The sequence below is a fragment of the Geotrypetes seraphini genome, chromosome 1 (genome assembly GCF_902459505.1).
Source record: "Geotrypetes seraphini chromosome 1, aGeoSer1.1, whole genome shotgun sequence".
Classification (NCBI taxonomy): Eukaryota; Metazoa; Chordata; class Amphibia; order Gymnophiona; family Dermophiidae; genus Geotrypetes; species Geotrypetes seraphini.
The window spans coordinates 475,062,791-476,216,223 of record NC_047084.1 but is presented as its reverse complement, the minus strand read 5'-3'; the positions used below and the strand labels follow the sequence as shown (position 1 = coordinate 476,216,223).

Sequence of the window (1,153,433 nt, the reverse complement as noted above, 5' to 3'; positions counted from 1 at the left end):
ACTTGTTGAGCCTCCGGAGGTCCAGAATGGGGCGTAAGTCCCCTGTCTTCTTCGGGACCAAAAAGTAACGGGAGTAAAACCCCCTTCCCCTTTGGTTCGGGGGCACCGGCTCCACCGCCCGAAGGCCCAACAAGGACCTGGCCTCCGACAGGAGAAGAGGAAGCTGGTCTCGATAGTAAAGAGAAGCCCCCGGCGGATGTTCCGGTGGCGTGGCTAAGAAGTTCAGCGAGTAGCCCTCGGAGATGATCTGGAGCACCCAAGCGTCCGACTTGATCTCGGCCCAGGCTGGAAGAAAGGCCTGCAATCGGCCCCCGATAGGAAGGGGGTCCTTTGACAGTGCGGAGGGGGCCCGCCCCCAACCGCGCATCACGTCAAAAAGACGGAGCGGGTTTAGACGCTCCTTGCGCCAGAGGCTTTGGTTGGGACGCTCTGCCCTGCTGCTGGGGACGCCGGGGCGGAGGCCTGGAGAAGGCCGGCGTCGACTTCTGCGGGTACCGCCGCGGAGGAGGTCTAAACGGTTTCTGCGGCGGAGCCCAGGGTTTAGGACGGACCAATGAAGCAATAGAGCGCTCGTGTTCAGACAAACGCTTGGTCGCCGCCTCCAAGGATTCATCAAACAGCTCTGAGCCAACACATGGAAGATTGGCCAGACGCTCTTGCAAGTTTGGGTCCATATCCAGGGTACGGAGCCATGCCAGGCGGCGCATCGCCACCGCGAAGGCGGACACACGAGAGGCGAGCTCAAATGCGTCATACACAGCATGGAAGAGGTAGAGACGCAGCTGAGACAAATTGGACATAAAGGCCCCAAAATCCTCTTTATGGGAATCTGGCATGACTCCATGATACCTCGGCAACGACTTCACCATCTGTCTCAAATAAGACGAGAAGGTGAATGCGTAATTCAGGACCCTGGTCGCCATCAAAGAGTTGGAATAGAGGCGACGACCAAACTTGTCCAAGGTCCGTCCCTCCCATCCGGGGGGAACCGCCGCAGAGACCCTGGAAGGCTGCGACTTCTTCAGAGCTGACTCCACCAGTAGGGACTGGTGGGACAGCTGTGCCTTATCAAAGCCTTTGAACGGGACAGTGCGATACTTGGACTCCATCTTAGAAGGCACCGCTGTGACCGTAAGAGGGGAGTCAAGGTTCCTCAAAAAGGTCTGGGTAAGAACCTTATTGAGAGGGAGCCGAGGCGTCTCTCTGGGGGGAGAGGGCAAATCCTGCTCCTCCAAAAACTCCTTGGTGTACTTCGATCCTGCTCCCAGATCAAGGTCCAAAGCCCGTCCCATATCCAGAATGAATCTAGAGAAAGAGGAGGGCTTCGAAGGCGGAGAGGGAGATCGAGACGAGCGCCTCGCCAAGAAGGAAGGAGAAGCCTCGCGTGAGTAACAAGGTTCCTTCCCCGTGCCAGACCCCGAAACCCAAGAAGCCGCACCGAGCGACCTGGACGGGGTCGGGGACCGCCCATGCCCCGAGGAACCCCTTCGGGAAGTCCCCGGGGTATGGGGCACCGAGGTACGCCCCTTCCGTCTTGGCGAAGAGTCCCTCGAGCACTCAACCTCTGAAGAACGGAAAAGCCTCGGGTTATCGAGGCACAGTTCGGAGACCCGCAGGGTCTCCGCCCCGGTCGGCGAGGAGCGACCGCGGCATCGAGGATAGGCCCGTTGGCGTTTGGGCTTCCTCGACCGACGCTTCGCCCGAGGCCGACCCGAGGGCGAGGAACCACGGGAGGACCTCGACGAGGACGAAGAGGAAGAGATCCTCCGAACTCGCCGCACCTTGTCCCGAGGCCGCACACTCCGCTCAGGCTGGTCAACCGAGGTCGAGGGCAAGGTCGGGGCCGAGGCCGAACCCCCCCCCCCAGGCCCGAAGCCGGGGCAGTCGAGGCCGAAGCCTGCTGAAGGTGCGCGAGGGCCCCGGACAGCTCCGAGGCGATGAGAGCCCGGAGCAAGTCCTGGAAGATGGGAACCCCCATCATAGTCGGCAGATCCGGGGCCGTCGGGTGCTCCCTCGAGGGCGACCTCGGTACCGAGTATTCCCGCAGGGCACCTGACTTCGGCGCTTGAGGCGGGGCCGAGGACGACCCACCCGCCCCCGTCGAGGAACTCGAGGATGGCTTCTTCGAGGCTGAAACTGAAGAAGGAAGTGAGGACTTACCCTTCGCCGACTTCGGGGTCGAAGACATGCGTGGTGCAGTGTAGCAAACTTGAAACTTCAATCAAGTTTGCTTGAAAAGCTGTCCGCGTTGGGGCTCCGTAGATGACGTCACCCACATGTGAGAATATCATGCCTGCTTATCCTGGGATAAACCACCCACCCTTTTTAAGACTCCCCAAAATCACAAAAACAGGCTGTCACTCTGTTATTTACTGTTTCATTGTGCTGAATGGGAGAGAATGCAAGCAATGCTGAAACAGCATATAGGGAAATCTAAAGCCTCTGGAAGCTGGATTTCAAGTCTTCCGACTGCCCCACCAGCCTGACCACTACGACCGATGACCTCTGCCACTCTCGTATATGTCACACAACCACCTGGCAGAGGCACGCATTCCTGCTCCAATCACAGTCATGCCTCCACGGAATCGTTCAGCCTGCGCTACACCCACTAGCGGATGAACCTGGAGTGAGCTAGCTAGCTCCCAATCCCAGAGCCCCAATCTGACCTGCAGGCTGTCCAGAGGGCTTACTGATGTGCAGGGAACCCCTCAGAAGCAGATGTGCTCCAACGGTCTGCGATCTCCCACCGCAAGGATGTCCACGCAGGGAACCTCCATAGCACAAGGGCAAACTCACGAAGGAATTACCGAAAAAAAATTACTGAAAACTAGTAAAAGAAAACAAGAGCAGAAGAGATAAGCTCCTACAGGCTTGGAATGTAGAAAGCAAGACTGGAATCTAATGGCATGCTCCAGGCTATGCTAGCAGAAGGAAAAGTTATGACTTCAATCATCTGATGCTTTCTACAGTGTTTGGTTGCTAGGAACATATAAACCCCACTGGTCCCGGAATAAAGTGGGATTGTACAAGAATCCGAAATTCCTTAGACATCATTAGGTAAGACTATTCCATAAGTCAGATAAAAATCACTGGAAAAACTTGTCATGTAATTTCATTCTTCAAACAACCGTAACACTGGGAACTTAAAATAATCAGAGACAAACAAGAACAAGAGGGCAACATTCAGCCCCAAAAAAACAAACAAACCCAAAACCTAAGTGTACTAAGAGCCAAGAAAGCAAACAGACACTGCAAAAATTCTCCAACTGCGATCTTCTTGGACTGGTTTAGCAAAAATAAAGGAAAACCAATGATCAGTTAAAACCAAATTTCAACCCACCCCCCCTTTTCATCCTCCTAGACCACTCCAGACCAACGGGATGTACAAAAACTTTATCCTTCAGGGTGGGAGGAAAGCAAAGCTCCCTCCAGCAGTGCTCTACAACAGCACTATTTCCCCTAACCCAGACATCAATCATACTCAAAAATAAAAAGCAGCAATAACCACCTCATGGCCCTGCACATCTCTTCTGTAGCCACCACCTGCAGGAGGCACAGAAATATTGAAAAGTTTAAGGCTATGCCACTCCTTATATTGGTGATATCACTGGAGGAGTTCAGCCTCTCTGTCTCCATCTGCTAATAGGGTAACATAATTGTCATTGTTCTGGTCTGGCCTAGCAGAATGAAAGGGAATTCCAATTAGCAGTGCCTATTCTCTTTATTTTAATCCTAGTTTTAATTTTTTCAAGACCCCTATTTTTCTTCCTTTCAAAAAAAGAAGGTTCAAATGATTAAATACAATAAAGTTTAAGCAACTTTACTTTTCCTCCCAGTGGCCCAGTTCACTCAGCCCCACTGGGGGGTTTTCCCACTCAAGCCTAAAGTACCATAATTTAAAACGTAACACTTCCTCTTCTAAGGCCAGGATTCCAGAGGTACCCTGGAAAACCAGGGAAGAGAGACTGAATATCAGTCCTTGACACTCCATGAAAACTGACCCTATTCAGATAAAGACAGAAATTCCTCTAAAGTCTGTGGTCGCATGCAACCTTCAAATGAAAACCAATAATCAGATCAATTTCTTTTAAAAATGTTTTTTAAAAACTCCACAACTTTGTCTCAATCTTGACATGACAATAAAACTACATGTATAGTAGCAGTCTTTTCTATAGTTACAGATTTTCTCGGATTTCTTCCACTCATGTACAGCACTGGACAATGGTTAGCGCCCTCTTCATTGGGCAGTGCCATCTCAGAAAAATAACTCTGGGTAGAAGGTAGAGCTATCCCTGATCCTTCATCAATGTCAGCTGCTAAAATTATCAGGGACAATATCATACAAGTTTAAAAACCAAGTTTTGACACAGGATACATTTTAGGAAGCCATAACCGTTACAATAGGTTACACAGTGTTTTAGGAAACTGTCAAGTTGTATGAAATCTATGGTGGAGAAATAAAAAGGTACTATCAAATGAAAGCTGTTAGAGTAACAAACTTTGAAAGCATTGGCATGTGTACCCTGGGTAAGGATAATGAAATCTTTGTTACACACTGGTCAATTGGTCAATATTAATGATAAAAATAATAGGAATAAAACAGTCAACAAATTCACATGGCATATTCATCAACTTTCAGACTCCATGCTGTATTTTAATATACAGGAATTGGTAAGCACAAGTGTACCATCAATCGTGAAGTTCAGGGAGTCCAATGGTCAGTGTACAAAATACAGCTCAAGACTAGATTCTCTGGGTCCTATGCATGAGTGCCAGCAAGATTACACATGGATTCGAGACATGAGATGTCCTCCGCCACAAGCGACACACAGCGCCCAAACCTCTGAATACTTTAATTTAGTGGGTTTCTCTTTCTTGGAAGGATTTCAGTCTGCAGATCTGAGAGAGCACAAATGATGGTAGGAAGATAAAGCCCTACTAGAAAAATCCAGCAGAAGACACAGCAGTCAGGCTTAGCATAAGCTTCAAAGCACACTGTGCTCTGAGGGCTGTAGCACGATTGGGGGAAAAAAAACTGAGGAATTTTAGTTTTCCCAACTAGTACTGAATGAAGAAGTCTGGCTGTTCTGTGTTAGTCCGCTTGGATATACAGAAATAAAGCATTTGTCACTAGCATTCACTGAGAGGCAGGCTGCATTCACAAAGGCAGTGCAAAACGTGACCTAATAGTTTATTAATTTTCATCCCGCCCTACATAAAGTGGGTCACAACAAATTCATACATAGCAGAACAATCACAACCAAAAAGAAGCAAGTAAGCAACCAGCACTCCATCATACAATCTAAAATTCAGGTCCCATACTTCATCTTACAGAAAAAGGTCTTTTTAATAGTTGTATGAAATTTTCCAATTTTTCCTGTCATATATACATTGGAATCTCGTTCCATCCACAGGGGACTATAAAGGAAAAAATACTAGTCCTGGAAACCTTCAACCTTAACTGCTTAGCAGCTGGAATATGCAGAAGAAAGATCATAGCTCTCTAGAAAGCTGGTCACAAATAGTACAAGCTGGTAGTACAAGAAATTATCCTGCAGGTTAGTTAAGCGTTTGTTTAAAATGTCCTTTTATCCTGAAGCAGCAAGGTTTCAATGAAACAAGGCTCTTGTTGGGAAAAGGAAAGCGTGAACTAACCAAGGCCTCTGACTTTGGCTCCGGTTTGGACTTTATGTGCAGCGTGGAACAGCTAAGAATTTGTGGTATGAGCTTCACTGGGATCCCAGAGGAAGGAGCTGCTGTGTTTTTCCACATCCTTTGAGCCAAGTCAAGAGCTTTTTTCACCCCTTGAGTGGTGATTTTTTTGTATATTGCACTACATTTTTGTTTGCATTGTGTCACTTGAAAACTTTAGATCGTTTCTGTGCTCTCCTCTGGAGGCGGTGCAGGTTTCTCTCAATGGATGTTTAGTCTATGAGTATTTTTTTACTGCGCCTTCCCCCATCGGCAAGAGGAACCTATGATTTACAAACTTTTGAGCTGTTACAATAGACTCATCAAGCCTGATGATTACTATCCATGCTGCTCATCCACATTGGCACTAACGATACTGCCAGGTACCCCTGCGAACGTGTCAAAAGTGACTTTGTGGCTCTGGGAGAGAAGGTGAAGCAGTCAAGTGCGCAGGTATTCTCGTCCATCTTCTATGTCGAGGGTAAAGGCCAGGGCAGAGAAGCTCGCATCCTGGAGATGAATGCTTGACTACATGGATGGTGTCGTCAAGAACGTTTTGGCTTCCTAGACCATGGGATGATCTTCCAAGGGCTGCTGAGGAGGGATGGTGTGCATCTATCAAAGAAGGGAAGAAGTGTCTTTGCCAGCAGGCTGGCTAATCTACTAGAGAGGGGGCAGGGTGATCAAAGCTCCTGGGTGAGTATAAGCCCTCAGGTAAGTAAATCACTTAATAACTCTACACGGATGGGAAAAGGGGGCAATGTCTGGACAGCAGTATATACTAATGCTCGAAGAATGGGGAAACAATATTCTGGATCTAGAAGCTGTGATGGAAGAAGGAGTTGGATATAGTGGCAATCACAGAGACATGGTTCACAGAGAACCATGACTGGAATGTAGTTATATCATGCTATAATCTGTTCAGGAAAGACAGGATAGGAAGAAAAGGAGGAGGAGTAGCGTTATATGTTAAAGAACATATTAAAGCCACACAATTGCAGGATCTGCAGGGCAAGGAAGAGGCACTGTGGATCAATTTGGAAAGAGGGAATGGTGAATATATTTACATTGGTGTGATATACAGGCCTCCTTCACAGACGGAAGAAGTAGATAGAGATTTAATAGTAGATATTCAGAATATATCTAAAAAGGGGGAAGTCTTGCTAATAGGTGATATTAACATGCCCAGGGCGACAAACCTTTTTGTGAGGCAAGTAAATAAAAGTTAAGAGGAAAAGAAGGCTACTTTGGTTCTCAAAAGTAGTAGCTGAGAAGGTAAGGAATAAGAAGTTAGCTTTCATAAACTACAAAAGATCGCAGAAAGAGGAAGACAGACAAAAATATCTGGAAAAGTTAAGAGAGGCTGGTCATGTAGTCAGGAAAGCAAATATGCAAATTGAAGAAAAAATAGTTGACACGGTAAAATAGGGAGACAAGACATTTTGTAGATATTAGTGATAGGAAGAAGTGCAAAAGTGGCATTATGAAACTCAAAGGTGAAGGGGAAGAATATGTAGAAGCTGATAAAGAAAAGGCCGAATTGCTTTACAGATATTTCTGTTCTGTGTTCATGGCTGAAGCGCTGGGAGCGGGACTGCAGAAGACAAACGTGAATAGGGATGGAGGAGTAAGACCCTGATTGATTTTCAGAGGGTTGTGTTCCTGAGGAGCTAGCTAAAATAAAGGTATACAAAGCAATGGGGCCAGATGGTGTACATCCTAGGGTGCTGAAGGAACTTAGGGACGTTCTGGTAGCTCCACTGACTGACCTTTTCAACGAGTCTCTAGAGTCAGGAGTGGTACCGGAGGACTGGCGAAGGGCAGATGTGGTCCCTCTCCACAAAAGTGGAAGTAAGGAAGAAGTAGGGAATTACAGGCCGGTACGTCTGACTTCTGTGGTAAGCAAATTAATGGAAACACTTTTAAAACAGAGAATTGTCAAGTTTCTGGAATCCTGTGGATTAAAGGACCGGAGGCAACATGGATTCACTAGAGGTAGGTCTTGTCAGACAAATCTGATCAATTTCTTTGACTGGGTGACCAGAGAATTGGACAGAGGATGTGCGCTAGATGTGGTGTATTTAGATTTTAGCAAAGCCTTTGACAGTGTTCCACACAGACGTCTAATAAATAACTGAGTGCCCTCGGGATGTGTCCCAAAGTGACGGGCTGGGTCAGGCACTGGTTGAATGGAAGGCGACAGAGGGTAGTGATTAATGGAGATCGCTCTGAGGAAAGGGATGTTACCAGTGGTATGCCTCTTGGGCCTGTTCTTTTTAACATTTTTATAAACAATATTGCTAAAGGGTTGTCTGGTAAGATTTGCCTCTTTGCGGACGATAAGAAAATCTGCAATAGAGTAGACATGCCAGATGGCGTGAATAACATGAAGAAAGACCTGGCGAAGCTTGAAGAATGATCTGAAATTTGGCAGTTAAAATTTAATGCTAAGAAATGCAAAAACCCGAGGGAATGGTACAGATTAGGGAATGAAGAGCTTATGTGCACGACAGAAGAGCGGGACTTGGGTGTGATTGTATGTGATGATTTTAAGGTGGCCAAAAAAGTTGAAAAGGTGATGGCGAAAGAAAGAAGGATGCTAGGTTGCATAAAGAGAGGTATGGCTAAGTAGGAAAAAGGAGGTATTGATGCCTCTGTATAAGACTTTGGTGAGACTTTATTTAGAATATTGTATACAATTCTGGAGGCTGAACCTTCAAAAGATATGAAAAGGATGGAGTTGGTCCAGAGGAAAGCTACTAAAATGGTATGTGGTCTTCATCATAAGGCGTATGGGGACATACTTAAATATCTCAATCTGTATACTTTCGAGGAAAGGCGGGAGAGGGGAGATATGATAGAAATGTTTAAATACCTACGTAATGTAAATCTACATGAGTCGAGTCTCTTTAATTTGAAAGGAAATTCTGCAATGAGAGGGCATAGGATGAAGTTAAGAAGTGATAGGCTCTGGAGTAATCTAAGGAAATACTTTTTTACAGAAAGGGTGGTAGATGCATGGAACAGTCTCCTAGAAGAGGTGGTGGAGACAGAGACTGTGTCTGAATTCAAAAGGGCCTGGGATAGTCATGTGGAATCTCTCGGAGAGAGAAAGAGATAATGGTTACTGCGGATGGTCAGACTAGATGGGCCATTTGGCCTTTATCTACCATCATGTTTCTATGTTTATGACTTAGTGAGTCTTCAGCACTCTGGTGTTCTGCTTTTGTCTGAGGCTCATATTATTAACTGTATTACCATTCAGTTTATTGTGACCATGATAGCAAACTCTCTCATGTCAAGTTGGGTAAAGTTGGGTAGTAATATAGAGTAATTATTGGTGGCTGAGTTACCGTTTGTTAATTTACTGTTTAGTCACAAACATTAAGTCAGTTCAATATAAAATACTTGGATTTGCCTTTTAGATTTATTACTCACCTTCTCCAAATCTCAGGTACATTTTATACTTACGCCCTGAAGCAAAGTTACAAAGTGAGAGAAGGGAGACTGAACTCCACTTTCGTGTGCAACTTGCTTCTACCTAAAAACTAGCTCTATTTCCCACAAGTACTTTGTTGGTAGTTATATCTACCAAATAGTATAAAAGAAAGGAGGGAAATTCTAAATAAACAAATTATCCCATTATACAATACACTGTTTAGAACAGGCTTGTCCAAGTTGAGTCCTTAAGCCCCAAAAACAGACTAGTTTTTCAGGATATCCCTAATGAATATGCATGAGAGAAATTTACATACAACACAGGTAATGGTCATGCAGATCTCATTCATGCACATTCATTGGGTTTATTCTGAAAATCTGACCCACAAGGACACCGCATACAGAAAAATGCATCTGTTGCTTCCAAGTATGTAAACAAGGTTTATTATATGGACTGTGGAAGAGCAGAGCCTGAGAATAGTGTCACTTTTGCCAAGTGATTAAGAATTTCCCCAACATACATATAAGACTCCCATATACACCTGATTCTGCTCTTCACATGCCAAGTCCAAATCAGACCTATTACATGGTGATGACATCATGCTGCATGGCTAACAACCACATGGACTTGGCATAAGCCATGTTCCCATGCACACACAAGCCTGGGATAAGTACAGCATGCTCACCTGATGCAGTAGTGGCTACTGTGGTGGAGGTGCTGGCCACCGAAGTAGAGCTACTACTGTTGTTGTTGCTGCTGCTGCCGTCCAACAACAGGCAAGAGCTGCTTCCATTACTCTCCCGCTTCACCAGCAATTCCGCAGCCCCTGGAAGTGGGATGGGATGACTGATTCCCAGCTCCTCTTCCTGGGCCTGCTGCCGTCTCAGAGCCACCTGGAAAAGAAGGGTAAAAATATTCCATCACTAACAGGCATTTGCTTCATGAACTTTATAAATACTGCAATATGCAAAACGCTGCAGGGAGATGCTAAGTAAGGGAAAGTTCCTGGGTGGGAGCCCCTGATGTCTTCCATTCACTCCCTTGACAGTTGTCATGAGCCAGTGGCAAGATCTGAACGGTACTCTTCAGTGCCAATCCAGAATCAGCCATGGATGCCCATGATATGTGACACTTTTAGCCCTCTGGGCCATAACCCACCAACCCAAATAAGGTTCAAACATTGCCAATGCTGATGTAGAATGAGGTCAAATCACAGCCTGTCCACAACTCAAAGGCAGAGTTATCAGACATTAGGATTTACCCAGGCATGTTTGCCTGCAACGACATCACTTTCTTTTCCAGAGATAAATAAATTAAAAAAAAAAAAAAAGATTCAACATCAATGTGTGACAAATTTCTTTCCAAATTTTTATTCATTTTCAAAATTACATAAAGTGTAAGTACATATTCAATCAGATAATCAATGCAAATTTCACTTACATTCTATCTTTGGTTAATTACATAACTTCTTACCTATGTGTGACAAATTTCTTAAGAAAACTGAATATTTTATGGGCTGTCCTAATTTTTTCACATGGCTGTATATAAGGGAAACATGAAAGCATTTCAGTGGTAGCTGGAGGCAGAGGTGTCAAAGGTCTTTTTTAAGTAGAAGACAGAGGTCAAAGCAGTTTCTTTCAGGACTCACTGATTTGAGGTTACCATGGTCCACCCCCTGTAGCAAGCTCCCATCTGAACCAAGGGAAGGACCTGAACACAGTCTGGATATCTTTCTAAAATGAGAGGAATTTGTCCAGATTTTCCTTTCTCCATCCCACACCTACTTCCTCCAGTGAAATTAAATGTTAGCAGCATCAACAATGTGAGCCTGCTGCTAATGGCCTGCCCTGGAAGACTTCATTCTGCAACTGTCCTGCCTATGAGGGAACAAGAAGTTGCTGCAGAATGAAGGCTTTCGGGCAGGCCAATGGCAGCAGGATCAGCTCATTGATGCTGTTGGCAGGCCGCCTGAAGATTTAATTTTGGCAGAGGAGACAGGTGGAGGATGAGACAGCCATTCGATTCCGGTGTGGGTTGAGGATGAAAAGAGAGCCCGCACCATCGGATCCTGCTGGGGGAAGGGGGGAGAGAGAAGCACCCATGGGGAGGGGGGGGAAGAGACAGCGAGACAGACAGAGAAAAGCACCCATGGTAGAGGAGATGAGGAGAGAGAGAGAGAAAAGCACCCACGGTTGGAGGGGGCAGAAGATAGAAAAAGCATCTGTGGGTTGGGGGGAAGAGAGAAAAAGCACCCATAGGTGTGGGGGGAGGAGAGTAAGAGAAGCACTGAAAGAGAATGGGAAGGGGAACTGAGGTGAATGGTGGAGGGCGGGGAGTGGCCAGAATGGGTAGGTTGTGGTCATATGTCCTCTTTTATAATTTCACAAATAAGGTAACCCTACTCAGAGCAAACAAATGTTTATTTTTTAACTTCAGGCAAGCTTTTGAGAGACATGAGCTCTCTTCTCCAGCACAGTAAAACACCAACAAACTGCTTATTCTAATGGTTATTAATAGTCAGTGCAGGATTAATCTTTTAGTGAACACTAGGAAAACAAGCATGTTAAGTTCCCCATTCTAATATGAAAAAGAGAGTAGGTTCTTACCTTGCTAATATCTTTTCTAGTAGATAGATGTGTCATTCTGGACAATAGGGCACTCTCTCCATGCTCGTGAGCCATGCAGGATTCCATTCCAAGTTTTCAAATCCTTCTCCAGAGGGCTCTGCTTCCCCCTTTTGTTTGTACCAAAGCAAGTGATAACCCTATATAGGAACACATAAAAAAGAGGGGTACAGGAAGACTCCCCAAGTATAAATCTGTTATGCTTTGAAAGTAAAACAAACATGTTAAACAGAAACATTTATGGAGCTCAAACATTCCCCCAATATGTTATAACAATAGATTATTCTTCATCCCCTTAAGGCAGATGTTTTCAACATGCAGTACATGTACCCTAGGGGATACATGTACCAGGCACGGGGTACATGGCCCCGTCATCTCTTGCCGCATCCTCCCACCCTTTTAACAATGGCTCTATAGCCATCAATTTGGTTCCTATACCCCTCTAAGACCAGCAGCCTCAACAGTGTCTCCTTCTTCCTGCCCTCCAACCACACACACCCCTTCACAAAGCCGCATATAGGCTCCCATCATGTCACCGAAGCTGACCCGGAAGCCTTCCCTCTGATGTCAGATAGAAGGCTTCCAGGACAGCCATATGCAGAAGCCGCTGCCCACGGCCCTGTGAAGAAGCAAGTGCAGCTGAAGGCGTGAAGAAGGCGGCCCACCTGGATGGCCCTAAAGAGAGCAAGCACATTGGGATAAGTAAGAGAGAGAGGGGACATGAACGTGGGATAAAGGAAGGAAGGAGAATGTTGGGACATGGGAAAGCCATAAACTTGGGACAAAGTCTAGAAGGAAGGAGAGATGGGCACATAAACTTGGGACACAGAAAGGAGAGAGGGAGGAAGGGGACACAAACTTGGGACACAGGAGGAAGAGAAAGAAATGCTGAGTTGAGGGAGGGAATATAAAGGAAGAATTATTGGGTATGAGCATGTAAGTGAGAGGAAAAGAGAGAGTGCACATGGGAAAAGAAGTTTGGGTATGGAGAGGGAGAGGAGTGAAGTAGAGATGAATGGGGAAGAGAAGGATGAGAGGGTGAAATGTTGGATATGGTGATGGAGAGGGAACAGTGGGACAGATTGAAAGGGATGAAAGAGGGAAGAATGCTGGACTTAGTGATGGAGAGAGAGATGTGGCATGGTGCTGAAGAGGGGTGAAAGGATAAATGGTGGTCATGGGGGGCTGGTGGAAAGGAGTGAAAGATAATGCCTATGGTCCGGGGTATGAGAGAGGGAGAAATGTTAGATGTGGCAGTAGAGGGGGTGGGAGAGATGAACCCTGGATCCCTCCCTCTCTCTTTCCCCACCCTCTTTGCAGCAAGGGAGAGAATGAGAGAAAAGAGATGGTAGACAGTGAGAGAGAGAGGGAGACATGTTGCACATGGGAGTGGAAGAGAGAGGATGAAATGCTGTGAAGGAGTGGGAAGGGGAAAAGAGGGAAAATGATCCAGGATAGAAGGTAGCGAGAATGTTGTAATATGGGAGGGAGGGAAGAGAGAAATGCTGGACCATGGTAGGAGGAATCAATGAACAGCAACCGCTTGAAGTTGAAGAAGAATTTGCAGAAGACAGGAAAGCAGAAAAAAGAAACTGGAACCAACTTGATGGAAAAATAAATCTCCAGGCAACAAAGGTAAAAAAAGAATTTATTGACTGAAATATGTTAGCTTTGGGAAATGTATATAGTAGATGTCTTCGTATTGTGTTCAACAGAAAAGGAAATACTTGTTGACCCTTGTTGTGACTGGTGGGGATCCCTAAGCATCACCAGCTGAGGACCTCCTCCAAAGGTGACCAGAACTTCTCTCCACCAAGTGTAGCAATCACTGGCTACATCCCTGAGCCACTGAGTTTACAGCATCTGTGACTCAGGGATGCTGCTGCTGCCGCCTGCCAGCTTGGTAAAAGAGACCTCTGAGCCACCTTCAAAGGAAGTCCTCAGCTGACATAGCTTGAGGGTCCTCATCAGTTGGAGTATTTATGTATTGTTCATAAGTTTATATTGTGTGTATATGAAAAATGAATGGAAGAAATTGCATTACAATTAGTACTAGTATTATGGGGGTGGGGTCTTGGGCAAAGCTTGGGCAGATCTGGGGAGCAGCTTGGTTGGGGTACTCTGTTGAAATTTCTTAGACTTAGGGGATACTTGGCTTGAAGAAGTTGAGAAACACTGCCTTAAGGTCTGACTAACACCAAAATCTCAGTTTCGACTTGAACTTTATGATTGAGACAGGAGACAGGCTGAGTAAATCCTGACAGGGCGGGGTTCCAGAATGACACACCTATCTAGTAGATTTGTTCCTTTCTTGTAATGTTTTAGCTATTATGTATGTGCATATTTTTAAACCACCCTGGAATTAGACGATATAGAAACTTTTAAAATAAATAATCTTTTTCTAAGGCAATAGGTGTGTCATTCTGGACAGTAAGGAGGTACAAGGCAGGACCTCTGTGTTTGATCATAATACTGAGGACCCAAAGACAGTGTCCTCCCATGCTGCCATGTCCACTCTTTAGAACTTGGGGAACATATGTAGAGCAGACCAGGTTGATGATCTATAAATCTTTTTGGCGGGAACTTCAGCCCACAAAAAAGCCACGCTTCTTGTGCAATGTGCTCTTAAGGAGGCCACTGATAATTGTCACATTCAATATATGCTAAAGAGATGGCCATCCATATTCAACTTGAAATGGTAGCCAAATACTCTGGTCTACCATGTCTAGCCTGACTGACATCCAGCTTTCTCAGAATCCAGTCCTTTAATTTTGACCCTGTGGTCTGGAATGCTGACGATTTTACCTCTTCATAAACGCCAAAACAATCTGAATGGGACCGTGCACAAGAAAGCTCCCACCTTCTCAATCATGATGGAGGGCTTCCTGCAACTCTGAGCCTTGTAATAGCCACAACTTAATAGCCATGAGGAAAGTCTTGAAATAAGATCCAACAAGGATGACTACTGAAGAGGCTCATACAAAGTCTGAGGCCATGCAAAACCACATTAAATAGAAATGGTTATTTTACCAGTGATCTGATCCTTAATGCCCCCTTTAGGAATATAGTTGTGCCTGGATGAGAAGCCAGGGGAGCTTTGTGTCCACTTGCTCTGAACATGAGAGGCTTGCCACTTGGACTCTGAGCGATACCACTGTGAGGACTTTGTCAAGACTTGCATGGAGGAAAGCTAGCACCACTGAGATTGGAGCACTAAACGGCTCCACCTTCTCTTTCGTGCACAAGTGTTGAAATGTTTCCCATGCTTTAGCATAAGTGGAGACCATTGTAGACTTCTTGGTCCTTAGGAGAGCAGTAATGACTACATCCGAGTATCCTTTCTTTTCTAACACTGCGCACTGAGTTATGCCACAAGACCAAAGCGATGCGGATCTTCTATGATCAGTGGCCCTGAAACAGAAGACCCATGCTGTACCTGCAATCTGAAACCCTTGTCCCTCTGAAGACGAACTAGGTCCATGGCCACAGTCTGTGTGGTCAATTCAGTACTACAAGGGCCACTCTCCCTGGGTGTCTTGCTATTCTGTGAAGTATACGTCCTATTATGTGCCATGGAGGAAACAAGTACAAGAGCTCGCTCTTTGGCTCCGGCTGGACTAGGACATCCAGGCCTTTGCTTCCAGACTCAAATCTTTGACTGAAGAAGTGGTCCATCTTCTTGTTCCTCACCATAGCCATCAGATGGAAAGTTGGCCAACCCCATCGATGAATGATGAACTGAAACGCTAATGTAAATAATGTCCATTCTCCCAGGTCTAAAGTCTATCTAATGAAGAAATCGGCCTGGATAGTGTCCACTCCTGCTACATGCCTGTAAGAATTGCCATATTGGGACAGACCGAAGGTCCATCAAGCCCAGTATCCTAACAGTGGCCAACCCAGATCCCAAGTACCTAGCTAGATCCCAAGTAGTAAGACAGATTTTATGTTGTTTATCCTAAGAATAACCAGTGGATTTCCTCACGCCATCTCAATAATGGCCTATGGACTTAGGAAGTTATTCAAGCCTTTTTTAAACCCCAGTAAGCTAACTGATTTCACATTCTCCGGCAACAAATTCCAGAGTTTAATTACACATTGTGTGAAGGAATATTTTCTCCGGTTTGTTTTAAATCTACTACTTAGTAGTCCTAGTATTTTTGAAAAGTTCTACCCATTGGAACAATAAGTGGGCTTCCAGGCTCAGCTGTGCACTCTTGGTGCCTCCTTGGCAAGTGACATACACCACTATCCAAGAAGACTCAGACCGCTTGTCCCTCCAGAGTCTTCTCTAGCTTCTGTAATGCTGTTTGAATGACTCGAGGTTCCATTCAGTCTATGGACCACTTTGGGAAGCTGACCACCACCCCTGTACTGGGTGTCCATTGCAAAGGCCTTCATAGCTGAACAAGTTGGCATCTGTCATGCGAATCACCCATGAAGTTATTCTGAGGGGCATGCCCCATAATAATGATTTGTGAATAGAGCCACCAATTCGTACTTCAGCAGAATTCCAGAGTCCACATGAGAGTCATTTGCATTCTGAAGAGGACACACGAGAGCCTTCACCCAAGGGACCACATCTATAGTGGTTATCATGAAGCCTAGTACTTGAAGGTAGTGTCATGCAGATGGAGCTGGCTTGGCCATCATGTCCGTTATCTGAGAGCAAAGTTTCTGTCTGCGTGCTTATGGAAGATCAACTCGGTCTTATTCTGTGTTGATTAGTACTCCCAGATATTCCAAGAATTGGGATGGAACTGGATGGCTCTTTCAAAAATTCACTGTCCAGCCCAGGATCTGCAAGCCACTGCTTGTTCCCCTTCCAATAATGAGAGCTCTGATCAGCCAGTTATCCAGATATGGACGCACTTGCAATCCTACCCTATGGAGATGCACTACTACCACCACCATCACCTTGGTGAACATGCGTTGTGCTGTTGCCAATCTAAACAGGTGCATCAAGAACTGAAAATCTCTCTCCAGTAAATGGAATCTCAGGAATCTCCTATGTTTCAGAAATATGTCAATGTGCAGGTAGGCTTCTGTCAAGTCTAGGGAAGCTAGTAATTTCCCTTCACGGTTTCCATGTGAAGGTATTGATCCTTCAGGGTCCCGTTGACGTCTGTGAGATCCAGAATACGTCTCCAATCTTTTGAGACTTTCTTGCCCAAGCCCAATTCTTCAGGTGGCCCTGGCTATATGACCTGAATTTCTACAAGTCTCTGTACTGTTGCTAAGACTCTGCATGACTTTCCTGGGCGCCCCATTGTGGAGTCCACAAACCAGTCTGTTACATGAGCTACCAAGGAATCCACCTTACACTGAGCGAACATCTATTGCCACTCCTGTGCCATAGGATAAAGCCTAGTCACAATTTTGGCTACCTGTAAAGAGCCCTTAGGAGCATTCCAGTGCTCTGTGACTATAACATTCAGATCAGGATGCCAGGTAAAAGACATGGGCTGCGTTCTCATTATGTTCAGGATAGAACATTAAGTGGAAGGGATCTGCTGAGATTTTAAGTCCTGCAGGGAGTCAGTAATGAGCTCCAATAGTACCAAAGGCTTGAACAGCCGGCCTACTATGGGATTTTCCCTTTGGCCAAGGGCCACCACTGCTTCCTGTGTACTTGCTCCTATTTGCAACCTTATATCGCCCAGTAGGGAAGTCTGGTTCTGTAACAGCAAGAGCATATAGACTGATCCCTCACCTTCCATGTCCCTGACAGAAAGGTCCACAGAATCCTGGTTAACCTCTGCCAATGACTCTGATGCACCCTGGGAGCCCAACCCCCTTTGCACGACCCCTGGCTCGCTGCCAGACCTCATATAAGGTCTTCACATCAAATTAATAAATACAGGAGAAAGGCTTTAGTAGGCAGCAGAGTTCCCTTTAGGTAACTTCTCCTTCCGTCTCCTGGGCTCCACAGCTTCCATGCTCTTACACTTAGGTACGCTGCTGTTCCAGGACTCTGGGAGGGATTTTCTCCCAGTAGATAGGCTCCCCACAAATGTTCCTCAGCCCTAGAGATCAAAGGAGAGGCTAAGCCTGATGTTCCCAACACCTCTTCACATGCTGCGTGGCACATGACACAAGGGCGTTCTTCTGGCATCCAAAAAAGCTCAAATTTTGACTCAATTAGGGATAAAAAGCCTGAGGACTCCATTCCTGACTGTTTTGAGGCAAACTGAGGCAATTTGAAGGATCTGGAGAACTTTGAAAAAAATTGGGGAAATCTAAGATGGCTGCTGCAGCGTTTTGGCGCAAAAAAACCCCACACAGCTCAAAAATGATTTTAGTAAAAATTAAAAAAAAAAAACTCAGAAAACAGGATTTTAGAGGTAGGGGACCTTAAAGGATATGGCAGAAACCTTCAGAAATAGTTTTTTTCAGACCCCCAAATTTTGCCCATAGGCTGTAGTAACCAGACTCCCAAATTTTGCCCATAGGCTGTAATAACTAGTGATGCCCGATTCAGGGAAAAAAATTTAAATTCTATTTGATTTGGCCTATTGAACTGATTTTTCGATTTAATTTTCTTTTCCCGCATTTTTTTTTATTTTTCAAACGTCCTGGCAGGTTTATTTTGCAGCCTCTTCACCCATCTCACCCCCGTTTGCCCTCTTCAACACCACACCAGCGCTGTGGTATAAACAAAATTAACAAAAAAGACTTTTCCTCTCTTTTTTAGGTCCTAGTTTACGCTTTTTAGCACCAGCTCTGGCAAGATACACATTTCAAATCTGACACTGTAATCACAAAATAGAAAATAAAATTATTTTTTCTACCTTTTGTTGTCTGGTCATTTTATTATCCAAATCATGTTGATCCCAAGTTCTGGTCTCTGTCTTCTGTTAACTCATTCACCAGGGTCTCCTGCCCATTTGACGTTGTCTTTTTTCTCTATGCTCACCATCCATCTTCCATCTCTGTACCTTCCCTTCCACTGCTATATCTAACTGTTCTTTCCCACTGTCTAACATCTCTTTCTCTCCTTGCCTTATGCCCTGGGTCAAACCTCTCTATTCCCCTCCATACAGCATCTCTCCCTTCCTCCTCTCCATCATAATGTGCAACATTTCTTTCTCTATCCCCATGTACCATCTCTCCCTGCCCTCCATCCTAGGTCCAACATTTCTCCATCTCTCTTCTCCATACATGTCTCCTTCTCCTCTACCATATGCAGGATTTCTCCCTCTCACCCATTTCTACCTTTGTTGCATCTCTTCCTTCCTCTCCACCCCATGTCCAACATTTTCTTCCTCTCTCTTTCCCCCCTATGCAGTAGCTTTCCTCCCCTCCCATCCCTCTAAGCTGCAGTTTTCCTCCCCTTCCACCTCATCCAGCTTTCCATCCCTCCCTCCTTCCCATCCCCCTGTGCAGTAGTTCCTCACTGACTCCCCCTATGAGATCTGGTATACCTTTGGGCCTCCAAAAGCAGCAGCGGCAGCAGCAGCACTGGCAAGTGGGCAGACATGCGGTGAACTGGAGTCGGTCCAGAGAATGGCTACCCGGATGGTCGAGACTCAAGGATCTCCCGTACGAGGAACGGCTGGATAAGTTGCAGCTGTACTCACTCGAGGAACGCAGAGAGAGGGGTGACATGATCGAGACATTCAAGTATCTCACGGGCCGCATCGAGGTGGAAGAAGATATCTTCTTTTTCAAGGGTCCCGCAGCAACAAGAGGACATCCGTGGACAATCAGGGGCGGGAAACTGCACGGGGACACCAGGAAATTCTTTTTCACTGAAAGGGTGGTTGATCGCTGGAATAGTCTTCCACTTCAGGTTATTGAGGCCAGCAGCGTGCCTGATTTTAAGGCCAAATGGGATAGACACACGGGATCTATTCACAGAGAAAGGTAGGGGAGGGTCATTGGGGTGGGCAGACTAGATGGGCCGTGGTGTAACTCTGGACCAATGCCTCACCATGAAAGATCAGGTGGACTCCCTAATCAAAAAGAGTTTTTTCGCCCTCTGGAAACTTAAATCCATTAAAGCATACTTTGATAACTCTGCCTTCAGAATCTTGGTACAATCCCTCGTATTAAGTCAACTCGACTACTGTAACATCGCCTACTTAGCAATCCCCCAAAAGAATATGCGACGATTACAACTAATGCAAAACACTGCGGTCAGACTAATCTTCGGTCTAAAGAAGTTCGATCACGTGACGACATACTTCAAACAGCTACACTGGTTGCCGATGGAAGCTCATGTAAAGTTTAAGTTCGCCTGCCTCTGTTTTAAAGTTTTCTACGGTCTAACCCCTAAATACATCACTGACCTATTCTCCTTCTCAGCCAACAAACACAAGAGAAGCTCCCACTTCGTTTCTCCCCCGGTTAGAGGATGCAAACTAAAAAAACACCATGAGCATCTTCTCTCACATCAGGCTGCTCTATGAGGTAAAGACCTAGAACAACTCCTATTGCCCACCACTTATGAGGTATTCAGGAAACGACTCAAAACTCACCTATTCCTGAAATACCTAGACAGCTGACCCACTTCCCTCCTTCCCCTCTCTTGCCCTTTCTCCCCATTGTTCCCACATCCCTTAAGTTAACTCAACTTGTACGTCAACTCAACTTGTACTCCACTAATCTTCTGTAAACCGCATAGAACTTAACGGTATTACGGTATATAAACTGTTATTATTATTATTATTATCTGCCGTCTATTTCTATGTTTCTATGAACAGACTGCTTCTGGCCTGCCCTGCCAGGGCTTCCCTTTGCCACATCATCAATAATGCAGCAGAGGGAAAACACCAGCAGGGCAGGCCAGGAGCTGAGGAAATACTTTTTTACAGAAAGGGTGGTAGATGCGTGAACAGTCTCCTGGACGATGTGGTGGAAACAGAGACTGTGTCTGATTTCAAGAAGCTCTGGGATAGGCATGTGGGATCGCTCAGAGAGAGAAAGAGATAATGGTTACTGCAGATGGGCAGACTAGATGGACCATTTGGCTTTTTTCTGATATCATGTTTCTATTCAAAGCGCTGCTTCTGCTGGCCAGCCACCGCCATTGCTGCTACTGCTTTAGGAGATCCAGAGACAGACTCACTGAATTGGTGAGTCTGATTTTTTTTTTAGAAAACAAATCGATTTAATCAATTCATCAAAATGAATATGTCAGCACTAGTAATAACCTTACTCACTGTAACATGTGCTCTAAAGGTACTGCAGCCTGCCTCAGCTCTAAGAAGTAGCTGTATCTGGGAGAAGAATCCTTCCCTCAATCAGCCAGTCCTCCAAACACGGAAATCTTCAGGCTGCCAGTTGGACTGCTCCTCAACCCTCATGGAACCATGCGCACAAAGGAGGGGAGACTGTTTATCGATATTATGTATGTTTTATTGAGAGCCGCTTAGGATTTAAGCGGATTATAAATATTTTAAATAAATAAATAAGTCCCTGCAATTCAGTAGGTGAGCTATGGTGCTTGGGATACAAACCCTGTGGTCAGGTCAAAACAGGTCCCCAAGGGATTAACCTGCTGACTGCAGACCTAAGCCTGCTTCTTCTCTACGCACAGCTTTCCTCTGCACTGAGGAGCTCTGGTGCACCGACAGCCACAAACCACCCCCCCCCCAATACCGAAAAATAATAAAGAAATATATACAGCAGATCAGAAAAACATCTTCTGGCTCACGTGCAAAAGGAAAAACTGAAGTGGGCAGCAAAGCCCTCTGGAGGAGGAGGATTTGAAAACCTGGAATGGATTCCTTCTGCAGGGGGAGAATACCCTACTGTCCAGAATGACACACTTATTGCATTAAAATATATTTTAAGACTCCCACAGATGGAATTTTGAAAACCAGCAGAACTCTGCAGGTAGCTATGGCCATGGTCTCCTTCCTTCAACCCTACCCACACTTGTTCTTCTTTCTATAATTTCTATTGTGCTACTAGACATATACAGCACTGTACATCAAAAGACCTTACAATCTAGTCAAGAGACCCTGCTCAAAAGCCCTTACAATCTAGTCAAGACAGATAAACAGGACAAGAAGGTGCATCAATACACAGTGCTCAGGTAACGGAATTACAGAGAATGGTAAGACAAATATTGGTTAACCAGCAGTTGACTTACCAAGGTAAAGATGTGCTTTGGGAGGCACTGAGGGGTAGATTCTCAAAACTAAAATATGCCTTTAACATGCTTGCTAAACTGGTTCCAGTCAGTTTAGCGTGCATGTATTTTAGCAGTGGATTATCAAAGTATCTTACTGAGGTCTTTTCTGAGTTTTCTAGCATTCTCCGATACTGCCATGCAAATGTAGTACAACAAGGTCATTAATATTAAAATGATCACTCCAAGCGATTCTCTATAATTGCTGAGTGATTTTCTAACCTCGTTGTGCCAAATTTGTGGCCAAAATTTGCAAACAGGTCTGAGCTGTCGTTGCCTTACTTTCTGATCAGTGCCTGAGCATTTATTGGCTCAGGCATTGACAGGAAAGTAAAGGTGACAGGTCAGGCCCCCCCCCAATCACAAATTAAAATATTTTTTTTTAAAAATCAACCCAAATTGAAGATTGGCAGAAATGCCCACTCTCCTGCCGCGTATCACAATCATTCAATACTGCAGCAGGAGAGATGCCCACTCCCCTCCAGCCAAGCAACACCCCCCCCCAACACCCGCCCTGGCAACAGGAGAGATGCCTACTCCCTCCTGCCCTCATCAAAAGACTCCACAGGCAGGAGAGATGCCCACTACCTCCCACCGCCAGGCAACCTCCAAACCCCATGTACCTCTGACAACCCCCCAGCCCCTTCCCCCTACTCCTCCTAGCGAGCAGGCATGCCTCTTCAAAATGGCGGGCCTTTCCCTGCAGGATGCACAGGGGAGGGGCCTAAGGCTCTGATTGGCCCAGAGGCCTAAGGGTAGGGGGTTCGCTTAACATCAGCAGTGGGAGTGGGCCTCTCCCCCACTGCCGAGGGGTGTTGCTGGGCACTTTGGTGGCAGGAGAATGGACATCTCTCCCGCTGCTGGGGGGTTGCTTGACTTTTGCAGCTCGATTTGTTGTTTTTTGTGGTTGGGGGGACACTACTTTTATTCTGCCCATCGCTACCACCAGCAATAGACACATGCAAATTTAGCAAACCTTCGCTACTCTCCACCAACCTTTTAGGGTTTATAATGCACTTGGTTCCCATTTTCCTGGGGGATTGTTTTTAAATATGCAACATATCTATTTTTCATTTCTTAAATACAAGTATTCATTATTCATTTCTCATTATATAATTTTACTTCTAATGTTTCTATGGGGTTTTTTTCATATATGATCTAGTTTTTAATGTATTCAAATGCTTTTGCTTCAGGTGTTTTCAATGTTTTATGCTGTGGAATTGAATTTGAATTTGTGTTGTGTTTTGTTTTTACCTTCTGCACATGTATATACATGGTTTTTAACTTGTGTATGTTTATTTATGATTTTGTTAAGACTCTTGATATATGCAATTCCTGCTGAAACACTGTCTGTGTCGAGTCAATTATTGCGACTATCAATAGTGACATTTCTGATGACATTTCTGGTGACATTTCTCCCTCATGACTCCTGTTCATATTCCTGCTTCACCATGCGAAACAAGCACAGTTACTTACTGTAACAGGTGTTATCCAGGGACAGCAGGCAGATATTCTCTACATGTGGGTGACGTTACTGACGGAGCCCCGTAGCGGACATTTTCACAAGCAAACTTGCTTGAAGAACTTCAAGCTTGCAATTGGCCCGCGCATGAGCGCGTGCCCCTCCCGCCCGATCTAGGACATGCGTCTCCTCAGCGTGGTCCTCAGTTCAGATAGCTAGCAAAGAAGCCAACCCGGGGAGGAGGGAGGGTTGCGAGAATATCTGCCTGCTGTCCCTGGATAACACCTGTTACAGTAAGTAACTGTGCTTTATCCCAGGACAAGCAGGCAGCATATTCTCTACTTGTGGGTGACCTCCAAGCTAACCAAGTGGGATGGAAGAAGAGTTGGCAAATTAGGAGAACAGGTTTTGCAAAACTGACTGGCCAAAGTGGCTGTCACGCCTGGAGAAAGCATCCAGACAGTAGTGAGAGGTGAAAGTGTGAACTGAGGACCATGTGGCAGCCTTACAGATTTCCTCAATGGGAGTTGAGCGAAGGAAAGCAACAGACGCCGCCATCGCTCTTACCTTGTGGCCAGTGACTCGACCCAATAGGAAGAGGCCAGCCTGAGCGTAACAGAAAGAGATACAAGCGGCCAACCAGTTAGAAATGGTCCGCTTAGAAAAAGAACGCCCCAAGCGATTTGGATCAAAAGAGAGGAACAGCTGGGGAGCTGAACGATGAGGAGCGGTGCGCTTCAAGTAGAATGCCTGTGCACGCTTACAATCGAGAGAGTGCAGAGCCACTTCTCAAGGGTGAGAATAGGGCTTCGTGAAAAAACACAAGAAGAACAATAGATTGGTTGATGTGAAACTCAGAAACAACCTTAGGCAAGAACTTAGGATGGGTATGGAGGATCACCTTATCATGATGGAAGACAGTGAAAGGTGGGTCCACCACCAAGGTTTGAAGCTCACTGACCTGACGGGCAGAAGTGAGAGCAACAAGAAACATAACTTTCCAAGTGAGAAACTTCAAGTGAGCCCGCGCTAGTGGCTCAAACGGGGGTTTCATCAAACGAGCAAGGACCACGTTAAGATCCCAAACCACAGAAGGAGGTTTAAGGGATAGGTGAACGTGGAAAAGGCCTTTCATAAATCGGGAAACCACAGGATGAACAGTGATAGGCTTTCCATCAATCGGCTGGTGAAAAGCAGCAATGGCACTAAGGTGGACTCGAACCAAGGAAGACTTGAGTCCAGCGCCAGACAAGTACAACAGATAATCCAAGATAGGGAGGCAGGACTCCAGCTGTCGAGTAGCACACCAGGAAGAAAAGCGGGTCTACTTCTGATGGTAACACTGGCGAGTGGACTCCTTCCAAGACACCTCCAGGAAGTCCAGCACAGGCTGGGAGAACTGGAACGAGGGCATCAAGTCTTGAGGAACCAAGCCGTTAAGTGCAGAGACTGTAGGTTGGGATGAAGCAGAGAACTTCAAACCAAACAAATCCTCACTCAACAGGAAAGGATGCACAATAGAAGAATAGACCAACTTGTATCTTTCTTCTCATTTCTTTTATTGAAAATTCTTCATTCATTCAAACATTCTTGCTCCAAGCAATACTGCCCGACGGGACCCGTTTTGCCAACAATGGCTTTTTCAAGGGTTCCAGCAGGGAGCACTATATGATATAAAATACACATATTACAATATAGAATAAACATAGAATAAACAAATTATTATACCATCATGTCCTGAGAACTACTGTGTTTTAACTTTATACCTAGATAAAAACCATAGTTAGTTTATATGGTCCGTCTGTATATAAATAAATAATACATGATGTATTAATAGATTACTAAATTATCATTTTATCATTTTACTTAATTATTAATTTTACATAATTATTATTATACAGGTTTATTATTTTACAAATTCATCATGACTCAATAAATACCTTCAATGTGGAAATCAATTTAAGTATGTAAATAATCTAATGTATACTTTACAATAAATAATTTGTAATAACCTAATGTCAATTGGATAATATAGAGAAATAAAATAATATAAAGAACTTAAATAAATACCTCTTCAATCATAAGTATTTAAATAATTCAGTTATTAAATATTAAATAATAATCTTTAAATATTAAATTTTAAATATTAAAAACCAAGCATTTATAATAATATTTATATTTATATTTAATTAAAATTATTTATATTAAAATTATTAATATTAAATATTAAGCAATAAATTAAATTAAATAAGTGCCCGACACATATAAATCTATACCATCAACAATTCAATACATTAAATTTTATGATGAATAATAATAAACAATTATAAATATTCTATATGAAAAAAGGAATCATAATCATAATTTAAATCAATATATAGATAATTAAAAAAACAGAGAAGGAAAAACAGGCAGAAGAAGAGGCTCCCTGGAACTGAGCTACAACAGAAGGGAGAACCACGGCTGTTGGGGCCATTGAGGAGCTATCAGAATCATGGTGGCATGCGTGGACTTGAGCCTGACGAGAGTCTTCAGAATCAGAGGGAATGGAGGGAACGCATACAGAAACAGGTTCATCCAATCCACCAGAAAAGCATCCGCCTCGAGTCTGAGAGGGGAGTAAACCCTGGAGCAGAAACGGGGCAACTTGTGATTGAGGGGGACGCGAACAGATCGACATCCGGAGTCCCCCAACGAGCAAACACCTGACGCAGAGTGAAGAAATGGATGGACCACTCGTGAGGTTGCAGAACACGACTCAACCTGTCCGCCAGACAATTGTGCTGGCCCTGAATATAGACCACTCGAAGGAACATGTTGCGGCAAATGGCCCATTCCCAGGGCCGCATCGTCTCATGGCACAGGAACTGGGACCCCGTGCCCCCCTGTTTGTTGATATAATACATGGCGACCTGGTTGTCCGTGCGGATCAGCATCACTCGGTTGCGAAGCAGGTGACAAAAAGCCTTCAGGGCGAGGAAAGTCGCTCGAAATTCCAGTAGATTGATGTGACAAAGTCGGTCGGCACTGGACCAACGACCCTGAGTGCGAAGACCGTCCAGATGAGCCCCCCAAGCATAGGCCGACGGGTCCGTCCTGAGGACCTTTTGCGGAGGAGAAGCATGAAACAGAAAACCTCTGGAAAGATTGAAAGAGAGCATCCACCAACGGAGAGACTTCTTCAATAAAGGAGTCACGACAATGCGTCGAGAGAGAGGATCCCGATCCTGGTTTCATTAGGACGCAAGAGTCCACTGAGGAATACGGAGGTGAAGTCTGGCAAAAGGAGTCACGTGAACCGTAGAGGCCATGTGACCGAGGAGGACCATCAGGAGCCGAGCCGGGGCCGAGGATAGATAGGCCACCCTCTGGCATAAACGAACAAGGGCCTCCTACTGAAGCCGAGGCAAGAAGGAGTGGAGACGAATCATGTCCAGGACCGCTCCGATGAATTCTAGGGACTAGGATGGACAGAGGTTAGACTTGGGAAAGTTCACCTCAAAGCCGAGACTTTGAAGGAGCAAGATGGTTTGATTCATTGCTCGCAAAACTTCTTGGCGAGATGACGCTTTGATCAACCAGTCGTCGAGGTAAGGAAACACCTGCAGGCCGCGGAGACGCAGGGCCGCAGCAACCACTACCAGGCATTTCGTGAAAACCCTCAGAGAGGCTGCCAGGCCAAAGGGAAGAACACGATACTGGAGATGGAGATCCCCCACCCGGAATCTCAGAAACCGGTGGGAGGCCAGATGTATCGGAATGTGCGTGTACGCTTCTTTGAGGTCCAGCGAGCACAGCCAGTCCCCCTCGTCCAAGAGGAGGTACAACGTGGGAAGGGTGAGCATTCTGAACCGTTCCCTGACCAGACACTTGTTCAGAGCACGGAAGTCCAGGATCAGATGCAGAATCCCCCATCTTCTTGGGGACCAAGAAGTACCAGGGGTAGAAACCCGTATTCCACTGGCCGGAGGAACCTCCTCGACAGCCCGGAGCCGAAGAAGGGCCCGAGCTTCTTGCAGAAGGGGCAGCTGTTACCGGCCCGAAGGAAACTCTTTTGGAGGAAGGTCCGGGGGTACGTGACTGAAGTGAAGAGAGTACCCCTCCCGGATGATGGAAAGCACCCAACTGTCGGAGGTAAGACTTTCCCACTGGGTGTAGAAATGATGGAGACGCCCCCCGATTGGAAGGGGAGAAGTCTCCTGAAGGAAGGAAGCCCGAAGACTCATACTGGAATTGTCAAAAGGATGGCCCAGGTTTCGGACCTTAGCTTGGCATTGCTGTGGCTGCTGTGGTCGCTTTGAAGGAGGTCGATAGAATGCAGGAGTAGTTTTCTGCGGATATCTCCGGAGAGGGATTTTGTACTGTCGAGCGGGAGGAGTCTTCGGCTTAAGTCGCACCAGAGAGGCGAAGGACCGTTTATGTTCCGAGAGGCGCTTGGTGGCTGCCTCAATGGAATCAAAGAGCTCATTACCCATGCAAGGGAGATTGGCTAGACGATCCTGGAGATTCGGATCCATGTCCACAATTCTGAGCCAAGCGAAGCGACGCATGGCGATCGCAAAAGCTGTGACCCTCGAGGACAACTCGAAGGCATCATAGGCCGCCTGAAACATATAGAGTTGGAGCTGGGAGAGAGTCTCCTCGAGGAGACGAAACTCCTGACGACGAGCATCCGATATGTCCGCCCGGAACGATTGGAGGGCTTCCACAAAGAACCAGAGGTAGGACGTGAAGATAAAGTTATAGTTGAAGACACGGTTTGCCATCATCAAATTTTGATAAAGGTGGAGACCAAACTTGTCCATCGTATGGCCCTCCATGTCCAGCGGGACGGCAGCGTACACCTTCGAGGGGTTGGATTTCTTCAAGGAAGACTCAACCACCAAGGACTGGTGAGAAAGTAGAGAATTTTCAAACCCTTTAACCGGGATCGTCCGGTAACGGATTTCCAACTTGGAGGGGACAGCCGGGACCGCTTAAGGGGTCTCCAGGTTCGGGAGAAAAGTCTGCCGGAGAACCTGATGTAGAGGTAAGCGGAGTGCTTCACGGGGCGGATGAGCGACTCATATCTCCGCCAGGAATTCCTGAGTATAACAGGACTCCAACTGGAGGTCCAGGTTCAAGGCTTTGCCAATGTCAGCAATGAAATGAGTGAAGGAAGAGTTTCGAGAAGACTCATCCTTAGGAGGGGATCCCGAATGAGATCTCGGGGCAGCAGAGAACGGCCTCAGTCCCACGAATGGGAAAACGAGGAGGCTCGACTAAAGACCGCGGGGGCGTCGAGGAACGACCCCTCATAAGATGGATCCGAGAGGACCCCGGAGTCCGAGGGATTCTCTCACAGGGCCTCAGAGAAGACGGGGCAAAGGAAAATTCCTCCACCGGTTTAGAAGACCCGTGAGAGGTGGATAGGCGCCTCGAAGGGGAATACACAGTAGAGTCCAGTTCGAGGACAAGAGTGTGCCTGGAAGGTTTCGCGGTCGGAGACCTGCCTCGAAGAGGCGGAGAAGACCGCAGCCGTTTAGGAGGGGCAAACCTTGATAAAGTAGCGGGTGAAAAGCGGTACCCCGTCACGAGTCCCCGGAAAGTCACAGGTCCCGAATCCGGAGACGAATAATCGCTCGAGGGAATCCTGCGAGTCTTGCATGTACGGCCCCGAGACACAAGCGAGGTACGCTCAGGCTAGTCAGATGGGGGCTGGGTTGAGACTGAGGTCAGAGGCATCGAGGCCAGGACCAGATGGCTCACCACCGAGGAAAGCTGCAAGGTAAGCATAGCCTTAAGCATGTCCTTGAACATAGGCACCGAGACCAAAGGAGGTTGGGTCTTAGGTGCAGCAGTGCGCTCCTTCGGGGGCGACCTCAAGGAAGAGTATTCCCTACATGAGGAGGCACGCTTTGAATGATGTCTCAAAGAGGCCGACGAAACGGCACTCGCATGAGACTCCAAGGTAGATTTCTTAGCAGGCACACCTGAGAAGGCAAGAGGAGACTTACTCGAGTCCAGAGTAGCAGGAGGAGCCGTGGCCGGGGTCTTAGATGCCGAGGGGGACTTCGAGGCCGAGGTCCCCAACGCCGGGGCCGAGCTAGAGGCCTTCCTGCAGGATCCATGGGGCCAAACAGTTGAAGAATCTTGGCCACTCTCCAACAAAGAGCCCGCGGTTGTAAAGTCACACAACATGGACACGACTCAGCGCTTTGCTCCGCGCCCAGGCACTCCATACACCAACGATGGGGATCGGTGATGGAGATAACCCAGTTGCATTTAGTGCAGTGTTTAAACACAGAAAGAGGCCGGGACATAAAAAGACGGCCGCGGCCCTGCGAGGCAAAGTGGCCAATAAGAAAAAACAAAGACGCGAGCACAGCGACTTAAACGAAAACAACAAAGAAAGCTGCGGTGCAAGAGGGACGAGATCACGCGTAGCAAGGGAGCAGTGTTTCTGACTCTACGGAAAACATTGAACTGAGGCCACGCTGAGGAGACACATGATCTAGATCGGGCGGGAGGGACACACATGCATGCAATGGCCAAACGCAAGCTTGAAGGTCTTCAAGCAAGTTTGCGAAAACGTCCGCTAGGGGGCCCGTCGGTGACGTCACCCACATGTAGAGAATATGCTGCCTGTTTGTCCTGGGATAAATAGTGCAATGCATTTCAAAAGGATTTGTTGCCTTTCCCCCCACTACTACTGTGTATGTACAAAATGACCCACAAACTGATTTCAGAAAATGACAATTGTAGAAAGAAAAAAGAAGCCCTCTCATATGCATAAAAAAATCCCACACAAAGGGGTCTGGAAAAATAATGAATCTATCAATAATTCTGAGACTTCCTCTACCTGAGACTTTTCCAAATGTCAATTGAAATGCAGACTGCAGTGTCGACAGCCCCTGATATGAGAAAGTCTCAGACGTCATTCAAAAGGAACTCCCTAGTGATGGGAGTCCATGGTTTGGAGCCCCAGCTCAGGACTGCCACTATAATGGTTGGGCTGAATTAGAACGTGAATTATAATAAGGGGGAGTAAGATTAAGACCTTTAGAATGGCTACATATTTCGTATCCAGAGGAAATTTACAGAGAAGAAAGTTGAACTAGACAGCTCAAATGGCCATTTCAGCTTCAACTGGTGTGGAGATATGTTTTGGGTATGTTCTGAACCAGATTGTCAGATGTGCTTCCCCCAGAGATTAGCCCTCTGCTGCCTCAGATACCTTTCTGGAGCACAGGATTGTATCTGATTTTTTTTTTTACATACCTGAGCTCAGGTTTGCAAAGGTGAATAATACAGTGTCAGGTCAAAAGCGCGCCGGGACAAAGGCGCAAGCAGACAACTGAGCGCAGCGCGGAGGCGCGTGCCGAAGAAAAAGACTGTTTTTAGGGGCTACGACGGGGGGGGGGTGGGTGAACCCCCCCCCCCACTTTACTTAATACAGATCGCGCCGCGTTGTGGGGGGTTTGGGGGTTGTAACCCCCCACATTTTACTGAAAACTTAACTTTTTCCCTGTTTTTAGGGAAAAAGTTACGTTTTCACTAAAATGTGGGGGGGTTACAACCCCCCAAACCCCCCACAACGCCGCCGCGATATGTATTAAGTAAAGTGGGGGGGGCTCCCCAACAAAAACCCCCGTCGCAGCCCCTAAAAAGTCTTTTTCTTTGGAGCGCGCCTCCATCTTGCGCTCAGTTGTTGGCGCGCGCCTTTGTCTTCCGCGTTACTGTCTATGAACCGAATAATACAAGGGTTCTTCACAAAGTTTACACACTTTAATATATTTGCGGGAAATGGATAGGGCTAGAGTCATGGTAAGAGGGCGTGTTAGAAGGATGCTGAGAAAAATGTATCACAACACAGTGTGATTATACAGAAAAGTGATATAATTTGCTTTTGAAATATTTAATAAATAATAAATAGTATTTAAAAAAATAAAATTTTAAGATCCTTTGTAAAATCCACTGTAAAATCCATTTTTTAAAGATGGTACAATCATATCTTATTTAATATTTTGAGACTGAAGAAGTTTCATATTTTCAAAGAAAATTACATCTTTATCATCCCTACACTAAACCAGTATCAACTAAGGGCTCCTTTTACAAAGCTGCGTTAGCATTTTTTAGCGCAAGCTAAACCCGCGCTATGTGGCTAAAACTAATGCCAGCAGCACGCACAGCAATTTAGTGTATGCTATTCCGCACATTAAAGCCCCAATGCAACTTAGTAAAAGGAGCCCTAAATCTTTTTATGGTTTTTTTCTTTGGCCCAGTACAGCACAGCAGCACTCATCAAATGGGGCAGGAGGAGGGTCATAAACCTTTTTCACAAGATCTGATTGGTTGATATTAGTTCTAGTGTCACAGTAACTTGACTCGCACTTAAATCAATCAGATCTGATTTTACATAGGGTAACTTTTAACAGTGTTTCATGTGTGATTGTGCCTCCCCACAAGTCCAGAAGAATCAGAGAAGCAATGTAGAAAATGTTTAAAATAAGAAACAACTAATAAAATGTGCTGATTTAGGATAAATATTATGACTTACAGTGTAAAATTTTGATCTGCTGCAGCATAAACAAATGGGTATGGCATTTTAATATAACAGTCACCCACTTCCCTCTCTCTCTGCCCCCACCCACCCCACCCCCCACGCCCATTAGTTCCTCTGACCCCATAAAGCATAGTCCTGAAACAAATGGAATCAGGCTCCTGTTTAGCCCAGATGTTTGGTGCTTTCAAAATGTGATGCTCTAAGCAGTTGTCTAATTTATTTATGTCTAAACCTATGGCTGCCCAAGTCATGCCTCAGCTCCCAGGTTAGATAAGGCTGGGTAGTGTTTTCCAATCTTTCTGTGTCTCTAATCCCATGATTGTGATCAAATAAAATAATGCAACCCCCTGGAGATGCAGAATGATGTACCTATCAAGAGCACACCTAGGCTGTGACCCCATTTGGGAAAGCTCTACTGTTAAGGCTGAAGAGGGAGTCCCAGTCATTATGCAATTGTGACACCTTGTGGGCAAACTTAGGATTCACATTACTTGTGCTATATAGCCCCTGTGGTGCCTGGGATAAGTTGGGAAGAGGGAAATAAAAATAAGGATTGTGTATACTGACTTTTTTGTGGATTTGGCATTCAAAGAAGTAGGCAGTAGAGGATTACATGACTGGCTGAGGGGTCACAAGGAGCAGCACTGAGATTTGATCTCACAACCTCTAGGTGCGAAAGCAGTAGCTCTACCAGTGAGCCATACCTTCCTGCTAGAGGAAAATACTATGTGTAGTTGAGCAAGAAGATTCATGGTAATATAGCACAAAAGTGACTGATTCCAACTGAACTGGAAGCCCAAAGGAACAGAAAAATACTGCCAAAAAATATACATATGTATTTACTTAAAAACAGTGGGTTCCAAACCTTTCCTGGGGGGGAAACCCCAGCCAGCCAATATTTACACTGACTATGCATAGGAGAAATTTGCATGCAGTGAAAGCAGTAAATGTAAACCAATCTCATGAATATTCATTGCACATATCCTGAAAATATGACTATCTAGGTAACCCCAAGACAGTTTTGGAAACCATCAACATAGGATGGTCACCAAGAACTAGTTATATATGACCCAAGAAAAGGCTAGTCCAGAGGTATTACTTTTTGCCCTCCAAGGCCACAAATGGTTTGAGCTTTTAGAATATGTACAAGATAAATTTGCATATAATGGAATGCATGCATTCAAATGTGCATTCAAGTATGCATGCAAATGTGTCCATTTATACTCATTAGGGCAGCATCTTGCAAATTTTTCTGCTCCGGCACAATAAACTCAAGTTCGTGTCTGGAGAGCCTCTGTACACCCCACGTCGATGTCTGCGCATGCGTGGAGGCCCTCCAGACACGGGTCCCAAGCTTGGGACTTCCAAAATAGCACAGTTACTTACCGTAACAGGTGTTATCCAGGGACAGCAGGCAGATATTCTCTACATGTGGGTGATGTCATCCATGGAGCCCCGTAGCGGACAGCTTTTCAAGCAAACTTGATTGAAGATCTTAAAGTATGCTAGTGCTGCACCGCGCATGCGTGTGCCTTCCCGCTCAGCTAGAGGGCGCATCTCCTCAACGTGGTCCTCAGTTCAGATAGCTAGCAAAGAAGCAAACCCGGGGAGGAGGGAGGGTTGCGAGAATATCTGCCTGCTGTCCCTGGATAACATCTGTTACGGTAAGTAACTGTGCTTTATCCCAGGACAAGCAGGCAGCATATTCTCTACATGTGAGCGACCTCCAAGCTAACCAGGATGGACGGTGGGAGAGTTGGCAAGTTAGGAGAACAGATTACGCAAAACCGACTGGCCGAACTGGCGGTCGCGTCTGGAAAAAGTATCCAGACAGTAGTGAGAGGTGAAGGTATGAACCGAGGACCAAGTGGCAGCCTTGCAGATCTCCTCAATAGGCGTGGACCTGAAGAAAGCGACAGATGCCGCCATCGCTCGGACTTTATGCCCCGTGACCTGACCCTGCAGCAGAAGACCAGCCTGAGCGTAGCAGAAGGAAATACAAGCAGCTAACCAGTTGGACAAGGTGCGCTTGGAAACAGGACACCCCAACCGATTTGGTCAAAAGATATGAAGAGTTGAATAGACGTCCGATGAGATTGGGTGCGTTGGAGGTAAAAAGCCAACGCCCTCTTACAGTCAAGAGTGTGAAGCGCCACCTCTCCAGGGTGAGAATGGGGCTTAGAAAAAAACACCGGAAGAACAATGGACTGGTTGAGGTGGAAATCCGAAACCACCTTAGGCAAGAACTTAGGATGAGTACAAAGGACCACCTTGTCATGATGAAAAACAGTAAAAAGCGGGTCCGGACCCAAAGCTTGCAGCTCATTGACTCTGCAAGCAGAAGCGAGGGCAATCAGGAACAAGACCTTCCAAGTGAGATACTTCAGATGAGCTTTATCAATGGGTTCAAATGGAGGTTTCATCAATTGAGCCAGAACCACATTAAGATCCCAAACCACCGGGGGAGGCTTGAGTGGAGGATGGAGATTGAAGAGGCCCTTCATAAATCGGGAAATCACCGGATGGACCGAGAGCGGTTTCCCATCAAGCGGCTGATGAAAGCAGTCGCACTGAGGTGGACTCGAATAGATGTCGATTTGAGACCAGATCGAGACAAGTGTAACAGATAATCCAGCACGGAAAACAAGGAGGCAGACAGTGGCTCCAGGCAATGCTCAGCACACCACGCAGCAAATATAGTCCATTTCTGGGAGTAACATTGTCGAGTGGAACTCTTCCGAGAAGCCTCAAGAACATCCCTCACCGACTGAGAAAAACTGAAGGGGGAAGTCAGGTGGAGAGGAACCAAGCAGTTAAGTGTAGAGACTGCAGATTGGGATGCAGTAGCGAACCTTGACTCTGAGACAGCAGAGAAGGAAACACAGGCAGAAGCAGAGGCTCTCTGACACTGAGTCGGAGGAGAAGGGAGAACCTCGGCTGTCTGGGCCACTGAGGAGCTATCAAAATCATGGTGGCGTGGACCGACTTGAGCTGGACAAGAGTTTTCAGAATCAGAGGAAACGGAGGGACCGCGTAGAGAAACTGGTTCATCCAATCCAGAAGGAAAGCATCTGCCTCGAGACGATCCGGGGAGTAAATCCTGGAGCAGAAGCGAGGCAACTTGTGGTTGAGGGGGGAGATGAACAGATCTATCTGCGGCATCCCCCATCGAGCGAACACCTGACGCAGAGTGGAGGAGTGGAGCGACCACTCGTGTGGTTGGAGAAGGCGGCTCCACCAGATTGTCCGCCAGGCAGTTCTGCTGGCCCTGGATGTAGATCTCTCGAAGGAAGATGTTGTGACGTATCGCCCACTCCCAGAGCCGAAGAGCGTCCCGGCAAAGAGACAGGGAACCTGTACCCCCTTGCTTGTTCACATAATACATCGCCACCTGGTTGTCTGTTCGCACCAGGACCACGCGTTCCTGAAGCAAATGCCGAAAGGCTACCAAAGCATTGAAAATTGCCCGAAGCTCCAGCAGGTTGATGTGGCAGCGACAGTCGGCGCTGGACCAAAGACCCTGAGTACAGAGGCCATAGAGGTGAGCCCCTCACGCAAATGTGTAGGAGTCCGTTGTTAGGAACTTCTACGGTGGGGGCGCATGAAAGAGAAAACCTCTGGAAAGATTGGAAGAGAGCATCCACCAGCAGAGCGATCGCTTCAAGAAGGGAGTCACCGCAATGTGTTGGGAGGCAGGGTCCCGGTCCTGTCTCCACTGGGACACCAGGGTCCATTGAGGAACTCGGAGGTGAAGTCTGGCAAAAGGAGTCACATGAACGGTGGAGGCCATGTGCCCCAGCAGAATCATCATATGCTTGGCCAAAACCGTCAACTGAAGGGAGACCCTCTGGCATAAGTGAACGAGGGCATCCTGTTGAAGCTGAGACAGAAAAGAGAGGAAGCAAACTGTGTGCAGCACCACTCCGATGAACTGCAGGGACTGAATGGGACACAACTGGGACTTGGGGAAGTTGACCTCAAAGCCCAGACGATGAAGGAACGTAATAGTCCGTTAGGTTGCTGCAATAACCTCCTGCCTGGACGGTGCTTTGATGAGCCAGTCATCGAGGTATGGGAACACCTGAAGGCCCTGCGACTGCAGGGCCGCCGCCACCACCACAACGAGGCACTTGGTGAAGACCCTCGTGGATGATGCGAGCCCGATCGGAAGGACCCGATACTGTAGGTGAAGATCTCCCACCTGGAAATGAAGAAATCTGCGAGAGGCTGGATGAATCGGTATGTGAGTGTAGGCCTCTTTGAGATCCAGCGAGCATAGCCAGTCTCCCTCGACCATCAGGGGATACAACGTGGGAAGAGAGAGCATGCGAAACTTCTCCTTGACCAGGAATTTGTTCAACACTCTGAGGTCCAGAGTGGATGATGCAAGCCCGATCAGAAGGACCCAATACTGCAGGTGAAGATCTCCCACCTGGAAATGAAGGAATCTGCGAGAGGCTGGAATTTGACCAGGAATTTGTTCAACACTCTGAGGTCCAGGATGGGGCAAAGGTCCCCGGTCTTCTTGGGGACTAGGAAGCACCGGGAATAGAATCCGGGACCTCCTCCACCGCCCAGAGGCAAAGAAGGACTTGAGCATCCCGGAGAAGAAGGGGCAGTTGCGATCTGTTGGAAAGACACTCTCCTGGGGACATTTCCAGAGGCGCCGTCTGGAAAAGAAGGGAATACCCCTCCCTGATGACAGAGAGGACCCAGTTGTCCAATATAATCAGCTCCCAGCGGTGACAAAAGGAACTGAGACGGCCACCAATGGGTAGAGGAGAAGGCTCAAGGATGAAAGGGGGCGGCATGCTCGCACCGGGATAGTCAAAAGGACGGCGCTGGCTTAGCCACCGCAGGAGGCTGAGGCTTTTGTGGTGCCCTCTGCTGGTGCGGGCACCTGGACGGCGGCCGAGAAAAGGTCGTCGTGGACTTCTGGGGATAGCGCCGGGGTGGCAACTTGTACGACTTAGGAGGAGTAGGTTTCGCCTTGGGTCTGACCAAGGAGGCGAAGGAGCGTTCATGTTCAGAGAGGCGTTTGGTGACCGCCTCTATGGAGTCATCGAAGAGCTCGTTGCCCAAGCATGGGAGATTTCCCAGACGGTCCTGCAGATTAGGGTCCATGTCCACGATGCGGAGCCAGGCCAGGCGGCGCATGGCTATCGCAAAAGCGGTGACCCGCGAGGATAGTTCAAAGGCATCATAAGTAGCCTGAAGCATATAAAGGCGAATCTGCGACAGCATATCCTAAAGCCGGCGAAATTCGGACCGGCAATGGACCACCAGATCATCCTAAAAAGACGGCATGGATTTGATGCAGTGCTTGGGATAGGATGTAAAATTGAAATTGTAATTCAGAACCCTGTTCGCCATCATCGAATTTTTATATAGGCGCCTGCCAAACTTGTCCATAGTCCGGCCCTCCCGGCCTGGCGGGACAGCCACGTAGACCTTGGAAGGATTAGATTTCTTCAAGGAAGACTCCACAACCAAAGACTGGTGGGAGAGCTGAGCTTTTTAAAATCCCTTACACGGGACTGCTCGATAGCGGGATTCCATCTTGGACGGAATGGCAGGGATTGTGTACGTCGTCTCCAAATTCCGGAAGAAAGTCTGCTTCAGGACCGGATTCAACGGGAGGCAAAGGAATTCCCTCGGTGGATGAGGAAGCTCCATTTCCATATTCTCGGGTATACCTGGATTCAGACTGGAGGTCCAGTTGAAGCGCCTTATCCATGTCGACCACGAACCTGGTGAAGGAGGAAGTCTTGCCCGCAGAATGCCCTTCGAGAGGCAAGGCTGAGCGGGACTTCAGGGCAGGGAGAAGCTTCCCTCGAATACTGAGCCGGCACGTCAGTGTCCACAAGCACCGACATCGAGAAAGCCCCACTAAGAGATCAAGGGGGAGTCGACGAATGCTTGCGTTTAGACTGCCTGGAGAGCGAGGAACCCGGGGTCCGAGGGACAGAGACCCGGGGAGTTAGACCCGGCGAGCCCAAGGAAGAAGAGACCTTCCGACGAGGTAGTGAGGAGGCAGTTCTCGACCTCGAAGCTCCATGGCTCGGAGACTGAGAAGGCATGGGAGGCCGCCGAGGATGAGGGTCAGGCAGCACGAGGTCCAACGCCTCAATGGACCTCGAGGTGCGAGGCCCCGGAGACCGACCTCGCCTAGGGGGAGAGTCTCTGGGTCTTTTCGCGGATCGCTGCCTCGAAGGAGAGGCACGCTTAGACCAGTGCTTCGATCGAGGTCGGGCTGCAGGTCAGAGAAACGTAGAAGATGACAGCAGATAAGGGCCATAGCCCATCAGGTCTGCCCACTCTACTGACCCACCCCCAAGTCTACTATCTTAGGGATCCCACACCTGATGGCAGGTTTCCTTAGCTTAACCCTCTAAGGGATCCCACATGGGCATCCCATTTGCTCTTAAATTCTTGCACGCTGTTTGCCTTGACAACGGTCGAAGGAAAAAATCATAAAAGGACTGTAGATGCGTTGCACAGAGACTCCGATCGAAGAAAAACAACAAAAGAAGCCGCGGTGCAGGCACTTAGAATCAAACGCAGATAAGAGACAGGGTTTTCTGGCTCCGCGGAAAACTAAGAACTGAGGACCATGTTGAGGAGACGCGCCCTCTAGCTGAGTGGGAAGGCACACGCATGCGCAGTGCAGAACTAGCAAACTTTAAGATCTTCAATCAAGTTTGCTTGAAAAGCTATCCGCGACGGGGCTCCGTGGATGACGTCACCCACATGTAGAGAATATGCTGCCTGCTTGTCCTGGGATAACTGGTCAAACTGCCGAGTTTTGGAAATCCCTCTATCTGCTAACCCTGAAATTACTATGCCAGGGAGGGGGAGGGGGAAGGGAGAGGAGGAAAGATAATGGCTGACTTGCATACAGGACGTCTCTTGCGGAACACCTGGAATCTCGCTGCGGCATAGTTTGCAATTCACTGCATTAGGGATATAATGAAAAACTGGCCCATTTGTAGCCACCAAGAGCCAGAAGTGAATGCCACTGGTCTAATCACTCATATAATCAACTGGATATGCTAATCGGATATGTACCAGTAGATTATTCAGCGGCACTAACCAGATACTGTAGCTGATTAGTTCATCTGACCACCTTGGTACTGATAGCGCTGTAGGATTCAGAAACTTAGCATGAGTGCAGCTGGAGGTTATGTGGTTAGCAGGGATATTTGGGGGGATTATCTACGTGGGCTACCAATAAGATATGTTATTTTACTGTTAACCTTAATTATTAGTAACTAGATCGAATTTAATAAAACAGGACTTGCGTTAAAATAGAATATTTGGATATACAGTGCTGACAAGTATCAAGGTACTAATGCTGAATATACAGATTATATTAAGCCAGCATTTAAGGGGACTAAAACCATCAATTGTCACGGTTAAATCTTGGTGGGGTAAATTTTCTAGCTACACAAAAATGTATTTTCCTAAAGATTTTCTTTTGAAATATGCATACATACATAGTTAGTTCTTTAAAATTAAGGTCATTCTTTTTGAAACACATCCACATGGAAATAGCAGTATTTACATATGCAGGGTCACATATATAAATAAATACCAATTTCAGAAAGCCAATTATGGATGGAGATCCACAGCAATCAGAGATTTTAAGGGGACAAAGTTAGGGCAGGACTAAAACTTACTCGTCTATTCCATATTTCACAAGGACAATATACATATAAATAGAAGCTTTCCAAGTTGGGTTTTATACCAGCTGAAAGAAAATGCTTGAATACCTGAATGAAAAAACAAATAGACAATCTCCATTGATAGGCGGTATATAACAAATAAACTTGGAAACTATTCAAAAAGTGCTCACATAAAGGAACAAAAGAATCATTCTAATTACCCCTACATACTGTAGTTTAATTCCACCTCTAAAATGAAAACCATGTTAAAATCGCAGCCTCACAGATTATGTAAAATACAGCAGCTATATGTGGAAGTTGCACTACCATGTGTAAGTGCTTCCATGTTTACCATGGAAGCAGCCGGATCCTTACTGTTCAGTTTTTAAACATGTATCTTTGTAAAATGATTGCTCCCACTGCACATACCTGTAGGTATTTTAGAAAAAGGCTCTGCTTCAGCAGATTGTTTTCTAAAAGACCACTGGAACTGAGCATGTCCTGACCTGGATGTCTCGATTCCAATCTCTACATTCTCTGTAAAAATGAGGCTTCACTTTCCTGAAATCATGTCTTCATTAAGAAAGGGATTCTATAAATGGCGCTCAGAATTCAGCACAAGACAACAGGCAAACCAGAAGAGGGAAGAAGAAATTTGCCTCAAAAATTTAGCTAAGCAAACCAACAAAAGGAGGCAAACTTGATGTAAAAAAATTCAACTAGTTACTTTATTAATGCAAATGGATATCTATAAAATCTATAACATAGTGTCCATCTTGGTAAAAAGATCGCCTAGAATCTATAACAGAAGATCAATCTTGGTAAAAAAAAAAAGATCTAGATTGTCCCAACTAGGATCCCAGTTTCTGCATCCGTAGATGCCTTCTTCAGGGGATATAAGACACTGTAGTGGACAATTAAAACACTGGTAGTCAAACATTTTATGTGTAAGCTGTCCGAACACGGGACAGCGTCTTCAGTAGCTAAAACGTGCTTTCAGTACGCGTCTTCAGTAGCTAAAAACGCGCTACTCTACAAATTATCAGGGATCTACGAATATTGCAGTTCACTTGGGGTTCACATTCTGGACAATATATGCGTTTAGGATCATGATTGACCATCACCTTGACACCTACAAATAGCATTCATTCACATGATCTTTATCACTCTATGGCAGGGATCTCAAAGTCCCTCCTTGAGGGCCGCAATCCAGTCGGGCTTTCAGGATTTCCCCAATGAATATACATTGAAAGCAGTGCATGCATATAGATCTCATGCATATTCATTGGGGAAATCCAGAAAACCCAACTGGATTCTGGCCCTCAAGGAGGGACTTTGAGACCCCTGCTCTATGGGTCACTTATCCTCTAAGACAGGGGTAGGGAACTCCGATCCTCGAGAGCCATATTTCAGTCGGGTTTTCTGGATTTCCCCAATGAATATGCATTGAAAGCAGTGCATGCAAATAGATCTCATGCATATTCATTGGGGAAATCCTGAAAACCCGACTGGAATATGGCTCTTGAGGACTGGAGTTCCCTATCCCTGCTCTAGGATATGGCATGAGTCACTATTTCCACATAAATATTTGCCCATTTTCCAATTATCTCCATTCACACGGCTCTTATATGATCTTTATTTTTAATTCCATTACACAAGGTTCTTATTTTATCTTTAACTATTTTACACTTTCACCAAGTCCGGTCCTCGAGATCTACTGGCAGGCCAGGTTTTCAGGATATCTACAATGAATATGCATGAGAGAGAGATTTGCATACCAAGAAGGCAGTGCAGGCAAATCTCTCTCATGCATATTCATTGTGGATATCCTGAAAACCTGGCCTGTGTCAGCTGACTTCTACCGTTGCGTTGCACGTATCTGCCAGAACTCCTGCCTTCCTCGTCTCTGTGCCCCCAGACCAGCAGCGGCATCTCTGTGTGCTTTTAACTTTGGCACACAGCTGCTACTAGCAGTAGTTTAGCCCAGTTTCATCAGGCAGCCTCGGGGCCTTTGCTAGGCCAGCCCACATCGCATCATTGAAGTGGGCCAGCTTAGCAAAGGCCCCGAGGCTGCCTGATGAAACTGGGCTAAACTACTGCTAGTGGCAGCTGTATGGTGAAGTTAAAAGCACAGTGAGCTGCCGCTAGCAGTGACAGAAAAGATATTGCTGGACAGGGAAGGGAGAAGGGGTATTGCTGAACATGGGGAGCAGGGAATGAGGAAGTAGTATTGCTGGACAGGGAGGGAAGAGAGAAGTGGTAATGCTGGAAAGGAGAGGAGGGAAGGTAGAAGGGGTACTGCTGGATATAGGGGAGGTAAAAGGAAGGGAGAAGAGGTGCTGCTGGATCTGGCAGAAAGCGAGGGAAAGGAAAGGTGCTACACACTGGAGGGGAGGGTGAGATGATGCATGGGGAGAGAGCATGTTGGATTGGGGGGTGGGAAAGAGGGAAGCCACTGAGGGAAGAGGCAAGGACAGAGAGAGAAAAAATGCAGGAGGAAGAAAGTGTTGGACTCATGGAGAGGGCAAGATGGATGGGGACGGCAGAAAGGAGGGAAGGAGAAATGTTACACTCTGGGGAAGGGGGAGAGCACAGAGTGAAAAGTTGGACTCATGGAGGGACAGAGCGATTTTGGTTAGAGGAGGGATGGAGAACTAGAGGACAAGGATGCAGGAGGAGAGAAAAAATGTTGGACTGGTGGAAAGGAGGAAGAAATGTTGGACTGTGAGAGGGGCCAGAAAGGAGGAAAGAAAGGGAGATGGACTGCAGGGGGCAGAAAGGAGGAAGGGGAAGAGAAATGTTACACGGGGAGGGGAGGAGGAGAGATGACTAAAGGAAGGGAGAGATATCAGACCATGGAATCGAAGGAGGGGAGTCTGATAGCGCTATAGAAATAATAATAGTAGTAGTAAAGAGATGCCAGATTATGGGGAGGAGAGAGATGCCAGACTGGGAAGGGGGGAAAGGAAGGAGAGATGTCGTTGGACAACTGGAGGGGAAAGAGGGAAGGAGAGAGATGTCAGACCATGGAAATAGGAAGGGAAGGAGAAAGAGATAGTAGATTTTGAGAAGAAAGCAGAAAAATGGAAATATTGAATGTTAACACCAAAGATAGATGCAAGGCAGAAAGTGAAGACGGAGAGAAAACCAGTCAATGGATAAGAAGGCCCTGAAACATAGTTAAAAGCACAGAAAAATAAAGTCACCAGACAACAAAGGTAGGGAAAATGATTTTATATATAGTGATTGAAATGTGTCAGTTTTGAAAATGTATATCTGCTGTGTATATTGTGTCTATATGAAAAAAAATTACATTAGAATTAGTAAAGGGGGTGGGATCTGGGGAAGAGCTTAGGTGAATCTAGGGTGGAGTTTGGGAGGTCTGTGGTTGGGGGTACTCAGTTGATATTTGTTAGACTTCCCTGCTGGCATGCCCTACTGGCATTTCAGGGCCTCTGCGCATGCGTGGATGTCAGCGTGATGATGCCACGCATGCGCGCCACATCATCACGGCATTGTCCGTGCACTTTTGGGTGCCTCGAGCTGTGACCACTACCTTTAGTATGCCCCGGCTTGAAAAAGTTTGAGACACTGATCTAAAGTAAGCTTACTTGAGTTTGGAAATTCATTGCATCAGTTTTAAGTAGAAATTACTGAAAGACTGCTGCAGAACAGGATTATTATAAAAGACACTGCACTGAATTAACAGGTTGATTTAATTGAAACAGAAAAGTTTAGCTAAAGGTACCGTCAGTAGAGTGCATAGTTCTGAGAAAAACTCCCTAATCTATAATGTTTCCAAGTAATACATTACAAATAGGCAACCATACTGTCATCTAAAAGAGGACATTGCATTAAAAGACCCCCATCTACTGTGGCTTGAACCCTTAATTGTACTGGATTAGCGCTATATCCGTCTCCTTAACGCGTTTCCAGTAAATTTTCTACCAGTGAGGTGAGAACAAACAGCCGGTAAATCCCCATTATTACTTTCACAGATCGACTGAACGGGTCCTTTCGTGGACCACCAGCTGCTTTTCTTTCAACGGGTTTCTACTAGTTTCTTTTTTAAAAAGTTTTTAAATACTGCATCCTTGGCAATATTAGCAAAGCAGAACGGAAGGCGCAGCACACAAACGAAATAGCGCCTCCCCCTCCAACTGAAACGGTCCGGGGGGGGGGGGGGGGGAGGGCGCATTTTATGATTCGTTTAAACATCTTTCATAAACATGTTTGGAAAACTACAACTTTAGTACGCACTCGTTAAAACCCCCCAGTCTAAACTAAAAGTACAACACGCTGCTGCTGTTGAAAAGGAAAAAAAAACAAAAACACCCCAAAAACAGCTATTTAGAAAGTATAACTGTTCTGCCAACTTTGTTAAATGGTATTATGTTGGTGGGTTGTTGTTTTTCTTGAGCTGCCAAACATTTCCAAATCGAGTCGTTACATAAAAGCACAACAGTAAGGTAGAAGGAAACAATTTTTGTCCTTGTGTACCCATACAACGTCTAATCTTTACTTAGCACTTCCATCCGCTTGCAAATCAAGTTTTATCTTTATATTTATTACCGCAGTTCAATAAGAAACGCCAGAGCGGTTTTCAGTAAACGTTCCTTCTTTTTTTTTTTTTTTTAAACATTGCGTTTAATATACGCCTGGCTCGCTACACCAACCACAAAATAAAATAAAACACTCACAAAAGCATAATCATCCTAGAGCTTAAGATATCCAGATTACAGATAACGCCATCACTACACAGCCAACATCTTATATCTTTTAAGCTTCGCCTCTTAAACCGCTAGATTTTGTTGCCTTGGATAGTTCTATAGACAAATCACAGTTGTAATTTTTTTTTTTTTTTTAATGAATACATAGTTCTTTTCTCTCGCCCAAAACCCGAATCCGCTCCAAAGTTTCAGCAAACTCGGTCCCCCAACACGTGAACGCCCCCAAGTTACTATCGTTGGAATGAGCCAAAATACTAACGTGTAAGTCGATGGGGAAAGACATCAATAAGTTTCATTTACAGTTGGCAAAGCAAAACCATTTAAGAAGTATAAAATGTGCCTGCCCCCTATCTCCGAGATCAGGGAAAGTTCAATCAATGCCTCTTTTCGGGTTTAGAAGATCCGTCCAGTTCCGAGGGGGCTCTCACCTGAGCGGCCATAACGCGCTGTCTCTCGGCGATCAGGCTACATTTTTTGCACTGGCATTCTCGCCACATACAGAAGCGCTTGTGGCCTTTTAAGGGTGAGCAGTAGCCGTGATTCCGGCATCGCGCGCACTTGGGCAAACGCGGGGACTTCTTCCCCCCCAGGGCACCCCCCAACGCCCCAGCCTTGGGCTTTTGGAAAGCGTCTTCGCTCATCTTCCAGCGGCAAAGAACTGGAATAACGTAGGGGGTGCGCTCTTTAATAGTACTGGCAACAGTGGGGGAAACAGGGGTTAGAGCTAGGAATTGCAGAGGTCCAGCGATGCCCCAAAACTACCGCCCGCAAAGAGTGAGGGAAAAACTGGAGCCTGGAGGCAATAATTTCATTATCGACGATGTGTTGTGTTTTTTTAATAAGTCATATCCTATAGCATTGTGGGGGAGGGGGGAGGGGGCGGGGAAACAGAATTTGTTACTTTCTTCGGAACGTTGCCCGGAGCACGTGAGAGGTAGGTGTCTGGGCGGCGCGCGAGCGTCTCTTCCCGCCTCTCACCTGCTCCCCGCGCCTGCGCACTGCAGCGTTCAGTCAGCCGGGAGGGGGATTTAATCTGCAACCTTGCTGCCCTATCCTGGATTCCCAGGTCCAGTTTACAGCCGCGGACCAGGAGCAGGCGGGAGTGCCAACATTGACTCTACGAAGAAACCGCTGGGGCAAAGGAAAAAAGATGCCGCCCCTAGAAGAGAATGCAGCTCTAAAACCATGCTTTTCTTATTTAATCAAGCAAGAAGTTATTTTCAATTTAGATGGGCTACAACTGTGTAATATATGGGAGAAATGGAATGGAAATTTGTGGGTTGATTCATTTGAGGGGTGAGGGGCATTAAATCCTAGCATAGCTAAGACTGAATGAGTCCCTTCTCCCCCCCCCCCCCCCATAACACCAGTACTCCCAATATAGCGGTGAGGAGGGAGGATGCACATTTTTCAATGCACAGTATTCAATTAACAAATTCAGGAAAAAATGGGGGGGGCAGTTTTTTTTCCCTTAAATCTCTCTATGGTCTTCCTATTCTCTAGACCAGTGTTTCTCAACCTTTTCAAGCCAAGTACTGTATGTACCCCCTAAGCCTAGCAAATACCAACCGAATAACCCCCCCCCCCCCGGCCAAACTCCACCCCAGACCCACCCAAACTCTGCCCCCATAATAATAATACTAATTGTAATGCAATTTCTTGCATCCATTTTTCATATACACATTACATTAGTCAGTGAATTTTTTTCCACCATTACCTTGCGGTTCAAGGCGGATTACAAAAGATGTTATCTGGACAATTCTAGAAGAGTTACATAGTTGAGTGGGTTATTTTGGGGAGATTGAAATGCTTCCTGTGGAGTTAGTTTGTCTTGATGGATTTCTTGAATAGTATGGTAACCACAAAATTTAAAAACCACAAAGCACACTGTATGCAGAGAAAATGTTAATCATATTCTGGGGTTTTTTTCAAAGAGGTCAAGGCAGATGACTTTAAAATATGCAATCAGTAACAACTATAGAAAAAACAGACAAATATAGAGCAAAATATAGACAGCATATATAAATGCTCAATACTGACACATTTTGATCACTAAATTGAAAATAAAATTATTTATCCCAGGACAAGCAGGCAGCCTATTCTCACATGTGGGTGACATCATTCACAAAGCCCAGATGCAGACAGTCTCGCAAGCAGACTTGCTTGTAGAAAACTTCAGAAGTTTTGAGTCTGCCGCACCAGTGTCTTCCCGCCCAGCACTCTTATGATGCTTTGAACGTTCCTCGAGGGTCACTGCTTTCTCAGTAGTGATGCGCCACCTTGCCTGGCTCCGCACTATTGATATGGACCCTAACATTCAGGATTGTCTGGCCAATATTCCTTGTGAAGGCAATGACCTCTTTGATGAATCCATAGAGGCCACCACCAAGAAGTTGTCTGAGCATGAGAAATCCTTTGCTTCCATCGTCAGACCAAAACTTAAGCCAGTTCCTCCAAAACCTTCTCGGCCTCTTCCATCCTATCAGAGGCGTTATCCTCCGAGGCAGCTCCTTACACTCGAGCATCCCCCAAGAAACAACAACAGCAGAAGCAACAGAAACCTCAGCCTTCTGCTATAAATATGGCATACTGAATTCCACCAAAAACTAAAGTTCAGTCTATTCAAACTTTTCCAATTATGTGTTATTTGTTGTATGGCAACCCCTGTCAAAATGAGCAATAGTTTATTATTATTAGAGGATATTTGTTTCTTGGCCCTCATCGCCATGCCAAATAATACTGTGTCATATGTTAATGCCACATGATTTTCTAATAAGCAATTTATCTGGCTCCAAATTGATTTCCAAAATTCCATAATAAATGGACAATAGAATAATAAATGGTCTACAGTCCGTGCTTCAAGATGACAATGCCAGCATCTATCAGACTTAGAGCTCTCTAATTTTTTTAAACGAACAGGGGTCCAGAAGGCTCTATACAACAGGAAAAACCATGTTTGTCTCTTAGATGCAGACATTGTACATCTCATCCTCCAAGACCAAATGCATGGCCACTGAGATGCAGTAATTGGATACTTAATCTCATTGCTCCAAATGTCTCTAAGACCAGTCCTTGTTTTTTTATTGATTAATCCAGATATTAATTTGTACCGCTGTGCGGCCTGGTGTCCCAGAAAGTCCGTCTGAAAGCATAAGAACTCTAAACTATATTGATTATTAAGACTTTTCCATTCAGGGAACCCCACCTGAATGGCCTGCTTCACTTGCAACCATTTATAACTTTGCGATTTATCAAGACCAAATTTATGTTGCAACTGTGAAAAATCAAGCAGTTTACCATTAGAAATAACATCTTCTAAGATACGTATTCCTGCTATTATCCATTGCTTCCAGACGATCTTAAATCCGCCAATTTGGATCTTGGAGTTAAGCCATATAGTTTGATTTGTAGAATTTTGTATTGGAATAGGTGTTAAATTATTAATATATCTTATAGTTTTCCATGTATCTATTAATATTTTGTTTTCTTTATATAACCTAGGCATTTTGATGCTAAGAACATGACACAACCTGAGAGGAAACAGGAGCTGCCATTCCAACCTCAGCCAATCTGGGAGCTTTTCCATGAGTTCTGGGAGGACCCAATACATACCCTGGCACATGATATAGGACTGATGATACCTATAAAAATTTGGAAAATTTACCCCTCCCTCTGCAATTGATTTTTGTAGAGATACTAAGGCAAATCTAGCAAGTCTACCCAGCCAAATAAATTTTGTAAGAATACAGTACTATTTAATTTTTTATAAAATGACCCCCTGAAAAAAAAACTGGTATCATACCCATTTGGTAACAAACCACAGGAGATATCGTCATTTTGATAGTTTGGACTCTCCCCCACCAGGATAGATGTAAAGGATTCCATTGCTCACATAATTCTGTAGCCTTCTGTAATAAACATTTTTCATTCATTTTTATTGCTTCATCCAGTGTGTTTTTTATCCATATACCCAAATACTTTATTCCCTCATCTTTCCAGACAAAGGGAAATGAATTGAATAATCCTTTTGTACAATAGACAATAAGTGGAAGAACTTCAGATTTGTTCCAATTTATTTTGTAACCTGAAAATTTTCCAAATTTCTCAATCATTTCAAGTAAGCAAGGAATGGTTGTCTCAGGATTTCTCAAATAAAGCAAAATATCATCTGCATAAGCAGAGACTTTATATTCCCTGTATCTCCTTCGCTTGCTGAATAGCTAATAACAAGGGTTCTAATACTATATCAAAAAGCAGAGGAGATAAGGGACAGCCTTGTCTAACCCCCCTCTTCAGACTAAAACATTCTGAAGAATTATTATTAATATATAATCTGGCAACAGGGGAGCTATACAATGTTTGGATCATTTGTATAAATCCTGATCCAATACCAAACCATTCCATTGTTTGATACATGAAGGTCCATTCGACTTGGTCGAAAGCCTTCTCTGCATCCAGGGATACAGAAAAGGCTGAATCATTGATGGGTTTTAACAAATTTAACATATGTAAAGTCAGCCTGGTGTTATTAGAAGAATGTCTCTGAGCAACAAACCCTGTCCGGTGCATACCAATGATAAAGGGGAGAGCCTTAGCTAAACATAAAGCCAATGTTTTAGCCAAAAGTTTTCCATCTACATTAATTAAGGAAATAAGCCTGTAGTTTGAAACCAACGTGGGATCTTTATTTGGCTTTGGTAAAACTATAGTAACTGATTCTGCCATAGTATCCTTTATGCAACCATTAGTTAGTTGTAACTGATATAAATTTAACAGATATGGTAACAAGGTAATTTGAAATGATTTATAGAAACCTTCAAAATCCTGAGGGGCATAGAGAAGGTGGACAGGGACAGATTCTTCAGACTGTGGGGAACCACAAGTACAAGGGGTCACTCGGATAAATTGAGAGGGGACAGGTTTAGAACAAATGCAAGGAAGTTCTTTTTTACCCAGAGGGTGGTGGACACATGGAATGTGCTTCCGGAGGTTGTGATAGGCCAGAGCACACTACAGGGTTTCAAGGAAGGTTTAGATAGGTTCCTAAAGGATGAGGGGATTGAGGGTTACAGATAGATGTAGAGGTAGGTTACAGAAATGGTCAGGAACCACTTCACAGGTCACAGATCTGATGGGCCGCCGCGGGAGCGGACCGCTGGGCGTGATGGACCTCTGGTCTGACCCAGTGGTGGCAACTTCTTATGTTCATATGTTCTTAACTCTACTGTAAAACCATCATCACTTGGAGCGGATCCAACTCTAAGGGACTTCAATGCTGTTTGTAATTCTTTTAGTGATATTGGCTTTCCTAAGCTTTCTTTTATATGCTCAGGAATTTTTGGTCCCTTAATTAAATTTAAAAATTCTAATCCTTCCTTTTCTTTATCTGAATAAGGCTCAGAAGAATATACAGCTTTATAGTATTTAAAAAAAATGTTCTAGAATCAAACCAATTTGAGAATAAGTATTCCCTTTTTCATCTTTCACCATCACTATTTTCGTTTTCCGTTTTTTGGCTTTTAGATAATTTGCCAATAATCTTCCCACCTTATTTGAATTTCCATAATACATTGCCTGTTGAGAAAATAAGTCTTTTCTTATCAGTTTAGAAGAAATCTCATTATATTTCTTTTCATCATACATATCAATCAATCTATATACTAACCCCCCCCTTAATTATTCATTCAATTATATCCCAAACCCACTACATAAAATTATATGGATTAATTCTAATAAAGAAATGTATAATAGAAATTCCCTTATAATTACAATATCAATCTAAGTATTAAAAAAAATAAAAATACATTAGAATTATCACTACACTACCCTTTAAAATAGTAAAATAATTTCAAACAATTTCAAATAATTTCATTGCTTTACAAAATTTCTCAACCTTATATTCAATATATTTATAAACATTTAATTTTATCCAATCCTCTAAATTATTTTATGTATGCATTTTAGATAACAATTATATATTAAAATATCTTATAACATAAAACAAAAAATATTAAATGCATTTTAATATTTAATTCTATCTCCACTCAGATTATTTTGTATTTCATATATCTCAACTATTCATAAATTACATTTTATCTTATTCATTTAAGGAAACGATTCTTAAAAATTGCCGAGCTATTCTCCATGAGCGGTGTCGGGGTTTTTTAAACTTTTTATTGATAATTAAATGCATTTTTAAAACAACTATCATATGTAGTCAGGCATTAAACAATATATTAAATTGTTGTCTAACATTTCTTAATACATATTAAGGATAATACATTGGAGCGGTGTTGGTTTTGGCAACAAAAATCAGCAACTGGTACAGTGAAAGCACTGTTAAAAGTGCATCTTGTGGCGTGTGTTTTGACTGTGGCTAATGGAAAAAAAAATTACATGAAGAATCCTAAATTGTATTCTATTTTATATTTTAGTGGGAGGAGTAAAAGCACGCTTCTTGTGTGCATGTACAGGGTGCCCATTCAGAGAATGCAACGCAACAAAATTACCAGGTGTTCCTCAAATGGCCTCCGAGATCACTGGACATTACTGTTTGTGACTTTTTCCTTTGGGGGTTCATGAAAGAAAGAGTGTACGTACCTCCACTACCCGCAACTGTGGATGATCTGCAGGAACACATACTGAAGTTATAAATATGATCACGCCGGATATGCTCCAGAGAGTCTGGTCCGAGCTCGATTATCACATTGATGTTTGCCGAGTAACAGGTGGGGCACACATCGAGTGTATGTAATCAACAGATACCATATGAAACTTTATGAGTTGATGAAACTGTAGCCTCAAAGGTGAAAGAATATTCTAATCAATTTTGGTTTTATAACCATTTAAAATCAAGGAGTGTTTTTGTGGGCTCCCTGTATTATAGCCCCCTTTGGCAGTAGGAGAGATGCCCAGTCTCTCCTGCCACTAACTGATACTCCCAGGCAGTGGAAGAGATGCCCAATCTCTCCCGCCGCCAACCAACACCCCCCAAACCCTCCCTCAGCAGCAGGAGAATTGCATACGCTCTCCCGCACACACCACCGGCAGTGGGAGAGATGCCCAGTCTCTCCCACCCATCTGATACACCCCCAGGCAACAGAAAAGATTCCCAGTGTTTCCTGCCGCCAACTAACCCAACCCTCCCAAGGCTGTGGGAGAGTTGCCCATGCTCTCTCATCGCCATGCAAACTCCCTGTGCCTTTTACAATCCCAGCCCTCTCCCCCTTACCTTATTTTAAGATGGCTGGCCGGAGGGATGCCTTCTTCCTCCGGCCAGCAGGCCCACCTCTTCAAAATGGTGGGCCTTCCTCTCCCCGGTGCATCCTAGGAGGCATTGAGCATCTCTCCCACTGCCTGGGGGGGGGGGGTGTCGGTTGGTGGCAGGAGAGCGTGGGCAACTCTCCAACTGCTGAGAGGGGGTTGGTGGGGTGTTGGTTGGCGGCGAGAGACAATGGGCATCTCTCCTGCTGCCTGAGGGGGTGTTGGTTGGATGGGAGAGACTGGCCATTTATCCCGCTGCTGGTGGTATATATCAGTTGGCGGCGGGAGAGCATAGACAACTCTTCCGCTGCCGAGGAGAGTTGGGGGATGTTTGTTTGGTAGCGGGAGACATTGGACATCTCTCCTGCTGTTGTTGTGTTTTGGAGTTTTTTTGTTTATTCTGTGCATGTGCCCATCACTATAACTAGCGATGGGCACATGCTAAGTTAGCGAGTCTTCGCTACTCTCCGCCAACTTCACTTGCATGAGCGTTTTTTTGGAACAACTTTTCTATGCCCTTCAGGATTTTGAAACTGATACTACTGACTCGGTGCATGTTTTATACTTCATTCAGGTCATAACAGAAGTTTTGGGGTTTTTTTGCTACGAAGAGCTCTTTGTTTTGGGCACTCTTGTGAGCAGAAAACGGGGAATAGATATCTTCAACAACTTTCAAGATAAATGTTATGAAGTTGGACTGAACTTGGTAAATTTAGTGAGTGTATGCACCTTCCATGACAGGAAAATATGAAGGGCTTTATTGCACAAATAAAAAATTATTAACACATAAAGTTGCTCTCATTTCTTTTCATTATATCTTGCATCAGCAAAATCTCTGTGCTAAAGCTACTATTTTAAATGACACTTTGCAACAAGTTATAAGTATTGTTAACTATATTTGTGCAAACATAACACAGCATCGTCGGTTTTGTAACATGTTAAAATTGAACGATGAAGGATTCAGTATGGTTTTACTGTATCATTCTAAAGTGTATTGGCTATCGCAGGGACAGGTCTTAGTCAAAATGTTTTCTCTGTGAGAACAGATAGTTCATTTTTTATGAAGAACAGAACCAGCAATGTGAATTATTGAAAGAAGATTTCTATAGAAATGCTGCATTTCTGTATGATTTTGTGGTCAATTCCTTTTGTTTTTTGCATTTCTGTGTGATATCATGTCAAATCAAAACAACTTGAATATTTCTTTGCAAGGTAAAACTAACCCCTTCTTTTATGAAGCTGCATTAGGGATTTTTATCGCAGGCCATGGCGGTAAAAGCTCTAACACTCGTAGGAATTCCTATGAGCATCAGAGATTTTACCTTAGTGACTGGCGATTAAAAACCCTAACGCAGCTTCATAAAAGGGGGCCTAAGGAGTCCTTTTATCGAGCCACGCTAGCGGGGTTAGCGTGTTGGATATTTCATCATGTGCTAACCCCCGTGGCCAGCTAAAAAAACTAACACCTGCTCAATGCAGGCATTAGCGGCTAGTGCGGCAGGCGGTTTATCGCGCGGTATTACGAGCGCTAAACCCCTACCGCAACTTGATAAAAGGACTCCTAAGTCTATATATGATATGTAGCAAAAAAAAAAAAATCCAAGCATTTAGCAAAAAAGCTATCTCTTTTTCAAAACACATCTTCAAAAAGAAATTTTGGATGAACATTTTCCCAGTTAGCAAAGGACATTGGTGAGCAGGATTATATATTTGAATCATTTGAAGAATACGCGACTGTTATAGTCATACTAATTGGAAAATACAGTGAAAGGTTCACCGACTGAGAATCATGACATCACACTCAAATCAGCATTTCAGCTTCACCTAGTTGATATCACCAAGGCACCTAAAGAAATTCAGATGGAATTGATTGAGGTCTCAGAAGATGACATTTTAAAGTCATTATTTGATGCTAAGAAAAAATCCATTTGAAATATGGAAAAATGCCTTCAGCAACATGCCCAATAAATGCTTTCTTGCTCTTCTACCACTTATTGCTGCAAATCTACATTCTCCTATCTAACCCAAAATCAAGATGCCCTTAAGGTCACAAATGACTGATACCTATCTAGATGATCAATAAACTGTGGACCTCCATGCTGTAAACAAATATTCAAATGCTTTCTAACAAAAAGCAGAAACAACAAAGTCATTAAAATGTTAGCTAACTTTAAAATTATCAAATAGTTTTCATTTTTTGAAAGACTGGCTCGCCTCCGATGATGCAACTTCCTCTTTTGTCATAGGTGGGCCAGCCTAGCAAAGGCTGCCTGATGGAATCACAGGCTAAACTAACGCTAGCGACAGCTGTGTGGTGAAGTTAAAAGCACTCAGTGAGCTGCCATTACTGAGAGGAGAGGTATTGCTGGACAGAAGAGGAGGGAAAGGGAAGAGAGAAGAGGTACTGTTGTACATGGGGAAGGGAGATGGGAGGGAAAGGGAAGGGAGGAGAGGTACTGCTGGACATGGGGAGGGAGGAAAGGAGAGGCTGGACATGGGGAGAGGGAAAGGTGCTACTGGACAGGGGAGAGGTAAAAGTGCTTCTGGATAGGGGGGAGGAGAAGGGAGAAGAGATGCTGCTGGACCTAACAGAAATGGAAGGGAAAGGTGGTGCTGGACTAGAAGGGGAGGAAAAGGAAAGGTACTGCATGTTGGAGGGGACAGTGAGATGGTGCATCAGAAGAGAGCATATTAGTTGTGAGTTGAGTTGAGGGGGGAAGGAAGGAAGGGAAATTGTTGCAAGAGGAGTAAGAGTGATGAGAGAGGGAAAAATGGACATGTGGTGGAGGAGAGGGAGAAATGGTGCATTGGGAGAGAGCACATTAGCTGTTAGTGGGACTGAAGAGAGATGGACTGGGGGCTGAGAAGGAGAGATGTCACATTTGAGGGAAGGGGCAAGGAAAAAGAGAGAAAGTATGCAAGAGGCAGAAAGTGTTGGACACATGGAGAGAGGGGGAGAGATGGATGGGGAGGGCAGAAAGAAGGTAAGGAAAAATGTTAGGGAAAGGGGGTATTAGCAGAGAGTGAAAAGTAGACTCATGGAGGGAGAGAGAAAGAGAGAGATGGTTAGGGGAGAGAAGGAGGGCCGGAGGAGAGAAAGCATGCAGGAGGAAGAGAAAAAGAAATGATGGACTGGTGGAAAGGAGGGAGAAATATTGGACTGGAAGGGGGGCCAGAAAGGAGGAAGGGAGGGGAGATATTGGACTGCGGGGGGGAGAAAGGAGAAAGGGAGAGAGAAATGTTGCACTGGGGGGAGGAGAGATGACTCAAGGAAGGGAGAGATACTAGACTAGGGAATGGAAGGGAAGGAGGGGAGTCTGGTAGTGCTATAGAAATAATAATAGTAGTAGTTGTTGTTGTTTTAGAAGAGAAATGCCAGTCAGTGGGAAGGAAAGGAGAGAGATGCCAGACTGTGGGAAGGTGGGTAAGGAAGGAGAGAGGTCAGTCCTCTGAGAGGAGGGAGGGAAGGTGAGAGATACCTTAAAATTCATTTTTCCTTTTATAATCAGATTAAGCTATTTTTTTTCAAAACCTATAATCAATCACTGAACCCTCAAAAAACAGTAAACTAAGAGGATGGTATATCATATGATGTAAACAGATTTCAGTGCATAGGACCTCACATAACATATGTTATCCCAAGACCGCATTATGAATAATAATTTATACCATAACCTCCTTCCCTTCCCTTAATTAATTAATGTCTATCTTTATTTTTATTTTATTTCATTAAAACTTAATAAATTAATAATAATACTTTAACTTAATATTGTGCAATATCATAGTTCATGAATTTAATAGATTTTTGCCAATTAGTTATGTAACTTAAAATTTCTTATCAGCAACACTTTTCTTAAATAGCAAACTGCCGATCCAACGTTGGCTTTTTAGACTACAACCGCCCTTTACATGAGCGTTTAAGTCAATGGACCTTTATCGGGGGGAGGTTGTGGTTGCTGCAATTCCTATAACCTATAATTACAGACAATTAGTTAGAAACATAAAATCTAAACCTATTGTAAACCTCACCCAATGAAGGTATTACTATAGATTTCTTATCTTTCAGCTTATAACCTGACTGTTTTTTTAAATTTTACTATTATGAATGGTTTTCTTGCATCTAGCATTCTTGCACCTAGGAGGAGGGGCTGTGACTCACTGCTTGAGCTGCTGCCTCTACACCCAGAGGTTTTAAGATCAAATCCTGGTGCTACTCCTTGTGACCCTGGATAAGTCACTGAATCCTCCAGTGTCCACTGCTTTGAATGCCAGCTTGGAAATGCCAAAGCAACAAACAGGAAGTATACAAGTTCTCATTCCCTTTTTAAGAGAAATATGTTCATTGAGGCTCATAATAGACTATTAGGGGCATAATAAAAAAATAAAATGTCCCCAAAAATGCAAATTTTTTAAAAACTGTTTTCTTAGATGTCTAGTGAGGCGTTTCAGCCACTGTATGTCCAGAGTTCAAGGGGGCATATTAAGAGGCGTGTTATGGGTGGGCTTTGGACATGCCAGAATTGGACATTTTGCAGGGATAATCAAACCTTTTCCAAGACATCCTAGATGGAACTTAGCAGTTTGGGGCTAGATCTCTTTTGGAAGTGTCTAAATGCCAAAACGTTACCCAAACTGACCAGATGACCATTGGAGGGATTAAGGAATGACCCACACACATTTCCCTAGTGGTCATTGACCCCTTTCCACCCCCCAAAATCTGAATGAAACAGAACATACCTATCTCTGTAACAGCTGCATCTGGTATGGGAAATCCTAGTAGAGCATCACACAGGTTTCAAGTAGCCAGGTGGGTAAGCTAGTGAACCATAGAGAGGAGGAGCCAGACCCATAAGACACTCTAACTACATCTATGGTGTTAGAGTATGAGCCCATCAAACCCACTAAAACCCTACTATACTGCCATATAAGTTCTACCCAAAGCCATTAGGGCTATTGGGGTGGTAGACAGGTGGGTATAGTAGGTTTTAGGGGAGTTTTAAAGGGCTCACCATAAATTATAAGAAGTACAGTATATATTGAGAAGTATGTGTGGTACCCTTTATGTGAAGTTCATAGCAGTGACCTCTAAGGTGCCCCACTGATGTGGCTGGGAAGAGTGACTAGCCAGTGGGACTGATACTCTAGAACTTGTCCCCAAGCGCCAAACCAAGCAGATATGGAGTTGGTAAAGGATGTGGAAAACAAAACTTCAAGAAGCACTCCAATTCTTTGAGTTAAAAATTTAAACAGAAGTTTATTCTCTGGAAACTGCTTCTTTCAACATAGCATGGAATCAACACAGTTCCTTAATGCACCAGTAATGAACAAAAAAAAATCAAGTGCCTGGACTCATATGCTATACACTGAATATTTCCTCTAGGACAGTTTCTTCTCCAGGCACAATTATGTTCAATGTTTCTGCCAAACCCTGTGGCTATAGGTCGTGGCCCAAATTGGGCAGAGCCTCCAATACAACTCAAAGTCTTTATCATGTGAATAGGCTTTCCCTCTGCTTGTACTGCTCACTTTATATTAATGCAATATGAGGGCTGTTCAAAAAGTATCAGACCTTTATTCATAAAAAATACTCATATTCAGATACAACAATCTTATACTAATTTCCTTCAAAGTAGTCCCCTTGGGCTGCCACACACTTCTTCCAACAGTTCTGCCACTGTCAGAAGCAGCACTGGAACGCCTCTTTAGAGATTGCTCGCCTCTTTTGAGATTGCGTCACATTCTGTATGATGTCTTCTCTTGACTGAAATCTGGTCCCTTTAAGGAGCATTTTCAGCTTGGAGAAAAGCCAGAAGTCACACGGAGCCATGTTGGGAGAGTAGGGTGAGAGGAATCAGGTGTGTTGTGTTTGGCCAGGAAACTCCATATCAAATGTGAAGAATGGACAGGTGCATTATCGTGATGGAGCTGCCAATTTCCCGCTGCCCACAGGTCCAGCCATTTGCATCACGAAGGTGACACAGAACCTCTTGGCAGTACCCCTTGGTGATTCGACGATCCTGCATCATTAGAGTCCTCACTTGGTCAATGATGATCTCATTTCTGGATGTTGAGGGCCTACCAGAACGTGCTTCACTCCACTGATGTGCGGCCATCTCTGAAGCAGTTGGACCACTCCTTTATCTGTGTGGTGCCCATTGCTTTGTCCCCGTAGGCCTGTTGAATCTTGTGGATTGTTTCCACTTGGGAATCGCCAAGCTTTACACAAAATTTAATGCAGTAATGTTCAACTTTTTCTGTAATTTTGTCAAAAATGAAAATCAGACAGCGCTCACTTATACTTCCTCACTCATCGGTGGTCTGCCGGTGACTGACAGCTTTTAGAGAAGGGAAAAAATTCAATTATGCGCATTAGGGTCATCTACATATGTGCATCAAACTATGCCTCCCTAGCTTTATTTGTTTACTCAAGAAAAATTAAGGTCTGATAATTTTTAAACAGCCCTCGTATGTATGTTACCCTGGCTTGAATACCACTGAGTTTAGCTATAAGGATTTTCCTCTGTGATGATGAAATAAACCACCCAATTGACTAGTTGTAGTAATCCCACCCCATTCCCATTCAGGGGTTAGCATTTTATAGATTCGATTTTAGCTTTAAAGGCTACATCAATAGTACTGCTCCACTTTAAATCATTATAATCACTTTGTCCGGATTTTGAAAAACCTCCTCAAATCGCGTCAGACATGGAGGAAGTCCATGCATACACGGATGTCACGCGCACACATGCATGTGTGTGACATCATTGCATGCCCTCACTGCCCTCACCGACGAGTGCAGGCAGTAGGGGTCCAGGGCTAGGGTGGGACTGGGAGCAGGATTAGGGCATTACAGGGCGAGGATGGGCAGGTCTGGGGTCTGGATCTAGGGGTTTGGATTTTCCGATTCAAAAATCTGGCAACCTTAGTTAGGGGTATGTTCCCAGTGCTTTTCAAGTACAACAATGTTGTAATATTTACAAAGTTTCTAATGGATGGGATGTACCACCTTGCTGTGCTTATCTGTATAGAAATTTTCTGCCATCTATGAGATGAATGAGCATTTCAAGCTCTTTCTTACAGAATTTACAGGCTTGCTGAAAACTATCTTGTCCAGAATCTGCTATCCTGGATTGCAGCTATCAATCACTTATGTTTTAGTTTACCTCTCCTTAACCATTCATGTGTCTGTTATTGATCAACAAGTGGTTTCTGGAGTAAGACTTTGTATTTCCTACTGTACTTGTGCAATTTCCTTTTGATTTTCCAATAACTTAGAGGGGTTTTTTTTTTCCTCTTCATTCACAAATTCAGTTGCTTTCCTCCTTTTTGGTATCAATATCTGATCCTTTTTTACTTCGCCTGCTTTTCAGTGATCTCTGCTTAGTAAACAGAGTCTGCTAGTTCTGTTGCTATAATATTTTAGTGTTTATGTACCAAGACATAGTTTTATGGGGTTTTTTTGCTTTCTATCTAAATTGTAGTTCCTTTCATTACTATACTTCTCCTATTATTCGTGAATTATAAACCTCAAAGATCACGTAGTCGAATATTGAATGGTTGACATGCTATGATTTTGTTTCTGTATCCTTGCAATTATTTTTGGCCTATCTTGGGGCCCTTAGGGGGGAGGCAGTGGGTGTTGTTCTTATCTAAATGAGTGTACTGGAAGATGGTTTGTTTTGTGACTTTTGCATTCTGTATTGGTTTTCTGCAAAATTAAAATTATTTGACCGTAAACCTATACAAGCATATCAACAGGCATATCTAATGAAGATTAACTTGAAATCAATGGATTCTCGCTCATTCCTTCTACTCACTGAAATACTTGTCCAGTTTTAATGATGGAAATGGATTCTGGACTTAACTTTTATATTTCAACACCTTTGGTGCATTTGGATCTGATGATGCGTAGCCATAGGTGGACTGGGTCCCATCCAATCTGAGGTCGGGCCCATCCAAAATGTCATCTCCTTTAGTGAGACATGCAATAATTTTCAAGCCCCGTCAGCCGATGACCTCCTCCCTGCTGAAAGTATTTATATGTTGGGCAGCTGCTGGCACTGTCCCAGAGCTGTTACTGTTCACAGCCACAGGCCACTTCCTCCCTCGTGCACGCTCAGTTTTCATGCTTGTGTGAAACTTAGCATACGTGCATGGAGGCTGGTGGCAGCAACTCTAGTACAGTGTTGGCGGCCGTCCAACATGTGAACTCTTTGATGAGGAGAAGGTCTTTGGCTGATGGGGCTCGGGGATCTCCACCAGCATAGGTATACCATTTACCTGGGGGGGAGCAGAAATTAAATTTGGATTTGTTTTAGTTGGGGGAGGGCAGAGATGAAATTGTTGGCACACCCATTATGCACTCAGGCCCACCCTAAATCAGCTGTGTTGCTATGCTACTGATGCTGAAATAAGGCTGGAATCCTTTGATAGTAGCTCAATAGGCACAATCAATTTCTGTGAGACCTTCTTCAGCTCAGAGATGTACAGCCTTGGCATACACTAATTTTACAAATTACTTCATAGGCAAGGAGGAGTTTTCTCTTTCATACATTCAGTTTTTCAAGGTCTTTAAGAGGTCAGTCTACAATTCCAAACTATATGAATGTGAGGGAATTGCCAATTGATAATGGCTTATATTTTATTCAGTGATGTTAATGCTTTCTTCAATATCAGTTTTAGTCTCCTATAATATTCTTTTACTGATCTTTTCTCTCAGTGATTTATGCTTGATTGTTGCTCCTCCTGGATATTTATATGCATCTTTATTTTCAAATTCTTTTATCTCACGGTCATCCGTCAAAAGGATGTTTTCAGTTTTGCTCAACTTTTGTCCAGACCAAGAGTCATCTTTATATCATCTGAGACAATTTTAACTTCACAGATGGGTCCTTTTACAGGGTACGCTGCTGGGCAACACACGCTAAATGCCAAGCTGCCCATGCTATTCCTATGGGTGGCTCAACATTTATCATGTGCTACTTGGCAGCACACCTTTGTAAAAACCTGCCAAAGTTATTTATTTATGTATTAAAAAAATGTATATTCCTCTACATCCACAATTCTGAGCAGATTACAATATATGTAAGTTGCAACGACTTAAGGCATATTAAGAAAAAACATCCCTCTCTGTCCCAGATGGGCTCACATTCATAATAACATAAGAATTGCCGCTGCTGGGTCAGACCAGTGGTCCATCGTGCCCCGCAGTCCACTTGTGCGGCAGACTAAAGGTCAAAGACCAGAGCCCTATTTGAGTCTAGCCTTACCTGTGTACGTTCTAGTACAAACTTACCTAAGCTAAAGTGCCTAGGGAAATAGAGAAAAATTAACTACACTGTATTATAATTGTATACATATCTAGCGAAATAAAATAAGAATAAAAAATAAAATAGGAAGATGAAAGATTAAATATATCACAACAGAAATAAAACAAACTAAAGTAAAAACAAGAGAAATAATAAATAAAGTACAGTACAGTCAGTCAATATGGTGGAGCAGGGAGGGCAAAACTCCAATGCAGGCCATCAGGGCTCTTCGACCGTAAAGCAGAAATAGAATGGCAGGCAAACAGAATCATGGACACTCAGATGGCCACCAGCTGCATTACGGACCAGGACTGCCCCCACACAATTCCCTCCGATCACCGCAAGGCCACTCAGACAGCTCCAAGACAGAATGACTGCGCCTTCTTCGGCTGCGCATGTTGGATACCTTTAAAGCCACTCGAAAACTCCAAAAGATTCTGCCAGAGGAACTTACAAAGATACAAACAAAAAGGCAGTGCAGTCAATAGGTTCTTAGTGAGGTGTCTGTCCAACCCTGGAGGCAGAATAAAAACGCCTTATAAATCAAATAGAGATATAATTAGTGATAAGGGGATATCCTCAGTGTGAAGGATTAGCGAGGGGAGAAGAACCTCCAGCACTTAATACAACAAAGTAGCGGCGGGAAGCATGTGCAGACCATCTACAGACAAAGATGGTCTGCACATGCTCAAAGATCGCTCTCCAGCAAGGGACATGCCTCCAATCGCCTTCATTTGCATCGCCCCCATTTGTGAATCCGTCGGCCTGCCTCAGATCAGCCACGGATTGGACAGGATCGGGCAGTTTAGTGAATCTAGGCCTTAGTGCCAAACAAACAAGTGGTAACAATGAGTCTCCCTGAAATACAGTATGCTTCAATGGATGTTAATGTTAGGAATGACAAACTTTCCACATGCATATTGCAGATGGAGAGTGGTTTGCTACATTTTCATGGTGAACTTGATTAAGTCAAAGTTTATTTTGAATATTTCAAGTCAATATATTATGCAGAAATATGGGGTGCTATCCGTGATGCAGAAACTAAAACTATTTCTCCCATAGAAATGCATTAGGCTATTTGAAGTGGGGGAGGAGAGCTGGGGATTACTTTGTGGGACCTCATTTTCAAACTCTGTGTATTGTTGTTTTTTTTTCACTATGAGAAATTTCATCTCATTCTGTTAAAATTTTCAATGAGTTGTTCTGCCTCCAGATGGACAGTCAAGCAGACATTCATGATCCCTTTTGTATAATTCTTTCCAACTTGTGTTGAGTTGGAAAGAATAAAAATCACTGCATTGAATAAAATATAACCAATAAAGCTAAAAAAGAAATGTTGGAACTTTGGGCAACAACTTGTGCTTACGCAGGGAATACTAGGTTTGCAAAATCACCCTCAAAAAGGGATTTTAAATTTGGAGCTGGGCTCGCAGTATCGCCATAGGGGACCAAGGTAACCTCCAAAGAGAAATATCTGGGGAGAAGACTTGCTCTAAATGTATCCAGGGGCGATCTATATAGCCCACCCATGCCACCACTTCATGTACCAAAGCAGCCTGACAATAGAGAAAAAAGTTTGGAACTCCCATCCCTCCCTGCTGCTTTGCATGAGATAGAATTGCCTGCCATACCCAAGGAGGTTTGTGTCTCCAAATATATGCAAACACTTTTCTAAACAAGCAACAAAAAATGCTTTGGGAATTGCAATTGGCAATGCCATAAAGTGATATAAAATGATATAGAATTTGGGGTAATATTATCATTTTTACAGCCGTAATTCTCCCCATCCACCAAATTTCCATTCACTCCCATTGATCTAGTTCCTGAAACAACTGCTTTTGCAGGGCCAGAAAATTAGCATTAAATAAATGCGCAGGATCTGCTGTCAACTGGACCACCAGATATCTGATGGATTCATGCACCCAATGAAAAGGAAATTGGGATTGTAACTACTGAACCTACTGCACCCCCAAAGTCAAATTGAGGATCTCCGATTTTTCCATGTTTACACGGAAACCGGATGTCTGGCCATATGCCGATAAGACCTGCGTCAACTTGGTCAAAGATTTTGTCGGGGAATTGAAAACTCAAACCAATATGGGAGCCAATAATCCCTTGAAGCTTTTATAAAAGTTATTAGTATATCCATCTTACCCTGGGGAAGTACCTGCAGGAAGGGCCCCAATTGCCTCCTCCACTTCACTGATCATGATCGGAAGGGACAGTTGCAGGGCCTCCCCCTCAGAAATGGTGGGGAGCGGAACATGTGCCAAATAAGTCGAGAGTGTATCCCCCTGGCAGTATATCTCTTGAAAATAATCATGGAAGCTATTTCCATTGTCTGCTGAGGAGTTTAAGACAGGAGATGTGATTACGGACAGCATGTTTTTTAAGTTTGTGAGTCAGAAGACGGCTAGGCTTATTACCAAATTCAAAATACTGTTGCTGAGTTTTCTGGACCTTTGCAAAGTCCAGCAAGGTTACTGAGTTTTCTGGACCTCTGCAAGGTCACAACAGCTAGCTCCAAAGCATGCAGCTGTACCTTTAAATCATGTTTCTTATCCTGCTCAAGAGGCGTGAACTGTCTCTCCCTCACAATCCCCTCAAGGTTCTAAAGAGCCTCCCTAATCTCCTTCTCTTTCAGTGATCTCACTCGCTTGTTTTGTACTGATAATGCAATAACCTTGCTCTGCACTACCACTTTCATAGCCTCCCATAATAACCCCAGCTTAATATCCTCTTTATCATTAAATTTCAAGTGTTCTTCAATAGCTTTAAATAGTTCTTCCACATTTCCCGGTTCCAGGAGTAAGGCATCATCGAACCTCCAAGGAAGCCTCAGATGCGCCTCCTCAAGGCCCTGCAAAACGAACAACACAGGAGAATGATCTGAGAGAGAGCAGCTCACTATTTGACAAGATCTCATTTTGGAGATCAATGACCATTCTCCCAGCAACAGTTCAATTCACGAAGAGGAAGCGTGAACCTGAGTGAAATAAGTATAATTCCTCTCAGCAGGATGGATTTTCCTCCACAAGTCATAAAGATCCCAGTGGCGCAAAAGGGACCAAAATCTGGTCCTATCCAATTGCCCGTAAGGGACCTTAGAAGTAGAGTTGTTTAATTTGGGTTTCAATGTTATATTAAAGTTCCCACCCATTAATAAAGTACCTTCCAAATTCCTCTGATTACAAAGTTCAAGTTTTTGAATGAACGCCCCCCTGATTTTCTTTGGGTGCATAGACATTAATCAAAGTAAACCAATGGCCCCCAATGTTGAACACCAGAATTATAAATCTGCCCTCAGTATCCCAAATCACCTTTCTGCAGTCGACCTGTACCCCTTTTGTGATAAGAATGCCAACTTCCTTAGATATTTTTTTATTCCTTTTATTGGAGGCCAAATAGATCTCCGGGAATCTGAGATGTCTCAATACATATTCATGACAGGGTAAAAAATGGGTTTCTTGGAGTTCATGGTGCGACCTCATTTGGAGTATTGCGTTTAATTCTGGTCTCCTTATCTCAAGAAAGATATAGTAACGCTAGGTTCAAAGAAGAGCGACCAAGATGGTAAAAGGGATGGAACTCCTCTCATATGAAGAAAGACTAAAACGGTTAGGACTCTTCAGCTTGGAAAAGAGATGACTGAGGGGAGATATGACTGAAGTCTACAAAATCCTGAGTGGAGTAGAATGGGTACAAGTGGATAGATTTTTCGCTCCGTCAAAAATTACAAAGACTAGGGGACACTCTACGAAGTTACATGGAAATAGTTTTAAAACCAATTGGGAGAAATTTTTTTTCACTCAGAGAATAGTTAAGCTCTGGAACACGTTGCCAGAGGATGTAGTAAGAGTGGATAGTGTAGTTGGTCTTAAGAAAGGTTTGGACAAGTTCCTGGAGGAAAAGTCCATAGTCTGTTATTGAGAAAGACACGGGAGAAGTCACTGCTTGCCCTGTATCGGTAGCATGGAATATTGCTACATCTTGGGTTTTGGCCAGGTACTAGTGACCTGGATTGGCCACCGTGAGAACAGGCTACTGGGCTTGATGGACCATTGGTCTGACCCAGTAAGGCTATTCTTATGTTCTTAAGTAAAGCAATATGGGCTTTGAAACATAACAATTCCCGAAACAACAGATGTCTCTTAGGCCCAACATTAAGCCATCTTGCATTTATTGATAGAAGTCTCAGCTCAGACACTGTACCCATTAATTACAACTACCATGTAGCTGCAATAAGAAAGCCATCAGCTCCCCCAACACTCCCAATAGGTTCCTAGGTTAGAAGAAAGACCCCCCTACCTCGCTAGTGCTGATCCCTGTGGTTATCTCACAGCTTACCCCACAACTACTTCCCCCCTCCCACTCTTCCCCACCCCCCTCCCAACCATCCCCCTTTCATCTCTCCATCACAGGTAGACCCTCCTCCCCCCGGCATGCCCAGATTTCAGGAGAAAGGGCTCTCCATGTGCTCAGACCATATATACAACAATCATTCAAACAGTAACCCCAACACTTATCCAATCTAAGCAATCAAACAAACAGAGTATTACCCCCGGACCCGAAGCAGTAACAAAAGGCCCAACAACAGTCCAACTTTCCCGGGCCACCCTTATAATGTCTGAAAGGTGCCTAGACACTGTCTGGAAGACTGTTCATGAACTCAGATCCACTCCCCGTTCTATAGGCTCCATCTCATGTCGAAGATACAGGATGCATGGCGGCCCCCAGGGACTGCCTAGTCAGTCTGCCCCCGGTGCAGCCCTTTGCTAAAGAGGCCATGGCAGCCGTGAAACTGAAGATGGGGTAGGTCCTGATGATGGGGCCACTTCCTGAAGAAACTGTTCCGCAGGAAAAAGCTGGGCCGCTTCTTCTAAGGATCGCTCTACCTGCAGTTTTCCCTCCAGATAAAACATTAGTGCAAACGAATGTCACCACCGATACTTCACATTTCTGTCCCGTAGGTAAAGCAACACTGGTTTCATCTCCGCTCTCCTCCGAAGCCTCACAGATGCTAGGTCTTGGTACAGTTCGATCTCAAAGGTATCCCACTTGAGATTAGGTTGAGTTCAAGCCGCTTTCATGACCACTCTCAAGGTTTTGAAGTCAGAGAAATAGGCAATTATATCTTGTGGCCAAATGCCACGGGGTGCTGTGAGGGCTTGATGCACCCTTTCAATGCCACTAGTATCAGGAAAAATTGAAGAGGTATTGGTGGAAAGTTGCATACTAGCCACCTGTTGGACCACCCTCTCACAGCTGACATATTCAGCTAGTTCGGGGACACCATGCACTTGAAGAGTAAAGCGACATCCCCGATTCTCCAAGTCCTCCAGCTTACCTAACACATATGTTTTCTACATATAAAAATCTTTTGTACACACATCGAATTCTTGAAGCTGGTCTTGGTGTTCATCCAGTCGCTTGTCCATCCCCCCGACATGGTGCCAAGATCCGCAATCTCGCTCCGGAGATCAGAAGCTAACATGGAAGAGCCTGGCTCGCATTGATTTTATATCAGCTCTGATTTCATGCAGGAGATCTTTCACTTCTGCCATCAGCTGTGGCTGGGCTAGGGTAGACATCGCTACCTCTGCGGCAGTTGCCACGGCTGGGGAGACCGCACACTGCCCAACCTGTGCCACCATTTTGGAGGCTTCCACTCTGCTAAGCATAAAAGCAAAATCTTCCAGAGCTTTATGGGGGGGGGGGGGGGGCTGAGGCCATTCAAACTGTACAAACATGATCTGCGAGGGCACCTTACATCCACGTTTCTTTTTTTTTGCGCAAATTATAAGCATTTTGGACAGTGAAGGAGCTAAATTAAGGCCCAAGCATGCGGAGCTCCGCATTCAGCCGACTATCTAGGATGGTGACATCACTTCCTCCCCTCTGTACCTTTTCTAATTCTGCTATATATTTTTTAAGATGCAGCGACCAGACTTGCACACAGTATTTGAGGTGCAGCTGCACCATGGAGTGATACAAAAATACACTGTGATGTCACATTGTATTATTGGGTATTCCTTCTACTATATTACACGCATTGCGGGTCATGCAAAATTCAATTATTCAGACAATGTTTAGGCTGACAAAAGGTGAACGTCTACTGACTATTATATTAAGATTTATTGGCTTAAAATGGAATTTAGTGTTAGATATAAAATGCTGCTACTTATCTATTTAAGCTTACATGGGTTGGCACCTCAATATTTATCTGAGAGCCTTTCATATTTTATCACACTTCCCAAGTTGCATTCTTCTGGACACTGGGATCTATCTATACCTTCCAGGAAAGATCTAAAATGACAAACCATGAGAGCAGGAGTGTTTTTCTGCACAGGTCCAGCAGAATGAAACAGGCTTCCGCAATATATACAGCAGGTAGAGAATTTGAAGATATTTAAAAGATTGTTAAAACGCCATTTGTTTTGTCAAATTAAGTATGGGGGATGAAGCTGTGACCTTATATGGGTAGATATGATACTGTTTTGTATGTCTGGGTTATGGCTAATGTTTGAAATAATTTTGTACACACAAAGTAGAGTTTATATGAAACTATTCCCAAATAGGATCACATCAAACGTAACTGCAAATCATTTAAAAAAGAGGGGAAAAAAAGACCTCAGACAGCTATTGTGTCATTTCAAAGCAGCCGAAGCTGGTCAGTTGAACAAGACATCACTGTAATAATAGGTCACAAAAAACCTTCTTGTGCATTTATACTGTATATAACAATGTGGTAAATATAGCAATAATAATATCAAATAGCTTAGCTTTTAGGTTGGAGAGTTCTGATTCCAACGGGGCCCGGTTCACCCAAAGCTTCGTCAGGGAATCAGTACAAGACCAAGAAGGTAAGGGCTGGACCTAAACCAGTCTCTCCATTATGACGCCAATCAAATGCTTGTGCTTTGATGATATATCAACTGTAAACCTTAGTACTCGCCAGCATAATCGACTCCTGCTAGGCAAATGTTTGTATATTTTATTATGTATTTTCTTTTGTGCTCTGCTTTGTATAAAGTGGACAATAAATACAAAACTATAAAACTATAAAATATACCCTCAACGATGATACCCGGGTCCTTTTCCTGGGCGATGACTCCTAATGTGAAACCCTGCATCATATAGCTATAGTTTGGGTATCTCTTTCCCACATGCATCACTTTGCATTTGCTTGTATTAATGCTTCCTTCATCTGCCATTTTGATGTCCAGTCCTCCAAGGTCCTCTCGCAATTATTCACAATTCTCTCATGATTTAACAATTTGGTGTCATCAGAAAATTTGATTATCTCACTAGTTATTCCCATCTCTAGATCAGTGTATCGCAAACTGTGTGCCTCCTGAGATTCAAAGTGTGCCGCGGCTCACAAAGGAGGAAGAGAAGCGCCAGACAGCTGACTTGGCTCTCGCTGCGAGGAACCTCCTGTAGTGCCGGCATGGCATCTTCCTGCTGCCGTTGTGTTTCTCTCTGCACATCCCCCCCTGTTTTACAGGCAGCATCTTCCTGCTGCCGTCGTGTTTCTCTCTGCACACACATACACATCCCCGACCAGCAGTGTCAGCTCCGTGTGCTTTTTAACTTGGTCACACAGTTGCCGCTAGGATTAATTTAGGCGCAGTTTAATCCAGGAGCCTCAGGTCCTTTGCTAGGCCGGCCGGCATCATCGAAACAGGCTGGCCTAGCAAAGGCCCCATGACTTCTGGATGAAACCGCGTCTAAATTAATCCTAGCGGTAGCTGTGTGACCAAGTTAAAAAGCACACAGTGAGCTGCTGTTAGAGATGGGAGAAGTACTGCTGGATAAGGGAGGAGAGAAAGCGAAGAGAGAAAGGGTATTGCTGGACAGGGGGAAGGTAGAGGATGGAAAGGAGAAGGGGTACTGCTGGACATGGGGAGAGGAAGAGGTTCTGCTGGACAGGGGGCATGGAAAGGGAAGGGAGAAGAGGTGCTGCTGGACCTGGCAGAAGGGGAGGGAAAGGAAAGATGCTATACACTGGAGGGGAGGGTGAGATGGTGGATGGGGAGAGAGCATATTAGCTATGAGTGCGGTTGTGGGGGAGGGAACGAAGGAAAATTGTTACAGGAGGCGTAAGAGTGATGAGAGAGGGAGAAATGGACATGGGGTGGAGGAGAGGGAGAAATGATGCATGGGGAAAGAACATAGGTTGGGGAGTGGGAAGAAAGGATGTCAGTCGAGGGAAGAGGCAAGGAGAGAGAGAAAAAGTGTGCAGGAGGCAGAAAGGGTTGGACTCATGGAGAGGGTGAGATGGATGGGGAGGACAGAAAGGAGGGAAGGAGAAATGTCACACTCGGGGGGAAGGAGGAGCAGGGCAGAGATTGAAAAGTTGGACTTATGGAGGGAGAGAGAGAGAAATGTTGGTTAGGGGAGGGAAGGAGGACTGGAGGATAAGAAGCATAAAGAAGGATGAGAGAAAGAAATGTTGGACTGGTGGAAAGGAGGGAGAAATGTTGGACTGGGAGCGGGGCCAGATAGGAGGAAGAGAAGGGAGATGGACTGCAGGGGGCAGAAAGGAGGAAGAGAGAGAAAAATGTTACACGGGGGGGGGGGGAGGAGGAGAGGTGACTAAATGAAGGGAGAGATACCAGACCAGGGAATAGAAGGGAAGGAGGGGAGTCTGGTAATGCAATAGAAATAATAATAGTAGCGGTAGTAGTAGAGAGAGATGCCAGACTGGGAAGGGGGAAAGGAAGGAGAGATATGTTGGACCATTGGTAGGAGGAAGGGAAGAAGAGAGATGTCGGACTACTGGGGGGGGGGGGGGAAGGAGAGAGATGTCAGACCATGGAAACGGTGAGGGAAGGAGAGAAAGAGAGAGAGATGAAAAGTAGATTTTGAGAAGAAAGCAGAAAAATTGAATGTTAAGTTAATGCAAAAGATGGATGCAAGGCAGAAAGTGAAGAAGGAGAGAAAACAGTTAGTGGATAAGAAGGCACTGGAAACATAGTTAAAAGCACAGAAAAATAAAGTCACCACACAACAAAGGTAGGGAAAATGATTTTATTTTCAATATTGTGATAGAAATGTGTCAGTTTTGAGAATTTAGATCTGCTGTGTATATTGTGTGTATATGAAAAATGAATGAAAAAAATTACATTACAATTAGTAAAGGGGGCGGGATCTGGGGAAGAGCTTGGGTGATCTGTGGTTGGGGTACTCATTTGATATTTGTTAGACTTCCTTGCTGGCACGCCCTACTGGCATTTCAGGGCCTATCTGGAGGGCCTCTGCGCATGCGTGGATGTCGACATGATGATGTCATGCATGCGCATGATGTCATCATGGTGATGTCTGTGCACTTCCGGGTGCCTCGAGCCATGGCCACTACCTTCAGTGTGCCCCGGCTTGAAAAAATTTGAGAGACACTGCTCTAGATCATTGATAAATATGTTAAAAAGCAGCGGTCCCAGCTCAGACCCCTGGGGAACCCTACTATTTATCTTTCTCCATTAAGAATATTGAGCATTTAACCCTATTATTTGTTTTCTATCTTTCAATCAGTTCTTAATCCATAATAGGACATTACCTCTTATCTCATGACATTCTAATTTCCTCAGAATTCTTTCATGAGGTATTTTGTCAAATGCTTTTTGAAATCCCAAAACACAATATCAACTGGCTCACCTTTATCCATATGTTCGTTCACCCCTTCTACCACACCTCCATTCCTATTTGTGTTTGAATTCTGCAGTCCTGATACCATCCCTTCCGCACATCAATAACAGAGAAACATTTGCATTTCCAAAAACTGACATATTCCAAATAATAAATTCCAGATACAATACTCTTTTCTACCTTTGATGTCTGAGCATTGTATTTTTCCATCTGATTTGGTCCAAGTGTCTCTTTTCTGTTTTTCTTCTTTTTCTCTCTCTTTCCAAGGTCTTCTGTCCATTTGACATTTCTTCTCTCTCCATGTCCACCATCCATCTTTGCTTTGCATTACTATCCATTCTGTTCAGTATCTTACCTCTGTGTCCCTGTCCTTATCCTCTCTTTTTTTTTAATTGAAATTTATTAATGTATCCAAACAAGTATACAGGATATGGGAATGTACACAAAAAATATAGAAATATTATTTTCTTAATACAACTTAAATCAGTCTTAGAAAATCAGAAATCCCATCAAGCCCACATCATTGAGGAGAAAGAATTATATTACATAGTAACATAAAATTTAGTAATCAATAAGGGATAACACCCTTAATTTTATAGAGGCATTTAACTATTTAAACTCCTATTTTCATTGACATTATCATAACCAAGAAAGGAAAATTCTACCCCAACTTAGAAAAAGGGGGGTTACTAAGAATGTTCAAGAAAATACCCTGTCCTTATCCTCTCATGTTTATCATTTGCCCTCTCAGTGTGCCTATCTTGCCCTGTCCAACATCTTCTCCTCTGTGTCCCTATTCCATTCCTTTTCTAGTATTGCCCCCTGTATTTCTTTATTTATTTTTAAAATTTCTATACCGTTTAAACCTAAATGGTTTACATAATTTACATACATAATTTTGTAAAAACATAATAAAACAGACACACAAACAATCATCAGAAATCATATCTACAAACTAATACCATAGCTTATATAATGAAAATCATGAATAATTCATAAACTGTGCAGAGAGGAAAATTATTGGCTAAAAAAGGCATTTACAAATAATTGCGTCTTGAGTAATTTTCTAAACATGCCCTTTTCACTAGTTTCATATTTGTCCTGAAAGGGTGTTCCATATTTTAACTCCTGCACAGAATAAAGTCATTTTGCCAGTTTCAACAAGCCTTGGGTTAACTTTCGTCTTCAGCGGAGCTAAATTCTCAGAACGTAGTGATCTGTATGGTGTATAGCTAAGCATATTATTTTTAAACAATTTTGGTATGCTACCATACAAAAATTGATGGCAAATCATTACTGCTTTATATTGTATTTTGAAGGCGACTGTTATCTACAGTATATTAGGGCTGTATCAAATATTCTTATTTGATTTGATTCAATTTAGTCCCAAATATATTATTCATATTCGGCCAAATAGTGATTTAAATTTTAATACAAATAATTTGGGACTCTACTGTGCTAATTCTTACTGAAATAAACACTGGATTTTTTTATTTCACCTTGCTTCTTTTATTATTTGTTTTGTTAAAGCTGAATGCCCATTATTCATATTCGGTATTTCTATTTTGCCAAATAATATTTTTCATTATTCATATTTGGTTGAATAGTACAGCTCTAATCTTTATTTCTCCCTTTTCTAAGTCACTGTCCCTATCTTCCCCTCAATATTCAGCAACTGTCCTGTGTCTCTATCCTCTTCCTAAATACAGCATCTCTCCTCTATATCCCTATCTTGTCCTGTCCAGCATCTTTCTCTCTGAGTCCCCACTCAAAACCTTTTCTAGCATTGCCCCTCTATGTCTCTGTTCCTAGTCTCCCTGAATTGTCAGAATCCTCCCCTCAATATTCAGCAACTGTCCTGTGTCTCTATCCTCTTCCTAAATACAGCATCTCTCCTCTATATCCCTATCTTGTCCTGTCCAGCATCTTTCTCTCTGAGTCCCCACTCAAAACCTTTTCTAGCATTGCCCCTCTATGTCTCTGTTCCTAGTCTCCCTGAATTGTCAGAATCTCTTCTCTGAGTCTCTATCCCTTTCTCTTTCCTTCCTCATACACACTCCACCCTGAGGCCACAATCTCTCCCCCTCTTTTCCCTCCCTTCTTTCCCCTTCCACAGCAAATCCTGCATTTTCTCTTGTCCTGTCTCTCCCCCATTGATCCAGCATCTCTCTCTCCCTCCTTCCCCTCCCCTTGCTGATCCAGCATCTCACCCTCTCTCAGGTCCCACATTTCTCCCTTCCTATTCCTAGGGTTACCATAGGCTAAAAAAAAAAAAAAAAAGAGGATGGATTGAGATACCCGGGTTTTACATCCACTAAAAACAATTGAAGCAAGGAGGATGGAGACATTCATTGAAAGCAATGGAACTAAAACTCGGATGTCTCAATCCATTCTCCTTTATCTGGAGCCATATGATAACCCTAGTTGGCCCTTTAAGCCATAAAGGTGTTATGCTGCCCTTTCAGTTGGGACATGTTAGCCCACCCCTTATTATTCCACTGCTCATATTGCCATCTTTTCCATATAAAAAGCCAAGAGAGGAGGTGGACTTGAGATTTATAGGATGACCTGCCTTAAACATCTAGGAAAGAAGAGGAACTGTTTATAATAAAATAAAATTCCAAATGGTTGATGCAAGCTCAGATATGTTGAAAAAAAGTAGCCAAAAATTTTGACACTGTGTAGCTTAATGGATAGTGTGCCCTATAACAGTGTTTCTCAATATGCGGTATGCGTACCCTTGGGGGTATGTGGTCTGGCCGCTGCCAGTGATTTCTCCCAGCCTCCCACTGCGGATCCTTGCCTGACCCCCTGCTGAAGCTGCCACTGGGGATCCCTCCCTGCACCACCTCCCACCCCCAAAGTTGACCTTGCCACCTCACCGGAGCCAGCAAGCTCCATCCCTCCCCCCCATCAGCAACTCTGCACAGGGACAGGCCACTGGCGCAAGCAGTGATTCACATGCTTCATGCGGCCGGCCCACAAGCCTTCCCCCTGACGCCAATTCTGATGTTGAAGAGAAGGTTCCGGGCCAGCCAATAGCTGCCTAGCTTCTATGGACGGGTCGGCTTCGGGGGAGGGGAGAAGTACAGGTGGGCGGGGCAGGGCATGCAGGGATCTCCAGCCTGCAACTTAATTTTGGAACAGAGCTGAAAGGCAAGGAGGGGGAGGGGGCAGCAACTCAACACAGAAGGGAGGGAATAGAAAGGGAGAATTGATGTGCATGAGTGTGCGAGTGAAAGATGGTGCACCTGGGGAAAGGAAGAAAGGAAAATTAGGCAGAGAGAGAGAGGAGTGAGGTAGAGATGCATGAGGGAATAGAAAGATGAGAGGGAGAAATGTTGGATAGGGTGGTGGAGAGGGCAGATTGAAGAGGATGCAAGGGGAAGGAATGTTGGACATAGTGATGGAGAAATGTGGCATTGTGCTGGAGAGGGGTGATAGAAGGAGAAATGGGCATGGAGCAGTAGAGGGGGTGGGAGAGATGCCTGGATCTCTCAAGACAGATGGACAATGAGAGAGAGAGGGAGACATATTGCCAATAGGGGTGGAGGAGAGAAGAAGAAAAGTTGGACTCATGGAAGGACAGAGAGAGATGTTGGTTGGGGAAGGGAATGGGGTCCAGAGGAGAGAAAGTGTGCAGGAGTCAGAAAGAAAGAAATATTGGAAATGCTCATGAAATCACCAGACAACAAAGGTAGGAAAAATAATTTTATTTTCAATTTAGTGATTAAAATGTGTCAGTTTTGTGAATTTATATCTGCTGTTTATATTTTGCTCTATATTTGTTCATAGTTATTACTGATTGCCTATTTTAAAGTCATCTGCCTTGACCTGTTTGAAACCCCCCCCCCCGAATATTTTCTCTGCATACAGTGTGCTTTGTGGGTTTAAAAAAAAAATTTGTGGTTACCATTATTTATTGATAAGATTGTGTGTATATTACAAATGGATGGAAGAAACTGCATTACAATTAGTATGGAGTTGGGTTCAGGGGCGGAGCTTGAGCTGGGACTGGGCTGGTATTTGTTATGCTTAGGGGTTACTTGGCTTGAAGAATTTGAGAAACACTACCCTATAATACCAAGCCTAACTCAACTCCTTTTTGATAAGCTTGACGACCTACTCAGAGCAGAATGTACCAGCAGGAGTAGCAAATGCTGTAAATTAAAAGATCAACCCACTGGGGAGCACAGACGTCACTTTTCTAGCTTCGATTTCAAAGTACGTCTAATCTGGTCACAAGACAGCTCTGCTTCTGCTACATTCTTGCATATTGCATCATCATCAGGGGAGGGCGAAAATTGGGACAGCAGCCAATAAAATGCTTTTAGCGTTCCTTCGGTAGCTCAGTTGGTAGAGCGGAGGACTGTAGAGGTAATCTTCAGTGCTGATATCCTTAGGTCACTGGTTCGATTCCGGTCCGAAGGACTCGTTTAGTTGTTTTTTTTTTTTTTTTAATTAAATATAGTTTATTACTGTAAAGAAAAATCTAAACAGATAAGAGATCTTCCCCTTATTAGATCACCAAACAAACGCTGGCCAATACCTTATCAGATAAACTCTCTTCCCCTGTTAGATCACCAAACGCTCGACAGTACCTTAGCTGCAGCTATTGGTAAGGTAGTGACTATTTTTTAACCATTGTTCAAATAATAAGAAGACTTCGCTCCACTACCCCGCTTTCAAAAAACACAATGGTGACTTGTATGTAAGTGCAGAAGTGCAAGCACATTGCCAAAAATAAAGGCTGAAAGTTACTCCCAGGGATTGCAGTAGCAATGAACGACAGGGCAGGCTAATGAATCGGGAAATAGCGCTTGTCACACAACCCTGACTCAGTGTCATAGCACTAATCTAATATGTTTTTTAAGAGAATCGGGTGCAGCAAGTGGCAATAATCAAGAAAACAAATTTTCTAACAATGCCTGGTGTGAAAAGTATGAGCCTGTTAAAGAAATTGCATTTCTAAGAACTTTAAAATGATTAAGTTCAACACTGTTTCAAATGCATTATATATTGTTGAGAATTCTCGGTGAACAGCAGTCATATTTACATTTCCCAGTTCTCACTCGCTTATTCACAAAAATAGGTGTGTATCACACTGATCGATGAATTTCCAGGAGGTTGTTTTAACTATTCTACCTAATAGTAAGTAAAAATTTGCGGCTCCTTCGGACCGGAATCGAACCAGTGACCTAAGGATATCAGCAACGCATACAGCTCTACAGTCCTCCGCTCTACCAACTGAGCTACCGAAGGAGACGTAGCAGCATGAATAACCTTTTCCCTCTGCTTTCTGTTTCAGAGTTTAGCCAATGGGTGCGTGTGTGGCTATTATTGTTTAGTAGCAGGACGCCTTGCGTCATAAACCAGCGCCACCCGCCCGGGTTTCCTTTGGCAAGGTATAGGACAACAGTGGCTTCTGGTTCCCAAATCCGCTACGGAACGACGTCTGCTGGCAAATTGGGTGGTTCTGTGCGTGCCTGTCAGGTAGACAAAATCATCCTCTCTCAGAAATGGTGTTCTACAAAAGTGCACGCTAAAACCTTATAAATTTTTTTTTTTTTAAATAATAAAAAAAAATCAAAAGCTTCCTTGCTTGGAAGTACCTTTGCACCCCTATACATTCTAAGTAATGACAGATGCCCGATCTTATTCCCCAAACTGAAAACATAGGGGCTCAACTAATGAAACTTAAAAAGATTAACAAGTAAAGATTTACTATTTCCACAAAAGAAAAGGCCAACACCCTCTGCTTGTCTCCTTTGGTAGCTCAGTTGGTAGAGCGGAGGACTGTAGAGGCTGTTCATAGCACTGACATCCTTAGGTCACTGGTTCGATTCCGGTCCGAAGGAGGTTTTATTTATGTATTGTTGGTGAAACAATCCAGGTTAAAGCATCTGCCTGGAAAGTCATTATCGATTCCGGTCCGAAGGAGCCATAAGGTTTTATTTATATATTGTTGGTGAAATAATCCAGGTTAAAGCATCTGCCTGGAAAGTCATTAGTATTAGAGAATGACACGGTGACAAAATTCATCACTGTTCCCGTCCCCGCGGATAACCGCGGGAAACCATCTTCATGTCATTCTTTAAGGAGAGAGGGAAGAATCAGAGTATGAATGGCCACAACCACTGACCCACAAGCTTTGCTTTGAAGAATGCTTTGAAGAAGGACTGAGATTGAAATAGATACTAGAAAATGATATGGGATTATTTCCTGCGGTTATCCGCGGGGACGGGAACGGTGATGAATTTTGTATGCCCTACATACTCCTAGCGCCTTTTATCTGAATGAGAGCTAGGTTAAGTGTGATTATGGTTGCTGTTCAACGGATTCCCAGTAATTAATTAATAATAAATACCTAATTGTTGACTTGGTTGGTTGAAATTAATCATATTGGACATCTTAAACAAGAATCCTGCTTTTCACAGCAGAAGTTATTATAAAATATTTGACCTTGTATTAGCTATCATTGAATTTAATTATCTTATGATAAGGCCTCCTGCTTCTGCCAGGTGCTTAAAGTCATAGACACCATGGACCAAATGCCATGATACTCAATGGTGAGCCAAAGAATAGTGCCATAATTAAATATTTCCATCAGCATTCTTTCATTCATTGCCCCTTCTTTACAATTTGTTGTATTTTGGGTTATTTTTGGCAGTGTGCTTACACCAGCTGTCACATGGTTAGAAAAAGTGTGTTGGAGGTTGGTTTAAGGGATAATAGCAAATTTGTCACATCTCTCCACCTCCCTGAAAATTAAGAACAGGTAACATAGTAGATGACGGTAAATAAAGACCCGAATGGTCCGTTCAGTCTGCCCAACCTGATTAAATTTAAATTTTAAAAAAAAATTCTTCTTAGCTATTTCTGGGCAAGAATCCAAAGCTCTACCCGGTACTGTGCTTGGGCTCCAACTGCTGGAATCTCTGTCAAAGCTCACTCCAGCCCATCCACACCCTCCCAGCCATTGAAACCCTCCCCAGCCCATCCTCAACCAAAAGGCCATATACAGACCCATACCATGCAAGTCTGCCCAGTACTGCCCTTAGTCAGGGCCAGATTAATCAATAGGCCCAATAGGCATGTGCCCAGGGCCCGAAACTGTGAGAGGGTCCGCTGAAGGAGGGCAAAGAGAGAGCTCCCCTTTTTTTTTTCTTTTTTCAAACAGCGATTATTCGCAACGGGACCCCCCCGACACTCAAGATCTGCAACGGGCCCCCCTCCGGCACTCAAGATCGGCAACGGGCCTCCTTCACCCCCCCAGCATCAACAGCACTTCAGATCGGCAACGCGGTGTTCAGCCCACAACTCCCTCTGACACAGCTTCCTGTTTCCGCCCAGGCAGTTTGAGTCAGAGGGAAGCATTGGACTGAGCATTGCATTGCTGATTTGAAGTGCTGTTGAAGCTGGCGGGGGCCCGTTGCCGATCTTGAGTGTCATTGCGGGGTGGGGGGGGGGCCCATTGCCGATCTTGTTGCCAAAATCAGAAAGAAAGGTGAGAGGAAGGGAGAGAGTTTAGCCTGTGGTGGATGGAGAGAAGAGGGCAGATGATGGAAGTGGGGGGAAAGAGAGAGAAGGGGCAGATGATGGAAGTGGGGAGAAGGGGGCGAGAGAAGAGGGCAGATGATGGAAGTGAGGAGAAGGGAGAGCAAATGCTGAATGGAAGTGGAGAAAGAGAACACATACTGGATGGAAGGAGCGATAAAGAAAAAAGGACTTATGCTGGATGGGGGAAGAAAGATAGAGTTAGTGAGATAGTGGAGGGGTGAAGGAAAGGAGGTGAAGGCATGCTGTGGACTAATTTTGATTCATTTTTGACTAACTTTCAGAGACCAAATCTCCTTCCTCAAGTCAGGACAGGATACTGTAACAGCAGTATACTTTACTGACCTAAGGAAAGAGGGTCTGACCTTTGTAATACGGAGTCTTTCACTATTCTATTGAAACTTGACTTTACAATGCCGATGGTACAAACAGTGTTATTGCTGGTGCTTTTCCTGATGAAGCTCTTCTAAATATAATATGAGCGAAACGGAGATCTTCCATCGTCGTGAAGCTAAGTACTTCATAACTATATTCTTGAATGGGAGAGTATTGCTTAATAAACGAAGACCAGTACATAAATTAAAATAAGACTTGCAAAGTATTTAGCACCTTGAATAAATCTGATTTGAATCTCCTTATTGTCTGCCGATCTTCTTTTCTTCCTCGTTGGATTCTTTGGTGGACCGCTTGCCTTGTTGTTTTCTTACAAATTAACATACATAGAGTAGAACACACCAGAGGAGATACAGATTTGGTTGTTTATACATACATATGGGTTAAAATTGTACGACATAGAGTGAGGCAGTTGAGAGGAGTTGGAAACTTAGTTATTAATATAGACTTATGCATTTGAACACTTTTATATACGTATGGAAAGGGTTCAGAGTTAAAGTCCTGGGCAAGTAGGTGGGAAGGGAAGGAAGGGGGGTTTTGTTCAGAGATGTTTGGGGCTTGCATAGAACTAAAACTGTGCACTGGTATGGTAATCTTTGTTGTTTGTTTTGAATTGTATACTAAAAGAAAAAGAGAAATACAAGTGGAAATAAAGAAGTAAAGAAAACAGGCAAATAAATGGGGGTGGGGCATGGGCGGGGCAGGGCTAGGGGGCCCATTATACTTGTGTGCCTAGGGCCCCTCGATGAATTAATCCTGCCCTGCCCTTAGTTCTTTAATATTTACTATTATTTTCTGATTCTAGATCCTCTGTGTTCATCCTATGCTTCTTTGAACTCCATCATTGTTTTCCTCTCCACCACCTCTCTTGGGAGTGCATTCCAGGCATCCACCACCCTCTCCGTAAAGTAGAATTTCCTAACATTGCCTTTGAATCTACCACACATCAACCTCAAATTATGTCCTCTGGTTTTACCATTTTCCTTTCTCTGGAAAAGATTTTGTTTTACGTTAATACCCTTCAAGTATTTGAACATCTGAATCATATAGAAACATAGAAAGATGATGGCAGAAAAGGACCACAGCCCATCAAGTCTGCCCACTCTATTGACCCACCCCTTGAGTGCTAGTGACCTAGTTCCTTAACTTGACCCTCGTAGGGATCCCACGTGGATGTCCCATTTATTCTTAAAATCGAGCACGCTGGTGGCCTTGATCACCTGCACCGGAAGTTTGTTCCAGTGATCTACCACCCTTTCCGTGAAGAAATACTTCCTCGTGTCACCACTAAATATCTCCCCTGTCCCTCCTTTCCTCTAGGGTATACATATTCAAGGCTTCCAGTCTCTCCTCATACGTCTTCTGGCCCAAGCCTCCTATCATTTTCGTCGCCCTCCTCTGGACTGCCTCAAGTCTTCTTACATCCTTTGCCAGATACGGTCTCCAAAACTGAACACAATACTCCAAGTGGGGCTTTACCAATGACCTGTACAGGGGCATCAACACCTTCTTCCTTCTACTGCCTATTCCTCTATTTATACAGCCCAGCATCCTTCTGGCAGCAGCCACTGCCTTTTCACACTGTTTTTTTGCCTTTAGATCTTCGGACACTATCACCCCAAGGTCCCTCTCCCCATCCGTGCATATCAGCCTATATATTAGACCATTCCTCTAACTTTTGCAGATCCTTTTTCATATTTTTCACTCCCTCTTCGGTGTCTACTCTGTTACAAATCTTAATATCATCTGCAAAAAGGCAAACTTTTCCTTCTAACCCTTCAGCAATGTCACTCACAAACATATTGAACAGGATCGGCCCCAGCACCGAACCCTGAGGGACTCCACTACTCACCTTTCCTTCCTCTGAGCGACTTCCATTAACCACCACCCTCTGGCATCTGTCCAACAACCAGTTTCTAACCCAGTTCACCACTTTGGGTCCTAACGTCAGCCCTTCAAGTTTGTTCAACAACCTCCTATGAGGAACCGTATCAAAGGCTTTGCTGAAATCTAAGTAAATTACATCTAGCATATGTCCTCGATCCAGCTCTCCGGTCACCCAATCAAAAAATTCAATCAGGTTCATTTGGCACGATTTACCTTTTGTAAAGCCATGTTGCCTCGGATCCTGTAACCCATTAGATTCAAGGACTTACACTATCCTTTCTTTCAGCAACACTTCCATTATTTTTCCAACAACCGAAGTGAGGCTTACCGGCCTGTAGTTTCCCGTTTCATCCCTGTGACCACTTTTGTGAATAGGGACCACATCCACTCTCCTCCAGTCTCCAGGAACCACTCCCGTCTCCAGAGATTTATTGAATAAGTCTTTAATGGGACCCTCCAGAACTTCTCTGAGCTCCCTCAGTATCCTGGGATGGATCCTGTCCAGTCCCATCGCTTTAGCCATCTTTAGTTTTTCAAGTTGTTCATAAACATTTCCTCTGTGAACAGCGCAGAATCTACTCCATTTTCTCGCGTTACTTTGCCAGACTGTCTTGGTCCTTCTCCAGGATTCTCTTCCATGAACACAGAACAGAAGTATTTGTTTAGCACGTTTGCTTTTTCCTCATCACTCTCCACATATCGGTTCCCAGCATCTTTTAGTTTAGCAATTCCATTTTTCATCTTCCTCCTTACACTAATATATCTGAAAAAAATTTTGTCTCCTTTTTTTACATTTTTAGCCATTTGCTTTTCTGCCTGTGCTTTTGCCAGACGTATCTCTCTCTTGGCTTCTTTCAGTTTCACCCGGTAGTCCTTTCTACACTCCTGTTTTTGTTTTTAATATTTCACGAACACCAGCTCTTTTTGCCTTTATTTTCTCCGCCACTAGTTTGGAGAACCATATCGGTTTCCTTTTTCTCTTGTTTTAATTTTCTTCACATAAAGGTCCGTAGCAATTTTTATCGCTCCTTTCAGCTTAGACCACTGTTTTTACACTTCTCTTATGTCATCCCATCCTAACAGCTCTTTCTTCAGGTACTCTCCCATTTTATTAAAGTCCGTACATTTGAAATCTAGGACTTTAAGTATTGTTTGGCTACTCTCCACTTTAGCAGTTATATCAAACCAAACTTTGATGATCGCTACTTCCCAGGTGCACACCCACTCGAACATTAGAGATACTCTCTCCATTTGTGAGGACCAGATCCAATATCGTTTTTTCCCTCGTGGGTTCCGTCACCATTTGTCTGAGCAGAGCCTCTTGCAAGGCATCCACAAACTCCCTACTTCTTTCTGATTCCACAGACGGAACTTTCCAGTCCTCATCCGGCAGGTTGAAATCTCCCAACAGCAACAGCTCCTCTTTCCTTCCAAACTTTTGGATATCCAGAATCAGATCCTTATCAATTTGCTGCAATTGAGTCAGAGGTTTGTAGACTACACCCACATAGATAGAAGTTCTATCTTCTCTTTCAGAGCGATTCATATCGCTTCTTCCTCTCCCCAGGTTCATTACATTTTAGTCACTTGGATATCGATCTTTAGATAGAGAGCTACTCCTCGACCTTTTTGACCATCTCTGTCCTTCCTAAAAAGATTATATCCCAGGATGTTTGCATCCCATCCATGGGATTCACTGAACCATGTCTCTGTGATAGTGACAATATCCAGATCTGCCTCTAACATCAGGGCTTGCAGATAATGAACTTTGTTGCTTAGACTGCGAGCATTTGTGGTCATCACTTTCCAGCTATTTTTCAGCGTAATCTCCTTTTTTGTATAGTTTTTTTGTTTCGTTTCATTTTCCGTTGCAATGCTAAGAAGTGAGTTGCTGATATTGTTTACGTTGCAATCTTTACTACCATCACATCTTGTCTTTTGCCGAGGGTGGTCTCTATAATTGTCCTTCATACATACACCACCCCCACCTTCTAGTTTAAATGCCTAGAAACATATTGTTTAAACTTCTCCGCAAGGATTCTTTTTCCTGCTGTAGTAATATGTAGCCCATCAGTACAATATAGTTTCTTGTCCTTCCATGTATACCCCATCCTCCTATGTACCTGAAGCCTTGATGACTCCAGGCTTTGCACCATCTATTAAAGTCCTCTGTGTTTTTTACTCTTTGCTCTCCCTTTCCATATGCAGGCAGTACTTCAGAAAAAGCTACAGTTTTTACAAAAGGTTTTAAGCCCTCTCCAAGCTCACGAAAAGCTTTCTGCGCTGCAAGTGTGGAGTTGTTGGCCAGGTCTTACCCTTTTTCCTATGAGGAGGAAGAGAAAATAAGTTATAGCAGAGGACAGAGAAGGGATATTTTTTTTAAAGTAAGAAACAGGGTGGAAGAGAAGAGAAATTAAGCAGATATAACGCTGAAAATCAGTGAGAAGAGCAGAATATGAATTCTGAGTAACTTAGGTTTTAGAAGTTTTCAGGGCAGTCTTATTCACAGCACTGTCCCAAAGATAATGCAATTAGTTTCCTTAGTAGTTGGATGGGACATCTGCCTTTCCAAATGAAAAGTAGTCAAGAGGATCAATAAAGCCATACATTTATTGTTTCCATCCCTCTGGGGATGCTGTGGGTTCCTGTCAATGGCAGCCAGAGCACACTGAAATTCATCCTTTTGTTAGCAACTGATACCAGCTTAAGAGATTCCTGTATCAAGAACTCAGGTACATTTTCAGTAAAGTGGTCCACAAAGATTTTTATAAGCATTGTTGATTTTGTTCACAATAGCTCCTGTTCAGTGCATGTGTGACTTCTGAGGCAGGCATGATTTGCAGAAACACAGTGCTGTGTCTGGTGGTCCCATCCCACTCCTGTTCTGACTCATGTTTCCCTGGGTTGATTTCTTGTTGGACTTTTTTTTTTTTGGTACAAGAGGTTAGCTGTTACCACATTGTGTCAATCAACAAATAAAATTCAACATAGAAATTATGCAGGAACCATTTTAAACACAGGGTCCAAGGGGTTACACAATGAGGACTGAGAACAAGGAAGCAAGGGTACAAACCCTTGTGACCTGGAGTAAATAACTCTGTCTCCCATGTTGTCCTCAGATGTACACTTAGGAGAGATACTTTATTATACTTTAATTAAAAAAACAAACCAACCTAAAAAGCCACTGTGAACATTATTTGGAAAGGTGAACAAAACAAATCCAGAAATTAAATTTAAAATGAGACAAAAAGGATCAGCTTTAACACATGGTAGGTCTGCATGATCACGATCTTCTAATCTGGAGGTGTGTGGGTGGTGGGCAATGTTTCCTCAAATATTCTGGTGCTGATGAATTAGTAGAGAGAAATGAGCAGGATGTTTGCCCTAGCTTTTTTCCATATCTCTCTCTGGCTTTGATGGAAGCAGCAGTACCAATTTGCCAGAAATGATGTGTGGGGTTTACGAGCTGATCCATGCATTCACAGGCTCTGTGGTGACCCTGCCCCTCCATACCAAAAAAGATGCAGGTTACCAGGTAAGCCATGCAGTAGGAGGGTGAGGGGCGGCTGCCACGTCCATGATTGCATATGTCAACTCATAGGACCCCCCCACTCAATGTGTTGCAAGTTAATGTTACCACAGTTGTCAAGGTGATCTGAAGAAGTTTGGCAGACCTTGGAGTTAGAGGTCTGCACGGGAACAGGGATTGCGGGAATCCTACGGGGACCCCCCTCTGGCCCACGGGACTCCTACGGGGACCCCCCTCTGGCCCACGGGACTCCCACGGGGACCCCCCTTGAGCCAACGGGACTCCCTTGGGGATGGAAGGCTTTGGAAGAAGGGTTCGTCCATATAATATAATGGACACGTCAGCCTTAGTAAAAGAGGGGGTTTATAAGTTAATTACCTGAACAGAAAACAAAAAAAGGGTTCCACCAAAGATATTCCACAAAGAAAACAACAGCGCAAACACAAAAGAAACTGTGGAATTGATGATCCTGTCAGAAGTAATTGCTGCTTTTTATGGGGACGGGCGGGGATGGATGGGGACGGAGAGGATCTTGACGGGGACGGGTGGGGATGGAGAGGATCCTGGCGGGGATGGGTGGGATTTCTGTCCCCGTGAAACTCTCTAATTGGAGTCACGGATTAGCCGGGTCAGTGAGTATGCTGCTTGTAGGAGAAAGGGTGGTTGGGGGGAGTTGCCTTATGGTGAATGGAGATTTTGCTTGGGTGAGGGTGGGGATGAAGAGAAGGAGGACCAAAAGATGGAGGAGGCAGGTGTAGCAATCACCCTTGTTGATGATTATAAGGGTGGCAGTTTGATAAAATTAATGAACATCCAGTCCAAGCCTTTCTCCTTTCTGTGCTGAAGCTTGGCCAGTGCACTTTCATTTCTGAAGCTGTGAAGCTATAAAACAAACCTGGCTAATTTGGCAGCACATAGGAGCTATCATACTGGGCTGGACCAAAGATCCACCTAGACCAGTCTCCTGCTTACAGTAGTGGCCAGGATGGATCCCCAAAAGTAGCAAGATTCTATGCAGGGATAAAGAGTAGCAAGATTCCATGTTTTGATAAATTCCTGGATGAAAAGTCCATTAAGAGTTTATGGACTCTTCTTCCAGGAATTTATCCAAAACCTTTTCAAGTCCACCTATCCTAACTGCTTGTATGTAACTCATCCTCTGGCCATTAATTCCAGAGTTTAATTGTAGGATGAGGGGAAAATATTGTCTTAAATTTATTTTAAATGCACTACTCTACTTAGTAACTGCAGTGCACATCTGCTAGTCCGGGTACTTTTTGAAAACGTAAAGGACTGACATTTGCCTGTTTCATTACAGGATTTTTGATCTGAATGCTTCCATTGACTTTGAGATGTGGTTTTGAGGCTCTGTAGGCCCCACAAAAAGAAAAGGGAGGGATACGGAAGGTAGCTGTGCAGGAAAATTACTTGAATATTTCTTGTGCTAAGTGTTATTCAATTTTGCTGACATAAATATCTTTCTTTTTCTGGAAAACAATCATAGTGCAGTGTGCAGACTTCCAGCAGGGGACTCACTTTGCCTAAAAATGTCTGCTTCATGATTTGGTGGTTTTTTTGTTTTTTTTTGTCTCTGTAAGGTAATTAATAGAAATAAATCAAAGAAATTAGGATGATACCTTTTTTCTGGACTAACAATACTTTTTTTAAAATTAGTTTTTGAAGGTAACATTTTCTTCAAATCAGAAATGGGAGTCTTTGTGCCACGTCTTTAAAATGAAATGTATTATGGCTATACAACGGGGGCATTATAAGAAGTTTCTGGATATTTGGGAGCCATTGACAAAATTTTGCAAAGAGTGATTGTTGAATTTGGCCCTTGATCATGCACATCCAGGGTAGGGGCTGGAAAATATTTTTAATTTCAGTGCAATTTTTGAATATGAAGATGGGGGGTGACATATGTATTTGTCATGGATTACAATTTTGATTGAATTTAGGTGCTATTATAGTGTAATATGATTGTATATTGTTGCACTTATTTTTGGCTTCAGAATGAAAAAAGATGGGGGGCACGTGATGCCGGGAGAGTGATCGGACGTGCCTCTGTGTAGCTCCGGGCCGCGCGCGCATATCTCGCTAAAACTCACTGCTTTTCTGTGACCGCCGGTCCCGTTCTACACGCGACATCGTTCCTGCTTGAGTGGCCGAGATTTTCACCTCCTTTTCACTTGCTGCGGGAAGTGTTGATGGCCGCTAAACCCGCTCGAACCGCGCGGGACAAACCGAGGGGAACGGACGCCAAAATGGCGGACGGACACGAGGCGCCGGTTTTTACCCTGGAGGCAGCAGCAGTTCAGGAGCTGACCCGGTCCCTCACGTTGGTCATGGAGGACAAGCTAGCCACCATCCACACCTTCATGGAAGGCATCAAGGAAGGTCTTGACTCCCAGGCTGGGCGGCTGCAGAGAGCTGAAGACCGCATTGCTCAGCAGGAGGACGCTGTGGCTAACCATGAAGAGCGGCTGCGAACACTGGAATCTACAAATAAAACTTTATTGGACCGCCTCGAAGATCAGGAAAACAGAAGCCGACGTAACAATCTCCGATTTGTGGGGGTCCCTAACTCTATTCGTGATGTAGATCTGAGATTTTGGCTGGAGGAATGGCTGCCTAAGGCTGTCGGCCTACCTGACACGCCGGCGCCGTTCTTTATTGAGCGTGCCCACAGGCTGGGAGCACGGCGAGAGGATGACATCAGGCCCCGACCGGTCATTGCAAGGTTCCACAACTACGCTGTGAAGGAGAGGGTGCTTGCTGCCTACCGTCGTGACAAAAATATGACCTTGCAATTTGAGGGGCAAAAGATTCTTCTCTTCCAGGATTTCTCCCCTCAGGTTTCATCTAAACGCCGGGCCATGGCGCCGTACTGCGGCGAGCTCTTCAAGCGCAACATCCGCTTTGCCCTCTTGTACCCAGCTAGGGCGCGAGTATCTTACAACAACACCATCACTTTCTATGATACTCCAGAGGCGTTGGAGGGCTTCATCAAATCCCTTCCTGCGATGGCACGCGGGGACCGGGGGGTCTCTTGATCTGTGAAGGACTCCTTCTTTTCCTGATCCCCGGACTGCCTACATGTGCCTTGTTCTCTAGTTCCTTGTTGGGCGAGCAGTCTGGCGGGGAGCTGCTGATGTTGATGCTGGTATGTAGACCCCTCACTTTGCACTGGTGAGCCAGGGGCGTCTCTTTTGAAAATCCTATGCTGGGCAGCGATACGCTGAGGCTGCCAGTTCCTACATGTTCCCGGCATGGGGTGACCCTGCAGCTGAGCCTGGGCATCTGTGTTCTATTGGGGACCACCTCTGGGTAACGCTCGGCCCTTCATCTAATGCTCGGGCTCGGCTGCCTGTTATACCGAGCTCCCTGTTTTTTCAGTCTTGCTCGCACTGTGGCGCAAATGTTTCTGCTGTACCTGCCCAATGGTACCTGTGCACCATATTTGCCTTATGGAATTTATCAGCCTTAGTTGCTTCCCTCTGATTAGCATGTATATCCTCATGTAAACATCAAAAAACAAAAAACACTTTTTCTTTCTAGGAGGCCTGAGTGACTGATATCTCGCTCCCATCTGTCCTTTATACTTATATTTATTTTACTATTATTTTGTTGTTGCCACTATCTGGGTCTGGTCCGCCTTATCTCTGCAAGGGCCTTGGTCGTGATGTAACAGCCCTTATCTTGCATTGCCGCGGCCCGGGGCTACCTGTTGGTTTTTTGCCATACCAGTTGGGGATTAGCGAGGATTTTCCTCGCTGTGATGTATATTGGGTGGGTTGGGAGGGGAGGGAGAATGAGTGTTGGGGTGCCTGTGGATTGAAAGGTTTGTATGTTTTTTTGGGGAAGGTTGTACGGAAGGGGGAGGGACGAATGAGAATGAATGGGGGAGTGTGTATGTGTATGGCTCGGGTATGTATGAGGGGTATGTATGATGGATGGCTTAGCCTGAGCGGGTTAACTTGGTATTTCGAGAGCGGGTGGAGGCATTGGCTGGGACGGCCTCCACAGCTCGTCCTATGGCTTATCATTGTTTTTTATATGCATTTCTGTAAGTTCCATGGTACAACTGCATGTTAAATCACTGAATGTGGATGGCATTCATTCACCCATTAAGCGTACAAAAATCCTAGCATACCTTAAGCGTGAACACACTGATATAGCATTCTTACAGGAGACTCATCTGAGCTCTGGGGAGCACGGGAAGTTGCGCAGGGGCTGGGTGGGCCAGGTACACGCGGCCCCATTTACTTCTCGTAAATGCGGAGTAGCTATTCTTATTCACAGGAACATACCCTTCCATGTCCACAGCCAAATCGATGATCCCAATGGGAGATTTCTAATTCTGGTGGGTGAACTCTGGGGCAAACCTTTAATCTTATGCAATATTTACGCCCCTAATAATTACACCCATACTTTCTTCACCTCAGTGGTGGGTCATTTGGCACCTCTCATGCCCCAACCGACCATCATGGGGGGTGACTTTAATTTTGTTGCTAATCCTCAATGGGACCGTAGACCGGCCAGACCGGTACCAAGGGGCCACTTCTCTAGGGGTATACACTTCCTCATTAAGGAACTGGGATTGTTGGACACATGGCGCACACTACACCCCACTGAGTTTGATTTTTCTTTCTACTCGCACCCTCACAAGTCTCACTCGCGCATCGACTATTTCCTAATTTCCGCCTCTTTATTTTCGACCCTATCGGCCTCGACTATCTTGCCACCTCTTGTATCTGATCATGCTATGCTCAGCCTTGACTTACATTTCGGGACACAGGTTGAGGGGCGCATTTGGCGGATGTCTCCTTTCCTATACAAAGACGTGGAATTCCGTGACTTCTTTCACAAACGATGGGAGGAGTTCCACAACTCTAACTCGCCTACAGACGTGGACCCTGTTGTCTACTGGGAGGCGGCTAAAGCGGTCCTGCGTGGCCATATACTGGCATACGCAGCGTCCCTGAATAAAAAACGAGACGGGGAACTTTTGGCTCTGTCGAGGGACCTCGCCGGCTTTCGTTCTCTTCATATCTCTCGCTTGGACGATGTCTCTAGACAGGCTATGCATGACGTTAAGCAAAAAATTAATCTCCTGTTGGACCAAAGAGCTAACCGTAACATCTATTGCTACAAATATAAACTTCACCGCTGGGGGGATAAAACGGGGAGATTGTTAGCTAATCTGGTGCGCCCACACAGAACCCGTCACACCATTACCTCCATTAAAGATAAAGGGGGCGTTACACATGTTACCCACTCAGCCGTCACAGACCAATTCGTACGCTTTTACACAGACCTCTACTCCGCGCAACCTTATGACAAACATGCTAGTGATCGTTTCTTCCAGGGCCTCTGTCTACCGACCTTGACGGACACACAATGCCAAGCCCTTAACGGTCCCATTTCAGGAGAAGAACTACAGACTGCTATTAAAAAGCTCAGGTTGGCCAAAACTCCAGGCCCAGACGGCTTTGGCCCTGAATTCTATAAATTGTTGGACCCCCCGGCACTAGCTTCTCTTCAACAATACTTTATGGGACTGCGGAGTGTCCTACCTCCTGGTAATTCGCATAACAGGGCACATGTGATTATTCTTCCTAAGCCCGGACGCCCAATTGATGCTTTGGGGTCGTACCGTCCCATTTCCCTGCTTAATCAGGACGTAAAACTCTTGGCTAGCATCTTGGCGGCGCGTCTTAATAAATTCTTACCAACGCTCATTCATGAAGATCAAGTTGGTTTTGTACCTGGTAGACATGCGTCCATGAATCTCCTACGGGTCCTTGCTGTGTTACAACAACAACGTACCGCCTCCGACAGGGCACTTATCACTAGTTTGGACGTAGAAAAGGCGTTCGATATGGTCTCTTGGCCCCATCTTTTTCAGACACTGGGTAGATTTGGGATTCAGGGAGACTTCATGGCCTGGCTGTCAGCTCTGTATCATTGTCCCACGTCCCAACTCCTGGTGAATGGAGGACTCTCCCAACCATTTTCTCTGGGACGGGGAACTCGCCAGGGTTGCCCACTCTCACCCCTCCTTTTCCTCCTCTCGCTAGAACCTCTGGCGGCGCGTATTCGCCAAGATACGAAGTTGGAGGGTCTGGGGGTGGGCTCTAATGAATTTCGCATAAGTATGTTTGCGGACGACATGCTATTATATGTCAACCATGCTGACCGGACGATGCCCGCCCTGATGTCCATCATCCAGGCGTATGGAGTCTTTTCTGGTTTGAAGATTAATTTTGAGAAAACGGAGGCTCTAATTTTAGGGGGCTCCCGGATGGAGCCGTGGTGTCGGAATCTTGGAGTAGGTATTGCACCTGGAAAGCTGAAATACTTGGGTATTATGCTTTTTCAGGACCCACGCAAATTGTACGAGGCTAACATATCCGCTACTATTGGAAAGATCAAAACCTTATGTCTTAAATGGCACTCGCTGCCTCTCTCGTTTCTGGGGCGTGTAGCCTTGGTTAAAATGGTGATGTTCCCGAAACTACTTTACCCCCTACAAACTATACCCGTCTGGGTGACCCGTGCAGATGAGAGAACCTACCAATCCATTATTAGCTCTTTTGTGTGGAGGGGGAGGAAAGCACGTATTAATGCCATTAAACTGTCCCAGAGTCGAGAGCGTGGGGGCTTGGGCTTACCATCCCTTCGCTTATATAATGTGGCCGCGCTCCTTCGCTGGATTCATGAGCACATAGTTTCTTCACGCCGCTATTCCCCTGACTCTTTAATAGAGGACTGTTGTTTGCCGTGGACCTTTTCCTCCTTTCTTCATGGAGCGGGGAGGGGGGGTGCGCGACCCCGCGCAGCTGCTTTACCATTCCTCCTTCCATTCAGACGGGCATGGCGTTGGTGGCGATCTCTTCAAGGTAGATCGCCCACGGTATCGCCCTTTCTTTCTCTCTTTGGGAACCCTAGTTTTGCGTCGGGGGTGGGGGGTCTGGCGGGATTGAGGGATAGAACTGCACGTACTACGACCGTGGGGGATGTCTTAGCCCTGGGCGGGGGGGAATTCCCTTCCTTTGCACAAATGCGGACAGCATGGCACCTACCTCCAGCACACATGTACACTTATTTGCAAATTCATCACTATTTTCACTCCTGGGCTCGTGCGCATGGGGATGCCTGGAGAAGTGGCCCCTTGGACTTACTCTTCCTTACCACCCCTACTGCTTCTAACAAAATCTCCACGTGGTATAAGGCGGGGAGGGACCATCTAGGAGAGGGATGCCTACGGATAGTGGGGGGAGAGTGGTCCACAGAGCTTGGTATGCAGGTGACGGGTGACGATCTTAGGCCTCTATTTCAAACCTTATACTTATATGTGAAGGCATCCGGCCTGCAGGAAACACAATACAAAATATTACACAGGTACTACCTTACCAGGGCTAGAGGCTATCACATGGGCTTGTGGGGTACTGACACATGCACCAAATGTACGTCTCATAAGGGTGATTATGTTCATTCCTTTTTCACATGCCCCAAACTACATTTTTGGAGTCAGGTACAGCTCCATTTGGCGGCCGTCTTGCAGCATGCCGTACCATGGAACCCACCCGCCCTGTTACTGGGAGATATCACGGATTTTACCCACCATGGACTAGAGTTTCCGGCCCACAAATACATTCTCCACGCGCTCCTCGTGGGCAAACAACTCGTCCTACAGTTCTGGGCTGCCGCAGAGGTTCCGACTTATTGTATGTGGACAGCGAGGATGCAACTCCAAGCACGATTTGAATTGGACACTTATGAGTCCCGCCCCCAGCCTCACTGGAGGCAGTATTGTTCCCTTTGGAGGGACTCTTTGGCTCGGATTGCTTAGCTTAGCTTTTCGGGGGATAGAGTGCTTAAGTATTTCTGTATTGCATTTCTGTACTACATGACCCTATATATTCCATCCTAGTCCCTCAAGACTCCCACTTTTGTGTATCCTATCTCTGTATCTCCTTACAATGCACTGCCATGTTTATATCATGTATGCCTCTCTCGAACAGGGTGCAGAAAGTTCACGTCAGCTTCATTGAATCTTATTGTTATGTATAATTGAATGCCACTCCATTCTTGCTCAGGCGGCTAGAGTTCTTCTGAATACTATGCTGAAGTATAAGAGTGCGTATGTTGGGTTGATTGTGGTTCGCTTGGAGTAGGGTGTGCTTGAATGAGGTATGCCTGCTGTGCGTTTGTGGAGGATCGTTTGGGGATCCTTGCTGCTGTCCTAGTTTATTACCTAGAAAATGTGAACGAGGAATGCTGAACGGTTCACAGTTTTTCTTTCTCTCCACTGTTTACTACACTAAGGTGTGCCGGGCATTTCTTTTGTACTATCTCTCAAGAGCATATTCTGTTCCTGCACATGCTTATGAACTGCTCTTATTTACTTTGTTTGTTTGTGTGGGTGAACTCACTGACATCTCGGGTTGTGTCTTCGCTCTCCAGGTACATAGCTAAGTACTGCTGTATTTCTGTATTTCTGCATTGATTTCTCGATGTACCACTGTTCCTCGATGTATGTATGTACCACTGTTGTTTGTGGATGTTCATGCGTTTCTTGTTTAATAAAAATGATACTTTAAAAAAAAAAAAAAAGAATGAAAAAAGATATTTAAAAAAAAAAAGAAATGAGCAAATGTTATTTGGATGCATCATAATTAGCTAATTTCTGAATTTCTGATCTGAAAACCAACAGCAAAAATGAATCGCTGCAGACACCTAAGATGCGTGTAAGGTACACTGGGGAGGGACAGGTTCAGAGAAAGGAAGGCAGATGGGATAGAGCAGAGGAGAGGGGAGAGATGTTGGATAGGTGTTAAAAATCTGTTTTGTAATAATATATCTGGGAGGGGGTGTGTATGTGAAAGGACCCATCCAAGTTAACTGAGGGCCCATCCAAAATACTGAGTCTGACTACGCCATTGCCATCTATGCTGCTTTTTGCATTATCTTCATTGGTGGATGTACATGGGAACTTTTTTCTTCATCATGATATTTATTATTGGGATATGCTAGTTTCGCTGCTGTATTAGATTGCCTTCCTGGTTAGAAAGTGTGCCAAATGCACCATAGTCTTATTCCATATTTCTATTTGCTTTTTGTTATCATACTTAAGTTTTAAAAAATACGCAGCTTTGGTGGAAGTCATTTAGAACTCCTAGGGGTGAATTCATCAAGGGGCACTAACCGATTTAGCGCACACTAATGATTAGAATGCACTAAATGCTAAGAAACCCATAGGAATATAGAGCCCCTTTTACAAAGCCGCAGAAGTGAGTCTCAGCTTGGCAAATATGACATAGCCTATAGAAACAGGGCTACGTTGTATTTGCTAAGTGGGAATTGCTTCCAGAGTTTTGTAAAAGGGGCCCATAATGGGCATCTTAACATTTAGCATGCGCAAAATCAGTTAGTGCCCCTTGATGAATTCACCCCTAGTGAATCCTAGATTATAAGTAGGGTTACCAGACTACCCGAAAGACAGAATTTCCAAAACCTGGTAGTTTGTCCAGGTTTTAGAAAGCCCCGACCTCCCAGCCACATCTGGAAGGCCTCTGAGCATGTGCGGATGATGGGTGGGGAAGGGGGGGGTTGGATCCAATTATTCATTTGCAGCCTTTTTGGGTTGCTGATGGGAATCTCTGTGGTTCTCAGCAGAGGTGTCTTTGTGGGTGCTTGAACAACCCCAATATTCTTTTATTCTCATGATTTTGGAACTGAAAGTTCTTTGCTGTAGAGCAGTGTTTTTCAACCTTTTTACACCTATGGACCGGCAGAAATAAAAGAATTATTCTGTGGACCGGCATCGGTCCGTGGACCGGCGGTTGAAGAACACTGGTCTAAGTCGTGGGTCAGACCCCGCCCATCTCTACCCAATCTTCATCCCAGACCCTGCCCCCATAATAGTACTAATTGCACCTTGCACGTCCCGTGCCTCATCTGGAAGCCTTCCCTCTGACGTTATAACATCAGAGAGAAGGCTTCCGGTTCAGGCACAGGATGCCCGTAGGAGCCACTGCCCGTGGCTTTGGGCACTGAATCAATTAGGAAGAGGGAGTTGGCTCGAAGATAACGCTGCATCGATCGCACCGTGTTCCGGCGATTGAAGAACACTGTTTTGGGCCTGATGCATATGCTGGCCCTGTGGACCGGCAGGAAATTTCTGTGGACCGGCACTGGTCCATGGACCGGTGGTTGAAGAACACTGCTGTAGAGGAAAGCAGAAAGGAAGGTTGATGCTTCCTAGACTACTTCTGCCTTCCCCTCCTCCTCCTACCCATTGCCTTGCCTTGCTAAGGAATATTTGACCAATGGGCTAACAGGGGGATCAGGAAATAGCAGCAGTGTAGGTCAGCTAGGCTTTCTGCCTTTGGTCCATCTTAGCCGGGAAGAGAAGTATTGAGAGACACTGGGAAAAGGGATGAGAAGCTGTAAGAGGCACAGAGTTCTTCTGAGGTGGGTGAGAAGAGTTGATAGGTTGTGATGGGGAGCTAGCTGTAAAAGGGGGTACTGACTAGGTGATATACTGCTGTGAGGTTGTGGAGAGGACTGAAAAGAAGGAATGTTGGCCAAATTTAATAGTTACTACAAAAACAAAAGTTGATCAGCATTTGTTTGAGCTATATGAACCCTTTTGGCATGCAATGTGAGTTGGATATGTTCATACCTGTGACTTCTAACTGTATGTTTTTGCATTGATCACCAATAAAACCAGTTTGAAACATTATAAAATACATTTATTTTTACTTTGAACAGCACTGATAAATGGAAGATAGGAAAACAAGTTTTATAAAAGAACAAATGAGGAGCCAGGGAGGAAATAAGTAAATGTAGAGTAGGGAGAGAAAGAGCTTCACAAACTAGAGAATGACACGGGGACAAATTTGTCCCTGTCCCCGCAGGAACTCAATATCCCCATCCTGTCCCCATGAGTTTTGTCACTGTCCTTGCCCCATTCCTGTAAGCTCTGCCTTAACCCCAACAAGCCTCAAACACTTATGATTTTAAAGTGTTTGAGGCTTGTGCAGATGAGGACAGAGCTTGCAGGAATGGGGCAGGGATAGGAAAAGAACTCGCCGGGGCAGGAAGATGAGTTCCCGCAGGAACGGGGAAATATTTGTCCCCCATGTCATTCTCTATCGCAAATACACACACACACCTTGGACCAATTAGCCCCAGCTGGAAGCTATAATATTAGTGTCCTGGATCAGTTGTGGGGAGTGAAGAGAAGCCCCTTAACCAGGAAAGAGAGGCGTCACCCAGAGGGGCTTGATGTTCCTTCAAACAGGAAAGGAGAATGTCACCAAACCAAATCACACAGTGAAACACTGAGATTAAAACCGACATATTCTCAGCTGTGAAATAGAAATAACAAAAGTTCAAGCAGAAGTATTTGGCCAAACGATTCAGTCAAATAAACAACTTCTGAAGTTTCTATAACGCCAGATTGCATTTACACTAACAGGAGTTATAAAAATCCAGGATGGGTGGGTGGGAATATGTACTTATCTTGTCATATGATTGTAATTTTATATGCCCTGATCATTTGCATTATCCTTTGATCTGTATGACTTAACACTCTTGGGAAGGGGAAGGAGGGAGGGGGATATGTACATACAATAACATTTGAGTACTGTTTATTCTGTTAATTATATGATAATATGTTGCACTTTGTCTTGGCTTTAAAAATGAATAAAGATTTAATAAAATAAAAAATACACTAACAGGAGGTAAAAATTAAATGAGAAATTCAGAGACTATAAAAGGACCAGATAGAAAAACCCAGCCTTACTGGAGTAAGAAAAAATTTCTTATCAAGCACCGAGCAGTGACCAGTATATCTCTGGGAACCTGAAACAATCCAGTTTAAAGTCTCTAGATTCTCATCCACCAGTAATAACCAGTAATCATAGCACTGTGTGAAAGTGTTTTATTTTTGTCTGTGCAGAGAGACAGGAATTTAGCAAACGGATTCTTTGTCTGAAAACAAAACTTTACAGCGTATCTTAAATAACATTGCAAAATTGGGATTTCCATAAGTACACCCAGGAAAATACATACATGGCTATTAGTGGATACATGTGATGCATAACATTTTTTTAATCTTGTTAATTGCCCATCACTAATGAGTGATATTCTCTGGCACCACCTATTGGGAAAGAGTACAGTTCCTTGCTCTTTTTCCCCCAAATGACTTCTACCATGCAGACTACAAGCAAGACTTCTTTTCATCCTCAGTCCTCCTTCCTTTCCCCCCCCTCCAATCATCTTCTTTCCACTCTTGTCTGACCATCTCTGACATTCCATCTTCCTCTCCTCCCCCTACATCCATACCCAAGACTTCCCCACCCTTAAAACTGGCAAAAGAACAAAAATGAATTATTCAGGCACATAGGAATATTAGGAAAAAATTTTATTACATAAAATAGATTCAAAGGATGTAATATGAAACTAGTTCAAGCATATACAAATATGCTGCATCATTGCCATGGAATTTCGAGTATTTCACTGATGTGACAGAATTTGCCCCTGAGCTGCAACAGAAAACTACAGTCTGTGACTAAGAAGTATATCTATGTCAGTAAAAGCCAGGCATATCCATGGTCAAAGGTGCCAACATTTCAAATGATTAGGAGTGCCAAACTCAATTTACCTCTCCCTGTACACAGTGAAGGATGATGCTCAACATTATAAGTTGGCAGGCACCCACGGAGCTGGCTCCTATGCCCATGGTAATAGGATCATCCTAGGCGGGGTTATTATATGGCTCCAGAAAAAAGAGGATGGATCGAGATATCCGGGTTTTACTTCCTTTGAAAGTAATGGAAGTAAAGAGGACGGTCAGAGACATCTGGGTTTCACTTTCATTGAAAGCAATGGAAGTAAAACCCGGATGTCTCAAACTGTCCTCCTTTTTCTGGAGCCATATGGTAACCCTAATCCTAGGGATCATTCAGATCTTTGCAAAACCTAGAAGATTTTGGACATCTTCTCCAAGAGCTGTCAGAGCTCTACTGGATGTTGTTCTACATTTCCATGGATTTCCTAGACCTGACAAGTTACCAGGAGAGAGAGTTTTTGGCCACTCCTGCCTTTGAACTAGAGAGTTGCATGGGGACAGAAATCAAACCTGTACCCGCCCATCCCCGGTAGAATCAAATCCATCCCTGTCCGTCACTGCTGGAATCAAATCCATCCCCGCCCATCCCTATAAACTTCAGAAGTAGTTATTTCATTTAATTATGCTACTGAATTAAATGCTCTGATAGAGATCCATTTACATATAAGCAAAGACACTTTATTAATTTGGAAATATTAATTGGGAAGAATACATACTTTGTAAACATGTTTCTACCAGAGTCTCTAATATAAATATAAAATATAAATACTCAGCTGATGAGGACCCCCAAGCTATGTCAGCTGAGGACTTCCTCTGCAGGTGGCCGGGGGTCCCTTTTGCCAAGCTTGGCAGGCAGTAGTAGCTTCCCTGAGTCACAGATGCTGGCACCTCAGTGGCTCGTGGATGTTGCCAGCGACTGCTGCGCTTGGTGGAGGGGAGTTCTGGCCATCTCTAGAGGAGGTCCTCTGTTGGCAGTGCTTGGGGATCCCTACCAGCCACAGCAAGGGTCAGCAAGTACTTCAACACTGTAGAAATAAAACCAGAAATGCATTTCCTTTTCTTTTGAACACAATACAAAGACATCTGCTTTATACATTTCCCAAAGCTAACATATTTTAGACAATAAATTCCGCTTTTTACCTTTGTTGTCTGGAGACTTATTTTTCCATCAAGTTGGTCCCAGTTTCTTTTTTCCGCTTTCCCATCTTCTGTTGCTGACCATTGGTTCCTCCTACCATGGTCCAGCATTTATCCCTCTCTCATCCCCCAGACCATGTGCCACATCTTTCGCCCCTGCCCACCAGCCCCATGCCCAACATTTCTCCTTCTATCATCCCTCTCCAGCACCATGCCACATTTCTCCCTCCATTCCCTTCACCACTATGTCCAACATTCCTCCCTCGTGCATCCCTTTCAATTTGTTCCACTGTTCCCTTTCCACTACCACATTTCTAACTCTCATCTTTCTCTTCCCTATCATCTGTACCTCACTCACTCCCTCCTCTTTCTTACATTCCCCGTGTACACCATCTATCTTTCCCTCTTACTGACACACCTATGCCCAATTCTCCCTTTCTATTCCCTCCCCCACTTCAGCATCTCTTTCCCTCCCTTTCTCCATCCTCTCTCCCAAGTTCATGCCTTCTGTGTCCAAAAACACACTCCCTCCCCCTTCTGTGTCCTGCGTTTGCCTCCCATGTTCGAGTCCAGATAACAACAGGTATTATTATTTAATTTTTCAGATATTTTCAAAATGAGGCTGCCATATTATTAAAATCCAAAAGGAAACACTTTTTATGCATTGTTCCTATAATTTTATATGTGCTTTTCTGTTCAAGGTACAACCTCCTTTTTGTACTCCCTTTCAGCACGCTTCCTAAGTTCCTCCTTGCTGCAACGCGCACATGCCTGCTCGCACCCTCCCTCCTTTTCTGCTACCTCCCACAAGACTGTACCTTCCTGTCTTCCAGCTGCATTTCTTCGAAGGCAGCGGGCCCTGCATGCTGCATGTGATTGACACAAAGCCTTCTTTCCGACCTCAGCTCTGACATCAGGGGAAGATGTCCGGGTCAGCTACATGTGGCATGCTGCAGGCAGGAAAAGAAGATGAGCCCCTTGGCTCCAACCCCACAGGATCCCCGCAACCCAAGGGGGTGTCATCATGGGATCCCCGTGACCCAAAGGGGGAACCTGCGGGATCCCCACGGATCCCGCAGGATTCCCATCGTCCCCATTCAGCTCTCTACTTTGAACTTAAATCACAAAGCAGCAACGTATTTGTGTTTCCAGATTCTTCCTAATGCACCATGGTCTCCTAATGCACCATGATAGGACTGTTAGTAATCAAGGCATGGCCTTAAAGCTCTTTCCCGGGGTTGGGTAATTTGGGAACATTGATTTTCTAGCTTTTCTCGCAAGCGGAGAGATGATAATTTAGCTTCCTTGGAAAGCATGGATAAACTCTTTGTGAAGAACTGTATTAACAGGGGGTGAACTGATCCTCAAATGTTAATTGGTCTGCAATGACAATAAAAGTCTCAAAAGAGACTAGTAATCAGACAATAAAAACAGGAAAAGGATAGCATTATCCTAAAGACCATGAAAACAGAAACCAGGCCTGCCCATGGAGAATTAGACTAAATGTTATTGTATAAACTATAATAGCAGATATACCTAACTGACTTGGATATTTCTGTGCTTTTCATGGCCTAACATTCAAGTAATGATGGGTGATAGAAGCTGTTAACCTTGGGGAGGGGAGGAGAGTTAATTGCCCACACAGGCAGCTATTTAGCCCTAGGACAGGCTAATTATACACAGGGGCAATTAATTGCAGAAAGACATGATTTCGATACAGGAAACAAGCATTACCTAATAACAACAATAATTAGGAATCCATTGCTTTCATTTAGAAACAGCCAATCACATTTTCAGGACACTTAGCAGACAAGGTCCAGACTGGGTGCCCTTCATATGAATTCTCAATGAAAACATCTCAGGTATTTTCTTGAAAATTCTAGGGCAAACTGGTAACAATGTGCAGACTGGTGCAAAATTTTGTTAACCCTTTCCTCCTAAATGGCTAAGATATGGGCAAGAGCTAGGAACAGATATAAAGTGTTCTGGTCTGCAATGCCACATAGAGCCAGAAATTGGGTTTTGAATTGTCAGTGTGACCTGGTGCTTGAGACCTGCAGTTTCTCTTTTAAATACTGTAAACCGCACTGAACTGCAAGGTTATGTTATGTTTTGGATATAATGGACCTTTGGCCAAGCATGGATCTGATGTTGATGTTTGGCTTTGTTTCTGACTGGGTTATTTGGGGGGGCTTGGGAATGTTCTTTTAATTGTGTGCGCAGCTGGATATGTTGTTATATTATCAATTTTTTTCTTTAATAAAGATATTTGTGATAAAGTGCACTTACACCCATTCAGACAACTCTGCAACATGATTGGCCTTTGGTGAAGGTAAACTCGAACATAGCAAGCTGTGGGCTCAGAGGTGTAATAGTTATAATAGTTACATATTTCCCTTATGCATCATTCCTCCAAAACAATGCCAAAACAAAAATAGAACCAATTACATCCTGAATAAAACAATTTTGCATAAAATTCACAGTTGCAGATCGTGAAGTAAGTATCAACTACAAAATTAGAGAATCGAATCAGATATAGTATCTTTAATCTTAGAAATAAATTACAACATATAACCTAAAAGTGATTACTACTACCCAAAAGAGTCGACAATAAGCGGACAATTAAATAATCTGCTCAGATATGCAATGGCATTTTGGAAAGGATATCCAACTTAGAATAAGGAACTCTAGGTTGGTACAATGTTGATGGTGCTACTGTCTTAGAACAGGATCTGCCAATATACAGAGGGGACATTGGTGTACTGGGTACGTCCAGGAGAAATCAAAAAACACTGTGGAGTGACGATGTTCCTGAAATGGACTTTATTGAAAATTTAAAAGTTCCACAAGTCAATGTAAGCAATCCACACAAAAACCTTGAGGACCTAATCTGCCAAGAGCATGGGACACAACACGGTCTGGGTTTCGACAAGATAGTCTTTGATAGTCCTAAGGTATTAGATAAGTGGAATAAACAGGCCAAAAGTGCAAATGCGTGGAACTCCGCAGAGAACGTGCTGCATAAATCAAAAGCAATATCCACTTTACAAACTAAAATATCCAAATCATGAATGAGACAAAACAAGCAACATGGACATTTTTGGGGCCATTTTTGTGGCAGAATCGGAATATCCATCTTATACTGTAAAATGCCCCCAAAGATGTCCATGAGAAGTAGTCTAATGGTAGAATAGTGGGCTGAGGTAGTAGCGTAGTTAGGGAGGTTGACTCCCAGGGTGTTGGCACACAGCATCGGCATGCCTTACACCCCAAGTTTCCAAGTTTATTAATATCTTGATATACCGTCTATTACAAAAGAATATCTAGGTGGTTTACAATTTATAAAATAAGTATAAAAGCAAATGTTACAAAAAAGGGGAAATAGAAAAACCCCATCACCAAATTTAGTGAAGGGGGATTACATAATTTAAGACTAACATCATGGGGAAGGTAGGTACATAAGGTTTAAAAAAATACATCGAGATAAAAAAAATATAAATGCGACGACGGGGAGGGTAGAACAAGAAGGGTTAGTTCGTCTCTAAGGAGGCATTTGGATTTAGAAATCTGCAGAATTATTCCTGGTGAAAGAAAACAGGATCCTAGATTAGGTATTGTAGGCATCTTTGAAGAGAAACGTTTTGAGTTTGGTCTTAAATATAGGGAGTGAGGATTCTTGTTTTATATGCAGAGGCAGGGTGTTCCAAAGAGAGGGTGCTTTTCCCCGTTGCCAGAGCTGGATTAATGGGTAGGCACAGTAGGCACGTGCCTAGGGCCCAAAACTGTGAGGGGGCCCGCTGAAGGAGGACAACTCACCATGCCATTTTTTTTAAAACAGCAACGGGCGCCCCTCCCAGCATCAAAGGCAACGGCCCCCTCCGGCCCCCTCCCAGCATCAAAAGCAATGGCTCCCCCGGCAACAATGGCAATGGGACCCCCCCCTCCCGGCATCGACAGCAATGCAGCCAGCTCTGTTACAGGAAGGTCCCGCGATGACTGCATCTGCCAGTCCATCCCCCTCAGACGTCACTTGCTCTGGAAGAAGTGACGTCAGAGGGGGCTGGACCAGCAGACGCAGTCATTGCGGGACCTTCCTGTAACAGAGCCGGCCACGTTGCCATTGATGCCAGAAGGGATGCTGGGAGGCCCGTTGCCATTGATGCCACCAGCTGTTTTATTTCTGCTTTTGGGCTGCCTTTTGCAAAGGAGCTCAGACGGCAGAGCCGGCAGCTGCAATGTTTGGAGGAAGAGAGAAAAGAGCATGGAAGGGTGGTGGAGGGAGAGAAAAAGAGCAGGATGGTATGGAAGGATTGTGAGAAGGATGGTATGGAATGGTGATGGAGGAAGAGAAAGAGGGCAGGGTGGTATGGAAGGGTGGTGGGAAGGATGGTATGGAAGGGTGGTGGAAGGAGAGAAAGGGGGCAGATGCCGATGGAATTGGTGTGCAAGGAAAGGGAAGAGAGATATAAGGGGGAAGGATACTGGATGGAATTGGGTTGGAGTGAAAGAAAGGGGGCAGATGCTAATGGAAGTGGGGGGAAGGGAGAGGAGAGAGTGAAATGACAGACCAAGGGGGTATGGGAGAGGGTAGGGAAGGAGAGGAGAGAGATGCCAGACCATTGGAGGAGGGAAGGGAAGAAGATGGATGCCAGACCAATGGAGGTGAAGGGAGAGAAGGAAGGGAGAGGCATTTTCTAAAAGTGGCTTAGAAGGAGAGAAGGGTCAGGCAGAGGATATAGAAGGGGCAGACAGTGGATGAAAGGAAGAGTGACAAGAAGATGAGGAAAGCAGAAAACTGGAGAAGACAAAGGTAGAAATATTTTTTTTTTCTTTTTGCTTCAGGGGACATGTGTCACTGTTTCTGTGGTGTTGCAGTGTATGCAGAGTCCAGCTTCTTGGTTCAGTTTAACCTTTGTCTATGTGTTTCTATTTTATTTCCCCTTTTATAAAACTGTACAGCGTTTTTTAGCGCTGGCTGTGGTGCTCAGATTTCTAGAGTGTCTGAACTGTTACCACAGTGGCTAAAAACCGCACTACAGTTTTGTAAAAGGGGGAGGGGTTAGTTTGTGATTACATATTCCATACTAGGCAAAGGTGTTTTCTGCGTTCTGTGTGTTCTAAAGACATGGTTTTCTGTTAGGATTGACTGTGCAGGATTGATCTGTACTAGTCTGGCTTGTTTAGTTTTACAATGGGTGTATTGATGTTGTACTGCTCACTGCAGTATGTAAGATGCTGCCTTTTCCTAGGTACACTCTTGTGCGACGTGTGGATTGTTACAAAAATCATGTTTTTCATACAGATGGGAGGGGGAGGGGGGTTCAAAAATGATGGGCCCCGGGTGGCACATATGCTAGGTACGCCACTGTGCTGGTGTTTTGCTTTTTCCCTTGGAGAAAAAAATGACACACTTGTGACATCGGCATCTCCCCTCTCTCGCTTTGTGCTACTGGTGGACGGGGACGTCATGTTTAACATAGTAACATAGTAAATGACAGCAGATAAAGACCTGAACAGTCCATCCAGTCTGCCCATAAGTTATACCCATAAAAAAATACATGATTAGATTAACTTGTCTCTTCTTTGATATTTCTGGGCCGTAGACTGTGAAGTCTGGTATTATCCTAGATTCCAAATGCTGAAGTTGCCATCCAAGCTTATTTCAGCCAGTCCAACCTTCCCGTTGTTTGAAGGACATCTACCGTAAAGTCTGGCCAGTAACATCCTCATGTTCCATATTAGTGGAGTTCACATTGATGCCCACCCCAGCCCATGCTACACCGAATCACCAAATATGGAACACAGACCGGAATACTTAGTTCTTTAATTTATATCCTTCATTTCCTAATTAGAGATCCTCAATTTTTATCCCACGCTTTTTTGAATTCCATCACCGTTTTCCTTTCCACCACTTCCCTTGGGAGGGCATTCCAGGCATCTACCCCCCCTCTCTGTGAAAAAGAATTTCCTAACATTGCTCCTAAGCCTTCCTCCCTATAACCTCAAATTATGTCCTCTAGTTTTAAGAACATAAGAATTGCTGCTGCTGGGTCAAACCAGTGGTCAATCGTGCCCAGCAGTCCACTACCTCCGGGTAAAGAAGAACTTTTTTACGTTTGTTTGGAATCTATCCCCTTTTAACTTTAGAGAGTGCCCTCTCGTTCTCTCTATCTTGGAGAGGGTGAACTTGTCTTTATCTACTAAGTCTATTCCCTTCATTATCTTGAATGTTTCGATCGTGTCCTCTCTCAGTCTCCTGTTTTCAAGGGAGAAGAGGCCCAGTTTCTCTAATCTCTCACTGTATGACAACTCCTCCAGCCCCTTAACCATTTTAGTCGCGCTTCTCTGGACCCTTTCGAGTAGTGCTGTGAACTTCTTCATGTACGGCGACCAGTGCTGGATGCAGTATTCCAGGTGGGAGCGTACCATGGCCTGGTACAATGGCATGATAATCTTCACTGATCTGTTGTTAATCATTCCTATCATTCTGTTTGCCATTTCGCCGCCACCACACATTGTGCAGACGGCTTCAATGACTTGTCTATCAGTACTCCCAAGTCTCTTTCCTGGGGTGTCTCTCCGAGTACTGCACCAGACATCCTGTATTTGTGTATAAGATTTTTGTTACCGACATGCATCATCTTACACTTATCCATGTTAAACCTCATTTGCCATGTTGCAGCCCATTTCTCAAGCATGTTTATGTCACATTGCAGGTCTTCGCAATCCTTCTGTGTCTTCACTACTTTGAATAACTTTATATCGTCTGCAAATTTAATCACCTCGCTCGTTGTACCAATTTCCAGGTTGTTTATAAATATGTTGAAGAGCACGGGTCCAAAAACCGAATCCTGCGGCACTCCACTTGTGACGCTTTTCTAGTCCGAGTATTGCCCATTTACCCCCACTCTCTGTTTCCTATCCGCCAGCCAGTTTTTAATCCAAATGAGTATTTCACCCTCGATTCCATGGCTCGCAATTTTTCAAAGTAGTCGTTCATGCGAGACCTTGTCAAACGCTTTCTGAAATCCAGATATACAATGTCGACCGGGTCACCCTTGTGTATCTGCCTGTTTACTCCCTCGAAGAAGTGCAGCAAGTTCGTCAAGCAAGATCTTCCTTTGCTGAAGCCGTGCTGGCTGGTCCTCATCAGCGCCACTACCATCTTTCCCGGTACTAAGGTCAAACTCACCGGTCTGTAGTTTCCCGGATCTCCCCTTGAACCTTTCTTGAAGATCGGCGTAACATTCGCCATTTTTCAGTCTTCCGGAATCCTTCCGGATATGATCGACAGATTAGCTATTAGTTGAAACAGTTCAGCTATAGCCCCTTTCAGTTCCTTGATTACCTCCAGTATGCTGTGTATATCCTCTTCGGTAAATACAGGCGCAAAAAATGTGTTCTGTTTGTCGGTGATTGCTTTGTCCTCCTTTATCACTCCCTTTATTCCATGGTCATCCAATGGTCCCACCGCTTCCTTCGCGGGTCTTTTCCCCTTAATATATCGAAACAACGGCAAGTTTTTCGCTTCTTGGCTATTTTTTCCTCATAGTCTCTTTTGGCCCCTTTTACCGCCTTATGGCACCTGAATTGATGTTTTTTGTGCTTATTCCAGTTTTTATCCATTCTTGACCTTTTCCGTTCCTTAAATAAAGTTTTCTTGACTCTGATCGCTTCCTCCCTCTACAGTGAGCCATGCCGGTTCCTTGTTCTTTTTCCTCTTGGATCCCTTGTTGATACAGGGTATATATAGATTTTGTGCCTCGGTGACTGTGTCCTTAAAAAGGGACCAAGCTTGCTCTAGCGTTTTACAGTGCTTATCCTCTTCTTAATCTTCTTCCCCACCATGAGTCTCATCCCTTCGTAATTTCCTTTTCAGAAGTTCATTGCCATGGCCGTCATTCTGGACCGATGTTTCACCCTGCGTCCAGGTCGAAATGGATCATGTTGTGATCGCTGTTTCCCAGCGTCTCTTCTACTTCTACACCTTGTGCCGGTCCTCACAGTCCATTTAAAATTAAGTCCAGAATTGTGTTTCCTCTTGTATTTTCCTTGACAAGTTGTTCCAGGAAGCAATCGCCTACAGCATTCAGGAACTTAGTCTCCCTAGCGCAGCTGGAGGTGCCTAGGTTCCAGTCTATCCCCGGATAGTTGAAGTCACCCATGATAACTGCGTTGCCTCCCTTGCAGTTGCGTTTAATCTCGTTCGTCATTTTTCCATCAATTTCTTTGGACTGCCCTGGAGGTCGATAGTAGATTCCGATCTTCGTTTCCAGTCTATTTGTTCCTGGAATTTTGACTCATAGAGACTCTAACTTATCCATCTGTTGTGGCGTGTTCTCTCCAGTAGATTCAATTCCCTCCAAATTTAGTGAATCTTTGCTACTGTCTGCCAACCTCATTTGCCTGAGTGATTTTTTTGAGAATGACTCGCATTTTTGAAATCACTACAAGAACGCCTGTGACAGCGCCCCATCATTATTTAATGCCAACTTTTGATAATCTGGCATGTGACATGAACTCATGCATTCACAAAAAGGAAGATAAAAGAACAAAAATTAAACTGTGTTCCTGAGTTCCTCCTCACAAAAAACACCTGTTGGTGTAGTGGACCATAACCCCCTCCCCTCACCATGCACTCATTCCTATCTCCACACCACCATCTTGTGAAATGCCTTTATTTGGCAGATTGACTGCATGATTCACTGTGTAGGACCAGATGTCAGCATAGAGACAGGAACAAGTGGGTACTTTACCTGCTTCTCAGGGTGTTGGGATGCATTGGACCACTAGGGGTAAGGGAGTTAAGAAGATCTTCAGTTTGTCATCCACATCTCCTCCAACTTAGCTTTGCCCCCCAGCTTTGTGCTCAGGCATTCTCTCATCAACAAATTATCCTTATTTCACAGGTGTCATGCACAGGGAAACCTCTTTCTGCATCATGCCCTCAGCCACACTTCATTGTGTCAGCCCCTAAATTGAAGGGGTAAATGACTAACCAACACCACAAGGAGCAGCAGTGGGATTTGAACTAGAACTTATTGCCAGAGATTGTGGTGAAATCAGTTAGCTTAGCGGGGTTTAAAAAAGGTTTGAATAATTTCCTAAAAGAGAAATCCATAGGACATTTTTGAGATGCTTTGGGGAAATCCACTGCTTATTCCTAGGATACACAGTTTAAAATCAGTTTACTACTTGGAATCTAGCTAGGTTCTTGGGAGCTGGGTTGGTCACTGTTGGAAACAGGATACCGGGCTTGATGGACCTTCAGTCTGTTCCAATATGGCAGTTCTTATGTTCATATTGCTCTAACCACTAGGCTTCCTCATGTAGTGTCCTGAAGTACCCCTTTGCCAGTTAGGTTTTCAGGATATCCACAATGAATAGGCATGAGATTGGGATGAATTCATTGTCTTATTATTTTTCTTTCTGGCTTCATGTTCTGTCCTATAACATTTTTTTCCTATCACAATTGTAGTTCTCCCTGCTTCCCTTTCGTATCTAATAAGTCATATTCATCCATGTTTATGTTCTTAATTGTTTTGTCTGTCTTCCCCTTATTTTTCTGTACATCGCTTTGAATTTTTTTTGTTTTTAAATTGCGATTTGATCAAATTTCTATTAAACTTGAAACTTCATTGTATGCAAATCTTTTCCATGCATATTCATTGTGGAAATCCTGAAAACCTGACTAGCAAGGGGGTAGTCCAGGACCAACTTGAGAAACACTGGTCTAATTCACAGTTTATTATATTGGCCCCTTATACCAGGGCTACTCAATTCCAGTGCTCAAGGTCCAAAGACAGACTAGGTTTTCAGGTATCCGCAATTAATATACAAGAGAGAGCTTTGCATGCACCACCTCCTTGGCATGCAAATCTCACTCATGCATATTCATTATAGCTATCCTGAAAATCTGGCCTGCCTGGGGACCTTGAGGAATGGAATTGAGTAGCTCTTCCATATAGTATACTACTGTATATCTGTGCTATTAGGTAAGTGACAAAAATTGAGGAGGATGTTGGAAAATAAATGTATTCATATATAGGAAAAGTAAGGACAATTCAAGATTTACAGCCCAGTGTAAATGTTCCTAGGTGCAAAAAAAAAAGTAAGGAAACCTTGGCTGAGGGTAGCCTGTAGGAAGAAATCAGTTTGCCAGTTGAACTTGTGATCTGTTTTCCAGTTGTTGCACTGTAATGTCAGGAACAGCCATTTCATGCTGGTTAGCTGGGGTCTACCCAAGGATGTTTTCTGAGTGAGTCACCAAGCAGAGATGATGAGAAAGCAAGCCCCAAAGCCACGTTATTTATTTTCTTTAAAATGTCATGGCTTTATAAAGTAGCTTTTTCTTACAATAAAATCCCTGTTTTTCTAAATATAGTGACTGTGAACATATTAAGATCTTATGGACCAGCAGGTTGCTCCAACCATTCTCCCTTGCACTTACACTGCCTTATATATCTGCTCCAGCCATATCTTGGCTTGGTTCTGTAATGTATTCCCATTTCTTAATTAAGGTTGTATTATTTCACTGTGCATGTTCCAGTCAGGAGTAGGGCTCTGCAGTTCTTGGAGACTTCGGATGGGCTACATATTTACCATAGCAAATGGGGCTATACAATTTCAATTATGTGTTTACTAAGATCAGTCATGCCGGTGTGTGTATAGAGATAGAAAAGAGAACAGAAAAATGTGGCTACTGTAAAGCTGAACCTGGAATTGGACACGTTCCCTCTAGTTTAGAAGAAAAAAACCCCCAAAACAGCCAAGAGTTTCAGCCAATCAAATTGCTGGGTTTCCTAACTCAACCCCCCTGCCTGTTCTGCTTTTCTAGCTAGTCACCCTGGAATAGAGCTCAGATTTTTCAGCTGCAAGTGTGCAAGTGGAAAGAATTCCCTGCAGTTTCTCAAGTCTTAAATACTGTACTTCACTTGGCTTAATGTCTTTTAGGTGTAAGACACCTTACTCCTACTACTATTACTATTACTAGAAATACCTAAACAATTGACCCGCTCTCCCTCTCCCTCCCCCCTCCCTATTCCACCTGAACTTACAGCACTGTTATAAATATAATCTGTTATCTTCATCTTATCGTAACTTTACGTTGCTATTTATCCCCAACAGGTCCTGTCGGACATTACCTACTAAAATGTACATATTACATTTTCGCTCAGCAAATTGTATTTCTATACTATTGCCTCCTGAGGTCTCTGATCTCTGTATTTCCTCTGAATATCTACTTATTGTATTTCACTGAATGTCCAGCACTCTTGATTGTAAACCGCCTAGAAGTTGCAAGATTGTGGCGGTATAGAAGAATAAAGTTGTTATTATTATTATTATTATTACTACTTATCATTTCTATAGTGCAGCTAGATGTACGTAGCACTGTACATTAAACATGTAAAAGACAATCCCTGCTCAATAGAGCTTACAATCTAATTAAAACAGACAAACAGGACAAATATGGGTTAGGGAATTTTTCACAGAGGGAATAATAAAACAGACTTGGTGTGAGGGAATGAGGTGTACACCCTAATACTGCATAGGGTGCTAGTGTACAGAATGCTAGAATGAGCCACCTTGGAGGAGGAAGGGCAGTCCTGCCGAGTCATGGGGGCAGGACTCAGGCAGGTAGGAGTTTAAATGCCCTAGAGCAGAGTCAGTCAGGGAGATCCCAGAGGAAGAGGTCCCACAGCAAGAGACTTCCCAGAGAAGTGACCCCAGCTTACTCCTTGCATTCTGCTTGGCTGAAGTAAGCCAAATTAGAGAATGACACAGGGGCAAATTTTTCCCCGTCTCCGCGAATTCTTTTTCTGCCCCTGCCACATTCCTGCATGCTCCATTCTCATCTGCACAAGCCTCAAACACTTTCTCTAAGCCACATTTCTTGGGTTAGCTACAGCACACGTGAGCCTTATTCTAAGGTTTGGCTAAGACCAGACCCTACTACCTGTTTTGAGGAAGACTTTTTGCAGTCTGTGTTTGGGGTGTGGCAGTACCAGCTCCAAGCTCAGCTTGGGACTTTTGTTTGTCAGACCAAGAGACTGTTTTCCTAGGTGCCTGATCCTGTGAGATAAGAGGATTCAGAGAGTTTGTTTTGAGTCAGTAAAGAACTTTTCTGCAAAATTGCTGCTCGTGTCTGGATGTGTGTTCACAGGTCCAAAACCCAAACCCTGCTTGTACTGTTCAACATGGGTACTTTACAGCTGAGTGGGAATTAAGAGTTAAAAGCAGACTTGAAAAGGGTTTTTTTTAGCCTATTACATACAAGTATTTTGTACCTGGTGACTTGAAAAACAACAAAAATTGTGGAACAAGGATTGGATGTACTAGTAGTAGTTTATGTTTTTTGGACGCTTATTAAAAACAATCCACAAAGGATATAAACAGTCACAACTGACCAACAATAAAACCCAAATAATATATAAAATTACAAGTGACCTAACATGGGCTATGTTTTGGCAAAATCTAAAAATGCCTTCCTCTGGGGCCTTAATGGGGCCTTGGCTGTCTTATATATTAAAAAATATAAAAGTCAAAAAGTCCAAGTAGTTAATAGACTGCAAACCAGGCAGTACACACATACACAAACTTCTACTGTTGGCTGGTGTCATATTCAGTGACTTGCCCACAGTCACAAGGAACTTCAGACCACTGCACTAATCATTAGGCTACTTTTCCATTCTTTCTTGAAAGAGATTGCATCATACATATCCAGGGCCGGATTTTCCTATAGGCTAACTAGGCTTCAGCCTAGGGCCTCAAGATCAAGAGGGGCCTACATTCAAATTGTTAGCAAAATTAAAATTACACTATTCTAAAAACAATGAACACTAAAACACTGAACCGAAAATGAGAAATTCTACGCATATGACTAATAAACAAACCTAAAAATGTATTGGTTAAGATCAACGCGTTCGGCTCATTGGGTCTATCGTTTGTATATACTAGATTGCACCAAAGTATAGTTCATTCGTTCACCGATTGCTATGGCAAATATTGACGTGCCTTATGCTACTAAGCTCTGGTTTGTTCTTGCATCAATAAAGTGCAGATTGGTGTAGATTGGAACAGACAAACGAACAGACCTATTGATATCCCGACATTCGGTTATATTCGTGTTACTTCGATAATATGAAACACGTGTTAATGTTATTAGAAAAGATTCTTATTTTAGGATTGCGTACACGATCATTTGATTCTCACCTTTTGAGTTCAGTAGGTTCAATACTTTAGTGAAGTGTTTCTAGACTATTGAAAACATTTTTTGTGACAATATCTTCATTTCGCGGAATTCTAAGTAAGTTCTTAACATATGTTTTAATTTGCATATTTTAAAATGTATATTACGTGCTTTATTTTATATTTTCATGATTATATCATAAATAATATAATCCTAGAGCGTGCATGCGCTGTTGAAATATCGTGAGTCCTGGTGGCGTGAGGTGTGCTTCTGTGTCACTCCTCACGGCGCTTGCGCCAGCGACTCATCAAAATTCAGCCGGGGGTGAAAATGGGAGGTGAAAGGGCCTCATAAGTGGAATAGCCTATGGCCTCTTTTCATCTAAATCCGGCCCTGTACATATCGTATGCACGAGATATGTTAACTTCTGGTATTGCACTAATTCAACTAACCCTGATTTTCACCTGCTCTAGGTCTGCCTGAACAAAATTGCAAAATGGCTGTCTGATCACCACTCAGTCTTAAATCCTGGAAATACAGTGGTCTGTTGGCTTTCAGGACACCTGCCCCATCCTGAGGGTGACCTTCTCTTGTTTGACTCCATGTTCACTCCAGTTCTAACTTTTTGCTATCTTGCCATAATTTTTGACTCTGTTATCCATTGATCTTCAAGTTTTCTTTACCTTATGCCAGCTACATACAAAAAGGGGACATACAAAAAGGGGTCTGTTCGATAGAAATACTTCCCACACATTTAATCTTTCACTGTTTATGACTAAGATCATAAATGCAACATCATTTATGCTGGAATTTCACAAACTCTGATTAGCAAATTACAAACCATGCAGAACTGTGCTATTTGCCTTCTATATTATGTAAGCAGGTTTACTCATATCTCACCACTTCTGAAAGATTACCATTGGCTTCTGATTGAACTACGAATCAAATTTAAAATTCTTTTTCTGGCATTCAAAACTTTTTGTTATGCTTTAGTGCCTAACTATCCCATATAGTCTTCTCCATACGCTTCTCTCTATCAGTAATCACCAGCTAGTTTTGCCATCACATAGAAACATGATGGCAGATAAATGCCACATGGCCCATCCAGTCTGCCCATCCAGAGTAACCATTATCTCTTCCTCTCTCTAAAAGATCCCAGCTTTGGTGAACTTCTAAAGGAGAATACTGTGGCTGTCGGAAGCTTTTTGAGAATCCCTGGAGAAACCAAATGTGTTGGTGAAACAAGTGCTTGTTGGAGGCTTTGGCTCTGCTGTGGACTTGACTGTGCTGTGGGAGTTTTTGCCTGCCATTAAAAAAAGAAAAAGTAGCAATTCATACCGGTGGAGTTCCTTCAGTTCTATCCTCTGGTGCCAGAGCTAAGTATTTTGCTTTCTTGTTCAGCAATGTTGCATTTAGAACTTTATATTTCACAAATTTATTAATAAAAAGTCTAAAAAGTTTTAAAAAATATATACTGTGCACAGTAATGGGGTTTTCCCTTTCATATCTTTTTACATTGTGCTGCGGGTGTGAGTTTTTTGCCTATGATAAGAAAGGAATGCCAGCTGTGAATCATCAATGATTGCTGCATATTTAAAACATTTTTGAGGCTTTTACTCCACCTGTTTTTGAATTTCAATGTTGGATCTTAGAGAGGTAGCCCATGGTTAGTGACATTTTTTGGAATCGTGTGGGATTTAAATGTCTATCATATCTCCCCTCTCCTGCCTTTCCTCCAAAGTATACAGATTGAGATCTTTAAGTCTGTCCCCATACGCCTTATGATGAAGACCACATACCATTTTAGTAGCCTTCCTCTGGACCAATTCCATTCTTTTTATATCTTTACTAGCTGATGTCCCGGCGTTGCACGGGTATTTAATTATAGCAATAACACTGTAAATGGATTCAAATAAAGATACTTTATAGTGGTGAATGAAATTATTTTTTTACAGCTTAATAAAAAGTACAATATTCAAAATATAATGTGAAATATTTGACAAAATGAATACAATACAACTAACGCAAAACGTGATTATAAACAACAATTTTAGTTTCACCTCCTGGAGCAAGAACATATAAATTATTGGGTGAATCCAATCAACAGGAGGACTTCCACTCCCTCCTGTTTACAGGGCCACGTACTGAGAAGGATGGGCCTTCTCCTCCCAATGCATCTTGGGATGCAGTAGGAGGGGCCTAAGGCCCTGATTGGCTCAAAATCACCATTTTGAGACTAGATATCAAGGGGTCAAGGTTCATGTTGCATCCCAGCAATGCACTGTGTGTCATCCAGAGATATGGAAGAAAACTCCTCTGGAAAAGTAGTAAAAAGAGGATTAATGGAAGCTAGATCCAATCTGTGTAGTCATCTTGTCCAATCGTCAGGGCCTTAGGCTCCTCCTACTGCATCCCAAGATGCATTGAGAGGGGGGGAAGACCCAATTCTCAGCAGATGACCCTATAGTCAGGAGGGAGTGGGCTTCCCTCCTGACGATTTTGCAGCAGAAGGTACGGGGTGTCGAGTGATATGGGGGGTATTGCCTCATTTGGGTGATGTGGGGGCGGGGTGTCCAGGAATGTTGGGGGATGTGGAGGGATGTTGAGTGGGATCCGGGAATGTCAGGGGGTGTCCGGGGATGTTGGGGGTGGGGTATAGAGTTCCACCTGATCCTGGCAGAAGAAATCCCCATCAGCTGAACCAGCAGGAATCCCTGAAACCAGCTCAGCTGATGGGGATTCCCCTGCTGCGACCCGACAACTTGTTGGGTAAGTCTACAAAACTTGCTTTTGTGTATTTTTCACATGGATGTTTTTATTTTCGAAAATGGCCAAAAAAGATAGACGCCCTAAGGACCAAAACTTATACCTAGGTCATTTTCAAAAATAAAAGGTAGACATCTGACAGCTTTGAAAATGGACATTTTTTCTCCTGGGTTTGTGGATGTCCTGCCCAAAAATCCAACCTCAGACTTATGCGTCCTATCGAAAACTCCCTTCCACATGTCTGGCAGGATTTCCAGATCTCTTGATCAAAAATCAGCCTTGTTTTGCTTTCTTAAGGTTACAGTTAAATTACGTACGGTATATTCCGCTGTTGCCAACAAATAGTTCATAGTGGATTACATACAAAGAAATAGATCACTTCAACTAAGATATTCCTAAGTAACAAGACATGATCCCATTATTAACAATGAAGATTACATTTCTGAAACAAAAAAGGTTTAGGCACTTTTTTAAAAAATGGTAAGAGTTACTATAATGCATTTGAATTGGCAGGATTGACCATACAGAGGTGGCCTGATAAGGAAAAGAGAGTATAAGCAATCTTTTATATATAATTTATTTTAAACTTGGAAATTGTCATGTTAAAGTATTATGAGCATTATAATATTGTCTTATCAATAGCCTTCAAATTAAATTGCTCATATATTGAGGGGTCAATCCATATAATATTTTAAACACCAAACAGCACAACGTAAACATGACTCTAACCTCAACTGGCAACCAGTGTAAAGCTATATATGAAGGTGTAATTCTGCCTGATTTTCTTAATTTATAAATTAATCAAACAGCTGAATTTTGCATTATCTGTAAATGTTTAAGCAGATACTTGGGAATTCCCAGATAAACTATGTCGTCCTTTTACTAATGCGCGCTAGCCGTTTTAGCGCATGCTAAATATTAGTGCTCGCTAAACGCTAACACGTCCATTATAGTCTATGGACGTATTAGCGTATAGCGCATACTAATATTTAGCATGCACTAAACCGGATAATGCGCCTTAGTAAAAGGACCCCATGTTGCAGTAATCTAATTTACTTATTAGTGCTTGCACTACCAGTCTAAATTGATCTTTCTGCAAATATTTCCTAATACTTCTAAGTTTTCCTAAAGTTCAAGAAACACTTCTAGCAAGAAAATCACTTTGCTGTCCAGAGTAATTCCCAACAGTTTTAAAGTTAATTATTTATTTTTTTTATTATTATAATTATGGGGTCCTTTTATCAAGGTGCGGTAGATGTTTAACACGTGCTAGTACCTAACGCGTCCATTGACGAGGCATTAGGATTTTAGGCTGCCATGAGGGTTAGTGCGTGATGAAATGTCTGACACGCTAACCCAGCTAGCGCGGCTTAATAAAAGGACCCCTATATTTATTGATTTTCACATCAAACAACCAAGAAAAACTTGTACAGAAAGCAAGATTAGCAATTATGCACATCAAGAAAATCATACAATAACACAAGGATCATTTATGTCTAATGTGCTCAAGTCCTCAAATTATAAGATCCAAGGTATTCTTTTAGCGAGAACAAAAAGAAAAAGAATTGAACATAATGTACTTTCTTATACATAAAAATGGCTATAAAGCTAATAATCCTAGGGCTTAAGATTTTTCTGCCTCCAAACGGGATAACGCTATAAAAGAAGTCAATTGATTAGGCTCAAAGAAAACATACTTAACTGTACGATGATGTACTATACACTTACAAGGGTGTTGCAAATAAAAGGAAGCACCTACAGATACAACACTTGGTTTCAACAAAAGAAATTCACGGCGATGTTTTTGGGTCTCCCATGATAGATCAGGGAACATCTGTATTCTAAATCCCATGAATTCTTTCTGCCTATTTTTAATAATAATTTTAACAACCAAACTTTATCGATAGAAAGAGCTACTGATATAATCAAGGTACTTGGTTCTGCTGCCTCTTTATCAGATTTCTCCAGTAACTCCGATACATTCGATAGTCCTTGGTCCGAAGACCTTTTTGGAGATTGATTTTTATTAGGTAAATAGTAGACTCGTGATAAAGGAGGTAACAAATCTTCTGAGACCCCCCAAAACTTCAAGAAGATATCTCTTAAACATTTCCCTAAGTGTTACCAACGTTAACCTAGGGAAATTAATTAACCTTAAGTTATTGTATCTGGAGTTATTTTCCATCTTTTTCCTAAGTTAAAGTTAATTCTAACTTATAATGAATACCATCTACTTTAAGAGTTAATCCTTCATTTTGTATGTCTTTGGAACCAATTAATATGAATTTACCATCACCCTGCCTTTTTTTTACAAAACCACACGAGTTTTTTTTTAGTGCCACCTGGCGTCCTGAATGCTCTGTGCTGCTTCAACGGTCAGAGTTTCTATGAGCATTGGAGCAGCAAAGAGCATTCAGTGTGCCAGTCAGTGCTAAAAACTCTTTCGCAGTTTTGTAAAAGGGGGGGGGGGGGGTGTTAGTTTTATCTTTGTTCAATTTCAAATAAGAAGCATTCATTCAATCTGTATTCAAGTGAAAACTCTGTGGTCAAAATTGGAGCTTTGATGGGCTTTATAAACAGATGAAAGATTTAGGGGTTCCAAGTTTCCTCCAGAGAAGCTCTGTACATCACAACTGAAGTTTCATAAGTTGCAATCCCTGATGATACACTCAATTATTTTTTTTTTTTAATACATATTTAGAATACTGGAGAGAGGCTAGAGTATCAAGAGGTCAAGGTTCATGTTGAATCCCAGCAACACACTGTGTCATTTAGAGAGAGATTAATGGATGCTAGATCCAATCTGTGTAGACATCTTGTCCAATATTCTCCGTGAGGTGGAATAGCAGGACAAGGGTCATTAGGAATAATAGCCTGGAAGAAGAGAGCAAAATGATCAGTGCAAGAGAGGGGAGGGGAAGGGAAGTGAACCTCCATGAATGGCCACGGCCTAAAGGGTAGGTCCAGTAGGCACGTGCCTAGGGCCCAAAAATATCAGGGGGGGGGGGCCCAGGGCCGATTTTAGGGGAGGAACAAACAAACCTCCGACTGCCTGGTGAAGTCAGCTTCCCTCCCTCCCCTTACAAGCGAACTGAACTGAGGCCGCGGAGCTCTAACGCTGCGCGCGCCGGCTTCCCTTCACCGAAACAGGAAGTGATGTCATCCCTGTTTCGGTGACGAAGGGAAGCCGGTGCACGCAACATTAGAGTCCCGCGGCCTCAGTTCAGTTCGCGCCGGCCCCCGAGCGCGAGACACTTTTGGCAGCATCTCCCTCGCGCGGCCACAGTGGCATGTATTCAGACAGTTGAAGGAGCCCCGCCCCGAGCCGTCGCCTTCCCTCACTGTGTCTGCCCCCAAGGAGAGTGCCGCTCTCCCCCACCCCCTTCAACTCTTCTTCCTCTCTCGCTCGCTCGCTTTGCTCCCCAGAGCCGGAGATTAGGCTCAAGTTGCTCACGGACCACCGGCAGATGCCCAGCGCTGAATGCCTTGTGCTACATTGCAAGACTTGTGCTTGGAGAACGTTTGGCCTTGTGTTTCTGTCCAAGATTACAGTTAAAGCGATTCATTGTATAGCTCAAGGACTATGACAGATTTTGGGGGACAGGGAGGGGAGAAAAATGCTGATGCACCCAATTGGGGAGAGAGAGGGAAGGAGGGAGAAGGAAGAAATATTCCAAGATCATGGGAGGGAAAGGAAGGAAAAGAGATACCAGACCATAGAGTGCAAGAGAAGGGAAGGAAGGAGAGAAAATGCCAGCTAATGGAGGGTGGAGGGAGAGATAAAAGAGAAAGAAAGGAGAGAGATGCCAGGCCATGGGGTTGAGTAGGAAGGAAAGGAGAAGAGAGATGCCAGAACATAGGGGAAGGGGTGGAGACAGAAAAATGGAGAGGGGGTGAAGCTGAAATGAAAAGGGCACAAGAAACAGTTTATTGAAGGGACATAGAAAGACAGAAGATGCTATATGGAAGAGAGAGAGGGGGAACACTGGATGGAAAGGACAGAAAGGGCAGTGGATGGAAGGGGCGATACAGAGGGTGAACAGTAGATGGAACTGTAGGGGAGAGAGGGGAGCAGACGCTGGAAGGAAGTGCGGAGGAAAAAGAAAAAAAGGGCACATGCTGGATTGGGGGAAGAGGATAGAGTTAGATACTGGAAGGGGTGAGGGAAAGAGGTGGCAAGGTAGACACAATGAAAAAGGGAAATCGTCTAAATACTCTCTTACTATTCAGTCCTCAGAGGCAGAAAATAAATTGAGAAGGAAGAACAGGAGGAAGGGATTGAAGACAGCATGCCAGAGCAGGGGGAAGGGGAGGAGACAGATACCAGATATGAGGGGAGGAAAGGAGGAGAGAGAGAGATGCTAAAATCTGATGGAAGGGAAGAAGACAGATGCCACACCATGAGGGGGGGGGGGGAGTCTTGGTGTTTTGTTTTGAATTTTAAAATAAAAGAAATAAAGTGTAAATAAAGAAGTAAATAAGAAATATGGGTTAATAAATGGGGGGTGGGCGGGGGGCCCAGTGGACTTGTGTGCCTAGGGGCCCTCAACAAATTAATCCTGCCCTGCTACAACAGGAAGAGAGTGGGACCCACTTGGTCTCAAGTATGGGTGGAGGCTCAAGGATCCTCACTGGCAGTAATGAGTCTTCTGTACGTATCTGACTGATGCATTGGTGCTGCCCTGCAAATTGTATTGCCCTAGGGAGGTGCCTAGTTTGTTTTGTGGTCAGGCTGGCCCTGGCTGCAGCTGGGGTGGGGTGAAGGATCTTTTCAGGCTATGTGGAATATGGTGAAAGCCAGAGCCTTTCAGAGAATCAGAGGCCTGGGCAAGAAGCACTTATAATTTTAAAAAAAATTAACAGATATAGAAGCAGTTGAGGCAAATTTTTTGTTGTTAGAAATGTGTGAACTTGACTGTACATCAAAAAAAATATCTGAATTTTGTGTTTAGTTAAAAAAAAATTAGACAAAACCTTTTTCTTTTGAGGCTTGTGGCCCCCCAACCCCACCACCCCTGATAGGACCCAGTGAAAACTGAAACAAGAACATCTGGTCATTAATCTTTACATTGCAGCTGTAGGTGTGCATAAAATTGCTCATGGAAATGAAACAATTTTGTTCCATTCTGTTCTAGAATCTAAGAACCATTAGCCTTTCAATTACAAATATCTGAGGATTTTTACCCTCGCTTTTATTTAGCGCTATCTTTTTTCATTGTCACTCGGTACAACAGAATACAAGAAGAACCATACATTTTAATTAAGGGAAACAGGTACCCTAACTCACCAATACCCTTTCTAGTTCAACATAGCTGAATCTCAGAGTGAAATTTATATTACACTCCCTCTCTGGATCCTGAACGCTGGGCGTCACGTTCTCTCCAGGAGCTGTGTACGGTTTCCACAATTCCAGCCGACCCAGGGTGCGGAAGACCCAGTGCAAGGCTGAAACTGGAAATCTTCCCATGGTGCAGTACAACACCATCACTAAACCACCTGGAATTTGAACCTTTTGTCACTTGCAATGTTGGAACACATAGTCTCACATTTGGAGGGCATTTCAGCTGTGAAGAAGGCCATGTTCTAACTTGAACTTTGAAACGTGTTTCTAGTGGAGATTTTGATTCTCCAAGTAAATTGTTATGTGGGGCAGATTATGGTCCTCACCCTATAATCAAGCTAAAATTATACATAACCAGTAAGAGAAATATCTAGTTAGTGGAAGGTTCTGCATCCTCTCTGGTTTGCAGATTCCAGATGGGCTTTTTTTTTTTTTTTTTAAACATAGCTGCAGGGCAGAGTTGCGGGTTATACCCATATTGCATAAAATATACATGTAGACACATGCATTTTAAACTTAATTGGAACATGGGTAAATTTATGCAAGAGGACTGGGGAGGGGTCAATGGAGGAGTCTAGGAGGAAATTCTATAAGAGCTTCCAAAGATAGGCACCTAAATAGGGACCTTAATTTAGGCACCTAACTTACCCCCCTAACGTGACTTCGTAAAAAGGGGGAGGTTTTTTATCACCAGCCACCAACACTCATAGAATTCCTATGAGCATCTGAGCTAATACTGCCATGGCCAGCGATATAAAAGCCTAACGTGGCTTTGTAAAATAAGGGGTTAATTAGTAAATTTACTTCAATTATGAGCTTTAAGTCTAATAAATGCTGGCATTGTAATCTGGAAGTAGGGACATTGGATCATTTACTTTTTTACTGTCCCTGTATTAAATTATTTTGGAATTCAATTTGGATGCAGGTTAACCGTTTACTTGAAAATCATGTTGCTTTGTCTTATGATACTATTCTGTTTGGCATGGCTATGAGGGAAAAAGTCAAATTTCATCTTATAATAACAAACTTCTATTAATAATGACAGGGGTGGCAATTCAGCAAATTACGGCTAATTGGAAAAATTATACAAATCTTAATTATTCTTTTTGGTGGAATTCACTTTGTCACATTTTTAAAATGGAAAGAGCAATTGCTGTACAGAAAGGTAATTATAACAACTTTATAAAGATCTGGGGGCCATTAGAGAATTATTGTAATGAATGAACATCGTTTTCCTTTCTGATGGTTACATGTATTTTATTGGGGGGAGGGGGGGAAATTGGATGATTAATATTTTTATTTAATGATTGGATTTCTGTATGTATTATGAAAATTTTCATTGAAGAATTGTTGGGTGGGGGAAAGGGTTATAATTTCTATTTTAATGGATTATATGTATAAGAATGTCAAGTGCTGTATATTTTATTAGTAATGTAATGTTTTAATATTAATCACTTGTTTGTCAGTTTTAAAATGAATAAAGAATAAAAAAAAAACAAAAACAAGTTCATAATTGAAAAAAATAAAAATCAATTGGGTGATAGATACCTGTCTTTTGTAGAATCGCACCTATCGTGTGGTGCCTAGCAGCGCCAAACTCTCCAAAGGGGCGTAGAAGGATTTAGGGTGCAATTCTCTAAAGCAGTGTTCTTCAACCTTTTTACATCTATGGATCTGTGGCAATAAAATAATTATTTTGTGGACTGGCAAACTACTAAGACTGAAATTAAAAACCCCATTTCCACCCCATCCCCGGAGCTTGGTCCCCGACTCCATCCCGTGTACAGGGAGTGGGGAAAGAGAGACAGAGAGATCCATGGTGCATCTCTCCCACTCCCTCTACTGCCATATACAACATTTTTTTCTCTCTCTCATTTTTCACTATTGCCCACTAACCCCATGCTCAACATTTCTCCTTCTATCACCCCTTTACAGCAAAATGCCACACCTCTCCCTCCATCACTATGTCCAACATTCCTCCCCCTTGCATCCCCTTCAAGCTGTCCCTCTGTTCCCTCTCTACCACCATATCCAACATTTCTCCCTCTCATCCTTCTCTTCCCCATGTATCTCTACCTCACTCATCTCTTTGAAACTCCTTCATCTATCCCCCCTGGAAACTCTCTACACCTATGCTGACGATATCCTCATCCTCCTTGAGACCGACTCGAACCTCACTAACCTCGCTGAGAACATATCCGCATCTATAATGAACCTTCAATCCTGGGCACATTCTGTACAAATGAAATTGAACGAGTCCAAAACAAAACTACTTTGGCTCGGCCCAATATTAGGTCATTTACCCACCTCCATCCCATTATCTTCCGGCTCCACTCTTCAGCTTGAGTTTTCAAGCAAAGTCCTTGACATCATCATAGACTCCTCTCTCTCCTTCAATGACCACTCAACTTCTTGGTAAAAAAATGCTTCTTTAGTCTTCATATGCTGAGGAAAGTGAGATCGTACTTTCATCATTCTCACTTCGTCGTCCTTGTTCAATCCACCATTCTCTCTAGACTGGATTATTGCAACTCCATCTATTTAAGCCTAACTAAAAAAAAAACTCCTTAGACTTCAGCTAATCCAGAACACCGCGGCCAAGCTTATTTTCGCTAAAGGCAAGTTCGACCACGTTTCCCCACTCCTGTCCAAACTTCACTGGCTCCCAGTTCACTCCAGAGTCCTCTTTAAATGTGCCTGTTTAGCTTTCAAGATCCTACATGGCATCCTCCCTCCCGTTATCCCACTCTTCTGGAACTCCTCTAACCCTAATTCCACTAGATCCTCCCAAAAACTGAAACTATCATTCCCCTCTGCAAAAGGTATATCCCGTGTAGGAAAACTAGGAACATCCCTCCCCTTTAGAACCACAGAACTCTCGAACAACCTCACATCCCCGCTCAGAGTTTCAAGTTCCCTCCAATCCTTCCGCAAACACCTGAAAACTTGGCTCTTTTCAAAAATCTAACACTTCCCGCTTTTTGGTACCTTGTCCCTCTTTATCTTCCTAGCTCCTTTCCTATAACCCTTCATTGTAGCTCCTTTTCAACCTAACCCTGTAAACCGTGCCGAGCTCTACGCTTGTGGAGATGGTGCGGTATACAAACCTAAGGTTTAGTTTAATTTAGTCTCTCTCTTTGCCCAACAATTTTCCTCTTTCTTCCTTTCCCCATATGCACCATCTTTCCCTCTCACACACTCACCCCCAACAATTCTCCCTTTTTATCCCCTCCCTTGTGTCCCAAGTTCATGCCTTCTCCCATCCTTCTGTGTCCTAAGTTCGTGTCTCCCCTCCCTGCCTTCCAACCTTTGTCCCAAATTCATACCCTTCTCATGTCCCAACACGCTCCTCCACCCCCTCCCCTTTCTCCCTTTGTCCCACATTATCCCTTCTCTCCCTTACTTGTTCAGGGTCATCCAGCTGGGCATGCCCCCCTCTGCCAAAGCTGGATCAGTGTCCCCTGCAAGCGCGTCTGTCTTCCCTCCGGCTTGGCTGCTCCTTATCTTCAGCACCAGCTGCACTTGTATACCGGGACAGCACGCAGTGGCTCTTGCATGTGCATCAAACAAGTACAGCTGACGCTGAAGATAAGGAGCAGCCAAGCCGGAAGGAAGAAGGACCCACGATTGCAGGGGACACTAATCCTTTACGGACCGGCAGGATATTTTTGTGGACTGGCGGTTGAAGAACATTGCTCTAAAGGACTTAGGAGTCTATAATGTAGGCCTTTAAAACCTTAGCCTACATTGCAGGTGCCTAAGTTTTAAGTTAGGTGCGATTCTGTAATAGGCCCCTAAGTGTGATTGACAAAAGATAGACACCTATATTATACTTGCCTATCTTTCTAGATGCCATTTACAGGATTTTCCCCCATTGTTTAAAGGCACCCCCATACCTGATTCCCCCTGGCATCGGGAGAGATGCCCACTCCCTCCGCCATCACATAACCCCCCCCCCCACTCCTCTGTGCCTCTGATTACCCCGCCCCTTCTCCTTTACCTTGCTTATGATGGCTGGCTGGAGGGATGCCTTCAAAATGGTGGGTCTTCCCCTCCCAAGTGCATCCTTGGATGCACTAGGGAGGGGCCTTAGGCATCTGAATGCACTGGAGAGTGGAAGGCCTGCTTTTTTGAAGAGGCATCCATCTGGCCAGCCATTGTAAACAAGGTAAAGGGGAGGGAGCGGGGGTGGTCATCAGAGGCACGGAGGGTGTCAAGGCGGTGGGAGTGAGTGAGCATCTCTCCCACTGCCAGGGGGTGCTTTGCTTGGTAGCGGGAGTGGGCATCTCTTCCGCTATTGGGGTAGGGTGTCATGTGGGAGGGTTGCTTGATGTCAGTGGTGGGAGGGAGTGGGCATCTCTCCCACTGCTGGGGGGTGTTGCTTGTCGGCAGGAGGGAGTGAGCATCTCTGCCTCTGCTGGAGGGAGAGAGGGGTGAGGTTTTGCAGTGTCGGGTGATTGTGTGATGTTGCAGGAGACAGTGAGCTCTCCCACTCCTTGGGGGGGTGTTGTTTGGTGGCAGGAGGGAGTGGGCATCTCTCCCACTGCCGGGGGAGGGGGGGGTTGTCGGGTAGGGTTTTTTTTTTAAACTTCGTTGGCTCAATTTGTTGTTTTATTGTATGTGTTTATTCTGTGCATGTGCCCATCGCTATCACCAGCGATGGACACATGCAAATCTCTGCTACTCTCCACCATCCTCATTTGCATGAATGTTTTTTGGAGAATGACTCACTTTTTAAAAATTGCTACAATAATGACTGTGATAGCGGCCTATCGCTTTTTAATGTGAAGTTTTGATAATTTATCCCTCAATGTTTGCATCATACATTCATGGATTTCTTTTGGAGTTTTCTTCTGCAGGAATAGGAAATAGGAACTTCATGATGGCTCGGAGTTCTACAATTGAAAATTCCACACTTTTCATTGACATGGTTCTATCAATGATTTGGAACAATGTGAAATGTAAAAATCAGCAAATTGGCACTTTACAAAATAAAATAACACTCTTTTCAGTTACAGTGGCAAAATAACACTCAGAATTTAGGAAGATGGTTACTGAGAACTGGTAATGCCATTCCAGACAATATCAAGAACAACTTAATTTTATTTACCGTCAATAATGTTGCTGAAATAGTGCATGTTCCACATATCACTGTGCCATATGAGAAAGGTAAATAAATTTCCAATATATATTGTATTTTATTCCAAAATTCTTGCCAGAATGTTTGAACCAGCGGGCAATAAAACAAAAAATGGTCCAGTGTACCCACCTCCTTACAACTCCAACATGCATTAGATCTAGTAGCATCCAATTTTTGTAATATAACCGGTGCCCACAATGTTCTATGAAGCACAAAGTAAAGAGTTTGTCACAACGATGCAGAAGCCGTACATCGTATCCTTTGAGACCATATTTTCTTCCAATTCTCAGATGAAACAGAACATTGCAATTCTCTAGACCAAACAGATTGAAGTCCAGAAAGAAGGTTCTTAAGTAAAAACGAGCATAGAAGCTTATACCAGCTAGAAGCTTCATGACCTTGAACCCCCACAATAAAACATATAAAAGGAACTTGATTGTTCCTTAACTGGATTTAAAAAAAAAAAAAATTTATGAGGGGGCACGTCAGAGAATGGACTTGGAAATGTTAAACAGTGAACACAGTCGCATTATCGTGCGCTAATTGGCTAACGCTGACGTAACAGGTGAGCACCGAGAACTTCCTAAATAGGAAGGGGTAAGTACTCCCATGTTAATTTTTTGCACGTCCCATGTACTAATAGAAACATTATCATGGGACCTGCAAAATAAATGCAATAAAAAAAGCCCTAAATACTGCCATGTTGAATATAAGCTTAGTGCCAGGGCTGGTGTTAAGAGGGGGCAAACAGGGCAGCTACCCTGAGCCCCACAGTTCCAGGGGAGCCTCTCCCATGGGCCAGGATGTCCTTCCTATCTTCCCAACTGGTTTCAAAGCCTCCCTCACTTGTAAAAATGCAAGGAAGTTGGCAGTGTGGCAGCAGTTCTCCAACAGACCACAGCAGAGAAACAGTACCGAGGAGGCAGCAAGAATCATTGGAGAATTGCTGCTGTGCCGGTAAACTCTTTACATTTTTACAGGTTAAGAAGGGCTTCAGAACTGGGTATGGAGAAGGGAAGGACATCGTAGTTCACAGGGGCCTCCTGGAGCAGCTGATTTTAACATGAAGGAAGGTATGCTGGATGGGAGGGCATTTGGTGGACTCGGGGATGGTGGGGAGGAAAGAAAAAAGATGGGGGAGATACTGGATAGAAGCACATTTTGTGGGTGGGGAAATTAGGGGAGGTGCAGGGAGGAGAAAAATTAGGGGCGTACCTTTATTAATTTCTGCCCTGGGCCTCAGTATGTTCAACACTGGTCTGCCTTAATGCAGTGGCATAGCTAGGGAGGTTGGTGCCCTGCTTCGCCCCCCTGCTCTTCCCTGCTGTTTGAGTGCCTTCCCATGCATACTTCTCAAAATGTTCAGCATCTTCCACTTGCTGTTCGCGCCGGCTTCGGCTCCCTCTGACATCACATCTTGGACCTGGGACCAGGATGTGATGTCAGAAGGGAACAGAGGCTGGCACAAGCAGCAGGTGGAAGATGCTGCTTGTGCCGATGATCTTTTCAGGAGGTTTGTGGGGTGGGGGGCAGAGAGGAGGAGAGGCGTCGGCACCCCCTGCCCCCCTTAGTACGCCACTGCCTTAGTATGTGGGGATAGTCTCCCATTAATACGTGCTAAGCCCAGATTCTAATGTCCTTTAATAAAAAGAAAAGGCCCTTGAGTGATTTGCTCAAGATCACAAGAAGCAGCAGTGAGATTTGAACTCTAGCTTCCTTGGCTCTCAGTCTGCTGCTCCATTAGACTATTCTTCCAGCAGAGTTATGAATTTTTGATAATTCTTTTTTTTTTTTTTTAAATATAGACCTGGAAAACAGCACAACTTAGTTCTAGGTGATTATCAGAAAGATACTCAGCATTGAAGCAAATGTGAATTTAATTTTATGAGTTAATAGGAAATATTACACAGTACCGTTAATCATTGTGGCTTGTTGGATACATTTCTAGAGATCTGGGTTCTATTTAAAGATCTTCTTTAAGAGGCCCTACTCTAACCTTAAATGACTGAACATTTAACAGATACATTCATTAGGCTAGTGATAAGTCTCAGTTTAAGAAATCAGCTGCCTGATAAGAGTGTGTGTCAATTTTTTTTTTTTTAAATGAAAAAGGAAGGGGAATAAGAAGTTCCTGTGGTGATGAGATCTGTATTATGATTCCCAGCAATATGACAGTTGTATTATGTTCCAAACATACTTGCATCCACAAGAGCCCGGCAGTCAGCCATCAAAGACAAGCCTTTAATTACAGAATAGTGCTTAGGCAGACTATTGGTATATTTAAATTTTTTTTAATTGAATTTCAAGAAAACAGATCAAAATACAAGTCAACATATATACACAAGCCAAAATACCCAATCTCCCCCTCCCCCCAACCCAGGAACAGCTACCATAATAAGTTGTTCAAACATTCGGGTCTTTATCTGCCGTCATCTATTATGTTATGTTACTATCAATAGTGTGGTCTAGCTCAACAATCTGCTTCTGGCAGTCTGTGAGACTATTGGTATTTAAGCAAAAATGTGTCAGTATTCTAATCATTTACATGCATATATAGCAGTGTCTCGCAAACTATTAGGAGCCATGATTCGCTAAACAGCAGGCCGCAGCTGGAGGGCACCTGAAAGTGCGTGACCATTGATGCGATGATGTCACACGCATGCATGACATCATCACAACATCTGCACATGCACAAAGGCCCTGCAGACAGGCCCTGAGTTGCCAGTGTGTGTGTATGGCAGGGGGGGGGGAGGTGCATGGAGAGGAGAGGCGCCAGCTGTCTACAGGATGTGCCTCTGTCCACCAGAGGCATTTTCTGTAGGCAGCATCGGCGACTCATGGCACACTAGGCACAGTTTGCGATTCACTGATATATAGCATAGATGTAATCACTTTCTTTAAAGAACTTACCCCAAAGTTTATGCATTCTTTCTGACTCCAGATTGTGTAAAAAAGCAATTGATTAGGTTATTTTTTGCTGGCAGTAAGCTCAGAGGAATGTTTCTGGCTCCAGCTCAGTACTAAATACATAGCACGTTCTCAGTAAAAGCAAAAATAGAAGCTGCTCGGTTGCCAGCGCACAGATTGGCAGTTACACTATGAGAAAGGAGAGAAGACTTGGAATAGCACCATGCTGTGCCTGCTCAGAAAGGATAGACACAGGGAGCTGGAGATCTTTCCCTTCTTCAAGCCCCAGAGAATCTGGAGAGCAGCCACTCAAGTGCTCGACTGATCCAGATATGCAGAGACTGCTCATTTCCGCTAGCTCTGCTGTCACTTTCTCGTTACTGGAGTTGCTTGGCCTTGTACCGAGATGCTGGAATTTGTTCCCACTGCTAAATATATGTGAGGGCATAGAAGCCAGCTCTGTTGGTGCTCGAGCACCCCCAATATTGAACAAACTCCTTGACTGTGTCCATGAACAGGTAATTTCCATCGGGTATAGCACCCCTAATAATTTTGAAAAGTTGGCTCCTGTGGGTGAGGGCGCCACCAAAATTAGGTTATTCAAACCTACACCTGGGAAAGTCAGGAAAACAACCACTTTAGGGGGACGGGATGTTTCCCAAATTCAGTCTTTGGGACCTTTTGGATCAGGTGTGGTTTTCAGGCTATGATGTACATACACAAACCTAGCTTTTCCACAATCTAGGTACAAACAGCTGAGGAATTTTGATTTTGGATGCTAATCCAGAAGACAGACATGGTTGCAGAGGAACATCTATGAGAAATCTTGAGCAATGGTAATCCAATATACAGAGCGACATAATAAAAAAAACACCTTCTAAGTCCGTCTTGGGCCTAGGACGCTAATCGCCCAAAATCGGAAGCGTCTAAAGTCCATTCTCGAAAAATATGACCAAAATATATATATTTTTTGAGAATCGTCTGCTTATACGTGCAGACGTTTGCTGCCATCTATGTTTATACCACATTCTTGACCACAAATTCATTCAAGCCCCAAACGCCCAGAACAAGACCTTTTGGACATGGGAGGGGCTAGCAAAGTGATGGACTGGACACCCAGACATGGCAACAGAGTAGTGGGACACCTTCCATAGCACTGCTGTGAACTTCACAAAAAGGATGCCACATAAACATCTCACAACTCCCTTGCAGGTCATGGTGAGCCGCTAAAACACCCTGAAAACCCTATACCTACCTGTCTACAACCCCAATAGCCCTTATGGCTGCTGCTGGGGTTTTTTTTTATATGTGAGCTATTTTCTACCATGAATGCACCCCCCCCAGACTATTTAAGCCTCTTCTGTGCAGCTCTACTAGGCTTTCCTATGCCAGGAGCTGATGTTCCGGAGGCAGGTATGTACATTATCCAATTTTTATGGCAGTGTGTGGGGGTCTGTACTTTGTCCCTACAATGGTTTTCTGGTCACTTTGGATACCTTCTGGGCACTTATACCTGTTTTTAGATCGCCTAAATCAAATGTATAAGTTCCGTCTAGGCAGTCTCATTAAACTTTCAATTATCCCTGCAGGACAACTAAGTCTAGGTCAGCCCACCTCCCACCCTAACCACTCCTCTAAAATTGCCCCTTTGAGCTCTGGGTGTACAGCGGCATTCAGAAGCCTATAAAGTCTCTGGATACGTCTAAAACCCCGTTTTGATTATCGGCACTTGGACAACCTGTCTTTTAACTCATGGAAACATTGATAAAAAAACAGATTGGATGCAATTCTAGATGATGAAAAATTAAGGGATCCACACCAGCATGGCTTTATGAAGGGAAGATCTTGTCAATCCAATCTGATAAGCTTCTTTGACTGGGTAACAAAAAAACTGGATGGGGGAGAATCCCTGGACATCGTGTATTTGGACTTCAGCAAGGCCGTTGATAGTGTCCCACACTGTAGGTTATTGAACAAGATGAATGCAATGGGCCTAGGAGATACACTGACTGCATGGGTAGAAGACTGGCTTAGTGGCAGACTTCAAAGAGTGATGGTAAACGGTATTTCCTCAAAAACTTCGGAAGTGACCAGTGGAGTGCCGCAGGGCTTGGTTTTGGGCCCGATACTATTTAATATCTTCGTAAGGGATCTGCATCAGGGACTTTGTGGCAAAATTACATTATTTGCCGATGACGCTAAACTATGCAACGTTGTGGGCAACGCAGCAGAACCAGATAGCGCAACCATGCCTGACACTATGAAGCAGGACCTGCTTTTGCTGGAACAATGGTCCAGTACTTGGCAACTGAATTTTAATGCCAAAAAATGTAAGGTGATGCACCTTGGTAGCAGAAATCCATGCAGAACATACACCCTGAATGGTGAAAACCTAACAAGAACTGTAGCAGAATGGGACTTGGGAGTAATCATCCGGGAAGATATGAAAGCTGCCAGTCAGGTGGAGAAAGCTTCAACAAAGGCAAGACAAAAGCTGGGTTGCATCAGAAGGAGCTTTATCAGCCAAAAGCCTGAAGTCATACTGCCGTTATACAGATCTATGGTGAGACCACACCTGGAGTATTGTGTTCAGTTTTGGAGGCCACATTATATAAAGGACGTGAAGAGGATGGAGTCGATTCAGCGAATGGCCACTAGGATGGTTTCAGGACTTAAAGATCTCCCATATGAAGAACGTCTGAGCAGACTACGCTTATATTCTCTCGCGGCAGAAGAAATTAGGCAAGTAGAAGACCCGAAGCAGCGTGTTTACTGTGCCTGGGACACTGCTGGAGCTGCAAGGTTTGTTGGCCGTCTAGCAGTGGGAGGGTCAGCTGGGAGGGTCAACGGGGGTTTCTGGTGTGCCAGGTAGGGTTGGCGTAGGGGGGGGGGTGTTAAAAACATGCTGCTCAGGTGGCTGGGAGGCAGGCAGGCTGGCATCGTTGGTGGGTGGGGGTTTCAATGGAAGAGGGATGGGAGGCAGGCAGGCAGGCTGGCATCGGAAGAGGGTGGGGGGTTTCAATGGAAGGCAGGCAGGCAGCGGCATCGGGGGTGGTTTTTTTAAATGGAAACATGCTGCTCAGGGGAATGGGAGGCAGGCAGGCAGACTGGCATTGGGGGGGGTGTTAAATGGAAACATGTTGCTTAGGGGGATGGGAGGCAGGAAGGCTGGCATCGGGAGTGGGGGTGGGACAAAGTCTGGAAGATAATGATGGGGACATAAGAAGGAGGCACTGGGGGCATTAATGACATAGGATGCACTGAGGGCACTAAGCAGAACAGAGGCACTGGGGGCAGTAAGGACACAAGGAGGAGGCACTGGGGGCACTAAGGACATAGGAAGGAGGCAATGGGGGCATTAAGGACACAGTACGCAGGCACTGGGGACACTAAGGGCATAGAAAGGGGCACTGAGGGCACTAAGCAGGACAGAGGCACTGGGGGCACTAAGGACATGGGAAGGAGGCACTGGGGGCACTAAGGACACAGTACAGAGGCACTGGGGGCACTAAGGACATGGGACAAAGGCACTGGGGGCATTAGGGACACAGGAAGGAGGTAATGGGGGTACTAAGGACGTAGGAAGGGGTACTAAGGACATGGAAAGGAGGCACTAGGGACACTATGGACATAGGAAGGGGGCACTAAGGACATAGGGAGAGACACAGACAGAAAAAAATGACAGACAGGCAGCGTGCAAGGAGAGAGAGACAAAGAAAAATAAACCCAGACAGACAGACATCTACTCTAGCACCCGTTAATGTAACGGGCTTAAAGACTAGTAACCATAATAATTTAATCAAAGCTTTTCATAACTCATAGCTCATGTCCAGAAGACGCACCTGCAGGGTCTTAGGCAGGGGTTCCCAACCTTGGGTGTGAGATGAAATTTCAGGGGATGTGACAAAAAATGGTTTGGGTCCCTTAGAGATGAGTCAGGAGCCATCATTCAGCCAACTGCCAGTGTGCCTTGAGCAGTGGCTGTAATATTACTTTTGTAGAGGGTATGAATGTTAATCAAACATTTCCTAGGTGTTTGGAGGGGCATAATCAAAAGATACATCTAAGTCCATTTTGGGCCTAAATCGCTAGTCGCCCAAAGTCAACAGTGTCTAAAGACCATTCCTGAAAAATACATCCAAAATATTTTTTTCAAAAATTGTCTAATTATAAGTCCAGCTATTTGATTGGCCAGACCACTAAGTTGTCTATCTTTATACGCCACATTCTCGTCCCAAAATTCGTCCAAGTCAAAAACGCCCAGAACAAGATCTTTCGGACATGGGAGGGGCCAGCAAAGTGATGGACTAGACACCCAGACATGGCAACACAGTAGTGGGGCACCTTACAGAGCACTGCTGCAAACTTCACAAAAAGGGTGCCATATAAACATCTCACCACAACTCCCTTATAGGTCATGGTGAGCCCCCCAAACACCCCCAAAACCTACTATAGCCACCTGTCTACCACCCAATAGCCCTTATAGCTGCAGGTGCTACCTGTATGCAGTACAGTAGGGTTTTTGGGGGGGGGGGGCGGGTGCACATTTTTCACCATGAATGCAGTGGTTAGTTAGTGGCTTATGGGCCTGGGTCCTCCTCTCTATGGTTCATTAGCCCATCCCCCAGACTACTTAAGACACCTCGGTGCTTCTCCCCTAGGCTTTCCTATGCCAGGTGTTGATGTTCTGGAGGCAAATATGTAAAGTTATTATGATTTTGGTGGGGGAGGGGGGGTCAGTGATCACTGGGGGAGTGTATGGGGGTCTGTACCACAGCTCTACAGTGGTTATCTGGTCGCTTTGGATACTTTCTGGGTACTTAGACCTGGTTTTCAATCGCCTAAGTTGCTACGTATAAGTTCTGTCTAGGCAGCCTCGTTAAATTTTTGTTTATATTTGCAGTACGACTAAGTCTAGGTCGGCCTACGTCCTGCCCAAATCCTGCCCTCACCGCTTCTCCTAAAATGCCCCTTTTAGCTCTGGGTGTACAACAGCACTGAAAAGGCCTAAGTCATTTTTAGATACGTCTAAAACCCAGTTTGATTATCGGTATGTGGATGACTTGTCTTACTGATCGTACAAGGGCCAATTTAGGCCGGTTATTAGACGTATTTCCGTTTTGATTATGAGTCCTTTGGGGTATAGAAAGGGTTGGGAACCACTGGTTTTAGAGGTAGAAGGTCCTACAGAAATAGAGACTTTGCAACAGGTGGGACTGTGGGCCAGTATTTGATTCCTGGGGTGATTGATGGTTTTAAGGTGAACATGGAAAGAAAAGTCTTGATGTTTGGAGAAAAGCTCTCAGCCCTTAAGGCTTCTACCTTCTTCAAGGCAGTTAGAAATGGATTGCGATATTTGGGGATTATGATCTCAGAGAGTACAACTAAACTACCTACCTCTCTAGTTAGTTGGATGTTTAAGGAAATTATAAGCCTATATTTTCTATGATTTGTACAGAGGCCAACATTCAGTATTTCTCACTGAAGGCCATTGTTAATTTACAAAAGAGCGGTCTGAACATAAGTGAATATTACTAAACATATTTTTGTGAATCTAGTGATTTACAATTGCATGCCAGAGACAGCCTGTGCTAGGAGCTGCCAGGAATGTTTACTCCCAGCATAGGTACTGCCAGAGGATATCACTCATTAGTGATAGGCAGTCTGAAAATATTACTACAAACCAAGCATGTATTTTCCTGGATGTCCTTATGGAAATCAAAGATTTGTAACAATACTAGTGTTTAAGCCCATTATATTAACGGGTGCTAGAATATATGTCTGTCTTTCTTTCTTTGTTTCTCCCTGCCCCTGTCTCTTTCTTCCTTTCTTTCTGTCTCTCTCCCTCCTGCTGTCTATCTTTCTTTCTTTCTATCTCTCTCCCTCCCTCCCGCTGTCTTTCTTTCTGTTTTTCTCTCTCCCAGGCCCCCTTTGTCTGTCTGTCTTTCTTTCTGTCTGTCTCTCTCCCAGGCCCCCTATGTCTGTCTGTCTCTCTTCCTGGCCCCCCTTTGTCTGTCTGTCTTTCTTTCTGTCTCTCTCGCTATGGCCCCCTGTCTGTCTTTCTGTGTGTCTGTCTTTCGTTCTCGTGCGCTGCCTGCCTGTCTTTCTGTCTCCCCGCCCAAAAAAAACAAGATTGCTCCCTGGCCCTTTCCCTCTCCCCCCTGCAGCAGCATTTCCCCCCTTCCCTGTGCAGCAGCAACAGTCCCCGCAGTTCCTTGTGCAGCAGTAGCATTTCCCCCCTCCTTCCTTGTGCAGCAGCAGCAGCATTCCCCCCCCACTTCCCTATACAGCAGCAGCATTTCCCCCCCTTTCCTGTGCTGCAGCAGGTTAGTAGCATTTCTCTTCCTCGCCGCAGCTCCTCTCATGATCCGCGCCTGTGTTGGAAGCCTTCTCTCTGATGTGACGTCAGGGAGGCTTCTGACGCAGGTAGCTTGTGAGAGGAGCCGCGGTGGCAGCAACAGACTGAAGAATACCTTAAGTAAGGGAGCCGGCCAGACCTGTGTTCGACGGAGTAAAGCCGGGAGGGTGGGAGTCGCCGCGGTGGTTGCCACCTACGTGATTAAGGTGCCTCTGCATGAACAGTAGGAGCCAGCATACTACCGCTGGCTCCTTCTACTGCGCATGTCTAACACGGAAGCACACATCACGGAGTCAGGGATCACAGTGTTATAAGTGCGCATGTGCGCTTAGGGTTTTATTATAGAGGATGCTGTGAAGTTTTGTATGTGAGACAGAGAATATAGTTTCTAGTTATCTGTCTCCCAGAGCTGACAAAATAAAACACTTTCACATATTGCTATGATGACTGGTTAGTGATGGAAATCTAGAGACCTTGACAACTGGATGGTTTCAGATTGCCCAGAGATATTGGTTACTGCTTGGTAAGAAATTTATTATTGCTCCAGTTTGGCTGGGTCTTTCTGTCTGATCCCTTTAATGCCTCTGAATATCTCAATTTATGTTTTTTTTCTTCCTGTTAGTGCATAAGCAATCTGGCATTATGGAAACTTTGAAAGTGGTTTCTCTGACTGAATAACTTGACCAAGTACTTCTTGCACTTTTGATATTTCTATTTCACAGCTGAGAATATTTTCTGTTTTAATCTCAGGGTTTAATTCTGTGAATTAGTTTGGAGATATTAATTTTTCCTGTTTGAAGGATCCTCAATCCCCTGTGGGTGGCACCCCTTTTTCCAGTTTGAAGAGTTCCCAGGTTTGTCTCTTCAATAAGAAGGATAACATTAGAATAGAAAGTCATTTGAGTGAATTTACTTGGGGAAGGGAGTGGGCAGGTATCAAATAAAATTGGCTAGTGAGAGCGAATGGGGACTGGGTTATCCCAGGTTATCTAGGCATGAAGTGGCCCATAAGATCTCACTATCAACAACTTAAAGATGTTCATTGGGTATGGTTAAAGATGCATTTTGCTCCCCCAATCTATTTTTGAAATGGTGATGATGAACAGCAAAGGGAGAGACAGGGAACCAGAGGAAGAGGGACCATATGTTTCTGGACCCACTCAATAAGACTTTGAAGGGACTATGAAAGAAAGAAAGGATGGTAGTGGGAGTAAGGGTGGAGGATAACCACATTATCTAAGTTTCAATATTTTCTCACAATTGATCAGGAGAAATTCCAAGCGTTGACCGTCAGTGAGCCAAAGTTGGGTGGGAAGGGTTTAGTACTACTGATTAAATGAGAAATAATTCCTCCTATCACCTCCAGACTTGTTTGCAATTCTATCAGAATTATTATGAGAAGAAACTCCACAGTGACTATGTAGGATACTTTTTATCCTGGTTTCTCTTCTACTGAACCTGGAGGTGGTGGGTTGAGACAAGTAAAGGTAGTTCAATACACTAAAACTGGAGGATTCCTCTATTTTACAAGAAAGTAAGACTGTTCATGAAGGAGTTTAGGCCTCATACTAGTGTTATGGCTACCAAGAACAATCCAGAAGCTGATCTACATAAATGACTTTCCAGTGCAATAAGTTAAGACCTTCTATCTTCTAGACAATAGGGTTATTTCCTCATATTCGCATGCTCTGCAGAAGGAATCCACTCCAGATTTTTCACTGCCTCTGTAGTACTTCATTGATTGGTTTAGCGCCCTCTACAGTCTTTCCTTCTGCAACAATGTCTACAGCTGTGTGTTCTGTTCTCCCCATTTTATTGTTTTAAATTCAATGTAATGTGGATAATTTCACATTTGAAACCATTTTGGAGCTGACAGGCTGATCTTTTTTTGGGTACCCGTTAGCCAGTCTTCATAGTTTTCCTTGAAGCTTAGGGCTGTCGCTGAAGTAGTCTCACCTTCTGTTAAGCAGACTGTTGAGTGCAGAATGTTTGACACGCTTAGTGGCTCAGCGGTATTCTGCAGTGTGCCGGCTGCATTTTTGCATCTCCGTCCATCCTGGTACACATCCAGTGGTCCATAGTGGAGTCTGACCAGCAGCCCAAAGATCAGCTTTGTGAGAGCATTCCCAGCATTGTGGCAGTGAATTTTTCTACAGCTACTGAGAAAGAGCTGAGAGCAGGTGGAGTCCAGTGTATCAGGTCACCGTGAGTACCAGGAGCTGACAGCTTGTGAGAGACGTCGGGGAAAGTTTAAAAAGTGGAATTTTATGAGTGTCTGCATGTTTCCCTGTGTTCCCCCCTCCTGAAAAATCCTAAAATTGCCATTTTTGGACTTTGGGAAGTGTGAAAAATATTGCGTTTTTGGTGTGAATTTGTTGCTGATGGCCATCTTGGATTTTTAGCAATCTTTTTTTCTTCTTCCTGCTTTTTCAAAACTTTCATTTTTGCAGCATGAATAAAAAGCCTCATGATTGGATGAAAAATACCCAAAATAAAAAATAAAATCAAGAAGAACAGACAGGCTTCTACCATCTCGTGTGTAGAGAGATAAACTGAGGAGGTACAGAATAGCCCAGAGTGAAGGGAGGTAGAGCAAAGAAAATGCTAACGAGGCTTTTTACACAGATCTCACGGGAAGGGATTGACTATCCAAGAGTTCAGGAATGATGTGCCTATTGCACTAGAAATGTTATTTGGTATAGCTTTAGTAGCGATGGGTTTTGTTTTTTTAACTTCAGAGAACAGAAAAATTTCACACTGTCACAGGGAGGCTACGTGCCTTACAGGAAATAAGATTGTTAAGTCCCAAAAATTCAGAAACACTGCTGCGGGACTTTTAAAAAAAAAAATAAATAAATAAGGTTAACTAAAAGCACAAAAGTAAAACAGCATAAAGAAATTTTATTCCGAAAATATGGCAAGAGGCTAAGGCACTTTGAACACTTAAATACATACATGACTGAAAACGAATGGGAAACAATATTTCATAAATATGCAGAGCATTGCCTTTCCACTATAAATGAAAACACAGCTGGTGTCCCTAAGTAGATGCTATGATAAAACTTAGATGATGCAATGACATACAATCCCTACACAGTTAATAAAAATATGGTAACAGCATCCATATTCTTCATGTAGTTTGTGCTTTTATTACTCTAGGAAATATAAAATATGGTGAAAATACTGTGTGACATTTTTAATATAGATACAATTTTCTTTAATATAAAAGTTACACAATAAATCAATCTGAGCTTATTTTTATTTAGCAATTTTAGGCCTCATAAGGTCTTCCATAGTCCCATTCCCTAAGGTATCAAGCCATCAGCCTAGACCCAAAGAGCTGAATGTATATACCTAATGTATTGTTGTATTTCTTCAACAAATGAAACATGAGATCAGTTTGGAATGAAAACTTAAGAGAAATGGTTATTGCCAACTACAGTATTTAGTGTTTAGTAAATATAAATAACCAGAGAAAGTTTTAAAAACAAAAGCTGAGACCATGGCTCCACCCATCTAAGAGAAAAACAGTCAGCTCTACTCCCACCACCACAGGACAGTTTCAACTTGCTCCGAGAGAGAAAATATAAAATTATACAACGTGTACTGCCAACATGAAACAGTCTGCTCTGGAGGGAAGAATGCCAGTCTGTTCATTAGCTTTCTCATGAATGAGGGAGCACAAGAGGGGATCCCAGGTCTGTCAGTCTATCAGCATGGCCACACAGGCTGTCCTAGCAGGATGCTGAGTTCAGGCACAAGAAGTTTTACATTCAGTATCTGTCGCTATGAATCGTAAAAATTAGCAGCTTAAAGATGGCGTTTGGATGCACAATAATCCACGTGCGTTATTATTTAATCGAACATGCCTCTGTGGGTAGGGCTGGATGGCATTTTCCTTCCCAATCTGGGTGTGCCCTAACAAAAGAAGAAGAAGAAGAAAAAAAAAAAAAAGAGTTGGTAAATGGAAGAAACCAACATTTAAAATCAGATGAGTGAAATGTTTAGCATATAATCTGGTGCACACCTTGTCTCACTAGTAGATCAGAAAAGTTTCTAGCTTTTCTTATCCTCTTTTTATGTTCTGGTCCCTATCCTATCATTTTTTGTAGTTCCTCTTTTCATCACTTTTTCAACTCCCCCAACCTGAAATTAAATATCACTAAACTGTTTAGATGTTTTTACATAGATAGTATATCAAATAATAAACTATAAACAAAAAGTTTCTCCCAGGCAACTACAAAGGGTAAAGGAGAGTAAAGGCTTATTCTAGACATCAACTTCTGCTGCTTGTTCTGGCAGGGATCAGTTAAGATGCTGTGTCTCAACTTATAACACCAGGGAAGCCAAGAGTAGACTAGTGTTGCCCGATTCAGGAAAAAATATTTCGATTCGATTCGATTCAGCCTATTGAATCGATTTTTTGATTCAATTTTCCTGCCCAATTCGGTGTGTTTTTTTTTTTTTCTAACATAAGGTGGGTTAATTTTATATATTAATATATAATATATTCCCATATATCTGAAAAAGTGTATCCTACTTTACTTAAAAGTGTATCAAGGAGGAGGCCTCAGTAACAGAGCCCACGCTCAGTCGTATTCACAGACTGAAGATTTCGGCGTGGTTATACTGCTCTTTAGCTCTAATCATTGGCCAGCTCCTATATTTTACTTTAATATCTTCTATCAGAGTTTAAATAAGAATTCAATATTCTAATTAATATCCTATTCTATAAATATTTTTTGTCACGTTTTTTCTTTAAGTTTTTTTCCCCCAAATAACTTATTAGTGTCTACACTTCTTCATCTGGTTTGAGACTAAACTGACAAGGTTTAGAAAACATTTCAGTTTTATTTCAAAAAGGACCTTGCTAGCACTCAATTTCTAGCAAGTCTCACTTTGATATTGCTAAGCAGTCTAATATTAACCACATTACTTAGCTTTTTAACAGTGCTTGTATGTCAAAGACAGCCAACGAGGCCAGCGTTTCGTGGACTTCAACTTCTGTCCACTGCTTCAGGGCCATGGATTATATGCACCAAGCCATTTTCTGTAACTTATTGACAGCAGAGATTTCTGAGATTTCAGAGAAATCTGAGATTTCTGGCAGCCTCATGCATAGTATACATGCACAGTATGCATGAGGCTGCCAGAAATTCCAGATTGGTCTGAAGGATCCACCCTGGAACTGGATAACTTGATAGATCTCATGCTGTTTCTTCACTAGATTGTACCTCTTTTTCCAACCTCATCTGTTCCTGCTTTCTCCAGATGTGAGCAGCCAGTGCATCATATCCCTTTCCCTACTGATCTGTCTGAATGTTGGAAGCCCTGTCAACTCAGAGAACCCAGGGCTGGCTTACTATTAAGGCAAGACTTAAGCAGTCGGCTAGTAGCTTCTCAAGGGTGACAAAGAACAGCACAATCAAAACTAAACAATAGATTCTGGACTCCACAAAAAAAGAACCTCAGAATCAACAGACATTCTTTTACTTTCAGGGAGCTTGGGCATATATGTACAACATTTAAAAGTATGATGTCCAGTTATGCACTTTTACAGAAAGGTTTCAGAAGAGGTGGTGCTGGACCAATTACAGTTTTGTTTTTTTACTTTAATTATCAAAATCTCGAAGGGTGGTGAGGATGGTTCAACTGAAGACTCCCAACCCCGAGGACCCTAAGCCCTTTGCTTAGGCCTGACTGGAGCTGGAGGGAGGAGCAGCTCCTGCATGTTGTAGCCAACAGGAAGAGAGACGAGAGTGAAGCACACTGAAAAGCAGTATCGGCAGCCTAGATGGCCTCCGTTTTACTGGCACTGAATCAGCGCTGCGTCTGATTGAAAACTGTGCGGTCAGCCTCGGCTGTGAGAAAACTGACAGCTGCAGGTCAAAACCAGGGGGAGGGAGAGTCATGTTCGTTTTCTGCGTCTGGGATCGTGTGCACAGGGGGAACAGTCAGCGCTTTATCTCGCTAACGTGCATTAAGGATGGGACCTTTCATTATTACAATTTTTTTTTAAAACTTACTACTACTTTTTAGTGCTCCCTTTGCCGAGTCCTTGCTTCTGATGCAACTTCCGGTTTCACAAAACCGGAAGTTACATTAGATGGAAGTACTCCGGTAGCAGAGGGAAAGCCCCTCTAGCAAGAGGGCCAACTTGAATCGGTGAATTCGTTCTTTTGTAAAAACGAATCGATTTGAATCGTGAATTGGGCAGCACTAGAGTAGACCATCTCAGAAAGGTCCAGAAAAGATTATGAAGGCCAAAACTTGAGATTGTTTTTATATAGTGCAGTGTTCTTCAATACATGATCTGTGGACCAATGGAAGCCCATGTTGTCTTTCAGTTTTTTTCTGCTACTCTGCCTCTCTACCCAGGCTCAGAGCATAGAGGGGAAAATGGATGGGGGGAGGGAGAAAAGCTGCATGCTTGAAGGACAAGGCATTTCTCAATAGACAAAAGAGAATGTATTTGGAAATGCTCACAACCTTGAGGATACCTCAAGGCAAGTGGGGATGGCTTTATATAGGAAGATATTTGGTGGCTCTCCTTCAGCTTGTTAGAATCCAAGATTGTCCCAGCTTATTAATGATGTAGTGTGTCCAAATAATAAATCCAGAAAGATTAAATATATTGCTTTAGAAATGAAAGAAGCCACAAAAAATGATATTTTGCTTTCTTTGGTGACTCTGAAAGGATATGAATAGAGTGGAAAGAGCAAAAGGACAATTTTCAAATGAATTTGTCTTTGTAACTAAGTAGTTATATGGGCAAATTCTCCAGAGTGAACATTTTCTTCTATTCACTGGCTAAAGGTAAGCACACAAGTTTCATGGGAAGAGCACTCTTAAGTGAAGGGAAAAGGATGAGGCAGTGACCAAAATCAGTGCACAGGCACCAACAATATAATAAGTGACAGAGAAGGCTCACAGAGTAGGAGCGTTTTCAGATGAGTGTGACACACGCCTAACAAGTGAGAAATCTTTCTACTGGTGGAAAGGATAAGAGATGTCATGGGTTCAAATATCTGCTAGTGAAACTGAGAAGCAAGGCCAAGAGTTTATACTTAAACAACTTTTAACAACTTACAAATTTGGCTTGTGGTACAGCAGATGAAACAAATACATTCTAATACTGTATGTCTATATATTGGGGGTAATTTTATAAGGAAGCACTTAGGTGAATAATCCAAAATGTTGCCTGTGTGCCTTTTTCAGTAGCTCAGTGCAAGTTTTTATAAAACAGGGTCCCAAAACCATCTTCAACAGTGTTCAAATGGCTCTCATAAAGATTTACACCTGCTCAGAAAAATGGTTAAATGTGTGTGTATTTTTATATTTTATAAAATCCAAATGTACATTACAACTCCACCCCTGCTCTGCACATCTATGTCCACTTAGAACACTTACATGGGTGAACCATGCAGAAGTACAAGCAATCTTTCAATGCAGATATACCTCTGTGCAATTTTCTGTATATTACAGGCTTTACACAAAGAAAATGCTTTATAAAATTATTCCCAATAATACACATGGCAGAGTTCTTGTGACTTATCTAACCAAACCTTTCAGTTTCACAACATGTAAACATAATGCCAGTTTAAAAAAGTACTAACCGGTGACTGAGCTTTAGACAAATTGACAGCGTAGAGCAGAACCGCTATGTCCTTATGTCCAGCATCCATGGCAATGGACAATGCTGAGCTGCCATCCTATAAAACAAAAAAATACAGAATCATCTATATTCATTCATAGAAATGAGCTACAAATAAAAATCCCAAGGCCCATCTAGTCTACAAATGTTTTCTGTTTTCAGTACTATCATAGACCCTGCTTGATATCTAGCCTTCTGTCTGTACCTGTACACCATTCCTTGAATTCTGAGTTTTCTTGAATTTTGGTGGGAAAATCCGTTCTTCTCTTTTTCCTGTAGAATTCTAAATTCTCTGGTGAGACCAATGGATTTTCCTGCCAAAATTTAAATTGGTGACCATTGGGCTGTCCTGCCTCATTCACTTCAAGCTCCAGCCAATCGGATTTGAGGACCCATTATATATAAAGACAAACTGCAGATCTCACAGCATACCCTAAAGAAAGCCACAGCATCATGGCGAGACCCAGAAGACTGAAAAGTTGCTAAATTGTAAAAGAATTGTGAAAAATTGCAAGAGGACCTTATAAGATGGGATACTGGATAACCAAATGGTAGATGACATTTAATGTCAGCAAGTGCAAAGTGATGCATGTGAGAAAGAGGAACCCGAACTATCCTATATGATGTAAGGTTCCACATTAGGTGTCAGCACTACAGCTGCCCAATTCACACTTTGAATTGATTCACTGATTCAGTTTGGCTGAATCTATTCAAATTGGTTTTATAACCCTCCCCCCCAAAAAAAAAACAACAAACCGGACTCACCGATTCAGGCCTGCTCTTGGGCTTTTACTCTCCTGGTATCCTTCCTTCTGATGCAACGGACGGACTTCAGCAGAGGAAAAGCCGAAGAGTAGGCATGTGAGGATCAGAGGCGAGGGTTGAGAAAGTATGAATAGGGTGGGGAACTGTGCTGCTTCATCTGCTGCTACTGTTGGAACTGCAGGGGTGGGGGGAACTGACACCGCTGTCAGACCCATGCGTGTGTGTGTATGTGGATTGCTGCCTTCTGCCGTTGTGGCTGCCGGGTGGGGGGTGAGGGGACTGGAAACTAGAAGAAAGGAGAGAGGATGCTGGACCTACAGGTGGGTGGTTTGACTGGCTGAGTTTGGAACTAGTGGGAAGAGAAAAAGAGAGGGTGCTGCCCACATGGGGTGGGGAGGCTGAAGGGAAGAGTGGTCACAAGGTGTGGGGGGTGGCTGGAAGGAAGGGATGAGAAAGAGAGTGCTGGCCACATGGGGAATGGTGGTGACTGGAGGGGAGGGAAGAGAAGAGAGAAAGGGTGCTAATTACATGGGGTAGTGGGTGGCAGGGGGAAGGAAGAGCGACACTAGAGTACGGGCTGTAGCTGAAGGGAGAGAGGGTGCTGAACCTTCGGGGGTGCTGGAAGGAAGGAGGAGAGAGAAAGGAAAGGAAGATACAGAGATGGAAGACAGATGGTGAGCACTGAGAAATAAGAAACTGTCAAATGGGCAGGAGACCCTGGCAAGTGAGTTAACAGAAGACAAACAGAAAACAGAGCCTGGGATCAACATGATTTGAATAATAAAATGACCAGACAACAAAAGGTAGAAAAAATAACTTTATTCTCTCCATCATCGTCTAGCTTCCCCCTGGCCTCCCAGTCTCACTTTCAAAACTAATTACAGCCTGCAGAGGATTGCCGGTGATGTAGTGATTCTAGCAGGCTGCCGTCGGCCTCCGCTGCACATTCTCTCTGCTGCAATTCCGCCCCTCCTCTGATGTCACACCCTGTTTTGGTCTGGGATAGACCACAGCAGAGGGAACGTGCAGCGGAGGCTGACGGCAGCCTGCTAGAATTGCTACATCACCAGGGATCCTCTGCAGGCCATAATTAATTTTGAAAGTAAGACCGGGAGGCCAGGGGGAAGCTGGCCAATGGTGAGGAGAAGGGGAAAACATTCTGGTCTTCGGGGAACCCCCTTAAAGCCACGAAGCTGAGGGCACCCACAGCGCTGGCACCTATGCAGCACTTCCCGACTAATCCCCACCTCCCCCTGTGAGCTCTGACATCAGGTCTCCTAAAGCAGGAGCAGCTGCCCTACTTACTGATATCCTAGTCTTCTGTGCTCTCTGGGCAAGGATGGAGTTGATCATACAATTGTGCCTCACAGAAGAAGATGGGGGTCTCTGGCTTATGGTCAGAGGCAGGGCTAAAAACCACATGAGCAGAGGAAACTGTGGTACCCATGCCAAAACTAAGGTAATCACCACTCTCAGCTGCACGAGCTCTAAGAAAGCATGGAAATCGTGCCATGAAACTGTGAGATCTAATAAGCAAAGCTAAAATTCTGAAGGGAGAAAAAAAATTCTTCAGCTCACATACCCACTTTTAGGCTGTCCACAACCTCCTAAACAACTCTACAGAACTGCTAAAGAGTTGGGGAGTGAGGGACCTACCATCACCAGGTGTCACCCTGCTCCAACCAGAATAGCAGTGATTAAAGGAGCTAATATCCTCAAAGAGGATACCTCCCTGTTCAACTGGCACCCAGTAGGAACCGAGTCAGGCTGCACTATACTCTTAAGGGCCGAATCACAAGAACTACTTTTCTCCATTTCCATCCGCTGTAAATGGTGATAATTGGTGGACTGGTTTGGTATAATGACAAAGAAGCTAATATATTTCACTTAATTCAAAACAAAACATTTTTCTACCTTTGTTGTCTGGGCTAACATGCTGGCCCAAATTTCTTTTTTCTGCTCTCTTTCCACTGGGTGCTGTCCATTTGTCCTTCCTCCACTTCCTCCTATTGTCTTCCATTGCCTCCCCACATGTGTCTTTGACATAGTTCCTCTTTGTGCCCACTCAAATTTCACCCTCTCACTCTTCCACTTACCTGTCAACTTTCCACTTCCTCTTCTCACTTCTTAGATCTCATTTGTCTCATATTTTTCTTTATTCCTTCCGACCTCCTATTCCCTTCTTTTACTATACATCTACTCTCTGTACTCGCCATTCTACTCTCACTGATCTTGAAAACCCCCATGGAATCTCCCACATGGTTCCACCATGCAGTGTCTCCCCTCTCTCTCCTTACACCCTTATAGCCCAGCATCTCCCCTCTCTACCCCACCAACATTTATAGCATAGGATATCACTATTTCTTCTCTTTTCTTGCCCCCACACGTGATCTAGCAACTCACTGCATGCTTTCTCTCCCCTTTCCCCTTATGCTCCAGCATTTCTGTCCCCTTGCCTATGATTCAGTAACATCTTATTCTCTTATGATTTATCATTTCTTGTCCTTCCTTCTCTCCCCTCCCCCCTTATGATCCAACAACCTGTCCCGGCTCTCTCCCCTCTCCCTTATGGGTGGGGGGAACTGACACCGCTGTCAGACCCATGCGTGTGTGTGTGTGGGGATTGCTGCCTTCTGCCGTTGTGGCTGCCAATGGACCTCCTGGGGGGGGGGGGATGAGGGGACTGGAAACTAGAGGAAAGGAGAGAGGATGCTGGACCCACAGGTGGGTGGTTTGACTGGCTGAGTTTGGAACTAGTGTTTCTTACTTTCTCTCCTTCCCCCTATGGTTGAATATTTTTCTCCTCTTCCCTAAAGTCCAGCAACTCCCTGTGACCCCCTCCCACCCGGACCTTATGGTCCAGAATTTTCCTGCCCATCTCCCCTTATAATCCAGCATTTCCCTCCCCTCTCCTATGATCCAGCAAATCTCTGTCCCTTCTCTCCCCTCCTTCCCTATTCCTGGGTTGCCTAAAGCAACTTTGCTCTTACCAGGCTTTCACTTCCAGTCCATAGCTAACCCTGTGACACATTATGACATACCATTTGAAAACCACTAATAAAACTCACTTTCACATTTCCTCCAAATTTTTTGCATTGTTCTTCACACATCAAAGTCAAATTTCAGTTTCTTATCAGCTTTCTTTGATTTAGCCATTTGCTGTTTAACTTAGGACTTTAATGAGAAGAACAGCATATTAGACCTTCACAATTTGTGGTCAACATTAATTTTTCAGAAGCATGATGGTGAAGCAGAACTTGTAGCTGAAAACAAAGACTTGCCTACCCCAGCACTGGTGAACAGTACTTCTACATGTCTGTCACTTTACAGTACCTGAGCTCAAAAGATCTTAATTCATATTAAATTCCTGCTTGGATGTTTAAATTCTACCATTAACAGGGTTCCAAAAATAAGACCTGCTTTCATTGAAAATCTGAATTAGAAACACTTTATCTGTTCTCCAGTAATACTGCCTTGGTTTTTAAGAGCACCAGTGGTAAGCAGTACTGTGCCGTCCCTCATCTCTCATCAGAACATGTACCACAAACTGCAATGTGGCATGCCTGTCCTCTGAGATGAAGCTCTAGATTTAATGGAGACAATGATAAACCCTTATATAAAGGAAAGGAAAGGGAATGGGACTTGTATACCACTTTTTTGTGGTTACGCAATCCTTCATACCTTGATTCAAATCAATTTCCCCTTTATTTTCTCCTCTCAAACTCTTCAGTAAATAGAAAGCATAATATTCAGCAGAGTAACTCCATAGAACTTTCGGTCATGACATACGTTATCTGCTAGGGCGGCATTACATCCAGGTTGAGCCAGCAGCAGCTTCACTATTTCCACATGTCCGTGTTCACTGGCGCACATTAAGGCACTGGAGCCCTCGTCATCCTGGACGTTGACATCTGCACCACAAGCCAAGAGGGCCCTCACCATGTCGATCCGTCCATGGCTCACTGCAAGCATAAGCGCTGTCTGACCAGCCTAAAGCAAAACAGAGGAAGAATGAAAGTTGTCACGGCAGATCATGCTAGGCTTATGCACCACTTTCAGGAAACTGTTCAATATCACATGTCAAAGAAACGTTGGCAGCTTACTCCCCTTGCTCTCCAGCAGAAACCACATAAGAAACAGTGTCTAGAATATTAATTGTATTAAAAGTTGGCAAGAAATGTAACTTCTCATTCCCACAGAGCTGAATAGAGTCTTCTTTCTATGAAGGTATACTGTACCAAAGGCTTTAATTGTTAACAAAAAAGTAAGTGGAACTATGGAGCTAAGGGAAAGGGCGAACAAAAAAGTCATGGGCAGGAGTTAACTACAGAAAAGGGGCTGGATTAGGGAGTACACTTCCCCTTCTGTATTCGCGGTGGTTAAGGGCAGAGCCAGCCCGCAAATATTAAAAAACCACGAATAATATTCGGGCCAATTCTCTCCCTAACCCCCACTTCCCCCAGCTATTTTAAGCCCTGAAAGCACCCCCCCTTAAGCCTTACCTGGTGGTCTAGCGGGTTTTCAGGCAGGAGCGATTTCCTGTGAGCGATCTGCACGGGGCAGAATCATAGGAAGATCGCTCCTGACCCGAAAACCCACTAGACCACCAGGTAAGGCTTAAGGGTTGGGGGGGCTTACAGGGCTTAAAATAGCCTGAAAAATGAAAATGCATTTATTGGTTTAAAATCACAAATAAGTGAATCCGTAGATATGGAATTCACAAATACAGAGGGGGGAGTGTAGTGTGATTGTTCTCTGCCCTGCTCCAGGCTCACCCTCTCCTTCACTTCAGGCTGCCTGGAAAGGAGGGGCTGGAGCAGGGTAGATCTGCTCTGGAGTAGAGGTCTGCACGGGAACGGGGATCGCGGGGATCCCGCGGGTCCCGCGGGGATCCCGCGGGTTCCCCCCCTGGCTCACGGGACTCCCACGGGGACGCCCCCTGGCCCACGGGACTCCCACGGGGATGCCCCCCTGACCCACGGGACTCCCACGGGGACGCCCCCTTGCCCACGGGACTCCCACGGGGATGAAAACAGCCTACCTAAATTCTGGCGATGCAAGATGCAGCTTACAAGTCTGGCGTCGCGTCGGGAAATAGCCATGTTGAGCAGTGAGCTCAGCACGTACACAGATGAAAGCCTTGCTTGCTGATTGGTCCGGCGGCCCCGCCCCACCGTGCCGCCGGACCAATCAGCAAGCAAGGCTTTCATCTGTGTACATGCTGAGCTCACTGCTCAGCATGGCTATTTCCCGACGCGGGCATTAGGCTGTTTTTTTGTCATTTCGGGTGGGGGATGGCAGCGGCAGCAGCAGCCTGAAAAAGAAATCATCCTGGCCGGGTTCGGTGTCATGCTCCGGAGCTTCTACAGCCTTCCTATCTCCCTCTCCCTTCTACCTGCGGCTCTCTTCGGCAACTTAGCAGCAACGATCGACACAAGCTTCTGACGTCGGGGCCTACCCTCTGCGAGTCCCGCTTGTTTCAACTTCCTTTTTCCACAAAGGTGGGACTCGTAGAGGGAAGGCCTCGATGTCGGCAGCTTGTCTTGATCACCGCTGCTGACGAGTTGCTTAAGAGAGCCGCGGAGCAGGGGGGTGTTGCCAGGTGCAGGTAGAAGGGAGAGGGCCAGATGCAGGACTCGTGGGTGAGGGAGGAGAAGAGAGAGGGGAGAGAAACAAAAGGAAATATTTCATACTGGGCTGGGCCGGAGTGGAGAGAGGGTGGAAAGATTCTGGCTACAGGGTGCATTAACAAAGGAAAAGGGGGGAAAGCTGAAAATGGAGATAGTGACACAAAGAAGAGAAAGGGTAAGCAGGACCTTCTGAATAAGGATAGAGATACAGAGGGGACATGAAGAGGAGGTGAAATAGAGACAAAGAAGTAATGCTGAAAAAGTGTGTGTGGGGGGGGGGGAGATAAAGACATTGAAAGGGCAAATGGTGAATATGGGGTAAAGACAAGGACAGAGACAAATGAAGATTCTGAAAAAGTGGTGAGATAGGGATATAGGTGAGATGGACACAAAGAAGGGTGATGCTGGAAAATAGGTGGAATGGTAATTCTGACAGACACAGAAGGGAAATGCTGGATCAAGGAGAGATGGGGCTCAGGCTGGATGGAATGAGGAGAAATGCCTTGTTGGCCCGGAACTTCCTCTCCTACGTCAGAATTGACGTCAGGGAGCGGAATGCTGGTCAGCGCGACGCTTCTGCAGGGAAAGCTTGGGACAGCGGTGGCTTGGGGACTATTCCCCGATGGCGGTGGCAGCAAACCGAGTGGCTTGGGGGAGGGCACGGAGAAAGAAAGAAAGGGGGCAGACAGAGAGACAGAAAGAAGGGGGAACAGGGAGACAGAAAGAAAAAGTTGGGGGAGAGAATGAGGTCTGGAGGAGAGGAAACATACAGGAGGCTGAAAGAAAGGAAGAAAGATTGGATGCACAGTCAGAAGAAGAAAGTGCAACCAGAGACTCATGAAATCACCAAACAGCAAAGATAGGAAAAATGATTTTATTTTCAATTTAGTGATCAAAATGTGTCTGTTTTGAGAATTTATATCTGCTGTCTATATTTTGCACTATGGCTCCCTTTTACTAAACCGCAATATTGTTTTTTAGCGCAGGGAGCCTATGAGCATTGAGAGCAGCGCGAGGCATTCAGCGTAACTCCCTGTGCTAAAACCTACTATTGTGGTTTAGTAAAAAGGGAGGGGGTGTATTTGTCTATTTTTGTATTTTGTTACCGAGGTGACATTGCATAGAGTCATCTGCCTTGGGAAATGTATATGGCAGATATCTTTGTTTTGTGTTCAAAAGAAAAGGAAATGCATTTCTGGTTTTATTTCTACAGTGTTGAAGTACTTGTTGGCCCTTGCTGTGACTGGTGGGGATCCCCAAGCACCGCCAGCAGAGGACCTCCTCTAGAGATGGTCAGAACTCCCCTCCACCAAGCGCAGCAGTCGCTGGCAGCATCCATGAGCCACTGAGGTGCCAGCATCTGTGACTCAGGGACGCTACTGCTGCCTGCCAAGCTTGGCAAAAGGGACCCCAACTGCAAAGGAAGTCCTCAGCTGACAGTTTGTGGGTTCTCATCAGCTGAGTATTTATATTTTATATTTACATTAGAGGTTCTGGTAGAAACCCATTTACAAAGAATGTATTCTTCCCAATTAATATTTCCAAATTAATAGTCTCTTTGCTTATTTGTAAATGGGTCTCTACCAGAGCCTTTAATTCAGTAGCATAATTAAATAAAATAACTATTTCTGAAGTTTATAGGGAAGGATGGTGACGGAGGGGATTCCTCGCGGGGACGGGTGGGGACGGAGGGGATTCCTCGCGGGGACGGGTGGGGACGGAGGGGATTCCTCGCGGGGACGGGTGGGGACGGAGGGATTCCTCACGGGGACGGGTGGGGACGGAGGGATTCCTCACGGGGACGGGTGGGGATGGGTGGGATTTTGGCGGGGACGGGTGGGGACGGGTGGGATTTCTGTCCCCGCGCAACTCTCTACTCTGGAGTTTAAAAAGAAGTATTGGAACTGTGTTTCAGGCTGTTCCCCCCGAAATTAAACCCTAATAAAAGGCAAAGCACACTAAAACCATACCTCTTATCCTGCTCTGCTATTAACATATAAGAATTTTGAATCTGGAACCAACTAGAAAATTGTTCCCAAAATGACTAGGTAAAACTATTAGCAGGTGATCCTGACAACACTGTTCATGATTAAAAACAAGGTTGAAAAAATTTACTAAATTAAAATATGAGAACTTGGTTTCTAAAGACACTGGAATGAATTAACAAAAAGACTTGTTATGGACACCAATCAACTCCAACATCTACATAAAGAGGGAAAATAAACAACCCATAACACTTTCAGAGCCCAGGGTCTGGTACAGGGGTCGGCAACCTGCGGCTCGCGAGCCACATGCGGCTCTTTCGCCATGTGGATGCGGCTCAGAACAGTGCTTCTGACGACCTCACACTGTTCAAAATTCCTCTTATTTTTTCACATCTTCCAGAATGACGCTGCTGCTTCCGACGTGGTACGCTCGGCTGAGGCGCGCGCTGTTGGCTGTGCCGGTCCTCTGCCCCCCCTCTTAAGTCAATTCCTGTTCCGGGGCAGAGGACCAGCACAGCCAACAGCGCACGTCTCAGCAGCGCGGTATCGCGCTGAAAGCAGCAGCGTCTTACTGGAAGATGTGAAAAATAAGAGGGATCTTGAACAGTGGGAGATATGGTTCAGAGTGTTGCAACTAAGAAACCAGTGATAGTTTTGTGCATCGGCCGCTTGAGGAGAAAGAAGGGCTGGGAAGAGCAAAACGGAGGTTTCCTGAGCCATTGGAGGCTTCTTCTGGATTGAGAAGAGCAGATAAGAAAGGCCCCAGCTCTGCCTGAGCTTGGGACCGGATAGGGCAACATCCGCTGACATCATCATATCTCAAACCCCCTTGTCTACCCATTGCGGCTCTTTGTAAATCTTGGGTCAAACATTTAGGAAAAAATGGCTCTTTGCTTTAAAAAGGTTGCTGACCCCTGGTCTGGTAGAATGCTCCATCATCAGACCTCCTAGCAATGTCCGAGTGCTATAAAGGCTGCTCTACGTGATTTGTACAAGATTTGTTAATCTGAATGGTACCAGAAGGGGATGGCGCTGACCTGACTGGCTTTAGCGTTCACATCCCCGCAGCTGAAGAGCTCCTCCACAATCTTCATGTCCTTCTCTGCTTCCACAGCTGCCAGCGCAGCCAGCATGATGGGGGTATAGCCGGCCTTGTTCTGGTGATTTACGTTGCATGCGTCTGTGAAGAAATGAGGTATTCCACTTTTGATAAGCAGACACTTGAAAAGCAGCAATTGTGCAAATGAACTGAAGGCACAGCTATTAGAACAGCCTATTTAAGACTGTCGGAACTAAGCACATAATGAAAGCAATTCAGATGAAGACCACAGAGAAAGAGTGCTTACTGCTCAGCAGCCAAAAACGAGAATACTGTTTCTGACTTCTGACTAATTGCTTGATGCAACACAAGGGAGTCGTAGAAGCCAAATCAACGCACAATGAAGCTATTTATCTGCAAATTGTGAGGCATTATTTAACTCTGGTGTGAATGTTTATTTATTTTTCTGCAAGAATATTTTATTCAGCACTAACATCAAGAGCCAGAATTCCCTCCCTGCTGTTCATACTAGGGGCAATGTTTAATATGCTGCTAGAATGCACGTTCCACTGTCTTGCAGTTACCTGCAGTATAGGGACACTGGACTCTAAAAACAGCAGCAAGGGCTACTTCCACACTTTTTTGTTTGAAGGTTTAGAAAGATTTACACATTGATTAGTTTTCCAGGACTAAAGACACCCAGGGTTAGTAAGCATATAATGAAAGCAATTCAGATTGGGGGGGGGGGAGGGGGGATTAGGAAATCCAAGTTGACAATGCAGAAACTCTGCAATAGTGTCAAAGATCAGTGTATTTGCTGTTCTTCTGAAAGAATATTGTTATTATATAATACATGAGTATTTCAATAATTTCACAGTAAGGATAATTTTATGATTTATTGAATAGGGAGGGAGGGAGGGGGACTATTAGATTCAATAAGGATGATATAAATGTTAGATTTCTTTCATAATATTTAAAATATTATAGAATTTTAATTTGTAATGAAATGTTAAATTTGATGCTTATATGAGAGTTAATCAAGTGTGTATCTTTAAGTTTTAAATGAGTTTATTTGCTACACTTGTTGTAACATACGAAAATGAATAAAGAATTTAAAAACAAAAACGAAAGAAATTTTTAAAAAGTGAGTCCAATTTTTAGTCCTAATATGTATAAAGCACTTTTGGATCCGAGGAAGAAGGGGTTACTTTGACAGCTAATCATAAACTGCTCTTTTTACAAAGACGCGCTAGTGATTTAACACGCGTAATAGCGCACGCTAAACCAGTCGCGCTTGCCGCTACCGCCTCCTCTTGAGCAGGCGGTAGTTTTGGGCCAGCGCGGGGGTTAGCGCGTGATGAAAAGTCACCCACGTTAACCCCGCTTGCGCGGCTTTGTAAAAGGAGCCCTAAGCCGCAGTAGAGGTTTCTACTGCAGCCCGGACCGCTAAATGCTCCAAAGCTGCTTTGACGCTCATTGGAATTCTATGAGCGTCGGCCATTTAGTGTTCCGGGTCGCGATAGAAACCTCTACCATGGCTTAGTAAAACTCATCATAAATTAGTCCAATAAAAAAGATATTTTTTTCCATTATGTTAAAAAAATTTTTTTTTTAAACATATTACCTAGAATAAAAGCAAAAAGTTTTATACGTTCTCATGCTGTTAAAAATCATTCACCAACATCTTTTTTAAGATAGGTTTTATATTCCATCTGCTCTGGCTAGGATCCAAACAGTTGTGTGCCCCTAATGTGGTCGGACTGTTGGGAACTATCTCCCCATTCCTTGTACTATACTGTACAAGTTTTCAGCCTCTGCCCAGAGGACAAGATGGGATACTTATCCTCAATTAATTACTCTGGCCCCCAGTGCACAAAAACTTTCCATGCCAGTAAGACATGTTAAAGCAGTCTCACTGGTACAAAAGCACAGCTTCTGATGCACAAAAGGGTTCACCGTAGCAGCCACCAAGAACCCTATGCAAATGAATTACAAGGAGCTCTAGACCAGAAAACCTGCTCTTCACAAGAAGCTGCAGTAGTAACATGCTGCTCAAGTTGAGCTGGCTCCGTCCCTCTGTAGCATCCCACCTACATGTAAACAGAAAATTACATCAGAAGGACAGGACGCTACAGAGGGAAGGAGCCGGTTCAACTCGGGTAGCCAGTGAAGAGCAGGTTTGCTGGTCTAGGGGTGCTGAGAAAGGCTGAGGAAGAGGTGCTGGACTCAAGGCAGGAGGAGGGGAAAGAGGTTTTGGATCCACAGTGGGAGAGGAGGGGGAAAGAACTGCTGGCTTAACGTGACATCACTGGCCCAGGCTTTTGGTACCCTTTTTCAACACTGCCCTGGACTAGAGCCTCATCTGGTCCACAGGTTAAGCTGGCCCTGGGGTGGGGTGCTGAGGAGGCAGATAATATCAGTGTCCCCAATGTTGCTTACCTGTAAGAATCTTCTAGTCAGACACACAAGTAGGTGATGCATAGTTTAGGATAAAACATAAGCAATACTATTTCCTCATACATATGAAAAGGTGTGACCACTTTTACTTTATCCACCTTTGGCAGGAATTTAGGATGTGTTACATAGGATTATTTTATTGTGATAAAATTTAAGTGCAAGGTTCAGACATTCTTGCACTGGGAGTAACCATAACCTGCAAGAGATCACTTTTCACGTCATATATTTGAGAAATGAAGATTTTATTGAAACCAATGAGAAGTACAAACATCCGTACAAGAACAATAATTTTTCAATAAAGGACCATGCCCACAATGGTCCCAAGCTGTCGACCCCTGCATTACAACACCTCCCCTCAGTCCTCCCTCCCCTCCCTTCCCAACCCTCCGCCCTCCCTGTCACCTAACAAACAGAAAGTATAGCAACCCATATGACTTAAATGGACGTTTAATGAGATGTAAAGACATTCAGGTCCCATGGAACAGGATGCTTCTGTACTGGTGATTTTATACGAGGGTCATTTCATAAATAATGCACACTATTTTTATTTACATGTTTATTTTTTTTTTTTTTGAAGAATTTCTTTACAATCCTTCAATATAGTCTCCCTACTTTGCAATGACCAAGTCCCAGCATCTGGGAAGCTTCATTATTTCATCCAAGACATCATTTTTGTTCAGTTGCTGAATGGCTCGGGTGGCGGAAGAAAGCTCTTTCAGAGATGCAAAACGATGTCCACGCATAGGTTGTTTCAATTTTGGAAAAAGGTCGAAGTCTGGTGGACTCATGTATGGACTGTAGGGAGCATGAGGTAACACCTCCCAGGTATCTGTGTTGCACGTCCCTAATAATTGTTTTAGGGTTTTATATTATATCTATCTTGATTGTTGTGATGAGTGTGGGATTTTGTAAATTGTAGTGACCTGAAAAGTCTAGCAGTCTATCCGTGCACCATGCTACAGAATTGCCCTCTATAGCAGTGTTCTTCAACCTTTTTACACCTATGAACCGGCAGAAATAAAAGAATTATTTTGTGGACTGGCGGTTGAAGAGCACTGGGCTAAGTTGTGGGCCAGACCCCACCCATCTCCGCTCCAGACCCCATAATAGTACTAATTGTAACACTATTTTTTCCATTCATTTTTCATATATACACACAATATAATCTTATTAACAACACATAATGGTTAACCACAAAATTAAACTACACAAAGCACTCTATATGCTTCTCCACATTCATTCCTACCAGAACAGATTACCCTATGTAAATACGGGACCACAAACTAAAATTACTAATATATTCAAACGAAACCCTAAGATTCAAGACTTTGCATGCAGTACAACCCCCAGAGAAATAGAAACAAATACATTTCTTCTTAAACAGTGCAAAATATAGACAGCAAATGAAAATTCTCAAAATTGACACAATTCAATCACTAAATTGAAAATAAAATAATTCCCCCTACCTTTGTTGTCTCCCTCCCTCCATGTGCCATCCCTTCATCACGGCAGTTGGGAGAAGCTGGGTGGCCTGCCCTCTCTTGTTTACATACGCCTTGAGAAAGCAGCTGTCGCTCTTGTCTTCCTCCCCCTCTGCAAGAAACATACCAGCGCCCCCCCACCTGGCCGTTTTATGCTGCCCGCAGCCGGCTCCCTCTTCCTCACTGCCTGTGGCTGGCTCCCTCTTCCTCACTGCCCCTGTTCCTCACTGCCGGTCCGCGGTTGGAACGTGCCTCGGGCCTGAGGAGATCAGTGCACAAAGCCATGTGCGTCGGCGTCTTTTGTACATCATCCGGAAGCTTTTCCTCTGATGTTGTGATGTCAGAGAGAAGGCTGCAAGTTCAGGCGCAGGAAGCACGTAGGAGCCGCTGCCTGCAGCTTTGTGCACTGATCTCCTCAGGCCCGAGGCACGTTCCGGCTACAGACCAGCAAGAAATTTCTATGGACCGGCGGTTGAAGAACACTGTTCTATAGTATAAGGTCCTTAGCTACTGAAAAATAATGCAAAACGTTTATCACAGCATAAAATGTAAAACTGTTATTTGAAAATTGACCCCATATAGATTTTTCCTTTTCTTAATTTCTTTATTCATTTTATAACTTACATCAAGTGTACAGTAAATATCAAACAATTATAATACAACATCACTTGAAAAATCTTCAATATCATACACCAAGAAGATTTAACCCCCACCCCCTTCCCAAATTCATATACAACTAATATATACCACATGAAAATAATATCTTATGACATTCCTATATATATATATATATTTTTTTTTTTTTTACATATTTATTACCTGGAATAAAAGCAAAAAGTTTTATACGATCTCATGCCGAAGTGGTGGAATGCTCGACTCCTGTGTCGAGGATGTCCATACCGGTGGAGTAGCTGTCAGAGAAGTGGTCGATACCATGAGCAACTCAGATCGGACCGGTTCCTGGAGAGTCGGTGTCGAGCTTCACAAAAGCTGGGCCAGCACCAAGAGGTGAAAGTGCTCCCCTAATTCCTCCCAAAGCAGGTTGTCAATTTTCTGCTTAAGGGAGAGTGCCAGTCCATTTGCTTCTTTTTGGCCAGTATGGGTGGCAGCTCAACATGGTCCGGGGGTGATGAGGTCGAAGAAGAGGTACTCACTGATATTGGAGCCGTGTGCTTACGGGACTTACGTGAGGTTGGCAAGACTTGACTAACTGCAGCTTTGATCTGTGTCCCAGAGGGGGTAGTGGAAGGCTTCTTAAGAACATAAGAAGTTGCCTCCGCTAGGTCAGACCATAGGTCCATCGTGCCCATCAGGTCCATGACCTGTAAGGTGATCCTTTGCCTAAAACCCTTCAATCCCCTTTATCTCTCTATCTATACCCTTACATAATCCTATCTATACCTCTATCTGTATTCTTAGTCGGCTTACCCAGAGACATGATGAACTGCGACATCGGAGTTAAAGTTGGTGGATCCACTGTAGTTGAAGATCTCGGTGTCATCTTAGTCGGTGCGGTCGTGGTCGGAGATGAAGTTGGCTCTGCTTCAATTGCGGCACCAAAAAGTTTTTGCTGAAGCAACCGGTTCTTCAAGGTGCGTTTCTGGAGAGAAGAGCAGCAAGTTTCAGCACAGTGTTCGGGTCCCAGACACTGGAGATCCCAGCGGTGAGGGTTGGTGACTGAGATAGCCCAAGATCAGCGACGGAAAGACTGCCATTGAAAAATTGAATTCGATGGTTAGAGGAATTCAGAAGGCCCCGCCGGACCGAAGACCCGCCACGGCAAAAGAAAAAAAAAGATTTTTCTCAATTTTTTTTTTAAAAGGGAGAAAAAGAAAAGTCACAAACCACGAGAGCGGGAAGGCAGCGAAATAGAAAAAAGCTTGAATGTGATTTCTTAGCTCCGCAGAAACTAAGAAACTGAAGGGACCATGCGCCTACGTTGGGCAGGAAGGCACTTGAGCATGTGCGGTGCGGGCTGATTGTGAACTTTCTAAAATTAAAGTTGCGATTCACTTTTCAAGTGTCCGTACCAGGGCTCCGTTGGTGACGTCACCCATGTGTGAGAAGAATATGCTGCCTGCTTGTCCTGGGATAAAGTAATTTATGCACATAAAATAAATATTTCTGCAAAACACCCCCTACGAATTCACAATTTGACTAGCTTTGTGACAACACAAAGCTACACAAGGTGAATCTTGCAGAGTTCAGCTGTATCCTACAGAGAAAGTTCCAACTTACTTGCATCAAGAAGCAGCTTCACAATCTCAAAGTTTGAGTGGGACACGCTGTAATGAAGAGCAGTATTGCCATTGCCATCTGCCATATTAATAACATGCTTCAGGACAGGAGGGGAGACCTCAGTGAAAGCAGCTATGTAGTCTTCAACCATGGCAGGGATGGCTGACTTCTGACTTGATACACGAAACCACTCGTGCTGGATAGTGTTCAAACATACCTTCTGCCAAAAGAACAAACCAGGACACACTCAGTTCCACTGATGTCTCATTGCATTGCACCATAAGAGCAATTCTAGTGTTATCCGAGCTAATACATACATATATTTTAGGTATGACCACTTATACCAGCTACAGGGCTAGTGTAAATGGCTGGATTGCTAAATGTATGTTAATTGTGCATTCCAACCATGGGTATGGCCAGTATCAAACTGCATGTCATCACATTTAGGTACCATTTTATAGAATAATGCATAGCCGGAATTTTCCTGTCCATGTACACATATACACATTTTTATGCTTGTATTCTTGACTTTTATGGCTGTGTTCAGAGCACAGTCCTGTAACTGGTTCAAATGTTTACATACTTCTGCTCAGTCTGCGTTGAGGCTCCAATTCTCAGTTAATTTCTTTAAGAACATAAGAACATAAGAAGTTGCCTCCACTGGGTCAGACCAGAGGTCCATCGTGCCCAGCAGTCCGCACCCGCAGCGGCCCATCAGGTCCATGACCTGTCAAGTGTTCCCTGCCTCATCCTATAACCTATCACTACTTCTGTCCGTACCCCTCAATCCCCTTATCCTTCAGGAATTTGGGACCTGCACCTTACAAGCACACCTTCTTTTCTTTTGAGATCCAAGTTGGATCTAAGCCTAATCAACCTCCTAGACAACAAAAGAAAAAGTGTACAGTAACTCCCATCAACTGACCTTCAAAGGGTATCAGAAGCAGAAATTGCAAAGTGAAACAATAACTACAATCTGTGAGTTGAAACATAATTAACTACTATCTTTAAGATTCTGATATATGGCTATAATTAAATTCCTTAACCCCCACGGCATTAAATTTTCAGAGGAAATTCACACAGGAATGTGACATACAGCCATTTGATTTACAATACAGAAAGCATTTGATCTTGTAGGCCTGGTGCAATTTACTACACATAAGATCTTTTTTTCCTCTCAGACCTGTAGATCTATAGGGCCAGATTCTGTAAAGGATGTCTAAAAATTAGGCGTCATTTAGACATCCAGGAGCACAATGCTGAGCACGATTCTATAATGCTTAGACACACTATACAGAATTGCACTCAGCGACGCCCTTTGCAGAATCGCCTTTCAGCCGTTGCATAGACATCCTAATAACGTCTACAACGTTATCGTATGTTAGCGTTATGACGTCATTAGAACAGTGATTTTATGCTGGTTTTTTACATTAAAATTGTATGCAGTAAAATGCTGGCACCACTATTTATTATCTTTTAATTATTAACATACCATTTATATCCTATGTGGTATTTACATTTGGCTCCTTTATCATATTTCTCTTCTGTTCTGGTTGCCCAGGGTCACAAGGAGCAGTGGGAGATTTGAACAAACAACCTCAGAGTGCTAAGGCTGTAGCTCTAACCACTGCACCACACATTCAGCCATTAAACCACATGTCAGTTCCAAAGCCAAGCTTATATCCTCTTGATTCACAAACAGTCATTTTCTAGGATAAATATCAAACATCTACCTTCAACATTTGTCTAGTTCCTCTGCTGTTTTCTAAAAAAAAAAAAAACAACACCCCTCTTTTGGCCTCTGTGTTCCTCAATCACAGAACTTGAAAAAAAATTATTGCATACTAAATCTTCTATTTTTTGGTGTAAAGAGGATCCTTTGCAAAAACCAGGTCTACTTTTGGGCATTAGCTGTGTGCGACTTAGGTGGCCACGATTTAGGTGTTACTTAGGTGTGCCGGAGGAGTCCGCATAAAGGTGAATGGGGCTTCTATTTTGGGGGGGGGGGGGTATAGAGAACTTCAGTTTGATATTAAGGTCAAAACATGTTTAATAATGGGGAGGAAGTGACGTCAGCACCCAATATGGACACCTGATCTTTTTGCTCCGCATGCCCCGCAGTACAATCATAAAAAGAAAGCACCTCCCGACAGCCGAAAATAGGATTTAACTGCTTATTTTATTTGGTGAGGTGGTTGATAGAGCGATGGCGTCAAAATTGTGGAACGCCAGCCTTAGAGTTTGTTTTTCTGAAGCAGATCCCTATGAAGCAAGGTGAGGGGTCTGCGGGGGGAAAGGCCCCGTCTGGGAGTGAGAAATCTTCAGCTCCTCCTGATGAGATAGCAAGAGCTGAGCACGAGGGGGAATTGAGTCCCTTTACCAAATTGAGAAACTAGATGGCGGAGCTTAAAACAGACCTCAAGGCGGTCTGTGTGGATTTAACCACACTTGCGGCGGATCTGAGATGGGACATAGTGGCACTGGAACATCAGGTCACAGAGACTGAGACGTGCATGGAGGAGCAGGCGGAATCCATAGCTGGCTGTGATCAGGGCATCAAAGATTGTCAGCAGTCTCTGCTGCAGCTGACCGACAAGGTCGAAGATTTAGAAAACAGATGTCGTCAGCGCAATTTGCGATTTAGAGGCCTTCCTGAGTCCCCAGATTATTCCAATGCTGAGGAGATGGTGGTGAAATTGGTACAATCTATTTTTCAGGACCCGGAAGTGACTGACTCTTCACTTCCTGTGCATTTGGAAAGAGCGCATTGTGCTTTGGATAGCCCTAAAGCTAACTTGGCTCCTGATATAGTCGCATGTTTTTGTGACTATAAGCTGAAGGAAAAAGTGTTGCATTGGGCCTGGGCATATGGCTCGATACAGTGGGATACTTATGAGATGAAAGTCTATCAAGATATCGCCTCCCTTACTTTGAAATGCCGGAAAGACTTGCGCCCACTCACTTTGTTGCTATGAGAAAAGAACATCCGCTATAAGTGGCAGCATCCCTTCGCATTGGCATACTATTATGAAGGGTAACTGTGGCAGGTCCGTATCCTGGAGGAGGCTAAAGAGCAGTTTGAGGAGCTTCGAGTAACACCGGAGGCCGGTGCCTGGCCTCCCAGGAAGTCATCCAGGCTGCCAGTGCCCCGGTGACAGACACCAACTTCAGGCAATAGGCGGCTGCAGAGACAGCTTCGTACCTTGGGTCAAGTGTGGGATGGGTTGGAGGTTATTGCCTTTGCCTCTCTTTGTGTGGATTTGAACTCATGACCTGTGGAAGATGGAAGAAGTGTCTTTAACTAATGAGCTACAGGAGCTTTCATTTAGGCAGGGGTTCCTATTATTTTTTAGTGACATTCTGCCATCTAGGTGCATATTGATTATATTACAATGATGTCTAGATTGTGCATCAGACATGTCCACTTGCTCTGAACCACAGCCATTGTGAGTAGGGATTCTCTTCTTATTTTCATAGCCTTTTGGGAATGAGGTTTAGTATGCTACTGTTTTTCCCTGAGAATAAGACACGGTCTTGTATTAATTTTGGGCCCCAAAAATGCACTAGGTCTTATTTTTGGGGAAACATGGTATCCAATTTACTCCTGAGTCTCTCCCCTTTCACCTTATTCTAATGCCCCTCATTCCAGAACTTCCTTTTCACTGAAGGATGCCTCACTCTTGTGCATTTATATCAGAGGTATTCAATCATCCCCTTGTGCCTTTTTTTCTCAAATATACACACTGGTATCCCTCCCTCCCATCCCCCCCCTGCTGACTCATCTCTCCCTCCCATCTGAAATACCTTATTGCAAATGGCAGTGTCGACAGCAATCTAGACAGGTTGCTTCATGGCCTTCTCCCACCATGTGCCGTGTTGCTGATGACATCATCAGTGATGCGGCAGAGGAATGCCTCAGCGGGAGAAGGCCACGAAGCAGCCTGTCTACATTGCTGCTGACACTGCCGTTTGCAAGAAGGTATATCAGTCTCGCAGTCGGCGGGGTTCGGATGGAAGGGTCAGCCGGGAGGGGGGGGGGCTTATTTTCAGGGTAGGTCTTATTTTCGGGGAAACATCTATAATAATAAAATGGTAAGCGCGCATGCGCACTCTAAAGCCGTGTTCCCTGATCCGTTGCGATGTGGCCACAAGAGTGCGCATGCGTGCTTACCACGCATCGGGCTATGAAATAATGAATGGGGGAAAATGGCTAAATGTGACTCGACTGCTCACTTTTTCATAATGCGCAAAGACTAGGGAACACACCATGAAGCTACATTGTGCAGGGTTCTCACTCAGTCCTCAAGATATACCCAAGTCAGATCGGGCTTATGCTCAAGCCGTTGCCACGGCTCCTCTCTCGAACTGCACCAGGCGGGGATCGAGAGAGGAGCTGCGGCGTCGGCTTTGAACTAAAAAATGAAGTTGTTAGAAGGGGATCGGGAACACTTGCAATTACCTGAAAAACTGAATTTTTAATCCACGCTACAGATCCTTCCCCGCCGCACCCAGGCCCCGGCGGTCACCGGCGGCAGGAGGAAGGCTTCGAGGGAACCGGCTGTTGGCGGAGGGCAGACGCGGGCCCAGGACGGACTTGCTCCAGCTCGCGCCACCTTCAAAATTAAAAATAAACGGCCCCACACCGCCTCCCTGCTTGCGCAGACCTCCATCAACGAAAAACGGCACTACCATTTGAAGTTTATTTTAAAAGTTTAAAGTCGCTGCGGCTCCTTTCATGAGCCGCACCTGCGTCGGAGAAGGCTTCCGACGCAGGCAGCGATCGTGAGAGGAGCTGCGGTGGCAACTTTAAAAATAAACTTCAAATGGTAGTGCCGTTTTTCCATTTCCGGCTGTGCCCTTGCCATCTCTTTTGCTTTCTCCCTAGCCCCCAGTGCCCTACGGGTCTGTAACTTTGTATTTATCCTTTCGAGTGCGCTTTTTAATACTCGAGGCAGCAAAACAGCCATGCAGGTGGTGCCTGAGCAACAAGCCTGTCTTGCTGTCTTATCCCACCAGGCCGTCTGCTTCTTAAGGATTAATTATGTGCCAAGAATAAATAGGGAGCCGATGCAGAAGCTATGTGGAGGGAGACAGCAGAAAGGGGAGAGGTAAGTGGTACATGCTGAGAGGGAGACCAAGGCAGGAACTGAGGAAGATCCAAAGGCAAACTGACTGGAAAAGAAAGAAAGGAAGAGATGGAAAAAGATCAAAAAAATTAGCTATAGGGTTCTTCAATAAAGTTTGACTGTCAACCCATTGCTGCTGCGCTTTCCGGTACGCCTCCAAGCCGTGGCTCCTCTCCACTCCCGCCCCTCTCCTTCAGGCTGCGGAAGACAATGGATTGTGGGGCTTGGTGGAAGTGTTTGTGTCTGGGTTGTAGGATGGTAAAGCTGTGGAGCTGGCAACAGGTACACGTGCATGCGTTTCTTCCCTCTCCCGGCCAAAACCCTGTAGATTAATGGCAGCCCTGATTATAGGGGAAGACTTTTGCACTTAAGTTGCGGAGGGAAATGCTGCTGCACATGGAGGGGGAAGGAATGCTGCACACAGGGAAGTGGGGGGGGGAGAGAAATGCTGCTGCATAGGGGACAGGGAGAGAGACAGATAGAAAGACAGACAGCGGGAGGGAGAGAGACAGAAAGAAAGACAGACATATTCTAGCGCCCGTTAATGTAACGGGCTTGCTTTCGGGAAGGGGTAGGGAGACAGAAGGGGGCCACGGAGAGACAGTCAGACATGGAACAACAGATAAATACAGGTAGGCAGGGGGCCAGGGAGAAAGACAGAGAGACATACAGAAAGAAAGACAGGGGGCCAGGGAGAGAGACAGACATAAAGAAAGACAAACAGACAGGGGGCCAGAGAGACAACAGATAAATACAAGTAGGCAGGGGGGCCAGGGAGAAAGACAGAGAGACATACAGAAAGAAAGGCAGGGGGCCAGGGAGAGAGACAGACATAAAGAGAGACAAACAGACAGGAGACCAGAGAGACAGATAGAATAAACACAGACAGACAGCATGCACGGAGAGAGACACAAAGAAAAAAAAGACAGACAGCCAGCGGCCAAGGAGAGAGAAAGAAAGAATGACAAACAAACAGGGGGCCAAGGAGACAAACAGCCAGCCAGCATCTAAGGAGAGAGAGAGAGAGAGAGAGAGAGAGAGAGAGAGAGAGAGAGAAAGAAACCTCCCCCCTCAGACAAACACTAGCCAAGGAGAGAGAGAGAAAGAAAGACAGACAGACAGACATCTATTCTAGCACCCGTTAATTTAACGGGCTTAAAGACTAGTGGTATATATATTTCATGTGCTTTGCTTGAGTAATGCATTATTAAACATCTTTCTCTATTAACAAAGAGGAGTCTTCTTTACTCCAAAAAATAGGATTAGTATGCAATATATATTTTTTTCATGTGCTTTGCTTAAGTAATGCATTATTAAACATCTTTTGACCTTAATATCAAACTGGAGTCCTCCATACCCCCCCAAAATAGAAGCCCTGTTCTATATGCGGATACCTCCAGCACGCCTAAGTCGCATCCACCTAACTTGTGCTTACCTAGCACCCAACTCACACTCAAAAGAGACCTACTTTTGCACGCCTACATTTTAGGCGTTAAATAGATGCGCTAGGATGCTGAGCAGCATGCGATTCTGTAAATGGACGCCTATATAGAAACCATGCCCACACCTATCTCATTAGGCGCCGCTTTTTCTGATGGGCGTCCATGAAATTGTGGACGCCTATTTTGTGAATCACGTCCAATCTTTGGATGTCTAGCTTTCAATTATTGCTCGTTAAAGTCATTAATTGGGCTTATTATCCACTTTATTTGGACACCTAAGTCGGTGGTCGTCCACACTGTGGATGCCTAAAGTTAAGACATCCTTTACGGGAATCTGCCCCTCAGGGCCCGATGTTCTACTTACTGTGCCTTTAATGTTTGAGGCTACACCAGTTTAAACTGGCTTAACATGCATGCATTTTAGCTTCTGATGAACAAAACAGCTTTCGAGATCTTTCCATGCCTTCTTGCAGCCTCTGAGCATACAATGGAAATGTATTCCAGTGACTTCATTAATATTAAAATGTACATTCCGGGCGATGCCCAGACATTGCTGGGTGATGAATGAAATGAAGTGCCAACCTTTAATGCTCCAAAATTACTGGAAGGTCTGGAGATGCTGGTAGTGTTAAAAGCATGTCTCAAGCACATGTGTTAAAGGCGTGTCTCATACGCACTCGTTAAGCGTATACCTGCAGGTCTGGGGCTGCCGATTGCATGAGAGGGGGAAACAACATATGTCCTGCTGAAGAAGTGTAGAAAAAAGAATATCTTCCATTTTCATATTTGCACCAACGGTTTGCTGGTAGTTCTCTGCCCCTCCCCTCCCCAAATGGGCATTGACACTTGCTCATGACGTGCGTCTATGATGCACTACAGTAAGGCACGCCTATGATTGATGCTCAAGCATGTCTTCGATGTAGCATTTCCTGACAAAGGCGTACATATATGCCTCTTTCTGTGAACTATGCGCAAGTGTCAGTCACTTTCTCCAATGACAGATCTTTTTTTTTTTGTAATTCTTTATTTTGAGCAATAGCAGACAAGAAGAACCAACTCACGTCAAATAGAACATTGGGTACAAACCAAATACAAAACATCCAAGCATAGAGGCATAATATAATAACCATTTGAAAGAACCACCCATAAACCATATATAGCAACCAGTACCCAGTTCACAAAAATTGCCCTCTCCCCCCCCAAAACCCCCTCCTGAACTTCAGATCAAATCCTGACCATTGAGAGCAAAGGCATGAGCAATACACCCCAACAATACCAATACATATCCCTCCTTCCCCACCCTATCCCTCCCCCAGGTCCTCCTTCTCCACTTCCATATACCTCCCCCCACATATCCATGAATTGCGGCTATCATCGTATCAACAGTGCCGATAGCCTGTACTTATCACACACCACTCCCAACCGTTCCCCTCATATCCCCCAACGTAGGAGCACTAGGACTACGCTACTGTTGAGCCACTACCAGCCGAGCAGCTATAAATGCCAGGTTCATAAGCTTAGCCTGAGAAGATGTCAGTCCCTCTATTCCCACTCCCAGTAGCACCCTTTCCGCTGTCATGGGCACAGGGATCTGGATAATTCTACTCACATAGTGAAACACCTGTTCCCAATACCCCCGAAGGACCGGGCACTCCCACATGTGACAAAAGGTGCCTCTATCAGAGCATCCCCTCCAGCACCTGTCCTCAAGCCCTGGGGATATCTTACTGATTAGTACAGGAGTAGCATGCCAGCGCACTAAAAACTTAAGATCATTTTCCAATAAGAGAGGAGCTATGTGGTGAAGACGCAGCACAAGAACCCCCCCCCCACTCTTCCACAGTCAACTCCTTCCCTAGATCCTGCTCCCAGGCGCTCATATAAGAAGTCTTTCCCCCTTCCTTCGAATGCAGCATGTTATAAAGCCTGGAGATACACCATCTAGCCAATGGGCTGCCCAATCCCCCTCTCAAACCCCGACTTACTCAATACTCCTTGCTCAGCAGCCCTGTCAAAATATAATTTTTTACCTATAAATAAGGGAAGAGATCTCCGGCTTCAAACTGATACTGTTCTTGAAGGTCCCCGAAAGCTATAACTCCCTCCCCAGCAATAAATTGTCCAAAGTCCCTCAGGCCCCTATGGTCCCACCTCTTAAAAATCCCTCCCTCTCTACCTGGTACAAAATCCAAGGCAAATAATATGGGGTGAAAATGAAGCCCCTTCTCTCTCCAATGACGGATCTTATGGGATTTCCGTGAACCTCATTTGCATGCACAGTTTTTGGAGCATTGCTCATCTTTTATAAATTGGAAAATTTGCCAGCATTGCAATGGCACACAGCATTTTAACAGCGACTTTAGCGCATCGGGCCCTCAGAGCCTTTAGTTCTGTGATGTCACCTGGGAAAATTTGTTGAACAGCATCCCACCAACTAAAACATTGCTGATCCACAGAATTTTTGTTTTAAGTCCTGTAATAATGTCTCCAAGGAACTGTGATTAAGAAACATCAGGAATGTGCTTTAGTCCAGTAGGACACGAAAAGAAAGAAGAACCAATCTTCACAGTTAGCAACAGTACAGGGAACCACAGTGAAGATGACGACAGAGCACACAAGAGCCTCTTACATTCCAATAAACCTCAGTAGACTATGCTGTGCCCTTATTTTCTTCTAACAATGCTCCTTTCTGTAGGGTTCAAAATTTTAAAATAGGGAAAACACATATCACACAGTGGCAGTAATGTACACTGTCATGCAGAAGATTTGTGCAAACTTTCTTCAAGGTAGCTGGCTTTTAATTAGGCCACTTAGGACTAGATGCACAATATTCCGGTGCTGTTCCTCTACAGTGCTGGAGAAGCACTGTTTTTTTTTTAGCAACCAAAACTCAACACTTAACAGCAAGTAAATTATATGCGTGCTGTTAGCGTTGAGCATTGGTTGCTAATAGGGTCAGAACTTCCTGGGACATGCCTACAAGAGCTAGGTGCTAGGTACAACTTGTAGGTATGTCCAGGAAACCCCCGACCTCAACTTACCTTAAAAAAAAAAAATTCTGGTGGTCCAGTGGATTCCGCCTGGACCGATGCTGATGCAATCCAACCTGACCCAACTTTGACCCTGATCCTCCCCCCCCAGTCAAAAAGAAAAAAAAATACCTGGTGGTCCAGTGGATCTGACTCCAACTCAATAGCCCTACCCCCAGATACCTAGTGGTAGAAGGGATGCCTACATCTTCCTGCCTCAGGGCCCACCTCTTCAAAATGGCAGCACACTGCCCCTGCATCCTTGGATGTATTGTGAGGGGCCTAAGCATCATATAAGGAGAAAAACATTTTGAAGAGGCAGGAGGAAGTAGGTATCCTCCTGCCGCTAGGAAAAGTACCGGGGTGGGGTGGGGTTTGAATCAGTTCTTTAGTTTGGGGCCCCTGATCCATATGGCCTGGGGGGTAGGGCTGTTGAGTTGGAGTCTGCCCTGCAGGGATCAGGGTTAGGCTGTGTCCACTGGACCACCAGGAATTTTTTCATTTTGGCTGGGTGATTAGGATTGGGGGTTCACTGGACCACCAGGAATTTGTAATTTTGGTTGGAGTTTTGGGGTTGTACTTTGACTTTCCTGTCAGTGCCTGACCCAAGCAGGAAAATAAAAGCGGGGGGGGGGGGGGGGGGGGGGGGGGGGTTAACCACCAACAGTTCTGAGCTGTCGCTAGTTTTACAAGGGTTTTGTGCAGCCCATTATTGCACAGAGTCTGCTAATGAGCTCGTTTTAATACTAACAAACTCATTAGCTTGGGACTTTTGGTCAGTGCTTTCTGTGCATGGTAAAGCAGTGGCCAAAAGCCTCTGTGCATTAGTTTCAGAACAACATTTCATTTAGACTGGATAAAACCAGTCCAAATTGAAACATTGCCAGCACAGTGGGCTTTGTGCATCTGTCCCTTAGAGTTGGCGATGTTGTGGAAATAAGAGTAAAAGTATTGGAGGTGGGGGGGGATGATAGGGGAGTGAAGTGAGGGTGGGAAAATAAAACAGATGAACCCCCTCAAGCAGCTGAAAGTGAAGGCTCATGACACTGACTCAAGGAAAGGTGGGATCTCACTGAGCTGGAAAGCCTAAAGCAGGAGGAAACTGCAGAGTCAGAAAATCAGTCAAATGGAAAACAGCTTACTCCATCCCCTCACCTTGTACAACTTGTCTTTACAGATTGCAACTGATTCAGAATACTGCTGTGAAACTGATTTTGGGGAAACGAAAATTTGACCATGTGACTCCATTGCTTCAGAATCTTCATTGGCTCCTGGTTTATTTTACAGTTCAATTTAAACGCGTTTGTGTTGCTTTTAAAATCCTATATGGTATCTTTACTCCTCTCCTTCATTTATCTTGGAATGTTTAGAGATTCTCTTTTGCAAGAGACAATCAACAATTTAAATTATCTCTTCCTTCCAGAAAAGGGATTAAAGGAGTCAAGATTTTTAGTCAATCTTTGATTTTTTAAGTTTTCTCAACTTTGAAGTGATTTTCCGTTTCTTTTAAGGAGTTCTGATTCACTTCAATTTTTTTCATAAATCTTTAAAAAACATTTTTATAAAGGCGCGTTAGCGGTTTAACACGCGCTAAACTGCCAAATGCGCTAGCCGCTACCGCCTTCTCTTGAGCAGGCGGTAGTTTTTCGGCTAGCGCGGGAATAGCGCGTGATTAAAAGTCGTGCGCACTAAAGCCACTAACACAGCTTCGTAAAAGGAGCCCTTCATTTGTGAAACACTTTGGAAATTAATCTTCCTGAAATTTAGCTTTTATTTCTTATGTTTTTTATTTGTTGAGTTAACTATTGTAAACCGAGTCGAGCTTTCTTAGAATGATGACTTGGTATATAAAGCCAAGCCTAAGATTAGATTAGATTAGTCTGGTCTCTAGAATAAGCTCCGTTATTGTCTACTGTAACCTATTTGTTGTCATGACTAGTCTGTTTTCAAACAATTGTGAATGTCTACTTGTAACCCATTCTGAGCTTCTGGGAGAACGGGATAGAAATCGAAATAAATAAATAGAGTTAGACGTACCACATCTTTGCTGGACAGAGATTTAGAATCGTCTATGTTGTCTTTTAGGAAACTGCATGCAGACACCATCTTTTCACTCAACTCGTATCTAGGTAAACAAAACAAAAATGCTTTAGGTAAGATGCAGGAACACTGAACGTAAAATGTGTGCTTATACATAGAAATTTCTCCGAGGCATATATTCTCACATGTGGGTGACGTCATCCATGGACGCTACCAAGTGCACTGCCTGGCTGGAGCTTCCATCCCCCCACCCCATACCTACCTATTTATCTTCATTTCTCCCTTATTAGGGTTACCAGATTTTTGCTGGGCAAAAAGAGGACTCACAGCTCTACCCTGTTCCGCCCACATCCCTGCTTCGTTCCGTCCCCCAACCCTTATCCAACACAAATGTCTCTTTGGGCCACGTCTGGAGGGTATCTCGCATGCACGAATGCGATGCAGTGATGTCACATGCACGTGTACGATGTCACCGTGTTGCATCCATGTGTGCGCAGATGCCCTCCTGATGCGGCCCAGAGCTCAAAGCTTTTCTAAACCCATACAAAGTGCCGGGTTTTGAAAAGCTGTCTGGACTCCTGGACAATCTTCTAAAAAGAGAACATGTCTGGGTAAATCTTGATATCTGGTAGCCCTATCCCCGATATATATTGTAATCTTTCCTTACCTTCTAGTCTCTTTGTATCTGTTGATTTTGTGTTGTTGGTGTGTTTTAATATATATATTTTTCATTTTTTCATTGTTTTAATATTCCCTCCTTTGTATTTAAATTGTAAACTGCTTAGATTTAACTTAAGAACCTAAGAACATAAGTTGGGACAGACTGAAGGTCCATCAAGCCCAGTATCCTGTTTCAAATGGTGGCCAAACCAGGTCCCAAATACCTAGCTAGATCCCAAGAAGTAAAACAGATTTTATGCTGCTTATCCTAGGAATAAGCAGTGGATTTCCCCAAGCCATCTCAATCTCATCTTTTAGGAAAGGCACCAAAACAAAATTTAGCTTGACACGCTGAGAAAAATTTGAAGAAACAGCTTCTCAGCTTCTAAGAAAACTGAGAACTGATGGTCCCATGAGCCGACATCGGGAGGGAAAACACCAGCACACATGCGGTATGGGCGTTCTTAAGTTTTAAAGTGACAGTACACTTTTGACTGTCCATGCCGGGGTTCCGTGGATAACATCACCCACATGGGAGAATATGCTGCCTACTTATCCTTGGATAAATTATAGTATACTGTAAATTATGTGCGTTACGAGGGAATTCCATCCATGTTTATATACCATTTGCAAATATGGGCTATATAAATTGAGTAGGTATTTGCAGAATAGCACTTAGGTGCCCTGCTAGCAGTTATATGGCTAGCATTCTAGACTTTTACATGCACGATGACCACATAAATGTAGATGCCTATATTATAGAACTGAACTTATATTGCCAGCCATATAAATGCAGCAGCTTCTTAACTCCAGTGAAGCTCTGATGCTCCTGTCCACTGAGAAACTAATGAAAGACTATCTGACTATTCTGATAGCACATTTCCCCTTGCTATGTGACACCGCCAGAATGCTTGATCAGGGATTTTTATGGTGTTTTTATAAAAACAGATATATGAAAGCCTGTAGTTTGAAGGAATGTTAATTGCTATTCTTGGCCCTGGTGGGAATGCATACTACTTGTACCAAAATAGATTTGTTCTTCCTGGCAAAAGGATCAATGCTTTTGACAGACCTTCTCTTTTTTCACCTGAAGGGCAAACTTATTTGTATCCCCTGCAGAACACTAAATAAAGGTAAGACAAGCAAAAGCAGATGAATGGCACCTCTCTCTGATTTCCACCTTCTCTGGCTCGTTCTCTTCAGCTTGCAATAGCACTTCCTCTGAGACAGATTCAGCATCACCGATCTGAATTCCTTGCTCTTTCAAGGATCCAGGGGAGGTCTCATCGGTGTCCACATTACCAGACTCGTTTACCTCACACTCATCATCAGATTCTGTTGAGGAACTATCGGAACTGGAATCATCACTTGACGTTGTTTCATATCTGGAAAGACAAGAGGGATGAGGTCAGACCAGCAAATCCAAAGAAAATCTGTTTTATTACCTATAAATCCAAAATATCAATGAGACATCTTCATTTAAAACTAGCATCATACTAGTAAGTGAGGAGGATGGGGGGCAGTTCGTCCACTGGCTCTTTGCGCTGGTAAAATGGCATAAAATTCTTCTGTTCCTGTTATAAGGGTCAGGCTGCTGAAAAAAAAGAGGGTTTTAAAAAAAGATGAAGATACAAAATCACTTCCTTAAACACACTATTGAAGACCAGCAGGTCTGTTTATGCCATGCCTCAGAGACCGAGTATTCAGGCAACCATTGCTAGATACTAGTTTCGGTCAGAGTCTCAATCACTGGCAAATGGCATGTACTATACGTACTAAGTTTTTTAATTATTTTATTTTTTAATTATTTTATCAACTTTTTTAATTTTCTTTCAATAAATTATTAAATAATATTTTTAAACCAGATGTAATAACATCTTTTTTTGACATCAAATATCACGAGAATTATAGCAGATAGTGCATATATTTAAAACAAAAGCACTTATCTTTTTGAAATGTCTGCACTGTTTTAATCCCAACGGGGCGGAGGGGCGTGGCTTATCGCACACAAATGGACGTGTGATCACGACGCTCCTCCAAGCTAGGCAACAAAGATTAATAATTCTCCCCTTCAAATTGAAATTTGAAAGAAATTATAATACTGATCGATAAAACTTATAGATATTTAACAACAGAGAAAATTTGATAATATTTTCTCCTACCGGCACTGAGTAAGATCTGATAACAAGTAAGACCGCGATTTTTTTTTCTTGTTGCCGGCTTGTATCTGTGCTAGTGTGGGCTGCTTGGCGGTTGAACCGGTCAATGGTGAAAGAAAAGAGAGGAGAGGACTGGTTTAGTGGGGAGACTGGTGCCGATCAATTCTGGAGTTGTGGCGGTTAGAAGTAGCCCTCTCCTGACGGTGCTAAGACGGAGCCCTGTGAATTAAAAAACTCTTTCGTCGGTTTTCATCTTCTATTGTAAAGAGTGACGCTGAAAGTGGAAAAAGTTGTGGAGAAAGACTATTGAACATTGAAATGGATGGTGAGAGACTTCGGTTGAGGGCTAATGATGAAAAATGACAGTTTGAAACGGCTATCGAGTGTCAGCGGACATATGTAGCCCTCCCCCTCCGGTGTTAAAACAAAACCTTGACGCTTAAGGAAAGGGAAAGAAAAAAAAAAGAGCCGGTTATACTGAAACATATTAAAAACAACTGTAAAGAAAAAAAGCTGAAACGAAGCGGTATTAAGATTTGAAATTAAATGACCTGAAGGAGGAGAGCCAATACAAAAGGTCTGTTTCTCTTTTACCGGTTTTTTGACACATTTTCTTAAGCTGGAGTAATGAGTCATAAATAATCAAAAAACTCACAGCGTGATTATAACCAGCCTGAAACTAAGCCTTGCTAAAACTAAAGTAAGGTACTGAGAAAGGAAGAGCGCTTGTTTATCTCAGTACTGAAGAGATACGGTGATGAGGGCTGAGATTCACTGACGAGCTGATATGAATAAAAATTAAAAAGAGGCTTGAAGACCACGGTGACATTGAATTAACCGATAAAAAAAAAAAAAAAAAAAAAAATATAGACTTCCTCAATTTGAACTGGTTTTGATGAAGGGCTGAAATTGAGGCAATTTGAAATAGCCCTCCCCTGATGGTTTTGGAGAGAAACATTAAGGGTAAAAAAAACCTGACTTTGTACTGTGTGACATTGGAAGAGAAGGAGAAAGAAGGGAAAAACTACTGAAAATTCAACTAATAGAAACTACCCTCCAACGAAATTAGACAGGAACCCTGAAGGAAGGGATCCAAAAAAAAAAAAAAAAAAAAAAGTTTGCTATTCCCTCAACAATATAGCATTGAAGGTGGGATATTGTATACTGTGGTGAACAGAAAAATTACTGAACATAAAGAATTTGGAGAAGATAAAATCTATAAAAATATAAAAATAGACTCAAAAATATGGCAAGTACCAGACAAAACAAAAATGAGGCTGGTACGTCTGCAAAAAGACAGAAACAAGATCAAATAACACCAAGCAAGATCCCACTTCCTGTTGAAGAACCTGACATATTGAGTAAAGCAGAAGTTATGGAAGAACTAAGACAAATTAAACAAATGCTTAAGGAAACTGTAACCAATATGTCTGAAATGAAGGAAGAAATATTAAACATCCACAGACAAATGGAAGTTAATAACAAAAGAACAACTGAATTAGAATCAAAAATGGAGGTTTTGGAAAGTGAATCAAATAGATGCAAAAATGACAGCCTGGAATTGAATAAATTGAAAGATCAACTGGAAGACTATGAGAATAGAGGAAGAAGGAAAAACATTAAACTTTTTGGAATACAAGAAAATTTAGAAGGAAAAAATGCTATCCTTTTTCTTGAAAATTTAATTCCAAAAATATTACAACTGGACTTGAAACAACCACTTGAAATAGAAAGGGCGCATAGAATCCCAGTTAAAAATGTAGAAAACAAAGGCAGGCCAAGACCGCTAATTTTCAAAATGCTTAGATACCAACAAGCATTAGAAATATTAAATGCTGCAAAGAAAGACAAAAATCTAAATTATAAAGGATCCAGAATATGGTTTTTGCCGGACTTTGCTAAAAACACAGCAAATAAAAGAAAGAGACTATTAGACATGAGACCTCAGCTAAAAGAAAAAGGTTTTAAATACGGTCTATATTATCCGGCAAAAATGAGAGTATCATCTGGAGATAAATCCCTGTATTTCGAGGATCCAGAAAAATTAAAAGCTTTTCTTGCTAAACCAGAACCTATGATATTTTAACATAAAACATTAAGATGGGTTTTGATGACTTTATGAAAAATTATAAAAGTATGAAATATTGAAATATCTGAAGAAAAGAAAAATGAAACAAAGAAAAGACAATAAAAATTTATAAGAAAGAAAGAGCAAGATATAAGAAAAACATTGATAAAATACTAAATATATGTTTAAGATAAAATTTTATGATGTAAAAATAATACTAAGGAAATATAAACTAAAAACTGTTAAATGGATAAAGATACATTAATGAAAAGATATGGAAAAATGACTAAAGAAATTAAAGATTAATATAGATAGATAGAAGGGGAATTTGATTGAATATTAATTGCCTAGGGGGGAGGAGAATGTTCGGGTTACAGTTCCAATGTGTAGCCTTAAGCAGCCATTATATTGGGTGGGAAAGGGAGGGAAAATGAGAGTATCTACTAGAATGATTAAGGGAAAAATAAACAAGGGATTAGATACTTTAGGGGTAAAAATGTGTGTCGTGAAAAACATATTTTGGATTCTAAATATGAAAGAAGAGGAGAAGAAGATTATAATGAGAAGTATTAAAATGTATAATGTCTTTTAAGATATATTCTATTAATGTCAATGGCCTGAATCACGTAATCAAAAGGAAAAAAGTATTGACATTTTTAAAAAAGCAAAATGCGGATATTTACTGTCTGCAGGAGACCCATCTTAGTATAAAGGAATCACAGAAACTATCGGGTGGGTGGGTAAAAGAATGTTTTTTTGCTCCAGCAGAGGGTAAAAAAGCAGGGGTAGCAATTCTTATAAATAAAAAATGTATGGCCAAGATTAAGGTAAAAAATTCAGATCCACATGGAAGATGGATACATATTGATATAGGTATGGGAAATGATGCCCTGACGTTGTTTAATATATATGCCCCTAATTCGAATCAATCAGAATTTTTTAAAAAATTACAGAATATGTTATTACCACTGGCTGCTTCTAATTTAGTAGTGGCTGGAGATTTTAATGCTGTAATGGATCCATTATTGGATAAAAAACCAGGTAAAAGTATTAAATCTTTAGGTTTAGATAATTTGGTTCAGTCATGTGATTTGAAAGATATATGGCGTATTCTTCATTTTAATGATCAGGAATTTTCATTTTGTTCACAGGTTCATAAATCATTTTCAAGAATAGATTATATTTTTGTTTCAACAAATAAAGTGCAACAGGTGATTAAAGCTTCCATAGATCCTATTATTATTTCGGATCATGCGGGAGTATGGATAGAATTACAATTAGATCAATTAGAGAATGGTAGACCTCTTTGGAGATTTGATAATGCATTGCTTGTGGATGACAAATTTTTGGAAAATTTTAAAACACAAATTAACGATTTCTTTCAAATAAATTTAGTGGAAGATACATCTATAGAAAATGTATGGGATGCATTTAAAGCAACTATGAGGGGTAATATTATATCATATTCAGCTTTTATTAGGAAACAGATTAAAATACAATATATAGAATTAGAAAAAGAAATAAAATTATTAGAAGCTAAATTGGTAAGTAAATGGGAAAATGAAATTTTGCAAGCTCTTTTGAAAGCAAAAGGTAAATATAATGAATTAACTTCAAAAATGATAAGAAGAGATTTGTTTTCCAAGCAAACAGTGTATTATGGAAATTCTAATAAGGCGGGAAGATTATTGGCAAATTATCTTAAAGCAAAAAAAAGAAGAACTAATATTAATGGAATAAAAGACGAAAATGGTATAATAACAAATCAAACAAATATAATATTAAAACAATTTTTAAAATTTTATAAGGACCTGTATTCTTCTGAGCCTTATTTTGAGAGACAAAAAGATGGAAAAATTTTTTTAGATTTAATTAATGGACCTAAGGTTCCTGATCATATAAAACGGAGTTTAGATGAACCTATATCATTAAAAGAATTAGAAACAGCATTGAGATCTCTTAGAGTTGGATCCGCTCCAGGTGGTGATGGTTATACAGTAGAATTTTATAAAACATTTCAAAATATCCTTTCCCCACATTTACTAAATTTATATCAGACACAACTTATAAAAGGTAATATTAAAGGTACTATGGCTGAATCAATAATAATTGTTTTGCCTAAGCCAAATAAAGATCCTACTTTGGTTTCAAACTACAGGCCTATATCTTTGATAAATGTTGATAATAAACTTTTGGCGAAAATTTTGGCTTTGAGATTAGCCAAAGCTCTCCCACATATTATAGATATGCATCAAACGGGTTTCGTTGCTAAAAGACATTCCTCTAATAACTCTAGACTATTGTTTCACATGTTAAACTTATCAAAAAAAATGGATGAACCGGCTTTTACAGTTTCATTAGATGCTGAAAAAGCATTTGATAGAGTAGAATGGAATTTTATGTATCAGGCTTTAGAATGGTTTGGTATAGGTTCTGGATTTATACAAATGGTAAAAACATTGTATAGCTTCCCGATTGCAAGACTAAATATTAATAATAAGATATCTGATGGTTTTCAATTGCAGAGGGGAGTTAGACAAGGTTGTCCTTTATCTCCTTTGTTATTTGATGTTGTATTAGAACCCTTATTGTTAGCAATACAGCAAAAGAGGGAGATACAAGGTATTCCATATTCAGATATGGAATATAAAATTTCGGCTTATGCTGACGATATTTTGCTTTATTTGAGAAATCCAGAGTCAACCTTATCTTCTTTATTGGAATTAATTGATAAGTTTGGTAAATTTTCAGGTTATAAAATTAATTGGAATAAATCTGAAATTATACCCTTGAATGTTCATTGTGTAAAAGGATTACTTGACACTTTTCCATTCATATGGAAAGAAGAAGGATTTAAATATCTTGGCATTCAAGTTAAAAATACAATTGAAGATACTGTAAAAGAGAACGAAAAATATCTATTAAAAAAAGTTACGGAGTTATGTGAACAATGGAACCCATTACATATTTCTTGGTGGGGAAGAGTTCAAACTATTAAAATGATGATATTACCTGTAGTTTGCTACCAAATGAGTATGATACTTATTTATTTTCAGGGGTCCTTTTATAAAAAGCTCAATAGCATTTTAACAAAATTTCTTTGGCTTGGTAAAACACCTAGAATAGCTTTAGTAACTTTGCAAAAATCAATTAAGGAGGGAGGGGTAAATTTTCCAAATTTCTATAAGTACCATCAAGCCTATATTCTACGTCAGGGTATGTATTGGATCCTCCCAGAACTTATGGATAATGTACCGGATTGGTTATATTTAGAATGGCGCCTTATGTTTCCCCTAAATTTAGTTCATCTACCAAGTATTAACATACCTAGAAGATACAGAGAAAATAAAATATTAATGGATACTTGGAAAACATTGAGATTTATTGATAAATTAACACCTATCCCAATAAACAAATCAACTAATCAATCTATATGGATAAACTCCAAGATCAAAATTGGCGGAGCTCAAATCCTTTGGAAGAACTGGATTATTGCAGGCATTAGATCTCTAGACGATGTTATTTCAGAAGGTAAACTGCTGGATTTTTCATAATTGCAACATAGATTTGGTCTTAATAAAACACAAAGTTTTAAATGGTTGCAGTTGAAGCAGGCCATTCAGGTTGGGTTCCCTGAGTGGAAAACATTAAATAATCAATACAGTTTAAAGTTCTTATGTTTTCAAGCAGACTTCCTAGGACATCAAGCCGCATTGTGGTATAAATTAATATCTGGATATTTGAATAAAAAACCAAAAAATGGTCTAAGAGACATTTGGAGCATTGAGATTGGACATCAGATTAATGTATCTCAATGGCCACTAATTTGGTCTTGGAGAATGGGATGTACAGTGTCAGCATCTATGAGACAAACTTGGTTCTTTTTATTACATAGAGCTTTTTGGACCCCTACACGTTTGCAAAAATTAGACAGTTCTAAGTCCAATAAATGCTGGCACTGTAATCTAGAACCAGGGACATTAGATCATTTATTGTATCATTGTCCCTATATTAAAACTTTTTGGAATTCAATTTGGCCACAAATTAATAAATTGATGGAAAATCATATTGCAATATCATATGATACAATATTATTTGGAATGATGATGAGAAAAAAAAGTCAAATTTCACCAGAAAATAACAAGCTCTTATTAATTATGACAGGGGTTGCCATTCAGCATATAACTAACAACTGGAAGAATTATAACAACCTAAATTATACATTTTGGTGGAATACAATATGTCATATATTTAAAATGGAAAGAACAATAGCAATACAAAGGGGGACATATACTAAATTTATAAAAATATGGGGGCCATTGACAAAATACTGTAATGAATAAACAATAGGATTTTTCTTCTTTTCTTCTTTTAAGGATTTTTTTTTTTTTTATGACACACATAGAGGGGGGGTAAGGAAAATAATTTCTACATAATATGTTATAATATATTATACAATATGTAATGTATGATTGAAAAATAATAGAAGGGTGGGGGGAGGGAGAGGGGATAAAATTTATTTAGAACATAATGTATTAGATATAAAAATGTTATTGAATATTCATCAATTGTATTCTAACATGTTGTACACTTTCTGTAAAATTTGAAAATTAAAAATATTATATTAAAGTAATAAAAGGGTGGAGGGAGGGTGAGGGGGAAAATTAAATTTAGATATATAATGTATTAGATATAAAAGTGATACTATGTATTTATCAATTGTATTTTAATATTTTGTACACTTTATGTAAAATTTGAAAATAAAAAATAATGGGAAAAAAAAAAAAAATCCCAACGGGGCCTCCGTTTCACCTGGAATGGCTTCATCAGGGGAAAACGTGGACAGTGCGGAACCGAGATTGACTTAAGTCCATTTCTGAGAATTATGTGCTAAGGACTTAGGTCAATCTCGGTTCCGCACTGTCCACGTTTTCCCCTGATGAAGCCATTCCAGGTGAAACGGAGGCCCCGTTGGGATTAAAACAGTGCAGACATTTCAAAAAGATAAGTGCTTTTGTTTTAAATATATGCACTATCTGCTATAATTCTCGTGATATTTGATGTCAAAAAAAGATATTATTACATCTGCTTTAAAAATATTATTTAATAATTTATTGAAAGAAAATGAAAAAAGTTGATAAAATAATTAAAAAACTTAGTACGTATAGTACATGCCATTTGCCAGTGATTGAGACTCTGACCGAAACTAGTATCTAGCAATGGTTGCCTGAATACTCGGTCTCTGAGGCATGGCATAAACAGACCTGCTGGTCTTCAATAGTGTGTTTAAGGAAGTGATTTTGTATCTTCATTTAGAACTGCACACTTCTCTAGTATTTGATTTTTGGTTTTAAAAAAAGATCAAATCTTTCCTTACCCTCCATTGATGCCAACAAACTGAAGATTCTTCTTTGCACTGCTGGACTTTTTCTTTCCATCCTCCTTTTTCATTATGGACTTTAGCATACTTTGACTACTTGTATTTACTGAAAGACACACATCAAGATGAGCAAAAACAGTGTAATACAGACTATTCAAATTATGCAAATTATAATATTTAAGATATTATAGTACATAGGTATTGACTAAAATGTTATATTTAAAGTGTTACATGAAAGTTAATCAAGTGTATATATACAAATTCGAATGATTTCATCTGTTACACTTGTTGAAATATGTAAAAATGAATAAAGAATTAAAAAAAAAAAAATTATGCAGAACTGGTGCAAAACCAAACTCCAAGCTGGCAGATGCTTCATATCTAAATATTTATGTCTTTTGTGTAAGAGCAATGTTGCTCATCTCTATAACTGATGTTTTCCATAAATAGAAGAATTGAAAAGGCACAAAATGCTGTTGCACAGCTCAGAAAATAATGCAGCAGGAACATCTGGAACTCAGTTAGCAGCAACCTTGCTTATAAAAGGCAGCTCCCTAGAATACCAATATACTTCCAGCCAGAAAAAGGTAAATCAAGATTACTACAGATCCTTACACAGCAACAAAACACTAGCAAGATACTTCATTTCTATTTTGCCTACAGAATGCAGAGAACCTCAAATACAAAAGGAACCCCAAGAAGTCTGCATGCAAGGCAGAAGTAGAGAAACAGAAATGCATTTTCTGGTGTACTGTGCAAAATACAGAGTTATCAGCAGGGTGGATAAAAATCAGATTTCTTAAAATTTAAATCAGATTTTTTTTTGAAATTTAAAATTGGATTTTTAAAATACAATACAGTGTCTCTTATATGCCGCAATTCTCTACAATAAATCTATACGGATGACAATAAGAATTATATCAAGTTCTTGAAGTTACATTTTTGAAACAGATCTTGTGGTTGTTAAAGGGAAGAGGTGAGGGATAGGAGGTTGTTCTGCAGAGAGAAAATATATGTCTTTAGATTCTTCCTGAAGTCAAGATAAGTGATGGGCTGTCTTAGATATGTTGGATGTTTGTTTCCGATAGGAGATCCTTGGTATTCAAAGGTGGCCTCAAACATTATCATCCGTCGAACTTACTGAGGTGATGGGAAGGATAATTTGAAGCACTTCAATGCTCGTGAATTGAAGAAGGAATGTGGGACTTTGATATTGAAAATTAGTCCATTCGAGTTTTCTCCTTAGATCGCTTTGTGAATCATGAAGGCTATCTTGAATTGGATTTGCTTTTTCATCGGCAGCTAGTGCAGCTGTTCTAATAGCCGACTTGCCCTTTCGTACCAATTCATTTTGAATATCAGTCTTGCGGCGGTGTTTTGTAGTAGCTGTAGTCTCTTGAGTTCTTCTTCTATAATGCCACAATATAATGAGTTACAGTAGTCCAGGTATGGTATTAGGACTGATTGTGCTACTGTCCTGAAACTGGCCTGGGTTAGGACTGGTTTTATTGTCCTCGGTTGTCTCTTCTTATTTTTTTTTTTTTTTTACCAGGTGTGATATGTGCATTGAAGGTTAAGTTCCAGTCTAGTGTATCTTCTAGAGCTTTGGAGGAATTCTCTATCTTCAGTTTCTCACCTGTGGACAGTTCTAGTTCTTTGTTAGGTAGAGTTATAGTCTCTGAACCATAATATTCTTGTCTTTGCAGAGGTTAAAAACTACAACTTCAACACTCTGAGGTTGTGGGTTCAAATCCACGCTGCTCCTTATGATCCTGAGCAAGTCACTTAATCCCCCCATTGCCCCAGGTACATTAGATAAGATTATGAGCCCACCGGGACAGACAAGGGAAAAATACTTGAGTTCCTGAGCTCCCTTTGGAAAATGGTATAGAAAACTGAATAAATAAATACATTTTTTGAGGAAATCTATCTAAAGATAGTTTTCTATTTATGATACATTATACTATAGTTCAAAAGTTATTCATCATGAAATAAGGATTAGTTTTTAATTATGTAGCATGAGGCTGTATATTCATGCAATGTTTAAATTTTTTGGTAAATGAATTTCATTAATCTTTTTATTATGTCACTGGCAATTTTTCTGTCTAGAATATATTATCACACGGATGCTTTGTTTTGCACTTCTCAAAACTGAAATGATTTATAAAACTCTACTGTGTAACCATCTCCACCTGGAGCGGATCCAACTCTAAGAGACTTCAAAGCTGTTCCTAATTCTTTTAAGGATATTGGCTCTTCCAAACTTTGTTTTATATGTTCAGGAATCTTTGGTCCCTCTAATAACTTCAAAAATTCTAAACCATCTTTTTCCTTATCTACATAAGTCTCAGAAGAATACAAAGCTTTATAAAATTTTAAAAATTGTTTCATAATAGGTTCAATTTGAGTCAGAGTTTCACCATTCTCATTTTTAATGGCAATTATTTTTGTTTTCCTTTTTTTCGCTTTAAGATAATTTGCCAGCATTCTTCCCGCCTTATTTGAGTTTCCATAATACAAAGCTTGCTGAGAAAACAAATCTTTCCTTATTAATTGAGAAGAAATTTCATTATATTTACCTTTAACTTTTAAAAGATCCTGTTGTGTCGAATACTCCCATTTTTCTATTAATTTTGATTCCAAAGATTTAACTTCCTTCTCCAAATCAGAAAATTGTTTTTGAACCTGTTTTCTAAGAGAAGCTGAATAGGAAATAATTTGTCCTCTCATGTAAGCTTTAAAAGCATCCCATAAAACTTCTATTGAGATTTCATCTGTATCATTAATTTGAAAGTAATCATTCATTTTTTCTAGAAGAGTCTCACACAACTTCGGATCAGCAAGCAATGCATTATCAAATCTCCATATAGGTCTGTTCATATTTTGATCTATTATTTTAATATCAATCCACACCCCACCATGATCAGATAAAATAATTGGATCAATGACCGCCTGCGTGACTTGATGTACTAATTGATTTGAAGCAAAAATGTAATCTATTCTAGAAAAAGAATTATGAACATGGGAACAAAACGAAAATTCCCGACCATCAAAACGAAGTATACGCCAAATATCTTTTAAGTCACAAGACTGTACAAAATTATCCAAACCTAATGATATGCATGAGATCTATTTACATGCACTGTTTTCAATGCATATTCATTGGGGAAATCCTGAAAACCCGACTGGAATACGGCTCTCGACGACCGGAGTTCCCTACCCTGGACTACAAGGGTGTGTAGAATAAGGGTTAGCAAAATTTGTAACCAATACCTTTTTAGTAAGGCTGTACATTTAACTCGTTATTAATGCAATTTAACTCCATTAAACAATTTTAATGTGATTAACTGCACACTTCGCTTGCGATCCACATCCTTCTCTCTCTTTTTTCTACACTGCGCACTCTGACAGCTCCTTTTTCAGAACTTGCCTCTCTGCTGCTACAGAGAGAGAGACTTCCGGATCCGACAAGAAGCAGCCTGCTTTCAGTGCTCCGGAAAAGGAACAAACAGGTGAGAAAGAGCTGCCGGAGTGCGCAGTGAGTGTATGAAAAAGAAAATAATAATAATTTATTTTTATTAACCGCCATACCGGAAGGTTCTAGGCCAGGGGTAAGGAACTCCGGTCCTCGAGAGCCGTATTCCAGTCGGGTTTTCAGGATTTCCCCAATGAATATGCATTGAAAGCAGTGCATGCAAATAGATCTCATGTATATGAGGAAATCCTGAAAACCCGACTGGAATACGGCTCTCCAGGACCGGAGTTCCCTACCCCTGTTCTAGGCAATTCACAACAGCACGGCTAATACATATAATACAGATAAATACATCAAGATAAAATACATCAAATTAAAATGAGAAAGAACATGTTAAAAGTTAAAACAGAATGCATTAAGATACCAACTTATCTAATAGTTGTGTCTTTAACAATTTTCTAAAATCAAAATAAGAAGAAGCCTCTAACATAATTTTTCCAAGCCATGTATTCAATTTAGCGGCCTGAAATGAGAAGGTTCTCTCAAGGAACCTCTTGTAATGACAAGATTTTATGGAGGGATATGTAAACAGATGCACTCTACGTGTACTCTTATTAGACAGAGAGAAAAAGATGTATATTGCAAGGAGAGGAGAGGAAGAGGGGTGGAGAGGAGACAATAGGAAGAGATGGTGTTCATGGAGACGAGGGGAAATGATTATAAAAATAAAATCACTAGATTTTATATTGAGTAGGGCTGTATACTTTAAATTTATTTAAACTCTTATGTTTGGACCATGTGATTAATCATGTGATTAAAACTTTTAATCAATGTACAACCCTACTTTTTAGACAAACATAACATATCTCTGACACATTCAAGAGGCATAGAGGGGCATAATAAAAAAACACGTCTAAGCCCCCTTTTGGCCTAAGGCCTTAAATGTTGAAAATAGAAGCAGGGAAAATGTCCATTATCAAAAAAAATGTCCAAAAGGAAGTTTTTTTTGATAATGGCCTGCCTCTACGTTCAGCTGTTTAAACACCCAGACCACCACTACATCTAAACTTATACCATATAATCAACCTAAAAAAAGCCTAAGTCCCAAACGTCCAAAACAAGGGCTTTTAAGCGAAGGAGGAGCCAGTCCTTCACCTAAAAGCTGGATTCTGTAACCGGTGTCTGTCAAAAACAACACCAGTTACAGAATCCAACCCCCCCTCCCCCGACGACATCGGGGCAAGAGGGATCCCAAGCCCTCTTGCCCTGCGATCCCCAAACCCCCCCTCGCTGAGTCCGATGGGGCCAGGAGGGAGCCCAAGCCCTCCTGGCCCTGCGATTTCCAATCCCCCCCCCCCCCACAATCCAGCCAGGAGGGAGCCCAAGCCCTCCTGGCCCAGCGACAACCCCTAACCCCCACTAAAATACAGGCAGGAGGGATCCCAGACCCTCCTGCCCTCGACACAACCCCCCCACGACCGGCCCCCCAAACCCCTGAATGCCCCCCCCGCCAACCCGCGACCACCCCCCCCCCCGCCGACCCCACGATCCCCCCACCCCCTATACCTTGAAATCATTGGCCGGACCGACGGGTGCCAAGCCCGCCCGTCCAGCAGGCCAGCCATCTCAGGAATGAGGCGGATTGGCCCAGGCGGCTCAAACCCTGCCCTAAGGTGGGGACTGAGGCACCTGGGCCAACCAGAATAGGCCCAGGAGCCTTAAGCTCCTCCTGTGGGCGGGGACAGTTGTGGGGGGGTTGCATTGAGGGCAGGAGGGCCTGGGATCCCTCCTGCCTGTATTTTAGTGTGGGGGGGGGGAGTTAGAGGGTGTAGCTGGGCCAGGAGGGCTTAGGCTCCCTCCTGCCCCGAAAGTGTTGGGGAGGTCGGGGATGCCGCGGAGCAGGAGGACTTGGGCTCCCTCCTGCCCTGATCGTTGTCGGGTGGGGGGGGAGGAGAGGGTGGATCGCGGCAGGGGAGATGAGCCATCTCTCCTGCCATGATCATTGCTGTAGGGGGTAGGCAGGTTGCTGGGGCCGCTGAGCTGATCGCAGCAGCTACGATCAGCTCAGCGGCCCCTTTTCGGCACTTATACCTGTTTTGACTTGGTCTAAGTCAAAACGTATAAGTGCCGACTAAGCAACCTGCCTAAAGTTTTGGTTATACCTGCTGCACGCCTAGGTCTAGGTTGGCCCACCTCCCACCCTTTCCCCTCCTCTAAAAACGCCTCTTTAGGTAGTCATTTAGGCCACCTTTTAGACTTTTTTTTTATTTTTAATTATGAGCCCCATAGTCCGTTTAAACACATCACTGCTTTAATTCTTCACTGACTTCATGACAAGAGGATAACTGAAAAACATGTCACAAATAAATTCAGTTACATCAACAGAAAAGGTATTATCTACAACTTGTTTATTGACCCTTATTTGCACTGTGCTGAAAGCAAATTATTACTTGTGCAGCAGAAGAGAGACCCTTTTCCTATTTGACTTTTCTTTGTATAATTCTCTATCCAACATAAATATTTTTTATTTGTACTGTAAAGCTGTATCCTGGCAAGAGGCACGGCTGGTTGGTTTAACAGTAAATGCTGTTCCAGTTTAGGCTGGGTGGAGCTCATGTCAGATGTTGCCTAGCCCATGCCACTCTGTCAGAGACTCAAAGTCGCCTCTCTGCTCTAAAACCAACAGTGGAACTATGGAATTTGCTTTACAGACAGTGGGTCAAATAAAATCTGAACTACGGTTGCTGGGGCATCCACATTTCTGGAATTTCTTGACTTGTATGTACATTTATTACCTTATAACTATAATCAGGGCTGGAAACGTCTCAGGTACCTTTTGCCAACAATTTCAATATAATGCTGGTGGCTCAGATCCTAAAATACAGCATTTTTTCCCACTTTGGGCCAGTATACAGAACACAGAATGAGTTCCTGCAAGTGTTTCTCTACCCTGTTTCCCACGAGTATCCTTTCCAAGCTGGAAGAATGTGGGGGAAAGGTGAAAAGCAGCTGTTTTTACTTTCTCCCCCCTGCAACCAGCCTCCCAATTTATTTGCTGAGGTGGGATGGCACCAAGATGCAGAAGAGGGAAGGAGAAATGAAAGAAGGTGCGCATAAAGGCAGGGCAGGATTAAGGCATAAGCAACTAGGTGTCAGCTAGGCACAGGAAACAGATGACTTCCTGCACAGCTGCTCGATCGCCAGCCATAATCATGCAATTTAACCACCAGAGGTAGCACTTATTCTGCTCAAGATCCTACCTCTGACTTCGAACCACGAGGATGTAGGGAATTCTCTCATTGTTCAGAGTCTGAAGTAGACGGCAGAAATATAATTGCATATTGAATTGCATATTGAGATGAATGAGTTCTCTCTCTGTGCAGGAGTAGCTTTTTAAAAAATATTTTGAGTGACATGCTGTGGTGGCCGTGTTAGTCCACTTTCCAAGGTAATATATAAAAATAAAAAAAAAATAAAAAAGAAATAAGGTAATACCTTTTTTACTGGACTAGCTCAATGCATTTTATGATGAGCTTTCAAAGGTAACCCTTTGAATATTTTATAATTGTCCTTGCAAGTGTGGAATATGCTGTGTATATCAGTGTAATAAACTCTTGCTTTAATGCATTTTGAATTGTACTTTTAGAAGGTGAAAAGAAAAAATGCATAAGGTTGTGAAGACTTTTTAAAAGGCAATGTTCTAGCTGCAAGTTATGACCTATTTATTCCACTGTTAAAACTGTTCTGTGTTGTGAATATTAAAGGAACCAGTCTGGGTGGTTTTATTTGCATGTCTGTCAACAGCTGACAGCTAAAATCATTTAGAAAATACTGCTAATGCTATTGCTTTAAGTTACAATTCGAAGTGTAACAAGCAAATATCGATTTCAGCTAATACTGTGAAAATAATCTGTCAGATAACTTATCACCCTAAAGGGTCTTTATTAGAAAAGTATGAATGAAGGAGGGAATTCCAGGAAAAAGTTAGATTCTGCTGATTTTAATCTGGGAATCTGTCAACGCTACATGAAGTGCAGCACTTTGCAATCTGTGCTTGATAATAGGTTCTCAGAAGGCAAAACCTACTGAGCGGGTAACCAGAAACCTACCAGGGTAATTCTATAACACATACTGCATACTAAATATTATTTTACCAATATGTAACCTGCCAGGCTTTCATAACAAATTGCAAAAGGTTGTTTTCATGTTTCCCTTTGCCTTTGTACTAAACAGTATGCACCGTCAATACTGTACATACAAACACGTGCAATGCAACACTGGAGACATAAGAGGAGAAAGCAAATAAAAAACAGTGCTTCCAAAAGGGATATTAAAAAAAAAATAATTAAAGACTCAGACTAGATGCTGTCAGTATTTTGGTACTTAAAAGATGTACCTTCTTCAGGAGTCTTTGAGTGAGAGACACTCACTGTTTCTTTGAAAATAAATAAAGATGGTTACAAAAAAACAAAACAAAAAAAAACACATGCTGATTGGACAGTCTTGATCCAGTTTTTAAGTATGATCAGTAAAGGTTATAATAATTATGTTCCAGTATCAACAAAACTGTAAAATTAGAAATAGGTGATCTTAAAAAGTGGATTCTAATAGCCAAATGTATCCCTTATAATGTGGCACACAGTCAAATCTATTGGGTCAACAAAGTAATTAAAATAAAAGGTCAGAAAGCTGAAAAAACACAAAATTTGCAAGTGGTTATAGACTTTTGCACACCACTGTACTTTCTGGTGTGTACTACCATATTTCAATACACCTGCTACAGTGCTGCTTGAAAAAGAGAGCAAGACTCCCTGATTTTTCACAAGCTCTGTTTCACAGTAGCTTGTTTTCAAGGTTCCTCAGCTTTGATTTATCCCTCATCCCCTTTGCAATTTAATCAATAAAACAGTGACCCCCCCAAACTTGGATACCATGACCCAAGCCATTTCTGCACAGCTTTCAGTATATTAATGGGGGGGGGGGGGGGGGGTAAGAGAGAACCAAGACTGATTTGGTATATTGTACAGTAGAACTTTCCCAATTCAAGTTGTAAATTTCGGGCTCTGCCCATCAAATTCTGCCTAGCACAGACAGAAGAATCTTACAATTGGAAAGCACAGTGTGCTTTTGCCAATGATGGTAAGTGGGGAGAAATCCCAGTAATAAATCAGTCCCTGTGTACCTCTTATGAATTAACTGTGCAAAGATGGTATAAGGTTTGCAAATTGTGAGAAAGTGCTACTTTTTTGTTTAATTGCAGGGAAACTGGAACAAAACTGAAGAAAACTCATGGGCAAAGCACACCACTCGTAGTATGGGAATTGGGAAAGCTCAAGAGAAAACTTTCTCTTCCTTTTAAACAAAGCCTACCTTGCACAAATTTTTATGGAAGAGCAGGTATCTCAGAGATACAGAGTTGGAAAATACAGTTCACACACCATCACCATTATCTTTATAATGCTAATCAAAATTTCCTGTAGTTGAATGTGTTTTAAAGGAAACTGGCACAAATCCAAAGAGGCATAATCACAAAAACACAGGAAGAACCTCATAATGGGCAAGTGCGGTTCCGAAATTCTCTAGCACCGTAGTCTAGCAACTTTTCTACCACACAGAACACATGGAATTAAAAAGACCCCCCCCCCCCACAGTAATTTGATAACACTTTAAAATGAAAAGGGGTGTGGATGCATAAAACTACCTCCCACAGGTGGTGGTGGACATTCAGTTAGTTAATGTATTGAGTCTTATTGTAAACTGCTTAGAACTTCACGGCTTTAGCAGTCTATAAATAAAGTATATTATTATTATTATTAATAATAAGATTCAAGAAAACCTGACATGAATACAGTACTGATCATATTTAATGATGGCAGTGCGGCAGGAAAGCTGGAGATCCAGTATGGTTTAAACTAGGAAATTCTAATGTGACCCATTAGACAAGCCTTACAGTCACAATGAATGCTTCAATATTAAATGTTCCTCAAAAATAAATTTCACACCCCATAACTTTGGACACCTGCAACAGAAGAAAGCTATCTTGTGTTAAATGGGTAGAGAAAGAGAAGGAAAAAAACCAAACCAAAACACTAGTCCTACCTGCTGCAGTGGCTGCCTCCCCAGTGGGTTTGCAAATGTCTGTATTCTGGAGTTCCTCAGAGCTTGCAGACTTCATAACAGAGTTAATAGAGGAGAGTGTGCTGATGAGCTGGGAATTGAGAGATCCCATCTGCGAGTGAGGCTCTCCAAATGTTTCAGCCAGTTCACTGTAGTTTTCAGTAAGAAGCATCTGCTGCTCCTGCAGTAACTTCTGTACACGCTCAATATAATGATCCAGGTTAGTTGCCATTTGTGTATTAGGCTGCTGACTTTCCACTGATGCACTTAAATGTTCACACACAGGTTCACCACTTGTGGCTGACTGAATCTGTGGTTCATCTGGTCCACATGCAATATTCCTCATTTTAAGACCAACTAGATAATTCTCATGGATGTTTAACTGTCCTACTCCAGATTCTCTGGTCTGAGAAACTATTTGCCTTAAAACGTTTGGATCATTGGATACTGAGGTACCTACACCAACTGAACGAGAGTTAGGCAATATTTTGATGTCCTGCACAAGCCCATCTCCGACTGCAACAGTTCGCATTGCTACACCTACTGTGTTTGTTTCTTTATCGTAAGTGTGCAAAGCAGTGTTTGTGCTGGAGTCAGCAAGAGACACCGACTCCGTGCTAGTAAACTGGCTCACTGTTTTCAATACTGTGTTGATTTGTTGAGTAGAGGTATTAGGTAATGCCATCACTGCAGATTCTGCCTTGCTTATAACGTCCGTGTTGGTGCCCAGAGAGACAAACTCCTTCGTTGGGCTAACAGTCACATCCACTGAACAGTCACCACATCCTACTGTCCGCACTTCCTTGACCTCTGCTTTTGCCTTGCAGAGAGTCAGATTGCCCACACTCTCTTCTGTATTGATGCCACTTTCACAGACACTCAGTTCAACACCTACATTCTTGTCGCACATCCCCACATCTCTTCCAGTGCACTTATCATGAGTTTCCACTCTCTCCTTCACCACCCAGCAATTCATTGGCAACTCAGGACCCACAGCTGCATTATCTGAAGCAGGTTTACATGAGATACCAACGCTGCTGGTCTGAATCTGGAACCCAACACAAGAATCAACTACAGTAATGTGATCGCCCACAATTTGGTCTCTTGTTTTTACAGTTGCCCCCACTGCTTTATTGCAAACCATTGGCTGCACCATCAGTGCTTTATCTACTTTTTTCCTTGTACCAGCTGCCTGCAACTCCAGTTTTAGCTTGGTCATCTCCATGTCATGGGTGGTTTCCTTACACTCTACTTCCAACCTGTAGATCTTCTCCTTAAGCGCTTCAATTGTTTGCTGTTGAAGTTCAATTTCTTTCTCAGCCTCTGTGGTCATACCCAGAGCATCCTCTGTCACTCGCACCCCAACACTCCTTGTTTCATTGTTTGTCCCCACACCTACTTCCCTGCATGGTCTCGAAGACCTATGATAGACGATCACATCATTCATGTTGTCATCAGAACCCACAGCAACAGAGATGCTTTTTCTCTCTTCAGGCTGGTTTCCTTTATTTGGCATAAGATCAGCAGGTGCTTCATAGTTGTTCTCCTGGATTTTCTTTTCCAGTGCTTGCATTTGGGCTGTCAGTTGTCTGAACTCCTCGACTCTTTGAGAGCTCTGCTCTATACTCTCCATTTCATCCTCAAAGTCTATATGCAATTCCCCACCTCTTCTAACCTGGGACAATTGGCCAAAATGGTCAGCATTCCCTGCACTGTAGGACCGCTTCCTGAACCCGCTATTTGCATTCTGACTGGGTGCTCTTTGACCTTTAAGTTCTGCTGTTAACTGTCTTTTCTCTTCCTGTAATACTGAAATCTTCACTTGCAGCACAGGAATGGTTTTCACCTGTTCCTCAAGCTCTTTCAAGCGAGTTAGTGCAATTGCCATTTGCTCCCTGATTTGCTGAAGATGCATTGGGCTGACATTGGTCACAGGTGTATTCATTCCTGAGCTCAGTGGGCTGTGACGGATAGAGCTCCCCAAGGACGAGGCAAGGTAGGCACCATAATCCCCATTGGCCTGGTGACCATTCTGTAAGGGCTGAGACATCTGACTGTGCCCACTGGAGCCCACAAAGGACAGTGAGCCAGCAGTGCCCATGCCTCCAAAGCTGGCAAGCCGAGGCCTACGGAAGTCTCCTGTTGAAGCCAAATGCATGATGGCTCTCTCTTGTTCCAGTCTCCTCCGAGTCTCCATCAGCGTTTTGGTGACATGAAAATTGTGCTGGAGTGGCTGGGGTGATGAAGGTAGCAGTGGTTTGCTTTCAGGGATGGTGAGGAAAGCAGGTGAGGCCTCCAGTGATGCAAAGGGCCTAGCAGACTGAGGATGTTTGGGGTGACTCCTGGCTGTCAGGAAGGAAGGAGAATGCTTGTTCTCATCACTATTGGAAGAGGATAGGGAATCTGTAGAGGTCCACCCACTAGCTTGTTTGGCACTGCTCCTGCTGGCACCTGCAGATGGTGGCACCAACTTACGCGTCTTCTGTAAGGTCACTTTCTTGATGGTGTTTCCCTTTTCTATGTCATCTACATACTTAAGAAAATCCAGGTCTAACTGATAGCCATATGGGGTTTCCACAAAATAAGGTGCTTTTTGATCTCTTTCATCACCTGTGTTCAAAATGTCCCCTTTTTCTGCAAGAGAGAAGAAATACAAATGAATACATTTGAAACAAAAAAATATAATCAAGCAAAACACAAAGACTTCAGTATTTTATCGTTAATCATTTACTGACAAGAGTTGACAACCCCTAAGGTTATTGGCAGCTGAAAAACAACTTTAGTTCAGGAGAAAAAAACAAGACAGTTCGTACGTAGTAATCTAATTAAAAGTTTTTACGTTATGTTTAAAACCTTCTACATGCATGAAAAAGCATTCCAGCCATACACAAGCAGGTAAGCACGCACCCGCTGAGAAGCCCCAAGAGCAGGCACTAGCTCCGCCTCTCCCGCCAACATCACAGTAGCCGCTGACCTTTGACGCGAGCGCGCTCCGGAACCCGACGATCAGCGCCACCTCCCGCCTACGTAGGCGTGCGATGGGAGCGCGCGCGCTCTCTGTCCGAACAAATAGCGCCCCATTGGCCTCCGCAGACTTGGCGGCTTGGGGTTCAAAGTAGCAAGCGAGCTGAAGGCATAATTTATAGTTAGGGTTTGGGGGAAACAGCACGCACAATTGTCCAGGCTGTCTTGCCTGCACAACAGTCTCTGTATGTACATTATTGCTTTCCCTGTGGGAGTTATATATATATATATATATATATATATTTAACAAGCTTCTGTCAGAGAAATATGTGCACGCACACCACACAGCAAATATGCCACTGGAGCTGTTTGCAACGAGCTCTGAAATTCCTCGGCCCGAAGTGAAACTAACCACTCAAATATTAGGGTGAAAACTGCCCTCGCTAGCTATGGGCTCTCCTCAACCCAAACCTCCCCGAATCCCGTGCAGCTGAAAGGCTCTGCACCGAGAGAAACCCCAATCCAAACAGGATCCTCCTCTACTTACACTCGCAGCTAGCAGCAGCCTTGGCTGAATTAACTGCAATTCTGTGTTCCAGAAAGTAGCTCATATTCCGTCTGGTCTAGCCGGCCCACAAAATACTGCTTGGGCCATCCTACCTCCAGATCCCTCCTAAATAAGCTTTCAACTAACTGAAGCTCGGCCACAAATTGCTTCCTGGCTTCACTTCAGAAGACTGGGGGCAAAAATTCTCACATTTGTGTAAGTAAACAGCTAAGCAGAGCATGCAGGATGAGCTGTCACCAATGAACACTGCTGTTTAGTTCCTGAAGTTCAGAGTCCCAGGGTTATATACAGTATATGTTCTCCAAAAATCAGCACTACTGTTGAGCTGCAGTAGCCTCTCCAATATTTGGGAATCTACTTAAAAACCAAAAATCAAAACACCATATCAGCTGTTAATTAATCAAAGCTGAACTTTCCTGAAAATTTTTTTCCCCCCAATTATAAGTTTTGCTAACCAAGATCATGTTTTCCGCAAGTACTACAAACATATGACAAAATACTGATTTGAACCTATGGTTCTCCCCACATGTAAAAAAAAACCCCAAAACGAAACAAAACAAAAAAAAACAACCAGGGAGAAATCTGTGCTAAACAGGCTCCTTAGAGCGTAGCTATGTTCAAATAATTTTTATTGAGCTCAACACTAGAAAAATAGAAAATCACGTCAAATACACACAAGCTCAAATTTCCAAAAATACAGAAGAACACCTCTTAATCCAACCATCCATCCCCCCTCTAGACCATTAGATCTTAGCTATAATCCAGGAGAGTCTGATCCTGCCCATTTTAAAACCGCAAAAGTATTTTGTGTATTTTCTCTGGCAAAATAAACTTGCCGACTTTGTGGAAGGGTTTCTGCCATGTGTCATAAGGGAATGGGGGCTTGTGTACTGGGGTGTTTTTTTTTTTTTTTTGTGGTTACATATTCAAAGCGGTTTACATATATACAGGTACTTATTTTGTACCTGGGGCAAGAGGATTAAGCGATTTGCCCAAGGTCACAAGGAGCAGTGCTCCAGTTACAAAGAACGGCTGTTTACTTCCTGTAGAGGCTGTGACATTTTGAACTATCACGGATTACAAGACTTGTTTCTTTTGGCAGCAATTTTGCGTATTCAAAAATTGTAAAGCTAACATATAAGCTGTAAACTGTAATAGCCTCACAGATCCCATTTACTACAAAACTCAAACACTGAAGAGGGTGAAAGTAACTTTTAAATTACAATTAATAATCTTAAAAAAGAAAAATAGTTATTTCAAAGACATGCAATTCATTTTTTTAAAATTTATCTCAATTCCAGTTGTAGCAAAGTTCAAATTACATTAAAATAGTACTATAGTTATTTTCCAGTCCCCAGAGGGCTTACAATTTAAGGTGGTACTTGAAGCAATGGAGAGTCAAAGAAATTACAGTGGGATTTGAACCTCAGCTTCCCTGCTTCTCAAATCGCTGCTCTAACCTTGAGACATAAAAAAAAATGTAAATGATCCCCTGACTTTACATGTGTGCTTTATATGCAGTTGTATACTGTATCCAAATATACATGCTTACAACATATTCCCTCTGTGCACTGTTAGCAGAAAAAAACAACATAAGCCTAACAGTTATTAATTATTCACATTTCAAGTTTATTCCAGTCAAGTGTGTCTTGTAATGCAGGAGACTTGGATTCTGTTCCCTGGTCAGCTCTTCTGCATTCACTGTCTGTGAAGGGAGTCTTGGTCATTCAACATTGATGACACCTAAGTAGTCAAACTTGGTGCACAACCACTGAGTTCTAGAAGCTGCCATAGCTTCTAGTTTCTAGCCAATATCTGTCACTGTGATGGCTGGGATACATTTAGAGGAGAAGGCACAGAATGAATAAAAACACTATCTAATTATGAGTGAAGGATCGGGACTCAAGTAAAGAGATTGGTTCTGACTGTACCGCAAAGAGCAAGAGGAAACTGCCAGGCTAAACACAAAACAAAAGCCTTCAATTATGGGTGGGGATGTACAGTATATAGATACACGCCCACTCACACCCATATATATATATATATATGCTTAATAGGCTTGATGGTTAGGAAGGTGTTAATGTGAAGCTTACTGAGGTTCCTGCATTTGGCCTGCAGTTGGCTCAGCTTTCCCAGGCCAGTGCAATCAGTAAACAGGGATAATGTCTGAATCCCATCTAAGCTGGAGGTAAGCACTATGCAGCAGTAGTAAGAGGAAGTCAGAGAAAAGGGGCATACAAAGACTCCTCTCTGCAATTGGTTTATACCTATTTGCTAGTATTTATATTGCTGAAGGGCTGAAAGGAAAAATTTGCCTCTTTGTGAATGACACCAAGATTTGCGGTACCAAGGAGCAGCACTGGGATTCAATCCGACAATCTCTAGGTGCATATGCAGCAGCTCTATCACTAGGTCATTCCTCACCCTCCTGACCACTCCTGTTTCGCAGTTGAGATTTAATGCGATAAAGTACCAAAGTGAAGCACTTGGGATGCAGAAATCTAAGAGAGCAGTATGTACTAGGGAGTGAGAGACTGACATGTATGGATCAGGGGAGACACCGTGGGGTGATGGTGTCTGAAGATCTCAAGGTGGTGAAACAGTGTGACAAGGTGGGTGGCTATTGCCCGAAGAATGCTAGGTTGCCTGGAGAGAGGCATAACCAGCAGAAGAAAGGAGGTGTTGATCCCCTCTGTAAAAGTCATTGATGAGGCCCCACTTGCAGTACTGTGTCCAGTTTTGGAGGCCGTATCTTCAATTTCGGCACAGCTTTCTCTACTGGTATTCTTTACAAGGATGTAAAAAGACTTGAAGTGGTTCAGAGGAAGGTGACAAAAAATAGTACAGGATTTGTGCCCTAAGACAAATGAGAAGAGACTGGAAGACTTGAATGTATACACTGGAAAAAAAATGAAGAGAGAGGCAATATGAGACAGACCTTTTTAAGTACTTGAAAGTATTCAAGCAAACATCTTTCAGAGTAGAACTAGAGGGCATGACTGGAGGTTGTGGGGAGGAAGACTCAGGAGTAATGTCGGTTAATACTTTTTAAGCACAACAGGAAAAAACACACTGCTAATCAGCTTTGCAGGTAATCTCAATTATCCATTCAAAAAGGAAACAAAACTGACATGAAATTATAAACACAAAAAGGTGGAGAAAACCAGACCTCATACACAGACAGCCTGGACAACACTGTACCCTAAGCCGTCTGTATCATCCCTGGTCTGAAAAAAACTCCATACGTATATATTTCATCAGTCTCTCATACTTTCAAATGGACTTGTCCTTTTCAAACTTTTCCTTAATATTCGGATGATAATTCGCATTCTGCTGCACAAAACAATAAGTTAATAACTACAGTTGAGGACAATACACAAAAGTGTCCTATGCACAGAAATGTAATATTGGCAAAAAATGCTTTCAAAAAATAGAGCTTGAATAGAATGTAACTTATCTGAAGATCATCTATCTGTAGCAGTCCATTTCATTATCTCCTTCAAAAGCTGCTCCAGCGATCCTCTCCCACTATACTGGCAACAATCTCACGCATCTACTTTCACTTTGAGTGGATGCGTGAGATTGTTGCCAGTATAGCGATCAAGCTTCTAAGAGTGTCTTAATTACCATCGATTGGTTGATTTTTTTTTTTTAGATAAGAGACATATGCGATAAGTTGCACTTCATTGGAAACAAGACCCCTGAGGCAGGCCTTACAGCCAAAACACGTCTGTGTCAGGTCTTAGCGGTAAATAAACAGATTGAGCATCACAGGTCAATCATTTTGTTATCACATACTGTGAGTGGGGGGGACTGAGCAGCCTAGGAGGGAGGGGAAGACATGTTGACTGATACGTGGTGTACTGCTGACAGTATTAAACTTATCATCCCCATCATGTTTGGCTGCCTATATGGTTGACATGGTGGTAACTTCACAACCAGAATTTAAAAATCAGTGACTTGGGCCTACATGGAGTGGTGGGTGGGGCTATGATCACCTTTTTGGGCTGATTGGATGGACCATGAGGGTCATCTATTGTGTTACTGCATGAGGTACATTGCTATAAAATCTCATGTATTGTAACACCATTACAGAAGCTCATGTAAACCATGAATTGACTCCCCAGTCATTAGTAGCAGTATAGAAGCTTTCAATGAACAATAAAATCATTGCTGTTTAAATTTCCTTAAGAACCTACACATTTAATTTCCCACTGAAGTAATCAGCAGCAAATGAAACTAGTCTTTAGCTAAACAAAAGAAAAACATTACCTTTCACGTTACACCAGAGCATCTTCAGCACGTATGTAAAGTAGAATCAGGCCTCTGTTGGGGGGAATGTTAGCAAATTGGAACATTTAAGCATATTTGGAGGCTGTGTTCCACTGAGCAAAACTGCTGGAAAGGGGTAGCAAGTCTGATCAAATAGATTTGGGAGTGCAAATGGACGTGTGTACTTGTAGGGAGTACTTTTTCTTTTTTTGTGAGATAGGTCTAAGGAGAGCCCAGCAGAACTACAGGTGGTATAACAATGTGGGAGGAGTCAGGTTTCAGGTTTATTTAAAAATTTGATATACCACCTTATGAAAATTCAAAGCGGTTTTACATAATATAAAAACAAAAAATAAAAAGGGCATGAGTTAAAAACAATTACAATTAATAATATAAACAATCAAAACGCACAGACAAACATTAACATACCGATATAAAATGGAAAAGGGCAGAAATACATTTGTATAATGAGAAAGAGAAGGAGAAGGATCAAAACAAAAGGGAGGGGAACAAAAAAAATAAATAGTCTGGTACTTTGTAAAATAGGTTAAAATGATTAAAAAATGGCAAGGAACAAGTTTCCATTGCCGTCCTTAGAAGGACTGTTATACTCCAAATGTGTCTTTAAAAAGAAAGGCCTTCAAGTTACTTTTAAATTTATCAAGTGATGAAATTTTCTCTTATATAATTTGGTGTTGAGTTCCAGATGGTAGGGGCCGTAACAGAGAAGATAGTGTGCATAGTGTTAATGTGTCTTAAAGAGGGAATGGATAGTGTTTCAGATTCAGAAGAAATGAAAAATTTATTTGTGTTTGTACCATTTAGAGCTGTTAAGGTTTGGGTTGGTGAGGAGGGAACCAGTATAAAGGTTTGATTATACATTATGATATAGAGGGGGCAGGGGAACATTGGTTTTGTGTTCTTAAAAGGACAGTTAAACCTAGTGTTAATGTTATGTATATCCAAGAAGAAAAAACTGGATGAATGTGTGCAAATAAAAAAAAAAAAAAGAAAAAATTACTTTGATGTGACTGTTGGCAGACCTTTAGCTGTGTGTACATACAAATTGGCATCAAGCCTGCAAAATTCCTAATTCAAGCAACTTAATAAACTAAACTAAATCTTGGACTTATATACCGAATCATCCCTGAGAAACAAGGCTCGACTCGATTAAAGTAGTTGTAGTTAATAGACAGAATTGAGCTCATGGAAACTTATCTGCTAGAAAACATTGAAATAGAGTAGTTTTCAGGATTCAAAAAAAAACCCAAACAACTTGAAAGGATAGACGACCTTATTCGAGAAGGTAGGTCGTTCCAAATTGCTGTTAATAAATAGGGGAAGAAATGAACAATTTTACTGATAGATCTGGCACCATTTACAGTGGTAAAATAAAGTTTAAATACATGGATAGCTCTGCAACTTGAGGATAATATCTGGAAATACCTATGCTGGACTTTTCCTCTTTGTTTGCACTGTCACTTCAGTTCTGCATAAATCAATCTCTATTTCCCCCAGACAGTAAGTTCCAGATGGCAGTGAACACCACTGTACTCTGCATCTCTGTGAGCTCATAATGTTCTAGTCTTTGCCACTTTCCAACAAATTACATTCTACACAGCACTAAAATTCCAGAATATTAATGCTACAGTCAAACTTCGCATGGTGCTTTCAACATCTCTTTAAAAATTGGATTCAGCCAATTAAACTGACCTTTGTACATCAGATTAGACTGCCACATAAATGCCAAACTAAGCTGAAAGTCCAGAATATGATGACTCTCTTATGTTTTTGATCAATTATAAACAAACAGTAGCAATGGAATGGGTGACCCAAACTCTTCTCTCAGCTGGGCCCAGAAAGGATTTTGCTGCTTCCTCTTTACTTTAGTGTGATACCACCACCGTTGTTGTCTTCTCATCCTGTTCTAGATTTCAGAGCTACTTGTAGTGACAATATCTAAGAATTTTTTTTATTATTATTGTTGATAGTACTACAGGCAAATGGAATAAATGTCTAACCACCTTCATTTCATATGCACCCTCCTACCAAACCTTCAGGAAATCAATTAAAACCTATCTCTTTGATAAATTTCTCCGACTCCTTTCCTGCCTTGTTGTATCTTTGAAATGCTTCCAGATAAATCTTGACTACTCTTGGCATGCTAATGTAATTTGAAAATCTTCTTCTGTAACATCGCTGTCTGTATACAGTCTCTTCCTTTGTAAACCGCTCTGAACTGCTTGTGGTATTGCAGTATACAAAATTAAAGTTGTTATTATTATTATTATTATTACTACATCTCCCCCGGATGGGACAAAAGAAGTTCTTTTCTCATTAATGCACTGCTGATTTTAATCCTGCTTGGCTCAGGTGTGAAATGTAACACTTCTGCTCCTCAAAAGCAGTTATTAGCTATGTGGACATGTACAGTAAGGCAGTATTGAAGAGGTAGAACTAGGGCAACCGTCCTGGATTCCCCATGCCACATAGGACCCCAAGTTTGGCCAAAGGTGAAAAAGGAACAGCTTGCTAGCGGGGATCAGCATATCTAATACTAGACCTGTAGCCACAAATAAAAGATTGGATATTTTTTTTACATGAAAAATATCCATAAAAACCCACCCTTTATATAAAAAAATTGGGCTAACACAGAAACTGGAGAACAGACAAACTGTAGATAGATTCTATTATGATTTAAACTGACTTATTCAGGACGTTCATTCAAGGTGATGTGTGGCAGGATTTAAGTAATTGTGGTTCTCAACACAACACCTAGACTATTCATGCAAAATATTTCAATGCCATAAAACCACCATAAGATATTCTACCCAGAATGAATGGAGTCTACTTTCCATGGCATGTACGCATGTGTTCTTGGATCCCGCAAAATATCCTTAAGATCCACTTGGATTTGGACCTCTCAATATGTCCTGAGATTTTGTCATGGATAGAATATCAAATCACCAAACTTATTAAAAGGATGTGTGTACACACAGTCATGCACACACAGAGTAATCTCATAAACCTAAAAAAATAAAACTGGCTAAAAAGGCCACTCTTTATATAGACATTTTTGTTACCATCAATTAAATCTATAGTCCAAGTTTATTTGATATCACTATGACATTTGACACTGTTGTGCTTTCTGTTTTGTTGCAACTCTATGGAGTGGGATATACTGCAAAAAGTTTGAATAGCACATTATCAGTGTGGTAACCTGTGTCTTGAGGAGTACCATAAGGATTACCATTATCATTGATGCTGTTTAATTTTTATTTATATCCCTTTGAAGAGGTGAACAAACACATGGATACAGGCAACTGAGTTTTAATGCCAAAAAGTGTAAGGTTATGCACCTTGGCAGTGGAAACCCATGCAGGACTTACACCCCGAATGGCGAGATCTTAACAAGAACTGTGGCAGAACGGGACCTAGGAGTAATCATTAGTGAAGATATGAAGACTGCCAATCAGGTGGAGAAAGCTTCATCCAAGGCTAGACAAATACTGGGTTGCATCCGAAGAAGTTTTGTCAGCTGAAAGCCTGAAGTTATAATGCCACTGTACAGGTCCATGGTGAGACCTCATCTGGAATATTGTGTTCAATTTTGGAGGCCACATTATCAAAAGGATGTGCTGAGAATGGAGTCGGTTCAGCGAATGGCCACTAGGATGGTCTCAGGACTCAAGGATCTCCCATATGAAGACCGTCTAGGTAAGTTGCAGCTATACTTTCTCAAGGAGAGAGGGGAAACATGATAGAGACGTTCAAATATGTTACTGGCCGTATTGAGATGGAAGAAGATATCTTTTTCCTTACAGGACCTAAGGCAACAAGAGGGCATCCGTTAAAAATCAAGGGTGGGAGATTTCATGGTGACATTAGGAAGTATTTCTTCACTGAAAGAGTGGTTGATCATTGAAATGATCTTCCACTTCAGGTAGTTGAGGCCAGCAACATGCTTGATTTTAAGAAAAAATGGGATAAACATGTGGGTTCACTTCGAGGAAGTGCTTAGGGGGAGGGTTCTTCGAGTGGGCAGACTTGTTGGGCCGATGGCCCTTTTCTGCCGTCATATTCTATGTTTCTATGTTAGCCAGTTAATGTGTGCCACATAATGTGTATCTGGATTTTCAAAAGGCTTTTGGCAAAGTATCTCATGGATAACTAAGGAAATTAGTCATGTCCTACTGTAGATTAAGAACAGGTTAAAAGATAGAAAACAGAGGGTAAAATTATGAATAATGGAGAAGAGTAGTTAGTGGGGTTCCTCAAGTCTCCCCCTCCTATGCCCTTCGCCCTGAAGGTCCAGCATCCATGTCCCTTCCTCCACCCCCCTCCCACACTCTTGGTCCATTCCCCCCCGCCGGATATGCCTTCCCTCCCTCAGCATAGGTCTAGCCCACCTTACTTGCCTGCCACTCTCCAGGAGCATCAGAACCAACCACAAATCTCCCTCCCTCCAGCCCCCAAAGCAGCAAAGGCAGTCCTGACAACCTCCCCTCCCTCCCTCCCTCATTTACCTGAAGCAGTAGCAGCAGCTGGTGAGCAGAGGCAGTGCTATAAACAGGCTGCTTTTGGCTAGCCCCAGCAGGGCCTTTCCTCTGCAGCATCAGGAGGGAGGGAGGGGAGGTTGTCAGGACTGCCTTTGCTGCTTTGGGGGCTGGAGGGAGGGAGATTTGTGGTTGGTTCTGATGCTTCTGGAGAGTGGCAGGCAAGTAAGGTGGGAAGGAAGAGGCGCTGTCAGGACTGGCTGCCGCTGTTGTTTCAGGAGCTGCTCATGCCAAAGAAGTTAAAAAGGGGAAAAGGAAGGGGGTGTACATGTGAGAGGGATGGGGAAGACGGCAGGGGAGGAGCACCACCGCCTCAGGCACCGCTGACCCTTACTTTGCCACTGCTGTCAACAATACTTTTGGTTATAACCACATATAATCCCCATCATATTTGCCTGCGTATATAGTTGGCTTGGTGGAGACTTGACAACTAGTGTTTAAGCATGAGTGACTGGAGCCTGTGCAGATAGTGGGCGTGGCTCTGGCTACCTCGTTGGGCAGATTGGATGAACCATTTGTGTCTATCAGTAGTTATTTGCTGTGTTACATCATTTCCTTCATCTGGAATCAGGGCATTGTTAATGATTATAAACTCCGCTACCTAGTTAGTTCATGGAATTGGTATTTGTGAACGTTTCTTCAATTTATTCACTACAGTGGTTACTGATTTAATGGTATGTCAAATTTGAAACAATAATGCTAACTTTTGGAAAATGTTATGTGTTGGCTTTTACGTTTTTATTGGTGGTGGAGCTGACTTTTTATAAGCCACAGTGAACATGGCATTGCCATCACATGGCCCCTGAAGGATGGAATGCTTTATCTGAATCCATAAGAAAGTTGGATTTGTGCACTTTTCATAAAAGGTATTTTTGAGGCTTTTAACAGCAGATTATAATAAATAATATTATGTTGTGCATGTGTTTGATTTATTTATATATTTAATTATTTCATGTGTTTATTGTTACCTGCATAGGTCTTGAGTGAGTGGCAAAGTGTTTTTAAGTAAGACCATAGATTGTATTTATGGTTATATTTGGTTATGCTGTTATCAAAATTGTAAGTTTTAGGTTAACCTGCACCAGCTGTACACCACCTTGGATGAATCCCTTCATAAAGGCAGTTAGTAAATCCCAATTAATAAATAAACTGAATAAATAACTAAAACAATTAAAAAAAGGCAGGCCAGGACTAGAGGAAAAGCCAAGTAATTAAAGCAGTGAGCTGAGAGACAGGATTCAAATCCTACTTCTCCCTGTGATGTTGAACAAGATCCTTAATCTCCACAGCCTCAGGCACAAACTTAGGGTTAGATTTATTAATACGAGTATGCATTAACTCATGCTATGGCTGTTTAACATAGGTGGATTTCCACCCAAGCTGAATATCTTCAATAGTTATAGCCACACAGAAATGATATTCATCTATAATCGTATTATCAGTAACAAATGATAATTGAATGGTAAAGGCATTTGTTACTGATAACAAGGCTATAACTGTTTAACACAGGTCCCATTTACTGTCCATGGGGATTATTTTCTAGGAATGCTAACCTAGCCCTTAGGATTGAAAGCCCATGAGGCAGGGACTAATCTATTGTACTTGACTGTAAATCACCTTGAGCTCAGATCTGGAAACATCAAATTCAGGTCAGGGCAAAGGCTTCAATGCTTAAGCACAACTGTGTCTCTTGAGAGATATTAACTCAAGTGCTTTTATGGGCTATCAAATACATATTAGGGTTGCCAAGCTGTCCTTGAAGTTTTCAACCAGGATTTTTTTTCAGGGCACCTGAAATGAGTATTTTAAAAAAAATTCTATTTACGTATTCTGGGCTGAGAAATGTGTTAGTTTCCCTATTTGATATCTCCAAAAGTTGAACCTTGTTATGGGATTCAAGCAGGAAGTTTGGGCATCCTGGCAGTACACAGCTTGTCAAGCTTTCAAGATATCCATGAAAAAAGATTTATTTACCCGCTGCCTCCAATATATGCAAATCTTTGCCATCATGTATAGTCATTAGGGATATCCTAAAATCCAACTCTGAGCCCTTTGAGGACCACTTTACACCACTCAACAACTTATCCTCAAGGCAATCAATTTGCAATTTCAGAGTTGCACATTTAGCAGCCACAAAGCAGTAAATAAAAAGCAAAAAGTTGTTCCTTTAAAAGACCAAGCAAAGCTTGAATAGCCACACCAAGAGACAAGGTGCAGTACACTAATAATGTTTTAGATGTCCAGTGCTTTGATTCTTTTCAATGACCGCTTCATTTCTGCACACTGTGCACCTTGCTTCCTCTCACTTTCAGACATTTCATTTCTTTCAATTTTTATTCTGCTTTTATCCAAAGCGGAGCACAAAAATAACAGTAAAAAAGACCACTAAAAATAACACCACAAAACAGAGCAATCTACAGTCATTGCAGTATCAAACCTGCAGCAAGAAATGCTCTCTCAGTAATCTTTTAAATGCAATCCAATTCTTCTGCTTCCTAAGTAAGAGTTACTGACAATTTATTCCATTCTGCCAGACCTGCAATTGAATAAATCATCTTAGAAACATAGAAACATGATGGCAGATAAAGGCCAAATGGCCCATCTAACAAACATGAGTCCTCTGAATGATCAAAGAGCCCGTTGTGGTCTACACCAAAAGAGACAATCTTTCAAATATTGAGAGGGTTCCTTGTATATACTCTGATGGACTAAAACAAGTAGCTTAAATCTAATCCAATCATTCATTGACAGCCAATGCATGCTCTTAAGAAAAGGGGTCCTACTTTGAAGATAATCCTTTTAGATCACCCCTTAATACTCTCACTAAGAACCAGTAGTGCAGTAAGGCCCTCAGAGATGCCACAAATACACTCAAAATTTTCATAGTATTTGGCTTTATGCATCAAGTCCTCATCGGGTCCTTTGTTAAATTGCTCTTATAATAAGTTAAATAAACCTTGTTGTTTTTAAGATGTTTTGTAAGATGTTCAACTACTTAGCTTAATATTCGTGGTCAAGTTCACAGGGACTAACCAGCCAACATGTTTCACCCTGGGGGGGTTTCTTCAAGGCTATTATCCCTTAGTGCAACTTTTTGCCCATACATCAACCAAGTGGATTATTTAACTAATTATAAGAGCAGTTTAACAAAGGACTCGAAGAGGACTTGATGCATAAAGCCAAATACTATGAAAATTTTGAGTATATTGGTGGCATCTCTGAGGGCCTTACTGCACTACTAGTTCTTAGTGAGAGTATTAAGGGGTGATCTAAAAGGATTATCTTCAGTGTAGGACAAACTATTGATTCACTCTCCTATCAATATTATTGATTAAGTACGCTGTAGTTGATAAACTTAAGAAAAGGGGTGACATGAGAGAGGTGAAGTGTGCCTATGAAGGTTGCTTTGTTTTGCATTGTGGTTTAGTTCCCCATGATCTCTGACAGAAAAAAGGAAATGAGAAAAGGAAAAGCTTGAAAACATAAGCTCATCTGAAACAGCACATCCAAGCACATTGGAATGCCTTTTTCATAAATCATGAAAGCAGACTAAAGGTTATGGGTTCACAAAAAGTGACATCAGATGTCTGGGTTTACTGAACAAGACCAGATTGGTGCTTCAGATACTGACTACGTGGATACGTTTCTCAAAATGTCTCAAGCTTCATTTCAGACGCATTTCTTTTCATTGTGTGTGCAACTCGAAAAGGCACTGTACTGTAGAGCTTGAAATTTGCCAGCTACAACTTTCTGCTCAACCAGCAGCAATTGTATGTACTCTGGTCAGAGTGACTGCAGACATTGCATTTCAGGAATGCCAATAATTCATAGCATAACCTGAACCTTGGCTGCAGAGGGGCGCGAGTGAGGGTGAAACTGGAGCTCAGGCAGACTATTTTTCTCAACAACTTTAAACCTGCAGACTAGCTGAGCCTGGAGAACTTTGCCCAAATCAAGACTCAAGCTTTGGTGGTTTCTCTCTGCACTACATTAGCAGCAATAGCTGCTCAAAATCAATACCATATTACATATTATTTGCACACTGAAAAGTACAGGTAGTACAATTGTTTTGTTTGTCTACTGATGTACAATTTCAAATAAAGGACATAGTGAATCATTCAAGCAATAGGCAGAGGCATTTCCCTTATAAACTATCACCTTTCCCTATACTCACTGCTCTCAAACTGGAAGTGTTCATTAGAACAGAGAGAGGGGGGGAGCTTTCTTTTTTCTTACAAACTACCAGAATTTACAAGTGAAACATTTTCACCAATCTGTCTGTAGGGTAATGGAATGTATTATCCAGCCGTAGAAGCTTACCTGTTCTTGCCACTGAAGTAGCAGTTTAAAATTAGAGTAAGCTCATGAAATATTTTTAATTTTTTAAATTTTATTTTCCAAAACTTCTAATGGCCAAAATTATTATCTGTGCTTCTATGTCAAATTAAATTGACCTAAAATTTTATTGACATCAAATTATACTGATATGATGCTGGTAGGGACAGGCACCAGGCACACAATGATTCTATAAATGGCACCTACTTACAAGTGCATTCACTCTGAAGCCCCCCAATATCTCTCTTCACTTATCTCACCCTATGCTCCTTCCCATGAACTCCGTTCATCGGGCAAGCCCATCTTATCTGTACCCTTCTCTTCCACTGCCAACTCCAGACTCTCTCCCTTCTTTCTTGCAGGCTGCCTGAATCAATATGTCATACTCCATCCCTAGCAGCATTCAAATCCAAGCTAAAAGCCCACTTTTTGAAACTGCTTTCAACTCTTAACTCCCACTCACTGCTGTCAGATACCTGTACCTACTGTATCATTTCCTCTACCATCATCTCCCCAACCCTGAGATGTCCTGTCAGTCTAATTAGATTGTTAGCTCTTCTAAGCAGGGACTATCTATTGTATGTTAAATGTACAGTGCTGCATATGCCTTTTAGCGCTATAGAAATGATAAATGGTGGTAGCAGTAGTAGTAGTCATTAGGCATCCTGGGATGCACCGGGGAAGGGCCTAAGGCTCTGATTGGCCCAGATTGCTTAAGGACCCCTGAGGGGGCCTTAAGCAATCTGGACCAATCAGACCTTAGACCTCTCCCTGGATGCACCAGGCATCCCTCCAGACAGGGGGTTGCATAGTGGTGGGAGGGAGTGGGCATCTCTCCCACTGCCAGGGGGGGAGTGCTGCTTGGTGGCAGGAGGGAGTGGGCATCTCTCCCACTCCGGATGGGTGTTGGAAGGGGGGCATTGCTTGGCAGAGAGTGGGTGGCGGGGGGGGAGCATTGCTTGGCAGCAGGAGAGAATGGGCATCTCTCCCGCTGCCTTGGGGGGGGGGGGTGTTGCTTGACTTCGGCAGCAGGAGGGAGTGGGCATCTTTCCTGTCAATTTTCAATTTGGATATTTTGTGTGTGTGTTTATTCTGCACATGTGCCTATCACTATCACCAGTGATGGGCACATGCAAATTTAGTGAACCTTCGCTACTCTCTGCCAACCTCATTTGCATGTGTGTTTTTTGGAGCATGACTCACTTTTTTGAAATAGCTACAATAACGGCTGCAACAGCGGCCCATCGGTTTTTACCTTGAAGTTTTAAGAATCTAGCCCATAACTGCTAATACCTTCATTACCATGGGATTTGAATGAGCTGTGGACTGTCATCTACACACGTCTTTGTGAACAGTTTTCTCATGAACAGAACTCTTTTGAGCATAGAACAGACATGGGAGCAGAAAAAAAACCTGTATGCAGAAGCCAAGCTAAGCAATGCATAAAGCCTCATAAGAACTTAAGAACATAAATGTTGCCATACTGGGACAAACTGAACGTCCATCATGTCTCTGTATCCTGTTTCCAATCCAGGTCAGAAGTACCTGGCAAGATCCTTTGCATAAAGCTTTGCAGAAGAGCCTGCATTCTACTGCAGAAAAAATGAACCCTGCAGCATGATATAATCCATGAGCATACAAATTACAAGTGCCAGCACTACCCTCCACTCCGACCAAATACTCTATCTCCAATTTAAATACAAATCCCTGGTATACCTCAGACCCATACCTCTAAAGAAGCAAATGCGATGCCCACTCACTCCTGCCTCAGCATCTTCAAAATGGTGGTGCAGCAGGGCCAGTCTATCATTTAAGGAAATTGCTCCCTTATATGGCAAACTGGTGCATTTTGTAGATGGAGGGGCTGGAGGCAAGAAAGAGTGGGCATCGCTCTTACTTCTTTTCAGGTATGGGTTTTGGGTGGGTGTCACTAGACACCAGCATTTTTTTTTTAAATTGGAGACAGAGCATATGGTTGGGGTGGAGGTGGGGGAGGTCAGGCACTTGTAATTTTTATGCTCATTGATTATATCATGCTGCCTTTTTTGAGGTACAGGTCTGGGGGGGGTCGGTTGGGGGTGCAGCTAAACATCAGGGCATTTTTTCCTTTAAAAACATGGGACAGAGCAGAGGGAGGAAGGCAGGAGAACACTAGACCACCAGGGACTTTTGCATAGATATTGAGGTTAGGGGCTGGGGGTCAGATTGGATGGGTAGAGAGGCCCATTAGACTACCAGGTAATTTTTCTTATACTGTTGGAGGTTATATTAGATTGGAGATAAAGAGGTCGCTAGACTTGGGGCAGGGTGGTCAGGTTGGAGTGAGAGAGAGGTTGCCTACCATTAGAAATTCACTCTTTTTTGGGGGGTTTGCCAGGTACTAGTGAGCTGGATTGGCCACCGTGAGGACGGGCTATTGGGCTAGATGGACCATTGATCTGAACGAGTAAGGCTATTCTTATGTACAACCAACCCTTTACTGTTATGGACCTGGAACAAAGTTTCCCATGCATAGCATGCAGGCAAAACTTTTTTCCCTGTATGGCTGCAGGTAGCTAATGGCTGCATTAACATATATTTAAATGCATTTTAAAGCAGTCTGTGGTAAGTTTCCATGTGGCAACTTCAGCAGTTGGAACCCAGGACAATACCAGGTGGACTTTAGTCTATGGCCCAGAAATATCAAAGAAGAGGCACGTTAATTTAATCATGTATTTTTAATGAGAATAACTAATGGGCAGACTGGATGAACCGTTCAGGTCTTTATCTGCCGTCATTTACTATGTTTAACATCCATGCTGACACCCTTTCAGCATCTCTATGCTAAAACTGTATTACACTTGCGTTAACCATGGGGGATATTTTCTGCATGTGTCCCTTTATTACAAAGGGAATGAGATAAGCTCTAGTGGAAAAAGAGACATGAAAGCCAAACTTTGGTTCAAATAAAAGAAAGTAAAACTAGGTACTTTTACACAAATGTACCAATGATTTTGAAGAAGCATGTGGGCTTTTCTAAGGCTTTATCTTTAGTGATTTCTGCTGGTAGCAGATTTTAATGCTCTGAGAGGGTCATGTAGCATGAGGAGTTTATCAAATTATACGGGGTTGCTATCTTCAGAAACTGCTTAAAAATAGTCTTACCTCTATCAAATCACAGTTGAAATATGTAGAAATTAAGAAATATTGAATTGAATGTACAAATAGTCTGAACTACATCTGTAGCCACATAATTGTCTTTAAATGTCATTTATGCAGTTAATTTAATGTTAACAAAATCCAGCAAAAAGGCCATATCTTGTTTGCTCCCTGCTGACCCCTAATATAATGTTTCCTCCTTTCCTGATTGTACACGTGACCAGCAGCCTCAGTTGTAACCAGTGGCGTAGTAAGGAAGGGGGGATGGTCTGCCCTGGGCGCTATGTTGGGGGGTGAGTGCTGACACTCTATAGAACTGGTGGTCCCTGAGGTGCAATTCCTTGGCTATAGGGAAGAGGCACAATGCAAGCAACAAAATATTTTAGGCAACTGTGGGATTTTAGCACACACCTTTTCATTTGTAGCTTAAGGTGAGTTTTATTTAGGTATAATAGATATTTCCCTCTCCCTGGTAAGTTTACAATCTAAGTTTATACCTGAGACCATTTCCACATAATACCAGACCTCTTCTGAAACAGGCACGCACGGGCCACTCAATTCTGTGCAGGTTCCAGAAACGTGACTGTCTTTTACTAACAGCTGCCATGCAGACAGCTCCAGAGAAGCCTGGCACTCACAGAATATATAATTAGCAACACACGGGTGAAACAAAAGCAGCACAGTACAGCCTCATATATAAACAAGTGTTCCTCAGTCTGCCCAAATGGGCCTTATTCACTCTGAGCACAGCACAAAGAATCCCTTCTAGTCACAGCTGTACTCATTTGAAATTCACAACACTGCATGTGTGCCACCAGCTGTCTACACGTGTTCCCAAAATGCTCCTTTTCCCCTAGTCGGCACAGAACCCCAGTCTACTTCCTGCTCCTGTGTAGGCCACCTGGACTTACTGCTGTGAGAACATAAGAATAGCCTTACTGGGTCAAACCAATGGTCCCATCAAGTCCAGTTTCCTGTTCAGACGGTGGCTAATCCAGGTTACTAGTGTTTAGCCAAAACCCAAAGAGTAGCAAAGGCATCTGGAAAAAGAATGCTTTCCAGTATCAATTAATATGTTTGTAGGAAACTAGGATGAGAAGGCGTACATATCCTGATATATCAGCAGGCACCTGGTACGAAAATTACTAACAAATGTCTTTTAAAATATATTTTAGAATTTTCTGGCCACTTTTTATACTGTTGCCAGCCAGCACAATTACTATTCCAGCTGACACCCTAAGAGCAGCAGCATCTGACCCAATTAGACGTTGTTTTTGGGGGGGGGGGGGGTTAAGTTGAGGGTTTTTTTAAAATGTAAGTTTGCCATATTTAGAGGTAAACATTACAGAGGACTTGAATGGAACTGAAAAGAGGGTGGGAATTAATATAACTCTCCTTGCACATTTCGTTTGTTTTCAAACAACATCATGGTCAGGTCAAACACTGAAAGAGGAATACCAGGGACTTTGCTTCACTCATTAATGCCCCCTTTTCTTTAGGATTGAGCCCTCAAGTGCTAGGATGCTGCTAGGACTTGGAGCACAAGCCCGAGGTGTTTCTTGCAGAGGCAGAACAGACTTGGTTACCAGGAGGAAAGAGGCAGGAGGTGGACCAGGGTGCAGAAACTTCATGGTCAGACCCAACAGGGCATTCTTGTTGAACAGGGCTGCTATCACCAAAACAGGCTAAGGTCAGGGCTGCACAGCAAATCTGTATGCAGAAGGCAGGCAAGGACAGATACTGAAAATCAGCAGGAGCACAGCACTCCACTAACAAATTAGCTCCAGGATTTAAATATGAACAGGGAGGCAATCAGAGAAGATGCATTTCTACTGTGGAACCAATTAAACCAGAGTGCATACCCTGAGTGGGTCAATAAGGGCAAGCCAAGTCACCAGGCTGCAAATATAAGCAGTATAAAAAGGAGGCTACTGCTCACCTCCCAGGAATTTCCCCTTATGTAGGAAGTACATAAGTGACAGATAATATAGCAGATAAAGATCAGATTGCCCATCCAATTTGCCCACCATACAAATTCTGACATGTTGCCCAACACTCAGACACTCCCCCCCCAACCTGTCAAAATAGCGTCATTGCCTTTTAGGGTTGTAACTGCTGCACCATATACGAGACACCACTAGGGGGGTAACCCTACTTCATGGTTTTAGAGCTTTGCGTATAACAGCTGATCTGTACTTGTTAACCCAGCGTTTCACTTCCATCTTCCTGCCTCAAGGAGCCTAAGTGTTTAGCCAATGTTTTTTTCCCAAATTTTGCTACCCATGTTTGTTTCTACCGCCTCCTCAGGAAGAGCATCTCAGGCTTCCACCACCTTCTCTGTGAAAAAGTATTTCCCGACATTGTTCCAAGTTTCATTGTTTGTAATCTGGTAATAAAATGGCCTTCTTCCCACACTGAAGGTTTGGAATTGGGCCATATCATGATTTCCATTCGGTCTGTGTTGTGTTTACTCCAGGCTACTGCAACATGTATTCTTTCAAGATGAAAATAATCTTTCTGTGCACAAATTGCAGACTTCAGATTTTTTTAAAAAATTTTACTGTCCGAACTAGAGCATGCACTGAAGCCTCAGGAGGGCAGGCAAAGGGAGAATCTAGAGACATTTATTCAGTTTCTTTACTGTTACGGCATATTAGTTTCCTAGGTCACCATGAACCAAAATGCAGCATAAATCTATCTATTTAGCTTAAAAACCATGCAGCCAAAATGGTATTGATTGCAGGAGACATGCCTTCTTGCCATACAAAATGCAGACAAACCAAACAGAAAGAAATAAAAAAATCTTGCTCAAAATATACCAGAGCAACAAAGAGGCACGCGAGATGTCCGATTTCCAACCTTACGTTTTTTATATACATATAATAATCCTGCAAAAGTCCACGGAAATATCAAGAACAATTCGAAAGTACTTGTGTATGAGAATCCACATTAAATCCCAACTAGGATCCAAGTTTCGGGGAACAAGAAGTCACAAAGATTTAAAAACAATAGGTACGTCCGTTTTGGCGTCTTTGTGCTAAAAACGTACTGAAGGTTGGAAATCAGACATCTCACTCGCCTCTTCTGTTGCTATCATACAAAATACAGAGAATGAGTGAATATACTGTGGATTCATGAGCACAATTAACATTTTAACCATTATCCAGTCCAGGTTTGGATGGTAGCGGAAAAAAGTGGGATTGGACAACAGTCTTTCCAAATGAAGAGAAGCCAAAAGGATCAATAAAAGCATAACTTTACTGTATGGATCCACACAGATATCGACCCAACATGGCACTGTGTTTTGGCGTACAATACATCTGCCTCAGGGGTCAAAGAGTACACTGTATAGAGATGTGCTGAGAAATCACCAGTGTATATGAAAGAAAGCCTTGTGGATCTGCAGTTGTACAATTGTTCACAAAAAACGAAGTGAAGAAAAAAATGAGGGTCATCAACAATCATTTTAATGGCACCAAATCACTCCTGCAAGTCTCATTTCATGAAACCTTGACCCAATCATTCTGCAACGGGCAGAGAGTTTAATCTGGACTGTGCATTATATTATGGCATCTCTCTTAAAAAAATTAGTATCAAGCAGCAAAACTGAAAGGTAGAGGTAATTCACATGACTCATCAGTAGCAGGCCCAATTACTACCAAAGTTCATATTGAGGAGGTACTGATTTTTTCTAATAAGAGGCCAACTTGGCATCTTTTTTTTGTACTGTAGCATACTGCTTTTCTTCCCACTACCCCTCCAAAGAAACCCAAAGAAACCCTCCAAAGAAACAAAACAACTTCAGTCAAAGTGAAAGATGGAACCCATTGCTAGGCCCTACCTAGAGCTTTTCCTAAATAAAATACACCACTACATTTAGGGCCTCTTTCATCACAATGTGAGAAATATCTTGGAGTCTCAGATTGTTAGTTGATCTGAATAGTGATCTTATTATTCAATATATCAAAAGTAAATCACCTTCTAGTGCTTGCACTGGAAAAATTTTCTGTTCCTACTACTTATTTTTATAATGCTACTACTAGCTGTCTGCAGCCCTGTACAGATTTATATAACAGTTTGGGCTAGATTCACTAAGCAAACCGATCATCTACCAATCGGTTTGCGACCCCTTTGCGACCCGATTTTCCTCCGACCCGATTCATTAACCTCTCCTCCAATCCGATTCCGATCCGTGCATGCAAATGAGGGGAAACGGCATGCAAAGTAGGAAGGGTCACGATTCACTAAACATTTTTCTGGCACACTGACTGGCTGTCTGATCCAAAAACAAGTGACTGGTGAGGACCAGTCGCTTGTGCAAAAACCCTGCTCTCAGCCCCGATCTCCTGCCTCCTCAGTGCAAGCCCGCAGTTTTAACCTGCCTTTAAAAACATAGGTTGACAATGCGCTTTTGCAGAATATATAAAAAAAGGAATTCTTCCTTTTTTATATATTCAGCAAAAACCTTTAACCCGTATGCTGTCCCCCACCCCCCGCAATGATGCTGCCACCCACCAGATGCCCCTCCCCGGTCCCCTTCCCACCTCCCATCCTTATACCTTTAACAGAGCAGGAGGTATGTTCAATCCCTCCTGCTCCAATGCCTCCAGATTCCCCACCCACCCACCAAAAAACAAATGGCAGGAGGGATGCCAACTCTCTCCTGCCACCCATCGGATGCCCCCTCCCTGTTCTCGGTCCCATCTCCATCCCCCTTCCCCGTACCTTTAATAGAGCAGGAGGGGTGCTCAATCCCTCCTGCTCCAATGCCTCCCGCGACGAGTCTGAGGCCTTAGGCCCCATTCCAGTACGGTGAGGGGGGTGGGGAGGGGACCAGGAGTGGGAAGGGGGCATCCGATGAATGGCAGGAGGGAGTTGGCATCCCTCCTGCCATTTGTTTTTTGGTTGGTGGGTGGGTGGGGCAGTCAGGAGTGGGACCGATGGCAGGAGGGAGTGGGAACCCTCCTGCCATAATTTTAAAGGGCTGCGGTGATGGCGGGGCACATTTTGGGGGGGGTTCGGGGAGGGAGTGGAGCAGAGGAGAGGGAAGAGGAATTTAATTTTTTTTTTTAAATTGGGCTGATATTTTGCATGTGTAAAACACACAAAATATCTGCCCAATTTAAAAAAAAAATTAAAAAGCCGGCAGAAGCCCTGACAGCAGTTACAGGAGGCTGCTTCTCCTGTCACTACTGTCAGGGCTCTAGCGATCCATGTAGTCGGTTGGTGGCATGCCTCCAATCGCCCCCATTTGCATGAAGATGGTTGGTAAATTGGTCGACCTGCCTCCAATCGCCCATGGATCGGACACGGATCGGAAGGTTAGTGAATCTAACCCTTTGTCCCTGTTTCTGGAACTTACAATCCTACTGAAAGTCACAGACAAAAATAATTTCTAATTATCACTTAACTATCACAGTAAACACGTTTAAGTGAGAAGAGTTAGGGTTTTTTCAAAGCATAAAAGACACATTTGTGAGGTGTGTAGGGGTAAATAACAAGAGAGACAGCATGGAGTTGCAGAGTAAATGCACTGGAAGGGGAGAGCAGATTTGAACCAAATGCAGAAGCTCTGGACAGGGAGCCACTGCAGAATCATGTGAGGAGTTATTACAATGGTAATAATGATGAAAAATAAAAAAAAACTGCACAGCTATATTTTGAAGACTGAAGCAGAAAGGTGGTATAACAGTAGAAGACCTGTGCAGCAGGAAGAGGAGGATACAGTGGTTGAAAATGAGAGGTGATGAGAGAGAATGGATGAGGTTTTTGGTTAAGAAAGGAACGGCATATTTTGGAGAAATTACAGAGAAAGAAATTACATGCTTTCAACAGAGTTTCAGATGTGTGCCAAGGAGAAGAATGAGGCATCACAATTTTAGGGTTGCAGGCTGAGGTGACATAGCAGATTACTTTTTTTTTGCATTTAATTACATTCAGGTAAATTAGATATATTTCCCTGTCTAGAGGGCTTAAATCTAAGTTTGCACCCAAGGCAATGAAGGATTAAGTGGTTTCACTGGTTCTCAGGTCACTTCTCTAACTACCAGGTTACTCCTCTATTATCAACCGATGTATGAAAATGTGGAAAGCAGGAAGAAGGTTTGGGAAAAGAGATAAGAAATCAGGTATAATCAAAGGCACTGATCTGGTTAACAGGTGCTGTTAATTACATAAGTGCTGGCCAGTGGAAAATTCAGCAGCACTAACCAGACAATGGCCCGGATTCACTAAACCCCGATTCTGTCTCCGATCCGATCCCGATTGCATGCAGGCTGACGAAGTCACAAAAGGCCTGCATGCAAATGGGGACAATCGTTGACATGCCCCCCCCCACCCACAGCACGGATTGCTAAAGAGCCTCCTGTCACTGCTGTCAAGGCTTCTGAGAGCTTTTTATTTTAATCGGCAGATATTTTGCATGTATTACACACGCAAAATAACTGATCAGTTAAAATAAAAAATGCCCACACCTGAAGTGCCGCCTCCCTCCCCAAAACCCTAAAAAAGGCCCCGCGCGCTGATGCCGCCCTCGATGCCCCACTGACACAAGGTAGGAGGGAAGCCAACTCCCTCCTGCCCGGCCCACCCCATCCCCATACCTTTAGAATTGTTGGAAGCAGGAGGGGTGCCCAGTCCCTCCTGCTCCTGAGGCCTCCCATGATCGTCTTCTTGAGCAGGAGAAAGCCCAAAGTCCTCCTGCTCCTGCCACGACACTGGCCTTAGGCCACGCCCCGATGCATCATCTGATGCACAGGGAGGGGCCTAAGGCAATGATTGGATGAGGCACCTCGGGCTCCTCCATTGGAAGGGGCCTGTGGTGCCTCAGCCAATCAGGGACTTCCTTAGGGAGGAGTCTAAGGAAGTTCCTGATTGGCTGAGGCGCCACAGGCCCCACCCAATGGAGGAGCTCGAGGTGCCTCAGCCAATCAGTGCCTTAGGCCCCTCCCCGTGCATCAGATGATTGATCCATAGCTGACAAGACATTTGTATGGTTATAAAGATGCCCTCTAAGGTAGGGTTCCTTAAATCTAGTCCTTGAGGTCCACAACCCTGCCTGGTTTTCAGGATTTCCATAATGAATATGTATGAGATGTAGTTGAATTCAGTTTCAATTGCATGAAAACAGATCTCATACATATTCACTGAGGAAAACCAGGCTGGGTTGTGGACCTCAAGGACTGGATTTGTTGAACCCTGTTTTAAGGTAAAAATTGTGGAAATGTTCTGTCATGGCTAATGACCCATATCGACCTAGTATTCTTGGAAGTAGCATTTGTCCTCAAGGGCCACAATCCAGTCAGGTTTTCAGGATTTCCCCAATGAATTAACTATAGCCATATTTTTTTTCTTAATTCTCTCTTTTATCTTGTTTCTGAATATCTGCTCTCGTGCTTGTACCATATTATAAAATTATGTAAAACCAGATTTCCAGAATTAAGGACCTCTGATGCCAAAACATGTTGGGCTAAGGACAGAATTGTAAATTTCCTAGATATATTTTATTTTTACCACCTTGTGCTAGTTTGGATTTGAGGCCTTTTCTTAATCCTCCACTGCCCCAGGTATATTAGATAGATTGTGAGCCCACCGGAACAGATAGGGGAAAATGCTTGAAGTACCTGTATGTAAACCGCTTTGAGTGTGGTTGTATAACTACAAAAAGGCAGTATACAAGTCCCAAACCTTTTAAATGGACAGATGTTTTAAGCTTTTACTTGTTCCCCTTTCTGCTGCTTAGTTGGTCAGTCTACATTGTAAACAAGTGGAAGGGAGAGAGAGTTCTATGGTGAGAATAAGCCAGGGGAGAATAAGAACTAGGAAAACTATGAAATAGAGCCATAGGAAACAGGAAAAATAGAAATGAGCTGACCAAAGGAAAGGCCTCTATGAAGAACCTTCTCTGCATTTATGTTTACTAAATTAGATTGCATAAGAACAAGAAGTAGACTGAGTAGAGAATCGTAAAGATAAATCCAGCATTTATTCTCTCCCTCTACTTTCTCAACAGACGGCTGAGCTGCAGCCATTAATTCCACTGGGCTGTCAGCCCCAGCACTAATTGGACTGCTATGCCTAGAACTATTTAAGAAAGTAAGAACAACCATACTGGGTCAGACCAATGGTCTATCTAACCCAGATTCCAGTACCTGCCAGAAACCCAAATAGTAGCAACATCCTATGCTATTAATCCCAGGGAAAGCAGTGGCTCTCCTATGTCTGTCTCAATAGCAGACTATGGACTTTTCCTCCAGAAACTTGACCAAACCTTTCTTAAATCCAGCTATGCTAACTGCTGTAACTGCATCCTCTGGCAACAAGTTCCAGAGCTTTAACTATTCTTTGAGTGAAAAAATATTTCCTCCTATTTGTTTTAAAAGTATTCCCATGCAATTTGGGTGTCCCCTGGTTTTTGTACTTTTTGAAAGGGTGAAAAATTGATTCACTCTTACCCTTTCTACATCACTCAAGATTTTACAGATTTCAATCATATCCCACCTCAGCTCTCTTTTCCAAGCTAAACAGCCTCAACCTCTTTAGTCTTTCCTCATATGAGAGGCGTTCCATCATTTTGGCCACTCTGAGCCTTTTTAATTCTGCCCTCCACCCCCACAGCACAACCACAAACAGATTCCTTTTCACAGGATGGATTCAAGCAATTTATCGGGTCCAATTCAGCATTTTGATTGCCTTTGAATAAAACCTCTGGGGGAGGGACTGCATGATGGATTAAGTAAAAAGAGAGGAGGTGAAACCCATGAGGCCCCAACCAATCAAAATACCGAATATTTATCTGCCTACAAGAAAAAAGCAGATGCCAGGGAGCTACATATACTCAGGAATATTGGGTAGAAGTGACAAGACTGAGCTGGGGGCACTACACCGCATAGCAAGCATTTAGAGATGCAGAGCCCCTCTGTCAAAATAACTAGAAAGGTAAATCAGCTGTCTTAAAAATGACTTGCCCAATACACATTCATATTAGAAAAAGCAATTCCCGGCTGGTGTGTGGCTTGAACTTCGATAGGACAAACAAATATACTTTTGTATTTTCAAAGAATACATATTTTTAGGTGAAAAAGGAACCACACAAAACAGAGGTGCATGTGTGCATGGGTACTACCATATTTTTCGGTCCATAAGACACACTTTTTCCACCCCCTCCCCTCCTGTTACCCTGTAATAACACGGCCCACCCGCCAGCCCTTCTTTTTAAAATATCCTCTCCCGCCCTTCCTTTTAAAACAACCCCTGCCCCGCAGTACCTTTTTAAACGCCCCCCTGAAACCTTGTGGTCTAGCGGTGTATGGGCTGGCAGGAGCACACTGTCTGCGCTGTTGTCTGGGCCTGTCCCGCTTTCTGAATGGCTGCGTCAGTTCTCATGGGACTCGTAAGAACTGACTGCAGCCATTGAGAAAGCGGAGCGGGCCCAAGCAGCAGCGCAGACAGCGCGCTCCTGCCGGCCCATACACCGCTGGACCACCAGGCTTCAGGGGGCGTTTAAAAAGGTACTATGGGGCAGGGGGTGTTTTAAAAGGAAGTGCCGGTAGGCGGAGGTTTTTTTAAAAGGAAGGGCTGGTGGGCGGGTGGTGTTATTAAAGGGTATTGGGAGGAGGATTGTTAGTCGGCTGGGACGGATCCCTCCTGTCCCAACCTACCACTAGACCACCAGAGGTGAGGGGGGTGGCAGGTTACAGGGCAGGGAAGGGGGGGACATGGTGCAGAACCTGGCAGGGAGTGTGGGGTTGGGTGCAGAGCCTAGCAGGGAATGTGGGGTTGGGTGCAGAGCCTGGCAGGGAGTGAGGGAGGCTGGGTGCACAATTTGGTTCAGAATGGTTTATTTTCTTGTTTTCCTCCTCTAAATCTAGGGTGCGTCTTATGGAGCGAAAAATACGGTATTTTCATAGGTGATTTTTGAGTAAAAATTCTCCCATCTTCAGAATTACTGCCAAGCCCATGCAGGTTTTGCAGTTATGGAACTACTTTTATAAAATGTTTATAAAATTCTTCTGGGATATATACACCTTAAAATATGCACTTGGAAAATGCAGTGCCTGCTTTTATGTAATACAATATATCCAAAGGTGTTCCTGGGCAGAATGGGTGGAGTGGAAGCTGGATCGTTACACATGCATCTGTCTTCTAAAATACACACATAAGCATCGACTTGTACTTATTTATTCCTGCCTCAACAAAGTTTTTAAAAGGCATGTAGGTTCAATATGTTGCATTTGTAAAATAGCTCTTTTGGGATCTTGCCAGGTACTCGTTATCTGGATTGGCCACTGTTGGAAAGAGGATTTTAGGCTTGAGGGACCTTCGGTCTGTCCCAGTATGTCTACTCTTACGCTCCTTCCAAGTTTATTTACAATTTGACATACCGACCATCGACAAGTATCTGGTCGGTTTACAATGCTAAAATTAAGAGTTAAAAAAAATAAAATAAAAATATAATAGGGCAATATGTGGACAGGACAAGGACAAAAATATAGACAAAATTGATACAGAAGGTATTGGGGAAGGGGAGGATTTAAAATTACATCACAGATAAAGTAAAAATGAAAGGCAGGTAAGAAGGGGAAGGGAAGTCGCTTCTTGAAAGCGGTTCTCATTAATCGTTGGAAAGAGCTGGGGAAAGGATCTTAACTTGTATGTATGTGTCTATATAAGCTTTTATAAAATTACTCTCCCTATTCGTGATGTACAGGTAATTTAAAGAATGATACTTACTGGATGTGAAATTAGGAAAAGAGAAACAATCTTTCAATAAAAACTTAAGGAAATACAAAAGGCAATTCTATAATTGGGTGCCCACATTAGATGCCACGTGCATACAAAGGTGTAAAATACAGGCACTTTCACAGGTAAGCATACACTCACCTGTGAAATTACCATATATAGACTCTCTCAGGATGCCAAAATGATACTGTGGAGTGAAGATGTGCACAGGAATTGTTTAATGGGTCATTAACTAGCAATTAATTGATGTTATCAATTATTGCAGTTAATTGGCAATAATTGGGATTTGTGCGTGAATCTGACCACACTACGTACCATGTTTCCCCGAAAATAAGACAGTGTCTCATATTAATTTCAGGCCCAAAAAACGGACTAGGTTTTATTTTCGGGGTATGTACATGATCATCTCTCCCTTCCTCTCCTTCACCCCAATTCTTCCTCTTTCCTTTTTCTCCCCCACATGTGCAGCATCTTTCCTCCCCTCCCTCCCATCCCTCTTGCAGCAGGAACCTTGAGCGAGCACCCCCACCCCTGAACCCCGCCGACTGCTAGCAAGTCCTGCATACTTCCCTAAGCAGCATCGGGCCGACAGCACTCTAAACAGGCTGCTTTGGCCTTGTCTGCCTGTGAATTCACTCTGCCGCGTTACTGCTGACGTCACATCAGTAACACGGCAGAGTGAATTCACAAGTGGACAAGGCCGAAGCAGCCTGTTTAGAGTGCTGCCAGCCCGACGCTGCTTAGGGAGGTATGTAGGGCTCACTCATGATCGGCGAGGTTCGGATGGGAGGGAAGGAAGGAAGGATGGGGGTTCGGCTGATCGGAAGGGGGTGGGTGGTGCTCGCTAAAGGGTTCTGCTGCACAAGGGATGGGAGGGAGGGCGGAAGGGAAGGCAAACTGCTGGCAAATGCTGGGACTAGGGCTTATTTTTGGGGTAAGGCTTATATTAAGACCTACCCCGAAAATCCTGCTAGGAAACACGGTAGCATGTATATAATATGTCCAGGTGCCTAAATCTACTAGTGCGCAACTCAAAAGGGGGCATAGCCAGGAGCATTCTAAAAAGTTGCAAACATGTTTTATAGAACACACCATTTCCACACCCAAATGCCGTGAGTTGGGCACTGGCCTTTATACCAGGTTTTAGCTGGCAGAAATTCTGGCGCCCAACTTTTGGGATCGTCTCTAAGCACCGAGTGCTTAATTTGGAGACCCCTTTATGGAACAGCATAGTGGTCTCCAATGCATGGCTCCAAGGCCACATGTGGTCCCTGAAGTCCTCTGTTGCGGCCCTCAAACAGTTGGCTGAAATGCTGTTCAAATTCTGTAAATAAGTTAATTTCAATCTCACTCACTTGATATAGCAACTGCAAACAATCTCTTAGTAAGTGTGTCACTCAGGTGTCTCATTTATGGAATTTGCTACTGTTGACAATCCAAAATAAAGTGAGTTTTTTAAATATATCCTTGAAGTGCTGTAGAATCAATGTTAGTATTTACTTTTAATGTTTAACACCCAGTCTGAACAAGCAGGTCATGGCGGTTTACAAAATTAATAGTGTCAGCTTGAAATCTGTCAGAGGCCCTCAGAGCTTTCTCATATTCACACTGCGACCCTTTACATGAAAAAGGTTGGTAACCACTGGAATAGCACAATTTATATAATTCCCCCCCCCCTGTTATGCACTACTCTGTAAGGACACATGCAAGTGGCATAGCGCACAAATGCAAGGGGGCATTCACGTGGAGAATGGTCATACCATCCACTTACGCACGCAGCTTACAGAATAAGTCAGTGGTTCTTAAACGTGTCCTGGGGGCTATGGTAAATATAAGAGTGAGAGTTCTAATCTGTAAATAGGAAATCACTATGGGATAATTTTATAAGTGAACATCTCTTTTTAGGTATAGGGATTCTGTGCGATGACATCCAGTTCTATAATGGCATTTGGGTGCCCAGAATCTGTTACAGAATGCTAGCTTAACCTGGCATAGATGTGCCTAAAATTTAGGCAGCCACAGACTTGGGAATAGATTCTATATAGGGATAGATTCTATATAGCAAGGGTAGGAAGCGCCCAGGGCGGGGGTGCCCCTTCGCACCCTTCTCTCTGCCACCCGCTCCTTCTGTGCTCCCCACGACATACTTGCGCCTTCCTTTCCCCCCCCCCCCGTACCTCGTTAAATCTTTGCCACTGCAAGCAACTTCTCTGACCTGCTGCTTGTGCCGACATTGGTTTTCCCTTTGACGTCACTTCCTGACCCCGCGACCCGAAAGTGATTTCAGAGGGGAGCCAGGCCAGCATAAGCAGCAGACCTGAGAAGATGCTCACACTAGCGAAGATTTAAATAGGTACAGGGTGGGGGGAAGGGAAAGCGTGTATGACATGCAGGGAGGGCAGAGAGGTGCCGGTACCCAGAGCGGTCCATCTCCCTTACTATGTCCTGGTGGGGGTGGGGGTGATCTTTGGGGGGGGAGCTCTGGAAGGGAGTGGGGTGAACTTTTGGAGTGGGGGGGCGGTGTCGGCAGAAGACTATGATCCTTTGAATATAACTGCATGAGCCATGATCCAGATGTATGCAGCATTGTACAGAGTCACAAAAGAGACAGTCCCTGCTCGAATGAGCTTACAAGCTAAACAATCAAGACAGACAAACAGATGCCAGGGTAGGGGTTACGGTTAGAGGAGATGGGTAAACTGCTGGCTAGGGTAGTGAGCAGAGGACAGAGCGGAGTAGGGTTATGAGCTGAAGGCTGTCTCAAAAAGGTGGGTTTTCAGACTACTTTTGAACAAGGGAAGGGGTGTTGTGGACAGACTCAAGTAATTTATTCCAGGCATATGAGGCATTGATATCCGCTTTGATCTCTTGTAGAATCTCCTAAATTTCTGCCATAGGTTCTTTTGATACAATCTCCTTTGGTGGCAACTGGTTCGGGTCTACCGGCTCTAGGAATACCAGCGGACCTCCAGTATATAGGCAAAATCTGTCAGATTCCTTCGGTTTATCTGCAACATTGCTGCTCAAGACCACACCCTCTGTCATATAATGGCCTCAGATCGTCTCTGCAGTGTTTTAGAATGTGAATGGAGCACAATCTAATGGGAGACATGCAGAGCAAAATGTTCGGCCACCACCCTGGACAGGTCATAGGGAGTGTTCTGGAGCAGACCTCAGGTGGCCTAGGTGTACTGCCACAGTGTGGAAGAATGACTGAAGGTATGTGGCAGTGGGGGGTGGGTTGGGGGATGAAATAATGAACTATGGAGAAATTCTTGTGTCATCAACAGGGGTACAGGATTGAATTTCTTAGTGTTATGGGGTGCCATGCATACATTACACAAACTCAGTTTTCCAGATTACTTTTTTTTAGCACAAACTTCTCAACTTACAGTCTAATACAGTGGTTCCCAACCCTGTCCTGGAGAACCACCAGCCAGTCAGGTTTTCAGGATAGCCCTAATGACTATGCATGGGGCAAATCTGTATGCCTGTCACCTCCATTATATGCAAATCTCTCTCATGCATATTCATTAGGGCTATCCTGAAAACCTGACTGGCTGGTGGTCCTCCAGGACAGGGTTGGGAACCACTGGTCTAATATATATGGTATTTATATCCCACCAGTTGAAGCTTCTAAGTGCGTTACAATATGTGTGTTTTAGGTGCCATCGACTCAAGTTCGAGTCCTAGTGACTTGAATTACAAATCCAAAAAGAAGTCGGTTTTGAGCTAGTCCATCAAGGTCCTCCAGCATCATCCCCATAATTGCGTTCAATGTATCCAGCCATCTACTTATAGTATGCCCTCTTCACCTGGTTCCTTCAATCTTCCCAAATATGTTGTCTTTTTCCAGTGATCTTTCCCTTCTAATGGTGTGATCAAAATAAAACAATCGTAACTTCATCATGTGGGCTTCAAGTGACAGTCTGTTCGATCTCTCCCAAAATTGATTTATTAGTTCTTCTGGCGGTCCATGGCACACAAAAAATCCTTCTCCAGCATCAAAATTCAAATGAATCAATCTCATTTTTGTTTTGCTTATGTAATGTCCAATGTTTTCATCCATAATTAACCACTGAGAAAATAAGTACGTGGACAAGTCTGATCTTCGTTTTGAGTATTATTTCCTTGTCTTTAAATAGTTTGTCAAGGGCCTTCATTATAGAGCAACCAAGTGCCGTTCTCACTACTAGTTGCTTCCTTGTTTAGAAGGAACCCAAGAGATTAAAACTCTTTACAACTTCTATCACCTTCAAAATCTTTGTCTTATTTACATTCTGTTCTAATCCCATTTTATGACCTTCAGCTTTGACTTTCCTCAGTAGATACAACATATCTTCTTTACTGCTGGCAATGAATGCTGTGTCATCTGCATAATACAGGTTATTTTTCGACCACCAACTTTGAAACAAACCTCTCTTTCCAAATTTGCTTTTCTAAAAATGGCTTTGCCATAAAGGTTAAACAGGTAAGGCGACAAGATACATCCTTGTCTGACACCACATTTTATTGGAAACTAATCAGTGTTGCCATATTCAATTCTCACTGCAGCTTCTTGATTTTCATAGAGGCTCTTTATAAGCAAAATTATGTATTTTGGTGTTCCCTTTTGTACTAAAGCACTTCGTAATTTATCACGATCACAATAAAAAGTTTTGCTATAATCCTCAGGTGTCAAAGTCGGTCCTCAAGGGTCGCAATCCAGTTGGGTTTTCAGGATTTTCCCAATGAATATGCATGAGATCTATTAGCATACAATGAAAACAGTGCATGCAAATAGATCTCATGCATATTCATTGGGGAAATCCCGACTGGTTTGTGGCCCTCGAGGACCGACTTTGACACCCCTGCTATAATCAATAAAGCAAAAATACACGGGCTTTTCATATCCTCTACTATTCTCGAGTATCCATCTTATATTGGCAATAATATCTCTGGTTCCTCGACCTTTTCTAAAACTAGCCTGAACTTCAGGTAATTCTTGATCCACATGGTTGCAACCTTTGTTGCATTATATTCAACAATATTTTCCTGGCATGTGGAATTAATGCAATTGTTCAATAGTTATTATAGTCTTTGGCATCACCTTTCTTAGGTATAGGTAGAAATAATGATCTCCAGTCAGTTGGCCATGTTTTTTTTTGTCTCCCAAATTTGTTGACACAGTCGAGTAAGAGTCATAATAGCACCTTCTAAGCCAGGGGTGGGCAACTCCGGTCCTCGAGAGCCAGAATTCAGTCAGGTTTTCCTCAATGAATATGCATTGAAAGCAGTGCATGCAAATAGATCTCATGCATATTCATTGGGAAAATCCTGAAAATCTGACTGGATTCCAGCCCTTGAGGATCGGAGTTGCCCACCCCTGTTCTAAGCCTTTAACTAATTCAATTGGAATACCATCGGTACAATATAACATCAGAAATAAACTGACATTCAATAAAACAAGCATGACAGCATATTTATCACTCAGATTAAAGGTCTTCCTAAATAAAAATGCCTTGAAAGTCTTGCTAAATGTTCAAATTGCAAGTTAATATTGTATAAACTGTCTAATAAATAATCCAGAATACCGTGCCACAACTGTGAGAGCACAGATGTAAACAAAGTGCTGACTGGCTATCTTCACAGACGGAATAGCCAGCAAATCCTGCTGAAACGAAGGCAGAAAGTTTTACAGAAGGTTCAGTAATAATTACCTCATGTAGTTTCTGGATGTTTAGGTAACCCTGCAAAGGCAGAAGCCATTTATTGTGAAATGTCAGGTACAGTATTTTCCATAGCAGTGAGCTTCCTTCCTTACAAATGCTGTGCTACATGTATGGCTTTATGATGTGATTCAACTGCAATGGTTCTTTGATGCACAGTCTTGCTCCAGTACGTTACTGGCTAATACTGGTACTTCTCAACCTGAAACGTGACTTGTGTACTGGATACACTGCAGCCAGTTGGCATTTCAGGATTCTCACAATGACTATGCATGAGATCAATTAGCATGTGCAACTTGATCTTGTGAATATTCTCTGCATAGATCCTGAAAATATACTTGTGTGTGATCCCATGTCAGATTTGGGAACCACCAGCCTAGGCCAGGGATAGGCAATTCCGGTCCTCGAGAGCCGGAGCCAGGTCAGGTTTTCAGGATATCCACAATAAATATGCATGAGATAGATTTGCATCTCAAGGAGGCAGTGCATGCAAATCCATCTCGTACATATTCATTGTGGATATCCTGAAAACCTGACCTGGCTCCGGCTCTCGAGGACTGGAATTGCCTACCCCTGGTCTAGGCAATCCTTCAGCTTTAGCCATCCCCCCTCCCCAACCTTAACCCATCTGGAATTGCCTACCCCTGGTCTAGGCAATCCTTCAGCTTTAGCCAACCCCCCTCCCCAACCTTAACCCATCATACCCTCCATTTTCATAATTACATTCAACAGTCATCAGAGAACCATCCTATAAACGCATACATGGACAGCATACAATGAAATAAAGTATGACAGAACAAAAAGACTACGAGGCTAGTATTTAGTCAGCCAGGAATGTCTCCCTGCCGGCTAAATAGCACATAAGCAGATATTCAATGGGAGATAGCCATCTATTTCCTGCTGAATATCTGGCTCAGCGAATTAGCTGGTGACTGGCTATATCGTGTGATGCAGCCAGTCACTTCCAATATTCAGAAGCTCGATAGCTAACTTCAGCAACAAGACAGAGCATCTATATTTGGCCATTAAGACTTAACCAGCCAGTCGCTGAATATTGGCCTACCTGGCTATGTCTCAGCTGGCCAAAGATAGACCGGAGAATTCAATGTTGGTCGCTGGATATGGTGCGGGAAATCGCTGGCAACTTACCATAGTCTGAATATTGAGGAACATATGGTTTATCCTGCTTGCTCATTTACACTAACTACTAATCTAAAATCCTTTCCTCTCCCTTAGAGATCCTCTGTGCTAATCCTATACTTTCTTAAATTCAGACATAGTTCTCATCTCCAGCACTTCCACTGGGAGGCCATTTCACACATCCAACATATCAGATATGTGTTTGCTGCAAAGGAATATGCAAAGATTTGAAAATGCCATCTACTACTCCTTATCACTTATATAGCACTGAAAGGCGTACGCAGCGCTGTATATTTTGACATTTATAGATGGTCCTTGCTCAGAAGAACTTACAATCTAACTTGGACAGACAGACATGACATATAGGGTTGGGGATGCAGAACCTAAGGTGAGAGGAGTTAGGAGTTAAAAACACTCTCAAAGAGGTTGGCTTTTAACTGGGCCTTGAACACTGCCTGAGATGGAGCCCACCATAGGGATTCAGGCAGCTTGTTCCAAGCATTTGGTGCAGCAAGGCAGAAAGGACGGAATCTGGAATTGGCAGCTGAAGAGAAGGGCACAGATAGGAGGGACTTACCAGCTGAGCGGAGCTCACGGATAGGATCATAGGGGGAGATATGTGAAGAGAGATAGTGAGGGGCAGCTCAGTGGGTGCATTTGTAAGTCAGTAAGAGGAGTTTGAATTGTATTCAGAAATGGATGGGAAGCCAATGAAGCAACTTTAGGAGAGGGGTAATGTGAGTATAGCACCTATGCTACTTGTGGAAGAATACCATCAGCAAAAAGCTGGCAGTAATTTTAATGTCCCAAGAGCATCAGAATGCAAAGCCATGGCTCAATGCTCCCAGGCACTTCTTAAAGGAGTCAGCATGCAATGTCCTGAGCTATCCCTATCACCCTCTCTTCCCCTGCTCAATCTTTCAACAATCCCTCCCTGGATCTACATGGCATAATCTCTGGTTGCTAGTGGGGTTGAGAAGTACTGCTAGGTATCAAGGTGCTGTACAAAGGCAAAACAGGCTCTTATTCAGCAGCCTGACCCCTAGCAGTAGTATTGAAATTACTGATAGGGAGAGCCAACACCATTTTTAACTTGGTGCCAGCATGGGGCAAGTCTTTCTGGGATTGTTCCTGCTATGACCCCTGACCCAACTAGAAAACAACGATTATGCCAGGTAGACTTGGAAGAGGCTTGTGCTTGATGGGGCCATTAGGAAGGGGGGATGGGTAACTCAGGGCATCAAGCACTTGCCCTTTTAAGAAATACCTGGGAACTTCAGTCCATGGCTTTGCGGCCTGATGCTCCTGGGCCCTACAAATAGTACAGCTTGTGAGGCTGATCATAAGCCATGTTATTCATATACTATGGGATTGACTGACATGAGGCACAGAGTTAACACAGCAAGTCAACGGCTGGTAAAAGGCCGACTTTTACCTCATCTTAATAATTATCTCCCTAAATGGGATACTTTTGATTTCCTGAAGAATATTTCAGAGATCACTAGAAATCAAAAGAATACAATTCCACCTTGTGGCAGTGTGGCTTGCAGCTGGCTGTTTAAGACCTCACACATAGGCTGCAGGTAAAAGTCAAAAGTACTTTATGTATGGACACAAAAGGGCTTAGTATTTTTGTCTCTTACTCTCAATACAATCCCAGACAATGCTCTTCATGGGGCTGGCTCCTAGCCAGGCCCAAATGCTCTGGCAACTAATGCCAACTGAGGTTCCTTTTGAACACACATCGGATTTATTCACTTTAAGAATACTCTGCAAGGAACCAGGCTGCTGGCGTCAACATTTAAAAAGGAGATACAGTAACTTTTAAACTAGAAACTGGGGGAAGGCCAACAGTCGATCAAATGACCATGGTTTGAAAAAAGATATCTTTAAAATATATCACCATAAAAAGGAAGACAGAGCAACCTGATAGCGAGATTGCAATACAGGCCACAGTAGACTAGGTTTCCTTAAATACAGAGGAGGCTGATTGTAAAGATTGCAAATTATCCATGCCAACTGCTGAGCAAACTGTAAATAGATATGACAAATACTGTTTGAAATGTCTGTATGCAAATGCCAGAAGCCTAAGAAACAAAATGGGAAAATTAGAATATATTGCACTAAATGAAAAGATATACTGTATATAGTAGGCATCACTGAGACCTGGTGGAAGGAAGATAACCGATGGAACACTGTCATACCAGGGTACAAACTATATCACAGTGACAGGATGGATCAAATTTGTAGAGGCATAGTGTTATATGTTAATAAGGGCCTTGAATCGAATGGACTGAAAGCAAACCTTAATCCATATGGGTACAAATTCCATGTGTAAAGAAGAAAAGGATAGTGATAGGAATGTACTACCGTCTGCCTGACCAGGATGAACGGACAGATGCTGACTTGTCAGCAGAAATTAGGAGGCTAACAAACTAGGTTAACACAATAATAATGGGTTATTTCAACTACCCCGATATTGACTGGGTAAATTTAATATCAGGGCAAGTTAGGGAGATAAAATTCCTTGATGAAATCAAGGACTACTATATGGATCAGCTGGTTCAGGAGGCGATAAGAGGCAAAGCAATTCTAGACCTTTTTCTTAGTGGAGCACATGAATTGGTGCTGGAGGTAATGGAGCTGGGGTTGCTTGATAACAGTGATCATAACATGATGAAATTTTATATAATCCCTGGAATAAGTTCACATAGAAAATTTAATACAACAGCATGTTTAAAAAAAAGGAGACTATGATGACATGAGGAAAATGGTAAAAAAGAAACTTAGAGGAGTAGTTGAAAGGTCAAAAATTTACATCAGGCATGGTTGTTATTCAAAAATGCTATCCTGGAAGCCCAGACTATATATTCCATGTATTAAAATAGGACGAAGGAAAACCAAACGGCAGCTGGTGTGGTTAACAAGTGAGGTCAAGGAAGCTATTAGAGCTAAAAGAGAATCCTTCAGAAAGTGAAAGGATGATCCAACTGAAAATAATTGTAAACAGCACAAGAAATGGTAAGTCAAATGCAAGGTGCTAATAAGGAAGGCAAAGAGAGACCTTGAAAAGAAGATTGTGCTGAAAGCAAAACACACAGCAGAAACTTTTTTTAGGTATACTAAAAGCAAGAAGCCGGGAAGAGAATCAGCTGAATGGATAAACAACCGAGGGGTAAAAGGGGCTCTCAGGGAAGACAAGGCCATATCAGATATTTTAAATGAATTATTTGCTTCGATTTTCTCCAAGGAAGGTGTAGGGGAATTACCGGTGCCAGAAATGATGTTCAAGTTTGATGAACCAAAGAAACTCAAACAAATCTCTGGGTCAATTTGACAAATTGAACAGCAAATTGCCTGGACACGATGGTATACATCCAAGAGTGCTGATAGAATTGAAAAATGAACTTGCAGAGCTATTGTTAATAAGACTGGAGGGTGGCCATGATGCTGATTTTTTAAAAAGGTTCCAGAGGTGATCCAGGAAATTATAGCTCAGCAAGTCTGATGTCAGTGCCGGGCAAAATGATACAAACTATTATAAAGAACAAAATGGCAGAACATATACATAAAGCATGGATTAATGAGAAAAATCCAACACGAGCTTCAGGGCAAATTAGAAAGTCATGGGATAGGAGGTAATGTCCTATTATGGATTAAGAATTGGTTGAAACAGAGAAAACAGAGTAGGTTTCAATTGGAAATATTCTCAATGGAGAAGGGAAAGGAAATAGGGACTTGTATACAGCCTTTTTGTTGCTTTGGCATTTCAAAGCTGACATTCAAAGTGGTGGGCACTGGAAGATTAAGTGACTTGCCTAGGGTCACAAGGGTCAGCACCAGGATTTGATCTCACAACCTCTGGATGCAGAGGCAGCAGCTCAACTAGTGAGTCATGGTCCACAGTCATTTGCATGCGGGACAAAGCCACGCCGACATTTGAGCCCAGACAATTGGGCGCAAGACTCCAGCGCGCCACCGGAAAAGTTAATTTTAAAGAGCTCCGACGGGGGGTTTGAGGGGAGGACCCCCCCAGTTTACTTATTAGTGTTCGTGCTGCTGTTGGGGGGGGGGGTTGGGGGATTGGAACCCCCATTATAGATGAAACAAACTTTTTCCCGATTTTTTAGGAAAAAGTTAAGTTTTCTGTATAATGTGGAGGGTTGCACACCCCACACTCCCCCCCAATGGCAGCCAATGGCAGGACGAACAGTATGAAGTAAAGTGGGGGGTTCCCCCCCACACCTCCACCGCTCTTTAAAATTAACTTTTACAGCGGCAAGCTGGAGTCTTGCGCGCAATTGTCTGGGCTGAAATGTTGGTGCGGCTTTCTCCGGCACGCTTTTGTCCGGTCACCGTGAGTCACAGATAAATAGTGGGGATCCCCAGTGGTCTGTGCTGGGACCAGTGCTTTTTAAAATATGTACAGTGGAACCTTGGTTTACGAGCATAATTCGTTCCAGAAGTATGCTCGTAAACCAAATTGCTCGTATATCAAAGCGAGTTTCCCCATAGGGAGTAAGGGAAACTCGCTTTGATCCGTTCCACCTCGTCCCATCCCCCTGAGGCTACCGGCGATGCTCCGTTCCCCCTCCCCCTTGAGACCACCGATGCTGCTCCATACCCCCCTCCCGCGATCCGGCATCCCCCTCTGTGAACCGGCATCCCCCCCCCCCCGCTCACATCTCCCCCCTCCCCCGCGATTCTACATCCCCCCCTGAGCACCGAAATGAAATCTCTTACCCTGATTGGGCACCGGCACCAGCACCAACACATAGGACATGCCGGTGCCCGAAGATCCTCCCTCTTCTGGGCTGGGTGGTGCATCAAAGGAGATCCTCCCTGTTGCCTGTGCTGGGCTGGACTGGGCTTTGAGCATTTGCACATGCTCAAAGCCTCCTGATCTCGCTCTCTTCGAGATTCTGAATCTGAGAATCTCGGAGAGAGCGAGATCAGAAGGCTTTGAGCATGCGCAAATGCTCAAAGCTCAGTCCAGCCCAGCACAGGCAACAGGGAGGATCTCCTTTGATGCACCGCCCAGCCCAGAAGAGGGAGGATCTTCGGGCACCAGCACTGGCATGTCCTATGCGTTGGTGCTGGTGCCCAATTGGGGTAAGGGATTTCGTTTCGGTGCTCGGGGGGATGTAGAATCTCGGGGAGGGGGGGACACGATGCGAGCGGGGGTGGAGGGGAGGATGCCGGATCGCTGGGGGGATGCCAGATCACGGGGGATGGCGCTCGTAAATCGAGTCAAACTCGGTTTCCGAGATGCTGATTTTGCGAATGCTTTGCTCGTCTTGCAAAACACTCACAAACCGGTGCACTCGTAAACCGAGATTTGACTGTATTTATCAATGATCTAGAGATGGGAATAACTAGTGTGATAATAAAATTTGCTGATGACACAAAGCTGTTCAGATGACGTTTAATGTGAGCAAGTGCAAAATGATACATGTAGGAAAGAGGAACCTAAACTAAAGCTACATGATACAGGTTTCAACGTTAGGAGTCACTGCCCAGGAAAAGGATCTAGGTGTTATCACTGAGGATACATTGAAACTCAGCTCAATGTGTGGTAGAGGCTAGGAAAACAAGTAGAATGTTAGGAATTTCAGAAAAGTAAGGAAAACAAAAGATGAAAATGTTATAATGTCCTTGTATTGCTCTATGGTATAGCCACACCTTGAATACTTTGTGCAATTCTGGTCACCATATCTCAAAAAAGATGTGGCAGAAGTAGAAAAGGTACAGAGAAGGGCAATGAAAATGATAAAAGGGATGGGATGATTTCCCTATGAGAAAAGGCTTAAGCAGCTAGGGCTCTTCAACTTGAAGAAGAGACAGCTCAGGGGTGATATCATAGAGGTCTATAAAATTCTGAATGGAGTAGAAAGGGTAGATGTGAATCACTTGTTTACTCTTTCCAAAAATACTAGGACTAGGGGGCATGCGATTAAGCTATTAATATATCTTCACTTAAAGTGTAATTAGACTCTGGAATTCGTTGCTGGAAAATGTGAAATCAGTTAGTATAGTGGGGTTTAAAAAAGGTTTGGATAATTTCCTAAATGAGAAGTCCATAGGCCATTATTGAGATGGCTTGGGGAAATCCACTGCTTATTCCTAGGATAAGCAGCATAAAATCTGTTTTACTACTTGGGATCTTGCTAGATACTTGTGACCTGGATTGGCCACTGTTGGAAGCAGGATATTGGACTTGATGGACCTTCAGTCTGTCCCAGTATGGCAATTCTTATTTTCTTATGTTCTCTCCTATCTTGGCAGTCCTCTGTGCATGTATCATTAACTCCTGGAGGATGACTTGACTGCTTAGTTTCTCATACCAGGGAAACAGCCCTGGCGACTTCTCTTCCCTGTAGTTTAAGGGAGTGGCAACTGTAGCCTCATTTGTCACTCCCTTAGAGATCTCTTGACTCAGGGCCCCTTCCTAGAAACTTCTTCAGATAGGGCCTCTCTGAACTGTTCTGCTCTAGGGCATTTAATATCCTCCCTGCCCCTCTGACTCAGCAATTTAGTACCACCTGCTGTAAGATGGTTCAACCGCAGCCTTTGCGAGGGAATAAACCTATAGAAGTGCAGCCATGTATTACCCCACTCCCTTACACACTTCTTTTGGTTATTTTTCAGACTGGGGCAAGTGTGGGCAAAACAAGCTTCTTAGTTAATATGCAAGAACAAATAAACCTAAGGAACAAAGTTTAGACCTGGAAAAAAAGAATAAAAGTGTGACAATGAGGATAAAGCTTTCAATAACTCTCTTGATGTCCTCTAGCTGAGCCAATTACATTAAAAAATACTGCCGTAAATGGAAAAAAGTGTTGATTTCAAGCGCACAAATATTTCATAACAACCTGCAACAATGTTCAAACTTAAAAAAAAAAAAAGAATCATGAGCCCTCAGGCCTTTAGAACTCTGTAATCCTGAAGAATTTCCCTATTTCTGGAAGAGAAAACAGAAGCATTCCACCAAGCATGTTTCTATTATTAGGCCTAGCAACCACATGTATTGCAAGACCAAAGCGGAAGACAAGCTTATATGCTGATAATGCTGATCACCTACAGCAACCCTGATTCCAGATACAGAAAAACTGCTGCCTGCATCAGGGAACAGAAGGAATTCATGATCAAGTGCCTGAGCTGAAAATGCCTGTTCGTTCATTCATTCAGAGTCTGGAATCGGACAAATTCTGTCAACCTCCATACAAATCAGATTAGTCTTCTGTACCTCTCATTCTGACATACAGAACAAAGTCTCTTTCCCAGTGAAGCAATTTGACTAAAACCTGGCACTACACTAAGTTTTTATATCTCCTTAGGTTTTGGGGAGTTCATGAAAAATGGAGGAAATACAAATTCTGTTAAATGAGGAGACGATCATCATTTAGAGAAGCTCACATCTGAAAGTCCTTAAAGTTTATTCCCACATACTCAAGACAATGGCCTAGATCAGTGGTCTCAAACTTGCGGCCCGGGGGCCACATGCGGCCCACCAGGTCCTATTTTGAGGCCCTCGGTATGTTTATCATAATCACAAAAGTAAAATAAAACAGTTTCTTGATCATATGTCTCTTTAGCTATAAATTACAATATTATTATTAAGACTTAATTAAGACTTAGCCAAAAGGAAAGATTTATAAACTATCAAGAGTTTTACTTCATGCAAAATTGTCATTTCTTTAATAAGACATTAACTATTTTTTCTGAGGCCCTCCAAGTACCTACAAATTCAAAATGTGGCCCTCCAAAGGGTTTGAGTTTGAGACCACTGGCCTAGATGCACTAAGATTGGTAAGACCGTGTGGGTTTGCGCCAATCCAATTTTTTGGCTGATTCAGAAAGAGCTATTGATGCACTAAAATGTTTGATTCACACAGATGTTTGTTTTAATTCCTGACTCTGCCATCCAATTGATCGCTGTGAGAGCTACTCTTACACATGCCCAGAGCTGGCAGGGAAAGCCCAAACAGCTGAGAGGCAGAGGAAAGCCTCCTGCCACTCAGCTGTTCGAGGCAGGAAACTTTTCTTCTCTTTTTTATTTTTTTTAATGGACACAGATGCTGTGTGTGTTACACACACACACCTGTCCCATAAAAAAAAGAAAAAAAAAAAGCCCCCACCCGCCAATGATGGCACTTCCCAACAACTCCCGACGAACGCAGCACTGGGAAATCAGCAGGAGGGATGATCACTCCCTCTTGCTATTCATATCCCCCTGTGCGAAACAAAAATGGCAGTAAGGATGCCCACTCCCTCATGCCATGTTGACCCCCCCCCCCAATCTGTATACTTTGGAGGAAAGGAGGGAGAGGGGAGATATATTAGAGATGTTTAAATACCTACGTAATATAAATGTGCATGAGTTGAGTCTCTTTTATTTGAAAGGAAACTCTGCGATGAGAGGGCATAGGATGAAGTTAAGAGGTGATAGGCTCCGGAGTAATCTGAGGAAAGAGTGGTAGATGCATGGAATAATCTCCCAGAAGAGGTTGTGGAAACGGAGACTGTGTCTGAATTCAAGAAGGCCTGGGCAAGGCATGTGGGATCTCTCAGAGAAAGAGATAAGGGTTACTGTGGATGGGCAGACTAGATGAGCCATTTGGCCTTTATATGCCATCATGTTTCTACCCTTCCCCTTCCCCCCCCCACAAAAAAAAGGCAGATGCCTACTTCTGTGCCCATTAAAAAAAAAAAGGTTAGATGGGTAAGCAACTGGTCTTGACCAGATGCTTTTTTAGGATTGCTAAAGGCAAATCAGTTTTTTAGTGCATCAGGAAGTCATGTTAGAGCATCAATCACGCTACTAATTTACATGGCATTTTAATATTAATGAGCTTATTTGTATGTTTGGATCGGGGAATGAGTGATCGTGCAGAAAACCAGGCGGTGAGCTGTTTTCTGCATCGGGTCAGCAAATGCAATCATCGCTAAAGCTGTTAAAACAGGTTTAGTGACAATCGCTGGCTTTGGTGCATCTGAGCCAATGTGATCTGGACATCAGAGATTATTTCTACACCCTACCCACTTGACTGCACTTGATAAAGTCTAGGGCACTGAATTTATATTAAAATGGACCCTCAAACTCCAATGGTGGATTAGAAGGAATACTCACTCAGTGATGTATTAAGGGGAGTGGGGGGTGGCTCCATCCCAGGCACCATCTTGGCAGGGGCACTGGTGCCTCTCCTCCCCCCCAGTACTTATTTATAATTCAAGGGCCTATACAGTTAGTAAGTTTTGTAAGAATTTTCTGAACATTATAAGGAATCAACTCCAATGCTGCTTGCCTGCCTAAAATAATGGCAATGAGGGGGCTCTGATTTGTAGGGATATTTCCGTATTCACACCTGAAGGTTAGGCCTCTATGATGTCATCAAGCCTGAACCATTGTTTCAAGAATCTCTCTCTGCAAGCAACTTTCCAGCATGAATTTTGCAAGAAGTAAGAAGTACACAGCTTTGCTGTTTCTGCCTGATGCATTATGGGGATGTACCCGAATGTTGCTATTCAAGGGCATTCATCTGTGCTTTAATAATGGGACAGTGTGAATCTTGAAGAAATTATTCTGTTCTTATCTGTCTAACGGCCCTGGGTCTTCCAGCATATATGATACTTTATACAGAAAGGCTATTCATCAAGTTCTGTTTCTGGATTGGTCCGAGGAAGTCATCTGATGAGATTCAAGAAAAGAAAGGTGCTAATTAATTAATAATTAGTTAGTCTGTGATAAGGTCCGGGGAAGCTCAGATCTGCTCACAGATGTTCTAATTGTAAACTTTTTCTTTCAATAATTAGACCTGTAAGTTACCTCGTGTGATTCTCTGCCTAAGAGATAGAAATTCGGACATTTAAAAACTGTTCTGAATGTAGCACAGATAAACGGAACTCATTGCTGATGATTTATAGCCTCATCAAGGATTTTCAACACGTGTAACTTTTACAACGGTATTCCTGACGTCTTCCAGCTGACAAGAAATTTTCTCTTCCACCTAATTGTGCCGGAGAGGCTAATTAAGGGTGAGCATACGGAAATTACTTTTATTAGCTTGAGAATTAGATAGGAATCAATTGTGATAGGTAAAGGGTTGGAAAGTTACCTGGGTGATAATATAATCATTTGTTAATCAGGGATTATTATTATAAGGAATAGTGTGTGTGTGTAACAAGAAGTTTTACTTAATTGTCTAACCATTAGATTGTGACAATCATGTACTGAGTTTCATTTGTGTAATTAGATATTTTGAACAATACTTAGATTCTGCAGCTGGCTTGTGAATTATATTTTTCTATTTTCATAATAAAGATATTTCTCATTAGCCTGGGTTTTGTGTCGTATAATTAGACCTTGATATTTGAACTTGAATAAGAGGTTATGGTTTTCTCTAGACCACTTAACAGAGACGTAACGTGTTTATAATACTGCTAAGTGAACCATAAATCCTTCTACAGATTCCTGTGCAAGCTCCTTTCCAGGTTTTCCAACACAAGAAAACTCTAAAATAATGGGAGGGGGCTCCGATTCCTGTGCAAGCTCCTTTCCAGGTTTTCCAACACAAGAAAACTATTAACAGATAGTATGCATCCTGCCAAGCAGGGCCAACCAGAGTTCTAACATTTGTGCAAACCCCAGAGGCCCTTAGACTGGTACGTCCCAACCTTCCTAACACATCAATTTATAGCTTACCAGTATGTTGAAAGCTGTATTGCGAAGTACCTGACTATACAATTACTTCTAAAAACCAATTCAAAGCATTACAATTAAGAACAAAGACATAAACAACTGGCATGTCTTTTCAAGTCAGCAGTTCAATGCAAAGCCAATAAAGCATCACCTTAACCCAGTTCATCTTAGCACAAGCTTGCAAAACCACTAAGAAGAATGTAAGATCTAGGTCTCCTATCAGCATGTCTTCCAGGATATGTGCAAGAAAAACTGATGCAAGCACACATTTGTCCTCTTTTAATATTAGCAAAGTAATTTTATAAAGTGTTTCTGCTTCAAGAGGCTAAGCAAGCACCTGTGTCTGTATAAAATATTGGTGTACTTTTCAGAAGTTGCACCTACCTAACAGATGTGGACAGTTATACCTACTCTCAAGCAGGTGTAAATATTTGCGTCTAGATTGACATTATGTGAGTCGGTATGTGTATTTTATTTTGCGTATAATAAAATTAATAAATACCGAATTTTTCAGTCTATAAGATGCACCCGTCCATAAGACACACCCCCCTGTAGAGGAGGAAAAACCAAGGAAAATAAATTTCTTCCTCTACAGGGGTGTGTGTCTGGTAGTCTGGTGCTAAGCAGCCTGAAGCAGCCCGCCTGCAACCCAGTTAGAAGCCGTCACATGAAAGAGCCCGCCCGAAGCTGCCCGCACTCGAAGCTGCCTGTAGCAAAGGAGCCCGCCCAACACTACCCACATCTGAAGCCATCAGCCCGAAGCTGCCCCGGTACCTTTTTAAAGTTGTGGTGCTCTCCTGGGCTGTTTTTGGAAGCAGAGCAGAGCGGCGCGGTGTAAGAGCGTGACCTTTGTGCTTCCTGCCTGGTCCCGCGCCGCTCAGTGATTGGCTGATGTCAGTTCTCAATGACAACACAACATCATGGCATGACCTGGAAAATGCTTTTATGCCAGTCAATTTTTTTTTAATAAGAAACACATACGAGATGTGAAAATGATTCTCTAAAAATTATCCCTTAAAGCAGTATACATATTGCTCCCACACTCCTACCAATTACTTAACATAAACACCACCCAAATAATCCACCTCACTTAGGGGTTCTTTTACTAAGGTGCGCTAGCCGGTTTAGTGTGTGCTAAACGCCAACGCATCCATTATATCCATTATATTCTATGGACATGTTCAAAGAAGCTATCAATGAGTTTTCCAACCTTGTCTATAAGAACGTAGCACAAAAAATGATTTCCACAACTTAAAGAAGGCCTTAACTGCTTAAATAGCCTAAAAACATATCAGATATATTTTTGCTGCAAAGAAATAAGATTTGAAAATACCATCTACCTGCATACAATTTCTTTGTCAATCAAAACATGCCAACATATTTCCAAGCATTAGAAGTGTCAACCATACTTTGACACCCTCTTCTCCCCCCCGGACCAAAAGCACCAGCCTTCTACCACCTGTTGGCCCATCCCTGAGCATACCTTAGAAGCTCTGGTGGTCTAGTAGCCTAGTAAGTCACTCCTGCCCATGCTGGCTCCACATTCAAAATGGCTGCTGTATCCTCGCATGGCAGTCTTATGAAACTATTGCTGGAGGTCCAAGCAGCAACCAGAATGGAGAGGAACAACTGGGGATTGCATCTGCCTTGACTAAGACACTAGTCCACCAAGGCTTCTAAGGTATGCCCAAGGAGAGTCTACAGGTGATAAGATGACAGTTCTTTTGGCTGGGGTGAGGAGATGGTGGGCTAGGAAGGGCTTTTGATCAGGGAGGGGGGCTGACTGTTTTGGTTTTAGTTGTGAATTTCGGACATAGATTCAGATTTGGTTGAAACCAAAAAATCTGGTTTGGCCACCCTTTATAACACACAGGGTTCCTGATGATAACAGCAGGATATGAGATAAGGGAAAGGTGTGAATAGAGGCTCATGGTACTGAAGTCAAAGGCTGGTTGCATTTGAGCTGGTCCATAATCCTAGATATTTTTATGTGGATTATTGGATATTGGATTGTATTTTTAATGAAGTCTGCATCTTGATCACCTTCTCCACAGAGTTTTTTGTTCTTGAATTTGAGCTGGAACATTTAGTAAAAAAAAAAAAAAAAAAGATAACACTGAACCCTGAAGCAGACATGATACTACTCTGGGTTGTTTTAAGTTCAATTTTCTTGACAATTTAGTAATTTTCTTTCATTTGCAATGACAGTACACCTCTCTCAAAGTAGGGTGGAAACCCTTAAAGATTAACTGCAGATTGCAGTCCACTAGTGAGGTGACTGACTCATAAGTGACAGAGTGAATGGGTGGAGCACGAGCAAAGTGAAGTGCAAAAATCTTAGTTACACCCATGCACACATTTTAAGAAGGGGATTGGGGTGAGGAGCAGGGAGATTACAGCCTTTTCTTGTATGGGAGTTGCAGATGAGTGCTGGAACTGCTGTCCAGAGCAAAATGTGAGTCAATAGAAAAAAGAAAAATCCCTTCCAAGTGACACTTTAGGCACATGGCTAGCCAGTCTTGACAGAATAAGTTTTGGACCCATGGGTTGGGTCTCCAGTGCCTGTGGGGCAAATATTTACAACTATGCCACATCACAAAGGTCCGTGGTTCTTTTATTGAACTTTCAGCCCCTCCTCCAACATCCCCTTTGGCTGGATCCCCCCTCTTTGGTACACTGCTAGTTCAAGTATCATTGTCACTTAAGGGTATGAAAACATCAGTGCAATGATGTAGTAAAGTGGGAGGCAGACAGCCCCGGGCACCATATTTGTGGAGGCACTGGCACCTCTCCTCCTCTGCTCCCTCATTCCTTCCTCCTCCTCCCCTGCCACACATGCACCTTCACCCCCCCTCCCAGTACCTCTAGCTCTTCGCCGGTGCGAGCAGGTAACTCCAACTTGCTGCTTGTGCTGGCCTCGGCTCTCCCTCTGATATCACTTCCGGCTCCCGCGAATAGGAAGTGGCATCAGAGTGAGAGCCAGCACTGGCAGCAAGTTGGAGATGCTGCTCATGCTCGGGAAATTAACGAGGTACGCAGGAAGGGAAGGGGTGCGGTGGGGAAGGAGTGGGGGCGGAGAGCACCACTGCCCGCGGCTGCCTCCCACCCTTCTTATGCCTTGCTCTGCCTTCTTCAGAAAGTACATGATGGCAAAAGAAGGTAAAGCAGAACACAATGATATTCAAAACAGAGGAGAAAAGACCTCAAAGAACCCTCGGAGTCCAGTTTAATTCAGTATGCCAGCTCTCTTTTTTCTATAAAGTATGAGAGAAAATTAATTTCAAAGAGATAATTTAAAACTGATTACACAATAAATTATTATATAAATATTAAATAAAAATTAATGAATTCAAACAGAGGTTTTGACCTATGATAGTACCCCAAACCCTAAATCGTGTGTATTTCTATTGACTGAACTCCGAGGGTTCTTTGAGATATTTTCTCCTCTGTTTTGAATATCATTGTAAACCATAGAGTGTCTTTAGTATTCTGCTTTTACTGTTTATCCAAGGATCATTGATTTGAACACTAATTTAAGGTCTTCACTGATTTTGCTCAGTTTGTAAAGGAAGGTAAAGCACCACAAGAAGAGTCCAACAGGACAAGATCCCACAAACACTGAACAACAGAGAAAACCGTGGGAATGGACAATGAGCAATCCACAAGAGCCAGCCTTGTTTATTTTAATCCAGGATGTACAGTAACATGGACCAGACACAGTGCTGTGTTTTGGCGAACATAAGCGCCTGCATCAGGGGTCATTGTAAATTGGAATTCACAAAGCAAAATGGCTTCTTTGTTGATGCATAAATCCAATCCAACAGAGTACAAGGTTTGTGCGTCCAAGCAACTGTAAAAAACAGTCAGAAAAAAGGCGCCAAAAGCAAGGAGTGAAGGTGAATACCAGAAAGAGCACAGGTACATTTTTATCAATAAACTATGGTCTCCATTTCACTAAAAATCCAAGTGCAGGTATGAATCAGAAGCTCACTTTCCTGCCTGTCACTTGTGCTGTGGGGCCCTAACCCTATGCGTGCCGCTGTCAGCTTCCTACCCTTCACTGCCTGTCGCTCAATTGCTCTCCCTCCTGCTGCCACATACAAACAAAATTAACCCATGTCACAGGGCCCTAATGCTGTGTGTGCCGCTGTTGGCTTCCTTCCTCTTTCTCATGATGTAACTTCCTGTTTCATGGAGGGATGATGAGGAAAGCCAGCAGCAACATACACAGTATTAGGGCCCTGTGGCACGGGATATATTTTGTTTGCATAGTGCTGCGGCAGCAGCAGCAGAAGAAGAGAGAAAGCAGGAAAGGGAGGGAAGCTCACCTCATCAGACAGTTGGGGGCCCCTTGTAGCTGTGAGGCCCAGGACAACTGCCCTGTTTGCTCCTCTAACACCGGCCCTGTCTAGGAGAGAGTTCTAGAGTGTGGGGGTGATTTCTTCTTATGAGGGTATAGATAGTGACATTACTAGAGAGGATCTTAGAGTTTCAAATGTGTGTAGAGAACTTATTCTTTAGATTCTCTGGCTTATATCTTCTAAGAACCATGAAAATCAAATAGTTTTTAGTTCTATAAGTGGGATCCAAGATGGTAAATGAGTGCCAAATCACTGTAGACTTTATCTCTCTTTTAGTAAAAATAAATTGACTTTATGGGAAAGTATAAGGGAGGACAGAAACACAAAACCTCAAACTGGCCCGATTGATGGATTTGTGGTTGGTGGAGGAGGGCAGCAAATAAATCGAAAGCAGAGCTTGCTTGGGCTGTGCCCTGAAGGTTGAAGGTTGGAGTGGTCCATAGAACCAGAAGTTTTGCTGAGCTCAGACTCTTGACCTTCACCCCTGGAGCCACAAATAGCAAGCTCCTCAGTCCTCTGAGTGCTGAACCCATTGAAGGAGACAAAATGGGGAACTGGAGAAGCAAGGAAGGAGGGGCCTTAAGCGCCTGGGCCAATCAGTCTTAGGCCCCCTTCCAATGCATCCCAGGTTGTACCGGGAAAGGGAGGCCCACCATTTTGAAGAGGCAGGCCTGCTGGCAGAAGGGAGTAGGCATCCCTCCTGCTGGATTTTCATCAAAAAGATACGAGGTTGTGTGAGGGGGGGGAGGGAGAGGAGTCTGGGGTTCATGGGGAGCCCTAGAGGCAGGAGGGAGTAGGCATCTCTCCTGCCGATCTTCCATTTATAAGTGGGAGGGCCCCAGTGGCAGGAGGTAGTGGGCATCCCCCTCCTGCTGCTCTTTAATTTAAAAGGTGTGTGGGTGTGTTGGGGGGGGGAGGGTTGGAGTTATGGGGGTCCTCAAAACTATTTCTTTTATTTTTAATGGGGGCAGATATTGTACATGCGCAACACATGCACAACATTTATACCCATTAAAAATAAAAGTTGCTATTCAGTGCTTTTTTAATGCTATTAGCACCTCCAGATTTTGGAGCGTTAAATACCAGCGCTTCATTTTATGCATCAATCGGAGTGCTCATTTTAATATTGATGAGCTTGCTAAAATGTATTTACATACGACTATCAGAGGCTGCTACAAACCACGGTAAAAGATCTCAATATGTACATTTTAGAGGAAAGGAGGGAGAGAGGAGATGTGATAGAGACATTCAAATACCTATGTGGTGTAAATGCACATGAATCAAGTCTCTTTGATTTGAAAGGAAGCTCTGGAATGAGAGGGCATAGGATGAAGTTAGGAGGTGATAGGCTAAGGAGTAATCTAAGAAAATACTTTTTTACAGAAAGGGAGGTAGATGTGTGGAACAGTCTCCCGGCTGAAGTAGTGGAAACAGAGACTATGTCTGAACTCAAGAAGGCATGGGATAGGCACATGGGATCTCTTAGAGAGAGGAAGAGATAATGATTACTGTGGATGGGAAGAATAGATGGGCCATTTGGCCTTTAACTGCCATCATGTTTCTATACCGTGATTTGCCGTTTTGTGGATCGATAGCTGAAATACTTCAACATTAGACTGGTTAAAACTGATTTAGCAATGATCATTAAATGCACGGTGAGTTTTGTGCATCTGGCCCTAAGTGCTAATTGGTAACAACAGGAGGGCATGAACCTGTGATCTAGGGAGATTGGAAAAAAAAAACCCACCACCTCATGTACCTGGGTCTCCATGGAAACCATAGACTATGTGAAGACAGGCAGGCACTCATGGAAGCAGCTAGGGTCTCAGGACAGGAGTTCCTGTAGCTTCCAGAAGCTTAAGAAAAACCAATGAGAAGCTGAGCCAGTTCTTAGACTTTCTGGAACAAGTGGTCTGTCTTTGTGACCTCAGTCCAAAGGACATTTAAAATCTGGATCTGGGCGGGAAATCTGTCTTTTGGTTAGAGCACTCCAAACCTGTGAAACCTGATTGAGAAGAGTTTGGGTCTGTGGTGAAATTCCACCTACTGACCTTGATGCTTAAGGATCTGTAACATAGTAGATGGCAGTAGATAGAGACCTGCACTGGTGCAGGGACAAAAATTCATCCCTGTCCCCTCACCATCCCCACAGTGAGTGCATTTTTCATACCCATCCCCTCACTGTCCCCACTGTCTTAATTTTCTTCCCCACATCTCCACGCTCAAAGCAGAAAGATGATTTTATGCAATTTTATGGGCCTAAGACATTGCAAATAAACATTTTAAGCCTATGGTAGGTTTTTTTTTTTTCTAAATTTTATTTTGACTGAAAGAACATCAATAAAACATCAATAAAAGTACAACTTAAACAAAATATCAGCTCAATACTAGTGATATTTTAATCCAATTTTAGTTCTAATTCTTCATGTGCAAAACATGGAAATTTAATGCCCATTTGAACCGCAAGGTAACGGCGGAATAGAAATCACTAATGTAATGTAATTTTATTCTAGTTCTGTTAGTGATGGAAATTTTAGTTTTTCTTCAGTCCTGTCCCAAAACATGTAGTTCTTATTCAGTTCACAAACTCATGGCAAATAATTTTAGCTCTCCCAAAAATTTTAGCTCTTATTCAGTTCACAAAATTGCAATAAATAAAACAAGAAGCCATTTTTTTTGTGTGAGCAAAACAGATACAATTGCAAACATAACAATAGCTCTCAGAGTATCACACACAAATAACTTACCCCCCCCCCTCCTTTTATCAAGTTGCACTACAGGTTTTTTGCACAGGCTGGCGCGGTAAGTGCTCCGACACTCATAGGAATTCTGTAAGCATCATAGCATCACGCCTGCTTGCGCTCAAAACCTCTAGTGCAGCTTGATAAAAGGGGCCCTTAGTGCTTTTTTTTCCAATGCAAAAGCAAGCCAATAGCATATGACTTGGTGCTTTTCTCAGTGTGAAGCCAAACCAAACAGCATAAATAGACAATGTCCATTTCCAAGCAACAAAACAAAGCCAGTAAATAAAGAAAAGTAAAATTCAATCAAATACAGCCCTCATAATATCACACACACATAAGTCTTTTACAAAGCTGCAGTAGCTGTGGATGCTAGGAACTGAATGGGCTTCAGTGTGTTTACCATGGCAGCATCGCTACCATGGCTTTGTAAAAGAGGCCCTTGGTGCTTTTCTCCGACTCATTTCCAGGAACCTTGAAACCTATACAGGCAATCCTTAACATTAAACCTATAGAACGTTGCTTATTGCCTTTTCAGTGAGAAACCAAACAGACAAAAGACTATCAAGGTCCACTATAACTTCAAGTTTAGTATTAAGTTTTATAAATATTCTTGTTTCTAAGCTACTAAACTAACTGGATTAGTACAATTTGATTCTACATAGACATTCAATGCTATCAGAATAACTGGCCTCTTTCACATAAACAGACCCTCACTAAGCATGGGATAACTATCTATAAAACTAAAAATAGAAATATGTAGACTGAACCGCCAAGAAGCCAGACTCTGCATACATCACTACAGAAACAGTGACACATGTTCCCTAATACTGTGCAAAATATAAAAACACTAGTCTTTAAGCTGGTTACATTAACGGGTGCTAGAATAGATGTGTGTGTCTGTCTTTTTTTTTTTTTTTCCCTCTCTCTCCCCCCTTGGCCGCTGTCTGTCTGTCTTTCTTTCTCTCTCTCTCTCTCTTTCCTTGGCTGCTTTCTGTCTGTCTTTTTTTCTTTGTCTCTCTCTCTTTGGCCGCTGTCTGTCTGTATGTCTCTCTGGTCTCCTGTCTTGTTTGTCATTCTTTCTGTTTGTCTCTCTCCCTGGCCCCCTGCCTGCCTATCTCTCTCTGTTGCACCATGCCTGCCTGTCTCTCCGTGGTCTCCTTCTGTCCCCCCCCCAAGCAAACCAAGATTGCTGCCTGCCCCCCAGCATACCCCTCCCCCCAAAGCAGCCACCTTTCCCTCTCCCTCTCCCCCTCCACTTCTTTGTCTGTCTGTCTCTTTGTCTCTCACAACACGGAGTCAGGGATCATGGCGTTGTAAGTGCACATGCACGCTTAGGGTTTTATTATAGAGGATGTAAATTTGGAAAAACTGATAAATCATCACTTTACCAATTAACAAATAAAACAACAACAAAAAAAAAAAGGAAAATAAGAAAATACTATTTTATAGGGCTTATACACCTTTCAATTAGCTGTCAAGAGACCAAAACCTCCTCTCTCAGGTCAGTACAGTATATTGCTGTTACGGTATCCTGTTCTGACCTGAGAAAGGGGGTTTTGGTCTCCTAATGTTAATAAAAAATGTATTAAAATTAGTCCAATAAAAATATTACCTTATTTCCATTTTTTATTTATAAATATTTATCAATACAGCTACAATACTGTACTACTTTCTAAAGCAACAAAAAAATATTTTTTCTACCTTTTATCATCTGTGGTATCTGCTTTCTTCATCTTCTCTTCTTTCCATCCACAGTCTGCCTGCTCTCTCTCTCTCTGCCCTTTCCATCCCGTGTTTGCCCTTTTCCCTTTCCATATGGCATCGTCTGTTTCTATGATACTTCCATAAACTGTCTACCCTCTCCCCCTTCCATCCATCCTGTACCCTTTCTCTCCTTTACACATGATTCATTTCAGCTTTACACCTCTCCATTTTTCTCTCTCCTCTGTTTCCACCCCTCCTCCATGCGCTGGCATCTCTCTCTCCTTTCTTCTCCTCTCCCCCATCCCAGCATGTCTCCTTCTCTTCCCTCTGGCTGGCAGGCAGGCATCCCTCCCTCCCTCTGCTCTGGCATCCCTCCTTCTATCCCCTGGCAGGCTCACATCCCTCACTCCCTCCATGCTCTGCCATCTCTCTCTCTCACATACACACACACTCCTCCATGCCACGACCCCTCCCTCTCTCCCCGATGTCATAACCCCTTCCCTCCCATGCCAGATTTCCTACTGCGTGAGCGGACTGCTGGGCACGATGGACCACTGGTCTGACCCAGCAGCGGCAATTCTTATGTTCATGCTTTCCTTCTGAACCGCCCCTGGATTACGTTGCTTGACGGGGGGAGGGGGGCAGGGGAAGCGCTGCTGCTGGCGAATCCAGCACTTCAACTAGGGCTTATTTTCGGGGTAGGCCTTATTTTTGGGGAAACACGGTAGATGATAGTCATGTGGTTATAGTTAGAGAGGTGTTTTGCCTCTTAGGTTTGTCTCCTCTAGGTGGACAGTGGAGGCTATAGTTTCCTCTTCCCCAGCATCTAGGATGTATGAGGATCTTTGATTTCCTAGACTGAAGCACATTCTTGTTAAGATAGATGAAATATCTTTTGTGTATCTCTGTCAGGGGACAATTCATTTGTTCTCAGAAGTTTACTGGGTTCATATGAAGTTCTCTAGCTATGCAATAAAACAAAAAGGCAGTTTGTCTTTGGTAGCAATTAACAGCGGAGTATTAATTATGCAAACAATACTTGTTGAGAGTTCTTGCTTCCTGAAAGGTTTTGGAGGGGGATGAGTGGTCAATCAGCCCTGTAGAATTCCTTACTTATCCATAGCAGAAAAATATTACATTACATTAGTGACTTCTATTCCGCCAGTACCTTGCAGTTCTAGGCAGTCTATATTATTTTGTGCTTTAGTCCTTTAGTTACAGTTATTTTATTTGATATACTGCCACTTTTAACAAAAAGTAAAATCAAAGCGGTTTACAATAAATAAAAACAATGGGCAATATATAAAATCAATAAAACAAAACAGGGGTAACAAAGGTGAAAAAAAGAGTCTTTTAAGTTCTGCATCTAACCTTGAGGCACTTCTGTTCACTATAATTTATTCTTTGTAAAAAGCTATTTCAAACCGACTTGAGAAGACTTTTAAAACTTATTTTAAACCATAGATAAGGCAATCCTATTCATCCCAGCTCTTTAGGATAGCAAATTGTTTCCTTCTCTGATTTTGATGTCCTGGATGGCCCAACTGAGGAAGGTCACTAGAGGATTTGTTTGTTGCTGTCTATAAGAAAACCTATCAGATGCACATCCAGCTTATATCATGGGCGTGAAAAGAGGCCGCTTGTAACAAGCGGGGATGGTAGAGCTTGCCTTGGTTCAACAAACAAGGGAAATACAAGAGTATAGAAAAAAGTGAAATGCAAAATAAAACTGAGGGGTGGTGCCTCAACACAAACTGTGAAAATCAGAAGCATAAACAAACAGAAAACGTATTATTAACCTAAGCTGCAGAACTCACTGTGCCTTGATGCTTCTCTCCTCATGACTGCTGAGAAGAAAGGATCGGCCTAGTTTTTAGCTGGCAAGAGGGAACATAAATTGCAGTGCTCCCCTGTAACTTGCGGGGGTTCTGTTCCAGGAGCACCCGCAAATTTTTTTAAAAAATGCGAATGCGGTTTAGGAGCAGATCAGAGGCGGGGGGTGTTAAAAAAATATATATATTTAGGCTGGCAGGCAGTTTGGCTGTGAAGAAGGCCAATTGGAATCGACAGCTTTGTCATTCCCTGCATTTTTTGACCGGAAGAGGCTGTCAGAAAACACCGCAACCGACTGAGTCTGCGATTCGCAAATTCACAGGGGTCTACTGTATTTTAATAATGTATGCACTTAAATAACTCCTTATAGAATACTGCCTAGCAGAAAAGTATGTGCCATGATTTGATTGTACTTACTGTACTGGTGGACGTGTGCATGGGAAAAACATACAACTATGCATATACTGCCTAGTTTTATCAGAATAGTCACAATAGAAACGTAACAAACTTGAGCAGAATGGATTTTTATTAGGGATGTACATTTAACGAGTTAATAACACGATTAACGCGTTAAATGGTTAATGCCTTTAAACAATTTTAACACGTTTAATAGGGGGGGGGTCATCTTTCCCCCACCCACAACTATCCAGCACTGCTCTGTCTCCTCCTTTCCTGTATTTGACAGTACCCCATCTTGTCTCCCTTTCCTCTCCCCCTCCTGCTGGTTCATTCAATTTATCTGTTCTCAAGCTCCTGTGCCGGTCCGTTGCTTCTGTAGCAGGAGCAGGAAGCAAAAGGCAGACCTCAGGGATGTTTCCCTCTGCATGTTGCTGTTGGTTCTGCCAGATCCAGAAAAGGGAAGTTACAGCCGACAGCAGCACGCAGAGGGAAACATTCCTAACTCACAACTAGGTACAGGCATTTACATCAGCTATTGGGCTTGTGTAATTCATTGCACCTTACCTTACGCATAACTGTGTTTTTGGCCACTTGTGCTATTATTTTATAAAGAAAAATCCTGAGGAGAGTAGAACGGGTACAAGTGGATCGATTTTCCACTGTGTCAAAAATTACAAAGACACTCGATGAAGTTACAGGGAAATACTTTTAAAACCAATAGGAAGAAATTTTTTTTCACTCAGAGAATAGTTAAGCTCTGGAATGCATTGCCAGAGGTTGTGGTAAGAGCGGATAGCGTAGCTGGTTTTAAGAAAGGTTTGGACAAGTTTCTGGAGGAAAAGGCAATTGTCTGTTATTGAGAAAGACACAGGGAAAGCCACTGCTTGCCCTGGATCGGTAGCATGGTATGTTGCTACTCTTTGGGTTTTGGCCAAGTACTAGTGACCTGGATTGGCCACCGTGAGAACGGGCTACTGGGCTTGATGGACCATTGGTCTGACCCAGTAAGACTATTCTTATGTTCTTACCTACTTTTTTTTTATAAGAACAGGCTTAAAATAAGTGCTAATAACCATGCATTTAGTAAGCACCCTATTATAGAATTACTTCTTATATGTCCCAGTGCTAAGCACCAAAGCATAAAGGAAACTTTCAAATTCAGTGAGAACTTGTGAATATTAATTGAATGATCTAATGATATGGTTTCTTAGACTTGATACACTTCCTTTCCTTATTGCATGTAGCAAAGCTATTATCAGAATGCTTTCAGAAAAGGCCAGTATCTAATAATTTATCATTACTATGGTATAAAGCAGCACCAATACACCACAAGGTAAAATGACAAGTCACTGAAAAACCTGAATATGTATGCCACTGACCCTGCAGTTTCTTCTACTGTAGTTCCTTTGTACTTTTAGTCAGGGGCACTCAATTTTGGGCAGGCCTGAGCACAACACCCCCATCCAGCATCTCTCCCACTTCTCCCCTCAGGTAATCGGTGGGGGGGGGGGGGGGAGTCTCTTATTTTCACTCCGCCCCCCCCCCCCCCGGGCATTAGTTCTTTGCCAGCCCTGAGTAGTGATTATCTATATCAGAGGGAAGGTATGGGGCTGGTGTGAACAGCAGATGTGTCATTGCTTGCTGCTGGTGAAGAACTGAAGAATTTAAAAGGTACCAGGGGTGGAGAGATGCCAGGAGTCTTCAGATGATGGGACTTGGGGATCCCTGCCAGCCATTTCACAGTGTACTGCTGCAGGATAGGCCTGAGCCCACCTTTGGCTACACCACTGCTTGCAGTTCAACAGGAACCAGGCTACACTGATACCATGGGCCTTTTTATCCCGTTTTATTCCTCTACAATCACACAGTCCTATCAGGCAACTGCATTACCTATAGTTTGAGTTGCCGCAGCCAAGTCATTGATTAGCTCCAGAGCAGACTAGAAGTGTTTTGTAGCCCTTATATTGTTTTTCCCATGGCTTCACTGACTACATGACTTTGCTTTATGTACAATCTCCCTTTACATTTCAGAAGTCGGACAAGATGGACGTCTGGGGGTTCCTCAACTTGACCGGCTTTGTAATGTGCCTTGCAGCCCTCATCTACTACACCACTGAGAATCCATGCAACCTGCAGCTGACCTGTGTCACAATTTTTGCTCCCGTTTGTGCCAGGTTTCAGACTCTCAGATCACAGGCCCAGCCTTTCATATCCTGTATGCACATTCCCAACGTGGATACTGGCTGCTAGCATGGATTTCTGTGAGCGCATGATCCAGCAGCAATCCCGGATCTGTATTCAGTCTCCACAAAGTAACGCGGTCACCAATGCAAACGACAAACAACTTAAAAAAAACACACAAAGCCATCGCTGCTTCTTTAGCCCCAGGAGATCAGATGGAGCTTCAAACCTTCAATTTCAGGATGGAACGCTGTAAGGGCTGGCACGCATGCGCCCAGCCCCCTCCCCACACCAACATTATTGAGTTTCTGTCTTGCAGACCTTAAAGGAACACATTTATTCATCTTATGACAGAATGTGACTTAATGTAAGTTAATAATTCAATGATATTGAAGGTAGTATTAAAGTCTACCTTTTATATGCACACGCATAGTACTGCTGTAACGTAAATGACTAACAATTGTTTGGTTGTACCAACTGCCCTTCTTAAATTACTCTGCCTGTTAGAGGACCCGAGTTGGCTGCTTCTACCCAGAACTTAGTACACGAGGCACTCTTCTTGCTGTTTTTTTGAACTATAATTTTCTGTCTAAAAAAAGATTCTTTTTTAAAACAACCGATAAAGACACGTCTGTGTGTTATGACCGAGTTAGACCAAGTTAGTTCCGGAAGCGGTGATGTTTCTCTCTACACCACAATACTGGCATTCCTCACTTTTGCCCCACGTTTGGCATTCATTAAGGGCTCCTTTTACAAAGATGCGCTACCGATAAGCGGCACGTTGAATATGAAGCAGCTCATCCAGTTCCCTTGGGCTTCTCTGCATTCAGAGCGTGCTCTTTGGTTATACCACATTGTAAAAGGAGCCCTAAGAAAAGATCCTACAAGCACTCTTCCGGCATTCATTCTTTCATTTTGCTGCTGTAGATATTTGGGCTGCAACCAACAGAAATGTAAACAATTTCTCTCTTAATGAATGAATTCCCTTAAGCAGCGTTCCAAGAAGAAATACATCCAGAATCAATGGCAAATCCACAAGGTTTTATTTCTTTAATGTTGTCTCTAATTAGTGTTTTCTTTTTAACCTCTGGATATTCCCATCAAATATATAACTTCCAAACTGCCCCCAGTTTTGCCAGCAGAGATCAGATTTGCCATTCTCTCTGTTAATCTCTTTGGTGTCATTCACCACCTCATTAACGATTGAAACCCATCCTCCATCGTTAACAGATACAGCAGCCTTTTTACTGACCCATTAAATAACTGCCCGTAGTTAAAGTTACATTATAATCTCTCTCCCACTTTCAACAATAGGGACTAGTACTATTCTTTTTTTAAAAGAACTTAGTAGGCTCTAAAAATTAAACTTCGGCCTTCCCTACTTCACTAGCGTATTTTCAAACTCTCTGCCTGATCATCTTTTCCTCTACTGTTTTTAAGGTCAGCATTCTGGAAATATGCAGCTCTCTCTTCCTCTTTTAATCTACCATCCTTCTTTAATAGCTCAGTACTTGAGGCTTTTTCACTGGTGTCTTTACTCACACTCAAAGCTGAGGGGTTGGGAGCCAAGTTCCAAATAGATACACAGAAACAAGATGCAGCCCGATGGCAAGAACAGACATTCCAGGAAGCAAAATGCAGGTATTCCAGAAGCGCAGAAGCTTTTGGCTAGAGACCCGTGCTTGGAGAGAGCAGCTCTGCCCTGGACAGAAATCCTGTGAGCACTGTCTACCGTCAGCTGCCTTCCAGCTGAGCTCCCAGCATGCCAGCTATTCCTACACAGCCTCTGTGCCTGGAGGCTCCCCACCCAGAGAATGTCTAAAATTAACAAGAATTAAACAGCACAAAGTACACATGCTCACTCGCTCCCTTTGGCCTCATGCATGCACATGCCTACTTCGAATATTTCTTTCTGCAGCGCCCAAGAGATATGCTGCTCTCTTTCTCCTAAACCAAAACAAAAAATACCCCAAAAGAAAAAAAAAAAAGCATGTCCTGGCACTTTCTCTCAGCAGGAACTGTTCAGCGTTTGGAACAAGGGCACTGCAAAGAAAGGTATACATGTTCAAACTGAGGAAGGCCTAAGGGGCTCTCAAGGCAGGCAAGTCCTGACAGCCCCAGGAGGTGCCATAACCACACGCTGCCCAGCTTCCAGTTCTGACACTTCTTGTTTAAATAGGGGGTGCTTTTCACTGTGCACACAAAAACAAAATGTGTGTGTATATTATATGCACAGTATGCATACATGAATGCTATTCTGCAAGCCGAACATTTGGCAAAACCTTAAATAAAACTGGGGGATGGAAAGGAACCAACAAGTAACAAAACCTATAATTACTTGAATTCTTTACAGACATGAAATAACATCAGCAAGCAAACAGAAAACAAAAATGAACAGAAGATTGACTTAGAGTTATATAGTTAAACCTAGGTAGCAAATAACCCTCTCCCACTATAAACCCATTTAACCAAAGTAAATTACAAAAATAATCCTACAGAGGGAATCTTAAGCAAAGCGTAAAACAGATGTTTTTGCATAACACATAGCTCGTTCTGCAGCCCAACCAGCAAAATCAGCACCGTTTCTTTTTGTGGTGTTCCAGTGTTACTTTGCCCAGAATATGAACATATTTTGCATTTCTCCCATAAAACTGTTCTCCCTAGCTGGTGCATTCAGTAGGGGATCTGGGCTTTGATTTCCTCATCTGCCACAGCATGCCACTGAGGTGATATGCCTAGGCCTGGCAAGGGAAGGAAGTAGAGAATGACACGGGGAAAAAATCTGTCCCCGTCACCGCCCCGTCACCGGCCCACCATCCTCTGCACCGCCCCGTCACCGCCGTTCCCTTCACCGCCCCGTCACCGTCACCGCCATCCCTTTCACCGCCCCGTCACCGCCACTGCCATCCCATTCACCGCCCCGTCACCGTCCCCGCTGCATCCATATAAGCCTTAGTACTGTAATATTTAGCTTATTCCTTTCTTATAAATCAAAGTTCCTGCTGCTGAACTAGAGAAAGAGATGTTCAGCTGGCAGGGCTTTGTTTATAAATTTTTATCAACACAACTAATATACTATTTTATCCTAAAGCAAAAAATAAATAAATAAATATAATTTTTTTTTCTACCTTTGTTGTCTGGTTTCTGCTTTCCACATCTTCTCATTGAATTCCTTCCATCCACTGTGTGTCTTCTCTCTGCATCTTCCATTTGCTGTTACTGTGCCTCTCCCTTAACCCCCCCCCCCCCAATTGGTCTAGCACCCATCTTCTTCCCTCCGCTCCCGCATAGTCTGGCATCTGTCTTCTTCCCACTCTGTCTTCCACATTTCCCTTCGGGGTCTGTTTCTCTCCACCCTCCTTCAATGTCTGTCCTATTCCTTTCCACCATCACCCTTCCCTCCCTCCTTTACCATCTGTTCCTTTCTACTACCCTTCAGCTCCTCTCACGTGGCTTATCTATCTACCTTCCTCCCTCTTATTTTCATGGCACGTTACAATGTAATTTGTGCAAGCCACTGGAGCCTGCGAGCTCGGTCCCTGTCCCATCCCCACAAACCATCTCGCTTCTGTGCTCCTATTTTCTCCATTTCTAATATCTCCCCTATGTATCTGTCATTGCCCCCCCCTGTGTCCATATACCATCCCCATGGCATGTCCCCTTTTTGTCTCTGTCCCTATGCCCCATGCACATAATTTCCCCTCTATCTGTTACCTTCCTGTGTCCAGATTTCCCCTATCTTCCTCTTCCATACCAGTGTGTCTCTTCTTTTCAACCCCATCTAGCTTTTTTCCCTCTTTCTTCCCCCCCCCCCCCCTGCTTCTAGCATCTGGCTCACCTGCCAGTCCTTCCCTTTCTTTCCTGCTGTGGGTTTTTCTTTCCGACTTCATCCCCTTGGCCCAGAATCCTTTTCCCTTTCACTCCCTCCTTCCAATTTGAGCCGGGAACACTAGCGATCGCACGGTCCCCGCAGCCACTACCTGCCTGCCCAATCGATCCTAGTGTTTAGCCAGCTCTCTCCCTTCTCCTCACCTTAGTTTATAGGTTTTCTTTTTCAGCGACCTGCACGCTTTCCCAAAGAGCCGCGCACGCGCGGCTGCTCAGTGTTCAATCTTCTGCTCTGCTGCAACTTCCTGTTTCCGGTTGCGTCAGAGCAGAATATCGAAACTGAGCAGCAGCGGGTGCGCGGCTCTCTGATAGCGTGCGGGTCGCCGAAAAAGAAAATCTACAAACTAAGGTGAGGAGAAGGGAGAGAGCTGGCTAAACACTAGAATCGATTGGGCAGGCGGGTGTGAGCTGCGGGGACCGCGCGATCCTTCATGCCTCACTGCGGGGACAAGACCATTCACCGCCCCGCGGGCGGTGAATGGCCTTGTCCCCGTCGCCGCAGCGACTGCTAGTTTTCTTCCCCGTTTTCGGCGGGTGACCCGCGGCTAAAATGCGGTGGCCGCGGGTAAACCGCCACCGTGTCATTCTCTAGAAGGAAGCAAATTAATTTTTTTTTAACCAAACACACAGGCCCTGATTCTGTTTGGGACACCCAGGAGGGGCATCCTATACAGAATCGGGAACGACATTCCAGCAGGAGGGGTTGGGCACCCTCCTGCCAGCGATCAGAAGTTTAGGGTGGGGGCGGCGGCATTCCGGCTGGAGGGGTTGGCCACTCTCCTGCTGGCGATCGGGAGTGTCGGGGGGTGGGGGCGGCATTCCGGCAGGAGGGGTTGGGCACCCTCCTGCCGGCGATTGAACAGGCGGCCTACATTGTAAGTGTCTCTTCCTCTACTAGGGAAACGCGTAGGGCCGCCTAGGTTCGCCTAAGGCCCTTAGGCAAGCTTAGGCGGTCTTGCGGGCCTCTCTAGGCTCTGGGAGGTGCCTTCAATATAGGCAGCATGCCTGGGGAGTATTTTTTTTAAAAACGTGCATTCCGATTGGCTGTTACACTTTGTAGAATCAGGGCCACAGCGCGTAGGCAGTTGTTGAGCCTTATGTTCCTATGCACTGTTTGTCAGCATCTGTGTAACAACTAGAGAAAAATAGAGACAGGCAAGAACATCTATTGATCGGATCACTCAGGTGGTGACTATAGGTTTATTACTCTTGTTATTTATATAAAAACTGTCCTTCAATTCCTTGACCTCTCCTAACTTAAAATTAGGAAGAGGAGGAAATTATAAGTTAGGTTTGTAAGCTCTTCTGAGCAGGGACAGTCTATTTAATGTCAAAATGTACAGCGCTGCGTACACCCTTTAGCACTATAGAAGTGTTAAATAGTAGTAGTACACAATATACAGAACCTACAGGGTGAAAACACAGTAGTTTAATAAATTAAAGCAGCCAAAGACCTGCATGGTTCAACCAATCTGCCCAACAAGGAGGCCAGAATTATCCCTGCTGCTCTGTGCAGGTTACATGCCTCTATGCACTGTTTAAAATATGAGGGTTAATTTTGCTTTAATTCCATGCTGTTTCTATACAAAGATCCTGTGTGTGTATTCCACGGATTTTTTAATTTCATTACTGTTTGTCCCCCATCGCCTCCTCTGGAAGGGTATTCCAGGCATCCACTACAGTATGATAGTAAATGACAGCAGAAAAAGACTAATAGATTTTATTAAGTGCAGCCTTCATTAGTGTTGAATGCCAAATGCTGCCCTTCTCCCCAAAAAAACTCTAAAAATATTTCCCTGGTAGTATACTCCATGGCAGGGTTGTCCAATGAGGGCTGCAGTCCAGTCAGATTTTCAGGATTTCCCCAATGAATTTGCACGAAGTCTATGTGCATACAATGCTTCCATTGTATGCAAATATATCTGATGCATATTCATTTGAGAAATCCTGAAAACCCAACCTGGGAAAGGCCGAGGTTGGACACCTCTGCTCTATGGCCCTAAAACATAAAATAAGCAAAAACATCTGCACATCATTAATTTTTAAGGAACTTTTGTCTGTCTCAGTAGTGCCATCTACTGGTACGAAGAGAATACTGTCCAGAAAACTTCACTAATCAGATCAAGGCACAGCTGGAGAAAAGTGACTGAAATGAGTCTGAGGGTCTCTTCCCCACAGCCTGGGAAAGAGAGTGGGAACTGGCAGTAAAGCTAAAATCTTGGGATTTCCTCTCCTGTGGCCCACAATAGAACAGGAGCAAGAGAGTGAAGATAAAACATTTCTGGAGAAAAGGGGAAGGCACTTGGGGATGAGGAAATGGCTAAGGATAAGAATGTATGTGAAGCAAAATTCTTAATGCATTTCACTTAAGATTTTGTGAAAACTTGTTTTCACTTTTTTCACAAAAAAAAAATATCTCATGACAGGGTTGAAACCCAAAAGTGCCTGTGAAAACGCGCAAGACATACATCAGTTTGTTTTGCAAAGATGAGATATAGTCTTTAAAATGTGCTCTATAAAAATAGAGGAACTATATGTTTCCCCCCAATCCTCTATAATAAAACCCTAAGCGCGCATGTGCACTTAGGACGGTGTGTTCCCTGCAACTGTGGTGTCTGGGTCCGTGCTGAATTCCATTTTTGAACACAGAGGCAGGGAACATGCCGGCGACTCCCCCCCTTCCGCCCTCACTCACCAACCACTGCTGCTCCTCTTCAAAGCAGCCTGCTGAGGTTCGCTGGCCGGCTATAGCTTTCGCATCAGAGGGAACGTGCTACCGAGGTGGAGAGCGGCCTGCAAGGTTCGCTACAGCCGGTTGGCGAACCTCAGCAGGCTGCTTTGAAGAGGAGCGGCAGCGGTTCGTGCCAGAAGACACCAGGAAGCCGGGATGGAGTGAGGGTAAGAACAGGCATGCACAACAGAGGCAGGCATGGTACAACAGGGGGCAGGGAGAGAGGGAAAGGGGCTGCTTTGGGGGGAGGGGTGTGCTGTGGGCAGACAGCAATCATGCTTTGCTCTGGGAGGGGGGAACAGAAGGGGGCCATGGAGCAAGCAGGCATGGCAAAACAGGGGACCAGGGGGAGAGGGAAAGGGGTCTGCTTTGGGGAGATGGGTGTGCTGGGGGGCAGACAGCAATCATGTATCCCATGCTGGTAAGAAGTGGAGGGGGAGAGGGAAAGGGGGTTGCTTTGGGGGGAGGGGTGTGCTGGGGGCAGACAGCAATCATGCTTTGCTCTGGGAGGGGGCGGGACGGACAGAAGGGGGCCACGGAGAGACAGGCAGGCATGATGCAACAGAGAAATACAGGCAGGGCAAGGGAGACAGACAGAAAGAAAGACAGACAGGGAGCCAGGGAGAGACACAGACAGAAAGAATGACACCCATCAGTGAGAATATGCTGCCTGCTTGTCCTGGGATAATAAGAAAAACTGCACACACATACATAAAATATGGAATAGAAATAAGATTACAAGGAAATAAATAACATTTTGCCCTGCCCTGGCTCTTAGAAATGTTTGCCTTCTATTTCCTAGTCTGTTTATCAAACATATTTGTATGAGCTGAGATTAATTTCCATAGCTTGATGACCCTGAAGACAAAAAAAACAGTTTCATCCTTTGTGTACCAGAGCTTTGAACCCTACTGTAAAATATTCTCCATCAGAGGAAATTTTAGCACTCTTACCAAGGACTCGGAAAAAGAGACATTAACTCTTACTAAAAACAAAAGTGTAATAATGCTATTCCTTTCACAGGGAACAGTGTAATGAGATTTGCCAAAGGATGTGGTAACAGCAGTTAACGTACCTGGGTTTAAAAAAGGTTTGGACAAGTTCCTGGAAGTCCATAGTCTACTATTGAGATGGACATGGGAGAAGCCACTGCTTGCCCAGGGATTGGTAGCATGGAATGTTGTCACTATTTGGGATTCTGCCAGGTACTTGTGACCTGGATTGGCCACTGTAGAAACAGGATACTGGGCTAGATGGACCACTGTCTGACCCAGTATGGCTATTATGTTTTTTTCTGTGGTATAATCAAAGCTGTTTACTTTTATTATATATAGGTATTTTCTCTGTCCTTGGTAGGTTCACAATCTAAGTTTTTGTACTTGGGGCAATTGAGGGTTAAGTGACTTGCCCAGAGTCACAAGAACTGTAGTGAGAACTAAATCCAGATCACCAGGTTCTCAGACTAACCGTTAGATTACTCCTTCACAAAGAGCTAAGCTCATCTTTGATTACAATTTTAGACATCACCAGCATTTGCTTGTGTATTGGTTTTTTAAATTTATTTACACACTGTTGTAAACCAATTTTAGTCATGTTCCCATCCTGCTGTAAAAGCTGTTAAAACATCCCCAGATGATTCAAGGAACAGAAACTGAGTGAACACTAACTTTTAAATCTCAAGTTGCAGCATTAGCAAGAATTGGTTTTTTTGGACATAAAGTCAATTTGGGTAGTAAGTTACTAAAGAAGAGGTTAAAACTTTTGGACTGCAAAATGTCTCAGTTACTAACAAATGCAAGCTTACTGCAACTATATATAGAAAAGATAGTGGTCCCTGAATAAGGGATGTTAGAGGTTTGAAACTAACAGGTGGCCAAGGAGTAACTAGAGTTAGAGGTTGCACGGTAATTGCTAACTGTCTTCTTGAGAAAGCAAACCACAGATAAGGTGTTAGATTATTCTGAACTATGGTAACTTGGTTGTATTGTCATGCAGATAGATGTCTAAAAAATGGACAAAAAAGTCCATCTGCCGAAAATGTCCTAATAGCAATTTTTGAAAAGCAGAATTTGTTTTTTTTTTCACTGCAGCTTGTTCAAACAGTAAGGGATGTGTTGTGGGTGTGTTTTGGGCAGGCTCAAAATAAAGACCTCTTTCAGCAATAATGGAAAGGGAAGATGCATCCAGTTAGATGGGCAAAAATGATTTAACCAGGAAGGAGGCTCATTGACCAGTGTATGTTTTCCTGAACAGCGCACTTTATTTAGAAATTGTGCACAAAATTATGAAAAGGAATGATACAAAGCAAATCAAAAGAAATTACCGGTAAATGTAAAGGAAGGCGTGGACAGCTAGCAGGAAAAACACAGCAGTTTGCTTTACTTTACATAATTTAATTTCTCGCTTCACCAAGCAGCTCAAAGAGAGTTGCAAATGAATTAATCACTAATACAAGACATACACTTGAACTTAACCCCTCTCACATTTCTATAATTGTTTCAAAAGAGAATCAATAGAAAACTTTTTCAAAGAGCCATGCTTTTAGGCAGGTTATAAACATAGGAAAAGACATGACATTCCTTCTACTAAAAGGAATCAAATTCCATATAATTGGACTGGCAACCCTGGCAACCTCTTAACACGAGCTGATTGTAATTTAAAACTACTAGGTACTGCTAACAGTTCTTGTTGGGAATATTTTAAATATCTAGAAGGCAAATAAAATGTTAATATTTTTTCAGGTACATGGGATCATCTCCTGATAAAATATTATAAATTAAGAAAGAAATTTTAAAAGAAATGCTCTGCTCAAATGGCTGTCATTGCAATTCAGGGATGTCACATGATCAAGCATCTTTATTCCTACTAATAATTTTGCAGCTGCATTCTGAATTAATTGCAAGCTATGCACGTGATGTTTTGGAACACCACTGTAGACTGAATTGTAATAGCCTGTTTGAAAAAGAATATGTATATGAAGACTGACAGATCTTTCTGAACTCGCACACACTCCGTGAAACTAACTACTGGTAGATTGAAAACAGTACACAATTAAGTGGTGGAATCAGCTGCCAGATGTTGTCAAGGTGTCCAGTATAATGGGATTCAAAAAAGGTTTGGAAAACTTTCTGGAGGAAAAGTCCAAAACCTATTAGCTAGGTAGACTTGGAAGAGCCATTGATCATCCCTGGAAATGAACTATGAGAAACAGATCTACTCGTGGGATCTGTCAGATATTTATAAGCGGACTGGCCACTGTCAGAGATGGGACGTTAGGCTTGATGAATTTTGGTCTATCCCTAACATTTCTTAAATCAGTGACAGAAGCAATATCCACAGAATCCTCTACCACCATGCAGGGGCTGAGAAACATTACTCAAGAAAGTAGCGGAAGAATCAGAAACAGTAACTGGGGATGGAGCATCCATAAAGGATGTAACATAATAGATGACGGCAGATAAAGACCCAAATGGTCCATCCAGTCTGCCCTACCTGATTCAATTTAATTTTTTTTTATTTTTTCTTCTTAGCTATTTCTGGGCAAGAATCCAAAGCTCTACCCGGTACTGTGCTTGGGTTCCAACTGCCGAAATCTCCGTTAAAACCTACTCCATCCCATCTAAACCCTCCCAGCCATTGAAGCCCTCTCCAGCCCGTCCTCCCCCAAATGGTCATATATAGATACAGACCGTGCAAGTCTGCCCAGTACTGGCCTTAGTTCAATATTTAATATTATTTTCTGATTCTAGATCCTCTGTGTTCATCCCACGCTTCTTTGAACTCAGTCACAGTTTTCCACTCCACCACCTCTCTCGGGAGCACATTCCAGGCATCCACCACCCTCTCCGTAAAGTAGAATTTCCTAACATTGCTCTTGAATCTACCACCCCTCAACCTCAAATTATATCCTCTGGTTTTACCATTTTCCTTTCTTTGGAAAAGATTTTGTTCTACGTTAATACCTTTCAAGTATTTGAACGTCTGAATCATATCTCCCCTGTCCCTCCTCTCCTCTAGGGTATACATATTCAGAGCTTTCAGTCTCTCCTCATACGTCTTCTGGCACAAGCCTCCTATCATTTTTGTCGCCCTCCTCTGGACCGCTTCAAGTCTTCATACGTCCTTCGCCAGATACGGTCTCCAGAACTGAAATATTCCAAGTGGGGCCTTACCAATGACCTGTACAGGGTCATCAACACCTTCTTCCTTCTACTGGCTACACCTCTCTTTATACAGCCCAGCATCCTTCTGGCAGCAGCCACTGCCTTGTCACACTGTTTTTTCACCTTTATATCTTCGGACACTATCACCCAAGGTCCCTCTCCCCGTCTGTGCATATCAGCTTCTCACCTCCCAGAACAAGCAATAAGACAAGACAACAGTTTTAAGAATTAAGACATCCATCACCCTTTCCTGAAATCATTTTATGATGCACAGAAAATCAGTAAGGGAGAGGCAGAGGGACTAAGGGTGGGATTTAAAATTTAAAATATAAAGTCAAACCCTACAAATATTTTTACAAATGGCTTGATACTCAGCAGAGAAAACTACCAGATGGAGAGCAGAAGATGTGTACTCTACGAAGTCAAAACCAAGAAACCAAAAAATAGGGATGACAAGATGCCTCCTCTTGAGATATAAAACAGTTTATTAAAAAATGTTCATGCAGCTATACTTTGTTCTCTACACAGCCAGTGTTTCAACACCAAGACAGTGTCTTCATCAGAAGTCTAAAAGAAACACACATCCTCTATAATAAAACCCTTACCCACGCATGCACAGTTGAAACGGCGTGATCCCTGCCGATGTGATTTGTGCTTCTGTGCTGTGTTCCATTTGCGGCTTGCGGCACGTGCGGCAGTGAGAGCAACAGCAGGAGGGTATCCTTCGAGGTGCTGTGAGGCGTCCGGCTGCTACTGCTGCACAGGGAAGTAGAGGGGGAGAGGGAAAAGGGGCTGCTTTGGGGGGAGGGGTGTGCTGGGGGGCAGGCAGCAATCTTGGTTTGCTTGGGGGGGAGCAGAGAGAGATAGGCAGGGGGCCAGGGAGAGAGTCAAATAGAAAGGAAGACAGACAAGGGGCCAGGAAGAGACACAGAGAAAGAATGACAAACAGACAGGGGGCCAGAGAGAGAGAGAGACAGACAGACAGCCATCAGCCAAGGAGCGAGAAAGACAGACAGACAGCGGCTAAGGAGACAGAAAGAAAGACAGACACATCTATTCTAGCACCCATTAATGTAACGGGCTTAAGATTAGTTTCATTTAAGTACAGCTTGAATCAACAAACATGGTCAAAAGCATTGATAACAATGATAAAATATCATTAGAAATAAAAACCAATAGAAATAAAACCAAAACCGATCACATCTATAATAAATATAAATAAAACTCATGTGCAAATAAGAAAGAATATAAAATATGCAGGAAAACAACTCATAAATCAAACAAACATAAATTGGACCAGTATAAATGAAAGTCACCTAATAAACTGCGGTGGCAGAAACAAAAAAATAAGTGGCAAGTGTTGTATAATGTTATTAATCAACGAACGCTACTTTAAAGTCTATGTAAATAACGAAACCTCTTCAGCCATATCACAATCCTATGGAGTCCCACAAGGCTCGATTCTATCCCCATTACTATTTAATATCTTTCTTTCCCCTCTTCTTACTTTGGCTCAATCTATCGGATTCACAATCTTTGCATATGCAGACGACATACAACTTCTTCACCCAGTCAACACTTCAAACATCACAGACATAAAAGACATAAATAACAAACTGGATATCATAAATGATTGGCTCTATTCGAATAAACTTTCCCTTAATATAGATAAATCCCGAGGCCTTCTACTTCCAATTAAAACTTGTGAATCCCTACTGGAAAAAATCTCCATTAACTCCACTCCAATACAAATGGAAACAAAAACAAAAATAAAACTATTAGGCGTCATCATCGATAGGGATCTTTCCTTCCACGACCATATTAGCTCGGTCGCAAAAACCTGTTTCTACAAACTCCGCATCATTCGATCGCTAATTCCAATTCTAGAGACCGATTCTATCAATATCCTGATTCACTCTTTAGTCATTTCCCATTTAGATTATTGCAATTCGCTTCTCAACGGTCTCCCTCAAAAAGAAATTCGACGCCTACAATTAATACAAAACACTGCAATAAAACTTATTTACAAAATAGGCAAATTCGACCATGTCACTCCTCTCCTAAAAGAGGCACACTGGCTCCCCATCACTCACCGTATCACCTATAAAATCATCTTACTTTCCTTCAAAATAAAACTCTCTCACCAGCCTTCATTTCTTGATAAACTTCTTATCCCCCAATGTTCTCCACGCACCCTAAGGTCAACCGACCAAAAACTTCTCTATATTCCCTCCATAAAAGACTTCTACTATACACGGAAAATAAATTTTGCAGTTACTGCTCCAACTCTATGGAATTCTCTGCCACAGCATCTCCGTGATGAACAACATCTAGACAAATTCAAAACTAGCCTCAAGACTTTTCTTTTCTGCGATGCTTTTGGCTCTGCTTAGACTTACCTTCTGGATCTTTTTTTTTTTCTTCTCTTCTCCTTTTCTTCTCTTTCTTTTCTACTATCACTTCCTTCCATTTTCTCTCCTAGCAATCAACCGCTTTAACTAGGCGACCCTACCCTATACGTTTATCCCATTCCCACTTTCTCCTTCTCTTCTTAAAAATGTAACTTTTCCCCATCCTTCCCTTTTATCCTCACTTTCAAGTTTGTCTTGTTGATATCTTATATGTTCGCACTATTTATTTTAAAATGACAACTATTTTATTTTTTTTAACTTCTCGCCTTTTAAATTTTATTGTTAACCGGCCAGATATCTATTGATGGTCGGTATATTAAAAACGAATAAACTTGAAACTTGAATTAAAAAAAAAAGGGAAGAGCTGTGTATCAATAAAAGCCAAAACCCATAAGAGACTAAAAAAGCATGTACCAAGAACCAGGCTGCTTTAATACAAAAACTGGTATGAATCTTGCACAGCAAAACAAAATAATAATACAAAATCCCTTAAAAAAAACTCTTTAAAGAATAAAATAATGGTGTCCATATGAACGCACCAACAAACAAACAGCACTTACTTTCCTTGCATTGAATCTAAAGTTTGAGCAGGAAAGAACCACTGACAGCATTCTATATAAGAAGAGAAAAATAAGCACATGGTGTGCCCATTTTTAATTTTGGTGGGAAATTCAAATCTCAGAATGTGTTGTGAGAAGAGGTGGCCTCCATGCTCGAAATGCAAAAAAAAAATAATAATAATAAAAAAAATGTCAAAAGGTGATTTAGAAATGGTAAGATCTTGTAAAAAAAATGCATAAGGAGGTGCTGTGTCTACCTGATGAGACAGTCAGTAATATTGGACAATAGAGACAAAAAAGGGCTGAGTGCAGGTAAATGTCTCTCTCTCACATATTACAGCCAATTATAAAAGCAAATGGGTACAAAGGATGAGACCAATAGTATCTATCAAAAGTGCCAGTTAATGATAAATAATAAACCCTAAAATACATGTTTATGTTTATTGTACATTTGATATCCCGCTTAATGCATACATACAGTCATGTGAAAAAATTAGGACACTCCATGAAATATTCAGTTCTTTCTTAAGAAATGTTCACATATCGATGTCAAATCTTTTTTTTTTAATCTATCTCTGGAAAAGAAAGTGATATAATTGCAAGTAAACAACAAAAGTTTTCCTTGATTTACTCATGAAACAAAATATATCCACAAAAACATCAAGGCCAGACTGAAGTTTGCCAGAGAGAACATAGACAAACACCAGGACTTCTGGAATAGTATTCTATGGACAGATGAGTCTAAAATTGAATTATTTGGACACCAGGAAAGAGGACATGTTTGGCGTAGACCAAATACAGCATTCTAGGAAAAGAACCTCATACCAACTGTGAAGCATGGAGGTGGAAGTGTCATGGTTTGGGGATGCTTTGCTGCAGCAGGACCTGGTCAGCTCACCATCATAGAATCCATCATGAATTATACCATGTATCAGAGGGTGCTTGAGGAACATGCGAGACCCATCTGTAAGAAAATTAAAGCTGAAGCGGAACTGGACCCTGTACCACGACAATAATCCAAAACATACCAGTAAATCCACTAAGGACTGGCTGAAAACTAAGAAATGGAGAGTCAAAGCCCTGATCTTAATCCCATTGGGTGTCAGGTCAAAAGTGCGCCGGGACAAAGGCGCGCGCAGACAATTGAGCGCAGTGTGGAGGTGCGCGCCGCAGAAAATTAGTTTTTAGGGCTCTGACTGGGGGGCATGGGGGGAACCCCCCCACTTTACTTAATAGAGATCGCGCCGCATTGTGGGGGCGTTGTGGGGGGTTGTAACCCCCCACATTTTACTGAAAACTTCACTTTTTCCCTGTTTTTAGGGAAAAAGTTAAGTTTATTGTAAAATGTGGAGGGTTACAACCCCCAAACCCCCCCAACGCCGGCACGATCTCTATTAAGTAAAGTGGGGGGGCTCCCCAACAAAAACCCCTGTCGGAGCCCCTAAAAACTGTAATTTTCTTAGGCGCGCTGTGACAAACGGACATCTTTCCCAAGGTTTGCCACAGGGAAATTAAGGAAAGTATATAAACCCCAGTGCAGAAGGGCTGACCAGGTCAGTGCCCAGGACAATAAATTAGCTGACTACTTGGTGAGTGACAATGAAATGGAAATAGAACAGGAAGGCTTAGACTTACCTGAAGCAGTTCCAGAGCCAGGCAGGAAGAAGCTGCCTTGCTATTGGCCATTGCCTGTAAGGCAGAAAGCTCGTAGGCAGTTTCCCCTCAGAGGAACGGCATGGGCTGAGGAAGGAATTCCCTTCCCCCATCCAAAGCCAAGGGGGAGTGGTTCTTCCCCTCAGCTTAAAGCCAGGCCTCGTTAGAGAGCAGAGGGAGGAAGGAGGAGGAACAGAACGAGGCTTGGCAGTAGAGCTGAGGCAAGACGGGGCTGAGCAGTTCCTCAGTACTGACTGGGAAATGACTGAGGGACAGGCTGGTAATTTGGCCACTGAATTCCTTCCCCCAGAACCCATGGTGTTGGAGGAAAGTGGGGCTATACAGGAAAGCTGGCCAGAGGAAATGGAGAGCTGAATATCCTGAAAAGGTCTGTGAACAGAGCTTTGTTTTGGCTGTATTTCTCTGTTGGCTCTTTGAACTAATGACTGGGGGAGTTACTAGGGAAATAATCCTGTACTGCAATTTCACCTGTTGGTTTGCTGAAATTGAGAAAGGATACAGTAACCTCCTCTTCAGGTTATGGTCTCAGCTGAACCAAACGCCATGCTGGCTAGTTTAAAGCCCAGAATTTCCTGACTTCCACACTCCGTGGAAGTGCCCAGCTGTTAAGATAGTGCCTTGGCAACTAACTAATTCAATTAGTCTGCCTGCCTCGTAGGAAGAAGGAAATTAACCCTCTCAGGGAAAAGCCTGCTCGGGACTAGGGAGAAAGTTCAACCCAGCTAGAGAGAGTGAATGCACTGCAGGACAGCACAACATATTCCTCAGTCAGGAACAGGAATGCCTCTTCTGTCAAAGCTACAGGAGAAAGTTATTTGTGTTAACTGTTTCACTGCCTAGCCTCAGGGCATATTAAGGACTGTATGTGTTTTACCAATCAAGTCCAGAGCTGCTTACTGGGTGACTAAGAGTGAAATGAACTTTTTCTGTTGTTTTTGTATGAGGTGCATGCTCCCAGGAAAACCCGGAGCGGCACAGTAATTCCACGGCCGGTGGCCGAATAAAAGCTTATGTTTTCACCAAGGCCATTTTGACAGTGTGATTTTTTTCAAAATCCTTGGAGAATAAGCTTAGTGGGGCATTTGCCAGCGACTACCAACTTGAAAGGTGACCCTAATTCTAAAGGGACCACGCCAGTAGCAAGCTTCATGTCACTACCCGACGGCTCAAGGTGTTCTCAGAGAGCGAGGGTGTGACAGCGCGCCTCCGTCTTGCGCTCAGTTGTCAGCACGCGCCTTTGTCTTTCGCGGGGTTGTCTATGAACCATCCCATTGAGATGCTGTGGGGTGATTTGAAATGAGCTGTACATGCAAGAAATCTCTCAAACATCTCACAGGCTGAAAGAATTCTGCATTGAGGAGTGGGCCAAACTTTTCTCAGACCGATGTCAGAGACTGGTAGATGGCTCCAAGAAGCGTCTCACTGCAGTTATTTCAGCCAAAGGGGGGTAACACTAGCTATTAGGATGCAGGGTGTCTTAATTTATTCCTCAGTTAGAATACACATTTTTGTGGATATCTTGTTTCATGAGTAAATCAAGGAAAACCTTTGCTGTTTACCTGCAAATACATCACTTTCTTTTCCAGAGATAAATAAAAAAAGATTTGACATCGATATGTGAACATTTCTTAAGAAAGAACTGAATATTTCATCGGGTGTCATAATTTTTTCACAGGACTGTATGTATGCATTAAGCTGGAAAGCAAATGTACAGCCTGGTTCTTAGTACGTGCTCTTTTTATTCTCTTACTTGCATTGGGTTTTAGCTTTTGTTGGTACACAGCTCTTCCCTTGTTTTTAATTAATTCATAATATTGATTAATCATGTTACACAACACTCACCGCTTATTTATGTTTTTCTGTTTCTGCCATCGCAATTTAGTAATCAAAGGTGACTTTTACTTATACTGGTCCAATTTATATTTATTATAGATGTGTTTGCTTTTGCTTATACAGTGGAACCTCGGTTTGCGAGTGTTTTGCAAGACGAGCAAAACACTCAACAAACTTTTGCCTCGCAAACCGAGCATGTTCTGATATTTGAGCACCTCCCCACCCCGCTCTAACCGGCATCGCACCCCCCGAACCGGCATCGCAACCCCCCCCCCGTGAGAATCGCATCACACCCCCATGCTGAAAGTCAGAAGGCCAGAAGCCAGAAGGCCCAGGCAAGAGGCGGGAGCTTGCTTTCACTCTCACAACCAGCAGAAGGGGTAAGGAGCGTGTATGAGAGGAAGGGCGGGCGGATGCCGCTTTCAGCACGGCGGTGCGATGCGGTTCTCGCAGGGGGGGGGGATTGTGATGCCGGTTAGAGCGGGGGGGGAGGGGGTGATGGAGCAGCTTCGGTAGCCTCGGGTGTGGGGGGGGGGGGTTGGTGGAATGAATCAAAGCGAGTTTCCATTCATTCCTATGGGGAAACTCGCTTTGATATATGAGTAACTTGATTTACGAGCATGCTTCTGGAACGAATTATGCTCGTAAACCAAGGTTCCACTGTATTTCTAATGATATTTTATTATTGTTATCAATGCTTTTGAGCATGTTTGTTGATTCAAGCAGTTCTTTTATGAAATATGTGTTTCTTTTAGACTCCTGATGAAGATATCTTTTTAGTGTTGAAACACTGGCCGTGTAGAGAACAAAGTATAGCTGCATAAATTTTTTTTTTTTTTGTAAATCTTTATTCGTTTTAAAGCCAAAAATAAGTGCAACATATTATACAATCATTTATACTTTAGCAGCACTTAAATTCAATCAGAATTATATTCTATGACAAATACATATATCATCCCCCCCTTCTACTTATCCAAAATTAAAAAAAATCTTCCCACCCACCCTTGACGTGTATTATCAAAAGGGGAAAATCAACAATCACTCCTTACAGAATTTTGTCAATGGCTCCCAAATATCCATAAATTTCCTATAATGTCCCTGTTGTATGGCCACCATATGTTCCATTTTAAAAGTGTAACATAGATTCCCACCAAAAAGTATAATTTAATCGATCCCAGTTTTTCCAGTTCCTCAAAATAAGTTGTATGGCAACCCCTGTCCAGTGGCGTACCAAGGGGGGCGGTCCACCCCGGGTACACGCTCCAAGGGGGTGCACAGCCGGCTGGATCCGGAACCTCCCTCGCTGCTTCAAACCGCACTTCAGCGCGGCTGCCCTACTTAGAGCAGAGTCGGAAGCCGCAATGAAGTGAAGAAGGTCCCACGATGACTGGGAATAGGTAAGTGACGTTGGGGGGGGGGGAGGGGGAGACCGGCAGCTGCAGTCATCGCGGGATCTTGCCGCAACTAACTGCATCTGCCGGCCCAGCCCCCTCCGACGTCACTTACATCTTCCTTCGAAGCAGAAGCAGTCATCGTGTGATCTTTGGGACGGAGAAAGAAAGGAGGTCAGGGTGGCATGAAAGGGTGTGGAGGGTGACAAAGGGGGGGGTCAGGGTGCTATGGAAACATGGTAAAGGGTGACAAAGCGGGGTCAGGGTGCTATGGAAACATGCTAAAGGGTGACAAAAGGGGGTCATGGTGCTATGGAAACATGGTAAAGGGTGACAAAAGGGGGTCAGGGTGATATGGAATCATGCTGAAGGGTGACAAAGGGGGTCAGGGTGGTATGGATGCATGGTGGAGGGAGATAAAGGGGCAAACGTTGAAGGAATTGCAGGGAAAGAGACATAAGGGGGAACGATACTGCATGGAATTGGGTTGTATGGAGCGAAAGGGGGCAGATGCTGATGGAAGTGGGGGGAAAGAGAGAGAAGGGGCAGATGATGGAAGTGGGGAGAAGGGGCAGATGATAGAACTGGGGAGAGAGAAGAGGGCAGATGATGGAAGTGGAGAGAAGAGGGCAGATGATGGAAGTGGGGGGGAAAGAGAGAGAAGGGGCAGATGATGGAAGTGGGGAGAGAGAAGAGGGCAGATGATGGAAGGAGGGGATAAATAAAAGGAGGGCATATGATGGGGGAAAAGGATTGAGTTAGGGAAATACTGTAGGGCAGGGGTGCCCAACGCGTCGATCGCGATCGACCAGTAGCTCAGGAAGGCAACTCGAGTCGATCGCACTCGTGTTGCCGTCCTGATCTACGATTTCAGCCCCTAGCGAACTTATGCTCCGGGCTCTAACGTGTGCGTGCAGGCTTCTCTTCTCTTCCCTCCGAAACCGGAAGTTATGCCCGGGGAGGGGGAGGGGGGGAGAAGGGAAGCCTGCACGCACATGTTGAGAGCCCTGAAGCAAGCGTTCGCTACGGGCTAAGGCGGGAGACATGTTACTGAAGCATTTCCTCTTCTTGCTGCCGGGTCCTGCCTACTTTCTGTTTCCGCGAAGGCAGGACCCGGCAGCATTTCCCCCAACAGTTCCTCGCGATGCTGGTCGGCCGATGCAGGGAGAGGTTGGGGCGGCGTCGGCTTTTGGGCGTGTTATTGGCGTCGGCTTTCGGGCCTGTTATTGGTGGCGGTTTGGGTCCTGGTCCCCGATGGCAGTTTGGGTCCCCGATGGCAGTGGCAGTGTCTTGGGGGAGGGCAGGGAGAAAGAAAGAAAGAAAAAGGGCAGGCAGGGAGACAGAAGGAAAGAAGAGAAACAGAAAAAAAGGAAAGGGAGGCAGAGAGAAAGAAAGGGCAGGGAGAGAGGAAGGAAAAGTTGGGGGAGGGAATGAGGTGTGGAGGAGAGGAAGCATACAGGCTGAAAGAAGGGAAGAAAGACTGGATGCACAGCCAGAAGAAGAAAGTGCAACCAGAGACTCATGAAATCACCAGACAAGGTAGGAAAAATGATTTTATTTTAAATTTAGTGATCAAAATGTGTCTGAATTTATATCTGCTGTCTATATTTTACACTAAGGTCCCCTTTTACTAAACCGCAATAGAGTTTTTTAGCGCAGGGAGCCTATGAGTGTCGAGAGCAGCGCTGGGCATTCAGCGCAGCTCCCTGCGCTAAAAACTGCTATCGTGGTTTAGTAAAAAGGGAGGGGGGTATATTTGTCTATTTTTGTATGGTTGTTACTGAGGTGATAGTGCTTAGAGTCATCTGCTTTGACCTCTTTGAAAAACCCTGGAATAGGAATGATGATTAACATTTTCTATGCGTACAGTGTGCGTTGTGTTTTTTTAAAATTTTATTGTTGGTAGATCATTTTGACTTGGTCATTTTAAAAGTAGCTCACAAGCCCAAAAAGTGTGGGCACCCCTGCTGTAGGGGGTGAGGGAAAGAGGTGGCGAGCTGTAGGTAGACAGTAAAAAAGGAAATTGATGAGAGGGTAGTAAGAACGTAATCTAGATGGATGCAGAAAATAAATTGAAAAGGAAAATGAGGGAAGAAAGGGATTGCAGAAGAGAGGTGTGGGAGAGGAGAGAGATGCCAGACCAATGGGGGTGAAAGGAGAGATGGAAGGGGGAGGCATACAGTTTCTGAAAGGGGCATTGAAGGAGAGAAGATGCCATATAGGGGCAGAGAGATGGCAGACAGTGGATGGAAGGAAGAGAGTAACAAGAAGATGAGGAAAGCATTGTATGCAGAGTCCAGCTTCTTGCTGGTTCAATTTAACCTTTGTCTATGTATTTCTATTTTATCCCCCCTTCTACAAAACTGTGGAGCATTTTTTAGCGCCAGCCGTGGTGGTAGCAGCTCTGATGCCCAGAACTCTATGAGCGTCAGAGCTGTTACCACTCTGGCTAAAATCCACACTACAGTTTTGTAAAAGGGGGAGGGGTTAGTTTGTGATTACATATTCCATACTAGGCAAAGGTGTTTTCTGTGTTCTGTGTGTTCAAAAGACATGGTTTTCTGTTAGGATTGACGGTGTAGGATTGATCTGTACTAGGCTGGCTTGTTTAGTTTTACAATGGGTGTATTGCTGTTGTACTGCTCACTGCATATGTAAGATGCTGCCTTTTCCTAGGTACTCATGTGTGATGTGTGGATTGTTACTAAAAATCATGTTTTTCGTACAGATGGGGGAGGGGGTGGCAAAAAATGATGGGCCCCGGGTGTCACATATGCTAGCTACGCCACTGCCCCTGCCATTATAAAGAGAAGTTTGTTATTCCGAGCAGATATTTCGCTTTTATATCCCAAGAGGAGGCATCTTGTGGTTCTTACTATTGCTTTCTCGACAGTCAGTGGTATATATCGGCGACGGGTCAAAAGTGCGTGAGGAGAAAGGTGCGCCGACAACCAAGCGCGGACAACTGAGCGCAGGGCTTAATCGCGCCGAACAAAACCCCTATTTTAAAGGGCTCTGACGGGGGGGAGGAAACCCCCTCACTCTACTTAATAGGGATCGCGCTGCCTCACCCTGCCTTGTTGGGGGGGGGTGTAACCCCCCACATTATACTGAAAACTTAACTTTTTCCCTAAAAAACAGGGAAAAAGTTAAGTTTCCAGTATAATGAGGGGGGTTACAACCCCCCAAACCACCCACAGCGCCAGCGCGATCTCTTTTAAGCAAAGTTCCCCACCAACACCCCTGTCAGAGCCCTTTAAAATACGTTTTTTCTTCAGCGCGATGAAGTCCTGCGCTCAGTTGTCGGTGCGCCTTTATCCTTGCGCGCTTTAGACTATGAACCATATATATCTGGGCAGCAATGGCTTCTAGGCTTCTACCCAGACAAGTGCTGCTCACCAGAGAATTACCCATTATGCTACCCAAAATAATTATTGGTGGTCCTAACATTATCCGGATAACAGTAGAGCAATCTGAGGACAAAGCAAAGGTGGAGCTGATATTCAGTACCATCCAGACAAATTTGACCAATGAAATTGCTGGATACAAGCGAAGTGTATGAGCAGGACCCAAACAGCTTTTTGGTGGCTACTATATACTTGGGTAATCAAGGCTGGTATTCAAGTAAGGTCTGGCTCTAAATATAAGTTTATAAGTTTAAGTGTTGCAGTTGGCACTGAAATATTGGGGGGGGGGGGTGGGGGGAGGGGAGTTTTCATTATTTAAGAGATACTCCAATTTTAGTGTTTCATAATTTCTCACCAAGAAATGAGGGACCTTTATTTGACAGTAAAAACAAAAAAGTTAAAAAAAAGACAATCACCTGAGTCAATGCCATTAATATTCCCTGTCTGTGCCATGTCTGCCCACAGTCACTGTCAAATCCAGAGAGGTGTTAAGTGGAGTCATGCACGTTCCATGCATCAAGTCCAATCACACATGCACCCTGAAACAAAGACAAAAATCAGTTTTGTAAGATTTTTAAAAACAGAAAGTGTGCCAAATTTCTTATCTGGTCTAAATTAATTAATGAAATAAATAAATAAATAAATTTTCTATACCGTTCTCCCAGGGGAGCTCAGAATGATTTACATGAATTTATTCAGGTACTCGCGCATTTTTCCCTGTCTGTCTCACAATCCATCTAATGTACCTGGGGCATTGGGGGGATTAAGTGACTTGGCCAAGGTCACAAGGAGCAGCAGAGGTTTGAACCATGTGCTAGAGAATGACACGGGGGGCAAATTTTTCCCTGTCCCAGCAGGAACTCATTTTCTCATCCTGGCAAGTTCTTTTTCTGACCCTGCCCCCCTTCCTGCAAGCTCCGTCCTCCTCTGCACAAGCCACAAACGCTTTAAAATCATAACTGTTTTGAGGCTTGTGCGGTTAAGGCAGAGATTAAAGGAATGGGCAAGGGCAGCGACAAAACTCGCGGGGACGGGACAGGGAAATTGAGTTCCTGCGGGGACGGAGAAACTTTTGTCCCCCCTGTCATTCTCTACACACGGTGCCACAAAAATCAACAGAAGGTAATTTTAAAACAAGATGCCTAGTTTAATAGTGAAGGATGTCTTTTTGCCCAAAGACTCATGGAGGCAGATTTTAGACAGGACCTCCAACTTGATACATTACATATGGACATCCATTTCTCATGTATTTAAAAATAAACAAAAAGACAAGTTTCAAGTTTCAAGTTCAAGTTTAAGTTTCAAGTTTATTAGGTTTTAATATACCGACCATCAAATAAATATCTGGCCGGTTTACATTACAATAAAAAAAAATATAGGTAAGAAAGAAAAAATTAATATAATAAATATTTAGAAGTACATATAGTGTATATTAAAACATAAACAAGACAAACTTGATAGTGAGGAGAGAGGTTTAAGGGAGGGTAAAGTTACATTGTAGAGAGAAAAGGGAGAAAGAGGGAATGGGAATAAACATTTGGGTGGGGAAAAGTCTTTTTAAATATAATTTTTGAAGGTAAATGATTGAAAATATCAGGAAAAGTAGAGACTAAACTGAAGTGAATGCATCGCGAAATAGAAAAGTCTTTAGGCCTATCTTAAATTTATCCAGTTGTTGCTCGTCGCGAAGAGGTTGTGGTAAAGAGTTCCACAATGTTGGAGCAGAGACAGAAAAATTTATTTTATCCCAGGACAAGCAGGCAGGTATTCTCACTAGTGGGTGATGTCATCAGACAGAGCCCCGGTACGGACGTCTCACAAGCACGTGTTGCTTGTAGAAACTTAAAAGTTTCTAGATGCCCGCACCGCGCATGCGCCGGTGCCTTCCCGCCCGGAGATCCGGGCGTGTCTCCTCAGTTCTTTTCTTTCCGCGGAGCTGAGAAGTTCAACTTCATCATGCGCTAGCTGAATTCAGTTAAATTTGCCTTCCTTGTCCGCGTTTTCGCTTTCTTCTAATTACAATTAACAATACATTTCTTTTTCAGTTAAAAAAAAAAAAAAATAAAAGAAGATTATTTCCTCCGGCGGGTCGAACGGGCCGGCCACGTGGCTCAGGCCCACAGGCTTCGACCTCGCGGCGGAGATTTTCCGGCCTATGTCCCGGCCAATCACCGGGTTTAAAAAGTGCAGCAAGTGCCAACGCGCGATTTCACTCACGGACCCTCACCGGCGCTGTTTGCAGTGTTTGGGTCCTGACCACATTCCGAAATCGTGCAGGCCTTGCTCTACCCTTACGGCACGCTCATTCAAACGGCGTTGCCTATTGTGGGAATCGATGTTCAAGATGGACGCAGCTAAGGATCCTTCAGCCTCCACTTCATCTGATACCTCCCCGGTTCGGGCGAAACCGGTATCGACCCCTCCTGCATCGAGTGTGGTGAAACCGGCATCGTTCATCCCGACAACATCCACGAGCTCGACGTCGGTGCCTGCCCCGGTCTCCTCGGTTCAGGTACCTCTTCCTTCCACAGTACCACCAGTGGTCATCAAAGTGCCGAAAGCTACTAAGCAGAAGCACTCGACCTCGAAGGAGCGCGATGACCGTGCAGGAGGACCCCCTTTCGGTGCGGATCCCTCCTTATCGGCTTCGCTACGGTCCATGCTGGAAGCTCAATTCGTTGAGCTCATGCAGACCATCGGACCCGGGCTCATCGCTGCCATACAGGGTGACCTCCCGGTACCGGTCCAAAGGGGCGGTCCGCCCCCTCCCCCTCCTCCACGCCGTTCGACCTCGAAAACCGACGAGGACGAACGGGGGAGGGCGGCGATGCCCATGCGGCAAGCCTCGCTTACCGATATGCCGCCATTAGAGCCCATTACGCCTCCGCGCCAACATGGGACCAGACCTCCGATCGATACTCAAAGCCCTGGGCATAGTCAGGAAGAGTTCTTCCGCACTCCTTACCAGACTTGGGTAGCATCGCAAGAATCCGCATCGCAACCCCAGTTGCGATCCACCGCTTCCAGCCCTATCCACCACTTGGGGGCCTCGGGAGACCATGCGATGCACAGACGATCCCGATCCCCGTCCCGCCACCGAGACGGGCACCGATCAAGACACTCATCTTGGCACTCTTCACGCCATTCGGAGGTGTCACCGCAGAAAAAACTGCAACGTATGGGATACTCCTCATCAGAGGTGTCCCCTCCGGAGGGACCGGAGTACGAGGAGACACCCGTACCCGATTCTCCTTGCCACTCCCCGATGTCCATGGATCCGGAGGCCTCTTCCTCCTCCAGCCCGTCTCACAGACCGACGCTGGCGGATCAATTGTCTTTCTCATCATTCCTCCGACAAATGGCGGATGATCTGGATGTGACCCTTGACACGGGCTCCCGATACTCCAAAGAGTATCTGGACACCATGCATTTACCTAACCCTCCAACGGAGTCGCTTCGGCTCCCTCTGCATAAATTGCTGGATCAGACCTTCATGCAGTGTTTCGAAACACCGTACTCCATACCGGCGATTCCCAGCAAACTCGATGCTCGATACCGCATCGTGCACCATAAAGGGTTTGAGGGCCCTCAACTCTCCCACCAATCCCTACTGGTCGAGTCCTCTCTTAAACGCTCTCATCCCTCTCAGGTCTACGCCTCTGTACCGCCGGGCCGAGAGGGGAGAACGATGGACAAATTTGGTAGAAAATTCTATCAAAACTCCATGATGGCGTCACGGGTGCTGAACTACAATTTCTTTTTCTCTTCCTATCTGGAGTTCTTCTTGCCGGTGCTCCGCAAGTTCACTCCGTTCATGGACACCCAAGCTCGATTCGAGTTCGAGGAAGTGGTAGCCTCCCTCTCCCAATTACGCCTCCAGCTGATGCAATCCTCCTTCGATGCATTCGAACTCTCGGCACGTGCTGCCGCAAGCGCGGTAGCCATGCGTCGCCTGGCATGGCTCCGTACAATCGATATGGATCCCAACCTCCAGGACAGACTCGCCAACGTACCATGTGCGGGAGCTGACCTGTTCGATGAGTCTATCGAAACTGTTACCAAGAAGCTGTCGGATCACGAAAAATCTTTTCAATCCATCCTGCGGCCCAAACCCAAACCTCAACAGTCTCGACCTTCCAGGCCACCCCTGATTTACCAGCGGCGTTACATGCCCAGACAAACGCCTGCTGCGAGACAACCTGCGAAGAGACAACCTCCCCAGAAGTCTCAGCAAAAACCTCAGCCACCGGCTGCACCTAAGGCTCCCCAGCCCTTTTGACTCCCCTCCTGGGAGCATAACCGACACCGTTCTGCACCCCTCAGCCTCTCCCATAGGGGGCCGCCTCCATCTTTTTTACCATCGATGGGAGGCCATAACCACGGACCTATGGGTCCTTACCATCATAAGAGAAGGATACTCTCTTCACTTCCATCGGGTCCCCCCGGACCATCCTCCAAGAGAGTATCCTTCAAGCTCGACACAGACCGCCCTTCTTCTTCAGGAAGTCCAAACCTTACTTCAGCTTCGGGCTGTCGAGCCGGTCCCGTCAGACCAATTGAACCGAGGGTTTTACTCCCGGTACTTCCTCGTCCCGAAGAAAACGGGCGACCTGCGACCCATTTTAGACCTTCGGGCCCTCAACAAGTTTCTGGTCAAAGAGAAGTTTCGCATGTTGACTTTGGCTTCTCTATACCCCCTCCTCGAGCAGAACGACTGGTTATGCTCCCTGGATCTCAAGGAGGCCTACACTCACATCCCCATTCATCCGGCCTCCCGAAAGTTCCTCAGATTTCGGGTGGGAAATCTGCACCTACAGTATCGAGTGCTACCATTCGGCCTCTCTTCGTCCCCCAGAGTCTTCACAAAGTGCCTGGTGGTAGTGGCCGCGGCACTCCGGGACAGGGGTCTACAGGTGTTCCCATACCTCGACGACTGGCTCATCAAGGCCCCGTCAGCCCCAGAGGTCACTTCGGCGGTCTTGGCTACAGCCTACTTCCTCCAGAATTTGGGCTTCGAGATCAACTTTTCCAAGTCTCATCTACAACCCACCCAGTCCCTCCCCTTCATCGGAGCGGTCTTGGACACCACTCGACTCCGAGCATTCCTGCCTCTGCAACGCATGGAGTCTCTTCTTCACCTCTGCCAGATGGTGTCTACTCGCCAAACCCTACCGGCGAGACAACTGATGGTGCTCCTGGGCCATATGGCCTCCACAGTACATGTGACACCCTTTGCCAGACTCCATCTCAGGATCCCCCAGTGGACCCTGGCATCACAGTGGAATCAGACGTCCGATCCACTAACCAAACACATCTTAGTCACACCTGCTCTTCGGCAGTCTCTACTTTGGTGGATGACCTCTTCGAATCTATCCAGAGGTTTGCTGTTGCACTCTCCCCCCCATCAGAAAGTTCTCACAACCGATTCGTCGAACTATGCATGGGGGGCCCACCTGGATGGTCTCCGCACCCAAGGATTCTGGACCAGTGCGGAAAGACTACATCAAATCAATCTACTGGAGCTCAGAGCCATCTTCAATGCGCTCCAAGCTTTCCAACACCTACTTCACGACATGGTGATCCTCATTCGCACAGACAATCAGGCCGCCATGTATTATATCAACAAGCAAGGAGGCACGGGCTCGGCCCTCCTTTGCCAGGAAGCTCTACGAGTCTGGGACTGGGCGGTGCGCCACAACGCCTTCCTCAGAGCTGTCTACATTCAGGGGGAGAACAACGTCTTAGCAGACAAACTAAGTCGTCTGCTACAACCGCACGAATGGACTCTCCATTCCAGCCCCCTTCACCAAATCTTCACACAGTGGGGGACGCCTCAGATAGACCTCTTTGCGGCTCCCCACAACTCCAAACTGCCTCAGTTTTGCTCCAGGATCTACACTCCTCATCGCCTCGAGGCAGATGCTTTTCTACTGAACTGGGGGAAACGATTTCTATATGCGTTCCCACCATTCCCGCTGATCCAGAAGACTCTGGTCAAGCTGAAACTCGAACAGGCCACCATGATTCTAATAGCTCCTCGGTGGCCCAGACAACCTTGGTTCTCCCTCCTACTTCAACTCAGCAGCAGGGAACCAGTACCACTTCCAGTGTTTCCTTCACTACTTACTCAACATCAAGGATCACTGCTTCATCCCAACCTGCAGTCTCTCCACCTGACAGCTTGGTTCCTCTCAACGTAACCCCTCACCAATTCTCACAAGAAGTGAGGGAGGTCTTGGAGGCTTCCAGGAAGCCCGCCACTCGACAATGCTACTCCCAGAAATGGACTAGATTCTCCTCATGGTGTGTTTCTAAATCAAAGGAACCTCAGCGAGCTTCCTTATCCTCCGTGCTGGACTATCTCCTACACCTATCTCAATCTGGGCTCAAGTCTACATCCATACGAGTCCACCTGAGCGCTATTGCGGCGTTCCACCAGCCCCTACAAGGGAAACCCCTCTCGGCCCATCCGGTGGTCGCCAGATTTATGAAAGGACTCTTCCATGTTAACCCTCCTCTCAAACCACCCCCAGTAGTTTGGGACCTCAATGTAGTCCTTTCCCATCTCATGAAGCCCCCGTTTGAACCACTCAACAGGGCCCCTCTTAAGTATCTCACCTGGAAAGTGCTTTTTCTTGTAGCCCTTACGTCCGCTCGCAGAGTCAGCGAACTCCAGGCACTGATGGCGGATCCACCATTCACAGTATTCCATCATGACAAGGTGGTCCTCCGCACTCACCCGAAATTCCTGCCTAAGGTGGTCTCCGAATTTCATCTCAACCAATCCATTGTACTTCCAGTATTCTTCCCTAAGCCCCATTCTCACCACGGAGAATCGGCCCTTCACACTCTAGACTGTAAACGTGCTTTGGCTTTCTACCTGGATCGCACCAAGCCACACAGAACCACTCCTCAACTTTTTGTCTCCTTCGATCCTAATAAGTTGGGGAGACCCGTATCAAAGCGCACCATCTCTAATTGGATGGCGGCTTGTATCTCTTTCTGCTATGCCCAGGCAGGATTATCACTTCCTTGTAAAGTCACAGCCCATAAGGTCAGAGCAATGGCAGCCTCAGTAGCATTCCTCAGATCAACACCAATCGAGGAGATTTGTAAGGCTGCCACCTGGTCCTCGGTTCACACATTCACCTCACATTATTGTCTGGATACTCTCTCCAGACGGGATGGACAGTTTGGCCAAACAGTATTGAAAAATTTATTCTCTTAAGTCGCCAACTCCCCCTCCATCCCACTGAGGTTAGCTTGGAGGTCACCCACTAGTGAGAATACCTGCCTGCTTGTCCTGGGATAAAGCAATGTTACTTACCGTAACAGTTGTTATCCAGGGACAGCAGGCAGCTATTCTCACGTCCCACCCACCTCCCCTGGGTTGGCTTCTCAGGCTAGCTACCTGAACTGAGGAGACACGCCCGGATCTCCGGGCAGGAAGGCACCGGCGCATGCGCGGTGCGGGCATCTAGAAACTTTTAAGTTTCTACAAGCAACACGTGCTTGTGAGACGTCCGTACCGGGGCTCTGTCTGATGACATCACCCACTAGTGAGAATAGCTGCCTGCTGTCCCTGGATAACAACTGTTACGGTAAGTAACATTGCTTTCCGTGTGTAGTAAAAGTGTTTTATAGAGGGGATCAAAAGGAGATTTTGATTTGTAGATCTTAAAGTACGAGATGAACATTGGGGAATGAGGAGTTTATGTAGAAATGAAGGTAGATGGGAGGATTTTAGACCTGCTGACAAAGCCTGTTCTAAAAGTCATGATAAATGGATGTCCAAGTGCCCACTACATCTAGCATGAACGTCCATTTTGCAAACATCCAAACTATGAACGGAGGAAAACAAAAGGCCATTTTCTTTTCTTTTTAAATTATGAGACCTCCAGGGACAGAAAAATACCTACTTTGACTTTCCTTACTGCCTCCAATGAAGAATTGCTCAATCAGAACAACTTTCTGTAACCTGGTACCAGATCTAAGTATGGACGTCCATTTTTTGGGGGGGACAGTCATCCATTCCACCCTCTGAGATCAGAGTTGGACTTCCATATTTTGGTCTCGCTTACCCCACTTAAAACATGCCCAGACCACAACCGCTTGCCGTTAAGATGTACTGCAGTTTTAGACATCCATATCCCCAGCTATATTATAATCGGGATTTGGAGGTCCATATGTTGGTTTTCAGGTGTCCAAAAAAACCCCCAACAACCCTGCTTTCTAAAAATGGCCTATAGCGGAAAAACCTACACCAAGGCCCCCTTTTATCAAGCTGTTAGGGATTTTATTTTATTTTTTTTTAATTGCCGGCTGCCGCAGTAAAAGATCCAATGCAAATTCTGCGCTGCACAGTTGTGCAGAATTCCACCAGGAGAAATACCAGGTTTAAATAACTCATCTTTTCGGACCTTGACATCCCTTATCCTTCTGAAAGAGAAATTGGATGCCCATATTTTGGCCCACCCAAAACATGCCCAGACCACACTCCACTGCCATAAGGACTTTCTGCAGTTTTAGGCTTTCTAAAATTAGCATTTGAACATCCTTGCAATAAGGATGTCTAAATGCCGGTTTTCAGATGTCCAAAACATTAATAGACTTTCTAAAATAAGGGTCTTAATATCTCATTATAACCTTATGTGTAATACCTAAATTAAAAGTCAAAAACCTTACAGTTGCAGACTAACACATCACAAAGTTCTATTTTCAAGATTGTGCAAGGCAGTTTGGGGTAGGGAGAGGCTGGAAAGGGACTATCGTAAAGGACGACCACCTCCATTCTTCTATTGTTCAAAACCACCTCTGATATAACATCAGTCATGAATGTAAACACATCTAACACAATGTTTGAAGCACTGGTAGTATTTCAAGCAAAGGGTTACTATCAGGGTAACCAGGTTACCCATTGCATAAAGAAGACACTTTAGCCATTCTTGGATTTCTGCCAACCTCATCCTGGTGCATTATGGGACCTGAAGCACTGATATCAATGGACAGAATCATGTACTACGAATACCACACACTGCTTTGGGAAGTAAATTTAAAACCAGGACTGGCCAAAAAGTCTCTCTTATGGAACGGGTAACCTGGTCACCCTAGTTACTATCCACGACACCAGCAATCCTCAGGGTAACCCTGCTCCAACCCTTTTATGCCCCTACAATACAGCACACTGTCAAGGAACATGATTCTAAAGTGAAAAAGATTCACAACAGCATTTTCTGCCTTTCAGCTGCCTCATTCCAAATATCCTTTTTAGGCCTGTTTTCACAAGCTTTTATCATTCCTACCAGTGAAATTTAAATTTTTCAGCTGGGACAGCTAGGGAATAATTTTTCAGTCTTGAGGACAAGGAAAAAATAAGCTGCTTACATTGGTTCTTTAATTTTGTTCCTGAGATCATGAAGCCAGTTGCACAGAGCGGCTCCATTAGACTTTAAACTATCTTTGCTGCATTACATAACCCATAAGTTCCTCACTAATAAAAGTCACATAATAATAACCCCAATTCCAAAAAATAGTAAAGAATCATCAGCACTGATAACCAACTATAGACTAATAGCATCCATTCCATTTATTGTAAAAATCATGGAGGGATTGGAACATACCCAACTGATGGAATATCTTGATCAGTTCTCTCTCTTACATGAAACTCAATCCGGTTTTAGACCTTTGTTCAGTACTGAGACAGTAATTGCGGCTTAGATAATCTGCGTCTCTTGTTCAGCAAGGGCCTCAATGCCCTGATCATGCAATTTGATATGAGCTCTGTCTTTGACCTAGTGGACCATGGGAAAATGCTACAATGCCTGGATGCAATTGGCATTAGGGAAGAGGTGTTGGACTGGTTCCGAGGCTTCCTTATGTCCTGTACCTATCAAGTACATTTCAATTACGATCTCTCCGAAACCTGGAGCAATCCATCTGGCGTACCGCAAGGGTCACCACTATCCCCATTGATTTTAAATGTCTACATGTCCTCACTAGGTGCGCAATTGACCCAGCTGGGGATAAAACTATTCAGTTATGCAGATGACTTTTCGATCATCATCCCATTTGCTAATTCTCTCTCGGAAGTTACTCCCAAAGCATCAGAAGTACTAAATTTGATGGAGCAATGGATGTCTGAATTCAAACTGAAGCTTAATTCAGAAAAAACAAAATTTTTTGTAGCTTCGCCACATCCACTTGACACCAAAACACCACTATGCATCAATAATCTTAGTTATCCTATTCAGACTACTATGAAGGTATTGGGTGTAACACTAGATCAGTGCCTAACCATGAAAGACCAAGTGGACTCCTTGATCAGAAAGGGTTTTTTCACTCTCTGGAAACTTTGATCCATTAGAGCATATTTTGATATGTTAGCATTTAGAATTCTGGTACAATCCCTTATACTGAGTCAACTTGATTACTGTAACATCGCCTATTTAGCAATTTCCCAAAAGAATATGCGACGACTACAACTTATACAAAATGCAGCGGTCAAACTGATTTTCGGACTGAGGAAGTTTGACCACGTGACACCTTACTATCGACAGCTGCATTGGCTACCGATGGAGGCACACGTAAAGTTTAAGTTCGCCTGTTTCTGCTTTAAAACACTATATGGTCTAGTCCCCAAATACATAACTGACCTTTTTTCCTTCTCAGCCAACAGACATAAGAGAAGCACACACTTGAACTTCGTTTCCCCCCCAGTTAGAGGATGTAAACTCAAAAGACACCATCAATACCTTCTCTCACATCAAGCAACATTATGGGGTAAAGATCTAGAACAATTGCTTACGTCTTCCACTTATGAAGAATTTAGGAAACGCCTAAAAACATATCTGTTCCTGAAGTATCTAGACAGCTGACCTTTTCAATTCTTTCTCTTCAATAACGGTTCCCTTGAACTGTTAACCACTATCTTTCACCTCTGTTAAGTTCATTCAATTTGTACCATCTTTTAATCTTTGTAAACCGCATAGAACTTCACGGTCCTGTGGTATATAAAAAAACTGTTATTATTATTTCAGATTCAGGGCATCTTTGAGCAAAGCTTTGAGACTAGCCAGATTATTAAATGCTACCCTCCAACCCCTCCAAAATCTTCACAATTTCCAGTGGCTGGTCTCTTCTATCAACTCCCCAGTCATTCTTGTACTTCCATCTCAATTTCATCAACAATACATTTTAAGTTTCATCTAACGAACAAACGCGCCCCCTGACATTCAGGCATCACCTGCGACAAGCATTTTCAAAAGTATAGTATGTTGAAAAGCCATTCTTTCAAGTTCATCATCAATTAAGTCAATGGCAGCAATTGGCATTAGCTACCTTTGGCCCTTCTGCTATAGTGTTCATCATTTTGTTTGCAAAGTACTCTAATTAAGGGTGCCAGATAAATACAGAAAATAAAAACATTTCCATGAGGACAGAAAGAGCTCTTTACACTTCCATTTGCGGGGACATCTGTAAGCCTTCAAGACTGTATACTAGGAGTTCAGTGGGCCATCTATATGTTACTCATGCCTATCCTAAAGGAACTCTACCATAAAGCCTCTTATGAAAACTCTAGGATACTAGTACAATCAACCATTCTGTCCTCATCAGACTACTATAATGCGCTACTCTAAGGCATTTCAGTGAAATCAATGAAAAAAATCCAACTGATACAAAACACTGCAACAAAACTTCTATTCTACGAATCAAGATTCAATCATGTCACACCACTCCTCATGGAGTTACACTGGCTCTCGGCAGAAAACCAGATTGATTTTAAATTATGCTGTATGGCACTTAAGACCCTAAATGCCTGCGTGCTGGTGCCAGACAGGGAGGGGAGGTAAGTTTAAGTTGTTTGGGTGGGGGGGGCAGTTCGCACCGGGGGGGGGGGGGGGCCGGTTGGAGCGAGGGAGCCTTTGCGAGCAGGGAGGAACGATGCCGGTTATCGGGGGGGGGGGCGGTTGGAGCGAGGGGGCCTTTGCGAGCGGGGGGAGCGATGCCGGTTATCGGGGGGGAGTGCTCGCAAATCGAGTCAACACTCGGTTTGCGAGTCAAAAGTTTGCTGAGCATTTTGCTCGTCTTGCAAAACACTCGCAAACCGGGTTACTCGCAAACCGAGGTTTGACTGTATTGCTTTCCAGACATTGCCCCCTTTTCCATTTATGTAGAGGTATTTAGTGATTCACTTATCTGAGGGCTTTGATCACCCTTCCCTAATGATTCTTCAGTAGGTTAGCCAGTCTACTGCTGAAGACAATTCTTCCCTTCTTTGATATACACCATCCCTGCTCAGCAGCTCTTGGAAAATCATCCCATGGTCCAGGAAGCCGAAACGTTCTTGCCAACTCCATCCATGCAGCCATGCATTAATCTCCAGTATAATGTAAGGAAAACATGATCACAGAGCTCCTGTGTAAAAGACTTTGCACCTTACACACAAGAACACAGCTTTTGATCCAGGCTGCATTATGACTCATAAGATTCCTTGGCTTACTATTCTTATTTTAATTCTTTTGTACTCAGTAGCATCATCCAGCATATGTCAATTTGGCAAATTCTTACCACAGCACTGCAAGGCAGGAAGCAAACAAAACCACATCAACTGGCTTTAAGTTTTCAGAAATTGAAACCCTAGGCCACCAGTCCGTGAATAGCAGCAACAGAGTGTGGTATTGGCTCGAAGGCCTATCAGGGTGCTTTGTCTCCATGAACTAAGACCCAGATTCTAAAATGGTGCAGTCGTCGCCATCAGCTACCTTAAAAACAGTCCCCGACTGCGTGTCAATCATGCAACAGTGCCGTTTATAGAATTGCAACTTCAGGAAATGTAGGTGCCAGAAATGAGGCCAGGGTTTTCAAGACCTACATTTCCAGTGTCTGCCTTTCAGGTGAATCATGCCTATGAAGGTGCTTTACGATGCCTAATGCCACTTCTGGCATTAGCCATGCCTACAATGGTGTTAGACAATGTAAAGCACCTCTGTAGAAATGATGCAGGCACTGTTGTATTAGATACCATTAGAAAGTTAGGGAATAATGCTTGAGTATCTGAATAATTTGTAATCTGCATAGAACTGTAGGATATGCAGAATGTAAATTATTTTTTAAAAAAGCCCCTGACCTTGAAAATTATCTGGAGATGAACGGGAACAATCAGACTAACATACATGCTATGTATAGAGCTGGATAAAAGAAGAACTACCTGATCCTGCCAAGAATTTCAGGTAAGGTGGGACCCTAACAGAAGAAAATGACCCCCTGAAATAGATGGAACAAGCTTAGAAACAGAACTAGAATGAGAAGATAGGAAAATAGGCAGAAGGAGAAAGGAAAGACTTATAACACAGCAGAAAAACTCAGGCATATAGGAAACCCACCTGTAGTACAAACCACTAATCTTTTGAAGGAAAAGATTTCATAGCGAACCTTGAACCATGGTATGATCTCTCTGCAATGAGCAGCTTTACTATTTGGAACAGTAATAAACTTCAAAAAAAGAAGTTTACTTTGGAAGATGGAAATGAACAGAGAGAAGCAGAGCATCATCAGCTCACTCATTCTAACTAGTAGGATAGAAATGCCAAGATGCTTCACTTAGGGATGAAAATCCTTTTTTAAATGTACTCTTATAAGTTTACAATAACAAATCAAGTAAAACTTGTAGAGAACAATTTTAGTCCACACTATGGGCTTCTTTTACTAAGGTGCACTAGCGGTTTTAGCGCGCACTTAGCATGCGATAAAATGCCCCGCGCGCTAGCCGCTACCACCTCCTTTTAAGCAGGCGGCAATTTTTCAGCTAGTGCGCTCTAATCTTGTGCGTGCGCTAAAAATGCTAGCGCACCTTAGTAAAAGGAGCCCTATATGTACAGAGATCCAAAAAAGAACAGGAAATTGTTGGCCACATTATAAAAATAAAATTACGTAGCTGCACTAACCATCCAGCGTAATTATAATGCAACATGAATGGTGATGTAACAAGGGAGCCCTCTACAGGGGACACAATCAGATGACGACTGGCAGTCACAAAGGCAGGTAAGTGAGAAGGATCTTTAAACTTAAATTTCTATTGGAAACATCATAGAGAAACACTGCTTATAATATTTATTTTACCTCAAAATAGAGCTCAATGTATTGTGCCTGTCTTTTGTAGGTGTGAATTTACTTTGATCCATGTCATGTTATATATGACAAAAATAAATACATTTCTCAGTATGAGCTAAGAGGTTTTATCTCTTGGCAGTCAATATTTTCTTAGTTTCCTTTGTAAATGCATGGCATTTTAAACTGTTAAATATATTTTATTTGAACCTCACTAAGCGTGATTTCTTCTCAAAAGTAAAGCATTGGAACTGCCCAGTACTTCCAGTACACTGAGTTACTGGTGGTTTGTTGAAACATGGCTGTTGATTAATGAGTGTTTGCTGAGCAGATTCTTAGGGCTCCATTTACTAAGGTGCGCTAGCATTTTTAGCACACGCAAAAGATTAGCGCGCACCGAAAAATGACCGCCTGCTTAAAAGGAGGCGGTAGCGGCTAGCGCGTGCTAAAACCACTAGCGCGCCTTTGTAAAAGGAGCCCTTAGACTTTTCCTTATATTTAAGTTTTCATTTTTTAATCCCTTGCTTTGCTGCTCCTTTCATAAAACAGAAAAATAAATGTGTCATTTTTCTTCTGCATTGATACTAAGAGGTCTTTTAACTAAGCTGCATTAAGCAGCTAGTCTGGGTTTTACTGCACATTAGATAGCACAAACCTGTGCTAATGTCCACTGTGCATTAAAACCATAAGCGGTAAGAAAACTTACACTAGCTACTCAACGTGCATACAGGCGGAAAATGGTCATGACTTGGGTAGGTTAGAAACATAGTTGGCTGTGGACAGCTAGCATGCAGATTAGTATTAGAGAATGACACGGTGACAAAATTCATCACCGTTCCCGTCCCCGCGGATAACCGCGGGAATCCATCTTCATGCCATTCTTTAAAGAGAGAGGGAAGAATCAGAGTATGAATGGCCACAACCACTGACCCGCAAGCTTTGCTTTGAAGAATACTGGTGTAGAAGGACTGAGGTTAAGATAGACACTACAGAATGACAGTCTCTGGTATCCAGAGCAGTTATTGTGATGTCATAATGCCTCAATCCACCAGTGCCTAAGAGCCAATCACATCAGTGATGTCACAATGGCTTCATTATCCTTGGCTCACATAAGAATCAGAGTATGAATGGCCACAACCACTGACCCGCAAGCTTTGCTTTGAAGAATGCTGGTGTAGAAGGACCAAAGTTGAAATAGACACTAGAAAATGACATGGGATAATTTCCCGCGGTTATCCGCGGGAACGGGACCGGTGATGAATTTTGTCACCGTGTCATTCTCTAATTAGTATCCTATGCTGGCTGTCGCAACTGCTGATAGTAAAGCCGCTTTTGCCACAATTTCAAGAGGAGGCATTAACTGTAGCAATGCTAGCAGTCTAGTAGCGTGGCTGCTGTCAGAAGTTCCGTAACAGTGTACCCATCCCAATGTCTGACCCCCAACTCCACACATATCTGGTTCCGCTACTGTAACTCCTCTTCCTCCAAACACCTCTACTGATCCTATCCCCTTGTCAGAAATCTAATACCCCCCCAAAAAAATTTTATAAACACCACCTTCTTTGCACAAGCCCTTCCTCTATATTCCTAAAACCATCAGAACTTACCCAGGAAGAGGGCTCACTATCAGAGATTGGGGTGAGCACAGGCAGAAACAGCCCCTCTTTGATCAGACCTGGGACTGTGCCAAGAATCAAAATGGTTCCACTGACCCTGAGCCTACTTAAAGAGTCATCAATGCCATTTTGGTTACTGGTGCAGTTCCTGGCTGGAGCAGATGAGGACCATTCCCAATTTCCCACTCAGGCCTACTTCAATCACTGATGGTGACCCCAAGGTGTTGGAAAGTGTCATTCCAGGGATGGATCTTAAACCCAGGAGGTGGGGCTATTCATTTGGATGCGGGCTTTTGTACTGTGACTGGAAGGAATTGGCTTAGTGGGGAGGGATGGTCCAGGGGGGTTGAGTAAGGACTGGACCAGATTGTTGGAGAGATGCAAGGAGAGAGGGCAAATGGATTGGTAGAGAGATGCAGGGAGAGGGGGATATGACACCACGGCAGTTTAAAAAAAATATTTTCAGTCAGTTCTGCTCCATATTACATACCGTGGATTGGATTTATTGCATTTGATATACTGCTTAAGTGGTTTACAATACTAAATACAGTAAAACCTTGGACTGCAAGTAACTTGGTTTGCAAGTGTTTTGCAAGACAAGCAAAACATTTTATTAAATCTTAACTTGATATATAAGCAATGTCTTGCAATACAATATGCACACATCACAACTGAGCCGATGGTTCCTCTCTCTCTCTGACGCTGCAGGAGTGTAGTGACTGTTCTAAATGAGCGAGGTCTTGCAATACAAGTACGTATAGTATTTTGTATTACAGTTTTGGGGTTGTGGAACAAATCGTCTGAGTTTCCATTATTTCCTATGGGGTAATCCGCTTTGATATACGAGTGCTTTGGATTACAAGCATGCTTCTGGAACAAATTATGCTCACAAACCAAGGTTTTACTGTATAGGCACTGAGCTACTCTCTGTCCTGAACAGGCTGACAATCTAAGCATACAAGAGAAGACATCACTAACATTACAGAGATACATAATAAGAGGGAGGAAAATAAGTACCCCATCGAAAGTAAAGAACATTGAAGACAAAGAAAAAAAAAAAAAAAACCTTCAAGATCCAAGAAGCTAAGTATTACATTTCTCCCTCCATATTCACGGTTTCAGCAATTGCGGTTTCAATTATTCACAGTTTTTAGCTTGCTGGCTCCTCCCCCCAAATTGCGTCAGCATGCATAAAGAAATCGCCGATTCCAAGCGTTTACAGAGAAAATCGCTGATTCCCAGCACTTTCTTCACTGTGTTTTGCCTCTCCTTCAAGAACAGGCCAGGTCTCCCACCATGTTATTCACGGTTTCACCATATTCACGATGGTTTTCAATAGAAAACAGCAAATAACATATGAAAAAGTTATTCGCGTTTTTTCTGTATTCGTGGGTCTGTTAATCCCCTATCACAGCGAATACGGAGGGAGAAGTGTATAGTTAAATTATAAGGAAAGATAGAATAGTTAAACTAACAATCTAAGTTTATAAATATCAATAACAGGAAAATGAGAAAGATTAAATTAGACATGTGATTTGATGCCATGAGGTAAGTGCCTGCACTGGGCGTGCTGGGAATGCCTCCTACATTTACAACACAGTTTTAACACAAGTGCAAAACGTACTGCACTTTAGTATAAAAGCCTCCCCCCTCCCTCCCGATTCTTAAATAGGCTTTACTGCGAATATGTTTTTGTTTAGCAACTTTATATACTTGTGAAATGTTATATACCCTCTAAATAAAGACATGGTAGTTATGGGAGAAGAGAAGAGAGATGATCTCCTTCCCTAAAAGTGATCTATTTATGCAAGAGGCAAATGACAGCAGCCACTGAGCTCAGCACATCTCCTACCTCCCACAAGCTGAAGTGTGAGGCAATTGGCAGTGCTCCTCAGGACTGCTTGGGCTGAAAAGTGAGATCTAGGCAGAAGGGCTTTTTCACTTGGAATGAGCACGACAGCTCGGATTCTGTAAGCGGTACTGTTATTGGCCTTAAAAAGGGCCGGGTCAATCACACAATGGAAAAGTGAACACTAGCTAATATAAAAGCTTTGTGAAAAATTCATGTATCAAAAAATTCATACCAGGTAAAGTGCAAAATAATGTAGAAAGTGCAAAATAGTGCCTGCTAATCAATAATCTTTGTAAGACCCTACACGCTGTATCCCGGACTTTTTTGTAAGATTCTATATGCTTTTGTAAGTGTCTGTATACTGTATCCCAGATCTCAACACATTGTAACTTCGCTGATTGTCCAGCTCTCTTCGGTGTGAACCGCCTAGAAGTCTCATGACTATGGCGGTATAGAAGAATAAAGTTATTATTATTATTAATTATTATTATTTCTAAAACCTCAGGGTCTTCAGTATGTCAGCAGAGTCTCAAGACCCTTACTGACTGAATTCTTCATTTGTCCCATAGGTTAGATTAGCTTTTTTTCCCCCTTTTTTTTCTTTTAGCTTAATAAATTCATCTTCTATTTCTTTTCTTTTTTTAATTCTTTATTGATTTTCAAATTTTGACAGTGCAATACAAATACTGTATATTAAACATGAGCATTATACATAACGCACTTAAAATACACAAAATTAATACATTACCAATCCTTTTCTCCCTCCCTTCCTCACATAACTATTACACTGCACATGCATATATTATTCCAATATTATAGATAAATACCTTTAGCAAACCCAAATACCTTCCCCTACCCCACCCCACCCCCCTGGATGTGTAAGGAATCTGTAAAAAGGGAAATGCTTGGGATTCATTAACAAGCAGCAACACCTCTCCGACAGAGTACCCGCTTCAACCCTTTCCTCAGGGAGCAGGTGAGCTTGTTAAAGCAAAAAGTGAAAGAGCGCTGCCTAAACCATTTCATTCAGGTTTGTTTTCCGTCAGAGAGGTGTCGCTGCTAAGCAAGCTAAGTATTGATTTTTCATGACACTATGAATTGTTAATGAGAAGTGAAAATAATGAAATAGAAAAATGAAATGGAAGATGAATTTATTAAGATACAAGAAAAAAAAGGAAAAAAAAAAAAGCTAATCTAACCTATGGGACGAATGAAGAATTCAGTCAGTAAGGGTCTTGAGACTCTGCTGACATACTGAAGACCCTGAGGTTTTAGAAATAATAATAATTATTGATTAGCAGGCACTATTTTGCACTTTCTACATTATTTTGCCCTTTACCTGGTATGAATTTTTTTTTTTTTTTAATTTATTATTTTCAACTTAAATTTCAAGTATTACACTTGTACAGAAAGCAAGAATAGGATAGATATCAAATACAAAGCAATATAAATCTTAAATTAAACAAATATACTATTTATGCTCAAGTCCACAATTAGGATCCAAGAATTATAGAAAATTGGTGAAATTATCTAAAAAGAAAATTATAAAAGAAACTGAGAACTATAGCACTGAGATAGAGTCACAATATCCTAAATATAGGGCTCAAAGATTGTTAACATTCAGGCGAGACATAGCCACGAAATTTGTCAATTGTGATGGTTCAAAAAACACATATTTAAGAGTAAGGTGATATACAATACATTTACACGGATGTCTCAAATAAAAGGTTGCCCCCAAAGATAAAACCCCAGGTTTCAAAAGAAGAAATTCACGGCGGCGCCTTTGTGTCTCCCGTACCAAATCTGGGAACATTTGTATTTTATAACCAAGAAAGCTTTTTTGTCTATTTTTAAAGAAAAGTTTTAACAACCATGTTTTATCAATTGGCAAAGCTAAAGTAATAATCATAGTGGCTGGTGATGCTAAATCCTTCTCAGATGTTTCTAAGATCTGTGATATATTTAGAAGTTCTTGATCTGAAGGTTTTTCTTTTAGTTGTTGATTTTGTTCTTTATCAGGCAAATAATAAACCCGTGAAAATGGTGGTAATGAATCTTCGGGTATCTCTAAGTTCTCTACTAGATATCTCTTAAGCATATCTCTAGGTGTTACTAACTCAAGTCTTGGAAAGTTAATTAACCTTAAATTATTACTGCGTGAATTATTCTCAAGCATTTCAGTCTTCTTCCTTAGGCTAATATTGTCTTTAACTAAGGCCTCTTGAATTTGTTTCAATGATACAATTTCTTTTTCTATTTTTTGAACAGATGAGTTAGAAGTATTCATTTCTTCTCTTAAATCCTTCAATTCCTTATCATGTTCCTTAATTTTCCCTTCAATTTGTTGAAGTATAGGAGTAATATTTTTAACAAAACCAGCCATTAAGTCCCAGATAGTCTAAAGTCACTTCTGCAGGTTTAATCAATTCAGTTGAAATTTGTGTAAATGTAGAGTTCTCACCGTTCTGAAGTCCTTCGGGGGATGTCTTCAGCCCTTCCCCCTCATGTTGAGATGATATTCCCCCAGATATCTCCATGGGGGCCCTAGAAAAGTGGGCCCCAGCCTCCAAGCTCTCCAGTGGATCCTTACTTGCCTCTGGAGAGGAGAAAACCAATGAATCCGGGGTTTCCCTGCCCCTGGGAGAGCTGGTCGTCTGGGGTTGCGGGGGCGGTGCCCTAACGTTGGGGCTCAGTGTTGTGTCGGGCCCAGGAACATCCACGTTGGTTTCGCCTCCCTGTGTTGTCAGCGGGCCGCCATCCGACATCGCTGCGACCTCCTGCATGCGCCGCAGTAAATCTTGAATATTCCCGAGACCCGGGGCTCCAGGATGCCGCGAGGCAGAAGCGGCACTCCGGCCCCGTCTCTTCGGCATCGCGGTAAGTAATTACCGTTAAGGAAATTGAAAAGGCACAATCCTGTGACACGCAGCTCAGCGCGTCCTATCTCAGATCGCCATCTTGGATCCCTGGTATGAATTTTTTGATACATGAATCACACAATGGAGCCATTTACAGAATCACAGCTGTGTGAAAGGCAGGCGCCAGAAATGCAGGCCAGGGTTTCAAAGCGCCTACCTTTCATGAGAATCGCGCCTACAGAGGTGTCTTCCAATACCTAATGCCTAGTGGCATTATAAGGCACTTCCATAGGCGGGATAACGGCAGCCATGGTGGGGGGCGGTTGTTTGTTTTGTAATCGGTGCAGCCAATTAGTGTGCTGATTAAACCAATTAAACCCAATTAATTGCCTACCATCGCCTAACTTCGGGCGCCGTCTTTAGAATTGGGCCCGAAGTGCCTTACATTTGAGCATAATGCTTACTGCGCAGTAAGTGCTTTATCCTACTGTTGGCCAGCTCAGTTTGCAGATGTTAAGTATAATCAAATGCAGGTGCAGGTTTGAAAACTTCCAAATGTAGGTGTTAATTGTAAAGGAAAATGCAGAATTAATACGCTCTCTCAGTTTTCTGTATATGGGTCAGATGCATCTTCTTGCTCTTTATTCACTGCAAATTCAGATCAGCCTTGTACAAAAGAAAGGATTGTTCCAGAGACTTTCTATTCCCAGCACAGCACGTAGCAAGCTCGCATTACAAGGCTTTCTCACAGTGCCTTTAATTCTTCAGAATATGAAAGACTGAGCATCCATGTACTTTTAAACTCAAAGGCCCCCTTAGTGGCTTTACTTAGTGGCAAGGTCTGAAGAACATCCACAAATCCCACCAAGTTAGTGGCATCTGTTTCCTTCCCTCATGAGGTTTGGTTCATGTTTGTTGAAGCCACACACGCTAAAAAGTAAATTGACAGCATGTAAATTCCTGCCACGTTAAGTTCTGGTTCAAGGTTATAAACGGGACAAAAGTATATCAATCTAAAACCAAAACATGCAAGCAGGACAAACAAGAGGGAAGGAGAGTATTACAATTGCTTAATGGTTTTCAAGGTGAAAGAGGTGATCGGTAAGACAACAGGAGACAGCATGAATGAAGACTGAATGCTATATACAGAAGGGGATTAGCATTGTGGAAAAGCTGGAGGAAATAAGTACACTTTAAAGTAGTCCCTAATTTTTTAAGGAAGGGTCTATTCTTAGAAAAATGAAGGCAGACAAAGACCATATGGCCTATCTAGTCTGCCTAAAAGGAAATTTTTGAACAATCTGTCCCATAACTTGACCCTTTTGTTCCAGAAATTCTTTCCCATTGAAGAGGTACCTAGAAAGCCACACTTAATGCTTTGGGGTATTTCTTTAGATGGGCACTAGCCTCATCTCCCCTCCATTATTTTGGATGGTGTCTGTTTTGCATGCCTTCAATGGCGCCTGTAGGAATACCAGGGCAAGTTAGCATGATGGTCTCCTGTTGCAGAGGCCCCTGAAGTCATAAAGTATGATGTTAAATAGAACAGAACTGCAGCCATGCCATCCTAAGGAAACTCCATAGAAGAAAGCTAAACCGAGTTCCTTTAGGAATGCATGACTGGTGAAATACCCCCATAGTATTAAGCGTGGAATACCTCTTTGCTCTTCTAGATAAGCGCCTCCACTTTGGGCTTATTTTGACAGCTTTGGTTTGATGCTTTCAGATGCACTAATCAGGTTTGCTAGTTTCTCGATCACATTAAGACTCTTCCTCAGTTTTAGCACTCAAGATTGTACACTGATAGTTTTTGTTGGTCTTTTATATGGTGTGTGCTAGTATTTGAACTTTTGAAATCAAAAGATCCTTCCCTTCACAAAAAAAAAAAACTTTCTCGGTCCTTACTAAGCTGTGCTAGTGGTTTTAGCGCGTGCTAAATTGCCGTGCGTGCTAGACGCTAACGCCTACCTTGAGCTGGCGTTAGTTTCCCCGCGTAGCATGGGGGTTAGCGCGCGCTAAAAATGCTACCGCAGCTTAGTAAAAGGAGCCCTATGACTTGTTGGATTTCGCTGCCTACCTTACCCTTCCACTCATCTCAGCATCTGCCCTTCCATCTCTCCTTGGTCTCTTTATTACCTTACCTAACCTCTCCCACTATTTTTCCTGTAACCCATTTGCCGCTTCCTGCTTCCTCTCTCCAGCCTATGTTATCTTCCTCATGCCTGCAGGTGTGGTAGGAAAGTTCCCTGGCTACTAGAGACCCCCTAAACTGCATCTTAGATGCTTGGAGATGCAAACATCAGATATCTATCATACTTAGAAAGGCACAAGATTTTGTATCATTGATATATCCACCTTGAACCGCAAGGTAACGTCGGAATAGAAATCCCTAATGTAATGTAATATTAAATGATGTAAAAAAAAAAAAATGTACGTTTTGCGTATTAGTATTTCTTTAACAGCTTTTTGAAGAAATTAAGGTGGCATACAGCATAGGCAATACTCAATTACCAGCAGTAAAAAGCATTCAAACAATGCACAGTACAACAAAGTCGACACAAAACACATTCTCAGCTGAGAATCTGGGATACTGGGTTTGATTCATCCTGCAGCACCTTGTGACCAAAGTCACTTAGCCCTCCATTGCCCCAGGTACAGCACTTAGGGTTAGACCAGTGGTCTCAAACTTGCGGCCCGCTAGGTACTATTTTCAGGCCCTCAGTATGCTTATCATAATCACAAAAGTAAAATAAAACAGATTCTATGTCTCTTTAGCTATAAATTACAATATTATTATTAAGACTTAGCCAAAAGGAAAAATTTATAAACTATAAACCGTTTTACCTCATGCAAAATTGTCATTTCTTTAATAAGACATTAACTATTTTTTCTGAGGCCCTCCAAGTACCTAAAAATCCAAAATGTGGCCCTGCAAAGGGTTTGAGTTTGAGACCACTGGGCTAGATTCACTTACCATTCGATCTGTGTCCATTTGCATGCAGGCCGACAAATTCACTAAAGGTCTGCATGCAAATGGGGGTGATCATTGGCATGCTCCCCACCGACCGCTAGAGAGCTATCCTTGAGCATGTGCAGACCATCTTCCTTGCCTGTAGATGGTCTGCGCATGCTCTCAGCAGGAAACTTTTTTTTTTTTTTTTTGCTGCAAGCCCGTGGTTTTAACCCGCTTTAAGCCTGTGGGTTAAAACCACGGGCTTGCACTGCGGGGAAGGGCAGGAGAGTCGGGGTAGCAGGAGAGATTCAGGGCGAGAGCAGGAGATTGGGGCTGAAGACAGGGCAGTCGGAAAGGACCTGAGCGACTGGTCCCCACCAGTCACTTCTTTTTGGATCGGCCAGCTCAGTCGGTGTTTCCTGAAAAGTTTAGTGAATCGCGTCCCTGCCTACTTTGCATGCCGTTTCCCCTCATTTGCATGCACAGATTGGAGGAGAGGTTACTGAATCGGGTTGGAGGGAAATCAGGTCTTAAAGGGCTCACAAACCAATCACACATGATCAGTTTGCTTAGTGAATCTAGCCCTTAGATTGTGAGTCCATTAGGGAGAGAAAAGAGTACCTACATATAGCGTATGATTGTATGTAAACCACTATGATTGTACTCGCAGAAAGGCTGTATATCAAATCCATGATTCTTCATTCTTTAATAGACAGCACAGAGGTAAGCAGAGGTGGAACATTTAGGCAGATAAGAGAAACAGGAGTTCTGACAGAAGTTAAACATGATTACCTTACAGAAAAATTGCACATGGAGTGGCCAAGAAGTGACTTCAGAGGGAGAGCCAAGGCCAGCGTGAACAGCAGGTTGGAGATTCTGCTTGTAGCAGAGAAGACCCAAAGAGGTGCAGGGGGCAGAGAGGAGGAGATGTGCTGGATTCCCCACCATAGTGTGGGGGGCGGTGGTCTGCCCCCCACACTATCCCACTTGCTCCAGTGTATGCATTGATGTTTATTTCATCCTTTTTCTATAGCTGTCTCTCACTTTTTAAAAATATTCTTCTGTTCAGTTTTTCCTCATTGTCTCTTTCCTCCTCTTGTCCAAGATTTCCTCTCTACCAAGCATGTCACCCCTAACCCTTCTCCAAATACCTCCCTTTGCCCCAATCCTTTTCCTTCTCTTCTTAATGCTGCCTCAATTCCACAAACTAGTCTCTTCCTGCTCTTACTTTTGCCTCTGCCTCGCTTTCAAAAAATCTTTGACATACTGTTCAGTTGCTCTCCTCTACAACTCACCCTCTTGCTCCCATCAAGGTTCTCGTTTTACTAATTTTTCCAAACTGCCTGTTCTTTAGCTTCTTGCTCAATTAGAGAAACTGGGCTTCTTCTCCCTTGAAAAGAGGGGACATGATCGAAACATTCAAGATAATGAAGGGAATAGACTTAGTAGATAAGACAGGTTGTTCACCCTCTCCAAGGTAGAGAGAACGAGAAGGGGATAGATTCCGTACAAACGTAAGGAAGTTCTTCTTCACCCAGAGTGGTAGAAAATTGGAACGCTCTTCAGGAGGCTGTTATAGGGGAAAACACCCTCCAGGGATTCAAGATAAAGTTAGACAAGTTCCTGCTGAACCAGAACGTAATCAGGTAAGGAGGCTAGTTTCAGTTAGGGCACTGGTCTTTGACCTAAGGGCCACTGCGTGAGCGGAATGCTGGGCACGACGGACCACTGGTCTGACCTAGCAGCGGCAATTCTTATGTCAAAATCAGCCTCCATCAACCAAGGGCAGTCACTAGAAAATATAACTAAGTTGTTTCTGGAACCCCTTTACCTTTTGGGTTCATGTTGCCTTAGACTTTCAGATTGACACCACAGTGCTTTATTGAGTCATCTCCCTCCCAATCTGAACAATTGCCTGTTTGTGCCCATCTCCCCCAAAACTCTTTTCCATTATCAGTTTTCTCTCAGCCTCATCTCCTTCTCCCAAGAGGTACTATAATCTACTCCCACTGTACTTTACCCCTCATCCAAGAGGAACTCTGTGATCTAACGTTTAGAAAAACGCTGAACACATGTGGCCTGATATTTAGAGGCATCTGGAGAACAAGTGCTTTCACCAGGATAATTGCTACTGACCAAGGCCATACCTGAATTTTTCGCAACATTATGTAGATAATGCCATTGAAAATCTCTGTCGATCTCCTTGACGCTACCCAGATAACATCAAGATGGTTCAAGGATGGATTCAGGAGTTATCTGGAAACTCCTAGAAATATTCCTCACCCAAGTTATTTAGATGTTTATTTGGGTAACATAAGATCATAAGAACTGCCATCACCGGATCAGACCTTGGTCCATCAAGTCCGGCGATCCGCACACGCAGAGGTCCTGCCAGGTGTACACCTGGCATAAATTAAGTCACCCATACCCCTCTATGCCTCTCATAAGGAGATGTGCATCTAGTTTGCTTTTAAATCCTAGAACGGTGGATTCCGCAATAACCTCCTCCGGGAGAGCATTCCAGGTGTCCACCACTCGCGTGAAGCAGAACTTCCTGATATTTGTCCTGGACTTGTCCCTCCTTAGTTTCAGTCCATGTCCTCTTGTCCACGTCACATTGGACATTGTAAATAATTGTTTTTCCTGCTCTATTTTGTCGATTCCTTTTATTATTTTGAAGGTCTCGATCATATCCCCTTGTAGTCTCCTTTTCTCAAGGGAGAACAATTCCAGTCTCTTAAGTTGTTCCTCGTATTCCAAGTTCTCCATACCTTTAACTAGCTTCATTGCTCGTCTCTGCACCCTCTCCAGCAGTTTTATATCCTTCCTTACGTTGGGAGACCAATGTTATACACAGTATTCCAAGTGTGGTCTGACCATTGCTCTATATAGCGGCATTATAACTTTCTCCGCTCTACTTGTGATTCCCTTCTTTATCATGCCTAACATTCTATTTGCTTTCATTGCCGCCGCCGCGCATTGTGCTGACGTTTTCATTGTCCTATCAGTACACCCAGGTCCTTTTCCTGTTTGCTTTTACCTAGAGTCACACCTGACATTCTATATTCATGTTTCTTGTTCTTTCCGCCTAAATACATTACTTTGCACTTTTCCACATTAAACTTCATCTGCCATTTCTCCACCCATTTTTCTAACTGACACAAGCCATTTTGGAGTTCCTCGCTATCCTTCTGCGATCTGATTTCCCGGCATAGCTTTGTGTCATCTGCAAACTTGATGATCTCACTGGATGTTCCTTCTTCTAGGTCATTGATGAAAATATTAAATAAGATGGGCCCAAGTACCGAGCCCTGGTGTACACCGCTAGTCACCTTCTCCCAGTCTGAGAACTTCCCATTTATGCCCACTCTCTGCCTTCTGTTCTCCAGCCAATTTCCTAGCCATCTTTGTATAACCCTCTCTATTCCATGGCTTTGTATTTTCCTGAGAAGTCTCTCATGTGGAACCTTGTCGAATGCTTTCTGGAAGTCCAAGTATATTATGTCCACCGGTTCCCCACTATCGATTTGTTTCAGTTCTGAATATCACCATTATCCAGGTAACTTCTACAACTGTTCATTATACTCATATTCAGCTCTGGTGCCTACATATCCAGATATAACTTAACCACAGCAGCTGGCATTTAAAACAAATGCTGTCCACCATGGCTGAATACTGGGCTAATGGATTTGTGTTCAAATCTAATCCTTCTCTCAGTGGTCCGAACAGATTATATTTAATTTTGTGAGGAATTAAATAAGTTCCTATTTTGTAAATTACATGATTTTACACAGGTTTTTTAAAAAGTTGTATTGTTTTAGTGTGGTCTTTTATTGATATTTTATAGCAGCTCTGATATCTTTGTGGGAATGGATTATCAAATCGATAAATGAATTCAAAATCCCATGCATGTTTCCCCTCCCCATTTCTTCTCCCCATATAAGGCTCTCTCTTTTCTGCTCTTTTCATGTTTGTGCCACTGGACCTTGGTGTCACAAAAGGAGCAACTAGGGAAGATTAAGCACTATTAAAAAAAAAAAAAAAACACCACACACAAACATGTGCTATTTAGGGATGTGCATTCATTTGAACATTTCCTATGCTTTTTATCATTTTTAAGTCAAAATGACAGGAAAAAAAACTAACCCCCTCCTTTACTAATGCGTAGCGCGGATTTTAGCACTGGCAGCGGCGGTAACTGCTCCAACGCTCATAGAAAAGGAGGGCATAAATTTGGCATTTTTTCCTGTGTGGTCAATAGGGTACACTATCAATAAGCATCCTATCTATAACATTGCTCCTGATAAAAAAGCATTAAAAGCATAAATTAAAATTTGAATGAAATAAATATCCCAGAAATCAGTGATTCTCAAACCTCTTCTGGACGGACACACGTCTAACCAGCTGCAGAGAGAGATTCTTGTGCTCCTCTCAAAAGGAGCTATTTTTGTTGCCTCATCTCAGTCAAGTTAAATTAGTCTTGACAAGAAATCAAACTTTTTTGTATGTGGGCCCTGCTTTGTGGAACTCCTTGTCTGACAAGTTTTTTGATGGCATGTTGTATTTATCTTTCAGGAATCTAATCTAATCTAATCTAAGGCTTGGCTTTATATACCGAGACATCATTCCAAGAAAGCTCGACTGGGTTTACAATAGTTAACTTAACAAATAAAACCATACAGAATAAGACTAAGTTTCGGAAGATTAATTTTCAAAGTGTTTAGCAAATAAAATGGTTTTTAAAGATTTACGAAAAAGTTGAAATGAACCAGAACTCCTTAAAAGGAGTGGAAGGTCATTCTAAAGTTGAGAAAACTTAAAAATCAGAGATTGACTAAAAATCTTGACTCCTTTAATCCCTTTCTTGGAAGGAAAAGATAATTTAAATTGTTGTTTACCTCTTGCAAAGGAGAATCTGTAAATGTATCAAGATAAAGGAAGGAGAGGAGTAAAGATACCATATAGGTACTGTTTCAACAGCGCTATGATACTGCGGTGGTGAAATAGTATAAAAAGAGTACTGCAAACCACCAAATCAATTTTCATGTTCATTTATTTAAAGTTGGTATTGCTGTAAGAAGCTGAGATAATTTGTACTGAAAGGTCACTTGGACACACAAAGTCAGAGGCGTGAAGAAAGTACAAGTTTTATTCACAGCATGCATGCTGGACCCCTGAGCTCCAAGCTGGCTCAGAAGTGCCGAAACCAGGAAGTTACAGAGATATTTATTCATTTTTCTGGCTATACAACTGAATTCTAGAAAAAGCTTTTCACGTGTTACTTTTCTTAACACTCATTGGTTCTAAGCTCACACTAGCAGGTCACTAGCAGGACACTTATCTAACTCTTACAGTTAAATGTACAGAAGGGCAGGGTACATCATGGCTCAAACTCTTATCTATTCAGCTTACAATGTGGTAAGGTAGGGACATACATTTTAGGCAGATGAAGTCAATAGATTATACACTGTTTTCAGCTATGTAGGCCAGAGCAATATTTTAAACAACAGTTAACCATTTCATGACCCTACATTCCCCCCTTTCAGGCTGGTGTACCTAAGGAGCCAAGCCTGACAAAATAAAGTTAGGGGTCAGTATTGTCCCTTACCCAGTGGGTAAGGGACAATACTGGGAGAGGGCAAGGGCCAATGCAGCAGTGGAACAGTTGACAACAGAGTCCATAGTTCAGTGGAGCAGCTTTATGGCTATGGGGACCACACAGGGCAGGCAGCAAAGGAACAGAGAAGACAGGGCGGCAACCAGCAAGATGATCTTCAGTGCTGAACCAGAGGGCAACCAGGAGCTGAAGGTACCAGAGATCCAGTCTGCAGTAAGGTCACACCAGGTCTGGTCAGGAACATGAGCCAGTTTGGTGATACGATCCACATCGTTCTCAATCACTTTACTCAAGTATCACTTTACTCAAGGCGGAAGTCTTATGCCATTGTATAGATCCATGGTGAGGCCCCACCTGGAATACTGTGTGCAATTCTGGAGGCCGCATTATCGCAAGGATGTGCTGAGACTGGAGTCGGTGCAAAGAATGGCCACCCGGATGGTCTCGGGACTTAAGGATCTACCATACGAAAAACGGCTTGACAAATTACAGCTATACTCGCTCGAGGAGCGCAGAGAGAGGGGGGACATGATCGAGACGTTCAAGTATCTTGCGGGCCGCATCGAGGCGGAGGAAGATATCTTCTTTTTCAAGGGTCCCACGACAACAAGAGGGCATCCGTTGAAAATCAGGGGCGGGAAACTACGAGGTGACACCAGGAAATTCTTTTTCACTGAAAGAGTGGTTGATCGCTGGAATAGTCTTCCACTACAGGTGATTGAGGCCAGCAGCGTGCCTGATTTTAAGGCCAAATGGGATCAGCACATGGGATCTCTTCACAGGGCAAAGGTAGGGGAGGGACATTAAGATGGGCAGACTAGATGGGCCGTGGGCCCTTATCTGCCATCTATTTCTATGTTTCTATGTTAAGTTCAAGGCAGCAGTTGGAGAGGTTGAATTTATCACAGGCACAGCAGCTAGTAAATAGTCCAAAGCTAGACGATTCTGATAAATAGCAGTGCGCATTTTAGCATTCGCTCTGCCAATGGTACTCAAAGCTTGGGAGGTCTCATTGGTTATCAGTTCGAGTACAGTTTATAGACAAATAATGCAGTTCAGCATATAGATTGGGGTCCGATAGCCCCAGGTGTCATCTTCAGTCCATGTGGCAGGTCCATAAGCAGCAATGATCCGTTCTGCAGGCCAGTCATCACCCCATTCACCTATTTTAAGGGAATTGGTGGAAGTAGACCGCTTTTGGTGACCCCTGGTGTTGAATACAGGGGCTCCCAGGCACTGTTCCCTCTAAGCTGAGCAGGTGTCCTCCAGCTGCATTGCTACCACTAGGGGGTGGAATATTTTCAGTCGCTAAGGACAGGTATGTTCCCTGGAGTCCTGCAGAACTTGCCTGTCCCTCACAATTGAAAAATGTGACAGTAAAACAGCACCCTCTATTGGTGAGACTGTGGGTGGAGGACTCCTGCTCAGCTTAGAGGGAACACTATGACATCATCGGGAAGAAGCTGGGACGAATCATGCAAAGTACACATGTACCAGTCTAGTTAGCAGGCAATCAAGAGTAGGCAAACAGATCACAGAGCCAGTATCAACTATCAGGAGCTGACCATCATTCATAGAAAGTTCCATTAAGCAGTGTCTAAAGGGCGCTGAAGATAGTGGGAAGCAACAATGGAGGTTCGCAAGGCCCATCGTGAAGGTCGTGGACCTGACGTAAAAGTGAGGGTCTGTGAAGTCAGGTTTAACATGTCCAGCTGCATTGCCTCCCATAGCCACTGTTCTCCCATACCAGTCCCTCCTCATACAAAATAATTGCTAACATTAAGAGTCTGACCTATAGTTTCAGCAAACTATATAAACAGATTTCTAGTGATTACAGGATATTAGTATCTACTTTCATAATTTCATAAAACTGGGGAAACACCACAGAGTGATAGACAGGAGCACATGAGTGGGATACAATTCGGACATATACATCAGTACCTGGGTCTCACGTTTTACCATCAATATACAATGCCATGCAGTCTCTGGCCTTCTGGACTTGGACATTGGCATTCCAGTTATATGGGTCAGTGATAGTGAAAACCATGGGATTACAGTAGCCTGTAGTACACAAGGGGCCGGAGCTAGGACTTATAGTAAGGGAGGCAGACGGGGTATTAGGGGGATATTTGTGTGGGTTATTGTAGGTGGCCCACAAGACACTTTCTCATAAAGGACAGGCTCCACCATTAGTGAAGGTTTCCTCATAGGGGCAGTTCTTAAAGGCATCAGGTTATAATAACACAGTTAATCTAGGGAGCCACACAAAACTGTATTAGGGGTAGTACCATGACCTTGAGAAACATCAAATAGCACACATGTATCAAAATACAAACACCGGGCGAGAGGGGTCTACAATAAGAGTCTAGTTGATAAGTGGACCCTCAACATTATCAATGCAGATTTCCGCCCACTTTTAAACTTCATCACCAGTAGGTTGGAAACAGAAAATACCCTCAAATGTTTGACACTTTCTGTACTTAACTGCTTCATGCAAACAAACATCAGGCAAAGGGGCTGCACTTGTTAAGTACAATAGGAAAGAAATACAGAAGAAAGAAGCAAAAGTAAGGGCAACACAAATATCAGATATATATATACTAACATAGGAAACTCATTTTTCTTTCAGGCACAACTTTGAAAACTTCAAACAGTTATACTCAAGACACTTGCTAAAGGCAGTGGTGAACCACAGGCAGTCAATTAAACTCAAACACTTATAAAGAATTATATTCAGAACACCTGCTAAATACAGTGGTAAATATTCAGAACTTTTGAGGTCTTAGAAAGCTTCAGCTGAAGATCCGTTTTGTAGTGGAACCAAGTTTCATGTCCGGACACCTTTGACAATTGTAAGAGAAGAAATTAGGACAGTAAAAGGACCTATACACCTAGGTTTCAGGGGGTCTGACTTCCAAGTTTTAGCCATACTGTATTTGCAGGGACATACCCATGAACTTGTGTAGCTATCGATAGTGGGGCCCTTTCCAGGACCCATTTATGGAGCTCTTGAAGGGCTTTAGCTAAAGATTGGACCTGACTCTGGAGGATATCTGATCCCAGAGTAGCAAAGGAACCAGGATCTGGGTTCACAATGGGTGGTTGCTGGCCGAACATGAGCTCAAATGGAGCTTAGATGGGATGCATCTAATCTGAAAAAGAACAGAAGGCAGCAGGACAGGCCAGGGCAGATTAGTTTCTTCAATTCGTTTCATGAGAAGAGTCTTAAGAGTTCTGTTTATTCTTTCGACCTGACCAGAACTCTCAGGATAATAAGCAGCATATAATTTCTATTCAATTTGGAGGGCCTGAGCAATTTGTTGGACAACATTGACAATGAAAGCAGGGCCATTGTCACTGCCTATAAAAACAGGGAGACCAAAGCACGGAATTATTCAGGAAGTGTTTGGTTACGTCTCTGGCACATTCAGTGCAAGTAAGGAAGGCTTTGATCCATCTAGTCAGGGTGTCTGTGAAGACTAGGAAGTGACTGAGGGAACGGGAAATGGGCATGTGGGTAAAATCTACAGACAGAACCTGCATCGGATATGTTCCAATAGGTTGGTATCCAAGAGGTGGCAGTCATCTGATTGGGAATTTTATTCTAGAACCGACAACACACTGTCGGACCATATTCCGGACTAGCTGATCAAGGTGATTGATAAAGAAATGTCTCTTGAGAGTCAATTTTCATAGCGGGTTCTCCAGAGTGTGCCAGATCATGGCATCTTTTGACAATCGTGAGGGCCAGGTGTTGAGGAATGAATATGAGGGTACCCGCTGTGCTTGCGTTTGAAGTATCAGTGTGTGGGTCTGGCTTGGCACTTGAATTGGCGCATTTTGTATCCACTCCCCTTTCAGGACAGACTGGCCCAAAATAGTGCATGCCCAAGTCTGTTCCTGAGAAGTGTATTGGGGTGTAAGGGAGTCCAAAAAAAGGAATAATGGTGTACAGAGGAGCCGAAGGAGGGGGCAGCTTGGGCTGTGCAGTCAGCAAGGGCATTGCCACGAGAGACAAGGTCCGTCACGCATCTGTAAGCATGGCAGTGCATAACAGAAACACGTGAGGGTAGTTGTACGACCTCAAGAAGGTCAAGAATAAGGGGAGCATGATGGATCAGGCGGCCGGAGGCTGTAATGAAACCTCGATATTTCCAGATGGCCCTATGGGAATGCAAGTTAAAGAAAGTATATTTGGAGTCAGTATATATATTGCAAGACTGAGAGGCAGAGTGGCGCAGGGCAGAAGTGAGGGCATACAGCTCAGCTTCTTGGGCAGAAGGGCCAAAAGGCAGGGGCCTGAGTCAGAAGTTTTTGGAGGCAGCGAAAAGACCGCTCCTGAAGTTGGGTCCAGACAAAAGGGGCTGAGTCAGCGCCTTTGGTGGAATCATACAGAGGACGAGCAATAGTAGAGAAATCAGGGATCCAGATGGGACAGTATCCTGCAATACTGAGAAAGGTGCTCAGAGCCTTGCAGTTATCAGGGACAGGGAGACTACAGACAGCCTGGACCTCGGTGTGGGAAGGGACCTGGTACCCTTGGAGATTTGAAAGCCAAGGTAGGTGACACAAGGAAGGCATACTTGAAATCAATGTAAATAAGGCCACAGGAAAATTTAAAAGGCAGACCCACTATCTGAAAGACTCAGATAAATAATAATAATAACAGTTTATATACCGCAATACCGTGAAGTGCTATGTGGTTTACAAAAGATTAGAGAAGGTACAAAATAATTGAACTTAAGATGTCTACTAACACATAATTGTTCTCAATCCCTATTCTATATCAGGTTCCTACCCCAAAGAGCTGACTTATAAAATTAAGCTAAATGCAGTTCTGGATCCACCCACTAAGCAGGGTAGTCTGACACAAGCGCTCTCTAAAGCAGCAGTCCCTTCACTATCAGCTGACTGGCAAAAATATTTACTTCAATACAAAAGCATTCCTAAAAATTACATTGTTATACCTAAACTTACATTTTTATAAACAGAAATACAAAATAAAGATTGGAATATACAGTAAAACTTTGGATTGCAAATAACTTGGTTTGCAAGTGTTCTATAAGACAAGCAATGATTAAATTTTAACTTGCTATACCAGCAACGTCTTGCAATACACGTACATAGAGTATAGAAGCATCACATTTTCACAACTGAGCCAATGGTTCCTCTCTATATGACGCTGCAGGAATGCAGTGACTGTTCCAAAAGAGCAAGAGCTTGCAATACAAGTATGTATGTTTGTACACAAGTGCCCTGGACTACAAGCATGCTTCTAGAACAAATTATGCTCCCAAACCAAAGTTTTACTGTACTCACAAGTTTAAAAATTGTTCAATTTTTTCTTTTTTTTGTTACAATCAACATGGGTCTCAGTAGAGACTTACTCCCCCTTCCTACAGAATTTCACAAAGGAGAGAGAGTTGCTTAAAGATCAAAGAGATCAAATTACAGATGTAGTCCTTTTCAGAATTTTTAAATTTAGACAAATAACGTCTAAATTTAGACAAAGAACTTCTTTTTAGCATGGAATATAAGTTCCAGAAATCATATTTTTCGTTTATATTTATTTCGTTTATATTTATATAACATAGCCAAAAACTTCAAATGCAAAACCACTTATCTGTTTCAGGAGAAACCGCATTTGAAGTGCTAAACACTTCATGGCCCTTATCACAAAAGGAGGAGGAGGGGTACTCCTCTCTCCTGCTTTAAACAACTGACAGTTTAAACTTCACTAATACATTTGGACAGACAGAACTCATTAAAAAAACCCGGGATACTGCAGGACTTGGGAATCAGATGAAGGGAAGAATTTGGCAAGATCTGAAGCAAGGGCGGTGCTGAATAGAGTGGGGCTATTTTTAAAGCCCTGGGATAGACGAGTCCAGGTTACTTAGGAGGTTTGTCCAGTGGAAGGGTTTTCCCATTGGAATGCAAAAATTGGCTGACTGGAAGAGGAACTGACAGCAAAAGAATGCATAAAAACCTGACGGGTTATGTCCTCTTCCAGGGAGCCAGAGGGGGCCAGCCCACACCAAATATCTGCCATTCTAAGTGGCACAGACAAATAAGGGTTGATTTGTTAAGTATAATCAAAGACAAATTCCTTTTTTTAAAATTAGCTAACATATCAAGGGATCCCCACAGGTAGACAGACATCCCCCCATTGTGCAATGGAGGACAAAAACACTTCCCTGAGTTCCTGGCCCCGCCCGTCTCCGGACTAGGGAAACGCAGTACTAACAGGTCCACACTCGCTTCGTCCTCAAGGACGTCTCAGACATTCTCAAACACAAAACACAACAGATTTCAGTTCAGTTACTCAACCAGAAAATAACAGTTCCTAGAATCCTTCTCCACAACTTTTCAGCGACAGATCACGTGGCTTACTAGGCAGGAGACGAGAGACAGGATAGGGATGATCAATCCCCACTTACCAGATAGTGGCCACTCCAGGTACAGATACAGATACAGATTCTTGTACTTTACGTTCAAACTGTTTATTAAAGTTACAATAATCAAACAAAGCAGCAGAAACATGTACAGGTCAGATAAAACAGGGAGAGCTGGAGCAAATGTCAAAAAATTGGCCATCATCGCCCAGCTAAATACAGATATGCTTCTAATATCAACAGAAACAGAGCAAAGAAACACAAGAAAGGCACCGGTGGTGCAGCGAGTAGACAGCAACTCTCCAAACTCTCCCCTTCCCGCCCAACTCCCTCCCCATCCCCCCCTCCACCCAACCCAACACCCCTCCAAAATAAAATAAAATAAAAAAAGAAGGAGAAAAGAAGAATGTTTACGGCTGATAACCGAAAAACTGCAAGAGCTGACCTATGGAAAGGCCTAGATAATATATACAAAGATACCATACAAACAGAGCCCTGTACTCTGATGAGCCCTGAGAAGAAATGCAAGACCTCTCCCCTCCCCTTCCCCTAACTAAAATGAAATAAAAAGAAATAAATTAATAGGAGGTCTTCAGCCAGGGAGGGCCACCCCAGAGCACCAACGCCCACCACTCTGGGCAGGTCAAAGCCTCAGAGTATTAAGAATCAAGCTCCGAATTCTAGGAGACAGAGAATAGATATAGGGCCTCCAGACCCGCAGAAAAATCTTGGATTGACGAAAGGAAGCACACACCTGACCCCTCTCTAGTACAGATTCTTGTACTTTAAACTGAGACTAGATAAGTCAGTTGAAGCGGTCCAACGTCCTGAGGTCTGCCAACCCCCCAAAAGGAAGGCAGCCGGCTAAGCAGACACATCAGCCGTAGGACCAGAAACAAGTGACCAATCGAGTAACCAGTGGTCAAGAGACCTTCAAGTCCCTGTTCGGGCGCCAAATGAAAGGTCACTTGGACACACAAAGTCAGAGGCGTGAAGAAAGTACAAGTTTTATTCACAGCATGCATGCTGGACCCCTGAGCTCCAAGCTGGCTCAGAAGTGCCGAAACCAGGAAGTTACAGAGATATTTATTCATTTTTCTGGCTATACAACTGAATTCTAGAAAAAGCTTTTCACGTGTTACTTTTCTTAACACTCATTGGTTCTAAGCTCACACTAGCAGGTCACTAGCAGGACACTTATCTAACTCTTACAGTTAAATGTACAGAAGGGCAGGGTACATCATGGCTCAAACTCTTATCTATTCAGCTTACAATGTGGTAAGGTAGGGACATACATTTTAGGCAGATGAAGTCAATAGATTATACACTGTTTTCAGCTATGTAGGCCAGAGCAATATTTTAAACAACAGTTAACCATTTCATGACCCTACAGTACTATGTTGAATGATTATGTATTTTGTATGTATATATTTTTAATTGTATACCACTGAATAGTTATGTCAGGAGCGGTAAATCAAGAATAATAAATTCAATCAAGCTTGTTTTTCAGAAGTACAATGAATATGCATGAGAAATTTGAATACATTGAAGACATGAATACAAATTTCCCTCATGCAGTCACTGTGGTAATCCTGAAATCCTAACTGGCTAGGTGTGCCTCCAGGAAAGAGTTGAGCAGCACGGCCAAATGACATGGGGAACTAAACCAACCAAAGATTTCTGGCCTGCATACCCCTATAGCAGGGGTAGGCAATTTCGGTCCTCGAGAGCCGGAGCCAGGTCAGGTTTTCAGGATATCCACAATGAATATGTATGAGATGGATTTGCATGCACTGCCTCCTTGAGATGCAAATCTATCTCATGCATAATTATTGTGGATATCCTGAAAACCTGACCTGGCTCCGGCTCTCGAGGACTGGAATTGCCTATCCCTGCCCTGTAGGAATAGCCAGCACTTGGTTGGGGTTTTTTTTAGTCTCTTCAGCTACAAAAACAAGATTAAAAAAGGCTTTAACAATCCAGTGCAAATATTTAAGAAGCCCTTACAAAGATTAAGCTGAATGACTTTTCAAGGTTTGAGGGGATGCAAGATAAAAGGAACTGTACATCTGATGCCTTAAAAAAAGATGTCTTTCTACCTTTTTAATGCTTTTTTAAATCTTCTTGCTAACCCCACTCAAATCACAGCATTTGCACACCTCTTCTTCTCCTTTCTCTCCCTGTACACAGGCCAGAGGGGACAGGGCATTTGCCAGAGGGGACAGGAGCCGGTGTCCAGACTTGGAACAGGTCTGCAGCCCTGCTGAATAACTGCCCCCACCAAAGAGAGCTTTGGAGCAGCTTTATTTGAAAAGGTGAAAATTGGGAAAATACCAAAAGTAGTAAGAATGCTTAAGATGACCAAAGGTCAATTTATTTTCAGAGAGAAAGCATGTGCTTTAACTTTAGCCCCCAGGTTTGCCTTTTCTGTGCAGTTTAAACAGTGTGTCCCATTTATCTGTTCAAAGCTTTCAAACAATATGAAATGACTTTACAGCTCACCAAGGATACTGCTTATTTTAAAAACAGAGGGAAGAAGTTTAACTCTGTTGTGTCCCTGCTCAGTGATAAAACAGTTTTGTGCAGCAGTCACTTCCGAAGACTGAGAAGATACATGTGTACAGACAAGTATCTGACAACAGCAAGCTCCAGTATGGCACATACATTGACAAAGAAAGATAAGGAAAAACTTGAATGGGGGATGACAAGATGGCAGCACTGGAGACAGCAGACCTTGCCACGAGTCCAGGTCTGGTACAACAGGTAACTGAAGCAGTAGACTGGTCTACTAGAACATAAATTTGAGAAGCTGTCTGAACAGCTCAATAAAATGAATGTGGCTCTAGCACAAATATGGGGCAGAGCGGCCAAAGTAGAGCAACAGATATCTTCAACACAGGACTCCTTGAATGGGCTGGTTGCCAACATTAAATATTTACAGGACACGTTAGGGAAAATGGAAGCTATAACAGACAATCTGGAAAACAGAACACAGCATAATCCAGATTTTATTTACTTCAACTTGGCTTTTTAATAGGGGGTAATATTCCGCCCATGGCAGTAAGCAGCTTATAAGCTGCTGGCTGACTTAACCCTGGATATTCAATGCTAGGTCATGCATAGCTCCCAGCATTGAATATCTGGGTATGTCCGCTGACCCGGAAGTTAACCAGACACCAGCCAATATTCAGACTAGTGCCAGGTTAGTTCAGCGCAAAGATAGGACAGCTGTTTTGGTGTTCTGTCTTTATGCTTTTGTTTAGCTGGTCAGCAGACTTAACATTGTCACACATTAATGCTACCTCTGGCCCACCCCTAATCTAGCTGGTTACAGGACGGCAAGTTAATGGTGATATTCAGCAGCCCTACCTGGTTAAATTCCCTTGAATATTGGCGACTGGCTAGTTCAGTGGGGTTTAGCTAGGCAGGAGCCTCTCCTGCCCAGTTCAACCGTTCTCAATATCAACTCCATAGTTTTCATTTGTGTAGTTAAATATTTATATACAAATTACTCTAAATAGAAACACAGAAACATTACGACAGATAAAGGCCAAATGGCCCATCCGCAGCATCCACTATCTCCTCTCCCTAAGAGATCCCACATGTCTATCCCACATTTTCTTTATCTCTTCCACCTCTACCAGGAAACTATTCCATACATCCACCACCCTTTCTGTAAGGAAGTATTTCCTTAGCTCAATGGTCCCCAACCTTGATGGATGACCACCAGGCCAGTCGGGTTTTTGGGATAGCCCTAATGAATATGGGGCAGATTTGCATGCCTGTCACTTCCATTATATGAAAATCTCTCTCATGCATATTCATAAGGGTTATCTCAAAAACCTGACTGGCCTGGTAGTCCTCCAGGACAGGATTAGGGATCACTACCTTAGATTACTCTTGAGCCTATCACCTCTTAACTTCAACTTATGCCCTTCTCCTTCCAGAGTATTTCTTCATTTGAAAACGATTCACCTTCTGTACATTAACACCATGGAAATATTTAAATGTCTATTGTATTCCCTCTCTCCCATCTTTAATCCAGATTATACATATTAAAATCTCTAAGTTTGACTCCCATACAATTTATGACAAAGACCTCTGGACTGACTCTGTCCTATTTATATCTTTTTGAAAGTGTGGTCTCCAGAACTGCACACAGTATTTTCCATATGGGGTCTCACCAGAGACTTATTCAACTGCACTATCACCTCCCTTTTCCTACTGGCTCTTCTTATGCACCCAAGCATCTTCCTGGCTTTGACCATCACTATCTCCACCTGTTTTGCCAACCTGAGATCATCAGGCATAATCACCCCCACCCCAAGTCTCACTCTTCTTTCATACACAATACTTTGCCTCCTATACTATACCATTCTCCTGGATTATTGCTGCCCAAGTGCATAACCCACTGTCGGACCATTCTTCAAGCTTTGCTAGATCCCAACTCATGTTATTCACACCCTCCAGGATGTCTACCCTTTTACAAAGCTTGTAATCATCCACACAAAGACAAACTTCGTCACATAGTCCTTCCACAAGATCACTCACAAATATGTTAAAAAGAACTGACCCAAGGACAGATCCTTCTGGGACTCCACTATCAACATCCTTTTCCTCAAGAGCAAAATCCATTTATCACTACCCTTTTTATCTCCTTCCACTTAACTAGCTTTTAATCCAGTCCATCACTTTAAGGTCCATACCGAAAGCACTCAGTTTATTTATCAACCGCCTATGTGGCACCGTATCAAAGTCTTTGCTGAAGTTCAAATACACCATATCTAACGCCCCTCCCATAACCCAACTGTTTGGTCACCCAGTCAAACAAATTAATCAGATTCGTCTGACAAAACCTGCCTCTCGTAAAACCATGCTGCCTTAGGTCCTGCAGTCCATTCGATTCTATGTTTTAACCATGACAGCTCTGAATTTGTTTATTGTACATTACTTTGAGCTATTGGTTACACAGAGTACTAATAATCTTTATTTTTTATAATGCATTTTTACCCTTCAACAAACATTCCTTTGCTTATACTTTCAAGTTTATTAGGTACTTGATATACCTCACATGTTGAAGAGTGTCCGAGTGGCTTATGAGTGAGGTGATTATATGGAAACTACTTTTTACTTCTTGTTTTTCCATTTCTTTCCATTGTTTTTCTTTTTTTGCCTCCTCCCACCTTCTCCACTGTATATACACATTTATTCTAAATACTGTACATAACAAAATGATATCTGAGCAGATGCAAATTTAATCCATACTCAAAATAATCACTTTGGTTTTGAGGGATTCTTGTCATCATTCTGGTCTATCATGGAAGAAATTGTGAGGGATGCAATGTTCTCAGGGATCTAGGCAGATGTATCTCAAGCAATGCCTTTTACAGCACCGAAGCCACAGCTTGCTCAGTTGCATGTTTGTGCATGTCCAAAGATAACACACACAGAATGTCTGGTAAAAGTCTCCACATGCCTGTGCATTGTTCACATTCTTCTGATTAAAAGAAAAACATAAAATGCATTGAAGTGGGAGTTTGTGTCACTCATGCACACAACACACTCTACACGTTCAACATGAAAGAACAATTTCAGAAATGTTCAAGCAGTAATTAAGAAGAAACCAAAAAGTCTGGACTGCATAAGTCTATCAAGCATTGAGTAAGCGACATCTAATCCTGAGTTGTCTGGAACATCAGGGCAGTGCAGCTTTTCTCATTCTTCTTGGTAGAACATTTCATGCTCTTCCAAGCTGTATAGACTGCAGTCTTCAAGTTTTGTCAGAGATTTTCTATTGGATTCTGGCCTGTGCTTTGACTGAAGTGTTCAAGAACATTTGTTTTCTTCTTGTTGAGCTACTCCATGGTTACATTTGCAATGCGCTTAGGATCACTGCACTGAAAGGTGAATTATCTCCCTGGTCTCAGGTCTACAGTAGTATGAAAAAAGGTTTTCCTCCAGGATCTGCCTCTACCTGACATCCTTCCCCCATCTTTACAAGCTTTCCTGTTCCTGCTGCTATAAAAAGCATCCTCACAGTGTTATGATAGCAGGGTGTTGGGCTGCATTTGTTTTATGCCAAATAATCCCTTTAGTTATGAAACAAAAAAAGTTCCACTTTGATCGAATTGGACTATTAAACCTATTCATATATGCATGCAGCATTCCCAAGTATTTCTTTAAATACATTTTCTCCTGGGTTCTAAATATGGTACCCAAAATTGGGTAAAATCACACAAAATGTAGGAAACACGCTACTGATAAGTATTGGAGGGACTGCCACAAACATTCAAACAAAAATTCAAATTATGAAAATAATAAGTAAATTGTGGAGAAAAACCTCAATACAGTGGTTCCCGGGCCACAAGGTACCCAAAAGGAGCCTGTATCATCACTGGAATGACTGAATTAAAAACACCGATAGTCATCAAAATCTTCTTTATCACTGTGAGTTTGTTGAAATCAAGGCTCCACGCCAAACAAATTTTGAAATGAAAGCTACAATTGTAGGCATAGTAAGTTATTTAAGAAGTGCTCTAATTAGCGTGAAAAATATGTTGACAATTCTGTCAAAATGTCTGTCCAGAGAAAAAAGCATACAAGAAAACACTTATCTCAAATAGATGGAACAGATCTTCTAGAACACTGTTCTTCAACCACCAGTCCGCGGACCGGTCCGCAGAAAATTTCTGCCGGTCCGCACAGGGCCGTCGAGATCAAGTAGGCATTTAATTTTCCTGCCGACTGCGGTTCCTCCTGACTGCGGCTCCTGCCAACTACTGTTCCTCCCAGCCTCGGGCGATCAAGACAGGCTGCGGAAACAGGAAGTTGAAACAAAATAGGCGGGACTCAAGAGAGTGAAGGTCTCAACGTCGGCAGCCTGTCTTGATCGATGCTCCTGCCGAGTTGCTGAAGAGGGCCATGGGGAAGGTGCAAGTGGAAGGGAGAGAGCTGCAGGTACAAGGGAGATGGTCAGCGTGTGTGAGCAAGATCCTGGGAAGCCTTGGACAGTGGCTGTCTCCCCTCCCAGCAGTTTTCCTACTTGCCAGGGCAGTGATTCACCGGCAACTTCCTCTTTCCTCAGAGGTGGCAATGGACCCAAGGTTGCCTAAGTAAATCACTGCTGCAGGCAAGTACTGAGAACTGTTGGAAGGGGAGGAAGCCACTGTAGGAGGCTGGTAAGCTGCTGGATAAAGGGAGAGCTGCTACTGGACCTGGAGGGAGGTAGAAGGAAAGATGCTGCTGGGAGGGAAAGGGATGGGAAGAGAGTTAATGTTGGATAGGGGGAGGAGGGAAAGGAGAAGGATAATAGGAAGGAGGGAAGGGAGAAGGAAAAAAGGAAGGAAACAGCTGGCAGGGAGATTACAGGAGGGGAAGGGGGTCAGGGTGGAATGGAGAGATCAGATGAGGGAAAGGGGAGAGAGAGGAATGAGAAAGTAGAGAGAGATTGATGCTGGAAAGGGGGTCAGTAGAGAAATGAGAAAGGGATAAAGATGCTAGATCTGGTGTAGGAGAGATAAAAATGAAGAAAGCAGTGAAGCCGGAATGAACGATGTAAAAAGGAGAGAGGAGGAACAGGCTGGATGGACAGGGGAGAGGGGCATAGAAAGAAGTCAGACACATATGGAAGGGGGAGAGGGCAGACAGTGGATGGAATGGGCAGATGCTGGATTGAAGAGACAGGGCAGACGCTGGAAGGAAAAGAGTGAAAAGAAGATGAAAGCAGAAACCAGAGACAACAAAAGGTAGAAAAAAATTTCTATTTTGTCATTAGAATATATCAGATTTGAAATATATATCCTGCTAGAGACATAACTGGGGACTGCAGTATTCTGTTAGCATGATATTTCTGTGTAGCATTCTATAATAACTTGGCTTGTTCAGTTTTCTTAATAGTAGAGGGGATATATGTGAAGGGGAGGGGAGACAGGGGTTTTGTTGGTCCGTGCTCTGTATATTTGTATTTATAAAATCACAATTGTTCAGAATATTGTTTCTTTTTATACTTTAATAAAATACGTTCAATATAAAATCATAGCTGTGGCTTGTGCAGATGGGATCAGATGGTTTGCGGGAACCGAGCTCGCGGAGACGGGGCGGAAATGGTTTTTTTAAAATTTCAGTCTTAATAGTTTGCTGGTCCTCAAAATAATTTTTTTATTTCTGCCGGTCCACAGGTGTAAAAAGGTTGAAGAACACTGTTCTAGAACACAGCCATTAAATCCAACTTCATTCATTATCTTGTCCCGACAGGGTCCGCCTGTTTTGCCTCATTAATATGCTACATCAGGGGATGAAAAATCAAGTTGGTATTGAAAACAGGCTTTCTACGCTAGCCTCCGAGGTCTCCCATTGTTCTGTGACCAGGACAATAATATCCGGATGAGCCAGAAAGAAGGAGGTCTGGTCGTTAATGCCACTCATGACTGTCTATTTGGAAGTGGAGGGCTGCATTTCTAGCTTCAACTCTGACACCGCATCAGAATTAAAGTGGTGGACAGAGACCAACCTGTAAAGGTGGCAAACATGAGGAACATTCCCCCTTGGTCAAGAGCTAGGGAGGCTTCATGGCTGTCGGGCCCAAACAGGGAACTGGAGTTATTCAGGACTGAATCTGAATCCTAGGATAAAAGCAACATGAATTCTGACACGCCATCATACCCATCAAAATCCAAAAGGTCATTGGAGCCAGGGGCCAGCTTGATTATTATATGAGAAGCAGACACCAGAGAAGACGCTCCCTGGGTGAAAGGCTGTGCGCCTGCAGGCTGTGCACCCTTGTCCTGGATGTGTCAGAAAGGGTCTCCACATAAGATTTACGAATTCCAGGGAGAAGCCTGGTGCAGGGGAGGTAAATGAAGCCTTCAAGTCCTCAGACTGGGAACTCACGGGGTCTCCAGACACCACACACCTCCACTTCGCATCAACATGTGAAAAAGGTCCCAGACAATATTTTCTACCCATCTCCCAGACCCACAGCAGTTCACCAGCCCTGGAGAATGAGAATGAAGCTAAGCCTGAGGCTCCCACCTCTCCCTTGCATGCATTATGGCATGCGGCACATAGATGCTCTTCCACCGGAAACTTGGCACAAATCTTCACCCCCTGAGGAGTTCATCCCAGCTGAATGGGAGCAAAATTGTTGTTGGTTTTTTTTTTAGGCAGATAGAGGCTTTTGGAAAAAAATATATATATCATTTGAAATCCAAGATAGATGCCATCAGTAAAACCGCATCAAAAAACAGCCCATGGAGACTTTTTTAAAAGTGCAAAAACACAGAAATAGATGTTTTGGAGATTGGAGACCTGAAATCTAACTCTAGGAACCCTTGCAATTGTGATTTTTCAACCCATCTCAATTCTCCCATAGGAATGAATGGAGTTTTACTTGCAGTTTTCTGAGGGTTTTTCAATGCAGATGTGAGGAGGAAAGGACTTTTCCACCTCAGATACTTCCTACAACTCCTCCAGACCATGGAATCTTCGGGCTGCAAGCTGATGGACTAACCTCCACCTGCAAACTGGATGGACCAACCTCCAATTTCCAGGGACCTCAGAACATGATGGGAATAGGTAAACACGCAGCCGGTGCCCTGATACCCTGTTATGGGTGCCCTGATACTTACTCAGGATGCCTACAGCTTGTGCTCAGGCCACTGAGAAACTCAGGTTAGCTGATTCCCAGGGGAACAGACCACGAGCCCAGAAGAAAACACAGCAGGCTGGCCCTCCAGGTCCACCTGAAGACTTGCTCTGCAGACCAGCTCAGTGGGTCTGTGTCCTTTCCTAGGCAGAGAATCCCAATAATGGGGTCTCAGGGCACCAAAGACTCAGAAATAAAATGAACTTGAAACACAAGAAAACAAAAATAGCTAAGCAGAGCATATCAGAACTCCTCTGCACAGTTCGCTTGCAGAGAAAAAACTGAGGTGTGAACTGGGGCTCCGCTTCTATAGGGACAGAGTTTGTGGGGATTGGAACAAACTTTGTCCCCATGTCATTCTCTAGGTGCCACTCTCACTAATAAAAATATCATAAAATATATTACATTTTGTAATCATCAATGAACTTGACATCAAAATATATTCTAAAAGTAAAACAAGCCCTGAAAAAAAGGATTAATCAAATTATCATCTGTAAAATAAATTTAAACATTATAATATTTGCAAGACATACAATTTAACTCTATTAGGAGTCTGAATCGGTACATTTTTGCCAACTCCAGTAACCCAAAAATCGTTTCTGACTCTACAGCCCTGAGAATAGCGCCTAGGGGTTTCAACGTAGATTTGAAAATAGGGCATAATGATGGGAGGGACATGGGTGGGTCAGGAGCACTCTCTTAAAAAGTGTACAGTGTTATAGAATTCAGGAATCTGTGCCCAACTTGGGCACTGGGAGTTATACCTCATTTTAGCTGGTGTAAATGGCTCAAGCAAGGATTCAGTTGCTACATGCTGTGCTATAAAGGGTACCTATCCTGGAGCACTCTTTATAGAATACTGTTCCATGCCGATTTTTTTCGGTGTGGATTTTTAAGCACCATTTATTGAATCTGGCCCCATATAGCTTTTCTTCAGAAGTGGGGGGTCCTCCTTGCTGCCTTCCCATACAGGCCATGTTTGTGGAGTATTGTTTATTGAAAGCTTCTATACTGCTACTAATGGCTGGGGAGTCAATTCAGAGCAGTTTACATGAGCTTCCATAAAGGTGTTACAATACAGAGTTAGTGTTTTTTCAATACAGACACATTTATACTATAACCAATCATCTTACATGTATGTACGCATCACAGTCAATCATCCTAAGTATATACACATATAATACTAGTATCGTGTACTAAGCTCTTACTAAATCCTACTTATTTGCACACATAATATCTGTATCGTGTTCTATGTTGTGTTCCTAATGGGGACTAGCCAGCTATCTCCTCTATGTTGCTTTATTAGTTAAAGTAGTCTGTGAAGAAGATGGTCTTTATCTCATTTTAATTCCTTTGGAAGGGAGTTCCACCACCTTAGAGCCATCTCTGAGTGTTCTTTAAACCATTGAACAGTCAACATTTTTCCATCTTAGGCCTCACATTGACTTGCCTTGGTTTCATTGACCCATGGCTATTGATTTTGGAAGGATTCATTGATCAAGTCAAGATCTTGGTGGTGCCAAACTTTCTATTGTATAATGATAGACCTAGCAATACCCAAGTGACAGTCAAACACTGAAATGTTCTTATAACTGTTTTTTCCAGTCTGCATCATTAAATGCACGTATGCCAGAGCTCTTTCAGTAGCTTCATGTTGGGCATGTTTAGACCTCTGCTTCAAATTCATTTCATACAACAAAAACAACTAGATTTTTCATCCAGATCAACTTTGTCATTGTGACTAAACACAAGTGAGCTTTATTTAACTTTTGAGCCTTGTTAATACAATTTTTTGAAAGAAAAAAACAACAAAGCTAATTTGGGTTTGCTTTGACTAAGAGTATGAAGACTTAATAATCAAAGACTTTTCAGTTTCTTAATCTTACTTTTTAAATACTGTATTTCTATTCTTTCATATTGAACGTACAGAGTGAGTGTAAGCCTAAATAGCCTGTATATACATAAGTTTATCTAACCTGAGTGGAGGACTGGGGAGGGGTTAGCATTTAAATGCAAGGTTAGATTAGCAGTATATTGGGCTCTTGGAAAACATATTTGTAAGCCTATAGCATGGACCCCCATTTACCTATTTTTCACCCCCAACTTCAAATTACATTCACTGTTTCCTGCATCTTCATTTCCTGCCTTCCCCCTATGCTTCATCTCTCCAGAAGTAGCATGGAAAAAAACTGTAGGGCTTAATTTTAGGTATGAATTTAGGCATGAATTTTAGGCAGTATTAGGTTATGAGTGAGCTATAAATCAGAGCTGCCAAGGGTGAACCAGCTGAAGAGTGAGATTTACAGGCAATGCATCCAAGCTATAAATCACAAGTAGGGAAATTATGGCTCTTGTAATTCTTTCCAACACCTCTGCCACAGAGGAGGGGGGAGGGGAAGGGAAAACAAGATGGGATTTGATATACCGCCTTTCTGTGGTTTACTGTGGAGCAATGGAGGATAAAGTGACTTGCTAGAGTCCCAAGGTGCTGCAGTGGGAATTGAACCCAGTTCCTCTGGCTCACAGGCCACCATATTAAACATTAGGCCACTCCTCCAGTTTAAATGGAGCAGTTACCAAACACTCCATTGATTTGGAAAGAATAATAAAATGACAACAAGTGTCAAAATAAATCCAACTATAAAGAAGGTAATTCTATAAGGAGGTGTCTAGTTTTAGGTGTGCGAATAGCAGAATTTTATTTATGTATGCTTGGGTTGATAATTTGATTCTTGATATACCAGGAGCCCAAAACGGGTTACATCGGCATATTCATAATATATTTAAGACGGAGGATTAAGGGAACTTTCACAATATACTGGAAAAAGCAATAAGGGATACAATGGAGCATTCACAACTAGGCGGGACTTTAAGAATAAAGAGATCATGATGGGTGTTGAGAGGTATAGGTCCTAAAGATACATTTGACTGCAGCATATAGAGATATATTTACAAGGAATTTGAGGCATTTGATTAGGGTATATTCACCATATATTTGAGGTCTAGGATTGGGCGACAGTGGTATTACTCAGCAAACTGGATACATGGTACTAGTGGTACATTGGGGTTTTGGAAAGTTGCTTGTGTTATGTTGCAATCCACAAAGAGTCTTGCATGTCCATTTGGAACAGTACATCAGTACATCATACAGTGATTGGTTTCAGTTTTAGACCTCTATAGCCTGACCTTTAGGGTTTTAGGGTAGGCATGCACTGATTTAAGAACAGTATGGTTCTTACCGCTTTCCGGAAGGGTAGCAGGCTATCTATAGCTCAAATTTCCTTGCTGAGCTAGTTCCATAGTGTTGTCATACTATGGGAGATGGATCATTTCAGAGCAGTTTCCATATAGGCATCTGTTCCTAATGGGCTCAGTTTAAGTATGCAAATAGGCATACACAGTGGTAAAATTCAGGTGAAGCACATAATTGTAAAATCTTATATAATTTACACGTGCTCTTTAGAAATTTAGGCATCAGAATTTACACCAAAGCTAGGGTTAATGTCGATATATATGCCTGCAATATAGGTGCCTAGTTTTCTTTCTTAAATAACACCAAAGTAGGCCCCTCCATATAAAATTGCCTTCTAGATGTCACTGTCAAATTTTTAAGCATGAATGGGAGAAATTTTGAGTTCATATCTGATAATTTTCTTTCCATTAGTTTCAACAGATCAATCCAGACATGGATTATGCCCATATACTAGCAGGTGGAGATAGAGAGGATGCAAGAGCTCTTCCATATAGTATCCTGTGCAGTAGCACCATTTCCAGTATTCTTGTAAAAGAGCAGTACAATTTGCCATAACGAGAATGAATCTCCTGCCTCCAAAAAAGAAACAATGAACTCACTGGGTAAATAACCTAGAAAAAACGAGAATCATCTAGGCTGCAACCGTGCAAAAAAAGACATCCAACACTAGTCATTTATTTCCTTTTTTTTTTTTTTGCAATGTGACCAGATTCTGCTAACAGCTCATAGAGAAATACACAAAATGCTGAATACCATACAAAACCACACCAGGGATGGCCTCCAGATTGGTCTGTTGGAATAGTAAGAACTAATTTCTCCTTTCAGGTCATCCCACAGATCAATCCAGACTTGTAGGATGTATCAAAGCAGTCCTCAAGTCGGGAGGTTCTTGTCACTCCAGCCGCTGACACTGAGGCACCAGAAGATGAGTTCCCTTGAGCCAAAAGGTCCAATGGTAATGCCTCAAAAAGGTGTGAACCGAGAACCAAGTCACACAGATCTATAAATCTCATCAATCAAAACAGCCTATGATTCTGCAAACAAAGCAGACTGTGCCCTGGTAGAATGCACTCTTACAGACAAAGGTGGAGTTTTTCCTACCACCAAATAAATGGTAAACTTAGCCTCCTTAAGCCACCTTTGATTGTATCCTTAGATGCCTGTTCTTCCTTCTTGCGTCCAGAAAACAACACAGATTATCTGAGTGCCAAAACACATTGGTAACCTCTATGTATCGGATCAGGATCCACTCCACATCCAGATAATCACAAGGCCCAGAAATCTTCCAGGTAACCTTCCTTGTGGAAAGATGGAAGGGAAATTGGCTGATTCAAATGAAAAACCAAAACAATCTTAGACAAAAAGGATGATGTTGTCCTAATTGTCACCTCCGCCTCTGTGAAAAGTTTCCCAACATGACAACACCTGCACCTCTGATACTCTCCTGGTTGAAGTAATAGCCACTAGAAAAACTCTCTTTAACGTAAGATCTTTCAGAATGATGTCAATCCTTTAGTCGATCATATATGTTGGGAACAAGTTGCATGGTCAGATCATATAAGGTTAGATTTCTTTCTAAGAGCTCCTAAATTTGTGAAGAACAGAAATTGACCAAAAGGGAAATTAATGGGCAGAGGTAAAATAGATGGCAAAATGTGGTGGAAAATTTGAAGGAAGATGATGATATGATTAATGGTAATGTTTTGACTGATGACTGGAATAGATCAACTGAAAACATGTTAAATAAGATTCCTCCACTTTAGGGAAATGAGAATTAAAAGAAAATACTATTCACCATGGTTTAATGAAGAATTAATAGAAATTAAAAGTAGTTGCAAAAGATTAGAAAGAAAAAGGTTTAAATCAAAGGATAAGTCATACTTAGAATCGAAATATAAATTTAAAATATATACAACTAAAAGGGATAAAGTGAAAAAAAGCTCACTATGATGATGGAATTAATCAGTCAAATAATGAAATTAAAACCATGTTTCAAACCTTTAGAGTTCACCAATCTTGATCCTGTTAAATCAATGACAAAAGAATCTATACACTAAAGGTAGTGGCCGCAGCTTGAGGCACCCAGAAGTGCGCGGTCATCACCATGATGACCTCATGTGCGTGATGTCATCACATTGACATCCGCGTATGCACGAAGGCCCTACAGATAGGCCCTGAGATGCCAGTGGGGGAGAGGGAGGGTGCCAGCAGGGAAGAGGGAAGGAGAAAAGGAGAGGCACTGGTGCCTGCTGATTGCCTACAGGATGTGCCTCTCACCGCGAGAGATAGGCAGTCAGCACCGGCGCCTAGCCTCTTCCCCAGTGTGCTGCAGCACACCTGAAATTTCAGGAGGCACACAGTTTGCGATACACTGCTTTAGTATATCAGGAGTAAAGATAATAAATGAATGAAATTCCTTAATATATCAAGATATACAGTATGTAAAACACTGAAACTTATCTCTATAGAACTGAATCATACTAATCTTGTGAGTATGCAGACCCTGCCTATGTTTGTTTTTGAGGCTTCTAGATTGTGTTGACTTGCATACACAGGTGGTATATCAAGTCTAATAAACCGTAAGTTTGGATCCTGACAGCCTGTTCCACAACTTCCTGAGATCTCCTCGCTATAAAATTGGACACATCTAACTGGATAGCTGTTTGGAGAATGTGACCTTTGAAAGGTCACATTCTTGTATACTCCAGTACTAGTACAGACAAAGTCTATATATGTTGAGAATCAAGTGTTGGTAGGGAAGCAAAATGCTTCTAAGACACACATGCTTTTCATCTTTGCATTTTTCTTTTCTAGTAACAAAGTCATAAAAAGAAGATTGGTGTTTTGTTTTCTTTTGCTTCCTTATATCAGCACAGGGTCTAATGCATCTTCCTATGAATAACAGTCTCTTAGAACAAGCTGGAAGTGCCAAGATACCGCTTTCCCTATTGAGCTTAGATAGCAAGCTTATTTCTGAAATCAGGTCTGAAGGGCTAAGTGTTAAGAGCTAAATAAATCTGTCATATGATTCCCAATTGGCTGCTCTGAAATATAATCCTTTCAGTACCACTACAGAGTATCAGAGCCAGGTAGCCAGAGTTATACTTCAGCTGGTTTTCAGAGCTGCTGCAAGCTCCTTAGAGACCTGTTTATTTTTGGAAAGGTGAACAGGAATGGTGGAGGGATGTATCTTGGGATACAGCCCATCACTTCGCTGCTGCAGAACAGAAAAATGAAAGTCCGCCAAGTACTCTCAAAGGGAAATCAAATCACAGCAGCAGTTTTCACTCCAAGCACTACAAAATACTCCAATATCAAATGAGTCATCTGTTCTACATGGTTTTTATTTGGTTTGAACGCATACTAAAACAAACATTAAGGCCCACACATACAAACATAGCAGGATAAGATAATAATGGGGGTGATTTGCAACCCGCTCCCAGATATTAAAACTCCAAATTACCTACTACCACCTAAAACAAAACCCGCACAATTTGTAGAAAATAAATGTAACAACCCAAGCACAAACTAAGTATCAAAGATTTATTGCACTCTGGCTCCACAAAGAATAAACAACATCCCCCCCTCACCAAGCAAATGAAGGATGCCCTATATTATGAATTAGATTTGGAGTGGCATAGGGGAAGTAATTTAAGCAAGTTTAAATCTATTTTCATTTAATTGTATACTTTATTTATTCATGCATGCATTCATTCAATTTTCTATACTGTTCTCCCAAGGAAGTTCAGACTGTTTCCCATTTGTTTTTAATTTTTTTTATTGTAGCCACTGTGATTTTCCACAGTATTCTATATATCAGAAAGGTGGAGATGCCGCCTCTTTGGCTGCTGAGCCTCTGCACCAGTTCAGCACACCGTCTCACTATTCAAGGGCTCTTGGGGAAATTTCACTCCCCCCTAACAGGCTCAAAAGACATGTGCCATACCCCAAAGACCGTGCGGGAGCTAAACTTAAAGTTCCTGCCTCTCCAGTTTGCTCAACGTGGCACATGGCGCTCATCCTTCACAAACAACGCATGATATATGGGTGTTAGAATCAAAATGAGGTGTTCTGGAGAAGTCTGAGGACTTAGAAAAAACAATAAGCAGAAAAATCAAAGATGGCCACCGCAGGTAAATTTTAATGTTAAAAAAAAAATCACCTCAGGGCTGACCAAAAACCTCAAAACACAGAATTTTAGGGGAGGGGTACCAAGTCCCTAGCTGTAGAAACTGTTAAAAATGGTTTTTGAATACCACCCTGTTCCACCAATTTTTCCCACAGACTGTCACAGCCTTTTTCACAAACCATGTGCTGGGGAAATGGTACTGCTGCTGCCTGCTTCAGGTGTAGCTGTTCTAGGAGAGGCAATCTGCTTCCAGTCACTCAGCCACTTCGCTGCCAGTCAGACCTCCATGGACTGACCCTCAAGCCTCTCACAAAAAAGGGGGGAAACACAATGAGTTCCCTGAAGCAACACTATTAGCATCAAAAGAAGCCTGCGCTCCAGTCCCTGACCAAGTCAAAGGAGCGAGCAAACACCAGGAGAACAGACCCTTGGCTGTACTAGTCTTCAGCAGGCTGGCTGAAACAGGTCCCCAAAGAATACACCTGCCAGCTACAAATTTAAAATCTGCTCATCTTCACACAGGCTAAGTAGACCCTTATCAAAATGGATCTCCGATTTCAAGAAAAAGATTGTGACGATTGAAAAACCATGAAATTAACAAAATAAAAAAAATAAATTGAGCAGATCAAAAGACCCCTTTCATGCTCACCTACAGAAGGAGAAACTGAAGGGGGCAGCAGACTCCTGGAAGAAGGAGGTTTCAAAAGCTGTGATTGACATCTTTCTGCAGTATGCTGAAAAGAATGGACAGATTACCCTAAGGTTCAGCAGTTTATTAAGATGGTGACTCCAGCTTTTTTTTTTTTGTATTGCTGCTCCATGTACATGACCAGAAACCCAGATATATTTTCATTTTATTGGCTCAAATCAAGGAAAATATGAAATTTGTTAAAAAAAAAAACAACAACTAATGTCTGTAGTGAGTTTCTTCCAGTTAGTCCTGAGCAGCTGCAGTAAAATCATCCAGACAGAGGTGGAGCTGTTTTGCTTCAGGCGATTATTAGAGAGAATACGACACACTTCTATTATGGGAAACACACCTCTCTGATTTTCAATGTCTAAAATTAAAATTAAAATATTCATATAAATAGAGAACAAACTGGTATCAAGTAATATTGAATTACTAGACCTCAAACACCCAATCAAGTAGTGCCTTGGGTATTTGAGGTCTGGTAATTCAATATTACTTGATAGCAGTTTGTTCTCTATTTATATGAATATTTTAATTTTAATTTTAGACATTGAAAATCAGAGAGGTGTGTTTCCCATAATAGAAGTGTGTCGTATTCTCTCTAATAATCGCCTGAAGCAAAACAGCTTCACCTCTGTCTGGATGATTTTACTGCAGCTGTTCAGGACTGACTGGAAGAAACTCACTACAGACATTCTTGTTATGGCCACTACAACATCTGTGGGGGTGTCCTATCAGCTAAGGTTCTGCCCTACTGGGGCTAGAGTGTTCACTTGACTTTGAATTCAGGAAGGAGGATAGTGTCCCCATTCTTCAACCCTGCTCAGAGCGCCTTTCTATCTCCTTTGGCAGATGGGACCCACTGCTCACAGTTTCAGAGATCCTAATTGTTGTGCCATTCACATCTTTTAGCTCCTCTTATTGGGCGTACATGGGATTCCTATCTGCCACAACTTGCAGCTTCTAGTTCACAGCCTCTCTTTCATCATCGTCCTAGGCATGTGCATACATAATCCTACACACATGGAAGAACAGACAGACAAACTAATCCTGTAAAGGACCATCACAGAATCACCCTCATCCAATTATTTATGCAGAATATATAGGAAGGCTAAAATGTGCTAAGAAAAGATGAAAAGCAAACTAAATACTGATTTAACTGTAGATACTCTGCTCTTACAATCATTCTCCCTAAAATAGGATATTTAAAAAACCGGGCAATAATTAGAAAGTAAATGCCTACCTAAAGATGATCTCGTAACTGTTTCTTTCAAACCCTCAGGGAGGTAACATTCCAAGAGGAGGAATTAATAAGCTGAACAACTACATTAGTATCCGTGGTCTTTAATTAACCAGGAAGGGCATGGGTCTAACTCAGACGTGGCTGGTCTAGCTTGCCTTATAATTTAAGTCACTGATTCTAGGGTTCAGTGATGAATATACATCAGCTGGAGAAAGAGGCTGAAGGAAAAAAGGGAATTATATTATTACCTTCTCTATTATTTAAAAAAAAAAAAAAAATGTGTTCTGCAATCTGACATCTTTTAGCTTTTCAACTAGCTGACTAGAAAATAGCCTATGGATCAACCTAAACAGTTCCTTGACCAATTGCTAGATGAAGCCAGGATACCAGAAAAATAAATCTTCTTAGTTAATGCAATCTTAGTATTACATATTTGCTGAAATTTTCAATGTTTTTCCCCCCTATCTTCTAGGTCAGGGGTAGACAATTCCGGTCCTCGAGATCCGGAGCCAGGTCAGGTTTTCAGGATATCCACAATGAATATGTATGAGATAGATTTGCATACACTACCTCCTTGAGATGCAAATCTATCTCATGCATATTTATTGTGGATATCCTGAAAACCTGACCTGGCTCTGGCTCTCGAGGACCGGAATTGCCTACCCCTGCTCTAGGTCAAGTGATGTTCTCAGTTTGCATTCCCCTTGCCTCAACTGCAGTCAGCCAGGGAAGATCTTACTCTTGGGAAGTGGTTCCCAAACCTGTTCTGGGGAAACCCTAGTCAGTCAAGATTTCATGATATCCGTAATGAATATTCATGAGTTAGATTTGCATGCACTGCCTCCACTGCATGCAAACCTAATTCATAAATATTCATTCTGGATATCCTCTAGTGTTACAAACCACATTCTGAGAAGGGCAATAAAATCAGCGATTCTCTCTAGTTCAGCTCCAGAGCTCTATCAACATCACGGACAAATTCCCAGTTCTCGGAAGAAAGTTAAGCCAGTTCATGAAAGATGGTGTGCCCGCATCTGGAATACTGCGTTCAATACTGGTCACCGTACCTTAAGAAGGATATGGCAACACTCGAAAGAGTACAGAGAAGAGCAACAAAAATGATAAGGGGCATGGAAAACCTTCCATATGCTGAGAGGCTGGAGAAACTGGGGCTCTTTTCCCTGGAAAAACGGAGACTTAGAGGGGACATGATAGAAACTTACAAGATCATAAAGGGTATAGAGAAGGTAGAGAGGGACAGATTCTTCAAACTGGTGGGGGAAACAAGAATAAGAGGGCACTCAAGAAAATTGAAGGGAGACAGATTCAGAACGAATGCTAGGAAGTTCTTCTTCACACAGAGGGTGGTGGATATCTGGAATGCACTTCCAGAGGAGGTTGTAGAGCAGAGTACGATTTGGGGTTTCAAAAAGGGGTTGGACAAGTTCCTGAAGGAAAAGGGGATTGAAGGGTATGGTTAGAGGGGTATTACACAGGACAAAAATGTCTTAAATAAAGGATCACTTACAGGTCACTGACCTGGGGGGCCACCGTGGGAGCGGACTGCTGGGCACCTTGGACCTGTGATCTGACTCAGCAGAGGCGATGCTTATGTTCTTAAGTTATACAGTGACACTCTACTCTCAGATCTACATGCCTATTAGCTTTCTGTCCATCACAATCTTGTATGACCATGGACCTCAATCACAGCATGATTTGACCACAAAGCCTGAACACTAGAAAGATCCTCAAATCATCCTACAGTCCAATTATCAAACCATATAAAAACATCTATGTTATTTTTAACCAGCACTATGTGTAGATACATCTATTAATGGATAATAATACAAATCCTATATTAAAATCATAAAAAATAAACATCTAAAGATGCAATATTAGAATCATCATCAAAAAATAAATATTACGATTCCCCAACCACTTGCTTCTTTACTGGGTACAATTAAATCTGATATCCAATTCACTTAATGGTAAAGATTTAGATAAATTTCTCTGAATCTTACCCAGAGGAATACCGTTCCTTCTGCTCAACACTCCTATTAGTAATATAGGAATCCTTGTGGAAAGGTCATCAGATTTCAATTAAGTAGCACTACAGAAATGATTAGTAGTAGCAGTAATTTTAAAAGCAACAGCAAAGTACCAACAAATGTGAAGCCATAATAAAAAGTAGAACATAAGAATTGCCACCGCTGGGTCAGACCAGTGGTCCATCATGCACAGCAGTCCGCTCATGCAGCAGCCCTTAGGTCAAAGACCATTGCCCTATTTGAGTCTAGCCTTACCTGCGTATGTTCTGGTTCAGCAGGAACTTGTCTAACTTTGTCTTGAATCCCTGGAGTGTGTTTTCCCCTATAACAGCCTCCGGAAGAGCGTTCCAGTTACTCTTTGGGTGAAGAAGGACTTTCTTACATTTGTACGGAATCTATCCCTTTCAACTTTAGAGAGTGCCCTCTTGTTCTCCCTACCTTGGAGAGGGTGAACAGCCTGCGTTTATCTACTAAGTCTATTCCCTTCATTATCTTGAATATTTCGATCATGTCCCTTCTCAGTCTCCTCTGTTCAAAGGAAATGTGTGTTCTGTCTTCCCTCAGAGCCACCAAATAATCAAAACTAAGGAAAAGACCAGGGACTACTTAGCCTCTGGTTACCAGACAGAGAAATACCACCAGAAGGCCAACTAGCAGTATAAAGGAAGAGTGGAGAAACTGAAGCTGAACAACAGATTCTTGAGATATGTCCACTAGAGCAGTGTTCTTCAACCTTTTTACACCTATGGACCGGCAGGAAAAAAAAAAATTATTTTATGGACCAGCAAACTACTAGGACTGAAATTTAAAAACCCCGTTTCTGCCCCGTCTCCACGAGCTCGGTCCTCACAAACCAGCTGATCCCATCCGCACAAGCCTTAGTTATGATTTTATACTGAATGTATTTTATTAAAGTATAAAAAGAAACAATATTCTGTACAATTGTCATTTTATAAATACAAATACCTCAAGAAGGACATGGCGGTACTTGAGAGTCCAGAGAAGAGCAACTAAGCTAATAAAGGGTATGGATGACCTCTCATATACTGACAGACTGAAAAAGCTGGGGCTTTTCTCCCTGAAAAGCGGAGACTTAGAGGGGACATGATAGAAACCTTCAAGATCATGAAGGGCATAGAAAGAGTAGACAGGGACAGATTTTTTAAATTATGGGGAACCACAAGTACAAGGGGACACTCAGAGAAATTGAAAGGGGGAAGGTTTAGAACAAACGCCAGGAAGTTCTTTTTCACCCAGAGGGTGGTGGATACATGGAACACGCTACCGGAGGATGTGATAAGCAGGAGCACGCTACAGGGCTTCAAAGAAAGTTTGGATAGGTACCTGGAGGACAAAGGGATTGAGGGGTACAGATAGGAGTAGAGGTAAGTTATAGGGATAGGATTAGAGGCAGTAGAAAAATTAGACAGGGGCACTGTTCAGGCAATTAGGCCTGATGGGCCGCTGCGGGTGCAGACCGCTGGGCAAGATGGATCTCTGGTCTGCCTCAGCGGAGGCAACTTCTTATGTTCTTAATAATATAGAGCAAGGATCAACAAAACCCCTGTCTCCCCTCCCCTTCACATATATCCCCTCTACTATCAAGAAAACTGAATAAGCCAAATTATTACAGAATGCTACACAGAAATATCATGCTAACAGAATACCGCAGTCACACATAGCAGGAATAGGGTTAGGGGAGTGCAACTAGGGCAACTGCCGCCCTGGTCAGAGAGAGCCCTAAGCCACTGCCTGGACTTTGCAGTCCCCAGTTATGTCTAACAACAGCTCTAGCAGGATATATATTTCAAATCTGATATATTCTAATCACAAAATAGAAATAAAATTATTTGTTTCTACCTTTTGTTATCTCTGGTTTCTGCTTTCATCTCCTTTTTACTCTCTTCCTTCCAGCATCTGCCCTCTCTGTCTCTTCAATCCAGCATCTGCCCTTTCTGTCTCTTCAATCCAGCATCTGTCCCTTCCATCTACTGTCTGACCTCTCCCCCTTCCATATGGTATTTGTCTTCTTTCTATGCCCCTCTCCCCTTTCCATCCAGCCTATGCCCCTCTCTCCTTTTTACACGATTCATTCCAGCTTCGCTGCTCTCTTCATTTTTATCTCTCCTACACCAGATCTAGCATCTTTGCCCCTCTCAATTTCTCTGCTGACCCCCCTTCCCATCTCATTCCTGTCTCTCCCCTTCCCCTCCTCTAATCTCCCTGCAAGCTGTTTCCTTCCTTTTTTCTTCTCCCTTCCCTCCTCCCCCTGTCCAGCAGTAACTCTCTTCCCTTTCCTTTTCCTCCTCCCATTCTAGCAGCATCTCTCCTTCTCCCTCTCCAGGTCCAGTAGCAGCTGTCCCTTTTTCCCCTTGCCCAGCAGCTTCCCAGACTCCTTTCCCACCTCCCCTTCCAGCAGCATCTCTCCTTCTCCCTCTCCAGGTCCAGTAGCAGCTGACCCTTTTTCCCCTTGCCCAGCAGCTTCCCAGACTCCTTTCCATCCTCCCCTCCCAGCAGCATCTCTCCTTCTCCCTCTCCAGGTCCAGTAGCAGCTGTCCCTTTTCCCCCTTGCCCAGCAGCTTCCCAGACTCCTTTCCCTCCTCCCCTCCCAGCAGTATCTCTCCTTCTCCCTCTCCAGGTCCAGTAGCAGCTGTCCCTTTTTCCCCTTGCCCAGCAGCTACCCAGACTCCTTTCCCTCCTCCCCTCCCAGCAGCATCTCTCCTTCTCCCACTCCAGGTCCAGTAGCAGCTGTCCCTTTTTTCCCCTTGCCCAGCAGCTTCCCAGACTCCTTTCCCTCCTCCCCTCCCAGCAGCTTCTCTCCTTATCCCTCTCCAGGTCCAGTAGCAGCTGTCCCTTTTTCCCCTTGCCCAGCAGCTTCCCAGACTCCTTTCCCTCCTCCCCTCCCAGCAGCATCTCTCCTTCTCCCTCTCCAGGTCCAGTAGCAGCTGTCCCTTTTTTTTCACCATGCCCAGCAGCTTTCTCCCCTCTCAGCAACTCTCCTTACTTGCCAGCGCTGTGATTCAGTAAGGCAGCCTCGGGTCCTTTGTTAGGTCACACCGCCTCTGAGGAAAGCAGAAGTTGCATCATCAGAGGCGGCCCGACTCAGCAAAATCTCCAAGGCTTCCTTCTTGAATCGCTGCCCTTGTAAGGAGAGCCGCTGGGAGGGGAGAAAGCACAGTGTGAGGCTCCCCATTATCTTTCCGGCCCTGCGCGAACTACAGCTCCTCGATCTTGCCGGTTTTGTGCGGACTGGCAGGAAATTGAACATGTTGATCTCACCGGTCCTGCGCGGATCGGCAGGAATTTTCTGCGGACCGGCACCGGTCCACGGATCGGCGGTTGAAGAACTGTGCACTAGAGCCTCTATTCATTCAGGTTTCCGGGTGCCTCGCTGGGTCCAGCCCTTCTACCCCAGTCCTTGGTTCCTGTTCCATATCTAGTTTGATTCTCCTGCTTCAGAGCTTCTCTTCTACCCGAGCCTCTGCAGTTACTCTTTTCCCTTTGAGTACCTGGTATAAAGAATACAATCTCTAAGTGTTTAAGGCCATGTATGCAACCAGTGATTCTCAAACCTATCCTGGGAGAGCACTAGCCAGTCAAATTTTCAGGATATCCACAATATGCATGAGAAACATACATGTATGTAGACAGGTATGTAGAAATCATAATTAAAAAAGGGCAAATTCAGGCCAGCCTGGTATTTCAGCAGAGAGCCCTCCCCGTTCATTTCCCAGATGGGGCCTTTCATACTCCAGGTCAGAAAGGGATACTATGGAGGCAATGTTCAAAGTCCCCGTCAGGGCGAGAGAATCCTTATATTCCATGTTCAATTTGTGTGTGTCACTCTCTTCCATAAAAAGGATGCAAAGCAGCCCACCTGGGTATCATTAAAAGGTAATACTTGAGAGCTAAAATGATATCCCATAACACAAGGTTCCAAAAGAAGCCCTATTGTATGTCTCCTGTCTTACAGCTGCTGCTGCAACAGTGGGAAGGAGCCTGTTAAACAGAGGATAGCTATAAATCAGAAGTCTCAAAATCCCTGCTTGAGGGCCGCAATCCAGTCGGGTTTTCAGGATTTCCCCAATGAATATGATGAGATCTATGTGCATGCACTGCTTTCAATGTATATTCATTGGGGAAATCCTGAAAACCCGACTGGATTGCGGCCCTCAAGGAAGGACTTTGAGATCCCTGCTAAAAATGGACTGGTTCCAACTGAGCTGGAACAAAAGAGGCAAGGAAGAACCACCAGCCACAATAAATTCTTTTTTTTTGCAATAAAAATGTTGATGTGTGAAATAAATATTTTCACACCTCAAAGGAAGGAGACCGGAGAATAAGAGCAAAAACAGGTAGCGACAGAATCAAGAAACAGGCAAGTTGCTAACTGGAAAAATTAGTAACTAATTCTGCTTTAAGTACAATGGAGTGAATGCAGACACCTGTGGCTAAAAAGGATAAAAAGAACCTTGGATTGTTATTTTGGCTTCCTCTCACATCATGAATCGAATTGTTAAATTGGCAGGCAGCAATCCAGCCTTAATGTGTGCTATTGACACTGTCACTGCTGATAAAAAGGCTTAAGGAGCAGGAGTCAAACAAACTGAGCATTTCTGCCAACCAAAGCAGCACGCGGTGACAGTCAAAAGACAGGGCGTCAACAGCACCAATTATTTTATTGTACACTACTTAACAACTGTACAGGGCTTTGTAATTATTAGTATTATTTTAAAATACTGTGGGAAGAAGTTTGTCACACAATCCGCACTAGAACAGTCTATCTGCTGTTCAAGCACAGGCACAGAATGAAAGGTATGGGGCGTGTCATTCACTCAGGCAATCTGATTGGCTCTGCGCCTCCCCCCACCTGTCATTTAAGAATTTCAGATTCCCACGCTATCCAGTACACCCAAACTTCTAGTGGGCAACAAGACGAAAAGCAGTAGAGTGTATTGAGTGATTGAAAACCCCAAAGTTATTAAAGACCAGATTTCTGTGAGCAGAAATGGAAAACAACAAATTAAGATGTAACCAAACATCTTTTAAAAAATTTATTTATTCCATTTTCTATACTGTTCTCCCAGGGGAGCTCAGAATGGTTTATGTGAATTTATTCAGGTACTCAAGCATTGTTCCTTGCCTATCCTGGTGGGCTCACAATCTAGCTAATGTACCTGGGGCTATGGGGGATTAAGTGACTTGACCAGGGTCACAAGGAGCACTTTTCTCCCTTCATCAGGTCAGCAGAAAAACTGAATTAGTTTTCTGCTTTATGTACTCGAGTGGGCTAACATAGCAGCCATGTGACTATAGCCTTATCTTCTGAAAAAAATATGCAGGGAAAGTGTGGCGCAGTGGTTAAAGCTAGTGCCTCAGCACCCTGGATTTGTGGGTTCAAACCCACGCTGCTCCTTGTGATCCTGGGCAAGTCACTGAATCCCCCCATTGCCCCAGGTACATTAGATGGATTGTGAGTCCACCGGGAGAAATGCTTGAGTATCTGAATAAATTCATGTAAACCATTCTGAGCTCCTCTGGGAGAACGGTATAGAAAATTGAATAAATAAATAAATAAATAAAATAAACCAACACATCAAATTCATCTTGTGTGTCGTATTTTGAACAGCACTTCCGCCTCTGCCTCTGCACCAATTCCTTGTATATTTATTTCTACCCATTGTACGGCTCACCATGGCTTTGTTAATGTGGAATGTGCTACAAAAAGTTATTTTAGCAGTTTCTCAACAAATGTGTTCCCTGGAAATCAAGCGCCGACTGCTAGAAACCTGTGGGAATTTGCAAGGAAGCCAGCCTGAAGGGCAGTAACACAAAGTCCTATTGTTTTCAATGTGCCAATCAGGCTCTGTAGCACTCCAAGGACATGTTCTGGTATTATAATTTGTTTCTTCATGTCCTAGAATGGAGTATGTCCTAGAATGGAGTATGTTACAGTAGCCACAGCCCCCTCCCCACACAAATATCTTCTTGATTTTACCACCTAAGTAAAAGGCACGATTTAAATGCAAGTTCTTACAAGACACACAACTAGAAGGGAATGAAGCGGTAGAGATAAAAACAGTGATGGAACTCAAAAACCATGTTGAATGAATAGAGCAGGGATGTCAAACTCAATCACTTAAAGGATCGAAATCTTAAACATAGGCCAAGTCGTGGGCCAAATTTTTTTATTAAGATACACCATTCCAGCGATTCACCTGGTTATTTTCACCTCATAGATGTTACCATACTTAATCCCAACTTTATTCAAATAGTCATTCTAGGTATATGCAGCAGAATGCTTTTTTGTTTGTGGGGGCCAGAAAACTCCGCCCCAGATCCCATCCCCATAATAGTATTAATTGTAATACCATTTTTTTCCATTCATTTTTCATATATACACACAATATAATCTTATTAACAACACATAGTAGTTAACCACAAAATTAAACTACCCAAAGCACACTGTATGCTTCTCAACATTCATTCCTACCAGAACACAGATAACCCCTATGCAAAAATGGGACCACAAACTAAAAGTACTAATATATACAAACAAAACCCTAAGATTCAAGACTCTGCATGCAGTACAACCCCAGAGAAATAGAAACATATGCATTTCTTCCTGAACAGTGCAAAATATAGACAGCAGATGTAAATTCTCATAACTTGACACAATTCAATCACTAAATTGAAAATAAAATCATTTCCCCTACTTTTGTTTGGTGATTTTGTTTTTCAAACCATCTTTTCCCAGTCTCTGGCTGCACTTCCTTCTGTTTGTGCTCTTAACTGTGTATTCAGGGCCACCGTTTCCATTTGCTGTTTTTCTCTCCTTCACTTTCTGCCATACATCCATCTTTATATAATCAAAAGAACTGACCCCTAAAGGTAATCTTTCCTGACCTTGCTCTTATAGCTAATATCCCTGACTTCACTTAAGGAAATACATCCATCTTTAGCATTAACTTTTATCATTCAACTTTCTTCCATTTTTCTGCTTTCTTCTCAAAATCTATCTACTTTTCCATTTCTTCCCCTCCATCACTGTGCACCATCTCATCCCTCTCCCATGGTCAGACAACTTCCCCTTCCCCTTCCCCCCTCATATAGTCTGGAATTTTTCTCTTCTTCTTCACATAGCCTATAATCTCTCTCCTCTCCCATGGTCTGGCATCTCTCTCTCTCGTTCCCTCCCTCTTCCTGAAGTCTAACATCTCTCTCCTTCTCTCCTCTCCTTTCTGCAGTCTGGCATCTCTCTCTCTTCTCCTTCCCATTCCAGTGGTCTGACATTTCTCTCTTCCCTCCTTCCGTCACCCTTCTCTGGAATCTGACATCTTTCCCTTCTTTGAGTCATTTTTCCTCCTTCCCAGTGTAACATTTCTCCCTCCCTCCTCTCCACCACTATCATGCCCAACAATTCTCCCTCCTCCCCATGTATACCATCTCTCTTTCCTTCCCACTCCATACACCTATGTCCATGAATTTTCTTTTTCTCTTCCCTCACTCACCGGCAGCATCTCTTTTTCCCTCCCTTCCTAACCCCCAGCCTGTGCAGTCTCTGTCTTTCACAACCCCCTCCCAGCCCATGCAGCATCTGTCCTTCTTGCTTTCCCAACCCCTCTCCCCCCCTTGCAGCCCGTACATGTCCTTCCCTCATTCCCAACCCCAGTCCTCCCCTCTAAGCTAGATCCTACGGTAAGACAGTCACAAGTTCTTATCTCCCCCACCTTTCACCTCCCTGCCGCTGAAATTTAAAATCTTCGGGCAGCCAACACGAAGTCAGCCTCCCACCGCTGGCCTGCCCCAGAAGTGTTCTTTCTGCAGCACTTCCTCTTCCCATGTAGGCAGGACACTGCAGAAAGAACACTTTCGGGGAAGGCCAACAATGGGAGGATGGCTTTGTGTTGGCTGTCCGAAGATTGGTAGTCCATACTGGGTTCCATGGATGATGTCACCCACATGTGAGAATACTGTATTATGCCCGCTTGTCCTTAAAGAAGTACTTGTTACAATTTTTGCTCTATTTTTTTTTTGGGGGGGGGGTTTGTTTATTTTTCCCTTTTCTTCTCTCCTTTTCTCCTTACTTCCTTATCTGAAGGTGGTCACAGCCTTTTATTTATTTGATTTTTTTTAGCCTGTTCTCCCAAAGGAGCTCCGAACAGGTTACAAATCAGATACTCAAGCATTTTCTCTATCTATCCTGGCATGCTCACAGCATATCTAATGTATCTGGGGCAATGGAGGATTAATGACTTGCACAGGATCACAAGGAGCAGCGCAGGGTTTGAACCCATAACCTCAGGGTGCTGAGGCGGTAGCTCTAACTACTACGCCACACTCTCCTCATTCTCTCTGGGCACAAACTGGTGGCATTAGCAGTTCCTATGTGGCCTGAGGACAGAGTTAAGTGCTAAGTATCCAACTCCAAATGAGATTTCTTCAGCTCTGCCTTTATAAACACCAACATTTGATCTGACTAGCATCAAAAGTGGATGTTTAGGGACTTCTGTAATGTCTTCACCGGGGCAGCCAGGTGAAACAGCTGTAGGAGCATGGTCTATCAAAGGCAGGTACATTTGAGCACCTGTAGAAGGTACATGAACTGACAAATTTTGAGAGAAGGTTTGAGATAATAAGGGAGTGGTTGAGGTAGAATGGAGGAGCAGCCCAGAAGCATGCCTGCTGGGTGGTACACCCTGAAGACAAAAGGCGCAAAAGGAGCTGTAAAATGGCACTCTTGGCAGTCCTGGTGGCCAAAATGACCATTGTAAGGTGATAGAATGAGTCCTCTGGCACCACCCTGTAAAAATATGGAAGTGTTTGTATGGAAATTCAGAGGTACAGTACTCCCCCCAAATTCACGGGTGTTTCATTCCAAGACCACCCATGAATTTTGAAAATCCGCGAATATTAGATGTGGTACTAAACTGGCTAAATATGCCCTCCAAATCAAATTTAAATAGAGTCAAGAAAATACAAGAAAAAAAAAAAGCGCGATTGAGTGAGGGAAATTTGCAGATGAAAAACCCGCGAATGACTGGGGGCTCGAACTCTGAAACGCAAATAAGCAGGGGAGTACTGTGTACAAAATTAACCAGAAAATTAGGGTCAGATTGATCAATATATCAGAATCTGGGCCCTAGTAAAATTACATCTTAAGCTCTAAAGAACTCCAACTTAAGTAAAAATTAAATTTGTCAGAATATTAGGTGGCTTTCCAATAAAACCACAAAGGTACAATGCACAGGTTAAAGATGGGAGAGGGGAGGGAGGAAAAGGGGGGATGGAAGGTTTACATGGAAAGTAAACCCAAAGTCTGCATTGCTTTAACATGAGGAGATGTATAAGGGGCACACTAATCTAAGAGGCTTTGAAGTTTATAATATATTGGGATGTGTTCATCTATATACACTTAAAAGATTAAAGATATATTTTTTTAAAAAAGCTACAATATTTTGCATACAAGTATAACCAACATTGCAATTTTTTTAAGTAACCTGGAACTGATGTTGTGTTCTTTTTTCCTGGGGGCAATACATTTGGCTCCTTGACTGGAGCGTTAAGAGACCCACTCCCTATGGTTCCAGTAGAACAGGGGTAGGGAACTCCAGTCCTCGAGAGCCGTATTCCAGTCAGGTTTTCAGGATTTCCCCAATGAATATGCAATGAAAGCAGTGCATGCAAATAGATCTCATGCATATTCATAGGGGAAATCCTGAAAACCAGACTGGAATACGGCTCTCGAGGACCGGAGTTCCCTACCCCTGCAGTAGAACTGCAACAAAAGTTTGCTCTCCTTTGTTTTAGTAATATCCAGAGTACATTTAGGATAAATCCTGTTGTAACAGTGTAAAATATTTATGCAGCCTCCCCACACACATGGCTTTCTGATTATTTGAACACAAAAGAGGCACAGGAGATGTCTTGAACCAACCTTAAGGAGGAGTGTGTGGCGCAGTGGTTGGATCTACAGCCTCAGCACCCTGGGGTTGTGGGTTCAAACCCCGCACTGCTCTTTGTGACCCTGGGCAAGTCACTTAATCCTCCATAGCCCCAGGTACATTAGCTAGATTGTGAGCCCCCCGGGACAGAGAGGGAAAATGCTTGATTGTACCTGATTGTAAAAACCGCTTAGATAACCTTGATAGGCGGTATATAAAATCCTAATAAACTTGAAACTTTATTGATATCAACAAGTGTCCAAAGTTTTTTTTTTTTTAAAGTCCTTCACAAATAGTACAAGTAAAGTCCCCCACATATAGTACTGATTATTTGGCCAGTGTTGAAAAACACAGATGCCTCTGCTCTACTGAAAAACACAGAACAGAGGCCCCCTTCTAAAAGCCAAAGCCATGAAAGATTACTGGGGCAATGTCCAGATTGGGGGCGTGGTACCTGATATACAGATCATCTGTGTCTCTTCCGGACCCCAGATAAGTTGTGTTGACAGGTCAGCATATGCCAGCCCCTTGGAAGGACTGCTTAAGTGTTGAATTCATGCTCTGAAGACTGCCGTCTCTCTTGTTTGGATCACTTTCAAGTAAAGTTTAATACAAAATATATATAACATATCTAAATATATCAATATAGACACACAGGGTCAAACCAATTTGACTGGACAGCAGAGGCTTCTGGCTTGTGCAAGACTATCTGCTAAAATTCAGCAGCACTTAATCGGTTAATGGCATTGAATATTTGCACTAACTGCTAAAGCTGTATGTAGCCAGTTATTTTGTGGGCAGTCCAGGGCAGAGTTGGCACTTATGTGATTAACACTGGTATTCAGCACTTAACTGTCTAAGTTAACTGGACAAATCAAATCACGTAAAATCTGATTGGCCATTGCCAATTAGCAACTTGCCTTTCCCCGTCTCTCTTTGGCGACTCGTCATCAGCGGCAATCAAGACAGGCTACCGATGTCGGCGGGACTCACAGAGGGAAGGCCTCGATGTCAGAAGCCTCTCTTGATTACTGCCGCTGATGAATCATCGAAGAGGGCCGCGGGGAAGGGGGTGCAGCCGGGAGCAGGTGGAAGGGTGAGGGCCAGATGCAGGACTCGTGGGAGAGAGGGAGGGGAGGTGAGGGAAACAAAAGGAAATACAGTGGAACCTTGGTTTAAGAGCATAATTTGTTCCAGAAGCATGCTCGTAAACCAAATTACTCGTATATCAAAGTGAGTTTCCCCATAGGAAGTAAGGGAAACTCGCATGATATGTTCCCACCCACCCCGAGGCCAATGCCACTGCTCCACCCTCCCCGAGAACCGGCATCACTCCCCCCCCCCCCCGCGTGAACTGGCACCCCCTTGCCCGAACAGCATTCAGTCTTACTCCCCCATCTGGCACTGGCACGCAGCCCACAGGAGCGAGAACCAGAAGGCCTTGAGCATGCACAGATGCTCTAGGCCCAGGCAAGAGGCAAGAACTTCTTTCACTGGCACGTCATGTGGTCTGCGTGCCGGTGCCAGATGGGGGGTAAGACTGAATGCTGTGCGAGGGGGGGAGTGATGCCGGTTCTTAGGGAGGGGGGGTGCTCGCAAATCAAGTCAACGCTCAGTTTGCGAGACAAGATTTGTGAGAATGTTTTGCTCGTCTTGCGAAACACTCGCAGACCGCATTACTCGCAAACCACGGTTTGACTGTATATCATACTAGGCTGGGCAGAGTAGTGGGAGGGTAGAAAGATGCTGGCTACAGGTTGCAGGAACAAAGGAAGAAGGGGGGTAAACTGAAAATGGAGACAGTGACATAGAGAAGGGGCAAGCAGGAACTATAAGGATAGGGATACAGAGGGGAAATGCTGAAAGGGGGAGGGGTTAGATAGGAACACAGAGGAAGCAATGCTGAAAGAGGCCAGATTGGCACACAGAGAGGAATAATACTGAAATGGAGGGTTGATGGGGATACAGATGGGGAAATGCTGAAAAGGGGGAGAGGAGATAGGGACACAAAGAGGGAGCAATGCTGAAGGGATGTAGTGCTGAAAAAGAGGAGGTGAAATATTTAAAGGGCAGATCAGTGAAAGACAAGGACAGGGACACAGTGAAGATTCTGAAAAAGAGGTGAGATGGACACACAGAAGGATGATGCTGGAATGGTAACTTTGACAGAAACAGAAGGGAAATGCTTGATCAAGAAGAGTTGGGAGCTCAGCTTGGATGGAATGGGGAGAAATAAGTCCAAGCCATATGGAAGGGGCACTGAAAGAGGACAGACACTGGAAAGAATTAGAAAGTGAAGAGAAGATGAGGAAAGCAGAAATCTAGAGACAACCAAGGTAGATAAAAGTTTTTTTTATAGCTGTGTTAATAAATGTTTATTGTTTGAAAATTGAAATAAGGTGATCCTTTCATTAAATTAATTTTAATATATTTTTAACTAGCTTTAAGAGACCAAAACTCCTTCAGGTCAGGAAAAGATACCTTAACACCAGTATGCAGTACTGGCCTGAGGAAGGAGATTTTGGCCTTTGAAAGCTAATAGAAAATGTATTAGTCCAATAACATGGTATCTTATTTTCCATTTTTGGTTTTTCTATGTGGTGATTGGTATTTGTCAGTCTTTTCAAATTTACATCTGCTGTCTTTATATTTGCACAGTACTAGAGAACATTTGTTGCTATTTATGTGGTGCTGCATTCTATGCAGATTCTGGCTTCTTAGGATGCAGTTTTCATTGTTGTCTACATATTTTATTTTTAGTTTGTGGTTACTTATTCTATACTGAGTGAGAGTGTATCTGTGTTCTGTGCATGCAAAAAAAAAAAAAAAAGCACAAAACCAGCCTTGATAAAATCAGTATCAAAACACAAAAAGAGAGGCAAGTGAGATGTCTTAAAACAACCAAATGAGACATGTTTATTAGCCTAACAAAGAGAAAAACTCATCTATTGTGGCCCCAACTAGGATCCCAGTTTCAGCACAAGCCTTCCTCAGGGGACTAGTGAGATACTTGTTAATGAGGTATATGCAAATGGCCTTGTCAGCTATTTGCAAGGTGGATAGTATGATTGCTCTAAACTAAACTAAACCTTAGGTTTGTATACTGCATCTTCTCCGCAATCGTAGAGCTTGGCACGGTTTACAGGACTAAGATAGAAAGGAACTCCAAAGGAGGGTTATAGGATTAAGTGTAAAGAAGATATAGAGGGTTTTAGGGTACCAGAGAGGGGCGAGGTGTTACATTTTTCAGAAAAGCCAAGTTTTCAGATGTTTTCGGAAGACTTGGAGGGAGCTCAAGTTTCAGAGAGGGGATGTAAGGTTGTTCCAGAGCTCAGTGATTCTAAAGGGGACGGATGTCCCTAGTTTTTCAGCATGGGATATACCTTTTATAGAAGGGAAGGACAGTTTTAATTTTGGGGAGGATCTGGTGGAATTAGGATTAGAGGAATTCCAAGATAGTGGAATAACGGGAGGAAGAATGCCGTGAAGGCCTCCAGAAAATTCTGACAAAACTATGAACTGCCCATCAGGCAAGGACTGAAGCATGCATCAGAGATCTGTTAGAATTAGAAAAAAAAAATGTATAGATTATTGGACGTCATTAACAAGCAACAGCTACGTGAATGTTACATGACCCATGCTGGACCAGACTTGGACTCGGCACTCTTTATTTATTTATTCAATTTTCTATACTGTTCTCCCAAGGGACTCTGAACGGTTTACATGAATTTATTCAGGTACTCAAGCATTTTTCCCTGTTTGTCCCGGCGGGCTCACAATCTACCTAATGTACCTGGGGCAATGAGGGGATTAAGTGACTTGCCCAGGGTCACAAGGAGCAGCGTGGGTTTGAACCCACAACCCCACTGCGCACACACTCCCCCTTGTTGGCTGTTTACCAGGTGAAAGAATGCCATTTTGCCTTCGTGTGTGCAGAATACTTCAGTCAAAGGAATAAAAAAAATCTATGACAAAGTCACAACTCTCAGCACTGACAATGCTTGCAGAGTGACAGCTGTAGTTGGTCTGCTGCCTTTTCAGCACATGCCTGCTGTGCCCACACTCTCCAGTTATTGTTAACAGGAAAATAGAGGTCATCTTCGCAAACACAAAAGAAATCACTGGCCAATTCAAACACAGTCCTGCAAATCAAATAGAGTGCAGGAATAACAAAGAAAACTTAATGTGAAGACTGAAAAGCTGTTCAGGATGTGTCCACAAGCCAGAATTCTACTCTAGATGTGATCCAGAAACTTGTTTGGAACAAAGATTCTGTGGCTAGCAACTCTGATCTACCCTTGGCATATTTTCTTATGATCCTGCTAATAGCATCTGAGTGGGATAAACTTTATGTGATGCAGACCTTCTAAAACTCTGAAAATAAGAGATGGAGTTGCTGGGAAGAGATCAATATACATGTCATGCACGGTAATATTGCTGACCATATATCTTCTTCATCATGCTACGATGATGTCTGACATATGGTTCACTTCAAGAAGATTTCAGTATTGATCCAAGAGGCCAACAGCTAAACCAGTCCTGCAAATGCGATTTACCCAGCTCCAAACTCCTCAAGCATATGTCAAAGCAGCAGCAAGATAAAGTGTGGAAGGAGAAATACAGTCTGGTGTCACATGGTAAAACGGACACTAGAATTAAAACATTCATAGAACCACCAAGAAAGAAGGTTTTCTTATATGAAGAGTACTTCTCAGATTCCGGTAAGAACCATTACTGCAGGAGTGGCCTAATGGTTAGTACAGTGAGCTAAGAACCAGGAAAACCAGCTTCCTGTGGCTCTGGGTAAGTCATTTAATCCTCCATTGCCAAATTACAAAAATTAGATTCCCTGTCCCTAGTGGGTTCACAAATTACCTGTACACTTCTCCTCTATATTCGTGGTTTCTGCACTTGCAATTTAGATTATTTGCGGTTTTTGGTTCTCTGCCTGAGCGACTGGACTTGAGATGGGAGAGGAGCTTCAGTGGCTAGGGGAGGCTTGAGCACGAGGCCACAGCTGCTCTGTCAGGATTCCCGGGAGTGGGAGAGGAAATCCATGGCAGGCCGCCTCCCCTCTCCCGCCCCCTCCGCCCTCCCATCCGGTTCCAGAGGCCACGTAGGGATCAGCCGAGGCCGGTCCGTCCCTGCTGTGGGGATGCTGCCGACATGCTGAATATGTGGAAAGTGCGGGAGCTGGTGGATAAAGCGTGAGTATGGCTTCCTCCAGCCAGGGAAGAGGTACCCCCTGCCCACCATCCCCCCAGCTTGCGGACACATACACAGCTGCTGATGTCACGGCTCACGCCACAATTTGAAGGAGATTGCAGGCAAGGCAGGGAGCAGTCCTGGAGATGTATGACATGTGACTTTCTGGAGAAAATTGCAGCAGGAAGGCTGAAACACCATATGAAAAGTTATTCTCGGGCCTGTTCATCCTCTAATCACCACGAATACAGAGGGAGAAGTGTACATAATATATAAACCACTTTAAGTATACCACAGAAAGGTGGTATATCAAATGCTTTACTCTAAAACAACATCTGTCAATGAGGCAGTTGACCCTAGAATCTGACCAAATTTCAGTTTTGGTTTCACACTGATACTGGCTCAACATTCTAGTGAATTTTTTGCAGAACCTGAAACTCTCTCCCCCCCCCTTGCAATCACTCTTAACCCCACTCTCAGCAGAAGACAGGCCTGCTGCCAGCGGCCTTCCCCCCCCTTCCCAGCAGCAGCTCCCCTTCTTAAGCACATCCCTCCGCCCCCAGCAGAAGCTCTCCTATCCCATCCCCCTCACAGTAACCCCCTCCAAGACCCCCTACCCCCAGGTAGCAGCCCCCTCCTGGGCTCAATCATTTTTGCCCATATCGATTCTATTCTCAAGATGGCTGCTGGGATCTCCTGTGGCAGATTCACAAGACTATTGCTAGAAGTTTCAGAAGCCATTTTCTGGGCTGGGCATGTACAGGAGCAAGTGTGGATGCTCCTAAGGTCACTACCCATCAACAAAAAATGTAAGTCTATGGCCTAGGAGGGAGCTGCCACCAAGGGGGGGGGGGCTCAAAAAGGGGTAGTTGCCCTGAGGGTGGGAGGCTACTTGTTGGGTCTGGGTTCAAGTAGGGAGATCCATGTTCATTTTGGGGTTCAATTTCTGCCAAAACATAGCGGCCAATTTCAGTTGCAGATTTGGTTTAAGAAGAAACTATCCTGGTTTCAGTCAGGCTCTAAGTGCACCTCAAACAGATCAAGAGTTTTTATGTCCACTTCAGTGGTGCAAGACGCATCAAGTGTCACTGGCTATGAAATACTTAAGAACTATCTGTTATGAGCATTTATTTTCATTATCACGATCCAACCCCCCCCCCCCCCCCTTCTATATAATGCTTTTAGTGTGCAAATGCAAACAAAATAGTGGTAAAAACAGAAGTAAGGCACTTAGTGTGCTCAGATGCTATTCTCTAACTGGGTACCTAAATATGTTCGTGCATAACTGCAAAGGAAGCATTTACTCAGAAGGGGCATGGCTAGATCATGAGCGTTCTGACTATTTAAGTCTCTGCTTTATTGACTAGTGTCATTTAGGCCCCCAACTGTTGCACTTAGACACACTCATTTATAGCTGCCATAGAGCAAGCATAAAATGGTGGTGCCCAAATGTAGGCATCTGTTGTCTTATGCTGGTAGTCTATACTGCACAAATTGTTATTCTAGCTTAGTGCCTAGATTTGGGGCACATTTTAACCCCTTTAAAGAATTGCCTCCACCGTAAACTTGTGTGCATGAATGGTTGGCTCAAACAGTAAGATGATGTCTGTTTCCTTAGCTGCAGTTCTTATGGTTAATCCTCTATAATAAAACCCTTACTCGAACATGCGCAGTTGAAACAGCATGATCCCTGCTGCCGTGATTTGTGCTTCCGTGCCGTGTTCCATTTGCGGCGCATGCGGCGGTGAGAGCAACGGCAGGAGGGTGTCCTTCAAGGTGCTGCGAGGTGTCCGGCTGCTACTGCTGCACAGGGAAGTGGAGGGGGAGAAGGAAAAGGGGATGCTTTAGGGGTAAGGGGTGTGCTAGGGGGCAGGCAGCAATCTTGGTTTGCTCGGGGGGCCAGGCCAGGGAGAGAGACAGACAGAAAGACAGACAGACAAGGGCTAGGGAGAGACACAGACAGAAAGAATGACAGACAGGGGGCCAGAGAGACAGACAAGACAGCCAGCCAACGGCCAAGGAATGAGAAAGAAAGACAGACAGACAGACAGGGGGGGCCACGGAGATACACAGAAAGAATCACAAACAGACAGGCGGCCAAGGAGCGAGAAAAGAAAGAAATACAGACAGACAGCGGCTAAGGAGACAGAGAGACAAAAGGAAAGACAGACAGACAGCGGCTAAGTAGACAGAGAGACAAAAGGAAAGACAGACAGACAGCGGCTAAGGAGACAGAGAGACAAAAGGAAATACAGACAGACATATCTATTCTAGCATCCGTTAATGTAACGGGCTTAAAGACTAGTGAAGACAATATTGTTAGTTCTTTCTGCTTGCTTTGATATTGGTCCTTCAATTGCATAATTAATCATGATTAATTGTTCAATTAAGAGTTGTAACCATGATTAAAGCTTTTAATTGAAATGTAGCTCTGACTTATATCAATATTTTTATAAAGCAGAGGACTCTGGAGTAAAGTTAATGGACTGTGAAGCACAGCAAAGAATCAGTCTGGTTGCTGGTCTCTAGAAGTGTTTTAAAGGCAGCAGCACTCATTAGAATGATCAATACTTGGCTAATTTGTGGCTCTCTTGCATCCTTTTCTGCCATCTTCTTTATCCTGTTTTCCACAAGCCAGTTTCCATTGGTGGGTTTCCCCTTTTAAAAGTGTATCTTTTATTATCACCACCCCATTTCTAAAGTTCTACTTTCCTTAAGCCCAGCAGTCTATATTACCTCCTGGAACCACAGGACAAAATGGGATAGAAATATTTTAGATAAATAAATATTTCATATTAGTGCAATGTCTGCATGGGGCTCTACTAAACAGCACAGAAGTGTCCCCCATTTACAGATATGTATAAATGGTGTGAATGCCTGGAGGGGAACTTTTTCAGGAACTCCACACTAGAGAGTTGCATGGGGACAGAAATCCCACCCATCCCCACCTGTCCCTGTCAGGATCCTCTCCGTCCCCACCTGTCCCCATCAGGATCATCTCCGTCCCCACCCGTCCCCGTCAGGATCCTCTCCGTCCCCGCAAGGAATTACCTCCATCCCCGCCCGTCCCCATAAAAAGCAGCAATTACTTCTGACAGAATCATCAATTCCACAGTTTCTTTTGTGTTTGCGCTGCTGTTTACCTTGTGGAATCTCTTTGGTGGAATCCTTTTTGTGTTTTCTGTTCAGGTAATTAACTTATAAACCCCCTCTTTTACTAAGGCTGACGTGTCCATTATATTATATGGACGAACCCTGCTTCCAAAGCCTTCTATCCCCGTGGGAGTCCCGTTGGCTAGAAGGGGGTCCCCATGGGAGTCCCGTAGGTTAGGAGGATTCCCGCGATCCCCGTTCCCGTGCAGACCTCTATTCCACACAGAATTCGGGCTGACTTTCCTCTGTATTCAGTTTCTTGTCTGACATGATTGCCACTTAAAAGAAATTAATCAATAAGCCTTCACATAAACTGACTGTACAAGATTCCAGCAAATATCCATCTACATTTGACAAAAAAATGTCCATTTTGTCTTTCGAATTTTTACTATTTTAAACAGATAAGAGACATCAAGAGGACAAACTGCCAGGAACAAGACTTACTGGGGTAAATCCAAAATGCAAACTGTGCACTATTAAGCTGGCATTAAACAATAAGTTGTTATTTGTGCACTTCTAGTACAAGTCTTCTTTATGTGCAGCTCACTAAAAACCATTTCAACATCAAATGCAAGAATAAAGCCTAATTTAGGGGAGGGGAAAAGGGTATTTAAGAATTTTAAGAATATTGAATTTAAATAATGCACATAAAAGCTACTTCAAAGAGATGTGGGCATGCACGAATCTTTCTCCTTTCCAAACGCAGCACAAGGCAGGCAGATATCTCACAGTACGATTTGCAGATCATGAAAACAAGGATTGTCAGTATCAGGCAACAGTCTGCTACATGGTACCCATAGTTTATCAGAGTCCAGAACTTACCCATTCTGACTACTACCACAACTGTTTAATGTTTATAACTTGATATAACATTATAATTCTTATATAACATATCTAACCAGTAGCTCAGAATGGTGTACTATGTTAGAAACTTAAAATTAAAAACAATTAGAATTGTATGTTAAAAAACGAAGTAGCAAAATATTTCCTAAATAGCCAATACTTTAGTAATTTATGAAATCTTAAGTAACTATGTTCACATCGCAGTTCAGACAGCAATGAATCCCACAATGAAACTGCTACAAAATTAATAAGCTTTTTGGGTAAAGAAGAGAGTCTCAGAGTAGATATTGAAAGAACAGAGAGCTTATTATTACAAAGCAATCTGCCAGAATGATGACCAGTCTGCAGAAAAATCACCAAGGACATGCAACCTGGGCAAAATCATAACAGCAGCACTGGAGAAAACAGATGGGCTGAAAAGAAAACACGAGCCAAAGACTTAAATATCTCATCCTCACCTGCTGCCATCAGGCAGAATCTTGGTATTCTTTAAACAAAATAAACTTTAAAAAGGTACAGAAAAATTACCAGCGAAAGGAAGCAGGCTGGCACATTGATTCAAACTAAAGACCTTAAATAGTGCATGACAGCCCTACACCTCCAGCTAAGTATAGCTGAATGGCAGCATTTAATAGCCGGATGAGCAGTCCTCAAAGAAGTGCTGACAGACATTCAAAGCCAGCAAAGGAGAAGTATTGCCTGTACCTTCCGAGAAGGGGCCAGAACCAGCTGGAGGAATCCTCTCCTCTCGATCACTTTCAAAGGAACTCTTAAGGTTTCAAATTGCACAAAAGGACACAGCTGGCAGCTCTAGCACCCAAGCGAGGCACCTTCAACAAGCACATGGTTCATGTTCTCGAGAATCCTGAATGTTACAAAGTTAAACATTAACTGCAAAGGACAACCTGGAAGGACCAATCTACCTCGGTTGGCTAGAAATGCTGTACCGCAGTGCACAGACTCCCAAGATCTGCCACGCCCCCCTGGGTTTCACTCTCTCTCGTTTTGTTCTGTATTCAGTGTCAGTCAATTTTAAGAGCCCTGGAAAGCAGGCATATCGCTTCAACCAGCAGATAAAAAGAAAACTGCCAGCCGCTACTTTTTTCTTCAAATTACTTTCTTATGTTTTCCACACTTTAAAAAAGGGAAAACCTTTGTCCTTCAGGTAAATTTTAGGCTCAGACCGAAGATGATCTCAGATTTCAGATTGTCTCCCTCACAATGCCCTTCTTAACTATTCATGTGTTCCATTTTGATCAAGTTGAGGTGTCTATAATTCCTGCTGCATTTTTTTTTTTTTTTTTACTAGTATGGCATTTATTTATTTTTTATTCGATACCGTTCTCCCAGGGGAGCTCAGAATGGTTTACCTGAATTTATTCAGGTACTCAAACATTTTTCCCTATCTGTCCTGGTGGGCTCACAATCTATCTAAAGTACCTGGGGCAATGGGGGGATTAGGCGACTTGCCTTGTGACCCTGGATAAGTCACTTAACTCTCCCCCCCCCCCCCCATTGCCCCAGGTAATTTAGATTGTGAGCCCACTGGGACAGACAGGGAAAAATGCTTGAGTACCTGAATAAATTCAGGTAAACCATTCTGAGCTCCCCTGGGAGAACGGTATCGAAAACTGAATAAAAAATAAATAAATGCCATACTAGTAAAAGAAACGCAGCAGGAATTATAGAAACCTCAACTAGATCAAAATGTGACACATGAATAGTTACGGAGGGATAAGTCTAAAAAGAGATGAGAGATCAATAATTAGGGCAGGAAAGTGGACTACGGGCAAGATAAAACAGACAAATTTAGATTCTGTAGCATTAAGTCACCCATCTCACTGTTGGGTGTGACGTGCTGATGCCTGAAAAATTGTATACAGAAAAGCACAATAAGGTAGCATTTCTAATCAATTGAAAGCTATGTAAATACTAACACACTGCTATGCCAGAAAACACTGCATCGCAACTTGGACAGAAGTGTGGAAAACGCTATTCCCTGTGGGTGCTCCAAATGCATTGCAGCTGGTAATAGATGAAGCTTCAATACTGTGTTTTCAATCACTAGGGACAGGAAGGTTCCCTGGAGTCCTGCAGTGTTTGCCTGTCTCTCACTACTGAATCTGTAACAGTGAAACAGGACAGCACCCCTCACTTGCAGAACAGTAGATGGGAGAATTCCCACTCAGCTTAGAGGGAACAGTGTTGGAAAATGGAAAAATGTATCCTTACCTGATAATTTCCTTTCCTTGAGTCCTGCTGGAGTTATGTCCCCTATCAGCAGATGAAGGCAGAGACTTGAAGATATCAGATGACATCATCAATATAATAGATGCTACAGGTAGAAATATTCCCAGTATACTAATGCCAAAGTTCAGAATTAACTACTGTATAAACACATGGAACCCATTCAACTGGAGAACCATCTGCAGAACCCTGAACATCAGAAAATTATGTATAATGAACAGGAAAGAAAAGGACTGTCAGGACTCCATCATCTTTCTGGGTGGGCCCTGGATTGATCTAGCAGGACCCAAGGAAAGGAAATTATCCAATAAGTGTAAATTTCTCCTTCTTATCATTCTGCCAAGACAGACGGGATATTTCAAAGTTTTATCTCATTGGGTGGTAGAAAGACAAGGCACACAAACACAGCTCTGCCAAAGACAGCATCTTCCCTGACCTGATCATCAATCTTGTAACGTTTAACAAAAGAATGCAGAGAGGACTGCTTCATCATTCTGCAGACCAAAACACAATACGAATACTCTATCTGACTTCCGAAAGGAACTAGTGATTTTTAAGCAATACAAGAGGGCTCTTCATACATCTGACTTATGAAGGGTTCAGGAACCCAATTTGTCTGACTCCTAGAAACCTGGTAGTACAAGCACCTTTATATATGACAAGAGCAAATCACCTTGGGAAGATAGGATGCTTGAGAAGGAAGGAGATTTTGGCGGAGGAAGATTTTTCTGTGCCCCTTTAGTAGCGGTGACATCACTGGCCCTGACCCCCCACCACAAGAATATCTGTATAGTGCGCCGAGAATGGGAGAGGCTGAGATCTATTGGAGCTTAGCAGTGCTCAAGAAGGAAGATAGAGATTCTAGCAGAGGAGGATTGTTCCAAGCCCTGCTGATAATGGTAACATCACAGACTCCACCCCCATTACCAGAATAACTGTGCAGTGTGCCAAGGTGCACGGCCATTGGGACATGTCCCTTTGAAGCACAAGGCTGGAACTTTATTTTTCTTTCTGTTTAGTTTTGGCTAGGGAGAAGCAGAAGGTCAAAACAGAATTTTACTTACATCTACTCCAGCTGTAAGAGACTTGCCTTACCAACCAGCACTTCTCCTCCCTTCTCTGAGACCACATCTGGAATACTGTGTACAGTTTTGGAGGCCACACTATCGCAAGGATGTGCTAAGAATGGAATCGGTTCAACGACTGGCCACCAAGATGATCTCAGGGCACAAGGATGTCCCATATGAAGAACGACTAGGTAAGTTGCACCTTTACTCTCTCGAGGAACGCAGAGAGGGGTGACATGATAGAGACGTTAAAATACGTCACTGATCGTATTGAGGTGGAAGAAGACATCTTCTTCCTTACAGGCCCTACGGCGACAAGAGGGCATACGCTAAAAATCAGGGGCGGGAAATTCCATAGTGACACTAGGAAGTACTTCTTCACCAAAAGGGTGGTTGACCGTTGGAATGATCTTCCACTTCAGGTAGTTGAGGCCAGTAACGTGACTGACTTTAAGAACAAATGGGATCAACACATGGGATCAACACGTGGGCTCACTTCAAAGAAGAACTTAGAGGGGAGGGTTATTTGAGTGGGCAGACTTGTTGGGCCGAAGGCCCTTTTCTGCCGTCATATTCTATGTTTCTATGTTTCTAATGCACAAAGCCCTCCCTTACGGCTTACAAATACTGACATTCATCCAGTGACTGAACCAACGTGGTCACAGAACTGGCTGAATTGGTGCTTTCTTCCCAGTCCATTTCCACATGTAATGTGCAACCTCAAACTGGAGCCAGTCATTTCTGACTGAGCTTTATATCTGCCATCATGACCAGCTGTTGAAGGGAGAATCTTGTTAGTGGACATGTGGCAGGTAGTTACCAGAACCAAAGATTTGTTGAAGAGTAAGACAGCATAATTGTGTATTTTTTCTTCAAATGTTGGATAAGTGTTTAATCAAAACTTAAATAAACTATGAAACTATGAATTTTTCAGAACTGCAAAAATAAGAGCCCAAAAAGTGGCATAAAAGGGCAGATGGATATTTTTCTTGCCAAAACATCCAAATCAATATTTTCAAAACCCTTTTAATAGACTGTTTTCTATGTTGTTTGTCTGAAGTATGTCTAAATGTCAAGTGGTGTGCTGGAGGAATGGACTGGGCGGGACTAGGGTGGGCTTATGATTTGGATGCTTTTCTACAATAACTGAACATTGTTGAAAAGTCCAGGGCAAAATTTAGATGTTGAAATCTAGCCCTGTTTCAATATCAAATAAGTGTCAAAAAGGTACTCAAACTAACCAAATGACCATTGGAGGGATTAAGGGATGATCTCTGCACACTCCCCCAGAGGCCACTGACCTCTTCCTACCCCCAAAGATGTGAATAAAACAGTATATACCAGCCTGTATGACAACTTCTGATGTTATGATCAGTCCTATTAAAGCAGTAAGCAGGTTCCTGGAGTAGTCTAGTAGTCAATGCAGTGGATTATAAAGATAGGAACCTAGGCCCATATATCCCACTCTTAACTAGTACACTTGTGGTGGAACATGTAAGCCCTCCAAACCCACACAAAACCTACAGCAGGGTACAGTAAATATTGGGTGGGTTTTGGAGGGCTCACATATAATATAAGGGGGGTTATGCAACTATTTATCTGAAGTTTACAGGAGTGCCTGCTAGGGGTCCCCACTGCTCTGCTGGGATATCTATGTGGCTAGTCTAAATCCAAACTCGGATTTAGACATCATATCGAAAATGCCCCTCCACATTAGATATGGTTTCTATTCGATGCAGTGCAGACTTAGCAAACTGCCCAAGGTAGATTAGAGTGGGAGCCCACCGGGACAGTTATGGAAAAATGCTTGAGTACCTGAATAATTTGTAATCCGCATAGAATTATAAGATATGTGGAATATACATTATTATTTTTTAAAATTGTTAATGTGCCACTGATAAAGGATAGCCGGATGCTCCATCATAAGATTGCATTTCGTGAGAACCAATTACATTTAAATAATTTAAGGTTTTTTAACTTTCTTGTGATGGGTTTGATTTCACTTGAGAAATTATTGAATAAATATTTTACGGCAATTCTACATCTGGATAATTCCGATTCTTTACCTATTGTTAAAATATTCTTATCTTCCTTAGTGAAGGGGTCCTCTGAAGGGGTGGCCTGGCCTTGCACCAGGGGAATTGATTGCCTTCTTAGAGGACTCACAGGATATTATTTCTTATAAGTTGTTGGTATTAAAGTTCTACTTTAAGGTTAAAAAAGATGTTTTGTGAGCAACCTATGCAAGTTTTTCCAGATGTAAACAAGACACTTAAGAGTGTAGGAAAATGTTTTGGGCCTTAAAACTCAAAGCTTCTGCTTTGGGAGCTACCTTTTATCCTTACTTCCCATGCACAGTAGATGCCTTGTGCACTACAATGGGAAGAAATATATTTTCTTTGATCCTTCACACCTGGAGAAATTTGTTACGGAACAGGCGAAGAATGTTAATATCTAAGGGGTTGTTTATTATATAGGCATAAGATATAGGGGTATTATGATTCCCTTCTATTTATTTTCTTTTGTTGTAAAGTTACTCTAGTTTATTGAGCTCTTGATCATTCCTCTAGATGTGGACTTAAAGATCTACCGTATTTTCGCGGATATAACGCGCGCGTTATACGCGTTTTTACCTACCGCGCATACCCCCCGCGCGTTATATGCCTGAGCGCGGTATACAAAAGTTTTTAAACATAGTTCCCACCCCGCCCGACGCCCGATTCACCCCCCCAGCAGGACCGCTCGCACCCCCACCCCAAACGACCGCTCGCACGCGCTCCCACCCGCACCCGCATCCACGATCGGAGCAAGAGGGAGCCCAAGCCCTCTTGCCCGGCCGACTCCCCGACGTCCGATACATCCCCCCCGGCAGGACCACTCGCACCCCCACCCCGAAGGACCGCCGACTTCCCGACAATATCGGGCCAGAAGGGAGCCCAAACCCTCCTGGCCACGGCGACCCCCTAACCCCACCCCGCACTACATTACGGGCAGGAGGGATCCCAGGCCCTCCTGCCCTCGACGCAAACCCCCCTCCCCCCCAAACGACCGCCCCCCCCAAGAACCTCCGACCGTCCCCCCAGCCGACCCGCGACCCCCCTGGCCGACCCCCACGACCCCCCCACCCCCCTTCCCCGTACCTTTGGTAGTTGGCCGGACAGACGGGAGCCAAACCCGCCTGTCCGGCAGGCAGCCAACGAAGGATTGAGGCCGGATTGGCCCATCCGTCCTAAAGCTCCGCCTACTGGTGGGGCCTAAGGCGCGTGGGCCAATCAGAATAGGCCCTGGAGCCTTAGGTCCCACCTGGGGGCGCGGCCTGAGGCACATGGGCCCAACCCGACCATGTGCCTCAGGCCGCGCCCCCAGGTGGGACCTAAGGCTCCAGGGCCTATTCTGATTGGCCCACGCGCCTCAGGCCCCACCAGTAGGCGGACCTTTAGGACGGATGGGCCAATCCGGCCTCATTCCTTCGTTGGCTGCCTGCCGGACAGGCGGGTTTGGCTCCCGTCTGTCCGGCCAACTACCAAAGGTACGGGGAAGGGGGGTGGGGGGTCGTGGGGGTCGGCCAGTGGGGTCGCGGGTCGGCTGGGGGGGCGGTCGGAGGTTCTTGGGGGGGGGCGGTCGTTGGGGGGGGGGGGGGGTTTGCGTCGAGGGCAGGAGGGCCTGGGATCCCTCCTGCCCGTAATGTAGTGCGGGGTGGGGTTAGGGGGTCGCCGTGGCCAGGAGGGTTTGGGCTCCCTTCTGGCCCAACTACACAAAGGTACGGGGAAGGCGGGTGGGGGTGTCGTGGGGGTCGGCCAGGGGGGTCGCGGGTCGGCTGGGGGACGGGCGGAGGTTCTTGGGGGGGGGCGGTCGTTGGGGGGAGGGTGTTTGCGTCGAGGGCAGGAGGGCCTGGGATCCCTCCTGCCCGTAATGTAGTGCGGGGTGGGGTTAGGGGGTCGCCGTGGCCAGGAGGGTTTGGGCTCCCTCCTGGCCCGATATTGTTGGGGAGTCGGCGGTCCTTCGGGGTGGGGGTGCGAGTGGTCCTGCCGGGGGGGGGAATGTATCGGACGTCGGGGGGGGGCATCAGGCTTTCAGGATGGGGACAGACCTTCAAGGGGGGACAGGACTTCAAGGGGGGACAGTGCACGGAAAGTCAGGGGGGTGAACGGAGAGTCGGGACAGCGCACGGAAAGTCAGGGCGGGCGAAAGGAGCGTCGGGCATCATGCGCGGTATACCCGTGAGCGCGGTATACAAAAGTTTTTGTACATATCATCGTGATTTCTGCGCGCTATACCCGTGTGCGCGTTTTACACGGGTGCGCGTTATATCCGCGAAAATACGGTATTTGTTTGATAATATTTCTTATATGATCATGGAATGAAGAAGTGTTTCCTTTTCTGTGATATAGATATATACACACACACACACACACACAAAAAAAAGTGAAATCTTAATAAAAAGAATGCTATTGTTCTAACGAAAACAGTCAGCCAAAAAGGACAGGTAATGATCTCTGCAAAAAAGAGCCTGTAATTTGGACTCTCTTGACTGAAAAATGGCTAAAGCGTGCATCAAAGGGCTCAAAAAGCCATCAGGATCAAACTCAGATCTCAAGGGAGCAACATCCTTCCAATGGGGGCCAAATTTGATTAACTGCCTGAAAATATGGCCCACATCTGACTGCACAGCTGGAGAGAAGGAACTACCTTCTGACCTTTAGAGAATTACGAGGCCCTGCCCAAGATCTTGTTGCAATAAAGCCAAGATCAATGGCAGATCTGCATGCTTTGGAAAGATCTTTTGTTCTGTATACCAAAGCTCAAGGACATACCAGATATGAACATATGCTAGAGATGTGGAAGAATGACAACTAAGCAACAAGGTTACTATGACAGAAGGAAGGTAGCCTCTGCACTTCTGGCCTAGCCCTTGAGAAGTGGTGCCTGAAGCTAAAAGGAATTTGGATCCTCTATGAGGACTGGCCCTTGCACAGGAGCTCAATTTCCCTTGGTTGAAGAACTGGTAGCAGCCAAACAAGTTCAATGTGTCACAGTCAACACAGCTATTCAAATGTTATTAGGGGTCATGGATGGAAAATAAAGAGAGGCTCCAGCTCTGGCCAAAGCTAGAGAAGTGCAACGGGAGGTTACTAGCTGATTCTTGGCATATTATTCACTACCCAGTCCAGATGCTTGAACAGCTGACTATTTGAGAAATTTAAGTCCTCAACTCTATCTCAAAATCAATGCAAATCAAGCAATCATCCAGATATGGATGGACATGAACACACTACTTCCACATGTGAGTCACCATGACTACCATGGCCTTGAAAAAGGGGCCACCATAAACCCAAATTAGAGCATTTAAAACTGAATGAGCTGGCCCAGAACACAAAAGTGGAAAAATCATTTGTGATCAGAGCACTGTAAACACCAATCATAGAAACTTTAAAAAAATGAAGGCAGATAAAGATCATATGGTCTATCTAATCTGCCCAGCCATGCCATCCAGTATCTTCTCCTTTTCCTTAGTGATCCAAAGTACTTGTCCCAAGCTGTCTTGAATTCAGATACACTCTTAGTTTCCAACACCACCACAACCGGAAGGCTATTCCAAGCATTCATCACCCTTTCTGTGAAAAAGCATTTTCTGAAGTTACTTCTGAATCTATCCCCTTTCACCTTCATCCTATGCCCCCTCATTTCAGAGTTTCCTCTCAATTGAAAGAGATTCACTTTATGCACATTTTATACCATATAGGGAATTTTTTTGTTTTACTTTATTTATTAACTTTATTGAATATTTCAATAAGTTACAAGAAAAATCAAGACAACCAAAATATATAACAAATTATTAGATTCAAGCCAACATCAAGAAGAATCAAACTGAGATATAATTCAAATATCCAAGGAATACAGTTTTAAGAAATTTCTGCAGTTCCACCTAAATATTTCTATCGTATCTCCCCTCTCCCACCTTTCCTCCAAAGATTTTTATGTCTGTCCCTGTATGTCCCTGTATCAAACTGAAAGATCATCGACCATTTTAGTAGCCTCTTTCTGGACCAACTTCATCCCGTTTATATCTTTTTGAAGGTGTGGTTCCCAAAATTGTACACAGTATTATAAATGAGGTCTCACCAGAGTCTTATATAGGGCATCAATACCTCCTTTTTCCTACTGGCCATTCTTCTCCCTATGCACCCAAGCATCCGTATAGCTTTCACCATCACCTTTCAATCTGTTTGGCTACCTTAAGATCATTACATACCTGCTCCTCTTTCATGCACAAAAGTTCTTGACCCCCTAAATTGCATCGTTCCCTCTGGTTTTTACAGCCCAAATGCATAAACTTTCATTTTTTTACATTAAACCTTCGCTGCCAAGTTTTGGACTATTCCTCAAGCTTTGCTAGGTCCTTCCTCACGTTATCCACACCATTAGGGGTATCTACTCTATTCAGATATTAGTATCATCCACAAAGAGGTAAATCTAAAGTTTTCATGCAAAATGGGTAACCCAAAGCAAGACATCAACTCCCCTTGGGTCTGTAATAGCTAGACGGAACCTCCCTGCTTGTACACTGAAAATAAAATCAGGCTCCACCACTCCTAAATGAAGCAATTGTTGTTACATGGAGTTTAACTGCTCACACCTAAGGGAGAACCACAGGGGAGAAACCATAAAAGGTCCCAGAATCCAGTTCTGCAAATTCCAAGGTGTAGCACAGATAGACTATTTCCAGAACCCACTGGTCTAAGGTGATAACAGCCCTCTCTTGGTGATCAGGGTAAAATAACCCCCCCTCACCTGAATCTTCCCAGAGAAGTCTATAAACCCTTATTAGAAACCTGAATGGTCCATCCCTTGCCCTCCAGGCCACTGAAAATGGCAACACCCTGTTACCTTGTGACACTGAGGCAGAGGAGGCTCTTCTATTCTGCTGATACTGAGCCTAATCTTGGATTTAGACTTGGCTCTGTCCTCAGGAAGGTATTGTGGGTGAGCCTTGACCAAATTATTTTTTCCAAATCCTTGCTGAACAACAAGCAACCCTGAAAGACTACTACTACTACTATTATTTCTATAGTGCTACCAGATTCACGCATCAATCTACATCACACACATAAGAGACTGTCCCTGCTCAAAAGAGCTTACAGTCTAATTATTAAAGATACATTACTTATGCAGAATTTGGGGGCCACATTTACTGACCAATGCACCACTACCACAACTTCCACTGAGCGAGAAAGAAATATGTGCAAGGTTGTAAAGAGCATCTGCCATAAAGGTTGCCCCCAAACCTGGCCAGCACTTGCTGCATCCAGTACATTAGAGTCCTGATCATGTAACCTCCATAGATGTGACCCTATGTGACCTCCATAGCCTGTACCCCAAGACTTGACGTGTTAAAGACTAGCTTGAGAAAACTCCACCTTAAGATCATGGATATCCTTGGGGGCTGAGGTGCCCTCCACTGGCATAATAGTGTCCACTTTAGGAAATGGAGGAAACATGTTGAGATTCTTCTGTGGAGGGGCTAGAGCCTTTCCATGAGTTTAGTGCTTCAGAGAAACCTGTCTGGTAACACTCACTCCATTAATACCACATGGGAAAGGGCATGATGAAATGAGAATGCCCTAGATTTGCAAAGAACTTCAAGAATAGGATTCCCATCAATAGGCTCATCCTGGGAGGACACAAAAATGCATATATTGAGAGATGCCTTCTGAATTAAAGACTCACCATGTAGGAATCCTCATCCTCCTGTGGGGACAATTCCACTCAGTTCAGAGAAGAAGCCACCACTGTCTCTATGTCATCTACAGAGGTGGAACTAGCCTCCATTCTTGACCAGAGAACTCACCAAGTAGTCTGACACAACTTGCAAACCAGACCATGTCCCAGTTGAGGCCAAGGCCCCTGAAAACCTTAACCTCAGAGGACCTCCTGAAGCAAAATCCTTAAACTTTCTCTAGAGCCCTTGTAAAACAATCAATTAGTGCCATTAGTATATGCTTCCAGGGGATTCCAAATTGGATCTCCAAGTTCCTTCCCTCTGTGGAGAGAAGAGCGAGCCCTGAAGCCACTGAAGAACTTTGAGGAAAACCACATTGGACCCAATTCTGGCGGTCCAGTGACAAAATGGGGTGCTGGTTCTCATCAAAACTGGCTCCTCAGAAGGATTCACAGGAGCCTGCTACTCAAAGTTCACAAATAATCCTGTGGCATCTGGCAGGACCATGGAGGCACCTGCTAAAGAAATTTGTTCTCCGCCGTCACAGAGCAGTAGAAGCCAGCCACACTACTAACCCCTGCCTCCCAGCATGAATGTTGCCTCAACTAGCAAAGAAACCCCACTGAAAAGAATATAATTAAAAGTTGCCTAGGATCCTAGCACAGGCCTGCCCCAGTCAGCCCCCTGCCTGTCTTTTCAATTAAATTAACAAAAACGGTATCCAATTACCAGCACTCTGCTCTCTCTCTTTTTTATAAACAGAGCAGGCAGGCAAAGCTGACAGAAAAAAATAAACACTGCCTAAACTCTGCTTCTTTGAAGTCTGCAGGAAGGGATACTACTCATCCCTGCTGGTCAAGGACACTTAGGGGCAGTGTCAACTAGTTTCACAAGAATTGGGTAAAGCTTGGGGCTTCAGAGGAAAAAACACCTCTATGTTCAAACAGAACAATGTCTATAGACCAATCCCTGGGAATGATGTCTGGGCCAAGGTTCACTCTCAAGGGCTGCAGGCCATGGACTGCATTCAGGGGAAAAAGGCCTGTTTAGTAGAATTTCTGCTGCACTAGTCATCCTGCACCATCTGCTGGAGGCAGAGAAATAGAGGAAAAATACAGGGAATATTCATGTCTCTGCTTCCATTTATTTATTTATTTAAAATTATTTAGAACCCACCTAGTCACAAATCTAAGCGAGGAACAGAGTAACATACAAAATATGATAAACACACATACAAAAACAGCATTACATGCATAATATAAAACAAAAGAATCTAAACATTCTTCGATATGGAACCAAAAAACGCTCGTACAGTAAAGTCTTCAACCCTTTTCTAAGATGCAAAAGCAAAGAAGTTTGGCACAGGGACAAAGGAAGGGCATTCCAAAGCATTGGGCCCTGGACTGAAAGCATTGGCTTGCAATTACTCGAAAGTCACACCACCGCTAACGAGGGACCATCTAAACAAGGTTTGTCAGTGGACCGTAATTCACATGAAGGACAATACTACTGCAACAAAGAGTGAACACTCAATGGACAATCAAACTGAAGCAGTTTGAAGATCAAGCAAAGAACTTTAAACTCAATCCTCATATCGACTGGCAACCAATGAAGCTCACAAAGTATCGGTGCGACATATTTGATTATATTTGATATGTAACCACTTGTTACTACTCTCTCCTTGCTGTTTGCAACTCTATGATCAATTTGATATGTAACCACTTGTAATCTCTGTCTAACTAATGTGAACCACCTAGAACTCTTCAGGGTATGGCGGTATACAAAAATAAAGTTATTATTATTATTATTTGAAGGCATAAGTAATAAGACATGCTGCCGCGTTTTGTGCAAGCTGCAACGACCGCAAAACACATTTGGGCAAACCGAGATAAATGGAGTTATTATAATCTAGCAGAGGGGTTATCAACAAAGTGACAACCGTGCAAAAATTATCTCCAGAGAGATAATCACGTAGCCTCCGTACCAAACGTAAGCTAAGTGGTATAGCAAATTTAATAAACTGTAACTGCTAGGGGATATAACCTGTCAGTCTCGACTGATGAGGAAGAAGTTGTAATGGTCTAGTTCATTTCTACTCTCATAGATAAAAAGCTTAATGAAAGAAAACAAGATATTGTAGTTAAGGAGAAAAGTATAAGAGCAGCATTACTAATCGTCAGTGCTAAGTGACCATGCTATACCAAATGTGGAGAAATAAAAGATTCTTAAATACCAACAAATGCAATCAGAGACTAAGAAAATGTTGCAGAAATTATCTAATTGTATTGGGTGCCACCAGCCTCATTAAAAGAATTTCCCAGCACATCTTAATATGCTCCCTACGCATATTACAGCACATGAACTCCATCAGGAAGCTCTCTTCAGAGAAACTAAGAACCTCCATCATACCCTGACACAGAAATTAGTTTTCTTTTGTATCTAAGTTTGCACATACCATGACAGAAATGAAAGGCGGAAATTAAATAGCATACTCGCAAATACTGACTATAAAGATATTCTAAGTAGAATTTGCAAAATCTACTTCTATGATTCATTAAATAAATTAAATAAGAACGACTCCATCCTTTTTATATCTTTTTGAAGGTTCGGCCTCCAGAATTGTACACAATATTCTAAGTGAGGTCTCATCAGAGTGTTATACAGAGGCATCAATACCTCCTTTTTCCTACTAGCCATACCTCTCCCTAGTCAACCTAGCATCCTTCTAGCTTTCGCCGTCACCTTTTCAACCTGTTTGGCCACCTTAAGATCATCACATACAATCACACCCAAGTCCCGCTGGTTACTACAGATGGGCAGTCTAGATGGGCTGACTAGATGGGCCATTTGTCCTTTATTTGCCATCATGTTTCTATGTTTTCACTGCAGAAGATTGAATTTGGATAAAGAATTAGGTACTGCTAAAAGGTTACAGCAGTCAATGACTGTTGAAAGAGTTCCCACAGAAGGGTTGGAACAAAAACAGCCTTGATGTGCTGCTAAGCAAGACCGAGCAACAGGTACTGTGGATCGTAAACCAGGTAGCGGATGACTGGGCTCGATTTGCACACAAGAACACATTGACATTGTATACAATCTTGTACTGAGCCAGGAGGATGCGCTACAAACACACCAAACAACTTGCCAAATAACAATAGAAGCAGGAATAAGTTTGAAAACTGTGGATAGGATAATTCATGATGATCTGACATTAAAGTGTCTTAAAAAGGATTGTGCACAAGAGTTAACTTTACACACACACCTGAAATGGTGGTATAAGCAGCTTTTGACCAAGATCCTGGAGCACAGCATCAGATTCATCTGGTTTACAGATGAAAAGGTATTTACAGTAGCTCCATCGACTAACACACAGAATGATTGCCTGTACGTGCCTTCAACTCTACTGAAGTGTGAGGTTAATGCCAAACGCCCACTATGGACCCACCCAACCTTCAGCCAATTCGTCATGGTCTCAGGCGCAATCGCAAAACTCTGATTCACCAATCTGTTCTTCATTGATCCTGGGGTTAAGATCAATAGCTCATATTACCAGGACATCCTCTTGACACGGAAGCTGTTGCCAGCAATCTGTTGCTTGTCAGGAGACTACTTTATCTTCCATCACCGTAGAACTGCTACATCAGGAGATCCCTGACTTCATAGGTCCAGACTAGAGAATGACACGGGGAAAAAATCTGTCCCCGTCACCGCCCCGTCACCGGCCCACCATCCTCTGCACCGCCCCGTCACCGCCGTTCCGTTCACCGCCCCGTCACCGTCACCGCCATCCCTTTCACCGCCCCGTCACCGCCACTGCCATCCCATTCACCGCCCCGTCACCGTCCCCGCTGCATCCATATAAGCCTTAGTACTGTAATATTTAGCTTATTCCTTTCTTATAAATCAAAGTTCCTGCTGCTGAACTAGAGAAAGAGATGTTCAGCTGGCAGGGCTTTGTTTATAAATTTTTATCAACACAACTAATATACTAATTTATCCTAAAGCAAAAAATAAATAAATAAATATAATTTTTTTTTCTACCTTTGTTGTCTGGTTTCTGCTTTCCACATCTTCTCATTGAATTCCTTCCATCCACTGTGTGTCTTCTCTCTGCGTCTTCCATTTGCTGTTACTGTGCCTCTCCCTTCACCCCCCCCCCCAATTGGTCTAGCACCCATCTTCTTCCCTCCGCTCCCGCATAGTCTAGCATCTGTCTTCTTCCCACTCTGTCTTCCACATTTCCCTTCGGGGTCTGTTCCTCTCCACCCTCCTTCAATGTCTGTCCTATTCCTTTCCACCACCACCCTTCCCTCCCTCCTTTACCATCTGTTCCTTTCTACTACCCTTCAGCTCCTCTCACGTGGCTTATCTATCTACCTTCCTCCCTCTTATTTTCATGGCACGTTACAATGTAATTTGTGCAAGCCACTGGAGCCTGCGAGCTCGGTCCCTGTCCCATCCCCACAAACCATCTCGCTTCTGTGCTCCTATTTTCTCCATTTCTAATATCTCCCCTATGCATCTGTCATTGCCCCCCCTGTGTCCATATACCATCCCCATGGCATGTCCCCTTTATGTCTCTGTCCCTATGCCCCATGCACATAATTTCCCCTCTTTCTGTTACCTTCCTGTGTCCAGATTTCCCCTATCTTCCTCTTCCATACCAGTGTGTCTCTTCTTTTCAACCCCATCTAGCTTTTTTCCCTCTTTCTTCCCCCCCCCCTGCTTCTAGCATCTGGCTCACCTGCCAGTCCTTCCCTTTCTTTCCTGCTGTGGGTTTTTCTTTCCGACTTCATCCCCTTGGCCCAGAATCCTTTTCCCTTTCACTACCTCCTTCCAATTTGAGCCGGGAACACTAGCGATCGCACGGTCCCCGCAGCCACTACCTGCCTGCCCAATCGATCCTAGTGTTTAGCCAGCTCTCTCCCTTCTCCTCACCTTAGTTTGTAGATTTTCTTTTTCGGCGACCCGCACGCGTGGCTGCTCAGTGTTCAATCTTCTGCTCTGCTGCAACTTCCTGTTTCCGGTTGCGTCAGAGCAGAAGATTGAACACTGAGCAGCCGCGCGTACGCGGCTCTCTGATAGCGTGCGGGTCGCCGAAAAAGAAAATCTACAAACTAAGGTGAGGAGAAGGGAGAGAGCTGGCTAAACACTAGAATCGATTGGGCAGGCAGGTGTGAGCTGCGGGGACCGCGCGATCCTTCATGCCTCACTGCGGGGACAAGACCATTCACCGCCCCGCGGGCGGTGAATGGCCTTGTCCCCGTCGCCGCAGCGACTGCTAGTTTTCTTCCCCGTTTTCGGCGGGTGACCTGCGGCTAAAATGCGGTGGCCGCGGGTAAACCGCCACCGTGTCATTCTCTAGTCCAGACCTCTGGCCTGCGAATTCACCAGACCTAAATCCAGTTGACTACCAGATCTGGGGGCTGATACTGGAACGCATCTACCAGACAGCGATATTAGACATCGAAGACTTTAAACAGTGCCTCATCTCTCTTTGGGCTGAGCAGAAGCAGAGTGTCACTGAAAAGTCCACAGATCAGTGGCAGCCAAGGTTGAAGGTGTATCTTCGTGCAAAGGGAGCACACTTCAAACATCTGCTTAACTGAAACATTACTTTTTGACTTTACATTTTTCTGCAAGATACGCCATAAAACATTTTGATGTGTTTTTATTCAGTTCACAATTCGTTTTCATAAGGTAGTGTTGTGATGCGGTGGGAAATATTTACATTTTACACCAACTTCATTCAGAACACAGCACACTAAATTTCATACGAATCGACCGAGTTCGTTGGAAGATATGACAAAATACATTTTGGCGTGGGTTTTTTTTGTTTGGGTTCACAGTGTAGATATGCACACATGCAAAACAGTGTCTTACTACAAATCAACACCAACATCAAACATAGAAAACATTTTTGAAAAGGGGCATTAGAAGGTGCACAGGTCATGGGACTTTTTAAAAATAATTTCCAGTGTCTAGATTGCAATATCTAATTTCAATCACTTGCCCCTCAATATCATTGTGATGTGAACAGCACTTACCATAATAGTTTTTAACCAGGACAGTGTTTTTTTTCTTCATCGCAATGATATTGAGGGGCAAGCAAATGAAAATAAGAGTTGCGGTCTGGACACTTTGGAAATTATTTTCTGATGCTGGAGTTTGGTGTTGAATTGTATTAAGACATTTTTTTAAATTTGTTTTTATGGGAATACTGAATATTTACTGAATCGTTATCAGTTGCTTTAGCAAATTCTGCTTTTCATAATATTTTTAATGTACAAATTTAACCCATTTGGAGACATGGTCCCCTGTTAAGCATAAACACTACTGAAAGAGTAAAAGAATGAATGGATCAGGAACTTCAGCTCAGTATCTCACATTCCATGGACTCAGAAGAAATTACTGCTATTCTATGGGTATCTCTTCTCTTTACTTATAGGAACCCTAAATTTCAGAGCCAGGCAGTAATTCATGCATTTCATGCTGGCTGATGTGGCTTTTTTTTTTAATATAGTCAAACAATTTTTATTGAGCACAAAACCAGTACAGAATTCAAAATCCACAAAGTCTCATCCAAGACACTCATTTAGACTAAGAGAACAAACAAGAAAACAAAGCCAACTCTGGCTGATGTTTTAAAGTTACAATGCTAGAGTTGCTACCTACCCACCTGAAACCTGAAGAGCCATTCCTACACGAACAGTAAAATAAGCATCTTACAAATGCATCAGTTCATTTAAAAATAAGAGCTCAAAGCGCTGGGATACCGCTTTCTTTTTCAGTTTATGAACTGAGCAAGGAGGGAGGAGATGAAATCTGTTTTAAAAAAAGCTTCAAGGACAGTCTCCATAACTTAAGAGCCGTATTTTCAAAGGCTTATATGTAGGAAATTAAAGAGGAAGAAGCATTAAATTTTGTTTCAAAGATAAGGTACCTTGGTTGTTGAGTCAGATGGACGATTACTGCCGAGTTCCCCCCACCTCCCTCCCTATTTTTGATTAGTTTAGGCCTGCCGAAAGAATGCTTTTTGGTGCCATTTCCGTTTCTCTGTACATCTTTCTGGTTTTGATTTCTGTAGCCAGGGTAACAGGTGATGTCACAATGCTGCAGGTTTGAGATACTGCTGGGGAAATGTTGAGTAGGATCACTCCCAGGGACTAGAGCACAAATAAACCAGGTAATAGGAAGTCATCTGGTTTCGAGGTAGTCAACAGAAGGCAGGCATCTAGGCTGGCTCAGCGGAAAGGCACAGCAATAACTGCTCATGAGAGCTAAGAGTTCTAGATCAGTGTCATAGAACTGCAAAACCACAAGGGCTAGAGGAATGGCATCAGCAGTAGCATGGGGAGGGGACGATGTCGCAAGAGCAGTGGCAGCTAAGGAGGGACCCAATGAATAGTGTAAATAGCATGAGATAGTACTGAGGAGCAGAGACAAAGTGTGCGAGAGGGACAGTAGGTCAAGTAGCAGCAGTTGAAGGTGCAAGGAACTGAAGAAGTGATCAGAGAAGTAGAAGCTGGAGGCAATTGCTCGCTGGAGGACTGCTTTGAGGGCTGTTTTCACCTGTTCCTGTAACATGGAAACATGATAGCAGATAAAGACCAAATGGCCCATCTAGTATGCCCTTGTGCAGCATCCACATGCCAGTACAATAGGCTTTCATTTGCACCTACACATGGTTATGTTCTCCATTTTAGTAATATCCCTAACTCTCCAATTTAGCTCAGCCATGGCCATGACAATTTTCAACCAGCCAGATGAGCATCCTGAATTTGGCCTTTAGATGATGCTATTGCTAGAGTCTTCTTCCCTACCCACAGAGAAAATAAAAACGCAAGAGTTGCCCTACTGGGACAGACCAAAGGTCGATCAAGCACAGTATCCTGTTTCTAACAGTGGCCAACCCAGGTCACAAGTACCTGGCAAGATCCCAAGGAGAAAAAAAAGATTTCATGCTGTTTACCTAAGAATAAGCAGTGAATTTCCCAAAGCCATCTTAACAATGGCTTATGGATTTCACTCTTAGGAAATTATCCAAACCTTTTCCTAGGTGGTGACTCCTAACGTGGAACCCAGCATCACGTAGCTATAGTTCAGGTTCCTCTGTCTCACATGCATCACTTTGTACTTGCTCGCAATAAACATTATCTGCCATTTTGACATCCAGTCTACCAAGGTCCTCTTGCAATTTTTCACAATTCTCTTACGATTTAACAACTTTGTGTCATCAGCAAATTTAATTATCTTATAATTATTATTCCTGTCTATAGATCATTGATAAACATGTTAAAAAGCAGCAGTACAAGCACAGAATCCTGGGGAATCTCACTATTCACCCTTCTCCATTGAGAAGGAAGGAGTGGTCTAGTTTCTTCTGAGATCCAAGGTGATTTCTTGGCTCTTTTTTTCTCTTCTGGAGTGTTTGGGTGGTTTTTTAAGCTTCATCACTAATTACCTAGTAGCATGGTATGTGCCTTCCAACCTAGGAGATCATCTTCCAGCACTGTATATCGATTCTTTATGTCTCATCGACATTATCAAGTTTTTCTTCTGCACAGTATATTTTCAATGATGTCGCCGTTGTTGCATCAAACACGATCCTCAGCCTCCAACACTGCCCATCTGCTGCTGCCCAGATGGGTGGTAAGTCGTTAGTCTGGCATCTCAAATATACCCAGTGCTGTACCAAGGGGGCTTGAAACATTTTATTTAATAATATGTGATTTATGTTCATTTATGCATATTCTAATCTGTCTACTTGATCTTCCTATATATATATCAAATCACATGGACAATTGATTAAATAGATAATATTAATACTCCTACACGCAGAAGAAAATTTTGCTGTATGTACTTTGCCTGTTTCAGGGTTTTTCCATGATGTGCCTGACATCGTCAAGGAACCTCACTGGCATTTGCCACAAGCTTCACATGAATGGGCACTATCATAATTATACCCATTCCATTGAATAATAATTGTACTTGAACATTTTGTCCCCTGAGAGTCATAGCTGTATCCTGAACAGACTCCACCTCTAATTAAGTTTACCTGTTTGATATTGATATTTCCCTGTTTGGGAGTTGTACCGTTTTTCTTGGTGGGGGTGGGAGGGGAAGGGGGGGTTTCTTTCTGTGGGGTTGGGGTGTTGCTTTTGATCTTGGAGGACATCAGAGTCCAGTCCTCTGCAGTTGTTGGTTGAAATTGTAAACCTTGTTTTCTACTAGTGTTGTACCTGCTGTTGTTACTGCTTAATAAAAAAAGATTTAAATATAATAATTGTCAAACATTCACCTATTTTTTTGATCCCTTGTATATGAGAGCATAGTATACGCTAACATTTGGATAAACTGAAATTATTAAACAATGTTGGCAAATTTTACAATCTTAAGCAATTGTCCACTCAACTGAGAAAGAGGTGACACACAAATCATTATATCTTCCTCAATTTCCTTTTTATTCTAACATCAGTGGTTCTCCTTGAGCATATCTAGCTCTCAAATAAGCTCTCTGTATTGATTTACTGGGATAACCTCATTGTTTAAATCTTATCACATCTTTTGCTTGAACTTTACAATCGTCTAAATTTATTCTTCTCAATCTTAAAAATTGGCTTATAGCAGTGGTCTCAAATTTGCGGCCCGGGGGCCACATGCAGCCCGCCAGGTACTATTTTGAGGCCCTCGGTATGTTTATCATAATCACAAAAGTAAAATAAAACAGTTTCTAGATCATATGTCTCTTTAGCTATAAATTACAATATTATTATTAAGACTTAGCCAAAAGGACAGATTTATAAACTATAAAGAGTTTTACCTCATGCAAAATTGTCATTTCTTGAATAAGACATTAACTATTTTTTCTGAGGCCCTCCAAGTACCTACAAATCCAAAATGTGGCCCTGCAAAGGGTTTGAGTTTGAAACCACTGGCTTATAGGAATGTTAAATTTTAAATATGGATAAAAACTCAAAAATGCAGCAAATTATTCTCCACAGGCTTCCTAAATAGAGTTGTGGTTAATCTATGCCCTGATTTTATAATCAATAAATCCAAAAACGCAATTCTTTGATCATGGTAGGTCATGGTAAAATAAAAGATGAGAGAAAGCAATAGCTACCGTATTTCCCCACAAATAAGACCTACCCCGAAAATAAGCCCTAGTCCCAGGATTTGCCGGCAGTTTCCCTTCCCTCCCTCCCATCCTTTGTACAGCAGAACCTTTGAGCGAGCACCGACTATCCCCCTCCCCGAGCACCCGCAACTGAATCCCCATCCTTCCCTCCCTCCCATCGGAACACCGCCGCGAGCCTTACTTACCTCCCTATGCAGCGTCGGACCGGCAGCACACTAAACAGGCTGCTTCGGCCTTGTCCGCTCATGAATTCAGTCTGTTGCATTACTGATGACATCATCAGTAACGTGGCAGACTGAATTCACGAGTGGACAATGCCAAAGCAGCCTGTTTAGTGTGCTGCTGGCCCAATGCTGCTTTGAGAGGAAAGGCTCGCGACGGGTTTCTGATGCTAGGGTGGGAAGGATGGGGATTCAGCTGCGCAGTGGGTGGGGAGGGGTGGTACTTGTTCAAGGGTTCTACTGCATGAGGGATGGGAGGGAGGGTAGGATAGAATCTGCACATGTGGGGGAAAGAAAGGTAAGAGGAAGAATTGGGGTGAAGGAGAGGAAGGGAGAGATGATCATGTACTTACCCCGAAAATAAGACCTAGTGCCTTTTTTGGGCCTAAAATTAATATAAGACCTTGTCTTATTTTTGGGGAAACACGGTATATTGATCTGTTGCTGAAGCTTTGAAAATAGGAAGGAGAAAGGGAAGAGAGTGCTGGAGTCAGGCTGATAGTGGAGGAGGGAAAGGGAAAGGGTACAAGAGTAACAGTTCTCTCTCTCCTCTTTTGTCTCCCATATTTAAGCACATGCACACTCAATTTTTTTTTTTTTTTTTAAGTTCTGGTTGTGCCACTGGGCTTAAATTTTAACCATCCTTGCTCCTCCAGCTCCAAACAACTTTTCACTTCAACCTTCCCAATGGTCTCTGGGTAAGTGAAATTCTCGCCAGCATTTGTAAATCTTCATTTCTTGTGCTTTATGTGCTTCTCCGACCTTTGCTGCTTATTACAAATATACAGTGGCGTAGTAAAGGTGGAGGGGGGAAAGCACATTGAAGTTCTTGTTGCTCGTGGCTGTGGTACGGGGAAGGGAAAGGGGACACTTGCAGCAGAGGGGATCGGGGAAGGAGAGTGGTACGGGGATGAAGGTAGGGGAAGGATGCCATGCCCCAGGTGCCTCTCACCCTTGCCATGCCACTGCAAATATATCATTCTCTTTTAAAAGTATGTTGTTTAATACTTATGTTTTGACTATGGTCATAAAATCATGCCCCCAAGCATTAACTCCCTCATCCCCCAAACAGTACAAATTTTAAATTTCAACCCAAAGACCAAAAAGTGTCAAGTCATCTCAGAGCTCTGCCTACATTGAAATCTTAGCATAAACTCCCTATACTGTCACATTAAACTCCAAGGTTGTGATATATGATGATTATTTGGGAGCTGCCAAATCAAGACTTAGACTTATTCAGAGCAGACTTTAAATTACACTATTTTAAGTGCTGTTATTAAGCCACATGATTCCATACTCCACTGGAAATCCATTTCCTGGCTCCTAATTAAATACACAAGCAAATACTGAGTAAAGTACAAGATTAATCATCTCTCCTACAAATGCAGATTGTTTCAGTATTGTTAGCAGACTTATAAAATGATACCTTTATCCCAGCCAGTAGATTAAAAAACACAATGTTTTCCCTATCATGAGCGTAAGCTCTACTTAAGCATAGCCCACAGTGATTAAACTGTATAGGCCACACAGTTTGCACAGACCTTTCTTTTGCATTTCAATCTTCTAAAAGCTATCATGCTGCAGAGCCTGCTCTCAGTCCCTGCTTAAATATGTTTGTATGTTTCGTATCTATCTATCTTGGAACATGAGGATGTTACTGGCCAGACATTATGGTAGATAATCTGCAAACAGAATGGTTGGATAGGCTGGAGTGAGCTTGGACAGCAACTTCAGCATTTGGAACTTAGGACAATACTAGGTGGACTTTACAGCCTATGACTCAGAAATATCAAAGAAGAGACAAGTTCAGGTCTTCATTTGCCATCATTTACTATGTTATTATCTATATCTATCTATCTATAAAATTTCTAAGTTTTCTCTACAGACAACTGGGTCACCAAGTAACGAAAGTGTTAGCTCAAGTGGGGTGTGTCAATAAGAAGAAAAATCTGGTGAGTTAATCTAGTGCCCTTAGTGGGAGTGACTTATTTTACGGGCGATTCTCAGCATAATAGCATAAAAATTATATGCACGCTATTTGTGCAGAGAATCGCCAGTAAAGAGCAGGAGGAACTGTGCCTGGCGCTTGGTCAGAAGAGCAATTGCTAACCACCACTCCTCCCTTCTGTCAAAGCTGCTCTCCCTCCCCTGATCAACTGAGCAGCAGGTCTCCCCAAGTCCTGCCAGCTCAGCTGATTAACTGGAATCCAGCATGTTTCTCTCTCCTTGCCCCCCTCAATATAGCAACTCTCTCCCTCCATCCAGCATCTGCCCTTTCTCTCTCTACCCCTCCCATCCAGTGTCTGCCCTTGGTATGCCACCGCCCCGCTCCATACTCTAGCATCTCTGTCTCCTTCTCTTTCATCTCTGCCTCCCTTCTTCCACCCCCCCCCAATGCTCTGACATCGTTCTCCTCTGCTTTTCTTCCCTACCAACCCCACCCCAAGGTCTGGAATCTCTGTCTCCTTTCCTTCCATCTCTCTCTTCCCTCCCCCTGTGGTTTGGCATCTCTATCCTCTTCTTCCCTTCCTTCCCCCACCCCATGGTCTGGAATTCTCTCTTCACTCTTCCCTGGTCTTCCTTCTTTCCTGCTTTCCAATTTGGAATCTCTCTCCTTTACCCCTCCCTCCTCCTAATTGAATGTGACATTTCTCTCCCAAAAGTGCAAGAAGTAGAAAAGCCACAAATAACCACATACCGTATTTTTTGCTCCATAAGACTCACTTTTTTAGTCCATTGAGTCCAGCACTATTGGTCGTTCAGCGATCCGCTCTCGCTGCCTGCTCTCCAGCCCCAGTGCTGATGCTAGTGGGACACCACTAGATGCATAGGTGCTCCGCTCTCCAGCAAAGTACAGCCGTCATGAGCCACTATCGCCACCAGATGTAATTTTAAAACGCCCGCTCTTCTCAGCCTCACCCCGACAAGTGTTCTGAGAACGCCTCACTCCGGCACACGTTCTGAGGACACTGCCAGCTGCAACGTGGACCCAAAACGCACTTCTACTGGTTCTGCAGACTGTTTGTTCTTCCTTTTTCTGCCGCCGCGGCTCTGCCTGATCTGGTCTCAGGGACTGAAGGCCACAGCCGAAGTGAAGCAAGTACAGAGGCCACTTATTTAAAGCTCCCGCTACTCTTCCTCCTCCACCTATCCCCGACTACCCCCTTTCTCTCCGGTCCTGCCCTGATACCCCCCACCTTGTGCCAGCCCTTCACTATTCGCTCCGGGCTTTGATGAGCATTTTTAAAGAAATAAACTTCTAATCACAAGCCAACATGGCTTCTGCAAGGGAAGATCGTGCCTAACGAACTTACTACATTTCTTCAAAGGAATTAACAAACGGATGGATATAGGGGACCACGTAGACATCGTATATTTAGATTTCAAAAAGCCTTTGACAAGGTACCTCATGAACACCTACTTGGGAAGCTGAAGAACCATGGGGTGGAAGGAGACGTACATAGATGGATCTGGAATTGGTTGGCGGGTAGGAAGCAGAGGGTAGGAGTGAAGGGCCACTACTCGGACTGGAGGAGGGTAACGAGTGGTGTCCCGCAGGGGTCGGTACTCGGGCCGCTGCTTTTCAATATATTTATCAATGACATAGAAAGAGGGACGAAGTGCGAAATAATAAAATTTGCAGACGACACCAAACTATTTAGTGGTGCTCGGACTAAAGAGGACTGCAAAGAATTACAAAGGGACCTGAACAACCTAGGGGAGTGGGTGACGAGATGGCAGATGAAGTTCAATGTAGAGAAATGTAAAGTATTGCATGTAGGAAGCAAAAACCTGAGGTACAGCTATACGATGGGAGGGATGTTATTGAGTGAAAGTACTCAGGAAAGGGACTTGGGGTAATAGCGGATAAGATGATGAAGCCATCGGCACAGTGCACAGCGGCCGCTAAGAGAGCGAATAGAATGCCAGGTATAATCAAGAAGTTATCCTGCCGTTGTATCGGGCGATGGTGCGTCCGCATCTGGAGTACTGCGTCCAATATTGGTCGCCGTACCTTAAGAAGGATATGGCGATACTCGAGAGGGTTCAGAGGAGAGCGACATGTTTGATAAAGGGTATGGAAAACCTTTCATACACTGAGAGACTGGAGAAACTGGGGCTCTTTTCCCTGGAGAAGAGGAGAATTAGAGGGGATATGATAGAGACTTACAAGATCATGAAGGGCATAGAGAAAGTAGAGAGGGACAGATTCTTCAAACTTTCGAAAACCACAAGAACAAGAAGGCATTCAGAAAAGTTGGAAGGGGACAGATTCAAAACCAATGCTAGGAAGTTTTTCTTCACCCAACGGGTGGTGGACACCTGGAATGCGCTTCCAGAGCACGTGATAGGACAGAGTTATTAGGGTTCAAGAAGGGATTGGACAATTTTCTGAATGAAAAGGGGATAGAGGGGTACAGATAGAGGACTACTACACAGGTCCTAGACCTGTTGGGCCGCTGCGCGAGTGGACTGCTGGGCAGCGATGGACCTCTGGTCTGACCCAGCAGAGGTACTTCTTATGTTTTATATTCTTATGTTCTTCCTTGGATTCCTCCTTCTCACTTCCTTCTTATTTTATTTTTCCTTATTTCTCATTGAATGTTTCTCACATTTTCTATATCAATTGTATTTCTCCCCCCCCTATCCCAATTGTGTTTAGGAGCCTTTAGGCCCTTAATTACCCTGTATGTAATTGCCGTCAGTACAGTAAAATTTTTTATAAAGATATGTCTTAATCGTTAATTTTGTTTTAATGTTATATAAAATTTTGTACAACGCTTTGTAGTATCGATAAAGCGTTTAATCAAAAATCTGAATAAACAATAAACAATTCAATCTGCCTGCCCATACACTGGAGTTGGTTATAAAAGTATTTGCAGAACTCCAATTTTTCTGCATTTTACGCAGAATATCCCATTTTGCACTAACATTAAGGAAATAATAGGACCAGGTTAATTACAACACCAGCTCTCAAGCATTTTCTTTTGGGGCCCACTTTCATAAAAGACCTGAGTAGAGAGGCACCTATGAGTCAGATCATTCCTATAGCTATAGAGGGCACATTTTGTAGTCCTGCTAGATTTATAACAAGGTCTGCCTGTTCTTTTAAATACTACAAGCTTTTTGGTTGGTGTCAATCATATTTCTAAGAGCTGATGGCTTGAATCTAACTTAAATTAGGATCACCCAAATGCATGAAGTGGCTCTCTATCCTTTATGGCATGTATTTTTTTTTCTTGTTTTTTCCTCCTGTTTAGGTAGGTGCGTCGTATGGTCAGGTGCGTCTTATAGAGCGAAAAATACGGTATGTATGCATGTCCCACATATACACCCTAATATATAAAATAAAAATATCCAACACTGTTGCTTCTTGAACAATAAAAACTGAACTAGATTATTTAATACAACCTATATGTCTTCCTTTTATTAAGGACTCCTGGTGAAGGTATAGGTTGCCGAAACAGGGTCCGTTGGGTCCTTAATACATCCATTCATTTGGATTTTGCTGCTTCATTTTTTATGTAGAGATTTTAATAAAGTGATTTTATTTTGGACTTTTGCTCTCATCCTAGTTTTTGTGGCTTTTCCACTCCTTTCATTTTTTATTTTATCTTTCTAATCATCTTGTTCCACATCTCTGGTTCTGCTTTCCTGTCCTTTGAACTCTATTTCAAGAGCATCCTGTCTATTTACTCTCCTTTTTTCCTCTTTATTTCCTGCTCTACATCCATCTTTCACAATCGATTTTTCTCCCAAAATCTGTCTAGTTTCTATCTGTTCCCTTCCCTGCCATCATCTCCCTCCCTTTACATGATGTTCTCTCTTTCTTCCCTACCACTCTAATGACCCTTTCTCTTTTTTCCTCCTCTGTCACCATCTCCCTTGTTTTTTTCCATCCCTATTTCCAAAATCTGACTCTCTCATATATCACCCTACCCCCACCCCTCCAGTCTGTAACTCTTTCACCCAGAAAATATTCCTGTGCTTCTGAACCCTCTCCTTCCCCCCCGGGTTCCACGATCTTTCTTCCTTTCCTTGGCAGATCTTCCTGCATTCCTAATTCCTGAATTCTCCCCCTCTCCCCAACGTCTGGTATCTCTCCTCCTCCTTCCCCCTGCATTGGCCGGTATCTCTCTATCCTCCCCCCCCCCCATGGTCCAGTATCTCTTTCTTCCTCCCCCATAGTCCAGTATCTCCCTCCTCCTCCTTCCCCCTTACCGTCACAATCTAGAGACATGTCGGAGGCCCTCCCTCTCAAAGTCTGCCAGCAGTGCTAGTGATTAAAACAGAGCACTACCAGCAGGCTAGCCGGCTCCAGTGTCTCAGAGTCTCTGCTACACTGGAACAGAAAGTTACGTTAGCTTTCTTAATTGCTAGCACTGCCGACAGCCTATAAAAGGTCAGAGGGAGAGAGGGACTCAAGGAATATACTAGACTACAGCAGCAACAACGCAGATCTGAGGCGGTAAGCGGATCTGAGGCGGTAAGCGGATCTGCATTAATGTGTGTTAAAGGTTTTAATGCATATTAAACATTTAATACATTAATCACGTTAAATATGAAGCCCTAAATATAAAGATTCACTGTTACAAGTGAGCAACAATACTTTTTCTAACAATTTTTTTTCTTCACCATTCCCCCAGGGGAGCTCAGATTGGTGGACCTGAATTTATTCAGGTACTCAAGCATTTTTCCATGTCTGTCCAAGCAGGCTCACAACCTATCTAATGCACCTAAGGGATTAAGTGACTTGCCCAGGGTCACAAGGAACAACGTAGGTTTGAACCCACAACCTCAGGGTGCCGAGGCTGTAGCTTTAACCACTGCACCACATTCTCCCCTATGTTTTCTATAGACAGCAGGATTGACAGAACTGCTCTTCTAGATTTCTGAATCAAATGTAAAGTCGAGCAACTGGTGCACTTACCGCCCCAAAATGAAGGAACTCTCAGGGAGGTAGAAGGGATTGTGTGGCTGAACAATCTCTGTCTTCTGTGAAAAACACTTGCTGCAGCTGAGCAACAATGCCTTTTCCATCAGTAAGCAAGATTGAATCCCACACATATTTATGAGAACTCTGAACCAAAAAAGTGCAAGAGTTGCCCATAATATAGGCAGATAGACTAGCATAGCTTAACCAAAGGCACGACCCTTTACTGTGGATTGGTCCAAGCAGTAGTACGAGATAAAAGGCACGAAGTCAGGACCAGGTCCTTGCTTTATAAATACTATCCATGGATACAAACTTTGGGAAACCTGCAGCAGCTGCATTGGATTTAATTTAGTGCAACTTTTAAGTGTTCAAGGAAGTACTTGCATATTCATGCAGGTTGATTGCCAATTTGTCAGAGTTCTTTTGGTATCTGGTTTGCCAGTTCTTTTGGGTCAAAGAAGACAAAGTTGACCGATTCAATTCTTTTAAGATAGTGAGCAAAGGCTAACTTGCAGTCCAGGGTTTGGAGAGCTTTCTTGTATAGACTGTTATGAGGTTTTGGAGAGAATGAAGGGTTCAATATCTCGAATATTTGGATTCAATATCTCGAATAGAATTTGGGATGAAAATGCAAGTGCAGTTCATGGGTTACCAGTGCTTAGAGATCACTTATTCTCCTGGCTAATGAAGAGCACTTTCTAGATGAGTGATGCAGACTCCAAAAGTTCAAAGAGAAGTTATGTCATAACAGTAGTTAGAATAGAGAAGGGGGAGGGGTGTCTGTACTGCATGATTGTGATTTTTTAAAAATCACTTTCCTATTATTTTATGGCATTCTTTTCACTGACTTTTACTGTTATAGAAAACTGCTGAGAACTGTAAGATTTGGCCGACTATCAAATTTTAATAAACATAAACATTGTCGGTTTGACCATGAAGACCCCACCATCATTCATTCAAGATGAGTGCCAACTCCAGCCTAATCCATAGAAACATAGAAATAGACGGCAGATAAGGGCCACGGCCCATCTAGTCTGCCCACCCCAATGACCCTCCCCATCTACTTTGAATAGATCCCACGTGTCTATCCCATTTGGCCTTAAAATCAGGCACGCTGCTGGCCTCAATCACCTGAAGTGGAAGACTATTCCAGCAATCAACCACCCTTTCAGTAAAAAATAATTTCCTGGTGTCCCCGTGCAGTTTCCCGCCCCTGATTTTCCACGGATGCCCCCTTGTTGTCGCTGGACCCTTGAAAAAGAAGATATCTTCTTCCACCTCGATGCGGCCCGTGAGATACTTGAATATCTCGATCATGTCACCCCTCTCTCTGCGTTCCTCGAGTGAGTATAGCTTTAATTTATCCAGCCGTTCCTCGTACGGGAGATCCTTGAGTCCCGAGACCATCCTGGAGCCATTCTTTGGACTGACTCAAGTCTCTGCACATCCTTGCGGTAATGCGGTCTCCAGAACTGCACACAGTACTCCAGATGGGGTCTCACCATGGATCTATACAATGGCATAATGACATCAGGCTTACGGCTGACGAAACTCCTGCGAATACAATCTATGATTTGCCTTGCCTTGGATGAAGCTTGCTCCACTTGATTGGCAGTCTTCATGTTCTCACTTACAATCATGAAGACTGCCAATTAAGTGGAGCAAGCTTCATCCAAGGCAAAGGCTAGTGACTTCATATTGGGATGGAGTCGGCCCTCATCTTGAGTGAAGCAGAGTCCAGTGTTTCAACAGGTGATGTTATAAAAGAAGTTAGATACTGTAAAGGTAGGGGGGGAGGGGGGATCTGGACAGGCAGCTGGACATGGTGACGTCTTTCCATGAAGCCTGAAATAACAGGAGACTAAGAAAGCAGAAGAAGACTATCAAGTTTAATTTTAATTTAATTAAAAAATTTCTTATATGCTATAGATCTACAAATCTAAGCAGTTTACATGATACGCTTAAAAAGCACTGAAATATACTAGAGGGTGAGCATGGATCATGGAATTCTTGCCAAACCCTTTTTGTGCATGGATGTTTCAATACTGCAACTGTTATATTCCGCATATCCTACAATTCTATGCGGATTACAAATTATTCAGGTACTCAAGCCTTTTCCCTAACTGTCCCGGTGGGCTCCCACTCCATCTAATGTACCTGAGAGCAGAGCACCTTTGCATCTGGTGGCGACCCGCTAGCAGCAGCACTGGGGCTGGAGAGCAGGCAACGAGAGCGGATCGCTGAGCGACCAACAATGGGGATTAAGTGACTTGCCCAGGTTCACATGGAGCAGTGCGGGATTTGAACCCACAACCTCAGGGAGTCAAGGCACACACTCTCATAGAAATACTCTGAGCCTTTTCTTTTTTGGGGGGGGAGGGGGGGCGAAGGGGTCTCATTTCCCCAGAACACCCTAGTCTGATCTGGCCCATTTTAAACTCAGTTTGTCCCCCCTGATACCATCACCCGCACCAATTGCCATCCTATCCTCAAATCAAACACATACAGAGACGATACAGCTATACACGTATGGAGGAACTGGAAAGAACTCCATGAGCTTTCCCCTTTTGTTTGGAGCTTCTGCCATTCAAGGGCGGAACTTGAACTGCAGCATCCTATTTGCTGAATTGGGAGTCCTCAGATTTATCCACGTGCAAGGAGCTAGTGCCGGCCATCAGTCATAGATGATAAAAGAGCCAGTGACCTGAATAGCAGAGAGCAGTCACACCAGGCCTTTTGCCTCACGTGTTCTACCAGTCCAAAGATCTCTGCCTGACTAACAGTGGAGGCATAGCCTAATGGTTAGTGCAACAGGCTGAGAACCTGGGGAACTGGGTTTGATTTCCACTGTGCCTCCTTGTGACTCTGGGCAAGTCACCTAAACTTAAAACTGTGAGCCCACTAGGGATAGAGAAAGTACTTGTATATAATAAATAAACCACTTTGGGTTTAACACAGAAAGGTAGTATATCAAATCAATGACCCTTTACCGCCCAAAAATGCACACAGCTATCCAATATAAGCCAAACACATTGAATCTTTCACTTAGTAAATCAAAATTAGCTGTGTCCTTCAAGAGCTCTCAAAATATTTGGTTGAATAATTCTGTCTACCAAATCTTGATTGCTACAACCAAGTTTTGCAACCCAGGGAAGGTAGGAGCAGAACAGAACAGATCTGCAGCTTCTGACTAATAATTTTCTGATACAAAATATCCCACCTAGTTGTACAGAAAACTAATGGAACAATACACTTTGTGTAAACATTACACCAATTGTTAGCCCTCAAAAATAATAAAATACACCCAGTTGCATACTCCGCCCTCATAATGCAAGAAAACAAACACTAAGCAATTGTACCACCCCATTTACTGCTACTGCTACTATTTATCATTTCTATAGCACTGAAAGGTGTATGCAGCACTGTACATTTAATATTCAATAGACTGTCCCTGCGCAGAAGAGCTTACAATCTAATTTGGACAGACAGGACATCTCAGGGTTGGGCAGTTTCTAGCAGAAGGAATGATACGATGGATATAGGTATCTGACAGTGAGAGTGGGAATTAAGAGTTGAAAGCAGCTTCATTTATTTAAATTCTTTATTTCAGTAAACATAAGAACACATACCAAGGAAAATTCACCTTCACAACAATTCTAGGCATATGAGAATCATGCCTCTGGCGAACAACAGAGAAAGGTGAGAGAACAAAGCAGTTTTGTTCTGCTCAATTAAAACTCCAAGCTAAAAATAACAGTCCTTATGAGATGTCCCCTTACTTCCTACCTCCAGCACTGTCATCTTTCATCGGGATGCACCATTTAGAGTCAGTCTGCAAATGCTTCCCAAATGGCACTCCTTTCTTTGGCAGCCTGAACAGTAGTGGTACGTGCCAGTGCATGGGGGCAAGTGCTACCATGCTAGAAGCTGACTGCATCGCTTCTGCCTCCCGACTGAGAGGTAGGTGGTGTGTACATGAGCCACTAGAAATCTTGGATGATCTGTTCTAAGGTAAAGTGCCACACTTCACTTCAGAGGATCTTTCTACTCCTGTGCTGCATCTTTACACTCCTGCTGTGAACTGGACAAAAGATTTAGGGCTCCTTTTACGAAGGCGCGTTAGGGCCCTAACGCGCAGAATAGCGCGTGCTAAAATGCCCCACGCGCTAGCCGCTACCACCTCCTCTTGAGCAGGCAGTAGTTTTTCGGCTAGCGCACGCTAATCCGGTGCGTGCGCTAAAAACGCTAGCGCACCTTCGGAAAAGGAGCCCTTAGAGTTAGAAGAGTAAAAACAAAACAAAAAAAAAACTGCGCTATATTTTATCTTTTTTTTAACTTCTAGAACAATTTTTTAAATCAGTTATTTACATGTGTTTTGCATGCGCACTATGCTACTCTTTAGCGCAGTGCTTTTATGCTGGTTTTCCTATGCTAATATTTAAGTAATCAGGAATCCATTTAGCATAGGAAAATTTGGTGTAAACTGCTGCATTAAAGAGGTAGCACAGTTTACTGCACTGGGGCCTCTAGGTCTACAGATTAAGTGATGTACAATCTCTTTGTGTTCTGTGTGTTCCTTGTACAGAAGTATTATACTCCCTCTTCTACATTCGCAGGTTTAAGATTTGTGAATTCAGTTATTTGCAAGTCTCTAAACCACTCTGCTTCCCTCCTACCTCCCGGCCTTCTCCACATCTTGCCTTTAAAGCCTGGTGATCTAGCCGTGAAGCAGGGCAGGAGCGAGCTTCCTACACTCCTGCCCCGTACAGACTGCGATCAAAAATGGCTGCCATGAGTTCCCACAGTATCGCAAGACTGCAGGGGGATCTCACGGCAGCCATTTTTGATTGTGACTCTGCATGGGGCAGGAGCATAAGAAGATCAATCCTGCCCCGCTTCACCATTAGACCATCTATTATTCCTTAGATTCTTGTTCTCCAACAGTTTTAAAAGCCTCCCCACTGTTACAGTCATGTGAAAAAATTAGGACACCCCATGAAATATTCAGTTCTCTCTTAAGAAATGTTCACATATCGATGTCAAATCTTTGGAAAAGAAAGTGATGTAATTGCAGGTAAACAACAAAAAATTTCCTTGATTTACTCATGAAACAAAAATGTGTATTCTGAGGAATAAATTAGGACACCCTACACCCTAATAGGTAGTGTTACCCCCTTTGGCTGAAATAACTGCAGTGAGACGCTTCTTGTAGCCATCTACCAGTCTCTGACATCGATCTGAGGAAAGTTTGGCCTACTCAATGCAGAATTCTTTCAGCTGTGAGATGTTTGAGGGGTTTCTTGCACGTACAAACCCGTTTCAAATCACCCCATAGCATCTTAATGGTATTAAGATCAGGGCTTTGACTCAGCCATTCCAGGGCTCTCCAATTCTTAGTTTTCAGCCACTCCTTGGTAGATTTACTGGTATGTTTTAGGTCATTGTCATGGCAGAACTGCAGAAAAAGAAGTCCCAATTGAGGGCTCCTTTCACTAAGCTGCATTAGACTAATGGCGTATCACAGGACACACTCAGGTATCCTGCAGTAAGTGCCAAATATGTACGTGCTAACTGCATACACAAAACATGTTTACATTATTTAGGAGACGGGTTAGAGTGGGCTACATTACTGCACACTAGTTAATGAAGGAATAACACGTGAGGCCTTGCTGCCTACAAAATGGGTGGCAGTGAGTGCACATGTGCAAATTTATTTTAAATGGCTAATTCCTTTTTCTAACAGGAAATTTATTGGGGTGGGGGTTAGAACAAACCAATTCATTTTACTAGATCATATGAATGGTATTAAATGCTGCAGATAGAATCACGTGGCGCAGTGAGAAGGAGCAAATGCTGAGCTCCTTGTTTCCCCTGATAAATCAGCTATAAACCTCCCGAGAACTTCAAAGCCTTATCGCTGCTGCCGTTGTCTTTAGAGGCACAGTACCTGCTGAGTGGACTGAGGGGCAAAATTCTGCTTTATATGTCATTCAAAGCCCAATGGAAGGAGGGAGAAATCATAGCCCTTGAACAGCAAGATGGCAGAGCCCTCTACATCGCCGGGCCCTTCAGTCTGCTCAACTTGGATGGCCGAAGTAACGGCAGCAGTTGAAGCAGCCCTGGATAAAAAACCCCCACAGGCACTCTACAATAGGGTCAAGGCTACCCACGAAAGATTGGACAGTATGGATCTTGAAGTAGACCAGCTGCAACAACCTGTTAGTGATCTGGAGGATAAGCAGCAGTCATCGGAGAGCCCGACAAAAGCATTGCAATGCCGGATTGTGGATTTAGAGAGTAAGTTGGAAGATCTTGAAAACTGCTCAAGACAGACCTCTCCGATTTGGCTGCTCACTGGAGTGCAGACTTGACTTATGTAATCTTGCCTAAAAATCTTTTTACTTGGATACGTTCCATTCCACATTACGTTGGTTCCACTGAGTTGAGGGAATGCCAATATAGAATTCTTTTTCGAGCCGTGTCCAAAATGTTGCATTGAGACAAACGCCCTAATCCACGTGTTGTAGAGGAGTGTCCCTATTGCTGCTTTTTGGAGGAAGTTCCATGCCCGGGAGGAGGGGGGGGGTAATATTATTGAGTCAGCCTTAGGAGTATATGGGAAAGGCCCTAGAATTTGTGTGATGCAGACACATAGTGGGGAAGAAAACCCAATGCCCCCTCTTTTTGGAAGTGGAAGAACAAACTCCATGAACTCCTGCTGATGGAACTTAGAAATTTGCAGTTGACATTTAATTTAAATGTATAAAAAACGCTCTTTGCCAATATGGAGGGCATACATACACATGTTGCATCCGAGAATTAGGGAGCACATTTTGTATTAGTTGGGAGATCTCTTGTTCTCTGTGTCCTAAGCTCTTGGGTACCTGTTTCAGTAAGTCATTTTTTTCTCTCTCTCTTTCAATTTTAGCTCCACACTATAGTTCCATGTTGTCTTTTGGATTTCCTGTCACTCTTCCTAGGATTTAAGGGCTGGGGTGGTTAGGATCTGTTTCATGGAGGAGGTAGGGAAGGTGGTTGTGGATGCTAGTAAGGGGAGATAGTTTTCCTCAGTATGATTTCACTTGGGGGTTGGCATTTGGGGAGATTCTCTGTATGTACATAATGTGCTGTCCCCCGTATACTGGTTTGTTCTTGAGGCACTGTAATGGGAGTGAGGGGGAAGGAAGGCAGTATACCAGTTTGGATGACTTGTTTGTATTATTACATTTCATTATTGCATTTCAATAATTGGCTAGCCAGCAATACCTTGCCGACGCATGAAAGGGATAGGGGAGGGGTTGAATTGGGGATCTTTTTGTACTCTATTGAACATCATAAATGCATTGGTGGAACCGGGGTACTTTTTGGTTGAGTGTATCTTCCATTATTTGTTCAATAAAAATCATTTAAACATAAAAAACAAAAAAATCCTGTAGATAAATCCAATTATGATCGTTAAGTACCCCATCCCTGATCAACTCTCACACCATAGCCAGATATAGCATCTCCATACTACAGTTTATCCAAATCCTAAATGGGCTGGACCAATTCCAAATGATCCAAAAGCTGATATGAAACCAATTTTTTAAGATGTTTAGCCACGAATGGCAAATTCAGAACAGGGCAACGCAATACCACTTTCTACTTTGCCATCCCCCTTTTTAGGGACAGAGCTCATAGCAGCAGGTTTTAGTTCTGAGGTTACTCTCACCAATGCAGTTAACACTGGAGTGGCTTCATTTGCCAGCAGTTTTGCAATAGCAGCCAATATACTATCTTCATATATCAAAGTATGACCTATAGTTCCAGAATTTTAGAAAGCTCAGTTTGAAACACTCCAAAACGTAACTCAGGGTTGTACAGTCTCCACTATTCCTGTCTCAACTGCATCCAAATGCTTCTAATCCTCTTTCTAATTTTGTAATTCAAGGAATATACACATTCTCAGACACCATTCTTACATTAATTTTTTTAACCACAATTTGATATGAATTTTATTTTCTTACATGATTAATTTATATCAGTTCTTCCATGATGATATATCTCCTAATTTTTTTTAGTTTATTAACATACATCTCCCTTCTACTTTACTCTTCTCTTTCCATGTTATGGTTATTGCTCTGTTTTTAGGATCTTCTTTATTTCTTAGTACTGTTAAATGTTGGATACTGTTTGATTTAATATGCATTGTTCTTTTTCTATGAGACTTTCTGTTTGTGATGGTACTTTTGCTGCAATTCAGAAACTCCTCAAAACTTACCTCTTTGCACAGGCGTTTTTCATCAATGCTATTAGTTCAAATTATATACTCCTTTTTATGATGAATATGGTATAGTGTCTTTAAACTTCGCCTTGCCTTTGTCTGTTTTAACTGTATACGATTAAAACTGTGCATGCAAATTGTGAGCCACTTTGGTTGAAAGCGGGTTATAAATGTTTTGATGAAATATTACATTTTTCTTTTTGTTTAATTTATGATTTGAAACATTTTGTGGTTATTTCAGTATAAATTTTGTAGCTGTTTAATTGCTGGTTGCTGTCATGATGTTGTAAGTTATCAAAAGAAAATAAAGTTATTTGATTAAAAAAAGAATGAGCTGTAGATACTATTACTACTATTTATCACTTATATAGGGCTCATTTTACGATGGTGCGTTAGGGCCTTAACACGCGCTAGCCGCCTCCTCTTGAGCAGGTGGTAGTTTTTTTTGCTAGCGTGTACTATAGCACGCTAATCCAGTGCGTGCGCTAAAAATGCTAGCACACCTTCATAAAAGTAGCCCATAGTGCTGAAAGGAGTATGCAGCGCTGTATATTTTGAAATTTTATAGATGGTCCCTGCTCAGAAGAACTACACTATGATCTTCATTACCCTGGTGCCCTTTCCTTACTAGTTGTTCCACCAACTTGGTCAGTCTTGTCTTTGAGGTTCACAGTAGAGCGTATTTGGAAGATTTCAATTTGAGTGTCAGGGTTTTGCAGAGCTCCTGATTTAACCAAACTGTTACAATTTAGACTGGCTTATGTTCTGTTAGCTTTCCCTGTCTACAGAACCATCCCCACTCCCTAGCTCTCATGCAAGACACCTGATTCATTAAAAAAAAAAAAAAAAAAAAGCTAATTTGGACTGCAGTAATGCCACTCAACTACATAGGGTAGAACACTAAATCCAGTGTGTAACCATTTTTACCCACAGATTACTTGAATTAACAAGAAGAGATTCAGCTGCATGATTATTCCCAGCTTCCTGTAATTAATTAGATTCTAAAGGCTGGAGTTACTACAAGCCAATGAGCAAACAGGTTATTCTGGAAATTTCAGGGGAGAAAAGGTCAGATCATCTCAGTTGCCATTCATAAGCATCCAATTCAGACTAACCCAAGTTCTGTTTCTTGACAATATAATTGCACCCTTGAGAAATAAAAACACAAACCGGGACAGTTTCCCAATATATCTGACTCTATAAAGGCTTCATGCTACAGAACACAGAACTATGAAAACACAAATACTACTAAGACCTCCTTGCATCTCTTCAACTGAAGGGACTCACCTTTGCAAAAAGTTTGAGTCTCAGAGAAGTGTTCTTTAATAAGCTCTCCAAGCACATGCAGGATTGGAAACCCACCACTTATAAGCATAAGTGGTGTCACTTTTAAGTATACATAGTAAAATCATTTCTTCACATGTATAAGTGACCCTACTTATCCATTAATCAGTGTTGAAAGGAATGCAGTGAACTGGGAGATTATCATATTTGATGGACATTATTATAATACAAGGTTTTTGGAGAATTCTGTTTCAATTGTACACATCCACTACTTGGATGGTATACCCACAAGAAGCAAAATATTGTTTACCTCATAAAGTTTCTAAGGCGCAACAAACATTAGAATATTCCTGGTTTACAGCTGGAAAACTGATGAAAGCATCTCATTGGAAGCAAAAACAAAGTCCGAACAATGAATGGCTTTTGAGAAAATTAGATTTTATTTCCCTTATGATGACACTCACAGCAATGAAAAATGGACAAATACAGTCTGTTCATAAAATTTGGAACAGCTGTTTACAATGGAGAGACTCTTCTAGAATGGCATAGAAAGTCACATTAGATGAAAAGTGTCATGATCATTGATAACATTTAGGAGTGTGGATGTATTAGGGGGCCCAATGTTGAGAGTAGGGTCTGGGGAAGGGGAAAGATAGGGTTATTGATGATCTTATGTTTAATATCAACATATATGTTTAAGTTCTCTTAGGCTTCCACGGCTGGCATCATGACTGTTGCAGTTGTCCGGCTCTTGCTGTGTCTGGCTAGGTAGAACAGATGTGTGCTGTGAGGTCTGCAGTTTGTCTTTATATATAGTGGGTCCTCAAACCCGATTGGTTGGGGCTTGAGGTGATTGAGGCAGGAAAGTCTGTTGGTCACAAATTTGAATTTTGGCAGGAAAGTCTTTTGGTCACAAATACCTTCTCTCTTCCTTTCAAATGCCTTCTCCTTCCCTCTCAAAGTTTCCAGCCTCTTTTCTGCCAGAATTTTAAAATTATGACTAACAAAGGGCTATAAGTTAGTGCTCTTCCTAAAATTATGTATAGCACCGCATAGATGCATTAGGGCAGGGGTGTCCAATGTCGGTCCTCGAGGGCCGCAGTCCAGTCGGATTTTCAGGATTTCCCCAATGAATATACATGAGGTCTATTTGCATGCACTGCTTTCATTGTATGCTAATAGATCTCATGCAGATTCATTGGGGAAATCCTGAAAACCCGACTGGATTGTGGCCCTCGAGGACTGACATTGGACACCCCTGCATTAGGGTATCAACACCTGCATTAAAAATTTAACAAGACCGATGATGAACACATCACCCCAGCAAGGACACAAAATAAGTACAAATAGTGAGTGTCTTGGGTGTTTGAGATCTTGGTATATACAAAAATCAGCTGCAATCAGTTTGTTAACAGATAGTTGCAGATTCTACCTACCCAGACACAGCGAGACCAGGACAACTGCAACAATTACATATGTTTATGTTTTCGGATTTTCTGAAAAGTTTCTCTTGTGAATACATAAAAGATGGAAAAAAATGAAATGCTTTTGAATATACATACCAGGGACCCCAATATTCAAAATGATTTAGCTAGCCGCTGACTGGTTAAATCACTTGGTTGGAATTAGCTGCGAGCATTCAGTGACACTTAACTGGCTAAGTGCCACTGAATATCACAGTTAGCGCCTAAATCAAGCCAGCTATGTTGGGGGGTGTTTCAGGGTCATAGCCAGCACTTGGCTGCTTAAATGCTGATATTTAGCCCTTAGGAAGCCTGGTTAACTGCAAAAATGGGACCACAGAAATGTCTGTCATATTTTTATGCAGTAATCCGTGGCTGCTTAAGTGCTGAATATCATCTTAAGCAGCTATGTGTTAATTAGCTTAAAAAAAGAACCAGATATTCAAAGGTGGAGCCCGCACAGATCCCAGCTTTGAAAATATGGGAATAACACCACCCAGTGGTTGAATATTGACCTCCGAGTTTCTCACTATTGATTCTACCCCCTCTGGCTCCCTCAGGGACCACCTCAAGTTTGGGCATACAATTTTCCCCTCTTAAAACTCATCTCTACAATTCACAAAATACGACTTTCTTACCTTTGATTCCTGCTGTGTTCTCCACAGTTTACTGGGGTTCACACATTTGGGCTATTACAGCTCTATGCCTGGTCTTTCTGGCTCTGCTACAACTTCTTCAAAATGCCAAGATGCTTCTTCTCTTTCATCTAAATTAAAGATCCACTCTTTACTCCTCAGCATGTTTGTCATTCTACTACTACTATTCACGGTAATATACAATAATAAACTATGTTTATTATTTATTTGCTAGTTGCTTCTTATATCACCTAACAAGGTAGTTTAGATTCTAAAATAGAAAAAAGAAAGGAATGCTATCATTCATAGGACATGAAAGAAAGAGAGAGAGACAAAAAAAAATCCAAATCACGCTGCAGAATCCAAGCTGTGAGACCAAACAAACAATGATTCCAAAGCCAAGACTCCAGAATTCCAAAAGCTTTCTGGAAGAGAGAAGTTTTCAGAGCAGACCTCCATGTGCAGAGAATTGGCAATGCATTCTATAGAGATGGGCAGCAAAGGAAAAAAAAAAAAGAGGTATGTTGAGTGAACTCAAAAAAGTGATAGGCGGGATGGACCTACGGCACTCAAAGGCAAAACAGAGCATGCTGGGCAGAATGGGGAAATAAGGGATGACTGCAACAGTTCCCACATATCTAAGAGAACCTTATGGATCAGACTATAAACTTTGAACTGGATCCTGTATTGGACAGATGGCCGGTCGAGTTGGCTTAAGAGAGGAGAGATGCCGTCAAATTTCTTTGCATGACAAGAGACGGATCATGGTATTCTGTTCCAACTCAAGATGTTTGAACAGCATATACCACATTACAGTAATCAATATAAAAGAGAAGCACAGAGAATAGCCAAGGAAGCCAAATGGCCAAAATATTTCTGTGAAGAACAAAAACACTGGCAAAGAAATGAGACCTAGCAACAGCAGAAATATGATGGCGAAAGCAAAGTGGCTGATCCAGATAGACCCCTAAATAACAGAAAGAGGTGACTAGGGAATCGTTATGTCAAGAACAGAAGGAGAAATAGTTGGGCAGTGTGGCTGACCAGTAAGCCAACAGTTGTTCATCTTTGCAGAGTTAATTATCAGGCAATTTTCCCAGAGTCAGACTGTGTCCAGACAAAATTGAATGTTGGAGAGATCCAAGCGGTCTGGCTCATGGAAGTAGGGTAGTAGAATATCATCTGTATAATTATACAATGAAATAGTCTTTCATTGGATTAGTGTGAAAACACAACTAAAGAAAATGTTGAAAAGAAGGGGAGACAGAACTGAGCCCTGCAAGACATTGCAGCGAAGGGAAAAGATAGCTGAAGCGGAAGAATGTGTGAAAACAGAACAGGCCCAACCTGAGAGAATCAAATGAAACCAACAAATGGTCATGCAAGAGATTCCCAAGGAAGCAATTCTAGTGATAAGCAGGTCATGGTTCACCAGATCAAATACTGAACTGAAATCTAGTGAGATGGTACGGGCAACCTCCCCATTACCAATGCCAGTAAGTAAGGCATTAATCAATGTGTATTAGTCCCACATAAGCATGTGAATGATAAAAGATAAATGACTCTAAGGTTACAAGTCATATCCTTTCTTCTCTAGAGGTCAGCTCTATATTCTGTGTACTCAAAGGCAGTTTATGGCATCATATTGGGACATCAGGTCATATTATCATCATCTTAATGAGGTGCAAAATGGGAAAGTGATTCAGCTTATTAGAACAGATAAATGCTTAATAGGAAGCAGATTATGTCTTAAGATATATATATATTCAACAAGAACAATGAAAATGTAAAGATTAAGGAACCCTTCAACCATCTTATCAGGGATAGTACTTAAAGGAGATTCAGTGGAGCATGGTAACATTACCTTCTAGTTTCAAAGCTGTGATAAAATGGTTTTGATAAGCATATAACAGATAGAAATTTCTGAGGACTGCACTGCAATAATTTGTCAATATTCAAATACAAATGCATGAACATATTGGGCCCGATTTTGTAAGAGGACATCTAAATGAGAAGTTCAAAAAGGTACAGTACATATTTCAAACCAATTTAAAAGAGCAACACAAGTGACTAGCTGCTTTTATAAAGTAGTCTCCCATATCCAGCCCCCGTAGTGCCCAAATGCTGCCACCTTTTACACCTGCTCTGAATTGGTGTAACTGTGTTTGTACTCTACGCATCTACGTGTGTCTATTTTTATTAAATAGACACACACATCAGAACTTTGCCACTGAGAACATCTACAGCAGTGGTTCGCAAACCTGTCCTGGGGGACCCCCAGCCAGTCAGGTTTTCAAGATATCCCTAATGAATATGCATGAAAGAGATTTGCATATAATGGAAGTGACAGGTAAGCAAATCTCTCTCATGCATATTCATTAGGGATATATTGAAAACCTGACTGGCTGGGGGTCCCCCAGGACATGTTTGCGAACCACTGATCTACAGGCAGCACTTATATAACCATGCGTTGTCTTGCTGCTGATTACATACATATACACACACGTACATGCACCTAACATTTTATTTAAAAAATACCTTTTCTGTGTGTAAAACCATGTCTCACTCACTGGAAAGTTCTCTCACTCTCACACTCTTTGAGCTCTATTTCTCACTCTTTAGAGATTGAGTATTAGTGCACAAATCTTGATAACTGCTTTCATGATAGGCAAGCCTTATCCAATCCAATCTATTCTCTTATGTCCTACTAGCTCACAAACAATTGGTCCAAAGAGGTTTACAAAAAGAGGGTCATTGGGGTGGGCAGACTAGATGGGCCGTGGCCCTTATCTGCCGTCTATTTCTATGTTTCTATGTTTCTATAATAAGGAGATAAAAGGTAGAAATTACATCAACATTGATTATGATGTTAAATATTTTATGAAAAAAATGTATCTTCAAGAGGCCTTGGAATGAATCATTTGATTGTTGAGACTGTATTTGGTATGGCAAAGCATTCCATCTGCACCTTAAGGGACGCCAGGCTAATCCCTTGACCAGGTCCTCTTGAAGAAAGTCTAATATCGATTATACTGGGGCTTTGTTGGTCTCCAGATTCTCCTTATTGCACTAGTGCTGAAAAGTTTCCCATGCCTTGGCAAATGCCGAAAGAGTGGATGATTTCTTGTCCTTCAGTAGGGTGGTAATAACCACTTCTGAATGTTCTTTTTTGGCTAGCGCCGTGAGCTCAAGAGCCATGCTGTAAAGCCAAAGCAACCTGGATCTTCTAGAACAGGGACAGGCAATTCCGGTCCTCGAGAGCCACAGGCAGATCAGGTTTTCAGGATATCCACAATGAATATGTATGAGATGGATTTGCATGCACTGCCTCCTTGAGATGCAAATCTATTACATGCATATTTATTGTAATGGACATGTGGGGACAGGAAGCAGTAGCAGAAAATGTTTCTGGCCCGTCAAAGGCAGCTTGTTTACCTCAAGATGCCACCGCTCGAAGAGTGAAAGAGTAGCTGCAGCAATGGATTCCAGGGAGGGGGAGGAGGGGGGGAAGAAAGACCACTGTTTCAGCTCAAATAATTTACCCAAACTGCTCTCCACTTTGGCTGCACTCTTTCAGAGGTTCAAAACAAAAGCCAATATCATTTAATGCTGCCTTGATTCATTTGCAAAACAATACTACACTTAAATCATTCTACATGTATACCCTGGATGTAATGTCTGAAAAATCCCACTTATTGGTGTGGCAAATCTCACTCTTTGGGATGGTTCGCCCTTGGCATCCCTTGAATACCTTTATAAGATTAGCACCATTTTACACTAGACCAGCTGCAGATATGCAGAATTTAAAATACACACACACACCCACCATGGGCACAGAATTCCATTCTCCTGCCTCAGAATCAACAGGGAAGCTTGCCCAAATGGGCCTTGATTATAGTAAAGATGCATAATGTCCCAAAAACCTGTTTGTGCTGCCATCTAGTGATGAAAACCTTTTTGTAGAACAAAAAAGGCTTCAAGCCCCTTCCAGAGTAGTCAAATAGAAGGCACGCTGTAAAAACTGAAGTTTCAGGCAAGTCAGGTGCAAAATTCTTTATGGTCTTGTCTTCCTGCACTATGCCCGATGAGTGCACAAAGGTGGACATACATCAGTTTAGGTATTGTTTGCAGAACTTTCAGAACGGAAATGAATTAAAATATTTATTGACTGGTTGTTCTCTCTTTTCACATCAGTAATTAGGTTAAAAGATGGGTGCGTCTGAGAAACCTTTGCACTCTTTGGAAAGCTGCAACCTCACCCTAACAAGGCTGCACAGGAGGAGGTGAATCAAAACCCCAAAGCTACATAGCGTGCTAATAAATCTGGTTTTTACCAGTACATCAGCTGCTCTTAGTTGCCCATTCTTATGATACTATAAGTGGCAGAACAAGAATCTTTATTGTTTTAGTTCATTTCATTATTTTTATGAATCATTTTATAGCTAACAATAAATCAATAAAAATATAGCCATGATTTTAAAAAAAGGGTAATTAAATAGGTTTATTCTACAAGTGCTCCTATTAGAACTATTCATGGAAAACTGGGAGGCAAGGCAATCCGGTAGCATCCCAAAAACTGCTTTGTAACTAATACAGGGAAACTTGAACAGAACTCTGGACTCTACTAGCAACCAGTGAAGGTTTTGAGTTCTGTTCAAGTGACATCAGAGGGGAGCACCGAGGCTGGCGCTAGCCAAGGCCGGAGCTGCTGCTGGTGCCAGTGAAGAGCTAAAGGTAAGGTGGTGGGGAAGTGAAGATGTGCGTGTGGCGAGGAGGAGTGGGAAGGAGCGAGGGGGACAGAGAGGAAGAGAGATGCTGCCACCCCCACCAAGATGGTGCCCGGGGTGGTCCCCCCCCGCCCCTTACTGCGCCACCGCAGCAGACCATTTTAGAGCGCCATTTATAGAATTTCCCCTAAAGCAGCGGTCGGCAACATGGTATTAACATAAAAATTTATATACCACACTTCCTTGCAGAGTAGTGCAGTTAAGAAAATAAAAGGACTGAGTAATTCACAGTGAAATACAATTCATCAATCTTTTCCAAAAAGTTAACACATAGATAAGCTTTCAATAATTTCCTAAAATGCAAATAAGAATTTGAATTATCTAATACTCGGAGAACATCAACATACCAGCAGGTGCTTCAAACAGTGGAAATATCGTTTAAATAAGCAAAACAAAAAAAGTTATACACTTCTTCCTCCGAATCCGTGGTTTCAGTATCCGCGGATTTGGTTATTTGAGATTTTTTTGGGGGGTCGGGGGAAAGAAAAGAAAAGAAATCCTGCATCCCGGACCTCCCCGGACCTTACCTGGTGGTCTAGCGGGCTTTCGGGGCAGGAGAAATCTTCCTACGCTCCTGCCCCGTGCAGATCACTCGTACAAAATGGTTGCTGTGAGTTCCCGTAGTCTCTCGAGGTAAGGTCTGGGATGCCAGGGAAGGCAGGGTGTGGGTCTGAGCCGGCCTATATGTTATTTGCGGATTTTCAATATTCGTGGGCCAGCTCTGTCCCTAACCCCTGCGAATATTGAGGGAGAAGTCTACAAGAAGATAGAACATCACAGATATATACCGGAGCCAACTATCTCTCATGAGATCAATGTGGTCAGATATAGTACACACCATTTTACCCCTGAAGTGTGTGGCATAGTGGCAGTTGCATAGCAAGGGTAAGAGAGGCCCAGGGCGTTGGCATCCCCCCTCATCCTCTTCTCCGCCCCCCCCCCCCCCGCCACATGTGCTCCCCTTCTGTTTAGCTTTCCCGGAGCGAGCAGCATCTCTAATTTTCTGCCCCTGCTGGCATCGGCTTTCCGTCTGATGTCACATCCTAGTTGCGACAGTGTTCCCTCTAAGCGGGCGGGTGTTGTGAGCAAACTTTTTTCACTGTGAGCTAAAAATATCGGGCGCCAGCAAGTTATGAGCCAAATAAATATGTTGCTTTCTACCACAGAACTTCCTTACGTTTGTATGGAATCTATCCCCTTTCAACTTTAGAGAGTGCCCTCTCGTTCTCCCTGCCTTAGCTACTAAGTCTATTCCCTTCAGTACCTTGAATGTTTCTATCATGTCCCCTCTCAATCTCCTCTGCTCAAGGGAGAAGAGGCCCAGTTTCTCTAATCTTTCGCTGTACGGCAACTCCTCCAGCCCCTTAACCATTTTAGTTGCTCTTCTCTGGATCCTTTCGAGTAGTACCGTGTCCTTCTTAAAGTACCAGTGCTGGACGCAGTACTCCAGGTGAGGGCGTACCATGGCCCGGTACAGCAGCATGATAACCTTCTCTGTCTCTTCAGTCCAGCATCTGCCCCTTCCATTCACTGTCTGTCTTTCCCTGCCATCTCTCCTCCTGCCCCCCCCCCACCCCCCAATTTGGTCTAGCATCCATCATCTTCCTTCTGTTCCCCTCATGGTCTGGCATCTCTATCCTTCCCTCCCCCCTGTGGTTTTTAGCATATCTCTCTTCTCATTTCCTCCACTCAGATCTGATCATTCTCTGCTCTCTCTTCCCTTTTCTTCTCTGGTCTTCCTTCTCTATTTTCTGCCTCCATCTAAATTAAATTCTTTCTTACTATTTAGTCCCGTTTCCCTCTTTTCACTGTGTCTACACACAGCTTGTCACCCCTTTCCCTCACCCCTCCATTATCTTACTATTTTCTTCCCCCTTTATTTATCTCCTCCTTCCATCCAGTATGTGTTCTTTCCCCACTTCCATTCAGCATCTGCTCTCCCTTCTCAACTGACATCCATCTGCCTTCTGCTCTCTCTCCCTTCTTCTCACTTCCATCATCTGTCCCCTTCTCTCTCTCTCTCATCTCCTCCATTCCATCATCTGCCCCTTCTCTCTCTCTCTCTCTCTCCCCCCCCCCCCAACTTCCATCATCTGCCCCCCTTCCCCTCACCTTTGTGGGTCACTTTCTTTCCCCTGAGGGTGGCTCATGTCACAGGGGAAGCTTTGGCCGAGCAGAACCGCTTGATTGACAGTGGAACTTACTTGATTGATGTCGATGCTGGGGCCCGTTGCCGTTTGAAGGAAAAAAAAAAAGGTGGAAAAAAGGAACCTGTAAAGGCGAGAGGAAGGGAAACCTCCAGGACAGCTGCTTTTTGCCCTCCTTCAGCGGCCCAAGAGTTCAGACCAGCAGCGGCAGCTCTGTATGCTTTTAACTTCGGCACAGAGCTGCCCCTAATCAATAGTTTAGCGCGGTTTCATGAGGCAGCCTCGGGGCCTTTGATAGCCGGCCCGCTTCGATGATGCGATGTGGGCCGGCCTAGCAAAGGCCCCGAGGCTGCCTTATGAAACCGCGCTAAACTATTGATTAGGGGCAGCTCTGTGCCGAAGTTAAAAGCATACACAGCTGCCGCTGCTGGTCTGGAGGTGCGGAGACAAGGCAGGAGGCAAACGCGGTGGAAGGCAGGAGTCCCGGCGAAGGCAGGAGTCCCGGCACAGCGACTGCAACAGGAAGTTGCAAGTCAGCTGACGCCGGCCTTTCGTTGCGGCGGGGACCGAATCCTTCGCGGACCGGCAAGATTTTGTTTGCGGACCGGCGGTTGAAGAACTGTGCTCTACACTGTGTGCGCTGTGACGAGAAACTTGTGCGCTGCGAGGTAATATTTTGTGCGCCAGCGCACCCCAGCGCAGCTTAGCGGGAACACTCACTTGCGAGACCTGGAAATTATGTCGGGGGGGGGGCGGGGTTTGAAGGTGCACACATAGCAGGGGAGGAGGAAGAAAGGTACTGGCGCTCCCAAAAAGACGGCGACCAGGGCGGTCCCACCCCCCTTACTACACCATTGCATATTGGTCAGAGCCACAAACCCCACACTGCTCCTTGTGACCCTGGATAAGTCACTAAGGCCGGGATTCTCAAAAACCCGTGCTACAAAGCGACGTCTGCTAACGCATCCATTTTCAGAATGAATCTAAAAAACCGAGACATTCTTAAAAAATCATGCTTTAGCCAATCAGAGTCTCAGGCCCCTCCCCAGATACATCAGGAAGGGTCCTAAGGCTCTGATTGGCCCAGACGCCCCATAGGAGGGACCTTATGCATCCGGGTCAGAGCCTTAGGATCTTTCCCGGTGCTTCCGGGGAGAGGCCTGAGGCTCTGATTGACTCAGGTTGTATAAAACCCCTCCCAAGTGCATCCCACAGCAGCTGGGAGTAGGGTGTCCATGGCCCTCCAGGTCACCTATTTTGAGGTAAAGGGAAGGGGCGGCAGAGGCGGGGGAGGGGGGTCAATTGAAAGCGGGGGAGAGTGAGCATCTCTCCCACTGCGAGCAGGGCAGTTGGTGCAGGGATTTTAGTGCTGCAGGAGAAAGTGGGCATCTCTCCTGCTGCAAGGGGAGTGTCACTGCTGTTCTGGGGGGGGGGGGGGAAGGGGGGGTGTTGTGCTTACTGACACTGCAGGGAAGGGGTGTTGTGATGCAATGGAGAGAATGGGCAGCTCTCCCACTGAATCACAGCACAGGGGCAGTCTCTGACACAGACCGGCACCCTTGGACCAGTCACTTATTTTTGTCGCCAAAAGCTGACGCCGCTTGTTGAAAATGGCTCAGCATTTTTAAAGAATCTAATCTAATCTAATCTAAGGCTTGGCTTTATATACCGAGTCATCATTCTAAGAAAGCTCGACTCGGTTTACCAGAGAGCTCATTTCAATGTTGAATAGCCCATTAGCATGTCAGAGACTGCTAGAAACCTTGCTACAGACAGAGATAATCTGCCGCTACACTGCGTACAGGCTAAATTGCCGGAAAACAGTTTAGCGACAGCGTTAAAGTTTTCAGAATCTGGCCCTTAATCCTCCACTGTCCCTGGTACATTAGATAAATTGTGACCCTGCTGGAACAGACAGGGAAAATGCCAAACTAACAGATGTAAATTATTCAACAAAAAGTAAAAAGCAGCTCAAAGACATCAAGGTTATCAGAATTACATACACAGAGCGCTCTGTGTGACCAACTGTCTGCTATTGCATTATGGATGGTTGGCAAAAAGGAAAAAAAAAAAAAGCCTGCATACCTTATCTTCTAGGCTCTTTAAAGTCATAAGTACTCACATTAGTTCATCTGGTAAAACTAACCCTGTTATCTACAGGTCCCTTCTACAGCACTTGAGTTCAGGCTGACTGGAGCCAGCCTCTTTTGGTAACCACTTGAACAGAGGAAACGGAAGTCCACTGATACGACAGCATATCACTAACATTTGGGCCATTTCGACCTCTAACAAGAAGCCAAAATAAAATCACTCGCACTGGAAAACAGCTAAGATACAGTAAAACCAACTCAACATATGAACTATAGGGACAATTGTGCAGATGCAGTTAACTACAGGACAATTTTTCTAGTGTGCTTGGAAACTGCAGTTTTGCCCTGTTTGCGTCCAACTCTCTAGCCCAGAGGTCTTCATTAATTTTTAAGCTAGAGCCACTTTGGCATCTAATGAGCTGAAGGAGAGCTGCCTAAAATTTTCCCGTGTGAGGACATTCATCCTCACTAGCTCACCTTCAAACTTCATTGAGGATATCATCAAAGTTGTGAGCATTTCCAAATGTATTCTCTTTTGTCTATTGAGTAATGCCTTGTCCTTCAAGCATGCACTTCAATCCATGTTTCATTTTCTGTCCTAAGCTTATGAAGAGAGGCAGAGTAGCAGAAAAACAAAAAAATGATCCCCCAGCTATTCAGCCCACAGCAGGGAAGCTAGAGAATGACACAGGGACAAAGATTGTCCCCGTTCCTGTGAATTCAGTCTGATCACATCTGCACAAGTCTCAAACAGTTATGATTTTATATTCTATTTTTTAGTAGCAGAATACCTACAACTTGAATAGATCAATATAACATAATAGTAGCTCATAAAATCAGGAAAAAACAATTATTAGATATTTAGTCCACAATTTTAGAGAGGATCAACAGGAAATAACACAAGTGAAGTAAAACAAAAGACTAAAGAAGTGGCATAATTCTGGGTTACCTACTGCCGGTATAGCATGCTAAAAAACATTACCAGCTACAGGGGCTCCTCCTTCTCTCAATTAAATAAATTCTAACAGCTGTTTGGGTTCAAAAAATAAGAATTCTTATTTTAATCGGTAATAAAACATTTTACTGGAAATATTAACAAAAATATACCAACCAAAGCAAGGATTCTTGGCCTAATGCCAAAAACTCCTTCCTCCGCTTCTGGGATTTTTGAGCCATATCAGGAAATATACGAATTTTGGCCCCAAAAAACTGATCATTTAAATGGCAAAAATACAAACGCAAAATATATTCACGTTCATTTTCCAATGCTAATGCAACTATTAGAGTCCTTCTTTCAGTTCCAGTGAACTCTCTAGAAAGGTTGGCAAATCTAGATCCTCCCTTTTATCTCCTTGAATCTCATTCGGAGTAGAGCCTCCGCAGAACCTTTTAGCTGTAAATAATTAACTTTGGTTATTGGAGGTAAATTATCAGATAAGATACACCAGTGATTCCCAACCCTGTCCTGGAGGAACACCAGGCCAATCGGGTTTTCAGGCTATCCCTAATGAATATGCATGAGAGAGATTTGCATATGATGGAAGTGATAGGCATGCAAATTTGCTTCATGCATATTCATTAGGGCTAGCCTGAAAACCCAATTGGCCTGGTGTTCCTCCAGGACAGGGTTGGGAACCACTGAGATACACAATATTTCCTTAAAATATTTTCTAACCATCTCAATAGGAAAGATAACTGGAGATTTAGGGAAATTCAAAAGTCTCAAATTATTCTTCCTCAACTGGTTTTCAAAACTCTCCATTTTTCTAAGCATAAGTTCTTTATTTTAAAAGTCCAAACTTTATTTGTTCCATTTCAGAGAGTTTTGTCTCCCGTTTCTCTAATTTCTCTTTCATTTGAGCAATATCTACTCCTTGTTGCTCAACCTTGGAAAAGACTGTTCCATAATCAGTTGATAAAGTGGTAATAGAAAGTTTAAGATTATCATTCATAACCGATATAGCTTGCCATAGTGCCTCCAAATCGATTTTAGCGCATTTCTCCAGCGCTCCAAACTGCAAGCTGACCCCTCCCAAAGCACCTCTCACCTCCGACCCGGTGTGGGGCTGATGAACTTCTCCCGGTTCGCCCTCCTCCACCAGGGCTTGAGCTGGGCTCCCTCCAAAGCCGGAAAGTGAAGAGTTCAGCCTCAGGAATGACACTTCCAACTCTCCCTCCACCGGTGTGCTTCCGGGTTGGAGCGGTACCATCTGCTGCTCAGAGCTCAAAGACGCCCCTTCTAATTGCACAGGTCACCCGATAAATCCAGGCTTCCCCCCGAGGTAAGAACCACAGATGCGCCTGAGCGGGAGGACGCCTCTGGTATAGTCACTTGGACCATCCGCTGCTGGGTTGCTGGCACCGCTGGAGAGACAATGCGGGTTGCTTCCTTTCTCTTCCCCATTCCAAAAGGTAGAGGAAGGTTGTTTTATAGTTTTATAAATTACAAACAATACAGAACAAGGATCAACAACCCCCCCCCCCAATATATTCTCCACTATCAAAAAAACTGAACAAGCCAAATTACTACAGAATGCTACATAGAAAATTCATGCTAACAGACTACCTCAGACAGACACAGAGATCACAAATGCCAAATACATAATAGCTAACCAAAAATTAAACCAAAATCCCAAAAAGCCACATCTTACATGCAGTACAACACCAAAGAAATAGAAAGATCAATTTCTTTCTATACTGTGCAAACTGATTGTTCTTAACATCTGGCTTGCAGACAATAGCCTAATTGGCAACGTAGAAAAATCATCCATATGGCTATCATGCAGCCATTCTGCCCTACGTAAACTTCCTGAACTAGCTGGCAAGCCCATCCAAATCAAACATGAACTCTTAACTCTAGGAATGCATTGTAACTCTGAATTCAGCTTCACTCCGCAAATAAGCCATGCAATAAATATGTGCTTCTCCCATGTAAGACTACTGCGGCAACTAAAACCTGTGTTCTCTGTAAATAAAATCTAAGAAAACTAACTCATGCTTTCATTACTAGTCACTTAGATTACCATAACACGTTATTCCTAGGGTCAAACATAACCAATCTTTCACGTCTACAGCTAATTCAAAACACTGCAGCTGGACTCCTAACAGGTGCACACATCTGCTACCATATTACTCTGATTCTGATTAAGCTATAACTAAGCGGATTGAATTCAAGCTACTTTGCTTAGTTTTCAAAGCCTGGCATCTTTTACTTCCTGATTATCTACATAAAAACACTAATCAAACATCAACCCAGTAGAACTCTAAGATCATCATTCCAATTTGAAATCCCAGGTCTCTCACTATATTGCATAGTTTCGCTGACAACGCCAAACTATGCAATATAGTGAGAGACGGCAATTCACCTGATAGTATGACACAGGACCTACATTTGTTGGAGCTTTGGTCTTCGACCTGGCAGCTGGGCTTCAACGCTAAGAAATGCAAGATCATGCACCTCGGCAGCAGAAATCCGTGCAGAACTTACACCTTGAATGGTGAGACCTTAGCTAGAACTTCAACAGAACGAGACTTGGGAGTGATCATCAGTGCAGACATGAAAACTGCTGATCATGTGGAGAAGGCTTCATCTAAGGCAGGGGTGTCCAATGTCGGTCCTCGAGGGCCGCAATCCAGTCGGGTTTTCAGGATTTCCCCAATGAATATGCATGAGATCTATTAGCATACAATGAAAGCAGTGCATGCAAATAGATCTCATGTATATTCATTGAGGAAATCCTGAAAATCCGACTGGACTGCGGCCCTCGAGGACCGACATTGGATACCCCTGATCTAAGGCAAGACAGTTGTTAGGTTGCATCCGCAGGAGTTTCGTCAGCCGGAAGCCTGAAGTCATAATGCCATTATACAGAACCATGGTGAGACCTCATTTGGAATACTGTGTGCAATTCTGGAGGCCACACTACCGAAAAGATGTGCTGAGAGTAGAGTCGGTGCAACGGATGGCCACCAGGATGGTCTCGGGGCTCAAGGATCTATCGTACGAGGAAAGGCTGAAAAATTTGCGGCTGTACTCACTCGAGGAACGTAGGGAGAGAGGAGACATGATCGAGACGTTTAAGTATATTACCGGCCGTATCGAGATGGAAGAAGAGATTCTCTTTCTCAAAGGACCCTCAGCCACAAGAGGGCATCCGCTCAAACTCAGGGGTGAGAAATTTCATGACGACACCAGGAAATATTTCTTCACCGAGAGAGTGGTTGATCCTTGGAATGAGTTCCCGGTGCAGGTGATCGAGGCAAACAGCGTGCAAGAATTTAAGAGCAAATGGGATGCCCATGTGGGATCCCTTAGAGGGTTAAGCCAAGGGAACCTGTCACCAGGAGTGGGATCCCTAGGATAGTAGACTTGGGGGTGGGTCAGTAGAGTGGGCAGACCTGATGGGCTATGGCCCTTATCTGCCGTCATCTTCTATGTTTCTATGTTTCTAGAGTAATAAAACTTCAAGCAACAAGGAAAAGTCTTCTTATATGTGGATCCCTGCCTTTGCAACTCCATACTGCATGACTTCTTCGAGTGAATATCTTACTTCTCCTTCCAGAAACTATTGAAGCCTATTCTTTTTCATTTTCACTATGGATCCATCCAAAGTCCATTAACAGACATCTCTAGCTAAATACTGTATAGGGCACTAGCCTTTCTTGGATGATAAATTGAGATGTTTGTTCTGTCTGTTGGGCTGGAATGAAACTCAGAACTATACACTGTCTAGAGTTTACTTTAGTTTAATTTTTATTCTCTCTCGTTTTCCTGCTATTGATATTTATAAATTTAGATTGTTAGTTTAACTATTCTATCTTGTAACTATAATACTCATTTTCTTGGATTTTGAGGGGGGGTGTTCCTTTGCCTTCAATGTTCTTTACTTTCCATGGGGTGCTTTCTTTTCTTCCCTCTTATTATATATCTTGCATGCTTAATTAGATTGTGAGCCCACAATCTAATCAAAAGAGACACATGGGATAAATAGCCATCACTACTAAACTAAAGCTTCAAGTGTATAGCATTAGTGTCCAGAAATTAGATTGTCTTATCATCTTCTCTGTATCCAATGTGATAACACATGACTTCTAATTTAGAAGAATTCCTGACACACCAGAGGGAAAAATCAGCTAAAAGCTGAAAAAATAATCACATCCGTTTCATAATACAGTACAAGCAAGCAACCACACACTGCTAATTCCCTCAATTTGACCTACTCCAATTCTCTCCCTTCTTCCCCACTCCCAGGCTCCTGCTACCTTTCAACGCCAATACCATACTGACTGCACTTGTGGCTTATGTTCTCAGTGGCAACCACTCTCCATCCACATATCCACTCTCCAACCATATTAGATCATGAATCAACTAGATTATTGTAATAGTCTGTATAAAGGGTTACCTCAAAAGCAACTGCATCAACTTCAGCTGATATAGACTACAGAAGCCAGACAAGGATTTATGAATGTATCAGCCCAGTATTGTAATTGGGGGCACAGCCATGGGAGCCTGGGCCACTTTGGGCTGGTAGGGATGTGTAAGCCCTGCCAGCTAAAGAGTCTCTATGCCAGAGCCTCCACCTGTACCTGTCTGAGCAGAAGTCAGCAGGATGCTCCAGTCTTCGATGCCAGCATTTTCACGCATGCTCAGTTCAAAATGTGTAACATCAGATTTAAGATGTCATATCTAAAATGCCCCTCCAAGTTTTATTGTTTTGTACTACACTTTGTGAAGCTTTAAGAAACACAATTAAATTTCATAAAATAAAATAAATCAAACCTTAATTTTGTGTCTGTGGACAGCCTGGCAAACAATCAGAACTCCCATGTTCATGACAGGTTGTGACAGTTATAAATAACTGTACATCAATTACTAAATTAGGCTGACTTCATAAAATTTTATTGATAGGACACCATGCCCCAAGTAATTAAACAAACCTGAAAGTGCATGGTTATAGTCTGCCAAAATGGTGCATTTCCCCCTCCTCCATTTGCAAACTCACTGTTCTCAGCTGGTTTACTTCTTCTCTGCAGCACTGTCCATATTCTCTTTCCTGTAGAGTCCCTCAGGGATCCATTCTTTCCCTCATCTTGTTAAATTTCTTTCTTAAGCCCTGTGACTGCACTTATACAGATTATCATGCTGACGATGTCCTTCTTATCCAACATACCAATGCTGACTCCCTAGACCAGGGGTCGGCAACCTGCGGCTTGCGAGCTACATGTGGCTCTTCTGCCATGTGACTGCGGCTCTCCAGGCCCGACCATTTAATCTCCCTCCCAACCCCAAGATTCCCCCCCAGAGGTGGTCCAACGGAGGTTTTCATGGCATAAACATGATCCTCTCACTGCTGCCTCCACAAGGCTGCCTTCTAAAATAGCTGCCGTGACTTCTTGTGGCAGCTCGTGGTACTACAAGAAATACCATGAGCAGCTGTGAAAATCACAGCAGCCATTTTGGAAGGCAGCTGCATGGAGACAGGAGTGAAAGGGCCACACTCCTGTCACAAAGAACCCCACTGGACCACCAGGTACCTCAGTAGGCCTGGGAGGTGGGTGTCATGGGGTTGGAAGGAAGATTAAAAGGCTGGGGCCTGAAGAGGGTGTGGGCCTGAAGAGGCTGGGGCCTGGCTATGGGATGTGGGGAGATGTTCAGGCAGGGGAGGGAAGAAAGGTGCAGAGATCTGCGAGGAGTTGGAGGGATACAAGGGAGAAGAGAAGCTAGACCTTGGGGAGGAAAGAGAGAATGAGAAACTTGGAATATCTCAAACTGCCTTCGCTACCCATTGCAACTCTTTGTAGATGTAATGTTACATTTTTAGGATAATTTGGCACTTTGCTTTGAAAAGGTTGCCAACCCCTGCCCTAGACCTTCAGCCAAATCTTAAGGATGTTACCAGCTGGCTTTATGATCACTGTATTGAACTCAACAAAAACCACTCCTTGCTGGCTACACCCACCAGATTCTTGTATTCCTGCTCTCTTTGGACTGCCTGTTCCTACTGTTGAATCCTTTCGTACTTGGGAGTAGTTCTGGACTCTTGGCTCTCTTCCTTTCAACAGATTACTGCTGTCCTACATTCAGGGTTCTTAGTCCTATATCAGCTAAGATCATTATGTAGTTACTTGAACAATTATTCTCTAGACATACTCTTTCATGCATTTGTTGGTTCTTGTTACAATTACTATACTTCTGTCTATGCAGCTATCTCTAGAACCAAAATGAAGAGATCAGAACTAGCCTCTTAAAATACAGTCGCCCATGTTCTAAACTGAGTATAAACATGAGACCACATTACTTTTCTATTTCTATACTTATATTGGCTGCTCATTGAATGTAATTAAAATTTAAGATACTAGCAGTAGCCCTTAGAGCTCTTCTTTATGGTACCCCTGGCCATAGGCGTCGGAAAGGGGGAGACCACAGGGGCCAAAGCCTCTCCAAAAATTGCCAGTAGTAATAGGGCTGACAGAGATCCTGCGGGTAAAGAACCACTAACCGAGGTGGAAGCCTCAGCACTCTCAAGGAAGCAACATCATGCTGCCGGCCAGCATACCTGCTGGTTGGCTCTCTCTGCTGCGTCCCTCCCCCGACATCTACTCTTCCCACACCACGTTAACAGTTGCCAGGCGGTGGAACAGATTCACAGCATTGCTCTGCCACCATCTTCTCTCCATTGCAGCCCACCCTCTCTGACCACTTTCTGTTTCTGCTGGGGCGGGCCACAGTGGAGAGGAGACAGCAGCAGAGCAACACTGTGAATCTGTTCTGCTGCCAAGCAACTGTTACAAGAAATTCAGGGTAAATGTGTGGGGGGGAGGGTAATGTTGGGGACGGGACGTGGCAGAGAGAGCCAACTAGCAGGTACGCTGGCCAGCAGCAAGATGTTGCTTCCACCAGAGTGCTGCCTAGAAATAAGACCCTTCCTGAAAAATTTCAGATTCATGGGAGAGGTAGAATTTAGAGAGAGAGTGATATAAGTCTTACATAGTAACATAGTAGATGGCGGCAGATAAAGACCCGAATGGTCCATCCAATCTGCCCAACCTGATTCAATTTAATTTTTTTTTTTTTTTTTTTTCTTCTTAGCTATTTCTGGGCAAGAATCCAAAGCTTTACCCGGTACTGTGCTTGGGGAAGGGAGAGATGTTGGACAAGAGGGAGGGAGGGAGGGAAAGATGTGAGACTCAGGAATGGGGTAAGGGAGGGAAGGAGAGATGGAAAGATGACACATTTGTGAGAGACATGGAGAGATGGACTTGGAGGAGGACAGAGGGAGCAAGAGAGGGGGAGATGGACATGGTGAAGGCTGAGGGGGTCAGGGAGAGAATGGTAGAAGGAGGTGAAAGGGAACGAGGGAGAAATGGAAGAGGGGTAGAAAGGGAGCGATGAATGTGGAGGGGGCAAAATGGGGAGAGGGAGAGATGGATTTGGTGGAGAGAGCAAAATGGGGAAAGCAATAGAGATTCAGGGGAGGGGGTAGAAAGGGAAGGGAGAGATGGACGACGCAGGGAGAGCAGAGAAGGGAGAGGAGAGATGGACAGGGAAAGGTGGAAGGGGAGAGGCAGAGGGATGTCAGACTTGGGAGGAGGGAGTGGAAGGGCAGAAAGGAGAGATGTTGCACATATCAGAGGGAGAGAGAAAGAAGAGATGATGGAAATGAGAGTGGAATAAGCTATAAGGAGGAAAGATGCTATGGTGGACCCATGTGGGAGAATTGTCATGGAAATGAGTGAGCAGAATAATGAGTATACGAGGGTAGAAATGTGGTGACAGGAAGCAGAAAAAGGATGAGAATGTGAAAGCTAGGGGATGAGAGAAGGAGATAGAAAGTTGATTACATAAAAGGAATAAAGCCCGGCTAATTTAGATGACCACCTGGCTGTCATCTCAGTCGCAAATCCTGCTACTGCCGCTCAAACATTTAAAAAAACAAAACACAAAAAAACCCTCTCACCGTTTGGGGCTTTCCCGGGCTGACTCAGCACAGCCTGAAGAGTCGTCAGATGTTCAATGTTTGACTCCTGCCTCAGCCTGACTTTTTAATATTGCAGAGCGGCGCACAGACAGTGTACTGTGGCTTCGATCTCACAGCTGACTCCGAGTCCTCAGCTGACTCTTTACACGTGGGCGCTTTCAGCACGCAGGCCACCACACCATTGCACTCATCGACGGGGCCACTGCATGCATCGGAGACCCCAGCGGACGGATAGGCTTTCGTGAGCCACTTTCACTTGAGCAACTAGTGCAGAACGTGCGCGGGCTGCATGAGAATTTGCAGCATGTGTGCACCAATGGGGAGCTTTTGTGTGGGGGAAAGGCGTGTGGCAGTCTGAGTATCCTGAACAACTCCGCCTGGTATGAGGAACGTAGAGCTGTGGAGTTTCTGGCCTCGGTGGGTCGCTATTTTCGCATGGGCACGCTGCTAAGCCGACATAGTGTGCAGTCTCGCCTACAGAGCCCCGAGGGCACGAGCCTAAGGCGGGAGATAAGGAAGTGAGGAGGGAAGTTTACAACTTGCTGCTTTACTTGCTTCGGACCTTCCTCGCTGCCGGGTCCTGCCTACTTTCTGTTTCCGTGAAGGCAGGACCCGGCAGCGAGGAAGGCCCGAAGCAAGCAAGAGCAGCTAGTTGTAAGCTTCCCTCCTCACTTCCCTATCTCTCGCCTTAGCCTGTAATGAATTGTGAATGCTGCACTGCAGGGGGGGGGGGCAGAAGGAGAAACGCTGCACTCAGTGCACTGTGGCCAATTGGAGGGGGGAGAGAAAGAGAAATGCTGTGCTAGCACTGCAGGGGGGAGAAAGAAATGCTGGCATTGCGTGAGGGGGGAAGAAATGCTGCAGTGTGGCCAAGTGGAGGGGGGAAAGAAATGCTGCTACAGCACCCAATGGAGGGAAGAGAAATGCTGCTGCACCCAATTGGGGGGAGAGAGGGAAGAAGAGAGGGATGGAGAAGGAAGACCAGGGAAGGGAGAAGAGAGGAAAGAGACATTCCAAGACCATGGAAGGGAGAGATGTCAGGACATATAAGGGGGGGGGGGGGAGAGAGACAAATGCCAGACCAAGGGGAAGGAAGGAAAGGAGGTGCCAGAGAAAAGAGAGAGATGCTAGAGCATGGGGGGAGGGAAGGGAATGAGACAGAGATGCCAGACCATGGAGTGGAGTGGGAAGGAAGGAAAGGAGAAGAGATATGCCAGAGCATAGTGGAAGGGGTGGAGACAGAAAAATGGAGACAGGGTGAAGCTGAAATGAATCATGTACAAAGGAGAAAGGATACAGAATATATAGTTTATTGAAGGACATAAGGAAAAGCAATGTTACTTACCGTAACAGTTGTTATCCAGGGACAGCAGGCAGCTATTCTCACTAGTGGGTGATGTCATCAGACAGAGCCCCGGTACGGACGTCTCACAAGCACGTGTTGCTTGTAGAAACTTAAAGTTTCTAGATGCCCGCACCGCGCATGCGCCGGTGCCTTCCTACCCGGAGATCCGGGCGTGTCTCCTCAGTTCAGGTAGCTAGCCTGAGAAGCCAACCCAGGGGAGGTGGGTGGGACGTGAGAATAGCTGCCTGCTGTCCCTGGATAACAACTGTTACGGTAAGTAACATTGCTTTATCCCAGGACAAGCAGGCAGGTATTCTCACTAGTGGGTGACCTCCAAGCTAACCTCAGTGGGATGGAGGGGGAGTTGGCGACTTAAGAGAATAAATTTTTCAATACTGTTTGGCCAAACTGTCCATCCCGTCTGGAGAGGGTATCCAGACAATAATGTGAGGTGAATGTGTGAACCGAGGACCAGGTGGCAGCCTTGCAAATTTCCTCGATTGGTGTTGATCTGAGGAATGCTACTGAGGCTGCCATTGCTCTGACCTTATGGGCTGTGACCTTACAAGGAAGTGATAATCCAGCCTGGGCATAGCAGAAAGAGATACAAGCCGCCATCCAATTAGAGATGGTGCGCTTTGATACGGGTCTTCCCAACTTGTTAGGATCGAAGGAGACAAAAAGTTGAGGAGTGGTTCTGTGTGGCTTGGTGCGATCCAGGTAGAAAGCCAAGGCACGTTTGCAGTCTAGAGTGTGAAGGGCCGATTCTCCGTGGTGAGAATGAGGCTTAGGGAAGAATACTGGAAGTACAATGGATTGGTTGAGATGAAATTCGGAGACCACCTTAGGCAGGAATTTCGGGTGAGTGCGGAGGACCACCTTGTCATGGTGGAATACTGTGAATGGTGGGTCCGCCATCAATGCCTGGAGTTCGCTGACTCTGCGAGCGGACGTGAGGGCTACAAGGAAAAGCACTTTCCAGGTGAGATACTTCAGAGGGGCCCTGTTGAGTGGTTCAAACGGGGGCTTCATGAGGTGGGAAAGGACTACATTGAGGTCCCAAACTACTGGGGGTGGTTTGAGAGGAGGGTTAACATGGAAGAGTCCTTTCATAAATCTGGCGACCACTGGATGGGCCGAGAGGGGTTTCCCTTGTAGAGGCTGGTGGAACGCCGCAATAGCGCTCAGGTGGACTCGTATGGATGTGGACTTGAGCCCAGATTGAGATAGGTGTAGGAGATAGTCCAGCACGGAGGATAAGGAAGCTCGCTGAGGTTCCTTTGACTTAGAAACGCACCATGAAGAGAATCTGGTCCATTTCTGGGAGTAGCATTGTCGAGTGGCGGGCTTCCTGGAAGCTTCCAAGACCTCCCTCACTTCTTGTGAGAATTGGTGAGGGGTTATGTTGAGAGGAACCAAGCTGTCAGGTGGAGAGACTGCAGGTTGGGATGAAGTAGTGATCCTTGATGTTGAGTAAGTAGTGAAGGAAACACTGGAAGTGGTACTGGTTCCCTGCTGCTGAGTTGAAGTAGGAGGGAGAACCAAGGTTGTCTGGGCCACCGAGGAGCTATTAGAATCATGGTGGCCCGTTCGAGTTTCAGCTTGACCAGAGTCTTCTGGATCAGCGGGAATGGTGGGAACGCATATAGAAATCGTTTCCCCCAGTTCAGTAGAAAAGCATCTGCCTCGAGGCGATGAGGAGTGTAGATCCTGGAGCAAAACTGAGGCAGTTTGGCGTTGTGGGGAGCCGCAAAGAGGTCTATCTGAGGCGTCCCCCATTGCGTGAAGATTTGGTGAAGGGGGTTGGAATGGAGAGTCCATTCGTGCGGTTGTAGCAGACGGCTTAGTTTGTCTGCTAAGACGTTGTTCTCCCCCTGGATGTATACTGCTCTGAGTAGGGCGTTGTGGCGCACCGCCCAGTCCCAGACTCGTAGAGCTTCCTGGCAAAGGAGGGCCGAGCCCGTGCCTCCTTGCTTGTTGATATAATACATGGCGGCCTGATTGTCTGTGCGAATGAGGATTACCATGTCGTGGAGTCGGTGTTGGAAAGCTTGGAGCGCATTGAAGATGGCTCTGAGTTCCAATAGATTGATTTGGTGTAGTCTTTCCGCACTGGTCCAGAATCCTTGGGTGCGGAGACCCTCCAGGTGGGCCCCCCATGCGTAATTCGACGAATCGGTTGTGAGAACTTTCTGATGGGGGGGAGAGTGCATCAGCAAACCTCTGGATAGATTCGAAGAGGTCATCCACCAAAGTAGAGACTGCCGAAGGGCAGGTGTGACTACGATGCGCGTGGACAGTGGATCGGATGTCTGATTCCACTGTGATGCCAGGGTCCACTGGGGGATCCTGAGGTGGAGTCTGGCAAAGGGTGTCACGTGTACTGTGGAGGCCATATGGCCCAGGAGTACCATCAGTTGTCTCGCCGGTAGGGTTTGGCGAGTAGCCACCGACTGGCAGAGGTGAAGAAGAGACTCCATGCGTTGCCGGGGCAGGAATGCTCGGAGTCGGGTGGTGTCCAGGACCGCTCCGATGAAGGGGAGGGACTGGGTGGGTTGTAGATGAGACTTGGAGAAGTTGATCTCGAAGCCCAAATTCTGGAGGAAGTAGGTTGTAGCCAAGGCCGCCGAAGTGACCTCTGGGGCTGACGGGGCCTTGATGAGCCAGTCGTCGAGGTATGGAAACACCTGTAGACCCCTGTCCCGGAGTGCTGCGGCCACTACCACCAGGCACTTTGTGAAGACTCTGGGGGACGAAGATAGGCCGAATGGTAGCACTCGATACTGTAGGTGCAGATTTCCCACCCGAAATCTGAGGAACTTTCGGGAGGCCGGGTGAATGGGGATGTGGGTGTAGGCCTCCTTGAGATCCAGGGAGCATAACCAGTCGTTCTGCTCGAGGAGGGGGTATAGAGAAGCCAAAGTCAACATGCGAAACTTCTCTTTGACCAGGAACTTGTTGAGGGCCCGAAGGTCTAAAATGGGTCGCAGGTCGCCCGTTTTCTTCGGGACGAGAAAGTACCGGGAGTAAAACCCTCGGTTCAATTGGTCTGGCGGGACCGGCTCGACAGCCCGAAGCTGAAGTAAGGTTTGGACTTCCTGGAGAAGAAGGGCGGTCTGCGTCGAGCTTGAAGGATACTCTCTTGGAGGGTGGTCCGGGGGGGCCCGGTGGAATTGAAGAGAGTATCCTTCTCTTATGATGGAGAGGACCCATAGGTCCGTGGTTATGGCCTCCCATCGGTGGTAAAAAAGATGGAGGCGGCCCCCTATGGGAGAGGCCGAGGTTATGCTCCCGGGAGGGGCGTCAAAAGGGCTGGGGGGCCTTAGGTACAGCCGGTGGCTGAAGTTTTTGCTGAGGCTTCTGGGGAGGTTGTCTCTTCGCAGGCTGTCTCGCAGCAGGCGTTTGTCTGGGCATGTAACGCCGCTGGTAAATCAGGGGTGGCCTGGAAGGTCGAGACTGTTGAGGTTTGGGTTTGGGCCGCAGGATGGATTGAAAGGATTTTTCATGATCCGACAGCTTCTTGGTAACAGTTTCGATAGACTCATCGAACAGGTCAGCTCCAGCACATGGTACGTTGGCGAGTCTGTCCTGTAGGTTGGGATCCATATCGATAGTACGGAGCCATGCCAGGCGGCGCATAGCTACCGCGCTTGCGGCGGCGCGTGCCGAGAGTTCGAATGCATCGAAGGAGGATTGCATCAGCTGGAGGCGTAATTGGGAGAGGGAGGCTACCACTTCCTCGAACTCGAATCGAGCTTGGTTGTCTATGAACGGAGTGAACTTGCGGAGCACCGGCAAGAAGAACTCCAGATAGGAAGAGAAAAAGAAGTTGTAGTTTAGCACCCGTGACGCCATCATGGAGTTTTGGTAGAATTTTCTACCAAATTTGTCCATCGTTCTCCCCTCTCGGCCCGGCGGTACAGAGGCGTAGACCTGGGAGGGATGAGAGCGTTTAAGGGAGGACTCGACCAGTAGGGATTGGTGGGAGAGTTGAGGGCCCTCGAACCCTTTATGGTGCACGATGCGGTATCGAGGATCGAGTTTGCTGGGGATCGCCGGTATGGAATACGGCGTTTCGAAGCACTGCATGAAGGTCTGGTCCAGTAATTTATGCAAGGGGAGCCGAAGCGACTCCGTTGGAGGGTTAGGTAAATGCATGGTGTCCAGATACTCTTTGGAGTATCGGGAGCCCGTGTCAAGGGTCACATCCAGATCATCCGCCATTTGTCGGAGGAATGATGAGAAGGACAATTGTTCCGCCAGCGTCGGTCTGTGGGACGGGCTGGAGGAGGAGGATGCCTCCAGGTCCGTGGACATCGGGGAGTGACAAGGAGAATCGGGCACCGGTGTCTCCTCGTACTCCGGGCCCCTCGGGGGGGACACCTCTGATGAGGAGTATCCCCTACGTTGCAGTTTTTTCTGCGGTGACACCTCCGAATGGCGTGAGGAGTGCCAGGATGAGTGTCTCGATCGGTGCCCGTCTCGGTGGCGGGACGGGGATCGGGATCGTCTGTGCATCGCATGGTCTCCCGAGGCCCCCAAGTGGATAGGGCTGGAAGCAGTGGATCGCAACTGGGTTTGCGATGCGGGTTCTTGCGATGCTACCCAAGTCTGGTAAGGAGTACGGAAGAACTCTTCCTGACTATGCCCAGGGCTTCGAGTATCGATCGGAGGTCTGGTCCCATGTTGGCGCGGAGGCGTAATGGGTTCTAATGGCGGCATATCGGTAAGCGAGGCTTGCCGCGCGGGCATCGCCGCCCTCCCCCGTTCGTCCTCGTCGGTTGTCGAGGTCGAACGGTGTGGGGGAGGGGGAGGGGGCGGTCCGCCCCTTTGGACCGGTACCGGGAGGTCACCCTGTATGGCAGCGATGAGCCCGGGTCCGATGGTCTGCATGAGCTCAACGAATTGAGCTTCCAGCACGGACCGTAGCGAAGCCGATAAGGAGGGATCCGCACCGAAAGGGGGTCCTCCTGCACGGACATCGCGCTCCTTCGAGGTCGAGTGCTTCTGCTTAGTAGCTTTCGGCACTTTGATGACCATTGGTGGCACTGTGGAAGGAAGAGGTACCTGAACTGAGGAGACCGGGGCAGGCACCGAAGTCGAGCTCGTGGATGGTGTCGGGGTGAGCGATGCCGGTTTCACCACACTCGATGCAGGAGTGGTCGATGCCGGTTTCGCCCGAACCGGGGAGGTATCCGATGAAGTGGAGGCTGAGGGATCCTTAGCTGCGTCCATCTTGAACATCGATTCCCACAATAGGCAACGCCGCTTGAATGAGCGTGCCGTAAGGGTAGAGCAAGGCCCGCACGATTTCGGGATGTGGTCAGGGCCCAAACACTGCAAACAGCGCCAGTGAGGGTCCGTGAGTGAAATCGCGCGTTGGCACTTGCTGCACTTTTTAAACCCGGTGATTGGCCGTGACATAGGCCGGAAAATCTCCGCCGCGAGGTCGAAGCCGGTGGGCCTGAGCCACGTGGCTGGCCCGTTCGACCCGCCGGAGGAAATAATCTTCTTTTTTTTTACTGAAAAAGAAAAGAACTGTTAACTGTAATTAAAAGAAAACGAAAACGCGGACAAGGAAGGCAAATTTAACTGAATTCAGCTAGCGCATGAAGAAGTTGAACTTCTCAGCTCCGCGGAAAAGAAAGAACTGAGGAGACACGCCCGGATCTCCGGGTAGGAAGGCACCGGCGCATGCGCGGTGCGGGCATCTAGAAACTTTAAGTTTCTACAAGCAACACGTGCTTGTGAGACGTCCGTACCGGGGCTCTGTCTGATGACATCACCCACTAGTGAGAATACCTGCCTGCTTGTCCTGGGATAACATGCCTTATGGAAGAGAGAGAGGGTGGACAGTAGATGGAAGGGGTGTGTAGAGAGAGGGCAGAGGCTGGGTGGAAGGGGCAAAGAGAGAGGGCAGATAGATGTTGCATGGAAGGGATAAAGGACAAACACTGTATAGAAAGAAGAGAGCGAAGAGAAGATGAAGCAGAAACGACAAAAGGTAGAAAAATTTTTTTGTTGCTTTATGTATTGATAAAAGTTTATAAATAGGAAATGGAAATAAAGCAATTTTTATGGGGACTAAACCCCCTTTCCTCAGGTCAGGACAGGATACCATAATAACAGTATACTGTACTGTCTTGAAGAAAGATTTGGCCTCTGAAAGCTAATTGAAAAATGGATTAGTCCAATAAAATGGTATTTTCTTATTTCTCATTATTTGTTTTACTTCTATTTGTTAATTTGTAAAGTGGTGATTATGTATCAGTTTTTTTCAAATTTACATCTACTGTCTATGTTTTGCACAGTATTAGGGGACATGTGTCACTGTTTCTGTGGTGTTGTATTGTATGCAGAGTCTGATTTCTTGGCGTTTTCAGTTTAACTTTTGTCTACATATTTCTATTTTTAGTTTGTGATTATTCCATATTGCGAGCGTGTTTCTGTGTTCTTTGTGTATGAAAAGGACATGGTTTTCTATTAGCATTGACTGTACAAAATCAATTGCCTGTGCAGGATTAGGCTTGCTTAGATTTACAATTCGTGTGTTGGTGTTCTAGTGCTCACTGCAGTGTTTAAGATGCTGCCTTTTTGTGTGTGACTCGTGGATTATTACTAAAAATAACTTTTTTATATAGAGGAGGGGGTTATTAAAAAATAATCAGCACTGGCTGTCATATATACTAGGTACGCCACTGGATTTAATGACTCTATTCTAACCACTAAATTTCCCTGTCCCGCCCCACCCCACCCGTCTACTTTATCATGCCACCCATGGGGAGAGATGGGATGGGGGGGCAGTTGGGGAGAGAAGTTGGATCTGGGGATGGAAGGGAGGTAGGGAGAAATTTTAGGCCTGTGGATGGAAGGCAGAGATGCATCTCTCTTTTTTTTCCTTCCATCTCATTGTTCAGCATCAAAGGGGGATGGAAGAAGAAAAACAGAAAAGAGAGGGAGCAAAATGTTGGACCATGGGAGGGCAGGAGGGATGAGATCTGGGATAAGAAAGGGGATGGAAAGAAAGGGACAGGGAGTTATAGCCTGACCAGAGGGGAGAGGGATGGGATTCTGAAAGTGGTGAGCCATGTGGTTGAGATCAAAATGGAGATGACAAGATGAGAGAGAGCAGTGAGTGGTAGAAATGTGGTAATGGGGAGTAGATAGAAAGAAATAGGAGGCTGGGAAAGGAGTGAGATGGGAAAAGGGAGAGCTAGGGACTGAGAGAAGATGGAGAACTGAGAGGTAGCTGAACATTTAAAATGAAGAAGGGTGAGAAAGGAAGGCAAGATTTGAGTGGACAGAGGCAGAAAAGAAAAAGTTAAGAAAGCTGAAAGGGAAAAATCAATACGTTGGAGACAGGCATAAGAAGGAAATGGAATGAGAGAAAGAGGAGAAAATAATAGACAGCAGACACTGGAAAGAGAATTAGCTGAAGATAGACAAAAAGCAGAAAGAAAATCTGGGACCAAGATGATGGAAAAACAAAATATCCAGACAACAAGGTAGAAAAAATTGTTTTAATTTGAATTTATTAACTGGAATATGTTAGCTTTGGGATATGTGCATCACAATTATTTTTGTATTCAGTGGCGTAGTCATATACTGTACAGCTGATTTGGGGGAGGGACTGGAGCCCAAAATTAGTGGATGGGCACCAAAGTTTCTCCCCGCCTGAGTGCAATTTACAAATACTAGAGCTTTTGGGGATCCCCAAGCCCTGCCACCTGAAGACATCTTCCTCCAGTCTGACAACCCAAAATCTCCAAGTTTTGCAGCCAATGGAAATATCCTCAAGCTGCCACTGCTTTCAAGTATGCATGAAAGCCAAGGTGGGAGGGGGGCAGGGAGTAGGGAAGGCAGCAGCTCTGCAATATTGCTGCCACCTGCAGAACTTGGGAAGTTGGAGGGGGAGGAGGTGGCCGTCAGTTGGTGAGGCTTGGGGATCCCTACTAGCTACAGCAGGGGAGATGTTCATTTTGAGGGAGCCTAAGCTCAAAGTGGGAGGCCCAAAAAAGCAATTACTGACTGAACGATCCTCCACGTGCGTCGATGACAGCTGATGCAGCATCCCCGCTCTGATGAGGCTCACCTCTGAAAAGCTCACCGTAGCTGTAATAGAAGTGAATGGGAAAACCAGGAGTGCGCATCCCTGCTCATCAGAGTGGAGATGCGGAAGCCTATGGCTGTTTCCACTGTCAGCGGTGTATGTGGAGAATCACTCAGTCAGGGAAAGTATTACTGCTTTTTTGGGTTCCTCTCCACAGTGTCCCTTTAATGAAGGTTTATTATTAGATACGTACATCTTCTATATTAGTGATTGCAAATTTGGGACCTGCTCGGCCTTTTTTTTTGCTCATCAGCTAGTGTAAGTATTTGTGCGGCCCCAGAAAATTTTTTTTTCGTCCAATGCAGCCCAGGGAAGCCAAAAGGTTGCCCTACTCCTTCACCGTGAGCAGGGAGGAGTAATTTGCATAGCACCAAATTTGCACCACCAAATTTCCCCATCCTGCCCCACCCGGCTACTTTTTCGTGCCACCCGGCTGGAAAAAATTTCTGGGGAGAACACTGTAGTACTATTATGGGGGTGGGGTCTAGAGCAGAGTTTTTAGGTCTCTGTCAAACAAAAAAGTGTTCCGCTGCCTATGTCCCTGGCTATTTAGCCTCCCTTACCATCTCCACTCTCTGAATGACCATAAGCAGACTAGTCCTTCCCATGCTGAGAATCCATTAGACATAGCACCGTTTTTTTCATGGCACCTTCCGTTTAGAATGCCTTGCCCCTTCCCCTGCAAGCAGGCCTCTTACAAGAAGTTTAGAACAGCTTTAAAGACATTTTATTGGTAGTGTTTTTGAATCATTACAGGGGGCCGAGAGGGGTGGTTCGGTCTCCTGTTTGAAATTTCTGATTTCAGAAGGCCCACTGCTGGAGAAAGGGACTAGGATTTCTGCCTCAGAGTCTGGAATGTAACTTGTGTGTCTGTCTGCTTTTCTATTATCATCATGGAGTTTTTTTCTTTTATATTAATTTTGCAAGTCACTTTTGACTTGTATTATAAATAAAACAGTCTAGTACAGTGGTCTCAAACTCAAACCCTTTGCGGGGCCACATTTTGGATTTATAGGTACTTGGAGGGCCGCAGAAAAAATAGTTAATGTCTTATTAAAGAAATGACAATTTTGCATGAAGTAAAACTCTTTATAGTTTATAAAACTTTCCTTCCATCCTATTTCCATGGTCTGACATCTCTTTCCTTCCTTTCTCTCCCTCCCTCCTTCCTTCCTTCCTTTCCCCTGGTTTGGCATCTGTCTCCTTCCCTCCCCCCATGTCCTGGCATCTCTCTCTCCCCCTCCATGGTCTGGTTATCTCCTTTCCTTCCCTCCCTCCCATGAACTTGGCACCTCTTGTTCCACTCCTCTCCCTTGTCTTCCTTCTCCTTCCTTCCCTCTCTTTCCCCAATTGGGTGCAGCAGCAACAGAAGCAACATTTCCCTTCCCCCTTTCCTGTGCAGCAGAGGCATTTCTCTTCCCCCTTCCCTCCCTCTCCCTTTCCCTGTACAGCAGCAGCATTTCCCTTCCCCCTTTCCTGTGCAGCAGAGGCATTTCTCTTCCCCCTTCCCTCCCTCTCCCTTTCCCTGTACAGCAGCAGCAGCATTTCCCTTCCCCCTTTCCTGTGCAGCAGAGGCATTTCTCTTCCCGCTTCCCTCCCTCTCCTTTTCCCTGTACAGCAGCAGCATTTCCCTAGGGTCTCCCTTTCCTATGCAGCAGCATTTCTCTTTCCCCTTCCCTTCCTTGTGGAGCAGCAGCGTGTCTGGCCGGCTCAGTCGATTGTTCCGTTCAAAGCCACGGGTGGCGGCTCCTCGCGAGATCCGCGCCTGCGTCTGAAGCCTCTCTGATGTTGCGACGTCAGAGAGACTTCCGATGCAGGAGTGGATACCTAAATACAAAAACAAAAAAGTACCAAAGAACTGTGTCTCTGAGCACGCAGAATCACCAGAGAAAGCTTATTCCTTTTACCTGTCAGAAGGCGGGACATAGCTCCAAACTAGGGATCACAGACTGCAGCTGAAATGCACAAGTTTCCCCAAATGTCATGAAAAGCCCTGAATGTAAGGTGGCTGACTGAGGCACACAACAGTGGCACCATATAAAACCTAGAAGAAAAAAAAAGTTCTCCTTTCACAACTTCAAATGTACAAGAGAAGCCATGCCAAAGTTCACAGTATTTGTTAAAAATCTCATTACAGTGTAAAATGTTCAGACTTCCAATGTCTAAAAACTAATATTTTTCCTTTTTCAATAAAGGGACGGTGGAAAAGAGATTTACAACATCTATGAATACATAACTCCTACATTTTTAATCTCTTTATTGTCACTGTATTTGATTTACCCCATAACTCCCATCAGGAAATGAAAAAAAAGTTTTGAAGAATGAGGTTTTCGCAAATGTAAATCTCCAGCAAGCCTCTGTCAATCATCCCCAAGCGTCTCTCCTCATGATTGAAACTATGCTGCAGTTTAATTGCCTACTGACTTTCTACCTTCAATGGGGAAAGCAAAACACAGAGCTGACTTTCCAACAGTTCAGCTTTAGAAATGCAGGAAAGCAAAGTGCCTGCTCCCTGACCACAGAACCATGCTGTTCTAATAATTCCAACTAGAGAGACAATAATACAGCTCTAGAATTGTGGATGATGGAGCTCACGTAGCCAAGAGAACATAAATCCTTTTGTCTTGACTGAATTGAAATACAAAGACACCAAAGTTCTACATGGACTGGTACATTCTTTTTCTTTTGCATAACTCTGTTTCCAAATTAAATAGCCACATACAAATATGCACCAAAAAATAAAAAACCCTACTGCAATATGGAGCTCATGGCCATCAGGATGGTCTCGGGGCTCAAGGATCTCACGTACGAGGAAAGGCTGAACAGATTGCGGCTATACTCTCTCGAAGAACGTAGGGAGAGGGGTGACATGATTGAGACATTTAAGTATATCACTGGTTGTGTAGAGGTGGAAGATGATATTTTCTTTCTTATAGCACCCTCAGCCACAAGAGGGCATCCGCCGAAACTCAGGGGCGGGAAATTTCATGGCGACACCAGAAAGTATTTCTTCACAGAGAGAGTGGTAGACGATTGGAACAAGCTCCCAGAGCAGGTGATCATGGCCAACAGCGTGCCTGATTTCAATAATAAGTGGGATGCCCACGTCGGATCTCTACGAGGGTAGGGTAAAGGTATTGCCACCTGAGTATGATCTCTAGGAGGGTAGTTAGGGAGGGTTAATACAGTGGGCAGACTTGATGGACTATAGCCCTTTTCTGCCGTCATTTTCTATGTTTCTATGTTTCTATTTTTATCTTTCAACGTAACAGAAGTTGAAATGATAAAAGAGGTCAAGGATCTGGCCATCCCTCTCTGTCAGGATGCAAAACAACTCTCCAAAAATGTAATGGAATAGGATGCAACTTGGAGTGGCGAGGAGGTAAACAAATTGTGTTAGAAAATGGACCAGATTGGATTAGAGTTCCCTTGAAATATGTCCCTTCTCAGAAAATGGCCCAATGCATTTCTATGGGAAAGCAATTCCAGCACCAGAGAACCATCTGAGACTATTTTACAAATTCTACATAATAAAAACACTTTTCCTTTTTTCTTTTAACTGATTTAACAAACAAGACATTCTGTCTTTTTCACAAGTGTCCCAAAACTTTGGAACTCCCTACCTTTCACTCATGACTGTAAAAGACTTTTCTATTTCAGCAAGATTTTTCAAGGGACCTCTAACAGCAAGTGTAACGAGTGTTACCTAAAGGAATTGATTTATGAATGTTTGTCTCCTTCTATTCTTCCCTGTTATTTCGTGTGTGTGTGTGTGTGTCCCCCCTTTATCAAGCCATGTTAGGGCTTTCTCTTGCCGTCCGCTGCAGTAAAAACTCTGATGCTCATAGGAATTCTTACGAGTGTCGGAGCTTTTACCACAGCGGCCGGCAATAAAAAGCCCTAACATGGCTTGATAAAAAGGGGCCTTGATTTGTTGAGTTCCTTTCCTTTTTCTATGATATGCTGTACACCAGTGGTTTCAAACTCAAGCCCTTTGCAGGGCCACATTTTGGATTTGTTGGTACTTGGAGGGCCTCAGACAAAATAGTTGATGTCTTATTCAAGAAATGATAATTTTGCATGAGGTAAAACTCTTCATAGTTTATAAATCTTTCCTTTTGACTAAGTCTTAATAATAATATTGGAATTTATAGCTAAAGAGACATATGATCAAGAAACTATTTTATTTTACTTTTGTGATTATGATAAACAAAATAGGACCTGGTAGGCCGCGAGTTTGAGACCACTGCTGTACACCATATTGATGGAACAGTTGAATGGTGGGTATATTATTTATTTAATTCGTTTTCTATCCTGTTGTCCCCAAAGAGCTCAGAATGGGTTATAGGTTAAGCATAGATAGTATACAGTTAACAGATTACAATTTGCCATAATTTCAGTACAAGTTTACGATACAAGTTTTATCCTAATTGACACACACAGATAGTTTACAGATTGGATTTGCCATAGTTACAGTGCAAGATTTTACAATACAAGTTTTCCTTAAGCGACACATACTGGGTTCTGGTACCAATATTCATTTCTTTGTGATCCATTGGTCAAGGGCAGGGGGGTTGGATAAAGAGACATATTTTAATTGTTTTCTTAAAATTGAGGAGTCCTTCAAGGGATCTGATCTGAGGGGGCAGTCGATTCCAATGACACAGTATGAAGTGGGATTAAGAACATCGGTTGGCAGTTTGCAGTCGAAGGGCATGACCAGGGGGCATTTTGAGGCATATTTCATCCTGGTAGTGGAGGGGCTTGTTCTGCATGTACGGAGGAGCCATTACTTAGCCCGGCGCAATGTCATGCAATGATCTGAACGTTAGCATCAGGCCCTTGAAGACACAGCATTTGGCTACAGGCATTAAACATATCAAAACAAAAGAATTACCAATTCTATGCTACCACATACAAATTTATTTAGCTATAGGTGTTTATTTAGCTAAAGGTATATCCCATTACTTCTATGGGCTCATGTTTCGAGGAAGATTTTTTTTTTTCTTTTGCCTAAGGATGCTGGACTTTAATTAAAAAAAAAAAAAATAGTGAAGTTGATTTGGAAAGGAAGATTCTGCTATTTTACTGATACATATACAGGTGTAAAGATTTCTTCAAAATCTTAAACAGCACCACTGAACACAAGACAGTCAAAGAAGCAACACAGATTAACCAGGCACCACGGTGAAAAGCAGCAAATAATTAACCTGTAATTTTTAGGCTTTTTTATTTCATCAATAATGTACAGCTTTCGACAAACAATTTAGGGCTGTTTTCCATCAGCACATATTGTCTGCTACCAAATTAAACAGACAGACTTCAAGGACCATCCACACACACACACAGCTTACTGGAACAAAAACCCCCCAAAAAACAACATACTGCACCTTCGGCAAACAAGCCAGAATTAAAAAGAGTTACCAGCCAGACTAATGCATTAAGCCATACTCTCCAGCTAAATATATGCTGTCAACTTCATTCTCACGTTATCACTGCATTAAAAAGGTTCACGGATAAAGCAATCTGGCTGCTGTGTTAATTTAATTTACTATCTTTTTATTGAACTATACTAAAGAATAATATAAATAGTCATTTAATAGTAACCCCATCATGCTATAACAGGTGGCCTACATTTAAGCACCATTTGAGTGCTTAACCTTATAGAGTACTGCATTTATGTGCCTAACTGCTACTGTAGAATTATACGCTAAAATGGCTTGGTGGGGTTGTGGGTTCAAACCCCGCGCTGCTCCTTGTGACCCTGGGCAAGTCACTCAGTCCTCCATAGCCCCAGGTACGTTAGATAGATTGTGAGCCCACCGGGACAGATAGGGAAAATGCTTGAGTACCTGATTGTAAAACCGCTTAGATAACCTTGATAGGTGGTATATAAAAACCTAATAAACTTGAAACTTAGAGAAGAGTTCAAAGGCATGTCCATACCATATATACTCAAATATAAACCAAGATTTTGGGGCAAAAAATGAGGATCTCTGTTTATATGCGAGTCAGTGCCCACCTACTTCCCCCCCACTGCCAGATCTGTTGCAGGCCTCCCCAGGCCTGCAACAAGCCCTGATGAGCAGCAGTCCCTCCTGTCCTGGCCAATTCTAGAACATCACACCGCCCTCCCGCCTCCCAAACCTCTAGGATATCTATCTTGAAAGCCCTGGTGGTCCAGGGGGTCAACCAGGGCAGAAGCGATCTTCCTACTGTCCTGCCTCAAGCAGAGCTACAATCTATAATGGCTGCCATGAGTTCTCACAGCAACCTTGTGAGACCACAGGAACTCACTATGTTGCTGCGAGAACTTATGGAAGCCATTTTAGAGAGCAGCTCTGCAAGAGGCAGAAGCGTAGGAAGATTACTCCTGCCCTGGTTCATTGCTGGACCACCAAGGCTTTTAAGGCATGTTTTCCAGAGGCCTGGGAGGTGGGAGGGAAAGTGTGATATTTCAGAATTAACCGGAACAGGAGGCGGGAGGGATCCCTCCTGTCCTGGCTCACTGCTGGACCATCAGGGCATATGGCAGGCCTGCAAGGCATCAGTGGAATGTGTACGCCTACATACCGAATGTTGGTTTACACTAATATTCTGTAAAGAGCACTTAGGTGCACGTTTGTACATGTGGAATTTGGTGTCAAAACTTTGGCAACCTGTTATAGCATTGCCTCCTAAATAGACTCATTATACATCAGTAAACATATAAATAAAACATGGAAAAATGAACTCACACATCCCAACCCATTTAAAGTTCATAAAAAATGAGGTGCCCTACTAGGAAACAGTGATCATATGATCAGGTTTGAGCACATATCTGAAGTGAAGCCACTAAGGAAATCTACTGTAGCAGCATTTCAATTTTGAAAAGAGTGACTATGATAAAAGAAGCTAAAAGGTTAGGACTTTAAGTAAGGAATGGACAATGTTTAAAAATACAGTCTTGGAAGCCCAAATTTCATACATTAATAAAAATAGAAAGAAGAGCAAACGACGGCCAGAATGGTTAAAAGGTGAAGTGAAAAAGGCTATTAAAGCCAAAAGAACGTCTTTGAAAAAGATGAAAAAAAAAAAAAGATCCAAATGAAGAAAAGAAGAAGCAACTTACAAGTTAGGTACGAAGTATTGACAAAGAAGGCTAAATGAGAATACTAAGAGAAATTTGCCACAGAAGCACACAAACACTCATAGTAATAATTTTTTCAGGTACATAAGAAGCAGACAGCCTGTAAAAGAATCTGTGGGATCAGCAGATCATCAATAAGCAAAATGAGCATTCAGGGATGACAAGGCCATAGCAGACTGACTGACTGAATTCTTTACTTCTGAGTCTGATTAAGAGATCTACCTTAATCCGTCAATAGATCTCGCGACTTCCTCCATCTTGTGAGGCCACGGCGTGTCGGCGTGAAAACCATGCAGCTGTTTGTGCGTGCACAGAGCCTGCACACCCTTGAGGTGTCTGGACAGGAAACTGTAGCCCAGTTAAAGGCTTGTGTTGAGTCTCTTGAGAGCCTTGCTGCTGAAGACCAGGTGCTGTTGCTGGGCGGAACACCCTTAGAAGATAAGGCAACTCTTGAGTAAAGTGGCATCAGCGCACTAGCCACCCTGGAAGTTGCTGGCCGTATGCTGGGAGGTAAAGTTCATGGGTCTTTAGCCCGTGCTGGGAAAGTCAGAGGTCAGACTCCCAAAGTTGCCAAGCAGGAGAAGAAGAAAAAGAAGACAGGGCGTGCCAAGCGGCGCATGCAGTACAACCTTCGCTTTGTCAATATGGTTCCAACCTTTGGCAAAAAGAAGGGGCCCAATGCTAACTCTTAAAATATCTTTCTATTTGCTATTTCCAATAAAGTAGATATGAATATCCAATTAAAAAAAAAAAAAAAAAAAAAGAGATCTACCTGTATCAATGTTTTTCAAGAGTGATGGTGTAGAACAGGGGTAGGGAACTCCGGTCCTCGAGAGCCATATTCCAGTCGGGTTTTCAGGATTTCCCCAATGAATATGCATGAGATCTATTTTCATGCACTGCTTTCAATGCATATTCATTGGGGAAATCCTGAAAACCCGACTGGAATATGGCTCTCGAGGGCCAGAGTTCCCTACCCCTGGTGTAGAAGAACTGAAAAATCTTGGTGAACCAAGACAGTGAGCCAAATTGACAAATTAAAGGAGTAGTAAATCACCTGGACTGGATGGTATGCACCCAAGGGTGCTGAAAGAACTCAAAACATGAAATTGCTGATCTGTTGTTAGTGATCTTTAACCTGTCATTAAAATCATCTATAGTACCTGAATACTGGGAGGTGGACAATGTGATGACAATTTTTTTAAAGGGTTTCCAGGGCTGATCTGAGAAATTATACTGTAGACCAGTAAATGCTTGACTTCAGTGCCAGGCAAAATAGTGGAAACTATCGATCCAGAGGTGAGAGCTTTGTGTTGACTCCGGAATAGAGACTTGCGCGAGGACAGAAATCCCACCCATCACCACCAGGATCCTCTCCGTCCCCACCCGTCCCCACCAGGATCCTCTCCATCCCCACCCATCCCCGCATGGAATTACCTCCATCCCCGCCCGTCCCCATAAAAAGCAGCAATTACTTCTGACAGGATCATCAATTCCACGGTTTCTTTTGTGTTTGCGCTGCTGTTTTCCTTTTGGTGGAACCCTTTTTTTGTTTTCTGTTCAGGTAATTAACTTATAAACCCCTTCTTTTACTAAGGCTGACGTGTCCATTATATTATATGGACAAACCCTGCTTCCAAAGCCTTCCATCCCCGTGGGAGTCCCGTGGGTTAGGGGGGATTCCCGCAGGACCCCTGTGGGATTCCCGCGATCCCCGTTCCCGTGCAGACATCTACTCCGGAACCAATACAGTCACCTTTGTTCAGCATCAGAGGTGGGACTATCATCGGAGCAGCAGGTGAATGCTCAGGTGCGGTCGCAGAGAACTCAGAGCGAGGGCTGTTCCCTACCAGGAGGACACCAAATCGTTCCCAAAGCGCTGGAAGTTCTGGCGCTTCTAAGGTGATTACTCTCAAATCGATTTGGAAAGCTATTACAGAGTTAACATCAGTATTGAAGAAATCTAAAGAGGTAACATCTCTGGTTTTAAAAATGGATTCAATGTCTAAAACTACAGAGGAACTTAAACAAGATGCCACTATTAAACATCAACAGATTCAAACTGATATACTACTTCTTCAAAATTTTCAAAGTACAGTGGAACCTTGGTTTACGAGCATAATTCGTTCCAGAAGCATGCTCGTAAACCAAATTGCTCGTATATCAAAGCGCGTTTCCCCATAGGAAATAAGGGAAACACGCTTGATTCATTCCCATCACCCATGCCCGAGGCCACCGGTGCTGCTCCAATCCCCCCCTAAGAAACGGCATTGCTTCCCTCACCCCAGGAATGCCCCCCCCCCCCGCATGAACCAGCATCCCCTGCCAGCCCAAACAGAAGCCTTACCCCATCTGGCACTGGCACGTAGCCCCAGGACGTGCCGGTGCACAAAGATCCTTCCTGTTGCCTAGGCTTTGAGCATCTGCATATGCTCAAGGCCTTCTGGCTCTCGCTCAAGGCCCAGGCAACAGGAAGGATCTTCGTTCACCGGCACATCCTGTGGGCTGCATGCCGGTGCCAGATGGGGTAAGGCTTCTGTTTGGAAGGTTGGAGGATGCCGGTGTGAGTTGGGGGGAGTGGTGCCGGTGTTCGTGGGGGGGGGGGCATTCTCAGGTGGGCGGGCAAGGGGGGGGTAGCGATGTTCGCAAATCGAGTCAACGCTCGGTTTGCGAGTCATGATTTGCGACAATGTTTTGCTCATCTTGCAAAACACTCACAAACCGAGGTTTGACTATATTATGATTAAAGATCACACACAATTTAGGATAATAGAACGGTTAGAAAATTTTAATAGAAGACTAAATTTACGTGTTTTGAATTTTCCAAAGGACCCAAGGATTTTACCCATTGATATGTTTAAGAAGTACCTTATGAAAGTTTTACACTTTTCTTCTGATATGGTTCCTTCTTTAAATAAGGTATTCTACTTAGGGGTATCGAAAAAGTCTTCTCCAGATGATTTAGTACTGCAATCTCCTCAACTCTTAGGACAACAAAAAATGCACTTCAAGAATTTATCAGTCATATTGGAGCAATCGATAACGGACTCTAACCAAAGAGCTACATTAGTTGCCTCTTGTTTTTGAACAAGATTTAAATGATGTTATAAAAAATTTTTTACGTAATTCTAAGATCCCTTTTTTGGGGCAAAAAATTTGGATTTTTCCAGGTGATACTAAAGTAACACAGGAATGAAGAAAGGCTTTTCTTGCTTATAGACAAGAGATTTTGAATCTGGGGGCCTCATTTAAGCTGCTTTATCCTTGTAAATGTTTGATATTTTTGGGAGGTTTATAATATATTCTCTTTGTTCCTGAACAATTGAAAACCTTTACAGATCTTAAGAAGATAGTTTAAGGTTCAAAGGTATCTTATTGGTGTTTAAAATTACTGTTAGAGATACTGCTAAGACCTTTTATTTTTAAAAAAAAGTTTTCTAATTTGGATTTCCTTATCTTTTAATGACCTCTCCCCCACAATGTTGGTGGTGTAATTGGAGAAATTTATATTTTCTAATGGGTAAATGTCTGGATTTAATTGTAAGTTTTCTTTCCATGTTACTTTAACAAGTGGATACTTCTGAATTGTATTTCAAAACTTGAAAGATAAATAAATAAAAATAGTGGAAACTATAATAAAGAATACTAGTCTTTAAGCCCGTTACATTAACGGGTGCTAGAATAGATGTGTGTGTCTGTCTTTCTTTCTTTCTCTCTCTCTCTTTCCTCGGCTGTCCACCACCACCCCCTTCCCTGCTCCCCCTGTCCATCAATACCTGTCCAGCTATCTGCCCCCCAGCACATCCCTCCCCCAAAAGCAGCCCCCTTTCCCTCTCCCTCTCCACTAGAGAGTTGCACGGGAACAGAAATCCCACCCATCCCCACCTGTCCCCGCCAGGATCCTCTCCGTCCCCACCCATCCCTGCAAGGAATTACCTCCATCCCCGCCTGTCCCCATAAAAAGCAACAATTACTTCTGACAGGATTATCAATTCCACAGTTTCTTTTGTGTTTGCGCTGCTGTTTACCTTGTGGAATCTCTTTGGTGGAACCCTTTTTGTGTTTTCTGTTCAGGTAATTAACTTATAAACCCCCTCTTTTACTAAGGCTGACGTGTCCATTATATTATATGGACGAACCTGCTTCCAAAGCTTCCATCCCCGTGGGAGTCCCGTTGGATAGAGGGGGGTCCCCGTGGGAGTCCCGTGAGCCAGAGGGGGGTCCCCGTGGGAGTCCTGTGGGTTAGGGGGATTCCCGCGGGACCCGCAGGATTCCCGTGATCCTCGTTCCCGTGCAGACCTTTTCTCTCCACTTCTTACCAGTATGGGACACCTCGCAGCACCCACATGACAAACCGCCGCTCAATCCAGTGCACGCACCGCAAGCCGACCCACGCACCACAAATGGAGTGCGGCCATGGAAACACACATCACAGCGGCATGCGCACTTAGGGTTTTATCATAGAGGATAGTTACAGAATACATAGACAAACATGGTTTAATAGGTCAGAATCATCATGGATTCAGCCAAGGGAAATCATGCCTCACCAATTTGCTTCATTTCTTTAAAGGAGTGAACAAACATGTGGATAAAGGTGAGCTGGTTGATGTGGTGAATCTAGATTTTCAGAAAGCTGACAAATGTCCCTCATGAGAGAATCCTGAGAAAATTATAAAGCCATGGGATAGGAGGCACTGCTCGGTTGTAGATTAGGAACTGGTTAATGGATAGAAAACAGAGGGTAAGTTTAAATGGCCATTTTTTTCAGTGGAGGAGGCAAATAGTGGAGTGCCACAGGGCTCTATACTGGGACCAGTGCTATTTAACAAATTTATAAATGACCTGGAAACCAGAACGACAAGCAAGGTGATTAAATTTGCAGATGACAGTAAACTATTCAAAGTTGTTAAACACATATGAACTGTGAAAAGACCTTAGGAAATTGTTAAGACTGGACATCCAAATGGCAAATTAAATTTAATGTGGACAAATGCATAGTGATGCACGTTGGAAAGAATAATCCCAATCATAGTTACTTGATGCTAGGGTCCACCTTAGTAGTCCTCACCCAAGAAAATTATCTAGGTGTCATTGTAGACAATATACTGGAATCTTCTGTACAGTGTTCAGCGATGGCCAAAAAAAGCAAACAGGATGCTAGGAATTATTAGGAAAGGATTGGTAAATAAGACCAAGATTATTATAATACCTCTGTATTGCTCTATGGTGTGACTTCACCGAGTATTGTATTCAATTCTGGTCACCGTATTTCAGCAGAATCAGAAAAGGTTCAAAGAAGGGCATCCAAAATGATTAGAAGGAAATAGTTTTTCATTCAACAAAGAGCTAAGCTCTGAAATTCATTGCTAGGGGATGCTGTTACAGTGGTAGCCTATCTGGATTTAAAAAATGATTTGGACAAGCTCCAGGAGGAAAATGTCCATACTCTGCTATTGAGAAAGACATGGGGAATCCACTGCTGTCCCTGGGATTGGTGGCATGAAATCTTGCTTTTGGAATTCTGCCAGGTACTTATGACCTGGATTGGCCACTGTTAGATGCACTGCATTGGGCTAAATAGACTAATGGTTTGACCCAGTACAGCTATTCTTATGTTCTTATGTAAATAAGAGGAAAGCAAACTTATAAAAGGTAATAAAAATAAAATAAGCAAATATTACTACTATTAATTATTTCTGTAGTGCTACCAGACATACACAGGACTGTACAGTCACTAAGAAGACAGTCCCTGCTCGAAGGAGCTTGCAATCTAAACAAACAAGACAGGCAATTAGGATGCCATGGATACAGCTAAGGGGAATGATTAATTTGCTGGCTAGGTTGGTGGGCAGTGGGGAGTAGGGATATGGATTGAAGGCTATAACAAAAAGTGAGTTTTCAGTCAGCTTTTAAACAAGGGAAGGGAAGGGGCATGGCAGATAAAATCAGGTAGTTTATTCCAGGCATAGGGGGCAGCTAGATGAAAGAAACAAAATCTGGAATTGGCAGTGGAGGGAAGGGTACAGCTAAGAGCAGCTTATCTGAGGAACAGAGTTCTCCGAGAGATCTATAAGGAGAGAGATTGAGGGACAGCAGAATGAACACACTTGTAGGTCAGCAACAGGAGCTTGAACTGTATACAAAGGCGAATAGGGAGCCAGCAAAGTGATTTAGGGGGAGGGGTAACATGAGTGTAGCGAGGTTGGTAGAAGATGAGTCGTGCTGCAGTTTTGCACAGGTTGCAAGGGAGTGGCAACACTGCAGGAGACCAGTTAGAAGTGGATTGCAGTAATCTAAGTGTGAGGTTTACAAGAGTGTGGACAAGGGTCTGGGTAATGTGCTCAGAGAGGAAAGGGCGTCTGCCGCGTGGTAATCACAGGCAGGCGCTGTTTCCGGAATCAGAGGGAACAGGGACCTTGGGTGCCAGAAATATAGGCCAGGGTTCAACAGGCCTACATTTCCGGTGCCTAGGGTCTTGTCAGAATTGTGGCTAGTGGCACATAGTGACACCGATGTCCAGCACTGCTCCTAAACATGCCCAGTTCTGGGCTTTGGTGTCACTATGCACTGCTAGCTACCTAGGCGCCAGTCCCAGAGGTCATGTAATAGTGGCTTTAAAAAAAAAAATTTTTTAGAGGGATTAATTGTGTTTTAATGGTGTGACCAATTATCACGCCCAATTAAACCACTTACGTTAGGCGCCAGTAGGTGTGATCTAGGCAACTGTCAGTGCCTAAAGTAAGGCAACTAGCTTGTGAATCCAGGCCTTTGTGTCTGACTTTCGGCACAAGAACATAAAAAACATAAGAATTGCCGCTGCTGGGTCAGAACAGTGGCCCATCGTGCCCAGCAATCTGCTCACACAGCGGCACTTAGGTCAAAGACCAGTGCCCTAATTGAGTCTAGCCTTATCTGAGCATGTTCTGTTCCAGCAGGAACTTATTCAACCTTGTCTTGAATCCCTGGAGGGTGCTTTCCCCTATAACAGCCTCCGGAAGAGCGTTCCAGATTTCTACCACTCTCTGGGTGAAGAAGAACTTCCTTACATTTGTATGGAATCTATCCCCTTTCAACTTTAGAGAGTGTCCTCTCGTTCTCTTCACCTTGGAGAGGGTGAACAATCTCTCTCTACTAAGCCAATTCCCTTCATTATCTTGAATGTTTTGATCATGTCCCCTCTCAGTTTCCTCTTTTCATGGGAGAAGAGGCCCAGTTTCTCTAGCCTCTCACTATACGGCAACTCCCCCAGTCCCTTAACCATTTTTGTCACTCTTCTCTGGACCCTTTTTCATGTACGGCGACCAATGTTGGACGCAGTATTCCAGGTGGGGGTGTACCATGGCCTGGTACAGCGGCATGATAACCTTCTCCGATCTGTTTGTGATCCCCTTCTTAATCATTCCTAACATTCTGTTTGCCTTTTTCGCTGCTGCCGTGCATTGCGTGGATGGCTTCATTGACTTGTCTACAAGTACTCTCAAGTCTCTTTCCTGGGGGGGTCCCTCCGAGTACTGCACCAGACACCTTGTATTGGTGTATAAGATTTTTGTTACTGACATGCATCACCTTGTACTTATCCACATTGAACCTCATTTGCTATTTCGCGGCCCATTCCTCAAGCGTGTTTATGTCTCATTGTAGGTTTTCGCAATCCTTCTGAGTCCTCACTACTCTGAATAACTTTGTATCGTCTACAAATTAAATCACCTCGCTCGTTGTACCGATTTCCAAGCGCTTATGCCTACCATAAGCTTGTGTAAAATGCTGCCACCAACTGATGGTAGTCTCAAGAATGCATGAATTCTATGATAGATAAGATGGCAAGATAGATAGATAAAAGGAGAATTTAAAAAAACAACAACAAAAAACCCAACACACAATTTCTTACCTAGCACCTTGATTCCACTCCAGGAGTCTCAAGCAGAAATAAATCCTTACTTTCCCAAAACCAATATTTACCATAAACAGCTCCAGTATTTTGTTCAGGCCTTCAGATTAAAAGCAAATCAAACTTCTTAAATGCCATTCTGTGAAAACAACGGCATTGAATAGATGAAGAACATGGGCAGAATATAACACAAGATACCAGTGCATAACATTGCGCAGCCTTTCAAAACAGAAGTGACTAGACAGCATTTGCAGCAAGAACATATAAGACTGCTACACATTTCATAGAGGGTGTTTACATTTATATAACTGCATGAAGCATACACATAATTTAACTTCTATAAACATGATTCTTCAGATCTGAAGAGGCACTATGTGGTATCACAAAGCTCATGAACGCATTCTTTGAATTAATCTAAACAGGAAGATGATCACTTAAAAGGTCACAGCTTATAAAGGCCCCACCCAGCACAATCCAGCTACCAGAACTCTGTACAGAGTTATTGTAAAAATAGTTTTGTCTCCCTTCCCACCTCACTCTATCATCCCCCCACCCCCATTTATAGGCCCAGCATCTGTTCTTCCTTTCTTTCTGGGCCACTTTCTCTTCCCCTCTTCCCCCCATTCCCTCCCACACACTCCCTCCCTCCCTTCCTTACCCAAAACAGAAGAGTCTGTTCTAACAACCCTCCCCCTTCCTCACCTGAAGCAGTAGTGGCAGCCGGACAGCAGAAGAAGCGCTGGTAAACAGGCAGTTTCTGGCCAGCTAAAAAGCAGGGCCTTTCTTCTGCTGCTGATACCTCTGGGGCTGGAGGGAGGGAGGGGGGTGTTGGGTCAGGAGCATGACTTTGGATGATGTCTGAGGAGCGAGGGAGACCATTTTTATTTTTTTGCTGACAATTTTTTTCTGGTTGGCTGAGAGTGCGGTTAACCGAGTGCCAACTATACTTCATTGCTACAATAATTTTTAGGGGTGCTGGTAACCTACAAACCGACATTAGAACAAAATCTTACCAGGTAATTTGCATATCCTGTATTTTTTTATTTTTTAAATTTGTAGACTGCATACATTTAAGCAGTTTCCATAGAAAGATACATAGTATTCTAACAACACATATCATAGATTATGACCATAACAGAGTTTAGAATAGTGAAAGGTTTGTTTGAATACTATGTTTCTATTGAAACCGCTTAAATGTAAGAGGTCTACAAATTTTAAAAATAAAAAAATACAGATATGGAGATTAGCTGGTTTACAACTTCAGCCAGGGAACTATTCATTCAAGCTTTGACTCATTTTCCCCATATGCTAAACACTTCCTCATACTATAGCTTTTCAAGTGAACAGTCACATGCCCAATGAGAAGGTTTTACTTATTTATTTTATTTATTTTAAAAGACTGAGTCAGATGTACACAAATACAGAATGAATGTAGATTTTTTTAAAAACCCCAGAGGAAAAATGGTATATCTGCCTATATTTCATTCCAGTAATTCAAGATCACAATCACACACTTCATTTAGGGCTCCAGTTGAATGTTTGATTATGTATTAACACACATCACAAAGACAAACAAATACCGTGTTTCCCCGAAAATAAGACACTGTCCTATATTAATTTTGGGCCCCAAAATGGCACTAGGTCTTATTTTGGGGGATGTCTTATTTTTTCATGAACAATGATCATCTCTCTCTTCCACCCCAATTCTTCCTATTTCCCTTCTTTCCCCCACATATGCATCTTCCCTTCCCTCTCACCCATCCCCTAGTGCAATATCTTTCTCTCCCTTCCTCTAATCCCTTGTGCAGCAGAACCCTTGCAGCTTGTATCCCTCCCTCCCATCCCTTGCAGCTTCTAGCCCTCCCTCCCATCCTTTAGTTCCTCCCATCCCCCCGTGTAGCATCTTTCTATCCCCCCCACCGCGCCATCTCTCCCTCCCATCTGAACCGCGAGACTAAATGCACCTTATAACAAACCAGCAGCATTGGTAGCAATGTAGACAGTTCCTCCGTCTCGTTGCTGATGATGTCACCAGTAATGCGGCAGAGGAATGACCCAGGCCGCGAAGGAGCCTGTCTACATTGCTGCCAACGCTGCCGGTTTGTTATAAGGTACTTTTAGTCTTGCGGTTCGGATGGGAGGGAGAGATGGGTCAGCTGGGGGGGCAGGGGAAGCGCTGCTGCTGACAGCAACTAGGGCTTATTTTTGGGGGTAGGTCTTATTTTCGAGGAAACAAGGTAAATATTGTGCAGTTTCAGATCTCATACTCACAAATGACTAGAAATCAGACCATTAGTTAGCAGATCCTTTAAAAAAGTACAGCACCTGAAATGTCACCCTACTGACAACCTTTTCCACAAAGATAAGAACGTAAGATCTTTACCATCTTCTTAATATTTGTATTCCAAAGATAAACACACTCCTGCAAAGTTCTCAAATTTTTTGTTGTTAGACATTTGTTGTTAGGATCACTTTGGTTACTTCCAGGAAATACTGACAAGTTAAATTGGGCCCTTCTCTCAAGGACTGGGAGTGAAGAGCAAAGCTTTATTGTAATAGTAAATTGTGTATGACAGCAAACTTATAGCAAGATCCAAGTCCCTACACATTTTCATCATTAAAGCTAATCACCAGAAAAATGCCACTTTGTTCGTTATAAGCTACATGTGTTTCGTAACAGATTTAAGAACATAAGAATTGCCATATTGGGACAGACCAAAGCCCCATCAAGCCCAGGATTGTGTTTCAAACAGTGGCCAACCCAGGTCCCAAGAACCTAGCTAGATCCCAAGAAGTAAAACAGAATTTACGTTACTTCAAAAGGTAATTGGATACCATTGCCTTTTTCCAAATCTCTTAGAATCCTTGTAGCTCCAAGTTTTGTGATTCTCTATGCCTTTTAAAAAGATTTTTACATTACAGCTTCATTACAGCTTTTGCTAAACCACCATAAATACAGCAGCTGGTTGATTTTAGACCTGTAAACTGCAAATTTAGAATCCAGACTACTAATCGTATTAGAGGTCAGAAGGTCCATTGTAAGTATTTTCATCATCTGACTGGGGTTTCCCTATTCTCAAGTTCCTGTCTTCCATGGGATCCAGCTTGCTTGAAGCAGGTCTGTGACTTTCCAGACTTGGGGCTAGATTCTAAAAACTTCACAGTAAAAATTGATTGGCTGCTCTCACAGGCATTATTGTAGCAATTTCAAAACGGTGAGTTATTCTCCAAAAAACACAAATACAAATGAGGTTGGGGGAGAGCAGCAAAGGTTCGATAAATTTACATGTACCCATCGCTGGTGATAGCAACCAGCACATGTTGTATTACATTATATTGTCATTTACATAACACATTACCTTCCAGTTCTATGCGATTGACAACTTAAAGAAGCCAGGACATTCTCAGGAATTACTTAAAAAAAAAAAACGAAGGTCGGCAGGAGGGATGCTCGCTCCCTCCCGCTGCCGAAGTCAAGCAACCCCCTTCCCCCTGGCAGTGGGAGAGATGCCCACTCCCTCCTGCCACCAAGCAAGGCCTACCCCCCCGATAGCGGGAGAGATGCTTCCTCCCTCTGCCAAGCAAGGCCCCCCTCCAACACCCCCCCCGGCAACGGGAGATATGCCGACTCCCTCCCACTGCCATGCAACTCCCCTGTGCCTCCAATGACCCCCCTCCCCCTTTCCTTGTTTACAATGGCTGCCCAGAGGGATACCTACTCCCTCCGGCCAGCAGGTCAGCCTCTTCGAAATGATGGGCCTTCTCCTCTCCAGTGTATCCTGGGATGCGCTAGGGAGGGGTCTAAGGCTCCAATTGGTCCAGGTTGTTTAAGGCCCCTCCTCAAGGTTTCCACACAAGCACAATGCCAGCTGCGGAAAGCCCGAGAGAACATGTAACCCAGCTTTACAAGGAGAACATCTTTAAAATCACTAGAGATTTTTCCATTCTATAGAAAAAGAGACCAACTGACTTTTACAATAAAATTCAAATTTCTAACCGACTTTCCTGCCAAAATTCAATCAGGTCAGTGAACCCACTATTTACAAATTGCAGACCTCACAACATACCCTGAAGAAAGCCACAACATAATGGCTGAAATGTCAGTTTCTACCTGACAAGATGCAGCGAGACATGGAAACAAAGGTTACAGTACCCAATAGTGTGAGTCTAAATTAAAACCAGGTACAGATATAGCACACTAGAACCCATGAACTCTGTGACCTTCTATTACCAACTGATTGGCACAGAGTGTACAGAGGAATTTGTTTCTCAATCATTTGTAAAATAAACCTAACCCTCAACTCTAGCCTAATAATAGTATAATTTGGGTTGTCATGCTCTAGCCATGCCCTTAATTTGTTCAATCATCAGGTAAATCATCTTATTAAGAAATGCTTTTTGAGTTTACAGAAACTGAAAAGTATTTCTCATCTATTTTACCAACACCACTTAGTACTTTTGGTCCAATCAATCATTTTATCCCAACTAGACTATTGCAATTCCGTCTATATTGGTTTAAGTAAAAGAAATGAGATAAGGTTGCAGTTAATTCAAGGATGATTTTTGGGAAATTACAATTCGATCATGTGATATCTTTGCTAAAGATCCTACATTGGATTCCGTTTCATTTTAGAGTCCAGTTCAAATGTGCTTGTATAGTATTTAAAATTATACATGGACTCTATGATTCCTTTGTCCTTAAACTTTTCAAGATTTTCAGGTTGTAGAACCATTCATACAAACTCTCCTTTCCCTCTGTTAAAGGTATCAGATCAGTCAGTAAAATAGCTCATTCTTTTTCAGTTTTATTAACTGCATTGTGGAATGATCTACCTTCTCAAATAAGATCTTGTATTTTGCTTCAGATCTTCCAAAAAATCTTAGGGCTCCTTTTATCAAGGCGCGCTACAGGGGTTAGCGCGTCGGACATTTCATCCACGCTAACCCCCGCGGCGAGCCTAAAACTAACGCCTCGTCAATGGAGGCATTAGCGACTAGCGCGGCAGGCAGCTGGACGCGCGGTATTCCACGCGTTAACCGCCTACCGCACCTTGATAAAAGGAGCCCTTAAAAACCATGTTGTTTCAAAGATTTTTAAACAATCATTTTTAAGGAGTGTAATGTTATCCCTTTTAGTTACTTGTAAATTGTAAACTGAGTCAAGCCCTATTTTTTTAGGGGTGACTCAGTTTATAAATCTAAGGGCTCCTTTTACAAAGGCGCGCTAGCGGTTTTAGCGCGCACTAAAATGCCCCGGCGCGTTAACCGCTACCGCCTCCTCTTGAGCAGGCGGTAGTTTTTCGGGAAGCACACGCTAATCCTGTGCGTGCGCTAAAAACGCTAGCGCACCTTTGTAAAAGGAGCCCTAAGATTAGATTACATTAGATTCTGTATTTTGAAAATCCACGTTTTCAGTAAACCAAATTTAAACCAACTGATATTTGCATTAATAAACTGTCAAACTTTGGTTTTAATTTTTCTCACAATTTTGAATCTTCAACTGTTGAATTACATTATTAATTGAAACGGTATAGCTCTGGCAAATGAAATGATAGAAAAATGTAATTTGTTGCATTTGAATCAACTGAATAAACTCATTTCTAAGACTTGGTTGGTCCCTTTTCTTGGATTATGACACAAATATTAACTACATTAACATCCTTTCTTCTTACCCCTCCCCCCGGCACCCTCCCATAACTGATACTGGTTGCTCACTCTGGCCATTCACCACTCTGTATCCTCGCTTTACCGCATTATATAGTCTCTTGCATCGTATCGTGCTCTACAAGTCTCTCGCACTGTATTTTCACTGTATAAATATCTCCGCTGTATATGTACAGTCTCTTAAATCTAAATCTGCATTGTATCTTCGCTGTATAAACACTAGAGAATGACACGGTGACAAAATTCATCACCGTTCCCGTCCCCGCGGATAACCGCGGGAAATAATCCCATGTCATTTTCTAGTGTCTATTTCAACCTCAGTCCTTCTACACCAGCATTCTTCAAAGCAAAGCTTGAGGGACAGTGGTTGTGGCCATTCATATTCTGATTCTTCCCTCTCTCCTTAAAGAATGACATGAAGATGGTTTCCCGCGGTTATCCGCGGGGACGGGAACGGTGATGAATTTTGTCACCGTGTCATTCTCTAATAAACACCTATGCTGAATATGTACAGTCCCCTGCATTGTAAACTGCTCTCAACTGCATAATACGTTCCCTGGCATTGTATCTTCGCTGTGTGTATACAGTCTTTTGCATTGTAAACCGCTCTGAACTGTTTGTGGTATTGTGATATACAAAAATAAAGTTATTATTATTATTATTATTATCCTGGCCAAATAATTATCTGGTCAGCAGTAAAATTCTCCCTTCATCATCCTTAAAACTATGACCTCCCTGAAAGGGCACATCCTTATGAAACAAGATGGGGTACTCTCCATTTTTTTTTAGCCCTTCCTTTGTTAGAGCTACAAAAACAAACCAAAACCATGAGGATAGTCCCTGCTCTGGAGCAACTGTTCATCCCTAACAGGAAGACAATACCTATTTTCAATCTGTTGAGACTTCTCTTTGTGGAAGTATTAATGGCCTTTCACAATAAAGGTCCCTATTCAAATCTTTCAAAAACTGTATCTTTAAATTAAAAAAGTGCTCTATAAGTGTACAATGGCACTCCATAAGAAAGATGTAGAAAAGGAACTGACCTCTAAAACATCCCCCCTCCTCCCACCTAAATCTGAGCCAACATTTTCTATGTATTTGCAATGAAAACGGGAATTTCATATCATGCTAACAGAAGTAATAAAATTGCTCTCCTTATCTGCTATAAACAAGATCTGTGGGGCCACTGAAATGCACTCATCAGGATTTTGATGATTCCAAACATTTCTTGCTTTCAAAATAGCCAAAATGAATAATCAGAGGATGCAGAATCTCAGAACCAAGTTTATTTGCATGCATGGTTACCTCAGAATCCAGAACAGCTTGACAATCTCAAGGACCAAGCTGGGGGGACACAGACATAACTAAAAATAAGTAACAAATACATGTACCTTCTGACCAGAACAGTCTCATTGGAGGCTGCAAAGTTAATTGAAGAGTGCTAGTAGGAGCTTTTATTTCTGGAGTACATGAAATGGGATACCATCATTTGAGATGGTAACCATGACACCACATCTTTCTTAGGGAAAAATAGAAATAGGATATGTTTTATGGAAAAGCATTGCAGTCAAGAGTAGACGAGTACCTATGCAACACAAACCTTTACGAAAATGAATAAAACCCCACAGACTAAGGTGGAAATTCTATAAAGGGGCACAAATTCTAACAGCATCTGAACATCCAGATTCTGTTACAGAATATTACCGTAAACCTGTACTAGGCCCATGCACACCAAGTCAATAGCAGGCATAACGGAATGCTCTTAAGTACGCCAGTAATTTGAGTAAGTATGTGGGAAATGCGCCCTTGCCCCCTAATACTTACATATGTCCTTATAGAATAGTAGCCAGGGCACTTACAAACAAATACGAGGGCCATTCAATAATTTATCTACCTCAGTAGAAAAGAAAAGAGATTTCAAAAAAAATTGTTGTTTTATTTTTCAACATAGTCCCCTGATAGCTCCATACACTTCATCCACTTTTCCTGCAATAACTTCAACCCCTTTGAAAAGAATTCTTCTATTTGACTTTCATACTAGGACGTCACAGCTTTCTTGACGCCTTTATCACTTGAAAACAGCTGTCCACGGAGCAATTTTTTTCAAAACTCGGAACCGGAAATAATCCGAGGGAGCCAGGTCAGGACTGTCGAGTGGATGGTACAGCTGCTGAAATCCACATTCTTAGATGGTAGTCTGTAATTGTCGTGACTTGTGCACCAGCGCATTATCGTGAAGAAGCAGCATGCCTGCTGTGAGTTTTCCTTGTCCTTTCTCCTTGATTGACTTCTGCAAAGTGATCAATGCGTTGGCATAATTCTCCCTGGTTAAGGTTATCTTGTGTGGCATAACTCTAGAAGCAAAAGTCTTTTATCATCCCAGAAGACAGTTGCCATGACTTTGCCTGCTGATTTTTCTGTCTTAAATTTTTTTGGAGTAGGGGATGACTTGTGCTTCCACTATATTGACTCCATTTTGGACTAAGGATCTCTGTGACAGACGCAAGTCTCATCTCCAGTCCAGTCACCAAACGATGAATTAAAAGTTCACTTGGTCTTCACAGGTCCTCCCCCTTATGGCCGGGATACTTGAAGGAGCCTAAGAAAGTCTCTGATTGGCTCAGACACTTCAGGCCCAGTCCCTTGGGAGGGATCTGTAGCGTCTGAGCCATCAGGGCCTTAGGCCTCTCCCTGTGCATCATATGAGGGAGGGGCCTAAGGCTCAGCATCTTCATCGAGGGAGGAGGAGCAGAAAGTGTTTTCAGAACCTCCTGCTCCCAACTTTTAAGGTATGGGGCGGGGGGCCTGGAGGGGGAGTGGGCACCTTCATGGCAGGAGGGAGTGGGCATCCCCCCTGCCTTTTTTTTCAGAGGAGGGGAGGAGGAAGTGGGTGCCTTCGTGGCAGTAGGGAGTGGACATCCCTCCTGCCTTTTCTTTGGGGAGGGGGGGGAGGAGGGAGAGCGGGCACCTTTGCCATTTTGGGGTGGTTTGTGGGGGGGACTTCATTTTTTTCTTTATGGGACAGATATTTTGCGTGTGTAATACATGCAAAATATCTGTGCCATTGAAAAAAAAAAAGATTAAAAAAATAGGCAGACCTGTCGGTAACACAGGTAACCTGCTGGTCGTAGTAGTTTGCCGGTCCACAAAATAATTCTTTTATTTCCATTGGTCCATAGGTGTAAAAAGGTTGAAGAACTCTGATCTACTATACTGAGTACCAAGAACTGTTAAATAACACACTCCACCCCTACCACAGCATTAAAATTTATCAAATTTATCAAATTAAAAGGGAAATGATTAGGAGAGTCTTGTTTCATATGGAGATTTGTATTGTAGCCAGTATTACAAAATTATAACTACACCAGAAAGGGAAACAAAGGGGTCAATATTCAAAGCAAATTAACCAGGTAGGAAAGGCTCCTGCTCAGAAAAGTCACTCAGAGTGAGTCAGGAGTCAATATTCGTCCGTACTTAACAGTGCCACTGAATGTCCACCCTGACTGTCAGTGTTCTCTAGTTAAGCGTCAGGGCAGTCTGGAGGTGGAATCAGAACAGAGCCTGGAGTTATAGGCCCTGGCAAATATTTAGTTTTAGTGCCCGTATAGCTAACTAGGCTAATAGGGTTTGGCCCTGAATATCTGGCTGAATATTGACCCCAAAGCTTTTAACTCCAGTCTTCACTAGGGTTAACAGATTTTTGCTGGCCAAAAAGAGGATGTGCGGCCCCGGCCTGACCCTGCCCACAGCCCTGCCTTGTTTGTTCCCCCAACCCCAACCCCACACAAACCTCATCTCTTTGGGCCGCATCAGACTCAGGAGTAATCTAATAAAATATCATTCCTCAGAAGATGATGGATGCATGAACCACCTTCCAGTGAAGGAGACCAGGCAGTATTTGAATTTAAGAAAGCAAGAACTAGAGGAGTAGGGTAGTAGTTAAGAGTAGAGAATGACACGGGGACCATTTACCATGGTAAACTGTGGTCTCCGCAGTAAATCCGCAGGAAAGGAGACATTTGCAACTGGTTTACCGCAGGAATGGGAACAAGACCTTTCACCACCCAACGGGAATGGGGACAAGACCTTTTACTGCCACGTGGGAGCAGAGAAAAGTCTTGCTCCTGTGGCAAAACAATTGCGCCTGTGTAAGACTCGGCATCTCCTCCCCAGCTCCTCTTGTGCCTATTTTACCTTCAGGAGCCACGATGAAGACAGAAGAAACCCAAAACTAACCCCTGAGACCAATGTGATTTGAAGAATAAAATTACCAGACAACAAAAGGTAGAAAAAAAAATTATTTTATATTTTGTGATTAGAATATTTCAGATTTGAAATATGTATCCTGCTAAAGCTGGTATTAGACATAACTGGGGACTGCAAAGCCCAAGCAGTGCTTCTTTAGCTTCCAGCTGGCTTAGGGCTCTCTCTGACCAGAGGGCAGTTGCCCTAGTTGCACTCCCCTAACACTATTCCTGCCATGTGTGACTGAAGTATTCTGTTAGCTTGATTTTTCTATGTAGCATTCTGTAGTAAGTTGGTTTGTTCAATCTTCACAATTGTGGAGGGGATATTTGTGAAAGGGAGGGGAGATCCTTGTTCTGTATTATTTGTGTTTATAAATTGACAATTGTTCAGAATCTTGTCTCTTTTTATACTTCAATAAAATAAGTTCAGTATAAAATCATAACTATTTGAGGCTTGTGTGGATGGGATCTGACAGTTTGTAGGGCGGGGACGAGGGACGAGCTCGTGGGGACAGGGATAAATTTTTTTTCCCCCGTGTCATTCTCTAATCAAGAGTACAGCTTAATAACCACTGCTGCTCCCTATGATCCTGGGCAAGTCACTTAACCCCTCCTTTGCCTCAGATATAAAATTAGGGGCCCTTAGGTAGCCTGCAGCTATTATTAGTGCATGGGTTTCCCACAGACTGAGGCCACTTTTAGTGCGGCTGTAAAATGGCTGCATTTTCTGAATTAATGCAGCAAAAAAAAGTACAAAGGGCCTCAATGAACAAGGACTTGTCTTTATTGACCAGGCGTACAACACCTGCATCAGGGGTCAGCTAAAGCGCAAAGTGCAATTAACTCAGGAATCAGAATCAGTCCTTAAGTCAGAGCACAGAAAGCAGTCTCGATGTCCTTTCTTGCTTCAACAGGAAAGTGAATTAATAGCCATGCGCTAAACTTCTGATTTAGTGCGAGGCCATTAGTGCACGAGACCCGACCATCACCTATTTACTAGGCAGTAAAGGCTCCTGTGTTAACCACATACTAATTGGTTAGCATGCAGCAATGTAGTTGCTAGCACAGAGCATGCTAACACATTGGCCCTCTGTTAAAAAATAAAATCAATTTTTAGCACATGGGAAGTACACACCACCGATCCCATAACTACTGCAGGATGCCTGAGCGCACACCGCAGTAATGCCTTAAACCTTTGGGCAGCACATGTTAGTACTTACTGCACCAAAGTAAAAACACCCCTTAAATAAATGGGATGGGTGGGGGAGGGGTCTTTTTTATATGCATTTGACAATAATTGTTAGAATGTCAAGTGATTTGTACAAATTATCTGATTGAATCTTGTACACTTGTTGCAAGAGTTAAAACTGAATAAAGAATTAAAACAAACAAACAAACAAACAAAAAAAACACCCCTTAAACTATCAACTCTCTGAGAACAGGGAAATACCATTAGGCTACTCCTCCTTCTAAATAACTCACTTATCCTCAGCCATTCACAAGTCCAGAGTTGTATATTTTGACCCAGTAGCGTATCTTGAGAACTACAGCCAATCGACAAATGTCATCCAACATTTCGATGCCCAGTCTCTCAGTTTTGCAAGGCCCTCTTGCGATATACTTTGATCAACTTTGGGCTTCTTTTACTAAGGTGCGTTAGGGTATTAAACCGCGTGCTAGACCTTAACGCCAGCATTGAGCTGGCATTAGCTCTAGCCCCGTAGCGCGCGGTAATATTCTGCGTGCGCTAAAAATGCTAGCGCACCTTAGTAAAAGGAGCCCTTTGTCTCATCAGCAAATTTAATCTGACTAAGTTTATCAGCATTTCTTTAAACCATTTTGATTATCTAATATAATAAAACCCTAAGCGCGCATGCACACTCCTACTTGCGTGTTCCGTTTTCCATGAGCTGTAGGTCTCTGGCAGGTAGGAGTGCGCATGCGCGCTTGGGGTTCTGTTGTGGAGATGTAAAGGTAGGCTGTGCATCCTGGCTGACTTCGATGATGTCCATTCCAAGCCCTTCGCTTTAGCTGCACCAAGAGGCTCGCGAGACCAGTCGGAGCGGAGGACCAACGAGGACACTGGCCCGTGTGACCAGCCAATGGCAGGACATTGCGAGGGGCGGGGCCTCGGCCACTTGGTGGCAGCGATGAATGGGGAGCTGTAGGGGTGCTCGCGCCGCTGCTCAGTCTGCAGCGCGAGGCGGGATCTGCTAGCACAAAGGATGAAGCGACGCGAGGCAGTGAGAGCAAGGCGGCTCTGACGGTTCCTGACCCCCCTGGGCCGGGAGGATGGGGAACGCGTAGAGTGCAGATGGGGCCCCGGGGGTCGCTGCACCACTGTCTTCCAAGGTGCCCATGCCGGAGCCCTGCGAGGTGGAGGAGAGATTCGACATGAAGTCTGATTTCTCTATATATTTGGACTTTGGTTTTAACAGACAGGAGGCCATGAAGAGTAAAGGGTGGGGGGGGGGGGGGTTAGGGAAACGCTACTGCTGCACAGGGAAGTAGTGTGGGGGGAGGGAAATGAAGGGGTAGGAAATGCTGCTGTGGCTGCTGCACAGGGAATTGGGGGGAGAGAAATGCTGCAGCATAGACACAGGGGCAGGGAGAGACACAGAAAGACAGACAGACAAAGGGGGCCAGGGAGAGAGATAGACAGAAAGAAAGACAGCGGGAGGGAGAGAGAGACAGAAATAAAGAAGGACAGACAGACATATATTCTAGCACCCGTTAATGTAACAGGCTAAAATACTAGTGATGAAATAAATCACTCAAACTACGGTGTGGCTCGATAAGTCAATGGTATGCAACCTACTGTTATGCAGGTTTGATTCCAGAGTACAATTTCTGATCTTTAGGCCAGCCAGATAGGATGCAGTGGCAACTACTCAACAGCATTCCTCACTGGCCACACTCAGATTGCATGTACAAGTGGCTCCCTAGTTAAGGGTCATTACTGTGATGACTGGCCTAGATGGGCAGGAGATTAATGGGATGAAAAAACGCTGCAAATAAAGGTCCACAGTCCCCTAGCACTAGTAGAGACTGTTCTAAGTGCCAGCTGCACAAAACATGATCATTAAGATCATGTGAGGCGCTGCTGGCCAATTTTTTTGGCCGATTCTGGAACAGCGATCAATGTTCCAACAAGTTTACATGCAAATGACTTGCATGGAGGTTCACCATAATCCCGTCCGATGAGTCACTGTGAGATCGACTTTGACACATGTGCAAAGCCAGTTTGGGGATGCCCAAACAGCTGAGCAGAAGGGGAAGCCCTAAAGCAGCCTCCTGCCACTCAGCTGTTGGGGCTTTTTTCTTTTTTAATAGAATGTGTTACACATGAACAATATCTGCCCCATTAAAAATAAAACAGCTGCACTCCACCCGGAACCAAAAAAAATCGGCAGGAGGGATGCCCACTCCATTCTGCTGCTGTGAATCCCCCTTCCAATGACACTCCACACAAGGACCCCCCCAAACCAATCCCTCTCCTTCCCCGTAACTTGGCAGGCAGGAGGAATGCCCACTCCCTTCTGCTACCGCGAACCCCCCCTCCAGCAAGGACTCCCTGAACTGACCCTTTCCCTCCCCTTCCCCACTGCCCTCCCAATCAAGGTCTTAGGCCACTCCCCGTGCCTCCCAGGAAGCACTGGGAAGGGAAAGGCCTGCAAGCAGGAGGAACTGAGCATCTCTCCTGCTGCCATCTACTTTTGAGATATAGGGGAAGTTTGTGGGGGATGTGGGAGGATTCAGGGGGGGCATCAGGTGGCAGGAGGGAGTGGGCAACCCTCCTGCGGATTTCTTTTAGGAAGGGAAGTGGGGAGGGAATGGGCATCCCTCTTGCCCATTTTTGGGGAAAGTGGAGGAGGAGAAGGGTTGGTCAGGGGGGGTCCTTGCAGGGGGGTTCACAGGAGGGAGTGGGTATCCCTTCTGCCAATTTTTTGGTACTGGGGTTGTTGGGGGGAGGGTACATGCGGCGACATGATACAGCATTTTTTTTTTTTTGTGCACATCTGCGCCCATACAGACCCGTCAGGTTTTCCAGGTCACTGATCTGATTCTGGCATGCAATGTTAGGCCATCGATCAGATGGTTGGTTTTAATATTAATGACCTCATTTGCATGCCAGAATCAGAGCATGCACGACCACACGGAAAACCACGCGGTGAGCTGTTTTGTGCATAGGGTTGGCAAATTCAATCGGTCGCTAAATCAGTCAAACTGGTTTAGCGACGATTGGAGACTTTAGGGCTAGATGCAATAAAATTAGAACAGTATGTTATAAACTAGTCAAGAGTTAATACACATCACCATGAACAAATAGTGCCAGACTGGGGTTAAGAAGTCTCTAAAGAGACTTTCCCTCCAGCCCTCAGCCAATTAAGTGAATTAGACGACTGGGCAGCTTATATAACAGAAAGGTTTACCGGCAGGTCTAATTTTCTGGATATCCACAATGAATATGCATCATGTATGGTCAAACAAAGCTAATTAGCAGAGCTGACTTACTCTGAACGCCAGGCCCATTTATGGCCCGCAAGGAAGACTGGCATTTTGACCGTCACACCCCTGACTGGGAGAGGTGCATCTGTCTATATTGAATGGGCACAAAGGAATCCTCGTAACCTAAGAGAAGGGAAGTAATCTATATCTTCTATGTACTCTTTGTAATTAATTCATGTACTCTCTTCTTTTTATCATTCAACATTCCAATACTAAAGTATAGTGTAGTTTATTTTATTTATTTATTTTAAAGATTTCTTAACCGCCTATAACTAGGCGGCTTTACAAACAAAACAATCATAAAAATAAGACACATACAGCACATATTATATAAACAATAACAGCAGTTCCTTCATATCAGCCATATTTTATGGAGCTTGACAGCATATCAATACAAAAACTTTAAAGCCCAGAAAAGAACATAAGTATTGCCCCTGTTGGGTCAGACCAGAGGTCCATCGTGCCCGGCAGTCCGCACACGTGGCGGCCCCTCAGGTCCATGACCTGATAGTGCTCATACTCTAAAACTCTCATACGCTTTTCTCTTAATGTCCTGTAGAGTAACCCTCTATCTGTACCTTGCAAGACATTTATTGAAATGCTTCTACAAATAATGTAGTCTTCAGAAGTTTCTTAAACTTCTGAAAATCTACAAGAACGCTTAGTGGTCCAGTCAACTTATTCCACAGCATTATTCCCATAAAAGAGATAGCGGAGGACCTAGTACTCTCATAGTGCACTGCTGAGAAACCTATCGACGACAAACGTACTGCCCCCTCAGATCGTAATGCTCTGAGTGGCCTATTAAGTGTCATAGCCTGTGACAAATAACATGGGATCCCTTGGTGAATGACCTTGAACACCAACACTACTGTCTTAAAAATAATACACGATTGTAAAGGCGGCCAATGATGTTTTCTCAACCACAGCGTTATATGGTCAAATTTTCTCAGACCACAAATCAACCGTGCAGCAGCATTTTGAATCATCTGCAGAGCTTTACACTGTATGTATGACTGTAATCCCGAGATAAAGGGCATTGCAATAGTCTATTTTCAAAATGACTACTGCCTGCACCACAATGCGAAAATCAAATATCGGCATCATCAGTTTTAATCTTCTCAGCAACCGCAACTGATAAAAAGCAGATTTTACTACAGAAAGTATCTGATCCTTCATACTAAGGGTATTGTCCAACCAGACCCCTAATATTTTCAGTTTTCTCTGTATCACAAATGTCTGATTACATACCCCCAACTTCTGTAGGCCATTGTGGGTCATTCTTTCTTCCAATCAACATAATCTCTGATTTCACAATATTTAAGACCAGTCTATGTTTCACCATCCACTCATTCACCACCTTCATACGTTCACCACCTATTAATTGTCTAAGTGGTTTACATTCAGGTACTCATTCATCTGTCCTGGTAGGCTCACAAGCTATCTAATGTACCTGGGGCAATGAAAGATTTGAGTGACTTGTTCAGGGTCTCAAGGTACAGTGCAGGGTTTGAACCCACAACCTCAGTGTGCTAAGGCTGTAGCTCTAACGATTAGGCCACTGCTTCCTTTCTTATCTTTTCTATATGTTTTTTTTAACTAATGTACAGATAAAGTATATACAAGAATATGGTTTCTTGTTTATTGAATTTAATATACCACTTTTTATAGGCAGCACCAAAGTGATGTGCAATAGTTAAAAAAAAAAACAACATAGAAGAAATAAGAAAGGAACTACACCATAGTATAGGAAAGTTGAAAGAAAAAAAAAAAAAGAAAGTACAAGAAAGAATTACATAAAATTTCATAGAGTACACAGACCACATAGCTTACTCTCCTCCCTCTCAGGTATAAAACCCCCATAGCACCTGCTCTTAGGTTATGAGGATTTCCCTCAATAAATTCATTCCAGAGGTGAGCAGTGTATTCTCTCTAACACAGGAATCTCAAAGTCCCTCCTTGAGGGCCATAATCCAATCAGGTTTTCAGGATTTCTCCAATAAATATGCATCGAAAGCAGTGCGTGCACATAGATCTCATGCATATTCATTGGGGAAATCCTGAAAACCCGACTGGATTGCGGCCCTCAAAGAGGGACTTTGAGACTCCTGCTCTAACAAGTCAATAAAGGCAGCTGCACCTCTCCCAATCAGGAGTGCGACTGTCAGGATGCCAGCTGCTCTTCACAGCAATGCACTTACATGCTCCCAAGCTGATAAACCCAGGTCAGCCGAGCCCTGCAGCTCCCAAGTCCACGATACAGGATGAGCAAGCACAGAACTGGAGCTTCAGCGATAGCTGACAAGACTGCCCTGCGCGTAACAGTGTTCTCCAGCCAACTGAGCTGAGCCGCCTGGCTATCAAATGCCCAATGCTTTTAACCTTGTAATCAGAGTAGGCTGAAAGACGATAGCATCACCGGCATGAGCACCTTCATGTTGTTGTCTATAATATGTTGAATATATGTCGCCAGTGGACAGGGATCTAGTTTTTTAAATCTTTTTTTTTATACACAGAAAGATGAGTTTTTCGTGTCTTTAAAAGCTGGAATGTTTCCTGCTTTCCCTGGGGAGGATGCACAGAATTCCAGCCACCCAGTTGCAAGCAAATTTTTTTTTTAATTTATCTTTATTTAACATCAAAGAAAAACACCTTTGAGAAGGAAAAATAACATCCAGTAAGGAAATATTACATATCATATTCATAAGTATACAATTAAAATAATTCGCAGCTAAGAAGAGAGATTCAAGCACTGTCAAGGGTAGTTGAATTCAGGAAAAAATATATAGAGCAAAATCAGTTGTTTAAATTGCTAAACGGTCTGGACAGTGATATCAGTCGGCGTTTCTGGGGCTACAGAAGCAGCCTTGCCCTCCAAGAAAAATTGTAACTGGTTAGGTTCATTAAAAAACATATCTATTAGCTTGATAATTAATATATTTACAAAGAAAGCGGAGCTGAAAAGTAGCTTCTACACTCAACACAGATTGACGAACATTAGAAATTTTTTCCGCCGAGACTGCGTCCACTTAGAGACATCATATTGCAAGCAAATTTTCTCAGCAATGCGCAACACAAACAGCATGCAAATTATGCATGCTGTCCAATGGCGTAGTAAGGGCGGTGGGTACCCCTCGCCTTCCACTGTACCTTTTTGGCGCTCTCTCCGACGTCACTTCCAAAGCACGGGTCCCAGAAGTGACATCAGAGAGAGTACCAAAAAGGCACGGGAGAAGGAAAGGAGCGGGGCGCCTCCGCGCCCTAAGGAAGACCGCACCCTCCTTACTACCCCACTGAAGCTGTCTAAGTTGAGGTGAGGTTAAAGAGGGAAGAACCGTGCCTGGCACCTGTGCACACGAGATAAGCGGTAAGTGAAGCTCTTATGTGCACATGATCGCCGGAGATCCTAAACTAAAGCAAGCAGCAACAAGGGGGGGGGGGGGGGAAACCACATAACTTTCAATTACAGCTGAAGCCTCTTTGGTAGACGCTCAGAAGTTTTGGTTTTTTCCCAGTACAATTTTGGATACAGCCGTTGTGAATTTTATGTGTGTGTGTTTTGCGCCTATGACCAGGATGCAGTTGTTAAGCATGGGACAGACACAAACAGCTTCTAAAATGCTCCTGCCAAAGCTATTAACAGCGCCAGACCTGTCAGAAAATTTTCACAGTAAAAGGTGGGCATTCCTTTTCCATGCATTACACGGCATGCTAATTTTAATACTAATGAGCTCCTTGTAAAGCATTTGCATAGGATTTTCAGTGGCTGCTACTACCGTGATCAGTAAAAGTCCTCAATAATCCTTTTGTGCATCGGAAGTTAAGCAAACTTCCAAGTAAGGCTGGCTACAACCAGTCTTTGTTCTATGGGAAGCTTGTAAACATCGGGGCCTCTCTCTCCAGGCCCACACAAGTAGGAAGGACAAAGTTTCCACTATGAAAGTGGAAGCAGAGAATCTTTTCCCAATAAAGAATGGACAACAGAAAAAATGAGAGACCAAGTTTTACTTTGGTTGCACATAGATTCTTTTGCATGTGACTCTGCACTTTGCACTTTGAACCTTGAATCCTGAACTGTGAACTCAGAAGTTTCATCTGCCATTTTGGATCTTATTTATGATTCTCGCTCCAAGATTTCACTCATATGTTTTTGGATTGCTTTAAGATAAGTATAATACATCTCATTAACTTGAACAGAGCAATCTTTTTTTGTCTGCTTGTTTTTGCACAAAGACTATTACGTACTTTTTTTTGGTTGTTGTTTGACTGTTTGTCATGTTTATGTGTATAGCTTTTAATATATTTTTGAGGTTTATAAAATTAATAAAGATTGAAATATATTTATCAATTATATATATTTACATTTATTATACATAATTTATTTACATCAGCATTTGCTTTAAAGATAGATTAATTATTTGGTTTTCAGTAAAGGGTTTATTTGTAGTATATGTGTTCGTTTAAATAAAGAATGGCACATAGGGTTGGGCTACAGCAGTGTCTCTCAAACTTCTGGATGCCGCAGCACACTAAACCCTGCGCCATGGCTGGAGGGCATCCGGGAATGCGTAGACATGATGATGTCACGCGCATGCATAATGTCATCATGTTGACGTCCGCGCATGCGCTCCCGACGGGGCCCCGAGTCACCAGCGTGTGTGGGTGGGGGTGTTGCAACAGGAGAGGCACGTAAAGGAGCAGAGGCGCCAGTGAAGGAGGAGCGATGCAGGCGCCAGCTGGCTATAGAACATGCCTCTTGCCGAGAGAGGCACGTCCTGTACGCAGTCAGCTGGTACCAGCGCCTCTCCTCCTCATCGGGATATTGCGGAACATCCGGAATCTCACCACAGCACACAGTTTTCAAAATACTGGTCTAACAGTCTAATAAATACGAAAGACTATTAAGCATTAAAATAGGTTCACAACTCTAACATGTGCAAGCTAGTTTATCTACATAAACAGCACTATAGCATTGACACCCAAGTTGCCCTTATGCTCAACAATCTACTAAATTTTGTGTCAACAATTGTCAAAATCAAATCAGAATTACCTAACAATTTAATCTCCGATTCTCCCCAAAACACTTATAATCTAAATCAGGGGTGTCCAACCTGCGGCCCAGTGAAGTATTTTGTGCGGCCCCAGTCAATGCAGTGTTTTCCTCTGCTGCCCCCGGGTGTTTACCGTCCTGCCGTCTCCCTCCTCTGTCTTGCTGCGGCCCCAGAAACATTTTTTTTCAGCCAATGCGGCCCAGGGAAGCCAAAAGGTTGGACACCCCTGATCTAAATTATAAAGCTCCACACTCAGAAGGAAATATGTTTTGTACTGCACCGTCTATGTCTTGTAGCAGAATAGAAGTGAACTTTCATTATAAATCGGATGTAGAAATAAAGTTCTCAACTCCATGACATAACACTGCCTTGCATGAATCTTTTTATAAAGGCAGCTAATAAATTCTAATAAGCCGACGTTTAAATAAAAGCACCTGTCTTCTGAAGGCCAAAGTCATTGCTCACACTAGTTCAGAAAAGTGGCACCCTTCTCATTTAGTGATTTATTAGTTTTATGTACCACTTCATACAAAGATGCATCAAACCAATTACAGCAAAATAGATAACTAAAACAAAAGCTAAATAAATCTAAAACACGAACCCCCTCTTTTACTAAGGTGCGCTAACCGATTAGCGCGCACTAATTGAATTAGCGTGCGCTAAACATTAACGCGTTGTGACAAACGGACGTCTTTCCCAAGGTTTGCCACAGGGAAATTAAGGAAAGTATATAAACCCCAGTGCAGAAGGGCTGACCAGGTCAGTGCCCAGGACAATAAATTAGCTGACTACCTGGTGAGTGACAATGAAATGGAAATAGAACAGGAAGGCTTAGACTTACCTGAAGCAGTTCCAGAGCCAGGCAGGAAGAAGCTGCCTTGCTATTGGCCATTGCCTGTAAGGCAGAAAGCTCACAAACAGTTTCCCCTCAGAGAAACGGCATGGGCTGAGGAAGGAATTCCCTTCCCCCATCCAAAGCCAAGGGGGAGTGGTTCTTCCCCTCAGCTTAAAGCCAGGCTCGTTAGAGAGCAGAGGGAGGAAGGAGGAAGAGCAGAACGAGGCTTGGCAGTAGAGCAGAGGCAGGACGGGGCTGAACAGTTCCTCAGCACTGACTGGGAAATGACTGAGGGACAGGCTGGTAATTTGGCCACTGAATTCCTTCCCCCAGAACCCATGGTGTTGGAGGAAAGTGGGGCTATACAGGAAAGCTGGCCAGAAGAGATGGAGAGCTGAATATCCTGGAAAAGGTCTGTGAACAGAGGTCTTGTTTAGGCTGTATTTTGCTGTTTGCTCTTTGAGCTAATGACTGTGAGAGTTACTGGGGAAATAATCCTGTTCTGCAATTTCACATGCTGTTTTGCTGAAGTGTGGAAAGGATACAGTAATCTCCTCTGCAGGTTATGTGCACAGCTGAACCAAACGCCAGGCTGTAATGCTGGCTAGTTTTAAAGCCCAGAATTTCCTGACTTCCACACTCCGTAAAAGTGCCCAGCTGTAAAGAAATTGTCATAGCAACTAACTAATTCAATTAGTCTGCCTGCCTCATAGGAAGAGTGAAATTAACCCTCTCAGGGAAAGCCTGCTCAGGACTAGGGAGAAAGTCCAACCTAGCTAGAGAGAGTGAATGCACTGCAGGACAGCACAACATATTTCTCAATCATGAACAAGAATGTCTCTCCTGTAAAGCTACAGGAGGAAGTTATTGGTGTTAACTGTTTCACTGCCTAGCCTCATGGCATATTAAGGACTGTATGTGTTTTACCAATCAAGTCCAGAGCTGCTTGCTTGGTGACCAGGAATGAAATGAACTTTTTTGGTTGTTTTTGTATGATGTTCATGCTACCAGGAAAACGTGGAGCGGCACAGTAATTCCACGGCCGGTGGCCGAATAAAAGCTTATGTTTTCACCAAGGCCATTCTGACAAAGTGTGATTTTTCAAAACCCTTGGAGAATAAGCTTAGTTGGGCATTTGCCAGGGACTACCAACTTGAAAGGTGACCCTAATTCTAAAGGGACCACGCCAGTAACAAGCTTCATGTCACTACCTGACGGCTCAAGGTGTTCTCAGAGAGCGTGGGTGTGACAGCGTCCATAGTCTAACATGCAAGAGGTAGCGTTTAGCACACGCTAAAACGATTAGCGCGCGCGAATTGGTTAGCGCACCTTAGTAAAAGAGGGCCCAAAGGGCTCATAATAAAATTTTTTTAAAAGTCCAAAAAGATGCCTAAATCGGTACTTGGATGATCAAAAAGCCAGATCGTCCAAGTACCAATAATCAAAGCTGGTTTTAGACGAATCTAAAACCAGCTTAGGCCTTTCCCCTGCCTCTAAACGGCTAGAGCGAAAAAAGGTGTTTTTAGAGGAGGGGAAAGGGCAGGAGGTGGGCTGACCTAGACTTAGTCGTACAACAAGTACAGTGGTACCTCGATTTATGAGTGCACCGGTTTGCGAGTGTTTTGCAAGACGAGCAAAACATTCGCAAAATCGGCGCCTCGGAAACCGAGCGCGCTTCGATTTGCGAGCACCCCCCCTGAGAACCGGCACCCTCCTCCTGCGATCCGGCACCCCCCACTGCCATCGGGCCACCCCCCGCCACCATCGGGCAACCCCCCCGCTGCCATCGGGCAACCCCCCCCACCGCGACCTGAGGTCCCCCCAACCCACTCAAACCCTCTTCTTACTTTGCTGTAGCCTCCGCAGCGACACCGGCACCAGCATGTCCTGTGCGTGGTGCCGGTGCCTGAAGATCTGCTTCCTGTGCTGGACCTTCAGCATGTGCGCATGCTCAAGGCCTGAGAGTTCACATCGAACGTGAACTCTCACGTCGAATGTGAACTCTCAAGGCCCAGCACAGGAAGCAGTGGCGTACCAAGGGAGGGCTGGGGGGAGGGGCCGGTGCGCCCCGGGTGCCAGCCCTGAGGGGGTGCTCCCGGCCTTGCCGTTCAGTCCCCCCCCCACCCCCTAAGGACCGCTTGCCCCACTGACCTTCCTGCACCACCTGTGAAGCAGCCCGCAGCAGGATCGCGACATCAGCGATCCCTGAGCTGCTTGGGCGCTGCTTCCTGTGTTGCGGTCCTGCCCCTCCTCTGACATCAGAGGAGGGGCAGGACCGCGGCGCAGGAAGTAGCGCCTAAGCAGCGCAGGGATCGCTGACATCGTGATCCTGCTGCGGCTGCTTCATAGGTGGTGTGGGGAGGCCAGAGGGGCGAGCGGTCCTTCGGGGTGGGTCAGGGCATCAGGCCTTCAGGGTGGGGCGGGCGGGCAGGCAGGCTTTCAAGGGGGAGGGGGGTGACAGGCAGGCAGGCAGGCCTTCGGGGGGGGTGTGCAGACCTTCAAGGGGTGCAGGCCTTCAAGGGGGAGGGACAGGCCTACAAGGGGGTGGGACAGGCCTTCGGGGGGTGCAGGCCTTCAAGGGGGGGTGCAGGCCTTCAAGGGGGGGTGCAGGCCTTCAAGGGGGGGAAAGGCAGGCAGGCCTTCAAGGGGGGGACAGGCTTACAAGGGGGGGGACAGGCCTACAAGGGGGTGGGACAAGCCTTCAAGGGGGGGGACAGGCCTTCGGGGGGGTTCAGGCCTTCGGGGGGGTGTGCAGACCTTCAAGGGGGTGCAGGCCTTCAAGGAGAGTGCAGACCTTCAAGGGGGTGCAGGCCTTCAAGGGGGGGACAGGCCTTCGGGGGGTGCAGGCCTTCGGGGGGGTGTGCAGACCTTCAAGGGGGTGCAGACCTTCAAGGGGGTGCAGGCCTTCAAGGGGGGGACAGGCCTTCAAGGGGGGGACAGGCAGGCATTCAAGGGGGGACAGGCCTACAAGGGGTGGGACAAGCTACAAGGGGGTGGGACAGGCCTTCAAGGGGGGGTGCAGGCCTTCAAGGGGAGAACAGGCAGGCAGGCCTTCAAGGGGGGGGTGCAGGCCTTCAAGGGGGGGACAGGCAGGCAGGTCTTCAAAGGGGGGGACAGGCCTTCATGGGGGTTGCAGGCCTTCAAGGGGGGACAGGCAGACCTTTAAGGGGGGACAGGCCTTTGGGGGGGGACCCTGGTTTAGAAGTACACGGAGGGAAGGGGGTGTTCAAAGAGACGTGCATATGCCAAACTTTGGGGGGGGGGGAAGAAATAATGGGTCTGAAAATAGAGGAGAGGGAGAGAGATGATGGACCATGGGATTTAGGGAGGGAAGGAACAGAAAGGGAGAGAAATTGGACACAAGGGATGGTGTGGAGGAGGGATAGAGATATTGCATAGGAGGGTAATTAGGAAAAGAAAGGGAGAGATGGTGGACTCTGGGGTGGTGGGGAAGGAGGGAGAGATGCCGGATGAAAGGGTAGTTAAGAAAAGGTGGATCTGTGGAGGGAGATGAAAAAAAGGAAAGATACCAGACTTCCTGGGAAGGGAAGGGAAATGGAAAGGGAGGACAGAGTTGGCAGATGGATGGTTAACATGCAGAAAGAAGGAGACCCTGGCAAGCAAGTTATCAGAAGAAAACCAGAGCCTTGAATCAACAAGATTTGAAATATAACCAGACAACAAAAGGTGGAAAAATTAATTTTATTTTCTGTTTTGTGATTATAATATGTCAGATTTGAAATGTATATCCTGCCAGAGCTGGTGTTGGACTGCAAACGTGAGCTAGGATTTAACAGAGAGAGGAAAAGTCCTTTTTGTTTCTTTATTTTATTTACACCACAGCGCCAGTGTGGTTAGGAGAAGCCAAAGAGGGTGAAAAAGCTATAAAACCCACCAGGAGTTTTGAAAAAAAAATCACCCAACTGGGCAGGAAAATCGAATTGAAAAACCAATTCAATAGGCTGAATCGAATCGAATTTTTTTTCCTGAATCTGGCAGCATTAGTTTGCGCTACTGTCTTAGACTTTAGGACCTGGGATTGGGGAGAGATGGCATCCTCAGTACTTTATAATGCAAGTGAAACGAGGATTTGGTCAGACTTTTGAAGGGTCTGCAGAAAAAAAATATTGTATAGGCCGGGGACATGAGACAGCAGGAAATGGGAACTTTTCTTCCTTCTATTTTTGTGAATGGAAAGGCTGAGGATGTCAGAGAGTTCAGTTAAAATATGTGCTTTATAAGAAAATATAATAATGTGTTTTATAAAGTTTATAGCATAGCTGGCCTACCCAGTGAGGTGTTCCTAGTGGTGATGGTGGCAGCGTGTCAATGTGTTGAGAGGAAGAGGTGGTCTGGGAAATTCTGCTGAGCAAACTCCGGGCCCATTTCCACCCCCCAGTTAGTCCACTCCACTTAACTGGTTCACACACTGAGTGGGTCTTTGGGTGTTGTTTTGGGATCTCTTCCAATGGTTTATCAGTATCTCCTTCTGGTCCAAGGAAGGAAACTTTGTTATCCTTAGCATTGACCTACAGAATATGTTTGTAACAGCGCTGCTTGTGTGGCATTAGGCTATGTAGTGATCGAAAGAAAAAAAAACAGACCTTTGCACATTTTTGCACTATATGGTGGGTGTATGAGGAGATTCACATTTCCTGCACAGCTAAGTCCATGTGAAGTTACCTTGTGCTGTATTTGACATCTAGCAAGGTCTCTGTTTGAAAGGAAAGATCTAAACTTAAAAATGAAGTGGCCAGAAGTTATGGTAAAAGCAGATAGTGAAGCTGGTTTTAAGAAAGATTTGGACAAATTCCTGGAGGAAAAGTCCATAATCTGTTATTAAGAAATGGGGGAAGTGTCTGCTTGCCCTGGATCGGTAGCATGGAATGTTGCTACTCTTTGGGTTTTGACCAGGTATTAGTGTCCTGGATTGGCTACCATGAGAATGGGCTACTGGGCATGATGGACCATTGGTCTGACCCAGTTAGGCTATTCTTATGTTATGTTCTCATCTGTAGGGGCCTTTGTTTTCACTTCTTATTTTAATGTATTTTTTTTCTGGGAACTTATCAGTGTTTTTTACAATGGGAACAAAAATGGAAGAGAATTAATGTGTGTGGGATGAGGGGTAACTAATTTCTTCAGCTAAATAATTCAATCCACTTCAAACAGACATAGAAGAACTCACGCACAATTCACACACCCTCCAACTAAAAACATCAAAAGAAAAAACTGTTCGACAACCTCCTAGCCATTCGAGCTGCAACACTCGACCCCCAACTCTACAACCAATTGACATCGACCACAGACTGCAAAACATTCAAAAAGAAATAAAAACCCTTCTATTCAAAAAACACATAAAACCGAACTAACACAATCAGAACTGTCCCAAGCATCACCTGCAACTACTCCATGACAATTCAGACATAATTTATGTTATGTTATGTTTGGAATATAAGAAAATTTTCACTGCCTGTTTCTATTCTGACCATTTATTCTGTTTCATGGTCATTCCAAAAAATATTTTTTTACATGGGGGGGGTGTCAAAAAATGATGGGCCCCGGGTGCCACATACCCTAGGTACGCCACTGACAGGAAGCAGATCTTCAGGCACCGGCACCACGCACAGGACATGCTGGTGCCGGTGCCGGTGCGGAGGCTACAGCAAAGTAAGAAGAGGGTTTGGGTGGGTTGGGGGGACCTCAGGTCGCGGCGGGGGGGTGCCCGATGGCGGCGGGAGGGGTGCGGATCGAGAGGGAGAGGGTGCCAGTTCGCGGGGGGGGGGGGGCCTTTCGGGGGGAGCAATGCCGGTTCTCGGGGGGGGAGGGGAGCAGCGCTGCTGGCCTCGGGGGGGCGGGTGGGAACCTATCAAAGCGGGTTTCCATTATTTCCTATGGGGAAACTCGCTTTGATAAATGAGCATTTTGGATTACGAGCATGCTCCTGGAACGGATTATGCTCGTAATCCAAGGTACCACTGTATAACCAAAAAGTTGAACTGGTTGCCCATTCAGAACTTATACGTTTTGACTTAGACCAAATCAAACAGGTTTAAGTTCCGAAACCTGAATTGCTGCGACCCATGGCAGGAGAGATGCCCAATCTCTCCTGCTGCGATCCACCTCCCCCCCCACCCACGAACAAATACAGGCAGGAGGGAGCCCAACCTCTCCTGCCTAGGCTTGAGCCCCGTGACCCCTCACCCCCCATAAAATATAGGCAGGAGGGATCCCAGGCTCTCCTGCCCACGACGCAACCCCTCCACCCCCCTTAAAATATGGGCAGGAGAGAGCCCAACCCCTCCTGCCCAAGGCGACCCCCCACCCCCCTTTAAAATATGGGCAGGAGGGATCCCAGGCCCTCCTGCCCACAATGCACCCCCACATGACCACTTCCTCGAACCCCTGATCGTTCCCCACAAACCCATGATCAGCCACCGACATCCCCCCTCACCCCCGACACCCCTCTTCACTTACATTAGTTGGCTGGATGGACAGGTCCCAAGCCCGCCTGCCCAGCAGGCCCGCCATCGTACGAATGCCGGGCCTTTGCGCCTGATTGGGCTAGGTGCCTAAGGCCCCGCCCATAGGAGGGGCCTTAGGTGCCTGGGCCAACCTGAATTGGCCCAGTTGCCTTAGGCTCTTCCTGTGGGGGGGCGGTCATGGGGAGGAGGGTGCGTTATGGGTAGGAGTGCCTGGGATCCCTTCTGCCCGTATTTTAGGGGTAGGAGGGTCACCGCTGGCAGGAGGAGTTGGGCTCCCTCTTGCCCATATTTTAAGGGGGGTGGGTGGGTTCACATAGACAGGAGGGCTTGGGATCCCTCCTGCACGTATTTTAAGGGGGGTGGGGGAGTCATGGGGCTCATGCCTCGGTAGGAGAGGTTGGGCTCCCTCCTGCCGGTATTGGTTCAAGGTGGATTGCAATCGCAGCAGGAGAGATTGGGCATCTCCCCTTCCGCAATTACCCCTTCCTCCCAACTACCACGAACCACGGAAGGAGAGATTGGGCATCTCTTCTGCCTCAAGTCGCGGCAGTTTGTGGTAGGGGGGTGAATGCGGAATGGGAGAATGAGCCATTTCTCCTGCCACGATCACTGTGTGTGTGTGTGTGTGTGTGTGAGGGGGGGGATTCTGTAACCAGTGTTGTTTTTGATAGATGCCGGTTACAGAATCCAGCTTTTAGGCGAAGGACTGGCCCCTCCTTCGCCTAAAAGGTCTTGTTTTGGGCGTTTGGGACTTAGGCTAGTTTTTGGTTGATAATATGTTTTAAGTTTAGACATAGTGGTGGTCTGGACGTTTAAACTGCTGAGTGTAGAGGTAGGCCATTCTTTTTTAAAAAAAACCCTCCTTTTGGAAGTTTTTTTTTTAGAATGGACATTTTCCCTGCTGCTACTTTCAGCGTTTAGGGCCTTAGGCCACAAGGGGACTTAGACAGTGTTTTTTTATTATGCCCCTCCACGCCAACACATCCTAAATCAAAATTGCAATAAGGTCAACCCACCCAGATGTTGCTTAAGTGCACAAGTCCTCCCTCAAACCAACCATTAGATAAGCAAACAACACGGTCTTCACACCTGTTGAACTGCATTTGCTGGAGAGCACTGAAAATCCCAATTCTGTTCAGAATTTCTGTAACCCTGAAGTATTTAGGCAACTGACCTGTATAATCTTAGTCCACAATATCTGATCTCTAGAGCTCTTTATCACTAGCTCTTAACTTTGTTAATTCTACTCAATCTGTAGCATCTTTTAATCATTGTAAACTGCATAGAACTTCACGGTCCTGCGGTATATAAACTGTTATTATTATTATTAACCATTCACCAGACCAAGGACTCCTTATCTGCCAATGTTAGCCTCAACTGAAACTCAAGATTGAACCTGAAATCAAGTCAACTGTGCACCCACGAACACTATATATTTTCTGTAAAACCTGGGCAATAGGGCAGCATATCTTATCAAATCCACAAGTCTCAAAAAGGTCCATATTCTATAAATAGCACCTTACGTTAGGCGCCAATAGGTGCCCTCATGGTGGCTAACTTAAGCGGCAAAGCCGTTTAAAAGTGATTTTTAAATTGTTTAAAATAAAAAATGTAGGTGCCTAGAATGCGTTTATGGTGGCACTTTAAAATGTCTAAGATCAAAGTAGGCATGGCTAAAGCTGGAAACGACTTTCGGCACCTCTGTAGAAACAATTCACATCAGACATATGTGCCGGAAATGTAGGCCTCGAAAACCTTAGACTACATTTTTAGCGCCTATGCTTGAGGTAGCTGCGACTCTACAAATGGTGCCATTGCGTGATTGACAAGTGATCGGCGGCCATTTTTCTGGGTGCTGAGAGACATCATTGTAACTAATAGCAGATAAAGATCAAAATTAACCATCCTGTCTGTTCAGCTGAGATTCTTTCACTTTGGAAGATGAACTTAGACACAGACACATATTGGGTAAGTGTGTAGCTAAATGTCTCTGCCCCGTCTCCCTATTTTATTTATTAGGAGTTATTTACTGCCTTTTTGAAGAAATTCATCCAAGGTGGTGTACAGCAAGAATAAGTTGAACATAGACAATAGATAACAGCAGTAAAAATATTCAAATATAGGTAGTTCCCAGATTAAGAACGAGTTACGTTTTTAAAGCTGTCCTTAAATCCGATTTGGGATTCTGGAGCTCTGTAAGATGGCAGTATCAGTTTAAGCTCTGTGTAAACCTATCATAAAACATTTCTTTTTTAAGATTGTCCACTGCATCTTCGGAAGTATTTCTTCCAGTGCCAAGCCTTGTGAGTGAGAGCTCAATAGTGGATACTTCCAGTGATCGCCTGAAGGTGTGACTTTGCTAGCTAACATCATCTGAAAGGAATGATATACAGTATAATCTCGTTATAATGGACTTCAAGGGACCTGGAAAAAGTCCGTTATATCCAGAGTTGCATTTTTTTTAAAAACTTTTTTTAGGTCAACTTGAAACAACGTTCAATCAATGAACAACAGTCACTGCACAAGCATATCAGCAACATCAAGAACAAAACTCAGCAAAACATTGGTATGGCACGAAATGATTGCAAACCCAGAACACTAAAAGATGTTCTAAAGCATTATGTCGTACTGTACTGGAAAGAAAAATACTCTGTCATTGTCTTCTGGGCTGCATTTTGATACTATATCACTGGCATGCCACATGCCTTGTAGACGGAGCCTGTATGTCCGCTATAGCCGAACATAACTACAGCTAAAAGTGGCTCTGGGGACCCAATTGGTTGTCCGTTATATCCGAAAGTCCATTATATGCAAGTCCGCTATATGCGATGATTTTCTGTATGTTTATAAAGGCGCATGGCTAGGCAGCGGACCTCGTCTGCTATAGGCGAGGTTCTGTTATAAGCGAGTCCATTATAATGAGATTATACTGTAACAGCAGAACTCTGCTTACTGTTTACTTTCTGTTTTATCTGATATTGGCAGCTAGAATCAGTGCTTTAGGCAGTTACCATAGAAGTCACTGGTCTACCAATAGGTGAGAATTTTTACTGGCAAAATAATATTTGAATTAATTGACTTAATATCTGTGGTTCAGTCCTATTTTTCTTTTACTGTGATTTTTGAGATCTGAGCTGGTCTCCTTAAGCGTTGAGTTTTTTACAAGTAACCTTGGATAATCTCATTTATAACCACTTATCTACCCAAAAAATTGGTCCTGTTACCAGTAATTTCTACTTTTGACTACTATATGGCAGTTGCTCTTCAACCTCAGTCATCCATTGTTTTTCTTGTTGGCTATCATGGCAATTGTTAAGATGAGAAGAGACAATTCCATTGATCTTGTTATCAGCACATAATCTTCTATAACAAATAATCCAGCAACTCATCAGCTTCAATTCTTTTTTTTTACTTAATCTTGGTAAATACTGCCTAATAACTATTGGTTTGAATTGAGTTTATCAGAAGTCAAGCCCTCCTAAGCTGATCAAAAGGATAGATCTGGAAAACATCACAGCAAACAGCACTTTAAAGGCTTTACTAACTTGCTGATTTCCACGCTGGAGAAGAAGAGTTGTTGGTCTTACGACGGGTCGGGTTGATGCTACAAGCCTCTCATTGTCACTTGAATTAAGGGTTGCATGGATATGGAACATTATCTCTCAAAGTTGGACTCTTTCAGAGTTTTGATTCTTCAAGACCTATACTGTCACTGGACACCTGATTATCCCTTGCATGGATGTGGAACATTGCTTCTCAGACAGTGAGCCTTGTTTTGCTGTTGTTGTATTAAGTCTTTTTCAAACAAGGGATAGGTTTAGTCCCACAAAATGGGATGTAAATCTTTGCTCTGATCACTTTGGGCTCCTTTTACGAAGGCGCGTTAGGGCCTTAACGCGCGGAATAGCAGGCGGTAGTTTATCGGCTAGCGCGCACTAATCCGGTCCGTGCGCTAAAAACGCTAGCGCACCTTCGTGAAAGGAGCCCTACTGTGTATTGGAAAAAAATGCAACTATACCCCAAGATTAATAAAAAAGAAATTCAGGAATTCAGAAAAAAAAAAACCCCAGATCCAATGTTATTTTGGAAATATTTACGGCCTCTTTTGCAAAGCCACGCTAGCGGCTGTGCTACGCTAACGGCCCCAAAGCCCATAGAGATTTAAAGGGCTTCGGGGCTGCTGCCGCGTGGCAGCCGCTAGCGTGGCTTTGTAAAAGAGGCCGTTAAATTATGATCATAGCAAAAATCCTATCCTCTTTATTCAACAATGGAATGCTATGTCATCAATTATATTAGATAAAATAGCCCCACTTCAAAGAAGAGATTAAAAAAAAAAAAATGAGTAATCAATACAACAGTGTTAAGTGGTTCTCAACAGAATTATTAGCCTAAAAAAGAGTGCAGAAAATTAGAAAGACGATGGAGAAAACATCAAACTGATGGCTTAAAATCTTTATGGAGAAAAAAAGATTTCCTTCTACAAAAAGCTACTAGCCAATACAAGAAAGGATTTTTATTCTAAACTTATTGGGACAGATGTTAGTAACACAAAAAAAATTTAAACTAGTAAAAGAATTAACCAACACTGCGAATATAATTAATATACCCACGGATAAACCATCATCAGCTCAACAACTAGCATGTTACTTTAAAAATAAGGTTCAAGATATTAAAAATCAATTTCTACCACAATGTGACTCCACACACTTGTTCTATAATAAAAGATCTAAAAGTTATCAGAGGGGACCTTTACTTGACTAAATTTGACAAAACAGAGTGGGATGACTAACAAAATTTATGATAAATATATGAATTCTTATTGTTATTTAGATATATGCTCATCATACATCCTAAGATGTGCACCTTTATCATTTAAAATGATTATTTTAGATTGGCTAAATTAAATGTTTCAGAAAGGTTCCTTTCCCAAATATCTGAGTCAAATTTCATTATTAAAAGACACCAAAGTAAATATAAGCCAAACATCCATCTACAGACCAGTAGCATCAATTCCATTTTTTGTAAAAATTATGGAAGGATTAGTAAATTCTCAAATAATTCTAACATTGAAAAATTCAACATACTCCATCCTAAACAATCTGGATTCCGCAAGGGTGATAGTACGGAGACTACTCTGGGATCTCTAATGGATATTGTAAGAAGCAATATTTCAAAGGGTTATAAAGTATTAATACTGCAATTTGATCTTTTGAGCGCCTTTGACCTAGTTAATCATGTCATATTATTAAAAATATTAGATGATCTTGGCTTATCTGGAAATATTCTAAATTGGTTCAATAACTTTTTTAAAAAAGATCTTATAAAGTAAAAATGTCCAAAATGATATCCAAAGAATGGTCTCTTCCTTATGGTGTTCCCCAAGGTTTCCCATTTTCACCTACCCTGTTTAATATCTTCCTGCATTCTCTGGGGGGGGGGGGGTGTTCCTGGAAAAAGCCAAATTCAGATCATTTATATATGCAGATGATATTACTGTTCTCATTCCATTTTCCTGCTCGTTAGATCATATTAAAACAAAATTTTTGCATGAAGTTGTTAAGAGAATTGGATGTTGAATCATCAACTTAAATTGAATAAGGATAAAACTAAATTATGTTTATTAAATCATCTTAATATGAATTGTGAAACTAACTCCCCCATTTACTAAACCGCAATAGCGGTTATTAGCACAGGGAGCAGCATGGAGCTTTTAGCGCAGCTCCCTACGCTAATAACCGCTATCGTGGTTTAGTAAAAGGAAGGGGGGTAAAGTATTAACCATAAATAAGATGGATTATCCACCTGCTGCCTGAAGTATAGACAGTCTTAACAGTGAGAAAAACCTTTTGGGGAGTGTATTCCAGAGTGTGAGGGCAACTCCAGAGAAGGCTTGCTGAACCATGTCATATATCCCTATGCAGGGACAGGAAGCAATAACAGAGGGAAAGTTTCTGGGTCACCAAAGGCAGCATTTACTTCATTCACACTGCCAGCGGCCAAGAGCGAAAGAGCAGCTGCCAGGAAGGAGAAGTGTGAGCAAGCACCAAATCATTGGGGGGAGGAGATCACATTGGAAAAATTACTGAAGAGATGCTGGACTGCGGGGATGGAGAGGAAGGAAAGAAAGAGGTTCTAGACTTCTAAGGAGAGAAGGGGAAGTCAGAGAAGCCCGAAACTGGTAGGGAGGAGGAGGGGGGAAAGAAAGGAGTAAGATACCAGACCACAAGAAAGTGGGAAGGGAAAAAGAGAGAGCAGCCAGACATGCGAAGGGAAGAAGGAAAGAGAGATTCCAGACTAAGGTATAGGAGAAGGAGAAGGGAGGGACAGAGAGATGCCAGACCACAAAGGGGAAGGAGAGAAGAGAGATGCCAGACTGTGGGAAGGAGAGGAGAACGATGTCAGACCACCGGGTGGGGGGGGGAGGGAGAAGAGGGAAGATATGCTGCATAGGGATGAGAGAAATGGGAATGAGAAGAGAGATGAAAGAAATGCTGTTTAAGAAAAGATGGTAATAAGGGAGAAGAAAGAGGGAGGAGATGGTACACATGGATGAAGGAGAGGCGAAGGACATAAAGAGGGAGGAGATGGAGCTCATGGATAGATGGGAAGGGAAGATATGGAAAAGTAGATTTGAGAAGGAATCAGATAAATTAAAGAAAGCTGAATATTAAAAGTTAATGCCAAACATAGACATAAGGCAGAAAGTGAAGGAGAGAAATACAGAAAATGGATAACAAGGCCCTGGAAACACAGTAAAGAGAACAGACAGAAACAAGTACAACCAGCAACTGGGAAAAAATGATTAGAAAAATAAAATCACCAGACAATAAAGGTAGGAAAAATTATTTTATTTTCAATTTAGTTATTGAAAAGTGTCAGTTTTGAGAATTTACATCTGCTGCCTATATTTTACACTGTTCAGGAACAAATGCATTTGTTTCTATTTCTCTAGTGTTGTACTGCATGTTGAGTCTGGCATCTTAGGGTTTCATTTGTGTACATTAGGACTTTTAGTTTGTGTACTTATATTTACGTGGAGGGGCATAATCGAAAGGGACGTCTAAGTCCGTTTACGTCCATCTCGCAAGTCGTCCAAAGTTAAAAAGAGCTTAAGACACATTTTCGAAAGATATGTCCAACTTTTTATTCGTTTCGAAAACTGTCTAATTATACGTCCTGCCGATCTGATCGTCCAAGCCACTAAATCAGGGGTGCCCAACGCGTCGATCGCGATCAACCGGTAGCCCAGGAAGGCAACGTGAGTCGATCGCAGAGCCCATCCCGGGCTCTGTGATAGACTCGTGTTGCCATCCCGATCTAACGGGCCTATCAGCCTTCCTCTCCCCGACGAAAGACTCCGACGCCGGGCATTAGGCTGTTTTTGTCATTTCGGGGGGGGGGGGGGGGCGCGTGGGGGCGTGGCGGAGGCAGCAGCAACAGCCTGAAAAATAAATCATCCTGGCCGGAGTCGGTGACATGCTCCAGCCTACCTATCTCCCTCTCCCTTCTACCTGCTTCCGGCCACATCCCCTGCTCCGCGGCTCTCTTCGGCAACTCAGCAGCAGCGATCGACACAAGCTTCTGATGTCGGGGCTCACCCTCTGCAAGTCCCGCTTGTTTCAACTTCCTTTTTCCACAAAGGCGGGACTCGTAGAGGGAAGGCCTCGATGTCGGCAGCTTGTCTTGATCACCGCTGCTGACGAGTTGCTTAAGAGAGCCTCGGAGCAGGGGGGTTTTGCCAGGTGTAGGTAGAAGGGAGAGGGTCAGATGCAGGACTCGTGGGTGAGGGAGCAGAAGAGAGAGAGAAAGAGAGAGGGGAGGGAAACAAAAGGAAATATTTCATACTGGGCTGGGCCGGAGTGGAGGGAGGGTGGAAAGATTCTGGCTACAGGGTGCGTTAACAAAGGAAAAGGGGGGAAAGCTGAAAATGGAGATAGTGACACAAAGAAGAGAAAGAGTAAGCAGGACCTACTGAATAAGGATAGAGATACAGAGGGAACATGAAGAGGAGGTGAAATAGAGACATAGAAGTAATGCTGAAAAAGTGTGTTTGGGGGGGATAAAGACATTGAAAGGGCAAATGGTGAACATGGGGTAAAGACAAGGACAGAGACAAATGAAGATTCTGAAAAAATGGTGAGATAGGGATATAGGTGAGATGGACACAAAGAAGGGTGATGCTGGAAAATAGGTGGAATGGTAATTCTGACAGACACAGAAGGGAAATGCTGGATCAAGGAGAGATGGGGCTCAGGCTGGATGGAATGAGAAGAAATGCCTTGTTGGCCCAGAACTTCCTCTCCTACGTCAGAATTGACGTCAGGGAGCGGAATGCTGGTCAGAGCAACGCTTCTGCAGGGAAAGCTTGGGACGGCGGTGGCTTGGGGGCTGTTCCCCGATGGTGGTGGCAGCAAACCGAGTGGCTTGGGGGAGGGCACGGAGAAAGAAAGAAAGGGGGCAGACAGGGAGACAGAAAGAAGGGGGAACAGGGAGACAGAAAGAAAAAGTTGGGGGAGAGAATGAGGTCTGGAGGAGAGGAAACATACAGGAGGCTGAAAGAAAGGAAGAAAAATTGGATGCACAGTCAGAAGAAGAAAGTGCAACCAGAGACTCATGAAATCACCAAACAGCAAAGGTAGGAAAAATTATTTTATTTTCAATTTAGTGATCAAAATGTGTCGGTTTTGAGAATTTATATTTGCTGTCTATATTTTGCACTATGGCTCCCTTTTACTAAACCGCAATAGCGTTTTTTAGCGCAGGGAGCCTATGAGCATTGAGAGCAGCACGAGGCATTCAGCGTAACTCCCTGTGCTAAAACCTACTATTGTGGTTTAGTAAAAAGGGAGGGGGTGTATTTGTCTATTTTTGTATTTTGTTACTGAGGTGACATTGCATAGAGTCATCTGCAGTGACCTCTTTGAAAAAACCCGGAATATGAATAATTAACATTTTCTCTGCCTTTCAGTGTGCTTTGTGTTTTTTTTAAATTTTATTGTTGGTAGATCATTTTGACTTAGTCATTATAAAAGTAGCTCGCAAGCCCATAAAGTGTGGGCACCCCTGCACTAAATTGTCCATCTTTATACCACATTTTGGTCCAACTTTCCGTCCAAGTCCAAAACGCCTAGAAAAAGCCCTGTTGGACATGGGAGGGGTCTGCACACCCAGACATGCCACCTAAACAGTGGGGTACCTTACAGGGCACTGCTGTGAACTTCACAAAAAGGGTGCCATGGCTTCTCCTCTCTACAGCTCCCTTATAGGTTATGGTGAGCCCCCCAAACCACCTCCAGAATCCCCTAGACCCACTTATCTACCACCCCAATAGCCCTTATGGCTGCAGGAGCCATTTATATGCCAATACAAAAGGGTTTTGGGGGAGTATAGGGGAGTGCACATGCATTTGCGCATGCTCAAGGCCCGGCAGACTAGTTTCCTTCAAGTGATAATCTGTTTTCTTGCAGTAAGGAGGAGATTACAATGTCGCAGTTCTCACAGCATTACTGAAATTGATGTTTCCTAGAGAAACACATGGTACTTTGGATGCAAAGCCTGTATAAATTGGAAAACTCTCAAGCCCAATACCACAGAAATAGGAAGATCAATACGGATTATGCTGCTCATTTACAGCACATACAAGGCAAGTCTATTGACTTTTGGGATATAAATATAGATCTGGCCAACATGTGAAGGGGTTCCTGATTTGTCTAAATTAGAGAATGCCTCCTTGAATAAACTTCATCTTAACAATCCTCCAAACAGAAAACAGTTGTGATAGACTCCCATGTATCTTTGTACCTGTGGCATTGGTCCAATGGTAGCACATTGCCACAGAGAAAATGCCTTTGTTCATGTATGGGGATTCTGGAACTCAAGAAGCCACCCAAAGAAGATCAAGTAATTGTATCAGATTAACTCTGAATGCAGTCCAAAACACACATCAGAGAGGGAATATTTCAGGCATTAGATCTTTCCACTTTATGGCTTCAACTTTTTTTTTTTTTTTTGGGGGGGAAGGTTGCTCACAAACTCTTATCAGGTGTAAATTAGACAAACCCTCTATGAGGAGCAAAAAGCGAAAATGGCACAAAGGGAACTTCTTCAGGCTTGGATGGATACCAAAGAACAACCTTTTGCCTCTTTCTTGACCAGCTTCCAAAATGGGTCCTTTGAGGGTGACCTACAGATCTACTATTAAGTCACAATACCATCTTTATAGTCACAGCATCAGAGTGGGAGAGATGCTAAGACGTTAAGAACAATGGACCAAACCCCTCCCCCCAAAAAAAAAATCCTATAGCTCGGCAAGAATCAAAAAACTAAAAAGTGAGCCAAGATGACTAATCTCAAACTAGAGAGATTATATCAATATACAAGTATTCAAAAGGTTAATGATGCCTAGCTTACTTAGATACAGTCTATAAAGCTCCACAACATGCTTTTTCAGATTAATTCAAGCATACAAAATAATTTACTAAGGCTGATCAGCAAATCAATTCATAAAAAATGCTGAGCGTTCTGCTATCAAACTAATGTGAAGTAAATAGCACTAGAAGTCAATGCTGCAGGCAGCTCAGGGTCCTACTTGGGCTCCAAAGTCTTGCTAAAATAATTCTCAATTTCTATCTCTCTCTTACCACCCCCCTTTTACAAAGCTGCGCAGCAACGTCACTGAAGCTCATTAATTCCCAATGGGCTTCAGTGCAATTACTATGAGCTGCCTCGCTAATCAGCCCATAGTAAAAGAGAAAGGGGAATGTTAATGAGCTATGGAAGCATATATACTTTAGTTTAGCATGATAGGCGCTAGTTTCAGATGTTTGGGGGTTTTTTTAATGACCCTATACATCCCAAGTTTAAAAAAAAGCAAATCCTGCTCATGACATTGGGGGGAAAAACAGCCATGTTACAGCCACAAAGAAAAAACATCTACATTTTCTGTTTGACTACGCTGTGAAATAGATGGTGTTTTTCCACCTGCTTGCACTAACTGAAACCTGACTCTGCCCTGAAGACTCTGCTTCAGTCACTGCCCTGTATCATGGAGGTAGTTACCACTTCTCCTATACACCTCACCCAGTTGACCACAGAGGCAGAATTGGGCTGTTACTCTACCCCTCCTATAGTTTTCAACCTCTTCTTCTACCTCAGTCTCGCTGCTTCTCCTCTTTTGGGGTCCACTCAGTCTGTCTATTCGCACCCCCCCCCTTCACCTCTCGAATAGCAGTCATTTATCGACCCCCCCTGAGAAATCCCTTTCTTCTTTTCTTACTGACCTTGACTCCTAGCTCTCCGTCTTTCTCGAACCTTTGTTGCCTTCCCTCATCCTTGGTGATTTTAACATTCATGCTGAGAACACTACCAACTCCTACACCTCAAAGTTTCTTGCTCTCATATCCTTTTAATCTTCAGCTGTGCTCCAGCACCCCTACACACCCAAAAGGCCACTGCCTTGATCTTGTCCTCTTCTCCGACTGCTCCATTGCCAACTTCTCTGTCTCAACTCTTCCCTTCTCTTGATCATGATCTCATAACTTTCATGACTCATCACCCTGCCCCTACAGAAACAACCGATCCTCACCAATAATTTCAGGAATCTTCAGTCTATCGACCCATGTACTCTCTCTGCCACGGTCTCCCCCCTCATCTCGCCCATTACGCTATGTAAATCTGTCAAAGCAGCGCACTCTTCTCCCCAGACCATGGCAGAGTACTTCCATGATAAGATCCACAAAATTAACCTGGAGTTCTTGACCAATCTGCCTCCTCCTCTCCCTCCTCCATTCTGCCCTGCTGACCCTCCGCCGTCCCCTGCAAACTTTTACTCCTTCCCAGAAAATCTTCTTTTCTCCTCCAAACTCACTACCCATTCTTCTGATTTCATACCCGCCAGTCTTTTTTTTTTTTTTTTTTTTTAAATATGTTTATTGAAATGAACACACTGGATACAAACCACACGGAATAGCATCCAAGCCGAATCCATGAAAGACACATGAAAGCAGTGAACGAAAAAAATCAACATAATAATAGATATCACAGAGCTTCCAAAACTGGTGTGTATAACCCTCCCACCCAAATCTCCATCCCCCTCCCTAATGCACAATCAACTCATAACAAAATAACATATAAACCAGTTGAGTCTCCCCTGGTGAAAAAACTTTAAGAGGTGAACCATACCGTAAACCTGAAGCTCCCCCATCCTATATCCTTCCAAGCAGAAACAACATGCAACACTTCCTACGAGCCCCCCAAATATACAACATCCACACATACTATCCTCTCCATTGACACTCCCCCCTTCCTCAAATAGCCCTCTTCACAGTCTCCACCACCACACCAAATAAATTCCCTTAAAAAAACCCCAATCTCTCATGTCCCTCCCCCTCCATCAGACAAGTCCTTCCTGTCAGTACCCTTCTCCTCTACTGCCGTCTCCGTCCCCTCTACCCTGCTGCGCTAAATGCCTGAACAACCTGCCTGGTTCGTTACATCAGGCTATGTCTCAGACAGTATTCAAATCCAGGCTGAAAGCCAACTTATTTGAAGCTGTGTTTAAATCTTAACCTTATCAACATATCTGTCTACAATCCCCTCTATAGTCCCCTACCACCTCTTCAGCCCCATCTAATTCCTTACATAAGCAATCTGTTCCGACTCACCCTTTTGTCCTGTATGTCTGTCATAATTAGACTGTAAGCTCTTTTGAATAGGCTTTTGCATGTCTAATGTACAGTGTTCTGTGCACCTGGTAGGACTATAGAGATAATAAAATTGTTATATTTTTGCACTGAAAATGTCCAAATAGCTACTGTCCAAAGTGAAACATCTAACTTTTGAACAACAACAACAACAAAAAAAAAAACTGGGACATCATCTGGCATCATTTTCAAAAATATGGCCACAGAGAAGGACATTCCTGAAGAACAATGGTTAATGCAGTAGACCAGTTGTTCTTAACTCTGTCTTGGGGGGACCCCAGCTAGTCTGTTTTCTTTAGGATATCCTTAATGAATATGCATGAGTGAGATTTGCATATAATGGAGAGACAGGCATGCAAATGTTTCATGCATATTCATTAGGGATATCCTGAAAACGAGACTGGTTGGGGGGGGTCCCAAGGACAGGGTTGAGAACCGCTGCAATATACTCTAAACCAAGGGGACATGAGTTCAAACCCCACTATAACTTTTTTTTCTTAAATGTGATCCCTCCAGGACTTGAAAAGTACCTACTGTACCTGAATGGACACCACTTCAATAGCTTTCACACTAGCAGGAGTCTTATATATTTAGGTACAGTGGAACCATAACTAAAGCACGCAAGACATTTGCACACCAACACAGCGGCGGCGACATTTGCATGCAGGACTAATGGCCGCCGCTGCCACTTCTGCCGGCTTCAGGCTTTCAGGTTTGCACTGTGAGGGTGTGTGGGAACCCCCCCCCCGTACACTTAGAAGTTCTGGCGCTCCTGTTGGGGGGGTTTGGGGGTGGGATTGTGGGACCCCCCTCACTACACTGAAAACTCCATGAAAACCTCCTGAAAAGAAAGGAGAACGAGAGTTTTCAGTGTAGGGGGTTCCCCCCCACCCACCCCAACGGGAGCGCCAGGATTTGTAAATGTAGTGGGGGGTTCCCCTCACACCCCCTCAGGCCTGAAACCAATAGTACGCATTAGTCCTGCACGCAAATGTCTGGCGCGCTTTTGACGTGTCACCAGGTACAGTAGATATTTTTCCGTTTCTGAAAGGCTTAGATTTAAAAAAATAAATAAATAAAAAGTGAACTGGGACTTTGAACCTGGGTCTTTTGGTTCACACTTTACTATACTAACCACAAGCCCACCCCTCTAACCTGCTTACTGCTTTGTCGATCCCTATTGGAGGGATGAATCGGTATATAAAACCAAAGACTGGATTGGTTCAGAATGACCCTAATACCTGTACTTAAGTTTCCTTTCCAGTTTCATTTTCAGGGAAGAAGCAAAGGGACAGCAACCACTGGGGGGATTAAGGCGGTGTCATGCTTTAATCACTCCAGTGGTCAGCTGCTCAATTAGAGCAAATGTTTATACCTTGGATATGACTGAAACAGGTCTAGATAAAAATGGCTTCCCATTCGAAAATCCCTGTTGGATGGCCTACTTTCAGGAACCTCCTAAGTCCTGCCTGATTTTCCAAAATCAGGATTTGTAAGTTTTTAGCAGATAGGACTTTAAGGCATTGTAAGGCATCCATCTGCTTTGAAAATGATCATAGGGCCTCTTCTATCAAACTGCGCTAGCAGTTCACAGCGCGGGCCATTCAGCGCGGCTCTCTGCGCTAAAACAGATAGCGCAGTTTGATAGAAGAGGCCCATAGTCTTCTTGTATTTGTTTAGAAAATAAGAATGAGTAAATAGCCGCAAGCAATATATTCTTTACTAGCTTAACACATTTGTGAATTCAAATTATTCTGTATCCATAAAATCAAAAAAGCAATAATTAAAAAAAATAAATAAATAAAATCAGTGTGTGAGCAAACAAACACAAATTTTGGCTCATGGCATTCTTTATTCTCTGCATGTATGCAGTGCGCCACAGCTCAAGGAAGGCGAACAAAATGTTGGGAATCATTAAGAAGGGTATCACGACCAGGACGAAGGAAGTCAGCCTGCCACTGTATCGTGCAATGGTGCGCCCGCACCTGGAGTACTGTGTCCAGTACTGGTCGCCGTACCTCAAGAAGGACATGGCGGTACTTGAGAGAGTCCAGAGAAGAGCAACTAAGCTAATAAAGGGAATGGAGGACCTCTAATATACTGACAGACTGGAAAAACTGGGGCTTTTCTCCCTGGAAAAGCGGAGACTTAGAGGAGACATGATAGAAACATTCAAGATCATGAAGGGCATAGAAAGAGTAGACAGGGACAGATTTTTCAAATTATGGGGAACCACAAGCACAAGGGGGCACTCAGAGAAATTGAAAGGGGGAAGGTTTAGAACAAACGCCAGGAAGTTCTTTTTCACCCAGAGGGTGGTGGATACATGGAACGCGCTACCGGAGGATGTGATAAGCAGGAGCACACTACAAGGCTTCAAAGAAGGTTTGGATAGGTACCTGGAAGACAAAGGGATTGAGGGGTACAGATAGGAGTAGAGGTAGGTTATAGGGATAGGATTAGAGGATTAGAGGCAGTTACAAAATTAAACAAACTCTCACAGCAACAGATTCAGTCCATATACCATAGCCAAAATTTCATTTATACCGGCTAAAAGGTTAAGCGAGGACCTAAGGGATATCAGACAGCCCTCCAAACAGCATAGTTTGAATGGGTAAATTCCTCATTTGTCCCAAGGTACCTCCACCACCATTTTATATATATCTTTTTCTTATGTATATATTTTTCTTATTTTTAATCTTATAACTTGTTTTTCTTAAGCATATTAGATGTACTTAGCTTTTTTTTGCTAGCATTCAGCTGCAAACTATTTCCCCGAACGCCAACGCGTTTCGAGATCTTTGTCAAGGCGACAAGGGGAACTTAATGTTAACAAAGAACAGCATACCGTCTACCCGTATCCAAAAGACGGTAGACGGTATGCTGTTCTTTGTTAACATTAAGTTCCCCTTGTCGCCTTGACAAAGATCTCGAAACGCGTTGGCGTTCGGGGAAATAGTTTGCAGCTGAATGCTAGCAAAAAAAAGCTAAGTACATCTAATATGCTTAAGAAAAACAAGTTATAAGATTAAAAATAAGAAAAATATATACATAAGAAAAAGATATATATAAAATGGTGGTGGAGGTACCTTGGGACAAATGAGGAATTTACCCATCCAAACTATGCTGTTTGGAGGGCTGTCTGATATCCCTTAGGTCCTCGCTTAACCTTTTAGCCGGTATAAATGAAATTTTGGCTATGGTATATGGACTGAATCTGTTGCTGTGAGAGTTTGCTTTATGGTTTGAAATAAGGAAGTTTACTGTAAGATGGCTCAGTTACAAAATTAGACAGGGACACTGTTCAGGCAATTAGGCCTGATGGGCTGCCGCGGGAGGGGACCGCTGGCCAAGATGGACCTCTGGTCTACCTCAGCGGAGGCAACTTCTTATGTTCTTATGTATGCATGTTCTCGGCTCTGTGCATCTGTGACTGAAAGGATAGGAGGAGGCTGTGGTGGTTTGAAAGCAGCAAATTTCCCACAGCCTGTTTTTAGTGAGTCATTTTTGTGCTGTAAGTGGTAAACCCCTCTTCACAAAAATGCATTAGTCTATTTATTTTTTTTTTCAGGACTAATTTCTCTGGTGTCCTCAATCCAATCTGGCCAATTTTCAAACTATATCTTTCCTCGCTTTTCCTCTATGCCAAATTTGGTCATGTTTTATTAAGTTTTCAAAGACCCCCTTCTGTATAAATTTCTTTCCAACATTTCACGGTCAGCTGGATGCCAACCTGCAACTTGTTTGACTTCTCAGCACTTAAATGGATGGCATAACAAGACCCTTCATTTTTTGTTTTTCCTTCTGTAAAGGGTTGCTTGTGTAAAAAATATACAGATCGGCAGATTTCCTTTCAGGCTGGCCATTTCTGGTGCACCTCTATGCCCCTTAACTGCTACCGACATAGCCAAACTCCTAAAGAAACTATCCACTTGTAGCAGCATCTTAGATAAATATCTCACCCGCCTGTTAGTGGCCATCCCATACCACATCATTGCCTGGATTACCAGCCTTCTGAACAACCTATTACATCTTGGCTTTTTGCTACCCCAAATGGGTCACTCCCAGAACGCAGACATCTCCTTTCCCTCAAGCTACCGACCCATTGCTGGCATCCCAATACTCACTAAACTTCTGGAGGTACATGTGTGCAAACAACTTCCTGCCTATACTGATAAACACTCCCGCCTTCAGCCAACACAGCTCGGTTTCCACCCACAACACAGTACTGAACTCCTTCTGTTAACCTTAATCACCAAAATCAGACAAACCTTAACCATGGGACATGCTTCAATTTAACATATCTGCTGCTTTTTATTGTCAATCACCCCTTACTCTTATCCAAACTCCACAAAATAGGCATCATGAGCAATGTATTCAATTGGTTCAGAGACTTCTTGCATAATAGGAGTTACCTTGTATGGAAAGATGACGTTTTCTCCGAAACCTGGCAAGCATTCTGTGGCATTCTCGAGGGCTCTGCACTCTCCCCAATTCTTCATAACCTATTCATGAGTTCCCTGAGCAACATTCATTTCAGCAATAATGAATGTCTACTATCATGTGCTGATGCATTGGGAGGGGAAGCTCCGTCATTTGCAGCATGTGGCCCTGTGAGCTTTCCTCCTGCCGTTTGCTCTTTCAGTGGCATTGTCCAGTTACCGTATTTTCACCCATATACCGCGCACACGGGTATAGCGCGCGGGGAACAGAGATTTATGTAAAAAAATTTTACTATAGCGCGCACACGCGTATACCGCGCATGCCGCCCCGACTCTCCGTTCGCCACCCCGACTCTCCTCTCGCCCGCCCCGACTCTCCTCTTGCCCGCCCCGACTCTCCTCTCGCCCGCTCCGACTCTCCTCTCGCCCGCTCCGACTCTCCTTTCCGAAGGACCGCTCGCACCCCCACCCGAAGGACCGCTCGCACCCCCACAGCCCCCCCCCCCCCCCTCCCGCATGGAGAAGCTGCCTACCGTTGTTTCCGGATGCCAGTGAGCCCAGCTGCTTCCTCTGCCGGCAGTCCTGCCCCCTTCTCTGAGCCCTGCGCTACGCTGCTTCCTCTTCCGGCGGTCCTGCCCTTTCTCTGACATCAGAAAAAGGGCGGGACCGCTGGAAGAGGAAGCAGCGTAGCGCAGGGCTCAGATAAGGGGGCAGGATCGCCGGCAGAGGAAGCAGCTGGGCTCATTGACATCCGGAAACAACGGTAGGCAGCTTCTCCATGCAGGAGGGGGAGGGGGGAGGCTGTGGGGGTGCGAGCGGTCCTTCGGGTGGGGGTGCGAGCGGTCCTTCAGGGTGGGGGTGCGAGCGGTCATAGAAACATAGAAACATAGAAATAGACGGCAGATAAGGGCCAAGGCCCATCCAGTCTGCCCACCCTAATGTCCCTCCCCTACCATTGCCCTGTGAATAGATCCCTCCTCTTCCTTTGCCCTGTGAATAGATCCCACGTGACGATCCCATCTGGCCTTAAAATCAGGCATGCTGCTGGCCTCGATCGCATGTAGTGGAAGACTATTCCAGCGATCAACCACCCTTTCTGTGAAAAAGAATTTCCTGGTGTCAGCTCGTAGTTTCCCTCCCCTAATTTTCCACGGATGCCCTCTTGTTGTCGTGGGACCCTTGAAGAGGAAGATATCTTCCTCCGTCTCTATGCGGCCCGAGAAATACTTGAACGTCTCGATCATGTCCCCCCTCCCTCTGCGCTCCTCGAGTGAGTATAGCCGCAATTTGTTTAACCGTTCCTCGTATGGGTGATCCTTGAGTGGCCATTCTCTGAACCGACTCCAGTCTCAGCACATCCTTGCGATAATGCGGTCTCCAGAATTGCACACAGTATTCCAGGTGGGGCCTCACCATGGATCTATACAATGGCATAATGACTTCCGGCTTTCGGCTGACGAAGCCTCTGCGTATGCAACCTATGACTCGTCTTGCTTTGGATGAAGCTTGCTCCACTTGATTGGCAGCCTTCATGTCCTCACTGACCATCACCCCTAGGTCACGTTCTGCTTCAGTTCTTGTTAGGATCTCGCCATTTAGGGTGTAAGTCTTGCATGGATTTTGGCTGCCCAGGTGCATAACTTTGCATTTTTTGGCATTGAAGCTGAGTTGCCAGGACCTAGACCAGCGCTCCAGTAGGAGTAGGTCGTGCATCATGTTGTCGGGCATTGAAACATCATCTATTGTGCATTTGCCCACTACATTACTTAGTTTGGCGTCATCGGCGAATAATGTTATTTTACCCCTAAGCCCTTCTGCCAAGTCCCTTATAAAGATGTTGAATAGGATTGGGCCCAAGACCGAGCCCTGTGGCACTCCACTGATCACCTCCGTCATTTCAGAGGGTGTGCCGTTCACCACCACCCTTTGAAGCCTACCTCCAAGCCAGTTCCCAACCCATTTCGTCAATGTGTCACCTAATCCTATAGAACTCATCTTGCTCAGCAACCTGCGGTGTGGTACGCTATCAAATGCTTTGCTAAAGTCCAGGTACACGATGTCCAGGGACTCCCCAATATCCAGCTTCCCCGTCACCAGTCAAAGAAGCTGATCAAGTTGGATTGGCACGATCTCCCTTTTGTAAATCCATGTTGACGGGGATCCCGTAGATTCTCCTCATCCAGGATCTTATCCAATTGGTGTTTTATTAGAGTTTCCATTAGTTTGCTTACTATCGATGTTAGACTCACTGGTCTGTAGTTTGCTGTCTCCATCTTGGAGCCTTTCTTGTGGAGTGGAATGACGTTAGCCGTCCTCCAGTCCGACGGAACGCTGCCTTTGCTAAGGGAGAGGTTGCGGTCCTTCGGGGTGATGAATCGGACGTCGGGGGGGAACTATGTAAAAAAATTTTGTACAACGCGCTCACGCGTATAACGCGCATGGTTATGCACGGTTTGTAAAATCATGTATAGCGCGCACGTGAAAATACGGTAGATGTCGCTGAACATGGCCAGTTAGCCCCGGACAAGTCATTTAAATGGTCAGAAGCTTTCTCTGGCCATTTCATTTGCTTTGAATATCTACGGCCGCTGTCATTGTTGCAGTGTAGTAGCAGCCTAAGTTGATTGGCAAGCTATACTTTTTGTTTGCCTTCTTAGGTGAATCTCTTTATAAAGATGGTTAATCCATACTCATTAAACCATCTAAGAAAAAAAAATAATAATAATAATTAATGACCAATACAGTTTTCCTTCAGTTTAGAACTGAAACTTTTCTTACGACTTTGGATTCCTGCAGGAACAGCAGATCTTGAAATAACGCCAAAAGTCAATCAAGTGTCAACACATTAGCAGGGCTCAAATTAAAAAGGAGACAATATTTGTATTCAGAACCAAACTGGCGGGTTGCACAGAAATTCATTCATCCCCGCAGGACTTTGATCTTCAAAAGTAATCATTGCCTCTTGGAGGGTTTTTAATTTCCTTCAGGAACGCTATAGCATTAAGCAGCCATCACGCTCATACTCTGCCCGGACTCTTTTCCATCCAACCCGGGTCAGGTTGCAAATGTACGCAAAACCCATTTTCTCTGTGAACTCCAAGTCTGGCATGTTGCTCACACCAATTTAGCCACATAAACCACACATTACTGAAGGACTCAAATGCACCAGTAATTTAATAGATGCACAGCAGAAACTGTCTGCACACCAAGAATAACATGTTTTTTAAAAGGTAAAAAAATCTTGCTACTAAAAAAAACAAACAGATTTTTAAAAAATTGTATTCTATTGCTAAATCAATTTTTCTCTTTTTAGATGTTGCAGTTTCCTCCAGCTCCTTCCAGCTCAATTAGAACCAATACCATGACTCTTCATCAGGGGTGGTGCTATCACTGGGCAAAGTGAGGCAGCAAATTTTTAAGGGTCACAGAAAGCATCCCTAGAATACCAGAGCAGCAACTGGTTTACAATCACCAGCTAACAGCCTCATCTTTCAGAACCTGGCAGATGACAGTGTCACCCTTACCGCCTCCCCACCCCCACCACATCTCAGGTCAGCAGTGATAAAGAGATGATATAATAATCATAGGGTCTTTCCAGCCCAGGTGTTTAACATAAGAACATAAGCACTGCCTCTGCCGGGTCAGATCAGAGGTCCATCGTGCCCAGCAGTCTGCTTCCGCAGCGTCCCCCCAGGTCCCCCCCCAGCGTCCCCCAGCAGTGCTGTATAAAGGTCCCAGCTCAGAAGAGCTTACAATCTAACTTGTAATCTAACAAGCATTTCAGTGCTATATAAGTGATAAATAATAGTAGTCGTAGTAGTAATAGACGGTGGTAAGTTATTCCACAGTTTGGGGACAGCGTGCAGAGTGGCTTTGTAATATGCTCTTGGGAGGGGTATCCAAGGACCGGAGAATCAGATTAACAAGATACGAAGGGATGCCTTGGTGGAGGACATTGTGGGCAGTTTCTGGTCAACTTTATCTGATTTTTGGTCTTCCAGATCTTGCCTCAACTTCAACATTTCCACAATGTTTGACAGTTCAAAACAGGGGAAAGCTATCTTCATTTTCAAATGCTCAGTCAGCAGCTCAAAGAGCCAAATTCATCGAAGGTAGGCCCAACAATCAAGCAGAGATCAGTAAAGTCAGAATATTTGTACAAGCATGAATTTGTCTTCACAAGCCCTAACAAGTCAATACATATTTTGAGTCTTAGCTACATTTCTGAAGTTAAAATAAATAGCATGGAAAGGTGTATAAACTTTTGCACCTGTCATACACACTCATATTATTTTCAGTCTATTAAAACTAACAAGCAAATACAGTAGTAATTATGAATTAAAGTCTCGGGAAAGAAGTTGTGTCAGCTTCTATTCATATAGGAATTCAGTTAAACATACATTTTGACCAGGGGTGCCTAAACTTTAGCACACCCCCCAAAAAAACCCAACAAAAAAAAAACCAACTTAAAACTGTATAGCAGCTAAGTTAATGACTAGATTAACAGACACAGTGGGGAAGAAGGGGGGGGGAAGATGTATTCATTTGCACATGGCTGATCTTTCAAACTAGAACCTGTTGAAAGAACTTGTATTCTTTAAGCTTCAGTGGTGCCAACATACCTGACATGTTCTTCAAGATAACTATTAAAAGCAGGATTGGATGTGCAGTAAGATAATTTCATGAGTGATGTTTTATATTGCTTCCTGAATGGAAAAAGTAAAGCACTGCACTGTATCAGAATTTAGGATAAAGATTCAATATAGGTATCCTAAAATAGATGGTTATGCCAGCAATCAGATCCAGCCCTTAAACTGGTTGAAAATATTTAAAGTCTGGCTTAGGACAACAATTACAAATCTCGAAGCTTTAAGCAGACATATAAATTTAAAGTGAGTCTTATGAGTGAATAATATCACCATCCATTCATTCGAGATTATAGATCAGTGAGCGGTCAGAAGCGGCACGCCAACGTGTATAAACACGAAAATGTTGTGGAGTTTTGATACTGCTATGCTTCCTCATCATTATCTCTATTCATATTTTATAAATATCTTGAATTTCTAATTTAAATTAGACAACTTATCTTTAGTTTCAAGTTTATTAAAAGATTTTTTAAACCGCTTAATCAGGTTTCTAAGCGGTGTACAATATAAAATTTACATAAAAACATATTAAAACTGGGGATACTGAATAAAATCCAAGTGTCATAATAAAGCACTGATAAGACGTATAGACCTACTTCAAACAATAGGCAAATGGGGGAGAACTACAATCGTAAAAAGAAAAGTGTAACAAAAAAGGGAAAGTACAATAGGTTAGGGTAAAAAGTAATAATTTTTATTTAACTTTTTTGTCCTTAAGAGGACAGTTGTTGTCCAAAAGCATCCTGGAACAAGAATGTTTTTAGTTTTGCTTTAAATTGTTTTATATCGGATTCACTATGCAAATGGTTAGGCAGCGAATTCCAGAGAGTAGGGCAGTGACGGCAAAATTATTGGAACGCAATGTATTGATTAATTTTAAAGAAGGTATGACGAGAAGATTCTGAGACATTGAACGAAGAGATTTTAAAGTATTATACGGAATTAAAAGTCCGTTAATGAACTCTGGCTGATTGTTTAATTTTGTTGTAAATGTTAAAAGTAAGATGTTATAACTGATTCTATGTTCGACTGGTAACCAATGTGCACTAATCAGAAGAGGTGAAACGTGATCATATTTCTTTGCGCCACAAATGATCTTAATAGCTGTGTTTTGTACAATCTGAAGCCATCTAATTTCCTTTTTTGTAATGCCCTTATACAGGGCATTACAGTAGTCTATACAAGAAATTACTAGGGAGTGGATCAATGTGTTCAAGGAGGCTGGTTCAAGTTAGATTGTAAGCTCTTCAGCCCTATTGAATCATTCAGCACAAATTAGGGGCTCCTTTTAGAAAGGTGTGCTAGCGTTTTTAGCACATGCACCGGATTAGCGCGCGCTAGCTGAAAAACTACCGCCTGCTTAAAAGGAGGCGGTAGCAGCTAGCGCGCGCTATTCCGCGTGTTAGGGCCCTAACGCACCTTTGTAAAAGGAGCCCTAAATCTTTGGCTGAAGGTGGACACTAAAGATAAGTTGTCTAATTTAAACTACAAATTCAAGATATTTATAAAATATGAATAATAACAACAACATTAGTCTTTTATACCGCCATAACCAAAAGTTCTAGGCGGTGTACACTAAAAAAAAGCTGGACAATCAGCAAAATACAATACAGTAAAAAATACAAATATTTGTAAAATAGAATTTCAATAATAAAACTCTCATTAAGTAATAAACTTATCAAACAAAATGGTCTTAATTAATTTCCGAAAACAGTAACAGGATAACATAGCTTGCTGAATACATTTACCTAACCATGATCGTTGCCTACCAGCTTGAAATGCTTGGGTCCTATCTAAAAAGTTTTTATATCTACACCCATTAATTTTTGAATAAGCAAATAAGTAGAAGTTTCTATTTCTCTTGATGGTCTATGCCAGGGGTAGGCAATTCCAGTCCTCGAGAGCCGGAGCCAGGTCAGGTTTTCAGGATATCCACAATAAATATGCACAAAATAGATTTGCATCTCAAGGAGGCAGTGCATGCAAATCCATCTCATACATATTCATGGCGGATATCCTGAAATCCTGACCAAGCTCCGGCTCTCGAGGACCGAAATTGCCTACCCCGGTCTATGCAACACAAATTGAGGAAAAAGGTAAGCTGGAGACAATCCTGATAACAGCTTAAAGCAGATACAGGAAAATTTGAATAATACTCTTGCCTCCAAAGGCAGCCAATGAAGTAAACGATAATATGGACTAATATGGTTGTTCTTTTTTAAACCAAAGATCAATCGAACAGCTGTATTCTGAATTATCCTTAATTTCCTTATAATTCTTTTAGGTGCTCCTAAATAGATGATGTTACAATAGTCTAAAATAGATAAAACTAATGCCTGCTAGGGGACTTTAATATGCCCGATGCTGATTGGAAGACACTTTCCGCTACTACCAGCGGCAGCAGAAGGCTTTTAACCTTCATAAAAGGGGCGCGACTCAAACAAATGGTGCTGGAGCCCACCAGAGATCAGGCGACACTGGACCTGATACTCACCAACGGAGAAAGCATTTCAGAAGTTTCGGTAGGCGATACACTAGCCTCCAGCGACCACAACATGGTATGGTTCAACATCAAGCTAGGCTTCATTAGATCAAACACAGCAACAAAGGTCCTCGACTTTCGGGGCACTGACTTTAAACGCATGGGAGACTTCGTCCATCAGGCGCTACAAAACCAAGCTGAAGCCAATAATGTAGAGGCTATGTGGTCAATCCTGAAATGCACCTTGCATGAGGCAACAAACCGCTATATAAAAACAGTAAGCAAACAACGGAGGAAGAACAAGCCCCAGTGGTTCTCTGCAGAGATCTCGGATCTTGTCAAGGAAAAAAAAAAGCTTTTATTTCCTACAAGCATACAGGAAACAGGGTGACAAAAGAAGACTATCTGACCAGGTCTAAAGCAGTCAAAGCGGCAGTCAGAGAGGCCAAGATTCAAACAGAAGAACTAGCGAAAAACATTAAAAAAGGGGATAAATCCTTCTTCAGATACTTTAGCGACAGGAAACGAAACACAGATGGGATAGTACATCTCAGGAAAACAGACGGGACCTATGCAGAAACGGATTCTGATAAAGCCAAACTACTAAATGAATACTTTTGCTCAGTCTTTACTTGTGAGGCGCCGGGGACCGGTCCACAACTGCAAGCAAGGCAAACCTCGGAAGACCCGTTTCAAAACTTCAAGTTTACACCCAGCAGCGTCCATGGCGAACTATCAAAACTCAAGGTGAACAAAGCCATGGGACCGGACAATCTACACCCCAGGATTCTTAGGGAGTTGTGTGATGTCCTGGCGGAACCGCTATCCGTGCTGTTCAATCTTTCCCTAAGTACCGGAAAAGTCCCCATGGACTGGAAAACACCTAACGTCATTCCATTGCACAAAAAAGGTTGCAGAACGGAAGCTGCAAATTACAGACCGGTCAGTCTCACCTCAATAGTGAGCAAACTCATGGAAAGACTTATTAAACAAGAATTAGATACGATCCTGACCGAGGAGAATCTACAGGATCCCCAGCAGCATGGATTCATAAAGGGAAAGTCCTGTCAATCCAATCTGATCAGCTTCTTTGACTGGGTTACAAGGAAACTGGATATGGGGAAGTCTCTAGACATCGTGTACTTGGACTTCAGCAAAGCTTTTGATAGCGTCCCGCACCGCAGATTGTTGAGCAAGATGACTTCAATGGGATTGGGAGTGATATTGACGACATGGGTCAATGACTGGTTAAGCGGTAGAATCCAGAGGGTGGTGGTTAACGGTACCCCCTCCAATACATCGGAGGTGACCAGTGGAGTGCCACAGGGATTGGTCTTGGGACCGATCCTTTTCAACATATACATAAGAGACCTGACTCAAGGGCTTCAAGGTAAAATAACACTATTCGCCGACGCCGCCAAACTATGCAACATAGTAGATAACAGCACCTTACCCGACAGTATGGAGCAGGACCTGCTCTTATTGGAACATTGGTCCTCGACTTGGCAGCTGGGCTTTAATGCCAAAAAATGTAAGGTCATGCACCTTGGCAGCAAAAACCTATGCAGAACTTACACTCTGAATGGTGAGACCTTAGCTAGGACTAGGGCAGAACGTGATTTGGGAGTAATCATTAGCGAAGACATGAAAACTGCCAAGCAGGTGGAGAAAGCTGCATCCAAGGCTAGACAAATGGTGGGATGCATCCGTAGAGGTTTCGTCAGCCGGAGGCCCGAAGTCATAATGCCCCTGTACAGATCCATGGTGAGACCTCATCTTGAATATTGTGTTCAATTCTGGAGACCACATTATCAAAAAGATGTGCGGAGAATCGAGTCTGTTCAGCGAATTATCACCAGGATGGTCTCGGGACTCAAGAACCTCCCATATGAGGAAAGACTGAATAAACTGCAACTATACTCGCTCGAGGAACGTAGAGAGAGGGGGGACATGATTGAGACTTTTAAATATATCACGGGCCGCATCGAGGTGGAAGACGATATCTTCTTTCTTAAAGGACCTTCAACCACAAGAGGTCATCCGCTGAAAATCAAAGGTGGGCAATTTCATGGCGACACCAGGAAGTATTTCTTCACCGAAAGATCATTGGAATGAACTTCCATTGGAGGTGATTAACGCCAGCAGCGTGCTCGATTTCAAAAAGAAATGGGATATGTAAGTGGGATCTCTAGCCGGGTGAAGTCTGGGGGTGGGTCATTAGCGTGGGCAGACTTGATGGGCTACAGCCCTTTTCTGCCGTCATATTCTATGTTTCTATGTTTCTATAATAGTCTGAACGATAAGCGATCAAAATATTTTTTTTATGGTTCTTAATTTCCACAATGGGGATAATCGGGAGCTGATGAGGAAGCATAGCAGTATCAAAACTCCATAACATTTTCGTGTTTATACACGTTGGCGTGCCGCTTCTGACCGCTCACTGATCTATAATCTCGAATGAATGGATGGTGATATTATTCACTCATAAGACTCACTTTAAATTTATATGTCTAGTTAAAGCTTTGAGATCTGTGATAGCAATCAGATTTAGGCATTTGGCAAAAAATATTTCAACAAGAGTTCGATAGCCAGTATGAAAAGAAAAAAAAAAAAAAAGACAAGGCATGTGAATACTGTCCTGCTATGCTATCTTAGAAACTTTATTATGTATGTATATGTTTAATTACAGGATTAATGACATGTAGCAGGCGGCCAAAGTGTATCACAAATAGAAGAAATCAGAACACACAGCAAGGACCATCTAAAGCAGGATGGTCCTTGGTGTGTATTCTGATTTCTTCTAATAACAGGATTAAGCCTTATTTTTTAGGCTTTCAGTGTGTCTGTGAAAGCCCTGCTGTTCTTCCCAGTTGCAGTCTGCATCTCTACCATTGTTTTACAGTGGGATAAGCTATTGTGGTCTGTGTCTGGGTGTTAGTTGTATTGTATGGTAAATAGACAGCATTCAGATATTAAGGCTCCATTGAAAAGTTACCCTCACACCTGATGCAGTTTGGTGAAAACCAGAACTCTTGGAGGGAGCAGATTAACTGCTGCTTTGCATATTTTGAACCTGCAAAAAGACTGAGGCCCAGATTCTCAAAACTTTTAACGCCGTCGCTAAACTGTTTTCCGGCGGTTTAGCCTGTACGCAGTTTAGCGGCGGATTATCAAAATGGATTATCTCCATCTTTAGCAGTCTCAGACACTGATATGTAAATGGGCTCTTCAACATTGAAATTAGCCCTCCGATGGATTCTTTAAAAAAATGCAGAGCCATTTTTAAAAAGCGTTGTCGGTTTTTGGCGACTAAAAAAAGCGACTGGTCCAGGGGTGCCGGTCAGTGTCAGAGACTGCTAGAAAACCCATTTGTGTTGTGATGCAGCGGGAGAGATGCCCATTCTATCCGCTGCATCACAACACTCCTACCTTAACATCCTGGCCACGACCCCTGGCAGCAGGAGGGATGCCTACTCTCTCCTGCTGCACTAAACTACCCACCCTGACTAGTAGTGACACCCCCCCCTTAACTGAACACAGAGATGGACATCCTCACCGCAGCTGCTGCTATGTTGTCTAAACTGGGTATTCCCCTCCCCAATGCATCTTGGGATGCACTGGGAAGGGGCCTGAGGCTCTGATTGGCCCAGGGTGTTTAAGGCCCCTCCTATTGACCACTTTTATCTCTTCAACCATTGTTTATAAATAACTCCAATCAGATGTTTCTATCATAGTTGCTCTATTGATGCTCAATAAAAATGATTTAAACATAACTCCAATCAGTACTTTATAAATCTTTTCAAAACTGTCAGAACTGTACTTAACTTATTGAGGACCTCGCTCCCGACAGAAATCCCATTTCGCCAAGAGTTGCTGCTTCAGGGGAAGATCAGAACCACAATCAATAAATCGTACTGGCTCATAATACTAGCAAATCTTCATAACACGCTGGCTTTAAAACTATACAAAGAGCCCCTCCGCCCTTAGATGCATCAATATGGGCTCATGTATCCTGCCATGAACGAGCGTCAGATAGCTCAGTGTGCCCATATCAGACCATGAGACCAATCAAAGAAAGGATTTCCATTCCAGCGCCAATGGAGTCATTCTTCAAAAGAAAAATCTATCTCTGCTCTCGCCAAAGCCAACGCTTGACGTTCCCCATGATTCCCATCTGCACCCTAGTAATGATGCTCTAATATTTAACTCTCTCAGCGCTATACATGTGTAAGAACAGGCAAAGTAGAAAGACTTAGATTTACAGAAAGACAGTGTCAGATATCCTGGGGGAGAAAAAAAAAAAAAGGAGGGGGGGAGTTGTAGCAAATGGTTTACTTTACTATAGCCAGAAAAATAAAATAAAGTAAAACCTCCCAGAATTATTCCAGGCAGAATTCTGCAGTCAAATCTAAGCCGGCACAGGAGGAGGAAGTGACCCACTGTGCAGCAATTCACTTCATCCTCTGATGCCCATGTCAAACTGAATTCTGTATACAGTGGTGCCTCGCATAAAGAACGCCTCGCACAGCGAACGCTGCACACAACGAACTTCATGTCATGATTCATACAACGAACTTAGTTTCACACAACGAAGTCGCCCGAGCTTCCACGATCGCTGCCGATGTATTGCATCCTTCCGCGCAGGCACTGCAGGCAGTCGTTAGTCACTGTGCTTAACGCGTTTCACATAACGAACTTTTCGCATAACAAACTTGCTCCTGGAACGAATTAAGTTCGTTGTGTGAGGCACCACTGTATTCTGTGCGGATGAGGAATTCTTCACTTGCAGATTTCCACCAGGAATAAGAATTGTAAAATTTGCACCTTGCAAACCTGAAAGACAGCCTGGAAACTGTTGCTGAATCACATGCCACAGATACAGAGTTTGAGATAACAGCACTTGGGGAAAGACACAAACTAAAAGGGGGGGGGGGAGAGATATTGCTGATTATATTAGAATGGAATAACAAACAGCATTCTCTAATTAATGAGATATAAAAGAACAGCCCACAGACACAAAGAGATTAAATACTTGCGCTGATTCAGCTCACATGAGCTTATTACATTCTCTCCCCTCCCACAGTGGATAAATTTATACCAGCCATTAACATTTTACATGTTTGCAGAAGACAATTTTCAAGTTCAAACACTGATTTTGTTTGGAGTTTACATTAGTAACTTGGAGTCTAAAATGAAAGGTACAGGGATACACACAAATAAGATACATAAAAGTCAAAATCCACTTTCTATCCATTTCACCAGTAGCCAAATTAACTTAAGCGAAGGCAGTTTTGGATCCAAAAGGGCTGAAAGAGTTGACAAATATCTTCCTACTTATGTTTTATTAAAACTTGTTATACCACTTTGTCTTACGACCAAGTCCAAGTGGATTACAGATATACAACAAACGAAAAAGAACTCCTTCTTAAAATAGGACAGACCTATACGATTCAAAACCAAACATACAAAGCAACATTCACTCACTTAAGTAATATACAAATACATCTTGTACCAATGTTGAATCACACAATATAAACTAAAAACATGCAGTCCATTAGAAAATATGGATTAGACACAATTGAGCCTTTCCCAAAAGCTTCATGGAAGAAGGAGGTCTTGGTTTTAAAAGCCTTTTTTTTTTTTAAACTTTATTGAATTTTAAATAATAGCAGTGCATTACAGAAATTATAACATGAAAAGCTTGCATAAAATGCACCTTAATACACAAAATATAATGAAACAACCATCCCCTCCTATCATTCAACTATTAATACCTTAAAACCTATTTTTATTACAAAAATATACTCATATATTTAAACCTTCAAAATATCCCTCCCTCCCCTACCCCCACCCTGGATGTGTAAGGAAATCGAAGAAAGAAAAGCAACAATTACAATATCCTTATTATTTGTTAACAATGGTTTTAAAAGCCTTAATTCTTTCGTCCAGCCTCAGGTCACATGACAGAATTCCATAAATATGAAGCAAGGAAATAAAATGCTTTATTTCTTGTAAATTCCCACCTTGCCCTCCCTATTTGCTGATGGGAGTACTAATCTATTATCCTGTATAGATTTTAGCGTTCTTATTGGTGCATAAGGAATTGTCAGAGAGTGCAGATAATTAGGTTGCTGAAAAGAAAAAGCTCTGTGCATAAGGATTAGAGCTTTGAAGTGAGTTCTATAAAAAAACACTGGTAACCAATGAAATTGCAAATAGACTGCAAACTGCAATTGGGGCCATGACACCAATAATGCCTCTCGACATTCATTCCTATCAGAACATCTGCCTTTAGTCACACGTACAAAACACAAATAAACCCTATGTAAATACAGGACTGCAAACTAAAAGTCACAAAACCCTAAGATGCCAGACTCTGCATGTAGTACAATAGAAACAAAAATGCATTTCTTCCTGAACAGAGCAAAATATAGACAGTACATGTAAATTCTCAAAACTGACATATTTCAATCACTAAAATGAAAATAAAATAATTTTTCCTACCTTTGTTGTTTGGTGATTTTATTTTCTAATCATCTTTTCCCAGTCTCTGGTTGCACTTCCTTCTGTGCTCTTAACTCTGTTTCCAGGTCCTTCTTATCCATTTGTTGGTTTCTCGCTCCTTCACTTTCTGCCCTACATCCATCTTTTAATATTCAACTTTCTTCAATTTTTCTGCTTCCTTCTCAAATCTACTTTTCCATTTCTTCCCTTCCCATCTATCCATGTGCACCATATCCTCCCTCTTTCTTCTCCCCTATTCCCATCTTTTCTTAAACAGCATTTCTTCCATCTCTCTTCCCTTTCCCACCCCTCCCATCCCTGTGCACCATCTTCTCCCTCTTTCTCCCCTTCCTCTTTATCCCTGTGCAGCATTCTCTCCCTCTCTGGTGGTCTGACATCTTTCTCAAGTTTCAAGTTTATTTAAAATTTCTTATACCGTCCAATCTGGCATCTCTCCCCTCCTTCCTTTCCCTCCTCTCCCTATCTTAGTCTGGAATCTCTCTCCTCGTTCCCTTCCCTGGCATCTCTCTCCCCTTCCCTACCCCTGCAGTAATCCAACATCTCTCCTTCCTTTTTCCCCTTTCCTTTGATCTGGTATCTCTCCTCTTTTTCCCTCCTCTATCCTATCACAGACTGGCATCTCCCCTGTCTTTCCCTCATTCTGAAAGCTCTCTCTCCTCCTTTCCCTTTCCCTCCAGTAGTCTGACATCTCTCTCCTTCCCTTTCCCTCTTTCTGTAGTCTCCCCTCCTTCCTTTCCCTCTTCCGCCTCCCTAAAGCAGCCTGGCATCTTTGTCCTCTCCTTCCCTCCCCCAGTGGTCTGGCCTCTTTCTTTCTTTCCTCCCTATTCCTGAAGCACAGCACCTCTCTAGTAGCCCTCCCATCTGTGATCCCCTACTACGATATCTAGTAGTCAGTGGCGTACTAAGGGGGGGCAGTCCGCCCCATGTGCAAGCCCTGAGGGGGTGCTCCGGCGTCCGTTCCCCCCCCCCCCCCCCCCGACGTCCGGTTCTTACCCTCTGGCCTCCCCGCACCATTAAGAGTACCGAAACAGCCTGCAGCAAGATCGTGATGTCAGCGATCTTGTGCTGCTTCATGCTGTCCTCCACCGCGGACCCGCCCCCTCCACTGACGTCAGAGGAGGGGGGTGGGTCCGCAGCGGAGGACAGCACAAGATCGTTGACATCGCGATCTTGCTGTAGGCTGCTTCGGTACTCTTAATGGTGCGGGGAGGCCAGAGGGGAAGAACCGGACGTCAGGGTGGGGGGGGGCGAGCGGTCCTTCGGGGTGGGGCGGGCAGGTAGGCCTTCAGGGGGAGATGCAGGCCTTAAAGGGGGGGACAAGCCTTCATGGGGGGGAGATAGGCTTACGGGGGGGGGACAGGCAGGCAGGCCTTCAAGGGGGGACAGGCAGGCAGGCCTTTAAGGGGGGGACAGGCTTTCTGGGGGGAACAAGCAGGCAGGCCTTCAAGGGGGGACAGGCAGGCCTTTAGGGGGGAACAGGCCTACAAGGGGGTGGGACAGGCTTTCAAGGGGGGGACAGGCCTTCAAGGGGGAGGACAGGCCTTTAAGGGGGAGGACAGGCCTTTAAGGGGGGGACAGGCCTTCAAGGGGGGGGACAGGCCTTCAAGGGGGGGTGGACAGGCCTTCAAGGGGGGGTGGACAGGCTTTCAGGGGTGAGATGCAGACCTTTAAGGGGGGGACAGGCCTTTGGGGAGGGGACCCTGGTGTAGAAGTACATGGAGGGAAGGGGGTGTTCAAAGAGACGTGCATATGCCAGACTTTGGGGGGGGGAAGAAATAATGGGTCTGAAAATAGAGGAGAGGGAGAGAGATGATGGACCATGGGATTTAGGGAGGGAAGGAACAGAAAGGGAGAGAAATTGGACACAAGATTTGGTGTGGAGGAGGGATAGAGATACTGGATAGAAGGGTAATTGGGAAAAGAAAGGGAGAGATGGTGGGCCCTGGGGTGGTGAAGGAGGGAGAGATGCTGGATGAAAGGGTAGTTAAGAAAAGGTGGATCTGTGGAGGGACATGAAAAAAAGGAAAAAGATACCAGACTTCCTTGGGAGGGAAGGGAAATGGAAAGGGAGGACAGAGATGGCAGATGGATGGTTAGCATGAAGAAAGAAGGAGACCCTAGCAAGCAAGTTATCAGAAGACAACCAGAGCCTGGGACCAACAAGATTTGAAAAATAACCAGACAACAAAAGGTAGAAAAATTAATTTTATTTTCTGTTTTGTGATTACAATATGTCAGATTTGAAATGTGTATCCTGCCAGAGCTGGTGTTAGACCACAAACGTGAGCTAGGATTTAACAGAGAGAGGAAAAGTCCTTTTTGTTTCTTTGTTTTATTTACACCACAGCGCCAGTGTGGTTAGGAGAAGCCAAAGGGGGTAAAAAAGCTATAAAACCCACCAGGAGTTTTGAAAAAAATCACCCAACTGAGCAGGAAAATCGAATTGAAAAACCAATTAAATAGGCTGAATCGAAATTTTTCTTCCTGAATCGGGCAGTTTGCGCTACTGTCTCAGACTTTAGGACCTGGAATTGGGGAGAGATGGCATCCTCAGTACTTTATAATGCAAGTGAAATGAGGATTTGGTCAGACTTTTGAAGGGTCTGCAGAAGAAAAATATTGTATAGGCCGGGGACATGAGACAGCAGGAAATGGGAACTTTTCTTCCTTCTATTTTTGTGAATGGAAAGGCTGAGGATGTCAGAGAGTTCAGTTAAAATATGTGCTTTATAAAAAAATATAATAATGTGTTTTATAAAGTTTATAAGCATTGCTGGCCTACCCGGTGAGGTGTTTCTAGTGGTGGTGGTGGTGGTGGTGGCGGCGGCAGTGTGTCAATGTGTTGAGAGGAAGAGGTGGTCTGGGAAATTCTCCTGAGCAAACTCGGGGCCCATTTCCACCCCCCAGTTAGTCCACTTCACTCAACTGGTTCACACACTGAGTGGGTCTTTGTGTATTGTGCCTAGGTAATTGTTTTGGGATCTCTTCCAGTGGTTTGTCAGTATCTCCTTGTGGTCCAAGGAAGGAAACTTTGTTAACCTTAGCACTGACCTTTTGTAACAGTGCTGCTTGTGTGGCATTAGGCTATGTAGTGATTGAAAGAAAAAAACAGACCTTTGCACATTTTTGCACTATAGGTGGGTGTATGAGGAGATTCACAATTCCTGCACAGCTAAGTCCGTGTGAAGTTCCCTTGTGCTGTATTTGACATCTAGCAAGGTCTCTCTCTGTTTGGAAGGAAAGATCTAAGCTTAAAAATGAAGTGGCCAGAAGTTATGGTAAAAGCAGATAGCTTAGCTGGTTTTAAGAAAGATTTGGACAAATTCCTGGAGGAAAAGTCCATAGTCTGTTATTAAGACATGGGGGAAGTGTCTGCTTGCCCTGAATCGGTAGCATGGAATGTTGCTACTCTTTGGGTTTTGACCAGGTACTAGTGACCTGGATTGGCTACCATGAGAATTGGCTACTGGGCATGATGGATCATTGGTCTGACCCAGTTAGGCTATTCTTATGTTATGTTCTCATCTGTAGGGGCCTTTGTTTTCACTTCTTATGTATTTTTTTTTTCTGGGAACTTATCAGTGTTTTTTTTATAATGGGAACAAAAATGGAAGAGAATTAATGTGTGTGGAATGGGGGGGTTACTAATTTCTTCAGCTAAATAATTAAATCCACCTCAATCAGACATAGGAGAACTCGCACACCATTCACACACCCTCCAACCAAAAATGTCAAAAGAAAAAACTGTTCGACAACCTCCTAACACTCGACCCCCAACTCTATAACCTATTGACCTCGACCACAGACTACAAAACCTTCAAAAAAGAAATAAAAACCCTTCTATTCAAAAAACACATAAAACCAAACTAACACAATCAGAACTGTCCCAAGCATCACCTGCAACTACTCCATATGTACTTCTCATGTCATGACAATTCAGACATAATTTATGTTATGTTAGGAATAATGGTTACATATATGAGGTTCAATAAAATAATATTTTCACTCCCTGTTTCTATTCTGACCATTTATACCGTTTCATGGTTATTACAAAAAATATTTTTTACATGGGGGGTGTCAAAAAATGATGGGCCCCCGGTGCCACATACCCTAGGTACGCCACTGCTAGTACTTGCTCACTCTTCTCCTTCAAGGCAGCTGCTCTTTCACTCTTCATTCATGCTGCCAGCAGTCCAAAGTAAACACTGCCTTTGGTGGCTCAGAAGCTTTCCCTCTGCTGCTGCTTCCCACCTATGCGAGGGCAGGACACAGTGGCAGAGGTAAAGCTTCTGGGCTTCCGAAGGCAGGGTATTTAGTTCACTGACTCTGCCAATGGCCCGAAGAGTGAAAGAGCAGCTGCCGGAAAAGAAAAGTGTAAAGCAACTACGAGATCCCACTGGGGGGTATGGAGCCCCAGACAGGTTTGTGGGCCACCCAGAAGGTCTCCATGGGCCACCAGTGGTTCACAGGCCTTGCAATGAAGACCACTGGCATAATTACTTACCTGTAGCAGGTGTTATCCAAGGACATCAGGTACATATTCTTACATGTGGGTGACAGCATTCACAGAACCCGGCACCGACAGTCAAAAAGTGTACTGTCACTTTAAATCTTTAAGACATCCCTTACCGTGTGTGTTCTGGTGCTTTCCTGCCAGACTTTGATTTGTGGGACCATCAGCTCAGTAACAAAGCAAAGCTAAGTTTCTTAAAACTAGGGGAGGAGGGAGGGATGTGAGAATCCTGCAATCCTTGGATAATACCTGCTATAGGTGAGTAACTACGCTTTATCTGAGGACAAGTGAGAAGCATATTCTCACATGTGGGACCCCCTAGCTGCCAGGATCATGCCTCTGAGAAGAGGGCTATTGACCGTAAGCCTGGTAAAATCAAAAAGGCATCCAAGGAGAGAATCAATTTTGTAGAATTGCTTGGGGATCATCTAATTTTTTATTGTCCTTGTATTAACGCCTTCTGGAAGTCAATTTGGTCTCAAATTAATTATTTTCTAGAAAATCCAGTTGCTATGTCATATGATACAATTTTGTTTGGAACAATGATGAGAGCAAAGAGTCAAATTTCAGCAAATAATAATAAATTACTAATGATTATGACAGGGGTTGCCATTCAAAATATAACTAGAAATTGGAAAGATTATACAAGACTTAACTATACTTTTTGGTGGAATTCTATATGTTATATTTATAAAATGGAACGAATTCTTGCTATGCAAAAAGGAAATTATAACAAATTTAAAAAAATTTGGGGGCCATTGATTGAATATTCGAATGATTAGACACTTTTTTTTTTATAGAAGAATAATATGATATGGGATTGGGAGGGTATAATGTGTGAGATTCAAATAAAATGTTGATATGTGTGGAAGGGAAGGGGGGAGGGGGGATAATATAAGATTTAATATTATATGAAGTAAACAAGTGAATTGTATGAATATTGAATGATTATTGTATACTTGTTATGAGATATGAAAATGAATAAAGAATTGGAAAAAAAAAAAAGAATTGCTTGGCCGAACAGACTATCCTGTCTGGAATGACTCCCCAAATAGTTGGATGTGAAGTTATGAACTGAGGACCAGGTGACTGCTTTACAGATGTCCTCGATGGAAGTGGAACATAGATGAGCTACCGACATTGCCATCGCTCACACTTTATGTTCAGCCCAGCCCGAGAATAGCAAAAAGAGATATAGTCTGCCAGCTATGTGGAAATGGTCCTCTTGGTGACAGGAGCTCCAAGGATTGAAAGACAGGAACAGTCGAGTGGAAGTTCTGTGAGGTTTGGTCCAATCTAAGTAATAAACAAGTGCACATTTAGGGCCAGATTCTGTAAAGGACGTCTAAAAGTTAGGTGTTGTTTAGGCATCCAGCACAATGCTGAGCGCGATTCTATAATGCAGAGACACACTACAGAATCGCGCTCAGCAGCGCTGAGTGAATCTAAATGCATCTATATTGTTAGACGTCCATCAGAATTGCCTTTTAGGCATTGCATAGACGTCCTAATAATGTCTATAACGTTATCATGTGTTAGCGTTATGATGTCATTAGAATGGCGATTTTACTCTGTTTTTTACATTAAAATTGTATGCAGTAAAATGCTAGCACCACTATTATATTTTATTTATTTACTAGCTGATCACCCGGCGTTGCCCGGATATTTATTTATCCCAATCTTCCAGTATTGATAAGATTTCTATTCAGTGATTACGTCTGGTAAAACAGGAAGTATTTGATTGTTTACTTCATGGACATCTTAAGAACATAAGAATAGCCTTACTGGGTCAGACCAATGGTCTATCATGCTGATTAGCCCGTTCTCACGGTGGCCAATCCAGGTGGCCAAAACCCAAGGTGTAGCAATATTCCATCCTACCAATACAGGGCAAGCAGTGGCTTCCCCATGTCTTTCTCAATAACAGACTATGGACTTTTCCTCCAGGAACTTGTCCAAACCTTTCTTAAAACCAGCTACGGGGCTGAACTTGGACTTACGGCATTGGGAATGTCAGCATTCATAAGAACATAAGAATTGCTGCTGCTGGGTCAGACAAGTGGTCCATCATGCCCAGCAGTCCGCTCATGCGGCGGCCCTCTGGTCAAAGACCAGCACCCTGAGACTAGCCCTACCAGCACACGTTCTTGTTCAGCAGAACTTGTCTAACTTTGTCTTGAATCCCTGGAGGGTGTTTTCCCCTATAACAACCCCCGGAAGAGCGTTCCAACTTTCTACCACTCTCTGGGTGAAGAAGAAGAACTTCCTTACGTTTGTACGTAATCTATCCCCTTTCAACTTTAGAGAGTGCCCTCTCGTTCTCCCTACCTTGGAGAGGGTGAACAACTTGTCCTTATCTACTAAGTCTATCCCCTTCAGCACCTTGAATGTTTCGATCATGTCCCCTCTCAATCTCCTCTGTTTGAGGGAGAAGAGGCCCAGTTTCTCTAATCTTTCGCTGTATGGCAGCTCCCCCAACCCCTTAACTATCTTAGTCGCTCTTCTCTGGACCCTTTCGAGTAGTATTGTGTCCTTCTTCATGTACGGCGACCAGTGCTGGACGCAGTACTCCAGGTGAGGGTGCAGCATGGCCCGGTACAGCAGCATGATAACCTTCTCTAATCTGTTAGTGATCCCCTTCTTTATCATTCCTAGCATTCTGTTTGCCCTTTTTGCCGCCGCCGCACATTGCGTGGACAGCTTCATCGACGGCTTCATCGACTTGTCGATCAGAACTCCAAAGTCCCTTTCCTGGGAGGTCTCTCCAAGTACCGCCCCGGACATCCTGTATTCGTGCATGAGATTTTTGTTACCGACATGCATCACTTTACACTTAGCAACGTTGAACCTCATCTGCCATGTCAATGTCCATTCCTCGAGCCTGATTATGTCACGTTGCAGATCTTCGCAATCCCCATGCGTCTTCACTACTCTGAATAACTTTGTTTTGTCCACAAATTTAATCACCTTGCTCATCGTACCTATGTCCAGATCATTTATAAAGATGTTAAAGAGCACGGGTCCAAGCACTGAGCCCTACGGCACTCCACTGGTGACACTCTTCCAGTCCGAGTATTGTCCATTTACCCCCACTCTCCATTCCTATGATCCAGCCAGTTTTTAATCCATGTGAGTATTTCACCCTCGATTCCATGGCTCGTAATTTTCTGAAGTAGTCGTTCATGCGGAACCTTGTCGAACGCCTTCTGAAAATCCAGATGTCGACCGGATTGCCCTTTATCTGTCTGTTTACTCCCTCGAAGAAGTGCAGCAAGTTCGTCAAACATGATCTGCCATTGCTAAAACCGTGCTGACTGGTCTTCATCAGCCCATGTCCGTCAAGGTGATCAATGATGCTGTCCTTTATCAGTGACTTTACCATCTTTCCCGGTACCGAGGTCAGACTTACAGGTCTGTAGTTTCCCGGATCTCCCCTCGAACCTTTCTTGAAGATTAGCGTAACATTCGCCACCTTCCAGTCTTCCGGAATCTTTCCTGATTTGATCGACAGATTGGCTATTACCGTATTTTCACGTAGATAACGCGCACCCGTGTAAAATGCGCACACAGGTATAGCACGCGAAAAACACAAATTTATGTACAGAAATTTTTATATACCGCGCACACCCGTATACCGCGCATGCTGCCCGACTCTCCTTTCGCCCACCCCGACTCTCCTCTCCCCCTTGAAGTCCTGTCCCAACCCTGAAAGCCTGATGCCCCCCGACGTCCGATTCACCCTCCCCCCGCAGGACCGCTCACACCCCCACCCCAAAGCACCGCTCGCACGCACCCGCACCCCCACCCCGAAGGACCGCTCGCACGCACTCCCACCCCCACCCGCACCCCCACCCTGAAGGACCGCTCACACCCCCACAGCCTCCCAACCCCCCCATCATGTAGAAGCTCCTACCGGTGTCCTGCTGCTTCCTCTTGGCGGTCCCGACTCCCCGACACGATCGGGGCAAGAGGGAGCTCAAGCCCTCTTGCCCCAGCCAACCGCGGCACCCACGACACGATCGGGGCAAGAGGGTGCCCAAGCCCTCTTGCCCCCCCCCGACTCCCCGACACGATCGGGGCAAAAGGGAGCCCAAGCCCTCTTGCCCCACCGACTCCCCAACTCCCCGACAATATCGGGCCAGGAGGGAGCCCAAGTCCTCCTGGCCCTGGCGACCCCCCCCCCCCACTAGTTGTTCGGGCCAGGAGGCAGCCCAAACTCTCCTGGCCACGGCGACCCCCTACCCCCACCCCCCGCACTACATTACGGGCAGGAGAGATCCCAGGCCCTCCTGCCCTCGACGCAAACCCCCCTCCCCCCAACGACCGCCCCCCCAGCCGACCCGCGACCCCCCTGGCCGAATCCCACAACACCCCCACCCCCCTTCCCCGTACCTTTGTGTAGTTGGCCGGACAGACTGGAGCCAAACCCGCCTGTCCGGCAGGCAGCCGACGACTGAATGAGGCCGGATTGGCCCATCCGTTCCAAAGCTCCGCCTACTGGTGGGGCCTAAGGCGCCTGGGCCAATCAGAATAGGCCCAGGAGCCTTAGGTCCCTCCTGGGGCGGGGACTTGGGCACATGGTCGGGTTGGGCCCAAGTTTTCCAATGCATTCCAGATAGCCTCCATGTCTATCACCGCTGGTTTAATCAGAGGGGCAGGGAGAGAAATTCCCGGAGACTCCACCACCGGATTCACCTCCACAGAATGTTGAGAAACATCCTCAATCCCTGCCTCACTCCGAGTTCCGGGTCCTCCAGTCGCTAATGCCGACCGTAGAGAAGTAGGCAAGTTGAAACTCCCATCCGGGGTCATAGAAACATAGAAAACATAGAATATGACGGCAGAAAAGGGCTGTAGCCCTTCAAGTCTGCCCACGCTAATGACCCATCCCCAGACTTCACCCGGCTAGAGATCCCACATACATATCCCATTTCTTTTTTAAATCGAGCACGCTGCTGGCGTTAATCACCTGCAATGGAAGTTCATTCCAATGATCGACTACCCTTTTCGGTGAAGAAATACTTCCTGGCGTCGCCATGAAATTGCCCACCTTTGATTTTCAGCAGATGACCTCTTGTGGTTGAAGGTCCTTTAAGAAAGAAGATATTGTCTTCCACCTCGATGCGGCCCGTGATATATTTAAAAGTCTCAATCATGTCACCCCTCTCTCTACGTTCCTCGAGCGAGTATAGTTGCAGTTTATTCAGTCTTTCCTCATATGGGAGGTTCTTGAGTCCCGAGACCATCCTGGTGGTCATTCGCTGAACCGACTCGATTCTCTGCACATCTTTTTGATAATGTGGTCTCCAGAATTGAACACAATGGATCTGTACAGGGGCATTATGACTTCGGGCCTCCGGCTGACGAAACCTCTACAGATGCATCCCACCATTTGTCTAGCCTTGGATGCAGCTTTCTCCACCTGCTTGGCAGTTTTCATGTATTCACTAATGATTACTCCCAAATCACGTTCTGCCCTAGTCCTAGCTAAGGTCTCACCATTCAGAGTGTAAGTTCTGCACAGGTTTTTGCTGCCAAGGTGCATGACCTTACATTTTTTGGCATTAAAGCCTAGCTGCCAAGTCAAGGACCAATGTTCCAATAAGAGCAGGTCCTGTTCCATACTGTCGGGCAAGGTGCTGTTATCTACTATGTTGCATAGTTTGGCGTCGTCGGCGAATAATGTTATTTTACCTTGAAGCCCTTGATTCAGGTCTCTTATGTATATGTTGAAAAGGATCGGTCCCAAGACCGATCCCTGTGGCACTCCACTGGTCACCTCCGATGTATTGGAGGGGGTACCGTTAACCACTACCCTCTGGATTCTACCGCTTAACCAGTCATTGACCCATGTCGTCAATATCACTCCCAATCCCATCGAAGTCATCTTGCTCAACAATCTGCGGTGCGGGATGCTATCAAAAGCTTTGCTGAAGTCCAAGCACACGACGTCTAGAGACTTCCCCATATCCAGTTTCCTTGTAACCCAGTCAAAGAAGCTGATCAGATTGGATTGACAGGACGTTCCCTTTGTGAATCCATGCTGCTGGGGATCCTGTAGATTCTCCTCGGTCAGGATCGTATCTAATTCGTGTTTAATAAGTCTTTCCATGAGTTTGCTCACTATTGAAGTGAGACAGACCGGTCTGTAATTGGCAGCCTCCGTTCTGCAACCTTTTTTGTGCAATGGAATGACGTTAGCTGTTTTCCAGTCCAGTCCAGTGAAACCTGTAGCGCCGACGGAGACATCAACTCCGGCGCTTCCTGAGCAGCTTTAGGCGTCCCCGACATCATCCCGGGACGCAGAGGAACTCCAGGCCCCAAAGGGCTCAGTGAAATTTCGCCCTCCAAGACAGAGGTCTGCCCACCTCGGTCAGCAGAGACGCCCGCTCCAACTGGAACAGCATAAGCTGTTATTGCTGCTTGTCGCATCAAAGAATTGGAAGAGGAGACAGGAAAACCACTCCTCTGCTTACCCCTGCGCTTTGGCATCATGCGAAAAAAGTAAAGTTTTAAAGGTAAAATATAGAAATTTGCCGACAGAGTGCAGGAGCCACTTAAAAACGCGACTCATTCCATCGCCATCTTGATTCTCTCTGCATATTTAAATTATTATTATTTTTTTTTTTTTTTAAATAATGGTTTCAACTATTTTTCCTGGCACTGAAGTCAGGCTCACTGGTCTGTATTTTCCCTAATCATCCCTTTTTAAAAATCTGTGTTAACACTGGCCACCCTCCAATCTTCAGATACTAGAGATAAAGGTTACAGATCACTAACAGCAGATTTAAACTTGTCAATTTGGCTCACTACATCTTCCAAAGTTCACCAAGATTTCTCTCAGTTCCTCCATACTGTCACTCTTGAAAACCATTTCCGGTTTAGGGAGATCTCTTACATCATCTTTTGTAAAGAATCAAAGCAAAGAATTCATTCAGGCTCTCTGTCATGACTTTATCCTCCCTCAGTGCTCCTTTTGCCCCTTAATGATCCAAATATCCCCTTATAGCCTTTCTGCTTTCGATGTTACTATGAGTTTTTGCCTCTTTGGCCTTCTTTATCAATGCTTTGCATCTAACATGCCAGTGCCTATATGATGCTTCTTATTTCCTTCATTCAGATCCTTTTTCCATTCTTTGAAGGATACCTGGTGACAGACTTCATACCGTTCATGATTACATCATCTTTAAGGCCTCCTGAAATGCTAAGACCAACTCCTCCCCCCTCCCCCCCATTGTCGGTTCCATAACTGGTGCACCACTTGCACTCTTCATAGGCAAGCTGAACTTTCTCTACTGAAACCAAAGCTCAATTGGCCTGGCATCCTTTTCATTCAAGTAGCTACAAGATGGAAGTGGAAAGTACATATACAGACACTGCTAAATTCCACTCACAAATTCATTTTTTGTATGTGTGTTTTTGAAAAATTAAAATTTAGAGCCTGCACGGGAATCAACCAAGGAGAATAGCTTTAGAATGCCAGTCAGTCATTCATAGAACTAACAACCTGCACCTGGCAGAACTGAAGCAGCTTAATTATTAAATCCTGAATGGCAAACAGCAGCAATGCATACCAGGAGTGAGTTAGTGATTCAGCACTGGTCTTCAAAATATATAAAAATTAACCAGATATTCTATATCCTCTTTATGAGTTGTTCTCTTTCCGCCATGGCAATAACACAACTTCTAATTCAAAAGAATTGCTGACATACCAGAGGGAAAAAGCAGCAAAAAGCAGAAAACAAAAAATTACATCCATTTCATAATACAAGCAAGCCACCACACACCAGTATAGCATGTTATTAAAAGAAAAGCAGCCAGAAAAAATCAGCCAACTTGATATCTATTCTTACTAGGCACTGCTTGCCCTGGATTGGTGACTTGGAATGCTGCTACTGTTTGAGTTTTTGTCCTTTGTGCAGTATCTTTTTGTCCCTCCCTCCCTCCCATCCCCCTGTGCAGCAGAGCCCTTGCAGCTTCTATCCCTCCCTCCCTCGTGCAGCAGAACCCTTGAAGCTTCTATCCTTCCCTTCCTCCCCCCCCCCCCGTGCAGCATATTTCTATCCTTCCCGCCCCCCCCCCCCCCCGTGCAGCATATTTCTATCCTTCCCCCCCCCCCCGCTGACCTTTTCATCTGTCCCTCCCATCTGAACCCCAACTGCAAGGCCAAAATACCTGGTAACAAACAGCAGCGTCAGCAGCACAGGCTGCCATCACGACCTTCTCACACCCGGGCGTTCCTCTGCCATGTTGCTGATGACATCATCAGTGATGTGGCAGAGGAATGCCTGGGCATGAGAAGGCCGCGATGCAGCCCATGCTGCCAACGCTGCTGTTTGTTACCAGATATTTCAGTCTCGTGGTCGGGTTCGAATGAGATGGAAGTGCACACGGGAGGGGGAGGGGGCACGGCAGAGGAGAGCTGCTGCCGGCGACTAGGGTTTATTTTTGGTGGTAGGGCTTATATTAAGACCTACCCCCAAAAATCATGCTAGGGTTTATTTTCGGGCTTGGTCTTATTTACGGGGAAACAAGTAGGAAGGAGAAGGCATCTTGGAACAGCTTTGTTGCAGTAGTTACTATGTTCAGGGCTTCCTGGGCAATAAGGCTAAAAACAATGTGGAGTTGGGTGAAGAATTACAGTAAAATGAGCTACATGATCTCTCTCAAAGTCCATGTCCTTGATGCTCATCTTGAGACATTCAAGGAGAACATGGGAGAATACTCAGGAGTAAGGTAAGCGCTTCCACTAGGATATACTGTCCACAAGGACAATATAATGAGAACATGATGGGAGACTGGAAAACACAGGAAAATCCACAGTAACAACATTCAGACACGAAAGAGTGGATAAGTCCAAAAAGACTGGTGAACTCTAAGTATTCCACAAGATCCTTTATTCCTTTCATACAACATACATGGACTCGACATGCGCATGTTTCGGCCTTAATGGCCTTCCTCAGGAGTCTCACAAATCTGTGTATAAATCAGAAAAAAACATCCAATGATCAGTTAAGCATCAATAGTATGCGCTACAAAAACGCCACCACCATGTTTTTCTGATTTATACACAGATTTGTGAGACTCCTGAGGAAGGCCATTAAGGCCGAAACATGCACATGTCGAGTCCATGTATGTTGTATTAAAGGAATAAAGGATCTTGTGGAATACTTAGAGTTCACTAGTCTTTTTGGACTTATCCACTCTTTCGAACATGATGGGAGACTACATCTGGGGGACTGAATTGTGACAATGAGTTTTACAATATCAAATTGCAAATCTTGAAAAACTACTCATTTCTAAATCTTCTGTGGTCATCTTTATACGAGATATATCATATAACTTCAATATGAAATTGTGATTCATATACAGTAGTACCTTGGATTACGAGTATAATCCGTTCCAGGAGCATGCTCGTAATCCAAAATGCTCGTTTATCAAAGCGAGTTTCCCCATAGGAAATAATGGAAACTCGCTTTGATGCGTTTCCCCCCCCCCGAGAACCGGCATTGCTTCCCTCGAAGGCCCCCCCTGCCTCAAACCGGAATCCCCCTGCCATGATCCGACCCCCCCGCCACGATTGGGCACCCCCCCCGCCACGATCCGACCCCCCCCGACACGATTGGGCACCCCCCCCCGACACGATCCGACATCCCCCCCGACACAATTGGGCACCCCCACGCCGCTTCTTACCCTCATCTGGGCACTCTAGAAGATCGGACTCCTCGTCTGCTGGGCCTTGAGCATCTGAGCATGCTCAAGGCCTGCGAGTTCACGTTCAGAACGTGAACTCACAGGCCTTGAGCATGTTCAGATGCTCAAGGCCCAGCAGACGAGGGCGGTCTTCAAGAGTGCCCAGATGAGGGTAAGAAGCGGCGGGGGATGCCCAATTGTGTAGGGGGGGGGGTCGTATCGTGGCAGGAGGGTGCCGTTTCGAGGCAGGGGGGGTGCCGGATTGCGGGAGGGGGGTGCTCGTAAATCGAGCCATGCTCGGTTTCCGAGGCACCGATTTTGCAAATGCTTTGCTCGTCTTGCAAAACACTCGCAAACCGGTGCACTCGTAAACAGAGGTACCACTGTATTGCTTTTTATGACTTTATAAGAATAAAATGATAAAAATTCACCGTTTTCACTTTTTAAAAAGAACATGGTTTTTCTGTTACATAGATCATTTTGGACCCCTGTTAGGTTACACAAATTAGATAGTTCTAAATCTAATGATGCTGGCACTGTCATCCAGACATAGGGACATTGGATCATCTGTTGTTCTATTGTCCTTTGATACTCAGTTTTTGGAGGTCAATATGGGGACAGATTAACCTTATACTGGAATCAACAATCCTTTTGACGTATGAGGCAGTTATATGTGGAACTTTGCTGCACGTCAAGCCTCCCATGGATCGCTACAAAGGCAGGCTCTTCTTGATTATGACAGGGATAGGTATGCAGCTGATAACCCGCAATTGGAAGAATTGTGATCGGCTAAACTTTCCGTTTTGGTGGGCCAATTTACGTTTAGGGTACAAATACGAAAAGATGAATGCAGGTATACTGGGGCATAGCAAAGTATTTAATTTGATCTGGGGCCCGTTGACATCCTTTGTTAATTCAACATAATTTCTTGGTTTTCAAATCTTTTCTTTATTTTTATACATGTCCAGGACAGGGTAGGGGGAGGGATATATTTTTTGGCTCATTTCTTGATCAAATTGTTGGATGGGAGGGAAGGGATATTTATTATCTTCTTTGTTATTGATGGAATTTAAGTGCTTATTTTGTAACAAATGTAACTATAATTTATGGCACTTTGTATTAGTTTTGAAAATTAATAAAGATCTATAAATTAAAAAAAAGTTAAATTGCAAAATTTGACTATTCTGGTCACAAAAGCAAAGTTATATAGAAATAAACATTTTCTATACTTTTTAGGTGTAAGTAATTAGGAAATTATACTTACTGCTCAGGAACAAAAATTGTGTTACATAGTAAAAATCGCTGCTCTAAGGCAGTGTTTTCCAACCTTTTTACACCTATGGACCGGCAGAAATAAAAGAATTATTCTGTGGACTGGCATCGGTCCGTGGACCGGCGGTTGAAGAACACGGGGCTAAGTCGTGGGCCAGACCCCACCCATCTCTACCCAATCTCCACCCCTGACCCCGCCCTCATACCAGCGCCTCATCTGGAAGCCTTCCCTCTGACGTTGCAACGTCAGAGAGAAGGCTTCCGGTTCAGGCGCAGGATGCCTGTAGGAGCCACTGACTGTGGCTTTGTGCACTGAATCAGTTAGAGAAGAGGGAGCTGGCTCGAAGATAACACCGCATCGATCGTACCGTGGACCGGCAGTTGAAGAACACTCTTTTGGGCCTGATGCACATGCTGGCCCCTTGGACCGGCAGGAAATTTCTGTGGACCAGCACCGATCCATGGACCGGTGGTTGAAGGTGTACATTATATTACTGCTCTAAGGCAGTGTTTTTCAACCTTTTTTGGGCAAAGGCACACTTGTTTCATGAAAAAAATCACGAGGCACACCACCATTAGAAAATGTTAAAAAATTTAACTCTCTGCCTATATTGACTATATATAAAGTAATTCTCTTGAATAGGAATCAAATAAACACAAAGAAAGTATTTTATAATTACTTTATTACGAAATAAAAATTATAAAAATTATAAAATACTTTATTCAGTGCGAAACCTGGGCCTGTTTGGCTGAACACAAAGCTGATATTCTGGCTGGAATCGAAGAAAGACACACACGTAGCTCTTCGTCAACAGCTCTCAGTCTCTCTCTGTATTTGGTTTTTATAGCATACAAAAATAGACAAATATACCCTCCATCCTTTTTATTAAACCACAATAGCAGTTTTTAGCGCAGGGAGCTGCGCTGAATGTCCAGCGCTGCTCTTGACGCTCATAGGCTCCCTGCGCTAAAAACCACTATTGCGGTTTAGTAAAAGGGGACCATATTGTAAAATATAGACAGCAGATATAAATTCAGAACTGTGCATAGTAAGTGAAGGGAAGTTTTCATCTCTGGGAATTTACCCAGTTAACTATTAAGTTATTTGGGCAAATTCCTTTGAAAACTGTGGTAATACTGCCTCCACTTTGCTAAATTTAAAATAAAATCATTTTTCCTACCTTGTCTGGTGATTTCTGGTTGCACTTTCTTCTTCTGACTGTGCATCCAATCTTTCTTCCCTTCTATCAGCCTGTATGCTTTCTCTCCTCCACACCTCATTCCCTCCCCCAACTTTTTCTTCCTCTCTCCCTGACCTTTCTTTCTTTCTTTCTTTTTTTCTGTTTCTCTTCTTTCCTTCTGTTTCCCTGCCTGCCCCCTTTCTTTCTTTCTCCCTGCCGTTCCCCAAGCCACTGCCACTGCCGCTGCCATCGGGGAACAGGACCCACCAATGGATAACAGGCCCCAAAGCCGACGCCGACGCATGCTCTCCCTGCTTCGGGCCAATCAGTCTTCCTCTCCCTGACGTCAATTCTGCAATCGGAGAGGAAGTTCCGCCCAGCCAGGCAGCGATTGGCTGGCCCGAACTTCCTCTCCGACTGCAGAATTGACGTCGGGGAGAAGAAGACTTATCGGCTAGATAGATTAGATCGCCAAGACAAAGTGAGTCCTGGGTGATCGACTCACTTTGCCTTGGCGAGCTACTGGCGCCCCTGCCTCGGGCCCCTTGTCAGCTCCGGGCCCGGCGGCCCTGCGGCACACCAGGCAACATCTCGCGGCACACTAGTGTGCCGCGGAACAGCGGTTGAAAAACACTGCTCTAAGGTATATATTATATTCAGTTCTTCAAGCCTTCTTCACTGTATGTCTTGTCTAAAACCCCATGCCATTCATACTTTTACCTCATGTACAACATTCAGTACTCTGCCACCCACACCCTTTCTTCTAGTGCTAAATTGCTACAGGAACCGTGACCCGATACACAGGATCCCAGGCCAGCAACTCAAACAAAACGCCCGATCTAGAAGTTCAGTAATTTGGTCTAAACTAAGGGCTCCTTTTTACAAAGCCGTGCAAGCGGTTTAATGCGCGTAATAGCGCGCGCTAAACCACCGGACACGCTAGCCGCTACCGCCTCCTCTTGAGCAGGTGGTAGTTTTTGGCCAGCGCGGGGGGTATTGCGCGTGATGAAACGTCGCGCGCATTGACCCCGCTAGCGCGGCTTTGCAAAAGGAGCCCTAAGTGTTTTCAGCTTTTCAAACCACACCTAGCACCCTAGGAAGATGTATTTTGGGGTAACCAGCTTCTCTTTAGTAGAAAACTTTTGCAGGTCACAGTCTTGCCGACTACACAGAACTTATATTCAGGTATACTAAAGCTGCTCCTTGTGACTCTGGTCAAATCACTTAATCCTCCACTGCCCCAGGTACATTAGATAGATTGTGAGCCCACCGGGACAGATAGAGAAAATGCTTGCAGTACCTGAATGTAAACTGCTTTGAGTGCGGTTGTAAAAAAAAAAACTACAAACAGGCAGTATACAAGTCCCAATCCCTTTCCCAAAAATAAATACATTTCATAAGCTCTAGGAAACTGCAGAAACCTCTCTGCCAAACTGACCCGTCAATGGTTGCTACTAACAAAAGGTGCTAGGAACCTCCTCCCAACCTTTGCCCTGCACACAGCTGTCACTGTGTAATTTGCATCTTATCAAAATTCACACCTCGCTACTGCAAACACAACAAGAAGAAAGGCAGTAGCCCTGGTTAAGCCTGGAAACTTTTCGCCTTCCACAAAAATCTGCACAGCCTCCACCAACTTCTCATCCAAGTTTTAAAGCTTGCATACACAGAATGTCCATAGTAGCATAGTAGATGACGGCAGATAAAGACCCGAATGGTCCATCCAGTCTGCCCAACCTGATTCAATTTAAATTTTTTTTTTTTTTCTTCTTAGCTATTTCTGGGCGAGAATCCAAAGCTTTACCCGGTACTGTGCTTGGGTTCCAACTGCCGAAATCTCTGTTAAGACTTACTCCAGCCCATCTACACCCTCCCAGCCATTGAAGCCCTCCCCTGCCCATCCTCCACCAAACGGCCCTACACAGACACAGACCGTACAAGTCTGCCCAGTAACTGGCCTTAGTTCAATCTTTAATATTATTTTCTGATTTGTCCCTCTGATTTGAGTATAACTTCACTAAACAGGAGCAAAGACTGAATTGGGAGGAGAGAGGCAGGACAGCAAAAGAAGTTTGGCACCATGTAAATAAAGCACAATCTTAGCTAGGTTTACTGCTCTGCTCCTCCAGGGCTACACTGTCACATAAGGTTCCCAGTAGAGAGTTGCGTGGGGACAGAAATCCCACCCATCCCTGCCCGTCCCCGCCAGGATCCTCTCCGTCCCCATCCATCCCTGCAAGGAATTACCTCCATCCCCGCCCGTCCCCATAAAAAGCAGCAATTACTTCTGACAGGATCATCAATTCCACAGTTTCTTTTGTGTTTGCGCTGCTGTTTTCCTTGTGGAATCTCTTTGGTGGAACACTTTTTTTGTTTTCTGTTCAGGTAATTAACTTATAAACCCCCTCTTTTACTAAGGCTGATGTGTCCATTATATTATATGGACGAACCCTGCTTCCAAAGCCTTCCATCCCCGTGGGAGTCCCATTGGCTAGAGGGGGGTCCCCATGGGAGTCCCGTGGGCCAGAGGGGGGTCCCTTTGGGAGTCCCGTGGGTTAGGAGAGGACCCCCGCGATCCCTGTTCCTGTGGAAACCTCTAGTCCCCAATAGAGAGCTGCACGGGAACGGGGACGACGGGCATCCCGCGGGTTCCCCCTTCGGGTCATGGGGATCCCGTGGGGACACCCCCTAGGTTCACGGGGATCCTGTGGGGACGCCTCCGAGGGTAGCGGGGTTCCTGCGGGGTTGGATGTACTAAGTCGCGCGGCTTTTCTCCCTACCTGCTCTGCTTGCAGCACAGAGCCGAACAGAAGTCTTCCCGACGTCAGCACTGACGTCGGGAAGACTTCCATTAGGCTCTGTGCTGCAGGCAGGGTAGGTAAGGAGGAGTAGCCTCGCGGCTCGAGTGGCTACCAAGGGAGGGGGGCGGTCCGCCCCGCCCCGGGTGCAGCACAGCCGGCCAGGACCCCTTACTTTTGTGGCGCTTCCCCGACCGACCAACAACAGCCCTGGTCCGACAAACCTCCCTGCCCTTAACTGCGAATCTAAATTACCTTCTTACAGCAGCTGTAAAAAAGCGCCACAAAAGTAAGGGGACCTGGCCGGCTGTGCTGCACCTGGGGCGGGAGAGAAGGAGGGGGGAGAAGGATGATGAAAGCACTGGGGAAGACAAAGGGGTGGAGAAGGACGCTGAAAGGCCATGGGGAAGATGGGGGGGAAGGACACTGAAAGCATTTGTGGAAGACAGAAGGGGGAGAAGGACGCTGACAGGACATGGGGAAGACGGTGGGGGGAGGGAGAAGGACGCTGAAAGCACATGGGGAAGACAAAGGGGTGGAGAAGGACGCTGAAAGGACATGGGGAAGACAGAGGGGGGAGAAGGACGCTGAAAGGACACGGGGAAGACAGAGGGGGAGAAGGACACTGAAAGCACATGGGGAAGACAGAGGGGGGAGAAGGACACTGAAAGCACATGGGGAAGACAGAGGGGGGAGAAGGACACTGAAAGGACATGGGGAAGACAGAGGGGGGAGAAGGACACTGAAAGGACATGGGGAAGACAGAGGGGGGAGGATGCTGACAGGACATGGGGAAGATGGGGGGGGAGGACGCTGAAAGGAAATGGGGAAGAGAGAGTGGGGAGAAGACGCTGGCAGGGAAGAAGACAGAGATGCCAGACTATGGGGGGAGCGGAGGGAAGAAGACAGGTGCCAAACCAATTTGGAAGGGGGGAGAAAGGGAGAGGCACAGTAACAGAGCAAATGGAAGACGCAGAAGGAAGAGAGGCAGTGATGGAAGGAACTGAATGAGAACATGAGGAAAGCAGAAACCAGGCAACAAAGGTAGGAAATTAATTCTATTTCTTTTTTTCTTTTTTTTTTGCTTCAGGATAAAGTAGTATATTAGTTGTGTTGATAAAAATTTATAAACAAAAGAGGCTCTGGTAGAAACCCGTTTACAAAGTATGTATTCTTCCCAATTAATATTTCCAAATTAATAAAGTCTTTTTGCTTATTTGTAAATGGGTTTCTACCAGAGCCTTTAATTCAGTAGCATAATTAAATGAAATAACTATTTCTGAAGTTTATAGGGATGGGCGGGAACGGAGGGGATTCCTCACGGGGACGGGCGGGGATGGTGGAGATTCCTCGTGGGGACGGGTGGGGACGGAGGGATTCCTCACGGGGACGGGTGGGATTCCTCGCGGGGACGGGTGAGATTTCTGTCCCCGCGCAACTCTCTAGTTCCCAACTCTGGGCCCTTCTATACAAAAGGTCTACCCTAAAAAGCCTCAGTACCTATCAAGGAGAATAGCTCCATGTGACCTGGGCAAATCTCTATTGCCCCAGATACAAAATTTAGATTCTTAGTCCCTTGTGGGCTTACAAAGTACCTATAAACCTCTTTGGCTGAACCACAGAAAAACAGTACATCAAATCCATAACCTTATCCTTACTGAATCATTGCAAGTGAGAATCCCAAGCCAACACAGTTCAGAAGGGCCTGGTGCAAGTATTCCATGCAGGTACTAATCAGTACATTGCTGCAAAGCTACAGGAATGCAAAACACACTCAATTTATGAGCTACAACATTCAAACTATTTGAGCTCTGGTACTGAAGCAAAGCATCATTCCTAGATAGGCCAGAATGCAAGTTATCTGAGAAAACAGTATTACTGGTACTTAGGCTCAGTTGATCAGAGATCAAACACACACACACAAAGGTCTGCATATGAATGGCCTGTTATTCGGATTTAAATCTTTATGATTGGCACTAAAGTTCACAAGTTTTTAGATAAGAAGTTCTTAACCCAGCCCTCCCGACAACTAGCCACGCAGGTTTTCAGATGTCTACAATGAATAGGCATGAGATATTTGCATACACTACCTCCATTCTATGCCAAATCTCTATCAAGCATACTCACGGTGGGTATCCTGAAAATTTGACTGGCTAGATATGACCTAAGGACTGGGGTGAGAACCCCTGTTCTAAATCAGTGTTTCTCAACTCGGTCCTGGAGTACCTCCTTGCCAGTCAGGTTTCCAGGATATCCACAATAAATATGCATGAAAGAAATTTTCATATAATGGAGGCAGTGTATGCAAATGAAGTTTATGCATATTCATTGTGGATATCCTGAAAACCTGACTGGCAAGGGAGTACCTTCAGGACCGAGTTGAGAAACACTGCTCTAGATTGTAGAAATTCATTAGGGATACCATATGGCTCCAGAAAAAAGGGAAGATGGATTGAGACATCTCAGTTTTACTTACCTTGTTTTCAATGGAAGTAAATCTCAAATGCCTCCATGCATCTCCTTACTTCCACTGCTTTCAATGGAAGTAAAACCCAGATAAAACAAATAAATGTGATCCTCTAATAAAATACATAAACAATACCTTCCTCAGATAAGAAAATGGAGAAAAAATAACCTAGACCAAACGAAAACCGCCTGGAAAAAAATTAACAAACAATACAAACTACAACTAAAGGACAAGAGAAAAAAAACACTACACCAACTTAATAGGCACTGATACCCAAGACTCCAAAAAACTATTCCAAATATTAAAAGATCTAACAAACACTAAACCCTACATGAACACAAACAATATCCCCCTCCCATCAGCCACCATCTTAGCAGAACATTTCAGGAACAAAATAACAAATGCAAGAGCCACCCTCAACTGTACTCCATCCCACCTAACCGAACACACGATTCAACCCACAGAAAAAGGATCAACTGCAGCAGACAGAACATAGTCCCATTTCCCCAGTGTACATTGGTCAGAACTCAATAAACTCTATAAAAAGTACAGCCACGCATCCTGTGACCTCAACCACTGCCCACCATACCTCCTAACAGCCTCCAGTGCAAAATTCCGCACTCTATTTCTACTCTGGATACAAACCATGCTCGATGATGGCCTTTCCCCAACCGACCTTAGCAAAATCATCATCACCCCAATTCAAAAAGACCCAAAAGGACCAACTGACCAGCCATCCAACTTCAGACCCATTGCTTCAATACCTCTATATGTCAAACTAACAGAAGGTCTAGTAGCCAAACTCCTCATCAACTACCTAGAAGACCACAACATACTTCACCCCACACAGTCTGACTTCAGAACCAACTTCAGCACAGAGACATTACTGGGATCCCTTATGGACACAGCCAGACAATATCTTAGCACTGGGAAAAAAATGCTGCTCATACAACTGGATCTGACCGCAGCATTTGACCTAGTAGGCCATAACATATTACTGCAAATTCTGGACACAATAGGTATCTCTGATAAAGTAAACTCTTGGTTTGAAGGCTTCCTGAAATCCAGAACATACAGAGTAAAATCGGATAAAGTAAAATCTGAACCTTGGTCCAACCCCTGTGGCGTACCTCAAGGATCCCCATTATCCCCTACTCTATTCAACCTATATACTGCCTCCCTCGGAACATACCTGGATAATCTAGATATTACCTCCTATAGTTATGCAGATGACATTACCATCCTCATGCCGTTCGATCAACCAAAGATCGCCATGACAGACACACTACATCGAACACTAGAAGCAGTAGCGACCTGAATGAAAGATCACAAATTGAAACTCAACCCAGACAAAACAAAATTCATCCTCTTCGAAAATAACAAAGCCCCAACCTTAACCAATATAGAAATCAACTCAATCAACTACCCCATTCAAACCACCCTAAAACTATTAGGAATGACTATAGACAGATGCTGCACCATGCAGCCTCAAATAAACAAAACAATACAGAAATCTTTCGCAGTTATGAGAAATTTAAGACAAGTACGAAAATTCTTCGAAAGACCACAATTCCAGCTCATAGTTCAATCCCTTATACTAGGCCTACTGGACTACTGCAACATCCTCTACCTCCCCTGCCCTGCAACAATGACTAAACAACTACAAACAATCCAAAATACAGCGCTGACTCATCTACTCACTGAAGAAACACGACCATACTACAGAAGCATACATTGACTCACACTGGCTACCAATTCAAGAAAGAACACTATTTAAATTCTACTGCATGCTATTTAAATCGTTAAACGGAGACAGCCCAATCTACCTAAACAACCGTCTCTACCAAACTACATCACCCAGACATAGAAAAACACACATACCCCCAATCAAAGAAGTCAAATGGAAAAAACTGTATGACGGACTACTAGCAACACAAGCAGCAAAACTGGATAACCAAATCTCCAACCTACTGATAACCACCCCCAAATACAAGATCTTCACAAAAGAAATAAAAACGATACTCTTCAAGAAATCACTGAATCACTCTTAACATATCAATTACCTTCCATCCTCCTGCCTTCACCACACCCCACAGATACTACCAGTTCTTCTCAATTTAACTTGAATTCACCAATAATCTACTGTATCCCACCATTTATATCTCTTTTTGTAATCCGCCTTCTCAACTTCTCTTGAATTTACCAATGATCCAATATTGTAACCCACCATTTATAACTCTTTTGTAATCTGCCTTGAACTGCAAAGTAATGGCGGAATAGAAATCTCTAATGTAATGTAATGTAATAAGTTGCTTTTTCTGTACCCTTCTCCTCCACTGCCAGTTCCAGACTTCATTCCTTTCATCTGGCTGTCTCCTATGCCTGGAATAAACTATCTGAGTTTGTCCGTCGTGCCCCTTCACTTATCTTGTTTTAAAGTAGACTGAAAACTCACCTTTTTGATATAGCCTTCAATCCATAACCCTACTCCCTACTGCCCATCACCCTAGCCAGCAGATTAATCCCCTAACTGTATCTCCCCACCCTGGCATCCTGTTTGTCTGTCTTGTCTGTTTAAATCAGGGGTGTCAAAGTCCCTCCTCGAGGGCCGCAATCCAGTCGGGTTTTCAGGTTTTCCCCAATGAATATGCATGAGATCTATTTGCACACACTGCTTTCATTGCTTCGTAAAAGTGTGTGTGTTGGGGGGGGGGGGTTGAGGGAGGGGTTGGTGTTAGAACAAGTTCCAAATACTGAAAGTAGTTTTCCCACAAGAAAAGTCCACTGAGCCTCAGCACTAATGAGGGCTCCTAGTGTCAACTAGGGTGCAGAAAAGTTATTTAAAAGCAGGAAAAATTATTGTTACAAACTATGACTGATGCTTGTAATTTTTCAGCACATTAGGAGACCTGACATACAACAGTTACTTATCATAAATAAGCACAGTTACTTACCGTAACAGGTGTTATCCAGGGACAGCAGGCAGATATTCTTTACTTGTGGGTGACATCACCGACGGAGCCCCCTAGCAGGCCAAACCCAAGCTTGAAGGTCTTCAAGCAAGTCTGCAAGCGAAAACATCCGCTAGGGGGCTCCTTCGGTGACATCACCCCACATGTAGAGAATATACTGCCTGCTTGTCCTAGGATAAAATCTAATACTAAGAACCCAAAGAATTTCCTTTTCAACGCCTGATGAAAAACAAAGTTTATCCACTTAACTAGCAGTAGAAAAGTAACTGGACCGAACCATAGGAATAAAGCAGTAAACTAAACCTTGCCTGTTACTGGCAAACTACCACCACTTCAACTACACTTCTCCCTCCATATCCACGGGGGTTAAGGGCAGAGTCGGCCCGCGAATATTAAAAAACCACAAATAATATTCGGGCCGCTTCTGCCCCTAAGTCCCACTTCCTCCCGGCTATTTTAAGCCTCTCTTTCTCTGCACAAACCTGGTGGTCTAGCGGGTTTTTGGGGCAGGAGCAATCTTCCCACGCTCCTGCCCCGTGCAGATCGCTCACAGGAAATAGCTCGAGAGACTACGGGAGCTCAAGGCAGCCATTTCCTATGAGCGATCTGCACGGGGTAGGAGCGTGGGAAGATCGCTCCTGCCCCAAAAACCCGCTAGACCACCAGGTTAAGACTTAAGGGGGGGCTTACAGGGCTTAAAATAGCCCGAAAAATTAAAATGGGTTTTTTGTTTTAAAATCGTGAATAACCGAATCTTCAGATGCTGAAACCACGGATTCGGAGAGGGAACTTTATCTTCAAAATGTATTACTAGGGGGGTTATAAAAAAAGTAGATGAAAGGGCTGTGGCTCATTGGTTGAGCTGCTGCTGTCTCTGCACCCAGAGGTTGAGAGATCAAATCCTGGTGCTGCTCCTTGTGACCCTGGGCAAGTCACTTAATCCTCCAGGGCCCATCACTTTGAATAGCAGCTTTGAAATGCCGAAGCAACAAAAAGGCAGTCTACAAATCCCCTTTCCCTTGAATTAAAAAAAATTACCTATAAGAACAGAAAAGCTTGAATTATGATCAAAACAGGAACATTTTAAAACAGAAAATTACCCAGGGTTTTTGGTTTGTTTTTAAATGACAAGGTGGACTAAGCTCTAATGTGAGCTTAGGATAGGGGTGGGCAGCTATGGTCCTCGAGGGCCGGAATCCAGTTGGGTTTTCAGGATTTCCCCAATGAATATGCATGAGATCTATTTGCATGCACTGCTTTCAATGCATATTCATTGGGGAAATCCTGAAAACCCAACTGGATTCCAGCCCTCGAGGACCGGAGTTGCCCACCCCTGGCTTAGCACACTAAATACATTTACTATAGAATGTAGGAGTTACAACCCAGCCTGGTTTTCAGGATTTCCACAGTGAATATGTATTGAGATCTATTTGCATGGAAGCAATTAATGCAAATACTTTAGATTTCATGCATATCTACTGTGAAAATCCTGAAAACTAGGCTGGGTTATAACCCTTGAGGACTGGATCTGAGGACCCCTAAAGCAACCTATGGTAATAGCCATGTTTGTGTGTGCTACTGTAGTTGTATATTCTTTTTTTTAATTATGTTTAAGGAGGGGATGTAGCAGGACTAACCAATTTGCATGCTAACTCTTAAATTGGAAGCAATAAAGTGCTCCTGTGTTATTAATTGATCTTTTTATTAATTTATGATATATCGCAAGTGATACACTTGTTACAGAAATACAGAACATAAAATATAGAAAAAAGGAACACATCATTAGTGGTATACTACTCATTGTCTTTCTTAGACCACAAATTAGGAAGAAGATCCATTAAATTTATGGAGAAAATAAAGGAAAACTAGTTAATTTAACAGAAAGCTGACTATGCTTAACAACCCCATGATTCAAAGACCAGCTGATCACATCTTATCTCCAGAGAGCTTTTTAAGGTCCAAGAAGGCTCTCAATTGTGATGGACGTCCCACCGCCACTTAAAACTGAACCTGACCAAGACTGACCTACTTAAACCTACCTCTCCTCTTCCCCCAGCTCTCTGTCTCAGTAGATAACACTCTCATCCTCCCTGTCTCATCAGCTCGCAACCTCGGGGGTCATCTTTGACGCCTCTCTTTCTCGGCACAAACTCAACAAACCACCAAAACCTCTTGTCTCTTTCTCTATAATATCTCCCTTCCTCTCTGAGCATACTACCAAAACCCTTATCTGCATCCTTATCACCTCTTGGCCTAGACGACTAAAACTTGCTTCTCACGGGTCTTCCCCATAACCATCTCTCTCCCTTTCAATCCGTTCAAAATTCTGCTGCACAACTTCCGAGTAGATTCCATCTGAGACAGTATGCTCACATCACCCCTCTCCTTGAGTCACTTCATTCACTTACAATCCATTTCTGCATACAATTCAAATGCCTCTTATTGACTTATGTATTTATTTAGATTTCTATCCCATTGTCCCCAAAGAGCTCAGAATGGGTTACAGGTTAAAACATACATAGTATACAGTTAACAGGTTACAATTTACCCTGGTTATTCTTACAGTACAAGTTTTATCCTAATTGACACACAGACAGTTTACAGGTTGGATTTGCCATAGTTATAATACAAGATTATTACCTTATAAGCTTTTCTTACGTGTACAAGTGCATTCACTTTGCAGCTCAATATTGTTCCTCTCTTATCTCTCCCTATACTCTGTTCATCAGGCAAGTCTCTCTTACCTCTACTGCCAAATCCTGACTAGATGCCTTCTCTCTTGTTGCACCATAAGCCTGGAACAGACTGCCTGAGTCAGTATGTCAAGCTCCATCCCTGGCAGTATTAAACTTCAGGCTTTTCTGTTACATAGGTCTTTTTGGACCCCTGTTAGGTTACATAAGTTAGATAGTTCTAAATCTAATAGACGCTGGCACTGTCATCTAGACATAGGCACATTGGATCATCTGTTGTTCTATCGTCCTTTGATACTCAACTTCTGGAAGTCAATATGGGGACAGATTAAACTCATACTGGAATCAGCAATCCCTTTGACGTATGAGGCAATTATATGTGGAACATTGCTGCATATCAAGCCTCCCATGGATCGTTACAAACGCAGGCTTTTCCTAATTATGACAGGGATTGCTATACAAATGATAACCCGCAATTGGAAAAATTGCGACCGCCTCAACTTTCCGTTTTGGTGGGCCAGTTTACGTTTAGGTTACAAATACGGAAAGATGAATGCTGATATTTTGGGGTATAATAAATTATTTAAATTGGTTTGGGGGGCCCGTTGACAACCTTTATTACTTCAACATAGCTGTTTTTGTTTAAATTTTTTGTTTATTTTTATACATATCCAGGAAGGGGTGGGTGGGGGGATATCTTTCTGGTTTATTTTTTTATTAAATTGTTGGGTGAGAGGGGAGGGTTATTTTTCTTCTGTATTATTATTGATGGAATTTCAGTGCTTATTTTGTTTATTAATGCCTGTATAATTCCTGGCACTTTTTATTAGCTTTGAAAATCAATAAAAGGTAAAAATATATATATATTTTTAACTTTTATTGATTTTCAAAGCTAATATATATATATATATATATACGGTATATATATATTCAGGCTAAAAGCGCGCTTTTTCAAGGTTGCTTTTAACTCCTAACCCCCACTCGCTTATAAAGTACCCATGCCTCAGAAACTCCCTAACCTCCTGCCTGTCCCGTCTGCCTGAGTGATTAAATTTTAAGCTCTAATGAGCAGGGACTGTTTCTCGATTGTTTTAATGTACAGTGCCACATAGGTCTAGCAGCACTATAGAAATGAGGCATAGAATTGAGGCAGTATGTTCCAATGATCAACTCTATCATAGATATTTTCCATTGGGCTAGCTTTCCAATGTTTCACTTGCGTATTTCTGAATAACAGCAAAATCATACAGTTGTGGTGGGCACTCTTGTAATGAGAGATGATTTTCTTCCATCAGCAGTTCTTCAACTTTGGAATGATCTTCCATTTCTTTTAAGGAATTCCGGCTCATTTCAATTTTTTCGCAAATCTTTAAAAACTACTTTATTTGCTAAACACTTTGAAAATTAATTTCCTGAAATTTAGTCTTATTTTTTAGTGGTTTTTATTTGTTAAGTAAACAGAGACGAGCTTTCGTAGAATGACGATTCGGTATGTAAAGCCAAGCCTTAGATTAGACTAGATTGTGCGGCTGCGCTTGCCTTTAGACCACAATGGTGATGTTTTGAAATGAGAATTTTATGAGGGGCAACGCTGGTTATTACCCCCTGAGGAAGATCTGCTTTGGACAGATTGAAACGCCCGTTTTTTCCTGTCAGAAGGGCATTGGGAGTTGCACATTCTCAACCAGCGCTGGTTTATGGATTATACCATTTGAGATAAGTGTTGCTTTCCCTCTTCACACGTGATTTGAGGGTTTATTTCTACTACTTTTTAATTTTTTCATTATTATACAATATATTTTGATGATAAAGCTCATGAAGCACACACCTGCAGATGTAGTTCTGTAGTGTTTTTTTTACACAGAATAGGTGAAGCAGGTAGGATGCGCCAGGCGTAGGTGATTCAAAGTTGGAGTCAGGATGTGGACCTGAAATAATATGGAAATTATAAGAGGTCCTATGATCTGTTAGAGAATGACACGGTGACAGAATTCATCACCGTTCCCGTCCCCATGGATAACCGTGGGAAACCATCTTCATGTCATTCTTTAAGGAGAGAGGGAAGAATCAGAGCACGAATGGCCACAACCACTGACCCGCAAGCTTTGCTTTGAAAAATGCTGGTGTAGAAGGACTGAGGTTGAGATAGACACTACAGAATGACAGTCTCTGGTATCCAGAGTAGATATTGTGATGTCATAATGCCTCATTCCACCAGTGCCTAAGAGCCAATCACATCAGTGATGTCACAATGGCTTCATTATCCTTGGCTCACATAAGAATCAGAGTATGAATGGCCACAACCACTGACCCACAAGCTTTGCTTTGAAGAATGTTTAGAGGGACTGAGGTTGAAATAGACACTAGAAAATGGCATGGGATTATTTCCGCAGTTATCCGCGGGGGTGGGGATGGTGATGAATTTTGCCACCGTGTCATTCTCTAGATCTGATCACCCACGGTTATAATACGAATGTCTCTTACTGCAAGTAAATATACTGTTTAGAAAAAGATAGTAGCTTATTTTGTTCTATATGGGAACAGATAATATTGAAGATTGGCACACTCAAGTTAGCCTGTGGTAGGCCTTTTGGAAACATCTATATTAGACCCAATTTGCGCTACGACACTTGCATATTTTGGTTTCATCTCTAACCCATTAGGAGTAGTGCTCTTCTCAAAAGCTGTGCATTCACACTAAAGATGGCACTATTTAACTCCGTTTCATTAATGGTTGGGAGTTATACAACACAAGTCTCCATTACTTCACCCAACCTCCACAATCCCTCTCCACAAAATTACATGTTGTTACATGCTCTCTCATATATTTCAAATCTTGCAAAATGTGGCCTCAGGTACACCTCCTCCACCCTTAGTAATGTTCAATAGAGGTAGGAATACCGATGTTTTTATTCCTCATTGGCCCACATTCTTTTATTGCAGTTATTTAGGTAAACTTTTTTTTTAAACTTTTAAACTTTTTTATCCATCATAATCTTTTTAGAAGTTTCCTTGAGATTATTCTATTTAAACATATTCAAATAAATTGTTTACATGATCATATAACCCAGTAGCATACTAAGCTAAGTATACAATTTATCTGAATATGTTTAAATAAAATAATCTCAAGGAAACTTCTAAAAAGATTATGATGGATAAAAAAGTTAGAAAAAAAGTTTACCTAAATAACTGCAATAAAAGAATGTGGGCCAATGAGGAATAAAAACACCGGTATCCCTACCTCTATTTAACATTACTAAGGGTGGAGGAGGTGTACCCGAGGCCACATTTTGCCAGATTTGAAATATATGAAAGCATGTGGAACAACTTGTAATTTTGTGGCGAGGGATGTTGGATATTGTGGAGGTTGGGTGAAGTATTGGAGACTTATCAAAAGCTGGTCACAATTCTGATATCTTAGACCAGGGGTACCGAAATGTGTCAATACTTCAATATGCTGTACCTGATTAGCTAAAAGCTGGGGTTATTTTACCACGATTCTGAGGCCCTAATGCAGTGTCTTGCAAACTTTTTAAAACCGTGGCCCACTAAACTCGGGGCCGTGGCTAGAGGGCATCCGTAAATGCAAGGATGTTGACACTATGACATGCTAAAGAGATCTTTATTAACTGTACTCTGGGCCATCCTTAAATTACGTTTCGTGAATCAACAAACAGTGAACAACTAAACTTAAATATACAAGGTGAGTGAACAATTCACAAGGAGGGGTGTCAGATATGACCAGTCCAAGCAATAATGCTTTCAAAGGTCTTGCAGTTCTTCATTCATCCCCTTCCGTCCTCTTATGTATAATGATTTTAAGCTTTTTAATTTAGTGAATTTTGTGTATATATTCTTGATTATATTCAAAATAATTTTTTCTTGGTTATTTTCTTGTTTATGTTCAAAAAATTTTTTTATAGACTTATCTTCAATTCGATTCATATAAAAGACTTATCTTATGAGAACTTGTCTTCATAGGCATAGATAGAGCCTGTCTTGTGTTACCAACGTTCAATTAGTACTCCCCTCTGCCGACGCGTTTCGCAGAGCTTTGTCAAGGCAGGGGTACTACAAAAGAACAAGACAATATAGCCCATTAGAGAAGACAATACAGCCCAATGTGCGTGATGTCATCACATCGACATCCATGCATGCCAGTGGGAGGTGCTGGAGGAGGAGACGCACTGGCACTGGCTGACTGCCTACAGGACGTGCCCCTTGCCGCAAGAGGCGATCTACCTCTGACCCCTCCGCGATCTACAGAGGCACGTTCTGTAAGCAGTAAGCCAACGCCTCTCCTCCTCACTGGCATCTTGCGGCACACCCAGAATCTCACTGCAGCACACGTTTTGCGATTCGCTGCTCTAATGCAACCTGCAATGTATCATGGCAAGTTGAATTGAGCATTTGATTATTTTGCAACTCATTACTATGGCGACTTATTTATCACTGTGGTATTTTAGGTCAGGCAATGTACATGCCTTGTAATGCAACTTAAGGCCCTACCGTTAAATAGCATGAAATTAGTGCACACAGAGAGGCAAATTAAAGCAAATTAAAGCATTTTGCAGTAAGCTTTTTTTCCTGCAGTAAAGCACACATTAGCTCTTAATCAGATTTAGTGAAAGAGCCCTCCTAGATTCTTCAAAGCAGAAGCACACCTGTTCCCTGACTATCGGTGTCGCTCCTGGGTCACCTTTTCTATTGTACAAGTTATGCTGGTTTTTACTTTTTTTTATAATATTTTGTGAGCTAATTTTTTCAAAAAAAAATCCTTCTTTCCCCTAGTTCTTCTTTGGGTTTTTGTGCTGCATTTGCAATTTCTCTCTACTGGAAATAGTCTTTTAGACTAGAGGATCTCTACCACACCTTAGATTCTGAATAAGAAAGTACAAGGAATTGTTTAAATTAGAAGATTAATTAATCACTAGCAACCCTTCAGGTATGGAATAAGAGGCAAAATTTGGACTATAAATCACTTAAGGCTTGTATTTTTGCATAGACCTTAAAATCAATTATTCACAAAGGTGCTAATTTCATGAACCGCAATTGCGTTTGTTGAATTAAAAGCTATTAATACACATTAAGTATACGATTTATCAGCTTTCATAACATATTTTTAACTACAAAATACTCTGGTTTTTCATACGAAAGTCGCAGATGATCCTTTTCTACTGTCAGAAAGTATAATACGACTCTGGCAAGTTTCTACTCATTTGCAACTCTTCCCCAAACTAAAACATCATGCACAACACTGTAACTGTACTAGAATATAATAGGTTTTGTCTCCACAAACATTAACTATGTAGAACCAATCCCCTCCCCCCAAAAAAAACCACCCCAACAACAGCACATTATTGCTATATTTTAAAGTCACCGATGACTCATTACCGTGCATTAAAAAGTGCAGAGTCAGGAGTTTTGTCTTTGATGTGCAAAGAACCAAAGCCTTCCCCCCTCCCAACCCGTCCGCTACCCCCAGGGCTGCGAGACCAGCAATATTACTCATTGCAACCCTGGGAGACCTCAATAATTAAACACCGCGCAGTATACACGCCCCCCCCCCCCCCCCCCCCGTTCAAAAACTTACCACGCATCTGACTTTTAACACAGGGCTGGTGCACGTAGAGCCCCGGATCAGCCATACCGGGCCACATAAAGCGAACGTGATCGGTCACACATCGTCACCTTCTGACCCTTCCCCGACCGGGAAGAAACTAAACAAACAAAAAAATAAAAATAAAAAAGCAGCAGCGAAGGCGATTACTTTCCAACTGGGCTCCGGTCACGAAAACTCGCAGCCAAGTGCGCTCACCTTGCCCGAAGCAGGGTGAAAAGTGCAGGGAAAACTCCAAAGCGCAACTCCCACCTCGGAGCGTAACTTCGCGACAACCGCAAACTCGGCTCCCAAGTCTTTGTGGCAACCCGCCACTTCAATGCGCCTGCGCGAGGCCCGAGACGACCCCCCCCCCCCCCCCCCCCCCACACACACACACACACTTCCTACCCGGACAGCGGGACCCTACGGAAGGTTCGTTCATCGCGCCAGTGTTGGGCATCTCTTCTTATTCCTTGGTCCGACAGCCTAAGATGTTTTATTTCGGTGGTGGTGGGTTGAAGATCTCTTCTTCCAACCTAAATCCACCAGTTAGTTTTTCCTCTACCTTATAGGATTAGTGTTTTCATGTTTAACAAGCTGATGTCTATTGTCCTGACCTGAAGAAAAAGGATTATGCCTTGGAAAGCTTATCAAAAATGTACAAAGTGTGTCTTCATTAAAAAAAAAAAAAGTAATCTTATTGTCTATTAAGAACATAAGAATTGACGCGACTTAAGGGAGGGGGGAAGTTTATTATTATATGTTTTATATGATAATGGAATATATGGGAGGGAGGGATGGGAAAGGGGAAGGGATAAGAATTTATGAAATATATCAATGATTTGTAAGTGATGTATTTATTGTTAATATGAATGAATATATTTAACACTTAATGTATTTTTGAAAATGAATAAAGAATTAATAAATAAAAAAAAAAGAATTGCCCCTGCTGGGTCAGACCAGCGGTGGCGCTCTGGTCAAAGACCATCGCCCTGACTGAGACTATCCCTATCAGCGTACGTCCTTGTTCAGCAGGAACTTGTCTAGCTTTGTCTTGAATCCTTGGAGGGTGTTTTCCCCTATAACAGATTCCGGAAGAGCGTTGCAGTTTTCCACTACTCTCTGGGTGAAGAAGAACTTCCTTATTATTTCTATTTATTACCTTTAAATTGGACTACTGACCAGGTACATTAGATAGATTGTGAGACTGCCAGGACAGAGAGGGAAAAATGCTTGAGTACCTGAATAAATTCATGTAAACCATTCTCCTGGGAGAACGGTATAGAAAATTGAATGGCTGAGGTGGGGCGGTATAAGCTTCAACGCGTCCCTAGGTATGGGACTCTGGCCCTCCGCTGCTAACAAGCTCTGTGGCAACGGGCGTTAGCTGTCTGTTCCAGCTCGGAGCCAGTGGACACGGAATCCGTACCTTGATTTTTCTTCTTGGTGGGGCTGTTGCTCTATTTTTGTTTTTGCTTTTTCACCGGGTGGCTGCACTTGTGTGTGTGAGTGTGTGAGCATTTGGGTGTTTGGATGTCTGGAGGTCTGATTGTGGAGTGTTTGGTGTCTGATTGTTGTGGTCTGAGGCCGAGTGCTGGGGGTTTGGTATTTCAAAATGTCAATTGTGATGGGCATCCACCCCTTGGGTTCTTGTCATGTGCAACATTTGCTGTCATAGTTTTCAAGTGCTGTTTTTCTGCTTGCTATGTTTTTATGCTTACTTTGATCCTGGTTGTATGTCCCTTTGCAGTTGCTAATAAAGACAATTAAAATAAAATAAATAAATTTTTTTTTTTTTTTTTTAATTAGCCATTGATTTGTCTATCTGTACTGATTTCCTGCCGGGTACTGTTACTTTCTAATGCAACAGGCACATCATTCCTGAACCTTCTGTTAGCCAATCTATTCCTGCTAGAATGCGTGTAGAGAGACTCATTCAGATTTTGTGCTCTGCCTCCCATTCTACTCCCCAGTTGTCTCTTTACACATGAGATCTCAGACTCCAGAGTATCTTGTTCAACACAAAGGAGATACACGACTAAGGCAGTCTCATTGTTTCAGGTCAACCAGGAGGTCCGGTTGTCTGCCTTCACACCCTAGGGTCCAAGAAGAAATAAATTATTCCACCTGTCCAATCACCTCTTTGTGCTGGCAGGTGCCACCCCTAAAGATCACCCAGCTTCCAACATGACCATATCCAGATGGATTCAGGTACCCATTTTTTTCACCTGTATCGGAAGTGGAAAGTGTCCACCCATATCCTTGAAGGCACATTCCACTAGAAGTATGGCGGTGTCACCTGAAGATGTACTGGTAGGAGGTGCCTAAGGGAGTGGCCTTAGGTATCTGATCCAATCGGAGTCTTAGGCCCCTCCCAGTGCATTCCAGAATGCAGCAAGAAGGGAGTCTAAGGCCTCCTATGGGAAAGGCCTTAGATATGTAGGCCAATCAGGGCCTTAAACCCCTCTCTGGTGCATTCCAGAAGGGGAAGGGGTAGGCCCACCATTTTCAAGAGGTGGGCCTACTAGCAAGAGGGAGTGGCATCCCTCTTGCCGGCTTTTGTCTACAAGGTAAAAGGGGGATTTAGGAGGGAGGAGGATTTGAGAGGGTTAGTCTTGAGCTGGGGGGTTTCTGACCTGACTCCCCTCAGACCACCAGGGTCTTCTTGGGGATTTGGTGGTGGGAGGAGTTGTCAGGGGCCTTAGTATCAGGGGAGGTATTAGTCAGACAGGAGTGATCTAGATCAGTGGTTCCCAACCCTGTCCTGGAGGACCTCCAGGCCAGTTGGGTTTTCAGGATAGCCTTAATGAATATGCATGGAGTAGATTTGCATGCCTGGCACCTCCATTATATGCAGATCTCTCTCATGCATATTCTATCCTGAAAATCCGACTGGCCTGGTGGTCCTCCAGGACAGGGTTGGGAACCACTGGTCTAGGTGGCTGAGGCAGGAGGGACTGGATATCCCCCCTGCTGACATTTATTTTTAAGTTGTTGGGGAGGGGACCATCATCGGGGGGGGGGGGCAGGGAGAGGCGAGGCAGGAGGGAGTAGGCATCCCTTCTGCCTCTCTTTTTCTCTGTGGCCATCATCGGGGGGGGGGGGGGGCAGCACAACTTTTTTTAAAAATGGGAACAAGTATTCTGCGTGTATAACACACACACAACACCTGTGTCCATTTAAATAAAGTCTTCCTGCCCCGAACAGCTAAACGGCAGGAGGCTGCTTCATGGCTTCCCCTGCCGTCTCTGCGCATGAGTGAAAGTTGCTTTTTCAGCGAATGGTGAGGTGGGATTACAGATGACCTCCGTGAAACTAATTTACATGTAAAGTCTGTCGTACATTGATTGCCGTTTTAAAATTGGTCAATGAGGGCCAGATTCTCAAAACTTAAGGTTGCTTTTAATGTGGTCGCTAAACCGGTTCCAGATGGTTTAGTATGCGTTTTAGCGGTGGATTATCAAAACGGCCTACTGTGGTCTTTTCCGAGCTTCTTAGCAGTCTCTGATTCTGCCATGCAAATGGGCTGATCAATATTTAAACAAGTGCCCCGGTGGATTCTTCAACATTGCCGAGTGATTCTCCAAGCACAGCATCAGCTTTTAGTGAGCAAAAATCAGCAACTGCTCCAGGGTTGCCGACACTGTGAAAAGCACAGCTCATGAAAAAAAAAATTAATTATATGATTCACATAAATTGTAGTCTTTTTCTTTAGGGGGAATGGTGGACAAAAAGCACACTTCATGAGCACATGTATTATTGCTGAGTCTTATGTGTTTCTGCCTATGGTTCATGATAAAATTTGACATTAAAAACAAATTACAAGATTTACATGAATTATAGCAGGTTTTTTTTTTTTTGGGGGGGGGGAAGAAAAGGCATGTCTTATGCACGCTTGTTGAAAGCCTCCGTTGCATCTCCCCTCCCTTCATCCAATAGCTCTGGCACGCTTGTCCCAGCACCTCTTTTGTGGTGTATTTTGCGCATGTGCCGATCACCATCACCAGCGACTCATCTCTATAAATTTAGCAAACCTTCGCTACTCTCCGCCAACCTCATTTGCATTTTTTTTTTGAGAATGACTGGCCTTTTTAAAATCACTACAATAACAGCTGCGACGGTGACCCCTCAGTTTTTACCATGAAGTTTTGAGAATCTAGCTCTGAATCCGTCCACAGTGACCCACTCAGCTAGAGCGACTATTTTTACTGCATCCAGGCCTCCAGTCTCTCAAATTTGCTGCTAGTCTTTGCCATAATACATATGCCTAGGTGTGTCCAGCAGACGAGGTTCTGGAGACATTGTGTCTAGAAGTCTGTTGCCTCCTCAATGGCTCTGTTATCTAGTACATAAAGAACTTCCCTGCAAGGGTGGGAAGATTCTTTAATCTTTCAGTCAGCCCTTTGTTCAACAGAAACAGGTGTGAAGTCACATACTGTCATCTGTTTAGGGAGATGGAGGGAGCATTACAGTACCTTGGGCTAGATTCACTAACCTTTTTTCCGGGGGCGATCCATGGACGATTCCACCAGGCCTGATCGATTCACAACACGAACAAATTCAAATTAGGGTGATCGGAGGAACACCCCCCCCTCTGACTGCACGGATCGCGAGGTTGCGATCCTGACGCATGTGCAGACCATCTGCTTTTCCTGTAGATGGTCTAAGCATGCGTTTTGGGTCCAGGGTTGTTATTTTTTTTATTGCTTGTTTGTTTTTTGTAACGCCGACTCTCCTGCTTTCCCCTTCCAGCTGCTCTTGCCGCCTAGCTTCTCTGCTCTAAGAACATAAGAAGTTGCAATACAGCGGGGTTATCTTAAAAAGTTTCAGGATGTGTGGAAACCATTAACGAAATATTGTAAAGATTAATTTAAAATTGGTTCCCTTATATTATTTGTTAATTTAAGGTGCAGGGAGGGGGGTATTTTAATATCACATGTTTTATATGATAATGAAATATATGGGAGGGAGGGTTGGGATAGGGAAGGGTATAAGAATTTGTGAGATGTGTCAATGATTATTTCTAAGTGATGTATTTATTGTTTATGTGATTGAATATATTTTAACACTTAATGTAATCTTGAAAATGAATAAAAAATATATAAAAAAAAAAAAAAGAAGTTGCCTCCACTGGGTCAGACCAGAGGTCCATCGTGCCCAGCGGTCTGCTCCCGCAGCGGCCCATCAGGTCTGTGACCTGTGAAGTGGTCCCTGACTATTCCTATAACCTACTTCTATCTGTACCCCTCAATCCCCTTATCCTTTAGGAACCTATCTAAACCTTCCTTGAACCCCTGTAGTGTGCTCTGGCCTATCACAACCTCTAGAAGCGCGTTCCATGTGTCCACCACCCTCTGAGTAAAGAAGAACTCTTCCCCACAGTGCAACACCGCTTTAAAACCACAGGCTGCACTGTGGGGAAGGGCGGCATTTTTCCCCACAGACTCAGCAGGCTTGCTGTTTGAACAGGTCATGACTCTCCTGCTCTCCCCACCACGGCAGCAGCAGCCTCTTCCCTTTCGCCGACTGTCAGCTGGTCACGCCCTGCTCTCTGCCGACTTCCCTGTAGTGTGAGCCCACGGGTTTAAAGTGGGGATGCACTGCGGCGTGCTGTCCCGCTTTAAACCCGAGGGCTCGCCTGCAGGAAAGGTGGCAGAGAGAACATGGGGGAGAAAGCAGGGCTGGAAGATCAGGATTGTTGCTTGCAGGAAAAAAAACCTGAAGATCGGGGCAGAGTGCAGGATGGCAATGGAGCAGCACTTTTTGGGTTGATCGGCCAGCCCAGTCGGATCGGGAACTTTTTTAATAAATCATATCCCTGCCTACTTTGCATGCGCAGATTGGAATCAGATCGCTACACAGGTTAGTGAATAGTGCAGGAGGGAAATCAGGTCACACAGGGCTCGCAAACCAATCGGTACAAAATTGGTTTGCTTAGTGAATCTAGCCCCTTATCAGCTTTAATTTAATGTCACCCTGTTCCCAAAAGAGAAGGGGACTACATAAAACCACATTATTTGGATTTTTAAATGCTACTATCTAAGTTCAAGTTCAAGTTCATTTTTATTTGATAAATCGCCTATTTAAAACATTCTAAGCGATGAACAATATTAAAAAACACAGTGTAGGGAAACATACAAGTTTTAAGACAATTTTTAAAACAACATTTTAAGAGACAAAATTTGTTAGGACAATTAAAATAAAAACAACATTTTAAGAATCAAATATTAGGACAAAACATTAAAAAGTCAAAATTTATGAAGGGTATTTTAAAATGTTGAGACTTAGCGACAGACATGATATAGAGGGAAAAAAGGGTAAAAAGTTACAATAGACTAACTAGGAAAAAAAAAACATAAAATGGGTAAAAAACACAGGGAAGTTAGAGTGTAGATACACGAGTTATTTTTTTGTAACCCTCACCCCCAAAATAACTGGTTTTATTGAAATACAAAAATATAACCACATATAATTGCACACCTGCTTCAGCTGGAGATTAACAATGAAAGTGATAAAATAATTCCGTCTATATTTTCATGCTGGAGAGGAGTAATTATGTGGGTGGGTGAATTCTGCTATTCCCTGTCCACCGGTTTGAAATAAATTATGTAAACCCTTCCTTTTATTCAAATAACTTTATCAGTATACGTATGTAGTAGAGAATGACACGGGGACAAATTTTTCCCGTCTCCGCAGGAACTCAATTTCCCCGTCCCATTCCCATGAGTTTTGTCGCTCTCCCTGTCCCTGCCCCATCCTGTAAGCTATGCCTTAACAGCACAAGCCTCAAACACTTGTGATTTTAGCACAGGTGTCGAAGTCGGTCCTCGAGGGCCGCAATCCAGTCGGGTTTTCAGAATTTCCCCAATGAATATGCATTGAAAGCAGTGCATGCACATAGATCTCATTCATATTCATTGGGGAAATCTTGAAAACCCGACTGGATTGCGGCCCTCGAGGACCGACTTCGACACCCCTGTTTTAAAGTGTTTGAAGCTTGTGCTGATAAGGAATTCCTCAAATCCATACTCCACCAGTCTCTCCCAAAAACTGAAACTATCATTCCCCTCTATAAAAGGTATATCCTGCGCAGGAAAACTTGGAAAATCTCTCCCCTTTAGAACCACAGAACTCTGGAACCACCTCTCATCCCCACTCAGAAACTCAAGCTCCTTCCAATCCTTCCGCAACTACGTGAAAACTTGGCTCTTTTCAAAAATCTAATCACCTCCCATTCTCTAGTATTTTGTCCCTCTTTATCTTCTTAGTCCCTCTCCTATATCCTTTCATTGTAGTTCCTTTCCTCTTATTTCTGTAAACCATGCCGAGCTCTGCGCTTGCGGAGATGGCGCGGTATACAAACCTAAGGTTTAGTTTAGTTTAGTTTAAAGGATGGAGTTGGTAGGGATAGGAAGAGAACTCATGGGGACGGGAAAACTAGTTCCCGTGGGGATGGGGAAAAATTTGTACCCATGTCATTCTCTAATATGTAGCCAGTCCTCTGAATGGTGGGCTGAGTTTCCTGAGGCAGGTTAATGGAATTATTTTTGGAGTCTCTGCCAAAAATCTCACAATCTCCTCTGTGATGAATTCCCCATACAAAGAGTCCCCAACCTACTAAAAAACCTGTAGACCAGGCTTGTCCAACCCACAGCCCACGGCCCAGAACTTGGCCCACCAGCCTCATCTTCTTGGCCTGCAGAAGCTCTGTGAAGTCCTCGACTAATGCTTCAATGATCCTCCTTCCCTGCAGCAAATGGTTCAAGAAAGCCCCGTGAGATTCCTGCTGCTATGCCCCAACTAGCCTAACCAGGTACATAAGCCATGCAATGCCAGAAGTTAAAGTTGGTCTTATGGTAGTAAATATCATGAGACTTGATACCATGGGACCAGCCTCAACTTCTGGGACTGTCAGTTAGGGTTACCATATGGCTCCAGAAAAAGGAGGATGGGAGTAAAATGGGAGTAAAACCCGGATGTCTCAATCCGTCCTCCCTGGAGCCATATGCTAACCTACTCATGGGTTAGACCAGTTGCAGAATAGCATCAGGAATCTCACTGGAGGATTTCACAGGCCACTTGTGGCAGGGAATGAGGATCCATTGAAACAGCAGGCGGGAAGGCAGAGAACCTGGCAGGGAAGCAAGCAATCATGTAAGGGGAACAAGATGGTGAAGGCAAGAAAGGGTACACTCGTGCAACTCTCTAATTGGGAATTGGTGAAGGTTGTGGGGGAGAGAGAGAGAGACAATAAAAGAAAGAAAATCAGTCAGATAACTAGAAAAAAAAAGTAAATGGGGAAAGAGCAGTACAGGCAAAACAAAAAAGCTGGGGAGGGTGAGAGTAAGAGGAACACAAGAGAGCATGGTGTTTAATTTTTAAACTGCCATTGACATTACTGTTTTAGAGGGAAATATGAAGTAGTATAGCCACAGGTGAAGGGAGGATCTGGGCCCCCTCCAAACCTGCAGTGAACCCATCAAATGGCTGACAGAGATGCCAATGCTCCATCAGTTAAAGGCATTCTCTGTTGAGCTGTTCCCCTCTTCCTGGTGCTACTGTAGTAACCCAAATGTTGGTGCAGTGCTTCCAGCTGTTGCTGCAGGGAGTCCTGAGTTACTGCAGAAACACTAGGAGAAGGGGAGAGATTTGGCAAGAAATTTAGTTAGCTGGTGGGGCTTTGTCATCCCTGCTAGCAAAGGTACTAATTTTAATTCACAGGGGGGTGGCGGGAATATGTTGGCCCCCTCAGTCCATCTCTGGGACCCCCCCCCCAAATCAAAGGCATGGCAAAACTCTCTTCCCACCTACATCTGCAATGTGAACACTCTCTGTCCTCTCCCTCTGACCACAGACACTGCCCTCCCACCATCTGAAGGCCCTTACTGGGTTTACTGTTAGAGGCCCTAGTGTTCTAGTACTCTCTTCAATGCAGGAGCAATTCCCAATTAGAGAGTTGCACGAGGACAGAAATCCCACCCATCCCCACCAGGATCCTCTCCATCCCCGCCCGTCCCCATAAAAAGCAGCAATTACTTCTGACAGGATCATCAATTCCACAGTTTCTTTTGTGTTTGCACTGCTGTTTTCCTTGTGGAATCTCTTTGGTGGAACCCTTTTTTTGTTTTCTGTTCAGGTAATTAACTTATAAACCCCCTCTTTTATTAAGGCTGACGTGTCCATTATATATTATATGGATGAACCTGCTTCCAAAGCCTTCCATCCCCGTTGGAGTCCCGTGGGCCAGAGGGGGAGGGGTCCCCGTGGGAGTCCCGTGGGTTAGGGGGGATTCCCGCGGGACCCGTAGGATTCCTGCGATCCCCGTTTCCGTGTAGACCTCTATTCCCAATCACTTCTCCTACCCATGCTGGATCTGCAGTCAAAAATGTTTGATGCCACTGGAAGTCACAGCAGCCATTTTCATACTGGAGCCAGTACTAGCAGGAGTGACTTGTGATTGTTCCTGCCTAGAGCTACCACATTTCCAAAAATAAAAAAAATGAGGACACACAGCACAGCCCCTAGAGGACCACTGGTTTTGAATGTGGCTAAAAAAAGTAGTGAATTTTAGCTGCACATTCTGACTTGCCCAAAATTGAAACCCCCCCAGTTTTGGTTGCCTTTTTTGGAACAGATCAAAATAAGCTTGTTAGATAGACTGTGGTCTTCAGAAAAGGAGATCTCCCAAAAGACAAATCTTCTGCCCAAGAACAGATTCTAAATCTCCTCTGGTGTAAGGTCCAAGACCACTAGAGAGTCCAAGAGCTTTATTGGTCTTGGTCTCACTGTAAGCTGAGCTGATAGAAACTCCCAGTCCCCCCCCTTATTGAACAGGGAGCCTGGCAGTTTCACAGGATCCAGCAAGGCTAACACACACCAACCTGTTCCTATGACAACTTCTCCTTGTCCAGATGCAGACTATTCAAAATTCAACTGTCATAAATCCTTGCAATCCCAATGCCTAGGACCGAAAACAGCATTAATGATTTTAAACCACTGTCACTGATGTCAACTTCTTTAACACACTAACTTTTACTAAAGGCAGCCCTAACACTTACAGGTAAGGGACTGCATCCAAGTAGTTGATACTTACAGCACTTTTCGTGCTGCAAAATCTGGACACGTGACCCTGCCCTGTTCTGCCTCTGGCCCTGCTCTGTTTGACCCCAGCCCCTCCCAGTTCAGCCTCCAGCCCTGCTCCCCCCAAACCTCCTCTCTTCTTTCCCGAAAAGCTCCAGCCACGTCTGGAGGGCCTCAGGCTTTTGTGGACATGTCCGGGCATCTGGATGGCTTTTCAAAACTTGACACCTTCTACAGCGCATGTGTCAAATACAAGGCTCGTGAGCTGAATCTGGCCCACCTGGCTGTTTTATGCGGCACGCTGTGAATATGCGCTGGCTTGAGGGTGATGCAGCATTTTCCTCAATGCCGCCCCTAGGTGTTTTATCTTTGGGCTGACTCCCTCCTCCTCACTGTCACAGTCAATTCTGTGCACAAAGCTGAGAGCGGCAGCGGCAGCTCCTCGCGCGTCCCATTCCTCATCTAGAAGCCTTCCCTCTGACATTGCGACGTCAGAGAGAAAGCTTCCAGTTCAGCAAGCGGGATGCGCTTAGGAGCCGCCACTCGCAGCTTTGTGCACAGAAACAACTGCGGCAGTGAGGAGGAAGCTGGCCAGAAGGTACACACCTGCTGGAGGGAGGCGCCTAGTTGAGGCACAGAATGGAGGGAGAAAGAGGGGTGTGTTGGGACTTGAGAAAGAGAACTTTGGACAAATGATAGGAGGGAGAAAAGGAGGGAGGGAGGGGGCATGAACATGGGACATAGAATGAAGGGAAGGAGAGAGGGGAGCATGAGCCATAGAATGAAAGAATGGAGTGAGGGAGATACTGAGGTAAGGGAGGGAATAGAAAGAGAAAATTGGGTGTCAGAGAGGGAAAGAGATGGTGCACATGAAGAGATGAAGAAAGAGGAGAATTGTTGGACAGAGAGAGGGAGGGAGAATTATTGGACATGAAGAGGAAGAGGAGTGAGGTAGAAATGCATGAGGAAGAGAGAGAGAGAGGTCAGACTACTGGAATGGGAAGGAGAGAAAGAGATGCCAGACCACAGAATGGAAGGGAAGGAGGGGAGAGAGAGAGATGCCAGACCACAGAAAAGAGAGGAGAGAGATGTTAGACCTCAGGAAAAGGGAGGGAAAGAGCAAGAGATTCCAGACCATGGGAGAGGAGAGAGATTCCAGGCTATAGGAAGGAGAGGAGAAAGATACCAGACCATATGAGGGGGAAGTGGGTAGAGTTGTCTGACCATGGGAGATGAGATGATGCACAGGGATGGAGGGAAAGTGGAGACAGAGGGAGAGATGGTGCACAGCAATGGATGCGGCAGGGAAGAGAGAAGAAGAAATGCTTCTTATGAATAGATGGGAATAGGGGAAAAGAAAGAGGGAGGAGATAGTACACATGGATAGATAAGAAGGGAAGACATGGTAAAGTAGATAGATTTTGAGAAGAAAGAAGAAGGAAGAAAATTAAATGTTAAAAGTTAATGCTAAAGATGGATGTATCCAAACAGACCGAGGATTTTAAATTACAGTCCATTTGAGGGGGCAATACTTTCAAAATAGAACAAAACACAAAACAACTTTTGTAGAGTCATAACATTTGCCACTCCAGTAGAAGCAAGATTCCTTGCTCCATGCAATGTGTTATGATTAAAATTCAAGCACCTTTCCAGCGACATTGAACCGCTGCTGCGGCGCCTTCCTGAAGAGCTTATGAGCACATTTAAATATTTAAAAGCTTTTAAATGTTATATGATCATATTATTATTTTTTAAAATATTTTTTATTCATTTCTAAAACATATACAAAATCATATTATTTGAGAAACTTGCCCAGTATTGATGAGAGGGGGTCTTTTGTGTTTTGTTCTATTTTGAAAGATGGATGTATGGCAGAATGTGAAAGAGAGAAAAACAGCAAATGGATAAGGTTGTCCTGAATACACAGTTAAGAGCACAGACAGAAGGAAGTGCAGCCAGAGACTGGGAAAAGATGGTTTGAAAACCAAAATCACCAGACAACAAAGGTAGGGGAAATAATTTTATTTTCAATTTAGTGATTGAATTGTGTCAAGTTTTGAGAATTTACATTTGCTGTCTATATTTTGCACTGTTCAGGAAGAAAGACAGTACATTTGTTTCTTTTTCTCTGGGGTTGTACTGCATGCAGAGTCTTGCATCTAAGGATTTTATTTGTATATATTAGTACTTTTACGGCCTCTTTTACAAAGCCACGCTAGCAGCTGCCATGCGGCAACATCCCTGAAGCCCTTTAAATCTCTATGGGCTTCGGGGCTGCAAGTGCGGCTTTGTGAAAGAGGCCGTTAGTTTGTGGTTATCTGTGTTCTGGTAGGAATGAATGTTGAGAAGCGTAGTGTGCTTTGTGTAGTTTAATTCTGTGGTTAACCATTATGTGTTGTTAATAAGATTATGTTGTGTGTTTATATGAAAAGTGAATGGAAAAAATGGTATTACAATTATGGGGGTGGAGTCTGGCCCGCGACTTAGCCTGTGTTTTAGATTTCGGCCCCTTAATATGATTGAGTTTGACACCCCTGCTCTACAGTAAGAAGGTGGCTTCAGTATGTAAGAAGCATTACACATAATGCCTTGCTCACACTGACTGCAGCATAAAGTCCCATGGAAAGAGGGAATACTTTAAAGTAGTGGTCTCAAACTCGCGGCCCGGGGGTCACATGCGGCACGCCAGGTACTATTTTGAGGCCCTCGGTATGTTTATCAAGTTTCAAGTTTATTAAAATTTTGATATAAACGCAATATCAAATATTTTCAATGCATATAACAATAAAAAAATTTTGGGGAGGACAAAATAAAACAATTTAAACAGGTAAACATACAATCGATGTACCCAATTAATTAGTGATACATAGGGAAAAAGGAGTGAACTACAATTGTTAAAGAAAGTAAGAGAACATTTAAGGAAAAACAACATCAGGAGGATAATTGAAAAAGTTTTACAAATAAAGCAAGGTCTAAAAGTGAAAGGGAGAAGTTGTGACCTATAAAACAATTTCTTGATCATATGTCTCTTTAACTATAAATAACAATATTATTATTAAGACTTAGCCAAAAGTTAAGATTTATAAACTATAAAGAGTTTTACCTCATGCAAAACTGTCATTTTTCTGAGGGCCTCCAAGTACCTACAAATCCAAAATGTGGCCCGACAAAGGGTTCGAGTTTGAGACCACTGCTTTAAACACATTTTAACCTAGTGCAAGGCTGCCGGGGGGGGGGAGGGGAGGGGGGGGCAGAACAATTATACATGACTGTTTGAAGAGAGAGAATTGATCGGTAGCTAATGTAGTTTGCTCTAGTAGGGAGAAATGGAGTCATATTTTTTCAATTTGAATATTAACCTCATTGCAGTGTTTTGTATCAGCTGTAATTTGTGCATGAGGACAGAGGTAATGCCAGCATAACGAGAGTAACAGTAGTCCAATTGAGATAAAATAAACATCTCTGTAATTATGTCAAAGTAAAGCTCATAGAAAAATGGTCTGATACGTCTAAGTTGCTTCATGCTATAGAATTCCCCCCCCCCCCACCCCTGTAGGTTGGAAATTTGAGGTAATGTGGAGTCAAGTATAACTTTGAGGACTTTAAAGATTTTGTTAATATTTATGAAGGATCCTGAAAGCAGGAACTGATTACGAGGGGTTGTGGAACCACAGAATTTGGTTTTTTTGATGTGTTTAGCTTGAGATTATTGATTGTGGCCCAGGTATGTATTTTGTCTATGTCTTTGGAAATTTTTTGAGAGATATCAGGACATTTGCATTTTGTAGGGATAAGTAGGAAGATATCATCAGCATAAGATAGAGACATTGTTAAAGGTAGTGTAACCTAAGGAACTCATGAAAATGTTGAATAGTATTAAAGAAAGTGGAGATCCTCGAGGAATGCCACAGAATGAATGACATCTTCTGGGTGCAATTCCATCTTTCATGATGAGATATCTCCTATTCTGCAGAAAGTCTTTGAACCAGCTTAGAATTGTACTCTCAATGCTAATTTCATTTAGTTTAGTTAGTAGCAGTTGGTGACTATAAAAAATAAAATTGTGGAACACAGACAAACATGATTTAATGAGCACATGATTTAATGAGACGGAGTCAGCATGGGTTCAGTTAATTTGGTTAACTTCTTTGAAGGTGTGAATAAACATGAGGATAAAGGTGAGCTGGTTGATATAGTGTATCTAGATATTCAGAAAGCTTTTGATAAAGTTCCTCATGAGAGGCTGAGAAAATTAAAGTGTCATGGGATAGGTGGCAAAGTTCAGTTGTGGATAAGGAATTGGTTATCGGATAGAAAACAGAGGGTAGGGTTAAATGGTCATTTTTCTCAATGGAGGAGAGTAAACAGTTGAGTGCCGCAGGGGTCTGTACTGGGACCGGTGCTATTTAACTTATTTATAAATGATCTGGAAATTGGGATGAGTGAGGTGATTAAATTTGCAGATGACACTAAACTGTTCAAAGTTGGTAAAACGTGTGTGGATTGTGAAAAATTGCAGGCGGACCTTAGGAAATTGGAAGACTGGACATCCAAGTGGCAGATGAAATTTAATGTGGACAAATGCAAAGTGATGCATATTGGGAAGAATAACCTGAATTACAGTTACCGGATGCTAGGGTCCACCTTGGGGATTAGCACCCAAGAAAAGGACCTGGGTATCATTGTAGACAATACGATGAAACCTTCCACCTAATGTGTAGTGGCGGCCAAAAAAGCAAACAGGATGCTGGGAATTATTACAAAAGGGATGGTTAATAAGACTAAGAATGTCATAATGCCCCTGTATTGCTCCATGGTGCGACTTCATTTGGAGTATTGTGTTCAATTCTGGTCTCCTTATCTCAAGATATAGTGACGCTAGAAAAGGTTCAAAGAAGAGTCACCAAGATGGTAAAGGAGATGGAACTCCTCTTGTATGAGGCAAGACTAAAATGGTTATGGCTCTTCAGCTTGGAAAAGAGACGGCTGAGGGGAGATATGATTGAAGTTTGCAAAATCCTGAGTGGAGTAGAACGGGTACACATGGATCGATTTTTCACTCTGTCAAAAATTACAAAGACTAGGGGACACTCGATGAAGTTACAGGGAAATACTTTTAAAACCAATAGGAGGAAATTTTTTTCACTCAGAGAATAGTTAAGTTCTGGAACGCATTGCCAGAGGGTGTGGTAAGAGCAGATAGCATAGCTGGTTTTAAGGTTTTGAAAAGTTCCTGGAGGAAAAGTCCAGAGTCTGTTATTGAGAAAGACATGGGGGAAGCCACTGCTTGCCCTGTATCGGTAGCATGAACTATTGCTACACCTTTGGTTTTGGCCAGGTACTAGTGACTTGGATTGGCCACCATGAGAACGGGCTACTGGACTTGATGGACCATTGGTCTGACCCAATAAGGCTATTCTTATGTTCTTATGATTTGCTGATATATCAAACTGAAGTAAAACCGCCTGGTATCCCATGCTTAAGGTACATTGAATATATGAGAAAATCACCCTATTAATTCGAAAAGATGAGCTTTGTTTTACAACACAAAAAGCAGTCACAATACTGAAACACATGATGTGTGATTAACTGTCAAACTAACAGGGAGATAACTCTTAATATCCTGAGATGAAGATCCTCAATTTCTAGTATCACAGCTCTAAGTTAATTTTAAACTGGAATGCGCTTTGCCTTACAGGCAAATATGAAAAAGTGTATGCTGAAAAATCCAACACTTTATCTAGATTCTTTACTGTGTGGAAACCTCTACTTGAATTTACTGCAACATAACCTTTTGTATTTACTATATTTCAGAACTTCTTTGACTGAGATAACTAGTTCTAGTTACTTGGAGGACATATACATTTCTCATAATGCCTTTCTTCCTACGCATGTCTTGGCTTGCTAGTGTATGTACCCCAAATTGTACTTTTACCTCTTGTTGTATATTCTTAAATTCAATAAAACTTGTTTTGAACCTTAAAAAATTTTTTTTAAACTCATAGTGGACCTTAGAACCAGTGATTTAGTGGTCACTAAACTGATGTTAACAAGGGGACTATCACTGCCTTCACTGTCCCCTGCCCATCCATATTCATAAAGACACCGTCTGCTGTAATGTAAATGATAGAAAGCTGCACTTATCTGAAAAGGATGGTATGATGAATGTCGTTAATCCTCAGTAGTGATCAAGTGCCATATAACGGTGCTGGTGAATTAAAACATTGTTTTCTTATCAAATCTTCCTATAGTCCCTGTCCCCCCCGACTCGAGTTTCAGCTCTTCATCAGGGAGGGACGCTGTTACTGGCTCAATAGGACAGAACTGAACCAAAGCCTTGGCTGACTCAGTTGTTAACCTCAGTTTAGTGACATCACTAAATCGCTGGTTATAAGGTCTGAGCACTCCACTATTAGTTAAAAAAAAATTTTTTTAAAGAAGTTTAAAATTAGCTTAGAGTTGTGTGATTAACTGTACCATATATTAACACAGAAGTTACCACATTTCAAAACCAAAATGTTTCTAGATGGCTGTATGTGCATTCTGGCATAAATCTAGGGGAAGCTGCAGAAATGCTTGTTTATCTTTCCATTGCTTTGTTGAAGGACTGGAAAAGAATGGGCTTCTCTGTGGCTGGCTAGTAGTTTCTCAATCTGTCTGGCAATAATGCATTGAGCATTAAAGCTACTTATTTGAAGTTTGTATTTCAATACAATGATGTATTCAGGTTAAAAGCCACTGCCCTGGAAAATTAGCAAACCTTGCTGAAATCCAAGACCAAAACAGCCTACTGTGGGATCCATACTGGATTTATTTGGACAGGCAGAAAGAAATCATGCTTATGCATCTTAATTTTAATAAGGAGAATGTAACTGGCACCATGTACAAGTAGTTTAAGGCCCCTTTTATCAAGGTGCGCTAGAGGTTTTTGGCCCAGGCTAGCATGGTAAGTGCTCCAATGCTCAATTCCTAGGAGCATCAGAGCACTTACCTTTTTGGCCCGTGCTAAAAACCTCTAGCGCACCTTGATAAAAGGGGGGAGGGAGGGAGGAGTTTGATTTCTGATATAATGTGACTTTCTGCCATTCTACCATTTCTAAATTATTTTTAAATTATGAGGTAACCGTGTTAGATCACGTTTAAAGTTAATAAATAGAAAATGTTACCTTCTAAAGCTAATCAAAAAATGCATTGCTAGTCCAATGTAAAATGTATCATTTTATTTTCCCTTTTTTGTTTTATTTCTGTTTACTACTTGAATTATTGTTAAAATGCTTTGAGCTCAGTAAAATTCTGTAGCACAAGCTCTGGACTTTAGCTGAACTCAAATCTCCGGATTCTATATGTTGCCAAAGTTTGAGTGTGGATCCCAAATGCGCACAGAAACTAATTAGGTGTTAATTTGGAGTTAATTGGCACTAATTGGGATTATGTGCAGATCTGCCTATGTCAGGGGTTGGCAACCTTTTTAAAGCATAGAGCCATTTTATCCTAAATGTTTGACCCAAGATTTAGAAAAAGCCACAAAGGGTAGAGAAGGAAGTTTGAGATATTCCAGGTCTCTCACTCTCTTCCCTCCCCAAAGTCTAGCTTCTCTCGCTTCCAATCCCTTGCAGGTCTCCGCACCTCTCATCCCTCCCTCCCTTGCCCTTCATCCTCCTCCAACACATAGCCAAGGCTCTCTCCCTTCTCCAGGCCCTAACCCTTTGATCTCCCCCGCAATTCCCTGTCCCCCTAAGGACCTTCCTAGGTACCAGGTCTTTGATGCAAGAGCATGACCCTTTTGTGGCAGCTCAACACCACAATGCCCCTCTCCCTCCACTCTGCCATGTATAGGTAGCCCCCCCCTCCGGGTCTACTGAGATACCTGGTGGTCCAGCAGGGATCTTTATGGCAGGAGTGCAGCCCTCTCACTTCTACCTCATCGTGGATGCCTTCTAAAATGGTTGCCATGACCTTTTGCGGCTGCTCACAGCATTTCCTATAGTACCGTGAGCTGCCGCATGAGGTCACAGCAACCGTTTTAGAAGGCAGCTTCAAGGAGGCAGAAGTGAGGGGACCGAATTCCTGCCACGAAGACTCCCACTGGACCAACAGGTACTTCGGTAGGTCTGGGGGCCATGAGAGAGGAGCTGCAGCCACAAGGGAGAAAAGCCGCATGTGGCTCGCGAGCGGCAGGTTGCCAACCCCTGGCCTATGTGCTATCCTATAATACCAGGGGGGGGGGCTAAATTTCATAGTGTGCAACTCACAAAAGGCTGTGAGCATGGGAGGGGAATGGGCATGAGCGTTCCCAGAAATTAGGCACACTCATAAAATACTTGGATTTTTGTTTCTATAACAGTTGCTCACTGCTAAGTGACCTTTATAGAACTGGTGCTTAGTGCAGATTTTAATGGTGCCATTTACTGAATCTGGTCCTATTATGTCTCCGGTTGTTCTGGGTCTACTTATGAATGTAGTGCGACAGCAACAGACCTTCAAAGTTGCTTTTTACAAAGCCTGAAATGGGGCAATCAAAGCAGAGTGAAAAACATGCCCTCTCTAGGTCTCCATGCTCACTAAGGCTCATGCTATTCCTAACAGTAGTTAGGTGCAAGGTCACCCTATGCAGGTCTGCAATCAGATATGGGAGGAATGAATAATGAAGGTGAACCAGAGGAGATGGAGAAGTTTAAGAAAGAGGAGGGGAGCTGGCACTAAATATGGTCTCCCTATGTTGAAGGGGGGGGAGGGGCATTTTCTAGCCCTATTTTGGCATTATTATTGAAGAGGAATTTCAAAGACACATGATAACCTTTCCCACATCTCTTCTAAAAAGTGAAGAACCTGCCCCAACAGACATGGAACTAAGGAGATAATTAAGATAGTTTGTTCTAAAAAAAAAAAAAAAAAAAAAGCTCAGAGAAAATCTGAAGGGTTCTTGCAGCCTTAAAAATTTATTTCAAATCTTTCAAATGTCCATCTGTTCAAAGTCTCAGAAGGCCTGCACCTTTATCCAGAGATAGCTTCCAGTCATACATGAGACTGAGGAAGGAAGCTATCAATGGGGTCTACCATTAAGACGTGTTATTTTACTGTTAACCTGTTATTAATAACTAGGTCTCATGCATAAAATGAGACCTGTGCTAAAATAGCACAAGTTAGGGGGTCAAATAACATGTCTTAACAATAGCCCACATTGATAACTGTGTCCTTTAATGAAGCAATTACCTCACACTGATGTTTTCTTGATCCCAGGGTCAAATATGGACGGACTGTTTCAGCCCTAGTTTCTTCCTTCTTCTGTCCGTTCAGAGACCTGCAGTCGTGTGTTTTTTTAATAGGAAAAGTCTTAAAGGTTTCAGAATGTAGTGAAACCGAATCTAAGAAAATCCACCAACAGCAATGCACAGTCCCTACAGTCTGCTGACATGAGAAAACTCACCAAACTGCTTCCATTCTTCGGTATTGGTGATTAAGCTCTGTGAAAATGCCAACTTCTAACAACCCATCTTGAAGGTTTTACTTCTCTTGGCAATGACAGTAGATGGAAAAGCATGTCTGTTCTAAATGTGTGCAGCCACACACCTGTGTAGCTGAGAAAAAAAGGCCAAGAGAATATTTGCTCAAAGCTCTACTTAGGGGGAAGAGTCCAACCTGCACCATCTGCTGGAGGTAGAGAAATACTGACTAGCTCCAGGCTATACTTGCCATGATGCCACCAAAACATGTGTTTTTCTACCTTCATCTGCTGGTCAGGGAGATATATCCCAGTGGTATGGACAGCTGAATGTTAAGGAAATTATGATTAATCCTCAGCTCTACTCAGGGCTCCTTTTATTAAGCTGTGCTAGCGGGGTTAATGCGTGTGACTTTTCATCACGCGCTAACCCCCGCACTGGCCTAAAAACTACCGCCTGCTCAAAAGGAGGCGGTAGCGGCTAGTGGTTTAGCGCGCCTTTTTAAAAGGAGCCCTAAGCATCAGCGTAGACATGCTGATCTATGAAAATAAAAAGGCCCCTTCCAGCATTTTGCTAGGTACAAAAGTAGAAAAACACGTGGGACTGTGGCTTCCGTATGCTTTTATCAACTTACCTGGTGCAGCATTCACATCATATTTGATGCCCATCCCCCCCTTCAAAAAGCTAAAACTTCAGCATGAAGAGTTCAGTAAAAATGGCACTTAGTTAAAAAAAAAAATTTCACTTTCCTGAGTAAGCAACCACAGACAAAATATTTACAACTTCAATTAAGAAAATGTGTATCTTTCCCCTCTAATCCTGGAGACATGGTTTTGAATCTATCAGAGTAAACTCAGACATAGAAATGCCATGACTGAAGGAAGAGAGGCCTCTTTCAGAGGTGATTGCTTTCTTTCCAAGGCAATGCAGGTTCTGGTCTGTACTGAAAGAACTCTACATATGACAGTCACAAAATGCAAGGAAGTAGCTAAGGCTAAAGAGAAGTTCAGCATGACTCTCAGTATAGACCAGTGGTCCAAATATTTATATTTCTTCTACTGAAGATTTTATAAACAACATATAAAAAAATGTCCCCATAAGAGCAGCTAAGTCTGTTGTCATCAAATAGACACGGTAAAGAAAATCCCATCGTGTATTTTCTCTGCTGGGTTGGGTAATTTCAGCTTCCTCCTGGTAATGATCATCAGCATGCTTTGGAAGGACGGGACAAACCATGTTTCTTGCCTGATGTGTGTAACATTTGGGGTTTTCTGGAAAACAAGCCACAGAAAACCATCGCTGCTGTGCTTCAGGACATTATTTCTCAACTGTTCTGGGAAGACTGGGTTTCATATTTTTTAAAGCTAGATCTAAACGAATTTCTGAAATAGAAAAAAAAACAGAAATACAAAATAATTTAAATATTAGGTTTATTGCATAATATTCAAAATATTATAGAATATTAATTTGTAATGAAATGTTATACTTTTTGTTTTATAATTCTTTATTCATTTTCGTATGTTACAACAAGTGTATCAAATAAACTCATATAAGTGTTATACTTATTGTATTATATGAAAGTTAATCAAGTGTGTATTTTTAAGTTCATATGAGTTTATCTGCTACACTTGTTGTAACATGCAAAAATGAATAAAGAATTTACAAAAAAAAAAAAGAAATACAAAATCAGAAAAGTCAACTGATCTGTTATCAGGGACAGGCTAGCATTGATGTACAAAGGGTGAGTCCAGTTTGCCCAATACATTTGCTGCCATGCTTATGAGTTGGACACCCACAAAAGTATCTCAAATGCATAATATACTTGTTCAAGAGGTAATGTCATGAGCATTGTCAGGGCTTCAGCCCTGAACCTGTTTGTAGCACTGTGGAAGGGAAGTAAACAGCTTCAGAAGAGAGAAGAACTGAGACATTACTTATGGTCTATTGGTGCTTAATGCACAGTAACTTCAAGTCACTTCTGTGTAGTCTGCTTTTAGCTATTGGTTTTAAATTAATTTTTATTCAGCAGATTACAGGAAATTGGAAAGATTATACTAAACTAAATTATACTTTCTGGTGGAATTCAGTATGCCATATTTATAAAATGGAAAGGGTGCTTGCTATGCAACAAGGTAATTATAATAAGTTTAAAAAGATTTGGGGGCCATTGATTATTTATTCCAATGATCAGACATCTTAAACACCTCAGTATTGGTTAAGATAAAGGGGGGGGGGATATGAATGACAATAATTGATAATTGTTAATTATTAATATATGGGTGGGAGAGATGAGATTCTTTTATATTTATATATTTGGAGGATTACAAATAAGATTGTCAAGTGATTAATTAATATATTTCTGAGTGATTATTGTACACTTGTTGTAATTTCTGAAAATGAATAAAGATTTTTTTAAAAATTTTTTATTCCATTTATGCAGGATCCTAAGAGGACAAGACACAGAGGAAATAATTAGTGAGGACAGTGTTTCTTTTTCTGGTCTTTTCTGCTAAGATCTGGGGCTACCATCATTCTACTTTTGCTCAGTGTCTTTATCATATCCACAAATTTGTCTCCACATTCTTGCTTTATAACCATGGCAGCTGGAGAGTTGTATAATGGCCTCATCTCCTACTACCGGGCTGAAGTCTCCTGATAAGAGTCATAGGATTTCATGGCTGTTCCTGCAGGACTTTGGCCTGGCAGCAGGAGAAGAGACCTTTAGGCACTTGTCTGGAGAGAGCTGGCGGGAGGGGTGTGGCAAAGATTTAAAAAGTAAGCAGTTGTCCATGCTCTGCCTCTTGAAATGTAACGATGGGGGTAGTAGAGAAGCCTCCTGCCCCCCACCCCTCGCTTGGAGGCCCTTCATTTGAACTTATGCCAGTGCATCTCCGGGACAATGAACCTAGTAATGCTAGTAAAAAGTATTGCACGGCTAGGAAATGGCACTGGAAATAGCTACCAGAGCGGCTCTCATACTACTTAACCAAAGCAAGGAAAGCAATTTCAGAAAGCATGAGGTGTCTGAAGACAGAACGTGCTGGGGAGGGTAAAAAGAGGTGGTATAAAAAACTTATGCTCCACTCTTGTTAGTATAATAGGGATAGGGTTTGTTTCTAGAAAATGTACCTTGTTCCACTGTGGACTTTCACTATGGGTTTGTATAACTCTGGAATCTTCCTCTCAATCATGGGCCTCAGATTCTCCTTCAGCTTGTTATAATTCTTCTTCAGTTCCTGTTGATATTCTCGCTGCTCTGTAGTGATAAGTCTCTTGTTCTTCTCTACTGCCTCACCACATCTATGCCAAAAAGCAAGCAATTTGTTTAATGCAAAATTCTCATTTACAAATGTGCTTTCAGCTTCTCAAGCAATATTCATTCAACCTTTCCCTAATAAAGCTACCCTTCTCTTCCTAGGACATCAAGCCGCATTGTGGTATAAATTATTATCTGGATACTTGAATAAAAAACCAAAGTGTGGTCTTAGAGACATTTGGAGCATTGAGATTAAGCATCAGATTTCTGCATCTCAATGGCCACGAATTTGGTCTTGGAGGATGAGATGTACAGTGTCAGCATCTATGAGACAAACTTGGTTCTTTTTGTTGCATAGAATGTTTTGGACCCCTGTTAGATTACAAAAGTTGGATAGCTCTAAGTCTAATAAATGCTGCCATTGTAATCTGGAACCAGGGACATTAGACCATCTACTTTATTACTATCCCTTCATTAAGTCATTTTGGGATTCAATCTGGACTCAAGTAAACTCTTTATTGGAAAACCATGTTGCGCTCTCCTATGATACCGTTTTATTTGGAATGGCTATGAGAAAAAAAGATTCAAATATCGTCCCATAATAACAAACTTTTATTAGTTATGACAGGGGTAGCCATTCAACATATTACTAATAATTGGAAAAGTCATAAGAATCTGGTGGAATTTGTAGTGCCATATTTTTAAGATGGAAAGAGTAATAGCAGTACAAAAAGGGACATATAATAACTTTATAAAGACATGGGGGCCATTGGAAAAATATTGTGATGAATAGACATCATTTCTTTACTGTTCCTTTTCTTTTCTTTCTTAGTTTTATCTAGCACACTCAAGGGGATTTGGGATGTTATTAAATACGAGATGTTATAATATGTTGTATAACACTGCATATTCTATTTTAATTGAGAATGGGATGAAGGGGGGAGGGTGGGAGTTTTACACTATTATAGTTCATATGTTAGATAATATAGTGCTATATTGAAATTATTTTTATGATATATTTTTATGCACTTATTGTTTGATTTGAAAATGAATAAAGATTTAAAAAAAAAAAAGAAAAAAGGCTACCCTTCTCTAAAATATCACTGTGTGAAGATGTACAGTAAACTTTTCTAATCTATAATGTATAACAGGTCATTCAACATGTGGCCTGTGGGCCAAAAGCAGCCTGCCTGACCTTGGAATGTGGGTCCACCTGATATTTTTAGCAAAATAAAAAAAAAGTTTTACCTAATTAACTAGCCCACAAGATTTTGTTTTTTTTTTTTTTCCATTATTTTTTATTTTCTAATTTTTCATAAAGTGTACATAATAATAAATTACAATTGATAAATGCATATTATCACTTTTATATCTAATACATTATATATCTGAATTTGATTTTCCCCCTCCCCCTCCCCCCTCCCTTTCATTACTTTAATATAATATTTTAATTTTCAAATTTTTATAAAAAGTATACAACATATTAGAATACAATTGATAAATATTCAATAACTTTTTTATATCTAATACAATATAATCTAAACAAATTTTGTCCCATTTCCCTCCCCCCACCCTTTTATTACCTTTTATTCATACGTTATATTTTGTATAATATATTATAACATACTATGTATAAATTAATTTTTCTTACCCCCCTTTTATGTGTGTCATAAAAAAAGATCCTTAAAAGAAGAAAAGAAGAAGAAAACATCATATTATTTATTCATTACAGTATTTTGTCAATGGCCCCCATATTTTTATAAATTTAGTATATGTCCCCTTTTGTATTGCTATTGTTCTTTCCATTTTAAAAATATGACATATTGTATTCCACCAAAATGTGTAATTTAGGTTGTTGTAATTTTTCCAATTATTAGTTATATGTTGAATGGCAACCCCTGTCATAATTAATAAAAGCTTATTATTTTCTGGTGAAATTTGACTTTTTATTCTCATCATTGTTCCAAATAAAATTGTATCATATGATATTGCAATATGATTTTCCATTAATTTATTAATTTGTGGCCAAATTGAATTCCAAAAAATTTTAATATAAGGACAATGATATAATAAATGATCTATTGTCCCTGGTTCTAGATTACAGTGCCAGCATCTATTAGACTTAGAACTGTCTAATTTTTGCAAACGAGTAGGGGTCCAAAAAGCTCTATGTAATAAAAAGAACCATGTTTGTCTCATAGATGCTGACACTGTACATCCCATTCTCCAAGACCAAATTAGTGGCCATTGAGATGCATTAATTTGATGTCCAATCTCAATGCTCCAAATGTCTCTTAGACCATTTTTTGGTTTTTTATTTAAATATCCAGATATTAATTTATACCACAATGCGGCTTGATGTCCTAGGAAGTCTGTTTTAAAGCATAAGAACTTTAAACTATATTGATTGTTTAATGATTTCCATTCAGGGAACCCAACCTGAACCCACAAGATTTTGAAGAATTGCAGAGCTCCTTGGAAATATGATGTCAGAATTTCAAAAGAGACTCGCAGATGTCAATGTGTAGAAATCACGCTACAAAAGGCTATAATGTTCATGTGGTCTGCATACACCTAGATTTCTGACCATGTGTCCTACTGTTGAAACACTTCAGTGCCTCTGGTATCTTAACAGCCATACTAAATCAGATGAAAAGTCCGTCCTATCAAGCCCAGTAAGATCCAATCCAAAAATAAAACCAGCAGAGCTGCATAAAAATATATAAATAAAATTGTTTTATTACAACGAACGCTGACAATGCTCAACTGCCTGACATGGCCATGTTTCGCTCCTCTGGAGCTGCGTCGGGGGGCTAAAACAAAAACAGGTCAGTGACAATCTAATTGTAAACACAGCATACAAGTTAATAGCAGTCCACCTTTGAACACAGCCGGTCTGCTGGTTTTGTTTTTGGACTGGATCTTACAGATTTTGCAGAACACTTGCCTATCTGTTTTTCGGGATCATCAAGCTCAGTATCCTGTTTCCAACAGTGGACAATCCAGCTCACAAAAAAACACCTAGCAGATTCCCAAAGAGTAAACAGAGTCCATATTGATTACATCTAGGGCAGTGGTCTCAAACTCAAACCCTTTGCAGGGTCACGTTTTGGATTTGTAGGTACTTGGAGGGCCTCAGAAAAAATAGTTAATGTCTTATTAAAGAAATGACAATTTTGCATGAGGTAAAACTCTTTATAGTTTATAAATCTTTCCTTTTGGCTAAGTCTTAATAATAATATTGTCATTTATAGCTAAAGAGACATATGATCAAGAAACTGTTTTATTTTACCTTTGTGATTATGATAAACATACCGAGGGCCTCAAAATAGGACTTGGCGGGCCGCGAGTTTGAGACCACTGACCTAGGAATAAGCAGTGCTTAAGATTGTCACTGGACTTTCTCCCAGGAAGGTATTTATCTCTTTTCAAACTCACTATACTAACTGCTTTTAGCACATCCTTCAACAATGAATTCCAGCGCTTAATTAGGCATCGTTTGAAAAAATTAATATGTTCTCCAATTTCTTTTGAATGTGCTACTTGTAACTTCATGAGACATCCACCAGTCTTTGAATTCTTACCCAGTCCATTCCACTCAGGAGTTTGTAGACCTCTATCCTACCCTCTTTCAGCTGTCTCTTCTCCAAGTGGAAGAGCCCTAACTTTTTTAACTATGCCTCATAAGAGAGTCCTTCTATCCCCTTAATCATTCTGGTCACCTTTTTCAGTTCCATGACAGATTTTTAAAATGCAGTGAACAGAACTGCAAGGTACGTTCAGGTATTTTTCTGCCTTTTGGGTGGTGACTCCTAATATGAAACCTAAAATCTTTATTACAATTTGGATAATTATGTAAAGTAGATTTTAGAAATGTATGCTCTTTTGCTCCATTCATCTACCTGTACAGGTTGTTTTCATTTTCAAAACGCACTCACACTGCATAGGTTACAAAAGGATTTGTGCACATTACCACTGGGTAGCTTAATAAAATAGACCCTCACGTAGCTTTGCTGTAAGAAGAATGCATAAAATATATGTGCCATACGTCTGTCCTCCCAGACGTAAGCATATGCAATTATATTATTATTTATTGACTTTATTTGCTTAGTACTTTATCCATTTGATATGCATTTAACTTCACATACTGTATTGCTCCCCCCCAATCCCATTATATGCTGAGTCCATTGCTGCTCACTGACCATATCCATTCTCTTATGGACAGTTTGTCATGTGGTCAATCAAAGGAAACTTATACATAGTACCCTCTCAGGCTTGCTTCCTTTATTTGCCCACAAATTGTTACTATCTATTTCCAAGACTCATCATGAGTGATATCCTTCAGGCCAAATCTAGTAAATGCTCGGCAATTCATTTAGTTAGTATTTATTCATTCATTCATTCATTCATTCATTCAATTTTCTTTACTGTTCTCCCAAGGGAGCTCAGAACTGTTTACATGAATTTATTCAGGTACTCAAGCATTTTCCCTGTCTGTCCCGGTGGGCTCAAAATCTATATAATGTACCTGGGGCAATGGGGGGATTAAGGGCTAGATTAACTTTGCAACCCCGACCCGATTCACTAACCTTCCTCCTGAGCGTATCCGCACCCGATCCGATCCGCGCTTGCAAATGAGGGGAAACGGCATGCAAAGTTGGAAGGGTCTCGATTCATTAAAAAAATTCAGGCACACTGACTGGGCTGGTCAATCCAAAACCAAGTGTCTGCTGAGGACCAGTCGCTCACATCCTTTTCTGCTTTCTGCCGCCTTTCTCCATAGAGTTTGCTTTCATAGAGCAGCTGCAGGTGCCTGGCCTTCTGCGACTCCAGCTTCACCACCATCTCCTCTCTGTTGGTTATGTTAATGTCCCCGAAAGAGCCCGAGCCCATTTTCATGACTTGTACTTCCCCCCAACTACGGCTTTGGAGCTGCTGACGCTCGCTAGGGTCTCTGGGCTCCGACAGCGAGAGCCCCGACTCTCCTGCTCTTTGCCGCCCTTCCCTGCAGTGCGAGCCCGTGGTTTTAACCCGCGGGTTTAAAACGGGGCTGCACTATGGCGTGTTCTGTTCCAGAACACGCCGCAGTGCAGCCTGTTTTACAACCGCTGGTTAAAACCACAGGCCGTGCTCGTCCCCCTGCTTGTTTATGTCAGCAAAGGCTGTCAGATGGTTGGCGGCTTTGGTAAACAGTATGCGATGCAGCTCCAGCACTAACCTCCCCTCTGCAGCATTGCCAGCCAGTTAGGGCCTGAACCTAGACCTGTTTCTTTGGTACCATCTATGCAAGCGCAGACCATCTACAGGCAAAGAAGATAGTCTGTGCATGCAACAGGATCGCTCTTCAGTGATCCATGCAGTTGCTATGGGGCGTGCCTCCGATCGAGATTAATTTGCATGTTGAGGCTTACTGAATCAGTCGGCTGGGAAGACTCGGATATGGATCGGAAAGGTAAAGGGGGGTTAGTGAATCTAGCCCTAAGTGACTTGCCCAGGGTCACAAGGAGCAAAAAATAAACAAACCCCTAACCCATCTATAATTATATATCTATCTTAAGGAATTGAAAAAACCTTTGTTGGCTCTAATTAAATATTATATCCCCACAGCTTCAGGAAAAGGGGGCTGGCTCTCCTCCCAGTAATTGACAATAATATGAGGGGAAGATACCTCTCAGAGAGAAACTGCTGGTATAAAAACCCAGCCCAGTTTGAATCCCTTTATCCTTAGCTCTTGCTTTCCTGGCCATTGGCCCACTACTATAAAGGAAAGTGGGTCTCTGGCTAACACAGCTACTGTATCTGGAGAGAGGAGGAGTGGGAGAAATACCAGCTCTATGACTGACACAAGTCTTGCACCTAAATGTTAAGCACTTATATACCAGCTTTACCTAGCTGCCTACTTTCCTTTATAGAATAGGCTCCTATGAGGCATTCTCTGGGTGCCTATATTTGGGCACTGTGTTATAGGATTGCCCTCTGTATGTTTATTACCTTGACTCATACCCCTATGCTGTAAGAAAAGCAGTATCACCACAAAAGCCACAACGTTTTTTAACCACTGCTATGGAAAAAGTGAAGTCCAACGTGCCATAACCAAGCAATAAAATTGCAGTTTCTTCAAATATGCCCCCTCCAGCCTGTTATCATTTAAACACGGCTGAATGATTTCTCTCCAGCATATATAATTATCATTGAATCTGCTTTTCTTTAATTATTATTATTATTATTTTTTTTAGATAAAGTGCTTCTTGTGAAAAATAAAGTCATAAAAACTTCTCAATAATTTTAACAACTATAATTTAGATGCTATGAAAACCATTCAATATATATTTTTTTGCTTTATTTAGCTTAATCGCTGCTGCATTGTCAGCTTGTAACTTCCATTGTACAGTCATACCTTGGAATCCGAACTTAATCCGTTCCAGAATCCCATTCGAGTTCCAAAGCATTTGAGTTCCAAGACAATTTTTTGCATTGAAAATAATAGACATTTGATTAATCTATTCCTGTGTCCCACAAACTCAAATTTTAACAGGAAATACACTGGGTTTTAAGGTAAAATATTAACAAATATTCCAAAGCAGCATTCAGATTCTGGGGCACAAACAGACATATACAATGTGCAGGGCGTTTGGATTCCAAAACAGAGTTCAGATTCCAAGACAAAATTTACTACAAAAAAAGGTTCGGATTCCAAGTCGTTCAAGTTTTGGAGCGTTCGGATTCCGAGGTACCACTGTATTTAATCATCTGCGCTGGGAAGGGACCTTCCTCTCTGCCAGGCAGTGGACCTTCCTCTCTGCCAGGTTCTGCCTTCACCCTGACTCCATGAACACTGTAACTAACACATAGTATTGCATTTACAGACCACCACAGTGGACCCCTAGTCGAAATACAGGTTGACCTCAATGTGGATAGAAAATGAATCTTATAGTTTTAGTGGTCCTGAAACAACATTCTTACTCTTACCGCATTATAAATTCTTTAAAGCATAATCTCAGCTTGTTGTGATGTCGATACAATTTTGGATCTGCTGGAATTTCTGCCAGAAATACTTGAGCTACCTCTAGTGGCCCCTAGAAGGAACAACAGGAGATCATTGAAAGAGGAAAGACAGCATGCATAGATTTCACATACATCCCAAGAATTGTTAGAGATATCTTATCCCAAATTGTTTTATCAACAACTGGAATGAGAATCAAATTTATATAATACATCTAAAAAAGGCAGTTGTTATTTATAAATACCAGGGAGCCTTCCTACTTTATACAATCAATTACTGAAACTGACATAGAGTGTTAAGAAATTAGGGCTGGAGTTTATAAATGGTGCTCAAAAATGAGCGCTAGAAAAGAATGGCACAAAGTACAATTCTATAAAGAGTGCACGCCTTTACAGAATCTTGCTTAGCACTGATTCCCATGTCTTAGCTAGGCTTATACCCGCCAAAAACTGGTATAATTCTTTATTCATTTTTGATTCTTGCAACAAGTGTACAATAAGATATTATATTCATGTGGTACATTTTTTGTTGTATATGGAAGTGGGAGGGGGGTGGGGGGTATATCTTGTGATATCATTTTATCATTATTAATCATTTTTTCTTGTGGTAGTGATAGGGTGTTGGTTTGGGCTGTCTCTCCCCCTCACCCTTGATTTTTCTTGGGGTGTAGGGAGATTTTTTCCATGCCCTGTATTGGTAGCATGAAATATTGGTGCTCCTTGGGTTTTGGCCAGGTACTTGTGACCTGGATTGGCCACCAAGAGAATGGGCTACTGGGTTTGATGGACCATTGGTCTGACCCAGTAAGGCTATTCTTATGTTCTTATCTGGATACTGCCACTGAATTTACTCACTGCGGCCAGTAGTTAAAAAAGGCTGACTGTCTCAGCTCATATTGGGGAAGGGGGTAAGTATTCAGTCAGAACTTCACCTACATTTAGGAGTCTAAAAGCTGCTCTTAGAGATCGATTTATGTGCCTAGAGCTGAAAGCTTCTTACGGTTTCCCTTCCCTAAATCTTTACCGGTTGCCAACCACTCTTTTGGATAATAAGTTTAGGATCCTAGTGAAGCTAAAACCATTAACTGAGGCACTTGAGCCTCATTTGCTTTCAAAAAGGCCAATTTAGGAACCTAAGCTCCTCTGAATATCAGTCTCGAAGTGTATTACTAAGTGGTCTACCTGGTTCACAGTGGCTCCAACACAACCCTGCAGCACCATCTGAAGCATTTTGGCATCTGGTGGTTCCTGGCTAGTGGCAATGGCCAGTTCCAGTGTCTTCTTCTGCATATCCTCAATGGCAACTTCAATAGGAGTCAAAATAAACTAGTGCAAAAGAAAAACAGGAAAATATCAGTTACATTTGGTAGGTAAGCTTGATAAAGCTGTTCTGTGAGCTGGAGTGAGTTATAGTAAATCTCAAGAGGACTGTGAGAAATTTGGGCAGACAATTAGCAGATGACGGGCCTTCCTCCTTGTTCCAGGAAGGCAGGACTTGGTAGAGGGGAAGGCCCGACGCTGGCAGAGCAGTGAAGTTCCCGGACCAAGAAGCCAACCTCGGGAGCAACCCATTAAGGTCTGCACCCAAGACGGACCACCCCCCTTAGTATGCCACTGGTCTGAGAATAAAACCACAATATTAGAGATTGCCTGCAGTTGCATAACAGTGGTGGCTAATGCCAGCACTATCAACTTAGCTGCGCAAAACAGCTAAAATGTAGAATCAGACAAAGTAAGTAGCTGTATTTTTTTATCATTGTACTTTTTTAATTGAATTTTCATGGTTTTATATGTCAGTGTTTAATAAATTATCTCCAGAACATCTGTATCCACAGTTTTTGTTTTCATTGGTGGATTGTTTTCACTGTGGATCATTGGGTCTCCCCATTTTTCTTTGTTGTTACATGCGTTTGCCATAGCTGACATGTGCATGGAAGTTGACTCTGATGATTTAATTATGGTTACTACAGCCAGGGATATGCAGTCAGCTACTGACTGGTATACCACATAAATGTCCATCCAATGTACCACAGAATATCTGATGTCACGTAGGCAGCTTTGAAACTTTATCATACATGTAAGCTTCCATAACTGGGGGAGAAAACAAGTGGGGAGCGGGACAGAACACATTAACCTTGGAACCAATAAATTTTATTCATATAAACTCAAGTCAAAATTGAATACATGTATAAATACATGACTATAAAGTCCTTTGCCTTGGGTGGCCTGACACGGTCCGTGTTTCGGCCTCCATTCGGAAGCCTGCCTCGGGGCATGGAAGTTGTTCTGAAAAAATGTATATGTATATATACATGTATTCAATTTTGGGACTTGAGTTCATATGAATAAAATTACTGTAATTGGTTCCAAGGTTGATGCATTCTATCCTGATTCCCACTTGTTTTCTCCCTGTTAGAAACATAGAAACAGAAAGATGACGGCAGAAAAGGGCTACAGTCCATCAAGTCTGCCCACTCTTCTGACCCACCCCATCAAGTCTGAGTGCTAATGACCCAGTTCCTTAGCTCGACCCCCGTAGGGATCCCACGTGGATGTCCCATTTATTTTTAAAGTCGAGCACGCTGGTGGCCTTGACCACCTGCACCAGAAGTTTGTTCCAGTGATCTACTACCCTTTCTGTGAAGAAATACTTCCTGGTGTCACCATTAAATTTTCCTCCTCTGAGTTTGAGCGGGTGCCCCCTTGTGACCGAGGGTCCCCTGGGGAAGAATATATCGCTTTCCGCCTCGACACGACCTGTGATGTACTTAAATGTCTCAATCATGTCTCCCCTTTCTCTACGTTCCTCAAGAGAGTAGAGCTGCAGTTTGTCCAGTCTTTCCTCGTATGGGAGACTCTTGAGTCCGGAGACCATTCTAGTGGCCATTCACTGGACCGATTCAGCTCGAAGCACATTTTTTTGGTAGTGCGGTCTCCAAAATTGCACACAGTATTCCAGGTGAGGTCTCACCATGGTTCTGTAGAGCGGCATTATGACTTCAGGTTTGCGGCTGATGAAGCCTCTATTGATGCATCCCAACATTTGCCTTGCCTTGGATGAGGCCTGCTCCACTTGTTTGGCAGCCTTCATGTCTGCACTGACGATTACTCCCAAGTCCCGTTCTTCTGAAGTCCTAGCTAGTGTTTCTCCATTCAAGGTGTAAGTTTTGCATGGATTTCCGCAGCCGAGATGCATGACCTTACATTTCTTGGCGTTGAAGCCCAGCTGCCATGTCGAGGACCAGTTTTCCAACATGACCAGATCCTGCGTCATACTATCCTTAAGATTGTTTTCACTTACTATATTACACAGTTTGGTGTCGTCGTCGAACGTCCTCGGGTCAAGTCTCTTATGAATATGTTGAAAAGGGATGGTCCCAGGACTGAGCCCTGCGGTACTCCGCTAGTCACCTCCGATGTCTCAGAGAGGGTGCCGTTGACCACCACCCTCTGAAGTCTTCCACTCAGCCAATCACTGACCCATGCAATTAGCTTCTCGCCTAAACCCATCGATTTAATCTTGTTTAATAGTCTGCGGTGTGGGACACTGTCAAATGCTTTGCTGAAATCCAAGTATACCATGTCCAGAGACTCTCCCTGGTCTAGCTTTCCCGTCACCCAATCAAAGAAGCTGATAAGATTGGATTGGCAAGACCTACCCCTAGTGAATCCATGTTGACGGGGATCCCTTAGGTCTCCCTCATCCAAAATCGTGTCTAATTTACCTTTAAGTAGAGTTTCCATGAGTTTACACACAATTGATGTGAGACTCACTGGTCGGTAATTCGCAGTCTCTGCTCTGCATCCCTTTTTGTGCAGAAGAACGACGTTAGCTGTTTTCCAGTCCAGGGGTTGTTTCTCCTAATATTTTTTTGGTTTGTATTACTTCCATAATTGAGCCATACAGACAGTAGTTGGAACTATGCTATACATGCAGGAGGTGCCACACCTACTGCCTCAGCAGCAGTGGCATAGCAAGGGTGAGAGGCGCCTTGGGCGGTGGTGCCCCCCCCACTTTCACATACTCCTTCCCTGCCCACTCATGTTGCATGTATGCTGCTTCCCTTCTCCCACACCTCTGCAACGTCCTGGTGCAAGCAGTAACCCCCAAGCTGTTGTCGCACCAGCATCGGCTCTTCCTCCGACATCACTTCTTAGGCGTGAGTCCAGGAAGTGATGTCAGAGGAAGAGCTGATGCTGGCTTGGGGACTGCTGCTCGTGCCAGGAATGTTACGGAGGTACAGGGGAAGGGAAGCGGGGCGTATGCATGGCATTGGCGGAGGGCAGGGAAGGAGCGGGGAGGCGGGCAGAGAGGAGGTCAGATGCCTGCGCCCTCAACAAGATGGCATCCGGGATGGACCGCCCCCCCTTTACTACGCCACTGCTCAGCAGTTGCACATACAGGGTGACAGAGTAGCCATGCTACACAGCTGGCAACTAGAACAGCGCTATATAACTAATCTGGAATGCTAAGACATACACTTCCTCCGTCCGCATTCACTGAGATAGGGGATTAACAGAACTACATATACAGAAAAACCACAAATAACTTTTTCATATGTTATTCGCTGTTTTCTATTAAAAACCATCGTGTGTATGGTGAAACCACGAATAACATGGTGGGAGACCTGGCCTGTTCCTGAAGGAGAGGCAAATAGTGAAGAAAGTGTCGGGAATCAGCAATTTTCTCTGTAAATACTTGGAATCAGCGATTTCTCTGTGCAAGCTGATGCAATTTGGGGGGGAGGAGCCAGCAAGCTAAAAACCGTGAATAATCGAAACCGCGACTACAGAGGGAGAAGTTTATAGAGGACTGCTGAAGGTAAAGAAGAAATTCAGCTATTTCAGCTGTACAGCACAGCTGATTGTGCAAATATATAAGACAGATAGTTCTCATATTTATGACATCCCAGTACCACATAATGCGTGTGATTGTTGCAGACAAAGAAAATAAGTGGATGCTTAAGTTGAGTACTACGGTTGTAACTATGAAATGAGCCAGGCAAGCAATGGTTGTAACTACACAACAGAGGAGATAGTAGCAGGAGCGACAAAGATGTTGTAGGACAGCAAGACTTGCAACTTCTTTAAGAGAGTAATACAAGTGGTTGCTGGTACACGGTAGCAACTCTGAGGAGTGCTGCCACTGTGCAATACCAGCGCCACTGAGCAATCATATCAGTAGGTGCAAGTGCTCAACCTAGGTGGATAACTACACGCACAGGGGCTGAGAAGCCCAGGAAGAAATAGAAAGGACTATATGTGGAGGTGAACCACAGCTGAATGGAAAAACTGCAATTGGGCCAGCTACAAATCATCAGTGGCTACCAAATCTGTTTGGCTGCAATTTTTTTTTTCTTCCCGTAACTGAAAAAAATAATACAACTATCCTTAATCTGGTAAGCCAGATAAGTAATATGTTGAAACACAGTACAATCACTTTTTTATATAAAAAAATAATAGTGGTGGTGGGAATAAAACCAAATATAGTCAACTGGCTAAAGATAACGTAATGCAGGAAAAACTAAATACAGGCAGTTCCCAGGTTAAGAATGAGTTACGTTTTTAACCCTTTCAGGACCAAGGGACATATTTGTCCCATAACTTTAAAATCCTATAAATTTTGATTGGGATAGTCTACAGTTCTAAATTTGATATGTACGGATTCCATATGATACTGCCTTTATGTAAACAAACTGGTTCCGACATTCATTCATTAGCGTCGTTGCCAGATTGACGAGAAGATTCACTTGCCACACTGTCCATAAGCCAGAAGTTTGATTTTTAAAAAAAAAAAAATAATGATATTTCACAAAAAAAATCAATTTTTTGGCATCTGCAAGCCCTTTTTACCATAAAAATGTCGTCAAAACCACAAAAATTGGCCTACGATCCTTATGGTCCTGAAAGGGTTAAAGCTGTTCTGAAGTTGGATTTGCATTGTACGAATGCATGGAAAAGCACACAGTGAGCCATTGTGTACATCAAGTCAGCAAATTAAAGTCGTCATTAAACTATTCTGGTCAAACTGGTTTAGTAACAATCGTTTGACGATCAGAAACTTTAGTGCATCCGGGCCTCAGTCAATAGAGACAGGCAGGTTCCTTGGAGTCCTGCAGAATTTGCCTGCCTGATTCTATTAAAAATGTGATACTGAAACAGCATCCCATGCTGGCAGGACTGTAGGTAAAGGACCCCTGCTCAGCTTAGAGGGAACAGTACTTAGGAGAAAGTCATGCTTTAGTCTGCAATTCAAAAAGATCACAAAGCATGCTACCTGTTAGTTGCAAATTATTACATTACATTACCTTAGTGTCTTCTATTCTGCCAATACCTTTCGGTTCTAGGCGGATTACAAAAGAATTGGTCTGGGCATACCCAGTGAAATTACAAGATAGATAATTAGAAGCTTTAGGGTCTGGGGATATATTGAGAAGATTAGTTTGACTTGACAAATTTCCTGAATAACTTGGTTTTCATTCTCTCCTGAAGGTTTTGTAGTTTGTCGTTGTGATCAATAGGTTGGAGATGTGGTGGTCTAGTTTCGCTGCTTGGGTGGCTAGTAGGCCGTCATACATTTTCTTACATTGTATGCCTTTAATTGGGGGGTGGGGGGTGAGTGAAAGGTGCCCCTTCTCTCCTTGGTCTGAATGTGTTGTTCCTGGTTAGGCGATTGTTTGGACAGGTTGGTCCATCGCCATTCAGGGCTTTGAATAGCGTGCGGTAGAATTTGTAGAGTATGCGTGCTTGTACAGGGAGCCAGTGTGAGTCTTGGAAGGCAGTAGTAATGTGGTCATATTTTTTCAACGAGTATATCAGTCTGAGGGCTGTATTTTGCACTGTTTGTAATTGTTTTATCATATTGGCAGGGCATGACAGGTACAGAATGTTAAAGTAGTCTAGGAGTCTTAGAACTAGGGACTGGACCAGGAGTCTGATTTATGAAAAGTAAATAAAGTTAGAAGGGATATCTGTTAGTTGTACATTGTGAAAAGTCAAAGAAGTTGGAAGGGTAATGCATTCAATATTATCTAGCCTCAAACGTGCCAACTGCTGATTCTAATACACACCCAACCCCTACCAATAGACTCACCTCCTGCTTCTGAATGACATTGATCCGGGTTTTGATATAGGGAAAGGCATGCATTGTGGTCAGGATAGTTTTCCGCTTGTGCTGCTCATTCAGGTCTCCCCTTGGTCGACCATCCAAGGTGAAGGGGGTAGTGTACATGAAACTGCGCAAGTTGAAGTTCTTCTCAAAGTAGGTGACACGGTCTTTCATTTCATACTCATCAAAATAAGGCTCCACAAATGTGATCTGTATGTAGGCCTGGAGAAGAAAAGCATGGACATTTACAATTATATTTTCAAAATGTCAGGCTTTTATTTACAGCAAGATTCTCACACTAGTGCATCCCTCATTTTCTTTGTAAGCCAAGGAAATGGGGTCCTTTAGGAGTGCTTTAAATATCTCCTTCTTAAAAATAAACAAACATACACCTTGATATTAGTGATTTTTATTGTCTCTCCTGGTGGTGGGATCTGACAGTGGCAAATGCTCAGGACTACGCTGGGGTCCCCACTGTCTCACACTTCAAGCTCCTGCCTGTAAGTTTAAATAAGCCTGCTGCTGGAACTGTATAATGGAGAACCTCTCGTTTCCAAAGGCCATTTTTTATGAAAGTAACTTTGAAAGATGACCGAGGAAGGTATCATCATACAAGTGGCAGCCCCTCTTAGTTATTCATGACTTAGTACTTACATACAGGAAACATAAGAATTGCCACACTTGGACAGACTGAAGGTCTATCAAACCCAGTTTCTTGTTTCCAACAGTGGCCAACCTAGGTCCCATGTACCTAGCTAGATTCCAAGTAGTAAAACAGATTTTATGCTGCTTATCCTAGGAATAAGCAGTGGATTTCCCCAAGCCATCTCAATAAGGGCCTATGGACTTCTCTTTTAGGAAATTATCCAAACCTTTATTGAACCCCGCTAAGCTAACTGATTTCACCACATTATCTGGCAGCAAATTCCAGAGTTTAATTACACGTTGTGTGAAGAAATATTTTCTCCGGTTTGTTTTAAATCTACTAATTAGTAGCTTCACTGAATATCCCCTAGTCCTAACATTTTTGGAAAGAGTAAACAATTGATTCACATCTACCCTTTCCACTCCACTCAGCATTTTATAAAACATAAGAATATCCTTACTGGGTCAGACCAATGGTCAATCAAGCTCAGTAGCCCGTTCTCAAGGTGGCCAATCCAGGTCACTAGTACCTGGCTAAAACCCAAGGAGTAGTAACATTCCATGCTACAAATACAGGGCAAGCAGTGGCTTCCCCCATGCCTTTCTCAATAGCACACTATGGACTTTTCCTCCAGGAACTTGTCCAAACCTTTCTTAAAACCAGCCAAGCTATTGACTCTTACCATATCCTCTGGCAACATGTTCCAGAGCTTAACTATTCTCTGAGTGAAAATTTTTTTTCCCCTATTGGCTTTAAAAGTATTTCCCTGTAACTAGTGTGTCCCCTAGTCTTTGTAATTTTTGACGGCGTGAAAAATCAATCCACTTGTACCCGTTCTACTCCACTCAGGATTTTGTAGATTTCAATCATATCTCCCCTCAGCCGTCTCTTTTCCAAGCTGAAGAGCCCTAACCGTTTTAGACTTCTATCATATCTCTCCTGAGTAATCTCTTCTCCAAGCTGAAGAGCCCTAGCTGCTTTAGCCTTTCCTTATAGAGAAGTTGTCCCATTCTTTTTATCATTTTCGTCGCCCTTCTTTGTACCTTTTCTAATTCCACTATATCTTTTTTGAGATAGAACAGAACTGCATACAGTATTCGTGGTACGGCTGTACCATAGAGCGATACAAGGGTGTTATAACATTTTTGTCTTTGTTTTCCATTCCTTCCCTGATAATTCCTAATCTTCTATTTGCTTTCATAGACAGCGCCGCACTTTAAGCTGAGGGTTTTGACATATCCTCAATGATAACACCTAGATCTTTTTCCTGAGCATGCATCTTTCCCACATGCATCATCACTTTGCACTTGCTCACATTAAACATCTGCCATTTTGATGCCCAGTCTGCCAGTCTGACAAGGTCCTCTTGCAATTTTTCACAATCCTCTTGCGATTTAATAACTTTGAGTCATCAGCAAATTTAATTATCATACTAGTTATTTCCATCTGTAGATCATTGATAAATATGAATTTAGCAGCACTAATTACTCCCTCTTTTTCTGCAGGTTCTGTTTTCCTCATTCCCTGAAGCAGTCGCTGGTGGGCTCCAGCTATGGATATGAGAAAATGAATGCAGAAAGTCTGGGGCACAGATTTCTTTTTAAATTGGTTTGGGGTCCATTGGCATCATATGTTACTTCTCTAAAGCAGGTCTCTGATAATAAGTCAGGTTTTGTTTACTTAGATACACATCCAAAATAGGGGGGGGGGATATTTCTGTCCTAATTTGACCCTAGAGTAGTTACACTTGGGGTGTGAGGAAGGGTGGGAAGATAATATTAAGGTTACTGGGCAAATAAATGTCGCTATGTTTTATTGTATAATCATTGAGTGGGGGTGGGGAGAGAAAATGAGTGGTTATATATATATAATTGTTAAGTGGATGTGCTTAAATTGATGTCTTATGTGTTATATATTCATGCATTGCACTTTTGAAGTATGGAAAATCAATAAATTATTAAAAAGAAAAAGAAACACTTGCCATTGTTGGTGGGGATGCGAGCCTTGGCTGCCTTACACACTTTAAGATATGTTTTACCTTAACTTTCTTAGCATTTGCAATGTTACAGTGACTTGCTTTAAAAAGTTTCAATGCTTTCTTTCGAAGGATCAGTGACTCACTCGCTTTGAATGTTTTGTCAACTATTAGTACCTGTTTCAAAAATCCTATTGATCAATGGAGGTTTTTTTGCCCATGAAGTTATTTGCCCTTTGGGTTTCCTCCCTAATGGGGTTCTGAAGCTTTTCCTCCTGAACAAATTTAATATCTGTTTGCTTGTTCTCACTGGCAATTTCACAGCTTTTTTGGTTATATGCATGAAAGAACTTTAGCTGTATAGATGGGTTTTTTGTGCATGATTTTGTGAATGTCACTATTTACCCTTCTCCATTAAGAATATTGACCAATTAAATCGACTCTCTGTTTTCTGTCTTTCAACCAGTTCTCAATCCATAAAAGGACATTACCTTCTATCCCATGACTTTCTAATTTCCTCAGAAATCTTTCATGAGGTATTTGTAAAATGCCTTTTGAAAATCCAAATACACAATATCAACTGGCTCACCTTTATCCACATATTCATTCACCCCTTCAAAGAAATGCAGTAGATTGGTGAGGCAAGATTTCCCTTGACTAAATCTATGTTGGCTTTCTCTCATTAATCCATGCTTATGTATATGTTATATGTTATGTTAATCAGATTTCCTATTCCTCCTTTACCTATTCATTTCAAGGTCAGATTACATTACAAAAGGTTGGGTCAGTTACCCAGGAAGTTACAGTGGACAGATTAACATGGACATTCAGTAGTGTTGATAGTACAGGTAGAAAAGTATAATTGTAGTAGAACACTGATTATCCGGACTAACCTTGACAGAGGGCAGTCCAGATAATCAAAAATCTGGATGATTGGACATTATTTTTTTTGTTTTTAATAAGAACTACGAAAAAATACCATCAGCGCCCCCCCCCCCCAAGAAAAGGCAATGTTTCCCTTCCCTCCCTGAAAAGATACCTCCCATGCCCAGGGAGAAAAATCCCAGACCTACCTTGTTTCCCTGATGGTCTAGTGGCACGCTGGGGCAGGAGCAATTCCTACTTGCTCCTGCTTTTTTAGTGACAAAAATAGCTGCTGAGACTTCCAGCGATAGTCTCACGAAGCTACTCAGTCTCACGAGACTGCCACTGGAAGTCTCAGCAGCTATTTTCATCACTGAAAGAGCATGGGCAGGAGCAAATAGGAATTGCTCCTGCCCTAGCATGCTGCTAGACCAACAGCGAAACAAGGTAAGCCTGGGGTCCTTCCTCTGGGTCCCAGAGGGGGGTTGATGGTTTCTGTTTGGGGAAGGAGGGGGAACACTCTCTTCTCTTGTAGGAAACAGGCTGATGGTACTTCGGGAGCAACTCGAATATAAAGTGAGACCCCTGAAGCAATCTGACTAATTAGACATCCTGATAATTAGCATTCTACTGTATTTATACAGCTAGGTCATAGTTTCAAATATATAGTTACAAATACAAGTAGATCATCATTGGTTCTTTGTTTTGTCCCAGGCATTGCATTAGACAGTTTAGAAATGGGTTTTTACAATTACTGTTTCAGTTACTTTAGGATTGGCTCCCTGCCTTGATACAGAAATTCTTTTAGAAGTTTTCTGAACCTGAGGTAGTCGTCCCAAGATTGTAGTGTAAATGGTAGTTGGTTCCAGAATTTTATTAATTGATATTGAATTGATAAAGTAATTTGCCTGGTAGACTTTATATTGTTGCATGCTGGGAATTTTAATTGGAAAATATTTCTGGTGGAATATCTATTGGGAGGCACCCTGGAATTGGATGGCCAACTCTGGTAGGTAGTCGGGGGCATTCCCTCTCAGGATCTTAAAGGCAGTGATAACTAACTGAAATTTGATCCTTGCAGTTATTGGCAGCCAATGTAGTTTTATACAGTAGGGCTGCTATCAGAAAGTTCTCCATCCTTATGTACTGCATAGTGCCGCGTGGTTAGGAAGCTTTGGAACCAGGAAAGGACCGAGTTGCTGAATCCAAAATCATTTAAGATCTCAGACATTTGATTGAAATCTACTAGGTCAGGGATAGGCAATTCCGGTCCTCAAGAGCCGGAGCCAGGTCAGGTTTTCAGGATATCCACAATGAATATATATGAGATGGATTTGCATGCACTGCCTCCTTGAGATGCAAATCTATCTCATGCATATTTATTGTGGATATCCTGAAAACCTGACCTGGCTCCGGCTCCGGCTCTCGAGGAACGGAATGGCCCACCCCTGTACTAGATCAAATGCGCTGCTTAGGTCAAATTGGATTACGATTGCACTGTGACCTTTGCTTAGTTGTTCTTTTCCTGTGCTGTGATTTTTCTTGAATCCCAATTGTAATGGGTGGAAGATAGTGAAGCGTTGTAAGTAACATTCAAGTTGTTCTGTTACATATCCTTCCATCATTTTGATGAATAGGGGCTTGGCAGCTACTGGCCAATAATTGGTCATATCAGAGGGGCTGAGTTTCGGGTTCTTGGGAATGGGCAAACAATTGGTGCCTTGGGTTTTTGACCTGTTCCTGGGGTTATTTGGGGCGCTAATTCAGAAAGTTGCATTGAATAGATCGCATCAGCTCTAGTTTCTTAGATATGGTTATGGAATAGAAGATATGCCTTTGAAATAGTACAGCTGAACATGAACATTGAACAAGAAAAGATTGGCCTCCGAGGGAATATATGGTGGTTGGAGGACAAAATGTAATCAATAAACCTTTGCTAGCATGAAATAGAATCATACTGCCACCACTACATATAAAGCTAGACCTGATGAAACAATTTGTAAAGGCTTTGAATAAAGATGGTTCGTCCACTGAATACATAGTGCATATGTTACCTGGACTTACCATGAAGGCAGGGATATTTGATGGTCCACAGATCAGACAACTTATAAATGACCCACATTTTTTCATAGCATCAATGAATTAAATCAGATCATGTGCCTAGTCTTTATTTTTTCTTGTGAAAAACTTTCTTGGCAACAAGAAGGCAGACGACTACACACAATTAGTAGAGGATATGCTCTTTCATTTCAACAGGCTTGGGTGTAACATGACTATTAAAGTCCATTATCTGCACAGTGTGATCCCTTTCCAGAGAAGAGCAAGGTAAAAGATTTCACCAAGACATAAACAATGGAAGCCAGACACAAAGGATGATGGGATGCACACATGATGGCAGACTATTGCTGGGATCTTATGTGGGATTATCCTGGCAGATCCCACTCTTGGAAATTTTACAAAAGGGGCTTCTTGTGTGTCGAATGACTGGAAAGTTTGTATCATAAATTTGTGTTTTTGGTATGAAATACATAGATTTTCATATTGTACACTTTTCTTTTAATTTTTAATGTTTCCTTCATGCTACATTAAAATATCCTGATTATCATTTAATTTTTTTCTGTCCCTGTGTAAATGCCTTTTGGAATTTAATTTGGCCCCAAATTAATAAGTTATTAGAAAATCATGTAGGACTCTCATATGACACCATACTATTTGGCACTGCAATGAGAACTCAGAGTCCGATCTCAGCAAATAATAATAAGCTGCTATTAATATTGACAGGAGTCGCCATGCAACAAATAACTCAAAATTGGAAGGACTATACCAAATTAAATTATACATTCTGGTGGAACTCTGTCTGTCATATATACAAAATGGAAAAAGTAATAGCGTTACAACAAGGGAATCTTAATAATTTTAAGAAAATATGGCAACCATTGACTAATTATTCTACTGATCAGATTTCTTAGCACATTGGTAGTAGATATATAGGATTGGGGAGGGATTTGTATAATTTTTTGGAAATACGAATTGAAAAAAGGGGAGGGATTTATTATTTATGATATGATGTATTGATTGTAATTACAAATGTTATGTAATAATTAATTATATTATATGTGAATTAATTGCTGTAAGAATGGAAAATTAATAAATAAATAAAAAAAAAATATCCTGATTTTTTAATAGGCGAGCAGAGTGAAGAGTGATATATGGCACATGTTCTGTATCTCAGAAACTAGATTTGATAGGAGAAAACTGGTGTATTTTTGGAATCAGCAGAACCCAGAAAAAGGTCTAACATTTGAGGCACCAAAATGAGTGTTGGCCAGTGTAATTCCTCCTCCTGATTTGGGGAAAAGGCCAGTTTTTAGGTGACAGTTGAGCCACTAGGTTATTTTTACTATGGTTGTTGGGGTTGCTGCTTTAATCAGGTAAGGTGGGCAGGTGTCAAGGCTGCAGTATGCTTGGGAGTATTTTAGGAGAAACTGTTTTGCGTCTTTGAATGTAATCTCTTCAAAATCATTCCATGATCTGTCTGCTGGTATTTCCATACATTGTTTTGTTGCAGCGGATCTGGCTGGATTGGGGGTGGTGGTGGGGTAGCTGGTCTCATGTGCACTAAATCTGATTTAAAATAGTTGGTTAGTTCTGAGACTGTCAGAATAGAGGGGTTGTTGCCATTTGTGATCTTGTTTGTGTTGGTAAGGATATCTAATATTGAGAACAGTTTGTTGATTTTAAGATAATCTTCTGTGTTGATCAGTTTAGAGTAGTACTCTTTCTTCTTTTGCTTCAATAGTTATTTATATTCTAGAATTTTCTTGCCGCCACTTAGTCTTGTTTTCTGAGGATGGGTGCTTTTACCAATAAGCCCTTGAATCGAACCACTTCTCTGATGATCTTTGGATTCTTTTGCTGCATTTGAGTGGGTTTGTTCATTGATTGTTTTCCAATGGTACAGGAAGTCTTGGTCAGGGATGGGGAGGGATATTAATGAGTTATCTATTTCATTCCAGTATGATTCAGAGGTTATTTTGTTTCTATAATAAGAGGCTACTCAGGGGGATCGGTTTGGTTGTTGATATCTCTTTCCAGAATTTGGTGAATTTTAGGAGTAGGTGGTCCGACCAAGGTACTTTGGATAGGGAATTAAATTCTAGGTAGCTTGTGCTTTCTGCTGAAGTTGAAGAAGTGAGTGTATATCTAATTGGTGGCCTTTTTTGTGTGTGGGTTATTGAAACAAGGGTTTGAGGTCTAACTCATTTAAAAGGTCAAGGAATTTCAGGGTTTGAGAGTTTGAGGTTGAGTCTAAGTGGAGGTTGAGGTCTCCTATGATGAAAGTGGAATTATATTGTACTGTGGTTTGTGAGATGATGTCTGAGAACTGTGATTCAGCTTCTAGCCATTTTCCAGTAGGGATGTAAAATAGTATGCAGTAGATGGGGTGTTGGCAAGAGTCACTGTTTATTTCTACCATTAGTAGTTCTAGGAAGGTAAGAGTTATAGATTACATGATTTTGATATGAAAAGATGATTTGTGTAGTATTGCCAGGCCATCGCCCCTGCGACCAATTATCAATAGGTGGGTGATTTTATAGACTAGTGAGCACAGTAGTTGTAATCTGGGGTCATCTTGCATTGGTATCCATGTTTCGGTTAGGAATAGAAAGTCAGGTTGTAATTCATTGAGAAGATCATTTATAGTTTCAGTCATGTTGACCACTGATCTTACATTACCATATCCACATGGGATTGAGGTGAGTATGACTTCATTAGTGTAAGTGGTTGGGATTCTTATTAAGTTGTTTCAGTTTGGTTTAGTGATATGATTATGGCATATATGTTCTGTCATTTTGTTCTTTATAATAGTCTGTACCATTTTGCCTGGCAACTAAGTCAGACTTACTGGTCTCTAATTTCCCCAGCACTGTCTAAAATCTTATCTAGGTGACACCTCGCATCTGCCACCTTTGCACCAGGCAGGCAAGTGACAAAGTGATCCTCACAGCCACCAACCACCCAGCTATCTACATGCCTAATGACTGAATCTCCCACTATAACGGCCGCCTATCCCTTCCCTCCTGGGCAGAAGCTCCTGGAGACACATCCTTGGTGCAAGAGGACATTGCATCCCCTGGTGGATAGTTCTTGGCTACAGGATTACTTCCTACTTCATTAGGGTGATGCTCTCCTTTAAGAAGACCTCCATTCTCTTTTTAACCTTGAAAGTAAGAAATATTTGGGATGCCTCCATAAGGCCAGTCCATAACTTACTGAGCAGTTCACAAGTTAGAATGGTGTTTGTTTGTTTTTTTGCTTTATACATTAGCTTCCCTTATAATAAAAATGGGTTGGATTTGTCATTATTCTTGCAGGAAGTGATATCATTAGTCTATGTCTGTGTCCTAGTGTCAGCTCTGAGAGAATCAGCTTGGGCTCTGCATGCTCCTGGTGGGTTTTGTCATGGGAGGGCACATGCCTTATGCTGTGTACGGCACCTTGTTAGGATCCAGCTTCCGCTTGTCTACTGGGGCAGAGTCCTTAATCACCTCCACGGTGTCCTCGCCAAAACACTGACCATAGAATCCCTGCAGAGGAAGCAAAGAAAGTCAGTATTCTTACAATAATACACTGGAAAGGGAAAAGAGAAAAGGGCTTCTCTTGTTTTAGAGGAGTCAGAACAAGTTCTTTCTGGGGAAAGGAAAGGGGAAAGTAGACTTTTAATTCAGCAGAGCCTACATCATAGCCAGAAAAAAAAAAACAAGACAATTGGGGTTCAATTCTATAAAGGTCACCAAAATTTGGGTGCTAAAATGCAAGGCGCTAAGGAGGAAGTCTATAACACCATCTGGGGCCCAAATTCTGTTATAGAATAGAGCATAAGTCGACAAAGGTGTGCTACTATGTAGGCCATAAGGCAAGTGTAAACGTTGGCTTATTAACAATGCATTTAAGTGAGTAGCTTACAGTATTTTATGAGGGGCCTGCCAATGCTCCACACATTGTATGCCCCCCTTGCAGTTGGTGCTATATGGGTTGTGCACTAAGCTTGTAAAACACCGCTTAGCGCCCAACCAGCACTTACACTTGTGAATGTTACATTCATGCATAGAAGTGCTAGTACAGTGTTCTTCAATGCAAGGCCCAGGGACCAATGGCGGCCCTCCCAAAACCTCTGGGGTGGCCCCCATTGTATTTCTAGGAATTTTTTTTTCTGCTACTCTGCATCTCTATCCAGGCTCAAGACAGAAAGAGGGAAGTGAATGGAACCATCATGATGGTGTGGGAGAGCCACATGTTTGAGAACAAGGCATTTCTCAAAAGACAAAAGAGAACACGTTTAGAAATTATCTCAAACTTGAGGATACCCCCACAGTGAAATCTGAAGGTGGACTGGGTGGGAAGGATATCAATGACATATATTAGTTAACGGTGTCGTGGTCCCACAAGGGAAGATATTTGGTGGATGTCCTTCAATTCATTAGATTCCAGACTGGCCCCTGCTTAAAAATTAATGAAGACCACTATGCTAGTATTCTATAATCTTTTTTTTTTTAATCTTTATTCATTTTTAGTGTATCAAGAAATAAAATTTGAACTTAAAAACATCACTTGATATTCTATTACAATCAACTTAAATTAATGAAATTATAACCCCCTCCCTCCTATCCCTCCCATATCATATGCATTCACATATATTATACAATATAATCTTTCCTATTAATCCAAACATTTAATAAAGAATCAGAAACCTCCCCATCCCTATCCCATTTCAATTGTATTATTAAGGGAAAATGTTAACTACTCATTACAATAATCTGTTAATGGTCCCCAAACATCTCAAAATTTACTAAAATATCCTTTCTGTGTGGCTAATGTTCTTTCCATTTTATATAGATGACAAAGAATTCCACCAAAAACTGTAATTTAATCTGCTCCAATTTTTCCAATTAAATGTAATCTGTTGAATGGCAATTCCTGTCATAAGTAAAAGCTTATTGTTTTTTGAAGAAATCTAACTCTTCACTCTCATTGACATGCCAAATAAAATAGTATCATATGTTAAAGCCACCGGATTTTCTAATAACCTATTTATTTGGCCCCATATTGATTTCCAAAAAGCCAAAATAAATGGACAATAGAATAATAGATGATCTAAAGTCCCAGGTTCAAGATGACAAACGCCAACATCTACGTGTCAGAAGTTGATCCTGGCGAAACAACTTCGGGCACCCATGATTTCCATACCTCGGGTGGAGGATCCTCTTAGTCGGTTGGTTATGGACATAGTGGGACCCTTGGAGAAGACACCTAGAGGACATAGTTTCATCTTAGTAATAGTGAATGTGGTCACAAGATTTCCATGGGCATTTCCTCTAAGGAAGACCTCTGCCCAAGCCATTATGAAGGAGCTCATGGGTATGTTTTGCACGGTAGGATTTCCATGGGAAGTGCTTACAGACCAGGGTAGCAACTTCATGTCTAAGGAGATGCAGGACTACTGAAGAGGCTTTGGGGATCGTCACATCTGAACCTCGGCATACCACCTGCAGGCAAACGGGTTGATGGAACGTTTCAACCAGACCCTTAAACAAATACTCAAGAAGGGACTGGATGGGAACATGATTTATTGGGACCTAATCATACCTTTTGTTCTCCTCGCTACCCGGGAGAAGGTCCAAGATTCCTTAGGGATAAGTCCCTTTGAGATGCTGTTTGGAAGAAACCCTAGAGGAATTCTGGACGTATTAAGGGAAGGTTGGAGCCCTCTGGAGGATCAGGATGTTAATGTAGTTTCCACCTGATACAGCTAAAACAGAGATTGGCCCGGGTTGCTCAAGTGGGTAAGGTCAATTTGTAGTGGAGTCAGAGGAGACAAAAAGCCTATTACAACCGGCGGTCTTGGGAGAGACACCTACAGGTTGGGGATAGAGTACTAATTTTGGTACCCACTGACCCACATAAATTCCTGGTGCAATGGAGGGGCCCGGCCGTAATAGTTAAAAAGTTAAATGAGGTAGACTACCAGGTTAAGGATGAGAGGGATTGGGAGCAAACATACCATATTAACCTGCTTAAGCCATGGAAGGATAGGGATAGGGAAACATTAGCCCTGATAGCCCAACAAAGCCAGGAGAAGGACTTTGGGTCGCAGGTAACAGACCTCTCTCAGAAAGAAGGGGTCAATATAGGTACAGAACTCTCTGACGCTCAGGTGCAGCAGGTGGGGACATTGATTAAAAATTTTGAAGACGTGTTCTCCGTGACCCCAGGACGCATAGAAGTGGTGTCTCATGATATCATTACCACACCAGGTAGGATAGTGCGCGTCAAGCCATATAGGTTATTGGAGGAGAAAAAGAAGCTGGTTCAAGACCTAGTGGACAAAATGATAGCCCTGGGAGTAATTGAGCCCTCACTCAGTCCATGGCAGATGGGTCCCCTATATTCTGTATAGACTTCCGCTAACTTAATGAGATCTCTCAATTTGACGTTTTCCCTATGCCACAAGTAGATGAACTATTAGACTGTCTAGGACAGGCCCAGTACTTATTCACCTTGGACTTAAGAAAAGGATACTGGCAGATACCCTTAATGCCAGCCGCTAGATCCAAAACAGCCTTCAGTACTCCTGCTGGTCTATTTCAATTTAGGCGTATGCCTTTTGGACTCCATGGCGCTGCTGCAACTTGTCAAAGACTAGTCAATGAGGTACTGCGGAACCACCATTCATACGCGGAGGAATACCTCAATGACATAGTCATTCATTCGAATAGTTGGACCCAGCACTTAAGAGCACGTTGCAGTGGTCCTGGAGTCATTAAGTGAGGCTGGCTTAACAGTGAATCCCAAGAAATGTTTTCTAGGACAGAGGGAGGTAAGGTACTTGGGCTATGTAGTGGGCCGAGGGCAGGTGAAACCACTGGTGGACAAGGTCCAATGTATTAAGGCCTATCCCTTACCTGTCACAAAGAAGCAATGAGAGGGTTCTTGGGGTTGATTGGATATTACAGAAGGTTTATTCCCCAATTTGCTACTAGAGCGGCTCCGCTCACTAATATGTTGAAGAAAGATAAACCAGACACCTTACACTGGGAAATGCTAGGTCAGGAGGCCTTAGAGGATCTGAAAGACTGTCTTTGTTCAGAATTGGTTCTAAGGGCCGTAGATTTTTCTAAACCCATGATCCTACAGACAAGTGGATTAGGGGCTATCCTTAGTCAGGAGGTGCAGGGAGTACAACACCCGGTACTGTATCTCAGTCGCAAACTCCATGATAATGAACGAAGGTACGCTACGGTGGAATTAGAGTGCCTAGCCGCTAAGTGGGCGATGCAGACCTTGGTTCACTATTTGGAGGGCCGAGAATTCACATTGGTAACTGATCATGTGGCCCTCAAATGGTTAAATAACATGAGAAATAACAACGCTAGGCTTACCCGATGGTACCTTGTCCTCCAAACATTTAGATTTAATGTAGTGCACAGGCCAGGACATCTAAGCACTAATGTGGATAGACTTTCCCGTTTACAGGAGGATCCGGAGGAAGGTAGACCATGCCCGGGTGATCATGGTTTAAGGGGGAGGGTATGTCACAAACTCGATCCCAGTTCCAGCCTTGTGCCAATGAAAAACCTTAGAAACCGCCCAGTGAAATTAGTCAGGGCTGATCACTATGTGCCTGCAAGCCAGGAACAAGATCAGGAAGCGCAGGCTATGTTTGAGCAGGGTTTAGCCCATAGCCCTGTGAAAACAGGTTTTACCCCTTTAAATCCACTATCTTGGAAAGGGCTGGCCAAACAGGTTAGAAGGCAGTCTCAGCAAAAGAAAGCCCTTCCCCCGAGTAGGACTGGGCGTGGCATAGCAGCTCTGGAACATTTAGAAAGCTGGCTGTCCCGGAGAGGGAAGGAGGCCTGGGAAGTTCCCATGTGGAAGGAACCTCCACCAGCTCAGGAGACCACAGATGTGGAAATGATAAACCCAGAAGCAGAGGAACAAACACAGGAGAACCAGGTGTTGGAAGATATGTTAAGCAACATTGGTAATGTACTTTTGAGTGCTGTGAAAACCCTGAAGGTTGGGGCCACTCTGAGTTTAGGTTCTCTCTCTCTCTCTCTCCAGTACTTACATCATTTAGGCATACCCTGGATTAGGTTTGTGAACATAAAACATTTTGGTTAATTTTTAGGTCATTTGTGAATTCTTCCAGAGTTTCAAACATTTTTATAGTTCATTTTGTTAACAAAAATTTAAAATGCATTAAAACTTTTTGAAGTATATAAACAACTTTCTACACATCAATTCAAGATTAGTGTACATTAAATTGGTTTTGCACAAATTAATTTGAGGCACACAGAATAGGTGCTAATGAATGCACATCCCTGCTCTGGATGTCTCATTCCAACCAATCAATCTGATGATTAGATCCTATCACATTTTAGTAATGAATACGCATGGCTTCCCAGAAGCAGGATGCTGAAAGAAAGTCTTCACTGAATATTAAACATGACCTTCAAAATAAAATATAGAAAATTTTTTAGTTGGGCGAGAGTTTCAGGAATTACTCCACAGTAGTGCTGCCTGATTCGCTGATTCGAATTGATTCACTTTAAAAAAAAATGAACTCATCAATTCAGTGAGTCCTGATTCCTGACATACCCCCGGGCTTGGCAGAGGCAGCACAGTGAACAAGCTTCTCCTGGCCTGCCCCACTAGGGCCTTCCCTCTGTTGTGTCACTGATGACATCACTGATGATGCGGCAGAGGGAAGCCCTAGTGGGCAGGCTACAAGAAGCCTGTCCACTGCACTGATTGCCAAGCTGGTCTCCACCACCTCTGCTGCTACTTTAGGAGGCCCGGGGGGGGGGGGGGGTTAGTCGGTAGGTGCTGCACAGGAGAATAGGAGGGATGGTAAACTACTGTACAGGGGTATGGGAGGTAGGAATGAAAAGCTGCTGCACAGGGTGATAGGAAAGAGGAAAGCTGCTGCACATAAGGGGAGAGAGGATGAATTGGTGGAGCTGGGATGGAAGAAAGGAAGGGAGAGATGCAACAGAGGTAGAAAGGGGTGAGAGGGATATATCCTTCATATGGTGGAGGGAGACATGCATGGAGAAGAGAGAGGGAGAAATGGAGGGCAGGGAGAGATGGTGCATGGGAAGAAAGAAATGGTGCACATGATAATGGAGGGGAGGAAGGGAGAGATGCTGCAAGGAGGGGAATCCAGAGGTTTGACCCAGAAGGGGAGGAGAGAGAGAGATGATAGTCAGTGGGAAAGAAACAGAAATGTTGGATATGGCAGTGGAAGGGACGGTAAAGAGATGGATGGTGAGCACTGAGAAAGAAGAAAACATCAAATGGGCAAGAGGCCCTGGTGAGCGAATTAACAGAAGACAAATAGAAACCAGAGCCTGGGACCAACATGATTTGAATAATAAAATGACCAGACAACAAAAGGTAGAAAAAGCACAGTTACTTACTGTAACAGGTGTTACCTGGGGACAGCAGGCAGATATTCTCATATGCAGGTGACATCATTCATGGAGCCCCGGTACAGACATTGCTACTTTTTTAGAAACTTTGCAACTGCCCACACCGCCCATGCCTTCCCGCCTGACGCCAGCTCACAGTACATCAGTTCTGTAAGAAAGCTAAGAAGCCAACCAGGGGAGGTGGGAGGGATGTGAGAATATTACTTGCTGATCCCAGATAACAACTGTTACGGTAAGTAACTGTGCTTTATCCTAGAACAAGCAGGCAGCATATTCTCACATGTGGGACTCTCTAGCTGAATATAATGGGATAGAGGGAGAGGTGGTCATTAAGAAGAAAATAAGTTCTGTAATACTGCTTGGCTGACATAACCATCTCATCTGAAATAGGAATCCAGATAGTAGTGAGATGTGAATGTGTGAATTGAGGACCAAGTAGCTGCTTTGCAAATTTCATCAATGGTTGTGGAATGTAAGAAAGCCAATGAGGCTGCCATAGCTCAGACCTTGTGTGCTCTAATGTCTCCCTCAAGCTGCAGCCCAGCCTGAGCATAGCAGAAGGAAACAAAGGCCGCTAACCATGTGGAAATAGTTTTCATGGTTACAGGCCAGCCCAGTCTATTAGAATCAAAAGAGATGAACAGTTGAGGTGAAGTCCTGTGTGGCTTAGTCCATTGTACGTAGTAGGCCAAAGCATGCTTACAGTCCAGTGTATGAAGAGCTGTTTCTCAGGATGAGAATGAGGCTTTGGGAAGAAGACTGGAAGCACAATAGATTAAGGTGAAATTCTGGAACTACTTTTGGAAGGAATTTAGGATGGGTCCGGAGAACCACCTTATCATGATGAAATACTGTGTACAATGGGAACCACCTTATCATGATGAAATACTGTGTACAATGGATTGGAGACTAATGCTTGAAGTTCACTTACTCTACAAGCGGAAGTGACCAAGATCAAGATGACCACTTTCCAAGTGAGAAACTTAAGAGGAATAGATGCCAAAGGTTCAAATGGAAACTTCATAAAACTGGTGAGAACTACATTAAGACCCCAGACAACCGGAGGCAATTTGACTGGAGGTTTGGAGTTGAAAAGTCCCTTCATAAACTGGAAACAAGCGGATGAGTGGCCAGAGATTTATAGTTGACAGGAATATGAAAAGCACTAATAGCTCTGAGGCGAACTCTGACCAAAGTGGTTTTCAGTCCAGAACTGGATAAATGGAGTAGGTAGCCCAACACTGAAGAGCGAGATGAGGAGGAAGCATCTTGGTGATGGAGGATACACCACAAATTGAAGCAAGTCCACTTCTGTTGATAGCACTGCTGAGTAGAAGGTTTTTTTGAAGCAGCTATAATGTCTTGTACTGATTCAGAAAGATTGCGATCTGCTGGAGTAAGATCGAGAGGTACCATGCTGTCAGATGTAGAGATTGCAGGTTGGGATGCTTAGACTGTTGATTCTTAGCTTTAGATCTGTTTAAAAAGTTCCAGTTTTGCTCATGCTGAGTTTTGAGTAGCCGCCTCTATCCGGTAATCAAAGAGTTCTTCACCGAGACATGGGATGTTGGCTAAGTGATCTTGGAGATTAATTTCTGTGTCAGAAACTCACAGCCAAGCAAGACGCCGCATAGCCACAGACATGGCCGAAGCTCTGGATGTTAGCTCAAATGCATCAAATGCAGTCCTTGCCATATACTTTCTGGTTTGTAGGATATTGTGAACTGTGTTCTGAAAATCTTTAAGATGATCTTAGGGAAGATGTTGCTCAAATTCTGACAAGTGCCATGTCAGATGTTTAAGGTAAAAGGACATGTAGAAGTTATAATTTAGAACTTTGTTGGCAACATAGAATATTAATAAATTTATTCCTGGTCCTCCCCTCTTGTCCTGGTGGTGCTGGGGCATAAACCCTGGAGCTGTTGGACTTTTTAAGGGTTGATTCTACAAGCAAGGACTGGTGTTGGAGTTGTGGCTTATCAAAACCCGGACAGGATATTATTCTATAGAGGGAATCAATTTTTCTTGGAGTTATAATGACAGAAAAAGGAGTCTCCCAATTTTTGAAGAGGGTGATCCTGAGGAGATCATGTATGGGCAACCTCCTTAGGAGGTTCATTGAAATCTAAAGCATCTGTTAGTTTGGCTCTGGGTTCAATGTCAGCCTACAACTTGACAGGGAGAGCCTTTCCCAACTGTCTAATATATTTAATACAGGAAATCCTTCAGGTGGAGACCTTCTTCTAGGAGGAGATGGAGGGGATGGATACGGATCTGAAAGAAGATCATAAGATTCAGGAGCTGATAAAGCAGGTTCACATTCTGAATCAGAGTGGCCACGAGAAAGATCAGTCATAAGGTTCAGATGACCTATGGGAATGGCAAAAAGAACTTCCTCGATGTCGGTACCGATCCGGTGAAGATGATGAAGAGGACCGGTGTGAAGATCTTCTATACCTGGAAGCATAGGAGTGAGATTGATGATGTTTCAATTAAGAACTTTGATGTTTTGATGAAGAGTGTCGAACCTCGGTGCTTCAATAGTTATCTTTGAGATTTCAATGCAGATTGACGATGCCTTGAAGCGGAGGAACGGTGCCTCGATGGAGAGTGTCATTGTCCACTGGAGGAGTGCTGATAGGAAGAAGAGCAGCATGCCAGTGTAGACCTTGAATCGGTATCCTGAGGCCTCGAAATGCTATGCTTAGGCTGGGCTGATACCAAGGGAGTCAATGCAAGTACTGGTGTCAAGTGCAATTTGAATATATCACCAATCTCCCTCCAGAAAAACTCATTGAGTTGTTCCTTGAAAATGCACCAGTACACCTTTGGTCAATACTGGTACCATCGGTACAGCAGGGTGTTGAAGGGTGGGTGACCTCAAAGAGGATGCATGCTCTAAAGGAGACACAGCTTGCACTGAAGGAGAGCATTGACATCGATGCTTGGCCTGCATCGAGCGACTCAATGCTGCAGAGGCCTGCAATGCTTGCTGGGAAGAGTATGGCTTCTGAGCAGGCTTCCCCGAAGCTGGAATAACTTCCGATGTCAGTGTTGCCAGTACTGAAAGCTCGGAACGATCCGCAGAGTCTATGGCCGAGCCAAAGATCTCGTTTGATGCGTTGAGCTTTCAACAAGCATTTCTGCAGTGTGGAACAATGCATACAGGAGTCTACCTGATGTTCAGGGTCCAAACACTGCAAATACCAACTATGCGGGTCAGTGATGGAAATAGGGCACTGACACAGACAGCACTTCTTAAACCCACTCAATGGTTTCAACGTGGACAGGAAAATGTCAGCGGCGAGGTTAAACTCAAACTCAATTTTGGTGACAGAAAAATAAAAGCCTGCTGAGGTAGAAAAACAAGAGGGCCAAAGGCTAACATCATTCCACTCCACAAGAAAGGCTCCAAGATGGAGACAGCAAACTACAGACCGGTGAGTCTCACATCAATAGTGTGCAAACTAATGGAAACTCTAATCAAACGCCAATTGGATACGATCCTGAACGAGGAGAATCTATGGGATCCCCGTCAACATGGATTTACTAAGGGGAGATCCTGCCAATCCAACTTGATCAACTTCTTTGACTGGGTGACGAGGAAGCTGGATGTTGGGGAGTCCCTGGACATCGTATACCTGGACTTCAGTAAAGCATTCGATAGCGTATCACACTGCAGGTTGCTGAGCAAGATGAGTTCTATAGGATTGGGCGACACATTGATGAAATGGGTTGGGAACTGGCTTGGAGGTAGGCTTCAGAGGGTAGTGGTGAACGGCACCCCCTCCGAAATGACGGAGGTAATCAGTGGAGTGCCGCAGGCTCCGTCCTGGGCCCGATCCTATTCAATATCTTTATAAGAGACTTGGCAGAAGGGCTGTGAGGTAAAATAACATTATTCGCTGATGACGCCAAACTAAGCAATATAGTGGGCAAAAGCACAACAGACATAAATTCAATGTCCGACAACAGGATGTAATGTAATGTAATTTATTTCTTATATACCGCTACATCCGTTAGGTTCTAAGCGGTTTACAGAAAATATACATTAAGATTAGAAATAAGAAAGGTACTTGAAAAATTCCCTTACTGTCCCGAAGGCTCACAATCTAACTAAAGTACCTGGAGGGTAATAGAGAAGTGAAAAGTAGAGTTAGAGGAAAAATAAATAAAAATAAAATAAACATTTTAACAAGACAGCATTGATCTAAATACTTTGGAAGGTAGAAGAGAGGAGAGAAAGGAATAGAAGCAGAAGGGGGAGCCGTTGAACAGTAGAATTCTGGAGAAATTTAAATGATAGAAATAGAACAAAACAAAGACAAAAGGCAAAACAATAGATAAGATTAAAGATAAATCATAAGCTGGAAAGAAAAATAAAATAAAACTTTGTCTTCAATCCACGGTTTCAGCGTCAGTGATGAAGTGGAGCAAGTAAGTTTAGGAGGAGCGATTGACGTTTCCAGAAAGGGCTTCTTCAGGGAAGAGACTTGGCAGACAGTCCCAGGATGCCTATGTCTCCTCCCCTGCGATGTTCTCCCATCCATGCATTCCCTCCCAGACACACTGCCCGTGCCCCAGCCGCTCCAAGGAGGCTGCCCCAGATGAGGCCCACGGTGAATGCAGGATTCTCTCCTCTGCGGGAAAGCCGCCCGGAGCCGACAGTCGATCTTCTTAGCGGATTGCATGGGGGGAAGAGTTCACACTCTTGGTAGGATCGGGTCTGTGTGCTCTCGGTGGTTGTGGCTGGTCTCGTTGCTGCTTAGGTGTAAAAGCAGTTGATCTCCACTGCTGCTGATATTTAAAAGCAGGCAGATTGATCTCTCCAATGGACTGCAGGGGGAGGAGTTCACACTCCTGGCAGGATCGGGTCTGTGGGCTCTTGGTGGTTGTGGTAGGTCTCGCTGCTGCTTGTATGTAAAAGCAGTTGTTTTTCTACTGCTGCTGATATTTAAAGCAGGTAGATTGATCTCTTAAACGGGATATAGGGGGAGGAGCTCACATGCCTGGTTGGATCGGGGCAAGGGCTCCTATTATAGGCAGCTGGTCTTGCTGCTACTTAGGTGTTAAAGCAGTTGATCTTCCTAGCGGACTGCAGGAGGTGTGGAGCTCACACTCCTGTCATGATCTGGTCTATGGGCTCTTGGTAGTTGCGGTTGGTCCCAATGCTTCTTAGGTGTAAAAGCAGTTGTTCTCCCACTGCTGCTGATATTTAAAAGCAGGTAGATTGATCTATCCAATGGAATGCTGGGGGAAGATCTTATATGTCTGGCTGGATCGTGGCAAAGGGTTCCCGGTAGTGGCGGCTGGTCCTATTGCTGCTTAGGTGTAAAAACAGTTGATCTTCTTATCGAATTGTAGGGGGGGCGGATCTCACATTCCTGGCAGGTTTGGGTCTGTGGGTTCTTGGTGGTTGCGGATGGACCCGCTGCTGCTTAGGTGTAAAAGCAGTTGTTTTCCCAATGCTGCTGATATTTAAAAGCAATTTGAAATATAAACAAGAGAGACTGACTCTATTATGTTAGCACAACCCAAGAGCAGGACCTGCTATGCAAAAATATGGCTCAGAAAAATGTAACTCTAAAGAGGGAGAAGCAACCCCCTCTTAAGACAAGAGTTTTATCTTTTAATCATTGCTTAATAAATGCAAAGACAAGTCCCACTTAAGGGTGTGAGTTGTAAAAAACTGGATGAATATCTTAATGTGTATATTCAAAAAACTTCTGAATAATTTCAAATCTTGCATTCGGGTTGACACTAGACACTTTTGCAATCAAAAAGGTTGAAAAAATAAAGGTACTTATCAGGGTCCCGACGCGGCCCCGTTTCAGTATCTGCCTCAGGAGACCCCGTCTGGTAACTGCTAGAAAGGGTAACAACCATGAAAAAATTCCAAAAAGTGTCGTTCTAGAAATGAAACATCTCTGTGCAACGTTGCACAGAGATGTTTCATTTCTAGAACGACACTTTTTGGAATTTTTTCATGGTTGTTACCCTTTCTAGCAGTTACCAGACGGGGTCTCCTGAGGCAGATACTGAAACGGGGCCGCGTCGGGACCCTGATAAGTACCTTTATTTTTTCAACCTTTTTGATTGCAAAAGTGTCTAGTGTCAACCCGAATGCAAGATTTGAAATTATTCAGAAGTTTTTTGAATATACACATTAAGATATTCATCCAGTTTTTTACAACTCACACCCTTAAGTGGGACTTGTCTTTGCATTTATTAAGCAATGATTAAAAGATAAAACTCTTGTCTTAAGAGGGGGTTGCTTCTCCCTCTTTAGAGTTACATTTTTCTGAGCCATATTTTTGCATAGCAGGTCCTGCTCTTGGGTTGTGCTAACATAATAGAGTCAGTCTCTCTTGTTTATATTTCAAATTGTTTTTCTGACTCCTTAGTTACTTTGTCCCTGCTACAGTGGAAAGATATTTAAAAGCAGGCAGATTGATCTCTCCAACAAATTGTATGGTGAAGAGCATACACGTCTGGCTGGATTGGGACAAAAGCTCTCGATAGTGGCGGCTGGTCTTGGTGCTGCTTAGGTGTAAAAGCAGTTGATCTCCTACTTCTGATAATATTTAAAAGCAAGCATATTGATTTTTCCAACGGAATGCTGGGGGAAGAACTTACTTGTTTGGCTGGATCAGGGCAAAGGGCTCTCGGTAGTGGTGGCTGGTCCTGTTGCTGCTTAGGTGTAAAAAACAGTTGATCTTCCTAGTGGACTGCAGGGGGAGGTGGAGCTCACACTCCTACACGACCTACTCCTACTGGAGCGCTGGTCTAGGTCCTGGCAACTCAGCTTCAATGCCAAAAAATGCAGTCATGCACATGGGCAGCCAAAATCCATGCAAGACTTACACCCTTAATGGCGAGATCCTAACAAGAACTGAAGCAGAACGAGATTTAGGGGTGATCGTCAGTGGGAACATGAAGACTGCCAATCAAGTGGAGCAAGCTTTATCCAAGGCAAGGCAAATCATAGGAGGACGCAGGAGTTTCGTCAGCCGTAAGCCTGAAGTCATTATGCCATTGTATAGATCCATGGTGAGGCCCCACCTGGAATACTGTGTGCAATATTCTCGAGGCCGCATTACCGTAAGGATGTGCTGAGACTGGAGTCGGTACAGAGAATGGCCACCCGGATGGTCTTGGGACTCAAGGATCTCCCATACGAGGAATGGCTGGATATGTTGCAGCTGTACTCACTCGAGGAACGCAGAGAGAGGGGTGACATGATCGAGACATTCAAGTATCTCACGGGCCGCATCGAGGTGGAAGAAGATATCTTCTTTTTCAAGGGGGCATCCGTGGAAAATCAGGGGCGGGAAACTGCACGGGGACACCAGGAAATTCTTTTTCACTGAAAGGGTGGTTGATCGCTGGAATAGTCTTCCACTTCAGGTTATTGAGGACAGCAACATGCCTGATTTTAAGGCCAAATGGGATAGACACGTGGGATCTATTCACAGAGAAAGGTAGGGGAGGGTCATTGGGGTGGAATGACTAGATGGGCCGTGGCCCTTATCTGCCGTCTATTTCTATGTTTCTATGTTTAAAGGCCCCTTTCGTACAAAACGAGGAAAAAGAACACCAAAATTATTATTAGAATTTTTTTAAAACCGAATATAAAATAAGATAGAATGAAAATAACTTGTCAAAAGCCAAGGAAAAAGAGACATTGATAGGAAGGCAACAATTGCACTGGACAGAGTCCATAAAAAAGCACTTTTTCGCTCCATGGAAAACAAAGAACTGATGTACCGTCAGCTGGCATTGGGTGGGAAGGCACTTGTACATGCGTGGTGCGGGCAGTCACAAAATTTCTAAAAACTTAAAGTGGCAATACACTTTTATCACTGTACATACTGGGCTCTGTGGATGACGTCACCCACATGTGAGAATATGCTGCCTGCTTTTCCTAGAATAATTTTATTTTCTATTTTGTCATTATAATATGTCAGATTTGAAATGTGTATCCTGCCAGAGTTGGTGTTAGACAGCGAGCATGAGCTAGGACCTAACAGAAAGGAAAAGTCTTTTTTATTTTGTTTATACCATAGATCCGGCATGGGGCTGGGGTGGGTGTAAAGGCTACAAAATCAATCCAATCAATACTGGTAATTGCTGTTGTGTGGTTTGTAATAATATCTAATTCAAACTTGCAGTGATCCTGCCATCATAATTACCTCCAGTCTGTGAGAAATTTCAGGCAGTTTGGTGATTGCTGGCTCTTTATAAACATACTCCTGCTCATCTAAATCTCCAAATTTGGATCCATAGAATCCTACCCGAAAATAAGTTCCAAACATTCGCTTGTGACCCTGAAGGATAAGAAGAACAAGTGTTGAGTTAATTTTCTAGTGGGTAAATTAACTTGTATGCTGTGATCCCACAAACTCTTTCATGGAATGGAGAGTGTGGTAATCTCTCTCTGATTCAGTTTTGAATCTCTGGGATGGAGCTGATTGAAGCTCCTGCAACATCTACTCAACACTGAGAAGAACATTTCTTCAAGCATGAAAAGCTGCAGGTAATTATGGGTTATCAATATTTCTAAACAATATGTCTATCTGTATAGATATATCGATTCTGTATTGTGTTGTACTGGATCCATTCTATTAAGGTTTTGTTATCCAAACAGTACATATGAACCCTAATACTGGCTTTAGTAAAATCATATATGTATAGATGACTGTAATGCTCTCTAATATGGCCCCTTTCATCTTTATGTTTAAATATCTTTATTGTTTGAAAACAAGCAAAAAAACAAAACATGGTTCAAATGTTACAATAGCATAATATCAAATGTAGTGCATATAATCAATCATACAAACCCCTTCCCCCACCAATATCCAACCCATATCCCCAATATAACTAATATCTTCCCAGCCTCAAACTACCAGGCCCAGAGAAGTCCATTAATCCATTTCGTCTTTTTTTTATTTTTTGAAAATTCTTTAATAATTTTTACACTTGATGAAAGATGAAAAAATGAATAAACAATTGAAAATGAATACATCACTTGAATTACTATCAATTATAGCGTTGAATAAAATTTAATCCCTCCCCTCCCTTCCAACTAGATTTCAATCAAAAATATCATATAAAGATTTGTTCCCTTTTTTAAAAAACTAAACATTTAATAAAATTCAACCCCTCCTCCCATCCCTTCATTCACAATTGTACTTATAGAGTAAGAATGGCATCTATTCATTACAATATTTAGTTAATGGCCCTCATAACTCTTTAAATTTATTATAACTCCCCTTTTGTATAGCTATTGTTCTCTCCATTTTATAAATGTGACATAACGAGTTCTACCAGAAATTATAATTTAGTCTGTTCCAGTTTTTCCAATTAGTTGTGATCTGTTGTATGGCGACTACTGTCATTATCAATAAAAGCTTATTGTTGTTTGATGATATTTGGCTCTTTGATCTCATTAATGTACCAAATAAAATTGTATCGTATGATAATGCTACGTGGTTATTTTATTGTCCCTGTATAATGATCTTTTGGAAATCAATTTGGTCTCAAATTAATTGTCTATTAGAATCCATTTTGTCTTTAATATAAATCATTCAATCTACCTCTGTTAAACTTCTGCATAATTCCCAGCAGATTGATCTGGTTACACATTGCTAATATTCAAGCATAGGTTTCCTATTTCTGCATGCCTCAAATGTAAGATACTTACGGTACACTTGTATTTACATGACTACCTCCTTTTGTCCCAGATTACCCTTCCAAACTATTAAAACTGTACTCTGCCCTCATACTCACTAAGTTCTTCACAAATTGCCCCCTCATCCTTACATCACCCCACTCCCCTTTTATGTCTCCATCTTGAAATCTCACGGGACATGCCCTCCTCATACCTTAGTCTACATCTATGGAACAATCTCTGGAATCCTGGATAAAAAGTTCATTTCCCAAATTCAAAAAACAAGTTAAGGCCTGATTTTTCCAACTAATGTATGGTGAACAAAACTGATCTATCTCTGCTTGTTTAGTCAGTTCTAGTTACCGTGCTTTCTTCTACTTGTTCTGTTTTATTTATCTCATCTTCCTCTTCTACCATTCATTTCCTACATTTTTTCCTTTCAGTTTAAATTGTAAATATCCAATTTCTGTGATATATAAATAAATAAAACTACTGGAGTAGTATGGCAATATGCGCATATAATTTAAGTGTGACTATTTACACCAGCCATAGAGATGGAATAAATGTTTCTACCTAGATTGCTTTAAAAACACACATAAATCAGTATTCTATAATTTACGTGCATGACCACAGTCTTTGGCAAAGGGGATCCCCCTCTGGATCAATTCCTGGCTTACCCTAATAACAGATGCCAGTTTGTTCGGTTGAGAGGCTCATTGCAATGGTCACCCAGTCCAAGGCCAATGAACACTATTTCAACGGAAGTGGTCTATCAACAAAGTGGAACCCCAAGCAATTTGGATGGTGCTGCTCCGACTGAAGTCTTTGACAAGGAGGTAGGAGCACCACGCTTTGATAGGCAAATGCATTGTCCTGTTGGGCAGAAAAACACCTGCAGGCGATCTCGTCTGTGCACATGGCGGAAGTGGATAATTTTCAAGTAGATTACCTCAGCAGGCAGACATCAGATCCAGCCTTCCAGGCCATGGTGACCAGATGGGTGTCAACTGATGTTTGACCTCATGGCAACTGCAAAAACATAGCCAGGTTCTGAAGGGTGAACTGAGGCTGCAGCCTCCGATTCAAAAACCATTTCCATCCTGGACTCTTAATATAATCTTACAGGGACTCAGCAGAACTCCCCCATCCCCCTCCCTGTATATGCCACTACAGGAAGCTTCCTTTATGGATCTGATGATTAAAGCAGTTTTCTTGGTGGTGATTACTTCTGCCAGGAGAGTTTCAGAATTGCAGGCACTGTCATGTAGTGAACTATTTCTCCAGATCACAGAAGCGTGAGTGATCTTGCATACAGTTCTCTTCTTTCTGCTAAAGGTCGTTTTGGCGTTCCATCTCAACCAAAAAGTTAGACTTCCAGCATTTCACCCCACAGGGTTCAATAAAAAAGACAAGGCCTTGAAGGATTTGGATGTCAGAATAGTGCTATTGCGTTACCTGGAGGTAACCAATGAGTTTTGCCTCTCAGACCATCTTTTCATTTTAACATCAGGCAAGATGAGGTAGACCCGCCTCCAAGGCTACCACCTCTAGATGGATTCATAGAGCTATATCCTCTGCCTACATCAGTTGGAGCAAACAACTGTCTGTCTCCTTAAAGGCACATTCGACAAGGGGAGTGGACTCCTCTTGGCGGAGACTCTGGAAGTTCCACCTGAGGAGATTTATAGATCAGCGACCTGGTCCTCCCTTCATACTTTCACCAAATTCTACAGGGTGGACATAGCAGCGTGAAAGGATGCTGCTTTTGGGTCCTCAGTGCTATGAGCAGGCTTCTCTATCCCAAATGAGAGTTTGGGGACTGCTTAGGTACATTCCTTTGGTTCAGCACACCGTTCCTATTACACTGGAAAAAGAAATTAGGTTCTTACCTTGATAATATCTTTTCTAATAGATAGGAATGGCATGCTAAATCCCTCCACCCAGCAATTATCTGATGCACTTGCTTTCTAACTTAAGCTTCATGGTCAGCTTCACAGTTAAGATTTTCCTTGTCAGACTAGGAGATTATGTATATACTTAAGAGGGAGAATCTTTGAGTTCTATAAATGTTCAAGCCATGTTCTTGTTTCAACTTCTATTTTTTCTGATGTTGATGTTCTATTTGCAATGCTGTTCATTCAGCGACTGTTTTCAATTAATCTGAGCAGATCAGACACATGGTTTCAGGGAATTTCCCATACCCCTCCTACAGGGCTGTCGCTGGCTTTGATATGAACTGAAGAGGGCAGCAGAAACCAGGGAGCAGGAGGAGAAGGAGCTGAAAAGCTGTATTGACATCTTCTACATAAAACTTGCATGGACAACCCTATGGTTCAGCATACCATTTCTATCTACTGGAAAAGATATTATCAAGGTAAGAACCTAATCTATTTTTAATACAATCGCAGAGCAGTGTACAGTCAAATTTCTAAATGTATAACAGAAAGGAATAACACCCAATTAAAAAATTAAGTCATACAACAATTAAAATATCTTTTCAAAAAGAAAAGAGAAGGAAAAGAGTTCAGAAAGGAATGCCACAAAATTATACTAAAGGACAGACCCTCCAAGAGAAAGGTTAATCCTAGAAAAGAGAAGAATGAGATTAAAAGATCATTGCATCTAACAAGTTAAACATAATTATGTTGTGGATACACAGGAGTCTGTACTTTAGCAAAACTGCAGAAGGGTATCACTTAAAGATCTTGAACTCCTCCCTTTCTGCAGTGGAGAACAGTTCCCTCCTCAGTTTTTTCTTTTGCATGCAAACTCAGAAAGAAGATATGTTTGGATCTGCATGACTTCGGTGCTCAGAGGTCTCCTTCTTGGGCTTACTCTGCTGGTGAAAGGACAAAGTCCCATGTGGGTAGTCTGCTGCTCCCAGGCCAATCTCATGGAGTACCAGTGGAGCTAGCCTACTTGATGTCCCTTCTGGGGCTTGGGATCCATTTTCCCTGAGAGTTTTCCTGCCTGCTCATTAAATCAGAAGCTTGAGCACAGACTGTGGGGCCCCTGTATAACAACCCTCTGGGTATCAGGGAGCTGGCTGCAAAGCTTCTTCCCCCTGACGTGACATATGGATTTCTGGTGGGAGACCATGTTCCTGGTTTTTTGCCTCCACTGGAGGACTTGTATTAACTACCTGAGGCAGAACTCATTTCCCTGCAATCAGACTGCTGAGAACTGACAGGCACCAGAAGTCACAGTGAGTACTGTACTTCCATTATTCCCTCTGGGGAGAATTAGGAGGGAGGGGAGGTGGTCTGAAAGTCAGATTCAAGAGTTTCTAGTTCCCCCACCTCCAAAACCCCTGAATTGCTATTTTTGGTTTTTTAGTTCAGCTCCAATGGGCCATTTTCTGGAGTCAGCCATCTTGGATTTTCAGAGATCACAGAGTTGGGTGTTTCTTTGCACACAGTTCCTTTCTTTCTTTTGAATGTAGTTTCTGCTTTCCATGTCAATCAGAAACTTCATCTGTCCACCTTTCAGCCTATGGGTTCTGCCGAACAGGACAGGCTTTTGCAGAAGCTGGATGTGCTCGGGGCCCGGCTCATCTACCTGGAGAGGACTAATGACGCCAGACTTTCTGATCCTCTTTTTGTGCTGACCAGTCACTCGAGCATGGTGATTGCTTCTTCCTACATTTCCTGTGGTAAACAGCCTCCTATTTCTCTTGTAGTGCATTCCACAAGAGGTGTAGCAACCTCCTGGGTGGAGTCCCAGGCTGTTTCGCCTAATGAAATCTGTAGAGCAGTTATTTGGGCTACTGTTCTCACCTTTGCTAAGTTCTACAGAGTGAATGTGACAACTTGAGAGGATGCCGCCTTTGGATCTGCAGTTCTGCAGGCAGGTTCACCTGGTCCTCCCTAGAAGTATGGTATTGCTTTGGTTTGTCAGCTAAAGTATGGACTCCTGTGTATATGCAACAGAACAGCAGATTAGGTTCTTACCTCGATAATCTGGGTTCTGTTAGGATACACAGGAGTCCGAACTGCCCTCCCTGTGCAGACTTTTGGTTTGTCTGATTTCTACCTCAGACATTGTCAGTATCCATCTCGGGACCTCTTTTACAGTTCCTAAGATTAAGCAGAGATGTTGTTACAGGAACAGAGGGTTTCCTATTCTCTTTCCCTTTGGGAGGGTCCTCTAGTCTCTAAGAGTTGCACTTAGCAGGTTGGCTCCTAGCTACTCATGTTCACTGTTTGCCTGTTGAATGTTTACTGATCATTGTTCTATTTCCTAAGTTTCAGAGCAGAGGAGAATGTTTGTTGCCCCTTTCCTTCTCTTTTCTTCTGTTTCAGTGGAGTTTGATTACTTTGGTACCAACTGAGGAGGGAGCTATTCTCCACTGCAGAAGGGGAGGAGTTCAAGATCTTAAAGTGATACCCTTCTGCAGTTTCACAGAAAGTGGGAATCAACAGCTAAAGTACGGACTCCTGTATTGTATATTGTATATGTAGGGTCTTATTTAAAAATTATTTTTTTTCCCAAATTCTTTATTCATTTTTCCATCTTACATCAAGAACACAATATTACATCATTTAAACCTTATAAACATCACTTGTATTTCTTCTAACATCATCTTAAAAACATAAATTTATACCCTCCTCACCCACCCTTCCCACAAATATTTTATTCAAAAATATCATATAAATATTATATTCTTAATTATTGATCATACCTTTAATATAACTTTATACCCTCCCCCTCCCCCCTATGTATAAGAGTACTTTCAGTGGATAATGGTGTCTAATCATTGCGCATTGCAATAATCTGTCAATGGCCCCCATATCTTTTTAAAATTGTTATAATTCCCTCTTTGTATGGCAATTGTTCTTTCCATTTTGTAAATGTGTCACAATGAATTCCACCAGAAGATATAGTTAAATATGCTGTAATTTTTCCAATTACTGATAATATGTTGTATGGTGACTCCTGTCATGATCAATAAAAATTTATTATTACTTGATGAAATTTGTTCTCATTGACATTCCGAACATTATTGTATCATATGATAATGCTACATGGTTTTCTAATAAACAATTAACTTGATCCAAATTGATTTCCAAAATGCCATGATACAGGGACAATAGAATATTAAATGATCTAAAGTCCCTGCTTCCAGATTACAATGCCAGCATCTATTAGACTTAGAGCTACTAACTTTTGTAATCTAACTGGGGTCCAAAATGCTCTATGTAAAAGAAAAAACCAAGTTTGTCTCATAGATGCAGATACCGTAGATCTCATTCTCCAATACCAAATTCGTGGCCATTGAGACGCAGTAATTTGATGCTTTATCTCAATGCTCCAGATGTCCCTAAGTCCATTTTTAGGTTTTTTATTTATAAATCCATTTATCAATTTATACCACTGTGCGGCCTGGTGACCCAAGAAGTCCACCTGAAAGCATAAGAACTCCAGACTATTCTGATTATTGAGATTTTTCCATTCAGGGAACCCCTCCTGAATAGCCTGCTTCAGTTGCAACCATCTAAAGCTTAGTGATTTATTAAGACCATATTTATGTTGCAACTGTGAAAAGTCAAGCAGCTTATCATTTGAAATAACATCGCCCAAAATTCGTATACCTGCAATCATCCAATGCTTCCAGAAGAAAATTCTTAAGAGATTAAGGGTAGTCCAGAACACTGATGTTCGCCTCATCTTTGGTTTAAAAAAATGGGAGCATATCACAAACTGCATTGGCTACCAGTGGAGTCTAGAACACAGTTCTTCAACCGCCGGTCTGCGGACCGGTGTTGGTCCGCAGGAAATTTTTGCCGGTCCGCGCAGGACCGGCAAGATTGACTCATTTCAACTTCCTGCCGGTCCGCGCAGGACCGGCAAGATCAGCATCGGAAGCGTGCGCTGGGCCGGAGAGATCTTGGGGAGCCTCCGACAGTGGCTTTCTCCCCTCTCTGCAGCTCTCCTTTACTTCCCAGCGCAGCGATTCACGAAGGCAGCCTCGGGCTTTTGCTGAGTCGCGGCTGCCTCTGATGATGCAACTTCCTCTTTCCTCAGAGGCGGTGCGACCCAACAAAGGACCCGAGGCTGCCTTCGTGAATCGCTGCGCTGGGAAGTAAGAAGAGCTGCTGGGAGGGGAGAAAACCACTATCAGAGTCTGGGAAGCTGCTGGGCAGGGGAAAAAAGGGACAGCTGCTACTGGAAAGGGAGAAGGAGAGATGCTTCTGGGAGGGGAGGAGGGAAAGGAATCTGGGAAGCTGCTGGGCCAGGAAAAAAAAAGGGACAGCTGCTACTGGAGAGGGAGAAGGAGAAGGAGAGATGCTTCTGGGTGGGGAGGAGGGAAAGAAATCTGGGAAGCTGCTGGGCAAGGAAAAAAAAGGGATAGCTGCTACGGGAGAGGGAGAAGAAGGAGAGATGCTTCTGGGAGGGGAGGAGAGAAAGGAATCTGGGAAGCTGCTGGGCTAGGAAAAAAAGGGACAGCTGCTACTGGAGAGGGAGAAGGAGAAATGCTTCTGGGAGGGGAGGAGGGAAAGGAATCTGGGAAGCTGCTGGGCAAGATAAAAAAAGGGACAGCTGCTACTGGAGAGGGAGAAGAAGAAGGAGAGATGCTTCTGGGAGGGGAGGAGGGAAAGGAATCTGGGAAGCTGCTGGGCAAGGAAAAAAAAGGGACAGCTGCTACTGGAGAGGGAGACGGAGAGATGCTGCTGGGAGGGGAGGAAGGGAAGAGAGTTACTGCTGGACAGGAGGAGGAGGGAAGGGAAAATGAAAAAAGGAAGGAAACAGCTGGCAGAGAGATTAGAGGAGGGCAAGGGGAGACACAGGCATGAGAAAGTAGAGAGATTGATGATAGGAAGGGGTCAGCAGAAAAATAAGCAGAGGGACAACGATGATAGATCTGGTGTAGGAGAGATAAAAATGAAGAGAGCAGTGAAGCTGGAATGAATCATGTAAAAAGGAGAGAGGGACACAAGCTGGATGGAAAGGGGAGAGGTCAGACAGTGGATGGAAGGGGCAGATGCTGGATTGAAGAGACAGAGAGGGCATACGCTGGAAGGAAGAGAGTGAAAAAAAGATTGAAAGCAGAAACCAGAGACGACAAAAGGTAGAAAAAAATAATTTTATTTCTATTTTGTGATTAGAATATATCAGATTTGAAATATATATCCTGCTAGAGCTGGTGTTAGACATAACTGGGGCTGCAAAACCCAGGCAGTGCTTCTTTAGCTTCCAGCTGGCTTAGGGCGCTCTCTGACCAGGGGGCAGTTGCCCTAGTTGCACTCCCCTAAAACTATTCCTGTCATGTGTTACTTCAGTATTCTGTTAGCATGATATTTCTGTGTAGCATTCTGTAATAATTTGGCTTGTTCAGTTTTCTTGATAGTAGAGGGGATATATGTGAAGGGGAGGGGAGACAGGGGTTTTGTTGATCCTTGCTCTGAATTATTTGTATTTATAAAATGACAATTCTACAGAATATTGTTTCTTTTTATACTTTAATAAAATACATTCAATATAAAATCATAACTGAGGCTTGTGTGGATGGGATCAGATGATTTGTGGGGACCGAGCTCGCGGAGATGGGGCGGAAACGGGGTTTTTAAATTTTAGTCCTAGTAGTTTGCCGGTCCACAAAATAATTCTTTTTTTTCTGCTGGTTCACGGGTGTAAAAAGGTTGAAGAACACTGGTCTAGAATATTGTTTAAATTTTTTTGTATTTGTTACAAAGTAGCATTTGGTCTGGCACCAGGTTATCTCCTTTCTCATTTTTTTTAGAGTCCTTTTAATAAAAATACACGGAGAGTGCAGTTATTTACTTATCCTTCTATAAAATCTTGCCCTTGAGAAAACTTTCTCTTTTCAGGTAGCTAAAATGAATATATGGCTTGGAAAAATGATGTTAGAAGCTTCTTATTTAGATTTTAGGAAATTACTAAAGACTCAATTATTTAATAGGCTGACATCGTAATGGTTTTACATTTTCTCTTATTTCAACCATGTTTGCATTCTATTCTTATGTTTCTTACTTACATAGCTTACATTTTTATCTTGATCAATTTGTTTTGGTTTTAAATTTTTATTGATTTTTTCTTCATATAACAACAAGTGTGTCATAAAGATTCATACAATTATCTTAAGTATACACTTGATATCTCCATAACATATTGTACATACAACATATCTTATATAATCCTTACTATAATTTTAGACATCATATAAAAATTTTTAATAATTTTATCAACTATTATTCAATTATGAATCCCTTTCCTTCCCCTTATTTTGTTAGTTACACACAATATAACAATTATTATAATAATTTATTTATAATTTATGATAAAGAAAATAAACCAACCACCCCTCCTTTATCCAGTATCTTATTATGGGAAAAATTATATCAATCATTACAAAAATCTGTTAATGGTCTCCAAATCTTCTTAAACTTATCGATATAACCTTTTTGTGTTGCAAATGTACGCTCCATCTTATATATATGGCAAACTGAATTCCACCAAAAATTGTAATTTAATCTGTCATAATTTTTCCAATTTTTCCAATGTTATTTGTTGAACTGCTTCTCCAGTCAATATAAATAAAAGTTTGTTATTATTTGACGAGATTTGACTCCGAGCTCTCAATGCAGTACCAAACAAAATCGTATCATATGTCAAGGCTACCGGATTTTCCAACATCCTATTTATTTGAGGCCAAATTGATTTCCAAAATAGTAATATGAATGGACAATAAAATAAAAGATGATCTAATGTCCCCACTTCTAGATGACAGTGCCAACATCTATTAGACTTAGAGTTATCAATTCTATGTAAACGAACAGGGGTCCAAAAGGCTCTATGTAAAAGAAAAAACCATGTTTGTCTCATAGATGCTGATATTGTACACCTTAACCTCCAAGACCAAAGTCGTGGCCATTGAGATGCATTAATCTGATGCTTAATCTCAATGCTCCAAATGTCTCTAAGACCATTTTTTTTTTTTTATTTACAAATCCAGATATCAATTTATACCACATTGCGGCCTGGTGACCCTTGGAATCTATCTGAAAACATAAAAATTCCATACTATGATAATTATTAAGGTTTTTCCATTCAGGGAACCCCACCTGAATGGCCTGCTTCAATTGCAACCATCTGAAATATTGTGATTTATTTAAACCAAATTTATTTTGCAATCGTGAAAACTCAAGCAGTTTACCTTTATTCATTACATCCTCTAAAATACGAATTCCAGAAATCATCCAATGTTTCCAGATAATTTTAAAACCGCCAACCTTGATCTTTGGGTTTAGCCAAATTGTTTGAGTCGTTGATTTATTTATTGGAATAGGAGTTAGATTACTTATATACCTTAAAGTTTTCCAGGTATCAACAAATATTTTGTGTTCCTTATATAACCTTGGCATTTGAATACTGATAACATGACTCAGACGTAAAGGAAGCATGAGTCTCCATTCTAACCAGAACCAATCTGGTATATTTTCAATGGGCTCTGGGAGGATCCAATACATACCTTGACGCAGAATATAGGCTTGATGGTACCTATAAAAATTTGGAAAATTTATCCCTCCCTCCGCAATTGTTCTTTGCAAAGATACTAAAGCAATTCTGGGGACTTTACCTAGCCAAATAAATTTTGTTAAAACCCTATCCAATTTTTTATAAAAAGTCCCCTGAAAAAAAATTGGTATCATGCCCATTTGGTAACAAACTACAGGTAAAATCATCATTTTAACAGTTTGTACTCTCCCCCACCAAGATATATGTAAAGGATTCCATTGCTCATACATTTCTGTCACCTTCTGCAATAAATTTTTTTCATTAACTTTCATAGTTTCATCCACTGTTTTTGTAATCCAAATTCCTAAGTATTTTAAACCCTCCTCCTTCCAGATAAAAGAAAATGAATCAAATAAACTTTTTGTACAATTGAGTGGAAGAACTTCTGATTTATTCCAATTTATTTTATATCCTGAAAATTTTCCAAATTTCTCAATCAAATCAAGCAAGTGTGGAATGGTTATTTCCGGATTTCTCAAATAAAGTAAAATATCATCCGCATATGCAGATAATTTATATTCTCTATCTGAATGCGGAATACCCTGTATCTCCTACACTTATTCTATAGCTAACAACAAGGGTTCCAAAACGATATCAAAAAGCAAAGGAGATAATGGGCATCCTTGCCTAACTTCCCTCTGCAAAATAAATCATTCTGAAAAAGTATTATTAATATACAATCTAGCAGCAGGGGAGCTATACAATGCTTTTATTATTTGTATAAATCCAGATCCTATTCTAAACCACTCCATTGCCTGATACATGAAGGTCCATTCCACTCTATCAAAAGCTTTCTCAGCATCTAATGAAACAGAAAAGGCTGGATCATTCATGGATTTTGTCAAGTACAACATGTGATATGCCAATCTAGTATTATGTGAGGAATGTCTTTGAGCAACGAATCCTGTTTGATGCATATCTATAATAAAAGGGAGAGCTTTAGCCAATCTTAATGCTAATGTCTTAGCCAAAATTTTCCCGTCTACATTTATTAAAGAAATAGGTCTATAATTTGAAACCAAAGTAGGATCTTTATTTGGCTTAGGTAAAACTATAGTTAATGATTCTGCCATAGTACCTGTAACATAACCTTTATTTAGTTTTGTCTGATACAAATTTAATAAATAGGGCATTATGATGTTTTGGAATGATTTATAAAACTCCACTGTATAACCATCTCCACCTGGAGCGGATCCAACCCTAAGAGATTTCAAAGCTGTATCTAATTCTTTTAAGGATATTGGCTCCTCTAAACTTTGTTTTATATGTTCAGGAATCTTTGGTCCCTCTATTAACTTTAAAAATTCTAACCCTTCCTTTTCCTTTTCCAAATAAGACTCAGAAGAATACAAATCTTTATAAAATTTTAGAAATTGTTTCATAATAGGTTCAATTTGGGATAAAATTTCACCATTTTCATTTTTAATGGCAATTATTTTTGTTTTTCTTTTTTTCGCTTTAAGATAATTTGCCAGCATTCTTCCCGCCTTATTTGAATTTCCATAATACAAAGCTTGCTGGAAAAACAAATCTTTCCTTATTAGTTTTGAAGAAATTTCATTATATTTACCTTTAGCTTTTAAAAGTTCCTGTTGTGTCAAATAATCCCATTTTTCAATTAATTTTGATTCTAGAGACTTAATCACTTTTTCCAAATCTGAAAATTGTTTTTGTTCCTGTTTTCTTTGTAAAGCTGAGTAAGAAATAATTTGTCCTCTAGTGTATGCTTTAAAAGCATCCCACAAAATCTCTGCTGAAATTTCTTCTGTATCATTAATTTGAAAATAATCTTTCATTTTTACTAGAAGATTTTCACAAAATTCATTATCTGCAAGCAGTGAATTATTTCATCTCCATATAGGTCTATTTCCATTCTGATCTATTATTTTAATTTCAATCCACACTCCACCATGATCAGATAGTATAATTGGATCAATGACAGCCTGTGTGACTTGATGTACTAATTGATTAGAAACAAAGATGTAATCTATCCTAGAAAAAGAATTATTGATCAATTTTTATTGAAATGTTTGTACCTTTTATTCTGATCAATTGTATTGAAATGTATGTACTGCCTTTTATTGTATTTTATTGAGATTCTTATTGAAAATGTATGTATGTACTGTTTTTCTCATGCTGTGAGCCGCTTAGAACCTCCCTGGTATGGCGGCATATAAATAAATAATAATAATAATAATTATTATTGTATATCCTAACAGAACCCAGATTATTGAGGTAAGAACCTAATCTGTCATAATACTTGGCAAAAATAAAATTCAATAAAAATAGAAAACAAATTAAAATTAATAGTCAAACAGTCAAAACAAGATCAAAATCATAAGACCAGTGAGAGCTGTTATATATCTTTGGACAGCCTGTTATATGTCAGAATATGTTTATGGAGGATCTACAATACACACCTTCTTTATAATGTTGTCAAAGGCCTTCTGCAGCTTATCGTGAGTGGTAGCAAGTTTCCGGAAGTCTCTATGTGCTTCCAAGATGGGGATAACAATTTTGTAGACTTCATTCACAGTTTCATACAATCCAGCCTTAAGCAAGACAGTTAAAACCATAGTAAGAATTATGCAAGTTGCCCCGCACAGTGTTAAAAGAATCTATCAGTTCCTTTTTGTGTAGGCTTCAGATGAAACATGTCTCAGAAAACAAACATATTCACTACAGTCACATGTTCCCACATTTCTCTGCAGTAATAAACCTGCAAGTGGCAGTTGCTTGTGAACAAACTTGTGTTGCATTGTAACATGACTAATTAAGATCTTACTCCTACTGTGTCAGACTGAGGAACTCGGCACTAAGGAGTGTTGTTGAATCCTCAGTGCTGTAACTACTACTACTATTAACTATTTCTTTAGCGCTACCAGATGAACGCAGCGCTGCATAGAGTCACAAAGAATAAGAAAACAGTCCCTGCTCGAAAGAGCTTACAATCTAAACAGGCAAGTCAGACCAACAGGATGTCATGTATTAAAAGAGCAGTGCATACTAATTGACACTTCCTGCAGTCAGCAGGTCCATATCCTTTAGTTGAACTCTCTGCTTCCTGACACCAGAAAGAGATTGAAAGCTCCAGAAGCTGGTAGAACATGGAAAGTACCTGTTATAATCAGTGAGAAGGCTTTCATGACAGTAGAAGCCCTCCTTGATTATACAATGCATATTCTGCCCAGAGTCATTGTCTTAGATCCCATTTCTTACCTCTGATGCCTTCCAGCCTGCCTAAATAAATGTAGGGTCTAGAAGAAACTCTTAGCCTTACTTAGCCACCCAGGATCAGTAGTAAAGGGCATACTAGTAATGAGAAGTATGGGGTGTAGAGGGTTTGGGAAGCCCTCTAGATTTCCCTTCAGCTGCAAGTGAGAGACAATTATTATTGGGAATGAAGTGTGAGGGAAACAGCAAGCATGTTCCACCTGGATCCTCAGAGGGTTTGGAGGGTCCTCTGAATCCCCTCTACTCTTGGGAAAGCAGGAGAAACAAAGAATCAGATCTGTATCGTGCATACCTCAGATACCCTGACTGCCAGCTGGCAGATCATGGAAAGGAAATGCCTTGGGGCTGAAAGACTTCTGCAGTCATCACCCTGTAGGAATTCCTAAAATACTTTACAGCTCTCGGGCACATCTACATTTGTTCAACATCTCAAAGACTAGTGCCATCAAGTTTAACACTGCTGTCAGCTAAAAAAATTAATTGTAAACAGTACTGATAATGATCTTACCTGTCACTTCATTCATATACAATTAAAACCGGTCAATGAACATCACTCCTTTTTACACCTGCATGGTGTCCATTCTTCCATCCACTCTCTTTAATATCTATCTAGCACCCTTGCTAACTATCCTTAGAGTTCATTTCATATGCTTATGTCAGGAGAGGGATTCCTGTGTTCACTGAATCTTCAAAGTGCAGAAATTCAGCAAACGGGCTCTGATGTCATAGCAACAGGGAAACTGTCTGTAAATTATATAGATTTCTCCCATTGCCAAGAGCAGAGAGCTACTATTGGCTGTTTTGAAAGTTTCAGAGATTTTTGTTTTTTCTTTGACTGAGAATAGTGTTCATGTAAACCTTTTTTTTCCTTCTCTTCCTATATTTTAAGTTCTTGTAAACCGTGCCGAGCTCCTCAACATCCGTGGAGATGATGCGGTATATAAACTTAAGGTTTAGTTTAGAGCAGTATATCGCAAACTGTGTGCTGCCCAAGATTCCAGGGAAAGGGTTAGGGACTTATATACTGCCTTTTTATAGTTGTACAACCACATTCAAAGCGGTTTTACATACAGGTACTTCAAGCATTTTCCCTATCTATCCCGGTGGGCTCACTATCTGTCTAATGTACCTGAGACAGTGGAGGATTAAGCAACTTGCCCAGAGTCACAAGGAGCAGCGCAGGGTTTGAACCCACAACCTCAGGTTGCTGAGGCTGTAGCTCTAACCAGTGGCGTACCAAGGGAGGGGGGCGATCTGCCCCGGGTGCACGCTCCAAGGGGGTGCACAGCCGGCCGGATCCGGAACCGCAGCGGCTTTTACCTTAAAAATAAACTTCGGCCGGTAGGGCCGTATTTCCTGGATGAAGGACTGCGCAAGATGGAGAGCAGGGAGGCCATCGCCAGGGACCTACGGATCAAAGATCATGGATCATGCAGGTAAGAGTGCGTATGTGCGCTTAACATTTTATTATAGTAGATACTACTGCTTGTTTTCAAGATTTGCATTACTGAAACACCCCTCTATCTTACGGTCATGTCCAGACTATCACATCTTCCCCCACTTTAGACTAAGAATGTAAGCTGCTTAGATGTACTTTATGATAGGATAACAAATCTGAAATAAACTTGGGAAGTCAGCTACACTGCACAGAGAAAGCTTTTTTTTTTTTTTTAAATCTTTATTCATTTTCAAAAATTACAACAAGTGTACAACAATCATTCATAAATATCTTAATTAATCACTTGACATTCTTATTTGTAATATTCCAAATAAATAATTATATAAGAAGCCCACCCCTCCCACCCATATACTAATAAATAGCAATTATCAATTATTATCCTTCATAATCCCACCCCCCCTTATCTTGTCCAATATTTAGGTGTTTAAGATGTCTGATCACCAGAATAAATCGTCAATGGCCCCCAAATCTTTTTAAACTTATTATAATTGCCTTGTTGTAGAGCAAATACCCTTTCCATTTTATAAATATGACACACTGAATTCCACCAAAAAGTATAATTCAGTTTAGTATAATCTTTCCAATTCCCTGTAATCTGCTGAATGGCAACCCCTGTTAATATTAATAAAAGTTTATTATTATTTGCAGAAAGCTTTAATTTGAAAGGAAACTCTGCAATGAGAGGGCATAAAATGAAGTTAAGAGGTGATAAGCTCTGGAGTAATCTGAGGAAATACTTTTTTACAGAAAGGGTGGTAGATGCGTGGAACAGTCTCTCGGTAGAGGTGATTTCAAGAAAGCCTGGGATAGTCACGTGGGATCTCTTAGAGAGAGGAAGAGATAATGGTTACTGCGGATGGGCAGACTAGATGGGCCATTTGGCCTTTATGTGTCATCATGTTTCTATGTTAAGTTAAGTGTAACAACTTAATGCTACACAGTGGCGTAGCAAGCGTGAGAGGCACCTCTTACCAACGTGTTCCACAGCTTAACTATTCTCTGAGTGAAGAAAAATTTTCTCCTATTGGATTTTGGGTTTTTAAAAATTATTTATTCATTTTTTTTTCCAAATTCTTTATTTTCAAAACTTACAATAAGTGTAACAATAAAATACAACATTTTCTTCAATACCACACTTAATACTCTATTAATATCTATTTCAGAATTAATTCCCCCTCCCTCCTAAACAATCACAATGTTCAACATATAAAATTTCTATATTGACCCTCATTCTAATATATCCAAATTTATTATACTATCAGACCCCCAACCTCCCCCCTCCCAGATGTGCATGTTTATAAGGAAAAACAATATTAGACGTTACAATATTTTGCTAATGGCTCCCAGGTCTCTTGAAATTTTTTTAAATTTCCTTTCTGAATAGCTAATGTTCTTTCCATCTAATATAATACAGCCCTAAGCGCACATGCGCACTCCCACCTGCGTGTTCCTGTTTTCCGTGCACTGTAGGGCACCGCAGGTAGGAGTGCGCATGTGCGAGAATCCCCCGAGGCGGATGTCAGCTGCGGCGGCTGTCAGCGACTGCAGGCCGCAGCAGCAGCTGAAGGCCACGGCAGCTGTCGGTGGCTGCAGGCCACGGCGGCTGCAGGCAGCGGCAGAAGATGACCCAAAGGAAAGTGGCAGAGAGCCACAGTGTCTCCAGCGACCGTGTCCCTGCCTCTCTGTTTCCAGGCTATGCTGGGAAAGGATGGGCTGAGGCAGGGCTAGAAGAGGAAAGAGAAGCGCCTGATCCAGCAAGTAACTCAACTGCTGAGGAAACTGCTCCCTCTAGCTGATGGAGAAGCCAGGGAGCCACAAAGAAAGGTAGGGGGAGACGGGTGGGGGGAATGATACAGAGGATAAGAGAGAAAGAAAAAAAAAGACACTGAACTGAAGGATAAGAAGGGAAATTAAGATACAGAGGAAGGGATAGAGAGAATATTGTAATCACATCATATGTCATATCTAATATAATAAAGCCCTAAGCGCGCATGTGCACTCCCACCTGCGTACTCCCGTTTTCCGTGCGCTGTAGGGACCCGCAGGTAGGAGTGCGCATGCGTGCAGTGGCGCGGAGCCTGTCGGCTGCGGCGGCTCTTGCCGTCTGAAGGATAAAAACCCAAAAAAACCCAGAGCTCGCTTCGGGTCCGGCATGGGCTGCGGGTCCTGAAAACCTTCCGATTCAAGCAGCGTCTGCAGCACTCTACACACGCTGCTTCAGAGCCTTCTACTGGGCAGTAGAAGGCCCCCAAGCAGCGTGTGTAGAATGCTGCAGACGCTGCTGGAATCGGAAGGTTTGTCGGGACCACAGGAAGGGAAGGGGGGGAAGGGACTAAGGGAACTGGCCAGACCGCGGGAAGGGAAAAGGGGGGTAGGGGAAACGCTGCTGCTGCACAGGGAAGTGGTGTGGGGGGAGGAAAATGGAGGGGGAGGGAATGCTGCTGTGGCTGCTGCACAGGGAAGTGGTGGGAGAGAAATGCTGCTGCATAGGAGGCAGGGAGAGAGACAGATAGATAGAAAGAAAAGAAGAAAGACACAGGGGCAGGGAAAGACACAGAAAGACAGACAGACAAAGGGGGCCAGGAAGAGAAACAGACACCGGGAGGGAGAGAGAGACAGAAATAAAGACACACAGACATATATTCTAGCACCCGTTAATGTAACAGGCTAAAATACTAGTTTTATATATATGACACAATGAACTCCACCAAAAACTATAGTTGAGCCTTTTCCAATTCTTCCAATTGCTCGTAATTTGTTGTATGGCGATTCCTGTCATTATTAATAAAAGCCTGTTGTTCTTAGCTGATATTTGACTTTTAGCTCTCATTGATACACCAAATAGCACAGTATCGTAGGATAATGCCACATGATTTTCCAATAAACAATTTATTTGGTCCCATATTGATTTCCAAAAAGCCAAAATAAGTGGACAATAGAATAATAAATGATCTAAAGTCCCTACTTCGAGATAACTAACTTTTGTAACCGACAGGGGTCCACAATACACTTTTGCATCTCCTGTAGCATAAGTGACTTAGTAAAGGTATAATTTAATCTACTATAATTTTTCCAATTACTTGTTATATGTTGAATGGTGACTCCTGTCATTATCAATAAAAGTTTATTATTACCATTCAGCAGATTACAGGATATTGGAAAGATTATACTAAACTAAATTATACTTTCTGGTGGAATTCAGTATGCCATATTTATAAAATGGAAAGGGTGCTTGCTATGTAACAAGGTAATTATAATAAGTTTAAAAAGATTTGGGGGCCATTGATTATTTATTCTAATGATCAGACATCTTAAACACCTCAGTATTGGTTAAGATAAAGGGGGGGGAATATGAATGACAATAATTGATAATTGTTAATTATTAATATATGGATGGGAGGGATGGGATTCTTTTATATTTATATATTTGGAGGATTACAAATAAGATTGTCAAGTGATTAATTAATATAATTCTGAGTGATTATTGTACACTTGTTGTAATTTCTGAAAAATAATAAAGCTGTTTTTTTGTTTTTTTTTTAAGTTTATTATTACTTGATGAAATCTGGCTCCTTGTTCTCATCGACATACTAAAGAGAATTGTATCATATGTTAATGCTACATGATTTTCTAACAAACAATTTGGAACCAAATTGATTTCCAGAAGGCCATGATAAAGGGACAATAGAATAATAAATGATCTAGAGTCCCTGCTTCAAGTTTACAATGCCAGGACCTATTTGACTTAGAGCTGTCTAACTTTTGTAATCGAACTGGGGTCCAAAATGCTCTATGTAACAAAAAGAACCAAGTTTGTCTCGTAGATGCTGACACTGTACACTTCATCCTCCAAGACCAAATTCGTGGCCATTGAGACGCAGAAATTTGATGCTTAATCTCAATGCTCCAAATGTCTCTAAGACCAGTCCTTGTTTTTTAAACATATATCCAGATATCAATTTATACCACTGTGCGGCTTGGTGTCCCAAGAAATCCGCCTGAAAGCACAAGAATTCCAGATTATACTGATTATATTAAGATTTTTCCATTCAGGGAACCCGTCCTGAATAGCCTGCTTCAGTTGCAACCATTTAAAATTTTGTGATTTATTAAGACCAAATTTATGTTGTAACTGTGCAAAATCAAGCAGTTTACCATTTGAAATAACATAATTTAAAGTTCATATACCTGCAATAATCAATTGCTTCCAAACGATTTTAAATCTGCCAATTTGAATCTTGGAGTTTACCCACAGAGACTGATTTCTTTTAAATTTGATTTGTTGATTTATGTATTGGATTAGGTGTTAAATTACGCAGTATATTTCTGCATCTCGATGGCCATGTATTTGGTCTTGGAGGATGAGATGTACAGCATCAGCATCTATGAAACAAACTTGGTACTTTTTGTTACATTGTTCTTTTTGGACCCCAATTAGATTGAATAAGTTAGATAACTCTAGATCTAATAGAAGCTGGCACTGTCATCTAGACCAGTGTTTTTCAACCTTTTTTGGGCAAAGGCACACTTGTTTCATGAAAAAAATCACGAGGCACACCACCATTAGAAAATGTTAAAAAATTTAACTCTGTGCCTATATTGACTATATATAAAGTAATTCTCTTGAATAGGAATCAAATAAACACAAAGAAAGTATTTTATAATGCTGCCACCGCCAACAACACCGTTGGCGGCGGTGGCACTCAAGTGGCTAAAGAGCCGCAGTTTGCCGGCCTAGGGACAACACTGGAGGGTGGCCAGCTGTGCACCCCCTTGGGACGTAAACCCGGGGTGGGGCAGACCGCCCCCCCCCCACCCTGGTATGCCACTATCTGTACCTCACTCCCTCCCTATGACCAAAAATTCTCCTTTCTTCTATTCCCCATGTACACAACCATCTCTTTCCCTCCCTTCCTCTCTCCAAAGTCCATGCCTTCTGTGTCCAAACACTCATTCCCTCCCCCACCTCAGCATCTCTTTCCCTTCCTTCCTCTCTCCTAAGTCCATTTCTTCTGTGTCCAAAAACGCATTCCCTCCCCCACCTCAGCATCTCTTTCCCTCCCTTCCTCTTTCCGTAGTCCATTTCTTCTGTGTCCAAAAACGCATTCCTTCCCCCACCTCAGCATCTCTTTCCCTCCCTTCCTCTCTCCCAAGTCCATTTCTTCTGTGTCCAAAAACGCATTCCCTCCCCCACCTCAGCATCTCTTTCCCTCCCTTCCTCTTTCCGTAGTCCATTTCTTCTGTGTCCAAAAACGCATTCCTTCCCCCACCTCAGCATCTCTTTCCCTCCCTTCCTCTCTCCCAAGTTCATGCCTTCTGTTTCCAAAAACCCATTCCCTCCCCCACCTCAGCATCTCTTTCCCTCCCTTCCTCTCTCCCAAGTTCATGCCTTGTGTCCAAAACGCACTCCCTCCCCCCTTTTGTGTTCCGTGTTTGCCTCCCAGCCCATCTTTGCAACTTTCTCAGCAAAACGAAGCTCAAGCCGCAAGGCTTGTCTTCTGCTTCCTGCCTGCCCTGCCGCGCACAAATAGCCGAACGGAAGTATTCTCCGACGTCAGCGCTGACGTCGGAGGGCAGGCTTTGCTTAAGCCCTCCCTCCGACGTCAGCGCTGACATCGGGGAACGCTTGCGATCGGCTATATGTTAGCTGCAGGGCAGGCAGGAACAGAAGACGAGCCTCGTGGCTCGAGATGTATTGAACTCCGCGGGTCCCCCGTCCAGCTCTCTCCCGTCCACGTGGGGCAGACCGCCCCTCTCCCTAGACTGGTGGTACTGCCCTGATGGCGGCCCTGACCGTACGGCACACCAGGCGGCACACTAGTGTGCCGCGGAACAGCGGTTGAAAAACACTGATCTAGACATAGGAACATTAGATCATTTACTGTTTTACTGCCCTAAAATACTGATTTTCTGGAAATCAATTTGGAGACATATTAATAATATTTTAAAATCTGAGATTCCGTTAACTTATGAAATAGTAATTTGTGGTACCATTTTACATATCAAGGATCCCCTAGATAAATATAAAAGATGTTTCTTATTAATTATGACTAGTACAGCTATACAAATGATTACATGAAACTGGGATCGTCTCAACTTTACATTCTGGTGGGCAAGTTTATGTCTAATTTACAAATATGAGAAAATGAATGCCGATTTGTTAGGGAATACAAAAATCTTTAAATTAATCTGGGGCCTATTGTCGTCTTTTGTAGAATTATTATAGTTATGATTTTGTTGTTAGATAAAATGCACACCCGGGGAGGGGGGAGGATTATAAGGTCTTTTAATTATTTATATAGATGATAATAGGAGGGAAGGATGGTTTTTTTTTTTTTTTTAAATCTTTATTCATTTTCAAGTCTTACAACAAGTGTATAATATTCAATCAGAAATTTTTAAACAAATCACTTGACAATCTTACTTATAATCCTTAAAATATATAAATATAAAAGAATCCCTTCCCACCCACCCACCCATTTATTAATACTAAACAATTAACAATTATTATCTTTCCCAATCCCACCCCCCTTATACATTATCTAATACCTTATCTAATGGGTTTTTTTTGAGGTTTGATAAATAAGTTTGATTAATCATATGTATAACTTATGTTTAAAATATGTATAATATATCTTGGAACATATGAAAAATGTTATAATTACTTTAATCATAAAAGATTAAGATGGGTGGGGAGGGTAATGATTTGTATGAATCTTGTAAAATCATAAGTGATGTCTAAAGTGTTAAATGTATAATCTATATTGTTACCACTTATTGAAAGTGTTTTAAAATGAATAAAGATTATTTAAAAAAAAAAAAAAAGAGAGAACATCTGAAAACTTGGCTATTTTCAAAATTGTAAATTCCGCTCCTCTCCATACTATTCCAAATCCATATTGTATCTGTTCTCCTTTCTAATTTTCTTGTAAACCATGCCGAGCTCTAATGTTATAGAGAAGATGCAGTATATAAGCCTTTATATAAGGTTTAGTTTAGTTTAAGTTGTTTTGTAAAAGTAATGCGTTTGTGTTGCTTATGTTAACCTGTCTCATGGCTTTCAGGCTGTATCTACTACTACCACTACTAAACATTTACATTGTGCTATAGAGTATATCCAGACTCTCCTATAGGACAAACCCAATTCCCTTCCGAATGTGACGTATGGGGAAGAGCAACATCTGACCCACAGCTTTTGGGCCATAAGAATGTGTGGTAATGGATGTTGGGAATTGTAGCCTCTTCTTGGAATAATGGCAGACTAGGAATGGTGGGAAATGGAGGGACACTGATTAACTGATGTGTGATAAGCCAGACAGCCCAAAAATGGGCAACTTGCAGCAAGCAGAAAAGCCTCACGTTACAAAAGTGAACAAATCCTACTGTGCCTATGAAAAGCTAATTTGGAAATCGATAACAACATATCTGGGTAACAAGCAGAATTTTAAAAATTAACACAATATTAACGCTTGTAACATGACTATTATTGTGTCAATACCCAAATATAAATATACTGAGTGAAAAGAACTCTTAAAAATCTTCTGTGACATTTGCCAAAACAAAGGGGATAAGGATAAATAATTCTAAAGGGCTCTTGCATTATATACCAACACGCTTGTTAAAAAACAAAATAAGAGGCTTCTATTGATTATCACTGGGGTCGCCATACAACATATCACAAGTACAGTGGTACCTTGGTTTACGAGCATAATTCGTTCCAGAAGCATGCTCTTAAACCAAAATACTCGTACATCAAAGCAACTTTTCCCATAAGAGTTAGTGTAAACTTGAACAATTCGTTCCACATCCGCAAAAACTTAATTACCATTAGGGACGCCTCAACCGCTGCCTCTGCCATAGACCCATCCACGCGGCTCCTCCTCTGCTGCTGTTCGCTGCCTCTCACTGCGGGTGGTGCTGGCTAAGCAAACGCCGCCGCCGCCGCCACAGAGCCCGACTGGACAACTGTTGGCTCTGCTGCTCCCGGACGCTGCCCCCCCCCTCCGGATGCCACTACCCCCTCTGCTGAGACTCTCAAGTGCTGGCTCACTCCTGCCGGATGCACCCCGACTCCCATGCTCCACCCAAGGCCACCGGTGCTGCTATCGCCCCTTCCCCCCTCCCTGACTGGCCCCGTCCTTACCCCTGCACTGCCGGTGATAGAAAGTGCCTGCCGCCGGTCTGCTGCTGAGCCTTGAGCATCTGCGCATGCTCAGGCTTTCTGGATCTCACCCTCTCTGAAATTCTCATGAGAGCTCGAGTCTTATGAGAATCTCGGTGAGGATGAGATCCAGAAGGCCTTGAGCATGCGCAGATGCTCAAGGCTCAGCAGCAGACTGGCGGCAGGCCCTTTCTAACTCCGGTGGCACACGGGTAAGGACAGGGCCGGTCGGTAAATGGGGAGGAGACGATCGTGAAGGGAGGGAGCAGCACCGGCGGCCTCAGGGGGAGCAACACTGTTGGTTCCCCCGGTCGGGTCGGGTGGGGGCTCGCAAATTGAGTCAATGCTCGGTTTGTGAGTCAAAAGTTTGCCGAGTGTTTTGCTCGTCTTGCAAAACACTCGCAAACCGGGTTACTCGTAAACCGAGGTTTGACTGTAATTGGAAAGATTGGAGTAGTCTCAATTACAGTTTTTGGTGGAATTCTTTGTGTCACATTTATAAAATGGAAAGAACAATAGCCATACAAAAAGGGAATTATAAGAAATTTAAAGAAATCTGGGGGCCATTGACAAATTATTGTAATGAATATATAACATTTTTCCATTATAAGTACAATGCAAAGGAGGGAGGGGAAGGATTTCTGAATTATATTACAGGTTAGATTAATATGAAAGAAAAATTTATATGATATAAGTGAATGCATAGGGTATGATAGGGATGGGAGGGGGGGTTAGATTTTATGATTTAATGTTCCTTATAATAGAAACTCAAGTGATGTATTTAATTTCAAATGTCATTTATTGATACACTTGTTGTATGATGTAAAAATGAATAAAGAATTCTTAAAAAAAGCAAAACCCAATCCCCCCCCAAAAAAACTTTTTGCACTTTTAAGTCTCTGTGAAGGAACCACGTGGTTGACTTTCTATTGTCTGCTTTATTATTGACTTGTATTATTGTTTCTTGAAAAATATTTCAATAATAAAAAACAAAAAATTATGTTTATTTTATAGATTTGAAAAAATGAACGCAGATATACTGGGTCATACTAAGAGATTTAAGTTAATCTGGGGCTTTTTGATATCTTTTATGGATGTGCTGTAATTGTTTTTTCCTTTGATCCTGTTGGTATATTGCACACACACCCAGGGGGAGGGAGGGTGGGAGAGGGATATTTCTGTCATGGTTTCATTCTCTTGCAAGGTATTGGTTGGGTGGTATTTTTTTGTTGTTGTGGGGATTTTGATTGATTATAAATGCATATATGATTGATGTGTGTAGATACTGTACTGCATTTTTGTTAACTTTGGAAAATCAATAAAGATTTAAACAAAAAAACAAACAAACAAAACCAACTTCCAACATACAATATAAACAACCACCCTGCTCAAACATATACAATCTATGAACACCAAAGCAGCAGACATACTGGTAAAGGACAATGGACCGAGTCTCCATTACAGTGGCAGCAGGCACATAAGGTAAGCATTTGGATAGGCATGACAACCATGGTGTGCTGCCCCTTTGCTTAAATGAGGTATATGAGTGATGACAATAACTTGCTCTCAGCTGCTAGTGCTACAGATTTTGCAGGTGTTAAGCTAAACTCACCGTACTCAAGAGTTCAGCTGCTTGTTCCAGGAGCCCCACCAGACCAATTTCTGAAAAATACTTCCCAGAACACACCCCATCTTCATCAGGAGAGAGAATGTCATCAGAGACTGCAGATTCCTCCAGTGCATTAGAAGAAATATTCTGAAAAAATAAAAATAAAAAATATACAGAAAACTCGTGGGACACAGATGACTGATGAATTATCCTAAAATGAAATACAACAGTTATAACCTGAAATGGCTCTGTGATCTCCATCCTCAAGTCTTACCTCACCCAGTCAGCACAGTTACTTACCGTAACAGGTGTTATCCAGGGACAGCAGGCAGATATTCTTGACTGATGGGTGACGGCACCGACGGAGCCCCGGTACGGACAATTTTAGAGTGATCTCACTCTAAGAACTTTAGAAAGTTCTAGCTCGGCCGCACCGCGCACGCGCGAGTGCCTTCCCGCCCGACAGAGGCGCGCGGTCCCTCAGTTAGTATAAGCCAGCTAAGAAGCCAACCCGGGGAGGTGGGTGGGACGCAAGAATATCTGCCTGCTGTCCCTGGATAACACCTGTTACGGTAAGTAACTGTGCTTTATCCCAGGACAAGCAGGCAGCTATTCTTGACTGATGGGTGACCTCCAAGCTAACAAAAAGAGGGATGGAGGGAAGGTTGGCCATTAGGAAAACAAATTTTGCAAAACAGATTGGCCGAAGTGACCATCCCTTCTGGAGAATGCATCCAGACAATAATGAGATGTAAAAGTGTGAACTGAGGACCAAGTAGCAGCCTTGCAGATTTCCTCAATAGGAGTGGAACGGAGGAAAGCTACAGATGCTGCCATTGCTCTGACTTTATGGGCTGTGACAGAACCTTCCAGTGTCAGTCCGGTCTGAGCATAACAGAATGAAATGCACGCTGCAAGCCAATTCGACAACGTACGTTTAGAAACAGGACGTCCCAATTTATTCGGATCAAAGGACAGAAAGAGTTGGGGAACTGATCTGTGGGGTTTCGTACGCTCCAGATAGTAAGCAAGAGCCCTTTTACAATCCAAAGTATGCAGAGCTTGTTCCCCAGAATGAGAATGAGGTTTTGGAAAGAAAACAGGTAGAACAATGGATTGGTTGAGATGAAATTCAGAAACAACCTTGGGGAGAAACTTTGGATGTGTACGCAGAACCACCTTGTCATGGTGAAAAACCGTAAAAGGTGGATCTGCAACCAGTGCATGAAGCTCACTGACCCTCCTGGCAGAGGTAAGAGCAATAAGGAAAAGTACCTTCCAAGTGAGAAATTTGAAAGGAGAGGTAGCTAAAGGTTCAAATGGAGGCTTCATTAAAGCGGAAAGAACCACATTGAGATCCCAGATAACCGGAGGGGCTTTAAGAGGTGGTTTCACATTGAAAAGCCCACGCATGAACCTGGACACCAGGGGATGAGCTGAAAGAAGTTTTCCATGGACTGGCTCATGAAAAGCTGCAATGGCACTGAGGTGGACTCTGATGGAAGAGGACTTAAGGCCAGAGTCAGACAAAGAAAGTAAATAATCCAACAACGTCTCCACTGCCAGAGAAGTGGGATCAAGATGATGAAGAAGACACCAGGAAGAAAATCTCGTCCACTTTTGATGGTAACATTGCAGAGTGGCTGGTTTCCTGGAGGCATCCAGAATGGAACGAACGGGCTGAGACAAAAGAGTATCAGTCGAGTTCAGCCCGAGAGATACCAAGCCGTCAGGTGTAGAGACTGGAGGTTGGGATGCAGAAGGGTTCCCTGCTGTTGCGTAAGCAGAGAAGGAAACAGAGGAAGAAGAAAAGGTTCCCTGGAACTGAGTTGAAGTAGAAGGGAGAACCAATGTTGCCTGGGCCACCTCGGAGCAATCAGAATCATGGTGGCTCGTTCCCTCCTGAGCTTGAACAAGGTTCTCAACATGAGAGGCAGAGGAGGGAAGGCGTACAGGAACAGATTCGACCAGTCGAGGAGAAAAGCATCTGCTGTTAGACGGTGCGGAGAGTAAAGTCTGGAGCAGAATAGGGGCAGCTGATGATTGTGAGGAGCTGCAAAGAGGTCTATCTGAGGAGTGCCCCATTGATCGAAGAGAGACTGCAGAGTTACGGGATCGAGTGTCCACTCGTGAGGTTGGAGAATTCTGCTGAGTTTGTCCGCTAAAGAATTCTGAGCCCCCTGAATGTATATAGCTTTCAGGAAGAGATGATGATCTATGGCCCAAGTCCAGATCTTCTGGGCTTCTTGGCATAAAAGGCGAGAGCCTGTCCCACCCTGTTTGTTGATGTAGTACATCGCAACCTGATTGTCTGTGCACAACAGAAGGACCTGAGGAAAGAGAAGATGTTGGAAGGCCTTGAGGGCGTAAAACATCGCTCTGAGTTCCAGGAAATTGATTTGATGCTTCCTTTCCTGGGCTGACCAAAGACCTTGAGTCTGGAACTCGATCAAGTGAGCTCCCCATGCATACAGAGAGGCATCGGTGGTGATGACTAGTTGATGAGGAGGCTGATGGAACAGAAGACCTCTGGATAGATTTGAGGATACCAACCACCATTGAAGAGACTGACGAAGAGATGATGTCACAGATATGTGTCGTGAGCAAGGATCCGACGCTTGGGACCACTGGGTAGCAAGGGTCCATTGAGGAGTGCGCAGGTGAAGACGGGCGTGAGGTGTGACATGAACTGTGGATGCCATGTGCCCCAAGAGTACCATCATTTGTCTTGCTGAGATGGAAGGCAGAGGAAGCACCTGCTGACATAGAGACTGAAGAGTCTGGAGACGATTGGATGGTAGGAAAGCTCTCATTAGGAGTGTATCCAGGATCGCTCCAATGAATTGAAGTCTCTGAGTGGGAATGATATGAGATTTGGGTAGATTGATCTCGAATCCCAGAAGTTGTAGAAACTGGATGGTTTGGTTGGTGGCCAGAAGAACTGCTTGAGCGGATGTGGCTTTGATCAACCAATCGTCCAGGTAAGGAAATACATGAAGGTGGTGAGAGCGTAGAAATGCCGCTACCACAATGAGACATTTGGTGAATACCCTTGGAGATGAGGCAAGACCGAAGGGCAGTACCTTGTACTGGTAATGACAATGATTGATCATGAATCGGAGATACTGTCTTGAGGTTACATTGATCGGTATGTGAGTGTAAGCCTCTTTGAGATCGAGGGAGCATAGCCAGTCGTTTTGATTTAGAAGGGGATAAAGGATGGCTAAAGAAAGCATCTTGAATTTTTCTTTTACTAGATGAATGTTGAGATCGCGAAGATCCAGGATGGGTCTGAGATCCCCTGTCTTTTTGGGAACTAGAAAGTAACGGGAGTAGAATCCCTGTCCCTTTTGATCTAGAGGAACTTCCTCTATAGCGTTCAGAAGGAGGAGGGATTGGACCTCCTGAATAAGGAGGGCCGATTGAGGACTGTTCAAAGCAGACTCTTTTGGCAGGCTTTGAGGTGGAAGAGTCTGAAAGTTGAGAGAGTAGCCGTGGCGGATGATGTTGAGGACCCATTGGTCCGACGTGATTACTTCCCACCGGCTGAGGAACAGAGAAAGTCGACCTCCTATAGGCTGAGGCAGGAGAGCAGGAATAGGGATACTGGCTATACTGTGGAGAATGAAGTCAAAAGGGCTGTGACTTCTGCTGAGGAGGTGGTTTTACAGCTTGTTGCTGCTGCTGTTGTCTGGGAGGCTGACGTTGTTGTTGCCTCTGACGCCTAGGTTGCTGAGCAGTGGTAGCTAATGGACGAGCTGTGAAGCGGCGTTGATAGGCCGATTGCTGCCTATATGGTCTTGGCGGAGGAGGCTTCTTTTTATTTTTAAGCAGGGTATCCCAGCGCGTCTCATGAGCAGAGAGCTTTTGTGTGGTTGAGTCCATGGAATCCCCAAAGAGCTCATCCCCTAGGCATGGGGCATTGGCTAACCGATCTTGATGGTTAACATCAAGCTCGGATACCCGAAGCCAGGCCAAACGACGCATAGCTACTGACATTGCTGTCGCTCTGGATGTTAGTTCAAAGGTGTCATATATGGATCTAACCATAAACTTACGTAATTGGAGAAGAGACGACAAGCATGTGTGAAAAGCGGGATGCTTTCGTGAAGGAAGATATTTCTCGAAAGAAGCCATGGTGGTAAGGAGATGCTTTAAATAAAAAGAAAAATGAAAAGCATAATTACTAGCCCTATTTGCCAACATAGCATTTTGGTAGAGCCTCTTACCAAATTTATCCATGGCCCTTCCTTCTCTGCCAGGAGGGACAGATGCATATACACTGGCTCCTGAAGTCTTTTTAAGGGTGGATTCGACAAATAAGGATTCATGTGGTAGTTGAGGTTTGTCGAACCCAGGAATGGGAATTACCTTATATAGAGAATCCAGTTTACGTGGGGCCCCTGGGACAGTTAAAGGAGTCTCTAAATTCTTATAGAAAGTTTCCCTCAAGATGTCATGAAGGGGAAGTTTCAAAAATTCCTTTGGAGGCTGATCAAAATCAAGGGCATCCAAAAAAGCTTTAGACTTTTTGGATTCAGCCTCCAAAGGAATGGACAAGGACTCACACATCTCTTTCAAAAAACTGGAGAAAGAGGAAGTGGCCTGTTTGGAGGATGGGTCAGGGACAGCCGAATCCTCCTCCTCTGAGGAACATTCGCCTTCAGAAAGAAAGGGTTCCTCTGAGTCTCCCCACAGATCAGGGTCTCTGACATGGGAAGAATGGTCCCGAGACTCAGGTGTCGACGTTTGCATGTGTCGGGTTTTGCGCACCGACTTACCCGACCTCATCGATACCGAGTCAGGAGAAGTTATCGGTCGCACCGGTGCCGAAGTCTGTACCGATTGATGGTGAGCTCTCGGCTCCGGTGCAAGGACTGGCATCGATACCGATGAGGTTAGGTGAAGCGGTACCGAAACAGTGGAAGCGGGTAACACGGGTTCCACAATCGGTATCGATACGGGTTGTTCCACAACCGGTACCGATGGCTCGGTGCGGACTGGCACCGGAAGGTTCGGTGTCATGATAGCAGGAAGGAGTCGTTCTAATTGCTCCTTAAGCTGCACCTGAAGGATGGCCGTAATGCGGTCATCGAGGGATGGCACCGGTACTGCTTTTTTCTTCTGCGGTACCTGCGGTGCCGCTCGACGCCCCGGAGATGAGGAGCCCGATGTCGAGGGACTTACCTCTATAGGGGCGGAGCGCTTCCGCTGGCGTCTTACCGGCGGCAGGATTGGACTCACTGCACTCGAGGCCGGAAGACGTTCCAGCGGGGAAGGCTTCTTAGCCGGCTTACCTGACTGTTGAGACGCCGGTGTGGAATCACGCGGCGTCGAAGACGAGGGTGCCGACTGAATCGGTGCCGAAGCCGGAGTCGCAGGAACGGGGTCGGACATCTCGGCACCGAACAACAATCGCTGTTGAATTAGGCGATTTTTTAATGTCCGTTTTTTTAAAGTAGCACAGCGGGTGCAAGAAGAGGCCTGATGCTCAGGACCCAAACACTGTAGACACCAGTTGTGTGGGTCCGTGAGAGATATAGGCCTAGCACACCGCTGGCACTTTTTAAAACCCGGTTGAGGGGGCATGAAAGGAAAAACGGCTTCCGCCAAATCGAAGGCCGAGGCTTCGATGGTGGCAGAAGGCCCCGCCGGGGAAAACCGAAAACTGAAGAAAAAAATGAAAGTTTTTTTTTTTTTTTTTTAACAAAATTGAAAGAAAGAAAAAAGGCAAATTAAGCCAAACGTTTACGCGAGCGGGAAGGCAAGTTAGGAAAAAATTTCAACAGCCGTTGAAAACGCGTCTTCTTAGCTCCGCGGAAACTAAGAAACTGAGGGACCGCGCGCCTCTGTCGGGCGGGAAGGCACTCGCGCGTGCGCGGTGCGGCCGAGCTAGAACTTTCTAAAGTTCTTAGAGTGAGATCACTCTAAAATTGTCCGTACCGGGGCTCCGTCGGTGCCGTCACCCATCAGTCAAGAATAGCTGCCTGCTTGTCCTGGGATAAATTCAGTTTTCCCACATTGTAGGATCACAGTGAGACCTTCTTTTTGTTTTATAAATCTTTATTCATTTTCTTATGTTACAACAAGTGTTTTAAATAAATTCATTATAAACTTGAATAATCACACTTGATTAACTTACAGATTAATATCAAATTTAAAATTTCTTTAGAAAATCAATATTTTATAAAGTTATATTATGTAAGAAATTTAAATTAATATAATTATTTTTTTTTTTCCATTATATTTTTATTTTCAAATTTTACAAAAAGTGTACATAATAATAAAATACAGTTGATAAATGCATGGTATCACTTTTATATCTAACACAATGTATGTCTGGATTTGATTTTCCCCTTCACCCTCCCCCCACCCTTTTATTGCTTTAATATAATATTTTCAAATTTTATAAAAGTATATAACATATTAGAATATAATTGATAATTATTCAATAACATATTTATATCTAATACAATATATTCTGGATAAATTTTATTCATTTTCCCTCCCCCCACCCTTCTATTATTTTTTAATCATATGTTACATTTTGTATCATATATTATAATTTATTATATATAATTTGTTTTCCTTACCCCCCCTATATGTGTGTCATAAAAAAAAATCTCTAAAAGAAGAAAAGAAGAAAAAGTATTCCATTATTTAATCATTACAGTATTTTGTCAATGGCCCCCATATTTTTATAAATTTATTATATGTCCCCTTTTGTATTGCTATTGTTCTTTCCATTTTAAAAATATGGCATATTGTATTCCACCAAAATGTGTAATTTAGGTTGTTGTAATTTTTCCAATTGTTAGTTATATGTTGAATGGCAACCCCTGTCATAATTAATAAAAGCTTATTATTTTCTGGTGAAATTTGACTTTTTTTTCTCATCATTGTTCCAAATAAAATTGTATCATATGATATTGCAATATGATTTTCCATTAATTTATTAATTTGTGGCCAAATTGAATTCCAAAAAATTTTAATATAAGGACAATGATATAATAAATGATCTAATGTCCCTGGTTCTAGATTACAGTGCCAGCATCTATTAGACTTAGAACTGTCTAGTTTTTGTAAACGAGTAGGGGTCCAAAAAGCTCTATGTAATAAAAAGAACCATGTTTGTCTCATAGACGCTGACACTGTACATCCCATTCTCCAAGACCAAATTAGTGGCCATTGAGATGCATTAATTTGATGTCCAATCTCAATGCTCCAAATGTCTCTTAGACCATTTTTTGGTTTTTTATTCAAATATCCAGATATTAATTTATACCACAATGCGGCTTGATGTCCTAGGAAGTCTGCTTTAAAGCATAAGAACTTTAAACTATATTGATTGTTTAATGATTTCCATTCAGGGAACCCAACCTGAATGGCCTGCTTCAATTGCAACCATTTAAAACTTTGTGTTTTATTAAGACCAAATCTATGTTGCAATTGTGAAAAATCCAGCAGTTTACCTTCTGAAATAATATCATCTAGAGATCTAATTCCTGCAATAATCCAGTTCTTCCAAAGGATTTGAGCTCCGCCAATTTTGATCTTGGAGTTTATCCATATGGATTGATTAGTTGATTTATATATTGGGATGGGTGTTAATTTATCAATAAATCTCAATGTTTTCCAAGTATCCATTATTATTTTATTTTCTCTGTATCTTTTAGGTATATTAATACTTGGTAAATGAACTAAATTTAGGGGAAACATAAGGCGCCATTCCAAATATAACCAATCTGGTGCATTATCTATAAGTTCTGGGAGGATCCAATACATACCCTGACGTAGAATATAGGCTTGATGGTACCTATAGAAATTTGGAAAATTTACCCCTCCCTCCTTAATTGATTTTTGTAAGGTTACTAAAGCTATTCTAGGTGTTTTACCAAGCCAAAGAAATTTTGTTAAAATTCTATTAAGCTTTTTATAAAAGGACCCCTGAAAATAAATAGGTATCATACTCATTTGGTAGCAAACCACAGGCAACATCATCATTTTAATAGTTTGAACTCTGCCCCACCAAGATATATGTAATGGGTTCCATTGTTCACATAACTCCATTACTTTTTTTAATACATATTTTTCATTTTCTTTTACAGTATCTTCAATTGTTTTTTTAACTTGAATGCCTAGATATTTAAATCCTTCTTCTTTCCATATGAATGGAAAAATATCAAATAATCCTTTTACACAGTAAACATTCAAGGGTATAATTTCAGATTTATTCCAATTAATTTTATAACCTGAAAATTTGCCAAACTTATCAATTAATTCCAATAAAGAAGATAAGGTAGACTCTGGATTTCTCAAATAAAGCAAAATATCATCAGCATAAGCCAAAATTTTATATTCCATATCTGAATATGGAATTCCTTGTATCTCCCTCGTTTGCTGTATTGCTAACAATAAGGGTTCTAATACAACATCAAATAACAAAGGAGATAAAGGACAACCTTGTCTAACTCCCCTCTGCAATTGAAAACCATCAGATATCTTATTATTAATATTTAATCTTGCAATCGGGAAGCTATACAATGTTTTTACCATTTGTATAAATCCAGAACCTATACCAAACCATTCTAAAGCCTGATACATAAAATTCCATTCTACCCTATCAAATGCTTTCTCAGCATCTAATGAAACTGTAAAAGCCGGTTCATCCATTTTTTTTGACAAGTTTAGCATGTGAAATAATAGTCTAGAGTTATTGGAGGAATGTCTTTTAGCAACGAAACCCGTTTGATGCATATCTATAATATGTGGGAGAGCTTTGGCTAATCTCAAAGCCAAAATTTTCGCCAAAAGTTTATTATCAACGTTTATCAAAGATATAGGCCTGTAGTTTGAAACCAAAGTAGGATCTTTATTTGGCTTAGGCAAAACAATTATTATTGATTCAGCCATAGTACCTTTTATATTACCTTTTATAAGTTGTGTCTGATATAATTTTAATAAATGTGGGGAGAGGATATTTTGAAATGTTTTATAAAATTCTACTGTGTAACCATCACCACCTGGAGCGGATCCAACTCTAAGAGATCTCAATGCTGTTTCTAATTCTTTTAATGATATAGGTTCTTCTAAACTTCGTTTTATATGATCAGGAATCTTAGGTCCATTTATTAAATCTAAAAATTTTTTTCCATCTTTTTGTTTCTCCAAATAAGGTTCGGAAGAATATAGATCCTTATAAAAATTTAAAAATTGTTTTAATATTATATTTGTTTGATTTGTTATTATACCATTATCATCTTTTATTCCATTAATATTAGTTCTCCTTTTTTTTGCCTTAAGATAATTTGCTAATAATTTTCCCGCCTTATTAGAATTTCCATAATACACCGTTTGTTTGGAAAACAAATCTTTTCTTATCATTTTTGAAGTTAATTCATTATATTTACCTTTTACTTTCAAAAGAGCTTGTAAAACTTCATATTCCCATTTACTTATCAATTTAGCTTCTAATATTTTTATTTCTTTTTCTAATTCCATATATTGTTTTTTAATTTGTTTCCTAATAAAAGCTGAATATGATATGATATTACCCCTCATAGTTGCTTTAAATGCATCCCATACATTCTCTATAGATGTATCTTCCACTAAATTTATTTGAAAAAATTCATTAATTTGTGTTTTAAAATTTTCCAAAAATTTGTCATCCACAAGCAATGCATTATCAAATCTCCAAAGAGGTCTATTATTTTCTAATTGATCTAATTGTAATTCTATCCATATTCCCGCATGATCCGAAATGATAATAGGATCAATGGAGGCTTTAATCACTTGTTGCACTTTATTTGTTGAAACAAAAATATAATCTATTCTTGAAAATGATTTATGAACCTGTGAACAAAATGAATACTCCTGATCATTAAAATGAAGAATACGCCATATATCTTTCAAATCACATGAACTAACTAAATTATCTAGACCTAAAGATTTAATATTTTTACCTGGTTTTTTATCCAATAATGGATCCATTACAGCATTAAAATCTCCAGCCACCACTAAATTAGAGGCAGCCAGTGGTAATAACATATTTTGTAGCTTTTTGAAAAATTCTGATTGATTCGAATTAGGGGCATATATATTAAATAACGTCAGGGTATCATTTCCCATACCTATATCGATATGTATCCATCTTCCATGTGGATCTGAATTTTTTACCTTTATATTGGCCATACATTTTTTATTTATAAGGATTGCAACCCCTGCTTTTTTACCCACTGCTGGAGCAAAAAAACATTCTTTTATCCATCCACCTGATAATTTCTGTGATTCCTTCATATTAAGATGGGTCTCTTGCAGACAGTAAATATCTGCATTTTGTTTTTTTAAAAATGTTAATATTTTTTTCCTTTTAATTACGTGATTCAGGCCATTGACATTAATAGAATATATTTTAAAAGACATTATATATTTTAATACTTTTCATTATCTTATTCTTCCTCTCCTCTTTCATATTTAATATCCAAAAAATTTTCTTCATGACACACATATTTAACCCTAATGTATCTCCCTTAATTATTCTAATAAATATTCTCCTTATCCCTCCCTTTCCCACCCAATACATTGGCTGCTTAAGGATACACATTGGAACTGTAATCCTAACATTCTCCCCATTCTAGGCAATCAATATTCAATTGTTTAAACAAATTTCCCTTCTATCTATCTATATTGATCTTTTATATTTATTTAATCATTTTCCATAACATTTTATTAATGTATCATTTTCCATTTAACAATATGTTAATTTGTATTTCCTTAGTATTATGATTTCAACATATAATTATTTTAAACATATATGCAGTGTATTATTTAATAATTTTCCTATATTCTGTTCTTTCTTTCATATAATTATTATTGTCTTTTCTTTGTATTGTTTTCCTCCATTTCTTCAAATATTTCGATATGTTATATTTTCTAATTTTTCATAGAGTCTTCAAAACCATCTTAATATATTATGTTAATATATCATAGGTTCTGGTTTAGAGAGAAAATCTTTTAGTTTTTCGGGATCCTCAAAATATAAGGACTTGTCTCCAGATGACACTCTCATTTTCGCCGGGTAGTATAGACCATATTTAAATCCTTTTTCTTTGAGTAGAGGTCTCATGTCTAGTAGTCTTTTTCTTTTAGTTGCTGTGTTTTTGGCGAAGTCTGGTAAAAACCATAATCTTGATCCTTTATAATTTAAGTTTTTATCTTTTTTTGCAGCATTTAGTATCTCTATTGCTTGTTGGTATCTCAACATTTTGAAAATGATTGGTCTTGGTCTGTTTTTATTTTCTAAATTTTTAATTGGGATTCTATGCGCCCTTTCAATTTCAATTGGTTGTTTCAAGTCTAATTGTAGAATTTTTGGAATTAAATTTTCAAGGAAAAGGATAGTATTTTTTCCCTCTAAATTTTCTTGTATTCCAAAGAGTTTGATGTTCTTTCTTCTTCCTCTATTCTCGTAATCCTCCAGTTGATCTTTTAATTTATTTAATTCCAGGCTGTCGTTTTTACATCTTTTTGATTCACATTCTAAATTTTCCATTTTTGATTCTAGTTCAGTTGTTCTTTTGTTGTTAACTTCCATTTGTCTATGTATATTTAAAATTTCTTCTTTCATTTCAGACATATTAGTTATAGTTTCTTTAAGCATTTGTTTGATTTGTTTTAATTCTTCCATGACTTCAGCTTTGCTTAATATGTCTGGTTCATCAATAGGAAGTGGTATCTTGCTTGGTGTTATTTGATCTTGTTTTTGTCTTTTTGCAGATGTACCAGCCTCATTTTTGTTTTGTCTGGTGCTTGCCATATTGTTGTTTTTAATCCCTTTTCTTCCAAAATTTAGTTTTATCTTTTAAAGTAGAAATTTTCTTTTCCTTTTTTGCCTTTTTTCCTTTTCCTTTTCTCTTTCTCAGTTATCTGTCTCAATCTTATATACTCCTTTTTTAGTGTCTTTATCTCTTTAATATTGGTAAAAAGGTTCTTTGAAGTAAGTGTCAGTTATTTGTTTCCAGTTCTCTGGCGTCTCTCAACTGCCTCGATGTCTTGCCGCTTCAGCTTTTTTCCAAAAGTTCCGTTAATCCCTTCCTCTGTCTCCTCTCATACAAGCCCAATCGCAGCTTTGTAAGAGAAAAGCAATTTCAATTCAGTTTTTTGTTTATTTAGTAAGTTTATATTCTTTCTCTGTCTTCAGCGTTTCAGTGTTCAATCACTGAGAGAAAACGCCGGTATTCCTTTCACTCAGTTTTCTTCAATCAATCCCCCCTTTCAGCGTCGTCACCGAAGGGCTTTCACATATATTGTCAGCTCTTTTTCCCTCTAGCTCCGTTCAGCTTTACTCTCTCCCAATATCTATTCGTTTTAGCACGGAGGGAAAAAATTTTTTATCAGCCTTTTTCAGCGCTGGCAGGAGAAGGCTGTATCAAACTGTCACAGTTCCACAATCAACCTTCAGCAGCCTCACATCAAAATCGGCTTCCTTTTCAACAGTTATTCAGTGCACAGAGAAATAACAACACTTTTTATATTTCAAGCTTCTCTTTCAATATCTTACCCAGGCTTGGCAGTTTATAATATCAGGCTGATGTTCCCTACGCCGAGTTTACTTCAAATATGCCCCGTTGCTCTGGCTATCAACTTCCTGTCATGAAAGAACTCAGCATAAAGAGAAACAAACCCTCTTTCTTTACTTTCCTCCTTCAGACTATTGTTTGATTATCAGGCAGTATACTTTTTATCAATCTTTTTTTTTTTTTTCAATACTTCAATTTATTAATTGATCTCTCAGGGCTTCACTGGCTGTAAAGGGCAATTTCAAACTGTCACAGCTCAGGAATTCAATCAACAGCAGGCTTCACACTAGAATCAGTCTTTCTCTTACTTTCCTTCTCTTTTTGGTCAGTTTAAATTTCTAATATCCCTTCTCTATCCCGTGCCGATCCAATTTTCTTTATTCAATGATCTGTCCGGCAAAAAGGACAATACTGATCTCTCTCATTCACCACCCGTAGGGCTCTGAGTCAGCGCCGGCAGGAGAAATCAAATCACCACACAAATCAACTGACAGCAGCCTCACAATTAGATCAGTTCTTTTCTTTTTAACTTTTTGTCAGTTTTAATCGCTCCAGCAAACCTCCTCTTCAGTCTCCTAATATTTCAGTGAGGAGAAAATTTGCCGATTTTTGCCCTCAGAGTCTCTGTTCAGCGCGGGCAAGAGAAGTTTGTTTCAAACCGTCACAGCTATATCTTTTAAATTTCTCTCGCTGCAAGACTCTCTCTCTCAGTGCCCATAAATTTTATATACGTTGGCCATTTTAAGTTTTTATCTATCTTCACTCTCTGCTTTGCCGTTTCAGTAAAGATAAAAGCCGGTAAAATTACCTTCCCCTCAGCTTTTTTTTTTGATGTCGGCGATTTGATGTCGGCACTCTAACTTTTCAGCTGTTATTCTTTCAATCTTCAACTTCAGGCTTTAGAGGGTAACACCATCATTATTAATAATTATTTTTTTTTTTGAAATCTTCAAGAAGGGAATAATATTTTTTCTTAAGTTGCCTAGATATAGAGGAGCTTAGCGATCACACTTCCATTCGTGTTCGCGTTAAGCCACGCCCCCCCAATTAATATAATTATTATTGAATATAATAATTTCCCCTCCCTCCCTCCCTCCCTATCAATACTGAATGAGAAATCTTTATTCATTTTCATGTTACATCAACAATATAAATTCATACTAATATTTCAGAAAACTAAATTTATATAATTCTTAGTTAATATAATATCCCATCCCCTCCCCCCTCCCTTCTATTCAGTAATACATGAATAACATTTTTAAATGCTATTCTTTCCATATTTCATATTATAAATCAAGTATTAATATATTATATAATATTTAGAGATATGATCCCTTTTTCTTCTAATCAAATTCTATACATGGGAAAATTAATCATTCTTTACAATATTCAGTTAATGGTCTCCATATTTTTTGAAATTTATCTATATGTCCTTTTTGTGTTGCTATAGTGAGCTCCATTTTGTATATATGACATACAGAATTCCACCAGAATGTATAATTTAATCTGTCATGTTTTTTCCAATTGAATGTGATTTGTTGTATTGCTATTCCAGTTAAAATAAAAAGAAGTTTGTTATTACTTGATGATATTTGACTTCTTGCTCTCATAGTTGTTCCAAATAATATGGTATCATATGTCAAGGCTACCGGATTTTCTAACATCCTATTTATTTGGGGCCAGATTGATTTCCAGAATGTTAAGATGAATGGACAATAGAATAAAAGATGATCTAATGTCCCAATTTCAACATGACAAAATGCCAGCATCTATTTGACCTAGAGCTATCTATTTTTTGTAATCGAACAGGGGTCCAGAAAGCTCTATGTAAAAGAAAAAACCAAGTTTGTCTCATAGATGCTGATACCGTACATTTTAGCCTCCAAGACCAAAGTCGTGGCCATTGAGATGCACTAATTTGGTGCTTTATCTCAATGCTCCAAATGTCTCTAAGACCATTTTTTGGTTTTTTATTTATATAACCGGATATTAATTTATACCACTGTGCAGCTTCATGACCTGTTGAATTAATCTGGAAACACAGGAATTCCAAACTGTGATAATTAGTAAGATTTTTCCATTCAGGGAACCCTACCTGAATGGATTGCTTCAATTGCAACCATTTAAAATATTGTGTTTTTTTAAGATCAAATTTATGTTGCAATTGTGAAAACTCCAGTATCTTTCCATTTTTTATTATATCATCTAAAATACGAATACCTGCTGTCATCCAGTTTTTCTAGATTATTTTGAAACCGCCTATTTTGATCTTGGGGTTTAACCAACAGTGAGACCTTCTGATAAGGGCAAGGGTTGAGAGAGGTGTTCACTTCAGACATTTTTTATGCTGCTCTGAAAAGTGCTACTGCTATGGCAGGAATGAATATTCCTTCCTTCCAGTGTTAAGGAGGAGGACCTAGGGCCAGGTTAGGGAGGGAGATTGTCTCCAATACCTATCTCTCTGGCCCCGTCTCCCTTCAATTAATCTTCCCCCTTCCCCTAACCACATCACTCCTGAACCCCAATCAAAGGTCCTCCTCCTCTAACTCCTATCTCATCTCAGGTCTTCCATCTCTTATCTCTAGTCTTCAGTCTCAAGTCCTTGATTCAGTCCTCCCATTAATCCCTCCCCCTGTCTCTGGATCTTGTGCCTTAACCTCTAATTCCAGCTTTTATCTCATTCTCTTACTCCTTAGGTACACCTCCACCATACAGTGGCATAGCAAGGGTAGGATGAGCCCGGGGCCTCTTCTCCATATTCTCAATTCTTCCCCACCCCACCCCCCTGCTGCACGCACACCTTCTTTTCCTCCATGTACCTCTTAAATACTTCACAGGCATGAACAGCATCTCCAACCTGCTGCCTGCGCTAGCCTTGGCTCTCCCTCATGTCACTTCCTGGTCCCGTGACTAGGAAGTGACTTCAGAAGGGGAGCTGAGGCCAGCTTTGGGCAGGTTAGAGATGCTGCTCACACCGACGAGGAGTAAAAGAGGTATGAGGGGGAAGGCCGAGAGGAGGAAATGTGCTGGTCTGGGATAGTCCAGCTCCCGCCCTTTACTACGCAACTGCCTCCATACAGTATCTCATGTTAGCTTCATACCATTAACTTCTCTAGGGTGTTTTCTCACACTATGAACTACATGGCAGGTCTCATGAGATCACTGGCCCCACAAAATTCCGATCATGAAACTGATCTTAATGTGTGTCAAATGAATGAAAATAAACACCATTTTTTTCCTGTTGGCTGCCAGTGCTAAGATATATCCTAACCCAACAGACAAGATAGAAAGAACATTGGATCAGGAATGGGAAACAAAGACAGTGAAAGAGGACTAAGCCCCTTTTCAGCTCTGAGCCCAATACTGTATCATAGGCTGAGGTTCTGGGTGTGTCTGCATTTGCCCAGCAATTCTGATATGTTGTGAGACAGATAAAGGAGCCACATCTGATGAAGGTGCTACACTAAATCTCCAAGAGAAGCTAGCAGGTTAGGGTGCCAACTTTGTTGTGCAGGGAAGAGGCCAGTGGTATAGTAATGGGTGGGTCCAGGCCCAACCACTTTGGGCTCACACTCACCCAGTAGCAGCACACCTATGATGGAGCTGGTAGAGATCCCCAAGCCTCAACAACTGAAAACTCCCAATACTCTCTCTCCCATGTACCTTTTAAACAGCAGATCTTCGCTGGCAGCGAGTGATAAACACTGCTCATGTTGGCTCCACAGGATGCAACTTCCAGTTTCTGCATAGGTTGAGTATGTCAGAGGGAAGGCTGTGGGGCTGAAGCAAGCTGTATCAGTTGCTGCTCACTACTGGTGAAGATTTGCTATTTAAAAGGTATGTGCGGGAGAAGGGTTGAGATAGGGTTACCACATTTCTGAAGACAAAAATGAGGACACATGACCCTGCCCATTGTGAAAAATAACACTGTCTCTCTCTGGAAGAACTCCAGGAGGACACCAAAAGTGAAGCAGCACACTGTTTATTAAGCGTTCTTGCAAGACTAGGTGTCCAACAAGTAGGCACACCTCAGCATATTTATACTTCATATTATATAGTTTATTTTCCCATTCTAATCACTGTCCACGTGTCCATTGGATAGGGCAGAGGTGGCTCACATCCTATCATCTTTCTCCTAAACCTCTTCCGTTCTCTCCTCCCCTGTTTACATCTCCCACTACTCTAATTTTTCCCCTCCCAGAATGACCCAGTCTTTTATTTTCTTTACCCTTATATGATCTCTTTACTTACGATTTCTGTCCAACCCCAATTTAGTTCCACTGATGTTCCTTGCATATGCTGCAGAAAGCCATTTACTTTCTTATCTCTCTCAAGCAGTCAACTGTCTTTCTCCCCTCTCACACTTGTCTGCAACAAGTAACATAGGCCTAGATTTTCTAAAAGTTGCATTAAAGGGGTGTGGCTTGGTCAAACATGAAAACGGTCGGGTAGTGGGTGAGCTCCGTACTTACAGATTACTAAAATATCAATAAGTCGCTTATAATTTGTTTATTTTGGTTGGAAAATGGAAAAAGACAAGAATGGCTTTGGGGAAAACAAACAAAAAATGAGTCAACGTTTGGAAACACCGGTAGTGTAAAGAGATTGAAGCCAGAGCCGGAAACTCCTCTGAAGACACCATTACCAAAAGGAGCTGACAGCGAAGTTATGAAAGAATTGAAGGAAATTAAAGAAATTGTGTTGGCAAATGCTAAAAAATTAAACAATCTGACAGATGAAGTTGCTAATCTAAATGAAAGAATGGAACTGATGGAAATAAAAACAAGTCAGCTGGAGAAAAAAAATGGAAGTAACGGAAATAGAACTTTCACAAACTAAACAAGATCAGATAAAAATAGAGGCGTTTACCCGGGAGCTGGAGGACTGCTCAAATCGTGAGAGGAGGAGTAATTTGAGAATACCAGGTCTACCGGAAGGGGTGGAGAAAGGTAATCCTATTTCCTTCCTGGAGAATTTTATACCTAAAGTGTTGCCTCTTAAGACAAAGTTCCCTCTAGAGATCGAGAGGGCGCACAGAATACCTGCAAGAAGGTCAGATAGGCAAACAGGTCCACGGCCATTAATATTTAAATTATTAAGGCATCAGCAGGTGATAGAAATTTTTCAATTGGCAAAGCAAAACAAGAATTTAAAAAGCCAAGATGCCCGTATTCATATAGTGCCCGATTTTGCTAAAAACACGGCAAATAGGAAGAAAAGATTTTTAGATCTCGGGCCACAAATATGAGCCTTGGGGGCCAAATACGGGCTTCTATACCCTGCAATTATGAAGATCCCGATTGAAAATAAATAATTTACTTTTGACGATCCAGGAAAATTGCAAGATTTTTTACAGCCAAAGGAAGTTTGATTACAGATTTACTATGTTAAATTTTTCTTCTGGAGTTTGCTATTTTAAAGTCAAGTTTAAAGGATATTTCATGGTATTTAAATATAAACTTTCACTTTTCTAATAGCCCAAGGTAAATCGGATGAGAATGCTATGGATTCAAATTATTCCAAACTGTTTTATTCAATGGATGCAGGGAGCATTGGAATGTTTACATCGGATTCCATGTTACAGTATCACTTTGACAAACATGTTGAGTAGCGAGAAACAAGATCAAGATCTCAACACCTCTTCCCAGGAGTCATTGATGGGTGGACGGGGGGTTTCAAAAGCAGAGCACAGTTTCTTCCTCTGAAGACAAAGATGAGGACTCAGAAGCTGTAACCCCCCAAGAGGGGAGCACCCCCCGTCACACCTGCCGCGCACTTGGCATCAGCAACAGCCCTGCAGCTAACAGAGACCCGGCAGTACCTAAGGTGATGTTCACAGGGGTGATTGATGAGGACGGGGAACAGGTGGTATGCAAACTTGGAGGGGAACTGGCAGAATCAGTGTATGAGTGCACACACCTGGTCACTGATCGTGTGCGCCGCACTGTGAAACTTCTCTGTGCCTTGGCCCGCGGGATCCCTATCGTTACCTTGGATTGGCTGAAAAAAGTAAAATCTGATCTGGATATTGGTTGAACCCGGGAAGAACTAATGGTATCCATGGGTTCGATCCTTGTGATCATACATCGTTCTGCATCAGATCACTTTAGGGGGACGAGGCTATGCTCTGCCGACATGGCTACGTCACTTACACCAATGGCCTGAAGATGGGGTCTAGATACTTAAAACTGTTAGTTGATATGCGGCAACAGTTTGTGGATACAAGTGAATAATTTACGCAATGAATTATTTAAAAGATGACGATTCTTATCAGAGGATGAATCTGAGCTCCCAGTAATTGGAAAAAGCCAAACAAAAAGGGCAGCCTTTCATAAGTATAGTAAGAATTATTTAGTGATATACTGTGCCGTAAAAATGTGAGGAAGACGAGTAACAGAAGTCAATGTCAGCTCACAAAGAGAAAATTGCTGTACTTTTCCCAATTTTAATACACATGTGGATTTGGGGTGGGGGGGGTTCTTGGTTTTCCATTAAGAATATATATATGAATGTCATAAGATATTATTTTCAGGTGGTATATATTAGTTATATATGAATTTGGGAGGGGGTGGGGGTTAAATCTTATTGGTGTATGATATTGAAGATTTTGGGTCATTAGGGCATAGACAGGGGGTGGGTAAGCAGAGTGGGCAGACTTGATGGGCTGTAGCCCTTTTCTGCCGTCATCTTCTATGTTTCTATGTATTATAATTGTTTGATATTTACTGTGCATTTGATGTAAGTTATAAAATGAATAAAGAATTTAAAAAAAAGAAAATTGATGCAAAAGAGATTAAATGCAGGGAGCTGGATGACAATGCATAAAAGGATTTGGAAAAGGCATTTTTAGCCCTGAAAAGGCAACGAAGGTGAGTGGTTTGAAAGGAAAGGGAGTGAAAAGGTTTTGAATCCAGCTAAGTAACTCTTCTTAACACAATGGGCTGATTCTAATTTGGTTTCCTTGTATTTTTGTGAATTGTAGTTATTGATTTTTTGACAAGATATTGTATTGTATTACTTTTCAGTGCAATGGTAATAGTAATAGTAAGTTTTTGGATGCCTTTAGTAGTTTCTCTTCTTGTTAATCAAGACAAACAGGATAAATAAGCCAGAAGAGTTTTCTAGAGTAAAGTGCTATACATGTGGGGGATTCCCATACTCATAGCATCTTTTTCCTTAGAGCCCATTAGAGCTTATTGGAAATGAGATTTTTCATCTCTGCAGAGTTCTCTACTATGTAATGGCTTAAAATAGGTTTTTCCCCTTTTTGCTGTACTTATTTTTATGTTGAGATATCCTTATATTAAGAATAAAAATAGATTTTAAAGCTTGATTACAAGTATTCCTCATTAGTTTTGGAAATGATAGTAAGGTATATTAGATGCACAAAATTTTATTGAAATTCTGAAGGCTTTGATTAAAAAGATACGGTTTTAAAAATATATTAATTTAGGTATACTTTCATTAAATTGATTAAATGAGGTTTTTTATTATATGATTTTTAAATGAGTATATATGTTATTTTAAAAGATCATATATGATTTTGTAAAATAAATGATTGGTTTCATAATGAGATATCATCAAAATTTGTAAGGAATTTCAGAAGATTTGAGGACCATTAACAGATTTTTGTAATGAATGATAAATTTTTCCTAAGGTAAGATATTTGATTAGAGGGGAATTGGGTGGGTTTTATTTTTTAATATATGAATATATCAATAGTTTCATTGTAATGGATCTTGTATGTAATACTGTGATGGGAGGGGACGGGATGGGAGGATTTTCTATTTAATAAGAATAGTTTAAATATTAGGTGAATTACATAATATTAAAAATATTATAGAATATAAATTTGTAATGAAATGTTGTACTTAAAGTGTTATATGAGAGTTAGTTAATCAAGTGTGTATTTATAAGTTCATATGATTTTATCTACTACACTTGTTGTACTATGCAAAAATGAATAAAGAATTCAAAAACAAAAAATTAGTAAGGAATGATTGTTTTCCCAACAAACTTTGTATTATGGAAGCTCAAATAAGGCAGGAAGATTATTGGCAAATTATCTTAAAGCGAAGAAAAGAAGAACAAAAATTATTGCAATTAAGGATGAGAAAGGAGAGACACATACTCAAACTGAAAATATTTTAAGTTAATTTCTAAATTTTTATAAAGACCTATATTCTTCTGAGCCTCATGAAAATAAGAGAAAAAGATGGTTTAAACTTTTTGAATCTAATTGAGGGGCCGAAAATTCCTGAGCATATAAAAAAAAAGTTTAGAGGAGCCTATATCATTAAAAGAATTAGAAACAGCATTGAAATCTCTTAGAGTTGGATCCGCTCCAGGTGGTGATGGTTTCACGGTAGAATTTTATAAATCATTTCAAGTTACCCTATTACCTCATTTATTAAATTATATCAGTCGCAACTAAATAAAGGTTGCATTACAGGTACTATGGCAGAATCATTGACTATAGTTTTGCCAAAGTCAAACAAAGATCCCCCATTGGTTTCAAATTACAGGCCTATATTATTAATCAATGTAGATGGAAAACTTTTGGCTAAGACATTGGCTTTACGTTTGACCAAGACTCTCCCTTTTATTATTGATATGCACCAAACTGGATTCGTTGCTAAGAGACATTCATCTAATAACACAAGATTGGCTTTTCATATGTTAAATTTAATAAAAGCCATGAAAGATTCGGCTTTTTCTGTGTCCTTGGATGCAGAGAAAGCCTTTGATCGGATGGAATGGACCTTCAAGTATCAAGCTATGGAATGGTTTGGAATAGGTTCAAGATTTATACAAATGATTCAAACATTGTATAGCTCTCCTGTTGCAAAATTGTATGTTAATAATAACTTTTCAGAACGCTTTAATTTGTGGAGGGAGGTTAGACAAAGTTGTCCCTCTATCTACTTTGCTTTTTGATATTGTTTTGGAACCCTTGCTATTAGCTATTCAGCAAGTAAAGGAGATACAGGGTATTCCTTATTCAGATCGGGAATACAAAGTCTCTGCATTTGCAGGCGATATTTTGCTTCATTTGAGAAATTCAGCAAAAACCATTCCATGCTTGCTTGAATTGATTGAGAAATATGGAAAATTTTCAGGGTAAAAGATAAATTGGAGTAAATCTGAAACTCTTCCACTAAACGTGTATTGTACAAAAGTCTTGTTTGATTCATTTTCTTTTGTTTGGAAGGAAGGTGGATTAAAATACTTAGGAATTTGGATAAAAAATATGCTGGAAGACACAATGAAAGAGAATGAAAAATCTTTATTGCAGAAGGTAACAGAAATGTGCGAGCAATGGTATCCACTACATCTGTCTTGGTGGGGGAGAGTTCAGACTATTAAAATTATGATATTGCCTGTGGTTTGTTATCAATGTTACCAGTTTTTTTAAGGGGTCCTTTTATAAAAAATTAAATAGTATTCTTACAAAATTTGTTTGGCTGGGCAAAACTCCTAGAATTGCTTTAGTATCTTTACAAAAACCAATTGCGGAGGGTGGGGTAAATTTTCCCAATTTCTATAGGTATCATCAAGCATATATTTTGCGTCAGGGTATGTATTGGGTCATCCCAGAGCTCATTGATAATACCCCAGACTGGTTGTGGTTGGAATGGCGACTCATGTTCCCCTTACGTTTATGTCATGTTCTCAGCATTAAAATGCCTAGATTGTATAAAGAAAACAGAATATTTATGGATACATGGAAAACTTTGCGATATGACAGCAATTTAACACCTATTCCAATTTATAATTCGACAAATCAAACTATATGGTTAAACTCCAAGATTCAAATTGACGGATTTAAGGTCATCTAGAAGCATTGGATGAAAGCAGGTATACAGATTTTAGATGATGTTATTTCAAATGGTAAACTGCTTGAATTTTCACAGTTGCAACATAAATTTGGTCTTAATAAATTAAAAAGCTTTAGATCAGGGGTGTCCAACCTTTTGGCTTCCCTGGGCCGCATTGGTAGAAAAAAATGTTTCTGGGGCCACACAAATGCGCAAACGCTGCAGCAAGACAGAGGAGGGAGCCGGCAAGACAGTAAACACCTGGGGGCAGCAGAGGAAAACACTGCATTGCCCTCGACCGGGGCTGCACAAAATACTTCACTGGGCCGCAGGTTGGACACCCCTGCTTTAGATGGTTCCAACTGAAGCAAGCCATTCAGGCAGGGTTTCCTGAATGGAAGAATCTTAATACGCAATATAGTTTCGAATTTTTATGCTTTCAGGTGGACTTCTTGGGACACCAGACTGCACAGTGGTATAAACTGATAAGCGGGTTTGTAAATAAAAAAAGTAAAACTGGACTTAGGGACATTTGGAGCATTGAGATCAAACATCAAATTAATGCGTCTCAATGGCCACGAATTTGGTCTTGGAGGACAGTGTCCACATCTATGAGACAAACTTGGTTCTCTTTATTACATAGAGCATTTTGGACCCCAGTTAGGTTATAGAAGTTAGATAGCTCTACGTCTAATAGATGCTTGCATTGTAATCTTAAAGCTGGGACTTTAGATCATTTATTATTCTATTGTCCCTTTATCATGGTCTTTTGGAAATCAATTTGGTCCCAAATTAATTGTTTATTAGAGAATCATATAGCATTATCATATGATATGATTTTATTTGGTATATCAATGAGAACAAAGAGCCAAATATCATCAAATAATAATAAGCTTTTATTGATAATGACAGGAGTCGCCATACAACAGATCACAACTAATTGGAAAAATTGGAACAAACTATATTTTAATTTCTGGTGGAATTCGTTATGTCATATTTATAAAATGGAGAGAACAATAGCTATACAAAAGGGGAGTTATAATAAATTTAAAAAGATATGGGGGCCATTAACTAAATATTGTAATGAATAGATACTATTCTACTTTATAAGTACAATTGTGAATGAGGGAGGGAGGTATTTGAATTTTATTAATTGTTTAGTTTAAAAGGAAATAATTTTTATGTGATATATTTGATTGAACATGAGTTTGAAGGGATGGGAGAGGAGGGATTAAATTTTATGTACTAACATTATAAATGATAGTATTTCAAGTCGTGCATTCAATGTCAATTGTTTAATAATTTTACACTTGTTGAAGGATGAAAAATGAATAAAGATTAAAAAAAAAAAATAAAATAAAAGTTGCATTAAAAATCGATGGGCCGCTGTCGCAGCCGTCATAGTAGTGATTTTTTAAAAATGAGCCATTATCCAAAAAATGCTCATGCAAATGAGATTGGCAGAGAGTAGCAAAGATTTGCTAAATTTGCATGTGCCCATCCTTTTGTTTCCTTTCCTCCCCTTTTCACCTTCCTTTTAATATATATTTTTTTACTTTGATGTATTTTATTCTCCCACCCTAACCCCACTTCCTTATTTATCAAACCAGTCTGTCTTGTCCGTTAATTATGTAAATACTTAGTTAATGACCTTTTTTTTTTTTCTTAGAACTATATTTTAATTTTAATATTGTAATTTTACTCTGTATACCGATCAGATACTCGCTGATGGTCGGTATATCAAATATAGAATAATCCTGGCTCTGATTGGCCCAGGTTGTTTAAGGCCCCTCCTATGGGTGAAGCCTTATGTATCTGGGCCAATCAAAGCCTTAGGTTCCTTCCCAAATGCATGTATCCTGCATCCAGGGAGAAGCCTAATGTTCTGATTGGGCCAGATGCATAAGGCCCCACCCATAGGAGGGGCCTTAAACAACTTGGGCCAATCAGAGCCTTAGGTCCCTCCCTGGATACATGATGCCTCTGGTTGGCCCAGACACATAAGGCCCCACCCATTGGAGGGGCCTTAAACAACCTGGGCCAATCAGAGCCTCAGGCCCCTCCCCCGATGCATTCCAAGATGCACCAGGGAGGGGAAGGCTTGCCATTTTGAAGAGGCGGGCCAGCTGGCTGGAGGAAGTAGGCATCCTTCCGGCCAGCCATCTGAAAGTAAGGTAAAGGAGAGAGGACGGGGGTTGTTGCATGGCGGCGGAAGAGTGTGGACATCTCTCCCACTGTCAAAGGGGGTTCGGGGGGTGTCGGTTGGTGGTGGAAGAGATTGGGCATGGATATCCCACTTAACTGGAGAAAGGCTAGAGGGTCACATAAACTTGGATATTCAGTGCTGGTACCAGACATGGCTCAGCATTGAATATTCAGGGATTACAAAGGTGGCAGCCAAAAAACTTGTCACTGGTTGAATATTTACCCTCCTGTTTTCACAATTATAAAGAGCACATAAACCTCCTAAAACCGTCTCCAATATTTCATAGGTGAACAAAATGGTACCCAAGGCAAGCACTGCTTTAGTGGCCCACATCCTTTTCAGGCGTACATGCCCTTATAGCCTGACTAAAAAAGGCAGCATAGTGTCCCCAGGCTTACACCTACTTATAACTACCCTATGATTTCAATCATGCCCAGAACTCAGGCATTAGCACATTTGCTTCTTCACATATCCAAGAAAACACAAAGCAACTCCATAGGTTTCTCTCACTTTCCTGTAAAACTGAATGTATTAGAAATAGGAGTCTATGACTCAAGCTGTTTTCTTTGCATGGTATAATTATAGATAAACTAGTGAAACCAAGAGGTCACTCGTGCAGTTAGAGATGCATGCTAACAGGCCTGGCAATGAACTACAAATGGAAGGTGGTGGCTGTTGAGAATATGACATAGTACAATGATCCTGCAGGGTTTGCTCCTGGAAGGAGGGAAAATTGCCAATCAGAATCCCTCAGCCTCACTACATTCCTAGAGTTCTGAGCAGTCTGCTTACCTGGAAAGTGACACTACCCACAGGCAGGTAGAAATGGTCCTCTAGCATACTCAGATACTCTGCCACCAGGGCGGCAGCATGCACCAGGCACATGGCTGCCTCAGTGTAGCTCTTCCTCTTGTTGTGCTTCTCTGCCATGTTCTGTAGCCAGGTCAGCCTCAGATCAGGGGATGTTTGATAGCCTTTGGCGATCCTAGTCACAAATGGAAAGTGAAAGATATTTTCTCTATAAGCTTTATGTTGTCTGTTTTGTAGTACTTAACAGCAGAAGAAATACAAACCTTCTGTAATGATCTGTAATAGAGAATGACATGATGGCTGTTACCCATGGCTACCTGTGGATAATCTGCTGAAATGGTGGCAAAAAAAAAAAAAAAAGGTCGCCGCAGGTACGGGGACAAAGCCATTCACCGCCCGATGGAGCAGTGAATGGCCTTGTCTCCGTACTTAAGGGAGGGAACATGCGCAGTCACCGATCGTGCAGTCCAGCAGCCCCCTCCCTCCTTACTAATGATCACCTCCATCTGATTGCCGCCACCGTCCATCCAGGTATCTCCCTCCCTCCCCCTTACCTTTGTGGCGATTTCTAATTGTCTTTCTACAAGCAGCCGGAGCCTTGAAGTCTCATGTGGCTGCCAGTAAATTCTCCTCTGACGCAACTGGAAACAGGAAGTTGCGTCAGAGGAAAACTTTCCGGCAGGCACACGAGACTTCAAGGCTCTGGCTGCTTGTAGAAAGAAAATTAGAAATCATCACGAAGGTAAGGGGAAGAGAGGGAGGGAGGGAGATGCTTAGACATACGGCAGGAGGGAGGGGGCTGCTGGACCACGTGAAGGGTACTGAAGGGGGGTGGAAAGAGGGAGGGAGGGGGGTGGTAGAGAGGAATAGGGGAAGAAAAATGGGGAAGAGAGAGTGGGGAGAAGACGCTGAAGGGAACTGGGGAAAAGAGATAGATGGGAGAAGACGCTGCTGCAGGGAACTGGGGAAAAGAGAGAGGGGAGAAGACGCTGCTGAAAGGAACTGGGGAAGAGGAGTGGGGAGAAGACGCTACTGAAGAGAACTGGGGAAGAGGAGTGGGGAGAAGACACTGCTGAAGAGAACTGGGGAAGAGGAGTGGGAAGACGCTGAAGGGAATTGGGGAAGAGGAGCGGGGAGAAGACTATAGGGAGGAGTGGAGGGAAGAAGATGGGTGCCAAACCAATGGGGTGGGGGGGTGAGGGAGAGATGGAAGGAAGAGGCACAGTAACAGAGCATATGGAAGAGGCAGAGAGAAGGCAGACAGCAGATGGAAGGAATTGAATGAGGAGAAGATGAGGAAAGCAGAAACCAGACAACAAAAGGTAGAAAAAAAATTTCTATTTATTTTCTTTTTTTCCTTCTTTATTCATTTTCAAATTTGACAATAAGACAATGCCACATGATTTTCCAACAAACAAATTATTTTCTTTTTTTTGCTTTAGGATATAGTAGTATATTAGTTGTATTGATAAACATTTATAACCGACGCGCTTGCAAAAGATAGATAATACTAGATCTAATAGATGTTGGCATTGTAAAATAGAAGTAGGGACATTGGATCATTTAATTTTTTTTTGTCCCTGTATAAAAGCTTTTTGGAATTTAATTTGGCCCCAAATAAATATATTACTAGAAAATCACGTAGGACTCTCATATGATACCATATTATTCGGTACTGCAATGAGAACACAGAGTCCAATATCAGCAAATAATAATAAATTACTTTTAATATTGACAGGAGTTGCCATGCAGCAAATCACACAAAATTGGAAAGATTTTACCAAACTAAATTATACATTCTGGTGGAACTCGGTATGTCACATTTACAAAATGGAGAAAATTTTGGCTTTACAACAAGGAAATATTAAAAATTTTAAGAAAATATGGGATCCATTGACTAATTATTCTAGAGATCAGATATCTTAACACATTGATAATAGTAATATAGGGTTAGGGTGGGAAATATAGATATTAATATGAAAGAAAAATGGAAAAACAATTAATAGGGGAAAGGGATGAATATCTATGATATGAATTTGTACATACATATTTATTTTATTATACATTTTATAATATGTGATTCATGTATTGAAAGAATGAAAATTCTATAAATAAAAAGTTAAAAAAAAAAAAAAAAAAGATAAACATTTATAAACAAAGCCCTGCCAGCTGAATATCTCTTTCTCTAGTTCAGCAGCCAGAACAACAATGGAACTTGCGTTATGAAGCCCTACATGTTGTATGGGAATATCAATTAACACAAAATTCTAGAGGAGACGGAGGGGGGCAAATTTGGGCATTAATCTGCAAAATTATTTCCAATAGTGTTCTGTTGACTCGAAACCCTGAAATACTATTTTAGATGATTTTAGAGACATACAAAATATTGTTAAATATGCTAAGTCACTGGCAATGTCTATGATATAGAATGTGTTTAGAGGCTCCTGTGAACTTTGCTCCCCATGTAAAAGCATGGATTAGTATAAAGAAATTACAGCACTGGCCTCATATGAAAGACAATAATCTTGGTGGCAGAGCAGAAGACTATAATGGCATCCAAAGTAAAAGAGCAGCATGCTTCTTGGAGTCTCTCTCAGTTACCTCTCTCTCTTCTGTTAACTAGTTTCCAAGTTTATCCAAGTTTATTAAGTATCTGGTTGGTCATGGAAATTATAGACGATGTTATATCTAATGGTAAGCTGCTTGATTTTTCACAGTTGCAACATAAATTTGGACTTAATAAATCACAAAGCTTTAGATGGTTGCAACTGAAGCAGGCCATTCAGGCGGGGTTCCCTGAATGGAAGACTTTAAATAATCAGTATAGTTTAGAATTCTTATGCTTTCAGGCCGCGCAGTGGTACAAATTGATATCTGGATTCATGAATAAAAAACCAAAAACTGGTCTTTGGGACATTTGGAGTATTGAGATTGAGCATCAAATTTCTGCATCTCAATGGTCACAAATTTGGACTTGTACAATGTTGGCATCTATGAGACAAACGTGGTTTTTTCTTTTACATAGAGCTTTTTGGACCCCTGTTCGTTTACAAAAGTTAGATAGCGCTAAGTCTAATAGATGTTGGCACTGTAATCTTGAAATAGGGACTCTTGATCATTTATTATTTTATTGTCCATTAATCTTGGCCTTTTGGAAATCAATATGGGGTCAAATAAATTGTTTGTTGGAAAACCCAGTTGCGTATGATACTGTTTTATTTGGCATGTCAATGAGGGCTAAAAGCCAAATTTCCTACGGTGAAGACTCCAGAGTTTTTATGCTTTCAGGTGGACTTCTTGGGTCACCAGGCCGCGCAGTGGTATAAACTGATAAACGGATTTATAAATAAAAAACCTAATAATGGACTTAGGGACATTTGGAATATTGAGATAAAGCACCAAATTATTGCGTCTCAATGGCCACGAATTTGGTCTTGGAGAATGAGATCTTCGATGTCTGCATCTATGAGACAAACTTGTTTTTTTCTTTTGCATAGAACATTTTGGACCCCAGTTAGATTACAAAAGTTAGATAGCTCTAAGTCTAATAGATGCTGGCACTGTAATCTGGAAGCAGGGACTTTAGATCATTTAATATTCTATTGTCCCTGTATCATGGCATTTTGGAAATCAATTTGGTCTCAAATTAATTGTTTATTAGAAAACCATGTAGCATTATCATATGATACAATAATATTCGGTATGTCAATGAGAACAAAAAATCAAATTCCATCATGCAATAATAAATTTTATTGATCATGACAGGAGTCGCCATATAACATATTACCAGTAATTGGAAAAATTACAGTAGACTTAACTATACCTTCTGGTGGAATTCGCTTTGTCACATTTACAAAAAGGTAAGAACAATTGCCATACAAAGAGGGAATTATAAAAATTTTAAAAAGATTTGGGGGCCATTGACAAATTATTGCAATGATTAGACACCATTATCCACTGAAATTACTCTCATACATAGGGGGGAGGGGGGAGGGTATAAAGTTATATTAATGGTTTGATTAATAGATAATAATATAATATTTATATGATATTTTTGATTACTCTATTGAAATATGCACTGTGAATAGTAGAGAGGGGGAAGGGTTCTTAAGCTATTGTGATTATTAATAATAATAATGGGGAGGAGGTGGTTTTTATGTTTATATATATATACAATTGTTGTTTTTCTTGATTGATTTACAAATGATGTTTTCAAGAATTTGTATGGTTTTAATATGTACACTTGTTGAAAGATTAAAAATGAATAAAGATATATAAAAATATATATATATTTGTGGGAAGGGTAGGTGGGGAGGGTATAAATTTATGATTTTAAGATGATGTTCGAAGAAATACAAGTGATGTGTACAAGATTTAAATGATGCAATACTGTGTTCTTGATGTAAGATGGAAAAATGAATAAAGAATTTGAAAAAAAAAAAAAAAGCCAAATATCCAAGAATAACAAGCTTTTGCTAATTATGACAGGAGTCGCCATACAACAAATAACGAGTAATTGGAAAAATTGGAAGAGGCTTAATTATAGTTTTTGGTGGAACTCGTTGTGTCATATATATATATATAAAATGGAAAAAACAATATCTATACAGAAAGGATATTTTAAAAGATTTCAAGATGTGTGGGGGCCATTTACAAATTATTGCAATGGGGGATAACTCTTAAAGTTGCTTATAAATGCGAAGAAAGATTGGAAAGTATTTATTAAATGATATAAATTATTATTACATAAAATGAAAAGGGTGGGAGGGAAGGTGATAAACTTTATAATATGATTATTGTAGATCATTAAGTGTTTTATGTAAGTTTAAATTATTATACTTGTTGATACACTTATTGTAAGTTTAAAAAATGAATAAAGTATCTGGTTGGTTTATAATGCAAAAAAATTTAATCTACCTTTTCTTATTACATTCTGAGTTTCATGGATGCCAACATTGATTTGTACTAGTTAAATTTCAATACTGCCACTGTTGTCACTTTTGATATATTCTGTATATTGAAATAAATTTCATAAATAAATAAACAGTGAGCTGGACACTGCTGATCTGGGTTTTTGTTCTTGGGGACATGGCTAGGCAGAGGTTCCTTTCCTGTGTACTCATTAAAATCACATCAATTATGTAGAGATCCCAAAGAAAAGGGCTCCCAAATTTCAAGGTCACATCTGAACCCAACCATTCTGAAAGCCTGTGGAAAAATACCTGCACAGTGGCCCGTGGTGTAGTGACGGTGAGAGGCACCTGGTGTGATGGCACCCGCCCTCAACTCTGCCCCCATCCCCGGCTCCTTCCCCAATCACTCCTGTCGCACTCACGCCCCCTTCTCCCGTACCTCTCGTTGTTCACCGCTGCGGCATCCGGAAGCGATGTCAGCAGGAGAGACGATGTGGTCGCGGGGAGCACGTTAAAAGTTGTTGCTCATGGCGGTAAACAATTGGAGGTATGGGGGAAGGGAAGGGTGTGCCCGTGTAGCAAGGGGAGGAATGGGAAGAAGTTGGGGGTGCTAATGCCCCCACCAACATGGCACACAGGGCGGACCATCCCCCCCTTATTATGCCACTGACAGTGGCTGATGTTTTACTCGGCATGTGGAATTTAGTGACAAGGGAGCCCAACAAGAACCACCGGCCAAACTGACAAGCATGTTTTGCTTGTTCCACAGATTACCTGTACATGAGATCCATGAGCATCTCAGGATCCTCCTGGAATGCCCTCATCTTCACTGTGTCTGACAAGATACTATTCAAGTTGCGCAGCAGCTCATCTATCTGGACCAAGGTGAAAAAATAAAGAGGAAGATATTGCTATGCCACTGGACCCCAGTATGACATACCACTTTTCATTAAACAGCAGCAAGCAAACAACAATAATCTTTCATTTCAGAATCAAAAAGGGGGTTCTGATGAGGCTCAACACAGCAGTGTGGGTTTTACCATGCAGATGTTAACGTGGATCTAACATGTATCTCACGTTACAACCAGTAGCGCAGTACAAAAACTTGCCAGTTGTGATAGCTAATGAGTGGGTTGATACCATTTACTGGCTCTCACCACTGTTCCCTCTAAGTTGAGTACTCCAATTGCATTGCTGCTTATAGGGGGTGGTGCTTCAATATTGTGTTTTCAATCTCTACAACAACAATTTATTATTTCTATAGCACCACCAGGCGCACGCAGCGCTGTACATGGTACATACATGAGACAGTCCCTGCTCAGAAGAGCTTACAATCTAATTAGAAGTATAAGGGATTATCTTCTGCTAATGCTACTATTCCACCCCAAGACTGAACGGATTACATAAGGGCTGAGCTGCCTTAACATAAGAACAGCCTTATTGGGTCAGACCAATGGTCCATCAAGCCCAGTAACTCATCCTCACAGTGGCCAATCCAGGTCACTAGTACCTGGTAAAAACCCAAAGAGTAATAACATTCCATGCTACCAATCCAGGGCAAGCAGTGATTTCCCCCCATGTTTTTCTCAATAACAGACTATGGACTTTTCCTCCAGGAAATTGTACAAACCTTTCTTAAAACCAGCTTCGCTATCTGCTCATACCACAACCTCTGGCAATGAATTCCAGAGCTTAACAAGGTAACTCTGCTGAGTCAGGGGGTGGGGTTCAGCAGGGAGGTGTTTATCTGCTACAGAGGGGAATCATTGGAGAGAGGTCCCCATGAAAGAGAAAAAGTCTCTGTGAAAAGAAGGAGTCCTGGAGAGAGAGAGAGTTTTCCCCTTTCCTAGCTGTAGATTTGAGGGAGCACTGGAAAAGTTTGGGGCATGTGCAAGAATCTCCAGGAGTAACTGGGCTCTACTGAAGCAGGGTAAGCTAAGCCCATAAGGGAAATAAATGTGGAAGTGACCTAGTATAATATGTTAGGATTCTGTACTCTTTCTTCCTTTACAACCTTTAGCATAATTTATAAATATCAGGAAAACAATTGGTGCCCTTTTGTGTGTTCTGTTTTATGAGATCTTGAAAACCCAACCATATGAGTCTTGATAACACTTATCAAGCAAAATTCTCCGACACTAACCCCTAGAACATTGTTTAGATCTGGCTATGCAAACATACCTGAGCAGGAAAGAGTGTTGGCTGCATGTCCACATCTTCCTCACCATATGCTAAAATAGTCCTTAGTGATCTACGGAGGTACTCTTCATTGAAGTCTGGTGATTTGCCCACCAGAGATGCCAATGACATCGTCACCTGCATCTTCACTCTTGCAAAATTCTTCATGAAAAAAAACCAAAACAGTAAGGATTAGGCAATGTTCAGCTTGACAGAAATACAGCCTGGGCCTTCATGGCAAACTGGAAGTTTGGCATGCACATAAAGGGAACTATGTAGCAGTTTTCAACAGAAATGTCACCAGCAAATGATTATTTCAACTGATTTCTCTTTTTAAAGTACTGTATAAGATATTCTAGAATATTGACTTATCCATGAACATCTTGAGTTAGTCTCTGAGGCAAGAATCTGAAGGAACTGCTTTGCTATTTAATTATTTTGCAATATATTAAATAAAGTTGAACCTTGATGAGTGTCCAGACCAGCTAACAGGACGTCTGCGCATGTGCAGAGGGCATCCAGACGTGGCCCTGATCTCAGGGCATTCGAAAACATGGACAAACTGCTGGGACTTGGAAATCCCTTCAGGCAATTGGAAAATCCTCTAAAAACAAGACATGTCTGGGTTTCCCCGAATATCTGGTAACACTAGCCCTACACAAGCAATTTAACTGGGCAGGAGCCTTTCCTGCCCGGCGGAGCCTTTTCTGCCTGGTTAAATCTCTTTGAATATCAACTCTATTAAAAACCTAGGCCAGCATTTAAACCAGCTTAAGAATGACCAGATAGACTACCCCCCCTTTTACCAAGGCGCTCTAGCTGATTTAGCACGCGCTAAATGCAAACACATCCATAGAATATACTGAACGTTAGCATTTAGCGCACGCTAAATCGGCTAGCGTGCCTCAGTAAAAGGACCCCTACATTTCTATCTTGTATTGGGAAAAGTGCTGAAAGTCATGTTCTAGGAATAAATCCCTAATCCTTACCTACAATCAAAATACTATTCCACAGCAAGAATATTTCAGGAAACAACTGTATTAGAGAATGACATGGGGAAAAAAAATTATCATTGTTCCCGCTCTGTCCCCATGAGCTCAGCCCCCGTCCCTGCCCCATCCCTACAAGCTCGGTCCCCGTCCTGCAAACTGTCAGATCCCATCCACACAAACCTTTATTTTATTAAAGTATAAAAAGAGACTATTCTGTACAATTGTCATTTTATAAACACAAATAATACAGAGCAAGGATCAACAAAACCCGTCTCCCCTCCCTTTCACAAATATCCCCTCCACTATTGTGAAAACTGAATAAACCAAATTACTACAGAATGCTACATAGAAAAATCAAGCTAAAAGAATATTTCAGTCACACATGGCAGGAATAGTGTTAGGGGAGTGCAACTAGGGCAACTGCCCCCTAGTCAGAGAGAGAGCCCTAAGCCAGTTGGAAGCTAAAGAAGCACAGCCTGGGCTTTACGGTCCCCAATTATATCTAATACCAGCTCTAACAGGATACATATTTCAAATCTGAAATAAATTTATTTTTTTTCTACCTTTTGTTGTCTGGTAATTTTATTCTTCAAATCACATTGGTCTCAGGCTTTGGTTTTGGGTCCCTTCTGTCTTTATCGTGGCATGGCTGGCCCCTGAAGGTAAAATAGGTGCAAGAGGAACTGGGGAGGAGATGCCGAGTCTGACACGGGTGCAAATTTTTTTACCATAGGAGCAAGACTTTTTACTGCTCCCACGGGGCGGTGAAAGGTCTTGTTCCCATTCCTGCAGTAAACCAGTTGCAAATGTCTCCATTCCTGTGGATTTACTGCGGTGACCATGGTTTACCGCGGTAAACAGTCCCCGTGTCATTCTCTAAACTGTACGTTGCATCAACAAATGTCTTTGACAAGAAACTTTGGAAAAACTAGGCTAGCTCTCCAATCCTCATCCCTGGGAAAGTCCTTGATTTTATAGGCAAGTTTAGGTTTGTTTTCTGTTTTCATTTATTTCTACCAATATTCCTCTCATCACTTTATTGGGGTTTTTTTGCGGTATAAAGCAACCGTGGCTGCAGTGCCACACCAGACATCTTACACTGATGCTGCTGAAGCTGAATCTCATGAGGAGGTAAAGGGTGGCACAGGCCTGGCTCCGGGTGCTGTCTATGGCACTGCTGCAGTGATGTAAGACTCTCTGGCATAGATCCGAACACTGTTCCACTTCCTCCTCAAACAGCAGGTCTCCAAACTACATGAGAGAAAAAAAAAAAAAAAAAAAACCCAGGAAGTTTTACTGGCCTCTATTCACAGTGAATAATCCAAAGCTCTCCATGATCTGAACACAGGAAATGTATTATTAAGATATGTAAGAGCCATAAGCTAAAGCCTATGATAATAAAGTCATATTTCTATTTATTACCTTTAATAGTGGACTCCCGTCATTCATAAGAGAAGAAGCACGATTAGATAAATTCTTTTTTTTAATTTTTTATTTATAAATTTTTCATTCTTACAAATGTTTTGATTGTACATAAAATTTCAAATAATACATGAAAAATTGTGATTACAAATAATTCAGCTTATCACATAAAATATACCCCTCCCCTTTTTTCATTTCTTAAATCCATATAATATACATCCCCTTCCCCATTCTAATATAACTATTACTAATGTGCTATGAAATCTGATCATTGGAATAACGTGTCAATGGTTCCCAAATTTTCTTAAAATTATGAATATTTCGGCGGGCGTGGCTTTGGAGCGGAACTAAATGGCTGGGTAGTGGAGTTGCTCTGTGAAGACAAGCTATTTGACAGAGATCATAGCCAGAAAAAATTCAAATTTCACTCTGAAAAGTGAGGTAGAGGTGGATAATGGCTTCGGGAAAGCAAAACAAAAATTTGGCGGCGGGGAGCAGCTCAGGAAGCGGGAAGCGATCGAAACTTGATACGGCTTCACCGATGTCAGTTCCGTTGCCGCCGGAGGATGTAGAAAATAAAGACATAATGAAGGAAATACAGGCGGTAAAGGAAATAGTATTGGAATGCGCTAAAAATATAAAAGAAGTGAAAGAAGAGGTGGTATGTTTATCAAATAAACTGCAAGCAATGGAATTGAAAGTGGATCAAATTGAGAAAAGAGTGGAAAAGTATGAGGAGGAAAGTATAAAGCACATGGAACACAGTAAGGAAATTGAAGCACTTAAAAGGGAGCTGGAAGATTTGTCCAATAGGGAACGAAGGAGCAATTTAAGGGTGCTTGGGGTCCCGGAGGGAATTGAAAAGTCGGATCCGATTGGATTTTTGATTAATTTTTTGCCCAAGGTGCTCCCGAAGCAAAACAAGTTTCCATTGGAAATAGAACGTGCACACAGGGTCCCAACGAGATTATCAAACAGCCAAAAAGGACCACGTCCACTGATCTTTAAGCTACTTAGATATCAACAGGTAGCTGAAATAATTAAATTAGCTAAAGATAATAAAAACTTAAAGTGTCAGGATTCAAAGATTTACATAGTGCCTGACTTTGCCAGAGCAACGGCACAAAAGAGAAAGCAGCTATTAGACCTGAGACCACAGCTGAGAAGTCTGGGAGCTAGATATGGGCTCATATACCCGGCAACTATGCGGGTCACTTATAAAAATAAAACTTTGAATTTTGATACTGCAGATAAACTTAAGGAGTTTTTGGAGCAGTGTGAATCACCAATGGCTACTTAATAGAGACTTGGATGGAAGTATTTGTGTTCTTGGTTGAAATGTTTATTTTTGTTTGGAAATTTCTATGTTAAAGGAAGAAAAAAGAAAAAAAAAGAGTTAATAGGATTCTGAAGGCATGGCTGCAGTTGGATTTCAAATACATTCCACATTCTATCTTGTCATGAGGCAAATGGAATGTAGCCTGCAAGAGTATAAGAGATGCAATATTACAGACCTTTTAAAGGACAGAGGTTAATAAGATGGATTGTACTGACTTGCTGTTTGGACAGACAGACTGAGAAACGATAGAGGATTGTGCAAAACAGATTGAAGGAAATAAGTTCTAAATAGTATTGAGAAGATATAAACTACAAGCAAGAGGACATTAAATAGAATGGATCTGCAAGCAAGATGAGAGTTAGACTGTGACTTTGTAAGCCTTACAATTTTCATTTGCATAAAAGGGGAAGTCAGCTGTGATATATGGAATAAGACATTGTAATGGAAATTCTCTAAATGCAGCAGAGGATTTTTTGAAGATGGTTCTGGTATATAGTTGGCCTGACCTTAAAATAAAAATGACAGAGCTACGATGGTCAAAAAAAAAAAAAAAAAGGAACAGGGTTTGTATATGTAGAATGTGAAGGATCTATGATTGGCACCACAAGTTTGAAATTGTGGTCATTGTAAATCTTTATGCAAAACAATTGGAAAGGAGATTTAAGGTGGATCAAAAGATGAGACTGAGAATGTATAAACAGTAGTGTGAGAGGATAGAATTTGATATGGATCTGCAAGCAAGAGGAGATTTGAAATGAGACTTTATGAGACATATAGCATCTTATTACAAGAAAAGGAAATTTGTTGTTATGTATGGACTATAGTTTTAAAATTGCAAATCTATTAATGCAACAAGAGTCATAATATTGTTGTTTGGGATAAAAATTGGTCTGAACTTAATATAAATAATGGTGGATATACGAGGAGATTTAAAAAAAAAAAAATTAATTAGAAGTTTTGGTAAAAGCGAAGGATGTAGGAAAGTTTGGATGTTATAATATAAAGCATATGATATAAGAGAATGTTGTGAATGGAGTGGAAATTAAAAGGGTAGCAAATATGCTAGTGTGGAAATGGGTATGGAATGTTAGGAGGGTTATGTTAAAGGGATAAAAATTGTTGTTTTGGGGAATTTATTGACTTTTTGAATAGGAAAAGTTAGGAAAAAAGATTTCCATTATATATTTAATAATATTTAAAAGTGATATTTAACTTGAGGGAATGTGATGTAATCTGACATGAAAGATGGATGTGGTTTGGATGAATGTAATTTTAAAATTTGGTGTGATTATTTATGTATTTCAATAATATCTTAATGGAAATGAGTGAGTAGAGAAGGGAGGGTTCATGAGAGATGGGGGAAAGGAAAGGAAAAAAAAAAAAAGAGGTAATCCTTGATAAAGAAGTCTTGTGTGATAAAATGATATTCATTTTAATATGATAATGATCTGGCTAATGGTTTTAAAATTATAAATATAGCTTGTGGGGAGTTTATCTATTGCCTAGTCAAGGTGTGCGTTTCAAAGTTGGCAAGTAATTTAAGGGAGGGATGGGAGGGGGAGGGGATTAAGAATATGGGAAGGGGTATAGGGGAGGGGATGGGTTCTAATAATAATTTTAAAAAGGGGAAAAGAGGTTATAATATTGATGTGAAGAATATTATTGATTATTGTTTTGATTTGATATAATGACTTTAAAAATTTATTCAATAAATGTTAATGGTCTCAACCACCCGATAAAAAGGAAAAAAGTATTGCTATATTTAAAAAAACAAAATGCGGATGTCTATTTCATACAGGAGACTCACCTTAATGGAGATGAATCAAAAAAGCTAATTGGTAATTGGGTGAGAGATTGCTTTTTTGCACCGGCGGTGGGGAAAAAAGCTGGGGTAGCAATTTTAATAAATAAAAAATGTTCAGCAGGATTTAATATGGTGAAAGCAGATAAATTAGGAAGATGGGTGCATGTGAACATGAGTATGGGCAATAATACTGTGGCGCTATTTAATGTGTACGTACCTAATTCGAATCAAATTGAATATTTTAAAACTCTACAACCAATAATTTTACCACTGGCTGCTAATAATTTGATAGTAGCAGGAGATTTTAATGCTGTTGTGGACCCTTTATTGGATAAAAAACCTAGTAAAATTTTAAAATCTTTAGGGTTGGATAATTTTATAAATTCTTGCAATTTAAAAGATATATGGAGAATTCTTCATTTTAATGATCGAGATTTTTCGTTTTATTCACATGTTCATAAATCTTTTTCTAGAATTGATTATATTCTTGTTTCTGATGGGCTAATACAAGATGTTACACAAGCCTCTATAGAACCAATAATTTTATCAGATCATGGAGGAGTGTGGATTTCTTTAAATTTTAATGACCCGGATAATGGTAGGCCTGTATGGAGATTTAATAATGCATTGCTTGCATATCCAAAATTTTGTGAAGAATTTCAATTAAAAATGGATGAATATTTTCAAAATAATATTACAGAGGAAATATCTACAGAAATAATATGGGATGCTTTTAAAGCAACGATGAGAGGGCAAATTATATCATTTTCAGCTTATTCTAAAAAACAATTAAATAAGCAATTTACGGAACTGGAACACGAAATAAAAGATTTAGAATTAAAATTGATTAATAAGTGGGAGAATTCTACGTTGCAAACTTTATTAAAAGCAAAATATAATGAGATTTCTTCTAATTTGGCTAAAAAAAATATTATGTGTCAGCAAGCTTTGTATTATGGTAGTTCAAATAAGGCGGGAAGATTATTGGCTAATTATCTTAAAGTGAAAAAAAGAAAGATGAAATTGAATGCAATAAAAGATGAAAAAGGTGAAACTCATTTTCAGATTGGTCCTATTTTAAAACAGTTTTTAAATTATTATAAAAACCTGTATTCTTCTGAGTCTTATTTAAATAAAGAAAAAGATGGTATAGTGTTTTTAAATAATATTGAAGGTCCGAAGATTCCTGATCATATAAAAAGAAGTTTGGAAAATCCAATATCTTTACAAGAATTACAAACAGCATTGAAATCTCTTAGAGTAGGGACCGCTCCAGGTGGTGATGGTTTTACGGTAGAGTTTTATAAAGCATTTCAAAATACTCTTTTACCTCATTTATTAAATTTATATCAGAATCAACTAAAGAAAGGTTGTATATCAGGCACTATGGCAGAATCATTAACTATTGTTTTGCCGAAGCCAAATAAAGATCCCATGTTGGTTTCAAATTACAGGCCTATTTCATTGATAAATGTAGATGGTAAATTATTAGCCAAACTTTTGGCTACACGTTTGGCAAAAGCTCTTCCTCACATAGTTGGTATGCATCAAACAGGGTTTGTTGCTCAGAGACACTCTTCTAATAACACCAGATTGGCATTGCAAATGTTATATTTAACAAAAGAAATTGGAGATCCGGCTTTTTCTGTGTCTCTAGATGCAGAGAAAGCTTTTGATCGTGTGGAATGGACATTTATGTATCAGGCCATGGAGTGGTTTGGTATTGGTTCGGGATTTATACAAATGATTAAAACTCTGTATAGCTCTCCTGTTGCTAGATTATATATCAATAATAATTTTTCTGATTGTTTTAAATTGCAAAGGGGAGTTAGACAGGGATGTCCTTTGTCTCCTTTACTTTTTGATATAGTGCTTGAACCCTTATTATTAGCTATTCAACAAGAGGAGGAGATACAGGGTATACCGCATAAAGATAAAGAATATAAAGTTTCTGCATATGCGGATGATATATTACTTCATTTGAGGAATCCGGAAACAACCATTCCAAATTTATTGGTTTTGATTGAAAGATTTGGAAAGTTTTCAGGATATAAAATAAATTGGACTAAATCAGAAGTTCTTCCTTTAAATGTGCATTGCACAAAAGGATTATTTGACTCATTACCTTTTATTTGGAAAGAAGAAGGAATAAAATACTTAGGTATATGGATAAAAAACACGCTTGATGAGACAATTATAATGAATGAAAAAAGTTTATTGCAAAAAGTAACAGAGTTATGTGAGCAATGGAATCCTTTACATTTATCTTGGTGGGGAAGAGTTCAAACTGTCAAAATGATGATATTGCCTGTGGTTTGTTATCAAATGGGAATGATACCAGTTTTTTTTCAGGGGTCTTTTTACAAAAAGTTAAATAATATTCTTAGTAAATTTATTTGGCTGGGTAAAGCTGTAAGAATTGCTCTAGTGACTTTACAAAAACCAATTGAAGAGGGAGGGGTAAATTTTCCAAATTTTTATAGGTTTCATCAATCCTATATATTGCGCCAAGGTATGTATTGGGTCCTCCCAGAACTCATGGAGAAGCTTCCAGATTGGTTATGGTTGGAGTGGCAGCTCATGTCTCCTATCAGGCTTCGTCATCTGCTTAGCATTAAAATGCCTAGAATAAGGAAAACCAATAGGATATTAATGGACACATGGACAACATTAAAGTATGTAAACAACTTAACTCCTATTACTATTCAAAAATCTACTTGTCAAAATATATGGCTGAACTCCAAGATACAAATAGGCGGTTTTATGATTGTCTGGAAGGATTGGATTGAAGCAGGAATACGTACTTTAGATGATGTTATTAATGATGGTAAGCTGCTGGAGTTTTCACAATTGCAACATAAATTTGGACTTAATAAAAAACAAAGTTATAAGTGGTTGCAATTGAAGCAGGCTATTCAGGCAGGGTTCCCTGAATGGAAGTCTTTAAATACTCATTTTACTCTAGAATTCTTATGCTTCCAGGCAGATTTTATGGGTCACCAGGCCGCACAGTGGTATAAAACATTATCTGGATATTTAAATAAAAAACCAAGGACTGTACTTAGAGATATTTGGAGCATTGAGATTAAGCATCAAATTAATGCATCTCAATGGCCACGTATTTGGTCTTGGAGGATAAGATGTACAATGTCTGCGTCTATGAGGCAAACATGGTTTTTCCTGTTGCATAGAGCACTCTGGACCCCTGTTCGCTTACAAAAATTGGATTGCTCTAAGTCTAATAGATGTTGGCATTGTCATCTTGAGGCTGGAACTCTAGATCATTTATTATTTTATTGTCCTTTTATTAATAATTTTTGGAAATTAATCTGGGGTCAAATAAATTGTATGTTAGAGAATCCTGTGGCCCTATCATATGACACAGTTTTGTTTGGAATGTCTATGAGGGCCAAAAGTCAAATTTCATCGAATAATAACAAACTGTTAATGATTTTAACAGGAGTTGCCATCCAACATATAACACATAACTGGAAAGACTATAGAGGATTGAATTATTGTTTCTGGTGGAGTTTGGTTTGTCAGGTGTATGAAATGGAAAAAACATTGGCAATCAAGAGAGGTTATTATAAGAAATTTAAAGAGGTGTGGAGACCATTAATTGAGTATTATAATAAATAAATAATTATATTTATCCCCATTAAATATATGTAGGGGGGAGGAGGGATGGGTGGGTTTTATGACATTATGAGGGGTAATATATGGAAAGGGAGGGAGGGGAGATAGTTTATGGTATAAAATGAATGTAGAGTTTCAAGTGAAGAATGTATAGTATGACTTGAATTATTGTACACTTGTTTGCATAATGTAAAAACGAATAAAGATATTAAAAAAAAAAAAAAAAAATTATGAATATTTCCCTGTTGTAAAGCTATTGTTTTTTCCATTTTGTATATATGACAGACTGAATTCCACCAAAATGTATAGTTTAATTTGGTATAATCCTTCCAATTTTGAGTTATTTGTTGCATGGCGACCCCTGTCAATATTAATAATAGTTTGTTATTGTTTGCTGAAATCGGACTCCGAGTTCTCATTGCTGTACCAAATAGTATAGTATCATATGAGAGTCCTACATGATTTTCTAGTAATTCATTAATTTGGGGCCAAATTAGTTTCCAAAATGCATTTATACAGGGACAAAAAAAATTAAGTGGTCTAATGTCCCAACTTCTACTCTGCAATGCCAGCATCTATTAGATCTAGTACTATCTATCTTTTGTAAGCGCGTAGGGGTCCATAAAGCTCTATGTAATAAAAACATCCAAGTTTGACTCATAGATGCTGACTTTGTAGATCTTAATCTCCAGGACCAAAATCGTGGCCATTGAGATTCAGAAATTGTCTGACCAATCTCAATACTCCAAATATCCCTAAGTCCAGTTTTCTTTTTTTTAATTTAAAAATCCATTTAACAATTTATACCATTTTGCGGCTTGGTGACCCAAAAAATCCGCCTGGAAACATAGAACCTGCAGACTATATTGAGTATTAAGATCTTTCCATTCAGGGAACCCTGCCTGAATAGCTTGCTTCAATTGCAACCATTTAAAATATTGTGTTTTATTTAATCCAAATTTATGTTGCAATTGTGAAAAACTAAGCATTGATCCGTCTGAAATAACATCATTCAATGTTCGTATACCTGCAATTATCCATTGTTTCCAGACGATTTTGTATCCGCCAATCTTGATCCTGGAGTTTACCCAAATTGATTGATTTAATGATTTAGCAATTTGTTCTGGTGATAGATTACTAATATATCTTAATGTCTTCCAGGTATCCAATAGAATTCTGTTATCCTTATATCGTCTAGGCATGTTTATACTAATTAGATGTTCTAAATGTAATGGGAACAGGAGCCGCCATTCTAGATATAGCCAATCTGGTACATTCTCCATGAGATCTGGGAGGATCCAATACATACCCTGTCTTAGAATATAGGCTTGATGGTACCTATAAAAATTTGGAAAATTTACCCCTCCCTCCACAATTGGTCTTTGTAAAGATACTAAAGCAATTCTGGGTCTTTTCCCAAATCAAACAAATTTTGTAAGAATACTGTTTAACTTTTTATAGAATGACCCCTGAAAAAATATTGGTACCATACTCATTTGATAACAAACCACAGGCAATATCATCATTTTAATTATTTGAACTCTTCCCCACCAAGAAAGATGTAAAGGATTCCATTGCTCACACATTTCTGTTATTTTTTTAAATAAAAGTTTTTCATTTTCTTTGACTGTATCTTCAATTGTATTTTTGATAATAATTCCTAAATATTTTAACCCGTCTTCTTTCCAAATAAATGAATATGAATCAAATAAGCCTTTGGTACAGTGAACATTAATTGGAAGAATTTCCGATTTACTCCAATTAATTTTATATCCAGAAAATTTCCCAAATTTCTCTAGAAGATTAAGTAAACTTGGAACAGTATTCCCCGGTTCTCTTAAATATAATAATATATCATCTGCATATGCAGAAAGTTTAAATTCCCAGTAAGAAAATGGGATTCCCTTTATCTCCTTAGTTTGATTAATTGCAATTAATAAGGGTTCTAAAACAATATCAAAAAGTAAGGGGGACAAAGGACATCCTTGTCTAACTCCCCTACGCAAGTTAAATCTATCTGATAAATTGTTATTAATATATAATCTTGCACCAGGAGAGCTATACAAAGTCTGAATCATTTTAATAAAACCGGGGCCTATTCCAAACCATTCCAGAGCTTGATACATAGAACTCCATTCCACTCTATCAAATGCTTTTTCTGCATCTAAAGATACCATAAAAGCTGGATCATTCATATTTTTCGCTAAATTTAAAGAGTGAAATGCTAATCTAGTATTGTTTGATGAGTGTCTTTTAGCAATAAATCCTGTTTGGTGTACATCAATAATAAAAGAAATAGCTTTTCCAATCTTATTGCTAATACTTTAGCAATCAACTTACCATCTACATTTAATAAAGATATAGGCCTGTAGTTTGAAACCAAGGTAGGATCCCTGTTTGGTTTTGGTAAGACAATAATTACCGAATCAGCCATAGTACCTGATATATTCCCATTATTTATTTGGTATTGATACAAATTTAATAAGTATGGTAAGATAATATTTTGAAATGTTTTGTAGAATTCAACAGTATAGCCATCACCATCCGGAGCGGATCCAACTCTAAGAGACTTCAATGCTGATTCTATTTCTTTTAAAGATATAGAATCTTCTAAACTTCGTTTAATATGATCCGGAACATTTGGTCCAATAAATGAGTTTAAGAAATTTAATCCCTCTTGTTCTTTATTTTCATAAGATTCAGAAGAATATAAATCTTTATAAAAATCAAGAAATTGTATTAAAATATCTTTGGTGTTAGTGTGTGTGTTGCCTTGTGTATCTTTAATTGCAATAATCTTAGATTTCCTTTTTTTTTGCTTTAAGAAAATTAGCTAATAATCTTCCAGCTTTGTTTGAATTACCATAGTACTGAACTTGCTTATAGAAGATATCTTTCCTCACAAATTGAGAAGAAATCTCATTATATTTCGCTTTTATTTTTAATAAACTTTGTAATGTATTATGTTCCCAGTTCTTAATTAATTTATTTTCTAATACTTTAATTTGTTTTTCCAAATCAACATATTGTTTTTTAAGTTGTTTTTTGATAAATGCTGAATATGAAATAATATTTCCTCTTATTGTTGCTTTAAATGCGTCCCACAAAATCTCAGCATTGATACTGTCCGAATTATTAATTTGAAAAAATTCATTCATTTTTAATTTAAAATCTTCCAGAAAGTTCGAATCCGCAAGTAAAGCATTATCAAATCTCCAAATTGGATTGAAATGTACTATATCATTATTCTGAAAGTCAATCCACACACCAGCATGGTCTGAAATTACAATGGGATCAATAACTGCATTCATCACTCGCTGCGCTATATTATTAGACACGAATATATAATCAATTCGTGAGAAAGATTTGTGGACCTGAGAACAAAAAGAAAATTCCTGATCATTAAAATGAAGAATACGCCATATATCAACTAAATTACAAGATTGAACCAAATTATCTAAACCTAATGATTTCATAATTCTACTTGGTCTCTTATCCAAAATCGGATCCATTACAGCATTGAAATCCCCTGCTACGACTAAATTAGAAGCAGCCAGTGGTAACAGTAATTGTTGAACTTGTTTAAAAAACTCCATTTGATTCGAATTAGGAGCATATTGAATAAATCCAGGGTTGTATTTCCCAGAACCATTTTGATATGCACCCATCTTCCTAAAGGATCAAAGTTTATTAATTTGAAATCAGCATTGCACTTCCTATTTATCAGTATAGCAACCCCAGGTTTTTTCCCCACTGCAGGTGCAAAGAAACATTTAGAAATCCAACCCCCAGATAATTTCTTAGATTCAATCTCAGAAAGGTGCGTCTCTTGAATAAAATATATGTCCGCATTTTGCTTTTTAAGGAACGTTATTACTTTCTTTCTCTTAATAGGATGATTTAAACCATTGACGTTAATAGAATAAATTTTTATATCCATCTATTTTATAATTAAATTTTGGCAAATACTTCTATAATAATAAAGATGACCAGACCTCAGCACATTAATTGAATATATTTCCTTCATCCAATCCCCCCATCCCTTTCCCCCCGAAAATAAAAGTATAAAGAAAGAATTCAAATTTAACATTTTCCCCATTTTCATTCCTCATAAATATATTATTCCTCTGAACCCCCCTCCCTCCCTCTAATCTCCCTCCCCTCCCCCCCATAATCATTGTCTGACCTGGAACACACATTGGTATAGCAGACCCTAAACCCCCTCCCCCAGGCAACTAATATCTCTCCAAATTGAATTAACATATCTCAAAAAATTCAGCTATTCTTTTCCCCCACATATGTAATTATTTAATTATTTATATCTATATATATTTAATCATTCAATTAATAATTATTGACATTAATATTAATATTTCATTGTATCAAATTACATAAAATTATCTATAATGAATTCAATAGAAGTATTAATAAAAATTATTCATATAAATAATTAATATCGTGCAATTCTTTACCTCCTATTAAATATCTCTTCTTTAAAAATCCCAGTTCCCAGACTTAACCCTTTATTTAATAATTTTTGTATTTCATCAATTAGTATCTAGGTGGAATATATAATTATATTAAGATTCATATTTAATTAATTCATAAAATTATAAAACTATCTTCTCTTCAAAGTAATATATGTCCCAACTTAATATTATGTGAACATTTTCAAATTTAACTATAATTCCATGAATATTAAATATTCATTGTTAATTTAAATATAATCATTCATACAGTTAATATATTATTAATACCAGCATCTAACCAATTTATTTTAAACATTCTCATGTAAAAATCATTCATAATATATTCAATATAAATAAATATTGGAATAAAATATATATATTTTCATATTTATTAATAAAATTCTAAATTATTTCCTATTTTATTAATAATCCTTTTTTTTTTTGAAATATTCAGTATTCCATATTTATTTCCTTATATTAATCAAATATTGTGATTCATAATAGTTAATAATTAGTAGTTGGGTAAATATATATGCTATATTTATAATAATTCTCATAAATAAATAAATTAATTTCTTATTAAATTAAGAATGTATCAGTACATTCAAAGTAAGAAAAACAGTCAAAAGATCTTCAAATGCAGTAAAATGTAGTAAAAATAATTTGGTCCAATATCCATCCACTTTTTTTTTTTTCCTTTCTTCTTTTCTCTTCAAAATGAGTTTTCTCCATTTTCTCTTTTTCCTTTAATCAATTTTCCTTCTTGTAGACATCGGTTCCTCTTGTGATAGAAACTCTTTAAGTTTTGCAGGGTCTTGAAAATACCAGGACTTATTTCCAGTAGACACTCTCATTGTAGATGGATAGTACAAGCCGTACATGTAACCTTTTTCTTTCAACTGCTGCCTCAGCATAAGGAACTGCTTTCTGATGTTTGCAGTGTGTTTTGCAAAGTCTGGGACCAGCAAAAATTTAGACCCTTTATAATTTAAATTTTTATTCGCTTTTGCTACTTTTAAGATTTCTAAAGCCTGCTGGTATCTTAAAACTTTAAAAATCAAGGGTCTGGGGCCATTCTGATTCACTGGTCTTTTTGAAGGGATTCTATGTGCCCGTTCTATTTCCAACGGCCACTTGGAATTTAACTAACAGTTTAGGTAACAAGTTCTCTAAAAACTGTATAGTGTCTCCCCCTTCAAGATGTTCAGCCAGACCAAGCACTCTTATGTTCTTCCTTTTTCTCCGGTTCTCCAAATCTATCAGCTGATTTTTCTGTCTGTCTGTCTGTCACTTTCACAGTTTTGTGTAACAGCTTCCAGCAGTTCGACTCTCTCTTCAATCGCAGACATCCTCTGCCTTTCAGTCTGAATCTCCTGCTTCAGACTGAGCACTTCCTCTTTGACCTCCGAAATCTTTCCAGCGTTGTCAGACAGCATTAATTTAATTTTAAACAACTCTGCCATAATGTCTGCTTTGTCTGAGTACTCCTCAGTTTCCAGTGGGATCGGCACACTTGAGGGTGACACCGGAGTAACTTTCAATCTTTTCGCCGAAACACCGGAAGTGCACGGCTTCTCCGACTTCCCCTGCCTTGTTGTTGCAATTTCCGAAGCTGATTTTATTTATTTGTAACGCGGGTACGCGATTCAAAACAACTTTTTCTATCAGTTAGTTGTCTGGGTTCAGGGAGTTCCCCGGCTATGCGACCATTTTGCGCGCTCCAAGCCACGCCCCCCAATTAGATAAATTCAAAAGCACCCTTAAAAGTTTCTTTTCCAGTGACGCCTTTCAGAATTAAATTTAGGGATTAACTTTAGATTCCTATGCAATACAACTACAGCTATAAACTAGTCTTTATTAGGCTGCCGCCCAACCCTCCTCAACGTTTTTACCTTTATTGTATTACTTTCCTATTACAATTGTAGTTCTACCCTTCTTTCCTATAACTCTAGTAAGTGAGTTTATGTCTTGTACTGTCTATATACCTTTACCCTAACTTTTAGGCCATCTTTTGCAAAGGCGCATTAAGCGTTTTAGCGCGGAATTAGCACGTGCTAAATCAACATGTGCGCTAGTCATATATTTAAAATGGAAAGGGTAATTGCCTTGCAGCAAGGAAATTTTAAGAAATTTCAGGATATTTGGGAGCCATTAACAAAATACTGTAATGAATTAAAGTCATTTTTTCCCCTTAAAAATGCACATCCAAGGTGGGGGGTGGAGTATTTTGGTTTTCTTATGAGTGCAAATTGGATATGAGGGAGGGAGGGATATGGAATCTGAATTTGATTTTGATAGGATATTAAGTGATGTATTTAAGCATAAAATGATATTATATGATGTTACACTTATTGTAAATTTTAAAAATGAATAAAGAATATTTTTTAAAAAAAATATGTGCGCTAACCACTAACATAGGATAACATGCATGCGTTAGCGTTTAGTGTGCGCTACAAAGCTTAACGCACCTTTGTAAAAGAGGGGGTTAATGTATATAAACGTTTTATCAAATTTTAGAGATATTTGGAGCATTGAGATTAAGCATCAAATTAATGCATCTCAATAGCCACGTATTTGGTCCTGGAGGATGAAATGTACAATGTTTGCTACTATGAGGCACACGTGGTTTTTCCTGTTGCATAGAGCACTCTGGACCCCTGTTCGTTTGCAAAAATTGGATTGCTCTAAGTCTAATAGATGTTGGCATTGTCATCTCGAGGCTGGAACTTTAGATCATTTATTGTTTCATTGTCCATTTATTAAAGCCTTTTGGCAGTCAATTTGGGATCAAATAAATTGTATACTAGAAAATCATGTAGCATTTTCATATGACACAATTTTATTTGGCATGTCTATGAGAGCTAAAAGTCAATTATCCTCTAATAATAATAAACTTTTAATGATTTTAACAGGTGTTGCCATTCAACAAATAAGATATAATTGGAAAGATTGTAAAAGATTAAACTATTGTTTTTGGTGGAACTCGGTGTGTCACATGCATAAAATGGAACGAGCATTAGCAGTTCATAAAGCATATTTTAATATATTTAAGGATGTGTGGGAGCCATTAATAAGTTATTATAATGAATAAATAGCATTTTTCCCTACTTACTATATATATTGTTGGGGGGTGAGGGGGTAGGTTTTTGAAATTTAATAACAAATTATAGAACAAATGGTATATGTTATTATATTATGTAGTATGTATTTGCTTGAATACAATTTTGGGGGTTGGGTTGGGGTTAAATCTTTTTGAGAAATGGTAGAGTTTCAAGTGATGTATATTGATTGTTGATTTTTCTGTACACTTGTTGTAAAATCTAAAATGAATAAAGATTTATTAAAAAAAAAAAAATTTAATCAAACTTGGAAACTTGGACTAACACACCAGGTCAGTGAAATCTATTGTGGGGGAGATGGGACTTGTATACTGCCGTTTTCTTAAAATCAAGGATCTATACTGCCTTTTTGTGGTTACACATTCAAGGTGGTTTACATATAGCAGGTATTTATTTTGTTCCTGGGGCAATGGAGAATTGGGTGACTTGCCCAGGGCCACAGGGGGTGGTGTTGGGATTGATTCCATGGCTTTGAACTGATGGGGCAGCAGCTCTACCACTAGGCTACTCTTCACCTCTATTGGTGACTTTGAGGGGAAATGTTTTCTCTTATCACTGTACTGTATGTTGCTTTCTGTTCTCATAATTTCATTTATTTTTTAGTAGAGATGGTAACCATCTCCATGGTAACCATTTTCCATCTCAAGTTGTACCAAAACAATGAGCCTTATATTTAAAATATATATTAAGTATCTTATTCTTGAGTATGTAGGAACAAGTTCACTATAAAAAGTAAGACCACACCATAAAAACAAAGAAACTCATGGGATTAGTCAGACATCGTATAATAATAGGAGGGGGGAGGGATACAAAGATAGGTTTCATTACATGAATGAAGGGTTATGAGAGAGGGTGGGGAGAGGGTTACATTTATATGCTTAGAATATAATGTAAGATATACAAGTGCCTTGTCTTATTGTGTTGATTATGAATATTGTACACTTGATGAAAGATTTTTAAAATGAATAAAGAATTTAAAAAAAAAAAGAAACTCATGGGATTTGGAAGCTTCTGTACAGTTTCATCTCTGAAAAATCTTTATGCTGGGCTAATAAGTCATCTTTTAAAAAAAATTATTTATTCATTTTTACCTCTTACAACAAGTGCATCAAGAAATTACATTTGAACTTACATATATCACTTGAATTTCTACCACAATCAGCTTAAAAAACTGAAATTTAACCCCCTCCCTCCCACCCCTACCATAACATATGCATTCACGTATACCGTATAATATATTGTTCCTGTTACTCTAAACCTTTAATAAAAGATCAGAAACCCTCTCACCCCCATCCCCTCTTTTACAATTGTACTATTAAGGGGAAAAATGTTATCTATTCATTACAATAATCTGTTAATGGCCCCCAAACATCCTGAAATTTAATAAAATTTCCTTTCTGTGTAGCTAATGTTCTTTCCATCTTATAAATATGACACAAAGAATTCCACCAGAAACTATAATTCGATCTATTCCAATTTTTCCAATTAAATGTAATATGTTGTATGGCGACTTGTCATGATAAGTAGAAGCTTGTTATTTTTTGAAGATATTTGACTCTATACCCTGTATCCCCTTTGCTTATTAATTATGACAGGAGTCGCCATACAACATATTACCAGTAATTGGAAAAATTACAATAGGCTTAATTACACATTTTGGTGGAATTTGCTATGTCATATTTATAAAATGGAAAGAACAATTGCCATACAAAAAGGGAATTAAAATAATTTTTAAAAAAATTGGGGGCCATTAACAAATTATTGTAATGAATAGACATCAGTTTCCACTGAAAGTACATTTATACATAGGGGGAGGGTAAAAAGTTATTTTAAAGGTCTTATTAATAGATAGGAATACAGTATGTATATGATATTTTGAATTAAATTACTTGTGGGAAGAGTGGGTGGGGAGGGAATAAATTTATATATGTAAAATCATAATTGAATGAATTTCAAGTGATATGTAAAAGTTTATATGTGTACTTGTTGTAAGATGGAAAATGAATAAAGAATTTGAAAAAAAAGAAGATATTTGACTCTTCACCCTCATTGACATGTCAAATAATATAGTATCATATGCTAAAGCCACTGGATTTTTTAACAAACAATTAATTTGGCCCCATATTGATTTCCAAAAAGCCAAATAAAATTTTAATACTCTTGTGGATTTGGGGTGGGGAGGGGGATTCTTGGTTTTCCACTAATAATATATTTATGAATGACAGAAAAAAAACAAGTTTGTCTCATAGATGCAGACATTGTACATCTTATCCTCCAAGACCAAATTCGTGACCAAAGAGAGGCAGTAATTTGATGCTTAATCTCAATGCTCCAAATGTCCCGCAGACCAGTCTTTGGTTTTTTATTCATAAATCCAAATATCAATTTATACCACTGTGCGGCCTGGTGTCCCAAGAAGTCCACCTGAAAGCATAAAAATTCTAAACTATATTGCGTATTAAGATTCTTCCATTCAGGAAACCCTGCCTGAATGGTTTGCTTCAGTTGCAACCATCTAAAGCAGGGGTGTCCAACCTGCGGCCCAGTGAAGGAAATCCACCTGAAAGCATAGGAACTCTAAACTATATTGACTATTAAGATTTTTCCATTCAGAGAACCCCACCTGAATGGCCTGCTTCAGTTGCAACCATTTAAAACTTTGTGGGGGGGGGTTGGATTTCTATTAATAATATATATGAATGATAAGATATTATATTCATGTGGTATATTTTTTGTTGTATATGGAAGTGAGAGGGGTTGGGGGTTATATCTTTTTGTTGTATGATATGATAGATTTTCAAGTGATATTGTATTCTAATTGTTTGATATTTACTGTACACTTCTTGTGAATTATAAAAATGAATAAAGAATTAAAAAAAAAAAAGACCAAATTTACGTTGTAACTGTGAAAAGTCAAGCATTGGAATAGGTGTTAAATTATTCACATATCTTAAAGTTTTCCATGTATCTACTAATATTCTATTCTCTTTATAGATCCTAGGCATTTTGATACTAAGAACATGGCTTAATCGTAGAGGAAAAATAAGTCGCCATTCCAACCACAACCAATCTGGAATATTATCAATGGGCTCTAGGAAGATCCAATACATACCCTAGCGCATAATATAGGATTGATGATACCTATAAAAATTGGGAAAAATTTACCCCTCCTCATTAATTGGCTTTTGTAAAGACACTAAAGCGATTCTAGCAATTTTATCCAGCCAAATAAATTTTGTAAGAACACTATTTAATTTTTTATAAAATGACCCCTGAAAAAAGACTGGTATCATACCCATTTGATAACAAACCACAGGCAAAATCATCATTTTAATAGTCTGGACTCTCCCCCACCAAGACAGATGTAAAGGATTCCATTGCTCACACATTTTTGTTACCTTCTGTAATAAGTCATCTTGAGCTACATCTGAAAAAAGGGGGCAGGAGCTAAATCCCCAAATCCCTTCTCTTTTGTTCTTACCTTAGCAATGAGAGCTCGGAGTGTAGCAAAACAATGGCAGAGGTAAGTGGTGCTCTGATTACTGCTCAGAGAATGAACGAGAACCTTCAAGACCCCTCCTAGAAGGCTGTCTTTACAATCCACAGAATTACTCTGTAAACAAAGGATGAGTACTTTAATACCATGGCCTCTACAAGTGAATTCAATGTACCTGATGGCTAGTTGGACTCATTCTAAACTTGCTGTACAGACGTCAAATATATATATAATGTCTAAAAAATCGGCACTGAAAAAAAACACCTAAGCACTGTTCTATAAAAAGTGCCTAAAGGTACTTTTTATAGAATAACATTTATGCCCAGGAGCTATGCATAATTTTAAGCATGGCCATTTGCATCAATGGAAACATTCTGCAAATTCTCGCACCTAGTTAGGTATGGATGCCCCTTATTCTATAATAAGAACATAAGATTTGCCTTACTGGGTCAGACCAATGGTCCATCAAGCCCAGTACCCCATTCTCACGATGGCCAATTCAGGTCCCTAGTACCTGGCTAAAACCCAAGGAGTAGCAACATTTCATGTGAGGAATGCCTCTGATCCACTCTTGACCCTCCCATTTCCGTGTCCCCTTGTTGGCACCGCTTGTAAAATTTAGGCACTGCTCCTGCACATGAATTTAAATTAAATTCAATTAACGCTCATGATTGCTTGTTAAGTAGTCAATTATCAGCATTATTTGGTTCATTATTCAACTAAGCTGTGCACACATCTTAAAGTGCCATAGAATTTGAGGAAAAGCACATGTACATTTACACATGCTCAGGAGCAGGTATAAATGTACACTACTGAAATATGTGCATTGGTAACCTACTGACAACACTGTCTCAGATTGTGTTACCAATAGTTTACTTGTCTAGATACTTGGCATATATTCACCATCTGGCTTTAGAGCTGTGTATTTATTTGAAGGTTTGAATGATTCCTGATGAAGGCACACGAGCTGAAACGCGGCGGTGTAGAGTATTTCATGTTTGACTAAGAATAAAGATAATTTTGTTGACTTTGGTGAATCATGGTTCTCTATGTGTCCTACTTCCAGTTTTTCTTGGTTCCATTAATAAGAGTCATGAAGTACTTGCATAGGTTACCATGTTCCATCTAAACTCCCTTCTCTAAAGAAGTACATCTGAGAGTACTGAAGGAACTTAGGGAAATTCTGCTGACTGCTGGCTGACCTTTTCAGTGCTTCTTTAGAGTAAGGAGTGATAAGAATTGATAATTGTTAATTATTAGTATATGGGAGGGAGGGGTGGGATTCTTTTATATTTATGTATTGGAAGATTACAAATAAGATTGTCAAGTGATTAATTAATATATTTCTGATGAATTATTGTACACTTGTAATTTTTTAAAACGAATAAAGATTTGTTAAAAAAAAAAGAGTAAGGAGTGGTACTGGAGAAGGGCAGATGTGGTCCCTCTCCACAAAAATGGAAGTAAGGAAGAAGTAGGGAACTACAGGTTGGTAAGTCTGATTTCTATAGTAAGTAAATTAATGGAAACACTTTTAAAACAGAGAATAGTGACATTTCTGGAATCCAGTGGATTACAGGACCTGAGGCAACATAGATTAACTAGAGGCAGGGCTTGTCAGACAAATCTAATCAATTTCTTTGACTAGCTGACCAGAGAATTAGATAGAGGAAGTATGCTAGATGTGGTGTATTTAGATTTAAGTAAAGCCTTCAATAGTGTTCTACACAGTTGTCTAATAAATAAGCCAAGTGCCCTCGGAATGGGCCCCAAAGTGGCAGACTAGGACAGGAACTGGTTGAGTACAAGATGACAGAGAGTAGTGGTCAATGGAGATTGCTCTGAGGAAAGGGATGTTACCAGTGGTGTAACTCAAGGTTTGGTTCTTGGGTCTGTATTTTTTAACATTTTTGTAAGCGATATTGCTGAAGGGCTGTCGGGTAAGATTTGCATCTTTGTGGATGATACCAAAATCTACAATAGACACTCCTGATGGTGTTGAAAACATGAGGAAGGACTTAGCGAAGCATGAAAAATGGTCTGAAAATTGGCAGCTAAGATATACAAGGTCATGCATTTGGACTGCAAAAGCCTGAAGGAACAGTACAGTTTAGGAGGTGAAGAACATTTGTGCTCGAGAGAGGAGCAGAACTTGGGTGTGATACTATGTGATGATTTAAGTTGGCCAAACAGGTTGAAAAGTCAATGGTAAAAGCTAGAAGGATGTTAGGGTGCACAGACAGCGGTATGGACAGCAAGAAAAAGGAAGTATTGATGCTGCTGTATAAGACTGGTGAGACCTCATTTAGAATATTGAGTGCAATTATTGAGACAACACCTTCAAAAAGATATAAACAGAATGGAGTCGATTCAGAGGAAAGCTACTAAAAAGGTCGGTGGTCTCCATCATAAGGCATATGGTGACAGACTTAAAAATCTCAATAAGTACTCGTATACTTTGGAGGAAAGGCGTGAGAGGGGAGATGTTCTAGAGACGTATAAGTATGTACATAGCATATATGAACACGAGGAGAGTCTCTTTCATTTGAAAGGAAGCTCCAGAATGAGAGGGCATAGGATGTTAAGAGGCGGAATGGGACAATTCAGCTTGGCTGTTTCAGCGCAACCAGTTCAGTGTAGCCCTTTCAGAGCGGTCTTTGCAGCATGGGACAGTTCATCATGGCTCTTTCAGCGCAAGCTATTTCATCTCTTAATATTAAGACACCCTCTTAAAGTTAACCTTTAATCCCGAAAGTCCTCCCTCTGGACAACTTTCTGTTCCAATATAAAGGGAAACCTTATGATGTGCCTGATTGATCTGTGATGATGCCCCCCCCCCTTCAAACTCTGAAGTCACCAGTTGATGTGGAGGCAGAAGAAGACTGCGGATGGGTGAAGGGAAAGGAAAAACGCATCAATGGGAGGAGGGGGGGGGGGGCTATGCCCCCTCTCTCCAACCTTTTTTTTTTTTTTTTTTTTTTTAATTCTTTATTCATTTTACGTCTTACAACAAGTGTATCATAAAATAATATTTGAACTTATATAATATCACTTGATTCTCTATCAATTTAACTTAAATTATAGTATTTAAACCCTCCCTCCCAACCGTACTAATTCAGATGTAGTTGCATCTCTCAAACCTTGAAGTGACCAGATGATGCAGAGGCAGGAGAAGACGACCATAGGTGGCTGAAGGAAATAGACAAAAGCAGCAGTAGGGGAGGGGTGGAGGGGGATGAGACTCTAGGTGGGTGAAGGGAAAGGAAAGAAGCACCAATGGGGCGAGGGGGGTTATTCCTCCCTCTCTTTCAAACTTCGCAGCTTCAGCAAGGTAAGCGTTCGCCATTACAATGGTTGCAATGAAACAGTTGCAGTTACACAGCCGTGCTGAAATGGGTTGGCTGAAAATGGCCTTGGTAAAATGGCCACGCTGAACTGTCCTGTGCTGAAATAGCCGTGCTGAATCGTCCCAGACCCGTTAAGAGGTCAGGAGTAATCTAAGGAAACCCTTTCCTACAGAAAAGATGTTGGATGCATGGAATAGTTTCCTGGTAGAGGTGGTGGAGACAAAGACTGCATCTGAACTCAAGAAAGCATGGGACAGGCACATGGGATCTCTTAGGAAGTAGTGGATGCTGCAGATGGTCAGGCTGGATTGGCCATTTGAACTTTATCTGCTGTCATATTTCTATGTTTCTAAAGACACCTACAAATAGAGCTTAATTTGTTGATAAAAGGGAACTAAGGAGCAGGCAGAGGCTTAGGTTGGACAGGAACAACAGGAGCAGAGGGGCTTGATTAGGGAATGACTGTTCTCTACTCTTCTTCAGGCTCACCTTGCCTCCATTTTCTGCAGGCTGCTTGGAAGGGAGGGAATACAGTCTGAAAATAAGTGATGGAATTGCATTCCAGGCTATTCCCCCACAAATTAAGCCCTGCCTACAAGTATGCATCTTGTTGATATATTGAATACTTGTAAGTGTAAACTGATGTCTTTCACACATTTATAAAGTCATATACACATGAAAAGCCTTTAGAAATTATACCTAGTGTGTCCAGGAAGGAATTGATTTGGCCTTCCAGAATTTTCCCTACTGGAGTATAATGTAAAAAAGCATACTGTATCTTTAGCTACTAACCTGAATAATCATGTCTAGTGTATCAAGAATAATTAAGTTTGCCTCAGTAGCTAAATTTCCACTCATCAAAGTCTCTTGATCAATTTCTGCTTTTGTTCTATAAAACACAAACAAAATGAATTAATGAAAACACTAGTTATACTAATGTATAAGAGAAAGATTAGATTACACACATAGTGAGAATAACTTCAAACTCTTTTTTTAATTATTTATTTATACAATTTTATAATATTACCAAGCATAAACATCTTGTACAGAAAAGTGCGATCAAAAACCAAATTAACTTAATTTTCCAAAATTGAAAAACACAGCTAAACTTAAAAATAAAAATACATAAAATAAACTAATTTGATCACACACTAGTCCTCAATAATTGGATCCAAGATTTAAAGAGTAGAGCAAAATTAATCAGAAAATTTATCAAGGATAACTTCAAACTCTTAAGCTGCCACAGTATTTTAGAAATCTAATAACTAATTTCTATAAACAGTTAAAATTAGACAGAATGGAATTAATTTTACAAGCAATTTGAATGTGTAGATCAGCATTTTATGCACTTAAGCTCTTGCAGAATTCCTTAGGCAGAGGAAGCCGATGAACCTCTTGGGGCAGATGCTCAGAGCTCTGGCAACCCGGTGGAAAATGAGTTACATTTTCCAGCAATGCTCAGTACAACTAGCATGCAAATATACATGCTATTTGTGCTGAGTACCGTGGTGAAAGAGGGAGGAATTGTGCCCGACACCTGGCCATAAGAGTTGAATAGTAGGTGCTGCTCTTGAGCGCAGACCCGGTACAGTACAGGGCTGTGATCACTAGAGTTTCTTTTTGGACGCAGCTGTTGTACTTGTTTTCTGTGCATATTGCAGCTGTTAGGCATGAGACACACATGCACACACAGCTCCTATTCAAGCTACCGATAGCTCTAGACCTGCCGGAAAATTCTGATTGCTGAAAGGTGGGCGGTTCCTTCTGTGTATTACATGGAGTGCTCATTTTAATACTAATGAGGTTCTTGTAATTCATTTGCATAGGATTCTCAGTAGCTGCTACCAGGATTGGTAGAAATCCCTGTGAACACTTTTGTGCAGAGGCTGAACTAACTTGCAAGTAAGGCTGACTACAACCAGTCTTACTTGCACGGCAAGCTTTTGAACATCGGGGGCCCTGTTTGGAGAAGCTGAAGAAAAGAAATAACAGGATGCACAGTAGATAGAGGGGATTCAGATGTCCCTAGCCCTGACAACACAGATTTTCTCTGTTCCTTCACTACCTCCCATCCATGTGGTCTCAGACTCGCATAATCTACACTTTTCTCTAAGAGCTGACTTGCTTAAGATGCAGGTACATCAGAAAATTGCTGCTGCTATGTGGTTGAGAAACAAATTAAGCTGTGCTAATTATTTAAATAAGAGGAACAGGGAAAATACTTTATTGTTTTGTGTTAGGGTATATCCTAGTACTTTGCCCTCTATTTGCTGGTTTGTATAGGTAGAAAGGGGAGTTGGGAGAAAAACAGTCTTAATTAATTCTAACAGGATATCATCTGTAAAGGCCAGCACTTTCATAAGCTGTTTCCCACAAGGACACCTGCTATATCTCTAACAAGAACAGCAAAGGCAACAGTGGGCAACCCTGATGGGTACCCCGCTGTATGGGAAAAAACAATGTGGTCCCACCATTGACAAGGATCACCGTTGTCAGGTTGTGATAGAGGATCTGGAGTGCCCACAGAAACCACCCTGATACTCCAATATACTTTAAGGTATCAAATGTACCTTGTCGAACGCCTTCTCGGTGTCCAAGTTTACCAAGATCATTGGGATAGACCGATGCTTATAATGAGCAAAGGACATCGGGATTTTGCGTACATTTACTACAGATTGACACCCCTTAACAAACCTGACCTGCTCTGAATAGATAAGCTTGGGTAAGATTTCCCGATAGCCTTTTGGCTATAGACGAGACAAGAGCTTCAGATCCACATTAAAAAGAGAAATAGGTCTATAAAACTCAGGGTAAACCGGATCTTTGCCTGGTTTAGGGATCAAGGTTATAAAGCAGAATTAGATCCAACAGGGAATCCACTGTTCGAGACTACTTGTTTGAAATGAGACAGAAGAGGCGCACATAATTGTGGCAGCAGAAGTTTATACAATTCAGACATAAAGCCATCAGGGCCTGGAGTCTTTGAATTGCACAAGCAATTCTTTAGCTGTTAGTGGGGCGTTAAGTTGGGCAATATGAGAAGCAGTTAATTGTGGGAGGCCTGAATCCTCTAAATAATCAGTCAACGTGACTCTGGCTCTGCATACATAGTTTGGAAAAACGACCAAAATATATCAGCGATATCTCGAGCCTGGTGCTTCAGGGTACTGTTACTATCCTTAAGCACAGGAATGTAAATAAGTCCCTGCCCAGTCTTTGCAATACGAGTTATCAATCTATCCGGCTTATATTTCATGTAAAAAAGAAATAAAATTTTCAATAAAGAAGGTGTTGTTTAGAGCACTCATAAATTGCAGCATTTAATGCTGCCTGCATGGCTAAGTAGGTTTCTTTAGTAAGATTGGAAGGATGGCTAATGTAATGCTGTTTTGATTTTTGGAATTGGTTTTCTAGCTGGATTATAGATGGTGCACTCTGATGATCATATATTGAATAATGTCCCCTCTCAAAACTACTTTTAGTGTCTCCCAGTAGAGCATGGGGTTATCTTTATGCTGCTCATTATACGAATAATCTCCAACAGCGTATTTATTCAATAATATTGCCAGGAGAGTAGATCTATGATTCAGACGATGCAAAGATAATATTATATGATCATCCCTTAAGACTCTCACTAGAATCCCAACTTTAAATGGGCCCTCAGAGATGCCACCATTATACTCAATTATAGTTTCATAGTATATGGCTTTAAGCATCAGGTCCTCATCGGATCCAATATTTACCAATGTTAGGAATGAAATGGATAAAGTGAACCAGCATTTCTCAAAGATGTTTTAAGATATTTGAATACTTAGCTTAGTTTTTGTGATCAAATTCACAGGGACTAATCAGCCAACATGTTTCACCCTGGGTTTTTTTTTTCAAGGCTATTATCCCTTCGTACGGCTATTGCCCATATGTCGACCACTCAGTGCTCATTATACGAAACATAATCCTCGAATTTAGACTGTAAATAAGTTTGAAATTGTTTATCATGACATAAATATGAAGGAAAATGCCACCTAGACCAACCATCATGGAGCTGATGGAAATCAAGCTTGACCCAACACATAGCATGATTGGAAATAGCAATGGGGAGTGAGAGGAAGTAACATCACACCATGGAATGGCTGCCTGAGGGTAGATTCAACGTAGTGAAACAGCATTCCTAAATGGGATTAAGTTGGCAAATTATAAAGCAACCTCTCCTAGTGAAGATGACTTGAAGCGGTTAGAAAAATATCACTACTCTGCTGAGAATAGTGATAATTTGACCGGGGAAAGTGGCAGCAGCTGCAAGGGAAAAATAAGATGGCGACGGTGTACTCCGAGTCAGAAGAAAATGACCCTGTTCATGATTCCATGGTTGACACGGAGATTACAAGTAAAACTTTACAGTCTTGGTTTTGGAAATAGCAATGGGTCCAATGTCTACCTGGGTGACTAGTGTGAAGAGACTTACAGATGTCAATATGTAGTCGATGAGCGACATAGTACCATGAGCACAAGAGATATACGTGTAATCCTGCACGGTGGGATTTAACAGATGCCAAGGGTCTACTAAATTTAATGCATTGCATAAATAGGGTAGGCCTTTATGTGCACTTAGGGCAGTCCCTTGTGGAGGCGAAGATTTATCAATTTGATGGTCTAACACCTGATTGAACACTAGCTCCAGCTTTGTTTGCAGGGTTCACCTCTGCCTTTGACTGCAGGTCTCACCTACTCGTACATCTCTGACTGGGGAGCTCTGCTCTGTTCTGATTGCGATTCCTGTTGCATTTCTGGTTGCAGAGCAGTGCTCCATTCTGGCTCTGGAGTGCTACTCTATCTTCAGCCCTAAAGTTCAGCTCTATTGGTGGATGGGCTGTACTACTCTATTTTGGGCATTGAGTGTCTCTTGATGTTTAGCATAATGCCCTCTAGGGCATTGTGCTCTCTCTTGCTAGATGTAGGGTGGAGTTTCTTCTCTGATGAGGTGCTGTGAGGTGTGACTCTTCTTATTCCTGTTGTCAACTTCTGATCTGGTAGGTCTGACCTTCATGTAGGTCTGTTTAACTCAGCTCTGCATGGGGTTGGATTAATCTCCATTGACATGTTTCCTGAATGACTTATTTTTGGATAGCATGCACATTGGGCAAACTTTAGTCTCCAGACTTGGGGAACTGCTACATCTCTGGGCACTTGGCCCTCCTAGGTTGGAGTGTGGGGGATAATCTGGCGCATGAGGTGATGTTCCTCTTCTGCTTCGGAGGTTGAAAAAGGACAGTTATTTATCTGTAGCAGGTGCACATTTTGTGTGCAGAATTTGGATTTCTTTTATTGGCAGAATTTTAATTTGTTTTGCACAGAATTCTGCCAGGAACAGACCTGGTCCTCAGTTCATACCTTCAAATCCCACTACTGTTTGGAGAATCATTCCAGACAGGATAGTTGGTTTGGACAAGCAGTTCTACAAAATTTATTCTTCACTTAGATGCCAACTTCCCTCCAACCCATTTGCCAGGCTCATGGTAGTTGTCAATAACACTCTTCTCGGAGGCATTATCTTTGCACATGGGAGAATATGCTGCCTACTTGTCCTCGGATAAAGCACAATTACTTACCTGTAGCAGGTGTTATCCAAGCAAGCAGATATTCTCACAACCCTTCCATCTCCCCTAGTTGAATTCTTAGCTTAGTTACTGAAGGTCTCACAAGCTGACATTGGGCGGGAAGGCATCGACGCATGCGCGATACAGGCAGTCTCAAGACTTTTAAAGTGATAGTACACTTTTGCACTGTCTCTGCCAGGCTCCATAGTAACATAGTAGATGACAGCAGATAAAGACCTGAATGGTCCATCCAGTCTGCCCAACCTGATTCAATTTAAATTTTTTCTTCTTAGCTATTTCTGGGCAAGAATCCAAAACTCTACCCGGTACTGTGCTTGGGTTCCAACTGCTGAAATCTCTTTCAAAACCTACTCCAGCCCATCTACACCCTCCCAGCCATTGAAGCCCTCTCCAGTCCATCCTCCCCCAAACAGCCATATACAGACACAGACCGTGCAAGTCTGCCCAGTACTGGTCTTAGTTAAATATTTAATATATAGTAACATAGTACCCACATGTGAAAATATGCTGCCTGCTTGTCCTCAGATAAATCTCCATTTCTCCTTGTCTGGTGCCTCTTACTGTGCTGCTTGCCTCTAGAGGTTTCAGATCAGTCTAGTGGGCTTTGGTTCCCTTTGATGGAGGTTGTACAATTTTTACTAGGGCGAGGCACACACAGGCAGTTCTGTTCTTACTCCTTTGGTCGCCGGGGTGGAGCTTGGCTTCTTCTCGGTTATTGGTTCCCATCTTCTCTGTTGCTGCTCCCTGTTGGAGTCACCTTCAACTCTGGGTATAGAACTCACCCAAGGCTGTAGATGGGGTGCCCAACACTCTGTCAGTGTGACTCACAGTTTCCTCTCTGTATGAGGTGCACTGTATTTTCAGATTGGTCTCATTTTGTGGAGTCAGGCTTGAGGTTTTCATTCCCTTCCGTCTGTTAGCACAGCTCCATCTTGGCCTTTGGTTATAGGTGCTCTTTGCCCTTACGATTATACAGGCTGCATAAGGGACAGCCCTGACTCTTGGGTTGGGTCTCGTAACTGCCAGCTGGGCAGGCTGCAGCCTGGCTTCCTTCTCGAGCTGTGGATAGCCATAGCTTACAGCCTAAACTGCTTCTTGGCCTTTGCCATTCAGTGCAGATAGTGGTCAAGGTTCTTTTGTTGGGGCTTGACTACACCTTCTGTCATCTAGATTCTGTTCCATTCTACCTTTCAGTATAGTTTTCACTCCATTTTGGGTATTGGAGTATCTACTCCAGCTTCGTTGGTTCAGCTTCTCATCTTTGCTGGCTGGCTGGCCTTTACAATGCAGTGTTCTCATCATTGATGATTCCTGCCTCAATTTTAGATATGTTGTTTCCTTTTCATTCTATTTCCCCTCATGACTAACCAGGGGGTTCCTTCTGATTTCAGTTCAAGCCTTGTGGAGCACGTCTATCACCCGACCGTTTGCGGTCCTTCTTGCTGGGAGTTTAACTGTTGCGGGTGCTTATGTCCTTGTGAGGTGGGGGTACTCTGTTGCAGGTGGCCTCAGCCTTGAGGGTCAGGATAGAGTCCTTTCCTCTCATGTTTGGACTCAAGGGGAGCAAGTCTCTGATTTTAACTTGTGCTGTCCCTTGGTTTCCACAGATTTTTGTTTTCTGTGTGCCAACTGATTTGGTGACATTCTATGGGTCCTTGGTTTCTCTGCCATTTGTTGTCCCAGTGTATTGAGGATTGCTTTGCTACATTCCACACATCTGGATTAATCTGCTGCTGATAAGGAAGGAAAATTACGTCTTACTTGATAATTTTCTTTCCTTTAGTCACAGCAGATGAATCCAGAGTCCTACTCTTTCTGAGTTGTTTGATTTCTCTTTTCTTACATTGGTATTGCACCTTCTGGTGATATTCAGTTGGATTGTCTTTCATGTCTATGGCCTGTGAGGAGGGAGTTCTCTATTTGTTCTCAATGATTGTCTTTCTGCTTTGTTATATGAAATACTGGCTTGCCAAGGAGCTTACCATCCTATATGACAGAGCTCTATTTAAAGCTTTCTGTCTCCACCTGCTGGTAGTTGGTCATAACCTACACACCTCTGGATTCATCTGCTGTGATTAAAGGAAACAAAATTATCAGGTAAAACATAATTTTTCCTTTTTTATGGTTCTAAAAATATTCAGGTGCACTCACTTATCCAGTCGTTCATTTGCCTGACGCCACTGTGTCTGCTCTTTCCGCCACCTCAGATTCTCACTGAGCCCAGGGAACCGATCATTCCCTAATAATTAGACAAAAGAGCACTTCATTATAATCAGCTTAGTATTGTTATAAATGGTCTTCATTGACACAAAGATAACTTTCCAGACTCCCCCACACTTCTTGTGATCCACTTGGAGTATACAGGAACAGATGAAATATTTATATGTGCTGTCCCTCTCCCAGCCTAACCCCACTCAATTTCTCCTGCACATCAGGGAAGGGGGGAGGGCAATAATCATATTGCATTTTTATACAGGTGAACATGCATTTAGAGGCTGACCAAATTTCAATTTTGGTTTTGGATTTAGCACCAAAACTGGCCAGAAATCTGGGTTCAGGTTTTCGCTGAAACAAACTCCTCCCCACCTCATGATTACTCTTTGCCCCCCCTCTCCCCTCATCTCATCCAACCACCTGAAGTTCTTCCCTGCGCCTACCTTAAGAAGCAAGCCCTAATAGTCTAGTGGCCTCTTCTGGTAGTGGAACAAACCCTACTTCATTCCTGGCCTGTGCTGCTGTTCTGTCAAAATGGTTGCCAAGACTTCCCATGGTAGCTTTGTGAGGCTGCTGTGAAAGGTTCCCGCAGCCATTTGTGACTGGAACAAGCATGGGCAAAAACGAGTCAACTTCAGTCACAGATTCAGTTGTGTTTTCAAGATTTCCACAATGAATATGCATGAGATTGATTTGCACTTACCGTATTTTCGCGGATATAACGCGCGCGTTATACGTGATTTTACGTACCGCGCATACCCCTCGCGCGTTATATGCCTGAGCGCGGTATAGAAAAGTTTTTAAACATAGTTCCCACCCCGCCCGACGCCCGATTCACCCCCCCAGCAGGACCGCTCGCACCCCCACCCCGAACGACCGCTCGCACGCGCTCCCACCCGCACCCGCATCCACGATCGGAGCAAGAGGGAGCCCAAGCCCTCTTGCCCGGCCGACTCCCCGACGTCCGATACATCCCCCCCCCGGCAGGACCACTCGCACCCTCACACCGAAGGACCGCCGACTCCCCAACAATATCGGGCCAGGAGGGAGCCCAAACCCTCCTGGCCACGGCGACCCCCTAACCCCACCCAGCACTACATTACGGGCAGGAGGGATCCCAGGCCCTCCTGCCCTCGACGCAAACCCCCCTCCCCCCAACGACCCCCCCCCCCCCAAGAACCTCCGACCGCCCCCCCCAGCCGACCCGCGACCCCCCTGGCCGACCCCCACGACCCCCCCCCCCCCCTTCCCCGTACCTTTGGAAGTTGGCCGGACAGACGGGAGCCAAACCCGCCTGTCCGGCAGGCAGCCAACGAAGGAATGAGGCCGGATTGGCCCATCCGTCCTAAAGCTCCGCCTACTGGTGGGGCCTAAGGCGCGTGGGCCAATCAGAATAGGCCCTGGAGCCTTAGGTCCCACCTGGGGGTGCGGCCTGAGGCACATGGGCCAAACCCGACCATGTGTCTCAGGCCGCGCCCCCAGGTGGGACCTAAGGCTCCAGGGCCTATTCTGATTGGCCCACGCGCCTTAGGCCCCACCAGTAGGCGGAGCTTTAGGACGGATGGGCCAATCCGGCCTCATTCCTTCGTTGGCTGCCTGCCGGACAGGCGGGTTTGGCTCCCGTCTGTCCGGCCAACTTCCAAAGGTACGGGGAAGGGGGGTGGGGGGGTCGTGGGGGTCGGCCAGGGGGGTCGCGGGTCGGCTGGGGGGGAGGGGGGTTTGCGTCGAGGGCAGGAGGGCCTGGGATCCCTCCTGCCCGTAATGTAGTGCGGGGTGGGGTTAGGGGGTCGCCGTGGCCAGGAGGGTTTGGGCTCCCTTCTGGCCCAACTACACAAAGGTACGGGGAAGGCGGGTGGGGGTGTCGTGGGGGTCGGCCAGGGGGGTCGCGGGTCGGCGGGGGGACGGGCGGAGGTTCTGGGGGGGGGCGGTCGTTGGGGGGAGGGGGTTTGCGTCGAGGGCAGGAGGGCCTGGGATCCCTCCTGCCCGTAATGTAGTGCGGGGTGGGGTTAGGGGGTCGCCGTGGCCAGGAGGGTTTGGGCTCCCTCCTGGCCCGATATTGTTGGGGAGTCGGCGGTCCTTCGGGATGAGGGTGCGAGTGGTCCTGCCGGGGGGGGGATGTATCGGACGTCGGGGGGGGGCATCAGGCTTTCAGGATGGGGACAGACCTTCAAGGGGGGACAGGACTTCAAGGGAGGACAGTGCACGGAAAGTCAGGGGGGGTGAACGGAGAGTCGGGACAGCGCACGGAAAGTCAGGGCAGTGCACGGAAGTCAGGGGGGGTGAACGGAGAGTCGGGACAGTGCACGGAAAGTCAGGGCGGGCGAAAGGAGAGTCGGGCAGCATGCGCGTTATATGCCTGAGCGCGGTATAGAAAAGTTTTTGTACATATCATCGTGATTTCTGCGCGCTATACCCCTGTGCGCGTTTTACAATGGTGCGCGTTATATCCGCGAAAATACGGTAATCTTCTCTTATCAGGCAACATTATGGGGTAAAGATTTGAAACAATTACTCATGCTCGCGAATACTTATGGGGAACTTAGGAGACACCTAAAAACATATTTGTTCCTAAAGTACTTAGAGGCAGCTACACAACAATTTTTCCCCACAGTAACTGACTGCTAAATCTTAACTCTGTTAGTACTACTCAATCTATAACTTTTTAATCATTATTAACTACATAGAACTTCACGGTCCTGCAGTATATAAACTGTTATTATTATAAAAGATAGCCTGCTGTACCATCCAGCTATTTAGTGCCTGGACATTGAATATCAGAGTATAACATTGGTGACAGCCAAAAAAAACCCACTGACCATTGCCAAATTCCCTCCTGTCTACACCTCTTCTCTATATGGGTAGTGCTGGAGCAGTTAGCACTATTTTTCCAAGTTTCCAAGTTTATTTTTAGCTCAGCACTATTTATATTAAGGGTAACTCTATATGAGGCACCTACATGTAAGTGCTAAAAAAGCATCTATTTGAAGCCTATTCTATAAAGCAGTGTATTGCAAACTATGTGCTGCGGCACGCTAGTGGGCCTCCTGAGTTTTCAGGTGGAGGAGAGGTGCCGGCTGACTGCCTCTCGCTGCAGGAGGCACGTCCTTTATGCAATCAGCCGGCGCCTCTCCTTCTCTGCGGAACCTCTTCCCTGCTGGCACCCCGCACTGGCATCTCAGGGCACGTCTGAAGGGACTTCGCGCAGGCGCGGACGTCAACATCTCATGTAAACCGTTCTGAGTTCTCCTGGGAGAACGGTATAGAAAATTGAATAAATAAAAAAAATAAAACAAAAATAAACATCTGCTCACTTCCAGATGCCGCGGCTCAAGAAAATATGCGGGACACTGCTATAAAAAGAAGTAGGCACCTACTTTTCTTTATAGATTATTAGCGTATGCCACCTTATGTGCAGGTGTGGACATTTATGCTAGCCAAAAGCTTACAGTACATAACATGTAGATTATTCCACCAAAACTAGGGTTACCAGATTTTCCGTCTGGAAAATCTGAACCCTTAGACCCGCCCCCATGCCTGCCCAGTTCCACCCATCCCCGCCCTGTTACCCCCTGGTCCAACCCCAATCCTGCCCTGGTCCCACCCCAGCGCCACCCCCCCCCATTGCTTGCTCTCCAACGCATGTCAACGTCTGAACACTTCCAGATGCCTCGAGCTGTGTGCACATGCGGATGCTCTACTGTGCAAAGGAAAGCTTTTCAAAACTTGGATAACATGCCGGGTTTTGAAAAGCCATCCAGGCCCCCGGACATGTCCGGGGAAATCCAGACATCTGGTAACACTAACCCAAGCTCTACCCATGTGAACCACATCTGCAAAGTATACATCATTGCATATTGGCACACGTCTATAGGGAGTCATCCAGCAAGGAGAATCACCTCCCAGCAACCCTAGTCAGACTATCACTCTCTCCACTTGTGTAGTTTCACCAGGGCAGGGTTACGACATTGGCGAACTAGACAGGTGCCTAGGGTCCAAATGTTTAGGAGGGGGCCACTCAGATGTTTTAATTCAATGGCTCCAAAAGCAGATTTTTTTTTTTGCCCTGGTAAAGTAGCTTGCTTCCGAAAGAAGAGTGCAGTGGAGATCAAAACCACCGCTGTCTGGAGGTTTGTCCATTTCCCTCACTCCCAAAACTGGTGAGATGAATTTTTCATCTGTTGTCTTTCTTTGCTGCTTTCTTTTGCAGTCAGAATCCTGCAGGGCCTCATTTGCATGAATTTTAAAATGTATTTACTGTATATTACTAGAGGGTCTAAAGTGCCTGTTTGCCTAGAGGCCACTAAAGAGTTAATCCTGCCCTGAGTTTCACATTCTCTAAAAGTGAAAAAGTGAAACTACTTTTCCAGCTTGCTGACTTTTTTATATCTTTATTTTTAAAGTCAAGGTACACAGCAAAAAACATAACATCCAAGTCACAGGAATAGTATCATATAACAATATGTTATTATATCCAAGCTATAAAATTACAAAACTAATTTGCTAATGTTAAAACTAAACTACTAAACTTCCCTACCCTCTCCCCCCCCAGCCTCTCCCTCTCATATCCTACAGTAACATACAGGCGGGGGAGTAGAGTTACTTGGATATAATACCACAAACTATCAGGAATAATTAAATTTGTGCTGCAGACAGTGAACTACCTGCAACCAAGCCAGAAAAAGCTATTCTTTTTAAGGAGAGGCCATGGGGGGAGGGAGGACCCCAGTCCAAGCTGACAGGGGCCCTGCAGGTAGGGTTATCATATTTTCCATCTGGTAAAAGAGGACGCATGACCCTGCCCTGTTCCACTCTGGGACCGCCCTGTTCCGCCCCCAAGCCCAGCCCCACACAAACCTCATCTCTTCGGGCTGGGGCTGAAATGTATCCACGCATGTGCAGATGCACTCCAGCCCTGGTCCTGATCTCACCAGCTTTTCAAAACTTGGACAAAATGTCAGGGTTTGAAAAACCGTCCAGACACCTGGACATGTCCTCTAAAAAATGCCTAAAAGAGGACATGTCTGGGGAAATCCAAATTACTGTAATTCTGTATATTTGGGTATTAAACAGGGCAGCCTAGATCGACTGCAACTAATACAGAATACAACGGCATCTTATTTTTGGAAAGTATGATCGTTAGTACTTCATAATAGGTCCATGACTGTTATATTTTCAAAATATCAATAAAAAATGATTGAACACACAAAAAACAGAAAGCTTCATTGGCTCCCAGTCTGTTATAGGATATAGTTTAAGTGTGCATGTGTCATCTTTAAATTCCTTTATGGCTTGGGAGTGCACGAGCATGGATGGGTAAGGCAGAGGCTCCGTATAAACAGACATTCATGACTTAAATTACTAAATCAAAAATTTCACTTTGAACTCAAAACGAAGAAAATTGACAACATTATGGCTTCAGGAAAGCAAAATAAATCGGATATGGTGGTTTCTAATAACGGCAGTGTTAAAAGATCTAAACCGGAGCCGGCAACACCATCGAAATGCCCGTTGTCAAGGGAGAAGAGCGACATCGACTTTTGGAAGGAAATCCAAGAAATAAAGGAAATTCTTTTAAAAAATGCCAAAAAACTGGATGACATACAAGAAGAAGTAACAACTTTAAATAAACGAACCGAAGTGTTAGAGATCAAAACAACTAAATTGGAAATGCGAATGGACAGCTTTGAAAATGAAAGAAGGCAATATAAACTGGACAGAGATAAAATATTTGCACTCACCAGGGAAATGGAGGATTGCCAGAATCGCATGAGGCGGAGTAACCTGAGACTTTTGGGCGTACCGGAAGGGGTGGAGAAAAGCAACCCGGTCTCATTTGTTGAAAACTTTTTGATGAAAATCCTGCCCCTCAAATCCAAATACCCAATAGAAATTGAGCGTGCACATCGCATACCAATGAAAAGACCTGATACTTTAAAAGGTCCTCGCCCTATCATTTTCAAGTTGTTACGGCATCAACAAGTTTTAGAGGTGTTAAGATTGGCTAAGGAACATGCGAATTTAAAAAGTCAAGATGCCAAAGTACACATCGTTCCTGACTTCGCTAAAACAACGGCTGATAAAAGGAAAAAATTTCTAGACATGAGGCCGAAGTTGAGAGACATCGGAGCTAGGTTTGGGCTGATATACCCTGCGATTATGAAAATAACTATTGACAATAAAACTATGAGCTTTGATGAGCCAGTGAAACTAGAAATGTACTTAAATCAAAGGGCATTAAATCAAAGGCCCAACCCGACTATGTGCCCAAGGCCCCGCCCCTAGGAGGGACCTAAGGCTCCCGGGCCTGTTCTGATTGGCCCAGGCGCCTTAGGCCCCACCAGTAGGCGGAGCTTTGGGACGGATGGGCCAATCCGGCCTCATTCCGTCATTGGCTGCCTGCCGGACAGGCGGGTTTGGCTCCCGTCTGTCCGGCCAACTACACAAAGGTACGGGGAAGGGGGGTGGGGGTGTCGTGGGGGTCGGCCAGGGGGGTCGCGGGTCGGCTGGGGGGGGGCGGTCGGAGGGTCTTGGGGGGGCGGTCGTTGGGAGGGGGGTTTGCGTCGAGGGCAGGAGGGCCTGGGATCCCTCCTGCCCGTAATGTAGTGCGGGGTAGGGGGTCGCGTGGCCAGGAGGGTTTGGGCTCCCTCCTGGCCCGAACAACTAGTGGGGGGGGGGTCGCCAGGGCCAGGAGGACTTGGGCTCCCTCCTGGCCCGATATTGTCGGGGAGTTGGGGAGTCGGCGGGGCAAGAGGGCTTGAGCTCCCTCTTGCCCCGATCGTGTCGGGGGTGCCGCAGTTGGCTGGGGCAAGAGGGCTTGAGCTCCCTCTTGCCCCGATCGTGTCGGGGAGTCGGGGGGGGGGCAAGAGGGCTTGAGCTCCCTTTTGCCCCGATCGTGTCGGGGAGTCGGGACCGCCAAGAGGAAGCAGCAGGACACCAGTAGGAGCTTCTACATGATGGGGGGGGGGGGTCGAGAGCCTGTGGGGGTGCGAGCGGTCCTTCAGGGTGGGGGTGCGGGTGGGAGTGCGTGCGAGCGGTCCTTCGGGGTGGGGGTGCGTGCGAGCGGTCCTTCGCGGTGGGGGTGCAAATGGTCCTGCGGGGGGGGGGTGAATCGGACGTCAGGGGGGGGGGGCATCAGGCTTTCAGGGTGGGGACAGGACTTCAAGGGGGAGAGGAGAGTCGGGGCGGGCGAAAGGAGAGTCGGGGTGGCCAGAGGAGAGTTGGGGCGGGCGAAAGGAGAGTCGGGCGGCGACCGGAGAGTCGGGCAGCATGCGCGGTATACGGGTGTGCGCGGTATATAAAAATTTCTGTACATAGATTTGTTTTTCGCACGCTTTACCCGTGTGCGCGTTTTACACGGGTGCGCGTTATCTACGTGAAAATACGGTACTACATGTGAAAGTATATATGATTATTACATACAATATTGTGTTATATTTGAGGTCTGTATAGAGCTTTCTTTTTGCTTTGCTTGGTCCTGTATGTGCGGTTCCAGGTTTTATCAGTCATTATCAAGGGTGGGAGAGGGAGGGTTGGGAGGGGGTTTAAGGGGATTTGATAATTGGGGTAGGGATGTAGTAGGATGGGATATGAATGAAAATGGTGTTTCTTCATTTCAACTCATTTCAGTTTTTTGTTTCTATAAAATAAATGGAAGAGCTTATGTAAAGATTATCTGGAATGATGGAGATTAAAATATTTTCACTCAATGTCAATGGCCTTAATCACCCAGTAAAGAGGAAAAAAATGTTAGCATTTTTAAAAAGGCAACATGCTGATGTGTATTACATTCAAGAGACACACTTGTCAGTGGTAGATTCCAAGAAGTTAGAGAATAATTGGGTGAAACACTGTTTCTTCGCTCCTGCAGTGGGTAAAAAGGCAGGAGTGGCTATATTAGTTAACAAAAAATGTTTAGCTTCATTTAAAATGATAGATTTTGATCCTTTAGGGAGATGGATAAAAGAGGAAATGAGTATGGGAAATAATACTTTGACTTTACTAAATATCTATGCCCAAATTCGAATCAAAATGAATTTTTTACTAATTTACAAAAATTAATACTCCCACTGGCTGCTTCTAAGTTAGTAGTAGCTGGAGATTTTAATGCGGTTATGGATCCTTTTTTGGATAAAAAAAACCAAGCAAAAATATAAAATCATTAGGGTTAGATAATTTGGTGAATACTTGTAATTTGAAAGATATATGGCGTATTCTTCATTTTAATGATCAGGAATTCTCTTTTTGCTCACCAGTTCATAAATCTTTTTCAAGAATTGATTACATATTGGTATCAAATTCCATGGTACAACAAGTGACACAAGCCTCCATAGATCCAATTATTTTATCTGATCATGGAGGGGTGTGGATTACACTTACATTAGATAATAGTGATTATAATAGATGACTATGGAGGTTTGATAATGCATTGGTTTCAGATTCAACTTTTCTTGAAGAAATTAAGTTAAAAATTTTGGAATTTTTCCAAATAAATACTTCAGCAGATATTAATACGGAAATTTTATGGGATGCATTTAAAGCTACTATAAGAGGTAATATTATTTCTTATTCTGCATATATTAAAAAACAACTCATTAAACAATTTTCAGATTTGGAAAAAGAAATTAAATTGCTGGAGTCCAAATTAATAGATAAATGGAATCACGAAAATTTGCAAGCTTTATTAAAGGCTAAGGGTAAATATAATGAAATTTCTTCAAAAATGGCAAGGAAAGATTTGTTTTCTTCGCAAACCTTGTATTATGGAAAATCTAATAAAGCAGGAAGTTTACTTGCAAATTATCTTAAAGCAAAAAAGAGAAGAATAAAAATAATTGCAATAAAAGATGAGAAAGGAAATATGCATAATCAAACTAGTAATATTTTAAATCAATTTTTGGCTTTTTAAAAAGAATTGTATTCTTCCGAGTCTTCTGTTGATAAAGTTCAAAAAGGTATGGAATTTTTTAATTTTCTTGAGGGTCCAAAACTTCCTGATCATATAAAAAGAAGTTTAGAAGAACCTATATCATTAAAAGAATTAGAAACAGCATTGAAGTCTCTTAGAGTTGGATCCGCTCCAGGTGGGGATGGTTTTACTGTGGAATTCTATAAAACATTTCAAAATTCTTTATTATCCTATTTACTAAATTTATATCAGTTTCAACTTAATAAAGGTTGTATTAAAAGTACTATGGCAGAATCTGTGGTGATTGTTTTGCCAAAGCCAAATAAAGATCGCACTTTGATTTCAAATTACAGGCCAATATCATTAATTAATGTGGATGGAAAATTATTGGCTAAGGCTCTGGCATTAAGATTAGCAAAGGCTCTCCCTTACATAATTGATGTACATCAAACGGGTTTCGTTGCTAACAAACATTCTTCTACCAATACAAGACTGACGTTTCATATTTTAAATTTAACTAAAATGATGAATGAACCAGCTTTTGCTCTTTCATTAGATGCAGAAAAAGCTTTTGATAGGGTAGAATGGTCATTCATGTATCAAGCCTTGGATTGGTTTGGTATAGGTCCTGGTTTTGTTCAAATGATTAAAACTTTGTATAGCTCCCCTATGGCAAGAATATACATTAATAATAATTTATCTGAAAGTTTTAAACTACATAGAGGAGTTAGACAGGGATGTCCATTATCTCCTTTGTTGTTTGATATTGTTTTAGAACCCTTATTGATAGCTATTAACCAGACAAAGGGGATACAGGGTATTCCCCTGAAAGAATGGGAATACAAATTATCTGCTTATGTGGATGATATTTTATTATATTTGCGCAATCCAGGTTCAACTATACCATGTTTGTTAGAATTGATTGAAAGGTTTGGAATGTTTTCAGGATATAAAATCAATTGGAATAAATCTGAAATTCTTTCGCTTAATGTACATTGCATAAAATCTATGTTTGATTCATTTCCTTTTGTTTGGAAAGAGGATGGATTAAAATATTTAGGAATTTGGATTATAAATTCAATAGAAGATACAGTAAAAGAAAATGAAAAACTTTTATTAAAAAAGGTTTCGGAATTATGTGAACAATGGAATCCGTTACATATATCTTGGTGGGGGAGAGTTCAAACCATAAAAATGATGATATTGCCTGTGGTTTGCTATCAAATGTGCATGATTCTGGTATTTTTTCAAAACTCTTTTTATAAAAAATTGAATTCAACAATTATTAAGTTTGTTTGGCTTGGCAAAACACCTAGAATTGCTTTGGTATCTTTACAGAAATCAATTAAGGAGGGTGGGGTAAATTTCCCAAATTTTTATAGGTATCATCAGGCCTATATTTTACGTCAAGGTATGTATTGGGTCCTCCCAGATCTTATTGAATACACTCCAGATTGGTTATATTTGGAATGGCGACTCATGTCTCCTTTACATCTTTGTCACATTCTCAGTATCAAGATGCCCAGATTGTATAAAGAAAATAAACTTTTATTAGATACATGGAAAACTCTGAGGTATATAAGTAATTTAACTGAAATTCCTATAAATAAATCAACAAATCAATCTATATGGCTAAACTCCAAGATTCAAATTGGCGGATCTAAGATTGTCTGGAAGCATTGGTTAAATGCAGGAATACGAACTTTAAATGATGTTATTTCAAATGGAAATATGCTTGAGTTTACACAATTGCAAAATAAATTTGGACTGAATAAATCACAATTTTATAAATGGTTGCAATTGAAGCAGTGTGTACAACTAAATGTATAAGGGAATTCAATCGTGTATATCAAAATGTATATGAAACATATTGAAAATAATGTTTAGTAGCAGGGAATCATTCATACCACGTTAACAGAAACTCTTAACATCACACCATCAATATAACAAATTATAAAACAACGGAGAAAAATAAACCTCAATTGTGAGAGGCCGGGACTACACAAGTACCCGAGCCAACTCACATCATCACTGATTTATAAAAAAAACTCCGTGTACATTTAAATAAATAGTTTTCATTCATGCACAGTTAATATTTTTCAATGATTTTTTCAAAGATTTTTCAGGGTGAGCAATGTAAGCAGAGTTCAATATATTAGAACATATTCATAGCATGAACAGGATCCCAAACTGACTACAAAAAAGTCGAGGGCTACAGCTCAACTTAACGGGTATAAGCAATTGTTGAGGCCTGGAGTTTGGAACAAAAGTAAGAGAAAAAAAAAAACATCCACTCATCTGAAAATACGGAGTGACTCAGAAGATTCTCAGTTCCTTATCCCGACAGAAAAGTCTTTCTGTTTCGCCTAAAAGGCTACTTCAGGGGAAAAATCAAATGTCCAAATATCTCCCGCTTCTTCCAACGCCACAATTGTAAAGCTGGCTCCTCTCAAAATGGTTCTGGGACTGCGAGACACGCCCGGCTCGAACAAAAAGACGAACGAACCGGGCGACTTGACGTCATCACAAAAACGTGATGCATGATAGGCTAAACCTCAGCTACTAACACACCAAATTAGAATGCAAGTCCAATGTCTCATAGGACAATGCAAAGTTCAAAATTAGCGATCTTAAATTTCATGTAATATTGCAAAAGTCAGAAGAAAGGTTGCCATTCATAAACAGTGTTAAGACTACGAGGCTCTAAAGTTTGTAAACGATTGATCCATTGTTGCTCTTTCTGCCATAGCACTCTCCTAATGTCTCCTCTCCTTAGAGATACAGCCAACTTCTCAATCACCCAACATTTCAGATTCTCGAACCTATGTTCGTGTTGGACACAGTGGGACACTATAGGAGCCGTCAACTTACGAGTGTTTAAACAGCTTTTGTGCTCCGTCAATCTCACTGTTAAAGTGCGTGAGGTTTGGCCTACATAAAGCAGGTCACATGGACACTGAAGAATATATATAATGTTCGTTGATTGACAGGTAGAGGTATGACGTAAACTATAATTCTTGCCGTCACTCGGATTATTAAAGCTAGAGGCAGTAACCATAATGTTGCAATTAGAGCAATGGCCACATGGGCTGTGTCCCAGTACATTATCCATACGAGGCGTTCGTTATGCGAGGCACCACTGTATCTATCTTTTGTAAGCGTGTAGGGGTCCATAAAACTCTATGTAACAAAAACATCCAAGTTTGACTCATAGATGCTGACTTTGTAGATCTTAATCTCCAGGACCAAAATCGTGGCCACTGAGATTCAGAAATTGTCTGACCAATCTCAATACTCCAAATATCCCTAAGTCCAGTTTTCTTTTTTTTGTTTAAAAATCCATTTAACAATTTATACCATTTTGCGGCTTGGTGACCCAAAAAAATCCGCCTGGAAACATAGAACCTGCAGACTATATTGAGTATTAAGAGCTTTCCATACAAATATAAATATTCTTATTTATATGTTAAACCTTCAGTATAATTTAGACAACCCACCCTCTCCCCCCATTTGCAAATATACTTCCAATAGAAAGATCTAAAAACTTGGTTGTTTACACAATAGCTATTCAGACCAGTTCCCTCAACTATTTAAATATCTATCTAATCCTAACTAATAGTACTCTTTCCATTCGATCTATTAGATGTTATCTTATTTTTTAATTAATTGTAAACCGAATCGAGCTCCTTCAGGAAAGGATTCGGTATATAAATTGAAGACTAGATTAGATTAGAACACTATCAGCAATGAGCACATCCTAACTTTGATGTCTCAGTTCTGATCTCTCCATTCTATGTAAAATAGGGTTCCATGTGTCACTACTGAGCTGTTCTTTATTTTGTTACTGCTGCTTTTATTGACATCTTTTAGTCAACTGGACGACTTTCAGATAAGCCAATGAATGGGTGTACCTGAAGGAGTCTTGCAGCGTCTCATCATCTCCCCACGGGCTCCTTCACCTCTCAGCAGTGCTTCTTCTAAACGAGCCTTCACATCTCTTGATTTCTGTAGGACCAGTGTGCTGACTTTATCTGAGGACTGTTTTCCCTGGGCAGAAGAAAAGAGGCTGGATTTATCAGCTGTCCCCCACTTCATTAAACAATTTTGACTTCAGACATAATCATGACAGCACATTTCTTACTCAACTGTAGTCTTTAAACTCTGTAAAAGGAGATTATGTACTTACCCTGATAACCTCTTTTCCAGTAGATAGATAGTTGGGTTATTTCCAGTAGACAGTAGTTGGGTTATTTCTCTTTAGCCGCATGCTGAGAAATCCACTCCAGATTTTTCACTCTGCTTCTGTTATACTCCACTGAGCTCTATAGCTCCACCTTCAGTCAGAATCCAAGTACGTAGAGCTTTTTTTTTATGGGCACAGATATTGTGTGTGTATTACACATGCACAATATCTGACCCCATTAAAAAAAAAGTCGTGCTAGAACACCCCCACCCCCAACAACAACCCCCCTTCAACCCCCCAAACTTAAAAAAAAAAATCAGCAGGGCAGGAGGGATGCCCACTCTCTCCTTCCTCGTCCACCCAGACCCCCTCCTGCTGATTTTATTTTTTAAGTTCGGATGGGGAAGGGGGCCATTGTTGGGGGAGGGGTCCCAGCACAACTTTTTTTTTTTTTTTTTTTTATATATTATTTTTTATTTTCAAATTTTACAGAAAGTGTACAACATGTTAAAATATAATTGATGAATATACAATAACACTTTTATATCTAATACATTATGTTCTAAATATATTTTTATCCCCTCTCCCTCCCCCCACCCTTCTATTATATTTCATTCATACATAACATATTGTATAATATATTTTAACATATTTATGTAAAAATTATTTTCATTACCCCCCCTATGTGTGTCATAATAGAGATATTTGAAAGAAGAATAGAAGAAGAAAAAAAACCTACTATTTACTCATTACAATATTTTGTCAAAGGCCCCCATATTTTTTTTTATGTTGAATCGATTTTTATTATCAAATAACACAGAACAGACCAATATGTCAGAACCACAGTAACAGAAGAAAACATCAGAAACAAAAGAGAAGATCCAACAATCCCACCCACACCACCCCCCCTCCCCAACCCCCCTAGTCTGAAACGAGAAAAATGGAGTGCAGTAGGCTTGGACTCAGATAGCCCACTGCCCAAGACAATGAGTAACACCATCACGGAAAGAAAGAAGAAAGAGAGTAAAGACGAAGAAGAAAGAAAGAGAAAGAGAAGTATACCTGGCGCCCCTCAAGGATGGAAAACAAGCCCAGGTCTCAGAAAAAGTCACAAGGAATTTAGAATGTCACTTCTAGCCCGAGGTGATAATGAAAAAAGGTAAGAATCCCAGATCCGAAGAAAGAGTCGCCTCCGTCGTAAGCTAGAAGACGCATCTTTACACTCCAGCAGCAGCAGAGCATGCAAACGATTCCTCCAGTCCCAATAGGAGGGAGAAGGTTCCCCAATCCACACAGATAGAATAACTTTCTTCCCCAAGACCCCCACCCGTCTCATAAACTGCCGCTGACCCGAATCAGACAAGCGGAAGGCCTCATATTTATCCAGCAAGAGACCTGCGGCTGAAAAAGGTAATGCTGTGCCGAAGACGCCCTCCACATAAGAGACAACCTGCCGCCAAAAACGTTTGATTTTCACACAAGACCAGAAGGCATGGATAAACGAATGAGGTTGCTGGAGGCACTTAGGGCATAAAGGAGAGTCCGTGTAACCCGAATAATATAACTGACTTTTCGTAAAATAGCCCCGATGAAGAACCCTAAACTGACACTCCCGTAGATCTGCATTAACGGAAACTCCCCGGATTCTTGCAATCAAGGAAGGGAGGTCTAACGCGTCCCGTGCTATCCCCAGATCCTGGCACCAACGGGCGTGTAGGACAGCGCGGTCAGCCGGACCCAATAATCGATGGAAGTCCTTATAAAGACCCGAAACTGTAAACCCATCTTCCAAGTAGGGGTCCAGCAGCGCCGCAAATCTGTCCTCAATAGGAAAAGCCAAAGCGGCTCGGGGGAGGGATCGAACATAATGATGAAGTTGTCGAAACGCGAGAAAGTCGCCCACAGAGAAAACACCCGACCGGACCATAGCATCCCAGGACAGTAAAGAACCATCTGCCTGGAGAACATGGGTAAGTAACGTTAAGTCCCGGGATGCCAATTTACGAAAACTAGCAGTCTCCATGCCCGGGCTGAATTGCAGATTCCCCTGAATAGGTAAGTATCTAGTAATCGAGGGAGTACCACCCCAAGAGTCCAACACATAAGACCATATAACGCGTAGCGAGTGCGCCCCCGAAGAGCCGCCGGCAAGGCAGAACGGGGCGTGTGCACCAAAGACAGAATATGCCAAGGTGCAAAAAATTCCTTCTCATAAACTTTCGGAGTAAAATCCTGACGATCCGAAAGCCACTCCCCCAAAAAGCGCATCAAACAGGCAGCATTATATAACCGAAAATGTGGTAACCCCAGTCCCCCTCCTCCCCACGCGCCGAGCAGATAACGCAGCGCCACCCGTGGTCGCTGCCCCCCCAACAGAATCGAGAAAGCATAGAATGTAACTTAGTAATATCCCGTTTCAAGAGCCATAAAGGGAGCAACTGCAAAGTATAAAGCCATTTTGGAAAAAGGACCATATTAAACAAATTGATCCTACCCGACAAGGACAAAGGAAGAGGAGACCAACGAGCAAAACACTCAGCCGAAGAACTGAACAAAGAATCAATGTTAACACGATACAATTTGGACGTACGAGGCGTCAGCAGAATCCCTAAATAACGAAACGAAGACGAAGCCCATTGAAGGGGAAAGGGTCCAGGCCAAGAGTCCCGCAAATCCGAGGATGTAGCCAACGCCAGAGATTTATCAAGGTTAAGCTTAAAACCCGAATAGTCTCCATATTCTTGAAAAGTGGCCATCAGATTGGAAAGAGACAGTGCGGGTTCCGAGATATGGACCAGGAGATCGTCCGCAAATGCCGAGATTTTAAATTCGGAAGAACCAATTCGAATACCCGAAATAGCTCCATTAAGCTGAATATCACGGATCAAAGGGTCTAACGACAGAGCAAAGAGCAATGGGGAAAGGGGGCAGCCCTGACGCGTGCCACGACATATGGGGAATGAAGGAGAACAAAGTCCATTGGCCCAAACAAAAGCTGTAGGAGAGTGATAAAGCACCCGAATCGCATCCTGAAAAAAGCCCGTAACGCCATACCGAGTTAAAACCTCAAATAAAAAATTCCAAGAGACCCGATCGAAGGCCTTCTCAGCATCGAAGCTGACCAATAGAGAAGAAAGTTGGGTTCTCTCCACGAATTCCAAAGACGCCAATATAGATCTAATGTTTTTCACACTAGTACGCCCCTGCACAAAGCCCACCTGAGGGGAAGCAATCAACTCAGGAAGAACACAAGCCAATCGATTAGCCAAAACCTTGGCGAACAGCTTGGCCTCCACATTCAGCAGCGAAATGGGGCGATAAGAAGAAGAGAGGGCTGCATCCTTATGAGGTTTCAATAGCACAACTATTTGAGCCGAAGTGAGTGACTCTGGAAGGGCACCCCCCCGAATGGCTGCTGTGAAGGTATCAGCCAAGACTGGAGCCACCGTAGGAAGCAGGAGTTTATAGAATTCCATCCGAAAACCATCTGGTCCGGGGGCCTTTAACAAGGGCCCCTTCTGTATGACGCCTGCCACCTCCTCAGCCGTTATAGGGGCATTAAGTTTAGCTACCGCCCTATCCGACAGGCATGGAAGGGAGAGGCCATCCAAATATGCCGTGCCGTCCATTAAATCCGATTGCTGTGAATAAAGCTTCCTATAATAGTCAAAAAACACTGCATTAATCTCGGCATCCGTCCTGACCAGACCCCCCCCTGCCGATCGAAGTTGCAAGATATGTGTACGTCCTGCCGAACGACGGACCACCTTTGCCAGAAGCGCCCGTTGATTCCCGTGGCGAAAAAATTTGTATCTATAATAAGCGAGCGACTTGACTGTTCTAGCATGCAGCAATTCCTGAAGCTTACACTGGGAAGCTAAGAGCTAGGAACGCAAAGAGGGAGCGTGAGATATACTATAAAGCCGACGGAGGTTACCAATCCTACGTTCCAACTGTAAAAGCTCCCTATCCCGAGCACGACGTTGATGGCTGGAATATGCCATAATCTCACCGCGGAGGACCGCTTTCGCAGCCTCCCAGAAAAGCGTAGAATCAGCCCGATGGGCAATATTATGGAGTTGATAGTCAGACCATTTTCGAAGCAGGAATTCCTGAAATTTCGAGTCCTGATACAAACGAAGCGGAAATCGCCAACGGAAGGATCCCGGTGGAGAGACATCCAAATGCAAGAGTAACAAAAGCATGGCATGATCGCATACGTCAAAGGAACCAATCGTGGCCGATTCAATCTGAGAGAACAAAGCGCTAGAGGGCAGCCAGTAATCAATCCGGGATAAGGACGCATGGGCTCTAGATATATGAGTGTAGTCACGCTCTCCTGGGTGAAGCGTCCGCCAAACATCAATAACATCCAAGGATGAACAAAGTAAAGAAATACCTTTAGAAGGATGCATCCGATCATGGGGAGCAGGAATTGATTTATCCAGCAAGGGGTCATGAACACAATTAAAATCCCCCCCCACGAGCAAAGGCACATCCGACTGTTGGCCAAGAAGGCGAATAAGTGAGGAGAAGAATCGAGAGTCATAGTTGTTAGGAGCATAAACATTACATAGAATCAGGGGCCGACGATTAAATAGTGCCTTGGCGATGATATACCTACCTCCAGGATCCGTCCACTGCTGTTGAATAACAAAGGGTAGCCCCTTCCGAATCAAAATTAAAACCCCGGCCTTACGGTTGCTCGCAGGTGCCCCCAAATGCTGACCAACCCACCAGGTCTGAAGTTTAGCATGCTCCGCCGCTGACAGATGCGTCTCCTGCAGAAAGGCCAAATCCGCTCTCTGACGGTTCAGGGCTCTCAAAATCTTATGTCGTTTAATAGGCGAAGTGACACCATTTATATTCCAGGAAATACATCTAAGAGGCTTCATAAGAAAAAGGATATAGACAAAAATCAGGCAAAAATCCAGAAAGAAAACCAAGAGCAAGGCCGTCCCAGCCAGCGACCAGCTCCCAGAACCGCAATCTAGACCCGAGCATCCACCAAAGGATAAAGGCCAACCACAGGGCACCAGGAATACGGAAGGAGAAAAAGAAAAGAAGAAGAAAGAGAAAGCGGAAAGAATAGAGAGAAAACAGAAGAAACCCCCAGCATATCCACCCCCCCCACCCCACCCCCCGCCACCCCTTCCCCATCCCTCATGCGACCCACTAGTGGTCCAAGGGTCCTGTGGAACAGCTCCCAATCCCCCTCCCAGCAAACCAAACCTATAAGAACCACCCCCAGCCTCTCACAGCAATCCCACCGATACACACCCAATTGAAAGTACCCGGAAATCCCACCCAACCCATACATAAACAAGTCCTATAACCTGCGTGATGTCCATTAACAGGTTGAGCAGTAAAATGGACAACCACAAGTCGTAGCCATGTATTGCTCTAAAGCACTATATAGTGGCTGAAAGAGCCCCCAAATGTACCCCCAAAACCACCCACCCAACATGCAAACAGTCCCACCCTCATCCTTTCATACACACCACTCCCTCATCCGGTCAACCACTGCAAGAAGGAAGTACCCCCCCTCCAATAAAGAACAGAGCATCCCCTTCAACACAAACAGGCTCTCCCCCCTAACCATCCATACAGTCCCCAAAAGACGGAAAAGAAATGTCCCACAAAAGTCCACAGCAATCCATCGCCCCAGGCTCCATGACAAGGCCTGCATGCCAGCAAGAAGAAGACACTGCAACGATCAGGCCCCCACAAGAGCAGGCCAGCAAAGGCCCCCATATTTTTATGAATTTAATATATGTCCCTCTTTGTATTGCTATTTCCATTTTGTATATATGACATATGACATAATGTATAATTTAGGTTATTATAATTTTTCCAATTGTTGGTTATATGTTGAATGGCAACCCCTGTCATAATTAATAAAAGCTTGTTATTTTCTGGTGAAATTTGACTTTTTTTCCTCATCATCATTCCAAATAATATTGTATCATATGATATTGCAATATGATTTTCCATCAATTTATTAATTTGTGGCCAAATTGAATTCCAAAAAGTTATAATGTAGGGACAATGATACAATAAATGATCCAATGTCCCTGGTTCTAGATTACAGTGCCAGCATTTATTGGACTTAGAACTGTCTAATTTTTGCAAACGTGTAGGGGTCCAAAAAGCTCTATGTAATAAAAAGAACCAAGTTTGTCTCATAGATGCTGACACTGTACATCCCATTCTCCAAGACCAAATTAGTGGCCATTGAGATGCATTAATCTGATGTCCAATCTCAATGCTCCAAATATCTCTTAGACCATTTTTTGGTTTTTTATTCAAATATCCAGATATTAATTTATACCACAATGCGGCTTGATGTCCTAGGAAGTCTGCTTGAAAACATAAGAACTTTAAACTATATTGATTATTTAATGTTTTCCATTCAGGGAACCCAACCTGAATGGCCTGCTTCAATTGCAACCATTTAAAACTTTGTGTTTTACTTAGACCAAATCTATGTTGCAATTGTGAAAAATCCAGCAGTTTACCTTCTGAAATAACATCATCTAGAGATCTAATGCCTGCAATAATCCAGTTCTTCCAAAGGATTTGAGCTCCGCCAATTTTGATCTTGGAGTTTATCCATATAGATTGATTAGTTGATTTGTTTATTGGGATAGGTGTTAATTTATCAATAAACCTCAACGTTTTCCAAGTATCCATTAATATTTTATTTTCTCTGTATCTTCTAGGTATGTTAATACTTGGCAAATGAACTAAATTTAGGGGAAACATAAGGCGCCATTCTAAATATAACCAATCCGGTACATTATCCATAAGTTCTGGGAGGATCCAATACATACCCTGACGTAGAATATAGGCTTGATGGTACCTATAGAAATTTGGAAAATTTACCCCTCCCTCCTTAATTGATTTTTGCAAAGTTACTAAAGCTATTCTAGGTGTTTTACCAAGCCAAAGAAATTTTGTTAAAATGCTATTAAGTTTTTTATAAAATGACCCCTGAAAATAAATTGGTATCATACTCATTTGATAGCAAACTACAGGTAATATCATCATTTTAATAGTTTGAACTCTTCCCCACCAAGAAATATGTAATGGGTTCCATTGCTCACATAACTCCGTAACTTTTTTTAATACATATTTTTCATTCTCTTTTACAGTATCTTCAATTGTATTTTTAACTTGAATGCCAAGATATTTAAATCCTTCTTCTTTCCATATGAATGGAAAAGTGTCAAATAATCCTTTTACACAATGAATATTTAAAGGTATAATTTCAGATTTATTCCAATTAATTTTATAACCTGAAAATTTGCCAAACTTATCAATTAATTCCAATAAAGAAGATAAGGTAGACTCTGGATTTCTCAAATAAAGTAAAATATCATCAGCATAAGCCGAAATTTTATTTTCCATATCTGAATATGGAATACCTTGTATCTCCCTCGTTTGCTGTATTGCTAACAATAAGGGTTCTAATACAACATCAAATAACAAAGGAGATAAAGGACAACCTTGTCTAACTCCCCTCTGCAATTGAAAACCATCAGATATCTTATTATTAATATTTAGTCTTGCAATCGGGAAGCTATACAATGTTTTTACCATTTGTATAAATCCAGAACCTATACCAAACCATTCTAAAGCCTGATACATAAAATTCCATTCTACCCTATCAAATGCTTTTTCAGCATCTAATGAAACTGTAAAAGCCGGTTCATCTATTTTTTTTGACAAGTTTAACATGTGAAACAATAATCTAGAGTTATTAGAGGAATGTCTTTTAGCAACGAAACCCGTTTGATGCATATCTATAATATGTGGAAGAGCCTTGGCTAATCTCAAAGCTAAAATTTTCGCCAAAAGTTTATTATCAACATTTATCAAAGATATAGGCCTGTAGTTTGAAACCAAAGTAGGATCTTTATTTGGCTTAGGCAAAACAATTATTATTGATTCAGCCATAGTACCTTTAATATTACCTTTTATAAGTTGTGTCTGATATAAATTTAGTAAATATGGGGAAAGGATATTTTGAAATGTTTTATAAAATTCTACTGTATAACCATCACCACCTGGAGCGGATCCAACTCTAAGAGATCTCAATGCTGTTTCTAATTCTTTTAATGATATAGGTTCATCTAAACTCCGTTTTATATGATCAGGAACCTTAGGTCCATTAATTAAATCTAAAAAATTTTTCCCATCTTTTTGTCTCTCCAAATAAGGCTCAGAAGAATACAGGTCCTTATAAAATTTTAAAAATTGTTTTAATATTATATTTGTTTGATTTGTTATTATACCATTATCATCTTTTATTCCATTAATATTAGTTCTTCTTTTTTTTGCTTTAAGATAATTTGCCAATAATCTCCCCGCTTTATTAGAATTTCCATAATACATTGTTTGCTTGGAAAACAAATCTCTTCTTATCATTTTTGAAGTTAATTCATTATATTTACCTTTTGCTTTCAAAAGAGCTTGTAAAACTTCATATTCCCATTTACTTACCAATTTAGCTTCTAATATTTTTATTTCCTTTTCTAATTCTATATATTGTATTTTAATCTGTTTCCTAATAAAAGCTGAATATGATATAATATTACCCCTCATAGTTGCTTTAAATGCATCCCATACATTCTCTATAGATGTATCCTCCACTAAATTTATTTGAAAGAAATCGTTAATTTGTGTTTTAAAATTTTCCAAAAATTTGTCATCCACAAGCAATGCATTATCAAATCTCCAAAGAGGTCTACCATTCTCTAATTGATCTAATTGTAATTCTATCCATACTCCCGCATGATCAGAAATGATAATAGGATCTATGGAAGCTTTAATCACCTGTTGCACTTTATTTGTTGAAACAAAAATATAATCTATTCTTGAAAATGATTTATGAACCTGTGAACAAAATGAAAATTCCTGATCATTAAAATGAAGAATACGCCATATATCTTTCAAATCACATGATTGAACCAAATTATCTAAACCTAAAGATTTTATACTTTTACCTGGTTTTTTATCCAATAATGGATCCATTACAGCATTAAAATCTCCAGCCACCACTAAGTTAGAAGCAGCCAGTGGTAATAACATATTCTGTAACTTTTTTAAAAATTCTGATTGATTCGAATTAGGGGCATATATATTAAACAACGTCAGGGTATCATTTCCCATACCTATATCAATGTGTATCCATCTTCCATGTGGATCTGAATTTTTTACCTTAATCTTGGCCATACATTTTTTATTTATAAGAATTGCTACCCCTGCTTTTTTACCCTCTGCTGGAGCAAAAAAACATTCCTTTACCCACCCACCCGATAGTTTCTGTGATTCCTTTATATTAAGATGGGTCTCCTACAGACAGTAAATATCCGCATTTTGCTTTTTTAAAAATGTTAATACTTTTTTCCTTTTAATTACGTGATTCAGGCCATTGACATTAATAGAATATATTTTAAAAGACATTATACATTTTAATACTTTTCATTATAATCTTCTTCCCCTCTTCCTTCATATTTAAAATCCAAAAAATGTTTTTCATGACACACATATTTACCCCTAAAGTATCTAATCCCTTGTTTATTTTTTCCTTAATCATTCTAGTAAATACTCTCCTTTTCCCTCCCTTTCCCACCCAATACAATGGCTGCTTAAGGATACACATTGGAATTGTAACCCGAACATTCTCCTCCCCCCTAGGCAATCAATATTCAATATTCAAACAAATTCCCCTTCTATCTGTCTATATTAACCTTTAATAACTTTAGTCATTTTTTCATAAATAAATTTTTATCATCTTTTCTTTATATCATTTTTTTTTCCCCTTTCTTCAGATATTTCAATATTTCATACTTTTATAATTTTTCATAAAGTCATCAAAACCCATCTTAATGTTTTATGTTAAAATATCATAGGTTCTGGTTTAGAAAGAAAAGTTTTTAGTTTTTCTGGATCCTCGAAATACAAGGATTTATCTCCAGATGATACTCTCATTTTTGCCGGATAATATAGACCGTATTTAAAACCTTTTTCTTTTAGTTGAGGTCTCATGTCTAATAGTCTCTTTCTTTTATTTGCTGTATTTTTAGCAAAGTCCGGCAAAAACCATATTCTGGATCCTTTATAATTTAGATTTTTGTCTTTCTTTGCAGCATTTAATATTTCTAATGCTTGTTGGTATCTAAGCATTTTGAAAATTATTGGTCTTGGCCTGTCTTTATTTTCTACATTTTTAACTGGAATCCTATGCGCTCTTTCTATTTCAAGTGGTTGTTTCAAGTCCAGTTGTAATATTTTTGGAATTAAGTTTTCTAGAAAAAGTATAGCATTTTTTCCTTCTAAATTTTCTTGTATTCCAAAAAGTTTAATGTTTTTCCTTCTTCCTCGATTCTCATAGTCTTCCAGTTGATCTTTCAATTTATTTAATTCCAGACTGTCATTTTTGCATCTGTTTGTTTCACTTTCTATGACCTCCATTTTAGATTCTAGTACAGTTGTTCTTTTATTATTAACTTCCAGTTGTCTGTGGATGTTCAATATTTCTTCCTTCATATCTGACATATTGGTTACAGTTTCCTTTAGCATTTGCTTAATTTGTCTTAGTTCTTCCATAACTTCAGCTTTACTCAATATGTCAGATTCTTCAACAGGAAGTGGAATCTTGCTTGGTGTTATTTGATCTTGCTTTTGTCTTTTTGCTGACATACCAGCCTCATTTTTGTTTTGTCTGGTACTTGCCATGTTGTTATTTTCTTTTTCTTAGATTTTTCTTTATTTATATTTATTAGGAGACACAATAGTATCTTTCAGTCACAATTCCCAATAATCTGACTTTGATATCTTATTATATCAGCAGTTTTTCTTGTTGCTTTATATTAGCACTGAAATGTAGTCAAATCTTTGTCAGTCATTCCATCCAAAAAATTTTATTTGTAACTACCACCAATCTTGCACTGAGAAATAACACTCCTCTCTTAGGATCTGTTTGCACTTCAATACTAGCAAGAAAGGCTATCTCAAACCGCCATATTTTAGAAACTAACAGCTTTCCATTGATATCAGACAAAAAGGGAAAACACTTCTTTTTTTTTTTTCTTTATATCATCGGGCAATTCAATGCAAGACCACTGCAATCTTTAAAACAGGCACAAGTTTTTTCTTCAGAGTATTCTTAGAAGCAACTGTCAGTTATTTATCTCCAGTTCCTCTCCGTTCCAGTATTTGAAAAGAAAATGCCGGTAATCTTTTCCTCTGGCTTTCCTCTCTCAAGCCCTGTCTCAGTTTCAGCGGAGGAGGGTAATATTTAATCAAACAGTTATTTCCTCTTTCCTGTAGGTTCCGTTTAGCTACGGCGGCACAAATCTTTTTCAACAGTTACTTTTAACAGCTCTGTCAGTTACTCACTCCCGATGTCGCGTCATTTCAGCGCTGAGAAAAAACCGGCAAACTTTATTTTTGATTTCCCTTTCACAGATCTTGTCAGCTCTTTTTCCCTCTAGCTCCGTTTAGCTTTACTCTCCCCCAATATCTATTCGTTTTAGCACAGAGGGAAAAAGTTTTTTATCAGCCTGTCTCAGCGCTGGCAGGAGAAGGCTGTATCAAACTGTCACAGCTCCACAATCAACCGTCAGCAGACTCACATCAAGATCGGCTTCCTTCTCAACAGTTATTCAGCTTTAGCACAGAGAAATAACAACATTCTTTAGTTTTCAAGCTTCTCTTTCAATATCTTACCCAGGCTTGGCAGTTTATAATATCAGGCTGATGTCCCTTACGCTGAGTTTACTTCAAATATGCCCCGTCGCTCTGGCTATCAACATCCTGTCATGAAAGAACTCAGCATAAAGAGAAACAAACCCTCTCTCTTTACTTTCCTCCTTCAGACTATCATTTGATTCTCAGGCAGTATACTTTTCATCAGTCTTTAAACTTATATCTTTCAGCTTTTCTTCGTTTCAGCACTGAGGAAAAAAAACGGTGCTCTGAATTCTTAGCTCTCACTCTTTCAGGCTTCACATCAACTCCATTATAAGCGGTTATCGTCAAATTTTCACAAGTTCAGCTTCGCTAATGATAATAATTATTTTTTTTATGAAATCATCAAGAAGGGATTAAATTTTTAATCTTTTGTTGCCCAGATGAAGAGGAGCTTCGCGATCACACGTCCATTCGTGTTCGCGTTAAGCCACGCCCCCCCACAGATAGCAAACACACAACATCTGTGCCACTCATCCTGCCCTGAACAGCTGAGTGGCGAGAAGCTGCTTTGCAGCTTCCCCTGCCAGCTCTGCATATGTATCAATCACTTTCTCCAATGACTGATTGGATGGGATTACGGCATGACTCATTTGCATACAAAATTGTTTCAACATCGATCACAATTTTCAAACTGGACAATTCACCTGCACCACAGTGACCCACAGGATTTTATTGGTGGTTTTAGAGCATCCAGCCCTCTACGACAACCCCAAAGGGTTACAGTCAGTGTTCCCTCTAAGCTGCGCTGGCGTGTGCTGGCGCACAAAATATTGCCTCGCAGCGCACAATATCACGTCACAGCGCACGGCGTACGGAGATGGCAGGCCGCGGCGAGAGGAGAATCGGGCGAGTTGGTGCTGGCGCCCGATATTTTTAGCGCACGGGGAAAAAATTTTGCTCACACCACCCGCCCGCTTAGAGGGAGCACTGGTTACAGTGTATTAGTAATTCACAAGATGGAAAATATAATGCTGATAGGTAATTGTAGGTGAACAAACTTTCAGCAAATAATTAAAAACAAACAAACAAACCCGAAACACAACTTGCATCAAGAAGGGAATTTTATAAGGAAAATAGCACAGCTGCTATGTCATACATCTTACCTTGTATTCAAAACAGGAGACGCAGATGTAAAGAAGGTCCAGTATCCTGCTGAGCTGCAGTGGGGGTAGGTCTGCAAACCACTTCTGAATGAGGCTCTGGTCAGCGTTCTTTAGGATCCACAGCAGACAGATTAATAAACTGCGGGTAGTCTCTGGAGTCAGCATGCTATACTGTTTGTAGGGCTGAACAGCCAGGGCATAAACAGGAATTACTGTAAGCATGTACCCTACAAACCACAACTGAGCACAATGTTTTGCTTTTTTTTTTCCAGAATTTACAATAGATTTCTGCTCTTTGAGTCAGCCAGGGCTGGGGAGGTTATGTACTCCCATTGCCTTAGGTACAACATTTGACTGTAAGCTCTCCAGGAACAGGTATACACCTAGTAACTCACCTTAAGCTACTATTGAACAAAAATCTTGATTGATAGATATGCAAGCAACCAATGTTCATATTACTTGGGGGGAGGGGGATGGGGGTTGTCACAGCTCTCACACAACAGCGATATATACTGGCTAGACTTAGGGTGCACATGTACCAGGATCAAGAGGGAACAGTAGTCCATGGCCCCTCTTCAAGCACTGCCTGGGCTAGACAGGATGGGAAATGACTAACACAATGAAGAAACCTCAGATAAATGGGAATGGATCTCTGGGGCTATAGTTCCAGTACTGCTCATTTCCAATTGAGCTTGAAGTCCAAAGTAGCAAGAAGACATCTATATTATACGACATTAACACCTACAAACACATACATATAGACATGTATAATGGAAGTGACAAAATTATGCTTGATATTTCGCTCTCTCGCTTTATATTTCTGCTATGCCGGCAAACTCTGATAATGAACATACATTAAGAGAGAGTGCATGCAATAGAATATATGAACTCTTCAAGTTTAAGTTTTCAAGTTTTAATAAAATTTTGATTAATCGCTTTATCTGGATTCAAAGCGATGTACATCATGATAAAATTACATTATTAAAATTATTACTACAATAGATAAAAACAGACTCAACTTTAGACAGATGCAACGAACTGGAAACATAAGGAATTAAGGGGAGAATTTACATTGTATTAAAAGTCTGGAGAGACATATAGGGAATGGACATGAGGAAGGGTAAGATGATTGAAAAAGAGAAAAAAAATGATTTCTGATTTTTTTTTTTTTTTTTTAAGAATTAATTTATAAATGCGTCATTGAAAAGAAAAGTTTTCAATTTACTCTTGAATTTTTCTATATTAGTTTCTTCTCTTAGATAAATAGGGAAGGAATTCCAATTTTGGGGGGCAGTAACGGAGAACATAAACTGGCGGCGCGTATTTATTATTTTTAAAGATGGGATAGATAATAAATGTTGTTCTGCAGATCTTAAAGTTCTGTTGGTAGTGTAGGGTATTAATAATTTGTGAATGAAAGCTGGTGTTTTAAAGAAAAGGGATTTGAAAGTAAGCAGACCAAGTTTGTATATTATTCTATGGGCAACTGGTAGCCAATGAGCTTCTTTAAGAAGGGGCGTTACATGGTCGAATTTTTTAGCTTTACAAATAAGTTTTATGGATGTGTTTTGTATCATTTGTAATCGTTTAATTTCTTTTTGTGCTGTTCCTATCAGCAACGCATTACAATAGTCTATTTTTGAAATGACAAGAGAATGAATAAGAATGTTAAGAGATTTAATACTAAGAAATTGTGACACAGAACGTATTTGGCGGAGCCTGAAAAATGAAGACTTGATAACACTACTTATGTGTTCATGATAAGTAAGTTTTTGATCAAATATAACGCCTAGTATTTTTATGTTGTAGACCTCTTGTAATGGTTGGCCCTTAATGGAAATTGGGAACTGTAGATTAAAGGTCTCCTTTAAAGGGAAGAGTAATACGTTGGATTTCTTAATATTTAATGCAAGTCTATTTTCATTTAACCAGTTATGAATTTTCTCTAATTTAATATTAATTGATGCTGAATCGGATGGATTATTAGTATCTATGGGATGTAAGAGTTGAATGTCATCGGCATATGCAAACACATTGAAGCCAATGGATTGGCATAAGGTCAGCAAAGGAGAAAGAAATATATTAAACAGAAGTGGAGACAATATAGAGCCTTGAGGGACACCGTAAGCTGTATTAAAAGTATCAGAGGTTGTGTTATTAAAGGAAACAGAAGAGGAACGATTAGAAAAGTAGGATTGAAACCAAGATAGGACTTGGTCTGTTATACCAATTGATTGAAGTCTGTTTAATAGTAAATTGTGATCGATTGTGTCGAAGGCTGCCGAAAGATCTAATGAGATTAGGAGAACTGATTGGTGGTGATCTAAGTAATAATGGATAGTGGTAGTCACACCAATTAACGAGTGTTCTGTGGAGTGATGTTGCCTGAAACCTGTTTGGTTGGGGTGGAGAATGTTAGTTTTTTCAATGAAATCTGAAATCTGATTGAACACGACTTTCTCAGTTATTTTAGATAAAAAAGGGAGATTAGCGATGGGTCTATAATTTGATGGATCTTCGGCATTGATTTTGGAATTTTTAATGATTGGGTGAATGAGTGAATGTTTCCAGACGACGGGAACGGTACTTTGTTTTAAGCTTTCACTTATTAGAGTATGAATTGCTGGACCAAAAATAGTGAAGAAGCGTTTGAGTAAGAATGGAGGAATTGAATCTAATTGAGAACCTTTGATGTTCATGGATTTTATGGCAGATTCTATTTCAAGTAGATTTGGAATTTTGAAATAGGAACATTTTGAAGAGAGCGAGCTAACCTCAATAGATACTTGGTCATGTTTAGTAGGTGAGTTAACGGTGAATGTGGATCTAATCTTATCAATTTTGTCAATGAAGTATGATGCAAGATCTTGAGATGTGAGATTAAGTAAGTTATCTTGGTTTTTTCGTTTGGTGGAATGCGAAATTGAATTTAATATGCGGTAAAGAGTGGAAGAATTTGGAGCTTTCTGGATTAAACCTGAATAATATTTTGTTTTGGAGGAATTAATTTTAGATTTGTAGTATTTGGAATGTTCTTTGTATGATTCAGTGTTAGAAAGGGATTTATTATTTCTCCATTTGCGCTCCAAGGATCTTAACTGTTTTTTGATGAGGGAAAGTTCTGATGTATACCAGGGATTAATAGATTTCCTAGTAGAAATAAGTTTGGTTTGTTGAGGAGCTATAATATCCAGAAGTTGACTGGTGTTCACTGTCCAGAGAAGGAGAGAGTCGTCCATAGAGGTGGATGGAAAGTCTAAGAAGTCTGGCGGAAGTGCAGCCGATATAATACTTGAGGAGAGATTGTTATAATCTCTAAACTTGATTGTTTTTTTAGAGGCTTGAGGTTTTATGTATTTTACTATGTGAGATATTGATATTAAAAAATGATCTGACCAAGGAACTGATTGGCAAAAGTTAAAATGGAAATTATCTAATTGGGAAGTTGAAGAAAATGCCATGTCAATAGTATGTCCTAAATGATGTGTTGGTTCTGATATTAGTGGATACATATCGAGTTGTTCAATGTGAGATAGAATCGTTTTGGATTGAGAGTTGTTTGGATCATCAAAGTGAATATTAAAATCACCTAGAATTAAGGGATTTAGAGTGGAAGAGCCAAAGTCGAGAAGAAGTGATTGTAGTTGGTTTAAAGTTTCGTTATTAACAGGAGGGGGCAAATATAGGAGTATAGCGTCTAGCCTAGGCTTGGTTTGAAAGGAGAATTGAAGATATTCAATAGATGAATTAGTTGGAGAGTAGTCAATGTTTAGTAGTAAAGCTTTACGAAAAATGATAGCTAGTCCTCCACCTCGTTTAAAACGACGATGATGGAAAAGATATGTATATTCTAATGGGCAGCTATAGGAAAGGTAGGCCTCTTCTCCTTCTGTTAACCAAGTTTCAATTAAACACAGTACGTCAAAGGAATATTGCAGAATTAAGTCTTTGATTAAGTGGTGTTTGGTTTTTAGTGATCTGACATTGATTAATCCTATATTAAGATGCAAACTATTAGAAATGTTTGAAGGAGAGATAAAGTCAGATGTGGTGTTCTGAGGAGAAAATAAAGGGATTTCTATACGTTCGGGTATGCGTGAATTAGAAGATTGATTGGTTCTTTTAAGAGGTCTGTTTCCCCAAATGACTGAGAGAGGAGAAACAGAATTGTCCATATTAAGTAGAGATGGTTTAAGATCTAATTGGTGAAGTGTATACGTTGGATACAGATTAAGTATGGTTGCAAGGCAGAACCAGATTGAAAGAGTATTGGAAAAGCGACGTGAATTAATAAATCTATATGGTAAAGTGATATGATGGAGTATATTAAAGGCGCACTGTAGTAGCGCACAAAGGAGCGCATTAAGGAGTGGCGGCGGGGGGGCCTTGAGAAGAACAGCAAGGGGGGCGGAGTCCACAGCGGGCCGCTAGAGTCAACCTAAGCTTGAAGACTGGCCCCCCAAAATGGGCTCTATGGGCTTCATTTACAAAGGCCTCAGTCATGGAATAAGAATTGCTAGTGAGCGGAATATAAGACAGACATACCAGTGAGGAGAGTGTCGTGGCATGGGGCTTCAGGAGGCTGAACTGATTTCCTGCTATGGCCAAGGCCACGTTCTGACTGATGGTGCTCGGAGACTCCGGCTCCTCCTCCACACTTCGACTCTTCCCGCTCCGAGAATCTGGAACTGGAGTTTAAAATGTTATCTTGTATGAGTCATGGAATCTTTCAAGGCAAAACTGTAAAGCTGCACGCTTAGAAGTATTTTAAAACAGATTGCTGATTTTACCAACAAAAACCAGGGAATATGTCTCACCACATCTCATGGAGTTACAAGAGATAACACTGTGTTATTAGAACTAGATTGATTGAGAAAGGGAATTCCTGATTATGTCTTTCAAAACAATTGTGGGTATAAAATTGTTCAATCAATTTTTCAAAGGGTGTTTTACAAACACCAGCTGGTGGAATCTGTATAAATCACCTGTCTAGCTTCAGAATTTATAAGGATCGTGTAAGGTTCAATATCTGACTGACTGGCTTCATACTATCTCTATAACAGGGAGTCAAGCCTGGGATGGAACGAAGGCAGGAGTGAAAATTATGGGGTCAATATTAAGTAGTAAATACAGGTAGTCCCCGAGTTACAGATGCCCGACTTAAGTACGACTCATACTTAAGAACGCAGTTGTGGCTTCATTTGATTTCACTGAGCAGTATTTCCATAAGAACAAAAGAAGTGCCATCTCTGGAACAGACCCTAGGTCCATCAAGTCCATCGATCCACACATGCGGAGGCCCTGCCAGGTGTACCCTGGCATAGTTTTAGTCCCCATTTCATTCTAAGCTTCTCATAAGGAGATGTGCATCTAGCTTACCCTTACCTCTGTCACCTTATGCCACTCATAAGGAGATGTACATCTAACTTATCCTTAAATCCTAGAACGGTGGATTCCGCAATTACCTCTTTTGGGAGAGCATTCCAGGTGTCCACCACTTGTTGCGTGAAGCAGAACTTCCTGATAGTTGTCCTGAACTTGTCCCTCCTTAGCTTCAGTCCTTGTCCTCTTGTCCGTGTCACATTGGACATTGTAAATAATTTTTTTTCCTGCTCTATTTTGTCGATTCCTTTCAGTATTTTGAAAGTCTCGATCATATCCCCTCGCAGTCTCCTCTTCTCAAGGGAGAACAATCCCAGTCTCTTAAGTCATTCCTCGTATTCCAAGTTCTCCATGCCCTTTATTAGCTTTGTTGCTCGTCTCTGCACCCTCTCGAGCATTTTTATATCCTTCTTTAGGCATGGAGACCAATGTTGGACACAGAATTCCAAGTGTAGTCTGACCATCACTCTATAAAGCGGCATTATTACTTTCTCCGATCTACTCGAGATTCCCTTCTTTATCGTGCCTAGCATTCTATTCGCGTTCTTCGCTGCCACCGTGCATTGCGTTGACGGCTTCAGGGTCCTATCGATTAATACGCCCAGGTCCCTTTTCTGTTTGGTTTTTCCCAGAGTTGCACCTGACTTACTATAATTGTGTTCCTTATTTTTTCTGCCTAAGTGCATCACTTTGCATTTTTCCACATTAAACTCCATCTGCCATTTATCTGCCCAATTCTCCAATCGGCTCAAGTCGCTCTGGAGTTCCTCACTGTCCTTCTGCGATTTGATTGCCCGGCATAGCTTTGTGTCATCTGCAAACTTGATGATCTCACTGGATGTTCCATTCTCCAGGTCATTGATGAAGATATTAAATAAGATGGGCCCAAGTACCGAGCCCTGGGGCACACCGCTAGTCACATTCTCCCAGTCTGAGAATTTCCCATTTATGCCCATTCTCTGCCTTCTGTTCTCCAGCCATTTGCCTATCCATCTTAATATATCTCCTTCTATTCCATGGCCTTGCAGTTTCCTGAAGAGTCTTACGTGTGGAATCTTATCGAACGCTTTCTGAAAATCCAAGAATATAATATCCACCGGTTCTCCATTATCAATTTGTCTGTTCACTGTCTCAAAAAATTGAAGTAGGTTCGTCAAACATGATTTCCCTTTCCTGAATCCATGTTGGCTGGCTCTCAGGTCATGTGTGTCTAAGTGCCGAGTTATGCTATCCTTGATCAGTGCCTCAACCATCTTCCCAGGGACCGACCTGAGACTCACAGGTCTATAGCTGCCCGGTACTCCTCTTGATCCTTTTTAAAATATCGGCGTGACGTTCGCTATTTTCCAGTCGTCCGGTATCTGTTCTGCTTTGGTTGACAGGTTGGCAAGTTTTTGCAAGAGTTCTCCGATTTCCACTTTTAGCTCTTTCAAGACTCTCGGATGAATTCCATCTGGTCCAGGAGATGTGTCACTTTTGAGTTTGTCGATCTGGTGGTAAATCTGGTCCAAGTCCACTTCTGTGGTAAGGCTGTCCTCTATTACTCTTTTGAATACTTTCACTGCTTCTGAAATTGTTGCAGTGTCTTCCTTTGTAAAGACAGACGCAAAGAAGGAATTTAGTCTGTCTGCTATTTGTTTGTCTTCCTTGATGTACCCTTTCCTTCCCTGGTCGTCCAGTGGTCCCACTGCCTCTTTTGCGGGTTTTCTCCCTTTCACATACCTGAAGAAGGGCTTGAAGGTTTTGGCCTCCTGCGCTATTTTCTCCTCATAGTCCTTTTTGGCATCCCTCACTGCCCTGTGACACTTCTGATCATCCTTGTGTTTGTTCCAAGTTTCGGTTATTTTCGTGCGTTTCCATGCTTTAAGGGAGTCCTTCTTTTCTTTTATGGCTTCCTTAACCTCTTTAGTAAGCCACACCGGCTCTTTTGCCTTTGGTTTTCTTTGCTTTGGACATCCGCGGAATGTAGAGGCTTTGTGCTTCCGTGATAGTATTTTTCAGAAGGGATCATGCCTGTTCTACCGTTTTGACTTTGCCCATTTTTTTCTTGATCCGTTGTTTCACCATAGTTCTCATGCTATCATATTTTTCCTTTTAAAGTTTAAAGTAGTGGTTGATGTTTTAGTATCTTTCCTCTTCCTGACATTGAATTTGAAGTTGATCATGTTGTGATCGCTCATCCCCAGCGGGACTGTGACTTCTACTTCCTTAGCCGGCCCTGTAATGCTGTTTAGGACCAAGTCCAAGGTGACGTTTTCTCTTGTTGGCTCTCCCACCAATTGTTCCAGAAAGCAGTCCCCTAGCACTTCCAAGAACATTGCCTCCTTGCCACAATTTGAGGTTCCTAGGTCCCAGTCTATCCCCGGAAAATTGAAATTCCCCAAGATTACAACATTACCTGTCTTAAATTTGTGTTTAATTTTACATTACATTACATTACTGATTTCTATTCCACCTCAACCTTGCAGTTCTGGGTGGATTACAAAAGAGACAACTGGACATTTCCAAGTCTGATTCCTCCCCCTGTCCTGGCGGTCGGTAGTAAAGGCCAATCTTTGTGTCAGCACTGTTGTGTCTGAGAATCTTTATCCAGAGGGATTCCAGCTTCTCTTTCTCTTCCGTCATAGTCACTCTCACAGATTCTATTTCTTCACGAACATAAAGGGCAATACCCTATATCTCTTCTGTACAGTTTGTATCCCTGTAGTACTGTATCCCATTTGTTTTCATCATTCCACCAGGTTTCCGTTATGCCAATGATTTCCAGTTTGTCGTTTCTTGCTATTGCTTCTAGTTCTCCCATTTTGTTTCTCAAACTTCTAGCGTTCGTATACATGCATTTGAGTTCCCTGTGTGTTACCTTCTTGGACTCTTTAAGCTTAGCAGTCTCCCCTGGTTCTTTCACGGTATCCTTTTCTGCTCCTGTGTTGTCTCTCTTATATGCTTTGTGGTCGTCCCCTCCTGTGTCTGAGTAGTTGTCCGTAGTTCTTTTTTGGGACATCCTGTCGCCTGGACCATCAACTGGTGGTCGACTGTTGGCTTTCCCCTATCCTTTAGTTTAAAGCCTTCTCGATGGCCTTCTTCATGTTGCCTGCCAATACTCTTGCTCCTTCCTCGTCGAGGTGCAGTCCATCCTTCCTGTAGTACTTGCTTCTTCCCCAGAACGTTGTCCAGTTGCGCACGAAGTCAAAGCCTTCCTCTTCGCACCATCGTCTCATCCAGGTGTTGATCGCTTGCAGTTCCCCTTGTCTCCTTCCATCCGCTCTTGGTACTGGGAGGATCTTGGAGAAGACCACCTTCACCTCCCTGATCTTCAGTATTCTTCCGAGTGAGCAGAGCTGGCCTTTCATTTCTTCCCTGTCATACTTCTGTCCGCTCACATCGTTGGTTCCCACGTGGATAAGCACAGCAGTGTCCTCTCCCCCTGCGCTGTCTATGACCTGGAGATCCTGTTGGCCACATCTTTCACTCTTGCTCCCGGCAGGCAGGTGACGATTCTATCCTCTCTCCCTCCTGCGGTGTAGCTGTCCACATGCCGTACGATGGAGTCTCCAATGATGATCCCCATCTTCTGTATTCAGTGGTTCCTTGGGGGTCGTAAGTCCACATCCATGGTGTAGGACCGATCTTCTCCCTCCTGTGATACTCCTGAAGTTGTTTTCTGCTCTTCGGGTGGGGGGGGGGTGTCCCTGTGCAGTCTCCCTCTTACTCCTGGAGTGTGATCGCCCCTTGTCTCCGTTTCCTTCTCTCCAGAATTTGCAGGGGTGTCTTCTCTTCTCTCGTCCAGGCCTTCTTCCTGAGATGTTTGGGAACAGTTCTTCACATGCTGCTGGTGTGCTTCCTCAATGTATCTTTCTAGTTCCTTGACCTCTTCGTTTGGACTGAACTGCACTAGAAGCTTCTCATGTTCGCGGATTTCCTCTTCAAAGGTGAGGAGTTCTTTTAGATTCAGCACTGTCTCCTCTAGCAGCCGGACCTGCCCTAGTCCCCGAAGGGAGGTAGTCATACATATTGCAGCCGGTGCAGAAGACTGGAAAGCTCACCTTCTGGCTTCTTTGGGCATCCATCTCTTGTCCCCCTTCTGAGTTATTTGGGCGAATCGGTTGTGGACCTTCTGTCTCTGTCGTCTGGATGTTTTCTGGCTTCTTGGTTTCTACCTTCCTTTATGTTGTGAGTCTGCTAGTGTTACTGTTTGATCTGCGTCCGCTAGTGTTACTGTGTTAGTGTCTGTGAGTGCTTATTTCCCCTCTAGGTGTGTGGTATGCGAGAGAGTGTGTGCCCTGCTGTGTAACTAGCTAAAGACTGGGTCTTGTGGCTGCCTTCCTGCTTGTTGCGAGTCTGCTGGCTTACTGTTTGTTCTGAGTCTGCTTGTGTTACAGTGTTGGAGTCAGTGAGTACTCGTTTCCCCTCTAGGTGTTTGGTATGTGAGGGAGTGTGCCCTGTTGTGTAACTAGCTAAAGTCTAGACTTTGTACCTACCTTCCCGCTTGGTGTGTGAGTTTGTTGGTAATACTCTGCTGGTGCCCGAGTTTCCCGGCTCCTTCTACGGGCTCGCTCGCTAAGGCGAGCGCCTTAGTCGCTCGCCTTTGTTGTGCGCCGAATGGTGGCGCACCGGTGGCTCCTCCCCCTTTTAAGGGGGACATAGATTCCTACACTTCTCCTGCAGCAGATTCAGGAAAATTGAATAAGAGATCAGAAAGGTACTTGAGTATTATCTTAGCTAGGGTAGGAATAGAGAAGCAAGTCTTGTTATATCAGTGGTCTCAAACCTGCGGCCCAGCAGGTACTATTTTGAAGCCCTCAGTATATTTATCATAATCACAAAAGTAAAATAAAACAGTTTCTTGATCATACATCTCTTTAGCTATAAATTACAATATTATTAAGACTTAGCCAAAAGGAAAGATTTATAAACTATAAAGAGTTTTACTTCATGCAAAATTGTCATTTCTTTAATAAGACATTAACTATTTTTTCTGAAGCCTTCCAAGTACTTACAAATCCAAAATGTGGCACTACAAAGGGGTTTGAGTTTAAGACCACTGTGTTATAACATGTGCAGCCAATGTCCTTGTGCATATGTGACTAGCAAGTTAGCTACTTCTTCCATTAAAGACCTGGTTGAGAAGCCATGCTTTCATCTGCTTCCTGAAGAGATAGTCTTGTGTTTAGTGTTTTCAGGGAGTGCTCAGGTGTCCTGTAGTAAGTTCCAAATCAGTGTGCACTATAAGTATTTTAAAATTTTTGTTAGAGGGGGTGTAGGCAGAGAGCAGTTAGTGCAGGATTACTGCGTGAACCTGTGGATGGGCATTATCAAAAGAAACGTCTAAGTCTGTTTTGGGCCTAAGTCACAAGTCACCCAAAGTCGGACATGGGAAAAGGTCCATTTTCAAAAAATACGTCCAATGTTGGGGTTTTTTTCACGAAAATCGTCCAATTGTACGTCCAGCTGTCTGATCGCCCAGACTGCTAAGTCGTCCATATTTATACCCCATTTTCATCCAAAAATTCATCCAAGTCACAAACGCCTAGAAAAATACCTTTTGGGTGAGGGAGGGGCCAGAAAAGTGATGGACTGGACACCCAGACATGGCACCAGAGTAGTGGGGTACCTTACAGGGCACTGCTGTGAACTTCACAAAAAGGGTCCCACATAAACATTTCACTACAGCTCCCTTATAGGTCATGGAAAGCCCCCCCAAAACACCCCATGAATCTACTAGACCTACCTATCTACCACACCAATAGCCCTTATGGCTGCAGGAGCCACTTACATGGCAGTACAAAAGGGTTTGGGGTTTTTTTGGGGGGCGTGCACATATTTCACCATGAATGCAGTGATTAGTGTGGCTTATGGGCCTGGGTCCTCATCTCCATGGTTCACTAACCCACCCCCAAGACCTCTTAAGCCACCTCTGTGCAGTTCTACTAGGCTTTCCTATGCCAGGCTGCCAAGTGCTGATGTTCTGGAGGCAGATATGCAAAGTTGTTATTACGATTTTTATAGGGGGGGGGGTCAGTGATCACTGGGGCAGTGTGTGGGGGTCTGTACTTTGTGTCTGCAGTGCTTATCTGGTCACTTTGGATACCTTCTTGTGACTTAGACCTGGTTTTAGATGGCCCAAGTCACAACGTCCAGGTTCCGTCTAGGCAGTGTTGTAAAACTTTTGGTTATACATGCAGTACGACTAAGTCTAGGATGGCCCACGTCCCGTCCAAATCCCGCCCTCATCACTCCTCCTGACACGCCCATTTTAGCTCTGGTTGTTCAGCAGCACTGTGAAGGCCTAGGTCGTTTTTAAATACGTCTAGAACTCGGTTTGATTATTGGCACTTGGACGACATTCTCACTGATCGTCTAAGTGCCGATTTAGGCAGGTGTTTAGACATATTTCTGTTTTGATTACGAGTCCCTTATTGTCTACAAAAATAGGTGTTGGTAAGTGCTCACATGGTAATTTTTCTTTTAATGGCTGCATGCTGTGAACTTTCTTTAATGGAGAATGTTCCCTCTTTCAACCGATCACTTTTTATTTCTCTCATGTTTCACATAGCACTCTTAAAAACAATACATCGATGCAGGAGTTCACTCAGTTACCTCATTATTTCTTTATTGGGTCATTTTTTTTCACTTTTTCATAATTTTTTTTTTTTCACATAACTGCAATTAGATATTGTTTAGTATCGGGTTCGATACAATCCTGCAAGAATTTTAGATTTTACAACAGTTTAATAACATAAGGCTGGGGTCAAACCAATGGTCCATCTAGCCCAGTAGCCCATCCTCATGGTGATAATACCTTATGCACATCTATGCATACATTTAGGGCTCCTTTTACTAAGGTGCGTTAGGGCCTTAATGTGCAGAATAACGCGCACTAAATTGCCGCGCGCGCTAGACCTTAACGCCAGCATTGAACTGGTGTTATTCTAGAAGCGTACCGTGTGATAATTTTGTGCGTGCGCTAAAAACGCTTGCGCACCTTATTAAAAGGAGCCCTTAGATTTTGACATTGCCGTCCTTATTATACAGATTGTGTTCAGCTAATAGTGATTTTGCAGCACTAAACACACCTTTCATACATATTCAATTTCTGACTCCACTTATTTCTTATTAAGCAGAGCTAGTGCCTAGGTCTGGTTTATATAGTTTCCCATCATTTTTTGGGGGGACGCTGTAAAGTTTGCTTTATAATCTGAGCGCCTCAGTGCTCTCCCAATTTTGCATTGCTTTCTTTTCTGGTATTCATGTTTTTTTTGATATTCAGTTCATTTTTGTGGGGATTTCACATTTCACTGAAACATGTATATATATATATATATATATATATTTTTTTTAAAGGGACTGCTGAAAAGTTCTCAGCCCAATCAAGAAGGGAATGACATGGAGCCATGAAACCTACAAGTTATTCCACATAATCACCGCTAAGTTCAACACACTTGGCATATCGGTCCTGATTCTGTATAGGACACCCGGGAGGGGTATCCTATACAGAATCGAGCCTACACTAACCCCGATTCTGTAACCATCCATGTTACAGACACCGGTTAGAGAATCGGGTTAGAGTAGACGCAGTTGCTACACTTATTGGGGCAAGGGATCTCCCTGCCGCGATAAGTATAGCAGCCGCCTGTCCGATCGCCAGCAGGAGGGTACTGAACCCCTCCTGCCGGAAGGCATGCACCCCGAAACTCTTGCTGGCCGGCAGAAGGGTGCCCAACCCCTCCTGCCAGAATGCCGCCCCCAAAAAAATTCCTGATCAATGGCAGGAGGGTGCCCAACCCTTCCTGCCGGAAAGCCGCACTCCCATCGGACCCCCCCATGCTAATGACCCCCCCGTGTTACCACCCTCCTAACCTCCCCCCAACTAACCTCTAAAGTGTTGCCTGGCCGAATGGGTTTTGCTGCCGTCCAGCCGGCAGGCCTGCCTCATTGCTGCCGTCCAGCTGGCAGGCTCGCCTCATCAAAATGATGCGGGCCCACCCCTTCTCTTCTAAGTCTAAGGCCTGATTGGCACACTCCTGCCGGCGACCAAGAGTTTCGGTGGGGGGGGGGAGGCGGCGTTCCGGCAGGAGGGGTTGGGCACCCTCCTGCTGGTGATCGGACAGGCGGCCGCTATACTTATTGCGGCAGGGAGATCCCTTGCCGTGATAAGTATAGCGGCCGCGTCTACTTACATTGTAAGTGTCTCTTCCTCTACTAGGGAGACGCGTAGGGCCGCCTAGGTTCGGCTAAGGCTTTTAGGCGAGCTTAGGCATCTTGCGGGCCTCCCTAGGCTCCCGGAGGTGCCTACAATATAGGCAGCCTACCTGGGGAACATTTTTTATTTTAAACTTGCATCCCGATTGGCTGATTAGACAGCTGTAGGACGCCTACAGCTGCCTAAAATCGGGACGCACTTTGCAGAATCAGGGCCATCATGTCTAAAGTTCCTGTAACCTTCCAAAAAATACTCTGATGTCTGGTCACTGAAATACTGCTCCGCTGCTGCAATCTTCTCAGAATAACTCAAAACTTTCAAATTCTTTTTAAGATTTGGAAACAGAAAATAGTCAGATGGAGCAAGATCCAGTGAGTAGGGTGGATGGTCAATGCACTGAAACCCCAACTGTGTCAAAACATCCATCGTTTTGCCAGCCTTGTGAGCAGGTACATTCTCTTGCATAAAAAGCACTCTTTTCTGCAGCTTCCCTCTCCTTTTTTTTCAATGCCTCCTTTAATTGGCACAGCAAGTTACAATAGTATTCTATATTTACTGGCCCCTTGGAAGAGAATCAGTCATTACAACACCTTCCTGATCCCAAAACACTGTGGCCATGACATTTCCTGCTGACTTGGAGAACCTGAGTGTCACCACTGTATGGACTGTTTTGTGGTGGTGTAACCATGTTTCATCAACAGTAACTAGTCATTCCAAAAGGTTGGCACCAGTTTGCTGAAAATGCTGCAAAATCAACTTGGAGTGTCCACTCGACGTCGTTTCTCATCAAAATTCAAACATTTGGGTACCCACTTAGTTAACAGCTTCTGCATATCCAGCTGCTCGTGGATTATACACCCAACATATTCCCTGGATATCTGTAGTGTCTCAGCAATTGTTTTAGCCGATATTTGCCAATATGCCAAAATAAGATCATGGACATGGTCAACAATTTCAGGAGTTGACACTGTTTGAGACCTCACAGACCTTGCTATATTCTTTAGTCTCGAAATCTCCATGCTGAAAGTTTGCATACCACTTATTCATTGTGGAATATGATGGGCATTTGTCACTCAGTGTTTACATCATACATTCATGGATTTCCTTTGAAGTTTTCTTCTGCAGGAATAGGAACTTCATGACAGCTCGGAGTTCCACACTTGAAAATTCCACTTTTCATTGACATGGTTAAATCAATGATTTGGAACAATGTCAAAAAATTAATATGACGATTCTGCAAACTGGCATTTTGCAAAATAAAATAACACCCTTTTCAGCTACAGTGGCAAAATAACTCTCAGAATTTAGGAAGTTGGTTGGGTTGAGAACTTCTCAGCACCCTTGTATTTAAGAACCAGGTGATATTTTGGTTACTATAAACACCGGATCTCTCTGGGGTCTCTTAGGAAGCCACAGAAAGAAGAAATGAAAGTAGCAGCAGGAGTACAGTATTTACCTGTGAAGTCAAAGAGCTGTGGAAGCGCATCCAGAATTATACCGACCAGAGGCAGATAGAGGGCAGCAATTTTGGTCTTCAGCTCGGGTTTCCAGCAGCGTTGATCTAGGTCATGGGAGCTCAGCAGGGTGTGTATGGCTCTAATTGCTTTTCTTTGCACTTTACTGATTCTGTCCAAATACAAACACACATAGAGCCTTGCTCAACTAAGTTTTTTTCCATTTGGAGTCTACAAAAAAAAAAAAAAAAAAGGCCCGTGATGAACCCATAAAGTGCACTAATTTCTGCATTACTGAGAAACACAACAAAGGCAATTCTATAGTTTGGTGTTTACTCTTAGGTGTCACTTATATGTGTCACAGGAGCCCTTTAATAGACAGGGGCCTGATTCTATGGCATCTAACTCCTGGGTGCCGTTCAGCATGGTTGTCAACCACTAGGCGCCATTTATAGAATCACATCTGGCTGTGCCTAAGCATTCTTAGGTGCCAGTAGGTGTTAAATCCTTAGGTGCCTGGCCTAAATGAGTGTGTTCCTGGCCTAAATGAGGTGATCCTGGCCTAAATGAGCGTGCCTAAGGTACGTGCTTACTGGCACCTAACTCAATCCAAGCCCAAATTGTACCCCTTAAACATGCTTACTTGCCGGTGTATACGCCTATCTCAAAAGTAGGCGCCTAACGAATTATGTGCCTACTGGCAAATTACATTTTTTGATCATTTTTAATTGTTCTTTTTTTTTGTTTCAATAAATTTTTATTATACGTTTTCATAAAATAGACAGTGCTACAAATAACACTTCAAAATATCCATCCACATAAGAAAAATCCCCCCACATATAAAATTGCTATCCAAAAGGTCCCCTCACTAAACTCCCATCAAACATCAATCAGAAGGAAACCCCCATATCTCACAACCCCCCCTACTGTCAAATCATATTCCAATACTCCCCCCTCCTACCCACGGCATCAAATAACCCCAGAAAACGTGTAGTAAAGCCCTCTTTGGCAGCGGGAGAGATGCCCAGTCTCTCCCGCTCCAACTGACACACCACCGGCAGCAGGAGAAATGCCCAATGTCTCCTGCCACTATCCAACACACCTCCCCAACAGCGTGAGAGATGCCCAAACTCTCCCGACCAACCGACACCCTCTCTCCCAGCAGCGGGAGAGATGCCCAGTGTCTCCTGCAGCCAACCAACACCCCCAAACTCTCCTCGGCAGCGGGAGAGATGCTCAATCTCTCCCGCCCAACCAACACACCCCCTCCTGGCAGTGGAAGAGATGCCCAATCTATCCTGCCCAATTGACTCCCTCCCCACAGGAGGAGAGATGCTCAATCTCTTCTGCCGCAACCAACACCCCCCAACTCCCCTTGGCAGTGGGAGAGTTACCCACACTCTACTACCGCCACACAACCTCCTCGTACCTCCCATGATCCCTGCCCTCTCCCCCTTACCCCATAGGAGGGGCCTTAAACAACCTGGGCCAATCAAAGCCTCAGGATGCACCAGGGAGAAGGCCCGCCATTTTGAAGAGGTGGGCCAGCTGGCCAGAGGGAGTAGGCATCCCTCCATCCAGCCATTTGAAAATAAGGTAAGGGGGAAAGGGTTGTTGGAGGCATGGGGTGGGGGAGGGGTGTTGTGTGGTGGTAGGAGAGCCTGGGCAACTCTTCCGCTGTCGAAGGGAGTTGGGGGGTGTTGGTGGTGGGATATATTGGGCATCTCTCCCGCTGCGGGGTGGGGGTGTCAGTTGTGCGGGAGAGATTGGGCATCTCTTTGTTCAGATCCCCCTTCCACATCACATGGCTCTGAGACAGAAGTATTTAAAGCACTTCTCAACCTTTTTTTGTGGCTGTGACCCCATAATAATTGCCAAATAAAATTGTGTAACCCCCTGGAAGCACAGAATGATGATGCACCTATAGACGAACCACCCAAGTCGTGACCCCCCCAGTTTTGGGAAGCTCTGGCTTAAACACTTAACTTCCTGCTGCCTTGCAGCCAGGTCACGCAATATGATCCATGAGCCTCTTATCTTGAGACTTAGAATCAGCAGAAGATGCACGTCTGCTCCTGGGCTGAGTGGGGGAGAGGGAGCAAAACTGTTACATCTCACCTCCTCCCAGGATGCCACTCCTCGTACAGTCTCTGCCACCCCAAATTTTGCTAGAATAAAACCACCCAGAAACAAGCAGTCCCCATCTCTTCCCAGCAAAAGGCCCTGGGCATTTTACTAGGCTTGTTCAATGGGGGCTATGGCACTGAACAGGCGGATTTCTTGTTCTTTACTGTTCTCTTAACACAGCCTATGCTGATTCTGAAAAATCAGTTATATTTAAGAAATGTTATCCACTGAGTGGCTTGTTCCCTCCTTTACATACCCTTCTGTCTCTGTGTCTAGCGCTGCAGCAAGTTCTGTGAAGAGCAGCCCAGTCAGGAAGTGCTGCTGACGGTACTCAGAGCTCAGGTCAAACATGTTGGCGATCTTTTGGTCCTGGAAGCTGGAGGAGCTGGAGTTCTGCAAAATACGCAAGGGGTTACAGTGAATGTTTTGCCACTAGCTGGGGAATATCACTTGTATTTTCCAGTGTATACAGTGTACTTTTCACACTATAAGGAACGTTTTTGTTTCATTCCATAAACCGGTTCCCACTTTGAAGCCTATTCACCAAGCCATGATAAAATCATGTATTGAAACCCAATTTTAATACAAGTAATTTTCTAAAGAGCATTAAGTCTTCAGCAAAACTAGTATTCAAACTGGATTTAGCACAGTACGCACTTGAGCCAAAGAAGCACCATCCGGTGCCATTCTGTTTGGTTGGCACAAACAGGATACAACAGAGGAGAACTCCTAGCCTCTTTGACAACCATTGAAGGTGTAGATGCCCAGACACTAACCCCCCTAATTCTATAATTCTTTCATGTCTGTACAGGCAATAGATGGAAGTAGGCAAGAAATGTCATGAATATGCAGCTTTTTGTAATGTTAATTTTAGGCTATGTATGTTTTATATGGAAACCATCTAGATAAAGACGGTATATAAATTTTAAAAATAAATAAATATAAACTTGTGCCCAGCTTTACACTTAGGGGCTCATAATTAAAAACAAACAAACAACAACAACAAAAAACATGTAAAAAGTGGCCTAAATGGGTACTTGTATGATCAAAAAGCCTGATCGTCCAAGTACCCACAATCAAAGCTGGTTTTAGATGTATCTAAAATCAGCTTAGGCCTTTCCCCTGCCTCTAAATGCATGGAGCAAAAAGAGGCATTTTTAGAGGAGGGGAAAGGGCGGGCGATGGGCGGGAGGTGGGCCGACCTAGATATAGGCGTACAGCAGGTATAACCAAAAGTTTAGGCAGGTTGTCTAGTCGGCACTTATACGTTTTGACTTAGACCAAGTCAAAAAAGGTATAAGTGCTGAAAAAGGGGCCGCTGAGGAGATTGCTGCAGCTCAGCGGCCCCAGCAACCTGCCTACCACCTACTGAAACTATCGCAGCCCTCTAGCCCCACGGCACCCCCACCCACCGATTACGATGTGGCATGAGAGATCCCAGGTCCTCCTGCCCTCGATGCACCCCCCTCCTATGCTCCCCGAACCCCCGATCGGCCCTCCCGCTGACCCGCGAGACCCCCCTGTACCTTAAAACCGTTGGCTGGATGGACGGGTGCCAAGCCTGTCTGTCCAGCAGGCCAGCCTTCCCTTAAATGGCTGGCGTTAGGGCCTGATTGGCCCAGGCGGCTCAAACCCCGCCCACAGGTAGGGCCTGAGGCGCCTGGGCCAACCGGAATAGGAGTTTATTAAGTATATTGTGCTGTAATGATAATAATTTATGTAAATGCATCATTTGCTGTGCACAATTGAAGTTTCAAAAATGTATAAAGAATATAAAAAAAAGGAGATATTTATGTAACAAATCAACCAGTTCTTCCAAGTCTGATATAACGGGCAAGAGCAGAATAATATCCATGTACATAAATAGTACTAGGCAGGGATCTTACCCGACCCGCTTTGTGCTCATCAATCCATTGTATAAATACATTGTTATCTGAATGTTCCTATGCGTGTTTATTAGGTGTTTCATAAGTGTTATGCTGATATGGTATATATTTTTGTTATTTGAATTTCAATGCAGTTAAATTTTTGATACTGTTTCATGATACTCCTACTATTAGGTTTTAATTTGCTGATTTTGAGTTTACCTCGTTTATTGTATTTATGTTTATAGTTGGTCATTTTACTATTGTTATGCTGTTAACAAAATTTTACAAAGCTGCGCTGCACTAACGGCCCCGAAGCCCATAGAGATTTAGGCTTCCTTTTACGAAGGCGTGTTAGGGCCTTAACACGTGGAATAGTGCGCGCTAAAATGCCACGCGTGCTAGCCGCTACTGCCTCCTCTTCAGCAGGTGGTATTTTTTCAGCTAGCCGCGCTAATCCAGTGTGTGTGCTAAAAACGCTAGCGCACCTTCGTAAAAGGAGCCCTTAAAGGGCTTCGGGGCTGTTGCTGCACGGCAGCTGCTAGCGCAGCTTTGCAAAAGAGGCCGTATGTTTTATGGCTGAATCTCTTCATAAAGGTGGTTAATAAATTCCAATAAATAAATAAATAAGAATGGGATATAAAGGCAATCTCTGGGGCAATGCCAACATGTTAACTCACTATTATCCTTTATTATCCTGTAAAATCTATATTTAAAAAACAAACAAACCCTGAAAACAGTTTAAATCATTTTGGCAAAGCCTGTCTCTCTCAATAAGGAGAGCAGTACTTCATGGTTGACCAAATCAAATCCGTTTTAAATTTTTTATTTTTTTTTCTTAAGTTATTTAATTATTTATTATTTTTTTTATTTTTTATTATTCATTTTTCATATAACAAGTGTATTATAAAAATTCATACAATTGCATTAAGTATACACTTGATATTTCCATAACTTACTGTAAATACAACATATCATTATATAGTCCTTACTATAATTTTAGATATCATATAATATTTAATAATTATATCAACTATTATTCAATTATAATCCCTTTCCCTCCCCTTATTTTGATAGTTGCATACAATATAACAAATATTATGATAATTTATTTATATTTTGTGATAAAGAGAATAAACCTACCCACCCACCCCCTTTATCAAGTATCTTATTATGGGAAAAATCATATCAATCATTGCAAAAATCTGTTAATGGTCCCCAAATCTTCTTAAACTTATCAATATATCCTTTTTGTGTTGCAAATGTATGCTCCATCTTATATATATGACAAACTGAATTCCACCAAAAGTTGTAATTTAATCTGTCATAATTCTTCCAATTGTATGTTATTTATATTATATTATAAATTTTTTATTTATTTTCATATATCAACAAGTGTAACATAGAAATTTAAAAAGATCACATAAAACATACACTTAAATTCCTTTCATGTATCACTGTAAATACAATATATTATTCTGTATTTAGTATGGGAAAATGATTTCATTCATTACAGAAATCTGCTAATGGTCCCCATATCTTCTGAAACTTGCCAAAATAACCTCTCTGTGTTGCTAATGCACGCTCCATTTTATATATATGGCACATGGAATTCCACCAAAAGTTATGGTTTAATATATCATAATTGACCAAATCAAATCCAGATGAAAGGCTGAATTGTAATATCAACATCTTCGGACCTTTAGCTAATAATCGCTTCACTTCCGATGACAACGTACCCAGTCAACTCTTCGTACCATATAATATGGGCACCTAGATGCTATTATAGAATAATACTAGGTTTCCTATGATAGCATTTTGCTTATTTGAATAAGTTTTTATGTATAAGTTTTGTTTTTCATTTACAAATCTTTATTCATTTTGCATCATATAACAAGTGTAACAATAAATAACAGTTAAAATTGAATACAAAACTTGTAACTTTATCATATTCAGCATTAAAACATTATAATTTTAACCCAATCCCTCCAAACCCAACCATAATCTATGCATTCACAAAACTCCTATATAATATTCTTTATAATTGGTCTAAATATTAATAAAATTATAAAATCTCTCCCCCCATCCCATCCTTTCTATTGTATTTATAATGGAAAAATGGTATCTATTCATTACAATATCTTGTCAATGGCCCCCAGATTTCATTAAATTTATTATAGTTCCCTCTTTGTAAAGCAATTTACTCTTTCCATTTTATAAATGTGACATAATGAATTCCACCAGAAGCAATAATTAAGTCTACTCTAATTTTTCCAATTAAATGTGATTTGTTGTATGGCGACTCCTGTCATGATCAATAAAAGCTTATTATTATTAGACGAAATCTTACTCTGTGTTCCGAATAGAATTGTATCATAAGATAATGCAACATGGTTTTCCAATAAACAATTTATTTGACCCCAAATAGATTTCCAAAAGGCTAAAATAAAGGGACAAAAAAAAAAAATAAATGATCTAGAGTCCCTACTTCGAGATTACAATGCCAGCATCTATTAGACTTAGTACTATTCAACTTTTGCAACCTTACTGGGGTCCAAAAAGCTCTATGTAAAAGAAAAAAACATGTTTGTCTCATAGATGCGGAGACTGTAGATCTCATTCTCCAAGACCAAATCCGTGGCCATTGAGATTCTTAATCTCAATGCTCCAAATATCTCTAAGACCATTTTTAGGCTTTTTTATTTAACTAAACCACTTATCAATTTATACCAGTGTGCAGCCTAGTGTCCCAGGAAGTCCACCTGAAAGCATAAGAACTCCAAACTATATTGATTGTATAAGTTATGCTTGATTTGTTTTTTAAAAATCTTGTCAATCATGTCATCAGTGACGCAGCAGAGGGAAGGCCCGGCGGGGAAGGCCGTATAGCAGCCTGTTCAGAGTGCTGCCGCTGCTGCTGTTCTTGGAGGCCTTGGAGGTATGGTATGTCAGTCTCACGGTGGGAGGGTCGGTGGGGTTCTGCTGCTCAGGGGGATGGGCAGGATAGAAAGATGCTGCACAAGGAGATGGGTGAGAGGGAAGGAAAGATGGGGGGGGGAGGGAAGAGAAAGCACTGCCACCGGCAAATCAGGCAGCACTAGTATCAGGGATGGAGTCGGGGAATGTTGGGGACATTCAGGAGGGGCTTCGGGGGTCAATTTTAAATAGGGCTTATTTTTGGCTTAGGGCTTAGATTAGGAGCACCTTTAAAAATCATGCTAAGGCTTATTTATGGGATAGGTATTATTTTCGGGGGAAACACGGTATAAAAAGTGGTGAAGGGGTTATTTAGCCAGCTTTCAGTAAACATATTTTATTCTTCTGATTGGTTTTGTCTCTATTTACTGTCCTGCTTATATAGTTCTGAATTGAGTTTGATTTGTGCAAAGCCATGTGACTTATACACCCACACCCCTTCCATGCTCCATCCATGTCAACATCCCCCCTCACAGCTATATATCAATGATGCATAGAGCATAGTCATGCTTTTCTGTCCACTTATGCATGCAAAGTAAGTGAAATTGCACATGCCCAGTTATACAATTGCCCTTCATGAATTAAGATAGTTAGGCATGAACAAGTTCCAAACCCTACATGAAGAGTCTGCTATACCAGCCCACAAGACAAGTTATAACTTTCAAGCCATTATTTGCCCATCTGAAATACCTGAGATGATAAGGAAGGGCACGGAGAGGCTGGTGCAGATACTGAGCTCACAAAGAAGAGATTCAAATTCAGGTAATGTTCATGGCTGCAGAGAACTCTCAGGAGCTCTAGCCTCATAGAGATTAAAGTAGGAAAGGAGTTAAGTTTGGCTGATAGCTATAAAAAAAGAAAAACATAAGAAATAAGTGTACATCTTTAGCAATTAACTCTGCATCTCACACTTCAAATAGGATCAACTAATTTACTATACAGAATGACAAGGGGTCAATTATTAGAAGAGACAACTCAAAGTGCAGGTAGAAAGAAACTATCATTTCTCTGGAATGTTCCTAGTTTATACAGTTGTACAACAATTTTGTTTTTGGCTTCATGCAGTAATATGACTGGTCTAGTTCCACTCTTTATAGCAAGAGTTTTTATCCTCTCCCTTATCAATTAAAAGCAGAAAATTTGATTGCATAATGGCAGGGGTGTCAAAGTCCCTCCTTGAGGGCCACCACGGTCTTGTTTTCAGGATTTCCTCAATGAATATGCATGAGATCTATTTGCATGCACTGCTTTCATTGTAAGCTAATAGACCTTATACATATTCATTGGGTAAATCCTGAAAACCTGACTGGATTGCAGCCCTCAAGGAGGGACTTTGACATCCCTGCATAATGGGATTGACATGCCTATCTAGTCTGCTCAGTTTACTTCCTGGTGCAATGTTGTAGGGTTAAGAAATGAGGGAAAACCAGAAATCAACTGGAGTCTATGATATTACTCTAGGAAAGAAACTGGGACAAACAGATTTGCACTACAGAGCTCATTAATTGGGGAAGAAAAAAATACACAACTAAGAGAAGGGAAAATGAAGCCAGACTAGTCTTAAAGCAAAGATTAAGTTCATACATTCTATCAGAAATACATCTAGGAAAATCAAAGAACTTTTCATCAGTGCTCTTGGGAAAATAGACATTTTCTCCACCCGATTTTTGGGCATTTTTCTCAAAACATCCAAATTCGGACTTAGATGTCCTATCAAAAATGCCCCTCAAAGCGTTTTGTGAGAATAATCCACCCTATCCGTCCACTATGACAATTCCTCTTGTCCCAAGTTCATTGTGATCTTTGAATGACCACAGGCTTGTTACATCAACCCCTGCTAAAGCCTGCTTGGAGTCCACATAGGTAAATATATTTTTTCTGGCCCCTATACTCTGGATTCATTTAGGAAAAAGTTTGGATATTTGACTGGGAATGCCCATTGAGTGAATGGGTTACATGTATGCTCGTTTGCTTTGCCTTAGTGTGTGGTAGATAGAACCTTCCTATTATTATTTGTATTTCTTTTTCCTTTTCATCTCCATTTTTATGTAAATTGCCATGCTCTATTTCTTAGATATGGTGATATATCATATCAAATACTGTATTATTAAATGATAAACAAATCAAAACAATCCTAGCCGCAAACTATTTTGAGTTTGTCTGCTTGGAAAAAGAAACCAGAAACAAAGGAAAAAACTGCAGGAGTGCTCCTTTTACAAAGGTGCGCTAGCGTTTTTAGCGCACGCACATGATTAGCGTGCACTAGCCGAAAAATTACCGCCTGCTTAAAAGGAGGTGGTAGTGGCTAGCGTGCGCGCTAAAACCGCTAGCGCATCTTTGTAAAGGGAGCACCAAGTCTTTAATAAACACACATTAAAAATGAACATAAAACAGTTTATATCCAAGAAGATCAGCCGTCTCTTTTCCAAGCTGAAGACCCCTAACCTCTTTAGTCTTTTCTCATATGAGAAGAGTTCCATCCCCTTTATCATTTTGGTCGCTCTTCTTTGAACTTTTTCTAGTGCTGCTATATCTTTTTTTTTTTAAATCTTTATTCATTTTTTCATCTTACAACAAGTGTATCAAGAAATAACATTTGAACTTAAAAACATCACTTGATATTCTATTACAATCAACTTAAATTAATGAAATTATAACCCCCTCCCCCATCTCAAAATTTACTAAAATATCCTTTCTTGAGACCATTAACATTTAAAGAGATTATCTTAAGATCCATTATATATTATTGTAATTTGTAATATAATAATCCTATCTTCAGTGTTTTTAATGAACTTTATTTTCTCATATATAAGATAGTTTGAAGAATTTCTGTGTGGCTAATGTTCTTTCCATTTTATATAGATGACATAAAGAATTCCACCAAAAACTGTAATTTAATCTGCTCCAATTTTCCAATTAAATGTAATCTGTTGAATGGCAACTCCTGTCATAATAAGTAAAACCTTATTGTTATTTGAAGAAATCTGACTCTTTACTCTCATTGACATGCCAAATAAAATATCTTTTTTGAGATAAGGAGACCAGAACCGAACGCAATACTCAAGGTCGCACCATTGAGCGATTCAGACGCATTATAGCATTCTTAGTCTTGTTTACCACCCATCCCTTTTCTAATAATTCCTAGTACCTTGTTTGCTTTCTTGGCCACTGCCGCACTTTGAGTGAAAGTTTTCAGCGTGTTGTCCATGATGACACCCAGATATTTTTCTTGAGTGCTGACCCCCAGGTGGACCCTAGCAATCGGTAACTATGATTTGAATTATTCTTCACAATGTGTATCTTTGCATTTGTCCACATTAAATTCCATCTGCCATTTAGATGCCCAGTCTTCCAATTTCCAAAGGTCTTCCTGCAGTTTTTCACAGTCCACATGCGTTTAAGAACATAAGAAGTGCCACGCGGCGGCCCTCTGGTCAAAGACCAGCACCCTGAGACTAGCCCTACCAGCGCACATTCCTATTCAGCAGGAACTTGTCTAACTTTGTCTTGAATCCCTGGAGGGTGTTTTCCCCTATAACAGACTCCGGAAGAGCATTCCAGTTTTCCACCACTCTCTGGGTGAAGAAGAACTTCCTTACGTTTGTACGGAATCTATCCCCTTTCAACTTTAGAGAGTGCCCTCTCGTTCTCCCTACCTTGGAGAGGGTGAACAACCTGTCCTTATCTACTAAGTCTATCCCCTTCAGTACCTTGAATGTTTCGATCATGTCCCGTCTCAATCTCCTCTGTTCGAGGGAGAAGAGGCCCAGTTTCTCTAATCTTCTGCTGTACGACAGTTTAGTGTCATGTGCAAATTTAATCACCTCACTTATAGTTCAAATTTCCAAATCATTTATAAATAAGTTAAACAACAACAGTCCCAGTACAGATCCCTGCGGCACACCACTATTTACTATCCTCCATTGAGAAAAATGGCCATTTAACCCTACCCTTTGTTTTCTGTCCAATAACCAATTCTTAATCCACACTTGAACATTGCCTCCTATCCCATAACTCTTTAATTTATTCAGGTGCCTCTCATACGGAACTTTATCAAAAGCTTTCTGGAAATCTAGATACACTATATCCCTTTTTTTTTTATTTATGTTTTTAAATTGTGCACCACCTAGATATGCATTTGCCATCAATAGGCAGTATAAAAAGTCTTTTTTTAAAATTCTTTATTCATTTTTAGAACTTACAATAAGTGTATAAGCAAATAAAAACATTTTTAATTTAAATACAACATTTTTCTAATATTTTTCTATTAATTATGTAAGATTTAGGGTTGGGTGGAGGGTGGGTTTCCATTATATGAAAATAAAATAAAATAAGTAGAGGGATTCGAGGGTGGGAGAGGGAGGGTTATATTTATAATTATAAGATATAATGATAAGATGCACAAGTGCTTAGATTTATTTTATTTATTATAAATTTTTGTACACTTGATGAAAGTTTTAAAATGAATAAAGAACTTTAAAAAAAAATAAAATTTAAATACAACACTTAATAATCTGCAAAAAATCAATTTAGAATTTATCTCCCCCTCCCCCTTAATCAATAATAATCTTTGAACACATAAAAACATATTATAGTTCCCATCCTTACATTTATACAAAGACCAAAATCTACTTACCCTCCCCCCCACCTTAGGCATGCCTATTTAAGGGGAAAAATAGTATTAATTTGTTACAATGATTTGTTATAGGCTCCCAAACATCCGAAGTATAAAAAGTCTTAATAAACAATAAAGGTCCTTTCATTGCAGGGAAAATAGAAGCCTTCACATTTATCCACGCTTGCTCTCTTCCCTAGCACTGGTTAAGAGTTGCAGATCTGCTGCTTTTTTAAAATCCTAAATCTGGGACTTAGGATCTTTGAAAGCTTTATGACAGGAACTCACCAGCATCTCTCTATGCAGTAACGCAGTAAGGTGAGAGGGGTGGGGGTGGGGTGGACTGCCCCAGGTGCCATCTTGGTGGGGGCGCTGATGCCTCTCCTCCTCTCTACCCCCATCCTTTCCCACCGCTCCCCCGCCATGTGCATGCCTTCCCTTCCCCCATGCCTCTAACTCATCGCAAGTGCAAGCAGCAGCTCCAACCTGATGCTCGTACCAGCCTTATCTCTCTTTCTGAGGTCACTTCCAGGAAGTGATATCAGAGAGAGAGAGTTGAGGCTGAAGTGGGCATCAGGTTGGAGATACTGCTCACGTCAGCAAAGTTAAAGAGTTATGGGGGAAGGAAAGGAGCGCACATGAGTGGTGGTGGTGGAGGGGCGGATTAGTGGGTGGGTGTGCCACCGCCCCAGGCACTTCCTACCCTTGCTATTCCACTCCATGTGAACAGTGCTTGAAATTGCACTGAAGTTTCTACACACAATACCTGACTGCAGTAATGCTTGATGAGGTTGAACACAAAACCTCGGTCCATCAGTGAAAGGAGATCATACAGAAAGAATGCCAAGCTGATATTGATCTTCTCTGCTTGCTCAGTTTCCTGAAGAGAAAAGAATTAAACCCCAAATGTCGGTTAAGAGTAGAGGTTGATTATAAGACTCTTTGCTTCTTTAATTGGACATCGGTAAACATGGATTTTAATACCATAAGATTTCTCTGTTACACAGAACCACAGTATGGGCACTGAATGAGAACTAGGAGCAACTAGGAAGTGGAAATGATGATATATAAAGGGTCATGAAGAGCAGATAGTCCACACTGTTGTAAATGCACTGGGTTAGAGTCTCCTTATTCTTTCCCCTGGTCTTGTTGGACTTTATGCTCAGAACTGGCATTTGCTTGGGCATCTACCTTTCTTTGCAGCTGCCTGGCTTTTCCCTTGGTTTTTAAACACCCTCCCCCCCCCATACACACACACTTTCTGTCTAGCCCAACCATCAGACCAGGAAAAATCAGGTAAGGTCCACAAAGCATAGCTCTGTTGGAAATCCAGGACCTCTGCAACAAGAGTCCAGTAGTCAGTAAAAGTTGTTATTGAGTTATGGCTGGGACTTCTTATCTTCTGCCTACACAGCATGCTCAGCCTCAGACAGCACTAAGAGAAGAAGCCAGGCCTACAAATCAAATCCAAGTCACCAGCTTATATTGAACTGGCATCGCTCTTAGCTAAAATGTTCTGTAGTTCTAAGATCAGAACCCCCAGTATGTGTTTCAAAACATGTATATATTTTTCTAAATACTGAGTTTGAAGTATGAAGGTGACCATACGTCCCGTTTTCAACGGGACCGTCCCTTTATTGGACCAGCTGTCCTGTTGTCCTGACACACTGCTTCGGGCCGCCAAAATGTCCTGTTTTCAGGGACAGCGTCCCGAAGCTGTGCACGGGGACAATGGGACAGGCGATTGCTTCCCCTCCTTCCTTCCTTCCTTCCGCCTGACGCCACCCAGAAGCCTTCTTCCCGACGTCAATTCTTACGTCAGAGAGGAAGTTCCAGGCCAGCCAGGCAGCGATTGGCTGGCCTGGAACTTCCTATCCGACATCAGAATTGATGTCGGAAAGAAGGCTTCTGGGCGGCAAGAAGAAGGTGAAGTGGCAGCAGACGGATGGGGATTTGAATCGGCGCTGGAGGGAGGGAAGGAGGGAGGTAGGTAGGTAGGCAGGCTTTAGCGCGGCAGGCAGGCTGGCTTCGGGGGAGGGACAAAGGCTGGAAGACAGTGAGGGAGACATAGGAAGGAGACACTGAGGACACTAAGGATATAGGAAGGGGCACTAAGGACATGGGAAGGAGGCACTGAGGACAAAGGAAGGAAGTAGGGAGGGAATAGAAAGGGACAATTGTTGGGCCTGAGTGCAGAAAAAAAGAAATGAAAGTAGGATGCACTCTTGCAAAGTTTTATGCATGACCAGTCTAGCTAGCTACAGAACAATTTTCAGAGGCCATTTGCAAGGGGAAAAAAAGATTATTTGAAAACTTTCCTCCCTGTACACACATCCTTTTACTTCAATTGCCAGGGAGTATTCTCAAAGTGAGAAGCAACAAAACATGGCATTTTTATTTCAAATATTGTATAAACTTATTTTTCAGTGCAGAAAAGGCGGGCCCCTTCTCCCTGGGCAATTTTCACAGGAAAAGTATATGTGTGCTTTCCCTTTCGAGATAGGTATGAAATGCTCAGACAGAGTTACTGATTAGCGATTAAGCACACGTGTGCTGCGCTCTGCGCCAAGCTCGAGATGCTTAGGAATAATGGCACTCACACATATATTACCAGTTCAATATTATAATTTATTTATTAATGTTAATCTTACATGTCTCAGAAATCATATGTGTGATGGAGTCCCATCAGGCGTGAAATTTGCACCTCTCCTGATGGTCTCTCCGAGTCTATACTGGTTCGTTCCTTTTATATTTTTCCCAAGGCAGTATGACATCACACTGGTCAGCCAATCCATTAACAGAGGCTGTCTTTAAATTTGGACAAAGGAAATTGCTTTACAAGTTTTTCAAACTCAAAGACAAAGGTTTTAAAATCATATTTTTGTTAACATTAATTTTGGAATATGCATAAACATATTATAACATACCCAGTACTCTTTTTGTCATTCTCAAAACCGGCCCGCACTAGTTGTAAAATTATACACAAGAACAAAAAATAGTCCAAAAAGTAAAAAGAAAGAAAAACTGTAAAACTGCAAGGGCTAATAATCAGTAAGTGTGATGCCACTCAATGTATTCGTTGTGTCCTGTGGGAATCAGTGTTTGAAGTTCATAAATCCAGTATTGTTCCCTCCTTTGCAACTGAGAAAGCTTATCCCCTTGATAGTCTGGAAAAATCTGCTCGATAACCACCCATCGTAAGTCCTGGAACGTATGGTTAAATTGTATGCAATGAGGTACCATCGGAGAAGTCATAGATTTAGTATTAATCCGACTGCGATGTTCTATCAGGCGAGTTCTAATGGCTCTTTGAGTGTGTCCCACATATGCCATGTTACATGGGCATATAATGATATATATAACCCACTTGGATATACATGAAGTGTCAGATTTGTGGACGTATTTTTTGTGGGTCCTCGGGTGTTCCCACACCGCACCTGCTATTGTAATGGCACATATATCACAACTATTGCCACATTTACCATGTTGGCCTCCCCAACGGTTATGCGTGCGTTCAGAAGTGTATTTAGAATGGACTATTCGATCAGCGATATTCTTGGGACTTGAATAAGCAATGCAGGGTAAATCCCGAAAATCAGGGTGAAGCTGGAGAATGTGCCAATGGGTCCTGATGCTACGGGCTACCTCCGAGGCTTGATCTGAAAACGTTAATACACAGATGGTTTTAGTGTCTGCACACGGGGGGGCCTGAGACAGTAACAGGGTTCTGTTGGCATACAGAGCCCTATTATAAGCTTGAGATAGGACCTTGTGTGGATACCCCCGTTCTCTAAATCTGGTATATAGAACTCGGGCTTGTCGGATTAATACTAAATCTATGACTTCTCCGATGGTACCTCATTGCATACAATTTAACCATACGTTCCAGGACTTACGATGGGTGGTTATCGAGCAGATTTTTCCAGACTATCAAGGGGATAAGCTTTCTCAGTTGCAAAGGAGGGAACAATACTGGATTTATGAACTTCAAACACTGATTCCCACAGGACACAACGAATACATTGAGTGGCATCACACTTACTGATTATTAGCCCTTGCAGTTTTACAGTTTTTCTTTCTTTTTACTTTTTGGACTATTTTTTGTTCTTGTGTCTAATTTTACAACTAGTGCGGGCCGGTTTTTTCATCTCTTTTCCGACCCGCACCTGGTTCAGTCATGTGACTTGATATTTTGGTCACGCCTTCTGGTCTGTAGTTTTAAATCAGAGGCGTCCGTTCTGGTTCAAGCGCCATCTTCTAACATCGCCAAGCGGCTGGAGTCTTATGATTTTCAGGCTCCCGCTCAGCGTCAGTTGTTCCTGAAGAAGGGGGAGTGCTCCCCCGAAACGGAGTCCCGTAGGACATATGGTGACTCACTGACTGCTTCAGAGAAGCTAAGTACCTTCCCTTTGGCTTTATTTTGAATTTGGACACTTGCACTTTTTCCCCCCTGGTTCAGGGGAAGAGACTGCCTACAGTGTAACAATTTTGATTTTTTGCACTCAGCACTTTTGTGTTATTTAGCACTAAATTCACAGAGAGCCCAAGGATGTTTCACATTTGACACCTTTCTGGGTGCAAACCAGTGACAGCCGTTTCCTCCGGAGTTCGGAGGTTGGTTGTGCGACTGAGGGCTCTCTTTATATATTATTCTTATAGATATTGTGTAGTTTTGTTTAAGTGAAGTAGTTCGTTCTACTCTGATTGTCTCTGTGGGCGGTCTCTCCCCCTGATCACAGTTTCCATCTTGGGGCTTGGGAGATTTTCTTATTCGCCCTAACTAGCCCAAGACATCTGTTATCAATTAGCTCATGAGGCTCAAGGCGGGAATAACTAAACAAAGAAACGCAGAAAACCAAGATGGAATAAAAGCCAAGAAGAAGCTACTTACAGAAAGACAGAAAATCAGAAAACATTACATTACATTAGGGATTTCTATTCCGCCATTACCTTGCAGTTCAAGGCGGATTACAAAATAATTATCCAAGATGTATTATAACAAGAACTTACAAAAAAAAAAAAAAATTAGTCATCAAAACAAGATGGAGTTCTTAATACCTCCATGTATTATGTATATCCTGATTTCCTCTATGGTCTGGCTTAATAGCAAAGTACATAAAAAGAATATTATTATGCTTTTCCTTAATATTAATCTGTAATGTGTTTTTCTGGCCTTGGCTACATCCATATTCAAATTTTTATTCACCAACTTTTTGTACGCTTCTATTGGGCGTGGCCTTAACTAACACATATGCTTGTATCTAACTAGAGTTACCCAGAACCATACGAAAAGCAGGCGTTTTTGTAGAAAACTCCACAAAATACTCCACAAACACATCTTATTCATTATCCATTCCATAGCTATCGACCCCTACAGTCCACGAGCCATGGTTCAGTTACCTACAGACTTTGTATTCCACTGGGAAAACTGCCCATCTACCGTAGTGACCACATTACACCTGAGATGATTACTCGGAATGGTTTACATTCTCACTATATTCTCTCCTGTTGTTTGCATTGAATAACTTCTTCTTCCATACCGGACCTAACAAGTATTTCAGACCTCTTAAAAATGATACATTTTCTGAAGGCTATTCTTGGTATGAGACATAACTCTGGATCCCCCTCACCTTCTGAGGTTTAATTAAGAGGGCTGCAATTTCCGATGTGACCACGCTCACAATTGTAGTGACATCATCCTTGAAGCGGTCTGAAAAGCGGCTTCTACGTGGAATCTCATGCTTCCCCATGTGCTGAACATGCTGAGCCATGCTCTTAATCTGGAAACAAAAAAATCAAACCAAATCAAGTTTTGCCCATACAATAAAATACAATACATAAATTTATATTCCGCTATATCGCCAAGAAGGGATTAGTGCGGATTATAATATAAGAAAAGGAACAAATATCCTAAACTTACATAGATAAATTTATTTATTTACTTGTTTTACCTCATCCTTTACAAAGCCGCGCTAGTGTTTTTAGCGCTGGCTGTGGCGGTAATAGCTCGGACGCTCATAGGAATTCTATGAGTGTCAGAGCTGTTACCACGGTGGCCAGCACTAAAAACACTAGCATGGCTTTGTAAAGGAGGGGGTTAGGTATTTATATACCGTCTATCAAGGTTATCTAAGTAGTTTTTAACAGTTTAAAAAACTTAAGAATGCTCAGTCCTCAAAACTACAAAAGGAGTGATGCACCTTCTTGTCCAGTTTGTCTGTCTTGACTAGACTGTAAGCTCTTTTGAGCAGAGACTGTCTCTTCTCTGTTTTGATGTACAGCGCTGCACATGTCTAGAAGTGCTATAGAAATTTATTTATTTTTTAAAATATTCTTTATTCATTTTTAGAACTTACAAGTGTATCAAAAAGTAACAACACTTTAACTTGGATACAACACTTGATTTTCTATAATAATCCAATTTATAAAGTTTATCCCCCCCTCCCATCCCCTTCATAACAAATATAATACATATATACCATATAATAAATTCTTTCCTACCATTCCATACAATTAATGAAAGACCAAAAACTACCCCCTCCCCCATTCTTGCACTTGTATTATTAAGGGAAAGATGGTATCTATTCATTACAATAATTCAAAAGGCAACACAAGCTTCCATAGATCCAATTATTTTGTCTGATCATGGAGGGGTGTGGGTTGAATTTGAAATTTATTTATTTATATTTATTTCTTCCATTTGTACGTCGAACATACCCATACAAACTCTTGGCGACATTACAGAGGAAGGGGTTAGAAGAGGGTAGGGAGGACAATAGAGGGAAGAAAAATACAGGAGGAGAAGAGGATACAAGTGATTAGGTTTCAAATAGATGAGTTTTCAGTTTCTTCCAAAATTTGGTGTGGTAAGGTTCCATCCTGGTCATTTCAGCAAGGTCATTCCAAGGTTTTACGCCTAGAAAGGTCAGCATGGAGTGGAAAAAACGTTTCTATTGCAAATTATGATTATTAGTAGTAGTATTAGAGTATTCCAAAGTGTTACAGCTTGGTAGGAAAAAAGACGCTTAAAGAAAACCTTACTAATAGATGGGAAAAAAAGCAATAATTCTTTAGAAAGGCGATTTCTCTTAATTCTAAAGCAGGTAAATAAGAAGGAGCCATACCATTAATTATCCAAAAAACAAGTGTATGTATTTTAAACTTACATCGAGCTCGAACAGGCAACCAATGAAATCTTTTTAAGAGAGGAGCAAACCTGTCAAACTGTTTAGCACCAAAAGTAAATCTTGACGCTACGTTCTGCAACAACTGGAGACGTTCCAGGTACCCTTCTAAGCACCCAACATACAGAAGATTACAATAATCGTGAGAGATAACAGTATAATTACCAGAGTCAAAGTTGTCAAGTACTCTGTAGAGCAGGGGTGTCAAAGTCCCTCCTCGAGGGCCGAAATCCAGTTGGGTTTTCAGGATTTCCCCAATGAATATGCATGAGATCTATTTGTATGCACTGCTTTCATTGTATGCTAATTCATTGGAGAAATCCTGAAAACCCGACTGGATTGCGGCCCTCGAGAAGGGACTTTGACACCCCTGCTCTAGAGAGACAGTAACTGATTCATTTATGTTTTTTCAACCTATAAAACACAAATTAGAGAAACTGGGCCTCTTCTCCCTTGAAAAGAGAAGACTGAGAGGGGACATGATCGAAACGTTCAAAATAATGAAGGGAATAGACTTAGTAGAGAAAGACAGGTTGTTCACCCGCTCCAAGGTAGAGACAACGAGAGGACACTCACTAAAGTTAAAAGGGGATAGATTCCGTACAAATGTAAGGAAGTTCTTCTTCACCCAGACAGTGGTGGAAAACTGGAACGCTCTTCTGGAGGCTGTTATAGGGGAAAACACCCTCCAGGGATTCAAGACAAAGTTGGACATGTTCCTGCTGAACCAGAATGTACACAGGTAAGGCTAGTCTCAGTTAGGGCACTGATCTTTGACCTAAGGGCCGCCGCGTGAGCGGACTGCTGGGCACGATGGACCACTGGTCTGACCCAGCAGCGGCAATTCTTATATTCTTAATCAGAGAATGCTAGCACTTGTACATTTATTATCAAGGTTGTGTGAATTGGAGAGTTCAGTTTGGGCATGTAATGGATATTACACCCTGAGACCAGAAGAAGCAGTGGCATAGTAAGGGAACAACCCGCCCCAAGTGCTGTCATGGTGTGGGAGCTGCAACCCCTCCTCCATGCCCCCCCTTCCCTTTCCTTGTACCTCTAGTGTTCACCACCATGAGCAACAACTCCAACGTGCTACTTGCAACTGTTTCGGCTTCCGGTGATGACACCAGAGGGAGAGCCAATGTGGTCGCGAGGAGCACGTTGAAGTTGGTGCTCATGCAGTGAACAACTAGAGGTACAGGGGAAGGGGGTGCTCGCGTGGCAGGGGGCATTGGGGAAGGAGCAGAGGGTGGGGGTGGGGTGGAGACAAGGGCAAGGGAAGGGCACCACTGCCTCTCACCCTTGCTATGCCACTGTGGAGAAGTAAGAATTATCATGAGAGGAAAAGGCTTCTGTTTCAGTTCACAGTCTGGCAGGGATGCTTTATTGCCCGATTCCATAATATTTATTTAATTTTATTTATTTATTTATTAAAAAAATTTCTATACCATTTAAAACTAAACAGTTTACAGAATTACATACATAATTTAAAAATAAAATCATCAAAACAGACATACAAATAATTCTCAGAAATCATATCTACAAACTAAAACCATGTTAATAAAAGTCGTGAATAATGTACCAATAAGTTGTATGTGTTGCTCCTATGAGACGAGCCTTGAGTGCCTTGGCCAATCAGACTTGGGCCCCCCAATGCATCCCAGGATGCACTGGGAAGGGGAAGGACCGCCATTTTGAAGAGGCAGGCCTGCCAGCTGGAGGAAGTAGGGGGGGTAGGCAGGTGGTTGGGTGATGGTACATCCTGCTGCCCGGGGAGGGGCAGATGATTGATTGTCCCAGGTGGGGGGGCGATGGCAATGGGAGGGACATAACATCGTACTTCTTAACCGCGTAACCTTAAGTTCAACATGGTTTAAAAAAAATAATAAACAATTTAATAAAGGTAAGAAAAATTATTTGACCAAGTGTTTTGAAAAAAGGTAGGTTTTCAACTGAGGTCTATAATGTTTATAAGAACAAGCTCCAAGCATTAGCGATTGAAATTATCTATTGTGGGAAGCCGCTTGAAATGCTAAATTTTGGTCAAGAAATTTCTTGATTTTGCAGTCCTTCTTGCATCCTTCTTGCTGCCCTGAGGTGTCGGGTTTTGGTGTCAGAGGACCCCTATGCAGTGACGGGAAGGAGTGGGCATCCTTCCTACTGATCTTCAATCTTTTTTTTATTTGAGGGGTTTATTATGCACATGTGCCGATCGCTACTCATCTCATGTAAATTTTGTGAGCCTATACAAACATCCGCAAACCTCATTTGCATGCAGGGTCTTTTAAGAATGACTCATTGTGGTACAATTTTGCATATCAAAGATCCCCTAGACAAATATAAAAGACGTCTTTTTTAATTATAACAAGTACAGCTATACAACTGATTACAAGGAACTGGAAAAACTGGGATCTTCTCAACTTTATATTCTGGTGGGCAAGTCTATGTCTAATCTATAAATATGAAAAAATGAGAGCTGATTTGATAGGGAATATTACAAACTTTAAATTAATTTGGGGTCCATTGATATCTTTTGTAGAATTATTGTAGTTATGTTTTTTGTTGTTAGATAAAATGCACATCCAGGGGGTGAGGAATATAAGTTTTTTTTAATTGATTATTTTTAAGGATGGTAATTTGGGGGAAGGGTGGTATTTTTGAGGATTGATAAATAAGTCTGAATGGTTATATATGTGTAATTTATGTTTTAAAAATGTATAGTGTGTTTCGCAAACTAAGATAAAATTTTATAGATATCTTAATGATAGTGAATAAGGTGGGTGGAGGGAGGGTATTGATCTGTATTAATCCTGTAATATATTAAGTGATGTCTAAAGTGTACAATGTTTTAATTATCTCTATTTTCACTTGTTGAAAGTGTTTTTAAAAATGAATAAAGATTATTAAATAGAGAATGACTCATCTTTTTAAAATCGTTACAATAGTGGCCTTGATAGCAGCCCATCGGATTTTACCACAAATATTGGAGAATCTAGCCCTGATATCTTTAATCATCTTCAAAGAGCAAGGTTTTTCCTGCTCTTGCCAGAGAAGCCAAGTCAGGATGCAGTCATACTGCTCAGAAGCAAGCTGGACCTTCCAGACCGTTCAACATTTATTTAAAATTTGAGGTTTTCAACAAGTAGAATCATAAAGTTACTATAGGCTGCTGAGACTGCATAATTTTCACCAATCTATCTCATATATTAGTTTTACAAGAGGCCTTTTGCTTAGATAATTATTCTTCCCTAGTATCACAGGCACTACTTAGGGCTAAAACAATTCTACACTTGCTGCTTATGGTCTTCACATACCTGTAGAGAATTGTCTAACAGAAAATCTTACCAGAAGCTCAAAGAAGAACCAGGCATACTTGAAAACACCTTCCCTCACCATGCCTGTACTAACGACCATCTGCAATGCCAGTTCCTCATGGAAGTGCTGGACAAAAAGATACAACATCCATAAATGACTTTTACATATCTCATACAAACCTATCTGCACTCATGGCATTTAAAAAAGAAATGAGAGCAAACCAAAAGAAAAATAACTGGGGAAAGGCATATGGAGCATGGTTCATGGAAAGAAGAGGAGGAGATTTGCTTTTACTGTAATTGCCATTTTATTTATTTTTAAAAAAATTCTTTATTCATTTTTAGAACTTACAATAAGTGTATAAACAAATTTCATGTTGTTCTTTTTGTGCACTTGATGTAAATTTGAAAAAGAATAAAGAAATTTAAAAAAAAGTGTATAAACAAATAAAAACATTTTTAACTTTAATCTGCAACAAATCAATTTAGAACTTATCTCCCCCTCCCCCTTGATCAATAATAATCTTTAAACACATAAAAACATATTATAGTCCCCATCCTTACATTCCTTACATTTATACAAAGACCAAAATCTACCTTCCCCCCCCCCCCCCGCAACCTTAGACATGCATATTTAAGGGGGAAAATAGTATTCATTCATTACAATAATTTGTTATAGGCTCCCAAACATCCTGAAATTTTCTTAAATACCCCTGCTGTGTAGCTATTACCCTGTCCATTTTACATTTATGACATAAATAATTCCACCAGAAACTATAATTCAATCTACTCCAATTCTTCCAATTATTCGTAATCTGTTGTATGGCAACTCCTGTCATAATAAGTAAAACCTTATTATTGTTAGAAGATATTTGACTTTTAGCCCTCATTGACATGCCAAACAATACAGTATCATATGATAATGCCACCGGATTTTCTAATAAACAATTTACTTGACCCCATATTGATTTCCAAAAAGCCAAAATCAATGGACAATAGAATAACAAATGATCTAAAGTCCCAACTTCAAGATGACAGTGCCAGCATCTATTAGATCTAGAGCTATCCAACTTCTGTAAACGAACTGGGTCCAAAACAGAAAAAAAACAAGTTTGTCTCATAGATGCAGACACTGTACATCTCATCCTAATCGCCATTTTAATGCAATGAGGTTTTCACTAGCAAAGGCTGTTTTGCAGCCTTCCCCGCCGGGGCCTGCTATCAATAATGACACTTCAGAGGGAAGGCTCCCGTGGGGAAGACCGCGAAGCAGCCCATTGCCAGTGAAAACCTCATTATATTAACGGTAATCACAGTAAAAGCCTAAATAAAAGAAGCAAACAATTACTTTTATTCTTTTTTTTTTTACAAATCTTTATTCATTTTGCATCATATAACAAATGTAACAATAAATAAGTTAAAATTGAATACAACACTTGTAACTTTATCATATTCAGCATTGAAACATTATAATTTTAACCCAATCCCTCCCAACCCAACCATAATCTATGCATTCACAAAACTCCTATATAATATTCTTTATTATTGGTCTAAATATTAATAAAATTATAAAATCTCTCCCCCCTATCCCTTCCTTTTTATTGTATTTATAATGGAAAAATGGTATTTATTCATTACAATATCTTGTCAATGGCCCCCAGATTTAATTAAATTTATTATAGTTCCCTCTTTGTATAGGAATTACTTTTTCCATTTTATAAATGTAACATAATGAATTCCACCAGAAGCAATAATTAAGTCTACTCCAATTTTTCCAATTAAATGTGATTTGTTGTATGGCGACTCCTGTCATGATCAATAAAAGCTTATTATTGTTAGACGAAATTTGATTCTTTTATTCTTTTGCTAAGTTAGTGCTATTTGAATTTATTCTACATCAAACAAGTTGGATGAAGTTACAGAATTTCAGTGACGTAGCAGAGGGAAGGCTTCAGAAGTATGTGGAAGGTAGTTGGGGTTCCGGTGCACAAAGGGATGGGAGGGAGGGATCTTAACTGGGGCTTATTTTCAGGGTAGGTCTTATTTTGGGGGAAACACGGTATCATCAGATGCACAAGATCCCCATACCAAGGCCTCCAAGGCCAATCCAGTGCCACCAGCATCACTCGACCGCCGTGAAGCTCTATCCTCTGAAGAACTCTGCCTATCACAGGCCATGGCAGAAACACATAAAGGAGGCTGGATGGAGGCAAAGGCTGAGCTAGAGCATCTATCCCTCCGCTCTGCTGTCCCTTCTGTGACTAGAAAAGAAAGGACATCTGAGCATTTCAAGTTGACACCATCAGAGATCCATCTCCGGATGACCCCACTTGTTGATGAGCAGGGTAAAAACACTTGGAGCCAGACTCCACTCTCCTGGGTCCTGCTGAGAAAATCCACCTGCCCGTTCTCGTCTCCTGCTACAAGAGCCGCAGATAGATCGATAAGATGAGCTTTGTCCCACTTCAAAGAGGCACCGTCTTCTCTGTGAGTGATTAACGCTTGGTGCCTCCTTGCTGGCTGATGAATGCCCTGCTGTGGCATTGTCTGACAAAATGTGCACCGCCTTTCTGAGAAGATCTTGAAACACCAATAATGCCAAGCGGATTGCCCTCGTCTCAAGGCAACTGATTGACCACATAGTTTCCTCTGGCGACCAAAGACTATCCCCTGAGACTGGTATCTGCTGTGATCACTGTCCACTGAGGAGGATCCAAAGCATACCCCTGAGAAAAGCTGTACTGTAGCAACCACTAATCGAGACTGTGGCGAGCCCTTATCCCTAATAGAATTCAGACTTCCAGAGACTGAAATTGAGGTGACCATCACGAAAAAAGAGCCACTTACAGATGGTACAAATGGGCCCTTGCCCATTGGGCCACCTCTAGCAAAGTCACCATGGACCCTAAGACTTGAAGAAATTCCCTGGCCTGAGGACACCACAGGATTCCCAACCCTGCCCAGGAAACAACTTTCCTCCTCAGTCTATTCTTTATTTTCAAATAGGAAAGAGCAGACCCTATTGGCTTCCCAAACTGGCTGTCTGCCTAGCAGGACAGAAGCACAGTCGAGGCACAAGAATGATCCCTAAGGGATATGGGGGAAGGGGGGGGGGAAGGGACCAGGACACCCAGGTTTGGCACCCCCAGGGCTAGAGAGACCCCCTTGGGCCTCAACCCCAGTCCAGCGCAAATTTAGAACAAAAAGGGAAGTTGCAGTTGGTATAGGTAACCAAAAAAAAATTCCCCTATTGGGCTGTAATTCTGTTCCTGACTGGGACTGCACAGATATGTCCACCACCTGCTGGAGACTGAGAACAACTGGCTGGCTCAGGGACTGCATAGCTGGTATACAGTCTAGTCAGGATTCTCAGTGTAGTTTTATCTGTCTCCACCTGCTGGTTGGGGTGCACAAACCATCTGTGCTTGTCTGGAGGAACACTATGGAATGATGGCTTATAGAAACAAACTAAAAAAATGAAGGTTGATGGTACTAGACAAGCTAGACAAATGGTGGGATGCATCCGTAGAGGTTTCGTCAGCCGGAGGCCCGAAGTCATAATGCCCCTGTACAGATCCATGGTGAGACCTCATCTTGAATATTGTGTTCAATTCTGGAGACCACATTATCAAAAAGATGTGCGGAGAATCGAGTCGGTTCAGCGAATTACCACCAGGATGGTCTCGGGACTCAAGAACCTCCCATATGAGGAAAGACTGAATAAACTGCAACTATACTCGCTCGAGGAACGTAGAGAGAGGGGGGACATGATTGAGACTTTTAAATTTATCACGGGCCGCATCGAGGTGGAAGACGATATCTTCTTTCTTAAAGGACCTTCAACCACAAGAGGTCATCCACTGAAAATCAAAGGTGGGCAATTTCATGGCGACACCAGGAAGTATTTCTTCACTGAAAGGGTAGTCGATCATTGGAATGAATTTCCATTGCAGGTGATTAATGCCAGCAGCGTGCTCGATTTCAAAAAGAAATGGAATATGTATGTGGGATCTCTAGCCGGGTGAAGTCTGGGGGTGGGTCATTAGCGTGGGCAGACTTGATGGGCTACAGCCCTTTTCTGCCGTCATATTCTATGTTTCTATGGTACTGGTCCATGGTTCCAACAGAGCTGGAAGCCCATAGCAGCAGAAGGAAACTGTCAGGACAACAAAATTAAAAAGGGGGTGAAATGTTTCAGATGCAGTTGAGAAAATTGGTGTGAAAGGCCAGTGAAGTGATGAGATGATACTCTGATAGCTAATGAATATAGTACATTTAGACCCTTGTACCTTTCTGTTTGCTGGCCGAGGTCCAGCACAGGCTGGCTGTATCTCATTGCTGGCTTCAATGAATGTAGACATGCGGCTGCCACTGTGATCTGCCCCCTGCAGCAAATGACCAAAGGCTAATTACATGGTTACTCAATTTCATTTCATCCTAGTCCCTACATAATGGGAAGAGTGAGGTAAGAGAGAAATGAATACCATTCCTTTCCACGCTCAGCCACCCTATTGCTTCCCACTGCTTACGAACTATTGCTAAGTGCTGTAAATGTAAAAAAGAAAAACCATTCATTCAGCAATTCCTCTTGGGATGATATTCGCCCTATACTTCTGTTTTTCATCGGTACCCTGGAGTGTTCACTTGTACAAAATATTAAACTGTGCTTCTGAGTTCCAAAGTGACAGATTAAAAGGTCTCTATGTTTCAGGATTCCACCACTGAGAGGAGCAACCTCAGTGTGCTTTCCCTTGATGCTCTATGTTTGCAGGGTCCTGTCTGGCCCATTTATGTTCAAGTTGATTGATGAGAGAATGGACAACAGCCAAGGTTGAAACCTTGATTGGTACAACTGCTTATATAAGTGTGCTGTTTCAGTCTCTCTGTGTGTATGTTATCCTTGGGGTTGCTAACTCAGCCCAGATCAACCAAAGAAGTTATACCCTACTGCAGTGCTTCTCAACTGAGTTCTTGGGACACACCCAGTCAGTTAGGTTTACAAGAGTCCTACAATGAATATGTGTAAGATAAGATTTGTATGCACTGCCTCCAGTGTATGTAGATCTCTCTCATGCATACTCATTACAGATATCCTGAATACAAGTCTGGCTGATTAGGCCTCAAGGAATGAGTTGAGAGCCACCATCCTATTGCATGCATAAACCACTAGTTGATTTTCTCCACTGAGTTCTTCGTAAATATCAGAACTAAAATATCCCTGCATGCTATGAGACAAATCAGGGACTGGATCACCCAGTGGTGTACCTGGAGGGGCGGGAACTTTGAGAAGAACATTCCCCTCCTCTGTCTGGGGGCACCCCCCTCCTCCGTACGTCTGCAGTCTGCTTGTGTGCGGTTATCAGCTCTGCTGGTCCCTTGCCCCGGAATAGGAATTTGATGTCAAACATTTTTGATTAAAATATTTGTGGGAAGGGTGGGTAGGGAGGGTATAAATTTATGTTTTTAAGATGATGTTCTAAGAAATACAAGTGATGTTTTTAAGGTTAAATGATGTAATATTGTGTTCTTGATGCAAGATGGAAAAATGAATAAAGAATTTGAAAAAAAAAAAAAAAAAGGAATTTAATGTCAAAAGGGGTGGAGACCAGCAGAGCCAATGTCTGAGCAGAGGCAGATAGCAGACCTGTGACTGCTCCAGCACCCCTCCCTGAACCCAGGGCGGACGGTCCCCTCTGCCCCGCCCTTGGTATGCTACTGGGATAACCCTGTTTGGTTTATCTGGTGTGAGCTGGTAATCTTAGTAATTAATGTACAGTATGTCCAACATATGTGGGGTTTTTGAAACTTGTCATTACTTTTGGAGGGGAAGGGGGGTTGGAAGGAGGCCAGAGGAGCTATTTTGTCAGAAACACTTTAGTGAAAGATTCTAGATTTCTCAGAGGTATTTCCCCTGTGTATCTTTTGTAGACTGATGCCATGGCTCTGTTGTTGCTCAGGGTTGCACTAATAAAAAAATTTGTTTTGGAACATACAACTATACTGAATTTTTGCGCATACATTTTTTTCTAGCCTTTCTGCACTTCTGGACTTTAAGCTTAGTTGGAACTGACTTCTACTGACCTTCATGAACAACCATCTGGAACTCTTCAATAGCTTTTATCACTCTTCCTTCTATCATCCAGTTTAGCCATTGAAATTAAGGCTCTTGGCCAAGAATCACAACCATGGCTCCTTCCAGAATCAGCATACATGTACAGTCAAACCTCGGTTTATGGGTGCACTGGTTTTGCGAGTGTTTTGCAAGATGAACAAAACATTCACAAAATCGGCACCTCGGAAACCGAGCTTCACTCGATTTACGAGCACCCCCCCCCTCCGCAATCCGGCATCCCTCTGCGATCCTATATCCCCCGCCGAGCACCCAAATAGCATCCCTTACCCCAATTTGGCACTGGCACCAGCACCAACGCACAAGACATGCCGATGCTGGTGCTCGAAGATCCTCCCTCTGGACTGGGCTGGGCTGGACTGGGCATCGAAGATCCTCCCTCTTGGCTGGGCTGGGCCTTGAGCATTTGCGCATGCTCAAGGCCTTCTGGTCTCGATCTCTCCGAGAATCTCGGAGCGAGCGAGACCAGAAGGTCTTGAGCATGCGCAAATGCTCAAGGCCCAGTCCAGCCCAGCCATGAGGGAGGATCTTCGATGCCCAGTCCAGCCCAGCCCTGCCCAATGGGAGGATCTTCGGGCATCGGCACCGGCATGTCCTGTGCACTGGTGCTGATGCCAAATTGGAATAAGGGATGCTATTTGGGTGCTCGGTGGGGGATGTAGGATTGCAGGGGATTGGGGGGGGGCCATGGAGCAGCGCCGGTGACCTCGAAGGGGGGGACGAATCAAGCGAATTTCCATTCATTCCTTTTTTTTTTTTTTAAATTCTTTATTCATTTTTAATTAATCAACAAGTGTACAGAGTAAAACCATACATTGTCTCATAAACAACACTTGGAAGATCTATCAATATAAACAACAATTGTATATATATATATATATATATATATATATATATATATATATATATATATATATATATATATATATATATATAAACCTATAACCCATTCATTCCTATGGGGAAACTCGCTTTGATATACGAGCAATTTGGTTTACGAGCATACTTCTGGAACGAACTATGCTCGCAAACCAAGGTTCCACTGTATTCTAATTCTGGCCACTAAGTGTCACTGTTGTGTGATGGTTGAGACCTATTTCCCCTCCTTCCCCCACCTCCACTACAGCGAAACTCATTTGCGTGCCAACTTACTGAAACATCAATTCCTATTTTAAAATTGGACAAAAAAAAAAAAAAAAAATTTGGCCCACAGCGACCCACACGGTCTTAATGACCATTTTTAGTGCATCCGGGCTCAAGACAAGGCTTGCTTCCTCAAACACCTCTATTTCTTCAAGAAGTAATCTCTAAGAGAGACAGACCTAAGACGCTAATCAGGTCTGCCTTTATAAATCTGCTGGGGAAGGAATAAATTTATGTATTTACAATGACAATAGAAAGAAATTCAAGTGATGTGTAAAAGTTGTTGGGTTTTTTTTCTAATTCTTTATTCATTTTTTCATCTTACATCAAGTGTACAATATTACATCAATTGAATCAAATACACCACTTGAGATTCTTTTCTATTATCATCTTCAATACATAAATTAAGCCCCTTCCCCACCCTCCCTTTCCACAAATATTATAAATCAAACATCTCATACATGTGATATATTCAAAAATATTGATTAAACCAATAATATAACTATATATCCCCCCTTTCCCATTATTATAATTATATTTTTAGTGTTAAAAGGTGTCTAATCATTACAATATGTTATCAATGATCCCCAAATCTTTTTAAAATTATTATAATTCCGTTTTTATATGGCAATTGTTCTTTCCATTTTGTATATATGGCACAACAAATTCCACCAGAAGGTGTAATTAAGTCTGGTGTAATTTTTCCAATTTCTGGTGATATGTTGAATGGCAACTCCTGTCATTATTAATAAAAGTTTATTATTGTTAGATGAAATTTGACTTTTTATTCTCATGGACGTTCCTAATAGAATTGTATCATATGATAGAGCTACATGGTTTCTAATAAAGAATTAATTTGAGACCAAATTGACTTCCAAAAGGCCATGATACAGGGACAAAAATATATTAAATGATCTAGAGTCCCTGCTTCCAGATTACAGTGCCAACATATTAGACTTAGAGCTATCCAACTTTGTAATCTAACTGGGGTCCAAAATGCTCTATGTAACAAAAAGAACCAAGTTTGTCTCATAGACGTAGACACTGTACATCTCATTCTCCAAGACCAAATTCATGGCCATTGAGATGCAGAAATTTGATGCTTAATCTCAATGCTCCAAATGTCTCTAAGACCAGTCTTTGGTTTTTTATTCATAAATCCAGATATCAATTTAACCACTGTGCGGCCTGGTGTCCCAAGAAATCCATCTGAAAGCATAAGAATTCCAGACTATATTGATTGCTAAGAATTTTCCATTCAGGGAACTCCTCCTGAGTAGCCTGCTTCAGCTGCAACCATTTAAAACTTTGTGATTTGTTTAGACCATATTTATGTTACAACTGTGAAAAATCAAGCAGTTTACCATTTGAAATAACATCATTCAAAGTTCTTATACCTGCAATAATCCAATGCTTCCACACGATTTTAAAACCGCCAATTTGAATTTTGGAGTTTAGCCAAATAGATTGATTTGTTGATTTTTGTATTGGGTTAGGTGTTAAGTTGCTGACATAACGTAATGTTTTCCATGTATCCATCAATATTCTATTCTCTTTACATATTCTAGGCATTTTTATACCGAGAACATGAGAAAGATGTAAAGGAAACATGAGTCGCCATTCCAAATACAGCCAATCTGGGATGTTTTCCATGAGCTCTGGGAGGATCCAATACATACCCTGGCGTAAAAGTTTTAAATGATGTAATATTGTGCACTTGTTGTAAGATGAAAAAATGAATAAAGAATTTGTAAAAAAAAATAAAAAAAATCTGCTGAAGGAAAACAGTTACAGAGCCAGCTCTGTGAATTAGTGACAGTGCGCACTGCCATGTGGAGGAACTCCAGTCTTATTCCTGGATTAGGTCCTCTGCACTTTGAGGGGGTGATGCAGAAAAGCTTGTGGTGGCTTTCTGCATTGGCTTTTGAATTGGCTGGGGCTAGGGCTGCTGTGAATGCATTTACTGCTTTTCAAAACAGCATAGCATTTTAGCATTTGCTTAAGGAGTTGTTCTAGCCATACACTGCAAGAAGTGCAACTGACAGAATGGATGAGAAAATTCTCAAAATACACAAGGAATCATTTCTCTTCTATGCAAAAAACTGTGATATAACTCGGATGTTTATTATCATCATCATCATACATAGCAACATAGTAAATGACAACAGATAAAGACCTGGAAGGTCCATCCAGTCCGCCCAATAGTTATACACTTTATACATTCATGATTAAGTTAAATTGTCTTTATTCTTTGATATTTCTGGGCCATAGATCGTAAAGACCACCTAGTACTGTCCACAGGTTTCAACTAATGAAGTTGCCATTGAAGCTCACTCCAGCCTATCCAAACCATCTCATCATTTGCAGGATACAGGCTGCAAAAGTCTGCCCAGCTCGTCCTCATGTTCCAAATTACTGGAGTTCTCGTCAAAGCCCTCCCCAGCCCATCCTAAACTGATTGGCGAATATCATCATCATTGTCAGCATAGCTATTGCTAGCAATCAGCATTTTTGGTTGCCCTAACCAATGTTAGCAAAGGCCTATGGGAAATTATATCAATCTGACTCTGGAATGTTGATGCAGAATTCTGAGCTCCTGCACAGAATTCACATACATTAATCATCCAGCCAGACTGGATTGTTTATCAAGAAGATAGGCTGCTTGAATGGGACAAAGAAGCCAGAGACTAATCCCATCTACCATGCCTGCAAGTATCACACCCTCCTTATCAATTAAATTAACCATTGTTTCAAACAGTTTACAAATTCTGGGAAATATTCAGAATAAGATTCCAAGCTATAAAAGCCTCCTCTCTGCAGCACACATGGATCTACCTTTTTTTTTTTCTCTGTCTATCTCTCTGACTATCCTTCTCTTTATCTCTGGAACCCAAAGCTTAGACCATCACCCTGCTCTCTTGGCTCTGGTCTCTCTTGTCTCTCTTGCTAGCTTGGGGCATCACCCTCCCCACCCCCCTTTCTCTCTCTTTCTTTGTGTGTTCTCTCTCATTCACAAGAACACAGAAGCAGTCTCTGTAATTGTAACTTTTATGAATGTAATTGTAACTTTTATGAATCCTACTTTTCTGTATGCCTATTTCTATAATATATTCTTTATGCAATCACCTCTGGCTGTGCTTCTCATTTGATTCTATTCCTGGTGAATCTTCGGTGAGGGAATTGAACCTGGGACCTGGCGTTTGTAAGGGCGCCTAACATTACCCCTACAACCTAACATTGTGAGGCCACTATCAATCCTTACAATCATGTTTTGGTTTTTTTTTTTATTAATAAAGTTTATTTTAAATAAAATTAAGAGGTGCAAACAGGTCTTTAATCCCTTTCATTCCGACCCACCTCTACTGGAGGAAAAGATTGTAGGATTATACCGTTTGATTATAGTCAAAACACAAGTACATTTCCTATAGGAAAAGAAAGAACTTAGTTTTGTTTCTTCTAATGAACATTAATAAAAAGATTTGTGGATGCCTTAAAATACCATCTCACAAAAGCATCATGAAGAAACTATAAAAATAGTGAAATATCATCTGTGAGAAGGGAATTCTGAGTTTTTTTCACTATGAAGCAATGAATATGTATTAGGATTTTCTTTTTTTTAAAAAAAAAATCTTTATTCATTTTTCATTTTACAACAAGTGTATCAATAATCGACAATTGAAATTAAATACATCACTTGAATTTCTATCATATTTAACATTAAAACATAAAATTTAACCCATTCCCTCCCACCCCTTCCATAACATATGAACTCAAATATTTCCTATAAAATAATCTTTTTTATTAAACCAAACATTTAATAAAATTTAGAATTCCCCCCTCCTGGGGGCGTGGCTTAGCGCACACACAAAATGGACATGTGATCGCGGCGCTCCTCTTCAACTAGGCAACGGCTATTAAAAAAAGTTATCCCCTTCATGCCGATTTCGGCGAAAAACTAATGCAGTCAATATTGAAACTCCTCCGACGAAACTGAAACAAAGCCCTGAGGGAAGGGAATCAAAAAAAAATCTGTTTCTCCTTCGCCGGTTTTTTCTATGTGCTGGAGCAGCGCAGCAACGAAGGCAAGTTACTGAAAGTGTGGCTGACAGAAGTTAAAGATCTTAAAGATCACTGAGGAGATAAAATAGTGCCTGTCGATATAGAAACTATGACAGTTTGATACTACCCTCCTCCGCCGAAACTAAAATAAAGCACTGAGGGAAGGAAGCAAAAAAAAAAAAAAATCTGTTATTTCCTCACCGGCTTTCTCTCTGTGCTGGGCGGCATAACATCGAAGGCAAGCTATTAGACATTGTGGCTGACAGAAGTCTTCGTGGTCCTAACGACTGTGGAGAAAATAAAATCGGCGAAAATATAAAAAGAAGTGCAGGAGCATGGCAAGCACCCGACAAAATAAAAATGAAACTGGTATGTCGGCAAAAAGGCAGAAGCAGGATCAAATTACACCGAGTAAGGTCCCGCTTCCTGCTGAAGAATCGGATGTGCTGAGCAAAGCAGAAGTTATGGAGGAACTGAGACAAATTAAACAAATGCTTAAAGAGACTGTGAGTAATATGACTGAAATGAAGGAAGAAATATTAAATATCCACAGACAGATGGAAATAAATAATAAAAGAACAACTGACTTAGAAACTAAAATGGAGGTTTTAGAATGTGAAGGAAACAGATGTAAAAATGACAGTTTGGAACTGATTCAATTGAAAAATCAGCTGGAAGATTATGAAAACCGAGGAAGAAGAAAGAATATAAAACTTTTTGGAATGCAGGAAAATTTGGAAGGGAAAAATGCCATACAATTTTTAGAAAATCTAATTCCCAAAATACTGCAATTGGATTTTAAACAACCATTAGAAATAGAAAGGGCGCACAGGATCCCAGTAAAAAATATGGAAAATCAAGGCAGACCAAGACCATTAATATTTAAAATGCTAAGATACCAGCAAGCAATAGAAATTTTAAATGCTGCCAAGAAAGACAAAAATTTAAATTACAAAGGATCCAAAATATGGTTTTTGCCTGATTTTGCTAAAAACACAGCAAATAAAAGAAAGAGATTCCTAGACTTGAGACCTCAATTAAAGGAAAAGGGATATAAATATGGTTTGTATTACCCAGCAAAAATGAGGGTATCTTCTGGAGATAAATCCTTGTATTTTGAAGATCCGGAAAAACTAAAGACCTTCCTTTTAAAATCAGAACCTATGTCATTCTAACATAATGGATGTTGAAACGATCAGAAGATTTTAAGACTGGTTTTGATGTACATTCTGAAAAATTTTCAATATAAAACTGTGAGACTTTGGAATACTGAAGAAAGAAGAATATGAAATAAAGAACAGGAAATAAAACAAACTAAAGAAAAAGACAAAAAAAATATAAAGAAGAAATAGACAAGAAAGATGGACTGGAAACTCAAGAGTCTAAACTTTAGAAAAATAAAAGTTGGATGGCTGGAGTAAAGAGTGATCATAAAATAATTAAAAACTTGAATAAATAACAAAAGGAGGAAAAAAGAAGAATACACCCAGATAATGATACAATTTGGTAAAAGAAGAAAGCAGAATGGAAAAAAGGATATTAAATAAAATGACTAATGACACTCAAGAGACTAAAGGGAAGAAGGATATAAATAAGAAAACATGATCTATGACATTTAGATGCAAGTAAAAGAAAGGAAATGAAAATGTAAAATAAATAAGAAAAATATACTAAATATTAATTATAAATTTTGATTTTGTAATATTATAGTTTCAAAAGGATTTGATATTAATTCAAAAAGAGGAAAAATATAAAAAATATATATTAAAAATTTCATTTTTTAGAATGAAAGGAAAAAAAAAAAAAATTTGTTGAAATATAAATAAATGATAATAATTATAAATTTATAATCAATTTTTAAAGAAGTATATTAAGATATGGATATTTATTTTTATATATTAAAAAGAGGATATGAATTGCTGGAATAGAATATATGAGATATAGAAAAAATAACATTACTATATTAAATATATGTTTATGATAGAATTTTGTGATATAAACTAAAATATTGGGGAAATATAAATTAAAGATTGATGAGTAGATAAAGATACATTAATGGAATGTTAGGAGTAAAATATGGTTAAAGTTATCAAAGGTTAATATAACAGATAGAAAATATAATTATTTCGAAAATGGTAAAATGGTAAAAAAAAGATTTTATGTTTAGAAGGAGATATACTAAGATACAATGTGAAAGATTAATGAATTTATTTTAAGAAATGATAAAGGGAATATTAATTAAATATTGGTTGCCTAGAGGGGAGGGGAATGTTCGGGTTGCTGTTCCAATGTGTGTCCTTAAGCAGTCATTATATTGGGGGGAAAGGGTGGGAAAAAGATGGGTTTTACTAGAATGATTAAGGAAAAGATTAATAAGAGATTGGATACTTCAGGGGTAAAAATGTGTGTCATAGAGAATATTTTTTGGATTTTAAATATGAAGGAAGAAAGGAAAAAGATTATGATGATAAGTTTTAAAATATATAATGTCTTTTAAGATATATTCTATTAATGTCAATGGCCTGAATCATGTAATCAAAAGGAAAAAGGTATTAGCATTTTTAAAAAAGCAAAACGTGGATGTTTACTGTTTGCAGGAGACTCATCTGAATATAAAGGAATCAAAAAAACTAAAGGATGGGTGGGTAAAGGAATGTTTTTTTGCTCCAGCAGCAGGTAAAAAAGCAGGAGTAGCAATTCTTATAAATAAAAAATGTACGGCCAATTTTAAGGTAATAAATTCAGATCCACATGGAAGATGGATACATATTGATATAAGTATGGGAAATAATGCCCTGACGTTGTTCAATATATATGCCCCTAATTCGAATCAATCAGAATTTTTTAAAAAGTTACAGAGTATGTTGTTACCACTGGCTGCTTCTAATTTAGTGGTGGCTGGAGATTTTAATGCTGTAATGGATCCATTATTGGATAAAAAACTAGGTAAAAGCATAAAATCTTTAGGTTTAGATAATTTGGCTCAATCATGTGATTTGAAGGATATATGGCGTATTCTTCATTTTAATGATCAGGAATTTTCATTTTGTTCACAGGTTCATAAATCATTTTCAAGAATAGATTATATTTTTGTTTCAACAAATAAGGTGCAACAGGTTATTAAAGCTTCCATAGATCCTATTATTATTTCGGATCATGCAGGAGTATGGATAGAATTACAATTGGATCAATTGGAGAATGGTAGACCTCTTTGGAGATTTGATAATGCATTGCTTGTGGATGACAGATTTTTGGAAAATTTTAAAACACAAATTAATGATTTCTTTCAAATAAATTTAGTGGAGGATACATCTATTGAGAATGTATGGGATGCATTTAAAGCAACTATGAGGGGTAATATTATATCATATTCAGCTTTTGTTAGGAAACAGATTAAAATGCAGTATATAGAACTAGAAAAAGAAATTAAAATATTAGAAGCTAAATTGGTAAGTAAATGGGAACATGAGGTTTTGCAAGCTCTTTTGAAAGCAAAAGGTAAATATAATGAATTAACTTCAAAAATGATAAGAAGAGATTTGTTTTCCAAGCAAGCAGTGTATTATGGAAATTCTAATAAGGCGGGAAGACTATTGGCAAATTATCTTAAAGCAAAAAAAAAGAAGAACTAATATAAATGGGATAAAAGATGATAATGGTATAATAACAAATCAAACAAATATAATTTTAAAACAATTTCTAAAATTTTATAAGGACCTGTATTCTTCCGAGCCTTATTTGGAGAGACAAAAAGATGGTAAAAATTTTTTAGATTCTATTAATGGACCTAAGATTCCTGATCATATAAAACGGAGTTTAGATGAACCTATATCATTAAAAGAATTAGGAACAGCGTTGAGATCTCTTAGAGTTGGATCCGCTCCAGGTGGTGAAGGTTATACAGTAGAATTTTATAAAACATTTCAAAATGTCCTTTCCCATATTTACTAAATTTATATCAGACACAACTTATAAAAGGTGATATTAAAGGTACTATGGCTGAATCAATAGTAATTGTTTTGCCTAAGCCAAATAAAGATCCTACTTTGGTTTCAAACTACAGGCCTATATCTTTAATAAATGTGGATAATAAACTTTTGGCGAAAATTTTGGCTTTGAGATTAGCCAAAGCTCTCCTACATATTATAGACACGCATCAGACGGGTTTCGTTGCTAAAAGACATTCCTCTAATAACTCTAGATTATTGTTTCATATGTTAAATTTATCAAAAAAAATGGATGAACCGGCTTTTACAGTTTCATTGGATGCAGAAAAAGCGTTTGATAGGGTAGAATGGAATTTTTTGTATCAGGCTTTAGAATGGTTTGGTATAGGTTCTGGATTTATACAAATGGTAAAAACTTTGTATAGCTTCCCGATTGCAAGATTAAATATTAATAATATGATATCTGATGGTTTTCAATTGCAGAGGGGAGTTAGACAAGGTTGTCCTTTATCTCCTTTGTTATTTGATGTTGTATTAGAACCCTTATTGTTAGCAATACAGCAAGCAAGGGGTATACAGGGTATTCCATATTCTGATATGGAATATAAAATTTCGGCTTATGCGGATGATATTTTACTTTATTTGAGGAATCCAGAGTCTACCTTATCTTGTCTATTGGAATTAATTGATATGTTTGGCAAATTTTCAGGTTATAAAATTAATTGGAATAAATCTGAAATTATACCTTTAAATGTTCATTGTGTAAAAGGATTAATTGACGCTTTTCCGTTTATATGGAAAGAAGGATTTAAATATCTTGGCATTCAAATTAAAAATACAATTGAAGATACCGTAAAAGAGAATGAAAAATTTGTATTAAAAAAAGTTACGGAATTATGTGAGCAATGGAACCCTTTACATATTTCTTGGTGGGGGAGAGTTCAAACTATTAAAATGATGATGTTGCCTGTAGTTTGTTACCAAATGAGTATGATACCTATTTATTTTCAGGGGTCCTTTTATAAAAAGCTTAATAGCATTTTAACAAAATTTCTTTGGCTTGGTAAATCACCTAGAATAGCTTTAGTAACTTTGCAAAAATCAATTAAGGAGGGAGGGGTAAATTTTCCAAATTTCTATAGGTACCATCAAACCTATATTCTACGTCAGGGTATGTATTGGATCCTCCCAGAACTTATAGATAATGCACCAGATTGGTTGTATTTGGAATGGCACCTTATGTTTCCCCTAAATTTAGTTCATCTTCCAAGTATTAACATACCTAGAAGATACAGAGAAAATAAAATATTAATGGATACTTGGAAAACGTTGAGGTTTATAAGTAAATTAACACCCATCCCAATAAACAAATCAACTAATCAATCTTTATGGATAAACTCCAAGATCAAAATTGGCGGAGCTCAAATCCTTTGGAAGAACTGGATTATTGCAGGTATTAGATCTCTAGATGATGTTATTTCAGAAGGTAAACTGCTGGAATTTTCACAATTGCAACATAGATTTGGTCTTAGTAAAACACAAAGTTTTAAATGGTTGCAATTGAAGCAGGCCATTCAGGTTGGGTTCCCTGAATGGAAAACACTGAATAATCAATATAGTTTAAAGTTCTTATGTTTTCAAACAGACTTCCTAGGGCATCAAGCCGCATTGTGGTATAAATTAATATCTGGATATTTGAATAAAAAACCAAAAAATGGTCTAAGAGACATTTGGAGCATTGAGATTAAGCATAAAATTACTGCATCTCAATGGCCACTAATTTGGTCTTGGAGAATGAGATGTACAGTGTCAGCATCTATGAGACAAACTTGGTTCTTTTTATTACATAGAGCTTTTTGGACCCCTACACGTTTGCAAAAATTAGATAGTTCCAGGTCTAATAGATGCTGGCACTGTAGTCTGGAACCTGGGACGTTGGATCATTTATTATATCATTGTCCCTACATTAAAAGTTTTTGGAATGCAATTTGGCCACAAATTAATAAATTGATGGAAAATCATATAGCAATATCATATGATACAGTGTTATTTGGAATGATGATGAGGAAAAAAGTCAAATTTCACCAGAAAATAACAAACTTTTATTAGTCATGACAGGGGTTGCCATTCAGCATATAACTAACAATTGGAAGAATTATAAAAACCTAAATTATACATTTTGGTGGAATACAATATGTCATATATTCAAAATGGAAAGAGCAATAGCAATACAAAGAGGGACATATATTAAATTTATAAAAATATGGGGGCCATTGACAAAATATTGTAATGAATAATTAGTAGGATTTCTCTTCTTCTTTTCTTCTTTTCAATATCTTCTTTGCGACACACATGAAGGGGAGGGTAATGAAAACAACTTTTACACAATATGATATAATATGATATACAATATGTAATATATGATTGGAAAATACTAGAAGGGTGGGGGGAGGGAGAAGGGATAAAAATATATTTAGAATAATATGTATTAGATATAAAAGTGATATTGTGTATTCATTAATTGTATTTCAATATTTTGTACACTTTATGTAAAATTTGAAAATGAATAAAAATTATAAATCTAAAAAAAAAAGAATTCCCCCCTCCCATTCCTTCATTTGTATTATACTAATAAATGGAACAATGGTATCTTTTCATTACAATAATTTGTCAATAGCCCCCAGATCTCTTTAAATTTTTTATAAATCTCTTTTTGTATGGCTATTGTTATCTCCATCTTATAAATATGACACAATGAGTTCCATCAAAAGCTGTAATTAAGCCTGCTACAATTTTTCCAGTTATATGTTGTGATATGTTGTATGGTGACTCCTGTCATAATCAATAAAAGCTTATTATTGTTTGATGAAATTTGGCTCTTTGTTCTCATTGACATACTGAATAGAATCGTATCATACAATAAAGCCACTGGATTCTCCAATAAACAGTTTATTTGGGCCCAAATTGATTTCCAAAAGGTCAAGATAAAGGGACAATAGTATAACAAATGATCTAGTGTCCCAATCTCAAGATTACAATGCCAGCATCTATTAGACTTAGAGCTGTTTAACTTCTGTAATCTAACTGGGGTCCAAAATGCTCTATGTAAAAGGAAAAACCAAATTTCTCTCATAGATGCGGACATTGTACTCATCCTCCAAGACTAAATTCGTGGCCATTGAAACGCAGTAATTTGATACTTGATCTCAATGCTCCAAATATCCCTAAGTCCAGTTTTAGGTTTTTTATTTGCAAATCCATTTATCAATTTATACCACTGTGTGGCCTGGTGTCCCAAGAAGTCCACCTGAAAGCATAAAAATTCTAAACTGTATTGCGTATTAAGATTAAGAATATTTATACATAAGGGGGTGGGGGGATGGTATAAATTTATTTTTAAAGGTTAATCATTTAATAAGTTTATAATATTTATATGATATATTTGATTGTAATATTTTAAGGGACGGGTGGGTGGGGAGGGTTTAATTTATGTATTTATGATGACATTAGTAAGAAATTCAAGTGATGTGTCAAAATATTTAAAGATGTAATATTGTGCACTTGTAAGATGATAAAATGAATAAAGAATAGAAAAAAAAAAAGATTAGGATTTTCAAGTTTGCATGTTGGTGAATTTGATATACTGCTTTTCATAATAAACCACTAAAGTTTGCAATTACAAAATGAGAAAATGAAAAGAAATAATAAGTATATTATTTTTGATTGTTTTATTTATTAATTGTACCTTGTTGGTTACTTGTATATTGTTGGTTGCTGTTAATTTCCCCACCGCCCACCCTTTTGCAAAACCATAGCGTGGTTTTTAGCGTCAGCCATGGCGGTGACAGCTTCCATGCTCATAGGAATTCTTTTTTTTTTTTTTTTTAATTCTTTATTCATTTTATAATTCACAACAAGTGTACAGTAAATATCAAACAATTAGAATACAATATTACTTGAAAATCTACCATATCATACAACAAAAAGATATATCCCCCACCCCCTCCCACTTCCATATACAACAAAAAATATACCACATGAATATAATATCTTATTATTCATATATATTATTAATAGAAATCCAACCCCCCCGATCCACATGTAAGAATTAAAGTTGGGAAAAGTGTAAATTATTCATTATGCATATTACACTTTATTGAAGGATCACTAATGTTTAATTAAATCATTCTAGCATGCTCATAGGAATTCTATGAGCGTCGGATGCTGAAGCCGGCACTAAAAACTGCGCTAAGGTTTTGTAAAAGGAAGGGTTAATGACATGTTGAATTGTAATTCTTTGATCTATATACCAGTAAGCTATTTGAGCAATCTTTTTTTTTTAATTCTTTATTCATTTTTTAAAACTTACATCAAGTGTAGAATTAATTACAATTAATAAAACATTTAAGATTAAATACATCACTTGAATTTTCTTAATATATTCAGATACATAAGTTTATTCCCTTCCCACCCATCCATTCCATTCATATTTCATCAAAAATATATAAATATAAACACTCTTATTTATCTGTTAAAACCTTCCGTATAATTTAGACAATCCATCCTCCCCCCTCTCCCCCCATTTGCATATATCTATTTTTTCTAACTGGAAAGGAGGGAATGAAACAAACCAAAATATAGAGCCTGGCCTGAGACCAAATATGGTCATCCAAAATGCAGCTGATTCTCCATTACACTGTGTTTCTTTTTTTGTTTAACTATAGCAACTTTATTCCTCCCAGCTTACCTTGGCTGACATGATATTCCTCACTTCCTCATCAGCGGTGGTCTGTGTCCCTGCGATATCAGGATTGCTGCAGCTCATTAGCCGAGACTGCATAAGCTTGGATCCAACAGAGATGGCTGACGAGCGTCCAACTGTGTAATAGCGAGTGTCTGGCATGCTGGTAGCACCTGTACCACCTGCCCGACAGATAAGAACATGGGTAGCTTCTTAAGGGTTGCATGACTTGGGGGGGGGGGGGGGGGGAAGTTGAGGGGCTGAGGAACAAGTGTGTGTTTTTCATATATATCTGGGGAAGTGCCTAGACAAATTTCTCTGACTCCACTGCTGCCTTGATGTATTTCTAGAACACTTCCAGACGAATTTGATTAATGTTAACATGCTAATATAATTGTGAAAGTTTTTTGTAATATCACTGTCAGTATACAGTCTCTTCCTCTGTAAACCGTTCTGAACTATTTGTGGTATTGTGGTATATAAAAATAAAGTTATTATTAAACACTTTGGAAGGTGTAAGGAAAACCTTTTATTTCTTCTCAGTCCTGAGCCTTGTTACTTCAGAGAATCAGGATTTCAAAATAACTTAGCTCAATAAATATATCAGTATTCCAACTGACTAAGGCCCAGATTCACTAAAGACAGCGACTCAATCGCTGTTGGCCGATTCTCTGGCCAATTTTCAAACAGCGATTAACTCACTATCAAGTTTGCATGCACCGAAGAGGGGCCTGAGGCCCACATTGCTGACGAAGGAGGAGCAGGAGGGACTGAGCATCCCTCCTGCTCCCGACTTAAAGGTACTGAGGGGGGCCGACGGCATGAGGGAGTGGGCATCCCTCCTGCCACATCAGTTCAGCAGTTATCTTGGACAAAACTGAGCATGCTTAAAAGCATTCTGTAAATAATAAACAGGGGATCTTTGAGACTAGACTAGAAGGCATAGGCCAAAACTCTAGGCAAGGGAGCTCCCCCTCTAGTAAGTCAGACTGTGGGAGCTCACCACATTACCTGTTTTGTACAAGTCCTTGGGCACCTCTGGAAGACGGAACACGTAGTAGACATATGAAGCCAGAAGGCAATTCCTGCCGTGCTGGTCCTTGCTCAGATCCTTACTGTTGTGCAGACTGCTCACAATGGCTACGACAGATTCGAAAGCAAACTGGGAGAAGTTGGCTGTGAAGCGAATGAGAAGGATATTAGTATTTGAAGTGAGAAAATTAGCAAAGTTTAATAGGTCTCAGACTGGTTCCAGGAATGGATGTCAAGGTTAACTTGTGCATTAAGGGCCATCGGCATCTTGCTCAATGGAGTCATTCTGTGTAAATAAACCTCATGGAGATTTTCTTGGAGAAAACTTTTACTGTTCTTTAAACAACTAGTGTGGCCCAATCCCGCTTTAGAAGAAGAACTGGTCTTCGGGACATTTGGAGCATTGAGATCAAGCATCAAATTACTGCGTCTCAATGGACACGAATTTGGTCTTGGAGGATGAGATGTACAGTGTCTGCATCTATGAGACAAACTTGTTTTTTTCTTTTACATAGAGCTTTCTGGATCCCTGTTTGTTTACAAAAATTAGATAGCTCTAAGTCTAATAGATGTTGGTATTGTCATCTTGAGGCTGGGACATTAGATCATCTTTTATTCTATTGTCCATTTATATTGATATTTTGGAAATCGATATGGACCCAAATAATAGGTTGTTAGAAAATCCAGTGGCCTTGACATATGATACTATTTTATTTGGTTTGTCAATGAGAGCGAAAAGTCAGATTTCTTCAAATAACAACAAACTTTTATTTATTTTGACTGGAGTTGCCATTCAACAGATTACATTCAATTGGAAAAATCAGAAAAGATTAAATTACACTTTCTGGTGGAGTTCTGTAATGTCATACATATAAAATGGAAAGAACATTAGCAATACAGAGAGGATATTTTGGTAAATTTTGAAAGGTTTGGGGACCATTAACGGACTTTTGTAATGAGCAATAAACATTTTCCCACAATAAGATAATTGAAATGAGGAGATGGGAATGGGTGGGTGGGAAGGTATTTTTTAAATATTTTATTAAATCATATAATGTATAACATTATTTTTGATGTATTAGGGATGGAAGGGTGGTTAAATTTCATGATTTTCAGATGATATTATAGCAACTCAAGTGATGTTTTATAATTCAAATGTTATTCCATATTACACTTGACGTAAGTTATAAAAACGAATAAAAAATTATTTAAAAAAAGAAGAACTGGTATTCATTGGTAGTTCATTGGCATAGCCAAGAAAGGGCTGAAAGGTGTTTTCCTCTGGAAGAGCGTTCCAGTTTTCCACCACTCTCTGGGTGAAGAAGAACTTCCTTACGTTCATACGGAATCTATCCCCTTTCTCATCTGTTTTATTAGATTGCAAGCTTTAAAAACAAAGCCTGTCTATATGTGTCTCTAGTGCTGCATAGGCACCTTAGACATGCCATATTTGTTAACAGTTCTGTCCCTCTGCTACAGAAAGAAAGAGAAAAATGTTTCTCTGCAAACCTTCCCAGAGCCTCCAGTCAGCCATGGAAAATTTATCCCTCTCTGCATCTAGTCAATGGCCCATCCTTGGTACTGGGAAAGATTGTAGAGGCGCTGATAAAGGACCGCATCGTTAATCACCTTGACGGACACAATCTGATAAGGACCAGCCAGCACGGTTTCAGTAAAGGAAGATCTTGATTAACAAACTTGCTGCACTTCTTCGAGGGAGTAAACAGGCAGATAGACAAGGTTGACCCGGTCAACATTATATATCTGGATTTTCAGAAGGCGTTTGACAAGGTCCCGCATGAATGACTGCTTTGAAAAATTGCGAGCCATGGAATCGAGGGTGAAATACTCACGTGGATTAAAAACTGGTTGGTGGATAGGAAACAGAGAGTGGGGGTAAATGGACAATACTCAGACTGGAAAGCGTCACGAGTGCAGTGCTGTAGGGTTTGGTGATTGTACCCCTGCTCTTCAACATATTTATAAGCGACCTGGAAATTGGAACAATGAGTAAGGTGATTAAATTTGCAGACGATACAAAGTTGTTCAGAGTAGTGAAGACACAGAAGGATTGCAAAAACCTGCAACGTGACAAACACGCTTGAGAAATGCGCTACGACATGGCAAATGAGGTTTAACGTGGATAAGTGTAAGGTGATGCATATCGGTAACAAGAATCTTTTACACAAATACAGGATGTCCGGTGCACTCGGAGAGACCCCACAGGAAAGAGACTTGGGTGTACAGGTTGACAAGTTGATGAAGCCGTCTGCACAATGCGCGGTGGTGGCAAAAAGGGCAAACAGAATGATTAAGAAGAGGATCATGAACAGATCAGAGAAGGTTATCATGCTGCTGTACCGGGCCATGGTACACCTCCACCTGGAATGCTGCATCCAGCACTGGTCGCTGTACTTAAAGAAGGACACGGTACTACTCGAAAGGGTCCAGAGTAGAGTGACTAAAATGGTTAAGGGGCTGGAGGAGTTGTCGTACAGTGAGAGATTACAGAAACTGGGCCTCTTCTCCCTTGAAAAAAGGAGACTGAGAAGGGACATGATCAAAACATTCAAGATAATGAAAGGAATAGACTTAGTAGATAAAGACAGGTTGTTCACCCTCTCCAAGGTAGAGAGAACGAGAGGGCACTCTCTAAAGTTAAAAGGGGATAGATTCCGTACAAACATAAGGAAGTTCTTCTTCACATAGAGAGTGGTATAAAACTGCAATGCTCATCCGGAGGTTATTATAGGGGAAAACACCCTCCAGGGATTCAAGACAAAGTTAGACAAGTTCCTGGTGAACCAGAACATATGCAGGTAAGGCTAGTCTCTGTTAGGGCACTGGTCAAGGGCTGCCGCATGAGTGGACTGCTGGGCATGATGGACCCAGCAGCGGCAGTCCTTATGTTCTTATAAGTCATCTTCTTCTTTGTCATTACCTCTCACCCATTCTTCCTCACCATATTTGTTCCACATTTTACCCCTGCTCTTTTATTTTCTTTTACACTTCTCTTTCCTATACTGCCAACACACCGATTTTACATGTAATCATTCCTATTGCTACCCCATAAGAAAATGTCCACTGTCAGCCATTATTTCCCTTCATGGTCTGTGAGACCAACATAAAATTCAACACTGATGCTCTACTTCCATTTCTGAGACCACAAAAGTCTCTTCTTCAGATGTCTTAAAGAACTTATGTGATCTCAAAATGTCTGGTTTCCCTTCAGATCGAAGGGTTAGAGACATAGAAAACAATAAAAATCATTTTGCTCCAAGATGCATCAAAATCAGACCAATAAGAAGTCTCAGGACCTGCAAATCTACTTTTTGTCATAATTTAAATAGTTCAGCATCATTTCTCAATGTCACATTTGCTTACCGGTCTGGCCTGCAATGACCATGGGTTGCAGAGTCAGCTGAAAGAGCTTGTCCAGTACGAGGTGCAGGAAGAGCACGAGGGGCTCAAGGCGGGCAGAATTCAGACAGACGATGCTGAGCTTCAGCTCATGTTCTAGCGAGGCCTCCAACACCTTCTGATCCAGCACTCGAATAGGGAAGGTGACTTGACCTTCCAGCGCATGGCAAAGGGTGAAGAACTTCTCCAGGTGGCTGTCCTGAGAATCAATTGCAAGTTTACTATACACATGCACTCCAACCAAATGTGGAGGTTATTGGCTAAAGAGAACAAGCTTCAGTGTTTTAGTGACAACATATTTACAGGGGTCCCAAACCAGCAAGAACAGTGCACATAACCAGCAACAGAAGCTAAAGATTTAAAAGCGATCAATAACATACATCTAAATGATCAGATAATGAAGTCTGCACAAGAAGTGAGGAGAATAAATGGAGGTGAAATACCATGACAGCAGAGGTGTGGACATTGGGGGAGGGGTGTCTCCTCAAACAGGCCCCCTCTGAACTGAACATGTGCAAGAGAGCCGGCATTAATGGCTGAAGCATGCTGTTCAGAACAGATGGAATTGTGCAGGAGACATCTTCAGCTGGCAGGGCTTGGCATCCCTGCCTGCAAAGGTAATATTTTACTATGGAGGCAGTGGGGGGGGATGGGGAAGGGGAAAAAGAATATCAGGCCCCCTCAGTCCACCTTTGGGGACCCCCCCATACATGGACATCTTGATTATGCCCCGGCTTGACCAAAAGGAAAGTGCCTTGCATAAAAAATCACATAGTGATACAGAGATTTTATTGGTGAGCTCCACAAAGCTCTGTGGATGGAAGTCAATGAGTAGCAGAGCCTGCTTTCCCATCATATACAGTCTGCAAGCATTGCCTGTATTCATTCACCTGTGCTATTTTTTCCCACAGTAAACTAACTTACGAGGACATCGAGCTGTATCTCGTGGAGATTTGCTCCTATTAACAATTCTCTGTACACCAACAGATTTTGGAAGATTAGAAGACATAATGTTTTAAGGTTTCTTTTTTAAAGTAACCCCATCAGATTTTGGCATTGCAATCCGTTTTAACCTGCTTAGTGCCCCTTACCTGAGTGTGAACAGATGATACAGTCTGTATTTCAACGTTGAACACACCTTTGTGTCCTTCAACCCATTTAATAGGTGGGATCTGTAACGGCACTTTCTGCATTGAACACAAAACACAGTGACCAATAAGCTATGTCCTTCTCAGAATCTGGAGATTATTTGATAAAGTCATTTTCACACTCTTGGGACTACATTTTCCAGCATAAAAGTGCACGCCATGACATGATGGTAAATAATTTGCTGGTAGGTATATAGAAAACAGAGAGTAGAATGGGTAAAAATTCAAGTATGTATGATATTATTAGAAAGATTTTCAAGTGTTTTAATTTGTTATAATGGTATATTACTGTACACTTGTTACAAGATTTAAAATTAATAAAGAATTAAAAAAAAAAAAAAAGAAAAAAACAGAGAGTAGGTTTAAATGGTCAATATTCTCAATGGAGAAGGGTAAATAGTGGGATTTCACCAGGGGTCTGTGTTGGGACTATTGCTTTTTAACATATAATCTAGAGATGGGAATAACTTGTGAGATAATTAAATTTTCTTTTTTTTTAATATCTTTATTCATTTTCAAAAAATTACAACAAGTGTACAACAATCATTCAGAAAGACCTTAAATCATCACTTGACATTCTTATTTATATTATTCCAAATAAATAATTATATAAAGAAACCCATCCCACCCTCCCAGATACCAATTTATGTTACTTCAAATAAATTCTTATATAAGAAGCCCCCCCTCCCACCCATATACCAATTAATAACAATTGTCAATTATAATCCTTCAAAATCCCACCCCCTTATCTTATTCAATATTTTGGTGTTTAAGATGTCTGATCATTAGAATAAATCGCCAGTGGTCCCCAAAGGGGTAAATTTTCCAGGGATAATTAAATTTTCTAATGACACAAAGTTGTTCAAAGTTGTTAAATCGCAAGATTGTGAAAAATTACAAGATGACCTTGTGAGACTGGGCATCAAAATGGCAGATGACGTTTAATGTGAGCAAGTGCAAAGTGATACATGTGTGAAAGAGGAATCCAAACTATAGCTACATGGGGCAGGGTTCCTCGTTAGGAGTCACCGCCCAGGAAAAAAATCTAGGTGCCATTGTTGAGGATACATTGAAATCCCTCAGCTCAATGTGCGATGGCGGCAGCTAAGAAAGCAAATGGAATGTTAGGAATTATCAGGAAAGGAAAACAAAGATGAAAATGTTTATAATGCCTTTGTATCACTCTATGGTATGACTGCACCTTGAATACTGTGTGCAATTCTGGTCACTGTATCTCAAAAAAGAAATAGCGGATTTAGAAAAGGTACAGAGAAGGGCGACAAAAATGATAAAGGGAGCACTAGAGGAAGTGGGAGTTCTCCTGTGTTTAGACAGTAAACATAATTAGATTAATTTTTTCACACTAGGAGTGTTTAGTCAATGTTTATTGGTGAAAAAAACAAACAAACCCCCCCTAAAATCAGAATCCCTAGCTAAAAATATGGCTACTCCCTGGTGCTCAAGTGGATATGGGAAGGAGCATGATTCATTACCTCTGGAGGATGGGGGGGATATTTCTGTCCTAATTTGACATTAGAGTATTTACACTTGGGTGGGGGGGGGGGGAGAAAATAATTAGTTATGTATAAATTATAAGTTGAATGTGCTTATATTGGTGTATTATATGTTATATATTCATGTATTGCACTATTGAAATATGGAAAATCAATAAAGAATTACAAAATCATTACCTCTGGAGAATGCAGTGAGTAGTTTAAGGGTAACTTTTCCAAAGCCACAGGAAGGCAGTAATGCCCTGTCTGGAGACGATCATTTAAAAGAATTGGAAGCCACTGAAATGAAGAAAAGAGCATACTGCTTTTTAATATAGCATATAACACCCTACACAGATACTGGTATCTATTTATTTCAAATAAACATTAAGCATATTTCTTGGTGCTAACAGTAGGGTGGGGGGTGGGGATATATTCTTTTGTTCTTGATGATATGATTAAGATTTTCAAGTGTTACATTGAAATTTAATGGATATATTATTGCACACTTGTTTATGATTTAAAATGAATAAAGAATTTATTTTAAAAAAAAAAGAACATAAAATAACAATGATCATCCATCCTCTGTGCCTGTTTCCACCTTCACTGCTCCCTAAAATGTGTACATTTTAATGTTTTTATACGCTAGTGATTCTAAAGCTCTTTCTATTACTTCCAAGGGTTCAGGAAATAACTATGGATAGGTATATATAATTTATTAAAAGATTTATAAACTGTCTTCCTGGCCCCAAAAGGGTTATCCAAAGTGGTGGATAATAAGGCAAAAACTGATCAGAATAAAAACAAATAAAACATATCAAACATATGAAAACCTCAGAGCAACAAAACTTAAAGCCTATAATCCAAGAACTGCTGCTGAGTCATGCTTTCTCAGTGTACATTATATTCTGATACTCAGGTTTAAACATGCAGAAGTGTGTCATTGCATCAATAATACCAGCCTTTTCAAGTAGGATGCAAATAACTGTGAGAACTGGACATCTAGGCCTAGATTCTGTAAACTGCGCCTAACTTTAGGCGTGGTTTAGACGTCCGATTTAAGTGGATAATTAGCCATTTAAGTGTCTTAACAAGCGTTAATTGGGACTTAGACAGAGGTAGGCATCAGATAGGCGTTCTGAGAACATAGACGCAAGATAGATGGATAACTCATGTCTAAGTTTTAGATGTGGGCGTGGTTAAGGATAGGCATGAGATAGACGCTACTTAGGCGGCAGACCGCGTCTAAAATATAGGCGAAGTAAAAGCTGGTCTAAGTGTAGTTTTTGCTTCATTTCAATGCAGTTTCAGCTTTGGTAGCCGGAGACTTCCTATAGATGCATGTTAGGCATGCTATCTGCTTCAGCAATGATATCTTATAGTGAGTTTGAATATGGTTTTTTGGGGTTTTTTTTCTTTTTCCCTCCTAATAGATTTAATAAGCCACCATAAGCCCAATTTCTGCAAATAATAATAAACTTCTATTTTTTTTTTAATTCTTTATTCATTTTTGTATGTTACAACAAGTGTATCAATTAAACTCATATAAAACTTAAAGATACACACTTGATTAACTCACATATTAGCATCAAATTTAACATTTCATTAGGAATTAGTATTCTATAATGTTAAATATTATGTAAGAAATCTAAATTTATATCATTCTTATTAAATATAATAATCCCCCATCCCTCCCTCCCTCCCAATTCAATAATACATAAAATCATCTTTATTGTGAATTCATTCAAATATTGATATATTATGTAATAATCAGAAATAAAATCCCACCCCTTTTCCCCTCTAATCAAATATCTTATCATGGGAAAAGTTAATCATTCATTACAAAAATCCGTTAACGGTCCCCAGACTTTCTGAAATTTACTCACATAACCTTTTTGCGTTGTAATGGTGAGTTCCATTTTGTACATATGACATACAGAATTCCACCAGAAATTGTAATTTAACCTGTCATATTTTTTCCAATTGTATGTTATTTGTTGTATTGCTATTTCAGTTAAAATAAACAAAAGTTTGTTGTTATTTGACGAAATTTGACTTCTTGCTCTCATAGTTGTTCCAAATAAAATAGTATCATATGTCAAGGCTACCGGGTTTTCTAACATCCTATTAATTTGAGGCCAAATTGATTTCCAGAATGATAAAATAAATGGACAATAGAATAAAAGATGATCTAATGTCCCAGCTTCAATATGACAATGCCAGCATCTATTAGACTTAGAACCATCTATCTTTTGTAAACTTCTATTGATATTGACAGGGGTTGCCATTCAACAGATTACTGGAAATTGGAAAGATTACACTAAACTTAATTATACTTTTTGGTGGAATTCAGTATGCCATATATATAAAATGGAAAGGGTGCTTGCCATGCAACAAGGAAATTATACTAAGTTTAAAAAGATTTGGGGGCCATTGATTATTTATTCTAATGATCAGACATCTTAAACACCTTAGTATTAGATAAGATAGAGGGTGGGTGGGATTGTAAAAGGTAATACAGTGGTGCCTCACACAACGAACTTAATCCGTTCCAGGAGCAAGTTTGTTATGTGAAACGTTCGTTGTGTGAAACGCGTTTTCCCATAACAATACATGTTAAAAAAAATAATTCGTTCTGTAGCATAAAATATGCTAAGATGACATAAAAAAAGATAAATTTTTGGTTATTATTTTTATTTAGATACATCTAAAAACATAATTGTTTTTTAAAACAACACACATTTTTTAAATTTAAAGACAGACTAAGTAGAGTCTAATTTTACAGTGAGAGGGCAGAGTCTCAGCGGCAAAAACTGGGACTTAACTGTTCATTTTTTTTTTTTTCTACCGTGTTTCCCCGACGATAAGGCAGGGCCATCAAATAAGACAGCCCCCCCTTTTTAGAAAAAAATGTAAAATAAGGCACCCCCCCGCAAATAAGCCACCCACCGATACCTGCGCTTACCCGAATCGGGTGGTACGGTGGGTGACTCCGTGTGGTCCCTGGCACCCCCGACACGATCGGGGCAAGAGGGAGCTCAAGCCCTCTTGCCCCCCCGACTCCCCGACACGATCGGGGCAAGAGGGAGCTCAAGCCCTCTTGCCCCCCCCGACTCCCCGACACGATCGGGGCAAGAGGGAGCTCAAGCCCTCTTGCCCCCCCGACTCCCCGACACGATCGGGGCAAGAGGGAGCTCAAGCCCTCTTGCCCCCCCGACTCCACGACACGATCGGGGCAAAAGGGAGCTCAAGCCCTCTTGCCCCCCCGACTCCCCGACACGATCGGGGCAAAAGGGAGCCCAAGCCCTCTTGCCCCGCCTATTCCCCAACTCCCCGACAATATCGGGCCAGGAGGGAGCCCAAGTCCTCCTGGCCACGGCGACCCCCTAACCCCCCCCTGCACTACATTACGGGCAGGAGGGATCCCAGGCCCTCCTGCCCTCGACGCAAACCCCCCCTCCTCCCAACGACCGCCCCCCCCAAGAACCTCCGACCGCCCCCCCAGCCGACCCGCGACCCCCCTGGCCGACCCCCACGACACCCCCAACCCCCTTCCCCGTACCTTTCTGTAGTTGGCCGGACAGACGGGAGCCAAACCCGCCTGTCCGGCAGGCAGCCATCGACGGAATGAGGCCGGATTGGCCCATCCGTCCCAAAGCTCCGCCTACTGGTGGGGCCTAAGGCGCCTGGGCCAATCAGAATAGGCCCGGGAGCCTTAGGTCCCTCCTGGGGGCAGGGCCTGAGGCACATGGTCGGGTTGGGCCCATGTGCCTCAGGCCCCGCCCCCAGGAGGGACCTAAGGCTACCGGGCCTATTCTGATTGGCCCAGGCGCCTTAGGCCCCACCAGTAGGCGGAGCTTTGGGACGGATGGGCCAATCCGGCCTCATTCCGTCGTTGGCTGCCTGCCGGACAGGCGGGTTTGGCTCCCGTCTGTCCGGCCAACTACAGAAAGGTACGGGGAAGGGGGTTGGGGGTGTCGTGGGGGTCGGCCAGGGGGGTCGCGGGTCGGCTGGGGGGGCGGTCGGAGGTTCTTGGGGGGGGGGCGGTCGTTGGGGGGAGGGGGGGGTTGCGTCGAGGGCAGGAGGGCCTGGGATCCCTCCTGCCCGTAATGTAGTGCAGGGTGGGGTTAGGGGGTCGCCGTGGCCAGGAGGACTTGGGCTCCCTCCTGGCCCGATATTGTGTGGGGAGTTGGGGAATCGGCGGGGCAAGAGGGCTTGGGCTCCTTTTTGCCCCGATCGTGTCGGGGAGTCGGGGGGGGGCAAGAGGGAACCAGGCGGAGAGAGGGCAGTTAAGCGCAGTGCCTGCGCGGAAGGATGCAGCTCGGGCGACTTCGTTGTGTGAAACGAAGTTCGTTGTACGGATCAAGACATAAAGTTCGTTGTGCGCAGCGTTCGCTGTGCGAGGCGTCCGTTATGCGAGGCACCACTGTAATTGATAACTGTTTGTTATTAATGTATGGGTGGGTGGGAAGGGACTCTTTTATATCTATATATTTGGGGGAATATAAATAAGATTGTCAAGTGATTAGTTAAAATTTTTCTGATTGTTTATTATACACTTGTTGTAATATTTAAAAATGAATAAAGATTTAACAAAAAAAAAATTGTTGTAATATTGTTTACTTGATGTAAGATGAAAAAATGAATAAAGAATTGGAAGAAAAAAAGAAAGTTTTCTGGCGGGAAGTCCAAACGGTGCCTATGACATCAGACGCTACTTAGGCATCCTTAGTATAAGAAGGTCCATCAGAGCAGTGTTTTCTCTTTTACGACTCCTGTTCTGTGTTATTACTTATGCTGATTTCTGAGACCTTACCTTTCTTAATTATCTTTTAACCTTTTCTTTCCTATGTCTGCCACAACTCTCCATTTCATAGGACCATTAGCAGCTATAGTAATTTGCAATTTTGATATTTGTCTAACCTTTTTCATCTTTCCAGGAACAAATCTAGGTGAGAATGATATATTGCTACCTATTTAGCTGTCTTTATTAGATAAAAGCTCAGGCAGAACTGATTTGTTCTTTTGGACTTCCATTCTGCTTATGGTGATTCTCCATTAACTTTTTCTTCCCCTGAAATCTGCCACAATTCTCTCCATTCCACAGGGTCATTAGCAGGTCTGAGAAGGTGATGATAAAATTTGGTTCCAGGAGTCTTGGCTGAAAAGCCCCCCCCCCCATGATGTTTGAAACTTTGGTGACAGCAAAAAGGATATGCAGTTACATGAATATGTGGAACCCATAGCAGTGCTTTTCGTCATAGAGCTAAAGGTAAATCTTTTAAGAGTTCTAATTGTTAGGTATCCTTATTATAAAAAGGAACAGTGTGTTTTTTTGCTTCTGTTCATTCTAGCTGTTATTTTGAGACTGTGGTGTGACATATTCTCTCAAGGCTTCTGTGTATTTTTGTCTTAACTTTTTCCCCCTTTATCTCCTGATTTCAGGTCCGAGCAGGTCTGTTCAAACTGGGTTCAGCACAGCTTGCACCTGGACAAAGCTCAAATTCCAAAACAGAAAGAATAGGTGAGAATGGTATACTGCAACCTTTCTTTGCCCTTGTGATGAATAATCTACATTTTCAGAATGCTAATATGTTTCACACTTTTTTTCCTTCAGAAGGGTGTACTTATAGAAGATTTTCAGAGAAAACAATTGGTGAATTTTTTACAAAGGTGCGCTAATTCCACGCATGCGCTAACTACTAACGCGTGCATAGGATAACATGCACATGTTAACATTTACCGCGCGCTGAAGCTGCACCATTTAGGCGCCGTTACTGTGTGCTAAAGGTCAACGCGTGCATGTTATCTTATGCTGCGTTAGTAGTTAGCACATGCGTGGATTTAGTGCACCTTTGTAAAAGATAGCCTAAAACTCACCAGTCGACTCTTAATTAGTCTCAATCCATCTTCCTTTTTCTTCAGCCTGCCTTCTCCTACCAGGAGCAGATTCTGGAACCTTACCAATTCTACCACAATAACAACTTGGACCTACGAGTGCCTTACTCTGCATACCTGTCATCCATCTCATCAAACTGCATGCTGCTTTCCAGGACTGTGCAATAAAAATCTTATACCATATATACAAAATGGAACTCACCATTGCAACACAAAAAGGCTATGTGAGTAAATTTCAAAAAGTCTAGGGACCGTTAACAGATTTCTGTAATGAATGATTAACTTTTCCCATGATAAGATATTTGATTAGAAGGGAATGGGGTGGGATTTTATTTCTGATTATTACATACTATATCAATATTTGAATGAATTTACAATAAAGTTGATTTTATGTATTATTGAAGGGGAGGGAGGGAGGGATGGGGGATTATTATATTCAATAAGAATTATATAAATTTAAATTTCTTGCATAATAATATAACTTTATATAATATTAATTTTCTAAAGAAATGTTAATTTAATAATAATATGTGAGTTAATCAAGTGTGTATATTCAAGTTTCTAAAAAGTTTATTTGAAACACTTGTTGTAACATAAGAAAATGAATAAAGATTTATAAAACAAAAAAAAACAATTTTTCACCTTGTGCTTATTTATATTGAGTAGCAGCCAGGCATTAGTGTTTCCTTAATAAACACCACTTCAGCTATTTGGTCACATTGACCTTTGTCTTATCTAGTGTTCCATGAGGCCCAAGCTGCAAAGGGGGGATGGGGGGAGCAAACAGGGTAGCTGGTATGTCTCCTGTCTCACAGCCTGCAACCAGCATACTATTTGAGAATATGAGATTAGATGAGAGGTGGAGAGGATGAACTAGGTGCCTTAACTTGGGTGGCTTCTTTCAGTCAGTTTCCTACCCTGACAGCTTGAGCTATGCTGACCTGCAGCCGATTTGGCATGCTTCGGGTGCTCCATTATGGAGCCGCAAACACGCTGATGCTACTGCCCAAAGTACGCCTAAACAGCACAGTATAATCCAATTAGAATTGCTCTGATTTTATGGCTGATTCTGTAGCATAGCGGTTAGAATGAAGGTTGGGGTGTGAGCCTGGTCTGGGTTTGACTCCCTCATGTCTTTCAGCTGACAAAATACTCATTTTAATAAAAATGACAAGCTACACACCAATAACATCTCATTTTCATCTCAAACAGCACAACATTAGCAATACTAGAAACAATCTATTCCAAAAGTTGAGTTTGCATTTAATAAAAACAGCAGTATTTGAATCCATGTCACATTTATTGAACCCGACTTGAGATTCTGGCTTTTGGGACAATGAAAGCAATGCTTTAAGCCACTGAGCTACCAGTCTTTTGTCTCAGCTAACTGTGAGATGATAGCTAAGCAGATTTTACCTTAGCAGATCACTAAGCGAAATATGACAGGGGAGTCAGAGAAACTGGAGTGGAAGGTGCTGTAGCTCAATGATAAAAGTGCTGTACTGATCTTCCAGAGATTGTGAGTTCAACTCCCAGCCTGTCTTTTACTTGTAGCATTCTACTTTGCTGGTGCACATTGATGATGTCACAATGAGTTCATCATTGTGCAGCAGCATCCCCTCATTTCCAATGAACTAGAAGCCACATTCAGGTCTGTTCTGTATTTTATTCTGTTTTTAAGCTTGGCCAATTGAAGTTATGGGCTTTCTGTTTGCTTTGAGGAATGAGCTGATTGTAGCAATGTTTCATGAAAAAGAAAGTATTATTTGTAATCGCTTCTAAAAACCTCTCTCAAATAACATCTGTAGGATGCCCAGAGAAAGCTCATTGGATGACCTAAATAGCATGTATCCTGCTAAAGCCTTTCTGGAACTTAAACCACATCTATCTGAAGCCTATACAGAGCTCAAAGTCTTATCTTTTATACTTCTTATAGGAGCTTATATTGCTATACAAGTTTCTGTGTAGCACAGGAGTGAAGCTTCCCCCCTTCCATGCTGATGTTTCTAGATCAACTCCCACTAAAACTAATATTTTATAAACATGGTATACTGTGTTTTTATTATCCTTTTATTGATGGTATACTTTGGGTTAATTGTGTTAAAGCTTACAGTCCTGAAATAATGATCAGTAAAATCAGTAAAAAAACACCTTTTTATATATAACATCGTAGGGACGTCTATATGAGGTTTTAGGAACCTGCGTCTAATACACGCTGGATGCAGAACAGACGTCTAGACGGGGCCTATGTAGTGCCTAAGTGCCGCTGATTGGCACTTGCACTTCCAGGACGTCTAAACCACGCCTAAAGTTAGGCACACCTTACAGAATCTAGGCCCTACTGCTGCAAAATATATACAGTCAGAATCTGATTTCTTTAGTAGAGGGCTGCTCTCTGTACAACTGTGCAATATTTTAAAAGCATTTTCAGTGAGCAAGTCAACATTTAATACTAGACCATTATCTTCCTAATTCTTTCAGCTACCCTGCAATTTCTCTGTACTCCCAGAAACTGCCATAACTGGAACAGTCACAGATTATCTCACATGGAATGGAATAGTCTAGCCACTGCATGCATGGACTTATAAAGCTCTTAGTTTTTTTAAAAGTCAAATTTTAAAAGCAGCTTGTTGGTGAAAAATGCAGTCATTGGTAATTCTATTAAGTATGTGACTTTGCCTTCTCATTTTTCATTTGAATTTTTTTATTCATTTTCTTATGTTACAACAAGTGAATTACATATTCTTTATATAAACTTATATATACACACTTGATAAGCTTACATATTGATAAATTGATAAAACTTTTTTTTTTATATAGATGCAATTAATATATCAGAATTTTAAAGTTATATATTTCTTATTAATTATAATAATAATATCCCATCCCTCCCCCTCCCTTTCAATCAAAATTCCATTAGTTGTTTTTTTTTTTTTATATATTTAGATTTTTATTTATTTTATATTATTTAAAAACATGTTTCCCCCTTTCCCTTCTAATCAAATTCTATACCTGGGAAAATTATTGTTCTTTACAAAATTCTGTTAATGGTCTCCATATTTTTTGAAATTTATTAATATATCCTTTTTGTGTTGCTATGGTGAGTTCCATTTTGTATATATGGCAAACAGAATTCCACCAGAAAGTGTAATTTAATCTGTCATGCCTTTTCCAATTAAATGTGATTTGTTGTATTGCTATTCCAGTTAAAATAAATAGAAGTTTGTTATTACTTGATGAAATTTGATTTCTTGCTCTCATTGTTGTTCCAAATAATATAGTATCATATGTCAAGGCTACTGGATTTTCTAACATCCTATTAATTTGGGGCCAGATTGATTTCCAGAATGTTAAGATAAATGGACAAAAGAATAAAAGATAAGTAATTGTGGAAATGAATATGACTTTGCCTTCTAATTTTTGGAAATCTTCTGGCATCTGGATTCTTTTGCTCACCCCATTAATGTTTGGACTGGCTGTTTGACTTCCTAAGGGGACACAAGGATTTGGACAAGTAACCGTAACATTGCAACATTCACACTACTACTAAAGGGCTTAACCAGTATGCAGAAAGACTTGTTTAAGTGCTGCATTTTTCACTATCCCTTCGTGGGCTCCACTTTGAATGCAAGTCACAATAATCCTTGAAAATACAGTATTAACATTTATATAATCAAGCTTCTGTACTCCAGAATTGATAGTCCAAGAAATTCAGTACCGAGTATCCTAGGACAGTCTCCACGGAAGTCCCTTGTTTTGGTTGGCAGCTGATATGGTGAAATGTGAACAGCAGGTGATGTTTCCCTGTGAGTTTTGCAGGGAGTTTAATTTTCACCTCCTCATAAAAATCAGGAGACCTGCATTAAAAAAAACCAAAAAAAAAAAACCACAACAAAAAACATAACTAGAGTAGTTACACTTGGGGTGGGAGGAAGGGTGGGAAGACGATGTTAATATGAAAAGGGTAAGGTTACTGGGCAAATAAATGTCACTAAGTTTTATTGTATAATCATTGAGTGGGAGGGGGAGAAAATGAGTGGTTATATATATAATTGTAAGTGGATGCGCTTAAATTGATGTTTTATGTGTTATGTATTCATGTATTGCACTTTTGAAGTATGGAAAATCAATAAAGAATTATTAACCCCTCCCCCACAACGAGGTACATGAAACCTCAGGAATCAAACAAAAGGAAAAATGAAGCAAAGAACTGTAATCTTTCATCAAAGACCCTTCATCTTTTCTTCCCATCTAGTCATGAGCTAAGGATGAATGTACTAAAAACAGGCTGCTGTAGATGACGTGCAGGCTTCCACATCTCTCACCCATTACTGCTGAAAGGGACAGGAGGATAGCATTTCAGCTCAGATTTGCAGAAGGAGCTACTGAACTTTATTTCTGCTCATCAGTATCAAACATGAAGAGAGATGACAGAGCAAAATGAGCACGATGGGTCTCCAAGAGAGGGTTGACAGCCAAACTGCCATGAGAGAGGTAGACTACTCTGTAATTGCTCTCTCTTATCTTTATATGTGGTGGTATTGCCTGCTGATATTGAAAGAATACTTATGCTGTCTACCTGCACTTACTTGTTATGGTATGTCACAGCTGTGTATGCCTCTTGTACAAATTCTGCACCGTTGGACTTCCCAAAAATGATCTACAATACAAAATGAAAAATAAAATGACAAAGAACCTCACTAGAAGGGCAAAACAAAAAACACAAACCAACAAAAAACATGCCGACTGTAGAAAGCATCCTTTTTTCCCCTATCCCGATTTTTTTCCCCCTTAATTGCTCTCTTTCTCTTGAAAAACATTGTAGTTTTTCCCCCCTTTCCCATTTGTTTCTGTCCGTCCTGTCTAATTTATTACACAGTCTATTTTAATTGTCTTCCCCATTTTATGCGACACACACTGTAATTTTTATTGTACACTGCTCAGAAGTCTAATTGAGCGGTGTAAAAACTTTTAAATAAACTTGAAACTAGAAGTTGTTTGCCTTTGAAGCGGTGTACAATATGACCACAGTCCACAAACCAGGCTCTCAGGCTGCTTGAGGTAGATGTGTTAGAGCAGCTGTGGCCAATCTTCCACACACCAAGATTCAAGGACCCAGAATGCATTGTACGAACAGCCTCATGACATAGTGGTGGAGCAGTAGAAAGGTGAGACAAAGTGAAGCAGGGCAAGCCGCTCCAAATTCCTACAACCTCACCAATTTATATGAGTATCTATCTTTTTCTCAATCCCCTATTCCTGACCTCACCAGTTTCTCCCTCTAAACTCTGCCAGTCTCTCTCTCTCTTCATCTACCCTATCATCTCTTTATGTTTCCTCTATGTCTTCCTCATTTCCCCTTTCTCTCTCTCCCCACCAGTCTCTCTCCCCCTGCCCAATCCCCTGACTCCATCCTCTTGACCCCACCTTCTGCACCTCATCCCCCTGCCCTATACCCATCGCTCTCTCCTCTTGTTCTCACCTTCTAAAAACATCCTCCTGATCTCTATGATGTTTCCTCGCCCTTTGGGCCACAGGAAACAGCAAGAGAAAGTGGAAGGACTGCAGCCTATGGAAGTTGCAACAGGAGATTGCTCAGGACTGGTGCCAGGATGGCAAGCACGATTCCCAGTTCAAACAAAATATTCATCTGATGGCTCTGATAGAGGGGTGGATGATATACAGTTTCTACACTTGACTTTCTCCTTCTGAACAGCCAGTGAGCACAAGGTCAAGAATAGCTTTAATAGCTTTGATCTTTTTCGGTTGTATAGCGGTATATAAAGATTTTAATAAACATAAAAGATTTTCTTCACTGTAGCAGTTTTTAGAAGATGACCAGGGCTGCAGGGCAGTAAGTACTCAGCTCAAATCAGTTTAGGGGGCCTCACTTATAACATGAAACCAAACAGTTGCCCAAAAAATGAACACAACTTATATTATCAGGCTACATGATAAAAAAAAACATGAAAACTATGCAAATGCTAGTTATTCTCAGCAAAAACTATAGCAGTTAAATTATGTAGACTAGAATTCTAATATGAAAAATACTGACATCTGTATTCCATACTGTGCCATCATCGTGTTAAATGTAAACATGTGTTCTGCATTCATAGTTCATAGAAGCTCTTCTTGTCTGACAATGGGTACAAAGCAGAACTTGTACTGAAAAAATTCTGGTTCTGGTGTCATTTCAGTAACAGCAACATAAATCCTCTCCAGTAGCAGAGATATGAAGTAATACAAAACCCTCTCAAGACCAGAATTCACACAGCAAGGAACCTAGCTAGAAAAGGGTAGTACCATAAATGCTGGGAAAACAGAACAAGTTGGATTGCTATTGTTTCCTATATAGAAAATCCATGCTTTTGAAGTATGGAAAATCAATTATTTAAAAAAATCCATGCTAACAGAATACCTAGGCCAAGGTATAGGTTGGTTGGGTGGGTGGTGGTGGTGGTGGTGGTGGTGGTGGTGGGGGGGGGTTATCACGCTATGGGGATTTTGATTGATTATAAATGCATATATGAATAATGCTGTTTGTGTAGATACTGTACTGCATTTTTGTTAACTTTGAAAAATTAATAAAAGATTTAAACAACAAAAAAAGAATACCTAGACCATACATGCTGAACAGAAAATAGATCTTCACTAACCCCCTTTTTAGCAGCTGCCACGTGGCAACGGCCCCAAAGCTCTTTAAATCCCTATGTGCTTTGGGGGCCATTAGTGCAGTGGCCTGTGCTAAATGGCTTTGTTTTTTTAAAAAAAATAAAATAAATCTGTATTGAGTTTCTAAAGCTAACAAAAATGCAATACAATATCTATACAAATAATAGTAATCGTATATGCACTTATAATCAATCAGAATCCATACAACATTAAAAAACCCCACCCAACCAACATTTTCATAAGGGAATACACTTTCCCCTCCCCATTCGCGGTTCCTGCACTCGCGGTTTCATATAAACGTCGGGAACTCCCTACAGCCATTTCCTGATGGCGATCCTGCACGGGGCAGGAGCGTAGGAAGATCGCTCCTGCCCCGAAAGCCCTCTAGACCACCAGGTAAGGCTGGGAAGGCGGCAGGGAGGTGGGGGTGGGTCAGAGCCGGATAATCACGGTTTTTTGGCATTCGCGGTCCGGCTCTGCCCTTATCCCCCGCGAATGACGAGGGAGAAGTGTAGAACCATATAAAACAAATACTCCCCTCCCAGACATATGTTAAACTGACCCCCCTAAAAAACAGACTATTCATTCTGTAGCAGTACTGCACCAGAGAAATAGAAATAGGATGTATTTCTTCAGTGCAAGATATTAAGATAGCAGATGTTAATTGCTAAAACTTACATATTTTACCCACTAAATAAAAAACAAACAAACATTATTCGCTTCTTCTAGCTTTGTTTGATTTTCATTTTCTATGCCATGTCAGTCTCTTGTTTCTGTTTTCCTCTGTCTTGTCTTAGCTCTCTTTTCAGTATATGACCTATTTGCCATTTCTTTTGTCTCCTCCTGTCTTCTTCATTTCCTCCCCTATATATCACAGGGAAATCTCTGAACTCCAGCAGAAACCCAGAGAAGCTGGATGCTGGCAAAATAATATTTATGCCAACACAGTTCCTTAATAAGCTCATTGCAAAACCTAGACAGAAACAGGAAAAGGTGGTGCACCTAGGAAACACTCTGGAAAAGGAACACACAGTCAGATTCCTTTTTAATTTTTTCTAGGCAACTGCCTAATAGGACACAGTCAGTATAGGGAAACCCTTTTAAACTAGGAAAGGGTAAACAAGAGCTGGCTAACATTAAAGACACCCAGTGTACTAAGCAGAAAATTGGGTCAAATAGGATCACAGCTCTCAGAAAGTTCCAACTAATCAGGGAGAAGCACACACTTGTGGCTAGCTTTAATTTCCCTAGTAAAGAAAGGCAGAGGGAAGAAGAGCAAGGCAGGAATGAGCAGCACAAGCTGAAGCCAGAAGTTAAACCACGCAGGGTTTGGGAACAGAATATAGTTGGAAAGTGGAAGCAAGACAGACAGGATTTAAAGCCAGAGGTAGGATCATCACGTGACGCTATGCTCAGGAGCAGACGGTGATTCGCGTCTCTCCTGCCGCCTACCTGAAATCGCCCGACTTTAGCTGACTTTTCGCCCCCGTCAGACCGCTGTTTCCCTGCTTGGGGCTACTTGGAGACGGCGCCGGTGGTGTGGAGTGCGAGCGGGGCTGTATGGCGGCAAAATCAATCAGACCGCACAGAGAACGCGCCCGGCTCGCTGAAGAAAAAATGGCGGCAGTCACAAGCCCAGCGGGGCCTTCCGCTTCTCCGTCGTGGGTGGCGGAGATCACCACGGAGGTAACGGCGGCTTTGGAGTCCGTGCTGGAGAAGCGGCTCAAGCCGCTCGATGACAAGCTGGAGCGGCTGCAGGGGAAGTTGGATGGAGTGGGCCGAGACCTGGAGCAGTTCCAGAGCAGGGTCGGCGAGGTGGAGGACCGCGTGGGTGGAGTGGAGCAAGCACAGAGCCAGCAGTTGCAGCGCCTGGAGGCTCTGGAGCTCAAGGTGGATGAGCTGGAAAACCGGGCCAGAAGAAATAACCTTCGCTTTGTGGGGCTCCCAGAGTCTTTGGTGGAGTCAGACTTGCAGTCCTTCATGGAGCGCTGGATCCCAGAGTCCTTGGGGCTCTCGACTGCGCTGGGTCGCTTCCGGGTGGAGAGGGCCCACAGGATTGGAACTCGGCGGGACGTGGAAGCCAGACCCCGAGTGCTCAACTTTGCTTACAAGTCCGCGATCCTGCAGGCGCTGAGAGGAGGTCGTCAGCTGACTTATGAGAACCGTAAAGTATTGTGCTTTCAGGACTATTCTCCCCAGGTGGCTCAGCGGCGTCGAGGCTTCAGCTCCGTTTGTTCAGCCTTATTCACTCGTCGGATCCGGTTTGCTCTACTGTATCCTGCTCGACTCCGTGTCTCCCAGGGGGGCTCGGTTCGCTTCTTTGAGTCCCCAGCGGCAGCCCGGGATTACTTGGCCCAATTGGATGGCGGTGGAGGCCTTCCGTCATCTACTGCCCCTTGACCAACTGTTCGGAAGACGCGGCTGCTTGTTGGCGGGCAGTGACATTTGAACCTGGGGAGCCTTGATGATATTGGCTTTTCCCCCCCTCCGCTTTTTCATCAATTTTCTGTGGGGCCCTCTGCCCCCCGCTTGGAGTCTTGGAGGGGAGTTTGCGGAGCTCTGGGAGTGCCCTGCTTCCTCTGCGGTCCTCTGGTGGGCAGGCTGCTGCTTTTGCCCTGTTCCCCGGGTTGCCTTTGTCTGCCTTTGTTCTTGGTTGGGATTCTTTTTTGGACTATGATTGGACTTTGTTGGGGGGCTCGGGAGACACGGGGGGGCTGAGTTTTTGGGAGTTTGGTTGGGGGGGTCGGGGGTAGTGGAGTGTGGGGAGTGCAAGGGGAGTTAGAGTGCTGAGTGTTTCTGAGGGGGTGGCTGGGTCCTTGGGGGGAAGGTTTGTGTGGGCTGGACATGTGGTGGCCTCTTCCCAGATTATGGGTGGGGGGGACCCTGAGGCGGGTGGGGTTGGGTTGTTGCTCTTTGAGGGTATGGATGGGGGGGGTTTGCTCTTGGTATCGGGGGTAGGGTGCTTCATGGGGGCTTTTCGTGGGGGTGGTCCAGGTAGGCTGGCGTCTTCATGTGATGGGTCCTCTTTGGAGGATCGCACTGGGGGGGTTTTTGGGGGGTGGGGGTTTGGGGGGCGGTGGGGGGGGAGGTTGGGGTGGGGGGTTGGAGTGGGGGGGTTTTGATTCGGTGCAGGGGGATGTCGGTTTCTCTTTTGATCCGGAGTGGCTTGGGGGAGGTTGGTTTGGTGGGACACCGCAGTGCTCAGGAGCCCGCTTGCTGGGACGGTGCTCTGGAGTGCCCATGGAATTTTTTCACCTTTGTTTGGTATTTTTGTTTTCTGTTTTTCCATGGTTCGAGTGGTGACCTGGAATGTTGGGGGGGTCACGTCCCCGGTGAAGCGCACTAAAATTCTTCAAGCTTTACAACGCCTCAAGGCTGATATTGTCTTGTTACAGGAGACACACCTTACTGCGGCGGAGCATGCTAAACTCCGGCGGGGTTGGGTGGCTGTGTGCAAGGCGGCGGCTGGCTCCAGCCGGAAATGCGGGGTGGCTATCTTGGTTCGTAAGGGGGTTGCTGCTAGTCTGGACTCTGTGGGGGCTGACTCTGAGGGCCGATATATCTTTTGTAGGGCTCAGATCGCGGGGTCTGTGGTTCTTTTGGGTAGTGTTTATGCTCCTAACACATATGATCGGGGATTTTATAGGCGTTTACAGGCGATTCTTGCGCCCCATCAGGGTGTGCCGATGTTGTTGGGAGGGGATTTTAACTCGGTTTGGGACCCCTCTCTGGATAGATCATCTGCGGTCCCTAATCGCCGGGCTCAGGACGGCAGGGGGCTCCCCTCCTTCTGTCAGATGTTGGAGTTGGAGGATGTTTGGAGGATTTTGCACCCGACTGAGAAAGATTTTACTCATATGTCACGGGCGCATTCCACGCAGTCACGTATTGACTACTTGCTTCTTTCGCGGGCTGTTTTTTCTCAGGTGGAGCGAGCGGAGATTGGTCCTTACGCGATTTCAGATCACGCTTGGGTGTGGCTGGAGAGGACGCCCCCGGGGCAGTCCTCGCAGTCCCGTCAATGGAGATATCCTCTTTGGCTCGGCCAGGATCCCAAATTCTATGATTCGTTGGTGGCGCGCTGGAAAGATTATTGCTATCATAATGATCAGCACCGGGAGGACCCTGTTCTTTTTTGGGAAACCGCTAAGGCGGTTCTTCGTGGGCATATTATTAGTTATGTTTCGCAAGCCAAAAAGACTCGGGATCGGGAAATTATTCGTTTGTCCCGGTTGTTGGGGAATCTTCGTCGAGCGCATGGACGTCAGCCCACTGATGTCAACCGGCAGGCCTTGTTGGAGGTGCAGGTCGCTCTGAATGAGAAACTTCACCAGCGGGCAGCTAAGAGCCTGGCCTATTACAAATATCGTCTTTATGCTTATGGTAACAAATGTGGCCGCCTATTAGCTCGTTTGATTTCTCACAGGGAGAGTAGACAGAAAATAGTAGCCCTTACCTCTTCGGATTCCAGGCCTATTACAGCGGATGCGGACATTTGTCAGGCTTTTCGGGACTATTATGCTGAGCTGTATGCAGAGCCTTCGACTCAGGGTCTCCCGGGGGAGCTTTATTTGGATTCTTTGGATTTACCTGGTTTGGACCCGGCCCATTTGGAAACGCTGAATGCCCCATTGTCGGAAGAGGAGGTGGATTCGGTTATTCGTCAGAGCCCGACCTTGAAGGCGCCGGGCCCTGATGGTTTTCGGGCAGAATTTTATAAGTTGTTGCGGGAAGAAATTGTCGCGCCGCTTACGGCTATGTTCAATGTCATGGTGGATGCGGAGGCTATGCCGGCTTACCTTAACTTGGCTCACGTTATAGTTCTGCCTAAGCCGGGACGTGACCCCGCTAGGGTGGAATCCTATCGCCCTATTTCTCTGCTCAACTGCGAAGTGAAGATCTTGGCTAAGGTTCTGGCCAATCGGTTGGCTTGTGTTCTTCCTGCGCTTCTTCATGAGGCTCAGGTTGGGTTTGTGCGGGGCCGTTCGGTCGAGAAGAATTTGAGACGCATTCTAGCCTCTTTGGAGTTGTGTGCACGCCGCCAACTGCCGTCGCTTATGGTCAGCTTTGATGCAGAAAAAGCTTTTGACCGGGTTCGTTGGGATTTTTTATTTGCCACCTTGGCCAAGTATGGGTTTGCGGGCCGTTTTGTTTCGGCGTTGAGGGCCTTGTATGCTTCTCCAACAGCGGCCCTTCTGGTGAACGGTTGCAGTTCTTCGTTGTTTGCTATCTCCCGTGGAACGAGACAGGGCTGTCCTTTGTCCCCGCTTTTGTTTATTCTCACTTTAGATCCTTTGCTAAGCGCGATTCATTCGACTCCTGAGGTGCAGGGGGTTTCTTTTGGTTCCATTTGCTTTAAGGTGGTGGCTTTTGCAGATGATCTTTTTGTTCATCTTACGGACCCGCAGCGTTCGTTGCCGGCGTTATTGGAAACGATTCAGGAGTATGGGGACTTTGCGGGTCTTCGTTTGAACTTGGGGAAGTCGGAGGCTTTGCCCACTTCGTCTATCCTGCGGACTAACTGGGGGGCTTCCTTTCCGCTGCGTTGGGCGACGGATTCCTTTTGTTATCTAGGGGTTCGGCTCACAGCTTCACTTGGTCGTCTTTATTCTTTGAATGTCGGGGCGCTTTTGGATCGCACGTCGCAGCAGTTGGATCGATGGAAAGATTTCCCCCTTTCTTTGTTGGGGCGTGTGGCGGTGATTCGCATGGTCATTTTTCCCCAGTGGCTTTACGTACTCAGGATTCTCCCACTGCGTCTTCTCAAGAAGGACTTGAGGAGCCTGAGACGGGTTTTGGCTAGGTTTTGTTGGCGTGGGAGGAAACCTCGGTTGCGTTATGATCTTTTGGTGGGGGGGTGGCAGCAGGGAGGTCTTGGTATTCCGAATTTTGGTTTATATAATTTAGCATGTCTTTTGCGGCATCTTAAGGATTGGTTGTTTGGGGATTCTCAATATACCCCCACCTCGCTTGAGACTATTCTATACGCCCCGTATTCTCTCCTTGCCTTGCTTCACCTGCCGGGGGGGGCCTTGCCACGGGAGGTTCGGGGCTCAATTCTTTTGGCTTCCATGCGTGGGGCGTGGGAGGGTCTGGTTCGGCGCTTGGGGGGGGACCCGCGGGTGACTGCGCTGTTGCCCCTGATGGGCAATCCAGATTTTGTACCGGGCTCGGACAATTCGAATTTCCGTCGTTGGAAAACGTTGGGATTTTATTTGGTAGAACATCTGCTGACCGTCGATGGGGACCTGAGCACTTTAGCGGATTTGAGGGAGCGGTTGGGGCACTGCTGGGGGGACACTTTCGCTTACTGTCAAGTTAAACATTATATTCTCACGCTTTCCCGGACTGCCCTTCAGCACCCATTGGGGGCTCGTATTAGGGATCTGTATGCCCAGGTGGAGCCTTTTCAGACTTCAGTGTCCGCTTTATATCGGGCTTTGCTTCCTTTTGAGGCTCCTAGGCATTGTCCGGGGGTTCGGGATAGTTGGGCCTCAGAGCTCCATTTAGACCTTGGTGCTTGGGAGGTTTCCCGGAATCTGGCAGGATTGCCGCGTTTAATTCAAGGAGCTGTGTTGCAGGAATGTTATGCTCGCATTTTGTATAGAGGGTATATCACCCAAGCTCAACTATTCAAATTTGGGGGTGTTGCTTCTCCCCTGTGTTTTAAATGTGGTCGAGATCCGAACACGTTTGCGCATGCTTTGTGGACTTGTTGGTGTACGCAGGCTTTTTGGGCTGAGGTTGTCTCCTATTTGAGCTCGCTTTTGGAGTCGTCGGTAGAGGGCACGGTTGAGCAGGTGGTACTGGATTTACCGGGAGCTTTTCGTTCCTTGCTTCCGGGGGCTCGATGGCTGTGTCGTAAGGTGTGTCTCCTGGCCCGGCGTTGTATCATACAGCAGTGGACTTCCTCGAGTCCTCCGTCTTTTTGGCATTTGAGGGCTCTTCTCCATGAGTTGGTTCTTTGTGAGGCCCGGGAGGTGGGGGTTTCCCTTAAGCGTCGGCGGAGCTTTTTGCTGATCTGGGACCCATATGTCAACTCCTTGTCTCCTAGGGGGCGTGGCCTGCTCCTGAACACCTTGACTTGAAGCGGCTTTCTCCTGGCCAGCTCTGGATCTCGACGTCTCTCTGCTCTGGGGTTTGGGGGGGGGATTTGAGGGGGAGAGGGGGGTTGTAGAGGGCTGGAGGGGCTCTGCTTAGAGGGAGGGGGATGCCTAGTTGGGTTTGTCGCCCTAGGGTCATCAGAGTTCAGACCCTGGGGGGGGGGGGAATTGGGTTTGTGCTTTTCTATGTCCGGTGTTCCACTCCCTTAGGGGGGTTGGGGGGGGTGTTGATGGGGGGTAGGTTTGGGGGGGGGGCGGGACCTTGAGATGGTGGGAGATTTTCTGGGTTGGTGTTTGTGACATGCATTGGTATGATTGTCTTGGTGTATGCAGCCGATGTATCTGTTTCTCTGAGCTGGCGTTTGTTGTTGCTGTATTCACTAATGCGTGCCTTATATCTTTTCATGTCAATAAAAAAAAAATTGTTACAACCTAAAGCCAGAGGTAGAGTACCCTGAATTAAAGTTTCAGGAAGAATGCATGTCTGTTTGCTCTGAAGAGGCTGTAGAAATGAATGGTGAAGAGCCTATGGTCTACAGTGAAGGCTCTGCAGAATACTTATCCCTGGAAAGCATGAAGGAAGATTAGAAGTGTTTAAAAGACTGAAAGTTTACTGCCTTGGAGAATATGCTGACAGTGCTAGAGCTGTGTTTTCTTGAGGCAAAGATTGGAAATGTTTAAGACTGAAAGTTTACTACACAGGGGAAGGACCAGGCAGTGCTAAAGCTGTGTTCCTGATGGAAAATGGGGAAACTTCAAAAACCCAAAAACAAAACTGCAGGAAAATGTATAAGGTGCAGGAATTTATTCAATGTAAGTATTAAAAACATATATAAACAGTATACATAAAAAGCACAGTTACTTACCGTAACAGGTGTTATCAAGGGACAGCAGGCAGATATTCTTGACTGATGGGTGACGGCACCGACGGAGCCCCGGTACGGACATTTTTAGAGTGATTGCACTCTAAGAACTTGGAAAGTTCTAGCAGTCGCACCGCGCACGCGCGAGTGCCTTCCCGCCCGACGGAGGCGCGCAGTCCCCAGTTAGGATAAGCCTGCTAAGAAGCCAACCCGGGGAGGTGGGAGGGACGCAAGAATATCTGCCTGCTGTCCCTGGATAACACCTGTTACGGTAAGTAACTGTGCTTTATCCCAGGACAAGCAGGCAGCATATTCTTGACTGATGGGTGACCTCCAAGCTAACAAAAAGAGGGATGGAGGGAAGATTGGCCATTAGGAAAACAAATTTTGCAAAACAGATTGGCCGAAGTGTCCATCCCGTCTGGAGAATGCATCCAGACAATAGTGAGATGTAAAAGTATGAACTGAGGACCAAGTAGCAGCTTTGCAGATTTCCTCAATAGGAGTGGAACGGAGGAAAGCCACAGATGCTGCCATAGCTCGAACTCTATGGGCCGTGACAGAACCTTCCAGTGTCAGTCCGGACTGAGCATAACAGAATGAAATGCACGCTGCAAGCCAATTTGACAACATACGTTTAGAAACAGGACGTCCCAATTTATTCGGATCAAAGGACAGAAAGAGTTGGGGAGATGATCTGTGGGGCCTAGTACGCTCTAAATAGTAAGCTAAAGCCCGCTTACAGTCCAAAGTATGCAGAGCCTGTTTTCCAGAATGAGAGTGAGGTTTTGGAAAGAAGACAGGCAGAACAATGGATTGGTTGAGATGGAATTCAGAGACAACCTTAGGGAGAAACTTTGGATGTGTACACAGAACCACCTTGTCATGATGAAAGACTGTAAAAGGTGGATCCTCAACTAGTGCATGTAGCTCACTGACCCTCCTGGCAGAGGTAAGAGCAATAAGGAAGACCACTTTCCAAGTGAGAAACTTGAAAGGAGTCGTAGCCAAAGGTTCAAACGGAGGCTTCATTAAGGCGGAGAGAACCACATTGAGATCCCAGACTACAGGGGGAGCTTTAAGAGGTGGTTTCACATTGAAAAGACCCCGCATGAATCTGGACACCAAAGGATGAGATGAGAGAAGTTTTCCATGAACTGGCTCATGAAATGCAGCAATAGCACTGAGGTGGACTCTGATGGAAGTAGACTTGAGACCAGAGTCAGACAAAGAAAGAAGGTAATCCAACAAGGTCTCCACTGCAAGGGACGTAGGATCATGATGATGAAGAAGACACTAGGAAGAAAATCTTGTCCACTTCTGATGGTAACATTGCAGAGTGGCCGGTTTCCTGGAGGCATCCAGAATAGAACGAACGGGCAGAGACAAGAGTATCATTCGAAGTCAGCCCGAGAGGTACCAAGCTGTCAGGTGCAGAGACTGGAGGTTGGGATGTAAAAGGGTTTCCTGATGTTGTGTAAGCAGAGAAGGAAACAGTGGAAGAAGCATAGGCTCCCTGGAACTGAGTTGAAGTAGAAGGGAGAACCAATGTTGCCTGGGCCATCGTGGAGCGATGAGAATCATGGTGGCCTGTTCCCTCTTGAGCTTGAACAAGGTTCGTAACATGAGAGGTAGCGGAGGGAAAGCATACAGGAACAGATTGGACCAATCTAGGAGAAATGCATCCGGTGAGGGGAGTAGAGTCTGGAGCAGAAGAGGGGCAGCTGGTGATTGTGAGGAGCTGCAAAGAGGTCTATCTGAGGAGTGCCCCACTGAGCGAAGATGGACTGTAGAATTAGAGGATCGAGAGTCCACTCGTGAGGCTGGAAAATTCTGCTGAGTTTGTCCGCCAAGGAATTCTGTTCTCCCTGAATGTAGATAGCTTTCAGGAATAATTGGTGATCTGTTGGCCAAGCCCAAATCTTCTGGGCTTCCTGGCACAAGAGGCGAGAGCCTGTCCCACCCTGCTTGTTGATGTAGTACATCGCAACTTGATTGTCTGTGCACAGCAGGAGGACTTGAGGAAAGAGAAGATGTTGGAAGGCCTTGAGGGCATAAAACATCGCTCTGAGTTCCAGGAGATTGATGTGATGCTTCTTTCCCTGGGCTGTCCAAAGGCCTTGAGTTTGGAACTCGTTCAAATGAGCTCCCCAGGCATAAGGGGAGGCGTCGGTGGTGATGGCAAGTTGATGAGGAGGTAAATGGAACAGAAGACCTCTGGAGAGATTTGAGGATATCAACCACCATTGTAGAGATTGACGAAGAGATGATGACACAAATATGTGCCGTGAGCAAGGATCCGTCGCTTGGAACCACTGGGTAGCTAGGATCCACTGAGGAGTGCGCAGGTGAAGACGTGCGAACGGGGTGACATGAACTGTGGAGGCCATGTGACCCAAAAGTATCATCATTTACTTGGCAGAGATGGAACGTAGTGGAAGCACCTGCTGACATAGAGATTGAAGAGTTTGAAGACGGTTGGAACGCTCTCATGAAGACTGTGTCCAGCACTGCTCCAATGAATTGAAGTCTCTGAGTGGGGATGAGATGAGATTTGGGTAGATTGATCTCGAACCCCAGAAGTTGTAGAAAGAGGATGGTTTGGTTGGTGGCCAGGAGCACTGTCTGAGATGAATTGGCCTTGATTAACCAGTCGTCCAGGTAAGGAAAGACCTGAAGATGGTGAGAGCGGAGAAAAGCAGCCACCACAATCAGACACTTGGTGAACACTCTTGGAGAGGAGGCAAGACCGAAGGGCAGCACCTTGTATTGGTAATGACAATGATTGATCATGAAGCGGAGGTACTGTCTGGAGGCCAGATTGACCGGTATGTGAGTATATGCCTCTTTTTTTTTTATTATTCCATCTAGCTGTCTTCATTTTAGGGTTTTTTTTTTTTTTTTAATCTTTATTCCTTTTTATTTCTTTCAACAAGTGTACAGTATTATTACAATTAATTTACATAACACACTTGGCATTCTTAAATAATATTATTATACATGTTTTTATTCCCCCCCCACCTCCCACCCTTTTCCATATCAATAAAATATTCCTTCCAAATTTATATATAATTATACATCCCTTTTTGATAATACAATTAATCTGACATGAAATCTGTCCCTCCCCCCATCCTTCTTCCTCAAACACTTTAAACATTTTATTATACCCAGTAATGCACAACAATAAATATCCCATCCTATTACATATATCTCCTTATTTTTCATAACAACATATTTCCAATATTTTTCCCTCCCTATCCCTCCCATCCCATTTCTATATATTATCCCTTAAGGAAAAAGAATAAACTTTACTCGTTATAATATTCAATTAATGGCCTCCACACCTCTTGAAATCTTTTAAAATACCCTCTCTGTATCGCAAGAAATCTTTCCATCTTATACATATGACAAACTGAGTTCCACCAAAAATTACAATTCAATCTAGAACAGTCTTTCCAATTAGTTGTTATCTGTTGAATTCCCACTCCCGTAAGAATCAACAATAATTTATTGTTTGCTGCAGATATTTGGCATTTGGCCCTCATACACATTCCAAAAATCACTGTGTCATAGGATAAAGCCACATGACTCTCCATCAACATATTAACTTGATCCCATATTGATATCCAAAATGCCTGAATACATGGACAATAAAATAAAAGATGGTCTAGAGTTCCAACTTCAATTTTACAATGCCAGCATCTATTAGACTTAGAGCAATCTAAAAATTTGTAATCTAGTAGGGGTCCAGAATGCTCTATACAACAAAAAAAAACATGTTTGCCTAATAGATGCTGACATCGTACCTTTAATTCTCCAAGACCAAATACGTGGCCATTGAGATGCATTAATCTGATGCTTAATCTCGATGCTCCAAATATCTCTTAATCCATTTTTAGGCTTCTTATTCAAATAATTATAATTAGATATAATTTTATACCACTTTGCGGCCTGGTGACCCAGAAAATCTGCCTGGAAACATAAGAATTCTAAGCTGTAATGATCATTTAAAGATTTCCATTCAGGGAACCCCACCTGAATAGCCTGCTTCAATTGCAACCACTTATAATTTTGTTTTTTATTCAGACCATATTTATGTTGCAATTGTGAAAATTCAAGCATCTTACCATTATCAATAACTTCCGTTAATGATCTTATACCTGCTTTAATCCAATCTTTCCAGACAACCTTAAACCCGTCTATTTGTATCTTGGAGTTTACCCAAATAGTCTGTTGTTTCGATTTTAAAATAGAATCAGTAGTTAATTTGTCTACAAACCTTAATGTTTTCCAAGTATCCATTAATACTCTATTGTCCTTACGTATTCTAGGCACTTTTATACCAAGCAAAAGATCAAGCCTAAGTGGAAAGATAAGTGATCTCTCCACCCTTAACCACTCTGGTAATTGTTCCAAAAGCTCTGGGAGGACCCAATACATACCTTGGCGCATGATATAGGCCTGATGATACCTATAAAAATTGGAAAATTTACCCCACCCTCCTCAATTGGTCTTTGCAAAGACACTAAATCCACTCTTGCAATTTTACCCAGCCAAATAAATTTAACCAGAATACTATTTAATTTTTTATAGAAAGACCCCTGAAAAAACACTGGTATCATTCCCAATTGATAGCAAACCATAGGCAAAATCATCATTTTAACAGTTTGTACTCTTCCCCACCAGGACAAATGTAAAGGATTCCATTGCTCACACAACTCTGTAACTTTTTGTAATAAAAATTTTTCATTTATTCTCATTGTCTCTTCAAGTGTTTTATTCAGCCAAATACCTAAGTACTTTATTCTATCCTCTTTCCATATATGCCTCTTTGAGATCGAGGGAGCATAGCCAGTCGCCTTGATTGAGAAGAGGGTAAAGAGTGGCCAGAGAAAGCATCCTGAATTTCTCTTTGACCAAGCATTTGTTGAGATCGCGAAGATCTAGAATGGGTCTGAGATCTCCTGTTTTTTTGGGAACTAGAAAATAACGGGAGTAGAATCCCTATCCCTATTGATCTAGAGGAACTTCCTCTATAGCGTTCAGAAGGAGGAGGGATTGTACCTCTTGAAGAAGGAGGGAAGACTGAGGAGTGTTCAAAGCAGACTCTTTTGGCAGACTTTGGGTAGGAAGAGTCTGAAAGTTGAGAGAATAGCCGTGGCGGATGATGTTGAGGACCCACTGATCCGAGGTGATGATTTCCCAATGGCTTATGTAAAAAGCAAGGCGTCCTCCTATGGGTCGTGGAAGATGGGCAGATGGTTCCACACCGGCTATGCCCTGGAGAACCAAGTCAAAAAGGTTGGGTAGACTTTTGTGGAGGAGGAGGCTTCACCTGTTGTTGTTGTTGTGCTGGCCTAGGGGTTTGCCTTTGTTGTTGTCGCTGACGCCTAGGCTGTTGAGGAGCCGGTGGCAAAGGACGAGCCACATAGCGGCGTTGGTAGGCCGATTGCTGCCGAAAAGGCCGGGCTGGTGGGGTCTTCTTTTTAGTTTTGAGGAGAGTATCCCACCTAGTCTCATGGGCAGAGAGCTTTTGGGTAGTGGAGTCCATAGATTCTCCAAAGAGCTCATCACCTAGGCAAGGCGCATTAGCCAATCGATCTTGATGGTTGACATCAAGTTCTGAGACCCTGAGCCAAGCAAGGCGACGCATGGCCACCGACATGGCCGTTGCTCTAGTGGTAAGTTCGAATGTGTCATAAATTGATCGAACTAGAAACTTGTGTAGCTGGAAGAGAGAGGCCGAGCACTGGTGAAAAGCCTGTCGTTTGCGATCAGGGAGGTACTTTTCAAAGGAAGCCATGGTAGTGAGAAGATGCTTGAGGTAAAAAGAAAAGTGAAAAGCATAGTTACCAGACCTGTTAGCCTGCATGGCATTCTGGTATAATCTTTTACCAAACTTATCCATGGCTTTACCCTCTCTGCCAGGAGGGACAGAAGCGTACACACTAGCTCCCGCAGACTTTTTAAGCGTAGATTCCACTAGAAGAGATTCATGTGGAAGCTGCGGCTTATCAAATCCAATTATAGGTATCACTTTATACAGAGAATCCAATTTACGAGGGGCTCCTGGGATGGTCAAAGGAGTCTCCAGATTCTTATAAAAGGTTTCCCTCAAGATATCATGGAGGGGTAATTTGAGAAATTCCTTTGGAGGCTGGTCAAAGTCCAGTGCATCAAGGAACGCCTTGGACTTTTTAGACTCAGCCTCCAAAGGAATAGAAAGAGATTCACACATGTCTTTCAGAAAGGAAGTGAAAGATGTAGAATCTGATCTGGAGGATGGATCAGGAACAGTAGGATCATTATCATCTGATGAACACTCACCCTCAGAAAGAAAAGGCTCTTCGGAGTCACCCCACAGATCAGGATCCCTAATATGGGAGCTACGGTCTCGAGACTCCGGTGTGGAGGGTTCCAGTGTCGGGATTTGCGTGCCGACTTGCCTGACCTCATAGACACGGTACCGGGAGACGTTAAGGGTTGCATTGGTGCCGAAGTCTGAACAGCCTGATGTTGAGCTCTCGGTTCCGGTGCGAGGACTGGCATGGAGACCGACGAAGCAGAATGGACCGGTACCGACAAGGTGGACGCGGACAATAGAGGCTGCTCCACAGTCGGTACCGGTGGCTCAGACCGGACCGGGACCCGAAGGCTCGGTGTCAATAATGCAGGAAGGAGCTGTTGCAACTGCTCCTTGAGTTGCACCTGTAGGACGGCAGCAATTCGCTCGTCCAGCGAAGGTACCGGTACCGCTTTTTTCTTCTGCGGTACCTGCGGTGCCGCTCGATGCTCCGAAGAGGAGGAACCCGAAGTCGAGGGGCTGACCTCAATCGGAGCGGAGCGCTTCCGCGGGCACCTCGAAGTCGGCAGGACTGGGCTCGCTACTACTGAGACCGGAGGACGCTCCAGCGGGGAAGGCTTCTTAGCCGGCTTACCTGAGGGATGCGGTGTCGACGAGGTGGGTGCTGACTGAGACGGGGCCGATGTCGGTGCCGGTGCCGCAGGATCAGACATATCGGTACCAAATAATAACCGTTGTTGGATTTGACGGTTTTTTAAGGTTCTCTTTTTTAAAGTGGCACAGCGGGTGCAGGTGGACGCCCAATGGTCAGGACCCAGGCACTGTAAGCACCAGTTATGCGGGTCGGTGAGAGAAATGGGCTGTGCGCACCGCTGGCACTTCTTAAACCCGGGTTGGGGGGGCATGAACGTGAAGACGGTTTCTGCCAAATCGAAGGCCGAGGCCTCGATGGTGGCAACAGGCCCCGCCGGGGCGAACCCAAAAGAAATAAAAAAACAATGTTGTTTTTTTTTTTAAAGAAAAGAAAAGAAAATGAAGGAAAATTATTTCCTCAGAGGTTTACGCGAGCGGGAAGGCGATACTAGAAAAAGCTTTCAACAGCCGTTGAAAGAGACGCGTCTTCTTAGCTCCGCGGAAACTAAGAAACTGGGGACCGCGCGTCTCCGTCGGGCGGGAAGGCACTCGCGCGTGCGCGGTGCGGCTTCTAGAACTTTCCAAGTTCTTAGAGTGCAATCACTCTAAAAATGTCTGTACCGGGGCTCCGTCGGTGCCGTCACCCATCAGTCAAGAATATGCTGCCTGCTTGTCCTTGGATAATAAATATATCCAAATACTGGTTCTTGTTTTCATGTATACTTGACCCAACACGGTCCGTGTTTCGAAAAACACTTCTTCCTCAGGGGTCCAGGATAATCAATAGATAAGAGTATCAAGAAACCTGATTGAATAGAACAAACAAATAATGAACAAGACTGGCGTGAGCCTTTCCTGTGCGGGTGCTGCACTGAGTAACACTGAGTGGGGAAACTTCCCAATAAGCAATAAGGCTCAAATTAAGGAGTTATTTCTGGCAGCCTTATTAGATTATAAAGCTGCAGTGCAGAAGATGTGACTTCAGATAGTAACAATGAGAAATGCAAATAATGCAGAGCCTGCAATGGAAATATAGTAGTATAGAACTAGAGAGTTGCGGGGACAGAAATCCCACCCGTCCCCGCCAAAGTCCCACCCGTCCCCACCCGTCCCCGTGAGGACTCACACCCGTCCCCACGAGGAATCCCTCCGTCCCCACCCGTCCCCGCGAGGAATCCCCTCCGTCCCCGCCCGTCCCTATAAACTACAGAAATAATTATTTCATTTAATTATGCTACTGAATTAAAGGCTCTGGTAGAAACCCATTTAAAAATAAGCAAAAAGACTTTATTAATTTGGAAATATTAATTGGGAAGAATACATACTTTGTAAACGGGTTTCTACCAGAGCCTCTAATGTTTATAAATTTTTATCAACACAACTAATATACTACTTTATCCTTAAGCAAAAAAAAAAAAAAAAAAAAAAGAATTTTTTTCCTACCTTTATTGCCTGGTTTCTGCTTTCTTCATGTTCTCATTCAATTCCTTCCATTCACTGCCTCTCTTCTCTCTGTGTCTTCCATTTGTTCTGTTACTGTGCCTCTCCCTTTCTCCCCCCTCCCAAATTGGTCTGGCACCCATCTTTTTCCCTCCGCTCCCCCCATAGTCTGGCACCTCTGTCTTCTTCCCTGCCAGCGTCTTCTTCCCATTCCCTCTTCCCCATTCCCTCTTCCTTTCAGTGTCCTTCTCCCCCACCATCTTCCCCATGTCCTGTCAGGCAGCATCCTTCTCCCCCCTCTGCCTTCCCCATGTCCTTTCAGCGTCCTTCTCCCCCCTCTGTCTTCCCCATGTCCTTTCAGCGGCCTTCTTCACCCCTGTTTTCCCCATGTCCTTTCAGTGGCATTCTCCACCCCTTTGTCTTCCCCAGTGCTTTCAGGGTCCTTCCCCCCCTCCTCCCGTTTACCCCATGTCCTTTCAGCGTTCTTTTCCACCCCTTTGTCTTCCCCAGTGCTTTCAGCGGCCTTCTCCCCCCTTAAGCGTCTTTTCTTCTCCACTCCACCTTTCCTCCCTCCCTGCCTCCACCTTTGTGGCGCTTTTGCACCCGACCGACAACAGAACAGGCCCGGTCGGACAAATCTCCCTGTCCTGTAGCCGCGAATCTAAATTACCTTCTTACAGCAGCTGGATTATTGAAGCTGCTGTAAGAGGTAATTTAGATTCGCGGCTACAGGGCAGGGAGATTTGTCGGCCGGGCCTGTTCTGTTGTCGGTCGGGTGCAAAAGCGCCACAAAGGTGGAGGCAGGGAGGGAGGAAAGGTGGAGTGGAAACCCCCTGCAACCAAGCTCTCTCCAGCGCTACTCTGCAGGGCAGCTCCATCGATACCGGGAGCTGCCCCAACGCGAGACTCGTCCCTCAGCTGCAGAGAGAGAACCTCGGGCCGCGTGGGAGTCCAGCTCCGTCACCCGAGGCCTCCTGCGGCTTAACCTTTGTTTGGTTTTTATTTTCGACTACACTCTCGGGCAGCTCCATTGAATCCGGAGCTACCCCATCACTGTCCGACCCTCCGGCTGCAGGGACGAAGCTTCGGGACGCGTGGGAGTCCAGCTCCGCCTCCCGAAACCCCCTGCAACCAAGCTCTCTCCAGCGCTACTCTGCAGGGCAGCTCCATCGATACCGGGAGCTGCCCCAACGCGAGACTCGTCCCTCAGCTGCAGAGAGAGAACCTCGGGCCGCATGGGAGTCCAGCTCCGTCACCCGAGGCCTCCTGCGGCTTAACCTTTGTTTGGTTTTTATTTTCGACTACACTCTCGGGCAGCTCCATTGAATCCGGAGCTACCCCATCACTGTCCGACCTTCCGGCTGCAGGGACGAAGCTTCGGGACGCGTGGGAGTCCAGCTCCGCCTCCCGAAACCCCCTGCAACCAAGCTCTCTCCAGCGCTACTCTGCAGGGCAGCTCCATCGATACCGGGAGCTGCCCCAACGCGAGACTCGTCCCTCAGCTGCAGAGAGAGAACCTCGGGCCGCGTGGGAGTCCAGCTCCGTCACCCGAGGCCTCCTGCGGCTTAACCTTTGTTTGGTTTTTATTTTCGACTACACTCTCGGGCAGCTCCATTGAATCCGGAGCTACCCCATCACTGTCCGACCCTCCGGCTGCAGGGACGAAGCTTCGGGACGCGTGGGAGTCCAGCTCCGCCTCCCGAAACCCCCTGCAACCAAGCTCTCTCCAGCGCTACTCTGCAGGGCAGCTCCATCGATACCGGGAGCTGCCCCAACGCGAGACTCGTCCCTCAGCTGCAGAGATAGAACCTCGGGCCGCGTGGGAGTCCAGCTCCGTCACCCGAGGCCTCCTGCAGCTCAAACTTCTTGATCTTATTCCTACCAAGTCTCACCACACCTGTCATGCTTCATCCTACCCTAGTCCACAATCACTACTCAAGCCTGACTCTGTACACTGTTTAAATCCGCCAAGGATTACCTGTTTTCTTCAACTGTTTTATGCTTTGCCACTCAATTGATTACACTTAATTGCTTTTGTTTACTAAATGATCCCCAAATTTTATTTCAACTGTCCATCCCCTGCTTAGGACCTCCTGATCCCTCCCAACTGTTTACGTCCTAGCCCAACTACTAAGCCCCACCTGATTCTTTTCAACTGTTTCAGTCCCACCCATTCACCCCGCCCTCCTCAATTGCAAACCTTCCGCTACTCTCGCCTCCCCATCCCCGAAGACCCTCAAAACCCCCACCATGAAGCCACACCTATGGATCCTTCTTCTCCTTATCTGCTCATCCTCCAACATCTCCCTCTGCCTGAACCCCCCACCCCCTTACTTGCTGGACCCCACCTCTGTCAGTCCTTCCCACCCTGGTGCCAAAATCCCCACGCTTTTGCGCAGCAGAACCTACCCCTCCAAAAAAAACCCCCGAAGAATCAATCTCGCCTCCCTAAAGCCCATCCCCCCTGCCAACCCTCCCAACCCCACCTCAGACTCCCTCACCCCAGTCCCATCTCTATACTGCAATGCCAGATCCGCGTGCAACAAAACCCAAATTCTGAAGGACCTCCTTGAAGATCTCAATCCCGGTTTCTTATTCATCACCGAAACTTGGATCGCAAAAGACGACTTCTTCTCTCAAAATGAACTCTGCTCTCATGGATACCAAGGCCTCTTCTCCCCCAGACTTAACCGGAAAGGAGGTGGTCTGGCAATCCTCCATAAATCATTCCTCGACGTCCAACTCCTTGATAAGGGTAGCCAGGCTCCCCTAGAATACATGCTAGCCTCTGTCAACGATGAGCTTCACCCGCATCCACTAGGTATCCTGCTTCTATATCGCCCACCCTCATCCCCCTGGAACAAATCCTCCGACCTTGTCCTTGAGACCATTACAAACGCCTTCCTCAGATTCCAACGATTACTAATCATTGGGGATATTAATCTTCATTTAAACGACACTACCAACAAAGATGCATCTGATCTCATCATCTTCCTCACCTCTTTAGGCTTCCCCCCCCCCAGCCCCCTCCCCAACCCATGAAAAAGGACATGCATTAGACATCATCAGCTTCATTGACCTCACTGAACACAAAACTTCGATCGACGACACTCGCTGGGAACCCGTTCCCTGGTCCGACCACTTCCTAGGGGCTTTCTGCCTCCCCATCTTCATGTCCCGCATCGAACCCCCCCCTCGTTCCCCCAATCCTATTACCTTCCGGAAAAAAATTGCGAGCGAATTGTTCTGGGCCAAATTCCTCAACCTAATCCCCACCATCCCCAAAACTCCTAACCCCGAATCCAACTGGCACAACTGGATCACCCTCTCTGAGACCACCTACCACTCCCTTGCTCCACTTTCCACTAAAACGGTCTCCTTCACCCGCAAAGCCCCCTGGTACCTTCCCCTCCACAGACATCTAAAGCAGAAATGTCGTACACTAGAACGAAAATGGAAAAAATCAAAATCCCCCACCGACAGACAGTCCTGGAGGACTTCCATTAAGATCTACAACACCGAATTAAAAAAATCTAGGAAGAACTACTACGGCAACAAAATCTGCAGCTCCAACAACCAAAGTAACACCTTGTTCAATATCTGGCGTTCCATATCCTCTAAACACGACTCCTCCTCATTCCCCTCCTCTCCATCTGCTAACGATCTAGCAACATTCTTCAATGAAAAAGTAACCACCCTACGATGCTCCTTTCCCCCAACCCCGGCCTACAACTCTCTGGTGCTTATTACCTCCACCCCTAATCTAAACGAGGCCAACCATATCCCAGCCGATAGATCCTGGACTACCTTTGAGCCCGTTTCCGACTCCCAAGTCTCTAAACTTTGCCTCAAACTAAAATCTTGCAACTGCACCTTGGATCCTTTCCCCTCCTACTTATACGAGAACATTCCAGCACAGGCCATCTCATCTCTCACCAAACTCTTAAACTCCGCCCTGCTCTCAGGCCTATTTTCGACCAAAATGGGACACATTTCCCTATCCCCTCTCTTGAAAAAAGCTGATCTGGACCCCTCCACCCCTTCCAGCTATCGCCCAATAGCCAACATTCCACTTCTGACCAAAATGCTGGAATCCATCATAGCCACCCAACTCTCATCCTACCTTGAGAGATTCTCCATTCTCCTACCCTTCCAACATGGATTCAGACCCAACTATAGCACTGAATCTCTTTTATCCTCTTTAATTTCAAAGGTCCAACTACTCCACGCCTGCAACAAGTTCGCTGTCCTTCTTCAATTCGACCTCTCTGCTGCTTTCGACATTGTCCACCACGACATACTAATCCTCCAACTTTCCGATATTGGCATAAACTCCACAGTCCTAGATTGGTTCTCAAAATTCTTACGCTCCCGCTCCTACTTCGTCAACATGAATGGCACCTCATCCTCTCCTTGGAAACCGCTCTGCGGAGTCCCCCAGGGTTCACCTCTATCCCCGATTCTTTTCAATGTCTATATGTCCTCCCTGAAACTCCTCCAACTTTCTACCACTGCGACACTCTACACCTACGCCGACGACATCCTTGTCCTTCTCGAAACTGACTCGAACCTCACCAACCTCTCTGAAAACATCTCAACCTGCATAACTAATCTCCAATCCTGGGCTCTCTCCGTTCAGATGAAACTAAATGAGACCAAAACAAAACTTCTCTGGCTTGGCCCAAAATTGGATCATCTACCCTCCCTCATCCCTCTTTCCTCTGGCTCCAATCTACAGCTTGAGCACTCTAGCAAAGTTCTGGGAATCACCATTGATTCTACATTGTCCTTTAACGACCACATCAACTCCCTAGTAAAAAAATGCTTTTTCAATCTTCATATGTTAAAATCAGATCCTGCTTCCACCAGCATCATTTCGCTGTCCTTGTCCAATCCATCATTCTCTCCAGACTTGACTACTGCAATTCCATCTACCTAAGCCTAACAAACAAAAATCTTATCAGACTCCAACGGATTCAGAACACCGCAGCTAAACTAATCTTCACAAAAGGCAAATTCGACCATGTCTCCCCGCTTCTGTCTAAGCTTCACTGGCTCCCAGTCTTCCTCAGGGTTCGTTACAAATGTGCCTGTCTTACCTTCAAATCTCTTCATGGCATCCTTCCTCCCCTCTTCCCTTTATCTTGGCTCTCGAACACTCATTCCACCAGATCCACTCAGAAATTCAAACTATCCTTCCCTTCTCTAAATGGCATCTCTCATACAGGAAAGCTCGGAACATCCCTCCTCTTCAGGATCACCGAGCTATGGAACAGCTTTACTGCCCATCTCCGGTGTTCGACCTCCCTCCAACACTTCAGAAAACATCTGAAAACCTGGCTTTTCGCCAAAATGTAACTTCCCCCTCCCTTCCCCCCTCACCCTCCTACTTACCAAACCCCCCTTCCTTCCATTGGAGTTCCTTTCTTTGTTTTTAATTCCTGTAAACCGTGTCGAGCTCCACTTCTGTGGAGATGACGCGGTATATAAACTTAAGGCTTAGTTTAGTTTAGTTTAGTTTAGACCTGACCGGCTGTGCACATTCTCCGGGGCAGACCGCCCCTTCCCCCCTCTTTCGTACGCCATTGCCTTCTCCCTACCTGCCCTGCCGCACACAGTCGACTGGAAGTCTTCCTGATGTCAGCGCTGACGTCGGAGGAAGGGAGGGCTTTGCTTAAGCCCTCCCTCCGACGTCAGCGCTGACATCGGGAAGACTTCCGGTCGGCTGTGTGCTGCGACAGGGCAGGTAAGGAGAAGGAGACTACCCTCGCGGCTCGAGTGCACTGCGATCCAACCCCGCAGGAACCCCGCGACCCTCGGAGGCGTCCCCACGGGATCCCCGCGACCCTAGGGGGCGTCCCCACGGGATCCCCGTGACCCAAAGGGGGAACCCGTTGGATCCCCGCGGGTCCCGCGGGATTCCCGTCATCCCCGTTCCCGTGCAGCTCTCTATATAGAACTCTTGAGCTATTAAAGCCTGAATGGGATTGGGTGGAATTACTACAGCTAATCATTTATGGGTGGTTTGGTTCCACAACAAAGAAAAATGGGGAGACCCAATGATCCACAGTGAAAACAATCCACCGATGAAAACAAAAACAGTGGATACAGATGTTCTGGAGATAATTTATTAAACACTGACATTGGGCCCCTGAGGAAGGCGTGTTAGCCGAAACACGGACTGTATAGGGTCCGGTTAGATTTTTATCACAGCATTTTTTATTATTGTACTTTTTAAATTGAATTTTCAAGGTTTTATATGCCAGTGTTTAATAAATTATCTCCAGAACATCTGTATCCACAGTTTTTGTTTTCATTGGTGGTTTGGTTCCACATCATTGAACTCTGGTCCTAAGTAAAGCTAAATAGTGATTCAGGTATGTTTGCATGACTGTGTGAATTAATAGGTGGTAAAGGACTAAAAGAAATTGTTTACTTGCCATTTCCTGAAGAGGATACTGGTCTGGCCTAGCAGGGATAAAGCCAGGACCAAAGCATAGATAAAAGTAAGAAACAAGTTGGTTCCATAAAAGAAAAGAAGTTTTGTTTTGGAAAAATAAGAAAACTATGGCTTATATACAGTAGGCAATCATCAAATTGGCTAAAACACAAGAGAAAATATCCACTGGATGTGAAGGAGAAATACTTAAGGATCTCAAGCGCTCACAGCTAAAGGCCCGATGTATGTTACCAGCAAATAACTATAGGGTGAGCTATCATTGGTCCTGTATATTCTCCTATTCTCTCAATTTTATCAAAACCTACTTTTTTATTTTTTTATTATTATTATTTTTTCTTGTTTTACTTTTTTCTTGTTTTAATTTTAAAATCTAATTGAATGTTCTACACAACTTATTTGCTTCATCTGAAACCTTGCAAATCATTCTTTAATTAGTTAACGTGCTGGTTTTTCATCTACTAAATAGTACTTTCCCATTCAAAGATATATGGATTATGAAGTACTTAGCTTCATGACATGACATGACAAATAATGGATTAAGGAATGATTGTGGGAATGATTAAAACAAGCATGGGTACTGAACAGATGATGAGGAGTTAGAAGTTAAAAGCAGCTTCAAAAAGGTGGGCTTTCAGCCTACTTTTTTTATATGGCCACAGACAGAGTTTGACATACTGACTCAGGCATACAGTGTAAAAAGATAAAAGGAACGGAGAAGGGTAAGATAAGAGAGACGTATCTGACAAAAGGTGTTCCTGAGGAGGGGTGTAGAACAGGGGTGTTAAAGTCCCTCCTCGAGGGCCGCAATCCAGTCAGGTTTTCAGGATTCCCCAATGAATATGCATGAGATCTTTTAGCATACAATGACAACAGTGCATGCAAATAAAGCTCATGCATATTCATTGGGGAAATCCTGAAAACCCAACTGGATTGCGGCCCTCAAGGAGAGACTTTGACACCCCTGGTGTAGACAGATATAAGAGTAGAGAGATATTGAGGAGATGCAGAGTGAATGCACTTCATTACCTACAGGTTCCCATCTTTCCCCCTTCCCTAGCTTCCATTTCACCATTCTGTCATTAACTCTCTCCTTTCTTAACCCCATGTCCAGCATCTCCCCACTCTTTCTTTCTCTCCCATGTTCAGTGGTTCCTGTTTACAAGAGGTTTGTGACTCTTTGTTACCCTGAGCTGGCTAAGGTGGATGGCAGCACTTAAGACAGATCCCTATTGGGAACACTGGAGAAATGTTAACTAGCATGATTTCTATTACCGGCATTGCACAAGAAGGGTCCTCCCCAGACATGAACTGAATCTTAATCGTGATATTCCTCGCAGAAGCCAGGCGATTGGCAAAGTTCAGCCTTTGTGGGTAAACATAAAGAAGATTTCTGTGGAGAAGGGAGGACAGGAAAAAAAGCCAGGCGTCAACTTTCTACACAGCAAAAACAATACTCCATCTCATCTGCATAGAGACTACAGTTTTTAGGATAAAAGTTAAGTGTTTGTTAAATACATTATCAAATGACTCTTTGCTTTAAAATATTTTTGAGAATTTGAGCCTAGTTTTAGCTCCCTGGGCATGGGATGCTATGAAGGCAGGGGACACAGCCCTTGGGAAAGTGAGGGAAGGGGGTGTGCAAATGTAAGTTCCAGTCATCACACACTGGTGACACCCTGTGGACAATACATAAAAAGGTGCTAATATCAACCATTAGCTATCATTACTTAGCTCACATTAACCAAACATGTTGGCATGCAAATAATTTTTGCATTAATTACAATTATTAAAGTTAGCATGTAAATGTGTATACAATCTTGAAAACTTAACTATTTTTTTCTATAGGTATGGCTATATCTTTTGCATTAATGGGTCTATGTTACATTGTGCGAGGTTTTTTTGGGTTTTTTTTTTTCAAAATCTTTATTTATTTTTCATCTTACATCAAGTGCACAATATTACAACATTTAAATTTAACACATTACTTGAATTTCTTTTTTTTTCCAAATTCTTTATTCATTTTTCCATCTAACATCAAGAACACAGACGCGGCAGAGGAAATCGCCAGTAGAAGGCCGCGAAGCAGCGTGTTTAAAGTGCTGCCTACGCGGCTGGAGCCCCGAGGTTTGTCGGCGGTGGGAGGGTCAGGAGCAGGCCGGATCGACAACGGCAGTAAAAGAAGGGGGAGGGGCCAAACGGAGCAGGGAAGATAAGGTAAGAGAAGGGAAAGGGGGAGCAGGGAAGAGGTACTATTGGACTGGGGGAGCAAGGAAGAGGGACGGGGAGCAGGGAAGAGGTGCTATTGGACCGGGGGAGCAAGGAAGAGGGGCAGGGAGAGCAGGGAAGAGGTGCTATTGGACCGGGGGAGCAAGGAAGCGGGACGGGGAGCAGGGAAGAGGTGTTATTGACTGGGGGAGCAAGGAAGAGGGACAGGGGGAGCAGGGAAGAGGTGCTATTGGACCGGGGGAGCAAGGAAGAGGGACAGGGGGAGCAGGGAAGAGGTGCTACTGGGCTGGGGGAGAAGGGGGCTGCGGGGGGGGGGGGGTAAAATTGGTTTGGAGCTGGGGCTGAGGGAAGGAGGCTTTACTAGCACCCGTTAATGTAATGGGCTTAAACACTAGTTTTTACATATTACAACAAGTGTATATAAATATTATCAATTGATCAAACCTTAATATAACTTTATACCCTCCCCCCTATGTGCAAGTGTACCTTCAATGAATAATGGTGTCTAATCATTGCAATAACTTGTCAATGGCCCCCATATCTTTTTAAATTATTATAATTTCCTTTTGTATGGCAATTGTTCTTTCCATTTTGTAAATATGGCACAATGAGTTCCACCAGAATGTATAGTTAAGTCTACTATAATTTTTCTAATTCTTGGTGAAATATATATATTTTTTTAATATTCTTTATTCATTTTATATTTTTATATCAAGTGTACAGAAAATAATAACAGATTAACTTAATACATCACTTGAAGTACCACACATGTTCCCAAAATAAAATTTATCCTCTTCCCACCCACCATACTAATAACAGTTAATACATACAATATAATAAAATCATATGATATGTTGTATGGCAACTCCTGTCATAATCAATAAGTTTATTATTGCTTGCTGAAATTTGACTTTTTATTCTCATTGATGTACCAAATTGAATTGTATCATATGATAATGCTACATGGTTCTCTAATAAACAATTAATTTGAGATCAAATTGATTTCCAAAAGGCCATGATACAGGGACAATAAAAAAATTAAATGATCCAGAGTCCCTGCTTCCAGATTACAATGCCAGCATCTATTAGACTTAGAGCTATCCAACTTTTGTAATCTAACAGGGGTCCAAAATGCTCTATGCAACAAAAAGAACCAAGTTTGTCTCATAGATGCAGACACTGTACATCTCATTCTCCAAGACCAAATTCGTGGCCATTGAGATGCAGAAATTTTTTTTTTTTATAAATCTTTATTCATTTTTCCAATCTTACAATAAGTGAATTACACATAATACAACAATTTTCATATATCACTTGTATTTACATTCAAATATTTCTATATAATATAATAAATACCCCCCTTTTTCCCCATTATCCTATTCCATATGAAAAATATTCCCACCCTAACCCCACCCCACATATATATTTCCCATGTGCTAAGATATCTGATCATTAATTAGTCAATGGCCCCCATATTTTCTTAAAATTATGAATATTCCCTTGTTGTAACGCTATCATCTTTTCCATCTTATATATGTGACAAACTGAATTCCACCAAAATTTATAATTTAATTAATTTGATACTTAATCTCAATGCTCCAAATGTCTCTAAGACCAGTCTTTGTTTTTTTATTCATAAATCCAGATATCAATTTATACCACCAATTTATACTTTTTTTTATTTTTTCTCAAAATCAGGAATGGTCTTTATTCTGGCCCCAGTGGTCATATATATAGCATAAAGAAAATAACATTCTGCTTTCAGGGGGTAATAATCAAACCTTTCCCAAGATGCCCTGGACAGAACTTAAGACATTTAGAGCTAGACCTAATTTAGAAGCATCTAAGTGCCACAAAGGTACCCAAACTGACCAGATGACCATTAAGATATGACCCCCCAAATTCCCCACTGCTCACCAATTCTCTCCCAACCCCCCAAAAAACATCTGAATGAAAGAGTACATACCTGTCTCTAGAACAGCAGCACTTGGTATGGAAAAGCCTAGTACAGCATCACACAGGTGTCTTAAGTAACCTGGTGAATGGGCTAGTGAACCAGAGACCCAGACCCATAAGCCACTCTAACCATTACCGTATTTTCGCGGATATAACGCGCACCCGTGTAAAACGCGCACACGGGTATAGCGCGCAGAAACCACACTTGTATGTACGGAAACTTTTGTATACAGCGCTCATGGGTATACCGCGCATGCTGCCCGACTCTCCTCTGGCCACCCCGACTCTCCTTTCGCTCTCCCCGACTCTCCTCTGGCCACCCTGACTCTCCTTTCGCCCTCCCCGACTCTCCTCTGGTTGCCCCGACTCTCCGTTCACCTGCCATGACTTTCCGTGCACTGCCCCGCCTCTCCGTGCGCTGTCCCGACCCGGAGTTTTCTCAGCAGAATTTCCCAGACCACCTCTTCCTCTCAACACATTGACACGCTAGTGCGTTTATTTTATAGCTTTTTCACTCCCTTCGGTCTGCCTGTCCCCCTTGAAGTCCTGTCCCCCCTTGAAGTCCTGTCCCCCCTTGAAGTCCTGTCTGTCCCCCTTGAAGGTCTGCCTGTCCCCCTTGAAGGTCTGCCTGTCCCCCTTGAAGTCCTGTCCCCCCTTGAAGGTCTGCCTGTCCCCCTTGAAGGTCTGCCTGTCCCCCCTTGAAGGTCTGTCCCCATCCTGAAAGCCTGATGCCCCCCCTCGACGTCCGATTCTTCTCCCCCCTCGGCAGGACCACTCGCACCCCCACCCCGAAGGACCGCCGACTCCCCGACAATATCGGGCCAGGAGGGAGTCCAAATCCTCCTGGCCACGGCGACCCCCTAACCCCACCCCGCACTACATTACGGGCAGGAGGGATCCCAGGCCCTCCTGCCCTCGACGCAAACCCCCCTCCCCCCCAACGACCGCCCCCCCCAAGAACCTCCGACCGCCCCCCCAGCCGACCCGCGATCCCCCTGGCGACCCCCACGACCCCCCCACCCCCCTTCCCCGTACCTTTGGTAGTTGGCCGGACAGACGGGAGCCAAACCCACCTGTCCGGCAGGCAGCCAACGAAGGAATGAGGCCGGATTGGCCCATCCATCCTAAAGCTCCGCCTACTGGTGGGGCCTAAGGCGCGTGGGCCAATCAGAATAGGCCCTGGAGCCTTAGGTCCCACCTGGGGGCGTGGCCTGAGGCACATGGTCGGGTTGGGCCCATGTGCCTCAGGCCGCGCCCCCAGGTGGGACCTAAGGCTCCAGGGCCTATTCTGATTGGCCCACGCGCCTTAGGCCCCACCAGTAGGCGGAGCTTTAGGATGGATGGGCCAATCCGGCCTCATTCCTTCGTTGGCTGCCTGCCGGACAGGCGGGTTTGGCTCCCGTCTGTCCGGCCAACTACCAAAGGTATGGGGAAGGGGGGTGGGGGGGTCGTGGGGGTCGCTAGGGGGATCGCGGGTCGGCTGGGGGAGCGGTCGGAGGTTCTTGGGGGGGGCGGTCGTTGGGGGGAGGGGGGTTTGCGTCGAGGGCAGGAGGGCCTAGGATCCCTCCTGCCCGTAATGTAGTGCGAGGTGGGGGTAGGGGGGTCGCCGTGGCCAGGAGGGTTTGGGCTCCCTCCTGGCCCGATATTGTCGGGGAGTCGGCGGACTTCGGGGTGGGGGTGCGAGCGGTGGGGGTGCGAGCGTCCTTCCGGATGATGAATCGGGCGTCGGGCGGGGTGTGAAATATGTAAAAAAAAATTTGTATACCGCGCTCAGGCATATAACGCGCGAAGGGTATGCGCGGTACGTAAAAACGCGTATAACGCGTATCCGCGAAAATTCATGGTGGAAAGTGTGAGTCCACCAAAACCCTACTATACTGCTATATAGGTGCAACCTGCAGCCGTAAGGGCTATTGGGGTTGTTAGACAGGTGGGTCTAGTAGGTTTTGGGGGAGTTTTGGAGGGCTCACCAAAAATTATAAGGGGATTAAGGAGAGATGTACTTCTGACACACTTTATGCGACTTTCACAGCAGTGACCTCTAAGGTGTCCCACTAATCTGTTGGCATGTCTGTGTGGCCAGTCCATCACAATGATGACCATTCCCATGTCCAAATAGTCTGGATTGGGTGTTTTCAATTTGGACATTTCTTTGGTCAAAAATGGGGTATAAAGTTAAGCATCCTAAGAGTTGGACATCCTGTTGGCTAGAAGTCCAAGTAGGCAATTTTCAAAAAACAAAACAAAACATATTTTTAGACGTCTTTTGGCTTTTGAAACGTCCAAATAGGACTTAGACGTTCTTTCAAAAATGGTCCTCTATACAAAAAGGGAATTATAATAAATTTAAAGAGATATGGGGGCCAATAACAAAATATTGCAATGAATAGATACCATTTTACATTAAAAGTACATTTTATGAATGAGGGGTTGGGAGAGGGGAATTTGAATTTTATTAAATGTTTAGTTCAAAAGGAAAGATTACTTATGTGATATATTTGATTGAATATGAGATTGAAAGGGGGGGGGGAAGGGATTAAATTTTATCTATTAATATCATAAATGATAGAATTTCAAGTGATATATTCATTGTCAATTGTTTAATATTTATGCACTTGTTGTATGATGAAAAATGAATAAAGATTTATAAAATTAAAAAAAAAAAAATGGTCCACTATAGGCCTGATTCTATAAATGGTGACTACATTGTAGGTGCTACACTAGATATGACAGAATCAAATCTAGTGGTGCCTAAGCGGACATAGGCATTGCTACGTGTCCTAAAAGTAGGCAGCACTAGGCATCCTAAAGGTATGTACCACTACATTAGGCCAGGTTTGTACTGGCCTAATTTACAGGTGCCTAGCTCAGATGCCAGCAATACATGCCTGCTCTCCAACCCTATCCATGCCTGCTTTTCAGGTAGGCATCGCTAGGCACTATCCAGCATTCCACGCCTAACTTTTAATTTTTACTTTTTTTTATTATTCAACCCAGGCGCTGTCTTGGTACCTCTCTCACCTTACCTCTAACTCTTCGCTGGCAAGTAGCAGCTCCAATCTGTTGCTCGTGCCGGCCTTGGCACTCCGCTCTGGCATTACTTCCGGGTCCCGCGACTAGAAGTGATGTCAGAGGAAGAGCTGAAGCTGGCGGGAAGTTAGAGATGCTGCTCGCGCCAGCGAGCTAAACAGATATGAGGGAAGGGATGGGGAGCATGCACAGCAGCGGAGGGGCAGAGAAGAGGGTGAAGGGATGGCACCACTGCCCTGGTGCCTCCCACTCTTGCTATACCACTGCATACATCTGGATTTACCTGGCTATGTCCTCTTTTTACAGGACTGTTGTATGGTACAATTTGGATCCCATTTATGATTTTATGGGTTGGTTTTTTTTTGTTTGTTTAATGTTGAATTTGAATATTTTATAAAATTACTGCTGAAACAGCCCTCTTTTGGATGACATGTGGCTCATATTCGGTGTTTTTAAGGATTACTGAATAAAGAACTTGCTTTTACAATATTTGGGATCTGCTTTTTGTTTCCATATTTACAAAATAAAATATACTCTGCCCCATTTTGTTTGAATTCTCAATGACTAAGTGAATGGATTCTTACCTGTAGATGGTATGGGGAACGTACACCTCTCGGGTTGGAAACTCCAGAATTTCTTTGGTGGGACGGCTGCGGAGTTCAGGAAATGGTTTCACTGGCAGCACCTCTGGAGTGAGGCAGCAGCTGAGGCCTTCAAAAACTGGTGAAACTTCCAGCTTTAACAAACCTATTTAAACATGTAAGAAAGAATGCAGAAACAATTCATATGGGGCCTTTATGTCTCTAAAAAAAAGCTATAATTGTAAAACATTTTAAGTTGGTTTAATTTTGGCCCTTCTACCACTCTTGGGATGAATAATAGCTAGCAGATGCATCAGAGCTATAGGGAACCCTGAACTACTGCAGTAGCCCTACCCTCTGATGTCTAAGTTCACTTCTTTTTCCTCAGACGCATGAGTAGGATAGGAGCTGACAGGGTTCAAGAATCCATTCACCACAGCAGCACCTAGAAATTTATCTGTCGTGCCTATCAAAACATGCTTCCTATGCTACTGTAGCTCCCATACAGTTCTTTCTCCATCTGTGCTAATTCTCACTTGAGTTTGAATCAAGTGATGTCTGAATTCTTGCACTAGGTTTGCAAGATCATTGAGCATTTAAGTTGCATGGGTGCAGGAAGGAAAATAGCTAATAGACAGTGCCCCACTGTGACAGGGAGGAGTACCTGTCACTGGCCAGTTCGGGGAGCCTGAGCAGTGGAGCTCATTGAACCTAAGAGGACAGCTGATTTGCAAAAGATCTGCAAGTATTGCTGGGAGTGGTCATCCATCATACCATCATAATCCCCCTAACTTCTCTCACCCAACAAACGGAACAACTCACATCCTCCATCCTCACCAAGTTAGAACTATGGACCTCACAATTTAAATTAAAATTGAACTCTGAAAAAACCAAAATCTTCCTGGCTAGCCCTAACCACAAAATAACAAACACCTCCATGAAACTGAACGGCCTTGATTATCCTATCAACCCCTCCATAAAAATACTCAGAGTCATCCTAGATAGATGCTTAACCTTCGAAGACCACACCAGTGCCCAGGTTAAAAAATGCTTCTGCACCCTCTGGAAACTTCGCACCATCAAACACCACTTTGACCACCTCTCCTTCCACTTACTGGTCTAATCATTAATCTTAAGCATACTGGACTACTGTAATATCATATACCTAGGAGCCTATAAAAACATCATCAAACGTCTAAGAATAGTACAAAATGCCGCCGTCCGCCTCATCTTCGGCCTCAAAAAATATGACCACGTTAGCCCCTACTACGCCAAACTTCACTGGCTGCCGGTGGAGGCAAGAATCACCTTCAAATTCGCTTGCCTGTGCTTCAAAACCTTAGCAGGCTCTTCACCAATCTACCTATCTGAGCACCTTGAAATTACTGGCCCCTCTCGTACCTGAAATACCTATCTGTTCTCATTCCCCTCCCTGAAGGGCTGCCTCTACAAAAAATTCCTTGACCGATCACTAGCATTCCAAGCGGGCAAATGGAACAAATGCCTCTCTACTCTCATCTCCAATTCCCCCCACTATCAAACATTCAGGAAGCTAACTAAAACCTACCTTTTTGACAAATTCCTCTGATTTATCCTCCCTCCTCCTCCCCCCCCTCCCTCCTTCTGACCTCTTTCCCCTTGACCCTTACCGCCTCATGTAATACTGACATTTATAACACCGCTGTATTGAGCTTACAACAAATGTAACCACTCCGAACATATAACCCAGCTGCCAAAACAACTTCACCGTATATTTATTGTCCAGAATGTAAAGTTAACTTGACCGAATATGTATCGTCTAATATTGTAAATGTAACATTAACGAAATTGTAACTTCGCTGTAAATGTACAGTCTCTTCATATGTTAACCGCATAGAACTTCCACGGTAATGCGGTATACAAGAATAAAGTTATTATTATTATTATTATTATTATTATAACATGAGGATGAGGGAGGGAGGGAGGGAGGGATATGGCGGGACGCGGCGATTGGGTGGAAGGGGGCTGCTGGATCGCGCGATCCGTGACCGCATGTGTTCCCTTCACTGACAAGACCAATCACCACTCCACGGGGCAGTGAATGGCCTTGTCCCCATCCCCGCGGCAATCACTATTTTTCCCTCCTAGTTTCAGCGGGTTACCCGCAGCTCCCCGCGGATAACAGCCACCGTGTTATTCTCTATCTGGGAGTATGGATATGTGATGGGTAATACTGCTTGGCCCAGTCATATGATGACACCCACACAGGAAAATCAGTATCAGCATCTGAGAGTAGGAGCCTTGAGAAACAGTAAGCTCGATGGTCTCTTGAATGCAAGAAATCCTTTTTGCAGATTTGGAACCCATACCTTCAGTCTTTGTCCTCTTGTGGGCAGAGTTTAATCTTAAATATCTTATGAATTTTATGGGATCTGAGCTAGTAATTTCTTAAGGATGTGTTCCTTTTGTCACTTCCTGTATTTGGATTGGATATGGGAGGAAGAGGGGGAAGGGAGCTTCTTGCTTAGGGAGTTAGAGTTAAAATCCTCTTGGGTTGCATTGATATTTGCTATTTTTCATAGGGAGGGTATGGGTAAAAGATAGAAAGTGGGGATTCCGGAAGGGGCAGAAGAAAATAATATTACTTCCTTTCTGGAGAATCTCCTCCCTAAAATCCTCCCTCTCAACTTTAAATATCCTATTGAAATCGAAAGAGCTCACAGAATACCAGTCAGGAGGAATGATACTCAAAGGGGACCTCGTCCAATAATATTCAAGCTCTTAAGACATCAGCAAGTATTGGATATTATTCGGCTGGCTAAAGAAAATAAGAACTTAAAGTTTCAGGACTCTCGCATACACTTTGTTCCAGATTTTGCTCCTGCCACTGCAGCAAAGAGGAAAAAATTTCTTGATATGATACCACAGCTCAGAAGTCTTGGAGCAAAATATGGGTTGATTTATCCAGCGATGATGAAAGTGACTTTCAAGAATAAAACAATGAATTTCAAGGAACCAGTAGAGTTGCAGGACTTTTTGCAGAAACAAGAGGAACTTATGATTACATAGAGACATGGACTTTATTATTTATTTTTTAGATGCTCTGTGTTGCATTTTAATTTCTTTAAAAGATGCAGTTCAATGTATTATATATTTGGTGCTTTTAATACAGTCATTAACACAGTTAGTACAGTTTACTGGCTTTAGAATTGAAATGGTTCCATATTTGGAATCTTATCCTTTTATGGAGTTATGGAATCACTTACAGGCTGTTTATTTTTGATGCTAATGTAGTTTTGATGAGTAACCTCATATGGTATTACTTATATAGTAATATGCTTTTATGTCAAAAGATTATTGGAATGGAAAAGGAAAGGAAGAGGAAGGAAGAAAAAAAAAAAAAGAACAGGAAAGGGGAAAAAAATGATTTTTATTATGAATCACTTTATTCTTAATATTGATTGGGGTTCTACATAAAAGTTTTGTTTGGTTTTTATTAAAGAAAATTCTTTTAAGGGGGTCGGTTTAGATATTAGGGATTTGAGGAAAGGGTTTAATTGTTAAAATATTCTTTGTGTAACTTATGATTATAGATTTTTTTTGTTTTTTGAATGTTCTATGGGGGGAATTCTTCTTACCTGATTATCTATGTGTGTTTTCAAGCTTACACATTTATTAAAGGGTGGGGGGGAATAGGGTGGAGGGATGGGAAGGGGAGGGGGAGTGGGATGATTAATGTTTTTTAAGACATGAAGTTGGGAAAAGTGCAGAAATTGAAATGTTTATTGAAAATAGGATAAATGTAAAATTTGAATTTTTCTTTTATAATCTTATTTTCGGGGGGGGAGGGGTAAGGGATGGGGGGATTGGATGAAGAAAATATATTTACTTAATGTGCTGAGGTCTGATCATCTTTATTATTATAGAAGTATTTGCCAAAATTTAATTATAAAATAGATGGATATAAAAATTTATTCTATTAATGTCAATGGTTTAAATCATCCTATTAAGAGAAAGAAAGTACTAACGTTCCTTAAAAAGCAAAATGCGGACATATATTTTATTCAAGAGTCGCACCTTTCTGAGCATGAATCTAAAAAGTTATCTGGGGGTTGGATTTCTAAATGCTTCTTTGCACCTGCAATACGGAAAAAAGCTGGGGTTGCTATACTGATAAATAGGAAGTGCAATGCTGATTTCAAATTAATAAAACCATGATCCTTTAGGAAGATGGGTGAATATCAATATGGTTCTGGGAAATACAACCCTGGATTTATTAAATTTATATGCTCCTAATTCGAATCAAATGGAGTTTTTCAAACAAGTTCAACAATTACTGTTACCATTGGCTACTTCTAATTTAATAGTAGCAGGGGATTTCAATGCTGTAATGGATCCAATTTTGGATAAGAGACCAAGTAGAATTATGAAATCGTTAGGTTTAGATAATTTGGTTCAATCTTGTAATTTAGTTGATATATGGCGTATTCTTCATTTTAATGATCGGGAATTCTCTTTTTGTTCTCAGGTCCACAAATCTTTCTCACAAATTGATTATATATTCGTGTCTAATAATATAGCTCAGCGAGTGATGAATGCAGTTATTGATCCCATTGTAATTTCAGATCATGCTGGTGTGTGGATTGACTTTCAGAATAATGATGTAGTACATTTCAATCCAATTTGGAGATTTGATAATGCTTTACTTGCGGATTCGAACTTTCTGGAAGATTTTAAATTAAAGATGAATGAATTTTTTCAAATAAATAATTCAGACAATATTAATGCTAAGATTTTGTGGGACGCATTTAAAGCAACAATAAGAGGAAATATTATTTCATATTCAGCATTTATCAAAAAACAACTTAAAAAACAATATGTTGATTTGGAAAAACAAATTAAAGTATTAGAGAATAAATTAATTGAGAAATGGGAACATAATACATTACAAAATTTATTAAAAGTAAAAGCGAAATATAATGAGATTTCTTCTCAATTTGTGAGGAAAGATATCTTCTATAAGCAAGTTCAGTATTATGGTAATTCAAACAAAGCTGGAAGATTATTAGCTAATTTTCTCAAAGCAAAAAAAAGGAAATCTAAGATTATTGCAATTAAAGACACACAAGGCAACACACACACTAACACCAAAGATATTTTAATACAATTTCTTGATTTTTATAAAGATTTATATTCTTCTGAATCTTATGAAAATAAAGAACAAGAGAGATTAAATTTCTTAAACTTGGACCAAATGTTCCGGATCATATAAAACGAAGTTTAGAAGATCCTATATCTTTAAAAGAAATAGAATCAGCATTGAAGTCTCTTAGAGTTGGATCCGCTCCGGGTGGGTTGAATTCTATAAAACATTTCAAAATATCATCTTACCATATTTATTAAATTTGTATCAATACCAAATAAATAATGGGAATATATTAGGTACTATGGCTGATTCGGTAATTATTGTCTTACCAAAACCAAACAAGGATCCTACCTTGGTTTCAAATTACAGGCCTATATCTTTATTAAATGTAGATGGTAAGTTGCTTGCTAAAGTATTAGCAATAAGATTGGCAAAAGCTCTTCCTTTTATTATTGATGTACACCAAACAGGATTTATTGCTAAAAGACATTCATCAAACAATACTAGATTAGCATTTCACTCTTTAAATTTAGTGAAAAATTTGAACGATCCAGCTTTTATGCTATCTTTAGATGCAGAAAAAGCATTTGATAGAGTGGAATGGAGTTATATGTATCAAGCTCTGGAATGGTTTGGAATAGGCCCCGGTTTTATTAAAATGGTTCAGACTTTGTATAGCTCTCCTGGTGCAAGATTATATATTAATAACAATTTATCAGATAGATTTAACTTGCGTAGGGGAGTTAGACAAGGATGTCCTTTGTCCCCCCTTACTTTTTTATATTGTTTTAGAACCCTTATTAATTGCAATTAATCAAACTAAGGAGATAAAGGGAATCCCATTTTCTTACTGGGAATTTAAACTTTCTGCATATGCAGATGATATATTATTATATTTAAGAGAACCGGGGAATACTGTTCCAAGTTTACTTAATCTTCTAGAAAAATTTGGGAAATTTTCTGGATATAAAATTAATTGGAGTAAATCGGAAATTCTTCCAATTAATGTTCACTGTACCAAAGGCTTATTTGATTCATATTCATTTATTTGGAAAGAAGGATTAAAATATTTAGGAATTATTATCAAAAATACAATTGAAGATACAGTCAAAGAAAATGAAAAACTTTTATTAAAAAAAATAACAGAAATGTGTGAGCAATGGAATCCTTTACATCTTTCTTGGTGGGGAAGAGTCCAAACAATTAAAATGATGATGTTGCCTGTGGTTTGTTATCAAATGAGTATGATACCAATATTTTTTCAGGGGTCATTCTATAAAAAGTTAAATAATATTCTTACAAAGTTTGTTTGGTTTGGGAAAAGACCCAGAATTGCTTTAGTATCTTTACAAAGACCAATTGTGGAGGGAGGGGTAAATTTTCCAAATTTTTATAGGTACCATCAAGCCTATATTCTAAGACAGGGTATGTATTGGATCCTCCTAGATCTCATGGAGAATGTACCAGATTGGCTATATCTAGAATGGCGGCTCCTGTTCCCACTACATTTAGAACATCTAATTAGTATAAACATGCCAAGACGATATAAGGATAACAGAATTCTATTGGATACTTGGAAGACATTAAGATATATTAGTAATCTATCACCAGAACCAATTGCTAAATCATTAAATCAATCAATTTGGGTAAACTCCAGGATCAAGATTGGCGGATACAAAATCGTCTGGAAACAATGGATAATTGCAGGTATACGAACATTGAATGATGTTATTTCAGAAGGAACAATGCTTAGTTTTTCACAATTGCAACATAAATTTGGATTAAATAAAACACAATATTTTAAATGGTTGCAATTGAAGCAAGCTATTCAGGCAGGGTTTCCTGAATGGAAAGTGCTTAATACTCAATATAGTCTGCAGGTTCTATGTTTCCAGGCGGATTTCTTGGGTCACCAAGCCGCAAAATGGTACAAATTGTTAAATGGATTTTTAAATAAAAAAAAGAAAACTGGACTTAGGGATATTTGGAGTATTGAGATTGGTCAGACAATATCTGAGTCTCAATGGCCACGATTTTGGTCCTGGAGATTAAGATCTACAAAGTCAGCATCTATGAGTCAAACTTGGATGTTTTTGTTACATAGAGTTTTATGGACCCCTACGCGCTTACAAAAGATAGATAGTACTAGATCTAATAGATGCTGGCATTGCAGAATAGAAGTTGGGACATTAGACCACTTAATTTTTTTTTGTCCCTGTGTAAATGCATTTTGGAAACTAATTTGGCCCCAAATTAATGAATTACTAGAAAATCATGTAGAACTCTCATATGATAGTATACTATTTGGTACAGCAATGAGAACTCAGAGTCTGATTACAGCAAACAATAACAAACTATTATTAATATTGACAGGGGTCGCCATGCAACAAATAACTCAAAATTGGAAGGATTATAGCAAATTAAACTATACATTTTGGTGGAATTCAGTCTGTCATATATACAAAATGGAAAAAACAATAGCATTACAACAGGGAAATATTCATAATTTTAAGAAAATTTGGGAACCATTGACTCGTTATTCCAATGATCAGATTTCATAGCACATTAGTAATGATTATATAAGAATGGGGAAGGGAGGGGAATGTATATTATATGGATTTAAGAAATGAAAAAAAGGGGGAGGGTTATATTTTATGTGATAAGATGAATTATTTGTAATCACAATTTTTCATGTATTAATTGAAGTTTTATGTACAATTAAATTATTGTATGAATGAAAAATTTATAAATAAAATATTTAAAAAAAAAAAAAAAAAGAAAGTGGGGAAGTTAGATGGGATTATTACCTATTTTTTAAGTTAACTATGCATAATTTTTCTTGTGATGGAAATTTCAATAAAATTATTTTAAACATAATAGCATCTCTTACCTGGGATAGACTTGACTCTTCTTTGTAAAGAAGAAGATCTTTTGTAGTCAGCTAAAAACTTGAATAAATCTTCATCACTAAGCCGGTCTCCTTCCTGTCAGGAGAGACAACAAGATCATTCCTTTCCCTTGCAAAACATGATTAAAAGTGTAATAAAAAATGAAGCTGGGAAAGAAGCATCAGCCAACTGACACAGGATATGGACACTATGGTAAAGGAAGATACCCCCTCCCTGCCCCCCTCTCCCCCCACACACAATAGCATTGCTGAATAAAGTGTCAATAACAAACAAACAAATTTAAGACATCTTCTCCCAGTGTTGTTAATAGCTGTTAGGCATGAGCCAGCCTTGGGTAACACCTGTTTTCCAGGAGAAGCTATCCTGCCTTTTGCAATGCTGGTTCTAGCCAGTCCTATCTACCCACTGAAATTAGTCCAGCAGATCCCATAATGTTAAGGAAGTTTGTCAGAAATCAAGGACTGGATACTGTCTCTCTCCTGGAACTGCTGTAGAGAACTACTCTAAAGACTTTTCTTGTGCCATGTTTCTAGCTCTATAAGTGATGGGGAAATTATTCTGGAACCCTTGTTTAAACGTCCCTAATACTATAAGTTCTAGGGAAAATATTCTAGAACTCTCGTTAAATTCTTCACTTCAAAGCCCTGAATCATGTGACATTCCAAGCTACAGTGATGTTTACCATGTTTACTAGCCATCCTGATTGTCTTTTTTTTTTTTTTTTTTAATTTATTTATTAATTTTTGCATTCTTACAACAAGTGAATAATACATATTTAATTACAAACAAATCATCTTATCCTAAGTAATAAGTCCCTCCCCTTTTTCCCAATTTTTATTTCCATATAATATACATCCCCCAACCCACCCCTATATATCTACTACCAAAGTGCTATGTACTAAATTAAATTATACATTTTGGTGGAACTCTGTATGTCATATATATAAAATGGAAAAGGTGTTAGCTTTACAACAAGGGAATCTTCATAATTTCAAGAAAATTTGGGAACCATTGACTAATTATTCTAATGATCAGACTTCATAGCCATCCTGATTGTCTAATAGGATGTAAATTCTTTGGAAAAGAATCATATAATTTCTAACCCAAAATATCAGGAACATTAAAACAATATTTCAGGATTCTGGTTTTTTTTTCTTTTTCAAGTATTGTTAATACTGGGGGAAGCCACTGCTTTCCCTGGATCGGGAGCATGGAAAGTTGCTACTCTTTTGCCAGGTACTAGTGACCTGGATTGGCCACCATGAGGAAGCACTACTGGGTTTGATGAACCATTGATCTGACCCAGTAAGCCAATTCTTATGTTCTTATGAACCTTGAGTTGGAGAGCACCAGTCTTCAAAGAGGAGCTAAGTTGCCTCTTGGGAGCCTAGCTCTAGCCAGCTCATTCCCAGCTGTGTCAATGTGAGCAAGTGTAAAGTGATTCCTGTGGGAAAAAGGAACTCGAACTATAGCTATGTGATGCTGGGTTCTGTGTTAGGAGTCACTGCCCAGGAAAAGGATCCAGGTGTCATTGTTGAGGATACGTTAAAACCCTCAGTTCAATGTGCATCAGCGGCTAAGATAATAGACCTGTAAACGAAGGTCCGAAACCAGATCCAACAACCACCAATGGGCCAGGTCCGGCACAAGTTCCCCAGTGGTTCAGTGGAGAGTGGAAAGTAAAGAAAGAGGAAGAGAGACATCCCTCACCAAAAGAATAGAAAGAAGCTAAGACTACAACAGGAGACAGGGTGACCCATGCCAGAGACACACAAGCCCCCCTCTGGTCCCAGCACATGCCAGAGACACACAAGCCCCCCTCTGGTCCCAGCACAAAAGGGGAAAGAAAAATCCAACAGCTCTGGAAATGGAGAACAGGAAGTAGGGAAAGAATCAACAAGGAATAGAGCAAAAGGAGAAAGAAAAAGAAAATAAAAGAAGAATGCAGGCCTCCCAACATAGCTCGTCTACAAATCGCCAAAGGTCCTTCAGGGCTCTGCCATCGGGATAACCAAAGGAGAATGAAGGTGGGACTCCCCATTACATCCACGAGGAATCCCCGGTGCACCTCCAGCAACAAAGGAGAAAAGTCACCACCCGACCCGATCCCAACAAGCAGAAGCTGGAACAGCGGCCGGGGACCCTCCAGGGATCACCCAGGCAGATTTTCCAAGAAAGTACGGACCTCCTCCGGGGTGTTAAAGTAAACAGCCTTATTTTCATGGAACACCCTTATCTGTGCAGGGTATTGGAGCGCAAACCGGATCTGGCGCTGGTGAAGTTGAGTGCAATACGGCGCCATGGCTTGTCGCTGCTCCGACACTCGAGCTGAGTAATCCTGGAACACTAAGATCCGCTGACCCTCGTAAGACAGGTTCCCCTTGGCCTTGCAGCAGGTAAGCAGTTGATGCTTGTCGACGTAGTTCAATATATGAGCCACGACCGGCCGCGGCCTACAATCCCCTTCGTGGCGTACTCCTAGCCTGTGCACCCGCTCAACCAGCAGCGGGGCTCCGCCTGTATCCATATTCAGCTCCTTTGGTAACCAAGTGGATACCAGCTCCCGGAGACCAGCGTCGATGATTGATTCCGGCAGCCCAATCAGGCGAAGGTTATTGCGGTGGCTGCGGTTCTCCAGGTCCTCGGCCCGGTCCTCCAATCGCCGATATTTCTCTTCCAAAGTTGAGGCCCTAGCTTCTAGCGCTCCCTTGTGGTCCTTCTGAGCAGACACCCGCTCCTCTACCTGCTAAGTCGGGTAGCCTGCCGCTCCAGGATGTCTTTTATGCCATCCACAGTGGTCTGTAGGCGGGTCAGCTTATCATCAAGGATGGCGATGAGGTGTTTCTTAAGTTCTTCTATCGCCTCTGTCTGCAGCGTGACCATTGGACCCAGGAGCGCTCGAGCAGGAGTCAACGCTGCCATCTTTGCGGGAGTAGTAGGGCCTCTCGGTAACTTTCCTAATTTGGAAGTGCGAGCCGGCATACCTCGGGGACCAAGCCAAGAAAAAATATGAGCCAGTAGCCCACGAACTGAACCAGCATGAGATACCAAAGTAGATATCTAAGACAAAGATAGGTCCGGTATAAATGCAGAGATGCAAGCTGTAGGGTCGGGAGAGGTGAGCAAGCATGTCTGCTTAGTTCGAGTGCATCACGTGACCCCTAACTGGTTGCCATATCTTAATAAAGATATAGCAAATTAGAAAAGGTACAGAGAAGGGCAACGAAAATGGTAAAAGGGATGGGATGACTTCCCTATGAAAAAAGGCTAAAGTGGGGGAGTTATTAGCAAGCTATATCAAGCACTATTGGTGCAAACTAATCCTGTTCAATGGCATACCTCCCGTTGAGAGAAGCAGAGGGGCTCTAGAGTCCTTATGCACCCTTGGCCCTCTATTTTTAAACATTTGTTTAAAGTCTCCATTTCAGCTTCCTTAATGGAAAATGGTTAGATGATCTTTTATCAGTGGTACCTTACCCGGCTCGCCTCTCTAAGATGTTTTCTAATTGTTCTGAGCTTTGTTGGCAAAACTGTGGATCTTGGGGGACATTTTTTCATGTTTGGTGGGAATGTCCCAAAGAGCAAATGTATTGGTCTTCTGTGCTCATTTCTTTCAATACTTATTTGTAACAATCTTACCCTTTGCAACTGGACTATTGCTTGCTTCATGTGAGACCTTCTGGAGTTTCTAAACCAGACACATATTCTTGCCAAATGTTTGTGGCAGCCAAGCTCTTATTGGCTAGGTGGTGGAAAAAAATCTACAGTGCCTCCAGTTGAGCAAGTTTTGGTTAAATTGAACTATATACGTTTGATGTCAAAATTGACAGTGCTCAAATTGGGGCGTCTTGTTTTTTTTTTTCATAAGACTTGGGACTCTTAGGGCTCCTTTTACTAAGGTGCGCTAGTGTTTTTAGCGCACACACAAAATTACCGCACGCTAAACTGCACATTACGCTTCTAGAATAATGCCAGCTCAATGATGGCGTTAAGGTCTAGTGCGCGCTATTCCATGCGTTAAGACCCTAATGCGGCTTAGTAAAAGGAGCCCTTATTTGGCGTGCTGGTTCTCTAAGATTCTATTGCTTGATTCTATGCTGTATTGAGTTTTTTGGCTTTGGGCCCTGGGGTCTTCCTTTTTTTGTTGTTGTTTTTGCAGGATGGGTATTGTACTGCAAAGAAATGTGCGTATTTGGCTAGTGTTATTTTCTATGCTCTGGTGGACAAGTTCTTGAGTTAGGCGTCGTTGTGCACCTAACTTAGGCACATGCATTTAGGCCAAGAAAACCCTGGCATAAATACGGTGCGCCTAAAAGCTGGGACATCTAACACCTTACCTCACTTAGATGGCGCTAAGTGTGATTCTATACAGTGCACCTTTTATAGAATTGCATTTAATGCCGCATTAGTCAGCGGCAATTTTTTAGGTGACCTATAAAGATTTGGGGCCTCAATGTTTAAAGCCAACTGCCATTGCTTCTGGTTCTCAACTGCAGAATATTGTATTTTAATGGCTTGTAATAAAAAAACCACAGATAGAGTACCTGTTTAAAGAAGCTGTTGACACTAATGGTGGTAGGCTTGAAGTTGGATAAGGTGCAACCTTCCTCATACACACTGTTTCTGTCAGACAGTCTCCTAGCCTGAGCTGTCATCGTCTTCCTGTCTCCAGGGACTGCTCTCACTGCACAGGGAAATGAAGTACCCAAGTCACAAACGAAAATAAATAGATACATCAAACCATAAAAATATAAAAATACGACTGTTCAATTGCTTTTGCTACATAATATACCAATACAGTGTTATAAGCAGAAGGAATATTTAAAACAGTTCAAAATAGCACTTATTGTTCCTTAACCTGAGTTGGTTTTTGTTTTTAACTTTATTTATTGATCAGTAGAGACATTGAGCATAACCAGTCCACAGAACACTGCTGTATACAAATCATAACCAAAAATAGCAGAATACATATCAAGAGCAAACAATATCACTGAAATCCTCCTGGTGTACTCTTATCCAGAAGGATCCTAATTTGGTCATCATCATCAAGAATCCCGCTGAATTTTTAAATAACTGCAAACCCAACTTACCCATTCACACTCTTTCATTCTTCCACCATTTGCACACCCAATCCACTCCCCCCCTCCCCTTTCAGATATCCATAGAGCAGGGGTGTCAAATTTTGGTCCTTGAGGACCGCAATCCAGTCGGGTTTTCAGATTTCCCCAATGAATATGAATGAGATCTATTAGCATGCAAATAGATCTCATTCATATTTATTGGGGAAATCCTGAAAACCTGACTGGATTGCAGCCCTTGAGGACCGACATTTGACACCCCTGCCATAGAGTCTCAAAAATTTATTTCAGAAAAGAAAATAAGCCTTTTGGAATTCAAACTGGGATCAAATAAATTGTTTATTGGAAAATCATGCAGCGTTATCTTATGATACTGTGATATTTGGAATGTCTATGAGAAAAAAAGAGTCAGATATCATCGTGTAACAATAAACTTTTATTGATCATGACAGGAGTTGCCATAACTTTTGAAGATGCACCATTTAAGGAAGGGAGGTAGGGAGGGGTTGTTTTGATAAAGTGATGAAATAAAATTACTAATAGGGATGGAGGGAGGGGAGGGTAAGGATTCCTTTTATGTTTATATAGTATAATGATAAGATTTTCAAGTGTTTAACTAAGTGTTGTTCTTATGATTCTTGTACACTTGAGGAGAGGTTAAAAATGAATAAAGAAAAATAATGTTGGGAGGGAGGGAGGGTTAGGGGTTTATATATATACAATTGTTATTTGACTTGATGGATTTTTCAAGTGTTGTTTATGAGACTATGTATGATTCTTTTTTCTTGTACACTTGTTGATCAGTAAAAAAGAATATTTCATAGGATATACATTGATTACATATGTTATGGTAGGGTTGGGAGGGAAGGGGTTAAATTTTATGTATTATTTATGTATCAAGTGATGTATTTCATTTCAATTGTCAATTTATTGATACACTTGTTGTAAGATGTAAAGATGAATAAAGATCTTTATAAACCAACAATAACAGTGAACAGAAATAAGAGATGCATACATCACCGGAAAGAATTAAAATAGACATTAGGTCATGTGATTGTAGGGTCATAAGAATAGCCTTACTGGGTCAGATCAATGGTCCATCAAGCCCAGTAGCCTGTTCTTATGGTGGCCAATCCAGGTCACTAGTATCTGGCCAAAACCCAAGGAGTAGCAATATTCCATGCTTGTTAAAGAAATAAGAGTTGCATTTTTTGGCAGCATAAAGCTCATATCTGTAGAACAAACAAATATAGGTCCAGCATCTGGCATAGGTAACTTGTGAGAGGTCCTTCCAAGGTCCACAAATGATTTTTAATGCAGCAATGAGTAAAGAATCAAACAATATAGTATCAAAATCATTTAAAGCAGAATTGACATAAGAACTTTTCAGGACAATGGTTGCATAAGAAAACTGTGCCAAAACTGAACTTAGCAAGTACTTCATTTTGTACTAAACACAATTGGTGGCATAACCATGAGAGGGAACTGGGCCTCCCACTTTGAGCTTGGCCCCCTTCAAAATAAACATGTCCCTTGCTGTAGCTGGTGGGACAATTTGTTTTTCCATCATTTTGTCTATGTTCTACTAATTATCTTTCCAGGCCTCAGGAACTCCTGTTCTATCCCCATGGGAGTCCCATAGACCTGGGGTGATCCCCATGGGAGTCCCATAGACCTGAGGGGATCCCCATAGGAGCCCTGTAGACCTTGGGGGGAGGGATCCTTGCGGGGTCCCCATGGGACCCGCAGGATTCTCGCAATTCCCGTGCATACCTCTAAGTCCAGATTCCAGAGGAAGGGGGAGCAGCCTTGTTTTTGTGACCCTGCCTACTGATAACTCACAGTATAGGAATCATTATGATAGAGTCTAGACCAGGGGTGCCCACACTTTTGGGGCTTGCGAGCTACTTTTAAAATGACCAAGTCAAAATGATCTACCAACAATAAAATTTAAAAAAAACACAACGCACACTGTACACATAGAAAATGTTAATTATCATTCCTATTCCAGGGTTTTTCAAAGAGGTCAAAGCAGATGACTCTATGCACTATCACCTCAGTAACAACTATACAAAAATAGACAAATATACCCCCCTCCCTTTTTACTAAACCACAATAGCAGTTTTTAGAGCCCAGGGAGCTGCGCTGAATGCCCAGCGCTGCTCTTGACGCTCATAGGCTCCCTGCGCTAAAAAACTCTATTGCGGTTTAGTAAAAGGGGACCTTAGTGTAAAATATAGACAGCAGATATAAATTCAGACACATTTTGATCACTAAATTTAAAATAAAATCATTTTTCCTACCTTGTCTGGTGATTTCATGAGTCTCTGGTTGCACTTTCATCTTCTGACTGTGCATTCAATCTTTCTTCCCTTCTTTTAGCCTGTATGCTTCCTCTCCTCCAGACCTCGTTCCCTCCCCCAACTTTTCCTTCCTCTCTCCCTGCCCTTTCTTTCTCTCTGCCTCCCTTTCTTTTTTTTCTGTTTCTCTTATTTCCTTCTGACTCCCTGCCTGCCCTTTTTCTTTCTTTCTCCCTGCCCTCCCCCAAGCCACTGCCATCGGGGACCAGGACCCAAACCGCCACCAATAACAGGCCCGAAAGCCGACGACGCCCCAAGCTCTCCCTGCTTCAGCCGACCAGCATTCCTCTCCCCGACGTCAATTCTGCCCTCGGGGAGAGGAAGGCTGATTGGCCCAAGATCGCGATCGACCTATTGGGGGAAATGCTGCCGGGTCCTGCCTTCGCGGAAACAGAAAGTAGGCAGGACCCGGCAGCATGAAGAGCAAATGCTTCACTAACCTGTCTCCCGCCTTAGCCCATAGCGAACGCTTGCTTCAGGGCTCCCAATGTGTGCGTGCCGGCTTCCCTTCTCCCCCCCCCCCCCCCGGAAATAACTTCCGGTTTCGGAGGGAAGAGAAGGGAAGCCAGCACGCACACGTTAGAGACATGGAGCATAAGTTCGTTACGGGCTGAAATCTCCAAGCCGGTTTTTTGGTTTTTTTTTTTAATGTTCAGCAGCGGCGGCAGCAGCAGATGACAGCTGGGCGGACGGCCCAGCTAAAAGGCCCTAGAGAGAACACTGGAGAGGAAGGCTGATCGGCCTGGTAGATCAGGACGGCAACACGAGTCTATCACGGAGCCCGGGATGGGCTCCGCGATCGACTCGCGTTGCCTTCCTGAGCTACTGGTCCATCGCGATCGACGTGTTGGGCACCCCTGGTCTAGACCCTAACTTGTACCATACAATGTCAAAGAGATGTTCATTTAGAACATGTGTTGCATTGTCACTTACCATTCCAGCTTTCAGAGTCTACTGTGTCCCTTTCCAGTGTTGAAATATTAATGAAATTGAATAGGCCAATGGGAGCCCAAGCGAAAGGCATCTTGTACTTTCCTAAGCGCTGGCAAAATGACTCCGCCTGCGTCTTTAGCTTTTCAGTCTTCTCTTTACTCTAGAAAAGAAACACAACAAAGGGTCAAATTTTTTTCCCCAACCTGCACCATGCCCAGAAGGGGGTAGGTTTCTCTCTCAAAGAGGAGGGCTGGAGTTTAACTGTCAGCCTAGGTTCCTTGGGTATAACCAAAATGTTAAAGTTGCATTCATTGGCCACCAGCTTCCTGACAAAGCTCTGCTATTACAGTGACATCTAGTGTTCTGACAGGAAACTTTATAGAAACCTGCAACTTTCTTCTGCCAGAAGAATTCACTGCAGAAGTTGGCTTACAAAGGCAAGAAGAAAATGAGAAAGAGAGATTCAAAAGCTGTGGCACCCTGGTATGAGGCATAAGAAGAAAAACATTGTACAGTCATGTGCATAAATGTTTAGAATATTAGCGCATACATGTGTATGTGTCAAAAATCTACCTAAGCGCTGTTCTATAAATACATGTGTATCTTATATACTGTGCATTTTACAGGGGAGTGTATACATCAGCAGAGTCTGGGTGCAGAATGGGGGGGGGGGGACTCACAATTACGCACCTAACTTATAGAATACTTTGTTATAAATTGCTCTAAGCTACATGTTTATCTCTGGGATCTAGGTGCAAGCACACCATGGCCGATCGAAGTGTTTGCACCTAAACTACAGCCACCTAGCTAAGCAGTTATGTTAGCATTGTATAAAGAAAACAGTGCACCTATGTTCATCTACAGAATAGGCTTTTACCAGATGGCCAGTTTTAGAATTTCCTTCAGTATGAACTAGAGCTCCCGATTAATGATTCGAATCGATTTACTAATTCTGTTTGGGTGAATCAATTCGAATCGATTTGTTTTATAATAAAAAACGGACTCACAGATTAAGGCCTGCTCTTGGGCTTTCCCTCTGTCGGGGTCCTTCTAGCAGAGGGAAAGCCCAAGAGCAGGCCTGTGAGGATCGTTAGCAAGGGATGAGAAGTTATGAATAGGGTAATGGGGTAGAGTGCTGTGCTGTGCTGCTTCCTCTGCGGCTACGATTGGACATGCAGTGGAGGGCACCCCCCCACGTGGGGGTGGGGGGTTTGCTGCTTTTCACCACTGCTTCCACTGATGGGGGGAAGGGAAAGAGGATGCTGGACCTGTAGTGGGGGAGGGGCAGTTTGACTAGCTGAGGCTGGAGCTGGTGGGAGGGAAGAAAAAGAGGATATTAGCCTTATGGTTTGGGAAGGGGGGGGCAGCGCTGGAAGGGAGGGAATAGAAAAAGCGTGCTGGCCACATGGTGTGATGGTGGCTGGAGGAAAGGGAAGAGAGAGAGGGTGCTGGCCACATGGAGTAGAGTGGTAGTGGTGCTGGTAGCTAGAGGGAAGGGAAAAGAGAGAGAGTGTGGGGGGCTCGAAGGGAAGAGAGAGGTTGCTTGCTGCATGGGGTAGAAGGGGGACTAGAGGGAAGGGAGAGAGACATTGGACTGGGAGCTGGAGTTGGAGAGGAAGGTAGAGAGGGTGTTGACCCTTGTGAGGTGCTGGACCTGCAGGGAGGAGAAAGAAGGGAAGGTACAGAAATGAAAGATGGATGATGAGCATGGAGAAAGAAAATGTCAACTGGGAAGGAGACCCTGGTAAATAAGTTATCAGAAGACAAACAGAAACCTGCAGCATAGATTTCAATGGGTAGAATTGGTATCCATAAACCCCACAACGTTTGCGGGCAAGTTCAAAACCAGCACTGGCCAAAGAGTCTGCCTGCTGGAATTGGGCATCTCTGTAGTAGCAGCCTTCTTGACTACAAGGTTAACACTGTCACAAAAATTTATTTATACTATACCTTCCCTCCATCGCTTTCTTTTAAAACCATGTATGGCTCGGCACATTCTGCGATTTCTCCCTGCTGAAGGATTTTTTCAATCTGTAGAAAGATAAGTGTGTGACCCAATGGAGTAAAATCTCTGCCCCTCTCCCCCATCCAAAGGATAAAAGGGAAGACACTGTCCCTTGTTACTGCTCCTAGGATTTAGTAGGCTTCCACTATTTGTAAACAAAGTGGGCTCTGAGTAAGCTGCCTCAATTTTTCACAGTGCAGCAGTTCTGTAGAAGACATAATTCGTTCAACATGACTTTAAAGCATGGGTTCTCAAGCCAGTCTTCAGGACACACTAAGCCAGTCAGGTTTCCAGGATATCCACAAAGAATAGGCATGAAATACATTTATTTTTATTTATTTCTTCCATTAGTGCGTCGCACATAGCTATACAAGCTATGGGCGACATTACAGAGGAAGGGGTTAGAAGAGGGGAGGGAGGACTAGCAGGAAGGAGTGGAGAGGAGAGAAGCATGTAGAATATTTCATAGAAATTCCTAACTTTACAGATAGGAGCACCATCTATGTAAATGATATATAAACATTAAAGTAATATGTAAAAAGGAATAGAAGGGAGGAACCGTTAAATAATAGAATTCAGTTAATAAAATAAAAAGAATAGGGGTAAAAACAATGGAATAAAATTTAAAATAATTCATAAACTGGAAGAAAAAATAGAAAACCAAAATCAAATAAGTCTGGCAGAAGTCCAATTTCCTGAAGCATGTGCGTACAATGGAGGTGGTGCATGCAAATATACCTCATTCCTATTCATTATGGGTATCCCGAAAACCTAACTGGCTGGGTGTGTCCCAAGAACTGGGTTGAAAACCCCTGGAAGACTCTCAATTCCAGTGTCAGGAACACAAGAAAATTCTCTATATGTTTTTTGGCTATGACTTCATTTCAAATGGCCAGTTTTTATTCTTGTTTTCAGTGAAATCTCTCTTTGTGATTTGGACAGCATAATGTTTCCAAGTTAAATCCATACAGGTTCCCTTCTCCCCTCAGGCTTCTTATCACCCCGAAATATGGTTAGCATTCTAAAGCGATCCAAGCACAGGAAAACTCCTAACTTGGGTTTAAAAAAAATATGAAAAAATCCCTGCTGGTTCTACTTGGGAACAGCTGCATGGAAGCTGGGGGTTAAGATTCATTCCATCATTGGAAAGCAAACTAATGCTTCTTTATGCTCTGTCACGGAAAGAAAAAAAATGGGCAAAGTTGGTACTACCACCAAAGGGATTTCAGGAGATTTTGTCACCTCTCCCAACACCAGGTAAACTGCACATGGACCTGAGGTGGACCAAACAGCTGTTGGTACTGTTCTGTAGCACACCCATATATTTCATGAAAAAGTAATGGAACTCCTATATAACATATTCAAATCGACTGGGTAAAGCGGTTCCATGTATCTTCTTTGCTGAAGCTGTAACTCTAGGAAAACAAATACACACATGCACACACACATTATTTATCAACACACACACAACTGATCAACAACCAAAAAAATCCAACTGTCATGTGCCCAAACCAACATTTGCTCAATCCACCACCACACCTTTGTCGGAACAATGTTGTTACCTTAACGACTAAGTAGATATCAGAGGATGGGTAGGTGACTGATAACACTGCGGTTCTGGCCTGGCTAGAAGGGGCAATGCAGGGTGTGTGAGCTCGCAGGAAGCCTTTGAACTGTTCAGAGTTCAGGTCGCAATGGAAATTTTCCGAGATCTTGGGAAGAACAAAACCAGATAAATAAACAAAGAGTACGTAGCAATATTTCTGTCAGGACATATCCAGGATGGACAAAGACATAATGAAGCATTCAAGGACAGGCTTGACGTTATACTACACATTGGCCTCCATGGGTTTGTTTACAGTACAGTAGAAATATAGATGCAAGTTTTTACTAAGACTGGAAGCAAACAAAGGCTCCACATGAGGAAGTCTCTATGCTGCAGATTTTTCACCTTATCATTAATATCAGAGAACTAACATACTCTCTTTCATTTGGCAAGAGGGACCATGGTTAGTGGTAAAAGCATGACTCCCTCCACCATGCCAGTTTTCCTCCCTGTGTTGAAACTTTGTGAGTTCTGTAGGAGCACATTAATGAATAATCTTAATAATAACAGATTGAGAAGAACTACATTAAAGGACAGATAAACAGCAAAAAGAGGTCATAGAATTAGGCTACACCACCCACAGGTCTTATGAGAAAGCATTTTGAAATAAAAGAAAAAGTCTTCAATACAATTCTGCTCTTACCTTCTTCCTTTCTTTGATATCATACAGGGCTATGCTTGCGAACAGTGGCTCTATTTCTATGTCAAATCTGTTGGAGAAAAATGACACAAAGCACAGAGAAACAGTTTCCATCATTGTACTCAAGGGATAGCATATTACAGGCCTTAAGTCTTCTGGTTGTATTATGGGGTACTTGTATGTCTCCGTTAAAGCAGCTGCTTTAGAAATCTTGAATTTTAAAAAGATATTTCCATGAGGGGGGGGGGGAGGAACAGTGTTTTACTCACAAAAAGAACTTTACTGGTCAGACTATACTAACAGATTGCCTAATTCCATGAGGCTAGTATGCATATAAAATTTAGGCCCATTTTATAAGGACTAGTTTATGCCATGTGTCTTAACCAAAAGGAGCTCACTGATTTACCAAACTTCATTCTGTATAACTTCACAGTATTTTAAGGTCCTCAGCAGGCCACCACACACTCAAACCATCTCATTGTGTGGGGCTTTATGCTCCCATTCGTCATTGGACCCATCTATATTTTTTGTGTACATGTGTCGCAAATATTAATTTTTTAGAAAATTTTTTTTGTATAAATACATATATGCTAAAAGTACTTAGCTTGTGGATTCGACGCTAATCGGGAGGGTAGAAACATCAATCACCCAACATGTTTCGCCCATACAACTCAAGGGCTTTATCAAGGCTCCCTCTCCCATTCATAACCATTTTCTTCCACCATCGCGATTTTCGTTTAGATGCGATGGTGGGAGAAAATAGTTATGAATGGGAGAGGGAGCCTTGATAAAGCCCTTGAGTTGTATGAGTTATGAATGTGGATTTATATAGTGCGATTCTTTTGATTAAATATATTATCATTTATGTTTTGTTTCATAATAATTTATAAAGAATCGCACTATATAAATCCACATAAAACTATTTATAACTTGCAGCAATCTCTACTATCTATTTAAAGAGAGATCTAGGCTCTGTAGGACTATTTAATCATACTGTACATGATTGGAGACAAAGGGGGTCCTTTCACTAAAGTGTTTTAAGTTTTTCTGCTTATCATGCTTTACATGTACAAATTAATGCACAGTTAAGTTCAAAAGCCATTTGCAGCTGTCCATGGATATTTTGTATTCCCGTGTAGCTCAGATAACCTAATCACAAACTTTGGCTAGAGGCCACATACCAAAGCTTCTTCCAGAACCTGTAATTATGGACCCTAAGCTGGTGGCATAGCTCAATTTGGACTCAGGCCCACCCAAAATCAGGGCAATCTTGCTGTGGCTGGCAGGGACCCCTAAACCCACCAGCTGAAAACTTCCTTGCTCCTTCCTCTGACAACCAGCGCTCTTCCAAATGGCATCTGACAGCACTTGCCTGAAGCTGATGCTGACACTGGCCCCCTCTGCACATGCCCAGTTTTCACACATGCACAAGAACTCAGCATATGTGACCTGTCAGCAGCAGTGACTGTCCGGACACAATGCAGTTGACTACCACTTGGAAAAGTACTGGTTGCTGAGAAAAGGAGGTCTTCAGCTGGCAGGACTTGGGGATCCCTGCCAGCTGAAGTATTTAATATTTTAAAATTTGCAATGGGAGGGGAAGCAAACACCAGACAGCACAGAGCAGGGCCAAGGATGAATTCTGTGCCTGCCCACTCAAAATTGGCCATCTGGCTATGCCCCCATCCCTCTCCTGAGGCTACAGACATTGCATCTGCAACATGGTCAAGCAGGACTCAAACCTAGGTTCCCTCTGTGTGACAGGATGAAGCATCATCACTGAGCCACTGGGTCAATCCTCACATTTTATTCATGATTCCAGTTTCTATACATGAAATCTCATTTCCTTCTAATATCTTATGAGGACAACATGTAATGCTGGACAAGCTGTAAAGGCATACAACTGGTAGTTTAAGGATAAGCTGCACTCTTGGACCCTCCAAAACTACTCAGTTATGGATACAAAAAGGTCATTATTGACCTTGGTAATAGGTAGCAAATAGTTCCAATCCAAAATGATAGCTCAGTGTTGTGCACAGGTGGGTGAGCCCGGATTAGCTGTGGCTTGGAGCTAAAATCCAGAATCAGAACATGGGTTCAAAGCTCTGTGATGTGACACCGACAGCCTTCAAGTTGTTGGCCACACTTTCTTGTTTTCAGCAATCCCTCTTCATTGCTCCTCCAATCAATTTTATTCCTCAAGAATGTTCTTTCAGAGGCTATCCTTGACACCATTTCCCCTGGGGCTTTGGTTGCTTCCTGTGTTCTCAGGTTAGTCAGGTTTCAAGATGTTTGAGGGCCTTTAACGAATTATTGTAATGAATAGATACCATTTTTCCCTTAATAGTACAAGAAAGAGCAAGATTGGGAGGGGAGAGGGGGTAGTTTTTGGTCTTTCATTAATTGTATGGAATGGTAGGAAAGAATTTATTATATGGTATATGTGTTTTATATTTGTTATGAAAGGGATGGGAGAGAGGGAGATAAGCTTTATAAATTGAATTATTGCAGAATATTAAGTGTTGTATCCAAGTTAAAATGTTGTTACTTTTTGATGCACTTATTGAAAGTTCTAAAAATGAATAAAGACTATTAAAAAAGGAAAAAAAGAAAAATACAGTATGAAACTATGAGATAGTCTTCAATCAAGTAACAATTTTGTTGAACAAATAGGTCTTAACCAGTTTTCTAAAGGTGCAATAAGATGCAGATTGTTGAATCAGACCATCTAACCATACTTGAACTTTACCTGCCTAATAAGCCAATGATCGATCGGAATACTTTTTATAACGGCAGTTTTTCAGATTAGGAAACGTAAATAAACCAGTGCGCCGAATAGACCTAGTCGAACAGTACAGTTCGAAATGTTACGTTACTAATGGATAAGTGTTATCAAGGGAGAAAACCAGAGAAAGAAAGAGAGAGAGGCTTATGATAAAAGAGATGACGTTGGGGAATGGCAAGAGATACCCAATCAACAATAAGGAAAGAGTGAAGAGAATAAGAGAGAGAAAAAGAAGTAGACATGGAGATAGAAAGGATAGTAGGTAATAGGCAGGGCTAATGATTAAAAATCCAAGTAATTCAGAGGCCAAGATTTTTTTTGTTAGAACCCTACAGCCAACTATTACCGTACTTCAATGTCTGCAGCTTGAACAAAATTCTGTTGCCAAAGTGTTCCTTCGGGCATTCAGGCACCGGTCGTATTTCCACAGCATCTTCCTACAACCAAATTAGTATTTAGTTAGATCTTGTGAGTAGCAGAAATAATTCAAGGACTGAAAGACAACAGGTCATAAGACAGTTGAAAAACAAGACTTGGTGTTTCACTCATGTTTCTTTCTAGAGTATTGGTATCAGAATAAGAGACCTTATAGTAGAGCAGTAGTAAAGACAGAACACCATCAGGAACCTTGCAAACTTATACAGACAAGATCAAATATGGTCATATTCATTTTTATTTTAAGCTACATGGGGAAATATACTCCTTGCCTCATTGAACCTGTAGTATGATCCTTAATATCTTGCCTGTTTAATTTGCCTTGAGTGGTGAGGGTTGGTAGCCTTTCCCCAGCTTGGTCTGTCCTTCCTTTGTTTTGCTTTTTTATTGTTGTTGTTTTTGGTTGAGACTTTGCTTGGGGGGGAATCTGGGGGGGGGAGGCCCTATGCATTGTCCCTTAGGGCTCATCAGAGTCCAGGGCCCTGAGTGTCCAACTTTCGCTTTGATCTTGTTCAGGCTTCCTCAGTTACGTGGGTTGGGATGCTTGCTTCTTTTTTTTTACCACCATATTATTGGTTACTCTTTCCTTATGCTTGCTGCATTTTTCTTCTGTCATCTCTTGTGCTTGGTTCTTCCGACAGCTCACTATTCATTTGTATATTCTGGTTTATCTTGTTATCGGAAAGTGGGGTGTTGGAAGAGGGTGGGGATGGGATATTGGGACCGGGGGATACATGCTGTATAGTTCCTGAACAAATGTTATTTTTTTTTACTGTGTTCATTATCTATTTTTTTTGGCTTGTTCAATAAAAATTGTTTCAAAGTAAGCTACATGGGAAACCTTGTGCTCTTTAAGAAAAATAGCTTATGAAACAACTGGAAACTCACTGGGCTAAGTGTATACCCCTCAATGGCAACTACGTTGTTTAACATGCTTTTTTATCAAACTTTTCAAACCACCCTCGTATATAGGGTGATTGGGTGGAAAAGAGATTTAGGTGAGGAATTATCAGCACAGCAATGGGCGTAAATTTATGAGAGGATCTATTTGGGAATACTGTTTTGTTGGAGAATGACATCACTGGTACCTTACTCCAGAGAGGCTGAGCAACATGTATCCTGGAAGATCTAAGTTCTGTTGGAGAGAGAGAGGGTGTAGCATGCCTAGTACTGTACTTTTAAACCTATTTGGTGGTATTGCTATTCTATATTATAGAATTTTAATTTGTAATGAAATGTTAAATTTGATCCTTATATGAGAGTTACTCAAGTGTGTATCTTTAAGTTTTAAATGAGTTTATTTGCTACACTTGTTGTAACATACGAAAATGAATAAAGAATTTAAAAAAAACAAAAACAAAAAAAAACCTATTTGGTGGAACTATGCAGTAGTTCAAAGGGGTTTGGGTTTTTTTTTTTTTTTTTGGAGGGAGGTAATGCAAAAATGTTGTTTGATATATTGGGAATTTTGATTTTTGTTTCTTTGAAGAATTTGTTTTCTTGAAGAGATGGCTGTGGATCAGGAGAGATTTTTAAAAGCAGCTTTGGCTTCACTGCAACTAGCATTAGCTTGTTGTTGGAATATAGTGTGAGTGCCAGACTGCAAAATGTTGTTTAAGAGTCTGTGGACTGTTTTTTTTCTTAGCAAATTAAAGGCCTTAGGACATGATGCACTAGGATCTTTTTACTGTTGCTGGTCAACCTTTGAGCAGTGGGCTTGTGCTCAGTGTTGAGTGAATGACTAGGGCCTGTATTCTATTCATAGCTGTAATTTTATTAATGGATGCATGGCATTGATGGGGAGGAAATATATTTGCACATATATCTTGCATATGTTCCTTTCATGGAGGAGAGAGGATGGTTGGGGGGGGAAGGTAAGGGGAATTCTGCTAGCTTTTAGAAGTTAATTTTGTGTTGGCCTGTTGTTTATATATATTAAAATAAATTTTAAAGAATTTAAAATCATTAACTTACACATGTGTTCCAACCACATTTAGGCATTAGCACTTACCTCTAAAGCTGGATGAATTGCAGGTGCTTAAAAGATAGATGCATCAACAACAAAGATACATACCTGTAACAAGTGTTCTCTGAGGACAGCAAGCATATATTCTCACATATAGGTGATGTCATCTACAGAACCCGGTGTGGACACTGCCAAGTGTACTGTCACTTAAAACTTTTGAGGTAATGCCCTCACGCCCAACGTTGACGTGTGGGACCCGCAATACAATGAAAAAGCTAAGAAGCCAACTAGGGGAAGTGAGCAAGTTGTGAGAATATATGCCTGCTGTCTTTGGAGAACATCTGCTACAGGCATTATATTCTCACTTGTGGGACTCTCTAGCTGTCGGAGTCATGACTCTAGAAGAACTTAAGTAATCTGAAAAGGTTGGAGGGAAAGTTGGCACTGGGTTCCATGGATGATGTCACCCTAAACAGGTTGAAAAGGTGACGGCAAAAGCTAGAAGGATGCTAGGGTGCATAGGCAGAGGTATTTTCAGTAGGAAAAAGGAGGTATTGATGTCCCTCTTTAAGACTCTGGTGAGACCTCATTTAGAATACTATGTACAATTCTGGAGCCCGCACCTTAAAAAAAATATAAACAAGATGGAGTCGGTCCAGAGGAAGGCTATTAAAATGATGCCTGGTCTTCATTATAAGGCATATGGGGACAGACTTATAGATCTCAATATGTATACTTTGGAAGAAAAGCAGGAGAGGGAAGATATGATAGAGATGTTTAAATACCTATGTGGCATAAATGCACATGAGGCGGAACTGCGGCAGGTATGCAAGAATGGAAGTGTGGTGGTGATGGGAGACTTCAACTACCCTGGGATAGACTGGAGTATCGGGCACTCAAGTTGCGAGAGAGAGACCAAATTCCTGGAAGCCACGAGGGACTGCTTCCTGGAACAGCTGGTCATGGAACCTACACGAGGAGAAGCTACTCTTGATCTAATCTTCAGTGGACTGGAGGGACCTGCAAAGGAAGTAGCGGTATTAGACCCACTGGGAAACAGCGATCACAACATGATCCAGTGCAGACTAGAACTGGGATCATCCAGGGTGAAAAGAACCACAACAACAGCGCTCAACTTCAGAAAAGGGAATTATGATGCAATGAGGAAAATGGTGGGGAAGAAACTCAACGGCAGCACAAGGAAGGTAGAGTCCGTAGAAAGCGCCTGGACCCTGCTCAAGCGTACGGTGCACGAAGCACAGAACCTGTACGTCCCCAGGTTCAGAAAAGAGTGCAAGAAAAATCGAATAAAGAACCCAGCATGGATAACGGCAGCTGTAAAAAAGGCGATCAGTAACAAGAAAGCATCGTTCAAAAAATGGAAACAGGATCAAACGCAGGCCAACCAAAAGGAACACAAGGAAAGCCAGAAGGAGTGCCACCGAGTGGTTAGGAGAGCAAAGAGGGAATATGAAGAGAGACTAGCGGGAGAGGCAAAAAATTTCAAATCATTCTTCAGGTACGTAAAGGGGAAGCAACCAGCGAGGGAGGAAGTGGGGCCCTTGGATGATGGGGATAGAAAGGGAGTAGTGAGGGAGGAAAAAGAAATAGCTGACAAGTTAAATGACTTCTTTACGTCGGTCTTCACGAGGGAGGACACATCCAACATTCCGGAACCAGAGGAAATAGAAAATGGAGATCAAGATAACAAGCTGGTCAAATTAGAGGTGAGCCAGGAGGATGTCCTCAGGCAGATAGACAAGCTAAAGAGCGACAAGTCGCCAGGTCCGGATAGCATTCACCCAAGGGTGCTCAAGGAATTAAGGAATGAAATAGCAGAGACACTCCAGCAAATATGCAACCTATCCCTAAAAACTGGAGAGATCCCGGAGGACTGGAAAATAGCTAATGTCACGCCCATCTTCAAGAAGGGTTCGAGGGGCGACCCGGGAAACTATAGGCCGGTAAGCCTCACATCGGTCCCGGGAAAGATGATGGAGGCACTGATTAAGGACAGCATCTGTGACCATATCGAAAAAAATGGACAGCTAAGGTCGAGCCAGCATGGGTTCTGCAAGGGTAGGTCGTGCCTCACAAACCTGTTGTACTTCTTTGAGGGGGTAAACAACCAGGTGGACAAAGGAGAACCCATAGACATAATTTACCTAGACTTCCAGAAAGCCTTCGATAAGGTACCACATGAGCGGTTGCTCAGGAAGCTATGGAACCATGGGGTACACGGGGAGGTCCACCGATGGATCAAAAACTGGCTGGCAGACAGGAAGCAGAGGGTTGGTGTAAAGGGCCATTACTCGGACTGGCAAGGGGTCACGAGCGGGGTTCCTCAAGGATCGGTGCTGGGACCGCTCCTGTTTAACATATTCATTGACGACCTGGAGGCGGGAACAAAATGCGAGGTCATCAAATTTGCAGATGACACCAAACTATTCAGCAAGGTTGAAACCACGGTTGACTGCGAAAATCTCCAAAGGGATCTTACGACATTGGAAGAATGGGCGAAAAAGTGGCAAATGAGCTTCAATGTAGGGAAATGCAAGGTCATGCATATAGGGAGAAGGAACCCGATGTTCACTTACAAAATGGGGGGATCAATGCTAGGGGTCAGTAATCTGGAAAGAGACTTGGGAGTGATGGTAGACACGACATTGAAGGCGTCGGCACAATGCGCCACAGCCTCCAGGAAAGCAAACCAAATGTTAGGTATCATTAAGAAGGGTATCTCGACCAGAACGAAGGAAGTCATCCTGCCACTGTACCGGGCTATGGTGCGCCCGCATCTGGAATACTGTGTACAGTACTGGTCACCGTACCTCAAAAAGGACATGGCAATGCTTGAGAGAGTCCAGAGAAGAGCAACTAAACTGATTAAGGGTATGGAAAACCTTACATACACTGACAGACTGAAGAAGCTGGGGCTGTTCTCCCTGGAAAAGCGGAGACTCAGAGGAGATATGATAGAGACCTTCAAGATCCTGAGGGGCATCGAAAAGGTTGACAAAGACAGATTTTTCAATTTGAAAGAAACCACAAGAACAAGGGGTCACTCGATGAAATTGAAGGGGGACAGGTTTAAAACAAACGCAAGGAAGTACTTTTTCACACAGAGGGTGGTGGACACATGGAACACCCTTCCGGAGGCCGTGATAAGGAATAGCACAGTACAGGGTTTCAAGGATGACCTGGATAGGTTCCTGGAAGACAAAGGGATTGAGGGGTACAGATAAGAGCAGTGGAAGGTTTAGAGATAACTGTAGAGGTAGGCAATAAAATTAGTCAGGGACCGCTGACCAGGCAATATGCCTGATGGGCCGCCGCGTGAGCGGACCGCTGGGCTGGATGGACCTCTGGTCTGCCCCGGCGGAGGCGACTACTTATGTACTTATGTACTTATGTACTTATTTGAAAGGAAAGTTTAGAATGAGGGGCATAGGATGATGGTGAAAGGGCATAGATAAAGAAGTAACCTCAGAAAATACTTTTTCACAGAAAGGAGGGTGAATGTTTGGAACGCCCTTCTGGTGGAGGTGGTGGAGACAAAAAGTGTATCTGAATTTATGAAAGCTTGGACAAGTGCATTGGATCTCTCAGGGAGAGGAGGGGATAGTAGATGGCATGATTAAGCAGAGTAGATAGAAAAATGAAGGCAGATTAAGACCTATGTTACCCATTGATGTCTTTTATGGATTCATTATAGTTGTCTTTTCCTTTATTTCTGTTGGTATAATACACTCACACCCGGAGGGAAGGCGGGAGGGGGGTATTTCTTTTGTATGGTTCTACTCCCTTATGAAAAAGTTGGTTGGGTGGTGGTGGGGGGTTAATGTTATATGGATTCTGATTGATTATAAGTGCATATATGATTATTATTATTTGTATAGATATTGTATTGCATTTTTGATAGCTTTAGAAACTCAATAAAGATATTTTAAAAAGACCTATGTTTCTACTTTCTCATCTGCTTTTCTTTCAGGCTATCTGCACTGATCATATTCCATATGTGGCTCCTTTTTTACTGGTCCTGGAGCTGCAACGTGACCCTCTTTATGGGTTTTGGTCTCACCCATCCTTTCTGGCACAATTCTCTTGATGTATGAGCATTTTGTATTTTAAAGGAAAAGCTCCTCTTGTCTAGACAGATTCTAACAAAATCCTAAAACAAGTCACAATCAGATTATTTTGTCCTGCTTTTCAGAGAAAATTCCATCTATGAAGCATACATTTGTTTCATGGCCATCTGCAAGTCATAATTAGCAGGGGCACTGGAACTTCGTTTTGGTTGGAGTGGCCAAATAAACTATTCTCTGGTCAGACCCCCAAGCTCTTTAGTTACTGATGCTGTCTTGGTAGGGCCAAGCAGTGGCATAAATAGGGAGGATGGTGCCTGGGCAGTGGCGCCCAGCATCGCTGCGCCATGTGCCTCCCCCGTCATTGGCCCTCCTAACCCTCAATGCTCAAGTGCCTCCTCCCACCCCACACGTACCTCTTGAAATGTTCGCTGGCACAAGCGGCATCTTCCACTTGGCCTCGGCTCCCTTCTGACATCAAGTCCTGATCCCACGACCAGGAAGTGAAGTCAGAAGGGATCTGGGGCCAACATGAACAGCAGGTGGAAGATGCTGCTTGCGCTGGCAAACATTTCAAGAGGCACATAGGATACAAAATACTGCAATGAATGAATACCACTTTTTCCCCTTAAAAATACACGTCCAAGGTGGGGGAGGGGGGTGGTATTTTGGTTTTCTTATGAGTGCAAATTGAATATAGGAGAGGGAGGAATATGGAATATGAATTAAATTTTGATAGGTTATTAAGTGATGTATTTAAGTATGAAATGATGTTATATGTTGTTACACTTATTGTAAGTTTTAAAAATCAATAAAGAATTTTAAAAAAAAAAAAAAAAGAGGCACACAGGAGGGGTCAGAGAAGTGCCCCCACAAACACAGCGCCTGGGGATGCCCCTCCTTAGTACACCACTGGGCCATGGCCCCAAAGCCCATCCCATTCTGCTGCCTATAATGCATATACAGTACTCCCCCCGAAATTTGCGGGGGTTACATTCTTGGAGTGACCGCGAATGTTGAAAAACTGTGAATATCGGATGAGTACTGTAATCGTCAAAGAACAGAAGCAGGAGCTGGGACGGAACAGCGACAGGTGGGGGGGGGGGGGCGTGTGAACACAGACCCAACTAGTCTCCGTGACATTGCTGTTTCTGAAGGGGTTGAACATATCAGGCTAACATATGGTGGAGCTCTAGGATTAAGAGGGGCAACCCGGTTTTAAAGCAGTACTATAGTCCAGGGCCCTGATGTCTTGTTATACTTTGCTGGCGTTGGGGTCTCCTCCAGTGGGTGGGCTTGAGATATTTGCTATTTCCTTGTCTTGCACCTTGTTCTTTACTCAGAGTGATGATATATTTTCAAGGCATAAACTATCTGTTTTACTTTCGCCTTTCCTTGCCAGTTGTCTTTACAATGCTGGGGTGAGGGGTAGGGAACCCTGCATATGATTTTGCTATATTTCCTAGGTTTTCTTTTGTACATCTTCTCCTTCCTCTGTTTAGATTCCGCATTCATTGTTTCTTCTCTGTAACTTTTTGCTTTTGGGTCGGTGGGGGTGGGGGGGAAGGGGAGGGGTTGGGGTCAGGTATGGTCAGATACAAAAAACTTTTTTTGAACAGCTGTTTTATCTTCTGCTGTATTTTATGTTCATTTCTCTATTGTTCAATAAAACACATTTTCAATTAGCCCAGCTTCTTGGAATGGGGAAAACAACCCAAATAGAAACCAGCACTCAATCCCGCTCATTAGTTCAGAAAAAAAGTTGGTTACTAAGTGAGGGAAAAACGCGAATTACTGAGTCCACAAATTCGGAACCGCAAATTCACGAGGGTATACTGTACCAGATATTTCAAGTGGAAAAAGGCAGGACCACAAACTGCAGTGCATTAGAAGCTCAAAGATCAAGAATGGCCAAAATTTCCCTCCAGAGATGAAGTCATTTAGCAGCTCTGCAATTTTGGTGAGAACATATATAGCTAGGTGTTTCTGGCACACTAGGCAGAAATTCTGCAATAGCATCGAAACCTACCTCGTCCACTGCTGGGTAAAGGGCGAAGAGCTCAGCAAGGCGGTTAGCCCGGCGGGCTTCCTCATTCTGCTTTACAAAGTCCTCCGCACTAACATGCTGCAATAAGCGATCCAGATGGACATCAGGTTGCAGACCCCGCAGGTCTAAGTCACAAGAGGAGAGGGGCATTCTTCCAGATTCATTGCACAGGACTGTGAGTGGCCTGCAGCCCATCTGATTCACAGAAAACTGCATTAATTTATAAACCATGGAAGCATGCTAAAGCAATATCTCACCCTCATTCACCTGTTCCCAAGAATGTTAAACTAGTTTTCCAACTTAAACGCAAAATATAGTGGTGTCGCAAAGCTTAAAATATTGAAAATATTATAAAATTAACACACAAAAAAAATACACTTTACAAACAAAATATGCAAAAACTGCTGCTACAGATGTCACTGTGATTAATGAAAAAAAAAAAATCTACTAAAGATTCTACTACTACATTCTTCTGAGCTGAGAACTAGTCTTTTGCATACCACTGAATATTTACCCCGCAGTATAGATTATCACTGTCAATTTACTGTCATATCATTTTTATTTTTTTTTAAAATCTTTATTCCTTTTTATTTCTTTCAACAAGTGTACAGTATTATTACAATTAATTTACATAACACACTTGGCATTCTTAAATAATATTATTATACATGTTTTTATTCCCCCCACCTCCCACCCTTTTCCATATCAATAAAATATTCCTTCCAAATTTATATATAATTATACATCCCTTTTTGATAATACAATTAATCTGACATGAAATCTGTCCCTCCCCCATCCTTCTTCCTCAAACACTTTAAACATTTTACTATACCCAGTAATGCACAACAATAAATATCCCATCCTATTACATATATCTACTTATTTTTCATAACAACATATTTCCAATATTTTTCCCTCCCTATCCCTCCCATCCCATCCCATTTCTATATATTATCCCCTAAGGAAAAAGAATAAACTTTACTCCACACCTCTTGAAATCTTTTAAAATACCCCCTCTGTATCGCAAGAAATCTTTCCATCTTATACATATGACAAACTGAGTTCCACCAAAAATTACAATTCAATCTAGAACAGTCTTTCCAATTAGTTGTTATCTGTTGAATTCCCACTCCCGTAAGAATCAACAATAATTTATTGTTTGCTGCAGATATTTGGCATTTGGCCCTCATACACATTCCAAAAATCACTGTGTCATAGGATAAAGCCACATGACTCTCCATCGACATATTAACTTGATCCCATATTGATATCCAAAATGCCTGAATACATGGACAATAAAATAAAAGATGGTCTAGAGTGCCAACTTCAATTTTACAATGCCAGCATCTATTAGACTTAGAGCAATCTAATTTTTGTAATCTAGTAGGGGTCCAGAATGCTCTATGCAACAAAAAAAACCATGTTTGCCTAATAGATGCTGACATCGTACCTTTAATTCTCCAAGACCAAATACGTGGCCATTGAGATGCATTAATCTGATGCTTAATCTCAATGCTCCAAATATCTCTTAATCCATTTTTAGGCTTCTTATTCAAATAATTAGATATAATTTTATACCACTTTGCGGCCTGGTGACCCAGAAAATCTGCCTGGAAACATAAGAATTCTAAGCTGTAATGATCATTTAAAGATTTCCATTCAGGGAACCCCACCTGAATAGCCTGCTTCAATTGCAACCACTTATAATTTTGTTTTTTATTCAGACCATATTTATGTTGCAATTGTGAAAATTCAAGCATCTTACCATTATCAATTACTTCCGTTAATGATCTTATACCTGCATTAATCCAATCTTTCCAGACAACCTTAAACCCGCCTATTTGTATCTTGGAGTTTACCCAAATAGTCTGTTGTTTTGATTTTAAAATAGAATCAGTAGTTAATTTGTCTACAAACCTTAATGTTTTCCAAGTATCCATTAATACTCTATTGTCCTTACGTATTCTAGGCACTTTTATACCAAGCAAAAGATCAAGCCTAAGTGGAAAGATAAGTGATCTCTCCACCCTTAACCACTCTGGTAATTGTTCCAAAAGCTCTGGGAGGACCCAATACATACCTTGGCGCATGATATAGGCCTGATGATACCTATAAAAATTGGGAAAATTTACCCCACCCTCCTCAATTGGTCTTTGCAAAGACACTAAAGCCACTCTTGCAATTTTACCCAGCCAAATAAATTTAACCAGAATACTATTTAATTTTTTATAGAAAGACCCCTGAAAAAACACTGGTATCATTCCCAATTGATAGCAAACCACAGGCAAAATCATCATTTTTACAGTTTGTACTCTTCCCCACCAGGACAAATGTAAAGGATTCCATTGCTCACACAACTCTGTAACTTTTTGTAATAAAAATTTTTCATTTATTCTCATTGTCTCTTCAAGTGTTTTATTCAGCCAAATACCTAAGTACTTTATTCCATCCTCTTTCCATATAAAAGGGAAAGAATCAAGTATACCTTTTGTACAAATGCACATTTAAAGGTAAAATCTCTGATTTAGTCCAATTTATTTTGTATCCTGAGAATTTTCCAAATGTATCTATGACCTTCAGTAGACATGGGATTGTTGTTTCCGGATTCCTCAAATGAAGCAAGATGTCATCTGCATAAGCAGATACTTTATATTCCACTCCAGCACATGGAATACCCTGTATGTCCTTTGCCTGTCGAATAGCTAATAATAAGGGTTCAAGAACTATATCAAAGAGCAAAGGAGATAATGGACAACCTTGTCTAACTCCCCTCTGCAACTTAAAAGCATCCGAAAAATTATTATTTATATATAAGTTGGGGAGCTGTACAATGCTTGTATCATTTGTATAAATCCGGATCCAATACCAAACCATTCCATAGCTTGATACATGAAACTCCATTCTACACGATCAAAAGCCTTCTCAGCATCTAGTGAAACCGAAAAAGCCGGATCATTAATTTGTTTTGTTAAATAATACATCTGAAATGCCAGTCTAGTATTATTAGAAGAGTGTCTTTGAGCAACAAATCCAGTTTGATTCATTCCTATTATATGCGGAAGAGCTTTAGCCAATCTTAATGCTAAAATCTTAGCTAATAATTTACCATCTACATTTATTAAAGATATAGGCCTGTAGTTTGAAACCAATGTTGGATCTTTATTTGGCTTTGGCAAAACAATAGTTAAAGATTCTGCCATAGTGCCTGATATACAACCTTTATTCAGTTGATCCTGATATAATTTTAATAAATACGGTAGTAGGGAAATTTGAAATTCTTTATAAAACTCTACTGTAAATCCATCTCCACCTGAAGCGGTCCCAACTCTAAGGGATTTCAATGCCATTTGTAACTCTTTTAATGATATAGGTTTATCTAAACTTCTTTTTATATGATCAGGAACCTTACGACCTTCAACTAAACTCAAAAAATCCATCCCATCTTTCTCTTTATTTAAATAAGACTCCGAAGAATATAATGACTTATAATATTTTAAAAATTGTTTTAATATATTTCCAATTTGAGAATGAGAATTTCCTAACTCATCTTTAATTATGCTTATTTTCTCCTTCCTTTTCTTTTATTTTAAATAATTTGCCAATAATCTTCCAGCCTTATTTGCACTACCATAATACACCACCTGCTGAGCAAAAATATCTTTCCTTACTAACCCAGAGGAAATTTCATTATATTCACATTTTTTTTAAACAATATTTGAAATGTCTCCTGTTCCCATTTATTAACCAATTTTAATTCCAAATTCTTAATTTCTTTTTCCAAATTCACATATTGTTTTCTTAACAGTTTCTTTTTATATGCAGAATATGATATAATTTGTCCTCTCAAAGTTGCTTTGAAAGCATCCCATAAAATTCCAATCGAAATTTCCTCTAAATCATTAAGTCTAAAATATTCATATCATTTTTGAAATTGGTTAAGTTGGGCTGGCCTGGTAACTGTTGCTGTTTCACATGTGCAGACAACATTCACAGCTTTGGGAAATTGGGAAGCAGTCATCACATAAAGTGACACTCTATAGATTAGATTTCTGTCCCTCACTGTAGGATCTTGGAATTGTTACTCCGAGGACTGGATAAAAGAAAATCAGTGGTTTTGTCATTCGTGACTTCACAGCAAACATGATTTAGCAGAGGAGAGATAAAATATGGCTACCATCAGGGTAATACAGGAATTTAACAAGGAATGCTTTAAACCAGGGCTGTCCAACCTTTTGGCTTCCCAGGGCCGCATTGGCCAAAAAAATTGTTTCTGAGGCTGCGCAAACTCTGCAGCAAGACAGAGGATGGAACTGGCAAGATGGCAAACACCCAGGGGCAGCAGAGGAAAACACTGCATCGCCCTTGACTGGGGCCACACAAAATACTTCACAGGGCCACATGTGGCCTTGGGCCGAAGGTTGGACACTCTTGCTTTAAACATTGTGACATTTTTTGGTATTGTTGCTGTGTAAACCAGAGTTATAACTGTGTATTGTGCATGATATGCTGTATATTGGTTATTATGGTTTCATGGTTAATTAATAAAAAACATTTTAATATAAATGATGTGATATTTTAACTGAGGCAGAGTGACTATTGAAGCATGTTAATCATGCATACTTCTGACATATTATATAACACCCAAACAATAATATTACATGAAGAATATGAGAAAATACTTGCAGTAAAGTGTGGTAACTTGAGAAGATTTAACAAAATTTGGGAATCTTTGCTTAAATATTGTGATTAATATATTTTTGGTGCTTGTTAACATAATATTCTTACAGCATCTCATGACTAATGTTTTGTATCTATTGTTTTAATATTGTTCACTCATTTGTGTATATTATGCAAAAAAAAATTTTTTTTTTAAATTCTTTATTCATTTTTAGAACACCAATTGTGCACAAAAGAAGATGCATTTACATAAATTATTATCATTACAGCACAATATACTTAATAGAATAAAAACAAGACTTATTTTCTCCCACCCACTTTCCAATTTACAAACACCTCATAAAAATACAGTGGAACCTTTGGTTTACGAGCATAATTCGTTCCAGAAGCATGCTCGTAAACCACATTACCTGATCGTTCTGATTGCCATAATCCAGTGTGTCATCAGATTCAAATGTCTGCTTTTGAAGTGTCTTATTTTTCAAGAAATCCTTTTGTGATCCAACTCGGCTAAAGCTGCAACTGCCAGAGTTCCCCTGGTTTCTTACATGAAATAAGAGACAAGCAGGTAAAGATTAACAAGGAAGAATTGGATCGGGGGAGGGGTTGTATTTCTATTTATAATATATATGAATGATAAGATATTATATTCATGTGGTATATTTTTTGTTGTATATGGAAGTGGGAGGGGGTGGGGGATATATCTTTTTGTTGTATGATATGGTAGATTTTCAAGTGATATTGTATTCTAATTGTTTGATATTTACTGTACACTTGTTGTGAATTATAAAATGAATAAAGAATTTAAAAAAAACAACCACCCAACATGGATCTAAATAAGCGGAGTGTGAACTAAAAACAAAAGGATTTAGAAAACAGCTGCTGATGGGGTTCAAGCAACCTTTCTTTTTTTAATATTCTTTATTCATTTTTAAAAACTTACAATAAGTGTAACAGCATATATAACATTTTAAATTCAGATACAACACTTAATATTCTGTTAAAATCCACATCAGAATTTATCTCCCCCCTCCCCCCTAATCAATAACTTGCTCACAGTAGATAAGCCAATGATAAATTTTGATGACCTAACTGAAGAAGCCAGTTCTACTTTTGAAAAGCTTGTCAAAAATGTATTAAGTTAGTCCAATACAAAAAGATACCATGTTATTTTCCTTCCTTCTGTTTATTGCCTTCAAAGTGAAGTAACAGAGCCACCATATGACTTTATTCAATTCTGATTAGACAAAGCAGAGTTGCCAGTAAGGTCATTACTGACAACCTGCTCTGATCCCCTACCCACCACCACCCAAATGGGTCATGACCCAAGTTGGCTCTCCATAGGTGCATTATTAGGGTCACACAATTTAATTTGGCTGCAATCATGAGGTCAAAGCTGCAAAGAGACTGAGCACAACTGTCCTAGCCTCCCCTAAGGTAAGATTTTGCCATATAGTCTTGAATGTTCCTAATGTGGAAAAAGTCTTGGCTTTTGTGACAGATGGACCATGCACCAGGTGGTGCCAAAGTCAGGGAGGGAGGCTCAGGGCAGAGAAAGTGACAAAACCTGGAACCTAAGGTCTGAAGTTCATAATAGGTGAAGCACAGACTCAGCATCAAAAAGGAAGGGAATTTTGCCTGTTTTCCCCTCACCTGAATTCCTGTAGAGGTCAGCAGCAGCGGTCAATGGTGGTAGCAGCAGGCAGTGATTCAGGCATCCTGCTCAGGCAAACCCAAGCCATCTCACCAATGTTTCCTGCCTACACTGAAGCAGGACGTTACATCAGAGTGAAGACTTGAGGATTGGCGCTGGCAGGCTATCTGTATTGCTGCCCGCTGCTACTGACCACTACAGAAGAAACCTTATAATGCAGGGTCGCTGGCTGATGATAGGACGGGAGTGACAGAAAACTCCGGTGGCACACCGATTGAAAAATCCTACTCTAGGTAAAAGTTTGCAGTGATGGCTCCTTGACTCTGCACACCTGGTTTTCTTTGCCTACATGTGCTCTCTGCTGCTGTTCAGAAGATGCTGCCCTAAGAAACCACCTAGTCTGCTTAATCATCAAGTCAGCCCTATCAATATCCAGCAGTGGATAGGAAGAGGATAGGAAAAGAAGAGAATGGGAAGAATTACTCATAAAAGCTCAGGGGATCTAGATCTCTGTCTGGCCCTGACTGAGATGGAAGTATAAAGGAGCAGGAGAAACCCAATTAAAAATAAAAAAAAATGAAGACCATTTAGTTTCACTAGGTAACTACACTTCTCCCTCCGTATTCGCTGTGATAGGGGATTAACAGACCCGCGAATACAGAAAAACCGCAAATAACTTTTTCATGTTATTCGCTGTTTTGTTTTTTTTCTGAAAATCTTTATTCATTATTAATCTTTCAACAAGTGTACATATTTTTGAAAACATCACTTGTAAATCTATCAAGAGAAACAACAATTGTATATACATAAACCCATAACCCACCCCCCCTTCCCATTATTATTAATAGTATACACAATAAAATAAGAACCCTTCCCCCTCTCTATTATTCATGGTGTATATTTCAATAGAGTAACTGGTGTTTAATCATCACTAAAAGATGTCAAATGGCCCCCATATTTTAGAAAAGGTCTTATTTTTTTTTTTTAATTTCTTTATTCATTATAAATTTTCAAACAAGTGTACAATAAATCACTTCATAATATATATTTCCACTTGAAATTATTACAAATTTCACACCACAAGAATTATCTCCCTCAACCCCATATATATATCTTTATAAATATCCAACACTTTTAAACCCCCCCACCCCCCACCCTCCACACATACATAATAAATGGGGTTAAATACAATTTATTTATTATAATAATCTATTTACTATAATAATCTATTAATGGCCCCCAAACATCTTTAAATTTATTAAAATATCCTTTTTTAATTGCCAATGTTTTTTCCATTTCATACATAAGACACACCGAACTCCACCAAAAGCATAGAAAAGGTCTTATAATTTCCATTTTGTACAGCTATTGATCTTTCCATTTTGAACACATGACATAATGAGTTCCACCAAAAGGTGAAATTAAGTTTACTGCAATCCTTCCAATTGTTGGCGATATGTTGAATAGCGACTCCAGTCATGATTAATAAAAATTTATTGTTAAATGATGATATCTGACTTTTTTTCTCATAGCTGTTCCAAATAAAACTGTATCATAAGAAAGTGCTACATGATTTTCTAATAAACAATTTACTTGATCCCAGATGGAATTCCAAAAGATGATCTAAAGTCCCTATTCCAAGATTACAATGCCAGCATCTATTAGACTTTGAACTATTCCAACTTCTGTAATCTAACTGGGGTCCAAAATGCTCTATGCAAAAGAAAAAAAAACATTATTCGCTGTTTTCTATTAAAAACCTTTGTGAATATGGTGAAACCGCGAATAACATGGTGGGAGGCCTGGCCTGTTCCTGAAGGAGAGGCAAAACACAGAGAAGAAAGTGCCGGGAATCAGCGATTTTCTCTGTAAACGCTTGGAATCAGCGATTTCTTTATACAAGCTGATGTAATTGGGGGGGGGAGGAGGAGGGAAGAGGAGCCAGCGAGCTAAAAACCATGAATTATTGAAACCGCGATTGCTGAAACCACGAATACAGAGGGAGAAGTGTATTTGTTGCCATTCAAAAAGCAGGAAGTCCAGGGAACACAACTGAGACAAAGAAAATAAATTGTCCAGCGAGCACTCATTTTCAGCACTGTGTGATTAGCTTTGAATGCTGACATAGCAAGCTTAAATCTAACCAGCTACAGTGAAGCAAAATTTCATCTGGCTAAAAATGAGACTATGATAGCTAACCAAAACACAGTCTATCTCTTGGCTGCTGTACCCGACTTTGAAAATCTACCTCATACTTGTGCCTCAGAGATTGAGAGGTAACCAATAGATTTGGTCTTTCCTGGTCAACAAATGTAAAATAAAAGAAATACAGTGGTACCTTGGATTACGAGCATAATCTGTTCCAGGAGCATGCTCGTAATCCAAAATGCTCATTTATCAAAGCGAGTTTCCCCATAGGAAATAATGGAAACTCGCTTTGATGCGTTCCCCCCCCCCCCAAGAACCAGCATTGCTCCCCTCGAAGGCCCCCCCCCAGATCAGGCACCCCCCCTGCGATCCGGCACCTCCCCTGCCTCGAACCGGCACCCCCCCACCACGATCCGACCCCCCCCGACACGATTGGGCACCCCCCCGCCACGATCTGACCCCCCCCGCCACGATTGGGCACCCCCCGACACAATCCGACATCCCCCCCAACACAATTGGGCACCCCCCCGCCGCTTCTTACCCTCATCTGGGCACTCTTGAAAATCGGCTTCCTCCTCTGCTGGGCCTTGAGCATCTGAGCATGTCGGAGGGGTCGGATCGGGGGGGGGGGGCTAGATCGCAGGGGGGGTGCCGGAATGCGGGGGGGGGGAGGGGTGCTCGTAAATCGAGCCATGCTCGGTTTCCGAGGCACCGATTTTGCAAAACACTCGCAAACCGGTGCACTCGTAAACCGAGGTACCACTGTAATATATTTGTAATGAGGGGGTGGTATGGGGTTATTTTTAAAAACTGGGAAAACTGGAGGAAAGCTTTCTTAACATCAGAAGCTCTAATGCTCCTTTTTAAGAACCAAACAGAATCTTCCAGGCTTTCAGCCAATTTGGTCAAACAAATAACAGCCACTATAGTACATTGTCTACAAACCCTTTTTTTGTTCTTCCAACCATCTTTGGAGTTAAATATACAATAATACAGTGCTTGCCAAAGTGCCACGAGGCTTCACACCCGGCTGGATTTAATAAAAACAAGCAACTTACTTTCGGTTTACGATCAGCCACTCCCGAATATATGTCTGAACACAGTCCCTGACATGTGGATCCAGCTCAGCCCTGAGGAGACCAGAAATGAAAAAGAAAAACATGTTACAACTGGAGAAAAAATGCTTAGCCCTAGGATATAAAGAAAATGCTTTATCTTTGCCTGACATACAAGGGTGAATTCTGTACTCATGTGTATAAAATATTTCCTTGAAAGACATTTTTCCTCTGCTTGGCAAGCATGATCTTGACTGTTTATTGACATAATTCAATGGTTTTAATCACTCTTGATATTCTCTTGGCCATGTATTCAGAGGTAGCAAAATGACCTGCTTAAATTTTAACTGCTTAACTTTGTTCAGCTATTTAATCACAGTAAACAGCTAAATGTCTGGTTAAATCTATCTTCACCAAATTTGGGTACGTAAATTTAGTTAAATCTGAAATTTGCACTAACCAACCAAAGCTTATCCCAGGTGCATCACAATTTAGCCTTTTTTTTTTTTTTTTATGGCCAGCTAACTCTATGTGCAGGACCAGCCCTGCTACCAGGCAAACAATATGTCTGGTTAGGGCAGCAGCAGTTGGGGAATGGGGAAGTGGCATTGCATCAGCACAGCTTGCATGAGCAGCAGGTGGGCCTCTGAGAACCCACGAGCACTCAAGGTCGGCTATGTCTACCCCTCTAACCAGAACGTTTTGTCAGAAGGGGTAGGATGCATCAGCCCTGGAGAACGTGTTCAGTTACTCAAAGGCCACATGTGCATTTTAAAGGACGGCCACAAGGTGGCAGTGGCAGAGGAAAGAGTAAGAGGGGGGACTGGACATAGTAGGGGTTGGGAGGCTGGACAGCTGGGGAGGGTGAAAAGAAGACAAAAAAGGGGAGGGAAGAAGATAATATGCTGGACATGCACAAAAAGCACACTGAAATATAGTATCTGCTTTTACATACATGTATTTCCCAAAGGCAAATTGTGGACAGAGCAGTGGACAAGTTGTGATATATATGCATATTTCATATAAATGCATAAACATTGAGAACACACACACATATTTACACCTTTTCTGGAGCAGATTTAAATTTGTGGAAGAGAATTTGTGTACTACTGAGAGCCACTGAAGGAGTTTAGTTTATACAGGCACATAAATGCCTATGTTGCATATACTGTATAACATAAGTGCTTTTATTGATTTTTCTGTATAGGAACCCCATTAAAAAAATTAACCCTTTTTTGTTTGTGTTACTTCCAGAAGAAGAAATGCTCCTCTTTGATTATGACCATGGCCCTGTCTCCTTTGTTAGCGTACTGTGTCCTTGCACTGTGCTTCTCTTCAGATATTCAGAATGTATTAGTTAGGGCCATCTTCTGATGTGTCTGATCACAAAAGGGAATGTTTTGCTACTTGAACAAAACAATGATGAGCTTTTGTGGTTTTTGCCCTTTTTAGAGCATAATACTGTATGTCATTTAAGGTGCATCACTAAGGCTGACTCCTGATGCAGGCGTTACGCTGAAACACAGCCCACATGTCGGGTTGTTCAATAAAGTATCCATGCTTGCTCATTCTTGGAGGTCCTTGGTGCTTCTTTCTTGCTTGTATGTAGGCATTCCTAGCTAGATAGTGAGCCCGCTGGGATGAACTGGGGAAAAATGCTTGAGTACCTGAGTTAACCATTTTGAGCTCTGCTGGAAAACTGAAAAAATTATAGAAAGTATAGAAAATTGAATAAATAAATTAATACATTTTGGTGCACCATTGCAACTGTGCTATTATTCTATAATGGCCTCATACTGTAGATATACCTTGAAGCTACTATAGAAATAGCACTTAGAATGCTCTTTTATAGCGCCTAAAATAAGGCACCAGTTTATAGAGCTTTCAAAAGTATCAAACATGGATATTTTATTGGGAATTAAGAAAAGCAAAATGAAAAATGACAAGCAATTAATTTGCTGTAACTGTAGAATTTTAAAAAATAATGCATTTTCATAGTGTTAGTGCTTGAATCATAGAAAAATGAGGGTTGGAAGAGGTATGAAGAGATTTTATACATTATACACCTAACCCTCACAAATGGATGTTTGTTTAAATCTTTTTTATTGGTATATAGTGACATAGAAAAATCATACAACAGTGGTGCTTTACAGATTGAGAAACAGCACAGGAGCCCAGCCTTATACTGTCAAACTTATGGTTGTTTAATCTGCTCTTAAAATCAACTTAGGATCTGACTCCCCAGGTAACTTATTCCAGTGCTGGACCAGTCTTATAAACTTATTTATTTAAAAAAACATTTGTATCCTGTATATCCACAATTTTAAGTACGGTACAATAAAACATACATAAAAGCTGAAACATAACAAACAAAACATATATTAAATACGACGCAGGACAGAGGCTTGAGATAGCAAACATCGCTCCTGCCCTGCACAGCGTGGAGGAGGCTGCAGGCAGCCATCCAGGACATTTGTTCCACTCAACAAAGCCTGCACATGAAAACACGCCCGATCTTACTACCAGCAAGGGAGGTATTTAAGGGGGGAAGCCGCCCCATTGTATAGGCCGATTTACTTTTTAAATCTTAGATAAGCCGCGGATAGTAACATGGAGCAGCTTATCTAAGAATTTTAGAACGTAAATCGGCGTTTCCTGCGGCCTATACAAAGGGGTGGCCTATACATGGGGAAATAAGGTACCGGTTTAAGGAAATTTGCTCATGTTACTCCTCTCCTTAAGGAGCACACATTGACTCCCCATAACCCATCGTGTCATTTGGCCTAGAAATTACAAAAATTTCTTAAATAAGTAGGTTTTCAATAATTTCCTGAACTGCTGGTAAGAGACAGAGCTAATTAACAGATTTACAAACACTTTACCACTAGAAGCTGCCTGAAAAGATAGGAGTCGTTGAAAATAGTTTTTAATGATTTTGACTGGAGTTGCCATCCAACATATTACCAACAACTGGAAAGATCATAGTAGGCTTAATTTTAATTTTTGGTGGAATTCAGTATGTCACATATATAGAATGGAAAGATCAATAGCGGTACAGAATGGAAATTATAAGAATTTTATTAAAATATGGGAGCCATTAACATCTTTCTGTCATGATTAGATGCCATTTTTCTATTAATTATACACCATTTAGTATTGGGTGGGGTGAGGGTTTCAAATATATGATCTTATAATGAATAAGAGGGATTTGAGGGAGGGTGGGGTGAGGGTTACATTTCTACTTATAAGTTGTGATGATAAGATGTTCAAGTGCTCAGACTAATTGTGTTTATTATGATTATTTGTACACTTGATGAAAGTTTTAAAATGAATAAAGAATTATAAAAGAAAAAAGAAAATCGCTCTTGTACAAAATGACCCTTTACCGATGAAACTCTCCTGGTTATTTCTTTTTTCAGTCAGATAACCTTTGAAACTACACGGCACTCCATCTTCTCAGTTATTGATCTCATTCTCTGCAATGTGCTCCCCCACCACCCATACCAGTTTGACTCCCTACAGAACTTTAAGATCCAATTAAAAACATACCTCTTAAGAGATGCTTTTGCTTATACATGAGATGGTTCTTCCCCTGGGGAGAACTACTGGACACGACTACTGCTTCCTTTCCTACTGTCTCACTGTCCCCACTCTTTTTTTTTTAAAGAAAATCTTTATTCATTTTTACAACTTACAAGTGTATCAATAAATGACAATTAAAATTGAATACATCACTTGAATTTCTAACAAATTCCATATTAAATTTCACCTCCTCTCTCCCAATCCTACCATACCCTATACAATCACATATATCATATATAATTTATTTCCTATTACTCCAAACATTTAATAAAATTCAAAATAAAAATCCCTCCCTCCCACCCCATCATATTCAATGTACTTGTAATGGAAAAATGGTATCTATTCATTACAATAATTTGTTAATGGCCCCCATCTCTTTAAATTTCTTATAGTTTCCTTTTTGTATGGCTATTGTTCTTTCCATTTTATAAATGTGACATAACGAATTCCACCAAAAACTGTAATTGAGTCTGCTCCAATTCTTCCAATTATTTGTAATATGTTGTATGGCAACTCCTGTTATAATCAATAAAAGCATTTTATTGTTTGATGAAATTTGGCTCTTTGTTCTCATTGACGTACCAAATAGAATCATGTCATACGATAATGCCACAGGATTTTCCAATAAACAATTTGAGTCCAAATTGATTTCCAAAAAGTCAAGATAAAAGGACAATAGTATAAAAAATGATCTAGTGTCCCAATCTCAAGATCACACATTGTAGTTCATTATATCATGCCCCTCTTTCTTCTTTATCTCTCTCTTACTTCTCCTGCTATAATTCTCTCCATTATTCTTTGTGCCATATTTTGTTGTTTTGTACATTGCTCCCAATCTGTGATTCAGTAAGTTCTAAATAAAATTGGAAATTTTTTTTAACTATCAGGGACAGAAATGTGCTTCAGAAGTAATCAGGGATGAAAGGAAAAAAAGATCTGGTTCAAAACTATGGCCAGTCTGAGGTCTTTTGGGACAACAATGATGCCTAATGCCCTGAAGAGGTTTTCTCTTACCTCCCCCCACCCCCACCTTAGAGTTTTCAGGCCAGGTTTTCCAAGGTGCTGAAGACTGGAACCTAGACTAGTGAAAACAAAAGTAATGGGAATAACCAGGACAGATGAGCCAGGATGAATAAAACCAAAGCCTTTAACTGAAACTGCTCAATCTCAACAAAAACATTTGATTGATAGCAACCATCTGCTAATTCGTGTGAGGATTGCTTATGCAGTGCTATTTGTAAAGATTATTTGTCATGGAATTAGACTCCTAATGAAGGCGGTGCTAGCTGAAATACAGACCAAGTTAGGTCCACCTTCAAGCAAGTGTTGTTTCTCCTACTGTTGATTCCATCTTCAATCAAGTGGTTTTGTTCAGATTAAGCAGTTTCAGTTAAAGAATTTTGTTTTACCATATACACTTGAATATAAGTTGATTCGAGTATAAGACGAGGTATCCTTTTTCCCCCCCAAAAGGAGGAAAAAAAGATTGACTCAAATATAAAATGGGGGAGGGGGGTGTAATATTCATGTGCCCTGTGCACCCCTCACTCCCTCCCCTGCCAGACTCTGCACTCAGCCCCCCTCATTTCCTGCCAGACTCACTATTTTAGTAGCCGTCCTCTGGACCGACTCCATCCTTTTTATATCTTTTTGAAGGTGCGCCCTCCAGAATTGTACACAATATTCTAAATGAGGTTTCACCAGTGTCTTATACAGAGGTATCAATATCTCCTTTTTCCTACCGGCCATACTTCTCCCTATGAAACCTAGCATCCTTATAGCTTTCGCCGTCACCTTTTCTTTTTTTTTTTAATAATCTTTATTCATTTTTACATCTTACAACAACAAGTGTATCAATAAACTGACAATTGAAATTAAGTACATCACTTGAATTTCTTTCATATTTAACAGTAATACATAAAATCTAACCCCTTTAACGTCACCTTTTCAACCTGTTTGGCCACCTTAAGATCATCACATACAATCACACCCAAGTTCTGCTCTTCCATTGTGCACATAAGTTCTTCACCCCCTACATTGTACCGTTCCCTCTGGTTTTTGCAGCCCAAATGTATGACTTTGCATTTCTTAGTATTAAATTCTAGCTGCCAAATTTCAGACCATTCTTCAAGCTTCGCCAGGTCTTTCTTCATGTTATTCACACCATCCGGCATGTCTACTCTATTGCAGATTTTTATATCATCCGCAAAGAGGCAAATCTTACCCGACAACCCTTCAGCAATATCATTTATAAAAATGTTAAAAAGAACAGAACCCTGAGGCACACCGCTGGTAATATCCCTTTCCTCAGAGCGATCTCCATTGATCACAACCCTCTGTCACCTTCCACTAAACCAGTTCCTGACCCAGCCCATCACTTTGGGACCCATCCCAAGGGCACTCAGTTTAATTATTAAACAGTGGAACACTGTCAAAGGCTTTGCTAAAATCTAAATACACCACATCTAACGCATATCCTCTATCCAATTCTCTGGTCACCCAGTCAAAGAAATTGATCAGATTTGTCTGACAAGACCTATCTCTAGTGAATCCATGTTGCCTCCAGTCCTGTAATTCACAGGATTCCAGAAACTTGACCATTCTCTGTTTTAAAAGCATTTCCATTAATTTGCTTACCACAGAAGTCAGACTTACTGGTCTGTAATTCCCTACTTCTTCCTGACTTCCACTTTTGTGGAGGGGGACCACATCTGCCCTTCTCCAGTCCTCCGCTACCACTCCCAACTCTAGAGACTCATTGAAAAGGTCAGTCATCGGATCTACCAGAATTTTCCTAAGTTCCTTCAGCACCCTCGGATGTACACCATCCGGCCCCATCGCTTTGTCTACCTTTATTTTAGCTAGCTCCTCACAAACACAACTCTCTGAAAATCGATCAGGGTCTATTACTCCTCCATCCCTATTCACGTTTGTCTTCTTTGGTTCCGCTCCTGGCGCTTCAGCCGTGAACACAGAACAGAAATATTTGTTAAGCAATTCGGCCTCTTCTTTATCAACTTATACATATTCCTCCCCTCCACCTTTGAGTCTCACAATGCCACTTTTGCACTTCTTCCTATCACTAATATATCTAAAAAAAAAGTCTTGTCTTTCCATTTTTCCATGTCAGCTAGTTTTCTTCCATTTGCATTTTTGCTTTCCCAACTACACGACCAGCCTCTCTTAACTTTTCCAGATATTTTTGCCTGTCTTCCTCTTTCTGCGATCTTTTGTAGTTTATAAAAGCCAACCTCTTTTATTCCTTACCTTCTCAGCTACTACTTTTGAGAACCAAAGTGGCCTTCTTTTCCTCTTACTTTTACTTACTTACCTCACAAAAAAGGTTTGTCGCCCTTACAATCGCTCCTTTCTGTTTTGCCCACCGCATTTCCACTCCTTCCAGACGTTCCCACCCAGACAATTCCTTGACGTAAACCCCCATCCAAACAAAGTTAGTTTTTTTAAAAAAGTCTAGAACCTTTGCTTTTGAATGAGCCCTCTCTACCTATCTTAATATTAAACCGTACCATGCAGTGATCATTGGATGTAACATCAGAAACACTTTCCCCCTTTTGTAAGCATTAAGTCTGGTATGATCCCATCCCACATGGGTTCCATTACCAACTGCTGGAACAGTTCTCCTTGTAGAGAATCCAGGATCTCCTTAATTCTAGAAGACCCTGCAATAGGGATACCCTCAATCAACATGCGGCATGTTAAAATCACCTAATAGTAACACTTCCCCTTTTTTTAGATATATTCTGAATGTCTGCTATTAAATCTCTATCTACTTCTTCTGTCTGTGAAGGAGGCCTATATATCACACCAATGTAAATATATTCACCATTCTCTCTTTCCAAATTGATCCACAGTGCCTCTTCCTTGCCATGCAAATCCTGCAATTGTGTGGCTTTAATATGATCTTTAACATATAACACTACTACCCCCTCCTTTTCTTCCTACCCTGTCTTTCCTGAACAGATTATAGCCCAGTATAACTACATACCAGTCATGGCTCTCCATGAACCACGTCTCCATGATTGCCACTATATCCAACTCCTCTTCTTCCATCACAGCTTCTAGATTCAGAATCTTGGTTCCCAATCTTCGAGAATTAGTGTATACTGCTTTCCAGACATTGTCCCCTTTTCCTATCCGTGTAGAGGTATTCAATGATTTACTTACCAGAGGGCATATATTCACCCGGGAGCTTTGATCACCCTGCCCTATCACTTTTAGTTTAAAGCCCTCTTCAGTAGATTAGCCAGCCTGCCGGCAAATACACTTCTTCCCTTCTTTGATAGATGCACACCATGCCTGCTCAGCAGCCCTTGGAAAATCATTCCATGGTCCAGGAACCCAAAACACTCTAAACGACACCATCCATGTAGCCATGCATTCATCTCCAGGATGCAAGCTTCTTTGTCCTGGCCTTTACCCTTGACAGGCAGGATGGACAAAAGGTGTTTCTTCATTCCTTACTCTATATTTTTGTTTAACTATCCTTATGTTAACATTTCTAAATTGTGGGTTTACCTATTGTGTATACAAACGGACACTCTCTCCCTTTATGCCAGGGGTGTCAAAGTCCCTCCTCGAGGGCCGTAATCCAGTCGGGTTTTCAGGATTTCCCCAATGAATATGCATTGAAAGCAGTGCATGCACATAGATCTCATGCATATTCATTGGGGAAATCCTGAAAACCCGACTGGATTCCGGCCCTCGAGGACCGACTTTGACACCTGTGCTTTATGCGGATGATTTCTTATTGGGAGGTGCAGACTTGAGGATCCAGGGGTGGACTGTTATGCCTATGGCCAGGGGGTAACTGAAACTCAACATATTACGTAATATGTCTCCTCAAGTCTGCTTATCTGACCTGAATGTTGTCCAAACAACATCAAAAGGACAGTAAAGCCAGATGGGAAACCAGTCTCTGCAACACCTCCTTGATAACATCAAAAGGACAGTAAAGCCAGATGGGAAACCGGGCTCTGCAACACCTCCTGGATAACATCAAAAGGACAGTAAAGCCAGATGGGAAACCAGTCACTGCAACACCTCCTTGACCTAGGTGTTGTCAAAACAAGGAACAAAAGACCAGGACTGGGGGTGCCTGAATCGTAATAGCAGGACCAGCTGTTTTTACTATGAACTCAGCAGTCTTTCATCCTATTTAAGAACGGAATTCTGCCCCTAACATTAGAATCCATTTTCGTTGCAACCAAGGAACAGCCCGTGTCTACCCTCCTATCAATTGCAGGGATTCCCGATTGTGAAGGATGGTGTTGCCCAGAATCACGGTGATATTATATATATAGATGAATATAAAAATAAAATAAGTGTAATAAAGTGTTATTGTTTATGCTTTATATTGTCTGTGTGCTTTTCTGAGTGTCACTGATCATCCCATTTGGCAGAAATAAGTGGCGGAACAATGGCATTCACCACCTTGATTTGGAACACTAGTGTCTACATATCATGCGTGTTTTAGGTTGTAACAATTTTTATTGACATGAAAAGACTCGCAAAAATGAACACAGCAGCAACAACTGTCAGCACATGAAGAAGCAATGGTTGCATAAACAAAGATAACCCTACACCAGCATGCCAAATATAACTTCCCAGAAAACACCCATCCCCCCCCCCAAAATCCCACCTCCCCCAACCCACCCCCACCACCACCCCCCCCCCGACCCCCCCACCCCAAAGGAAGTGGAACGCCAGTCAGAAAAAAAAAAGTAAGGCACAAACCTAATTCCCCCCCAGGGTCTGGACTCTGATGACCCTGGGACAGCAAACCACGCTAAGCATCCCCCTCCCCCTCACATCAGTCCCCCCCTACCCCAGACCACAGAGCAGAGAGACTTCAGGATCCAGAACTAGCCAAGAGGAAGCCGCTTCAAGTCAAGGCGTTCAGAAGAAGGCCACATCCCCTAGGAGATAAATAATTGAGATAATGATCCCAGACCAACAAAAAGCTCCGACGACGCTTAAAAGAACCTCCTACCTCCCGGGCCTCCTGAAGAACCAACTCATGAAGAAGAGCTCTCCAGTGCCAAAAAGACGGAGGAGTCGGAGAGGTCCACTGCTGCATAATACAATGCCGGGCCAGGAGACACACCTTACAACACAGCCAACGAGCTTCCGGAGTTAAAGATCGAAAAGCTCTCGGTAAATCCAGCACCAGCTGCTCAACCGTGCCCGCTACAGACGTCTCCAAAAGGGAGCTCAAATAAGAGACTACCTCAGCCCAAAAAGCCTGAATACACCAACAAGTCCACAAAGCATGCGCAAACGTGCTCGGATCCTGTCCGCATTTGAGACACAGGGGAGAGTCAACACCACCAAATTTAAATAGTTGAGCTTGGGTAATATATCCTCTATACAAAATACGAGCATAACATTCCTGCAGCACGGCTCCTCGGACTAAACGTGGCAAGCCCGCCAGACTCCGGGAGACCTCCCAAGAGGTTAGGTCCAGATGGAGTTCCGAGGCCCAGCCATCCCAAATCTTGAGACAGTTTCTAGGGGCCTCAAACTGAAGCAAAGCCCGATATAAGGCAGACACCGAAGTCTGATAAGGCTCAACCAGGGCATACAGATCCCGGATGCGAGCCCCCAACGGGTGTTGAAGGGCAAACTGGGGAAGCGTAAGAATATAGTGTTTAACTTGACAATAAGCAAAAGTATCCCCCTAGCAGCGCCCCAACTGATCCCTCAGATCCTCTAAAGTATGCAGGTCCCCATCAATGGTGAGCAGATGTTCCACCAGAAAGAAGCCCAACATTTTCCACCGACGAAAACTCGAATTGTCCGAGCCAGGTACAAAATCCGGATTGCCCATCAAGGGCAACAAAGAAGACACTCGCAGGTCCCCCCCCAGGCGCCTAACAAAGCCCTCCCACGCCCCATGCATAGAAGCCAAAAGTACGGTGCCCTGAACCTCCCGCGGCAAGGCCCCCCCAGGCATATGGAGCAAAGCAAGAAGTGAATACGGGGCATACAGAACAGTCTCAAGCGAAGTAGGAGTATACTGAGAATCCCCAAGCAACCAATCTTTAAGGTGCCGCAAAAGACAAGCTAAATTATACAAACCAAAATGCTGGATGCCCAAACCACCCTGCTGCCACCCCCCCACCAGCAGATCATAACGCAACCGAGGTTTCCTCCCATGCCAACAAAACCGAGCCAAAACGCGTCGCAGGATCCGCAAGTCTTTCTTAAGAAGGCGCAGCGGGAGGATCCGGAGCACATAAAGCCACTGGGGGAAAATGACCATGCGAATCACCGCCACGCGCCCCAACAAGGAAAGGGGGAGATCTCTCCAACGAGCTAACTGCTGCGACGTGCGATCCAAAAGCGCCCTGACATTAAGAGAATAAAGACGACCAAGAGACGCCGGGAGCCCAATCCCAAGATAACAAAAAGAATCCGTCACCCAACGCAACGGAAACGAAACCCCCAGTTATTCCGCAAGGCCGGCAAAGTAGACAAAGCCTCCGACTTCCCCAAGTTCAGGCGAAGACCCGCAAAATCCCCATACTCCTGAATCGTTTCCAATAACGCCGGCAACGAGCTCTGCGGGTCCGTTAGATGAACAAACAAATCATCCGCAAAAGCCGCCACCTTAAAACAACGAGAACCAAAAGGGACCCCCTGCACCTCAGGAGTCAAATGGATCGCACGCAACAGGGGATCCAGAGTAAGAATAAACAAAAGCGGGGACAAAGGACACCCCTGTCTCGTTCCGCGGGAGATAGCAAACAACGAAGAGCTGCAACCGTTCACCATAAGGGCCGCTGATGAAGAAGCATATAAGGCCCTCAACGCCGAAACAAAACGGCCCGCAAACCCATACTTGGCCAGAGTGGCAAATAAAAAGTCCCAACGCACCCGGTCAAAGGCTTTTTCTGCGTCAAAGCTGACCAGAAGCGAGGGCTGTTGGCGATCATGCGTGTTTTTTATTTATCTTTTTCAAATTTTTTTGCATACATTTTTAAGCCGTAATTTAAGACATAATTAGATTTTTGGTTGATAAATGGCATTCACAACAGAGATCAAAAATTAATTCATGCATATAGAATGTTCATACTCAAAACAATGATTTTTTTTTAATCTCCCAGAAGTTAAAGTGGAGGACATTTTGCTAAATGTAATCCTTACCATTCCTCGGGTACAGAAGGCTGCAGGGTCCGGCATTCTTTGGAGGTGAGGACAATGTCCAAATCATCTTCTGGGAAGTCACCAAGGTCTTGCAAAAGTTCTGAGTCCAGGTTATTTAGCTGTGTCATCAGTAAGCCTTCAAAATCCACAGGCTCCACCACGTCATAGAACGGAGGCTGCAATGTACGAAGGTTTAAAATACATAAAAATTAATGATCTGAGCTTTACTATTCTGTTTTGGGAATCTGACCTAGAAAACTTGTTGTACATGCATGCGCTTTGAGGCCAGGTTGACAAGTGGTTGGAGCAGAGCTGTGAATCTAACTCTAGTTCTATTCCCCTGTCCATCTTCTCTACCACTTGCTGGTTAACCTTCAGCAATTCATTACTGTCATTGATCTTAAAGTCCTATAAAAATTTGTAAGGCTCTAGGAAGCCTTCATGTGTTAACATCTGTGGTAAAGGCAATACTACACGCTGCAGATCTAGTTATTCACCTTTATTCATCATGTTTCTACGTTTCTATAATAGCTTATTGTTTGTATTTTTCATCAGTTAAGCTCTTCAATCTCAATCAAATTATTCAGGGGGGAGGGGTTGCCATCATGGGAAACCTTTTTTATTTCACAAATAAAAATGACTAACTTAAAAAAAAAAAAAAAAAAGAGAAATAAATTTTCACTATAAAAAAAATATTCTTCAACATTTTGGCCATTTTGGGTTAGATTTTATAAATGGCACCACCTACCTCATGTCATTTAAAGTTAGGCACTCTTTGTAGAATCACACCTAAATCAACTTAGGCACGAGTACATGTCATATTCCTCCCTTTTTACTAAACCATGATAGCGGATATTAGCGCAGGAAGCTGCGCTGAATGCTCTGCGCTGCTCCCAACGTTCAAAGGAACTCTATGAGTGTCGGGAACAGTGCAGAGCATTTAGCGGGGCTCCCTGCACTAATAACCGCTATCGCGGTTTAGTAAAAGTGGGGGGGGGAAGGGGGGGAAATGTTAGGTGCCAGTATATTAAGCCAGGGTTTTCTTGGCCTAATGTACCGTATTTTTCACTCCATAAGACGCACTTTTCTCCCCTCAAAAGTGGATGGAAATAAAGGTGCGTCTTATGGAGCGAATATACCCCCCCCCCAGGGGTACCTTTAAATTGTGGTGGTCCAGAGGTATATCGGCAGGAGCAAGCTTTCCGTGCTCCTGCCCCTCCCTTGCTGGACAGCTGCTTCCTGAGTCTTCATTATGTCAGGGCCAGCGGCGCAGAAGGCAAAAGCGAGCTTTTTGCGCTCCTGCCTGGGCCCGCACCGCTTCCTGAATAGCGGCTGTCAGTTCTCACGAGACTGGCAGGGAGGGGGCTGGGTGCAGAGCCTGACAAGGGATGGAGGGAAGGGGGCTGGGTGTAGAGTCTGGCAGGGGAGGTCACTTGAATATTAAGCCACCCGACGTATATTCAGATCGATTTATTTTCGAGTATATACAGTAAGCTAATCCAAATAAATAAATATTTGTAATAGAATAGAATTTATTTTCCCAAATAGTTTTGGTTTATAATGCTATTTAAGGGGCATGAATAATATTTATTTGTTTTTATATAGTCTTCCCAGGAGAGCTCAGAACGGGTTACAAGTTTACATACATAGCAAAGCATGATAAAATATAACATGATAAACATGGAATGATGTAATATAGGATGACGAACACTGTATAAGAAAACATACAGTAGGATGGCAGCTTAGCATGGCAAACATAGTCTTATATATACAAGCTTAGCATGACAAACAGAGCATGGCAGACAATGTATTATACATGGTGAACATAGTACTATCTATCATAATAAAACCCTTAGCGTGCATACGCACTTCAAACTGCGTGATCTCTGCCTCCATGTCACACATGCGCAGTAGAAGGAGCCAGCAGCGGTTTCCCCATTGCCCTCTCTTGGCGACGCTGGCTCCTTCTACTGCACATGCGGAGGCACCTTAAGCACAGACACACGAAGGCGGCAACCATGGCGGTAACTCCCCCCTCCCACACTCACTCCATCTAATACAGGGGTGTCCAATGTCGGTCCTCGAGGGCCGCAATCCAGTCGGGTTTTCAGGATTTCCCCAATGAATATGCATGAGTTCTATTAGCATACAATGAAAGCAGTGCATGCAAATAGACCTCATGTATATTCATTGGGGAAATCCTGAAAATCCGACTGGACTGCGGCCCTCAAGGACTGACATTGGACACCCCTGATCTAATAGGACCAAGGAGAGCACAAAAATAACGGAAGTAGGCATACCGATGCTCAGCATCCGGACTGAGGTTGGCGGTTGTTCAGGCTGGGGAGGAGGCAAAAGGAGTGATTTAAGGGTAGGTGGGAGAAGGGGACTGGAGCTGAAGCGTCTCAGCTCCCGAGAACGAAAGACAGACACACAGAAAGACAGGGGGCCAGGGAGAGAGACAGATAGACAGGGGGTCAGGAAGAGAGACAGACAGACAGACAGGGGGCCAGGGAGAGAGACAGACAGGGAGCCAGGGAGAGAAACCGGCAGACAGGGGGCCAGGGAGAGAGACTGGCAGAAAGAGAGACAGACAGGGGGCCAGGGAGAGAGAGACCAGCAGAAAGAGAGAGACAGACATGGGGCCAGGGAGAGAGACCGGCAGAAAGAGAGACAGACATGGGGCCATGGAGAGAGACCGGCAGAAAGAGAGAGACAGACATGGGGCCATGGAGAGAGACCGGCAGAAATAAAGACAGACAGGGGGCCAGGGAGAGAGACAGACAGACAGGGGCCATGGAGAGAGACAGACAGGGGGCCAGGGAGAGAGACAGACAGGGAGCCAGGGAGAGACCGGCAGAAAGAAAGACAGGGAGGTCAGGGAGACAGACAGAAAAGGAGACAAACAGCGGGCCAAGGAGAAAGACAAGACAGAAAGAAAGACAAACAGCGGGCCAAGGAGAAAGACAAGACAGAAAGAAAGACAGACAGCGGGCCATGGAGAAAGACAAGACAGAAAGAAAGACAAACAGCGGGCCAAGGAGAAAGACAAGACAGAAAGAAAGACAGACAGCGGGCCATGGAGAAAGACAGACAGACAGAAAGAAAGACAGACAGCGACAGACAGCGGGCCAGGGAGAAAGACAGACAGAAAGAAAGACAGACAGCGGGCCAGGGAGAAAGACAGACAGAAAGAAAGACAAACAGTGACAGACAGAGGGCCAGGGAGAAACACAGACAGACAGGGGGCTAGGGAGAGAGACAGACAGACAGAAAGAAAGACAGACAGACAGAGGGCCAGGGAGAGAAAGAAAGACAGACAGACAGAGGGCCAGGGAGAGAGAGAGGCATGGAGAGGGTGGAGAGGGACAGACTCTTCAAACTTTCGAAAACTACAAGAATGAGAGGGCATTCGGAAAAATTGTGAGGGGACAGATTCAGAACCAATGCTAGGAAGTTCTTCTTCACCCAAAGGGTGGTGGACACCTGGAATGCGCTTCCAGAGGATGTGATAGGACAGAGTACGCTATTGGGTTTCAAGACGGGATTAGATGATTTACTGAAGGAAAAGGGAATAGAAGGGTATAACTAGAGGATTAACATATAGGTCCTGAACCTGATGGGCCGCCGCGTGAGTGGACTGCTGGGTGCGATGGACCTCTGGTCTGACCCAGCAGAGGCATTACTTATGTCCTTATGACAGACAGAAAAAAAGACAGACAGCGGGCAGGGAGAGAGACAGAAAGAAAGAAAAACAGACAGACATATATTCTAGCACCTGTTAATGTAACGGGCTTAAACACTAGTATACAGTATATTATTTATTTATTGTTACCCTTCCTTCTGCCCATTCCCTTTTTGTCTTATTTTCTTCAAAATATGTATTTCTTCCTCTCTTTCCTCCTTATGCGTAAGTCTTGTTTATGGTTAAATGTGGTATGTTTCTCCCCCCGAAAGTTGTATGAATTTTAGCTATGTACATCGCTTTGAAGTTTGATTAAGCGATTCATCAAATCCTAAATAAACTTGGAAACTATATATAAACATAACATGGCAAATATAGTATACGAACTTAGCTAACCTAGTATGACATGGCAGTATGGTACTTAACATTTTAGAACCTAGTGCAGTGGCCATAATATGGTAAATATTGTGTAGTGCACATAGCATGTGAATCTGTAGCATAGTAGACATGGGATGACAAATATGTCATCCCATTGCTGAGGGAGGCATCACTCTGGACTTCCTGTCCTCTATGCTCATCTCTGTTAAAACAATAATGTCATGTTTAACTCCATAAATGTTCTTTTTCTGTATGATCTATAAAAGCAAGTATGCTTAAAAACAGAAATATAATATACCTACTCAGGGCAATGAAGTCAAAAGCCACCTGCTAAAATTGGAAACAAGAGAGTTTGACACAATTTCCAATAGAAGCTACATTTTATTGTAGTAACTTAGTGATATAGTCCATGATAACAGGTAAGTTCCAATTAATTTGACCAATTTGCCCTATTGTCTGCCTATCTTGTTTGATAACACATTGGGCAGATGAGAATAGAAATTATCCTATTGAAACAAACATTGTCTTTGAGCTGTGTAGAATAATTTGGGCATTGACATCTCTCATGCTCACTTTGCCTAATGAAGAAATGGTATCTAAAAATTAAACAGACTGCTTGCTCTGCCTCTGTCCAGATTACAAAAGCACTCATTTATGGTCTCCAGACTGTCACAGGTTTGCATTCTGCATTTGCAACTGTCCAGACTGCAAGCATAAAATGTGAAAACCACGAACAGAGCAGGACAAAAAAAGGCAAGTTAAGAAAACTAAACACAGTTTTGCATTAAATCCCCATCTAAAAAAAGATGAGAAAAAGGAAGACCTCGCAGCAGTTGATACTACCATTAGGAACTACTTTATCTAGTCCAAATCATGAGCTCAGCATCAACAAATATCCAGTGACAGGGAAAGCAAATCACTTTTTAAAACGTACCTTTTAAAGATGCAGGGCTACACGAGTACAAATCGGGCAGCAGACAAAATGGCGGCTACAGGAAATGAAACCTCTGTGCTATTAAGTTTAACAAAGGCAGAAGTGGTTTTCAGGGGAATCTAAAAAAGCAAAAACCATACCCCCTGAACATAAATTGGAAGCCACCGCAACACTTCCTGACTCAGGAAGTTTGCATACCAATGCAAAGCATTAGCAAACAGGAAGCCAGAGCATACAAGATTGCCCACATTTTTTGCTTGCTCTTACTGCTGCAAAAATAGAAATGCTACATATGATTCGACCCTATTTATGACTTCATATACTCTAGTAATGCTTCAAGCCCCAATTTCTGAACACCACTGAAGTACAACACTGGCGAAGTATGGCTCTAAGAAGGAACACTGCACCTTGCATTTTTCAGACCAAGATTTGAAATTCAGATTGGAATCAACATTCTGAAATGTGCCTCAGGGGATATTCAGCAGTACACACCATTTTGCAATATGGACAACGTAATAGAATAGTCTGCAACTTTGTTTAAAGAAGCAGCGTACGAGTACAAAGAAGATGTCCAAAAAGTTATCAAAATGTCTTCCCTGAAGCAAGCAAGTTGGGCGGACAGTGATCCTGGAGGTGGATACACAAAGGCAATTTTAATACCGTCAGCAGCTAAAACACAAAACTCCTCAAAATCCTTCTTCCAAGTTTATAGATTAGTGAACAGGTCCCTGAAGATTGAGTATTCACTTAGATCAAAGTCTCTGGCAGGAAATGAAATTACTCTTTAAAAAAATAAAAGAAGGCTGCTGTAGGTAAGAAAAAAAACCCCTGAGTTATTTAATACTTCTCAGGTGCCAAAGTCAACAAGGGTTTGAAAAGCAATAAACTAAACTAAACTAAACTAAGCCTTAAGTTTATATACCGCATCATCTCCACGGAAGTGGAGCTCGGCATGGTTTACAAAGCTTAAACATATAAGAAGAGAGGAGAAAAATTTACAAGAGTATATGAATAGAGGGAATATAAACAGGAGAAGAAATGATCTTATGTTAGAAAAAATGATTATATGTTAGAAAAGAGCCATGTTTTCAATTGTTTGCGGAATAATTGGAGGGAGCCCAGGTTCCGCAGCGGGATAGTGAGATCGTTCCAAAGGCCCGTGATTTTGGAGAGGAGGGACTTTCCCAGTTTGCCTGCGTAGAGAATACCGTGTAGAGAGGGGAAGGATAGTTTATGTCTGTGGGCGGATCTGGTGGTAGCAGGCTGGGGACAGGCAAAACAATCCATACAAATAAGGTAAAGTATTTGCAGAAAGTATAAAAGATGTTCCAAGTTTTAGTAGGTATTGAGGCATCTCTTTAGTCTTTCGCTGCACCCCTCTGCTCTGCTATCAAGACGGTTAACAGCCACTCTCCTCTTTATCTAATCTCTGTTCTGAAGTCCTCTGGGGCTGGCCTCACCATTCTGGCTGAGAGTTGCCAAACTGGGACAGACCAAAGATCCATCAAGCCCAGTATCCTGTTTCCAACAGTGACCAACCCAGGTCACAAGTACCTGGCAAGATCCCAAGGAGAAAAAAAAAGATCTTGTGCTGCTTATTTGAGGAATAAGGAGTGGATTTCCCCAAGTCACCTTAGTAATGGCTTATGGAATTCTCTTTTAGGAAATTATCCAAACCTTTTTTAACCCTGCTAAGGTAACTGCTTTCACTACATTCTCCGGCAAAGAATTCCAGAGTTTAATTACTTGTTGAGTAAAGAAATATTTTCTCTGGCTTGTTTTACATCTACTACTGTACTTAGGAGTTTCATTGCATGCCCCCTAGTCCTATTTTTTTATTATTATTATTTATATTCCACATATCCTACAATTCTATGTGGATTACAAATTATTCAGGTACTCAAAGCATTTTTCCCTATCTGTCCAGGCGGGCTCACACTCTCTAATGTACCTGGAGCCCTGGGAGATTAAGTGACTTGCCCAGGGTCACAAGGAGTAGTGTAGGATTTGAACCCACAACCCTAGGGTGCTGGGGCTGTAGTTCTAACCACTGCACCACACACTAGTATTTTTCTGCTTCTCTTGGCCTCTCTACCCAAGCTCATGACAGAAAAATGAAAGTGGATGGGAGGAAAAGCCACATGCTTGAAGGAGAAGACATTCTCAGTAGATGGGAATACCTACCTTCTTCAGTATTTACACAATAAAAAGTTTGAAGACAAGCTGGTAGATAGATGCCATTGACACACACTGGTCAGCAGTGTCACAGTCTTGCATGGGAAGATAGTTGGGTGGCTCTCTTTCAGATCAGTTGGATCCAAAGTAACTCCTGCTTAAAAATTAATGGAGACCACTGATCTAGGGAATAGTCTTGGCCCTGGGGTTTCACTTCTGTTATGTAGTTTTGTTGTTCTGTGATTTAATTGTACCTCTCCACACTGTATATAACTTATGGCTCTGTGTTACCTTCTCTTGGATTTAGGCAGATCAAGGTATACCCAGAACTTGGGACCTAACTCCTATCTCATACAGGGCTTCAGCATCCACGTCTCTTCAGCTTCTAATCCTTTTACTGTTAGAATTGTAGCCATCAGTACCTTCGCTCTCTTTTTCTTGTGAAGGCAGGACCAGATCTCCCCAATGATTACATTTCATTACATTACAAAGCATTTTATATTCCGCCATATCCCTTATGAGTTCCAGGCGGATTACAATATAGCAGATAACCGGAAACAAACCCGGTTAAACAGGCACTATTGAACAAATCATAAAAACAATCAGTTCAAAAATTTCTTAAATAAAACTGTTTTTAAAAGCTTTCTAAAAATTAAATAATTAGTTTCTGATCTAACAGTGAGAGGAAGTTTATTCCAAATAGTCGGAGCTTGATAACTAAAAGAAGCACTAGGCGATGGAAATTGAAAACAGAATTGATTTAGTTGTATATGACCCTATCTACCAATCATTAGCAAAACTAAATCCAGCAAATAAGGAGGAGCTAGGCTATCTAAAATATTAAAAACCAATACACGTGGAGGGGCATAATCGAAAGGAACATCTAAGTCCATTTTCGTCTAAGTTGCAAGTCGTCCAAAGTAAAAAACAGCCTAGGACACATTTTCGAAAAATACATCCAAAATTTTTTTTCTTTCGAAAATCGTCTAATTATACTTTCTGCCGATCTGATCATCCAAGTTGCTATATCGTCCCGTCTTTATACTACATTTTCGTCCAACTTTTCGTCCAAGTCAAAAATGCTTAGAACAAGCCCTGTGGACGTGGGAGGGGTCTGCAAAGTGATGGACTGAACACACAGACATGGCACCTAATAGTGGGGTACCTTAAAGGGCACTGCTGTGAACTTCACAAAAAGGGTGCCATGTCTTCTCCTCACTACAGCTCCCTTATAGGTCATGGTGAGCCCCCCAAACCACCTCCAGAATCCTCTAGTCCAGTGGTTCCCAACCCTGTGCTAGAGGACCACCAGGCCAATTGGGTTTTCAGGCTAGCCCTAATGAATATGCATGAGAGAGATTTTCATATAATGGAAGTGAGAGGCATGCAAATCTGCTCCATGCATATTCATTAGGGCTAGCCTGAAAACCCAATTGGCTGGTGGTCCTCCAGGACAGGGTTGGGAACCACTGCCCTAAACCCACTTATCTACCACCCCAATAGCCCTTATGGCTGCAGGAGCCACTTATATGCTAGTAAAAAAGGGTTTTGGGGGTGTATAGGGGAGTGCACATGTTTAAGTATCAATACAGTAATTACAGGGGCTTATGGGCATGGGTCCTCCATGAGTCCCTAACCCACCCCCAAGACGGCTTAAGCCACCTCTGTGCTGGACAACTAGGCTTTCCTATGCCAGGCTGCCAGGTGATGATGGTCTGGAAGCTGAATTGTAAAGGTGTGATTATGATTTTTGGGGGGTTGGGGGGTTGTTGATCACTGGGGTAGTGTGTGGGGGGTCTGTTTTATGTGTTTGCAGTGCTTATCTGGTGACTCTAGGTGGGCTTTTGTGACTTAGACCATGTTTTAAATGGTCTAAGTCACAACGTCCAAGTTTTGTCTATGCTGGGCTGTATAACTTTCGGTTATACATGCTGTACGACTAAGTCTAAGCCGGTCCATGTCCTGCCCATCTCCCGCCCTCAACACTCCTCCTGAAACGCCCCTTTTAGCGGCACTATGAAGGCCTAGGTCGTTTAGAAATACGTCCAAAACACATTTTCATTATCGGTACTTGGACGTATTTTGACAATGTTCGTCCATGTTTCAACTTAGGCCGGTTTTGGGATGTTTTTCTCTTTAGATTATGAGCCCCAGTGCTTATAAGTTGTCCTAGCAAAAATTGGTAACCAATGTATTTGAACAAAAGTAAGGTGTAATCCTTTCATATTTGGAAATTGAGAATATAACTCTAACTGCCGTATTTTGAACAGTTTGTAATCTCTTTAGGAGTCTTGTAGTATACCCAGGATAAACTATCCAATTGCGAAAGAATTAATGACTGAATCACTAGTGAAAATGCTGAAATATCAAAATATTTTCTGACTAATCTTAATTTCCTTAAAAGCCCCAAAACCTTTTTACACACTAAATTAACCTGTTAACATTATCTAGTTGAACTCACAATACTCTAGTTTGCATTTCAAACTTATAACCATTGGACATAAAGAAGACAAAAAATCTGATCTAGCCAAACCTGCCGGGTCCAACCAAAGAAATTTTGTTTTTTTCTGTATTTATCTTCAATTTATGAGCAATAATCTATTGTTCAACTGTAGTGAGCAAGCATTTCAGCATCTTCCAATCAGAATCCTTACTATTGAAAGGTAAAAGAATGTTGATATCATCAGCATAAATATAACTGGAAACATTATATCTTTCAGGTTCTAAACCCAACGAGTGCATCATAATATTAAACAATATTGGGGATGAGGAAGAGCCCTGAGGTACACCACAATCCAATGACCAGCTAGTCGATAAACAACCATTCATTTTAACCCTGTATGATCTATGAGATAAAAATCCTTTAATCCAATTTAATACTGTGCCTTCCAAACCCAAAACCTATAAGATCTGTAATAATAGTTTATGATCAACAAGATCAAATGAACTTGAGAGACCAAATTGAATAAGTATTGCAGTTTGGCCTAAACTCAAAATAGATCTGCCTCTAGTTACTAAAAAGCAAAGCAATGTTTCCGTACTATAATCTGCTCCAAAGTCAAATTGAATGGGTGGAGCAAGCTATAATGTTCTAAATATTCAGTTAATTTGGTTGTACACCAACCTTCCATAAGTTTTGTAGACAATGGAATAGTTGCAAAATGCCTATAATTTGTAATATCCTGTACTTTCCAATTTGAATTTTTTTAGTATAGGGGTTAAAATAATATTACTGAATGAAACATCAATTTTTCCTATTTGCAATTCCTAATTTAGCTAGTATGTAAGGGTCATTAAAAAAACTAGGGGGAAAAATTTGAAATATTTGAGGAGGACATATATCTAACATACAATGTGATTTGACATATTTCTTAAATAACTTCTGAACATCTTGATATGTTGCAGGTTCATAAAAGTTCCAAATTCTGTCCACCAGAATTTCTGGACTTTTTAATTCACTATTAATCAATGACTTATGAGTAGAGCCCAAAATATTAGTCCTCAAATTTTCTACCTTCGATTCTCTTCAGGGTACAGTGCACTAAGAAGGCAACCTATGATTCTTATTCTCAAGTGGGAATTGACCTCTCTATCTCCGTAAGTTCCAGGGAACAGCTGTGGACTAGACTGGCAACTCCTACGTTCTCTCCTTTTCCCTTTAGCCCCTAGAGCAGGAAATGAGCCCCAAAATGGAGACTCACCCTGTGTAGTTGTTGATCTTCCTCACTGAGCCCAAACCTCACCCTTACCTATAGATCTTACACTTTCCTCTAAATGCCAAGGTGCTCATTAAAAAAAAAGGCCAAAAAACGGCCTAAGTCAGTACTTGGACGATCAAAAAGACAGGTTGTATCAATAATCAAAACTGGTTTTAGATGTATCTAAAACCAGCTTAGGCCTTTTCACTGCCTCTGTACGCCCAGAGCAAAAAGGGGCATTTTTGGAGGAGTGGATAGGGCGGGAGGTGGCCTCACCTAGACTTAGTCGTGTGGCAGCCTAATCAAAAAAGTTTGGCAGGTTGCCAGATGTAACTTATACGTATTGACTTAAATGAAATCAAAACAGCTATAAGTTCTGGCCCCTCCTTCACCTAAAAGGTCTTGTTTTGAACATTTGGGATTTGGGGGTGATTTTTTGGTTGGGAATGTGTTGTATGCATACACATAGTGGTGATCTGGGCAATTAAACTGCTGACCATACAGGTACCTACTTTGTACGCCTAGGGCCTTAAACCATAAGGGGACTTAGACATTGTTTTTGATTATTCCCCTCCAAGGCTTTAATTATACTGATGGATCACTCTTTCATTGGAGTGGCATTAAACTGAAGCAGAGATTCAGAATCATCCTCCTGTAACTGTACAGGAAGGCATATTTGGCATCCTGCTACAATTTTCTTTGACTATTTTAAAATAAATGTTTTCTTTGAATCTGATTCATGGCAGTACTACCATGCTTCTACCCTCTCTTTCTCTCACCTCATCCTTGCTGTTCAGTTTTATGGCACACAAGTTCCTGTTGACTAAATAAAAGTGTGGCGAACTGAAAAACTCTTGAGATCTGCACTGGTTGTCATATTTAGTTTATTTTAGAAACATCTACACTTGAAAATTGCTGCTCCAGAAGGTTGCTATTTTATACATGGACAGCCACATCATGTAGCGATTTCAAGGGTGCAGAATGAAGTGCGTGGCTTGGTGGGTCAAAAATCTACAACATGTAGTCTTCGTTTAACAATGGGAATACACATCCACAAGGGAAAAAAACCCCACTGGTTGTCACCTGTTTAGGATTTCCATGCAAGAAAATTCTCTAACTGAATAGGATCAGAAAGATATAATGATTCTCTTTAAATATAAGCAGCGATTTACAAGGGTATTTAAGGAAAATTGAGATCCCTAAAGCTAAGACTCTAGGCCCCAGATCAAAGAAAGACTTCCAGCAATAAAGTATATATATAGGCCTGACTGCATGTGGAAAAAGTTCCTCCTCTGCTAAAAAAAGAAACATTTCTTGGCAAAAAAATAGTTTTAAGATAGATTTTTTTTCTACATCTCAGACTGAAGTGACACTAACAAATTAGCACAAGTTATGATGACTCTAGGAAGTTGGATAAGTCATTATGGTCTAAACCATCTTCCTCTCCTATATTTACTCTCAATCTTCTAGGTATATAGTAAATGTAAGGTCCATGAGAATTCAGCAGTGGAGATGTTTGCTTGGATTCTCAATTCTTCAAACCAATAAAATAATACTTCTACTCCGACCTCAGTAGAAGACAGACTGACTGGTATTGGGCAGAGGTCATCTTCTGGCCTTTACCAGAAAGGGGCAGAAATGATCATAAACAGTCTTATGGTCCTTCAATCAGTGGCAGGAACAAGTGGCAGAATCCGCCTTTGACTATAAAATAGGAAATGAATACTGAAACTATTTGTTCGGCTCTAGAAAATCCTCCCCTTGTTACTAAAGGAGAACCTTCAAACCTAAACCTTGATAATAAATAAAGTTTACTCCCTTCTCTCACACCCTTCCCTTAACTAATTCAATCAAATTTGTCATATAAATTTTCTTTTTTAGTGATCTAAACAATTAATAAAATTTAGAACCCTCACCAATCCCCACATTTACAATTGTACTTATAATGGAAAATGGTATCTATTCATTACAATAATTTATCAATGGCCTCCAGATCTCTTTAAATTTATTATAATTCCCCTTTTGTATAGCTATTGTTCTTTCCATTTTATAAATGTGACACAACGAATTCCACCAGAAATTATAATTAAGTTTACTCCAATTCTTCCAATTACTTGTAATATGTTGTATGGCAACTCCTATCATAATCAATAAAAAATTATTATTATTTGATGAAATTTGGCTCTTTGTTCTCATTGACATACCAAATAGAATCGTATCATATGATAAAGCCTCAAGATAGAGAATGACACAGGGAAAAATTCTGTCCCCGGACCACCATCCTCTTCACCACCCATCCCTGCCGTCCCCTTCACCGCCCCATCCCCTCTCTGCCGTCCCCTTCACCGCCCCATCACCGTCCCCGCTGTCCCTTTCACCGCCCCATCCCCATCTTCAGCGTCTTCTCCTCTCCATCCCCCCACTCTCAGCACCCTTCACGTGGTCCAACTGCTCCCTCCTGCCGGCCAGCTGTGGATTTCCCTCCCTCCCTCCTTTTCCCTTACCTTCTCTTGTTGAAACTGGCGATTTCTATAAGGCTATGCGCTGTATTACAGCAAGAGCCTTGAAGTTGCATTGGATCGCCTGCTAGAAAAGTCTCCTCCAATGCAACTGGAAACAGGAAGTTGCGTCTGAGGAGACTTTTCCAGCAGGCAACGTGACGCAACTTCAAGGCTTCGGCTGTAATACAGCACATAGTCTTATAGAAATCGCCAGTTTCAACAAGAGAAGGTAAGGGAAAAGGAGGGAGGGAGGGAAATGCATGGCCTGGACAGCTGGCGGGAGAGAAGAGGCTGCAGATCGAATGCTGTTCACTGCGCGTGCTAACTATTCACCGCTCCACGGGGTGGTGAATGGCCTTGTCCCCGATCTCGCAGTGACCTTTTTTTTTGGTCACCGTTTTGGCGGGTAACCACCGTCTCATTTTCTACCACAGGATTCTCCAATAAACAATTTATTTGGCCCCAAATTGATTTCCAAAAGTCCAAGATAAAGGGACAATAGTATAATAAGTGATCTAGAGTCCCTACCTCAAGATGACAATGCTAACATCTATTAGACTTAGAGCTATTTAACTTTTGTAATCTAACTGGGGTCCAAAATGCTCTATGTAAAGAGAAAAAAAAACAAGTTTGTCTCATAGATGCGGACACTGTACATCTCATCCTCCAAGACCAAATTTGTGGCCATTGAGAAGCAGAAATTTGATGCTTAATCTTAATGCTCCTAATATCTCTAGGACCAGTTATTGGCTTTTTATTTACAAATCCATTTATACCACTGTGCAGCCTGGTGTCTCAGAAAGTCCACCTGAAAGCATAAAAATTCCAAACTATATTGCGTATTAAGATTTTTCCATTCAGGGAACCCTGCCTCAATGGACTGCTTCAGTTGCAAACATCTAAAGATTTGTGATTTATTAAGACCATATTTATGTTGCAGCTGTGAAAAATCAAGCAGTTTACCATTTGAAATAATATCACCTAAAATCCGTATACCTGCTATCATCCAATGCTTCCAGATGACCTTAAATCCACCAATTTGAATCTTGGAGTTTAACCATATAGTTTGATTCGGCGATTTATAGATTGGAATAGATGTTAAATTACTGATATATTGTAAAGTTTTCCATGTATCCATTAATGTTCTGTTTTCTTTATACAATCTAGGCATTTTGATGCTGAGAACATGACATAAACGTAGAGGAAACATGAGTCGCCATTCCAACCACAACCAGTCTGGGATATTGTCAATGAGCTCTGGGAGGACCCAATACATACCCTGGCACAAAATATAGGCTTGATGATACCTATAAAAATTGGGAACATTTACTCCACCCTCCGCAATTGGCTTTTGTAAAGATACCAAAGCGATTCTAGGGATTTTACCCAGCCAAACAGGGTACAGATAGAGGTTTACCGTACAGGACATTGAGCGAATAGGGTATGGATATTTCAGGTTAGGTAGGGAACACTTTCAGGTCATGGACCTGGGGGGCCGCCGCGGGAGCGGACTGCCGGGCACGATGGACCCCTGGTCTGACCCGGCAGAGGCAACGCTTATGTTCTTATGTTCTTATGTAAGAATGTGATTTAATTTTTTATAAAAGGACCCCTGAAAAAAAAAAACTGGTATCCTACCAATTTGATAACAAACCACAGGCAATATCATCATTTTGACAGTTTGAACTCTCCCCCATCAAGAAAGATGTAAAGGATTCCATTGCTCACACATTTCTGTTACCTTCTGTAATTAAAATTTTTCATTCTCTTTCATTGTGTCTTTCAGTGTATTTTTAATCCTAATTCCTAAATACTTTATTCCATCCTCCTTCCATGAAATATCAATATTAGTTTCATTTTCTTAATTAATTCTTATTGTCATTTTATTACTTACTCTCATTTATTGTATTAAATAATTCAATATTTTATCATCTTATAATTTAGTTATAATAATTGATTCATGGAAAGTACTTATTATATAATATCTTTACAAAATCTTATGGGATCCCTTAAATGAAATATAAACTCATATATAAATCATTCAATAAATATTTCATATACTCCAATTAATAAATGTATACATAAATAAATATATATTAAACTTATCATTTTAGTAAATGCCTTCAAGATTTCAATTACATTTTATGGATCTATTTATTATATCTTACCTCACTTCAAATTCCCATTCAGAATACTTGTACTCAACTGTAACTATAGAATAAATCTAGATCAGTATTATACATTAAATGAAGGACAAGTTCCTATAGGAAATCCCTATATGGGATAGTAGCATTGCAATCCATAAACAAACTCCTTTCCTCTCATAATGCTGTGTCCCAACTCTGAAACAACCTGCTGATATCAACTCTTTATACCAAGACGTATTTCTTTTCTGTTTGATTATTTGTTATCTTTAGCACAAAATCTGCCAACAACTCAGGATCTATATAGATACGGGAAACCTTGAATTGAGTGTATTTCCATCTCTTATTCCAGATATTTTTAGCTTTTTCTTAATCTAGTATAGCTGAGCTTAGTCTTCGTTAACCTACTAAGTTCCCTCCTTCTTGTTCTGATTCTATTCTGTATTATGAATCTCTCCTGTGCACATCTCAGAGTCCTTTCCAAACAAGAGGTGAGGCTTGAGAAACGAGTATGCTCAGACTCTACCTGGCTCTGCATCCCTTCTCAAGCTGATTCACCTGCAGTAAAAGGTAAGTGGGGTAGGGAGAGGAAGTAGTAAGATCACAGGTATTCTGTGAGGGCAGAGGGTAGTAATAGCAGCCTGGAGCAGCAGAAATGATGGTAAGAATATTTAAATTGATGGTGGGGTGTGGCTAGAAAATGGTGAATTTCGCTTATGATAGAGAACAAAGGTAGGGCCAGGACAGGAGAGAATCATAAAGTTAGGACAGCTATTAGGATTATGAAGATTGCTCAGACTTCAGGTCAGAACATAAAATGTGTTCAACATAACATTCTGTTGTTTACCTACTGAAAAGCTGATCCAGGGGGTGGGACAAAGATGGGGAGGGGCAAAGGGAAGGGCAGGTGGTGGATTTCTGTTTCAAAAACAGGAAGTGATATCAGAGAGAAAGCTAACGCTGGTGCGAGCAGCAGGCTTGAGAAGCTGCTTGTGCTGGCAAAGATTTAAAGAGTTATCAGGGGGAGTGGGAGGGTGCATGTGTGGTATGGGGGGGCAGAGAAGAGGGTACAGGTGGGGGGTCACTGCCCCGGGTGCCTCCTATGCTCGCTACACCACTGGCTGCTAATGCCAGCACCATGGACATATTCAGTTCTTGTGCACGCTCAGCTCATTCACAAGAACTTAGTATGCATGGGGTGCAAGCGTTGCTGGGCCAGAGTGCTGCCACTGGGGTCCGAGTCTTCAGCTGGTGGGACTTGAGGATCAGTTTAAATATTTAGGGCTCCTTTAACAAAGTCGTGGTAAAAGGTTTCTACCATAGTCCGGTACTATGGTACTTTGTGTGTCTAAGTGCTTTAAAAATAAGCCTCCAAATCTGACAGGATTTTGTCATGTACGAAAAGGGCATCTACCTCAGGTTGGCCAGCACCATTTTAAAAGCTAACAGTGATGGGGCAGGAGAGACAAGGATTACTCCTCTGTATAGGAGATCTGCAAGCACAGATAGGGTAGGTATGAAAACAAAAACCTTGTAGTGCACACATCTAATTATATTCATTAGGCTTTGTTTTCTGCTTCCCAGTCAGATTTTCAGCATATCCACATGTATTCAATGTAAGCACATTTTTCATACATATTCTTTGTGGATAAGCTGAAAATCTGACTAGATGGGCCACCACGACAAGTTTGGAAATACCCAGTGGCACATCTCGAGTAAGGATAAGTCAGCTGTATCATTCTAGAGTTCATTATTATCTGAGCTCAAGGTGATTTATAGGTATTTCTTTTTAGGGATTGAGGAACATGTTGCCTCTGAGGAGTCACAGATCATTTCTTTGGGGCATCTTTAGTAGACATATATTGTTTATTGAAATCTTCTATACCGCTACTAATGACTGAGGTTCACATTCAGAGCGGTTTACATGGGTTTTTTTTTCTTTCTTCAAATTCTTTATTCATTTTTTCATCTTACAAGTACACAATATTACATCATTTAAAACTTTTACACATCACTTGAATTTCTTTCTATTGTCATCATAAATACATAAATTTATTTCCTCCCACCCACCCTTCCTTGAGCTTCTGTAATGGTTTTACAGTACAGAGTTAAGTGTGTTTCTGTGGTGGATTTCCATACATGAGCTGCTGTAGTGTTGTTATAATACATTTACATATATTTTTACATTATTTACCCACTATATATTCACCATATATACACACTATATATACACTTGAGTGTACTATGTTCACCCTATATATAACTCTTTTTACGCATTTATACTATAATACGAGTATATATGGACTGGGCTCTCTGGGCATGGATTGTATTGGTGAGGGGGGGCAGTTTTTGGCTGTATAGAAGGTGAATCACAAAAAAACCCCAACAAAAGCAAAATGATACTTCAAAGAAGATTCAAAAAATTGTTTAGCGGGAAAACCAGGCACGGGGGAAACAAAACTTATTGAGCTTGAACTCACTAATTGCCAATATATAAAAATAAATAATAATTATTAATGGTATGGAGGGGCCCTCAGTGTGAGGTCATGAGCTTGAAAGAGCAGATTCGCAGAACCCACTCTATTGCTTAAATAATCCAGAAGCCAAAACCCAAAGTTTTAGCTGCATACCATCATCGGATGCCCCAAACTGTGTGCTCATAAAGTGTAATAACCTATATGGTTAACAGTGAAAAATTTACTAACATTTTTCTTTGATGACCATTAATGAACGATGTCACTGTCAGCTTGGCTCTCAGGATGGGGACATACTTTCTAGCTTGATAAAGTTCACTAAGTGACCAATTTTTTTTTACTGTTCACCATATAGGTTATTACATTTTATGAGCACATAGTTTGGGGCATCCGATGATGGTGTGCGGCTAAAACTTTGGGTTTTAGCTTCTGAATTATTTAAGCAATAGAGGGGGTTCTGCGAATCAGATTTTTTTGAGCTTATGACCTCATACTGAGGGCCCCTCTATACCATTAATTATTATTATTTATTTTTGTATATTGGCAATTAGTGGGTTCAAACTCGATAAGTTTGGTTTCCTCCATGCTTATTTTTCCCGCTAAGCAATTTTTTGTATTGGAAAAGGGGGCAGAAGGGTAAAGCAGGAGAGGGGCAGTGGCAGATTTGTTTGTTTTTTAAGAGAATGTTAGCAACCACAGGGAGAAGAGAAGCACTCTTGAGTCTGCTCTTACATTGCATGTGTGTTTAAAGTGAAGGAGGCCTCAGTGTCTATCACGGGAGAAGAGCTTCCCAGGTTCTCATCCTGCTGCTTGACCCAAAGGTATTGCTATTCCTTCCCTCTAGTGTCCCGGTGTTATGACATCCTCCAGGCCAGAGTCAGAAAGCAAGATTCTATAGCTGCTGCTGTCTCCTCCTCTGCTGAATTCCTTCTTAAGCTGAACTGTGCATTAGGATCACATGAAATTATAGGAACTTGTGCAGTTCTAGCTTCAGAAGAAAGCCAGCAGAGGAGCAGCCAGCAATAGGTAAGGAGTGTTGCTTCACAGATTCCTCTTGCTGACTGGAAGCAATCCAGGAAAATAAGATATAAGGGAAATACAGCCTAGGCACCCTGAGGTTGTGCATACAAGCCCACGCTGCTCCTTGTGACCCTGGGCAGGTACATTAGATAGACTGTGAGCCCACTGGGTCAGTCAGGGAATTATGCTTTGAGTACCTGAATAAATTCATGTAAACTGGTCTGAACTTCCCTGGGGGAACAGTATAGAAAATGGAATAAATAAATAAGATGGTACCAGTGGGAAGGTTGAAAAGGAAAAAAAGGGGGATAATGCCTGGGCTGGAGGAAAGGGTTTATGCCAGGGGATGCAGTGAAGGAGGGAAGGAAAAGTGATGTTACTGTTCAACACTTGGCACTGTGACAAACCCAGTGCCAGCTCTGTCTTTGTCCCTGGAAAAAGAAACAAAAACATCCATTCTGGAGCCAGCTGAATACTCTTTTGACAGTGAATCTGAGCAGGATAGAAACTGGTCCACTAGTAACAGGCAGAGGAACTTATCACAAAGTAAATACATTGCAAAGCCAGTAAGGTTTACTGCCTGTAGGGGAAAGTCTGTCACCTTAAAACAGCCTCAGTGTAGGAAATACAGGGAGAGCTGTGCTCTGCAACACAGAGAGCCAAGCCCCAACCCCCTTCCCAGGTGCAGGGGGCCTGGCTTGGCCACACATAAAGAGCAAGACCTGAATCAGGAAGCCAGGAAGGAACATGAAGGGCAGAGCTATTCATCTGAGCCTTAATTCAAAGAGGTGGAAATAGCAGAGGAAGGACCATCCTTGCCTCAAGCCCCTGAAAGTCCAGAAGCTGGTGAGGACATGGGCATAACAGAGAGGCTAGTGGAGTCAGCAATACAGACTGAGTGCATGGAGGTGGGTCCTTAAAGTAAAAAGGAGTAACATTGTTTTTTGTTGAGCTTTTTGGGGGGATTGATGTGCTGGAAAGGGCAGAGACCTTTGCAGAAGACAGAAGGAAGAGGGTTAATTTTGTGGGGTTTTTCCCCTCTAAGTTGTACAGCTGATAGCCAGTTAAGAGGAAAAGAAATTGTGCTAGAACTGTTTGCATTTTTCCTAGAAGCTGCTGAAATGGTTTTTGTTTCTTTTGTTCCTTTACATACCTGACCTTGTTTACCATTTGTTTATGGAAGCACTGAGACTGTTTCAATCTAGGAAAAGGTCCTGCATTGTGGTTACCAAGTCAAGCTATCCCAGAGCCTGGAAATACTCAGTACTCATCTGCAGTGCAGGTAGCCATGATTTCCAGTTTCAAAGTGGAAAAGATTTGTTTGTTTGCTTACAGGAGAACTCCTATGTTTTTGTGAAGTGCAAAGTTCCATGAAACACTGCTCTGGTGAATTATACTTACCTGCCTGGTCTAAAAAGACCAGGGCAATAAAGCCTCAGTGTACATTGCATGAACCAACAGAAAGAAAAGTATATTTTTGTTTGTACTATAGCTTTCTTGGAATTTAAATATCCTGAACCGAGTCTAGTTAAAAGGACAGAATAAAAGTTGTTTTTTTCTGCTATCCACTGTGTGCTGGTTTTGTAATATTTTGTCCAGTGTAACTGGAGACTCTAGGCTGTTGCCTAGATCAGGTGTACCTGAAGGGTTACTCCATTTCCAGGGGAACATGGGCCTAGCTCGTGACAGCATGCAGGATCAAAGAATTGCACACAAGCTGAGCTATATCAGGCCGGAGCTTAACTCATTTGGAGTGAACTGAAATTTCCCAATTTTTCTTGCCTAGAAATAGGATGAGGTGAGAGGGAGGTGTTCGAATCTGCTCTTCATCCCTAGACTGAAGTGCAAAGCAGTGTAATCATTATTCATACATACTGTACTTCACTCAGATAAGTGAAAACACTGTCTTCTATTGATATAATGGAAATTTGTCCTTGACTAATATCAGTTCATCATTTAATGTTTGAAGAAAAACATTCTAAAATGCTTAGCACTTACTAGTTGAAGAGAAGCAGAATTTGGCGTGCTCAAACTGCGCTGGGGGTAGAGTCCAACAACATGCTGATGAGAAAATTGCTTTCTTATTTCAGCCGAGGAATACCTGCGAATGGAAAAGAGAGGGCTCAAATACTGCTGAGGAGGAGAATTTAGTGCCAGGAATTACTGCAATCAAAAATACAAGGCACATCTCAAACTACCTTCTCTATGGATTTACACCGGAAATTCGATCAGGAAAGACTTGAGCAGTTTCCTCTACCGCTGTACAACCATGCACAAACTTTTCCTTAAAATTTATTTTTGTTAATGCCCACGTATTCACACATTCATGTGTTCATAAAAGCAAAGAGGCCCTGATTCTATAAAAGACGCCTAAAGTTAGGTGCCTAGATTGGCTTAATCAGTGCTGATAATTGAAAACACCATTAAAAACCAATTAAAAAAAAACCATTTTAAAAATTAATTAGCCGGAAGGCATCTAACTCAGTAGGCGCCTACAGGCAATTAGGTATGGTTAAGGGCAGATTTTGAGCATGGTTTCACTTAGGCACACTAGGCCAAGAAAGTCTTGCCTAACACCTACTGGTATCTAAGAATGCTTAGGCACTAGGCATGACTTTATAAACATTGCCTAGTGGATGATTGACAATCGTGCTCATCAACACCTAGAAGCTAGGCACCATTTACAGAATCAGGGCCAGAGTGTCTAATTTTTTTTATTCCAATAGGGGCTTGCTTTTTTTTTTTTTTTGTACTTAGATCAATTTTGGTTCGATAAAGATCCAAAACCATAATTAAGAAATGAATGTCCACCATCAGCAGTGTATCGAGGGAAGGGGGCAACCAAGGCGGTAGCACCCAGCACCACCATGCCATGCATCGTCCCCCCCCCTGGTATTCCTTTCCCGCTGCGTACCCCTCTACCCTAGCAAACCTCTTAAGATGATCGCTGGCAGCAAGCAGCATATCCAACATGCTGCTTGTGCCGGCCTCGACTCTCCCTCTGAGCAGGGAGTGATGTCAGAAGGAGAGCTGCCAGTGCGAGGCGGTGGGAGCTGCCAGTGATCATTTGAAGAGATAGCTGGGTGGGCAGAGAGGAGAGGTGCTAGCTCCAGAGTCCCCACCAAAACGGCGTCCGAGGCAGTCCACTCCCTGCCTTTCCTCACTACACCACTGCTACCCATTATGGTAAAGTAGGTAGTTGATTAGGGTGGCAGCTTCTAGTGGGGAAAATACAGAAACATGATGGCAGATAAAGGTCAAATGGCCCATCCGGTCTGCCCATCCACAACATCCACTAACTCCTGCTCTCCCTAGATCCCATGTGCCTGTCCCAGGTTTTCTTGAATGCAGACACAAAGGAATAGCAAAGATTAACGTAGTTAAAGTGCAATAGTAGGCCATGAAAACACACATTTTTACCCACAGGGAGATTGGGCGGTTTGTTTGAAGAGAACATGTAAATTAGTCTTGCCACTAAACCTCAGTGCACAGTTGCCCTAATGCGCACCCTAAAAAAGTTTTACTCCTGATGTAGGCCCAGATCCACTAAAGTCAGCGATCACTAAACCGGTTTTGACTGCTTTAGTGACAATCGGATTTGATGAACTGATGCAGAAAATGGCTGACCACATGGTTTTGTGCACGATCGCTCATTCTCCGATCTGGCCATACAAATAAGGTCATTAATATTGAAATGCCATGTAAACTAGCAAAGCGATTGATGCTCTAACATGGCTTCCCAATGCACAAAAAAAGGTAAGCATTTTTAGCAATCTGAAAAAAGCAATTGTTCAAGACCAGTTGCTTATCTGTCCTACTGATAGTTCAGTCATGAAATTAATATATTTATAACAAAGCATACCTTTTTTTTTTTTTTTCAATGGACACAGATGCCATACATGTGTTAACACACACACACTATCTGCCCCATTTAAAAAAAAAAAAGCTGAGCTCAGCCGCCACCCTCACCCAATGATGAGCCACCGCACCCCCAAATGACAACCACAGGTCCCTGAAACCCCTGACGATGATGGCCGCCCCCGGAATAGTGATGCACCCAGAGAGACAGGAGGGAAGCCCACTCTCTCCTACCATCGTGAAAAACCCCTGTGCATGCCAAAATTGGCAGGAGAGATGCCCACTCCCTCCTGTTACCAGATCCCCCCCCATGACTGCCCCCCCATGCCAGGACCCCTGGGCCATCCCCTCCCCTTTCCTGCTCCCCTTCGTTAAAAAAAAAAAAAAAAAAAATCTGCAGGAGGGATGCCTACATCCTCCTGCCACTGGATATCTCCACCCTCCCACTTCTCCCTTACCTTATCCTCAATTTTTGGGGGGAAGAGTTGGTTTGGGTATGTTGAGGGAGTAGGCACTCCTCCTGCTATTAGCGATGTCAGCGCAGCCCTGCGCATGTGTCAGTCACTTTCTCAGCAACTGATCAGACGGGATTCCGGTGAGCCTCCATGGAAATCATTTGCATGAAAACTTGTTGGAACATCAGTCATTCTTCCAGTCGGCCAAAATTCAGCCAACAGCGACTCACACGGTCCTAACGACAGTGCATCTAGCCCAGAGACATTTTCTGACCAGGGTCATATGAGGTGAAATGCTGCATTTCACCTCAAATAATCTCTTTGGCTCCCACAGTACAATCTTTACTACAGCTCTATAAAGATTCAACACTAAATGTAAAGTAAGAAATTGCACCAAAATTAAGGGTTTTAAAAGAGGCAATATATGTTGACACTGCTAACTACATGGCCTTGAACCTTGCTTGTTGACTAGGATTAGGATGTTGTTGCTGTTGTAATACAATGTTTTGCACATAAGTTATCTTATGGAAGTTGGCCTAAACATTCTTTGTCTCACTGAAGAGAATATATCCCCCCCTTTTACAAAAGCTGTTTTTAGTGCTGGCTAGTGTGCTGAATGCTCTGTGCTGCTCCGATGCTCATAGGAACTCTACGACCATCGGAGCAGCGCAGAGCATTCAGCGTGCTGGCCGGCGCTAAAAACCTCTTCCACGCTTTTGTAAAAGGGGGGTAATGCATACATGAAGGAATACAATTAAGGGAGAGATTAAGGGGTCCTTTTACTAAGGCGCACTAGCCGTTTTAGCATGCTCTATATATTAGCGCACGCTAAACGCTAACACGTCCATAGACTTATCATGGATGCGTTAGCATTTAGCGCGTGCTAAAACGGCTAATGAACCTTAGTAAAAGGACCTATAAGTGAAATTAAATTTCATTTTTACTTTAATATTTAAATAACAACTGCATTTGCAACAGGATTAGACTTAACGTATTTTTCGGTCCATAAGACGCACTTTTTCCACCCCAAAAAAGGGGGTTGAAAAGTGGGTGAGTCTTATGGAGCGAAGATGACCCCCCCTCTCCCAGAACCCTTTAATAACACTGCCCTTCTGCTCTTCCTTTAAAACATCCCCCACCCCACTGCGGGATGGGGGATGTTTTAAAGGAAGCCTGGTGGTCCAGCCTGAAGCCTGGTGGTCCAGCGGTGTATGGGCTGGCAGGAGCGCGCTGTCTGCGCTGCTACCTGGGCCTGTCCCGCTTTCTGAATGGCTGCGTCAGTTCTCACGGGACTCGCAAGAACAGACTGCAGCCATTTAGAAAGCGGGACGGGCCCAGGCATCAGCGCAGACAGCGTGCTCCTGCTGGCCCGTATACTGCGTATGTGATATCCAACCTTTCTGGAAGAGTGCGGCTGTTGGAAACAGAGCCCGGATGAGTATGCGGCATGGAGCACACTGTGTGATAAGTCGGCTGCATGTGCCTGCTCGTGGTTGCTCCACTGTGCTGGAGGGGGCAGGCTCAGCACGAAGATGAAAGGTGGGGGCACAAAAATGGGGATAGGTCAGTTCAGTGATGTGGCGAAGATGGTATAGTAAGGAGATAGGATGAGTCTGTTGTGTAGAGGACGTAACAAGGAATAGGGTAACACAAGGAGAGGATGGTGATGGAGGGATTCAGGAAGGCAGTGGTGTGATGGAGTTGAAAATACAGGTTGAAGATGGGATGAAAGAGAGGATTAGTGAAACTGCAAGGAAGATAGGACTGTGCAAGGAGCAGATGGGGAGAGGGTACAGGGCAGGGCAGTGGGACAGGATACAGAGCCTGGCGGGGAGGGGGGACAGGGTACAGAGCCTGCCAAGGAATGTGGGGTTGGTTGCAGAGGCTGGTGGGGAGTGTGGGGGTTGGGTGTAGAGCCTGCCAAGGAGTGTAGGGTTGGATGCAGGGAGTGAGGGAGGCTGGGGGCACAATTTGGTTCAGAATGTTTTTTTTCTTGTTTTCCTACTCTAAATCTAAGGTGCATCTTATGGAGCAAAAAATACGGTAGATTTTTAAATGATTTGTCAATAGTTATAAATCACAATAGCAGTTTACAAATGGCAGCAGTTGATGAAATGTGTGCTACTTTCAAATTTTAACCTGACACACCAATATCATATAAATGAAAATTATATGAAAATGAGACACTAATAAATGAACAATCAGTGTATCAGTAGCTTACAATACTCACCTTGAGACCCTTGTTGTGAAATTACCACTGATCTCATGTAGTACTCGTATACATTATATACATTACAGTTTGCTAGAAAATATTTCTCGTCTGGTTTATCACGTCAATCTCGGTGTCATATAAAATTCCCTTACTACTAAACTATTCATTCTGGCTTATTTAAACAGTAATGAATTCCTTAAGCAACAAGAAACAATAGCTATGCCATAACACAAAAGAAAAGAGTTGTTTCCAATGTAGTTTCTCATTTTATGCAATCACAGACTAATACTTCCTTCCTATCAATCCAATCACAGCTTCTCATTTTATCCAATCACAATGCTTCCTTCTTATCCATCCAATTCCAGTAGTTTCTCATTTTATCCAATTGCAGTACTTCCTTCCTATCCATCTACAGTAATCACAGTGCCTTTTCTTATTTTATCCAAATAATTTGCTCAGTGTTGCAAGGTCCAAGGTTTTTTCACCCAACTGGGCTGCTATTGAAAGTTGGTTGTGGGAAATTTTGAGCAGTTGCAGATTGATAGTTTGGGGGGATACCGGTAATTTCCGATTTTAAGTCTACAATGTCAGTAAGTCCTCTGTGGGGAGGAAAAAGCTATGTTACAAGGGATCCATTACTTGCCAGAACTTGCAAAGTGGAAGTAGATGAGAGATCTGTGGTACTTTCTGTGCACATCAAGAGCTCTGTCAGAAATCTGAACCTTTTTGGAGCCCAAATGATTGCAGGAACCTCATTGGTACCACCTGCAGTCAGTCATTGCAGACTTATTTATTCTTGGAAATAGGAAGAAATACATTTGGCTGTTTTTGACCTGCTTTTTCAAGGAAAACTAGCAGAATTTTAGAAAGGTATCTGGCAACCCTGCATTTGTTCCATAACCAAAGATACTGTATATCACAAGAGAGCTGTACTAGTTGAGATGTTAGTAAGTCAATAAGCAAGAAGCGCAGAACTTAAAAAACACTGCTGAGATTTAGTTTCATTAACTAAGGTACTTAAAATGTAGTTTAGCTACATTTTCTAGAGAAGGGGCCCAGAATGCCTTTCTGGCAATCTACTTCAAATAACAAATAACAATATTGCTAATATCATCATAACCCAAAAGCCTCAATTTGTATGCAGCATATACATCACCACTAAAACCAATCATGGCACATCATACAAGTAACATCCTGTACCCGTCACTGGAATGTGCAAAATCATCAAGTTCAGCTGTTCTATGCTACTCATGTAAATGCTTAAGGATGCAAGTTAGCTCAGTGTTCAAACTTTTCCAGAATTTGACGTCATTTCAAATGATGGTAAGAGAAGAAAGAGGGAGAGAGCAAGAAAGTGTAAGCGGAATAAAAATAAAAGGGTTTCAATGCTTAAACCATGAGACAGAGTTGCTCAACAGAAGAAAAAAAATATATCAAACAATAAAAGACCCGGGGTATTCCATGACTGCAAGCCCTTCAATGGCAGAGTAGTTTATGAGGCCCTCACTGTTCTGAAATGCTTTTGAGACACAATCACAACCCTAATAATGGCAGCAGTTCTCTGCTTCAATGGGGGAGCTACTGGAAGGGAGGCTAACCTGCTTCCGAGGTTTTATTTATTTACTTACTTATTTGACTCACAGGGAATCTCCTCATTCATTGTCAAGGATAAGATTGAACATTGGGGCTATAAACACTAGCTTACTCAGTGGCCAGCATGACTGAAGGGACAACACCCCAATATTAATAACATACAGTTAAGGTGGAGACTGAGGGAGAGGGGTGGAAGTGAGAGACTTGCCTAATTAACGTTTCTAAGAATTGTAATTTAAATTAACACTAGATTAAAAAAAAATATTGTGCACTTAATTTTTATTTATTGATTTTGTTGGCACAGAAGTTTCCCAAGGAAGAATCTCTCTCAGTGTAGCAACCCACACATTTCCAATGAACGATAGATACACTGTCATTGTTCCAGTCCTCACAGTGCAACCAAACTACAATCTCTGCATTAGAACTCACACACTTCTAACTATTGTGCCCAAGAGAATGGGATCAAATAATCACTGAAATCTACTAATTTCATACTTTCTCTTAGTAATGACCTTCTTAAGAGAGAGCATAAAAAATATAGAAACATAGAAACATAAAAGATGACGGCAGAAAAGGGCTATAGCCCATCAAGTCTGCCCACCCTACTGTCCCTTCCTCTTAAGTCTATACCTAGTGACTATTTATTCGATCCTCGTAGGGATCCCACATAGGTATCCCATTTATTCTTAAAGTCCAGCACACTGCTGGCCTCGATCACCTGCGCTGGAAGCTCATTCCAACGGTCAACCACTCTTTCTGTGAAGAAGTACTTCCTGATGTCGCCATGAAATTTCCCGCCCCTGAGTTTGAGCGGATGCCCTCTGGTGACAGAGGGTCTCCTGAGAAAGAAGATATCATCTTCCACCTCGATACGTCCTGTGATGTATTTAAATGTCTCAATCATGTCTCCCCTCTCCCTACGTTCTTCTAGAGTGTAGAGCTGTAGTTTGTTTAGTCTCTCCTCGTACGAGAGACCTTTGAGACCCGAGATCCTCCTGGTGGCCATCCTTTGAACCGACTCGACTCTAAGCACATCTTTACGGTAATGTGGCCTCCAGAATTGTACACAGTATTCCAGATGAGGTCTCACCATGGTTCTGTACAATGGCATTATGACTTCAGGCTTCTTGCTGACAAAGCTTCTACTGATACATCCCATCATCTGCCTTGCTTTAGATGAAGCCTTCTCCACTTGATTGGCAGTTTTCATGTCTGCACTGATGATTACTCCTAGGTCTCGTTCCGCCGAAGTACTAGTTAAAGTTTCTCCATTCAAGGTGTAATTTCTGCATGGATTACCGCTACCGAGGTGCATAACCTTGCATTTCCCAGCGTTGAAGCCCAGCTGCCAGGTCGAGGACCATCTTTCCAATGTAAGCAGATCCTGTGCCATACTATCCTGTAAATTACATTCACTTACTGTATTGCATAGTTTAGCATCGTCGGCGAATAATGTTATTTTACCCTGAAGCCCCTGAGTCAGATCTCCTATGAATATGTTGAAAAGGAGTGGACCCAGGACTGAACCCTGCGGTACTCCGCTGGTCACCTCCGATGTTTTAGAGAGGGTACCGTTAACTATTACCCTTTGAAGTCTTCCACTTAGCCAATCATTGACCCAAGTAGTTAGTGTTTCTCCTAACCCTATCGATTTCATTTTGCTCAACAGCCTGCGGTGTGGGACGCTATCAAATGCTTTACTGAAATCCAGGTACACGATGTCCATAGACTCTCCCAAGTCTAGCTTCCTTGTCACCCAGTCAAAGAAGCTGATGAGATTGGATTGGCAGGACCTACCCTTGGTGAATCCATGTTGATTGGGATCCCGTAGATTCCCCTCATACAGGATCGTGTCTAATTTGCGTTTAATTAAAGTTTCCATGAGTTTACACACTATTGATGTGAGACTCACCGATCTGTAATTCGCAGCCTCTGTCCTGCAACCCTTTTTGTGCAGAGGAATGACGTTGGCTGTTTTCCAGTCCAAGGGTACTCTCCCCGTGCTTAGGGAGAGATTGAAGAGTGCGGCTAGTGGTATTGCCAGGACATCGCACAACTCTTTGAGCACTCTTGGGTGCAGATTGTCTGGTCCCATGGCTTTATTTACCTTTAGTCTTGACAGTTCGCTGTAAACTTCACCTGGTGTGAACTCAAAATTCTGAAACGGGTCGTCCGCACTTGACTTAGCCTCTAACTGAGGACCATGTCCTGGTGCCTCGCAAGTGAAGACCGAGCAGAAGTATTCGTTCAGTAGTTCAGCTTTATCTGAATCTGCTTCCACGTAATTCCCATCCGGTTTGCTAAGGCGTACTATCCCGTCTGTGTTCTTTTTCCTATCACTAATATACCTGAAGAAGGATTTGTCCCCCTTCTTAATGTTCTTTGCTAGAGTTTCTTCCACTCGAAGTTTGGCCTCCCTAATTGCTGTTTTGACCGCTGTAGATCTGGTCCTATATTCCATGATAGCTTCTCTTGTTTCCGTACGCTTGTAGGAAAGAAATGCTTTTTTCTTCTCCTTAACAAGGTGTGAGATCTCTGCGGTGAACCATTGGGGTTTATTGTTTCTTTGTCGTTTGTTTACTGATTTTATGAAGCGGCTAGTTGCTTCATGTATAGTTGATTTCAGTGTTAACCACTTAGTTCTACATCATCGGTCTCCACTTGGTCCTGCAGCGTCTGATGGACGAAATCTCCCATGCGTGTGAAGTCTGTGCCGCGGAAATTGAGTACCTTTGTTTTCGTGTTTGATCTAGGGAAGCCTTTCCTAAGATTGAACCATACTATGTTGTGGTCGCTGGAGGCTAGCGTATCTCCTACTGAGACCTCTGAGACGCTTTCCCCGTTGGTGAGTACCAGGTCGAGGATTGCCTGGGCCCTAGTGGGCTCCATTACCATTTGTTTGAGACGGGCTCCCTTTAAGGAGTTTAATAGCCTCCTACTAGCGCTGGTTGTCGCTGAAAGTGTGCTCCAGTCTGCATCAGGCATACTGAAGTCCCCAAGTAGTACAGTGTCTCCCCTTAGAGTGATATTCTCAATGTCTTCAATTAAGTCTGTGTCCATGTCATCCAGTTGTCTAGGGGGTCTGTATACCACACCAAGATACAGGCACTTTTCTCTGCCTCTTGCCAGGTTTACCCAGAGGGATTCCCCTGTGTATTTGACATCTGTAATCCTGATGGTTTTGATGTCCTCTTTAATATATAATGCTACCCCACCACCTAACCTGCCCTCTCTATCCCGACGAAGTAATTTGTAACCCGGTATAGCCATATCCCACCCATGAGAGTCTGTTAGCCAAGTTTCGGATATCGCCACCACGTCTAGGTCTGCATTCCTTATTTCAGTCTCTAATTCTAGAATTTTATTACCTAAACTGTGTGCATTAACATACATAGCCCTCCACTCTTTATGTTTGCTAAATCCCTTTGATACTTTTTCTACCTGAGTTGGTATGACCCCTAGAGAACTGTTTGCAGTGTGGGTACTTACCTCGGAGCTTTGACTCATCTCATCAGGATAGTTCCTTACTGCGCTGGTATGTGAGTAGGTACCCTCCCCCGACTTACCTAGTTTAAAGCCCTGCGAAGCAGGCGGGCTAGTCGGTGTCCGAAGACGTACTTACCTCTATTGGTCAGATGGAGTCCGTCTAGTCCCTGAAGTCCCTGTAGCGCCTCTCCATGGTTCAGGAATCCGAAGTTCATATCCTGGCACCATCCCTGTAGCCACTCGTTAGTCCTCAGGATACGCTCGTCCCTGGCTCTCCCCTTGCCTCTAACTGGGAGGATAGAGGAGAAGACCACCTGCGCTCCAGTCTGCTTCAGCCTCTCGCCCAGGGCTCTATGTTCAGTACCAGTCTTCCAGCAGTTCTTACATACTTGGGAGAAGAGGCTGGTGGCAAAATCCTACAGATATAGGCAAAAAAAGGGCAAAGATAAAAATGAGACTTTGCTAGTCCTCCCCTGGTGGTCTATATTTGTTTTTCCAGCCATATTCAGCTATCGGTTCAGATGCCTATAAAATGAACCTCTTTCCGCTGAAATTAAGTTTGAGTTGGATCCTTATGATTCCAAAAATCTACTTCCTTCCGATAAATAGGCCAGTGAGTGGCAATGTTTTGATAGGCACAATTACTGCACTCCAAAGTCTCTTTCCCATCAATTCTTTTAAAGAAATAATAGTATTTAAAGCCCAGTAATACATTGTTCATTGAAGAAAAAAATGCATCTTAGTCAATCCAATGCCAGTTAGATGAATGTTGTACTTGAGACAATTAGGCATGAGACAACGTGTATGGAATGAGCCTCTAAAACTTGTAAAGATGGAAGGAGCACTTTTCATGATTGTGTCAGACTCTGGTTGTTTGACAAGAAATTATTATCTGAAGCAGTTTACAGGTTCATAGAAGAGCTTATATGTAATCAATGTGCACAAAGGTGCCATTTATTACCAAAGCCGTGGAAGGAATAAGACTTGTTCTTAATAATGAGAGTTGTCTTCTAAAATACTTTTACATAAATTTTTTTCCAAGAATATGGGACAGTAGTATCTTAGATTACAGGGGCAGCTCTTTCCACTCAGCCATTTCACCATTGTTCATACTTTCCTTCGGACTTTGGTCAATTCCTTTAGATACTTAAGTGTCATCACTGACTTCCAGTTAACCTCTGAAGCCCAGATATCCACTATAGTTAAAGCCTCACTCCATTCCCTTAGATGTATTTGTTCCATGAAACATTATCGCGATCTCTTGGTCCTATATTTCCTGATTCATGCCTTAGTTTCCTCCCATATTGACTACCGCAATATTGACGGCTATGGCATTAGGAGTACTGAACTTAAGCTTCTTCAAACCATTCAAATTATTAAGTCATACGCCTTTATAACTCCCTCAAATTCAATTGAGTGATACAATTATTTAAGGATAACCATTGGCTCTATCATTTATAGTTCAAGATTATCTTGCTTGCCCATAGGGCTTTTTTATAATTAGGAGTTCTGAATTACTGATTGGCCCTTCTTTTTCCCTGTGTTCTCTCTCATTCCCTTCATATCCAATCTGAGAATTTGCTGGTTATCCCCCCCCCAGTGCCCCACACCTGCCTAGAATCCGTGAGATGTGCAGCCTTCTTCTTTTTTGCCTTTCTTTCCAGAATACCCTCCCAAATGTGTTTTCGAAGGCATCCTACAAGAGATTCAAAACTCACAAATCACTTTCACCCCAGCCTTTTACCTGGGAGTAGAGAATTGACATGGGGACAAATTTTTCCCCATCCCCGTGGGAACTCATTTTGCCACCCCTGCCCCATGCCTGCAAGCTCTGTCCTCATCTGCACAAGCCTCAAGCACATTAAAATCATTAGTGTCCGAGGAAAATCATTGTGCGGATGAGGAAAAGCTTACAGGAATGGGGAAGGGAAAGGGATAGCGACAAAACTCGCAAGGATGGGACAGGGAAATTGAGTTTCTGTATCATTCTCCACCTGAGAGCCTTAAGGCAGGTTGCTAGCCTGGATAGTAGTTTGAATAACTGGGGATTACTCAGAGCCTGTCTTGTTCTCCAGCACTATATCTTTCTAAATCTGTCCTGTTTTTAATGGTGTTCCCTTCGTTTTCTGTTTTCCTTGAATTATAAACTGCTTTGGTATACCCACTTGAAAGCAGTATAACAAATTCAATAAACAAACATATAAAGTCAACCAATTTCTAGATAACAGAAATCTTTCTGGTTAATGGAGCATGGCCTGGAGACTATACCTTTTTCCATATGATAAGTCTTTGGACAAAATTTGCTTTACTCTATGCACACTATCCATTATCTTATAAGCAATCAGGTGTTGCTTTGCTATTGCATAAGAAGAAATAAGAAGTTGTCTCCGCTGAGGCAGACCAGAGGTCCATCTTACCCAGCGGTCCGCTCCCGCGGCGGCCCATCAGGCCCACTGCCTGAACAGTGGTCTCTGACCAATTTTACAAATTACCTCTAATCCTATCCCTATAACCTTACCTCTACTCTTATCTGTACCCCTCAACCCCTTTGTCCTCCAGGTACCTTCTTTGAAGCCCTGTAGCGTGCTTCTGCTTATCACATCCTCCGGTAGCGCGTTCCATGTATCCACCATCCTCTGGGTGAAAAAGAACTTCCTGGCATTTGTTCTAAACCTTTCCTCTCTCAATTTCTCTGAGTGCCCCCTTGTACTTGTGGTTCCCCATAGTTTGAAAAATCTGTCCCTGTCCACTTTTTCTATGCCCTTCATGATCTTGAAGGTTTCTATCATGTCTCCTCTAAGTCGTCGCTTTTCCAGTGAGAAAAGCCCCAGCTTTTTCAGTCTGTCAGTATATGAGAGGTCCCCCATACCCTTTATTAGCTTAGTTGCTCTTCTCTGGACTCTCTCAAGTACCGCCATATCCTTCATGCTGATTTCAATGAAATTCCCTTGCGTTGAAACGTAATTTTGTAGAAAAGGACCACAGTTGTTAAACTGACTTCGGCAACGTGTCAATCAATCTGAAAATTTGCATACAAACTCCACAGCAAAGGACATTTCTCTCTCCTACATTTTCATTTTAAGCAACAAAGATGGATTTTCCTTTCAGCTTGCTTATCACATGCCTGCACTACACCAGCTGGTATACAGCCATTGACTCAGGCTGAAATTACATGTTATTTTCAAAAACTATTGGCCTCTTTTACAAAGCCACGCTAGCGGCTGCACTGCACTAACGGCCCCAAAGTCCATAGAGATTTAAAGGGCTTCGGGGCTGTTGCCGCACGGCTTTGTAAAAGAGGCCGTATATCAGCTCAATTATATAAATATTTACACAATTTTATATGCATTCATCAGTTAATGGAATTATAAGCGCCTTTTTGTTAACTGAAAAGGTATGATGGGAAATAAAGCTATTATTATTATTAATGATGTGCTGACTTTAGATAATTATAAAGTATTACCATTATACTTTTTATTGCTCTTCTCTATGACATATTTAGAATTAAAAAAGCAACATGGTCTTAATTAAAATCTAATCAGCATTTTCTGTTAAAGTACATACAATGCCAAGCACACTGGCCAAAATCTACAAATGAATATTTGCATACCATTAAAAAGCATCAACCTTTTGCTTTGATAGACTTCCTCAGAAAGTTCTAGTGAACTGATGCAAGTCTGCTCTTTAAAAACATGCAAATATTTTGGGCAGCACACTAGTTAAGCAGTTTATGTAGACATGTACATCTGCACTGCCTTTTCTGGTTCTATTTTTTCTAAGGGACTATACAAATATGTTTGTTTTGACCTGGCAGCTTCTTGCTTCTCCTTTGAACTTTCATCTCTGGGGTAACGGGCCCCAGCTATAGCATCATGAATCTCAATTCACATCAGTAATTTTCACTTATTTTTTTTTTTTAAATTTCACTCTTCCCTTTTTGGTTTTTTCCAACACAGGTACATTAGACAGACTGTGAGCCTGCCTGGACAGACAGGGAAAATGCTTCAGTACATGAATAAATTTATGTAAACCATTCTGGGCTCCCTGGGGAGAACGGTATAGAAAATGGAATCTACACTCATTCAGATAAGTTAAATTTAAAAAGAAAAAATATATTAAAAATTATCTAAAATGCTCAAACCTATGAGAATTTAACACCAGAGACTCCCCGCTAACAAAAGTACTTATTGGGCGATGGAGCGGTGTATCTGAGGTTTTGGATGTATGATGCCAAATAAATGAATTAAGTGACTGAAATAATTGAACGGAAGAGAAATAAGATTGAATGAAATGATATATCTTAGAGTTGGATATTATAACATACAATAATCTACTGCGAGCATATAGGGTGACATCCATCCAAAAATGTTCCCAAATTAAGCAAAAATGACGTCCATCCATAGTGTCCAGGTTCCCAAACTGCCGACGCTCCAAAGAGGCATGGACGATCATCAGCGACCTGCACTGATTATAAGTCGGCAGGTCAGTAGACAACCAGTTGGACAAAATGGCCTTCTTTCCCATTAGTACCGCTCTAGCCACAAAAGCAGACAATCCTTTAGACTTGGGAGACACTATCATATAGATCCTAAAAAGAGCTCTAGGTGTTGGAGTCCATTGCCTACTCCAAATGGCAAAAACAAACTGCCCCAACCAGTTCCAAAAATGTACAATATATGGGCAAGCCCAAAGCATATGTCCCAGCGATGCATAAGCATGAGAACACTTCGGGAAGTCATGAGATAGAGTGATGCCCATCCGATAGGCTCGCATTGGTGGAATATAAACATGAATCTTAAGTTGTAATTCCCAATGAACAATATTAGCAGAAAGTTTTCTTGAAGACTTTAATGCTCGCTGGAGATGTTGTGCTAAAAAAGAGCAGTGATGATCTTATGCCCAGGATGCTGCCAAAATCTCCAAATTAATGTCAAGTTGACAGTCCAGTAGTCCCACCTGATGAAATCTTAAAGGGATATGTTGAGCGGAAAGGCTGAACATTTCCAAAATGGCTTCCCGACAAGTTTCAGTTAAATGACAAGCTGGTAAAGATTGGACATAATGACGTACTTGATAATATGCAAAAATATCCATTTCCAGGAGGCCATAGTCCGTTGTAAATTGGTAAAAGAGGCCAACTGTCCAGATTCTGTAAACAGGTGAAAAAGATAACATAATCACCTTTGGGCCCATCTGTGAAAGGGTGAGTCCTGCAGCCCTGGTAGAAAGTTACAGTTCCCCTGAAGCGGGAGAAAAGGTGAGACATCTGGGGACAGTTTAAGACACCTACAAACCCAGCGCCACGCCCTCCATGCTGGGTCAAATAAGGGATACATTGCCACCAAGGTCAGAGGTCGGGAGCAGACAACATGCAAGAGGCAATTGACATGGTAAGGGGAAAGTATCAATAACTCCAACCTAGCATCAGAAAAACATGAAGTACCTCTAAACTAATGATTAATGTGTCTCATCTGGCAAGCCATCGAATACAAACGAATATTAAGCAATCCATAGCCACCCCGCTCCCTCAGCAAACAAGCTCTAACATATGTCATCCGTGGGCGTTTGCCCCCCCAAATAAATCATTGGAGCCCTCTTGTAAGATGTAGAGAATGTGAATGTTAGAGCAAAAGAGGCAAAACCTGGAATCTGTAAAGCCATTTTGGGAAAAGCGCCATATTATACAGGGCCACCTAATCCGCTGTTGTTAAAGGGAACGAGGACCAAATTTTGAGAGTTTGTAAAGTATCGGCCAATAAAGGGTCCAGGTTAGAAGCATAAAGCTGAGTAAGATCCCAGGGCAATCAGACCCCCAGGTATTTAATAGCATCCGGGGCCCAGGAAAAGGGGAAGCCACCCTCCCAATTATCCTGTAATGTAGACGGGATAGCCATAGCTTTAGATTTGCGACAATTCAAAGAGAACCCAGAATAAAATCGGAATTCTTCAATATCTTGTAACAGTTTTGCTGTCGATTGGAATGGTTGAGTAAGTGTAAATAACAAATCGTCAGCAAATGCTAAAGCCTTTATAGTGTACTCAGAAGAGGCTGTAGCTTTTAACCACCGCGCCACACTCTCCCTTGGGCTACCTTCAGTCCGATCAGGCCTGGATATTCAATGCTTGTGTCCCCATATGGCCTGGCATTGAATATCAATATTTATTAACTTAGCCAACAAGGGTAAATGTTTAAAATTGTTAACCACCACAGCTGAATATTGACCCGATTGTTTCCTGTTTTTACAGTCTGCTTCCTAAACACAAAGTCAGTCCAAAAAGGAGCAGATGTTATGTTGCCATCTGTTTTGTCTCCAGAGAACTGCTGGCTCTTTGGAGAGTTCCTGGTTTACATGATGTTTTTGTGAGCTACTTTGCCCCTTGTTTAAGGTGAAACATGGTCCACACTGGGAGTAGTGTGTAAGACCTGCATTGTTGTGTTATCAAGATGTGGTATCTGCTCTTTCTTGAACTTCCTTGGGTTATCTGCAGATTAGATTCCTCTATTTGTTCTTCCTTTAAGACATAACTCTCCACCATATCCACATTTACTATTCTGTAGATTCAACAGTAGCCGTATTACTGCATTGAGTTTCTAAGAAACAACTGGGGAGCAAGATTAAAACTCAGGAAAAGGGTCGGTTAAACACTACTACACACTCGCATCCAAACCTCATATGGATACCAACAACCCCCTCTGCAACACTACCAGGCTTAAATCATACACACCAACCACTCATACAACATAGAGAAACAGGGGACAAGAAAAAGAAAAGAAAGGTGGAGAAAAAGCCTCAGTTCAGCTTCATCTGGCAAAAACTCCACCCTTCACAACAAACCCTGCACTCAAAAGATTCAACAAAGTGTAGAAAAAAGCACCATGGTTGCCTGCAGAGTGATGTTGAATAACACGCCTGGGCAAACAGCCCCTAAATGTGAAAAAGTGAACAAATGAGCACTCAAGCACTACAGTCCATGTTCTTGTGTCAAAACCAGGGAAAAATATCAACCACATAGCTGCTTTCTGCTTCCAGGGTGTAACTCAGTCCAATCTCCACTCACTGGGCAAGTATGGGCGAGATATGGAAGCAGTATAATAAGAGGCAAGATTTGGGGGGGGGGGGGGGAGTAGAGTGAGAGCAGACTTTCAAATTAGTTGTATAGCGATATACAGCCTCTATCTGGATACATTATGCATTCAGGAACCAACATTCATAGGTCCTTTGACTAAGGTGCGCTAACCGCTAACACGTGCATGTTAAGTCTATGGATGCATTAGTTTTTAGCGCCACTAATTCGATTAGCGCACGCTAAAATGCTTTGCACACCTTTGTACAAGAGGGGGGTGAGTCTATGGTAGTCAGCAATTTTAAAGCCGTTAACAGCTACAGGCTGGATTAGACCTGGATATTTAATGTCAATTCAAGTCCAGGCACTGGCATTTAATATTTGAATCATGAGCTATGTTTCCTCGTTTAAGCTGAGCACATGAGCTCATACATTCTAGGAGCTCACAGATTTTATATGGTCGCTGCAAAACTACTTGCAAATCTGGAAAATTATTGGTTTTATTTGAGAAAAATTTGCATGCACACACCCAGCCAAACATTAGAGGGAGCATTGGTCATGAGCAGCTGCCAGCAGTTTCTGGATGCTAGATAAATAGTAATCTTTATTTAGGCTTTTTTTTATTCCATTGTCACCAAGGAGCTCAGAATGGGTTACAGGTTAAACATACCTAATATATAATTAACAGGTTACGATTTGCGCTGGATTTGCCATAATTTCAGTACAACTTTACGATACAAGTTTTTATCCTAACTTGACATATACTAGGGGTCTAATAGTAATATACAGTTTACAGCAGGGGTCTCAAAGTCCCTCCTTGATTTCCGCAATGAATATGCATGAGATCTATGTGCATACACTGCTTTCAATGCATATTCATTGGGGAAATCCTGTAAACCCGACTGGATTGCGGCCCTCAAGGAGGGACTTTGAGATCCCTGGTTTACAGGTTACAATTTGCCATAGTTATCCTTACAGTGCAAGTTTTCCAGTACAAGTTTTATCCCAATTGACACACATGGATAGTTTACAGGTTAGATTTGCCATAGTTACAGTGCAAGATTTTTCAATACAAGTTTTCCTTATGCGACACATACCAGGATATGGTACCAATATTCATTTCTTTGTAATCCATTGGTCAAGGGCAGGGAAGTTAGGTGAAGAGGTATGTTTTTATTGCGTTCCTAAAGTTGAGGAGTCCTTCGAGGGATCTGATCTGCGGGGGCATTCGATTCCAGTGGCTTGGTATTCAATATTCAGACCAGTACCTCGATAACTTCCTACATAAAGTTGACAGCATTTTTTCCATCAAAACTTTATCTGGGTACTTATCCGGTTAGTGGACTGAAAAGTTCTGCTGAGTGGGTAAGTCCTTACTCTGCTTCGGCTCTACTCCAGCACTAACCAGAAAGTGCCTCAGTGGGCAGAGCACATATTCAGTGGCATTGTCCAGTTAAATGCCACTCAAATATGTACTATAGGGGTGCTCAGAGTACCAGAGGTTGACTAGCTGCACTTTGAATCTGGCACCCATGCAGCAGGAATATCCAGGACTAAGAGTTACCATATGGCTTCAGAAAAAGGAGGACAGATTGAGACATCCAGGTTTTACTTGCATAGCCTTCAGTAGAAGTAAAACCCAGATGTCTGAATCGGTCCTCCTTTTTCTGAAGCCATATGGTAACCCTGTCCAGGAATCTCTCCCACATCCAACACTAGCCACTAAAGAAACCCAGGTAGCCGCCTGAGAAGTGTGAACAAGGGATGGACATTTCTCTTGCTCTTGTAGGTAGAGTTTGGGAAGGTAGGATGAAAAGGGGTCAATGTTATCAGGGGTGTCAGGTGGGGATCAGGAGTGTACTGTGGGGAAGAGGGTTAATGCCATTGCATGTGCCCCTTGTAAATGCTTCAGGGAAATGTTTTAGGGAAATGTTTTAAAGAGATGTGTTTTTCCATTTAAAAATGGGAAAATACATTTTTATTTCTGAGGCCCTCCCAAACCATGCCTTCACCACACCCCCTACAAAATTATTATATTTCCCAGGAATCTACATTAGCAAAAAGTGAACTTATAAAATCCCCATTTGCACGCTCATGCTATCTACATATGCGCATGTTGCTATTTCCATGTGTAGATGTTCCTAAAATGAGGACCTATATTTGTTAAATGAAATGCAGACACTGACGTTTAAATTAATATGGTTCTGCCACTGCTGTTACTGAAAACTGACCCCAATATTTCTCTTTATATCAGCAATGCCTTAGCCCCTTCTTTTCCAAAGTTGCGCTAGCGGCTGTCATGCGGCAAAAGCCCCAAAGCCTTTTAAATCCCTATGGGCTTTGGGGCAGTTACCGCAGGAGCCGCTATTGCGGCTTTGGAAAAGGTGGGGGGAGTGGGCAAACGATTAAGTTTGTTCATGTAGCTAGAGCTCTTGATACATCTAATTTATCTCTTTATCTTAGCATTTAGAAATATTAACATGAGGAAAAAAACTAAGGGCCTCTTCTATCAAACTCCGCTAGCAGTTTGTAGCATGGTGAGCTGCGGTGAATGGCCCGCGCTGCTCCCCACGCTCATAGAGTTCCGAGCAGCGCGGGCCATTCAGCCTGGCTCTCTGCGCTAAAAACTGCTAGCGCAGTTTGATAGAAGAGACCCTAAGTACAAAAAAAGCAATAAAGAAATAAAATAAAACATACAAAGGCAAACAAGATACATAAAAAAATAAAAACCAACTAACAAAATTTTGCTTGCCAGATTTTTTTTTCTACTTACTCCCTTTTACAAAGCTGTGCTACTGGCTGCTGCTGCAGTAACTACCCCAAAGCCCATAGGGATTTAAAGGGCTTCGGGGCTTTTGCTGCACGGCTTTGTAATTCTTTCCCAGAGCTTTAGCCATCCACATCACCAGCTTTACAATGTAGCAAATATGCAATGTTTTCAAGGTATCCTTTTCCTCATTAATGAATTAAAATCAGAGGGTGCAATGGTTCAGCAACTGTAGGGGCAGTGTCCTTCTAAGGTTCCCGCTTGGTGATAAAATTTTATAGAGAGCTTCATCGTGAAAGAAGGCTGAAAATATAGTTCACATAAAGGACAGTCGTTTAGGTCCGTAAACCAAAGTCATTTGGACCCATTTAGGTCCAACAAACTGTGATATAGGATGTTTTAAATAATAAAAGGGACCCCACAGATTAGATCCCTTTAAAGACTCAACTTTAGGTAAGCAATAAATACATACCTGTTCACACCACTCCCCCGCCCATGACTGACAGATTACAAAGAAATGTATCTTAGGCCCACACGAAGAATACATCTGTTCACCTATCTGACAATAAAAGCCTTCCACTACAAAAGATTCTTGGCAGGCAAATGGAACTTTATCACGCTCTCCTCATCCTACTTCAATTTTAGAACATTGGTAAAAACGAGTTTGTTCAATCGATTTGTAAACTAAGAATCTACCCAGCTCTCCTAAGAACTATAGAGTTTTCCAATTCTTTCATTATGTAAGATTGTACTGTTGACTTTGATTATAACCTCTTCGCTGATTGTCCAGCGCCTCTTGCTGTAAACCGCCTAGAACTTCCATGGCTTTGGCGGTATATAAGAATAAAATTATTATTATTATTATATTGATAGAAGATCCTTGGTATGTGCCACATTAGGATAAAAACTTGCATTGAAAATTCTTGCACTGTAACTATATTAAACTGCAACCCATTCTGAGCTCTTTGGGGAGGATGGGATAGAAACCGAAGTAAATAAATAAGAGATACACCCTAATTTGACAGCTCAGGCTTCTCATAATCTTTGAGTGACATATCAGAGGGGGTATGTTTTGTTATACCTTTGAAGCCCCATGCTGCTTTCACTCAAATATATTTATTTACATGGGTTGTCTTTCTTGCAAGAAGAACCACAATTTGCTAAAAAAAATTAATCACCATCCTCTATAATAAAACCCTAAGTGCGCATGCGTACTTAGGAGGCCATGATCCCTGCCGCAATGATGTGTGCCTCCATGGCCGCATTCCATTTGCGGCATGTGGGGCACCTTGCGGCGCGTGCAGCTTGGAGCACATGCAGTGGATTGAGCGGCGGTTTGTCTCAGCAATGACTGTGAAGTGTCCCATGCTGGTAAGAAGTGGAGGGGGTGAGGGAAAGGGGGCTGCTTTGGGGGGAGGGGTGTGCGGGGGGCTGCCCGGGCTAGCGGATGCTGAACAGGGGGAGCAGGGAAGGGGTGCTGCTGGACAGGGGGGGAGGTAAAAGGAAGGGAGAAGGGCTGCTGCTGGACAGGGGGAGCAGGGAAAGGGTGCTGCTGGACAGGGGGAGAAGTAAAAGGAAGGTAGAAGGGCTGCTGCTGGACATGGGGGAGTAGGCAAGGGGTGGTAGTAGACAGCCAAGGAAAGAGAGAGACAGAAAGAAAGAAAGAAAGAAAGAAAGCGGTCAAGGAGAGAGAGAGAAAGAAAGGCAGACAGACACATACATCTATTCTAGCACCCGTTAATGTAACGGGCTTAAAGACTAGTTCTAGAGTAAAATGATTGCCACCGATTGCACATTGCATAACAATCAAAAGGAAAAAAGAACTCTGGCTCGTAATATAACTTCAGACTAGCCATTCTCAAGGTGATGCCCATAAAGGTACAGCTACAAATGCAAAGTAAGGGAGATCGGTGCCTTAGCTGGGCTTTGAAACCTAGATTCCTGCCTTCCATTATTATGATTCCCCACGAAACCATCTCTCTTCTTCATGAGAGTCTGTTTGTTTTCATTTGAAAGGCAGGGCCTGCTTGCCTGTGCCTCTGTTAAAGAAAAGAAAAAAAAAAAAAGGTTATACGTGTATGCGATATCTAATTTAGTCACAAAGAGATGTTACACTGCTTCTCCAGCTGCTTCTCTTGAATTCAAGGGCAGCTTTGGTAAAACCAGCTAGGAAGAGGTAACTCATTTTTTGGTGCTTTGATTTCATTCAAGTTGTATACAAGCATCCACAGTCTAGCCTTTGCAAAACGTATAGATCCGTTATGGGCTTACCCTAAAAATATCTTTGGTGAAGAGCTGCAGTCAGTCTCACGTTTCTGCCTCTCTGGGCTTCTCCTCAATCTGGATTTGGAACCTGGCGAGTGTGAAGTACTTGAGAGTGTTCTGTGCATGGCTGCACACAGCAAGCTGAGCTTTTCATGGAAAGTCATCTTTGCAACAATACTACAACTCACTCCTGAGGCCGCACGTGCACAGCTTCAACCTCTGGGCTGGCAAAACATGAAACCCAAGATGCCAAGACAAATTGTTGTTTCGGTACTACGACCTTGTGGCCCAGTGCTCAACTGGTTATAGCCACAGGAGCAACGGAAGACTGAAATTTCAGAGTCTAATTCCTTCCCAATCAAAAGTCTTTCCAATTCCTCATACAGTTCTCCTAAAATTAGCTGTGGGGGCTCATATTGTTACATTGGTCTCTTCAGAGAATGGGTATCCACAGTGTCAGAGAAACCAATGAAGCAAAGCAATACAATGAGATTCTTCTTAACATTTGCTTAGCTCTGTCTGTAGGCGTGTCATACTCCGTTTAGCCATCCCATTTCTGTACAGTGAAAATTGCAAATAAGCATGCAAAAATATCAGTATGTTTCACTGGTATGCTGCCAACAGCCAGAACAAAGAGCCATGGAGCAGCTCTTCCTCATACTAGACTCCTTTGTCTTAAAAATCATAAGATTGTGTCGTGCAAGAAGTTTGTGCAACAATATTACATGTCAAAACATTTTCTTAACTACTTTGGTGATGGGGGTTAACTGGTTTTGCCATGGAATTTAATACTGTATTTTTTTTGTTAGCGTACAAAGAAGATTCAATAGATGTGGAGGGGCATTTTCGATGGGAAGTCTAAGGCCAACTTTTAACAATTTGAGAAAAACTTCCAAAAATTGGGTGGAAAAAAACCTGTCCATCTTTTTTTTGAAAATGGCCCAGATAGATGTTTCGTCCAGCTAGACATCTACATTTTTTTTCCATTATCAAAAATAAATGTCCAAAACAAGCCGTTTGCATGTAGGAGGGGCCAGCAGGGTTTTTAAAAACATCTATTTATTTATAACCTTTTCATTATTACATACCAAGCAAAAAACACTTGTACAGAAAGTGAGGTAGTCTAAATACAGCTTCATAAAGTGCAAATCATACCTTAATACAATTTACAAAGTAAATAAAAACTGAGGAAAAAACCAAAAATTGACTAACTCACTCAAGTCCTCAATCTAGGATTCCAAGATTACACATAGGCGAACAGTAAAAAAAGAAAATACAACAATATAGCAAGATGAACTACAGATAGTGCTGGGGTAGGAGCAACTTCATTAACTACTGAGCACTTGATTTTCCTTCATCTAGCTGGGACATTGCCAAAAAAGCACTTAATTGTTGGGGTTCAAAGAAAACATATTTGACTGAACGGTGGCAAATAATATACTTGCAAGGATGTCTCCCCCTTGCCCCCAGTGAACTGACCCCTGGTCTCAAAAGAAGACATTTTCTCCGACGCTTTTGAGTTTCTCTTGAAAGATCAGGAAACATTTGAATTTTACATCCAAGAAACTCTTTCTATTTGTTTTTAAAGAAAAGCCTCAATAACCACATTTTATCAATTGAAAGAGCTACTGTTAATATCATCGTAGATGGTATAGCAATGTCTCTGTCTGACGTTTCCAAAATTTCCAAAACATTTAATAATGCTTGATCCATCAACTTTGGCTGTAATTGGTTTCCTCCTTTATTAGGCAAATAATACACTTGGGAAAAAGGTGGCAGAGTTTCCTCTGGAACTTGTAAAATTTCCACCTATCTCCTACGCATTTCCCTAGGAGTTACCATTGTTAATCTTGGTAAATTAATTAATCTCAAATTATTATTCCGTGCATTGTTCTCAAGTATTTCTAACTTCTTCCTTAAGACTCACTTGATCCTTAACTAGGCACTGTTGGAGGCCAGCAGTTTTAATGAACGGGCTACACATACATGCCAGCAGAGCAGTGAGGCACTCTAGGGGGCACTGCTGTGAACTTCACATTAAAGGTGCCAGGTACTCATCTCACCATAACTCCCGTGCATTATATGGTAAGCCCTCTAAAAGTCCCCCCAAAACCTACTGTACCCAATAGCCCTTATGCCTGCAGGTGTCACTTATATGGCAGTACAGTGGGTTTTTGATAGGCTCATATTTTTTTTTACCACAAGTGCACTAGTTAGGCATATGGGCCTGGATCCCCTTCACTGCCCACCAGGCTACTCCAGAGACCTGCTTGCAGCTCTACTAGGACTGGCCATAATATCTGCAGCTGTCATAGAGACAGACATGTACTGTTTCATGCAGATATTTGGGGGTTGGGAGGGGGGGGGAGTCAGTGACCACTGGAGGAGTGTGTGGGGCCATATTTTCATCCCTCCAGTGGTTATCTGGTCAGTTTGGGTACCCTTTTGGCCCTTATTCATTTTAAAAACAGGTCTAGCCCAAAAGGTCCGAACTGAGCCCTGGATGTTTTCTAAAAATGTTTTATCGCTGTAAAACATTCACGTGCTAAGTCACACTAATCTTGCTCCAAACAAACCCCTTTAAAATTTAGATGCACTGGAGACCAAACAACCAGAAAGATGTCTAAAATGTCAGTTTTGAAAAAGCCCACTTGGACGTTTTGACAAACAAGACTTCCAAATTCCAGTTTATGCTTCTTTTGAACGTCTATGTTTTTTGTTTTTTTTTTTAGAGTCCCCTAGTCTCTTACATTTGTCTTCAAGCCTATTGAAATTATTTTCCTCATTGTCTCTATTCTACGGGCAGGCTCTCACAAACCAGAGGTAATCTGTTAGCGGTTTAACGCGCGTAATAGCGCATGCTAATTTGCCGGCCGCGCTAGCCACCTCCTCTTGAGCAGGCGGTAGTTTTTTGGCTAGCGCGGGGGTTAGCGTGTGCTAAAAAGGTGCGTGCGATAAAGCCACTAATGCGGCTTCGTAAAAGGAGCCCTTAGTTCTTGTGTGCAGGCGCCATGCACAGTTCCTCCCCTTTTTATTAGGCTACTCGGCACAAATCGAATGCATATGATTTTCATGCAATTTGTGCTGAGCATGCCCCAAGAAAATCAAAATCGCTTCCAACTCGGTGGGTTTTTTTTACCACCTTGCCAGAGCTTTGGGCATCCTGCCCTCCGTGCTTTCAGTCGGTCTGGAAGACGGTAAAACATATAAGCCCAAAAGAGAATGGAGTAGAGAGTTGCGCGGGGACAGAAATCCCACCCATCCCCGCCAGGATCCTCTCCGTCCCCACCCATCCCCGTAAGGAATTACCTCCATCCCCGCCCGTCCCCATAAAAAGCAGCAATTACTTCTGACAGGATCATCAATTCCACAGTTTCTTTTGTGTTTGCGCTGCTGTTTACCTTGTGGAATCTCTTTGGTGGAACCCTTTTTTTGTTTTCTGTTCAGGTAATTAACTTATAAACCCCCTCTTTGACTAAGGCTGACGTGTTCATTATATTATATGGACGAACCCTGCTTTCAAAGCCTTCCATCCCCGTGGGAGTCCCGTTGGCTAGAGGGGGGTCCCCGTGGGAGTCCCGTGTGTTAGGGGGGGGATTCCTGCGGGACCCGCAGGATTCCCGCGATCCCTGTTCCCGTGCAGACCTCTAGAATGGAGGTGTGGTTTTGGAAAGTGATTCCCCTATCCACAGTGAAATAAACCTCAAGTTAAAGCTCCTGCTGTAGGAGAGTAGCTAAGCTTGCTCTTAATTTGCACATTGTAAAAGCAACTGCTGTAAAGTACCGTAGTTAAAGAATGTGATGCCTTATGCTGAACAAGCAGAAAATGTACCCCTGCCTTCTGCTAAGTAGGCAGCATTAACATTGTAACTAAAGAATGACACAGGGACAAATTTTTCCCTGTCCCCGCCCCATTCCTGCAAGTTCCAGCCTCATCTGTACAAGCCTCAAACACTTTACAATCATACGTGTTTGAGGCTTGTGCAGTTAAGGCAGAGCTTACAGGAATGGGGCAGGGAGTGTGTGGCGCAGTGGATGGAGTTACGGCCTCAGCACCCTGGGGTTGTGGGTTCAAACCCCGCGCTGCTCCTTGTGACCCTGGGCAAGTCACTTAATCCTCCATAGCCCCAGGTACGTTAGATAGATTGTGAGCCCGCCGGGACAGAGAGGGAAAATGCTTGAGTACCTGATTGTAAAAAACCGCTTAGATAACCTTGATAGGCGGTATATAAAAACCTAATAAACTTGAAACTTGACAGCGACAAGACTCGTGGGGACGGGACAGGGAAATTGAGTTCCTGCGGGGATGGGGACAAATTTGTCCCCTTGTCATTCTCTAATTGTAACCACTTTATTATCTTGGCCAGCTCAACCTATCTCCTCAAATATGCACTCCAAAAGCATGCTACTGATGCCTTACTTTTCAGCTAGAGCTCTGTACAAACAGATTAGCAAAACCAATACAACAGCTAAAATATCAAAAAGAAGCAACGTCTCGGGAGACTGAAATGTAGACTTGTTTACATTTGTGAATTAAAAAATAAATAAATAAATAAAGCAGATCTCATAGGACATAAAATCCTTTGCTTCCAGTTAGGTCCAGAGCACCAGACTGCTATAAGATTCAGTCCCCATGTTCTGCTGTCCCCCTGCCATCTGAAGATCCTTGTCAGGGTTGCATCCTCTCTTATGTGTCTGAAATAAAAGAGCAATCCTTGCTTGCTAGCGGTCTCACCACTTTGAGGTTGCTATTTTGGCTTAATTTGTGATGTCTACAGACATTTCCTGTTCTTCATCTGCACCTTGGTTTGCAAGTCCATTTGGAAGCGCACATCTCCGACTTTAAATTTTGCATTTTTCTGCTGTTATGGTCAAATACATTGAATGCCTAGTTAGAAAAATCTGAGGCTGTATTTAATAAATTTGTATGTGGTGGTTAAAAATAATATATAGAATGACCACACAGCTATAATACATGCTTAATAGTGAACGCTCAGACCCACAACTATATCCCAGTAAAATATCACGGAGAAGCTGTGTAAAGAGACCATCATTTTACTGGGATATAGTTGTGGGTCTGAGCATTCTTATTAAGCATGTAATATACTGTGTGGTCATTCTATATATAAAGAGATTTACAGATTTGGTATGGGTGACTAATTAAAGCAGTGTTATTATTATCACCCTTTTTGTGATTATAATTCCCTCTCATAATAGGGTTAAAAATAATAACCAGAAGATTTGCATAGAAACATGATGGCAGATAAAGGCCAAATGACCCATCTAGTCTGTCCATCTACAGCATCCACTATCTCCTCCTCTCCCTAATAGATCCCACGTGCCTGTACCATGCTTTCTTGTATTCAGACACAGTCTTTGTCTCTATCACCTCCATGCAGCTACCACCCTTTTTGTAAAGAAGTATTTCCTTAGATTACTCCTGAGCCTATCACCTCTTAACTTCATCCCATACCCTCTCTGGAGTTTCCTTTCAATTGAAAGAGACTCGTCTCATGCATATTTAAGCCACATAGGTATTTAAACATCTTTATCATATCTATCCTCTCCCACCTTCCCTTCAAAGTATATATGTGCAGATCAGAGTAACATGTTTCTGCAGAGAAACAGGCAGCATCTGTGGAAGTTAACCCTTATACAGTAATATTTATTGTCATCAGTGGAAATTGATACTTCTGGCCCTTCAGAATTCCAGCTGCAGCAAAGGGATAGGTGAAGGTTTATGTTTGTTAGATTTTTGATATGCTACCTTTCCAAAGCAGTTTACATATTAGACATAGGTATTTTCTGCGTCACTAGTGGGCTCACAATCTGTTTTTATACCTGGGGCAATGGAGGTTTAAGTGACTTGCCCAGAGTCACAATGAGCCACGGTGGGAACTGAACCCGATGCCCACTGAGCCATTAGTCACAGCACCATAGAAAAAGAATGTGCAGGTTTGATCTGACAGACTGATTTCTCTCAACAAACCCTGCCTGAGATATAAAGTTCATTCCTGTCTTGGGCATACACAAAACTAACCCATCTGGAGACATTATCCAAAAAATGCCTGTGGCTGCCTCGGTGTTCTTATATAAAACTGTGTTTAGGAAGAACACAAAAAAATGTTCAATATATGAAAACCTTTGCATCAGGCCTGGTTCATTTTTACACTTTATATAGGCCTAGAGTAGATAAAGGTAGATATGTGATAGGCATTAGAGAATGACATGGGCACAAATTTGTCCCCGTCCCTGCAGGAACTCAATTTCCCCGTCCCGTGAATTTTATCGCTGTCCCATTTCTGTAAGCTCTGCCTTAACTGCACAAGCCTCGAACACTTATGATTTTAAAGTGTTTGAGGCTTGTGCATATGAAGACAAAGCTTACAGGAAGGGCTCAAGGACAGGAAAAAAAACTCGGAGACAGGACAGGAAAATGAGTTCCCATAAGGCAGTGGCGTACCAAGGGGGGGGAGGTCCACCCCGGGTGCAGCCTTAGGGGGGGGGGGTGCACAGCCAGCCAGGTCCGGAAAATTCTACCGGGCCGATCAGCCTGCCTCTCCCCGACGTCAATTCTGCTGTTGGAGAAGAAGTTCAGGCCAGCCAATCGCTGCCCAGCTGGGTGGAACTTCCTCTCCAACGGCAGAATTGACGTCGGGGAGAGGAATGCTGGTTGGCCCGAGGCAGGGAAGACGCAGGGAAGGAGAGCTTGGGGCTGCAGCGGCTTTGGGGCCTGTTACCCGATGATGGTGACTTGGGGGGCTGTTTCCCGATGGCAGCGGCAATGGCTTGGGGGGAGGGCAGGGAGAAAGAAAGAAAGGGGGCAGGCAGGGAGACAGAAGGAAAGAAGGGAAACAGAGAAAAAGAAAGGGGGCATGAAGAGAGAAAAAAAGAAAGGGAGGCAGGGAGAAAGAATGGGCAGGGAGAGAGGAAGAAAAAGTTGGGGGAGGAAATGAGGTCTGGAGTAGAGGAAGCATACAAGCTGAAAGCAGGGAAGAAAGACTGGATGCACAGTCAGAAGAAGAAAGTGCAACCAGAGACTCATGAAATCACCAGACAACAAAGGTAGGAAAAATGATTTTATTTTCAATTTAGTTATCAAAATGTGTCTGAATTTATATCTGGTGTCTATATTTTGCACTATGGCCCCCCTTTTACTAAACCATAATAGTGGTTTTTAGCGCAGGGAGCATATGAGCGTCGAAAGCAGCCCTGGGCATTCAGCGCAGCTCCCTGTGCTAAAAACTGCTATTGTACTTTAGTAAAAAGGGGGGGGGGGATATTTGTCTATTTTTGTATGGTTGTAACTGAGGTGACAGTGCATAGAGTCATCTGCCTTGACCTCTTTGAAAAAACCCCAGAATAGGAATGATAATTAACATTTTCTCAGCGGACAGTGTGCTTTGTGTTTTTTTTTTTAATTTTATTGTTGATAGATCATTTTGACTTGGTCATTTTAAAAGTAGCTTGCAAGCCCAAAAAGTGTGGGCACCCCTGAGCTAGAGCATTGAAGCTGCGTGTTTCTGCCGTAAAGGTCATCTCTGACCAACCGGAAGTTGCATCAGAGACGACCTTTACGGCAGCCATATGCAACTACAACGCTCCGGCTGCTGTAAGAAGGCAGTTTAGACATCGCCGGCCACAGGACAGGGAGGTTTGTCGGACTGGGCCTGTTGTCCGGGCCGGGGGGGGGGAAAGCACCATGAAGGTAAGGGGCAGGGAGGGAGAAAAGGTGGGATGGAGAGGAAAACAGGTTAAAACAGAGGGGGGAGAAGGACGCTGAAAGCACATGGGGAAGACAGAGGGGGGAGAAGGACGCTGAAAGCACATGGGGAAGACAGAGTGGGAAGAAGATGCTAAAGGGAAATGAGGAACAGAGAGTGGGGAGAAGATGCGGCAGGAAAATGGGGAAGAGAGAGTGGGGAGAAGACGCTGAAGGGAAATGGAGAAGAGAGAGTTGGGAGAAAAAGCTGGCAGGGAAGAAGACAGAGATGCCAGACTATGGGAGGAGCGGAGGGAAGAAGATGGGTGCCAGACCAATTTGGAAGGAGGGAGAAAGGGAGAGGCACAGTAACAGAGCAAATGGAAGATGCAGAGAGAAGAGAGACAGTGGATGGAAGGAAGAGAGTAACAAGAAGATGAGGAAAGTAGAAACCAGAGAAGACAAAGGTAGAACAAAAATTTTCTATTTATTTATTGCTTTAGGAGACATGTGTCACTGTTTCTGTGGTGTTGCATTGTATGCAGAGTCCAGCTTCTTGCTGGTTCAATTTAACCTTTGTCGATGTATTTCTATTTTATCCCCCCCCCTTTTACAAAACTGTGGAGCATTTCTTAGCACCAGCCGTGGTGGTAGCAGCTCTGATGTTCAGAATTCTATGAGCGTCAGAGCTGTTACCACCGTGGCTAAAATCCACACTAGTTTTGTAAAAGGGGGAGGGGTTAGTTTGTGATGACATATTCCATACTAGGTGAAGGTGTTTTCTGTGTTCTGTGTTTTCGAAAGACATGGTTTTCTGTTAGGATTGACGGTGTAGGATTGATCTGTACTAGTCTGGCTTGTTTAGTTTTACAATGGGTTTATTGATGTTGTACTGCTCACTGCAGTATGTAAGATGCTGCCTTTTCCTAGGTACTCATGTGTGACATGTGGCTTGTTACTAAAAATCATGTTTTTCGTACAGATGGAGAGGGGGTGCCAAAAAATGATGGGTCCCGGGTGTCACATATGCTAGGTACGCCACTGCCATAAGGACAAGGAAAAATCTGTCCCCATGTCTTTTTGTAATAGGCATTCCAGGGCAATGTTCTTCAACCGCCGGTCTGCAGAAATTTCCTGCCAGTCCGCAGGACCGGCACGTGCATCGAGCCCGAGACAATGTTATCTTCGGACCAGCTTCCTTTTCTTCATTGCTGCAGTGCACAAAGCTGCGGGCAGCGGCTGCTACCGGGAGCCTTCTTCTCCGACGTCGCAATGTCAGAGGGAAGGCTTCCAGATGAAGCACTGCAGCAGTGAAGAAGAGGGAACCGGCCCGAAGATAACACTGGAGGCGGCAAAAAAACAGCCAGGTGGAGCAGGCCAGAAAGTAAGTCACAGCATGGAGGGAGGGAGACAACAAATTTCCCTAGCGCTCACATGCATAAAGTAGGTGCTTGTAAAAGGCTGTGCCTATTTCTTTGTAATATTTGTATATAATTCAGAGGCATATTCTAAGGTAACCTAAATTTGTGCCAAACTGAATTTAGAAGCTTAAAAGTTATCCTTATAAACTGAGACCTGACATCCATTTGCCTAGGTTTATGAATTTAGTGATTGAATTGTGTCAATTTTGAGAATTTACATCTGCTGTCTGTATTTTACACTGTTCAGGAAGAAATACATTTGTTTCTATTTCTCTGGGCTTGCATCTTAGGGTTTGTTTGTATATATTAGTACTTTTAGTTTTTGGTCCCATATTTGCATAGGGGTTATTTGGGTTCTGGTAGGAATGAATGTTGAAAAGCATACAGTGTGCTTTGTGTAGTTTAATTTTGTGGTTAACTATTATGTGCTGTTAATAAGATTATATTAACAACACATAATAGTTAACCACAAAATATATATATGAAATTAAATGGAAAAAATAGTGTTACAATTATTACTATTATGGGGCAGGGTCTGGGGCAGAGATTGGGCGGGGTCTGGCCCACGACATAGCCCAGTGTGTTCTTCAATTGCCGGTCCACAAAATAATTATTTTATTTCCACCGGTCCATAGGTGTAAAAAGGTTGAAGAACACTGTTCTAGGGCAGGGGTAGGCAATTCCGGTCCTCGAGAGCCAGAGCCAGGTCAGGTTTTCAGGATATTCACAATGAATATGTATGAGATGGATTTGCATGCACTGCCTCCTTCAGATGCAAATCCATCTCATGCATATTTATTGTGAATATCCTGAAAACCTGACCTGGCTCCGGCTCTCGAGGACCGGAATTGCCTACCCCTGTTCTAGGGTATAGAGAAACTAACTTTGAAAAGTACTGTATATGGAATGGGGATGAGTCCTGTGGCAGTGACAGTGGCAATGTACGATTCTTACAATATTGTATGTAATTATAGCCTCAATCTCCAAGACAACATTCCATTGACCCAGTGATGTAGCTACGGGGGGCCTGGGTGGGCACAAGCCCTCCCGTTTTGACCATAGGCTCACCCAACAGTGGCATACTGCCGCAGTAGCTGGTGGCATCCCCAAGCCCTGCTGGCTAAAGATCTGCGTGAAGGAATGTGTAAACAACAAACTCTGACTGAATCCAAGCAAAAAACAGAGATTTTTTGGGTTCCTAACACAAGTGGGCAAATACCTAGACTTCAAAATACTTTTTGGGAAGTATAAACTCCTACTAAAATCACAGATAAGAATCTCAGGATAGTGCTATACTCATCACTCACTGGTCTGCGGTGAGATTCAGCAGCAGTAACAGATTAACTGTAGAGAGAACTCTTGTTCTTTACAGCGCAGGGCAATATCACTGGAACAGCACTAAGAGCATGCAAATCATATGCACGCTATTAATGTTGAGCATTGGGAAGTTATTTTTCGGAACCTGCTTGGCTCATGTTAGCTGCACAGTTAGAAAAGCTCTTGTGTGCATGTCCAGGTGGTGGCAGGGCTAGTGAGGGGGGAGTAAGCTGATGTGGAATTGCAGTGCCCACAATGTCAGCCAAACAGGAACTAGGGCAGAGCAGTGCTGCTGGCTGCCTCTTCGCCATTTTTCCCTTCCGCCCCAGCTTTTTCTCCGCCGTTCCGTTTACTGCTCTCCTTCACTGCAGTCCTGCACAGCCCAGACTGGGATAGTCCCCCTGGAAGGAGAGCACCTGATTCCAGTTTGTTCCAGCCTGGCGAAGGTCAGACTAGAGGCGTAGCCACAGGGCGGGCCTGGGTGGGCTTCACCTGTCCAGTTTAGGCTCAGGCCTGGCTACTCAGCATTGGTTCCTACAAAATGCCGGTTGCTGACCCAGAAGCCTTCCCTTTGACACATTTGTGTTTTGCATCCAAGGGAAGGCTTCTGGGTCAGCTGGCTTTACCACTGGGTCAGAGAAATGCTTAAACGCCAACTCCAAGCTAGCCTTAGGTTTCTTGCAGTATGGCAGAGTTTCTGTAAGGGCACTATTTCTGAGCATTGGGAGAGAACAGCTAAGTAGCTCGTTCAACTGTATTTACTGTACATGATATCCAGCAACCACGCTGTTTCTTGTGCTCATGCCCTCTGAGTATATGCGCAGCCTAGCGCCAACGCTAGTCCAATGCCAATTGCCTCTAGTGCTGGCATTAGGTTGAACATCAGCCTGTTAGTACTGCTGAATATCAATAAATAGTCCTGCACAGGCGATTTAAGCAACCAGGAGTTTCTCCTGGCTGCCTAAATTGCTTTGAATATCGGCACCTCTATATTTTTAGGAATCAGCGAGTATGCTCAAATTTTTGCTATAATTTAACAAATCAATACACATTCCAGTATAACTTTTTTCTCTTGATATGATATCTGGGCTTCTTGTAACTTGTGTATCAAGGCAGAAAGAACAATCCCATCATCAGTAAGAATTTCATCCAAGGACATTAACTGAAGCCTATATGTGAGCTCAGTTGCTGCAGTAGGCAGAAAAGCTAGAAAAAGTTTATGACACTGCACTTAAAACACAAAAAAAAGCACAAAAAAATGACTAAAGGAAAACACTGCCATCTGGAAAACATTTACATACATAATTTAAAGCTTTTAAAGCAAAAATCAGTATGTTGGAAATGGAGCTCTATTGAGCAGGGATTGTCTCTTAGAAACATGAGGACAGATAAAGGCCAAATGGTCCATCCAGTCTGCCCATCCACATCATCCACTATTTCCTCCTCTCCTTAAGAGTATAGGATGGCAGGGGGGGGGGGGCAAATTAGTCTCTGTCCTCGCAGGAACTCGATTTCCCAGCTCATCCCCCCCAAGTTTAGTCCCTGTCCCTGCCCCATTCCTATAAGCTCTGCCTTAACTGCACAAGCCTTGAACACTTAATGATTTTAAAGTGTTTGAGGCTTGTGCAGATGAGGATGGAGCTTGCAGGAATGGGGCAGGGACAGGAAAAGAACTCTCCAGGATGGGATGGAAAAATGAGTTCCCGTGGGGACGGGGAAAAATTTGTCCCCGTGTCATTCTCTACTTAAGAGATCCCACATGGCTGTCCCATGCTTTCTTGAATTCAGTCACAGTCTTTGTCTCCACCACTTCTACTGGAAGACTATTCCACGCATCTACCACTCTGTAAAAAAGCTTCACTAGGTCCTTCCTCATGTTATCCACACCAACAGGGGTGTCTACTCTATTGCTGATTTTGTATAATCCACAAAAAGACACATCTTATAAGACAGCACTTCAGCAATATCATTTACAAAAATGTTAGAAGCATAGAAGCATGACGGCAGATAAAAGCCAAATGGCCCATTCAGTCTGCCTATCCACAGCATCCACTATCATCATCTCTCCCTAAGAGATCCCACGTACCTGTCTCATGCCTTCTTGAACTCAGAAACAATCTTTGTCTCTACCACCTCTGCCGGGTGACTATTCCACACATCTACCACTCTTTCTGTAAAAAGGTATTTCCTTAGATTGTTCTTGAGTCTATCACTTAACTTCATCCTATGCCCTCTTATTCCGGAGCTTCATTTCAAATGAAAGAGATTTGCTTCATGCTCATTTATGCCACGTTGGTATTAAATGTCTCCATCATATCTCCCCTCTCTCGCCTTTCCTCCAAAGTATACATATTAAGATCTATATGTCTGTCCCCATATGCCTTATGACAAAGGCCACCAACCATTTTAGTAGCTTTCCTCTGGGCCGACTCCATCCTGTTTATTATACCTTTCTGAAGATACAGTCTCCGTAATTGAACACAATATTCTAAATGAGGCTTCACTAGAGTATTATACAGAGGCATCAATACCACCTTTTTCCTATTGGCTATACCTTTCCCTTTTCACCGAACCTTGAGTTAACATCCCTTTCCTCAGAGTGATTGCTATTGACCATAACCCTCCGCCGCCTTTCACTCAACCAGTTCCTGACCCAGTTTGTCACACTGGGGCCCATCCCAAGGGCACACATTTTATTTATTAGATGCCTGTGTGGAACATTGTCAAAGGCTTTGATGGTCTTAAGGTGGCCAAGCAGGTTGAAAAGGTGACTTCGAAAGCTAGAAGATGCTAGAGTGCATAGGGAGTGGTATGGACAGTAGGAAAAAGGAGGTATTGATGCCCATGTATAAGACTCTGGTGAAACATCATTTAGAATATTGTGTGCAATTCTGGAGGCACAACCTCAAAAAGATATAAAAAGGATGGAGTTGATCCAGAGGAAGGAATGGTCTTCATCATAAGGCATATGGGGACAAACTTAAAAGATCTCAATCTGTATATTTTGGAGGAAAGGCAGGCGAGGGGAGATATGATAGAGACATTTAAATACCTATGTGGCATACATGCGCATGAGTCGAGTCTCTTTCATTTGAAAGGAAGCTCTGGAATGAGAGGGCATAGGATGAAGTTAAGAAGTGATAGGCTCAGGAGTAATCAAGGAAATACTTTTTTTACAGAAAGGGTGGTAGATGAATGGAACAGTCTCCTGGAAGAGGAGGTGGAGACGGAGACTGTCTGATTTCAAGAAAGGCTGGAATAGGCATGTGGGATCTCTTAGAGAGAGGAAGAGATAATGATTACTGAGGATGGACAGACTGGATGGGCCATTTCGCCTTTATTTGCCATCATGTTTCTATGTTTCTGAATGTAAACCACTAGTGGTGTATAAATACAAAAAATTAAAATGGTTGTGCAAAATTGTTAAAATAAAATGTAAACAGTCTTAACTCTGCAAACAAATAAAAATCTTGTTACTTCCTTCCACAGCACTCATGGCTATTGTTCAGACAAACAACTGTGCTAACTTAGGAAGTGAGGAAATTGTTTCTCCATCTGCCATTTCTTTCAGGTCCTCATTTTCATCCAGAGAGAAGTGAATCATGCACAGTTGTGTAACTTGTTGATAACAGCAGGGTAGATAGATACTTGTAATACAGTGAAAGCCCCCAATTTCTAACAGCATCATGTGTAAGTAAAAGTGACATTAACTGAACCACAGTTAATTATCATAATGAAATTATATTACATTTTAAAACACTTCGGTAAAACATTCAAATTGAGAAGATGATTCATGCACGATTTGCTACTGTTGGACTGAGGAGGGACCTCAAACCCTGTCTAGAGTCTCAATACCACAAGGAATCATTTCTTTAAAACAAAAAGGAAAGGATGGACAGGAAACAGCACCAAAGTTTTAGAAATGAATATACAATCTAGAAGTTCCAGATAGAATCATATAGGCAAAATAAGTGAGAGCAAAGCAGATCAAGCAGGGACTGTGATAAAGCAGCCGGTAGAAACTTTTGCAGGCTAGATGTAGTCTCACACTCAAACCCTTTGCAGGGCCACATTTTGGATTTGTAGGTACTCAGAGGGCCTCAGAAAAAAATAGTTAATGTCTTATTAAAGAAATGACAATACGAGGTAAAACTCTGTATAGTTTATAAATCTTTCCTTTTAGCTAAATCTTATTAATAATATTGTAATTTATTGCTAAAGAGACATATGATCAAGAAACTGTATTAATTTACTTTTGTGGTTATGATAAACATACCGAGGGCCTCAAAATAGTATCTGGTGGTCCAAAAGGAACCTTTTGTAATGACAGAGTTTTATTGAAGGATATGCAAACAGGTGTACTCTTCGGGAGCTATTAAAATAATTCAAGGTAAAATGAGGGATGAGATAACCTGGAAGCATACCATAAACTGCTTTAAAGCAGATACACCGATACACCACTGCACCACTGTCCTCTATCAAAAGTGTTTCTCTTCTGTGCTCCAGCTCCTTTCCATTAATCAACATTGTCTCCTTCTGCTCTTGCACTCTTCTGCTGTCCCTGCCAGAATATGGCACATACTATTATAATTTACTGATGACTTTTACTGTTATGATATATTCTGCATCACATAAACTGCTTTTGTTTGAGGAAGGAGGTGTACATACACACAATACAATGATACAGGCCACCGCCTAGGGTCTTGGTCTTCATTCTCAGTTCTCTAGAGATACCAACAGGTCAGGTTTTCAGGATATCCCTAATGAATATGCACGGGAAATATTTGCATGCCTGCTACCTCAGTTGTATGTACATTTTTCTCAGGCATATTCAATAAGGATATCCAGAAAACCTGGCCTATTGGTCTTCAAGTGAAGGCCAAGGACCTAGGTCATTAAAATCTGACTGCCAACTTGCTTCTGTTCTGCCAGGTCCCATTCCTTTATTTCTGCCAACCTATTCAATCCATTCAGTATTCTGACCTGGAGCAACAGAACTACACGTAGAGACTTAGGACCAGGTTGCAATCAGGAACAAAGTCTAAATTCAGAGTGGGTACAATTCAGCAAATAAACTGCACATCAGACTTATGCAGTACTCTGAACAATGAATTCACAGGACATTGACTTCTATGACTGGTGTCATCAATTTATGCTCTTCTGCTACATAGCTGCAGAACAAATTGCACTGGTTAAAGTCACATACCTTGCTCAAAGTCCATGTTAAATTAGTGAAATGTGAATTTATATATTAACTTCAGACGTCACCCCCCCCCCCACCCCCAACACACACACAAACACACACTTGAGTTTTCATAAGAAGTGCCTATTTTTAACAGGACTGCCAACAAAAATTTAAAACATCAAAACTGATGGCAGATAAAGACCATGGGGCTCATAATTGAAACGGAAATACATCTAAAATCCCGCCTAAATCGGCACTTGGACGATCTAAAAGACAAGTCGTCCAAACGCCAATAATCGGAACAGGTTTTAGACATACCTAAAAACAGCTTAGGCTTTTCCAGTGCTGCTGTATGCCCAGAGCTAAAAGGGGTGTTTTAGGAGGAGTGGTCAGGGTGGGATTTGGGTGGGACGTGGGCTGACCTAGATTTAGTCATACTGCAAGTATAACCGAAAGTTTAACGAGGCTGCCTGGACAGAACTTGTACGTTGTGACTTAGGCGAAGTAAAAACAGTCTAAGTGCCCAGAAGGTATCCAAAGTGACCAGATAACCACTGCAGACACAAAGAACATACCCTCACATACTCCCCCAGTGATCACTGACCCCCCCCAAAAAAAAAAAAACCAACATAAAAATCAGAAAAAACATATATACCTGCCTCCAGAACATCAGCACCTGGCATAGGAAAGCCTAGTAGAGCAGTACAGAGGTGGCTTAAGTAGTCTGGGGCTAATGGGGTTGTAGATTCATGGGTCTAGTAGGTTTTGGGGGGGGCTCACCATGATAAGGGAGTTCTGGTGAGATGTTTATATGGCACTCTTTTTGTGAAGTTCACAGCAGTGCCCTGTAAGGTGCCCTACTACTGTGTTGCCATGTCTGGGTTTCCAGTCCATCACTTTGCTGGCCCCTCTCACGTCCAAAAGGTCTTGTTCTCGGCGTTTTCTGGACGAGAATGGGGTATAACGATAGGCGACTTAGCGGTCTGGACAATCAAACGGTTGGTCATACAATCAGATGATTTAAAAAAAAAAAAAATTTTGGATGTATTTTTTGAGAATGGACTTTAGACACTGCCAATTTTGGACGACTAGCAACTTAGGCCCAAAACAGACTTAAGACTTGTTTTTTGATTATGCCCCTCCACATTTATTTACTTATTCAATTTTCTATACCATTCTCCCAGGGGAGCTCAGAACAGGTTACATGAATTTATTCAGGTACTCAAGCATTTTTCTCTGTCTGTCCCGGCGGGCTCATAATTTATCTACTGTATCTGGTGTAAGTATGACAAATATGGCAAAACAACCCCACCCCCTTTTACTAAACCATGATAGCGGTTATTAGCATAGGAAGCCATGCTGAATGCTCCACGCTGCTCCCAATGCTCATAGAGTTTCTATGAGTGTCGGGAGCAGCACAGAGCATTCAACATGGCTCCCTGCACTAATAAACGCTATCAGGGTTTAGTAAAAAAAGGGGGGGGGGGAGGGAGTTTACAAAGCATGGTAAAAAATATAATATCCATCATTTCACCACAGGATTCCATATTTTAAATGTATCCAAAACACAAAACAATAAAAATTAGTTTTGATTGTGTTTTGGATGCATTTAAAATGTGAAATCCCTGTGGGGAAATGTTAGATAAGAAAATTGCACAGATGTACAATAATTTTATATTCCAAAAATCTTTTTTGTGGTTTAGTGAATATAATATGACAGAACATGGAATGGTGAGAATAGTTCAGCAAATATAGCATGGTAAACAGAGTATTTTAAAGCATGGCTAACATGATATGACTAGCAAAAACGGTTAGGCAAGTATGCCTGACGAAACATAGCATGGAAGATATGGAATGGCAAGAGATTGTAGCAGGGCCAACACAGTACGATAAATATGGTGTATAGTATACATAGTAGGACACAGATGGCGAACAGTGTGACCGAGTGTGGTAGAACATTGGATGACAACACATGGCATGGTCAGACATAGGATGAAGCACATCACGTTTGAAACTCAAGACAGTGGAGAGTTGGGCCCTTTGTCAGGAGGTCCTGGGAATTTGGGTTGGTGCACTTTCGTAGAGGGTCCGGGGCTATCCAGCCTGCCCCTCCATACAAATTACTAACCTCTACTATCCTTTCCTTTCCCATAGGGAACCTCTGTGCTTTTTTGAATTCCTATTACAATTTTTGTTTTCTCCACCTCCACCTGGAGACTGTTTCATACATCTACTACCCTTTCTGTAAAGAAGTATTTCCTTATATTATTTCCAAGTCTAATTTGTCTCACCTTCATCCTCTGTCCCTTCATTCCAGAGCTTTTCTCCCCTTCCCTAACCCAGTCTCAATATCTTCTTCTTTGGGTTCTTCCACTTTTGACACCCTCTTCCAGTCAACTTTCATCAAGCAGGAAAGCCTTCTTCATTCTATACTCTGTGGTTACCTGCGCCCACTTGAAAAGGCGAGGGGGAAAGCTAGAAGGATGCTTGGGTACATAGAGAGAAGAATGGCCAGTAGGAAAAAGGAGGTATTGATGGCTCTGTATAAGAAGCTGGTGAGACCTCCTATAGAATATTGTGTACAATTCTGGTGACTGTACGCTTCAAAAAGATATAATGAGGATGGAGTCAGACCAGAGGAAGGCTACTACAATGGTCAGTGATCTTCATCATAAGACGTATGGGGACTTTGGAGGAAAGGCAGGAGAGGGGAGATATGATATGATAGAAGCATGTAGCCCTTTATTTAGCATTGTTGCTCTCATTCAACATCAAGTTATGTAAAGCAGCCATTTCACCATCTGCGCATGAAGCAAGTCTTTCAATTGAGAGGAAGATCTGGCATGAGAAGGCATAGGATGAAGGTGAAAGGGGATAGATTTAGAGGTAATCTCAAATAATACTTTTTTATGGGAAAGGGTGGTGAATGCTTAGAACAGCCTCCCAGTGGAGGTGGTGATGAAGAGTGTATCTGAATTCAAGACAGCTTGGGACAAGTATGTTGGATCTGTAAGGGAAAGCAGGGGATAGTTGAGCAGACTAGATAGGCCATATGGTCTACAAAGCTGTATGGGGAAGGTGTGGCTCACTGGTAGAGCTGCTGCCTCTACACCTAGAGGTTGTGAGGTCAAATCCCAGTGCTGCGCCTTGTGACCCTGGGCAAGTCACCTAATCCTCCAGTCCACCACTTTCAATGCCAGTTTTGAAATGTCAAAGCCACAAAAAGGCAGTATACAAATCCCCCTTCCATTCTCTATGTTTTGTTTTATTCAGTTAAAGGAGATTTGTTTCTGTGCATTTATTCCATGGAGACATTTAAATATCTCTATCATATCCCTCCTCTGCCACCTTTCTTCCAATGTATACATGTTGAGATCTTTACGAATGTCTTCATGTTTTATGACTACTACTCCTACAATTTATGATTTCTATGGTGCTGAAAAGCAAAAGTTCTTCACCCCCCAAACTGTACCATTCCTTCGGATTTTTGCAACTCAAATGCATGAACTTCCATTTCTTAGCATTAAATTTTAGCTGCCAAATTTTAGACTGTTCAAGCTTTGTCAGGTCTTTCTTCATGTTATTCACACCATCTGGGGTATCTATTTCAGCAATATCACTTAGAAAAATGTTTTAAAATGTTAATGGTTCAGTATGTTTGCAATTAGATAGGTTATTAAAATTTGTTTTTAAATAGTAAATTCTGTCAACACTGTGAACAGGGCAGGATTAATTCGTCAAGGGCCCCTAGGCACACAAGTACACTGGGCCCCCTGCCCCTGCCCGCCCCACCATGCGCCCAGGCATAAACAGGAAGCTGCATCAGAGGGAAGCTTTGGGCAAGCAGCACCGCTTGCACAATTACAGTTCATGTTGCCTTTCTTACCCGCGTTGCTCGCTTGTCTTACTTTCTGTCGATGGGGGGGGGGGCTGCGTTGTCGATTGGGATGGAGCCCGCGTTGCCGATCGATGCTGGAGGGGCCCATCACCGTTTGCAAAAAACAATGTTGATGCCCTCCTTCATCGGGCCCCCTTGACCATTTCGGGCCCTAGGCACGTGCCTACATGGCCTATTGGTTAATCCTGCCCTGACTGTGAAAGAAGACAGCTTTATGGAAGGCTGCATAAAAGCTGGGGAAAAAAATCCAGGTTATATTATGAAACTGCAGGATAAAGCTTAAAATGACTCCTACCTTCCACAACATACTCGGCTCAGGAGAAAAAAAGAAAAGAGCACATCTGAATAAACTGATGTTGAATTATAAGGAATTTGTAGGATACTTCTTTTGGAAACTGAATCAAAATACAGACCCCTCTCGACTATGAAGAGAAGCATATTAAGCTACATTAACATTACATAAAAACAAAGAAGCAACTCATCATTAAAATTAAATAAGTATTAATTTATTCTTGTTTGAAAACCAACATAAATAGACAAGCAAGGCCAGTGGAAATTACTAACCATATTTTACCTGCAAATGCCATCATATTATTTCTGAAAAATGCAGTTATTCATTTGTAATGGAGATTCCTCTGTAGACAAACGCCCTAGCATGATTTTTAAAGATGATCCTAATATAAGCCCTACCCCAAAAATAAACCCTAGTTAAGATCGACCCCGAAGCCCCCCCCCGAATGTCCCCGACACTCCCCGACTCTCCCCGACTCCATCCCTAACACTAATGCTGCCCAATTCACTGGCAGCAGCGTTTTCTCCCTCCCCCCTCTAATGTGCAGCATCTTTTTATCCCTCCCTCCCATCCGCCTATGCAGCAGAACCCCACCGACCCTCCCATCGTGAGACTGACATGCCATACCTCCGAAGCCTCTAAAAGTGGCGGCAGCAGTGCTCTGAACGGGCTGCTTCGCGGCCTTCCCTCTGCCACACGGGAAGGCAACACAAAGCACAGAAGACCCATTTCAGAATTTTGAGTTCACACCAGGTGAAGTTTACAGTGAACTGGCAAGACTCAAGGTGAACAAAGCCATGGGGCCAGACAATTTGCACCCAAGAGTGCTCAGAGAATTGAGCGATGTCTTGGCGAAACCGTTGGCTGAGCTATTCAATCTCTCCCTAAGAAAGGGGAAAGTTCCCCTGGACTGGAAATTAGCTAATGTCGTTCCTCTGCATAAAAAGGGTTGCAGGGCAGAGGCTGCGAATTATAGACCGGTGAATCTCACATCAATAGTGTGCAAACACTAATTAAAAGCAAATTGGACACGATCTTGAATGAAGGGAATCTTCGGGATCCCAGTCAGCATGGATTCACCAAGGGTAGGTCCTGCCAATCCAATCTCATCAGCTTCTTTGACTGGGTAACAAGAAAGTTGGACTTGGGAGAGTCTTTGGACGTCGTGTACCTGGACTTCAGTAAAGCTTTTGATAGTGTCCCACACCGCAGGCTGCTAAGCAAGATGGAATCGATGGGGTTAGGAGAGACACTAACTGCATGGGTCAATGATTGGCTGAGTGGCAGACTTCAGAGGGTGGTGGTTAATGGTACCCTCTCTAAAACATCGGAGGTGACCAGTGGAGTGCCGCAGGGCTCGGTCCTGGGTCCACTCCTTTTCAACATATTCATAGGGGATCTGACTCAAGGGCTTCAAGGTAAAATAACACTATTCGCCGATGACGCCAAACTATGTAATATAGTAAGTGAATGCAGTTTACAGAATTATATGGCACAGGACCTGCTTACATTGGAAAGTTGGTCCTCAACCTGGCAGCTAGGCTTCAATGCTAAGAAATGTAAGGTCATGCACCTCGGAAGCGGAAATCCATGCAGGACGTACTTTTTGAACGGAGAAACTTTAACTAGGACTTCAGCAGAACGAGATTTAGGAGTAATCATCAGTGCAGACATGAAAACTGCCAATCAAGTGGAGAAGGCTTCATCTAAGGCAAGGCAGATATTGGGTTGTATCAATAGAAGTTTCATCAGCCGAAAGCCTGAAGTCATAATGCCGTTGTACAGGGCCATGGTGAGACCTCATCTGGAGTACTGTGTGCAATTCTGGAGGCCACATTAAAGTAAAGATGTGTGCAGAATTGAATCGGTTCAGCGGACGGCCACCAGGATGATCTCGGGGCTCAAGGGTCTCTCGTACGAAGAGAGACTGAACAAATTGCAGCTCTACACTCTCGAGGAACGTAGGGAGAGGGGAGACATGATCGAAACATTTAAGTACCTCATGGGACGTGTCGAAGTGAAAGATGATATTTTCTTTCTCAAGGGACCCTCGGCCACAAGAGGGCACCCGCTCAAACACAGGGGCAGAAAATTTCATGGCGACACCAGAAAGTATTTCTTCACAGAGAGAGTGGTTGATCATCGGAACAAGCTTCCAGTACAGGTGATCGAGGCAGACAGCGTGCCAGACTTTAAGAATAAATGGGATACCCATGTGGGATCCCTACGAGGGTCAAGATAAGGAAATTGGGTCATTAGGGCATAGACAGGGGGTGGGTAAGCAGAGTGGGCAGACTTGATGGGCTGTAGCCCTTTTCTGCCATCATCTTCTATGTTTCTATGAAAGATGCTGCACATGGTAGGGGGGGGAGAGAAAGTAAAGACAAAAAATTGGGATGGAACATAAAGAATTGCCACTGCTGGGTCAGACCAGTAGTCCATCGTGCCTAGCAGTCTACTTACACGGCAGCTCTTAGGTCAAAGACCAGTGTCCTATTTGAGTATAGCCTTACCTGAGTACGTTCTGGTTCAGCAGGAACTTATCTAACCCTTTCTTGAATCCCTGGAGGGTGCTTTCCCTTGTAACAGCCTCTGGAAGAGAGTTACAGATTTCTACCACTCTCTGGGTGAAAAAGAACTTCCTTACGTTTGTACAGAATCTATCCCCTTTTAACTTTAGAGTGCCCTCTCGTTCTCTTCACCTTGGAGAGGGTGAACAAACTCTCTTTTTCTACTAAGTCAATTCCCTTCAATATCTTGAACATTTTGATCATGTCCCCTCTCAGTCTTCTCTTTTCAAGGGAGAAGAGGCAAATTCTAGCCTCTCATTGTACGGCAACTTCTCCGGTCCCTTAACCATTTTAGTCGCTCTTCTCTTGACCCTTTCAAGTAGTTCTATGTCCTTTTTCATGTACGGCGACCAGTGTTGGACGAAGTATTCCAGGTGGGGGCACACCATGGCCCAGTACAGCGGCACGATAACCTTCTCAGATCTGTTTGTGATCACCTTCTTAATCATTCCTAGCATTCTGTTTGCCCTTTTCGCCACTGCCGTGCATTGTGCAGACGGCTTTATTGACTTGTCTACAAGCACTCCCAAGTCTCTTTCCTGCGGGCTCTCTCCGAGTACAGCACTGGTCATCCTGTATTCGTGCATATGATTTTTGTTACCGACATACATCACTTTGCACTTATCCACGTTGAACCTCATTTGCCATTTCGTGACCCATTCCTCAAGTGCGTTTATGTCTCATTATAGGTCTTTACATCTTTCTGTGTCCTCACTACTCTGAATAACTTTGTATCGTCCGCAAATTTAATCACCTCACTCATCGGATCAATGTCCAGATCATTTATGGTCAAATATATTTTATTGAGCAATCAAAAGCACAACATAGTAACACAAAATACAAAAACAGCTCAAAAGTTTTGAAAAGTCCCCAAAAGAACCACCCCCCCAAACCCCCCTCCCCACCAAACCCACCCCTGGGTCCTCCTTCGAAACACAAATTAACAAAGAATTTGAATAACAAACTATGCAAAAAGGCACAAAAGGGAAGTACAAACAAAGCATCAATTAAGTATCCGGCTACGAGCCAGAGGGGTCAAAGTATTCCAGAAAGGTTCCCAAGTGGTCTGGAAAAGACGACCCTGTCGAGAAGCCAAGTCAGTCACATCCCTTCGCTCCCACATCAAAAGAGAGATCATGCGGCTCCTCCAAAGGGAATAGTCCGGAGCCTCAGCTTCAAGCCATTTCAGCAGGATGCATTTCAAGGCAATCAGGATAGACCACTTAAGGAAAGCTGCAACTCCCTTGGAACGTGGAAAGTAGTGAGGAACAGTCCCAAATAAAAGCAAAGGGGAACTGCGAACAGTAACATGCCAAATAGACTCCACAAAAGCAAATATAGCAGTCCAAAAAAGGTGTATCTGAGGACAAGTCCAGAACATGTGGCCTAAGCTGGCTTCCGGAGCCTGACAACGAAGACAGGCTGCATGGGGACGGAAGTGAGCCAAATAAGCCCTTTTAGGAGAAATATATAAACGAAAAATCAATTTAAAATGTTGCTCCCAAAAGGTAGTGTATTTACGAAAAGCAGGCAGTCGCCGGACAGCCTGAAGGAGGATATCAGAAGGCAAATCAACAGCAAGATCATCAGACCAAGCATCTCGTAGCTTTGAATGGTCAAACAAAGGGCATTCATCCTTCAAGTGGCGGTGATGAAACGTGAGCGGGACCGGTTGTTGAGAACCAAGGGTAAAGGCTGTGGACAAAGTCTCATGACATTTATAAAGATGTTGAAGAGCATGGGTCTAAGCACCGAGCCCTGTGGCACCCCACTGGTGACGCTTTTCCAGTACGAATATTGTCCATTTACCCCCACTCTCTGTTTCCTATGCTCCAGCCAGTTTTTAAACCACGTGAGTATATCACCCTCGATTCCATGGCTCGCAATTTTTCGAAGTAGACGTTCATGCGGGACCTTGTCGAACGCCTTCTGAAAATCTAGATATACGATGTCGACTGGGTCACCCTTGTCTATCTGCCTGTTTACTCCATCTAAGAAGTGCAGTAAGTTTGTCAACCAAGATCTTCCCTTTGCTGAAGCCGTGCTAGCTGATCTTCATCAGATTGTGTCCGCCAAGGTGATCAATAATGTGGTCCTTTATCAGCACTTCTACCATCTTTCCCGGTACCAAAGTCAGACTCACTGGTCTGTAGTTTCCCGATCTCCCCTCGAACCTTTCTTGAAGATCAGCATAACATTCGCCACTTTCTAGTCTTCTGGAATCTTTCCCAATTCGGTCGACAGATTGGTTATTAGTTGAAGCGGTTCAGCTATAACCCTTTTCAGTTCCTTGATTACCCTTGGGTGGATGCCATCCGGGCCCGGGGATTTATCATTTTTAAACCTATCAATCTGCCTACATACCTCTTCCAGGCTGACCGTCGACCCTGTCAGTTTCCCGTCTTCATTTCCTGTGTAAAACATGTTGGCTTCTGGTATATTGGATATATCCTCTTCGGTAAATACAGACGCAAAAAATGTGTTCAGTTTGTCGGTGATGGCTTTGTCCTCTTTTAGTACTTCCTTTATTCCATGGCCATCTAACGGCCCCAATGCTTCCTTCGCGGGTCGTTTCCCCTTAATATATCAAAAGAACGGCTTAAAATTTTTTGCCTCCTTGGCTATTTTGTACTCATAGTCTCTTTTGGCCCCTCTCACCGCCTTATGGTACTTGCTTTGATGATGTTTGTGCTTTTTCCAATTTTCATCTGTTTTTGTCCTTTTCCATTCCTTAAATGAAGTATTCTTGTCTCTGATCGCTTCCTTCACTGCTACAGTGAGCCACGCCGGTTCCTTGTTCTTTTTAATCCAGCTGGGGATAAAATTATTCAGTTACGCAGATGACTTCACGATCATCATCCCATTCGCTAACTCTCTCTCTCGGAAGCTACTCCCAAGGCAACAGAAGTACTAAATCTGATGGAGCAGTGGATGACTGAATTCAGACTGAGACTCAACTCAGAAAAACACAACATTTTTTGTAGCCTCCCCATGCCCACTTGACACCAAAACATCACTCTGCATCAATAAATTTAGTTACCCTATTCAATCTACTATGAAGATATTGGGTGTAACATTGGATCAGAGCCTAACCATGAAAGGCCAGGTTGACTCCTTAATCAAAAAGAGTTTTTTCACTCTATGGAAGCTTCAGTCCATTAAGAGCATATTTTGACATGTCAGCTTTTAGAATTCTGGTACAATCCCTCATATTAAGTCAACTTGATTACTGTAATATTGCCTATTTGGCAATTGCCCAAAAGAATATGCGACAATTACAACTGGTGCAAAATGCAGCGATTAAACTGATCTTCGGACTGAAGAAGTCCGATCATGTAACACTACTGCATTGGCTGCCGATGGAGGCACGTGTGAAGTTTAAGTTCGGTTGTTTTTGCTTTAAGGCACTATTCGGTCTAGCCCCTAAATATATAACTGACCTTTTCTCTTTCTCATTCAACAGACATAAGAGAAGCTCACACTTGAAGAACTTTGTTTCCCCTCCAGTTAGAGGATGTAAACTTAAGGCATCATCAACACCTTCTCTCACATCAGGTAGCATTATGGGGTAAAGATCTAGATCAATTGCTTACGCCTACTACTTAAGGGGAATTTAGGAAATGCCTAAAAATATATCTGTTCCTGAAGAATTTAGGCAGCTGACCTGTACAATTCTTACTCCAAAATAACTGTTAATCAATACCTGTTAATCACTAGCTCTTAACTCTGTTTATTCCACTCAAGTTGTACCATCTTTTAATCTGCATAGAACTTCACGGTCCTGTGGTATATAAACTGTTATTATTATTATTTCCTCTTGGAACCCTTGTTGATATGCGGTATATATAGATTTTGCGCCTCGGTGACTGTGTCCTTAAAAAGGGACCATGGTTGCTCTAAATATTTACAGTGCTTATCATTTCTAATCTTCTTCTTCACCATGGCTCTCATCCCTTCGTAGTTCCCTTTCGGGAAGTTCAGTGCCGTGACAGTCGTTCTGGATTGATTTTTTTGTTCCTGTGTCTAGGTTGAAGTGGATCATATTGCGATCATTCTTTCCCAGCGTCCCTTCTACACCTCGTGCCGGTCCTCATACTCCATTTAGAATTAAGTCCAGAATTTCATTTCCTCTCGTATTTTCCCTGACAAGTTGTTCCAGGAAGCAATTGCCTACAGCATCCAGGAACTTGGTCTCCCTACTGCACCTGGAGTTGGCTAGGTTCAATCTATCCCCGGATAATTGGAAGTCATCCAAGATAACTGTGGTGCCTCCCTTGCATTCGTGTTTAATCTCGTCCGTCTTTTCTCAATCAGTCTCTTCGGACTGCCCTGGAAGTTGGTAGTAGGTGCCGATCTTCGTATTCGTTCCATTTGTTCCTGGTATTTTGGTCCATAGAGACTCTACCTTATTGTTCATTTCCGGCGTATTCTCCCTGGTAGACTCAATTCCCTCTTTTATGTATAGGGCAATATCCCCACCTTTTTGTCCTATTCTGTCTCTGCGGTATAGCTTGTATCCCAATAGCACAGTGTCCCAGACATTGACCTCATTCCACCATGTTTCCGTGATGCCGATGTCTAGGCTATCTTTTTGTGCCATAGCTTCCAATTCTCTCATTTTATTCCTTTGGCTCCTTGCATTTGTGTTCATACACTTATATTTCCTTCCCCTTTCTGTCTCCCTCGTTTCTGTCCCTTTTGATCCGTCGGAAGAGAGAGACGATTGTTGTACATGAAAAAAAATGACATCCCCCCAAAATAAGCCCTAATGCATTTTTTGGACTCAAAATTAATATAAGACACTATCTTATTTTCAGGGAAACATGGTATATTATGAACTCCAGAAAGAAGCTCTTTTTGTAACAATGCAAGTACTGTGGTGAATAATAGCAGTAAAGCTGAGAGACTGAGATCACACTCCACATACCCTTGCTTAGGAATGAGGTTCACTCCTCTCAGAGTAAGCACAAAACTAACCCATTAGGGGAAATTGCCCTTCTCTACCCGCTCCTCCCCTCGCCCCCCCCCCAAAAAAAAAGAAAAGAAAAAATGCCACCTTGCTAAGCCCTTCAGTCTAGTCATATACAGTAGTTTAAAGTGTTAATGCCCCATGAAGATGGGAGGTTTTGTGCCCTTAATTACAAATTACGGAATGCAGGACATCGAGAGAACCAATTATATCTACCAATATATACCTCTCAATGAATATTCAAATTGTTTATTATGAAATGTCAATCATAAATAAATCCTTCTTCCCTCTGATGCCTTCTGTTGTTGTAAGTATTTTGCACAATTAAGGCCATTGATAAATAAAAATCTTCTGAATGGCCTAACCTATAGGAAGAAAAAGTCGCAGATCCCTTGGTCATGGTCAACTGCAAACCGCTTACTCCCACTTCATACCAGCCCACTGGAAACAACTGCCCCCAGAAATTAGATCCCTTGAAAGACTCATCTTATGGAAAGCAATAAAAAACATACCTGTTCACCTAACTTCCCTGCCCACGACCAATAGATGACAAAGAAATGTATATTGATACAAGATCCTCAGTATGTGTCGCGTTAGGATAAAAACTTATATTGTAAAATCTTGCACTATAACTATGACAAATTTAACCTGTAAACTTATGTTATGGATATTGGTATTAGATCCCTAGTATGTGTCGAGTTAGGATAAAAACTTGTACTGTAACTATTGCAAATTATAACCTGTCAACTGTATATTATATATATTAACCTGCAACCCATCCTGAGCTCTTTGGGGAGGATGGGATAGAAAACGAATTAAATAAATAAATATTTATCCTACTCTCAACGTAGATGACTTGCTCAAGAGAAGCATCTGCACTTTCTTCATTGTGCAAGCAGGATGGGATCAGCTGCACTCGTAGGGCCTTCCTGAGGGTTGCCCTAAAAGCAATGGATTTTGAACTATAGGGTAACATAGGTAGAATGCAGATGGCCGGGGCTACTTGTTCAATATATAGAGATATCAATTTTAGTTATTTTCATGATAGAACTTTTCTCCTCACCCAGAACTGTAGATATGCGAGTTATGAATTTTTTAAACAAATAAATCAATGCACTGTTTCTGTGGTGTATGTTGTCTAGACCAGTGTTTCTCAAGTCAGTCCTGGAGTCCCCCCTTGCCAGTCAGGTTTTCAGGATATCCACAATGAATATGCATTGAAAAGATTTGCATACAATAAAGGCAATGTATGCAACCCAATCTCATGTCTATTCATTGTGGATATCCTGAAAACCTGACTGGCAAGGGGGGACTCCAGGACCGACTTAAGAAACACTGGTCTAGACCAGGGGTAGGCAATTCTGGTCCTCGAGAGCCACAGGCAAGTCAGGTTTTCAGGATATCCACAATAAATATGTACGAGATGGATTTGCATGCACTGCCTCCTTGAGATGCAAATCTATCTCATGCATATTTATTGTGGATATCCTGAAAACTGGACTTGCCTGTAGCCCTCAAGGACCGGAATTGTCCACCCCTGGTCTAGACAATAGTGGGATGGGAATGTATAAATAGATGACCATGTTGTAATTACAGCTGAACCAAATATTTGTATTCAGTTCGATTTGGCCCTGAGTATATTATATGTATTTGGCCAGTGATTCAAATCTGAATATGAATAATCCAGGGCTCTACTGTGCTACATACTACTGAAATTAACACTTGAGCTCTGATTTCAAGTTGCTTCTTTTATTATTTATGTTAAAGCTCAATACTTATTATTCATAGTCAGCTGAATAATATTTTTCATTATTCATATTTGGCCGAATAGTGAAATATGCTATTCAATAAAGCTGTAGTTTTAATGCTACAAATCTCCTTACCCACTAGGGAGCAGAGGTGTTGCAGAGATTTCTCTATGCAACATTTTTTTGTAGTTCTATGAGACTGTAGCAGTGCACGACAAAATCTGTTATCCACTTTTATAAGGTTCTCTTTGAAGCAGGAATTCCAAATTTATTGTGCATGTAGGATTTTTTAAAAAGGCTGATTTATGATGTAGCTGAGTTCTCTCCCTACAGTAAGTCACTGCATTTTTTTTTTTTTTTTTGCAATTCAGAGAGACTAGAACATGTGGAATTAGGTGGGAAGCACTAATGATTGATGTGAAAAGCCAAAATCAACTTTGACAAGAACCTTTGGTGTTTTCTGTGAATCACTCTGCTGTGGAGAGACTCCAGGTAAAGTGAATACAAGATGAGAGCCTGCAGTTCCCTAGGCTGAGGTCATGGCCATTAAAAGCATAGAACTTTCCAGGCAGGGGAGTCATTAGACCTCAGCGCTCAAACCCCGAATCTCACTGATAGTAAGGGTATGCATTCATCAACATTTATTCAGTTTATTTGTGTATCTAAAAAAATTTTGTAAGCGCAAATTGTTTGTGCATAATTTAACTCTGGAATGCACTGCTGGAGAATGTAGTGAAAGCAGGTAGCTTAGCATGGTTTAAAAAAAAGATTTGAATAATTTCCTAAAAGAGAAGTTCATAGACTATTATTGATGGCTTGAGGAAATCATAAGAACATAAGAATAGCCTTAATGGGTCAGATCAATGTTCCATCTAGCCCAGTATCCCGAATTTGCGGAGGCCAATCCAAGTCACAAGTACCTGGCAAAAACCCAAATAGTAGCAGCATTCCATGCTAATAGTAGAAACATTCCATGCTACCGTCCCATGTCTGTCTCAACAGCAGACTACGGACTTTTCCTCCAGGATAAGCAGCAAAAAATCTGTTTTACTACTTGAGATCTATCTAGGAACTTGGGACTGGGTTGGCCACTGTTGGAAACATGATCCTGGGCTTGATGGGTCTTTGGTCTGTCCCAGGATGGCAACTCTTATGCTCTTCTGTGCGTGCATGTGCCACACATTAGCACATATACAACAATATGCATATGCAAAAGACATCTTACATGTATGTGAACAAAAAATACTGAATGTGTGAAAAAAAATCATGAAAGCATAGAAAAAAAAAAAGTAATAAAAACTTCATTTAAAATGAAGACTAACAAATTTTATTTTGATCATGCACATCCCTATTTGGAAATGCCCCAAATCCTTGCTTTCCCCATTGAACTTGTCTCCATATCATGAATTATGCCTGCTTCTCCGGTTGCAGAGCTGGCATCTCTCCATTTTGGCTACTAGCACCATAAAGAATACAAAAAAGTGTTGAATGCAGCAGCTTTTAATAGAACTTATATTTCTGGCAGGCATCCTATTTGCTTGTAGTTTTTTTTTTATAGACAAATAATAGCTCCAGGGCTTAGGTGAGTCTCTTTAAAATATAAACTTCTCCCTGGACAGGGATCTTACAGCCCCACAAGTAGGTGACGTCCCCGTGACGGAGCCGACTCGGCAGTCTAAAAGCTGCAAAGCTAAAGAGCTTTGCGCATGTGCTAGCCCTCCCCTCCTCAAGTAGCCCACCTGGCCCCTATATAAGACCACCCCCAACCGGGGTTAAAGTTAAAGCAAAAGAAAAACTTAATCTTAAAATATTGAGTAGGGAGAAGACAGACTCCAGGGATCTCAAAGTCCCTCCTCGAGGGCCGCAATCCAGTCGGGTTTTCAGGATTTCCGCAATGAACATGCATTGAAAGCAGTGCATGCCCATAGATCTCATGCATATTCATTGGGGGAAATCCTGAAAACCCGACTGGATTGCGGCAATCAAGGAGGGACTTTGAGACCCCTGGACTAGACGTACAGGAGACAAGTGGGGAAGTGGGAGAAGTTACAATAAAATTTAAGAGGAAAAGGTTAGGGGGACAGTAAACTCAAAAGGAGGCGGGACACTTCTAGTTTGTATCATTTGGTAGGTAGGAGTTAATCCGTATCGAAGGCGTCGTGAAATAGGAATGTTTTAAGATTGGATTTGAATGATGTCAGGGATGACTCGTGTCTGAGTTCATTGGGCATTGCGTTCCAGAGTGTCGGGGCCATGACAGAGAAGATTGATTTCAGAGTGGTGTCGTAAAAAATTTCTCACACAGAGGGGATTGCCAGAAGGTTTTGTGAGGTAGATCATAAAGATCTAGAAGAGAAGTAAGGAATGATAAGTTTATCTATGAAAGCCAGAGAATTGAAAGTTTGGTTTTAAAAGTTAGTAGTTTGTAAGTGATCAGACGCAAGATGGGAATTTTCTAAGCAAAGAGGTCACGTGATTGTATTACCCGTTAGGGGAAAGTGTGGGGTAGAAAAAGAATGGGGGCTGAATGAGCAGGAGAAAAGATGTGGGCGAGTGTGGAGAGGTAAGTGGAAGAGGGAGTGTACGAACAGGATGAGAAATGTCTGAAAGAGCAAGTGGAGCAGTGCTAAAGGGGTAGGGAAGAGGGAGAGAGTGTGTAGACCTAAAAGATGATTTTAAAAAATTGTTTTAAATACTGTTTATTGCGAGTTGAATTGTCTTACAAAAGGGGTCATACCTTGGGAGAAATTCTGACAGTAAATAGGGGTGATCAAGTTTTGTTGTTTTTTTTTTCCAATTCTTTATTCATTTTTTCATCTTATATCAAGTACACAATATTACATCAATTGAATCATACACAACACTTGAAATTATTTCTATTATCATCTTAAATGCATAAATTATCTCCCTCCCCCACCCCCCCTTTTCATAAATATTTTAATCAAAAATATCATACATGTATTATATTCATAAATATTGATCAAGTTAATGTTGATGATCGGCATGTTTATTCACATGAACTGTGTGGACGCTGTCAATTGTGTCCTCAGACTATGTCAGGATCATCATTGCAGGATCCAAAAACAAAGAATATACAAGGCGAGATTTTCATCCGCTTGTAGAAGTAGCAATATTATTTATTTGATCAAATGTCCCTATGAAATGGTATATATTGGTAGATCTAGCAGACAGATTAAAATACGTCTTAATGAGCATAAATCTCGTATTGTTAACCGAGTAGAGCAGGCCCCTTTACTACAGCTCTAGATTGAGGGTAATAGATTGCGTATTAGTAGGGTGGGAGGGTGGAAACATTGAGTATAAATTAAATTCCTTGGAACAAAGGTGGATTTTATTTTATAAATCAGGGATGGGCAACCACAGCCCAGTCAAGCGTTCATTATTACCTCAATGAATATACATGAATTTTATTTGCACACAATGGAGGCAGTGCGTGCAAATAGATATCATGAAAACCTAACTGGCAAGGTGTGTCTTTGGTTCTCGAGGACCACAACCAAGTCAGGATTTCCCCAATAAATATGCATGAGAATCTGCAAGCACTTCCTCCATTCTATGCAAGTCTTTCTCATGCATATTCATTGTGGAGATCCTGAAAACCTGACTGGATGGGTGTATGCTTAGGACTGGGTTAAGAACTCTTGATCCAGTCATTGCAGCAAGTCCTCAGTAAGGATCACATACCAAGATTCATTCCAGAGCCCTGTAAGCATGGACCCTAAATCCTACCAATAAGACAGTGTCTCGCAAACTTTTTCAAACCGGGGCACACTAAACCTAGTGTCCGTGGCTTGAGACACCCGGAAGTGCGCTGACATCAGCGTATGCGCAAAGGCCCTTCAAACAGGCCTTGCACCAAGAGGAGAGAAGGGCTGGCAGAGAAGAGGTGTCGGTGTTGGGAGATTGCTTACAGGATGTGCATCTCTTCACAAGAGCCACATCCTGTAGACCGTGGTTCCCAACCCTTTCCTGGAGGAACACCAGGCCAATTGGGTTTTCAGGCTAGCCCTAATGAATATGCATGAAGCAAATTTGCATGCCTATCACTTCCATCATATGCAAATCTCTCTCATGCATATTCATTAGGGCTAGCCTGAAAACCCGATTGGCCTGGTGTTCCTCCAGGACAGGGTTGGGAATCACTGCTTGTAGACCAGGGCTGTCCAACCTGCGGCCCCATGAAGTATTTTGTGCGGCCCCAGTAGAGGGCAATGCAGTGTTTTCCTCTGCTGCTCCCAGGTGTTTACCGTCTTGCCGGCTCCCTCCTCTGTCTTGCTGCAGCGTTTGTGCGGTCCCAGAAAAATGTTTTTGGCCAATGTGGCCCAGGGAAGCCAAAAGGTTTGACACCCCTGCTGTAGACAGTCAGCTGGCACTGGCATCTCTCTTTTTCCCCCAGAGTACTGCAGAACACCTGAAATCTTAGGAGACACACAGTTTGTGATACACTGATATAGGTGTTACCTCTACAGCAGGGATCTCAAAGTCCCTCCTTGAGGGCTGTAATCCAGTCGGGTTTTCAGGATTTCCCCAATAAATATGCATTGAAAGCAGTGCATGCACATAGATCTCATGCATATTCATTGGGGAAATCCTGAAAAACCGACTGGATTGCGGCCCTCAAGGAGGGACTTTGAGACCCCTGCTCTGCAGCATCTTCTCTTTTGGCCAATCCAAGGAGCTATAGGCCGGATCCACAAATTGCATCTGGGTACTTCTGCAAGGCAATGTGCAACATGGGAATCAAACATAATCCATCATATAGTTTTGAAAGGTTATTAACCTATCCATGTGCAGGGCTTCCAGCTCAATCACAGGTGACTTCATTCTCACGCACTGTCAAGACAACAGCAAGAGGTGGATCAGTGCCTCGATCCGCAGTGACTAGAACTGGATAATATACTCCTTTTAGAGCAGGCCTTCTCAAACTAGCCTTCGGGGCACACCAAGTTCCCATCAGGATTTCTGGATATCCACCATGAATGTACATGAGATAGATTTGCATACCCAGGAGGAAATGGATGCCAATCTCTCAGGAATATTCATGGTGGACATCTTGATAACCCAATGGGACTTGTTGTGCGCCAAGGACTGGGTTGAGCAGCTCTGCTTTAGAGCCCCAACATCTCTTTGTAGCCACAGCAATGACTCTCCACCAAGGATGCACACACTCACTCCCATCAAACCATGAAGAAGTGTTCAACGCTCGTCGACATTACTGCTGCTCAAGTTGCCAATTCGAATTGATTCACATCAGTGAATCAATTTGTTTCCTTAAAAAAAGAAATTGGGCTGATTCACCGACCAACCCTCCTCCCCACATACCTTCAGGCCTCCTAAAGCATGAGCAGGCAGCGAAAAGCTCAGGCAGCGAAAAGCCTGTCCCAAGCGCTGCCTCTTGCTGGCTCTGCTGCTGCTCCTGCTTTAGGAGGCCCGATGTCAGAGCTCACGGTGTGTGTGGGGGGGGGGTATCTGTAGAGAAGTGTTGCATAGGGGCCAGCGCTGTGGGTACCCTCGGCTCTGCAGCTTTAGGGGTTCCCCGAAGGCCGGCTTGTTTTCCCCTTCTCCCCACTGTTGTACAGCTTCCCCCTGGCCTCACTTTCAAAACTAAGTACAGCCTACAGAGGATCTCCAGTGATGTAGCGATTCTAGCAGGCTTCCATCAGCCTCTGCTGCACATTCCTTCTGCCATGGTCCATCCCAAAACAAGACATGATGTCAGAGGAGGGCAGGACAAAAGCAAAGGGATCAAGCAACGGAGGCCAACAGCAGCCTGCTAGACTCGCTACATCACTGACAATCCTCTGTAGGCTGTAATTAGCTTTGAAAGTGAGACTGGGAGGCCAGGGGGAAGCCGGACAACAGTGGAGAGAAGGGGGGAAATTTGCCAGGCTTCAGGGGCCCCCCTGGTTGTAGCTATTAAAAGTACATGGAGGGAGGGGACCAAGAGAGGGGCATATGCTGGACTGAAGGGGGGGAAGGGGAAGAAATAATGGGTCTTAAAACAGAGGAGAGAGATAGAGATGGTGGACCATGGAATGAAGGGAGGGAAAAAAAGTTGAACCCAAGGGATGGTGCGGAGGGAAGGAGAATAGAAATACTGGATGGGGGGTGTAGTCATTAGAGAAATGCTGGACTGCGGGGATGGAGACAAAACAAAAAAGGAAAGATGCCAGACCTCCAGGGGAGGGAAGGGAAACAGAAGATAGATGGAAGATGGTTGGTGAGCACAGAGAAAGAAGGAAACATCAAATGGGCAAGCGAGTTAACAGAAGACAAACAGAAACCAGAGCCTGGGACCAATATGATTTGAATAATGACCAGACAACAAAAGGTAGAAATTTTATTTTCTGATTACAATATGTCAGATTTGAAATGTGTATCCTGTCAGAGCTAGTGTTAGACAGTGAATATGAGCTAGGATCTAACAAAGAGAGGAAAAGTCTTTTTTATTTGTTTACACCACAGCGCCAGTGTGGGTAGGAGAGGGCAAAAGGGGTGGGGTGGGTGAAGAGGCTACAAAATAAATCCGGCAGGATGTAAAAACAAAAACCAACACAACTCCAAACAAACCACTCAATTGGGCAGAAAAATTGAATCAAAACTTTTTCCCTGAATCAGGCAGCACTAGTAGATATCACTACCGAGAGATGTCCATAGTTGCAAAGTGTTCTCCTAGACATAGAAACGTGATGGCAGATAAAAGCCAAATGGCCCATCCAGTCTGCACATCCTCTATCTCCTCTTCTCCTTAAGAGATCCTACGCTTTCTTGAATTCAGACACAGTCTTTGTCTCCACCACCGTTACTAGGAGACCACTGCAAAGGTACTGGTGAACCTTCAGCCTTACCCCCTCCCCCACCAACTAATGAACTTTCAGGCTCCTAATTTGCACATACACACTCCCCCAGACATCATGCTTTGAAATAGTAAGGTGCATGTGTCCAAAACCATGCCATGCGACATACTCTTAGCATTTCAACCTCACCTACTGCCCCACAGCCACTACAGAAGAGAGAATGGGTGGGGACTGATTTCTGCACCCCTTTTATCCTTCCACCGTGGTCTACTACACCAGTGTTCTTCAACCACTGGTCCATGGACTGGTGCCAGTCCACAGAAATTTCCTGCCAGTCCACAGGGCCAGCATGTGCTTCAGGCCCAAAACAGTGTTCTTCAACCGCCGGTCCACGGTGCGATCGATGTGGCGTTATCTTCGAGCCAGCTCCCTCTTCTTAACTGATTCAGTGCACAAAGCCACGGGCAGTGGCTCCTATGGGCATCCTGCGCCTGAACGGAAGCCTTCTCTCTGACGTTGCAACGTCAGAGGGAAGGCTTCCAGATAAGGCACGGAACGTGCAAGGTGCAATTAGTACTATTATGGGGGCGGGGTCTGGGATGTATATTGATAGAGATGGGCGGGGTCTGGCCCACGACTTTGCCCAGTGTTCTTCTGTCCACGGACTGATGCCGGTCCACAGAATAATTCTTTTATTTCTGCCGGTCCATAGGTGTAAAAAGGTTGAAAAACACTGTACTACACCACCCACACAGCCCTTGGCATGGCCCTACACATATACAAAAAAATGAGGGCACGTTCTAGAAGTTCTTTATCTAGGTAAATGAGCTATTTGAAAAACTGATCACCCTTTCTGCAGGTAAAAACGTGAAGTGGCAGCTCCAACTCGTCTGTGTAGTTGTCAGGATTTATTGTTTTTATGTCCTTTGTTCTTTTCTACACCCGAGAACGTGCTGATCTAAGTGACTGGGTAATCTTGCCTAACGATGGGGCTGGGGCTCCCAGTGCCAGATAGACCACAGTGTGATAGTTAAATCCAGGTTTTGCACTCAGCGCCTCACCAAAACCATTGCACATACAAAGTAAAGATGGGAGAAAGATGTCAGACATTCCAGCACTTAATAAAATCACCCAGAAGGGGACTGCAAATATTTTATAACATTTTGGGATATAACCATGTAAACAACTTTAAGACCAAGTGAGCATGATTTCACAACAACATGCCACTGCCATTCTAATCACTCCTCCACATCGCAGTCAGGACATTAACATACGCATAATCAGTCACAGTGGGGCCATGAGCTTTCATTTTTAGGATTTTGGCTTAGGCCAGGGGTGTCCAATGTCGGTCCTCGAGGGCCGCAGTCCAGTCGGGTTTTCAGGATTTCCCCAATGAATATGCATTGAAAGCAGTGCATGCAAATAGATCTCATTCATATTCATTGGGGAAATCCTGAAAACCCAACTGGACTGCGGCCCTCGAGGACCGACATTGGACACCCCTGGCTTAGGCAGAACACAAATCTAATCTGCTAATCTGATGTTTCCTTTTTTTAAAAAAAAAAAACAAAACAAAGCAGCTTTGATTCTCTAGCTTTGACCATGGTAGCAATATAATCATATCACCCAACAAAGTTAGCCGACAGAATATTAACACAGTTTTCAACTATCAAATTAAAATAAATAAATAAGAATTACATTCCATTTGTGCATGAAGCATTGTTGACATCTGTGCCAGTTTGGAAATTTGACATTCAAGAATGCTTTCCTGCACTCATTATGGGTCCTTGTTTTTTTCCCAATTCTTTATTCTTTTTAAAATTTACAATAAGTGTAACAGTAAATACAATATTTTATACTCAAATACCACACTTAAAATTATATTAATATCCATATCAGAATCTATCCCCCCTCCCCCCTAATCAATCACAATTTCCAACACCTAAAATATCAATCATGAATCCCATACCTATATACCAAAATTCATCATCATACCAAACCCCCCTCCCGGATGTGCATTTTTAAAAGGGAAAAATAATATTTAAACATTACAATATTTTGTTAATGGCTCCCAAGTCTCCTGAAATTTCTTGAACTTCCCTTTCTAAGTGGCTAATGTTCTTTCCATTTTATACATATGACACAAGGAATTCCACCAAAAACTATAGTTAAGCCTCTTCCAATTTTTCCAATTGCTCGAAATTTGTTGTATGGCAACCCCTGTCATAATAAGCAGGAGCCTGTTGTTCTTAGATGATATTTGGCTTTTAGCCCTCATTGGCATGCCAAATAACACAATATCGTAGGACAATGCCACTGGATTTTCCAACAAACAATTTATTTGGCCCCATATTGATAAAGCCAAAATAAATGGACAATAGAACAATAAATGATCTAAAAGTCCCTGCTTCGAGATCACAATGACTATTTGACTTAGAGCTATCCAACTTTTGTAAACGAACTGGGGTCCTTGTTTTGATTAGGATGCATCACTGTAGAAATTATGAGATGAACATGATGCCTTGGCCATCAAAACATGCTATTTGAGTTGTATCAACAGACGCATCATTTGAGTAAACATTGCTATCTGACCTGTTGCAGAACCAGTCCTTCTTGATTACGAAATCCCTCTAAAGGTAAGTAAATGAGCAACTTGGCTTTCTGGGTAGAACTTCATCCCACTGGAAAGCAAACTATAAAATATGTATTTATTTCATACAAATAATTCCTGGGATTGGTCAACTATTAGCCACTAATAACCAGCCAGAATTTGCCTTGGCTCCTCCTAGTGGCTTATGTATTGTGCTAAAAGTTTTCATTGCAGAGGTGAGAGTACCTATTGGCACATTGCTACCTCATGTGAACTTCTTAGGGCTCCTTTTACTAAGGTGTGCTTGCATTTTTAGCGCACGCAGGAAATTACCGCATGTTTCAAGTTTCAAGTTTCAAGTTTAATATTTATTTGTTTAATCGCCTTTTCAATATTCAAGGCGATTTACATATTAATAAAGTTACACAAAAATAGTTAAAAACTGACAAGACTAGACAATAACTGTACAAACTGGGAACAAAAGGAAGGACGGGAAAGAAGTTACAATGTAATTAAGCAAGGTGGGGGACCAATTAAGGAAAACATGCTATGCTTCTAGAACGTAGAGTCTAGCGCGAGCTATTCCGCGCGTTTAAAACCCTAGCGCACCTTTGTAAAAGGAGCCCTTAGTCTACCTGAAGCCTTCATCCAGCACTAATAGTTACCAAAGAAAATAAATGCAAGGATTTTTTCTTTTTTTTTTTTTAAGAACTAAAAACTTGCTTTAATTTAGCTGAGAAAATCTTTGCAGCATATGAAAAATATTCTACACCTACCTAGCACAAGTTATCTTTAAATTTGGGGCTATTTCTACAAGAAGGTTATAGGCCAAAAATTGTCACTAGGGGATCTTTTTACTAAGGCGTGCTAATCCTTTCAGCACGTGCTAAACACCAACGCGTCCATAGACTATAATGAACGCTTTAGCGTTTAGCATGCGCTAAAACGGCTAGCACGCCTTAGTAAAAGGACCCCCTAAGTACCGGTATTGCCAAAAAGATACAGAATCTGGCCCATGTTGTAAGTTAGGCAGCAGTATTTATTTTATTTATTTTTAAATTTTCTATGCCATCTATGTCCCAGGCGGTTCACAATATATCCACGTACATAATACTTGAAACAGTGCGAGAGAGACAAAACATCAGAATTTACAATTCACACCCTAACGTCACCTAACTTAATGGGTTTTAATTGGCATGGTTAATTGACCGCGCTGTTAAAAAGCACTTAAGAAGTTGTTTAACAAAAAGTAGGCGCACGGAGGCACCTACCAAGGTAGGCATCGGTCAGTGCCATCTACAGCAAGCCATCTAATGGTGCCTAATGTCAAAGTAGGGGTGGTAAGGTCAAAGTTGAACTTAGGCACGATTCCCAAAAAGAACTTAGGCATCTGAAATGTAGACACCTAAGCTTGGTGATAGGCGTCATTAGCCAAGATTCTTTAAATGGCGCCAGCGGCGAGTCGTTTTTTGAAGATGGCTGTTTACAGAATCTGGCCCTAAGTATCCAAAGGCATGAAGCAACTATAATCAACCCTGATAGAATGGGGGGGGGGCCTTCTGAATTCGATTAAATATTTAATTCATTAGATAAGAATACTTATATGATATATTTGATTGTATGAGAGGGAATACTTATATATTATATAGTATGGGAGGGGTGGGAGGGAAGGGATTAAATCTTACGTATTAATGTTAAAACGATAAGAAATTCAAGTGATGTATACAATTCTATATGTCAACTATTTATACACTTGATAGAGATAAAATGAATAAATAATTTTTTAAAAAATTTATAATTACTTTAATGATAAAGATTAGGATGGGTGGTGGGAGGGTAATGATCTGTATGAATCTTGTAAAAATGTAAGTGATGTCTAAAGTGTTAAATGTATAATCTATGTTGTTTCCACTTATTGAAAGTGTTTTAAAATGAATAAAGATTATTAAAAAAAAAAAAAAAGTATCCAGAAGCTCAGCATTCTTAGTAGATGTACTCACTGTCTCCCCCCCCCCCTCTTTTACGAACGCATAGGGAGGCTTTTAGCGGCAGTAACTGCTCTGATCCTAGAGCAGTTACCGCTAATGCTGGCGCTAAAACCAGTGCTATGCGTTTGTAAAAGAGGGTGTGTATCTCCAGGCTATGCTTTCATTATTAAACTTATGAAGGAAGTTCTGGGTTTAGAGAGAGGATTATATAATTTACAAAATTTCTTATATTTATTATTAATAATAATAATAATAATAATTTATTTTTGTATACCGCTATACCAAAAAAAAGGTTCAAAGCGGTTCACAACAAAAAATGAATACATACAGTGTGAATCTACTATAATAAAACACTAAGCGCGCATGCGCACTCATGCCTGCGTGATCCGTAGGTCCCTGGCCGCCAGGAGTGCACATGCGCGCTTAGCTGTGTCAGTGGCCATCAGACAAATTGAAAAGCAATGGCCTCCCTGCTCTCCACCTCGCGTAGTCCTCCATCCCGGACAGGCGGCGATCGTGAGAGGAGCCGCTAGAAATTTAAACAAGCAGAGGGGACCGTGGGAAGGGGGGGCGGCAAGGGACTAAGTGAGCCACGGCGCTATCCTTTCGGTTCCCAGACACAACCTACTTCTCCTGCGGCCCAGAAGAACTACCCAACAACCTTGAACACCAAGCTCAACCAGCTCTCCGCGGCCCAGCAGAGGCCCCGAGCCAGAGTGCGTCGTCACCCGATGCACAAGTCAGCTGCCCCGGAGCCAAAATCCCACCAACGCAAGATGGAAATGGGGAAGGTAAAAGGGGAGCAGAGAAAGGGAACTTTTGGACAGGGGGGAGGTAAAAGCAAGGAAAAAGGGCTACTGTTGGACAGGGGGAGCAGGGTAGGGGTACTGCTGGACAGGGGGGAGAGACAGAAAAAGAGAAAGAAAGAAAATAAAAACCTAAGTCTACACATCTATTCTAGCACCTGTTAATGTAACAGGCTAAAAAACTAGTAATAACAAAATTTAACAATCAAATAATTACTAGGAATGTAAAACACATCAGTTGGGAAACCTAAAAAGTTAAATAGGAACACAATTAAGATGAAAACCTGTCAAACAGCCGTGTCTTAAGTAATTTTCTAAAATCAGAGTAGGAAGAAGCCTCTATCATTAATTTTCCAAGCCACGTATTCAATTTAGTGGCCTGGAATGAAAACATTCTGTCAAAGAATTTCTTATATCGACAGGATTTTATAAATGTGGTTTTAAGTATATAAGCTATGTATATATATATATGTAAATTTATACTCATGGAGAAATAAACAAAAGCTTATTGCCCTACGAGATAGAAACAAACGACATTGACAAACTGAACACAGGGACACAAGTTTATTTACAGTTTGATATACCAACCATCGAACAAATATCTGGACATGCATACACAAACTACTGAACTACTAATATTTTGTGCTCATTGTAAGACCACCCTAAATCAAAGAACAATGATGGTGAAATTCAGAACAAAACCCCTGAATGTCCCATGCATGGCTAGCAGCTAAATGGCTCTGTGTTAAGTAAATACACTACACCCTCAGCAATGATAGGTTGCTTTTCTGACTTTTTTTTCTGCACTTGCTGTTTTTGCCTACAAATGCCGACGCTCCCAAACCACACGGTGTTATTACAACACACACAAAAAATGCTGAAGAAAGAACTACAGCTCCAGATATAGTTTCAACTCTATAATGGTCAACTTGCGTTCAAACCAAAAAAATGCGCAAACTACTCTGAACCGGCAGCTTTTGAAGGAAAAGACGCTATTAAAATTTTGGCACATTTAACTTTGCGGTTAAACTCGGAGGAACTCAAAACTCGAGCCAGCTTTGAACAGACTTTATGCTACATTAGGCTTTGGCTTTTCACAGCTACATTTCTAGTAGCTGTGAAAAGCTTCTAGAAGTACATTTCAGAATCTAGTAGGTGTGCTATTTTTTCCCCTTTTACTTATCCCCTCCCCCACTTTAAAAAAAAAAGAGTTATTCTACTTATAATTTTCGTTTTCCAACTTGTTCTTGCAATAACAGTTGACATGATGTTATCCGGATATTATAGCCACAAGGCGCTGTTGGAGACAAGAAAGCAAACAGGCTGGTGGCTATTTTGAATTGAGCTGTCACTGTATATATTTCTAACTAAAAGTAAAGCTTCAAAATAAGCGATACCACCTTTCAGAGCTTGACTAGGGATATAACAGGAGATGCTGCGACATTAATTCTATATTTTATATATGTTTAATCTGTAACCCGTTCTGACCTCTTTGGGGAAAACAGGATAGTGATTAGAGCTACAGCCCCAGCACCCTGGGGTTGTGGGTTCAAATCCCGCACTGCTCCTTGTGACCCTGGGCAAGTCACTTAATCCAATAACTCACTCCACACTCACAAACACAAAGGGACTGTAATAATCAAAAAACTCAAATACCCTTAGTGCAAATCCTGTTCTCAAAAAAAATAGATTTCACTTTTTGCTCCTTTACAATAGCATAATTTTAAACCTCTCCCTAAGACTCAGCAGCGCACTGTGGACTTAAAACTCAAAAAGCCACTACTATGCTTCAGGAATCTTGTAAAGGAGGAGAAAAAGCCTCAAACTCATGTGGTGCCTGCTGATACACACTGCTGTTCTTGTGGCAAGTCTGCTCAGCCAAAGTCAATGATTGCCAGCCAGCATTTCACTAATCTGCGTCAAGGCTTCCTGGGCTGCGATGGGCACTTAATCTCTGTGCTCCGAGGCATTGCCTGAATGCTTATAAAATTAGCAGCAGGCACCAGTCTGAGGCTTTTTCTCCCCCTTTACAAGACTCCTAAAGTATAGTAGTGACTTTTTGAGTTTTAAGTCCACAGTGCGCTGCTGAGCCTTAGGGAGAGGTTTCAAATTATGCTATTGGAGTAAAAAGTGAAATCTCTTTTTTTGAGAACAGGATTTGCACTAAGGCAGTGGTCTCAAACTCATGGCCCGGGGGCCACATGCGGCCCGTCAGGTACTATTTGGAGGACCTCGGTATGTTTATCATAATTACAAAAGTAAAATAAAACCGTTTCTTGATCATATGTCTCTTTAGCTATAAATTACAATATTACTGTATTATTAAGACTTAGCCAAAAGGAAAGATTTATAAACTATAAAGAGTTTTACCTCATGCAAAATTGTCATTTGGTTAATAAGACATTAACTATTTTTTTCTGAGGCTCTCCAAGTACCTACAAATCCAAAATGTGGCCCTGCAAAGGGTTTGAGTTTGAGACCACTGCACTAAGGGTATTTGAGTTTTTTGAAGTCACTTAATCCCCCAGGCATTAGGTATGAGCCCCCTTCCCCGGACAGATAGAGAAAAATGCTTTGAGTACCTGAATAATTTGTAATCCGCATAGAATTATAGGATTTACAGAATATAAATAAATGCCAATGGAAGAGCCTCTGACTCGCACATGTTTCAAGTGCCAATCACACGTGCGCCGCAGCAGAACTTCCAATTTGAGTAATTTCCTCTGGATCTGACACTAAGGGGTTGGGAGGCGGGGAACAGCTGATCAGAGGCATTCAAACGCACTTCCCCCCTTCCTTCCCCATGAAGCATTTTGGTCATTGGCAGGTTCCCTCCTTCCCCACCGACCTACGCCGCCGTAGCCTGAAACTTCAGTTTGGTATATATTTCATTAGTTTGAATATTTTTTTTTTTAACCTAAAAAAGTTAGGATATCAGTGCCGCAAAGCAACTTGTACCTGTTAATTTTCTGGGCGAACGCCCTCCTCTCTGCACTGGACAAAGAGGCCATAGAGGGGGACGGCGAAGGTCGCTGGGCTCCAGGATCTCAGAAAGCAAGAGAGCTTTTAGGGTAAAAGTCCGCCGGTCCCGAGCTGTCAGCTCTTCTGGGCAGGAACTTCCGCATTTTCACCTTTCCCCGCAGTGGGCGGGGACTGGCTGGCGCGGCTACTGACAGCTCGCCGGGAGGGCCCGGTTCGGTTCGCGGATGAGAGCAGGAGGCTGCGTTCTCGGCACTGCCCGACGATGTCACCTTTTCTCCGGGAGGGAGGGTGAGCGCGACTGCGAGGGTGCGCTCACACACGTGTGTGGGACCCGCCTGCACGTACCCACGTGGCCAGCTCGTCCCACGCCCCAGGTATTGTATTTCCAGTGACAAATAAGTCCCCCCCCCAAAAAAAAAACAAAAACAACAACCCACAACTTTAAATGAGGTAAAAGTCGTCAACTTCCCAATTTTTGTGTACATTTATGATATTAGCTTCCTAAAACTGAAGATTTTCGTTAAAGTGCTTCTGGGGAAAAAAAAAACCCACCCCCATTCATTCGAGACCCTCATCATCCCTTAAACTTTATTCAGATAAATAAGCCGTCGCTTCCTTTCCGAGGCGCCTTTTTGCATCACCTCTACCTCACGTCCTGCCTCTCTGCGGTCTGATAACGTTTACGAACTGCCCAGGTTTGCTTTGCAAAGGCGAATAAGGTCATTTAGCAACCCTGTCAAACCAGATCAGACCGCAGAGCGATTGAACTCGGCATTCTTGACTTCCGCCTCGAGGAAGTGGATAAGCAAAAAAAAGGACAGCAGAAGACGTCAGAGACACTGTAGTAGCTTCACCCTCTCATCCTACTAATTCTGCGGCTTGTTATTTATTTTTCTTAGAGCTGCTGTTAGACATGCTAGGGCAGAAAGGAGGAGGAAAGCAGCCCCCACCTCAACCACTAGTTTGGGGACAGCTGCCCTGAATGTATCCCCTAATTCTGACCCTGTTGTTTCCCATTTGTTAACTCCTTCACAGGTCCAAAAAATCTCGAAGGTAAAGTGGGAATAGGGGAGAAGAAAGAAGAATGAGATGGGACACATGGAGGGAGGGGACGGTCAGAGAGAGAGAGCAGAGATGGTGCACGTGGATAGATGGGAAAGGGAAGACATGGAAAAGTAGATAGATTTGAGAAGGAAGCAGAAAAATTGAAAAAAGCTGTATATTAAAAGTGTGTGGTGCATTGGTTAAAGCTACAGCCTCAGTCACTTAATCCCACTATTGCCCCAGGGGCATTCAATAGATCAGGGGTCTTAAAGTCCCTCTTTGAGGACTGCAATCCAGTCAGGTTTTCAGGATTTCCCCAGTGAATATGCATGAGATCTATGTGCATGCACTGCTTTTAATGCATATTCATTGGGGAAATCCTGAAAACCCGACTGGATTGCTGCCCTCAAGGAGGGACTTTGAGATCCCTGAGATAGATCATAGGCAACCAAATTCCTTTTTGTTTGGGGGAAGGTCTAAAAGCTCCGCCCCCAGACCCACCCAAACTCCATCCCATAATAATAATACTAATTGTGATGCAATTTCTTCTATCCATTTTTCATATACACACACAATATAGTCTTATTAAAACATAATGGTAACCACAAAATTATAAAAAAACACAAAGCACACTGTACACAGAGAAAATGTTAATTATCATTTATATTTGGGGGGTTTCAAAGATGTCAATGCAGATGACTTTAAAATATGCAATGTCACCTCAGTAACAACTATAGAAAAATAGGCAAATACAGTGCAAAATATAGACAGCAGATATAAAGTCTCAAAACGGACACATTTTGATCACTAAATTGAAAATAAAATCATTTTTCCTACCTTTGTTGTCTGGTGATTTCATGAGTCTCTGGTTGCACTTCCTTCTGACTGCATCCAATATTTCTTTCTTATCCAATATTTCTTTCGCAATCTAGCCCCATCCCCTTTGGATCCAGGTCTCTCTCCCTTTTCCCTCTGCTTACCCTCCCCAGATCCAGTGTCAGTTCTCCTTTCAACCTACCACCACCTTGGTTCCAGGTCTCCCTCCTCTGTTATGATCTTCCATCTCTCTGTTCTTCCTCAGGGTCTCTCCCCCTCTGTCTACACCTCCCATAGTCTAGCATCTGCCTTCTGTCTTCCCCCTTTGGTCCAGGCCTTTCTCTCGTGTCTTTCTTCTGCTTACAACCCCCCACCCCACTCTTTCTCTGCCTATCTCTCCTTCCTTCCTCCCTCCTTCCTATGTCCCCTCTCACTGCCTTCCAGTCTTTGTTTCACCCGTCCTCCGAAGCCAGCCTGCCTCCCTCCCTCCCTGCTGCGCTGAAGCCGCCTGCCTCCCTCCCATGCCGAAGCCTGACCTACCCGCTAACGATTCTTCCTTCCCCCCGGTCCGCCACCGCTCACCGCCCGCTGCTGCAGCAAATCCAAGAAGGGAAGAGCCAGGTGCGTGCAGCGGCACCGGCTCACAAGCCTTCCCCCGATGGCATGCACCTGGCCCTTCCCTTCCTGCAGTTACGGCGGCGAGCAGTAGCGGCAGCAGGTAGGGAACAGCAGTGGCTGTGGGCGGCAGTCAGCCTGCAAACCCCCTGACCTACAGGACGGGCAATTTTTGGGGAGGCCATGGACCCTGTGCCCCCCCCCCCCGTTCCGAAGCCTATGAGATAGATTATGAGCCCACCAGAATAGATAGGGAAAAATGCTTGAGTACCTGAATAAATTCATGTAAATCATTCTGAGCTCCCTTGGGAGAACGGTATAGAAAATTAAATAAATAAATGCCAAAATGGATGTAGGTCAGAAAGTGAAGGAGAGGAAAAACAGCAAATGGATAAGGCGGCCCTGGAAACACAGTTAAAAGCACAGACAGAAGTACAAACAGATACTGGGAAAAGATTATTAGAAAAAAAATCAGAGACAACAAAGGTAGGAAAATGATTTTATTTTCAATTTACTGATTAAAATATAACAGTTTTGAGAATTTGCATCTGCTGTCTATATTTTGCACTGTTCAGGAAGAAATGCATTTGTTTCTATTTTTCTGGTGTTGTACTGTATACAGAGTCCTTGTATTGCTTGGTTAGTTGTTTAGAGCTCGACTTCTCAAATGTTCCCATGCCTTAGCCTCGTATTAACAAAGGACTTATTCACCAGTGTATCACTACATTTCAGTGATCCCTGATGCAGGTGACTTGTGTCGCCGAAACACAGTACTGTGTCAGGTCCACAGTAGATGTTCGTCCTTGTGTTTTGGAATAAACAAGATTGTTTTTACAATTTTTCCTCTTGGAGTGTTCATTGTACAATCCCACTTTGTTTTGTTTGTTCTGCATACAGTCTGGCATCTTAGGGTTTTGTGTATAATCGGATTTTTAGTTTGTGGTCCTGTATTTGCGTAGGGTTTATCTGTGTTCTGCATGTGTGATCAAGGCCAGGTGTTCTGGTAGTAATGAACGTTGAGAAGCATTATTGGTGTCATGACCCAAAGTAGGAAGATATTGTCGGCTCTCCTTCATCCCTTTTGGACCCAAACCGGCCCTCATTTAAAAATTAGCGAAAGGATACAAACATTTTAGTCCTTTGTTGGATTATATTTACAGACCATTTTGCATAAAAGGATCCCCTTGAAGGCGGATGTTCTGCTTTTTTCCCAGGGTCACTCTCTGGGACTGTCAAGTGTGTGTGGGGGGGGGGGGGAATTTGTTGTTGCAAAAAGTTTTTTTAAAGGCTAAAAAATGAATTATTTTACTTTGAGACAATCTAAAACTATCACTCTGGAGGAATGAAATATTTACACTGTAAAAAGGGGTACACCAGGTCAGTGGAGAAGGTTTAAGGTCATATGGGCCCCTGTCTGGGATGGTTTCTCACACAGAACCTATAGTGCTCTGCTGAATTCTTGACACTGGAGTGCTTGGAAGGGAGGAGAGGGGTTGTTTTTTTTCTGGTTTTGGTCTCAATTTGTATCTAAGTCTCCGTGAAGAAACCACGCAGATGACTTTACATTATCTGTTCTATTACTGAACTTGTTGTAACGGTTTTTGTTATTTGGAAAATGTAATTCAATTAAAAACCAAACAAACCAGCGAAGACCACTGACCCTAAAATTAATCATGATCCTCAATTAGTACAAAACTATCACCCAATCTGTTGGTTGAATCTTAATTACAAAATATTTACATTTTTGGTTTCACGACTTGAAAGTTATATCTCCACTTATTCATTCAGACCCAAGTTGTTTTTTTGAAGGATAGATTTGGATGAGACAATACAAGATTCTGTCATCTAATCCATGTTACTCGGTCAAAGAAAAAAACTTTATTAGCAGTTAACTTCGATGCAGAAAGCTTTTGATCAAGTAGAGTGGAATCATGTTTCATACCCTCCATAATTTTGGTTTTCCTGAATCATATATAAAATTAATCAAACTGAAAAATACATGTCATTCTGCAAGAATAGCTGCTAATGATGAATTATCAGATCCCTCTACTCTATATAGAGCAGGGATCTCAAAGTCCCTCCTTGAGGGCCGCAATCCAGTCGGGTTTTCAGGATTTCCCCAATGAATATGCATTGAAAGCAGTGCATGCACATAGATCTCATGCATATTCATTGGGGAAATCCTGAAAACCCAACTGGATTGCGGCCCTCAAGGATGGACTTTGAGACCCCTGAATTTATAGAGGTACTTGTCAGGGATGTCCTATGCCCCCTTTACTGTTTAACTTAGCTCTAGAATCTATTTTTTAATTTAAATTAGAAAATCTTCACAGATACAAGGAATACAAGTTAATGATATACTGTAGAATTGTATATGCATATGCAGGTGACATCTTATATTTATCCAATCCACAAAGTTCTTAGTAAAATTTATAGAAATAATCTCTTTTTCCCACATCTCAGGTTACAAGGTTAACTGTAACTAAATTAATGCTACTTGTCTCCCATTTAATGGACCTGACTGTTCTTTTACATGGGTTAAGAATATTAAATATCTTTACCTACATTGAATTTGTCAAATGTTATGGATAAAATAAAAACTATGAATTCATGGTCACCCCTGTATTCTTTAAAAATTACAATAGTCCTCCAAACATTATACATTTTAAATATGTTCCCAATATTATTCCCTTCTACAAATCTTTGGAAAATGAAAGACCAATTTTTATGGAACAATAAAAACACCATGATTATTCTTAAAAAAAAACACCAAACTACAAAAATCCAAAATCAATTGGTGGTGGTGGTGGTGTGTGTGTTGGGGGGGGAGGGGGAGGGGGAGGGAGAGGGGTTAACTTTCCTGATCTCTAATATTACCATAAAACTTACTTGCTACCATGGAGCAGTACGGTTAACACTAACACATATAAACTTCATTTCTTCATACAGATAGTTACAAATTGAGCAATTAATCTTATACTCTATGGGGCTCATAATAAAAAAAAACAACAAACGTCTAAAAAGTGGCCTAAATGGCTACTTGGACGATCAAAAAGCCTGATCGTCCAAGTACCCATAATCAAAGCTGGTTTTAGACATATTTAAAACCAGCTTAGGCCTTTCCCCTGCCTCTAAACGTACTGAGAGAAAAGAGGTGTTTTTAGAGGAGGGGAAAGGGCGGGAGGTGGGCCGACCTACACCTAGGCATACAACACGTATAACCAAAACATTTGACAGGTTGCCTAGTTGGCACTTATACGTTTCGACTTAGACTAAGTCAAAACAGGTATAAGTGCCGAAAATGGGGGCCGCTGAGCTGATGGCGGCTGGCATGATTGGCTCAATGGCCTGGCAACCTACCCACCCCCCATTGCAACCATCTGGGCAGGAGAGATGAGTCATCTCCCCTGCCGCAATAAGGATACCACCAAGTGCTGTCAAACGCGGCACTTGGGATCGCTAAAGCGGCAGGAGCGATCCACTCCTCCAATCGGGCCAGGATGGAGCCCAAGCCCTCTTGCCCCGCGATACCAAACCCACCCAAGGCCGAATCCGTTGGGGCCAGGAGGGAGCCTAAGCCCTCCTGGCCCGCGACCCCCTCTAACCCCCACCCCCCCTAAAATACGGGCAGGATGGATCCCAGGCCATCCTGCCCTCAACGCAACCCCCCCCAACGACCGCTCCCCCGAACCCCCGACCAGCGACCCCCCCACCGACCCCACAACATCCCCACCCCACCCTCATTCCCCGTACCTCAAAAAATGTTGGCCGGATGGACAGGTGCCAAGCCCGCCCGTCCTGTAGGCCAGCCAGCGCAGGAATGGGGCCGGATTGGCCCAGGCGGCTCAAACCCTGCCTACAGGTGGGGCCTGAGGCGCCTGGGCCAACCAGAATAGGCCCAGGAGCCTTAGGCTCCTCCTGTGGGCGAGGCCTTAAGTACATGGGCTGGGTTGGGTCCATGTGCCTAAGGCCCCGCCCACAGGAGGGGCCTAAGGCTCCCGGGCCTATTCTGGTTGGCTCAGGCACCTCAGGCCCCATCTGTGGGCGGGGTTTGAGCTGCCTGGGCCAATTCGGCTCCATTCCTGCCCTGGCTGGCCTGCCGGACGGGCGGGCTTGGCACCCGTCCATCCGGCTAACATTTTTTGAGGTACGGGGAAGGGGGGTCGTGGGGTTGGTGGGAGGGTCGCGGGTCGGTGGGGGGTTGTCGGGAGTTTGGTCATTGGGGGGGTTCGTCGAGGGCAGGAGGGCCTGGGATCCCTCCTGCCCGTATTTTAATGGGGGGATGGGGGTTAGAGGGGTTTGCAGGCCAGGAGGGCTTAGGCTCCCTCCTGGCCCCAACGGATTCGGCCCTGGGGGGGTTTGGGGATCGCGGGGCAAGAGGGCTTGGGCTCCCTCTTGCCCCATTGAGTCGGGGAAGGTCGGAGTAGCGCAGGATAAGAGGGCTTGGGCTCCCTCTTGCCCCGATGTCGTCGGTGGGGGTTGAGGATCGCGGGGCAAGAGGGCTTAGGCTCTCTCTTGCCCCGATGCTGTCGGGTGGGGGGTGGGGGGAGAGGGGGGTGGATTCTGTAACCGGTGTTGTTTTTGACAGACACTGGTTACAGAATCCAGCTTTTAGGCGAAGGACTGGCTCCTCCTTCGCCTAAAAGCCCTTGTTTTGGACGTTTGGGGCTTAGGTTTTTTTTAGGTTGATTATATGGTATAAGTTTAGACATAGTGGTGGTCTGGGCGTTTAAACAGCTGAACGTAGAGGCAGGCCATTATTTAAAAAAAACCTCCTTTTGGACGTTTTTATTGATAATGGACATTTTCCCTGCTTCTACTTTCAACGTTTAAGGCCTTAGACCAAAAAGGAACTTAGACGTTTTTTTTTATTATTATGCCCCTCCACACCTTTAATCGAAGTGCCAGGATGTGTTTACCAATATCATTACTTTCTAACCCTATCCTAAAAGAGTACTTATAAAGCACTTAGGCCTTCTTGTACTAAGCTGTGATAAGAGGTTTCCACCATGGCCCGGAGCACTAAGGGCAAATTCTATAAACGGCGTCCTGATTTTAGGTGACCTATTGCTATCAGCCAATCGGGATGCACATTAAAAAAAAAATAATCCCATGGCAGGCCACTTAAACTGTAGGCACCTCCATGATCTTAGGGAGGTGCGTAGGGCTGATTAAGCTTGCCTAAGGCTAGGTGTGGTTTCGCTTGGAAGTGGCCTTAGGCCAGCTTAGGTGGCCTTAGGCCAGCTTAGGTGGCCCTAGGTGCCTCCCTAGGCCCCATGGTAGCTGCCTGAAATGTATGCCAGCATTGCAAGGGAATCTACCTGTCGCGATCAGCTTAGCGGCCACTGCAGGGAACCCATACCCCCCGCGAAGACGGCGAGTAGGAGGGATGCCCCAGTCCCTTCTGCCGGGACCCCCAGACACATCCCCCCTACCTGTGAATATTGGCGGCAGGAAGAGTGCCCGATTTCTCCTGTTGCCACCCCCAAAGACATCCCCTGGCAGGAGGGATGCTCAGTCCCTCCTGCTGGGACCCCCAAAGACATCCCCCCCACCCACGAATGTCAGCGGCAGGAAGATTGCCCAATTCCTCCTACTGCCACCCCCAAAGACATCCCCGGCAGGAAGGATACCCAGTCCTATCTGATGGAATCCCCCCAAAAGACAATCAACAGGAGGGATGTCCATTCCCTCCTTCCGGGAACCCTCCCCCCTGACCCACTCCTCACGAAGGGCAGACCCCCCTGACCCCCACCCCACTGGGACCCCAAAATACCTGATATTAAGTTGGCCAGCCAGATGGATGCTTCCTCCGTCCATCCCGCCTTCACTGAATGGTGGGCCTGCCCCTTCCTGGTGCATCATGGGATGTACCGGGGAGGGGCCTAAAGCCCTGTTTGGCACAGGTGATTAAGGCCCCTCCTACATTCTGGGATGCATTGGGAGTGGCCTAAGATTACGAATGGTCAGCTCTATTAGGCCACCCCCCCCCCCACCCATGGACCATCTGCTTTTCTCCAGCCTGAGAGTACTATCGCCCCTTCATCCCATGCAGGGTGGCACATTGTGCAAGGGCACTCTTCAGCCGCACATCCAGAGCAAATAAGGCATTATATTAGGGTATTAGGGTCTGAGGACCCCATCCCTACCAGTTTTGAAACAAAACAAGGTGTTTTGAAGAAATTGGAGAACTTAGAAAAAAAAAACCAAAACTACACATTGGGACATCCAAGATGGCCACAGCAGCAGAATTTTGGAACCAAAAAGCAGCTTCAAAACGCTTCAGGACTGACCAAAAAGTTTATAAAATAGGATTTTAGAGGAGGGGAATAAAGACCTAACTGCAGAAGCCATGAAAACACCATTTTCAAGACTCCCCCTCCCCATTTTCCTCATGGACTGTTGTACTCATAGACCATGTTCAGCCTGCTTCAGCTCTTTTAAAATATAGCTGGATCTGGAGGGATTTTCTGCCTCAAGCCACCTTTCAGCTGCCATGCTGAGATCTTCAGGCTGCCATTGGGACAGTAGTTGGACTGATCCTCTACCCTCGTGGGCCATGATGCCCAGCATACACACAAAAAAATGAAAGCCACCGCAAAATTAGGAAATAAATGGAGCAAATCAGAGACACCTTCATGCTTGCCTGCAGAAGGAAGAATTGAAGGGGGCAGCAGAGACCATGGAGAAGAAGGAGGAGTTGAAAAGCTGTTATTGACATCTTCTACAGTATGCTCATGAGCACAGTCCTATTGAACTGGGATCTATATGTTTCCAACATATCCTAACTCGGCAACAATGCCTATTGTTAAGATTCTTTGTTATCCATTGCTTTAAAAACTATCTTAAATTCTTGGAAAGATTTATCCAAATTACACTATATGCAGTGGTGAAATTTAGTTTAACATATCGATGTGAAACTTACATTCCAAAAACAATGTTAAATGGATATAGATGACGTCTTCCACATTGTCTTAGGTTTATCTCTGTTCATGTTACTTTTTCTTCATACTTGTAACAGTACTTATGTAAATTTTGCAGATTTTTATTTTAAAAAATTTCTCTATTTCCCAGTACTTAACACTTTTTAGAACAGCAGTCACAAAATCCAGTTTAAATTCTAAAATATACTTTTAAAAGTTATCAATTTTCTTTTGAAATATAACTCCAAACTTAATTTAGAAATCTCAATAAATCACAAGAACCAGCAGGTATCAGATAAGTTCTTGACTCCAAACCCAACATAGAAATTTTCACTCAGCAGCTACACATCATTTCCTCACCAATTCCTTGTGCTGCCTTAATCTCTCTGCTCTCCTGTAGCTCACAGTAACGATAAGTGCAGCTTCCTCCAAGCTTCCTGCCTTTTATCTTTTTGGTCTCCTTGCAGCTTCCAGGCTGCCCATGGGTTCAGACCCCGAGCAGTTCCCAGCATACCCCTCCCTCCTCTCCCCAGTGTTTTAAATTTAGTATTTTTTTTTTTCTTCTTATTAAATAGGTCTCTCCAAATGGGGCTTTAAACTGTTCGGGAAAGCCCCCTTCTGCAAACTACTGTCTTGGGGGAGGGGCCACATTTCCAAACAAGCCCCTCTCCCCCACATTAGCTGTCAGTGCTCAAATTAGGGAAGCAAAGCCCGATACTGACTGTCGTTCACCTGGACCCCATCTAGGTAGCCCCCACCCCCTCAAAATTAATCATCACACACTACCTGTATGTGGTTCTCTCGATCTCCCCAGGTTTCACAAGAGTTGCCACATCTGACGTCCCAATAAGCATACAGTAGTCTTGAATTTCAGAACTACAGTATGTTTACAAAGAGATCATGCATTAAAAAAGGAAAAAAATACTCACAAAATAACGTTAGGGTAAGAGCTAAACTTGAATGTTGATGCTGCTCTTGGATCCTGACTTTAAGCGCTAGAACAGCTTGTTCCAAGTATCACTGCTAGAGCTACCTGCCTAAATACATCAGCCTCGGTTAACAACAAATCTTTCTGAAAACAAACAAACAAAAACGGTCTTGGCTGCATCATTATTCTAATGTAAACAGTTGCTGTGATGTCACTCTAAACAACAGTAGCCAATGAGATGGGGTAAACTTGTTAGCGTGCACGTGCCTCATTAAGTGCGCACAAATTTTACGCCGTGTTTCAGGCAGCTTCCCGCATACTCTGATGTAACATCAATAGCCTTGCCCTGAACCTCTTAGGGCAACAAAATCTCGCAAGTGAAGAGCCAACGCACGCGCACCAACCAACCACCTACTCACTCCCGAAACACGCCGCTCTAACTAGCGCTAGCAAGTCTGGTTTTAAAAAAAACACCACAAAACAAAAAACCTCTACAGAGCATGCGCAATGGTCTCGGAAGGACCCGGAAGCAGCGGTTGGATCTAGGAGCTGTTACGCTTGCGCGATTCTGCCCCTGCGCGGAAGAGCGCCTCTCTCACCTCACCTCGCCTTGCTTTGCTACTGTAGGAACCGAGGAGAGCGGAAGCGGAGGTTCGTGGCTTGTTGCTGGCTACGGCGAGGTGAAAGAAAGAAAGGGAGGGGGAGGAGGGGGAATCCTGCTGGCTCATTTAGCTCCTCTATTGTCACGCTGATCTCACAGCCTCGCAAGATCAGCATCAGGGTGCTGCAGGTATCTGTGCGTGGCTGCAGCTGCTTATCAACTGGCAGGGCAACGGTGGTTTGGGGCTGATTCAATTCCAGTGGCTTATTGGATTTGGAGGATCAGATTTATTCATTTTATATACTGTATGGTAATTTATATTAGTGTCAAGTGATGCACAGTGAAGAAACACTTGATACACAATACGGTCCTACTATACAAACAAATGCCGTAATATACGCCTCCAAAATTCCGTTGCATAACACGTCCATAATACAAACCTTCCATTAATTATAATTATTAATGTCTTAATAAGTTTTCAAAGACGTTCATGTATTTTTTTTTTTTTTTTAATAAAGTGACTTCACTTCGTTGTCATAAGACGTTATTGTTCAGTATTTCAGTGAAGCTGGTAGTAGTTGTATAATATTTGGGGTAAAGCAGGTAGTCAGGCCCAACCATTAGATAAGACTATACCATCACTTAGTACGGTAGCTTTTAGGGGTCTGCATGCAGCTTAGTTAAAGCAAAATAATACATCCTGAAAGCTAACCCCTCTGAAATAGCTGTGTGTGAGGATGAAGTGGACAGTTTTGTAGCAGCATCTAGGATGATGATCTCTATGACCTGCAGTCTGTTTTGGGTGATATTAGTGTAAAAATTTGGTAATTCCTATAATTTGTATTCCGCCTTGAACAATATATAATGTAGAATGTATTCGAAATTAATTTTCCTATGAACTGTTTTCCTACCTTCTTCTACTCTATGTTTATAACCTAACTAATTTATTTTTCTCAAGTACTTTAGCAAGAATGTGAGCCTTTGGGACAGTCAGGGAACTCTAAGTACTTTCTCTTCATCTTAATTAATCTTACTTATTGCATTTCTTCTGTTTCTACTGTAAACCGCTTAGAACCTCACGGTACAGCGGTATATAAAAAATAAAATTATTATTATTATTATTATATTAGTGTAAAGGGGTTCAACATCCTTTGTTGCCAGAATGGTATCTTCTGGGAGATGGCTAGTAGAATGGAGTTTTGTAGGAAATCATCTATGTCATAAAAGAAGTTGGTAGTGCTGGTAACATAACTTCTGAGGACAGAGTATGTGTAGCTAGGCATTCTGACTGTGATAGTGGAAACAGCAGGGCCTCTAGGGTTTCCCGATTTGCACATTTTGGGTGGTTCATGTTCCTGGGATGCATCTAAGTAAGCCTGTTTGTGCATTTCAGTTGGGAGATTTTAAAGTTCCTTTTGATATTCTGCAGCAGGGTCTGGAGGCAGTGGCTTGTAAAATGAGTTGGGAAGTTATCTCTTTGTTTCTCTTCAGCTGTCTAATCTGTTCATAATGACCATAGCTTCTCCTGAGTCATCTTTGGTAAAGATGTCAGGATTTGAGGCACGTTGTGTTATTGTTAATTATATCAGATTGGGTATGATGCTGACCAAGCATTTCATGTAAAAATCAAATCTAGTGTTATGACTTGAAGAGGCCTGGGTTGGTGCATACTACGCAGAAGCGTTAGCAGGGCGTGACAGAGACCTGCCTAGTTCTGATCAGATGTACAATGGGAGGGTTGGATTTTAGCCACCCAAGGTACATCTGGCAACATTCCAGAAACACTTCAAGTCAAGCAAACCTACTACTTTACAGGAATGAACCCCCTGTGACACTCGGAAACTTTGAAAAAATCAGGATAATAAACAAAAGACCAGGAAACCGATATATAGCGTAGGGAAAGGGGAATTCACTATTTGTGTGAGGTGTTAGGTGGGGCAGAATCATAGAGGAAATTAGGTAATGCATAACATACATACATAGAAATATTAAGAACTCCATCTTGAGGTAGTGACTCCATTTTGTGTTAGTGATTTTCTCTCTGCTTTTCTTTGTTCTCTTTGTTCAGCTTCCCTCATGGTCAAATTGATACCAAATGGGCTTGGGCTGGATAGCTTGATTTTACATTCCAATACTAGACATTTAAGAAAAGCTTTCTTGCATTAAATATGAATGAAATATATTGTGTGGATCTGTGGATGAAAGGGGCCCCAAATGAATGATGGATGTATGAAAGATATGTGAAAGAATGGTGTGTACTTAATTTCCAATATTTTATATAGTTTAACGATGCAAGAAACTTTAAGGAGAAATCCTGAGGCAACATCTGGAAATAGTTAAGTTAGAATCAGAAACTCTGTACTAGTCTCCAGTATAGGAAGGCTTCTGTGTGTATGTCAGTGAAATTTGAAACTGTCAGTTTTTGCAAAGCTCAGAGCAGGAGGGGGGAATATCCCTCCTCCTTCCTATAGTGCTGATAGAGGCAAGAACTTTTCAGCAGTGTTGGATTTAAAGTTTCTTTGGATATGTAATAATGTATATTCAAGGATGAAAGTAAACAAAAATATGATTTCTGGAACTTTTATTTCATGTTAAAAGGAAGTTCTTTGTCCAAATTTAAGGACAGCCTCAGTTAATGGATTGGCTGACAAGTAATGATGTCATGCATGACAAAAGGTACATATTGGAGAGCAACGAATTATCAAGTTGAGATCTTTGTCAGAATGCCAGCATTTGGCGTCTGTAAAGATATCCCGGTGACGCAAAACTAACCTTTTGAGGTTCATTATGGCAATTAATAAAACGGAATAACTATTTTAATGAAATTTGCATCATGTGTCATTTTCCATGTACTTTTTACATGCCTAGAGCGAAGCTAGCAGCTTACTGCTGCTTCGAAGTGTGCTTGTGTTTACCCTGCTCAGACTATCTAGGGATATCCATTGGGAATTTTGGTTTTGGGGTTGTGAATATGTGGTGATGGTCTGTCAGCATGTTCCTTCATATAGGGCTTACCGTAAATGTTGTTGATTAGTATTGTACTCCTTGAAGTATGCTTCAGAGTCACTGCAGAATTATATTGTCTTTGTAGACTTGGTGGGGCAGGAGTGTCCCTGTGTTTCCTCTGCCTGACTGAGTTTGTGGCTAGATAGATTCATAATGTTAGAACAATTCAGGCTGCGTGCAATTTTGTTTGGTATGGCATGCAGGAGGCTGGATAGTTTTGCTTCCTTTAGAGTGAAGGGTTTGTGGTAGATGCCTTATCTTTTGTTGATAAGTCCTATCCAGATAAGGGATGAGTGGCCCATTGGTTTCTTATATGGCATTCCATGTCTGACAGTTTTTTTGTTGATCTTACTCTGTTTGCTGTATAGATTAATTAGTTTTCTGGAGACGGTATAGCACAATTTGTTCCCATAGTTTGTATGTGGGTTGGTTTTAAAGGATTTTTAAAAAATCATAAGTCGTTTAGGGACTTTCTTTGCACTTTGATAGGCAGGAGATGTCCATTTGTATCTGAGCAAGTTTCTTCATGAGGTAAATGAATTTGGTGTCTTCCATGATAACTTTAAAAGGGTAACTGTATTAGTCTGAAGTAACAAAATTGACAAGAGGCAGGTAGCAACATTATAATCTAATTTAATCTAATTTGGCATTTTTGAGTTACACACTGTCCAGAACAGATTTAAAGCAACTTACAGTTTGAAAATTATTGGTATACAAATTAGTGCATTGCAGTGGATTATGAGAAAATACAGTTCTATTTGGGGAAGGAATAGATCAATTTGTGGATGGTGCAGAGGAAGGTAATAGGTTTGGGTTGGTAAGTTGCTTAGTATAGATACCAAAGGATAGGTCCGTGGAGGGGCATAATCAAAAGAAACATCTAAGTACGCTTTGGCCTAACTCAAAAGTCGTCCAAAGTCGGACAAGGGAAAAGGTCCATTATCAAAAAATACATCCAGCATATATACATTTTTTTAAATCATCCAACTGTATGTCCAGCCATTTGATTGTCCAGACTACTAAGTCATCCATCTTTAAACATCTAAGTACGCTTTGGCCTAACTCAAAAGTCATCCAAAGTCGGACAAGGGAAAAGGTCCATTATCAAAAAATACATCCAGCATATATATATATTTTTTTAATCATCCAACTGTATGTCCAGCCATTTGATTGTCCAGACTACTAAGTCATACATCTTTATACCCCATTTTCGACCAAAAATTCATCCAACTCAAAAACACTTAGAAAAAGACCTTTTGGGTGTGGGAGGGGCCAGAAAAGTAAGGGACTGGACACCCAGACATGGCAACAGAGTAGTGGGGCACTTTACAGGGCACTGCTGTGAACTTCACAAAAATGGTGCAACATAAACATCTCACAGCAGCTCTCTTATAGGTCATGGTGAGCCCCCAAAACACCCCCAGAATCTAGTAGACCCACATATTTACCACCCCAATAGCCCTTATGGCTGTAGGAGCCACTTATATGTCAGTACAAAAGGGTTTTGGGGTTTTTTTTTGGGGTGCACATGTTTCTCCATGAATGCAGTGATTAGAGTGGCTTATGGGCCTGGGTCCTCCTCTCCATGGTTCACTAAACCACTCCCAATACCACTTAAGCCACCTCTGTGCAGCTCTATTAGGCTTTCCTATGCCAGGCTGCCAGGTGCTGATGTTCTGGAGGCAGATATGTAAAGTTATTTTTTATGGGGATGAGGGATCAGTGATCACTGGCGCTGTGTGTGTGGGTCTGTACTTTGTGTCTGCAGTGCTTATCAGGTCACTTTGGATACCTTTTGTGGACTTAGACCTGGTTTTAGATGGCCTAAGTCACAACATCCAAGTTCCGTCTAGGCAGTGTTGTAAAACCTTCGGTTATACATGCACTGTGACTAAGTCTAGGACGGCCCACGTCACGCCCAAATCCTCCCTTCACCACTCCTCCTAAAATGCCCCTTTTAGCTCTGGTCGTTCAGCAGCACTGTGAAGGTCTAAGTCGATTATTGGCACTTGGACGACTTTTGTTACTGATTTAGGCTGGTTTTTAGATGTTTTTCTGTTTCGATTATGAACCCCCATAGTATATAAGTTCAAGAGTTAATTGTTGGAGGAGGGTATGGAGCCAGATCTTTAGCTCCCCAGCCATCAGGTTTTCAGGATATCTACAAAGAATATTTATGAGATAGATTTGCATGCACTGCCTCTACTACATGCAAATCTCTCCCTTGACTATTCATTCTGGATATCTTGAAAACCCGACTGGCTGGAGAGCCCCTAAGACAGGTTTGGGAACCACCGGACTAACCAATTTATTGATGTACAAGCTTTCATGGACCAGAGTCCACTTCATCATATAATTGACGTGAAGTTCGGGATATGGATACATACAAGGAAGATGCATGGGGGAAGAAAAGGGATATAATGTGAAGAACTGGAAATAAAGCAAGGCAAGCTGTGGAAAGGGAGAGAGATGGGTGTAATATTTAAAACAAATCAGAAAAATATTTTTTTCCGTTATGAGCAGTGGGGTCTGGGATCTGTTTGTTGTCTAAAAGATATGGCAAAAAGCATGTTTAAACAAGTTCCCTCAAGATCAAGTTTATAAACCACAAATAACACTTCTCTTATCACTTTTTATAATATGATTAAATAATAGTCTCCAATATAAAATATGTGTTGTGTGAAAAGCTCAGTCCCTACAACCCACCTCTAGTGATACACACGGAGGCAGTTGTAAATGAGACCATCACAGCTCATCACTATCTCATACCACCGCATAAAGTTAGATCTTACACTCTATAACCACATCTGATTACTTATCTTTTGCGGTGATTCAGCTATGACTTCTCAACAACTGCTCTAGATTCATAATAAAACACTTTGATGAATACTGTCTCTCATTTCCCTCAAACCCCTAACTCGAGTTTCATGAATTGGAGCTTCATCAGGAGGGTACACTGTAACAACCATCAAATTATAAATACCCCCTTATCCGTTACTTGAAACCGTATAGGTATGAACTTCTACAGTAATGTATGTATATATAACTTGTAACATTTCATACTTCAATACCACTGCAATACGATATTTTTAATATTTTAAACAGCTTACCCAAGTATGGTACACCTAAACCCAAACTAACTGACAGCATTGAAGACTAAAAAATCCTCAGGAGCAGAGCAGTGTTACATACACCAGATTATGTGGAGCGTGATGACGTTTTAGATAGTACCTCCCACCCTCGTAATACTACTCCTCTATCTTCAACTGAGACTAGATTCTAAGGGGAGGAGTCCCCAACGAAACCGAACCCAATAACCAATCCACGGCGGGAACACAAGCCTCAATTTACCCAACCGGGGCCATGATCAGCCAGAACCACTCCCTCACAGCTGAAACCATTCAATCTCGCTGTTCAGGCCCCCTGGGTCTAACGTTTGCCACCTGTAAATAAATCTTTGTTCATACTTCAATAATATCTGACTAACATCTCCTTCCAAACTCTACACTTGCCATAAAACTGTATACCTCAATTCATTGATGCTGTGGCCATATGACACCACCATAGCCTTGTAGATTTGGGAAATCCCCTTCATCTTCAACAAAAAATCTTGAATTATAAACCCTTTGGGGACAGGAATATCTGGTGTACCTTAATATAACTTGCCTTGAACTCTTGAGAAAAGTGTGAGCTAAATCCAAATCCCTTTTCCATCCTACCCAACCCATTGTTTTGTCCCTATTACTGGCTCCACTCCAGCAGTAGCTTTCATGTTCATACAATAACAGTTGTCATTACCCTTAATTACCACGCTACTTGTCTCTGCTATTGATTCCCTATCCCCCATCAAGATCATTAAGATACTCACAACATAACTGCTTAGTTATTCCCTCTTTCCATCTTGACACTACTAGAACAGAGATTTTCAGTATGACAGGTCCCACTCTCTGGAACTCTGCCTATACCACTGAGATCAGAACATTCTCACCAGAAATTTAAACAGGGGTTAAAGACATTTTTATTTCAAGAAGCATTTGGTATATAAGATCAGTGTAGAGAATATTTTTTCTCTTTTACCTTCTGTCTCTACTGGGAGACGGGACAAATCATGCCTGGAGTAACTTGTTTTAACTGTTTTATGCTATATGCCTTCTTTACAAGGTCTCTTTACTATCCAACATTGCCCCCTCCCCCTTTTTTCAAATCCGTACTACGGTTTTTAGCGTTGGCTGCGGAATTCTATGAGCGTTATAGCTGTTACCACCGCGGCCGTTGCTAAAAACCACGCTACGGTTTTGTAAAAAGGGGGGAGGGGGTGTATTTCTATTTCTTTTCTGTCTCTAATGATTATAGAGTTGTAACATTGTAAACCAATTTGAAAGTTCACTAATGAGCATGAGCAGTATATAAAAAATGTAATACACTTAGAAACATTTCCTAGTTGTACCTTGGTGGAGGCTTTATAATATCCACCAGCACTATGGAAGTCACAGATTTTCTTTGGTGTTTATTTCTGTGCCATAACTGCAATCTGAAATGATTTTCTTGTTCTAGCTCTCAGCAGCAATGTCTGATACGTCTGTAGAGGATGAGGAGGACTGCCCAGAGCTGATTCCCATAGATGAGAGAACAAGTCAGCAGGCTCTGAAGATTCCTGTCACTATCATAACTGGCTATTTAGGTAAATGTCAGGGAGGTAATTGCAGTTCTGAGCTTCACCCTGTTGTGTGCATGACGTTATAACCAGTATGTGACTGTGCAGCTTATATTGTTGCACTCTCTTGGTGGCACGTTGTGCCCCTCATGGATCTTCATTCAGTTAAGCCACATCGTCCTAAGCCTTCATTCACAAATCAATGGGGAGTTTTTCCTCCTAATTTTCTTATATCCCCTCACCAGTTCAGCCAGCTAACAGAGCAATAGTTGTTGGCCAAGAATATCTCTAGCACTGTGTTTAGTAGCTTGTCTTCTAGCCTATTCCATAATAAAGTAGAGAGGAAGCTAATTGGTGTCACATCAGAATTTTAGAAGCCAGAGGGCATTTCAGTTTTCTTTATGTGTGTTGTGCAGTCTGTGCTCACTGGCATATTCAAGTAGGATAGACTGCTTTGAATTAAATTTCTTCTTTGGGGAACAAAAGTATTGGGCCCTAGAAACTATTATTTTTGTGCAGCCATTGAGAGGGGAAAGGTAAAGAACTGATGTCTAAAGGATTCTACCTAACTAGTCAGACACAGGCATGGGTTTGGGGCACCTTTGGGAAAAATAGCCATCAACAATTTAAGAGTTCAACACCAAACTCTTAGGATGCCTAGTGACACCTAAGTGGAGGCACGCTACCATGCCTAAGGATATCTAATGATGCCTACCTCAAACAGTAGGAGTTATGGGCAGATAATAGGCGTGGTTGCGTTAGGCATCGTACATAGGTGCCAACAAATTAGGCAAGTGAAAAGCTGGCCTTATGGAGCAGTGCCTCTATCCAGGACACCTAAGTTTGCTTAGGCACCACTAGGCATGATTCTATAAATGGCGCTTAGCAGTTGATAGACAGCCGTGTTGCTAGGCACTGTTTATAGAATCCAGCCCATAGTGCTTTGCTGCCTCTTACATGCTTAAAGGCACCCTTAACTCATGAAGGTTCCAATGTTCTCTACATTTACACCTACTAATGGTGGGTAAATATGGGCATCCAGTTACAGAATCGATTTTTGGTTCTGAGCTTCTGATTTTCTTTTATCACTATTACAATCTCATAGATGAAGTACATTTAAAATATCAAAATTAAATCAAAGCATCAGTTAAGTAAGCACATTTTCCAATGAAAATGGCAGTAACTAACTAGGGGTACTGATAGACTGGTTTGTCCATGGAAAAACAAATCTGGGCAGTGGTTTATTCTTTTCATATGATTCACTCCTATCTTAATAAGAAGGATTTAGCTACAATCGTCCATTCATAGACAACAAATTGAATAAATTATGGCAAGGTTGCCCCCAAAGAAGCTGTAGATATTTGTAACAGTTAAAAAATACAGTGGCCCATCTTCTACTGGAGAAGGGACAGGATCATACTATGAAATTGTTAGCTGAACTTCATTGGTTACCTTTTGAAAGCAGAATTGCATTTTTTTTTTAAATTCATTTTTCATATAACAAGAAGTGTATCATAAAAATTCATACAATTGCATTAAGTATACACTTGATATTTCCATAACTTACTGTAAATACAACATATCCTTATATAGTCCTTACTATAATTTTAGACATCATATAATATTTAATAATTATATCAACTATTATTCAATTATAATCCCTTTCCCTCCCCTTATTTTGATAGTTGCAATATAACAATATAACAAATATTATGATTATTTATATTTTGTGATAAAGAGAATAAACCTACCCACCCACCCCTTTATCAAGTATCTTATTATAGGAAAAATTATATCAATCATTGCAAAAATCTGTTAATGGTCCCCAAATCTTCTTAAACTTATCAATATATCCTTTTTGTGTTGCAAATGTACGCTCCATCTTATATATATGGCAAACTGAATTCCACCAAAAGTTGTAATTTAATCTGTCATAATTCTTCCAATTGTATGTTATTTGTTGAACTGCTACTCCAGTCAATATAAATAAAAGTTTGTTATTATTTGATGAGATTTGACTCCGAGTTCTCATTGCAGTACCAAATAAAATCGTATCATATGTCAAGGCTACCGGATTTTCCAACATCCTATTTATTTGAGGCCAAATTGATTTCCAAAATAATAATATGAATGGACAATAAAATAAAAGATGCATTTTAAAATACAGTGCTTTATTTTTGAGTTGTTGCATCAGCAGTCCTATATACAGTTTCCCCTCCGAATCCGCGGTTTCAGTACCCGCAGATTTGGTTATTCGCAATTTTTTTGGGAAAAAAACGCTGCATCCTGGACCTTCCTTAGACTTACCTGGTGGTCTAGCGGCAACGTGGGGCAGAGCCATCATCTCGAGACTACAACGGGAACTCAAGGCAGTCATTTTGATGACAGCTCTGCACGGGGCAGGAGTGTAGGACGATCGATCTTGCCCTATGTTGCCGCTAGACCACCAGGTAAGGTCTGGGACACAGGAGAGAGGCGGGGGTGGGTCAGAGCCGGCCCTAAAAATTATCTGCGGTTTTTCATTATTCAGAGGCCGGCTTTGCCTCTAACCCCCAACCCCCGCAAATATTGAGGTTCTGCTGTACTTGACTGTTGCTCCATTACAGCCCAATAAGGGCACTCCCATCTTCCCAGCAGTTGTTGAATGTACCTGCAATAATAGTAACAGTAAGATTCACCACATTCTCTGGCAATGAATTCCAGAGTTTAATTATACATTGACTGAAGAAATATTTTCTCCAGTTTGTTTTAAAACTACCACTTAGAAGCTTCATTACATGCCCCCTAGTGTTAGTATTTTGGGAAAGAGTAAACAAGCAATTCACATCTGCCTGTTCCACTTCACTCAGTATTTTATAGACAACCTCTGAGCTGTATCTTCTCTAAGCTGAAGAGCAGTAGCTGCTTTAGCCTTTCCTCATAGGAAAGTCGACCCATCCCTTTTATCATTTTTGTGCCTTTCTGTGTACCTTTTCCAATTCCACTATATCTTTTTTTTGAGATACTGTGACCAAAATTGCACATAGCATTCGAAGAAGAGCCGCACCATGTAGCGATGCAATTAAATATATTAGTACCATAGTACAATCTTTCTGATACACAGCAATAATACACGGTTCACTTCTGATATTTAATTTAGGGTATTTTTTTTTTTTAGTCATACCACTCAGAGCCCCTTTTACAAAGTCACGGTAGTGATGCTGCCATTGTAAATGCCATGAAACCCTTTAAATCCCTATAAGCTTTGGTGCATTTGTTGCATTGGCCTATGGTAATTTGATAAAAGGAGCCCTCAGTTAACTCTGTGCAGGGCTAACCTGACCACTAAAATCTGAGCTAGCTGTTCACAGAATTCTTTCCCTTTGTAAATACAGGTATTATTTATTTTAAGGTAGACCATGTTTAAACTGGAAAATTGCAGATAATTAAAGTAGGGTCTGACTTTTTTTGTTTGCTTCAAGATTTGCTGGCCTTCAGAGAGAATACTGACGTGGTTTGCTAAAATATTGATTAAGAAAAAGCTATGGTGAATATTAAGGACAGCTACCTTATCATTCTTAGGGCTGGATTCTCAAAATTTGCCAGTAAAATCCAGCGAGTCCATCCAGTAGTGGCCATAGTGGGAGCAATTTTTATTTTATGGGCGATTCTCAGCATAATAGCATGCGAATCACTGGTAAAAATTGGGAGGAAATGTGCTTGCTAAGAAGAAAAATCACTAAGCACACAGCTCCTCGCTTCTGAAAAAAATCTGCTCTCCCTGCCATAATCAACTGAGACGAAAGTCCAAATATTGCCAGCTCAGCTGAATGATCAGCAGGGAGAGCAGCAGAAATGTTTCCCCCTCCCGCCTACATCCCCCTCGTCTTCTGATGCCCCCCAGGTAAAACATCAACAGGGGGGTTGCTTACTCCCTTCTGCTGGGGTCTCCCGATAACCCCCCGACTGCCATCCACCCGACACTCCGCTCTTTTAAATTGAAAGACAGAAGGATGGATGACCACTCCCTCCTGTTTCCGGGATCTCCTGCCCCCCCTTCCAACTACCCCCCACCCCTTGACAACCCCCGACACCCCCTGCCCCTTTAAATTCAAGGACGGCAGGACACTGCCAGCTGGTGGCTCTGCAGCCGCGGAGGGACTATCCCCAGCTTCTGTCTCTGTGGTCTCGGGACTTGGGTTGCCGCCCTCAAGTAGCATCCTTGTCTCCTTTGGTGCAGCAGATCCTCCGGGTGGTGCAGAGCGTTGAGTTCCAGGAATGTCAATTTTGGGTCCTCCATCGGGGTTATATTTCCCAGAACAGGCCTTTCACTTCGGGTGTGCCTCTACCTCTACATGTTTGAAATGCCACCGGGTTGATAACTCTCTGGCGCATGGTCTTTGGTCTTGTGCAGTCATTGCTACCTTTTGGCTTGAGGTTCATTGTTATTTCAGACCTTGGTGGGCCTATGCACTTCCTTCTCAGGTGGAGAGGATCCTCTTTTTGGCTAAGGGTTATGTGGGTGGGCTCTCTGCTGGTGATTCTTTACTTATCTGCAATGTCTATATAGTGGGTAAGAAATGTATTCTAAATTATTGGCTTCAGGACTCCCCCCACCCACCATTTGCTATTGGCGCAATAAATTCCATCTTCTAATGGTCTGGGAATCCCTGTCAGCTCGGTTTTCTCATCATCGTAGTAAGCTTTTCTTGTCCGTTTGGGTGCCTTATTTGGATACTCTACCCCCTCTGATTAAAAGCCAAGTTCTCAACCATTTGCGGAAGCCAGTGGTACCCGTGCTGCCAGTGGGTTAAGAGGGGAAAGGGGTGGGGAGGCTTCTCCTGTTGGGTGAGGCTTGGCCGAGTCTGGGTTTAAGAACCCAGCCCAGACTCTACCGGTTCCACTCATTTGGGTGGTTTGTTGTTGTTTTTATCTGTATACTTTATACTGAAAATGCTGTATCACCTGCTCTGTTTGTTTGGACTTTATCGTTTAATAAACTGTTTTGAAAAAAAAAATAAAAATAAATTCAAGGATGGCAGAAGAGATGCCCACTCCCTCCCATGCTGCCCCCCCCCCCCGGTACCTTTACGATGAAGGTCAGCCGGAGGTATGCCTACCTCCCTCTGGCCAGCAGGCCCTCCTATGTGAGAAGCCTTAGGTGCCTGGGCCAAGAAGAACTTTAGGTCCCTCCCCGGTGCATCCCCGGAGCCAAACAGTGCTCAGGCCCTGACCAGAAAGTAAGGCTATGATAGCTCAGATGCTGCCAGAACAACGAGCTTAGGGAATCACCCGGTGATGATAGAGAATCGTTCAGAGTGCTCTTTTAAATTTTAATGAGCCCATTTTACTACCTTTTTAATATTAATGACTTTGTTGTACTACATTTGCATAGCAGAGTCAGAGTCTGATAGGAAGCTTGGAAAAGACCATGGTTACAAATGATTACGCGCAACTGGAAGAACTGAGATCGCCTTAACTTTAATTTTTGGTGGGCAAATTTATGTTTAATGTATAGATTTGAAAAAATGAACGCAGATATACTGGGTCATACTAAGAGATTTAGGTTAATCTAGGGCCCTTTGATATCTTTTATGGATGCGTTGTAATTGTTTTTTCCTTTGATCCTGTTGGTATATTGCGCACACACCCTGGGAGAGAGAGGGAGGGTGGGAGAGGGATATTTCTGTCATGGTTTCATTCTCTTGCAAGGTATTGGTTGGGTGGGGGTTTATTGTTGTGGGGATTTTGATTGATTATAAATCAGGGATCTCAAAGTCCCTCCTTAGGGCCGCAATCCAGTCGGGTTTTCAGGATTTCCCCAATGAATATGCTTTGAAAGCAGTGCATGCACATAGATCTCATGCATATTCATTGGGGAAATCCTGAAAACACGACTGGATTGCGGCCCTCAAGGAGGGACTTTGAGACCCCTGTTATAAATGCATATATGATTGATGTTGTTTGTATAGATACTGTACTGCATTTTTGTTAACTTTGGAAAATCAATAAAGATTTAAACAGGAAAAGACCGGTAAAATCGGCCGGTAAAATTCTGGCACACTGAACTGGCTGGAACTGGTTTTAGTGACCATCATTAAGGGCACGGTAAGTTTTGAGAATCCGGTCCTCAGTGTTTACCTTTGCAGATGTCTTTATGTGCTTATGACATCACAGTGTTATATATTAGGATCAAAGATAAAAATTTACATGTTATATTTTTACTGTTAGTATTCCTGATCTGTTATGTTGTTTTAGGTGCTGGGAAGACAACTCTTCTGAACTATATTTTGACAGAGCAACACAACAAAAGGATTGCAGTTATTCTAAATGAGTTTGGTGAAGGTAAGTGGAACCTCCTGAAAGATCAGCTTTTCATTATCTGCAGCTTTCAGTTTATGTGCAATGTGTGCATATCATACAACTCTTTGCTTGTATGACATGCACTCATATAACCAAAGAGTAAGACTGTATTACGTCTATGTGAACAGTACTGCATATATAAGAACATAAGAATTGCCGCTGCTGGGTCAGACCGGTGGTCCATTGTGCCCAGCAGTCCACTCACGCGGCAGCCCTCTGGTCAAAGTCCAGCACCCTAACTGAGACTAGCCCTACCTGCGTACGTTCTGGTTCAGCAGGAACTTGTCTAACTTTGTCTTGAATCCCTGGAGGATGTTCTCCCCTATGACAGACTCCGGAAGAGCTGATAACATCTGATAATACTCTAGAAATTCCTGATCAATAAAAATATAGTTGGATCTTTTTTCTTTTTTTTTAAATTCTTTATTCATTTTATAATTCACAACAAGTGTACAGTAAATATCAAACAATTAGCTAAGGAGGTTTATTATGTGTTGCTTTATTTCCTATTTTGGGAGGAAAGTATGTAAAGATTTCCTCAAAGATGTTTCATGCTGTGTTTCTGTATCAAGTGTTATACTTGTAAATTATAATTAAAAAGTAAAAAAAAAACAAAAGAGAAAAGTGTTGGGTTATTGCTAAATTCCAAAAAATGTGCTTTATAGTTTGAAAAGCAGCAAATGGAAGTTCAAGTCCTAATCGCTAGTTAGATTCACAATACTATAGTGATGAAGAGCCATGGTGGGGCTGCAGAGCTTTCCTCCTTTCCCCATCGTTGTAGAAGAATCAACATGGACAGACTGCAGATTGATACTTTTCTTGTAGCAACCTAGAAAAATAATGTCAGTGGATGAGTAGTTGGTTAGAGCAGTAGGTTAAGATGCAAGGGAAGCCAGGATTGAAATCCCATTGCTGTTCTGTGTGATCTTGGCCATTGTCTCTTGTGCAAATTTAGACTGTAAACTTTCTGAGGACAGAGAAATATGTAGCATTCCTGAGTATTGCTCTGCGTTATTACTGAAAAGGCGTGGGCTAAATTCAAAATAAATGAGATCATATAATTCATCCAGTTATGCCATGTAAATTTGTTCATGTACAAGCATATTTTATACAATAACTGGGAAAATCTATAAATGACTTCTAAAGTTCTAAACAGGTTCTAATGAAAGCAAGGTGCCAAAATGGGGCTGAAACAGTAGATCGGCATGGAAATACCTAGTTATAGGATAATGCCTAAGTGTATCCGCACACAACTTCAAAGAGGCTATTCCCATGGAAGGGACATGGGCAGGTCAGGGGTGTTCTGGAAAATTATGTTCAGTATTATGGACTGACAAAAAGAATGGAAAACGAAATAGTGTCCAAATAATAATATAATATGACAAGCTTGATGGAACACTTATAATGTATATAATGTGATTAGAATCAAGGGAGAAAAAGACCTCAAAATACCCCTAGAATGTGATCAATGAAGTCACAAATATTTCGGGGTTAGGTATCATCACCGGTCAAAAACCCTTGAATTAATATTTTTTTTAAATTTTTAATTATATTTTGTAATTTTCATTGATTTTTAATTCATATTCTTCTTTTATTATAAATACTAATATGTATTAATTTAAGACTTAAATCTTTCCTTCTAAATGGTTGAGCAATCAAGTGACCAGCAACTGTTGATTCAATATCACAATAATCATTCTATTTATATTTAGAAAATAGTAAGCACTTATCTTAGAAAACCCAACGGAGGCCCGGTCCGTTTCGCTCTAATGGGCTTCTTCAGGGGTAGTAAAAAGGCTTATGTGATTGCCAGTTAAGTTTCCATTTTGCTCAAGAATCGTTGCTGAGATTTTCACAGACTACACATCGGGTTGCGCAACCCGATGTGTAGTCTGTGAAAATCTCAGCAACGATTCTTGAGCAAAATGGAAACTTAACTGGCAATCACATAAGCCTTTTTACTACCCCTGAAGAAGCCCATTAGAGCGAAACGGACCGGGCCTCCGTTGGGTTTTCTAAGATAAGTGCTTACTATTTTCTAAATATAAATAGAATGATTATTGTGATATTGAATCAACAGTTGCTGGTCACTTGATTGCTCAACCATTTAGAAGGAAAGATTTAAGTCTTAAATTAATACATATTAGTATTTATAATAAAAGAAGAATATGAATTAAAAATCAATGAAAATTACAAAATATAATTAAAAATTTAAAAAAAATATTAATTCAAGGGTTTTTGACCGGTGATGATACCTAACCCCGAAATATTTGTGACTTCATTGATCACATTCTAGGGGTATTTTGAGGTCTTTTTCTCCCTTGATTCTAATCACATTATATACATTATAAGTGTTCCATCAAGCTTGTCATACAGTATTATGGACTACCATGGATCTGCACCCAACTTGCATGTCAGGAGTTACACCTGATTTCAGTTGATATAAGTCCTCATGCTCAAAGTTGGGTGCAGAATTCAGTGACCCATGCTATTCTATAAAGAGTGCTAATCCCAGAGCACCCTTTATAGAATAGGGCTGATTTTTTTTACTGAATCCAGCCCTAATTGCATACATTACATCTCTGCCCTAACTATGATCTCGGAACACTCACTCAGATCACATCATATTAAGAATGCTTTTTCCATGCATTTATTACTCACATATATATAATCCCTGCTCTAAAGGAACCCCTTTCTGTGTGTAAAACATGGAAAATTCTTTATAAAGTTATCCCCATAAAGTATTTGTGGTACCCAATTTCAGAGAGCTTAGCCAAAACTGAACCTGGTGTATCAAACTATCATTAGAGTAGTTGTGGGACAAATAGTAATCGCATCCGCATTTGATGATTCTGCCAAGTTGTACAGGAATTTTGGGACAGTGTTGAAGACCTGATCAAGCATAGAACATTTTTTTTTTTTTTTTTCCATTATATTTTTATTTTCAAATTTTACAAAAAGTGTACATAATAATAAAATACAGTTGATAAATGCATGGTATCACTTTTATATCTAACACAATGTATGTCTGGATTTGATTTTCCCCTTCACCCTCCCCCCACCCTTTTATTGCTTTAATATAATATTTTCAAATTTTATAAAAGTATACAACATATTAGAATATAATTGATAATTATTCAATAACATATTTATATCTAATACAATATATTCTGGATAAATTTTATTCATTTTCCCTCCCCCCACCCTTCTTTTATTTTTTAATCATATGTTACATTTTGTATCATATATTATAATTTATTATATATAAATTATTTTCCTTACCCCCCCTATATGTGTGTCATAAAAAAAAAATCTCTAAAAGAAGAAAAGAAGAAAAAGTATTCTATTATTTAATCATTACAGTATTTTGTCAATGGCCCCCATATTTTTATAAATTTATTATATGTCCCCTTTTGTATTGATATTGTTCTTTCCATTTTAAAAATATGGCATATTGTATTCCACCAAAATGTGTAATTTAGGTTGTTGTAATTTTTCCAATTGTTAGTTATATGTTGAATGGCAACCCCTGTCATAATTAATAAAAGCTTATTATTTTCTGGTGAAATTTGACTTTTTTTTCTCATCATTGTTCCAAATAAAATTGTATCATATGATATTGCAATATGATTTTCCATTAATTTATTAATTTGTGGCCAAATTGAATTCCAAAAAATTTTAATATAAGGACAATGATATAATAAATGATCTAATGTCCCTGGTTCTAGATTACAGTGCCAGCATCTATTAGACTTAGAACTGTCTAGTTTTTGTAAACGAGTAGGGGTCCAAAAAGCTCTATGTAATAAAAAGAACCATGTTTGTCTCATAGACGCTGACATTGTACATCCCATTCTCCAAGACCAAATTAGTGGCCATTGAGATGCATTAATTTGATGTCCAATCTCAATGCTCCAAATGTCTCTTAGACCATTTTTTGGTTTTTTATTCAAATATCCAGATATTAATTTATACCACAATGCGGCTTGATGTCCTAGGAAGTCTGCTTTAAAGCATAAGAACTTTAAACTATATTGATTGTTTAATGATTTCCATTCAGGGAACCCAACCTGAATGGCCTGCTTCAATTGCAACCATTTAAAACTTTGTGTTTTATTAAGACCAAATCTATGTTGCAATTGTGAAAATTCCAGCAGTTTACCTTCTGAAATAATATCATCTAGAGATCTAATTCCTGCAATAATCCAGTTCTTCCAAAGGATTTGAGCTCCGCCAATTTTGATCTTGGAGTTTATCCATATGGATTGATTAGTTGATTTATATATTGGGATGGGTGTTAATTTATCAATAAATCTCAATGTTTTCCAAGTATCCATTATTATTTTATTTTCTCTGTATCTTTTAGGTATATTAATACTTGGTAAATGAACTAAATTTAGGGGAAACATAAGGCGCCATTCCAAATATAACCAATCTGGTGCATTATCTATAAGTTCTGGGAGGATCCAATACATACCCTGACGTAGAATATAGGCTTGATGGTACCTATAGAAATTTGGAAAATTTACCCCTCCCTCCTTAATTGATTTTTGTAAGGTTACTAAAGCTATTCTAGGTGTTTTACCAAGCCAAAGAAATTTTGTTAAAATTCTATTAAGCTTCTTATAAAAGGACCCCTGAAAATAAATAGGTATCATACTCATTTGGTAGCAAACCACAGGCAACATCATCATTTTAATAGTTTGAACTCTGCCCCACCAAGATATATGTAATGGGTTCCATTGTTCACATAACTCCGTTACTTTTTTTAATACATATTTTTCATTTTCTTTTACAGTATCTTCAATTGTTTTTTTAACTTGAATGCCTAGATATTTAAATCCTTCTTCTTTCCATATGAATGGAAAAGTATCAAATAATCCTTTTACACAGTAAACATTCAAGGGTATAATTTCAGATTTATTCCAATTAATTTTATAACCTGAAAATTTGCCAAACTTATCAATTAATTCCAATAAAGAAGATAAGGTAGACTCTGGATTTCTCAAATAAAGCAAAATATCATTAGCATAAGCCGAAATTTTATATTCCATATCTGAATATGGAATTCCTTGTATCTCCCTCGTTTGCTGTATTACTAACAATAAGGGTTCTAATACAACATCAAATAACAAAGGAGATAAAGGACAACCTTGTCTAACTCCCCTCTGCAATTGAAAACCATCAGATATCTTATTATTAATATTTAATCTTGCAATCGGGAAGCTATACAATGTTTTTACCATTTGTATAAATCCAGAACCTATACCAAACCATTCTAAAGCCTGATACATAAAATTCCATTCTACCCTATCAAATGCTTTCTCAGCATCTAATGAAACTGTAAAAGCCGGTTCATCCATTTTTTTTGATAAGTTTAGCATGTGAAATAATAGTCTAGAGTTATTGGAGGAATGTCTTTTAGCAACGAAACCCGTTTGATGCATATCTATAATATGTGGGAGAGCTTTGGCTAATCTCAAAGCCAAAATTTTCGCCAAAAGTTTATTATCAACGTTTATCAAAGATATAGGCCTGTAGTTTGAAACCAAAGTAGGATCTTTATTTGGCTTAGGCAAAACAATTATTATTGATTCAGCCATAGTACCTTTTATATTACCTTTTATAAGTTGTGTCTGATATAATTTTAATAAATGTGGGGAGAGGATATTTTGAAATGTTTTATAAAATTCTACTGTGTAACCATCACCACCTGGAGCGGATCCAACTCTAAGAGATCTCAATGCTGTTTCTAATTCTTTTAATGATATAGGTTCTTCTAAACTTCGTTTTATATGATCAGGAATCTTAGGTCCATTTATTAAATCTAAAAATTTTTTTCCATCTTTTTGTTTCTCCAAATAAGGTTCGGAAGAATATAGATCCTTATAAAAATTTAAAAATTGTTTTAATATTATATTTGTTTGATTTGTTATTATACCATTATCATCTTTTATTCCATTAATATTAGTTCTCCTTTTTTTTGCCTTAAGATAATTTGCTAATAATTTTCCCGCCTTATTAGAATTTCCATAATACACCGTTTGTTTGGAAAACAAATCTTTTCTTATCATTTTTGAAGTTAATTCATTATATTTACCTTTTACTTTCAAAAGAGCTTGCAAAACTTCATATTCCCATTTACTTATCAATTTAGCTTCTAATATTTTTATTTCTTTTTCTAATTCTATATATTGTTTTTTAATTTGTTTCCTAATAAAAGCTGAATATGATATGATATTACCCCTCATAGTTGCTTTAAATGCATCCCATACATTCTCTATAGATGTATCTTCCACTAAATTTATTTGAAAAAATTCATTAATTTGTGTTTTAAAATTTTCCAAAAATTTGTCATCCACAAGCAATGCATTATCAAATCTCCAAAGAGGTCTATTATTTTCTAATTGATCTAATTGTAATTCTATCCATATTCCCGCATGATCCGAAATGATAATAGGATCAATGGAGGCTTTAATCACTTGTTGCACTTTATTTGTTGAAACAAAAATATAATCTATTCTTGAAAATGATTTATGAACCTGTGAGCAAAATGAATACTCCTGATCATTAAAATGAAGAATACGCCATATATCTTTCAAATCACATGATCGAACTAAATTATCTAGACCTAAAGATTTAATATTTTTACCTGGTTTTTTATCCAATAATGGATCCATTACAGCATTAAAATCTCCAGCCACCACTAAATTAGAGGCAGCCAGTGGTAATAACATATTTTGTAGCTTTTTGAAAAATTCTGATTGATTCGAATTAGGGGCATATATATTAAATAACGTCAGGGTATCATTTCCCATACCTATATCGATATGTATCCATCTTCCATGTGGATCTGAATTTTTTACCTTTATATTGGCCATACATTTTTTATTTATAAGGATTGCAACCCCTGCTTTTTTACCCACTGCTGGAGCAAAAAAACATTCTTTTATCCATCCGCCTGATAATTTTTGTGATTCCTTCATATTAAGATGGGTCTCTTGCAGACAGTAAATATCTGCATTTTGTTTTTTTAAAAATGTTAATATTTTTTTCCTTTTAATTACGTGATTCAGGCCATTGACATTAATAGAATATATTTTAAAAGACATTATATATTTTAATATTTTTCATTATCTTATTCTTCCTCTCCTCTTTCATATTTAATATCGAAAAAATTTTCTTCATGACACACATATTTAACCCTAATGTATCTCCCTTAATTATTCTAATATATATTCTCCTTATCCCTCCCTTTCCCACCCAATACATTGGCTGCTTAAGGATACACATTGGAACTGTAATCCTAACATTCTCCCCATTCCAGGCAATCAATATTCAATTGTTTAAACAAATTTCCCTTCTATTTATCTATATTGATCTTTTATATTTATTTAATCATTTTCCATAACATTTTATTAATGTATCATTTTCCATTTAACAATATGTTAATTTGTATTTCCTTAGTATTATGATTTCAACATATAATTATTTTAAACATATATGCAGTGTATTATTTAATAATTTTCCTGTATTCTGTTCTTTCTTTCATATAATTATTATTGTCTTTTCTTTGTATTGTTTTCCTCCATTTCTTCAAATATTTCGATATGTTATATTTTCTAATTTTTCATAGAGTCTTCAAAACCATCTTAATATATTATGTTAATATATCATAGGTTCTGGTTTAGAGAGAAAATCTTTTAGTTTTTCGGGATCCTCAAAATATAAGGACTTGTCTCCAGATGACACTCTCATTTTCGCCGGGTAGTATAGACCATATTTAAATCCTTTTTCTTTGAGTAGAGGTCTCATGTCTAGTAGTCTTTTTCTTTTAGTTGCTGTGTTTTTGGCGAAGTCTGGTAAAAACCATAATCTTGATCCTTTATAATTTAAGTTTTTATCTTTTTTTGCAGCATTTAGTATCTCTATTGTTTGTTGGTATCTCAACATTTTGAAAATGATTGGTCTTGGTCTGTTTTTATTTTCTAAATTTTTAATTGGGATTCTATGCGCCCTTTCAATTTCAATTGGTTGTTTCAAGTCTAATTGTAGAATTTTTGGAATTAAATTTTCAAGGAAAAGGATAGTATTTTTTCCCTCTAAATTTTCTTGTATTCCAAAGAGTTTGATGTTCTTTCTTCTTCCTCTATTCTCGTAATCCTCCAGTTGATCTTTTAATTTATTTAATTCCAGGCTGTCGTTTTTACATCTTTTTGATTCACATTCTATATTTTCCATTTTTGATTCTAGTTCAGTTGTTCTTTTGTTGTTAACTTCCATTTGTCTATGTATATTTAAAATTTCTTCTTTCATTTCAGACATATTAGTTATAGTTTCTTTAAGCATTTGTTTGATTTGTTTTAATTCTTCCATGACTTCAGCTTTGCTTAATATGTCTGGTTCATCAATAGGAAGTGGTATCTTGCTTGGTGTTATTTGATCTTGTTTCTGTCTTTTTGCAGATGTACCAGCCTCATTTTTGTTTTGTCTTGTACTTGCCATGTTGTTATTTTCTTTTTCTTGGTTATTCTTATTTCTTATGTTTAGTCTCTTGGTTTTATATTTGATATTTTTATGTTTTTAATTCCTTTTCTTTTTTCCCTTGTCCTTTTCTCTTTTTCAGATATCTGTCTCAATCTTAAGTACTCCTTTTTAGTAACTTTTTCTCTTTAATATTGATAAAAAGTTCTTTGGAGTAATTGTCAGTTTTAATTCCAGTTCTATATATGTAAAAAAAAATGAACTAGTATTCCTTTTTGGTTTTTTTTTCCTTTAAGCCCTTTCACTTTCTCAATAAAAGAGGGGGATATTTAGATCAACTATCTTTCCTTTTTTTTTATATCTCTCTCATACTTGTCATGTTATTTCATAAATTATCTTTGGCATTTATTTTTTCTTATTGATATACAGTTTCAGCTCTAAACAAAATGTTTAGTAGTCCTTTCCCCTAGCTCTCCTGTCACAAGCCCAATCGCAGCTCCGACCGAGGAGAGCAACACTTTATATAATTTTTTCCTCTTATTTGACAAATTTGAAGCTACTGTTCTCTGTTCTTTCTCAGCGTCTCTCAACTGCCTCAACTCCTTGCTGCTTCAGTTTTTTTTTTTTTTTTTTTTTTTTTATTTCGTTGACCTTTTTCTCTATCTCTTTCCTCACAAGCCCAATCGCAGCCCGTCAGAGAAAAGTAATTTTCAGTTACTTAGTAAGGTCATTCACAGCGTTTCTGAATTTCTTCAACGTCTTGCTGTTTAAGTTTTTTTTTTTTTTTTTTTAAAAAGTTCCGTTGATCCTTTCCTCTATCTCCTCATTTCTCATTCTCAAGCCCAATTTCAGCTTAAACCTCGTGAACTCAGTACTGCAAGTTTAAATAAACCGCCGAAATCTTAAACAGCTCTCAGATGTTTCGGCTCCCGTCAGCGCATACTTCGCCTCAACTGCAGCAAATTAGGATTTCTTTTTAGATCCTTAGCTCAGCTTCTTTCTATATGCTTTCAACAAGCTCAATGTTTGGCTGGTATCATTCACCCTAAGTTTTCTCTTCTCTCCAACAAACCCTCTCTTCAATCTCCTTCTGTTTCAGTGAAAGTAAAAAGAAATTCTTGCCTTCAGGGTTCAGCGTCTGCCTCAAACCGCCATTGCTTTACCCTTCTTTAAATTCCTTTCTTTTCAGTTTCTTTCAATCACGGCAGGTTAAATACTCCTTCAGACCTATTTTACCAGCTCTGCCAGTCTCTCATTCTTAATATCATGCCGTTTCAGCGCCAAAAAAAAAAAAAAAAAAAAAAAATCGGCAATCCTTTCTTCTGGCTCTCCTCTCACAAGCCCAGTCGCAGCTATGATAGAGGAGAGCAACCCTCACTCTAATAATCCTTTTTTACTTCTTTTATTTCAATAATCTATTAAGCAATTAACTTTTATTTGTTCTTAGCGCCTCAGAATTCAATTTTGCCGGTATTTCTCTTACAGCTTTTTTCTCTCTCAAGCCTCTTTAATTTCGTTTAAAGGTTGGCAACAGTCAACGGTTTTATTTTATAAATTATGTTAGTCCACACAATCCTTCTCAATCACTGTTTCACTCGCTCTGCATTTTGTTTACTCACACAGTTCACTATTTCAGCGCTGCAGTTGAAGTCTCATAAAACCGTTGAAGAAAAACGGCACTCTGCCTTTTTCAGCTCTTATTACCTCAGGCTTCGTTTTAGCTTCAATAAAAGAAGATATTATCATTTGTCTTATGTTCCGTTTCTTTAGTATTTATTTCTTGATGAAAATTATTTAGAAGGGAATAATTTTTTTATATTCTGTGCCTAGAAGATGAGGAGCTTTGCGATTACGCTTCCATTCGTGTTCGCGTTAAGCCACGCCCCCCCAAGCATAGAACATTAAAAATAAATTTCACTTTATCTCAGAAAATGTCCTCTGTTGTCTTCTGATAAAAGGGATTTATTTCTTAAATACAAAATTAATCACATTTATGTTATTTCTAGCTAGAGGATAGTTGGCAGCAAAATGGAAAGTATCCCTCTCAGGTCCAAGTCTATATGACTGATACTTATGGCTCCTTTTACTAAGATGCGCTAGCGTTTTTAGTGCACGCAGGGTATTACCGCGCACTATGTGGCTAGAACTAACATCAGCTCAATGCTGGTGTTAAGGTCTAGCGCGCGTGACAATTCAGCGTGCGCTATTCCGCGCGTTAATTCCCTAACGCAGCTTAGTTTTTTGTTTTTTTTAAATAAATCTTTATTCGTTTTTAATTCTTACATCAAGTGAATTATAAATAATAAAACAATTTTCACAAATCACTTGTAATTACAATCATATATTCTTATAAAATAAAAATAAATACCCCCCTCTTTATCAATATTCCCATGACCATATGATACATATTCCCCATCCCAACCCAAATATAAACTAACCATGTGCTTAAGATATCTGATCATTAGAGTAAATAGTCAATGGTCCCCATATTTTTTTAAAATTATGAAAATTTCCTTGTTGTAACGCTATGATCTTTTCCATCTTATATATGTGGCAAACTGAATTCCATCAAAATTATAATTTAACTTAGTATAATCTTTCCAATTTTGAGTAATTTGTTGCATGGCGACCCCTGTCAATATTAATAATAACTTGTTATTATTTGCAGAAATTGGACTCTGAACTCTCATTGCTGTACCAAATAATATAGTGTCATAAAAGAGTCCTACATGATTTTCTAATAATTTATTAATTTGGGGCCAAATTAGTTTCCAAAAGGCATTTACACATGGACAGAAGAAAATTAAATGATCTAAAGTCCCCACTTCTAATCTACATTGCCAGCATCTATTGGATCAAGTGTTATCTAACTTCTGTAAACGTATAGGGGTCCAAAAAACTCTATGTAACAAAAATAACCAAGTTTGACTCATAGATGCTGACCTTGTAGACCTTAATCTCCAAGACCAAAACCGTGGCCATTGAGAGGCAGAAATTGTCTGTCCAATCTCAATACTCCAAATATCCCTAAGACCAGTTTTCTTTTTTTTAATCCAAAAATCCATATAATAATTTATACCATTTTGCGGCTTGGTGTCCCAAAAAATCTGCCTGAAAGCAGAGGAACTGCAAACCTAACGCAGCTTAGTAAAAGGAGCCCTTAGAAATGGAATATTCTCTATTTAGAAAAAAATCACACTAGATAAACTGTGGTCTGGGATTTCAGATTAGCAATTTGGAAACCCTTGTGGACTTCATAGTAGGTAATAAGTATACGCCCAAGTGCCCCGCGAGGCTACACTCTTACAAATTTTTATAAGGCTATAGAAATGCATTGAGATGATGCAACATATAATGACATGGTTCAGTGCAGCATCCTGGAATCTTGTAGACACTGATAGCAATATAGAAAATAATTGCAAATAAAGACCATGTGGTCTATCAGTTGTGCCCATCCATACCAGCTACTGGGCTCTGATGGGTAAGTGGCAGAATTTTACCTGTTTATTGTACAAGCCATTGCCTCTGGAACAAACCAGAGATTCCAAGGGTGGACTGCTCAAAAGAGTAAGATTCAAGGGCAATGTATACAAGATATAAATTTAGTTTTACAAGTGAAAAAAGGTTCATAAATGGAAACAGCAAAATATATATAAATATTTTTAATGCTTCTGAAAGGATATAGGCAGAGTGGATTAGAACAGGTTCAAGGAATTTGCCCAAGTAATTTAATAGCTAACAGGATACATTCCTTGGGCTGAAAACTTTATTCCACTTAGTATGTGCACAAATTGAAGCCCCAGCAGTGGGGAAGCAAAACTAATGCTGGATGCAATTATACGGTTCTGTGTCCATATATGACAAGACAGATCAGGAAAGGCTGGAATTAGCTTTGATGATGATTCCGGCAGCAGGGCAGGAGCAGTGCTTAAATTGAAGCCCCAGCAGTGGGGAAGCAAAGTTGATGCTGGACAGACTTGTACGGTCTGCGTCCAGTATATGGCAAGTCGGATCAGGACAGGCTGAAGTTAGCTTTGATGGTGACTCCAGCAGTGGGGTGGTGTAGCTGATACTGGATAGACTTCTACAGTCTGTGTCTGTTTGCGGCAAGATGGATCAGGAGCGAGTATATGTATCTTATATCACATTCATATTATTTGAATACAGGTCTTGCCTATCTTGGGGGAAGGGAAGACACGAGGAACCTAGCAAGTTAAATAAATTATTAATTTATTGTTGATTCAAATGAATGTGACTGTTGGGCAGACTGGCTGGACGATGCAGGAATTTATCTGCCGTCATTTACTATGTTACTGTGATAAAGATGGGCTGTCTTACTGGAAAAAAGAATATTGTTAGAGAAAATATTTCTTATGTGACAGCTCTAAACGTGAACAAATTTGTTTATGGGGAAGTTCTTTCAAAAGAAGGTTGGTGGTAGAGGGGAGAAAATTCCTTAAAGAAATATTTGGTCATTAGTGACTAAGTAGAGAGTGTGGAGAATTCTGCTGCTCAAGGTGTTGATCTTTTGAATAACTCGATCTTTCTGATGTGTCCTAGGGAGTGCTCTGGAAAAGTCCCTGGCGGTGAGTCAAGCTGGAGAGCTCTATGAGGAATGGTTGGAGCTCCGCAATGGCTGTCTCTGCTGCTCAGTGAAGTAAGATCTCCTTCTTTATTCTGCACGCAAAGAGCCCTGCTATGTTTGCTATCTGTGAAAGTGTAAAAGCAGTTCAGGATTAAATCTGGAGCCTTTTCATCTGTAATTTCCTCACTTTGAGGGCAGGAACTTAATTAGTTGAGGTTCTTTCACAGATTAAAGAGTTGGTTGTTCACCAGCCTGTAAAGTTGATTGGGGTAATCATCTTCTACCACTCCACGAATGACAGTTCTGTTATGTCCCTTCCGGATTCCATACACTAGGTGTTCAATCCCAACCCACAGTCTGAGTGTTGCAGAAATCCACATCTTTTCTGAACACAGGCTGGGAGATAGCAATAAACTCTACTGTCAGTTTCTGCAAACAGTCCGAGCAGAAGTCTTTTGCTTTGCTTCTGTTTCTTATTTTTTCACTTGAAGTTCGCTTAAACTTCATTTCTCAGTGGCTTCAGTGCCTTGAGACCCTCCCGGGTGGTTTGCTGTCGGAGAAAAGGATGCAGTCCTCTTGGGCTGGACTACAGCTTCACAGAGAAACTCTGATGGATCTGTGAAGCCAGCTTGTTGTGTGCCACCTTTTGGAAGTACCCGGGATCCCTTCTGTGGAGTTTGCTGGCCAGTGACCCTGTCACAGGTTTCTAGCGCAGGTTGAGTGTGTCTGGACAGAAACCCACCCGGGTTTCAAAGCTCATGCTGCCTTTCCTGCCCCCAACCCTGTGGTAGATGATCCATGGGGGCGGAGGTTGTAGTCAGTCTCTGGTCGTCTGGCAGTCTGAAGATCTTCATTTCCGTGCATTTGGAGTTGTTTCTGAGGCAGAATTCCTTTTTCTCCACTCAGCTGCTTTAAAGACGCTGACAGGCAAAGGCACTACAGAGATTGAGAGTACCTCCATTATTTTCTGAGTGGTTATTTGGAGGTAGTTATCTCATCTCTTTTTTGTGCTCAAAGTACCCTCTACTATGGCTTCTGCCAAAGCCTAGTAGGCTTTCTCACAGTGGAGTGCTAGGAATCAGGTGGAGCCTGAGAAGGCTCCCATTTAGGTAGTCCTGGTTTTACTTCAGGAGAGTTTAGACAGAAGTCTGGCAGTGACCTCCCTGAAAGTTCAGGTTGCAGGCTTTGTGTGTTTTTTGAGCGCACTGAAGAGCTCTTTCAGTTGTGACCAGGTGTATGAGGGGGGAGGGGGCATTTCATCTGAGTTCTCCCTTGTGTCTTCTTTTCCCTTTGTAGAATCTTAACATCATTTTACAGGGCCATTGTTTCATCATGATGTATTTTGGACTGTCTGCTCTTTCATGCAGGGAACCCTTTCTCCATTTGTCAGACGCAAGTGTTTTCCTATGCACTGTACCTACCTTCTTGCTGCAGGTGGTCTCTGCTTTCCAAGTTAATCAGGAGGTTAGGTTGCCAGCATTTAGTCCAACAGGGTCGGAGAAAACAGATCAGGTCCTCTGCAAATTAGGTATCCAGAGGGTCTTGCTCCTTTATTTGGAAAGGATAATTGAGTTCAGGCTGTCTGATCTTTTTTTTTGTTTTCACTGCTGTGTTGGATTGGAATGGCCATTTACTTATCTTCTGTTGTCTGCGGCAGGCAACCACCAATCTCATTTAAAGCATTCGACAAGAAATGTGGCTGCATCATGGGGGCATCTTGCGTCAGTCACCCTTATGAAATTTGCAGGGTGGTTTCTTGGTCCTCTCTTCATATTTTTTCCCGGTTTTACTGAGTTGTTGTGGCACAGCGTTCTGATGCCATTTTTTTGGAGACCTTGGTTTTGAGGGCAGGCTCTTCTGTCCCTCCCTATCTACCATGGCTTTGGTATGTCACCTAGCATATGGAATCTGGAAGGGATGTAACAGAATGGAAGACTAGGTTTTATACCTTCGATAATCTTCTTTCTGTTAGTCCCTGGAGGATTCCATACGACCTGCCCTCTCTGTATTCACTCAGTTGTTTGGGGTAGCCTATTCCTTTCTGCCTTGGTTGCTGTCATGACAAGCTTGAAGATTTTTCAGCCAGTTGCCATATCCTGTGGGGAGTTTTTGTGAGAATACACATTACTGAAGGCCTTTCTTGGGGTGCTCATTGCAAGTTAGTACTGCATTGTTCCTCAATGTTTTTCTGAGTTGCCTTTGTGCCTGTTTCTCACTTGTTAATATTTTGCAGAGCAAGCCAGTTCATGATTTACTTGTGTTGATGGAGACTCTCCCCATACCCCACTTGTCCTGGATTTACAGGTATATGCTTGGCTTCGGACTGAAATAGGGTTTGTTGCTATCTCCAAGCCTAAGGGGGTGGAACATGAGTTCAGAAAAGATGTGAATTTCTGCAATACCCAGACTGCGGGTTGGGATTGAACACATGGAGGGGCATGATCAAAAGAAATGTCTAAGTCCGATTTGGGCCTTAGTCACTAGTCGCCCAAAGTTGGCAGTGTCTAAAGTCTATTCTTGAAAAATACATCCAAAATATTTTGTTTTTTGAGAGTCGTCTAACTGTACATCTAGCTGTTTGATCTCCCATACCGCTAAATTGTCTATCTTTATACCCCATTCTCATCCAAAAACATGGGAGGGGCCAGCAAAGTAATGGACTGGACACCTAGACATGGCAACAGAGTAGTGGGGCACCTTACAGGACATTGCTACGAACTTCACAAATCGGGTGCCACATAAACATCTCACCATAACTCCCTTATAGGTCATGGTGAGTCCCCCAAAATACCCCCAAAACCTACTAGACCCACCTGTCTACCACCCCAATAGTCCTCACAGCCGCAGGTGGCACCTATATGGCAGTACAGTAGGGTTGGGGGGTACACATGTTCCATCATAAATGCAGTGGTTAGAGTGGCTTTTGGGTCTGGGTCTTCCTCTCTATGGTTCACTAGCCCACCCCGCACACTACTTAAGCCACCTTTGTGCTGCTCTACTAGAATTGGAAACAAAAAATCATAAAGAGGGTTCCCTGAATGGAAGAATCTTAATACGCAATATAGTTTAGAGTTTTTATGTTTTCAGGTGGACTTCTTGGGACACCAGACTGCACAGTGGTATAAATTGATAAGCGGATTTGTAAATAAAAACCTAAAACTGGACTTAGGGACATTTGGAGCATTGAGATCAAACATCAAATTAATGCGTCTCAATGGCCACAAATTTGGAGGATGAGATGTACAGTGTCCACATCTATGAGACAAACTTGGTTCTTTTTATTACATAGAGCATTTTGGACCCCAGTTAGATTACAGAAGTTAGATAGCTCTAAGTCTAATAGATGCTGGCATTGTAATCTTGAAGCAGGGACATTAGATCATTTATTATTCTATTGTCCCTTTATCATGGTCTTTTGGAAATCAATTTGGTCCCAAATTAATTGTTTATTAGAGAATCATGTAGCATTATCATATGATACGATTTTATTTGGTATATCAATGAGAACAAAGAGCCAAATATCATCAAATAATAAGTTTTTATTGATAATGACAGGAGTCGCCATACAACAGATCATAAGTAATTTGAAAAATTGGAACAGACTAAATTATAATTTCTGCTGGAATTCGTTATGTCATATTTATAAAATGGAGAGAACAATAACTATACAAAAGGGGAGTTATAATAAATTTAAAGAAATATGGGGGGCCATTAACTAAATATTGTAATGAATAAATACCATTCTACTTTATAAGTGCAATTGTGAATGAGGGGATGGGAGGGAGATATTTGATTTTATTAAATGTTAAGTTTAAATGGAAAGCATTTATTCATTTTTCCATCTTACATCAAGTATACAATAATACAACAATTAAAACATGTACATATCACTTGAAATTCTTTCTCATTTCATCTTAAATACATAAAATTATATCCTCCCCACCCCCCTTCCCCTACATTTTTGATCATAAATATTAAATTCTTATCTACTGATTAAACCTTTAATGAAACTTAATAACCTCCCCCCTATGTATAAATGTGCTTTCAGTGGAAAATGGTGTCTAATCATTGCAATATTTTGTCAATGGCCCCCAAATCTTTTTAAAATTATTATAATTCCCTTTTTGTAAAGCAATTGTTATTTCCATTTTGTAAGTATGGCAAAACGAATTCCATCCTCTTTATTACCATTGCCCTGTGAATAGATCCCTCCTCTTCCTTTGCCCTGTGAATAGATCCCACGTGACGATCCCATCTGGCCTTAAAATCAGGCACGCTGCTGGCCTCGATCACATGTAGTGGAAGACTATTCCAGCGATCAACCATCCTTTCTGTGAAAAAGAATTTCCTGGTGTCAGCTCGTAGTTTCCCTCCCCTAATTTTCCACAGATGCCCTCTTGTTGTCGTGGGACCCTTGAAGAGGAAGATATCTTCCTCTGTCTCTATGCGGCCCGAGAGATACTTGAACGTCTCGATCATGTCCCCCCTCTCTCTGCTCTCCTCGAGTGAGTATAGCTGCAATTTGTTTAAACCGTTCCTCGTATGGGAGATCCTTGAGTCCTGAGACCATCCGAGTGGCCATTCTCTGAACCGACTCCAGTCTCAGCACATCCTTGCGATAATGCGGTCTCCAGAATTGCACACAGTATTCCAGGTGGGGCCTCACCATGGATCTATACAATGGCATAATGACTTCCGGCTTTCGGCTGACGAAGCCTCTGCAACCTATGACTTGTCTTGCTTTGGATGAAGCTTGCTCCACTTGATTGGCAGCCTTCATGTCCTCACTGACGATCACCCCTAGGTCACGTTCTGCTTCAGTTCTTGTTAGGATCTCGCCATTTAGGGTGTAAGTCTTGCATGGATTTTGGCTGCCCAGGTGCATAACTTTGCATTTTTTGGCATTGAAGCTGAGTTGCCAGGACCTAGACCAGCGCTCCAGTAGGAGTAGGTCGTGCATCATGTTGTTGGGCATTGAAACATCATCTATTATGCATTTGCCCACTACATTACTTAGTTTGGCGTCATCAGCGAATAATGTTATTATCCCAGGACAAGCAGGCAGATATTCTCACATGTGGGTGGGTGACGTCATCTACGGAGCCCCAGCGCGGACAGCTTTTCAAGCAAACTTGATTGAAGTTTCAAGTTTGCTACACTGCACCACGCATGTGCATGCCTTCTTGCCCACTAGAGGGCGCATCCCACCTCGTGGTCCTCAGTTCAGTTTTTTCCGCGGAGCCAGAAGCCCTGTGGAAATTGAGCTCCTATTTTTCTGCCTTCTGACACCGCGTCTGAGTTCTTAATTCGATCGCTGTGCTTTGATTTTTGTTTTCTAGTTATTGTCTAACGTTAATCGTAAAAAAAAAACTTTTTCTTTTTTCCGTTGGGCTCCGGGGGCTCCCGGGAGCCGCGGCCGCGGGACATCGTTCGTTCCCGGCCTCTTTTCCTTTTCATGTCCCGTCCCTTGACGGGCTTTAAGAAATGCACCCAGTGTGAGCAGTTACTATCTATCACTGACCCCCACCGGTGGTGCTTGCTCTGCCTGGGACCAGACCATCTGACGACCTCTTGCGATCGCTGCTCCACTTTCCAGGCAAGAGCGCTCCGCCGTCGCCGTGCGAGGATGGCGGAGCTTTTCGCGGTGGACTCCGCGCCAGGGAAGGCCTCGACGTCGGCTTCGGCCCCGGCCTTGACCTCGGCCTCGGCGCCCTCGGCTTCGCCTCGTCCCTCGACCTCGAAGCCGACGCCTGGGACCAAACCTGCCTCGGGTAAGTCCTCATTTCCATCCCCTACTACAGGGTCTGCAAAGAAGCCTTCCTCGACTCCCGCCGCGGCGGGTGGGTCGTCCGCGGGCCCGTCTAAGACTCCGGCCACTCATGCCCCGAGGGAATACTCGAGACCGAGGTCGCCCTCCAGGGAGCATGCCCCGACCTCGGACCTGCCAACCATGGTCGGGATCCCGGCCTTTCAGGACCTGCTCCGAGCTCTGATTGCTTCGGAGCTGTTGGGGGCCCTCGAGCAGTTTCAGCGGGCTTCGGCCCCGACTGCTTCGACCTCGGGGGCGCCGACCTCGGCGACCTCGGTCTCGGGTACCGGGGCTCCACCGGCCTCGGCTTTACCCTCGACCTCGGCCTCGGGGGCTCCGCCTGAGCGCAGCAAGGTGCAAGGGGCAAGGTGCGGAGGGTGAGACGGATTTCCTCCTCCTCCTCCTCAAGGTCCTCCCGGGGCTCCTCGCCCTCGGGCCGGCCTCGGGCGAGACGTCGGCCGAGGAAGCCGAAGCGTTCGCGAGGCTCTCCTCGACGACGTGGTCGCTCCTCGCCGCTCGGGGGCGAGGCATTGCAGGTTTCGGAGCTTCGCCTCGATAACCCGAGATTTCTCCGCTCTCCTGCGAGAGGGGGTTCCTGTGACTCCTCGCCGAGGAGAAGGGAGCGTGCCTCGGTACCTCGGACCCCGGGGACTTCCCCGAGGGATTCTTCGAGGCGGAGACGTTCTCCGACCCCTTCGAGGCCTTTAGATCTGACTTCTTGGGGCTCGGGGTCAGGTAGAGAACCTCGTTATTCTCACGAGGCTTCACCCTTCTTTTCGGCGGAGAGGTCGAGAACTCCCTCACCGCCCGCTAGGCCGTCCTCTTTTTCCAGCTTTGTCCAGGACATGGCGTGGGCCTTGGGCCTGGACCTCATAGCTGGTTCCCAGTATACGAAGGAGTTCCTCGAGGAGCAGGACCTTCCCACTCCACCTAGGGAAACTCCCCGGCTACCATTAAATAAGGTCCTCCATCAGACCTGGCTTAAAAACCTGAATACCCCTCTTACAGTCACTGCTGTTCCATCTAAGATGGAGTCGAAATACAGGACGGTACCTCCCAAGGGGTTTGAAAAGGCACAACTCTCCCACCAATCTTTATTAGTGGAATCTGCCCTTAAAAAGACACAACCCTCCCGAGTTTCTGCGGCGGTCCCGCCCGGCAGGGAGGGTCGGACCCTAGACAAGTTTGGTCGTCGCCTCTACTCTAACTCACTGATGGCAACTAGGGTCCTCAACTATGCCTTCACCTTCTCCTCCTATCTACGTGGCATGGTGAAGGACCTACCCCAATATCGTGACCGGACTCCCGCAAGGAGGGGTTTGACAAGTTTATGTTTAACCTGTCTCAATTGCGCTTGTACCTTTTCCATGCTGTGTACGATGCGTTTGAGCTGGTATCGAGGGTGTCCGCCTTTGCCATGGCTATGCGACGTTTGGCGTGGCTTCGCACCCTCGATATGGACCCAAACTTGCAGGAGCGCCTTGCAGACCTGCCTTGCGTGGGGTCCGAGCTCTTTGATGAGTCCCTAGAGGCGGCGACCAAACGGTTGTCGGAACAGGAGCGCTCGTTGGCCTCCTTGGTCCGTCCGAAACCTAGGGCCACGCCGCAGAAACCCTTCCGGCCTCCCCCGAGGAGGTACCCTCAAAAGTCGACCCCGGCTTTTTCTAGGCCGCCACCTCGATGCCCACCTCAACAGGGCAGAGGGGGACAGACGAAGGCTCCGGCGCAGGGCTCTTCCAAACCCGCGCCGTCCTTTTGACGGGCTAAGCGGATGGGGCCGGCCCCCCTCTGCGATCGGGGGCTTGCCCATTCAATCGGGCCCAGCTTCCCACCCTCCTGGCCGAGGCCAGAGCCTTGTTGAAGCTTCGGGCGGTGGAACCAGTACCCCCCAACCTGCGGGGGAGGGGATTTTACTCCCGCTACTTCTGGTCCCAAAAAAGACCGGGGACCAACGCCCCATCCTGGACCTCAGGAAGCTCAACAAGTTCCTGGTCCGGGAGAAATTCCGGATGCTGTCTCTTCCGGTATTGTATCCACTCTTGGAGGAAGGGGACTGGATGTGCTCCCTCGACTTGAAGGAAGCATACACCCATGTTCCGGTGCATCCTGCCTTCCGCAAATTTTTACAGTTCCAGGTGGGAGATTTGCACCTGCAGTACTGGGTCCTTCCCTTCGGCCTGGCTTCGTCCCCTCGGGTCTTCACGAAGTGTATGGTGGTAGTCGCTGCAGCCCTGAGATCTCGGGGGCTTCAAGTTTTCCCCTACCTGGACGATTGGCTGATCAAAGCCCCAACCAGGGAAGGGGTTATCTCAGCCACCCGACGGTCTATCATCCTTCTTCAGCGCCTGGGGTTCGAAGTAAATTTTCCCAAGTCACAGTTGTGCCCGGCCCAGTCACTTCAGTTTATAGGCGCAGTGCTGGACACTGTTCGCCTACGTTCATTCCTCCCCCCGCCTCGGTTGGCGGCTTTGATTGGGTTGGGTCGGCTGATCTCCCAACTATCTGTCGTGTCCGCTCAGCGCATGATGATGCTCCTGGGCCACATGGCGTCGACGGTCCACGTCACTCCTTTCGCCAGACTCCACCTGAGAATCCCTCAGTGGACCCTGGCCTCTCAGTGGCGCCAGGATTGCGATCCGGTCTCTCGGCTCATAACGGTGACTCCTTCTTTGAGACGATTGCTCCGTTGGTGGACCGACTCTTCGAATCTTTCCGGGGGTTTGCTCTTTCTCGTCCCGCCACATGGCAAGGTTCTGACCACGGACTCCTCGGAGTATGCGTGGGGGGCCCACCTCGACGGTCTGCGGACCCAGGGCCTGTGGTCGGCGGAGGACCGTCGCTGTCATATCAATGTATTGGAGCTTCGTGCCATCTTTCTGGCGGCCCGAGCATTCGGCCACCTACTCCGCAATCAAGTAGTCCTCGTGCGCACGGACAATCAGGTGGCCATGTATTATGTCAACAAGCAAGGTGGGACGGGCTCTTGGTCCCTTTGCAGGGAGGCTCTGCGCCTTTGGAACTGGGCGATCTCCCAGAACATCTTCCTACAGGCAGTCTATATCCAAGGAGAACGAAACTGTTTGGCAGACAAACTCAGTCGGCTGCTTCAGCCGCACGAGTGGTCGCTCAACTCCAGAGTCCTGCGCGAGGTCTTCCACCGCTGGGGGACTCCGCAGGTGGACCTGTTTGCCTCTCCGGAGACTCACAAACTATCCCTGTATTGTTCTCGGATGTACTCCCTGGACCGTCTAGAAGCCGATGCCTTTCTTCTCGACTGGGAAGGGAGGTTCCTTTACGCGTTTCCTCCGTTTCCTCTGATCTTGAGGACGTTGGTGCGCCTCAAATCGTCCAAAGCCACTATGATCCTCATTGCGCCTCGGTGGCCTCGTCAACACTGGTTCTCCCTGCTTCTTCAACTCAGTGTCAGGGAGCCTCTGCTTCTGCCTGTGTTTCCATCTCTGCTGTCTCAGAGTCGGGGTTCGCTATTGCATCCCAATCTTCAGTCGTTACACCTGACTGCTTGGTTCCTTGCTCCTTGACTTCGCTCCCGGTTTCTCAATCCGTGAGGGAAGTTCTAGAAGCCTCGCGCAAGATCTCGACTAGGCTTTGTTATTCCCAGAAATGGACCAGGTTTTCCACCTGGTGTTCCTCGCGCCGCCTGGATCCGGGTTCGGTCCCGGTGTCTTCGGTGCTGGACTATTTGTTACATCTGTCTAAATCTGGTTTGAATACGTTTTCTGTTCGAGTACATCTCAGTGCCATTTTGGCCTTCCATCGGCACTTGGACGGCCGCGCTCTTTCGCTTCATCCTCTGGTGACACGTTTCATGAAGGGTCTTATAAAAATCTGTCCCCCTCTGAAGCCTCCTCCCGTCGTTTGGGATTTGAATGTGGTCTTAGTTCAACTGATGAAACTCCATTTGAGCCGATCGACAAGTCTCTTTTGAAATTTTTGACTTGGAAAGTGGTTTTTCTGATTGCCCTCACATCTGCTCGTCGGATTGGTGAGTTGCAAGCTTTGGTTGCGGACCCGCCTTTTACTGTTTTCCATCATGATAAGGTGGTTCTTCGCACCCATCCCAAATTCTTACCTAAGGTTGTGTCTGATTTCCACCTCAATCAGTCCATTGTCCTTCCTGTGTTTTTTCCTAAGCCCCACTCCCATCATGGCGAGACGGCGCTCCACACGCTTGACTGTAATAGGGTGTTGGCATTTTATCTCCAACGTACCAGGTCTCATCGGAAGGTTCCTCAATTGTTTTTGTCCTTTGATCCGAATCGTTTAGGACATCCTGTTTCCAAGCGCACCTTGTCCAACTGGTTGGCTGCTTGTATTTCTTTTTGCTACGCTCAGGCTGGTCTTCCGCCCCCAGGTCGAGTTACGGGGCATAAGATCAGGGCGATGGCAGCTTCTGTTGCTTTCCTCCGTTCTACTCCTGTGGAGGACATATGTAAAGCTGCCACTTGGTCTTCGGTTCATACATTCACCTCCCACTACTGTCTGGATGCTTTGTCCAGAAGCGACGGCCGTTTTGGCCAGTCGGTGTTACGTAATCTGTTTTCCTAACTTGCCATCCTCCCACCTGCCCTTTTTTGGTTGACTTGGAGGTCACCCACATGTGAGAATATGCTGCCTGCTTGTCCTGGGATAAAGCACAGTTACTTACCGTAACAGGTGTTATCCAGGGACAGCAGGCAGATATTCTCACAACCCGCCCGCCTCCCCGGGGATGGCTTCTTTGCTAGTCATGGAACTGAGGACCACGAGGTGGGATGCGCCCTCTAGTGGGCAAGAAGGCATGCACATGCATGGTGCAGTGTAGCAAACTTGAAACTTCAATCAAGTTTGCTTGAAAAGCTGTCCGCGCTGGGGCTCCGTAGATGACGTCACCCACCCACATGTGAGAATATCTGCCTGCTGTCCCTGGATAACACCTGTTACGGTAAGTAACTGTGCTTTTTACCCCTAAGCCCTTCTGCCAAGTCCCTTATAAAGATGTTGAATAGGATTGAGCCCAAGACCGAGCCCTGTGGCACTCCACTATCACCTCCGTCATTTCAGAGGGTGTGTCGTTCACCACCACCCTTTGAAGCCTACCTCCAAGCCAGTTCCCAACCCTTTCGTCAATGTGTCACCTAATCCTATAGAACTCATCTTGCTCAGCAACCTGCGGTGTGGTACGCTATCAAATGCTTTGCTAAAGTCCAGGTACACGATGTCCAGGGACTCCCCAATATCTAGCTTCCCCATCACCCAGTCACCCGCTTACTTAGTTATTGTTTTGACTGTTTATTATGGAATTATGGCCTATCATTTTTTTGTAATTACCTTCAGCTGCATTTGGTGACTATATAGGCCATTTTTATAACCCGTGAGAGTGATTCTTCCATGGCAAATGCACCAAAGCCCATAGGGATTGAAGTGCTTCGATGCATTTGCCAAGGGGAATCACCACTGTGGCTTTATAAAAGGAGCCCTATATGACTAGATTAGATTATATTAGTTTGAGATTAATGGTACATAAATTATAGATGAAATGAAAAACAATCTATCCATCTATCTTGGTAGCTTAGAAATTATGTGATTCCTGGTTCTGTCTTATAATGAGGGCCATATTCTATATATGGTGCCCAAAAATTGGCACCAACTAGAATAACAACGCGATTCTATAAAAGGTATATGCACCTTATAGAATCATGCTAAGAAACAGTGCATGTCATAACTTTAGGTGCACCTAATTTATGCACAAATCAGGCATATTCTCCGGAGACAGGCAAGGGATATGCAGCCCCACTTGGTGGTGAAGTCTCTGACTGAGCCTAATGATGTCGGTACTCTCCCCTAGCTATAGTAAGCTTTTGAGCTTACTGAGCATGTGCAGGATTGCCCTACTAGAGCCCCTCCCTTCTGCCTGTCAGTTTTGTTCCTAGCAATAGAAGAGGAGACGAGGGGATGGAGGGCGGGCAAGTGTGGCTGCATTCCCCTGCTGTCTACAGAGAACACCTACAGGTAAGCAACTTTGCTTTCTATAACAGTGCATATACATTTTAGGAACTCCCATGATCCACTCATGATGCTCCTTGGCCATCCTTCCTTTTCAGATTTACACACTAGAACTAGCACACAGCACTTTATAGAATATGCCTACCATGTTTTTGCGTAACTTCTCATTAGTGTCAATTATAAGGTAATTGACAATTATCAGTGCTGATTAGGCTTGTTAAACAATTAAGTTGTGCATGCATATCAGCTGTTTGCACTGATTTGTGCACACAGTTTACGGTGCAATATACAGAATTTTGGGGTAAGTGTGCAGGTTGTATTTGCATTTTGGGTAATGCTCATTTCACATTGTTTTTCTTCAGGGATAATGGTTTAAAGGCTATTGAGAACCTGATGCAGAAGAAAGGGAAGTTTGATTATATCCTCTTGGAAACTACAGGCTTAGCTGATCCAGGTAACTATATAATCCACCTTTTTAAAAAGCTTTTGGGCTGATATTCAGACCATGGAAGGCAGCCTGGCTAAGTCCCGTGGTCAGCAGTGAGGCTGGATATCCAATGATGGGCTATTTCCAATGGCTGGCATTGAATATCCAATTTTTTATTTTTGGCTGGCAGTAATTTACTGGCTAAGTCAATATTCAGCGCTGGCCAGTTGTTAGTAGTGGCTGATAATCAACCATCCATTGCTTAACAATCTTCAAAACATTTTCAGCTCTCCCAACTTCATTAAAGGACAGCCGAGGGATAGGTAATACCACAGTAATATCGTTCACATAGCTGTACATCTTTATCCCACAATTAACCAACCAAACCCAAAGAGAAAAGATAAAAATTGTAAAGCAATGGGGATAAAGAAGATCCCTGTGGAACTCCGCAAGGGTTTTGCCAAGAATTGGACAGCACTTCCCCTCCAAAAAAATCTGATAAAGTATGAAATTTTAGAAACCCTTGAAACCAATAAATTACTACCCCAGATAAACTCAATGAATCTAAACAGGAAAGCAAAATGTCATGATCCAGCAAACCAAGGGCCCCTTTTATCAAGTTGTGCTAAAAGTTTTTAGCGTGAGCCGACAGGATAAATCACTAGTCAGAAAGACTTGATTTAAATCATGCCTATGACATTATGTATGGATTAATGGAATTCATTTACCAAAAAATTTAAACATTGCATGAATATACAGCCTCATGCTACATAATTAAAAACTAATTCTTATTTCATGATGTATAACTTTTCGACTATAATGAATCTTAAACAGAAAACTATCTTTAGACAGATTTTTCCTAAAAGAAACAAAAACATTTTATGTAAAAGATTCTGATTTAAATCAATAATAATAAAACGCTAGAGCGCACATGCGCTCTTGAAAAATCGTGAGTCCTGGCGCCATGAGGTGTGCTTCTGTGGCAGTATTCTAATTGACACCTCACAGCGCTTGCAGGGGCTGGAGGCGCGCGCGGTTGCTGAAGGCACGTGACTGTGGAGTTTTGTCAGCGCGGTCATCTTCAGGAGCATTTGGCGGTTTGTGGACCGGCAGGAGAGTGGCGGTGGCGGTTTCAAGCGGCAGTGCCGGCATTTTCTCTCCTGTTGGTGGAGTGTCGGTTCCGGGGTGTGCAGCCGCTGTTACAAAGTAAAAAAAAAAAAAAAATACGGCTCAGGGAAGTGGAGGGGGAGAGGGAAAGGGGGCTACTTTGGAGGGAGGGGTGTGCTGGGAGGCCGACAGAGAGAAGGGGCCAGAAGTGACAGAGAAATACAGGCAGGGGGCCAGGCAGAGAGAAAGAAAAACAGGGAGCCAGGCAGAAAGACAGAGAGACAGACAAACAAAAAATGGGGGCCAGGGAGAGAGACAGACAGAAAGATAAATAGGGGGCCAGACAGACAGACAGAAAGAAAGACAGCCATCCATACAGTGGCAAAGGAAAGAGAGAGAGACAGAAAGAAAGGCAGGGGTCAGGCAGAAAGACAGAGAGACAGAAAAACAGGGGGCCAGGCAGAGAGACAGACAAACAAAAACTGGGGGCTAGGGAGAGAGACAGGGGGCCAGGCAGAGAGACAGCCAGAAAGATAAACAGGGGGCCAGGCAGAAAGACAGACAGAAAGAAAGACAGCCATCCACACAGCGGCCAAGGAAAGAGAGAGAGAAATAAAGAAAGAATGACAGACAGACAGTGGGCCAGAAAGACAGACAGCCAGCAGCCAAGGACAGAGAGAGAAAGAAAAAAACCAGACAGATAGACAGCGGCCAAGGAGACAGAGAGAAAGAAAGAATCACAGACAGACAGAGGGCCAGAGAGATAGACAGAAAGGGGGAAAGACAGACAGAAGGAAAGACAAACAGACAAGGGGTCAGAGAGACAGATAGAAAGAAAGAATGACAGACAGACAGGATGCCAGAAAGACAGACAGACAGAAAAACAGACAGCCAGCAGCCAAGGAGAGAGAGAGAGAGAAAGAAAAAAAATACAGAGACAGACAGCGGCCAAGGAGAGAGAGAGAAAGAAAAAAAGACATACAGACGGCTAGCGGCCAAGGATAAAGAGAGAAAGAATGATATACAGACAGGGGGACAGAGAGACAGACAGAAAGGGAGAGAGATAGACAGAAATAAAGACAAGACAGCCAGAAGCCAAGAAAAGAAAGAGAGAAACAAAAAAAAAATAAATAAACGACAGACAGTGGGCAAGGGAGAGAGACAGAAAGAAAAGGGCCATGGAGAGAGAAAGAAAGACATACATCCTATATAATGTTCCCTGCCGCCGTGTTTTCTGATCCGTGGCTGGATTCTATTTTAGAACGCGGCGACAGGGAACAGTCTGGCCACTCCACTCCTCCCGTCCTCGCTCACCAACCGCTGGAGGAAGCACAGGCAAGCTCTCTCCCTGCCCGCCGCCCTGTCACTCCTCACACGTGCACGACACCGAGCCAACAGGTCACTGCCCAGCAGAAGCCCCAACACAGTGCCGACCACAAGGGAATTGCGCACAGGAGCCCCGCCCCGACATAACCCTCCAAGACAAGCAGCACAGACATGGAGCCCCGAAGGCAGCCCGAGAACACGTGCCGACGCTGCCAAAAAGGCCCGGTGCACAGCTCCACCCGTGCAACCACCGCGCGCCAACTGAAGAAAACGCCACGGACGCCCGCCCGCAAGGCAGGCTCTCAGGATGACGCCTGCAGCTCCGAGCAGCCAGTGCTCCCGACTTGCAGTCCGCCAGGAAGAGGTGCTGTTGGACCGGGGGAGCAAGGAAGAGGGACAGGGGGAGCAGGGAAGAGGTGCTACTGGACCGTTGGAGCAGGGAAGAGGGACAGGGGGAGCAGGGAAGTGGAGTGGGGAGGGAAATGCTGCTGGTGAGAAAAGGGGGCTCGGGCTGAAAGGGAATAGATGGGAGAAGGGGGCTGGGGGGGTAAAAATGGGTTTGGAACTGGGGCTGAAAATAGGGGACATGTGAGGGAAGGAGGCTTTACTAGCACCCGTTAATGTTAACGGGCTTAAACACTAGTAAAATAATAAAATCCAATTAAAAAAAAAATCATTGATTTTTATCTGCTCTGGTATTCGGTAATTTTATTCTTTATAATAGTTTCCACTATCTTGCCTGACACTGAAGTCAGGCTTTCTCCTCATCAGGTTCTACTGTTTCCTTTTTTATCTCTCTTCACTTTTCTTATGTTCCCAGGTGCTGTGGCCTCCATGTTTTGGATTGATGCTGAATTAGGAAGCGACATATATCTGGATGGTAAGCAGATGTTTTTTTGTTGTCACATTATTATTATTATTTTAGTTTCAATGGCTTGGAAGTCTTGGTGATATATGTGTTGGATGACCTGTACAGCTCTGGGCTACATCTCCCATGTTCTGAATGGATGTGGAAGTGTATGGTCAGCCTTAGCACTGTGGAATTTGCTTACACTTTTTGGGCTTGCAAAATGTTAAACTAGTCTTATGTTGAATGATCTTAGGTACAGGGTTTATCTTATTTTCCTTTAGTGAAAACAGATTGTAGAGTTAGTCTTTCGTGCCAAAAGGACTGATAACTAGTATAAAAGGAAGTGGGAACGGACAATGAGCACTCCACTGAAGAACACTGATGTAAAACCAACTTGTTTATTTCATAAAAGGACACAAGCAGAAGCTGTGGACCCGACACAGCACTGTGTTTCTTCGTTTGAGGAACGCCTGCATCAGGGGGTCACTAAACATAAAAACATAACACAACATATTAAAACACATCATATAAAAATTATTTTTTTTTTTCCTAAGCCAAACAAGTAAATGAATGCCAGAGGCCAATCAAGTAAACAAATAAATAAATGCATATAAATATAATGAATGATACATATACCAAAGATATATATATATATGTGTGACAAACAAAACATATGATAATGTTAATGCACACAAAGAAACAACATCCCATTAACAAACTTGTGATCACCATCAATTTCATGATTTAAGCCATTTGATAAAATAGTATTCAATGTGTAAATTGGCAAAAGTATAGAATTGAGATCTCTCTCTTGACGTAAGGGATGTACAGTTTCCCCAAAAAATGCAGAACTGTAAATATTCAATTCACGGTAGAAACGGAGATAGTGAGACACAATGGGTGCTGAGGAGTCCCTACAGTGAAGCCTACTCCGATATTCAATTAAACGTGTCTTCAGAGGATGTATGGTCTTTCTGGAGGTATGACTTATTTGGTGCATGTTTAGCTTTCAGCAGCAGGTGTCTGTAGTGTATTCTGCTATTTTGTGATTTGCAGTGGGTGGATCTGTGGCAGCACTAGCAGGAAAGAGTGCAGTAAGCAGTGCTACTTCATAATCTTGAAAAGGAGTCTTTGTTCCTGACATGTGCAGTGGTTGGTTGGATGATGCTGGTACTTGGGCGCATCAGTATGGTTAAAATGACACAGCATCTGAAGACATGGTCCAGTAGTTAATATGCTCCTTACAGAGCAGGAATTTGTAAATCACTTTCAGTACTGCACACTGCTTCTTAACTGGGAACTGCTGTGATTTAGGCTCATAAGGTTCATTGTGTCTCACATCCAGTCTTCTTTTTTTTTTTTTTCCCATTATTTTTTATTTTCAAATTTTACATAAAGGCCTAAATTCTCTATTACTGCGTTTAACTTAGGCGTGCTTTGGACGTCGGATATAAGTGAATAATCATGGAGTTAAGGGTCTTAATTAATGTTAATTGGGTAATAGACGACACATAGACGTCCCTAAGTAGTACATAAGGAACTAACGTCTATCGAAAGCATAGTCCCGTCTGCAGCTCTGGACGTGGGCGTTCCGTGGGCGGTCTATGGGCGTGCCAAGTGGGGACGCTGGATAGGCGCTACCTGGGCGAACGCGTGCGTCTAACTCTCGTGAATTATGTAGACGTAAGAAACCCTGGTCTAACTTGGATTTCAATGCCGTTTCAACTATCGTAATTGCGGCTCTTTGTTACACGCGAGGCAGACGTCTACTGTATTTTTTATCAATAATTCCAATAGTAAATTTCAATAGGTATGTTTCATCTTTTCTCTGTCCTAATAAATATAATGACACCATAACAATGGAACACATTATATTGCATGGATAACAAACCACATTTCAGCCCAAACCATAATATAATATTCCCATGGCTTTTACAACCCCCTTTTTTGTCTCAACAAACAGCACTGCAATCGGCTCTCTTTTGAAAGCAAAGAAAAACCAGCACACATTATCAGCACTTAAAAAGAGAATAAACAGATACACACCTTAACATTCCAGCTTCCCTCATTGCAAAATGGAGGTGTTCAGTTGCACAAAACTGACCTCATTGTGACCTCATCAATCTGCATCTTCCAAAGTAATATGCCACAATTAAAAGACGTGGTGGGTGTTGAACCCACAACCTCTGGATGTTAGCAGCATAGGCTGGGCTCCTAACTGATAGAGCTACAGCTGTTTGACTGAGCTGTCTGTGCTTCATTAGGTATCATATCAGGATGAACTCAAATAAGTTTAAGCAAAGGAATGCCTAAAGATTTGGAACGTTTTCAAGTAGAAAACAAATATGAAATATGTATTAAAGAATTGCAGCACAAATAACGCCTAAACGGAACAGATTATTTACAGTCCTATATGCATTAGTACAGTGCTTAGAATGAAGATTAGCGTGTGAGAAAAACGGAGCTCCACCTCACATGCATTCAAGCACACTTGGGAATATGGGTTTGGGGCTCAGTGAAAGCAGCGCTTTTAGCCATTGAGCTAACACTCTTTTGTCTCAGCCTACTATGACATTATAGCTAAACTCCTTTTCCCTTAGCACTTCACTAAGATATGATATGACAAGGGAACGAGAGGAATTGGAGGTGTGGGTCAGTGAGGAAAGGCACTCTCTACCAATCGTGCGGCCTTTGAGGGTTCAAATCCCAGCCTGTATTTTACTTGTGGCGTATCAGCCTTCCAGGTGCACTTTGATGATGGTTTCCACTTCTTATAGGAGTTGAATATAACATTTCTCCATTTAAACATGGCATACGTTGTTAGTTTTGATCGTGGTAAAGTATACATTTCTGAAATGGTGAAGAAACAATAAGCGGTATAAGCAAATCCAAACTGCTATAAGCGCAAGAAAGCATTTGTAGCTCAACACGCTAATGCTCCTTTTCTGAGCTTTGCCATCTAAAACTCCCCGGTTTGACTCCCACCTTTGCTCATTTTAATAAGGTCCTTGTTTTTTCCTATTAGATCTTATAACATTTCCCTTTGCAGGCAAACCTATTTTCAACTTACCATGGCTCGGACATCCTAAGCAGTGATGAGAGGAAACCTTTCCTCTGACAGCAAGATGACATTTGTGGATTGCCTGGTTAATGTGCTCTCATCACTGCTTAGGATGTCCCAGCCATGGTAAGTTGAAAATAGGTTTGCCTGCAAAGGGAAATGTTATAAGAGCTAATAGCAAAAAACTAGGACCTTATTAAAATTAGCAAAGGTGGGAGTCGAACTGGGGAGTTTTAGATGGCAAAGCTCAGAAAAGGAGCATTAGCGTGTTGAGCTACAAATGCTTTCTTGTGCTTATAGCAGTTTGGATTTGCTTATACCGCTTTCTGCCATTTCTTCACCATTTCAGAAATGTATACTTTACCACGATCAAAACTAACAACGTATGCCATGTTTAAATGGAGAAATGTTATATTCAACTCCTATAAGAAGTGGAAACTATCATCAAAGGAGGAAAACAATACAAAGAAAAGACAATAATAATTATATGAAAGAAAGAACAGAATACAGGAAAATTATTAAATAATACACTGCATATATGTTTAAAATAAATATATGTTGAAATCATAATACTAAGGAAATACAAATTAATATATTGTTAAATGGAAAATGATACATTGATAAAATGTTATGGAAAATATTTAAATAAATATAAAAGATCAATATAGATAGATAGAAGGGAAATTTGTTTAAACAATTGAATATTGATTGCCTGGAATGGGGAGATTGTTGGGATTACAACTCCAATGTGTATCCTTAAGCAGCCAATGTATTGGGTGGGAAAGGGAGGGATAAGTAGAATATTTATTAGAATAATTAAGGGAGATACATTAGGGTTAAATATGTGTGTCATGAAGAAAATTTTTTGGATATTAAATATGAAGGAGGAAGGGAGGAATAAGATAATGAAAAGTATTAAAATATATAATGTCTCTTAAAATATATTCTATTAATGTCAATGGCCTGAATCACGTAATTAAAAGGGAAAAAATATTAACATTTTTAAAAAAACAAAAAGCAGATATTTACTGTCTGCAAGAGACCCATCTTAATAAGAAGGAATCACAGAAATTATCAGGTGGATGGATAAAAGAATGTTTTTTTGCTCCAGCAGTGGGTAAAAAAGCAGGGGTTGCAATCCTTATAAATAAAAAATGTATGGCCAATATAAAAGTAAAAAATTCAGATCCACATGGAAGATGGATACATATCGATATAGGTATGGGAAATGATACCCTGACGTTATTTAATATATATGCCCCTAATTCGAATCAATCAGAATTTTTCAAAAAGCTACAAAATATGTTATTACCACTGGCTGCCTCTAATTTAGTGGTGGCTGGAGATTTTAATGCTGTAATGGATCCATTATTGGATAAAAAACCAGGTAAAAATATTAAATCTTTAGGTCTAGATAATTTGGTTCAATCATGTGATTTGAAAGATATATGGCGTATTCTTCATTTTAATGATCGGGAATATTCATTTTGTTCACAGGTTCATAAATCATTTTCAAGAATAGATTATATTTTTGTTTCAACAAATAAAGTGCAACAAGTGATTAAAGCCTCCATTGATCCTATTATCATTTCGGATCATGCGGGAATATGGATAGAATTACAATTAGATCAATTAGAAAATAATAGACCTCTTTGGAGATTTGATAATGCATTGCTTGTGGATGACAAATTTTTAGAAAATTTTAAAACACAAATTAATGAATTTTTTCAAATAAATTTAGTGGAAGATACATCTATAGAGAATGTATGGGATGCATTTAAAACAACTATGAGGGGTAATATCATATCATATTCAGCTTTTATTAGGAAACAAATTAAAAAACAATATATAGAATTAGAAAAAGAAATAAAAATATTAGAAGCTAAATTGATAAGTAAATGGGAATATGAAGTTTTGCAAGCTCTTTTGAAAGTAAAAGGTAAATATAATGAATTAACTTCAAAAATGATAAGAAAAGATTTGTTTTCCAAACAAACGGTGTATTATGGAAATTCTAATAAGGCGGGAAAATTATTAGCAAATTATCTTAAGGCAAAAAAAAGAAGAACTAATATTAATGGAATAAAAGATGATAATGGTATAATAACAAATCAAACAAATATAATATTAAAACAATTTTTAAATTTTTATAAGGATCTATATTCTTCCGAACCTTATTTGGGGAAACAAAAAGATGGAAAAAAATTTTTAGATTTAATAAATGGACCTAAAATTCCTGATCATATAAAACGAAGTTTAGAAGAACCTATATCATTAAAAGAATTAGAAACAGCATTGAGATCTCTTAGAGTTGGATCCGCTCCAGGTGGTGATGGTTACACAGTAGAATTTTATAAAACATTTCAAAATATCCTCTCCCCACATTTATTAAAATTATATCAGACACAACTTATAAAAGGTAATATAAAAGGTACTATGGCTGAATCAATAATAATTGTTTTACCTAAGCCAAATAAAGATCCTACTTTGGTTTCAAACTACAGGCCTATATCTTTGATAAACGTTGATAATAAACTTTTGGCGAAAATTTTGGCTTTGAGATTAGCCAAAGCTCTCCCACATATTATAGATATGCATCAAACGGGTTTCGTTGCTAAAAGACATTCCTCCAATAACTCTAGACTATTATTTCACATGCTAAACTTATCAAAAAAAATGGATGAACCGGCATTTACAGTTTCTTTAGATGCCGAGAAAGCATTTGATAGGGTAGAATGGAACTTTATGTATCAGGCTTTAGAATGGTTTGGTATAGGTTCTGGATTTATACAAATGGTAAAAACATTGTATAGCTTCCCGATTGCAAGATTAAATATTAATAATAAGATATCTGATGGTTTTCAATTGCAGAGGGGAGTTAGACAAGGTTGTCCTTTATCTCCTTTGTTATTTGATGTTGTATTAGAACCCTTATTGTTAGCAATACAGCAAACGAGGGAGATACAAGGAATTCCATATTCAGATATGGAATATAAAATTTCGGCTTATGCTGATGATATTTTACTTTATTTGAGAAATCCAGAGTCTACCTTATCTTCTTTATTGGAATTAATTGATAAGTTTGGCAAATTTTCAGGTTATAAAATTAATTGGAATAAATCTGAAATTATACCCTTGAATGTTTACTGTGTAAAAGGATTATTTGATACTTTTCCATTCATATGGAAAGAAGAAGGATTTAAATATCTAGGCATTCAAGTTAAAAAAACAATTGAAGATACTGTAAAAGAAAATGAAAAATATGTATTAAAAAAAGTAACGGAGTTATGTGAACAATGGAACCCATTACATATATCTTGGTGGGGCAGAGTTCAAACTATTAAAATGATGATGTTGCCTGTGGTTTGCTACCAAATGAGTATGATACCTATTTATTTTCAGGGGTCCTTTTATAAGAAACTTAATAAAATTTTAACAAAATTTCTTTGGCTTGGTAAAACACCTAGAATAGCTTTAGTAACCTTACAAAAATCAATTAAGGAGGGAGGGGTAAATTTTCCAAATTTCTATAGGTACCATCAAGCCTATATTCTACGTCAGGGTATGTATTGGATCCTCCCAGAACTTATAGATAATGCACCAGATTGGTTATATTTGGAATGGCGCCTTATGTTTCCCCTAAATTTAGTTCATTTACCAAGTATTAATATACCTAAAAGATACAGAGAAAATAAAATAATAATGGATACTTGGAAAACATTGAGATTTATTGATAAATTAACATCCATCCCAATATATAAATCAACTAATCAATCCATATGGATAAACTCCAAGATCAAAGTAGGCGGAGCCCAAATCCTTTGGAAGAACTGGATTAATGCAGGAATTAGATCTCTAGATGATATTATTTCAGAAGGTAAACTGCTGGATTTTTCACAATTGCAACATAGATTTGGTCTTAATAAAACACAAAGTTTTAAATGGTTGCAATTGAAGCAGGCCATTCAGGTTGGGTTCCCTGAATGGAAATCATTAAACAATCAATATAGTTTAAAGTTCTTATGCTTTAAAGCAGACTTCCTAGGACATCAAGCCGCATTGTGGTATAAATTAATATCTGGATATTTAATTAAAAAACCAAAAAATGGTCTAAGAGACATTTGGAGCATTGAGATTGGACATCAAATTAATGCATCTCAATGGCCACTAATTTGGTCTTGGAGAATGGGATGTACAGTGTCAGCATCTATGAGACAAACATGGTTCTTTTTATTACATAGAGCTTTTTGGACCCCTACTCGTTTACAAAAACTAGACAGTTCTAAGTCTAATAGATGCTGGCACTGTAATTTAGAACCAGGAACATTAGATCATTTATTATACTACTGTCCTTATATTAAAATATTTTGGAATTCAATTTGGCCACAAATTAATAAATTAATGGAAAATCATATTGCAATATCATATGATACAATTTTATTTGGAACAATGATGAGAAAAAAAAGTCAAATTTCACCAGAAAATAATAAACTTTTATTAATTATGACAGGGGTTGCCATTCAACATATAACTAACAATTGGAAAAATTATAACAACCTAAACTACACATTTTGGTGGAATACAATATGCCATGTTTTTAAAATGGAAAGAACAATATCAATACAAAAGGGGACATATAATAATTTTATAAAAATATGGGGGCCATTGACAAAATACTGTAATGATTAAATAATAGAATACTTTTTCTTCCTTTCTTCTTTTAGAGATTTTCTTATGACACACATATAGGGGGGGTAAGGAAAACAATTTATATATAATATATTATAATATATGATACAAAATGTAACAAATGATTAAGAGATAATAGAAGGGTGGGGGGAGGGAAAATGAATAAAATTTATCCAGAATATATTATTTTAGATATAAATATGTTATTGAATAATTATCAATTGTATCCTAATATGTTATATACTTTTATAAAATTTGAAAATATTATATTAAAGTGGTGAAGGGGTGGGGGGAGGGTGTAGGGGAAAATCAAATTCAGACATACATTGTATTAGATATAAAAGTGATACCATGCATATATCAAATGTATTTTATTATTCTGTACACTTTTTATGAAATTTGAAAATAAAAATATAATGGGAAAAAAAAAAAATGAGATTCTTAAGTTGAATGCAGGAGAGGTGTCTAGATATGGCCAGACTTGGAGGAGGGGGGAGCAGAGATATGCTGGATAGTAGTCTTGAATGAGAAAAGATAAAAGCAAGAGGTGGAGGATGTCATGGAGGCAAGGAGAGATTAGGGATGCAAGGGTATTTGCTAACAGAAAGGGTGAAAGGTTGCCACTGGGGATGGAAGGAGATTAGGGAGTAACACTAGGTTTTGAGGTGGAATGGAGAGATGGCATGTAGGTTCCAGCCCTCTCCTCCCCTCCCCTGGTATGCATCAAGGAAAATAACAAAAGAGAGGGACAGATGTTGATGCATAGGGAGCTAGGTTGTGAAAGGTGGGATAAGAGGATTGTAAGGGATAGCGCTAATGAGCATGCATGAGAGACCTGCATCTAATGGAGGTGTCAGCCATCAAATCTACCACGATGCATATCCATTAGGGGTATCCTCAAACCCTTAACTGGCCTAGTGGTCGTTCATGACACTGTTGGGACATACCTCTGTAAACCACATGATACAGCAATGTAGCTCTGGGAAGCACCTAACGAATACAATATAAGCTGAAACACAAACACACTGTCAGCTATATATGTTTCATTTATTTGATGGATTTTATTGTAAAACATAAATCCATTGACTTGCTGTTGTACATAATAGATGGAAATATGCATAATATAGGATGCAACCACAAAAAACAAAAGGGAACAAGCCTGAAGAAGTATTTAATACCTTATTTAACTCAGATGGTGCTCAGAATCCACGGATGGAATACAAAAAACTCAGGATGGGGAACAAACCCCTAAAGAGATTGGTCATTGAAAGTGCTTCATTCTGTTTAGCATGTCCATAACATAGGTGAGTATTCAATGATTCCAAAAAATATAGTTTCAAAACGTGCAAGCAAACTTAACTTAAAAGTCCATACAGCGATGGTCCGGCAGGGTTCAGATGCGTTTTGCCAAGGAGGCTTCTTCAGAGAACCCGCTGTGCTGTGTGCAATTAATAATTAAATGCTTCCTGGTTCAAAGAAAAAAGTTTTTCATTTCCTGTGACAAGGATGAAGTCAGGCAAATGTCCAGGCTGCCAACAGATGGCAACGGGTTGCACCTTAAGATGAAGTCAGGCAAATGTCCAGGCTGCCAACAGATGGCAACGGGTTGCACCTTAAGATGAAGTCAGGCAAATGTCCAGGCTGCCAACAGATGGCAACGGGCTGCACCTTAAGATGAAGTCAGGCAAATGTCCAGGCTGCCAACAGATGGCAACGGGTTGCACCTTAAGATGAAGTCGGCAACATGGCTCCTGGAGAGCTACAGATCCTTGGAAGGGTGTAATAGTTATTATCCAACTATGATGCCCTCGATGGGAGTTGAAGCTGATGAAGATTGGCACTCAGGCCAGGATGCTATCTGGATGAAAGATCTGCAGTGACTGAACCGTGATATAGAGGCTGTGGCGTGTACATGCAGAGGAGGTCCAGCGGAGCCCCAGGGTCCATGCGGCATGACTGGCCTGGGAGTGTTCAGAGGACATAGTGGGTCCTAATGGCGGTCCTTTCCTTTTCCCTTTCCCCGGCCACGGCCTCGACTCCGGCCACGGGTGGCCGGGGGGGAACCTTGCCTGGTGGGAGCCTGGCTGGAGGAGGTCTGGGAGGTGGATTGAGGTCCAGGATCCCCATGGGAGGCAGTCTGGGTGATGAGCTGGGGGAGAAGTTGTGAAAGAATGCCACACATGTTCTCCAGCGCCCGGCGAGTCCCTGCCTGTTCTTCCAGGATTGCAGTCTGCACAGCACGTGTTGCAGACTGCTCGGCCACCAGGGAGGCCAGGTGCTGGTTCATTACATGTGTGGCTTCTTTTATCTCAGCCACCTCCCTGATGAGCAAAGTTTGTCTTTGGTGGAGGTGGTCACCCACCTCCACCAATTGACGGTGGAGCTCATCAGGGGGGGCCTCCAGCTCATCACCCTGATGGAAATCTTCCTCCCCCAGGGCTCCAACCTCATCCACCTCTTCTTCCCCCTCCAACTCTTCCCCCTCCTCTACTGCCCTGTTGTCATCGTGGGGATGAAGGGGGGGCGCCGGTGCAGCTTGTGTAGCAGTGTTCTGAGGAGGAGGGGTGGCGTATGATGTTCCAGCCACTGCTTCCTCCTCCTCCTCCTCCTCATCCCCTTCATCCCTAGCAGCAGCAGAAGGAGGATGGGACGCCTCTGCAAAAAGACAAGAAAATACACATTGGTATTAGTTGAAAGCGGTAACATCTGAGAACATCATTTGAATTGCATCACAGGTCACAATACTGTACATCCGGTCATTTACAAGGTATTATGCAGGCTAACATATGGAACATTAGCAACGTATTCCACATGTTAGGCTTCCAAGAGTATCAAAACAGGCAATGGCTTTTATTATATTACTATGAATTGCATTGGTTGTATAGTACTGTTGTAGTTTAGAAAGATATAAAATATGAGTAAAAACACCAACAAGTCAATGGCTTCTATGTAAAGTGATGTTACCTTGGTGCCCCAGGGAAGTATCAATGGCTCCCACAACAGGACCTATTCCAGGACCCACTATGTCCATCACCTCACTCTCCAGGACAGTCAGCTGGAGGTTGCCGCAAGGACCCTGCGCATTAATTCGTTCCTGCTTCCGCCGGACCTCTCTCCGCAGGGCACGCCACCGTTTTTTCAGAGCCTCTATATCACGGCCCTGATGGTGTACAGCATCTATGTCACTGCAGATTCTTCTCCAGATAGCATGCTGGCCTTCTATCCCAATCCTATCAGCTTCCCTCCCAAAGAGGGAATCATAGTTGGCCCCAACTTGGGCCACAAGGATCTGCAACTCTCCATGCAAGAAATTCGATTTTCGCTTTGAAGCCATGTTGCAAGGTGTAGCCATCTTTTCAGGCTACTTATAGAACACGTTCAAAAACACCCCCTGTACAACACCCAATGAGGTGTGATGGGCGTGGTTAGGAAGCGGGCTAAGGAACCGCACCCGAACGGCGCCCAATGGGCATAGAGAAAGTTTTCCCACCATGATGACGTCTCACGCTACATAGGCGTGCATGAGTATAAGAAGGTCCAGGTGAGCAGCGTTTCCTTTCTATACTATCCTATCGCTTATGCAGATGTTTGAGACTTTACTCTGTCTTAGTCTTTTACATTTCTTTCCCTATCTCTGCCTCCCATTTCCCTCTATTCCACAGAGCCTCCATTCTAATATGTGGTTTTATCTTTTCTAGAAGCAGCTCAGATAGTAAGTCCAGGTGAGAATGATATTTTGTAAGCTACTTTGAACTATCATAGAACTAAAGAAACTAACCAACCAAAAGTGACTTCTCTTTATGGCCTTTCATTGTGTGCTATTGTTTATACTAGTTATTTTATTTCTGATATCTCCTACTCTCCATTCCACAGGGCTGATAAAAATGACTGAGAAGACTGATAAAGACCATGCTGGTATATATTTTGCTGGTACACAAATGGATATGTAAGTAAAATGGATGTGTTCATACATCTGAGAGGGTTTACTCAGAGTTAAAGTTAATTCTTTGTAGAATCTAATTACAGGCAAATTAAAATCAGGTGAGGAATGGTTCTGTGTACTAACTCATTGATAAGAATAGGTCGGGTATGTTGGGGGGGGGGGAACACTGCCATTCAATGGATATCCAATCAACATGGTTCAGGTGGAAAACTCCTAATGAGTGCCTAATGGCTGCCATATTTAATAAGGATTCTAAAGGTATGTTAGCAGCTCTGTTACTTCTAGGTGTGTGTTCTGCCACAACTTCAGTGTTTAATTTAGGAGACATAGGTCTTTGTTAACAGTTTCTCTGTATTCTTCATTTCAGACCAGAGCAGCAGCTCAGCACACCAGTTTGCACCTAGCCAAACAGTTGTAGGTGAGAATGATATATGGTAACCTTTATTTGCTTACTCTTGAGTCACTCTTCACACAGGTATCCTTAATGACTTTCAGGAACAATAGTAAATTGATAATGTTGGCCTCATAGAACACCATGGCACGCATTCCTGCTGTTATATGCACACAAACTTTTTGTTTTCAGTTAGTCTATTCCCTCACATGAGTTCTAAACAGTAGCAGTGGAGGATTACAGGTGATACTAACCCACACCATCAGCAAGTTAAGGTTATTGCCTTAACACCTATACCACGGTGACATCTAAGCAGCTCAACATATATGAGGTTAACACATTGCTTCAGGGAAGGGAGGACCTTGGGGGTTGAACCCCCCTGTTTGTGAACGTTGTGTAAACCAGCTTCTCCTCTTTTCTGTTTTCAGGTGTCTTAGACAGGCAAGTGCAGTATTGTCAGATGGAGTTTTTATAGTACTGAGAGCAGTGCAGCTGTGAGCATCTTTGTGGTTTCCACACCTGCTTTACCAAAATAGTGCAGCTCAAGAACCAGGAGGATAGATTGAGGTATCTGGCCTTTACTTCCATCACCTTCCGTGAAATGAAGAAAAACCCACATGTCTCATTTGGATTCTCCTGGTGTGGAGCCAACTCTTACTAGAAATAACCCTATTCCTTAACAACAAATCTACCAGAGTGACTTATATTCTCTTCCTTATGTAGCCATTTACTTTGGAACAGGGACTGGCTTACTTTGCACATCATAGCTGAGATGTTGTCATCTACCTACAGTTGCATATACCCTTGCATTCACTTACTTTTTTCCTAGATTCTGCAATGATTTGACATCAAAGTGGCTAGCAGGTAATAGAATGAATGACAGACCCCAATAAAGATTGTCAAACTTTCTATATGTCACCTTGTTGTTATATTGAAAAGGGCCCATTCAGCAGTCCCTCCTGAACCCCTATCTACCTTGGACTCTGTCCACTAAACTTCTGATGCTACAAGGTTAAAACCACACAGGAAAGTTTAAACCATAACCAACTTTTTTATTAAAATATCAACTTTTTAAAACTTGGAAAACTTTTTTTTTAAATAACTATTTACATACACATAACACAGGGAAAGAGGGTGGGTGCCCCCCAAGAGCAGCTTGAGCTACCTCAGGCGAGGGGGGCAGAAGAGGTGCAGTCATTGAGAGGGTGTATGGCTGCTGGCACCATGCCCTCTTTCGGCTATCAGCCGCAAGAGGGCATGTTCCATCCTCTCCACACACCCTCTCAATACCTGCACCTCCTCCAAGATGGCAGAGTAGGCCGCCATCTCCCTGGCCACCCCCTCCTGAGGCTGGTCGGGCTGCTCCTGGGGGGGAACAGCAAGGAAAGGGGGTGGGATGGGAACAGGAAGGGCAGGAGAGTGAGGGGAAGGGCTATGGGTGGGGGAAGGGGAAGGTCCAACAGGGGATGGTGGTGGTGGTCCTGGAGGTAGTGGTGGGGCAGGCGGTGGGGGTCCAGGGGGCAGTGGTGGGGCAGGCAGTCCAGGGGGCAGTGGTGGGGGCAGTGGTGGAGGTCCAGGGGGCAGTGGTGGGGGCAGTGGTGGAGGTCCAGGGGGCAGTGGTGGTGTGGGCGGTCCTGAGGGCTGCCAGGCCTCCTCCTCCTCCTCCTCTATCTCCTCCTCTTCCTCCTCCATCTCCTCTTCCTCCTCTTCCTCCTCCATCTCCTCTTCCTCCTCTGCCGAGGACCAGGGTGGGGCTCCCTCCATCACCTGCGGGGCCTCCTGAGGGGGTGCCTGCGCTGCTGCTTGACAAGAGAGAAATAGGATACAGTCAGATATGTCCACAACACTTTTGAACATGACATTATTTACTACGTTATTTTCTTCAAATGCTAATAACAGGATGCAAAGCACCTACTCCACTGTAAACATCAAAATGTAGCGTAAGTAAGTGAGGCAAGTAGAACACCATAAAGCCATTGTGACATGATATCACAATAGCAGCTTTACTGCAGATTTTATGATTAAGAATGGTTTACAGCTACTCAAGCATTTTCATCTATTTATTCTGGTAAGCTGATCACAAAGAAACACACACTGGACTCATTACTCACCGGCTTGTGCACGCAATTCCTCCCTCACCCCCTCAAGGAAGGCCCGCTCCTGGCGCCTCAGCAGTCGCCCCCTTTTCCTGAGATCCTCAACCTGGATAATAGAGAGAAAGAAAGAACAGAGAGGGAGGGATATGATGAGTGCCATCTAGCACTATGGCATAACATGTTTACTTAAGTATTGACCTCTATAAGCACAAAAAATGGAGTACACTGCCCTCCAAGAGCCCCTATCCGCTTTGGTGTCTGCCTCCACCCCCTTCTGCCACATGTTTTACATGAATTTATTCACGTACACCAGCATTTCCCCTTTCTGTGCTGGAGGCATCGCTATCTCTCTACTGTACCTGGGACAGTGGGGGGGGGGGGAGGGGGGGTGTGAGGTGACATGGACAGCATCACAAGGAGGAGGTGGGATTGAACTCACAACCCCAGGGTGCTGAGGCTGTAGCCTATCAGCACTGCCCCACATTACAGCATGTCCTGGTGAGCTTACAATCATGCAGCAGGGGCAATAAAATAGTTTGGTCAGAAGGAGCAGCGTGGCTTGAAACCCCTGACGTCAGGGTACTGACGCTGTCACTTTAAACGTCATGCCACTATCTCCCTAGACCAGCAGATTGATACAGGAGTGTTTAAGGTATTTGAAATGACATAGCAGCACTTTGGCAAAGTTGATGTCAAGATGTTTCGATTACAAATGTGAAGCTTGTGACCCAAAAATTAGTTGTGTGCATGTTGTGAATGGAATAGATGCCTTCTAGGAGCTGAATTTGTCATTTGAAATCCTACTACTGCTCCTTTGGGATGTGCTTTAATTTCAGTATTCAATGTAAAAGATTTATTATGCACAATTGTAGTTTTTAAAAGGAATCAAAATTTACCCACAAAAACATGAACAATTTGATTGAGACAGGTTTCCATCATTACATTTTACATGATTATTTGTGAGGGCCTGACTTGGAATACTTACTTCCCTGGGACAGGAGGCTCTACGATTATAGCGCCGGGTCAGGCGGCTCCAGGAGTCCCTGAACTGCAGGTATGACCTGCGATGGCCTGCCACTCTGAAATAATGGTGCTCATGCACTAAAAAGAGCCTGGCCAGTAGCCTGGAGTCTTCAGTGGTGAAGTTTGGCTGTCTCCTGGCAGCCATTTTAGGAGAAATAACTGCGTATGAAGAACGGGCGATTCTATGACGTCACAACGCATAAAAACGCGATGACGTGTTTGTGCCGCTTGGGCGTGCTTGCAGCAGCCGCTCCGCGTTACATCAACACTATAGATTATATCCTAAACCACGCCGATATAGCTGTTACACAAAAAAGTACAGCAGAACGCTTAGAAGCTTACCATGTAAACCTAATGAAACTTCACCTCCCCCAAACACAATGACAATTTGTAAATTAAATAAATGAAGATTGGGAAGTGAGGTTCACATATTTTAGCTTAGCTATGCATGGGTGGGTGGAAAAACAAAATCATATTCTGTCTTTGGTAACCTTAGTCAGGACTTGAACCCCTGACCTTTGGGGAAGATACAAGCAGTGCTTTTAAGCACTGAGCTATGTTGGGGACTTGGGAATGGGAGTCTCCAGAAATGGCTATAGGTACAAGCTTTGAGAAAGGGTAATCATTGCAAGTATTTACAGGTGTATTTGATCTATGCACACCCAATGACTGTGCAAACAGATTTCAAAATTGTAACGGTTATGACGTCAGACGCTACATCGGCGTCGAGAGTATATAAGGATCTTTAAAAAATCATTATTTTGTCTCCTTTAGACTCCCGTGCGTTCGTGCTTCTGGTGGTTGATTTGTGATAGTGTGACTTTGTACTGTGATTGTATTGTTTCTCCTTTCCCCCATCTTCTCCCTTTTGTTGTGTACTTGTCAGTTGTGTCTTTGGTCTGGTATTGGTTTGAGAGATGATTGATGAGTTTGAGTTTGTCTTACATGTGGTGGCCCATGATAGATTGCTGCGCAGAGGAAGGGGTCTGGTGGCGGCCCCGGCCCCAGCCCTGGCCCTGGCCCCGGCCCCGGGGCGTGGGCAGGTTAGAGGTAGAGGAAGAGGTCCGGCTGTGGCCCTGGGGCGTGGCCAGGTTGGAGGCAGAGGCCCAGGCCGACGCCGACGCCAGGCCCCCAGGGTATATAGGCCCAGGGCAAACTTCCTTGATATGACAGATGAGCGGTGTATTGGTCTCTTTAGATTTAATCGGGAGACCATAGTTCATCTCTGTGAGCAACTGCAGGTGGATTTGGAGCGCACCACTCTTAGGGGACATTCCCTTCCAGTTTATGTACAAGTAACTACAGCCCTGGGGTTTTTGGCTACAGGAACCTTCCAAAGGCCCCTGGGAGCTGGGGCTGGCATCAGTCAACCGTCTGTATCCAGGATAATCAATAAGTTTTTGGAAGTCTTTTTAAGGCGTATTGCTATGTATATCCAGTTTCCAATGAGTGAGGCAGAGCGGCGACGCACAATGAGGGGTTTTGCTCAACTGGCACGTTTCCCCTCTGTCCTGGGAGCTATAGACTGCACACACGTAGCACTCAGACCACCTGCTGAAACTGAAAGGCAATTTAGGAACCGGAGGGCATATCATTCCATGAACATGCAGGTGGTCTGTAGTGCTACCATGGAGGTGACAGATGTGTGTGCCAGCTTTCCAGGGTCCTGCCACGACGCTTATATCCTGGCCCACTCCGGCCTAGGTGGCAGGTTCCAGAGGGGTGAAATCCAAGGTGGATGGCTGGTTGGTGAGTTAACGTACTACTGCAGATAAAGCTTTGCTACATTAACCGCCTTTCTCTCATTTTACCACAGGGTCATGGCTAACTTTGGAGGTGATGCAGAACAATGGACAACAGATATGTGCCCCTTTTCTAATATTGTTTCTCCTTGCAGGTGATCGTGCCTATCCCCTGAGGACATGGTTGATGACCCCAATTGTGCGTCCCCAACAGCCAGAGGAGGAGCGATATAACCGGGCCCTGAACACCACAAGGACCATCGTGGAACGTGCGTTTGGGTTGCTCAAGTCCCGCTTTAGATGTCTACACCGCTCAGGAGGGCAACTGCTGTACAGGCCCGACAAGGTGTCCAGGATGTTTGTTGCCTGCTGCATGCTACATAACCTAGCGCTGAGAAGACGGATGCCAGACCCTCCTGAGCCGGTCCAAGACAGTGACGATGATGAGGACATCCAAGCTAGACGCAGGCCTCTACCTGAGCAAGAAGAGCGTAGGAGAGGGCAGGTGGTCAGGGACAACCTAATAAGAGCCCATTTCTTGGGATAATGGTGAGTATATTTATGTGAACCCCAAACAGCTTCTCTCTCTCTGTCTGTCTCTGTCTCATGTGAGTGAATGTGATGATGCCTCTTTCTCTAGGCTGAAGTTAAAGTTCAGATGTCCCTGACCAGCAAAGCAAGAAGTTATTGGTAGCAGCTCAAGTATTAAAGGTAGAATAATAGGTAAGCTATCTTTGTTTTTGGCCTCATTCACTATGTTGCTCCTGTATATCATTCCATTAGCAGGCTTTATGATGAATTGCCCACATGTCAAATAGCTAACAGCTTTCATACTCTTGTTGCAGGTTGGATGTCCAAGACTTTCATCGTCACCATACAAGGGCATCGTAATGTGCTTCTCGATGGCCTGGTATGAGCTAGCAGTTTAGGACCTCTTGGTTTTTTGTTGTTTTACCAACAACAAATTGTATATCGACACATGCTGGTGTTAGGTTAGCATGTGTGTTGATTGAACACCCCCTTAGTTTTAGGTATAAATGACATCTATATTGGGAGCTCAGAGAAAGCAGATTGGATGAGTTATACTGCTAAAATGTTAAAACTATGGCTATCAGAAGCCTATATGCTGCTCAGCTTTCCACACCTTGTAGGAGTTAATGATGGTATGGGTCTACAAGTTTCTGTGTAGAATAAGACTAGCACCCCCCCCCTCCCTTCTCCATGCTGGTACTTCAAGTTCAACTGAAGCTATAGGATAACTGTAGGTATTGTAACAGTTTGAGGTGGGGGACTTTTCCAATGTATTAACATGCTTCCCCTCTTTGCAGGTGTTCGGGCCCAGCTGATCTCCTCCTCCTCCTCATGTGGCTAGCATCTCATCGTGAAGCTGTTCCTGTGATACGGGCGGATCCTGTGACGTATTCCTGATACTTGTGCATAGGTAGGTATGAGACATTTGTGCTCACTTCTACTAACCTTCAACATTCCAACCAGTGTGTGTAGGTTATTAGCTCACATATGGACTCTGTAACAAGGAGGATGGCTTTTATTTCCCTTGCTTCTCTGGCATAAACCTCTGGCCTTTATTCTCTGACCTCCTTACTTTCCTGTCTTTTTCCTACATCCTGCCTTACCCTACCATGAGGAAATCTTAATATTTCACAGGCACTGACATTGTACCCTTTCCTCCTGTAGGCTGGGAGTTGATTTGGACCTAGGAGGGGCTTACTCTGTATACCGGTGTAGCTGTGATCCATCTCAGCAAACTGCAGTTGCATGTGTTACAATTTCACACCGCTTTTCTGGACTTTTGAGTGTCAATGAAATGACATAATATTCTACAATAAAAATCTTAAACCACTTAAGGATGTTGTGATTACTTACCAAAGGAATGCCATTATTGTAGCATATAGGACGGCGAATGTTAAGCGCCTAAACGGAATAGATTCATTCAGTAGTACAGTTCGGTTTTAACACCCTCAACTCCTTCAGCTGACACAATACTCATTTGAATAAAATTACAAGATACACACCAATCACATCTCATTTTCATCTGAAACAGCACATTAGCAATACCAGATACAAAACATTTGAAAAGTTGAATTTGTGTGTGATCAAGACAGCACTTTTGAACTATGTATTCAACCATACTTGAGAATATGGATTTCGAGTCAGTGAAAGCAGTGCTTTAAACCATTGACCTACCACTTTTTTGTGTCAGCTAATTGTGATATGATAGCTAAGCTGATTATACCTTGGCACATCACTAAGGTATGCTATGACAGGGGAACCAGAGACACAGGTGTAGGTCAGTGAGTAAAAGCACTATATCGATCATCTGTAGGTTGTGAGTTCAAGTCCCGGCTTGTCTTTTACTTGTGGCATATCTACCTTCCAGGTGCACCTTGATGATGTCACAATGAGATCAGCATTGTGCTGCTTGCTACTTCCTCTTCCTGTGAACTGGAAGCCACATTCAGGTTGAATCAGTGTTTTGATTCTGTTTCTTGTTGTGACGAATGAGCTGATTGTTGCAATGTTTTAAGACCAGGAGAGTCTTCTTTTAAGCAACCTCTCTGAAATAATGTCTCTGGCAAATCGAAAGAAAGCTTATTGCATGACTTAGGTGCCTTTTCTACCAGTCTTTGTGGAACCTAAACGAAGTTTATATGAAGTCTATATGGTGTTCAAAGTCCTATCCTTTCCACTTCCCTGGGACATGAGGCTCTTCTGTTATACCACCAGGTCAGGCAAATCCAGGAGTTTCTCAATTGCAGATATGACCTGTGATGGCTAGGCACTACAAAGTAGTGATGCTCGTTTGGTAGGAAGAGCCTGGTTTGGCTGTGTCCTGGCTGCCATTTTATAGGAAATAACTGCATATGAAGAACAAGTATAGAAAAAAACATCGATGACGTATATATGCCTCATGAGCGTACTTGAAGCAGCTACTATACTCTACAGCAATACAGTTCATTACATGCGCAACGACGCCGATATCGCTGTTATACAAAAATGTACAGCAGAACGCTTAGAAGCTTACCATGTAAACCTAATGAAACTTCACCTCCCCCCCAAACACAATGACGTTATAAATTAAATAAATGAAGAGGTTCACATGCTTAGCTATGCATGTTTGGGTGGGTGGGTGGGTGGGTGGAAAAAAAAATATTCTGTCTTTGGTAACCTTAGTCAGGACTTGAACCCCTGACCTTTGGAACATACATGCAGTGCTTTTAAGCACTGAGCTATGTTGGGGACTTGGGAATGGGAGTCTCCAGAAATGGCTTTAGGTACAAGCTTAGAAGCTTACCATGTAAACCTAATGAAACTTCACCTCCCCCCCAAACACAGTGACGTTATAAATTAAATAAATGAAGAGGTTCACATGCTTAGCTATGCATGTTTGGGTGGGTGGGTGGAAAAAAAAAATATTCTGTCTTTGGTAACCTTAGTCAGGACTTGAACCCCTGACCTTTGGAACATACATGCAGTGCTTTTAAGCACTGAGCTATGTTGGGGACTTGGGAATGGGAGTCTCCAGAAATGGCTTTAGGTACAAGCTTTGACAAGGGGTAATCATTGCAAGTATCTACAGGTATATTTGATCTAAGAACACCCAAGGAACGTCCAAAACTATTTCAAAATTCTAACGGCTTCTATAATGTCAGATGCTACTTTATGGTTAGGGTTAGGGCTACAGTTAAGTAGCTCGGTAGCTCAGTTAGTAAACAAGCTGTACCAGTTATCCATAGGTTATGAGTTCAACTCGCAGCTTGTCTTTTACTTGATTATAACATGAGGGGTTTATGCTGCAGGAGTGTGTTGTTGGGGTGTTGCAGGGGTGTCTAGGATGACACAGAATAGTCACTTGCATTTTCTACAATGCATTTGAATTTCTTAAGATGAAACCTTAGTGAGCCGGGGAGCAAGGTCACCGCAGCCTCACACCTCAGATGAAAAGGTTAATTTATGAGCGATCTGGGACAGTCTTCAGCGACTCGGAGCCCTCCTCCCGGCTGGCCAGAAGGAGGAAGCTTTGGCGGTGGTGATTTTGGTGGTGAGGGAGGGAGGGAGGGGGGGAGTCACCTGGCTGCTGCATCTGCACTCCTGCTGGCCACAGACCTACTGATCACAGAGCAGAGATCACAGAAGCACGCAGGTATGTGCGCATGCGTGGCTAGGGTTTATATATATACACGTATCACATCTAATTTTCATCACAAACACATTAGCGAGACTATACACAATACATTAAAAAGTTGAGCTTGGGTTTGATAAAATAAACAGCATAATTTTGACTCTGTATTACATTTATTGAACCATACTTAAGAATATGGGTGTTGCATCCGTGACAACAGTGCTTTACACCATTGAGCCTCAACTGACTGTGATATGATAGCTAAGTAGAGTATACTTTAGCACATTACTAAGGTATGCTATGACAGAGGAATTAGAGACACAGGTGTAGGTCAGTGAGTAAAAGCACTATCTCGATCATCTGTAGGTTGTGAGTTCAAGTCCCGGCTTGTCTTTTACTTGTGGCATATCTACCTTCCAGGTGCACCTTGATGATGTCACAATGAGATCAGCATTGTGCTGCTTGCTATTTCCTCTTCCTGTGAACTGGAAGCCACATTCAAGTTGAATCTGTGTTTTGATTGTGTTTCTTGTTGTGAAGAATGAGCTGATAGTAGGAATGTTTTAAGACCAGGAGAGTGTTCTTTGGAGCAAGATATCACTTCTAAACTATCCTCTCTGAAATAATGTCTCTGGCAAATCGAGAGAAAGCTTATTGGATGAGTTAGGGTGCCTTTCCTGCCAGTCTTTGTGAAAGTTAAATGAAGTTTATAAAAAGTCTATATGGTGTTCAAAGTCCTATCCTTTCCACTTCTAATAGGAGGTGAGTATGACATTCCTGTATAGCTTTCTGTGTAGCACACATCTACTGGTTCCCACCTTCCATTACTGATAATGTAAGTTCAACACCCACTCGGTACGTTTCATTTCCTAGTTTTCCTTTGAAACATAACATATTTCTTACAATTCTGATACAGTGTTTTAGTTATGTTTTTCATCATCCTATACTTATCAATGCTGAATGTGTGATAATAAAGAGTATATATAAAGTATAATTTTAAAAAAAACAAATCCGTACTCACGTTTATCACGGGTCCATTAGAGACGGTTCAGATACTTGCGTCTATTTTGCGCACGTCTATTTTGAAGGACGTCTATTCTGTGCGACGAGGGACGTCTATTTTGCGCACGTCTATTTTGCGGGACGTCTATCTCACGCCTAAATATAGTTAATTGTTATTTACGTTTGCTGGACGTCCAAAGCACGCCTAAGTTAAACGTACTAATAGAGAATTTACTCCAAAGTGTACAACATATTAAATACAATTGATAAATACACAATATCACTTTTATATCTAATACATCATGTTCTAAATATATTTTCTCCCTCTCCCTCCCCCCACCCTTCTATTACTTTTCAATCATACATTGCATATTATATATCATATTATATCATATTATGTAAAAATTATTTTCATTACCTCCCCTCTATGTGTGTCACTCAAAAATTATTAAAAAGAAGAAAAGAAGAAGAAAAATTCTATTGTTTATTCATTGCAATATTTTGTCAATGGCCCCCATATTTTTATAAATTTAGTATATGTCCCTCTTTGTATTGCTATTGCTCTTTCCATTTTGTATATATGACAAATTGTATTCCACCAAAATGTATAATTTAGGTTTTTATAATTCTTCCAGTTGTTAGTTATATGTTGAATGGCAACTCCTGTCATAATTAATAAAAGCTTGTTATTTTCTGGTGTAATTTGACTTTTTTTCCTCATCATCATTCCAAATAATATTGTATCATATGATATTGATATATGATTTTCCATCAATTTATTAATTTGTGGCCAAATTGAATTCCAAAAACTTTTAATGTAGGGACAATGATACAATAAGTGATCTAATGTCCCTGGTTCTAGATTACAGTGCCAGCATCTATTAGACTTAGAACTGTCTAATTTTTGTAAACATGTAGGGGTCCAAAAAGCTCTATGTAATAAAAAGAACCAAGTTTGTCTCATAGACGCTGACACTGTACATCTCATTCTCCAAGACCAAATTAGTGGCCATTGAGATGCATTAATTTGATGCTTAATCTCAATGCTCCAAATATCTCTTAGACCATTTTTTGGTTTTTTATTCAAATATCCAGATATTAATTTATACCACAATGCGGCTTGATGTCCTAGGAAGTCTGCTTGAAAACATAAGAACTTTAAACTATATTGATTATTCAATGTTTTCCATTCAGGGAACCCAACCTGAATGGCCTGCTTCAATTGCAACCATTTAAAACTTTGTGTTTTACTAAGACCAAATCTATGTTGCAATTGTGAAAAATCCAGCAGTTTACCTTCTGAAATAACGTCATCTAAAGATCTAATGCCTGCAATAATCCAGTTCTTCCAAAGGATTTGAACTCCGCCAATTTTGATCTTGGAGTTTATCCATAGAGATTGATTAGTTGATTTGTTTATTGGGATAGGTGTTAATTTACTTATAAATCTCAACGTTTTCCAAGTATCCATTAAAATTTTATTTTCTCTGTATCTTCTAGGCATGTTAATACTTGGAAGGTGAACTAAATTTAGGGGAAACATAAGGCGCCATTCCAAATATAACCAATCTGGTGCATTATCTATAAGTTCTGGGAGGATCCAATACATACCCTGACGTAGAATATAGGCTTGATGGTACCTATAGAAATTTGGAAAATTTACCCCTCCCTCCTTAATTGATTTTTGCAAAGTTACTAAAGCTATTCTAGGTGTTTTACCAAGCCAAAGAAATTTTATTAATATGCTATTAAGTTTTTTATAAAAGGACCCCTGAAAATAAATAGGTATCATACTCATTTGGTAGCAAACCACAGGTAACATCATCATTTTAATAGTTTGAACTCTTCCCCACCAAGAAATATGTAATGGGTTCCATTGCTCACATAACTCCGTAACTTTTTTTAATACTTGTTTTTCATTCTCTTTTACAGTATCTTCAATTGTATTTTTAACTTGAATGCCAAGATATTTAAATCCTTCTTCTTTCCATATGAATGGAAAAGTGTCAAATAATCCTTTTACACAATGAATATTTAAAGGTATAATTTCAGATTTATTCCAATTAATTTTATAACCTGAAAATTTGCCAAATTTATCAATTAATTCCAATAAAGAAGATAAGGTAGAGTCTGGATTTCTCAAATAAAGCAAAATATCATCAGCATAAGCCGAAATTTTATATTCCATATCTGAATATGGAATACCCTGTATCTCCCTCGCTTGTTGTATTGCTAATAATAAGGGTTCTAATACAACATCAAATAACAATGGAGACAAAGGACATCCCTGTCTAACTCCCCTCTGAAATTGAAAACCATCAGATATCATATTATTAATATTTAATCTTGCAATAGGGAAGCTATACAAAGTTTTTACCATTTGTATAAATCCAGAACCTATACCAAACCATTCTAAAGCCTGATACATAAAATTCCATTCAACCCTATCAAACGCTTTTTCTGCATCTAAGGAAACTGTAAAAGTCGGTTCATCCATTTTTTTTGATATATTTAACATATGAAACAATATTCTAGAGTTATTAGAGGAATGTCTTTTAGCAACGAAACCCGTTTGATGCATATCTATAATGTGTGGTAGAGCTTTGGCTAATCTCAAAGCCAAAATTTTCGCCAAAAGTTTATTATCCACATTTATTAAAGATATAGGCCTGTAGTTCGAAACCAAAGTAGGATCTTTATTTGGCTTGGGCAAAACAATTATTATTGATTCAGCCATAGTACCTTTAATATCACCTTCTATAAATTGTGTTTGATATAAATTTAGTAAATGTGGGGAAAGGACATTTTGAAATGTTTTATAAAATTCTACTGTATAACCATCACCACCTGGAGCGGATCCAACTCTAAGAGATCTCAATGCTGTTTCTAATTCTTTTAATGATATAGGTTCATCTAAACTCCGTTTTACATGATCAGGGATCTTAGGTCCATTAATAGAATCTAAAAAATTTTTTCCATCTTTTTGTCTCTCCAAATAAGGCTCGGAAGAATACAGGTCTTTATAAAATTTTAGAAATTGTTTTAATATTATATTTGTTTGATTGGTTATTATACCATTATCATCTTTTATTCCATTTATATTAGTTCTTCTTTTTTTTGCTTTAAGATAATTTGCCAATAATCTTCCCGCCTTATTAGAATTTCCATAATACATTGTTTGCTTGGAAAACAAATCTCTTCTTATCATTTTTGAAGTTAATTCATTATATTTACCTTTTGCTTTCAAAAGAGCTTGCAATACTTCATGTTCCCATTTACTTACCAATTTAGCTTCTAATATTTTTATTTCTTTTTCTAATTCTATATATTGTATTTTAATCTGTTTCCTAACAAAAGCTGAATATGATATAATATTACCCCTCATAGTTGCTTTAAATGCATCCCATACATTCTCAATAGATGTATCCTCCACTAAATTTATTTGAAAGAAATCGTTAATTTGTGTTTTAAAATTTTCCAAAAATTTATCATCCACAAGCAATGCATTATCAAATCTCCAAAGAGGTCTACCATTCTCCAATTGATCTAATTGTAATTCTATCCATACTCCCGCATGATCCGAAATAATAATAGGATCTATGGAAGCTTTAATCACTTGTTGCACTTTATTTGTTGAAACAAAAATATAATCTATTCTTGAAAATGATTTATGAACCTGTGAACAAAATGAAAATTCCTGATCATTAAAATGAAGAATACGCCATATATCTTTCAAATCACATGATTGAGCCAAATTGTCTAAACCTAAAGATTTTATACTTTTACCTGGTTTTTTATCCAATAATGGATCCATTACAGCATTAAAATCTCCAGCTACCACTAAATTAGAAGCAGCCAGTGGTAACAACATATTCTGTAACTTTTTAAAAAATTCTGATTGATTCGAATTAGGGGCATATATATTAAACAACGTCAGGGCATTATTTCCCATACCTATATCGACATGTATCCATCTTCCATGTGGGTCTGAATTTATTACCTTAATCTTGGCCATACATTTTTTATTTATAAGAATTGCTACCCCTGCTTTTTTACCCTCTGCTGGAGCAAAAAAACATTCTTTTACCCACCCACCCATTAGTTTCTGTGATTCTTTTATATTAAGATGGGTCTCCTGCAGACAGTAAATATCCGCATTTTGCTTTTTTAAAAATGCTAATACTTTTTTCCTTTTGATTACATGATTCAGGCCATTGACATTAATAGAGTATATCTTAAAAGACATTATACATTCTAATATTTATCATTATAGTCCTTTTCCCTTCTTCTTTCATATTTAAAATCCAAAAATTATTTTCTATGACACACATATTTACCCCTGAAGTATCCACTCCCTTATTAATCTTTTCTTTAATCATTCTAATAAATCCCATCTTTTTCCCTCCCTTTCCCACCCAATATAATGACTGCTTAAGGACACACATTGGAACAGCAATCCGAACATTCCCCTCCCCTCTAGGCAACCAATATTCAATCAATATCCCCTTCTATCTATCTATATTAATCTTTACTATCTTTAATCATTTTTTGTTCTTAACATTTCATTAATGTATCTTTATTCTTTATCAATTTTTAATTTATATTTTCCTAGTATTATAATTTACGTCATAAATTTATATCTTAAACATATATTTAATATGGTATTGATATTTTTCCTATATCTTATATTTTTCTTTTTATATTTTTATTGTCTTTTCTTTAGTTCATGTTTTCCTTTCTTCAGTATTTCAATGTCTCATATTTTTATAATTTTTCACAATGTCATCAAAACCAATCTTGATGTTTTATGTTAAAATGTCATAGGTTCTGATTTTGAAAGAAAGGCTTTTAGTTTTTCTGGATCGTCAAAATACAAAGATTTATCTCCAGATGATACTCTCATTTTTGTCGGATAATATAATCCGTATTTATATCCCTTTTCTTTTAGTTGAGGTCTCATGTCTAATAGTCTCTTTCTTTTATTTGCTGTGTTTTTTGCAAAATCCGGCAAAAACCATATTCTGGATCCTTTGTAGTTTAGATTTTTGTCTTTCTTGGCAGCATTTAATATTTCTAATGCTTGTTGGTATCTAAGCATTTTGAATATTAGCGGTCTTGGCCTGCCTTTATTTTCTACATTTTTTACTGGGATCCTATGCGCCCTTTCTATTTCAAGTGGTTGTTTTAATTCCAGTTGTAATATTTTTGGAATTAAGTTTTCCAGAAATTGTATAGTATTTTTCCCTTCTAAATTTTCTTGTATTCCTAAAAGTTTAATATTTTTCCTTCTTCCTCGATTTTCATAGTCTTCCAGTTGATCTTTCAATTTATTCAGTTCCAGACTGTCATTTTTACATCTGTTTGTTTCACTTTCTATGACCTCCATTTTGGTTTCTAATACAGTTGTTCTTTTATTATTTACTTCCATTTGTCTGTGGATGTTCAGTATCTCTTCCTTCATTTCAGCCATATTGGTCACAGTTTCCTTAAGCATCTTTTTAATTTGTCTTAATTCTTCCATAACTTCTGCTTTACTCAATATATCAGGTTCTTCAGCAGGAAGTGGGATCTTACTTGGTGTGTTTTGATCCTGCTTCTGTCTTTTTGCTGACGTACCAGCCTCATTTTTATTTTGTCTGGTACTTGCCATTTTCCTGAACTTATTTCTATATTTTTACAGATTTTACCTTGTCCACAATCTTTATATTCAATGACTCGTCTTCGATGCTATGTTGTTGAGGAAATAGCAAACTCTTTTTTTTGAATCTCTTCCTTCAGGGTTCCTGTCCAGCTCTTTACCCTCTTCAAAAAAAAATGGCAGAGGAGGTCTATTTCAAACTGCCTTAATTTCAGACTGACAGGCACTGTCCTCTCACCAAAATTAGTTTAAATTGAGGAAGCTTTTATCTTTTTTCCTTTTATCTTCGGCTTGTTCAATGTCAGTTTACCGTGGTCCTCAAGCCTCTTTTTAATTTTTGTCGTTCAGCTCATTGGAAATCTCATCCCTCAACACCATGTCACTATCCGCCTTTGAGAATATAGGCACTCTTAATTTTTTTTTTTTCCTCTGTTTTGCCAGTAAGGAAATAACAGATTTTCTTTTTGGCCTTTATTCCCTCAGAGCTTTATTTTATTTTTGTCAGGTGTAGGGTAGTATCAGTTACCACATTTTTTTGCCAATTTTATTTCTCCACAGTTATCTTTGATGTCATTCAACACAGAAGAAAACAATTGGATTTTATCTTCTCCTCAATCGTTATGTTTGTATTTAATATTATGCCTTATCAGCCTAAAAAAAAAACACAGTGAAGAAAAAAAAACAGATCTGTCTCCCTTTCCTCAGCACTAGTTTTCTCCTCAGTAAAATAGAGATTTCAAACTGTCACACTGTCAATAGCTTGCCTAGACAAACAAAACAAAATGAAAGAGAAATAGATTTTACTCCTTTTCCTTTCCCTTCCCTCAGGGCTATTTTAGTTTTGGCGACACAAGTAAGTAGCTTTTTAACTTTGCCGCGCCTTTCCAGCTCTGAAACAAAAAACCGGCGATCTTATTTCTGGTTCTCTTCCCTCAGGCTTTATTTCATCTCCGGCGGCATAAGTCTTTCTTCGGATTAATATTTAAAATTATGTCTGTCTCTCGCACCGTCAATAGCCTTGCTCTCGACGCCAAGCCGTTTCAGCTCAGAAACCAACAGCCACACTGTCAGCAACTTACTTGAAAAATAAATCGACAGACTTTTTTTTCCTTTTTCTTCCTCTTTCAGGGTTCCGTTACCAGGCTCGGAGGCACAAGTCTGCCTTCCACAGAGATCCTCAAGCCCGTCAGCCACCTGCCTCCGATACTTTGCCGTTTCAGCTCAAAAAAAAAACTGTCGATTTTTCTCCCTGGCTCCTTTCTCTCATGCCAATATCTCAATTTCGGCAGAGGAGGGCAATATCAATATACCACATTTACATCAGCAATTTTAATTGTTTTTCTTTGAAATTAGCATTAAGGGATAATTTTTTTTTTAGTAATCTTTGCCTAGTTGAAGGGGAGCGTCGCGATCACACGTCCATCTTGTGTTCGCGTTAAGCCACGCCCCTCCTCACATCCAGTCTTCGACAGTGACTAGTTCAGATCACAAGTACACAGGAGATCCCAAAAAATGCATCTATTTCTCCTAGGAATGAGCAGTAGCTCTCCCCAGTCTACTTGCTTAATATTTTTATTTATTTTTTAGTATTTATATACCACTTATAGCCTAAGTGGTTTTCATTCAAGTACTCAACTACTTTTCCCTATCTGTCCCAGTGGGCTCACACTCTCTCTAATGTACCTGGAGCAAAGGGGGATTAAGTGACTTGCCCAGGGTCACAAGGAGCAGCATGAGAGTTGAACCCACAACCTCAGGGTGCTGAGGATGTAGTTCTAATCACTGCGCCACACATTTTTGATGGTGTTTCTTTCAGAAACTTATCCAAGCCCCTTTGAATCCCACTAGGTTAGTCCCCTTGACCACATCATTTGCAGCTGATTCCACAATTTAATCCTACATTGTATGAAGAAAAGCATTCTGTGGTTTTTCAGCCTGCTGGTTGTCAGTTTCATAGAGTGTCCTCTTGTTTTTGTGATGTTTGACAGGTTAAATAACTGTTGTACCCCATTCATGAATTTATAAACTTCTATCCTAACTTTTAACAAATCCAGTTGTCTTTTAGTTTTCTGTTATTAAATTTGTGTAATTATTATAAAGGCTAATATCCTACCCTCTTTGAAGCATATGATAAGTGCCTTCTTTCTAAATTCTTGTCTCTGTATTTATTTGCAGGTATTATATCTGTTGTGGATGCAAAATATGGACTGCAGGTAGGAGGCAAATACCCATATAAGAACAGCAACTTTTCAATGCCCAACAGGGAGATGGGTCTATAACTGCTACATAACATAGCATCCTTCCCTGGCTTTGGCAAAACTGCTATCCATCCCCACAAGCCGCATAAAAAAGGCAAAATTTGCTTGTCATGTTTGAAGGAATTGAAAAGTCTAGTCAGCAAAGGTGCCAATTGGATACCTGCAGTGGGTGCTGAAAATGCAGGGTGTAAAAGTACATAAATATGATGTATGTGTTTCAGTGGGTATAATCATCCTTTACCCTTCCATGGTCTGCGTTATGATGTTGAAATTTGTCTTATGTGTGGTAATACTAATTGTTTGCTGCTGACTGAACTTATTCATATTAGTCTGAGTATCTTGGGTCACTATTAATATATTGGAAAAACCCCTTTGTTAGTCGAATTTTCAGGGTGTCCTGAATGAATATGCTTGAAAGAGATTTGTATGTAATGGGGATGGTGTATTCAAACCTATTTATGCATTTTCATTGTGGACAACCTGAAAACCTGACTAGCAAGGGGGTACTCCAGGACTTGGGTAACACTGCTTTATATTGTTTCTGGAGGTGTGAGTGCATTTGGTAGATGTAATGTTCAAGATGTATAACTGACCACACAGGCAAAAAGTGTGTATACTTTTACTACCTATAGGAAAGGTAATTTTCTTCAGGTAAAACAATTCTCATGAGAACTCGCGGCAGCCATTCAGGGGAGTGTCTCAGTGCTGGACAGGAATGAGAAAGCTCGCTCATGCCCGGTACACTGCTGGGCCACGAGAACTCGAGACTGCCATTCAGGGAGGGGCTCAGCATGGGGCAGGAGCATAGAAAGCGTGCTCCTGCCTGGTACACCACTGGACCACCAGGGATTCAAAAAGGTATGCGGGGGGAGGTGGAAGGAAGGTAAAAAAAAAAAATTGGCAGAGTCAGCCAGGACAGAATACAGGAGGGGATCCCTCCTATTCTGGCCCACCAGGTCATACGGTAGACCTAGTGGAAGCCTGCAAGACAATCAGGAGAGAGGGGGACAGGATACATGGCAGGGAGGAGAACTGGTTGCAGAGCCTGGCAGGGAGGGAGGGGGACTAGATGCAGAGCTTGGCAGGGAGGGAGGGAGGGGGGCAGGGCACAGATCCTGGCAGGGCATATGAATATTAACCCCCCCCCCCCTCATCTTATATTCGAGTCAACCTTTTTTTGGGGAAAAAAGGTACCTCGTCTTATACTTGGACCAACTTATATTTGAGTATATATGGTATCTGCTTGATATCCAGCTAGAATTTTCTGCATAATGCTGTTTTGCCCACTGTAGAGGAGGAAGCATTCCTGGGGATGGAGTAAGAAAGGGTACATATTTTATAATTTCAAATATTTTTATTTCTAGTTAATATTATATAATCAGTTATAAGAAACTTGATGTATCATTTACCATGCATTCTTCCATGCCAGATTTGGTCTATTTTCTTGTTAAAATTCTAGATAGTTATTTTGTCCCCATATAGAGAGATAGACTTTTCAACTCATTTATACATCTTTATCATCTCCTAGTCTTGCTTTACACCACTGTGTGAATTCTTTTTAAAAAAAAGTGGTAAATAAATCCTAATAAATAATTATCCCACAAAATCACTCCCCTACCGGCAAATAGACAGTATTTCTCTGTCTACATCACATGGTATGTGATTGGTCCATGCAGCTGAGTGAGTCTGGTTCGCTGGCATTAGTAATGGTCATGAATCAATCTCCCATGACTAGACAGAGCCATAAGCAGGGACTTCTTTTTTTCCCCAATTTTTTATTCATTTTTTCATCTTTCATCAAGTGTACAATATTACATCAATTAGAATCATACATATCACTTGACATTCTTATCTATTGTCATCTTAAAAACATAAATTAAACCCTTCCCCCACCCCCCCTTTCCACAAGTATTATAAATCAAGCATATCATACATGTGTTATAATCTAAAATATTGATTAAGACCAATAATATAACAATAAATCCCCCCTTTCCCATTATTATAAATATACTTTTAGTGTAAAAAGGTGTCTAATCATTGCAATATGTTATCAATGGCCCCCAAATCTTTTTAAAATTATTATAATTCCCGTTTTGCATGGCAATTGTTCTTTCCATTTTGAATATATGGCACAACAAAGTCCACCAGAAGGTGTAATTAAATCTAGTATAATTTTTCCAATTTCTGGTAATATGCTGAATGGCGACTCCTGTCATTATTAACAAAAGTTTATTATTACTTGATGAAATTTGACTTTTTATTCTCATAGACGTCCCAAATAGAATTGTATCATATGATATAGCTACATGGACTTCTAATCCAGAAGGAACTTTGATTTCTTGACCCAGGAATGGACCAAAGCTGGACTGGTTTGTTTTGATCTTTCCCCTCTAAGTTCCTACCTCTTCTCTTCTTTCCCCTTCCTACTTGACTGGAGGTGAGCAGAGTCATTAGTCCATAAATAGAGAATAAATGTGAGTGATAAAAATAATAAAATAGAGGACAGCAGTGTTGGCTTTCGGGGCGAGGGGAGAAACAGGGGCCCCATCTGTTTCTCAGTGCAACTGTGAACAAGAAGACTGGTTTCACAGCCACAGTGAGTCAGAAGGAAAACCTTCTTACTGTGGGAATGTCAGTTCAGACTGAGGGCTGAGTGCAGCTAGTGCTGCTCAGCCCATGGTCTCTTGTCACTGATGTAGCATTGCACCTGAGCTTTGCTGCTCCTGTGAAGGTGCTTGGCCTAAACAAGCTAAATCATTGGGAATACGCTATTACCGGTAGTAAGCATGGGAAGAGGTAGCCTCAGGGGCAGTGGTAGCAGTAAGTTCTGCCTTATGAGACCAGACACTATTTTAGCTGAGTGAGTAACCATTGGAGACCATGAAGTTGGGTCTTTCTGTCATCTTCGTTGAGGAGCCTTGGGAAATACAATCTTCTGAAGATCAAGGGACAGCAAGAATTCTTACATTTTCCCCACTTTTTCTTAAAGATTTTGTTGCTTGAGCATTATGCCTTTTGCCTCAAGTGGGGATGGTTTGAGAGCAGAAGTCACCTTTCCCCTGTAGAATATGGCTCCAAGTCAAAGCAAGCAGGCTTGGTGGGACTATGATTAGAACCAAGAGGATATGAGGTCCTTATCACCAGATTTGCTGCTGTGGTCTGGTGAAGGGGTTTTTAAAGAGGAGCTACTGCTGCCTCTGATATTGCAGGTGCTTAGAGCACTGGAGATTTCTGAGGAGGGAGAAGAGGAAGAAAAACCTTAGAGGATGCTTTTCTGGAGGGGGATCAGGAAGTTGTCTAGTGCTTTTCTCACTTATGGGATGATCAGTAGCTTGAGCATTATAGCATGGGAGATGCCATATTCTGGTCTAAAGCTAGAAAGAGCCATTAATAGGCTTTTCACAATCAAGCAGAGAAACATGCTTAAAGTGAATGGTCTGGTGATAGCCATGACTCGTAAGGCAACAGTTCTTATGGAAGGGGGTTTAGTCATAATAGATCCACAGGATAGGAAAACAGAGGTGTTCTTGAGGCATGCTTTTGAGATACCTGGCCTTGCAGGGCAGCTTCCAGGCTGTTTCCTCAGGGATTCCAGATTAGAAGTCCAGGAGGGAGCAAGGCCGCAAATAGATATGGCTAGAGGTTGTTGGGGCATTCTTGCATTCAAGATGCTCTTGAGCAAACTCTTCTTTAGGGGCAAGCACTTGTTACGAGAGAATTTATAAAACTGGTTAAGGATCTTAGTGAATTCAAGGCCCCAGGTTGCCCTAGAACTAGCCACTGGCTATCTAACTGTTTGAGGATTTTATGAGCTATTGTCTGGAGAGGACCCTAATATCCCAGAGAGGGGATCCTTTTTTGGTGTTGTCAGATGAAGGAATAACAATAAGGATGATGCCCTCATTCTTGTCCAAGATGAAGTCCTTTTCCCATCAGTCAGTCTCACTCTCAGTGTTTAGGAGGAAAGACCAGCATTTGAATAGAAGATTTTTTTGACTAGCTGTAACTTAACTGGCTAAGTTCATATTCAATGCTAGTTGACAATCTTACTTATAATCCTTAAAATATATAAATATAAAAGAATCCCTTCCCACCCACCCATTTATTTATAATAACACAATTAGCAATTATTATCTTTCCCAATCCCACCCCCCTATATCTTATATAATACCAAGGTGTTTAAGATGTCTGATCATTATACCTTTTGGTGGAATTCAGTATGTCATATTTACAAAATGGAGAGGGTGCTTGCCATGCAACAAGGAAATTATCATAAGTTTAAAAAGATTTGGGGGCCATTGATTACTTACCGTGTGATTTTTAAGAGATTATTGTAAACTCAATTATTTGTGGATGCTTTCATGTAATATATGAAGGGAGGATGTTATTATTGACAATGCAATTTTGTAAAAATAAGTGTATGAGAACTGTTGTTTTGTTTTGTTTTTATAATTCTTTATTCATTTTAAAACTTTCATCAAGTGTACAAAAATTGCAACACAATAACATAGATTTAACCACTTGTACATCTTATCATTATAACTTATAGTTGTAAATATAACCCTCCCTCTCCCATCCTGAAATCCTTTTAGTAATTTTTATTTTTCATATAATAGAAACCCTCCCCCCACCCCACCCTTATCTTACATATTAAATATAGAACTATTAGGAAAATGGCATCAATCATGACAAAAGGACGTTAATGGTTCCCAAATTTTAATGAAGTTTTTATAATATGATATGAGAACTGTTAAGAATGGGAGAATTTGGATTCTGATATACAGTAGATCCTGTAGCATCAAGTTTATGAGAATTGCAAAGAATTAATGTTGTTATACATCTGACTCTTATGTTGTTTGTCTTAAACAATACCGCGCGTTAAACCGCCTGCCACGCTAGTCGCTAACGCCTCCATTGACGAAGCGTTAGCTTTTTGGCTTGCCGCAGCGGTTAGCGCATGATTAAATGTCCGACGCGCTAACCCTGCTAGTGCACCTTGATAAAAGGAGCCCTTAGTTTTGAGCAGTCTATACATTTTAAAAATAAGTACATAATAAATATACTTTTTCATAGATATTTCAAAATTATATATATAAATAATATGAAAATATCCAAGTGATTGCAGTTTCATTGCAGAGAGAATAAGTTAAAGCAAGTGCTTTTTATATTGATTTGTAAATATTGTGATTTTGGTGGTGTTATATTTGATATTTTGCTTGGTCTGAAAATAATTTTTTTTTCTCTTTCCTCAGCACCTGACAGAAGTAAAAGCTGGTGGTCTTATCAATGAAGCAGCACGGTACAGTCTTCCTTTTTTTTTTTAGTTTCATTGTATCAGCACATTTCAAAAAATATGAAAACCATTGTTAACTTTGTGGATATTTAGCTTGCTACATTATTTTTATGGTATCAGATAATTACATATCCAAAAAGCTTTTGTGCCGAAGTGTGTTGATGATCATTATTGTGCATTACTGATGTTTTTAACTCGTGTTCACCTATGACAGATATCAACATACTCTTTGACTAAATAGGTAATGATCTGCATAATTAGGTAAATTGACTTATTCTCTTTGAGCGTATAGTAAAATAATGCACATTAAAATATCTGAATGTTATGTTCAAATTTGTTTTATTAAGAGTTAACAGCGTCATAACAGTAGCAAATATATCATCAGCATGGTGCCTGTCCCCCCTATATAGCAACAAAGCTACACAAAGCAACTCACCCCACCTTCACCCCAACCAATACGAGAAGACAATCCAAACCCCCTCCCAAAGCCACCCTCCATACCCCCCTCCTGAAACCTACCCTCCCCCCATTCCCCAAAATATCTGAATGTTAATGCAGACTCGTTTCTGTGAGAAACCTAAAATGACCTTGGCAGGTTTAATTGTGTGTTTTTGCATCAACTTGCCTGCTAACTTTAATTTTGAGAAACTTAGTTCCAAATTGATTTTGCATGTCATCTCACATGGTCTTCTAACATGTGATAATTAATACACATTAATGGTTGCACATTAGTATAGCAGCCTGCAACCTTGACACTTGGATTATGTACATCTAATTTGATGCAATAAATGCAACAGCTTACATGCAAGATGTTATTTGGGCAATGTTTAAAAAATGGTTATCTTAATGCCTTTATTAGTTTTGTGAATTCCCTCCTTAACCTGTAGCAGAAGTTCTCTAAGGACAGCAGAATACAAATTGTCACATACCCTCTCCCTAAGGGTTGTATCCTTCTTAAGCTTGTAGTGGACTAGCATGGTCCCATGTGACAGTGGCAGGTGGGAGATGGGGCTCAGTTCTGTAAATGGTGCCCAAATTTGGGCGCAAAAACAAATGCACACTAAACACTATTCTATAAATCAGTGTGTCTCAATTTGAGAGTTATTTATTTAAAGCTCTTTAAGCTATGTATGGGTAATTGTAACAACGGTAAAATTAAAGTTGATAGAATAGAATTACTAATCAATGCGATGGATGTGCTTGTTTTTGAGTGCAAATTAACTTGAAACATGGCTCGATAGTCAACAAGCAAACATGCATTTCCTCATCCACCATATGCAGTCGTACTCTTTTTTGCAATTTTTGTCAGAGCTGAAAATTCAAATTCACAAAGATAAGAAGATCCAAACCGTAACAAAGCCTTGATTGCTTTGTTGCTCAAGTTAGGTTAGATTACAGAAGTTAAATGGCTCTAAGTCTAATAGATGCTGGCATTGTAATCTTGAAATATGGACACTAGATCATTTGTTATACTATTGTCCCTTTATCTTGGTCTTTTGGAAATCAATTTGGGGCCAATTAAATTGTTTATTGGAGAATCCTGTGGCCTTATCGTATGATACGATTCTATTTGGTATGTCAATGAGAACAAGGAGCCAAATTTCATCAAACAATAACAAGCTTTTATTGATTATGACAAGAGTCGCCATACAACATATTACAAGTAATTGGAAGAATTGGAGTAGACTCAACTATAATTTCTGGTGGAATTCGTTGTGTCATATTTATAAAATGGAAAAAATAATAGCTATACAAAAAGGAAATTATAATAAATTCAAAGAGATTTGGAGGCCATTAAATTATTGTGATGATTAGATACCATTTTTCATTATAAGTACAAAAGCAAATATTGAAATATTGCAAATAGTTATAAGTACAAATGCAAATATGGTGATAGGAGGGGGTTCTAAATGTTAATTGTTAGATCAATGGAAAAAAAAATATATATATATAATATATTTGATTGTATTAGTTAAGTAAAGGGGGGGAGGAAAGGGAGTAAACTTTATGTATCAATGTTATATATGAAAGTAATTCAAGTGAGGAATTCAATTTCAAATGTCTGATTGTTTATACACTTGTTGTAAGATGGAAAAATGAATAAAGATTATTTTTTTTTAAAAAAAGGTTAGCTATTGCAAAAAAAATAAAAATAAAATGACTTCCTGTTAGTTTTCAAGGACCAAACACATCAAAGATGATGCTTGTCTGGGCGGTTGTATCCTTATGCACACGGACACTCTATGTACATGTCATCTATTCAAGAGTACAATATACTTCTGAAGGGAATTTTTAGAAATAAAGTACAATTTTGGAATCTCTCATGACACACCCTGAATCTCTTCGAGGCACACCAGTTCTGGGATCCAAGCCCAATTTTGGGCACAAAGATTTACACCACCCTGTTGTAAATCTTTGCACCTAAATTTAGGCACAGAGCCCCCAAATTCTTTAACACTGTGTGCAAATTGTAAAAATGCCCTTGACACCCCCCCCCCCATATCCCTACCATGGCCAAGCCCTTTTTGATCCACCTGAAAAAATTTACACACACATCTTTACAGAATAGCATCTATAAAGATGTTTATGTTTATTAAAAACTTTCTATACCGGATAACAGCCTAAAAAAAGATCCAAGCGGCGTACAATATACAATGAACATTCATCAAGAAAGGAACTCAATTTAAAAACAGGATAGAAAAGAGTAAAAGCAAAAGTTAAAAATATTTGTTTTTGTTTGTTTTTTATCCTAAAATACTAAGCAATCAAGAGATCTCCATAATAATAATTTTAATTCTAAAAGCAATTCTAATGAAAACAATCAAATCTCAGTAAACCATAATTAATACATACAGTTAAAAGATTGTTTTTCATATCAAAAATTAATCACTATATAAATACAGATTATAGTCCCAAACTGAATTATTCATTTTGAGAAAGCCAATTGGAAAAAATGTGCTTTTAGGTGTATTTTAAAATTTATATATGATTCTTCTTTTCTCAAATCTATGGGCAAATTATTCCATAACCGCGGATGCATGCATTATTGCCAATTAACAGCAATAATTGATAGCACCCAATTATCGGCACAAATTACCTCTTCAAATAATTAAATTGCATGTACAAATTTGGCATTCGACCAAGCTCCACTTGATGCTCTGTTGGATAAGGTCACCCACGTTGTGAGGATTCATTTTTTTGTTGTCCTGAGACCTGCTACAGGTAAGTAACTCTGGGGCAGCATGAAGGCTCAAAGGACGAAGTTGGAATAGAACTATGACATTATTTACTGTTAGCACAGCTACTGATATAATTATCAATTCAGTGCTAAACAAGCTGAGAGCATGAGAGGATGCAGACATAATTATATACACATACATATAAACTTCTCCCTCTGTATTCACCAGAGATGTGAGCAGAACATAGTCGTGAATACTGAAAACCGCGAATAACTTTTTGCATGTTATTTGCTGTTTTTTTGGTAAAATAGACCTGAAAAACATAATAAATCGTGAATAACTTGACCTGCGATTTGCTCCATACAACACCCGGGAACAGCGATTTCCTTCAGGAACCACCGGGAGCAGCGATTTCCAATGTTAAATGCCGAGTTCAGTGACAAAAATTAGGGGGCGGAGTCAGCAGCCGAAAAATCATGAATAAACGAATCCGCGGATACGGAAACCATGGATACGGAGGGAGAAGTGTATGTATATCTGTGACCTGCTGAGTGAAAAAGTGCCAAATGTGGGGTTATAAATAACAAGAGATAAAGACTTTAAAAGTTTGGATGGGTAAATTTGAGCAATTTTCATTTTTGTGTACTATAGGGTCAATAGAAAAGGACTATAGAAACATAGAAAGATGACGGCAGAAAAGGGCTATAGCCCATCAAGTCTGCCCACTCTACTGACCCACCCCATTAAGTCTGAGTACTAATGACCTAGTTCCTTAACTCGACCCTCTTAAGGATCCTACTAGGGCATCCCATTTATTCTTAAAGTCAATAACGCTGGTGGCCTTGATCACCTGCTCTGGAAGCTTGTTCCAGTGATCCACAACCCTTTCTGTGAAGAAATACTTCCTAATGTCACTATCGAATTTCCCTCCTCTGAGTTTGAATGGATGTCCCCTTGTGACCGAGGGTCCCCTGAGAAAGAAGATGTCTTCTTCCACCTCGACACGTCCCGTGATGTATTTAAATGTCTCAATCATGTCCCCCCTCTCCCTGCGCTCCTCTAGAGTGTAGAGCTGCAATTTGTTTAGTCTGTCTTCGTACGAGAGACCCTTGAGCCCCGAGATCATCTTAGTGGCCATCCGCTGAACCGACTCAACTCTAAGCACGTCTTTACGGTAATGTGGCCTCCAGAATTGCACACAGTATTCCAGATGAGGTCTCACCATGGTTCTGTACAGTGGCATTATGACTTCAGATTTGCGGCTAACGAAGCTTCTATTGATACATCCCATAAGTTGCCTTGCTTTGGATGAGGCCTTCTCTACTTGTTTGGCGGCCTTCATGTCTGCACTGATGATTATTCCCAAGTCTCTTTCTTCTGAAGTCCTAGCTAGTGTTTCTCCATTTAAGGTGTAAGGTTTGCATGGATTTCTGCTACCGAGATGCATAACCTTACATTTCTTAGCGTTGAAGCCCAGCTGCCATGTCGAGGACCAGTTTTCCAACGTAAGCAGATCCTGCGTCATACTATCCTGCAGATTGCTTTCACTTACTATATTACATAGTTTGGCGTCATCAGCGAATAGAGTTACTTTACCCTGAAGCCCTTGGGTCAAGTCTCTTATGAATATGTTAAAAAGGAGTGGACCCAGGACAGAGCCCTGTGGCACTCCGCTGGTCACCTCCGATGTCTCAGAGAGGGTGCCGTTGACCATCACCCTCTGACGTCTTCCACTCAGCCAATCTTTGACCCATGCAATTAGTGTCTCGCCTAACCCCATTGATTTCATCTTGTTTAATAGTCTACGGTGTGGGACGCTGTCGAAAGCTTTACTGAAGTCTAAGTACACTATGTCCAGAGACTCTCCCGAGTCCAGCTTTCCTGTTACCCAATCAAAGAAGCTGATAAGATTGGATTGGCATGACCTACCCTTAGTGAATCCATGTTGACTAGGATCCCTTAGATTCCCCTCATCCAAAATCGTGTCTAATTTACATTTAAGTAGTGTTTCCATGAGTTTACACACTATTGATGTGAGACTCACTGGTCTGTAATTTGCAGCCTCCGCTCTGCAACCCTTTTTGTGCAGAGGAACGACGTTAGCTGTTTTCTAGTCCAGGGGGACTCTCCCTGTACTTAGGGAGAGATTGAAGAGCATGGTTAACGGTTCCGCCAGGACATCGCACAGCTCCCTGAGAACTCGTGGGTGCAATTTGTCTGGTCCCATGGCTTTGCTTACCTTGAGTCTTGACAGTTCGCTGTAAACATCAGCTGGTGAGAACCCAAGATTCTGAAATGGGTTTTCCTTGCTTGGCTTTGCTTCCAGCTGTGGCCCGTGTCCAGGTGCCTCGCAGGTAAAGACTGAGCAGAAGTAATCGTTCAGTAGTTTGGCTTTTTCGGAATCTGTTTCCACATAAATCCCATCTGCTGTTCTAAGACGTACTATCCCATTTGTGTTCTTCTGCCTGTCACTAATATACCTGAAGAAGGATTTGTCCCCTTTCTTAATGTTCTTTGCTAGAGTTTCTTCCACTCGAAGTTTGGCCTCCCTGACTGCTGTTTTGACCGCTGCAGACCTTGTCTTGTATTCAATTTTAGCTTCTTTCTCCCCGGTGCGTTTGTATGAAAGAAATGCTCTTTTCTTGTCCTTGACTAGGTGTGAGATCTCATCAGTGAACCAACGGGGTTTCTTCTTTCTTTGTTGTTTATTTACCGATTTTATGTAGCGGATAGTTGCTTCGTGTAGTGTCCTTTTCAGTGTTGACCACATAGCTTCCACATCATCCGTTGTTTCTTGAGCCTGTAGCGTTTGATGGACGAAATCACCCATGCTTGCGAAGTCAGTGCCCCGGAAATTGAGTACCTTCGTTTTTGTTTGTGATCTAGGGAAGCCCTTTCTAAGGTTGAACCATACCATGTTATGGTCACTGGTTGCCAGCGTTTCTCCCACCAAGACTTCCGTGATGCTTTCCCCGTTCGTAAGTATCAGGTCCAGGATGGCCTGGGCCCTAGTGGGCTCTAGTACCATTTGTTTGAGCTGTACTCCCTTCATGGATGTTAATATCCTCTTGCTACTACAAGTTGTTGCTGAGAACGTGTTCCAGTCTACATCAGGCATGTTGAAGTCCCCTAACAGGACAACGTCCCCCCGTAAGGTGATATTCTCAATGTCTTCAATTAATTCATTGTCTTTGTCCTCCGATTGTCTTGGAGGTCTGTATACCACACCGAGGTATAGGCATTTCTCTCCGCCTCTGGCCAGGTTTACCCAGATGGATTCCCCAGTGTACTTGATATCTGTGATCCTAGTTGTCTTGATGTTCTCTTTGATGTAAAGTGCTACCCCACCTCCCAACTTACCCTCTCTATCTTGGCGAAGCAGGTTATATCCTGGTATAATTATATCCCACCCACGAGAGTCAGTGAACCATGTTTCGGATATTGCTACCACGTCTAGGTCTGCATTTACTATTTCTGTTTCTAGTTCTAGAAATTTATTCCCTAGGCTGTGTGCATTTACATACATAGCTCTCCACTCTTTGTGTCTAAACTCCTTTAGAGAGTTACCCATCTGAATTAGAGTGTCTCCTAGCGAATCTTTTGCAGCAAGGGTACTTACCTCTGACTTAGAAGTGGAGTTTTGGTTCACCTTATTAGGATTGTTACTTACTGCTCCGGTATATAAATGGGTACCCTCCCCCAACTTACCTAGTTTAAAGCCCTTCGAAGCAGGCGGGCTACTCGGTGTCCGAAGACGTTCTTACCTCTGTTGGTCAGGTGGAGTCCGTCTGATCCCTGGAGTCCCTGTAGTGCCTCCCCGTGATTCAGGAATCCGAAGTTCATTTCCCAGCACCATCGTTGTAGCCACTCATTTGTCTTCAGAATACATTCGTCCCTGTCTCTTCCCTTGCCCCTAACAGGAAGAATTGAAGAGAATACTACCTGTGCTCCTGTCTGCTTCAGCCTCTCCCCCAGAGCTCCGAAGTCTCTAGCTATGCCCTCCAGAGTGTTCTTGGCAGTGTCATTCGTTCCGACGTGGATGAGCAGCATTGGGAAGTGGTCCTTGGGCCTGAGAAGCCTATCAAGACAGGCTGTCACATCTCGTATTCTGGCTCCAGGCAGACAGCAGACCTCCCTCGACTGCATATCTGGTCTGCATATTGGTCCCTCGGTGCCCCTCAACATGGAGTCCCCGATGACTATTACTCTGCGCTTCCTTTGGGGATGTCGATCAGATGTCCCCGGAACTGGAGTCGTGTGATGGGCGTCTTCCTGATTCTCGTCGGCCGTTCCTTCCTGTAAGATCTGGAATCTGTTCCTCAAGGTGAGTTGTGGGGTTGATGTGAAGCTACCCTGTGTACGAGAAAGAGAAGAAGATGAAGCTAAATAAGGTGGGGGTCTTCTGTGCTTGCCTGTGGAGGAGGTTACTAGCTGCCAGGAGTCGGCGTCTCCGGCCACCTCCTGCACCCCAATCATTGGTCTCAAAGCTGAAGGTTTGGGCGTCTCGAGGATGGACTCGTCGTGCGCCGGCACGGTGATGTGGGACAGCTCCTGGACGACCTCATCGATGAATGCCTCATCCTCTCGGATGCTCCGCAAGCGTTTCACCTCCTCCCTCAGGTTCCATAGTTCCTGCAAGATGTCACCGTCCAGCTGTTCCACCTCCTCTGTCTGCGTAGAGACTGTGGTATACTGCTGGGGGAAGGCTTCGGTCTGCACAGCGACCTCTGTCCACCGTCTCGGGTCCTCCTCTGTCTGAGCGCAGGCCGTGACCACCCCCTTCAACCCCTCGGTGACAGGAATGCTGTTCTTGATGGTAGTCTTAACGCTTCTTGTTCTCCCTGCCATATCCAAGTTGGATAAATAAAAAGAGAAATTAGAAAAGTCTGCCTAAGGTCAGTGTGAGAGTGACTGTGTCGGGCTGCCTTCTATATAGTTAGAGAGGTCTGCCTGTTTGTCGGAGTATTTTTGCCTACTTGTAAGTGAACCTGCTTGTGAGTGTGTGTTGCCTGCTTCTAAATGATCCTGTTTGTTAGTTTTTTTATAGCCTGCTTGAGAGTGAGCCTGCTTGTTAGAGTGTTTGGCCTGCTAGTTAGTGTTTTTGCCTGCTTGAGAAAGAGCCTGCTTGTGAGTGTGTTTAGCCTGCTTGTTAGTGTGTTTAGCCTGCTTGTTAGTGGGTAAGAGGGGACCTCTTTCTGCCCTAAGGTGTCCTGTAGTCTGCCCTCTGGCTCTTCTTAAGGCTCTTCGCGAAGGCGATCTCGCTAAGGCGAGCGCCTTTGCTGCTCGCCTTCGCCGCGCGCCGAACGGCCGCGCGCCGTTGGCACGTCCCCTTTTATGGGGGGAGAGAGATCGAGATCGGGTGTGACGTCGGCAGTGGGCGGAGCTACCACCCGCCTCGTCTCTTCTCTCTGACCCGACTGCCTCTTTCAATCCCCTCCTCCGATGGCTTTCTCCGCCCCCTCTGCTCGCCTCTCCTGCCTTCTCCGCTCCCCTTATCTCCTCCTCCGGTTTCTGGGTCGCTCTATGCCTATCTAGGTTCCAGGTTACTTACATTTAAAGAGTTATACAGGATATTTAGGTAATACAGTAGTAAATGAGGTTAGACAGAATAGCATGTGCTATATACTGGAGATAGGAAGAAGTTGGATAAGCATAGCGTTATGCTGCCTGAGCTGTTTAGCTTGCTCTGCCTCAATTAATCTCCTCCTGAGGAAGCCCGCTTGGGTGAAACTCAGGTCTGAGTAGAGGAGCAGTTGTTTTATGCACAACCTTATGAACATGCACCAGTTACTCGCACAATAGCAAAGAAAAATTCCTGCCGGGTCGCTATTTGGTTATGATGAAGGAACAAGATCATTTACCTCCAATATAAGATAAGTGCTACCTTTTCCATTTTCATAAGTAGCCATTATAATAACTTGTTTGTGTTTTGATGGTCCCAAACTTGTTCTCTTAGCGGCACCATTTGTGCAGGAGACAAAGGACACTGAGCACTTTTCACATTATATTATACTAGCTGATGCCCCGGCGTTGCACGGGTATTTAATTATAGCAATAACACTGTAAATGGATTCAAATAAAGATACTTTATAGTGGTGAATGAATGCAAGTCTCACTGGAATTAGCAATCTCTTAAACTGAAAAGGAAGATCTGTTGGAATAAGTGGCATCCAAAAGTTTCAGTATTGATTTAAACAACTCAATATGTGGAAACTCAGGTTGAAAAGAAACTCCATGCAGTTTTTTCCCGGTTCAGAAAGGAACCTGTTGCCTAGTTCAGCATATGTGAGTACTCATGTAATGTAATAACATTATGAACTGGGGTGCATGAAGGAAACAGTTACAAACACAGTTAGAACATACAAACTCTATATGTATGGTGTCCGTGGTAGAATAGAAAAGATGTCCCTAGTGGTTATAGTGTCATATAAAGTGTTTTATAGTTGGAATTACTGTGAGAATGGCAGCTTTTTACATTTTTTCCATTGACATGAATGGGTGAAATCTGATTTTCTGTGTGTAGCTCCGCCCACGTGTTCAGGTGGGCCGCGAGACCCTCAGAACATATCACCCCAGGTAGTGAGGGATCTGCATACCAAGTTTCGTTCAAATCGGTCAAGCCGTTTTTGAATTACTGTGAGAATGGCAGCTTATTACATTTTTTCCATTTACATGAATGGGTGAAATCAGATGTTCTGTTTGTAGCTCCGCCCACGTGTGCAGGTGGGCCGCGAGACCCCCAGAACATATCACCCCAGGTAGTGAGGGATCTGCATACCAAGTTTTGTTCAAATCGGTCAAGCCGTTTTTGAATTACTGTGAGAATGGCAGCTTTTTACATTTTTTCCATTGACATGAATGGGTGAAATCTGATTTTATGTTTGTAGCTCCGCCCACGTGTGCAGGTGGGCCGCGAGACCCCCAGAACATATCATCCCAGGTAGTGAGGGATCTGCATACCAAGTTTCGTTCAAATCGGTCAAGCCGTTTTTGCGTGATCGCGGCACATACACACATACACACACACATACATACCTCCGATTTTATATATAGAGATTTTGGGATGGGTGGGAGGATGAAAGGATATGACTAATAGGGTAAGGTTATTGGGGAAATCTGTTTCTATGTTTTATTAAATTATCATTAGGTGAGTGGGTAGGGGGAGAAACTGGTTGGTTATGTATATTTGAAAGTTAAATGTGCTTATATTGACTTATTATATATGATATATTTATGTATTGCACTATTGAAGATTTTAAAATCAATAAAGATTTAAAAACAAAAATTAAAAAAAATTTTAATGTTACATTTATGGACACTATTGAATATTTGAAGATATATGCTGGTATTTTGATAGTGAAAACATTAGACATACAGTATAGTAGTTTCAGTTGCAATCCAGTTGAGTGAGTTGAAGATGGACATAAATTATGAGGAAGGTTGTTCAATACTCAAAGGATGCAATGTTATGTAATTTGCTAAGGTAGATAGTAATTGTTATGTGTCCTTGGTGTATATACTCTCAAAGAGGAGAGTCTTTAGCTTCTTACAAAATCTGAGGTAGTTAGGTTCAGCCTTGATGATCATTGGAAGATTGTTCCATATCTTTGTGCACAGATAGGTTAGTTATGAGCTAAATATGCATTTGTATTTCACTCCTTTGGGAGAAGGAAGGATCAGTAAAAGTTACTTGAGGCTTCTAATTGATGTTGACTAAGAATTGATTAAAAGGTTTATCCCAGGACAAGCAAGCAGCATATTCTCTACATGTGGGTGACGTCACCGACGGAGCCCCCTAGCGGACGTATTCGCAAGCAGATTTGCTTGAAGACTTTCAAGCTTGCAATTGGCCCGCGCATGTGCGCATGCCCCTCCCCAGTCTAGGGCATGCGTCTCCTCAGTGTGTCCTCAGTTCTCTGTTTTCCGCAGAATGCTCACCCTTCCTACTTTATACTTCCTCTTGGATGAGGGGGACTGGATGTACTCATTGAACCTCAAGGAGGCGTACACGCACGTTCTGATACACCCGGCCTCTCGCCGGTATCTGAGATTCTGGGTGGAGGATCTCCATCTTCAGTATCGTGTTCTTCCCTTTGGCCTGGCAGCCTCTCCAAGGGTCTTCATGAAATGCCTCATGGTGGTTGCTGCAGCCTTGCATCTCCACAGCCTGCAGGTGTTTCCCTACCTCGATGACTGGTTGATCAAAGCGTCCTCTCGCCACGAAGTTCTGCGAGCGACAAATCAAACCATCTTGCTCTTTCAGAGCCTCGGCTTCGAGGTGAACTTCCCCAAGTCTCAGCTCTGCCCATCCCAGTCTCTGGAATTTATCGGAGCGGTCCTGGACACGGCTCGTCCCCGCCCCTTCTTGCCTCGGCCTCGACAGATGGCCCTCGTTCGCTTATGCTGGAGGGTAGCCCATCTGTCCTCGGCCCCGGCTCGGCTCATGATGGTCCTCCAAGGTCACATGGCCTCCACGGTTCATGTGACTCCTTTTGCCAGACTTCACCTCGGTATTCCTCAGTGGACTCTAGCATCCCAATGGAACCAGGCTCGGGACCCTGTCTCTTGACTCATTGTCGTGACTCCTTTGTTGAGGCAGTCTCTCCGTTGGTGGATGCTCTCTTTTAATCTTTCCAGAGGTTTTCTGTTTCATGCCCCTCCTCCGCAGAAGGTCCTGACTACGGACTCATTGGCCTATGCCTGGGGGGCTCATCTGGATGGTCTTCGCACTCAGGGTCTTTGGTCCAGTGCCGACCGACTTTGTCACATCCATCTGCTGGAGCTTCGAGCAATCTTCTTGCCCTGAAGGCTTTTTGTCACCTGCTTCATGACCGAGTGTTGCTGGTCCGCACGGACAACTAGGTCGCCATGTATTATATCAACAAACAGGGGGGAACGGGGTCCCTGTCCCTGTGCCAGGAGGCGATGCAGCTCTGGGACTGGGCCAACCGCCGCAACATATTCCTTTGAGCGGTCTATATTCAGGGCCAGCACAATTGTCTAGCGGACAAGTTGAGTTGTCTTCTGCAGCCTCATGAATGTCCATCCATTCCTTGACCCTGCGTCAGATATTTTCTTGTTGGAGGACTCCGGACATCGATCTGATTGCATCCCCTCCCAATCACAAGTTACCCCGCTTCTGCTCCAGGGTCTACACCCCACTCAGACTCGAGGCGGATGCTTTCCTGCTGGATTGGACGAACCTGTTTCTGTATGCGTTCCCTCCATTCCCTCTGATTCTGAAGACTCTCGTCAGGCTCAAGTCCATGAGTGCCACCATGATTCTGATTGCTCCTCGGTGGCCCCGACAGCCGTGGTTACAACTCAGTTCCGCGGAGCCTCTACTTCTGCCTGTTTTTCCTTCACTGCTTACGCAGAGTCGGGGTTCTCTACTTCATCCCAACCTACAGTCTCTACACTTAATGGCTTGGTTCCTCAAGACTTGATGCCCTCGTTCTAGTTCTCCCAGCCTGTCCTGGATGTCCTGGAGGCGTCTCGGAAGGAGTCCACTCGCCAATGTTACCATCAGAAGTGGACCCGTTTTTCTTCCTGGTGTGCTACTCGACAGCAGGAGCCGCTGTCTGCCTCCTTATCTGCTGTCCTGGACTATCTGTTACACTTACCTGGCGCTGGTCTCAAGTCCTCCTCGGTTCAAGTCCACCTTAGTGCCATTGCTGCTTTTCATCAGCCGATTGACGGGAAGCCTATCTCTGTCCATCCTGTGGTTTCCCGCTTAATGTAAGGCCTTCTCCAAGTTCATCCGCCCCTTAAGCCTCCTCCTGTGGTTTGGGATCTTAACGTGGTCCTTGCTCGCTTAATGAAACCCCCGTTCGAGCCACTGGCGCGAGCTCACTTGAAAGGTTGTGTTTCTTGTCGCTCTCACTTCTGCCCGTCGGGTCAGTGAGCTTCAAGCCTTGGTAGAGGACCTTCCTTTCACTGTCTTCCATCATGATAAGGTGGTTCTCCATACCCATCCTAAGTTCTTGCCTAAGGTTGTTTCTGAGTTTCACATCAACCAATCCATTGTTCTCCCTGTGTTTTTTCCAAAGCCCCATTCTCACCCTGGAGAAGTGGCTCTGCATTCTCTTGATTGTAAGCGTGCGCTGGCCTTCTACTTGAAGCGCACCGCTCCTCATCGTACTGCTCCCCAGCTGTTCCTCTCCTTCGATCCTAATTGCTTGGGTCGTTCTGTTTCTAAGCGGACCATTTCTAACTGGTTGGCCGCTTGTATCTCTTCTTGTTATGCTCAGGCTGGTCGATGGCGGCGTCTGTTGCTTTCCTCCGCTCGACTCCACTTGAGGAAATCTGTAAGGCTGCCACTTGGTCCTCGGTTCATACGTTTACCTCACACTACTGTCTGGATGCTTTTTCCAGGCGTGATGGCCATTTTGGCCAGTCTGTTTTACAAAACCTGTTCTCCTAAATTGCCAACTCTCCCTCCATCCCATTCTGGTTAGCTTGGAGGTCTCCCACATGTAGAGAATATGCTGCCTGCTTATCCTGGGATAAATCAATGTTACTTACCGTAACAGGTGTTATCCAGGGACAGCAGGTAGATATTCTCGCAACTCACCCACCTCCCTGTGGTTGGCTTCTTTGCTAGCTATCTGAACTGAGGACACGCTGAGGAGACGCATGCCCTAGACCGGGCGGGAGGTGCTCGCGCGCATGCACGGGCCAATCGCAAGCTTGAAGGTCTTCAAGCAAGTCTGCTTGCGAAAACGTCCGTTAGGGGGCTCCGTTGGTGACGTCACCCACATGTAGAGAATATCTGCCTGCTGTCCCTAGATAACACCTGTTACGGTAAGTAACTGTGCTTTATAAGTGGCTCTGCAGAGTTTGCATATAGTATATGAAACTACAGGCATTTTCCAGGTTAACAGCTGACAAAAGGGCCAACTGACCCTACCAGCGTTCCCTCTAAGGTACAGCATGCACAACCACATACTTTTTAATGTGGCCATGCATCATTCCTGAATCTGCTACAGGAGAAGTGTAGGAGTCTTTACCACTGGAAATACTGCTCAGTGAAATCAAATGAAGCCACAACCATGTTCTTAAGTATGAGTTGTACTTGTCGAGTGTCTGTAACTCGGGGACTGCATGTATCTCTAACTTCCTATGGATTACAGATATATATATATATATATATATATATATATATATATACAGTATGTACGTTTTATTGATAAATGTTTCTCATTTTTTAAAGACCTAATTAGTCCATATCTGAGGCTGAAATTTTGCAGGATTATGCAGTTGATATCCCTCTATCTTGTAATATGAATAGTCATATAACCCACTGCTAGTACCTTTTCACTCAGCAAGTCACATATATATGTATGTGCGTTATATAATATTTATTTATTTTTAAATCCAAGGTCAGTAAAAAGCCAGAGATGGAGAGTTTTTTTTCCATTGTATTCTGGGAGAGTGAATTTTCAATGTATAAGATGGGATGATTGTATAATGGTACACTTTTTATTTTCCCCTCTGTTTTTTTGAAAAATTTGTTCAGGCAGGTTGCATTGGCAGATCTTGTACTCATCAATAAAACAGACCTAGTTACTCCAGAAGAATTGACTGCTGTAAAGAGAGCTCTTGGGTAAGAAGCAAAGTGACATTCATCACTGTTTGTAATTGGTACCTTCAGCTCACTTCTGCTAAGGCTTGCTGTAATGCGTACCATTGGGGGGAAAAAGTGAAATGCTCTTTGATCAGGGCACTTATTACAGCAGAGCTATTTGTGAGCTCAGGGTAATTTTATACAGGTTGCCAAGACAGAAGGGGCAGAAAGGTGCAATTGGAGCCTGTTTTATAAAAAGAGACAGGCATTTACATGTCTTTATAAATGCTAGCACAAACCCTGCAGTTTTGGTAGCTGCACTCATGTACATTTATACCAGCTCAAGAGCAACAATAAATGTATGTGTGTATATAATTGCAATAACCGTTCCCATACACCACCAGACTCTGCCCTAGAGTCACTGAACACACATATAAATATGTGCAATCTATGTGCATTCTTTTATGAGTGGGATAATTTTGTAAGAGGAATTGTCTAAACAACCGCCTAATCAGGAAAAACATATCCAGACCAAGGAGAACTCAGGCACACTTTGCTGACCCCCCCAGTCAAAGGCATACAAAGCAAAAAAAATATATGACGGACTATTAGCCACCAGAGCAGCAAGACTAGACTGCCACTCAAACAATCTTCTGACCACAACACCCAACTACAAAACATTCAAGAAAGTATTGAAAACTATGCTATTCAAGAAATTTGTCAAATGATATATTTAAACTTTATTGACCCTTCCCCAGGTCCCGATGTATTTTCTATCTGTCAACCTTGTAATTTCCCTGGGAATGCCCAGGCCAATTCATTTTGTAAACCGCCTAGAACTGAAAGGTTTGGGTGGGATAGAAAACACCAATGTAATTTTATATATGCATGAAAATGATTTTAGAAAATACCTCCTGTGTGACCAGATGCTAAACAAGATGGATAGAGATCTGCTTCTCAAAATCTGAAAATACTTTCTAATGGCTTACTTCAATATAGCAGATAAATGGATAGCTAGAGAAAACATTGCAAGGCTACTTTTTTGGTCCAACTTGGTGGCTCAGTGTGCCAATGCTAACGCAGTACAACGTAGAGTATTTGGGTTTAGTTATCAGCTTAGGCCTTTCTCCCCCTGAGTCAGCTTGGGATGCCAGATTTTATAGTCCCTAGAGAAGAGGTGGGTAAAAATGATGTTACTATCCAATGATGAGACACTTAGGCCCTGATTGTATAAAGTCCGCCTAAAGTAAGGTGCCAATATAGGCACCATTTTTTTACAAAACCTGACACCTACTATTGCAGCCTCCCTGTTTTCCAGCCCATGAAGCCAAAGGAAATAGAGTGTGAGGCAAAGTCAGGAAGCCTGTCCTTAACCTTTTTTTTTTTTTTCTATTTAAAGAATGCTCCTTAAGTTCCAGGATGGGTGAGAACTGAACAGACATAGCAGGATGGAGGCTACACTCAAGCCCACAAGTGGCACTACCCTCTCTTGTCTTTAAGGTGTTGCAGGTTGATTCAGTCATCTGCGGGCAATTTAACACTAAGGTGTAATTATTCACCTATTGACCCTGAAAAACAATTCAGTCTTTCCTAGTTCTTGGGGCACAGGAGACCCTTCTTATTTCACAAGAAGAATATGATTTTATGATCTTGGACATTAAGGGCCAAATTCTTTAAACGGTGTCCTGATTATAGGTGATGGTAGGCGTCCTACCGCTGTCTAACTAGCCAATCGGGATGCACATTTTCTTTAAAAAAAACCAACAACTTAGACAAGCCACCTACACTGTAGGCGTCTGACACGGGTACAGGGAGGCACCTAGGGATGCTTAAGCTCGTCCAAGGCTGGGTGTGGGTATGGTTTCGCACTTACAGAATCAGGCTCTAAGGGCTCAAGACCTCACTCCATGTCCAGATCTCTTGTTTTCATGTCCTTCCTGAAAATGATCCTTTCTGCAGGTCCTAGACTTTAGCATAATGGATATATGTGTTCTACAAGAGGTGTTTAATAATTTATCTATCTGAGTATGAAAGAAAATAGTAAGCATGTTGAAACAAGTCTGTGCATGTTGTGACTCATGCACAGTTGTGGCTCAGTGCGAGTCTAACATTCCAAGAGACAGGATGTCAGGAGAGTCTTCCTGTGAATCAAGTAAGAAACTGTTAGATTTGGAGCACTGGTCAATGATAAAATTTTTCACAAAGAAGGGAAAAAGCCAAAGGAGATCATGTAATATCTTCTATGAATGCTGCAAATTCTTCTAAGCTATGTCTGCCAAAAATGTCTTTAAATAATTTTGTCCTTCTAGATGGTGAATGTACCTTTGTAACCCATTCTGGGCTCCTTTGGGAGGACGGGCTAAATAAATGAATAAATAAAATAAATAAATAAGATCTATGAAAGCATGACAAGTTTATGGTGAGCCTGCCCCATCATCCTACAAAGTAAAATTTTGGAGCAAACAGTTTAAATGGGGTAGAGAGTACATTGAAGATGGCCCTCACATTGAATGGCCTGTGGAAGCAACTTCCACAGAAATGTGCAAGAAAGTAAAGCTATGACCTCCTGGTTTGAAGGTCAGACAGAAGAATTCTTTTCAAAGGGGTTAAAGTCATTGCAGGAAAAGTGGATGACGTGTATGGCACTATCAGGGGACTATATTGAAAAATAAAACAAAAAATTTTTGGCAAACTTGTTTTCCTGCTGAGTTAGATAAATTATTGAACACCCCTTGTATCTTGACCTCAGGCCATATGCATCTTTCCAAGTTCAGATTTCTTTTGAGGTGACTTCCATTAGCCCAGTACTACAAGGCTACTTCTGTTTCTCTCTCAAGAGGCTGGAAGGAACCTGAGCAGGTGCCTTTCACACTTGTCTCTGACAGAGAATGGATTGGGAGTTCCTTCATAGTTATTTTGCAAATAGAGGTAAGCATGATAGGCTGAGAGGGAAAGGGAATGGGACGTGATATATTGCCTTTCTGCAGTTACAATCAAAGCAGTTACAAAAAAAACCCCCAAAATGTACTTAGCTTCCTAAAAAGACACCCATAGCTTCCAGGTAAGAAGAAGCACTCTTGAAGTCCAATGTAGAAAAAACGTTGACAGTAATTTTCTTGCCATTTTCAAAGTGCTCAAGTAAGACATTTTTTGTTTTTTTGTTATATTATTGTTAGAGGTTGAGTAGGGTTACCAGATTTTACATATGTAAAATCCGGACCCATAGACTCACTCCCAGGCCCACCCAGTTCCACCCATCCATGCCATGCCCCAGCTTCACCTCTAGCCCCGCCCCCTCAGCCTGCTTGTCAGGAGGACATGTGTGGATGTGACACAATGATGTCACTGACACAATCTGCTTTTCAAAACCCGGACAAAGTGCTGGGTTTTGAAAAGCCGTCCGGACATGTGGTAACCCTAAGGCTGAGTTTATTCATTGTGAGCATGTGTGGTAGTAATGGAAATTTTAGACCAGTGATGTTTTTTTTTCCTTGTTTAAGTTGTTGACATCTTCTGAAAAGCTCCATCATCAAGGTTTCACTGAGGTCTTTTCTCCTTTTTTTAATCACTCTTCTTTCCTTTCTTTGATTTATAATCTGCATACTGCCATAATGCATGGATGTCAGATATTTATCATTCAAAGTTGTCCTTATTCTTTACAGAAAATTAAATATTGGGGAATGCTCTGCCTCATTTCTGTATATTTTTTTGTTTCAGGTGTATAAATAGTCTTGTTCAAACAATAGAAACCCAAAGATCCAGGTGAAGTCTTTGTTTCTTAAAATAGATGAAATAGCATTATTGCAGCCTTTTTTGCTACCCTGTGGAAATGATTACTGTGCTTCCTCCTCCAGTAATAGCAGTGACAACGTACTACTGTTAATTCTCTAATATTAGATCAATGGAGCATACCAGGGTGTAGGGTGAAAAACAGTGGCAGAAGCACTTCCAACAGCTCTCACATTATCTTTTTCAGCCATAGAGAAAACAGATCTGTTTCAGCCATAGAGGAAACAGTTCTGTTTCAGGCTTAGAGGAAACAGTTCTGTTTCAGGCTTAGAGGAAACAGGAACCATAGGAACTTCTCTTCCTTGCTGAAGTGATGGAGAAACCAGTGGTAGAGTGGTAATACTGGCAACTTCTCTTCCTGTTCCTTACCTCACCTCAGTTCATACCATGCCAATTCCAACTAAGAGGACAAACTGTGCCAGTGCAAAAACCCAGGCCACTTCCTCCTATTCTGCTGGCCAGTGATAATTTACCACCCTTTGAACTGTGTAGCACTGGGAATTCAGGTTAATCGTGGCCAATACAGAGATTAACATGTTATTTATTAGTTACAACTTTTTAAAAAAAATGAATTGTGCTGCAAAATCTCCCCTAGCAAAGAAGCAGACCATATAAAGAAAAGTTTTTAATTGATGCTATAAGAAGATAGTGCCCGATATGGCTGTATTTTTCAGCCTTGTTGGCAAAATGCAGCCATGGTGGACACTTATTACTAGGAGCATTGATTAAAAACAACTTTTCTTCCTACGGTCTGCTTGTCTTCTTTTCCATGTTGGATCTAGTAAACCAGATAATTTGTAAACTCTGCTAGCATCCATCTCTCTTTCCTGCCATCCTCTGATTCACAATCTGGTATCTCTCCCTCCCTGCCTTGCCAGCAATTCAATAGCTCCCTCTCAGGTGTATCTTAACTCAGGTATTCTTGGTCCTAGCAGCAGCAATATTCACTCATTGCCTGCAGCCTGCTCTGGAGCTTTCCTTCTGACCTGATGCAAACTTCCTGTTTATGTAGGGGCAGGTCAAGTCAAGAGGGAAAGCTCTGGATCAGGTCACAGGCAGCAAGTGAGAATTCTGCTGCTGTCAATACCGAGAAGACTTGATTTAATGAACACCTAGGGGGAGGGGCAGCTTTTGAAGGGAAGGGAAAGATAACTGAACCATGAATTGGAAATCATAAGGGAAGGAAAGATGGGGAGATACTGGCCAATGGGAGAGAGAGAAGATAGAGTGAGATATAAAGGACCTAGGAGTGAAGGGAGAGAGAAAGAGAGAAATACTGTATACAGGGGCCAATGGGACAGAGAAAGATGGAGAGAGATATAATGAGTCTAGGGGTGGAGGGGAAGGGGAGAGAGAGACGCACTGTACATGGATGCTGGCTGATGGGAAGGAGAGAAGGATAGAGAGAGCGATAATGGGCCTGGGGTGGAGGGGAGGGAGAGAGAGAGAGAGATGCTGCAAAACTGGAGGAAGGAGATAGAGATGTTGGACTGAGAGGGATGGGGGGAGGGAATAAGAAAAGAGAGATAATGAACCTGGGGTTGGAGTGGGGAGGGAGATGTACTAGAAAAGAGGAGATGAAGGGAAGGGGAGAGAGGTTAGACCTGGGTGTGGGAGAGGGGGAGATATTGGACCGTTAAATCATGTGATTAATTGTGATTAAAAATTTTAATTGAAATACAGTCCTGTGTAGCACTATAGTTTTTTTTTTTTTTTTTAATCTTTATTGATTTTTAATCTAAAACAGTGCCAAACAAATAAAAGAACAATATATCCTACATACAATGCACTATTATCTATACAGGTAACACATATATCATTCAGGATTTCTTAGAATTAATAGTAACATAATATAAATAAGTATAATATAAATGAAGAATAAATTTACCTAAATGTCATCAACAAAATTTATTTCCCTCCCTCCAACCCCCCTCCACCCATGGATGTGTAAAGGTAAATGAACATAAGGAAATATAAAATAAATAGACATTATTATAAATCCACAAAATTAGTTAATGGGCTCCAAACTTTATTAAATACATCACTAAATCCCCTACATTCTGCATTAATTCTTTCATATTTGTATGTAGTGCACACATTCACCCACCAAAAAGAGTAACTTATTCTGTCATGGGTTTTCCAATTACTCGTGATCAATTGAATGGCTAAACCTGTCATGAGCATAAAAAGACGGCCCTTATATTTAAAGTGGGTTTCACATGTAATATCGTTCCACAAATTATATCCTCATATGATAGTGGAACATTTGAATCCAAAACCAGATCTATATGTCCCCAAATTGACTTCCAAAATATAAATATAAAAGGACAAAAATATAACAGATGATCCAAAGTCCCTATATCACTATGACAATGCCAGCATCTATTATACTTAGAACTATCTATTTTATTTAATCGAACTGGGGTCCAGAAAATCCTATGTAATAAAATAACCATGTTTGTCTCATAGATGCTGACGCTGTACATTTCAGTCTCCAAGTCCAAATTCGTGTCCATCGAGATACAGAAATATACTGTTTTATTTTGATGCTCCAGATGTCTCTAAGACTATTTTTTGGCTTTTTATTCAAAAATCCAGAAATCAATTTGTACCACTGGGCAGGCCTGATGTCCTACTAAATCAGTTTGGTAACAAAGGATTTGCAGACTAAAAAATGTTTTTAAATTTTTCCATTCAGGGAACCCACTCTGCATAGCCTGCTTTAACTGCAACCACCTATATTGTTGAGACTTTAAAATGCCAAATGATTGTTGCAGCTGTGAAAAATCAAGCAGTTTCCCATTAGATATAACATCATCTAATGTCCGATTATCCGCCTGCATCCAATTCTTCCAAGTGATCTCAGCACCGCCTATTTGAATCTTGGAGTTTAACCATAAGGACTGCAAAGTAGATTTCCCTATAGGAACATCCGTTAATTTATCAATAAATTTGATTGTTTTCCACGTGTCAATTAAAATCACAATGTCCTTAGCATAACTAGGTATTCTGATATTTAATATATGAGAAAGTCACATTGGGGACATAATTTTCCATTCAAGATATAACCAATCTGGCTGATATTCCAAGAGCTCAGAGAGGATCCAATACATACCTTGACGCATTATATAGGCTTGATGATACCTATAAAAATTGGGAAAATTTACCCCACCCTCCCCAATTGGTTTTTGTAGAGATACTAAAGCAATTCTTGCTTTTTTCCCAAGCCAAATAAATTTTGTCAAAATACCATTCAACTTTTTGTAAAAGGACCCTTGAAAATAAACTGGTAACATACCCATTTGGTAACAAACTACAGGCCAAATTATTTTGACCTTTTGAATTCTTCCCCACCAAGACAAATGTAAAGGGTTCCATTGCTCACACATCTCTGTGACCTTTAATAATATAGATTTTTCATTTATTTTCATCGTTTCTTCCAATGTGTTTTTAATCAAAATACCGGGCAACAAAACAAAGGAGAAAGTCCAACTTTGTCTGCAGAAAAAACCAAGCAGGAGAAACAAACAAAGCTGCAGACTGTGTACAAGATGCAGGCAAAAATTTATTGTACCAAAATTAAAATGCAAATAAGTAAAATAAAACCCTTTTACCAATCAAGGGACCCGACACGGTCCGTGTTTCGGACAAACCTTCGTCAGCCTCTTTTTACTGCTTCCTTGAGACGCTTTACTTTTTGCAGCAATCCTCGACGAACATAATATACAGGCACTTTGTTACTTATCTTCATGTTTTATGGTATGTCCCAACCTTTTTCACCATGGACCCCTGACGAAGGTTTGTCCGAAACACGGACCGTGTCGGGTCCCTTGATTGGTAAAAGGGTTTTGTTTTACTTATTTGCATTTTAATTTTGGTACAATAAATTTTTGCCTGCATCTTGTACACAGTCTGCAGTTTTGTTTGTTTCTCCTTTTAATCAAAATACCTAAATATTTAATACCATCTTCCTTCCAAATAAAAGGAAATTCATCAATTAAACCTTTTTACATTGTACATTTAATGGAAGAACTTCTGATTTACTCCAGTTTATTTTATATCCAGAGAATTTTCCAAATCTATCAATCAGCTCCAATAAATTTGAGATAGTAGTTTCAGTATTTCTCAAATGAAGCAAAATATCATCTGCATATGCAGAAACTTTATATTCCCGACCTGCATAAGGAATACCATTTATCTCCCTCGCTTGTTTAATAGCCAATAACAAAGGTTCCAAAACAATATCAAATAGCAATGGAGATAACGGACATCTTTGTCTAACTCCCCTTTCCAAGCAAAACCGCTCAGAGAAAGTTTAATTGATATATAATCTAGCAGAAGGGGAGCTATACAAGGTTTGAATCATTTGTATAAATCCAGAACCAATACCAAACCATTGCATAGCCTGATACATGAAGGACCATTCTACTAGATCAAAAGCCTTCTCTGCATCTAAGGATACGGAAAAGGCCGGATCAGCCATCCCTTTTGACAAGTTTAATATATGAAAGGCCAACCTCATGTTATTTGAAGAATGTCTATGAGCAACGAACCCTGTTTGGTAGATACCAATAATATAAGGAAGAGCCTTGGCCAAACGTAAAGCTAATAATTTAGCTAAAATTTTACCATCTACATTAATCAAAGAAATCGGCCTGTAATTAGAAACCAACAAGGGATCTTTATTTGGTTTTGGCAAAACAATAGTTAAAGATTCTGCCATAGTACCTGTTATACAACCATTATTCAGTTGATCCTGATATAAATTTAGTAGATAAGGTAACAATGTATTTTGAAATGTTGTATAAAATTCTACCGTATATCCATCACCACCTGGAGCGGATCCAACTCTAAGGGACTTCAATGCAGATTGTATTTCTTTTTTTTGAAATAGGTGCTTCAAGATTCCCCTTCACATGATCGGAAATTTTAGGTCCCTTAATCAACCTTAAAAATTCTAACCCTTCTTTTTCTTTAGTTGAATAATGCACAGAAGAATACAAGCTTGCATAAAATTTCAAAAACTGTTTTAATATATTGCTAGTTTGATGATGAATTGTCTTATTTTCATCTATAATTGCTGTAATATTTATTTTCTTCTTTTTTGCTTTTAGATAATTAGCCAATAATCTTCCCGCCTTATTCGAATTCACATAATACAAAGTCTTATGAAACACCAACTGTTTCCTAGCCAATTGTGAAGAAATCTCATTATAACTAAATTTTGCTTTTAAAAGAGCTTGATAAATACTTGGATTCCAATTTGACTTCAATTGCAATTCTAAATTTCTAATATTTTGCTCTATGTGAATAAACTCTTTATTTAATTGTTTTCTAAGGTATGATGAATATGAAATTATGTACCCTCTCATAGTAACCTTAAATGCATCCCAAAGTGTTTCCATAGATATTTCTTCCGAGGCATTAAACTTAAAAAATTCACTCATTTTTGACTGAAATTCTTTTATAAAGTTGGGGTCTGCAAGTAATGCATTATTAAATCTCCATACAGGCCTATTGTTTTCTTGTCCATCAATATCACATTCAATCCAGACACCTCCATGATCTGATAAAATAATTGAATCTATGGTTGCCTTTTTAACTTTTTGAACTAAATTGTCTGATACAAATATATAATCAATTCTGGAAAATGACTTATGTACATGTGAACAAAATGAAAATTCCCGATCATTAAAATGGAGAATCCTTCATATATCATTTAAACCACAAGCATTTACCAAATTATCTAATCCTAAAAATTTTAATAATTTACTAGGTTGTTTTTTTTATCCAATATCACATCTATTACCGCATAAAAGTCTCCTGCTAGTATTATACTAGAGGTAGATGATGATAAAATCAATTTTTGAAGATTTTTTTAAAATTCTGCCTGATTCGAATTAGGTGCATATATATTGAACAGCAACAAAGGTATCTTTCCCAGAGCTCATTTCCACTTGAATCCATCTTCCCAAAGGATCCATAGATATCATGTTGAATGTTGCTAAATAATTTTTAAGCACTAGAATAGCAACACCAGCTTTTTTCCCAATAGCAGGGGCATAAAAACATTTCTTAACCCAATCCCCTTCTAATTTAAAAAAAAAAAAAGCACTATAGTTTTTGATGCCATTCAAAGCATAACACAATGGGGCTGGGTAGAAGAGGAGAAAGATATGGCTTGAGTTGCTGCATAGCTACTATTTTCCTTGTTCTCTTAAAGAACAGATGGAGACATGACCCCACCCAACCTTACCCAGGTGTCCCAGATTTGGAAGCCAAAAATCTGCCAACTTTATTTAAATAGGTGTGACCTGCCACTGATCCCAGTTGGAAGAAAAGGAGAGCAGCTATGTGTCAGGCTACAACTGCTGCCCAGTGTTGAAATTAAAATTTGAACTGTGGAACTCAACTTTGCATTTCACGCCAGAGGAGGATGTGGCCTGATCAGTAGCCACTTTTCTGGTCTTCCACTTCTGATCAGTGCCATCTGGTGCAGCAGAAGGATGGGGTGTCTACATGTTGTAGAGGGAAGAGAGAGGGAGCAATTAGTGTCTGTGTGCCGCAGTAGGTGAGAGAGAGGGAGAGAACTAGGCATTTGTGTGCTGCTGAGGGGGGAAGAAGAGAAAACTGGATGTGTGCTGGGGAAGGGGGAGAGAGCTGGGTGTTTGTGTGCTGGGGGAGGAGGAGAGATCTAGGATCAGGGGAGAGGGAAGCGAGAGCAGCAGGGGGAGGCAGAGAGATAGCTAGGTGAATGTGCACTATGGGGAAGGGGAAGAGGAGGAAGAGAGCTGTGTGCCTGCCACGGGGGATGGGGTGGGAGATGATGGAGAGAAACTGCTGCTTGGGGGGGAGGGAGGAGAAATTTTCCTTATTAGTTGTATCTTGGTAATAGGGTCATTCCCCCGCCCAGCAGTAGCAGCTCTAACTTTAGCTTATCTCTCATTGCCCCTGGCTCTGTTGCCTAAAGCCTGGCTCCATTGCCAGATATGCTCCTCTTGTAATGAACAGTTTGCTGTACTGTATATCAGTGTTCTTCAACCTTTTTACACCTATGGACTGGCGGAAAAAAAAAATTATTTTGTAGACCTGCAAACTACTAGGACTGAAATTTAGTCCAGGTCAATACTTGATCCTTCATGAAAAGCTTAACCCTGAGTTAAGGCAGCTCTCTCTTCAAATCCAAAGGGGTTTGGTCTTAGAAGGATTTAATTGCAATCAATTCAATCCAATCCAATTCTAAACAGTTTCGTAACTTTTCTATTTAACTTTCACGTGATGATCCAAAAGATCAGCATAAGAATGGAGAGAGGCACCATATTGATTTACCATTTTTAAAACTAGCCTAACATAAGATTAAAAAGCAAAGAGATAAAAGAGACCTTATGGACCTCTGACCAAAAGAGGCTTTGGACTTGAACCTCCTTTTCCACTAAAGCACGTTGATGTCTATCCTGTGGTGTTTTTAGATTTAAGTTCAGCATTTGATACATTGGATCATTCAGTCTCATTGATCCATCAATGCAGTATCTAAATATGTAGAAGGCTCATAAAATGACATATGACATATGATATATTTTTCTGTTTAAACATATTAGAGCTCAATTTTATGATTTACTGTTTTTGAAAATTAATTTGTATGGTGTTCCTTATCAATCTGATTATTGCTTTGTGAGCTTATCATGGTATTTTGCTCTGTTTACTATTTTTTTACTTATGTCAAGTTTTTTTTTTTTAACTTGAATGTTTTACCTCTAACCCCTCCCTTTTACAAAAGTGTAGCACTGTTTTTAGTGCCGGCTGCGGTGCGAATTCTATGAGCTTCGGAGCTGTTACTGCCACGATTGGCGCTAAAAATCGCACTATGCTTTTATCAAAGGAGATAAATTTGTTTGTTTATAGAAGCCTGCATCTATGGTCTCTACTATTGCTGGTCTCGCTATTCATCCTGTGGTGCTCAGTATTTTGCTGATTGCGCCAGCATTATCCTGGAAATTCAGTGTTAGGCTGCGTCTGGGCTCCAGCACTGAATTTCCCGTTTTCTGGAGCCGGCTAAACCATAACCAGTTCAGTGGGATATTGAGCACTTAACCGGCTTTGGGGCCCATTTAAAGATAGAATTCACTTTTAAGCAGCCTTATTTATGCAACTATCTTGGCTGGTTAAGTTCTGCTGACCCTGCACCTGAAATGCCCTCAAAATAACAAGTTTTATTTTAGGCACTAACCAGTCATTTTCAGTGATACTAACTGGTTAAGTGCCCCTGAAATTAACCAGTTAATCCTGAACAAGTGATTTGACAGGCCAGGAGCTGTTTGTGACTGGTTAAATTGCTTTGAATATTGACCCCTTTGTTTTTTGATTACTGGGGTTCGTCAGGTTGTTTAGTAAATTGCTGCCACACACCCCCCCATGGGATAATTTTATAAAGTCATTTTCAAACTTATGAGACCTATCATAAAATTCCAGTTGGCATAAAAGTAAACACTTTGACATAGCGGCATGTAATTTGCCAATACATATGTACAGGGACAGGGTTTGGGTGGAGTATTCATGTATATGTGTAGAAGGTGTACATGTTTGTGCCAGCAATGTAGGCACAATTTCTGCCACTTATGCTAGTATTTTATAGACAAAGGGCTAGATGCGCAAAACATGACCGCTGAACCCGGCGGATCGCTGTGGGCCAATTTTTTGGCCAATTCTGAAACAGCAACCGATGTTCCGATAACTTTGCATGCAAATGATTTTTGCGGAGGTTTGCCATAATCCAATCAGTCTCTATGAAAGCGACCTTGTTACATGTGCAGAGCCAGTTTGGGTAAGCCTGAACAGCTGAACAGCACGGAAGCCCCAAAGCAGCCTCCTGCCACTCAGCTATTGGAGCTTTTTTCTTTTCTTTTTTTTCTTTTTTTTTATGGCACAAATGTTGTGCATGTGTTACACACACACAATATCTGTCTCCATTTAAAAAAAAACCCTGCAAGCTTCCCCCTCCCACTAATGGTTACTACCTCCTCCCCCTGATAACCCCCGGAACTAAAATAGAGACAGGAGGGATGCCCACACCCTCCTAAAGCCGCAACCCCCTCCGCTCTGCCAAACTGCCCTCAGGACCCAATGAACCAACCCCTCTCTTCCCTCCCCTCCTTTACCAAAAATCAGCAGGAGGGATGCCCTCCAAACCACCCCTGAACCTCCCCTGTACCTTTAAATTACATTAACAACAGGAGGGCTACCCAGTCCCTCCTGCTTGCAGGCTTGCCACTCCAAAATGGCGGGCCTTCTCCTTCCTGGTGCATCCTGGGATGCATGGGGAGGGGCCTAAGGCCCTGATTGGCTCAGATGCCCAAGGCTCCTCCTCTTAGGCATCTGAGCCAAGCAGGGCCTTATACCCCTTCCTGTGCAACTATTGGTACACGATTGGATAATTTTTTGCATCTAGCCCAAAGTAGACACCTACTTATCTTTATGACATTGAAGTAAAACAGGAGCCTGGCAGTGAGTTTGAACTAGGTGCCCCCAAATAAAATTATCCTTACAATGCCTGCCTTAAAAGTCATGCAATTTGAGGTTGTCTATAAATTATGCATGCTGTACTTTCTCCTTAAAATTATTTCTCTGTTTTCTTTCAGAGTTGACCTTACTCATGTTTTAGACTTACATGCTTTTGACAGCTTATCCGGAATCAGGTACATTATTGTTTTTTCTGGATTTATGAAAAAAACCTTGAACTATAAAGTGACAATGGATGCCAAGGAAGTGAATGCAGTTTGTGTCATAGCTGGCAGCAGGCATCCTTAATGTTGGAAGGCCATATACTGATCTCTTTAATTATTTATCCTGCTCTTTTCAAAGTGCTGATGATAGATGGATCATCGAAGGGATAACTCTCTTTGAAGATTTTTTGGTTTGTTTTATTGATTTTTTAATATTGTGTTTTTTTATGCAACTTTATTGTTCATCACTTTAATACTTTTAAAAATTTTTTTATTGTGAATCAAATATGCAAGATTGATATTTTTTTATTAACTTGTAGGTATGTAAATATTAACTTAAACTTTTGTGCATTTACTTATTTATTAGAGATGAAGGATAACTTTTTTACTTCCCCAATTTGTTTTGTTTGTGACTGACTTTCAAGGGTTACATAGACTTCATAAAAAGAAAAACAATTAAAAAAATTTTATTGAGTAAAAATGAAAGAAACACAAAAACTGACGCAGCAGTCAGTGTGTTTTTTTAAAGTGCTGATCATAGGGTTTTAAAGACCTTCATTATTGGTGCCCAAGTCCTTTAGAGAATCGCGCCTAGTGGCACCTGTCTCCATCCCCTAAACACGCCTACGACATTCATCTTTTGTAGTGATTGGCTGGCTCAGAACTTCCTCTCCGACGTCAGAATTGACGTCGGGTGGTGAGAGTTGGTCGGCCCCGCAGGGAAGGGAAGCAGGGAGAGTTCAGAACTCGGCACTGGCCTGTTCCCCGATAGCGGCGGTGGCAGCCTATTCCCCATCGGCGGTGGCTTGGAGGAGGGCAGTGAGAAGGGAAGCAGGTTGGGCACCCCTGCTCTAGACGAGCCGCACTCAAGTGGCTAAAGAGCCGCAGTTTACCGACCACTGCCCTAGTGTGTTCATATATAAATAGTGTGAATCTATTTCTCTTTCATCCTCCAAGCTCTCCCTCCCTTATGAAGCCATAGTTTCATGAGGCCATAGTTTTAGAAGTGTGTTTGGTATTCCTAGAGTTCTGATGGAAGTCAGACAGGACTTTGAGAGCAACCTGGGTGCCAGATTGGTGTCAGCTCACAAGTGAGCACCAGAATTATTTTGTGAGAAATTACTACTGGAAACTACTGAGTTGACAGGAGGAATTCTTTTACTCATATTTGGGTGACCATTAAGAAATCTGCATTTTATTGAATATGACTTGTCAATACACTTTTCCCTTCAAATTCGGAGGTTTAGGACTCATGACTTCGGTTTTTCGCAAGTTTCTAAACTCTAACCCTAACCCACCCCCACCTCCTGGATCTCTCCACACCTTACATGGTCTAGCGTTGAAGCAAGGCAGGAGTGATCTTCCTATGCTCCTGTGTCATGCAGAGCCGTGAACAAAAATGGCTGCCGTGAAGTCCGGAAGAGGGAGGTGGGTCAGAGTCGGCCCTAAAGTTATTTGTGATTTTTCATATTCGCGGGCTGGCTCTGCCCCTAACCCCTGCGGATTTGGAGGGGGAAGTGTATAATTTTCATAGCAAGTACAAGTGTTTGCTACTTGTGCTTTACTGCCAGTCTTGCCGCAGTAACCCTTCACAAAATAGCTAAATAGAAATTTTGTAATCTGCTTTACTGCATTTCAGTGAATTTCTTAATTGTGCCTATTTTCAGTTTGCAGAAGAAGCTGCAGCATATGCAAACCACACAACCACATCTAGATACGGTAATGATCTGGCTTCAACTTTTAGGGGTCTTTTTACTAAAGTGTGGTAAGCAGTTACCATATAAAGCAGTGGCATTTAACAATTAAGACATTGGCATGGCAGTGTGTGATAATTAACTTGTTATGGCATCCAGTAGAATAGGGTGGAAACTAGGCATTGACTGCACCTTGCTGTTAACACATGGTATCTTACCTGCTTTCATTGTAGTGGACAGCAGTGATGCACTTACGGGGAAATTCTATAAATGGTGCTTAAAAGTTAGGCGGAGAGTAGTGTAGCACTGAGTGCAATTCTAGTGCAATAGTGAGCATGGGAATTGGACGCCCGCGCACTCACAAAGCTGCAGCTGTCAATTAAGCTGCTAGCTTTCACTCAAGGTGTGAAAAATAATAAAAAAAACATGCTAAATGACGCTAAATGCAAAGGTTTTGTTACCAAAATATAATTATTGTTTTTATTTTTTCAATCATGACACCAAAAGAATAAAGCATAATTGCGTTAGCCGTTGCATTAGCGGGAGGTCGTTATAGTTGCCAAAATGCTGGCCTTCTGATAACGAGCTCAGTTTAATATCTCGAAACACTCCCATTATATACTTTTGGCTCAGTGTGACATCATCAGTTTGATAGCCAATAAAAATCAACAAAGGAGGTGTTTAAAAGTTAGACAAAGAAAAAAGTTTCAGAAATTACTTTTGTTTGTTTACATTCATTTCTGAATATACATTTACATTTTATAACATATCCAATTAAAAGAAATCTGCAAACGTGCTGAAATGTTCTCAGCTTGCCTGTCATTCTTAAAGGAAAAGAGGGCTCTCTGAGCTGACAGTTTCACACAGAAGCCTTCCTAGAAGAGAAGTAGGGGCTGGTTTTCCCCTTCTCCCTGCTAAAGACTGTTACAGAATCAGAATCAGATCTCTGATTCTAACTTAACCATTTCATTTTAAGTACTACAAATTCATTCATACCACACATTTAGCACTTGCTTGGGCCCAAGCATTCCATACATTTATAACTTGGTTCACTCATATTTAATTCATATTTAATGCATGTTATATCTTAGTTTGGGATACTTAATCCAATATGTTCTTCCTAGCCAGCCTAAAGCACATCTGGTATCAATTAACACCACGATGCTGAGAAGCCTAAACAAAGACTTGGAAAAAACTGAACACAAAATGGATTCCAAAGACAGCAGATATAGCAAAACAGAGAACAAAATGGAGTCCATGTGATTTCCTTCATGATCTAACCTAATAGCAAAGTACACAAAAAGAATATTATTATACTGTTCCTTATATTAATCTGTAGCGCGTTTTTCTGACCTTGGCCACATTTATATTCAGATTTTTATTCACCCGTTTTTCATACGCTTCTATTTGGGAATGGCCTTAACTAACACATATGCTTGTATCTAACTAGAGTCACCCAGAATCATACGAAAAACAGGCACTTAATACTGCACTATCATATCCTGATGTCCATTCCATTACCGTCCCATAAACATCACCCCCTACTGGCCACGAGTCACTACTGCTCAAATAGGTGTGTTATTTTGGACAGTATAGTGTTCTCACCATACTTGCGAGCCATGCAGAAGTAATCCATTACAGGTTTTCAACTCCTCATCCTCCAGAGGGCTCCACTGCCCTCTTTAGTTTTTCCTTCAGCCTACAAGCTGGAAGGTGTCTTTCTGATTTGATCTTTGTATTTCTTTATTATTTTTGGTATTTTGTGTGTTTTTGCAGCTGTTGGTGCACCAGAGCTTCCCAGTGCGGGGATAAGCTCTACCTGTGTGGAGAAGAAGCAGACTTGGATCTGCAGCCGGCAGGTTAATCCTTTGGAAAGCTGTTTGGCCAACCTGCAGAAAACTTTGTGAAGTTCAGGGTCCGTATCCCTAGTAGCTAAACTATGGGCAAAATCGGAAGGTCTGAAAAATCTGTTTTTTGAAGGTTTCTTTCACACACTATAGAGTCCCCCACCTCTAAAATCTGTTTTTTGTGTGTGTGTGTTTTTTAAAACTTTAGTTAGGTTGTTTTTGAACCATTTCTTGATGCCAAAATGCTGCCATAGCAGCCATCTTGGATTTCCCCAATTTTTTTTTTTTAAGTTCTCCAGATCCTTCAAATCACCTTGTTTTGCCTCAAACCTGACAGGGATGGAGTCCTCAGACTATTTTAACCTTAATTCAGGCCAGATTTGCATTTGATGGATGGCAGAAGAGCACCCTTGTGCCATGTACCATGCAACATGTGAAGGGAGATGATAGTGTTATGCTTAGCCTTTCCTTTGGTCTCTAGGGCTGAGGATCCTTCGGGAGACCTTTTTACCAGAAGAAAATCCCTACTGGAGCCCCAGAACAGCTGTGTACGTAAGCATAAGAGTGTGGAAGCCACGAAGCCCAAGAGAGATAAGGTGGAGTTACCTAAAGGGGACTCAGTGAATCCTAGCAAAGCCTTTTCTCCTTAATTTGTTAATTTGATGTGGAGAGTTTTTATGGATAGCTGGGATCCTTATCTGAGGTCTAGCAGCGAGCCAGGGGTCACGTAAGGAGGCTTGGGCTCCTAGGGTGCCTCAGGATCATTGGCAGAGGCTGACCAGGCTGACCTTTCTGACAGGAATTAGGAAGGTGAGGGGTCAAAGTATAGGAACCTGCTATCACAGAACGAGTTTTCCCTTAGGGTCACAAGAGCAAGTATGCAGGATGTAGTGGTGGCCCCACAGTACACTGGTTGTTCAAGCCTTCGGTGCCATTAGAGCTCATGACTAACTCCTTATGGGAGTTGCAGTTAGACTCCCAGCAGGCTCCCTCCACTTAATGTTTTATCCTGAATGGTGTGAGAACATGGCCCACATCTTTTTCCTGGCATCCTGATATGAGTATTTTAGTCATGGAGCACTGGGATGCTCCTGAAGGCTCTTTAAAGATAGCCAAGACAATGACTAGGCTATATTCTATGGCACAGGAATGTTAACAGATGTTTGCTCAGCCTAAGGTGAATTCCTTGGTTCCTCAGATAACCAAGTGCCGGTCTCTGCAAAATGAGGGAGGCATAGTAATAAAGGATACACAGGATCGCAGAGTGGATGTGGTCCTAAAAAGGCAGTTTGAAGCTTTGACCTTAGGGATCCAAGCAACTGCAATAGCGTCTTTTGGGCATGCGCTTGTCATACCAAGATGCATGGGCTCACCCTAACAGAAGATGAGCCTTTGCCCCAGCATATGGTCTCAGAGGTAGATTATGTAGCCGATGCTCTCTATGACATCAGAGTCATGAGCAAAGTCTCGGCTTATTCCATTTCAGCAATGGGCAGGAGATTCCATTTCCAAGGCTACTCTCAGCAGACTCCCTTTCAAAGTACAAATGTTGTTTGGAACAGGTCTGGATGATCTGATGGCCTGCGTGGCAGATCGCTGTCTAAAATCTCTGCCTGACAGCACACCGTAAACCTATAAAGGTTTTGGATGGTCTAATTTTCATAATTCCAGGTGCTTTCAACAGTACTCAGGAGGATCCTCATCTCAGAGATCCTAGTAGGGATCAAGACAGAGATTTACAGGACCTAGATCAAAGCAAGCCTCCAGTTCTTATTCCACAGCAGCCTCCAAGAAAGCACAATGATGCCAGGGCCAAAGTTTTCACCTGAAGATAGGAGGAAGGCTCTCAGTGTATGCGGAGGTCTGGGTGCAGAGCTCATCAGACCGCTGGGTGCTGGAGATCATTTGGGGAGGGTGCAAGCTTGAGTTCACCCAATCCTTAACAGACTGGTATGTGGACTTCCCGGTGGGAGGACCAGAAAGTTCATGCGGAGTCTTGGCAAAAGTACAGAGACTTCTAGAAATTTAGGCCATAGAGCCAGAAGAATTGGGCTTGGGCAGATACTCCATATACTTCATAGTGCCCAAGAAGGGCTCAGAGGACTGGAGACCCAGTCTGGATCTCACACAGGTCAATGAGGCCCTGAGGATTCAATGCTTTTGCATGGAAACCGTGCGGTCAGTCATTGCAGCAATGGCTCTGGGGGAATTTTTAGCTTCCCTAAACTTGACAAATGTTTGTCTGCCAGAACATAGAAGATTTCTGAGATTCCATGTGCTGGAGAGACATTATCAGTTCTCAGCGCTTCCCTTTGGGTTGGCACAGCACCCTGCACATTCACCAAGGTGATGGTGGTGGTAACAGCACATCTCCGCAGGGCAGGATTGCAAGTGCATCCATCTCTGGACAACTTAACTGATCATAGTTCCATCGTTATCAGAAGGGGAACAAGCAATGGCTCAAATGGTGTAGGTCTTGCAGAGAAGAAGGAATGGTTAGAGGAACAACCTCAGCACTCTGAGGTTGTGGGTTCAAATCTCACACTGCTCCTTGTGACCCTGGGTAAGTCACTCAGGGCTCCTTTTACAAAGGCACACTAGTGGTTTTAGCGCGCGCTGAAATATCGCGTGCGCTAACCGCTACCGCCTCCTTTTAAGCAGGTGGCAATTTTTCGGCTAGCACACGTGCTAAAAATGCTAAAGGGTGCACCTTAGTAAAAGGAGCCCTCAATCTTACATTGCCCCAGGTACGTTAGATAGATTGTGAGCCCACCGGGACAAATAGGGAAAATGCTTGAGTACATGATTGTAAACTGCTTAGATAACTTTGATAGGCGGTATATAAATACCTAAAAATAATTTTTGAAAGAATCAACTGGTTCCATCCCAAACCCTGGAATACCTAAGCACTACTTAGTTCGTTCATTTTCTATCTCGTCCTCCCCAAAGAGCTCAGAATGGGTTACAGACTTATATACATAATGTACTGTTTGACTAGGTCTGTTCGGTGCACTGGTTTATTTACTTTTCCTAATCCCAAAAATTGCCGTTATAAAAAGTATTCCGATCGGTCTTTGGCTTATCAAGCAGGTAAAGTTAAAGTATGGTTAGATGGTCTGATTCAACAATCTGCATCTTATTGCACCTTTAGAAAACTGGTCAAGACCTATTTGTTCAAAAAAATTGTTACTTGATTGAAGACTATCTCATAGCTTCATACTGTATTTTTCATTACTGAAATATTGTACTGCCTTTTTGTGTGCTTTGTATCATCACTGGAATGTTCAGTCCTTTTTATTTTGTGAACCGCCTAGAACTTTTTGGTTATTGGCAGTATAGAAAAAGTTACAATGCAAGGTTTATCAATACAAAATTTTATCCTAACTTGACACAAACTAGAGATCTAAAACCAATATACATAATCTATTTTATAAAGGGTACTTTGGGTTGAGCTCCTTTATAGAATAGTATTAAGGGCCTGATTCTGTATAGGATGCCCAGTCAGCAACTGAGAATCGCACACGGGTGTGCTGTACGGAATCGTGTCTGTCCTAATGGACTGATGTCTAACCATGTCTAACCGGCGTCCATGTCACAGGTGCCGGTTAGAGAATCATATTGCTGCTGAGCCAGTCACGGCAAGGGAACCTCCCTGCCATGATCAACTGAACGACAGTGGCAGGGAAGCCTCAAACCTCCCCGTAAGTTGGCCGGCAGGAGGGATACCCACTTCCTCCTGCCGGAATTCCCGAAACACCCCCCCTCTGAATGTCCACAGCAAGAGGACTGCCCAATTCCTCCTGCCGCCACCCCCTATCACTCCAAGTTTATACCATTTATCAAGGAGTACCTAAACAGTTTACAATAGTAAAAAATGCTTAACGAGTTAAATAAAAACAAAATTGAATAAAGAATTCTAAATAAAACTGTAAAGGGGATTATGCGTCAAATAGTACTGACTGAAATAGAAGGGAAGAGGGGGGACGGGGAGGTAAAAAATACAACGAGATTGAAAATTTTAAAAAAAGGAAAGGAAAAAAGGGAGGGATAGTACAATAGGATGGGGTTTGCTTCTAAGGAAGCATTTATCATTCTCTGCCTGGCATGTTTTGAATTCTCTGCATGAAAAGTTTCATCTTAAGTGTTGCATGCATCTTTGAAGAGGAAAGTTTTTAGATTCAAATGGTTTTATTGATGCAAACATCATCAAATACAACAAATATAACATCAAGGCACTGATTACAACAATAATGCATCAAATATAATAAAATAATATACATAATAAAATAAACATATTCCATTTTCAATAAACCCCCACTTTATCTATATGTGACTATGTGTTTGAACCTTTCAATAACCTCTACCACGCCTCTCCACACCCTCCCCACCCCACCCAATGGTACTCTCTACCCTACCTTATCAAAACATACCAGTATTATTTTCATTCAATTAAATAAAAGCCCAATTAAGAGACCCAACTTAAAACCGCTCTACGGCCCTTAGGATGTAAATCTTGCAAATATGAATCCCAGGTTTGTAGAAACAACATCTTTCGCTTTCTAGTAAATCCAGCATCTCTAGCTTCCCAAATGGCCAACTGATGTAATTGGTTTCGCCAATGCCAAAACCTCGGAGGGTCAGGGATCGTCCAATATTGAAGTATACATTTTCTAGCCAATAGACTCATTTTCCTACACAGCGCCTTATGTCCCTTAGGCAAATGGCCAAAAGCTTCTGGCAAATCCAAAATAAAGAGGGAAGGAGAACAGTGCAAAGGTCTTCCAATTATCTTTGACATATAATTTATTATTCGCTTCCAAAAGTGCTGAATTATGGGACAAAACCAAAATGCATGACCTAAAGTATGACCCTCCCTCCCACATTTATGACATAATGGTGTAGGAAGATCTCCACTATAAAACAATTGTGTACGCGTATAATAGGCACGTAATGTAACCCTTTAATATGTTTCTCTTAACCATGTACACGACGTCACCCCATTTGTCACTCTTAAAGTACGGGCAACATCCCAATGACTCAAATTAAGCTGCAAATCTTTCTCCCATTTCTCCCAAATATTTTGATAGTCCTTATCTGGTTGTAATTTTTGCAAAATAGCATGAATACAAGACACCGAAAGAGACATCCCCTCCTTCTGAACAAACAACTCTCTCAATCTAGCCCCCAAATGCAAACTCAACTGTGCTCTGTCAAGGGATCTCACATAATGTTCCACTTGTATACATGCAAACTGCGCTCCCCAAGTCTCTCCCACCTTAGCTAACAATTCTGCACGGGTCAATAGCTCCCCCTCATCTCCCAGTATATGTTCCAATCTTGAAATTCCTCTTGCACCCCATAATCTGTACTCCCTAGAGTCTCTACCCGGGAGAAAAGCCGGATTACCCTGCAAAGGCAAGAGATCAGTGACCATCGGATTCCCTCCCAATAATTGTACAAGCCAACGCCACGCTGTCTGTAAAGTATTAAATACCACACTTGAACGAATAAAAGATGGTAATGCATTCCGCGTACTATGTAGTATCGCAAAAATATCATAAGGAGCTAAAATCTCCTGTTCCATTTGAAGTGGAGTATAAATGCTTGTCACATTTACCCAATCACTTAAATGACAAAGCAAACATGCATAATTATAGACCTGCATATCCAGCAAACCCAACCTTCCTCTATTCCAATTACCCAGTAAATATGTCAACTTTAGTTTAGGTTTCTTAGCAACCCAACAGAAACAAGTAATTTTTTTATAAAAGATCTTTAAATCTTTCTTCAGTAAACATAACGACAAAGTTTGTAACATATACAACCATTTAGGAAAGATACACAGCTTAACTAAGCAGATGAGACCCAATAGAGAAAGGGGTAACGTTTGCCATGTATTCAGCAATAGTTCCATTTTATGTTGAAGCCTATTCACATTAAGGCAATATAATTGGGAAGTCGAAATAGTCATTACTGTCCCCAAATACATAAATTGCCCTTGCGCCCAAGTCAACGGAAACTCCGACCCCCTTAAGGCCTTTACCGCCACAGAGGATACTAGCGCCTCTGATTTTTCTAAATTTAAACAGAAACCTGCATATTCACCATATTCTTTAATCAATTTCAATAATGCCGTTAAAGAAGGCAAAGGATCCTTGAGGTGCACTAAAATATCATCTGCAAAAGCCAAAAGTTTAAAAGTTGTATTTCTGATATCAATCCCTCGTATAGACAGCATTGCATATATATCCCGAATAAGGGGGTCTAAAGTAAGTACGAATAATAACGGAGATAAGGGACAACCCTGTCTCATCCCCCTGTAAATAGAGAACTTATCAGTTTCAAAATCTTTTGACACCAATTTAGCTTGTGGAAGCACATACAAAGCACGAACCGCAGATACAAAATACCCACCAAACCATATACTTTTAATGTATCATATAGAAAATCCCATCGTACCTTGTCAAACGCCTTTTCAGCATCAAAACTGATCAGCACCAAAGGTAGATTATACATCGCCCTCTGTTCCAAAGACAGCAACAATTTTCTTACATTTTTAGTTATTATTCTTCCCTTCACAAATCCCACCTGAGCAACGTGAATGAGGGAGGGCAGAACTGTAGCCATCCTATTTGCCATAATCTTCGCTAACAGTTTGACCTCCGTATTCAATAAGGAAATGGGACGATATGATCCCGTTTTTTCAGGGTCTTTATTTGGCTTAGGTAACACCAGAATTTTAATTTTGATTTGAATTTGTCTAGGAAGGGTTCTGTTCTGATGTCTAATGGTAGGGCGTTCCAAAGGGAAGGGGCAGTGACTGAAAAAAATAGTTTTACGGGTTGTGTTGTAGAATATCTCCCCTATAGATGGGATTGCTAGTAAATTTTGATAGATCAAAGCCTCCAGGAGGGAATATAGGGAATCAAATATTTGTCAATTAAAGCTGGAGTATTTGATTGCTTGGTTTTGTAAGTGAGAAGGAGTATTTTGTACATTGTGTGATGGATAGCCAATGGGCATCGCGGAGGAGGAGGGTGATGTGTTAAAATTTTTTTGCTCTTTAAATGAGTTTGACTGCTGTGTTTTGTAAGATTTGAAGTCGACGTATTTCTTTTTGTGTTATGCCCTGGTACAAGGAATTACAGCAATAGATGTGGGACATGACTAGAGAATGGATCAAAATGTTGATGGAAGATGGATCAAGAAGTGAAATTATCGATTATATAAGTCTTAATTTATATTCAAAACTGTTTATTGGTCAAAAACATAATCCAAATGCAAAAGAACAACAAGTAACACTGACCAAGTTTTATAATAGTACAACAATCCCCCTCCCCCCCCCCCCAAAAAAAAAAGGCATGGGGCAACATAACAGCAAATGAAGAGATGCCACAAAATATATGCAATCAAATATTCAAGACATGGCTACGAGCATACCCGGTCAAGGAGGCCCAAAAAGGCTCCCAAATAAGCTGTAAATTACATCCCTGAACAGAATCCATCTCAGGAATGTTCAAAAGTTCCATCTTTAATTGAAAAATCATCAAAGATCACCACTGCGACAATGTTGGGCGAGTAACAGCCATCCAATGAACCAAAATAGACTTTTTCCCCAACAGTAGTGCACGCTTCAAAAAGAGACGAATACCTCTCGGTATAGAATGAGTCAATAGTGAAGTAGAAAAGAGCATCTTTGGATGAGGCAGGCATCGAGTATTCCAAAGGCGTGCAATATGGTGATGAAGAATGGTCCAAAATCGAAACACAACAGGACAAGAATAAAACATATGCCCCAAGGTAGCATTCATCCCCCCACATTTAGGACAACAAAAATCTGGACGAAGGGCCACACGATAAGCCCTAGACGGGGAAATGTAAACACGTATCAGCAGTTTATATTGCAATTCAATCAAAGGAATAGAAGCTAAGTCTTAATTTATAAAAATATTTCTGGATGACTGTGTTAATTTATTCATGGAAATTGAGCTTTTTGTTTAGGATGAACCCCAGAAGTTTAACTTTCGTATCAATTTGGATTGGGATGGAATCTATACAGATTGGCAGGCATATGTCTTCCTTATCTTTTAGTTTTAGGTATGTTCAGTGCAAGTTTATGTTGTTGAAGCCAGGAACTTAGTTTGAAGTTAATTTCCAGAATCTCTTCATTGACTTTGGGATTCAGGGAGTGAAGTAATTGGATGTTATCTGCATAGGCAAAGACCGTGAATCCAATAGATTGTGCTAGGGTCAACAGAGGGGCTAAGAATATGTTAAATAGAAGTGGTGAGAGAATGGATCCTTGGGGGACCCCATAGATTTGAGAGATGGAAGCAGACACTGTGTTGTTGAAGCTTACTTTGTATTTTTGTTTATCCCAGGACAAGCAGGCAGCATATTCTTAACGTATGGGTGACGTCACCGACGGAGCCCCGGTACGGACATTTTTCACTAGAAAGTTCTAGTTGGCCGCACCGCGCATGCGCGAGTGCCTTCCCGCCCGACGGAGGAGTGCGTGGACCCCAGTTTCTTCGTTTCCGCAGAGCGAAGAAGACGCATGTGGTTTCAACGGCCGTTGAAAACATCCTTTTTGCCTTCCCGCTCGCGCTTTTTTTCTTGTTTTTTCCCTTTCGGGTTCTCTTTTTTATTCGATTCAAAAAAAAAAAATCTCTCTCGATTTTCTCTATTTTTTGAAACCGGCCCCAACGGGGCCTGTTGTCACCATACAGGCCTCCGGTTTTGATTTTGCGGAGGCCGTGTTTCCCTTCATGCCCCCTCAACCGGGCTTTAAGAAGTGCCAGCGGTGTGCACGCCCGATCTCCCTCACTGACCCACACAATTGGTGCCTACAGTGTTTGGGTCCAGAGCATCGGGCTGACACCTGCACCCGCTGTGCCACTCTTAAGAAACGCACCTTAAAAAATCGGCAGATCCAGCAGAACATCCTTTTCGGTACCGGATCTGCTATGGAATCTGCCGCGACGTCGACGGTACCGCAAAAGACGGCACCGACCACTTCGACGCCCGATCCTTCCTCGGGGTCGCTGGCACCAGGTAAGCCGGCTAAGAAGCCTTCCACCTCCCTTGAGCACCCACCTGCCACAGTGGCGACGCCGGTCCTCCCGGCCTCACGCCGACCCCGCAAACGCTCCGCCCCGATCTCGGTGAGTGCCTCGTCATCGGCCTCCTCATCGCCGGGGCATGGAGCAGCACCTATGGAACCGAAAAAGAAAAAAGCGGCCCCGGTGCCACCCCTGGATGACCGCATCGCGGCCATACTCCATGACAAATTGCAGGAACAGCTGCAGCAACAACTCCAGCACCTGTTACCGACCCTCTTGGCACCGCTTCTTTCGGTACCAGACCGGCCCGAGCCTCGCACCATCCCACCGGTGTCCACCCCCTCGGTGCCACTTAACACTTCCATGCCAGTCCTCTCGGCTGAACCACCCCGTTCTCATCCTGTGGTACGGACCCGCTCTGAGGTCGATCCTCCTCGGGACCAGGAAGGGCACCGGTCTCCCCGGGACCCAGACCGGCACCGCTCTTCCCGGGACCGGGATCAGCACCGGTCTTCCTCTCCCGGTACCGTCTCAATGCGCTCTGGCAAATCTCTTTCTAAGACCCGCCACACCGAGCCTTCCACCCCGACATCTCGGCGTGCGCACACTGATATCAGGGACCCGGACTTATGGGAAGAATCCCCACCCGGTACCGAGGAGGACGTATCATCCACAGACGAGGAACCCTCAGTGACCGATGCCGCTTCCAAGCCTGAGCAATCCTCTTTCACCAAATTCCTCAGAGAGATGTCGGCGGCTCTTTCTATTCCTTTAGAGTCCGACTCCAAAAAGTCCCAGGCCTTTCTGGATGCCTTAGACTTTGAACAACCTCCCAAAGAGTTCCTCAAGTTACCTGTCCATGACATACTGCGGGAAACTTTTTTATAAAAATTGGGAAAATCCACTCACTGTCCCCGGAGCTCCTCGTAAACTTGACAGCCTATACAGGGTCATCCCAATTCCGGGTTTTGACAAACCTCAATTGCCCCATGAGTCTCTCCTAGTTGAGTCTACATTAAAGAAAACTCAGGGCTCCAGTGTTTATGCCTCCACCCCTCCTGGCAGAGAAGGCAAAACAATGGATAAGTTTGCCAAACGCCTTTATCAAAATGCAATGCTAGCCAACAGGGCGAATAATTACACATTTCACTTCTCATTTTATATGAAGCATCTCGTACAACAACTATCCGCCCTACAAAAATACATCCCTGAACGCAAAGTTCCACTCTTTCAACAACAAATTTCCAGCCTCCTTCAACTGCAGAAATTCATGGTGCGCTCTATTTATGATTCATTTGAGCTGACCTCCCGAGCGTCTGCCATAGCTGTTGCCATGTGGTGTCTGGCCTGGTTGAGGGTATCTGATCCTGACATCAACCACCAAGACCGCCTAGCTAACGCACCCTGTCTTGGGGACGAACTTTTTGGGGAGTCCCTGGATTCAACCACCCAGAACCTCTCAGCACACGAGACCAGATGGGACACTCTGGTAAAACCTAAAAAGAAGGCTCCACCTGCTCGTCCTTATAGACCACAGTCCTCTTACCAGTGCAGGTTCTCGGCCAGGCCTCTCAACCCACCCCAACAGCAGCCTCGCAGACCTCGTCAACAACAACACACTCAGGCTCGCTCTCAATCTCACCAACCTGCCAAGCCTCTTCCTCCGTCAAAACCGTCTCAGCCCTTTTGACTCCTTTCTCCAGGGCATAGCCAGTCTTCCACCATCATTACCTCTTCCTCAGCCAATCGGAGGACGTCTCCAACTCTTCCTCAACCGTTGGGAGGTCATTACAACAGACCTGTGGGTCCTCAACATCATCCGCCACGGCTACTCTCTCAACTTCCAGACTCTTCCACCAGACAACCCTCCAATAGAGTCTGCGTCCCACTCCTCCCAGTCCCTTCTCCTCCTAAGGGAGGTCCAATCCCTCCTTCTCCTCAATGCCATCGAAGAGGTTCCCACAGACCAAAGGGGTCAGGGATTCTACTCCCAGAAGCAGACACTGTGTTGTTGAAGCTTACTTTGTAGTTTTGTTTTTGGAAGTATGAAGAAAATTTAGCAGCACCGTACCAGAGATACCAGTGGATTGTTATGATCAATTATATCGAAAGCTGCTGTGAGGTCCAAAGATATTAAAAGGACCAACTTAACGATGATCTCTGAAATAATGGATGGCTGTAGTCAAGCCAGATACCTAAAGCTCCCATGGGAGGAGCTTAAGGTATCTGGCTAATCAGAGTCTTAGACCATTCCCAGTGCAAAAAGGAGGCCTAAGACTCTGGTTGGCCCAGGTGCCTAAGGCCCCCCTAAGGGAGGGGCCTTAGGCATCTGAGCCAAACAGGGCCTTAGGCTCCTCCCCGGTGCATCCCAGAATGCACTGGGAAAGGGAAGGCCCGCCATTTTGCAGTGGTGGGCCTGCCGGCCAGATACCCTCCCTCAGGCCGGACCTTCATTTTAAAAGGTATGGGGGGAGGAGTGGGGGCATTGCGGGGTGGGATTCCTGTTAGGGGGGATGCCAGGTGGCATCTCCAGGTGGGTGGGGGACCCTGGAAGGGGTAGTGGTCGCTGGATGGGGGGCGATGCTTCGGGGGATGGCAGGAGAGTAGATATCCCTCCTAGTGGGGGATACTTCAGGAGGTGGCAGCAGGAGGGAATGGGCACTCCTCCTGCTGCAGACAGTTGGGGGGGTGGGTGTCAGAGATTCTAGCAGGAGGGAGTGGGTATCCTTCCTGTTGGCCAACTTGCGGAGGGGTTTGTGGGTTCCCTGCCGCGGCCGCTCAGCTGATTGTGGAAGGGAGATTTCCTTGACATGATCAGCTCAGTGACCGCGTCTGTTTAAAATGTAGACCAGCATTTTGCTGGCCTACATTTCAGACATCTTTTGCTGCCCCGGGGAGATGTCTAGGGCCACTTAAGGTCATCCAAAGCCACTTCCAGGCAAAATCATGCCCAGCCTTGGGCAAGCTTAAGCGCCTCTATGCATCTTCATCAACTATGACAGATGCCTACAGTGTAGGTGGCCTTCCTTGGGGAGGGGGGGTTTCTTTAAACATGTGTCCCAATTGGCTGATTAGACAGCAGTAGAACTCCTACCACCACCTACAATCGGGATGCCGTTTATAGAATTTGGCCCTTGGTGTGGATTCCCGTGCCCTACTTTGGGTGAGAGGACTTACATCTGCTGAAACCTGGTGCACAGGTTGGGCACATAACCCCAGTATTCTGTAACACTGCGATGAAATTTTTGGAACACCCTTGACCCTCTCATGCCCACACCACCTTTTCGGTTGCTTTCAAGACATTGGGCGGGTAGGGTAGTAGAGTGTATTCAGATCCATGCATAAGTCCATATTAGTGCCCATTAACATCAATAATTGATTGTTTACTGCTTGCTAATTAATTTGTGTGGAAAACTGCCTTGGGTGCCCAAATTTGGATGACCTATATAGAATCCAGGGGAGAAGAGGGACAAAGGTGATGTGATACAGACCTTTAAATATTTGAAAGGTATTAATATAGGACCAAATGTTTTCCAGAGAAGGAAAGTTGGTAAAACTAGAGGACATACATTGAGGGGTGGTAGATTTAAGAGTAATGTTAGGAAATTCTTTTTCATGGAGAGGGTGGTGGATGCCTGGAATGCCCTCCTGAGGGAGGTGGTGGAGAAGAAAACTAATGGAATTCAAAAGAGTGGATCACTAAGTAGATATGGATGGGCTAACTTTCATGGTCTGAATCCAGCAAAGGTGATGATTAGGATAGGCTGAAGTGAACTTCAATGGCAACTCCAGTAGTTGGAAACTAAGGTCAGTACTGGGTAGACTTCTAAGGTCTATGGCCCAGAAATAGCAAAGAAAAAATACATTTTAATTTATTCATGAAATTGTGATTACAGGGAAGACTGGATGGACCATTCAGGTGTATCTGCCGTCAATTACTATGTAAATTTTTTAAAGTGCCCTAACAAACCTAATGCATGCTAATGAATGCACATTTCATACACATATGAAACAGAAGTTTTATATTTAAAAGTATGATGTTCAGTTAGGAATTTTCTTACAGGAGCATTCTGAGAAGGAGTGGTGTTGCGTGATCTTGATTGCTGAGTTTAATTATCAAAATTTAAGGTGGGGGTGATAGAAAACGGAAAGTGCTCAGACACCTAGTTCTTGACAGTAGCCCTACAAACAGAACAGTTCATTCTACTAATGTGCAGTTAGAAAGCATCTGCATGGAGTTTGATGTCATCGTGCTGTACTTTATCCTGCTTTTTGATTGTCAAGTTACTGTTTGTACTTACAGAGTATTATTAGCATCACGTTTGAGGCTGTAGGAAGCATACTTGAAGAAAACTTGAATGAATTCATGCAGGTAATATGCTCATTCACCATAGTCTAAATGCTAGGCATCTAAATATTGCCTGTTGGTAAAAAACACATAAATGTCTTTCCAGAATCTCTTATGGGAAAAGAGTGTAAAAGACAAGTTTGGGAGCCCCATGGAGATTATACGACTCAAGGTATGGTATTTGTTCTATTTTACAAATACTAATGCTTTAAAGAGGTACTGAGGGAGGGAAGGGGTGCGCACGCATAGGAGGAGGGGTGGAAAAGGAGTGGATGGGTGTGAGGGGACGGAGAAGAGGGCGGGGCTAGGGGGCACCACTGCCCCAGATACGCCACTGTCTGTAATAATGGCTTCTGGTAGTGAAACAACCAGCTGTATTCAACTTTGTTTATCTTTTGTAAATAGGGACTGGTAGCTATAAAGAATAAACCCAAACAAGTGATTGTCCAAGGTGTGCATGAGCTGTATGATCTGGAAGAGACCTCGTTGAACTGGGAAGAGAGCAGCACCCAGAGAATAAACAGATTGGTCTTCATAGGTAAAATGAACATCCAGTGGCTTTGCAACCCTGATACTTTGTGACCAGTGCTAATATTTTTGGAATGATCATGCTGATCCCTTTTAACCCTTTATCTTTTTAAATTAGAGACTCATTTTCAAAGCACTTAGAAAATGAGCCCCCTAGTGTTTTTGCAGGTTTTAGAGTAACCGTTACATATAAATGCTTGATAAATACTTTTCTTTAGCTTCTTGTGCTGCATTTATTCATATAGACTAATGTGGAGTCTACACAGGTATCGCCTAGCAAATGTGGTAGTGGTGGGATTGGCTATGTAAAAGGCAATTTCAGTATATTTTTAGGAGTGAAAGTCTGAATGAGTAAGTGGGTAAAGAATGCAGAGTCTGGCTCATGGAATTCTTTCCAACTTTGTGTTACCCATATGTCTATACTATAAATTTAATACTCATCTGTCTTTTAATTGCATAACGGCCCGAATTACAGTTACCAGATGCTAGGGTCCACCTTGGGGAATAGCGCCCAAGAAAAAAATCTGGGTATCATTGTAGACAATATGATGAAACCTTTCGCTCTATATCTGACAGCGGCCAAAAAAAAGCAAACAAGATGCTAGGAATTATTAAAAAAGGGTTGGTTAACAAGACTAAGAGTGTTATACTGTCTCTGTATCACTCCATGGTGCAACCTCACCTAGAGTACTGCGTTCAATTCTAGTCTGCTTATCTCAAGAAAGATATAGCGGCACTAGAAAAGGTTAAAAGAAGAGCGACCAAGATGATAAAGGGGATGGAACTCCTCTCATATGAGGAAAGACTAAAAAGGTTCCAAGTTTATTAAAATGTTGATGAAACACAAATCAAAACTTCTAAGCGTTTTACAATTTATAATTAAAAAGGGGGAGACAATAAACTAATACATACTCACAAAACAATACATAACTAACTAGAAACAATAGGAAAATGGAGAGAACTACAAATTAAAAGTAAAGAATACAAAGAAGGTAGGGAGCAAAGATAAAGAATGACTCTGGCTGTAAACCAAATCTAATTAACAGTCAAATGCATCTTGGAAAAGGTAGGTCTTTAGATTTCCCTTGAATTTATCTAAGTTGTTTTCTGCCCTAATATGAAGAGGTAAGGAATTCCATATTGTAGGGGCCATAATTGCGAACGAGGTAGCCCGATGTGTGCTAATAATTTTCAAAGATGGTATATGAAGTAGATACTGAGAAGAGGATCTTAAATCTCTTATAGGTTCATGTGGAATAAGAAGTTTATGGATAAAGGCCGGTTCTTTGGTGGTTTGAGCCTTGAAAGAAAGGATAGCTATTTTATATGTGACTAGTCTTATAGCCCGTTACATTAACGGGTGCTAGAATATATGTGTGTGTGTCTCTCTTTATTTCTTTCTCTCTCTCTCCTTAGCCGCTTTCTTTCTTTCTCTTTCTTTTTCCTTGGCTGTCCATCACCACCCCTTGCCTGCTCCCCCTGTCCATTCTCAATTCCTTTTACCTCCCCTGTGTCCACCACCACCCCTTCACTGCTCTCCTTATGAAGCAGCAGCCCTTCTCCCTTTGTTTTACCTCCCCCCTGTCCAGCAGCACCTCTTTCCTTCTCCCCCTGTCAGACATTAGGCCTCCGTTCCTTTTTCTTCACCCCCCCCTGTCCAGCAGCACCTCTTTCCTTCTCCCCCTGTCCAGCAGTAGGCGTCCCTTCCTTTTTCTCCCCCCTCCTCCTCCTTATCCCTATGATACACTTACCTTGCTCTGCCCCTGATCAGAGGTTCCCGACAGCTGCCCAGTTGCACCCATTGGAAAAGTTCCCTCTGCCACATCCCGCACCCCTCCTGACGCGACTCCCGCTGTCTTTCTTTCTGTCTGTCTCTGTCCCTGGCCCTCTTTGTTTGTCTATCTTTCTGTGTATCTCCCTGCCCCTGTATCTTTCTTCTTTTCTTTCTGTCTCCCTTCCTCCCTCTGTCTGTCTGTCTGTCCGTCCAAAGCAGCATTCCCTCCCCCTCCATTTCCCTCCCCCCACACCAGTTCCCTGTGCAGCAGCATTAGCGTTTCCTCTACCCCCCTTTCCCTTCCCGCAGTCGCGACTACAAACGTGGTCCCGAGTCCTTTGCCGCCCCCCCCCTTCCCTTCCCGCGGGCCCGACTACACATGGCGATTCAAGCAGTGTGTGCAGGAGTCTTCACATGCTGCTTCGGGTCCTTCTACTGCCCTGATTTACTCTGGCACGTCCCTGATGACATCATCAGAGACGCGGCAGAGCAAATCAGGGCAGTAGAAGGGCACGAAGCAGCATGTGAAGACTGCTGCACACGCTGTTTAAATCGCCAGTCGGCCCGCGGGAAGGGAAGGGGAGGTGGCAAATGACTCGGGTCCCGGACAGCGGAAAGTTGCTGGGCTCCTCGGTGGGGGCGCTGAGCGGCCACAATCCCTCTCCTCCCAGACCCCCCCTGCTGGAGGAACGGAGATCGGCGGCTACAGCTGCTGGCTTCAGCGTCTTCTATCCACTGCGGCCAACCCTAGCGGAAACAGGAAATAGTCAGAGAGGGCGGACCGCAGCGGACAGAAGACGGCAAAGCCAGCGTTAGCGCGGTGCAGCGCTTTTCTCTCCATTTAAAGGCGGGTGAGCCGGTGAGAAGGAGGAGGTGGTGGTTTTGGCGGTGAGTGAGGGCGGGAGGGGGGAGTCGCTGGCTGTGCTGTGCTTTCCCGATCTGGCCGCCGCATACGCACTGTGACCACGGACCTATGGATCACAGATCAGGGATCACAGATCATGCAGGTCTGAGTGCGCATGCGCAGCTAGCGTTTTATTATATAGGATACGGTGTGATATTGGCAACCAGTGAGCCGTTTTTAGTAGTGGAGTGATATGGTCGAATTTCTTTTTTTTTTTGGTAATAATTTTTATGACCGTGTTTTGTATCAATTGTAGTCGTCGGATATCTTTTTGGTAGATACCCTTATATAATGCATTATCCCAGGACAAGCAGGCAGCATATTCTTGACTGATGGGTGACGGCACCAACGGAGCCCCGGTACGGACAATTTTAGAGTGATTGCACTCTAAGAACTTGGAAAGTTCTCGTAGACCACACCGCGCACGCGCGAGTGCCTTCCCGCCCGACAGAGGCGCGCGGTCCCCAGTTTCTTAGTTTCCGCGGAGCTAAGAAGACGCGGTTTTCAACGGCCGTTGAAAATTTTTCTCTTCGGCTTCCCGTTCGCGTAAACCCTTTTGGCTCTATTGCCTTTTTTTCTTTTATTTTAATTTTGTAAAAAAAAAAAAAAAAAAAAAAAACCTTATTTTTTTTCTTCAATTTGGTTTTTCCCCGGCGGGGCCTACTGCCACCATCGAGGCCTCAGCCTTCGATTTGGCGGAAGCCGTTTTTCCTTTCATGCCCCCTCAACCAGGTTTTAAAAAGTGCCAGCGGTGTGCTTGGCCTATATCTTTCACGGACCCACACAACTGGTGCTTACAGTGTTTGGGTCCTGAGCATCAGGCTTCCACCTGCACCCGCTGTGCCACGTTGAAAAAACGTACTTTGAAAAATCGCCAGATACAACAGCGATTACTTTTCGGTGCCGATATGTCCGATCCCGTACCATCGACACCGGCATCGGCACCTTCACAGTCGGCACCTACTTCTTCGACGCCGCGCAATACCACACCGGCGTCGCACCCAGGTAAGCCGGCTAAGAAGCCTTCCCCGCTGGAGCGTCCTCCGGTCTCTATTGCAGCGAGCCCAGTCCTGCCGACCGTGAAACGCCAGCGGAAGCGCTCCGCCCCGATTGAAGTGAGTCCCTCGACCTCGGGCTCTTCATCTTCGGGGCGTCGAGCGGCACCGCAGGTACCACAAAAGAAAAAGGCGGTACCGGTGCCTTCTTTGGATGAGCGCATTGCCGCCGTCCTCCAAGTGCAGCTAAAAGAGCAGTTACAACAACTCCTTCCTGCTCTATTGGCACCGAACCTTCCGGTGCCGGTCCGGTCTGAACCACCGGTACCGGTAGTAGACCAACCCCTATTAGCTGCAGCATCCGCTTCGGTACCGGTACACTCGGCCTCATCGATATCGATGCCTGTTCTTGCTCCGGAACCGAGAGCCCAACATCAATCGGTACAGACTTCGGCACCGGTGCAACCGGTAGCGTCTCCTGGTACCGTATCGATGAGGTCGGGTAAATCGGTGCGCAAATCTCGGCACTTGGAACCATCCAGCCCAGAGTCCCGAGACCGTAGTTCCCATATCAGGGACCCTGATCTGTGGGGTGACTCTGAAGAGCCCTTTCTGTCTGAGGGTGAATGTTCCTCAGATGAGGATGGGCCTGCTGTTCCTGACCCATCCTCTCAACATGAATCCACAACTTTCACTTCTTTTTTGAAAGACATGTGTGACTCTCTATCCATTCCTTTGGAGGCTGAATCTAAAAAGTCTAAAGCCTTTTTAGATGCCCTTGACTTTGATCAGCCTCCAAAGGAATTTTTGAAACTTCCTCTTCATGACATCTTGAGGGAAACTTTCTACAAGAACCTAGAAACTCCCTTAACGATTCCAGGAGCTCCCCGTAAGTTAGATTCATTGTATAAAGTAATTCCTATTCCTGGTTTCGATAAGCCCCAGCTTCCGCATGAATCTCTGCTTGTGGAATCTACTCTTAAAAAGTCCACAGTGGCTAGTGTCTATGCTTCTGTACCTCCTGGCAGAGAGGGCAAAGCCATGGATAAATTTGGTAAGAGGCTCTACCAAAATGCAATGTTGGCTAACAGATCTGGTAACTATGCTTTTCATTTTTCGTTTTATCTTAAGCATCTTCTTACCACCATGGCTTCATTTGAAGAGTACCTTCCTCAGCGCAAACAGCAAGCTTTTCATCACTGCTCGTCTTCTCTGTTTCAACTACGTAAGTTCATGGTTCGGTCAATTTATGACACTTTCGAACTTACCTCCAGAGCAACTGCGATGTCTGTGGCCATGCGTCGCCTTGCCTGGCTTCGAGTATCCGAGCTCGATGTTAATCATCAAGATCAGTTAGCCAATGCTCCATGCCTGGGGGATGAGCTCTTTGGGGAATCCATGGACTCTGCCCACGAAACACGCTGGGATACCCTGCTCAAGACTAAGAAAAAGCCTCCTTAGACTCGGCCTTTCAGACAGCAATCGGCTTATCAACGACGCTATGCAGCTCGTCCATTGCCAGCAGCTCCCCAGCAACCCAGGCGTCAACGTCAACAGCAACGCCAGCCTCCCAGGCCACAGCAGCAGTAACCTGTGAAGCCACCTCCACAACAAAAATCAACACAGCCCTTTTGACTGCATTCTCCAAAGCATAGCCAGTGTTCCAATTTCTACCCACCTACCTCAACCTATAGGTGGTCGTCTCTCTCTTTTCCTCAGCCGGTGGGAGGTTATCACTTCGGACCAATGGGTCCTCAACATCATCCACCACGGCTACTCTCTCAACTTTCAGACCCTTCCAGCTCAAAGCCTGCCAAAAGAGTCTGCTTTGAACACTCCTCAGTCTGCCCTCCTTCTTCAGGAGATTCAATTCCTCCTCCTTCTAAATGCTATAGAGGAAGTTCCTCTAGATCAGCAAGGACAGGGATTCTACTCCCGTTACTTTCTAGTTCCCAAAAAAACAGGAGATCTCAGACCAATCCTAGATCTTCGCGATCTCAACAAATGTTTAGTCAAGGAAAAATTCAAGATGCTTTCTCTGGCCACTCTTTACCCTCTTCTCAATCTAGACGACTGGCTATGCTCCCTCGATCTCAAAGAAGAATACACTCACATACCGGTCAATCTGACCTCCAGACAGTATCTCCGCTTCATGATCAATCGCTGTCATTATCAATACAAGGTGCTACCATTCGGTCTTGCCTCCTCTCCAAGGGTGTTCACCAAATGTCTCATTGTGGTGGCTGCCTTTCTACGCTCTCCAAACCTTCAAGTCTTTCCTTATCTGGACGATTGGTTAATCAAGGCCAATTCATCTCAAACAGTGCTCCTGGCCACCAACCAAACCGTCCTGTTTCTACAGCTTCTGGGGTTCGAGATCAATCTACCCAAATCTCATCTCATCCCCACTCAGAGACTTCAATTCATTGGAGCGGTACTGGACACAGTCCTCATGAGAGCATACCTGCCATCCAACCGTCTTCAAACTCTTCAATCTCTATGTCAGCAGGTGCTTCCACAACGTTCTATCTCTGCCAAGCAAATGATGATACTCTTGGGTCACATGGCCTCCACAGTTCATGTCACACCCCTCGCACGTCTTCACCTGCGCACTCCTCAATGGACCCTTGCTACCCAGTGGTCCCAAGCGACGGATCCTTGCTCACGACACATATCTGTGACATCATCTCTTCGTCAGTCTCTACAATGGTGGTTGATATCCTCAAATCTCTCCAGAGGTCTTCTGTTTCATCTACCTCCTCATCAACTTGTCATTACCACCGACACCTCCCCTTATGCCTGGGGAGCTCATTTGAACGAATTCCAAACTCAAGGGCTTTGGACAGCCCAGGAAATGAAACATCACATCAATTTCCTGGAACTCAGAGCGATGTTTTATGCCCTCAAAGCCTTCCAACATCTTCTCTTTCCTCAGGTCCTCCTGCTGTGCACAGACAATCAAGTTGCGATGTACTACATCAACAAGCAGGGTGGGACAGGCTCTCGCCTCTTGTGCCAGGAAGCCCAGAAGATTTGGGCTTGGGCCACAGATCACCAACTATTCCTGAAAGCTATCTACATTCAGGGAGAACAGAATTCCTTAGCGGACAAGCTCAGCAGAATTCTCCAACCTCACGAGTGGACACTCGATCCTGTAACCTACAGTCCATCTTCGCTCAGTGGGGCACTCCTCAGATAGACCTCTTTGCAGCTCCTCACAATCACCAGCTGCCCTTATTCTGCTCCAGACTCTACTCTCCTCACCGTCTGGCAGCAGACGCTTTTCTTCTGGATTGGTCCAATCTGTTCCTGTATGCTTTCCCTCCTCTGCCGCTCATGTTACGAACCTTGTTCAAGCTCAAGAGGGAACGAGCCACCATGATTCTGATTGCTCCACGGTGGCCCAGACAACATTGGTTCTCCCTTCTACTTCAACTCAGTTCCAGAGAACCCTTTCTGCTTCCACTATTTCCTTCTCTGCTTACGCAGCATCAAGAGACCCTTCTGCATCCCAACCTCCAGTCTCTACACCTGACAGCTTGGTATCTCTCGGGCTGACTTTATGTGATTCTCTTCTGTCTCAGCCCGTTCGTTCTATTCTGGATGCTTCCAGGAAACCAGCCACTCTGCAATGTTATCATCAGAAGTGGACACGGTTTTCTTCTTGGTGTCTTCTTCATCATCATGATCCCACATCCCTTGCAGTGGAGACATTGTTGGATTATCTACTTTCTCTGTCTGACTCTGGACTCAAATCTACATCCATCAGAGTCCATCTCAGTGCTATTGCTGCTTTCCATGAGCCAGTCCATGGAAAACTCCTTTCAGCTCATCCCCTGGTCACCAGATTCATGCGAGGTCTTTTCAATGTAAAACCACCTCTCAAAGCACCTCCTGTGATCTGGGATCTTAATGTGGTTCTCTCCGCTTTAATGAAGCCTCCATTTGAACCTTTGGCTACTGCCACTTTCAAGTTTCTCACTTGGAAGGTACTTTTCCTTATTGCGCTCACCTCTGCCAGGAGGGTCAGTGAGCTCCATGCACTAGTTTCTGACCCACCTTTCACAGTCTTTCATCATGATAAGGTAGTTCTACGTACACATCCAAAGTTTCTCCCTAAGGTTGTCTCTGAGTTCCATCTCAACCAATCCATTGTTCTGCCTGTCTTCTTTCTGAAACCTCACTCTCATTCTGGAGAACAGGCTCTGCATACTTTGGACTGTAAGCTTACTAGCTTACTATTTAGAGCGAATGAAACCCCACAGATCAGCTCCCCAACTCTTTCTGTCCTTTGATCCGAATAAATTGGGACGTCCTGTTTCTAAACGTACGTTGTCTAATTGGCTGGCAGCGTGCATTTCATTCTGTTATGCTCAGACCGGACTGACACTAGAAGGTTCTGTCACGGCCCATAGAGTCCGAGCTATGGCAGCATCTGTAGCTTTCCTCCGTTCCACTCCTATTGAGGAAATCTGCAAGGCTGCCACTTGGTCCTCAGTTCATACTTTTACATCTCATTATTGTCTGGATGCATTCTCCAGACGGGATGGACACTTCGGCCAATCTGTTTTGCAAAATTTGTTTTCCTAATGGCCAACCTTCCCTCCATCCCTCTTTTTTGTTAGCTTGGAGGTCACCCATCAGTCAAGAATATGCTGCCTGCTTGTCCTGGGATAAAGCACAGTTACTTACCATAACAGGTGTTATCCAGGGACAGCAGGCAGATATTCTTGCATCCCTCCCACCTCCCCGGGTTGGCTTCTTAGCTGGCTTATCCTAACTGGGGACCGCGCGCCTCTGTCGGGCGGGAAGGCACTCGCGCGTGCGCGGTGCGGTCTACGAGAACTTTCCAAGTTCTTAGAGTGCAATCACTCTAAAATTGTCCGTACCGGGGCTCCGTCGGTGCCGTCACCCATCAGTCAAGAATATCTGCCTGCTGTCCCTGGATAACACCTGTTAAGGTAAGTAACTGTGCTTTACAGTAATCGAGCTTAGATATGACAAGAGAATGTATTAGAATATTGAGAGATTGAGGGTCTAGAATGTTTGCAAGAGAACGGATCATCCTTAGTCTAATGAAACAATTTTTTACTACAGAGCTAATTTGTGGGCGATAAGTTAATTTTAGTTGCAGAGACAGAAATAATAGGGATATCATTTATTGTAATGGGAGAACTGAGCTATATATTATCTTCCCACGGAAAAAGAAGACATTTGGATTTAGATATACTGAGTGACAGCATGTTTTCGTGGAGCCACTGGCAGATTTTGTCTAATTTGGCTTTGAAAAGATTGATGTCATCTGGACTAGAGGCATCGATAGGATAAATTATCTGAATGTCATCTGCATAAGTCTTAAGTCCAATAGATTGACAAAGTGTTAATAAGGGAGCCAAGTAGATATTAAAGAGTAGGGGAGAAAGAATAGATCCTTGCGGGATACCAAATTATTTTGAATGGAAGAAGTGGTATTATTAAAAGAGACAACAGAAGTGTGATTTGCGAAGTAAGAGGTAAACCATTGAAGGACTTGTTCGGAGATACCTGCTACTGCTAGCCTTCATAGCAAGAGTTGATGATTGACTGTATCAAACGCGGCTGATAAATCTAAAGAGATGAGAATAACTGATTTATGCTGGTCCAGGATATATTTTATTGATATGGTTAGGTCTATAAGTGCATATTCTGTAGAATGGTTTTTCCAGAGAGAACGAGAGCCAGAAAGCCTTGAGCATGCGCAGATGCTCAAGGCCCAGTCCAGCAAGAGGCAAGATCTTCGGGCACTGGCACCTCCTGTGGGTTGGTGCTGCGTGCCAGTGACAGATGGGGGTAAGGCTTCAGTTTGGGCAGAGGGGCGATGTCGGTTCACGGGGGGGGGGATGTGGAAGCGGACCAGTGGCCTTGGGGGTGGGGGGATCTTTTGGGAATATGGTGGGGTGGGGTGGGGTGGGGTGGAGCATCGCTGGTGGCTGCGGGAGGGTGGGGAGGTGGAACCAATCAAGCGAGTTTCCCTTACTTCCTATGGGGAAACTTGCTTTGATATACGAGTAATTTGGTTTACAAGCATGCTTCTGGAACGAATTATGCTCGTAAACCAAGGTTCCACTGTATCTTGTTAGAGGTTAACAGCAAATCCTAAGAAATTATTCCTGGGAGGACAGCTAATGAAAGAGTGAACTATTAAAATATGTTAGGAATATGTGACCAATGAAGGATTGGGTGTATGAGTTTGATCTATGCAGAGGCACCAATTGAGATCTGAAGATTTGAATTTAGAGATTTATGCTTTGTTTATGAGTTTTTATCATGGCACATTTTACCATTTTTAACTTGGACTATAAACTTACATTTCTTTTGGATTGTTACAGGAAGCAAACTTAACATGATAATTTTAAAATATGGGTTTCATTGTAATAGATCTTGTACTGAAGGAAGCAATATGATTTTTTTTTTTTTTTTTGTAGATAAACGTACATTTTTAATGCTCGCATTCTGGGTTTTTTTTAACAGGTAGGAACCTGGATAAAGACATCCTTAAGGAACTTTTTGTATCATCTGTGATGGAGGAAAACAGCAGTTGATATCATGACACATGAAACAAAAGCTAAATTAAACCACTTAGAAGATATGTAGCCCAACTGACAGGTTGAAAACCATCCTTGGATGCTGTTGTAGCTGCTACATTAGCTGCTACATTTGATCAATCTTGGACTATCAGTGTTGTTGTTACAAGCTCCAACCCATTTGTACTTTAGATGACTGGTTTTACAGTGCATGTGTAAAATTAAAATTAGTCAAATAACCTAATGGATTTTATTCATGTTGCTAACTTATGTGAAAGTGGAATGGAAGCAGGGCCATTCCATATCAAGTGAACCAAATTGAACAAAATTTTATATTGATATTCTCTAGGGTCTCAAACAAAACCATGCAAATTTTTTTGGCAGGATTTCTTTCTATTAGTTCGAGACTTACAGGCATCTGAATGAAGGTCACCTTCAGAGTTCCTTGCTCCACATAATACAAAACAAGGTACTTTGCTCAGGCACTGTAGACGAACAAAACTTGTCAGAGGACTGACATTTTTTTGGGGATTAGTACAACTCTTGGTACTAAGTTCTTGTGCAAAGTTTGAAACCTAACATGAGCTTGCCTCCCTTTTTATGGGCCAGAAAACTATGTGAAAAATGTTATAATAAAGAAATTTATGACCTACTTTGACACCTCATTGCTCCTGATCTATACTTTGATTCAGGCCATAACTGGACCAGTAGTCATGGCCCATACATACATCTAGGATTTGCACCAGGAGGTTTTGCAGCCAACTAGACGAAAGATATAAAGACATGAAGTCACATTTTTATGCAAAGTTTTACCATTTCTTGAGTGGCATTTTGAGGAATACTGTAGGATATTTTCTCTGGTCCCCATGCACACATGACAAAGTCACAGTACATTCATATTTCACTTGCATTCAAGTGAATCTTTCCCTTCTAATGAGGACATTTACAATTTACACTGCTGGAATCTATCAGTGCCTGGTAGGGGTTCCCATCCAACCTTCAGCTACAGTTTCTGTTCTGAGTAGGAAGCCTTCACAAAATTGTAAGAGTACAGAGTTACCACATTCACATCCATGGCTTTTTCATTTAACTCTTTCCAGTCCCTGGCTATATGGCCTTGGAACCCACATCTGAAGCAGGTGAGAAAATGCAATTTTCATGACCAAAGTCAGCATAGTGCACTGGGTTCAAAATGGAGAGGGTCTCCATTGCTCCAACCCCGCATTTTGTTGGGCTAGAAGGCAGCTTCTGGTCCTTAGTTTTCAGATCCTGCTTTCTCTTTTTTTCTTCTCAGGACTCCCAGATCATTTCCTGCCCTTACAAAGTTCCAGCTCAGGCTGCGTTTGGCACAATTGGATAAGATAAGAAAGCAAAGATCTTCCACATCAGTCTTTTAAAGAAATGGATTCCAGTGACTGCAACACTGGTCCATGAGGGCAACTTTGATCTGGAGGTTCCTATACAGCCCGAACCTCTACAGTTCCCATTTGGAGAGCATCTTTCAGCTTCACTTAAAGCTTACCTAGAACAATTTATCTACCAGAACCAAGACATGTTCTCCAACATGCCTGACCAAATCCATCTCGTGTCCCATAGTAAAATGACTGATTCCAGAGTGGTGGTTTGGCATTGCCTATACCAAATTCTGGAAGCCCATCAGCAGGCTGTAGCAAAGGAAATATCTGAGATGTTAGAAGTGGGGGTTATTTGAAGAGTCCACCAGTAATTGGTTATCCTCCATTGTTCTGGTGCATAAACTGGATGGGAGCATCTAGTTCAGTGTTTCTCAACTCGGTCCTGGAGTACCCCCTTGCTCTGAGCTGGTGCTGGTCAACCCAGACTTCAGCTGGCCCTTTGTGGTACAGAGGGATGCATTAGATTTCCTCGGCACATTCTTAACACAAGAAGCGGATGAGGAAGAAACCCTATGGCCTACATCAGCCAGTAGCTGTTTCTTATGGAATGAAGCTAAGCAGTTAGTGAAAGGAAACTCCAGCTATCAAGTGGCCTTGGAGATGTTTCAGTATTATCTGGTGAGAAGACATTTCTTGCTCATCATGGACCACAAATCCCTCAAATGGATGTCTTGCCACAAGGAGTCAAATTCACACATCATGCAAAGGTTCCTCAGCATCCAGCCCTTCAGTTTTGAAGTGTGACATCTGGTGGGCTGAGATTATGCCAATACTGATTTTTTGTCTCAGGATGTGGACTGTGATGAGGTACCTTCCAAGGACCGGGAAAAGGAATGGTATGGGGGAAAACTGCCCCCTAGCCCTGAGGTTAGCCCCTGGGAAGAAAGTGGAAGAAATGAAAATGTGGGGTGGAACCTAAGGGAATGGGGCCTTCCTCCAGTTGCCCCCATTCCAGATACGGGAGTGGTGTACACACTTCTCACCAGAGGGAGAGAATTGAAGCCCAATTTCCATGTTTATGAAAGCAGTATGTCATGCCTCTGAAGGGAAATGAGGGGGTAGGGCCAGACTAGGGGGACCTCTCAGCAGCCCAGAGGGAGTGAGAGGAGAGGGAGCTAGAACCTATTATAGAGCATATGGACTGAGTCAAGACAGGAACTTCAGACCTGAAGGAATCAGTGGAGGTGGGATGTGGCTCTTGCAGTACATGGAGGAAAAAGTATTAGCCCAGTGGGAGGCCACAGTGAAGTATACCCAAATGTGAGAGGGTGGTAGGCTGCCCCAAAAAACTTCAGGAGAAGAAGGGGTTTGGGGATCTGGGAAGAAAAGCATTAACTGTGTTCGCTCTATCGGTTGTGTAGATTTAATCAGAGAATTGAAGAAGGTTACTGCTTCATTAAATTTAAAAGTAGAAATCCTGGAATGAACTCTGCTGTTCCAAAGAGCTGACATGGAAGCAGTGAAGCACAAACAGCTAGGACTCTATGGTTCTTCAAAGGACCCATGGCAGGTGCTGAATCGGCATGGTTAAGCTGAAGGGGAGGTATATGAGGGAGTCTATAGGGTGCTACCACTCTCCCTTAATGATACTTTTAGAGTGGCAGAATCACCTTAATATTCATGGTTCCATCCAAAAGGGAAGTGGTACAGGAGAGGCAGAGCCAGGAGGGCACAGTCCAGGAAATATAAAAGCTCAGGGCACAGCTAGATTAAATAGACCAAGAAGGAAGCAATGATGCCTCAGAGCTTATGCCTACACCATTTGTGTATAAACTGCAACCATGTCAATCAGATAGGCCAAATTCAACTTGAGAACTGTATTTCTGACCTGGCCAAAGGTTGGCTAGCATACATTATATGCTAATGACAATAGTGTACACAATAGCCCTGTAGGAGCATGTTACAAGAAAAGGACCCTATACCTAAAGACAAGTTTGTATTGACTTTCTCCCTTACCTGTGACTTACATAGGACCCCATACCTGGCACTTTTAATATTTTTGTTCACCTGAACTTTCTGTGTTCTTCCACTTTATCCAGGCTCAGGGCTCACCAGGTTACCACACTATTCAGTCTTCCTCTTTTTACCTACAGCTCTCCATCTACCATACCAAGGCCTCATTCTTAAGAACATAAATAACAGAATAGCCTTTCTGGGCCAGACAAATAGTTCATCTAGACTAGTAGACTGTCTTATGAATCTACACTTTTTTTTCTAACACTCCCCTCTTCCTCTCTATCTAGCACCTCCTCTCATTCTCTCTCTTTTCCATATGCATCCTTTTTTATTTTTCCTTCTCTGACTAACATCTTCTCTTCCCCCATTTAGCATCCCCTCCTCCCTCTTCTTTCTAATGTCTTAACTGTCTCTTTCCAACTCTATCCAGCATTTCCCCATTATCTCACTTCCTCCTTGTGTCTAATATCTCACTGTTTCTTCATTGGTCAGCATTTTCCCTATCCCCATCCCTCTGTACACACACATAAAGCATCTCTTCCTCTGTCCCAATTCCCCTCCAGTATCCATCATCTCCCTTTTGTCTTCTGACTCCCCCATGTCTAATATTTGCTGTCAACTTACAACCCTCATGTTCAACACCCCCTAGGTCCCTATATCCCCATATCCTTTCCCCCCTTCCAAATGCATCTATCTATTCCCTTCCCCTTTCTCTAAATCAGCATCTTCCCACAACCCATACCAGTATCTCCCATCCCAATTCATCATCTCTCCTGCCACCCTACTTATTTCATATCCACCATCTCTTCTTGAGTAGGCATATTCCCTTTCCTTTATTCCCTGATCCAGTGTCTCCTCTGTCTCTCTACCCCAAACTTTTGTGTTGCCTTCTCTCTCTTCATCCAGCATCTTCCTCTTGACTCTTTAGAGAATGACACGGGGACAAATTTGTTCCCGTCCCCGCAGGAACTCAATTTCCACGTCACATCCCGACTTTTGTCATTGTCCCTGCCCCTGCCCCATTCCTGTAAGCTCTGCCTTAACCGCACAAGCCTCGAACACTTATGATTTTAAAGTGTTTGAGGCTTGGCTTGTGTAGATGAGAATGGAGTTTGTAAGAATGGGGCAGGGACAGGAAAAGAACTTGCAGGGACAGGATGGGAAAATGAGTTCCTGCAGGGACAGAGAAAAATGTGTCCCCATGTCATTCTCTACTCTTTACTCCCCCTTCTCTTGTTCAGCATCTTGCCTCTGTTTCCCAACCTCCCCTCACTCTTTATACTCCTCACAGGGTCCAGCATCTCCTTTGTGCCCCTATCCTCTCCTCCCACAATGTCCACAGTTCCCTCTCGTTCCTTCATTGTAACTCCCATCCTATCTAACCTCTCCTTTCTCTTTTTCCTTCTTTCCTTGTCACTCTACTGCTCAGACTGGCAATCCCCTTCCCCTTTATGCAAGCAAATATAGATGCCTTCATTCCTCTTCTCCCAATTCAGCATCTCTTTTCATTCCTCAGTCCCTGCTGCCTCTTTCCACCTCCAGCAATAAAGCAGAGAAAAGCCCCAGGGCTTTCCATCTTATGTGAGCTGATCCCCCCTCAAATCACTTCCTGTTTGAGAGAGGCATGACTTGGACCAGCAGATCGTGTGTGATGGAAAGCCAAATGGCTTCACTGCTGCACATAGCAGAAAACAAGAGTTGTCATTTATTAAATTCAAATCTGGCCTAAGAACTAATTTATTTGACCTTGCTTTTAATAATACTGGTTCAATTGATGAAGGCTTGTCTATTCAGAACAATGTTTGCTGATATCTGTGTTAAAACCTACTCTTACTTTGTCTTTTTATTTCTGCTTGTGTTCCTTTCCTACTTTTTTGTATTGGAATTTGTAAACCACTTTGACCTGTGTGACAGAAATGATGGTATTAAGTGTGATAATAAACAAACACAAACATGTCCACACAGTGATGTTTATGCTTAGACATAGGAAGGGACAGGACACAGAGAAGGCATGATAGACATGAAGGAAGGATTGGGGGAAGGGTCTGGTGGTGAGAGGGACCAGACACAGAGAGGGCAGGGATGGAGAGATGCTAGACATGGGGGAACTTAAGAACAGGAACACAGAGGAGAGATGAATAGTGGTCATGGAGCGAGAAGAAATGTCAAATGGATGGTAAATGCTAGAAAGAACACAGAAATGAGAGTGGGGCAACATAAGAAATATAAAATGATCAGAAGACAAAGGTAGAAATAATTTTATTTCCTATTTAGTGATTTGAACATGTAAGTTTTTGGAATGTATAAAGTCAGTGCTAGACATGGCCTGGGACCAGGGCAGAAATTTGGGAGGGGACCCCCAAAGCTAGGTAACAGGCTGCCCTCTTCATCTCCAGACAGTCTTGGGACCCTCTCTGACCTGGGGCCCAGAGTAATTGCCCAAGTTGCAACCCCACTCCCCCATAAGCAACCCTGACATCTGCTACCTCCATATTTTATTTATTTTTTTTTTTTACAATACAAGGGGTAAATATATTTTTCTGGTATTGTACTGCATTCAGAAGTTTGGTAGGGACCAATTCTGTGCATGCAGAATATACTTGTGTGTTTGCATTTAATACTGTTTGGAGAAAGCATTGAGGAACTGCAAAGGGAGGCATGGTTCAATGGGGGGCCACAGAATAGAAACAGAAATATGATGGCAGATAAAGGCCAAATGCAGTCTGCCCATCCACTATCTCCTCCTGTCTCTAAGACAGTGGTCTCAAACTCAAACCCTTTGCAGGGCCACATTTTGGATTTGTAGGTACTTGGAGGGCCTCAGAAAAATAGTTAATGTTGCAAAGGTTGGTCAGTTCTAAATCTAGTAGATGCTAGCACTGTCATCTTGATAAAGGGACAATGGATCGTTTGGTATATTTTTGTCCCTTGATACTCAAATTCTGGAAATCCATTTGAGGTCAAATTATTACGATATTGGAAGTTGCACTATTGCTATCATATGATATAATATTGTTTGGAACTATAGTATTCCCTAAGAAACCAGTTAATGCAAATCAGAATAAATTGCTCCTCATCATGACAGGAGTAGCTATGCAGCTGATAATGAAAAATTGGGACAACGTAAATTACAGTTTTTGTGGGAATCCTTATGTCAGATTTATAAGTTTGAAAACATTAAGGGGCTCATAATCGAAAGAGAAAAACATCCAAAAACCGGCCTAAGTCGGCACTTGGATGAACATTTCTCAAAAACATCCAAGTGCCGATACTAAAAACGGGTTTTGGACGTATTTCTAAACGACCTAGACCTTCATAGTGCCGCTGAACGACCAAAGCTAAACAGGGCGTTTCGGGAGGCATGTCAAGGGCGGGGGTTGGGTGGGACGTGGGCCGGCTTAGACTTAGTCGTACAGCATTTATAACCGAAAGTTTTACAACAGAGCCTAGACGGAACTTGGACGTTGTGACTTAGACCATGTAAAACATGGTCTAAGTCACAAAAACCCACCTAATGTCACCAGATAAGCACTGCAAACACATAACACAGACTCCCCACACACTACCCCAGCGATCACCAACCCCCCCACCCCCATAGAAATTTTAATCATAACTTTAAAATTCAGCCTCCAGACCATCATCGCCTGGCATAGGAAAGCCTAGTTGTCCAGTCCAGAGGCAGCTTAAGTCGTCTTGGAGGTGGGTTAGGGACCCATAGAGAGGAGGACCCAAGCCCATAAGCCCCTGTAATCACTGCATTAATACTTAAACATGTGCACTGCCCTATACACCTCCAAAACTCTTTTATACTGGCATAAAAGTGGCTCCTGCAGCCATAAGGGCTATTGAGGTGGTAGATAAGTGTGTCTAGGGGATTCTGGTGGTGGTTTGGGGGGCTCACCTTGACCTATAAGGGAGCTGTAGGGAGGAGAAGACATGGCACCCTTATTGTGAAGTTCACAGCAGTGCCCTGTAAAGGTACTCCACTATTTAGGTGGCATGTCTGGGTGTGCTGTCCATCACTTTGCAGACCCCTCCCGCATTTTGGACTTGGCCAGAAAGTTGGACGGACATATGGTATAAAGATGGATGATTTAGTGGCTTGGACGATCAGATCGGCAGGACGTATAACGAGACGATTTTTGAAACAAAAATAAATTTGGACGTATCTTTTGAAAATGTGTCTTAGGCTGTTTTCTATTTTGGACGTCTTACGGGATGGACTTAAACGGATTTAGACATTCGTTTCGATTATGCCCCTCTAATTCTTTACAGAGGGGACATCATAGCAAATTTAAGGAAATTTGGGTCCCGTTAACAAAATATTATAATATATGATTGTGAATTATTAGCATTATTTCCCTTTGAATCATGAAAGATTGTTATACATATCCAGGAGGGGTTGGGGGAGGGGATTTAAATAGCTGTATATTATGTATTGGTATAGAGTGCTGTATGTTATATTACTTGACTGTTCAAGTGTTTGCACTATGTATTTGATTTTTAAAAATGAATAATTAAAAAAAAAAAGAAATGACAATTTTGCATGAGGTAAAACTCTTTATAGTTTATAAATCTTTCCTTTTGGCTAAGTCTCAATAATAATATTGTTATTTATTCCTAAAGAGACATATGATCAAGAAACTGTTTTATTTTACTTTTGTGATGATAAACATACCAAGGGCCTCAAAATAGTACTTGGTGGGCTGCATGTAGCCCCCCGGGCCGCGAGTTCGAGCCCAATGCTCTAAGAGATCCCACAACCTCAGGATCCTGAGGCAGCAACTCTAGCACTAGGCCACATCTCACCTCCAAGATTGGAAATTATTGGGCGTAGAAATAATCTGCCCGATATTCAGCACATGGCAGTGACAGCTGACCCTGGATATTCAGTGGTCACCTGAAAGCTAATTGGGTACTGGCCGTTATTCAGACTGGTGCCCGGTTAACTTCGTTGCTTAACCCCTCCCCACCCCCATTTTATCAAGCTGCAGTAGAGGTTTTTAGTGCAGGCCAGCGAGGTAAGTGCTCTGGCGCTGATAGGAATTTTATGAGAGTCGGAGCACTTACTGCGCTGGCTCATGCTATAAACCTTTAGCGCAGCTTGATAAAAGGGACCCGAAGTTAGGACAGTCTGTCTGCTGTCCTAATTTTAAGCTATTACTTAGGGCTCCTTTTACAAAGCCGCGCTAGCGGGTTTAACGCGCACGACTTTTCATCACGTGCTAACCCCCGCGCTGGTCGAAAAACTACTGCCTGCTCAAGAGGAGGCAGTAGCGGCTAGTACAGCCGGCGGTTTAGCGCATGCTATTACGTGCGTTAAACCACTAGCGTGGCTTTGTAAAAGGAGCCCTTAGCCAATTAGCAGGCTGAAAATCATTGCGAACTGGTTATGTTTGTGGTCTGCCCACATCCTACCTCTAACCCAGTGGTCTCAAATGCGTGGCCCGCCAGGTACTATTTTGAGGCCCTGAGTATGTTTATCATGATCACACAAGTGAAAATAAAACAGTTTCTTGATCGTATGTCTCTTTAGCTATAAATGACAATATTATTTTTAAGACTTAGGGCTCCTTTTATCAAGGTGCGGTAGGGGTTTAACACGCCGAATACCGTGCGTTAAACCGCCTGCTGCGCTAGCCGCTAACGCCTCATTGGTTTTTTGGCTTGCCGCAGGGGTTAGCACGTGATGAAATGTCCGACACGCTAATCCCCATAAGCGCGCCTTGATAAAAGGAGCCCTTAGCCACAAGGAAAGATTTCTAAACTATAAAGAGTTTTACCTCATGCAAAATTGTCATTTCTTTAATAAGACATTAACTATTTTTTTTTTTCTGAGGCCTTCCAAGTACCTACAAAACCAAAATGTGGCCCTGCAAAGGGTTTGAGTTTGAGACCACTGCTCTAACCTAACCAGTTAGGTGATGGCTGATTAGCAGGGATATTTAGCAGCACTAACCAGTTAATAGCTTCTGGATATTTAAAATCATTTTGAATATCAAGCCCAATGTTTGTTTGTTTGTTGTTTTTGGGGGTGAGGGGCAGTGGTTAGGTGGTGTGTGTAACAGAAACCAACAAGTCTATTCTTCAAAGAAAGTGAGGAGTACTACTTTGCCTGGAATACACAACATCTATACACAAATAAAGCAAAAATTCAGAAGACTTTGAAGGGGGTGGGGGGGAGTGAAGGCTAATTATAATCAACCATTAGTAACAAGCTTTGGCTGAGTGTTGCTGAAAAAATGTTTTTTGACATTTCTTCCTAAAAGATGTTACTGGATATCATAGAAAAGCATGCTGCAGAAGGATGTATGTACTATCTCCAAGAAATTATGATTTATTGTAGTCTTCTGCTCAGAGTCTTTATGCTGAAACTTTGTATGAGGTGGATCGATATTGGCAGTTGTGAGAGGACCCTTGAAACAGCAGTGGGCGAAACATGTCGGGTCCAACTCTCCCAAACCAAGCTAATTAAATAAAGACTGGAATGAAGACAGCTGAATTAAGCTTTAAATAACAGCTATATAAGCTAAGTTTTCATAAGAACATAAGAATTTGCCTCCGCCGGGTCAGACCAGAGGTCCATCCTGCCCAGCGGTCCGCTCCCGCGGCGGCCCTCCAGGTCTATCACCTGTGCTGTGGTCCCTGACTATTCCTATAACCTACCTCAACTCCTATTTGTACCCCTCAATCCCCTTATCGTCTAGGAACCTATCCAAACCTTCTTTGAAGCCCTATTTATATATTTATTAAACCTTTATGAACTTAGTGTTAAAGAAAATGAATTGACTAAGCACTTTATAGAAAAGAATAGAAGAATTGTAGCATAAAGCATAATGCACTTTAAATGATTTAATGCAGGGGTCTCCAAAGTCCCTCCTCGAGGGCTGAATCCAGTCAGGTTTTTGGGATTTCCCCAATGAATATGCATTGAAAGCAGTACATGCACATAGATCTCCTGCATATTCATTGGGGAAAACCTGACTGGATTCGGCCCTCGAGGAGGGACTTTGGAGACCCCTGCTTTAAAGTAAAGAAAAACATTTAAAACAATAAGAAAGAGCCGATGAGGAAATGACCTCATAAAGCTCACCGCTATGAAAGATATTTGATGTGGTGGGACTGAGGCTCATAAATTCTTTTGGTTAAAAGATCTAAAAGAATTTTTGGATGCTTAGTATAACTCAGGGGTGTCAAGGTCCCTCCTCGAGGGCCACAATCAAGTCGGGTTTTCAGAATTTCCCCAATGAATATGCATGAGATCTATTTGCATGCACTACTTTCATTGTATGCTAACAGATCTCATGCATATTCATTAGGGAAATCCTGAAAACCCGACTGGATTGCGGCCCTCGGGGAGGGACTTTGACACCCCTGGTATAACTGCAGAAGGATGTATGAGCACACTGATATTGCATGTTTCCACCATCTCTTCTAGAAAAAAGGTAAGGCAGTGTAATAACAAACCACAGAGTCTGAGAACAAAATATTTTATTTGTTATCAATAAAACTATAGTTCAGGCTGCTATTTACTAAATAAATTATATAGTTTTTCTCTTACAAGCAATAAAACAGATCACAAATATATATGTATGTGTGTATGTATTTCATAAGACAATGTTATATACACAACAAGAGGTGTTCTTATAAATAGCTTTTCTGTGTTCATTTCACTAGTAAACATTCAAAAATAATTTGTATAGTTGCCCATTTCCATTAAGCGTGTGCAAACATCTGTTGCTAGTCCTTGCATGAAATTATTTCACAATGCTGATGACATTCAGTTATTATATGAAATGCAATGAAATTCATTGACAGTTTATTGACCACTGTATTCAGGAATATTAATTTTTCAAGAGTTCAAAAGCTTGATTTACTAAGCTTTTATTTCTCATAGACAGGTAAAAGAGGTGTGTGGGGAGGGAATCTTAAATCCAAGTGCGAGGTCTGTGATGGCAAGATTATTGCAGACAAGGAAACGAAATAGATACAGGAGTCAGTGGGAAAATGTTGCCCTAAAGTCCAAACTCTCTCCTCCCTTCCCCCCAAAATATGATGGCAACAGCATGGAAAGCAGAGTTGGAAAAACCGAAGCAGCAAACCAGATCTAAGTGCTGTATTCATCGCCTGACCACTGCCCAGTCTGTGCCTCTTCTCCAGGTCACATGCGGGAGCATTTTCTGTTGCTTGATTTCTCTATATACTGGGCCTGGCAACTTTTTTTTGCTGGTACAGAGGGCATGTCTTGTTGTCTGCCTCATCCTTCAACGCCTTGTTTTCCTTTTACTGAAAAGAAATAAGATCTGCCATTAGTTCTGAGGCTGAGAGGGGGTTTCTGTTACCATTTTGTAAATGTACAACCCGATTCATCAAAGTGATTCTGAAGTTTGAAGAGAAGATAAACTCTTAGGTGGCAATTCTATTACAGCTTTTTGATGCCAAGAGGCTGTTACAGAATACTTGCACAAGTCGGCACTGGCGTGCTTAAAGTCAGGCACCAGCAGTTACACAAAGTCAATAGTAACATAATATTCTATAAGTTATGTGTGAATTCCAGAGACAGGCCCATGACCCACCCCTACTCTGCCCATGTTTACTTTCCCTCGCACGTTACAGAACAGAACCTAGCACTTGGGTGTGTAATTGCCAGTTAGTGGCCTCAATAATGCTTTTATTTTGTAAGTTATGCACCCAATTGGGCCCAGATTTTGTAAACTTTTTTAAATAAATAACTAACTGACTTCTGTCATAACACTAGGTGGCAGTGTTGTATTTACAGAAGCTAGAGGGCTCTGGGACTCTTACTTGCCTGCTATGCAAGTTACATATAGGATTTCTCTTAGTTTACTTTCTCCTCCCGTATCCTAATGTTATCCCTTACACAGAAAAATGACCACATTCTGTATGTGCACTGGAGAATGTATGTTATATGATGACTTCTCATTTGTATTTACAAATCTATCACTCACACACACACATGCCAATGGTGATCCATCCCAGAAAGAGAGATTTATCATGTCAAGGAATGAAATTGAAAGCCAAAGAGTGAGATTTTTAGACGGTACTTCCAGGGCATAAACCTAGAATGATTTAAATGTAGCACTGCTGTGCAAATGAATCAAACAAAGTAGGGAGCAGTTTGGGTAAGTTTTTTTTAGCTGAAAATTGTCTTCCATCCAGTAGTTAAAAGTATACACATTATTTCAGAGCATATGTATTTGCGGGAAAGGGAAAGGCAAGAGGCTGACAGGAAAAGGACTCTGCCACAGAAGCCAGCTATTTCCGATGAGCCTCTTGTTAAATACCTTGGAAATTCTCTACAAATACATGAAATGTGATCCGTTGAGTTGAAAAGATACGAAAATTGGGATTACAAATAACAGAGATAAAGGCTATAGAAGTTTGAAAGAGCAACTTTCATTTTTGAAAGTTTTGTGTATTATAGGGTCAGTAGAATGAGATATGCAAATTTTTTCACAACTTCGATGTTTTTCATATTCTACAGCCTAAAAACTGCAGGTATCTAAAGTGGGGTATGTGATTTCTGGGATGACTTACTTTTTTATTGATAAATGTTTCTTATTTTAAGATGTAATTAGTCCATACCTGAGGCTATAAAAATTGCAAGATTATGCAGTTGATATTCCTCTATCTTACGGTATAAATAAGTTGCATGCCCTATTTTTGGTACCTTTTCACTCAGTGGATCTCAAATACATTTCAAATTTTAATTTAATTTAATAAATAAGAGAATGTGAAGAAAACTTGGGCGCCCTTTATGACTAAACAAGGCAGTAGAACAACCACTGGGCAACTTACCAAGTACACATCCAAAACTGAAGCAGTGTCGTTGTCAATTTCCTGCGTGCTGGGCTCCGATGTCAGGTAGATGGCACTGTCTTCTAAGGTGGTGCTGTCTTCCAAGGTGAACATTGAGCTTGAACAGGGCCCTTTGCTGGAAACACGTGGCAAAAAGATAATCAGTACAAGGGAAAAGAAACGTACCATGCACTGTTCTTAGAATGAGACATGTATAATGCATGTTTTTGTTGCTGCAGGTCCCATTTTATGCAATGGAACTGTGGCAATGTGGCTCTGCAGTCAGGGCTGGAACTCTCAGGAATATAGCCACACACAATGGTTGCAAGTAAAATAGCTTTATTAAATGAACAGAATGACTCTTTACAGGCTGGACATGCTAAACAACAATCCCTTAGAGCAGAGGTGTCCAACCTTTTGGCTTCCCTGGACCGCACTGACTGAAAAAAATTATCTAAGGCCGCACAAACGCTGCAGAGACGGTAAACACCCGGGGGCAGCAGAGGAAAACACTGCATCACCCTTGACCGGGGCCGCACAAAATACTTCACGGGGCCGCAGGTTGGACACCCATGACTTAGAGCTTTATTATAGTTCCTTTTGATCCCTGCCGCTGTTCAGTGCACCCTACTTTCCCTCTTGCGACAGAGAATGACACAGGGACAAATTTTTCCCCATTCCCGCAGGAACTCAATTTCTGTGTCCCGTCCCCGTAAGTTCTGTCACTGTTCCTGTCCCATTCCTGTAAGTTCTGCCTTAACCGCACAAGCCTTGAACACTATGTTTCAGTCCCTGCCCCATTCCTGCAAGCTCTGTCCTTATCTGCACAGGCCTCAAACACTTTAAAATCATGGGTTCCCACAGGAAAGGGGAAAAATTTGTCCCCAAGTCATTCTCTACTACAGGGTCCCTGCAGTCAGCCATAGACGTAGCTTCCACAGTCACTTCTTAATTCCAAGACAGCTTCACAGGGTTAACTTAAGGTTCTAAACAGGGCTGTGGAGTTGTGGAGTCAGAAGCAATTTTTGGGTTACTGGATTCAGAGTAATGTGCCAACTTCAACTCCGATTCCTAATAAAATTAAATTGGATGTCATGCAAATATTAGAATGCTTACATTTCTTATTTCACAGATAATATTTTGATTAACTCATTTTTTCAGGATATGTTTTACTTTTAAATTATATTTTGATATCAAGCTCTTTGATAGATGTAAAGTGCAGATTTGGCTGGAGAGTGAGACTTTGGATACTGAAGGGGTTGCCAGTTCTCGCACTGAATTTATGACGCCAACTGCCTCTACACATGAAAAGATGGGACACCCAACGGGGGAGCAATGTGCTGGAGTTGAGGATGGAAGGTCTGAGGAAGGTCTCCCCCCAGGACAGGGCCTGAGGCCTCTAGGGGTCCTGGCGTTGGAGTTAAGGCTATCCCAAGGTTGAAGAAAAGACCAAAGATAATGGTGGAGGAGGTATGGGAGTTTAAATAATATGTTGCAAATTCCAGGACCAGTACAAACTCACATAAAACTATGTGGGCAGGTAGTCATTAATTTAGAGACTCAAGTTCAACATATGGAGAAAACTGTTAAGAAGGTAGAATCTACTCAATTGGCTTTGGTGAAAGATAATGTGAATACCCATCAAAAATTGGAAAGATTGGAGAATTATGAATGTAGGTTGAATTTGAGGTAGTTGAATTTCCCGCTATCTCCTATGTTGTCAACTATTGAAATGCTTAAGAAGTACTTAAGGGAAAACCTACAAATACCATCTGAGACGATACCTCCAATTTCCAAAGCCTTTTATGTGAACTCAGAAAATCTAATGGAAAAACCAGTACAAGAACAAAAAAAGGAGGGAGCCAGTTTTGATCTTATGGACTTCCTAGAAGATTCTAGAATGGTAGTGGCAAAAGCACCCCTCATTGCAACTTTTGCCTTGGAATATGATAGAAACTGGATTCTTCAACTGTATTCTCACTTTAAAGATGCTAAGTTTTCGGGACATTCAGTGATGATTTTTCTTGACCTTTGTAGAACCACACAACTGAGAAGAAAGGCTTTTTTAGCTCTTAAATTTCAAAGGGACTCTTTTTATTTACAATTTCCATGTAAATGAATAGTTAAGATTTTGGAGATAATTTATGTTTTTCTTGACTCAGAACATTTAAAGAATTTCCCGAAAGCAAAGCAGCCTCCAGCCCCTATAGCTATATCCACTCCTTCAGATGGAAATCTATAAGTCATAGAAGAAATGTGAACTCCTGCCTAAATCCAATAAAAAGTTTTTCTTTTTCTGGTTTTTTCATAATGTTTTGGTCCCCCGCCCCCAATTTTTTTTTCTGTAATCTGGCCTCTCTCTCCTATATTTTCTTAATATTGGGGTTAATATAGAGACATACGATTTGCTAAGTTGACATATATTACTTATTGTAACTATTTTCTTTAACAAGTATTATACTTGTAATGCAAAAGTTGCAAAAGAAAATATTTAAGTTCGGCATTCACTACTCTGTCTGTTCCATGGTGATACATATGCCTAATCCACTGTAGACTGCAAGGCTCCACTCCAAAAAGTGTCCACGGACACTAGAAAACATGCAGTATTTAATTACCACTAATTTTCTTTGAAAAGAAAGTCCATTCTGTTTTGCCTCAGAGAACAATGTTGCTTTCATAGTGCAGTCCTCTTGGCTGTGTGTAGGGGTACAGCATGCCTTTGTTTCTCTAATTCCTTCTTCTACATTGCATAAGTCACAAGTACAGTGTTCCTAGTGTTCCATTTATTCACATGTCACTAACTAGAAGAAAAACCACATTTGGACTTTCTCCATCGAATCGTCAGGAATAGGGTTTATTGGGGGGGGAGGGGCAGGGGAGAAGGCACCGTTTCCTAATCGTTTAGCTTTGCGCATGCTATTACAGTAATGAACTTCACTCCTAAGCCAGGGAATGTTAGCTCTGGTTCCAATCTCTCAATTTTAACGCTCTCTAATGAATGCAGATTGAGGTTTTTGGATTTCTATTTAACACTCATGAGCTTTTCGGTAAATAAGGTCCATGAAAGGCACTGAGGAATAGCACAATACAGTGATGACTGCATTACCCCAATCCCTGGATGCTCCAGCATCTTCTGCACGGTACAAGGAAATGAAGTAGAATTTATGGTAGGCTCTCAGTTTTTCACTAACACGATACTACAGTATAATCTTGTTATAACGGACTCGCTTATAACGGAACTTATGGTGGACTCGCATATAATGGACTTTCAGATATAACGGACAACCAATTTGGTCCCCAGAGCCGCTTTTAGCTGTTGTTTTATTCGGCTATAACGGACATGCAGGCTCCGCCTACAAGGCACGTGGCATGCTGGTGACATAGTATCAAAATGCAGCCCAGAAAATAACATGACATAGAATTTTTCTTTCCAGTACAGTGTTCTGGCTTTGCAATCATTTCATGCCATACCAATGTTTTGCTGAGTTTTGTTCTTGATGTTGCTGATATGGTTTTGCAGTGACTGTTGTTCATCGATTTATGATGTTTCAAGTTGCCCTAAATAAAGTTTTTAAAAAATGCAACTCTGGATATAACGGACCATTTTTCCAGGTCCCTTGAAGTCCATTATAACGAGATTATACTGTATCACAAAGACACAGACTACAAAAAATTATGGATGTTAAATTTGCTGTATAAATATGTGAAAAGATCGGCCAGATGCCTGCTCGACATAAGTACTAAAATGACAAAAGCAAGCTGGGGCACGGTTTCCAACTTCATGGGGTCCTGCTGGACCACTGTGGGAGACAAGCTTTTGCTGGAACTGCTTACCGCTACACATACGAAAATGTAATTCTTATTTAATTTAATGTGGTGTCTAATATGCCGCTAAATCTCCCAAAGGATTCGAAGCGGTTTGTAAAACAATTAAATTGACTTAAGTAATTGGCAAAAATCTAATCAGGTGCTTTGAATTTCCCTCTCTGTCCCAAACGGCTACAGTACCTATAAAAGAAATAATGACTTACATTTACCTATATAAAGAGAAGGAAGAGGAAAAAGATAATGCAATACATTCAATACTATAAGTGCGTAAAAGGCACAACAGAAGGGGAAACTTAGAGCAGGAAAAAAATAGCAAAATTAACCCCCCCCCTCAAAAAAAAAAAAAAGCAAAAAGAAAATTAAACATAAAATTAAAAAAAACCCTCGTCATTCTCACTACCCTCAGTCTCAGTCAGCTTCTAATTCCATGTCCCCAATCGAGCCAGGACAACATTTCGAAAGCAGTTAAAGGCCTTTCTGTTTAATGCATAATCAGATTAGTTTCAATAGTTAATCTAAATCTTATTGTAAATCACGTCATTCATTTGCAAAGATTAGATAGTTCTAAGTCTAATAGATGTTGGTATTGTCATCTTGATATAGGGACACTGGGTCATTTGATATTCTATTGTCCCTTGATACTTAGATTTTGGAGATCCATATGGGGTCAAGTCAATATGATATTGGAAGCTTCACTGACATTGTAATAATAATAATAATATAACAGTTTATATACCGCGGGACCGTGAAGTTCTATGGGGTTTACAATAATTAGATGTTACAGTTTGAATGGATTTAGCAATGTTCTGCCGGTTAACATTGATTGAAAGATGCTACAAGTTGAGTGGAATTAGCAAAGTTAGAAACTAATGATTAACAACTCTAGGGATCAGTTATTGTGGGATGAGGTTAGTTGCCTAAGTACTTTAGGAACAGATATGTTTTTAGGCGTTTCCTAAATTCCCCATAAGTAGTAGACGTAAGCAATAGTGTTGTTTGGAACTCTCTTAATATCCAAGAGTTCAATTGATGCAAATAAAAATAGATTATTTCTTATCATGATAGGAGTTGCTATGCAGCTTATCACAAAAAGCTGGAAAAATTGGGATAGGGTAAATTATAACTTTTGGTGGGAAACCTTATGTCAAGTTTCTAAGACAGAACATATGAAATCATTACAATTGGGACACTATAATAAATTCAAAGAGGTCTGGGATCCATTAACAAAATTTTGTAAGAATTATTAATATTACCTTTTGATTTCTGAATGAAGGTTATACACATCCAGGATAGGGGGGATATGTACTTATCTTATTTGATTGTAATGAGTGCTGTTTTATTCTTGTACCAATTGTTGGTAAATTTGTTGCACTTTGTGTTGGCTTTTAAAACGAATAAAGAATTGGGGAAAAAAAGTAAATCACGTTGAGCTCCACGGTCAATGGGGATGATGCGTTATATAAAAGAGGAAAGATTAGATTAAACCTATAGTCTAATCCAGTAGGGCACATTTTAAACTAGATTTAGTAAATTGTGCCCAAATTTGTGGGCTGAAAAAAAAATCCATGTGAGTTTTGTGCCATTTATAGAATAGTGCTTAGAGCTGATTCCATGTCAAACTTTGAGTGTGAAGATTTACACCAACTGAAACCTGATATAAACCCTGGTGTGTAAATCAGGTGCAGATCACCAGTATTCAGTAATATTGCAAGAATCTTTAGTGAATGTCTCTGACCTGGCCATGCCCCTCCCATGGCCACACCCTTTTTGAGTTGTGCATGAATCTTTAGAGCACAGTGCTTAGGGCTAGATTCACTATGCAAACTGATCATATACTGATCGGTCTGTGACCCCTTTACGACTCCAACCCGATTCATTAACCTGGCCACACCCGATCTGATCCATGCATACAAATCAGGGAAATGGCATGCAAATCTAGCAAGGCAGTGATTCACCAACATTTTTCAGGCACACCGACTGGGCTGGCCGATCACAAAAGAAGCGACTGCTGGGGACCAGTTGCTCAAGCCCTTTCCGGCTGCCCTGCCTTCTGCCACCCTGCTTTCTGCCCTATCAGCCTCAATCTCTTGCTGCCCCGAACGCCTCCTGCTGATCTGTCTCCCTTTGTCCCGATCTGCCTCCCGCTGTCCAGACCTGCCTCCCATTGTCCCGATCTGCCTCCCATTGTCCCGATCTGCCTCCCGCTGTCCCGATCTGCCTCCCGTTGTCCCGATCTGCCTCCCATTGTCCCGATCTGCCTCCCGCTGTCCTGATCTGCCTACCGTTGTCCCGATCTGCCTCCCGTTGTCCCGATCTGCCTCCCGTTGTCCCGATCTGCCTCCCGTTGTCCCGATCTGCCTCCCGCTGTCCAGATCTGCCTCCCATTGTCCCGATCTGCCTCCCATTGTCCCGATCTGCCTCCCGCTGTCCAGATCTGCCTCCCGTTGTCCCGATCTGCCTCCCGTTGTCCCGATCTGCCTCCCATTGTCCCGATCTGCCTCCCATTGTCCCGATCTGCCTCCCGCTGTCCCGATCTGCCTCCCGTTGTCCCGATCTGCCTCCCGTTGTCCCGATCTGCCTCCCATTGTCCCGATCTGTCTCCCACTGCCCCAGCCTGCCCCACAATGCTAGCCCATAGTTTTAACCTGTGGGCTTCTAGCGGGTTATAACCACGGGCAAAAGAAAAATAAAAAAGCCGGCCCAGAGGTCCAGTAAAAGGTAAAAAAAAAGATTGCGGCTCCGACGAGCATGCGCAGACCATCTACAGATGGATTGCACAACAGCGATCCGTGCAGGCAGATGGGGGCGTTCCTCCGATCGCCCCCATCTGCATATTTTTCTTTCCTGAATTCGTCGGACCTGCCTGGATCGGGCCCGATCGGGCAGATTAGTGAATCTGGGCCTTAGTAAGATGCATGTGAATATCCAAATTGTTATCAATTAATATCAATAACTGTTAGCACCCAATTATTTGTGCTAATTGGCTCATTAGCCAATTTAGTCGCTTGAGCAACTTAGAACAGCGCACAATTTTGTGCATTTAAATTTCCGTGCCATTTATAGAAATCTGAGCGATTATGTTTAAAGGCAATCCCAAAGTCTTCCACATGAAGGTTTCAGGGCTTTACCTTCCGTTCACGGAATACCTTCAATGCATTCTTGGTGGAAAGTTCTAGAACAAGGGGTCATGATATGAGACTAATGGGAAGAAAGGGAGAATCAGAAGTAATATACAGAATTATCTCTTCACAGAAAGGGTGATGGATGTACATACAGCCTCCTAATGGAGACAGAAGCAAAAACAGTATCATAATTCAAGCAGCGCTGGGAAAATCAGATCATTAAGAGAGTCCTGAAAGGAAAAAAAAGTGATTGTGCTCACTTTTAAAGAACATAAGAGTTGCCATACTGGGACAGACCAAAGGTCCATCAAGCCTAGTATCCTGTTTCAAACAGTGGCCAACCCAGGTCACAAGTACCTGGCAAGATCCCAAAGAGTAAAACAGATTTTATTCAACTGATCTTAGGAGTAAACAGTGGATTTCTCCAACTCCACCTTAATAATGGCTTATGGACAAACCTTTTTTAAAACTCTACTAAGCTAAACTGCTTACACCACATTTCCAGCAACAACTTCCAGAGTTTAATTACATCACTGAAGCTGAAACCATGGATAATGTTTTATTTTTCTTTTTTTTCCAGTTTATGAATTATTCTTAATCTTATTCATTGTTTTGCCACTTGTTTTTGTTTTGTTCTATTTCTAGCATTTAAATTTCTCCAGAATTCTTTTGTTCAACGATTCCTCCTTCTGCATCTATTCCTTTCTCTCCTCTCTTCTACTTTCCAAAGTACTTAGTTCAATACAGTCTTGTTAGAATGTTTATTTTCTATTTTCCACTCTCTCTACTTTTCACTTCTTTATTACTCTCTAGGTACTTTAGTTAGATTGTGAGCCTTCGGGACAGCAAGGGAATTTCTAAGTACCTTTCTTACTTATAATTTTAATGTATATTTTCTGTAAACCGCTTAGAACCTAACGGATGTAGCAGTATATAAGAAATAAATTACATTACATTACATGTTGAGTGAAGAAATATTTTCTCCGGTTTATTTTAAATCTACTACTTAATAGCTTCATTACATGCCCCCTAGAATGAGTAAACAAGCGATTCACAGCTACCCTTTCTACTCCAGTCAGTATATTATAGACCTCTATTATGTCTCCCTAACTTTTCTCTTCTCCAGGCTGAAAAGCCCTAGCCACTTTAGCCTTTCTTCATCGAGAAGTTGTCCCATCACTTTGACCATTTTTGTTGCCCTTTTTTGTACCTTTTCCAATTCTGCTATTATCTTTTTTCAGATGTGACGACCAGAATTGCACATGGTATTTGAGGTATGGCTGCAGCACGGAGCGATACAAGGGCATTATAACATTTTTATCTTTTTTTCCCATTCCTTTCCTGATAATTCCTAACATTCTATTCGCTTTCTTAGCAGTGAGCTGATGGTTTCAAGATATCCTCAACGATGACACCTAGATCCTTTCCCTGGGCAGTGACTCCTAACACAGAACCCAGCATCACATAGTTATTGTTTGGGCTCCTCTTTCCCACATGCATCACTTTGCACTTTCTCACATGAAATGTCATCTGCCATTTTGACGCCCAGTCTTCCAGTCTCACAAGGTCCTCTTGCAATTTTTCAGAATGATCTTGTGATTTAACAACTTTGTGTCATCACCAAATTTAATTATCTCACTAGTTATTCCCATCGCTAGATAATTAATAAATACGTTAAAAAGCAGCAGTCCCAGCACAGACCCCAGAGAAACCCCACTATTTACCCTTCTCCATTGAGAATATTGACCATATAACCCTACTCTCTGTTTTCTATCTTTAACAAGTTCTTAATCCATAATAGGTTTAACATGGATAAGGGTAAGGTGATGCATGTCGGTAAGAAAATTCTTCTACACAAATACAGGATGTCCGATGCAGTACTTGGAGAGACCCCCCAGGAAAGAGACTTAGGAGTATTGGTCGACAAGTCAATGAAGCCATTTATGCAAAGTGCGGCGGCAGCAAAAAGGGCAAACAGAATGCTAAGAATGATTAAGAAGGGGATCACAAACAGATCGGAGAAAGTTATCATGCTGTTGTACCGGGCCATGGTATGCCCTCACCTGGAATATTGCGTCCAGCACTGGTCGCTGTACATGAAGAAGTACACGATGCTACTCGAGAGAGTCCAGAGAAGAGCGACTAAAATGGTTAAGGGACTGGAGGAATTGCCTTACAGTGAAAGATTATAAAAACTGGCCCTCTTCTCCCTTGAAAAAAGGAGACTGAGAGGGGACATGATCAAAATGTTCAAGATAATGAAGGGAATAGACTTAGTAGATAAAGATAGGTTGTTCACCCTCTCCAAAGTAGAGAGGACAAGAGGGCACTCTGTAAAGTTAAAAGGGGATAGATTCCGTACAAGCGTAAGGAAGTTCTTCATCACCCAGAGAGTGGTAGAAAACTGGAACCCTCTTCTGGAGGCTGTTATAGGGGAAAACACCCTCCAGGGATTCAAGACAAAGTTAGATAAGTTCTTGCAGAATGTACGTAGGTAAGGCTAGACTCAGGGCACTGGTCTTTGACCTAAGGGCCGCCGCGTGTGCGGACTGCTGGGCACGATGGACCACTGGTCTGACCCAGCAGTGGCAATTCTTATTTTCTTATGTATGTTCTTATTTTCTATGCCATGTCTTTCTAATTTAATAATAATAATAATAATCAGTTTATATACCGCAAGGCTGTAAAGTTCTATGCAGTTTACAATAGTTTAAAAAAAAAAATCCAACCCAACAATAAAAGAAGTTGAATAGAACTAAAAAAAGTTAAAAGCCAATAATTAGAGACACAAAAATGATCAAAATAGTGCATAATAAATTTTTTACGAATTAGCTGCCTAAATACTTCGAAAACAGATATTTTTAGATGTCTCCTAAATTCCCCACAAGTGTAAGCAAAAGCAATTGTTCTAAATCCTTACCCCATAATGCTGCTTGATATGAAAAAAGATTTTGATGATGTTTTTTAAGTTCTCTAACAGGCGGAAAAACAAAATTCAGATGTGAGTTTCTCTTATGTCTGTTGGTTGTAAAAGAGAAAAACTCAATTATATATTTGGGAACTAAACCAAACAAAGCCTTAAAACAGAGCAACCAAACTTAAACTTCACCCGCACCTTCATAAGGTGCTTTTTCAAATGCCTTTTGAAAATCTAAATACACAATATTGACCGGCTCACCTTTATCCATATGTTTATTCACCCCTTTGAAGACATGTAGTAGATTTTTGTTCTCCGTCTATGCTTTATTAATGTTGTAAGCTTGTGCCTTTTTGCGTCAATCTTAAGTAAATCTTTTGGTTCAGAACCAAATTCTGACTTGGACTGTTACTGAGTGCCAGTGGAGGGATTAGAGTGTGTCGAGTATTTTGCCAACAGAACCCCAATGAAATCAGTTCTAACCTGGACTTTCCCACACCAAAAGAATGTATCTAGGCAAGAAGGGGTTACACACAAAAGGCAATAAAGCAATGGGGTCCATGGAGGGTAGAAGGTAGATGGAGCCAAACATTAATAAAATGATGACAGATAAGAACATAAGGCCCATTAGGTTTGCCCAGGTTTCAGTGGCGTACCTAGGGGGGGGCGGGGGGGGGGCGGGCCGCCCCGGGTACCAGCCCTAAGGGGGTGTTCCCGGCCTTGCCGTTCAGTCCCCCGCCACCCCCGAAGGACCGCTCGCCCCCCTGGCCTCCCCGCACCACCTATGAACAGCCGCAGCAGGATCGCGAAGTCAGCGTCAGCATCCCTGCGCTGCTTCCTACGACGCGATCCCGCCCCTCCTCTGACGTCAGAGGAGGGGCGGGACCGTGGCGCAGGAAGCAGCAGGGATCGCTGACGCTGACTTCGCGTTCCTGCTGCGGCTGTTCATAGGTGGTGCGGGGAGGCCAGGGGGGCGCGCGGTCCTGCGGGGGTGGCGGGGGACTGAACGGCAAGGCCGGGAACACCCCCTTAGGGCTGGTACCCGACGCTGACTTCGCGATCCTGCTGCGGCTGTTCATAGGTGGTGCGGGGAGGCCAGGGGGGCGAGCGGTCCTTCGGGGTGGGTCGGGGCATCAGGCCTTCAGGGTGGGGCGGGCGGGCAGGCAAGCAGGCTTTCAAGGGGGAGGGGGTGACAGGCAGGCAGGCAGGCCTTCAAGGGGGGACAGGCCTTCGGGGGGGGGGGGTGTGCAGACATTCAAGGGGTTGCAGGCCTTCAAGGGGGGCAGGCAGGCCTTCAGGGGGGTGCAGACCTTCGGGGGGGGGTGTAGGCCTTTGGGGGGGTGCAGACCTTCAAGGGGGTGCAGGCCTTCAAGGGGGGAAAGGCAGGCAGGCCTTCAAGGGGGGGACAGGCTACAAGGGGGGGGGACAGGCCTACAAGGGGGGGGACAGGCCTACAAGGGGGGGGACAGGCCTTCAAGGGGGGTGCAGGCCTTCAAGGGGGGTGCAGGCCTTCAAGGGGGTGCAGGCCTTCAAGGGGGAGACAGGCCTTCAAGGGGGGGAAAGGCAGGCAGGCAGGCCTTAAAGGGGGGACAGGCCTACAAGGGGGTGGGACAGGCCTTCAAGGGGGGGACAGGCCTTCGGGGGGGTGCAGACCTTCAAGGGAGTGCAGGCCTTCGGGGGGGGGGGGGTGCAGTCCTTCAGGGGTGGGGTTTAGGCCTTCAGAGGGGGACAGACCTTCGGGTGGGAGGTAAAGTCCTTCGGGGGGTGCAGGTCTTCAGGGGTGGGGTGTAGCCCTTCGGAGGGGGGACAGACCTTCGGGGGAGGGGGGTCCTGGTGTAAAAGTACACAGAGGGAGAGAGGGAAGGGGGGGTTCAAAGATACATGCATATGCCAGACTTTGGGGGTTAGAAATAATGGGTCTAAAAACAGAGGAGTGGGAGAGAGATGGTGCATAATGGGATTTAGGGAGGGAAGGAACAGAAAGGGAGAGAACTTGGAAACAGGGGATGGTGTGGAGGGGGGATAGAGATACTGGATAGGAGGATAGTTGGGAACAGAAAGGGAGAGATGGTGGATCCTGGGGTGGTGGGGAGTTGAGAAAAGGTGAATCTGTGGATGGAGACAAAAAAAAGGAAAGATGCCAGATCTCCGGGAGAGGGAAGGGAAACGGAAGGGGAGAACAGAGATGGCAGACGGATGGTTAGCACGGAGAAAGGAGACCCTGGCAAGCAAGACAACAAGAGCCTGGGACCAACAAGATTTGAATATTGATCAGAGAACAAAAGGTAGAAAAAATAATTTTATTTTCTGTTTTGTGATTACAATATGTTAGATTTGAAAAGTGTACATGAGACAGCTTGAAATGGGAACTTTTCTATTTTTGTGAATGGCAAGGCTGAGTTCAGTTAAAATATATGCTTTATAAGAAAATATAATAATGTGTTTTATAAAGTTTATAAGCATTACTGGCATACTCGGTGAGGTGTTCCTAGTGTTGGTGGTGGTGGTAGCATGTCAGTGTGTTGAGAGGAAGAGGTAGTCTGGGAAATTCTGCTGAGCAAACTCTGGGCCCATTTCCACCCCCAGTTAGTCCACTCCACTCAACTGGTTCACACACTGAGTGGGTCTTTGGGTGTTATTTCTGGGTAGTTGTTTTAGAATCTCTTCCAGTGGTTTGTCAGTATCTCCTTCTGGTCCAAGGAAGGAAACTTTGTCAACCTTAGCATTGACCTTCAGAATATGTTTGTAACAGCGCTGCTTGTGTGGCATTAGGCTATGTAGTGATCGAAAGAAAAAAACAGACCTTTGCACATTTTTGCACTATATGGTGGGTGTATGAGGAGATTCATTTCCTGCACAGTTAAGTCCATTTTTTCTACTGAATAATAGTATAGGTACAATGAAAGTAAATAGCAAAAATGTTTGAGTAGATAATTAAGGAAATCTTTTTCATATTGCTTGCTTATGGACTGGGAAAAAAGACTGTTCAAGCAAATGTCTCCAGAACTGCTTTAATGGAAAAATGTGATTTTTTTTTTTTTTAAGTACTTTGTGAAATTTATTGTTGTTGTGAAATTTATTGTTATACTTTGTTTAAACTTAAAAAGCGGTGTCATTAACAGTGAATCTAATCGAAAAAATCGATTCAACAGGGTGAATCGGATCGAATGAAATATTTTTCTCTGAATCGGGCAGCACTATTGGCTACCATGAGAATGGGCTACTGGGCATGATGGACCATTGGTGTGACCCAGTTAGGCTATTCTTATGTTATGTTCTCATCTGTAGGGGCCTTTGTTTTCACTTCTTATTTTAATGTATTTTTTTCCTGGGAACTTATCAGTGTTTTTTTTATAATGGGAACAAAAATGGAAGAGAATTAATGTGTGTGGAATGGGGGGGGGTAACTAATTTCTTCAGCTAAATAATTCAATCCACTTCAAACAGACATAGGAGAACTCACGCACCATTCACACACCCTCCAACCAAAAACGTCAAAAGAAAAAAACTGTTCGACAACCTCCTAGCCATTCGAGCTGCAACACTTGACCCCCAACTCTACAACCTATTGACCTCGACCACAAACTACAAAACCTTAAAAAAAGAAATAAAAACCCTTCTATTAAAAAACCACATAAAACCAAACTAACATAATCAGAACTGTCCCAAGCATCACCTGCAACTACTCCATATGTACTTCTGATGTCATGACAATTCAGACATAATTTATGTTATGTTATGTTTGGAATAATGGTTACATAAATGAGGTTCAATAAAAGAAAATTTTCTGTGGGAGCATTTGTTGGAACTTCTGTTATCCTGATTTCTTCTATCTGTGGGCTTTCTTTAGCTAACCTACTTATCTGGGGCTTTCCACTTCTGCAGCTGCCCTTTTCACGGTCCACTTTGCGCTTGCACTCTCTGGGGAGGGGGGGTTGGGTCTGGGCTTGGTGGGGTAGGTGTGTCTGGTAGTTTTGTCTGGGTGGTGGCTGGGTGTTTCTTGGGTGCTTGTTGTGCGGATTGGTGTGTCTGGTGAGCGGTCTGGGTGTTGTTGCTTGTGGGGGTTTTTTTCATTATAAAATATGGCTGAGGGTCTAGTCCGGCTTATTATTCTTGTGGGTTCTGGGGTGGGATTTGTTTGCTTGCCCCAAGTTTTGGCCTTTTGTTGTGTATTGCTATGCCTCTCATTGGCAATTTTCTCTTGGGAGAGGCTTGTTCATGCTTGTTGTTGCTGTTACTCTCATTCTGTGTTCTTTTTGATAATGTATAAGTTTCTGTACAGACCATGGTTGCTTGTCTGGACCTTTTGCCATTCTCAATAAAAATACTTTGGAAAAAAAAAAAAAAAAAAAAAGAAAATTTTCACTGCCTGTTTCTATTCTGACCATTTATTTCCATTTCATGGTTATTGCAAAAAAAAAAAAAAAAAAAAATTTTACATGAGGGGGGGGGGGGGGGGGGTGTCAAAAAATGATGGGCCCCGGGTGCCACATACCCTAGGTACGCCACTGCCAGGTTTCATTCTGTCACAATGCCACAGATCCACTGCTTCAACTCCGGCTTTCCCTTCACTTATTTTTTTTTCCTAGGTTTTCTTGAAGTTTTAGATGCCTTTGTCTCCACTACTTCCCTGGGGAGGTTGTTCCATGCATTCACTAGCATCTCTGAAGAAATACTGATTATTATTGCTGAGTCTACCCACCGATAGTGGACTGAATATTGCCGCTGGTAAGTTGTGGCTCCACCCAAACTCTACCCTTAGACCACCCCTAACCTAGCTGATTAGGGAATGGCTGGCTAGTCATAATATCTGTGGTGTAGCAATGGGGGAGGGGAGTTGTCTCCCCCTCAGGTGCCATCATGTCGGGGACGTTGGCACCTCTCTTCCCACCCATCTCTTCCAATCTTCAGCAGCAGCAAGCAACATCTTGTACCTGCTTCTTGTGCTGGCCTCAGCTCTCCTTCTGTCACTTTATGGTTGTGGAACCAGGAAGTGACGTTGTGGAGACAGCTGAGGCCATTGCGAGCAGGTAGAAGATGCTGTTTGCTGCCAGTGAAGATTTGAAGAAGTATGCGGGGGTGGGGAGGGCACACGCTGCAGGCTTGGCAGGGAAGAGTGTGGGGGGTGCTCGGTACAGCTCGGTACAGATGCCACCGCCCTGGGCGCCTCCTTCCCTCGCTATGCAGCTGGGTGATATTCAGCATCACTACCCAATTAAGAGCCACTGAATACTGGCGGACAGAAGACTTGAGGCGGTCCAGAGGAGGGCGACGAAAATGATAGGAGGCTTGCGCCAGAAGACGTATGAGGAGAGACTGGAAGACCTGAATATGTATACCCTAGAGGAAAGGAGAGACAGGGGAGATATGATTCAGACGTTCAAATACTTAAAGGGTATTAACGTAGAACAAAATCTTTTCCAGAGAAAGGAAAATGGTAAAACCAGAGGACATAATTTGAGATTGAGGGGTGGTAGATTCAGGGGCAATGTTAGGAAATTCTACTTTACGGAGAGGGTGGTGGATGCCTGGAATGCGCTCCCGAGAGAGGTGGTGGAGAGTAAAACTGTGACTGAGTTCAAAGAAGCGTGGGATGAACACAGAAGATTTAGAATCAGAAAATAATATTAAATATTGAACTAGGCCAGTTACTGGGCAGACTTGCACGGTCTGTGTCTGTATATGGCCGTTTGGTGGAGGATGGGCTGGGGAGGGCTTCAATGGCTGGGAGGGTGTAGATGGGCTGGAGTAAGTCTTAACAGAGATTTTGGCAGTTGGAACTCAAGCACAGTACCGGGGTAAAGCTTTGGATTCTCGCCCAGAAATAGCTAAGAAGAAAAAAATAAAAAAATAAAAAAATTTAAATTGAATCAGGTTGGGCAGACTGGATGGACCATTCGGGTCTTTATCTGCCGTCATCTACTATGTTACTATGTTACTATGTCAGCAAGGTTTAACTGGGCAGGAGCCTTTCCTGGTTAAATTCCTTGCTGTTTTGGGTCCCTTCCAAGGAATACAAATTTGAAGTGCACTTATAAATTAAGAGAGCTTCATAAAGAAACAACCCTGCAAGGATAAACCTCTATTATTTAAAATGAATGCTTATTTATGAAACAGGAGGTTGTTCTCAAACAAATTCTATATATATATCAGTAACTTGTGCCTGGTGTCAAACACCAGGCATCTGTCCAACTGTTGCTGTCTTCCTCCGTTATGAGAATTAGTTTTGAACTGATTTGATGAAGGGCATGCAACTTTTCCAAGTTAGCCAGGAATATATTCACTTCAAGGTTTCACCTACATCTTGTTTTTTGACCTTTATTTTCATATATCTAAAAGGCATAACCTGGCAACTGTACCACTTTTGTTTTTTTACATATATACATCATTTCAGGGCACAAGTCTTCCACTCAAGTGGGCTAGGATTGGGGACATTGCAGAGGCAGGGTTAACAATCCTAGGGGGTTTCCATACAGTGCTGTTAACCTTTTCCTTATCAGAATCTTTTGATGGCCTCCCATCAATATACTGCAATATACAGAACTTGACATTCTTGAGACACCATTTGGGAGTATTTCAGTACATCTTAATTTTTGAACATTTCAAAGTAAACCCCTTCCCTATTTTCCAAACAGCTAAACCTTTGCTACTCATGCACTAGGTAATTTAGTGATAGTTATATAAAGCTTGTGAATTTGCAAGCTTATGCATTTACAGCAGTTATCAAATGATCACCTAAACATTGTAAATAGCTATTTGGGGAGTAATTGTAATTTGGGGAGACATTGTAAATAGCTATTTGGGGGATAATTCGGGGAGACATTGTAAATAGCTATTTGGGGGGTAATTTTAGTGACACATTTGCTTATATATTTCACCATGTGGTCTTTATTACCTGCACTTATTTATACCTACTAACTGGTGTGGTCTGCCTTCCTGAGGAAAAATGCACTCGTACTTTTGGAAATCTGAAAGTATGTCTACCCTTCTCCAAGCTGGCCCTTCATGATGCCTTTTCAAACTACAGGTAAACCACAGATGCCATGCCTATCGATTTTATCCACAGGCAGTATGACTTTGAAAATGACCTTCTCTCAGTATGATAAACATATGTCAAGCAAATTTCTTAAATAAAAGCATTTATTCTGTTCAAGAAAATGCACTGATTATTTTTCTGTATATGTGACTTTTTTTTCCAGTATATTTCCTCAATGAAGATCCATGTATCCAGAATGCAAGGGGAAATTAGGAAGGATTTATTATGAATGTTAATTTTGCATAAATATCTTTCTTTTATTACAAGTGTGTAAAATCACTTTTCATCCACGCTCTGCTCTTTATACAGGCTGTGATAACACTGTGCTGTGTCAACAAAATTAGCATAAAACAATGATTCTCAAACCCATCCTGTGGTCCTCTAGGTCAATGGTTCCCAACCCTGTCCTGGGAGGCCACCATCCAAGTTGGATTTTCAGGATATCCATAATGATATGCAAACCTCTCTCATGCATATTCATTAGGGCTATCATGAAAACCCGACTGGCTGGTGGTCCCTCAGGGCAGGGTTGGGAACCACTGCTCTAGGATATGTACAATGAATATGAATAGACTTTATGTCTATTACCGCCATCAGTGGCATACCTAGCATATGTGACACCCGGGGGCCCATCATTTTTTGACACCCCCCTCCTCCGGTGACAGGTCAAAAGCACAAGACGACAAAGGCGCGATGACAACCCAGCGCAGACAACTGAGCGCAAGGCGGAAGCGCGCCAAAGAAAAACAGTATTTTAAAGGGCTCCGACAGGGGGTGTGGGGGGGGGGGAACCCCCCACTTTACTTAACAGAGATCGCGCTGGCATTGTGGGGGGTTTGGGGGGATGTAAACCCCCCCCACACATTATACTGACATCGGGGAAGACTTACGGTTGGCTATGTGTGCGCGGCAGGGCAGGTAGGAACAGAAGACGAGCCTCGCGGCTAGAGTTGTATTTAACCCCGCGGGTCCCCCATCGTTCCCGTTCAGCTCTCTCCTGTGCACCCCCTTGGGGCATGCACCTGGGGTGGACCTCCCCCCCGCTCCTCCCTAGGTACGCCACTGACCGCCATCATATGCAAATTTTTCTCTTGTATATTCGCTAAGGATATGCTGGAAACTCATCTGGCTAGGGGTCCCCCAGTATAATCTTAACAGAACACAGAAAAATCAGAAAATTGTATTTTTTATAAAGCAAGAAATATAAATTTATATTACTGAATATGCAAATGTGTTAAAAATTGTCTTTGAGTTGCTGGAGAAAACCAAGGTCTGCATCTACATAAAACCAAGCAATAAAATGGCATTGAGACAGTAAGAAGAGACTGTGTAGATAGCCAAATAATAGAGAAAAGTGTGATAACAAGAATATAATGAGGCATTTCAGTCAGCACCAAACTACACAATGTGTTATGAGCCTTAGTATACTATAAATAAGCCACTTTCTTCTCCAACATTGAAAAATCACACTGAGGACGTGCAGGCTGCAATGTATCGTGAGAACGAAATGAAAAATGACTGTGTACATTTCAATCTCCCTCTAACACCTTATTTGCATAATCTTTCCAATACATATCTGTCCCAGCACCAGAGGACTCAATGGCAAAACCCAACTGCCTCCTTACCTCCACACACATAATACAAATCATTTATTAGAGTGAGAAAAACTATGAATGTATTATTTATTAGTATTGATACACTGCTTATACTTATAGCCTAAGCAGTTTTCATTCAAGTACTCAAGTATTTTTCCCTATTTCTCGTGGTGGGTTCACAATCTGACTAACATGCCTGGGGCAATGGAGTATTAAGTGACTTGCCCAGGGTCACAAGGACTAGCACTGGGCTTGAACCTGCAGCCTCATGTTGGTAGCCATTTTTATTGCTCCTTTCTGCTTGGACCATTTTATTGCCACATTTCTTATGTCCTCCCATCCTATCATCTTTTTTTTAGGTAGAAACATAGAAACATAGAACATGACGGCAGAAAAGGGTCGATGGCCCAACAAGTCTGCCCACTCAAGAACCCTCCCTCCAACTAGTCTTCCCTGGAGTATCTATTGATTGAGCATAACTCCGTAGTACTCCCACCTGTTTGTCCCATCGACTCTTGAAGTCGAGCACGTTACTGGCCTTGACCACCTGCTGGGAAAGATCATTCCATCACCCATTCAGTGAAGAAGTATTTCCTGGTGTCACCATGAAATCTTCCTCCCTTAAGTCTTAGTGGATGCCCTCTTGTCGCCGTGGGACCCTTTAGAAAAAAGATTTCCTCCTCCACTTTGAAGTGGCCCATGATGTATTTAAATGTTTCTATCATGTCCCCCCTTTCTCTGCGTTCTTCAAGAGAATATAAGCGCAGTTTGATCAGACGTTCTTCATATGTGATGCCTTTAAGTCCTGAGACCATCTTAGTGGCCATTCTCTGTATCGACTCCACTCTTTTCACATCTTTTTGATAATGTGGTCTCCAAAATTGGACACAGTACTCCATGTGAGGTCTCACCATTGATCTGTATAACAGCAGTATTACTTCCGGTTTCCCCATTTTACTAAAGTCTGCATGTTTGAAATCCAAGATTTTGAGTTTTAGGTGGCCATCCTCTACTTTAGCTGTTATATCAAACCAAACTATTTGACGATCGCTACCACCCAGGTGGGCACCCACTTGGACATTAGAGGCACTTTCCTTATTTATGAGCACCAGATCCAGTATCGCTGTATCTCTTGTCAGTTCTATCACCATTTTTCTGAGCAAAGCCCCTTGAAATGCATCCACTATATGTCTACTACTTTCTGATTCCGCAGACGGAACTTTCCAATCCACATCTGGCAGGTTGAAATCACACAGCAACATCACCTCCCCTTTCTTTCCCAAATTTTGGGATACCTTCAACAAGATCTTTATCAATTTACTGTGATTGAGTCAGAGGTCTGTAGACAACACCCACACAGATAGAAGTTCCATCTTCTCTTTTCAAAGCGATCCGTGTCGCTTCACTTGACTATTAGTCTTTACATAGAGATGTCTTCCTCCACCTTTTCGACCAACTCTGTCCTTCCTAAAAAGATCATAGCCCGGTATGTTTGTGTCCCATCCATGGGAAACACTGAACCATGTCTTTTTGATAGCAACAATATCCAAGTCTGCTTCTAACATCAGAGCTTGTAGCGCATGAGTTTTGTTGCTTAGATTAAGAGCATTTGTGGTCTTTGCTTTCCAGCTACCTTTCAGTAGCAATTTAATTTTTGGCATAGTTTTTTAATTATGCAAAACAAAATTACAAAACCAAGGCATGGAGGAACAAACAACTATATTAACACAATTCACCCACTCTCCACTTAAACAAATTAAGATATTTTTTAAAAAAAATTTTTATTTTAGGTATTTATATATCGCCTATCAAAGCTATCTAAGTGGTTTACAATCAGGTTCTGAAGCATTTTCCCTAACTGTCCTGGCAGGCTCACAATCTATCTAATGTACCTGGGGCAATGAAAATTCCTTAAGTAAATTTAAAACAAATCTCAAAATGCCTACCAATAACTAGGGGGGGGGAAGCTTTTAAGAAACTACATCCCTGTTTCCCTCTCAAAACTCTCCTTCCCTCTACCCTTCCTTTTACTTTTATTTATCATTGTAATTAAAACTTCCCTATTCCCCCAAAACCTTTCGTTTCTAATCAGTCCTAATTCGTTATAGTTTTAGGTTTACCCTCTTTTTATTTTACCCCACCCAAATCACAAATAATATTAGACCTTTTTAATTTTTAATATTGTAAACCGCCCAGATACTTGTGATGGTCGGTATATCAAGCCATGAATAAACTTGAAACTTGGAAGATTGAGTGACTTGCCCAGGGTCACAAGGAGCAGCATGGGGTTTGAATCCACAAGCTCAGGGTGCCGAGGCTGTTGCTCTAATCACTATGCCACTCCTTCCCACCAAGCATTCACCAAAGACAAAATAAAAAGCCTCAGGTTTCAGGTGAGCATTTATATTAACGTCTACCAACCTCTATGTCATCGACATAAAAAAATTTTCATCTTCATAGAAAGCACAAGGCATGGGCAAAAACTGAAAAGAACATTTGAACCATCTAAAGCTGCATGGACCTGTGATCAACTTTAAGAGGAGGCCAGGGGAATCTGGATGAGGCCTTGCAGCCTGATGCTCCCAGCCAGGGAAAAAAACCCACCAGCTTTTTGTTGGGATTATTTTTCCAGAAATCAAAACTCTGCTATTCAAAAAATTTACCCAGATATCTTAACTCTTCCCCTTGTCCTTCACCTCCCCAATAGTCTCACCCCCTCTTGTAATTTTTCTCTCTTAAGTATCAACCATGTAGTCCACTACCTAACTTGCAAATCTTTTGGAAATATCCAGTTAGCTTCATTGTAATCCTAATACCTAAACTGTAATGTTTCTGGAAATGTCCAGTTAGCTTCTTTGTAATCCGCCTAGAACTGCAAGGTACGAGCGGAATAGAAGTCACTAATGTAATGTAATGTAAATAATACAGCTTCCGTTGTTCACATCACAAACTGAGTTATTTGATTTAGATAGTATTGCGATATTTTGAATACATTTGTATGCTTTGGGGCTCATAATCGAAAGAGAAAAACATCCAAAAACCGGACTAAGTCGGCACTTGGATGAACATTGTCAAAATACGTCCAAGTGCCGATAATAAAAACAGGTTTGGGACGTATTTCTAAATGACCTAGGCCTTCATAGTGTCGCTGAACAACCATAGTTAAACAGGGCATTTTAGGAGGAGTGTCGAGGGCGAGATTTGGGCGGGATGTGGGCAGGCTTAGACTTAGTCATACTGCATGTATAACCGAAAGTTATACAGCACAGCATAGACAGAACTTGGACGTTGTGACTTAGACCATTTAAAACATGGTCTAAGTCACAAAAAACCACCTAAAGTTATCAGATAAGCACTGCAGACACAAACTACAGACCCCCTACACACTACCCCAGTGATCACCGACCCCACCCCAATCCCATAAAAATTGTAATCACAACTTTAAAATTCAGCCTCCAGACCATCATCACCTGGCAGCCTGGCATAGGAAAGCCTAGTCAACCTGCACAGAGGCATAAGCCATCTTGGAGGTGGGTTAGGGACCCATGGAAAGGAAGCCCCATGCCCATAAGCCCCTGTAATCACTGCATTGATACTGAAACATGTGCACTCCCCTATACACACCCAAAACCTTTTTTTACTGGCATATAAGTGGCTCCTGCAGCCATAAGGGCTATTGGGGTGGTAGATAAGAGGGTCTAGGGGATTCTGGAGATGGTTGGGGGGGCTCACCATGACCTATAAGGGAGCTGTAGTGAGGAAAAGACATGGCACCCTTTTTGTGAAGTTCACAGCAGTGTCCTTTAAGATACCCCACTATTTAGGTGCCATGTTTGGATGTTCAGTCCATCGCTTTGCAGATCCCTCCCACATCCAACAGGGCTTGTTCCAGATGTTTTTGACTTGGACGAAAATGTGGTATAAAGATGGACGATTTAGTGACTTGGACGATTACGTAGATCGACAGGACATATACTTAGACGATTATAGAAATGAAAAAAAATATGGACGTATTTTTTGAAAATGTGTCCTAAGCTGTTTTTTACTTTGGACGACTTGCAGCTTAGACAAAAACGGACTTAGACTTTCCTTTCGATTTTGCCCCTCCATGCATTTCATTATTGTATATCCTACAGTAATTTGATATGTGTTATGGAGATATAATGCACATCACTTCCCTTTAACATGCGTTAAGGGGCAAATAACATGCATTAGGGCCGTAACACACCTTTGCAACTACCCCTCTTAATGATGGAGCAGCCCTAAATGGTTCAGACTGAACTTCTGGCAGCTGGGACTTACATGGCTGAATACAATTTATCAAGAGTGAGAAAGGAACCTACAGATGTTAAAATGTGTTATTATTGAACAGAACCAGAATCATGAAACAAATGCATTTGTCGGTTCATCATTTTATGAATGTAACAAGCAAACAAGGGTGTTCAAAACGAAAACACTGCAACCAAAGGAAGTGCCATAAGAAGGACACACCATGAATTGACTCTGCCACTCATATCAGCTTTGAGAGAGAAAAACTTTATCCCATCCTGCCTCATTCTGTATCGTAAGGTTAGTAATTGCACAGGTTGAGATCTCTTATTTCTGATTGCTTGTTAAAACGTTGCTCTCAGTTCTAATTCCAGCTCTGTCACTCTCTCAGCAGGGCCCTGAGGTAAGTCATTTTGCAGAACTGAAAGCGACAAGAGTAAAATGAGTGCAATAAAAATAATTGTTATTCCCTCAATCTCTTGAAAGCCCCATTCAGGACTGAAAATAAAATAAAAGAGTCACCCACCCCGATGATAGCTGCAGGCTGCTAGCAGCCGAGGTTTCCTGTTTTCTTAGCACAATTAACACTTCTTGGTCTTTATTAATACTGTTATTTGACAGTGCTGAGGTCTATGAGGAAACTGGAACCTTTGTAACCTGTGGTACCTTTTATTAGTTGTTACAAACAATTCAAAAATTTGGGAATTAATTTGTATATTAGACACCCGGTGACAAAATTCATCACCGTTCCCGTGCCCGCAGATAACAGTGGGAAACCATCTCCATGTCATCCTTTAAGGAAAGAGGGAAAAATCAGAGTATGAATGAGAAAAGCAACTGACGAATGCTGGTGTAGAATGACAGAGGTTGAGATAGACACTAAAGAAAGGGACCTGGGTTGGCCACTGTTGGAAACAGGATACTGGGCTAGGTGGACCACAGATCTGACCCAGAATTACTATTTTTATATTCTTATGTGAGCCAAGTATAGGATAGTCAAGTCACTGTGACATCACTGATGAGGTTGGCTCTTAGGCATTGGTGGAATGAGGCATTGTGACATCACAATCTCAGCTCTGGAATGTTGCTACTATTTGGGTTTCTGCCAGGTACTTCTAGAGTAGTGGTTCCCAACCATGTCCTGGAGGACCCTCAAGTCAATCAGGTTTTCAGGCTAGCCCTAATGAATATGCATAACAGAGATTTGCATATAATGGAAGTGACAGGCATGCAAATCTGCTCCATACATATTCATTAGGGCTAGCCTGAAAACCCGATTGGCCCTGGGGTCCTCCAGGACAGGGTTGGGAACCACTGCTCTAGAGAATGACACAGGGACAGAATTTTCCCCTGTCTCCGTGGTTAACCCCAGGAAACCATCCCCGTGTCATTCTTTAACGAGAGAGGGAAGAATCAGAGTATGAATGGGCACAACCACTGACCCTCAAGCCTTGCATTGAAGAATGCTGGTGTAGAAGGACTGAGGTTGAGACAAACACTAAAGAATGACACGGGATGATTTCCCGCAGTTATCTGTAGGGACTGGAATGGCGATGAATTTTGTCACCGTGTCATTCTGTAATCCACATGCTCAAAATTGCATGTCTGTTAACCCTCCCCCCCTACTTAAACCACAAAAATGAAAATATGAAAATAAAAACCTAAATAAAGTAAGTCTTTTTTCTGTATTCTTAAGACCTACTTTATTTAGGTTTTTATTTTCATTTTTGTGGTTTAAGTTTGGCATTTTTTTGAACAGACACTAGTTTTGAGGATATGCAACTTTTATTAGGCCAACAAACATGCAGTACTCACATGCAGCTTATTAGGCACACAAAATGGACCCAAATGTTTTTTAAGGCTCATGTGCTATGACATTTTCGATTATTCTTATGCAGGCGCAATATAAATAATAATAATAATAACAGTTTATATACCGCAGGACCATGAAGTTCTATGCGGTTTACAATGATTAAAAATGCTACAGATTGAGTAGAATTAACAAAGTTAGAGATTAGTGACTAACAGTTCTGGAGATCATTTGTTGTGGGAGATTGTGCAGTTCAGCTACTTCAGGAACAGATATGTTTTTAGGTGTTTCCTAAATTCCCCATAGTTATTAGCATGCAAAGTAATTGTTCCAGATCTTTTCCCCATAATGCAGCTTGATAAGAGAAAAGATGTTGTTGATGTTTTTTTAATTTACATCCTCTAACCGGTGGTGAGACAAACTTCCGGTGTATGCTTCTCTTATGTCTATTGGTTGAGAAAGAGAAAAGGTCAATTATATATTTGGGTGCTAAACTGAATAGTACCTTGAAGCAAAAACAGCCAAATTTAAACTTTGCACGTGCTTCCATCGGCAACATGGGCCCACTCGATCAGCAATGTGCCGCCGCCCCCCCCCCTCGATGGAAAGTAAGACAAGCAAACAACGCGGGTAAGAAAGGCAACGGGAACTGTAATTTTGCAAGCGGTACTGCTTGCCCAAAGCTTCCTGTTTCCTGCTTCCTGCTTCCTGTTTCCACCTGGGCGCATGGTGGGGTGGGGCGGAGCAGGGGGCCCAGTGTATTTGTGTGCCTAGGGGCTCTCGATGAATTAATCCTGCCCTGCCAGTGGGGAACGGTGCTTCAACATTGTGTTTTCAATCATAAGAACTATTATACTGGGTCAGACCAATGGTCCATCTAGCCCAGTTTCTTGTTTCTAACAGTGGTCAACCCAGGTCACAGTACCTGGCAGAAACCCTTGTAGTAGCAACATTCCATGTTACTACTCCAGTGGCTTCCCTCATGACTATCTCAATAGCAGACTCCAGTTTCCAAGTTTATTAACATTTTGTTTTCCCGCCTTATCTATAATCAAGGCGGCTTTACATAATAAAAATACAAAATGAAGGGAACTAATAAACATCAAAGACATTACATCAGAGAAACATCAAGAGACGGACTATCTTGACCAACGTGATTAACCAAAACAAACAGGAATGAGAGGAGGGGGAAGAACTACAATCGATAATAGGAAAGAACAAAAAAGGGAAAAAAACGGATGGACGGGGAAACTGAAAGCAAAACTTGAATGGCTGGGCTAGCCATGGATACTAGATAAAAAAGGGCTTAAAACATCCTTAGAAGGACAGTTATACTGCAAAAGCATCTTTAAAAAGCATAGTTTTTAAACTAGACTTAAAGTTACCTAAAGTAGTAATTGGATTTTTCCTCCAGGAACTTGTTCAAACCTTTCTTAAATCCAGCTACGCTAACTACTGAAACCACATCCTCTGGCAACAAGTTCCAGAGATTTGAGTAAAAAAAATGTCCTCCTATTTGTTTTAAAAATATCCCCATATAATTTCATCAAGTGTCTCCTGGTTTTGAAAGGGTGAAAAATCAATTCACTCTTACCCGTTCTACACAAGGCAGGCACCCTAAAGTCCAGGAGAGCTTGCCTGTACCTTACTATTGGAAATGTGATAGTGAGACAGTAGTGTCCATTGGCAGGACTGTAGGTGAAGGACTCCTTTTCAGCTTAGAGGGAACAGTAGACGTGGCGGTAATTTGAATCCCATAAGAAACATACTTTTCACATATATCTTTAAAAACATAAGAATTGCCATACTGGTACAGATCGAAGGTTCATCAAGTCTAGTATCTTGTTTCCAAAAGTAGCCAACCCAGGTCCCAAGTAGCAGATTTTATATGGCTTATCCTAGGAATAAGCCATCTCAATAATGACCTATGGACTTCTCTTTTAGGAAATTATCCAAACCTTTTTAAAACCCTACCAAGCTAACTGATTTCACATTCTCCAGCAACGAATGTCAGAGTTTAATTACACTTTGTGTGAAGAAATATTTTCTCTGGTTTATTTTAAATCTACTACTTAGCAGCTTCATTGCGTGCCCCCTAGTCCTAGTATTTTTGGAAAGAGTGAACAAGCGATTCAAATCTACCTTTTCCACTCAGTATAGACCTCTATCATATCACCTCTGAGCCGTCTCTCCTCCAAGTTGAAGAGCCCTAGGTGCTTTAGCCTTTCCTCATAGGGAAGTCATCCCCCATTCCTTTTATCATTTTTGTCACCCTTTTCTATACCTTTTCTAATTCTGCTCTGTTTTTGGAGATATAGCAACCAGAATTGCACACAGTATTCGAGGTGCGACCGTACCATAGAGCAATACAAGGGCATTATAACAATTTCATCTCTGTTTCCATTCCTTTCCGGATAATTCCTAACATTCTATTTGCTACCTGAAGATGGTGCTGTAGTGATTGCCTGAACAGTGAATCATAACAAGGGACATTTTATATTAGTATTTTTCTTGAAAAGGAAAAAACAGCAGCAGATGAAAAATACAATGGGGGTGTATGAATGTTTGGAACACATGTAAAGACCAAATCAAAACTAAATCCGAGAAGAAATCTCAATTATAATCGGAGAATGAAAGAAACTACAGCAACAGCCTAAAGAAAATCTGGCACAGTCCCTGGAGAGTTTCATTTGTGGAGCCGCATGCCATTGGCTTTATTCCCTCCTGAAATGAATTTTTAACACTATTTATTTGGAAGGTTCATGAAACAGCGGGGGGGGAGGGGGGAAACTGTAACCATGCCGACTGTCAAGAGTTCTGGTGAGGCTCATCTTCACTAAGAAGAATATTTCTAAAGGGTTCTTGTTTTGGTTTCGGTTGCTTTGCATGACACAACCTGTTGAGAGATGTATCCCAGCGGTGGGGGTGGAACAGACAAAGGTTTTGAGATGCCAAAATGCAAATAATTGGTTATGTGCATGTGATACATTTGGTTTGGCAATACAAAATACTTTAGCAATACAAATATTTTGGAGTTTTGTCTATGAAGGGGCTGAACTAAACTTGGGTAAACACTGGAGCAGTCAAGGTGGTTTCCTCTGAGTGAAAGACCAAACACAGCTGGGCAATACAATAAAGTTTCACTAGTGAGCACACCTTCTCCTGCATCCATAGCATGTCACTCCAGCCAGGAGTGAGGATGTCTGTGTTAACATTAGCCATCCATTTTATTTCCCAAATTTCTGGCAGGAATCCTTATAACATGGGAGGATCCTCAAAGGCGGGTGTGGGGGGGGGGGAGAGGTGTGTAGCTCCTATTGAGCAACCAGCAAAATACCTAGGGCCGCCCAATGGTAGAAGCTGCCTCAAAGTCCATCTTCCTTTCCTCTCCTCTTCCCTCCATCTGGGTTCAGCTGGGTTATGTCTCTCTCCTCCCTGCCGCTCCAGTTAATGCTACAGGCCGGTAGTGGCAGGGGTAGCACTGAAGGTTGCCCTCTGTCAGGTGGGACTTATCCTCTGCCATGACCCACCAACAGGAAATTGCATCAGAGAGGTGGGTCATGGCAGAGGAAAACCCCACTGGACAGACCTTCACACTGGAATGGCAGGGAGAAGGGAAACAGAGGCTAGGTCCACTCTACCCCCCTCCCCATGTGGACACTGCACACACATGTGCTATTTTTACAGCAGGTCCCACTTTCTGTAATGGAACATAGTTACTAATAATGTATGTTAAAAGCTATGTTATTTAACTCTAGCTAAGTATCTGCATCTTGCAGGAAGTATGCTCAGTACCTGCAGGAAATCAGCTTGGCTCCATCCTGGTGATACTGCTCATCTGCATACAAGGAGGAAGAGGAGATTGTGGTTGCTAAGGACGCAGCTTCGAATAAGGATGGCGTACTGGGTACCAAGTCGGGGCGATGTCGTGAACTTAAGGCTGTACAGAAAAGACATGAAATAATTTTGCATTTCAAACATTGACAAACACTCTCCACTGCTCTCCAGGTAAATGTAGGGTGCACATTTCAAACTATAACACTAGGACATATTTTGTGGACTCTGCATCAAATTTTTTAGAAGTGAAATTAGCCTAATGGCTAGAGTTGTGGACATAGAAGCCATGCTCAAATCTCACTGCTCCTTACAATCTTTGGCAAATCACTTAACCCTCCCTTACTACAGGTACAAACCTTAGATTGAAAGTCCTCTAGGGACAAAAATATACTTACTGTGTACCTGTGTGAGCTAAAATTCAAATTCCTTTCACTTTTCTACCTGTTGACATTTGCACCGGCTTCTATGCATAAAATGCAAACAACAATGGTATTCCCACCTCTCTTGAAAACAAACTACCAGAAATGCCTCCTTTAAATGCAGCTAAAATCACAATGCATTGTGGAATGCTGCAATGACATAGGACAGTTTTCAGGCATCTAATTTCTGTGCATGAAAATTAGGGTGGTTTGATTTAAATCAATTTAAATCACTAGCCATGACATTATGAATGAATTAATGAAATTCATTTATGAAAAAAAATTGCATGAATATATAGCCTCATGCTACAAAATTAAAAAGTAATCCTTATTTTCAGTATAATGTATGAGAGAGTGCTGAAAAGTTCTCAGTCCAACTAACTTCCTAAATTCTGAGTGCTATTTTGCCACTGTAGCTGAAAAGAGTGTTATTTTATTTTGCAAAGTGCCAATTTGCAGAATCGTAATCCTATGTTTTAACATTGTTTCAAATCAATGATTGAACCACATCAACGAAAAGTGTGGAATTTTCAAGTGTGAAACTCTGAGCCGTCTTGAAGTTCCTATTCCTGCAGAAGAAAATTCCAAAGGAAAATCCATGAATGTATAATGCAAATATTGAGTGACAAATGCCCATCATAATCCATACTGAAGAAGTGGTGTGCAAACTTTCAGTGTGGAGATTTTGAGACCGAAGATGCAGCAAGGTCTGGGAGAACTTGGAACACAAGTGAAGAAGCCTCAAACAGTATCAGCTCCTGAAATTATTCACCATATCCATGATCTGATTTTGGCAGATATCGGCTAAAAACAATTGCTGAGACACTTACAGATATCCATGGAACATGCTGGGTGTATAAACCACAAGCAGCTGGGTATATACAAACTGTCAGCCAGGTGGGTGCCCTCATGTTTGAATGCTGATGAAAACGACATGGAGTGGACACTTCCAAGTTGATTTTGCAGCGAGCTGGTGCCAAATTTTGGAATGACTAGCTACTGTTTCCTGAGACAAAATAATAGTCCATGAAATGGCGGCACTCAGGTTCTTCAAGGCCAAGGAAATTCAAGACCCAATAGTCAGGAAAGGTCAATCGAGCTATATCGCCAAAGTAGTAGAGTAGTTAACAACAAATAGCAAAGTAGCTACTTTGGCGATATCGCTCGACGGCTACGATTTATCAGCATACAGTATTATTGTTTGCAAATTTGCAATTCATTGCATGTGGTTTATAGAAGCAGCAGAGCCCCGAAGAAGGTCTATTGTGACCTGAAACAATGACCCATGTTGGGTCTATAGTACCACAATCCATTTACTGTTCATTTTATCTAATCTAATCTAATCTAAACCTTAAGTTTATATACCGCATCATCTCCATGAGAATGGAGCTCGACACGGATTTACAAGAACTTAAAATAGTGGGTAGAGAAGAAGAAAAAAGGATTACATGAACTTATGTGTAGAAGGGGGGAGAGAAAGGGGGGGAAGGATAGAGCTAACAATTTGCTGAAAAGCCAGTTTTCAGTTGTTTGCGGAATAACTGAAGGGAGCTCAGGTTCCGCAGCGGGAGTGGTGAGGGTCGTTCCAAAGACCTGTGATTTGAAGAGAAGGGATTTTCCCAGTTTGGCCTGAAATAGTGGATGCCGCGTGGAGAGGGGAAGGCTAGTTTAAAGCCTTTGGGCAGTTCTGGAGGAGTCGGGACTGGAGGAGTTGAAAGACAGTGGGATAAGAGGAGGGCAGGATTCCATGAAATGATCTTGAAAGCCAGGCAGGAACATTTGAAAATGGATTCTGGAGATTAGTGGGAGCCAATGAAGTTTGGCAAGGAGTGGGGAGGCATGGTCAGACTTTGCGTTTTGAGAAGATCAGTTTGCTGCAGTATTCGGATTTATGTTAGTTTTTTGAACTGCAACCATGTACACTAAGATTGGTTGACTATAAGACTTGAATAAAAGGCTTCATTAAGATCGTCAGTTCCACAGTTGTTGTTCTTGAAATTGCTCTCCTGCTTTTTTGTGTTGGAACCTTTGGATGGATTTTTTGCTCGTTTTCTGTTATAGAATACTAGCATAAGTCCACAATTATGTGCTTAACTTTAAGAAACAAACACTTATGCAAGCTCAATGGGTGGTATATATGCTAACACTGTCTGTTGGTAGTTAGGCAGCATAACTACTAGTATTCTAGAACCTACACATGTAGATCTAGCCATGCCCGTTATCCACTTATGCCCCTCCCAGGTCCACGCCTCCCTTGCTTTTGTGCACTATAGATTATTTTTTGTACAATTTTTAGAATCGTGACTATGAGCAGTGTGAGGCAGTCTATACAGGATGTTACCACTTCCCCTGAAGGATACTTCCTCACAGTGTCAGAACAATCTTAAGATTCATGGGCCTAGATTCACTAAACTCACCAATCTGGATCGTTGTTGGGCGATTCGCGGCCGAGTTTTGCCGAGCAACCGATTCACTACAGATTCAACAGGCAAATGATCTGATCGGACGCACGCCCACAAGCGATCCCACGGATTGAGACGCAGGCGCAGATTATCCTTGTTGGTTGCAGATGCCATTTGCGCCTGCGCTTGCTCTTCGTACAAGTGAACTCAAAATAAAGGGGGATGGGTAGTTGCAGTTTACTTGCTAGCCGTACGAGTGGACATTCCAACATTTGGTGTGTAAGGAGTTGCCATGCTTGACAACTTCAGTATCCAGAAAGGTTACTTGATATAGATCCATAGTAGCTGTAAACTGTGTCTCTATTGTTCAACCAGAGGAGAAAAGAGTTCAGTTCCTCCTGGGACCCAGTCTAAATCATGAATACATCATCTATAAATCTGGTCCACAAACTGATTGTATTTTAAAAATGTTGAGACATACAGATGTTGTTCCTTGAATTGGGACATATACAGATTGGCTATGCTTGGGGCGGCCACTGTACCCATGGCCACCCCTTGGCACTGTAGATAAAAACTCCCATTGAATTGAAAATATTTTTTTAAAAGTACCAGATTGGTTAATGCCATCAAAAAGTTCTGGATTGAAGGGTCTGTTGGACTATCTGAATAGCTTTGCCCTGCGTTATATTACTATATAGAGATACTACATCAAGAGTAACAAGAATATCTGTTGACAGCATATTCATTACCATGTCAATTTTTTGAATGAAATGAGTGGTATCTTTAGTGAAAGTTTAACAAAAGGTTGCAAAAAAATAATCAATAAAGCGATACAGAGGTTCCAGGATTGTACCCTTTAAAGATACTATGGGTCTACCAGGAGGTTTCTGAATGTTCTTGTGTATTTTAGGAACCATGTAGAATGTTGGAAGGGGGCAAAGCCAGGACTGAGTTTTGGTGGGGGTTGAGGATGCCATGGGTGGGTGTAAGGTGATATAGATGTTGACATTGCCTCCAGTTCTCTAATTTGCCTATTCTGCTGCTCTCCATTGGTGATATGATTCCAAAGTAGAGGGATCATGGCCCACCTGTGGCTATGCACCCAAGGAAAACAATTTTAATTTTTGTTTCTCAGGAATATGGTTTTGTACAAGTACATATGAAGTGGGGAGCAGAGGAAAACCAGAACTCGGGAGAAACTGGAATTCGCTCAAACCATAAAAACACATGAAGGGCTAAATTCTATAAATGGTATCTATAAAAGTGCTATTCTATAAGCCATACTTAAAGTCAAGCCCCACTTATAGAATCGTGCCTAAGCCCGAAAACCGTGACTAAATTTAGGCGTGGCTATTTCCACCAAGGAAAATGTGGTGCAAAGCCTTCACCTAATTTGGGAATAGAGGCCCTTATTCTAGTAATTACGTGCATAGCTGAAAGGAACGCCCGGATCAACCAATGACCCACTTCATATCCCTGCACCCTTGAGCGTCTGAAATTTAGGCATTGATCCCACACCTAAATTTAGAGTGCGTAACCTTGATTCTACTTCCTAATATTTTACCCTTTATCTATGATGTTCTTTTGCACATGTACATTCCAAGGCATGAAATACATGTTTAAAATAAAATATTCTGTTTTGTACTTTCATTTCACAAATCGAAACTAGTAGTTTACCTTCCTCGTCCAGACTAGCAAAACTCTGTCCTTCACTCAACCTCTGGCTCTTCTCTTCTCTCTTCTCTTGATTGTTTGCGGACAGAATTTCCTGCGATGTGGATTTGAGTAGTCGGAATTGAGTTGCATCGTCTTTTGGAAGGAGAAGACTTCATAGCTGCAGAAGGTAAAGATAAATTAGGTTCCTTCGAATGCCACGCACACTGATGCATTTCATTCTTTCTTTCTTTTTTGGAGACAGGGAGCAGGACCATGAGACTGGAAAGGGTGAGGGTCGATCCATGGATTTAAGGAGCCATTTTAACCTATCTTTTCTAATAGCAACCTCTGTTCCTTCTAAGCAGAGCAAAATGAGCAATCACTCATACATTCTAGGAGCATTGCTCTTAGATTGTACATGGTCGCTCATAAAAATACTTGCAAATCTGGAAAATTGTTGGTTTTTAGAACTTGTTGCTCCAACGAAAAAATATGTATATGTACTTGGACAATCCTTAGAGGGAGTATTGGTAGCAATTTGGAAATAAACAATATGAAACCATCCGTGGCATAGTAAGTGGGGGTGGGAGCGGACTGTCCCAGGCGCCGTTTTTGGAGAGGGTGCAGGCACCTGTCCTATTCTCCACTCCCCATTCCTACTGCCGTGCTTGTGTGCCGCTTCGCTTCCCCATACCTCTGTAACGTTCCTGGCATGAGCAGAAACCCCCAAGCTGCTGTTGCGCCAGCATCGGCTCTTCCTCTGATGTCACTTCCTGGACCGTGCCTAGGAAGTGATGTCAGAGGAAGAGCTGATGCGGGCACAACAGCAGCTTGGGGTTTGCTGCTTTCACCAGGAACATTCAGAGGTGCGGGGGAAGGGAAGCGGTATGTGTGCGGCAGGAAGGGGTGGGGAAGGAGCATGTGGAGGTGGTGGGGGATGTAAAAAGGGCAGGGGAGGGGCGCCCTCTCACCCTCGCTACACACTGTGAACCATCTGTCAAAGTAAAAGGACCATCAGCACTCTAGCAGAATGATTTTCTTTACACAAAAGGATGTCAAAGTCAGGGTTGAATGGAAATATCCATAAAACTCTGTGATATGCCCCAGGTAAATACTGCAGACCATTATTAACAACAATTGCTGTTTTAATGTATTTGTCTTATTATAACTGGTAATCCGCCTAGAAATGTTGATAGAGAGGAATATAAACTAAAATAAACAGCTGTCACTTTGAGAGTCACTGTGATTCATTTTTCTTTAAGTCACGCCAAAAAGGACCACACGTAGAGTGCCTTGTTTTCATATTCCTCATTAAAAATCCTGTCATTATAAGAAGTTCCTTGAGAGAACCCTTTCATTTCAAGCCGCTAAATTGAATGTATGGCTTGGAAAAATTATGTTAGAGGTCTCTTCCTATCTTGATTTTAGAAAGTTGTTAAAGACTCAACTCTTTGATAGGCTGCTATCTTAATGCATTCTGCTTCATTTTTTCAATCAAGTTCCTTATATTCAACTTGATGTATTTTATCTGTTCTATGTACAGTATTACTTCTTTCCCTGCCCTGCTGGTATTTTCTGCATTATATAGTAAATGCTTTCTGTCTTTATCTGTTTTAAGTCCATTATTCTAATCTGTATTTTATCTGTATCCCATGTATTAGAGCTCACCTTGTTGTGAACCGCCTAGAACTTTTTTGGTATGGCAGTATATAAGAATAAAATTACTATTATTATTATTATTATTATTAATGGGATTTATAACTGTGGTGGCAAAGATGTACAATACCATGGAGGAGCTCAGGACTGATGGCTGTACAATCAGTGGTCTCAAACTTGCGGCCCGCCAGGTACTATTTTGAGGCCCTGGGTATGTTTATCATAATCACAAAACTAAAATAAAAGTTTCTTCATCATATGTCTCTTTAGCTATAAATTACAATATTATTATTACGACTTAGCCAGAAGGAAAGATTTATAAACTATAAAGAGTTTTTACCTCATGCAAAATTGTCATTTCTTTAATAAGATATTAACTATTTTTTTCTGAGGCCCTCCAAGCACCTACAAATCCAAAATGTAGCCCTGCAAAGGGTTTGAGTTTGAGACCACTGCTGTACAAGGACTTGGAGCTGCAGAATACAAAGGGCAGCTCTGATGTCTCCATTCTATCATTATATGCTCTGTAAACTCGTAACGTGGGCTTCACTTCAGATTTGAATAACCCAGCTAAAAGGTACATCAAGAAAAACATGTCAACAAAGGTGGTAACGGGCAAAATTGGAATTTAAATAAACAGTTCAGTAAATGACCTCAGAATTTCAAAGTTATACTAAATTTAGGGAAGACAATGATAGGAAAGGACCGGAACATGTGCCTAGTTATTGAGGCCAGCAGCGTGCCTGATTTTAAGGCCAAATGGGATAGACACGTGGGATCTATTCACAGAGAAAGATAGGGGAGGGTCATTGGGGTGGACAGACTAGATGGGCCGTGGCCCTTATCTGCCGTCTATTTCTATGTTTCTAGTTTGCCTCTACTGATGCAATATTACAGAGCCTGCCCAGTGTCAGGATTTATCTTCACATATTTGTATCTAAGGATCCTTTCTGCTTATCTCTTGTTTTTTCTTGGTTTGCAAGTTCCACTGGAAAGCTTTTCCTTGTTTCCACTAACCTTTCTATAAATATGCTTTCTATTATTCTTGAGGGAATTCGCTTTCATATTATGAGGAAATATTCCTTCAAAGAGGGAATGATTTTATTTATTTTTAAGTTATTTATATACCATCTATCACTGGAGGTTATCTAAGCCAGGGCTATAGCCACGAGTGGGCCTAGACAGGCCTGGCCTGCCCTGCCTAGTTTGGGCTTAGGCCCGTCCACTCAGCAGCCACAGGCTGCCTTTGCCAATCCCCCCAGCCCATGCAGCCTCTTTCTTCCTCTTCAACTAGAACTGCTAGTGGCTGCCCTGGAAGCCTTCCCTCTGCATTTTACATCAAAGGCAAGGCTTCTGTGTCACCCAGCGACAGTGTATAGGACCCACTTCCGGTGGCATGATAAGAGAGGCTACAAGGGCTGGGGGGTGGGAAGGGAGGGAAATGGAGAGGCTTCATAGGCTGGGGAGTGGCAAGGGAGGGAAAGATAAAGGCTGAGTGTGATGAGGCAAGGAAGGGAAAGAGAGAGGCCTGCCCAAAATTGGCTGTCTGGCTATGCCACTGGTCTTAGTGGTTTACATTCAGGAAACTTAAGCATTTTCCCTTGTCTGTCCTGGCAGGCTCATAATCTATCTATTGTACCTGGGGAAATGGAGGATTGGGTGACTTGTCCAGGGTTATAAGGAGTGGCTTGGGGCTTGAACCCATAACCTCAGGGTGCAGAGGCTGTAATTCTAACCACTAGGCCACTCATTCCCAGCAATAGAGGCCAAAAGAGTAACAGAATTCAAGGGGGGGGGGGGGGGAGCAGTAGCAGCTGTTAAGAGGTCAAAGAATTATGGGAAAGGAATGTCCTGAGATCCATGGAGCCAATTCATTGGCAACTCTCCTCAAAGATAATTGGGTGACATCTGGTTAGTTTTAACTAGAACTTCAGTCATTGAATGTGTGGTCATAAAGATAACTGTGTTTGGCGAAATTAGCTGTTCTAAAAGTAGCCAGATATTTATATAATCTGACTTGGTGAGAACTTTTTTCTCCTATATTATATCCCATTCCAACCCAAAGTGAGCCAGATAGTGCTAAATATCGGAGTATCCAGATAGCTTTTAGCCCTGTTCCTCCTGGTTTATTTCCACATAATTGCATAATGTATAGAGAAGGGAAACCAAAATGATCGAGGGGATGAAAAGACTTTCATATGAGGAAAGGCTAAAGAGGTTAGGGCTTTTTAGCTTGGAGATAGCTGAGGGGAGATATGATGGAGGTCTACACAATCCTAAGTGGAGTGGAATGAACACAATCCATTGTCCACTCTTTCAAAAAGTACAAAGACAATCCATCAAGTTATACAGTACCACATTTAAAACAAAAGATAAGAAAATATTTTTTCACTTCACATAAAGTTAAGCTCTGGAACTCATTGCTGAAACAAACGATAGAAGCAGTTAATGTAGCCAGGTAAAACAAAAAACATTGGACAAATTGCAGGCGGAAAAGTCCATAAACTGTTATTAAGATTGTCCTGAGGAAAGCCATGGAACTTATTACATTTTGGGATTCTATCAGATACTTGTTACCTGTCTTAGCCACTGCTAAGAAGCAGGATACTGTGCTAGATGGACCTTTGGTCTGACCCATATTACTTAAAATCAAACCTTTTAAGAAAGGTTTGGATTAATTTCCTGGAGGAAAAGTCCATAGTCTGTTACTGAGAAAGGCATGGGGGAAGCCACTGCTTGCCCTGAATCAGTAGCATGGAATGGGCCTGGCCTTGGGTTTTGGCCAGGTACTAGGGCCCTGGATTGGCCACCGTGAGAAAGGGCTACTGGGCCTGATGCAAGGCTATTCTTGTGTTCTTATCAAGAAGTCACTGCACATTTTTCATAAGAAACAACCTCTGAAAAATCTTGAATGAGACCTGAAATGCCAAAATGCTGCCTAAGCTCTATTTGTAACTACAACATAACTTACTACACAGCACAGATTTACAAGAGGGTGTACACATGGGTGAAGCCTAGGGGGCCTCTCATGCAGGTAACTTAAAGAATACTGGAAGTGGCATAAAAATTCTAATAATATTTACTTGTATTCTGCATGATCTAAAATATTCTAAGCAGGTAACAACAATCATAGGAATCCTTTTATAATATCACGGTAGAGGTTTCTGCCACAGACCAGTGAGTTAAATGCTCTGACAATCAAAATAATTATATGAGCGTCAGAGCATTTCCCTTGCCGGCCCACGAAAGAAACCTCTACCGTAGCTTTGTAGTGAATCAAATAAAACTATACAATAAACCTTAAAAATAAAATTAATGGAGGCACAAGTATACCAGCTGTCTTTTTGGCATACATACTCACAGTTAGCTGTTACATGTATATTTAAGCGGTTGCGCTGGCAGCCCTTATGTCCCTTTATACTAATAAAAAAAGGGCCTATTGTAGAATTGCCAAGAAAAGTGGGTAATTTTACACAGATTTTTCACATGTAACTGTTTTACAAGGGCTTTTATAAAGTTATGCAAAAGCCTAAGCACAAGCACAGGGGAATTCTCTAAATGATGCTCAAAACTGCACATGCAAATTTGGGCATGTGCCTAATTTGTGTATATAATTTAATTAAGCAATAAACCCATTACCTCCAATAATTGGGGGCTAACAACCAATTACTGGTGCTAATTGGCAACAATTAAAGATTAAAATAAAATCCCAAAAGTGAGGATAGAACAGCTCTCAACAACCAGGGATATAGTCACAGAAAGTGAGTAGCAACGATGAAAGAATTCTTCTGAAAAGAGCTTTATTTGACCTGGCACGGTCCGTGTTTCGGCTAAGCTTACCTCAGGGGTACAAATATTGTCGAGTAAGTTATTGTCCTGGAGTTTAAGGAAGAAAATGCTTGAGTACCTGAATAAACTCTTGGGGGTGGCAAGGAAGGGAAAGAGAGAGGCCTGCCCAAAATTGCTTGAGTACCTGAATAAACTCATGTAAACTGTTCTGAGCTCTTTTGGGAGAACGGTATAGAAAAATTAATACCAAATACCGTAAATCACTGGATCAACGCATCAGTGAATTAGAGATGTTAAATCAACGCTCGCTCCTGTAAACTACAGGAAAGATTCACATGCGCATCTTGGTAAAGATGCGTGTGGAAATTTTTTTTAGAGCGCAAAGTAAAAAGAAGATGTTGCCTTGGGAGTGGTATGGGAGGTTCAGGGGCATTCACTAAAAATGCAGAGTATTAGAGAATTTAGGGGGAGACTTGCATAATTTAGGTGTGGGAATTTATACCAGGTTTCTGTTGGTGTAAATCCTTGAAACAAGAAAGAAACTGAAGATGGAAACGTACAAGGACGGGAATCTTTATTTTAAAAAACAATATCAATTTGCAATCCTTTGAAAATGACTCTCATATACATGGAGTTCAGACCCTACATGGTCCGTGTTTCGGAGAAATACTCCTTTTTCAGGGGTCTTTTTGAAGAATGAAGAAAAACTGTATAAAATGTGATGACATGAAATATTAGTGCCACCAACAGTGTATGTGATGTGTGAAGATGAATAAATGAACAATGGTGTAATCATAAAAACTGTGACAGAATGTGTGAAAAAAATATAAAGACAAATAAAAAAAAATAAAAAATGGACGTGAATCAACAAGGAAAATTTATAAAATGAGATGAAATTAGATTAATGATAATGCTAGAGTGGTGGGCGATGGTAAAGGAAAGTAGAGGGGTGAAATGAGACCAAACAAGTGTGGTGCCTTAGGTGCGAAATTAGAAAAACTGCTATATTTGTTAAAGATAACTGTGAAGGTGAGCATTGAGAGAAAGTGACATGAACCAGATTTGATAAGAGGCACGCCAGGAGGACGAGTGAAGTGTAGGAAAAGTAAAATACCTACCGAGAAGTTCTTGCACTCAAAATTGGAAGCAGTCCTAGCCTTTTAAACAGTGCTCAGCACTCATTTTTTTTCAGTACCCAAATTTAGGCACCATGTTCTGAATTTGGTCAAAAACATAAGTACATGGATCTGCAAGAGGCATTCCTAGAGAATGGTACAGGGTCAAATTTGTCCCCATCCCCACAGGATCTCAATATCTCCATCCCATCCTCCAGAGTTCTGTCCTGTCCCATTCCCGAAAACTCTGTGAGGTGATTAAATTTTGCAGATGATAAGAAGTTATTCAGAATAGTGAAGACACAGAATCGACTGCGAAGACCTACAACATGACATAAACATGCTCGAGAAATGGGCCGCGACATGCAAACAGAGGTTTAAATGTGGATAAGTGTAAGGTGATGCATGACGGTATCAAAAATCTTATACAGTACTTAGAGAGACCCCCAGGAAAGAGACTTGGGAGTACTGGTAGACAAGTCAATGAAACCGTCTGTGCAATGTGCGGCAGCGGCAAAAAGGGCGAACAGATTGCTAGGAATGATTAAGAAGGGAATCACAAACAGATCGGAGAAGATTATCATGCCGCTGTACCGGGCCATGGTACTCCCCCACCTGGAATACTGCATCCAGCACTGGTCGCCGTTCATGAAAAAGTTCACGATACTACTTGAAAGGGTCCAGAAAAGAGCGACTAAAATGGTTAAGGGGCTGGAGGAGTTGCTGTATACTGAGAGATTAGAGAAACTGGGCCTCTTCTCTCTTGAAAAGAGGTGACTGAGAGGGGACATGATCGAAACATTCAAGATAATGAAGGGAATAGACTTAGTAGATAAAGACAAGTTGTTCACCCTCTCCAAAGTAGAGAGAACGAGAGGGCACTCTCTAAAGTTAAAAAGGGATAGATTCCGTACAAATGTAAGGAAGTTCTTCTTCACCCAGAGAGTTGTAGAAAACTGGAACACTCTTCAGGAGGCTGTTAAAGGGGAAAACACCCTCCAGCAATTCAAGACAAAGTTAGACAAGTTCCTGCTGAACCAGAACGTACAGGTAAGGCTAGACTAAGTTAGGGCACTGGTCTTTGACCTAAGGGCCACCGTGGGAGCGGACTGCTGGGCATGATGGACCACTGGTCTGACCCAGAGGCAATTCTTATGTTCTTAACCACACAAGCCTGAAATACTTATGATTTTAAAGTATTCGAGGTTTGTGCAGATGAGGACAGAGCTCGCAGGGATGGGACGGGAATAGAGTGATCCTATGAGGATAGGGAAAATTTGTCTCCATGTCATTCTTTATAGGGACATAATTTAGGTAGAGTGGAAGTGAAATTCAATGTATGCACATATTTTATAAAATACACAAATATGTGTAGAGCAGACTATCGCAAACCGTGTGCCACAGCAGATTCTAGGTGTGCCGCGAGACACCCAAGGAGGAGAGGCACTGGCTGACTGCTTACAGGACATGCCTCCCTGGCGCCTCTACTCCTCTCTCTCCCCAGCATCCCTCCACCGGTGGTAATAGGAGGCTCAGCGCCACAGCTGGAAGACATCTGTACATGCGCGGACGTCAACGCAATGATGCCTCATATGCTTGTGACATCACTGCATTGACATCTGCGCACTTCTGGATGCCCTCCAGCCGTGGCCCCACATTTAATGTGCCGTGGCTTCAAAAGGTTTGTGGCATACTGGTGTAGAGCATTTGTACCTATTTACACTAACTACGAGTCAGGTACACATGAGCACATTAGCATTTGCCAGCTACTGGGGCTGGATTGGGGCTTATAAAAGCACATAAGGGCCTCTGTTGTCTTTATAAAATATGTGCCCTTTTTTGCAGGGCTGGCTCGAGGGACTGTAGTGCCTGCCCTGAGCTAACTTTGCATCAATGCGCTCCCCCCCCCCCCTTTACCTGTGATCCAGTAGCTCCTCCTCTCTCTCAAATCCCACTTCCCCTGGTGGTGATAAAGGGCACCAATATCTCTTCCCTTCCTCCCATATTCCTGCAGGGGGTATGCAAAAGAAAGGGGAGAGATTGTCAGACCAGGACTTTGGTGCCCTTTATCAACAGTGCCCTGAGCCAGTGCCTTACTTAAGAACATAAGAAGTTGCCACCATTGGGTCAGACCAGAGGTTCATTCACGCCCAGCGGTCCACTCCCGCAGCGGCCCATCAGGTCTGTGACCTGTAAAGTGGTTCCTGACCATTTCTGTAATCCTGAGGGTCATTAAGGTTGGGCAGACTAGATGGGCCGTGGCCCTTATCTGCCGTCTATTTCTATGTTTCTACCTCTACATCTATCTGTAACCTTCAATCCTCTCATCCTTTAGGAACCTATCTACACCTTCCTTGAGACCCTATAGTGTGCTCTGGCCTATCACAACCTCCGGAAGCGCGTTCCATGTGTCCACCATCCTCTGGGTAAAAAAGAACTTCCTCGCATTTGTTCTAAACCTGTCCCCTCTCAATTTCTCCGAGTGACCCCTTATACTTGTGGTTCCCCACAGTCTGAAGAATCTGTCCCTGTCCACCTTCTCTAAGCCCTCAGGATTTTTGAAGGTTTCTATCATGTCTCCTCTACGTCTTCGCTTTTCCAGGGAGAACAGCCCCAGCATTTTCAACCTGTCAGCGTATGAAAAGTTTTCCATACCATTTACCAGTTTAGTTGCTCTCCTCTGGACCCCCTCAAGTACTACCATGTCCTTCTCGAGGTACGGCGACCAGTACTGGACACAGTACTCCAGATGTGGGCGCACCATTGCACGATACAGCGGCATGATGACTTCCTTCGTCCTGGTCGTGATACCCTTTTTAATGATACCCAACATTCTGTTCGCTTTCTTTGAGGCTGTCGCACATTGTGCTGATGCTTTCAATGTTGTGTCCACCATCACCCCAGGTCTCTTTCAAGGTTGCTCACCCCTAGCAGTGATCCTCCCATTTTGTAGCTGAACATCAGGTTCTTTTTCCCTACATGCTGACCTTGCATTTCTCTATGTTAAAACTTATCTGCCACTTTTTTGCCCACTCTTCCAGTCTCGTTAGGTCTCTTTGCAGGTCTTCGCAGTCTTCCGTGTTTCTAACCCTGCTGCAGAGTTTGGTGTCATCAGCAAATTTAATAACCTCACATTTCGTCCCCTGTCTCCAGGTCGTTGATAAATATATTGAACAGGAGCGGTCCCAGCACCAACCCCTGTGGAACTCCGCTTGTAACCCATTGCCAGTCTGAGTCATGGCCCTTTACTCCAACTCTCTGTTTTCCTGCCTGCCAGCAGTGTTTGATCCATCGGTGGACATCCCCCCTGCACCCGTGGCTCCACAGCTTCCTAAGCAGTCTTTCGTGAGGTACCTTGTCGAAGGCCTTTTGGAAGTCAAGGTAAATGATGTCTATGGATTTCCCCTTTATCCACCTGGCTGTTTATTCCCTCAAAGAAATACAATAAGTTCGTGAGGCATGACCTTACCCTTGCAGAAGCCGTGCTGGGCTCGCCTTCAGTTGTCCCATTGTTTTCTATGTGTTCGTAGATTGTGTCCTTGACCAGTGCTTCCATCATCTTTCCCTTGTTCTACAGAAGTGTATCGCAAACTGTATGCAGTGGCACACCAGTGTGCCTCCTGAAATTTCAGGTGTGCTGCGGTACACTGGGGAAGAGGAGAGATGCCGGCGCCAGCTGACTGTCTACAAGATGTGCCTCTCACGAAGAGAGGCATGTCCTGTAAGCAATCTCCCGACGCTGGCACCTCTTCTTTCTGCTGGCCCTTCTCTCCAGCTCTTCTCTCTTCTCACCGGCCCTTCTCTCCTATTGGCGCAAAGCCCATTTGAAGGGTATTTGCACATGCGCCGACATTGGCACACTGACGTCACACATGCATGCGAGATCATCACATTGACGCCAGCGCACTTCTGGGTGTCTCGAGTCGGGGACACTAGGTTTAGTGTGCTCCGGCTTCAAAGTGTTGCGAGACACAGGTCTACAGGTTGAGCTGGCCTGTTTTTTTGGACTCTTCGCATAGGTGTCCTATTATAAAATCGGACCCAAAATAGTTAAGAATATGTTCAACAACTAATCATACATTTGGGATCTCAGGCAAAAACATTCCTTGAATCTGGCTGAGGGGACACAGTATTATTTTATACTTTTGCAGAAATTTGCAGTTATTTCAGTAATCAGCTTTTGCTCAAAGCTGAAATCATGTGCACAGAAACTAAATGAATTGGAGTTTGTATTTCAAGTTTATTTCAGGGATTGGGGTCCCGTATGCAGGCTGACTTACGTTGAGATTACCCTGCCTCTATGAGCCAGCAGCAGTGATGTGGGGGACAGATATGAAAGGAACTGGCTGTCCCTGTTGAGCTTCCTTAACATGCGTCAACCTGTGAACAGATGGCAGCTGCTCCACTGTGGCACTCCAAGACATTTATTGAAACAGTAATGACAAAAGTCCCTCAGCTAACTCCCCTCCCCAACAGAAGATCTATATATGAAGCCTGGTTTGTATTTAAAAGCCACAGTTCTTTTACACTAGCTCTGACTGATGTATTCCTTTACCTGGAATGAAACATAGTACAAAAATCTGTGATTCTTCTCTTGAAACCCACTCCTGTGACAAATCCTCCAGAATTTCCTAGATCAGCCCACTGAGATCTGGGAAGGGTCATTCAGCAAGCTTTGTGCCGCCGCTTTAGAACTCTTCAAGGTCACCCTGTCACTATTTTTTTGAGTTATGTTCAAACATGTACTTTATTTTTACTCCAACAGCCTTCAGAGTTTGATAAGATGGCAGCACGAGCCTGCAGCAAGATAAAACTGCATCGCTCAGGATTCCCAGTTGGAAAAGAAAGACATTTTTCCCAGGCATGTTTATGTTTTAATGGCACTTGATATATACTACCTTTCAAATTACAAAGCGGTTTGCAATCAAAGTAAATTATAATTCAGAATGAAAGGAATTACAACATCACTGAGATGACAAGAGGGGGGAGAGAAGAGAAAAAGAGAGAGAACGGGAAATCAGAGGAACATGCTGTTTAGCAGGTGGCCCAATCCTCCTCGCAATTCCAGGGAAAAGGCCATAAAGGTACATTTTCTAAATGAACCTAAATTTTGGGTCTGATGGTCCAGTCCAGATAGTTACTAGGAAGTGAATTTCAAAGAGAAGGGGGGCAGCAGAAAAAAGGGATGCACATGATTCAAGTTGAGAGCAGTAGACTGGGGATATGAGGCAGAGCGGAGGGCATGAGGGGGTACGTAAGGAGTGATGAGAGAAGAGAGATATAAAGGGGTTCCTTAATGTAGTACCCTGTGTTCCAAAGTCAGGGTTTATGTTGGATATGGGAATCGATGGGGAACCAGTGATAAGCCAAGAGAGTGGTGATGTGGTCATACTGGTGTGCACACGAGAGAATTCTTATGGAAGTGCTTTACACTGTAGTAACCATTTAAGGGAGGAATAAGGAAGACCCAAATAGACAATGTCGCAGTAGTCAAGGGACTAAAAAAAAAGTATTTATTTATTATTTAGTATGTATTTAAGACTCCTGAGGCAGGTTACAGCCGAAACATGACTCTTTTGAGTCAGAATACATTCAAAGTTGATGTGCATCTAGATTTAATAAAGATTCTTTGGCTGCACCTCATTCTTTGTCTTTGAATTTGCTTTGCCATTGGTTCCCATTCAGTCTGATATTACTTGGTGTACATGGGATTTGTACAAGGAATGTCAAGTCATGTGCAAGGCGCTAATAAGGAAGGCAGAGACCTTGGATGAAGATTGCACTGAAGCAAAAACATACAACAAAATCTTTTTTAGGTATATTAAAATGCAAGAAGCCAGGAAGAGAATCAGTTGGACCACTAGACAACCAGGGGATAAATAGGGACCTCAGGGAAGACAAGGCTATAGTGGAGAGATTAAATTAATTCTTTGCATCAGTCTTCACTGAGGAAGATGTTGGGAGAGTTACTGGGTGCCAGAAATGGAATTCAATTCCGATGAATCGGAGAAACTCAAACAAATCTTTCTCATGCTGGAAGATGTAATGGGTCAATTTGACAAATTGAACAGCAGCAAATCGCCTGGACCGGATTTTATACATCCCAGAGTACTGATGGAACTGTAAAATGAACTTGCAGAGCCATTGTTAGTAATTAGTAATTTTTCTTGGTAAGATCCAGCATAGTATCATTAGATGACTATGGAATATGGAGCGCTAAAGGAGGACAAAGCAATCACTGACAAACTGAACACATTTTTTGCGTTTGCATGCCGTAATCCATCAGGCTATATGCTGGAAACGAAGATGGAAAGCTGACAGGATTGACGGTCAGTCTAGAGGAGGTGTGTAGGCAGATTGATAGGCTTAAGAGTGATAAATCCCTGGGACTGGATGGCATCCATCCGAGGGTCATCAAGGACTGAAAGGGACCATAGCTGAACTCCTTCAACTAATAGCCAATCTATCGATCAATCAGGAAGATTCCAGTAAGTCTGGAAGGTGTTGAATGTTACCTTGATCTTCAAGAAAGGTTCGAGGGGAGATTCGGAAACTACAGACCGGTGAGTATGACCTTGGTACTGGGAAAGATGGTAGAGGGGCTGATAAAGGACGGCATCATTGATCACCTTGACAGACATGGGCTGATGAGGACCAGTCAGCACGGTTTTAGCAAAGGCAGATCGTTTTTTTACGAACTTGCTGCACTTCTTTGAGGGAGTAAACAGGCAGACAGACAAGGGCGACCCGGTCGACATTGTATACCTGGATCTTCAGAAGGCGTTTGACAAGGTTCCACATGAATGACTACTTTTGAAAATTGTAAGCCATGGAATCGAGGGTGAAATACTCACGTGGATTAAAAACTGGCTGGAGCATAGGAAACAGAGAGTGGGGGTAAATGGACAATACTCGGACTGGAGGAGCGTCGACTTGGGAGTTCTGATCGACAAATCAATGAAGCCGTCCACGCAATGTGTGGTGGCGGTGAAAAGGGCAAACAGATTGCTAGGAATGATAAAGAAGGGGATCACGAACAGATTGAAGAAGGTTATCATTCCACTGTACAGGGCTATGGTGCGCCCTCACCCGGAGTACTGCATTCAGCACTGGTCGCTGTACATGAAGAAGGACATGGTACTACTCAAAAGGGTCCAGAGAAGAGCGACTAAGATGGTTAAGGGGCTGGAGGAGTTGCCCAACAGCGAAAGATTAGAGAAATTGGGCTTCTCTTCTCCCTTGAACAGAGGAGATTGCGAGGGGACATGATAGAAACATTCAAGAGACTGAAGGGAATAGACTTGGTAGATATGGACAGGTTGTTCACCCTCTCCAAGGTAGAGAGAACGAGAGGGCACTCTCTAAAATTGAAAGGGGATAGATTCTGTACAAACATAAGGAAGTTCTTCTTTACCCAGAGAGTGGTAGAAAGCTGGAATGCTCTTCCGGAGTCTGTCATAGGGGAGAACACCCTCCAGGGATTCAAGACAAATTTAGACAAGCTTCTGCTGAACCAGAACGTTTGCAGGTAGAGCTAGTTTCAGTTAGGGCACTGGTCTTTGACCAGAGGGCCACCGTATGAGTGGACTGCTGGGCACGATGGACCACTGGTCTGACCCAGCAGCGGCAATTCTTATGTTCTTACCAGAAGACTGGAGGGTGACCAATATGAGGCCGATTTTTAAAAAGGGTTCCAGAGGTGATCTGGAAAATTATAGACCAGTGAGTCTGACATCGGTGCTGGGCAAAATGGTAGAGACTATTATAAAGAACAAAATGACAGAACAAATACATAAGCATTGATTAATGAGAGAAAGCTAGCATGGATTTAGTCAAAGGAAATTTTGCCTCACCAATCTACTGCATTTCTTCGAAAGGGTGAATGAACACATGGATAAAGCTGGTTGATATTGTGTATTTGAATTTTTAAAAGGCATTTAACAAATGTTCTTCTGAGAACTGAAGGTCTAAAGTCTTAAGAGTGATCTCTTGTCTTGGAGTTCTAGGAAGTTCTGTAGTGAAGAGCTGTTTTCAGTCAGTAATCTTGACATATGCTGGCAAGCTTTGTGTGAGAGGACTGTGAGGTAGTTGAGGAGTTTCATTATTTCTGAATCAAAAATACTTGGATATGCAGATAATGCTGAGGTTGCTCAGATATTGTGTGAATGTATATGTTAAAACTTCTGACCTGATTTCATTTCAGAAGCATTTTTTTGGGGGGGAGGGCGGGGGGGGGGGATTGCATGGGAGAGTCACATCAGGGATAAAAGAATTATGTGTTCTTTTGCACCTGAAATTAGAAATGCATGGCCTTAGCCTATGAAAACACTGACTTTAGCCTGCATTCATCCAGGGAAGTTAGGGTTTTGCTTTCATTCATTTGTTTACATATAGGATAGTAGGAATCATCCGGATCTTCATAGGAGTTGCTGGTTCAGACAAGTGGCAGGACAACAACTCAAGAAAGCGGCAATATCGGTGAAAACAGGTTTTTTAAATACTTTATTTTTGTGTGTAAATGTATATATATTTTTGTGTATTTTATGGAATTTTGGGACTGAGAAACACTCTCTGGTTTTTAAAGAGTCATGTTCTGGATACCCTGGAACAAAATCGATATTAAGTAGAAAGGCATGGCATGCTTGTTTGAGGTTTGAATATTATCACTAACTATTGTAAAATGGTGTTATCAATGTAAACTTGATCACACGCGAGGGGTAAATTAGCTTTGCTATTCATTTGTATTTAAATTCAATTTACCTTGTTTAAACAACATCCAATACCAATTGTTGGGCATACCTTTATAGTTTTCTTTCTCTCTCAATTGTTATTGGGTTTTTTTTTTTAAATTGCAACAAATAAATAAAAATACAGTATTTAAATGTTTACCCTCTGTGTTGGTGTGAACATCTGAGTGTGATTATAACATCTCATACATTTAATTGTAATAATTAAATTGTAATGTAATTGCATCACATCACCACTTGGGGGTTTTACACTTGTTGGCTGTGATACAGTGGGTGGGGTGGGAGCGCCTGGGGGCATGTTGAACAGGGCACATTTCCAGCTTGGATTGCTCCTGCATAACAATTTCCATACTTAGTCTAGCACCCAAGCCTCCTATTACTTTTACCTTAAAGAGACATCCTTTATTTAATGCTAATTGGCTCTTCAAGAACAAATGGTACACTAACATCAAGATTAGATCGCTGCACATTTTGTGGTCTGTGAGAAATGATGCTTTTTCTGTAACCCTAGCGTCATAAATACACGTACTTTTATTGTGAGTTGAAATAATATGGTGGTCACAGCAACCCACCTGATCCATTCACACAGAAATGATAAAAAGCTTGCCGATTGCCCGTTATTTCTATTTTGTGATGAAAACAGGCAACCTCTCTGCACTGTGAGCTTTAGAATCATTTAGTGAGATGTTTTTCATGTTTACACAGGCACCGGGAAAGACTCTAGTGGTCTGTAACAGGCCAGAAGAAGAAAGAAGACAGACCATGACATTAGACACAGGTTGTCCAAAGCTGACTGAATCCAGAGGCGCAGCTCTCTGACATGGAAAAATAGTGCAGTTCACACCAGGCAGATAATGCAAACCCTGAGTAACTAAGGAACTGGTAAATAGCAGTGACTGCTGTTGCAGTTACAGGAAACTGTGACAAAACATTGTAAGAATTACAATGCAGGAATCTATGTCCTTTTCTTGTAAAACTTCCTCTACAAAATCTTTTTTGGGGGGTGGGGAGTAGGATGTCTTGGCCTTGTCTCCTTAATGTTACTGACCTCCTCCCTCCCCCCCTCCCCATTTGTCCAGCATTCACAAGGATAGTCACTCAAATCCTGGTCAATTATATGTAACTTGTTCTTTAAATTCCTGTTTTGTTGAACACAATCTGCGGTATCGGAGAAACGGAGAATTCGGGAGGATAGAGCACCTTTGAAGATAAGTTTTCCTATGAATTGCTATTGAGTTCTTAAATGAAATACCAGTTAAAAAGTATATTAACTTTTCATATGGAGTTTTTGTAGACCAAGGATTTTTTTTCCTATGTAACTGTATGGTACAGCTAACATAGAGGTTTTCCAGGTGACAATAATTCCTGGAAAGAACTGAGGTCTTTTCTCCGTTAATTAACAGGGAACTGTCTCGGATTACCTCTGGTACAGTGGTGTTTTTCTGAATATATTTTGTGCGGTGAAGTGAATATTCTTATGACAACCATAATCCATAAGAAATAGCATAAGAACATAAGCCCTAAATCATGCCTAGATCCTCAGCACTGCTACTATGCCCCCAAGATGGGCCAGGTCTGGGAATCTGGAACACATCACTCCAAATGTTACTCTTGAGGGAATTCTGTTCTACTGTACAATGCAAAAAAATCTGTGAATTCCCCATCTTCACAGCCTGCACAGAATTCAGACTTTCCTGTGCAGAATTCTGTGCAGTCTGCTTTTTTGTCCTATAGCACATTACGTTACATATGGTACTTATAAGCTCCACAGCCTCAAGAGGTTCATAACAGTTATATGGCACAGATGGCTTTATGGCTGGCTGCCTCCCTCTCCTCCCTGCACACACACCCTCCATCAAGGCAAGAAGAGGAGTAGCCCAGCTGTACATCAGGCTGCGTCCTGCTCCTCTGCCACCTTGTCCCCGGCAGTTCCTGCCTTGCAGTTCAAAGGAGTAGTAGAGCCCAAGTTGGGAGAGAAACAGGAAGCAGCTCGATGTGCTGTTGGGCAACTCTTCCTCATGCTGTACATAAACCAGTGAGTGTGCAAGGAGGGAGGGAAGGGCTTGGAACATATTGGGGGGGGGGCTTTAAAAAAAGATGGATGAAGCATATTGGGGGGGGGGCACTGGAAAAAAGGTTGCTTGTGTGAATGTGTATGTGTACAGGGAGGGGCAGGCAGGGCAGGATTAATTCTTCGAGGGCCCCTAGGCACACAAGTACACTGGGCCCCCCTGGCCCTGCCCCGCCCACACCCCGCCCCCATTCATTTACCTGTTTTCTTATTCACTTCTTTATTTCCACTTGTATTTCTTTTATTTTAAAATTCAAAATAAACAACAAAGATTACCATACCAGTGCCAGTGTAGTTTTAGTTCTATGCAAGCCCCAAACATTTCTGAACAAAAAACCCACTTCCTTCCCTTCCCACCTACTTGCTCAGGAACTCTGAACCCTTTCCTAATGTATATAAAAGTGTTCAAATGCATTGTAAAGCAGTAATACTATCCAAAACATAAATCTATATTAATAACCAAGTTTGCAACTCCTCTCAACTGCCTCACTCTGTTGTCCAACTTTAACCCATATGTATGTATAAACCAGTGTTTTTCAACCTTTTTTGGGCAAAGGCACACTTGTTTCATGAAAAAAATCACGAGGCACACCACCATTAGAAAATGTTAAAAAATTTAACTCTATGCCTATATTGACTATATATAAAGTAATTCTCTTGAATAGGAATCAAATAAATACAAAGAAAGTATTTTATAATTACTTTATTATGAAATATTAAGTAAACAGAATAGTGAAAAATTATAAAATACTTTATTCAGTGTGAAACCTGGGCCTGTTTGGCTGAACACAAAGCTGATATTCTGGCTGGAATCGAAGAAAGACACACACGTAGCTCTTCGTCAACAGCTCTCAGTCTCTCTCTGTATTTGGTTTTTATAGCATACAAAAATAGACAAATATACCCTCCATCCTTTTTATTAAACCACAATAGCAGTTTTTAGCGCAGGGAGCTGCGCTGAATGCCCAGCACTGCTCTTGACGCTCATAGGCTCCCTGCGCTAAAAACCACTATTGCGGTTTAGTAAAAGGTGACCATATTGTAAAATATAGACAGCAGATATAAATTCAGAACTGTGCATAGTAAGTGAAGGGAAGTTTTCATCTCTGGGAATTTACCCAGTTAACTATTAAGTTATTTACATAGATGGATCAGAAACTGGTTGGCAGGTAGGAAACAAAGGGTAGGGTTGAAGGGACACTACTCTGACTGGAGGAGGGTCACGAGTGGTGTTCCGCAGGGCTCGGGGCTCGGGCCGCTGTTATTTAATATATTCATAAATGATCTAGAAACAGGAACGAAGTGTGAGATAATAAAATTTGCAGATGATACCAAACTATTTAGGGAAGCTCGGACTAAAGAGGACTGTGAGGAATTGCAAAGGAACTTGAACAAACTAGGAAAATGGGCGACAAAATGGCAAATGAAGTTCAACGTTGAGAAATGTAAAGTATTGCATGTGGGAAGCAGAAACCCGAGGTACAACTATACGATGGGAGGGATGTTATTGAATGAGAGTACCCAAGAGAGGGACTTGGGGGTAATGGTAGACAGGTCAATGAAGCCGACTGCACAGTGCGCAGCGGCCGCTAAGAGAGCGAATAGAATGCTAGGTATAATCAAGAAGGGTATTACAGCCAGGACGAAAGAAGTTATCCTGCCGCTGTATCGGCGATGGTGCGCCCACACCTGGAATACTGTGTCCAGTTTTGGTCGCCATACCTTAAGAAGGACATGGCGTTACTCGAGAGAGTTCAGAGAAGAGCGACACGTCTGATAAAAGGGATGGAAAACCTTTCATACACTGAGAGATTGGAGAAACTGGGTCTCTTTTC

General features: G+C 42.3%; 4 protein-coding genes, 3 non-coding genes and 1 pseudogene across 26 annotated transcripts in view; 4 read left to right on the top strand and 4 right to left on the bottom strand.

Moving 5' to 3' along the window:
* The window catches only part of DMRT1 (doublesex and mab-3 related transcription factor 1), a 319,782-nt gene extending 274,741 nt beyond the window's left edge, over window positions 1-45,041 (bottom strand). Inside the window, exons 1-3 of one of the 2 annotated variants that reach the window (XM_033925196.1) lie at window positions 44,722-45,041; window positions 39,579-39,671; window positions 9,816-10,023 (exon numbers count right to left, since the gene is read on the bottom strand). In XM_033925196.1, coding sequence (XP_033781087.1) covers window positions 9,816-10,023; window positions 39,579-39,671; window positions 44,722-44,934 — 514 coding nt within the window. In that variant the 5' untranslated portion in view covers window positions 44,935-45,041. The remainder of the gene's footprint in view (window positions 1-9,815; window positions 10,024-39,578; window positions 39,672-44,721) is intronic. The other variant, XM_033925205.1, reaches the window with a different exon arrangement.
* A 29,809-nt stretch (window positions 45,042-74,850) lies between these two features.
* On the top strand, window positions 74,851-74,943 carry TRNAY-GUA. Its single transcript has 2 exons — window positions 74,851-74,887; window positions 74,908-74,943. It is a non-coding gene; the product is annotated as a tRNA-Tyr (tRNA).
* A 739-nt stretch (window positions 74,944-75,682) lies between these two features.
* On the bottom strand, window positions 75,683-75,774 carry TRNAY-GUA. The gene is given in 2 exon segments: window positions 75,683-75,718; window positions 75,738-75,774. It is a non-coding gene; the product is annotated as a tRNA-Tyr (tRNA).
* Window positions 75,775-76,277: 503 nt separating this feature from the next.
* Window positions 76,278-76,370, top strand: TRNAY-GUA. The gene is made up of 2 exons: window positions 76,278-76,314; window positions 76,335-76,370. It is a non-coding gene; the product is annotated as a tRNA-Tyr (tRNA).
* Window positions 76,371-136,240: 59,870 nt separating this feature from the next.
* KANK1 (KN motif and ankyrin repeat domains 1) lies at window positions 136,241-520,579 on the bottom strand. Of its 11 annotated transcripts, XM_033925076.1 has the most exons (15): window positions 520,500-520,547; window positions 520,275-520,401; window positions 429,506-429,644; window positions 416,396-416,532; window positions 387,035-387,162; window positions 271,921-272,043; window positions 188,087-190,738; window positions 178,510-178,618; window positions 170,069-170,290; window positions 168,243-168,330; window positions 156,609-156,828; window positions 150,431-150,573; window positions 145,568-145,768; window positions 140,976-141,071; window positions 136,241-137,277 (listed from the first exon to the last, which is right to left on the bottom strand). In XM_033925076.1, the coding sequence occupies exons 6-15, from the start codon at window positions 271,955-271,957 to the stop codon at window positions 137,215-137,217; spliced, it is 3,831 nt and encodes a 1,276-aa protein (XP_033780967.1). In that variant the 5' UTR covers window positions 271,958-272,043; window positions 387,035-387,162; window positions 416,396-416,532; window positions 429,506-429,644; window positions 520,275-520,401; window positions 520,500-520,547; the 3' UTR covers window positions 136,241-137,214. The 11 variants fall into 11 exon arrangements, with proteins under 11 accessions (XP_033780967.1, XP_033780959.1, XP_033780988.1 ...); XM_033925068.1 differs by having other exon boundaries at window positions 520,275-520,579; XM_033925097.1 differs by having other exon boundaries at window positions 429,577-429,644; window positions 520,275-520,579.
* LOC117350683 lies at window positions 421,853-422,380 on the top strand (annotated as a pseudogene).
* An 18,697-nt stretch (window positions 520,580-539,276) lies between the features above and the next one.
* Window positions 539,277-953,720, bottom strand: DOCK8 (dedicator of cytokinesis 8). 5 transcript variants are annotated; one of them, XM_033924987.1, is made up of 48 exons: window positions 953,702-953,720; window positions 877,386-877,488; window positions 856,379-856,554; window positions 844,634-844,705; window positions 840,184-840,316; window positions 835,079-835,291; window positions 826,915-827,000; window positions 823,782-823,848; window positions 823,095-823,244; window positions 821,478-821,558; window positions 819,528-819,687; window positions 815,701-815,840; window positions 811,138-811,231; window positions 803,126-803,288; window positions 796,602-796,719; window positions 770,444-770,514; window positions 769,573-769,711; window positions 760,155-760,256; window positions 758,407-758,502; window positions 757,280-757,514; window positions 753,875-754,039; window positions 752,870-753,045; window positions 737,133-737,228; window positions 732,875-732,970; window positions 727,976-728,125; window positions 723,112-723,225; window positions 718,421-718,576; window positions 713,146-713,282; window positions 710,765-710,934; window positions 700,272-700,414; window positions 695,727-695,909; window positions 682,592-682,727; window positions 669,713-669,800; window positions 662,739-662,835; window positions 658,585-658,716; window positions 640,413-640,565; window positions 638,326-638,484; window positions 636,919-637,019; window positions 631,214-631,406; window positions 605,823-605,966; window positions 593,777-593,908; window positions 580,342-580,476; window positions 566,156-566,245; window positions 557,158-557,394; window positions 551,247-551,390; window positions 550,032-550,138; window positions 542,936-543,106; window positions 539,277-541,188 (listed from the first exon to the last, which is right to left on the bottom strand). In XM_033924987.1, exons 3-48 carry the CDS (start codon window positions 856,504-856,506, stop codon window positions 541,131-541,133), a joined length of 6,111 nt encoding a protein of 2,036 aa, XP_033780878.1. In that variant the 5' UTR covers window positions 856,507-856,554; window positions 877,386-877,488; window positions 953,702-953,720; the 3' UTR covers window positions 539,277-541,130. The 5 variants fall into 5 exon arrangements, with proteins under 5 accessions (XP_033780878.1, XP_033780859.1, XP_033780889.1 ...); XM_033924968.1 differs by lacking the exon at window positions 953,702-953,720 and adding an exon at window positions 943,351-943,484; XM_033924998.1 differs by lacking the exon at window positions 953,702-953,720 and adding an exon at window positions 941,613-941,631.
* Window positions 943,589-1,088,378, top strand: CBWD3 (COBW domain containing 3). 5 transcript variants are annotated; one of them, XM_033925029.1, is made up of 16 exons: window positions 943,589-943,748; window positions 961,862-961,988; window positions 968,199-968,285; window positions 981,348-981,444; window positions 993,547-993,638; window positions 996,865-996,924; window positions 1,026,796-1,026,833; window positions 1,032,131-1,032,177; window positions 1,046,869-1,046,955; window positions 1,050,634-1,050,678; window positions 1,060,341-1,060,397; window positions 1,062,092-1,062,143; window positions 1,077,331-1,077,399; window positions 1,077,482-1,077,547; window positions 1,077,781-1,077,913; window positions 1,088,087-1,088,378. In XM_033925029.1, the coding sequence occupies exons 1-16, from the start codon at window positions 943,599-943,601 to the stop codon at window positions 1,088,155-1,088,157; spliced, it is 1,278 nt and encodes a 425-aa protein (XP_033780920.1). In that variant the 5' UTR covers window positions 943,589-943,598; the 3' UTR covers window positions 1,088,158-1,088,378. The 5 variants fall into 5 exon arrangements, with proteins under 5 accessions (XP_033780920.1, XP_033780929.1, XP_033780911.1 ...); XM_033925020.1 differs by lacking the exon at window positions 943,589-943,748 and adding an exon at window positions 954,071-954,380; XM_033925048.1 differs by lacking the exon at window positions 943,589-943,748 and adding an exon at window positions 954,213-954,351.
* Window positions 1,088,379-1,153,433: the final 65,055 nt, after the last annotated feature.

Bases quoted from the DNA above. Each gene is read 5' to 3' on its own strand.
- KANK1 (XM_033925068.1), bottom strand. From the start codon at position 271,957: ATGGCACAGACAGGGAATATTAATGGCATTGACTCAG. The intron at 178,619-188,086 runs GTAGGACTAGTG...TGTGTCTTTCAG, and splicing joins GGAGGCAGCCACTGCAGCAG to TAAATACAAGTAGTCAAAGT. The intron at 170,291-178,509 runs GTAAGGAAAGAT...TTGTCTTTCCAG, and splicing joins TTTGTTGGCATCAATGGAGG to ATATGAAACAACGTCAAGTG.
- DOCK8 (XM_033924968.1), bottom strand. From the start codon at position 943,403: ATGGCCTCTTTGTCCAGTGCAGAGAGGAGGGCGTTCGCCCAGAAAATT. The intron at 769,712-770,443 runs GTAAGTGCAGGT...TTTTTAATGCAG, and splicing joins GCTGTGACATACCATAACAA to GTCTCCTGATTTTTATGAGG. The intron at 557,395-566,155 runs GTGCCGTACACA...TTTCTTCTCCAG, and splicing joins GGAAGCTGGATCCTAACAAG to GCCTACATACAGATCACATT.
- CBWD3 (XM_033925020.1), top strand. From the start codon at position 954,201: ATGCGCAATGGTCTCGGAAGGACCCGGAAGCAGCGGTTGGATCTAGGA. The intron at 968,286-981,347 runs GTAAGTGGAACC...GATGTGTCCTAG, and splicing joins TCTAAATGAGTTTGGTGAAG to GGAGTGCTCTGGAAAAGTCC. The intron at 1,050,679-1,060,340 runs GTGAAGTCTTTG...GTTTTCTTTCAG, and splicing joins ATAGAAACCCAAAGATCCAG to AGTTGACCTTACTCATGTTT.